This window comes from Homo sapiens, chromosome 12 (assembly GCF_000001405.40).
Source record: "Homo sapiens chromosome 12, GRCh38.p14 Primary Assembly".
Lineage (NCBI taxonomy): Eukaryota > Metazoa > Chordata > Mammalia > Primates > Hominidae > Homo > Homo sapiens.
The window spans coordinates 64,162,425-65,270,336 of record NC_000012.12 but is presented as its reverse complement, the minus strand read 5'-3'; the positions used below and the strand labels follow the sequence as shown (position 1 = coordinate 65,270,336).

The 1,107,912-nt window shown below is 40.6% G+C and overlaps 9 protein-coding genes, 8 long non-coding RNA genes, 5 other non-coding genes and 11 pseudogenes across 56 annotated transcripts, besides 66 other annotated features; 17 read left to right on the top strand and 16 right to left on the bottom strand.

Moving 5' to 3' along the window:
* Positions 7,415 to 7,914: an enhancer, noted in NCBI's record as "H3K4me1 hESC enhancer chr12:65656203-65656702 (GRCh37/hg19 assembly coordinates)". NCBI's record gives its function as "activates a minimal SCP1, AML or CMV promoter by ChIP-STARR-seq in primed H9 embryonic stem cells {active_cell/tissue: H9 hESC(primed)}" and the evidence as "EXISTENCE:reporter gene assay evidence [ECO:0000049][PMID:30033119]".
* Positions 7,915 to 8,416: an enhancer, noted in NCBI's record as "H3K4me1 hESC enhancer chr12:65655701-65656202 (GRCh37/hg19 assembly coordinates)". NCBI's record gives its function as "activates a minimal SCP1, AML or CMV promoter by ChIP-STARR-seq in primed H9 embryonic stem cells {active_cell/tissue: H9 hESC(primed)}" and the evidence as "EXISTENCE:reporter gene assay evidence [ECO:0000049][PMID:30033119]".
* Positions 20,761 to 20,961: a silencer, noted in NCBI's record as "peak1765 fragment used in MPRA reporter construct". NCBI's record gives its function as "represses an SCP1 promoter by STARR-seq MPRAs in K562 erythroleukemia cells {active_cell/tissue: K562}" and the evidence as "EXISTENCE:reporter gene assay evidence [ECO:0000049][PMID:32103011]".
* LEMD3 (LEM domain containing 3) lies at positions 21,982 to 100,754 on the bottom strand. Of its 2 annotated transcripts, none has more exons than NM_014319.5 (13): positions 99,219 to 100,754; positions 59,374 to 59,411; positions 54,294 to 54,360; positions 51,718 to 51,785; positions 31,756 to 31,835; positions 31,523 to 31,668; positions 30,307 to 30,408; positions 30,099 to 30,201; positions 29,250 to 29,428; positions 26,868 to 26,949; positions 24,563 to 24,668; positions 24,398 to 24,476; positions 21,982 to 24,175 (listed from the first exon to the last, which is right to left on the bottom strand). In NM_014319.5, exons 1-13 carry the CDS (start codon positions 100,738 to 100,740, stop codon positions 24,012 to 24,014), a joined length of 2,736 nt encoding a protein of 911 aa, NP_055134.2. In that variant the 5' UTR covers positions 100,741 to 100,754; the 3' UTR covers positions 21,982 to 24,011. The 2 variants fall into 2 exon arrangements, with proteins under 2 accessions (NP_055134.2, NP_001161086.1); NM_001167614.2 differs by having other exon boundaries at positions 59,374 to 59,408.
* Positions 64,154 to 64,213: a silencer, noted in NCBI's record as "silent region_4631". NCBI's record gives its function as "represses an Ori minimal core promoter by ATAC-STARR-seq in GM12878 lymphoblastoid cells {active_cell/tissue: GM12878}" and the evidence as "EXISTENCE:reporter gene assay evidence [ECO:0000049][PMID:35858748]".
* Positions 69,734 to 70,028: a silencer, noted in NCBI's record as "tiled region #14888; HepG2 Repressive non-DNase unmatched - State 16:ElonW". NCBI's record gives its function as "represses a minimal TATA promoter and a strong SV40 promoter by Sharpr-MPRA in HepG2 cells {active_cell/tissue: HepG2}" and the evidence as "EXISTENCE:reporter gene assay evidence [ECO:0000049][PMID:27701403]".
* Positions 69,781 to 69,981: a silencer, noted in NCBI's record as "peak1763 fragment used in MPRA reporter construct". NCBI's record gives its function as "represses an SCP1 promoter by STARR-seq MPRAs in K562 erythroleukemia cells {active_cell/tissue: K562}" and the evidence as "EXISTENCE:reporter gene assay evidence [ECO:0000049][PMID:32103011]".
* Positions 99,597 to 99,676: an enhancer, noted in NCBI's record as "active region_6608". NCBI's record gives its function as "activates an Ori minimal core promoter by ATAC-STARR-seq in GM12878 lymphoblastoid cells {active_cell/tissue: GM12878}" and the evidence as "EXISTENCE:reporter gene assay evidence [ECO:0000049][PMID:35858748]".
* Positions 99,670 to 99,873: a silencer, noted in NCBI's record as "fragment chr12:65564244-65564447 (GRCh37/hg19 assembly coordinates)". NCBI's record gives its function as "represses an EF-1alpha promoter that drives an FKBP-Casp9 reporter gene in an ReSE screen in HepG2 liver carcinoma cells {active_cell/tissue: HepG2}" and the evidence as "EXISTENCE:reporter gene assay evidence [ECO:0000049][PMID:32094911]".
* Positions 100,257 to 100,466: a silencer, noted in NCBI's record as "silent region_4630". NCBI's record gives its function as "represses an Ori minimal core promoter by ATAC-STARR-seq in GM12878 lymphoblastoid cells {active_cell/tissue: GM12878}" and the evidence as "EXISTENCE:reporter gene assay evidence [ECO:0000049][PMID:35858748]".
* Positions 100,419 to 100,991: an enhancer, noted in NCBI's record as "H3K27ac hESC enhancer chr12:65563126-65563698 (GRCh37/hg19 assembly coordinates)". NCBI's record gives its function as "activates a minimal SCP1, AML or CMV promoter by ChIP-STARR-seq in primed H9 embryonic stem cells {active_cell/tissue: H9 hESC(primed)}" and the evidence as "EXISTENCE:reporter gene assay evidence [ECO:0000049][PMID:30033119]".
* Positions 100,587 to 100,736: an enhancer, noted in NCBI's record as "active region_6607". NCBI's record gives its function as "activates an Ori minimal core promoter by ATAC-STARR-seq in GM12878 lymphoblastoid cells {active_cell/tissue: GM12878}" and the evidence as "EXISTENCE:reporter gene assay evidence [ECO:0000049][PMID:35858748]".
* On the top strand, positions 100,921 to 105,568 carry LOC124902953 (uncharacterized). Its single transcript, XR_007063349.1, has 2 exons — positions 100,921 to 101,120; positions 104,791 to 105,568. It is a non-coding gene; the product is annotated as an uncharacterized LOC124902953 (long non-coding RNA).
* Positions 101,177 to 101,236: an enhancer, noted in NCBI's record as "active region_6606". NCBI's record gives its function as "activates an Ori minimal core promoter by ATAC-STARR-seq in GM12878 lymphoblastoid cells {active_cell/tissue: GM12878}" and the evidence as "EXISTENCE:reporter gene assay evidence [ECO:0000049][PMID:35858748]".
* Positions 113,922 to 113,981: an enhancer, noted in NCBI's record as "active region_6605". NCBI's record gives its function as "activates an Ori minimal core promoter by ATAC-STARR-seq in GM12878 lymphoblastoid cells {active_cell/tissue: GM12878}" and the evidence as "EXISTENCE:reporter gene assay evidence [ECO:0000049][PMID:35858748]".
* On the bottom strand, positions 134,789 to 135,676 carry APOOP3 (apolipoprotein O pseudogene 3; annotated as a pseudogene).
* Positions 148,712 to 148,871: a silencer, noted in NCBI's record as "silent region_4629". NCBI's record gives its function as "represses an Ori minimal core promoter by ATAC-STARR-seq in GM12878 lymphoblastoid cells {active_cell/tissue: GM12878}" and the evidence as "EXISTENCE:reporter gene assay evidence [ECO:0000049][PMID:35858748]".
* Positions 149,032 to 219,711, top strand: WIF1 (Wnt inhibitory factor 1). The gene is made up of 10 exons (NM_007191.5): positions 149,032 to 149,293; positions 149,781 to 149,920; positions 192,483 to 192,591; positions 201,433 to 201,573; positions 202,547 to 202,642; positions 203,601 to 203,696; positions 207,761 to 207,856; positions 214,211 to 214,306; positions 215,124 to 215,219; positions 218,867 to 219,711. The coding sequence occupies exons 1-10, from the start codon at positions 149,146 to 149,148 to the stop codon at positions 218,986 to 218,988; spliced, it is 1,140 nt and encodes a 379-aa protein (NP_009122.2). The 5' UTR covers positions 149,032 to 149,145; the 3' UTR covers positions 218,989 to 219,711.
* RNU6-166P (RNA, U6 small nuclear 166, pseudogene) lies at positions 174,482 to 174,588 on the bottom strand (annotated as a pseudogene).
* Positions 277,183 to 277,709: an enhancer, noted in NCBI's record as "OCT4-NANOG hESC enhancer chr12:65386408-65386934 (GRCh37/hg19 assembly coordinates)". NCBI's record gives its function as "activates a minimal SCP1, AML or CMV promoter by ChIP-STARR-seq in naive H9 embryonic stem cells {active_cell/tissue: H9 hESC(naive)}" and the evidence as "EXISTENCE:reporter gene assay evidence [ECO:0000049][PMID:30033119]".
* On the top strand, positions 278,046 to 349,492 carry LINC02231 (long intergenic non-protein coding RNA 2231). Its single transcript, NR_146276.1, has 4 exons — positions 278,046 to 278,060; positions 287,815 to 287,929; positions 312,480 to 312,583; positions 349,267 to 349,492. It is a non-coding gene; the product is annotated as a long intergenic non-protein coding RNA 2231 (long non-coding RNA).
* Positions 279,691 to 282,636, bottom strand: LOC107984522 (uncharacterized). The gene is made up of 2 exons (XR_001749177.2): positions 282,482 to 282,636; positions 279,691 to 281,106 (listed from the first exon to the last, which is right to left on the bottom strand). It is a non-coding gene; the product is annotated as an uncharacterized LOC107984522 (long non-coding RNA).
* On the bottom strand, positions 292,815 to 386,563 carry LINC02389 (long intergenic non-protein coding RNA 2389). Its single transcript, NR_033988.1, has 3 exons — positions 386,472 to 386,563; positions 369,639 to 369,760; positions 292,815 to 295,766 (listed from the first exon to the last, which is right to left on the bottom strand). It is a non-coding gene; the product is annotated as a long intergenic non-protein coding RNA 2389 (long non-coding RNA).
* Positions 302,124 to 302,353: an enhancer, noted in NCBI's record as "active region_6604". NCBI's record gives its function as "activates an Ori minimal core promoter by ATAC-STARR-seq in GM12878 lymphoblastoid cells {active_cell/tissue: GM12878}" and the evidence as "EXISTENCE:reporter gene assay evidence [ECO:0000049][PMID:35858748]".
* RNU6ATAC42P (RNA, U6atac small nuclear 42, pseudogene) lies at positions 331,220 to 331,314 on the bottom strand (annotated as a pseudogene).
* Positions 338,175 to 338,676: an enhancer, noted in NCBI's record as "H3K4me1 hESC enhancer chr12:65325441-65325942 (GRCh37/hg19 assembly coordinates)". NCBI's record gives its function as "activates a minimal SCP1, AML or CMV promoter by ChIP-STARR-seq in naive H9 embryonic stem cells {active_cell/tissue: H9 hESC(naive)}" and the evidence as "EXISTENCE:reporter gene assay evidence [ECO:0000049][PMID:30033119]".
* Positions 346,189 to 346,366, top strand: LOC124903125 (uncharacterized; annotated as a pseudogene).
* Positions 380,200 to 380,841: an enhancer, noted in NCBI's record as "OCT4-NANOG hESC enhancer chr12:65283276-65283917 (GRCh37/hg19 assembly coordinates)". NCBI's record gives its function as "activates a minimal SCP1, AML or CMV promoter by ChIP-STARR-seq in naive H9 embryonic stem cells {active_cell/tissue: H9 hESC(naive)}" and the evidence as "EXISTENCE:reporter gene assay evidence [ECO:0000049][PMID:30033119]".
* Positions 380,842 to 381,484: an enhancer, noted in NCBI's record as "OCT4-NANOG hESC enhancer chr12:65282633-65283275 (GRCh37/hg19 assembly coordinates)". NCBI's record gives its function as "activates a minimal SCP1, AML or CMV promoter by ChIP-STARR-seq in naive H9 embryonic stem cells {active_cell/tissue: H9 hESC(naive)}" and the evidence as "EXISTENCE:reporter gene assay evidence [ECO:0000049][PMID:30033119]".
* Positions 389,304 to 510,853, bottom strand: TBC1D30 (TBC1 domain family member 30). 14 transcript variants are annotated; one of them, XM_047428595.1, is made up of 15 exons: positions 510,688 to 510,853; positions 489,051 to 491,266; positions 484,292 to 484,456; positions 442,441 to 442,502; positions 441,828 to 441,893; positions 439,835 to 439,960; positions 438,033 to 438,218; positions 433,679 to 433,847; positions 431,486 to 431,654; positions 426,852 to 426,957; positions 405,557 to 405,669; positions 403,434 to 403,573; positions 399,529 to 399,735; positions 399,297 to 399,356; positions 389,304 to 395,336 (listed from the first exon to the last, which is right to left on the bottom strand). In XM_047428595.1, the coding sequence occupies exons 2-15, from the start codon at positions 489,526 to 489,528 to the stop codon at positions 394,549 to 394,551; spliced, it is 2,835 nt and encodes a 944-aa protein (XP_047284551.1). In that variant the 5' UTR covers positions 489,529 to 491,266; positions 510,688 to 510,853; the 3' UTR covers positions 389,304 to 394,548. The 14 variants fall into 14 exon arrangements, with proteins under 14 accessions (XP_047284551.1, XP_047284552.1, XP_024304671.1 ...); XM_047428596.1 differs by lacking the exon at positions 399,297 to 399,356; XM_024448903.2 differs by lacking the exon at positions 399,297 to 399,356 and having other exon boundaries at positions 389,304 to 395,264.
* Positions 397,391 to 397,490: an enhancer, noted in NCBI's record as "active region_6603". NCBI's record gives its function as "activates an Ori minimal core promoter by ATAC-STARR-seq in GM12878 lymphoblastoid cells {active_cell/tissue: GM12878}" and the evidence as "EXISTENCE:reporter gene assay evidence [ECO:0000049][PMID:35858748]".
* Positions 397,521 to 397,600: an enhancer, noted in NCBI's record as "active region_6602". NCBI's record gives its function as "activates an Ori minimal core promoter by ATAC-STARR-seq in GM12878 lymphoblastoid cells {active_cell/tissue: GM12878}" and the evidence as "EXISTENCE:reporter gene assay evidence [ECO:0000049][PMID:35858748]".
* RPL7P39 (ribosomal protein L7 pseudogene 39) lies at positions 401,618 to 402,449 on the top strand (annotated as a pseudogene).
* Positions 410,715 to 411,214: an enhancer, noted in NCBI's record as "H3K4me1 hESC enhancer chr12:65252903-65253402 (GRCh37/hg19 assembly coordinates)". NCBI's record gives its function as "activates a minimal SCP1, AML or CMV promoter by ChIP-STARR-seq in primed H9 embryonic stem cells {active_cell/tissue: H9 hESC(primed)}" and the evidence as "EXISTENCE:reporter gene assay evidence [ECO:0000049][PMID:30033119]".
* Positions 411,215 to 411,716: an enhancer, noted in NCBI's record as "H3K4me1 hESC enhancer chr12:65252401-65252902 (GRCh37/hg19 assembly coordinates)". NCBI's record gives its function as "activates a minimal SCP1, AML or CMV promoter by ChIP-STARR-seq in primed H9 embryonic stem cells {active_cell/tissue: H9 hESC(primed)}" and the evidence as "EXISTENCE:reporter gene assay evidence [ECO:0000049][PMID:30033119]".
* Positions 442,758 to 442,807: an enhancer, noted in NCBI's record as "active region_6601". NCBI's record gives its function as "activates an Ori minimal core promoter by ATAC-STARR-seq in GM12878 lymphoblastoid cells {active_cell/tissue: GM12878}" and the evidence as "EXISTENCE:reporter gene assay evidence [ECO:0000049][PMID:35858748]".
* Positions 444,485 to 444,992: an enhancer, noted in NCBI's record as "H3K27ac-H3K4me1 hESC enhancer chr12:65219125-65219632 (GRCh37/hg19 assembly coordinates)". NCBI's record gives its function as "activates a minimal SCP1, AML or CMV promoter by ChIP-STARR-seq in naive H9 embryonic stem cells {active_cell/tissue: H9 hESC(naive)}" and the evidence as "EXISTENCE:reporter gene assay evidence [ECO:0000049][PMID:30033119]".
* Positions 445,631 to 445,870: a silencer, noted in NCBI's record as "silent region_4628". NCBI's record gives its function as "represses an Ori minimal core promoter by ATAC-STARR-seq in GM12878 lymphoblastoid cells {active_cell/tissue: GM12878}" and the evidence as "EXISTENCE:reporter gene assay evidence [ECO:0000049][PMID:35858748]".
* Positions 489,307 to 489,406: a silencer, noted in NCBI's record as "silent region_4627". NCBI's record gives its function as "represses an Ori minimal core promoter by ATAC-STARR-seq in GM12878 lymphoblastoid cells {active_cell/tissue: GM12878}" and the evidence as "EXISTENCE:reporter gene assay evidence [ECO:0000049][PMID:35858748]".
* Positions 489,487 to 489,766: a silencer, noted in NCBI's record as "silent region_4626". NCBI's record gives its function as "represses an Ori minimal core promoter by ATAC-STARR-seq in GM12878 lymphoblastoid cells {active_cell/tissue: GM12878}" and the evidence as "EXISTENCE:reporter gene assay evidence [ECO:0000049][PMID:35858748]".
* On the top strand, positions 509,364 to 509,469 carry LOC124903113 (small nucleolar RNA U13). The gene has a single exon (XR_007063648.1). It is a non-coding gene; the product is annotated as a small nucleolar RNA U13 (small nucleolar RNA).
* Positions 510,931 to 556,888, top strand: GNS (glucosamine (N-acetyl)-6-sulfatase). The gene is made up of 14 exons (NM_002076.4): positions 510,931 to 511,252; positions 517,580 to 517,639; positions 522,419 to 522,625; positions 524,613 to 524,678; positions 525,430 to 525,528; positions 527,029 to 527,196; positions 529,649 to 529,731; positions 530,838 to 530,956; positions 533,230 to 533,333; positions 541,280 to 541,381; positions 547,224 to 547,331; positions 548,632 to 548,742; positions 550,155 to 550,315; positions 553,518 to 556,888. The coding sequence occupies exons 1-14, from the start codon at positions 511,061 to 511,063 to the stop codon at positions 553,594 to 553,596; spliced, it is 1,659 nt and encodes a 552-aa protein (NP_002067.1). The 5' UTR covers positions 510,931 to 511,060; the 3' UTR covers positions 553,597 to 556,888.
* Positions 511,505 to 512,385: an enhancer, noted in NCBI's record as "H3K27ac-H3K4me1 hESC enhancer chr12:65151732-65152612 (GRCh37/hg19 assembly coordinates)". NCBI's record gives its function as "activates a minimal SCP1, AML or CMV promoter by ChIP-STARR-seq in naive H9 embryonic stem cells {active_cell/tissue: H9 hESC(naive)}" and the evidence as "EXISTENCE:reporter gene assay evidence [ECO:0000049][PMID:30033119]".
* On the bottom strand, positions 572,773 to 763,373 carry RASSF3 (Ras association domain family member 3). Of its 6 annotated transcripts, XM_047428711.1 has the most exons (6): positions 763,008 to 763,146; positions 728,632 to 728,756; positions 585,443 to 585,550; positions 581,884 to 582,121; positions 578,758 to 578,867; positions 572,773 to 575,574 (listed from the first exon to the last, which is right to left on the bottom strand). In XM_047428711.1, exons 1-6 carry the CDS (start codon positions 763,129 to 763,131, stop codon positions 575,425 to 575,427), a joined length of 855 nt encoding a protein of 284 aa, XP_047284667.1. In that variant the 5' UTR covers positions 763,132 to 763,146; the 3' UTR covers positions 572,773 to 575,424. The 6 variants fall into 6 exon arrangements, 5 of the variants coding, with proteins under 5 accessions (XP_047284667.1, XP_011536497.1, NP_835463.1 ...); XM_011538195.3 differs by lacking the exons at positions 728,632 to 728,756; positions 763,008 to 763,146 and adding an exon at positions 659,416 to 659,842; NM_178169.4 differs by lacking the exons at positions 728,632 to 728,756; positions 763,008 to 763,146 and adding an exon at positions 659,594 to 659,842.
* Positions 575,854 to 576,148: a silencer, noted in NCBI's record as "tiled region #4654; HepG2 Repressive non-DNase unmatched - State 15:Elon". NCBI's record gives its function as "represses a minimal TATA promoter and a strong SV40 promoter by Sharpr-MPRA in HepG2 cells {active_cell/tissue: HepG2}" and the evidence as "EXISTENCE:reporter gene assay evidence [ECO:0000049][PMID:27701403]".
* Positions 595,242 to 596,021: an enhancer, noted in NCBI's record as "H3K27ac-H3K4me1 hESC enhancer chr12:65068096-65068875 (GRCh37/hg19 assembly coordinates)". NCBI's record gives its function as "activates a minimal SCP1, AML or CMV promoter by ChIP-STARR-seq in primed H9 embryonic stem cells {active_cell/tissue: H9 hESC(primed)}" and the evidence as "EXISTENCE:reporter gene assay evidence [ECO:0000049][PMID:30033119]".
* Positions 595,515 to 595,594: a silencer, noted in NCBI's record as "silent region_4625". NCBI's record gives its function as "represses an Ori minimal core promoter by ATAC-STARR-seq in GM12878 lymphoblastoid cells {active_cell/tissue: GM12878}" and the evidence as "EXISTENCE:reporter gene assay evidence [ECO:0000049][PMID:35858748]".
* Positions 597,665 to 597,854: a silencer, noted in NCBI's record as "fragment chr12:65066263-65066452 (GRCh37/hg19 assembly coordinates)". NCBI's record gives its function as "represses an EF-1alpha promoter that drives an FKBP-Casp9 reporter gene in an ReSE screen in HepG2 liver carcinoma cells {active_cell/tissue: HepG2}" and the evidence as "EXISTENCE:reporter gene assay evidence [ECO:0000049][PMID:32094911]".
* Positions 600,587 to 600,646: an enhancer, noted in NCBI's record as "active region_6600". NCBI's record gives its function as "activates an Ori minimal core promoter by ATAC-STARR-seq in GM12878 lymphoblastoid cells {active_cell/tissue: GM12878}" and the evidence as "EXISTENCE:reporter gene assay evidence [ECO:0000049][PMID:35858748]".
* Positions 600,867 to 601,026: an enhancer, noted in NCBI's record as "active region_6599". NCBI's record gives its function as "activates an Ori minimal core promoter by ATAC-STARR-seq in GM12878 lymphoblastoid cells {active_cell/tissue: GM12878}" and the evidence as "EXISTENCE:reporter gene assay evidence [ECO:0000049][PMID:35858748]".
* Positions 617,815 to 617,992: a silencer, noted in NCBI's record as "fragment chr12:65046125-65046302 (GRCh37/hg19 assembly coordinates)". NCBI's record gives its function as "represses an EF-1alpha promoter that drives an FKBP-Casp9 reporter gene in an ReSE screen in HepG2 liver carcinoma cells {active_cell/tissue: HepG2}" and the evidence as "EXISTENCE:reporter gene assay evidence [ECO:0000049][PMID:32094911]".
* Positions 621,867 to 622,590: an enhancer, noted in NCBI's record as "H3K27ac-H3K4me1 hESC enhancer chr12:65041527-65042250 (GRCh37/hg19 assembly coordinates)". NCBI's record gives its function as "activates a minimal SCP1, AML or CMV promoter by ChIP-STARR-seq in naive H9 embryonic stem cells {active_cell/tissue: H9 hESC(naive)}" and the evidence as "EXISTENCE:reporter gene assay evidence [ECO:0000049][PMID:30033119]".
* Positions 628,391 to 628,894: an enhancer, noted in NCBI's record as "NANOG-H3K4me1 hESC enhancer chr12:65035223-65035726 (GRCh37/hg19 assembly coordinates)". NCBI's record gives its function as "activates a minimal SCP1, AML or CMV promoter by ChIP-STARR-seq in primed H9 embryonic stem cells {active_cell/tissue: H9 hESC(primed)}" and the evidence as "EXISTENCE:reporter gene assay evidence [ECO:0000049][PMID:30033119]".
* Positions 644,126 to 644,842: an enhancer, noted in NCBI's record as "H3K27ac hESC enhancer chr12:65019275-65019991 (GRCh37/hg19 assembly coordinates)". NCBI's record gives its function as "activates a minimal SCP1, AML or CMV promoter by ChIP-STARR-seq in primed H9 embryonic stem cells {active_cell/tissue: H9 hESC(primed)}" and the evidence as "EXISTENCE:reporter gene assay evidence [ECO:0000049][PMID:30033119]".
* Positions 644,539 to 644,728: a silencer, noted in NCBI's record as "fragment chr12:65019389-65019578 (GRCh37/hg19 assembly coordinates)". NCBI's record gives its function as "represses an EF-1alpha promoter that drives an FKBP-Casp9 reporter gene in an ReSE screen in HepG2 liver carcinoma cells {active_cell/tissue: HepG2}" and the evidence as "EXISTENCE:reporter gene assay evidence [ECO:0000049][PMID:32094911]".
* Positions 644,650 to 644,769: an enhancer, noted in NCBI's record as "active region_6598". NCBI's record gives its function as "activates an Ori minimal core promoter by ATAC-STARR-seq in GM12878 lymphoblastoid cells {active_cell/tissue: GM12878}" and the evidence as "EXISTENCE:reporter gene assay evidence [ECO:0000049][PMID:35858748]".
* Positions 647,732 to 647,828, top strand: MIR548Z (microRNA 548z). The gene has a single exon (NR_037515.1). It is a non-coding gene; the product is annotated as a microRNA 548z (primary transcript).
* MIR548C (microRNA 548c) lies at positions 647,732 to 647,828 on the bottom strand. Its single transcript, NR_030347.1, has one exon. It is a non-coding gene; the product is annotated as a microRNA 548c (primary transcript).
* Positions 648,747 to 648,906: an enhancer, noted in NCBI's record as "active region_6597". NCBI's record gives its function as "activates an Ori minimal core promoter by ATAC-STARR-seq in GM12878 lymphoblastoid cells {active_cell/tissue: GM12878}" and the evidence as "EXISTENCE:reporter gene assay evidence [ECO:0000049][PMID:35858748]".
* Positions 659,313 to 659,382: a silencer, noted in NCBI's record as "silent region_4624". NCBI's record gives its function as "represses an Ori minimal core promoter by ATAC-STARR-seq in GM12878 lymphoblastoid cells {active_cell/tissue: GM12878}" and the evidence as "EXISTENCE:reporter gene assay evidence [ECO:0000049][PMID:35858748]".
* Positions 659,593 to 660,112: a silencer, noted in NCBI's record as "silent region_4623". NCBI's record gives its function as "represses an Ori minimal core promoter by ATAC-STARR-seq in GM12878 lymphoblastoid cells {active_cell/tissue: GM12878}" and the evidence as "EXISTENCE:reporter gene assay evidence [ECO:0000049][PMID:35858748]".
* Positions 660,273 to 660,342: a silencer, noted in NCBI's record as "silent region_4622". NCBI's record gives its function as "represses an Ori minimal core promoter by ATAC-STARR-seq in GM12878 lymphoblastoid cells {active_cell/tissue: GM12878}" and the evidence as "EXISTENCE:reporter gene assay evidence [ECO:0000049][PMID:35858748]".
* RASSF3-DT (RASSF3 divergent transcript) lies at positions 660,871 to 671,259 on the top strand. The gene is made up of 2 exons (NR_187549.1): positions 660,871 to 660,992; positions 671,121 to 671,259. It is a non-coding gene; the product is annotated as an RASSF3 divergent transcript (long non-coding RNA).
* Positions 660,973 to 661,032: an enhancer, noted in NCBI's record as "active region_6596". NCBI's record gives its function as "activates an Ori minimal core promoter by ATAC-STARR-seq in GM12878 lymphoblastoid cells {active_cell/tissue: GM12878}" and the evidence as "EXISTENCE:reporter gene assay evidence [ECO:0000049][PMID:35858748]".
* Positions 661,253 to 661,302: an enhancer, noted in NCBI's record as "active region_6595". NCBI's record gives its function as "activates an Ori minimal core promoter by ATAC-STARR-seq in GM12878 lymphoblastoid cells {active_cell/tissue: GM12878}" and the evidence as "EXISTENCE:reporter gene assay evidence [ECO:0000049][PMID:35858748]".
* LOC107984521 (uncharacterized) lies at positions 686,087 to 689,722 on the top strand. Its single transcript, XR_007063348.1, has 2 exons — positions 686,087 to 686,299; positions 689,510 to 689,722. It is a non-coding gene; the product is annotated as an uncharacterized LOC107984521 (long non-coding RNA).
* LOC124903098 (small nucleolar RNA SNORD83) lies at positions 694,596 to 694,672 on the bottom strand. Its single transcript, XR_007063623.1, has one exon. It is a non-coding gene; the product is annotated as a small nucleolar RNA SNORD83 (small nucleolar RNA).
* Positions 720,685 to 720,734: an enhancer, noted in NCBI's record as "active region_6594". NCBI's record gives its function as "activates an Ori minimal core promoter by ATAC-STARR-seq in GM12878 lymphoblastoid cells {active_cell/tissue: GM12878}" and the evidence as "EXISTENCE:reporter gene assay evidence [ECO:0000049][PMID:35858748]".
* On the top strand, positions 733,157 to 764,221 carry LOC105369803 (uncharacterized). The gene is made up of 4 exons (NR_188079.1): positions 733,157 to 733,391; positions 735,023 to 735,234; positions 736,684 to 737,389; positions 762,862 to 764,221. It is a non-coding gene; the product is annotated as an uncharacterized LOC105369803 (long non-coding RNA).
* On the bottom strand, positions 768,223 to 818,217 carry TBK1 (TANK binding kinase 1). 4 transcript variants are annotated; one of them, XM_005268810.2, is made up of 21 exons: positions 817,699 to 818,217; positions 814,380 to 814,497; positions 810,008 to 810,148; positions 805,874 to 806,003; positions 803,255 to 803,436; positions 795,947 to 796,107; positions 790,215 to 790,325; positions 788,316 to 788,495; positions 785,838 to 786,034; positions 784,824 to 784,882; positions 784,320 to 784,411; positions 781,749 to 781,850; positions 780,218 to 780,296; positions 774,733 to 774,854; positions 774,562 to 774,638; positions 773,931 to 773,970; positions 773,287 to 773,388; positions 773,078 to 773,174; positions 772,583 to 772,689; positions 772,298 to 772,369; positions 768,223 to 769,007 (listed from the first exon to the last, which is right to left on the bottom strand). In XM_005268810.2, the coding sequence occupies exons 2-21, from the start codon at positions 814,464 to 814,466 to the stop codon at positions 768,956 to 768,958; spliced, it is 2,190 nt and encodes a 729-aa protein (XP_005268867.1). In that variant the 5' UTR covers positions 814,467 to 814,497; positions 817,699 to 818,217; the 3' UTR covers positions 768,223 to 768,955. The 4 variants fall into 4 exon arrangements, 3 of the variants coding, with proteins under 3 accessions (XP_005268867.1, XP_005268866.1, NP_037386.1); XM_005268809.2 differs by having other exon boundaries at positions 817,942 to 818,217; NM_013254.4 differs by having other exon boundaries at positions 818,150 to 818,217.
* Positions 810,794 to 810,843: an enhancer, noted in NCBI's record as "active region_6593". NCBI's record gives its function as "activates an Ori minimal core promoter by ATAC-STARR-seq in GM12878 lymphoblastoid cells {active_cell/tissue: GM12878}" and the evidence as "EXISTENCE:reporter gene assay evidence [ECO:0000049][PMID:35858748]".
* Positions 817,877 to 818,346: a silencer, noted in NCBI's record as "silent region_4621". NCBI's record gives its function as "represses an Ori minimal core promoter by ATAC-STARR-seq in GM12878 lymphoblastoid cells {active_cell/tissue: GM12878}" and the evidence as "EXISTENCE:reporter gene assay evidence [ECO:0000049][PMID:35858748]".
* XPOT (exportin for tRNA) lies at positions 819,212 to 865,945 on the bottom strand. Of its 5 annotated transcripts, none has more exons than XM_047428193.1 (25): positions 864,577 to 865,945; positions 860,242 to 860,375; positions 855,348 to 855,430; positions 853,583 to 853,639; positions 852,222 to 852,291; positions 851,243 to 851,461; positions 850,083 to 850,267; positions 849,816 to 849,984; positions 848,866 to 849,102; positions 847,294 to 847,332; positions 847,093 to 847,155; positions 845,614 to 845,738; positions 845,155 to 845,299; positions 844,880 to 844,999; positions 844,428 to 844,522; positions 842,217 to 842,286; positions 840,050 to 840,288; positions 838,514 to 838,799; positions 836,734 to 836,923; positions 835,714 to 835,830; positions 835,428 to 835,543; positions 834,663 to 834,710; positions 831,022 to 831,093; positions 825,206 to 825,262; positions 819,212 to 822,232 (listed from the first exon to the last, which is right to left on the bottom strand). In XM_047428193.1, the coding sequence occupies exons 2-25, from the start codon at positions 860,299 to 860,301 to the stop codon at positions 822,206 to 822,208; spliced, it is 2,889 nt and encodes a 962-aa protein (XP_047284149.1). In that variant the 5' UTR covers positions 860,302 to 860,375; positions 864,577 to 865,945; the 3' UTR covers positions 819,212 to 822,205. The 5 variants fall into 5 exon arrangements, with proteins under 5 accessions (XP_047284149.1, XP_016874237.1, NP_009166.2 ...); XM_017018748.2 differs by having other exon boundaries at positions 865,000 to 865,945; NM_007235.6 differs by having other exon boundaries at positions 865,533 to 865,945.
* On the top strand, positions 827,018 to 827,825 carry LOC100420899 (mitochondrial ribosomal protein S25 pseudogene; annotated as a pseudogene).
* Positions 831,881 to 832,081: a silencer, noted in NCBI's record as "peak1761 fragment used in MPRA reporter construct". NCBI's record gives its function as "represses an SCP1 promoter by STARR-seq MPRAs in K562 erythroleukemia cells {active_cell/tissue: K562}" and the evidence as "EXISTENCE:reporter gene assay evidence [ECO:0000049][PMID:32103011]".
* Positions 864,347 to 865,223: an enhancer, noted in NCBI's record as "NANOG-H3K27ac-H3K4me1 hESC enhancer chr12:64798894-64799770 (GRCh37/hg19 assembly coordinates)". NCBI's record gives its function as "activates a minimal SCP1, AML or CMV promoter by ChIP-STARR-seq in naive H9 embryonic stem cells {active_cell/tissue: H9 hESC(naive)}" and the evidence as "EXISTENCE:reporter gene assay evidence [ECO:0000049][PMID:30033119]".
* Positions 865,331 to 865,440: a silencer, noted in NCBI's record as "silent region_4620". NCBI's record gives its function as "represses an Ori minimal core promoter by ATAC-STARR-seq in GM12878 lymphoblastoid cells {active_cell/tissue: GM12878}" and the evidence as "EXISTENCE:reporter gene assay evidence [ECO:0000049][PMID:35858748]".
* Positions 865,771 to 865,930: a silencer, noted in NCBI's record as "silent region_4619". NCBI's record gives its function as "represses an Ori minimal core promoter by ATAC-STARR-seq in GM12878 lymphoblastoid cells {active_cell/tissue: GM12878}" and the evidence as "EXISTENCE:reporter gene assay evidence [ECO:0000049][PMID:35858748]".
* Positions 866,321 to 866,370: an enhancer, noted in NCBI's record as "active region_6592". NCBI's record gives its function as "activates an Ori minimal core promoter by ATAC-STARR-seq in GM12878 lymphoblastoid cells {active_cell/tissue: GM12878}" and the evidence as "EXISTENCE:reporter gene assay evidence [ECO:0000049][PMID:35858748]".
* Positions 873,337 to 874,327, bottom strand: RPS11P6 (ribosomal protein S11 pseudogene 6; annotated as a pseudogene).
* Positions 879,579 to 1,005,575, top strand: C12orf56 (chromosome 12 open reading frame 56). 7 transcript variants are annotated; one of them, NM_001170633.2, is made up of 13 exons: positions 879,579 to 880,023; positions 917,281 to 917,443; positions 939,305 to 939,377; positions 951,357 to 951,762; positions 957,585 to 957,658; positions 966,558 to 966,702; positions 984,277 to 984,383; positions 985,584 to 985,673; positions 992,534 to 992,657; positions 994,965 to 995,039; positions 995,362 to 995,436; positions 999,623 to 999,801; positions 1,003,049 to 1,005,575. In NM_001170633.2, the coding sequence occupies exons 1-13, from the start codon at positions 879,772 to 879,774 to the stop codon at positions 1,003,152 to 1,003,154; spliced, it is 1,869 nt and encodes a 622-aa protein (NP_001164104.1). In that variant the 5' UTR covers positions 879,579 to 879,771; the 3' UTR covers positions 1,003,155 to 1,005,575. The 7 variants fall into 7 exon arrangements, with proteins under 7 accessions (NP_001164104.1, XP_024304598.1, NP_001093146.1 ...); XM_024448830.2 differs by lacking the exon at positions 1,003,049 to 1,005,575 and having other exon boundaries at positions 995,354 to 995,436; positions 999,623 to 999,712; NM_001099676.3 differs by lacking the exons at positions 951,357 to 951,762; positions 957,585 to 957,658.
* Positions 914,472 to 914,575, top strand: LOC124903101 (small nucleolar RNA U13). Its single transcript, XR_007063638.1, has one exon. It is a non-coding gene; the product is annotated as a small nucleolar RNA U13 (small nucleolar RNA).
* ATP6V1E1P3 (ATPase H+ transporting V1 subunit E1 pseudogene 3) lies at positions 931,432 to 932,388 on the top strand (annotated as a pseudogene).
* Positions 950,237 to 950,815: an enhancer, noted in NCBI's record as "H3K27ac-H3K4me1 hESC enhancer chr12:64713302-64713880 (GRCh37/hg19 assembly coordinates)". NCBI's record gives its function as "activates a minimal SCP1, AML or CMV promoter by ChIP-STARR-seq in primed H9 embryonic stem cells {active_cell/tissue: H9 hESC(primed)}" and the evidence as "EXISTENCE:reporter gene assay evidence [ECO:0000049][PMID:30033119]".
* OOEPP2 (OOEP pseudogene 2) lies at positions 1,003,566 to 1,003,926 on the bottom strand (annotated as a pseudogene).
* Positions 1,005,576 to 1,041,098: 35,523 nt separating the features above from the next.
* On the bottom strand, positions 1,041,099 to 1,047,988 carry LOC124902952 (uncharacterized). The gene is made up of 2 exons (XR_007063347.1): positions 1,047,794 to 1,047,988; positions 1,041,099 to 1,042,463 (listed from the first exon to the last, which is right to left on the bottom strand). It is a non-coding gene; the product is annotated as an uncharacterized LOC124902952 (long non-coding RNA).
* RNU5A-7P (RNA, U5A small nuclear 7, pseudogene) lies at positions 1,041,662 to 1,041,777 on the top strand (annotated as a pseudogene).
* Positions 1,047,588 to 1,047,647: an enhancer, noted in NCBI's record as "active region_6591". NCBI's record gives its function as "activates an Ori minimal core promoter by ATAC-STARR-seq in GM12878 lymphoblastoid cells {active_cell/tissue: GM12878}" and the evidence as "EXISTENCE:reporter gene assay evidence [ECO:0000049][PMID:35858748]".
* Positions 1,047,639 to 1,048,233: an enhancer, noted in NCBI's record as "H3K27ac hESC enhancer chr12:64615884-64616478 (GRCh37/hg19 assembly coordinates)". NCBI's record gives its function as "activates a minimal SCP1, AML or CMV promoter by ChIP-STARR-seq in naive H9 embryonic stem cells {active_cell/tissue: H9 hESC(naive)}" and the evidence as "EXISTENCE:reporter gene assay evidence [ECO:0000049][PMID:30033119]".
* Positions 1,047,728 to 1,047,917: an enhancer, noted in NCBI's record as "active region_6590". NCBI's record gives its function as "activates an Ori minimal core promoter by ATAC-STARR-seq in GM12878 lymphoblastoid cells {active_cell/tissue: GM12878}" and the evidence as "EXISTENCE:reporter gene assay evidence [ECO:0000049][PMID:35858748]".
* Positions 1,048,041 to 1,084,021, top strand: KICS2 (KICSTOR subunit 2). 3 transcript variants are annotated; one of them, NM_001300940.2, is made up of 4 exons: positions 1,048,041 to 1,048,334; positions 1,054,374 to 1,054,659; positions 1,075,679 to 1,076,490; positions 1,082,685 to 1,084,021. In NM_001300940.2, the coding sequence occupies exons 1-4, from the start codon at positions 1,048,100 to 1,048,102 to the stop codon at positions 1,082,756 to 1,082,758; spliced, it is 1,407 nt and encodes a 468-aa protein (NP_001287869.2). In that variant the 5' UTR covers positions 1,048,041 to 1,048,099; the 3' UTR covers positions 1,082,759 to 1,084,021. The 3 variants fall into 3 exon arrangements, with proteins under 3 accessions (NP_001287869.2, NP_001287870.2, NP_689653.4); NM_001300941.2 differs by lacking the exon at positions 1,082,685 to 1,084,021 and having other exon boundaries at positions 1,048,041 to 1,048,175; positions 1,075,679 to 1,079,257; NM_152440.5 differs by lacking the exon at positions 1,082,685 to 1,084,021 and having other exon boundaries at positions 1,075,679 to 1,079,257.
* Positions 1,048,068 to 1,048,157: an enhancer, noted in NCBI's record as "active region_6589". NCBI's record gives its function as "activates an Ori minimal core promoter by ATAC-STARR-seq in GM12878 lymphoblastoid cells {active_cell/tissue: GM12878}" and the evidence as "EXISTENCE:reporter gene assay evidence [ECO:0000049][PMID:35858748]".
* Positions 1,048,268 to 1,048,327: an enhancer, noted in NCBI's record as "active region_6588". NCBI's record gives its function as "activates an Ori minimal core promoter by ATAC-STARR-seq in GM12878 lymphoblastoid cells {active_cell/tissue: GM12878}" and the evidence as "EXISTENCE:reporter gene assay evidence [ECO:0000049][PMID:35858748]".
* Positions 1,048,398 to 1,048,517: an enhancer, noted in NCBI's record as "active region_6587". NCBI's record gives its function as "activates an Ori minimal core promoter by ATAC-STARR-seq in GM12878 lymphoblastoid cells {active_cell/tissue: GM12878}" and the evidence as "EXISTENCE:reporter gene assay evidence [ECO:0000049][PMID:35858748]".
* Positions 1,054,937 to 1,055,134: a silencer, noted in NCBI's record as "fragment chr12:64608983-64609180 (GRCh37/hg19 assembly coordinates)". NCBI's record gives its function as "represses an EF-1alpha promoter that drives an FKBP-Casp9 reporter gene in an ReSE screen in phorbol 12-myristate 13-acetate-treated (for megakaryocytic differentiation) K562 erythroleukemia cells {active_cell/tissue: K562(+PMA)}" and the evidence as "EXISTENCE:reporter gene assay evidence [ECO:0000049][PMID:32094911]".
* Positions 1,065,438 to 1,065,544, bottom strand: RNU6-1009P (RNA, U6 small nuclear 1009, pseudogene; annotated as a pseudogene).
* Positions 1,073,913 to 1,074,508: an enhancer, noted in NCBI's record as "NANOG-H3K27ac-H3K4me1 hESC enhancer chr12:64589609-64590204 (GRCh37/hg19 assembly coordinates)". NCBI's record gives its function as "activates a minimal SCP1, AML or CMV promoter by ChIP-STARR-seq in naive H9 embryonic stem cells {active_cell/tissue: H9 hESC(naive)}" and the evidence as "EXISTENCE:reporter gene assay evidence [ECO:0000049][PMID:30033119]".
* Positions 1,075,788 to 1,076,207: an enhancer, noted in NCBI's record as "active region_6586". NCBI's record gives its function as "activates an Ori minimal core promoter by ATAC-STARR-seq in GM12878 lymphoblastoid cells {active_cell/tissue: GM12878}" and the evidence as "EXISTENCE:reporter gene assay evidence [ECO:0000049][PMID:35858748]".
* Positions 1,087,985 to 1,089,184: an enhancer, noted in NCBI's record as "P300/CBP strongly-dependent group 1 enhancer chr12:64574933-64576132 (GRCh37/hg19 assembly coordinates)". NCBI's record gives its function as "activates an origin of replication core promoter dependent on BRD2, BRD4, P300/CBP, MED14 and CDK7 cofactors, with strong dependence on P300/CBP, by STARR-seq in HCT116 cells {active_cell/tissue: HCT116}" and the evidence as "EXISTENCE:reporter gene assay evidence [ECO:0000049][PMID:35650434]".

The window sequence follows — 1,107,912 nt, the reverse complement described above, 5'->3', positions numbered from 1 at the left end:
ATACTTAATACATGCTGTTGACTGACACTTTATAGTGGTGGGGGGAATGAGTAAAGTGTAATTTATATGTTTCAACTCTCGTAGGGAAAACAAATAGACCAAATAAACCATCAACCACTTATTTTTTCATGGTAACATAAAATGAAATAAAAATAAGAGTTCCTCGTAGAAACCATTTATACTCTGTTCCCAGTGATAACAGTTACAAGAACAAGTAAAATTTGCTCATGTTAATGAAAATATGTAACTGTATCACAACCAAAGCTCTGAAAAATTCAAAACATTTAGTGGAAAGAGACCCGGAAGAGACATTTACTACAGTATCTGAAGTAAAAGCAAGGCTTTAAAGCAATCAAACCATCTTCCAAATGAATCAAATGGGAGTCAGCAAATTTCATGTTACTTCATATCAATAAGGAAAAATATATTGGAAACTCCATATATTAAGTAAGCATCGATATTAGCAACATGAATGAAATAGCTCTAAACTGTTTCCAACTTTGCCTCTAAAATTCCTTTGGCCTGATGGCATAACATATTATTTCCTGTTCTTCTACTCTGTGGGAAGTAACACACCCATTTCAATCTTTGTCACTCTTTTTCCTATATCAACATTCATGGGAAGAATTATTTGGAGCTGCTCTGATGATCCTCTCTAGGTTGATACCTCAAATCATATCCAGAAACTGTATGGCAGTGGGTCTCAAACTTAAAAATCAGAATTACTTTGATAGTTCGTTAATATCCTGGGGTCTTTCCCAGACACAGCAATTCAGCAAGTCTGGTGAATGGTTCAGGAATCTGCATATCTAACAAATACTCAAGGTAATTCTAAGACAGGTTGTCCACAGATCATTCTTTGAAACACTCTGGTTTAGAGTAACTGGAATAATTTTCATGTCTGCTTCCCAGTGGGGATGAGGGCATAAGTTTTAATCTCTCTTTTCTGTAATGCCCATAACAGGGGTAAGAAAGATTAATAGGAAAATACGTGAGTGTATATATGACACAGCTTTCATGACCTTTCCGAAATACATGGCTTATTCATAATCCAACTAATCAGAAAAATCAAATAACTAGAATTTTCAGTTTTATCCTACAATAAGTGAGGTTCATTATGAAATGAGGCACTGTAAGTTTCTGAATTGTTTACTAACTCATCAAAGATTAAATTAAGCTGCTTATAGTTTTAGTGCTGTGAAGTTTTTGAAATTATCTTTTAATTCAGTTATAACTCTTAGGTAACTGTAATATTAAATTTACCAGGACACATTTTTAATAATTATTCCAGGTAAATAGGAATTCACTGTACCAATCTAATACTAGAATATATTTTATTATACCAAAATATAGTTATAGTACAAACTTTTTCTGAACACAATGAAAATAGTATGGCTTCTCTAAACATTTTAATTACACAGAGAATATTTCTTCAACCAATATCTATATATGAAAAGGTTCTGTTTTACAGCTAAGTTGTGTTTTAAATACATTGTGCTGTCCTTGGGGAACACCAAGAAAAGCAATTTTGATTTTTCCATGTTATTAAAGCAGAGTAGAACACGAAAATGATAAATTTTTATACAATTAGAGTTTTAGATATAATAAATGTAAATAAATGTTATTAAAGCAGAGTAGAACACGAAAATGATAAATTTTTATACAATTAGAGTTTTATTTAGATATAATAAATGTAATTTTTGAAAATGTGCTTTTATTTCAATGTTATGTATTAAAATGTGGCTAATATTAAATGAAACAATGTAGAATTCATAATAATAAATAAATAACAGAGTAAGTGGCCAATGAACAAGGCTCATGGCTAGTTCTTTGAGTCTGCAAACGGGATTCAACAACCCACATGGCGGCTTATACAAATAATCGCTCTTGCTGTCTACTTCTCTCTTGTTTATATTGCTCCCTATTATTTTCTAGGGATGTCCGCCGTACAACCGAGCCATATTGTTACAAGATGTAATCACATGAATTAATTTTTAAGACTCCTATGGTTAAACAAAGATTATACTAGCTTATATGTTTAGAGGGACGTTAAGAAACATTTTAATAACACAGGACTGATTGTAGACAGTCAGTTTCAAGATTTAATGTCTTCTATTGGAATGCACAAACTGGTCCATTGCAGTCAGATTGACATCTCTGTAATGAGTGACACTACCCTAGTTCCAGTGATAATAATTCTTCAACACTGCCATACGTGGTATCGGATCTCAATGTTACTCACATTGAGAAAAAAGTTACATTTTGATTTTTGCCTTTTTGAAGCAGAAGCACCGAGCATAAAAGAAAGACATTATGAACACAATAGTTGAGGAAAACAATAAGATGAATCATTTAGCAAAGATGAAAGGCAAGGTATACTATTTCAAAGCAAATGAAAAGGATACAGTAGTTTCAAAAGAGCAAAAACAGTTAATGAAAAGCAACAAGTTTCAGAAATAAAGGAAAACATCAAAACTTCTGGGCATTCAAAACTGCACTCAAAAGGGATATACCAGAAAATTCACCATTAATGTGATGTTTGCTGTGGGTTTTTGGTAAATATCTTTTATCAGATTTAGGAAGTTCCCTTCTACTACCAGTTTGCTAAGAATTACTTTTTACAAAAAGATGTACGAATGTTGAATTTTATCAGATGCTTTTACTATATCTATTTGAGATGATCATATTATTTATTTCATTTGTTAATGTGACAAATTATACTGTTTCTTTTTTTCTTTTTCTTTTTTTTTTTTTTTTTTTTTGAGATGGAGTCTTGCTCTGTCACCCAGGTTGCATGATCTCAGCTCACTGCAACCTTCACCTCTTGGTTTCAAGAGATTCTCTTGCCTCAGCCTCCCGAGTAGCTGGGATTACAGGCACTCACCACCACACCTAGCTAATTTTTTTGTATTTTTAGTAGAGATGGGGTTTCACCATGTTGGCCAGGCTGGCCTCGAACTCCTGACCTCAGGTGATCCGTCTGCCTTGGCTTCCCAAAGTGCTAGGATTACAAGTGTGAGCCACTGCGCCCAGCCTGATTTTCTAATGTCAAACTGCATTCCTGGAATAAATCCAACTTGGCCATGATGTGTAATTCTCACTCTATGTTGCTGAATTTGGTTTGCTGACCAATTTGGTTTGTTTGGGATTTTTGCTATTTTCTCTATTCAGTGAGATTGGCCTGTGAATTTTCCCTTTTTGTCTTGTATTTGCATCAAGATTATGCTAGTCAGGAGTGCACTCCTTTTTTCTATTTGCTGGAATAGGGAATATGTCATTTCAAAAGGAAGCACTGAAGAGATAATACATTTTCACAAGTCTTATGTGTGAGCATCATTAAGGGGGATCACAATGAAGAACAGCAAAGAGATGTTAAAAATAAGTCATATTATCAAGTTGTTGCTCTCACAGACCAGTTAAGAAATAGTAACAGTGATATTACATGGCAGTCATTTTACATTATTTCATTGAGTTCTCTTGATAACACAATTATTACTGTTTTAAAAATGAAGAAACAAGCTATTTAAATAACTTGCCTAAGTCCACACTACCATCAGTATGTGTCAAAGCTGAAATCTAAGCATGGTTCTGATTCCAGAGACAATGCTCGTAACCACTTATCCCTATTTTCCCTTCCCCGCCTGCCACCCTGTCTCTCAATGGAAGGATTGGGTGTGTTTCAGAAGTCCTTTCCTATACCTGCTAACAATAACAACTCATGCCAGGCAAAATAAACATAGCCCTTTTCCAAAGTGCTGAAGTTATAAAAATTCTCATTGTCTGAGATTTATTGCCAAAGGTTGGCAGTAATTCGAAATATATTAGCACAGGAGATTAAATTTTATAAACAGAATGAAGACAATTATGAGAATCTCAATTAAGGTAAACATTTAAATATGTGTAATAAATATTCATGGTGAATTTTGTAAAATAGGTATGTAATCCAACAGACTGGTCTCCATTGCTAAATTTTTGAGCATTTCCTTCCAATTGTGTGTAGAGAATACACTCAAATTATTTTAAACATACAATTTTTCACCTTTTAACAACTAATATAGAAATAATACATTTCAGAATCAATGATATCTTAAAATTGTTGTCAAAATTACAAATAAGAAAATTGCTGCCTACCTGCATTAAGGTTCATTTCTGCCAGGGGGATGGATGTTTTCTTCTTCCTGGAGGGAACTACGAACTGTGAGCACTTTATTTTTTTTTTTAAGTTTTTTTTATTTTTTTTACAGCAGGAGTGAAAGTTTATTAAAAAGCTTTAGAACAGTAAGGAAATGATAGAAATGAAGGAAGGGACGTACATTTGGAAGAAGGCCAAGCAGGCAACTTGAGATACCAAGTACACAGCTTGACCTCTTGACTTGGGGTTTTAAATGTTGGCATACTTCCAGAATCTTGTGTTACTTCTCCTCACTCCTGAGATCTTGGTGGGAAGCTGCTGATCAGTTTCAGGTGTTTTGCTTTTTGCTTTTTTTTTTTTTTTTTTTTTTGAGACGGAGTCTCATTTTGTTTTCCAGGCTGGAGTGCAGTGGTACTATCTCAGCTCACTGCAACCTCCACCTCCCGGATTCAAGTGATTCTCCTGCCTCAGCCTCCCAAGTAGCTGAGATTAAAGATGTGTGCCATCATGCCCAGCTAATTTTTTATTTCTTAGTGGAGATGGGGTTTCACCATATTGGCCAGGCTGGTCTCAAACTCCTGACCTCAGGTGATCCGCCCACCTTGGCTTCTCAAAGTGCTGGGATTATAGGCGTGAGCCACCGCGCCTAGCCTCAGGTGTTTTCTATCTATTGCGCCTGGCCTCAGGTGTTTTCTATTAGAAAACTGCCTTTCTCTGGCAGTCATTACTTATTACTTTAGCAATTATTCCTTTGAGAAATAGTTAACAACCACCTGACCATCATCTAATGGTCACCCAACACTCCTGGTGTATGTGGCGGGGAGAACCCTCTCCTGTCCTGCTCATACCTACTAACTACCTACTGAAACCATCTTTCCTGATGCCTCAGAAGTTTTCAACACCATTGAACACTATTTCCCTCTGAAAACGTTTCTTTATCCTTCTACCTCATTAGCTCCTTCAACTTAGTCTCATTTGCTGGCTCCTGCTCCTTCCTCCATCTTGAAATGTTGAAATACCCAATACTCTCTTCTGCCTTGTCTGCGCTCATTTCATTGGTTCATCTCATCCAGTTATGTGGCTTTAAGTTCCATCTGTATACAGTGATTCCCAAGTGTATAACTCTATCCTTGTCTCATCCCTTGAGCAACGACTTTCTGCTCTACATCTCCTCTTGGATGTCTAACAGATATCTCAAACTTAATATACCCAAAACCTACTCTTTTTTTTTTTTTTTTTTTTTTTGAGACAAGTTCTCTCTCTGTCACCCAGGCTGGAGTGCAGTGGATGGTGCAACCACAGCTTGCTCCTGTGAGCACTTTAAATTTTCTTTTTGCTTAAGCTTTTTAGATGATGCTGGTAGTAGGAGTTGAAACCACAATCTGAACAAGGACTGATTGGTTTCTTTACAGTTCCCTTCTAGAGACAGGTCTACTTCTCATTACCCTGACCCTAACTTTATGCTAGGGTCTTCTATTACAATCTATACCTTGAATGTCATTTTTTTTGTTGTTTTCTTTCTTAAGGTCCAGAGAAAATACTGGTGCCTCTTACAATTGACAGTGTCTTATATGAAATATATTTGAGGCTAGGTGCAGTGGCTTACACCTGAAATCTCAATGCTTTGGGAGGCTGAGGTGGGAGGGTAGCTTGAGGCCAGGAATTCAGACCATCCTAAGCAATACGGCAAGACCCTGTGTCTACAAAAAAAAATTTTAATTAGCTTGGCATGGTGGGCATGCCTGTAGTCCTAGCTACTTGGGAGGCTGTTTGAGCTCTGGAATTTGAGGCTACAGTGAGCTACGATGGAGCCACTGTACTCCAGCCTGGGTGACCAAATGAGACCTTGTCTCTATTTAAAAAAAAAAAAAAGATATATATATATATATATATATGAATGATATAATATATATGTAACTTAAGCAGTTCATAGACAGTATTTTCCACATCTTAAATAATCCTCAAAGGCACTATTTTGATGATTTTCCAGAATTCCATATGATAATCTGTTATTTACTTATTACCACATCTGTAGATTTAGTTGCTTTTAATTTTTAGTCACAATATAAATAAAGTTGTGATGAACATCATTTTCATTTATCTTCATGTTATCTCTGGTAATTTCTTCAGAATAGACTCCTAAAAATTAAAACATAAGGTCAAAGGGTATGAACGTTAAAATATTTTTGTGTTACATATTGCCAAATTGACCTTCAGAAATGCTCATCACGTTACGCAACAACCAACCGTTATGTAAAGGGCCTATTTTCCCTAAACTGAAGTCAAATTTATCCAGTTTCCTTCTCAATTGCTCATTAATTTGCCTTTATTTCTGTGGCTGAATATTTCATGTATTTATTGGCCATTTGCAGTTGTTCATTTGTGGATCATCTCCTGATGTCATTTGACTACTTTTCTGTTGAAATATTGGTCTATGTTAAAATATTTTTAAAGAATATTTTTGCAATCGGCTGGGCGCGGTAGCTCAAGCCTGTAATCCCAGCACTTTGGGAGGCCAAGGTGGGTAGATCATGAAGTCAGGAGATCGAGACCATCCTGGCTAACATGGTGAAACCCCGTCTCTACTAAAAACACAAAAAATTAGTCGGGGATGGTGGCGGGCGCCAGTAGTCCCAGCTACTTGGAAGGCTGAGGCAGAAGAACAGCGTGAACCCGGGAGGCGGAGCTTGCAGTGAGCCGAGATTGTGCCACTGCACTTCAGCCTGGGCCACGGAACGAGACTCCGTCTCAAAAAAATAATAAAATAAAATTTCAATCATTATTCAGCATTAGGTAAAAATATTGTTGACAAACCTGACAAAAACAAGCAATGGAGAAAGGATTCTCTATTTAATAAATGGTGCTGGGGAAACTGGCTAGCCATATGCGGAAAATTGAAACTGGATCTCTTCCTTATGCCTTATACAAAAATTAAGTAAAGATGGATTAAAGACTTAAATGTAAAACCCAAAACTATAAAAACCCTAGAAGAAAATCTAGGCAATGTCATTCAGGACACAGGCAAGAGCAAAGATTTCATGATGAAAATGTCAAAAGCAATTGCAACAAAAGCGAAAATTGACAAGTGGGATCTAATTAAACTAAGAGCTTCTGAACAGCAAAAGAAACTATTGTCAGCATGAACAGACAACCTGCAGAATGGGAGACAACTTTTAGTACAACCAAACATGTAACATTTTTCTTTATCATTTCTTGATCTCTGTGCTTAGACCTATATCAAATGTTTTCCTCTAATTTTTCTTTTGCTTATTTTATGACTATTTCTCAAGTCTTTATTCCTCCTGGAACTTATCTGGGTATATGTAGAGGAGTATTAACAAGTAAAATTTGCAGAAGTTTGATACTAATATACATATCATATTAATGATATAAAGTCTAATATGAAAATAGAATTGAAGTGATTTAGAGTCAGAAAAAAATCTAATCCGCTTCCTCATTCATTCTCTGCTGAAATCTGTGATACTCTTCCCTAAACCAAATGACTGTGTTTGCCTAGTGATATTATTCATGTTCTCCTTGTTCCCAGCTAATTGATTAGAACAGTGCTTCCCCACCTTGTTTCAAACTTTAATGGCACTCAAAGAAAAGCATAGTAATTGGCTGGGCGCGGTGGCTCAAGCCTGTAATCCCAGCACTTTGGGAGGCCGAGGCGGGTGGATCACGAGGTCAGGAGATCGAGACCATCCTGGCTAACACGGTGAAACCTCGTCTCTACTGAAAATACAAAAAATTAGCCGGGCGCGGTGGCGGGCGCCTGTAGTCCCAGCTACTCAGGAGGCTGAGGCAAGAGAATGGCGTGAACCCGGGAAGCGGAGTTTGCAGTGAGCCAAGATAGCGCCACTGCACTCCAGCCTGGGTGATAGAGCGAGACTCCGTCTCAAAAGAAAAAAAAAAAGAAAAGGATAATAATTGTACCGTGCATTGGTTCAATAAAGGAAGCTGCTTACAACCTGCTGGAGGCAACTAGGCCTTGAGCTCCACTATCCCAAGTTCTGCCACCACTCTAAAGCTAATATTTGGGCAAATCTAACGCATTCATGGCACATCAGTTGGGAAGCTGTGTTCCAGAATAGTTCTGCTACTTACATGTTCCTCTAATAGGATCCCTGTTTCACTGATATGTTACTAGGGTTCTGTTAATCAAATGCTGGTAGCGGTGTAGAAGAGCCCAATGGTGATTGTCAAACAAAATGAGAATCCTGAATAAAATAAGCATCAGGAAACCATCGTCCTTTTGTCCTTTTGTCCTGTAAGGACAGAAGCCTGGTAAGGAGAAGAGCCTGAATTTCAAGAACACAACTAAACGTTTGTTATATTATTGGGACATAGGAAATCTTTGTGAAGGATATCCTCTGTCAGTCAAGTTTGTATGAGGAAATTGAGTGACTGTCCATGTGGAAGTTTCAATTCATTAAGATCTTCTAAGTTATTACAAGCCAAAGAGCCTGTGCCTCTTCTAAGGAAACACAGTTGCCGAAGCCATAGGCCCTGGCACTAGTAACATTAGGGCTCTAACTTTCCTCTTAATTTTTTTTCACTTTTATTGAATGATTCACTTTTCTCACTAATTTTAAAAGCCACCTTTATCATATACTAAATTCTTACATACTAGAGTATCTTCATAATTCAAGTGTTTATCAACTATATAACCTCATGTGGAGGTTATATGGTTATTTGTGGAATTACAACATAAAATATTCTCTTACAAAAGTGCTCTTTAAAAAGTCAGTACCTCCTTGAATATCCTTCTCTGCTTGACAGTACCATCTATTTCTGCCCATTATGTTAATGTCTGTGTCAGTGTCTTGCAGATTGTCATTAAAAACACAATATAAGTTCAATGAAACTCCACTACAAAGCGAACTAGCAAACTTCTCAAAATTGGAGGATTTCACAAAGTCAATAAAAATGACAGAAAACTGCTCAAATCACAAGCATTACCAGAAATGTGTCAGGGTCTGTCCAGTTAGCAATTAAAAAAAAAGTTGGAAAGGATAAAAAACAATGACAAGGAAGCCAGGCGCAGTGGCTCAGGCCTGTAATCCCAGCAATTTGAGAAGCTGTGGTGGGTGGATCATTTAAGCCCAGGAGTCCGAGACAAGCCTGGGCAACATGGAGAGACCTCATCTCTAAAAAAATACAAAAACTTAGCCATGCTTGATGGCACACATTTGTGGTCCCAGCTACTTGGGAGGCTGAGGTGAGAGGATTGCTTTCGCCCGGGAGACAGAGGTTGCAGTGAGCCAAGATCACACCACTGCACTCCAGCCTGATTGACAGAGCAAGACCCTGTCTTAAAAACAAACAAACAAACAAACAACAACAAAAACGACCACAAGAAGAGCAGAAAGGAATTATATGATCAGAGACAGACCCTTTTAAAAATGAAGCCTGGGATATTTTGCAAAATGATTCTTTGATTATAGAGCAGAAATCAAACATAAAGTGAAAATTATCATTTCATGCTTTCAAATAATTTGTCAAAATGCCACCTGGCTTTTTTGCAATAATTGAAGCATATCCCACCAAAATTATTAGGAAATGGAAGGATCCAGAATAGTCAACATGATCTTGACAAAGAAAAACAAAGTTGAAGGACTCACACTTCTTGATTTAAAAACTTGCTAGAAAGCTACAGTAATCAAGACAGTGTGGTATTAGCATAAGGATGGACATATAAATCAATAAAATATAATTGAGATTCCAAAAATAAACCTTCACATTTACAATCAGTAGATTTTTGACAAGGGTGACAAGACAATTCAATTGGGTAAGGAACAGTCTTTTCAACAGATAGCTCAGTGCTGGGATATCTCATGGGATGTTGCAAATGGATACCCACATACAGAAAAATGAAGTTGGACTACTACCTCACACAACGTTAAAAAATTAACTCAAAGTGGATCAAAGTCCTAAATGTAAAAGGAAAAGCAATAGAACTTTTAGAAGAAAACATAGGTGTAAATCATTATAACCTTGTATTAGGCAATGGTTTCTTAAATACTCAAACCATAAGCAAAAACAAAAAATAAATTGGACTTTATCAAAATTTAAAACATCTGTCCTATAAAAGACATCATCAAGAGAGTAAAGAGCCCACAAATAGGAGAAAATATTTGCACATCGAAATCTGATAAGGGACTTGTGATCTGCAACATTTAAAGAACTCTTACAACACAGTAATAAAGACTATACCCCAATTAAAAATGGGCAAATGATCTGAATAGGCATTTCTCCAAAGAAGATATATAAATGCCAATATGCACATAAAAGATGCCCAACATCACAATCCAGCAGGGAAAATGCAAATCAAACCAACACTAAGATACCATTTCATACCCACTAGGATGGCTTTAAAAAAGATAATAACAATATTGAAGAGGGTGAGAAGAAACTGGAACCTTCATACACTGCTTGTGAGAATGTAAAATGGTACAGCTACTTTGGAAAACAGCCTGACAGTTCCTCAAAATGTTAATCATTGAGTTACCATATGACTTGTGGGTTGCCACAACCTTCACTTCCACTCCTACTTATACCCAAGATAAATGAAAACCTATATCTATTTGAGAACTAGTATATGAATGGTCATACCACCATTCTTCATAATAAGCAAAAAAGTGGCAATAACCCAAATGTTCATCAACTAATAACACATAAATAACATATAGTATATCTATACATATTATTCAGCTATAAAAAGCAATAAAGTACTGATACATGCTACAACATGGATGAACCCTGACAACATTACTCTAAGTGAAAGAAGTTGGCCACAAGGGACCACATATTGTATGATTACATTTATGTGAAATGTTCAGAATAGGAAAATATGAGGACACAGAAAGATTAGTTGTTGCCTAGGAATGTGAGGGTTAAGAGGATTGGGAGTGATGGTTAAGAGGTGTAAAGTTTCTTCTTGGGGTGATGATAATATTCTAAAACTGATTGTGGTGCTGTTTACACAACTCTATGAATACACTAAAAATTACTAAATTATACACTTTAAATAGATGAACTGTATGATATGTGACTTATACCTCAATAAAGTTGAGATAAATACACCTAATATATCTCATAAAAACAAATTTTTAAAATCCTATTTTTGAGTTGATTAAACCCAGCTGAACATAAAATTAGTGTACTCAAAAATGGATGTGAAGAAGTTTCTCAGCATGTAGTACAGAAAGACAAAGAGATGGAAAATATGAAGGAGGGACTAAAAAAATGGAGTGATGATGGAGTAAGGAAGTCTAATAACTAACTCCCCTTATTAACTCTGTAGAGCAGCTTGTAGGAAGGAGCAGTGCGTCCCCAGAACCATCTCTCTGTATTTCATTATCACCCTTTAATCAACCTTTGGGCCCATATGCATACTGAGGTGTTTTTTTTAAACTATCATCCAACCTTGTGATCAAAAACCAAGTGTTGCAAGAATCTTTTCCACAAATCTGTATCGAAATTTCAAGCTAATGTCCACAACTCTCTTTTTTTTTTTTTTTTAGAGACAGAGTCTTGCTCTGTCACCCAGGCTGTAGTGCAGTTGCACAATCATAGCTTACTGCACCCTCTATCTCCTGTGCTCAAGTGATCCTCCTGCCTCAGCCTCCTGAATAGCTGAGACTACAGGCAGGCACCACCATGCCTGGTTAATTTTTTTTTTTTTTTTTAAGTAGAGACAAGGTCTCACTATGTTCCCCAAGCTGGTCTTGAACTCCTGAGCTCAAGTGATCCTCCTGCCTCAGCCTCCCAAAGTGTTCAGATTATAGGCATGAGCCACTGTACCCAGCCAGTCCACAACTCTTAGGAGGAAGACTAATTTTGCATTCAGAAAGAGACTAATTTCACATACAGAAATTAGTCTTCCTCCTGAGGAAAAGAAATTAGGCTAATTTCCTTTCTTGAGTCTTTTCCCTAATACTCTGAGCCAATAAAATGAAAACCATCATTCTCAATATATTTCACCACTTGTACTCTCCTTGCATTTCTCCCTCTATAATCTTATTAATTGCTGGAATTACTCTTCTCTGAGTGTGTCTCAGTGCTCCTCTTGCTTATTACTTGCTGGTGGCTTGAGAATTGTCATCTTTCAAAGTAATTAGAATGAGAAGAAATGGCAATGAGAGGAGAGGCTGGAGGAAACCATCTTAAAAGTAATTTCCAAATTGCCATCAGGATAGTTATCCAGTTTTTAAAGTTTGTTTAAGTAAGAGATATGCTGGTAAATGTTTTCCCCCCAGTGATTTTCAATAATACAATACAGGCATACTTCATTCACAGATAATGCATTTTTTTACAGATTGAAGGTTGTGGCAACCCTGAGTCAAGCAAGTCTATTGATGCCATTTTTCCAACAGCATGCGTTTACTTCATGTCTCTGTGTCACATTTTGGTAATTTTTACAATATTTCAAACTTTTTCATTATTATTATATCTATTATGGTAATGTGTGAACAGTGATCTCTGCTGTTACTATCATAATTGTTTTGGGATGCCACAAACTGCACCCACATACATGGCAAACTTAAATGTTGTATGTGTTCTGGCTGCTCCACTGACAGCTGTTTCCCCATCTTTCTCCCTCTCCTCGGGTCTCCATATTCCTGACAAACAATAATATTAAAATTAGGCCAATTAGGCTGGGCCCGGTGGCTCATGCCTGTAATCCAGCACTTTAGGAGGCTGAGGCGGGCAGATCACTTGAGGTCAGGAGTTCAAGACCAGCTTGGCCAACATGGTGAAAACCCGTCTCTACTAAAAATGCAAACATTAGGCAGGGGTGGTGGCAGGTGCCTGTAATTCCAGCTACTCAGGAGGCTAAGGCAGGAGAATCGTTGAGCCTGGGAGGCAGAGGTTGCAGTGAGCTGAAATCGCACCATTGCACTCCAGCCTGGGTGAAAGAGTGAGGCTCCATCTCAAAAAATAGAAAAAGGCCAATTAATAACCTTACAATGGCCTCTAAACATTCAAGTGAAAGGAAGAGTTGCACATCTCTCACTTTAAATCAAAAGCTAGAAATGATTAAGCTTAGAGAGGAAGGCATGTAAAAAGCCAAGACAGGCCAAAAGCTAGGCCTCTTGAACTAAACAGATAGCCAAACTGTGAATGAAAGGAAAAAGTTCTTGAAGGAAATTAAAAATTCTTCTCCAGGAGACACATGAATGATAAGAAAGTGATACAGCCTTGTTGCTGATATGAAGAAAGTTTGAGTAATACGGATAGAGGATCAAACCTGCCACAACATTCCCTTAAACCAAAGCCTAATTCACAGCAAGGTCAAGAAAAAAATAAAGTTCAGGCTGGGTGCGGTGGTTCATGCCTGTAATCCCAGCACTTTGGGAGGCTGAGGCGGGCGGATCACCTGAGACCAGGAGTTCGATACCAGCCTGGCCAATGTGGCAAAACCCTGTCTCTATTAAAAATACAAAAAGAATTAGCCGGGCATGGGGGCAGGTGACTGTAATCCCAGCTACTCTGGAGGCTGAGGCAGGAGAATCCCTTGAACCCAGTAGGCAGAGTCTGCAGTGAGCCGAGATCACACCATTGCACTTCAGCCTGGGTGACAGAGCAAGACTCTGTCTCAAAAAAAAAAAAAAAAAAAAAAGAAAAGAAAAAAGTAAAAAGAAAGAAAAGAAGAAAACAAAGTTCAGGACCTAATAGCTTCACTGCTGAATTCTACCAAATATTTGAAGAAGTAATACTAATCCTTCTCACACTCTTCCAAAAAATTGAAGAGAAGGGGAAACCTCCAAACTCATTTTACGAGGCCAGCATTACCCTGATACCAAAGCCAGACAAGGACACTACAAGAAAAGAAAACTACAGGCCAGTATCCCTGATGAACACAGATGAAGAAATCCTCAATAAAACACTAGCAAATTGAATTCAATAGCACATTAAAAGGATCATTCATCGTGACCAAGTGGGAATTATCTCAGGGATACAAAGATAGTTCAACATACACAAAACTATACATGTGATACACTACATTAACAGAATGAAGGACAAAAAACATATGATTACCTCAACAGATGCAGAAAAAGCATGTGATAAATTCAACATCCTTTCATGATAAAAACTGTCAACAAATTAGACATGGAAGGAGTGTAACCCAACACGATAAAGGCTATATATGACAACCCACACCTACCATCATACTCAGCGCAGTAAATGTTTAACGGTGTTTAACAACTCAGGAGAAAAAGGAACCCTAGTTTGTTGAGTCTGATTCCCAAGGTGTAAATACTCCCAACATGGTCAATTGCAAAATCAAAATGACATTTGTGTTTAACAACTAGCCGGCAAAAATTTATTTAAAATTTTATAGTTATCTCTCACAAAATGGTACAAAAACCAGATCTAGCAAACCACTGGTCTGGACTCACATCTTTGAGGGAGAAGGCATTTTAGGAAGAACTGGATATCTCAAACCTGATTTCTTAGACCATCAGGACTGATTTTCTTCAAGTGATAAAGAGTGTGTGTCTACGCACACTACATATATTCTAATTTATGCTCCACATATTCTATATTAAGTCCTGCAGGCAATTCTTCCCTACTTGAATCAATAGGTTGGTTATCAGCCTTAGTTTCAGGCATTAAAACTTTTCATCTTTTTCCGATTTTCTATCGTATTTTAGAAAGATGTTGGGAGGCACTAATTGTTAGTTGCTAATCAGACACAATCTTGCCCTGCAAGTATCAAAATGATTCTTATATAATTTTTAAAAGCCCTCATAAGACTACGGATACTTCCTCTTTTTTTAATTTTTTTTTTATTTTCTAGACAGGGTATTGCTCTGTCACCCAGGCTGGAGTGCAGTGGTGTGATCATAGCTCACTGCAGCCTTGAACTTCTGAGCTCAAGCGATACTCCTGCCTTAGCCTCCTGAGTAGCTAGGACCATAGGTATGCGACACCATGCTCGCCCTATTTTTATTTTTAGAGAAAGGGTCTTGCTATGTTGCCTTGGCTGGTAGTGAACTCCTGGGCTCAAGCAGTCCTCCGGCCTCAGCCTTCCAAGTAGCTGGGATTACAGGTGTGAGCTCTTCCTCTTTAATTTATGTTATCCCATAGGTGTAGAGAGTCAGTTAGTAAATATGTTAATATGAAGAAAACAAGGTTCTATCCTTTTCCAAAATGATTGTAGACTTCTACTTTATGCCAAGATGAAGTAACAGGGACTTACCCTCTTGTCTGGAAAAAAAACTGGATAAAATATATGAAACAGTGGTTTTTAAGACACAGGACGTAAGACAAAGGACAGTGATCCTTGAGAAACAGGAAGCAGACAAGGTGAGACCGATGGTTGTCCCAGCATAGTACCTTGAGAGTTTCCAAGCTACGAAGCAGCAAGGAAAAATGCCAGGTAGACACCAATGGCTCCCTGAGTTGAGGAAACAGAGTCAAGAGTCTGGGAAGACCAAGGTAGCTAGAGTTCACAGGACAGAATACCAGAGATGACAAAGCAGCAGAGAAAATTCTAGAGATCTATGGAGGGTTCCTCTCAAGTTTGCTACAAGGTGCTGATCAATACATGTGTGAAGAAACTACCAATTGAAAGAACCAATAGAAAGGACTAGAGGTAAGAGTGACTAAAGGTTACGTTCCAGGAATAGTGCCTGTTTTCAACAGCTGAAAGAATTCATCTCCAGCATACCTTCTCTACAAGAAAAGTTAAGTTCCTTAGGCTTATGGAAAATGCTACCAGGTGGAGTATGATCCTACACAAAGGAATGAAGAGCACTGAAAATAGTAACTAAATTAGTAAATATAATAATATTTTTCTCATTGTTGAAATCTTTTGAAAAGATAATTGTATAAACCAAAATTAAACAATGTGTTGTGAACTATATATATAATGATATCGATGAAACAAGATTAGGAAGGGAAAAATGTTAAGTATATTACTGTAAAGGTTCTTATATTATACATGAAGTGGTAAAATATCATTTAAAGGTAGGTTGTGACAAGTTAGAGATGTATATTATAAACCCTAATGAAACCATTAAAATCAAAACAAAGAGCCACAAAGGAGATAAGATGAAACCATAAAAATACTTGGTCCAAAAGAGTCAGGAAAAAAGGAAAAGGAAACAACAGATGAGACAAATAAAAAATAAACAGCAAAATGAGACTTAAACTTAACCAAATGAATAATCACATTAAATGTTAAATGTAAATGTCGTATATACCCCAATTAAAAGGTAGAGATTGAGTGATCAGACCAGATCTTTTAAAAAGATCTAATTAAATACTGCCTACAAGAAACATAGTTTAAATATGAAGATATGAATAAGTTAAAAATAAATGAAAAAAAGATGTACCCTTCTATCACTTATCAAAAGAAAGCTAGAGTGGCTATCTTAATATCAAAGTAGATTTCAGAGCAAAGAATATTATCAGGGATAAAGATCACTTCCATGATAATAAAGGAGTCAAAACACAGAGAATATAATAACCCTAATTATTTATATATGTAATAACAGAGCTTTAAAATACATGAAGCAAAACCTGTCAGAACTGCAAGAGATAGGCAAATCCCCAATTATAGTTAGAGATTTCAATAACCCTTCTCAATAATTACCAGGTAGATGGAAAATTAGTAAGAATACAGAAGACTTGAATAATACTATCAAACAACTTCATCAAGTTTACATTTATAAAACAGCCCACCAAATAACAGCAGAAAACACTCTTTTCAAGTACACATAGAATTTTTACGGAAAGTTTGTGTTGTGGACCATAAAGTAAGTCTCAACCTTAAAAGGATTCAAATCATTCAATGGATGCTAAAGGAATAAAATTAGAAATCAAAAGTGTAAGTAAAGTTACCTGGAAAATCCTCAAGTATCAGGAAACTAAATAACACATTCCTAAATAACTCAGGGGGCAAAGAAGAACTCAAAAGGGAAATTAGAATGTATTCTGGACTGAATGCAAATGAAAATACAACACATTAAAATCTGTGGGATTCTGCTAAAGCACTACTTAAGAAGAAATTCGGTCCCTGAAAGTTATATTGAACTCCCTAGAATCAAAACACAAATTTAATTTTAGATGCAGAGTAACAGAATAAAGTGTATGGGTTGATTCAAAAAATATATACTGAGCACCTAATTTAAGCCAGACACTATTTGGGGACCTAAAAATCAAGTAAACAACACAAAAATAAGACTCCCTATTCTTATGGGGATTGATATTGTAGCAAGGGATATAGGCAATAAATATGTAAGATACTTTCAGATATTAATAAGAAAATAAAACAGCAATTTAAAAGAGAAAGGCCAGAGAAGATCTCTGTGAAGAGATGTGAGCTGAAACCTGAATAAGGAGAAGCAGGTCATTCAAAGATCTGGTCCCAGGGAAATAATGTTACAGGCAGAGATCAGCAAGTGTGTAGGCCCTATAGGTAGGAAGTATACAGGAGAAATAGACGACCAGTGTGGCTGGAGAAGGTTAAGTGAAGGAGGCATAATAGGAGAGTTATCAGTAAAAGCAGAATCAAGTAAAAGTTAGGTATATAGAAGACAGGCAAGCAGTTCAGTTCAGCTGGAGCACAGGTAGATGGGTGAGGACTGGGATTTGGCTAGAAAGGTACAGGTTGGTTTAGACTTGTACTCATGGTAGCCACTGTCTATATGTGGCTATTGGCTACATGTGGGTAGTACAACTGAAGGACTGAAGTTTTGATTAATTCTAATTAATTTAAATTTGAATTTAAATTTTAAAACTTTTAAGTATTTGGGAAGAACTTGGGTATGTGAATCTACTGTTTCAACTGTAGGTTTTATATCTCAATATAGATCAAGTATTTCCAATTAAAATGTCAAATCTGATTAAGATAGGCTGTAAATAAGGTGCCCACTGTATAGCTTTTAGCACTTAAGTCATATATCCCAGGGTCACCTTAGCTATAATATATACTCCAGATTTTGAAGTATGTAAAATAACATTTTTATGACAGGTTCAGATAATCTGAATATGTAAGGTTAAACATCCAAAAAATAATTTTACCCATTTTATACTTTTTTTAGTGTGGCCATTAGAATTCTAACTATTAATTACACAACTGACATATTTCTCTGAAACAGCACCTGTCTAGATAAAGGCAGGCCTTGAAATCCAACTTGAATTTCACTATTATTTAGTAGAAAATAGTCACTGAAATTTTAAAATTCCACATTAGTAACTTTTTTGTTTGTTTTTGTAAAAAGTATTGCAACATTTGGAACTACAAAAATAGGACTGCCCTTTAAAAGTTGTATTTTTAAATCACTTCAACAAAATGAAGTCACCAAAAAAAAAAAAAAAAAAAAAAGGAAAAGAAAAAGAAAAAGCCTTTCAGGCCAAATGACTTGACTACAGTTACACAGGCTGTCTAACATAAAGCCTAAAACAAGTTTCTAGTTTTGAGTGTAAAACAAACCATTTAAGAAGAGTTCAAAAGTTGACAAAAGTCAACTTTAGCATGTATTCCTTCTTTTGACAGCCGCAGGTTTCTAGATCTATACAAAATCTCAGTTTTCTACAAACTAGGAGAATTTCTAATCAATATCAAAGAATCACAGACAATGGCAGAACATTTTATAAGTTAATTCTGTTTTGTGGAGAGGAGAGATCCTCAAAGACAGCCCCCTCTTGCCCTTCCTCCAACAATGTTCTGCAATAGACAAAGAGAAGACAGAAAGATTATTTTGCTTTATTTTGTCAATTATAGGACATCTTATCTAGCACCGTAACTGGCTTCTTGCTCCCCTCCTCTAGTGCAGTCAGCCCTGTGTATCCACAAGCTCTAAATCTGTGGATTAAACAAACTGCAGATAGAAAATATTCAAAAAAAATTTAAAATAATAAAAACACAGTATAACAACTATTTAGATGGCAATAACATGGTATTAGGTAATAAAAATAATCTAGAGATGATTTACAGTATATGGAAGGGTATGAGTAGACTGTATGCAATGCAAATACTATGCCATTTTATATATATGGGATTTGAGCATCTGTGGATTTTAGTGTCCATAGGGGTCCTGGAACCAATCCCCTGCAGATACCATGGAACAATTGTAATCTATAATTTGGGGAATGTCATCACCAGCCAACCAGCTACCCAAACCAGAAATGTGATAGTCATATTAGATTACACTTTAACTTCACTTCATTCAAAGACCTTCTCAAATTCTACCTTCTTAATTTAGTTCAAATTTTCCTTTCTACTTCACCCCATCCTCAATCCCCATCTAAGGGCCACACAGGTAAGTAAGGCAGAAATGGGATTAACCATTTGGACTCTCTGGGTCATCTAACCCACAGTCATGGTTCTAACTCCCAAATTGTACCTCCCTCAGACAGTTCTCAAAATATCTCAGAAATGTAGATCCCCCTTCACTTGCTAGAAACATCCACCTAAATGTTTTGTAGGCATGTCAAACTTAACATAGCCAAAACCCCAATTTATCATTTTTCCTATCCAATCTGTTCCTTACCATCTATTCCCCAAATGTTGGGATTTTAGATTTCCCATGCTAAATAATTAGATATCAGTTTCTCTGTCAATAATTAATCAAATCTTTCCCATTTTATCTTATTCTTCAAATCTTTTCTCTATTTTTCATGCCAACAAATCCTTATCATCCATTTCTCACCTAAACTCCCTTTAATAGCCAACATCCAATCTTCATGTGACCTACAAAGATGTGACCATTGCCTACCTTTCTTATCTATTGATGTCCTTATTCAGTCATAAGAAACTGCTTATGGTTTGTTGTTTTTTTGTTTCGAGACAGAGTCTTGCTCACCAAGGCTGGAGTGAAGTAGTGCAATCTTGGCCCACTGCAACCTCCACCTCCCACATTCAAGCAATTCTCATGCCTGAACCTCCTGAGTAGCTGGGGCTACAGGTGCATGCCACCATGCCTGGCTAATTTTTTTTGTATTTTTAGTAGAGACGGGGTTTCGCCATGTTGGCCAACTGATTTTTTATTTAGATATGGAGTCTCATTCTGTCACTCAAGCTGGAGCTCAGTGGCATGATCATAGCTTACTGCAGCATTGAACTTGTGGGCTCAAGCAATCCTCCCACCTCAGCCTCCCAAGTAGATGGGGACAAGTGTGTGCCACCTCGCCCAGCTACCTCTTTTTCTCATTTAGAGATGGGTCTAAATGTTGCCCAAGGCTGGTCTTAAACTCCAGGCCTCAAGCGATCCTCCCATCTCAGCCTCTTAACTAAACTAGTTGGGATTACACGCGTGAGCCACCACACCCAGTTCTGCTTTTAGTTTATGCATAAACTGGGTTGTTTCTCATCAATCTTTGTTCATGTGCTCTCTATACCTATATTGCCCTCTTTCCAGTTTCAGGAGCATTCTCAGGTCTCCAATGTCTACGCATGAAAGAAAAAGTAAATCTGAGTTACACAGGCTCTACTGGTTTTAAACTCTAAGAATCAATAAAATGCATATATCTTGTTGCCCCTAGTAGAGGTTCTCAGGCATAGAAAACCACCATGAGAATGCATTTCTAGCCATAACGTTTAACCAATGGGATTTAAAGGTCAAGAGCATTCTGGACACTCAGTTTATTCTTAAAGGTCAAGAGCATTCTGGACATTCAGCACAACCTCTGGTTCCTAATCATCTCAGTTCTTAAGTATCTGTTCTTCAGCATCCTTCCTAAAAGAGTGATTGCCAAAATTCTGATTGATTTAGCACCCTGTGTGAGTCATCTGGAAAAAGTGACTTGACAAGGTAAGTCTAGGAAAAAAAAAAAAAAGGCAAAAAAGCCATGTAGGGGACTTACAATAATGTGATGTCAACAGGAGCAGGGAGGAAGAACTGCAAGGTAAATCTTATTAAGGGAAATGTTCTGGGCACATGACACATCAAACCACAGTTCACTTGGAAATCGTAACTTGCCATTCAAACTGTGAATACAAGGAAAATATAACAAAACCCAACATCAGCCTTCAATATTCACAAGATATTCATGAATCTACATACCAATGAGTATTCATTTTGTAATTACACAGATCACACACATTCATTTTCATGAGCTCATCACAGTAATAGAAGCTCTCCTGAGAGCTCAAGGGAAAGGGAAATTTTATCATTGTATCTATACTAATTAAGAGGTAGTAAGTGTTCAACTGAATTAAAATAGGGCTCAGCTGTTGCCTCACCTGCCCTGAGGTCTTCTCTCTATATTAAGATGCATAAGGTGCCTTTCTTTACTCCCAGAGTTCCTCTGCCTGTTTTGCTCTCACTGTACTTTCCACATTATCTTTTATCTGCTCTGTGTTCTTCCTCTAGACTGTGACCATCTTGAGGATTCGGTCATGTGTTTTTCATCTTTGTATCCCTAACACATAACAGTACTTGGCATTTGTTAGTAATCAATAAGTGTACCACATGACTGACTAGTCTTCTTTTTACTTAACATATCAAAAAGTCTAAACCAATGCTATGTAAAGTAACTAGCCTATGAACTGTTAATAGTTTATAATGCAATAGAATTCAAGTCAGAATGTTAAAAGAAAAAGAAATGCTTCCTTTTTAAGAAAGTCTTGCTGTGAAAAAGTATCTAGCAGAACTAATGCTTTGTGATGTAGCTGATTGACATTCTTGCCCCATTTTGGTTCAAATACTTGAAAGTTGGATGAAGACATTTTCATAAGGAAAAATAAAATGCTGAGGGGAAGGATAGTTAAAATTAACTTTATGGTCTTCATTCATCTTTATAAGCACAAATATTCAGGCTGTCAAACATTTAAACTAAAGACACCTATTTTCACTGGTAAAAAAATAAATACAGACACAGGGCACTTAAAATGTTTTTAAAAAGCCAAGACACATAAAAAAAAACTAATAAATTTTTAATTAGAATTTTTTCCTTTTTTTAACAGGACAAGTAACAGATTACATCAAACTTCAGAACTTCTCAAATACCTAGTTATTATACACATTCCCATCTGTCTTGCAGGGAGGGATCTTGGTCGGCTTAACAGTTTCAGGTAAAATAAGCTGCATAATAGTATATATTACAATAATAAATGTACAATGTTTACATGAAATATGTTTTAGAAGCAAGAAAAAGATGCATCTGCATCAAAGGCGACCTTTTAAAATGCCACAACTATTTTTTACATTCACTCTTGCAACAGGTTACAAGATGGGGGTCACTAAGCTCAGATAAATCACTATGATGCACATAAAATACAGGAAGACTGGTTACTTTATATATTATATATATTTATATTTTCACACGTTAGCATCTGAGACATAAACTGAGAATTTAAAATTTATTCTCTTCAGATAACAAATCATTTTTTATTCTTCATAAACAAGGTGCCCACAAAAGCACACAGGTAAGGCACAATAGGGCTTTCTGTTACAGAATAGTGTGCATCATGTTTACTTAACCAGAAAACGTGCATTATCTGTGCAAGTTCATGCTGCAAACCCAACGCATACAATAAAACAAAAAGGAAACTGAGCTTTAAATACAACCAAAATTTGTACAATTCCAGCTGTTTCACATATTCATTTGGACTGACAATTATATATCAACAGGTTATTTTTAAAAAGCCAATTGTAGATTACAAGTAAAATTTACTCAGCAACTATTTTTATCTGAAATCATAAACAGTAATAAAGTAAGTTTACTGAAACAAATTAAATACTGAGGCACAAAGCAACAGTCAATCGTGCATTTACTATATTGCAAACTTTCATGACCCAAAATTGCAAGTATAATTTGTCAAATACACATTTTGCTGCAACAATGTGCCCTGCTTTAAACTTGACATATAACAGAGGCACTAACATATCATTAAATTATAAATAGATTGGGAAAATGACTTAACCCCAATGGTACTATGTCATGGCCCTAGTATTTATAATAAATACAGCTTTTCACAAAATATTTTTCCAATATCTGCCAATTTCTTCTTTATTGCTCACATAAATTTGACTCTATTACAACTGGTATCAGAACTTTCACACAAAATCATACTCAGACATTTTTATATAAAACCTATAAAAGATATTTTAAACTTGTATCTAATACTTCCAGGTGTTTGGCTGTTTGATCTATGCAAAAGTACAGCCATATGTATATATCTCTGTGTGTGTATATATATACATCTATATATACACACACATACACACATACATATATACACACACATTAGATTATGAATAAAATGGAAAGCTTATTTTACTGCTTTAATGCAGACATCCTCATAAAACAAGACTACTTTCACCACCACCAGCATTTATACATATATACAAAGCCAGTTTAAGTACATATACATCCACTTACACATATTTGTAACCACTAAGCCCAAATTAATTTTCCCATATTCCAGCCGTAGCAAATGAATCGCTTATAAGCAACAGAAACCTAAGGTTAAATTGGGAAATCAACAGTTTTACCACATTAGCCTGTAGGAACTATGCAGGTGACTGTATACAAAAATTCACAACATTAGTTCACAAGAAATTATGGGACTACAAGAAGCCTTTTCATCATGCTTTTGTGTGGTTATCCAAACACTTCTTGGGGCAAAAATACAACCACCACATCTGAAAATGCTTAATAAAGTCAGTGTTCCTCATGCAAAACTTTAAATGTATTGGCTTAACTGAGCTCCAAAAACTGAATGAAATAATTATCCTACCTACTCAGCATTGCTGCCTCACTGCTAAATCCCTTTGGAACCTTAAGACTTCTGGAACGTTCAGAGATGTATTCATCAATAAAAATATTACATACAAAAAGCATTTAAAAAGGAAGACAAAAAGCCAAACAGGAATTTTCCTATTGTAAATAACAGTCTTAGAAATGGAAGAAAATCTTTTCAGGAACTTCCTTGAGAATTGGTTAGGCCAGTCCGAAGACGAAGATGAGACATGGAGTTCATATGTTTATTTGATGGCTTCAATGGAGTGTTGGAAGTGAGAGCCTGGGGAAAGCGATGGTGGTATCTATCTAGTCGTAAATATTTTACTGTAACCAATTTCCCTGTTGTAAGATAAAAATAATATTTTAGATCAGTAAAACTGTTTAATATTTGCAGAAAATTAACTGTGGTAAAAGACATATGAGCACAAAACATAAATAAAGTCATCTAAAATTATTACTCAAAAAAATGCTAACCTAAATTCTTTTATTTGAAATCTGGTATAGTTTAAAATTAAACTATAACTATCTTTTCAAAATGTTTGTAGTACTCAAATTTCTTACCATCAAACCAAGAGCCATGCAATGCTTTAAAAGCCTTTCCAGCATATTCTGGAGACAGACATTTAACATATACACAACCCTGTGATATTAAAAAAGAAAGAAAATAGTCTTAGTTTAATAGCAACAAATCCAAAACATGAAATTCAATACCAAAAGTTACTTTACCTCACGTGAATTTTTGTCTACTGCAATGTGAACAATGCCATCATTATCACTGCATTTTTCTAAAATTGCTTCTTGAATTGCCAAATGCCACTGATCCCCTATTTCCCTAAAAGTTAATGAAAACAAAAATCAACAACCATATTCCTACTCGGTAAAAATTCTTCACTGTCTCTTACAACATATATATATTACTAGAATTGGTATAGTTTTAAAACCACATACGATTTTAATTGGTATTAAGTAAATGCTTGTTGACTAACAGGAGGTAGATTTAAAAATTACAATTCAGAAGTCTCAGCCCTCCTCCCACTTTCCAGTAAAAGAGTGCAGAGCGCTGGCCAGGCGCGGTGGCTCATGCCTGTAATCCCAGCACTTTGAGAGGCCGAGGCAGGCGGATCATGAGGTCAGGAGATCGAGACCATCCTGACTAACACGGTGAAACCCCGTCTCTACTAAAAATACAAAAAAAAAAAAAAATTAGCCAGGCGTGGTGGCAGGTGTCTGTAGTCCCAGCTACTCGGGAGGCTGAGGCAGGAGAATGGCGTGAACCTGGGAGGCAGAGCTTGCAGTGAGCCGAGATCACGCCACTGCACTCAACCCTGGGCAACAGAGTGAGACTCCGTCTCAAAAAAAAAAAAAAAAGAGTGCAGAGAGCTGAGGCAATGAAAGACTAGCCCACCGCTGCAGAATAAATGGATTGGGTCATTCCTATGTTTAAAAATCCTGTGTACTTACAGTAATTTCTGTTTTCTTTCTATTGTTAATAAGTACTTTAAATGAGTTGTGAACTTATTAAAGTTGTAAAAGTTAAATGTTAGTTATTTGAGACAGGGTCTCGCTTTGTCACCCAGGCTGGAGTGCAGTGGCGTGATCTCGGCTCACTGCAATATGTGCCTCCCAGGCTCAAACCATTCTCCCACCTCAGCCTCCCAGATAGCTGGGACTACAGGCACACACCACCAATTCTGGCTAATTTCTTTTGTATTTTTTGTAGAGACGGGGTTTTGCCACATTGCCCAGGCTGGTCTCGAACTCCTGAGTTCAAGTGATCCACCCACCTCGGCTTCCCAAAGCACTGGGATTATAGGTGTGAGCCACTGTGCCCAGCCGAATGTTATTTTCTTTAATTGTAATGATAGGTTCAAATTCCTAAAGAAAATTCTTAGTAAATACTACATTTGAGCTTCTCTTTTCCAAAATAATTGATACAGGACTAACATTTTGTACAGTCACCTTACTATAATGACAGTTTTAAGGTGTTTCTGCTGTAGTAAGGGACATTTGTCTTGCTTGTGAGACAAAGATGGCAGGAGAGAGAGGAAAGTGACTTCACTTCAAATCACAAATTTTCATCTTAGGTAATAAAATAGTGGACTTGCCAATTCCTAAGGCATGAGGTAAGATTCCCAACAGAGGTATCATCACACTACTAATTGTTTCTATCTCTGCAAAATAGAGGCGGTGTTTGTCTCTGTGTGTGTGGGGGGGGTGTGTGTGTGTGTGTGTGCGCGTGCCCACGTGCAAACACGTGTGCATACTGCTTCCTCACATTTCCAATTTTGCTGTCACTTATTTGGAATTTCATCAATGAGTGATTAGATGAGACTTTGGGGGTATTGTATACATATTGTAATTGCCACTGTTGGGACTTTTAAAACAAACAGAATTTGATCTGTACTATCACTGGATAGATAAGCAGTGCCCTCAGGAAGCTAATTCTAAGAACTATTACAGCTTATATATGAAATACTGTGAATTCTAAGGCAGTCACTTTTGACTGTGCTATTCTCTGGAAGCATATGTTGTTGGAATTATAAAGTCTGAAAAGTTCTTCAAATATTATATTGACAAGTGGAGACAGGACTTTGTAGAGAAGCAGGTATATACATCTTTGTAGGAAACTTTTTACAATTTGAGATTTGAAATTTGTAAGCAGCAGTGATTGTATCTATATTTTCTACTGAGGCAAAAATATTGACAGTCATGTATAATGACTTACACATTTAATAAAGGGTACTCTTTGTCATTGTGAGTCATTAATTTGCCTCAAGCATTTATCTATCTGCTATGACGATTCATAAGGAATACAAAGATTTATAAAAGTTTTACAAATCTTTATACATTAGTGTCCTTTGGCCAAATCTTTGCTTGGAATTTAATGAAAGAGAAAAACATAACATTTCTGTGGTAGAGATTCAGAAGAAAAACATTTTCAATTACAGACACACCATTATAAGAATATCATGCATTTTCCAGCCAAATATTCAGAATAAGAGTTACATGTACCCCTGATCATAATACTTACATAACGGGATCAAACATATTCCGAATCTTTAGACACGGTGTCAAACTATTTGGTGGTGAATTTCTTCTATCTAAATGAAATGCTACAAAAAACAAGTTAGTTTTACTATTTGACATTGTTCTAGTTTGTTGAAAGGTATTCAATCATTCAGTTCATTCAAAAAATATTCACTGCATGCTTTTACTAGGAGCCAGACCCCTGGTTAGATGTTAAGGTGAGTAAGACAGTCATTGCTATCAAAGAGTTTACAGTTTAATGGGAGAGACAGATGATAAAGAGTGTCATGTAAGAAAGTACAACTGTGATTAAGTCCTTAAAAAAAAAAGTACAAAAAGCTTTTTAAAAGTAACTTAACCTCATATGAGAAAATAAAACTTCCCTGAAAAAGTGAAATTTATGTGGGAACTGAAGAATAAAAATTAGCAGGGTGAAGAGAGGTGTGTAAAGGAAGATTTCAAGCAGAGGTGATTGCTTGTACACAGCTCCTGGGGCACGAAGGAGCAAATGTGGCTGGAGTAGAAAGAATAGAGATAAACCTACAGAAGATGTCAGATTATTTAAGATGATGTAGGCTACAAAAAAGTATTTGGGCATTATGGTAAGAGTAATAGCCACTCAACTGTTTTAAGGAGTAGAATAGGATGAGATCTGTCTTTTAAAACTACATATTTTAAAAATACATTGTTATGTGGAGACTCAGGTAAAAGCAGAAGTGAATGCAAGATGACCAGTTAGAAGGTTATTATTATATTATAGTTGTCTAAGAAGGAGAGGATAATGATGTGGGTAAGACAGGCCAACAGTGCAAGTGACAAGCGGATAGAATCAGGACATATTATGGAGTAGATATGACATGACCTGTTGAAAGGTTGGACAAAGAGGGATAAAGGAGAGATTAAGAATTATCCCTAAGTTTATGGCAGAATCAACTCAGGAAAGGTATCATTAACTAGACTAGGAACACTGAAGAGGATCAGGCTGGTGTACATGTTGAATCTGTGGTGCCCACCTCCTAGTACAGAAATATATAGTTGGGTACAAAAATCTGAAAACCAGACTTCATTCAAAATAAAAAATTTGGGAGTTATCCCAATATGGTAAATTAAGTCACAGCAAGACGATTATCTAGGGAGAAATGGCAGAGTGGGAAAAAAAAGATGGCCTTGAGAAACTCTAACACCTAGAGGTGAAGAAAAAGAGGATAATCTAGAAAAGGACTGAAGAAAAAGTCTGAGGTAGGAGAAAAAAAACAGAAGAAGGTGGCATCCCCAAATCCCAGTGAAGAAAGTTTCAAGGAGGGCTGAACTGTCAAACACTGTTAAGAGGTCAAGTAAAATAAGGAATTCTCTATTTTCAGTTTATAGGGAAACTGAAATGCATGCATCATTTAGAGGAAATAGTATAATCATTGGCAACATGAAAGCATCATTTTTTTAATTTAAGTTCTGGGATACATGTACAGGACATGCAGATTTGTTACATAGGTAAACGTGTGTCATAGTGGTTTGCTGCACCTATCAACTCAAACCCATCACCCAGGTATTAAGCCCTGCCTGCTTTAGCTGTTTACCCTGACAGAGCATCACTTTTATGCCATGTTTAAAGAAGCCTCTTATTCAAGCTTTTTCAAAGTGAAAATTAATTGGAGAATAAAAAAGGAGTGACTGGACTTTGTATTGCATGTCCAAAACAACTTACCTTTTCCACAAATACTATGTTTAGCAAATACTGACATACTTTTATAGGGAAAAAGTCATAATTTTCTGATGCATTGTTTTCTGCTTTTCTGTGTAGTAAAGGTTTGGGTACATATGACAGCCAATCTTCAAAACCCCCTATAAACTTACCCCTTTCTTATTTATACATGTTTTTGAAACTATGTAGGCATTAAGAAAAATATGGAAAGATACCCACAAAAGTTACTTGGCAGGAGGAATATATAAATAGAAAGGTCTTAGTAAGAGGAGGCAGGCAAAAACTGGAAAAAAAAGAGCAGTTAAAAAGTTATGACTTCACTTATATACATATATAGTTTATATATATTTTATTGTATATATAACATAAATTATGTGTCTTATTTACATAAAGAAATTAGATGAAAAGAATGCAGTTAATATATATAATACTAAGTTGCTTCATTAAGTGAAAAAGGCAAGATTCAAGGAATATTCATCTTTATTAAAGATAAACCATTTATGTTTGCATTAGCAAAGATAAAAGTGTGGAAGGATACATAAGAAGCTAACACTGATTCCTTCTACGAAACAGAACGAGAGAGTTTTGCCTTCATACATCTTTGAATTGTACTGTTTCACTTAACACATATTTGTCATTTTGAAAAATTAGAAGAAAATTACTTTTTTGATGTTTAAAAATACATACCTTGACCTTGCCATACTTTAGAAGGTATAACTAATATTTTGTCACAGGATGCAGAAGGCTGGATCCACCGCCAAACCAGAAAATCTGCACCACCTATTCTTCGTGTTTCCGTGCGAACTCTAGACTCATTAGCAGCAAGGAAGTCAACAGCTCTATCCCAGACTTTCTTCATTTTTTTCCTATCATGTGAACAAAATGGCAAATTTACTATCATCTTGGCTTGTCATCTTTTTGAAATATTAGTATCTGAGGTAATAGTTAACTCTAGCTGTTCTTACCACTACTCATGGAGTTTGTTCAAAGAAGATTTAGATGCCTATATCTCATCTCAGATTTTCTGAGTTTCAATTTCCAGAGCTAGAGCACAAACATCTGTATTTTTTTTCCCCAAAAGCTCCACTGGCTTTATGTGTTGCTAGGGTCAAGATGCTGCTTCAGGATATGGAATTATCTTTTATTTTCAAAAAGTTGCATTTTAGTTTTTACTTTAAAAGCTTCATTAATAATAAAGTTAGTACTTAAAAAACATTAGTAAAACACCAGCCACTGGCTGTCATCTATTTCTTTATCAAGATGAAATTAAAGGAAATAAGATGGAGACTAACAACAAAGAATCAAGAATGCCTAGGAATGAGAATGACTTAGAAATCCAGGTGTCACTCAAAATCAGGAGAATGGAAGAGAATTTAGAAAGAGAGTATAAAGTACAAAAACAAAGCAAAACCAAAAAAAACCTGTGCAGTAAGCAAGTCTAGTTGAGAAGGGTCACAGCTCTCAATATAATTTTCAATACTGCAGAAAGCACTTAAATTTTCTGATTTACTTGAACTCATAATGCTTTGAACACACCTGTCATGAGGCTGTATTAAGGAATCGCGTACATGTGGAATAGGCATGTAAGGTTGTAAATCTTTGTTTTCCTGGCAGGCTTCATTATGACTTCGTAAAACATCTAAAAATAAATAAAATTTACAAATGAATCAATCACTTGACATAATGTAGTTTAATCATGCAATGACTCTTCTAGAAATAGTTGAGATTCTTACAAATATCATACCTATAATCTTTACCACCATATCATACATCTGCCTTGTTTCCTCCTCTTCTTTTGTCCATCGATATTTCATGTAACGCAGAACGACACAAACCATCACTACACCTGTAATATTAATATACTTTGTATTTTAAAAATTGTGGTCAATATCATTCAATAATATTTCAGTGATTATTTTAACTGCCACAACGGAATGAACCTTCAAGACAGATGGCTGAATTAGCTATATAATTAAAACTACATAAAAAAATTTAATACTGAACATTTTCCAAAGATTCACTTTCTAGAAAAAAGCATTTCTTCCATTACACTGATAAGTGAACATTTAAATTCTAACTACTATTTAAAAATATATATATATAACTATGTTTCACAAACTTTTTTCCTTTGAAGCATAAAACGACTAGAAAAGTGAACCTCATGAGATTAAACATACTAAATCTTACTTTAAGTAAAATGAATTTTTCTTTTGTTGTTGTTGTTTTTGAGATAGGGTCTTACTCTGTCATCCAGGCTGGAGGGCAGTAGTGCAATCATGGCTAACTGCAGCCTCCAACTCCTGGGCTCAAGAAATCCTCCTACCTCAGCTTCCCAAGTAGCTGGGACTACAGGCACGTGCCACTATGCCTGTCTAATTTTAAAAATTTTTTTGTAGAGGTAGGGTCTATGCTTCCCAGGCTGGTCTTAAACTCCTGAGTGCAAGCAATCCTCCTGCCTCCCAAAGTGCTGGGATTACAGGTGTGAGCCACTAAAGCTGGCCAAAATGAATTATTTTTAAAGAAGAAAGAAAGAATGAAAAAACAACTCTCACCTAAATCCCTATTATCAATTAAAAAATGATAAAAATTTTAAATGTAGGTAAATTACATTTTAAAAACTAAATTTTAATAAACTTTATAACACTTTATTATTTAAAAATAAGCTCAATTTTTGTATTTTTCAATTCTACTTTCTAAAGTAGATTTCTATGTATATACTGACCACACTTGTTTTTCTGTGACAGTCTTATAACAAAGTTTTATTTCTACCTCTCCTTATATTACTGCTTTCTAAGCCTTTAGAATGATTCTGACATTATTTTTATTATATTTAGTGAAGACATCTAGCTGTGACTTATGTGGCAACCATCACAAAAATGAATTCTCAACTCTGGCATTTAGTGAAATACACACAAAAATTCAGGCTGCAATTTATCTCATTTCTTATCTTTACAACTTACCTAAGCATAACAACAATAATCTGTGAGTTACAGTAACAAAAGCACGTCGAAAACGACACCAAAAAGACATCAGTGGTCTTGTGGACTGTAAAAACTGCACATCAGTTATATTTGTCAATTCTTCCTCAGGGCCAAAACCAACACACCTATTTAAAAATAAGTAAGGTAGAATTTAAAGTCAAAAACCATTTCTCCCAGTACAGAATGGTCAAAGTGGAAATCAGATCCTTTACCTTATTCCAACATCTTTTCCATTTTCTAAGATCCACTGCAATGAAGTGTTAAATATACCTTCATATTCAGGACCTAAATCCTAACAAGAAAAATAGAGAAAAATAACTATTCTTAATCTACATTCGACTCTCTGTAAAGTATCCTTTATAACACACTCTATATAACATTTTTATTTTAACTACATAACATAAAATATTCATTACAGAAAATTTTAAAAAGAATGAGAAAAAAGAAAAAAAAAGTTAGCATTTTCCCACTACTCCAATATAATCAGTGTTAATATTTTGCTTTTTTATATTTTACATATTTGGGAACTGAGTCTCTCTCACTCAGGCTGGAGTGCAGTGGGACAATTTTGGCTCACTGCAGCCCCCGCCTCCTGGGTTCAAGCAATTCTCCTGCCTCAGCCTCCCAAGTAGTTGGGATTACAAGCATCAGCTACCAGGCCCAGCTAATTTTCTTTTTTCGTACTTTTAGAGAGACGAGGTTTCACCATGCTGGCCAGGCTGGACTTAAACTCCTGACCTCAAGTGATCCGCCAGCCTTGGACTCCCAAAGTGCTGGGATTACAGTCATGAGCCACTGCGCCTGGCTTGGAAGTTCTTTTTTTATCATTAGTTTATCAGTGCCATCATAAGAGTGAATTTACCACTTTTAAAAATGCAATATTATTTATAGATGAACAAATAAATGGCAAACTCTTCCAGATTTGGATGTTTCACAGACAAGTATTCTCAACACATAAAAGCAGTAAGCCTATCAACTAAAGAAAAACTGACCGGGTTACCAATTATAAGATTTGAGCATTCAAGTAAAAAGTAGAATTTTGAAAAACTAGCATTCATCTTTGTGACCTGGACAACTTCACAATACTTGAAGACCTTTCCAATGAGATTTGTGTGACATTAACAAATGCAGTTTTTTGATATGGAATAATGAAATGTGACCAATGCATCTGAAAATGACCAATGCATTTGAAAAATTCTGATTTTTATAAAAACCAATCACGCATAGGTAAAAGATCCATTCAAAGTACAAAATAAAAGGATTTTATGAGACAAGAGTACAAAAAGTTCACTGGCACAGTCTGACATTCCACATTGCAACTAACATTTAAGAAACTACTACTTATAGAGGTTTGGTATGGTATCAAAGAAAATATCTATCTACAATTACCTGAAAAGGCAACTAAAATACTTTCCAATGTTTTGACTACATATCAATGTGAGGCTGGATTTTCATGACATACTTCAACTAAAACATCATGACAGATTGAATAAAGAAGCAGATAAGAATCCAGTCACCTTTTATTAAGCTACACATTTAAGAGATTTATAAAATATATAACAATGCCACTGTTCTCATTGAATGTTTTCATTCTGGAAAAGTTATTTTTCATAAAAATACATTACGTTAACATATAATAGATTCATTTTTCTTATTCTAAATACATAAATTTTTTTCAGTTTTAATTTTTAATATAAACATGTATTTGTAATACATATTTACCATTAGAAAGTAAATATATCTTTCTAATAGAAACAAAAACATATAAATGTATATCTCCCACAAACAAAAGCCAGAGTCCTCAGTAATTATAGGGAACCAAAAAGCTTAAGAACTGCTATGTGTGGGTAGAGTATTTTTAAATTAAAATAGTAAAAATAAATGTGGTATCATATTACACATACTACTGTTCTACTTGTTTTCTTCATGGAACAAAATATTGTGTCAATGTCAGTTTACATGGAAAAAACCCTATTTTTTTCAACAAAATAGTATTCCATTGTATGATTATTCTATACTTTTAATCAACACCTTATTAATGAACATTTAGAATATGTCCAATTTTTAAAAATTTATCAAATATAATACTGTTATAAACACCTTTACCATGTGCCAAGTACTATTTTAGAAACTAGAGGTGCAGCATAAACAACACAGTGAAAAATTCCCTGTGTTCATGGAGCTTGTATTATTAGTATGTCTTTATGTCCCTTTTGAGCAAAAAATGAATTTTTTTTTTTTTTGAGACAGAGTCTTGCTCTGTCACCCAGGCTGGAGTGCAGTGGTGCGAACTCGCCTCACTGCAACCTCCATCTCCAGGGCTCAAGCACAGTCTTGTGCCTCAGCCTCCCAAGTAACTGTGATACTACAGGCGTGTGCCACCACACCCAGCTAATCACTGTATTTTTAGTAGTAGTAGAGATGGGGTTTCGCCATGTTGGCCAGGCTGGTGTCGAACTGCTGGCCTCAAGTGATCCGCCTGCCTTGGCCTCCCAAAGTGCTAGGATTACAGGCATGAGCCACTGTGCCTGGCTCGTAGAGGAAAAAATGAATTTCTAAAAACAGAAATAAAAAGTCATTTCAAATTCTCTCTAAAAAAAAGATTTTTCTAAGAAGTGTCCTATTGTATTTTATCAACAGATTCTTCAACAGCATTGGAAATTATAAGGTTTTCATTTGATCAGTATAGTTTACTTCCTAATATAAAACTGGTAAGTTATTCTAATGTATCAAATTTGCAAATGTAATAAAAAGTTTTATAAAGCAGAACTAATCTTGTTAGGCATCATTACATGAAACTACTATTAGGATTTTTAAGATGGTGAAGATAACTATAGGCCATCTGTTTTTTTAAGCTTGGGTGTTTATTATAGCATTTACAAACATCAAAAAAATTGCAGACAATGTATTTAATGATTGAAAAAAGGTTTATATATGAGATCATTTCAATGGATATTATGAACTTAGAAATAATCATGATGAGAGCTAAACAGCTATCTGCTTAAAAAAATAAAACTACAACATTTAATTTATATATACAGTCATACCTCAGTATTCACAGAGGATTGGTTCCAGGATGCCCCATGGATACCAAAATCCACAGATGTTCAAGTCCCTGATATAAAATTGCATAGTATTTGCATATAACCTATGCACATCATTCTTTATACTTTAAATCATTTCTAGATTACTTATAACACCTAATATAAATGAATATAGATAGCTGTATTTTTAAAATCTGTATTTTTTCCATTGTACTTTTTTTCTTTTTATTGCCACTAAGATTTTTGATCCACGGTTGGTTAAATCCATGGATGCAAAACCCATGTATACGTAGGGCCAACTGTATTTATAATTATAAAATATATGTACTCATATGAGTAGCACAAGAATGAGGATACAAGTGATTTTTATTTGCTTTAATATTGTTTTAAAATATTATGCAATAAAGTTACACAAAATAATTTCAGGCAATTAGTTTCAATTGTTATAAATATACTACTAGAAATCACTTTGTATATAAATGAAAATCTACAAAGCAAGATTAATATAGGTTATCAGTGTAGCTGAAGACAACATTATTGCATTTAGTCTTCTTTGTAATGTTGTCACTACCATACATTTTTAAAAAGGATTTTGTACTCATTTAGTTCTTCAAAGACACAGATGCCACATAGTACCCTTCAAATACATGCATATATTAAAAATCAATGAAATAAATGTTGTATTTACTTGTACTTATATACATGCTGTTCAGCTTGTATTGCTATGATTTGCCTAGTATCATGGCATGCTTTGCATTACTACATATAATACTGGACAAGTATAATCTAGTCTTTGAAGACCAGACTATAAACATAAGTTTCAGATAACATAAAAACAAACTCCCAAGGTTATTAGTGCAAATTTTAAATATACAAATTTTAGGAGGCTGACATTATAAATATTACTGTTCTCATCAAATATCCTTAAAAAATGTACACAATGGTTCAAATTAACAAAGACACCTACAGATCTAAAAAGCTAAGTACGAGGAGGAATGAAGGCCTTAAATCTCTTAGTTATAAAATAGTAAGGGTAAGAAAAGAGGATCTGTTGTTATTTTCCCTTTTTCTGTTTTCCTTTCCTTTATTAATATCACTTGACATCCACTCATTATCTGGAATACAAGAAAACCATGGAATGTTCATTTTATGGGTACACATTCTCAATAAACAATTGATTATTTAAAACCTCATTAAGGACTTAATGGGGTGTTGAGGTCTAAAATATGCCACTATTTCCACAAATATATATACGGCATTCTAGAGTATTAGAAAATGGAATTTTTATAAAAGCAAAAATTGAATTATTTGCTTGTGCCAAATAGTTGATGCTAATACTGTAGCATACATAGCATATACCTGATTTTAACAGTTTAAACTGTTTTATTATTCACTTTTTGTAGCCACCTGGAAAGCTGTGGGCACGGCAGGGGTTGGTCAGCTTTTTCTTTTGTCCGTAAAGGGCCAGAGAGTAAACACTTTAAGCTGTGCAGCCATATAAATTTCTTTCTTTCTTTTTTAAAAGCAAGCTTTAAAACTGTTGTAAAACCACAGCTCACAAGCCATACAAAAACAGGCAGGCTGGATCTGGCCCATAAGCCATGGCTTGCTAACCTCTAAGGTAAGGCATTCCAGCATCATAAAACAAACATTTTCCAATAACTGATGACAAAAATCAGGAAGAAACTAAGTTTTTAATTTTTAAGGCACAACTTTTATTACTATTGTTTATTACTATTTACTTATAGGCAAGAGCTCAGTCAGTATACCACTGACTGCTTCATGTAAATCTTTCTAAATTTGAAGTATATTTTCCCAAATCTTAAATCTAACACATTATGTGTGTACTCACGCATACCCCCATGAACTCTCCCAAATGTTCTTTATTTTCAAAATCGTGGGTCAAAAATGTGTACTTTAAAACCCACATCAGATGCTCTGAACTTGGATTACAGTTTCCAAGTACAAAAATAATACTGTTTCATTAAATAAGGCAACAAAACTTTAGTTAGTAAGAAGGGAAAAAGGCACTGGTATAGGGAGAAATCAAGCAAGGACTAAAAACCTAATATGGATAGTTTATGAAACTGATAATTTACACAGTAATAGCCATGCAGCCTTCCAGCTGGTGAATATTCTAGTGAACTGTGAGATGATCTACACTATGCATCAGATGGCACCTTTTAAAATTAATTAAAATATAACACACAGAAATCCACAATGCTGAACAGGATGTAACTCCTGATTCAGTAAGAATTGTATGATCTTTCACCTGCTAGAATAACAGAAAAAAACATAGTCTTTAGAATCAAGTAGACCCAGAACCAGATGCTGGCTCCATTACAGATTAGCTATATGTACAACCTTAAATGGGACAAGTGAAAAATATGCCACCTATCCAGATGTATCTACTTTGACCACTTTTTCAGATCCTAACCCTTAATAGCACCAGTCCCTTGCCCACTCAATAGCTGGAGCTAAGGATTATGAATCCACTCCATCCACTTAAGAGGCAGAACAATATATAGAAAAGAGCAAGTACTTTGGTTCTATTCCCAGTTCCATCACATAGTAGCTGGATACTCTAGTTATTAGCCCCTCTATGGTTTAGTTTCTTTATGAAATGGGTCTAATACCACCTATCTTGTTGGATCATTCTGAAATTAGAATTAACATATAGAAAGTACCACACTGTACTTTATAAACCTTAATTATTATCATAAAATTTCCCCCTCACTCCACTTCTCAGAACACTCATTTTTCCACACAGACTTTTATTAACAGTAATTAGCATTCTAGGCCATAAAAGTCTATCCAGCCCCATAATTTGACACATTTGCAGCTGTCTACTTTCCTATTATTTTCTTCACAAATCTTAAACATATTCATTGTGTTAAAGGTTAAGAAGGTTTTGAAAGCAACCTAGGAACGTAAACCCATTCATTACATTATTCCATAAAAAGTTATACAAAGTCACTACCATCTAACTTAAAAACCAATCATGTATTTTCACGGAAATATAAACTATGTATTTCTTCAATGTTCCACCAGAGGGACCTCTTAACTTTTCACAAATTAAAATAAGCTTTCAATATCAAAAACAACGAGTTTTTTAAAAAGCTCAAGAAGAGCACTGGAGTAGTTAGAAAAATAGTGTTTAAATTATTTAAATTAGTTATTAAGTTTATTTAAATTTCCTTTGAAGGAGAAAACTGGATAAAGAATTAAACATAAATAATTAAATTCAAGAAAACAAAAATATGTTACTGAGGCTTATTCACTCATTTTACTCCATCAAACATTTACTATACTCACTGTGCTTAAAATGTACTAGAAGTTGTGAAAAAATTAGCTTACACTTGTAGGGGCTCTACACATTCTTTGGTTTATTTATTCCTCAATCTAAAAACTTAAATGTGTTGCTGGTGAAACTATAGTGCAAATACATGAAAATATGTAATAGATCTCTTTCTCATAAGCAGAAGGCCCTCCATATAGATATTATAATCCTTGTTTGATATCAACTTTGTAGTGAGTTTCCTCCATATTTATGCCAGAATATGGATAAAATAACATAGAGAATTTTGGCTAGATTGTGCTAAAGCAGTCATTTTAAATTGGGAATTAATATAGCAACATATATCAAAAGCATTTTTAAAAGTTCATGCTCTTTGAACAAGTAATTTCCTTTTTAGGATTATTTCCTAAGAAATATTAGAAAATTAAATACTATATGCAAAGATTAGAGTGATTTCATAATATTGAAAAACCACAAACCAATAAAATAAAATCATACCATGAAATATTATTCAGTGATAGAAAACATTTTCAAAAATCATTCAACGGTTTTTGAAATACACACAATAATTTCAAGGGAAAGACACATGAATATTTATAGTATAAAATATTTATAATAAAGTAATATTAGCTTTAGAAAAAAATATTTATAATACTAATTAGAGGAAAATGGACCAAAATTTTACCAGTTGTTATCCTTAGGTAGTGAATTTGAAGCTTTTTTTCCTTTCATTTTCCATATGAATTAAATAATGAGTGTTATTTAATTTATTTACTTATTTTTGAGACAGGCTCTCACTCTGTCATCCAGGCTGGAGTGTAGTGGTACAATCAAGGTAATCCTCCCATCTCAGCCTCCCGAGGAGCTGGGACTACAGAGGGTCTACAGAGCCATGTGCCACCACACCTAGCTATTTAAAATTTTTTTTTTGTAGAGACAAGATCTCACTATGTTCCCCAGTCTGGTCTCCACCACCTGGGCTCACATGATCCTCCTGCCCTGGCCTCCCAAAGTGCTGAGATTATAGGTATGAGCCACTGTGCCTAGCCAATATTATTTAATTTTATGTTGAAAAAATAAGCATTATTAAAAATAGTACTTTAAGACTTTTATATAGACCTTAAAATTACATTTTTGGGGGAAAAAAATCCTGTTTAAAGCTCTCTCTGTTTTGCTTTTGACAGTACAAACTGCGTCTATGGTGGTGACAAACCACGGCAGGTTTTATAGCATTTGAAAAACATGAAAAATGAGATTCCAAAAAGAAAAGGTAACAAAAACACACATACATAAACCTAACTATAAAAAAAGAGTATTAACATTTTACATAATTCTTTAAGAATGAAATTAAATTAATCCATAATCTTATAAAAATATGCCACAGAAATTCTACTAAATTAAGACAAAACCGAATATGAAACATAAAATAACTCAAGATAAAAAAATCTTCTAAAGGCTACAGAGTTCACTGCAGAAAAAGCATTTAATACAATGTAACATCTCTTCATGATAACTCTCAACAAACTAGGTACTGAAGGACACAATAAAGGCCATATATGGCAAACCCACAGCCAACAGCATACTGAATGAGAAAAAGCTGAAAGCTTTCCCTATAGGAAATGGAACAAGACAACAGTGCCCATTCTCACCATTCTTATTTAACATAGTATTAGAAGTCCTAGCCAGAGCAATTAGGCAAGAAAAAGAAATAAAGGGCATCCAAATTGGAAAGGAGAAAAATTGTTCCTATGTGCAGATGACATGATGTTAATGTGGAACACTCTAAAAGTTCCACCAAAAACCTCTTAGAACTGATAAATAAATTAAATAAACTTGCAGGACAGAAAATCAATACTCAAAATCAGTAACATATACCAACAAAAAACTAGCAGAGAAAGAAATTAAGAAAGCAGTTCTACTTACAATAGCTACAAAAATAAATAAATGAATAAAATACCTACAATTAAATTTAACCAAGAAGGTAAAAGATATCTAAAAAAAAACCATAAAACACCATAAAAAGACATCCCATGTTCACAATTAGAAGATTATGAAAACTACACTACCAAAAATAATCTATGTATAGATTCAATGCAATCCCTATTACAATACCACTGACATTCTTCACATAAGTAGAAGAAAACAATTCTAAAGTTCATATGGAACTATGAACAGTCAAAGCAATCCTGAGCAAAAGGACAAAGCTGGATGCATCACACTATAAAACCTCAAAATACACTACAAAGCTATAGTAACCAAAACAGCATGGTACTGGCATAAAAGCAGACACACAGACCACTGGAACAGAATAAAGACCCCAGAAATAAATCCACGTATTTACAGCCAACTGATTTTCGACATAGGTGCAAAGACCATTCACTGGGGAGAGGACAGTCTCTTCACTAAATGGTGCTGTGAAAACAGGCAGAATGAAACGAGCCCCCTTATTTCTCACCATACACAAAAATCAACTCAAAATGGATTAAATAATTAAATGTAAGACCTAAAATTATTAAAGTACTAAAAGATAATACAGGAGGAACGCTTCAGGACATTAGTCTGGACAAAGGTTTTTATGGAGAAGACACAAATGCAAAAATAAATGGTGTTATAGCAAAATAAAAGATTCTGCACAGCAAAGGCAGCAACAGAGTGAAGAGATGACTAGTAGAATGGGGGACATTTGCAAACTATTCATCTGACAAGGGATTGATATCCAGAACACACAAGGAACTCAAAGGGCAAATGAGCTTAGCAGACATCTCTTAAAAGAAGACATACAAACAACCAACAGGCATATGGAAAAATGCCCAACATATGAATCATCAGGGAAATACAAATCAAAACCACAATGAGATATTCACTCACCCCAGTTAGAATTGCTAGTATCAAAAGGACAAAAAATAACAAATGCTGGCGAGGATGCAGAGAAAGGGGAACTCTTATCCACTGTTGGTGGGAATGTAAATCAGTACAGGCATTGCAGAACATAGTATGGTGGATCCTCAAAAAATTAAAAATAGAACCACCATATGATCCAGCAATCTCACTACTGGGTATATATCCAAAGGAAAGAAAATCAGTAAGTGAAAAGAGGTATCTGTACTCTCATTTATTGCCGCATTATTAACAATAATATGGAATCAACCTAAGTGCTCATTAACAGATGAATAAAGAAAATGTGGTATATATACAATGGAATACTATTCAGCCATAATAAAGAATAAAATTATGTGATTCACATCAACACCGATGCACTTGAAGAACATTATGTTAAGTGAAATAAGCCAACCACAGAAAGACAAATACCATATATTCTCACTTGTGGAAGACAAATGAGTTAGAAGTCCAAGTTAAGGACTACTAAGAACTTGGCTTATTTTACCTTTGGGGAAACTAAAAAGTTGATCTCATGGAGGTAGAAGAGAATAGTGGTTACTAGAGGCTAGAAAGTGGCAAAGTGGCAGGTGGAGGGTCTGTAGCCAGAGGTTGGTTAAATGAAATTATAACTAGGTAGGAGGAATAAATTCTAGTGTTCTATAACACTGCAAGGCAACTATAATTAACAATTTATTATATATTTTCAAATAGCTAAAAGAGCAAATTTTGAATGTTCCCAACACAAAGAAATGATAAATGTTTGAGGTGATGGCTCATTTATCCTGACTGTATCATTACACATTGTATACATGTATCAAAATATCACACTATACCCCATAAATATGTACAATTATGTCAATTAAAAATAATAAAAGTGGCCAGGCACGGTGGCTCACGCCTGTAATCCCAGCACCCTGGGAGGCTGAGGCGGGCAGATGACGAGGTCAGGAGATCGAGACCATCCTGGCTAACATGGTGAAACCCTGTCTCTACTAAACATACAAAAAAATTAGCCAGGCGTGGTGGCAGGTGCCTGCAGTCCCAGCTATTTGGGAGGCTGAGGCAGGAGAATGGCATGAACCTGGGAAGGAGAGCTTGCGGTGAGCCGAGATCTCGCCACTGCACTCCAGCCTGGGCAACAGAGCAAGACTCCACCTCAAAAAAAAAAATAAATAAATAAATAAATAATAACAATAATAATAATAAAACACAAAAAGCTACAGTTCATTAATATCTTTTTTTAAGTAGATATAAGCAGTTTCCAATTTAACTCATGCAAGAGTGCTTCTAGTAACTTTTTTGCTGCTAGTCTTCAGTAGAATTAATCTTATACTCTATTGCTGCCTGGCTTAGACTTTGACTTACCCCAACCCCGCATCTGTGTCCCTTCTTTTTAACTTGTACCATTGCTGACCCACAGCTACAAGAAAATGGTTGGAAGAAGTGAAAGAGAGGTTAATAATTCCACACCAACCCCTGCCTCTTCCTCAGCTCCACCTTAATTACTGGTCAGGTCCTATCTTGTCCCCAGTCCCTATCCCATTTCTTCAGTCCTTCAAACACAGTACAGTCAGTCCTTTTATCCATGGGTTCCACCTCCATGGACTGAAATACTGAATAGAGTCAATATAGTCTATCATGAATCAAAAATATCTGGGAAAAAAACAGATGATTATGTCGGCATTAAATTTGTACAGTCTTTTTTTTTTTCCTTATTATACCCTAAACCAGGAGTGTCCAATCTTTTGGCTTCCCTTGGCCCCACTGGAAGAACTGTCTTGGGCCACACAAAAAATACATTAACAACAGCTGATGAGCCAAAAAAAAAAAAAAAAATCGCAAAAATTCTTATGTTTTAAGAAAGTTTACAAATTTGTGTTGGGCCGCATTCAAAGCCATCCTGGGCTGCAAGTTGGACAAGTTTGCACTAAATGATACAGTATAATAATAACTATTTACATACAATTTACATTGTATTATCAGTAATCTAGAGAAGATTTAAGGTATATAGCAGGATATGCATAGGTTATATGTAAATACTACAGTATTTTATATAAAGAACTTGAGCATCTACAAATTTTTGTGTCCATGGGGGTCCCGGAAGTAATCCCCAGATACCAAGGAAGAATTAATCCTATTTCATATGCTTTAAGAGTCTCAGCATTCTTCTGAAAAGCAATGAAACTTGCTCCAGGAATTTATGACCAATCATAACACAGATCTACGGTATTACCTCTCAGAGATCAAATCTCAGAGGTTTAACTACCTAACAAAAAGAAAACAGGAAAGAAACACTGAATGGGATAAGATAGTCCTACTACTAGAAGTGAAAACCCATTCAATTATTTTATAAGGAATAGTTTGCTTGCTTTGGATTCTCACTATGCCTTTCTTCATGGAATATTTTATTCTATGTCTCCTTTAGCCTCAATCCAATCCCTTTTTTTGCCTGCACCCTGACATTCGTCCATCCCATAACACTGAGCCCTATAATCATAACTCCTCCTTAGTCAAGATCTTTTTGAATTCTGATCCTTTAACTGTCCAGTCTATTAGCTATTACACTATCCATAAATTTTACTGTCATTAATGTTCTCATCTAGGTCAAAATTGAAAATAAAGACAATAAACAACCTTAAACAAAATTTCTGTGGCATGTTATTAGAGATTACTCGCTAGAGTGGCACTGATTTAATTAGAAAACACAGAAATTGAATTTATTGGGAAGCTACTATAATCATCAGGCACTGAGCTAGGCATTTTATATACTCAAGTCTCCCAACAACTTTGACAGGTATTAACGGCAGTCCCACATTCACAGAGAAACATGTTCAGAAAAGTTAGAGACTTTACCAAAATGTAATAGCTTCTACTGGCAGTACCAGAATTTGACTCCAGATATAATCTCCTTATTATACTGTCTTAGGATCTTTTTGGTACCTACATATAAGTCATGCATTAAGTTAAAAACTCAGTCAATATTTCTCTTTGTTGACAAGCATAATCACAGGAGACTATTACCAAAACTTTGCTGAAAGCCTTAAAACATATACTACATTCTTAATTTTTAAAAAGTGGAGGAGTGACATCAGCAGAATAGGAAGCCCCAGACCCTCCTTCCCTCAATGAGACACCGATTCAACAAAAATACATGGACCAATTCCATTTGTGAAAAATCCAGAAATTAGTTAAAAGGTTCCTGCACCTAGGCAAGCACAAAACCACCTGTATCAAAGCTGTTAGGAAAATTCATATCACTCACTTCCCAGACACTCTCATCACCCCACAGGGCAGTGCAATAGAGAGGAAACTCCCAACTCGTGGCTTCCTCCTCAGAAGGAAAACAGAAGACTAGAACATACATCTAATGATCTGACTTTTCGGGGCAACTGGTTTCTGTCATGTCTGAATCTAATAGTTGAAAGACACCAAATTAAGGACTACTAAGAACAAAGGCAACAGCACTCACTCACCATTGTCCCTACCCCCAGCTCGGCATGAAGAAAGTTGAGAAAAACCCCAACTCTTGGCTTCTCCCTGGGGAGGAAAAAAGTTAGACATGCATCCAAAGTTCTGACTTCACAGGGGCAAGGAGTGTTGCCTCGCTGGCTTCTGCCTCACCTGATTCAAAATGCGGATAGGACTCAGTATACTCCAGATGCCTGGGGGCCACTAAGAAGAAAAAAGAGCTGGGCCAGGAGCAGTGGCTCATGCCTGTAATCGCTGCACTTTGGGAGGCCAAGATAGGTGGATCACAAGGTCAGGAGATCGAGACCATCCTGGCTAACATGGTGAAACCCCGTCTCTCCTAAAAATACAAAAAATTAGCTGGGCATGGTGGCGGGCACCTGTAGTTCCAGCTACTTGGGAGGCTGAGGCAGGAGAATCGCTTGAACTAGGGAGGCAGAGGTTGCAGTGAGCTGAGATCGTGCCACTGCACTCCAGCCTGGGCAACAGAGCAAGACTCTGTCTCAAAACAAACAAACAAAAGAGTTGGATAGCTTATGGCAGCTCCAGATAATCTACAGACACCAGGGATAACCTACAGATACCAGGGATCAAAAGATTATAAACTATGAGAAAATAAACCAGCAAAACTTCTCTAATTGGAAATTCACAGGCAAAAATCCAGAGAGGTCACAACCACAACCACAGAAAAGATATCTAAGAAATCCAGAATGTCTACACAGACATATTGGTAAAAGACTTTCCCCACACAAAGTCTACAAAGGTGGCTGTTTTTTTTATTTCTGTTGTTGTTAAATGCACGAATCCCAACACAAAGTAACAAGGCACATGAAGAACCATGAAAACATGGTCAATCAAAGAAACAAAATACACTTCCAAAACATATCCTAAAGAAGTAGAAGTCTAAGAATTACATGACAAAGAATTCAGAAAAAGCCATCATAAAGATACTCAACAAGATCAGGAAAACAATGCATGAATCAAGTAAGAATATCAACAAAGAGACAGAAAATATTTTTAAAACCCAGAAATTTTGGAGCTAAAGAATAACTGAATTTAAGAATTCATTAGAGGGGTTCAAAAGCAGACTGGATCAAACAGAAGAAAGAATCAGCAAACTCAAAAGAAGGTCATTTGGAATTATTCTGTCAGACAAGCAAAATGAAGAAAGGATAAAGACAAGTAAAGAAAGTCTAAGGACCTTAATGGGACACCATTAAGCCAACCAATATAAGTAATATGGAAGTTTCAGAAAGAGAAGAAAGAAACAGGCAAAACAAAACAAAACAAAAACAAAAACACCATGTTATTTGGGGCCCAAAACTCCCCAAACCTGGGGAAGAAAATGGGTATTCAGACTCAAGGAAGCCAATGAATCCTAATGAGGATAGACCAAAATAAGTCCATATTCAGACATGTTATGTTCAAATTGTTGAAAACCAAGGAGAAGAAAGCAGCCAAGACGCAAGCTACTCATCACATACAAGGGAGTCCCCAAAATACTTTACAAAGCAGGAGAGAGTGAAATAACATATTCAAAGTACTGAAAGAAAACAACTGCCAACCAAGAATACTGTGTGTGTGTGTGGTAGGGGGGAGGGGGGAGCAGTACATCGTACTATTAAAAATGGTATACAATTTTTTATTTCTGGAATTTTCCATTTAATATTTTCAGACCATAGTTGACTAGGTGTTACTGAAACTGTGGAAAGCAAAACCATGGATAAAGGGGACTACTACATATCCAGAAAAACCATCCTTCAAAAATGAATAAAGATTTTTTCAGAATAAAAGCCAAGGGAGTTAATCATCACTAGAACTGCCTCACAAGAAATGCTAAAGTGACTCCAAGTTAAATGAAAGGATGCTACCTAGCAATGCAAAAGCATATGAAAATATAAAGCTTGCTGATAAAGGTAAATATATAGACAAAATCAGAATACTGTAACACTGTAATGGTGGTGTGTAAATCACTTAATTGTGATATACAATTTAAAAGACAAAAGTATAAAAAACTTTATAAAAATATGTTGATGATACACAATATGAAAAGATGTAATCTGTGACATCAATAATATAAAGGATGAAGAGAGATATAAAAAAGTAGACACTTTCCATGTGACTAAAGTTAAGGTGTTATCAGGTTAAAATATTACTGTGAATATAAGATAATTTATATAAGCCCCAATAGTAACCACAAATGCCTAAAAAACACACGTAAAAGAAAATGAGAAAGAAATCACAGCTTGTCACTACAAAAAAAAAAAAAAGACACAAAAAAGAGTAAGATATGGAAAAGGGGACAAAAAAGCTACAACACGGAGAGAAAATATTCAACAAAAAAGGCAATATAAGTCCTTTCCTATTAGTAATTACTTTAAATGTAAATGGACTAAACTCCCAAATCAAAGCACACTGAGTGGCTGAATGAATAATTAAAAAAAAAAGCTCCAATTTTATCATGTGTACACCTTAGATTTAAGGACACACACAGGCTGACAGCCAAAAGATGGAAAAAGATATTCCATGCAGATAATAATGAATAAAGAGTAGGGGTAGCCATACTCATATTAGACAAATTTTTGACTTAAAGGCAACGTAGTGAGATCCTGTCTCTACAAAAACTTTAAAAATTAGCCGGGTGTGGTGGCATGTGTCTGTAGCCCCAGCTACTTGGGAGGCTGAGGCAGGAGGATCACTTGAGCCCAGGAGTTTGAGATTGCAGTAAGCTATGATCTCACCACTGCACTCAAGCGTGGGTGACAGGCCTAGACTCTGTCTCAAAAAAAAAAAAAAAAAAAAAATCATCACATGAGACAAGGAAGGATATTTATTATATAAATGACAAAGGGATCAATTCATCTGGAAGATTTAACAATTCTAAATATGTATGTATCCCACATTAGAAGATCAATAAGGGAGCAGAGGACTTGAACAACAATTATAGATCAAATGGATCTAACAGAAATATACAGAAAATTCCACCCAACAGGAGTAGAATACACATTCTTATGAAGTGCACATGGAACATTCTCCAAATCAGATCATATGTTAGGCCACAAAAATCTTAACACATTAAAGACGACCGAAATCATACCAAGTAACTTTTCACACCACAATGAAATGAAACTAAAAATCAAAAGCAGAGAAAAACTGAGAAATTCACAAATATGTGTAAATTAAACAACATTCTCCTAGAACAAGCATTGGATCAAAGCAGAAATCAAAAGAAAAATTATAAATGTATTAAAATAAAAAAATAAAAAACACAACCTAACAAAATTTATGAGAAGCAGTAAAAGCAATACAAGAGAGAGGTTTACAGTGGTAAGCCTATGTTAAGAAAAAAAAATCTCAAATGAGAAATCTAACTTTACATCTCAAAGAACTAAAAAAAGAACATACTAAGCCTAAGATTAGCAGAAGGGAGGAAATAATAAAGATTGGAGCAAAAATAAATTAAATAGAGAATTTAATGAATCAATAAAACTGAGAGTTGATTTTTTGAAAAGATCAAAATTGACAAACCCTTAACTAGACTAAGAAAAAAATCAGAATTCATTTCTGAGTTTATTATCTATTTTATTAAAGAAGAATTAATGCCAATCCTATTCAAATTCTTCTGAAAAATTGAAAAGGATGAAACAATTCCAAACTCATTTTATGAGGCCAGCATTACTCTGACACCAAAGACAATGATACTATAAGAAAATTACAGACTAAAATCCCTGAGATACAAAAATCCTCAAAAAAACACTAGCAAACTGAATTCAAAAGCACATGAAAAGGATCACACACCAGGATCATATACCTCAGACACAAAGATGGTTCAACATACAAAAATCAAAACTGAGTATGCCACATTAATAGAACAAAGGATTAAAATCACATGATCATCTCAATAGATGCAGAAAAAGCATTTGACAAAATTAAATATCCTTTCATGATAAAACCATTCAATAAAGAGGAATAGAAGGAAATTATCTCAACATATTAAAGGCCATACATGGAAACCCTTAGCTAATATCATACTCAATGGTGACAAACTGAAAGATTTTCCTGGCCAGGCATGGTGGCTCACACTTATAATCCCAGCACTTTGGGAGGCCGAGGTGGGTGGATCACGTGAGGTCAGGAGTTCGAGACCAGCCTGGCCAACATGGTGAAACCCCATCTCTACTAACAATACAAAAAAATTAGCCAGGTGTGGTGGCACACACCTGTAATCCCATCTACTCAGGAAGCTGAGACATGTGAATCGCTTGAGCCCAGGAGGTGGAGGTTGTATTGAGCAGAGATCACACCACTGCACTCCAGCCTGGGCGACAGAGTGAGACTCTGTCTCAAGGAAAAAAAAAAAAAAAAAAGAGAGATTTTCCTCTAAGATCAGGAAGAAGGCCAGGGTGGCTATTTTTCCCATCTCTATCTCTCATAGCACTAGACATCCTAGCCAAAGCAATTAGATAAGAAAAAGAAATAAAAAACATCCAAATCAGAAAGAAGTAAATTTATCTCTCTTAGCAAGTGACATAATCTTATACATAGAAAGCCCTAAAGATTTCACCAAAAAAATCTTGTTATTTGGCTGGGTGTGGTGGCTCATGCTTGTAATCCGTGCTTTAGGAGGCCAAGGCAGGAGGATAACTTGAGCCCAGGAGTTTGAGACCAGCCTGGGCAACATAGCAAGGCCCCTATCTCTACTAAAAAGAATCTTGTTAGAATAAACAAATTCAGCTAAGTTGGAAGATATAAAATCAATATACAAAAATCAGTTACATTTCTATACACTAACAACAATCTGAAAAGGAGGTTAAGAAAATAATCCCATTTATAATAGCATTAGAAAGATTTAGATACTTAGGAATAAACTTAACCAGGGAGGTGAAAGACTTATACACTGAAAACTACAAAAAAAAAAAAAAAAGCTGAATGAAATAAAAGACACAAATAAATAGAAAGACATCTCATGTTCGTGAATTGGAAGACTTAATATTACTCAAATTACTATACCACCGAAGGCAATACAGCAATACAAAATCCCAATAGCATTTTTTGCAGAAATAGAAGACATAATCCTAATATCCATATGGAACCACAAAGGCCTCACACTGACTTTAAAACATATGACAAAACTATAGTAATCAAAACAGTATAGTACTAGCATAATAATAGACATAAATGGACCAGTGGAACAAAATAGAGAACCAGAAATAAAGCCACTGATGTATGATCCAACAATCTTCTACAAGGGTGCCAGACTACACAATGGAGAAATGACAATCTCTTCAATAAATGGTGCTAGGAAAACTGGATTTCCACATGCAACAGAATCAAACTGGACCTTTATCTTATACCGTACACAAAAATCAACTCCAAATGGATTAAAGACTTAAATGTAAGACCTGAAACTATATAACTTCTTGAAGAAAACATAGAAGAAAAGCTTCTTGACGTTGATATGGGCAATAATTTCTTGGACATGACACCAAAAGCATAGGCAACAAAAGCAAAAACAGAAAAGTGGGACTACATCAAACTAAAAAGCATATGTGCAGTAAAAAAAAACAGTGAATACAGTGAAAAAGTAACCTACAGAATGGGAGAAAATATTTGCAAACCATATATCTGACAAGGGGTTAATATGCAAAATGCATAAGAAACCCCCACAATTCAATAACAAAATAAATAACCCAACTTAAAAATCAGCAAAGAACTTGAATAGCACTTCTCCAAAGAAGATATACAAATGGCCAACAGATAAGGTATTATATATATGCTGTATACATGCTATATATACACACAGATGTATATGTATATAAATGGTATATGAAAAGATGCTCAACATCAGTAATCATCAGGGAAACACAAATAAAAACACAGTGAGCTATAAGGCAAATAAGTGTTAAGGATAGGCAGAAACTGGAATCCTACTATACTATTGGAAAGAATGTAAAATGGTACAGTCAATATGAAAACAGTATGGAGGTTCCTCAAAAAATAAAAAGTTGAACTACCATATTATCTATCAATCCCACTTCTAGGTATTTGTCTAACAGAATTAAAAGTAGAGTCTCAAAGAAGTACTTGCATTGCCATGTTCATTGATGAATTATTCACAATAGCCAAGAGGTGGAAACAATCTAAAAGCCCATCAACATGACTGGATAAAGAAAATATATGTATACATACAATGAAATTCTACTCAGCCTTAAAAAATGAAGGAAGTACTGTCATGTTACAATATGGATGAAACTTGAAGATATTATGCTAGGTGAAATAAGCCAGTCACAGGACAAAAATTGCAGGATTCAACTTATATGAGGTATCTGTTAATCACACTGATGGAGGAAGAAAGTAAAATGGTGGTTGCCAGGGATATGGAGCAGAGGAAAACGGGGGCCTGCTGTGCAATGGCTATAGAGTTTCAGTCATACAAGATGAAGAAGTTCTAGAGATTTGCTGTATAAGAATGCACATATAGTTGTACGGTATACTTAAAAATATGTTAACAGATTTCACGTTATATATTTTTTACCACAATTTTAACAAGGGGATGGGAGGCATGAAATTTGTATGGCATGACTTGTCCACGTTCAAATGCCAGCCACCTTCCAGGGATCAACGTTTCCATTTGCAAGAACTCAGATCTTTATGAAATTATCTTTATGGAACTGGACCGACAACAAGCTTTCCTGTATGGTTTTCAAATGCCACTTTCCACTTCTGAGAAATCAGAATGACATTTATCCATCTTTAATCTTTTACTACCTTTCATTAAGATTTTCCAGAAATTATTTACAGTAGTTTAGAAAATTCAACAGCAAGTTCTCTTAGTATTTGGAGAAGAAACTGATGTGGGACAGAAGATTTTAAATAAATGGTTAGATATTTACCTGCTCTCTTACATGCTACTACTCACCTATCTCAATTTCCCTATGACCAATGTTTCTTTGTACCCTTTCCAAATTAATATGCATTCTCTCATAGAGAATGTTCTAAAACAAACTAAAAAAAATTGAACAGGTGGCTCACGCCTATAATCCCAGCACTTTGGGAGGCCAAGGCATGCAGATCACTTGAGGCCAGGAGTTTGAGACCAGCCTGGCCAACATAGTGAAACTCCATCTCTACTAAAAATACAAAAAACATTAGCTGGGCGAGGTGGTGGGTGCCTGTAATTCCAGCTACTCGCGAGGCTGAGGCAGGAGAATCGCTTGAACCCCGGTTGCGAACGTTGCAGTGAGTCGAGATCAGCCATTGCACTCCAGCCTGGGGAACAAGAGCGAAACTGTGTCTCACAAAAAAAAAAAAAAAAAAAAAGTTGAACAATTTTACTTTCTCATAACTGCTCATATTATACCAAACAGCAGGCCCAAGCTTTTAACAGTACAATTAAAATAATCAAACATATGATTCTTACAAGTAGCAATGATTTATATAATTTTTTAAAATATAGCTATTAAAATTCTAATTTCATTGCTTACTTTTAAATACGCAGCTGCCTCTTGAACAGAAAGCGTTCTTTGACTAGAACTGCCACATTCATGATCTCCTGGAAAGATTAGCATATTATTAATTTTGAATCAGTACTCTCTTAAACAGAAGAAAACAAACATAATTAATTCAAATATTTTATACATTATACAATTACAGGTTATATTATTATAATCAGTAAAGAAAGAACATGAACAATATTATTTATAATTTCTAGAAGAAATTCCAGTAAGAATATAAACAAAGAAATTCCAGTAAGAATATAAACAAACAACTACCATTACATTAACCACAACTTTTAAATGCATTTCAGTCCAAACAAGAACTTATCTTCCTCTTATATTCCCAACTAAACTGTAAGCTGGTATAGGAACTATGTCACACTGATGCCTATCCACAGATCTTGGCACACAAGACGCCCTCCAGAAATATGTATTATTCCTAAAAGGGAAAAAATTCAGCATATTCATTGTGCTAACTTAACTTACACATCTATTCTTAAAGCTAATCATTTAAGGGTTCAAATAAGTTTGAATTTATTAATGAATTAAAGTATGTGCATTTTCAGAGTATAACTAATCCTATCTTTAGCAAGGGGTGTGCATGCCTTAAAAACTGTTATAACATAACCAGGTGTGGTAGTATGCATCTGTTGTCCCAATTATTCGGGAAGCAGAGGCGAGAAGACAGCTTGACTCCATAAATTTGAAGCTGCAGTGAGCTGTGATCACCCTACTTCACTCCAGCCTGAGTGACAGAAAAGATCCTGTCTCAAAAAAATCTTAAAAAACAAAAATTGTTATAACAGACCAACAGGGAAATCAGGTACAAGTTTCCACCTATGATCTGGTTTCTACAAAGGGATGTGCTCATATAAATCTTTGGAAAACTACATTTATCTTTTCTTTTAATTGTTGATAAGAAGCGAATTCAGGGCTTTTTCTTTAGACTATAAGTGGTTATTAGAAATAAATTATCCTCATATTGAACTCCAATTGTCATGTTTTCCCTTCCCTGTGTCTTTCAAGTAGTTAAAAAGCTTGTTAACATGAAAGTAGAATAATTAAAGTAAAATCCTTGCCAAATGTTTCTAAAATAAAAGCAGCCATGTTCTCATTTCAGTTTTGTTCAAGTAATCATTTTAATGTCAGTAGCTATAAAAAGGGGAGAAGTACCTATCAGATGAACAAGTCTTGAAAGTTTATTAGTGCATCCTCAGAGATTTAGATCCCATAGATTTAGAGCAGAGGTCTGCAAATTACAGCCCATGGGTCAAATCTGGCCTACTCTGGTTTTTATAAATGAAGTTTTACTGGAATACAGCCAAGCTCATTCACTTATGTAGTATTTATGGCTGCTTTCATGGTATAACATAACTGAGTGGTTGTGACAGAGGCAAACTAACCTACAAAGCCTAAAATATCCACTATCTGACCCTTCACAGAAAAAAAGCTTGTTGACCCTTACTCAAGGGGAAGGAATCTGTATCTTTAAAAGCACATCAGATTATGCTGATTTAGCTGGCCATGAACCATACTTGATAAAACAATGCTACAGAGATAGCTGTAGAAGCTTGTGTTAGCAATATCCCTAGCTAGCATAACTAGCATATACTTAACCTATCTCTGGGTGCTACAGCATACCAAATAAATGTCATTAGCTTGAAGTGTGTGAATGACAATCAAAGCAAAGAAGGCTTTTAGCGATATAATACAGAATTAAAAGCTTAAAAAATTGACCAGAATTAAGAACCCAATGTACAAAACAAAGAGAGATCAGAGGATGGGAAACTGTCAGGATCCTAAATACCTCCATTCAACCAGAGAAGTTCCATATTTACCTATAGGCTGCTACCAATAATCTGGTTTACACAAAAGTTCTGCTACATAGAAAAGTTTGAAAACTGCATTTTTCTTTTCTTATGCCTGCTTACAAGAATCCAAGTCTCTTCTTTCAGATTATATGTTTAAAAAAAAAAAAGAACTAAAAAAAGGTAATAGATAAGCTGCTACTGCAGTTTACATGTGCTAAACTTGATACTAATTAATCTATAATAAATTATTCCCATTTCGGACAAGTTGACTACCTTAGAGCTCTCAAAGAATTACTAAGAGCAGACTATGAGGAAAATGCAATTAATCCGGAGAGAAAATTACAGGAGAATAAATTTACTTTATCAAACAGAATGATACCTATACAACCAACAAAAGAAAATCTGCATTTGTATATTTAATCCAAGATTTTAGTTAATTCACTGCTTACCTAATTCCTCTGATACTTAAGCTTTCCAGATTTTTTGTTACCACTGATGCAATAAAGAAATTTGATCAACTTTATAACTATATTATATATATATATTACCTCTAATACAGATGGCAGGCAGGAAAAAAGCCTTCATTAAATACATATGTAAAAATCAAAAATCACTCTGTATAGGTAATGAAAACTTCTAAAGAAAAATATTTCACAAATATAACACTGGACTTGGAAAAATATTTTCTACTAATAACATGCTACATACATTTTTCAAAACATTTTTAGCAACTATAAAAGTTAAAACAATTACCTGCAAGCTGTGCCAATCGATCATGAAGCTTATATAATGTGTTCATCATAAGAGTTTTTTCACTTTCCTAAAATTAAGAGAAGTTATTATGAAATACCCAATTACAAGAAAAAAAACACCAAATAATTCTTAATCAAAAAAAAAAAAACAGTAAATTTAAAATCACAGAAGCCACATAATCTGAAAGACAAATTCACATTTAAGTAATGGGCACCATATTTTTAAGAAACCTTAATCTAAGACTCTAAATTATTACTCTAAATATTTCACTTTCTGGAGAACGATTTAAAAATTGGCATAAGGTTAGTGCTAAAAAAAAGGTCTCACAGACAATAAACTCCATCAATCACCAAAGCAATGTTCCCAATCCCCCTCTGCACAGTGTATTCTTATGTAAACTGTTCATATGAGACTGTTTTCTTCATCAAGGCTGCCCTTCATGTCTTGTTTTAATCTAACTCAACCACATAAAACTAAGGGAATGAGTACTGGCACGTTGACTGATACTCAGTCCTCTCCTAGGCTCCCAAGGTGCCCCTGTATAAACTTATGAACTGTTAAAATGAAACAAACATTAAATAAACATCTACTAGGAGTTAAGAACTGTTCTCTCAGCAAAGCGAGAGACCCAGTGAACAAGATGGTTCCTGTACTCAAGGGCAAAAAACATATTAAATGTTATACAACTGCAGAGTAATACAGAAGATTCTCTTCCCTCCTTCTTCTGTAAATATAGAAGGAGGGAAGGAGGGAACAGAATTTATGGAACAGAATATTTGAGTTTGATTTAAAAGGAAAAACTAACAGATCAGCATCCTAGGCAATGGGAAAGACCCTGAGCAAGGGCATGAAGGCATGAAAGCATTGGTTATATTTCTTACATAACCAGTAGCCCTTGTTTGATTCTGCAAACTACTAGAAAAGTTGTTTAGTATTAACTACCAGACAGCCTTGGATAGCAAGACAGAGAGTTTGACTTCATTCTGAAAATTTAGCAGGAGAGTAAAACAGACTTGTGCATCAGGAATACTACCCGGGCCAGAATGTACAATGTATAGGCTGGCTCGGAAGCAGAAATAATTGTATGAAAAGAGTCCAGATAGAGAATTATTGCAATGGTACAGCCTAAGTACCTGCCAAGTAGTCTAAAGCAACAAGACCTCCAATTTAAGAGCAATTACGATCAGGAGGGATCGACATAAATGATGGAGGGTAGGGTGGGGAGGGGGTAATAGCTTATTGCACTACCTAAAATAAGTCCATGATTTATCAGGGGGCTCTGTCTTTATTACTTTCTTTCTTCCTGAAGTTTCCAACAAAACAGATTTACTGGATGAACAGATCATGGAGCAAATTGAAGCAAGATATAAAAGACTGGAAAAGTAACATTTATATGTCTAATAACATGCAACCTCATCCATTTATTTTGTGGTGTATGTGCAGGGACAGAAGAGAACATGTTTGCACACTATGGGTGGCATGCTTTTGTCATTGCAGCTTTAATCGGTTATACTAAGAGGAAAACTCATCAAAAGTGCCAAGATCCTACCACCAGAATACCTGGTTTTATGTCAGACGGTTGACTGAGATAAGTTACTTATTCATTCAGTTTACTACTTGCCTTCCTACGTATATATATATATTTTTGCCTCAATTTTATCTTAATCAGATTCTGAATCAAGCCAGTCCTTATCTTCACATAAGATCAAAAATTCAAACTGCAAAATTAGACATCAAAAAGTAACAGTAGGCTGGGTGTGGTGGCTCATGCCTGTAATCTCAGCACTTTGGGAGGCCGAGGAGGGTGGAACATGAGCTGAGCGTGGTGGCATGCACCTGTAGTCCCAGCTACTTGGGAGGCTGAGGCAGGAGAATCACTTGAACCCAGGAGGTGGAGGTTGCAGTGAGCGGAGGTCATGCCACTGTACTCCAGCCTGGTGACAGAGCGAGAATCCATCTCAAAAAAAAAGTAAGAGCAGGGCTGAAACAGGATTCTGAAACCTAAGCATTTGTGATACATTAAACCACAAAATCATTTTTAATAAATATCTTCAACATAATAGGATGAGTAGGTGTTCCAATGACAGTGTAGCTTATGGATGTGACACATAAAAACCAAGGTGAATCTAGTTAAGTTTTGGGATTAAAGCAATGGAAAGTTTTGTGTTTCTTTTCCTCTCATCTGGAAAAGAGACTTATTTTCTTTTTGTTTTATATGTACTATCATACCCTTCCTCACTCCCCTTTCAAAAACAAAACAAAATTTGAACATTGGCATCTGTCCTCTGATTACATCTTTAATAAACATAAGAGGGACCTGCGAATAAACTTTAGCTTTTGATTCACAGATACTAAACATTGGACTAGATAAATAGAAGTAACAACACTTAACCAGATGGAACTGATCTCATACTGGATGACATACATACTGTTACATTCTCATACAAATAACTTAAGAACTCAGAAAGCTCAACTATAGTTTTTTACAAGAATTATCTTTCCAATGAAAATTTATTTAAGGCCGGGTGCGGTGGCTCACACCTGAAATCCCAAGTTTGGGAGGCTGAGCCAGGAGAATTGCTTGAGCTCAGGAATTTGAGACCAGCCTGGGCAATGTGGCAAAACCCCATCTCTACAAAAAAATACAAAATTTAGCTGGGTGTGGTGGTATGCACCTGTAGTCCCAGCTCCTCAGGAGACTGAGGTGGGAGGATAACTTGAGCCCAGGAGGTTGAGGCTGCAGTGAGTCGTGATCATGCCACTGCACTCCAGCCTGGGTGATAAAAATGAGACCTTGTCTCAAAAAAACAAACAAACAAACAAACAGTTTAAATGACCGTCTATATACTAGAAGGGCCTCAACTGCTATCCAAATGACCAACTAAATTATAATCTAAGTAGGTGTTTATGAGATATACTATTTACTTTATCTATCTATCTATCTATCTATCTATCTTTACAGTCTTGCTCTGTCACTCAGGCTGTGGCAGAGTGCAGTGGCATGATGATACATGCTATTAAGTGAATGAACACATTTTGAGAAAGAAACAAAGGTTTTGGTTCAGTTATCTTTAGTACAAGTACACTAAACTAGCAGTAAATCTGAAAAGTATACAAATCAACTTTTAAACTTACTTACTGGTTTACAGTTTGATTACACTCTTCTTCCATTTTGACTGCTTTTCAGATTGTCTCCTAATATTTCAGCTTAAATGTCTAACTACTGGCTTCCCTAATAATTCTGCAAACTAGTTAAAGTTCCACAAGTAAATACATAAAATAAGCTTTCAAATAATCTTTCATTAAATAAAGGCAATTTTGTAATTTGAATTAGCTACTTTCTAATTGTGTTTTAGTAAGGCCCAGACTATTGTTTTTCATTTTGGAGGGAGAAAAATCTATAGGGTGACTCTATCCAATTTTCTCATATATTGTCACCATTAAATATTTCCCTCCTCAATCCTCAGCCAATTTTCTCTTCAAGGAATTTTTTTTTTTTTTTTTTTTGAGATGGAGTCTCACTCTGTAGCCCAGGCTGGAGTACAGTGGCACAATCTTGGCTCACTGCAAGCTCCGCCTCCCGGGTTCAGGCCATTCTCCTGCCTCAGCCTCCCGAGTAGCTGGGACTACAGGCGCCTGCCACCACGCCCGGACTCTTCAAGGATATTTTAAACTGTTTGCCTTATGCCTTTGATTAAATAATAATGAATTTTAACACTTGTGATATGGTTTGGCTCTGTGTCCCCACCCAAATCTTACCTTGAATTGTAATAATCCCCACGTGTTGTGGGAGGCAGTGGTGGGAGGTAATTGAATCATGCATGGGGTGGGTTTTTTTCCCCATGCTATTCTCGTGATGAATAGTGAATAAGTCTCGTGAGATCTGATGGTTTTATAAAGTGGAGTTGCCCTGCATATATTCTGTTGCCTGCCACCAGGTAAGACATGACTTTCACCTTCCGCCACGACTGTGAGGCCTCCCCAGCCGAACTGTGAGTCAATTAAACCTCTTTCCTTTATAAATTACCCAGTCTCGGTATGTCTTTATTAGCAGCATGAGAACAGACTAATACAACTTGGCAAGGGGCCCTGTACAGAATGAGCATTTAATATAAGTAAACAGCCACTATCTTCATTATAATTGTTACTATTATTCAGAAGTTCAGAATTTCAGTTTCTTCCTTGGGGAAAATTAAACAGAAGAAAATAGTCTTCTATTTCTAATGTTCAGTAAGTATACTGTACCAAATTTAAATTATGACACTGTAGCAGTGTTATACTTAAGGCAACTGAAAAAGCCAACTTTGTTTTAAACAATTATCACTGCAATAGAATATTACTAATCATTTCAGAGTTCCACTTTAACAACAGAAAGTAATATTCTATGGATGTGATTACACATTATTACACATCCTTCAGTACAACAAATAATGTTTTCTATACAGGTCTATATAACAGTTCCTATAATAAAAAATTAATAACTAATTACAAGCTTAAACATCTTAATCTCTGAAGTCCCTGTAATGATGGGTAAGTGAAAAATATTTTTATATAAGTAAAATTTAGGTTAAAATTAGTATTATAGCACTCTTTAAAAAATTAAAGAAATAGCCTGAAGGATATGCTTCCTTTCTAAGTCCTTTTGATGGTCGAATAGGCATGCCAATATGCAGAAGATCCAAAGAGGTAAAATGAGGGCAAAACGGACAAAAACTGCTAAGGTATCCAACAACTACAGGCAACAGGCATACTTCTAAGTGTAAGACAAGATCCACTGATGATATGCCACTCCCATTTTACTTGGCAGTAGTCTTTTACAGTAAAGTGATAAACAGTTCAGCTCTTAAGAGAAAATCTGTGTCAGATTTAATTATACGACAGTTAGGGAATACTCAGAATAAGAAAGCCTATTGTTTTAGACTAAAATAACCTTAAAATTACTATTTTTTTAAGTTGATAAAACCTATTGTTTAAGACTAAAATAACTTTAAAATTACTTTTTTTTAGTTGATAGTCATTCTCATGCTTTTATCATATAAAACATGACACAAAATTATCAGTATTATGATCGTTTACTTACTTGTATTTTTCCAAATGTTTCACCAAAGGGGTTTTCTACTATCAAGGAAGGAAAAAAAGACAAGTATTAGCATCACTTACGAATTAAAATCCCCCAAACAAACTCTCTGAAATGCCAGCATGTACTTTGCTAAAACTGGATATAAATATGTGAACCAAATGTAAACAAACTGGTGATAATAAAGGTTAGGGAAGTAATTTTTCAGACTTATACTTATCATTCTCACTTTGAATTAGTGGTTTTCCTCACAATCATTGAGATCAGGTGCTCTGGTATCACAGAAGCTGAGTTCAAGTCCCAGCTCCACCTCTACCACTTATTAGTAATGTCTCTTTGAACTAACATCTAATTAGCTACTCTAAATTGTAGTTTCTTCTTTAAAGGAGTATGGATAACAATGATACCTACCTTATACAGTTGTTGTCAGGATTAAATGAGATAAACAAGATAAAATGTTTGACACAGTGTCAAGCACTTAATATGTACTCAATACACACTATCCATTATTATTACTGCTAATGACTATATCATTTGTTTCTACCTTAATTTGATTTCTCTTCATAATATAGACTAAGAAGCAGTTAACTACTGAAAGAAATCTACAAGATGCTTTAAAACTGAATAATTCATTTAGAATTCTGACTTCTAATGATTTTTTAAAAATCCACCTTCCTAATCCTTGCCAACATCTGAAAAAGTGGCAAGAAAAAAAAATACAGATCAAAGTAACTAAGAATTAAGTCTCAGTATTAAGCAATTCCAAATTTACAATAAAATATTACATAATAAGGAAAGGATTTACCACTTTCCATCCAACCCCTATGCCCCTCCTTCATTCACCTCTAAATTAAGATACAAAAATGTTTACGGCTGAATATGTAGCACCTCTCAGGGTTTTTATTCAGAGTCTTCTCCTTATCATTTTGTTTATTTTGATATTACATACGAAAATATTCAAAGCTTTCAGATACCTGTAAACTTTTATATTTTATATAGACTATATATCTATATAATCCAGGCCACAACTAAGACTAACTAAGACTAACTGATCTTACAAAGTAGTTCACACTGACCAGGTTTCCTTTCTGAGATGCTTTTCTATTTTTATTTGAGAAAACAGGAAGTCCCATAGGAACCAGGAACTGCCTGATTCTAAGAAAGTTCATGTGAGACCAGCTTAACAAGGTACAATAAAAGAGCAAGGAAAAAAAAATGTATCCTGTTATCATCATAAGGGATTTTGCTAATGGATTTTTAAACGACATTTCTCTATACATCAAAAGGGTTTTAATGTTGGGAAAGAAAATGTTTTGAAAGATATTACAGAAAATCAAAAGTACTCAAAAGGGGAATAGGGAGAAGAAATAATATAGCTTCAAGATTAAATAAAATGTTAAGGATCAGAACACATGGACTAAAAAGATACCCTTTTTAATAATATTAATTTTTCAATATAAACATTGAACAGCTATATTTAGCTCAACGTACTACCAAAAAAATGCCTTGTCATTTGGCCAAACAAATGACAATAAATTAGCCAAACAATACAAAGTGTAAAAGGTGTTTTATTTGCTCTTTATAAGAACAATTCTTAAAAATATAAGTGTGCAGTTCCAAAAACAAGTTTTAATGTCTATGAAAAAAAGCTATGCTAGTATTGCTTTTTTGATTATACACAAAATTACTTTTTGTCAAGACTATCAAATGGAAAATCAGCTCTGTGAGTAGCTCCATAAAAGCATAACTGTAAATTATCAATGTTCACCACACTGCTCTACTGTGGGCTTCTCAAGACAGGGAGCGTGTGTTATACACATGTGCATGCCCAGAACCAAGCATAGTACTAGATATATAGTTAGTGCTTGAAAAATGCTTGTTGTGCTATCTCGGCACTCTTCTTTATTTCACTTTGTGTGTTAACACTGAAGCAAAAGTGTTCAATTTTGCAGGATGCTGGAGGAGGGTATGTTCTGAGCTACTAAAAAGGGAGAGGGATAGGGTAACAGAGAAAGCTGAAGAGGGGGAAAACAATTTTGCTGAAAATATTGCTCTACCCCTAGTATCCTTCTAGATTTCTGCCTCTTGCCTTGTAGTCTAAAATACCTGGAGTATAACATACCTAAAAAAGCCAAGAGTATACTTTCTGCCCAACAAAACTTCGTTAAAATTTTTTTCCCCAAATGCTCATGATAATTGCCACCTATTAAATGAACAGAGACCTATTAACAACAGCAGAAGTAAAACATATCCTTGGGGTTAAGTTTTTACAAGAAAACACCAACCAAAAACAGCAACTCTAACAAATTAAAAGCCCTCAAAGTTTTCAAAGTATCTTTATACATTTTTTCTTTCCCCAAATCATTTCAGTATTTCTAAAAACACACCAATATCTTCTATCACATCCAAATTACCTAGTCTTTAATGGAAACAACATATACTGTTACCCCTAGTGAAAATATATAACACCCTCTCCCAATTAGGTAACCGAAGAGAAGAAACCTTGTTTCAAAAGCATCCCACAGCAAAAATTTGCCACTTCATTCTTTATTCAGTCACTAGAAAACTAGGGAGGGACCTGAGAGTGAATTACAGCTCTTATCCCTTATCCTAGAGCAATGATAATACCAAGACGGTACTTCAAAATTTACTCTTCCATCCCCTAAAGGCAGAGCCTTGCAGCCATTTTTGATCTGTTGTCCTCCTTTAACCCTACACTCCCAACAGCCTCTCACTATTGCTTTTTTGGACATTTCTTCTTCAATACTTTAGTTCAGATTATTTCAAGCCTCAAATATACCAAGCTTTTCTTTGTAAAGGTCCTTAATATTTTGACTTCTTTTCCCTTTAAACTATTCTACTAACTGTAAAAATCAAATTCCTTAAATGTTTCATTAGAATCCTCAAAATTTTCCAATGGTTCCTAATCACACCTTGTTGCAAGGAACAAATTATCTTGTGATAATTTCTTATAAGACACACAATGCTTCTCCTCCAAATCCCTCCCTTCCTCTACCCCCACCAATTCCAAAAATGTTACTAGTTTTACTGATCTTTTCTCAAATGTAAACTGTTTTCCATTCTCTTACACAGAAATAAAGTTTATCATGTTATGAATTCTCAGATAAAAAGGAAAAACTTGCAAACACATCTATACGTTTATAAACTTCAAAGTATATGCTTTGCTAGTTTAAGAGTCCTAAGCATTTGGAGAATAAAGGATATGCTATTTATGAGTCAGGAAAACAGGCAATAGTATATTCAGGATGCTTTCCTACGCTTTCTTTGGATCAACACAGCCAGCTTCAGTCTAATATGACAATTTTTTGTTCTGTATACATGGAACCACTGTCAATTACAGCACACAAAAATATTCTCTCAGAAGACTGAGCACTTGCTCTTTCTGGTCTTCTTTAGGCCTGAATGTTTTTCTTCTCCAATTTGCCTTGAAGGTTCAGTTCGCAGCTATGCTACCACCATGAAGGATGCCTAATCACTGCAGTTTATCGTGACCTCCTTCTCAGAATCCCCCTTCTCAGAATCTCAGTAATGTACTACCTTTTATCATGATTTCAATATTTGGTGTTCTACTCCTCACCCCCACCCCCAACAAGACTGCAATATCGCCACATATCTCAATGCCTTTGCAGATACTGTGTACTATGCACATGCTGAACAAATAGAAACTTGAGGGCATACTATGGTCTCCTAGAATAGCAGCTTCATCAATGCCAGAAAAAGTACTATAGTCTTGATTACTACAACCCTCTCCGTTGAATAAAAAGGAAATTATGTTTACTGAGTTCCTAATACGCGCCAGGAATAATGCTGCTGCCATGTACTCAAGAGGTACCTCATTTCATCCTCATAACACTACCGTTTAGAGTGGTATTAGCCCTATTTTTGCAGACAGAAATATTGAGACATGTTGAGGTTAAGTTGCTTCCTTGAGGTAAACAATTTAGTAAGTTGGGATTAAAAAATATGAGATTCAAACCTATTTATGTCTGACTCCAAAGCATACATAACTCTCATCATAGAAATAACTACAGAAAATAAAATATTGGTTTTATATAAAGAAAGCATGCTCTAAAACTTTCCAATTTTGAATCATTAATTTGGTTATTATATAATGCATCAAAAATGACAAAAATGGGGATATGGAGGGAAAACACTGCTGTTGGAAAATACATTATTTTCTCTTAGATGAGGAAAAAAATTCTCTTCAAAACAAATTCTCCAATTGTAGTCTAGGGAAGTATTTTCCGTGATACATAAAAATATAAAGTATCCCGTGATTTCCATGGACATGATTATTCACTCTCCCCTTCTCTCTCAGGCCATGGCACTCTGTTCATGACTACTATAGAGTGTACCACATGGCATCAGTTTAAAAAAATTATAATTTCTGATTTAGTACCATACTAAAAGATATTTTCATTTGGCTTCATCTTCCAACATAAAATATTCGCAAACATATAAAGTGCCTACTTGTCCAGGTGTTATGTTAGTTACAAGAGATTTAAAAATAAATATATATAAGCCCTGTCCTCAAAGACAGTTCAGTCCTGGAGGGCAGCAATTCTACAGACAGGAGTTTTAAAGGCAGTCTCTTGTATCTAAAACTCCATGACCTTAAGGCTAGTGTGACCTTAAGGACAGTTTTAATAAATTCATCTAGGCAGTTACATTCAGATGCCTGAATGAGCAGTTATTTCTCTGTATTACATCTTTATGTAAACAGACATTCAAATTCTCAAATCCCATCTTCTAGTATTAATGGTCTAAGCACAGCATAATTTTATGTGAAGAAAGCAAAGGGGTTGTGGGTGAGGGGGAATGTTTCCAACAGCTGCAAAACACTGCACCTGTGTGGCAAACACTTCTGCATTTCACTATCATCCAGACCAATCTAAAAATGGACAGGGTGAACAAGGCAGGACATGTTTTTGCAACATAGCATTATGCCCATTTGTTTTCTGAAAGTTCTCTAATTGTTTCATGGCTTTATTAAATAGATGGTCATTCTAGATGACAGGAACAGTTCCCTTGATGTATACTTAACAAATTATGAATATTGAGATTACATAATCAAAATAGGAAAAGTTTTATGGACAAAATTATCTATTACTGTCTTCCATACAACTTGCCTAAGGTAAACTCTTGTACCACCACCCTTGTATTCATTAATAACCTTTCAATTGTAATCCCACCTATTGATCTGAATTTCGAGATACAAACCTAGATGGGGATAATCAGTTAAAGAGAAGGGAAAGGGCAAGAACACAAAAGCCTCTCCACTTCTGCTCTCCTACAGAACTCCCAATTTTCACCTGTCCTTGTTTGAGAGGCAAAAATCCCATGCTGTTTTCAAATAAACTATTCTTTAAAAATAACAGAAAGTACATACTGATTTTGTAAAAAATAAAAACTTTAAACATGGCTATCAAAGCACTAAGACTATAAAGAAAACTGAAAACAATGTGTCTAAGGAAGTAAAAGGTCAAAACTCAGAATCAAGTTTTCCATTATCCTTATTACTTAGCTGGTTCTTATTCTTTATATATGATAAAAAAAAATTATGGTCTCTTTCAACCTTGTAATCATCTGAAAGTCTCACACTTGCTCACCATAAAAATGGAGATTCTTGAGGGGGGCAGAAAACTGTTATCAGACTGATATGGTTAGGCTCTGTGTCCCCACCTAAATCTAATCTCAAATTGTAATCCCCATGTGTTGAGGGAGGGACCTGGTGGGAGGTGATTGGATCATGGAGGCAGTTTCCCCCATGCTGTTCTCATGATAGTGAGTTCTCATGAGATCTGATGGTTTTATAAGTGGCTCTTCCCCATTTGCATTCTCTCTCTCCGGCCGCCTCACCTTGTGAAAAAGGTACTTGCTTCTGCTTCTCCTTCTGCCATGATTGCAAATTTCCTGAGGCCTTCCTAGCCTTGCAGAACTGTGAGTCAATTAAACCTCTTTCCTTTATAAATTACCCAGTCTTGGGTATTTCTTTATAGCAGTGTGAGGATGGACTAATACAGAGACTATAACTGAAATTACTTATATTTACTCAAGCACTAATTCCACATTATAATTGTACCCTCAGTTTGAGATATCTGTAACAAAAGCTGTAAGAAAGACTTCTAACCACAGGTTTTTCAACAAGTCCTTATGAAGTATATTCTGGCGAGGTGTGGAGAAAAAGGAATGCTTTTACACTATTGGTGGGAGTGTAAGTTAGTTCAACCATTTGACCCACCAATCAATTACTGAATATACCCAAAGGAATATAAATCATTCTATTATAAAGATATATGCACACATATATTCACTGCAGCACTATTCGCAATAGCAAAGACATGGAATCAACCTAAATGCCCATCAGTGATAGACTGGATAAAGAAAATGTGGTACATATACACCATGCAACACTATCAGCCATAAAAAGGAACTAGATCATGTCCTTTGCAGGGACGTGGATGGGGCTGGAGGCCATTATCCTCAGCAAACTAACACGAGAACAGAAAACCAAATACTCTATGTTCTCACTTATAAGTGGGAGCTGAATGATGAGAACACACAGGCACATGGAGGGGAAAAACCCACACTGGGACCTGTCAGAGGGTTGGGTGGGGTGAGGGAGAGCATCAGGAAAAACAGCTAATGGATGCTGGCCTTAATACCTGGGTGACAGAATGATCAGCGCAGCAAATCACCATGGCACACGTTTATCTGTGTAACAAAACTGTGCATCCTGCACAAGTACCCCTGAACTTAAAAAAAAAAAAATGAAAAAAAAAAGTGAGTTTCTTAGAAGCTATTGATGACATTAAGTCTGACTTTGAACATCAACAGTTTAAATGCACCAATTAAAACATCAGTGTGGATAACAAAACAAGACCCAAGTATAAGTTGTCTGTAAGAAATCCACCTCAAATGTAAAGACACATATAGATTAAAAGTAAAAACATGGAGGAAGTTATACCATGCTAACACTAATAAAACAAAGTAAGAGTAGCTGTATTAATTTCAGATACTGCAAAATTGAAAGCAAGAAAAGTTATCAGTGACAAAGAGGAGCATTACATAATGACAAAGGGGTCAATTCTCTAAGAAGACATAACAATATCTAATGTTTATGTACCTAACAACAAAGTATCAAAATATGTGAGGCAAAAACTGATAGAAATAAAAGGAAAAAAAGGAAGAATCCACTAATATAGAGACTTCAACACTGCTGTACCAGAAATGGTCAGATCCAGCAGGCAGAAAGTCAGTAAGCATAGTTGAACTCAACAAATCATTAATTAACTGGATATAATGAACAAAAGACTACTTCATCAAACAACAACAGAATACACAGTCTTCACAAGCTTACATGGAATGTTCACCAAGACAGACCACATTCTGGGCCATAAAACATGCCATAACAAATTTAAAATAGAAGTCATATAATGTCTGCTCTCAGGCTGCAACTGAATTAAGAAATCAACAGAAAGATAAATGCAAAAATCCCAAAATACTTGGGGATTAAACAACACTTCTAAATAACATATGGACTTACAAAGAAATCTTGAGACACTTTAAAATATTTTGAACTAAATGAAAACAAAATGTACCAAAATTTGTGGGACGTGGCAAAAGCAGTGCTTTTGAGGGAAATTTATTAATGTCTAGTGTTCCATTATTGGAACGCTAAGCATGTGGGAGTTATTCATACCCTACTGCACAAGATCATTGCCAAGGCCTGATTGCAGAAATTCAAAAAATTGCAACTTAAGGCATAAATGACTTAATGAATGCATAAATTAGAAAAGAAAGACCTAATATCATTTATAAGCTTCCACCTTGGAAAATTAGGAAGAGAATAAATTAAATCCAAAGTAAGCATAAGAAAGAGTAAGAATTAGAGCAGAAATCAATGAAATTAAAAAACAGGAAATCTATAGAGAAAAATCAATGAAACCAGAAGCTGGTTCCTTGAAAATATTAATGAAATTAACAAGCGTTTAGGTGGGCTAGCTAAGAAAGAGAGGAAACAAATTACTAATATCAGAAATAAAAGGGGACATTACTATGGATCCCATGGATATTAAAAGGATAACAAAAGAATACTGTGAACAACTCTATGCCCACAAATTTGACAACCTTGATGAAACAGACCAATTCCTCGAAAGACACAATCTGTCAAAACTCACAGAAGACACAACCTGAATAGGACTATACCTATTAAAGAAACGGAATCAGTAAGTAATAACCTTCCAAAATATAAAGCACCAGGCCCAGATGGAGAATTCTTCCAAAGATTTAAAGAAAAACTTATACCAATTCTCTACAATATCTTTCAGGAGAGAGAAGTAGATATGAGTTCAGCATTACCCTAATACCAAAACTAGACAAAGACATTACACGAAAACTTCAGACCAATATCTCTCATGAATACAGATGCAAAAGTCTTCAGCAAATAGCAAATTCCATCCAACATAGTATAACAAGAACAGTATATTACAACCAAGTGGGATTTATTGCAGGTGTGCAATCTGAAAATAAATTAATGTAGTCCATATCAACAGGCTAAAGAAAAAAAAAATCACATGATCTTATCAACAAATGCAGAAAAAGCATCTGACAAAAGGTCAATACCCAGGCCAGGCGCAGTGGTTCACGCCTGTAATCCCAGCACTTTGGGAGGCTGAGGCAGGTGGATCACCTGATGTCAGGAGTTCAAGACCAGTCTGGCCAACATGGTGAAATCCCATCTCTACTAAAAATACAAAATTAGCCAGGTGTGGTGGCAAAATTAGCAGGTTGGGTAGCTTGTAATCCCAACTACTCGAAGCAGGAGAATTGCTTGAACCTGGAAGGAAAAAGTTGCAGTGAGCCGAGATTGCACCATTGCACTCCAGCCTGGGCAACAAGAACAAAATTCCATCTCAAAAAAAAAAAAAAAAAGTTCAATACCCACGCATCAAAAAAAACTCTCAGTAAAATAAACTAGGAATACAAGGGAATTTCCTCAACTTAATAAAGAATACAAAACAAAAATAGAAACACCTACAGTTTACACATGCTTAATGGTGAGAAACTCAAAGCATTCCCATTAAGATGAACAATGAAGCAAGGATGTCTTGTCTTCTCTCACCACTGCACTGCAACATCATACTGCAAGTCCTAGCTAATGCAATAAGAAGAGAAAGAAAAAGTACAGAGGTTGAAAGAAGAAATAAAACTTTGTTCACAGATAATATGACAATATATGTAGAAAATCCAAAAGAACTGATCAAAAAAAACTCCTGGAACTAATAAGCAAGGTTGCAAGATGCAAGGTTAATAGACAAAAGTCAACTACTTTGCTATATGCCAGTAAGGAACAAGTGGAATTTAAAATTTAAAACACAATACCATTTACATTAGCATCCTCCCAAAATGAAATAGGTAAATCTAACAAAACATGTACAAAATCTACATGAGCAAAACTACAAAACTCTGATCAAAGATATCAAAAAGAACTAATTAAACTGAAAGATAGTTCATGTCCATGGATAAGAAAGCTCAATATTTTCTAGATGTCAGTTCTTCTCAACTTGATCTATAGATTCAATGCAATACCAATCAAAATCCCAGCAGATTATTTTCGGGATACTGTTAAACTGATTCTAAGGTTTATTTATATGGAAAGGCAATAGACCCAGAATAACCAACACAATATTGAAGAACAAAGGTGGGAGACTGACAGTGTCTGACTTCAAGACTTATCTAAAGTTACAATAATCTAGACAGTGTGGTATTGGTAAAAGAACAGACAAAAAGATCAGTGAAACAGAACAGAGAGCCCAGAAATAGACCCATATAAATACAGTCAACTGATCTTTGATAAAGGAACAAAGGCAATATAATGGAGCAAAGATAGTTTTTTCAACAAATAATTCTGAAACACCTGGATACTCACATGCAAAAAAATTAATCTAGGCACAGATTTTATACCCGTCCCAAAACTTAAGTCAAAATGGATCACACACCTACATATCAAACACAAAACTATAAAACTCCTAGAAGATAAAAGAGAATCTAGATGACCCAGGGTTTGGCAATGACTTTTTAGATACAACAGCAAACACATAATCCATGAAAGAAGTGATAAGCTGACATTCACATTAAAAAATTTCTGCTCCATAAAAGACACTGTTAAGAGAATAAAAAGAGAAGCCATAGACTGTCAGGAAATATTTGCAAGACATATCTGATAAAGTACTGCTATTCAAAATAGATGAAAAAAATTCAAGAAAACAAATCCTATTAAAAAATGGGCCAAAGAACTTAACAGACATCTCACCAAAGAAAGTATACAGAAAAGATGATCCACATCATACGTTATCAGGGAAATGCAAATTAAAATAATGAGATACCATTACATACCTATCAGAATGGCTAAAAACCAGAACACTGACATCACGAATGCAGTGAGGATGTAGAACTATTACTGGTGGAAGGTCTTGACTATGAGTCATCCTGGTTCTTGGTGTTTTGAACAAAGAATTGGACAAAACACACAAAGCAACAAAAGAATGAAGCAACGAAAGCACAGATTTATTGAACCAGAAGTACACTCAACAGAATGGGAGCAGGCTCGAGCAAGTGGCTCAAGAGCACTGGTTACAGAATTTTCTGGGGTGTAAATACCCACTAAAGGTTTCCCACTGGTTACCTGGTTACACCCTATGTAAATGAAGTAGTGGGTCACAACCAGTCTGATTGATGGTGGAAAGTGACCAATCAGAGGCTTAAGTCACAAAGTTACATCTTTATGCAAATGAAGACTAGGCCGGTGACCAGTCTGATCAGTTGCAGGAGCGGACCAATCAAAGGTACTTTCCATTTCTCATCTGCAATGCAGAAGGTGGCAGAGGGGTTGGGGGTGCAGGGGTTGCACCCCCAACCCCTCTGTTCCCTTGTTACCTGGGCATGGAAAGTTGGGGTTTTCCTTTTGATTCAGTTCTAGGAAGTCAGCGTCAATCAGCCTTAGGTTCCCTGCCTCCAGACGCTATTCTCCTGCCTCAGAACTCTCATTCATTACTGGTAGGAATGCAAAATGGTACAGCCAACTTTGGAAGACAGTTTGGTGGCTTCTTACAAAACTAAACATAATCTTCCCACATGATCCATTAATCATGCTCTTTGGTATTTACTCAAAGGAGGTGACAACTTTATGTCCATAAAAAAAACTTGCACATGGATGTTTACAGCAGCTTTATTCATAATTCAATCTAAACTCTTTATAAATTGAAAACTGAAAAAGAAAAGTTCCCTCTCTTTTGCAAAGACCTAGAAGATTCATTGTAATGTAACAATTTTTTTTTGGTTTTAGAATGATGTTTAATATAGCCTTATTTTTAGAAATTCATATAATTTACATTAGAAATAAGATTTTATTTTTCCTAAAATTGTCAGAAACATAGCATATCGAAAAATAGCTAAAATATAAGATCTTGTGTCTAGAAATTTTTAAAATATGTGTCTGAAAATATTCATAAATTTTCTAAAATGCTTAACCTATTGAGTTGGAGGTGATTCATCTGTCAATGATTTCATAAGCATGGTTTCATTTATCTAAATAAAATATTACTAAATTAGAAAGTTAGATCATTAGCAAATCCAGAAAATACCAAAATAGACATTTAAGACTTTAATGACAGTCTGTTCCTTCCAAAGATGAATTCCGATATCTTTATAGAGCATCCACAACTCAAAAAAGAATGTTTGATAGAATTATTCTTCCTGAATCTGATCAGTAACTAAAACTGAAGTCCTCATTCAAAAAAAGTTTAATCTAAGAGAAGACTCTTAGATGTTAAGTAAATATCAACAATTTACTCTAAGATAAACTATAAAGTTAATAATGAATTGCCTGCTTCACCCGTCCCACAAAGACAAAAGTAAGTCCCGGCAGCTCAAAACTCCAGAGGGAAACAATTAAGGTGCTGCCTCTATCTAATTTGTCAGCTAAAGACACCCCTGTAGTTTACCACAATGTTGGGAAGAAAGGTAGTGGTGATAGCCCTCTGTATCCGTGTGTTCTGCATTCAAGAACTCAACCAACTTCAGATCAAAGATACGTGGGAGGAAAAAAACAAAACAAATGCTAACAATATAACAATACAAAATAATACAAATTTTAAAAACAATACAGTATAACAACCACTTACATAGCATTAACATCATATTAGGTATTATAAGTAATCTAAAGATGATTTAAATTATACAGGAAGATGTGCATGGGTTATATGCAAATTCTACACAATTTTATATGAGGGACTTGAGCATCTGTGGATTTTAGTATCTGTGGGGGTTCTGGAATAAATCCCCCACGGATACCGAGGCACTAATATACAAGGATCAGATTCAAATAAAGACAACGCAATATGTCTACTTAAAATATGGGAGCTTTATCTTACTATATTGCTCAAGGTAGAAAAGTTTGAGCAACCTAACTCTTAGAAGTTTCAACAGATCTCTTCCTGAAAATTATTTTTGTAATTTTTATTACTTAAATAATTATGCTACTGCCTACTGCATGGTGACAAGTGAACAGAAAAACAAAAGCAAGTCAACTTGTAAAGGTTAGATACAAATCTATAAATAATACAAAGCATCTGTGCAATAGCTAACTTGGCACCCAAAGTAATTTATGCTAATGAATACTATAATTTATTAAACATGGTGACAGCTCACTGTAGGAAGAAATTTTAAACATTAACTGTTACACACTGGAGACTATAACAGTTCCTCTAAATTTACACTAAAAGATACAAGTAAAACTTTATTATAACAAAGTCAATTCTGAAGGAATAGTGCTAAACAAGAATTTGGAGATCCAAAAGGGATTTGTGATGTGCACAAATGTGCACATCATTTGGAGATGTGCAATGCAATAAATATAAATTTCACATACAATTAAATACAATAGGTCTTCTACTTTGTAACATTCAAAATTACAATATATGTATTTAACATCTTCAATGATTATCTCCAGTTTTAGTTTTGAGTGGCATAAAAACAGTATGCAAATAAGAAAACTGGAGAGAGCAAACGCACAGAGAAATAAAATGAGTAAGACTTAAATAGTAGTAGTTTCCCCTCCATTCACTGAATGGGAATAAAGAGCAGAGGTCTGATAAAAAAGGAAAAGGGCATTATACATACAGACAACATATAGAGGTGGAAGAATGACCAGAACAAACATATAAACTGAATTTAAAGAAGTTCCCGTCATTGACTTTATGAGAAATGTGCTTAAAACTGATATATATGTTTGGTTTTACCTCTGGAAGAAAACAGACACAGATGAAAAGTCATTCAGGAAACAGAGACACTTAAGTATGTCATCAAGTCAAAAACAAAACTACTTGGTAAAATAACAATTTAAGTAGTTACATTATGTGGTAAAGTAGGCTAAAGACATTTTTATTTATTATAATATATGGAACCTTGAGAGTAAAAACCATGCTTCCCCATGAACACAATGGACAGAATGTTCAGCATATACTGTAGTCATATCAGATTCTCACTTAACATCTACTCTAACTTCTACAACTTCTACTTGTAGTGGAGTGAGAGAATATACACGAATATGTGTGAGTGAATGCTAAAACAATGATACCTACAATTTCCCACAACCATTCTACTTGGCTATTACAGACAATAAACATGTGCTTCAGCCACACCTTGAGATGGGAAATATGACTACTATTAAAACAAATCAGATAGAAGCCATTAGCCTGAGCTCTGTAAAATGGAGCTCCTACGTTAAGCAAATCAAAACCCAATTCAATGTAAACAGGATAATGAAACTTAACCTCAACCACTCAGAAACCATCAACTAACCTCTAGCTAGGATCTTGCCACTCTAACCAAATATATTTTCTTCATCTTACTTCTGTGTTCAGGCTATAAAAGTACACTGCCCACATGCTTCAGAGCAGAACTCTCTCAACCTCTTCTGGTTCTGAGTGCTGCCCAATTCATAAATCATTCTTTGCTTAAATAAACTCTGCTAAATTTCTTTTGTCTAAAGTTTTTCTTTTAATAGTTCTAGTGTTAGAAATGAGGGTCTGAAGGAGATCCCACCAATGATAACCCACAGGAGCAATGAGTAACAGGCATAAGTGCCCCCACTGAGCCCCTTGAGTTCATCACTTTTTGCTGCGCATTTGGAGGTCACCATTGGTAGGTCCCTCTCAGGTACAAGCTTAACTACTTGTTTTGAATTCTCTTGACTATGAGCATTTCCGATCCACACTGGGCCTGTAAGTCATGACAGAGACTATATTGGGTCTAGCAGGAGGCCCAATATAGTCTTATATAAGGTAAGTTAGGTAAGTTTGAGAAGGCTGTGAATCATGGGTTCATCTGCAGACAAGGACTCTAGAACTCCAACCATCTGGAACGTCAGCCAATTTTATGTTTAAGAACTAAGGGCTCAGAACCTGTGATTTTTTTAGAGAAATGAGTGAACCTTACCAAAGGTAACTCAAGAGTTACAGGGGCCACAGTGATAAAATTTCATTTGCAAGGCACATTAGAAAAACAGGATCCAAAATACCTCAGAAACAAGAGTTCTGTTTGGGGTTTTTTTTGGTGTGCAGAAGAAGCTCCTAAAAGACTCAAAAATTGCCTCTCAAAGACTCCCTACAAAAGGCAAATGAAAAGCTTAAGCAGTTGATTTTTTTTTTAATTACATGTTGACTGACTTAACTCTGACCCCACCACCCCACCCCATCCTCTGCCTATTCTTTATCTACTAAGCTTTTAGCTCAGTTATCTTCCCAACCCAAAGATGAAAAGCTAGACAAATGCTTTATAAAGTTAGGCCCACACATCAACCAGGTCTGTATCTTTAACCACCTTTATGCCTTGGTCAAAATCTTGAGCTCAGATCAAGCAAAATTTTCTCTGTCCCAAAGGAAAACCCCCAGAAATTTGCTGAGGAATTCAGAATTCTCATTGGAGGACAAGATCCAGGACTTCTTGATCCTTCTAGCCAAATTAGTCTCCAAAATCTGCCCTACTGGCATAAGGACTATTTTTAACCAGTTATTTTTAGACTGTTTTGTAAGGGAAATTTACATCTATAAAAGAAATCATTTGTCTCTCTCTCTGCACCAGAGAGAGAAGGACTGAATCACTAGGAATTCTTAGAATGGAGAAGGCAATGACTTAAACCTATATAACTAGCTTTACCCAAGCATTTAAGAAGCTTTTCCTGGCCATCTTGTTGTAACTGGGGCTTTACCTACACTCGTCTTTCCTTGTTTCAGTAAATGACAGTATTGAAGCCTGAAGCCTTAGCTCTGTGCCTTTGAGATATAAATGCTCTACCTAGTCTAACCTAAGAGCAATCCCTTTAGACATGCAAATTTAGGGAAGATGACTCATCAGAAGAGGAAAACAGGGGTACAACTATTTGGAAATTGGCAAATAAAAAATCTTCAGTCTTTTTCATAAACATCAATAAGAAGCGTAGCCATCTGGCCAGATACACAACTTGAATCTAGCTATTTTTTTTTTTAATAAACAAGTGAGTTTTGTATTTAGACCTGGCACACGACTAAAATTTTAGAATGAGAGCTATATGATGTTTATATCTGCCTATATATTTACGTACATGTGTTACATTTTTGTGATATTTTTCGACATCCGGATGGTATTGCCAAAGACAATTTATAAAAGAGCTCCATTTAATCGGCTTAAAGAAAAGTAAGTGCTTATGTAAATTAAGTATAGCTGGCCCACCATAACCACAGGTTCTGCATCTGCAGATTCAACCAACCATGGGTCAAAAATACAGTATTTGCAGGTTGCAGAACCCAAGAATGAAACCACCTTTGCAAAAACTATAACAGTAAGAAAATTATGACATTGAAAGGGATCTGATCTAACCAACTCCCATCTTGCCTTCAACCTCCAAAATGTCTACTTAGTCATTCCTGGGGCTTGGGCCAAGCTAACTTTGGGAGAAATTTAGATTACAATTCAATAATTTAGATTATAATAATTTAATAATTATTTTATTTTAATTTTATAAATTATAATCTAAATTATAATTTATAAATTATAATCTAAATTATAATTTATAAATTATAATCTAAAGTATAATTAAGATAATAGTTTAAATACTAACCATTCCCCAAAACTAAACTGCCTATGTAAAACTAATGAAAGACCACAAAATTAGGAAGATGAGAGGAGCCCAAATTCTGCTAAGGTATAGATATCAATTACCAGACATTATCCTGGCGATCACAAGATTTACAATCTCCCCAATTACTCCTACATCAGTATTGTAGAGCCTAAGACTAGCCTTTTGATACGTCTTTTCAAGCTTTTATGTTTCGGACCACCAACAGCCCCATCCAGACCCACGACCCTTGACTCAACAGGTCCTTGTAGCCCCTACCTAGAAGCAGACTCAGCACACAGGGACCATTTCCACACCGCTATGATTGCATCCACAACCAATTAGCAGCACCCATTCCCTTGTCCACCAAACTATCCTTGAAAAACCCTAGCCTCCAAATTTTCAGGGAGGTGGATACGAGAAGTAATAAAACTCCAGTCTCCCATTCAGCTGGCTCTCCATGAATTAAAATCTTTCTCTATTGCAATTCCCCTCTCTTGATAAATCAGCTCTATCTGGGCAACAGGCAAAATGAACCCACTGGATGGTTACAAGAATACAGTGGGCTAACTTTTTGTATGTACAAGGCCAACTGTGGAACTTGAGCATCTTCAGATTTTGGTTTCCACAGGGGGTCATGGAACCTTGACAGAAGGAAGACTGTATTACTTAAACTCTTAAAGACAATGGAACTAACCCAAAATGTTTTTAAAGTTCACATAACTTGGGTAAATCTTGGGTAAATAAGACTAGCTCAATATTGTTGGTTTAATACAAACAGCTGTGTCTTCTGAGTTACCAGCTTTAAGTATAATACGAGCATAACATTTTATTTTACCTGCTTTTACTAGTCAAATAAGTTTGTTATCTTTACTAGATGTTTAAGATTATAGAACTATGGGTTCAACCTAAGAACAAATGTGCAAGTGAAAGTGCAACGTCCAGTTTCCAAGTGCCTTGTTACAGTAGGTAGCTAGTCAGGTATAAGCAGGGCAGGAGAGGCCCCCTCCCCCAACACACACACACACACACACACACACACACACACACACACACAGCCAGTTATGTTAGGCGACCATCAGGAGATGGCCAGGCAGTTGTTAACTGTCTCTCTAATAATTGGTTGCAGCCAGAGCCAGGGATCCGCAGTCTCCCAGTAAACAGAAACACCTGAAATTGGTGATCAGCAGCTTTCCAATAAGATGTCAGGAGTCGGGCGAGTGGGCTCCAGCATATGCATTAAGAAGCAACATGGAGGATTTTAACTGATATATGACCTTCCAGGGACATGTGAGTGGTAAGGGAAAAACACCTCAAAAGAGCATGCATACAACTCCAGTAAACACACTGCATAGGCTGGCCCCTTCCAAGTGCTAGCAGGCCACTGCACATACAAACAGCCCACCCCAAGGGAAGAATCATGGGAAAAGGGATGCAAGACCCCAGAAGCATGCCACCATATAAAACCCCAAGTCAAAAGGTCAAACCGCACACTTAATCTCTCAAGTCACCCACTTGGCCCTCTTCCAAGTATACTTTACTTCCTTTCATTCCTGCTTTAAAGCTTTCACTCCTGCTTTAAAACTTGCCTCAATCTCTCCTTCTGCCTTATGCCTCTCAGTCGAATTCTTTCTGCTGAGAAGGCAAGAACTGAGGTTGCTGCAGAGCCGTATGAATTCGCCGACAGTAACATACTTTGGTGCCGTGTCTCTGATACGTTCCGCTGCTAACAGCATCATGTATTATACAGCACAGCAGTAAAACAAACAAACAAAAAAAACATGTATTTAACTTAAGATTCTTGCTTTCACGATGACTACCTAACATGCACATGCTGTAAAAATAGCTAACAAGGAAATAACTTGATAATGGCTAGCTTTGTTTTATGTTATAATACATCTACTTAAAACCAGTTTCCAAAATCTGTTAACTTACACTATTGGAGTTTTGCTAAGTTAAATTAAATGACAGATATTCATTGAATATCTAGATCATTTCCACATAGATAAAATACTGAAACATTAAGTGCTCAACTTAAGTTATCCACTTTTGGCTTATTTCAGAACGAAAGATATTCAGGTCTGTTAGTAATCATGTCCTGTGTCCCACTGAAAAACTGTACCATGAAGAAGCACATGCTTCTAAAAATTAAATTTACAAATTCCAATTACTATATGGTAATTAAAACTAGAAATAATAAGGTAAACAACTCTGTATGGAGGAAAGTAAGACATGTTTTTGGTTAAAAAAAAAGCTATTAAGGTATAAAAGATGTGTTTTTGTTAAGGGAAAAAGTAACTTCCATCCTAAAGAAGAATGACTGGTTGTGCACAATGGGAAGGAAGACGGGTATAGGGCAAAACCTATACCCACACAGGCAAAACCTATACAGGTATAGGACAAAACCCGTGCCCTATAGGGCATTCATATGAATGCATATGAGAAAACTGTAGACATGTAGAAAAGCAACCGTGAAAAAGGAATTTTATGTATGGTCAAGGTGGCTAGGACGTGAATGAATTTTATATTTAAAAGTTACTTTAAAAATGATGACCCTTAATATCAAAAGTACAGTGGTAACAAACTTTTCTTGAAGTATTGGTCTGTTCTTGCTTTATTAGGTCTTTGCTTAAGAAAACCGAATTCTTCATATTAAAAGAGCTAAGGTGCTTTTTTTTTTTTTTAAGCAACTGTGTAACTTTCTATATTTGTCTCTAAATTACCACTCTGGTTAAATCAGTAGGTATTACTTCAAGTGATCTGTGATCTACTTTAATCAAGTATTTTTAAACCTCTGATATTTTTGACAAACTTTCCCAAAATTCTATTCCATTATTCCGTCTTTTTTTTTTTTTTTTTTTTTTTGAGACGGAGTCTGGCTCTGTTGCCCAGGCTTGAATGCAATGGTGCGATTTCGGTTCACTACAACCTCCATCTCCCAGGTTCGAGCGATTTTCCTGCCTCAGCCTTCTGAGTAACCGGGACCACAGGCATGCACCACCACGTCCAGCTAATTTTTTAATTTAGTAGAGACAGGGTTTCACCATGTTGGTCAGGCTGCTTCCTGCCTCAGCAAACATCTGCCTGCCTTGGCCTCCCAAAATGCTGGGATTACAGGTATGAGCCACCATGCCCAGCCTCCATTAGGTCTTTCTCACCTTGAACTAACTTCGGTAGTTTCCAGGGGATTCCTAGAATATCTCAAAAGAATCTGTTCTCTCTCCTCATAAAAAGAGAGATGTTAAACTACCTTATTCAGTATGTTAAATTTACACGGTAAGCACTGTCAAATAAGCAATGATGTTTAACTTTCCTTGAGTTATATTTGCCTGGGTATGTTACTGAGTGTTCTAGAAATGGTATGAAATTCCTACAAATCTGATATGTCCTGTTATGATGTTACCAGTCATAATTTTGATTTTTATGTTAAAATACTGATGTCACAAAAAATAAAATTTCCTTGTCGATTGCATAATAAATTCTTATCATAGCCATTTTAAGTCCTGTCATCCAGAGATAATTTTTACTCTGATGCTTTCCTGAAAGCTTTTGCAAGCAACTATAATCCTAAAGTGTTTCGTCTTCAAGGAGATTCATGGAAGAGACTCTGAACAAGTACAGGTTTCTTATAACTTTAAGATTATACCATTGCTCTGGCTAAGAGTTTCCACAACACTATTAAAGAAACTGGTTCATAAAATTGTTAAACTGACATCAAGCAGAACAGGAATTACATGAGACTGAACGACTGATGAAGAAAAATTATAGGTTATTTTTATGGCCTTTTTGTTTAAAACACTGCTGATTCTGCAATGTTGTGCTTTGCAGATTTAAGGAAACTTTTTTCTTTTCTCTTAAGCTATCTCTACAACTTTCAACAATTTGGTAAACTATACCTTTGTGAATGAAGATGAAACACCTTTTCTCAACTATCTGATCCCTCCAGAATTCAGAAACCGTAACCAAGTATTTCTATTTTTATGGCAATACAATGTAGACCAAAAAGTAACTGAGACAAGTCTCAATCAATTTTGAAAGTTTATTTCGCCAAGGTTAAGGACCCACCCATGACACAGCCTCAGGAGGTCCTGTCAACATGTGCCTATGGTGTTTGGGGTACAGCTTGCTTTTATACATTTTAGGGAGACATAATACATCAATCGAAACATGTAAGATTTACACTGGTTCGATCTGGAAGATGGGGAAAACTCAAAGCAGGGGCTTCCAGGTCATAGGTAGGTTTAAACATATTCTGATTGGCAATTGGTTGAAAGAGTTATGATGTATAGAAAGGAAGGGGTTGCAGAGACCTAGGTTTTTATCATGCAGATGAAGCCTCCAAGTAGCAAGCTTTAGAGAGAATAGACTGTATATGTTTCCTATCAGACCTAGGGTCTGTGTTGACATTAATACTAGAGAGGTATAAATGAGACGTGTCCAACCCCAACATAAATGAGGCATGTTCAACCCCCACTTCCCATCATGGCCTGAAGCAGTCTTTCAGGTTAAATGTTAGGGTGCCCTAGCCAAGGAGGAAGTCCATTCAGATGGTTGCAGGGGGCCTTCGAATTTTATTTTTGGTTTGCAGTAAGTTACTTGCATAAGTTCAATAAAAATCTGTTCTCTTTGTAACAAGTTATAACTGGAAACACTGGTTATAATACCAAGGCTTTTGACCGGAAAGTCATATTTGAAAATGTACATAGAGCTGGATATGGCCAGTTTTAAAGAACTAAGGTTTACTTTATGAAGCCATGAAAGCCCCTTGGAAAAAACTAGTGTGGTACGAGGCTTTAAGGGTTTCCTGGCCTTAAGAGTTGAGTAAGGCAGGCCCAGTAACTTTAAAAATATTTTGAGGACCTTGAGAAGAGAGGAATTCATCCAAATCTATAGGTATTACGGGCAAAGTCTACTGGTAAGTCTTCAGCATGGCTTCATAGCCTAGAGAGGCTTTTAAAAGTCTAATCTGAGATGCCTTTAAAAATTCCAGCAAAGCAGATTTAAAGAGAGCCTATATGGTCCATCACTACTCTCGCTGCACGTATGTGAACTATCAAGCCAAGTTTAATGAGACTAGACCTATTTTGCAAACAAATTAGTCTTATTGTGATTATCTTTGATAGAAATGGGAGCAGCTGTAGAGAGAAAAATTATGTTTCAGTAGAAAACTACAGGGCACCCTTGTGCATATCAGATTCTAGTCCTGTTCATTGTCCTTGACATTGTATCTATAAACTGCTTGGTTTCTGACGCCCTACAGGCGGGTACTGGGCAACACTCATCCCTGCTGATGAATGGGCCACTCAGGGAGTTCACCAAAATGCCCATTGCCATAACCAGAAACATTCAAACTGCAAACCAGGGAAATATGCTTTGAGCTCAAATCTAGAAACCTTGACCAACTGCCCTCCGGACACAGAGAGTGAGTTTATGGTTTGTTCTAGCCATCAACCTTTTTATTTTACTTGGTTCTGTTCATGGAGGCCTTGGCTAAAGAGCATACACCAGTCCTTTGATGACAGTAGTCCCTCCTCCCTCCTTATGGCAGTTTCACTTTCTGCAGTTTCAGTTACCCCTGGTCAACCATGGACCAAAAATAGATGAGTACAGTAAATAAGATATTTTGAGAGAGACCATATTCGCATAACTTTTATTAGTATATTGCTACAATTCTATCATTGGGTTATTGTTTTAATCTCTTAACTGTGCCTAATTTATAAATTAAACTTTATCATAAGTATGTATTACAGGAAAAACATAGTATATATAGGGTTTGATAGTATCCATTTTCAGGCATCCACTGCAGGAGTAATGGGAGTCTTGAAACATACTGCCTGTGGGTAAGAAAGAACTACTATTATCCTCCTGATAGTGCCCATTGTCATCTCCCTGGTGCACTGTATTCTTTCTAGTGTCTTAAATGAATGTTTGCAGCCATCAGCAATATGCCAAATGGTCTCACTGCAATTAGAGCAACAAAAATAAGATGAACAAGAAAGGAATACTTCTTCCATGAGCCTGACATCATGACTTTTGTATTCCATACTGAGACCAAGTAAGTCACTATAATGGTGACAGAAAGTGTCAACAATGCTCAAAGTTTTAGTCAAGCACTCAAGATGGAGAGGCTGACAAAAGGAGAAAATTGTTAAAGCAAGTAAGGAGGAAGCCATTAGCCTGAAGATTTTCTCTGTGAACAGAACTCCTCTGTAAGCAAACCAAAACCCAATCCCGTGTAAACAGTAAAACAAAACTTAAGCATACCCAATCAGAAACCACCAACTAACTTCTAACTAGGGCCTTTCCACTTATGTTTTGTCTTACTTCCACATTCAGCCTATAAAAGCTCACTGCCCATCACTGCTTTGGAGAGGAGTTCTCTGGATCCCTTCCGGTTCTAAGTATTGCCCAATTCATAAATCATCCTTTGCTCAAATAAACTGTTTAATTTATTCTGCCTAAAGTTTACTAGGCTATCTCTCCCCGCCTTCAGCTGCTCTCAGTTTCCATGTAGCTTATATAGTGTACTTCAACCCTGCAGTATGATTTTAATGTTTAAAATGTATAATGTTCCCTAATCCTTTATCCAATATTAAAAGAGTCTTTATACTATACTGGAGGGGGAAAAAAAACTGGCCTTTTTTAGACACCCTACTGTAGACTCTAAATGCTGAATTTTGCTTTATTCTCTGATTTCAAAAACCTAACTTCAAAAAACTTGATTCATAAAATTTGAATCTGCCAGAAAACAGTTTTCTGGACCAAGTCAGTAAGATTGATCCTTAACACCATTTTAAATAAACAGTGAAAGCATCTTCAAATTCCAGATTAGGACTAAATTCAAACTTATTTTCCTACATACCATCTCTATTTGTTAAGGTCTGTTCAACAAATATTTATTGAGTAACCAAAAACCAGGTGCTAGGGAATACAAAGATAAGAACTCAGAACCTTCCCTAGAGCTGCTGATAGTACAGTGACTCTTACTACTTTGAAGGACAGAGATCCTTTTGAGAATTTAATAAAATTTATGAACCCTCACCCTGCAAAAATGCATACATATTCAAAAATGTACATATAATTTCAAGGAGCTACTGCTTACCTGGAGTCCATTTATCTCTTCCTTAAGATTGATGGACCACTGTTTAAGAACTCCTAGTCTAGTAGAATGTGAGATTTTTTTTTTTAAAGGGGGGAAGTGGGAATAATTCCAAAGGAAATTTAAAAAACAAATACATGAAATACAAAATTGTGCAGATAGTACAGTACAGGGACAAAGATCCCATAGTGGGAGTCAGATTATCTGCACTCAAATCTGGTTCTGCCACTTACTGACTTTGGATGAGTTTCTTAACCTCCCTAGGCCTCAATTTTAAGAATTAAGTGAAACAACCCAAGAAAAACTTAGCACAGTACTGAGAGACAGAGGCACACACACAAGCACAGACCTGGAATCCCTTGAATTGAATTGTTAAAGTCTCTACAGTTGAAGTCTACACATATCCTCATAGTAAACACTCACTTTCTTAAAACTATCCTTATAACCAAAAGAGCCCAACTAAAACATTATCTCCCTCAAACCCCTGAAGTAGCTAAAGTAGCTAATATTGCCTAAAGTAGCTAATGGCTTCTAAAACCCTTTTAAATCCTAAGATGATCTTATATGGCAAAACCATTGATTTTAAGTTTATCTGCTTTTATTCATTCAGTGTATCCTCCCTTCCTGCAGAACAAGGATTAGGAAAAATAAAAGTATGGCAACAACCCTGTAATAAATTGGTAAAGCTGATTGTGTAAGAACATATGTAAAAGTCCTTGCAAATTAAAGCATAAGTAACTTATTTATATTCATATCATGTCTGTTCTAGCTAGCATATGGTCTTAGCAGAATTTTGACTTGCCACTTTAAGTTGTTTTTTTCCCCAAATTTCCCAACATACTACTATAGCCTATTTAATCTTGCATTTTAAACATCAAAACCCATACACTATGCTTATATATTTTTACTTACTTAACTCCTGTGTTTGTACTATGGTTCTTCATCACTACACACTTACTGATGTAATACCAGTGTCTTTTATTATTTTAACCCTTAAATAATTTATTAGCCAAAAGGAATTTTAAAGAAAACAGGTGTCGAAAAAAAAAAAAAAAAAAAGCAATCTAAACCAACCTTGCAGCATAGTATACTCCTATTTTTTTAAATGCATTTGGACTGATATTCTGCCCAAAACAAAACTCAGGAAAAGACTCTCCTAAATCATCCTAGTTTCTCATTTCCTAACCCAAATATTAGAATTTTTTAAAAGGTACTGAATATTTTCAAAGTAAATGAGTAATATTTTTATCCTTTTTCATTCTTGGATAAGATGGCATTAATATAATTTATAGCTATTTTGTATTAAGTTCAACCTTGTACAATTTTTTAAAAATTAAAGAATTTAAGTTGTTAAAATTTAAGTAAAATACAAATTTTGTTTTAAGTAATGCTTGCTCCGCAAGTTATATCATTTAGATGAATAAGTATCTCTTCACAATAAAAAGCAACGGGCAAAATGTAAAAGAAAAAAAAAATCTCTTGAGGCAAGAAATACTAGCTCCAAAGTTTATGACTTAGAATCTCAGGCAAGTTACCCTCTGTGGGACTCTAGTTCCTCATTGTAAAATAGGATGTTTTGTAACTATGCCCAGCAGCATGGAGAGAGATAACCTAATATATCTTAGATAGATTAATAAGTTATCTTTTCCCAATCTCAGCATGAAATAAAAAATAGCACGTTTATAAAATAACACAATATACTGCTACTCCAACCTTCATCTGTCTCTACCATAGAGCTACTGGGATAAAATGACAGTTCTTAGAGAGATAGAAAACTCCAAGGCAAGGCTCCCCAAGTCTTTTATAATGCCTGAATTTTTCACTTACTGCCAAAAATGTTTTACCAATCAAAGATATTAATAGAATCTGAGTTAATCAAGATCTTGTACAATCACCTCTGAGATTAAGGGGTTACCAGCTGGTAAGTCAGTCAGTCATTTCAACACTACAACTGATTCTGTGACATTAAGTATGAATGTCTTGAAAATAAATGCTATATATATTATATATAAAATTTATATATAATTTCCTTGTAACATTCTTTAAGTAATGATTCTCCACTCTTAAAGCAAAAGGACTTCATTTATATCAAGATATTCAGATTCCCCATAACAGTACTTTTGATATCCACTTATATTAAGAAAATATGACCAAATTCTACCATGCATATAATATTTTATATTTTAATCACAGCAGTATTGAAATACCATTGAAAAATAATAGCACAGTATGAAAGGCAAATTATTTATTAGGTCTTCAGACAAACTTTATAATGGGCACAGTTCCCAAAATGTTCTCAGTCCACAGTTGAAAACTACTGCCATAAATTCTAACAGAAAATTGTAGAATTGTAGGCAATCCAGCTACTACACATTTAAGGATAAAGAACAATTTAGAGAGGCAGGGCTAAACTCTGATTCCATATTGGCTCAATCCTCACTAAAGATAATCACATTACCAAATTTTATCATAAAATCATACAATTTTTATGAACAGAGCTCTACAACATTATATTATGAATTCATTCAATCAAATGGCTTACCCTAACATTTAGTTTAAAGTAGATGACTGCCAGACTTGGTGGTGTGTGCCTGTAGACCAGCTGCTCAGGAAACTGAGGTGGGAGGATTACTTGAGCCCAAGGCCCGAGTAATTACTTGAGGCTAGCCTGGGCAACAGAGCAAGACACATCTCTTTCAAAAAGAAAAAAAAAGTATCTGAATTGAGGGAATAGGGGGAGTTGGAACTTAGTAAAGAGAGAAAGGAGAAGAGGATATGTGAAAAAGGAAAACAGTATGTCCAATGGTTAGTGGATGAGCTTTCAAGTCATGTTGCTAAGGTTTTTACCCAACAACGTTAACTCCATAACTCCTCTCCCTGCCCTATAAACTTGGACAAAGTGATTAACCTAATCCTCAGATTCCTCATTAATGATGGAAAACTAGCCCCTACCTCATAAAACTCTTAAAACTAAATGAGATACGAATGAGCATAAAACGTTTATTTGCCAAGCACTCAACAAGTAAACCTATTCCATACAGAAAATTTTGAAGTTATTGAGCACTTAGAAGTTATTGAATCTTTTAAAGTTATTGAGCCAAGATTATAGTAAAAGAGCAGAAAGCTTAGGCCAGTATAAGTTGGAAAACAGAAATTAAAGAGATGAAAAAGTATAAGAGAAAACACTAAAAGCCAAAAATAAACTTACTTTCTCCTCCAACTCCCACAGAACACGATCCAATGCTCTGATTCCCTAAACTTAAACCAACAGTATATTAGTGCTAAAATAGGATGTGGTTTTAAATAGGCTTCTGTGGGCTAGCCCAGGAACTTAAAACCAGTGTAGTAAAACATGCTCCAAGTTCAAACAACTGTTTTACACACAATCTGGAAGACAACGTATTCAAAAATTAGGGACTGCCTGTTTTTCCTTTTGAAATGAAAAAGTTTGTGAGAAAATATTCTCTAGGAATCCAAATGTAATTCAAAGAAATTATTCAAATTAAATAGAACATGCTGCTAAGTATTAATCCACAATATAAAATCCTGTAAAATAACTGAAAAAATATTTACAATTCAAAGAGCATGATGAATAAGAACTTCTCAATTCTTTCTCAGAATGAAGTACTGAAACCCTTAGAAAACTTCTTCATCCAGACAAAAGTTTTACTAGACATTAGTTTTCACTTTTGCCAATAGGAGCTGAGCTTTCCCTTATCTGCCGCCACGGTCCTGTAACAGACTCAAAGAGCCATCTCTCCATTCTACATGTTTAAAGAATTGTAGAAAGCAGTTTAATGAATGGGAAATGAGGAACAAGTATAAAGGAACATTCCCAATCAGGAATATGAGCAAGGACTTAGAAGATACCACTTCCACTCTAAGCTAAGAAGTCCTTTGTGCCTAAAAATAAGGAAAAATTAAATCACAAGTCACTGGCTGAGCAGTGCCAAAACTACACCTCACCCACCTACCTGCCCAAACGCTAGTGGCAGTGCTTTAAAACAGTGCAACAGAAACAAAAAACAGGACAGCGGTTTTAGGGTCAGATTTAGCTTTAAATCCTGCTCCTCTACAGACTACCTGTTTAATCTTAGACAAATTAATATCTCCATACCTCACTGTCTATGTCTAAAATGATAACAAAACTGACATCATAGAGTTATTACAAAGATCTTCTGAAAATATTATAGAGAACACTATACATGGCACATTACAGGCATTGTAATGCTTGACTGTCATTAGGTCTCATTAAACCAATAATATAACTCCATAACTCAGAGCGGTCCAGACTTGCACTACCCAACAGGGTAGTCAACTAGCCAAATGTGGCTACTGAGCACTTGAAATATGGCTAGTCTGAATTGAGATACACCATGAATGCAAAATACATATCGGATTCTAAAGCCTTAATTCAAAAAAGAGCATAAAATATCTATCTCATCAAAAACTTTTATATTGATTATATGTCAAAATAATATTCTAGGTATACCAGATTAAATAAAATCAATTATTAAAATTAATCTCAACTTTTTTATGTTTTAACGTGGCTACTGTGTGGCTTATATTTCTACTGGACGGTTCTGGTCTAAACCATCACTGGTAACAGTTTCAAATGCAAAATGGGATGGAAATTTCATTATGTGCTTCGTATGACTTATCTAAGAGACTGAAGATCCTAATGTACTTTAAATACCTTCTAATTTAAGTACTATTAATATTCACCTATTGCCTATTCATGGGGACACATGTCATCTTCCCACTTTGATAATAACAGTACTCATGGTATCTTACAAACTAGCTGAAGAACGGCATGTGACAAGCCACCTTTCTGTATCAACTGTATGCATTGTCTGTTCTTCACACAGTATTAACAGAAGCTTACTCCAAGACCCATCCTCATTCTTAAAAAATGTTTTTCCGTCTCAAATTCAGTACTACATTTTGGATTAAAGCAATGTAACCCATTTACACTGACTTTCCTATCAGCAAATCTACCTTTTAGTGATCAGCAAGGCTACAATCCAGTTTCAAGTTGTGTCATCACCTGTTTAATATAGCTGCAAAAAAAAACCACATTATTTTTCAGTCCTGGAGATAAGGAAGGCACTAATTATGTAACGTGAAAAGATAACTCCCTTTTATCTGCTCAGACAGCTTGAAAGGTTTAAATACTGATAAGGACTATAAATTTAGCCAACTCTATTACTTATTAACATTACTGACAGGACATGTCATAATGCTGAACATGTGTTGCTTAAACTACTATAGCTGTTAAGTCCTATCTTATAATATTAAAATTACAGTTATATATCACTCCAAATTTCTCCAAAGCATTTCTACAGACATTATCACAGCAGTTCCCTACAAAAATCACTGGCTGGAAGTAAAGTTGATTTTACTATACCCTCATTTAACAGACACAAAAAGCAAGGCCCAGAGGTTGTGTTTATCTTGCTTGCCCAAATAAAGCCTGTAGCTAACGATAAGATAAAGTATAAAAAAATTCTACTGCTGCCTGGTAGTTAATACTGTGAACTCTAAAGTTAGATCTTGGGTTCAAATGCTGGCTCCAACACCTAGTAGCTGTGGGACCTTGGACAAATCACTTGTAACCTTATTCCCTCTATCTTTCCGTTTTCTCACAGACATAGTATGAGTAGTTACCCTCATGAAAATTAAAATAAAATGCTCACACACATTGAAAATTCTCAATAAATGTTTGCTCTTCTCACCTAAGGCTTTAAAATCTGAAAGACGGGACATTTAGAGATGAAATTAAAAAAAAAAAACAAAACACTTCTGTCAAAAGGATAAGAATATTTCTAGAACATCTTGAACCATAATCATAAATGTTCAGATTTTATAACATTTTCATTTTTGGCAAATTCATTCTTCATGTCTCTTCCTTTTTTAAAAATTACTCCTAAAAACCTGCAAAAAATAAAACCTACATTTATTAAAATTGTGTGGTTTTTAAAGGTAGAATTCCCAATTGAGAAAATGGTAATACAGAAAAGGTGAAAGGAATGATCAACACACATTACTTCAATTAGCCAACTATTTCTTTTGTGTATATATACACTGTGATAAGCTTTACCAGATGGTATACTCAAATTTACAGAAACTAATTTTTAAAGTATGTTTCCCAAGTCACAATATATAAATCTGATACACTGTTGCATGGTAACAAAATCCCAATTCTGAAGGCTAGCTAGTGCAGAAATATTTAGGAAAAAGAAGAGAATGCCAGCCAAAGCGTGGGGAGAGTGTCACTCCTATAGTTCTAAAAGGTATGATATATACTTATCTTCTGCCATTACCTGGTACATAGTATAGGTGCTCAATAAATAATCTGGGTGAATGCGTGACTGAATGAATAAATGAGTAGGAGAAACTTAATGTTTCTTCAAATGAACTAAATCAAACAAGAAAGCATTTGTGATCCCATGGGAGATACACTTATAAACTAAGGAAGTCCTTAATAAGGCTGACCAAGGTTCCAAGCCATAGCTCAGAGGCTAGAAGAAGTAGATATCCCAAGATTCCCCTCACCTCCTAATTAATTTCAACAATCCTCTTCATATGCTTTGAAAATTTTACCTTGGTGAATTCCTACAGAGCAAAAGCATCCTTTGTAAGTACAGCATGCTTTCAGGAATTAGCCATAGTCAGAAAATTGTGTGTGTGTGTGTGTGTGTTTGTGTACATACTCAGATATATATGAGCTAACTGAGAAACAAAATTAATTTTCTGCTATGTGCTAAAATATCCATTTGCTACTAAAGGGTTTTTTCTATTCATGTCATATTCAGGGCAGAACAGCAATTGGTGCATACTTACTACCCAATTAGTTCAGGAGAGCTGAACTACACTCTTGCATAGTTTTACAACCAAGCCTTGTTTTTAAACTTTAGCTTGCCATTTGATAGTAACATAGCTGTAAAGATGAATTCAGAAGTCATCTTGCAAAAGCATTTTAAGTAAAAAGCTGTGCAAAAGCACAGAGCAATAAATCTAGCACCCAGGAAAAATTCAGTGGTATAATTTTAAACTATACCTTGACATAAAAGAAAATGAAGACATATGAAAAGTAATTCATGATGGCTTCCATATGATAGATGCATTATTCTATTTTTAGAGATTACCTCTGTTACTATAACTTTTATAACCTTTTTGAAGAGCTAATTTCCTAAGAAATATATTTTTTAAATAATGATATTAAACATGCAAAATAAATTATTAAAACCTAACTTATTTTCTTCCTGGTAAACTCTTGTTTAAAAAAATTTTGGCAATATTGTTAATAAAGAATATTATTAACTATATATATAATATATAATATATAAACTGATGCAGTTTAAAGCATAGATTATTAAAACAGTGAAATCCAAAGGTTACTGCTCAACTATACTGTTACTGGTTCACTTTAAAATCTATGTTAGGGCAGGGCACGGTGGCGCACACCTGTAACCCCAGCACTTTGAGAGGCCGAGGCAGGTGGATTACCTGAGGTCAGGAGTTTAAGACCAGCCTGGCCAACATGGTGAAACCTCATCTCTACTAAAAAATACAAAAATTAGCCGGGCGTGGTGCCATGTGCCTGTAATCCCAGATACTTGGGAGGTGGAGGCAGGAAAATCACTTGAACCTAGGAGATGGAGGCTGCAGTGAGCCGATATTGCACCACTGCACTCCAGCCTGGGCGAGAGAACAAGATCCTGTCTCCAAAAAAATAAAAAATAAATAAAATCTATGTTAAAAATAAATCTAAATATGAAAATCAAAATCCAAAGTTATAAGCAAATAACTGTTATAACAATTTCCACAATTAGTATTAAGCTATGTTCCCATATTAAATGGCAGCAATTTTTAATGTATAATCAATACAAGATTAAAATACATCTTTTTTAAAATGTTATTTTAAGTTCTGGGATACATGTGCAGGATGTGCAGGTTTGTTACATAGGTAAACGCGTGCCATGGCAGTTTGCTGCACCTATCAACCCATCACCTAGGTATTAAGCCCAGCATGCATTAGCTATTTTTCCTGATATTCTCCCCACCCCTAGAATATATCTTCATTCGAATTTAGATTATATCATTAGTAATAAAATTTTCACAAACAAGTTAGTAGTACTTATTTATTAACAAATACATTTTGGAGAGTTCCAACAGTTTAAGGTGTCCTTCTCTTTTAAACAACTTACAAACTATATAATTATCTTTGCACTGAGGCTATAAATTTCCATTTATATAACATATTTTTCAGATAGGGAAAGTTAATATTGAATAATCAATGAGCAAGGAGAAGCAAGCTTTAAGAACTTCCCAACTCTTAGGAATCATGAAAATAATTTTTCATGATTATTTTAGTGTCCCTGAAATTATCAAATGCATCATTTCCATTAAAACATATATGAGTATAAAGGGAAAATATGAAGTTTATTCAAAAGGAGCAAAAAAGGGAGATCAAATGTATGAAAAGTTCTTTATATCCTAAAAATGAACAACAGAAAGAACAAGTTGTAATTGGTAATACAAATCAAAAGATCACTTTCCCTACCAGTTTTGAGACTGCAAATATTTTAAAAATTAGAAATAGTTTTAATATTGTATTATTGTTCTATGTATTATATATTATAGTTTGCTTCATAGCAGATGCCCCCTCCCCCTTAATTAATCTAAAACCTTAAGGATAAATAGTTCCATGTGATTCATAATTGTTGAATGAATACAACTTTTCCTAAAGTTGTTAGGTTTCATAGATTATTCCTGCCACTTCTAGGATTTTATGAATCTATACTTGTCACAGTTTTCTGAAAATAAAGACAATAATAGTAGAGAACATATATCAAGTCCTTATTTATACATATTAAAAGGCAATCTAGAAGAACAGTTAAGAGCCACTGTCTGAGTTCAAATACTGCCGCTTCACTTACTAGCTACATGACCCTGGGCGAGTTACTTCTCAGTGTCTCCATTTACTTATAAAATGGGATAAGTACCTACCTCATAAGGATTAAATAATAATTGTTTAGCTCAGTGCCTGGAACACAGTTAATGCTACGTAAGGGTTAGTTATTATTATTACTATGTGCCATGTATGAGTTTTACTTTACACACATTACTTCATTCTCATTTAACCTATTTTTCATATGAGGATATTGAGGTTTACAATGGCTAAGCAACTTGCCTTAGTGAAAAAAAGCTAGTAAGTGGAAGGGCCAATATTGAAGCCCAGGTTCTCTGATAGCTATGCCAGTGTATCCTCAAACTAGTCTCCGTGGATATATCTGTAGAGATTCACAAGTTTTTCCTCATTATTTTTAATTTAAATCATTCTAGGGAAAATTTTCAAATGAAAAACATTTTCATAGAGTAGACTTTAATTTCTGAAATCATCAAACTGGTATATGCAAATCCCTGGCATTCACGGGAATATTCTCATAGATCTAGGATTTTTTTTTTTTTCTTACAAAGCAGTCAACTCGTAAAACTTCAAACATAACATGGAGCTTTCATTCTTCAAGAATGAGAGAATAGGCCGGCTGCTATGGCTGACACCTGTAATCTCAGCACTTTGGGAGGCGAAGGTGACAGGATCGCTTGAGCCCAGGAGTTCAAGACCAGCCTGGACAACAAAGTGAGATCCTGTCTCAACAAAAAATACAAAAAATTTGCCAGATGTGGTGATGCAGATCTATAGTCCCAGCTACTCAGGAGGCTGAGCTGTGAGGATTGCTTGAGTCCTGGGAGGTTGAGGCTGCAGTAAGCCATGATCACACCACTGCAATCCAACCTGGGTGACACAGCAAGACCCTGTCTCATATTGAAAAAAAAAAAAAAAGAATGAGAGCAACAGCTATTTTTCAAAATCCTTATTCCCCATATTCATTTTAGATACCAAGTTCGGGACCTTTTGGCTAGTCTACTTTAAGAAGTAAAAATATTTTTTAAACGACAATGACATTAAAACATGTTACTTCTTTGTAACAACTGGTCTTGATTTTAAAGAAAACAACAACACATTAAAAAAACAAACATTTAAAAGTATTCCCTTAGTAAACAGTACTAGTACTCACATTCAGCACCAGTCTCTCATCTTTACTCCAATTCTGTATCTACAAGAGCCTACAAGAATTTTTCACTTGAACAACTCAAATAATAAGCCCCAAGTAAACTCATTTTCCCTAGACCACTTTTCCCCAAACAAGATCCCTCTTCCACATCTCTAATTCCTCCAATGATATTATCATTCTCTCAGTCATCCAGGCTCATGGCCAGAATAATCTTTGACTCCTATCTGTCTCTTATTCTCTATACTCAAAACCATATGTCTTTCTTCAAATGAATTTCATTCATAGGCCCAACTCCATTCCCACTTATCCACCTCCTTCAGGTGTCATCACCCTACTCCTTCCCTCCAACCCTATCACTGTCTAAACCATCACCTGTTTATCCTTCTTAAAGGACCAATTCGATCATGCTTGTCCTCTGCTTTATAACCTCCATGAATTGCCATTACTCAACCTACAGAATAAAATCCAAATGTTGAATTTAGAACTTTTGATCATGTAAGACTGATCATTTGAGAATTTACAGTGAATTCTCCCCTTTTATAAAAGTGTGTAACCACATAATATCCTGTATGTTTCTTAGCCATTTCCTATTACTGTTATTAGTGGTGTGGAGGCTTCTACAGAAATAAGATTTCTTTTATATATCCTTACCAGATACTAAGTAGATAACCAATTACCGAGTTAGATACTACCAGTTAACAGTGCATATATCCTGAGTACCTGATATGTGATCATTTATTCAACAGATATTTGCTGAATAATGAATCTGTGCTGAAGATACTAATGTGACTTCCATCTACTAAGAGATTTCCATGTGCCAGACAACACTAGTTTAGATGCATTATCTCACTTAATACAAGTCATCCTCAGATAGTATTATCAATCTCATTTTTAGTATGAGGCAATTATATCTCTAGTATAGTCTACTTTAAAAAGTAGAGCCAAAATCAGAACTGAGTAAAAAGTTTGTACTCTTTAACACTGTATTCTACTCCTATAGAAATATTACTCTAAAGAAAGGAGCTGTCATCTATTTGGCATGGTGGACACACAAATATAATACTTTGTCCTAAATACTATGAAGGATGCAATTAATGTCTTATTTGAGCACAAAATGATGGGCCAAACTCTAGGGTAAAAAGATGGAGAGTCAGAGATATCTGGAGATGACATGTTTAAGAATGAATCACAGTTACAAAATAAAGAAACATTCCCAAAAAAGGGGATAACCTGTGCAAAGGTAGAAAAGCACAAATTTCATGACTTACTCAGAAAACAGCAAACAGTTCAGTTTTCTAGAAAGTAAGTGTGATAAGGGAGACTGGTAGAAAGGGCAAGCATAGTCAGATCATGAACAGTTTAGCCAACGAGTTTAGATTTTGGCCAATAACTAAGAGAAAGCCATTGTGTAATTTTAAGCAAGAGGGAATGATCACATTTGTGCTTTAGAAACGCTGCTCTGTACTGACAAATGGACTGGAAGAGCTACAGCCTAGAAGCAGGGACACCATTTTAGGTTACTGAAAGAGTTCAGGCAAGAGACTAACCTAGAACAGTGGCGAGGGACAGAAAAAGATTGATTCAAAAGATATAGAGGAAACAGAACTACAGGACTTGGTATCCAATTAGGTTGGGGGTTTGTAGGAAGGTGAGGGAAAGGAAAGAATCTAGGTAAATCCAAGGTTTCTCTCTTGAGCTCTGTCTGGGTGGATGGAAGCACCATTAACTAAACAGGGAGGAGGAGCAAAAACAAGGTAAATATAAAGAAAATGTCAGATGGTATTGGTACATACTTCTAGTATACCCAAAAGATGTCTAGTAAACAAATAGGTATACCTAGATCTCAGGAGAAATCCAAGGTAAAAATACAAAACTGGAAGATAATGACAAGGAGAGTGAATGAAACTTCCTAGAGAAATGTGTGCAAAAGGAGACAGCCAAAGATCAAGTTGTGGAGACCACCAATATTTAAAACAGGCAGACAGAAGTATGAAAACTAGGAGAGAGTAGTGATACAGAAGCTTAGAAAGGAGAAAGTTTCATGAAGAAGGGAGTTGTCAATGCACTAAATGTACCAAAGAGATGAGGATTTGAAAATTGAGTAACTGGTGACTTGAAGAAGAGAGGTAGCAGAGGAATGGCTGGTAAAGAAAGCTAAACTAGACAGGGTTGAGTGAATGGCAGGGAAGAAAATAGAGGCAGAAAGTTTGAGAAGAGTAACAACTAGAGAAGAAAAGAGCACAGAAGAGCAACATTTTTAGAATGGTAGAGATTTTAGTATTTTTATAGGATGAGAAAGGGACTAGTGGAAAATGAGATTTTAAAATTATACCTCTGTACTTAAAATTAGTATATGGAAAAGTTACCCATGATACAAAAAACAAGTTGCAGAATATGTATGCTATAATATCACTTAAAATTCTGACTCCTTTCAACGGCCCTCAAGGCGTTTAGGTCTTTATGATCTGGCCCATACCTACCTTTAACTTCATGGTATGCCATTTTCCCCTTCATTCATTATGTCCCAGCAACACTGGCCATTCTTTTTGGTCCTTCAACACACAAGCCTGTTTTTGCCTCAGGAATTCTGCACTTGCTGATACTTCTGCCAGAATGCTCTTCTCCTGATCAAAGGCTAGTTCCCTCAAGTCATTCATATCTCAGTTCAAACATCCTTCCTCAGAGAGGTCTGCCTACCTTTATGTAATATTGCATATCTCTTCACCTCAGCCCCCAAAAGTTACCAGCAATACCTTGTGTTAGCAACTACCATTATGTGAAATTCTTATTTACTTGTCCATTCCCCTCCTAGAAATGTAAGCTCTGTAACAGAGATTTCATCTTCCACATATGCAACATATTGTTCACCACATATCCCTGCTGCTTAAAATAATACCGGGCACATAGTAGACACTCTGCTGTTGAATGAAAATCTGTACACACACACATACACACACACACACAGAGATGTATTTACATGAAAAATACTAAGAAAGGTCAGAAAGGATCTAATACTTGAACTTATTTATATGGGGGCAGCATGAGGCTAGGAAGAGAGGCATACAATAACCATTCACTGTTTCCTTCATCTCTATTCAAACTTTCTGCAGAAGTCATGTCTTTTGTAATTGAAAAAAAAATTAATAATGATCATACGAGCCTAGGACAGTCAATCTATTCTGCTTCTCTATTTTCGTTTGGTGGGCTATAATGATCTAATCACCTGTGGAACAAGCGACTACTCTGATTGCAGGTTGATCCTTGAGTTGTTTTGGTATGGCAGTTCAAAGTTAAAATCTTAAATCTTGGAGCTGGAAAGAGCTTAGGGATCATCTAATCCAACCCCCTAGTTTTATAGATGAGGAAGAAGAGACTTATAGCAATTTAATTAATAAAAAAATAGGGCATTGATGAAAAAGTTTCAAAGACTATATGATTAAGAACAATTTAAAAGACTAATCTACTATATGTTATATGTAATTTAAATAATAAAAGCCTCCTAAAAGTTACTCTCACATATAACCTACAATCTTCTGGTGAAAACTATTACTCAAAGTAAACGTATTTCCCTAAGCATACTATTTGACCAATGAACTCTACAGTTAAAGCATCATAATATAACAAAGGATATGGAATACGTGTATGTATGTGTGTGTATATATATATGGAGTGAAAATATTATTCACTCTTGATACCCTAACACTGTTAGGTGTGCAGACTAACTGAAGTTAGCAGGCACTTCTTTCCACAGGGTAGACATACAATACATCAAGTGTATCATACATTTAAGGATTCATTATACTTTGATTCAAATTTCTGTATTAATTTCTATAATGTATATTTAATGGGATAAAAATCAAATGTTAGGTTAAGAAATGCACTATACTATGTCATTTATAGAAATGTCTTAACTATTTATCTCTCTAGATATACTGTAGTTTACCAGGAATACAACAAATTTTGTCCAAATTTCTGAATAATACCACCTTATGTTTAACACACTGTCTCACCTGACCCTCACAAACAAACCCAGAGACAGCAGATATTATTACTTCCATTTAGTATATAAAAATGAGGCTCAGAGATTAAGGAGCTTGACCACAGTCATTCAGACAAGTCCTAGAACCTAGATCCTCTACTTCTTAGCCATTGTTCTTTCCAACGCCCAGATTACTTCACATTTACCATTTACTAAAATGTAAATATAATTTCCTTCCTTCCTTATCAGTGAAGGTGAAGAGTACCAAAATCCTAGCATTCCTATCCTATTCTACCTGAACTTTTAGTACACCACATTAGTCATTCATCTTAACACTGATGAGAAAGATGTGAAAGTCACCTTAACTGAGAATTGTGCTTATCAATAATTCTGTATGAAATCCTACCAAATAGTCAATTACTTTCTTAATCATAATAAAGGTACCCACTTATTTAGAAAGCTCTCTACAAACAATAACCAAAACAGTGTTAAAATGGTCTTTCTAGTTGGAAATAAAATCTGAAACCAAATCTTAGCCCTACTACTAACTGTTCAACACTCAGTGCATTTCTTAACTTAGTATCATCCTCATCCAAAAATGAGGATACCACCACCTGCTTCTGTGAGTTGCTGGGAAGATTAGATGGTACAATAGGTGTAAAGCAATTAGCTCTTAGAAAATGGCCAGATCTGCTAACATGGTGAAACCCTGTCTCTACTAAAAATACAAAAAAAATTTAGCCAGGTGTGGCGGCACGCGCATGTAGTCCCAGCTACTTGGGAGGCTGAGGCAGGAGAATCACTTGAACCCAGGAGGCGGAGGTTGCAGTGACCAGAGATTGTGCCACTGCACTCCAGCCTAGCGACAGAGCTAGACTCTGTCTAAAAAAAAAAAAAAAGAAAAGAAAAAGGCCAGATCTTATAGTTGTTAGAGACACAGATGCAGATAGCTACTGCTGATAGGTAATGTCATTTAATTTATGTGAACTTTTACTTGTTTAACTTCTAGTGTGCCCTTATTTTTTTTCTCCCAAATATTTGGGGCAGGACACAATACACTCATGCTCCCAGGGAATAAACTAAAGTGAGAGCTGAATTTCATTCTTGTTTCAACCCCTGTAATTAAGCAACAGAGTAAAAATCTATTATTTGACTGTCTCGGAATTGGCTATATCTAAATCTAAGCTTACATTATTTTGACTCCTACTCTTTATCTGAGTTGGCTAACTGCATCTTTCACTCTATTTTGAAATAAAACTAATAAGCCAATTTTATAAATACAAATAAAAATACAGTGAATTCATCTTGGGTGAAAAGAGTAGGAAGCCTTCAGGGAGAATGCAGAGAGGGACCTAACACTGAGAAATTATGTATTCAGAAGTCCATTTTGTCCTAATTTACTTTCTCTTTTAATCTTCACAAACATTCTAGTCAATAGAGGCCTCATCTTATAGATTAGGAAAGTTCAGAAGCTTTAACTCTGACTCTCTCCCCTTTGCTCAAGGTGCTTAACCACTCTAACCTACAAGAAGGCTCTTGCTCAACTCAAGGCCTTAATCTCTGCTCAGAATGGTCTACTGTTTCTCCACAAGGCTGTCTCCTTCTGCTTCAGGTCTCACCTCAAATAGTACCTCCTCCGTTCAATCTAAAGTAGTGTACACCTACGTCAGTGTAGTCTGGTAAATTTTTTTAAAAAAGGAAAAAAAATAAAGTTGTGTACGCCAATTACTCATCTTTATTTCCTTCAGAGAACACAAAATGGTCTGTATTCATCTTCTTTTTGTGTTTAAGGGCAGAGATACTTTGATTATGACAATGAACACACCTGCCTACAGTCATTTAGCAAGTAAATAGTAGGACCTGGAAACCAATCCAAGGAAATCTGACTGCAAGCTCCTGCACTGCCCTACCACTACTTTTTGTACAGATGATAGGGAAAGTGCTTTGGGCTGGGAAATAAATTAAGAGGTGTGCCTTGCTGCTTTTTTATATTCATTCACTATAAAGAAATTATACATACAGTTAATACCACAAAATATTTAATCCGAATTTATGCATACAGTTAATATTATAAAATAATTCGAATTTCAAGAGCTATTACATTGCCTATTAGAATCACAACTCAATTTGGAAAAACACTACATTTATAATGTGCCTTATCCTAATACTTCAAATTTGTTAAGTAACTGGCATCTGCGCAAATAGTCTTTCAGGGCTAAAAGAGAATTGTCACATATACAAATGAGTTTTACTAACAAGCTTATAATATTCTTTTAAAAATTGTTTTGAATTTCACAATACATCATGCAGAAAACTTTTAAAACCAGCCATATGACATCATTTCGATAATGGTGTTCTTTAAGAAAGATGACACATGCACGCACTGTTGCGTTTTTGCTGTTAAACCATATTCTTGCAGGTAAGTCACTTCATGTAAAACGCTAAGCGCGGCTAAAGCGGACCACTAACAACATTCTCTTTGTTACCTTACCCACAGGATTTAATACTTACTGCTGAGTTCTCCATCCTCAGATACTCCTGTCCCTCTCATTCCTAGGTAAGTCAGTCCCAGTATTAGGAAAAATAAGCAGGCAGCAGTTAAGAGAAACATCGACAAGTAGTGGGCACTGAAACTCCCTGTTGGGGACACCTCCTCCCGTTTAAATTGCTGGAGAAGTTCCTCTTCGGGTTCGGAAAGCTTCGGTTTGTTGTATGTGTTTTTCAGGTAGGTATGATTGGAGCCCGTATGATTGGCGTGATTGATCCTGAGTGAACTAGAGGCGGCCACCGCCGCACTGGGAGGGAGACTGTTAGAATAAATCCTGGGGGAGTCCACACTGAAGGCCCCACCGCCAATATGATTATTGGTTTTCAGAAGGGAGCCTGTTGACGAATCCAAGGTTGAGTCCATGTCAGTAAGTGGCGGGGGCAGGAGAGGGGTCAGTTTCTTAGCGTTAACACGGTATCTAGGAACGGGGCTGGAGTCCACTTGATCACACCCTCCTCCCTGCTCCGCGGCCGCCGCCTCTTCGAGGTTTCGGCTCCTGTCTAGACTCCCGGCAGCCGCCGCCCTGTCATTCATCGCGAGTCCTCCCCCTCCCTGAACTGAAGTCTCCAGCCTGCCGCCGGCCGATTTAGCAGTCAGCGGGGGGAGAGGCTTACTATGGGTTCGTCTGGGCCGATGCCGGGAAAGGGAGTCGTCCTTTAATACCTGTCTGCTGGAGGCCACGTCGTCGTCGTCCTCTTCCTCTGAGTCCGAATAGTTTTCCCGGCAGCTGTAGGGGACAAGCCGGCTGCCATTCACGGTCCGGCTCGCCCAGAGCGGCTCCTCGGTCTCCGGGTCCCTCTCCTCACCGTCCTCTCCCTCCCCTTCCTCGTCCTCCACTGCTCCATCTTTCCCCGGCGGGGTCTGCAGCTCGGGGCCCGCCGGCCTCCTGGCCCCCCACCACGAGTGGGGCTTCCTTCGCTCTGCAGAGTTGCTGTTAGTCACCTCGCTGGCGGCCAGGGGCGCCGGCGGCGCTTTGAGCCCGCGGTACTGGAGCGAAGCCCGGTCTTTCCTCCCGCCGCCGCCGGCCTGGTCCCGGGGACTGGCCTCCACGTCCGACTCGTCCGAGCTGAAGCCCAGCAGCACTTTGCTGCCAGCCGCGGGGGCGGCGGAGGCGCCCCCGGGCCCTCCCAGGAGGCTCTCTGGGCCAGAGGCCGAGATTCGGCACAGGCCCCCAGGAGTCCGTAAGTAGGAGAGGTCGCCCGAGACCGGCCGGACCCCCATCCCCGCGGCCGCCGCCGCCGCTGGTCCCGCGGCTGCGACCGTGGCGGCTGCCGTGTTATTGTTATTACTGTTCCGCGTCTTGTTGCCGCGGCCCCCTGACCGGTGCTGTTGCTGCTCTTCCTCTCGAAGCTTCTTCAGCTTCTTGAGGTAGACCGGGCGGGTGCTCTCCGTCACTGGTCCGGGAGACAGGCCGTAACGGCGGAGCTGAGAGAAAAGCTCCTCATCCGAGAGCTGCTGAGGCGCCGAAGCTGCTGCCGCCGCCATTTTCTCTCCAGGGTGTTTTACAAGCTCCGCGCTACCGGAAGTGACGCGCCGCCCTAGACCCTGAACTAGACCGCGCTGCGTCGCCCTCCCAGCGCCGCGGGCATCTCGGCCAATGGGAGGCGCGGGAGGAGCTCACCTGAGCGGGAAAGAGCCACCTGAGCAGCGCGCGGCTCCCACGGCGGAGACTGTTTCTACTCTCTCACCTTGAGGTGTCGGCGCATTCTCCCCCTGCTCTCTATCTCATCTCCAGCTGTTCTCCGCCCTGCCCTTCCAAGTGCCGTTCCCGGGAGCTGTCTCTTACTAAACCACACCTTGACCTCACCTTCCTAGGTTCCTGCCACCGGGCAGTAATAACTGAAATCTACCTTGAAGTTTATGGCGTAAGTTTTCTTTACATCTGGATTCCCAATGCCGAGGGAGCCTAGACCTACTGAAAGAAATTCTGCTGGCCAGACTAGATTGGCAGCTTTCCCGTCTGACTTCAGGTTGTCTATTTTCAGTTCGTCTTTAGCTTGACCTACCAAAAAAAAAAAATTTTTAAGTGACTTTCTCTCGCTGCTCTTTTTGAGAAGCCTCACCTCTCTCATTCTGAGAAGATACGGAGTACACCAATCACAATACAATTTTCTTCTAGCGTAATGGCTGTTCATTCATTAGTTAATTGTAAGATATTATCTTTTTTTCCTTTTTTGAAACCTAATGACTTTACTACGTCAGCACTTGAAAGTGAAAGAGCTTGTCTGCTTCATTCTAAGACTCTCAGAGACATAACACATGATCCTATTTATTTCCTTCTTAGCACCTTTCCAACCAATAGTTATTTATCAGTTATTAATAAATATTTGTTTACTTTCAAAATTATTTATTGTCCTATCCTTTTGGACTATAATAAGCTCCATGTGTGGAGGAACCTTGCTTCTGTTACTCACAATACTAGTAGAAGCTCAATAAATATTTGTTGAATGAATTAAAGAATTGCAAAGAGAGGATAGTATGAGATGAATATTTTGAAATAAGACTAGTGCCAGGTGAGGTGGAGAAACCTTCACACAAAGTCAAAAAAACAAGGACAAGACCTGGAACCCCAACTCTGCCATTTACAGAATAGGAAATGAATCCCAGAGAGGTGAAATGTGCCCCATGTGGTGAAGATCTTGTCCCATTTTCCCATTTCCCCAAACCTTGGCAGACAGACAATTCTTTAGTACTTCAATCCTAGTAGCTACAAAATACTACAATAATTTTTTGTTGTTGAATGAGTTATTTTACCTATTACATTACCCTATACACCTGTACAGAAAAACGTTAGTCAAAAGCATAAATACGGCCGGGCGCGGTGGCTCACGCCTGTAATCCTAGCACTTTGGGAGGCGGGGCGGGGGGCGGGGGTCAGGGGACGGATCACGAGGTCAGGAGTTTGAGACCAGCCTGGCCAACATGGTGAAACCCCGTCTCTACTAAAAATACAAAAAAATTAGCCGGGCGTGGTGGCAGGCGCCTGTAATCTCAGCTACTCGGGAGGCTGAGGCAGGAGAATCGCTTGATCCCGGGGAAGGCAGAGGTTGCAATGAGCCGAGATCGCGCCACTGCACTCCAGCCTGGGCAACAAGAGCGAGACTCCGTCTCAAAAAAAAAAAAAAAAAAAAAAAAAAAAGCTTTTCTGTGGAGGACACTTCCTTGTCCTCTATCATTGAGACTTTAAGATTTATAAATGTTCCTGAATCTATGACTGTTATGCACTTATAAGAGAGTTTTGAACAGTAAACTATAGTGGCTATGATGATGATGACCCAGATTTTATTGCCATAATTATCTGGGTGGGAACTAAAATTATTATAAACTTAGTGGACTTGTGTCTCCATGTAGCAGAGTGGTTAAGCTGTGAGCTTTGGAGTTAAACAAAACTAGATATGGACCCAGCCCTGTCTCTTACTTTGATTCTTGGTTCAACATTTGCTTTATGCCATACTGGCTCCTCTGATAGGAATCATAGAGCTCTGTTGGCTCAGCCTCTGATTTTCATGAACCTTTAAGTGACCTCCTATAAGGACTGTTGAACCAGTTATGTTTCTGCCTGTGACTTTGGGCAAGTTAATTCATCTTTCCGAGCTTTAGTTTCTGTACAAACAGAAGACGGATGATAAAAATTCCTCAGAAGGCTGTTTTAAGGAGTAAATAAAACTATATGTATCTGCATAATGCCTAGTACCATACGTAACACAGTGTGCACTCAATAAATGTTAGTCAATAATATAAAGCTAAGCATTGTGTGCAGCCATTTCAGTAGCATGGCTCCTGAGAACTCTATGTAATAGCAGTTAAAGAAAATGCTACTCCATAGACAAAAATGGAAATGGTCAAACTTCCCTCAAGGCATTAAGTAAGTCCAATTAAGAGTTAATGAAGATGAGCCGGGCGCAGTGGCTCATGCCTGTAATCCCAGCACTTTGGGAGGCCGAGGCGGGCGGATCACCTGAGGTCAGGAGTTGGAGACCAACCTGGGCAACATGGTGAAACGCCATCTCTACTAAAAAAAATACAAAAATTAGCCGGGCGTGATGGCGGGCGCGTGTAATCCCAGCTACTCAAAAGGCTGAGGCAGGAGAATGGCTTGAACCCGAGAGGCGGAGTTTGCAGTGAGCCGAGATAGCACCACTGCACTCCAGCCTGGGCGACAGAGGGAGACTCCACCTCAAAAAAAAAAAACAAAACAAACAAACAAAAAAACTACAAAAAAAAAATTAGCCAGGTGTGGTGGTGCATGCCTGTAATCCCAGCTACTCAGGAGGCTGAGGCAGGAGAATCGCTTGAACCCGGGAGGCAGAGTTTGCAGTGAGCCAAGATCATGCCACTGCACTCCAGCCTGCGTGATGGACCAAGGCTCGGTCTCAAAAAAAAAAACAAAACAATTTTTTTTTAAAATGTGGATGATATTGCCTACCCTACCTGGCAGACAATTCAATCAATATTTGTTGAGAATGATGAACGAACACTGTATGTGAAAATGTTGTTCAAATATTTTGTTTACAAGTTAGGTATTATCAGATATTAATAATAACGACAACTATGATTGATATACTACTTTATACTTTTCAAAGAACTTTCATATACATGACCTTGTTTGATCTACAAGAAACCTTTCCTCTCTGAAGATACTAGAGCATGATTTATTTCATGGAACTATATGGGTTTATAATTACCCTTTGTTTGGTGTTTGAGAAGACCCAACGCTTTTTCAGGAGAACCTTCACTGCCTCAACACTGTCACTGCTCACTTCCAACATTCTCCTCATTTGCTAGTGGATCTTGCTCCTGCTTCCAGACTGGCTAACACTTAAAGTATGAGGCTCTATTCTTGACTGTACCCAGATACTTGACAGGGAGTGCAATCTCAAACTCAGTCCTGCTCCATAACTTCCAAAAATCTGAGGGAAACAATTTTGATGGATTCTGGTCCAACTCTTCTTTGAGGTGCTTTTAATTTCATTTCTGCCTTAAGCCTCCTTATGAGAGACCAATGTAGCTTGGGCCACATTACTAACACGCTGTTCCTCCTACTCTCTTTCCCTACCCACCCTGTTCCCAATAGAATACCTTTCACCATGTCACCCTTTTAGCCTTGACATCAGTTTATATTGAAGAATGATATGAACGCAACATTTTGTTCAAATAAATATATTGCTGAGAGTTCATTTCATTAAAGAATGTCCTTTCTGGTCTCATTATTAGAAATAGTTGTGTTTTTCCAGAGCAACTCATTTGTTGTTGTTTTAATTTTTACTGAAATGACATTCATATAACATAACATTAATTGTTTTATATTATTTTATTTTTGAGACAAAGTCTTGCTCTGTCACCCAGGCTGGAGTGCAGTGGTGCTATTTTATGGCTGAATAATATATTTCATTGCATGAATGTGCCACTTTTTATTTATCCATTCATCCACTGATGAACATTTTGGTTGTTTCCACCTTTGGTAATTGTGAATAATGCTACTATGAACATTGGTGTATAAGTATCTGTTTGAATAGCTGTTTTCGTTTTTTTTAGGTATGTACTTCAAAGTGGAATTGCAGATTATATGGTAATTCTATGTTGAACTTTTTGAGGAATCACAAAAGTTAATTTGTTTTTAACTTTATGGATGTGTTCAAGCAAATAAGGAAGCCATTAGGCCCATGCGGTGCCTCACACCTGTAATCCAAGCACTTTGGGAGGCCGAGGAGGGATCACTTGGGGTTAGAAGTTCAAGACCAGCCTGGCCAACATGGTGAAACACATCTCTACTAAAACTTCAAAAATTAGCTGGGTGTGGTGGCCCGTGCCTGTAATCCCAGCTACTCGGAGGACTGAGGCAGGAGAATCGCTTGAACCCAGGTTGCATGAGCCGAGGTCGCACCACTGCACTCCAGCCTGGGTGACAGAGCAAGACTGAGTCTCAAAAAAAAAAAAACAAGAAGGAGGCCATTAGCCTGAGGTTGTCTCTGCACCTAGAGCTCTTATATAAGCAAACTGAAACTGAAGTGGAAGCAGTTCTTGTAATTAACTTAAAAAAAAACAAAACCCACCAGCTTCTGCCAATCACAAACAGCCAACCAGCTGATTGGATATATAACTAGAGACTTCCCATCAGACCATACCCAAATAAGGCCAATGCATAGCTGTAGCCAATCAGGTAATTTCTTTACTTTGTTTCCATGTTGTGGCAAAACAAACAAACAAACACCTCCCTGCTTTGGCTGCTAAGGCTGAGCCCATAAACTTTTTGGTTTTGATGCTTCCCAATTCATTAATCATTATTTTCTTTAAATAAACTCTGTCAAATTTATTTTGTCTTAAGTTTTCCTTTTAACAGATGGACACTGTTTGGTGACTTGCCATGTTTCTCCCTTTGAGATGACAGCTAAGAAGTTTATACTCAAATTTGCAGTCCAGTCAGAGCAAGTGTATAGGGCTACATAGCCTATATTTTATACATTAACCTTATTGCTGAGTCCATCTAAATTTCTTAACTTTATTTTTGTGTACCTCATTTTAAAATATTTTTATTTTATTTTGGTCAGGCATGGTGGCTGATGCCTGTTATCCCAGCACTTTGGGAGGCGAATCACTTAAGCTCAGGAGTTCAAGACCAGCCTGGACAGTGTAGCAAGACCCCATGTCTACAAAAAGTTAAATAAAATAAAAATTAGACAGGCATGGTGGTGTGCACCAGAGTCCCAACTACTTGGGAGGCTGAAGCAGGAGGATCGCTTGAGCCCAGGAGTTCAAGGTTGCAGGGAGCTGTGATTTCACCACTACACTCCATCCTGGGTGAGAGAGCAAGAGCTATCTCTGAAAAAAAGAAAGAAAGAAAACAAAAACAAAAAATCTTTAAGATGTTTTTAATGTTTACTTTATCTTCCTAATATGCATCTTTTTAGCTGCCTTAAATCATTTAATTTATATAATTTTATATAATTCATCTGACAACCCAACGGGTAGGTTTTCTTAGTCTTCATCTTCTACAGATGAAAAAACTGATAGCTAGCAAAGTTACTTGACTCAAGTCTCGATAGATAAATGAGAAACTGAAACCCAGGACCTCTGAGTCCAAATTCCTTGTTCTTTCTACTATACCATACCAATCTTGAATACCTTTGTTGAGTCATACAGTTATATGGTGGTAAAAAGAAACTTAGTTCCCTCTTTTCTCACCCACCCTAAAGAGGAAGGTGTCTGTAATGGGGTGAAGAAGAGGACAAAGGCTTTTACAATTAACCTGTTTCTTTTCTTTGTTGCTACGTGCAACAACTGGAAAGAAAACTCAAAAATATAAAATTGATTATATCACTTACCATTTTAGCAGATCAAAGCAGTAACACAATATTATATTGATGTTATCACTTCGCTCTGTTGCCCAGGCTGGAGTGCAGTGGCATGATGTCGGCTCACTGCAACTCTGCCTCCTGGGTTCACGCCATTCTCCTGCCTCAGCCTCCTGAGTAGCTGGGATTACAGGCACCTGCCACCACGCCCGGCTAATTTTTTTGTATTCTTACTAGAGACGGGGTTTCACTGTGTTAGCCAGGATGGTCTCAATCTCCTGACCTTGTGATCCGCCCGCCCCGGCCTCTGGGATTACAGGCGTGAGCCACCTTGCCCGGCCGATGCTATCACTTCTCTTAAATACCTCTAGGATGTGTTCACTAGTTTTGATCTACAAAGTTCCTGATGTTTATTTTTCTTTTTAATTGCTCAACACTAACACTGCTTATAAGGAAGAAACCAGAATACAACTGAAAAAACAACACGTTATTGAGAAATGTTGGATAAAATTTTTATCCTATGTTACGGTAAGAATTAGCCAAGAAAGTTTTGTAGTGAGAGCATCTGTTTTATTTTTCTATATATAACTCAGACAGGTGGGGAATTGTCATAGGATTCAAGTAAACAACATATGTATGCGATGATTGATAATTATATTCTACTCTAACTATGCAAGTGAGTGAATTGCCTAAATTGTTAACTAAAAGTCATGGAAAAACATTTCACTTTAATACCTGATGGACAAGGGTCTGAAAATTTGGAGGTTTGGGTTCTATTCCCAGTTCTACAATTGTAGTAATATTTTACATTTTTATTTTGCCTCATAGTCTATAAAACTCTTTTATTGTCTCATTTGATCTTTAACCAGGATAGAAGGCTTTATCATTTGTCCTTTGTGAAAGCTAGCAAGGACTGAAATTCAAAATCACACTAGGTTCTCTGACCCCTAAGTCCACTGTTCTTTCTAACCCACCCTGCTGTCCCATGTACTGCATGAAATGAGTCATTTAATCTTTTGGCTTTCAGTTTCTTCATGTCTAAAATGAGTAAAGCTACTATACCATTTAGATCCCTTCCAAATCCAAAACTTTCTGAGAGCATTGTCTTATAGTACTTATTATTGTACTTTTTATTATAGTCATACGCTTGCTTTATTTTGCCCCTTAGACTCTACATTCCTTGAAATAAGGGTCTATGCCTTTTTGAAATTTGCATCCCTCCCATCTCCTAGCTTATTGTCTTATGCACAGTATTCTATACAAATGTGTTGCATGAATAGTAAAGAGTTACCACATGTCACAAAATGGCATTAGGAAGACTTTGAGTTATACACAAAGAAATACATTAGGAGTAGGCCTCCTGTAGGATTATCTAAAAATAAGAGAAAAATATGAGTCTACAAATTAAGCATGAAATTTAAGGAATACACCTGCAAAGAGGATCATGGTCCAGGGTGCTCTAGAGGTTTGGTTTCATTAAGCAGCAGAAAGCATTTTAATACCAATGCTTTCCTGTCCCACATCATATGATCAGTGGTGTAAACAAAGAGGTCTGAGCACCTCTGTTTATGATTATGCATTCTTATTAACAGAAACCTTTCTTTAAATGTCATTTTATTTGTTGTAAGAGAACTTCATATGAAACAGGCATCAAGAATCACCAGGTTTTGGTTTAATAAGACTTTTAAACTTTGGTTTATTTATCCCTTGATGTTTCTTGTCTGTTCTTCCCAGAAGCTTAAGCCTTCTTAAAGGAGAAAGGGGATAGAAGGGGAGAGGGCCAATGTTAGTTTTTATTGATGGGCTAGAAAGCATTCTCTTCCATTGCCCATGGCTAAGACCTGCTCCTGACCTCTGCTGCTTGCCTCTAAATGAGAGTATTTTCTGCCTATCCATACAAGAGGAACGTTTCTGAGTGTTGTGTATCCTTTCATTGTTCCTATGGCCCTAAAGAACAGGTTTACAATAAATGGCAATGGTCATTGGGCTCCTCCTTTCTGGTACACAGCCTGGAACTTCTCTCCTGACAATAAACTGGGGCAATCTTAGCCTCACCTTATTTGTTTCCCCTCTCTTGGGGTCACTGTCCTTTGTTGCGCATTGTCTTGAAACTTGTTTCAGGCTACAGAGTAAATCCAGTCCCTCTTATTCCATTTTGACAAGAAGCAGAAATCCCAGTACGTGGGTGTTTAATGTACTAATCTTTCTACTTTTTTACATGTTTGAAATTTCCCAAAATAAGTTTTAAAAAAAAGGTAGAGACCAGATGCCTGGTAGTGCAGAAGGTTTTTGAAGCAAAACAAAGGTGTGTAATGAGAATTTTATTTGGTTGTATTATGTAAGATATAAATTCTCCTTTGTGACCCCCTAAGAAGTCTCCAGTATGGTCTATATAACTAATTTTTTTGTTTTGACATTCAAAACATTAACAGTAATATCATTATATGTCCTCATTACCATCCCCTCAGTTAACAACCATTCATTTTGTAGTATGATTTTGGTATTTATCATTAATATGGATCATCTCTTTCCTCTCTCTCTCTTTCCTCCTTTCAGTCTCTCTCTCTGTCTCTCTCTCTGTCTCTCACACACACATACACACAATATGTATATAAAACATTTTGATATCACATTTTACATATATAGTCTTCTGCAACTTACATTGTCGCTCAATATTTTGTGAGATTCAGCCATATATAACTCTAGTTCAATTGTTTTCACTGTATTAAATCAATGAATAGCATGTTTACTTTTACCTGCCCCTGTATATTTTGTCTAAGTCTTTGGTTAAGACTATCTGGTTCGTTTATTTATTTGTTCAACAAATATCTACTGAGTACTTACTTTGTGCCAAACATTGTTCTAGATGATGGGGATACAACAATGAACAAAATAGACATCCTAGATCTTACATTTTAGCTGAAGAAGATAGACATTAAGTAAATAATATGTAATATGTCAGAGATAGGTGCTAAGGAGAAAAACGAAGGAAGGTAAAATGGGATAGAGAGTGAAGGCTTCAGGTGAATGGTGCTATTTTATTTGGGTGATTAGGAAGACCCTTCTGATCAGGTGATATTTGAGCAGGCATCTGAAGAGAGTGAGGGAGTAAGCCAGGTGGATATCTAAGGGAGAAGGGAATGGCAAGGGCAAAACCCCAGAGCGGGAATATGCAAGATGGGATTATTCTTAGAACAGAAAGGAGGCCAATATCACTGGTATAGGATGGGGAGTGGGGCACCAGCCATGGGAGATAAGATCAGATCAGTGGTGGAGGAGAAGTGTAGATCTTCTAGGACCTTTTAAGCCATGATAAGGACTTTGTGTTTCACTCCGAATAAGATGGCAAGCCTTTGTAGGAGAGGTGGGGGTTGAGGACTGGAGCAATGTGATATAGTTTACATATTAAGACCTGTTGTTTCCAAAGGTAGACTTTAGAAGAGGAAAGAAAAAAGCAAAGAGACAAGTTAGAAAGCTATTGCAACAATCTAGTTGAAAAGATTATGATTTGGAGCAGGATGGTAGTGAGAGGAAGTGAGAAGTATTGGGATTCTGAATGTATTTTAAAGGACTTCCTTACAAATTAGATTGTGGATGTGAGAGAAAGGAATCAAGAATGATTCCAAGGCTTTTGGGCTGAGCATCCAGAAGAACGAAGTTGCTATTTACTGAGATATAGCAGCCTGGAGTACAGTAAGTCATCAGAGAATTCAGGGGATTCATTTGAATATGTGATTTTTGGGGCTTCTAAGAAAATGAATTTGGGAAAAATGTACACATGAGCTTGGAGTTCAAGAGGGAACCTCTGGGCTAAAGTCATAAATGTGTGTCAGCAGCAGAGAGATGAAATTTAAAGCCATGTAAATTAGCAGGATAGAAAAAAGAAAAGGTCTGATAACTGATCCCAGAAGTACTCCAACATTTAGAGATGGAGGAGATGAGAAAGAGCCTGCAGAGGAGACTGAGAACAAGAAGGCAGTAAGATGGAGGAAAAGCAAGAGAGTGATATCTGGAAGCTGCTAAGCTAAGTTCCAGAAGGTTCTCCTCAATCATATACACTCTCTATGGATAATGGACTCTCTGTACAAAGACCTAAGGGTGGTGATTCTCAAAAAGTTAAGGAACTCAAATATATGCCTATAAGAAGTAATAAACAAAATTTTAAAAATAGTTGCATTACCATAGTGGGGTTATAAATAATATATTTATTTTAATTGTCAAATATTTAATCATGTCAGGTTTTCAATAAAAATATGCTTCATAAAACTGGAATTAATATCCCAAGTTGTCATTCTTTTCTATTGCTCATATTAACTTAGGTTCTTTTCTTAGCATTTAGATTTGTTTGCATAAAAGTTCAAGTGGTACTTTTTTTTGTAAAGGAAAGAAAAAATAATTGATTGCTACTGTCTGAATCTTTTAAATTTCATATTAAAAGGCTGTTTTTATTCAAGCGGGATGCATTATTGTTATTAAAGTCTTTAGTACCATAGGTGGTGACCTGAGCTATAAAACTTATATTCAGTGAGTAAAAAATTCTTTCTAGTTTAGCACAAGTGGTTGTTTGAATTACTTGAACTAAACCTTGTTGGTTTCATTTTGGTATTTTAGGACTCCTTGAAAAGCCTTTTGCTCGTATAGGGACTGCGCCACTGCTCCTATTTGAAATGCAGCCTAAATATTATATCATAAATAAAATAATCATGAACGCCACTAGAGATGTACCTTGATAAAGTTAAATGGGCAAATAAGAGTTATGTGATTCTTGAGTGTGGGCCAGCATGACAGATTTTTAAAAATTCAGAGAGCTGAGAGGCATCTTTAAAAGTATGTAGGTAAATCCTATTATTTTTTAGGTTAAGGAAATAAAGCCTATCGGGTTGTGTTATTTGTCCAACATTACTCAACTAGTTAGAGAGAAAATTGGAGTTAGAACCCAGGTATCCTAAATTCCAGACCAATTCTCTATACTGTGGAACTATGCTTTAATGAAAAAAAGTAGCAGAACAAGAGAAGCTAGTCTGATTATAACTCAATTTAGGGTCTCTGGTCATTTTTCTTGTTTTATATCAATACTCCTTTGGCACTTCTATGATGTCATTGAACTTTAAAATAACCCTATTCAATAGTAGATGCAAGTTATCAACATTCTTATTTTATACAGGTGATGAAATTGAGAAATAGAGTTTAATTTACTTCTGCAACATCACAAAGCTAGTAGATGGGATAGTACTCAGGCCTTCTGAATCCTATTTAACTTTTCTTTCTACAATTAGTTATATTAGGAGAAATATTTAAATGATCTATCAAAATAACCTGGCCAGGCATGGTGACTCACGCCTGTAAACCCAGCACTTTGGGAGGCCGAGGTGGGTGGATCACATGAGGTCAGGAGTTCAAGACCAGCCTGACCAACATGATGAAATCCCATCTCTACCAAAAATAAAAAATTAGCCAGGCGTGGTGGCGCATGCCTGTAGTCCCAGCTACTTGGCAGGCTGAGGCAGGAGAATCGCTTGAACCCGGGAAGCAGAGGTTGCAGTGAGCAGAGATCGCACCATTGCACTCCAGCCTGGGCAACAAGAGCGAAACTCCATCTCAAAGAAAGAGAACCTCGGCTAAAAAATAAGAACAACAACAACAACAAAACAAACTTTCGTGTTACATGCCAGTTGGAAGATAGGAAGGAAAAGCTGATGAGAAAATGTAATGGCTGAAAAAATAGTAACAACTAACAATGTTGCCATAGTAGCAAAACTGAGCAATTAAAGGCATTGATGCAAATTTCTTTGAACAAAAATAATTGAATTCTATGAAAGGAGATAGTTTTTTGGTCAGTCCTTCCATAATTTCAAAACATCAACTGCCTAAGTGCAAGGGTAAGTAGATTTGAATTAACATCAGTTGCTAAGTGAAGATGCGGGAATTTTCATTAACTGGAAACAGAATGTGATCCAATGTTATGACACAGCTTCCAAAAAAGCTAATGCAATCCTAGACTGCAGTGATAGAGGTATGTTTGGAGTAAACTTTGCTGGTTATACAAAAGTTGAGGCCAGGCAGGGTGGCTCACACTTGTAATCCCAAGTGCATTTTGGGAGGCTGAGGCAGGAGGATTGCTTGAGCCCAGGAGTTCAAGACCAGCCTAGGCAACATGGTGAAACCCTGTCTCTATAAACAATTTTTAAAAATTAACAAAATAATTAGCTGGGTGTGGTGACACAACCCTTGTGCCCAGCTACTTGGGAGGCTGAAGTGGGAGGATTGCATTGAGCCTGGGAAGTCAAGGTTGTAGTGAGCCATGATCGCACTACTGCACTCTAGCCTGGGTGACAGAGCAAAACCCTGTCCTCCAACCAAAAAATAAAAGTACTATGTTCCCATCTTGTTGCCACATTTTAAAGACACTCAATAACTAAAATTCATATAGAGGAGGATAACCAGAATGGAAGTCTGGGAGCCATTTCCCAAGATCAATGTTTGCCAACTCAACCAACAGGTTGCGTTGCAGCACAGCCTGTTCTGAAGCTGTTGTTCTGGTTCCCTGCTAACTAGGATAGTGCATTCTTTTCTTGCGATGGAGACTCTGGCACACCTGCCTCCCCAAAGACTTAATTTCTTATCCCTAAACTAACTGTTTATCTCTGCCTCTGCTAATTACTGGCTACTGAGGCCATTGTTGAATGTCTGTCCTTACCGTGTTTATCAGGCAGGGTTCAATGCTGGAAAGAGAAACCATCTGAAGTATTTAAAACAGATTTAATACAGGGTGTTAGATCATTATAAAATCACTGGAAGGGCTGAAAGAGTGGGTTATAAGCTGAGCTCCAGGAGTGATTCCCTGAACACCATGAAACTGACCTCCCAGAGGAGTTACCTCCTCTGCCATAATCGGGAAGGTCGGTATTCGAGAATCTGCCATACAGCTATTAAAGTTAAAACAAAACAAAACAAACAAAACACTGTAGCTGCAATTCAGAGCTCAAGAAGCTGATGCCGCTGCCACTGCAACTTCCTCTTGATAGCTATGAAACAGGAGATCAGGCACTGCATAAAACCCCCACATTTCTATAACCATGTTTACCATTAGTAAATAGTCAAAAGCAGAATTAAGGGGACTTCCTGTTTAGGACCACTTTTCAAAATGTGTGTAGGTGCATCAAATTGGTGCAATCTAACCAAATGTGGAACCCTGGTGGCAAGGAAGTCAGGGAAATGTACTATTTTGCTTTCCATCTACTTCAGTACAGAAAGTCACACTCAAAGGAAGTGAAAATAAATGCTGAGTCATTTGTAAAATCAGAATGAAAAGAGAAAGAAAAAAAAAGAAAAGAAGATCCGGCCTCAAGCAATCCTCCCATCTCAACTTCTTAAGTGACTGGGACCAGAGGTGTTCACCACCACACATAGCTAATTTTTATTTTTAATCTCTTATAGGGATGAGGTCTCACTATGCTACCCAGGTTAGTCTGAGCTCAAGTGATCCTCCTACCTTGGCCTCCCAAAGTGCTGGGATTATAGGCATTAGCCACTGTGCCCAGCAAAAAATTTATTAGATACTGCATATTTTCAAAGATTCAAAGGGCTTTGGAATCAGGTAGACTTTACCTCTGCCACTGATGATGTATATGCTTTTAGTATAATAACTTTTTTACTCTAAATCTCCATGATATGGTTTGGATCTGTGTTCCTGCCCAAATCTCATGTGGAAATGTAATCTGCATTGTTGGAGGTGTGGCCTGGTGGGAAGTGATTAGATCATGAGGGGGATTTCTTATGAATGGTTTAGCACCATCCCCCTTGGTGCCGTTCTAGTGAGTGAGTTCTCATGAGATTTGGTCGTTTTAAAGTGTGTGGCACCTCCCCCCTCACTCTCTTGCTCCTGCTCCAGCTATGTAAAATGTGCCGACTTTGCCTTCATCTTCCACCATGATTGTGAGTTTCCTGAGGCCTCCCCAAAAGCAGAAGCCACCATGCTTCTTGTACAGACAGCAGAACCATGAGCCAATTACACCACTTTTCTTTATAAATTACCCAGTCTCAGGTTTTTTTGTTTGTGTTTGTTTTTGTTTTTGATGGAGTCTCACTCTGTTGCCCAAGCTGGAGTGCAGTGATGTGATCTCAGCTCACTGCAACCTGTATCTCCCAGGTTCAAGCAGTTCTCCTGAATCAGCCTCCCAAGTAGCTGGGACTACAGGCTCATGAAGCCACGCCTGGTTAATTTCTTTGTATTTTTAGTAGAGACAAGGTTTGGCCATGTTGGTCAGGTTGGTCTCAAACTCCTGACTTCAGGTGATCCATCCACCTTGGCCTCCCAAAGTGTTGGGGTGAGCCACTGTTCCCAGCCAGATATTTCTTTATAGCAGTGCTAGAAGAGACTAACACACCCGTTTCTTTAGTAAGGCTTTTTGTAAAGATTAAGTGAAATATTTTATGTATGGTATTTAGCACACTACTCATTGCATATTATGTACCCAATAAATATAGCTACTAATATAAACAAAAATGGCTGTCACATTCTTGGACTTTGGTAAGATTTTCCTGGATTCTAGCCCAATTTTACAATTTGCTAGCATCCCAAGTGAATAATGGATAGGTAGAAAGCCAAAGCTGAGGCTTGCATTTTCTTAAGGCTGGAGTCCTTAAAACTTTGGTCACTAAAGAAAAAGTGAGAAGTTGCATGTAATTTGCATGTAAAACTAAAAACTTCTGCTCTTTGAAATTGGCATCACCTCTGTTCTTTTGCTTCAGGTGATGCCTGCTCTTTAAATTACATGTGAAGCTAAAAACTGCTCTTGGAAAACCATCTTTAATAAAATGAAAAGGCAAACCACAGATGGAGAAAATATTTGTAACACAACTGATAAAGAACTAATATATTACACTCATAACTAAATAATAGGAAGGCAAAAAATTAAAAATTTTAATTTATAGTATTTGAACAGACTTTTCTCACAAGAAGATACACAAATGGTCAATAAGCGCATGATAGTATGCTCAACCACTAGTTAATAGAACAAAGCAAATTAAAACGTAATAAAACTACACACCTATAAAAATGTCTAAAATTTTAAGAAGTGATGATATCAAGTGTTGGCCAAGATGTGGAGCAGTCAGTACTTTCATCCATCACTGGTGGGATTGTAAAATGGTACATCCACTTTGGATAACATTTTGGAAGTTTCTTATAAAGCTAAACATATACTTACCTTATAAACCTAGCAATTCCACTCCTGGGTATTTGCCCAAGACAAATGAAACCGTATGTCCACACAAAGACTTACATATGCATTTTAATAGCAGCTTTATTCATAGTAGGCAAAAATTGGAAAAATATCAACAAGTGCATATATAAACAAATTTTAGAGGAACTACATTTGAACTACTCAGTAATGATAAGGAATAAAGTACTGATACATACCAATCTGGACACATTTCAGAAGCACTGTCTAGTTAAAGAAGCTCAGAACAAAAGAATACACACTATATGACTCTATTTACATAAAATTTTGAAATAGAAAAAATTAATCCATAGCAAAAGAAGGCAGAATGTTTGCCTTTGGTGAAGGGTGGAGAAAGAGTGACAGTAAAGGGATGTGAGTGAACTCTTTGGGTTGATGAAATTTATCTTAATTGGGGTAGTGTTTATATACTTTTGAAAAATAATCACCTAACAGTACACTTCAGTGTATGTATCTTATTATACAAAAATGACATTCTAATAAAGTTTATTTAAACGGTAAACACCCAAACTCCATAGTATATGTGCCTCTGATCATGAAACCAATTCTATTTTATATTTCCCCCAGGAGCATATAACCATGTCTTTTTTTTCTACACTGGTAACAACCGCTCAGCCTCCCAAAGTGCTGGGTTTACAGGCGTGAGCCACCATGCCTGGCCAGGTTATTTGATAGATCACTTAAATATTTCTCCTAATATAACTAATTGTAGAAAGAAAAGTTAAATAGGATTCAGAAGGCCTGAGTACTATCCCATCTACTAGCTTTGTGATGTTGCAGAAGTAAATTAAACTCTATTTCTCAATTTCATCACCTGTATAAAATAAGAATGTTGATAACTTGCATCTACTATTGAATAGGGTTATTTTAAAGTTCAATGACATCATAGAAGGGCCAAAGGAGTAACAACCCTGGGGATGATAAATCCTTTAGATATTTTTTCCATTTGCTATGCAAAAAGAGTTCTCTAATGGACACACTACCTAAATATCAGTGAATTGCCTGAAGTACTAACTTTTAAAGGAGGAAACAAAGGAAGAGAAATTGATATATTAGACTAACAAGGAACAACAAGCTACCCACAGGAGTAAAGGGAGTAACCTTTCTACTTGGGTCTTTTTCTCTTTGTCTCTCTCTCTCTAGTCTTACAGTATTGGGATTTTATTTAGTAAGCAATCCATTGTAATTTGTTGTTGTTGTTTCTTGTTCGGTTGGCTTTGATCCTGTGAACACCATCATAGAGATGTGCTTCCAGAAAGTTAACCACACAGCAGGGAGTAGGATAGATTGGAAAGAGACCCTAGTGGTAACGGCTTAGCTAGCCTACTTAGAGTAGGAAGAGGTCAAATGAACTAACATGGCATAAGTAATGGAAAGGAGGGAAATGATGCTGATGCAAAAACTATTAAAGGACCTGTAAATGATTATGATGATCAAAATAAAGGAGATACCAAAAATAGCTCCTAAAGTCTTGATGCAGAGAGAGGAAAGAGACTGAAAGCGTATCAGTATTCAAAGTACTTTAAAATTAAGATGCAATCTGCTTTCCTAGATTTATATTCCATTATTTTCTTATATCTACTCAGACTGTACAGTGTGGTAGTTCAAAGTTGTTATTATTATGTCTGTATTAACAAAGGCAACATTTCTTTTTTTCCCCCCCAAAGGCAACATTTCTAAGTAACCGTATGCAATAGCCAAGTATTTCTAAATAACTGTATGCAACAGGCAACCTCTGGCACTTCATCAAATATTCAGAAAGACTTCTATTCATATGCCACAGCTGTTTCTGTGGTCTGGTTTTCTTACAAAGTACATGTTTCCTTCAGGTCTACCACCATAAAAATGGTGTATGCTTCTCTTGTGTTATTCAGAGTCATATTTAGCTAGTTCATTCTCCAAGCAAAGATTCACTTATAGAAATAGCCTTTCTTTACTTAAACAAGTCTGTATTTTATATAGTCTGTTTCAGAGACCTTGGTTATGCTTTCAGAATCATCCCTTTTTAAGATTTATTGAGGTATCCTTGACAAGTAAAAATTGTATATATTTAGGATATAAAACTTGAGGTTTTGAGAGAGATATATACAGTGAAATGATTACCACAATCAAGCAAATTAACATATCCATCACCTCACATAGTTACCATTTTCTTTTCTTTTTTTCCTGTGGATTGAGAATACATAAGATATACCCTCAGAAAATTCAGTTATACAATGTGGTACTGTTAACTGGAGTCACATTGTTGTGAATTAGGTCTCCAGAACTTATTCATCTTGCATAATTGAACCTTTGTACCATTTGACAGGCATCTCCCCATTTCTCCCATTTTCCAGCCCATGGTAACCACCACTCTACTCTCTGCTTCTGTGAGTTCAGATTTTCTAGATTTCACATGAGTGAGATCATACACTATTAGTCATGCTGTACCTGGCTTATTTCACTTAGCATAATCTCCTCCAGGTTTATTCACATTTTCTAAAATAGCAGAATTTCCTTTTTTTAAAGGCTAAATAATACACCCATTTTTTGTTTATGTGATATATATATATATCCGTAATCTGATATATATATTTTGCTGATATATATATATCAGCAAAAAATGTCACCGTACTGTTTTCAATAATTGTTGTACCAATTTACATTTCCGCCAACAGCGTACAAGGATTTCCTTTTCTCCATATTCTTGCCCACACGTATCTTTTGTCTTTCTGGTAGTAGTCACTCTAACAGGTGTAAGGTGATATCTCATTGTGGTTTTGATTTGCATTTCTCTGATAATTAATGATGTTGAGTATTTTTTCATATACATGTTGGCAATTTTTATGTCTTCTTGTGAGGATTGTCTATTCAAGTCTTTTGCCCATTTTAAAATCAGGTTATTTGTTGCTTTTGCTATTAAGTTTTCTTTGAGTTCCTTCTATATTTTAGATATTAGCCTTTTATCAGATATATGGTTTGCAAATATTTTCTCCCATTCCATTGATTGTCTTTTCACTGTTTTGATTGTTTCTTTTGCAGTGCAGAAGCTTTTTGTTTGATGCAATCTTATCTATTGTTGCTTTTGCTGCCTGTGTTTTTGGTGTCATATCCAAAAAATAATTGCCCAGATCATTATCAAGAAGATTTTCCCCTATGTTTTATTTAGCAGTTGTGTAGTTTCAGGTCTTATGCTGAAATATTTAATTCATTTTGAGTTGATTTTTGTACACAGTATGAGATAAGGGTCCAATTTCATTCTTCTGCATATGGATATCTAGTTTTTCCCACACCATGTGTTGGAGAGACAATCATTTATCTTTGCTTTGCCTTAAATGATACAGCCTCTGTTAAACTCGACAAATATTTATTGAGTGCTAATTTGTGAAATATGCTACACTAAGAATGGCCTACAAAAATTTAAAGTAGAAGTAGGGCAAAGCCCTTTATAAATCTTATAATTGGGTAAATGATTAAGATAAAAAATCCTGAAAATCTGTAATTTAAAGAAAAAATATTTTCATCACTACAAGAGACACATAAAATGCTATAGTGATTCATAGAAGAGGCAAATCATATGTGGTGTGTGAATTGAAGCTTTTTGACAAGAGTGGTTTTTAAGAAGGTCCTGGAAGGATGGGTAGGATTTTGATAGGCAGAGATGCTTCAAGAAAGCTTTGTGGGTAGAAGAAATGTCAAGGATAAAACCACGCTATTAAGAAAGTGTTTGGTGTTTTCAGGAAAGCAGCAGTGTGTCATTTTAACAGATGCATACTGTCCATAAAGCAGGAAGTGGGTGATGTAGTTTAGACCCATGTCAGTAAAAAGCCTGGAGTGGTGGCCTGAGTGGTTTGGACTTACGTTCAAAGCAACAGCCAGTTTGGTGGTATATAACAAATGTATGATTAACGCTATGTTTGAGGAGGATTAACCTGCAAAAATAGTAGAAGGGAGAAGAAATTAAAAAATAAGGAGGAAATCTGGGAGTCTCACTCAATTATTAGAGTAAAAAAATACATTGAGAGGAGGCAGCCATAATGGGGAAGATGAATAGAAGCGGCATTTTTATAAGTTTTTGCAGGGCTTAACAATATATTGAAATTAAAGGAGAGGGAAGAAGGCAAACATTAAATGAGCACCTGCTTGATATAGACACTGGGCTCAACTGTCATGCTGAGGGCAAGTCGAAAGGGGCAGCAAACGTGTCCCCAACATTTCAGATGAGTAAAAGGAAAGAATGCTTGTTTTGTGAATGGAAATTGGGAAGTTAGGAGACAGACTAGTTTGGATGTGTTGAGCTTGATGTTCTGGTGTAATATCTAAGTGGTAATCTATAGTGGAAATGGAAAATAAAACAAGGGAGCTCCTGAGCAGAGTCAAGGTAAGTTTTTCATCCAGGCAGCAGTGACAGTAAAAGCTGAAGATAAGGTCACTCTAAGAGACCTTGTAGAGAGAGAAGAATGGCTCAGTGCAGAATGACAGTAATACTGATACTCTTCATCATCATTGCAAACATTACTGAGTGATTAGTATGTGCCAGGCATCATACCAAACAGTTTAAATGCATTAATTATTGCAATAAATACTTTGGAAGTTATCATTATGACTAATTCATTATTAATATGCAATGTAAAAGATAAATTTTGTAGAAACAAAAGCCTAAATGATTTCAAGATGGGAAGTACTGAGGAGGGGGCTATAGAAGGGATATGGAAAGAGCACTAAAGTGTAATGTCTTCTTTGGCGCATGTTTATTCACTTCAACTATTGATTATTAAAATAGAAATTCAATATGTATCAAAAATTTGGAGGGGATATACTTTGTCCTCTAATCACTGCAAAAAAAATAGAATAAAGGAAATAAGTGACCATGAAGATGTAATAGTTAGCATTCCTTATGGTCTAACAACAGAGTTTCAAATTACATGTTTTTTTTTAACTGTTAGAAATACAGAAATAATCACAAATCCACAATCATGGTGGAAACTATCAATAAACCCTCTTATAAACTTATATATCAAGTAAGTAAAAATAAACAAGGATTTAAATAACATGATTTAAAAGTGTGAACATACATAGACACAAAAACATAGATGATTATAGATGAGAATTGTTTTCAAATGTCTATGGAACATCAAATAAACGGATTTTGGATTAGAGAACAAAGATGATTTCAACAAAATCTATGCATCAGAACTCACAATGTCACATTTTCTAATCATGTAATAAAAATGCAACAAAAGGATAGGCAAAATTTTTAAATAACTCTTGATTAAAGAGGGAATTTAGGCTGAAATTATAGGTAACACTGCCCAAATTGCCCTATAGATTTATTGCAATCTTTGTGAAAATCCCAGTGGCTTTTGTGCAAAAATTGAGAGGCTAACCCTATGGAAATGCAAGAGACCCAGAATAGCTAAAACACTATTGAAAAAGCCAAAAGTGGAGGACTCACACTTCCCAATTTCAAAGCTCACTACAATGCTACAGTAATCAAGACTGTAGTACTGGCATAAGGATAGATACATAGGCCAATGCAGTGGAATCATGAGCCCAGAAATAAACCTAAACTTGCATGGCCAATTAATTTTTGACAGGGTGCCAAAATCCTTCTATGAGGAAAAAATAATCTCTTCAATGAATGGAGTTTGGATGACTGAATACCCACATGCAAGAGAATGAAGTTGAATTCCTATCTCACAATATATACAAAAAACGTTAACTCCAAATGGATCAAAGACCTAAATGTAAGATCTAAAACTATAAAACTGCTGTACAAAACCAAAAGTATAAATCTTCATGACTTTAGACAGTATGTCCTTATATATTACATCAAAACCACAAACGAGAAAGAAATAAATTGGACTTAATAAAAACTAAAACCTTTGTGTTTTGAAGGATACTATCAAGAAAGTGAAAAGAGAAACACAGAATGAGAGAAAATATCTGCAAATTATATGTCTGATGAGAATATATATATGATATATATACATATATATGCACACATTGTGTATGTATACACACACATATTGCTTGTGGAAATGGAAAATGGTAGAGTCGTTTTTGAAAATAGTTTGGCGATTCTTCAGAAAATTAAACATAGGATACCAGTGCACTCAAAATCCCAACATTTCTTTATAGAACTTGACAAGCTGGCCGGGTGTAGTGGCTCATGCCTGTAATCACAGCACTTTGGGAGGCCGAGGCGGGTGGATCACTTGAGGTCAGGAGTTCCAGACCAGCCTGGCCAACGTGATGAAACCCCGTCTCTATTAAAACACAAAAATTAGCTGGGCGTGGTGGTGGGCGCCTGTAATCCCAGCTACTCGGGAGGCTGAGGTGAGAGAATTGCTTGAACCCGGGAGGCAGAGGTTGCAGTGAGCCGAGATCGCACAACTGTACTCCACCCTGGGTTACTAAGCAAGACTGGTTCTCAAAAAAGAAAAAAAAAAAAAAAAAAAAAAAAAAAAACAGAAAAAAGAACTTGACAAGCTAATTCTAAATATCCTTCTAAGTATTGATAAAGGCCGGGTTGAAGGAAGTGACTTAGGTGTATGGCAACTGAGACTCAGAACAAGGCGTGCTTACCCGCCCACTCCAGCATCCCAGGCACAACTGGAAAACCAAGTCCTCCTCACAACGACCCCAGTGCTGTAAAATGCCGATGTCATAATGCAGCGGACCAAAATGTATTCCCTGTAAAGAGAAAAAAAGAGACAACTGAACTGTGTATGCCTGTTTCTTACCCTAAACTCACTAAGCAGAGAAGTCACTCCATCTTCCCTGGGGAAGTTTGAGGCCAGGAGCTATACAAACAGGCTGAGGAGTGTTTAGGAAAAATCTTTCTCATAAAAACCAGAGGACTGTAAAAGATGCAAGAGTGTATAATTTATGTTACCTTTGACAGATGTGCCAGCCACTACAAGTTGCCTTTGCAGTTTCCATTCTCTCCTTTTTTTGGTAACAGAATTATAATTTAGGGGTGTCAGTGTGCCCTGCTTATAAATTCTTGGCCTCCATTGCGACTATGAGTGGCTGTATGATGTGCTTCTTAACAATGAGATGTAAAACAGAAGCCTGCCAGTGATTCCTAGAAAGTTTTGCTTTCTTAATTTAGATGCCATCCCTTCTGCTTTGTTTCTCCCTTCTTTTTTCTGCCTGAAACACAGAAGTGATGTCTGAAGCTAAAGCATCCATCTTGTAACCAGAATGAGAGCCACATGCCAAGGATGGTAAAACAGAAATAGAAAAGTACCCTGAAGACATTCTTAAGCCTCTACATCAGCCCTGCTATGTCTTTTCTATGGAGCGCGCTATTAATTCATACCAAGGGACAATACTTTTTCTGTTGAATGCTTTCAGCTTTGAATTATATTTGTCTTCTGTATCTGTCTGGTTTGTATTTACAAATTATTTTATTTTAATCTTTTTGTAATCTTTTATTTTAGATGCCTTTCTTTAAATAACTAGATTTCATTTTCCATTCTAATCTGAGTCTTTGACTTTTTACTAAGAGAATTAAGCTCATTTACATTTACAATCATAATTCTTCCAGTTGCGTAGTACGTGGTTGCAAGATGTAGACATTTATCTCAAATTAGCTTAGGCAAAATGGAAATTCACTGGCTCCTACACGAGTGCAGCTAGAGACCCATTGAGCCAGACACTTGATACCACCAGTATTCTCTTACTCAGCCTCCCTTCTTTGCTTCTCTCTGATTAGTTTTCTCCACATACACCATGTCACACATCTCTCGGCTTTATCTCTTTAGAGAAAAAAAATGCCTCCCCGCAGATCCAGTTGAACAAACCCTGAAGAAGGAGCATGATGGTCACAGTTTGTGCCAGATGTCTATATGCCTCTGTGCTGTACCAGTTTATAGGGCCGGATGGTGAGTGGGTGAGGAAGATGATGTTCTATGATTGACTCAGCTTAAGTTAGAGGGTCACTTCTAGATTATCTAGACTGGGGAAATAAGATCATCTAAAAACCACATTGGACTCCATTTGGAGTCTATGATTACAGTGGGGATGGGGGAATGGAGTGCTTTTCCCAGAAAAATGCAGAAATGCGGGGCAGAAAAATCAGCAAATGACCATTTTAATTGTTAAGAAATAAAAAGTCTTATTTTATACTTCTTGAGTTTTAATCTCTTTCCTCTTCTTAGGTATGGACTATTAATTTGCTCTTTTTCTCTGCAATAATTGAGAAATAAAGCATCCTGTTTCCACTAAACCATTCTTAGGCCATTAGCATCTAATTATTAAAATCAAGGGCAATGTAAGAACTTGACTTCCTTTTTTGAAAAACGTTTCACCCAGGGCTTTGTCTCCCTTTGTGAAATTCCTCCTTTCTCTCCTGTGTTTTTGTTTTTGTTTTTCTCTTTCATTTAAAATGTAGTCATAAACTGCATAATTGTCTTTGTACTAAATAGTATAAATAATATGTTCCAAGTAGCTTTATTTCAAATTTATAGACCATTTGTATAAATTCAATTTATCTCTATATATTTAACTCATCTTATTGATCACTCCAATTCATTTAGGCCACCACTTTTTTCTTCTTGAATCTAAATTTTGATTAATATCTTGGGGTCCTAAAGTAGGCCTTCAGGATTTTTACCTGGGAAGACAATCTGGTTTCTGAGTCCTTGGATACCTGAAAATGCCACCCTATTACTTCCCTATGTGATAATAAATGACCTAGGTAACTAAGAATAAGTAGAACTTTGATAACTTTAGTTACTGAGTCATAGTCACTGTGGCACTGAGTAATGTTCAGGAAGAAAGATTGCCATATTTCAATCCTACTTCACAGGTAGGTAAGAAGGATAATTTTGTTTCTTAACAGAATCTGACTCTATCTTTTATTTTACCTTATGTTCATAGACAATTTCCCTCATTTCATATATTTTCCTGGTTAGTTTGGTGGGAATTTAGAAGAGAATTTTTATTGTGTTCTTTATCACCATTTTAGGCAAAAGTTCTGTGATTCTATAGCCAGGCATGGCATCTTTTGAGTATGAGCAAAGAAAATATTCAGTAGAGATTTCCTTGCTTGAAGACCGGCAAACAGGCTATGCCACAGAATCCAGGCCAATGTTCAAACAAGTGTGCTACTGGCAAGGCTGGCCATAGGGTCATACTGGGTAGGAAGGCAAATGGGTTGCAGTGGGTAGGTAGGTATTCTGAAAGAACAGAGAAAAGTAAAGAATTGGAATTTATTATTTGTACAAATAGTAGGTTTGGTGGTCATGAAAGAATGGGATAATTAGAATATAAGGATGCTGTAATCAAGACAGAAAATATCAGAATTGGAACTATCATCACGTTTTAATTGCTCATATCCTTCAATTTGCTGTTCCATTTTCTCCTACATTCAAATTTTATTTGAACCCTTCAGTCAATATCAGCTTGATGCCATTAGTCCACTATTGTGTCATCTTTCTGCTGTATAATTTTTCTTTATCATTTTATCTCTGGCTCACATCAATGTTGTCCTGTACATTTTCTTTTCATAAGCTAGATTCCTAAGCAGCCTTTCCAGTCTTCTTTATGAAAACCCACCATAATTAAGAGTCAGGGTATTCTGACTTTCCCTCTAAGAATAATGCCACCTCTGTTTTAGCCATCAGCTCTGGTTTTTGAATATTCATTTTCAATGTAACCAATATTCCAAAATTTTGTAATTATGCCTGTGCAATGGGAACAATGTGTATATCTGTTCTGAATTGGAGAAGAATTGAAAGGACAGACTAATGTTAACTCTGACTTAGTAAACACATACTTGCTATTATGCATGCCACAGAGCATTTAGACTCTAATTAAAAAGCTTTTCATGATTCCTTGATTACATAATTGAGCTTTGTAATTTACATTCTACTATATCCTCTGCAAAAAATTTTATGAACTGCTTAATTGTGGTTATGACATAGCCCAGACTCCAACTCTGGTGTTTTCATTCCAAGTTGTGTTTTTTCTACGATTCCACATTGCATCCTTGTGTCTTATGTTTCCTTCTAGAGTGTCAATTTTTTGAGGGCGGGCTCTCAGTAAATATTTGTGGATTACACTTGTCTGAATCCATGTATTAAAACGGGGTCATATAGAAAATGGTTGTGACATAAGGAATTAATTCCATTGCTAGAATAGAATTCTGACTCTTTTCTATTTAACCATATTTATATTTTATGTAAAATGCAGTATTCATGCTGATACCAATTGGAAATAAGTGAGAAAAAAATCTAAGTAGGAATTACACTTTTGGTTCAAAATATTCAATCAGAAAAATACAAATACACCAGCAAAGCAAATCCTCCTTCAATAAACTACACTCTCTTTCCAATTTCACCTCAATTTAAACCTTATACCAGCATATCCACACATAATTAAAAAATTGGGAATGTTCTCTAAGTATAGTTTTATATCTTATTCTCATTTAAACATCATGAGTATTCCACAGGTTAGTCAGTATAGTTATGTAGTTAGTCACTCATAAGTGTATAATATTCTAAGTTTCCCCTGTTGTTGAACATATACCTTGTTTCTAATGTTTTTGCTATTGCAAATTATGCTGCAAAAACACATCCTTACACATAAGTCTATGTCTTCATCTTTGATTATTTCCCCAGGACAAATTTCTACATCAGCCAGGGTTTTAGCAGGAAACTAATGGCACATGTTCAAAGTGTTCAATTCAAGTGAATTAAATGAAGGGACTGATTACAAGAGGTGTGGACAGGATTATAAAGGAATCAACAAGGAACGGTGAAACACTTAGGGATTGTCAAAGAAGCCCTTACCTGCACCTGTATCTGAAGGAGAAAGCGGAGGCTATAGGGTCACTGGAACACAGAGAAAGTCTCAGCTGAGGAATCGAGACCGTCCCAGGAGAACTGTGGCTTTAATGCTGTGCTTCTCCAAATGTAGTGTTGTGATCAGCAGCACCAGAAATATCTGGAACCTGTTGAAAATGCAAATTCCTGGGCCCTGTCTCCATCCTACTGAGTTAGGAAAAAGGCCCCAAGATGATTCTGATGCACTCAAGTTTGAGAAGGACTGGCTTAGAGGAATGATGCCACTCACAAAACTACGGCTGCAAGGAGGGAGCAGTTGGGGGGAATAAATACTCCCAAATCTCCTTTCTTCCCTCTGAGCTCCTTTAAGTGCTTTCATTGGCTAAGCCCTGCTAGAAGCTAGAGAGCAAGGAATCCTGTGAATCTAATCTATACAATACATAGAGTAGGACAAAGAGGAGGTGGAATGGAGACATGGATGAGGCAAAAGAATTACCAGCCCAATCCCTAAATGCAGAATTACTGGATCAAACCATGTAAACATTTTAAAACCTTTTAATAAATATTAGTAATTCATTTTTCAAAAAGAGCTCATGACTAAACACTTTTATCAGCAGTGGCTAAGACTACCAGTCTATTGGAATTCTTGCTAACTTTGAATATGATTTTTTTAAAAGCCTGCTCCAGTTTTGTAAATTAAAAATGGTATCTCAGTCTTGTTTCAATTTGCATTTCTTCATTTGAAGTGAGATTATTTTTTAAACATATACTTATTGCCATTTACAGTCTTCCTAGGTATTATGTATTGATGTTCTTTGCTTACTTTGCCATAGGGATGCTATTTTTTTTTAATTTGGAAAAGCTCTTTATCAATAATAATGGCATTTCTTTTCTGCCATATTTATTGCAGGTGTTTTTCACAGTATGTCATTTGTCTTTTATTTTGTATATATGGAAATTTTACCTAGCACCACTTATTAATCTTATTCTTAGTGATATATTCTTTTGCTTGCTCAGCCTTGTCCTCTTTAAAAACTGCTTCTTTGACCATGATGATGATTGATAACTTGGCTTCTGTATTAGTTTCCTATTGGTCTTGTAACAAATTGCCATACAATTGGTGTCTTAAAATAACACATTTATTGTTTTATGGTTCTGGAACTCAGAAGTCCAAAATGGGTCTCACAATTAAATTAAATAGGTCTCACAATTAAAGTGTAGGCAGAACTGTATTCCATCTGGAGGCTCTAGAGGAGAAACTGTTTCCTTGCCCTTTCCGTTTCCAGAGGCTGTCTGCATTCCCTGGGTTGTGATCCTTTCCTTTATCTTTAAAGCTCATCACCTCAATCTCTGCTTCTGATGTCACATCTCCTTCTCTAACTCTGACTCTCCTGCTGCCATTTTCCAGTTACAAGTACCCTTGTAATGATATTGGGCACACAAGGATAATCTCACCATCAATATACTTAATCACATCTGCAAAGACCCTTTTGCCATATAAAGTAACATATCCACAGGTTTCAGATTAGGATGTGGACATATTTGGGGACCACAGCTCCTACTACCCCATCCTAGCCTCCTGCCCAGCATGGTTCATTGCAGAAACCCACATAGAAACACTACTCTTACTCTCCATCAGGTGATATTTTCCAAGCACTCTTTCCAGGTTGACAACACCCTGTATTCAGAACACTTTTATCATCCCCTTTCTTTTTAAAAACACTCACACAATCTTAAACTCTCTTATTGACTATGATCATTTTCTCCATAGCCCAAAAAGCAGTTTCTTTAACCAAATTCCCCATATTAATAGCCCATTTTATTTCAGACATATTATTTGGCTAGATCTCATTTAGCCAAATGTCTACAGCTAATTTATTTGTGAAGCTAAATATCTTCCAAATACTGCAGTATCTCTTCTGCTTATATGATAACTTCCAATATCTATCGCATTTAAAGCACAAACCTCATTTTTAGGAGCCCATGATATCCAAAATTCAGAATTTAAGAAGTAAATCCCTATTCATGGGAATGAATATTTGCTCTTTCATTCACCAGCACTGTGCTTAGTATTGAGATACGAAAAACAGGACATCATCTTTCCCTTAAGGTCAAGAGAAAAACATGGTTCCAATCATTTTTGTTGTATTTTTAAAAATTGAAAACAAAATCAAAAGTTCACGTTTCTTTTTTAACTTCTAAGTTCACTGAGAACTTGGATTCCATGTATTTTGTATGTATTTGTATGTGTATGTTTCCAGATGCACTATGTATTCTGAAAAGAGAATATATTATAATATAGTAAGACATGGATTTAAGTGTTGGCTCACCATCTATTTGCTCCATTAGTATATATGAGTAATTTAGCTCTGTGAGCCTTAGTTTCCATATTTGTAAAATGTGGGTGATAATGCCTACCTCACCAGGACTTTGTAAGAATTAAATGACACAACATATGTCTGAATGCCCCTTAAAATTCATGTGTTGAAACTGAATTGCCAGTGTGATAGCATTAAGTGGTGGGGCTTTTAGGAGGTGATTAGGTCCTGATGGCTCTGCCTTCATGAATGGATTAGTGCCCTTATGAAAGGGCCCGAGGGAACTAGCTAGCTCCCTTTTGTCCTTTTTGTTCTCTACCATAAGACACAGTGTTCAAGGCACCAACTTGGAAGCAGGGAGCAGCCCTCACCAGACACCAAATCTGCTGGCACCTTGACCTTAGAATTCCCAGCCTCCAGAACTGTGAGAAATAAATTCCTGCTCTTTATAAATTACCCAGTCTCAGGTATTTTGTAATAGCAGATTAAATGGATTAATACGATGTGTAAAGCACTTAGAATAGCCTGGCATATAGTAAATCCTCAACTGTGTGGGCAGGGTCAGAATTTAAAGTAGGAGTTATTTCTTCATATTACAGAGTGACTAAGAGCACATACTCTGGAATCAAACTACCTGGTTTAAAATCCCAGCTCTACCATTTATTAGCTGTGTGACTATAAAATGAGGATAATGATAATAATTCTCACCTCATGGGGTTGTCATATAGGTTATATGAGTTACATACTTTAACACATGTAGAATGCTTAGAAGAGTGCCTGTCACCTGGCAAATGCTATATAATTGTTGGCTATAATTATATATCTCCCTAAATTTATAGTTCCTCAAAATAGAGCATTACAGTTATATTTGTTATATAAACCAAACTTACAATTTCTCAACATAAGGTATTTCAGCTTCTGTTACAATGTGATATAATGAAAAGATCAGTGTCTTTTTATTTATAAGCAAAGCTGAACGAGATGAGCTGGTATCTTTTTCTGTGAAATGGCAATACTAATGTTTACCTAACCCAGGGCTTTTTTTTTCTTATCATCAACAAATTAAGAAATATAGTTATCACAGACCATCTAGGTTTGAATTCTAATTACTAGATATTTTACCTTGGAGAAGTCACTTAACCTCTTTCTTTCTCTTCTTTGTATACAGTTAAAAAAAAAATAGAGACAGGGTCTTGCTTTTTTACCCAGACTGGAGTGCAGTGGCACAATCATGCACTGTAACTTTGAACTCCTGGGCTCAAGTGATTTTCCTGCCTCAGCTTCCTGAGTAGCTAGGACTACAGGCACACACCACTATGCCTGGCTAATTTTTTTAAAGGCGGTGTTTTTTAGCGATGTGGTCTTGCTATATTATCCAGGCTGGTTTCGAACTCCTAGGCTCAAGTGATCCTCCTACCTTGGCTCCCAAAGTGTGAGGATTGCAGGCATGATTCACTGCACCCAGCCTTTATGCGTAACCATTTTTTAACAGAGAAAAATTATTTCTATGGTTGGCAACATAGTTCTTAAAGTGGAAGAGAGCTATTTTTATTTAGGAAATTATCTTAACAAAGAGTTGTAAGTGCAAGTAGTTCCCAACAGTATGTATTGGAAGGAGAAATTTTAACTAAAGAGAAGGCTAAACTGTACTTAATGAAGAAATAAACAGAAATTAGGAATGAGGGAGAACACAGGAGAGAGAAGAGAAGAAACAAGAAGCAAATGACCATGGCTGAAGCCTGGAGCCTGTGTGAAAAGAAAGCCAGTTTTAATTAAGGTGAACCAATATAGAACTTTTAGGAAAAGGAAGTCTAATAATCAAGTCTATTTTTGCACTTCCTTAATGTAAATGTCTTTCTCTTACAAGTGCTGCCAATCAAAATAAAACAGGAAAGGGAGATTAGGGAGTATCAGAGCATGGTGGGAGGAGGGTATGGTTTAAAAAGCAGAGATAGGGAACCCTCAATGCAAAGACGAACTTGAGCAAAGACCTGAAAGAAGTGAGGGAGCAAGACTTGTGATTGGGAGAATTGTAGGTAGAGGGATTAGTTGAGGCCAAGGCCTTGATCTGGGAGTATGCCCAGCATGTTGGAAGATCCTTGAGGAGCCAGTGTGGCTAGAGAGAAATGGGTTCTGGGGAAAGTTGTAGAAGAGGTTTTGGGGGATGGAGGGATGGGGGAAGATTGTATGTGTTGGGTAAAGCTTGATGGGTACAGGGTAGAGGTTCTGAACCCTGACTGCACATTTGAATCCACCTGGAGAACCCCCAACTTGATGCAACCAATCCTGATTTCATTGGGTTGAAATGGGACCTAAACTTCAGTAAGTTTTAAAAGGGCCCTAGGTAATTCTAATATGCAGCCAGGATCGAGAATCACGAATGTGAGCAATGTAAGCAACTGACAGGCTCTTTCCTGGGAGGGAAAGGAAGCTCTTGGAAAGTTTTGAGCAGAGGCGTGCAATGATGTGTTCTGACTTAGACATTAAGATGATCCCTAGCTGGAAAATGCATGCAATCAAGTTATATCCAATGTATCTTTGAAAACACTTTTAAAATCCTTGTCAAAACAAATCAGGGAATAAATTAAAACAAATAAAGCTATGTTCCTGTTCATGAAAGTGCTTGGCACATGATATTTGCTAAATAAATATTAATGAATTACCATATGAAAGGGCTTTGTATGTTTTCATGAAAATATACAATGTTAAAATTACTGTATAACGAAAAATGCTGTGTGTCTAAGGCAGTATATTTGGTAAAATACTGTTGAATATTATCTTTCAGTTTCTGATGGAAATTTGAGTGATACCTAGTGAATTAGAAAAGAAAATGCATATAGACATATTTTGTTTCTGACTTCTGAATATGAGAATAGCTTAGGCGCTTATCTACAAAACTTTACTGAGATTGAAAATAAAATAATACCTATCTGTGATAAACTGTATGAAATTATTGTAAGAATAAATAATAGAAAGGAAGTTAAATGATAAAATCTTTTCAATACTGGGCTAAATGTTATTTATAGCACTTGTGAAGTGTTTTATTGTCATGTAAATTATATGCCTTTTTATCAAATTGCTTTTCTTTTTTTATGAAAAAAGAAAAAATTCTGTTAATAACAAAAAGCATTCTTTTCTGTTCTGTATTATTTGAAAAAAAAGCTATAAAATATGAGTTCCAAACAGTGTTTCAATAAGTAGTAATTCTAGGAACTCTATAAAACTGAAATCCACCACTGTTTTCCAGAACTTAATACCCATATTCACCAGGAGAATTATTAACCCTCCCTAATACCCCTAGGTATCATTATTTCAAAAATGTGTGTATTATAATCATTGTAAGAGAAATTAGAGTAATAAAGGAAGAAAAGATTGGTCTCTATAAGACTGATAATGCAAAAATAGTAAAGCTATTTTTGTCTCAAAATGGGTAACCAAAATAAGTGATGAGTATATTCAGTGCAAACACACACACAGACAAGAGTCTTGTTTGTCTTAACACATTTCTCACTTCTCAATTTTATTATTATGAAAAATCTCAACAATAAACAAAAGTAGATAGAATAGTATCGTGAATTGTCCTTTAGCGGTCACCCAGCTTCAACAATTTCTCCACTAATATTTATAGTCCTGAAGCTGATTTTGTCTGATATTAAGAAATCCACTCCAGTTTTCTTATAAATTGTGTTTTCTTGTTATATGTTTTTTTCTATCCTTTTACTTTTAACCTATGTGAGTCTTCATATTTAAAATACTGTTTTTTGTAGACAGCATCACTGAGTCTTCCTTTTAAAAATCCTGACAATCTCTGCTTTTTAAATCGGGAGTTTGGACATTTATAGTTCCTGTAATTAGTAACATGGTTACCTTTAAATCTACCATTTGACTATTTTCTGTTTGCCACGTCTGTTCTATGTCCCTTTTTTCCTTGTTTTAGATTAATTGACTATGTTTTAGTATTCCATTTAATCTCTAAGAGTAGCTTATTGGCTACACTTCTTTCTTTCTTTCTTTCTTTCTTTCTTTCTTTCTTTCTTTCTTTCTTTCTTTCTTTCTTTATTTTTGGTACTTTATCTAGGATTTTTTTTTTAATGGAGTTTCATTCTGTTGCCCAGCCTGGAGTGCAATGGCACAATCTCAGGTCACTGCAACCTCTGCCTCCCGGGTTCAAGCAATTCTCCTGCCTCAGCCTCCGGAGTAACTGGGATTACAGGCGCTCGCCACCATGCCCGGCTAATTTTTCGTATTTTTAGTAGAGACAGGGTTTCACCATGTTGGCCCGGCTGGTCTTGAACTCCTAACTTCAGGCAATCCACCTGCCTTGGCCTCCCAAAGTACGGGAGTACAGGAAAAGGCCACCACGCCTGGCCTTTTCTAGAATTTATATCTTCATCTTTAACTTAACACATTCACCTTCAAATAATATTGTACCACTTCACATATAATAACCTTCCAATGGATATTTCTATTTCCACCCTCTCATTCTTTGTGCTGTTGTTGTCATAGCCTTTACTTTTATGTATTATGAATTTCACAATACATTGTTATTATCTTTGATTTAAAAAGTCAATTCTTTTTCAAGGAAATTTTAAAAAGAGAAAATATTATTTTATATGTATCCACATATTTAGCACTTCTGATTTCTCTCTGGTTTTAATTTTCCTTCAGCCTGAGACCTCCTTTTGTATTTCTTGAAATGAAGGTCTTCTGGCAACAATTTTTTTTCAACGTCTGTTTGAAAATTTTTTATTTCATATTAATTTGTCAAAGGACATTATCATTGAAGGTAGAATTCTAGATTGACTTTTTTTTTCTTTTGGCACTGTAAAATTCATTTTTTTCTAGCAGATATTTTTAAGCTTATTTCCCTGTAAGTAATGTGTCTTTTATTCTCTGCCTGCTTTTAAGATTTTTCTCTTTTTATCACTTGTTTTTAGCAGTTTGATTAAGATGTGCTTTGGTATAGTTTTTTGGGGAGTTATCTTGCTTGCAATTTGTTGAGCTTCTTGGATCTATGAGTTTATAGTTTCCATCTAATTTGGAGATATTTCAGAAATTATCTTTCCAAATATATTTTTTCTGCCTTCCTGCCCTCCCTTTTTCCAGAAATTCAAATACACATATGAAAGTCTGCAAAATATTGATCCACAGATCGCTGAGGCTCTATTTTTTTTAACAAACTTTTTTCCCTCTATATGCTTCAGTTTGGATAATTTCTAATGTTATGCCTTCAAGTTTATTGATCTTTTCTTCTATAGTATCTAAACTACTCTTAAACCCATTCAATTAATTTTTTCATTTCAGATAATGCATTTTTCAGTGTAGAAGTTCCACTTGTATTATTTTTATATGTGTCATCTCTGTCCTCATTATATTCATATTTTCCTTTAAATTTTTTTTTATTTTTTTGAGATGGAGTCTTGCTCTGTCACCCAGGCTGGAGTGCAGTGGTGCAATCTTGGTTCACTACAACCTCCGCCTCCTGGGTTCAAGCGATTCTCCTGTCTCGGCCTCCCAAGTAGCTGGGATTACAGGTGTGCACCACCATGCCCAGATAATTTTTGTATTTTTAGTAGAGACTGGGTTTCGTCATATTGACCAGGCTGGTCTTGCACTCCTGACTTCAGGTGATCCGCCTGCCTCAGCCTCCCAAAGTGCTGGGATTACAGGTGTGAGCCACTGTGCCTGGCCTCCTTTGAATTTTTGAGTATATTTTAAATAGGTGTTTGAAAGTCCTTATCTGTGAATTTCATTATTGCTGTCATTTCTTGGTCTTTTTCTATTGATTCATTTGCCCTGTACTTTTTCCTGCTTCTTCACATGCCTACTAATAATTTTATGTATACTGATTTTAGTATACAAATTTTAGGCTTTAAATGTCTGCATTTAAAAATTTCTTTTCTTTTACTTGTATTTTAATTATGTACATAAATAGCAACATGAGAATGAGGAGTTCTAAGGCTTATACGTTATCTTTAGGTGAAAGGATTTCAGATTAGTTTGGTTGTAGGACAGCATCACCCAAGATAACAGAGGCCTAGATTTTCCTGAAGAAGAATGCAAATTTAATACATTCAATACTGATTTCTCTGCCATTTTTCTGTAGAAGCCCTGGTTTATTATAAGGAGATTCCAATATTTACCTATAACTGATTAAAATGGGCAAAGCATGGCGTTTTCTACTTATTTATAGGTGAATTCTCATTTCCTGGCTTTTGAAAGTGCTCCTTCCATATATCTTCTATGACTATATATCTTTGTAAACCCCAATAATATAATCTCTCCCCACTGACCTGGGCAAACACAATAGCTTGTTGTGGGTGATAGACAGAGGCAGCTAATGCCATGAAACCAGGTGGAGCTTCTTTCTGTTTGAACCTCTAGCCAAAAGGAGTCCAACAAGGCCAGCAAAATTATAGCACCATGTCTTGGAAAAAAACCCAGAGGATACATTTTGGAGATATTCATAGCTGTCTAACCCCCACTGAACCAAACTTTGCATCTTGGGCTTAGTCTGGGAGTATGTTTCCTGACACCAACTTGTATGTGGCTCACGATAATGCTGGAGCTGAGAGATGCTTTCTTCCAGCTGGGTTCTTAACTCCTCCACGTATTTATATTGGCCCTTGGGAACTGAGTAGAATGAAAACTCATCAGCCTTCATGGGATTTTTTGGAGGTGAGTCCTTTTTTGGAGCTGCATAGACTTTGAAGGTGAGAAAGCTCAGGCTAGCTGGCCCCATGCACCTCTGAATTAACCTTGGACATGTTGCTGGCAGCAGCGGCTCCAGAAGGAAAATTTTTCTTTAAAGTGAATTTTGTTTTGAAGGTAGTTAGTTTACCTGCAGAGTATCTTTATTCTTTTGAATCTTTTTGGAAAGCTTTGTTAGGGTTGGTCTAGGGAAGCCTTTACTCTAGAGCTAGTTTAACCCTACCAGTAAAGGATTATCCTTCTGGAGTCTCTACTAAGTGCCCCAGGTGTTCAATAAGGTTTTTTTCACTTTGGTTGGTTGGAACTCAAATGTCTCCTAGTTCTGTGGGTGCTCTGGGAATTTTTCAGTTTATAGCTTCCCAGCGGTTCTTTAAAAAGCATTGTGAAGTTTCCCTTTATGAATATTCAGCCTAGTATTTAGAAACAGATGCAAGGAGACTGCTACACAGACTCCTTGAGCTCTTTTCTTTCCTTCCTTCCTCCCTTCCTTCCTCCTTTCCTTCCTCCCTTTCTCTCTCCCTTCCTTCCCCCCTCTTCCTCTTCCCTTCCTTTCTTTCTTCCTTCCTTCTTTCCTTCCTCCCTTCCTCTCTTTCTTCCTTCTACCCTTCCTCTCTTCCTTCCTTCCAGCCTTCCTCTTTTCCTTCCTTCCAGCCTTCCTCCCTTCCTCTCTTCCTTCCTTCCTCCCTTCCTTCCTTCCTATCTTCCTTCCTTCCTCCCCTCCTCTTTTCCTTCCTTCCTCCCTCCCTCTCTTCCTTACCTCTCTTCCTCCCATCCTTTCTTACTTCCTTCCTCCCTTCCTTCCTTTATTTTTCTATCTTTTCTTCTTTCTTTCCTTCCTCCCTTCCTTCCTTCCTCCCTTCCTTTCTTTCTTCTCCATTCCTTCCTTTCTCTTTCTCTCTTTCTTTCTTCTCTTTTTTCTTTCCTTCTTTCTTTTCTTTCTTTCTTTTCTTCCTTCCTCCCTTCCTTCCTTCCTTCCTTCCTTCCTTCCTTCCTTCCTTCCTTCCACAGCTCTATTATCTAAGTTCTTTGCTCTACAAATTACAGTTGCCTCAGCCTCCCCACTCTTGGTCCCCTCAGATACTCCAATTTTCTAGTTGTTTGCAATAGGAGGACAAGTCCAATACCAGTTATTCCATCATAACTAGCAGGAGAAGTTTCAGCTTATATTTATCTTATTGAGTATTCATGGAGAGTCTTATTTCATCTATACTTCTACCCCACTCACCCCCCTGCTAGATAAATCATGGAAACTACCAATTTTAAATTGATGGTGGACAGGATGATTGCAAACTCAGTCATGAGTAGCTGAAGTAGGGATACCTCTTGAAGGCTGACTGTGTGCCACAGATACTGCAATGTGCAACATGGGCATGAAGAACTCTCATCCTGCCTTCAAATCCATGATTCAGTTTACAATCCATAAAGGTACATTTTGTTTATTATTTCTAAAATATTTGAATTCACACTCAATTCTAGTGTCAATTGCTGTGAAGCGAATTTATTAAACCAATATTTATTTGGTTCTTCTTTTAGAAAGCCAAACATACTGAATTTGAATTACAGGTTCTTAGCATAGTTACCAATTAATAGTCATCTAAATGTTATATTCTTGCTACTTACTCATGTGGCTTAATTGGTTGAATAGCAGTTTGGCAAGTCAGTTTTAAGAGCTATTAATTCATCATTTTGACACCTATTATTTGGATATTATCCAAATTAAGACATTTTATTAGCTAATGTTCCTCCCTTAACTATTTTAATTGCCTGCAATAAGTGAACTAAACATTTCTACATGTTAAAATTTCTCAAAGCAGTTTTAGAAGGCTACAGAATATACCGTAAATGGCAAAAAGCGTTAAACACCATAGCCAAAACACTGACCTATTGTAAACACCTGATAAAAACACAAGAGACTTGTATTTTTTGTCAATAGAAGTGACATTACAGTACACTTTTCTTCTAGGAATGTGAATGCTAATGTTATTAAGAAAATCGCGTTTTCTTTTTTTTTCTACTTTCTTAGTAAACTCAGGTGGCACTATAATGTGAGTAATGGTATTTTATTTTATTTTATTTTATTTTACTTTAGAAGGGTAATGCTGGCAATGAATGGAAAAACTTAAGAATTCACAGTATTCTTCCACTTCAACACAAAACTAGTAAGGCAGTATAGCGTAATAAAAAGATCACTAGAATTAAGTAACCTAAGTTTTCATTCTAACTGCCAATACGTTGATGGCTTTGGTTGAAATATAGTTCATTCATTTCTATGAATTCAATAAAAAAAGATTTTTTTTCTCCACATAGCTGACACTAGTCACAGGAGAATGAAATTGGCCCTGACGGGAATAAGTAGTTCATTTACTAGAGATGTTAACTGTTTCTGGAGGCAGGAAAATCATGGGTTTCAAAGGCATAGTTTAGTGGTTTTTAACATGAGACTCAATGCCACCATTTTGGTTGTTTTATTTTCTGGATTTTATTTCCGTTTGTCCTCCAGTTTTTAAAATTATTTAAATTTATTTTAAAATTTATATACAGTAAAACTCACTTTTTTATTGGTGTATATGTCTATAATATTTGACAACTGCAAGTAGTCATGTAATTACCACAATAGTCAAGATTCACAGCAGTTAACATTGACCTCCCCCCAAAAAAATTCCTTCATGCTACTCCTATGTAATCAAACCCTCCCCCAAACATTTAGTCCCTGATCACCATTGATGTCTTCCCCTTCTGTTGATTTTCTAGAATGTCACATAAATGGAATCACAGAGTATATAGACTTTACAGGATGAGCCAAAGCTGCCTTTTTATAACAGATATTCTGCTCTTATCTATTTATAATCTTCAAATAGAATCCATAAATAATATTATCTACTTTGACAAATATAAATTCAAAAAATCAGTACACTACTGTAACATAAATAAAAGAAGCAAAAAAATCAAGTAATAAAATAACACGTATTCACAATGAAAATGGTTGAACACAAGTGAAGTAATGAAATGCTTACACCTTCTTTGATGAAAAAGTTTTCATTTTAAGGGAAGTAACAAGATCAGAAGCTGTTCCGCATTAAAAAAAATACAGGAAAATAAAAAGAAAAAAACGGATGTGTGATGATGTGATTTTTATAAAATACGAACAATTCTAGGTAAGGTTCAGAACAAAACCAAGTAGAATTTTACTTTCTTACTTTTCAGAGAATCTTATTATCCACAAGAATTGTAGTTCTGGAAAATTTAGTGTATATGCCTGTAATCCCAGCTTCTCGGCTGAGGCAGGAGAATTGCTTGAACTTAGGGGGCGGAGGTTGCAGTGAGATGGCACTATCGCACTCCAGCCTGGGCATCATAGGGAGATTCTGTGTCAAAAAAAAAATGTGTTTTTTAATGCAAAATGCAGTTAGGTTTCTAGGGTTCGGATATGTATGAATAGGTTTTTCATCTACATGAATCTCCACTGAGGCAATCAAAAAATGTGTAGACTTGGGACAATTCTAGTGTGGTCCTATCTCAAGCATAGCAGGACATCTACCATCCCTGGCTTATACCTGTAAGAGCCCAAAGTACTCTCCAGTCTCAACAACCAAAAATTTTCTAAAATGCTTCCTGGTGGGCTACAGTTGAGACCCACTGGCCAAGATGAAGTATCTCTTTGCCATCTAGTAATCTCATGCTGGATGATCATCCTGGATTAATGTTCGCCAATCTTCTGATTACCAGTTGAATTTCTCAGATAAGTTCACACTAGGAAAGGAATATCTTGAAGTGCTACTTCTGTGTTCTAGTGTCTAGAAATTTCTCCTTTCTTGATGATAATAATGTCTCATAAATAAAGCTTTTTTTAAAAAAATTCTTTTGTCAAAATTTGTTAAAAAAATATTCTCAAGTCTCCTATTTCCAGTGTCAGACAACATTCCTCGTTGAGGTCCCCACAGGACCGAGAGAGCTGTAACCAAAAGACTCATCTCTTAGCAGTGCAAAAGACAGATGAGACCTTATCTAAATTATACAATAAGCTTTAAACCATTTTTCATCTACTAATAATTTACTGTTAATTACTTTTGAAGCTTAATTTTAAAATAAAGCAAATGCCCATATATTGAAGATTTTTAAATATAAGAATTTTCTTTTAAAAATTTAGATTCAGGAGGTATATGTGCAGGTTTGTTTCATGGATATATTACACGAGAGCATTGTTTCTAATTCTTTAATATTATAAAGTTTTCCAAAAACATTTTTGTTCATATGTTTTAAGCATATCTTATTATTTCATAAATCCTCAAAAGAAAAAATTCTTGTTAAAGAGTATACCCCCATCTAAAATATTGATACAAGTTACCATCTTGCTCTCTGGATAGATTGCATCAATTCATACTCTCAATAATGAGTGTTATTTTCATCTTCACTTTTATGAAAGGTAACAAAAGAATATCTCATTGTTTTAATTTGTATTTCTGTGATTACCAGTGAAGTTAAACATCTTTTAAAAAGGTTAAATGACCATAGTTTTTCATTTATTTGAGTGTTGTGTGTATGTGTGAATTACCTGGAGCTTTGCCCATTTTTCTATTGGAATATTCATCGCTTTTTTAAAAAAATTATTTCAGGTTTATCTCTTTTTTAAAAATTTGGCAAGTTATATTAGGGATTTTAACCCAACATTTTCCCCTGAGGACATCGTGTATCCTTTAATGTTGTTTCTTTAATTTAATTCTTTAATGTTGTTTAATTAATCCTTTAACGTTTTTCTGCTGGAATCACTGAGTATATCTATACCTATACCAATACCTATATTTATGTATCTGTATCTATGTAAATAGAGGTATCTATATAGATATGTACTATATCTAGGTAAATAGATATAGATATATAGATATGCACATATACAGAAACCACATAAAAGGCAAAGATAGATGATAGACTATCTTTTATGTGGCTTCTGGCTTCAATATTTTTGTTTAGAAAGATTGCCAAATGCTTACCTAAATTTCTTTCTAGAATGTTTATAGACCATCACATTTTCAATATTTTTTTCCCACATAATATACGAACTAGATGTTTTCACCCCACCCCTCAGCTTTTTGCCATTTCTCAGCCTCATCAGACACAGAAAATCTCAGGGAAAGAAGAAATGAGGGTTACTTTGTGGCAGTGGCAGGCACGTTCCTATTGACACCAAAACAACTCTGTCAAAAAGATGGGTGAAAATGGCGTGCCCACTCCCTTTCCAGGCAAAATGGCCTCATCAAAGCAATATGTCAAAATTGTCTCATTTCATTATTTGAGGTTTATTCTGAATTAAGTTCCTTTATATAGTACTTCTGTTACCCACGGAATTTTTTAGTGCTTCAAGTGTCTGCATTCTAGGATGTCTGTGTCTGTGATAACTTTCTGAATGTAGGAATGGGTAGAAAGCTAGAACTTAGATTAGAAAGAAGTCAGTATATTTCAAGTATATTCATACTCCTAGCAGTGGAATTATTGAGTCAAAGGATATATGGATGTTGAATTTTTATGGATATTGAGAAATAGAACATTGTTCTCCAAAAAAGATGAACCAATTTACACTCTCACCAATAATGTATTATATTATCTGATTCCTATATTCTTGATAATATTTATGTGTATTTACTTTTTAATTTGTTTAATTTTATATTTATCAATATTTTATATTTGGGCAATCTGTAAAACAAAACATTTCTCTTTCATTATGAATGAAGTAACTTTTTGTCTTTCTGTTTCTGTTAATCATCTATATTTCATCTATATCCTTGTCCATTTTTCTACTGGATGGCATACTTACTGGTTAGTACATACATTTTAGAAATTTAGGAAAATTTCCCTTTGTCATGTTTTTGCAGATATTTTCCATAGTATTTTGTTTACAGTGGGTTTTGCTACATAGCTATTTAAAACTTTTTTCAGGTCAAATTTATTTATCTTTTTTCTTTTTTTTTTTGAGACATAGTCTTGCTCTGTTGCCCAGGCTGGAGTGCAGGCAAGTGATCATAGCTCACTGCAGCCTTAAATTCCTGGGCTCAAGAGATCCTCCCACCTCAGCCTCCCAAGAGCTAGAACTACAGGCCCATGCCACCACACCTGACTATTTTTAAAACTTTTGTGGAGATGGGGATCTTGCTATGTTGCCCAGGCTGGTCCAAAACTCCTGAGCTCAAGCAATCCTCCCACTTCAGCCTCCTGAAGTGCTGGGATTACAGGCATGAGCCACTGCACCTGGCCAAATTTATATATCTTTAAAAAATAGTTTTTGTCTTCCTTAGAAAGGCCTTCCCCATTCTAAACTTACAAGTACATTTGCCCATGTTTTCTTCTAGCCCATTCTTGATTTTTTCTAATTTTAATAAATGTTTTATTAAAATATAACATGCATATAGAAAAGTATGTCAATCATAGGTGGACAACTTACTGAATTTTCACAGAAGAAACATTCTCATGTAGCCAAGATTCAAATCAAGAAACAAAACATTACTAGTACCACTGAAGCCTCTTTTATGTCCTTTCCAATCATTACCACTCTTCAAAGGTTATCATTATCTTGATTTCTAATATCATAGATTAGTTTCTTATATTTTTGAATTTTTTAAATATGGAATCATATTTAAAGCCAAAGTATGTACATTTTGGCTTTTTTAACTCAACATGATGTTTTCAAGAGTCATTAATGTTGTAATTATTAGGATGGGGCAAAAGTAATTGCGACTTTTTACCATTGTTTTTAATTGCAAAAACTAATACAATTTGTTATTCTTATTGCTATGTAGTATTCCATTTATAAATATGTAACAATTTCTTTATCCATTCCACTGTCAATAGATATTTGGGTTGTTTCTATTTTGGTGCCATTATAAACAGGGATTTTATAAACATGTCTTTCGATGACTATATATATATATATATATATATATATATATACACACACACATATTTATATATTACTTTGGATGACTATATATACATACATACATATATATGTATATATATACATATATATGTATATATATATACATATATATATGTGTGTGTGTATATATATAGACATATGTCTTTTTTTGTTGGGCTTATACCTGAGAATATAATTTCTGGGTTCAGCTTTAGTACTTCTTTTCAGTTTTCAAAAATGGTTGTACCAATTTACATTCCTGCCAGCAGTATATAAGTTTTGTTTGCTTCATATCCTCACTAACCTCATATATTCTTTCTATTTCATTTTAACCATTCTGATGGGGCTGAAGAGGTTTCTCACTGTAGTTTTAATTCACATTTCTCTGATGGCTAATAAAGTTGCCATTTTTAATGTGTTAATTGGCATTTAGGTATGTTCTTTAACGAAGTGCCTGTTCAAGACTTTGACCGTTTTTCTACTGGACTCTCTTTTCACTTGTAGATTTGTAGAAATTCTTTATATGATCCGGATAAGAGTCTCATACATCCACATATCTTCTCCCATTCTATGGCTTGTCATTTCACTCTCAATACTGTCTTTTGATAAGAGTTTCTTAATTTTAATATAGTCCAATTTACCATTTTTTTCTTCCTGATGAAACACTATTTTTTAAAATTTCTTTAAAACAGGTTTAATTAAATATAGTGGACATCCAATAAACTGCACATATTTCAAGTGTAGATTTTGCTAAACTTTTGGGAGTGATAGGTAATATCTATTATTGTTATTGTGGTGATAGATTCATGGTTTAATATCTTTCAGAACATCAATTTTAATAGTTCAATAATACTTCTTCCTATGAAGATATTCTAATTTGCTTTCTCATTCCTCTACTATTGGGCAATGAAATTGTTTTCCCTTTCTTCCCTATCATATAAAAAAAACCCTTCATTAAATGTCATAAGGATAAAACAGCATGGATGAACAGAAAAGAATAGACATGGTTTTTGGAAGACAAGATATGCTAGGTTGCTTGGCAATGCCATCATGTGAAGAAAGAAGGGCAAGAATGTCACATAGGATGATGAGGAATACTCCGGCTGTGCTGTGCTTCAGTAATGAGCTGTCATGTGTTGTGATGTGCAGTTCTTAAGTGGTAAAGTGTGCAAGCCGCATAGCGAGAGGTGCTAACCTAGGTGTTGACAGCTCCTTACTTCAGGAGAAACCGACTGAAGCAGGCATAAAACAACCTTTTTCTGTTCTTTAAAATGGTTTTTAATTACAAAAGCATCTTCTAATTTTATTACGAATCAGAAAATATTTGTGCATAAATGGAAAATCATTCCCTATCTGTGTTCCTACTTCCCATAGGTAACCACTAGAAATATTTTGTTATATAAACTTTCAGACGTTATAGAAAAGGTAGACAGTTATAGTCTATCCATAGTTATATATAGCTATTATATATGGTAGTATAAGAAGAGAGTTTGTTTTTTAAGCATAATCCTCGCCAACTTGCCCTTTTCATTTACTATCTCATGTCTCCCTCTCCACAGCAGTGTAGTACAGGGGTATCTTTTCCTTCCTTCTCCAAGACACAGCTTAGGGTGCAGCTGATATGCACCAGTCTCAGTCCCAATGCCTGCAGTCACCAAGATAGTTCTGGCAACTTGCCTGGGTGAATGAATGGCTGGACACTGACAAGACCTACCTCTAGAGCTGTGTTGCCCTGGTTCCCACACAACTGCACTTCCAAGATGAGCACTGGCTTCAGCCCCCTCAGATACCTTCTTCTTCCCTGTCCCTCCGGGTCTCCTCCAGGATATGCATGGCAAACTCAGGAGCCTACAGAAGCCTAGATGGTCAAGTAAAAGAGCAAAGCATGCTGGATGGAAGAGTAGTGCAACTGTAACGACTGGGCACGCTAGTCCTCTTTGAAGGGCAGTCACTACTCACACCATCTGATTCTTTCTAAGAAGGGAATATTGTCAGATCTCTACATTTTCAAGAGCAGCCAGAAATCAAATTTTTAATTAAAAAATCTGCTTTTCAAATGTCAGCAGCTAAGATTTTTTAAACATATTCAAGTCTTGATCTTTAATTTTTAAAATAAGCTTTATATTTTAGAACAGTTTTAGATTTACAGCAAAAATGGCAAAGATAGTACAGAGAGTTTCCATATACCCCCACACCCAATTTTCCCTGTTATTAACATCCTATATTAGAATGGTACATTTGTCACAATTAATGAGCCAATATTGATACAGTGTTATTAGTAGTTGACTTACATTTCCTTAGCTTTACCTAATGTCTTTTTTCTATTCCTGGATGCTGTCCAGGATAGCACATTACATTTGGTAGTCATGTGTCTTTAGGTTCCTCTTGGCTACGAGTTTCTCAGACTTCCCTTTTTTGTTTGATCACTGACAGTTTTGAGGCATACTGATCAGGAATTTTGTAGAATGTCCTTCAGTTGGGTTTTTCTGATATTTTTCTTGTGACTAGACTGGGGTTATGGGTTTTCAGGAGCAAGATCACATAGGTAAAGTACCATTCTCATCACATCATATCAAGGGCACATACTATCACATGACTCATCACTGTTGATGATCTTGATCACCTAGTTGAAGTAGTGTTTGTCAGGTTTGTTACTTTCCCCACTTTCCACACTGCACGCTATAAAAGGAAGTCACTCTGCACATCCCACACTTCAGGAGTGGGGAGTTACGCCTCGCCTCTTTGAGGACAGCGTCTCTAAACAAATTATTTGGAATTGTTCTCAGCACAATCTTCCATAACCAGGTCCTACCTACATTTTGGGCTTCATCCCCAGCTGCTCCCTCCCTCTCCCATTCCAGGCTCATCATACTACAGGTCAGCACCTGCAGATCCTGCATGGTGCCATTCTTTCTCATGTCTCTTGCTCTCACTATTGCCACTGTCTATGCATGGATGTTCCTTATCTTTCCCCCTTGCATGCTCAATTCCCCTTTGACCTTCAAGACTGCTCAAGTATGCTCTACTCTAGAAAGTCTTCCCAGAACCCAGTCTGCCTCGAAGGATTTTCCTTGAGTCCCAAAATACCCTGTGCATTTTCCCACCATGGCGTTCATTCCTCTCTATTGTTTATTCTCAACACACTCCCTTGTTAGACTGAGAGTTCTTTGACAGCAGGGCTGTCTTTTTACTTACCTTTCTATCCCCTGTGCTTATATACGGCAAACATCAGACACCGGGTAAATATATTTTGAATGAATGAATGAACAAACAAATGTGCAGAATTCTAGATACAAGATTTCTTCTATGAATTTCCAGTCATTCTGCCTTATCAACAATCACCACATTCTGCCTTGTATTATGGTTGTTTAGGTACTTGTCTTACTTATTTTAGTAGCTCTATTGCTCTTTGAAGGCTATGATCATGTTTTATTTGTACTATAATTTCCAGGTCAGTGTCTTACATATAATAGCTGTTTAATAAATCTTTGTTGAATAAGCAAATGAGTTAATGAACAAATAAATGAAGCTGCCTGCACACATAATTGATGAGAGGGAATCGCACAAGGAAAGGAAGCATAATGAACTGGAAAATAAATGGCAGAATTTTCAAACGAAATGAAGTTGACTTGCCTAGCACATTATTTCCAAATTTTTATCATATGCTAGTAAATATTGTCACATGTTTGTTTAAAGAAATTTAAAAACTTAAATCAATTCTTAATGAAATAGCTACATAACTGCTCCTTAACAACAGAAAGGAGAGTCAAGCCTGATTCATCTCTTAGAGATAGACCTCCCTACAAAAAGAACCACGCTGCTACCCTTAAAAATCACTGTTGTATAACAAAACATGTGTTCCTTTGTCCCCTTTAATAACCAAACGAGTTTATATCAAAAATTTTTTAAATAGCATTTCTCTTTATCTATCTCTAATAAAATATAATTTTTCTAAGTGTCCTGTGCTGGAGAGAAGTAAACAGAAAACAACCATTCTGGAAGAAAAAAAACGTCCTTATAGCAAGATAGATTACCATTGTTATCAACACCAAATTCAACTGCTGCAGAAGAACCTCACTCAGAGGAAACCGAGTTAGGAGAGAATTTAGTTCCTCTTTTTCTTGCACCAAAAAATAAATTTTATGAATATTTCTCAATTAGTATTTGATTAGGAAAACCTGTAGAGGGCGTCCTTGCACCAAGAGCCATAGAGGTTTGCGCAGAACTAGAAAAAAATGTTAAAACCACTCGCTCCGAGTTAAAGAAAATGCCTATTGTGCTGTGAAATTATTATCTTTACCTGGGTGACACTGGCATTATAACATTAAAGTGTTTTAAAAGTAGCCTAATGTTCATACATTATATACATGAATATTCATAGAAATAAAAAATAATGCAATGTTGGGAAACAGGTAAATATTTTTATTGTAAAGGAAGAATCACTGTGAAGCTTTGGATGCAAATAGACTTAATTATGATTTATTTATCAGTATGAGGTATAAGTTACTAAGAGAATGGGCTTTGAAATCAGAGTGTCTGGGATTTGAACCCTTACTCTCATTTACCAGCTGGATATCCACAGTCAACTTACTGGACTTTTTGAGCCCTCTTTCCTCGTCAGTAAAATAAGAATAATAGTAGTACCTACTTAAGAGTTGTGAGGATTAAGTAAGCACTTAAAATAAAAGTACTTTAAAAATTAAGACACTGCAAGTTCAAATCAGTCATAGACTTCTTGTCTAATTCCTTTTTTCCTTTTTTTTTTTTCTATTGGTTGGTTGTATAGCTGCAAATATTTCCTCATTGGAAATCTATATTCTCAGAACCTAACACTGATTTAACTTGATGCCTGCACATGTCCACCATCTCTTCTGTTGTTTCTGTTTGTTTTTCCCTCTTGAGGCATCTGCTACTCTATAAAGGACTGATTGAAACACCACGCCCAGCCCCAGACATTTGATCCTTGAGGCATTTGTCACAGCTTCGGGTACTAAAGAACAAACACAAGTAAATGAACCTTTTATGAGTCCGAAGGCTAAGTTTTTTAATTAAAAACAAAACAAAACAAAACCCTTTTGCTTCCGTTTTCTTTGTGCATCCGAGGAATTAGGCAGGAGGCAAAAATCAGTTCTTTCTGCTGGGCCAGGTGGATAGGTTATGCTGCAGCCCACTGCCGGCCAAGCATGCTTCTCACAGACGAGGCCAGAGCCTTGGTTTTGCCCCCACGCACCTGTGAATTCGGCAACTTTTAAAAAATTATTTTATTTATTTATTTATATATTTTTTGAGACGGAGTCTCGCTCTATCGCCCAGGCTGGAGTGCAGTGCCACGATCTTGGCTTAATGCAACCTCCGCCTCCCGGTTCAAGTGATTCTCCTGCCTCAGCCTCCCGGGTAGCTAGGACTACAGGCCCCCGCCACCATGCCCAGCTAATTTTTGCATTTTTAGTAGAGACGGGGTTTCACCACGCTGGCCAAGCTGGTCTCGAACTCCTGACCTCAGGTGATCCGCCCGCCTTGGCCTCCCAAAGTGCAGGGATTACAGGCGTGAGCCATCGCGCCCGGCCGAATTCAGCAACTTTTAAAAAATATCAGCAAACGTGAAGATATCCACGATGTTAGAGGAGCCCTACCCCGGAGGGTCAGGTACAGCTATCGTCCAGGGCCCAGGGCACTCTTCCGGGCACTGCCGGGTTATCAGGGAGACAGACGGGAATCCCCAAATGCTGGGTGTCGGGCAAGTACCAGCTGGACGCCCTGCGCCTCGAGCCAAGGCCAGCGCCTGCCATCGGCACCATCGGACAGTCGAGCCTCGAGTTTTAACTGCTTGGGAGCGCGCAAAGTGCCAGCCTATCGCAGAACGGAGCGCATAGGGTTGGCGGAGAGAGGAATCCTACTGGCTGAAAGGGAGACGAAGGGCAATTTGCGCCTTCAGTGAGCGCCGGAGGAGGAACAGGAGTCATCACCTCATCATCATCATCATCATCATCATCACCATCACCATCACCATCATCAGCACTCAGTCAAGCCCAGCGTTGTCTGCTCTCCCCATTTCCCTCCCCCGAAGCCTCCCTTGGCCCGAGGAGGTGGCGAGTGATGTCCCAGGGGTCTCTGAGTGCCCTTCTCCGGGTCCGCCAGCCCTACACGCCCACTTCGCGGGCGCTCCACTGGGCGCACCGCACTGTGAATGCAGCCTCGGGGGTCCCTCGCGGCCCCGCCCCCGGGGGGGCCCCACAGCGCCCCCAAGTGGCGGCCGCCCAGGCCTCGCGGGCCCCACTCCTCGCTCGCACCTCGCTCGCGCCAGCCCTTCCCGCTCTTCTGTTCTCGCTCTATTTGCCCCGCTGACTGCTGGCCTCGCCAGCTTTGCCAGTCTTACGTCTCTGCCGCCCCCACTCCCGCCCGCGCCCCATCTTCTTGCGCGACTCGCGCCCGCTGGTCCCCCCCTCCTCCTCCCGCGTCCTGCCTGCCCCCTCCTCCTGCTCTCGCAGGCTCCTTGGCACCCAGGCCGGGAGGCGACGCGCCCAGCCGTCTAAACGGGAACAGCCCTGGCTGAGGGAGCTGCAGCGCAGCAGAGTATCTGACGGCGCCAGGTTGCGTAGGTGCGGCACGAGGAGTTTTCCCGGCAGCGAGGAGGTCCTGAGCAGCATGGCCCGGAGGAGCGCCTTCCCTGCCGCCGCGCTCTGGCTCTGGAGCATCCTCCTGTGCCTGCTGGCACTGCGGGCGGAGGCCGGGCCGCCGCAGGAGGAGAGCCTGTACCTATGGATCGATGCTCACCAGGCAAGAGTACTCATAGGTAAGGCCCCCGCCTCCAGCGCCTTCCCCTGCCTATGTCCTCCTCTCTCCACTCTTCAAGAAAGAGGGATACCTGCGTTTCTTGTGTTTTAAAACTTAATTTCCACAAAAGAGTGTTCCCCTCTTTTAATTAGATATTTTCCATCTGAAAGCTTATAAACTTCTCTTTTAAGAAACCAAAGCTGATCTAGTGTTCTGATCATGCTGTTGTTAATTTTTATAGCCCTGCGTTTTTAGGTGCACCCGGCATTTTTTTGCGTCGGTTAACTCCATGTCCATCCCTTTTCCCTGAAAGCATGGGTCTGTTGGCATCATTCTCATCATCCACAGAGAAAAATTAATCTTAGTAGCGTTGATGGTACTGAAGGCAGATGCTTGTGAACAGAAATGACCCACACTAATTCTTTGGTTTTCTTTTTGCTTGAAACTTCTGATTTAGATGATTTCAAGTCTACCTGGTTTGATCGTTTTATTATTTTAAAAACCAGGATTTGAAGAAGATATCCTGATTGTTTCAGAGGGGAAAATGGCACCTTTTACACATGATTTCAGAAAAGCACAACAGAGAATGCCAGCTATTCCTGTCAATATCCATTCCATGAATTTTACCTGGCAAGCTGCAGGGCAGGTAAGTTCTGAGAAAATTACCCTTTAATATTTCCACTGCCTTATGGCAGGTGGAAATAGTACTGTATAGTGTGTAGCCTGGTACATTTTACAGTTATTAAGAGAAATTTCTCATCTGATTGCCAAAGCAAATAAAGAATTAATTTCCATTTATTTCAAGTTGCCATATCAATTAATGATCTTCAAAAGAAAAGAACAAGCCTTGTGCCTAAGCCCATTATTTTGATAAGACTCAGTGTCCTGAGGCTGCTGGAAATATAAAGACCTCCAATACCAACATCACTGTGTTTCTGTGATCATTGACATTAAAATTTAACATACTTAAAGGACTCTTTTTGCATAGTAGTTTCTAATCACTTGTGACATTCTTCATACTTTACAACAAATTTTAAAGTTTGTAAGTATTTTTGACATTGTGCACTTTTAAAAAGTCAGTATGTTGAATGTTATTCACTGGAACGTGAATGTTGCATATTTCTGGTAGAAGTTAGACCCAAAAGGTGTCATGTAAGAACGTTATAAAATATTGCAGCCTATGTTTTCAAGTTACCATTTTAAATGCTTTCATATGGAAAAGAAAACTGGAATCTATTTTTTATGAAGAAGCATTCCTTTTATTCCTTAGCACATTAGCATCTTTTATATGTTACCTTTTGTACATTTTTATGGCTTCTAATTTTAGAAAGAAAGAATAAAATGCTTATGTAAATTTAATTTCTTTTGTACAATTGGAGAATTTACTCTAGAGGACAAATGGTAAGCAATGCATTCTTCAGCTTATTAGTTGGTAGAATGTGTCTACTATGAAAATCATTATAATTATAATTAAAACCACATTTTTCGGTCTTTTATTCTAAAGTTCCTTAAATGATTATTTTCAAGAAGAATGTGATACCGAAAACACTTTATAAAAAATAACTATTTTGAATTGAGAAACCACTTTGTTTCCCTCTAATTACCTGTTGTGGTATAGACATGACCTTTTTAGCTGTCTTTTTCCCTTCAAGTCTGTTCTCTTTTTCTTCTTCTTCTGAAATAGATCAAATCTAGAACCTTCAACACTTCCATTGCTATGTGGTTAAAAAAAATTGAGGTTTTGGATTCACTGAGGTTTATAACAGGAAAGTCATCTATTGTTAATACCCCCATTTTGCAGATAGGTTCATCGAGGTTTCCATTGCTCTATAGGGAGATTATTCCTTTTCTCCCTACAAGTCCCTCTTCATAGATACTTCATAAACAATTAAGTTGGGAATATTGTGAAATCAGTAATAAACCAACGAATGGCCTTTCATTTTCTCCTTTTCAGCTGAATCTGTTTACTTATGGCTGACCGCTCATCAGATGGTCATTAACTAAGTGGCCAATTAATTCTATATTTTTGAAAAGACATTTTTTAACCTATACCTTTATGGGTTCGTAAGAATCAATAAAAGGCAGTTTGAACTGCACCCTTCCATCTGAAAGGGTTTGGTAACTGGTTAACTGTAGGAAAAGCAGAAAGTGCCAATAGCTCTCTCGTGCGCACTCTCTCTCTCTCCCCCTCTCCCTCCCTCCTCTCTCTATCTCTTTCTCTCTCACTTATGTTTGTCTGTTGAAGAATAGAATTTGAAGCAAAGGCTTAAATTCCATGTTGCTTTTATCCTATTGCTTAACAGTATAATGCATGTTTGCAAATATTGGCATACTGGTGAGTACAAAATGGACTGACATGTCATACAATCTCAGGAATATGTCCTGCAGGGAATTAGGGAGGAGAGTGGAACTGGCATGAAGAGGAAGTTTGTAATATTTTTTTCTCCTGCTTAAGTGTTGCTCACCTATGTGGATGATCTAATGATGCAGGACAATGTTAGCACCTCAATTAAGCTACCTTTCTCTCTCTACTCATTCGGCTTTGAATAGGTTACCACAACTAACTACATAAAATCTGCTTTCTGGGGAAAGGGTGGTGAGGGGGAAGAATCTACACAATACCAAGCAGCAAGATGCTTTAAAATATTATTTTTTTATGTTTAATATTATTTAAGTATGGCTAATTTTGCTTACTAAAGTTATGTGATCCCAGCACCATAATTTTTGAAATGCACAGAAATTCTGAAGATGGGAAAAATGACTTCAATACCAATTAGTATTTTGAAAGGTATCTATGGCTAAAGCCAAACCACATCAAAACATTTACATGGAAAATGAAAATTTCATTTCATTATCTGATTATTTCATCCAAATGATATCAAATATTTAGGCATTTCAACAATACATAAACAAAACACATAGCTCATTAATGAAGTTTTAAATTTTATATTTAAGTGTTTTAGCAACATGTGGACAACATTAAAATAACCTCAGGATTGAAGACCTTATAGAAGCAGTAAGGTGTTATTTACTTCCAATAAATTATTAGTCCAGTAACGAAGGATCCCCAACCTCTGGGCCACAGACCAGTGCTGGTCCATGGCCTTTTGGGAACTGGGGAGCACAGCAGGAGGTGAGTGGCAGGCCAGTGACTGAAGCTTTGTCTGCGTTGACAGATGCTCCCCATCCCTCTCCTTACTGACTAAGCTCCGCCTCCTGTCAGATCGGCAGCAGCATAAGATTCTCATAGGAGTGTGAACCCTATTGTGAATTGCACATGCGAGGGATCTAGGCTGCACACTCCTTATAAGAATCAAATGCCTGATGATCTATCGCTGTCTCCCATCACCTCCATATAGGACCGTCTAGTTGCAGGAAAACAAGCTCAGGGCTCCCACTGATTCTACATGATGGTGAGTTGTATGCTTATTTCATTACATATTACAATGTAGTAATAAAAGAAATAAAGTGCATGATAAATATGATGTGCCTGAAGCATCCAGAAATTATTCCTCCACCGCCCGGTCCATGGAAAAAATGTCTTCCACAAAACTAGTCCCTGGTGCCCAAAAGGTGGGGGACCACTACAGTAATCCAAAGTGTTCTTGGTGCCACTTAAAATGCATCTCGTGTTCCACTTCAAACAAATGCAAATAAAAATTACAGTGAGATTCATTTCCCCACATCAACTTCGTCAGATCTTTTAAAAGTGGTTTTAGTATGTGGAGAATAGTGCATTATCATATGCTGCTAATGTGCATGTAAACCTTTTTGCAGGGCTGTTAGACTCTGATGGCAAAAGGCAGGGTATAGACTTTTTGACTGGACAATTTTACATCCAGAGATTCATGCCAAGGAAATAAGCATGGATATAAATAAAAATTTAGGTCCAAGAGTGTTCCTCATCATGCTGTTTATAAAAATTAAAAAATAGATACAACTTAGGGTCCAGCAATAGTGGCAGAATAATAAAATGAAGCAGTTGTAAGGATATTCTAGACATCCATTTGGGGCCATGGGAAGAGTCTCATACAAATTAAGTAGTTTATAAAAGTGGTCCCCAACCATTTTGGCACCAGAGTCTGGTTTCACGGAAGACAATTTTTTTTTTTTTTTTTTTTTTTTTTTTTGAGACAGAGTCTCACTCTGTCGCCCAGGCTGGAGTGTAGTGGGGTGATCTTGGCTCACTGCAACGTCTGCCTCCCAGGTTCAAACGATTCTCCTGCCTCAGCCTCCTGAGTAGCTGGGATTACAGGCACGTGCCACCATGCCCAGCTAGTTTTTGTATCTTTAGTAGAGACGGGGTTTCACCATGTTGGCCAGGCTGGTCTTGAACTCCTGACCTTGTGATCCACCCGCCTCAGCCTCCCAAAGTGCTGGGATTACAGGCGTGAGCCACCACGCCTGGTGGAAGACAATTTTTCTATGAACAGGATGGGGGATGGTTTCAGGATGATTCAAGTGCATTACATGGATAGTGCACTTTATTTCTATTATTATTACATTGTAATATGTAATGAAATAATTATACAACTCGCCATAATGTGGAATCAGTGGGAGCCCTGAGGTTGTTTTCCTGCAACTAGATGGTCCCATCTGAGGGTGATGGGAGACAGTGACAGATGATCAGGCATTAGATTCTCATAAAAGGTGCATAACCTAGATCCCTTACATGTGCAGTTCACAACAGGGTTCACAGTTCTATGGGAACCTAATGCCGCTGCTGATCTAACAGAGGCAGAGCTCAGGCGGTAATGCGAGTGATGGGGAACACTCGCCCACTGCTCACCTCCTGCTGTGCGGCCTGGTTCCTAACAGGCCATGGACCAGTACTGACATGTGCCCCGAGGGTTGGGGACCCCTGGTGTATAATATAGTATATTCTGTTTGATTCCATTACAAAATATGTTGGCAGATATAGAAAAAATTAACATCTGATCTTCCAAGATGTAAACACCAGTTACATCTTCATCTATTATGTTTTGGTTTTTCTACAATGAATTCATTTGTAATTTAAAAGATTATTTTACATCAAATGTGTATAAACAGTGTGTGAGTTTAAAATTGTATGATGTTTTGTATTATAAATACTTTATTATCTGGTATCATTTTTACACTACTTATCACTCAACAAAATGATAACACCAATGATTTTCATGGGTCATCGTAACTATGGAGACCAAAGAATTTATTAATGCTCATCAGATTCTCATCAATTTCTTTTGAGGTCCCCCCAAATCTTTCTTGCCTGAAATCATTTTTCCTGAATTCTCCCTCTCCCTGCAATTCCCATTTTCATGGACAACTTTGCCTCCATTTAACCTTCTGATACTCATTTTCTGACATGCCTCCTCTCAAGGCTTTTAGATGAGAAAAGAATTTCTACTGCAAAAGCTTAGCCTTAATGGATTTTTAGTAATTAATGGAAAATACTCTTTATTCTTGTATAAAACTTTTCAATAGATGATATCTTTCAATGAGGCATGCTTTATTATTTTTCTGTAAATTTGAGACAGGCAGGGGCCATGAGCAACAATTTTAGTTTTCTAAATAAGGCACTAATTAAACATTTTATTTGGAAAATAACCCTTTCTAAGCCCAATGGCTTTCAAGTAAAAATTTAATGAGAAGTTTTGTTAGACAAATCAGAATCGAACATTAGGATACCACTACTGATTTCCATATGAACCAATTTGGTGTAAGGCCAAAAGGTTTTTATTTATGTAGATTATATAAATAGATCTTTACTTACAAAGGTCACATAGATTTGATCTTGATAACTATAATATGTTCTATCACCTGCATAAATATGCTAAGGTACTAGGAATCTAGTACTTAGTTAATAGGGCATCCCTTTTGATGTTGCCTTTTTTTTTTTTTTTTTTTTTAGCAATGACAAAGGATTTATGCCGAGCCATCTGTACTAGTTTTCCAACCTCCTTGTGACCAAGGGCCTGGATTTCTAAGATAGATGGCAAGGGTTGGGGTGAAATTGGTGTCTATGGAATAGAAATTCTCTGGGTGATGATAATCAACCAATATTAATTTCAAACCAAACACCTGGATTGCTAGACAAGCTCTAGACATCTGTACCAACAGGTCCAGATCCTAAAGTGTGCTTTTTATCATGTATAGTGTGCAGAATTCTTATAACTACTAAAAGTCAGTGGGGTACCTTCATTTTTCTGAATCTCCACATGTTTAAAAACAAAACCGAAGTGTTGCTGTGGATACAGGAAAAGAACAGGAGAATTTTGTCTGCTGCCCTGGGGATGTGGGAGGTCATGTATATACCGTACAATAACTGACTTTATTGAGTTAAACTGTAGGAATGTGTTTGTTTTTATGTATAACCACTGAAAATAGAAAATATTAGATATGCTCAAGAGAGAGCGTATCAAGTGAAACATTTTCCAACATGTAAGGTTTATTACAAATGAGTTAGTGACACTAGCGTAGCTCCCTATCAATTTAAAAAAACTTCTTGAATTACTGAAAACTATCAGAAGTAACAACAACAATAATTTAAAAATCAAATATAACAAAGGCTTAAGAACTTTGTCTGGATACTGGTGTCTTTGTGAATGATTCCATTCAGTATCATCCAAATTCACCTTTAAAGTGAGAAAAGTACCACTGGAAAAAAGGGAAAACAGAAACAGGCCATTTCTCTGACAATGGACTCACATATTTGCTAATTTTATAAAAAACAGAATCATCCTACTGATCTGTTTCTGTAATATGGTGTTTGATGTGATGTAACACTGGTCCCATTAAATTGGCTACAGTTTGCACTCTCAAGTTTCCCGTTGGACTGGAGTTAGAGACTTATATTAAAAGTGTGGTTTTTTTTCCCTTTCTCCCCTTGACGTAAACCAAAAAAAAATAAAAAAAATAGGGTAAATTTTAATTCAAGAATTCCCTCTCCAACTTCAAAGGAACTGCCAAACACCCTTAAACACTTCTTTCCAACCCTGCAGTTATGGTAACACTTATTATTACTATGGAAATCCCTTAATGTGTACTGTCTACATTTTTTCCTAATAGAGTTATGATTGTTTTGGTAGTTATGACCCAAGTGGTTTCATACCTTTGCACTCCTGGGGTTTGCTGTCATACCTTAGTGGTGGTTTTATGTCACCAAATGGAGGAAATGCCTCATTTTCTGACCCCTGTTCCATGGTTTCAAAGTGGGAATGTGAGTATGTTTACATACTGTGGGCATGATTTTTTTCAGGAGGTACTCATATCAAAAGCACAGCTTTCAACCTTTAACGTTTAGATTCTGCTATGCTGTGGTATTTGCATTGTGGTGTTGTAGACATGCCACTAGGGATCAAAGAGTAATTCTGCAGAGAGCCCATTTCATTTAGCAAAGCAGGCATGTGCCAGCCATCTGTTGTATCTGCTGATAGAAAACAGCAGTAAGTTTCTCAAACTTTTGCCAGAAGGAAAAAAAAAAGACTTTATTGCTTAGAGGAGATGAGTTACAAGGTACCTTGTAAGCCACATCTGGTTCTATGGCAATTTACATGGCATAAATGTAAACTCTGCTGTGTCTTCCTTTCACGGTGGTATAAAAGCACATAAACAAACCCTCTGCTGGCACCCTCCCTATTTATTCTGATTCTAAATTGCTCGCACAAATAAAATCTTTGAAATTGTTGTGGTGAAGCAGAAAGGTATGATATCCAATAAAGCATTTTGTTTTGGATCAAACTGATTTAACTTAACTGTCCCTGATGAATAAGATGGGTGTGGTTAGGGAAAAACTTTGAGGACTGAGTTCAGCAAAAATGTCCCTTATCCTGTTGCCGGACCTCTGGAAGAGGCCTTATCAGTTCAGGGCTTCTTCTACTGCAGTAATTTAGCCAACTCAATAAAGTCACATGTGAGTAACTTGCTTACATTCCTATAGAACCTTGGTGGATGGCAAGTTGTTCTCCCGTGCAGCCTTTCTCTCCGACTCAAGCACTCAATCAACAAATACAGAGCCAGGTGCATAGCATACAAAGAGAAATAAACCCAGTACCTGCCCTCTGGGAGCTTGTACTCTAGAAAACAAATATTAATCTCACTCATCCAAATGAGGTTAGGAAGTACAGGATTGGCTGGGTGGCCAAAGGAAGCCACTCTTCTTCCTGCCTGGGGAAGGAAGGGAGCCAGGGCTACTTCACTGAGCTCACTGAGCAAGTGATGTTTGAATTAATCCCAAAGAATGAGTCCCATCAGCAAGGGAGGAAAATGCCTTCCCAGGGAAGAGCTCAGGATGTCCTAATGCTTGGAGGTCTTAGAGGGGAAAATATATTCTGGGTGATCATAAGGGGCTTTGTATCTCATCTGAGATGTAATGGAAGCCCAGTGAAGGGAGGTCAGGGCCAAATAATGGAGAGAGAGTCTGGGGGAAAAGAAGTAGAAGATAGAAACAACTCAGGGAAGTTTCTCTCTTCTTGGCTATGGAGAGAGTGAACTCAACATGTTGCAAATTTGTATTGAGTAAATCGTTGAGTATGTGTTGGGTCGGCAACAGTTTTTCCACAACCCTCATTTAGCTCTTCTTTCTTAATAAACTTTCAAAAGAGTTGCAATGATTAGTCTCAGCTCCAGGATGGTGTGTGTGTGTGTGTGTGTGTGTGTGTGTGTGTGTGTGTGTGTGTGATTAGAGCAGGGAACTGTAAAAAAATTCTTTTTGTAAGTGCATAGAACTAAAAATAATTTCATTTTTAATGGAGTCTAGAACTTTGAACATAACATAAAAGGGAGCTTAAATAAGGAAAATAATATGTTAATTGGAAAACATTGACTTAGCATCTATTCTCAACTTCTACACTACCTTTTTAAGTACCAGGAAAAGTACAAGAGAAGTGTAGAAATTAAAGTTGGCAAGTGATCCTTAAGTTTACAAAATGAGAAGCTGAACACTGGAAATGGATTTATTTAAAATAAGCCTGCATCTTCAAATATTTGATTTCCTTTTAAAACTTACTATTAGCACAAACTCTAAAGTCACAGGACAATTACTGTCCTTCCCTGTTTTTCTCAGCTAGACATATGGATGTCTGTCCTCCTGAGCTGTACATTTTATCTTCTCTTTGGATTTTCTGGATGAATGTGATGAAAGAATCTTGGAAATTGTTAGGCATCTCTTGAAACCCATTCATCTGAATAAAATCTCACAGGGTAGCTATGTGTTGTAGGCCTGGGACAAAGGGACAGTGGCAGGAGGGTAAGTTCCTAAGCTGGCAGCATGAGAAAGGAGATGAATGTAGTTTGCTTAGCTGCCCTGGGCCAGAACACAAATCATGCCTTGGGGGTAAAACATGATTAAGAACCAGTTATCTGCTCTTGAGAAAATTAGAAGCTAACTGGAGAGACAGCTATATAAACATATCCCCTTAACAATTCCTGGAAAGTGGAAGTACTGAAGTATTCCCAGGTGATGATGTGGGCACAGAGGAAAAGTAACTCCAGAGCTGAGTCTCACTATTGAGTTAGCCAAGCAAAAATGTGGAAGAGGGGATGGTTTTTAGGGAAAGGAAACAGCTTGAGGCAAGGCATAGAGACCAGAAATATAGTTTTCTGGGGGAACTGGTACTTTGGTGTGGTTGGAGTGTGTAGTACAAGGTAGGAAGTGGTGAGGTAACCAGGGCTATCTTCTAGAGGGCTTTGTCCATCATGTGAAGGCACCTGGGACTTTAGTCTATAGGCAGTGGCAGGTCAGATAATGAAAAAGTAGAAAGGAGCGGAAAATGGGGTTGGAGATACATGTTTAGATTATCTCATCACAGGGTGGAGGGTAGTTTTGAGGGTAGCTCAACTGCAAGGAGAGAAATCTGGGATTGAGAGGAGATCAGGGGTAAAGAGGAGGTTAGAGAAATATTTAGAAGATAAAAATCTGGAAATCTTGGTGCCAGGAACAAGGAGTGCCTCATTTTCTCTGCTCTGCTTCACTGACTTGGCAGTAGCCCTGTTAGCTATCCTATCCCCTGACCCCAGGCTCACCTTTCCTGCCTCAGGGCCTTTGCACGTGAAGTTTCCTCTGCCTAGAATGCACTCCCTTCAGATTTCTGCAGGGCTTGCTCCCTGGCTTCCCCCATGTCTCTGATTAAATGTCACTCCTCTCAGAGGCTTCCCCTGACTCCCCTCTCTAATAAAACAGCCACCATTCTTTCCATCACTCTGAGTCTCCTACTCTGCTGAATATTTCTTCATGGCTCTTAGAATAATGGTAATACTTGATTATAATAGGTTTTAATTGATTAACTTTTCCATTCAATGTAAGCTCATGAGAGCAAGGACTTGGTCCTGTTCACCATATATCTCCAGGTCCCGGAACAGCTCCTGGCACATAGTAGGCAGCTGAAAATTATTTGTTGAATGAATAAGTGAGGTAGGTCTCATTATGATTCCCTTTGGACAGATAAGGCAACGGAGGCACAGACGACCAGGGTCACACAACTAGTAAGTGTCAGAGCTGGGATTTAAACCTGGGCAGCTAGGATCCAGCCCTTGCTCTGATAAGTGTGAAACAGATGTATGAACACAGAGCTCTAGGAGCACAGAGGGGGATGCAGCTAGTTTGGGCTGGTGGAGTAGAGGAAGGCTTCACCGAGGAGACATGTAACAGTGGAACTGGAGCTCAAAGGATGTTCGTGAAGCTGTTTAATGAGCTGAGATGGGAGGAAGGCACAGGGAGAAAGGCTACCACAGGCAGGGTCAACAGAGTTGTGAAAGTGCATTCTGGGAAATGTTAATGAGGCTGGGGCTTGTTGTGTGGAAAGGAGAATATTGGGGGCCAGGGGAAGGGGGCAGGGGGCAGGGGAGGGATGATGACATGAGGCTGGACATGTGGTCAGGGCCAGATGGAGAAACACTGTGGAAAAGTCACTGAACCCATTTAGGCCCTAACACTTTTATGTATAAGAAAAGCAGTTTGGATTATCTCTAAACTTTCAAATTCTAAAATATTATGATTCTATCTCTGAAGTAAAACAACTTCAGTCATTTAACATTAATGGTAATATCTTTATACAAATGCAAGATCTGTCTCCAGATTTACAGAAATCAAAGCATAAAGATTCTCTTCTCCAAAATTGTATTGTTTGTTGCCAAATTTAAAAAGATTCACCTCCAAATACTCTTTGTGTATCCTATTACTGTCATTAGTTACATGGTATATACTCTGAGCCGGGCACTCTTCTAAGTGCTTTACAGTGAATCTTCAGTGAATCTTCATAGTAACCCTGAGACAGGCATTTCTTATTCTCCCCAATTTGTAGACGAGGAAACAAGAGAAGAAAGAAATTAAGTTACTTGCCCAAGATCACATAGGTAAGAACACTTATGCACATATTTATATACTTCAGAGACTTTCCTCAGATCTGCTCTGACAACTTTTGGAATATCTTCTCATTCCAAAAAGTAACAATTCAAAGAACATTTGTCAGTGCTTAGTATGTCCTTGGTCCTAAGAATACAAGCTTTAACTGATCTAACTGGCTTCAGGAAGTCACCAGCTGGGGAGAAGACTGTGGCATCAATAAAGCAATCATAATAACTGTGGTATTATGTATGTATATGGGAACCCAACCAAAGGGGCAAGTGGGAGCTGAAATCCAGCCCATACCTCACTTCTCAAGTTTGGATACAGAGCTGCCTCTGTCCAGAGGGGGCACTTCCACCTAATTTGTAGAGAGACTTCATATAGGCCATAATGCCCTAAGAAAGATGCTATGAGAGTATAAAGCTAGAGGATTTTGCTACTGATCAGGTAAATTTGCAATTACTTATCTGCTGGAGAAGACATCACCAAGGAGGTAACAGCAGACCTGAGTCATGAAAGATGTTTAGTAGGCAGAGTGGCCAAGGAGGGTGGGGCTGAGGTGGGCACTTTAAGTATAACGAATAACCCATAGGGAAATACATATAACTGAGAATCATTGGTGTAGTTGGAAAATGACAATTATTTAGAACAGTTAGGTTTTATGGAACAGAACTGAGGAATATGGGTCTAAGAAATAAGTTTGGGAAAGATTATGACAACTTAGGTATGCCACAGTTGACTTTGTCTTATAGATAATCAGAGCCATCGAATGCTTAAAAGTAGATAATAATGTTGTATCTGAATTCACAGAATTAGCTGGTCTTTGCACGGGAAAAAGTAGGAGTAAATGAAACAGAGTTACTACAGGAGCAATAGAAGGGACAAGTTAGCATTTCAGAATATAAATGTAAGGTAGGACTCTAAATGTAAGCCTATTGACTGGTAGAGTCCAGGAATATTCAACAGTTCTGTCTATGAGTGGTAACTTTGGTGACGGATGGAGGTAGATGATGGGATGCTTGACTAAGGACAAGGAGCCAATTAGGAAATTATATGAGATACCATGAAAGGTGAGGAGCACCTGAACCAAGGAAGGCAGTGGAGAGGGAGGGGAGGTGTAATCGACAGGACTTATTGAGCATGGGTGTTAATGGAAATGAGGGAATAGAGATGACTTTGAGATTGTTGCATGGATAATGATGTTGTAACTAAGAAATCAATAACTAGAGCAAGGGCAGAACAGTTTGGGCTGCAAACACATGGGGATCCATTTGGAAATTCCTGGATACATATTTTCTACTGAACATTCAGATGGCAAAGTCTGGTAGACAATTGAAAAAAATTTGACTCTGAAGCTAAGACATGAAGTGGAGAATGGAAACATTGATTTTGAAGACTGAATCCTCCTTCCCCTTCTCATCTGCCCTATCACCCTTCCTTCTTTTGACCTCCACTCAATAAATATTTATTCAGGTCCTGTCTAACACCAAAGCTTAGGTTGAAAATGAACAAGACTAATGTAAATTGGATATGATGCTTGCTCTCAAGGGGATCACAGTCTAATGTGGAAACAGATATAACCCATATAACAATACAATATTAAACGTATTATAATTGCAGTATGAAGAAGGTGCTATGAAAGTACTGAGAAAGGAGCATTAACTCGGCTGGGGGAGGAGTGAATTATCTGCATAGGGTTCCTGGTGTTCTTCAGAGCATACTCTGAGACTGTCACACTAAGATACTAACAAGTGGAACAACTTTTGCTCTGCTTAACTTCATGGCTTTTATGTACTTGAGATAATTGGGCCTACTATAGTCGGCCTTCAGCTTGCCATTAATTCTTTGGAGATGAATATGACAAATGTCACTATACCACCAGGTGACAGAGCAAGTCAGTTCTTCCAAATGAAACATCTAGAACAACTCTTGAGGAAACTTGTTTGTGGGAGCTGAAGGCAGGCCTAAATAAACATATATTTTAGTGCTTATTAGGATGCCTTGTTTCCAAGGGCTATTTCAGTATCAATAATGGATGTGCCACTGGGAGGATTCGCATCTGAAGCCAAGTCCAGGTAGGAAACCTCCTACTTTTTAAAAATGTTTAACTTTTAATTTTTTAGATGGAGTCTTGCTCTGTTACACAAGCTGGGGTGCAATGGCATGATCTCAGCTCACTGCAACCTCCACCTCCTGGGTTCAAGTGATTCTCTCACCTCAGCCTCCTGAGTAGCTGGGGTTACAGGAGCTACCATGCCTGGCTAATTTTTGTATTTTTAGTAGAGACAGGGTTTCAGCATGTTAGCCAGGCTGGTCTTGAACTCCTGACCTCAGTGATTAGTCCACCTTGGCCTCCCAAAGTGGTGGGATTACAGGCATGAGCCACTGTGCCAGGACAGGACATCTCCTGCTTTAGACAATAACCAGATGGATCCCAATAGACATGTAGAATTACTCTGATTCCTGCATGTTTGAAGCACATTGAAGCAATCAATATTTTTATTCACAGTTAGAACTCAATTAGGATTGAGGTTGTATTTATATTGCTGTCACTTATAGCAGTAACCAGCAGATGGCAATGTAAAAGTTACTTCTTTATGGAATTTTTCATCTCAACATTGTTTTTTTAAGCTTGCAGGTGCTCTCTGTGTAACAGAAGCCCATTTGTGATCTTTATGTCACTCATTTCAATAGCTCATTACTATATTCAGTAGGTTGGAAAATAAAGTTTCCCAAATTCATTGCCACTGATACAATTAAAACTCCTCAAAAGTTAGAACTTATCCTCATTAAAAATGTGAATGATTCATTACACACCGATTACATATTCTTTTTCTTTTAAGTAATTGCTCAAATTTCGGCAGAAGTCAAGTTTTGAGTTATCTCTCCATGTTCATCCAATTTCTTCTTTGCCTTCTCTGGCTGTATCTTTAGAAGACACAGAAGAGCAGAGTTGGAAGAGATTCCAGAGCTCATCCAACTCAGTGAGCTCAATCTTTCTCCAAAGTATCAATTAATTGTGGTCTCTCAGCCTCTGGTTGAACATGCCCAGTGGCAGGGAGCTCATTAAGTTGGGGTTTAAAAAATATTTTTGGGATGGGCGCAGTGGCTCACGCCTGTAATCCCAACACTTTGGGAGGCTGAGGCAGGTGGATCAAGACCAGCCTGGACAACATGGTGAAACCCCATCTCTACTAAAAACACAAAAATTAGCCAGGCGTGGTGGCGAGCACCTGTAATCCCAGCTACTGAGGAGGCTGAGGCAGGATAATCACTTGAAACTGGGGGGCCGAGGCACATCACTGCACTCCAGCCAGGGTAACAAGAATGAAACTCCATCTCAAAAACAAAAAAAATAAAAAAAAATATATATATATATGATCATATATATATATGATTCTGTTAATCATAGAAAGTTGTTTTCATAAATGAGTCCAAATCTGTCTTCCCAGTATAACTTGAATATCCCTGGGCTCTACCAGCCTGTGGGCTTACATTTGGAGATTCCTACCTTGCATTTATACTCTGAAGTGCCAACCTGTCCCCTCTACTGCTCATGCAGGCATTCTGTTTCATTTACTCATACTTTTTCCCTTGCAAAGACCAGCTAATTCTGTGAGTCCTTGGAAGAGTTCCACATATGCCATCCTGAATGGAGATATCCTGACCCATGGTGCCACTGGTGAGAAGTCTGCTTCTCAGATTTGAGTGCAATCTGTCCATGCTTCTTAAGCTGTAAACACTCAAGGGTCAAGCTGGCCTGTATTCTCTACAGGACTTATGGCCTCAGAACAGCTTGGTGTCCTGTGCAGAATGGAGAAGAGTCTACCCCTTTCCTCATTTGGCATTGAACTTTGTCACTTGGTATCTAAAGCAGTCCAATGGTTTAGGTGTGGTTTGTCCCTGCAAAAACTCATCTTGAAGTTTAATTGCCAGTGTGGCGGTGTTGGGAGGTGGGGCCCAGTGGGAGGTGTTTGGGTCATGGGGGCAGATCCCTCATGAATCTATTGGTACCACCCTCACAGTAGCGGGTGAGTGCTTTCTCTCGTGAGACTGGATTAGTTTCCATGAAAGTGGGTTCTTAGAAAGTGGGTCAAGCCTTCTCAGCTACACCCTGGTGCACTAGTCCAAGCCCCCACAAAATCCTTCATTTCCCTTACTCTGCAAACACCTGCTTGCTTTCTGCTTCTCCGCCATATTGTGACACAACACAAGGCCTTCACCAGAAGCCAAGCAGATGCTAGTGCCATGCCCTTGGGCTTTCCAGCTACCAGAATCAAGAGCTAAATAAACTCTTTTAAAATTACCCAGCCTATTCTGTTACAGCAACACAAAACAGACAGGCAGCATGGCTTAATACCCTGAGCCCAGTGAAGTACACCAATGTTAAGTTCCTTCAGCCCATGTCCCCGTAGAAATCAGGCCTGGTCCTTAGGGCCAGGCCTTAGAATCTTTCAGTACCAATGTGTACCTCTAACTTCCTTCCCCCTTATTTCCTAGGCAGCTGCATAAACAAACTCCCCATTAGTGGGTCCCTGGCATCTCATGCATGCCAGTGGGTGCCACAGACCACCAGAGACACAGCTGAACCCAAAATCCCAATTGGAGCTCTACTCCTATTCTCCTGGTCACATCAGTAATTCCTGGTCTTGGTTCTCTCCTTGTCCTCTGGAGCCACTGGAGTATGTTTTAACCCCTTTCTTACTTGAAATCAGACCACAGGCATTTTAAACCAGCTCCCATCCCCTTTAAATCATCTTTTCTTTATGATAAACACCCCCAATTTCTTCAGCTACTTCATATATTCAGCTTTGCATTTCTTAAGCCCTGACTCCTAAATACTTATCAAAAGTATAAAATTGTCACAGATAGACTTTACTGGTCTTTTACTCTTTATGCTCTAATGAGAAAAGAGTTGATTGCTAGAATTAGAAATTTACTTACTTACAGAATGTTAAAATCATATTTTTGCCTGTAAACCTTGTATTATGAACTAAACAAGAAGAAGAGGTGGTGGGGTGGAAGGAGGAGGAGTAGAAGAAGAAAATAGAGGAAAATGTCTAATGCTTATTAAGTATTGCTCATGTGCCAGTCATTGTGCTTATTATTTTTCATCGTTATCTAATTTAATTCTCACAACCCTATGAGATAAGCACTACTGATATTCTCACTTTACAAAAGTGGCAACTGGATCACAAAAAGGTTGAATAACTTGCCTGAGGTCACACAGCTAGTAGGTAGTAGAGCCAAGATGTACACTCAGGTAGTCTGACTGCAGAATCCATGATGAATTGCAATTTGAGCCCTTTGAAATCAGGATATTTCTGAATCTTCATCTTTATTATTTAGACATTCTGTTGCATGCATATGAAGGGTATCCTGCTGTGTGCTGTGGAGGGTGAGTTTAAATAAAGACTTTGACCAAGAAGAGTTTATACTTGCAGGGGAAGTTAAAATAGAGTGGCTTTGGTAAATAATGGTTACACTTGCTTGAAATTGTCTTTTTTCATAGGTCAAAATGCTTGAATTTTATGTGATTTAACCTAATAATAAGAACGGGCATATATGGGGCATTTACTGTCTGCCAGCCGCTCTTCTAAGGTAATTTACGTGGATTATCTCATTTATTACTGGGATCAATTCTGTGAGCTAAAGGCACTCATTTTTTTGGCGGTGGGCTGGAGTCTTGCTGTGTTGCCCAGGCTGGATTACAGTGGCATGAACGTGACTCACTGCAGCCCCAACCTCCTGAGCTCAAGCAATCCTCCCACTTCAGCCTCCCAGGTAGCTGGGACCAGAGGTATGCACCACTGTGCCTGGCTTTTAAAATTTTTTTTGTAGAGACAGGGTGTCACCAAATCACCCAGGCTTGAAGCCACTATTTTTATTTCCATTAAACACGTGAGAAGTTAGAGGCACAAGGAAATTAAGTAACTTGCCCAGGGTCACACCTTAGTCACCTGCAGAGCCTGGGTTTGAATTCTAGCAGTCAAATGCCAAGGTACATGTACATATATGTATATTATTTTACCTCCATATTACACAAGGGTAGGCCTACCTGTCCACTCAAATCAATTTTTAAAAATGCAGTTTCATTTGTAGAGTCCTATATATATCAAATCATCATATTCAAGATCTAGTTCAGAAGCCAAATAGAACAAAATCCACTTGGCTCCAGACTAGTGGAATATTTTTGATTCCCAAAGTTTGAACATTTATCTAGTTTCTCAGTTATCTGCAGGCTTGAGTTTAGAGTTTATTGCATGTCCTATATTGTCTAGAGTTTGAGGAAGCATTCACTCATAAACTGAGAGGCAAAGTGTAAATTGGTACAGCTCTCCTGAATTCAAGTAAGACATTGTTCTATTATTCTGCTAACAGTAATGATGCCTTTCATGTACTTAATCATTTAAAACATGCTTTCATTTATTTTATCCCATTAAGTTCATTCAGTCTTCCCAAAAACTAAGGAAAAATCATGCATTGGTGAAACTTTAGATAACTAAATATGAGGAATAACTGATAATTCACAGTAAGTGGCCTTTAGCCAAAAGTAAAATAATTCAAACCTGATCTTTAATAGTTGTGCATTTTTCTATAACGCACAAAAGATTTGTGTGTTCATGATTTATAGAAATGCTTTTGCCTTTCAATAAAAATATATAAGGGCCCAGTCGATAAATGCTATTTGAATTATAAGGAAACATTTTGAGTGGAAAATATAAGTGGATTTCCATTTCATTACATAGTAAACATAGAAATACTTACCCATCATCTATTTTTGTACTTGATATTTTAGATGTTTTTTGCCATCCATTCTTTCAGAAACTCTATATATCCAAGGCTTTTCTAGAATGGTATTTACTTGGTTATAGATAGTTGTCCACCCAATATAAAACACTGCAAGCTAAGAGATGTGATTGAAACTACCCTTTTGGGTGGAACAGAGGGCCAGGACTAGGGCACAGCAAGCAAGGACTCAGGGTGCTTGTATGAGCCTAGGAATGAGTGCCTCCATAAATTCACACCCTGGGGACCTTGCCTGCCTAGTCCAAGGCCCTGAGCTGAACATACTGGCAAAAACATCATGTATGATGTTAATTTTATGTGTCAACTTGATTGGGCCTTGGGGTGCCCAGACAATTTGGTCACATACATTATTCTGTGTGTGTCTTTGAGGGAGTTTCTGTTTCTGGATGAGGTTAACATTTGAGTCCATAGACTGAATAAAGTAGATTGCCCTCCCTAATGTGGGTGGGTCTCCAACAATCAGTTGAAGGCCTGAGTAGAACAAAAAGGCTGCCCCTCCTATGGGGAGAGAGAACTCCTGCTTGACTGCCTTCGAGCTGAAACACTGGCTCTTAAGGGCCATCAGACTGGAACTACACCATGGGCTTTCCTGGGACTCCAGCTTGCCAACTGAAGATCATGAGACTTGTCAGCCTCCATAATCATGTCAGCCAATTTCCTTATAAGAAATCTCTGTATATAACTCCTATTGGTTCTGTTTCTCTGGAGAACTTTGACCAGTATACCATGTATTCTGTCTTACCTGCCCACCAGTGAGAGAAGTTACTATCAAAGAGAAGCAAAAGACAGCACAGGTTAAATCTTGATCAACTAAACTCTTGAGGGCCTCAGTTTCTTAAAGTACTAAAAGGAAATAATTAAATTACTTTTTACAATGGCAACAAAATGCAGTTGCATAATGTGTACAAAATTCTTGACACATAGTAGACAATGAAAAAGTAGGGTCTTTTCTTCCCTTTATATAAATGAGCTGTTAGTGCTAGGTGAAAGTCATTAGGCCAAAGAAAGCTGGTCCTCCTGATCCCAAGCTGGGGGATATGCTGGCAAGATGCCCAAATGCCACTCTAAGTGAATGGTGTCCCACTCTCTGAACTCAGAGTATCACACTGAGCTGACCTCAGGAGACCTGTCTCCCAGCCCAGCTCCCACACCAGCTATCTGAGCCCTCAGACAAGTATTTCACTTTTGTCCTCATTGGCAAATTATAAGGGTTTTTTATTTTCAACTCTAAAATGTCTGTGATTTATGTTCGGTCACTATCATTTCTGCATTGTTCTTAGTTTTGCATTTGAATTTAAATCACAGCAAGAAAAATAGCACGGACAATACAATTACTTGTAGCAAAAATAAAGCAAATTTTGAGCAGAATTAACTTTTCAAAATACTGTTTGCCATTTTAATGTTAATAAAATTTCTTAAATTCATTTTAGGCAGTTTTTGCCTGGTTTCTCTATTGGCTTGATTTCAGTGTCTTCAATTTGACTAATAAACAGACTTTAGGAGTTATACTCTGAGGCTGGTAGACAGAACAGCTATATTACTAATATTTATCCTGTAAGACCTCCTCAAATGGTAGCTTCTTTCTAGATATTCATGACATTTATTCCTGGCTTGGCTCTTTACAAACAACTGAGAAACTGACTCTGAGATTTAGTCCCTCTGTTACAAATTGAGGTTTTTATATTGCTAGTTGTCTTTGTAGTAATTATAACTTGCAAAACTTTTTACTCACCAAGAACATAAACTGGACTTCATTAAAGTTTGCAGTACTTAATTTCCCGGATATAACCATGTCTTTTTATGAATCCTGACTGAGTTTTAAGTTCATTACATTTTTCCATCATAAATTAGCACACCCTTAAAAATATTTGGAAAATACCAAAAAGGAGAAAGAAGAATGGGAAAAGAGCATTCATATATAGTTAACTCACCTAAGAAGATTTGTGTCCTTTTTTGTTTGTTTTTTGCTTAAGGGCAGTAGGGTAGTTTCCCATGTTATCACATACTCGGTAAACATGGTTTTTTTTTAAGTGGCTACACAATATTTTGTGGTATTTTATTATTTCTTTTTTGTAGAGATGGGATCTCAGTATGTTGCCCAGGCTAGTCTTGAACTCCTGGGCTCAAGTGATCCTTTTACCTCAGCCTCCCAAAGCGCTGGGATTACAGGTGTGAGCCACCACGCCTGGCCCTATTCTGTGGTTTATTTAACATTCTGTTTCAATTTTATATATATATATTTACTATTACAAGTAACACTGTGAAGAACAACTTGATGCGTAAAACTTTTTCTGTTTAAGGATTACTGCCATAAGACTGAGTTCCAGAAGTGGAATTTCTGAGTCAAATTGCCAATTATTCTACGGGCTCTTGGCACATACATTATTGCTGAATGGCTCGTAATGACTACTCCATACTTCCAACAGAATTATTCAAGAATCTCTTTTTTAGTATGCTTTTGTCGCTTTTAAAAAATCCTCCAAATGAAGCTTTCCAAGTAGTATTGATAATTGTTGATTTGTGCCTACATTTTTGTTCAGTTAGGACAAGTTTTTCTCAGTGGGAATTTTATACTGTAGGGGGCAGTGGGGGATCAGTAAGTGGTGGGTGAGTGATCTCCCTTTTCATCAGGGCTGTTAAGATCCCTCAAGTTTAGAGGCTTTGCATGGGCATGACTATAATTGTGAACACGGGACCCATCAGATAGATGCTACATTATAAATTATACTTCTAGCCTACAAATACAAAACTAGTAGGTAATTCCTAAAAAATAAACCAAATAATTCCTTTTGAACATAATAAGGAAGCATATTTTCTACTACTTTTAAATGAATGAGTAAAATATTTTTATGAGTTTCTTTGTATGCTTCATATACATGTGCACATGCATTTATTCATAAATATTTTTAAATAACAGAGTTTGGGACATTTATTTTTATAGAAATGCTTTAAAAAATGTTTTTAATATTAAATAATATATTCTCCTAATGCTCAGAGGTGTTATTTCCTCAATTTTCTTAAGGACAAAGTAGAGTGGGATTAACAAGTAGATCAACGTCAAAACTTAAAGAGTTATTGACATTACTGGCTGGAAAACAGCACTTTTTAAGAGAAAGAATGTGTATGCTACATTGTATAAAAATGAGGAAACTGAGCTAACAAATACATTCTTATGGGTGCTTGTAAAAGAAAAGGCAAATAAACTTGCTAATCAGCGCTCCCAGAGCTGTATATCCAAGAGGAAGAAGAGGAAAGGGTAGATATAGGAGAGTCTTTGGAGAAAGTACCCAGGCAGCCAAAGAGCTGGCTTCACTTGAACCAGCAGTCTTGATATCTGAGTAAAGACTCTGTTTCAGGCTTTGAAGTGTCTGCTAACTTCTGCTAAATTTGCTCTCTATGGAATACAACAGTTCAAGGTGGCGGGTTGGGGAGAAGGGGAGCCTGGTAGGCATACACAAATTATTGTTTATAGACTGCTGGCCTCTCTGCTGCAGAGCATCTTCTGTAGCCACTTCAAAGGCAGGAGCATCACGTGGCTTATTTGAGCAAAATCTGCTGCAGTGAACATGCGGCAAATAGGAGGGAAATGGGCAGGTCTGATGGAGGGAAATCATTCTCAATCATTCCCATTGGCTCACTCTAAGTAATCTCATAAATTGGCTATCAAAAGATTTCTATACATTTTGAAAACATCAGGAATTGATAAAGGCAAAGATATGTCTCCAAAGAGATTTGTGCATCAAATTTCTAGGTTCACATGTGTTTCTGAGAAGATTGCTTATTAGATCTTAGGTCACTAAGAGCACAGAACAATTATGCTGGGACTTTAAGACCTAAGTCTATATCGAGTCCATAAATTCTCTACTTAGGTATGTATGCAGAATGAGCTATATTCTCTTCCCAAATGCTCTGGACTCTATGTTAAATCTTAGAAGAAATTGCTAAGGGCTTGCTTAGAATTCTGAACTCTTAGAAGGGAGGGAATCTTAAAGATTAGTTGAACCACCTTATTTTTCAGATGAGGAAACCAAGGACTAGAAATGATGACTGACTTCCCAGAGGGAGTTAGCAATAGAGCTGGCTAAAGGGCACATGTTTTCTGACAACCAGGGCAGGGTTTTTCACTGTGCTTCAGTCTTAGGATACAACATCACCATATCACAGTCCCATAAAATGTGGAAAGAAAAAGTTGCCTACAGTTTTTCTCTAGAATGGAGTATGGGGAAGGCCATTGATCTGTTTTTGTGTTATCCATTACACACACACACACACAGACTTTAATGTTCAATTTTGAGGCAATAGCTGAGTGGGCTAGTTGCAAGCACTACTTGGTGACTCAGTTCTGGCCGTGATCCATTTTGCCCAGCACAATGCCCAGGACATAGTAGGTATTGAACAATAGCAAAACGGAAGTGGTTGGTGTGGCAGCCATATGATATCATGGAAAGCATGCTGAGCCAGTCCTGACTGGGGGGCTTTGGAAATGTAACTTAACCTGCCTAGCCCTCCACTTCCCCATATGATCTCTTAGAATTTTTCCGGCTCTAAAGTGGTATGTGTTGTGATCTGCTATTTTCCCTTAGAAGGGCTTTGTGAAGACTGGCCTGTTTACAAAGCTCTCTGAGATTCCTTATTATGGACATTCCAAGAGCATCAAAAGGAACTACAGATACAGATTTTTCAAACAGAGTTGAAAAGTGTTTAACAGTCAGATAATATATATGTTTAAAAATAGTGCTATTTTTACATGACTTTGAAAAATTGGCCTGACCCTATGTTAACCTATTTCTAAAAGTCTGTGTTCATAAATTGACTTATTTTATCCACTGCCTATGGAGCAGGAAAGACATTATGCTAGCACAACATGTACTAACCCTGATGTGCTATTGTCCTTCTCTTAATTTGTTTTATAACTTTGGCTCATTCTTGGAGATGAGTTCTTTTCACCAGAATCTGCCAATCCTAGAATTACAATTCCTCTCTTCCTCACTTCTTCCATTTAGTAAACATGTTTTTCCTGTGTGATACTAGAACATTTTGAATTTTAATTTCCTCTAATCCTATCACACGAAGTGATATGATACAATCAAAGAAAATTAAGGGAAGACACCAAAGACAGAAATACATAAAAGACAATGCTAAGGTAATTATAAAAATGGCAACAGAAAGAGTTCTGTGGAAAGATTCACTCTCTGGTCAGGAGATAATTTAGAAATAAATGTTGAGGAAGGACTTGATTTTTTGAAACAAAGTGATTTTGGAGGGATCAGGAAAAGAAACGTAGACTAGTATGAATAAATGATAAGACTTGGGAGTGAGAAAAGTAGGAAAAAGAAGTAGGCAACTTGAGCATCTTCATATTTGTGTTTGTCAAAGTCACTAACAGGAATATCTAATAGATTGGTTTCTGAGACTAACCTGAATAAAATAGCACCCAGTGTGTCCACCAGGCTGACGTAGGTTTCTGCTTTGGGGGTGACTCTTAAATCTATTGTTTAGCCATCCCCTAGAACGGTAGAGGCTAGATTTCTCATTTTATAACTATGCCATGTAGGAAGGAATCAATATCAATTTTGAAATGGAGGTAGATATCTCTATTGTTTCTTGTCCTCTCTTTTGAGCAAAGACATCAATTTAATATGGCACGGCTTGCATCTTGTGACTCTATGTTGATGTCTAGGTTGTTCATCTAGCTATTAATAAAGCCATGAAAACAAATATTGATACTGACTGGTGTATAATTCTCAGAGCTGTTCTTTTTTTTTTTTTAAGGTGAATAAAAGAGGCCCAGTTTTCAGAGCTCTTAGTTTCCATACATCCACACAAATCATGAATCAGATTACATCAGCCTTGCTGATTTGGATACATCGAGTTTTTTTCTGTTGATCTGTTTCTTTTTTTTTTTTTTTTAAGTTCCAGGATACATGTGCAGAACGTGCAGGTTTGTTACACAGGTATACATGTGCCATGGTGGTTTGCTGCACCTATCAACCCGTCATCTAGGTTTTAAGCCCCACATGCATTAGGTGTCTCCTAATGTTCTCCCTCCCCTTGCCCTCCACTCCTAACAGGCCCCAGTGTGTGTTGTTCCCCTCCCTATGTCCATGTGTTCTCATTGTTCAACTCTCACTTATGAATGAGAACATGTGGTGTTTGAGTTTCTGTTCCTGTGTTAGTTTGCTAAGAATGATGGCTTCCAGCTTCATCCATGTCCCTGCAAAGGACATGATCTCATTCTTTTTATGGCTGCATAGCATTCTATGGTGTATATGTGCCACATTTTCTTTATCCAGTCTATCACTGATGGGCATTTGAGTTGGTTACAAGTCTTTGCTATTGTACATAGTGCTGCAATAAACATATGTGTGCATGTGTCTTTATAATAGAATGATTTATTATACTTTGGGTATATACCCAGTAATGGGATTGCTGGGTCAAATGGTATTTCTGGTTGTAGATCCTTGAGAAATTGCCACACTGTCTTTCCACAATGGTTGAACTAATTTACACTCCCACCAACAGTGTAAAAGCATTCCTATTTCTCCACATCCTCGCCAGCATCTGTTGTTTCTAGACTTTTTAATGACTGCCATTCTAACTGGCATGAGATGGTATCTCATTGTGGTTTTGGTTTGCATTTCTCTAATGACCAGTGATAATGAGCTTATTTTTATATATTTATCAGCCATATAAATGTCTTCTTTTGAGAAGTGTCTGTTCATATCCTTTGCCCACTTTTTGATGGGGTTGTTTGTTTCTTGTAAATTTGTTTAAGTTCCTTGTAGATTCTGGATATTAGACCTTTGTCAGATGGGTATATTGCAAAAATTTTCTCCCATTCTGTAGGTCACTTGTTCATTCTGATGATAGATTCTTTTGCTGTGCAGAAGCTCTTTAGTTTATTTAGATCCCATTTGTCAATTTTGGCTTTTCTTGAAATTGCTTTTGGTGTTTTAGTCATGAAGTCTTTGCCCATGCCTATGTCCTGAATGGTATTGCTTAGGTTTTCTTCTAGGGTTTTTATGGTTTTGGGTTTTACATTTAAGTATGTAATCCATCTTGAATTAAGTTTTGAAAAATATGGAATGCTTCATGAATTTGCATGTCATCCTTGCACAGGGGCCATGCTAACCTTCTCTGTATCGTTTCAATTTTAGTATATGTGCTGCCGAAGTGAGCACGATCTGCTTCTTTTCTTTTCTTCTTTATGTAACCTATTTCCTTCTATTACAACTGGGGCCCTAACAAGCTCACTGATATTTTCTTTAAAGATAGTCAAACTGAAGATATTCAAAAACCTGATCTCTTTCCCCTTTGGTGTTACTGGTTTTCTTTGATCATCCTTTTTTTTGTGTGCAAGACATTTGAAATTACCTTTACAAAATAAAACGGACTATTGAAAATAGACTGATAAATAGTTATCATATCTGCCTCTAGGAATTATAATCAAATAGAGGAGATATGGGGCCAAATATATTTTAATGCAATGAGTACAATGAATGTATTGTGAGTATTTCTAATTTGAAAGATACTAACATATTTACAAGAGGAAAAGTTCTCTGTAGTGGCAGTAGAGCCACAAGGATTGCTTGAGAGTGCTATTTTGAACTAGAGAATCCAGAGACACAAATTTGCTCAGAAGTGGCTTTGGCAACTTTCAAATATGTTCCAAAATAAAGAAAAATTCAAGCTGGGCACTAGTGGCTCACACCTGTAATCCTAGTACTTTGGGGGGCCTGAGGCAGGAGGATTGCTTGAGCCCAGGAGTTCAAGACCAGCTTGGGCAACATAGTAAGACCCTGCCTCTACAAAAAAAAAAAAATACAAAAATTAGTCTGATGTGGTGGCATGCACCTGTAGTCCCAGCCACTGCAGAGGTTGAGGTGAGAGGATGGCTTGAGCCCAGGAGATGGAGGCTGCAGTGAGTCAAAATTGCACCACTGCACTTTAGCCCGGGTGACAGAGAGAGACCTTGTCAAAATAAATAAATAAATAAATAAATAAATAAATAAATAAATAAATAAATAAGAAGAAGAGGAAGGAGGAGGAGGAGGAGAATCCATGATAACAGGTAACAAAACTCACTAAGGTGACGATGGAGTGGGGAGTGGGAGGGAAGTTAGTAATAGTTATTGGGAAAGAAGAAGCCAAGACACAAAAATAACTCCTTTGATGTGTGCCCTCTTTATTTATTGCATTTGGTTTTATATACTCATCTGTCTTTAAAGATCTCATGTTTAGTACAAAAAGATGGGACTAATCTTTCCTTGGATATCTTTTATTCTGTCATTAAGTGCTCCTTCAATTCAGACTTCTTTGTTGCCCCCTTAGATAGATCAGAAAATTCTGTTGGTTTTGTTTTTTTCATGCTTACTTCCCTTCCTCCCAAAGCGAAGGCAATCAAGCTACACTAAACACCCACATTTCTAATTTGCTAATAATGCAATTTCATTTAATGAGAAAGAGGAAACAAATATAAACCCTAGATAATGTGGTTAATGACATAATGGCTTCCCAGGCATTTGGGATCTTCACATGAGAGCATGTCTTTGCTAAATGAATATATTTTCACTTATATTTTAACAATGATTTGTCGGAAAAGTATTTTCCCCCCGATATATTTTTCAAAGTACACAAGCCATGCAATTAGGTAAAAAGTTACTGTCTTTGATTAAATTGCTTTCCGCAAATGAGTGTTTATTGGATCTGGGAGAAATATTTGTCCTTTCAGACTTTCCAAAAATCCTCCCCTTTAGGTACTACACCCATGCTTAGGGGTTTGAATAGTTCAAGGCTGACAGTAGCTGTGAAAAGTTTCATAGCCTTTTAAGAAAGTTCAGCGGCTATGTTTGGGGAAGAGATATGTGTATTATGCAGGACTGTTAGCTAATGCCGAGACTGTAACATATGGAATTCATAAAGGTCCAATTACAGAACCGTCACTGTTTGCCATGGTTTTAACTTATGTAAGTTATTGATTATACTTTCATGAGATCATAATCAAAAGGTTATTCTTTGGTAATGGTGTGTTAGAAGAGCTTTATCCTGAACTTCAAAGCCATCCTCTGAGCCTCAAGAACAAAGGCTTAGAAGTTTGAACTGGGGCCAGAATCAGTCTGTATGAGTTAACGATGTTCCAGACCATCCGGGAACCGAATCCACCTATCCACATGCGGGAACTTTCTCTCATCACATCAGATCAACAGTCATCACTAAAAGATGACAGTTGATTCAACTTTAATGTGTCTGTGTGTGTGTATGTATTTTTTTAATGAATCAGCTTGACTAACTATAGTGTCTGCTTTCATTTGTTTTATAACCATTTATTTTGACTGTAAAATACTGTCATTTGCTGTGCTTTCAGAAGAGAGTGATTACCATTAAATAGGTATACATCTAGGAACAGGAATTACAAGTACTCAAAATTTGGAGAAAACAATTTTTAGAAATTAAAAAGCTAAGGTATAACTTAATATAAGTAAAAAGTAATGAAGGAGGGCTCAGGTGTGTCCTAATATTCTGGCATGTGTTAAGCAGGCAAAAAACAAACAAAAAAAACAGACTATGAGTTTGGCTAACGTTACAAATGGCAAATCTGCTGCCGCTCTTTTACTCTTAACATCCTTACATGAATTATTGCACCAAAGAAGCAAAATGCCATCATGTGTAATCACACAGAGCGATCTTTACTCTTTCTCACAGCAGCCCCTGCAAACCTACCACTAGGCTACTTTCTCTTTAGGTCTTTGGATGGATGCTCAGGCAGATCCTGAGATTTCTGTAGTCAACCTGACATAATAAAATGTTCTCTGATTACTTTAGTGCTAAGATTATTCTCATGCCAGTAATTAAAATCTCCTCTTCTGTGTGGTAGTTAAAATTATGATCCTTATTTAAAGTTAATATTCTCCTTTCCCTTAGCTGCAGCTTGGTTGGTTGCAACATGGTTGACCCTTCTCAGTAGGGTCTAGCTCCTCCAGGAGAGGGGTCATGGACAAGAGAGATCAGAGGTAAGAGGCAGACAGGAGTTGATGTCACCTACAGAGTTTCCTCTGGCCCCAGAGGATGTTTAAAACTGATCTTGTTATTATGGGCTCTGTCTCGGGTTCCTCCTCTGGGATCTCCAGACAGCTTTCCTTGGGTTAAGGCATTGCTTCCCCATGAGCTGCATGCTCATAACCATGGTACCCATCCACTCTGATACAGCCACACTGGCCTCTTCGCTATTTTTATGAATGTGCCAGGTACACTGCCACCTGAAGGACTTGGCACTAAGCATTCCCTCTGCTCTTCCCCCAGATATCTGCATAGCTTGCTCTCTCACTTTATTCCAGTCTCTAGTAAAACATCCCAGCCCAGCAGTCTTCCGAGTCTGTCCTCTCAGAAACAGCAATCGCATACCATGCATATATATATATATACACACATATATATACACACATATATATACACACACACACATATACATGTGTATATATATACATATATATATACACATATATATATGTATGTTCTGGGATACATGTGGAGAACTTGCAGGCTTGTTACATAGGTATACACATGCCATGGTGGTTTGCTGCACCCATCAACCCGTCATCTACATTATGTTTCTCTAATGCTATCCTTCCCCTAGCCCCCCACCCCCTGACAAGCCCCGGTGTGTGATGTTCCCCTCCCTGTGTCCGTGTGTTCTTGCTGTTCAACTCCCACTTATAAGTGAGAACATGTGGTGTTTGGTTTCCTGTTCCTGTGTTAGTTTGCTGAGAATGATGGTTTCCAACTTCATCCATGTCCCTGCAAAGGACATGAACTCATTCTTTTTTATGGCTGCATAGTATTCCATGGTACATATGTTCCACATTTTATTCTCTACCATCTTTCTCCACTGAAGTCTTCCACATAGTGCCTGTCATTACTTGATATATGTTCATTTAAATATTTCTTTAAAAATTATGTGTCTCCTCCTCTTTCTCATATCAGAAGTAGGCTCCATGAGGGCCAAGAGTTTTTACTTCTTTTGCTGACTGCTGCATCCCTAGTGCCTAGAGCAGAACCTGGCACATGGAAACTACTCAGTAAATATTTACTGGGTGAATGAATAAAAGAAGGCATGAACACAGAAAGATCAGCCAGATATAATGATTTGCTCTTCTGTGTGTATCTCAATTTGGAAAAGATTTTGTTCTTAATTAATTAGAATTAATTTACTTTTAAACCTTTGATCAGAGCTATTCATTGAAATGGATTCCTGGGGTAAAAGGCAAGACCTATGAAAATCAAACTTGCTTTTGGAAATATAAACACAGTAGAATTTAATCACAATACCATTTTACCTAGTCTGTGATTTCTTTTTATTCAAACTGTAATACAGGAAATTGGTTATATAGGATACAATATTGAATTTAATTTAAACAGAAGCAGATACTCTTATTAGCTAAGTTCAGGCAAATAGTATTATTATCAGAGATTCTCAAAGATAGGGAATAAGACTTCTTCTGTTGTTTTGCCTTGTATAATACTGGGAAATACATGGAGATTTCCTTGTATAATACTGGGAATAATATATATAATGTATAATATATATTATATATGGAATATATATATATAATATATAAAATACTTGTCTTGCATAATACTAGGAAATACATGGGATTTCCTCTCTATGTCTTTCTTTTTTTCATTCCTTAAAATTTTTATTAAAGAAACTAGGTTTTTGCCCTGTAGAGTTTTCTATAGTCTGGATTTTACTGATTACATCTTTGTGGTGTAGTTTAACTTATTCCGCTATCCTTTAAATTTCCTGCAAATTAATAGTTTGATAAGACATTTTAAAGTTAAAGAAATAAGATAATTCCAATTTTGCCTATATGTGCTAACTTGAACTAGAAAAGGAAGGTTGTTTTGGACTATTTTCACAGCCCCTGCTTTCATTCTGAACCTTACTCCCTATACCCACAATGCATTACAGAGACCCTCTGTTGATCACACCCCTCCAGCTCCCATCACCCAGGAATCTCCAAGCTGCTTTTTTCTATGGGTACTGCCACTGTCAAGGGACTCCTGCTACCACACTGCACCAATAAAGGACTTTATATTGATCCTGTGTATAGTAACTAGCATTTGTTGAATGCTTACAATGTGCCAACATTTTCACCTACTTTACATGCATTATTTGATCCTCACAACAGCACTGCAAAGTAGACACTGGCTTCCTTGGGTTCCTCAAGCTTGCCAGAGTCCTCCCAGAGCTTACGCAACTGATCTTTCCTCTGCTTAAAAAGCTGCCCCTCCTTCACCTGTTTAACCTCTGCTCACTGAGCAGATCTCAGTTCTGCCATCCTTTCTCAAGCAAGCTGTTCCTGACCCCCAAGTTAAGCCAAAGCACACATTCTCAAAGAACCCCATGTACTTCTCTGAAGCCCTTTATCACAGTCTCGATTTTTTACTTACTTGATTAATGATCAGCTCCCTTCCAGCCTGCAAGCTCCATAAGGACAAATACTAGGTCTGTTTTGACTCAGCTTGGCATCTCAGGCACACACAATGCCTTATGCCTGGCACACTCCATACATATATGTTGAATGAATGTAAGGCTAAGCCTGTACCCAAGGCCAGCTAGTAAATAGTAGAGTTAGAATTCAAGCCAAGCAGGTCTCACTCTAGCCCAGACTTCACCCACATTCTCCCCAGCCTCGTGGCCATTGTTATTTGGACTGTTGGCTCTCTCCCTTCAAGAGCCAGCTCTGGACCAGCTTAGTCTCCCTTGTTGGCCCCTTTTCCCATCTCCCGCTGACTGTTGACTGGGACCCAAATGTCTACCTCTCTCAGCCAAGGCTTTGCAAGTATACTTGAACTTCTGTTTCATTGAAAGTCAGAAATTTCATACCTTAAATGGACATGGTAAAAGGTGAGTTACCTATTTTTTTAGACTATACTAACTTAAAGTTTGCATTCATTTTTTAGAAACAGTTTTTCAGCCACAAAAAATAGATTAGTCACTGCAGATTCAAATAAGAAGAGAAAAAATCCCTTCCAATGAGGAGAGTTTAATTGGGGTAGGGGCCAGGGGGAAGAGACAAGAAAATAGATTTTTACCGTAAGTACAATAGTATAAAGATGAGGAAGGGGACAGGAAAGAAGCATCTGTAGCAAGGGCAGTTTAACTGAAGAGATGACATTTCATCCAAGCTTGGAGAGGTAAGTCAAAGTCTGCTTGGTGGGCAAGTGCAGGGAGTGGATACTCCAGGCATAGAGTATGAAATAAGATTCATGACAGAGGCTGGTGGCTAAGTTAACTTGAAGCTTGATATGGCCAGATCAAAGACCTGTGAGGCAGGATGTGGGAGAAGAGGCTGGTGGGCAGAGCTAGAGAGAAAGTTGTAGCTAGCCAAAGTCTTCATTGTAATAAGAAACCATTAAGGGTGTTAAGTAGGAGCAGTGATATATTCCAGTTGGCATTTAAGAAGAAAAATTGGATGATGGTGCCGATTGAGGGAATAAATCTGGAGCGCATGAGTTACCAGGGAGGTAGGTTAGGAGCATGAGGGAGAAATGTCTGAATTTTGGTCATAATATTGGGAAGGAAAAGACAGGAATAAAGCTGAGAAATCAATGAGAATTTGTGGAGGTAGTTGGTAAGAAAGAAGTTTGGAGTCTAAGAAAAACTGCCAAGTTTATGTCTTGGGTAATAGGTATATTATGCTTTCCTAAGGAATACAAATGAACAGCCTCATTGGGAAGATAATGAGTTTGTCCATTATCTTTCCAATGTTAAGTCCAAAGGGAGAAATCTAGTTGACAGTTGTCAATATGAATCTAGAGATTAGGAGAAGGGTGAAAACTGGAGATAAAAATCTTGGAGGCTAATGAAATGTAGGTGTAATTTGAAGTCATGGAAATAGATAAGATGCCCCCAAAATGAGAGCATAAGCCAGAAGAGCAGACTAGTAGTTGTTTCCTGGGAACATCAACATTTAAGACAATGGTTCTTAACTTTTTTGAGTCATAGATTCTTTTGACAATGTGATGAAAGCTAGAATCTGCTCCCCCCCAGAAAAATATTCATATGCATATGAACATCGAAGCTATGCATTCTCTAAGGACGCATAGACCCACATTCAGAACTTTTTTTTTGAGGTGCAATTATAGAGAGAAGAGCATGTGAAGGTGACTAGAGAAAGTGATTGGAGAAGGAGAAGGAAAACTCAGAGAGAGTTGCTATGTATACATCAAAAAAGAAGAGAAGGAGAAGTTACTTGTCATTAAAAAATTTCATAGAAGACAGGAGAGATAGAGATGGGAAAGGGCTCATTGGACTTAGCAACTTGGAAATCATCAGTAACCTTTTATGAGAAATTTTAATAGTGACTAGGGCAAAAACCATACCGTAGTAAAGACTGATGGGCAAGAAAACTGAGGCCATGGTTATAGACTCTTTTAAAAGCATAATGATGGTAGAGACAGAGTTTTTAATCTTTTCATCACATTAGTATACTTACATGTGCACAGATGGCATAAATGATGGGGCCAGTCTCAGAGGATATGGAAAGGAACCAGGATTGGATATTAGACTATTTGTAGATAGATGGGGGGGATGTTGAGAGGATTCGTATATAGTAATCTCTGTTTTCTTTGTGGATATTGACATCAGTTGAGAGAAGATAGCAGGAATGGGACAGCATACCTGGGGGAAAACTATGAAACTGTTGTGTGTACAAGAAGGGAGAGACTAATGATGTTTACAAGAATTTCTTGGGGATTGGGAGGACAATTGAAGTTGGCCATATAGATTTAGTTAGTCCTCAGATTATGGCTTGTCATCATCAGTGCTCCTCAGGAAATGTTCAGTTCTGCCTTAGTTTCTCTTTTTCTTAAACAGAATGAATAATGCATGTATGAGTAACAACTTTTAAATAGCAAATGATTAGAAGAGCTTAGAAGAAAATTAAAAGAGCAAAGTATGTTATATCTTTTAGGCAATGACTTTTTCTAAAGTGTAAAATAAAATTTATCAAATACATGACTGTTCTTAAAATCTTCTTTGGTAAGACTAGTTTTGGACTTTGAAAATCTGTAACCAAGAGGTTACAGACTTTTTTTTTCCTGTTTGACTCTTAGGTAGGAATAGAACAAACTGCTCATTAGAAGATACCTTGTAATATAGTATTCTGAAATATGCAATTGCAATTACTTGAACAAAAATGTCAAATTAAGGCTCTTCTCATAACCTTTATGAAAGTATCTAATGCATTTTTTCAAAACATTAAGCTAAGGGGGAAAGTCTGTGTTTTTTTTCCTCCTTTTTTTTAAATCAAAGAATAAGTTGATACTGTCCATGTGGATTCAATGAAAAAATACTAAAGAATTTAAGAAAACTACCTAGAGCTAAACTAAGAAAAATATGACCTAATTTTAAATATTTTGGAAGTCATCACTGAATATATCTTCTGATATTTCAAGTTTAAAATTTTGACATTTACTTTTTATCAATAGAATGAAGTAAATATACAACCCTGGAGGTAACTATGCATTTTAAAGAACTGTGAAAGAAATGGAACATTAATTTTGCCTCTTTAAGTTACTTATATGTGCTACTCAAGTTTTTATGTACACTTTGTAAATATCATTCTGTCCTAAAAATTTTGATTTGCTGAACTATACCACCATGTGAAATGCATGAAGGAGAGAACAAGGGAATTAGATATTGATGAAGAACAAATGTACTGCATAAGGTGTGAGGGTAATTGCTTAGGATTTTTGTTTTGTTTTATTTTTTCCCCCGCGATGGAGTCTCACTCTGTCACCCAGGCTGAAGTGCAGTGGTGCGATCTTGGCTCACAGCAACCTCTGCCTCCCACGTTTAAGCAGTTCTCCTGCCTCAGCCTCCAGAGTAGCTGGGATTACAGGTGTGCACCACCATGCCCAGCTATTTTTTTTTTAATTATTATTTTTAGTAGAGATGGGGTTTCACTATGTTGGGCAGGCTGGTCTCAAACTCCTGACCTCATGATCCACTGCCTCAGCCTCCCAAAGTGCTGGGATTACAGGTGTGAGCCACCATGCCCAGCCAATTGCTCAGGTTTAAAAAAATTATTAGTAAAGGAATAGCTCTTAGCACAGTTCTCTTTTCCCTTCATACAGATGAATACTCAATGACTGCTTCTGAAGCTTTAAGAAAAGAAATATTCAAATGTAAGCCTTGAGATGAGATGAAAAAAAAAAAAAAAGAAAGAAACACTAGGAAAGAGATTCCTTTTCCCTTTCCAGAACTGTCTCCCTCTCCCTTCTTCTCCCAAGTACCTGCACACACACTGCTGCTTTCTGGGCACCTCCATGCTCTGGAATCATCATTTTGCCTTAGCATCTAACAGAAATGTGTCGTTGTGCTCTCAAGTTTCTCCATGCTGTTCCTTTTTCCACACCTCCTGTTTAGACTGACCCTGGTCCCCACAGTGTCAACCACACCACTTGTAATGACATTTTCTTTCCTCAGTCCCTTATCTTACCCCACCATAGTTGCCTAATGCTTCCTTCCTCCCCATGCCCAATTTTTAGGTTGGCATCGACCCAGGACTTTGCTACTGCTTGAGTTGGAGCAGGCTTACTGTGAGGAGGAGGCACTTGTCCTGGAAGCTTGAGGGGAACAGAAGTTTTCAGAAGCCCCACTGCTGCCTACACCACCCTTTCCATTATAAATTTTGGCAAACCAGTGAAAGCAGTGTGCTGAACAGGGCTAAATTTGGTTTAAAGACTATATTTATACCAATACCTTTTTTTTTTCAATTTTTAGATGAGCTGAACAAAGTGTTTTCCATTTCCCAATGCTTTGCTTTTCTACTTTTCTGTCACCCCTTCCTCAAAAAATAAAAGTAAAAAACCTTAACTGTTGGTTTTATTTAATACAAAATAGCAATATAGCCCTCTGTTGCTTCTCTATCTTTAGACATCTTGAAAGAGAGTGACTAGCCAATGATTTGTCAGATAGCCAGGTCTGTTTCTGGTTTGCATGAACAGTGGTGATTCCAAACTCTAGGAGGAAAAAATGGAAAATGTCTTAGAAATTTCAGATTCATGTGAAGCCAAACTGTGATCTTCTGCCAGTTTTAATTTACAAAACTCTCATAGTCCTGGATGTGTTTATTTGAACTTCAAGTTTTAATATCACCATTATATTCCAATAACCTCACTCCCTCAGTCCAGCCCACTGGCTGTGATCTAGTCTAGTGTGTATAAAAACAATGACTAGAACAGAAGAAGTTGGCTAATTGAGATTTTCTCTTTAGGCAATGTTTCTTCTATCGCCTGTTTAAGCCATGATCAGTAAAATAAATAGCTACGCTGCATGAGAAGGTGCTTTCCCTTTTCCTTTTGAAACAAGTTCTTCTAAGAGCTAGTTTCAAAAGCAGGCAGGGAAAAATAGTCATTGTTGATATAGGTTGAGCATTCCTAATCCAAAATCTGAAATGCTCCAAAATCTGAAACTTTTAATGGCCAACATGACACCACAAGTGGAAAATTCCACACCTGACTTCATGTGACTAATTGCAAAATTATTTAAAATATTATATACAACTACCTTCAGCCTATAAGGTATATATGAAATATGGATGAATTTTGTGTTTAGACTTGGGTCCCATCCCCAAGATATCTTATTATATATATTCAAATATTCCAAAATTTGAAAAAAAATCTAAAATCCAAAACACTTCTGGTCCCAAGCATTTTGGATAAGGGATACTCAATCTGTGTTTCACAGTTTCGCAGTGATAGCACAATTACATCCTGTAATTTATAGAAGGCAAAGTGACTGGAACCCAAGAGGGAAATATAAACCAGAAGAGCCTTGGGCAAAGTCTTGTGTCAGAACAGGACCTCATTTACATTATCTCCTTTCATTCTTTCTGGGAGCCTCATTGCCAAAGGTTTGTGCCAGAACAAGCATAAAACAGTTATAAACTACACACAGATCGGGTAGATAACAAATGTCAGTGTTTGATTGTTCTTTTTTTCAAAAGTGCTCTGTATTCTCAATTGTGGGCTGCAATGACTGACCACACAGAAGAGTAAGAGAGAAGTTTTTGGCCCATAAAAGTAACTTAGCAATTGCCAAACAGAAAAGCTGCTGCCTGTCACTAGAATCAGAGGCTAATGCCATTTTACCACAACAATGTGTTCTGGAACGCACCGGGTTTACACTTCTGGATGCCTCTCAGTAGGTCATTCATTCACTTATTCAGCAGATATTTTTCAAATGCCTTGCTGTGCACAATGCTGAGTGAGTCTCCAGTAGACCATTGGAAAAAATATGTAGTCCCATTCTTAGCCACAGGAATCCAACATTTAGATGAGAATACAAGATATAAACATATGAAAAGTTAAATAATAATACATAGTGGTAGATGTTTAAGGGCCAAGCTGGTTTAAGTCCTATTGAAGGTCAGTAGAGGTTAAATCACTGGAATATAGGCATGGCTATGGTATCACCTCGGGCCAGTGAGCTCCAGAAGATGATGCCTGTTGGGGAGTAGTGAGAGATAAAAAGATAAAGGAACCAGGCTGTGGAGACACCTAACAGGCCGAAGGCCTTATCCCATCCATAAGCAGGGACAGGAAAGGATTGTAACATGGCAAAAGTGGTGGTTTCATTTGATGTATTGGCCACTTTTAAAGAGAAGGGCAAAAAGAATATTTCAAAGAATGTTATAAAAATGCCAATATGAGGAAATAAATGCTGGATTCAGGTGGAAGTGGTGAGGATGAAAGGAAGGTACAGAATCATAAGATATAAAAGAAGAAAGGATAAGATTTTGGTGTCTTTCTGTGGGGACATGAGATAGAGGTAAGAAACAGCAATAACCCTGAGCTTCAGTATCTTTGTTAATTGAAACAATAACAAGACCATTGGCAGCTAAAAAGAAATTAAGTGTGGCTAGGCACAGTGGCTCATGCCTGTAATTCCAGCTACTTGGAGGGGTGAGATGGGAGGATGGCTTGAGCCCAGGAGGTTGAGGCTACAGTGAGCCATGATCGTGCTACTGCATCCCAGCCTGGGCAAGAGTGAGGTGCAAATAAAAGAAAAGAAAAGAAAAGAAAAGAAAAGAGAAAAGAGGAGAGGAAAGGAAAGGAAAGGAAAGGAAAGGAAAGGAAAGGGAAAGGGAAAAGGAAAAGAGGAAAGGAAAGGAAAGAAAAGAAAAGAGAAATCAAGTGGGGGAAGCTGATTTTGGAAGATAATGAACCAGGCTCCATGCACATGAGCATGGGCATGACGCAGATGGCAAGAAGAGTCTGTGCTTTGGAAGAAGGATGTGAATGGTTCATGTTGAGCATTGCTGTCTACAGGGAAATGGTTCAATCTGTGAAAATACCTGAGCTTCATGACAATATAAAAAGAGTCTTAGTGATTTTATATGATTATGAGCTGAGAGTTAATGAGGAAATGCAGGAAAATCAAGAAGTGATATGAGAATCAGAAGAGTGTCACAGAGTCCAAAGATAATGAGCTTTGAGTTTGAAGGATGAAATTTTGCAGAGGTAACAAGAAGAATTCTGAGGAAGAATGTGAGATCTGGCAATTTTTGCTCTAGATATTCAGATTATTTTAATCATTGGGCATGCTTATTCGTTTTGTTTGGGTCTTTAACATTGAACTATTTTCCTTTCTTGCTTATTTTAGATTTTTTCTGGCCCTTCACTTACAGCGTACGATCTATTTTACATCTCTTTAGTACCTCTCATACCCAGTGAATCTGCTAATCTGAATTCACAGTGAATCTGCGAATCTGAATTCACTTGTATGCTGTAACAATAATAGGCTGTTGTGAGAATTAAATAAACAGTAACTGCAGTATAATAAACATTCAACAAAAATTATTTGAAAATTTTCAAACCTTACAGCTTTTGTGTGTTTTGTATCTATAAATGCCTGAAACCTTCTTTAGAACAAAGATGATAACTTTATTGTTTTAATGTTCTTCCATGAGCACTTAGGTCAGCATCATGATATATGGGTTAAAAGAGGTTTGAAGTCCTTGGTTTTCTGAAAGATCTTTGATTCTTAACTCAGAGGCTCCTACAATTATTGTGCTTATTAGATTAAGTACACACCATAAACACAGAACTTCAAAGGTAGAAGAGAAATACTGGATTCTCTTCATTCCTCTCAATAAGGGGTTAATGCAATTCTCTGCTTCCTTTCTCTATGTCTACCCTAAAAGGAGTGCCAGAACAAAGGCCTTATGAGTTGTCCCATTTTGCTGTTTAAATGATGTCTTCATCTCATCTGGAAGGAACAATCCTAATATTCAGCCAAGTCCATTGGAAGCAAGTTAAATGACCTCCAGCACTCCTCTCTTGATAATATTTGGGTGTCTTTTATGCTTCTCCATGAAAAGAAAATTTACTGCATGGCAAACCATGCCAGTGAATTATTCTCCTGAATAGACCCATTCTTTGTTTGAATACAAAGCAACCTTTTCATGTGTTTCCCAAATAATTACTCTGTTTGCCTTTACCTGAGTTTCCTCTAGTGTCATTTAATGGAACAAAATGTACTTTTTCCTAATAGAGGTTTTAGACTCTCCAGTATACCATTTCTCTATTACTGTTCATGCTCTGAGTTCCTTTTATCTAAATAATAAATCTACAATTTGTGGAAATTGTTCCCAAACTTTAAAGCTAGTTCTCTGTTCTCTTTGGCATAGAATTTAGATTTTATTTGCTCTCAAATAAGTTTTTCCAATGGGGAGATTTGGGTCTAAGAATATTTATTATAAATAAAGTAAAAACAGAAAGTCCTGTCTAGAAGTTAGAGTATGGCGTAAATATATTGTTCATCAGCCATTTCTTGTGGCTTTTAATTTAAGCCCTTAGGTTAAATGAAGGATATATTTACTCTGTAGTTCATAATACTATATTTGTGGAAATATTTTCACAGTATTGATGGTTTTAGATTTCTTTACAATGGCAAAGTAAAACTTTGAAAGAAGTTAGTGTCAACATCAGAGATAAAAGGTTAGTCAATTTCTAAATGGTTTTCAAGTTAAAATTTTTCTTTTTTCTTTTCTTTTTTTTTTATCTTAAAACTTCCCAGTGTGAAGTTAGAATTTTTAAAGAGGCAATGAAAACCACAGACAAAATCTTTTTTAAAGAAATGTACCAAGTATCCAGGAAATTACATGTTTCAGAGATTCATGCACCATTAGTTATCATCTTCAGCAAGAAAGAAAACGATTTACTCTGGTAACTGCCTTTTGCTGATAAGATCCAAGAAAGAAACCAGTTCCTGCCTTATGAACAGTCTTATTAGAATAAGACAAATGTTTACTGATTCTCAAAGAAATAAAAGGGACACTTTTGTGTAAAGTGTGTTATTGATTAGATCAGAGTATTGGGTGTCCAGAGAAATCTATTAAGCCTAGCTGCATCATGTGAAGCAGTCGTGCCACTGCTCATTATCAACTCTCTGATGCTAAGTATAACAGATTCCATGCTTCTCAGTCTACCTTCTGTGGTCATACCTGAAGGCTCTGTGAAGTTATGTTTCTGGCCTCCGAATGGAATTTTTTCAGTTCCATATTCTTTGAACATCATCAAAACTTTTTGGAAGAGGCGTTCAGAAGCTATTTTATGCAAATTGCTGCACTTTCAAGGAGACATGGAAGAGATTTAAATAAAATTGTTGTTTAAACACAGCCACGTTAAATAGATGTTCAAGAAGAATATTTTATCTATGATCAGAGAATTATGGAAAAAGAATCATCAGCCACGGAACTGAAAGGAGGGTACATGATTAATGCTTTTTAAAAAAAATACATAAATGCACTTATTTCATGAAAAGATATAAATTCACATATAGAAAATCTGAAAAAGAGAGAAAAGAAAAAAAATCACCATCAATTCTACACAATCATTGTTTTAATCTTGGTGTCTAGTTTTTCTTATTAACTAAAAGTTTATTTTTTAAATTAAATTATATTTGTTAAAATTATTGTAGTTTTACAAATGTAATTTTTAAATATATCACACATAGAAAGGTATATTTAATTTATAATGTGACAAAGCTCAAAGATATAATTATGGGGTAGCAAATGATAACTTATATGGTATTTGACCTTTTAATTTCAAAGTTTTTTGCATTCTATCCATTCATTTCTTTTCCATCATTATATGTACTGTTAAGTCTTTAGAATGTTTTGGCACATGGTGTGCATTACACCCAAGTTTATTGTGTGATTGTTGTTACTGTACTTAGTAATAGAAATAATTCAAATGTTATTCATTATAAGGGCATCTATCACTAAATCCTTTCATAGTGCCAAATAAAATACGTTTTAGAACAGTATGTTAAATGATACATATTATCTAGTAAAATGTAGAGGGAAGTGCAGGTGGTAGAAGTCATTTAAAACACCTGGATTCATGAAAACAAATCCACTTTTAATAGTCATTGGTTTTCCTGCAGGGACAGAAATACTGTTCTCTCTTTCAAAGGAATTCATTCCAAATTGAATTACCTTTCCTGACAACACTCCTTTCATCAGACTTCTTATAAACCTCTGCCTTCCCTTAAACAGGGTAAGAATTACCTGCCTTATGACCCTTTATTCTCAGGGCCATCCTAGTGAATCAATTTTATAAATTAACTTAAACAATGTTGTTACCCACCTAGGGAACTGTTCACAGTGGTCTTTTGGAAACTTGACCACAACTCACAGGAGGGGATGCAGTGGGAATTTGGTCCATGAAGGTTATCCTTTTGGCTTAGTGAAACCAGGAAGTGTTTCTCAATTAACTTCAAGTATGGACAAGTTCCCACAGCATCTGAGACTACCCCTTGGCATTATTATCCTCATGTGAAGTCCTTAATGCCTGCTGCATGTGATACTGTGATTTAAAGCAGCAAATTGTTTGAATGTCTACCATGTATCTCTTAATATCTTTCATGTTGTAAAATAAATTTTATATTGCTTGTAGGGTCATATTCTTTTGCAACCTCCTTCTAGCCCATGTTAATGTAATTTCTTTAATTAATAGATAGAATGCAAAAATTAATATAATTAATTACATTGAATTAATGTAGTTCTGGGTGTGGAACTGAATGGATAGAATGCAAAAAGTTAATTAATTAATTTAATTCATTACATTAAATTAATGTAATTCTGGATGTCTCTACAGGTAACTGCAGAACCACTCAACTTGCCTAACTCTCATGTTAGCATTGGTGCTATTTATTGATTGTTCTTTATTTCTAAGCAAGAACATATTGTTACCATCACAACTCTCCTTCCGCTTTTTTTTTTTTTTTTTGAGACAGAGTCTCACTCTGTCACCCAGTCTGGAGTGCAGTGGCATGTTCTCAGCTCATGACAACCTCTGCCTCCCAGGTTCAAGCTGGAAGCTGATAACTGAGGGAGGAGACTTATGAAAACAATATTGATGATAATAATAACAATCTCCAATGCTTATAAATTTCTGTAATGTTGGCATTATTTCTTCCTTAATGTTTGTGAGAATTCACCAGGGAAGCCATTTGACCCTGGAATTTTTTTTGTGGGAGGGTTTTACAATTTTGAATATAATTTCCTTAACAGACATAAGGCTATTCAAACTTTCTATTTCTTGTCAGATTTGTTCATTTGTGTTTCTCAAGGAGTTCATTTTATCAAAGTCATTGAATTTATTGGTGTAACATTGATCCCTTTTCTTGCTTAAATGTCTATAGCATCTCTAGTAATGCCTCTCTTTCACTTTTTTTTTTTTTTTTTTTTGAGATGGAGTCTTGCTCTGTTGCCCAGGCTGGAGTGCAATGGTGCTATCTTGGCTCACTGCAGCCTCCACCTCCTGGGTTCAAGCAATTCTCCTGCCTCAGCCTCCCAAGTAGCTGGGACTACAAGCACCCACGACCATGCCCAGCTAAGTTTTGTATTTTTAGTAGAGACGGGGTTTCGCCATGTTGGCCAGACTGGTCTCGAACTCCTAACCTCAAGTGATCCGCCCACCTCAGCCTCCCAAAGTGCTGGGATTACAGGTGTGAGCCACCGTGCCTGGCCTTCACAAACCCTTTTAATAATCCAGTGGGAATCCATTAAGCATTAAAGCTCTATAGTGAGATTATGCATCATTACTTTCAGTATTCATGGCCATTTGAGTAGCAGGAATCATTTTCTCAACTAGACTTAGTGGGTAAATGAAAGTGTTCACAATGTAAAGGTTTATGGCTTGTTGTCTTATTGTGATGGTGGTTTTTGCATCTTTTGGCTTTTCTCTCCACAATTAAATCGAGACATTAAATATAAACCTTTCAAAGGGAATGAGAGTAAAAAATAAATGTTAACAGCAAGATCATGGAATTTGGGACTTCATTACAACTCTCCAAATTCTGATCAAAAGACTCACTTCAGAATTTAGAATTAGGAGTATTAAAGAATGATTAAAATAGCTGAGATGGATTCTAGTCAATGACTGGTTTGACATCACCTATTTCCCTAAGAGAATTTTTTTTCTCAATCTTTTAAAAAGACAGCAATTAATATCATTTAAGTTAAAAAATTACTGGGCAGGCATAGTAGCTAAAGCCTGTAATCCCAGCACTTTGGGAGGCCAAGGCAGGCAGATGACTTGAGGTCAGAAGTTCGAGACAGACCCCGGCAACATGGTGAAACCCTGTCTCTACTAAAAATACAAAAATTAGCAGGGCGTGGTGGTACATGCCTGTAATCCCAGCTACTCAGGAGGCTGAGGCAGGAGAATTGCTTGAACCTGGGAGGCAGAGGTTGCAGTGAGCTGAGATTGCGCCACTGCACTCCAGCCTGGGCAACAGAGCAAGACTCTGTCTCAAAAAACAAACAAACAAAAACAGATTAACTATTGTGGCTGTTTTTAATGTTTTTAGGGATCACTTCTCTCCAGAGTCTAACACAGAAGGGTGAGTTGTGCCTACCCAGTATCTTGGATGCTGTGTGCTCCAGAGTTCCTGTAATGAAAATTATCTCTGCCCCATCAGATGGACGATGAATTCTGTGGTGCCTTCTCCCTCTCTGGTTTCCATGTTACTAACTGTCAGTGCCTTTGGTTGTAGGCAGAATACTTCTATGAATTCCTGTCCTTGCGCTCCCTGGATAAAGGCATCATGGCAGATCCAACCGTCAATGTCCCTCTGCTGGGAACAGTGCCTCACAAGGCATCAGGTGGGTGGTCTTTGCCTGAAGAAAGGTTTACACTTAAAATGTAATGATGATAAGAATATTTAAGATGCAAATGTCCTACATCAGAGAGGTTATGAAATGTTTTCCTGAAGACATCTGTTGATTTTAGGACAGTTTGACTGTTATTCTTTGGGCAAAGGATTAAGATGGGAGTGAAGAAATGATGGTTATATAATTTTCTAAAGATTCAGAATAGCCCCAGCCCAGCCCACACTAAGTTCATAAATGATTCCAGACTTTTTTAAAGAAAAAAAAGGAGAAAGAAACACATCTGGTGAGATATATTTGGCCAATGTATGGATTAATGAGATACACAAAAATGTGGCAAAGATACAAAGTAAGTGATTGGGGGCAAATGGGATAAGTCAAGAAAATTCCCCAAAAGTTAGCATTGTATTAAATTAGAATTTGAAGGAGAGAAGAGACATGGAAAAGTGGGAGAAAGGGGTTCAACGTTTCTAGTCTAATCATCCTTCTTTGCTAAGAAAATAATAGTATGTGATATTTGTTTAAAGCTTTTCAGCTTACAACAGACTCACTCTTGCGTTATCTAATTTGAATACTAGTAGCGAGTCAAATCCAGAATTGCAGCTCATTTTCTAAATTAAAAAATTAAGACTTAGGAGATTTGACTGACTTGCCCAAAGTCAAATATTAGGATAGTAATAAGCAGTAGAGTTGAGACTAGAGCCCGGGATTTCTGACTTTTAGAAATATACAGAGATCACTTGTGTTATCATCCTAATGTATTTCCTTCTCATCTTTTTTCTCTGAATTTTTACATATTTGTGATAATATATATTTGGTTTTGCGTCATGATTTTTTTTTTTTGCTTTTAACCTTTTAACATAACCATTTCCTATGTCATTATGGATTTTTTCAAAAGTTGTTTTTAATGCTCTTACAATATTCTATTTTATGGATATACCATAATTTGTATACACATTCCCTTATTTGTTAATTATGTTGTTTTTAGAGTTTGACTATAGCAATATCACAATATTTTTTTAAACTAATGGATGGTAACTTCCATGCACATAGGAGCCCTATTTTTTTGTTCACTGTGGCTCCACCCCAGGGCCCAGCACAGAACAGGTATTCAGAAAGTAATTGTTGGATTAATGTGCGTACCAAAATCTTGGTGCTTATCTCATTATTTTGTTAAAATCGATTCCTAAAAGTTGAATTATTGTGTCAAATGATAGGAACTATGAGCTTCTTAAAGACTCTTAAAACAAATTGCCAAAATGCCAAATTACTTTCTGTAAAGGTTATCATACCCATTTTTACCCTGGTTAAGCAATAGGGAGAATGCTTGGCTTACTGTAATCCCATCAACATAGGTTATTAATCACATTAACTACTTTAGTGGCTTAAATAGTGAAAAGTCAGGCCAGGTGTGGTGACTCATACCTATAATCTCTACATTTTGGGGGGCCGAGGGGGGAGGATTCCTTGTGCCCAGGAGTTCAAGACCGGCCTGGGCAACATAGCGAGACTGTCTCTACAAAAAATTAAAAAAATTAGCCAGGTGTGATGGCACATACCCATAGTCCCAGATGCTCAGGAGGCTGAGGCAGGAGGGTTGTTTGAGCTGGGGAGGTGGAGGCTGCAGTGAGCTATGATTGCACCACTGCACTCCAGCCAGGGCAACAGAGCAAAAAAGAAAAAAGTCAGTCTCAAAAAAGATAAAAGAAAGAAAAAGTAAAAAGTCATTTGTCACAGTCTTCTTTTGGTATTTTTTATTCCTATTAAGGTAGAAAATATTTTCTTGTATCTATTAGACCATGAAAAATGTGTACCATGCTCATTTTTATATTGAGATAATAGTGTTCTTCCTACTGATCTGCAAAGCTTGTTGTATATTAGGTATATTCACCACTTATTGCATTTTTTTCAATTTAACATTTATACTTTATTTTGGGGGAGAATATGCAGAGGCTTTAAAATCCTATGTGGTCAAACCTATCTTTTCCTTTGCAATTTTTTCCACTGCATTTATGTTTTGATACTAATTCCTATTCCAGAGAGCAGTTAAGTTATAACTTTCATATGCATCTAGCATTTTATAAAAATTTATTTTTGGAATATTATGAAATAAGGCTCTAACCTGAATTATTTTTGAGTCATTAACTTTTCTTACATGAGAAGTTGAATTGATTCAAGATATGCTATTTATTTCACATTAAGTTTTTCTATACATAGGGTGTGTTTAGAGATTACTCTTTATTTTACTATTGTGATAGTGGTAGCTTTATAGTGTTTTAAAGTCATCGATGGCATACTCTCTCTTTTTAAAAAAAATTTAGTCTTATTCTTCTAGAGGAACGTGAAAATAAATTTTGTCAGATGTCAAGTAAAAATCCCCTTCGGAGCTAATTTAAGTCTCTAAAGTAATCAGGAGATCAGATACTTTTACAAAGGGCATTTTCAGATTACGGTTATCTACCACTTCCAGTGGATCTGCCTTGTTGCATTCCAGTGCCATAAGAGTGGGAGACTAAATAAACACAGAGTTTCTCTAATTTCCCGACCTAAGTGTCATCGTGGGTGTAGACAGGAGAAGTATAAGTTCAGTTTCTCTTTGATCATCACAGTGCTGCAGGTGTAACCAACAGCACCCCTAGAGGATCTGTTTCTGACTTAGACGTGTTTGGGTTCTGGGTGAAGATTTATTCACCTGAGATGTGTAGCCCCAAGGACGTGAGTATCTATTCTAGAGATGTGGATACGCTGATTCCACTCAGATGGCATTGGTAGGGCTTTATTACCTTGTGGAGAAGAGAAAGACACTCCAGCCACCAAATTCTTGGAATATGGTCATCACTCAATCTCATGCCCTGTCACATAGTGTTCTTTTTAGTTGAAAATAATTTTCTTTTTCTTTTCTTTTTTTTTTTTTTTTTTTTTGAGACAGAGTGTCCCTCTGTTACCCAGGCTTGAGTGCAGTGGTGCGGGTCTCAACTCACCGCAACCTCCACCTCCTGAGTTAAAGTGATTCTTCACCTCAGCCTCCTGAGTAGCTGGGATTATAGGAGCATGCCACCATGCCTGGCTGATTTTTGTATTTTTAGTAGACATGCAGTTTCACCATGTTGGCCAGGCAGGTCTCGAACTCCTGACCTCAAGTGATCTGCCTGCCTCGGCCTCCCAAAGTGTTGGGATTACAGGCATGAGCCAGCACCTGGCTAAAGATAATTTTCTATAAAATTCTCCTTGATCATATTTTTTGCTCTTTTTGTTTTGTTTTGTTTTGGAAGCAGTCAGAATAAAATAAGTACATAACACCTCTCAATTTCTATTTTATATTTTTCTTTTTTTCTGATTAATAAAGGAATATAAGCTCATCATAGTCCATTAAAAATACATTAATTAATTACCAGTTATACTTACCTGCTCAGCTTCTGGTAAATCTTGCGTCTTTGAATTTCTAATTTAATGCTTGTATCCTAAGTGCTTTTTTCACTTTTTGTGTCTAGTTAAAAAACTAACCTGCATAATGTGCACATGTACCCTAAAACTTAAAGTATAATAAAAAAAATAAAAAAATAAAAAATAAAAATCTTACTGAAATTCTACTGCTTAGGAAATTGACAAATAAGATTTTGAACATATGATGTGAGGATATTTTAATAGATCATGTTTAGATAGAACATCATTTTCTAATAATTTACGTTCTTTATAAATAATAAACGTAGAGGAAAAAGTGGGTGACACTTTGGTCAACCTGAAACTAAAAACAACAAGCCTTCTTTGGGAACCAGGTGATATGAACACATATGCCCATGTGTGCACACAGACTCGCACACACACACATCCTTTGCATATACAACTCCCTCACCCCACCCCACACACACATAGTCTTTTTGAAGCAGATGTAGAATTTGTTTGTAGAAATGCAGGTGCAAGAAGTTTATGGGAACCTTACACCATTGCAGAGCAGCTACTCATTAGCCTCATTAGCTCAGTCCCTCAGTAGGAGAAGTGAAGGTACCTTGCATTATTAAAAAGTAACCAAATCAGTGTGTCTTTGCTCTTAAGCATCCAGGTAGCATTCATTATTCTACAAGGCTATTTTATACCCCCAAGCTGCTAAACTGTTCTTTTATCCTACAGACTCCTATATGCCTAAATATTGCATGAAGAAAGAAAACTCCTCTTGATCTTTAACAGTTATGAAGTGCCTGCCTTCTGGCATCAGAAGAGAACAAAAACAGGAAATACAAACTGCAGGGTGGTTCAATAAAATTACTGAGTTGTATAACAAAAAACAGTTTCATGAAGCCAAGACTTTGCCTCTTTGAACACTCTCTTTTTCTGACCATGAAACCAACAGAGCAGTGGTGTTTCTCAACTAGGACTTTTAGGAATCCAATGTCTACACTGTTAAATAGGTGCTTATGCTGGAGAGACCATCTTCTTATAGGTGACCTCAGTTCTTAGCAGAATGTGAAGCCCAGAGTTTGTGCTAAGTATTTGGTAAGAGAATGAATGGCTGGCAGGGCAGCTTAAAGGACTGATGAATATTTATGTTGGATATTTCTAGTGATGTAGCAGTTCATGATCATGTGGTGTGGAGGATGGGCTCTTGCCTGCCTTTCTCATCTCTTGCCTTGTTGTAAGGACAGGGACTCAACTGACTGGAGGCTGAGGCTATCTGAGCACCATGCCCATCTGTGTGTGGGAGCAGTATGCAATCAGAACAAATTTGCTGCTTTCTTCTGTAGAAGAGTTAGTTGATGTGCAATCAATTGCATATCAGTCTGTACTTCAATGCTGTGAGTTATATTCGATCTGCTTTAGTTTTTCTGAGTTGTTTTAATTCACCTCGTTTAGATTATACATCCTATTCTGCACTGGAATTCATATCTGGCCTAACTTCATCTAGCGTTTGGGAACAATGGCTCTTTACTCATATTCCTATTGTTGCAAAAATACATGACTTTCACATTCCTCTTATTCCTTGGAAGCAAAGAGTCTCTGCTTTTTCTGCCTTTGATGTCTCTTTTTCTTGGTGCATCTGTTTTTCTGAGTGCATGTTGCTAGTATTTTATTCTCTACATCTCCTACTGTCTATGGTGAATTTCTGTCTCTGTGTATATGTGCAGGTATGTGCATGTGTGGAAGTGCAAGTGTGTGCCTGTGCACACAAGGTATATGGTTGTGTCTACCATAACATATATCACATCTGTTGGTACCTAGTTTGTGACAGACAATATGCTAAATGCTGAGATTACAAAAACAAGATATAGTTCTTGCCTTTGAGAATTCTCATCCTTAACAAAGGATGCAAACCATAATTAAATCACTACACCACAATGAAATAATATATATAGGTGTTTGTAAAATATATAAATGTAATTATATAGGCAAGGGGTGTTAGGAAAGGCTAAAGAAAGCAAGTACTATTTAATTTTGGCCTTGAAAGTTGAGTGGGAGGACAGTAGGACAGAAAACACAAGAAAGAACATTCCAAGCACCTGGGTGTGCAGTAAGGAAATTGTGGATGTGCACCACACATTTGGGGAACTGAGAGAAATAGTTTGCGCAGAGCACAGAGTTGACAAAAGGCAATTACTGGAGATGCAGCTAACTAAAGTCAGATTTTGTTTTTTTAAAGCAAAATTCTTTGAAAACTTTTAAAAGGTGTTTAATTATAAATATTATTACCTAAATGGTCTTATAGATAAAGTTTATATAAACAGAAACGAAGACAAGTAGGGTTTGCACAAGAGGAAATAAAATTTTTACTTTGTGTTTTAAAATTGAAGAGTGGGAAAGTGTAATGGTATGGTTTATCACATCTTTCTGTAATTCTTCTTTTACATTAAAAATTAATTGTTGATCTGGCTCAAGATGTCCTCAGTGAAAAAAATAATAATTCATTGAAATTATAAGCTAGGTACCTCCTAATTTCTAAACTTTATTTCCTAGTTCTTTACAAATCATTCTGCAGTAGGGTTCAGGTCATAACTGTGCTTACATGCCTTCTATTTCCAAAGAGGTAGAAATGTGCAGGTAAAACTTATATACCTGGGCTGATGGGATTTTTAATGTGTTCATTTTTAACTTGAAGCTGAATTTAAGGGCTAGAGTTATTATGCACAAATAAAATTAGCAAAAATTGCAAGCCTAGAGTATATTAGGTCTTTAAAAACTATAAGAAGGAAAATATTTCATATCAGTTATAACAGTAATTGAATATAACTTTAGTAAAATAATTTTTAGGGATATCATTTCTTTTGGTTTACTAAGAAAATGAAGATACTACATCTTTAGTTATCTGCCAAAATTGCTTACAGTTTTTCTATTTTAAAACTTTCATTAGATTTTGCAACCTCGCTTTTGTTCCCTGCAATGGTGGAAAGCCGTATCTTCTAGCATCACCACAGGCCTAGGAACTCTGTGAACATGTCCTTACTTTAATTGACTTAAAGATTATATTAGCAAACCACACACTTTTCTTTCTTTCCTTTTTTTTTTTTTTTTTTTTTTTGATGGAGTCTTGCTCTGTTGCCCAGGCTGGACTGCAGTGGCTCTATCTTGGCTCACTGCAACCTCTGTCTTCTGAGTTCAAGTGATTCTCATGCCTCAGCCTCCCAGGTAGCTGGGATTATGGATATATGCCAACACACCGGCTAATTTTTTTGCTTTTAGTAGACACGGGTTTCACCATGTTGGCCAGGCTGGTCTCCAACTCCTGATCTCAAGTGATGCACCCGCCTCGGCCTCCCAAAGTGCTGGGATTACAGGAGTGAGCCTGTGATTTGTAAATGGTCTTTCAGCACATCTGAAGATGTGGAAGAACTAATAATTGTTCTTAACTAAATTTCCTACAAACTTAATAAGACAGTTTTTGATATTTAACATCCAAGATACATTTTGAAATTTGATAATGCTGGCAAGCAGAAATGAAGATGAGTTTACTGATAGGCATCTTCTCTTCCATACCAAGATTCTGGAAGCCAAAATAAAACTGAAGGGCCTTTTTAAAAGAATCAGGTGGGCTGCAAAGGAGAGGCTGAATGTGGTTCAGAAAAAAGATACACCTGGAAAATAAGTTTGGATGATGGCGTCCAGTGAGGAAGATTCTGAAAGTTCTATCTTTAAGTATCCGTTCAAGTTTTTCCATCTTTTTATGCCTCAAAGCAATTATTGGCCTACCTGTCCATGTAAAAGAGTCATAAGAAGAGTAAAGTTTTATAATTGAACAAAGTATAAGTACAAAAAATTTAAAGAAATTACTTGTCAATTCCTTTGCTTCTTTCTGAAATAGAAATCTCCATTCATAAATGTTTTGTAAATTGGCATTTTTATATATGAGATTTCATTAAGCCAAGGTTTTCAATAGGGACAATTTTACTTTAGAACTTTAGACACAATTTTGTTTTTTCTTTTTATTTCTGTTAAAATATCTGTGTTTCCTTTTCATCATAATGATTTGCAATGTTAAAATCTCAAGTTTCAGGGGAGCTAGAAATGGAAGTCCATGTAATTTTGAGTATGGCATAGCAATGAACACTGACAATGCCAGAGCTGTAAGAGGAGTTTTGGGTTGCCAAAAGCACATTGAGAAATTGTATGACCAGCTTGTGTGCAATGCTTTACAGAAAAGGGCAGTCCAGTTTCCAGCTCATTTATTCCTATAAACCTAGGGAGAAAGTTTATCGACACTCTAAAAGGAAAAGATTTGTCTTAGCTTGATACAGTTTGCACAAGCTTGGCAGAAACCATAACTTGCCATGCAGAAATAAAATGAAGCAAAAAATCACATGTATACCCATTAGCAATATTTCTTTATATTCACAAGAAAGAACAAGAGTCTGGTGGATCTGCTATATCAGTCTTACCCAGTGGATATGTTATAATAACCCATTGGGTGTTGGAAATATACATAATCAGCTTCTCAGCAAATGATCACATCTGATTTGCCCCATTTTCACCCAGTGATTTGTGGTTATCCCACAACGGGTGTCCTCCTTCCCTCTTTGTACAGCAATGTCTTCAGTTCCCAATCCCTGCTTTGTGACTTCATTGTCAACACTTGCACAGGCTGAGTAATCATTAGACTCACAAGAAAGAGAAGCTTCTCTTTAAGAACATAAACCATTAGATATAACCCTATTCATGAGATTATTTCATCACATCAAACTCTCTTCTAGATGCCTGAGATATGGACACTTCTTATTAACAAACAGCCTGAGAAAATATTAACTTCATTAACTCGGTCCAATGACTGAACTCTAGTCTGAGTCGTAAAATATTTTCAAAGAAGATATTTTGTCACTTTCACATACACATAGTAAACATAAACCAGTGGGGTATTGCTCATCAGACTTTATTTAAGGGATTATGAAATGCTGATTTCTAGCCCTTTTTGGATTATATGGAGGCTGATGAAGATGCCACAAAGTTTCTTCCCCGAATCAACTGCTTTTTATTTATTTTCGTTTGTCTTTCTGTTCTTCCCATGCTACACTGACGTATACATAATTAACCACTTTATGATTCTTCTTTCCATCTTTAATTTCCAGGGAAAATATTTAAGATAGTACAAGTCCAGACTGTGAACAGAATATCACCAATTCCATATTAATGAGGTAAAAATTGGAGTCATTCACTCTTTCTTCACCTGACATGATGCTCAACTTCTGTGGAGCCCAGATGCTCAAAATACAGTTCCTACTCCAGTGGAGATACAAGGAAATCCACAACATGTGAACATTTTTGCTTTGTCCTTTGACTCTTGGTTCCCAAGATTTCTGTAAAACTAGAATCAACTAGATTAACTATTTCTCCACACTTTCTCTTTTTTTCTTTTAGTTGTTCAAGTTGGTTTCCCATGTCTTGGAAAACAGGATGGGGTGGCAGCATTTGAAGTGGATGTGATTGTTATGAATTCTGAAGGCAACACCATTCTCCAAACACCTCAAAATGCTATCTTCTTTAAAACATGTCAACAAGGTAAGCACCGATGGTGATTCAAGAGAAGACATGTTGTAAGGGCTTAGGTGTGATTTGGACCAAATATTTATATCTATACACACACACACACACACACACACACACACACACACATGGTTTTTTGGATGATGGCTCTATAACTACAGCAACGGAAGGAGGAGATGATCAGCACAGGATTTAGCAACAGTACTAAGATAGACTTCCTCTGACCTTGACCCCACTTTTAATATTAGGAATAGGAAACGTTTCAAAACACCTTTTCTTCCTCCCTCTCCACTCCTCCAACACAGTTGTTGGGAGTCCCAGTGTATCTCACCCGTGGTCATGAATTTCCCCCTTTCTTGCTCTGTTTGCTCAAGGCAAGGTGGCTCATAATTACCAGCACTTCCCACTTGTCCCAAAGGCAACACTAATATAACCTCTAATGAATATCCACGGAGGACAGACTGCCACCTCATGCCAGTGATCCCTACCAGGTCAAGGCCTCACTCAATACCTCCCCACCACACCCCAGATGCCCATTTAACTATAAAGGCCTGGCTCCTTTCACATCCCTATACAAGCTTTTCTAGCTCAGAATTTAAGCTCTGGAGCATTTCAGTGCTCTAAAGATGTACCCATAAGTCATCTTACCCTCTGAAAGGGGAAAGGCAATACCATTCATTCAATTGCAGTGGGAATTTAACAAGGTACAGTAGATCCATAGGAGGAGATGAAGGCAGAATAAAATTTGCCTTACCTTCTTCCAAGAGCCCCCTACTGTTGGAAATAAGGGAGGCAAAATCTTACTCTGCAGCAGATTTAGTGAAATCCAAGTGATATCGAGGGAATGAGTTGGAAGTACTGGTATTTGATCAATTATGATTAATTGGTGGGCTAGAACAGAAATGAACACTACTGTCTCACACTGGCTGTGATTCACCCAACATGATTTCAAGGGTGTCCATATAAGCTTTGTTTCTCTCTGCTGAAGCTGAGTGCCCAGGCGGGTGCCGAAATGGAGGCTTTTGTAATGAAAGACGCATCTGCGAGTGTCCTGATGGGTTCCACGGACCTCACTGTGAGAAAGGTAAGACATGGAGCCGATTTCCCTTGCTCCCTTCCTAATGAACATGGATGTCGTGCAGGAGCCCCATGTGTATTGTGTATTTTTAACACCTGAAATTATTTTCCTGGTCACAGGGGCAGAAAATTTTGGCACAATGCCATCACTTTCTGTGGCCATTCCTGGCCATCTCCCCCAACTCATCCCGCTTCAGAAATATAGCCACTGTACTTTGGCATAATCTTATGAAAATTTTGAGGTTTTTTTCCTCCTCTTAAGTTGGATTTAAAAAGCTAGTATCACCACTGATCTGAAATTGTTCCAGTTGAAAGTAGCTTGATTCACAACTAAGAGTATATCTAAGTTATGAAGTTATGATAAGGCAAAAAAGTGGATGAATTTGTGTAGTAAGTACATCAATTTCAGGGAAATTAATTTTTAAAAATAAATGAAAAAAGACATAAGCAAGGAAATGAATATTAATCATAAGATGTTTAAATACTAAGAGCTTATCTGACTACAGTAAGCAAAATATTTTTCATCTTCAAGAAATAAGAATATCCTGTGAGAGACAGTTAAAAAATAATTTTAAAATAAGTAAGAAAGAATAATATTTTCTTATTTTTCTTCTTTGCATTTATGTTGGAATTAGAAGATTAAGCAAATGGGGCAAAGTGAAAATATTTAACAGTTTTAAGAAGACCACATCTTAGTCAAAATGATTCTGGGGAAAATTTATTCAAGTATTCAAATGGAACCAATCCAAAAGTCATCTCTAAGAAATTGGCTGAGAAATTGAAAAACAGCCTAATTTATACCACAAAAATAATATTAATATAGCAAACTTGTATCTCTGAAGAGTAATCATTTTAGAGTCAACCACAAAGCTTGAAAATGTAGACCTGTTGTATTATTGACATTTCAAAATGGTCCTGCTCCAAAATACCATTTGGCCTTAATCAGGGTTCTCTCTCCCTATAAGCCCTTTGTACCCCACGATGTATGAATGGTGGACTTTGTGTGACTCCTGGTTTCTGCATCTGCCCACCTGGATTCTATGGAGTGAACTGTGACAAAGGTAACAGTTTCTTTTTAAGAAGAAAGTTATTTTTACTTTTAAAATGTTTGATTAGAATAAGTTACTTTATATGTCCTCACTCTTCATAACAGCTCTGAGAATGTATGGCTTAGGGTAAAGATGGCTGCTATAGTAACTGAAATCCCAATTTTAGTGTAGCATAATAGCAAAAGTTTATTTTCATTCACAGAATGCTCCAGTGCATTTTGCCTGGTCAGTGGGCAGGGCAGCTCTTCTCCATGCAGTGACTCAGGAGCCCAGGCACCATCTATCTGTGGTCCTGCCTAGAGCTTTGGAACTCTCTAGATCCAGCCAATAGGCAGAGAAGGATTGAAGTAAGCACTGCTAAAAATAAATTAATTAATTAAAAAATTTAAAAGCCCTGGCCCAGAATTTACCCACAAAACTTCCACACCTATTCCATAGGTAGGAATTAGCCTCATGGTCCTACCTGGTTTCAGGCAGAAGAAATGTTGCCCCTGGCTGGACAGTGGTCTCCCACTGACATCTCATATTACATAACGGGAGTGCAAATTTTTGTGAACAATTAGCTGGTCTTGCCACATGGAATTTTAGTATGTCCTAAATTGGTTTTGTGGGTGAGCTTCTAAGGCTAAAATTAAACAACCTGCTCTACATTGCCTAACCTAGAAGTTTACTGACTCCCGATTCAATACTCTGCTCACAAATCACATCCCAGAGAGATTAGGTTCTTCCTTCTTAACATTGCAGCAACACAGCCAGATTTTACTCTTAGTAAGTGAATTCAAACTTGGCCCTAAAATTGCTGAACGATTCATACTCTTTACAAGAGACTTGTTTATTTTGCCCAGTTCACATCTTTTAAGTGGAAAAAAATAAAGACTATGCTGTGAAATTTGTATATTTAATGAAGTTATCTTTGTGTTAAAAATGCTAATTGTATGAATAGAGCATTTTTTGTCAATAAACATATGAGTTAAGATAGAATAATAAATTTTATTCTTTAAAAGTGTCTCTTTAGTGATCACTCAGTTAGTACCAAGTAAGATTGCCATGAGCAGTTTTTTGTTGTTGTTGTTGTTTTTTAAAGGAAAGCTAAAGGAAAGAGCCTTCAGTATGAGTCAGAATAACTTAAGGTTGTTTACTCTTTTATGATGTACAAAGTACTTTCCTACAGTTATGTGATTTTACTCTGAACATCTTTTGAGATATGTAAAGTATTATCCATCTCATTCCTAGATAAGCAAAGTGAGGTTTATGGAACTTGAGTAGGTTGACCCAAATTCATATCCTGCACTGTACCATGTTGCCACCCAGGCTACCTAATTCAGCCCTTGGTTCTTCCACGAGTGACTCTGAACCTGGGCAGGCAACTTGATCTCTCTGTGGACCATGCTTTTTCTATCTCTAGACTTGGAATTAAGCCATTGACCCTCCTGTCCCTCACCCCTGAGCTATATATTATAACTATATTGAGATAATATGTGAAAGCATTTCTGCCTTTTTTAAAGTGGTCTTTTAAAACTATAGTATTGGATTAAAAATCACTTTTTGAATGTGTTTTCATAAAGATTAAGCACTAATTACTCTAATAAGAATTAACAGCCTGTGAGTAAAATTCATTATTGTGAATCTTTTTGTCTAAATTTAGCATTCAGTGTCTCTGCTATTTTAAAACTGGGCATTCTAGAGGAGAATTAAACTCTTATTGCCTCAAAACTATGAATAAATAAAGCAAATCCTCCAGATTTAGTTGAAGAACTCATGTATTCACAAGAGACCATTTGTGAGACCTTCTTATGTAGGCGTGGCCATTGTTGGTGTGGTTTGCATAATGGAGTGTCAATTGCAGTGTTTTTCTAGTGCTACGGTGTCACAAACACCACATGGTCACTTGCAAAGTAATATATCTATCTATATTCCAGTACATACTATATTTTGTAATATTTTATCTTTCAAATGAAAGATTTTCCTACTCATCAGACTCCAGTAATTTTTTTATTCTTTTATAATGTCTGTTGAAATTCCACTTGGTCTCACTGGGGATCTGGGAATATTAAAAAAAAAAAATTTCTACCTCAACAAAAAGATGCTTTAATTCTCCAGGAGGGAATATGTGGAGGCTCTGAAAAATGATTTAATTACTACTATGGAAATAGACATCAGCACTATGTATTTGAACAAATATTAAAGAATAACTTTCATTGGCCCTTGGGACATCACAACCTTTAGGACCTAAGGAGTTTAGCACTGGCCAGTGGGGCCTCAGCCCTAGAGAAAGATACTTCGTGTCTCTAGCTGCTTGTTTTTCTAATCAAGAATCATTGCACAACAGAAATGTAGAGAAGCTTGCTCATGACAATACAATAGCATACAAGTACTAAGAGTGTGGCCAAATTATGTAACCAACCTTGCCGAATTCTACAACTTTCTATGAAGCTACCAGGTTCATTGCATTCTACACATCAGTAATTGGGCAGTGCCCACGGGGCATGGGCCAAGTGGGTACTGATCCCAAAGTTTTCCAGGGCACTGATCTCATCATTCCCTTCTATCTCCCAGAGAAACAGAAGTGAGGAGACAGGACACACTTACAAAAACAACTGTCCAGCCTTAGCAATACTCCAGCAAAGAGGAGGCCCCAAGAGCTTGTTCTCCTAAATCCTAAATCCTATACCAAAATGCTACAGCTCCCTTCCACATTAAGAGGCTTGAATTTTTTTGTGACCTGTGTGGACAATGTAGCAAGACTCCATCTATACAGAAAAAATTCAAAACTTAATCAGGCATGGTAGTGTACACCTTTACTCCCAGCCATCTGGGAGGCTGAGGCAGGAAGAAACCTTAAGCCCAGGGATTTAAGGTTGCAGTGAGCTATGATTGTGCCACTGCACTCCAGCCTGGGAGACAGAGCAAGACCCTGTCTCTTTTAAAAAACAAACCAAAAAAAAAAAAAAAAAGAGTTTTGATTTGCCAAAGTGAGTACAGCACTTCCTTAAACTTGGAGATCTTTGTGATTTTAAACACAATTTATCATTTAAGAAGCATGATACTCGTAGAACATTTTGCTTTGTGGACTTTTTTTTTCCCACAAAGAAAGCATACACTTAGAACTTTTGGATTTCTTTTCTGATTTTCCTACTGGAAGCTTATTTTAGCTTTTGTTCATCTATAGCCAATTTTGGCCAATTTTATATGGGACAAGAACAAATGGGTCATATAACTGGAATTGCTAAAAATCCAAGCTCTCATTTTAATTTCCTTTATAGAATGAGCCAACTTGTCTATTTTTAGATATTTCCTCTCCTCCCCTCTCCATTTCTCCATCCTCCCTCTATTTTAGGTGCTAGTGAGCAGTGAAATTCCAGAAACTGACACTGTGAGAGAGGGTTTAGGATGAATCACGAAGTGTGATTACTACCTGGATAATCTGGTTATTGGGCTTCCACTATGATACAGCCAACTTCATCATCCTCTGGTCCCTGCTGTGGCCACACTCCTACCTATGGGATCTCACCTGGGCCCACAGTCTTTTTCTGAATACAGTTACTCTTTTCTCCGAAAGTCATAAAAGTATATTTTTTAAAAAACAATCTCAATAAGATAAATATCTGTTCATCTTGTCCTGAAAGAAAGTTGCTTTTTTGTCAGGTCCTGATATTTATGACTTCTCTTTTATCTATTCCAAAGTAAGTCTTCTCCTTTTTACTCTTCTCTTATCCTCTAAACTGATGTTTACAAAAAAAATCCTTAGGTTTATACCATTCTTTTCCTTTTAAGGGCATAGCTATGTATAAGAAAATTAAAAAGCTAATTTTTTTTACTGTGCCTTTCTTCACTGAGATGGAAACTCCTACTGGTGGGTAGTATATGATGTGTGTGGTCTCCTATTATGTTCTGGAGTCTGCACATAGGCAAGCAATTGGTACAAATTTTGTATTTGTAAAGCAGCTTATTTTATTAAGTCAGGAAATGGGCAAGTAGCAAGCAGATGCCTAAAAAATAGCACCTCACTTTAAGTGAAATTTGTGTTAGATTTAACCTACTGTCTAATGCAACACCCCTGTTACTCATTCTAACAGCAAACTGCTCAACCACCTGCTTTAATGGAGGGACCTGTTTCTACCCTGGAAAATGTATTTGCCCTCCAGGACTAGAGGGAGAGCAGTGTGAAATCAGTGAGTATTGACTTTCTGCGTTCTTTTGACTTGGGGAGACCTTAGAAACCCCATATAACCCCTTCATTTTATCAAGGAGGAGTCGGAAGCCCAGAGAGAATGAATAACTTGTCTAAGGTCTTAGGCCAGTGGTTTCTTTTTGCTAGATTCAGCTACCATGCATTTTGGCTGAAGGTGGGGCAAAGAGTGACACAGCTCACCTCAGAGGACTCAGAAGAAATGCTCTCTGACTCGGTTATGTCTGGGTTTGGATTATTCAACAGTTGCATTGTTTTCTGTTAGTCATTTTGTCCCCTCCTCATTATGTGGAACCCATAGCTTCAGACTGGAAATGTAGATCAGAGCTCTGGGACAGCTGGGATCTGTTTACCTATGTACCTGTTTCCCCTGCCGCTCACTGCCAGATATCCTAGACTGAGCCTAACAACCCATCTAAGAGAAAAAGGTAGACTCAAGAAAAACGAGAAAAAAGAGGCGCATAGCAATAAAAAAAGAATGAAATAGTAGCACAAACAGCAACATGAATGAACCACACAGATACTAAGTGAAAGTAACCAGACACAAAAAGTTACCTACTGCATGATCCCATCTTTTTGAAGTTCAAGAATAGGTGAAACTAACGGATGACAGTAGAAACGAGAATCACAGTTGGAGCAAAAGGAACTTTATGGAATGCTAAGTATCTTGATTGGTGAAGTGCCACACATCTGTTTATGTAAATAAAAATATCTGAACTGTAAACTTAAGATTGGTACACACTATGCCTTTACTATATGTTTGTCATACTTCAATACACAAAAGTTAAAAAAGTAAGGGTTGAAATGTGGTAGCTTATCATTGTTTTCGGAATCAATATTCCAAACTGCTTGTCCAGGCTCTGCCATTGACCAGCCATGTAGCTCTCAGCAAGTCATGTAGCCTCTCTCTTTAACTCAGAAATGAGATAACTCCCTCCTAGATTGCCTTACAATCCAGAAGAACAGATAGCACCAAAGCACATGCTCAAGAAAGAGCAAAAGGAAGGTCAGCCTGTCCACTAAGTGTCCTGTGTCCCTGCCTTTCTTGATATGTTTGTTGAGGGAAACTTGGTCTGTGTTTCATTTCCAGCTGTATCTGTAAAACACCACTGTTTGGTACAGCCGAACAGTGTTATACAGTAGTGTATATAGTAGTGTATTGTAGATTGAAAGTTGAATAAGACTAAGTTCCTGTTTGAACTTTCAACCTCTAATTTATTTGTGGGTTTTTGTACTTTAATGAGTAGTGGATGAAGTAACCATTTTTATAGGGTTCAAATGAAATACCTCTAAAGTTTCCATAGAACATGTAATTAATTGTCTGGGTGTGGTTTCTATTCTTATTAATTACCCTTCCCGGATAAAGATATCTCTGAACTAACTCCCCTCAATTTTCCCCTGTACTTACTTCAGACTCTGCACACTTACTTGGTTCATGGTTATGAATCTTTGTTCATAGGCTCATTTTCCTTCATGTAAATATGCCCTTTCATGTTCTTAGGTTTATGAATCTTCTGTTGGCAGAGACAATGTTTTGTATTCTTGGTTTTTTGTTTTACCACATCAAAAAATGTGGGTCTTTGAAAGCTCCTGATTGACCCTACTTCAAGTTTTATCCAAAATCTTTGCGGAAGTTTCCTGTTTCTATCACGGGAACTACATTACCAGGAAAATATGGAAATGGGTCTTGAGTTGAAAAGTGCCTCCAAAGGTACAGAAACAAAAAAGTATAGTTGAATTATGTATTCTTATTTTTAATTAAGATATAAGTCACAATCACATAAAACTCAACATTTTAAAATGTACCATTCGGGTTATTCACAAGATTGTGTAGCCATCACCTCTATCAAATTCCAGAACATGTTATCATCCCCAAAAGAAAATCTGTACCTATTAGCAGTCACCTCCCCTTCCCCTTTCCCTCCAGACACTGGCAACCACTAAGCTACTTTCTGTTTCTAGACTTGCTTATTCTTAACATTTCACATAAATGGAATCATATAAGATATGGCATTTCTTGTGTGGCTTCTTTTACCTGGGTTCATTCTAGTGTTTTCAGTGCTTACCCATGGTGTAGTATATATCACTGCATTATTCCTTTTTATTGCCAAATAATATTCCATTTTATGGATTTACCACATTTTGTTTATTTATCAGCTGTTGGACATTTGGGTTGTTTCCACTTTGGGGCTATTACGAATAATATGGCTATGAAAATCTGCGTGTGAGATGCTTGTGTGGACGTTTCCATTTCTTCAGAATATTTACCTGGGGGTGGAATTGCTGGGTCACGTGGTGACAACTTTTTTGAGGAACTACCAGACTGTTTTCCAAAGCAGTTGCATCATTTTACATTCCCACCAGCAGTGTATGAGGGTTCCAGTTTCTCCACATCCTCACCAGCACTCATTGCTGGCTCTTTGTTTTTTGTTTTTTTTTTAAATGAAATGTATACTCCGATGCCATGTTTATTTTCATTTCTCCTGACCTCTATCAAGAATGATGCCGTCTCACCTGGGTGCAGTGGCTCACGCCTATAATCCCAGCACTTTGAGAGGCTGAAGCAGGCGGATCACCTGAGGTCAGGAGTTAGAGACCAGCCTGGCCAACATGGCAAACCCTCATCTCTACTAAAAACACAAAAATTAGCCAGGCATGGTGGCAGACACCTGTAGTCCTAGCTATTCAGGAGGCTGAGGCAAAAGAATTGCTTGAACCCTGGAGACACAGGTTGCAGTGAGCCAAGGTTGAGCCACTGCACTCCAGCCTAGGAGACAAGAGCAAAACTCCATCTCAAAAAAAAAAAAGTAAAAAACAATGATACCATCTCAAACTTTATTCCGAGTTGATTGTGAGATATGCTTGTAGGTTAACAAAACTATGGTTAGAGGTATCTGGATGGATGGTGTGTACATACATCTTGTTATCTAAGACTCATGGATTTCCCAAGAATCTTTAATGAACCTTCAGTTAAAAAGACTACCCAAATTATTTATAATCCTTTTCTAATGCAAGGATTATTAGAAAAGGATTTTAAAAATAACTGAGTGGGTTCTTCTTATTAAAGTTCTCAATATAAAATATTCTCTGTTAAAAAAATTTAGAATATTGGAGAAAACAATTAAAAATCACCTATAATCCTAAAACCCAGAGATGACAATTGTTGGCACTTAAAAACCCTTTTATCTGTTTTCTTCATTTAACTGTCACTTCATTAAACTGATAATTTAAATTATCCTACAATTGCATAGGTAGAAGAAATTTAATGTCTTTATTTTGTCAATGTATTCTTATTTCATTCTTCTTACAAGGACTCATCTATTGGTTATAGTAAAAATGCCACCAGCTGAAACTTAGTCAAATCTGTTTGTCTTTAGACAGGGCTTAGTCTATTTTTTTTTTTTCTTTTTTTGAGATGGAGTCTAGCTCTGTCACCTAGGCTGGAGTGCAGTGGCGCCATCTTGGCTCTCTGCAACCTCCGCCTTCCAGGTTCAAGCGATTCTTCTGCCACAGCCTCCCAAGTAGCTGAGATTACAGGTGCCCACCATCACACTTGGCTAATTTTTTTACATTTTTAGTAGAGACAGGATTTCACCATATTGGCCAGGCTAGTCTTGAACTCCTGGCCTCCAGTGATCTGTTTGCCTCAGCCTTCCAAAGTGCTGGGATTACAGGCGAGAGCCACCATGCCCAGCCAGGGCTTAGTCTCTTTAAGTAAAAATGTGCCATCTCTCAAGCTGACTCAGTTTTCCACTATTTAATGGGTAGAATTTGGTTGCAAACTATTTTCAGGAAGAAGAAATTCCTATTAAAGATATTTTTCCAGTATTATGAATTTTAAAACAATCAGATCTTCATGAATTTTGGCTCCTATAGTCTTTAAACTAGTAATAGCTTTCGAATGTCTAACGTCTCCTGCAGTCACGTTTCTGTTGTATAATAGCCAGGAGAGAACGTCCTCCTTCCTGACTGCGGTGAATCTAAGGGTCCTCACTTCCCTGTTGCCATGAAAACAAAAAACTTCTTGAAGTTTATGAAAGGATTATCTCCACCAGTCATTTTCTGCATTATCCCAGTTACCAACTTCACCCCTCATAGAGGAGGAGAAAATTCGGGCTCACCAAGTAGTTCACATATGAGTACGCTGTCTTTTCTGCCATATAATTATCATCCTATACCTTGCTCACTTGAAAAAACCTGATGCATTGCAGAGTACTGTGATATGACCCAATTTTGTGTATATGTTGGGGTCAGGTATTTATTTGATGCAAATGGAAATTTGGAGTTAGATATTCCTTCTTTTTGGTGAGAGCTGAGATCTTAACTAAACAGTAAATGGTATTCTTGTATTCAAACCTGGCAAAAAAAAAAAGGACCTTCTTTTGGTCAATGAAGAGGTGATATTCTGTTATTAAGTTTGTTTTCATACTTGTTTCTGGAACACCTCTATGCAGAAAAACCTCAGTGTCTAACGGCATTCCAGGTTTGTGAGAGACCCTAACATCCCAATATTGTTACGTCTATATTGTCTCCACAATGACTAAATACTGCTTTGGTCTACTTATATATGAATAAAGTCCTTTTAGGTAAATAAAAAGATGAAGTGTTTTTAGTAGAATGATTTTCATAAAGAATTTACTTCTTGTTTGTCAAGAATAGTACTTGTCAGTAAAATATATGGGGGTTGACTTCTTTCGCAGCTTTCTTTGGCAATAAAAAGAAGGGCTTAGAGAGTGAAAGGTGGGTTGGTTTAGGATAAATTTTCATTACTTCTCCTTATGTACCTAGAAGCCTTTGTAATGAGTGTTCTGCTAAAGTGAATAAAAAGAAAAGAAAAAGAACAACAAAAGCAATCCAAACTCCTCCACTACCAAAATCTACAGGCTACTTGCTGTCTTCAAAACATCTTATGCCAGGCATAGGATGTGGTTTCAGCTCTAGGTAAAAAGTAACTTATCTTCCACTTCTTCAAAAACTAGGACTTAGGATAGCAAATTCTAGATTGCAGAGGGATAATAAATAGCCTCTGGAGAAAGAAGTGAGAAATTTATTAAATGATTTTTACACCTAGGGCCTTACTCCAGCTCTAAAATTCTGTGATTCAAAGATCTGTGAAAAGCATTCGTAATACTCATTGGGCAAAGAGATAAAAGAAATTACCAAGTATCATTATGGACCTAGGGCATTCCAGGAAAATGCATTGTTGTGATATTGGGCACCTTTTGTGTCACATCTCACAGCCTCTTGGCCAGCCTTGCACACCAGCCATTGCCACTGCACCTCGACTTAGCAGCCCCATACTCCTGTTTTCCACCCACAAACACACTTTTGTGTTGCATTTCCCTCCTTCCATTTCACCCCTCCCATTCCCCCATTCCTGTTTCCTACAATCACTTCCCCAAATAAACTAGCTGCATGCAGATCCTGCTTTCTGGGGAATCCTAGGCTAAGACTGTCATCAGGTACAGGTATAGACTTACTTTCAGAAAAAGTGACATTCAAAAATCAAAACTTGGCCAGGCACAGTGGCTCATGCCTGTAATCCCAGCATTTTGGGAGGTTGAGGTGGGGGGATCACTTGAGGTCAGGAGTTCGAGACCAGCTTGGCCAAGAAGGTGAAACCCTGTGTCTACTAAAAATACAAAAATTAGCTGGGCATGGTGGCACATGTCTGTGTTCCCAGCAACCCTGGAGGATGAGGCAGGAGAATCACTTGAACCTGGGAGGCGGAGGATGCAGTGAGCCGAGATCCTGCCACTGCACTCCAGCCTGGGCAAAATAGCAAGATTCCATCTCAAAAAGAACCAAAAAACAAAAATCAATACCCAGTGAAAAGATTATTTAAAGGGTAATTTATGTCATAACTTTTAGTAAAGTATATCTTAGCAAGTATTTGTGAGTCAGTTAAAAGATTATTCTGTTTATTAAAAAGTAATTGGGCTGGGCGTGGTGGCTCATACTTGTAATCCCAGCACTTTTGAGAGGCCAAGGCGGGCGGATCACTTGAGGTCGGGAGATCAAGACTAGCCTGGCCAACAGAATGAAACCCGTCTTTACTTAAAAAAAAAAAAAAAAAAAAAAAAAAAAAAAAAAAAAAGGATATAAATGCAGCATTTTGGCAACACATTTATAATCCAAAAGCATAAGTTAAAAATATTATCCTGTCTGTTCCAAAAACAAAACTCAAAAAAAAAAAGCCAGAGTAGATCTGAAATAAATGAAAATTGCCATTTAAAAGCACTTATCCTCTCAAAGCCTTGTAATTCCTTTGAAAAATGTAATTACCTCTGAATGAAGCACCAGGTTCCTTGTTTAGCTGCATTCTTCTCTTTTTCAGGCAAATGCCCACAACCCTGTCGAAATGGAGGTAAATGCATTGGTAAAAGCAAATGTAAGTGTTCCAAAGGTTACCAGGGAGACCTCTGTTCAAAGCGTAAGTACCCCATACACATTGCCAATCTGGGCTACTAGGTCGTTAAACTAGCAGGAGTCTCTCACTACATACTTCCGTGCTTAGTGCATGTTGCCTGGGCATCACAGTTAACCTTTCTTCACTGACATATATGCTTCCTTATGTAGACCAGAGGTGTGGTATGAAATCTGTGCATGTAAAAAAATGGATACTCACACATGCAACTGAACGTTTTAACTACAAGGTGGTTTCTTTGTTTTGTTTTGTTTTGTTTTTTGAGACGGAGTCTCTCTCTGTCGCCCAGGCTGGAGTGCAGTGGCGCGATCTAGGCCCATTGAAACCTCCGCCCCCCAGGTGTAAGCGATTCCCCTGCCTCGGCCTCCCGAGTAGCTGGGACTATAGGCACCTGCCACTGCACCCGGCCAATCTTCGTATTTTTTTTTTAGTAGAGATGGAGTTTCACCACCTTGGCCAGGCTGATCTCGAACTCCTGACCTCGTGATCCACCTGCCTCAGCCCCCCAAAGTGTTGGGATTACAGGCATGAGCCATCATGCCCAGCCAGGTGTTTTCTTAAGGAAAATAAACTTCCATGCTCCAGCAGTTTCAAAATCCTACTGAATGTCTTTTGCGAATGAAAAATATCATGCTTAAAGATCATTCTCAGGACTTTACAAAAAGTCCAAAACCAACTTATGACTGGAGACTGACTTAGGAAAAAAAATTAGAGGATGAAGCCAAAACTAACACATTCTAAAGAATTGCAAGGAAAGCAACTATGTAATTCTGTTGAAAAAGGAAAGCTCAGGAAATACTCTTTTTATTTCTTTTGATTCTAGCTGTCTGCGAGCCTGGCTGTGGTGCACATGGAACCTGCCATGAACCCAACAAATGCCAATGTCAAGAAGGTTGGCATGGAAGACACTGCAATAAAAGTGAGTGGGAGAAATAAAAAGTTGTAAACAAGGAAAAAAATAAAAATAAAAGTGAGTGGGAGACCAGAAGAAGGGCCAGCCTTTTCACTTCGGTTTCTTGGCTTCAAAGGCTAACAGTCAACCTATAACTCAGCCCTGCTTTCCATTTCATTAAAGGCAGCTTTTTCTCTGCCTCTTCTCCCCCATACTTCTCCACCTCTTTAAACTTTAGAGTCTAAGCTTTAGTGTGTAAAGAGTAATGCATCTTTGTAAAAGATCACATCTGTAAAATATCACAAATATTTTCTAGGCTAAATTAGTAATACAGGTTGATCTAGGGGTAATATAGTGTGTTAACTATGAAAGAAATGACACATGAAACTAAGATTTTAAATCAAATGTAGAATCAGTGTCTCCTTACCTCTGATTTTATAATTCATGATTTGTCAAGTATCATTATAAAACATGAAGCATTTTGCTTCTTAAAATATTTAAACTGTACTGGTAATAGTAAGTAAATGAGTTCTTTTGAGGGAAAGAAAAGGTTTATAAAGCTGTCTATGGGAGAGATGTTATAATGGAGTTGCATTTTTTCAAAATTTACTACCAAAAATGAGCTAGCTATGTAGATAAACAGCTGGCCTATTTTAGACACACAATGACACTTGCTAAATTCATTCAGTATTGATTGTGGTCTCTCCTGTGCTAAGCATGAATCCAAGCACTGGGGACACACCAGTGCACAGACAGAAAAGGCCCTGCCTTGTGGAGTGGGAGGGGCAGTCAATTAGCAAATTAACAAAACAACACAGTTTCAGCATTTCTGGCAGCTAGAACTCAGTCTCCTAAGCATGGGCCCACTGTCCACTTTAGTTTGAAAAAAGGAAGACTTCAGTCACATACCATACTCTTCGAAAACATAATTCCAAGCTGGGAGTGTTGGCACATGCCTGTAGTCCAAGCTACTTGGGAGGCTGAGGCAAGAGGATTTCTTGAATCCAGGAGTTTGAGATCAGCCTGGGCAACATAGAAAGACCCTGTCTCAAAAAAAAAAAAAAAAAAAAAGCAAATTCACAAAATTCCAGGTTGTGTCTACCATATTATGTCTCCAAAGTAATGGATACAAACTGAACAAATCACTCACATATCAGATGTTTTCCTAGATCAGTAGTCTCCAAAGGTTGGTGCATGCAACCCAGTGAGTGTGGAAATTATCCACTGGGGTGCTAAAAGAATATACTAGTTTTTAAATATTTTTTATATTTTAAATTTGATTTATATTTATATATAAATATACATTTAATATACTTATGGTAGTCTTTCTAATTTCTAAGTTTTGCTTATATTTTACAATGTTCATATTGTATTTGTTTAATGTATCTAAAATAAGTGTATATGTAGTTATACATCTGTTTACTTTAAGGTAGGTTGGTATCTGGTCTAGGTTACATGTATTAGTCTGTTCTCACACTGCTATAAAGAACTTTCAGAGACTGAGTAATGTATAAAGGAAAGAGGTTTGACTCACCCTTCCATATGGCTAGGGAGGCCTCAGGAAACTTACAATCGTGGCAGAAGGCAAAGGGAGGCAGGTACCTTCTTCATAAGGTGGAAGGAGAGAGAATGACCATAGAAGGAGCTTGCCAAACACTTATAAAACTGTCAGATCTCGTGAGAACTCGCTCACTATCAGGAGAACAGCATAGGGGAACCAGCCCCATGATTCAATTACCTCCACCTGGTGTCTCCCTTGACACACGGGGATTATGGGGATTACAATTCAAGATGAGATTTGGGTGGGGACACAGGCAAACCATATCACTACACTAAGCCACTGATTTGATGCTTTTTCACCCACTGAATTAACTGGATGGTTGATTAAATTGGCTTCAGGTGGACACAATTTAATAAGCAGTGCCGCTCCTCTGGAAAATTGCTTCTCACACAGTGGGAATGGTTGAATGGTATCCCTGCTAGGACATACTGATAAGGAGATCTTCTTTGGACTAAAAGACCTATAGGAGACTCAATATTTCTAGTGCCATTTTGGAAAAGAGTAAACCGAAGCTCTTATGCCACCCTCAACTGGAGACAAACCCTGAGGCTTGCTTCAGAATCAAAATAACTAAAAAATCCTCAAGCCTAGTCCAGACCACACATGCAAGGACTTAGTTACAAAGGTCTTCTAAGACTCACATCCAGATCCCAGTGATCCCCACAAGTGATGAAGAGGGGAGCACAAGGGCACTGTTACTTCTGATGCACCCAGCCATTCTTCCAAAGGGAAGGCAAGTTAGGGGCCCTCGTGTGGTAGATGATGCCTCCTGACAGGTCTGCCAGCCTCCAAACAGCACCCCCACTTGGAGATTATGCTGCTGAAAGCGTCTGCCATCAGTGTGCCTCCTTCAAATCCAAGCATTGCATGCCAAGAAGATGACCTGGTGCTTGATTCAAATGCAAATGTGTTTTCCAGGAGAGGTCACCCAGCCATTTTGTACATTAGCTAAAATAATTGAGCTGAAAGAAGGGGGTTTATTTTGACTAGACGGAGGTGACAAGGAAGCTCTGAGGCACAGAGTTCTGCTAAGAACATACTCCCAGTGGGATGACACGTTGGGAGTTCCAGGGACCCAGGCATGATGGTGGGGAGGAGGATACTGGAGACAGAAGTCCCCGCATAGGCTCACCCTCGCCAACAGAAAGGTTTGGGCTTCATGGGTCACAGGCCAAGCAGCATGGTAGAGATTTACTCCAACTCATTGCTGGCTCAGGTTTTGACCACTCCACAAGCTACTAGACTACATACTGACAATTCAAAGGAACACATTCAGGAACAAAGTATTCTGTTCTCAGTAGCTGCTTAATGGCATGTTTGCATTTAAAAACACAAGGAATAAATAAATGCTGAATTTAACTCAGATGCACAAGAAGATGCAGGCAGATTTTTACAATGTAATTTGCTGCCTTGGATCAGTTTTAGGAGATGAGAAATGAGTTACTGCCCCTGAGCATCACCCCAAGTAGGAAGAAGGGAGGTCTGAAGTTGTGTAACTTAGCACATTCCATTTACAACCCATCTGGAAACAGATAGATGCCCACCTTGACCAAAACACAAATCTCTATTGATAAGGAAGAGTCAGTTCAAATCTTAACCTTTTCCCTGACACATATAATGGAAGTTCTTAATTTTTACAAAATTCCTGTCTTATAAGTGCAATAGTCACACCCAATCATGTGATCTTTATGAAGAGTCGGGTTGTCATATTGAACTGGATCAATATCAGCTAGGTTAGGTTTGCAGTGCAGTGAAAAGGATCAACGACCAAATCTGCAGCTGCATTCAAAATTTCAATGCTAGATCCTTACCAGCCCTTGGATGGAGACTATACTTCCATTCAGTCACATTCACCCAGATTTTGCATCAAGAGTTTCTGCATGGCCAGAATATATAGGGAATGAGAAATCCAATGGAAACCTGGTTTCATGGAGTTAGTAAAATGGGTTGCTCTTAACAGAGATCTCTTCATTCAGGTAGCTTTTTGTGGTCATTGCGGTTTTTCATTCTGGATTGAAAAGGCAAAAATGGATTTCATTTGAATGGTTAATAATGAATCTGAAGAGCCTGGTTTTGTAGTTTCTTTCCTTTTAAGCTGTGAATAATTTTGCAGGGTACGAAGCCAGCCTCATACATGCCCTGAGGCCAGCAGGCGCCCAGCTCAGGCAGCACACGCCTTCACTTAAAAAGGCCGAGGAGCGGCGGGATCCACCTGAATCCAATTACATCTGGTGAACTCCGACATCTGAAACGTTTTAAGTTACACCAAGTTCATAGCCTTTGTTAACCTTTCATGTGTTGAATGTTCAAATAATGTTCATTACACTTAAGAATACTGGCCTGAATTTTATTAGCTTCATTATAAATCACTGAGCTGATATTTACTCTTCCTTTTAAGTTTTCTAAGTACGTCTGTAGCATGATGGTATAGATTTTCTTGTTTCAGTGCTTTGGGACAGATTTTATATTATGTCAATTGATCAGGTTAAAATTTTCAGTGTGTAGTTGGCAGATATTTTCAAAATTACAATGCATTTATGGTGTCTGGGGGCAGGGGAACATCAGAAAGGTTAAATTGGGCAAAAATGCGTAAGTCACAAGAATTTGGATGGTGCAGTTAATGTTGAAGTTACAGCATTTCAGATTTTATTGTCAGATATTTAGATGTTTGTTACATTTTTAAAAATTGCTCTTAATTTTTAAACTCTCAATACAATATATTTTGACCTTACCATTATTCCAGAGATTCAGTATTAAAAAAAAAAAAATTACACTGTGGTAGTGGCATTTAAACAATATAATATATTCTAAACACAATGAAATAGGGAATATAATGTATGAACTTTTTGCATTGGCTTGAAGCAATATAATATATTGTAAACAAAACACAGCTCTTACCTAATAAACATTTTATACTGTTTGTATGTATAAAATAAAGGTGCTGCTTTAGTTTTCTGAGCATTGTGTGGAGGTGATCTTTGCACATGCTATCTTATGAAAATAAAATTGGTTGCAATTTAGTGGTAGTTAATATTTCCAGTATAAAAAAACAAAGCTATTCCATTGTCTGCCCCTGCCTTAGCTCTTCAGTGTCAGCCCTCCCTCCCAGCTCTCTGACTGTACTCCAACCATGCCATACTGCTCTCTGTTGTCACCACCTGCAACACTATTTATATCAGGTCTCAGCTTGTTATTTCTTTCAAGAATATTTCACATTCTCACTAAGTAGAATGTGTTAAATATCCCTTTAGTGGAAGACTTTCTCAAGGGTTAGAATGTTACAAATGAAAAGTGCTACCCTGTATTAAAAACCTATTGGTACCATGATTTGAGGGAGCCTAGCAAAAAACACACAAACAAACAGCTCTATCAGTTCCCAAGTATAGTACATGGGTTATCTTACAATTCTATGAGGCAGGTATCATTATGCCATTTTACAGATCAGAAACTGAGGCTTGGAGACAATAAGATCTCACGTGACAGGGACGGGGTTTGAATCTGTGACATCTGACTCCAAAGTGTAACACTGTGCTGCTCTCCCTCCTTCCTTTTTCTCAGCAGACACAATAGAACACAAAGCTCCGCAAATCCTAGAGAGCAGCTTTCCAGCATATGTTATTCTGATTCTCCCAAGGGAATGTGGACTTAATTTCATAGATAGTCTAATGTCTACAGATTTTCTTCTAGTAGGGTGTGGCATGACCAGTTGTGTGATGTAGAGAGGTGACTTGATGACTGGAAGGGATCAAGGGAAAGGCTTTGGCTGAGGGAATGCATCTTTTGATGCAGTGTAGGACCACAGCAACCTCTCTTCTAACTGGGAGAGCCTGGCCTGTCAGCCTGTGATCACACAGACTTGGCAAAGCAGGCCAGGAGCCAGGGAACCAACATTGGGATCCCACTACGGGAACAACTCATTTATCTAAAGCTATTAAGTAAGTAAAATTCCAAATCTGTGATAATGAAGATTAGGATGGTGGCAGAAAGTCAAGTTTGGCAATAGGATAATAATCATAGCTAAGGTATATAGTACTTACTTTGTTCTAAGCACTTTAGTTGTATTAACTAACAGATGAATAATAGAGTGATAGGGAAGTTAGTCTGAAACAAAGGGACCAACTGCAATAATCTTGGTTGGTCATCTCTGAACCATTTGATTTGCACATTTCATTAGACATTTTTGAGCACATAGTCATATATATGACCACCATTTATTAACATGGATAACTGTACTAATATATGCATTATAAAAGCCAGAAATGTTAAAGGGAATAGAAAAAATACAAATAGAAAGGCCAATAATTGTGACTTCACGGGACATGAAATCATTGTCGTTTCTTTTGTAAAGTTACCATACAACAGAAGGTGGATAGTAAGGAAGAAGAAGACGAAGGAGGAAGAGGAGGATAGTATCTGCATAAAACACCTCTAAACAAGAATTTAAAAGTTAAAGTCGTAAGGAGGTAAGGCAGATGTATACCATCAGCAAGATAAAGTAAGTAGGAAAAACGAGGCAAAAGGAAATAGTATAGACAATAAAATTGGTGGAAGAAGGAGGATTGAACAAAACGCATACATGAGCTCCTGCACACTTGTGAGAGGTGGACCATATACTTATCTCTCACAAGTGTGCAGAAGCTCATATGCACCTTTTGTCCTAACTTCATTCCTCAAAGAGGAAACCATGGTTGGTTAGGGGGCCCAAAGACCATAAATACGAAAACAAACTAGTTGTCAGGAGAAGTTAGACTACATGAGGTACTTCTATTCGGGCTAGATCAAGAGGTGTAGGTCTGTGGGAATGCTACTTTTTTGGCATCTCTTCAGGCTGATAATCTTTAAAATATTTCTTTCAAATTTATTTATAGAGGAACTGCGTGAAAAAGAGGTGAGAAAGAAAATGCTGACAGGGTTCAGCTTCTCATCCACTATTCCAGACTATATGTCTCCAGGCCTAAAATTCTTTCTGTTCTTATTGCTATATTGAGATATAGCTAGCTAGATAGCTAGATAGATTGATAGATAGATAGACACAAAATTTACATATTTATGGGGCACATGTGAGTGTTTGTTACATGGAAAGAATGTGTAATGATCAAGTCAGGGTAATTGGATTATTTATTATTTTTATGTGTTGGTACCATTTCAAGTCTTCTCTTCTAGTTGCTTTGAAATATATGTAATATTGTTGCTAAGCATAGTCACCCTAGTCTGCTATCAAGCATTGGAATTTATTTCTTCTATCTAACTGTATGTTTGTACCCATAACCAACCTCTCTTCACTCCCCCTCTCCCCTCACCCACCTCTCCCAGTCTCTGGTATCTGCCATTTTATTCTCTTTGGCACAATTTTAGATTTATATGCTTGTTATGGCCCCAGATAACGTAGCCCTTAAGCCAGATCTCAGAGCAGAGAAATGTCTTCTATGGTTCTCGTAAAGAAGTCAGAGTGTCATGTAATACACAATGCTCTCAGTATTATGGACAGAGTAATAGCAGAGAGGACTGTTTCTTTTCATATTCTTCAAGAAGGCACAAATCTTCACTATAAAGTACAGTTTCATAAAAGCATTTCTACCAAGGTAGCAGAGGAGAAGGGGATATGGCAAGGTGAGCAATGTTTAAATTGGGTAAAGAAGAAATATTGCCATTTCAAAAGAATTTCCTAAGGCAATAAAAAAGGAAGAAAGAAAAGAAAAAAAGACACACATGACTATATAAAGAAAGTAGTTTTGTGGCAGTAATTCTTAGCTTATACAAGTGGTGCAAATATAAAAATTTAATAAGCACATTGAATAAATGAGCCTCCATATGGTTCAACATAAAAAATAGAAACCATATACAGGAAACAGACATCATAAATCAAAGTATTCAGGTGTTCAGTAAGATTTTTTAGAATTCTAATGTAAACTCCAAATGTAAATTGGTTTTGTACCTGTTTACTGGTTTATCACTGATGAGTATAAAATTACAAATGAAATGTAATTTTCATTGAGCTTTGGCATTGTGGGATTTTTCCTGGGCAACATATTTACCTCCCTCCTCATGTTCAGCTTGCATGACTGTTGAAATTACCTGACTTTTCTTGAAAGTCCAAACCAACTAGAGGTCCATGGGATGGCCAAAAAAACAAAAAACAAAAACAAACAAAAACAAAAAAAAAAGCAACTGAGATGACAAATAATCCACAAAATCCACAGAAGGATTACTGAAAGTTGACTCCCTATAAGCTTCCTTCTCCAGAGGACATGACAATGGCGAGTCCAGCACTGAGCATGGTCCTGAGCCTGGCTCAGGGGCATGACTGGGAGAGAAGAGTGAGAAGAAAGCAGAGAGCCCAAGCCATCTATAACCCAGGAGAAGAACAGGCTACATAATTTGAGGGACTCAGAGTAAAAATGAAAATGTAGAGCTCCTTGTTCAAAAAGTATTAAAATTTTCAAGATGGTGACAACAGAGCATGCAACAAACATGAGGCCCTTCTCAAAGCAGAGCTCTGTGCAACCGCACAGTTCCCACACCATGAAGCTGGCCCTGACTGGGAGCAAGTTCTTAGGTCCATGCATGAGGAAGTTTGGGTAAAATAGAAAACATCCTCCTCTCCTTAGGCACTGGCCTCTTCCCTTGCCTTTCTTTTGGCTTCAGCCCCATGGCTGACTGTAAGAACTCAGGCCTTAAGAACGAAATAATTATTAGCCAACAAACTGGTTATGTCAGTGACCATTTACTGAATTTCTTCTGAATTAATATTGCAAACACAAAATTAGGGAAGAGAGTAGAGGACAAATTGGGGGGACAAGTATTTATTTGCTTTATGTTTTAGTCCAAATTGTTTGAACATCAGTTCCTGCTTAGGAAAGGAGTTTGTAGCTTTAAGTTTATAGCTCACAAGGGAAAGATATTTTTCAGAATTCTGTGAACAAGCTATTTTAACCCAAAAGATAATTTGGGGATATTCCAACTCATAGTTTCTACTCTTTATTAGAAGAAACACACAGAAACCTGGCTGAGTTGGGATCTTAAGCCTTGTGACAAAAAATAAATTCATCCCCAAACATGGAAGCTTAATTCAATGAGAAGCCATATGACAGTCTCCAAAAACCCCCAAAACAAATGTCCCAAAGGCCTAAATTAGTCTTGCCTCATTTCAAGAAAACACCCAAAATTAAAAAGCAAATCTGTGATTTTTTTTTACTCTGTGAAAATGACCATTTGCTCAGAGTTTGCATTTGAGCCTAAAACATAACACGCTTGAGGGAAGAACAAAGGCATCCTCTGCAGAAGCAAAGCCACCCATGGCACCAAGTCTACTGGGCACCTTGTCGAAAAATGAATCCTTGGCTGTGTCACATGAGCTAAACCTAAGTATTTTACTGGAGTTGTAAAGAATAAGTTTTTGCTTTTCTGTCATTTGGATATTCTGCCCTGGCTTGTTTATTTGGATTCTGTACTACCTTGTTTCTAATCCAAAACCAGGCCGAGGAGGTGCTTCAGGGTAATGAACTGAGGTGGGCCTTAAGGCTACAGTCATCTGGCTCCACATTTAAGCCAATCTTGAAATGAGGATGTGAACATAGGTTATGCCACGACAACCTATATCGATGCAATTAAGGATGTACTACAGAAAATTACTGCAGCAATTGTGCCTTTAGAAGAAAAAGAAGGGCCAGACACAGTGGCTCTCATCTGTAATCCCAGCACTTTGGGAGGCCGAGGTGAGCAGATCACGAGGTCAGGAGTTCAAGACCAACCTGACCAACGTGGTGAAACCCTGTCTCTACTACAAGTACAAAAATTAGCTGGGCATGGTGGCATGTGCCTATAACCCCAGCTACTCAGGAGGCTGAGGCAGAAGAATCGCTTAAACCCAGGAGATAAAAGTTGCAGCGAACTGAGATCGTGCCATTGCACTCCAGCCTGGGTCACAGAAAGACTACATCTCAAAAAAAAAAAAAAAAAAAAAAAGAAGAAGAGGAAGAGGAAGAAAAAGAAAATGACCTTTGAAACAGACCGTCAAGGTGAAAACTGAAGCAAGTTGTAACTTCCTTGGCTTTGCCAAGTGTCCACCAATGCTTTTAAGTGTGTGTCACTCCGAGGTCAACATTCCGCAGATATGCCTTATTGAGAGTCTCTGCAGAATGGAGTAATAGGAGAACTCATAAGTTGGCTTTCTGCTAAGGAATGTTAGCCCAGCACAAAAGTAGTTTTTGAAACTTTTTAGAGAAACTCTCTGCAGAAATTTCGATTCACAGCATCTCTGTGAAAGGATTCAGTAAATCTACAGAGAAATGAGGGCTAGGGTTTGCTGAAGATCACAAAACCACTTAGAAGCAGTAACAACCCTAGTGTGAAGATTCCAAAATTGTGTCCTAGGAACACTAGTTGCTCAGAATATTAATAGGAGTTAGGTGAAAACAGGATTCTGGGGTCAAATATGTCTAGAAGATGAGGAATTACACTAAGTTGAGGGATGTCTTTACAGCAGCACTCCTCAGAGCCTTTACTGTGTGACTGTGTGCCATCATCTGTCAGAGGGGACTGGTCTGCAGCACCCTCAAACTTACTTCATCAAAGAGACTGTTCACCCTGAATTTATTTGAATGCTCTTTATATGCATGAATTTAAATGAGCTGGAGTTAATTTATATCAGCTAATGAGAGAGAATCTTGTTTAATTTTTAGGAAACTAATGAGCCAGTTGTTAAACTTGGCAATTATTAAAAAGTAAATTATATGAATACAAATAAATAAATAATTTTAAAAAGAATAATTTAGGAAATTTTATTCCTGAAGCATTTCCCAGAAATAAAATTCCATGCAGCATGCTTTGGGAAGCACACTCCTAGATAAGTAGTTTGAAGTCCTTAAATTTGAGTCTTTAACACACTCTTTTTTTCTCTCCAGAATTTACACTATCTCTTTGAAGCTAATTCAAGGATGAGTGAAACTTGTCACTTATAACACAAAGAATTTCTGGTATAAAGTAAATCAGTTGTTTTTACATAATTTACTTATATTTCCCCTAAATGAATTGATCTGTTTTCATTCTAGCTTTACTTACACATAGGAGCATTAGAAAACACCTCAATTTCTGCAAACTTAAGTATAAGTTTACAATTTATGGAATTAAACAAAAGGATAAATGGATCCTTATAGTGATTTTATTTTTGAGACATTTAAGTAACATCCAACATCTAGGGAGCCCATGTGTGAATTACCTGTGAAGTAGTTTTTTAAAGTCAGTTGCCTTTGGTATGCTTTCATGGTGATTTTGTCAATTCCTGATCTCCAGTTGCTTCTTAAATATTACTCAACTTTAAATCAGGGATGGAAGTGGTGATCAGAGAACAAAAGGTCACCAACTAAAGACAATAGGGAGCACAGATACCAGTAAGAACAGCAGATAGGAATAAAGAGACGAACCTTCAACACTTCCTCTCACAAGCTGATGGTTCTTACTCCAGATTCCCCAAAATGATGCACCTTAAGCTAGATTTCCCTTGCCTGTCCCCCTCTCTGGGCCCTCTCTTTATTCCCAACAATTGGCTCTTAAAATGATCTGAACACATCAAGCACTCTGACAGAGATGGAGTAGCTAACATTTCCTTCACTTTGCTACCAAATCTATGCTGTTCTTGGGTGACCATGACCTTAAATTTGAGTCTCTTCAAACAGTAATTAATCTTCCCTGGGCACAAAACAGGGTGGCCCTAGCTCAGTGTTAGTGCTAGGATAATAAGGGAATATGTCTACTTTCAGCCTTTGTAGAGCTCACAAGTCAAAGTTATTAATAGTAGTAGCAGTAGTAATTACCTAATACATTCCATTTGTGTATGCAAGGCTTTGTTGAATACTCTTTATATGCATGAATCTAAATGAGCTAGAATTAGTTTATATCAGCTCATGAGAGAGAATCTTGTTAAATTTTTAAGAAACTAATAAGCCAGTTGTTAAACTCTGCAACTATTAAAAATTAAATTGTATGAATACAAATTATAAAATCAATAAATTGCAAATGAATAAAAATTTAATTATATTAATTATTTTAAAAAGAATAAAAATACTGAAAATGAACTTCTTCCTAATTATTTTACTATTATGTGAGGTTATTTACATCTATTGTATTTATATAAAGGAAACATTACATCATGGTGTCCAAACCAATTGGACACAATAAGAAATACACAATAGGCATTTAGGGCCCACCTGGATATTCTGGGATGAGCCTCTCTTCTCAAGATCTTTAATCACATACATCCTTTGCTATGTAATGTAATATTCTCACATGCTAGTAATTAGGACAAATGTATCTTTGGAGCCACATTCAGCCCACTACAGTCATCATCATCAATGACCCAAAACCTATGCATTGATTTAGGACTTCAGTAGGATTGCTGTCCTCAAGAAACCTACACCCTACAGAGAGAGACAGAACTCATACCATTAAGTCAATCACAGGGAATACAAAATGATGCAGCCACTTTGGAAAACAGCTTGTCAGCTTCTAAAAAAGTTAAGAAACTGGATGTTTGTGAATAAGATCTTGAGAAGATAGATTTACCATAAGAACCAGCAATTCCACTCCTAGATTTATACTGAAGAGAAATCAAGGCATATGTACACACAAAGACTTGCATATGAATGTTCATAGCAGCATTATTCATAATAGCCAAAAGGTAGAAACAGCCCAAATATCCATTAACTGGTGACTGGATGAACACAATATGGTATATCCAAGGAATGGAACACTATTCAGCAATAAAAAGGAATGAGATGTTGATACATGCTACAACATGGATAAATTTCATGCTAAGTAGAAGAAGCCAGACACAAAGACCACACTTTGTTATGATTCCATTTTTATAAAATGCCCAGAAAGGGCAAATCTATAGAAACAGAAAGTAGATTGGTGGTTGCCCGGGGCTGGAGGGGCAGAGGGGAGCAGGTAATGACTGCAAATGAGCATCAGGGATCTATCTGGGGATAATGGAAATGTTTCAAAATTAGATTTTGGTGATGATTGCACCATTCAGTAGACTTACTAAAAATCATTGAAATCTATACCTAACATGGGAGGTTTTCATGGTATGCAAATTATATCCCAATAAAGTTATTTTTTTTAAGTGAATGATAGCCTAAGACCATATATGCAAAGGGTAAGTGAGTGATGCAAAGGTTGAAGAGAGGATATGAGTGTGCAGTGTGTATGTATGTGTTTTAGTCAAATCTAAAATTTTGTTATATTTTCAATTCTACTAATAAAGCAAATCATCAGACATAGCATGGTATTGGGCTGGAAGACAAGCACAGTTGAGGAGAGGACCTGCCCAGGAGTATACAAAGAAAGGTAAGTTTTAGCTCCAGCCTCCATGGGCTCACAAGTCATCCTTTTCTGCATTCCTTTCATTAACTTTCTGCTCATCGTCCCTTGACCTGCAGCCTGGACACCTAGGGGTCCTGTGGCCCAATGGACTCACTGAGCCTAACTTGGCCCAACACAACACATCACACAGAACAGTGGCAATAGAACACATCACACCTCTCCACTCCCCCAGATGCAGCTGTCAGCCAGGCTTGCTGGGTCTCCTCCATTGGGTGACGGAGGCTCTGGGAGATCAGATCTGCTTAGCCTGCTGTGGCCTAGCTCCAGCTACCTATAGCAGAATCATATCGCCTTTCCATATCCCTTTGGAGCCATCCCACAATATTCCCTATGGGTTTTCTCTCAGGAAGGCTGAAGGAAGCTCTGGGATGTTCGTTTTGCTCTGATATACTATCAACATTGTCAAAAATGTTTCTTAAAAATGATAACTTTCTACGTATTTGAGAATCAACCAGGAACCCTAACCTAAACTTTGTGTAACCCCCATACTCCAGGGGTACACATAAATGAGAAAAAGTTACTTGTAACAAGTAAAAAGGAATGAATCCCCCCATCTTTGAGAGTTTGAAACTTTTCAACTAAATAGGAAACATAGTGGAGATGGGCATGAAGTCCCCTTGTTCTCTCATATCTCTCTATATCTCAGGGCATTGTAGAAAGCAGACTCAAAATAAATGCGTATTGGATTGATTCATTCAAAAGAACCAATAAGTACATTCCTCTTTTCTAAAATTCCAGACTCATATAATCACCAGCCAACTCCTTTTTGGAAGTCAAACAGGAAAAAAAAATCATTCATTGAGAAAAAAAAAAAATGTATAGGTCCTCTAAGAGACAGTCCTTCTGAAAAGAAGCTTATACCTTGCTCTAGGTTGGTGTTTTCACATGTAAGTGATTTCTTATATCACTCTAGAAACAAGCAAAAATGCCAGTGGTCTTAGCCTTTCTGCAAAAGTAACAAAGAAAAGTCTTGGAGATGAAGTCTAGAAATTTTTCTTTCATATAACCACTAGGGATTTTTTTTGGATCTCTGAAAATCCTTAGGATAGACTTTAGAAATTAGATACCTACAGTCAAATTGCAGGATTACAGGCTAGGCTTGGGTTCTCAAGTCACATGTCATAAAGATGTGAAGGCCATGATTTGGAGAAATACAGTTTATAACATATACTCTAATAATAATCTTTCTGGGGCCCCAAAATATCATGGTAACTATTTCATAAGGTTGATAAGGGAATAACATGTGACATGCAGAGACTGGCACACAGAAAGTAGTACCCAATAAGTGATTGTGTTAATGCTGGTTATTACTCCTTATAAAAAAAAAAAAGAGGCGTGATGGCTCACACCTATAATCCCGGCACTTTGGGAGGCTGAGGGGAGTGGATCACCTGAGGTCAGGAGTTAGAGACCAGCCTGGCCAACATGGCAAAACCCTGTCTGTACTAAAAATACAAAAATTAGCCAGGTCTGGTGGCAGGCACCTGTAATCCCAGCTACTCGGGAGGCTGAGGCAGGAGAATCGCTTGAACCCAGGAGCGGAGGTAGCAGTGAGCTGAGATCATGCCATTGCACTCTAGCCTGGCTGACATAGTGAGACTCTGTCCCCACCAAAAAACGAAAGAGGAAAGATAAATAGCAACAATCATTTGAAAGGACATTCAATCTCCTAAGTTAGTAATAAGGTAAATGCAAATTCAAACCATTATGAGATACTACTTGCCAGCCACCTTAGCATAGTACCAAATATTAGAAAAATGTGGGCAGGGTACCATGGCTCAAGCCTGTAATCCCAGCACTTTGGGAGGCAGAGGCAGGAGGATCACTTGAGGCCAGGAGTTCAAGACCAGCCTGGCCAACATGGCAAAACCCCATCTCCACTAGAAATACAAAAAATGTAGCCAGGCACAGTGGCACTCGCCTGTAATCCCAGCTATTTGGGAGGCTGAGGCACAAGAATGGCTTGAACCTGGGAGATGGAGGTTGCAGTGAGCCAAGATCACGCCACTGCACTCCAGCCTGGGCAACAGAGTGAGACTCTGTCTCAAAAAAACAGAAAAATGTGAAGCAGTGGGAACTCTCATCCACTGCTGGCAGGAATATAAACTGATACAACCAATTTGAAGAAGAGTTACATATTATCTTGAAAAGCTGAATATACACATCCTCTATGAACCAGCAATTCCACTCCTAGGTATACACTCTACAGAGATTTTGCATATAATGCCCCAGGAATCACGAGCAAAATGTTTGTAGGAGTGTTATTTATAATAACAGAGGTAAGTACAACCCAATTGTCCATCAACAGGACACTGGATAAGTAACATACAGCAAAAACCAATGAACCACAGCTGTAGAAATCAAACATGGGTGAATTCTGGAAACACAGTACTGAAGTGCAGAAGACTCCAAAGAGTATGATTCTGTTTTCAAAAAGCTGCTGTAGCAAAAGGCAACCATAGGTGCCCATCCCCAGAGCTCTCTATCTTGCTCTGAGTGACTCTAGCTTCTGCTGACTTTGGGGCTGGGATAGAGAAGGGCTGTCTTTCCCACAAGATGGGGGTGTGTTTGATCTGTACACCTTGCTGTCCACTGGCCTTTCCCAAGGCCCCTGCCTGGCTGCCCCTTCAAGAGTGTGCACACAGCACAGCCTTGCCCAAGTGCTTTGCCTGCAGCCTGGGAGTCAGTACGCCACCCTGTGGGGCCAGAGGACAAAGCCATGGGCCCAGACCCAACCCCCCCCACCCCGGGTTTGAGCACACAGCTCAAGGGTATTGAGCTGAGATCTGAGCTCAAGTGAGGGAGGGGCCCCTACTCTCACAACACTGAAAAGAATAAAGTATGGGTTCCTATGCTGGCATGGGAGCTGGGCATGCCCCCTTCCACAAGTGCAGTCCAGGAAAGATGTAGCCTGTTTGCCAGCTGCAGCATCTGCCCAATGAAGCCCCATATCCCAGAATACCAGCAATCTGGGCACAGAAGGCTTAGGACAAAACTAGCTGGTTAGGCCTGCTACCGAGGCAGAAACACCAAGAAGAAACTTGGTTGGGGAAGCACAGGCTGGGCTGTCCCCATAGCTGTCTGCTGAGCACAAAACCCAGGGCCTTGGGTGTCACACCAGCTGCCTATCCTTGACAACACTGCCTTGTCTAGGGATCCTCTGCCCTTGACCCACTTCATCAACAGACTACCCCGACAGATACCCTGCCACCCACCCTGACTATGCCAATCACAGAGGACCAGCTCTCTGGGGAGCTGCAGGTCTCCTAGTGACCTAACCTTTGGGTTGAGGTGCCCCTAACAGAGGAGGGAACACAGTCTACCAGAGCCCCACCCCCTTGGGGCTAAGGAAATGTAGGTGTGGCACCAGTCATTCGAGGGGGCTCTTCCAAGGCCTTGTTGGAATGAACTTGACAAGAGGTTCATCTCTTGCCCTCCCATCTCCCCAGATGTTCTCCCCAGAACATTGCTGAGAATACAAAAGAGGTGCTAAGATGAGGAAGAGCCTACCTGCTGGCCCTTACTCTTAAGTGCCATTTACTGGATCTCAGTCTGAATTAGACCACCAAACAAAAATTTCTTCAGCACACTTCATATGTGAAACCTAATGCAGGAATCTGGCTACAACTAAAAAACCCATATAAGGCTGAGCACGGTAGCGCATGCCTGTAATCTCAACACTCTGGGAGGCCGAGGTGGGTAGATCACCAGAGGTCAAGAGTTCGAGACCAGCCTGGCCAACATGGTGAAACGCCATCTCTACTAAAAATACAAAAATTAGTCAGGTGTGGCGGCATGAGCCTGTAATCCCAGCTACTCGGGAGGCTGAGGCAGGAGAATCACTTGAACCTGGGAGGTGGAGGTTGCAGTGAGCCGAGATTGTGCCACTGCACTCCAACCTAGGTGACAGAGCGAGACTCCGTTAAAAAAAAAAAAAAGAACCCGTACAAGCCCTGACCCTCTGAAATCACCCAGAGATGAAACCAACTGGCTACATACAACATACACCACAAACTCTCAAGGGAAAAAAAGATATAAAAACAAAAAACTCCACCAAAACAACAGCAACTTCAAAAGCTAAAGAAACACCAACCCTCTCAGATGAGAAAGAACCAGCACAAGAACTCTAGGAATTCAAAAGTTCAAAGTGTTTGTCTCCAAATGATTGCACTAGCTCCCCAGCAATGGATCCTAACAAGACTGAAGTGGCTAGAATGACGGAAATAGAATTCACAATCTAGATGGCAAGGAAGTTCAATGAACTTCAGGAGAAAGTTGAAACCCAATCCAAGGAAACTAGCAAATGATACAAGAGTTGAAAGATGACATACCCATCTTAAGAAAGAATGAAACAGAACTTCTGAAATTGAAAAATTCAGTACAAGAATTTCAAAATAAAGTTGGAAGCATTAACAATAGACTAGAGGAAGATGAGGAAAAAAATCTCAGAGCTCAAAGACCAGTCATTTGAATCAACCCAGTCAGAAAAAAAAAAAAGGAAAAAAGAATTTAAAAAAATTAACAAAACCTCTGAAAAATATGGGATTATGTAAAAAGATAAAACCTATGACCCACTGGCATTCCTAAGAGAGAAGGAAAAAGAGCAAGCAACTTCAAAAACATATTTGTGGACCTAGTCCCCCCAAATTTCTCCAACCTCACTAACGAGGTTGACATGCAAATTCAAGAAATTCAGAGAATCCCTGTGAGATACTGTGCAAGAGGACCATCCCCAAGACACATAGTCATCAGACTTTCCAAGGTCAATGTGAAAGAAAAAAAGCTTAAAGGCTGCTAGAGAAAGAGGTCAGGTCACTTACAAAGGGGACTCCATTAGGCTAAAAGCGGACTTTTCAGCAGAAAACTTACAAGCCAGATAAGATTAGTGACCTACTTTCAGCATCTTTAAATTTAAGAAAAGAAATTCCAACCAATAATTTCATATTCTGCCAAACAAAGCTTCATAAGTGAAGGAGAAATAAAATCTTTCCAGATGAGCAAATGCAAAGGGAATTCATTGCCACTAGACCAGGCTTAGAAGAGATCCTTAAAGCGTTCTAAACTTGGAAAGAAAAGAATAATACCTGCCACCATAAAAACACACTTAGGTACATAACCCACAGACCCTATAAAGCAACTACACAATTGAGTCTACGAAACAACCAGCTAATAACATGATGACAGGACCAAAACCTCACGTATCAGTATTAACCTTGAATGTAAATGGTCTAAACTCCCCACTTAAAAGACAGAAAGTGGCAAATTGGATTTAAAAAATGAGAGCCAATCATCTTCTGTCTTCAAGAGACCCATCTCACATGTAACTATACCCACAGGCTCAAAGTAAAGGGATGGAGAAAGATCTATCATGCAAACAGAAAATAAATAGAAAAGAACAGGGGTTGCTATTCTTATAAAACAGACATGACACTAACAGCAGTTTTAAAAGATGAAGAAGGGCATTACATAATGATAAGGAGTTCAGTTCAACATGAAGATTGATCTATCCTAACTATATATGCACCCAGCATTGGATCACCCAGATTCATAAAGCAAGTACTTCTAGACCTATGAAAAGACTTACACAGTCACACAATAATAGTGGAGAATTTCACTGGAGGTTCCAAGATGGCTAAATAGGAACAGCTCCAGTCTACAGCTCCAGGCATGAGCAATGCAGAAGACGGGTGATTTCTGCATTTCCAAATGAGGTACCGGGTTCATCTTACTGGGGTTGTTGGACAGTGGGTGCAGCCCACAGAGCATGAGCCAAAGCAGGGCAGGGCATCACCTCACCCGGGAAGCACAAGGGGTCAATGAATTCCCTTTCTTAGCCAAGAGAAGCTGTGACAGATGGTACCCGGAAAATCGGGACACTCCTACACTAGTATTGCGCTTTTCCAACAGTCTTAGCAAATGGCACACCAGGAGATTATATCCAGTGCCTGGCTCAGAGGGTCCCACGCCCACAGAGCCTTGCTCACTGCTAGCACAGCAGTCTGAGATCGAACTGCAAGGTGGCAGCGAGGCTGGGGGAGGGGCGTCCATCATTGCTGAGGCTTGAGTAGGTAAACAAAGTGGCTGGGAAGCTCGAACTGGGTGGAGCCCACTGCAGCTCAAGGAGGCCTGCCTGCCTCTGTAGACTCCACCTCCGGGGGCAGGGCATAGCCAAACAAAAGGCAGCAGAAACTTCTGCAGACTTAAATGTCTCTGTCTGACAGCTTTGAAGAGAGTAGTTGTTCTCCCAGCATGGAGTTTGAGATCTGAGAACAGACAGACTGCCTCCTCAAGTGGGTCCCTGACCCCCCAGTATCCTAACTGGGAGACACCTCCCAGTAGGGGCTGACTGACACCTCATACAGCTGGGTGCCCCTCTGAGATGAAGCTTCCAGAGGAAATATCAGGCAGCAACATTTGCCATTCTGCAATATTTGCTGTTCTGCAGCCTCCGCTGGTGATACCCAGGCAAACAGGGTCTGGAGTGGACCTCCAGCAAACTCCAACAGACCTGCAGCTGAGGGTCCTGACTGCTAGAAGGAAAACTAACAAACAGAAAGGACATCCACACCAAAACCCCATCTGTACGTCACCATCATCAAAGACCAAAGGTAGATAAAACCACAAAGATGGGGAGAAACCAGAGCAGAAAAGCTGACAATTCTAAAAATCAGAGCACCTCTTCTCCTCCAAAGGAATGCAGCTCCTCACCAGCAACAGAACAAAGCCGGATGGAGAATGACTTTGACGAGTTGAGAGAAGAAGGCTTCAGACGATCAGTAATAACAAACTTCTCTGAGCTAAAGGAGGATGTTCAAACCCATCACAAAGAAGCTAAAAACCTTGAAAAAAGATTAGACGAATGGCTAACTAGAATAAACAGCTTAGAGAAGACCTTCAATGACCTGATGGAGCCGAAAACCATGGCACGAGAACTACGTGATGCATGCATAAGCTTCAGTAGCTAAAGTGGAAGAAAGGGTACCAGTGATTGAAGATCAAATGAATGAAATGAAGCGAGAAGAGAAGTTTAGAGAAAAAAGAGTAAAAAGAAACAAACAAAACCTCCAAGAAATATGGGACTATGTGAAAAGACCAAATTTATGTCTGATTGGTGTACCTGAAAGTGACAGGGAGAATGGAAACAAGTTGGAAAACACTCTTCAGGATATTATCCAGGAGAACTTCCCCAACCTAGCAAGACAGACCAACATTCAAATTCAGGAAATACAGAGAATGCCACAAAGATACTCCTCGAGAAGAGCAACTCCAGGACACGTAATTGTCAGATTCACCAAAGTTGAAATGAAGGAAAAAATGTTAAGGGCAGCCAGAGAGAAAGGTCGGGTTACCCACAAAGGGAAGCCCATCAGACTAACAGCAGATCTCTCGGCAGAGACTCTACAAGCCAGAAGAGAGTGGGGGCCAATATTCAATATTCTTAAAGAGAAGAATTTTCAGCCCAGAGTTTCAGATCCAGCCAAGCTAGGCTTCATGGGTGAAGGAGAAATAAAATCCTTTACAGACAAGCAAATGCTGAGAGATTTTGTCACAACCAGGCCTGCCTTAGAAGAGCTCCTAAAGGAAGCACTAAACATGGAAAGGAACAACTGATACCAGCCACTGCAAAAACATGCCAAATTGTAAAGACCATCGATGCTGGGAAGAAACTGCAACAGCTAACGAGCAAAATAACCAGCTAGCATCATGATGATAGGATCAGATTCACACATAACAATATTAACCTTAAATGTAAATGGGCTAAATGCTCCAACTAAAAGACACAGACTGACAAATTGGATGAAGAGTCAGGACCCATCAGTGTGTTGTATCCAGGAGACCCATCTCACGTGCAGAGACACACATAGGCTCAAAATAAAGGGATGGAGGAAGATCTACCAAGCAAATGGAAAACAAAAAAAAGCAGGGATTGTGGTCCTGGTCTCTGATAAAACAGACTTTAAACCAACAAAGATTAAAAGAGACAAAGAAGGCCATTACATAATGGTAAAGGGATCAATTCAACAAGGAGAGCTAACTATCCTGAATATATATGCACCCAATACAGGAGCACCCAGATTCATAAAGCAGGTCCTTAGAGACCTACAAAGAGACCTAGACTCCCACACAATAATAATGGGAGACTTTAACACCCCTCTGTCAACATTAGACAGATCAACGAGACAGAAAGTTGGCAGGGATATCCAGGAATTGAACTCAGCTCTGCACCAAGTGGACCTAACAGACATCTACAGAACTCTCCACCCCAAATCAACAGAATATACATTCTTCTCAGCATCACAACACACTTATTCCAAAATTTACCACATAGTTGGAAGTTAAGCACTCCTCAGCAAATGTAAAAGAACAGAAATTAAAACAAACCGTCTCTCAGACCACCGTGCAATCAGACTGGAGCTCGGGATTGAGAAACTCACTCAAAACTGCTCAACTACATGGAAACTGAACAATCTGATCCTGAATGACTACTGGGTACATAACAAAATGAAAGCAGAAATAAAGATGTTCTTTGAAACCAATGAGAACAAAGACACAACATAACAGAATCTCTGGGACACATTTAAAGCAGTGTGTAGAGGGAAATTTATGGCACTAAATGCCCACAAGAGAAAGCAGGAAAGATCTAAAATTGACACCTTAACATCACAATTAAAAGAACTAGAAAAGCAAGAGCAAACACATTCGAAAGTTAGCAGAAGGCAAGAAATAACTAAGATCAGAGCAGAACTGAAGGAGATAGAGACACAAAGAACCCTTCAAAAAATCAATGAATCCAGGAGCTGGTTTTTTGAAAAGATTAACAAAATTGATAGACCACTAGCAAGATTAATAAAGAAGAAAAGAGAGAAGAATCAAATGGACGCAGTGAAAAATGATAAAGGGGATATCACCCCCCTTTATCATCCCACAGAGATACAAACTTCCATCAGAGAATACTGTAAACACCTCCACGCAAATAAACTAGAAATTATGGAAGGAATGGATAAGTTCCTGGACACATACACCCTCCAAAGACTAAACCAGGAAGAGGTTTAGTCACTGAATGGACCAATAACGGGCTCTGGAATTGAGGCAATAATTAATAGCCTACCAATCAGAAGTCCAGGACCAGAAAGATTCACAGCCGAATTCTACCAGAGGTACAAAGAGGAGCTGGTACCATTCCTTCTGAAATGATTCCAATCCATAGAAAAAGAGGGAATCCTCCCTAACTCATTTTATGAGGCCAGAATCATCCAGATACCAAAGCCTTGCAGAGATACAACAAAAAAAGAGAATTTTAGACCAATATCCCTGATGAACATCGATGCAAAAATCCTCAGTAAAATACTGACAAATCGAATCCAGCAGCACATCGACAGGCTTGTCCACCATGATCAAGTTGGCTTCACCCCTGGGATGCAAGGCTGGTTCAATGCAAGCAAATCAATAAACGTAATCCATCATATAAACAGAACCAAAGACAAAAACCAGATGATTATCTCAACAGATGCAGAAAAGGCCTTTGACAGAATTCAACAGCGCTTCATGCTAAAAACTCTCAGTAAACTAGGTATTGATGGGATGTATCTCAAAATAATGGGAGCTATTTATGACAAACCCACAGCCAATATCATACTGGATGGGCAAAAACTGGAAGCATTCCCTTTGAAAACTGGCACAAGACAGGGATGCCCTCTCTCACCACTCCTATTCAATGTAGTGTTGGAGGTTCTGGCCAGGGCAATCAGGTGGGAGAAAGAAATAAAGGGTATTCAATTAGGAAAAGAGGAAGTCAAATTGTCCCTATTTGCAGATGACATGATTGTATGTTTGGAAAGCCCCATTGTCTTAGCCCTAAATCTCCTTAGGCTGATGGGCAACTTTGGCAAAGTCTCAGGATGCAGGGTCAGTGTGCAAAAATCACAAGCATTCCTATACACCAATAATGGACAAACAGAGAGCCGGGTCATGGGTGAACTCCCATTCACAATTGCTTCAGGGAGAATGAAATGCCTGGGAATCCAGCTTGCAGGGATGTGGGGGATCTCTTTGGGGAGGACTGCAGACCACTGCTCAATGAGGTGAGGGAGGACACAGGCAAATGGAGGAACATTCCATGCTCATGGATGGGAAGAGTCAGTGTTGAGATGGCCATACTGCCCAAGGTAATTTATAGATTAAATGCCATCCCCATCAAGCTACCAATGCCTTTCTTCACAGAATTGGAAAAAACTACTTTGAAGTTCATATGGAACCAAAAAAGAGCCCACAAAGCCAAGACAATCCTAAGCCAAAAGAACAAATTGGAGGCATCACGTTACCTGACTTCAAACAATACTACAAGGCTACAGTAATCAAAACAGCATGGTACTGGTACCAAAACAGAGATATAGACCAATGGAACAGAACAGAACCCTCAGAAATAATACCACATCTACAACCATCTGATCTTTGACAAACCTGACAAAAACAAGAAATGGGGAAAGGATTCCCTATTTAATAAATGGTGCTGGGAAAACTGGCTAGCCATGTGTAGAAAGCTGAAACTGGATCCCTTCCTTACACCTTATAGAAAAATTAATTCAAGATGGAATAAAGACTTAAATGTTAGACCTAAAACCATAAAAACCCTAGAAGAAAACCTAGGCAATACCATTCAGGACATAGGCATGGGCAAGGACTTCATAACTAAAACACCAAAAGCAATGGCAACAAAAGCCAAAATTGACAAATGGGATCTGGTTAAACTGAAAAGCTTCTGCACAGCAAAAGAAACTACCATCGGAGTGGGCAGGCAACCTACATAATGGGAGAAAAATTTTACAACCTACCCATCTGACAAAGGGCTAATATCCAGAATCTACAAAGAACTTAAACAAATTTACAAGAAAAAATCAAACAACCTCATCAAAAAGTGGGCAAAGGATATGAACAGACACTTCTCAAAAGAAGACATTTATGCAGCCAACAGACACATGAAAAAATGCTCATCATCACTGGAGCATTGCAAATAAAACCACAATGAGGTACCATCTCACACCAGTTAGAATGGCGATCGTTGATGAGTCGGGAAACAACAGATGCTGGAGAGGATGTGGAGAAATGGGAACACTTTTACACTGTTGGTGGGACTGTAAACTAGTTCAACTATTGTGGAAGACAGTGTGGTGATTCCTCAAGGATTTAGAACTAGAAATACCATTTGACCCAGCCATCCCATTACTGGGTGTATACCCAAAGGATTATAAATGATGCTGTTATAAAGATACATGCACACATATGTTTATTGTGGCACTATTCACAATAGCAAAGATTTGGAACCAACCCAAATGTCCGTCAATGATGGACTGGATTAAGAAAATGTGACACATATACACCATGCAATACTATGCAGCCATAAAAAAGGATGAGTTCATGTCCTTTGTAGGGACATGGATGAAGCTGGAAACTATCATTCTGTGCAAACTACCACAAGGACAGAAAAACAACCACTGCATGTTCTCTATCATAGGTGGGAATTGAACAATGAGAACACTTGGAAACAGGGTGGGGAACATCACATACCAGGGCTTGTCGTGGGGTGGGGGGAGAGGGGAGGGATAGCATTAGGAGATATACCTAATGTAAATGACGAGTTAATGGGTGCAGCACACCAACATGGCACATGTATACAGACGTAACAAACCTGCACATTGTGCACATGTACCCTAGAACTTAAAGTATAATAAATAATAATAATAGTGGAGAATTTCAACACCCCACTGACAGTGTTAGACAGATCATCAAGGCAGAAAACTAACAAAGAAATTCTGGACTTACATTCAACACTTGACCAGTTGGACCTAAAAGAGATCTACAGAATATTCCACCCAACAACCAGAGAATACACATTATTCTTATCTGCACATGGAACATACTCTAAGATTGACCATATGCTCAGCCACAAAGCAAGTCTTAATCAATTTTTAAAAAATCAACATCATACCAAACGTACTCTCAGACCACAGTGGAATAAAAACAGAAATCAATAACAAATCAATACTCAAAACCACCCAATTACATGGAAATTAAGCAACTTGCTCCTGAATGACTTTTGGGTAAACAACAAAATAAAGGTAAAAATCAAAAAATGATTTGAAGTTAATGAAAACAGAAACACAAATACCAAAATCTCTGGAATGCAGCAAAAGCAGTGTTAAAAGGAAAGTTTATAGCACTAAATGCCTACATCAAAAAGTTAGAAAGATCTCAAATTAACAATCTAATATTGCACCTAGAAGAACTAGAAATACAAGAACAAACTGACCCCAAAACTAGCAGAAGAAAAGAAGAGCAGAACTGAATGAAATTGAGACACAAAAATGCAAACAAAGGATCAATAAACCCAAAAGTTTGTTCTTTGAAAGGATAAACAAGATTGATAGACTGCTAGCTACATTAACAAGGAAAAAAAAGAGAAGTTCCAAATAAGCACAATCAGAAATGACAAAGGTGATATTGCAACCAATTCCACAGAAAAATAAAACATCCTTATGACACCTCTATGCACACAAACTAGGAAATCTAGAGGAAATGGATAAAATCCTATAAATTCATGACCTCCCAAGATTAAACCAGGAAGAAATTGAAACCCTAAACAGATCAATAATGAGTTCCAAAATTGAATCGGTAATAAAAAATCTACCAACCAAAAAAAAAAAAACAAAACCCTGGATGGATGGACTCAGCCAAATTCAACCAGGTGTACAAAGAAGAGCTGGTACCTATCCCACTGAAACTATTCCCAAGAATTGAGGAGGAGGGACTCCTCCCTAACTCCAGCATCATCCTGATGTCAAAATCTGGCAAAGACACAACAAAAAAAGACAACTACAGGCCAATATCACTGATGAACATAGATGAACAAACCCTCAACAAAATACTAGCAAACTGAATCCAGCAGCACATCAAAAAGTTAATTCACCACAATCAAATAGGCATTTTTCCTAGGATATAAGCTTGGCTCAACATACACAAATCAATAAATGTGATTCACCACATAAACAGAATTAAAAACAAAAAACCATATGATCATCTCAATAGATGCAGAGAAAGCTTTCAATAAAATCCAACATCCCTTCATGATAAAAACCCTCAATATACTAGGCATCAAAAGAACATACCTCAAAATAATAAGAGCCATCTATGATGAACTCATAGCCAATATCATACTGAATGGTCAAAAGCTGGAAGCGTTCACCTTGAGAACTGGGACAAGACAAAGGATGCCCACTCTCACCACTCCTGTTCAACATAGTACTGCAAGTGCTAACCAGAGCAATCAGGCAAGAGAAAGAAATAAAAGGCATCCAAATAGTAAAAGAAGTCAAACTATCTGTCTTCACTGACAATATGATTCTATACCTAGAAAATAATAAAGAATCTGCCATAATAATCTGAGAACTTATAAACAACTTCAGTAGTTTCAGGATACAAAGTCAATGTACAAAAATCTGTTACATTTGTATATACCAATAATGTTCATGCTGAGAGCCATATTAAGAATGCAATCCCATTTGCAATAGCCACACACACACACACACACACACACACACACCTAGGAATACATCTAACAATACAAGGAGGTGAATGACCTCTCCAAGGAGAACTATCAAACACTGCTAAAAGAAATCAGAGATGATGCAAGCAAATGGGAGAACATTCCATGTTGATGAATTGGAAGAATCAATATTGTTAAAATGGCCAAACTGCCCAAAGCAGTCTACAGATTCAATACTATTCCTATCAAACTACCATCATTTTTCACCGAATTAGATTAAACTATTCTAAAATTTATATGGACTCAGAAAAGAGCCTGAATAGCCAAAGCAATGCTAAGCAAAAGGAACAAAGCTGAAAGCATCACACTACCCAACCTCAAACTATACTATAAGGCTACAGTAACCAAAACAGCATGATACTGGGATAAAAACAGCACATAGACCAATGGAACAGAATAGAGAACCTAGAAATGAAGCTACACATCTACAACCATCTAATCTTCAACAAAGTCAACAAAAATAAGCAATAGAGAAAGGACTCCCTATTCAATTAATGGTGCTGGGATAACTGGCTATCAATAGGCAGAAAAATGAATTCTTACCTATCACAATATACAATCAAAATGGAAGAAACACTTAAATGTAAGACCTCAAACTATAAAAATCCTAGAAGAAAACCTAGGTCTAATATCCAGGATCTACAAGAAACTTAAACAAATCAACAAGCAAAAAACAACCCCATTAAAAAGCGGGCAAAGGACTTTTGAACAAATGAACAAATGCTTCTTTAAAAAAGACATACAAGTAGCCAACAAACATATGAAAAATGTTTGTTGCTCAGCATCACTAATAATCAGAGAAATGCAAATCAAAACCACAATGAGATACCATCTCACACCAGACAGAATGGCTTTTATTAAAAAGTCAAAAAATAACAGATGTCGGTGGGACTCCAGAGAAAAGAGGAGAAGGCTTATATACTGTTTGTGGGAATGTAAATTAGTTCAGCCATGGTGGAAAGCAGTTTGGAGATTTCTCAAAGAACTGAAAATATAACTACCATTTGACCCAGCAATTCCATTACTGGGTATATGCCCAAAGGAAAAGAAATTGTTCTACCAAAAAGACACATGTACTTGTATGTTCATTGCAGCATTATTTACAATAGCAAAGACATGAAATCAACCTACGTATCCATCAATGGTGGATTGGATAAAGAAAATGTGATACATATACACCATGAAGTAGTATGCAGCCATAAAAAATGTGAAATCATGTTCTTTGCAGCAACACAGATACAGCTGGAGGCCATCACCCTAATTGAACTAATGCAGAACAGAAAACCAGATACCATGAGTTCTCACTTATAAGTGGGAGCTGAACACTGGGTACACATAGAGATAAGGATGGGAACAATAGACACTGAGGAATACAAGAGCAGCAAGGGAGGCGGGCAGGGGTTGAAAAACTACTATGCTCAGTACCTGGGATGATGGTGCAATCAAACTCTAAACCTCAGCATCATGCAATGTACCATGTAACAAACCTACACATGTACCCCCTAAATCTAAAATAAAAGTTGAAGAAAGTAAATAGTATATCAGAAAGTAATAGATGATGTGAAAAATATAGAGCAAGAAAACTTCATTTACACAAGAAGAATAAGTTCAAGTGGCCTATTGTACAACATGGTGACTATAGCTAATGTGTTGTCCTTGAAAATCACTAAAATAATAAATTTTAAATGTTCTCACCATATAAAAAAAAAGTAAGCATATGAGGTTAAGAGAGACAGCTAGGCATGGTAGCTCATGCATGTAATCCCAGCACTTTGGGAGGCCCAGGCAGGAGGATCACTTGAGGCCAGGAGTTCAAGACCAGCCTAGGCAACATAGTGAGATCCCATCTCTACAAAATAAAAATTAGCTGGGTGTGGTGGTGCATTCCTGTAGTACCAGCTATTTGGAAGGCTGAGGTGGAGGAGCCCTTGAGTCCAGGAGTTTGAGGCTGCAGTGAGCCATGACTGCACCATTATACTCCAGCCTGGGTCATACAGAGAGACTCTATCTCTAAAAACATAAAAACAAAAAATGGAATAAGAAAGAGAGAGAAGGAGATCAGAAATAGCAAGAGGTAAGATGGGGAGGAGCAGTTTGCTTCATTAAGAAGGTGATACAAGCAAAGGTTTGAAGGCATTGAGCTAACTGAACAGTGAGTTCTTCGGCATTCTAAGCATAGAGAACAGCTGGTGAAAAGGCCCAGGGGCCTTTTCCAAAGGAAAAGTGGGGAGTCCAGTGTGGTTGGAGTGGCTTGAGCAGGGGAGGAGCAGGAGATGAAGCAAGAGAGGTAAAGTTTGGGACTAAGCCTCAAAGGCCATCACAAGGACTAAAGCTTTTTTACTCTTGGCAAAATGAGATGCTTTAAAAATAAAAGTCACATCATGTCTCCCCACTGCTTCAAAGTCTATAAGGGCTCCCCATGTTGCCAAGCACAGGATTCGCTGTGATTTATGTAGCAATTTCCCTGTTGTTGAAAGCCCTAAAAAATATAAGTCATATCATGTCTCTCCACTGCTCCAAAGCCTATAAGGGCTCCCCAGTGTTAAAACAACAGGGAAATTGCTAAATAAATCACAGCACATCCTGTGCTTGTTCATAGTAGGAGTTTGGAAAATATTTAGAGAACAAATGAAGATAACGGACTGCTATACAACCATTAAGCGTCATAACCTCAAAGAATATTCAGTGACATGGAAAAATACTCATCATACATATTAAAGGGAAAAAATCACATATAAGTTATAGCCCTAATTTTGAATAGATAGGTAGGTAAGTAGAGATGATAGACAGACAGACAGACATGAACGTAGGTAGGTACGTAGATAGATAGACAGACCGACAGACAGATAGATAGAGACAATAGAAAGATAACTAGATAAAACTATAAGGAAATACCATCAAATATGAAATGGTTTTAAGTTGGGAAATTATAGGTAATTTTCATAGTTTTTTTGTATTTTGTATATTTCTGAATTTTCTATAATAATATATTACCTTTATAATCAGAAGAAAATAATAACTGCAGTTTTTAAACTACCATACCCACATGGTATTCTTTATGACTTCTATGGCAAAACTCAGGAACTATGTCCATTGATCAGAATTATTAGCTTCTTTCTTAGTTCCAGGGGAAAATGGAAGGTATTTGATATTTATTGGCTGAATCTAGCAGCAGGCAGCCTGCAGTTCATCAGTGTGGCTGTCACCAGTAGTTCAATAAATCCACTGGAATCACTACAGAAGAATTTCTAATGGGATCATGGAAACAATTTGGCTAGTAGAAAACAAATGATTAAAAAGTCATTACATTATCTACACAGGCGGGAGTAGAATTGCTTAATTTAACCACGAAAGTCACTACAAAAGACCAAAATAATTACAGTGTAAATGGATACCCAAAATAAGGGAATCATTTGATTTTAATGATACCTTGAGAGAAAATTATGGTTGCAGGGTACATTTGCCAGAACCACGTAAAAGAGCTCATTGGCACCCTCGTTGGACTCAATTGACTACTCATTCAAATCTGAGGCACCCCATCCCCATCTCGGGAGCTCCTTCGTGTTAGTGTCTAGTCTCCTTCATTTTAGTGTCTAGGTCTGTGTCTTCAAATGCCTGAGGCTCACTTAAAACATGCAGGAGGACAGGTTTCCTATGAGACACATCTCCTTTTAAGTTCCTACAAGGCTCAATTTGTAGCAGTATTTCAGCCTTCTGTAGCTAAGAACATGTTGAACCACCAGAAAAATGTAATGTGGTCCATTGAGGCATAGGGAGTGATAAACAAAACAAAACAAACAAAAAAAGAGTTTGTAAGGGAAACAAAAGTGGATTTCAACAAAACATTTGAAAAGCTCCCAGAATCTTGCTTTCCCTCTCTAAAGGGAAGGTTCTGTGTACACTACTTCCCAAGGAGCTGAGGGATGTCCTTGTACAACAGTACCTTCAAATTCAAAGTATCCTACCTAGCAAAGGTTGTTGCAGATGTAAATTGTTGATCATTTACTTAATCATGTTAACAGGTATTTATTGAGTTTCTACCATGTTCCAAGTTTAAAGATGAGTAAGACCTGGCATTAACAAGTGAATAGGAGGGAAAGCAGGTAACTCGCTAGTATTCCGTGGGATACATGTGTGCAGAACGTATTGTGGAAACACAATGAAAAAGCATCTGATTCTGGCCTCAGCCAGGGTGGGCAGGGGTGGTCAAGCCTGCCTTCTCTACAGGAAATGCTTCAAGTTAATTCCTAAACAAATTAGACAGGTGGAGAAAAAGGCACTGAGGGTGGTTTTTATAGTGCCTAACAAAAACATTCCAAAAATAAGCTGGCTTTTATTATTGTTTTTGTTTTGTTTTTATGAAAACAGTTTTTTCCTCTAATGATAAATGCAATGCAAGGTAATAATAAAATTTTTGTGTTTCACTGCTTGGAGGTAATAAGTATTATACTCCAAAGGTTTTAATCAGGGTTTTTACCCTGTAAGTAGGATCGTCTCACGATTTTTTCAAACAGCCAGGATTCTTATAGGTGCAGTTAACTGAAACAGAAAGCAACAAATTTTTATATGAAATTCACTATTTTGATAAAAAGACAGTAGAGTCTCTTCTGGCAAAGGCGAGAAGTGAGTGTTGGTGCTCTTATGATCATATCACTAATAGAGATGCAGGAATGTAACATCCTTCCCTGACCACCACATCCTCATCACAAAATTTCTGGAAAAACCATACTCATAAGAAATAATAGATAAATTGGAACCAAAATCCCACTTTACTGACATATATGCAAATCCCTAATACCCCAGCAAAGGGCTTGTTTGGACTTGGAAGCTTAAGTAGGACTTCCTGCTTTCTTTCTCTGTTCCCCCCAATATTTAAATGTTGTTTGAATGTGATTTCCAGAAGAAAGGAACTGAGACAAAGACAGAGAGAGAGATAGGGAAGGGGAAAGGAAAACAGGCAGTGGTTGTAAATTCCACAAAGTAACTGTCGTCTAGTTTACCCACCCAGATGTTTGCTGCAAAAAGATTAGTCTGGGTATCGCTAGCTGCTGTAACTAACACACCCACAAATTTAGAGATGTAATCCAATATAATTTAATTTCTTACTTATATTGTGATCTAAAGCAGATACTCCTGGTGAATGGGCAGCTTTCCTCCACATAGTGATTCAGGGACCCAGGCTCCTTCCTTCTGGCTCTGCCTCTAGATTTTGATATTTCTAAAATCACAGTTCACAAGTAGTACATTAATTTTGATTAGTATTTTAGCTAATGGGAGGACAGTTAAGAACATGAGAAAGTTTGTTGATTAATGAGAGGAAGCAACATGATAGAGTGGAAAAGACACAGGTTGAGAGACATAAATTATATTAATCCCTAATGTCTACCAAGTTCTGGCTCTGTGCCAGGCTCTGTTCCAAGTGCTTTTCCTGCATTAACTCGTTCATTCCTCATGACAGCCTATAAAATTGCCTAATCTAGGCAGTCTGACTTCACAACCTGTACTCTTAGCCACTACAGGTTATTCTTTCTCTAAATGAGTTTGGATTCAGGTTCTCCCCTTTAAAACATAGGCACCTTTGCACAAAGTTTTTAATTTTTCAGAGCCTATCTCCCAATCTCTAAAATCAGCTGCTATTAGGATTAAATAATGTGAAGTTGATAACATCATAATAGGTGCTCAGAAAACATTAATTTATTCATTCATTCAACAAATGTTTTTAAAGCTCTGACTATGCACAAGACACTATGCTAAGCACTAAAGTCACAATTGATGAATAAGCCTATAAAGTGTATGCCCACATGGAACATAAAGTATAGTAGAAAATACAGACATTTTAAAAAGCAATTGGATAACTAAATAACTAAAACCAAGTAAGCTCTGTATAACAAAAGTCCAGGGTGATGGACTCAATGTAATCTTGTTGGGGTTGGGCATGGGGTGGGGCGGGCGAAGTCCAGAAAAATGGTTTGGAATCCCATTATTAAGTCTAGGCTTATAGGGAAAGAAACCAATAAGCATGGGAGAGGTTAACCATTAACTTACTCTCCCTGTGTTTTCAAATGACTGTATTTATTCATTACTAGATTTCTTATTACCTAATTTCTGAGTCTCTTAAAACCAGGATTTATATCACCAATTATTTTAAATATAGAGGGGATTACAGAAAACAGTCGGGTCCTCTGGCTTATCAGGACAAGCCTCCAGGAGAACTGTAGGCATGAACGCCCTCTGGAAGAAATGTTGATAATGGCATGAAACCAATGTTTTGTATTATGGCCCTGGATTAAGCATCTCAAATAGGAAGAGGGGCACAAAAGCTAGCCCCATACTCTTTGGGAAATGCCTTCAGGCAAACAGAGCCTTTCTGAGTTAGAAAAGGGTCAAGAACATTGGGAAACACAGGGAGTGATAATATGGGTGTGTTGGGGAGACACTGCCACCAAAGTATCTTTCCATCCAGCTCTGGGGATAATGGACATAGAATTCCATCCCCTTCCTCACTGCACCACCCACCAGAGCAGCAGTGTGCACAGGTTCTTGGGCGTGATCTGGATTCATTTGGTAGCAAAAGGGTGGCAGTTCAGATTCTCAGTGGCTGTCTTGATTGAAAGCTACAAATCAAAGAAGAGTCTTCTGCTACTATCCCTAGAATTGTTACCCACCCCTTCAATTGTCCTCAACCAAGAAGGGTTGGCCAGGGTTTCTTGAAATAGTAATATGACTTACATGGTAAACACTTTTCTGGAAACTACAATAAAGAAGTATCAGGCATTTCTTCTTATTGGTCTAAAAGGATATCTTTCTCAGTTATAAACCAAAAGACATGGATGAATCATCTCAAAAGAACATAATACGCTCTTGAAATAATTATACTGAACAAAGTATTCTGGGGTCAAAATTAAGGAAAAGGTTATCCTTCTGCATATTCTCCTTTCCCTTCTCAATTCTTCCCTTCCATTTCTGGAGAATTTAGTCCTAAAGCCATTAGGTGGTGCAGACCCAGGTGGGCTCCCACGCTGGCAGTGGGAGGAGGAGGGAGCTCCAGCCCAAGTGTGATGAGAAGAGATCCACACATTGGGGCAGCACTGAGGGGCGTTAGAGCCCAAGCAGTGTGAGGAGGTTGTCCGGATGAAGGTGTGCTTGAGTAGGATGTCAGAGCCCAAGCAGGCCTCCACAGGTGGGGGCAGACCAGCACACAGTGCTGGAGCCCACGTGAAGGGCACATGGCATTGGTGTTAGACTAGAAGCAGAGGTATGGATGTGAACTTGATGTTTCCATATGCAAAGCAAGATACAAAAATAAAGATGGAGTGTGTGTGTGTGTGCGTGCGTGTGTGTGTGCGTGCGTGTGTGTGTGTGTGGCTCCTTGGAGAAATGGCTGATTCCTGGGTTGGCATGGGAAAAAAATAAGATGAGCCTGAAATATCTTATGTCAGAAAAACAAAGAAGTACTCGAAGAATGATGAGGATGTGTCAAAAGGACACAGAAGCCAACTGAAAAGGATACAACAACCAAACTGGGGACAATTAAACATTTTTAAAAAGAATGATGGTAGTACATTATAACCCACTAAATAAATAGCAAGGGAACCATGAGTCTATACAGATTAAATTAATAAGTTAATAATTTGATGATGAATGGGATATTTTCATAGTCTCAAAGTGCCTCTCCCCAAAATACTTACCATTACAAGTAATGATAGAGCAGAGAAACCAGGCACACCCCTTTCTTAAGTGATACGAATGAACATTACCAGTCACAGGACAAATCAAATTCCTGTGCCATCTGAGAGCATGGAAGGAGAGGAACATGCCTCACTCCTCTGACTCCCTATCCGAAATGAATAACCAAAATCTGATCATGAGAAGACAACAGAGAAACCCAGACTGAGACCATTCTGCTAAATAACTCGCCTACAATCTTCTAAAGTATGAAGGTCATGAAAGTCAAGGAAAGACTGAATGAAGCCGAAGAGGCATGATAATTTAATGCAAGGCATGATCCTGAGTAGGACCATTTTGCAATAAAAGACATTATTGGGACAGTTGGAAAAACTGTAATGAGGCCTGAAGTTTTGATGGTAGTGACATATCCCTGTTAACTTCCTGAATCTGATGGTTGTACTGTGGCTGTGTAGCAGAATGTCCTTATTTCAGGCAATACATGCTAACGTATTCAATGATTCATGGCCATGAGGTCAACAACTTATTCTCAAATGTAAGGAAAAAGATTCAGGAAAAAAACAAAAAGATTTTTATGCCATAGTTGCAACTTTTCTGTAAGTTTGTGATTGAAAAATATTTTAAGTACACTTTTAAAACCAGAACAAATATATCCTATGGTAACAACGGAATACCTGACAGCAGGGATCTCCTGGAATTGTCAGGGTGTCTGGAAGCTCAATCCACTGTGGGTTAAGAAAGAACCTCCTGGGGGCAGGTCCTTTGGTCCTTCCAAGAGCAGCTGGACCTTTCCACTTGAAGTTTCGGCTTGAAGTTTCTCAGCACCATGGATGTTAGGCCCAGATGATTTACATTTGTTATTAGCATGGTTTTTCCAGGCTTGAATATTCATCCTATGCTTAAGAGAACTGAAAACACACAAAAGGCCAGGCACCTATTCATTGAGCTTCCTTTCCAGGGTGGCGTTGAGTTGTTGCCAGCTGCTGACATCTGTAAACTGCGTCTGTTTAGTGGCTCATTGTTCAGAAGCCGATGCTTCTGAAGGACAATGACAGATGGTTGGTGCCAGGACACCAGGGGAAAGCAGTTCCTTCTCTTTTTTTCACTCAACCAGTATTTATTAAGTATTATTGTCATGGTCTGAATGTTTGTGTCTCCTTGAAATTCATACATCAAATTCCAAATCCCCAATGCTATGGTTTTAGGAGGTGCAGCATTTGGGAGGTGATTAGATCATGAAGGTGGAGATTTCGTGAATGGGATTAGAGCCCTTATAAAAGAGACCGTAGGCTGGGTACGGTGGCTCATGTCTGTAATCCCAGCACTTTGGGAGGCCAAGGCGAGTGGATCACCTGAGGTCAGGAGTTTGAGACCAGCCTGACCAACATGGTGAAACCTTATCTCTACTAGAAATACAAAAAATTAGCTGGGTATGGTGGCGAGTGCCTGTAATCCCAGCTACTTGGGAGGCTGAGGAAGGAGAATTGCTTGAACCTGGGAAGTGGAGGTTGCAGTGAGCCAAGATCATGCCATAGCACTCCAGTCTGGGCAACAAGAGTGAAACTCCATCTAAAAAAAAAAAAACCAGAGAGTTTTCTTAACCCTTTCCACCAACCAAGACACAGTGAGAAGACAGCCATGAGCCATGTAGGAATTAGGAAGCCAGCCAGGCCTCACCAGATGCGAAATCTGCCACCACTTGAGCTAAGACACTTATTATGAGCCAGACGTTGTGCTCAAAGCAAGGAATAGAGCAGTGAATAAAACACATCCCCTGTCCTGAAGGGGAGCAGAGCCCAGGGCAGTTTGTAAAGAAAACATTTCTTTAAATTGAGGTATAACATATATACACAAACACGCACAATGATCGTATTGCACAGTGAATTTTCATAAGCAGAACACACCTGTGTAACCAGCCCTCAAATCAAGAAAGAGAATGCTGCCAGCACCCAGGAGCCTCTTCACTCTTTCCAATCACTGCCACCCTCCCAGACTCCAGCCGAATTTAGCCACCCTTCTGACTTTTAACAAAGCTTAGTTTTGCTGAAAGCAGTTCGCTTTAAAAGGAGATGTAAAGTAGAAGAACTAAGTACTGGTTCTTCTAGGACAAAGTTTCTCCTCTTGGGGGCCAGGATCCCACAGGGTCAACATGATTCCCCTGTACAGTAACCTGATTCTGCTTCTCTGGAAGGCTGAGTTGCTGATCAGTGGGTGGGAGTTTGTGCTTTGCCTGTCATAGACCTGGATGATAATTCTAGTGTGAGTTCGAGCAGGGCTGCTAAGTACAGTTGTTCGAGGGGAATCCCTACTTAATACAACCTCACCCCTTTTCCCAGGCCAGATGCATGCAACATGGTGGGACACCATGTGTCCATCTCACACAGGAGCCGAGGGCAGCCCTGAAGATGAGGACTGTTTGCGTTGAAAAAAAGTGAGTGGAGTGGCGCAGTGGGCTTTACCCATGGATCCAATGGCAACTCATGGGGTTGCATGTTTCTCAGGTGTCCCTACAGGAGCCCGGCCCCTGCTTCTTTAACAGGAGGCCTTCAGAGATGCCTCCCCATGTTCCCAAGGTGCTGTTGCTCCACTGGGGCTGCTCATTTAAGTTGGCAGATCCCACTTCTGCCTTAGAGACTGTCAGGCTACAGTACCCTTTTATTTGTGTAACCTAAAGTCCCACAGAACTCAAGAAAAGTAGGTGTGCATTCTAAGCTAGGCCAGCTAAAGCATTCTTTGTTCTTTTTAGAAATTTTGAGCCATCGGAGGGCTGTTGAACCCCTCTCATCCTGAGGGCTGCCCAGGGGCAAAGTTCATTCCTTAGGGTGGTTGTATAATAGTTTCTTCCTCACATCCTCCTCATTTTGGCCTGGTCCTCCCTGGACTTGTCTTCTCCCTTCCCTTCTTTCTTTTTCCTCTCACTCTATTACCGTTGTTAAAGGTTCCACTTTGGTCTCATCCTTGGCAATCATGTGGAGAACAGTAAGAAAGGAAGCTTTACCCTCAGAAAGAGGCAGGGAAAAGAAGAGGTTTCCTACAGATGGCATGCATGACACATGCCTTTAGCAAATAAAAACTAAAGACACATATTCGTCTACAGAAAACATTTTACATAAAGTTTTCCTTTTAAAGTGAATTTTGAGGAAGTTTCCAGAAGGGATGACTAAGAGTTATGTCAACTGGGAAAACATGAGATAAACTCAAAACTATAGATTATCAAATTTGACGGTATTTCTAGAACTCAGAGCATTCTAATGGGTCATCAACCCAGCATCATTTTACAGATGAGAAAGCAGGTCCAGAGATCCTACCTGATTGCCAAAGTTTGCATAAGTGGTTGGTGGCAGGGAGCCACATCTTTAGGCTCCCAACACAGTGCTCTTTCCCTCATGATTGTCCTTGTAAATTGGAAAAACACACAGCAGCTGCATCCTAGGTGTCCTACTCAAGTGGCAAGCTCCAGCAAGTTGAGAAATTAAGAATTACTGTTTTGTTTGCAAAAGCATGCATCATAACTTAATCCAGCCTTCAGAAAACACAATACAAAAGAACCTCTTCTTTACTACCTTAAATTAAGGGTGGTACATTTAGTGAGGTTTTCCTAACTCACTCATTTGGGAAGTGTTGAAACTTCTCAGAGGAGTCCCATCTTTTTGTCTTCTTGTGGTTTGTTTGATATTCATTATCCTCTTTCTTCCCCTATAATCCCTTTCTCTCCCTCCTCTGACTCCACCCCTCCACCCAGTCCCAGTTCCATGTCAAATCTGAAGGATCTTAAAGGGAACTATCACATTCACCAAGGACTTATCATCATCACCAAGATTGATCCCATATGGTGTCTACAAAGAGGAAGGGTGAGGCTACAGCTCTTGTGTCCTTAACAAGGATGATGTGGAAGAATGACTCCTTTGACTCCTCATTCCCTGTTCCTGGGATGAGTTTGGCTGACTAGAACCAAGAATTTCTACTCCCCTGGCTTCATTAAAGCTTCTAGCCATGTTTTTTCCATTTCTTCAGCTGCATTTCAAGAGCAGTAGGATTCAGAGATTTGAAAGGCTTAAAAATGTATTTTATCTGATCCCATGCCTATAAAATTCGTGCTTCTATTTACCTTTGAGTTCTTGCCTATTCTTACTAACTTAATTGTTCCTTTTGTGTCTATAAACCACATTTGGTTGTGTTTTTTGTTTGTTTGTTGTTTTTTATTTTCTCTTTCTTCTAGTTTGTTTAGTTTCTACGATGGAAGAAATTTCATCTAAGGTCCTAATGACAGTTCCAGAACTAATCTGTCATTTGTTTCCAAGATGTTGGAAGAGGTGTCTCACTCCATTCTCACCCTTCAAGCTGGCCTCTCAGAATGTCAGTGGGGATTTCCAGAAGCTTCACCTATTAGCCATGCATTGATCTGGAATCTGAGTGTTTGCTTCTAAAGTGATGTACTGCCACAGAGGTAGGGAGACACAAAAGGATAATCACAGGAAACACCAGGTTAGGATGGCTCCAGCCACCCCCTCCAACACTATCCATATGGCATTGGTTCCTGAAGCATCCTGTCCTCAGCTACAACATGACAACTATTAGCAAAGTTTTGAGTGTGTTTCTTTTAAAGAAAGAAGTGCTTTACTGTTTGATTTCTTCCCAGGATCTTCATTGTTTGGCCGACTGTGTTTAGAGAAGCCAGGAAAGCCCAGCTGCAAGAAGGAAGGTTTGTCTGGCTCTCCTAATTGCTTGCCCAGTTACCGGAGCATTACAGCTCATGCCAATGGCCACACTATTGAAGAGCCAGCCAAAAATGGACATGAAAGGAGAAAGGACACATAAAAGCAATTCTGCTCTAGTAAACTGCTTCATGGCGTTCAAGGAGGGGAAAGGCAAACAACTCAAAATACAACCTTAAAATGTGCTCAGCAAGAAACAAACTGCACACTGGGGGCCTCCGGAACTTTGTTCGGATGCAAAGTTCAGTTATACGCTCGACTAATGAGTTACTAGAGCCCAGGCTGAGTTGGAAGAGAATAAATACTCTTGCCCTATTGAGTTCAGCTCTGAAAAAGATTTATCATATATCCGATGGATTTGCCACATGTCGAGAAAGACTTACTTTAATTTCATGAATTCTTTTCCTTTTTCTATCCACACATAAAAAATATGTAATTGTGGTGATGGGAAAATATCTGCAACAATTTTAACACATGTGAGATAGCCCAAGAGGTGTATCATATTTAGATGGTTTCAGAATTTCATTAATCTACCTTCTAGGAATGTGATATTTTACAGATTGTACTTTTGTACAGTACAAAGACAGGCAGCTAATTCTTAACAGAAACTTAAAAGCCATCTCTCTTTTTCCAACATGCTCCTCACATTTCTTTAGTTGTTCAAACACAGAAAAGTAACTTATCAGATGCTCAGCTCCTGGTTTCTTATCCAGGTCCCCTTCAGAAAGTAAGTAATCTCTACTTGAATAAATTTACAAGAGACAGGATTCAGGGCCAGAGATCATATTAATTGACTGGGCAAGAATGGCACCTGTTCAGTTCCTCCTTGATAGATTTACTATAAAAACTTCGGTTTCAAAGATATAAAATATATATCACCGAATTGAAATATCTGTGCAGGGCATATCAGACAAATTCCTGCAATGAATTTCCAGGATGACCATGTACAGCTGCCCCCTTTACCTAAATATTAAATAAAAATGCCATTCCTCTAGGCAAAAACATCTGTGACCCATGAGATTCTGTGCTTCTGAGCTAAGTGCTGTGGTGAGCTCCGCATGACTTATTGAATCAGGGCACAATGCCGAAAGAGTATCTTCCTGCTCCGACCTGACTGATTGAGGCTCTGCCAACAGAACAAGCATAGATCTGAATGTAAACAAGAAAAGTTCCACCATAACTCAGGACTAAGTGCAATCATCGTCAGGAATTTAAAACAGCAAAGGAGAGTATAGCTCATCACTGTGTCACCAGGTAGAACCATACTCAAGTAATCCCTCAAAATCTTTTATTTAAAAAAAAAATTAGTAGTTATCAAGTGCCTCCAATGCCAGCAAAAAGAAGTATTGCATGCATCTTGGCTAAAGGAGCTAAAACTTTGATGGAAAAATGAGCTATATAAATGTTTCACACAGTTACACATTCCCGCTCCACTTTCATGAACGTTCTTCCTGTAGTCCTGCTGATCCCTGACTCACTCCACTCCAGAGGTGCCCAGTCTCCCTGCTGTGTGCCTGTCACACCCCACCTTAGCTATTGCTGTTCCCTCTGCCCAGAACGCTCTTCCCCCAGATCCAGTTGGCCACCTCCTACAGATCTTTCCCGGAGCTCACCTTCGGAATGAGGCCCACCCTGACTACTCTGTTTAAAATGGCAACTACCCTCCAGCCCCACAGTCTCCTTCACACTTACCCTGCCTTTCTTTCTCTCTTTTGGTAACATTTATGGTCTAACACACTAGGTAATTTACTTCTTCACTACGTGTGTTGGTTCTTTCATTTTCCCCCCACTAGGATGTAAACTTCACAAAGGCAGGAACCTTTGTTTTGATCACTGATATATCCCTAGTACTTGGTAGAGTTTTCATAAATGTTTGTTGAATGCATAATCAAATGCCCCAAGGAAGCAGAAAGCCACATCGAAGACAATCATGGAAGAGCAAAGAATATCTCTTAGAAACTCTCATCCATAAGATGTAGACGCCTCTTCCCTGCAGAGGAAAGAAAGTGAGCAAAGCGAAGAGGTCAGGATGAAGGGCCCTGTTCTCCCTCAGGGTTGAAACTCCCTAAGGGAAGAGGACCAGGGGCTGTAGAAACCCCAGGGAGTTCTAGCAGAGAAATCCCAGCACAATTCTCAGGGTACAGCACAAGCAAAGAACTCTCCCTACCCACAGGCTTCTCAGGCTTCCTCATGCCCAAAGAAGGAGAAGGAGAAGGGGTGAGAAATACTAAATACAAGTACCCAAGAGAGACTGAGGTAGACCAAAAGTAGCTATTTTAAAAAATAAAAGAATTAATTAGTTTTATTGATTGATAATTTTAACGGTTTTTCTTACCATCAGCAGGAATGAGACCTATCATAAGAAATAAAGGAAACAATTTTTAGCACATCTGCGTAGTAAGGTGTGAACTCTCCTCCCCTGCTGCATTTGGTTATGTCTGCCTCTACAGCTAGGCTTTGAACCACATTAAGAAAGGCCCCCTGTGCTAGGAGTTCATGGCTGTACACAGTGCCTGCAATGTGGTGGGTGATAAATACCACTGGTTGATGGGTTAGGTGGTCGGCTTAATGAATGAATCAAAAAATTCATTCCATATAGGCTCTGGAGTCAAACTGCCTGAAGTCAAAAGCCTTGCTCTGCCAGAAACAGAATGCACAGTGGAATCATCAAGACCATGTCTTCATCCTCTTGTGGCTGGATCATTTATTGAGATACTAATTTCTATTTTATTGTCATCATATTTTTCTCTAGCCCACTCTAAGCCACCCATCTTCAAGAGACTGTGAAAAAGTAATGGTGAGATATTAGTAGCAATGACAGGCTACTGGGGGTATGTTTTCCATTTTCTGAACACCACACAAGTTTCTTGTACAACCCTGGGGAAGGTATGTGGGGCCCACCTGTCTAAGCATAAATTTCCTTCAGACCAAACATATTAGAGGAGGGGGGATGTATTGTTTCTAAAATTTGATTTGATATAAATAAAGTCATGCCCTTGTTGCTTGCCCACCATAAGCAAGAATTTATATCATGCATTATTATTTAACAAAATTACAATTCTAGAAGCACAGTGACCCCAGAGTTCCTCCAAGGACCTTCTTGATGAACAATTCCAAATGTCTGTTGGAAGTTGAGTAAAGGGGAACGCTGGATTCCATTTAACCTCTTTCTAAAGCCAGCACAACATGCTTCTGGGAGAAGTCTGAGAAGAGCTCATCTATACAGATTATTAGGAGTGCCCCTCCAGACACCCAAGGTCAGTGTTGAAGGGTCTGATGCCTACGGGATGGGCTTCTAGGGTGAACTCTCCTGTTGCCAAGTTGAGTGCTTCCCAAATAGGTCTGTCCCCAAAGAGCAATGTTGACATGTATTTGTTTTTCAAACTTAAGCCTGAATCCTATAATCATGTCCCCACATATCTAAGTTTTAGGAGTTCAACTGAAAATTGTGCTAAACTTTTTGAAAAGTCATTCTCTGCATAGAAATGGATTTTCCCTTCTTCCCAGGGCTCAAATGGGCATGAAAAATTATTTTAATTATGTAAGTGCTTTACACTTGGCCTAAGACCAAGCCTGGAAAATGAATTTCCTTTCCCTTCAATTAATAATTACTACAGTCTGATTCATCTTTTAAATTACTTTCTTTTTTAAAAATATTCCCCTTTGCCAGTACTTTTTCCTTTACATTTTCCTATGCATGTGTTTGCACATGAAATGCCAACAAAGATGAGAACAACCCCTTCACTGTGTGAGTGCAGTGGAAGTACCATAATCATTTTCTTTTGAGTTTTTTTTCTTTTCTTTCTCTCTTTCCTTTGTTATCCTTCATGCGTAAAGCCCTCACATGTAATTAACAGAATACTTGTGTTTCAGAATATTGAACATAGCTGTACCTCATAGGTGCAGATGAAATAGGGCATTTGGGATTGGCTGTCACATCTCCTAAGTGTATCCATTTGCTTTCTTTCATATGCATGTGAACTTTTGTTCTGAAACTTGTCTTGGAACAGGAGTTTGGGATGAGGTAATCAGAAGTCTGCCCAAATAATTACTGCCCCCAAAAGAAGAAGTGGATGATGGAAAGGGTGGTTTATTGTCTCTTTCCCACCCAGCCTCATGCAGCCCTATGGTTAGAGAGCGAAGAGGACCAGAAAGTGATGGGGCAGTTCAAGAAGAACCTCACATGGCTGTAAATAAGCAGAGTCATTTGGGGTCCCCAGTGGTAGGCAGCAGAACTTGGGACCACTTGGGGACCAAGAGGATGGGAAGCATGGAGCATTTGGAGTCAGCCTGTTGGCAAGACTATTGGCACTTCATGATGATGAGAGGGCATAATGCTTCTCCAAATGATGTTCTGAGCAGAAGAGAAGCATCCTTTTGAAAGTTCCACAAAGTAACAGTAGGGAGATGAGAGTGGGACTTATTGAGCCAGAAGTCGTTTATATTATACATGTAATACATGTGCATGAATATATAATAAATAAGCAGCACTTTATCCAGTGAACTTTCTCATTATCCAGAAATAACGAGAATCTATTTTGATGACAGAGAAAAAAAATCCTTTTAAAGGAAAGGAATAAAATCAGAAAGGTTTCCCCAACATACAGCAAATCCAGAACAAGATATTGAATCCACGTCAGAATTCCTATCGCTGTGTTTCTTACTTGATGCATTATTCCACACTTTCTCTTTTGTTGGAAAGATTTTTCCCCTGAATGGTCTTCCTCACTAAAGCCTTCAAAAGTGCATTTCTGGGGATGCTATAAAAAAAGAAATAAATAAACCTGAAGGGGTACATCCAAGGACATTTATTGCAGCTTTATTTAAAGCTACCGAAAACTAGTAAATCTGAGTCTTCATGAATAGGGACATAATTTAATACATTGGAGTATACAATTAGACCTATAGTAATTAATCTGGGGGAATTATCCATGATATATTTTACAATTATATATGCAAGTTGCAGAGCAATGAATGTAGTTTTAGTAAAACATAAGACAATAACACAAAGTTCTGCTTACAGCTCCACATTTGTATAAGCATAGAGAAAAGCATAAAAAGAATACACATCAAGCTGTCATCATCATCTCCAATGGATAGGCATGAAGAAGGCGGACATTTGTAACTTATTCTTTTTATATGTTTACATTGTTTTATGGTTACAATAGGCACGCATTATTTTGGCAATTTTTTTAAGTTTTTTTAAATGCACACACTTTATTAAAAATGGGGCCATGGTGTTAACTCCTCCAAAGTTTAATTGCCAACATCAGGCATCCTAAAAATTCACATCTCTTTAGAATGTTAACTGTAATTCACACTGCAAATGCATTCCAATGCTAACTGCCTTGGATGAGAACTTAACATGATGAACGCTTCTCTGTTAAATTTTCTTTTGAAAAGTTGCCATCACCAATGAAAGAGTTTCAAATACAGCGGCAGGAACATAACTAATCAGAGGCTTACTCTGTCTGTGCATTTGCTTCCTGGGTGTTTGGAATTTAGTGTTCCAAGTGGGAACTGGATTTTGTTTTTGTTGCTTTTAATAACAATTTTATAGGGAACAAGTAAGTGTAGGCCTAGGGCAAGCTGATATTTTAAGAGAAAGGGAAAAAAAACCAGCCATTCAATGCCAAAACTATGAATCAAATAACAATGACTGGCAGTCACATTTTTGGCAAGAATTTCTTGAGCACTCCCAGTATGTCAGACACTGTGTTTGATATTGAGAATATAGAGGGATAAAGACACAGCCTATGCCCTCAAGGAACTCACAACTGAGTGCAAGAGATGGACAGGATCTTTATTTGTCCTTGGTCAGCTACCTTTCTCATTCTCATTAGCAACCATTTCAAATCTTTACTGGCCCAACTTCCTCTAGTTCTTTTTATCCAAGTCACATCTTCCCACCTCTTAGCAGATAAGCTTACCTAATGCTTAACCAAAAAAAATGAGTGATCAGGGTGAGTTTCCTCAACATCTCACCCCACAATCTACAAGCATCTCCATCCTCTCATCCTTACTTCTTTTCATCCAGCCTCAGAGGTGAAGTCTCTCTCCTCCTGTTTAAAGCCAGCCTGCCTCTCTGGACGTTGATCATTCAGTGATCTCCCATACTCTCTCCCATAGATTCAATGTGTCCTTCTCTATTAGCTCCATCTCTTCAGCCTGTAAGTAGGTTCAACTTTCTTCATCCAAAAATTATCCTCTTTAAGACTTACATTTTCTTCCAGTTTCTGCCTTATTTCTTTTCTTCTCTTTATATTAGCTAGTATAGGCAAGGTTATGTCACAGTAACACATAACCCCCAAAATTCAGTGATCTAACATTAAAAAGCTAGCTTCTTGCTAATGGCACACAGGATTCTCTTACATGTCCATTGTAGTACCATCACTCAGGGACACAGGCTGATGGAGACTCTGCCACCTGGAACATCAATAGTCACATGGCAGGCGATTGGAGAATTATGCACAAGCTCTCAAATGCTTCAGTTCTATTCATATTTCTGAAGTCACATGGCCCCAATTTAAAGAAGAGAAATCCAAGTTTTAAAGAAGTCAAGTAACTTACTGAAGATTATATGTCCATTATGGGATGGAACTATTCCTCAAATCAGATGGCTTGATTTCAAATCCAATATAGTTTCTGCAATACTACAGTGGAAAAAAATTTTAATTATATACCTGTCTTAGATCAGTTTTAATTTTTTTAATTGACTTAACAGTTTTGCCTTAACCTGAGTGAACCAGATATGAATATAAGGTGCTTACTGACAGCAGTAGATGAAAATGTTCTTTTCCATTACAGCTCCATACATGTGATACAATCTCAACCTAAAAGAGATAATATTGAATGAGGATGGAGTTGATCCAATTTTAAAGCCTACATTTGGTCCAGCCCAACTATGAGTATACCTTAGCAGTGCTAAGGATAACAAAGGCGATAGTGGGAGTCTATTTAATAAAATGTTCTGCTCCATGAAAATTTAGAGAAATTAGAAAAGGAGGAAAGCAGTGAAGAGGGGAGGGAGGATGGAGAAGAAGGCAGGCAGGAAGTCAGGAAGGGAAGGAAGGAAGAAAAGGAAAGTTTTATATCATTTACTGCATCTAAGAGGGTAAAATTTCATCACTTATAAACAACCAATACCAAATCCCACAAACTTGAATTAAGAGATTCATTAGTATGCACAGTTAACCTGTACTATCTTTAAAGGGCTGTAGATTAGACCAGAATTAACAAAAATAAGCCTATGTATTCAAAAATAAGTTGAGAAAGAAATATGTAGGATCTGGCAGCATAGAAGTTGGTGATGATCTTGATGAGAGCAGTTTTGGCAGATGGTGGAAATGGAAGCTGGAAAGATGCAAGCTGAAAGAAGAATGGCAATGAGGAACAGTATGTACCTAAAAGAACGACATTTCAAGCAACTGGTATTTTCAAGATCAAGGAGCATCATTTAACAATGTTGAAGCTTTGTGTTGGTAAGACCTTTTGTTTCTTTTTTGCTATTCATGTGTATGGATTTGGGGGATTTTGTGCTTTGTTTTGTTTCAGGTGCTCTAAAGTCGCCATTTGGTCCAATAGTGATGAAAAGTTATCTTCAAATTTGTCCCCTGAACAACCGAGCCTTTTACATAATCTGTGTCCTATTTCTCTGTCCTGGAAAATATCACCTACTAATCTAATATCATAGAGATTTGTTTTTGAGCTCAAACATGGTAACCAATACATAATTTATATAGGAACTCTTCTCTGAATCTACAAAACCACTAACAAAGTCACTTTATCTGAGGGCCTCAGTTTTCTTACTTGGACGAGGCCATTAATATTGGTTCTTCCAGGTTTACCTTATGTTAAATTTATTGGGTTAAAAGTTTCTGATTGTTTTGATGTCACAGGGACCAGATTCTGTTGGTGAGTTGTGCCTTTCACATCCATTCAGTTGGGTTTTTTTTTCCATGAAAGTCACCAAGGAAACCAAATACCTGGAAGTGAAGGGAGTTTGCTTCTCTTCACTGCTTCGCCTTTTTCTTTTGCCTAATCTAGACTCCTTTTTTCTAACCTAGGCTGGTAAGAACTCAATCTATGGGAAATGAGATACTTGTGACAGGAACCTGATAAGAAGAGAAGTCCACAATATGTTCTTTCTGAAGGAATATAAAAGTCAATAAATACCAAACCAGCAATGATGACAGTAGCAAGCTGGATGTCACAGAGTTTTTTTAATCCAAGTAATACAGATTTATCTGAATTCTCACTCAGCTCAGGGCTTTTAATCTACAGAACACAGAAGAATGTCCCCAAACAATTCAAGATGTTATACAATGATAATTTGCTTAATCTTGTTGGGAAATAAAAGTAAATTACAACTGCCAATTTCCTATTATGGATGTGATGGGAATCCATTACCAGATAGATTGAGACAAGGAAGATTGAATTTAAGAAAAATTCACGAACAATTATTCCCAAATGCTGGCATTATAAACTGAGACAATCTTTCTGGTTGGCAATACATATCAAAAGGCTTTACAATGTTTATATATTTATTTAATCTAGTAAATCTATTCTGGATTTTTGTCCCGAGGAAATAACCGTGGCATGAACCAAAATTTAGTTTCAAGGACGTTCATGGAAAGAAATGTTGATAATTGAAAAGATCAGAAATGGTTTTAATATTAAGCCATAAAAATGTGAATTAAATAGATTTTGACGTTATAGAATGCTATTTTTAGCCTCTTGACTTTTTTCCATGATCTCATCTCTTTGTCTTTTTGTTCTACTTTTTGGGAAGATTTCTTCAACTCTACCTTTCAATTCCTCTGTTACATTTTTTATTTCTAGGTGAGATATTTTATTTCCAAAAGCTTATTCTTGTTCTCTGATTATTCCTTTATAAACAGCATCCTTGTCTTGTTTCAAAGATACAATATTTTATCTATCTGTTAAATATTAACTTGGGTGTTTTTTAAGTTTTCTTTTGCTCCCTTCATTATCTCTATTTTGTCTGTGTTCTGTTTTTCTGTTTGTTTTGGTTTCTGAATTTTATGTTAAGGACTTTCCTCACATAACTGATAATCCTTGACTAAAAGTTCTTGTTTAAATACTGATTAGAAGACCTCTGGGTGTGGGGATGGAGCTTGCCCATTGGTACACTTTATTGAAGGGTCATTGGGTGGCACCTAGTCATATGTGTAAATTCCTTTCCTTGGACAGGTCAGATTTCCCTCCAATATCCTGGTTAGAGGTTTAATCCTGGCTGCTATTATCCTGGAAGCCAAGGTAGGGACTCAGAATTGTGCCATTAAGCTTGGTGACTTTTCATTGTTCCCAATTTTAGTATGATTCCACACCACCCCTTAGCCCTAGTGTACCTGAACCCAAAGGTCTCTCCAGAAAGTAAACTTCCCATCTTATGCCAAGGTGGGAAAGAAACAGTTGTTTGTATGCATTGGATGGGAAGATGATCTAGTATTCTGAATCCTTGTTAAAACCTGAGCCATGTATCTCTAACTCCAGTGAAACTTGGTAGCTCTGATTCTACAGGGGAATTTGTCAGAAAGAATCAGCTGACTTTACTGGCTTCCCCACTATGGGCTTAGTCTTTGGCCTTTCCTAGTTTTCTAAGTGAACTGTTGTACCCCTCAAAACTCATGTCCCAACAATCATTTCTGATTACTCAGGATTCTACAGTTCAACTGCGTGGTTCTTCTGCTTTTAGCTGGGCTCCTTCAGGCACCTGCAGTCAGGTACAAGCCTGGAAGGCAGGTGTGCCCATCTTGGCAGAGTTCACCCACATTCTTGCAGTTTTGACTGGTACAATTGGGCTGATTCGCTGCTGGTTACATGTTCTCCCATCCTTCATCATACTAGCCCAGGATTATTCATGGCAGAGGCAGGGCTCCCTAGATTCAAAGCAGAAATAAACAGGCCTTTTGAGGTCTAGGCTTGATCTGGTAATATTTACTTCTGTCCATTTCTATTGGTCAAAGCAAATGACAAGTACAGTCCACATTCAAAAAATGAGAAATATACTCTACTTCTTAATGGAAGGATCTGCAAAGTCACATTACAATCGGCATAGATGAAGGGAGGTGAGAACGATGGTTATTGTTGCAATCTATCACGGTTACTTCTGATTGGTCAATTTTTCAGTGCCCAAGATGCTGAATTCTCTTGCCAGCAGTTGTTTATGCCTTGATTTTTATTGTTGTGGGTTTTGCTTCTGTATATCTTTATTCATTCATCTGTTATATAACCAGTGTTTATGGACCTACTATCATGCCAGGCCCTGTCCTAGGTGCTGAGAATGCAGAGAATGCAGACATGAATAAAACTGTCAAAATCCCTGCCTTCATGGAATTTATATTCTAGCAGAAGGAGAAAATAAACAAAATATGTAAGCACATTTTATGAAGAAATCAGAGTAGGAGTATAAGCAGTGTGCATTCATAAATGGATCATAACCATCATGCTGCCCATCATACTCCCCATCATTTGGGGAGTAAGTAGAAGTAAATGTATATGTTCAGTCTACAACATTTAACTTGCAATTGTCCCAATGAAATATCATACTCCAATTAAAAATTATGCCATGGGAAGATATTTGACTTCCAGTCAATATATGTTAGAAATCTATACTTTAAGGCACCTTCCTTTACTCTCATCACAAAGCAATGATTGATGAAATATAAAAAGAGAAAATAGAGAAGGCCTATCCAAATTCAAATAGAATATAAACATTTTTGTGAGCCATAGACAAAACAGAAACACAAACCAAGAAGTTGGATGAAGCTGTCAATCCAATGGGACCTGAGATGAGTTTACTGCTCAAATCTAGGGACTGGAGCAAGATTTTCTGCCAAAAAAAAAAGACTAAAAATGTTTCCATTAATCACTTTCTGTTTCTATTCCTTACTTATAGTCACTTACCAATGGCAGTGAAAGAATGAAGATGTAGTCCCAAACCCAGGACCAACTTCCCTACTTCCTTGGTGATAGGATTTACTCTCTCTTTAGTATCACCACAGGGCTGGAGCCCAAGCCCTCAACATAAGACCTGGCTCTATATTAGCAATCACATCTGTATTAGGCAACCACAAAATGACTACTGAGGGTAGGATTAGCCCAGAAAGAAAGCAAGACCAAGGAATAAAAAGAAAGAGGAAAACAACAATGCAAAATGAACCTGCATGCCAAAATTCCAAAACACATGAAGAAAACTAATAACCAGTTAAAACCTACAAGCAGGAGATAAAATCCATCCAGGCAAAATAAAAATGGAACTATACAAAAACAACTTTAATATAAGTATATTTGTGGTCCTCAAAGAGATAGTGGAATTCATAATAGCTATTAAAAAAACAAGGAATTTGAACCAAGAATAGCCAGAAATGGAATCAGAACAGATGAATAAGAGAAAGAACAATTAGAAATAAAAGGATGTGCAACACTTGCAGGTAATTAAAGAAAGAAAGCAAGAAAAAGAATTCTAGAATCGGCATATCAGTCAAACAATTGATATTTATTGGGCATGCCAGACACTACTCTAGCCACTTGGAAATATCAATGAACAAAACAGGGTGTCAAAATCCCTGCTCAATATAAGCTACAGCTTACACTCTCTCAAGAAGAGAAAGACAAAGGACATATCAGGATCCCTTCTAGGAAATAGATGACACACTTAACAGGCATGAATGCACATAATTCGATGACTGTTAGATGTAATAAAACATGCCCATGCTAGCAACCAGAGGAAATCATCACCACAGAGGCTCAAATGAGCAAACCACAGTATGGCAGGGAGATGATAATTGAAAAGTTCCCACAAACTTAGGAAAAGACTGATTTTTGAAGCCCTGGTAATAAGTAGCCACCAGAACCCATTTTTAAGACTGCTCAAATGATCAACAAAAACTCACTTCAGTGAATGTGCTTTTTGCAAGCCAACTACTGTCAGGCCCTCATTCTGAAAGTCAGGCAAACAGGGACAGACACACTCCAATAAACATGCCTCTGAGATTCAACCAATCAACAACAGCCTTGCCTACTAACAATGCATGTTCTCACTCATAAGTGGGAATTGAACAATGAGAACACATGGACACAGGAAGGGGAACATCACACACCGGGGACTGTTGTGGGGTGGGGGGAGTGGGGAGGGATAGCATTAGGAGATATACCTAATGCTAAATGACGAGTTAATGGGTGTATAACATGGCACATGTTACATATGTAACAAAGCTGCACGTTGTGCACATGTACCCTAAAACTTGAAGTATAATAATAAAAAAAAAGTTTCTACAGATGATGTCAGCCATTTGAGCCTCTGAAAATGTGCCAATCTTGAGTTCCTTACCTCAAGTTGAGCCCTATGTAAGATCAGGAGTTTTCTCTGCTTGGTGACACTGTGCTGAGCAGTCTAGTCTTCTTTGACAGACCAATTTAGGGAAATACACCAAACTCTCTTTCTTCCCCACATGCAACATTTTGACAGTGTCACCTATAGCTGAACACAACTAGAAGCCAGAGAGCAAGGGAGATTTGTTGATATACACCATAGATGTCAGCTTCCCAGAACACAGGACAGAGATGATAAGGGTGAAGAGTGAATCTAAAGAAGTGAAAGAAATTTTGAGCACAACAATAAACATAATAAGTAAATGATACATAAGTTAGAAGGTAACAGAATAGAGAAAGTGGGATTGTCAGTACTGGGGAAGGAAATGGGAGATTGAAGTTGTTGGGATTTTTTGTTTTTTGCTTTTTTGAGACGGGCTCTCCCTCTGTTGCCAGGCTAGCGTCCAGTGGCACGATCTCTGCTCACTGCAACCTCCGTCTCCTGGATTCAAGAGATTCTCCTGCCTCAGCTTCCCGAGTAGCTGGGATTACAGGTGTGAGCCACCATGCCCAGCTAATTTTTGTATTTTTAGTAAAGACAGGATTTCACCATGTTTGCCAGGTTGGTCTTGATCTCTTGACCTCATGATCCCCACCTTGGCCTCCCAAAATGCTGGGATTACAGGCGTGAGCCACCATGCCCAGCCCGAGATTGAAGTTTTAAATGGGGTTTTCATGATAGGTTTTATTAAGAAAGTCACATCTGAGCAAAGACTTGAAAGAAGAGAATGACTTTGTCCCTTATATATTTGGGGGAACAGCAGTCAAGGCAGCAGGAACAGCCTAGGTAAAAGCCCTAAGGCAAGAGTGTGCCTGCCTGGCATGCCCATCAAACAGCATGGCTGGAGCCACATGAAAGAGAGGAAGAGGAATAGAAAATGAGATGAGAGGTGAAACCAGGGACCAAATCAAGTAGATTTTGTAATGAAAGGATCTGGGTCTTGCATTCGTTTTCTAGTGCTGCTGTAACAAAGTATCACAGACTGGATGGCTTAAACCACAGAAAGTTATATTCTCACAGTCCTGGAGACTAGCAATCCAAGATCAAGGTGTTAGTAGACTTGGTTTCTACTGAGCCTCTCTCCTTGGCTTGCAGATGGCTGCCTTCTCGCTGTGTGTTCACATGATCATTCGTAGGTCTACATGTCATCTGCATCCTAATCTCCTCTTCCTATAAGGACACCAGTTACATTAGATTACAGTCCACCCATCTGGACTCATTTCATCTTAATTACCTCTTTAAAATACAGACAGATTCTGAAGTGCTGGGGGTTAGGACTTCAACATATGAATGTGAGGTGAGAGGGCATAATTCAGCCCATATCAGGCTTCTACTTTGAATATGAGGAGCCACTGGATAGTTTTGAACAGAGGAGTGCATAATTTGATTTATGTTTTAAATGATCACTCTGTCTGCTATGTGGAGCTTAGACTGAAATGGGGTGAGGATGAGAGTGAAAAGCAGGGAAACTTGTTAGGAGGATGTTTCAATAATCCAGGTAGAAAGTGATAGTGACTAGGTCCAGAATGGGAGCAGTAGAGGTGATAATGAGAGTCAAATTCAGGATATATTTAGAAAGTAAGGTCAGTGGGATTTCCTGAAAGTTAGGATGTGGGATATGAGAGGATGAATGACATCAAGTATAATGCCAAGGATTTTACCCTGAGCAACTGGAAGAATGGATCCCCTAAATGGACTTTGGGAAGACTACAGGAGGAAAAGCTTTATGGGTAAGACATAAGAGTTCATTTGACGCTTATCAATTTTGAGATGTCTACTAGACATTCAAGAGGATATGCCAATAAGCTGCTTGATATGGGTGTGGAGTTCAGGAAGGAGATCTGGGCTGGAGATATAATTATGAGAATCATCAGAAGGTAAGAGGCATTTAAAGCCATGAGACTAGATGAGATCAGCAAAGGAGTGGCTGTAGAAGGGAGAAGAAACCAAGATTTGAGTTCTGGATCACTCCAATTTTTGAGGTTACAAGAAAAGGAGGAATCTGTAAAGTAGACTGAAATGAAGCAACCAGTGAAGAACAAAGAAAATGGAGAGGATGTTGGGTGCTCAAAACCAGGTGAAGGAAGTTTGTCAAGAAAAAGGAGCAACCAATTGTGTCAAATACTGCCAAAAGTCCATGTTCAGGTCATTGTTATCAGGTCATTGTAAGACCGTTTGATATTGCCCCACAGCTCCTAAATACTCTATTCTATTTATTCCCTTATTTCTCTTTGTGTTTCAATCTGAGTCATTTCTATTGACCTAATTCACTAATTCTTTCCCAGATGTTTCAAGTTTATGGATGAGCCCAACAAAAAACTTCACTTCTGTTGCTGTTTTTCATTTATTTTCATGTATTTCCACTGATTTTTTCTTATTGTTTCTATCTCCATGCTGAATTTAGCCATCTTTTGATGCATATTGTCCACCTTTTAAAAATCTCTGTCTAACAGTTCTAACATTTGTGTCATATCTAAGCCTGGTGCTGTTGATTACTTTGTTTCTCTTAACAGTGTTGGGTTATTTTGCTCTTTGTTTGCCTTGTAATTTTTTGCTGAAAGCTAGACATCTTATATAGGATAGTAGAGACAAAGGTTACCAGTCTACTAGTCCCTACTGTTTTTGTGCCTTCTTTTCCTTCTGCAGGTTTTAGGCCTGTGTAGGGGCATGCATTTTCTTCTGCAAGAGAGGGCTAAATCAATCCAGTCAGGATTTGAGCTGAGTTTGCGACTTGTTGCTACAGTTACCCTCAATGTGGCACAAGCTTTAAATTTCTCTAGTAGAGATCAGATTGTTACTGTGTCTGTGCAGAAAGAAGTAGACATAGGAGACTCCATTTTGTTCTGTACTAAGAAAAATTCTTCTGCCTTGGGATGCTGTTAATCGATAACCTTACCCCCAACCCCGTTCTCTCTGAAACATGTGCTGTGTCAACTCAGGGTTAAATGGATTAAGGGAGGTGCAAGATGTGCTTTGTTAAACAAATGCTTGAAGGCAGCATGCTCCTTAAGAGTCATCACCACTCCCTAATCTCAAGTACCCAGGGACACAAACACTGCGGAAGGCCACAGGGACCTCTGCCTAGGAAAACCAGAGACCTTTGTTCACGTGCTTATCTGCTGACCTTCTCTCCACTATTATCCTATGACCCTGCCACATCCCCCTCTCCGAGAAACACGCAAGAATGTTCAATAAATACTATTTAAAAAAAAATTTCTCTAGTATTCTCTGGTGTTTAGGGTGGCTGCAGGTTTGCTGAATGTTTTCTGAATGTCTGTTTCACACTCAGCTTTAGGTCTTCCTTTTCACTGCATCTCAGTGCTATTATTGGTTAATTGGTATTTGTTAGCCTAGTTTGATGGGTGGGAGTAGAATGGGAAAGAAGGGAATCTCAGTTGTTCTGCTTAATTCTCAGTCTTAGGTAGGCACTATATTCCTGGGTTTCTGGTACATAATCCTACCCCACTCTCAGATGACATTTTGCCCCTCCCCCAGAATGAGAGGTTTTTTTTGCAGTCCCTTTTTCACAGTTGTAACGGGTTTCTCCAGTGCCCTAAAAGCAACAGTGTAGTGACTTAAGAACTTACTCCACATGAGAGACAGAGGGAAAGGACTTGTGCCTTTTCTACAGTGGCAACTGTTCCTCTTTCCCAGATCTGTACCGTGACGAAGGTTTCTCAGAACTCTCATCCTGCCTCCAATCTTTTTGTGAGCACTTGATGGAGTCTGTGGAGAAGAGCCTAAGTGGCCATGAATTTCCATTGTGTCTGTGGCCCCCTGATATTCTAGTCATTCTATCTAGTCCATATTCAGCCTTTAGTTCAAAATTTTAGCCAACTTCTACTTACCAATAGGATCTGCCCCTATAGCCAGTGCCTGAGACTCATTTCTCCTGGGAGGCACCGGGTGTCTGTTCAGATTTAAGATGAATTGATTGCCTGTGACCTCTGTCCTCTGACAGGTTCAAGAAAAGTTATGAATTTTAAGTTGGCATTTTTTGTTGTTGTTAGAGTGAGAATGATGCTCTTTCCAGCTTCCTACTACCTAAGCAGAATCCAGAAGTCCTGTTTTATTACTCTTTAATGTGTGACTTCAGGAAAGTTATTTGTTCTCTTTGGCTCTCAGTTATGAGAACAGAATGCTAGAATATCTCTAATGACCCTTCCAGTTCACATGTTCCATGGCTTCAATAAGCAAAACAGCTTCTGGAGAAGCTGCATTTTTATCCTTACCTCATTGCTCCCTATCACAGCTGCATCAGCTAACTATACAGAAAGCAATAAGATATGAGAGAATTTGAACTCAAATTCTATGTAATAATTTCTATCAGGAGTAGATATAGAATCACAATATGTTCTGACTTCCTAGATTATCCTCTAGTCATTAGCTCCAAGAGAACAAACCAGTTTTAGTTCAATGAGTAGTTCATGGATTCTGGAACTCATTTTCCTCTTAGTTAATTGTCACCCTTAACATTTTTTTCATGCTGAACTTTGAGGCCCCTTTAACACATTCTTGGACGGCTCCACTACTCTCTCATGTTCCCTTCCTCCTATGATCTCTGGAGAGTTTGAAAAAGCCTAGAAGTTCCTGCCAGGAAGTGTTTGTGTCTCCTTGGTTCTATTGCTCAAATTGTGGAGTGCTTTAGTCTTGAGGTAGCTAGTAGGAAGGCATGAAGGATAAACCTCTCATGTGCCAAATCCACGAACTCACAGTCTTTCTGAGCCCATCATCACAAGGGGAAGTCTAAAAGGTGATCTTTCCCTCCTTGAATAGTCCAACTTGAACAAAAAGTTTTTGTCCACAAGCCAGTCCAGCCAGAAAATAGTTTCATCCACTTCCCAAACTGTTGACTCTTACGTGGCAATATACACATGGCATTGATGAATCCTTGGCCTGGTATTTCCTCCACATCTCATACAATTGATTACTGGATTTTACAGGCCAGAGTTGGCTACTACATAGAAGCAGCATCCTAGGCTCTGGAGAGCTTTGCTTCATGCCTGTTCAACTTCTCTGTTACTATTTATTTTTATGTCTCACTAAAGCCCCTTCTCTTCTGTAATTGATGACTTTCCAGGCTTAATGTTTAGCCAAAGGAATTAACAGATAACCCAAAGCAATGATTTCACTGCTGTGGACTCAAAACACTGCCATTTCACTGGATAATACAGAATTTTATGGTCTCTCTTTTCTAGATTTCATTCCAACAGAGTGTGAAATCCAGTTGTTAGGTGGCAGGAAGCTGAACTGGGCTCAGAGATTTGGACAGAGCGACTGCTTGTTGGCAGAGTTTCACTACCTAGAGAACGAGGGAGCTACACACTTTCCCTTTAAAGGGGCCTTAGTGAAGAGAAGTTTTATAAAATGCTTTGACACTCAATTTGTTTGGCTTTTATCTCAATCAGTCCATTATGTGCTGAAACAATGTTTCCTTTCTTTTGATTTACGTAACTTGTTTGAGATTTGTAAATTTCCTGGGCCAAAATTTTGTGACCTATTTAAGCTTTTTATTTTTTTTTCTATGCTATCTCCACCCCTCAATTTCACTCCTCACCCTCCAAATTTAGATCTGTCAAGGTAAAGATGATAGCTCCTGAGTGGCAGGACATCCTCTAACATTCACAGGAAACACTTGAAAATGGAAGGAGATAGAAGAATCATTGAAAGATCAATACGCTTCATTTCAACTTAGAATGGGGGTAGTAAATATTTGCTCTGTCTAATCTAAAGTGGGGACTCTGGAATGCACCCTCTTTCATGAGACCTTGCAACATGTGTTCATAATACAGCCAGAGAGAACAGGAGGAAGGGGATAAAATCATACACCTTTCCCAGCTGAAGTACAGGAAATGGGCTACACCACTGGGACACTGAATTCTGAAATGTGCAGAGTGGAGCCCTAGGATGAGACTGGGAAGATAAAGCGGAGAAAAGATGAGAGAGAGGAGCAAAAAAAGAAAAAAGGAAGAAAGCACTTTTAGTGCTTACCATGGCCAGACAATGTAATGCATTGGCATTCATCGTCATGAGACAGTTCGGTCTGGGCTTGAAATTTAGGCTTCCTGAATCAAACCTTGGCTCTGCTCTTACCAGCTGTGATGACTTGAGCAAGTTACTTAGCCTCTTTGTGCCTCAGTTTCCTCACCTTGAAGGGTTGATGAGAGGTTTAAATGGGATAAGACTGGGAAAGAGCACAGAGGAACCAACTGGTAGAGCAACAATCAATATATGCTGGCTATAACTACTGATTATCACCTTTAAAGAAATAATTCACCACGGAATCAAGGAGAGAGGTTTTCCTATATAGGACATTGGCTGCTCATTCATTCTTATTCAATAAATATTTATTGGAAACTTTCTATAAGATAGGTCCTTGTCTAACTTCTAGAGATATAGCAGTGAACAAAACAACCAAGTCCCTGTTTATAAGAAGACTTCTTTCTACCGCTCTGTAAGGCTGGCTCCTCAGAAGAGAAATGCTTACATATTCCTTTGAAATAAGACAGGTTTCTGTGAAAGACAAGGAGGCTGCAGATCTACGTTTCAGAGTCAACGTAAGATTGAAGTATTCAGCTGTTTCTTAAACAATTATTTACTGAACTCAAACTCTAAGCATCAAAGATACAGCAACAAACAAGAGAGACTTGGAATCTTCAAGGAATTTGCTAACAAAATACTATATACTAAAGGTAATTTTAAGAAACAGTAGCATAAAAATGATTTATCTAGATCTGTACTGTCCAGTATAATAATGACTAGCCATGTCTGGCTATTTAAATTTAAATGAAATAAAATTTATATTTATTTCCTGTGTTGGCAGTGGCCACTTTTTAAGTGTTCAATAGTTTTCTATTGGACAATGCTGGCAAAACCTTAACTACATTAAGGTATGATATATTTCACATGGGGTAATATTTAATACTTCTATAACACTCACTGATTTCCAGACAGTTTTCTAAATGCTTTATGTATATTAATGCCTCCAAACTTCACAGCATTCTTCTGAGGCAGGCACATTATTCCCATTTTGCAGATGAGAAGGCTAAGGCACAGAGTGGTTAAATAACTTGACCAAGGACACACAGCTAGTAGATTACTTCTTCAGTTATAGCTTTCTGTTATAGCTCCTGGTCTACAAAGAGCCTTGGCTGTACTGCAGTATCTGAAAGGTCACCTTCTCAGTGGTGCCCTAACAAGACTGTCCATTGGCTTCTGTCCTGTAGCTCTCTCTGGTATGGCCCTCATATTAGTCCTTTGAGACCTGGTTCTTCTACTTTCCAATAGCTAGTGCTCACCACTCCTGTAACCTTTTGATCTTTTTTTTTTCTTTTAGGTTAACAAGAATTGGTTTCTGTTACTTATGACCAAAAAATCTTGGCTGATAAACCTTCATCAATTCAAAACTTGTTCAGATCTCTCCATAGCTTACAGGAGTCCCAAAGCCACACTTTGAATTTAAGGTTTCCCATAATGAGCTACAATCCAATTTCCCATCCTTTTCTCCCAAATGCTCTCCTACACAAACCCAGGCCATTCCTTCCAAGAACCTTAAGAGTCTGGACCTCTCACCTATCCAGTTTACCTAGTGCCTGGTAACATGCTTTATGCTTTCCACATATACCTTTCATGTTTTCTCAGATTATTCCAAACCTGTCAACTCTTTTACCTCAGCTCAAATTTCAAGACCTTGGGAAAAGCTTTCCAATAACAATCTGCCTCAACCAATCTCTCTGTTCTCCAAATTCCTGTAGCCACATGATAGGGGTATGATTCATTTGGCTGATAATCATATTTCTTCTTGCAACATTCCTGTTGAGCTTTAAAACCTACTGAAGCCTGCTATCTCCAGCGTATCTGATTTAATTTATTTGGACAGTGGCCTAGACATCAGAATTTTCTAAAGCTCCCCATGTGATTCTAATAGGCAACCAAGGTTGAGAACCAACAGTATAAACTGAAAACTCACTGAAGGCAGGGACTAGTTGTTATTTGTCTTTGAGAGTTGAAGAGGAAAGTATTCCAGTCAAATAAAATAAGATGGCTCATGCCTGTAATCCCAGCACTTTGGGAGGCTGAGGAGCACAGATCATCTGAGGTCAGGAGTTCAAGACCAGCCTGGCCAACATGGTGAAACCCCATCTCTACTAAAAATACAAAAATTAGCCAGGTGTGGTGGCACATGCCTGTAATCCCAGCTACTCAGAGACTGAGAGGCAGGAGAATCGCTCAAACCCAGGAGGTGGAGGTAGCAGTGAGCCAAGATTGTGCCACTGCACTCCAGCCTAGGTGACAGAGCAAGGCTCCATCTCAGAAAAAAAAAAAAAAAAAAAAGACGTGAAAAGACCCTAGGGTCAGATGGAGTGTGGAGAGTTCCAAGAATTGAAAGATCACCAACAAAGCTGGAGCTCGGAAGCTGATGGAGAGATTTCAGATGAAACTAGAATTAGGAACATGAAACATTTTTAGAACTACACTGCAGCTTGAGACTCTTCCTATCCAATCTTCCTTCCTTCCTTCCCTCTCTCCCTCACAGGGGTCCGACCAGCATCTCTGAGTAAAGTCTTCCCTCATCTCCTTCAGCTCCCTCTCCTCCCTCCCCACCAAATTCCTTGCATATCTAATCCTGTCTTGGCATATGCTTCTCACAAGAAGACATAATCAGGTTGCCATTTTGGAAAGATCACTCTGCATGTTGTGTGAAAATGAACTGGAGGAGTGTCGGAGTAAATTTGGGAAGATTTAATAGAAGGTAATACCAATAAACCAGGAAAGACTTAGTGGTGACTTGTATTGGGGCGCGTCAGCCCAGGCTCACATTACGCACGAAAGATACTAGATTTAAAGAGGGATTTCAAGTTTCAGATCCCACCTGCCTCTTGCCTGAGATAGTGCTCCTCACATCCTACCAGAGTGTCTCAAGATCTAAAAGAAGCAGAAAGTATATCTGGAAGGTTTCCATACCTGCAGCTAAACCAAGTTGAGGAAAACAGGCATTGACACCATTGAATTTGGGATGGTTTCCTATAGCTAGTTTTTTTTTTTTAATCGACTTTTATTTTCAGTTCCAGGGCACATAGGCAGGATATGCAGGTTTGTTACATAGGTAAATGTGTGCCACAGCAATTCACTGCACAGATCATCCCATTGTAGCAGGATGAGCCGCAGACAAAACCCCTCAGACACCGAGTTAAAGAAGGAAGGGCTTTATTCAGCTGGGAGAATCGGTGGACTCACGTCTCAAAAACCGAGCTCCCTGAGTGAGCAATTCCTGTCCCTTTTAAGGGCTTACAACTCTAAGAGGGTCTGCATGAGAGGGTCGTGATCGATTGAGCAAGCAGGGAGTACGTGACTGGGGGCTGTATGCACCAGTAATCAGAAAGGAACAGAACAGGACAGGGATTTTCATGATGCTTTTCCATACAATGTCTGAAATCTATAGATAACACAAGCAGTTAGGTCAGGGGTTGATTTTTGACTACCAGGCCCAGGGCGCAGTGCTGGGCTGTCTGCCTGTGGATTCCATTTCTGCCTTTTAGTTTTTACTTCTTATTTCTTTGGAGGCAGAAACTGGGCATAAGACAATATGAGGGGTGGTTTTCTCCCTTACCATCACCCAGGTATTAAGCCCAATATGTATTAGCTATTCTTCTCAAGGCTTTCCCTCCCCACACACCCCTCCCCTGACAGGCCCCAGTGTATGTTGTTTCCCCCATGTGTCCATGTGTTCTCATTGTTCAGCTCCCACTTATAAATGACAACACATAGTATTTGGTTTTCTGTTCCTTTGTGAGTTTGCTGAGGATAGTGGCTTCCAGCTCCATCCATGTCCCTGCAAACAACATGATCTCATTCCTTTTATGCCTGCTTAGTATTCCATGGTGTATATGTACCCCATTTTCTTTATCCAGTCTATCATTGATGGGCATTTGGGTTGATTCCATGTCTTTGCTATTGTGAATAATGCTGCAATGAACATATGTGTGCATGTATCTCTATAATAGAATGATTTATATTCCTTTGGGTATATGCCCAGTAATGGGATTGCCTACAGCTAGTTTTAAAACCATCTACAATTCAGATCGTCTTCAAGGTTTTAGCAGCATGAGATTTTTCAGTGACAGAGATTATAGCATTGCAGTTGGACCACTGTAATCATAGAAGCATCAGCATTCCTACTGCTAACATGGTATTTCAAGAGCTATAAAACTTACAGCATGCTGCAATGTGGCATGCAAAGTTAGCCACAAAGTGTATACATTTCCTAAAAAGACTCAATCACTCCATTCTTAAAAAGCAAAAATGGAAATGTAAGTAAAACTTTGTTTAGAATTCATTTAATTTAAAAAGGGTAACCTCTATTACACAATCAGACTTGGTGAATGCAAACCTTCACATGAAGAAGCAAGGTTTTTCTATAGGTATTCCATCAGAGAACCACTTTAAAAAGTACGTTTGTTGGACTTCTAGAAAACCCAATTGCTTCTCAATTCAGCATTTCCCCTTGAGAGCATTAAAAAGAGCATTTTTATAGGCCCTTATTTTCTTTCTTGGGGGAAAAATATCATCACTATCCCTGATTCTTAAAGATAATAGAGGTACTGAGTTTAATTTCCAAAAAAAAGATGGGAAATGAAGGCAAAAATCCTGACACCCAATGTTCCATACTAATGCTATTGAGTTATTTCTTATTCCCATCAGAGAGTGGACTTTAGAATGAAAACTGAGCCTGCTGTTTTATTTTTCGTTTACATTCATGTGGTGGCAGCATCTTAACTGGTGCTGCTATAGCTGAATGAGAAGCAAATACATATCAAAGCTCACTTTCCTCATGGGTAGAAAGCTATTTGACTAACAGATTTCAGCGGTGCCTTGGTGACAAGAAAAGAAAAAACCCTCCAAGGATTCTGGAGGAAGTTGAAAGGCAGGAGGTCAGGCTTCCACCTGCAGGTAGAATGAGTGTTTGCCATTTCCTCAAATTCCTTGAGACCACCCACTGGCATGAAGGATGGTGAGCAAAGCCTGGGGAATGAAGACTATCTTTCAAAAGGTGCTTCCTGGGAGATTTAAGGGAGAAAAAGAAAATAATTTGTTGGTTTGTATGTCAGCTAGCAAGGCTTTTGATCATTCAGTTGGGACAGTTCTGCCTGGAAGGGATCAATCTCTTTTTATTCCAAAGACTAACACCAACAGATACAAATCAAAGGAGGTATTCTTTCAACAAAGGAAATTGCAGAAAGGATGCCTAGGCTTAATTAAAATATAACCTTTTGTTTTAAGGACTTTTCTTTCCCTTGCAAAAGGGAATGCACTCTCTGAAGAAGCATATGCCAGCACTGGTGAGATACAGTTCTTCAACAAGTAAGGATCTGTCTACATTCGGGGCACGTCTTGGGGAAGCCTTGAAGGGAATCGTGCCTGGAGTCCCATCTGACTTAACTCATCATCACAGTCCTTCATCACAACATAATGAGTGTTATTACTTCCTCATGTGGCCTGTGGGCTTTGTTAATTAAAGAATGGAAAGGTAAGTAGTTCCAACCTTTTGCTTTTAATTAATCAAAAGATGTGTTTTCCATCTTCGTGTTGCTGGGCAGCAAGTAAAGTATTTAGTCTGCCTTCCAATACCCAGAAGAGTTCCGTGAAAAAAACTCAGCTGCTGTTTTGGGACTGCATAGACTACATAGCAGATGACTGGCTTTATCTTTTCTTTCTAAAGTTTAATTAATTGTATTGGCCAGTCTGCTGCCTACAATGTAATAGTATTTAGAGAAAAAGAAAGTATTTTCTCATATCATCTCATCAGTACAAATAAAGCCTTCTTAAACCAAAAGTTTATATCTTAGAGTTTCTTGGGCATTTACCATAGTGCTAGGTAATTAGGAGACACTCAGCACAAGGAAAGAAGTGGAACTTACATTTATTGAGTGCCTGCTATGCCAAAACTGGTGCTCTTTTTGTTATATTGTCTTGCCTTTCCGCTCATTTGACTTATTAAAACTTCTATCATTAGGGTCATTCCTCCACATTAAAACACTCTCTGCATTTTAAATAGAAACATATACCTGGAGGGAAAACACATTAATCCATGAACAAGCATCATACCTTAGCGAAGACAGTACCTCAGGGAGTGAGCAGGGCACTAGTATATTTCCTTTTGGAGGGAAGTTAGAAAAAGCCCTAAAGCTGGGGTAGCAAATCGGTTTTCTCTAGTGTGCCAGCCCTGTACAATTAGTGTTGCTGCTCCCTGGAGCTCTGCTTTGAGAATCAGGCAGGAGGCAGAGTCTTAGCTCTGCAGGAAAGAGAATTGCAATTGCCTAATGATGTCAGACCTGCTGCATGCTTCAGTTGCTAAAAGGAAAACTTCAGACAAATTAAATTTAACAGGGTCTAATTGAACAAAGAACAATTCACGAATTGGGCAGCCCTCAAAACTAGAACAAGTTCAGAAAAACTTTGGCCTGCAATGTGGTCAGATAGCATTTATGAACAGAAGATGGAAGTGAGGTACAGAGCTCCATTGATTACAGCTGGTGTTTGCCTTATTCAGCATTTGCTTTATGTGAACATGGTGTTTTGAGTTGGCTGCCTGTGACTGACTGAAGCTCAGCTGCTGTGATTGGCTGTGACTCATTTGTGACAAAAGTATATGCCTAAGCCAGGTTTTCAGTTAGTGTGAGTACTAAGTTACATTGCATTTCATTAGTAAGGACTCAGGTATGGAGGCATTCTCAGGTCAAATTTAGTTTAACAATCCCCCCAAATTTAGTTTAACAATGCCACCTCTCAAAACCTGGGGCATTGATACCACTCTCTGTCACCATCATAAACAAACTTATTTGGTCTCAGCATGAAATTCACAAGTCATGACATCACACCAGTTGAATAATTCTTTATGTTCTTGATGATCAAGTCAAAGTGAGACCACTCAACACTCAGTGGATGGCTGCATACAAATATTTAAGACTTGAGAGGATATGGTACACCAGGGGAGCTACTATGATGACTATCAGAAGGACAACACCAAAAATTCCAAAAGCCTGAGGTGTACTCTCTAACAGGAGCCTCTGCCAACCAAATCAATTTGACCCAAATCAAAGTTCAGGCAATATAGGTGTAGCAGGACAAGATGCAGACAAAACCCCTCAGACACCGAGTTAAAGAAGGAAGCAGTTTATTCGGCCGGGAGCATTGGCAAGACTCCTGTCTCAAGAGCTGAGCTCCCTGAGTGAGCAATTCCTGCCCCTTTTAAGGGCTCACAACTCTAAGGGGGTCCACTTGAGAGGGTTGTGATCGATTGAGCAAGCCAGGGGTACATGACTGGGGGTTGCATGCACTGGTAATTAGATCGGAACAAAACAGGACAGGGATTTTCACAGTGCTTTCCTATACGATATCTGTAATCTATAGATAACATAACTGATTAGGTCAGGCATCGATCTTTAACTACCAGGCCCAGGGTGTGGCACCGGGCTGTCTGCTTGTGGATTTCGTTTCTGCCTTTTAGTTTTTACTTCTTCTTTATTTGGAGGCAGAAATTGGGCATAAGACAATATGAGGGGTGGTCTCCTCCCTTACAGGCAGCTCAAAAGCATTTGAGTACCGTTGGTCATGGTTTTTGTTCAGGAGGTGATAATGATTAAGAACTGCAGTTTGCTGATTTAAAGAGGTATCCAATGTTGTCATTATCTTGTTAACACAAGTCATAGTAATCTGGAGAACCATTAGAAGAGCATAAAGGTTAGAACACCTTGGAAAAGCCAAGCCTACCTGCAAACCAATGGTTTGCTGCTCCTATGAACATGTCATATGTTTCTTTCCTCTGAGAAATTTCCTTTATGTATTTGGTGGCAGTGTCTAAGGAAACAGGATCCAAAACTGCATGATGTTTTATTAAGTGTTTTCAAAAGATGACTTCTACTCACCTGAACCTCTGTGGGGACTGGTTGGTCAAACCCAAGATTTTTCTCATTTTATGGATTACTTTCAAATTCCATACTACCAGTACCCTGCTAGTACCAAGACTGAGCCCCCAGGAATGCCACTGGAATCTTTCCTCAGTAGAAACTAGCTTATCTTCATAAACCCAACAATTGCTCTGTTTTTTCACTACAGCATAAGACTTAGCTAAAGCCATCCACAGATTATGGCCCCATGGATTTTCCTATAAGTAAAAGAAAGGGACTGGGACAGCAGGAAATTGGGAAGAAAGGGAAAAGATAAGACTTTCATGATGGCAGAGAAGTCTTGATCCACAATCTTACGAAAGCTGTTGAAGTCTAGGATGCCAACTGCTCCTGGGGGAAATCTTCCCTGGTGAGCTTTACCTTAGAGTCTCCAATAGGTATACAGTTCCAGGAGTCTGGAGGAGCTCTTTTGAGTTGAGAGACATAGATCCAAGACTTGAGAGCCTGATGGTTTGCTGCAGAAAAGAACTTGATATGGTCTCTTCCAATGGAGCTTAATGGCAGTCTTTCTCTGATGTCCTTTCCAAAGACCCAATGTCTAGGTTCTACGTGGTGAAGAATTTGATTGTCCTCAGTCAGTGAATCATGAAAATCTTCCTTTACCTGCTGAAAATACACTTTGCTTTAAAAATTAAAACCTTGAAGCATTTAGTCATATCAGAGTTTAGGAGATGGAGAGGTCCTATTATTAGGGGCCTAGACCTTCCATTGACTATTTCATAAGGGATCAATGTATGTTTTCCACTGGGGGTGGATCTGATTGCCATCAAGGCCAATAGTAATACCTTTAGCTAAGGCAATCCAATCTATTTAGTTAACTTTCCCAATTTCAGTTTTAAGATGCCATTTTTCCTTTTAACCTTTCCAGAAGACCAAGGGTAATAGGGACAATGATAATGCCATTGTGTTCATAACACCTTATTTGCTTTATAACTTTTCTAGCAAAATGGGTACCTCTATTGCTGGAGATTTCTCCAGGAATATAAAGGAAACATGTTTCTGATCATCTTTTAGCTACTGTTATAATATTGGCCTTCCTGTATAGAAAGCTTCTATGTGACCAGAGAACATAGACCATTGCAAGAATATATTCATATCCCATGGAAGGTGACAAATGGATAAAATTCCTTTATAAATGTTCAAATGGCCCATCAGGTAGCAGAAATTTACCATCTGAATGTTTTTTTGTCTTCTTGGGATTATGGATTTGACAGACCAAACATTGGTTATAAACCATTTTAGCAATTTTTGAACAGTCGCCACACCAATAATTTTCCATAATTTGGATCATTTTGTCTACTCCATGATGAGTTATAGAGTGCAGAACTTTTAATAATGAAAGCTTTAAGGACTCAGGAAGGACCAGATGGCCATCCAAGCTCTCCAGTAGATTATGCTTAATATTGGATTTACATCCTCTTAAATACCAATTCTGTTTCTCCAATTCAGGTATACAGCACTGTTTATTAAATAGGTTATCAGGCTGGATGCGGTGGCTCAGGCCTGTAATCCCAGCACTTTGGGAGGCCGAGGCAGGCAGATCACTTGAGGCCAGGAGTTCAAGACCAGCCTGGCCAACATGATGAAACCCCATCTCTACTAAGAATACAAAATTAGCCAGGCATAGTGGCATGCGCCTATAACCCCAGCTACTCAGGAGGCTGAGGCAGGAGCATCACTTGAACCCAGGAGGTGGAGGTTGCAGTGAGCAAAGATCGGCGCCACTGTACTCTAGCCTTGGGCAACAGAGCGAGACTCCATCTCAAATAAATAAATAAATATTATCAGAGATGTAATTTGACTTGGATCAGTCTTACGTTGTTCATTTAAATTGCATATCATAACAATTTCAGTACTGGCTGATTTAGCATGAAAATCTGCCAAAGAATTTCCTTGGCATTTAATTAATTATTGTTCTGCTTGATGTTGGATTAGCAGTTTTATGAACCAGATTCTTCATTAGAGTTCTGGAAATTCTTACCTAGTTTAATGGTATAATCTTAAAGTTATCAGAAACTTGTTAGAGTCCTTTCTATGAATCTCCTTGAAGACAAAACAATTTAAGTGTACAGTTTCTTAGGAAGATACCAGAGTAAACAATTTTCCTTCTGTGAATGACAAAAACACATAATTTAAGTGGCCATTTTTAAAGATCTAATGAGAGTTAATTACAATGATTATGCAATTGACAAGGAAATTTGGTTATTGCTGCATACAACATTTTAAGATAACAACTAGAATTAAGACTGATAGTGTTACACCAGGACTATTAGATTTCTATGAATTTCATAGAATTTCTGAAGCACATATTAATAAAATAATCATACAAATATAACTCAATGGAGGTTTAGCATTATTTGACAATGCTTCCCATATAATTTAATACATAAAATAAGCCCAATTAGTTTAATATCTCTCTCTCTACAAGGAGAAGTTTCCAGATGGAAACTTCCAAAGGGTCCATGTAGAAATTCCCAAAATCACAGGAGAGGAGGCCAGAAGTCCATCATAGACTGACTTTGTCACAAACCACCATCTATTCTTCCAAGGGCCTATCCATTCTTTCCCAAAAACAAAGTTTGTGTCTTTTTGCTAGAATATTGAGTGGGTGGAGCCCATGGAAGTCTAGGGACAAGCATTTTGTATGCCTGGACTCAAATGGATACTTCTAATCTTGCCTTATTGTTAGAGACTGCTTTGTTATTTTCTTGTTTGTTTGTTTGTTTTCAAGATTGAATGACAAAGCAATCAGTTGTCTTGTTGTTGTTGTTGTTGTTGTTGTTTTCCAAGAAAGAGTTTTGGGGCATACCAAAGATCATGACAACAAGAAAGAGGTAGACAAAGTTGGCAGATCATATAGTCAGCAGGGGTTTGAGAAGAGGGGTTTTAATCAACGGAGAAGTTCCCAACGGAGAGAGAGGTTTCCATGAGATCAAATAGAAAAAAACAGAGACCAATAATTCTTACAAGTATTTTTCTGGAAATAGTCAATTAAATATGAGGATCTTTAAGACTTGATTTTAAATCCCTACCAAAGAAATATTCTATTTTTTTAATTTCTGAGAGATTAGTTGATTATTGTCTCAGGAGTGAAGCCTTTAGAGGCTTCCTCTAGTCGGGAATCAGTCCAAGCCAAAAGGAATGGGTCCGTCAGATGCCTGGTGTAAAAATTGATACTTTCTTTTCCAATGGTCTAGCAGTTTATAATAAAGGCAAATGTCTTAGGGCACAGGGTTCTTTCATCTGGGACTCCTTGGTTTTGGTTTAAAACATATACAAGGAGATCTTCTTGGTCCCTACAGCTGTTATAGCTACTATAAAGACATGTGCCTGTTCACCTTTTGTAAAGAGTCTTTTAGAGTGGCAATTTTGTATTCATTTAATCTTTTGGAAGGCTCTGAGTACCAGTTTAGAAAAAAAAGGATTCCTTTGTTTCTGAAGCATTTTGGATCCTCTTTTCTAATGCAGCTCACAAGTGAACAATTTTGTCTAGATTAAAACTTTCCCACTGTGGCCACTGTAACTCTAGGTTACCTTTGGTAAGGTTTATCCTTTTTTTTTTTTTTTAAGAAAAGTACAGTTCTGGGTCCAGAGTTCTTATATATTAAATTGGCTGGAGTTCCAGATGCAGGAGTTCTAGACTCCTTGGATCCAGAGGAACCTATGATTCTCTGTCTTATGGTAACCTCACCTACCTACTGAACCCAGTTCAGTTTCTTTCTGACCCAGTCAGACACCTGAGGCCTCCCTACAGAAACCAGTCCTATTTCTGTCATGACTTCCAAGCCCAGTCCAAATTTTAAAATGTCCAAATAAACTCAGAAAGTTCAAAATACAAGTTTGTGGAACTTGAAATCTGAAAGAGAATTCAATCACAATCTCAGTTGCTACAAGAGATCAATGGGCATAGTTGGGCCTGGTGGGTACCTTCATTTGGTCACTTGGTCCTCCTGGGAGTCACTAAGGTTCTACCTCAGATCCCATTTCTGACACCAGTCTGTTAAAAGAAAAACTTCAGGCAAAAAAAAAAAAAAGCCCAAAACTTACAAGATTATCTCTGCAAGAGAATCTGTCTGTGAGGGTGGGGAAGAAGACCACACAGCCTCTACTACTATTCACTCTTCTGCCAGATTTATTTTCCCTTAGGTATGTCTCACACTGTGTGTCCAGTAAGGAGTCAGGCCACGTTCCTGCCCACTGAATACTCTGGCTCCACAGCCCATAACACAGCTGTAGCAGGCTGCTTTGTATAAAGAACATGTCTCTAAGAAGAGCTAGGTGATAATAAGTGTATAGAGTAGAGGCTTTTTCAACCCTTTGTGTCATGGGACCCTTTGGTGCTTGGGTGAAGCTTATGAAATGCCTTGTCAGAATAATGTTTTTAAATGTGTAAAATAAAAGATTCCAAAGGCATAGGCAAGTTAAAGTTAAATTTTATTTTTTAAAGACAGCAGTGTAAATGAAGACTGTTGGTCTTCATTTGAATATGAACTTAAAACTTTGGGATGGTCCTTATCTTACCTCTTTCCATATAGCAATAAACAAACCTTCACATACCGATAAAAGAATACTAGAGAGCAACATAGATGTCTAGGTTGACCTCAGTGTTTGGTGCTCAAATAACCGCTAGGCAGAGAGCTGCCCAACTGTTGACCAACTATATCATTGAGTATCTGCAGACAGGTAGACCTTGATCGGTGGCAGTCTAACTGCAGGTTTAATAACAATCCCAATATCAATGTTGTGATTAGCAAAAATAATATTTTGAGACATCTGAAACAACTATAATGTGATATCACTATATCTTTGATTTCTATTGGCAGAAAAGCCATTGATACTGCCTAAACTTCCATAGTATGTTCTTGTGGAAAACTCAATTAGTATCCCCAGTTTTTCACTGCTTCTTGATTCACACTTTTTAGATTTTGTAAAGACTTTATCTTATTTTATATATTTATATTTTTTGAGACAGGGTCTCACTATTGCCCAGGCTAGAGTACAGTGGCATGATGACAGTTCACTGCAGCCTCAGCCTCCTGTGCTCAAGCAATCCTCCCACCTCAGCCTCCTGAGTAGCTAGGATTACAGGTGTGTGCCACTACGCTCAGCTAATTTTTTTTTTCTTTTTTTGTATAGACAGGGTTTAGCCATGTTTCCCAGACTGGTCTTGAACTCCTGGGCTCAAGCAATTCACCCTCCTTGGCCTCCCAAAATACTGGGATTATAGGTGTGAGCCACCATGCTGGGCCAGGAAACCTTATTTTTTTAGAGCAGTTTTGGGTTCACAGAAACTCAAAAGGAAGATATTCCATATACTCCATGCCCCTACATGTGTTTAGTTTCCCCCATTATCAACATCCCCCACCAGAGAGGTACATTTGTTACAATCAAAGCACCTACACTGACACATCGTAATCACCCAAGTTCATTGTTTACATTAGGGTTCACCCTTGCTGTTGTATGTTCTCTGGGTTTGAACTAACGTATAACAATATATATAGCATTATAGCATCACACAGAGTATTTTCACTGCCCTAACAACCCTTGGGCTCTGCCTGTTTATCTTTCCCCCACAACCTTCACTCCACTGGCAACCACTGATTCGTTTACTGTCTCCATAGTTTTGCCTTTGTATTCATACTTTTTACTTAGTGACTTGGTAATTCCTTCTGCAAATGTAGAATGTATTCCTCCAACCCCAGGCTTTGGACTCAGCCATGTAACTTGCTTTGGCCAAATAAATATGGTCAGAAGTGATCACATGCCAGTTCTGAGCCTAGGACTTAAGAGGCCTCATGTTTTTTCACGGCTCTTAATGTATTTTCCTTTACCATGGGAAAAGCATGCCCAGACTAGCCCACTGGTCTAAGGAGGATGAAAGATACTTGGCACAGAACTGCCTAGCCAACCTACAAAACTGCAGTAAAAGACAGAATCAACCAGCTGAGGCCACTCTAGATTAAACAGTTCCTCAATGCATGAGGAAGCCTACCTGAGATCTGAAGACCTATTCCAGCCAACCTATACATAGATGCATAAGAAAGAAGGACGGGCATGGTGGTACCTGTAATCCCAGCTACTCAGGAGGCTGAGGCAGGAGAATCGCTTGAACCCACAAGGCAGAGGTTGCAGTGAGCAGAGATTGCACCCCTGCACTCCAGCCTGGGTGACAGTGAGGCAAAGAAGGAAAAAGAAAGAAAGAAAGAAAGAGAGAAAGAGAGAAAGAGAGAAAGAAAGAAAGAGAGAAAGAAAGAAAGAAAGAGAGAAAGAGAGAGAAGAGAGAAAGAAAGAAAGAAAGAAAGAAAGAAAGAAAGAAAGAAAGAAAGAAAGAAAGGAAGGAAGGAAGGAAGGAAGGTTTGTTTTTGTATGCAACTAAGATGTTTGTGATTATTTTCTATGCAGGAACAGCTAATACACTATATTTATAACTTAAGGAAATACTAAATTTCAGTTAGATCCTTTGCAATCTACTGCAGTGTTTTCCCTCTCAAGTTCGTAAACCCTTCTAAAGCAGAGACAGTTCAGCCACTGCTTAACTGCTCAGGCTCTGGACTAACTCTTCTAAAATGTTGTCCCATTTATCCACTGTGTCTTCCATAAAGAAGACATCAAAAAATTAAATTATCCATTGTCTAAACACAAAAACCAGAGATACTCTGGTGACATAGTAGGAATCTTCTCACCTTGGTGGACCACCTAGGCAGTTCTGTGAGCAGAAGTAGATGCAGAAGTACCTCATTTGGTGGAGACATAGAGTAAGAGAAGCTTGTTTGCAGAAGCTATAAAACCAAGAAGGAAGAAATAACAGGATAACAGCAACAACAACAAAAACTAATTAAATCCCTGTTGCTGATACGTTAGTAGGTTTAAGTATGTTACAAAATATTCTTTAAATTATTGTATATGTTTTTAAATGTTTGTTAGATACAAAAGTTAAATGAATTCAGCATTAAACAAAATACGGTATTATTGTGACTATTGCTATCCAGATTAAAAACAAAAACAAAAGCAAAACCAAAAACCTGAGCATTAAGAATCTGTCACTATGTCTTTTATCCAAATAAGTTATAATTAAATTTCTAGATAATATTGACATGGTAGAATTGGGATGGAGGAAAGCAGGAAGAGAGTTTTATGATTCTAAGAGTATGTAGAATTCTTACCTTGATTAGGGGAAGATATAGATGTCTATTTTCTTAAGTAAAAAGCATATTTTAAAAAACACAAAAATTGGAACAAAGTGAAATAATAACCAAAGCAATAAAAACAGATATATCAGTAATTACAATAAGTATACATGGATTAAATTTCCAGTTCAAAGATGGAAATCGTCAGAGGCTTCCAAGATGGCTGAATAGGAACAGCTCCAGTCCGCAGCTCCCAGCAAGATTGATGCAGAAGGCGGATGATTTCTGCATTTCCAACTAAGGTAACTTGTTCATCTCATTGGGACTGGTTGGACAGTGGGTGCAGCCCACAGAGGGTGAGCTGAAGCAGGGCAGGGCATCACACCTCACCCAGGAAGCACAAGGGGTCAGGGGATTTCCCTTTCCTAGCCAAGGGAAGCCATGACAGACTGTACCTGGAGGAATGGTACACTCCTGCCAAAATACTGCATTGGTCCCATAGTCTTAGCAACCAGCAGACCAGGGGATTCCCTCCCACACCTGGCTCAGTGGGTCCCATGCCCACAGAGCCTTGCTCACTGCCAGCGAAGCAGTCTGAGATCGACCTGCAAAGCTGCAGCCTGGCAGGGAGAGGGGTGTCCACCATTGCTGAGGCTTGAGTAGGTAAACAAAGCTGCCAGGAAGCTCAAACTGGGTGGAGACCACCGCAGCTCAGCAAGGCCCACTGCCTCTCTAGACTCCACCTCTGGGGGCAGGAGCAGAACAAAGGGCAGCAGACAACTTCTGCAGACTTAAACGTCCCTGTGTGACAGCTCTGAAGAGAGCAGTGGTTATCCCAGCACAGCATTTGAGCTCTGAGAGCAGACAGACTGCCTCTTCAAGTAGGTCCCTGACCCCCGTGTAGCCTGACTAAGAGATACCTCTCAGTAGGGGCCAACAGACACCTCATACAGGCCCCTCTGGAACAAAGCTTCCAGAGGAAGGATCAGGCAGCAATATTTGCTGTTCTGCAGCCTCTGCTGATGACACCCAGGCAAACAGGGTCTGGAGTAGACGTCCAGCAACTCCAACAGACCTGCAGCTGAGGGACCTGAGGGTTAGAAGGAAAAAAAGCAGGGGTTGCGGTCCTAGTCTCTGATAAAACAGACTTTACACCAACAAAGATTAAAAGAGATAAAGAAGGCCATAACATAATGGTAAGGGGATTCAACAAGAAGAGCTAATTATCCTAAATATAGATGCACCTAATACAGGAGCACCCAGATTCATAAAGCAAGTCCTTAGGGACCTACAAAGAGACTTAGATTCCCACACAATAAAAATGGGAGACTTTAACACCCCACTGTCAATATTAGACAGATCAACGAGACAGAAGGATAACAAGGATATCCAGGACTTGAACTCAGCTCTGCACCAAGTGGACTTAATAGACACCTATAGAAATCTCCACCCAAAATCAACAGAACATACATCTTTCTTAGCACCACATCATACTTATTCTAAAATTGACCACATAATTGGAAGTAAAGCACTCCTCAGCAAATGTAAAAGAACAGAAATCACAACAAACTGTCTCTCAGACCACAGTGCAATGAAATTAAAACTCAGGATTAAGAAACTCACTCAAAACCACACAACTACATGGAAACTGAAAAACCTGATCCTGAATGACTACTGGGTAAATAACAAAATGAAGGCAGAAATAAAGATGTTCTTTGAAACCAATGAGAACAAAGACACAACATAACAGAATCTCTGGGACACATTTAAAGCAGTATATACAGGGAAATTTATAGCACTAAATGCCCACAGGAGAAAGCAGGAAAGATCTAAAATCGACACCCTAACATCACAATTACAAGAACGAGAGAAGCAAGAGCAAACAAATTCAAAAGCTAGCAGAAGGCAAGAAATAACTAAGATCAGAGTAGAACTGAAGGAGATAGAGACCAAAAAAAAACCCTTCAAAAAAATCAATGAATCCAGGAGCTGCTTTTTGGAAAAGATCGACAAAATAGATAGACAGCTAGTAAGACTAATAAAGAAGAAAAGAGAGAAGAATCAAATAGACACAATAAGAAATGACAAAGGGGATATCACCACCGATCCCACAGAAATACAAACTACCATCAGAGAATACTATAAACACCTCTAGGCAAATAAACTAGAAAATCTAGAAGAAATGGATAAATTCCTGGACACATACACCCTTCCAAGACTAAACCAGGAAGAAGTTCAATCTCTGAATAGACTAATAACAGGTCCTGAAATTGGGGCAATAAGTAATAGCCTACCAACCAAAAAAAGTCCAGGACCAGACGGAATCACAGCCAAATTCTACCAGAAGTACAAAGAGCAGCTGGTACCATTCCTTCTGAAATGATTCCAATCAACAGAAAAAGAGGGAATCCTCCCTAACTCATTTTATGAGGCCAGCATCATCCTGATACCAAAGCCTGGCATAGACACAACAAAAAAAGAGAATTTTAGACCAATATCCCTGATGAACATCAATGAAAAAATCCTCAGTAAAATACTGGCAAACTGAATCGAGCAGCACATCAAAAAGTTTATCCACCATGATAAAGTCAGCTTCATCCCTGGGATGCAAGGCTGGTTCAACACATGCAAATCAATAAACATAATCCATCACATAAACAGAACCAATGACAAAAACCACATGATTATCTCAATAGATGCAGAAAAGTCCTTTGACAAAATTCAACACCCCTTTATGCTAAAAACTCTTAATAAACTAGGTACTGATGGAACATATCTCAAAATAATAAGAGCTATTTACGACAAACCCACAGCCGATATCATACTGAATGGGCAAAAACTGGAAGCATTCCCTTTGAAAACTGGCCCAAGACAAAGATGCCCTCTCTCAGCACTCCTATTCAACATAGTGTTGGAAGTTTTGGCCAGGGCAATCAGGTAAGAGAAGGAAATAAATGGTATTCAATTAGGAAAAGAGGAAGTCAAATTGTCCCTGTTTGCAGATGACATGATTGTATATTTAGAAAACCCCATCATCTTAGCCCAAAATCTCCATAAGCTGATAAGCAACTTCAGCAAAGTCTCAGGATACAAAATCAATGTGCAAAAATCACAAGCATTCCTCTACACCAATAATAGAGAGCCAAATCATGAGTGAACTCCCATTCACAACTGCTACAAAGAGAATAAAATACCTAGGAAACCAACTTACAAGGGATATGAAGGACCTCTTCAAGGATAACTACAAACCACTGCTCAATGACATAAAAGAGGACACAAACAAATGAAAGAACATGCCATGCTCATGGATGGGAAGAATATTGTGAAAATGGTCATATTGCCCAAGGTAATTTATAGATTCAATGCCATCCCCATCAAGCTACCAATGACTTTCTTCATAGAATTGGAAAAAACGACTTTAAAGTTCATATGGAACCAAAAAAGAGCCCACATAGCCAAGACAATCCTAAGCCAAAAGAACAAAATTGGAGGCGTCACACTACCTGACTTAAAACTATACTACAAGGCTACAGTAACCAAAACAGCATGGTACTGGTACTAAAACAGATATATAGACAAATGAAACAGAACAGAGGCCTCAGAAATAACACCACACATCTACAACCATCTGATCTTTGACAAACCTGACAAAAACAAGCAATGAGGAAAGGATTCCCTATTTAATAAATGGTGCTAGGAAAACTGGCTAGCCATATGTAGAAAGCTGAAACTGGATTCCTTCCTTACACCTCATACAAAAATTAATTCAAGATGGATTAAGGACTTAAATGTAAGACCTAAAACCATAAAAACCTTAGAAAAAAACCTAGGCACTATCATTCAGGACATAGGCATGGGCAAAGACTTCATGACTAAAACACCAAAAGCAATGGCAACAAAAGCCAAAATAGACAAATGAGATCTAACTAAAGAGCTTCTGCACAGCAAAAGAAACTACCATCAGAGTGAACAGGCAACCTACAGAATAGGAGAAAATTTTTGCAATCTACCTATCTGACAAAGGGCTAATATCCAGAATCTACAAAGAACTTAAACAAATTTACAAGAAAAAACAAACAACCCTATCGAAAAGTGGGCAAAGGATATGAACAGACACTTCTCGAAAGAAGACATTTATGCAGTCAACAGACACATGAAAAAATGCTCATCATCACTGGTCTTCAGAGAAATGCAAATCAAAACCACAATGAAATACCATCTCACACCAGTTAGAATGGCGATCATTAAAACATCAGGAAACAAAAGATGGTGGAGAGGATGTGGAGAAATAGGAATGCTTTACATGGTTGGTGGGAGTGTAAATTAGTTCAACCATTGTGGAAGACAGTGTGGCAATTCCTCAAGTATCTAGAACCAGAAATACCATTTGACCCAGCAATCCCATTACTGAGTATATACCCAAAGGATTATAAATCATGCTACTATAAAGACACATGCACATGTGTGTTTATTGCGGCACTATTCACAACAGCAAAGACTTGGAACTAACCCAAATGTCCATCAATGATAGACTGGATTAAGAAAATGTGGCAGATATACACCATGGAACACTATGCAGCCATAAAAAAGGATGAGTTCATGTCCTTTGCAGGGACATGGATGAAGCTGGAAACCATCATTCTCAGCAAACTATCACAAGGACAGAAAACCAAACACCACATGTTCTCACTCACAGGTGGGAGTTGAACAATGAAAACACATGGACACAGGGCTGGAAATGTCACACACCAGGGCCTGTCCAGGGGAGGGGGAATGGGGGAGGGATAGCATTAGGAGAAATACCTAATGTAAATGACGAATTGATGGGTGCAGCAAGCCAACATGGCACATGTATACCCATGTAACAAACCTGCACGTTGTGCACATGTACCCTAGAACTTAAAGTATAATTTTAAAAACCCAACAAATAAAAAAATTTTTTAAAAAGTCAAATAGAGAAAGACAAATGCTGTATAATCTCACATATATGTGGAACCAGAAAAAGTCAAACTTATAGAAACAAAATATAATGTTGATTAGCAGGGGCTAGGAAGTCAGGGAAATGGGGAGACATTGGTCAAAGGGAACACAGACTATAATTAACAATACTGTGTTGTATATTTGATATTTCCTAAGAGAGCAGATATTAAATGTTCTCACCGCAAAAAAAATGATAACAAGGTGAAGTAATAGATATGTTAACTGACTTTATTTTGGTCTTTTCACAATATATACATACATCAAATCATCACATTGTACACCTTAAATTCATACCATTTTATTTGTCAACTATATCTCAATAGAGCTGAAACAAAAATAAATCCCAAGACAGTAATGTACATGTTATTTAAATAGTTTTAGAGTCTTTGTCTCATTTAATTTTTAAAAAATGATGGAAATTGTCATTTTGGAGTGTGTCTGTATGTGCTGTTTAAAAGAGACATATCTTGCCTGTATATTAGAAGGCACAACCTGTTCTCTCCACTCCTCATTATGCATGCAAATGCAGGCAAGTTTCTTAACCTTTCTGTACATCAGTTTTCTCATACAATGGAAAATGGTATGTCAGTTAGAATGACTTTGCTACACATAGTAAAGCGTCTCCCACAGAAAGATTAAACAATGAGAATGTTTATACTCTTGCACAAAAATTCAGTGACAGGTGGTACTTCAGTGTATCTGCTTTGTCCTCACGCTGGCTCCTCTTCTGACCCCACGGTTACTCCTTTTCAGGCATCCTGTGCAGGTACAACCATGAACAGCAGCAGAAGGCCTGTCTCTTTCCAGGGTATTTGTTAAAGAATAAAGAAACCTTTCTCAGAAACTTCTCAGCAACCTTCTCATCACCTTTCATTGGCTAGAATCTTATCTGTTGTTATGTCCAAGAATTTCCTTTCAAGGGCAATTGCAAAACAATGACCTTTCAGAATTACCCCTATTGCTGAAGGATGGAGACATGGAGACATAAGTTTTGTATGGGAAGTAAACACTAAAAAAAAAAAAGCGCCATCAGCAAGAAAAAAATGAAGAAAAATAGCTGTTATATGTTATATAGGCACCCAACAATGTCTGTTACAAATGAGGATAGTATAATCATACATTTCCCACAGAGTTGATGTAAGCACAATATGTGAAAGTTCCTAAAAAAATATCTGGCCCAAAGAAGACATTTCATGAATATTATTCTTACTTCCACTTTTCCTTTCTTTGTCTCTTTTCCTCTAATTTCAGTCTGCCTTCTTTCTCTCTCCTCCATTTATTGGCTTAAAGGATTGAAACCACAGTATGTTAACCAGCAGCCTGGGAAAAGTCCCATGGTGCTCACCTCCACCCCTGTGCTGACAAACTGTAGGTTACCCTCAAAAACCACAAGGCTAATGTCCAACTGCCTTCAGGGCACTCCCTGAAGCTTGGAGAACATTTAAATAGCATAGAAGATCTAATTAGCAGCAGCCTAGTCCTCATGAGCATTCTTTACACCACCATCCAATTACCCATCCTGTGCAGTCAATTTGGGTGCAGGTTTTGGTAACAGAAGCTTTTCCATATTTAGTCATCATGATAATTTATGCTTAAATATTTTGTAGGTTTGTTGTATGATTAAAGTGACTACAAACACAGATAGTTCAGTTTCAAATGAAAGCCCTGTAATTCATATGCACACACATAGTTTTGTGGAAAGGCATGGTTAATATTGTACATATAGTCATTTAAAATGCTAAGTGTATCAAATGACAGCAAAGTAAAGAATCTTCTTATTTCCCTTTTCCTGGTGGCTTTCTGTAAACTGACTTCATAGGTTTTGGAGGTTGGTTTTGTTAAAATAATAATAACAAATAATAGTTAACACTTATTGAAAGCTCACCAGAAGCCAAACACTTTTCTGTGTGCTTTACATTTACTAACTAATATAATTTAATTTAAATATATTTACTTAACTGGAATGAAGAAACTGAGACACCAAGATTAAGTAACTTACTCAGGATCAAGCAATCTTACTCCTAAGCCTACTCTCTTAACTATGTTGTAATGAAAACCCTACTGTTTAAGAAAGCTGGAGTAGGTTTGCTAATATTTGCAACATAAAATGGACTAAATGATGGTCTGAAAAAGGGTTACCCAGTCTCCCTTTTCCTCCTCTGCTCCTTACACCTGGAAAATATTTAGTATCCACCACCCCATCATAGGCTCCTCTGTCTATCCTTCTCTTGCCCCTAGTTCAATTTGTCATGTTAAAAAAAAATTGAGATACACACACACCAAGTACTGTCCCACTCTGTAGCATCTATCCTGGAGAGAACAAAGCCTTTGAGGTGACCACTAGGGAAGCTATGTTACAGGAGATTTACATCTCAAGGACAGCTAGAAAGGCACATTCACCCTACTTTTCCCAACCAGAAATGAGCTGATTTAATATTTGGCCATACTAATTTTGTGAAGATAGATGCATAGTATGGGATGAAGAGATCCTAGACTCTATTCCCACCTCCACCATCACTCCAATGTCCCAACATTACTTCTGCCATTTTTTCCAACCTAGAATGTTTTCCTGCCTTCTCTCCATTCATGCCCTTCCTTTACTTTCAAATTACTTATTTTTTTATTATGGCACAGTATTTAATTTCTCCAGGAAAATTGAAAAGATGAACCTAAATATTGTATTGCATTAAGGAATAGGGAAGAAGCAGAACTTCAAGAGCCCCTGTGAGGTTCATATCACCCTGCTCACTGATGTCTACAATTACAGGCAATCTCAAGTAACAAAATCATGTGCTACCATATTACCCAACTCTAGTCCCCCAGCCCTATGTTATCACATCTTGCTTCACTCACTTACCTAAAGCAAGCAATGTTCTAAACAGTTCTGGGTAGCAACCAATTTTTTTAAAGTAGTCATCTCAATAAAATGTAAAAGAATTGCCTGTTACATACTTAAAAGACACTACTGAACTCTTGGATGTAGGTGAATAGGTTTGTAGTTGCTAATTAGAACTAAGTTGCTCTGCAGAAGAAAGGCTGGTTGAGGGGCTAGGAGAGGGTGTTGTAGATTCCAGCACAAGGAAAACAAGAACAAAAAAATTAGATGATGCCCAGAGGAAGAGCAGAGATGCATTCCATTTTGACTTCAGGATTGGAGAGCTGAAAAAGAGGAATAATAGTGGAATGAGCCATGCAATGCTAATTGCCCTTATCCCTTACAAAATATTCAGTAAAATGAATATTGCTGGCTATAGTAGTTTTTTTTGAGACAGAGTCTCACTCTGTCGCCCAGGCTGGAGTTCACGGCACAATCTCGGCTCACTGCAACCTCTGCCTTCGGAGTTCAAGCAATTCTCCTGCCTCAGCCTCCTGAGTAGCTGGGATTACAGGCACACACCACCACGCCTGGCTAATTTTTGTATTTTTAGTAGAAACAGGGCTTCACCATGTTGGTCAGGCTGGTCTCAAACTCCTGACCTCGTGATCCACCCACCTCAGCCTCCCAAAGTGCTCATAGGTGTGAGCCACTGGACCCGGTCTTATTGTCTGGATAGTAAGAAATATTCTTTAAGATGACTGCAAAGAATTGTTGATACCTGCTTTCAAGCCAAAACAGGGTGAAAACAGAGATACTTCTCAGGAACAGATGACTTATTATTACATGTATTATAATAAAAATAATACTTTAATCTCCTTGAGATCTCTTTGAAGATCTGTCTTTAATTCCTTACTTGGCTTTCATTTCCTTCTACCTCCACTGCACCTTTATTCTCTTTTTTATTTTTAAATATTTCATTGATGAATACAAATTATATATTATTCAAGTTGTACATCATGGTTTGATATACATAGTGTTCTGATTACCAGTTACATTAACTGACACATCCATTAGTTACCATTTGTGTGTGTGTGTGTGTGTGTGTGTGTGTGTGGTGACATTAAAATCTGCACTCAGTAAACAATATAATATTATCACACTTAAAGGCTATTTATTTGTAACACCTGTCCCCCAAAAACATGCATGCATGCACACCCACACAAAATGTGATCCTGAGCTTCTTGAGGACAAGAACACTTATTAATTTGATTGTTCCCAGTCCCCAGCATTTCACCTAGAACAGAATAGATACTCAATGTATGTTTACTCAAAAATATAAAAAAAAAAACCAGAACTTAAATAACTTTATACAAAGGACTTCCACAACCAGATAGAGAAAAATAAACTTTTATCTTATTAAAGCTGATGTGGTTTTGCTGTGTCCCCACCCAAATCTCACCTTGAATTGTAATAATTCCCACCTGTCAAGGGTGGAGATAATTGAATCATGGGGGTGATTACCCCCATACTGTTCTTGTAGTAGTGAATATGTCTCACAAGACATGATGGTTTTATAAATGGGAGTTCCCCTGCACAAGCCCTCTCCTGCCTGCTGCCGTGTAAGACATGACTTTGCTCTTCTTTTGCCTTTTGTCGTGATTGTGAGGCCTCCTAACTATGCTGAATTGTGAGTCCATTAAACCTCTTTCATTTATAAATTATACAGTCTCAGGTATGTCTTTAGTAGCAGCATGAGAACAGACTAATAAAAAGCTATTCTATTTTAGAGTTTCTCAGTTATAGCAGCTTAGTCTTTACTAAGAGTAGAATATCACAGTCCATCAGAAAACTATTTTTTACTGAGGCCAGACATCTTGAGGTCTAAAACATTCAGATTTATGCTGCTGGGGAGAGAGTAAAGAAACCATGGTAGAGGTATCCAGAGCAGTAGGTGCCTCATCACTGACATGGCTTAGCCACTCATTCTTGCTGTGAGTATTCTTCAGTCAACACTGCCAGTTTCCTGGGGTCTCTGAAAAGTGCATCCTCAGTCATTTCAACTCAAAGAAGTTTGGATGCCTCCTGTGTTAGATGTGGCTGGAACTACATCAAACAACAGTGATAAAGAATGTTTCAGAAGGATATAGTCTAACCAGCTCTTAGTATTTCTGAGGAAGGACAGGAAAAAAGGAAAGGTTATTCCAGCCATTATTGTGATTGCTCACAGATTTTCCATTTACTATACAAATTTTAATGTGAGCCTATTATATAAAATCAAATTAAAGCAGGAAACACATAATCTGAACAATTCTTTGTCAGCTCCAGAAAGGGCTTATACAAGAATACTAACTAACCTGCACAATGTGCACATGTACCCTAAAACTTAGAGTATAATAAAAAAAAAAAGAAAAAAAAAAGAAAGAAGTAAACAGAGTGTTAGTTGTTATTTAAAAATTACCAGAAAACCAGGTGTAATAAGACCCTGAAAAGCTTTTGATGACACCTTGACATGGCTTGGCAGCCCTTCTTCTCAAGTCCCAGAGGAACAAAGTGATTTTGTGTAAAAAGATTAGAAAAGATTAGTCAGAGGCAACAGCAATATAGGGTGTTTTGTAAACACCACGTATCATTCTAATTCAAAGGAACACAGATAGGAAAGGTAGGATAGGATTTACAAGGTCATCTTCCATTGAATTCAGAGTTTTTCTAGAAGACTATGAAAAGTTCTGCTGCTTTAAGATGGAAACTGATAACTGAGGGAGGAGACTTATGAAAACAATATTGATAATAATAACAATTTCTAATGCTTATAAATTTGTGTAATGTTGGCATTATTTCTTCCTTAAATGTTTGTGAGAATTCACCAGGGAAACCATTTGACCCTGTAATAGTTTGTGGGAGGGTTTTACAATTTCTAATATAATTTCCTCAACAGATACAAGGCTATTCAAACTTTCTATTTCTTGTCAGATTTGTTCATTTGTGTTTCTCAAGGAGTTTGTTCAAAGTCATTGAATTTATTGGTGTAACACTGATGGCAATATTCCCTTTTCTTGCTTTAATGTCTGTAGCATCTCTAGCAATTCCTCTCTTTCACTTTTTTTTGTTTGTTTTTGTTTTTGTTTGAGATGGAGTCTCGCTCTGTTGCCCAGGCTGGAGTGCAGTGGTGCTATCTTGGCTCACTGCAGCTTCCACCTCCTGGGTTCAAGCGATTCTCCTGCCTCAGCCTCCTGTGTAGCTGGGATTACAGGTGCCTGCCACCACGCCCGGCTAATTTTTTGTATTTTTAGTAGAGACCAGGTTTCACCATGTCGCCCAGGCTGGTCTCTAACTCCTGAGTTCAGGCAATCCACCGTCCTAGGTCTCCCAAAATGCTAGGACTACAGGCATGAGCCACCGTGGCCGGCCTAATTTTTGTATTTTTAATAGAGACAGAGTTTCACCATGTTGCCAGGCTGGTCTCAAACTCCTGACCTCAGTTGATCTCCCACCTCGACCTCCCAAAGCTCACATCTGGGATTACAGATGTGAGCCACTACACCTGGCCTTTTTCACTTTTGATGTTGAGATTTTATGTTTTCTCTCTTTTTTCACAACCATAATTTTTAAACAAATTTATTTTTCTAATTAACCAACTTTTGGCTTTGTTGGCTCTCTTCATTTTTCTATTTCATTGACTTCTGCTCTTTATTATTTATTTCCTTCTACCTATTTTGTGTTTAATTTGCCTTTTCTTTTAGTAGCTCCTTAAGGTAGAAGATGAGAGCATTGATTTTAAGCCATTTTTTATCCTAATACAAGCATTTAAAGCTATAAATCTCCCTTTAAGCACTGCCTTACTACATCTGGCAAATTCTGACATGTTGTATTTTAACTATAATTGAGTTCAAAATATTTTCTCTTTTTCCTTGTGATTCCTTCTTTGAAATGTGTTGTTAAATGTACAACTATTTGGGGATTTTTCTAGATATCTTTATGTTATTGTTTTCTATTGTGTTCCAAGAACATACTCTGTGTAAATTCTGTATTTTGAACTCTATTGAGACTTCTTTTCATAGTTCTGCACGTGTCCTATCTTGGTAAATATTCTAAGTGCATTTGAAAAGAATAAGTATTCTGCAGTTGTTTGGGGTAGTGTTCTATAAATGTCAATTAAATTAAGATGATTGATAGGGTGATTCAGATTTTCTATTTTCTTTCTAAATTGTTGTCTATTTACACTATCAATTACTGAGAGAAAAATAAATTAAGATCTCCAACTATAATTCTGGGTTTTTCTATTTCTTTATTTCTATCCTTTTTTTTTTTTTTTTTTTTTCAAGATGGAATTTCACTCTTGTTGCCCAGGCTGGAGTGCAATGATGTGATCTCGGCACACTGCAACCTCCACCTCCCAGGTTAAAGCGATTCTCCCGCCTGAGCCCCCCAGGTAGCTGGGATTACAGGCACCCGCCATCATGCCCAGCTAATTTTTGTATTTTTAGTAGAGATAGCGTTTCGCCATGTTAGCCAGGCTGGTCTTGAATTTCTGACCTCAGGAGATCTGCCTGCCTTGGCCTCCCAAAGTGCTGGGATTACAGGCATGAGCCACTGTGACCTATTTCTATCCATTTTTGCTTGATATATTTTGAACTTCATACACATTTAGAACTATTTTCTTCTTGATGCCTTTCCCTTCTATCTTTATAAAATGTCCTTTACTTGGTAATACCTCTTGCTTGAAAGTATATTTTATCTGATTAATACAGACACATCAGTTTTCTGTCTTTAAGTTCACTTCAAAATCTTTACTTCTGCAGTATTCAACCTATGTTAAGCCCATCTAATAATTGTTTCATTCAGACATTCATTTTTCAGTTCTAGAATTTCTATTTTGTTCTTTTTAGGAATTTGTCATTTCTCTTCTGAAATACCCAATCTTTGCACCCATTACATCCATTTCCCCACAACTTTTAAAAATATATATGCAATAGCTGTTTTAAGGTCCTATTAATTTCAATAACTGTGGATTCTATGGGTCTGTTTCTATTGACTAACTTTTCTTTTGATTATAGATCCTATTTTCTTGTTTCTTAGCATGCTTCATAATTTTTTATTATATTCCAGATATTGTGTATAAAAGAACAGTGGTGGCTGAAGTATAACATTTAGATTTGTTTTAATTATTTCCCCCCAGAGAGTGAAATCTTTTTCTCTATCTGGTAATTGGGGTGAGAAATGATCATTCATATTTCTTTTAGAGTCCAGTAGATCTGGGTCTGGGTTTCAGTTTTAATTAAATTGAAACTACATGTGATTAGCCCAGCTCTCAACTTCCTAGGTCATAGCCCTTTTATGTTTTCAGTAGCTGAACTGGGAGAAGCTTGGTTACAGTCTCATATATTTTTGGTTCATCTTTGGATTCATCTCCAGGAAAAGACCTGAAATTCAAATACCACAGGAATGCATATGACTAAGCAATTTCTCTCTTCTTACCAGCCCTTCCTCCACTGTAACTTTCTCAGCAAAATTCATGGTTGGGGAGGGTTTAGGGAAGAAATGCTGAACCCAATAATCTGCTCTGGCTTTGGGGGCTTTTTCCAGACTCTTAATTTATCTTGACAGTCCTACTTGGTCCAAAGCCCACCTTATTTCCCCCTCACCCTGTCAAGTTTCTCTATCAGACCTACCTACCCATAACCAGACCAGGAAGCTGCCCCAGGCTTAAAGCTGCCTTGGCTCTCTGCTCACTTATAAAGGGCTCTTTCTCTCTGGAATTCAGTTAATCAAGGCTTCCTTGTGTGAATACCACCCCTGGCTAGCCCCATAGAAAATACTTTTATTTTTAGTTTTTTGTTTTTGGGGTTTTTTTTCTGTTTCTATGAGAAAGAAGGTCTTTTGTGTTCTTCTCCATCCTCCCCCAAAGCAGACACCCCCACAAAGCCTGAGTTCTTAACCATTATTTTGAAGTGTTTCCCAAACATTAAAAAAAAATTAGAAACGGAAAATCAAATGCGTGCTAGACAGTAAAAGGAATATAATATATTTTTATAGGTAATATTACTTCAAGCATGAACAAAAACTATTTTATTTTAATTTAATAATTCTAAATGTCCTTTTGCCTACCTAACATGTATCTATTCTACCATGCAGAGCAATTCCATCCACAGCCTTCCACGGCTCTGCAGAGTCATTATCTTTCTGCAATATTCTAACCACATTTAAATAGGTTAACTTGTACATGATACTAACTTGCTTTTTATATAGAAAAATGTTTTTATATAAATTTCATACTGGTTTAAATTTTTATCCAATTAAGATTCTGATAATGAACTTCAATAAAAGCCTTTGGCATAGTATTAGAGACTGGCAATTTTTACATGAAAATCACTTTTTTTTTTAAAGAGATGAGCTCTCACTTTGATGCCCAAGTTAGAGTGCAATGGTGCAATCACAGATCACTCAGCCTCAACCTCCTGGGCTCCAGCGATCCTCCCACTTCAGCCCACCGAGTAGCTGGGACTACAGGTGCATGCCATCATGGCTGGCTAGTTTTTCTCTTTTTTGTAGAGACAGGATTTCACCATGTTCCCCAGGCTGGTCTCAAACTCCTAAGCTCAAGCAGTCCATCTGCCTCAGCCTCCCAAAGTGCTGAGATTATAGGTGTGAGCCACTGTGCCCAGCTGAAAATCACCATTCTTATATCTTTATAGCCACCTATCTTCTTCCAAAGGTGTATCAGTCTACTACGGCTGCCATACAAAACACCACACACTTAGTGGCTTAAACACGAATTTATTTCCTCAAAGTTCTGGAGGCTAGAAGTCCAAGATCAAGGTTCTGGCTGATCTGGTTTCTGGTGGAGGCTCTCTTCCTGGCCTACAGACGGCCACCTTCTCACTGTGTCCTCACATGCCCTTTCCTTGGTGTGTGTGCACAGAGAGAGAACAAACTGTCTGGTGTCTCTCTCTTTTTTTTTTTTAGACAGAGTCTCGCTCTGTCGCCCAGGCTGGAGTGCAGTGGCGTGATCTCAGCTCACTGCAAGCTCTGCCTCCCGGTTTCACGCCATTCTCCTGCCCCAGCCTCCCGAGTAGCTGGGACTACAGGCGCCCATCACCGCTCCTGGCTAATTTTTTTTGTATTTTTAGTAGAGACAGGGTTTCACCGTGTTAGCCAGGATGGTCTCGATCTCCTGACCTCATGATTCTCCCACCTCAGCCTCCCAAAGTGCTGGGGGTGTCTCTTCTTAAAAGGACAAAAATCCTATGTGATCAGGACCCACCCTTATGACTTTATTTAACCTTAATTACTTCCTTAAAGTCTCCACCTCCAAATTCAGCCTCACAGAGGTTTAGGGCTTCAAAATAACAATTTTGAGGAGACAAAAATATTTATCCCATAACAAAATGTTTTCCATAAATGCTGTACTAATTTACATTCCCACCAGCAGTGTATAAATGTTCCTTTTTCATCACCCCCATGCCAACATCTATTGTTTTTTGACCTTTTAATAATGGCCATTCTTGCAGGGGTAAGGTAGTATCTCATTGTAGTTTCAATTTGCATTTCTCTGATGATTAGTGATGTTAAGCACTTTTTCATATGTTTGTTGGTCCTTTTGTATGTATTCGTCTAAGAAATGTCTATTCATGTCATTTGCCCACTTTTTGCTGGGATTATTTTTTTTTTCTTGCTGATTTGTTTGAGTTCCTTGTAGATTCTGGATATTAGTCCTTTGTTGGATGAATAGTTTGCAAATATTTTCTCCCATTCTGTTGATTGTCTGTTTACTCTGAGGATTGTTTCTTTTACTGTGCAGAAGCTTTTTAGTTTAATTAGGTCTCATTTATTTATTTTGGTTTTAGTTGCATTTGCTTATAGGAGTTTAGTCATGAATTCTTTGCTTAGGCCAATGTCCAGGAGAGTTCTTCCTAGGTTATCTTCTAGAATTTTTATGGTTTTAGGTCTTACATCTAAGTCTTTGATCCATCCTGAGTTGATTTTTTGTATAAGGTGAGAGATAGGAACCCAAAGTTGTATTCTTATGCATATGACTATTGAGTTTTCCCAGCACCATTTATTAAATTGGGTGTCCTCTCCCAAATTTATGTTTCTGTATGTTTTGTTGAAGATCAGTTGGTTGTTAAGTATTTGGCCTTATTTCTGGGTTCTCTATTCTGTTCCACCAGTCTATGTGTCTACTTTTATACCAGTACCATGCTGTTTTGGTAACTATTGCTTGATAGTATGCTTGAAGTCTGATAATGTGATACCTCCAGATTTGTTCTTTTTGCCTAGGACTGCTTTGGCTATTCAGGCTCTTTTTTGGTTCCATATGAAATTCAGAATTTTTAGAGATGAGATCTAGATACTGCTCTTTTTAAAGCTCCCCAGGGGATTCTAATGTATGGTCAAAGTTGAGAACCACTAAATTAAATAAAACTATGACAGATTGGAAGTATAACCTTTATAGACTCATGGTTTCATGAGATCTAGGCAAATTCAAAGCAACAGCATCCAACAGGAAAATAAAACTGAAACTAATATAAATCTTTACTCACGGAAAGGAATGAAAGTGAGTGAGTAAATCCAGCACCTTCAACTCCAATATCCAGGTTCTCATATTGGGACTTACTCGGCAAACAACTTGACCCATGGAGAATGAAGAAAAGTAGGGAGGGCAGGCAATGGCCCACCTGAGAGTGGCATGGAGCCAAAGAAACCCTCACCTCCAGCAAGGGAAGCAGTGAGTGATTGTGCAACCCCACCTGGGAAACCACACTCTCTCATGGGTCTTTGTAACCCACAGATAAGGAGATCCTCACATGAGCCCACACCACCAGGGCCTTGGGTCCAATACACAGAGCAGTGTGGAGTCTTGGCAGAGCATCTGCTCAGGCACACACAGAACTGTGTGGAGTCTCGGCAGAGCATCTGCTCAGGCACATACAGAGACCCATGAGTTTTACATACTCTGGTCCCAGGATACCCAGCAAGGTGGGAAATCCATCCATACATATCCCTAGGAAGGGGGGCTGAATCCAGGGAGCCAAGCAGCATCATTCTGCAGGCACCACTTCCACAGCACCTCACAAGTTAAGACCCACTGGCTTGGAATTCCAGCCAGCCAACAGCAACAGGCTGGAATCTGCCTGAGATAGGTCCAAGTAACCAGGGGGATAGGTGGCAACCATCTCTGCAGTTCAGTAGACTTAGCCATTCCAGCCTGCTGGCTCTGGAGAATACAAATGGTCCAGAGAAAGATGGGTCCCCTACAACATACCACAGCCACTTTGCCAGATCATGGCCAGACTGCTTCTTTAAGTGCAGCCTCAATCCAGTCCTCCTCACTGGGTGGGACCTCTCTGCAGGGGCTTCAGCCACTCCAGCCAGGGTCTATGGGAAGAATTCTGATCTCTCCCTGGGATGGAGCTCCAGGGGGAGGGGCAGCCACCATCTCTGCAGTTTGGTCACCTCAGCCATTCCAGCCTGCTGGCTTTGGAGAATACAAATGGTCTGGATAAGGAAGGATCCACCTCCAACACAGAACACCTGCTCTACCAAAAAGCAGCAATACTGATTCTTTAAGTGGGTCCCTGATCCTATATCCTCCTAACTGGGTGAGACCTCCCAACAGGGGTCTCCAGAACACCTCCTACAGGTGCATTCAGGCCAGCAACAGGTCAGTACCCCCCTGGGACAGAGCTTCCAGAGGAAGGAGCTGGCTGCCATCTTTGCTGTTCTGCAGCCTTCACTGGTGAAACCTCCAGGTATGGGGAAATCCAAGGCAACTAGGGTCTGGAACAGACCCCCAGCAAACTGTAGCAGCCCTGCAGTAGAGTGGCCTGTTAAAAGAGAAAAACAAACAGAAAACAACAACAACATCAACAAAAAAGACCCCACAAAACCCTCATTCAAAGGTCAGCAACCTCAAAGATCGAAGGTAGATAAGCCAACAAAGATGAGAAAGAATCAATACAAAAACACTGAAAACTCAAAAAGCCAGAGTGCCTCTTCTCTTCCAAACGACTGCAACACCTCACCAGCAAAGACACTAAACTGGGCTGAGGCTGAGATGGTTGAATTAACAGAAAACACACTGAAGTGCACAGACCAGTGATGCTATGAAGCAACTACATAAATAACTCTGAAAAATAACAGCTAGCATCATGATGACAGGATCAAATTCACATAACAAGACTAAACTTAAATGTAAATGGGCTAAATGCCCCAGTTAAAAAGCAAGGAATAGCAAGCTGGATAGTCAAGACCCATGGATACGCTGTCTTTAAGAGACCCATCACATGTGCAAAGACATACATAGGCTCAAAATAAAGGGATGGAGGAAAATTTACCAAGCAAATGGAAAACAGAAAAAAGCAAGGGTTGTAATCTTGGTGTCTGACAAAACAGGCTTTAAACCAACAAAGATGAAAAAAGACAAAGAAAGGCGTCACATAATGGTAAAGGGTTCAATTCAACAAGAAGAGCTAACTATCCTAAATATATATGCACCCAATACAGGAGCACCCAGATTCATAAAGCAAGTTCTTGGAGACCTACAAAGAGACTTACTTAGACTCCCACACAATAATAGTGGAAGACTTTAACACCCCACTGCCAATATTAGACAGATCATTAAGACAGAAAATTAACAAAGATATTTGGGACCTAAACTCAGCTCTGGATCAAGTGGACCTGATACATATCTACAGAACTCTGCACCTCAAAACAACAGAATATACATTCTTCTCATCGCCACATGGCACTTACTCTATAATTGATCACATAGTCGGAAGTAAAACACTCCTCAGCAAATGCAAAAGAACTGAAATCATAACAGTCCCAGACAGCACAATCAAATTAGAACTCAAGATTAAGAAATTCACTCAAAACCACACAACTACATGGAAATTGAGCAACCTGCTCCTGAATGACTCCTGGGTAAATAATGAAATTAAGGCAGAAGTCAAGAAGTTCTTTGAAACGAATGAGAACAAACAGACAGCATACCAGAATCTGTGGGATGCAGCTAGAGCAGTGTTAAGAGGGAAATTTATAGCACTAAATGCTCACATCCAAAACCTAGAAAGATCTAAAATCAACACACTAACATCAAAATTAAAAGAACTAGAGAACAAAGAGCAAACAAACCCCAAAGCTAGCAGAAGACAAGAAATAACCAAGATCAGAGCTAAACTGAAGGAGATAGAGACACGAAAAACCATTCAAAGAAATCAACAAATCCAGGAGCTCGTTTTTTGAAAAAAATAATAAAATAGATAGACTGCTAGCTAGATTAATAAAGAAGAAAAGAGAGAAGAATCAAATAAACACAATCAGAAATGATAAGGGGGATATCATTACTGACCCCACAGAAATACAAACAACTATCAGAGAATACTAGAAACACCTCTATGCAGATAAACTAGAAAATCTAGAAGAAATGGACACATTCTTGGACACATACACTCTCCCAAGACTGAACTGGGAAGAAATTGAATCACTGAATAGACCAATAATTAGTTCTGAAATTTTGGCAGTAATAAATAGCCTACCAACCAAAAAAAAAGCCCAGGACCACACAGATTCACAGCTGATTCTACCAGAGGTACAAGGAAGAGCTGGTACGATTTCTGCTGAAACTATTGCCAAAAATTGAAAAGGAGAGACTCTTCCTTAACTCATTCTATGAGACCAGCATCATCCTGATACCAAAATCTGGCAGAGATACAACAAAAAACCAAAACTTCAGGCCAATATCCTTGATGAACATCAATGCAAAAATCATCAATAAAATACTGGCAAAACAATTCCAGCAGCACATCAAAAAGCTTACCCACCACAATCAAGTTGGCTTCATCCCCAGGATACAAGGTTGGTTCAACATATGCAAATCAATAAATGTGATTCATCACATAAACAGAACTAAAGACAAAAACCACATGATTATCTCAATAGATGCAGAAAAAGCTTTCAATAAAATTCAACATCCATTCATGTTAAAAATTCTCAATAAACAAAGTATTGAAGGAACATACCTGTACCTCAAAATATTAAGAGCCATACATGACAAACCCACAGCTAATATCATACTGAATGGGAAAAAGCTGGAAACATTCCCCTTGAAATCTGGCATAAGACAAGGATACCCTCAACACTGCTATTCAACATAGTATTGGAAGCTCTGGCCAGAGCAATCCGGCAAGATAAAGAAATAAAGGGCATCCAAATAGGAATAGAGGAACTCAAACTAAACCTGTTTGTTGATGACATGATCCTATATCTAGAAAACTCCATTGTCTCAGCCCAAAAGTTTCTTAATCTGATGAGTAACTTCAGCGAAATCTCAGGATACAAAATCAGTGTGCAAAAATCACTAGCATTCCTATACACCAACAATAAGCAAGCAGAAAGCCAAATCATGAATGAACTCTCATTCACAATTGCTACAAAAAGAATAAAATACCTAGGAATACAGCTAACAAGGGAAGTGAAGGACCTCTTCAAGCACTACAAACCACTACTCAAAGAAATCAGAGAGGACACACACAAATGGAGAAACATTCCATCCTCATGGATAGGAAGAATCAATGTTGTGAAAATGTCCATACTCCCCAAAGTAATGTATAGATTCAGTGCTATTCCCATTAAACTACCATTGACATTCTTCACAGAATTAGGAAAAACTATTTTAAAATTCATATGGAACCAACAAGGAGCCTGAGTAACGAAGACAATCCTAAGCAAAAATAATAAAGCTGGAGGCATCATGCGACCAAACTTCAAACTATACTACAAGGATACGAAACAGCATGGTACTCATACAAGAACAGACATATAGACCAATAGAACAGAGTGAAAAACACAGAAAGAGGGGCTGCAGTGGCTCACGCCTATAATCGCAGCACTTTGGGAGGTCGAGATGGGCAGATCACTTGAGGTCAGGAGTTTGAGACCAGCCTGGCTAACATTGTAAAATACGGTCTCTAGTAAAAATACAAAAATTAGCCAGGCATGGTGGCAGGTGCCTATAATCCCAGCTACTCAGGAGGCTGAGGCAGGAGAATCATCTGAACCCAGTGGGCAGAGGTTGCAGTGAGCCGAGATAATGCCACTGTACTCCAGCCTCGGCTACAGAGTGAAATTCTGTCAAAAAAAAAAAACAAAAAAAAAACTCAGAAATAAGATTGCACACTTCAACCATCAGATCTTCAACAAATCTGACAAAAACAAGCAAAGGGGAAAGGACCTCCTATTTAGTAAATGGTGCTGGGAGAGCTGGCTAGCCATATGCAGAAAACTGAAACTAGAGACCTTCCTTATACCATACACAAAAATTAACTCAAGATGGATTAAAGACTTAAATGTAAAACCCAAAACTATAAAAACCCTAGAAGAAAATCTAGGCAATACCATTCAGGACATAGGCACAGGCAAAGATTTCATGACAAGGATGCCAAAAGCAATTGCAACAAAAGCAAAAATTGATAAATGGGATCTATTAAACTAAAGAGCTTACATAGACATCCTATAGAATGGAAGAAAATTTTTGTAATCTATGCATCTGACAGAGGTCTAATATCCAGCATCTATAAAGGACTTAAACAAATTTACAAGAAAAAAAACCATTAAAAACTGAGCAAAGGACATGAACAGACACTTCTCAAAAAACATACATGAGGCCAAAAAACATAAGAGTTCAACATCACTGATCATTAGAAAAATGCAAATCAAAACCACAATGACATACCATGTCACTCCAGTCAGAATGGCTATTACTATTATTATTATTATTATTTTTGAGGCAGAGTCTTGCTTTGTTGCCCAGGCTGGAGTTCAGTGGCATGATCTTGGCTCACTGCAACCTCCACCTCCCAGATTCAAGCAATTCTCGTGCCTCAGCAACCCAAGTAGCTGGGATTACAGACGTGCACTACCACGCTCAGCTGATTTTTGTATTTTTAGTAGAGACGGGGTTCTTCCATGCTGGCCAGGCTGGTCTCCAACTCCTGACCTCGTGTGATCTGCTCATCTTGGCCTCCCAAAATGTTGGGATTACAGGTGTGAGCCACTGCTCCTGGCCCAGAATGGCTATTATCAAGAAGTCAAAAGACAACAGATACCGGCAAGGTTGTGGAGGAAAAGGAACACTTTTACACTGTTGGTGGGGGTGTAAATTAGTTTAACAATTGTGGAAGACAGTGTGGCTATTCCTAAAAGACCTAGAAACAAAAACATTCAACCCAGCAATCTCATTACTGGGTATATACCCAAAGGAATAGAAATCGTTCTATTATAAAGTCACATGCACATATATGTTCATTGCAGCACTATTCACAATAGCAAAGACATGGTCTCAACCTAAATGCCCATCAATGATAGACTGGATAAAGAATATGTGGTACATATACACCATGGAATACTATCTAGCCATAAAAAGGAACGAGATCATGTCCTTTGCAGGGACATGGATGGAGCTAGAAGCCATTATCCTTAGCAAACTAACACAGGAACAGAAAACCAAATACCACATGTTCTCACTTATAAGTGGGAGCTAAATGATGAGAACACACGGACACATGGGGAGAACAACACACACTGGGGTCTGTCGGAGGACATGGGGTTGGAGGAGGGAGAGGATCAGGAAGAATAGCTAGTGGATGTTGGGTTTAAATACCTACGTGATGAGATGATCTGTGCAGCAAACCACCGTGACACACGTTTACCTATGTAACAAACCTGCACATCCTATACATGTACTCCTGAACTTAAAAGTTGGAAATTTAAGAAAAAAAGTCTTTGTGACTAATGAAGGTTTTTTCTTCTATTTTTATTTTTGTCTATTTTTTGAGATGGAGCCTCACTCTGTCATCCGGGTTGGAGTGCAGTGGCACAATCTTGACACACTGCAACCTCTGTCTCCCAGGTTCAAGCAATTCTCCTGCCTCAGCCTCCCAAGTTGCTGGGAATACAGACGCACACCACCACGCCTGGCTAATTTTTGTATTTTTTTAGTAGAGATGGGATTTCGCCATGTTGGCCAGGCTGGTCTTGAACTGCTGACCTCAGGTGATCTGCCCACCTCAGCCTCCCAAAGTGCTGCAATTACAGGCGTGAGCCACTGTGCCCGGCCTCTTCTGTTTATTAAAAAAGATTTGTTGAGTCTATGATGTGTTAGGCTTTATGGAAGATACTCAGAATCCAAAAATGTAGTAATTTGACCAAGTGGATTTACAGAAACAAAATGAAACATAAATGGAAACTTGGAGGCATCCAAGTTTCTAAAACTAATTAAGTGGCCTATACCTCCTGGCAAGTAGAATCTCTCAAATTGTGGGATACTCAGAGACTCATCTGCAGTCCCAAAGTCAAAGTTTGGTGGAAAGCATGGTGGTCTGTTTAAATAACACACTCCTCCCAGGGCCTAACAACACTGGTTGCCTCTGGGGAGGGAAAATGGGAGCAGAGGGATAAATAAATGTGGGGGTTTTTTCATCCATTCAAACAACATTGAGCAACTACTATGTGTCTGTAGCTCTTTGAGGTCTTAATAACTGTGTGGTCTTGGGCACTTTTAAACTTTTTGGACCATAGTTTATAATTAATCCATCAAGGATAATGGGTGTTTAGTAATTATTAATTTATTTCCTTAATACTTGTAAATTTTAAATTGTAAATTGCTCCAAGTATAAAATTCAGGCCTTATTTATCTATAAAGGGAATAAAGGAAAATTCAATTAGACTCCTCAGATAATCTGTGGATACTTGAGTACTTCTGAAAAAGATATTTCTTCTGAGATGGAAACCAGGTCCCTGACCCTGCAATTTGGTCTTTCGTCAGGGTCCTGCTCAAGGGCCATACATCAAGTCCACTCCAAAAGCAAAGGCTCCTGACATTTGTGGCACTGAGGGCTCCATGCAGCTCAGGTTTTACACATTCACATACAGAGACTATCTCCTGCCAGGTTCCCTGCCTATCAAGCTTAGGCGATGAGCTGAAGGAGAGGGCCTCACGATACGTGGCAGCAGGCTTGTATTTTCCTAAATGCCAAGTCCCCACCAAAGCCTGAATGCAGTCTCCAGAGTTTGGCCAGTCCCTGATTCCTCCTTTGCACCACAGTCAAAAAGGGTACCCAGGTCCTTATGAGACTCAGAGGACCAGAGCCAATTGCAGCCAACATTACAGCTGGTGGACAGCACCCTACACCTCCTGGCAAGTAGAATCCCCCAAATTGTGGGATACTCAGAGACTCACCTGCAGTACCAAAGTCAAAGTTTGGTGGAGAGCATGGTGGTCTGTTGAAATAGTACACTCCTCCCAGGGCCTAATAACACCAGTTGCCTCTGGGGAGGGAAAATGGGAGCAGAGGGATAAATGTGGGGTTTTTTCTTCCATTCAAACAACATTGGGTATCTACTATGTGCCTGTAGCTCTTTGAGGTTCTAGAGACACTGAATGAACAAAAAAAAATGCAAAAACCTTTGCCCTCGTGGAGCTTATTTTCTATCGGGGACCAAGACGATAAATAACATACATTTTTAAATGTCAATGTTAATTATAAATGCTAAGTGATAAATGTCCATCATACAGCATTGCATTTACCTATTTACTGATCTGTCTCTTTCACTACAATGGGAACAACTGGAGGGCAAGAATCAAACCTGTTCTTGACTCCAGGCCTTTGCACTTACTGTTCCCTTAGCCAGCACACTTGTCCCCAAGTGCAGCAATTACACAAAGCAGGGGGGAAATTTGTTAACTGGCAGAATAAATGAAGGCTATGCCTAAGCATGTGTTCCAATAAATGTTTTCAGGAGCACTTGCATATATGTGCATACATGTGCACAAACAAGTGAAACGATGAGCTATGTGGGGATAGACACAGAATAGCCCCCACAGTGGTCCCTCAAGAAAGATGAGATGCATCATGAAGGGGCTGTTCTGTGGGTGTGGGGGTGCAGGAACAGAGTGCAGACAGGCTTCTGCCCTGGCCCTCAATGTGGAAGGGTGAGAACAAGAGATGAGCACACAGCTTTAGTCTGAAAGTCTCTCTTGCTTCCTTTGTTTCCAGTGCCATGACTTAAGGAGTGAAGAGAGGGCATAGAGAACAAGCAGAGTATGCAGGGCATATGCTGAGATAAGAAACTGGATCTGAAACAAGTTGAATACTTGCAGGTAGGAAGAAATGGATCGCACCAAACCAAGGTTGCTCTGGGTCTCCACATTCCCTCTGGTTCAAACCTCATTGTTAAGTCGGATTCCCATTCATCCTCCTCTTCCCTGTCCTGTTCCTGTTCTGAACATAGGCTTGAGGGTGACTTATGTTCCTCTCCCAGCTAAGCTCTCAGAGGACAGGAGTTGGGCTGGGAACTCACTCTGGACAGCAGAGCTCTCCAAAGATTTTATAGGAAGAACTACTTTTTATTTTCTCAGTCATTAAAAAAAAACTCCAGTCATTTGTACATATTTTCAAAAAACATAGAAAATAATATTTTTTAAAAGTCATTCATAATGCTGGGTGTGGTGGCTCATGCCTGTAATCCCAGCCTCGGGAGGCCAAGGCAGGTGGATCATGAGGTCAGGAGATCGAGACCATCCTGGCCGACATGGTGAAACCCCCTCTCTACTAAAAATAGAAAAATTAGCCAGGCATGGTGGCACATGACTGTAATCCCAGCTACTAGGGAGGCTGAGGCAAGAGAATTGCTTCAACCAGGGAATCAGAGGTTGCAGTGAGCCAAGATCACGCCACTGCACTCCTGCCTGGCAACAAAGGGAGACTCTGTCGCAAAAAAAGAAAAAAGAAAAAAGAAAAAAAAATCACTCATAATCTACCACCCAGGAATACCACTGTTAATATTTTAGTGTACTTCCTTCAAGTCTTTGTTTTTACACAATTAAATTCATTTTGAATATATAATCTGCAATTCTGCTGTTTTTATGTAATATGCTGTTATAAGCTTTTTCTCATACTATTTTCAATTCTTCCAAATTTCCATTGTTGTTGCTGCAGAATAATCTACCATTTATCTATTCATTCTATTGTTGGACAATAACTTTCCTAAAAGTTTTGTGTGGTCTTGGATTCTGTGCCAACTGAGACAAGGGCCTGGGTGGAATGGAAGGTGCCAAGCCTGACAATACCTGCATACCAACAGGGAGTCTGGCAACCATGACAAGTAGTGTGAGGGTGGGGGCCGAGGAAATGTAGACGCCATCTTGGAGTCCTACCACGCAGAGCTTCAAGATCTGCTGGTGGATGTCGATGCATTGTTGGAAGACTCCGGTCAGATCTAGCACTGAACTAGGTATAGCAATAGTATAAGAAATGCTGTATGATGACAAAGCTGAGAAAGTGGGAGAGAAAGCAGTAAAGCAGCCACACTCTGAGGTACTCCAATTAAGGCTGTAGGAATTTACTTTTCTATTAGTTTCATGTACTGCTTCAACTTTAACTTTGGAGGCATTCCTGTATTTATGAGAACCAATTAAATAGTACTGACTTGGGAGCACTTAAGCACCACAATGGGAGAGCCACAGTGCAGTTATTTTCACGGTGGAACGGTGGGCTAAGGTGACCTAAGGGTCTTCTCCCTGAGTCCTCATAGGTTGCTAGTTAATAGTAGTGACATCTCATGCACCATTTACATTGTTTTCATTGTGTTAGTTTTTTGTTGTTTTTTATTGTATTAAAAACTTGAATTAGTTAAACCTGCAGCTGTTTTTGTGTAACTTGTGAGTCAAGAGTAGTTTTTACAAAAAGAAGAATATGAGACAGAGACTGTATGTGTCCTACAAAGCCCAAAATATCTACTATCTGGCTATTTACAGAAAAGTTTCCTGACCCTCAGCTTAAGAAATAAATAAACCTCAAATTTCAGTAGCTTTGCAAAATAAAGTTTTTTTCTTGTTATTCAGTTCAATGCAGATGTTCCCAGCCCAGAAGTGATACATATTATCTCACTTCTGTGGCAAGAAGCAGTCACATGCTCACATTTGCAGCAAAAAGGCTGGAAAATGTAGCCTTTTGTCTGGACAATGACCCTCAAGGACACTTTCCCTTCTTTATTGTATGTCAGAGCTCAGACCTCCCCTATAGAGGGGGAAGAATGTATTTTGGGTGGACAGATAGGTCTCTCTGCCAAGGTTCAATTACATGTATGTATATACACTTAATTTTTAAAGTAAGTATGTGTTGTTAATTTCAATGTAAATTCCTTGTGTTTTTTTAACCTACAAGAAGTTTGCCTGCAAGGAGTTTTTTAGAAACAAACTACTGAAAGGCTGGGGAGGGGGCTGTAACTTATTGCAATTAAGGAGAAGTCAGACAAACATTAACGTGTGAAAACGCTGAACAAAATCACAGGAGCAGAAGATGGCTCAGTCTCTGTGGTCTTTCACTCTGTTCCAAATAAAGGCACACCTAATATAGTTCTCCCACATGAGAGTCTCCTGCCCTTTCTAAACTGTGGGAGAAGAAAATGAAGAAAACCCTCAAAAAAGTTTTGATGTAACCCTAATATCACTCCAACTCTGCACAATTCTTCTCTTACACAAACCACAATTATTGAAAGCATTTGACTAACGCTTGGGTACAACCATGGTGCCCTGCTTGCTCAGTGACTTCTAGACTAAACAAGGTCCACTGTTCCAGAAGCAGACAGTAGTTGGAAAAACCTTTTACTCCCCAACAGCTGTAGATCATAATACCTTCATACCTGTGTGCAAACCTTCTTTCCCTACATGCAGTTATGATTTAAACAGCCCTTTCATTTTAGAAGGAGATCACAATAGGAGAGCCCCTCTCTGCCAGAGATGAACTAAGGCAGTGCATATGAGGGCTTGAAAATCTATTTAGTGTGCTCTAAATGTAAGGAATCAGTATTTGGATTTTTTAAGTGCAGGAGGTGTGTGTTAGAAACTTTCAGGATGAAAAAATCAGATGCATTTACACATGCCCTTAGCTGACTGCATTTTATGGCAAAGATACAAGGGGAATAAAGAAAGCCAGGAAATTATTCCTACCCTGAATACCATGTAGTGACAAATCAGTTCTTCTCTTGAGGGATTTGAATTCAAATCACTCAGAGAGGCAACAGTCTAAACTGGTAATGAGAGAGAGAAAAAAGGAAAGAAGGTCACAAGAAAAATGGAATGAGTAGAGTAGGGCCCATATGTCAGAGAAGCTTAAGCCTGAAGGATCTGTGTTCTAGAACCATTACTGGGTCTGCTTTCAGTGCTGCTATTATGTCTTGAGAAGGTTGAACAACATTCTACAGAGATTTTAAAAATTGCATGAATAATTGTGTCTTACAAATGCAAGGTTTTTTCTTCTATCATGATATATTAATTTCAACCTTGCTGTGACATCCTCCTATATCTTGTTCTATTTTTTGCTGCTATAACAGAATACCACAGAAACTAAGTAATTTAAAAAGAAAAGAGACATGTTCTGGAGGTTGGGAAGCCCAAGATTAAGAGTCTGCATCTTGTGAGGGCCTTCTTACTGTGTCATAACATGGGGGAAAGCATCAAAAGGTGAGCATACAAGACCGAGAGAAAAATGAGAGCTGAAATTAATCTTGTATCAGGAACCCATTTTCACAATAACAGTATTAATCCATTTATGAAAGCAGAGCCCTCATGACCCAGCCACTCTCAAAGATCCCATCTCTCAATACCATCCTAATGGTAATTCAATTTCAATATGTGTTTGAGAATATTCAAACCACAGCACTGTGCTATTTTATTACATTTGTTTTGATATTTATTTTTATTAAGCTAGAATTTTAATATGGCTAAATCTAAAAAAGAATGATTTTTACTAATTTTTGAATTTTATAATTGTGAAATCAATACTTTCTCATGGGAAAAAAATTAAAACTCTAGAAAAAATTATAAGGAGGAAAATAAAATTCTACTGACCACCCACCACCCTATCATCCTTCATTTTTGTTCTCCAGGAGCAATCACTGCTATGAGTTTCTTGAGAAGCTTCTCAGAACTGTCATCTGTGTACTGCTCTTCATTTTAATCTAATTTCTCCTAGATACTGAGACAGTGGTTTGGTTGACCCAAGGAGGTCCTGGTGACCCCTTGCCTTTACCTGGCACAATCTGAAGGCATCCAGTTCTCCCAGAACAGCATTCTCCACTTTGCTGACCTTCAGTAAAATTGCAACATGAACCAGTTGTCTTGGACACTCTTCTTCATTCTTCTTCATGCCCTAACATCCCATCACTCCTCAGGACACCTTTTGCCACACCCAGACTTTTCCTGTAATAATCCATGTTCAAAAAACTGTTCTGTACTCTATACTCCATCAAATCTTTCAATGAGATTAATACTAGAGTGTGAATAAATGGGCTTTCTTTATAAGCAGATTACCTTTTCTAAAGGATATTTTTATTTTATTTTAAAAAATCAAAGAAGAATACTATAATAGTGGAAATTACAGTTGGTAGTCAACAAATATTTGTTGAGTGGCTTCTCTGTGCCAAGCATGAAGTTATAGGGCAAAAAACGTTTAGATTGGAGGAAACCAATATCTACTACGAGTAGATTCTTGAGCCTGTTCCAGAAAGGCACAGCATGACTGAAATGGTTGCTGAAGAATAGAGGACAGGGGAAACGATCCAAAATAATAGTAACAGGTACTCCATGAGTTGAAACTTGTGACTTGTCTTTGTTTTTAGTTTCTATCTTGTGGAAAATTTTGCTGTTTTCACTCTGTCACAGAACAGATGGAACCATGATTTATGATTCACAGTTTATGAAGCTGATGTAATATTCTACCACACTTTGTGACCCATCATGTTTCCCACATTTGCAATATTTTTCTTCTGGGACACTTGTCACAAAGGGATCACTGAGATGTTGGGATGAGAGTGGTTCAGCCATTATAAAATAGGGAAACTAGTGATATCACAAGGGTCATTCATGTATCCAACAAATATTTATTTGGCCCCTTAATGTGCCAGGTACTGCTCTAGGGACTAAGGATCCAATGGACAAGTCAGATAGGTCTTTACTCTGTGAAGCAGAAAAATAATAAACAAGTAAATAAGCAAACAAATGACAAGATCATTGTATAGAAGTTCTTTGGAGAAAATAAAAATGAGGTAATGTTATAAAGAGTGACTGAAGGCAGACAACATTGAATAGGTTGGTTGGCCAGGCATGGTGGCTCACGCCTGTAATCCCAGCACTTTGGCAGTCCAAGGTGGACAGATCACTTGAGGTCAGGAGTTCAAGACCAGCCTTGGCAACATGGTGAAACCCTGTCTCTACTAAAAAAAAAAAATACAAAAATTAGCTGGGCATGGTGGTGGGCACCTGTAATCCCAGCTACTCAGGAGGCTGAGGCAGGAGAATCGCCTGAACCCAGGAGGCAGACGTTGCAGTGATCTAAGATCATGCCACTGCACTCCAGCCTAGGTGACAGAGTGAGACTCCATCTGAAATAAATAAATAGGGTGGTCAAGGAATGCCTCCCTCAGAGGTGTCATCACAGCTGATGCTTAAATGATGAGAAGAAACTGGTTCTTCAAAAGTCGTAAGGAAGTGTGTTCCAGATAGAGGGAACAGAAAGTACAAAGCCAGGAAGAAGTTTGGGATGCACAAATGCAGACTCAAGGCAAGTGGGTTGTATTCACCAACCCATCTTTGTATCCCCCCCACCCCTGCTTTCATCCAGCTGTTGATGCTGATACCACTGGGGTCATGAGCCAGGATGTTGGCTTTATGCTGTTTAGTGCATCAAATTAAATACTTCCTGGCTCCAATTCAGAAGCTTTAGTGTGGCTCTGGTGGTATTCTGTTTCCTATTTCACACTACAGTTCACAAGAAGTCGACTAGCAGAGCAATCCCAAGGGAATACCAGCCTTGAAACATGGGAAACAACCCAAACATGAATGGCAAAAGATCAGTAAGAGGTGGTGGTGATTTTCCTCCAATTAAATTTGTTTGTAAGGAAAAAATCTATTGTTTTCTAGGTAAATCTGATGATATAGTCACAGCAAAAGTATAGTATATTCATGGCAACACATTTTATGAACTATTATTCCAGTATCTATGTGAAGCAATAAATTATTTGAATTACACTGTACACTCTTCACTAGTACTCTAAGTCCATCATTTCTTATCTACAATTCTGGAAAAAAAAATTTATTTTGAGACAAGATCTCACTATGTTGCCCAGGTTGGTCTTGAACTCCTAGGGCTCAAGTGATCCTCCCATCTCAGCCTTCCAAGTTGTTAGGACTACAAGCTACAATTCTGAAATGTTTTTAAAAATTTGAAAACTAAGTATTTTTCACATTGCATAATGTGCAAAAGCAAACTTATGCTCATGAATTTCAGGGTATTTTCATAATTTTAATCTTAACACAACCACCCTCAGTGGGCCTGCCAATATTTTAATGAGTAAATGGTCAAGAGATAAAAAAAAAATGGCTAACTAGGCAGTACAAGATAGTGAGCTAGGCTTAGCTTCTCTTACTGATGTATATTATATCCATTGTAATTGTCCACCAAATTCTAACTTGCACAAGAAAAGAACACGGTAAATGTACAGTGTATTCATGACAACACACTGTGAACTTTTATCCCAGTGTCTATGTGAAGCAATAAATTATTTGGGCCATAGGTATGTCCTAGTAGCTATTGTATCCCCAGCACATAGCAGTAACTGGCACATAGTAGACATTCAGCAAATATTTATTGAATAGTTGGTCCATTGTTAATACTTGGCCACAATGATGCCCACTGCACTTGCTGTCTTAAATGACAACTACACATCAAATCCTGATGCAGTTTCTTCTGAGTTTTCTGCTGATTCAAGGTCAGGATATCCTTCAAACAGATGTTTGCCATTCCTGAGGCTCGCATGACATTCTGATGGCAAAAAGAAGCTGGTTTCCTGCCAAAGCCCAATTTATACTTTCTGGAGAGTCTGCTAGCTCTATTTTTCTAAATAAACACTCAATTGAACAGTCCCGTGACTCTCTGATCCAAATAAATACTTTGAATCATTAACAGTCTCCACCAGCAACGCTAATGAATTTGAATTCATTTTTAGTCTCTTTCTACTCAGATCTTATCCCCTTCTTTTTTTGCCCTCCACAGCTTCCACAAAGACTCTTATGAGCATCCTTTTGATCCTCATGTTTGTTCTTCTATTGACTGAGCCAAGAGCATCAGCAGGAACTACAGCCTTCCCAGATGCTGTGGCTATAGCTCCTTCCCTTTCTATCTCATTCTGCGGCAGGTCCAGGAAAGTAAAGCTCTGCTAGCACAGTTTCCCATAGATGAACCACAACAGTCACTTACTCCTTTGAGCTGAGAGGAGATGAGAGCTCTGTCTGCTATAGTTAACCTGCCTTGACAAAGAACTTAAGCTTAGCTCTGAAAGCCAGGGACCAAGGAGCCATGCAGAATACAGAGGATAAAAAGGGGTACATTTGATATGTTGTATGATCTATAAAATAGCACATCTGGGTGTTTATTTAACTGACAACCAACAGATAAATTTTTAAGACAATTAAGGGCATTAGAAAACATGATTCCCACTATATAGATTCTTAAGTGAGTGGGGTTGAGAAATATTTTCAGGTTTAACAGTAAATATGTGCTGGGTTCTTTGAATCTTATTTTTTTTAAAGTGCAGAAAACTTAGAAAGTACAACAAAGCATTTTAAAAAGAAACAATTTCTGCCTCTCAAGCTACAGATAATGTCTTTTTTCTTTTTCAAAAAATACAATTTTTAGGCTAGCCTGAAAAAAAAAAATCTGTATGGACCCCAAAGGTCTCCTTGTGAATGAAAATGCTGCTAACGGGAGTTTTGTGTTATGTGTGGGCACTCAGAGTTTTCAAGAAGACCATGAAGGAAAGTTTTCAACTGCTGAGGGCTCCAGACTCCCTGAGAGAGGGGAAAAGGAAACCTTTGGGGTTGATGATCAGAGCTTCACGCCTCAAACACTTGAACAATCTTGCCTCATTTCCTGAACCTGAACTTATTCATAAGTTGGGGTGCTTCTCTAGAACTCTAGCAAGCTAGTTATGAAACTGAATTATCATAGGAATATTTCCACTGGAAGGTTGGTGGAAAGCCCTGTCACTTAAGGAGGCAAAAAATGTCCTTCCATTTTGATCTGTAAAGAACCCTTAGCCAAGCTTGGAAGGATCATGGTGCTTTCTGGAGCCATGGCAGCATAGATGGGGTTCGAAGGTTTGTATACCTCCAGTGTTTGTGCTATATAGGCAGGCATGAGACTAGGAAGCAGGTCACATATATGCAGAGCAGCAAGCTCAAGCACTGGCTCAAGCAGACTGGAAATAGAAACGCCAACCAAGGTTGTATAGGAAATGTGGGCAGAAGTGGTTAGAGGCCCAGGAAATTTCTTTCCAGCCTATTCCAAATGTACAGTGGCAGGAACAAGTATAGGACCTCCCTTCATATAGAAAGATAAAGAGAGTGTCACACATTAGCATGCCAGGGAGGCTGGACAAGGCTACTCTGCTTTGTGGAGCTGTGCCTTGTAAGAGAAACTCCTAGAATCAGAGCCCTGCAGAAGCAGCAACCACCAGTGATAGGGAAGATGGCTGGAGCCGGGGCAGAGCCAAGAGGAAGCAGCAGCAGCAGCAGCAGCCACATGGAAACCATGGGGAAAACAGAAACCAGAGGGAAGGAGCGTAGCCCTCCCTGGCCACACACATGGGTAGGTTGCAATAGGCCAATAAGGCTAGCGGGTAGTGGGCTGGTGGAGTGGATTGGATCACAATTCCCAGTCACAATAATAAAAACCAGTAGGGGATTGATCCCATGTGTGACTATGGCTGATGTGACTTGAGAATGAAAAAGAGTTTCTTGAGGGAAAATGTTTGGTTCCAGAACAGGAAGGCCACCTGTACCAAAGATAAATACTGATACTTTCCACATCCCTAATTCCAAGACTATTCTTTAAATCCCATCAGCTCACCTGGAACTTCTGTGGTCCCCACTGCCTGCCCAATGTGACAGTCAGCAGAAGCTTAGCTCCAAACCCATGCCTGTGAGGTTGGACTCCAGACTTGATGGAGTATACGTATCCAATGGCAACTCAAAGGGGAAATATTAAGAGTGACAAAAAGGAGATTCTCCAACCAGGGACTATTATCTTCATGCCTCTTGGATATTGCTTATTAAACCAAAAGGTAACTGACCCAAAGAAAATAACCCATCCCATCCTTCTCTCACGATACTCGACTTTTATACCCTTAAATGAAGGATGCTCTAAGTACAGCCAGAGTTTGGATGTAGGGGAGTGTGTGTGTGTGTGTGTGTGTGTGTGTGTGTGTGTGTGTGTGTGTGTGGCATAAGCAGCTGAGACTAGGAAGCAGGTGACATATGCACAGCATCAAGCCCCAAATCTGGCACTGACTCAAGCAGATTGGAAGTAGAAACGCCAAGCCAGGTTGTATAGGAAATGTGGGCAGAAGAAGTGATTAGAGGCCCAGGAAATGTCCTTCCAGCCTATTCCAAATGTACAGTGGTATGAACAAGTATAGGACTTCTCTTCATATAGAAAGATAAAGAGAACGTCACACACTAGCATGCCGGGGGGCAGGACAAGGCCGCTGTGCTGTGTGGGGTTGGGCCCTGTGAGAAAACCTCCTGGAGTGGGAGCTTAGACTACACAGCCAGGGGCTTCAGGACAGCAAGATGATAGAAGGCCAAGCTGGGTGCAGGAATGAATGAACATAGGAAAAGAGGCCATTGAGAAGGATGCTGAAGGATACCTTTGGTCGCAGACTGCTTCCTGAAATCCCAGGCCTATCTGCAGGTCTCGTGTGTCTCAACAGGACACCTCAACAATTTACGGCTCCAGGATCTTGGGACAGAGGTCCATAGCTCAGAAGGTAATGGTTACCATGACAAAAAATTCACCATCAACAACAAAGACACACACACACACACACACACACACACACACACAAGACCTCTTCATTTCCAGTATCTTACCATCACCCAAACAACACAAACACCACCAATCTGGGCAGTCTTTGAAATGCTTTTTATTTTTCAGCGATACTCCTACAACTTTGACCATTTAAAAACAACGACCTGCTCTTGATTGTGACATGCTAGCAACATTGAGGTAATTATGGCCTCAGCTCCAGGCAGATCCATTTCAGGGGAGTTCCTGCCACCACTCATTGTCTCTCCACAAGGAGACCTGAATGGAGAAGGGAAAGGCTGAAGGCTGTGTCTCCCTCTGATCTAAAAGTTCAGACTTTAGAGAAGGGCCATGCTGTATTCTGGAGTAGGCATGTCAGTGCCCTAGTTCTTTCTACAAGCAAGCTTGCCTCCTCCCTTCACTCAAGTATTGGCCAATTCTATTTAGAATTCTAAAGGTAGAAGGACCACCTCCTGACATTTCTGAGAAACATGCTCAGGCTATCTTCACAACTCCACTCAAACCCACCTGTGTTCTGGAAGAGGGGCTGCAAAATCACTCTCCAGGGATTTCATGCTAGAGACAGAGGCCAGCTGAGACAAGTGTCCGCTTTCACTGTTTCTGCTCCTTCAGGAACAGGATGCATTTGATGGTCCCAAAAGATGCTTTCCTTGCCTAAAATTCCACAGAAAACTGGACTGAAGCAAGATTTGACTTCGTGGTTTGACACATGTCCAATTACTCCACAACATTTATGCCTCAGTAGGTACCCAAAACTCGACGGCAGCCATCATTGACCAATGTGTGCCCTGGGTCACTGCGGTGGAAGCAGGGACATGTGGAACAAATAGTGCAACACAATCTCACTCTGGGGAAAAAAAATACGTGCTGCAGAAAGTCAGTGGAGGACAGCATTTTGGTAGATTTTTTTTTTAGTCATTTCGTCAATAAATGTTTTCTCAGACACATGCTGGGCCCTAGAGATAGCATGCTGAACTTGACAGATAGTCCCTGCCTTCACCTAGCTTACTATTAAGCTCAGGTTTGAGGATCCAGCTGATCTGACTTCAAATCCAGTGGCCTACATTTGCAGAGCCTCCTCAGCTATAAAATGAGGATGATAAAATTATGCAAAGGGTTATCGTGAAAGGTAAATCAGATAATCCATGTGAAGTATTTAGCCCACTGCCTTGCTCTAAGTGGTGGCTGTTGTTAAGATCATTATTTCATAGGTCACTGGAGGCCTGCTGGAAACTGTGCACTGGACACCAGAATGACCTTATCTGTATGAAGGGCCTTTGGCAGGCAACCAACCCAGAGTCTCAAAGGACTGCATCCCAGCTACAGACAACAGAGCCCCAGAGCTCTCAGCTGAAGCTCAGCATTCACAATCACACAATGCCCAGAAGAACCCAAGCCCCACCACTGCTGGCAGGCCACTGCCCCAGGCAGCAATAAAGGCTCCCAGAGGCCTTTTGTCAATTGTCCCCTGAACAGAACATAAACATCTCCATGCTGCCATTCAGTGGACATCCTGTTTACATGGTGAGTGGGGATCTTGGTTGCTTTCCCTCTTCTCTTTTTAAAGGCTGTAATTATGTTTACCCAAGTCCAGCAGTAGATGCCAGGAGGACTGTGAGTTGATTTCCCTGGCTAACACTGCAGACGGCTGGCGGCAGCCCCACTGACCCCTGCATCCTAGGCAGAGAGCCAGCCCTACATTCTCCTTACAAAGACAGCCATTCTCACTGAGCAGTTTTCTTTGCATGCATGCTGGGATGCTCTGGATAATTGGCTAGCCAATGCCAAGATACGTCAGCACTATGCACGTACCGGATAACTGGATAATGAAGGGAAAGGAAGGGTACAGAGCTCTGTAGTTAGAATGCCTCCTGGGTACCATGCAGTGTACCATGAGCATTTCACATGCAGGTAGTCCCTGGCTTATGATGGTTCAACTTACAATTTTTTTTTTTTTACTTTATGATGTTGCAAAAGTGATGCACATTTAGTAGAAACCATACTTCAAGTACCCATACAAGCATTCTGTTTTCACTTTCAGTACAGTATTCAATAAATTATATAAGCTATTCAACACCTTATTATAGTAGTCTTTGTGTTAGATGATTTTGCCCAACTGTAGGCTAATGTAAGTGTTCTGAGCAAGATTAAGGTAAGTCCAGGTTAAGGTGCTACATTCAAAAGGTTAAGTATATTAAATACATTTTTAACTTATGATATTTTCCATTTATGATCAGTTTATCAGCATGTAACCCCATCATAAATTGAGGAGCATTTGTATATTGTTTGATCAATCCCAGTACAACCCAGAGAGTTATGTATTGTTACCAGATTTTTCAAATGAGGAAAAAAACATAAGGTCACTCTGCTGGTAAGTGGTAGAACTGGAATTTAAACTAGATCTATCAAGCTCTGTAGTCTATGTTCTTTCTACTCCAGAAAAAAAAAATGAGATAACATTTTATGCATGCCCAGATGAGTTGTTTTGACTCAGTGATTCCCAGGTGTTTTCATCCCTTTCCCATCTGTTGTAATATATTTTCAAACATCAACCCAATGCAACATTATTTTTTCTTAAATGGAGTCTCACTCTTGTCGCCCAGAATGGAGTGCAATGACACAATCTCAGCTCACTGCAACCTCTGCCTCCCAGGCTCAAGTGATTCTCCTGCCTCCACCTTCCAAGTAGCTAGGATTACATGCTTCACAGGAATAAAATAGAGCTCAGAGAGCAGCCCAGGCCAAAAGGGAGCAATGTACATGGAAGTATGAGTCAATGCTCACAACAATCGAGGTCCCAGGAAACTGTGCTCATGACACACCTTATCTTCAGGGTCCCTATGGCCCCTCTCAACTCATGTGAACTCTGCTCACTCCTAGCAGATGGTATTCTCTCTCCCTGACTTCCTCTCGGGATGTTTCAGGCAACCACTAAGGTGGCCTCCAGGGATCCCTGCCTTCTGGTACTTACTGCCTGTATGATCCCATCCCCGTTGAGTGTGGGCTGGATTTAGTGACTAGCTTCTAGCAAATAGAAATAGGCAGAAGCAAAATCACTTCCAAGATTAGATAATTAAAAAAAGATCATGGCTTCTGTCTTAGTCTCTCTCTCTCTCTGTCTCTCTCTCTCTCCCTCCACCCCCGCCACCACCCCTCATTCTGCAGAAGATAAGCTGCCATATTGTAATACTCTATAGAGAGGCCCATAAATCAAGGGACCAATGTTCCCAGCCAGTGAGGACCTGAGCCTACCAACAGCCATGTGAGTGAGCTTGGGAGCAGATCCAATCCCAGTTGAACATTGAGATGACTCCAGCCCTGGCCAATACCTTAACTGTAGGTTTGTGAAGAACAGGAAGTTATAGCCAGAACATATAGATTCCTAACCCACTGAAGCTGTGAGATAATGTTTGTTTTAAACTGCTATGTTTGGGGGTAATTTGTAACACAGCAATAGCTACCTAATACTCGGAGCGAGGACAGGTCCTAAAGGGAAAGAGGGAACAGTGTGGAAGAAGACCCCAGTGTGCAGTTCGCCAAGGTAATCTCCTGTCACTGCTATCCAACCTCTGTAGATCCCAGGCAGGCTGACTGTAACCTCACGCTATAGCTTTAGAGATCTAGAAACCTTCAGAGAGATTTCCCAGGACAGCATTCACAGTTTGGCTGCAAGCTGTCATCACTCATGACAGGAGAGCCAGGACAAAGCAGGATAGGGCAGGTTGTGACCCTGGTCCTCAAGAATGGGCAACAGTAATAATACTGTGACTGTAATGTGACCAAGCGCAGAGGAGAAAAATGTGGACTGCAAAACAGCTGATGCCCAAATCCAGAGGTCTCATCCACTGTGGTCAGTAGAGGCATCATTGTGACTCATAGCCAGTCCCCTGGCCGTTTTGGCTGATAATGGGGTGACACCATGCAGCCCACCAGAGTAGGAGGCTGCCAAGGTTAGGCCAGCAGTGGACCTGAGGTCATAAACAGGAAAAGAACCCCAGGAGGAACATTAATTCTATAATGTGACCCAACACGACAGGTGTTGAGGAAGCCTGTGGTTTGGCGGGCTCACAGCAGCCCTAGTACTCACCCCACACATACCACAGGATTGCTTATTGCAACACGGCAAATCTAGGCCCTTCAGTGTTGTGGGAATGAAATTCAGAATGTTTGCCTCACTGTGGTCAGGAACTATGGCTGGATGAATAACAGCCCCCAAATGTGTCCCTATCCTGATCCCCGGACTTGTAAATGTTATCATATCTAGCAAAAAGGACATGAAGATGTGATTAAGTTAAGGATGCTGAGATACGGAGAGTATCCTGGATCATCTAGGTGGGCCTGATCTAATCACAAGGTCCTCTTGAGAGCGGAACAGGAGGACTTCGAGTCAGAGGAGGTGATAATGGAAGCAGAGATGGGAGTGTTACACTCGGAGGATGGAGGAAAGGGTCGCAAGCCAAGGAATATAAGCAGCTGCCAGATGCTGAAAAAGGCAAGAAAGCGGTTTCTCCCGAGAGTCTCCAGAAGGAACCAGGTCTGCTCACACTGTAACTTTAGCCCAGTGAAACTGATTTCATGGTCCTGACCTCCAGAACTCTAACAGAATAAATTTGTGTTGTTTTAAGCCACGAAGTTTGTGGTAACCTGTTGCAGCAGTCACAGGAAACCAATTCAGAACCATCAGGGACTAGTCAGAAAAGAGCGTGGAGGTGGAGTCTCAATTCTTGAGGCCAAGCAGAATTGTAGGAAATAAGGATTGCAAACCAACAAAAATTCGTGTTCTAGAGAACCCACATTTGAATTATCTTCATTGTTGAAGTTGAAGGCCATGGGCCATCATTGCCTATGTCCTTATTTATTATCTTGTCTATATCAATAGTATTTGCCCAAAGAAGCTCTCAAATTCACATTTTATTAAAGGATATGAATGAATGAAGAATAAAACATACAAATGAAATTTCACCATAAATGCCAGCCAACAGCTTCTTAGGGCCATTATTTATTGCAGAGATTTTATTTGGGGGGATTTCAAATCAAGACCAATCACTTCCTTCTCTGCTAAGTTGCTTTTACTGTGATTTATAGATTAAATGTACACAGACAAGTATATAAATGTATACAGAAGGCAGGCTTTTGCCTAAGGTTTGCTTTATGGCACAGGTAAACTTGTAAAGAACGCTCTGTTACGTGTTTAACTACATAACAATTCCAGACTTGTGTAGGTCAAAAATATATCACTCAGAAGGAAAAAGCTAAGCAACAGACTTAATACTGTACATTTGTAGCTAATATGACATATATATTTGTAGCTTATATATGCTAATGTATTTATAGCTAATAATCTTTTTTTTTTTTTTTTTTTTTTTTTTTTTTGAGACGGAGTCTCGCTCTGTCGCCCAGGCCGGACTGCGGACTGCAGGGGCGCAATCTCGGCTCACTGCAAGCTCCGCTTCCCGGGTTCACGCCATTCTCCTGCCTCAGCCTCCCGAGTAGCTGGGACTACAGGTGCCCGCCACTGCGCCCGGCTAATTTTTTGTATTTTTAGTAGAGACGGGGTTTCACCTTGTTAGCCAGGATGGTCTCGATCTCCTGACCTCATGATCCACCCGCCTCGGCCTCCCAAAGTGCTGGGATTACAGGCGTGAGCCACCGCGCCCGGCCTATAGCTAATAATCTTATATGTGAAAAGCTCATCCAATTATGAAATTATTATTAAAAACAATTATCATGAAAATCAGGAAACTTTATGGACAAATATACAGTCCATGACCAGATTATTCTTTGAAAGTAAAAAACCCCAATTAGCAAAGATAGAAAATATATAATCCTTCTAGAATTCAAAGGAAATGGTAAATTGAAATGGGAAATTACATTTTTAAAACCTCAGGTACATGGAGTTGGTCATATGCCTCAGTTGTGGCAGGCTGTCTCATTAATTTGTCCAAGACTCATTTTTTCATTTTATTTTTACCCATTTTCATCCACTCCACTCCCCTAACCTTCCTCACCATAGACACTGTAATGTGTGCCAATGTATGTTCTTGGATAGCTGTCTGCATTAGCTTCCTGTAGCTGCTGTAACAAATTTTCTCAAACTTGGTGATTTAAAGCCACAGAAATTTATTTTCTCATAGCTCTGGAAGGCAGAGGTCTCAAAATCAAGGTGTTGGCAGGGTCACACAACCTCCGGAGGCTGCAGGGGAGATTCCATTCCTTGCCTCTTTCAGCTTCTTGTGTCTCCATGTGTTCCTTGGCTTGTGGCTTATAATAATACAGTTTATAAGTTTATCTGTGCCATAAAGTTAATATTAGCCAAAGGTCTGCTTTCTATATACATTTGTATACTTGCTGTGTACATTCAACCTGTAAACCACTCCAATCTCTGTCTGTCTTCACACAGTCCCCTGCCTCTATTGTGTGTCTCTTATAAGAACATTTGTCATTGGATTTTAAAGTCCCCCTAGATAATCCAGGATGATATCATCTTGAGATTCTTACTGAATTACATCTGCAAAGACTCCTTTTACCCAAAAAATCACATTCACAATTTGGGAATGTGGACATATCTTTTGGGAATGTGGACATACCATTCAACCCACTACACTATTCCTAAAAGCCATGTAGTGATTTTTGTGTATGTGTGTTATTTTTCATAGTAAATTGTGCTAAAAGTCTTATTCTACTTTTTATCACAGATGCTCCTTGACTTATGGTGGGGTTACATCCTGATAAACCTGTTACTGTTGAAAATATTGTGAATTGAAAATGCATTTAATATACCTAACCTACTGAACATCACAGCTTAACCTAGAACACTTACATTAGCCCACAATTAGGCAAAATTATCTATCACAAAGCCCATTATATAACAAAGTGTTGAACAGGTCATATACTTTGCTGAATACTGTACTGAAAGCAGAAAACACAATGATTGTATGAGTGCTGGAAGTATGGTTTCTACTAAATGTCTATAAATGTCCAACCATCACAAAGTCAAAACATCTAAGTCGAAACATCCTATGTTGGGGATCATCTGTATTTTTACCTATCACTATGTTTTTGTCTATCCATAGTGTTCCTATATACCTGGTGTATATTCCATAGTATGTACCCCATCAAATTTTGTTTATTCAACTTCCTAGTGATAGACACCTAATTTCTCATCTACCTGTCTGCTACCACATAAAAGGTAGCAGGGGACATAATTGATTACGGCCCTTTATGGATATGTTGCAGGCGTTTCTCTGGTGTATATTCCCAGGCGTCAGTTGGATGGATCATACAGAATATAAATACACCCTTGGTTTCTCTAAGTATTGCTAGATTGTGTCTGTACCAGTTAACTCTCACATGCCTTTTTTCCCCTAAATTCTTGCCAACACTTGGAATCATTCAATTTTATAATATTTGCTACTCTGATGTCCATAAAGTGGTATCTTACAGTTGCTTTAGTTGGTCACGTTGGTATTGGTCATATTGGTATTGTCGGGTTTTGTACTAGATTGTAATGGGTGTGCCTTTCTTGTCTTCTCTCTTTGTTCCCTTCATTTGGACAGGAATTAACTTTTCTAGTTTGTTTACAGACCCTTAGCTCCAAGGTCAGATATTTGTCTGTTGGCCTTTAGCCCCATACTCACTCTCTTATATTCTCCTCTGGAAGACAGGTAAGCAGAAAGCCACATTCCCCAGACTTCCTTGACAGCTAAAGTTAAATTTGGTTCTGCCAATCTGGGGGAACTGCACCTGACTGGCAAGTAGAAATAAGGGTGGGGCCATTGTTTCTGACAGTGCCTCAGCTGCAGCAGCAGAGGTAGGTGGCTCCTGCTCAATGTCAGCCCTGTGGTTTCAGTGGCACTGGTGGACAATGGCTCCATGGTTCCAGCAGTGACCCCAGTGAGGGTGGCTCATACACTCTCTCCCAGGTATGCTAGCAGATCCCTGAGCTCTGGGTAGAACACCCTTTCCCTTTTGCTCCTCCAAACATCTTTAGAATCAACGCCCCACATTAAATCCCTTTCAGTTTGAATGATCTAAAATTATTTCTGTCTTCCCGACTGGGCACTGACTAACACATTTCCAGTATTCTTATCATCCTCCTAGAATGACCTTTTGTCCTACAGCAGCATTTCAAAGCATGTCCTTGCAAGATAAACATTCTTAGACCTTGCATCCCTAAGAATATCTTCATTTTGCCCCTTGCATTTCAGTGATAATGTATCTGGGTATAAAACCCAGGAGCAAAATTCTCGTGCTTTGGAAGTATGGCTGCACTGTCTCCTTGCATCCGGTGTTGCTATTGAGAAGTGTGATGACAGCTTATTCTTGTTCCTTTCAAGGTCATTTGCTCTTGCTCTCAGGAATCTTCTTTTAAGTTCTTAAATTTCCTGATAATGTAATGTATCTAGGTGTTGATTTTTTTTTCTTATCTCTACTGTACAACACTGGCGAAACCCCTTCAATCTAAAGCTTTTATCTGTATTTCTATGTAGATTATCATTAATTCAAAATAGTTCTCCACTACTGTTTATTGTTTCTCTCTCATTCTGAGACTTTACTTTTTTTTTTTTTTTTTTTTTTAATTGAGACAGGGTTTCACTCTGTGACCTAGGCTGGAGGCCGGAGTGCAATGGTGCAATCACCGCTCACCGCAGCCTCGACCTTCCCAGCTCAAGCGATCCTCCCATCTCAGCCTCCTGAGTAGCTGCGACCACAGGCATGCATCACCACATCCAGCTAATTTTTCATTTTTTTATAGAGACAGGGTTTCGCCATGTTTGCCCAGGCTCATTCTGAGATTGTTATCATGTTGACATTTCTATTTTTATATGCCATATCATTTAATTCTCTTTTTTATGAAGTCCTCATCTTTTTTTTTCAATTTTTAGGCCTGAGGGCCTCTTCCATCCTTGTCAAGGGTAGTGCTAACCTTTTGTCCTTTCAAAAACACTGCAGTCCTTCTCTTTCTTACTGCTGCCTAGGGGTTTGAGACTTCCAGGTCATTGATTAGTTAATCCAAAGTTTACATTCTGCTCTTCAATCCCTTTATTGAGTTCTTCATTTCATCTATTGCTTTCTTATTACCCAATTCTCTAGTTGAATATTCTTTGTGATGCTCATTTCTTTTTGCTATTTCTGATATTTTTATCTTTTCCCCCGTTTGTGGCTATTTATGTTTGTTTTATATTCTTATGTCTCTGGTCCACTAATTCTAACTTCCTTTGCTATAGGTTGTTCAGCTTATCTTCATTTTATAGCAATCAAATTCCTCTATTTATCCATATTTTTCCCCCATGATGTATTCAGCACATCTGCTGGCTTGGCTAGCACAGTGGCTCTGGACGGAGGGACCAATCAAAGTCACCTAGGTCTTAGATTGATCCTTTCCTCAGAGTTTAAAAAGGGGTATAGAGAAATGTGACCAATCCCTTGAGGCCATTTCAAACTTCACCTCCACTATGACACACAGCTGCAAACATCCCCAGCCAGGTGCTTCTGCCCTCCAAGAACCCCCTTTTCTTCCACCTGGGATACTGCTCTGCTTAGAGGGCGACATCCCTCACTTGAAATCTCCTGGCCCACTGGGTGGAGACAGTGAGATGAGGGAGGAGAGAATTCTCAGGAGCCAGACCTTCTACACAGCCCTAGTAGTCACTTCCCAACAGCTGGGCTCCCACAGAATCACACTAAGGCCAGGCGGTTGCCACTGTGTTCCTGCTCCCACAGAATCTACAGGGCAGGCAGTGAACACCTTCCTACTTATTCTCTTTCAGTTTATCCCAAAATACCACTTTTGTCATGTCACTTCCTTGCCTAAACACCTTCCATGGGTCTCCTTATCTATATTTAAAAAAAAAAAAATGTCCAGTATACAAGGCCTTCTCCAATTTACCCCTTTATTTCCTGAATATCTTTTTCTATTTGGCATCCTCAAATTTACTTTGCTGTCCTATCTTTAGGTAGCCATCACAGCATAACCTCTTATTCATAGCAGAGGCATAAAATTATACCTCTTAATTGATTGTGCTAGCCCATAGGCCAATGGTATTTTTTAAAATGGCAAAATAATTGTTCTTGGTTCAGAAAAAGAAAAAAGTCTCTTTCATATGCAAAAAGAGGGCACAAGTTACCATCACTTGTACATGTGTTAAGCATTTTCACAATGTCAGAGAAAGGTCTGCAATAGTGAGTGAGCCAGACTCACTTATTTGATCTCTCTTTGAATCAAGGTTTCACATTTTTAAGATGTCTTAGTAGTGTGCAGCTAAGGAACAGGCTTAGGAAGTTGACCTCATGATATTGACCCCATGAGCAGTATTTCAACAAACAGGAGCTAGCCTGTGGGAAGCATGAAGGCACTAAAGGATGATGTAAGCTGTCTAAGTCTCCAATCTACTACCTTGAGTTTTGGCCTCAGGACCAATGTAGCAATTTGCAATTATGATCCCCTATCCTCAATCATGAAAATGTGTCAGTTCAATGGGAAGTAAAATGGGCTTTTAAATAAAGAGGGCTAGATAAACTCGTGCATCACAAACAAAATACATGCCTGCTTCCAAATGGAGAAGTAACTGAAAATGTCCAGGCAATTGGACTAGCTTTCTTTTCATGTCTCCACCATTTGTCTTTGGAACCTGAGTCATTTCTATGTCAGCTTGCCCAGGTGGCCTGGAGAACATAAGGGTTGCCAGCCAGGACACTAACTCTTTAAAGGTCTGTTTATGTCTGCATAACTAACAGTGCTTATGTGTACTCAGGAGGAAATGCCAAGCTAACAAGGAAGACCACGAGTCCACAAAATTTTAATTTCTAGTTTTAGGAGAAATTAACTTCCACATTCATGTTTTTGTATTATGAATTTGCATGACAACTTAAAAGTCTGCCATGGTATTTATGGTAATTTCATTACAAACCACATTTTCATCTTTTAATTTCTTTCCTATTTATAATTATACAGCTATAATTAAAAGGTATTACAATGACACGCTATCCTCACTAAAAGCCTGGCCTGCCAGACTTATTACATTCAAGATATTTCTCCAGCTTTATTTCTTTTCTCTCATTTTGGAAGAAGGGGAGGGGAGGGAAGGAAGGCAGTGGAGACTTTGGTCATTATAACCTCAAATCTTTTCATCAACTTCTCTTTGTTCCTTCAAAAAAAAATAGGATTTTTCCAAACAGTCCCCCAACTAAATGAAATGTTTTGATGTAATAGTTTCCATGTAAGCTTCTCACCACATCTGAAGTGATGCTCACACAGACTCACTAAGACCATGCAAAAAACTTCAAGGATGGCTGAGACCTGGATTAAATTGTCTTCCAGGGCGAGTGCCAGCAGCCTCTGCCCCCATGGCTCAAAGGGTCTCACAGGCTTAACACCAAGGCTGAGGCACCTCTTACCTTTCTCTTTCAGAACATAGAAGTTACTTGTGTATAAAGACTTTCTTCCATTCCAATGACTTATCGCTCACAAGTCCAAGAAAATAATCTGGAGGCAGGGAAACTAAGTGTCTAAGGCCAAGCCTCAGCTGAGAAGAGTGCAGTGAACTGATCATTAATTACCTCCATATCTTCAAAGAATGTTGAAACTGTGCAGCCAAGCACAGTCATTGCCCTCAACGAGTTCATACCTGAGCTGGAAGAAGGATGCACATCTACCGTTTGTTGCCAAACTACTATTCATCTTTCCGTTAGAGAACCAATGTTCTCCCACCCATGACACCCTGGTGGGACTATCCATCACTGAATGTCACCTACTTTGAAGCCAAACACTTTGAGCGAGACCAACAAAATTACTTCAGGTAAAAGAGTCCTGGGGCAATAAGCCACTGTTTTTATGATTGCTGCTATAAACATGGCCTCACATTGGGCCCAGATTACCAGACTCCCTCTTCTCTCACAAAAAATTCTTCTTGGGATCCTTTAGGATCTTTTCTTTCTGGTGACCTTCATTGAGATCATCTCAATCCACTAGAAGGTTGTCTATCAAAAACGTAGGGGTCGAAATCTTGATCCCATTCCTCATGAAAGGACCCTCATTCCCTCTCCACAGTGATCTTCTGTCAAATCACAAGGAAAGGTCCTCCTTCCTTGGGGCACTTCTAGGGCAAGAGATAACAAGTTGCCATAGATTCAGAGTGGTTTCTCACAGAAGTAACAGAATCTCCTCAAAATGATTTGCTGTCTGCCCCTAGACCAATGCTTTGCTGCCTTAGCTCTACATTGGTGTTATGGACTGAACTGTGTCCTCCCAAAATTCATATGTTGAAGCCCTAACACCCAGTGTGACTGCATTTGGAAACAATGTCTTTAAAGAGGTAATTAAGGTTAAATGAGGTCATAAGGGAGGAGCCCTGATCCAAGAGAACTAGAGTCCTTATGAGAAGTGGAAGAGACACCAGAACTCTCTCTCCATGCACACAGAAGAAAGACCATGTGAGGACACAACACAGAGACAGCCACCTGCAAGCTAAGAAAAAGAGGCCTCACCAGAAAGCAACCCTGCCAGCACCTTGGTCTTAGACTTTTATCCTCCAGAACTGTGAGAAAATAAGTTTCTGTTGTTTAATCCACACAGTGGCATTTTGTTATGGCAGCCTGAGCAGACTCATACACCTGGAGAGATCTTGAAAACTCAGTGTCCAGGCCATGCCCCATGACAATTAAATCAGAACCTTCCAGTCAGATCCAGGCATCAGAATGTTTTAAATCTTCCAAGATAATCCCAACGTGCAGCCATATTATATACAAAGAGGCTACTACTAACTTTGAAATGGCAAATTTTCTTTCTCTTTCCATTTTACATAGCTGATATTCCCCAACATACAATAAGGATATTATATATTTTCATATTTACTGCATGTATTTGTCTCAATTTGCTGTTTGCTTTTATGACTTTGCCATATATACACATATATAGGTATGTATGTAGATGTATGCACACATATATGAATGAATATGAATATGAATGTATGAATATATGAATGTGTGTATATATGCCTCATATACATATATGTATATATAATACAAATGTGTGTACACACACATACATAAATACATATACTTCCTTTAGTTTTCTTTTAATAGTGGAAGGAGTGAGCAGAATTGCAACTCAACAGAGCTAATAGCAGCAGGTATTCTGAGTGACCCCTTGATACTATGACTCTTACATCTAGAACGATAGCGCAAGTTCATTCATGGAAGCTCTGGTTCATTTATGTGCTTAGTGTTGACTTTGTGCCAGACATTATACTAGGTGCTAGGGACTCAGTAGTGAATAAAAATACACCCAATCCCTGCACTGATGAAGCCTAGGAAGACATGGGTAATTGTTTCCATGCACAGCAAGATCTGTGCTCTGGAGAAAAGGACGTGGTCTCCAAGAGGGTGAAACCAGGCATGTTAACAGCCTTTGGAGTCACAGCAGGCTTCTCTGAGGGCACCGTAGGCATCCCTTCCTCATGTGGGGTTCTTTATTAAGAATGTTTTCTTCACTGCAAACCAGTTTAGAGTTCACCATATGAAGGGAGGGTGGACTAACTCTAAGCTCAAAGATAGACTTCCATCATGTGTGCTTGTGGTACAGTGTTTAGCACCATAACTCACTTTAGAACAGTCCTGATCACCATCACGCCTTAAATATGCATTCCCCACTGGTCTCTAAGGAACTCATCTGTGGCTTGACCAATCACAGAGCCATTCACTTTTAAATTATCTATGGAGAGCCATGAAGCAGAATCACTCCAACCTGACAATTTCCTGTTTGTTTCCCAGAATTCTGGGATTCTAAGAATTCCAGGATTGTTTTTTGTTTTTATTTTTTTAAAAAAAGCATATACACTAGAGAGAATCTAATGATGTCTAAAGAAAATTGTCAAATCTTTGTGCACCCTGAGAGTCAGATCCTCTTTCAACTTTAACATTACTTGATCGCCTGCTGTGAAGTAAACACTGCTCTGTGAAGTAAACATGTGCTGAGAACTGAGATCTAAAACCGTTTAAGACTTCTGCTGTTCCTGCCTATAGCAAGGAGCACATTTTCTTCACTGCTTGAAGTGGAGAAAATGGCTATTCCCAGCCATTCCTGAAGCTCCCATGGGGACTGAAATCCAGTAATGCTGCTAAATGAATGAAAGAAATTAGGGTACCTGGGTTCCCAGATGTCCTCAAATGGGGTTTAGGTCAGGAAGAAGTTGCCACAGAACTCAGGACCTACTTTGCTACTGGTGGTGACGTGCGTAAATGTGACCACTTCTTTTTACTCCACAGAAATTTTTAAGTGTCCAAACTGATAGATTGCTCACCAGCAAACACTGAAATCTCTTGCTCTAGTCATAGGGCGAGGCTTTGGAAAAATTAAGAACAGAACTCAGAGCTCCTCATATTTCCTAGTGATTTCCAGTGGACTTTACATCCTGCCCTCAAAGATTTTCTTTGAAGAGTTATGATTTCATAATCTGACCCACCAAAGGCTGTGAACAAGATCATGTAATGATGCTTCATATCCAACAAGGAGTGATGGGACCACAACTATTGGCAAATATGCATGAGATTTTCACCCAAATCATCACAGAGAAATATTGTAAAACGTGTACTGTTACACACAGAGACACATACACACACACACACACACACACACTCCCCAAAGGCTTTGGTTTGTCTCCCAAGCCTTGTGGAGGCAAACTAGCTGAAACTTGAATTTTAAGGCCTGGGATTCTCATGCTACCCTAAATAGCTGACAGGGACTTGGATGTAAAGCAACAGTCAGACTAAAAGGATAGCTTTCTATTGACTCAGTTCACCCCCAAATCACTCAAATATTTTTTATAACTATAGGGCTGAACTGACACAGAAAACAACTGCAAATATGATAGCTGATGGTCTCACCTTGGTGGTCATGGCTATTCCTCACTGAATCAAGGGAATGCCCCAATTTTCTCATCTAGTTTCTCATCATTTAGTTTGTACTTCTCAGATATGTAGGATTTCTAGTGTTTCCTTCTTTCCTCTTCCTCTTTTTCAAGTTCTTTCTTTTCTAGGATTTAGTAACTTTCATTCTCTTTCCTTTAAAAAGTTTTTTTAATCCAAAATGGATTTTTTTTTCCAAGGTGGCAGACTAGAGGCAGTATTAGCATGCCTCTCCCACCTGGAAGGACAGAATAGTGTGTAGAGTTTCACACTGTGATTTTTTTCCCCCAAGAACCAATGCAGGAACTTAACAGAAAAACCTAAAGAAACCACAGATTCTTTGAAAAAAGTGGCAGGCTGCAGCCTACTCCATGAGACTGGTGAAAAACTGTAAGTCCTGAGTGTGAGAGGGAGAGAGTCAGCCTCCAGAGTACACATCCCTACCAAGGAATCTGAAAATCCAGACCATGAGAGAAGGCCTTAACCCTACCTGAACTGGAATGGATTTAGAGAGCAACATGAACTATAAAAATGGAAGCAGCAGCAGAAAGTGACTTGCAGGCATTCCCAGTTTCCAGCATGAACCAAAGGAAGACATTCCTAACTATATCTTATAGGGGCCATTGGAGAAGTCAGCCAACAAGCTCAGGGAGGGGTCACAGGGTGAAAGAAGCTCCCAACTAAATTTTGTGGTATGATCTCAAGTGGGGAAGAACTCCTTTGACCAGAACAGTGGCAGGGGGAAAAGGCAGGGAGCAGGAAGTGCACTGCAGACACAAGTGAACACAGGAGCTGGGCACTGGCCTTGTGGGCAGGCAGGAAGGAGCGTAGCCTGAAAGCTGAGGTTGCTATCTCTGTGGGGAAGTTGATGGCCTGGGGCAGGTCTCAGCTCTGTGTGCAGACTGCCTGAATCTAAACCTGCTGCTGTTAGTGGAGCACTGTGGGAGTTAGATTGGCCTCACCAACTGTGTGGGAGCTGGGTGAGGCTTACTGTCACTGGCTACTCCCCACTCCCTTTGCAAACTCTTCTGTGCAGCAGAGGCAGTTCTATTCCCCTCTGGAACATTATCCCTGCAGCCTGAAATCACCCCGCAAACCCTCACAGGAAGGGCCCTTCTGAAGGAGAGTCAGAGCTTTAGACCCTCATATCCGTCTGACCCTGCCCCCACCTGGTTGTGCCCCTCCACATGCCCTGGTAGCTTAACACAAAGGACATAAACTTTGGGGAGCTTTATAGCCCTGCTCATTGCATGAGAAATCAGAATACTTCCCCAAGAAAACTTAGGGCAAGCTCAAATCCCACTGCTACTACTGTGGCTGGTGCTCTTCTGCAAGTGCCACCTCTTGGCTGGAGCCAACTGACACAGTCCATTATGGCACCTCTAAGTAGAATAACACTGCACCCAGTAAGGAGAAATCAACTGTGTGACCTCAGCTATTACCCGAGGGCCTAAGCCTGTCCATGTAACAAGTTCACTAAAATTATAACCAGCATACAAGAAAGCCAGCACATTAAGCCTATCTATACCCAAGGAATCTCGCAGAGTCTGTGTCACTCCCCTGTCACCACCATCAGGGCTTGTGCTGGTATCCACTGCTGGGAGACCTGAAGTCAGGTCACATCACTGGATCACTTGCAGACACTAGCCCAGAGTCAGTAGCCCCACTGGGTGGCTAGACCTAGAAGAACAATAACAACGCTGTAGTCTGGCTCTCATAAAGTCCCATTCCTAGGGGAAGAGGGAGAGCACCACATCAAGGGAACACCCCGTGGGACAAAAAAAATCTGAACAGCAGACCTTGAGTCCCAGATCTTTCTGCTAGTGAGGAGTTTCTTACAGCAGAGACACAATTGCAGTGCTGGGCACAGCAGGGAAAGTCTACACTTCTACCACAACAGGGAGGCAGCCTCTGTGATCATGAAGGGTCTTGGAGAAGGGGTCCTTGTCCCCTTCAGTACACTACTGCAGACACAGCTGGGGCTTCTCCCACAGGAATGCGGCATGTATGCACCTATAGATGGCGTTCCTAGAACAATTCAGGTGACAGCATCTCCACAGGAGGAGCACTCCCCAGATTCAGGTTTGCATGAAAGGCAGTCACAACTCCTCTCTACTTGGAACATAAACATTTCTACAGATGAAAAGAGGTGCTTGTCTGATCTGAATAGCTGAAACACTGGGACAGGAGTGAGGCTGGAAAGTGGATAGCTTTCCTGCTGGCCTGGCAGGGGAGATGAGGTAGCTCCCACCCGTCACTCTGATTAAACCTCAGCACATCAAATTGAGAACTACCCTAGCCAACTTCATCAAGACTGGAACTTCTTCCCACCGTTAGGTATTACATCTACCCACCTGCTTTAGCTACAACCAGTGCCTACCCAGGGATATCTCTCCCCCTTGCCTGAAGCCTAAATCATCAACTCACAAAATAAAATAGTGGAGGAAAATTAAATAAATAAAAGAAGTGTACACAATGGGCGGGTGCAGTGGTTCATGCCTGTAATCCCAGCACTTTGGGAGGCCAAGGCAGGCGGATCATGAGGTCAGGAGATCAAGATTATCCTGGCTAACACGGTGAAATCCCGTCTTTACTAAAAATACAAAAAAATTAGCCAGGCGTGGTGGCAGGAGCCTGTCGTCCCAGCTACTCAGGAGGCTGAGGCAGGAGAATGGCATGAACCCAGGAGGTGGAGCTTGCAGTGAGCTGAGATCACACCACTGCACTCCAGCCTGAGTGACAGAGCAAGACTCCATCTCCAAAAAAAAAAAAAAGTGTACACCATGAGAGAATAAAATAAGCTTCAAGAGATCCTTGTTATTCCAACCCCATAGGAGATAGTAAACTTGCCCACACACCAAGCACATAACTACTATAACTAGCACCTGGAATAGCCAGAGCACAAAGACTCTCTATGACTAAAGAACTCATACAGAGAGAGTCTTCACCTCTATAAGCATCAAGAATCAAATTAGGCTATAATAAACTATAAACATTAAAGTCATATCCTTCAGAGGGAAAAAAAGAAATTAAAAAAAAAAAAGAAAACCACAGTCAGCCAGGTGTGGTGGCTCACACCTGTAATCCCAGCATTTGGGAGGCTGAGGTCAGCCTCAAATGGATGTTGCAGTGAGCTGAGATCACGCTATTGCACTCCAGCCTGAGCAACAGGGTGAGACTCCATCAAACACACACACACACACACACACACACACACACGCACATAGTCAAATCAAAATTAAATTCAAGAACAATTTGAAGAAATAGTCTACCCAAATAAGAAGGAACCAGAAAAGTAATTCTGGTAATATGACAAAACAGAGTTCTATAACACCCCTAAAAGATCACACTAGCTTCCCAGCAACTGATGCAAACCAAGATGAAATCTTTAAATACCAGATAAGGAATTCAGAAGGTTGATTATTAAGCTACTCAAGGAGATACCAGAGAAAGGTGAAAACCAACATAAAGAATGGAAAAAGAGTTCAGGATACGAATGAACAATTTTCCAGACAGACAGCTATCATAAAGAAAAACCAATCAGGACTTCTGAAAATGAAAGATACACTTAGGAAAATACAAAATGCAGTGGAAAGTTTCAACAATAGACTAGAACAAGTAGAAGAAAGAATTTCAGAACTCAAAGACAAGGCTTTCTAATTAACCCAGACAGACAAAGATAATGAAGAGAGAATCAAAAGAAATGAACAAAGTCTCCAAGAATATGGGATTCTGTACAATGGCCAAAACTAAAAATAGCTGCTGTTCTGGAGGCAGAAGAGAAGTCTAAAAGTTCAGAAAACTTATTTGGGGAAATAATTGAAGAAAACTTCCCCTGGCCTTGCTAGATATCCAAATATGAGAAGCTCAAAAACACCTGGGAAATTCATTGCAAAAAGATCATCACCAAGGCACATAGTCATCAGGCTATCTAAAGTCAACATGAAAGAAAGAATTTTAAGAGTTGTGAGACAAAAGCATCAGGTAGCCTATAAAGAAAATCCTATCAAACTAACAGATTTCTCAGCAGAAACCTTACCAGCCAGAAGGGATTGGAGTCCTATCTTTAGCCTCCTTAAGCAAAATAATTGTCAGCCATGAATTTTGTATTCATCAAAACTAAGCTTCAGAAATGAAGGAAAGCTAGTCATTTTTAGACAAACAAATGCTGAGGGAATTTGCCACTACCAAACCAGCACTATAAGAAATACTAAAAGGAATTCTAAATCTTGAAACAAAAGCTTGATATGCACCAAAATAGAACCTCCTTAAAGCATAAATCTCACATGAAACAATAACACAGTGAAAAACACAAGGTATTAAGGCAACAACTAGCATGATGAATAGAATAGTACCTCATATCTCAATACTAACATTGAATATAAATGGCCTGAATGCTCCACTTAAAAGATACAGAATGGCAGAATGGTTAAAAAAAAAAAAAAATCCACCAACCAAGTATCTGCTATTTTCAAGAGACTCACCTAACACATAAGGACTCACATAAACTTAAGGTAAAGGGTGGAAAAAGATATTCCACATAAAGGGAAGCCAAAAGCAAGCAGGAATAGCTATTCTTGAATCAGACAAAACAGACTTTCAGAAAACAAGAGTCAAAAAAGATCAAGAAGGACATTATATCATGATAAAAGGATTAGTCCAACAGGAAAATATCACAATCCTAAATATATATGCACCTAACACTGGAGCTCCCAGATTTACAAAACAATTACTACTAGACTTAAGAAATGAGATAGACTGCAACACAATAATAGTGGGGGACTTCAGTACTCCACTGACAGCGCTAGACAGGTCAAGACAGTCAACAAAGAAACAATGGACTTAAACTATACCCTAGAACAAATGGACTTAACAGATATTTACAGAACACTCTTCCCAACAACTGCAGAATATACATTCTCATGAGCTTCTTGTCAGCACATGGAACACTCTCCAAGATAGACCATGTGATAGGCCACAAAACAAGTCTCAATAAATTTAAGAATACCAAAATCATATCGAGTATCTTCTCAGACACAACAGTGGAATAAAACTGAGAGTCAACTCCAAAACGAACCCTCAAAATTATAAAAATACATTGAAATTAAATAATCTGCTCTTGAATGATTTTTGGGTCAACAATGAAATCAAGATGGAAGTTTAAAAATTATTTGAAATGAATAATACTGATACAACTTATCAAAACCTCTGAGATACGGCAAAAGCAGTGCTAAGAGGGAAGTTCATAGTGTTAAATACCTACATCAAAGAGTCTGAAAGAGCACAAATTGACAACCTAATGTCACATCTCAAGGAACTAGAGAAACAAAAACAAACTAAACCCAAACATAGCAGAAGAAAGAACAAAGATCAGAACAAAACTAAATGAAATTAAAACAAACCAAAAAAAGATACAAAAGATGAATAAAACAAAAAGCTGGTTCTTTGAAAAGACCAACAAAATTGATAGACCATTAGCAAGACTAGTCAAGAAAGGAAGAGAGAAAATCCAAATAAGCTCGATTAGAAATAAAACTGGAAAGATTGCAATTGACACCACAGAAATACAAAAGATCATTCAAGGGTACTAAAAACACTTTTACACACATCAACTAGAAAATCCAGAGGAAATGGATAAATCCTGGAAACATACAACCTTCCTAGATGAAATTGGGGAGAAATAGAAACCCTGAACTGACCAATATCAAACAGCAAGATAGAATCAATAATTTGAAAATTGCCAACAACAAAAATGTCCAGGATCAGATGGATTCACACCTGAATTCTACAAGACACTCAAAGAAGAACTGGTACCAATCCTACTGAAACTATTCCAAAAGACAGAAAAAGAAGGTATCCTCCCTAAATCATTCTATGAAGCCAGTATCACCCTAATACCAAAACCAGGAAAGGATATAACAAATAAAGAAAACTATAGGCCAATATCCCTGATGAACATAGATGCAAAAATCCTCAGCAAAATACTAGCTAACTGAATCCAGCAGCACACATCAAAAAGATGATACATCATGATCAAGTAGGTTTCATCTCAGGGATGCAGGAATGGTTTAACACAAGCAAGTCAATAAATGTCATACATCACATAAACAGAATTATGAACAAAAATGGACACAGAAAAAGCATTTGATAAAATCCAGCATTGCTTTATGATTAAAAATAAAAAATTCTCAACAAAATAGGCATAGAAAGGACTTACCTCAAAGTAATAAAAGCTGTATATCAGCAGTCCCCAACCTTTTCGGCACTAGAGACTGGTTTTGTGGGAGACTGTTTTGTGAGGTGGGGTGGGAGTTTCAGGATGAAACTGTTCCACCTCAGATCACTGGGCATTAGTTAGATTCTCATAAGGATTGCGCAGCCTAGATCCCTCACATGCGCAGTTCACAATACGGTTCATGCTCCTATGAGAATCTAATGCTACCACTGATCTGACAGGAGGCAGAGCTCAGGTGGTAATGCCTGCTCACCAGCCACTCACCTCCTGCCGCGAGGCCCAGTTACTAACAGGCCATGGACCAGTACGGTCTGCAGCCTGGCGGTTGGGGACCCCTGCCATATATGACATACCCACAGCCAATATCATACCGAATGGGGAAATGTTTAAAGCATTCCCTGTAACAACTAGAACAAGACAAGGATACCCACTTTCACCACTTCTATTCGACATAGTACTGGAAATCCTAGACAGAGCAATCACAAGAGAAATAAATGAAGGGCATCCAAATTGGAAAAAAAAGAAAGTCAAACTGTCACTGTTCAGCAATGATATAACCATATACCTGGAAAGCCCTATAGACTCATCCAAAAAGCCCCTAGATCTGATAAATGAATTCAGTAGTCTCAGGTTACAAAATCAATGTACACAAATCAGTAGCACTGCTATACATCAACAATGACCAAGCTGAGAACTTAATCCCTTTTATAACAACTATAAAAAAAATAAAATACCTAGGAATATATTTAACCAAGGAGGTGAAAGACCTCTACAAGGAAAACTGCAAAACACTGCTGAAATAAATCATAGATTACACAAAAAAATGGAAACACATCCCATGCTCATGGATGGGTAGAATCAGTATTGTGAAAATGACTATACTGCCCAAAGCAATCTACAAATTCAATGCAATTCCCATCAAAATACCATCATCATTCTTCATAGAACTAGAAAAAACAATCCTAAAATATGTATGGAATCAAAAAAGAGCCCACATAGTCAAAGCAATTCTAAGCAAAAGTAATGAATCTGGAGGCATCACATTACCCAACTTCAAATTATACTACCAGGCTATAGGCTGGCTGTATTTACCAAAACAGCATGGTACTGGTATAAAAATAGGCATGTAGACCAATGGAACAGAATAGAGAACTCGGAAATAAAACCAAATACAACCAGTTGATCTTCAACATAGCATACAAAAACATAAATAGGGGAGAGGACACCCTATACAATAAATAGGGCAAGCCACATGTAGAAGAATGAAACTGGATACCCATCTTCATCTTATACAAAAATTAACTCAAGATAGACCAAAGATTTAAATCTAGGACCCGAAACCATAAAAATTCTAGAAGATAACGTTACAAACTCTTCTGGACATTGGCTTAGGCAAAAAATTCATGAAAAAGAACCCAAAAACAAAGGCAACAAAAACCAAAATGGATAAATGGGACCTACTGAAACTAAAAAGCTTCTGCAAAGCAAAAGACATCATCTCTGTCGCCAGACTGGAGTGCAGTGGTGTGATCTTGGCTCACTGCAATCTCCGCCTCCCGTGTTCAAGCCATTCTCCTGCCTCAGACTCCTGAGTAGCTGGGACTACAGGTGCCCGCCACCACGCCCAGCTAATTTTTTTTTGTATTTTTAGTAGAGATGGGGTTTCACCATGTTGGCCAGGATGGTCTCAATATCTTGACTTCATGATCCACCCACCTCAGCCTCCCAAAGTGGTAGGATTACAGACATGAGCCATTGTGCCTAGCTGCTTTTTTTCCTAATCTTTTTAAAATCAGGGAACTGAATACTTTCTTTTAAAAAAAAAGTTTTCTTCCACTCCTGTTTCTATTCACACACACAAACTAACAGAAGTATACACACACACCCCTTAATAAGCTACCTTGATCATGAAAAGGGGTCTTGACATGTGGTTTTTATCAATCATCTTCATATCCCAGCATCTAATATAATTTCAGATATATAACTGTCCAATTAACACATGCTGAGTTAAACTGAAAAAATATTTAACATACTATGATTTTGTGTTTTGCTTCCAAATGTCTATTAAGAATTGAAGCCATAAGCCTGGGCAACATGGTGAAATCCCATCTCTACAAAAAAATACAAAAATTAGCTGGGTGTGGTGCCATGCACCTGTAGTCCCAGGTACTCTGGAGGCTGAGGTGAGAGGATCACCTGAGCCCAGGGAGGCTGACGCTGCAGAGAACCGTGATTATGCCATTGCACTCCAGCCTGGGCAACAGAGTGAGACCCTGTCCTAAAAAAAAAAAAAAAAAAAAAAAAAAAAAACTGAAGCCATGCTGTGATTTGACAGAACCCCCAAGAAAATACGTCTATCATGTGCCACATGATGATGTTTCAGTGACGGACCCCAAATACAACAGTGGTCCTGTAAGATTATAATACCATATTTTTACTGTACCTTTTCTATACTTAGATATGTTTAGACACACAAATATTTACCAATGTGTTACAATTGTCTACAGCATTCAGTACAATAACCTGCTGTACAGGTTTGTAGCCGAGGAGCAATAGGCTATACCATATAGCCTGAATGTGTAGTAGTCTGTACCATCTAGGTTTGTGTAAGTGCACTCTGTGATATTTCCACAATGACAAAATCACCTAACAATACATTTCTTAGAAGATATCTTCATCATTATCGCTTCTCAGCCTTTTGGCTAAGATCAAGTGTAGAATATATCCTCATGATTAAGTGATACATGACTGTAACTCAGGAGCAATTAATTGCCTTATATATGTGAATAGTTAAGTATGAAAGTACACATTTGGATATGCCATTTTCTTCTCTTGTATTCTCAGGGAAATGTGTCTTGCTTTTGAGAAATAAACGTATTTACTTTTTATTTACATGACAATGGTTCTCATTCCCATTTTGCATTCACTTCTATTAAAAAGAGAAAAGGATGTCACTCTGCTTACTCCAGTTAGTCTGAATACCATGTTCAATATTTCATCTCTGCTGTACTCAGTGCCACAGTGCATGGAGCTAGCATTGTTGTTATGGTCAGATAAGCAGCTTAGCAAGATGAAACTAGAGTTTGAGGCAGATGTGGCCTGAGTTCCTCTTCCTCCAGCTTCTGATGATCTCATACTATGCCACACAGTGTGCTTCTCCTGTGCCAGCCTGTGCTGAGATGGGTATGTCTTTGAATCAAGGTTCTTTCAATTATTTTAAAGTATTCTTAATCTCTTCATGTGCAATGCAATCAATCAAAGTGCAATTTAAGAATCATCTTTACCAACCAATTTCAATAGAAAATAATTTTTCTCCAATATCCCCTGAAATACTGGCTGCCTGCCTTATGTGTTACCCAGGCAATGGATTTTCTCTATAAGCTGAGTATTCTGTGTCTGCCTTCTTTGCATTGCTGCTGTGACCTGGAGGTGGGAGAGAAAAATGGGAGAAGAATGCAAGGAAGGAGAGTCATGTTCTGATTGGAATCTGAGCTTAAACAGTTTTTCCTTTTGTGCAAATTTTGTGTCGTATGTCCCACCATCAGACATTCTTCTGAGTCCAGTTACTCAAGAGTAACCACCATCCAACCCATTCTTGCCTGCCCAGTATCAAACAGGCAATACAATGCAGGCACAATATGAGGAAATCATGCCATGTCACTGGCCCACTGATCTTGCAAGGTATAGAAATAAAATTGCTTTAATAACTTCTATTACCATAATATATTATGGTAATAATATATTAAATTAAACATATTATATTGAATAATATAACAATATATTAAATTTAACATATTATATTTAATAATATAACAATATATTAAATATAACATATATTTGATATATTATGTTATGTATTTTTATTGAATATTAAATATTATAGCCATAATATTTAACAACAGATAAGTTAACAGGTGCCACCATTCAGAGCAGACATGTGGAGTAATTAACTGGTACAATTAACTGGTACTTATTGACTAAATGTTACTTATTGGAAATAGCTGGGTTTTGGAAAAATTTTTTCCATTATTTTCTCAGATACTTGTGGCATAACTAAAATTTGTCCTTGGAACACCTGTGTGGACAAAAATATTGAGAGTGAGTCTGCTCCAAGGTAGGAAGCAGAGCCCTACAGGGCACATAAGAAAAACAGCATAAAGCCACCACCTTGTCAGCATTCGTAACCCACCTGCCTGTACTACACCCTTATTGCTATTCTCAGCCAATCCCATGGGGCAGTCACTCTGCCTCAGGAATGCCAGTGAGCAGGAGTGGGCAATTTGACATGTATCTTCCAGATGATTGCCAAATCAGAGCCCTGACATAAGCCTTCTGTTTTCACCCTTCCATCCCTGACGGGCCAGCCCTGTGGCCTTCCTTGCTCAGAGAAATTTTATTTTCTGAAAGAAAAGAAATGCTAGGCCTTTCTTATGGAAGAAGTAAGGGATCATGGGGTAAGCAACTGACTGAAAAAAAAGAGGTTAAGGACTACTTCCCTGGGGGCACGAGATTCAAGTATGGAAGGGCTCAAGGTCATCCGAAAGTAACTTTGCCTGCGAGTGTTCAAAATGGGTCCTGATGTGCCTTTGCCTGCGAGTATTCACAAAGGGTCCTAATATAGAAGGGGTTCCTGGTTTGCTTTTCCAAAGTATTCTAGTAAATCAAACCATGAGTGTGAATCTGTTACAGGTAGTTAGGCATGAGCAGGCAGGAGAGGGCTCTTCCCCCTACCCACTAGAAATGCAGGATGATGGTTTGGCAATCATCACATTGCCTCTCTAAAAATGATAATTCGGCAGCCAGGGAGAGACAAGCTCTTGATGGTCCACACCTGTTAACACTAAAAGTGTTAACTGAATGCAGACCCCAGGGAGAAGCAGCTTCTTGGGCATGCGTGTTAAGAGACAAAATGGCGAAGGATGACGTTCCAGGGGCAGAGGCCACTTGAAAAAGCCTCAGATGGGCATGCGTGTAACTCCCAAAACAGGCTGTTCGTGCTCAATTGCAAAGGGTAGGGAAAGCACTGCCCAGGCAAGCCCACCCTAAGGAAAGAATCATGGGAAAGAGGGAACCTATAAAGTCATAGGATCAAGGTTAAAGGCCTTTTGTTTTTTTGTTTTTTTGTTTTTTTTGGCTGCCTTCTTTTTCTCTCTTTGACTTTCAGGAGCCCACTTGGATCTCTTCCAAGGGATCTTTCTTTCTTCTCTTATTAAGGCAGGTGAGGATGTCATTTGATATGAGCTTTTCATTCATTTGTTAATTTCACAAATATAGAGCTCCTCTCCACACAAGATAGCATGGTGAGATGAGTAAAACAGAGTCCTTGACTTAAAGATACATACAAATCCCCATACCTTTTCGTTCACATTCTCAGGATAATTGCTTAGTTTCCTCAATGTGAGTGACTAATTACAGAAAGGGACATGAGGCCAGGCACCATGGCTCACACCTATAATCCCAGCACTTTGGGAGGCCAAGGTGGGTGGATCACCTAAGGTCAGGAGTTCGAGACCAGACTGGGCAACATGGTGAAACCCGGCTCTACTAAAAATACAATAGCCAGGTGAGGTGGTGGGCACCTGTAATCCTAGCTACTTGGGAGGCTGAGGCACTAGAATTGTTTAAACCCAGGTGGCAGGGGTTGTGGTGAGCTGAGATCACGCCACTGCCCTCCAGCCTGGGCAACAAAGTGAAACTCCATCTCAGAGAAAAAAAAAAGGAAAGAAAACAACATAATAATCTGACATTTTCTGTTCACAGAGAATCATGGGAACCATTATAACAAAGAAGTCAAGAGTGTTGGTGTGGAGTGGACCTTGGTTTGAATACTCAGCTCTGCCACTTACTAGCTGTAGGCTCATATGCAAGTTACTATCCTCATCTGTTAAAAAGGAATAATATCTAATGTTATATAAAATGTAAAAGTTATTTCACACAATGCCATTCACATAGTAAATGTTCAATAAAAGCAAAAACCTCAGGACATATATAAGTGGCAATGTGAAATTAATACAGCAGAAGCTCAGTTCACACAGATGTTAATCCTTAAACAAGCCTTGCATTGTATGAGTATCCCACAAAAGGAGTAAGGGAAGAAGATCTTACATCACTGGAGTGAGTGACTACCATGGACCAGCCACCGTTACTCACTTTACTTCATTTAACCCGCACAATAGCCTCATGAGGTAGATATCATCACCATTTTGCAGATGAGAAAGCTGAAGCTAAGCAAAGTTGACCTGACCAAAATCACATAGCAATTAAGATAGGAGTCCAGCTTCGTCTCATTCCAATATGAGTGCGTTTTCCTCTTTTCCATTGGCTCTCAAAGTTTGGTCTTAAAGGAGCTGTATCAGCATCACCTGGGAACTTATTAGAACTGCACCTTCTCAGCCCTACCCCAAACCCACTGGGTCAGAAACTCTGGGGTTGGGGCCTAGCCATCTGTGTTTCACACTCAGACTGACACACGATCATTTCTGATAACCACTGCTCTATGACATGCGTTTCCTCTTCAGTTAGGATCCGACTCCTTATTTTGTATTTAACAAGGAGTATGAAACAAAGCCCGGGCTCTGAATTTGTATTCCTCAGCAATAATGTGTCAAGTAATCTTAAACAAGCAAACCCCTGGCCCATTCCAGCCCATAGTGCATGTGCGGAAGAAAAGTAGAAATTAATATTGGGGCCATTTTGCATATTCCTAAACCCGTAAGCTAGTCTCTTTGGAGAACGTTAAAGCTTTGCTATTGTCACAACTAGTGGTGTCACTTCCCACCATTCCTGTTAGTCTTGGGCAACATGATATATTTATTAAGCTCCTACTATGTGCCACTGGGAGAAGAGTGAAGAACAAAATCAGCAAAGCCTCCCCTCAGGGAGCATATGATCCGATCTTTCCCAGCAGTGGACTCTTGTTGGTCATTCCTAGAATCCCAAGACCCTTCTCTTTTATCGTTCCCCCCACCAAACCTATCTACATTTAGAATGGGAATAACTATAACTTCTAGGCAAGTAACTGTAACTCCTAACTGAGATCATTTACTCAAACTCCCCTGGATCACACATAGCCTGTCCACCCAATGTAGTATAGCTGACTCCTCTGGTCTGAATGTGCCCCCTCAAAATTCACATATTGAAACCCTGACCCCCAAGTCGACAGTAATTAGGAGGTGAGGATTTGGGGAGGTGACTGTGACTCATGCCCTTATAAAAGACGCCCCAGAGAGACCCCTCACCCCTTCCACCGTGTGAGCACACAGCAAAAACTACCTTGTATGAACCAGAAAGTAAGTCCTCACTAGACAATGAATCTGCCAGCACCTTGATCTTCCACTCCCCAGCCTCCAGAACTGTGGGAAACAAGTTTATAAACCACCCAGTTTATGATACGTTGTTATAGCAGCCTGAACAGACTAAGACACTGACCAAATGATAAGGATCAGAGAAAAGCCAATCAAGCTTGGAGAAACCATTTTCCAAGCACCCACTGTACCAGCAGCCCAAGAATCATTCAGAATTGTCCTGGCCATTACGCTGTGTGCCCATGGATCTCAGCATGAGTCTGAAGAATCAGCTCTGCCAAGCCAGGACCCAGACCCTCCAGCATTTTAGTCCAATGTTCTCTGCACTCCCCGGGTGATGGTGTGATGCTGGAGTTACCACAAGTCATCAGCCTCACTAGCCAAAGGGCAAATACCCTGAATTTGCTCTTTATTGACTATATGAGAACCACATTGCTTCACACTGAAAACAAGTACTATTTGAAGTATAAAAGGACTCCTAATCTATATTCCACCTGCCGCTAGCTCTGTCTTTGAAAGCCATTGCCTTCACTGAATGATTCCAGCTGGTGCTCTCCTCTGTGCTGGCTTTTATGGGCTATAAGGATGGATACACAAGGTGTAGGTCAGTTTTTTAGGGAATGTAGAAGCCTTGCCCTCTCAACTCAACACATGCTTCTCTTTTCTTCTTCCCTCTATCCTGGAATTAATGGGGATAAATGTTGCTAAAGCATCTAGTTAAATGTTCTTAGATAATTCTGGTCTGTACACTGATTGACCAGAAAACAGAAATGACTTCATCTGAAAGAAAACTAATATATGTGGGAAAGAGGAGTGATCGGCTGTAATATTTATGTTTTCCTGTCTCTTGTGTGAATTCACAGGCAACTTCCAGAATAAAATCCTCACATGTTTTTTCCATCAATTGAAGAATTTGAATCTCTCTTATTGGCAGAGTTTTTCCTTCTTTAAATTTCCCTCCCACCTCACAATGTGCCTGCTACAAGTTTGCGTCATAAATCCCAGTATAAAATTCCCTGTTGCTTAACTTGCCCATAAATGTGGAGCATGTAGTCATGTTATATGATTCCTGGCCTGAACATAAATTTCCTGTAGTCTAGAGGTGCCTTAAGAAGGAGCTAATATGTTCACCTGCTTGTTTTCCAGGCAATAAACCCACAACAGGTGAAATGGGGAGGAAATTTAAATAAGATCAAAAGGTAGGTTCAAAAGAATGGACAAAGCCATCTGGAATGCCTCAGTGCTGCCAATCTCAAATATAAGACCCGGTGGAATTTTAAGTAGAATTTCTAGTTTTCCCTTCTTTTCGACCAACTAAATGTCAAAAAACAAGAGAAAACTAGAAATCCCACTTAAAATTCCACTGGGAATTTAAGGAGGATGCTCATTTTTTTCCAGAGGTTGGGTAAGATAAGAGCAAGTAAAAAGTACTGATTTCTTCTAAGTTCATTGTCAACAACCTCTTTCTCCTCTTCATCCCCCTGGCCTCCACTCTTGTTGCTTGAATATGTGTTTAGCTTCCTCTAGCATTTTACCTTGCAGAATGAGCTTGGGGCATTTGGAAGTTATTTGCTGAGTTATACGGGGAGATTTTTACTTTGGATTTCAAATTACTCTGCAGATGACAACCCTGTATTGCTGAAAAGAATTTTCTGAACAAGAAATAACTGTTCCACTATGCAGCCATAAAAATTAAAAATTAAAAAGTTAAAAAGAAATAACTATTCCAGTAGGAGTGTAAATTGATACAGCTTTTAATATAATTTGGTAATATGTATCAAAATCCTTGAAATTATGACCATTACTTGACCCAGTAATTCCACTTATATGAATTCATCCTTAAAAATTATTGTACAAAGACAAGAACAGATATGAACAAGGATATTCATTGCAGCATTGTTTAGTACAGGAGAAGTTTGAAACAACCTAAATGTCTAGAAATAAATGATTGGTTAAATAAATTCTGCTATATCCATAATGAGAACTATTATGCAGTCATTAAAATGATGACAGAGATTACAGGTTTGGATAAGGATGAATGTCTATCTTATGGTAGCCATTTATGCCTCGTCTTCCACTATTGGAATGCTAAGCATGTGGGAGTTATTTATATCCTACTGCTCAAGTTCATCACCAAGGTCTGATTGCAAAAATTCAAAAATTTGCAACCTCAGGCATAAACGGGTTAATAAGTGAAAAAAGCAAGCTACTAAACAAGTTGTATAGCTATTATCTCTCTAAAAATTATATATATATATGCACATAAGATTTATGAAATGTCTCCTATGAAATTCTTTTTAACAGACCACACACTGAAGTTCAATAAGTACACATTAAGAATTTGTCATGCTAAAATACGATTATGTTTTGTCCTACAATTATAGTGAAGTAAAATCCACAAGTATTTCCCATTAAGATTTGAGCCTTCAAAGCCTCTCCCATGTTGGGCTCATTATGCTCATGCTATTTTTGGGTCAACATGACATGCCTCCCTCTTCCATTTTGAATGTTTTTCATTGAAAAAAAAAAAACAGGTTTTATTTGTGGCAGTTTTTAGGAACTCTGACATAAATAAGAACACACACATCCAGGACAGCTATTTACACACAGTGTCAGAAAATATTTCATTGTAGTGGCTTCTCTTGAATAGAGGCCAAAGCCTGAGTTGGAATTGGCTAAAAAGAAAAAAAAAGCCTTACAAGTAAGTTTCTCTAAAACAGATTTAGTACACATTTCTGTGCAAGAGCTTTAAACACATTTCCATTCTAATTAAAAATATAATTGGCAACATACATCTTTAAGCTATGAATATTTTGGTAGAGGAAATTCAAAGGCCAGCAATTATATACATCTCTAAAAAGCTTAATTATTCACTAAAGGAGAAAAACAAGTTTTTAAACAAACAAAAAGAGCTGTAATATTAACTGTTGACATTTAATTCTCCAACTTTGGTGACTTACCATTATAAATGATGCTGTAAGCTGAAATCAAAGACAAAACTCCTACTCTAGCCACTAGTGTAACCCTCAACTCTGGCTGCCCCACCTTGTCCAGTGACCACTCACTAGTGATTCTGACTTTATATGTCTGGAGTGGAACCCACACATCAGGATTTTTTCAAAGCTTCCTAGGGGCTCTAATACATAACCATAATTTAGAAGTCCTGTACCTTTATAACTGATAACCCTTGATTAGCAATTACTCCAACACCCAGAATGAATGAAGTGCTACAAGATTTAAATAGTCTTAAAACATCACTTAATCCAACCCTTATTTTGCAGTGGAAGACACTCAGGTCTGGCAACTTCCTTTATTATTTTCTTATTTTAGCGATAAAAAGAGAGGGTGAAACCTAGTGTCTCCCAGAGGATTGTCTTCATCCCCTCTCACATTTACTCAATTCTCAACCATTTTTTCCCCACATAGGCACAAAATTCTATAGCCACCATCTCTCTATTCAGTGAGTGGGATTTTAAATTCTCAATACAGACTAGGACAAAAGCCACTTTGCTGAATACTTTTGCTGCACCCAGCATTAGCTCACATCATCACAACTCTGTAAGATGGGTACTATCCTATCTTCATTTTATTGATAAGGAAACTGATATTCAAAGGACTTAAATATTTTGCCTAATGTCAGACACCTGGAAATGGTAGAACTGAGATAGGAACCTAGATCTACTCAACTTCAAGTCATCAGAAAAGAGAATGATAGAGGAGCTCCACCTGGGATAAACCCACAACCCAAAGTCCTGGTTATCATTAACTTAGAGATGAGATCTCACAAGAACCTATTCATATTGTTTCCATTTCCTTGTGTACTGCCAAGACAGCAGGAAGCAGAAGTATAGCAATTGAATGGGAAAATGAGAAAAGTAAAGCTCTTGATACCAAGGGTTAAGGCTTTGTTGAGGAAATGCCACAAGTAATCTTCATGGGCCTTTACCTGCAAGGCAGAAGTGCAGTCAGAAGGGCTCGGCTTTCACAGGATGCACCTTTGCCATCATCCCCGGCAGGCCACCCAAGCAGATCCTATGGCTGATTCCCTTTGAAATGTTCTTCAGGTCTCATGTTATCCATTGCGCATGCTCCTCAATCTACATGGCACTCCCTTTCCCTCCTCCTTCACCTGGCTAACTCCTGCTCATCTTTCAACATCAGCTCAGTCTTCCAGGGTCCCCTGATCTCTGAAGACCAGATCCCATAGTCCTCTTTTGTGCACCCATAACAGCCAATGACACTGCCATCAAACCTTGCTAGGTTGACTTGTCTATTTACTTTTCTGCCTGCTACCAAAATGCCAGTTCCTTTCCGTCAGACCTGCATATCCCACATACACAGGCCTCAGCTCATTCCCTAGCACGGAACAGGCACTCAAAAAACCGATGTGGGAATAATACACAAATAAACAATAAATGTGTAGTCATTCCAGATAGGTGGATAGAATAAAGCATGGCAATGCATTTGGAACAGAGAAAATGTTATGCTTTTCTTTATAATTATAATTTTAAAAATTATTTCCTTTATAATTCACAGTTGGCATTACCACCTCTCTTAGGAAGGGAAGTATTTCGTTCTGAAAAAGTATTTTACCCAAACTGGAGTGCTCAGTGAGATGCTCCCCTCTCTCCCTACCTCACCCCTCTCCCCTGGTTAGGTCCTATAGAGGGGCTAGGACCAAAGCTCCAGAAATAAGAATGAAGTTATTCTGCATCAAAAAGGAATGTACTTTGAAGTTTCATGGGCAATCCAGGAGGAAGGAGTGTGCAGACGAGGAAGAAGTCAGTGAGATGCTGAAAGCCTACATATTCTGCAATGTGGTTAACTCCTATTGACACTACAGTTCAAAAAAAAGAAAAAACTAAACTCATGAATTACACATGAATTTTTTTGTTTATTTTTGTGGGCTTTTTTTTAGATTTATTGAGGTATAATTAACAATAAAACTTGTTACAATTAACCTTCAAGTCATACAATATGATGTTTTGATATATGTGCACATTATGTAATGATGACCACCATCAAACTAATTAACATATCCATCACCTCACATACATTTCTGTTGTGGGGAGATTACTTAAGGCCAACTCTCCTTGGTAACTTCAAGTATACGATACATTATTATTAACTATAGTCACTGTGCTGTACATTAGATCCTGGAACTTATTCATCTTAGAACTGCACGTTTGTATCCTTTGACCCACATGTCCCCATTTCTCCCACCCCACCCCACCCTGCCCCCAGTAACCACCATTCTACTCTCTATTTTTGTGCTAAACCCATGAATTCTTAAGTAAGTTGTTTTAACATGTTGTAGATTCAAAGTGGCAGCCAAGTTTCACACTGTAGTTGATGTGGAGCACGATGGAAACAGCCCATTAGGACAAAAGAGCAAAAAATACTGATTTCATCAGTTTCCCAGGCTTCCTCTAATGGCCTCCTCTGCAAAGCAGGACACTAGGAAAACTGCTAACCTGTTGAACGGACAACAGCACTCAGAAGGTGATGGAAGCAATAAAGGAAACTGCTGAATGAGCCAGCAAATGAGGAGATGTGGCTGCAGCTAACTGCATAAGTCAGAATATTAGCTTAGAGCTTATTCGATGGGGCAAATGCAGTCAGACCTGGCAACTGGAGCTGCTTCAATATAATGGAATGTTCAGGGCACAGCCCAGCACTCAGAACAAGGGCTTCATCTCCTAAGTCACCGGGACATGGAGAATGGCCAAGGCTGCCACATGGAACACACAATCTAAGGCATCCCCCCACGGGTGACCATAAATGCCCCCTGGTTGGGGGTAAGGAAAGAAAGTGTAGGACAGCTCAAACACATCCCACCATGCAGGATGGACTCAGGACTGAGGTAGGGACCCAGACTTAGGAAAAACAGAATGACAGAGGATGTTAGAAGGTGAACTATGTCAGGAATAGTCGAAGGAACTGGGAAGGCTTGGCCAGAGAAGACAAGATCTGGGCATGAGAAGGGTGAGTGGCTTAAGGGGAGAGATAGAAACTCTTTTCCTATTTTTGAAAAGTTGCCCCATAAGGGCAAAATGAAATGTGATCTATGTGGCACTAGAGGGCAGAGCCAAGACTAATGAATGAAAAGTTTTAAGGAAGCAAGATGGGATTTAGATGAGGAAGTCGCCTCTAGCATCATGGTTTTCAGTGGTGACAATCCTGCCCCATAAGGAGCATTTTGGAGATTTATACAGGCTTTTGTAACTTCTAATATAGTCATACTAGAGCATTTACATGTTAAAATACAAACATTTATTACAAGTTTCTTTCCTGTTCCTTCTCCTTTGTATTACAGTTAAGGCAAAATATTTACTTTTAAAAGATTATATGTGTGAGTTACATTATGTATAGATTTCATTTTGGAGTAGAAAAGAAGCTGTTACCAAATATACACTATGAAAATGGGGCCAAAAATACATTATGAAATTGACTTTGCCTGCAATGGGACCCGCTGCTCTGGCAGAAAAGTGACAAACCAAAGGATCTTGGCCAAATCTGCCTATAAGCATTTTTGTGGGGTATGTTCTGTATTCTTCAAAATTTTGAATTAGTTGCTGACATTTAAATGCTGGGAGATATGTACACATCCAGCAAGTAGGCTGCACTGCTGCTTGGCAAAAACTCACCCTGGAAAAGGTAAGACAGCTCCCTTTGGAAAGGGGATCCATGTCTCTGGCCACCCTCCTGCACCCAGGCTCGCTTCACCCACTTACACCATTGGCCTTGGCCTTTGGATCAGATTGTGGCTCCTGCTCTCCAACTCAAGCTCTCAGTAAATCAACACAGTACGCATTGGGGCTGGCATTCCTCCCTGGCAGAGACCCTATATGGGAGAGTGAGGGAAGACTGACTCATCTGCCTGGAAAGAGATCTCAACTTTTCAAGGTTGTGGCTGTTTGGGGGAATCTCATAAAGCCTATTCATGCTTCCCCAGAGAAGTACACAGCCACACAAAAGGTTGCTTATAATTTCAATAGATATTGGACCCCTTATATCTTATTCTGCTTAAAATTAAGATTCCAGCTCTAATATGCTGTGGAGCCCAGCTGGCTAACCAAATCATACTTCCCATCCCAACTCTAATTTGGGGGATTTTTTTCTATGTGTAATCAGATAATTTTTGATAGACTCCCCATAGGGATAACGACATTTAGTCTGCTACACCTGTGGACAGTCAGGCAGCTACTGAATGCTAGTGAAATAACGGTTCTTTGAGTCAAGCAAGTAAGTAACACCTAAAATCTGCTATTCTTGGAAGCTGCCTGCTTCCCAGAGGTCTCCAGCCCAACCACAACCGATAAATAAAATCAATTCTAAGATCAGATGCCCTCCCTCTCCAGTGACTGCTTAGGCCTGTAATTAAACTACGAAGACAGAGATATCAACTATGTTAGACAGCGAGCTTTAAAAAATGAAATGTGGCATCATTTATTTTCTGGAGAACAAATGCCTTGAAGCTAGTGCCTGGTCATATTAATATTTCATTTTTATGTTTCCCTTGCCAGTGATCCCCCAGCCCTTTCCTGCTTTGCAGCATTCTCAGACTTCCTCAGAAGTCATGCATTTAAAAACATGTTTAAACACACATTCTTATAAAAACCTATTTCTCCTTGGTAAGAGGGGAGGGTTAAAAATACCCAGCATCCTCCCAAAAAATTACCAAGAAGCCTTTAATTTGGCACATGTCCTTCCTGTGATTTAAACTCATCAAACCACAGCCGTCCCTGGATAAAATTAGAATCAGACATAACAAAAACAAGATATATAGAAGACTACTGGGAACAATCTTTAGAGATGTTAAAAATAATAACAAATATAGAGAGAAACTGTGCTTTAAAATCACACAATTCTAGATATATCCAGATCAATATATTAACGCAAATACTGCGAAAAGTTATACCATAAAAGTTGAATAATATTTTCATAAAACAAGGCAGTGTTTTCACAAGGCACCTTTCATCAAGCAATATTACAACTTCAGAAAGCACTGGATAGAGAAAGGGAAATATTCCCCAAATCCAATAAAGCTCAGTTGCACCATTTAAAATAACTGCCAAGAAATGGGACATTCTGGGACAGAATTTTGGATCAAACTACTATGTTATTATATCATTGTTTAGAAATGGAAACTCAATTATGTTACAGAATGGCCTTTGTGAATTACTAAACGACTTTGAAATGATAGATGAAAACTTTCTTCTCAGATCCACTCTCACTGGGATAAGAGTGATTTCTCTACTTGGCATGCAATACATGTCCTTCAGAGCAAATTGTTCTGGCCAGAAATGCTCATGCATTATGACAAGGAGCAGAATAACAGCTTTTACTTAAAGCTTTGCACCATAGCGAGTTTTACACAACGATAGAAATTCCCAGAAATGGGTCTCAGGGAGACTGTTTTGTTGCTGTCATTGTTGACTTAAATTGCATACTCTTTGTGTTTTCCAAAAGCCAAACCCTTATTCACCTGTAAATATGCTAGAAATTTTGGGGCAATGTATCAATGAAATAATGCCCCAACTCCCAGCTGATACTAACTAGTGTATGTGCTAAAACAATACAATGAAAAGAAACTCTTGGACTTGAGCAAATTAAGTGGAAAAAGATATGGAAAGGTTCAAGACCAGTCAATAAAGTAAATAAACTATTTCTATCCACCAGTCAGGTTTTGAAAGAGCTCATATAGATAAGTTTTACTACCCTTCTGGCATTAAGAAATTGAAAGCTCCTTCTGGTCTTATGGATTTCTTTTTTTTTTTTTTTTTTTTTTTTTTTTGAGACAGAGTCTTGCTCTGTCACCCAGGCTAGAGTGCAGTGGTATGATTTAGCTCACTGTAACCTCTGCCTCCCGGGTTCAAGCAATTCTCCTGCCTCAGCCTCCCAAGTAGCTGGGATTACAAGCACCCACCACCATGCCCGGTTAATTTTTGTATTTTTAGTAGAGATGGGGTTTCGCCGTGTTGGCCAGGCTGGTCTTGAACTCCTGATCTCCGGTGATCCACCCACCTCAGCCTCCCAAAGTGCTAGGATTACATGAGCCACCGCACCCAGCCTGGATTTATTTTTAATAGAGTTGTTAATATAACCAAGATCAGATCCCATCTGAGTACATTGCCTCCAAGATCCAGATCTTCTGCTTCAGGATCACCATGTGAGTGTCTGCAGCAAAACCTCCAGCCAAGTGGAAATCACACGGCACCCACCACATAAACCCTGCATGTTCCTGTGCAGGCCTATCCCTTAGGTAGGACAAGTTAGGCAGAGGCTCTGGACCCTACATTTAAGGGGCAAGGGTTGGGAAAGCCTTAGGGTACTGCACCATATTCTCTTTTCTGAATACCACTAACTTCTCTCTCAAATTTTCTGTCCCAAGTGGGCTTTGAATAATGAGAATAGAGTGGACTCATTCCAAGTGAGACTTTCTAGTGTGGGTCCCATACAGGTTTTATTACCCCAGTCCCAGACCCCATGCCCCTGCTTTAAGGTATGGCCCTGCTTTAGGTACATTTCAGTAGTGGCCTTTCCCAGAGTCCTGAGAACTCAGAAGGAGGTTGCGGCAGGCCCTGCAGTACCAGGTCTCTTTCCTTCTCCAGAGATGGAGTCTTGCAGGTCTTCAACAGGGAAGGAAACTCCAGAAAGGCACAGGATATAGATCAATATTTTGTCTCTCAGATGAGGCCATTTTAATATGTCATCAGAAACTGTTTCTGAACACATTTTCTAAATCTAACATCAAACAAATTAATGCCTCAAGCCACATTTTGGGTTTGTTATTACTTGGCTTTATTTTATTGAGGGAGTCAATCTTGTCTTTCAATAGAATTTGCTGGTTCCAACAATTAGTGACATAAATCCAGGAATGAGAGTGCCAGAGAAAAAAACTAGTCTGTGCCTTATTCCTCCTCCCTTAGCTCTGGGATCATTGAGGTTGTGTTTCTATAATGCAGGAAGCTGCCTTTGATTTTTCTTTTAGAAACTATGCAAAATAAAAAAATTTGAGGGCCGGTGTAACTTCTTGAGAAGGACAAGAAAAAGAGCCAGAATCCCAGTGGTGCCAGAAAGACTTGGGGGCACATAAACCTCAAGGTCAGTCCTGCCTAGGAGCTGAAAGAAATCATAATAAGATTTTGTCTCTTTTCATCTTCAAAGTCCTTCATAAGCTCTAAATCGTGTATCCCACCACACTACTGTAATCATGCGATTTGGCAGAAGCAGGAGACCTTTTATCTCTGGAGCTCAAAGCACTCTATAAATGCCAATTAATCCTTACAACTGCCCTGGGAGGTGATGGAATATCGGCGGACCTACTTTGTACATAGAGAAGTTACGTGATTTGGTCCAACCCACACAGCAAATTGGCAGCAGAAATAAGTTGAGAACTTGATCTGGAGGTTCTATCCCTGGGACATCTAAGGCTGAAAGCCAAGTCTGTATTTAAAGCATCTACATGGTAGCTGGCACATAGTAGATGCTTAGGTAATAATTTTTGAATGAATGAATAAGTTGGATATTCATATTCCCAACTGCCTGATGAATGTGCCTGAGCTGTGCTAACATCCCCAACTCAGGTTCAAATTTCTTATCCAAATTGGCTTTGACTCTTGGGTTTCCATTCATTCATCCTCCAACCAGAACACCTACTATAGCCAAAGCCCTCTCCTAAGCCCAGTAGATAGAGTGGTGAATAACACAGGCAGCAGCCGTCTCTCAAGGAATTTGCATCCTGAGAAAACAAGGTAGACAATAACGAAGAATACAAGTCATGTTAGATAAGAAGAGTGGAGTGATGTGACAGTACATAAAAGCCAATCGCTGGAGACCAAGGGGTCATCCAGTTGCCACTGCAGGTGTAGGGCAAGTGCCAGGGCCCAGGGCACTAAGAATGTTTTTAGTATTCTGGCAACTTAAGGAAAGAAATTCTCATTTGCTTCTATTCCCCTACAATTGACAGCAAGACCTTTAGGTTAAAAAAGGCCTAATGATTTGTCTTCAGAAATAATGAGAGGCAAACTGGTGATATTGTGTTGTAAGGAGTTCAGAGATGGAATAGGTGATGGCGGCTTCTGAGCTACAGGCCAGGGTCAAGACTGGTCCCCAGAGCCCTTCTGCACCTGAGCATTGCCCCAAGGCATAATATTAAAGTCCCATGCATCCCAACAGAGACTGCTTACCTCTTCTATTTGCCAATCTGTCCATTCATTCACTTTATATTTATTGAGTATCTACTATGCGTCAAGCTCCAAGTGCATCTCTGCCCTCAATGGCCCCACCACAAGCCAGGCCAACAATGATCCATCTCGATATGCTTTTCTTTGACATACAGCATTTTTTTTTTTAGTTATAAGATGATTTGTGGCCCAGTAGTAATGAAAAAGGGGTCATATAGAGATAAATTATCAGTAGGTTTTTTTTGTTTGTTTTTTATTCCTGTCATGGCAAATTTGTAGTTTTAAAAGTGAACTACTCAGCACCAATGGTAGTTTTTCCTTTTTTTACAAAAAAAAAACTAATAGAATTTATTTTTATAGAAGGATTTTTAGGTTTATAGAAAAATTGATCAGAAAGTCCAGAGTGTTCCCACTCCCTCCGTTTCCCTATCTCTCTACTCTGAGTCAATCCTGGAAATGTGCTTGTCTGCTTCCATAAAGGAGCTAATAAGATCACTAAGCACATTAACCTCATGCTTTTCAAATCCCTCTAATTTTACAAAAACAATTGTTAGAAGAACTCAGGTTACAGACAAAGCTCCTGCCTTTCTGACACAGAATTCAGAGCCAGCTGTGAACACATGAAATTCTGTTCAGGCTTATTGGACCTAAGGTGGCATTATTACAAGGAGCAAACTCCAATATCTCTCCTGGGCTCACTTTTCCCCTATCCTGAATTTAATTTCGTGGGGTTGAGGAAGAGGTGGAGGAGATAGCCCTCCAAGTTGGTCCTCCTGGCAATAGTAGCAGCAATACCTAGATGTCTGCAGTGCTAGTGGACTTGACTGTGAAAATGTTTCTATTTTTTCAAGGTACACATTACCCCAAAGCCCATGAGCCTGCTTTGAGGAAGCAGTTCTGTAAAGATGGATTCTTCAGTCACGTGTTCCATATCTTCTACTTGCTTCTCCAAGTCACTGTAGTTTCCTCTCTGAACATAACTAAGTGGGCTTAAATTCCATCAAATCTGTCCTGCATCGTAACTGAAATTTAGCCTAGGTCAACAAAAATTTTCCTCACAACTGTTCACAGTTCTCTTTTCATTCTATCATAGAATTAACAATGCAGAGTAAGCCCAAAGATAGAGAGTGAAGGAGAAAAGGAGAATTTAAAGCTGAGCTGATCCTCAAATTAAAGACTTGTTCTCCCTAAGTGAGGGTTCTCAGAATAGAATTCCCCTGAGCCTATCTAAGAATATGGCGGTTGGCTCCGAAACTCCTAAGAAAATCAGAAACCACCCAGCACCTCAGGAATGCATTCATAGATCAACTGGAAATGCAGGAAGGGTCCTTTCTTAGAAATCATTTGATCTAGACTCCTGAAGATTTTGTCAATGAAGAAATTGTGGCCCAAAACAGTGAAGAGGCCAGGCAGGCCTGCATCATAGAGTCAGGAGAAAACAGAAACTCAATGTCCTGATTCTTCTTACTTTTCACTATACACAGATGTTGCTCCCTGCACACATGCATACATACTTAAAATCTACTTTCTACAGAGTTTAAGTTCACTTTAATCAGCTACTGACTGAAAATGAACAGGGATGCTTTGGTCAACCAAAGATATGTTCATGTCCAAAACCCCAGAAATAAGCTGGAAAAAAGTAATTGGCATTGCTGGTCCCTGGAAACTGTGTGGCCCTTTCTCCCTGACACTTCCATGCCTGCAAGCAAAATTCTCTGTCACATACATGTGCAATTATCTCTGTTTCCCAGAGATCCTGAGGGCAGCCAGCTAAGGCTAAAAGGCCTCAATGACAGAGAAACTAAAGTTTTCTTCTCTCTATACTCTCTGGGCTGAAAGCTGGGCCTGCCCACTCTGTTCTATCCACTGCCGGTTGTAAATTATGAAATTGTGCTACAATTGATTGGGTGCCAGGTCCTGGACTAGGTGATTTTCTTTTGTCCTCACAATTACCCCTATCTGTCCAATGTGAAAACTGAGACTCAATTAGGTGAACCCACTGGTCTCCCTCCAAAACCTGCTGCTGCCTTCCTGGCCATGTTCTGGTCAACCAGGAGTTGGCTCTTCTCTGTTCTAAAAGTGGAGTGGCAGCTGTGAGGACCCCAAAGAAGACCAATTCCAGAAGCCAAGCCAAACATACTGGTGTGCTTTCTGCCCCCAGGAGTTGGAGGAGCTATATCTAAGCTCTTGGACTGAAGACTCACATTATTGAACATCAGGATGGCCAGGCACAGCCAGAATATTACAACTGGGTGCCCCAAATCTACAAAACTTTTCCTCCAAGTCCCAACATTCTATATTTTATGCAATCAATTTCCCTCCTTCTTATGACAGTCTCAGGAGGAGCATTGTATCCTTTTCCCTGGAAAACCTCTTCTTGCCACTCCTCTTACCAGGTGAGTGACTGGCCCCTGTGGACCTTCTGTGCATTTTACAGAAGTTGTCCTCTTCACGGTATCTTTGCTTTGTGGTGGCAGATTGGGGGTGACATCATCACAGCCATAGCCATATAACACTAGGTCTCTGCTGCCTAGTCTTCCACCATTGAAAATCCACCCCTTCTGTTCATATGTTGTGCTATACCAGTGAGGGGATGTTGGTGTTCAGCGGGATGAATCCATATCTGCAGGTGGATGAAGCAAGGGATTTGACATAAATGATTCTCTAATTCTCACCTAGCTGTGATGGCCTCTAAGCTCCAAGGTCACAGCTCAGGTGGCTGAGCTGACCTTTGAACCCAAATCAGCCTGGCTCACAGCTCATCACTACCTGATGCTGCCTCCTATTTCTGGAACTTTCTCCATTTTGGAGATACTCCCGGAACATCCCTAGACATGGCCTCTCACCTTCCCCACTCCTACTTTCCATGGTGTTTGTCATTGCTCAGTTTTCCTCAAACTTAAGGAACACAGAAAAATAGGGGCCCACAGCTCAGTGTAAAGGAAAGTTTAAAGCTGTGGCTTTCTGGTGTCAACACAGTTATGAACCTAGAAGCAAACGTGGGCACTAAAATTCAATGGCACTGGTTAAGTGTTTGGTTATAAGGTAGTCATAGACGTGATCCAAAATCAGGTTGGATTTGGTTTTTTAAAATATCAAGACATTAAATGTATTCAGTAATAAAATATTGAAATTAAAAAGTCAAAATTAAAACTTTTCACTGAAATGATGGATTCCCTGGGAACCCATGGCCAGCAAATTAAGCAACAGAGGGGAAGATCACCTTCCCTTACTCACAGATGGGTGCCGGAGGCCCCCTGGACTTCGAGATAGGAGTTTCTGTGTGTGCATGCAGGAAGAGGAGGGACTCTCATAGCTAACATTTATTGAGTGCTTAGTTTGTGCAAGACTGGTTAAGCACATTATATGTTTTATTTATTTAACCCTCCCAGCAATCCTATGAGCTAGGTACTCTTATCTCTGCTTTTACTGATGAACAAATCAAGACCTAGAGAGGTTAAATAATTTGACCAGGGTCGCACAGTTGGTAGAGAAACCCTTGTCTATGGTCAAAGCTCAAGCTGCTAACCTGAACACTAGTTCTCTCTCTCTCCCACGTGCAACCCTAATGAGGAATGTCAGCACACTTAGTCAGCCTTGGTTCTCCTCACTTTCTTTTTACCACCTCTGGTTGCACCAGCACTGATTCTGGGCATCACACAAAAAGCCTGCATGGGCACTCCCCACAGCGCCAACTCAGCGTCAGGCCCACGACAGCCAGTTAGGAAACACTTGGCTCGTTGTGAAGGAGTAAAATGCTTTAAATAGAGGAGTGTGGTGTGTGCGTATTGCTGTTTGTTTCCATTTTTCTTATTATTCCATTCCCCTTTTTATGGATCACCGAATACTGGCTGGAGCAAATCCAAGCAAGTTATTGACAGAAGGACAAGGAAACCAAAATGAAGATCATATTCCCCAAATAGGCCCCCACATCCTTCTCCATCTCCTCTGGAACCTGGTGGATTTTTGAAGAGACAAAGCTCTTACATTTCTGTTATGGGGATGAGATTTAGGGCAGAAATTATGAGGCCTAACTGATGCAGGACATTCTCTCTGGCTTGGGGTGGGTGGGCTGTATTCCCGGCTGCTTGGCTCTTTCCTCTCTTCCTTGGTGATTTCAGACAGGCACTAAAGGAGCCCAGAGATATCTCCAGCGGTCACCTGAACCCCAGCTTCGGCGCCCACCTCTGTCACAAAGACACCGTGCAGAGAGACTTGATTGAAAAAGCATATGTTCAAACCTGATTGAACTTGCTAACTTAAAGAGGCATTAAAGACAGGAAATGAAAAAGAGATGAGCTGAATTAGTTTACCTTCGGGACCCCAGATAGTATATTTATACAGTCACCATGAGGTAACAACATGGAAGGGTTCCAAGGCTTGGTATGATCTAACCTGCAAGTCTATTTTCTTGTTTTCCGGTCTAGAATCCTCTCCTTGTGGGGGCTGAGTGCTGTCTGGTGCTAAACGTTTCCAGCCAGGGAACTTCTAACCTCTCTCTGGAGACACTCCTGAATACATTAGTAAGTTGGATTCTTCTCTTTCTTTTCACCTCACTGCCACTACTTACATTCTTGGTACCAAGCTAAACAAGTCCCCACTTTGGTGGTTTACATGGAAAGGTATTTGCTGTTTGTTAACATGCTCCCTGAAGTCATTTCTGGGTCCTGGCTCTGTGTTTTTGGTTTCTTTAATCTTTCCTCATAAATCAGTCCCTCCGTTCCCTTCATCTTTTTATTGCCTTTCTCTGAACTCTCTCCAATTTGTCTACATATTTCTAGTGCTGGGTGTCTAAACATAACTTGCTGGATGAAAAGTCATATTTGGAGGGACCTCATCAATTTATCTCTTGCCCTGAATCTTTTCAAGGGGTCTTGGGTATAGTTCTAAATACCACTGACCTGTCTACTCCATTAATTAATAATAAATATCCCCTAGAACAACCTGATAATGTTGTCATCAGACTGCATGGCCCAAGACTCCCTTAAAGAAGAGACTGTTGTTGGTTTTCTGTTTTGTTTTGTTTTTTCATATCTTCTGGTACACAGTAATTAACCAGCTTGGAGGGACCCACCTTACACCTTGGTACATTTTTTAATGAGTGGTGTTAAAGAAAGATTTCAGGGTATTTTTCACAGGCAACCACAAGCTGATGGAAGAGGGCTGTTTCTAAGTTGGCTGTTTAGATGGGACACACTTCCCTAGAGAAACTGTGCTGTTTGTGGTTAAGCTTAACACCTAGTTCACAAAATATATTTAATAAAGTTTTAAAATGTTCACAAACCCCATTGTGGCCAAGAGTACGGTGAAAGAGGAATTCTTACATACAGGTAATAACTGTGCAAGTTGGCACAACCTTTTGCAGGGTAATTTGGCAACATGTATCCCAAAGTTTTACAAGTACATGCTCTTTGACCAATGAGTAACCAATGAGGTTACTTCTAGGAAGTTATCCTTAAAAAAAAATTGAAAAGGTGACAAAGGTGTATGTATAAGATGTTTATCCAAGTATTATTTATAGTAATAGGAAAATATTGACAATAGCCTAAAAGATTTTTTTAAAGAGTGATTGGGTAAGTAGAATGGAAATAGGCTACAAAGATGTATATACAAGGATATTTAGCATAGTATTATTTGTAGTAATATGACAAATTGGAAATAACCTAAAAATTCAACATAGGTTGATTGGTTAAACAAGTGGGTCTAGCTCCATATTTATTGATACAGAACGATGCCTATGGTGGCCAGGCATGGTGGCTCATGCCTGTAATCCCAACACTTTGGGAAGCCAAGGTGGGTGGATCACATGAGATCAGGAGTTCGAGACCTGCCTGGCCAACATGGTGAAACCCCAACTCTACTAAAAAAATACAAAAATTAGTTGGGCATGATGGCGCACACCTATAGTCTCAGCTACTCGGGAGTCTGAGGAAGGAGAATCACTTGAACTTGGGAGGTGGAGGTTGCAGTGAGCAGTGAGCTGAGATTGCACCACTGCACTACAGCCTGAGTGACAGAGCAAGACTCTGTCAAAAAAACAGAAAGAAAAGAAAAGAGAAGAAGAGGAGAGAAAGGAGGCAGAGAGGGAGGGAGGGAAGTAGGGAGGGAGGAAGAAAGGAAGGAAAAGATGCTTGTGGCATATTGAGTTAAAAGAGCTTCTGACGAAGAAGGAGTTATAATGTGATTCCATTTTTATTTAGAAAAATCTCTACCTCGGGCTGGGGGCGGTGGCTCATACCCGTAATCCCAGCACTTTGGGAGGCCAAGGCGGGCAGATCATGAGGTCAAGAGATCGAGACTGTCCTGGCCAACATGGTGAAACCCCGTCTCTACTAAAAATACAAAAATTAGCTGGGTGTGGTGGCACACGCCTGTAGTCCCGGCTAGTCGGGAGGCTAAGGCAGGAGAATTGCTTGAACCCGGGAGGCAGAGGTTGCAGTGAGCAGAGATCATGCCGCTGCACTCCACCCTGGTGAAAGAGCGAGACTCCGTCTCAAAAAAAAAAAAAAAAAAAGAAAGAAAAAAAAAGAAAAATCTCTACCTCTAAGTTTATGAATATAAATAAATATATATACACATATGAGAGAGAGAGATCTGGAGATAAATATCCCAAAATATTCATAATGGTTGTCTCTAAGTGATAGGCTGAAGGTGACTGCACGTTCTACTTTATTGTCTGATCCTAATCCAGTGAGCCTGGTTACTTGTAAAATTAGCAAAAACAATAAACCTTCCTTTTACTTTTTGAAAATTGAAATTAAAACCGAATCAAGGGCCAAACATGGTGGCTCACACCTATAATCCCAGCCCTTAGGGAGACTGAGGTAGGTGGATTTCTTGAGCCAGGAGTTCCAGGTTGCAATGAGCTAGACCCTGTCTCAAACAACAACAACAAACAAACAAAAAAAAACTAGTCAGAATGTACTGGGCTTCTACTACATGCAAAAGATAAATAAGGGTCACTTTCCTGCCTCGGGTAAATACGCAGCTATATGCAGTGCTATGAGAACACACACAAGCCGCAGAAGGAACCATGACGGGGCCTGGGAAGACTGTGCAAGGCTTTGGAGAGAGGTCATATTTCAGTCAGACCTTGAAGGATGAGCAAAGTAGGGATGGTCATTCTAAGTCCACCACCCTACCTCTTGAGTATCAAATTTACTTCTTATTAAAAAGAAGAAAAAAAAACTTCCTTCCCAGCATATTGTTTGTCTATCTGTCTAGTATGAATATAGTTACAATAATTTTCTCTGTAACACACAAGCATTTAATGGTTGTGTTTGTATGATCAATGAAACAGTTAATCAATGTATATGACCAGCATTAAGCTGATTTTGCTAACAACCTATTAAAATGGAGAAAATAGAAGATCAAAATAAATAGTTAATAGAAAATCAATTCCAACCAGACTCCCAGTAAGGAAATGTCCTGCTTAACTAAACATGTGGCCAGCACTGAGCTAGGCACGGAAACATTCTTATAAAAGTCCCCAGCCCCTGCCCTCTTCCACACTCACACCCTGACATGTATCCAGCCTTTGTCATCATCTGCACGGGGCTGCTGCCTGTCAACTGAGTGTTGATATGTTCTCTTTGGTGACATTGTGAAATATTGACTCACATCTGATGTTCCCACTCACTTTCTAGATTCTTGGCTCCAAGACAGAACAGTCAATTGAATTCCAGATGGCAGGATGCACGTATCATCAAACGGAGGAACAATCCTCTGTTGAGAGATGATGTTTCTTTCTCCACAGGTGACCTAGGAAAGCAAGGGCATGCTTGTGTGTGGACACTCACTCATACCATGTGTGCTCGGGTTGTGTGCACAGGCTACCAAAAGCCCTTTGCATACTAAGTTCTTGGTTTATCCACAGAGCATTTTGCTGACCTCTCTCCAGAAAAACAAACAAACAAACAAACAAACAAACAAAAAAACAGCTCCTTAACCTTATTAAACCAAACACTTAAATTCTGAAGCGGCCCAGGAGAATAAGAAGAAACCACTAGAACCCACATTGCTGCACTCTCCTCAGAATGTGATATGTTGGTTAAAACACACACACACACTGACACATATAATGAAAGTGGCCAAAAAAAAATCAAGATATGCTAGAAGAGAATTATCTTGAATTAAGGGAGGACCAAAGTCTACAGATAGAAAGAGCTCAAGAAGTATCAGGAAAGCACAACAATGCAAATGACTCAACATCAGAGGACTGTGCACTTAAAAATGGTTAAAATGGGCCTAGTGCAGTGGCTCACACCTGTAATCCCAACATTTTGGGAGGCCGAGGCAAGAGGATTGTTTGAGCTCAGGAGTTTGAGACCAGCCTGGGCAACACAGTGAGACCTCATCTCTACAAAAATCAAAATATTAGCCAGGCATGGTGGCATGTGCCTGTAGTCCCAGCAACTTGAGAGGCTGAAGCAGGAGGATTGTTTGAGCCCAGGAGTTCAAGATTGCAGTGAGCTATGATCACATCACTGCACTCCAGCCCGGGTTGACGGAGCTAGAACCTGTTTTTTAAAAAAAGCCCTTGGCAAGATGCACTAGTAAGACTCTCTCCACTTTAACTAGTAAGACTCTCTCCACTTTATCCTATACCCTACCACCAGAGATGGAGAAAGAGTTCTTCTAAGGTATAAGGCAGACTCTTAATGCCACACAATACTACAGGATATGTGCAGCAGTTATCCCCACCCAATTCCTGGTCCTTTTTCATCCTAAAGCCTCATCTCGCCCCTGAACTTTGCCTTGTCCTTTAACTCCATCCACCTCTCATTACTTTCTTTAGATGAGCCCAAGGATGATGCTGATTTGTAGGTATCAGGGACAGGGGTGAGTCTGAGGGATGGAGTGGGGTGAAGAAAATAGGGCAGTGACATTCCAGAAGTCTCTAGAGGAGGGATAGGAATCCAGGTGGGGATCTAGTTGAAACTGAGGAACTTGTATTATATATTTATTTGGGGTAACACTGGGGTGGGTTGACGGAGATTAGGGAACTTGTGATAAAGTTGCCTACCAAGCACTTTTTTTTTACTTTGAATATTTATTTGAAATGGTGTGGGTTAGGGTTGATGAAACTGTGGAGAGTTTTATTTTATCAAGCTGGTTCAGCCCATGTTAGCTTCCTGTTGACTCCTAGGTCTCTCATCACTCAGTTCAGGCATTACTTTATTTAGTTAGTTAGTTAGCTAGTTAGTTAGTTAGTTGGTTATTTTGACATGGAGTCTCACTCTGTCTCCCAGGCTGGAGTGCAGTGGCATGATCTCTGCTCACTGCAACCTCCAGGCACTACTTTCTCTTGAGGTTTTTCCCTGACTCCAAGTCTCAATCACATGCCCCTCTTCTGGACTCTTATAACACTTCAGGTATACCTTGACCTAAGAACTTATTACACTCTACTCTTGCTTTCCTTGTCTACCCTGACACTAGACTGCAGCTCCTTCAGGACAAGGAATGTCTCTCATTCTGCATCCTGAGCACCAAGCACTGTGTCTGGTAAGTGACAAGGGCCAATAGTTCTTTTTAAACAAATAATAGGATAAATGAGCAAAGAATTCATACTATAGGTAATTCACCTCAAAAACATGAGAGGTTACAGAGCGATAATTAGTCTGCTATTCCACACCTCCAGAAACCCTGATGATTAAACCAGAAGAAACAGACTTTTTATATAGTAAGTTACAGCAAACCCACATGTGAATCAGTCATTGAATGAATTAATGAAGTGACAAGTTAATCTAAAACAAGTCTCGGGCAAAATATGAGACAAAACAAAGCAAAATACATGACTTTAACTCCCTAGAGCTGAAGGCACATACCAGGCAGCAACATCATAGTCTTGAAATCTAAGATTCAACTGGGATTTGCCAGTCCCAGTTGAATAATAGTGGTTCCAAGAACAGACTGTGGAAGCATCTGATGTTCCTCTCCATGGACCCCAGAATATCCTTTTCTTTCTCATGTTTACTCCAGGGCAGCAACAGAGCCACTGTTACTTTTTGTCACTTGTAACCAAATTGAATTCTAATGTATACAGCTTCCTAAAGGAAATTAGTCTTGAACAATGAGCAGGAGTTAACCAAGCACAGAAAAGTAGATAGGGTGTTATAGAAGAGTAAACGAGTTAAGCACAGGTTTGGAGGTGTGACTCTGCACGGTAAGTACATGGAACCATGGATGTGGAGAAGTCCAATATCTGCTGCAAGGCACAGAGAAGCTGGACACAAGCCTGGAAAACATGGGGAAAACTAAGTCTGAGATAACATTGTATGCCACACAAGGGAGCCTGAATTTTATCTTGATTAGGATGGGAAGCCATACACAGTTTTTAGACAGGGAATGATAGACTCAGATTTGCATTTAGAAAGATCACTCTGGAAATAAAGAAGGGAGTGAAAGGCAGCAAGCTGGAGTCAGGTAAGTGACTGATGCAATAGTCCAGACAGAGAGGGCCCTGAAACTTACCTGCACCCTTGGAGCCACATAAAATAAAAATAAGCCTACCCCTAGAAGTCAGAGACAGCAAGGAATCTTGTACTGAGTTATTGTGAAGAATTCATATGCCAGCTCCAGTCCTTTATTTGGACTGAAAAGGATAGAATATAAAGAATAGTGTGTCTTAGAACTGTCTGGTCCAGTTGGCCCCAGCCATCAGACCTGCCTCTGACTCATGAAGCCATCACCCAACAAAAATAATTAATTTCTAGACCTTTTTCTCATTCTAGACCTGTGTCCAGAATCATTTCAACCTGGATCTGCCTTGTCCTTGGTTCTAAGGCCCTTGATGTGGTCTGACAGTCAGCACTCTAAACTCACGCCCAATTCTCTGATACTTACCAGCCATTGCCCCATTTCTTTGTTTTCCTTTGCAAAAAAACCTCTCCCAAAACTTTTAAGTACTAGTTGTCTGCAATCTCCCTTTCCTTCCATTCTGTCTTAAGTCCACCCAACACATACACTGAAACTGTTTTTCTCAAGGTCATAAATGACACGCATGATGATAAATACAATGAATAATTCTCAGTTATCAACCAATTTGACTTAGCAGCATTTTTTTTTCTGGAGACATCATCTCACTATGGTGCCCAGGTTGGCCTTGAACTCTGGGGCTCAAGTGATCCTCCTGCCTCAGCCTCCCCAGTAGCTGGGACTACAGGCACCTGATGCCATGCCCCTAATCAGCAGCATTTGACACACCTCCTTGTTGATAAACTTTCTTCACTTGCCTTCCAGGATCCACAACTTTTAGTTTCCTCGTATTTGCCTGATTACTCTTCTGTCTCCTTTGCTGGTTCCTCCTCTTCCTCTCTACCTCTTAAATATTGCAGTGTCCCAGGCTCTGTCCTTGGTCTTCTCCATCTACACAAGGGTTTCTCAACTTTGACACTACTGACTTTTTGGCCAGATAATTCTTTGTTGTTGGGGGCTGTGCTAGGCATTATAGGATAGATATATATATAGTAGCATCCCTGCTCTCTGTCCACTAGGTACCAGTAGCAACCACTCCCCACAACCAAAAATGTTTCTAGACATTGTCAAATATCCCCAGGGAAGCACCTCTGGTTGAGAACAAATGCTCTAGGTCTATAGGAAATTCTCTTTACTATAAGTGTCTTAGACCTTAGTGATCTCTTCCAGTCTGAGGTTTTAAATACTATCTATATGCCAATGATTCCCAGTTTTACATATCCAGTCCAGACCTCTCTCTTGAACTTCAAATGGACTAAAATGTTCAAATTCCCATTCAAACATTTTGCTTCAATATCTAGTGGACATCCCAAACTCCCTATGCAATCTTCCCCATCTCAGCTGAAGGTAACACCACTCTTCCAGTTGCTCAAACTAAAAGTCTTGGAATAATCCCTGACTTCTCTTTCTTTCACATCCTGCATCCTGCCAAGAAATCCTATTAACTCTACCTTGAAAACACATCCAGAATCTGACCACTTCTTACCACTACTACTACCCTGATCCAAGTCATCATGATCTCACACCTGGGTCGTCGCAGCAGCCTCCTAACTGGTCTCTCCTGATATATCTTTGTGCCTCCACTGTCTACTCTCTGCAAAACAACCAGAATGAGCCCTTTAAAATATGCCAGATAATTCCACTTCTTGCTCAAAACACTCTGTCTTCTTAACTTATTCAGAGAAAACTCAAACTCCACACAAGTCTCTGCAAGTCTCTTGTCACTTTTCTGACCTAATAAACTGCTACGCTTAGTTATCATCAACTGAGATGAAAAAGCTGAGGGGGGCAGGTTTGGAAGGAAGATCAGGAGTTCATATTTGGATGTTCTTGTGTCTGGTACTCAGAGGGAGTTCTGGACTAAAGGCACACATTTGGGACTTGTTGGCATAAAGACGGTATTTAAAGACATGAACCTGGAACAGGTCACCAAGGGAGTAGATATAGATAAAGAGGGGCTAGGGCTGAGCCCCAAGGCACCTCAGTATTAAATGGATGGGAAGAAAAGGAGAAACCAGTGATAAAAACTTCAGCTGAATTAAACGTAATGGAGTTTAACTGAGCAATGAATGATTCGTCAACCAGGCAGCCTTCTGAGCCAGAATAGGCTCTGAGATTCCAGCGCAGCCACATGGGGGAAGAAGATTCATGGACAGAAAAAGGAAAGTGATGAATAGGTAATGGAAGTGAGGTACAAAAACAGCTGGATTGGTTACGGCTCAGCATTTGCCTTATTTGAACATGGTTTGAACAGTTGGCTACATTTGATTGGCCAAGACTCGGTGATTGGCACAACTGTAGGATATGGGTCTGTTTACACCTCCACTTGTTATGGTTCACAAGGTACAGAGAAACCTTTAGACCAAACTTAAAATATGTAAGGAGGCAGCTTTAGGCTAAATTTGATATAATACCAGCAAAGGAGATTGAAAAGCAGGAATCAGTGAGGTAGAAGGAAAACCAAGTGTGTGTCATATCCTATAAGCTGAGTAAAAAACAGTCTGTCTATGAACAAAATCTGAGTCAAAAGTTTCCCTCAAATTCTAGATTCCTCTTAGAGACTTTTCCAGGAAATGTATAATCAAACTATTTGCATTCCAAATGCAGCCTGCAATGTAAATATCTCTTTCATCACTGCATTATATTGCCCATTAATTTGTCACATGCAGTTCTTGTGGTTCAGATTCTTATCTTCATTTAACATGTGTTTTCCTACTTATGACGGTCACAACTTAATTAAATAAACTGGAAGCTTAGGTATAGCATGAATAGGGCATATATATGTAGAAATATCAAACTGACACATATGACTAATATCTGAAATATAGTAATTACATTGTCTAATGATATTAATCTCGTCATTTACCAAAATGAGTAGCTCAGGACCAAAACTTGGGGGAGCTATTTCTAACTCTAAATTTCATCATAACAAACCCTTTTAAACACATAATGGCTAATATTTAATAATCTGGTATTTTATCAGACAATATATTAATTATTTGGTTAATTTCAAGGGTTTTGACCAACACTTACTGAGTTCTTGGAACCACTTGACTTGGTTATTTCTTCCATTGATATAGATTAGTATTTAGCTGGCCGGTGTGACATTCATGGGTTATTGTAGCAAGGCATAAACAAAACCAGACTTGTAACCAGTCAGTGTCTTTGTAAGAAAAGAGATGTGTGATATAGTTCTAGCTCACAACAGATAAGTGGTTTCTCAGAAACATTTAGTCCCCTGTAAAACTGAGGCTGCCTCTTTTTTGCTTATGATCACCCTTTTAAATCAGAAGAAGCTTCTAGAAGTTTTATTCCCAAAAAGTCTTCAAGGCCATATTTCCCTCAAACAATAATTGAGCTCCAGGCACTATCAGCAGTGGAGGATGGCACATGCTTTCATATTACCCACTTCTGATTTCCCTGATACACACTATTATTCTGCAAATTCTTTGAGATAATCACATATCTATGTGTACCATATTTAACTAAAAGTGTGGAACTAAGTCACCATTCGAAAAAAATTATAAAGCATCATCTTTACATGATGATAAATAGAATCCCAAATCCAAGCTAAATTTCATTCATATTCCTTGGTATTGACTCAGAGTCCATAAAAATGAGTCAGATGCATCTAAAGTTCTTGTAGAACAAACACAAGCAGTCATGTTTTAGCAATTAGGATGAAGTCAGAGCAAGCATACGTTTCAAATCTGTGAACGACAGGATCCTGGGAGAGTCCACTAAAACAAGAAACGAACAAAGGGTAGACTAATTGTCATATCTCCTAGCTAAGTGGCAGGTATGACTGTGAAGTACTCAATAGCCACTAACTGAATGAATGGATGAACAAAGACCTAGGTTTGTGGTGAAAATTTTTGTTTAAAAACTACAGGATAAATTGAACTAAAGAGTTTCTGCAAAGCAAAGGAAACTACCAACAGAGTAAACAGACAACCTACAGAATGGGAGAACATTTTTGCAAACTATGCATCTGACAAAGGTCTAATATCCAGCATCTATAAGGAACTTAAACAAATTTACAAGAGAAAAACTAACAACTCCATTAAAAAGTGGACAAAGGGCATAGACATTTTCAAAAGAAGACATTTATGCTGCCAACAAGCATATGAAAAAAAAGCTCAACATCACCGATCGTTAGAGAAATGCAAATCAAAACCACAATGAGATACCATTTCACACTAGTCAGAATGGCTATTATTAAAAAGTCAAAAAATAACAGACGCTGGTGAAGTTGTGGAGAAAAAGGAACGCTTATACATTGTTGTTGGGGGTGTAAATTAGTTCAACCATTGTGGAAAACAGTGTGGTAATTCCTCAAAGACGTAAAAATAGAAATACCATTTGAGAAAATAATCTGTACAACAAACCCCATGACACAGGTGTACCTATATAACAAACCTGCGCACGTACCCCTGAACTTAAAATAACAGTTAAATTAAATAATAAATAAAGTACAGGATGGATCTCGGCTACTCAGAAGGCTGAGACAGGAGGATTACTTGAGCTCAGGAGTTTGACAGCAGTTTGGACAACATAATAAGATCCCATCTCAAAAAATTAAATTAGGCAGGCATGGTGGCTCACAACTGATTGTAATCCCAGCACTTTGGGAGGCCGAGGCAGGTGGATCACCTGAGGTCAGGAGTTCAAGACCAGCCTGGCCAACATGGTGAAGCCCCGTCTCTACTAAAAATACCAAAAAATAGCCAGGCATGGTGGAGGGCACCTGTAATCCCAGCTACTCAGGAGGCTGAGGCAGGAGAATCACTTGAACCCGGGAGGTGGAGTTTGCAGTGGGCCGAGATCGCACCATTGCACTCCAACCTGGGCGACAAGAGTGAGACTCCATCTCAGAAAAAAAAAAATTAATTTAATTAAAATTAAATTTAAATTTAAAAATAAGCAGTACACGGCCAGGCATAGTGGCTCACACCTGTAATCTTAGCACTTTGGGAGGCTGAGGCAGGCAGATTGCTTGAGCTCAGGAGTTCCAGGCCAGCCTGGGCAACATGGAGAAACCGCGGCTCTATAAAAATGTTTTTAAATGAGCTGGGTGTGGTGGCACATGCCTGTGGTCCCAGATACTTGGTGGGCTGAGGCTGGAGGTTCGCTTGACCCTGGGAGGCTGAGATTGCAGTGAGCCAGGATGGCACCACTGCACTCCAGCCTGGATGACAAAGTGAGACCCTGTCTCCAAAAAATAAATAAAAATAAGCAGTACACAATGGAAAAAAAAAATTTGCTTGACACTGATTCTGAGAAAAAAAAAGACTTGGGAATTTAAATCTACCTCAACCACAAATGAACCAATATTGTTATAGTGTATAAAAAGTTGATATAATCTTATTCAATGGAAGCTTCCAGATCGAGTGCAGTAATTGTCCCTATACCTTGCATGAATTGGACCTCACCTGGAATGTTATGTCTCATTCCAGGAAAGACACAGTAAGAACACTGACAATCCCAACTGTCTCCAGGAGATGCTCTGGATTGCTTAGCACAGGGCCTTGGCCCTAAAGCTGCTCAATAAATAAGGACTGAATTATCCCGAATCAATCCTTCATCATCCTTCCTTCCTATCTCCTGAATTGATGAGGAGTCTGGAAATCATGAAAAATGATTAAAGGAAGTTGAAGGGAGGCAACTTCTGGCTTAATATAGAATATGATTTCTAACAGTGCTGCCGCACAAGGAAATGAAACGCCCAACCAAGTAGGGATCTTAGTACAGAGAGTGTTCCAGCAGGTGAGCACTCATGTACCAAGGATGTTACCAAAGGATTGCTTGCAGTAAGTGGGAGACTGAAGCAGGTGACCTCCAAGAGCTCTTTCAACTCTGAGGTCCCTGAAACAGATGTCAGGGTCTGTAGAGGGGATCTCCATGGCCAGCTCAGGACACTGTAGGGCTGGCCCTCCTCCCTCCTCAATGTGAGCCCCTACTCTATATGCTGAGGAATTCCTCAGAAGGTGACTTTACTGACCTGAGGAATTCCTCAGCATATAGAGTAGGGGCTCACATTGGGGAGGGGTGCTGGGCTTCAGCGGCAGCTTTACCCTTTGTGCAGCCAGGGATAGCCACCTGGTGGGGCTTGTTATGACAGAGTGACCTGCACTGGACACAAGGTAGTGTGTATGCCCTAAATCAGACAGAACATTTATTTTCCCTTACTTACAATAAATCACTCTACTTGTTTTAAAAGGAAGCTGGGCCAGGTGAGGTGGCTCACGCCTGTGATCCCAGCACTTTGGGAGGCCGAGGCGGGCAGATCACTTGAGGTCAGGAGTTCGAGACCAGCCTGGCCAACATAGTGAAACCCTGTCTCTACTAAAAATCCAAAAATTAGCCGGGCGTGGTGGCGCTCGCCTGTAATCCCAGCTACTTGGGAGGCTGAGGCAGGAGTATTGCTTGAACCCGGGAGGTGGAGGTTGCAGTGAGCCAAGATCATGCCACTGCACCCCAGCCTGGGTGACAGAGCAAGACTCCGTCTCAAAAAATAAAAATAAAAATAAAATAAAAGGAAGCCGTTTTCGAAGTCATTCTTCAAGAAATAATGATCCTTAGCTGGGAACTTTGTACCTGGGTGCCCCTTATTCAAATGCCACGTCTATATACTTTTTAAACTTTACTAGATTAGAGCACAGGTGAAGGAGGTAACAATGGGACCCATTCTGCCTTTCCTCACACAAGCACTCAGTTAAGAGTAAAATGTCCAGCGTAAATTGCTAGAGCCAAAGCAGCTGGAAAATATTTCCATGAAGCAATAGTGACATCTAGTGGTCAGATGAAATAATCACACTCCTGCTCACTTCAAGTGAAGGAGGGAAAAACAAAACCCCAAGCCTTTTTACTCTCCTTTTATACCTCTTATCCAACCATACCTGACAGGGAATTGGTTGAAAAATCAAAAAAGTCAGTAAAACAGAGAATCATTAAAATTATACATGCAGAGCTCACTAAACACTTTAACCTGGAACATACACCTAACTACGCATGTATTCACCAATCATGTGATGCATGGCCAGGGTCTCTTTCCTGAATGCAGATCCACCAAGTTGCTGCTAGTCTCTGTTGCACAAACCAAACCATTGTACATCATATACAGTGCCCAGCGTTTGCTTATTATATGGTGAGAACCTTAAGACACTTGTGAAACAAAATTCCCTCCGCTGATTTTTATGATTTTTTTTCTCTTATAGTTGTCTCTCTCACCTTTTATTCAATGATGCTTTTTTGGTAACTCAGTTTTATCGAGCCTTTCCAAAGCTTTCATCTTAGATTTTATAGGAACGGCAACTCTTTCTCTTTGTACTCATATTTCATCTGTTTATTAACTATCTGATCAAATACAAATCCTCCAAACATAAACAGGAACAAATGAAATGGAAGGAAGATGTTTATTTCGATAAGGCTTACCTATGTTCATTTTTTTCCTAAGCCAGGGGGCAGGAGTATTTTTAAATCTGATTTAAATTTCCAACGTCCACTGCAATTATTTCATTTCACCTCTCTCTCTCTTTCCTGCAGCGCAATTTCCCCCACCTCCTTCACTTACAGCCCAAACTCCCATCTCCTGTTCAAATGGAGTAGAGATTCCGTCACTCTCTCCCACCTCTACCTGCTGTACTTCCCCACACCAGCTTCTCAACATTCCTGTTTCTTCAGCCTTCCTTCTTATCTCAAAGAAGAGGAAGCTCCCAAGTGTGCATTTACCATTTGGTGTTTGCCTTTCGTTCACCCAACTGTCCTTCCCTGCGGGACTTTAAACTCCGTGAGGGAAGGAATGTGACTTTACTGGTCTGTGAAGCTCCAGAATCCCATCCTGGCCTGAGAACATTGCTCTTAGTGTCAATAATATGAGGTCATGGCTCACTGGAGAATCGGGATAACACCGAGGAGAGTGGTTAGTCATGCCTTTGGGAGACCTTGAGGAACACAGGTCGTCTACCAGGAGAAGCCGTAATGTCATGTCCAACTCCAGCTCAGAGTTTTGTGAACTCAGTTGTAACTACGATTTTTCAGTTCCCAAATACCTTGTCAGTTCTCCCTTCACATGGCAAAACACAGTGTGTTAACTAAGGAAGCCAAGCAGCAAACCCATGGTGTCTCTTACTCTGACAGTCCACCCTATCCCTTGACACTATCCCAGACTTTTGACTTGAAAGCGTAGCCTAACACCTTTAAAGAACCAAGGCTAATGAAGTTTGCATATCTTTAGGGAAGTCCAAGTGCCTTTCACTGGGCCATCAAGTGCTATTGGCAAGAAAGATAAGGCAATAGGAGAGCCAATGTAAAGCAATTTGTTAAGATAATAGAAGAAATGGAAAGGCATTATGCTAATGTTCGCAAATGTATGCCCAATTAAGGCAAATCTGCCTTGGGGCGATAATGCCTGATCCCTGCATTGGACAGAAAGGAATATTTGGAAGTTTTTCTGCCAGCCTAGTCAAATTCAATTCTGTGTGAATATTAGCCCTTGTGAGTAATAACAGACCTCTTTAGCATCCACTAATTCATATTCTTTAACACACCATCATTTTTCCCTCAGATTAGAAACATACTTTTTTTTCTCTTTAGGCTAAAACATGCCATTGTTCTGACGTCCTTTCCGGCTTTATCTAAGAGTGAAAAACAATGCCAAGCGGCCCTTGCCTCTTTCATACACCATGCCCATTAGCTGTACCCCTGTTAATGGGTCTTGGCTTCCATTTCCTGCAAAACTATGACTTTTTAATAATCATGGCCCTTTTGTTCCCAAAGCAACTTAAAAGAGGAGGGACACCAGTGTGGGTCACTGTATTTTAGGATCTAGTTGCCCATGTGGTGTGCACACACCATGAGAGGCCAGCAGTTGTTCCAGTCCAACCCTGACTCTGAGAGAGAAAGATTTTCTGAGTGTCTGTAGTACAATATCCTCTCCCGTTGCCTCCCAGATCACAATCTTCCATTACATCACATTAGTGCAGTGGTTTGGGGGTTGGGGGGACAGGCTTTTAGAAGGACCGTCACCAAGTGGTTAAGAATAAGGGAGCTACAGCCACACACCCAGGTTCAATTTCATCCTCTGCCACTCTCTGGCTCTATGACCTTGAGAAAGTAACATCCTCTCCAAGCTCCAGTTTCCTCATCTATTGCAGAAGAAGGAACACTAAAGCCAGGCGTGGTGGCACGCGCCTGTAGTCCCAGCATTTTGGGAGGCCAAGGCAGGAGGATCACTTGAGCCCAGGAGTTCAAGATTACACCGAGCTATGATTGTGCCACTGCACTTCAGCCTGCGTGGAAAAGTGAGACCCTGTCTCTTAAAAATAAAAGAAGAAACACTGGTATTTACTCTGAGGGGTGGTTATGAGAATTAAAGGAGGCAATCCATGTAAGGCTCTTAGCACAGTGCCTGTCAAACAGGAAGCACTCAATAAATATTAATTGTTATTTTGTGTTTATCTTCCTTCACTATCCCATAGACTCATAATTCTCAAAATTTATGGTCTCTAAACCTCTTTAGACAAGATTTAAACTTAACATAAGCTCTCAAAAATTATGAGGACCCTAAAGAGCTTATACATGATATCTTTTATTTAGTGTATTATAAGTAAAGTCAAAATATTTTAATTCTTTTAAAAATACAATAAATCCATTATCATAAATAAGATTCTATGAAAAATAACCACATTTTCCAAAACAAAAATATTTGGTGAAAGAGCAGTATTGCTTTACATTTTTGCAAATCTCTTTCCTATGTGGTTTAATAGAAGACAGCTGGGTTCTCCTATCTGCTCCTGCATTCAAGCTGTTGTGATATCACACATTATGCAGCCTCTGAAAACCTCCTTGTATACTTGTGAGAAAATGGGAGTGAAAAAGGCAAATCACGCCCTGATGTTGCTATGAAAATAGTATGACCTCTCGGACTTTATGAAAGAACCCTGGAGCAGTGTCCAGATTTTCTGATGTCAATATCAGCACCGCAGAGTCTCAAGTTCCAAGTCAGTTCATTGTTGGAGTTGGGAGAATTTTCCCAGACTATAAGGCCAACAGAATTGGATGTGAAAACAACTGCTGGTGCAACTGTGACTAGGCCCTAATTAAATGAGGCAGGAAAACCCTTAATCCCAACCTCACCATATACCCTCCGGTTCAGAAACTCAGGCCTGAGCCATGCAGAAGCCAGACCCCTGTTGTTCTGCCATTTGGATGAAGCTTGTTTGTGAATAAAATACTGGAATCCATCCATTTCTCCGGATTGAACATTAGCAACTGTTTTTTTTAATTGCTTTTCTTGTTTTTGTTTTTTTAATTTGTTTTAGAAGACAGTCAATTCAAAAAAAATTTTCTTGATGTAATTCCTTTTTCAAAAATTATCTTTTTAAATTCTGGAAATCCAATGTTTATGACTTAAGCCTTGTTATTTTTATACTATTAAAGGTTTGGGGTTTAAGGCTTTGTTTTGTGTTTTTGGCAAGCCTTTAAACAAATATTGTTGTTGAATAAGAACCTCTTCAAATGTTTTACTCATTCTTTATTGACCTTTCAAGATACACACAGTAGTGACATCACAGCCACCATGTCTAGCAGTGACACTCCAAACCATTTACCAGGCAAACTTAAGGAGTGGTTCATTCTCTGCACCTGGTGGGGATGGACAGTCCCTCCTGGAGGGGATCCATTGGTTACCTCTAAGATAATTTCAAAAGAAGGTGGAACTGGGACTCTCTGGGGCTGACTACTTTCTCAGGGAGAGGCATCAGGTGCAAAGCTATTTTTATCTCTTCAAAGCTCTACAACACAGGCTAGTCTTCCCCTCCCCCAACTATTTCTAGAAATTTGAAATGTTATTGTATCAGTCAAGACTAAATTGCTGGCACCAAACCCAAATTGAAGAGAAGACTTTTGGAGGGTAAGGGGTGGAGTATCCTCATTTATTGGAAACACTTTGCAATCATTCCACTCAATTTAGGAGGGCTGTGAAAATATAAGCATAAATAAAAATAATATATAAAACAACATAAACAATACAAATAACATCATGTATGGATTTTTGGCTGTGAAAATTATAACAGCAACTTATTACTATGAACAGCATGCTAAGTAAAAATGGTCCTATTCTTAGCTGAAGCACATTCTAATCTCTAGGTCTGTCTCTATCTCTGTCTTTCTAAATTATCTATACTATTTCTATACCTATACCTATATCTCTCTACATATGTAGCTCAGAAACTTTGTACTTGCTGTTTCCTCTTTCTGGAACATTCTTTCCCCCAAATACATGGATGAGGCCTTCTGACACTATAGCAGTCCCTAACAGCAGCTGTGGGCTCTCCTGTGATTCTCATATCAGTGAGCCTCCTACACCAATGATATACTCCATGCACATGGTGGGGGTTAGGGGATTGGGAACATATGGCAACTTGCCAATGTCAGAATGTTATTTTAAGTCACTTAATTACACCGAGCTACAGATTTTCATCAGTGAAAAAAAAGAGTGGTCCAGACTGGTAGTTTCCAAACTCTGTTCCCCAGAACCCCAAGATCTCCCCCAAAGCAACTTCAGGGGTAATGCTGGCAACCAGAGAGGAAACCAGTGTGCAGAGCTCTGGCCTCTCTGCCCCCACCTGAATGAGGGTAGTGGTTCAGTTGTACTCCAAAAGTCCAGATATTCACCCTAAAACATACAGGGATTTAGTATGTGATTATAAAGGTGGCATTTTTAATCAATAGGGGAAAGATTAATAAATGGTGCCGGCACCACTAGGTAACTATTTGGAAAAAATAAATGTTAAGATGGAACCTTAGTTCCCAACTTACACAAAAGTAAATTCCAAATGAGTCAGATTTAAACATAAAAAATGAAACCATAAAACTAGTAGAAGGAAAAAATTAAAGAACTTTAACCACAAAGAAGTAGAGAGAGCCTTTCCAAACATCACACAAAACCCAGAAGCTATAATAGAAAAGATTAATAGATATGACCAAATAAAAATGACCTTAAATCTATATACATGTCAGTAAATCAGCATGAACAAAGTCAAAAGATAATTGACAAAATGAGAAAAATATTGTGACACAGATTACAGACAAGGATGTTTTTCTTAACGCATAAAAAACTCACAAATCAGTAAGAAAAAGGCTGGGTGTGGTGGCTCATGCCTCTAATCCCAGCACTCTGGGAGGCCGAGGCAGGCTGATCACGAGGTCAGGAGATCAAGACCATCCTGGCTAACATGGTGAAACCCCCATCTCTACTAAAAAAAAAATACAAAAATTAGCCAGGCGTGGTGGCGGGCACCTGTAGTCCCAGCTACACGGGAGGCTGAGGCAGGAGAATGGCATGAACCCGGGAGGCGGAGCTTGCAGTGAGCCGAGATCGCACCACTGCACTCCAGCCTGGGCAACAGAGTGAGACTCCATCTCAAAAAAAAAAAAAAAAAAACCAGTAAGAAAAAAAACAGCAAGAATGAGCAAAGCCTATGAACAAAGGACATATAAATAACTTTTAAATATATGTCAACCTTATGCATATTTTTCAAACATACATTAAGTACTCACCCAATCAGAAAAGATCAAAAAATTTGATAAGATTCTCAGTAATGTGGGGGTAGGAGGAATTGGGCACTTCCTTACATTGCTGATGGAAGCAGAAACTTATGGAACATCTGTGGAGAGCAATTTGGCAACATGTATCAAAATTTTAAATGTGCATTGTTGACAAGTAATTCCATGTCTTAGAATTTATTCTTTAGCTAACTTCCTTATTAGCAATATTACATCATATGTACAAGGATATGCATATTCCATAGATATGAAATTGGAAGCAAACAAATAATCTAATAATAGATTAGAGAATAAATGTATTGTGCACAGACCTGAAATGGAAATCTATGCAGCAGTAAAAAAGAACGAGGTGGCTCTACTTGCACTGTTCTGGAACAATCTCCATGGTACATAGTGAAAAAGGAAAGTTCAGAAGGTTATTGTGTTACTGCTTACGAAAGTGTGTGTGTGAGAATGTGCTTGAATATGCATAAAACATCTCTGAAAGGATACAAAAGAAAGGAGTAACATCGGTTTCCTGTGGGTAGAAGCTTTGAGTGGATAGGGGACAAGGGGTGGAGGGAGACCTAGTTTTCCTATGTGCTTTTTCGTACATGTTAAATTTTCACCTTGTGCAAATATTATCTACTTAAAGTACAAGTCTAAACAATAATTTTATAATGTTCTGCTCCTTAAAAACCTTTGAAAATCATTGAGCTACATGATGCCTAGGATTGCCATTAGTAATGTTTATTATTGTGATATAACCACTTTTTATTAAATAATATCATGATTCTGTAATTTGTTTCACACTTGACAAATGTACTAGAAATTCTGCTCCATAGCTATACATGCAACAAAAATCTTTACACTTTTCACCATCTGTTAAATTCTGTTGCATAGACATTTGTGGAGTTCATCACATACGTTATATGTAGCTCAACCTTCCCCAGACCTTAGCAACTTCTTGGTCCAGATAGGGTCCCTGCAGCAACAATGACTCAACACCGTTCTCACAGACATATTTTGAAACAGGGCCTATAAAGTCCTCCCATCCCCTTAACTGGGCAAGGTTTTCTTTTTATATGTATATATATATATTTTTTTTTATTATACTTTAAGTTCTAGGGTACATGTGCACAACGTGCAGGTTTGTTACATATGTATACATGTGCCATGTTGGTGTGCTGCACCCATTAACTCGTCATTTATATTAGGTATATCTCCTAATGCTATCCGGTTTTCTTGAAATCTTCAGGGGGTGCCTCTCATGTGTTCCCAAACAAGTATGCTCCCAGCAGGCACTCCCACGGCTCTGCTGAACACTGCAGGTCCCGTGAGACCCACTTTCTCACCCAGCCCTGCTGCTTCCCCGCAGACGCCATTAGAGATGCCCTAGAGCCCCCCCCCCCCCCCGCCCCCGACCCCCCGTGAGAAAGCTGCCGCTCACCTGGGGGAGATGGAGCGAATGCCACGCTCTGTTTCCATTGCGTTCTGTCAGACAAATCCCACAAATATGCTGCTTGGGCTCCCAGATTTTATGGAACTTGGTGACACAGCTCTTCTTGTTTTGCTCACAGTCACTCTGCCCTCAACAGGACTCCTCCGGGAATGCAGATGGAACCGGAATGGTAGACAAAACTGGGGAAAGACAATCACCTCTCCTTCTGTGATGAGAATATAAGACCAAAGAAGACTCAAAGGGCTTGAGGAAAGAACCATCTTCAGAAAACAAGAACCATGTTCCTTGACTCTGTCACCTCTCTACACCACCTATTATTATCATGGGAAGACGGAGCCAAAACTGAGAGAGCAGTTTAGGAGAGGTTTGAGTCACTGGAAAGTAAAAAATAATCCTGACTACTGTTCACTGATACAGCCACCATTTTGCCCTTATAATCTGTAATCTTCACAACACCTCTGTTTCAGTTAAGAGTTTTTCAACATGAGTGGTAGAAAATCTGACCAAACTGGCTAAACCCCAAAATTGGAATGTTAGCTGATATAGTAAATAAGCTGAGACAAATTGGCTTTGGGCGTGGCCTGATCCAGAGCTCACAGGCCCTGAAAGCAGCCTGCTTTCTCTCTGTTTCTCAGCTCTGCTTGCTGAGTGTTAACTCTTCTCCAACAAGCTCTCCCCTCATGGTTACAAGAGAGCTGCCAGCAACAACTCCTGGGCTTTTTCCTTCCAGGTTAAATTCTGTTGCATATTCATTTATGGAGTTAATCACATAAGCTATATGTAACCCAATTTTCCCCAAACTTTAGCAACTTAGGACCAAATCCAGTAGAAATGAGTGAGTCTGCTTACGTGAGAGTTCAAAACAAGAGCCTAGGAATTGAGCTTCTTTTCCTGTGGCTCATCCATGGGTCAGACACCATGGTGAGGAGGAGGAAGAGTGCTGAGTGTCTGAGCTCAGGCCCTGTGCTCCCTCCAGGGCCATCACTGTCACCGGAAGTACATGGGCAGAGGTGGAGGAGGGCTGGCTCCCCAAGCAAAATTAAGGCAATGTTGCCAAAGCATAGTAAATTCTGGGCAGCAAAGACGGCAATTGTCCACAACAAACCCTATGAGATTGAAATTATTCTCATTGTACAGATGTGGAAATTGAAGGTCTCAGATGTTAAGTAACTTGCCCCAAATCATATAGTGGCATAGATTGGATTTTACCTCATTAATGTGTGCGATGAGACCAAAAGGATAGGTAGGTATCTGCCAGGCAGACTGAAGCAAGGAGGGTGCTCGAAGCAAGGATTTATGAATACACAGCAGTATGAGGGCATTAGCGGAGTGGGGGGCCTTCAGGGAACTTGGAGTTATGGGCAAAGTTATAAGACAGTGTAGCAAAGGAAAAGCTCAGGCTCTGGTGTCAGATAGATCCAGATGTTATTTGCCAGCTAAATAGGTTGCAGTGAGCAGGTTGCAGTGAGCTGAGATTGCGCTACTGCACTCCAGCCTGGGCGACAGAGCAAGACCCTGTCTCAAAAACAAAAAAAAATTACTAAGGGAGGTTTGTTTGTTTTTTTGCTTTGTTTCACATTTTAATATAGATTTCTGGACTCTCCAGGGATAGAGAGATTCCTAGGTTGAGGTATCAGGAAGTTTCCTCCCAGAAAACTGTTGATCACATAGGGGAATTCATCCACCTCCTTCCAACTGGCCAAGGATGTAACTGCTCACTTCACCTTCATCATCTGTAATACAGTGCCAGTAAGCTTCACAGAGCTCTTGGGAGGAATAAGTGAGATAGCACAAAGGAGCTAGTATAGTGCTGAGCTCAAGGAGCTCCACCAATGGTTGATATTATGGTGCTGGTGAGGATAGGTTGCACGAGGTAATGAATGGGGAAGCTGTGGGAAAATAAGACGGAAAATTAACCATGGGTCAAATCATGCTAAGATAAGGATTTTAGCTTTTACCCTCCAGAAATTGAAGAAAGATTTTGACCAGAGGGATGGCCCAATTAGTTTTTCATTTTAGAAAGATCATTCTGGCAGCAGTGTATAGCCAAGCAGCAGAGAGGTGGGGTGGGCAGGGGGAGGGTCCAAAATGGATGGCAGTGAGACCAGTTAGGAGACCATTACAATACAGTCATGTGCCACACCACGTTTCAGTCAACGATGGACCTCATGTGCTATGGTGGTCCTGTGTGATTGTAATACTGTATTTTTACTGTACCTTTTCTAATATGTTTAGATACACAATTACCATTGTGTTACAACTGACTGCAGTGTTCGGCACAGTAACTTGCTATACAGGTTTGTAGCCTAGGAGCAATAGGCTACACCATATAGCCCAGGTGTGTAGTAGGCTATACCATCTAGGTTTGTGTGAGCACACTCCGTGATATTCGCACAATGTTGAAATTACCTAACAATTTCCCCATCGTTACCCCCGTCATCAGGTGATATATGGCTATAGTTAACTTGTTCAGTGGTTGCTAAACTTAGTTCAACGTTCAAATTACTAAGGAAGGCCAGGCACAGTGGCTCACATCTGTAATCCTAGCACTTTGGGAGGCCAAGGTGGGCGGATTGCTTGAGGCCAGGAGTTCAAGACCAGCCTGGTGGACATGATGAAACCCCATCTCTACTAAAAATAGAAAAATTAGCCGGGAATAGTGGTGCACACTTGGTAGTCCCAGCTACTTGGGAGACTGAGGCAGGAGAATCACTTGAACATGGGAGGCGGAGGCTGCAGTGAGCCAAGATTGTGCCACTGCACCCCAGCCTCGACAACAGAGTGAGACCCTGTCTCAAAAAGAAAACAATTACTAAGGAGGTTTTTTTTTATTTTTTGCTTTGTTTCATGTTTTAATATAGATTCCTGGACTCTCCAGGGATAGGGAGATTCCTAGGCTGAGGTATCAGGAAGTTTCTTCCCAGAAAACTGTTGGTCCCATAGGAGAATTGATCCACCTCCTTCCCAGTGATCAGCATTGCCTAAAGGAAAACTAGAATTGTTATAGCAAGGATGTAAACACTAAGAAACAAGTGAACTTTCTGGTTTTTTAATGTTAAAACAACAACAACTCTTGAAGCCCCTGGGGCACAGGTTGGTGTAGCTAGATAAAGATTGCCTGGGATGGAAGGGATGGAGAGAATGGAATCAAGTGACACTTTGCAGGTCATTTGGTCTCACCAGAGCAAACGACCAGGAAGGAAGCAACCTTCAACGTGATGGTATTTGAAGGCGGGGCCATTGGGAGGTAATTAGGTTTAGATGACACCAGGAGGATGGGACCCTCATGATGAGGTTAGTGCCCTTATCAGAAGAGGAAGAGACCAAAACATACTCCCTTTCTCCATTGTGTGAGGACACAGTGAGAAGGTAGCCATCTGCAAACCAGGAAGAGGGCCCTTCCTCACCAGATACCAAATTTGCAGACACGTTGATCTTTGACTTCTCAGCCTCCAGAACTGTGAGAAAGAAATGTCTGTGTTTAAGCCACCTCAGTCTATGGTACTTTGTTACAGCAGCCTGAACTGAGTCAGACATTCAGCATTGGGAGATGGCCAGCAGGGAACGGCATGAAAGCTGACCCAATACCTACAGTACCAGTCCCCATTCAGGTGAGCACTGGCTGCCTTTGTGGAAGAACCACTCCAACAGTTCTGCCTTCAGCCACTGTCCAGCAAAGGCCTCCCATCCATCACTGTATCCTGGTGGCTCTATGACTGTAGACTTGCTGACTTTACTCTGAGCTGCCTGATGTGGATAACAGATAACTCCCACTTCAATGGTCCAAATACTCACCGGCCTTCACATTTCCATCCTGGGGATGAATCATAATTCATCCAAACATCTCCCCTATTCCCAGATGTTTATATTGTTTTCAGGTTTCCATTAGTACATTTAATACTTCAATGAACATTTGCACATAAAGCTTTTACTGCATAACTTCCAACTCTAAAATATCTGGTATTCTTTGACAAAACCTAGTAATGGCTATTTCTTTGAGTTCAGGATACCAAGTCTCAAGTACTATTCCCTTCTCAAAAGATACAATTAAAGTTCTTTTTATGAAATTCAATACCTGTTGATGAAGAAAACTCTTAGCAAGCAAAGAATAAAAGGGAATTTTCTTAACCTAATAATAGGCACCTACCAGAAACCTCAACATCTTACTTAATGCTTCTTTTAAAAGTCAGGAATGAGGTATGGGTGTTATGAGTGTTCATTATCACTGCTTCTAAAACACTTCTGTTGGCACTTCCACACTAGAAGTCATAGAAAGGAAAAAAAAGGAAAGAGACTGCTGCCTCTTCCAGGATGTAGAGAAGCAGGCATTCTCATTCACTACTTGTATAACTCCAACCTTTAAGAATGGCAATTTGGAGATATATGTATCTTAAAAATGGACATATTTCCTGACCCTTCAACTCCACTTCTATACGCATATCCTAAGAAAATAATTCGGGCTATGTACATACATGTAACAGGATACTGTCTCTACTACTATCTAATCAGAAACCTCCTATTTGACAAGGTACTGGTTATGTGAATTCTGGCATGAACACATTAGGGAATATTAGTCACTAAAAATCATATTGTATAAGAGCATTTACCAGAAAGACAGCTTAAACTACCATGTTCAACATAACTTTTTTGTAGATAATGGCGTGTACACACATACACAAACGTACTGGAAAGATCTATATCTATATCAGAGTATTGATGATTCTTTATGCTCTTTTTGTTTTCCCAATTTTCTAAAACCTGTGACTTTTCTAATTAGGAAAAATAATATATTTTAAATGCTGCAGACAGCAAAGAAAGTGGCTCAGAAACGATGTAAAGAGAGTTTTTATATGGGGAGATGGCAGCAACTATACATCTATTCATACAGAATCCTTAATGCCATGCAGCTAAACTATATTTATTGTTCATTTTATTAAGACAAAAATAAATAGTAGATCTAAAGGTTAATTTTAGGTAAACTCTCTAGGTAAACTCTGTGCTTACTCATATTCAGGAACCAGCGAGTCTGCAAATGCTGGGCAGGTCACAGGCCACCCTGCAACCCAGCGATTAGACTGGGGGAGATAGAGCTTATTGGGCTGTTTCCCTGGTTCATGTGACCAAGGGGGGTCTGGGGTTGGGGGTGAAGGAAGAAGGAAGAAGGGAGAAGGGACTGTCACAACAGTGTTCCATGCTTGCACTCAGAAAATGGCAGAACAGTTACAACAATGAGAATCTTTATGCATATAGCTTTGTGATCAATACAATCCTTCAGAACAACAAGAGACAAACAAAGGAATACAATGTCCCAAACAGCTGCAGTCCACAGGCTGACATTGCTAACTAGATTTAGATCATCTGGAGGCTTTTGTAAGAGGAACTGAGGTGCAGAGGCATCAGAATGAGTTGATTCCCGGCAAAAGGGCTAAGAGGCTACAGACATATCTAAAAATCAAGAAACCACTACTTGTTAAGTACTTCTGGTGTTTGCATACAGTGTCCAATACATAGGGAAGATAGCAAGTCCATACTGGTCTTTGTACATGCTGTGTGGTAGAGGCTACTGCAGGTTTCTTTATTTTCTAAAGTAGGCAAGGCTCATAAATTGACCAATTCACATTGTGATTACTTGGTACAATGCATGCATGTTATTGGTACACAGAGTGCTTTAATAGGAATCTGTTGGATTTTCAAAATTCTGACAAGGCCATTTTTACCTCAGAGGACTATTATCCTTTCACTTATTCATTCATTCAACAGATACGTATCCCAAACTGTGTGTTACCTCATCCATCCCCTTCTCAGGAAGACCAACCCTGGAAATAGGTGAGAGGAGAGTGTTCACAGGGCACAGCATGTGTTGTTGATACTAAGTTTGTGGACAGCAATGGTACAATCCCAAGGACTTGTATAAGTGGCCTCTACCTCATTAACCATTTCCTTGAACCCAGACCATCAGGGAGCTAGTGAGCTGATTCAAGAGAGGAAAGAACAATTCTCCATTCAAGTCAGACATCCCTCAAGGGGAACATGACTATTCTGACTCATTTGAGAAGGGGCAAAGAAAAGGATATGAGGTGGAAACACTATTATCTGTAAAGTTTAGCTGATGGAAGAAAATGGTGTCATTTGCTTAACTTTGGAAAATGCAGTGGGTCTCTGGGCCCTGAGGGTGGTATGCAAAATAAGCCCATCTCTCCACCTACAGCCTTCCCAAAAAACAGGCTGTAGGCGTGGCTGCTTTTTAAGAAGCTGGATGCTAACTTCAGATGGCACAGAATTCAAGACCAAAACTGCAATAACTTATTAGTCATATTTTCCATCTTCAGTTCCTTTGGGGGTAAAAATACCACGAAGAAGATAAAATGGCTTTTCTCACGGTATAGGTCATTGTTGTGTTTTCTGTTCAAAAAAAGCCCACACAACCACATTCTCTATTATAAAAAGTAGTACCTCTCATAGTAAAAGCCTGCTCTACAGTTACAGTTTTCGTTTCAGAATTAACAATCCATTAGCTCAAATTAATATTGGCTGCATCAACAATATTCCTGCAAGTATCGCCAATCGTCTTCCAGAGACAAACATGAAGGCTGAGTCTATTCCTCTAATGATGGCGAGGAGAAGGGGATTGAGGAGTGAGCCTTCTGTTCAGCCAAATAACAGGTGCATGAAGCATTTTTAAAATAAACTCCCTGTTCAGGATAAGGAAGTCAGAGCTGGTTTTGTAAAATGCCATCAAGGGACTCTGTACCATCTGGAGACAGGTCCTTTGAGTCAGGAGGGATTTTAGTGAATGGCTTCCCAGTCTTGGTTTTTACACGCTATGTAGCCAATACATCTGTGTACAAAGAGCATTAAACCCACCTATTGCACTGAAGGAAATGTGGCTAAGTCACTTGGAATACCGAGAGTACTGACCTTGAGTAACTGAAGTGCTACTTCACCTCTGTGTGGCTCAGAGTTCCCATCTGCATAGTGGAGACAAGAGGTGCTATCCCTGACCCGCTGGGTGAGAGAGAGCTAGAAAGGGCAGGAGTGAGAGGGAGCTAGAAAGCACTGGGGCCTTCTCCAGAGAAAGGCAGTGTTCAATTAACAAAGTACTCAACAAAGGACTCCAATCAAAAAGCACAAAATTCAAGTAACAGAGTCACAGGTGCTGTGTTCTGGCTTCTGAGCAGAGGCCTTGTGCGTCTGCAGTCTAGAGCTGGTGGGTGAGTGAGCTGTGTGGTGGGGGATGCAGGCCAGGCTCCGCATGGAGCCCATCAAGTCATCCGTACCACTGAGGATCAAAGCTCTCCTTGAGAGGCGAACACAAACCTCAGGAAAAGCTCAGTGGCGCGAGCAAGCTGTCCGGAGCAACTGCGTAAAGCATATGCCAAGTGTGTCCTGTGCATAAGATCTTCAGCTGGGTTATCGATTGAAATTTCAACAGATGAAAGGTTTTCTTCATTTTGCAGGTAGAAATAGACAGTTAAAGAAAGGCTATCTAGATTTTTCTCCTATGATTTAGCATAAGAATAAAAAAAAAATTTGAAACTGGTACTGTGGGAAATCTCACACGACACAATCCCCTCCGTAAAGCATGAAAAGGAAAATCAGGAAGTTTTTTGTAACGAAGAAACTTACTTTCTTTTTACAGTTTCTGTCCTAGCAAGCTGGTATGTGCATGCTTGAGTATTAGTAACACCCAGAGAACTGGAAGGTTTGGGGGTGCTGTCACAGGGACTCTGAAGGCCCCCAGAACAGAAGGATGGACGAGAGTTAACAATCTAGATATAGTCTTTTTTAAACAGCTCACAATGAAAAATTGGGAAAACTTCACACTATAAAACCACAATATTTATTTTGCCACAAGAATCCACTTCGTCAGTTAGCAAGTAGCTGGGAAAACAGCCCTGTTCTAACTCCTATTATAAAACTTCCAGTTCCCATTTTTTATGGGCTGTTGCTCATCCCTGAACCTATTCATTTTCACTGGACAAATAAAACTCTTTTAGAGCCATTCAGCTGCAACCCTTATACTACTGTGAAAAGGTGAGTCCAGATACAAAGTTTCGGGGAGACATCATCGTTTTTTAGTGCCACTGTTTCCACCGCCGGGTTTGCTGAAGCTCCTACTCATTTGAGGAAAGTGCACAGTTGGGGTTCTTTCTGTAGGGCCATATAATCCCAAGTTCCTGGCAGTAGCAGATTTCCGCAGGGGCTTGACGCTGGGAAAAGGGCTAAAGATGGGGGTTTTTGAGTTGCTGCCTTGGGGAGCTTTGCTGGTGGCTTTGTTTTCTTCGGGTGCACTCGGCGGCTCTGGGCAGTGCCGCTGGCAGGGTGGGTGCACCCTGAGCTCAGTTTCAGCTGCAGCATCCCTCTGGTTCAGTTCCAGGGCTCCCAACTTCGCCTGAACTGCAGACACATCCACATCAGCATCTCCGAACACCGGCTCCGGAGACTGCCCCTCGATCGTCCTCCTGGTACTGCCTTCAGGGCTGCTGCCTTCTCTCCCAGCTGTCGCTGTACAACCAGAGGGGAATGCCTCTGCTGCCCCCAGCCCATTGGTCTTGCTGGCCTCGTTCTGCTCATCTATCAGCCCTACGGTGTCCCCACAGCCCGGATGACTCTTGGTCCTTGGCATGTTCTTTTTGTGGACTCGGATGTGAGTTCGCCACGGGGAGTTGAGCTTCGTCTTAAGGTCTTCGTAGGGGACAGGAGATATTTTCCCTCCTGTGTGACCAGGGATGTGGATGACAGCATTCTTGGCAGCTCTGTTAGTCATTTTCATCTTCTTTCCTAAAAGAAGGTGGTTTATAACTGGAGAACTGTTTACCTGAGACGGGAGAATGCTGGTCACTGGCCCTTTGTCTGAAAGAAATGTTGAAAGGTAGTATGAAGTGTACCACAAAGAAACACATCCATCTTGGAACAGAAATCACTTAGAGGTCCTCCCAGCCCCGTCTACCACATCCCTTCCCATGTGTTCCCCAGGGAGGGGCAGAGTCATGTGACTGAAGACAGCAGAAACTGAATTCAACCGAAGAGCCTGGAATACCAATGCGCTCTTCTTTAAAGAGGAAGGGACCACAGGGTGATGATACAAAAAGGAACATCTGACCCCTCATTCCTAATCAGAGCCTGGACTCCCTAATTTTTTTTTTTACAGAGAGCTCTTGGCTCTGAGTAGCAACCTCTGAGTTACTGTACTTAGAAAAATCTTTGCAGATTTAAAAAAAATAATACAACAAACACTATGACCATATGGATTATCATCTGTCAGCCTCTGAGAGGTAGGAAAAGAACACACTGCATATTATGAAGTGAGATCCAGCAGAATGACAGAAGTGATAAAAAGGTAGTGAGAATGCAGTGAAATCACAGCTATCCAGCATCTAGCCCTACAGGTGAAAAACCACTCCTGTGTCCTCAATGGACTTCGAAAGCCAATTGAAAACTGAAAAGCACCAAAAGCTTTGTCCTCAGCTAGGTGCCGTGGTTCATGCCTGTAATTCCAGCATTTTGGGAGGCCAAGGCAGGAGGATCACTTGAGGCCAGGAGTTCGAGACCAGCCTGGCCAACATGGTGAAACCCTGTCTCTACTAAAAATACAAAAATTAGCCAGGTGTGATGGTGCATGCCTGTAGTCCCAGCTACTTGGGAGGCTGAGGCAGGAGATTGCTTGAACCCGGAAGGTGAAGGTTGCAGTGAGCTGACATTGCGCCACTGCATTCCAGCCTGGGCAATACAGTGAGACTCCTTCTCAAAACAAACGAACAAAAAAGCTTTGTTCTCCTAGAAGGCACTGTCGATGGCATTATCATTGACCACCTGCGGCTATGACCAGACTCCTATTTCCAATGCAGCATTCAACACACATGGTCCCAGGATGGCAGCTGCAGACAGAAATTGTAGGGAGAAGGCCTCTCCCTCTGTGTGCGAGTTTCCTTCTTCCTTGATGTCCATGTCATCTGGCTGAACTAATTTCCACCCTTCTCTACTGTTGTCATTTACCACTGGTCATACCCCAGTATCAACTAAAAATGTTGATAACTGTCTCCTCTTCACCACATTCCTGCCACCTCCCCAATTATTTGACTGTCACTGTGATTGGCCCTCCATTACATTCTCATAGTTCCTCAACCTCTCCAGTTCCATCCTAAACATTATCACCCAGCTCTACCTTATGTGAAAATATTTAATTCTAATACTCCTCATTTTGGCTCTTCTAGCTCTCAGGCTCTCAGTCTAACTATATGTGGTAATGAACCACAGAGACTTCTGGCTCCTTGTTCCTCAGGCTCCTCACAACCCCTCATGTGTCTTCGGCTCACTGACACCCCTACCCTGCCAGATGCATGGCTGACCGCTTAGATCACTCCCTCACAGGCATCCCTGTCTCTTTGTCACACATTGCTAGTAAAGCCCCAACCTAGGGTCCATGATCTACATTCTCTTTTCTGAAACTGAGCCCTTTAAATTCATGACCTCCCATTTCACTGGGTCCTCAATGCCAAACAATCTTTTCATTTCCCTTTCTCGCTCCCTTCAGTGACCTAACTAAATCTTCATTACTTTCTTTAACCTCTCATTTACTCCCAATCCCCACCAAACAACTTTCCCCCAATTACTCCATGAAAACAAAAGCTATCAGATCTGAAAGGCCTCTATTTCCCATCCTCCCTAACTTCGGAAGCTGATACCTCAACCACCATACTCACCACCTTCCACTAAGTCTCAGAAGCTAAGGTCTTTTTGCCTCTAGTTCAAGTTCAATCTCTCCACCTGTGCTGCTAATCCTATCATATACCATCTCATCTAAAACCATGCTACTCAAACCATGGTTTCTGATATGGTTTGGCCATATCCCCACCCAAATCTCATCTTGTAGCTCCCATAATTCCCACGTGTTGTAGGAGGGACCCAGTAAGAGATAATTGAATCATGGGGGTAGGTCTTTCCCGTGCTGTTCTCATGATAGTGCAGAAGTCTCACAAGATCTGATAGTTTTAAAAATGGGAGTTTCCCTGCACAAGTTCTCTTTGCCTGCTGCCATCCACGTAAGATGTGACTTGTTCCTCCTTGCCTTCCACCATGATTGTGAGGCCTCCCCAGCCATGTGAAACTGTAAGTCCATTAAGCCTCTTATAAATTGCCTAGTCTCAGGTATGTCTTTATTTGCAGTGTGAAAACAGACTAATACAGTCCCCATGCAGCAGCACCAGCAGTGCCTACGGGCTTGTTAGAAACATATAATTTCAGCTCCATTCCAAACCTACTGAAACAGAGTGAATATTTTAGCAGATCCCCAAATGATCTGTATGCACACTAAATTTCAAGAACCAAAGCTCTAGAGCTTTGCCTTTGAGCAGCAATCTCTCCCTTAAAGAGAACCACCATCAACCATGATCTGAAGAAGGGGTCAGCAAACTTTTCCTGTAAAGGACCAGACTGTAAATATTTTAGCCACTGTAGTGTGAAAGGAGCCTTAGACAACCTGTAAACAAATGGGCATGCCTGTGTTCCAATAAAACTGTATTTACAGGCCAGGTGCGGTGGCCCACTCCTGTAATCCCAGCACTTTGGGAGGCCAAGGTGGGCAGATCACCTGAGGTCAGAAGTTCAAGACCAGCCTGGCCAACATGGTGAAATCCCGTCTCTACTAAAAATACAAGAATCAGCCAGGCATGGTGGTGCATGCCTGTAATCCCAGCTACTTGGGAGGCCGAGGCACAAGAATTGCTTGAACTTGGGAAGTGGAGGTTACAGTGAGCTGAGATTGCACCACTGCACTCCAGCCTGAATGACAGAGTAAGACTCCATCTCAAAACAAACAAACAAACAAAAAACTGTATTTACAAAAACAGGTAGTGAGCAGGATTTGGCCTACAGACCACAGTTTGCTGATCCCTGATGAAGGTACAAACCACTGGGCCGATTTAGCACCCTGAGCAATTGTTTACCGTCACACCCAAAGACTTGTACAGTGTAGTTAAAAAGGGACTGTACAAAGAATCAGAACACCTGTGTTCTAGCCCTGGCCTGACCACTCACTATAGCTATATAACCCTGGACAATTGCTAAGCCTTCCTGAATCACCATTTCCTCACTATTTGGAAGAAGATGGGACTATCTGTCCTTGCCTTCCTCATAGATTTGTTTTAAGGACAAAATGAGGAAATGTATGTGCCAATGTTTTTGAAACTTAAAGTGAAATTGTTCAGTTATTTTGTGACTGGTTTCTTAATGACTCAGGATAAAGTGAGAATCATCAAGAAGTCAACTATTCTTCTCTGATAAATGGAAGGTAAATTCAGTTTTTGTGCAGGATCAGTCACATGCTCACATGCCACTTTAAAAACATGTCAAATTTATATTTCAGTTAATTCTGGACAGGCACCATTTTCATTAAGATATTCACTTCAAGCAAGAAAAAACAACTCCCAAATCAGCATATATTAAACAATAAAGCAGACTGTTCACTGGGATTTTTGGAATTAAAAAGAAAAAAGCTTGGCAATCCTTGGAAAAGAGCATTTCCAATTGCATTATAATTGTGTTCTTCTTAGTATATTCCCAAGATACTTGCCATCAGCAAGGCACAGGTTTTTAATGTTTTTTTTCCCAGTTTCTCTGATACAACATCTGTTATAATATCACCTAAATGACTAGTATACAGCTTAATTTACTAGTGCACAGATGATTCTATATTCAGATGCATAAAATTTATGCTCCAAAATTTCTCAAGTCCAAGGATTGCATGGCTTTGCAACATTTTAATCATTTGTAAACCCTTCTCCACAGCACACACAGTAGAGACGTGTTTAATACCATCAACTGCCTGGTCCTTGGGGCCTAAAAAGAACCTGCAGTCTTTTTCTTCTTTAGAGCCTGATAAAATAAAATTTAAAATGAGATGCTAAATATGCTATTATGTCATGCCAGCTGTGTTGATGGATACTGAGCTACAGTTAGTAATTCCAAGGCCTTCCTAGGATTATTTGTTCTTCATTTTACAAGTTGAGATAGAGCTGAAATTGATTCAAATGAAGAATCACATTACCTGCCCTGATGTACACCTGATGAACCTGCTGCTGTTGCTTCTTTTTAATTCGAGAGTACTGCCGCTTCAGTGCATTGATATCTGTGGTCATGCGTTCCATCATCATACTGTTAAAAGCTGCATGGTATTCACTTCGACAGGAATTGATTGCTCCTGGACTCAGCTCTGCAATGTTATTAGATCTCAGACTCTGCTCCTCATTTGGCTCTGCGCTCGAAGGATGAGACATAAGGAGATGGTCGGTGGAGGGGAACAGGAGTAAATGGAAATTGATAACACTACAACTCAGTGCGGTATCTTAACCTCCATGAAATTCTAAACCACAGAAAAAAACGCATACTAGAGTTTGTCTAGTGCTTATTTTGATGTGCCCCTGAAAATATTTCTGCATTTTCTTATTAACCTAACTGTGGGTCTGACATGAGCTATATGGGTTCAGAGTTTGATTTTGTTACCAGTTTGTTAGCTATATAGACATAACATCAACTGCTTCCAGATGAAAATCACTGCCATTGTCTAAGATTTCCTTAGAAAGATATAACTCCTAATTTCTAAAATCACTGTACAGATTTCCACACAACGGCATGAGGATTTATACAGAATTGGTTTGTAGAGTTTAGACAGTCATTAAAAGTGCATTCTTCTTACATTAAAGGTAGTAACACAATTTATAAAATTATCAAGACTTCAGACCACTGTATCACTAGAATGAATGCTTTGTTCATTTAACAAACATTTCCTGTCCACTCTGTTGTTATATCGGATGTGGTGTCTGCTCCTGTGATAGCTACAACTAGCAGATTTGTCTCTTAAATAAAATTGAGATGACCTCCAAAAAAGAGAAACAATACTAGGTGGGAGTAACCCACAGACTACACAGGCCAAAGCGGGAGACAGCAAGCTTCTCCAGCACAATTTGTAAAACTGACATGGGAGCCAGAGTCAAAAAAAGACTGAGAGACTCCAACTATCCTAACATCTGCTGAGAGTGTTATTCAGACAAAGGCTAAACATCTCAGAAATTCATTTTTTTACTGTAATCATTTCTGTAAGGAGAAGAAAATTAAAAGAGAAACTGCTAATCAGAGCAAAATCAACAAGAAAGACTAATGATGAAATTTAGGAGAAAGTGATCATGTCATCCTAGAGCACAAAAATGCACAGAAAGAAAAACAGAGAAAAAAAAATGAAACATAGACCCAGGCTACAGAAACGCAGATTCAAAAACTTTACCATTAAAATACATATTGATCCTATGGCTAGAAATCAAAAGCTGGAACTCAGGCAATAAGAAAGGGGGTAGAAGGCATTGCAGAAATCAAGAAGACTCTTGTTGGGTTCAGATTTTTAAAAAGCCTTTAAAAGGATGACAGAAGAGCACATACCAAAGACATACTCACAAAACAGTATGAGCCCAGCCATTAAAAAGGTTAAAACTCAAACAAGCTGAGGCTTGCAGGAAATACTCCAAAAGATCACCACCAAAAGTTAGAAGTAGCAGCAGCTGCTGCCACTGCTCCTATCTTCCAAATAAGAACCAAAAAAAGAGAAGATAGCCCCATGACTTCAAGAAGGTAGTAAAAAGTTAGCAGATGGCAAAGAGAACACAGAGGTGCCTGACATCTATTCAGTTTCTGTCCTCTTTCAGCATATTTCTAATATCTTTGAACAAGGAGAATGGTCTTCAAACTAGAAGAGGTAGAATAAATATCCTAAAAGAAAAGCTTCCACCCAAGACAAGAAAGGACGTAGAGAACCACAAACTTTAAAACAGTGCATAACATTGATAATTCCAGACCACAGAATTCTATTCTGTTTAGAAAAAAAAAAATGAAATAAAACATGCATGTGATTCAGAGCACAACATTTTAAGGGGAACATTACCAAATTACAGGATATCTAGAGGTAAATTAATAGAATATTAGGAGGTCCAGAAGTCATAACTTAAGAGACATGCTTAAAGAAATTCTGAACTGGGGCCTTTGAGAAAGCTTTGGAGGACATGATAGCTGTCCTCAAAGATTTGAAGAGATGTCAGGTAGAAGAGGGAGTAAGTAGACTTGTTCTGGTTTTTTCCAAAGGGAAGAATCCTCTTTTCCAGCTGGAACCATGGAGGGTGTCGAAGAGAAGAAAAAGAAGGTTCCTGCTATGCCAGAAGCCCTTAAGAAAAAGCAAAGGAATTTTGCAGAGCTGAAGATCAAGCACCTGAGAAAGAAGTTTGCCGAAAAGATGCTTCAAAAGGCAAGGAGGAAGCTTATCTATGAAAAAGCTAAACACAGTCACAAGGAATACAGGCAGATGAACAGAACTGAGATTCAAATGGCTAGGAGGGCAAGAAAAGCTGGCAACTTCTATGTTCTTACAGAACCCAAACTGTCATTTTCCCTAAGGATCAGAGGTATCAATGGTGTGAGCCCAAAGGTCTGAAAGGTGGTGGAGTTTCTTCACCTTTGTCAGATCTTCAATGGAATCTTTGTTAAGCTCAGCAAGGCTTCAATTAACATGGTGAGGATTGGAGAACCATACATTTCATGGCGGTACCCAAACCTAAAGTAAGTAAATGAACTCATCTACAAGTGTCATTATAGCAAAATCGAAAAGAAGCAAATTGCCATGACAGATAACACTTTGATTGCTCAATCTCTTGGTAAATATGATATCATCTGCATGGAGGATCTGATTCATGAGATCTATACTGTTGGAAAAGGCTTCAAAGAAGCCAATAACTTCCTGTGACCCTTCAGATTATCCTCTCCACAAGGTGGAATGAAGAAAAAGACCTCCTATTTTGTGGAAGGTAGAAATGCTGGCAATAGGGAAGAGAAGAGCTACAGGCTTATTAGAAGGATGAACTAAGGGGTCTACCATGATTATTTCTGTAATCTGGTCAGTTAATAAACAGTGATGCCTTCAAATAGAAAAAAAAAGCAAAGAGAAGAACTATTAGTAGAACGGGTAGGTGGAAGTTATCTCTTTGTAAACAGAAACCATGGACTAAGGGGAAGAATCAAGCAAAGTGTCTTGTGAAATAATAAGTTTCTTGTCACTCAAGAAATTCAAGTAGAGGTCACCATAATGTTTTGATTTAAAGGGTAATCCTATTGGAAGAGAAGCCAGTCTGGAATAAATTAAACTCAGATGGAGTATATTAAGCATCTACTATATGCCAGGGTCTGTGCTAAGGAACTTAGCATACAAAGTTGAATCCAATGCATGGGAGCAAAAGTCACCACAGAGAAAAAGAAATGTGTACTACGCATGCAACACATAATACAGAGGAAAACCATTACATAATAAAAAGATAAAGTAACAGAGAAGATACTTTTAGTAACAATTTTTTTTTTTTTTTGAGATGGAGTCTTGTTCTGTTGCCCAGACTGGAGCGCAGTGGCATGATCTCGGCTCACTGCAACCTCTGCCTCCTGGGTTCAAGCGATTCTCCTGCCTCAGCCTCCCAAGCAGCTGGGACTACAGGCACGCACCACCACAGCTAATTTTTGTATTTTTAGTAGAGACGGGGTTTCACCATATTGGCCAGGCTGCTCTCAAACTCCTGACCTCATGATGCATCTGCCTCAGCCTCCCAAAGTGCTGGGATTACAAGCGTGAGCCACCACACCCAGCCTAGTAATGACTTTTTAATGTTGTTGTTGTTGTTTGGTAGAGACTGGGTCTCCCTATGTTGCTCAGGCTAGTCTTGAAAACCTGGCTTCAAATGATCATGCTGTCTCAGCCTCCTAAAGTGCTGGGCTTACAGGCATGACCCACCATGACTAGCCTAATAAAGACTTTTAATAGTTGTAACCAGTTCAGAAAGTTACTGGGGCATCTATAGGACACAATATCACTCTTATTGTAGTAAACCAATACATCATGATAATCTAAATCAAGAGCCACCTCTTTACCTTTAATTTGTTTTTGGTACTTCTGCAGTTCAGGAGCCAGGAACCCACTAAAAGGTCCAAGACACCCCACTGCATTAACGACAGCATCCTCATCGTCTGGGTCATTCTCTTCATCACTGTCTCTGGCCTTACTATGTCGTCTTGGAAAACATAAAAGACAAAAAAGAAATATACAAAGAAAACCATGGTATTTTAAAACATAATACAGTTACATGGTTTAAATGCCATATATATAATTAACATAGAATTACATATAATTAACATTGTGAAACCCCATCTCTGCTAAAAATATATAAAAATTAGCCAGGTGTGGTGCCGCACACCTGTAATTCCAGCTACTTCGGAGGCTGAGGCTAGAGAATCGCTTGAACCCGGGAGGCGGAGGTTGCAGTGAGCCAAATCACGTCACTGCATTCCAGCCTGGGCGACGACAGAGCAAGACTCCGTCTCAAAAAAAAAAAGAATTATATATAATGACGTGATTTATAAAGTTTCCCTCCCATCTCTGTCCAACTTCTGCCCATTGAAACTAGTAACCATGGTCATTTGTGAGAATCTCCCATCTAATTCCCACAGGTGATCACTGTTACTGGTTCTTATGTATTCTTCAGTTTCTCTGAGCACACATAAGCAAATATGACTACATGCTTTTATTTTTCTCTTCTTTTTGCATAACTATTAGCATACTATATATGCTCTTCTGCATCTTGCCTTTATTTATACAAGAAATCTTTACGGGCTGGGCACAGTGGCTCACACCTGTAATCTCAGCACTTTGGGAGGCTAAGGCAGGATTGCTTGAGCCCAAGAGTTCAAGACCAGACTGGGTAACATAGCGAGACTCTGTCTCTGCAAGAAATTTAAAAATTATCCAGGCACGGTGGTACGTGCCTGTGGTCCCAGCTACTTAGGAGACTAAGGTGGGAAAATCACTTGAGCCTGGAAGGTTAAGGCCGCAGTATGCCATGATTGTACCACTGCACAATCATGGTACACAAGAATACACAGAGCTTCCTTATGCTTTCTTACAGCTCTACTGGATGTACACGCCCCATAGTGTGGAGCCAGGCTGCTAATGGTATACACTTGAGTGGTTTCCAATAATATACTATTACAAACTCCTAGGCGCAAGCAATCCTCCTGCCTCAGCCTCCCAAGTAGCTAGGACTACAGGTATGCACTACCACACCCTGCTAATTTTTGTAATTTTTTTAGAGACAGGGTCTTGCTACGTTGCCCAGGCTGGTCTCGAATTCCTGGCCTCAAGTGATCCTCCTGCTTCAGCTTCCCAAAGTGCTAGGATTACGGGCGTGAGCCACCACACCCAGCTTGGGTGGCCATTTTCTTATCGATTTCTAGGAATTTTACATATTAGCAATATCCATCCCTATTTTGCATAGTAAGTTAAAAATATCCTTCCACAGATATTTTTGAGTCTACTTATAGAGGTTTGGTTTTGTTCCATTTGGGTCACCCAGAAAATTATATTTAAAGGACTTAATTTTTTCCCTTTTTTTAAATTTTGAGTCAGTTATTAAGGCCTTTCCAATTCCAAAGAACTAAAGGAATTCTTCCACATTTTCTTATGCTAATTTTATTATTTCATTGTTTCTATTTAACACATTCATCCATATGGAATTTACCCTGGCATCTAGTATGAGGTCTGACTCTCATTTTCTTTCCAAATTAGTTCTCATTAGCCCATCACCATTTACCAAACAGTATAACTTTTCACCATTGATTCAATATGCCTATTTTTCATATGATAAACTCTTTATCAATTGTCAATTTTTGGTCTTCACAGTTTTTAAATTAGCTCATCTGTGTACTTGTATACAGGTTCCACACTATTTTAACTATTGAGATTTTTAATGCTTGATATCATTAGATAAGTTGTGGGGTTGCTAAATCTCTCTTCAGTTTACGTTCCAAATTTCTCTGCAAAGTACACTTTTAAAAATCTCTCTTGAGTTTAAATCAAAACCATTTGGAAAGGGACATTAGATTCTAAGTGTCAACTTACTTTAACATATCTCTGGGGCTTCATAAATATTAATTTACAATAACAAATTAAGATATTAAGTCCTCCATCATGAAAACAACAAGGAATTTAAAAACCTTACCCAGAAACTGAGGTGGGTTTAACTGTGGCTGGGAACGGTGTAATGTTGTAGGTGTATTTTTCCCTCAACTCTGCCAATTGTGGGAAAGGGAACGGAGCCATGGAATAAACAGTCTGTAAAACAAAAGCAAAAATGCCAAGTCTGAAACAGTAGCCTTCACAACTCTTATCAATCCTGGAAAGACATTAAAGTTTTATGAAGTCGAGTGTGAAGAGGCAGATACTGCTCCTTACACAGCAGGTGGAGAGATTCCACTTCAACATCCGCTTTCAAGACAGACAAAAGAAGATGATTAAACCCGACCCAGTGGGCTCTCAAATCAACCCAGCTGCAGCTGGGCATTCCAACTGGTAAACAAGGGTGGGCAATCACGGGCAGTCTGATTTCCTCCTGTTGTTCAATAAATGGATTAATGCAGAAATCCACAGCTCCCTATGTCTTCTGTATCAAAGAACTCACAAATGTCCTTCCTATGTAGTGCTTACTTTTCACAGCTCTGTTAGATGATTTTTAGACATTTAATGTCAGGTCAGCCTTCTGGATAAAATTAAATCTAGTGGATGATCTTGTGATCGACTACAAGTTTTCTCCAAAGATACCACCTTTTTAAATGTCTGTGGATGAGTTCTAGGTGAAAATTGTTAGGTGGTGTTTTTAAAGGAAAAAAAAAAAGACAAGAAAAAAGTGACAGGGTGTAAAGCCTAGGCTGTTATAACTCTATAAATAAAAATGGGGAAAAGCACCTGTGCTTCCACCAGAATTTCAAAATTATGTATCATTCTATCAGCAATAAAAGAGTAATATTGTTTGCTTTCTTATTTTTATTAAAATTTAATAGCTCCAAACATGTTTCTTCAATCCTGGTTCTTATTCACCAGAAAACATATATCAATCACATGTTCATTTCTCCTGGGAAGCCAAAGAAATAGCCTGATAATGCTTTCCTAGGAAAATATTTTAAAAAGGTATTTTTTATTTCAGCAGGACTGTTTTTATGAAGGCTTAGAAGATGTCTAATTTGGCATGTGCCAAAAGGAAGGCTGTGAAAGGAGTTTGATTGTGATGCTTCTTCATTTTATAGCTTAGTGCCACCATTGTGACAGTCCCCTGTAATTTTATTCTAACAACCTGTACATCTGACTGTCCCCAGATGTCATGGTATCCCTTTATACTTTACTGTACCAGCCCAAGATTCCAAACAAGTAGGTGTTGGCTAAAATTCCTTCTCTTCAATTCTCCACGCTTACTGTGCAAAGCTACACAGCTTATAGGGACTGCAAACATAATCTCTAAGCTGTCTTATCATAGACACTCCAGACTTGATTATACCCAAAAGGCTGAGAAGGAGTACAGGTTTACTAACAATAAACTGTGCCCCAAGAAAAGAAGCAGAAGGCATCTTGTGGCTCTCACTAGCCTTGAGTGTGAAATTAAACCAGTTCCCCACCTCTCTGGGCTTCCTTTTCCTCATTTAAAAAATAAAGGGTGTGAAACTCAGGATCGTGGTTACCTCTGAGAGGAGAGATGGGAATAAGATCAGGGAGAAGTTATATGAGGGTGTTTTCCCGTGGTTGTTAATTTTTATTTCTTAAATTGGGTGGGGGATATGTAGATTTTATTGTATTATTCTTAATACATCCTATATGCCCAAAATATTTCATATAATTTTATTAATAATGTAGTCAGAAGCACTCTCATGTCCTTTGATCCCACAAAGCTATGCAACAGCTACCTCGCTGCCACTGCAGAATTCTTCCCCGCTTGCTCTTACTATCATGTCTTAGCTCCACATACCCTTTTGAGGGAAGGCAAGAGATGTGAAATCCTCTCCTCAGCAGCCAATCCAGAGCACAGCACCTTCTCTAGGGGCTGGGTAGGAGCTGCATTGCCCTAACTCTATCTGACCATCACATATCAAATGTGATCCCACAGCTGGGCCAAGAATCAACCCTCATTCATGTAATTTTTTTTCCTCCCTAACAGTTTAGAAATGTGTTCAGACATTTAAGAAACCCATGTCCTTTGGATTCAACTTTAAAAGATGAGATTTTTGATGCTAAGAATTTCAAAATTCCTTACAAGTGAAATAAGATGTCTTATTAAAGACAATAAGTAGGATGATGAGCTAATGTTTCACCTGTGTTTAATTTTTGCCAGTTTTGTAACAAGGTATCAGTAAATTCCCTCATCCAGCCTTGTGAAGGAAGTTCATAAGAGGAACAGGGAAGTACATCCTCCCCCTACTGCACCCTGCCCTGCCCCAGGGATGATGGTCTAGGCTCTGAGCAAGATCCCTCAGGGGCCACTCAGCTAAAGACACCTGACCAAAAAGAAAACTAGCTCCATTGCACTTTCATCCTCTACTTCATGTCTTCCTTTCTCTGTCACTGACTTTTAGTAAGTCCTTCAAAGAACAAATCAGTATTCCTGAAACAAAGTTGTTTATAGTAGTTCTTCCCAAATATTCACTCACTTACTTTAAGGTCTCACATCTGAAGGCATGTTTATCCCAGGAGCATAAGCATCCCTGGCACACCGACATAGCACTCAGGGTGTCGGAAATCTTTAGGCCTCCACCTTGGTAAGTCGGAGATTTACAACAGATTCCAAGAAAGAGATTTGACTAATCATCTTAGAGCCAAAATATGGTACAGTAATAGAATCACAGGGTTAGAAAAGAATTCAAACATATTAGTTCCACCTCCCTCCCAAGTAGGAGTCCCTTCTAGAGCATCTCCAACAGATGGCCACAAAGGCACAACTTAAGCACTTTCAGTTATGGGCACACACAGTTTTGCAGGACAGACGGTTTCAATTTAATTCATCAAACATGATCCTTGTATTGAACAAGTATCCATACCCTTGTAATTTCCACCCCATCACTTATGGAAAAAAGTGAACAGAGTGGGTGCAAAGGAAAGTCCTGCCTCTCAGTACATAAGATCTCCCACCAGACAACAGGAAGTCAGTCACAAACACTTTGGGTTAGGCTTCCCAAGCACCTATAAACCCTAATAATAGCATCTTAACTAATTTATCTCTACACTGCCCTCAAGGAATTTACAAGAGGCATTGTCAAAAATCCTACTGATATCCAGGTACATTATGTAATCAGCATTCCTCCAGTTTCTTTACCCTATCAATTAAAAAAAAATCAAACAAACATGAAAATGACCATTGCTAATAAGAAAACAGTGATCTACAAGGGGGAAACCCCAGCATATGATTTTCAGTATGGCACTTAGAACAGAAAGAAAAGGGAAAGACTGAAAGGGGAGAATGCTTTCATCTCTTCGGCTCAAAAATAAAGACCTTACATTCAGCCCACATTTTTCATCTGGCACTATTTTGGGTTTGCTGACAGCACTAAATTAAAAAAAAATGAATGAATATAGGAAAGAAAATGGCCTGAAATGACATTCACCATTTCTCTCCTGAACATTCTATGATGTCAAGGAAAACTAACAAGTCTATTTACTATCTGAACTACCAACATACACTTAAATAGACATTTATATTTAGTCACTGAAAAGACATTATATTTTGTAATTATTGATATGCTTTACAAGAAATATGAAAACATGAGTTGCACAAAATTAGGCTTAGTTCATCTTCACGCAGATGTTTTCCTCGACAGGAGGGATGCTACTCAAATGGAATCCCATCAATCAATCCACAGCCTACAGTTCTCCCTCTAGGATTCTTCTGCTTTAAGCAGTGTCAAAGTGGTTCCTTCTCCTAATACCTAAGATTGGAAATTCCTAGAGGACAAAGATGGCATCCAACACATCTCATTCCTTCTGGCAACGTTTAAACTGTAAGCGAAATGAGATGTTGCCTTATTCTTCTAAAGATGATTTCAGCTTTTAGAAAGACATCTTTTGAATAGGTGGAAGCAGTGTGTTGGGTGGTGAGGAAAAGCATTCAGCTAGGAGTCAGGGACCTGGAGGCAGTCTTGGGTCTGCCACTAGACAATCTGAGAAACCAACAAGTTGCTCACACTCCAACTCATAGTTTCCTCTCTCTAACATGACAGAATTAGCTTAACTGATCTTTAAGTTTCTTTAAAGCCAGTGTTTCTTTGTTTTCTGAAAACCACCTGTATCAGAACCACCCATGGGCCAAATGTCTGCATTTTCATACACTCCTGGATGTTTCTTACACAGTCCAGTTTGAAAACCACAGCCTCAAGATCTAACATTTCATGATTCTGTGTATTCACTGAGTAACCAGTTGTATTATTCACACTAGGCTAGATGTTGCTGAAGCCCGTAACATTAAGGAACTTGCTACTTACAGAAAAAAAAAAAGTAATATACTTTAAAAGCAGCGGGTGCAGTAGCTCATGCCTGTAATCCCAACACTTTGGGAGGCCAAGGCAGGCCTCGCCTGAGGCCCAGGAGTTCAAGACCAGCCTGGGAAACATGGCAAAATTCCATCTCTAAAATACATTAAAAAAAATTAGCCAAGCATGGTGGCATGCACCTGTAGTCCCAGCTACTTTCAGGGCTGAGGAGTGAGGACTGCTTGAGCCCAGGAGTTCAAAACCAGCCTGGGCAACATGGTGAAACCCCATCTCTACAAAAAATTTAAAAATTAGCCCAGCCTGGTGGCACATGCCTGTAGACTCAGTTACTTGGGGGGCTGAGGTGGGAGAATCGCTTGAGCCCAGGAAGTCAAGACTGCAGTGAGCCATGTTCATGCCACTGCACTCCAGTCTATGTGACAAAGTGAGACCATGTTTTAAAAAAAAAAAAAAAAAAGAAGAAGAATCTTTAGTACTGGAGGAGTACAGAGGAACCATCATCCATGAGTCCTGAAATAACAGAGGCTCTGGGAGTGGGAAAGAGAGGAGATTGAGCGGCATCCAGATGGGCAAATAGGATTTTCACAGATGCAGCATCAGAGGGACCACAAGACCTGTTGCAGAATAAGCAATGGCCTACAGAGGCCTGGATGGGAGCAGAGCTATGACCAGTGCCATAGAGTCTGTCTGTGAAATAGCAGGAACACCTTGGATAGGTCAGGAATGGGGCAGTCCAAGTACACCTCCAAAGCAACCTATCTGAAAATGAACCCATCCTCCTCCCCTCAGAAACTTGCCCTCTTCCTTCTAAGCCAGGAGATTATGGGTTGCCCTTTCTCCCCCATTACTTTTTCTTTCACTCCTGTATCCCTTTTCCATGGCCAAGTCCAGTCAATTTCACCTTGTAAGTACTGTCTCTGTTCCAATCTGTTTCCACCCTTCACTGCCTCCTCACAGGCCTTCCTGCTGTCAGACTTGTCCCTTTGAAATCCATCCTTCACAGAGCTGCCCGTGGAGTTGACTCAAAACAAAACTCAAACCATTTTCCTCCTCTCCTTAAAATCTTTCAGGTCCACAGATCTTCTATTCCCCTTTCCAAAGGGTCCACAGAAGCCTTAGAACTCCAGCAAATACAATCTCTCAATCACTGACCTGAAACATCAAGTCCAAGTGCCTTACCAGGCATTGTGGTCTTTCATGAGCCAGTCCCTGAATTCCAGCCTTCTGACAGTCCCCCTCACACTTATGCAGTATATTATCAACAGACCTTGACACATGCTGCTCTCTCAAACACAAATTGACTCTCCACTCTGCACCAGAGCCTTCAACACACAAACGCACACACAACACCCTCGCATATATGTGCACCCCTCCACACACACACACACACAACACCCTCGCATATATATGCACCCCTCCACACAGACACACAGACACACACACACACACACACAGCCTAGTCAAATCCTATTCTTCTGTAAAGGTAAAACCAGACATGAATTCCCTCAAGAAAGGCTTTCCTAAATTCCTCTCCTCCAACTCACTCCACCCCTGCCCCTCAGGCTAGATGAGGTCTTCTCTCTTCCTCAGCCCCCAGCCCCTCTGCACACCTCCCTCGACGCACTCCCCACACTGTGCTCTAGGAGACTATAGGCTCCCGATGACATAGCCCATGCTTTCTTCTGTGTCCCTGCACCTGGCACATTACCTGACATTAGAGGTGCTCGATAAATATTTGGAGAAGTTAATATACAGCATAGAAAATCAGGCTGAAGCATTTTATTTACCGTGGTTAGTAACAAGGAAGTGCTGAAGGACTTAGTGTAGAGCAAGGAAATGACCAAAGCAGTAAGTATGGATCATTACTCTGGTAGCAAAATGCTGGGCCCCTATTCCAGGCCCTAGCTCCCAGATGACATTTCTAGCCACACCCTGGGCCAAAAGGGAACCCCACTGCCTTAAAGGGAAGGACCCAGCACTGGTAGGATTCATCACCTGCTGACTAAAGACCCTGAATAACAACCAGAAATATCCAGGGAGTATGCCATGGGCCCTGAGCTCTGAGACATGCTGGCTTCAGGGGAGATCCAGCATATTCCCAGCTGTAGTGGCTACGGTAAAAGACTCATTCTGTATTAGAGCAGACGGAATCTAGAAAGACAGCCATCATCTACAAGTTGGGTTTAATTCAACATTTATTGAAAAAGAAAAGGCAGAAAACTAACCATGGATTCTCAATAAATGTTTGTTTAATGAATTAGTAAGTTTGGTGGGAATGGAGGGTGGGCGGCAGACAAGATGGCAGAATGGAAGCTTACACCATTCATGCCCCCTGCTGCAACACCAAATTTTAACAACTATCTGTACACAGAGAAGCACGATAACAAGAACCAAAAATTAGGTGAATAATCACAATATCTGATTTGAACTCCATATCATGGAAAGAGGCATTGAGAAGGGAAGGAGAGACAGTCTTGAGTCATGGATGCCACCCCTCCCCAATCCCCTGGCAGTGGCCATAAGACATGGAGAAAGAGTCTGTGCACTTGGGGATGGGAGAGTGCAGTGACTAGAGGACTTTACATTGAACTCAGTGCTGCTCTGCCACAATGGAGAGCAAAGTTGTGCTGGGCTCACTCAGCATTCACACACAGAGGGGGCATTTGAACCAGACCTAGCCAGTGGGGAATCGCCCATCTAGCTGTTGGAACTCGAGTTCCTCAGCAAGCCTCGCCAGTGCAGGCCAAAGTGCTCTGGGGTCCTAGGTAAACCTGAACAGCAGACTAGGACACAAGGACTGCAATTCCTAGGCAACTCCTAGTGCTAGGCTGGGCTTAGAGCCAGTAAACTAGGGTGGCACATGACCTAGGGAGACACAAGCTGGTTTGGCTATGGGAGGGCTTGCGCCATCCCTCCCCCAACCCCAGGCAGTGCAGCTCATAGCAATGAAAGTGACTCCTTCCTTCTGCTTAAGGAGAGGAGAATGAAGAGTAAAGAGGACTTTGTCTTGCATCTTGGATAGCAGCTCAGCCACAACAGGATAGGGCACCAGGCAGAGTCATGAGGCCCCTATTCCAGGCCCTAGCTCCCAAATGACATTTCCAGCCACACCCTGGGCCAAAAGAGAACCCCTGCCTTAAAGGGAAGGACTCAACACTTGCAGGATTCATCACCTGCCGACTAAAGAGTCCTTGGACCCTGAATAACAACCAGCAATATCCAGGGAGTATGCCATGGGCCCGAGCTCTGAGACATGCTGGTTTCAGGGGAGACCCAGCATATTTCCAGCTGTGGTGGCTATGGTGAAAGACTCATCTGTTTGAGAAAAACAGAGGGAAAAGTAAAGGGGACTTTGTCTTGCACCCTAGATACCAGCTCAGCCACAGTAGAGTAGAGCAACAAGCAGGCTCTTGGGGTCTCTGAGTCCAGGCCCAGGCTCTTGGACAGCATTTCTGGACCTGCCCTGGGGCAGTGGGGAGCCCACTGCCCTGAAGGGTGACTCCCAGGTCTCACAGCATTCACCATAAGCTGATGGAAGAGCCCTTGGGCTTTAAGCAAACATTGGTAGTGGCCCAGCAGAACCCCCTATGGACTAGTGGTGGTGGTGGCCACAGGTAGAAGCTCTTCTGCCTGTGGTATGGGGAGGGAAGAGCAGGAAGAACTTTGTATTGTAGTTTCAGTGTCAGCTTAGCTGCAGTAGAATAGACTATCATGTAAATTTCTAAGGTTTTTAACTCCAATCCCTGGCCCCCAGAAAAAAACTCTAGACACACCTGGGGCCTGGGGGGAACTCACTGCCCTGAAGGGAAGGGCCTTGGGCAAGGCCCAGTGCTGAGCTAACTTCAGGTCTGACCCAACACAGTCCCAGTGGTAGTGGCCACAGGGGTGTTTGCATCACCACACTCCCAGTTCCAGAGGGCTCATCACAGAAAGAGACTCCACATGTTTCAGAGAAATTAAAGGAAAAGAATGAGTCTCTGCCTGGTAATCCAGAGAATTCTTCCAGATCTTCTGAAAGACCACCAAGGTGGGTACCTCTACAAGTCTGCAAAAACCACAGCATTATTGGGCTTGGGGCCCAAGTCCCTTCTAATACCTGGTGATAATTTGGATATTTTTCTCACCCAAATCTCATGTTGAATTGTAATCTCCAATGTTGGAGGTGGGGCCTGGTGGGAGGTGTTTGGATCATGAAGGCAGATCCCTCATGAATGGCTTGAGCCATTCCCTTGGTGATAAGTGAGCTCTTGCTCTGAGTTCACATAAGATCTGGTTGTTTAAAAGTGTGTGGCACCGCCCCCACCCCCCCCATCTAACTCTCTCTTCCTCCTGCTCTGGCTATGTGACATGTCTGTTCCCTCTTTACCTTGCCATGATTAAAAGCTCCCTGGGCCTCCACAGAAGCCAAGCAGATGCCAGGGTCATGCTGCTTATACAGCCTGCATGAACCAATTAAATTTCTTTTCTTTATAAATTATCCAGTCTCAAGTATTTCTTTGTAGCAATGCAAGAATGTCCTAACACCTGGAAAGCCTTCCCAAGAAGGATAGGCACAAACAAGCTCAGATTGTGAAGACTATAATACCTAACTCTTCAATGTCCAGACACAAGAGAACATCTACAAGCATCAACACCATCCAGGAAAACATGACCTCACCAAATGAACTAAATAAAGCACCAGGGACCAATCCTGGAGTAACAGAGATATATGACCTTTTAGACAGAGAATTCAAAAGAAATTCAAGATAACACAGAGAAGGAATTCAGAATTCTATCATAAAAATTTAACAAAAAGAGTGAAATAGTTAAGCAGAAATTATGGACTTGAAAAATGCAATCGACACGCTGAACAATGCATCAGAGTCTCTTAATAGCAGAATTGATCAAGTAGAATAATTAGTGAGCTTGAAGACAGGCTATATGAAAATACACAGAGGAGATAAAAGAAAAAAGAATAAAAAATAATGAAGTATGCCTATGGAATCTAGCAAATAGCCTCAAAAGGGCAAATCTAACAGTTATTGGCCTTAAAGTGGAGTTAGAGAAAGAGATAGGGATAGGAAACTTATTCAAAGAGATAATATCAAAGAACTTCCCAAACCAAGAGAAGTACATCAACAGTCAAGTACAAGAAGGTTATAGAACACCAACAGATTTAACCCAAAGAAGACTCCCTCAAGGCGTTTTACAATCAAACTCTCAAAGGTCAAGGGTAAAGAAATGATCCTAAAAGTAGCAAGAAAAAAAAAATGAGTAACATACAATGGAGCTCCAATATGTCTTGCAACAGACTTCTCAGTGGAAATCTTACAGGCCAGGAGAGAGTGGCATAACCAGGAGAGAGTGGCATGACATATTCAAACTGCCAAAAGAAAAAAAAACTTCTACCCTAGCATAGTAAGTATATCCAGCTAAAATATCTTTAAGCATAAAGGAAGAATAAAGACCTTCCTAGACAAACAAAAGCTGAGGGATTTCATCAACACTAGACCTGTCCTATAAGAAATGCTAAAGAGAGTTCTTCAATCTGAAAGAAAAGGATGTTAATGAGCAAGAAGAAAGCATGTGAGGGTAAAAAACTCACTGGTAATAGTAAGCACACAGAAAAACACAAATTTAGGATAACACTGTAATTGTGGTATATTAACTCCTCTTGACCTAAGTAGAAAGACTAAATGATGGCCAGGCGCGGTGGCTCACACCTGTAATCCCAGCACTTTGGGAGGCCAAGGCAGGTGGATCACAAGGTCAGGAGAGCGAGACCATCCTGGCTAACACGGTGAAACCCTGTCTCTACTAACAATACAAAAAAATTAGTTGGGTGTGGTGGCAGGCGCCTATAGTCCCAGCTACTCAGGAGGCTGAGGCAGGAGAATGGCATGAACCTGGGAGACGGAGCTTGCAGTGAGCTGAGATCATGCCACTGCATTCCAGCCTGGGTGACAGAGCAAGATTCCATCTCAAAAAAAAAAAAAAGAAAGAAAAAGAAAGACTAAATGCTGAACCAATAAATAATAACTAGAACAACTTTTTAAGACATAGACAGTACATAAAGAGAAACAACAAGGAGTTAAAAAGCAGAGGGACAAAGTTAAAGTATGGAGTTTTTATTAGTTTTCTTTTTGCATGTTTACTTATGCAACCAGTGTTACGTTGCCATCAGTTTAAAATAATAGGTTTAAGATAGTATGTGCCAGTGTCGTGGTAACCTCAAATCAAAAAACATACAATACACAAAAAATAAAAAGCAAGAAATTAAAGCACACCACCAGAGAAAAATCACCTTCACAAAAAAGGAAGACAGAAACGAAGGAAAGAAGAAAGAGAAGCCCACAAAACCACCAGAAAACAAATAACAAAATGGCAGGGGTAAGGCTTTACTTATCAATAACACTGAATGTAAATCCACTAAATTCTCCAATCAAAAGACACAGAGTGGCTGAATGGATGAAAAAATAGGACCCAATGATCCGTTTCCTACAAGAAACACACTTCACCTGTAAAGATACATATAGACTCAGGTAGCTGGCAAGATGGCTGAATAGAAACAGCTCCAGTCTGCAGCTCCCAGCAAGATCAATGCGGAAGGTGGGTGATTTCTGCATTTCCAACTGAGATACCCCGTTCATCTCACTGAGACTGGTTAGAAAATGGGTGCAGCCCACGGAGGGTAAGCTGAAGCAGGGTGGGGCATCACCTCACCCAGGAAACACAAGGGGTTGGGAAACTCCCTCCCCTAGCAAAGGGAAGCCTTGAGGGATTGTGCCATGAGGAATGATGCATTCTGGCCCAGATACTATGCTTTTCCCATGGTCTTCACAACCCACAGACCAGGAGATTCCCTCGGGTGCCTACACCACCAGGGCCCTGGGTTTCAACCACAAAACTGGGCAGCCATTTGGGCAGACATTGAGCTAGCTGCAGGAGTTTTTTTTTCATACCCCAGTGGTGCCTAGAACATCAGCAAGACAGAACTGTTCACTCCTCTGGAAAGGGGGCTGAAGCCAGGGAGCCAAGTGGTCTAGCTCAGTGGATCCCATCCCCATGGAGCCCAGCAAACTAAGATCCACTGGCTTGAAATTCTTGCTGCCAGCACAGCAGTCTGAAGTCAACCTGGGACACTCAAGCTTGGTGGGGGTAGGGACGTCCACCATTACTGAGGCTTGAGTAGGTGGTTTTCCTCTCACAGTGTAAAGAAAGCTGCCAGGAAGTTCGAACTGGGAGGAGCCCACCACAGCTCGGCAAAGCCGCTGTCGCTAGAGTGCTTCTCTACATTCTTCCTCTCTGGGCAGGGTATCTCTGAAAGAAAGGCAGCAGCCCCAGTCAGGGGCTTATAGATAAAACTCCCATCTCCCTGGGAGAGAGCACCTGGGGGAAGGGGCAGCTGTGGGCGCAACTTCAGCAGACTTAAATGTTCCTCCCTGCTGGCTCTGAAGAGAGCAGTGGATCTCTCCGCACAGTGCTCGAGCTCTACCAAGGGATAGACTGCCTCCTCAAGTGGGGCCCTGACTCCCGTGCCTCCTGACTGGGATATACCTCCCAGCAGGGGTCAACAGACACCTCATAGAGGAGAGCTCTGGCTGGCATCTGGCAGGTGCCCCTCTGGGACAAAGCTTCCAGAGGAAGGAACAGGCAGCAATCTTTGCTGTTCTGTAGCCTTCACTGGTGATACCCAGGAAAACAGGGTCTGGAGTGGACCTCCAACAAACTCCAGCAGACATGCAGCAGAGAGGCCTGACTGTTAGAAAGAAAACTAACAAACAGAAAGGAATAGCATCAACATCAACAAAAAGGATGTCCACACAAAAACCCCATCCGAAGGTCACTGACATCAAAGACCAAAGATAGATAAATCCATGAAAATGAGGGAAAACCAGCGCAAAAAGACCGAAAATACCAAAAACCAGAACGCCTCTTTTTCTCCAAAGGATCACAACTCCTCACCAGCAAGGGAACAAAACTAGACAGAGAATGAGTTTGACGAATTGACAGAAGTAGGCTTCAGAAGGTGGGTAATAATAAACTCCTCTGAGCTAAAGAACCATGAAGCTAAGAACCTTGAAGAAAGGTTAGAGGAATTGCTAACTAGAATAACCAGTTTAGAGAAGAACATAAATGACCTGATGGAGCTGAAAAACACAGCACAAGAACTTTGTGAAGTATACACAAGTGTCAATAGCCAAACTGATCAAGCGGAAGAAAGGATATCAGAGACTAAATAAAGCACGAAGATAAGATTAGAGAAAAAAGAATGAAAAGGAACAAACAAAGCCTCTAAGAAATATGGGACTATGTAAAAAGACCAAACCTACATTTGAGTGGTGTACCTGAAAGTGACGGGAAGAATGGAACTGAGTTGGAAAACACTCTTCAAGATATTACCCAGGAGAACTTCCCCAATCTAGCAAGACAGGCCAACATTCAAATTCAGGAAATACGAGAACACCACAAAGATACTCCTCGAGAAGAGCAACCCCAAGACACATAATCGTCAGATTCACCAAGGTTGAAATGAAGGAAAAAATGTTAAGGGCAGCCAAAGAAAGGTCGGTTTACCCACAAAGGGAAGCCCATCAGACTAACAGTGGATCTCTCTGCAGAAACCCTACAAGCCAGAAAAGAGTGAAGGCCAATATTCAATTTTCTTAAAGAAAAGAATATTCAGCCCAGAATCTCACATCCAGCCAAACTAAGTTTCATAAGCAAAGGAGAAATAAAATCCCAGACAAGCAAATGCTGAGAGATTTTGTTACCACCAGGCCTGCCTCACAAGAGCCCCTTAAGGGAGCACTAAATATGGAAAGGAAAAACTGGTACCAACCACTGTAAAAACATACCAAATTGTAAAGACCAACAACACTATGAAGAAACTGCATCACCTAATGAGCAAAATAACCAGCTAGCATCATAATGATCTAATTCACACATAACAATATTAATCTTAAATGTAAATGGGCTAAATGCCCCAATTAAAAGACACAGACTGGCAAACTGGATAAAGAGTCAAGACCCATCGGTGTGCTGTACTCAGAAGACCCATCTCACGTGCAAAGACTACATAGGCTCAAAATAAAGGGATGGAGGAAGATTTACCAAGCAAATGGGATATTGGCCTGAAATTTTCTTTTTTTGTTGTGTCTCTGCCAGGTTTTGGTATGAGGATGATGCTGAACTCATAAAATGAGGATCAGAGTGGAACTGAAGGAGATAGAGACATGAAAAACCCTTCAAAAAAAATCAATGAATCCAGGAGGTGGTTTTTTGAAAAGATTAACAAAATAGACAGACCGCTAGCCAGACTAATAAAGAAGAAAAGAGAGAAGAATCAAATAGACACAATAAAAAATGATACAGGAAATATCATCACTGATCCCGCAGAAACACAAACTACCATCAGAGAATACTATAAACACCCCTAGGCAAATAAACTAGAAAATCTAGAAGAAATGAATAAATTCCAGGACACATACACCCTCCTAAGTCTAAACCAGGAAGAAGTCAAATCCCTGAATAGACCAATAACAAGTTCTGAAATTGAGGCAGTAATAGCCTACCAACCAAAGAAAGCCCAGGATCAGATGGATTCACAGCCAAATTCTACTAGAGGTACAAAGAGGAGCTGGTACCATTCCTTCTGAAACTATTCCAATCAATAGAAAAAGAGGGACTCCTCCCTAACTCATTTTATGAGACCAGCATCATCCTCATATGAAAACCTGGCAGAGACACAACAAAAAAAGAAAATTTCAGGCCAATATCCCCAATGAACATCGATGCAAAAATCCTCAATAAAATACTGGCAAACCAAATCCAGCAGCACATCAAAAAGCTTACCCACCACAGTCAAGTTGGCCTTATCTCTGGGATGCAAGGCTGGTTCAATATATGCAAATCAATAAACGTAATCCATCACATAAACAGGACCAATGACAAAAACCACAATTATCTCAACAGATGCAGAAAAGGCCTTCGACAAAATTCAACACCGCTCCATGCTAAAAACACTCAATAAACTAGGTATTGATGGAATGTATCTCAAAATAATAAGAGCTATTTATGACAAACCCACAGCCAATATCATACTGAATGGGCAAAAGCTGGAAGCAGCATTCCCTTTGAAAACTGGCACAAGACAAGGATACCCTCTCTCATCACTCCTATTCAACACAGTATTAGAAGTTCTGGCCAGGGCAATCAGGCAAGAAAAAGAAATAAACAGTATTCAAATAGGAAGAGAGGAAGTCAAATTGTTTCTGTTTGCAGATGACACAATTGTATATTTAGAAAACCCCATCATCTCAGCCCAAAATCTCCTTAAGCTGATAAGCAACTTCAACAAAGTGTCAGGATATAAAATCAATGTGCAAAAATCACAAGCATTCCTCTACACCAGTAACAGACAAACAGAGAGCCAAATCATGAGTGAACTCCCATTCACAATTGCTACAAAGAGAATTAAATACCTAGAAATACAACTTACAAGGGATGTGAAGGACCTCTTCAAGGAGAACTACAAATCACTGCTCAAGGAATAAGACAGGGCACAAACAAATGGAAAAACATTCCATGCTCATGGATAGGAAGAATCAATATCATGATAATGGTCATACTGCCCAAAGTAATTTACAGATTCAATGCTATCCCCATCAAGTTACCATTGACTTTCTTCACAGAATTAGAAAAAACTACTTTAAATTTCATATGGAACCAAAAAAGAGCCCATATAGCCAAGACACTCCTAAGCAAAAAGAACAAGCTTGAGGCATCACACTACCCCGACTTCAAACTATACTACAAGGCTACAGTAACCAAAACAGCATGGTATTGGTACCAAAACAAATATATAAACCAATGGAACAGAACAGAGGCCTCAGAAATAACACCACACATCTACAACCATCTGATCTTTGAAAAACCTGACACAAACGAGCAATGGGGAAAGGATTCCCTATTTATAAATGGTGTTGGGAAAACTGGCTAGTCACATGCAGAAAACAAACTGGATTCCTTCCTTACACCTTCTACAAAAATTAACTCAAGATGGATTAAAGACTTAAACGTAAGACCTAAAACCATAAAAACCCTAGAAGAAAACCTAGGTGATACCATTCATGACACAGACATCGGCAAAGACTTCATGACTAAAACACAAAAAGCAATGGCCACAAAAGCCAAAATAGACAAATGGGATCTAATTAAACTAAAGAGCTTCTGCACAGCAAAAGAACCTATCATTAGAGCAAACAGGCAACCTACAGAATAGGAGAAAACTTTTGTAATCTATCCATTTGACAAAGGGCTAATATCCAGAATCTACAAGGAACTTAAATGAATTTACAAGAAAAACACAAAAAAACCCATCAAAAAGTGGGCAAAGGATATGAACAGACACTTCTCAAAAGAAGACACTTATGCAGCCAACAAACATATGAAAGAAAGCTCATCATCACTGGTCATTAAAGAAATGCAAATCAAAACCACAATGAGATACCATCTCACACCAGTTAGAATGGCAATCATTAAAAAGTCAGGAAACAACAGATGCTGGAGAGGATGTGGAGAAATAGGAATGCTTTTACACTGTTGGTGGGAGTGTAAATTAGTTCAACCATTGTGGAAGACAGTGTGGCAATTCCTGAAGGATCTAGAACCAGAAATACCGTTTGACCCAGCAATCCCATTACTGGGTATATACCCAAAGGATTGTAAATCATTCTACCATAAAGACACATGCACACTTACATTTACTGCAGCACTATTCACAATAGCAAAGACTTGGAACCAACCCAAATTCCCATCAATGATAGACTGGATAAAGAAAATGTAGCACATATACACCATGGAATACTATGCAGCCATAAAAAAGGGTGAGTTCATGTCCTTTGCAGGGACATGGACGAAGCTGGAAACCATCATTCTCAGCAAAGTAACACAGGAGCAGAAAACCAAACACCACAGGTTCTCACTTATAAGTGGGAGCTGAACAATGAGAACACATGGACACAGGGAGGGGAACATCACATACCGGGGCCTGTCGCGGGGTATGGGGCTAAGGGAGGGATAGCATTAGGAGAAATACCTAACATCGATGACAGGTTGATGGGGGCCACAAACCACCACGGCACATATATACCTATGTAACAAACCTGCACATTCTGCACGTGTATCCCAGAACTTAAAGTATACTAAAGAAAAAAAAAAGATACACATAGACTGAAAATGAAGGGATGGAAAAAGTTATTCCATGCCAATGGAAAGCAAAAAAGGAGCAGGAGTAGCTATACTTCCATCAGAAAAAATAGATTTCAAGACAAAAATTAAGAAGAGACAAAGAAGGTCATTATGTAATGATAAAGGGGTCAATTCAGCAAGAGGATATAATGATTATAAATATATATGCACCCAACACTGGAGCACCCAGATATAATAAAGTAAATATTATTAGAGCTAAAGAGAGAGATAGACCCAAGCACAGTGACGGCTAGAGATTTCAATACCCTACTTTCGGCATTGGACAGATCACCCAGACACAAAATCAACAAAAAAAATCATCAAATTTAATCTGTACTATAGAACAAATGGACCTAGTAGATATTTACAGAACATTTCATCCAACACCTGTAGAATACACATTTTTCTCTTCAGCATATGGATCGTTCTCAAGGATAGATCATATGTTAGGTCACAAAACAAGTCTTAAAATATTCAAAAAATTGAAACAGTATCAAGTATCTTCTCTGACCACAATGGAATAAAACTACAAATCAATAACAAGAGGAATTTTGCAAACTATACGAACACATACAAATTAAACAATATGCTCTTGAGTGACCAGTGGGTCAATGAAGAAACTAAAAAGGAAACTGAAAATGTTCTTGAAACTAATAATAATAAAAATACAACATACTAAAACCTATGGGGTCACAGTGAAAGCAGTACTAAGAGGGAAATTTATAGCTATAAGTGCCTACATCAAAAAACAAGAAAAACGTCAAATAAATAATGTAATGACATATATTAAAGCACTAGAAAAACAAGAGCAAACCCAACCCAAAATTAGTAGAAGAAACAATAAAGATCAGAGCAGAAATAAATGAAATTGAATGAAAAAACCATACAAAAGATTAAAGAAATGAAAAGTTGGTTTTTTTGAAAAGATATATAAAACTGAAACACCTGTAGCCAGACTAAGAAAAAAAGAGAGAAGATCCAAATAAACAAACTCAGAGATGAAAAAGGAGACATTACAACTGATACCACAGAAAATCAAAGGATCATTAGTGACTGCTATGAGCAACTGTATACCAATAAATCAGAAAATCTAGAGAAAATGGATAAATTCCTAGACACATACAACCTACCAAGATTGAAAAATGAAGGAATCCAAAACCTGAACACACCAATAACAAGTAACAAGACTGAAGCCATAATAAAAAATCTCCCAGTAAAGAAAAATCACTAGCATCTCTATATGCAAACAGTGAACAATCTGAAAAAGAAATTTTAAAATCCCATTTATAATAGCAACAAATAAAATTAACTACCTAGGAATTAAGTTAACCAAAGAAATGAAAGAGCTCTACAATGACAACCATAAAACATTAATGAAAGAAATTGAAGAGGACACAAAAAAATGGGAAGATACAACATGTTCATGGATTGCAAGAATCAATATTGTTAAAATGTCCATACTACCTAAGGCAATCTACAGATTTGATACAATCTCTATCAAAATACCAATGACATTCTTTACAGAAATAGAAAAGTAATCCTAACATTTATATGGAACCACAGAAGACCCAGAACAGTCAAAGCTATTCCGAGCAAAAAGAACAAAACTGGAGGAATCACATTATTTGACTTCAAATTATACTACTATTATAGTAACCCAAACAGCATGGCATAAAAACAGACACATAGACCTATGGAACAGAACAGAGAACCCAGAAACAAATCCACATATCTACAGTGAACTCATTATCGGCAAAGGTGCCAAGAACACACATTGGGGAAAAGACAATCTCTTCAATAAATAGTGCTAGGAAAACTAGACATCCATACACAGAAGAACAAAACTAGACCCCTATCTCTTGCCATATACAAAAATCAATCAAAATGGATTAAAAACTCAAATCTAAGACCTCAAACTATGAAACTAATACAATAAAACATTGGAAAAACTCTACAAAACATTGGAGTGGGCAAAAATTTCTTGAGTAATACCCCATGAGCACAGACACCCAAAGCAAAATGGACAAATGGGATCATATAAAGTTAAAAAGCTCCTGCACAGCAAAGAAAACAATCAACAACATAAAGAGACAACTCAAAGAGTGGGAGAAAATATTTGCAAACTACTCATCTGAAAAGGGATTAATAACCAGAATATTCAAGTAGCTCAAATAACTCTTATAATCTTATAATTCGATTAAAAATGGGCAAAAGATCTGAATAGCCATTTCTCAAAAGAAGATATACAAATGACGAACAGGCTTATGAAAAGGTGCTCAAGGCCAGGCACGGTGGCTCACGCCTATAATCCCAGCATTTTGGGAGGCCAAGCTCGGCGGGAGGATCACTTGATGTCAGGAGTTTGAGACCAGCCTGGCCAATATGGCGAAACCCCATCTCTACTAAAAATACAAAAATTAGCCTGGCATGGTGGCAAACACCTATAGTTCCAGCTACTCGGGAGGCTGAGGCACGAGAATCGCTTGAACCCAGGAGCGATTTTTTTTTTTTTTTTTTGAGACGGAGTCTCACTCTTGTTGCCCAGGCTGGAGTACAGTGGCACGATCTCGGCTCACTGCAAGCTCTGCCTCCCAGGTTCACGCCATTCTCCTGCCTCAGCCTCCTGAGTAGCTGGGACTACAGGCACCCGCCACCACGCCTGGCTAATTTTTTGTATTTTACATAGAGACAGGGTTTCACCGTGTTAGTCAGGATGGTCTCGATCTCCTGACCTCGTGATCTGCCCGCCTCAGCCTCCCAAAGCGCTGGGATTACAGGCATGAGCCACCGCGCTCAGCCCCCAGGAGCAATTGTTGAACCGCAATTTGGTGAGCTGAGATGGTGCCACTGCACTCCAGCCTGGGGACAGAAAATCACTGATCATCAGAAAAATGCAAATCAAAATGACAATGAAATATTATCTCACCCAGTTAAAATGGCTTTTAATCAAGACAGGCAGTAACAAATGCTGGCAAGGATGTGGAGAAAAGGGAACCCTTGTACACTGTTGGTGGGAATGTAAATTAGTACAACCACTATGGAAAACAGGTTGGAGGTTCCTCAAAAAAAACTAAAATTAGAGCTACCATATGATCCAAAAATTCCCTGCTGGGTACAAGCCCAAAAGAAAGGAAATCAGTATATCAAAACAGTATCTGCACTCCCATGTTTCTCGCAGCACTGTTCACAATAGCCAAGAATTGGAAGCAACCTAAGTATCCATCAACCAATGAACGGATAAAGAAAATGTGGTATATATACAATATGGAGTACTATTCAGCCATAAAAAGAAGAATGAGATTCTGTCATTTGCAACAACATGGATGGAAATGGAGGTCATTACGTTAAGTGAAATAAGCCAGGCACGGAAAGACAAACTTTGAATGTTCTCACTTATTTGTGGGAGCTTATTTGTGGATGGAAATGGAGGTCATTATATTAAGTGAAATAAGCCAGGCATGGAAAGACAAACTTTGAATGTTCTCACTTAATTGTGGGAGCTGAAAATTAAAACAATTGAACTGATAGAGATAGACAGTAGAAGGATGGTTTCCAGAGGCTGGGAAGAGTAGTTGATAGGGAAGAAGAGATAGTTAGTGGGTACAAAAAGTAGTTAGAAAGAATGAATAAGACCTAGTATTTGATAGCACAACAGGGTGACTATAGTCAATAGTAATTTAATTGTACATTTAGAAATAAATTTAAAAGTATAATTGGATTGTCTGTAACACAAAGGATAAACATTTGGGGAGGAATACCCCATTTACCCTGATATGATTATTATGCATTGCATGCCTGTATCAAAGTGTCTCATGTACCCCATAAATATATGCACCTACTACGTGCCCACAAAAATTAGAAATTAAAAAAAGAATCTAATGGAAGAGTGAGTGTTAATAAGACAGCTATTTTTTCTATACTTGCTGTCAATTTCAAAGACTTGATGAATATGATATTGACGTACAGTAACATGCCATAAAAAATAACTAAACCCTTCAAGTCTTTCACTTTAAAATTTATGATTAATATATAATTACCTGAGTTGAAAGTGTGGGCAAAACAAATGAATCAAAATGCTGATGAGAATAATCTTTTTTATCCTCAATAATTTATTCCCCACAATAAGTGTTTCCCCCCACAAGTCTAAGTAGGCTGGGCACAGTGGTTCATGCCTATAATCCCAGCACTTAGGAAGGCCGCAGTGGGAGGATCACTTGAGTCTAGGAGTTCAAGACTAGCCTAGGCAACATAACAAGACTCCATCTATACAAAAATAAAAATAAAAAATTAGCTGTATGGTGGCATACGCCTGTAGTCCCAGTTACTCAGGAGCCTGAGGTGGCAGGATCACTTAAGCCCAGGAGACAGAGGCTACAGTGAGCAACGATTGTGCCACTGCACTCCAGCCAGGGTGACAGAATGAGACAGTCTCAAAAAAGAAAAGAAAGACTAAGAATAAAATTCAGAATAAGCACTTGGTGATTTTGTTTTTCCAGTGTATTTTTCCAGTTTATATTGCTGCTAATGACTTCTAAGCAACACAGTCTGACAGAAAGCTACAACAAATATCCATCATTCATTTCTTCCTTCCTTCTATGACATAGATTCTTATCAAATTATAAACAGACTCTTGGTCAATTTGAGAAACTAAGTCTGACAGCTAACCAAGCACATTTCTCAAGACCGCTGCTCTGGCACTGGTTGTTCCCACCGTGCCCGGGGTTCCCCGAGCCAAGCTGCTCCATGTTGCCGACTCACCTGCATGAGTTCATGGCTTTGCAGAAGATCATTCTCTAGCATCTCCTGGGTAAGGCGCCCCATGGTGCTGTAGAATTCATCTGCTGTTTCACAACATTCTATCTGCCTAGATAAAGAAAGGACAGAAAATACAACTTGTTTAGGGCATCCATGCTGTGTAACAGTACATGCTGCAGGTATAAGATATGTTGGACTGGGCATGGTGGCTCATGCCTATAATCCCAGCACTCTGGGAGGCTGGGGCGGGAGGATTGCTTGAGGCCAGGAGCCTCAATGCAGCAAGACCCCATCTCTCCAAATAATTTTAAAAATCAGCTGGGTATCGTGGCGCACACCTGTGGTCCTAGCTACTCAGGAGGCTAAAGCAGGAGGATCACCTGAGCCTGGGAGGCTAAGTCTGCAGTAAACCATGATAGCACCACTGCAATCCAGCCTGGATAACACAGTGAGACCCTGTCTCAAAAAAGGGCAGGGGGCAGTTGCCTTTTGCCATCAAATAACTCAGGTTATCAATCAACAAATATCAAAATCCTGATATTTGTAAAGCCCACTGTGGATGAAACATTTAAAAATACCAAAAGCAACTTTGAGGTACTCGTTTTGGGTAAGTCCTGTCATTCCTACTTGGCACTCCTCGCCTCACAGTCCCACCTGTGGCATCTTTATTGCTTCCATGGGACACAATCTACACATCAGAATTCCCACCACTCGTTAGAAAGCATAACCATGAAATTGGGTACTAAAAAACAATTATCTCCTTTAAGGGACTCTGTTGGTCTTAATCTGCAAACAGTGATATCATTAATATAATAGATTTAAAACCAAACCACAGTAGGAATAAAAGATGACAATTACAAGAACTGTATCTGCATATTTCATCAGTCCATGGGGTGTTTTCACAGGCAGAATTTTCTGAGTTCTTCTCAGGGTGCTGCTGCTAGTTGGAGATTACACCTCTTCTTGCATTCAGTTCTACATGTAAATAAAGAATCTGACACTCACTTGGCTACCTGTGAGCCAGGTTGGACTTCAATCTTTCTTCTACAAAGGGGAAAACAGAAGAGCCCAAAACAAAGAGTACCAGGTATTTCCATTTTGTTTGTTTATTTATTTATTTATTTTTTCTTGTGACAAAGTCTTGCTCTGTTGCCCAGGCTGAAGCACAGTGGTGTGATCTTGGCCTGCTGCAACCTCCACCTGTTGGGCTTAAGCAATCCTCCTGCCTCAGCCTCCCGAGTAGTTGAGGTTACAGGCACCCACCACCACACCCTGCTGGTTTTTTGTATTTTTAGTAGAGATGGGGCTTCACCATGTTGGCCAGGCTGGTCTCAAACTCCTGGCTTCAAGTGATCCACCTGCTTCGGCCTCTCAAAGTGCTGGGATTACAGGCATGAGCCATGGCACCCAGCCTAGGTATTTCCATTTTATATGACAACGTTGTTTGTATTGTAGGATAACTCTAGTTTCCCACCAACCAGAAGACCTACACTTTGATACATACTAATATTGGGGGATTTCTGTAAAGCCATCCAAAATAATATGATTATGGAAAAACCATAGGTTCTGGAGTGTTGTTCTAATCCCATTGCCACAAATGTAAATAAATGAATGGAACAAACTGCTGAAATATTACTATAAAAGAGCAGAGCAGCCTGTGGACATGAATGAAAGGTACTTAAGTTTACCCTGGGAGGTAAGGAAGAGAAATAATGCTTGAGATGAGTTTTGAAAAGTGTTTTTCAGGCTGACAAGGAAGAAAAAACATCCCAAAGACACAGATGCAGGAGACAGCAGGCCTTATCTGGGGAACTGCAAGTAGCTCCGCACAACCAGCGAGACCAGCACTGGGGTAGTGGTTGCAGGACCAGAGGAAGCCAGTGAGAGCTGAGGGAAGAGAGCTACTGAGAGCAGAGAGCAAAGGCCTCACCTGCCAGCTGAGCCTCTACAGAGCATGAGTCACGAAAAGGCTTTAATAGGGAGTGAGGGAACAGCTGTGCCCTTGGCAAGGTCTGCCTGGAGGTGGCATGGCAAGTGTGGATTACCATGAGGAAACCAAGGAGGACACACCACAGTGGGCCAGGCATGGGGTGACAAGGGAGGAAACCAAAACAGCAGGGGCAGAGGAGAAAGGACACATAAAGAGATGCTAGTGATGGCGTGCTGATGGTCTACAATTTACATATTCCCAAGTACCCTTGGGGTGAGCGAAAGGTAGAAATTCCAAGTTGCAGAAGTCAGGTGAAAGGAGAGGTCCTGGATCACCATATATAAGGCACATGTTACTCAGGTGTACATAAACTGGAGATTACCTATATGCTTTTATGGTTTTTCCAACAGGAAGTTTGTGGGGAAGATTACAGGCACTAGAATCAGAAAGTTCCATATTGAAGTCCCAGTTCTGCTATTCACTGGCTGTGTGACTATGAACTAGCTAATTAACCTTCCTGGGGAAATTTTCTTACTGAAAAGACAGGGAGAATAACCCTATCTACTCCACAGGGTTATTGGGAGAACTGAATGAGATGATGTGTTTAAACTGCCTAACACAATGGCAGGCACTGCAGGCACTTATGATGTATGTCAATTGCCTTTCCTTTCCCTTAACAAGCTGCATGCTCAAAACATATAGAATTATAATAAGCAAAAACTGAAAGAGTTAAAATTCTATCATTCTGATTCATATATCCCCTAAACTTCAAAAAGACCAGCCATTTATTATCAGTAGATTCACATTATTAAAAGCACAGACTCTAGAGCCAGGAATGCCTGGGTTCAAATTCAGGCCATTCCACTTAGTAATTAGGTGACTTTAGACAATTAACTGAACTTCTGTGTGCCTCAATTCTCACATCTATAAAATGGAGATGACAACAGTGCGTACTTTATAGGATGATGAAGAATACATGAGTTTATCCATGCAGAGTAATTAGAACAGCGACTGTTCATTGCAAGCACTCAATGAATATTGGCTTTTGTTGCAGCTATTATTATTTCAACAGTATGACATCCCTGGGATGATCTTAGGAATAAATTCTGATCCTACAGATTAATGGATAGAGAGGAGTAAAACCAGGATAACCTCTTTTCTTCCTGCTCCTTCATGAAGAACCAACACAAAGGCAATTATAACTGACTCATCATACAGTAAAGTGCTTTACTATTTTAATGTTATAAACCAGCTATGCAGCAACTGGACTACCACACCCAAAGAAACTATCAGAGCTCAAAGGGCTTACAATGTATAGAGTAAGTTGGAAATACATGGCTGCAGCAAGAGGTAGCTATTGGGGGGTAATGAAAGATAAGTAAATAGCACACCAAATCCCATACAGATGAATTTATTTACCCAGCTGAAAAGCAATGTACAATAAAACCAAGGCAAAGGAGATAGCTAGGTGATGTTTAAAAATACACACAATAATAATTTTTTTAAGTCCCTGAATTGATAGTTGGTGGATTTTTTTTTTTTTTTTTTTTTTTTGAGACAGAGTCTTGCTCTGTCGTCCAGGCTAGAGTGCAGTGGCACGATCTCGGCTCACTGCAAGCTCCGTCCCCTGGGTTCACGCCATTCTCCTGCCTCAGCCTCCCGAGTAGCTGGGAATACAGGTGCCCACCACTACGCCCAGCTAATTTTTTGTATATTTAGTAGAGACGGGGTTTCACCGTGTTAGTCAGGATGGTCTCGATCTCCTGAACTCGTGACCCACTGCCTCAGCCTCCCAAAGTGCTGGGATTATAGGCGTGAGCTACCGCGCTCGGCCGATAGTTGGTGGATCTTTCTTTGCAAAATTGTTAAAAATGCCAGAAGTCTCCCAGGAAACAACTTACCATAAATACAAAGGCTAGTTAAAAGGTTTTTGAAACAAAACAGTGCCAGTGATTTACTAGTTTTGTGACATGTTGTCTGTGGGAACCCACTCGTCATTTATAGCTCCAGAAGAGAAATGGTAAAAACTTCACTGCTTCTTAACTATAAGTTTCATCCTAATGCTTCTTCCGTTACCCAAAAGGCACAACATTTATGTAGTAATCATAATATATCAAAGGTGAATGAAAAATACCCTATCTTTTTCAGCCCTGCTACTAGTAAAGAATATAAGCAAAATCTATTTGGTAATATGTTTTGGCAGTAACAGATTCCAACAGAGAATTAATTCTTAATGAAAGGAAAGAAGTTCTATGTGTTCTACCAGGCTAGATATCTTGTTATCTCATTTGATTTTATCACAGCCCTGAAAGGCAGAACAAAATAAAGATTCATCAATAATTCAAATTATGATATTAACTAACAAATTCACCTACTCCTAACCAGATCTTTCAGTTTCTCTGCCACCTAAGTTCCTTTCCCTCTTCCCAACTAGTGTCCAAAGAGATGCTGACAAAGAGTGAACCAGCCAGGACACAAGCACTTGAGGAGGAGTGGGAGAATCTACAGGCCTAAAGGCATCTGCCCCCTTCTCCAAAATAGACTGTATGTGCCAGCAATGAGCCTGCTGAGATTTCAGGAGGCTAAAGCAATTTTAAAAGTTCACAACTTTCTCATTTCACTTAAATATTGCTTTACACGTTAGAGCACAAAAACTGCTTAAGGCCCTCAACATCACAGAACAGAGCAGAAGGTGGAAATCACTTACTCTCCTAATTTTGCCCAGATAGCCAGCGACACCCTTAGGATGATTTCTGAACCTTCAAAGAAGACTGAATCCCAGATCTTTAAAACGGTCTGATTAGGGAGGCATGTGGCAAAGAGAGTCAGAAACCACTGCATCGTGAAGACATTTGTAAGTGGGGGCTCATATCCACCTGAAATAAAACAAACACATTCAATTCCTTCAGAACTGATGATTGGCAGCATATGCAGATACCCTTTTCTAGTCTTCCATGTCCACTCAAATTTGTTGTATTTCCTGACTGATTTCTTCATATTTCTAAACTCTTGTTCTTTCTTTTTTCTGCCATGTTTCTGGAAGAACACAGGTATGCTTAACAAATATGAACTTCAAAAAATATTTACAATACTTCAGAAATCTTAACCTAAAACTTACTTTGGCTCTACCTATTGTAGTGAGCTGAAAATTAAGGAGAAAGTTTTCCTCACCAAAAACAGAAGAAAAAGAAAGGACTTAAGCCTCTCAAAAGCAAAAGCCATCAGATTTTCAAAATCATATAATGCCCACTTATATTCAAATGCTGCTTTGATAAGAATAAATTGCTCACTATAAATTATCTACCAACTTCTTAAGTTATACTTAGTTCTCAGACCACAGTGGAGTTAAACTAGAAATCATTAACAGAAAGATAGCTGGCAAATCCCAAAATAGAGAATAAACATTACATTTAAAAATATTTCCAACTAAAGATCTGGCGTCCAGCAAATTTTGAAATTTCTAAATTTATTAAAAAACATAGTACTCCCTCTTACTTTATGTGATCAGTATATATTTTTATGAAATATAAATATTTAGATATTTACACTGATCCTCCCTTCAAATTACAGCCAATATGTACAATTATACCTAAGTGTAAACAAAAAGATGTCTGTTTTCCTATATTCATTTTCTTCTTCCTTACCTATGAACAATGGGAGTATCTTTGTTCAGAGACTAGAATCTGAGGTTGCTCCTCACAGCCAAGTGCAAGGCACTTGGGTAAAAACATGTAGCTCACTAAAGTGTGTCTGACTAGGGGACAGGGAAGATTGGCCTATCCGGAAGCATTATAAAATCTACACAGTTATACTGCAGAGCCAAGTTAAACGAGATTATTCAAATGGTTTAGAAGGAAATGCCTAGAGACATTCAGGTATCTCTGGGTCCGTGGCCTGCTAGGAACCAGGCCACACAGCAGGAGGTGAGCAGCAAGCAAAACTTCATCTGTATTTACAGCCACTCCCCATTGTTTACTACCTGAGCTCTGCCTCCTATCAGATCAGCAGCACCATTAGATTCTCATAGGAGCACAAGGCCTATTGTGAACGGTGCACGTGAGGGATCTAGGTTTCGCGCTCCTTATGAGAATCTAATGCCTGATGAGCCGTCACTTTCTCCCATCACCCCCAGTTGGGACCATCTAGTTGCAAGAAAACAAGTTCAGAGCTCCCACTGATCCTACATTACAGTGAGTTGTGTAATTACTTCATTATGTATTACAATGTAATAATAATAGAAATAAAGTACACAATAAATATGCTTGAATCATCCTGAAACTATCCCCAAGCCCTGGTCTGTGGAAAAACTGTCTTCCCGGAAACTGGTCCCTGGTGCCAAAAAGGTTGGGGACCACTGGTTTGGAGGAAACACAACAAACTCCTGACTATTCTGTACGCACAGCCAGGGAAGTACAAGCAGTAGGTATAATGACAGCTATGAGCTCAGATACTTCCAAAAGCTGGATGATGCCCAATAGATAGCAGCGGCTCTTAGCTACTCTTTCATAATCTCAATGGTTCAGGTAAAACCAGTTTGTACTAAATTGTACCTGTAGCTCATTTTTAAAGACTCCTACAGGTTTGGTGCCAGCTTAGAGCAGTTTAACTAGATAGTAAGATGTGTACATGGTATTCCATCCAGAGTACATCATTTCAGTTGTTGATCTGGTACTAGTATTAGGCTCTTCACTGACTTCCTAATTATGACCAGTTAGAGGTTCAACATGTGGCCTTTTGTTGTTGTCAGTTTTGTTTTCATTCTCTAAAAATCTATTTCATTACACCAAGCTCTTACAAAAATAGCTGGAAATACATATTTCCATTCAATGTTTAGGCTCATTTGTACAGTGGAATCAGAGAAGACAAATATTTTCAGAGTTATAATAGCATTGAAACCTACCTCCACTTTCTTTGTTTGCAGTTCTCTGAAGAGTATCCAGGTGCTGAGATAATTCCGGCAGCTTCATTCTTAAAAGGTCTCTGAAGACAGCCATATCCACAGACAATGCCCGGAGATTATTGACGAAATAGCTTTCGGGAAGTACCTTATCAATAAGGTAAATCATAATCTAAAGAAAAAAAGATAAAGCTTAAGACTGCTTTGTAAAAACTGGGATCCCAACACGTCCTAAAGAGAAAATAAGTATTCAAATAGATAAAACGCTGTTAGCCAAAGCACGCTATCCTTAAATGCATCAGTACCAAATGTTCCAGATTTACAAGGCTCTCCTACAGCCTGGCTAGGGAGCATGTGGCATAATCATCTAAGTAACTCAGACCCCAAGTCCGCTGCTGTCTGAAATTTCTAGATGGGTTGCTAGACCTGAGTTCGGCCCATAAGTAGCTGTGATTATGCAACCCTTAGCGTCATTCTGAGAAATGACAAAGCCCAAGCTTGTGCAGCAGCCAGCAGAGCCTCAGTATTGGCTCCTTGATGTCAGCACAGTTTTACAACCTCAATATGAAAACTAAGAGCAGGCCTATCATAAAACACCCCCACTGAAGCAGCTCTCAAGATTTACTCACCATCAACCTGGGCTATTAGAGCAACTCATGTTGGCTCTTTGTCCGCTTCCTGGGAAAATGCAACTATGCTTTGCTTGAACAAATAGTACTTTTCAGAATCTGTATTTCTTTCATAAGGTTGTTATAGAGGTTCTTCAAATTGCTATTTTCATTTTGATTTTTCTACTTGTATTACCTTTCCTAAAATGTCAAGAACCTCTAGAATGACCCAGCCAAACACATACGAGCTCTGTATGTCAATCCCTGGTTCTTTCCCACCAAACTCTTACCAACAAAAATACCTGGAACCATGTATTTCCATTCAATGTTTAGGCTCATTTGTACAGTGGAATCGGAGAAGTCAGATATTTTCAGAGTTATAATAGTATTGAATCACTACCTCTACTTTCTTTGTTTGCAGTTCTCTGAAGAGCATCCACGTGCTAATTCAGGTGGCTTCATTCTTAAAAGGTCTGGCATGCTATGTACCTGACCCATTCCCTAAAAGACCAGCTCCTTCCCAAAAGCACCAGAAAAACAAAATTAAGAACAAAATCATAACTGGTTCTATATATATAATGGGCTCTATGTCGATGGAAAAGTAGCTATCTCACATTTTGACACTCAGGATACTATAAAACTCTATTTCCACCCCCTAACCCGCCCCACAAAAACAAAAATCTCCCACCCTGCCAAGGGCCCATTTTCCCCTCCTCCCCAGCTTATAATTTCCACTTTTCAGGGTCACAGTTTTGAACGAGTCAGTAGGGCAGGGGCATGCTCTTGAGGAGGACCCTCTCCTTTGCTGTAAGGTGGCCAGACCCAGAAGGCCTTAGCCTTCTTATGTTAGGATAAAATTTACCAGGTACACGTAACATCATCTTGCAAATAAGAGCTCAGCAACAAGAAAGGAGTAAATTCTGTCTCTGCGGGAAGAGGAGGTTCTGGGAGGCAGCAGCTGATGAGGAGAGCAAGTTTCAGCATGGTAGAGTACCCTTGCAGGAACCTAGCACTCTATGGATCAGGATTAGAGGAATTTACAGGATCATGAATGCAGACGTAAAGGATGTACACTGACAACTGTTGTATTTTTCATCTAAGGATAAGACATAATGCTGAGAAAGATATTTGGTTTTTATTGAGAAATTATGATCTCTCAAAATTACATGAAAACAAGCAAAAAAAAAATTCTTCAATTATCATACTAATTCCTGTGACAGTGAAATTCTCTATCTGAAGGCATCTCAATGTCTGATGTGAAGACATAGAGCCAGCTCACTCAAACCACCCACCACTGTATTTCCAAGGTCAAATCTTAGATCAAAAAAAAAAAAAAAAAAAAAAAAGCCCGGCACGGTGGCTCATGCCTGTAATCCCAGCACTTTGGGAGACTGAGGCAGGAGGATCACCTGAGAGGTCAGGAGTTTGAGACCAGCCTGGTCAACATGGTGAAACCCCATCTCTACTAAAAATATAAAAATTTGCTGGGCGTGGTGGTGTATACCTGTAATCCCAGCTACTCGGGAGGCTGAGGCAGGAGAATTGCTTGAACCTGGAAGGTGGAGGTTGCAGTGAGACAAGATCATGCCACTGCACTCTAGCCTGGGTGACAGAGCAAGACTCTATCTCAAAAAAAAAAAAAAAAAAAAGATTTGGCTAAATAATGGGAGAGCTCTGAATTTTTAACAAAAGGTTGAAAATGAAAGATTTGCTAAGTAAAAACTTAAGTGCTAAATAGCAGGAAAAATGGTTCACCTATTTCTAATAAACTATATGTTTCCTTAGTAATTATGACTTGTAGAGGCCATGCTGAAAAAATAGATGTCCAATATTTTCCTCAACATCAGAAGTGTTTCTTCATGAAGCCAACCTTCCTCTGCATATTAAATGTCTAAACACAAGATCTATACACTCTTAAAGGATGATGACATCATCTCATTGCATGGAGCCCATTTTCGTGGGGGCTGAAATATTCAGTTTCTCATCTTTATCTAATCCATATTTTTACGTGAGTTTTTAATTTCCAGTTTCTCAAGTATTACTGAGCCCTTTTATAATTTGATTGGCATGTACATTTCCTTCCCTGAACATCTCCATCCGACCCCCTAACTTGATTCACTTATTCCAATTGCTCTAGAAAACAATTCCCATTTTATCATCATACCAATTCCATCTGAAAAAAAAAACTGATGAAAGCTGATAGACTGAGTAAACAAAATTGCTTCTTAATAAAAAACATCTTAAAGTCATGTATTTGTCACTGCCTTCCTCCCTCTCCTACCCTCACCTTTTTGATGAACAAGTAACTTCAAAGCTGCTTCCTTAAATACATCAATGGAAAAAGTGAGAGGTTGAATACAGATTTAGATCATGTCAAGCTGGATTTATAACTAGTCCACCATCATTTGTATAAAACCAAGAGGAACATTTGTTTATTTTTCCACATCACATTAATCAGTGATTGACAGTATCAATAAGGTATTCACCATAGTCAAACACAAGTTGTTGGGAGTGGGGTTGTGTCGGGGGGCGGTTCTTGAACACGAAGACTAAGTATCTATCTCATACATCACAAAGCATTGCAATCAAGAGCAGTTTAAAGGTTCAAATATGAATTAGTAATCCCACATTGCCTTAAGCAAATAGGCATTAGCCTCCACATTTAAAATGCTTCATTTCTCATAAGCACTCTATTTCTGGTGACTCACTGACACACATGCAAACTAAGCTTAAATCACTAGTGCCCCATCTCAACATGTTTTTAAAATTTGTTTTAACTAATAAAGGTCGTAGGCATCAAAGATTAAAAGATATTAATGTAAGTCAATTCCATAATGCTTCTCCATGCAAACACCTTCCTTAGACACTCACTCTCAGCCCAACTCCTCCATATCTTGCTCCAAATATGAAAGAGTAAAGCAACTCAATAAGGCAATCCAATCAAAATTAAGCATAACTAGTGTGGGAGGCAGTTCTAACATGACCCCTGAGTCACACCCTTGTATGAGCCCTTCTCCTTGACTATAAGCTGAACCTGGTGACTGGCTTCTAAAGAACAGAATATGGAAATATAGTGGGATGTCACTTCTGATGTTTGGCTACAAATCTGTAACTTAAACTCTTTTGCCTTGCTCACTATCTTTTACTCTCATGTTCACTTTGGGGGTGCCAGCCACTGGGTTGAGAGATGGAGAGGCTACATGGCAAGGAACTATAAAAGGCCTCCAGTCAACAGCCAGCAAGGAACCATGGCCTCAGTCCAACAGCCTGTGAGGAATTAAATCTTGCTAACAACCACATAAACAAACTCGAAAGCCAATGCCCACCCCCAATTGAGCCTTCAGATGAGATCGCAACACCAACCAACAGCAACAGTGATGTGTCCTTGAGGCAGTTAGGCTGTGCCTAGATTTCTGACGCAAAGAAACTGTAAGATAATACATTTGCTGTTTTAAGCAGCTAATTTGTTGAACAGCAATGAATAATTAATACAATTAATATTTAACTTGCTTTAAAAATATGATGTCTTATAAATGAGACTAAATACATAATCATTTGCCTCATAGTTGGCAGCTACATGAATCTGTCACTTGACATGGCTCTAACCTGGAGGAAATGCTATCATAGGTCATTACAAAGGTGTGGCAAACACCTTGGAAAAGGATGAGACATCAAGGAAGAGAAATTATGGTTCCAATTTCTCACTCTCAGAAGAATGTCCATGGCCTTTGTCAGAGCCTGCTACTCACTTTCAGGGCATCCCCTTCATTGCCTTCCATCACTTCCAGAATTAGTGCAGCCAGGATGTTAAAGCCTTGGCAGTACCCAACAGTTTTGTTCCATCGGGCATAGGCCAGCAGCACCCGCTTCAACACAACCCTGTCCTGCTCAGCCTCCTGGCCACAGTAAGAACTACAGCCTGTGCGGTGAAGGTCCTAAATGGAAGGGAAACAATATTTTCAAAAATAACTCCTAATATTCTTTCCAAAACAATACCTTTTTTTTTTGACTCAATAAACAGAGTCAAATCATCGACATAAAATTTTTTTAAAATGTGTATGTTTTTATACATATGAGCCAAAATGCATTTTTAGCTTTCTTTTTCATAATATTTTGTAATATGCTGTTTAAGAGAGATTTGCAAGGGGAATTTCAGTCAGGCAAATTTTCAACTTAAAACGTTTCCAGGATTACCACAAAAAGTAGCTCAGAATTAACAATAATTACAGTATAATTTCATGTAAATTGATTGTTTTAATAATATTTCTCAGGTAAAACAATAGTCATCACAATACATGTATGATTGAGGCTAACATTCTTCCTTTCTACAAATAAAGTATAATATTTAGCTATCAAAACTCTAAATAACATAAAGGAGTGAAATCAAAATAGCAAAAAATGTGATTATAGAGAGAAAAATCATTCTATTCAAATTATTTTATGAATGTATATAAGAAAGACAGAAATATTTGCTATGCTTTAATGAAGGCAATATCTATAATTTAATTACTAAGCAGGAACTACAATTTTCAAGAGCTGAAGTCATTAACTGACACAGCATTCACTTCAATGAGAAAACAAAAGATACTCTTAAAAGATGATTGTTACAAAAGGTGCATTGCCTTAATTCACCAGTTAGACAAAAAGGAAATATTTCAAATATGAGATACTTCATCTCTGCGAAACATATTCTAAAATTCCAAATATATAGCTTAAATGTGAATAATGCAAAGGCTTTTTAGTACACAATGTAAAATTGCATAACTTTTTTAGCATTTGTCTGAAACCAAGTTAGAACAGAAAGTAGCTCATTTTAGTTAGTACTTCCTCCTTAAAAAAAAACCTCCAAATATGCCAAAACATTAGCCATCTTGAGGTGGCCAAAATTTGGATGAAACAACTTTCCTTTTAAAACCCCAGCTGAGTATCACACTGTAATGTACTCATATAAAATCAAAAACCATGTGCTAGAGCCTTATGTAAGAGGATAATACTGGGATCAAACAGAATCAGTATCCTTGGCTTTTAGCACCAGGCTCTGTTCAACTGTAATAATCCAGGTAAGCGAGCCACAACTGCCTACACAGCTGGCTTGAACCCACAAGTATTTGGTTGGAAGTAGGCCCCACCTGTGAACCTGTCTTTAGAAATTGGCAGTTAAGAAACTATCAAAGACCCTAATAAGAACCAAATCATTCTCATATGAAATATACTTAACTAACTTTTTCAATCAGTGACTTTTATATAAAAATCCAGTTGGCATCATTGACCCATGACAAAGCGTCCTTCCTATAGTGTGAGGAAGATTAATAAGTTGAATGTGAATGAAAGCTCATTTGCAAATATTTTCTTCTTACCGGTAACATTTAAATTTATGCAGACAACACATTGTCAAGGTTCCCCATGAAAAAGCTAATGAAATGAGAAGGCAGAAAATATACAGACATTCAAACCAGAAGGTAGAGATCATTTGATCCTCTGTCCAAAAAGCAACTGGCTTTTAGAGTCTTTCTTCTATATTAGGATGACAGGCCAAGTTCAGGGGCATTACCTTGACTATCTGAATTCCCATGGAGTCATCATCAGGATTACTCCTTTCATTGAAAGTGAAGCGCATGGTTTTGTCCCAGTCAATGGCTATACTGTGCAAATAATGATCTGCCAAGGTCAACCAAACCTAAAATATTACATAGACAAAGGAGAATGCCAAAGTAGAATATATAACTTCACCTTTATTAGAAAGTAGTTATTGCATTCGACAAGAAAATGGGAAGTGTCCCTAGACCAGCTATCTATCGCTCATAAGTAGAAATCTACAAGAGTCTCACTGAAATGTTTGTTGCACTGATTTGCACCATTTAGGGCCTTTCATTTACTCTTTCAATAAATATTTGTTGAGTTCCCACTATGTGTCAAGCAGCAATCCAGGCATTAGGGATACTGTTAGAAAGACAAACCAAGAAGATTTTCAAATTGTATTTCTGTTCATTGAATAACCTGTATAATCTCATAAGCTTGTTTTACTTGGCTCTGTATTGCTCTCCATACTTAGGCAAGAGCCATCTGGTCACTCATGGTGAATGGGGCTTTTTTTCACCATGGAGTGGCCTCTGCCTTTAAACCATCCCTCTCACACACATACACAAAACTGACAGATGGGCTCCCATAATGAGTAAGTTTTTTAAAAGAGCCACTGGATATTTTTACCCTTTGATTATCTTATCCAGAAAATCTGTTTCTGAAAGTTATATTTCATAATGTCATTTTCATGACTATTTTGAGGAACCCTCAATTTTCAAATTCTAGAAATATAAAGATTAGGCTTATAAATTAATATCCTAAGTGTGTATTTCAAGTTTTGGTATTTAAACATGATTTAGCAGAAATAAACATTGATTTATATATCCAGCCAGACTTCTCTCCTAACCTCAGAAGCATATATCCAAATGCTCACTTGATACCTTCAAATTAGATATCTAATAGGCATGTCAACCTTAACAGATCCAAAACCAATCACTTATTCCACCACCTACCCTACCTACACGTACAGACACACACACACCTCACCTACTCCTCCCATCTGAGTAAACAGTAATTCTACCTCCCAATCACTCAGGCCAAAATCCTGAAGTCATCTTTGACATCCCTTTTATACCTTATATTCAGTCCAAGAGGAATTCATGTAAGCTCAGCCTTCAAAATACGTCTAGGATTTCCATCTCCACTACCACAACCCTGATGCATCTGTTGCCTGAGCTACTGCAAGTCTCCTACTGGTCTCCCTACTTCAGCCCTTGTCTCTCATATTCTCAAGTCAGTACCCAGAGTAGCCCGTTCATAATAAAAGTCAGATCATGTCACTCCCCTGCTCAAAACTTCCCAGTGCTTCCTAGCTCACACTGAGCAAAAGCCCAAGACCTATGATAGCCCACCAGGTTCTCCACGATCTGCCACCCCTCAACCCACCACATTACCTCTATGACCCCCTCACCTATTGCTTCCCCCTTTGTTCACTGTGCCCCAGCCCCGCCCCACCCCATCTTTGCTTGAATACAACCCAGATGCAAGATGCTCCCGCCTGAGGGCTGAGGGTGCTTGCGCTGGCTGTTCCCTCTGCCTGGAGTATCTCCTCCCAGGTACTTGCATGGCTGGCTTCTCACCTCCTTCAGGGGCCTACTCGAATGTCACCTTGCTATTTAAAATTCCACCTCCTTACCCCTTTTCTCCTAAACGCTCTTTATTTCTCTCTACACTTTATTTTTATCCATGGCACTTATTACCATCTGACATACTTTATATTTTATTCATTGTAAGCTCCATGAGGACAAAAAACTTTGGTCTGTTTTGTTTTTTTCCATTGCTATATCCCTAGAACCTAGAACATTACTTGGCACAGAATAATCAATAAATATTTATTGCATGAATGAATAATCAAGACAGGTTTTCAAGTAACTAAACCTAGAATATATTTTTTGACATTCCAGAGGCTCTAAAGAAGGGCAGTGATGATCCTTCTGTATTCTAGCCCTATGAGTCCTCCTTACCTTTCTCCTCCATTCCTTTGGTATTCCTGTGGATAGCCTGGCAACTGCCTTGAGAGCATCGTACCACTAGGAACAAAGAAGAAATCCCAGGAGGTGATCACAGTGACCTAGATAAGCACTTTGCAATCTTTTTCCCATCTTGACATTCATAGAATGTGCTGAAATTTGCACAGCACAATGGGGTAAACAGTCAAAGCTTCTTTCAGACAGAAGTGATCAGTCCATGGCTATTACTGTGCCACGTCCCACCCCTTGGGCACCCTTAACACATCTGTGACCCCTTTGCAGTACAAACAAAATGGTTGGGAAGCTCTGGTTAATAAGCCAAAATATATATTATGGGGTTCAGAATAAAAGACATTATGGTACAGGTGTGAAATTTATTCATTTTAAAATTTTTCACACATGTACCATTAATAGAAAGTGCAAAATTTGTCACTGCAAATATAAACCCAGGCCACTTGTAGCTCAAAAGCTACTTTAACTGAAATATTGTTGAAGTGACTCATCTTCACATTCATATCAAAGAATACGTTATTTCCACTTTGAGAATATATCTCAATGTGCCCTGTTGGTAACCCCAAAAGAAGAGTGTTTTCAAAATCAAAGTTACCTGCTGAAAACCATTTTGACCTAAAGATGGCTCAAGAGTGAATTTCAACTTGGTATCAACTCCTGAAAGAAAAATACATAAATAGATGTTATTTTTGGAGACTATAACAAGTTATATCAAAAATACTAGTAAAAGCTTGATTCTACTGAATCATCACAATTTTTTTTAAAGTATGTATCTTTACTAAATTTTAGTCAATTTTGCCAAAAGGTAAGCATATTGATTCTTAAAATAGGAAAATACCCTACAGCAATAGAAAGTGCCTTACTACATATGACGGTGGTTTACATAGATGCCTGGAGTACCACAAAAGCAAAAACAAAAACAAAAAATGACACCACAGGCTTGGAGTCATACAGTCCTCCATTCGACTTGGTTCCTAGACTGAAACAATTTATCTAACCTATCTCAGTCTCAATTCCTTTTCTTCTTTTTAAGAGATACAGTCTCAATATATCACCCAGGCTGAAGTATAGTGGCTATTCACAGGCACAATCATAGCACAATGCAGCCTTGGATTCCTGGGCTTAAGCAATCCTCCCACCTCAGCCTCCCAAATAGCTGGGATTATAGGCACGTGCTACCACGCACAGCTAATTTTTGTATTTTTTGTAGAACAGGGTTTCGTCATGTTGGTCAGGCTGATCTGAAACTCCTGATCTGAAGTGATCCACCTGCCTCAGCCTCCTAAAGTGCTAGGATTACAGACATGAGCCACGGCACCCGGCCCCATTTTTTAAAGGAATTATTGCCCAAAAGTTCAAGGACCAAGAAATGCCAAATACTATCAATAACATTAAGTTTTACAAATTTCAAAAGTCAAATGATGGCATTTTTGTTTCTAAGATTGTTGATTGTAGATTAGGTGTACTAAAAACTTCTCCACAACTTCCACTTCTTAGTGGTTGGTATGAATAGGAGCAATCTTCAGAATTTATGAAATAATAGTAAGTAATCAAGTAGACTGGTCTTTTAAAAAATATATATATACACGGAGTCAAGAAGCTGGAAAGAGATGTATCTGATTTTTGCAAGCCCATATCAGTATGCAGGTGTTCTTGGAACCCTGGAAGAGCGCTGTAAATTCCTGAGTTGGGTCCTAGGTTTCCAAAGTAAGCTGTGGCAGAGAATCCCAGGCATCCAATCAATGCCTTGATATTTCTTTTTAAAGCTTCAGGGCCATAACCATACTCTGCCTGGATAGATAAGTTTTTTTTTTCTCCGAAGGAATATTAAGTACCACATGGATCCGCCTCTCTCTGAGGTGGTTTAAACGAAGTCCTGCCCAAACATAGAACGGTGATAACAACGGCCACGGGAGTGTTTCCAGCCCAGCGCACGCTTTAAGGCACGCTGAAAACAAGTGAGGTTGCTGTCCGGACGCGAGGTGCTGAATGGAGGAGCGTATAATCATGACGTTTGCTTGATAACAAAGACCAGGAAATTCGGTCCCGCGCTGACTTATTCTTGCCACACTACAAGGATTCCCTGTATGTCTGACCAATATGCTCTTCTGACTTTTCCGGGGCACCTGCTGGGCATCATGCCGATTGCCTTCTCATAGTGAAACCCAGCAGGGGTTAGTTGGCCAAAACCACAACTATCCTCTCATGATCAAAAATGAGCAAGAGGATTTAACTGAAATTGATTCGCCGCCTGCATGCAAAAGCTTAAACCAGGTCACTTTCACCCCACTTTTCTTTTCTTCTAACAGAATACGGGCAGAGAGAAGGTTTATGTTTCATCTGATAATCACAGCTATTCCGGATTCAGAAATACAAAACACTTACTTTTAACGTGGGAAGGAGATTTAAAAGAAAAAAAAAAGAGGTAAAGGAAGATGGTGAATAAATACTACAGCCTCTGCAACTAGACACTTCCTAGGGGAGAACAACAAAGAAACCACGAGGTTGGGAAAGGCAGTGCCGCATCCCACCCTTTGGGACTCTGCAGCTCGATTCTCCTGCGGCTCTACAGCAGGTCCCCAAGGCGCTGGCGCTGGGGGGCGGGGGCCGGGGACCGTGAACCCGCCTGGAACGCAGCCGGTGCCACTCCAGGGAACAGGTGAGCGCCAAGCACCAGTGAGAGTACAGCCAACTCCCTCTGCAGCCACTCCTTGCCAGAAACCTCCGTGCCCAGGAGCCCGCGCTAGGGCCAGGCTCTTAAAATCCCGGGGAGGGATGCCGGGTGATGGAGCCGACACGGAGTTATGCAGTCTGGAGAAGCAGGGATGGGTAAACACAGGCTGACAGTGGGAAGGGCCTTGCCTAGCACGACCAGGCTCGTTCCTGGACCTCACCTATGAAAAGGATCTCCTGCTGCTCCCCACTCGCACTCACAAATTACAGGCTCCAGTTCGAGCTGACCCCGGCACTCACGCTGAAGGGACTCTTGGGAAAATAACACCCGATTTTGCCTTTGCAGCCACTGTCTTCCTCCTCCGACCTGCAGTGTCAAACCTGTGCCACTCTCCGCCCCCACACACCTCTCGCAAGGTCTGGCTTCCTGCGAGCCTGGAACACAATAGGTGGTGCGGCCTCTGAGGGCCCGGGCAGCCACCCGCACTTCCCCGCCACGCGGAGAAAGCCGAGCACACAGGCCGCAGGGTGGGGGTCCGCGGGGAGAGGGTGGAAGCAGCGGGTTCTCCGCGCCTGGGGTGGCCGCTGCCCCACCCAGGCCCCCGTCTGCCCTCTACCCTTCCAGACCAATCGCTCCCTGCAGGTGCCAACGCGGTGCCCCGCACCAGGTGGCACGCGGACTTTCCCCAGAGCTCCCCGGCCTAGACGGAGTCAGGCTAAGGCAGAAGCGCGGGCAGCCCCGGCGCTACTTTACAGCGCCCCATCTGCAGCCCTGGGGTCCTCACCCGGCTCCAGGGTGCACAGCAGCCGGGGCGCGGTCCGGGAAATGCAGCTGCGCTTCTTGAGCACATTGCTCAGGATGGTGCCCACGCCGCCGCCCTGCCGCTTCAGGCATCTCCCCCCGCGCCTCAGAGACCCGGTCAGCTTGTCCTGCCGCATCCGAGAGCGCCCCGGGCTCTGGCACGGCTACCGTCCGTCTCGGTCCCCGCTACCCCACTCGCTGAGCGGCTGAGCTCGCGGAGCTGGGTGAGTGTCTGCGGCTGACCGGCCCGTGGGAGCAGGGAGCGCACAGCCGGCTGGTGCTGGAGGGTCACGGGGACTTACGGGGCACCGCGGGAGCCGCCGAGCGCAGGGAAGCCAGCAGGCATCTGCAGTGCGGAGCCTGCAAGGCTGAGGCAGGAGATCGCTCGAGGCGGGGAGGGCGGGAGCGAGCGAGCGAGCGAGCGCGTGGGAGACGGAGGCGGCGTGCCCGCCCCCAATCCCGGCACCGCCGTGCGCAGGCGGGGCCGCCCCAGCTCCCCCGTGCCCAGAAGCGCCAGAGACAGGGAGCCAGTGGGCGCGTAACTGCGTTCGGGGACCAAAAGCAGAAACAGAGATGTCCGTGCTTCTCCCAAGATCTGGGAGGGAACAGAGGGAGCACCAAGGGGCGCCAGTCTCAGGGGCAGAACACCCGTAAGGGCAAGCATCCTCTCCCACTTCCGAGCAGTCTCAGAAGGGGCCATGACCCAACCGCAGGCGGCGAGGCACACGCTTCAGCCCGAATTGCGTTGAATTATTTCCTGGCAGATTAGAGAGGCGCGGAGAAAATGAAGGAAAAAAAAATTATTGTTTCTTTTAGAAAAATGGGCTTCCAGAAAAAAAGTGTTCTCTTTTCAAGCAGTATTAAAAAGTAATGTTCCTCATCTCTCCAGCCAGACTTCAGTAGTTCTGAACTATTGCCCATCATTATGGTTTAAAAAAAAAAAAGTCATTCTCAAACGGCAATATTCACCAATAGACTATTTACCATTAAAATGGATGAAAGAAAGGGTGTGGGGGGGGGATATAAAGATACTTGTGTTTGCTAATATTTATAAAAAGAAACACTAAATGGATAAACCAAAAACAAATTAGAAAACTTGTATAGGAGAAGGAACATCGTGGAGGAGACAAGAATGGAAAACTGAGTCCTCTCTTGATGTGCCTCCTGTAGTTTTGGCTCTGGAATAACACTATATTAATAATATTAACAAATTAAATTTTTAAAAAACCAGGATGATGGAACAGCATGCCTATAGTCCCAGCTACTTGGCAGGCTGAGGTGGGAAAATTGCTTAGCCCCAAGAGTTTGAGGCCAGCTTGGGCAACATAGCGAGACCCCATCTCTTAAAAAGACATAAAAATAAAAATAAAATTTGAAAATACATAAAATAGTCTGGGCACGGTGGCTCACACCTGTATTCCTAGCACTTTGGGAAGTCAAGGCAGGAGGATGTCTTGAAACTAGGAGTTCAAAGCTGCAGTGAGCTATGATTGCACCCCTGCATTCTAGCCTGAGCAACAGACCTAGTCCCTGACTATAAATGAATAAATTATTTTTAAATTGTAAAAGAAAACCCTAACAATTGAAAATTAATGGAAACAAATCAACCTAATGGACTATCCCACTTATAGCATAAGAACACAGAAAAAAATAATTCTCTCTTAAGTTGACATAGAACACAATATTATGACTGTACATCAACAGTTGTACATATTCCCAGAGCAAATAAAACTGCAAAGAAACCTTACATTTCATTCAGTAGTATTATTGTTATTAATAATATTCATATTTCTTAAATTCTTATATCCACTACAGGATAAAGCAAATAAATAAGTATGCTAACATCAAATGGAGCCAAGATGTTTTCAGTGTAATAGAAAATATGTGTATAACCAAAGTAATTAAGTTTTCTTTAAAATATTACAATTATATATTTATATGGGAAACACTAGTATGAACTCATTTTTTTTTCTTTTCAAAAAAATACATACATTCATTGAATAGGTTTAGAAGTAAGGACAACTCAGCAGCAATGAACACCCACAGCACCCAGGTTATGGTCTCTAAAAACCATTCCCCACTCAAAGGAACTAAGGCTCCTTTGAGGAGTGACTGATTCCAGGTTTGGGACAGAAAAAGTACAAGATGACCCTGAAACATTTTGATGAGCTCAAAAAGAAAGGAAATGTTTCACAATTAATGGGGTCAAGTCAAAAAGACACAAGAGTCACATAAATAGGCTCCTTCCTATTGGCCAAAGATGAAACAATTTGAACTTGAAAAACAATGGCTGAGCCTGGACAACATGGCAAACCCCCATCTCTACAAAAAAAAAAAAAAAGCTACAAAAATTAGCTGGGCATGATGGCACACACCTGTAGGCCCAGCTACTCAGGAGGCTGAGGTGGGAGGATCACCTGAGGCCAGGGAGGTCAAGGCTGCAATGAGCCATTATCGCACCACTGTACTCCAGCCTGGGTGATGGTGAGACCCTGCCTCAGAAGTAAAAACAAAAACAAAAAGCAATTAATTGCTGGGTCAGGTGCTGTGGCTCAGGTCTGTAATCCCAGTGCTTTGGGAGGCCAAGGTGGGACAATCACTTGAGGCCAGTAGTTCAAGACTAGTCTGGGCAAAATAGCAAGACCCTGTTTCTGCAAAAATAAAATAACTTAGCCAGGTGTGGTAGTGTATGCCTGTAGTCCTAGCTACTTGAGAGGCTGAGGCAGGAGGATCACTTGAACCCAGGAATTCAAGGTTACAGTGAGCTATGATTGGCCACTGCACTCCAGCCTGGGTGAGAGAGCAAGACCCTGTATCAAAAGAAAAAAAAATGGCTGCTATTGATTGAAAAAATATTGAATATTTTTAAATGCCTTCATAAAGATAGCCTAAACAAGCCAGAAAAAGAAGGCATTCCTATGACGCTTCCCAGAATTTGAGGACAATGTCAGAAATGGTGCAACCCTAAGAATGAGCTGTAAAAGAATCTATTAAAAATGAGATGAGCCATCTGCAAAAGTAAAGCAGGCTAATAAAGGACATGCAAGCTATTCAGTTGTAGCTGCCTGGCAGAGGTAAAGATGCTTTCAAAAGGGCAGTACTCTTTGAAAAGGCATCACTTTAGAAAATGAAGTCACTGTTTAAGCTGGTCATGACTAATTGCTTGGCTTAAATTTCCCAACCTTTTGCTGCGAGCTCCGGTACAGAAATTTATCCTCCATCAACCATCAACTTTTTACAGTTTTGGTACATGTTTGTATCCTTCAGCTTTGTATTAATTTTAATAAGACACTCATTGGCTGTTGCAGCCTATCTCAGTTGTACTGAGAGCCATAGGAAGAGGTCTGATGCTTCCCTTTGACCAGTTTTTTAGAGGGCACAGTATACCCTGGGGCTGAAGATGGTGATGAACACCCGAAGTCAAAGAGAGGGAACTGGCAGGAGAGGGAAAATCCAGCAGGACAAGTTGGTAACTGCATGCACAGTCTCGTCTTCCAGACCTCTCATATGCTCAAATCTTAGAGGGTTTTGTGTTCTATTTTAACAAGAGAGGCTATTCATGCTCGGTTTCCATCACTAGGCAAGCCAAGAGGACAAGCAATCAGCTCTGTTCTACAACACTGTCTCTGGAGTGGAGAGGAGGACGTCCTGCCCCTGGGGCTGTGACATATGCCACTCAGACCATCCAACTCCCTTTGGCTCTGACGTCATGCTCACCAAGCAAACTTTGGATTGTCATTTGATTTCCCATATAGACTCTGCTGCAGCACAGAGAATATACTGACCAGTTAATAGCAGTCAATACCCCTGAGTTCACTTACCAGTCAGTAACCTGAAGACACCAAATTTCCAGACTGCCAAAGCTGACATCTAGACTCTAGGCTGTCAACTCACCCATGTGTCATGACTGATAAAAAGACCTCTCTTTAGATTCTTCTTTACTTGTAATACTTTTCTTTACTAGTAGTGACAGAAGCTTGTTTGCTTGCAAAAGGAACATTCAATTTCACCTCTTTTAGATCTATTACGAGGAAAATCTAACTCTGTTTTTAAAATAAAATTTAAGAGTTTCTGCTATGATGGCAATAAACAGCAAAGGAATTAGATAATATTATTTTGTTTACATTGGAGAGGAAAGTCAGGACTGCCAACTTTTATAGCAAACAGATAATTACATGAGCACTAAAACACAATACTCTAAAAGCAGCGATGGCCCAAGCCTAGTATTATGTTGATTGTGTGACTCACAGTTTTTTATTTCATGTCTGGAATATTGTTTTACAAACGTGAAAGATGTCATCTAAAGTCAACTTACAGAGAACTCAAGCCAGCATGGACTTTGCCTGAGAATCTCAGGAGCCAGGCCAATTTACCATTATTCTTTACTAATCAAGCTTTACCAATCAAATAATAGTGAATTCACATTTGGGCAAATTATACACTGCCACAGTCTACAATGGTTATGACTTATGCTGAATTTAGGGGAAGGAAGGCTTAATGAACACTTCACATTGGATGAGATAATGTTATTTGGATTGCTAAAGAAAATGAAGGCTTTGAGGAAATGCCCCGAATGTCACAGAGCTAATAACCTGAGGACATCCCCCACAGATGTGAGCTCCCAGGCTGAAACAAAAAAAAGTATGGACCATTCGGCATACCCTGCATCTTCAGGCCTACATGCTGGGAATGAGGTTTCCTTGAGAGCGAACTTTTCCTTTAATGGGAGAAGGGGGAAGAAGTCAGTAAGAAAAGAAAGCCCAACACAAGGAATAAAAACTATGTCCCAAGGGGCTTCCAGAAGGGGAAGTGGGTCTGAGACCTGTGATTTCCTAATGCTGCTATTTTTTTTGTTTAACAGTAAAGTCTTAAAATAAAAAGGGCCTACGTGCTTATCTTCAGGGACTGACAATTACCAAGAGAAAAGGCCCTGGAAGCCTGCTATGAGGAGAGAGAGACCACAGGGAGCCAGCCTGCTCTGGGGAAGTGGGCCTGGAACTCATCTGTACAGCTGCGGAGTTCCCTGGCAGGTGCTGATATGCACACAAGCTGAGCATCAGAGATCTCATCAGACCACCAGATCTAGTGCTGTCTCCCATTCGGCAGGAGATGGGGACATTTTGCACCTGTGATAATAAAAAGAATGGAGGTCTGGTGGCATAAAAGCCACTCTTCCTCCTCTCTCCTCATCCCACAATTTTTGAACATGTGTAAACAGCTCCTGAATAGTGAAGTGGCGTCTGCTAACCAGACAAGATCTGTGGCCTTTTCTACAAGAAGTTAACACTTTCCTCAGACCTACTAAAGTAGGGACTTAACAAGTAGTTCCTTCAAGGCCGAGTGCAGTGGCTCATGCCTATAATCTCAGCACTTCGGGAGACTGACCAGCCTGGCCAACATGGTGAAACCCCATCTCTACTAAAAATACAAAAATTAGCTGGGTGTGGTGGCGCACACCTGTAATCCCAGCTACTTGGGAGGCTGAGGCAGGAGAATCGCTTGAACCTGGGAGGCGGAGCTTGCAGTGAGCCGAGATCATGCCACTGCACTGGCAGCCTGGGTGACAGAGCGAGACTCCATTTCAAAAAAAAAAAAAAAAAAAAAAAAAAAGTAGTTCCTTCAATTCATTATCCAAGACAGAGTCCACAGACTATGAGCATTGTAACAGTTTCCCCCTCATGACAGAGATGAAGGGGCAGGGCAGCAGGAGGAAATTGAGGGGGAAGAAAAAAACTACAATTATTTGACAGATCACATTACCTACATGGGACATTTTCTATTTATATGATTTTCTTTTCTTAGTCATAAAAATAACTTCTCTATTTAAATACAGGCATCCTTTAAGACAATCAGGTGTAGCTTTTGTATTTTGTTAATTTTTGAGAAAGGACTCTATCAAGCATGGAACAGAGAGGCTTTAAAATTCCAACACCAAATCACACTCAGAATGTCATACAGAAATGTACTTAAAACTCTGCTGCCAGATCCATGTAACCTTAGATGCATAACTAACCAAAGATTTTAGATCTCATCGTATTCTTCTTGTCGTGGTATTTCCTGTTAAGTATTTTCTTGCTTCAAAATGACCGAAACTGACTCACTACTACTTGAGCTAGATTGATATTGACCATATAAAGACACCTTTATATTTCTTTTATTCATTCACTTATTCATGAAAAAAATCATTAATCAGATGCTGTGGGAAAGGCACGGTACTAAGAACTATGAGAGAGAAAATTATGAACACAGTACATACGCTACCCTCAAAGAGTTTACAGTTGGCCAGGTGCAGTGGCTCACGCCTGTAATCCCAGCACTTTGGGAGGCTGAGGCGGGCAGATCACGAGGTCAGGAGATCAAGACCATCCTGGCCAACATGGTGAAACCCCGTCTCTACTAAAAACACAAATACTAGCTGGGCGTGGTGGCACGTGCGTGTAATCCCAGCTACTTGTGAGGCTGAGGCAGGAGAATCACTTGAACCAGGGAGGCAGAGGTTGAGTGAGCCAGGATTGCGCCACTGCATTCCAGCATTCCAGCCTGGCAACAGCACGAGACTGTCTAAAAAAAAAAAAATAGTTTACAGTTTACTGAGTGAGTAGTGACAAGGACACAAGGATTGTGTGAAAGGTCCTTTAAAATACTATGTGAATAATTGGAGAGATACCATTCTTGCTACATCTTAAGTATTATATATGTTGCAATGTTTTCCCAGAGCTCCATTTCATTGAGCTACTAAATTTCACCTGAAAACAGGCCAAGGACAAAGCTCATGTATGCTCTTCTTACAGTTGTGCTATTCAGCTCTTTAGTTCCACATCAGGAATAGAACTGGAAGACTCACACTCATCACTGCAGAAGATGAAATAACTGTTTAACCTGGTCATGATGAACCATTTAGCTGAGATTCCCCAACCTTACACCAAGCCATTCTAAGATTTTTTTTTTTTTTTTTTGGTAGAGTCTCACTCTGTTGCCCAGGCTGGAGTACAGTGGAGGGATGTCGGCTCACTGCAACCTCCACTTCCTGGGTTCAAGTGATTTCTGTGCCTCACCCTCTTGAGTAGCTGGGATTACAGGTGCATGCCACCATGCCCGGCTAATTTTTGTATTTTTAGTAGACATGGGGTTTCACCATGTTAGCCAGGCTGGTCTCGAACTCTTGACCTCAAATGACGCGCCTGCCTTGGCCTCCCAAAGTGCTGGGATTACAGGCATGAGCCATGTGCCAGGCCCAAAGATTCTTTTGACCCTGTTGAGGAGAGGTATGAAAGGAGAGGTTTCTCATATCTATTGAGGTAGATTTAACTTAGAAATGTGTCCCTAGACAGGAGAAGGGTGATGAGTTCGAATGTAATATGCTTGATTTTGGTGATGACAAGAGGGAAGTACCGGAAAAGGAGAGAGATTGGAATCAACAATAATGTTGGTTTGGCAGGTCTGGAAGCCTTCGCTCTCCAGGTTGAGTTCATTCAGAAGAAACAATGTAGAACGTGTGCTCCAATGAGGAGACGTGTGAAGAGACACAGGTCAGGTCATCACCCCTGGTGAGACCCTCCAGGAGGCAACGCAGCAGACAAAGGTTAGAATTCTGATGCCAGTACTTGCTTCCTCTATGTCCTTGAGCAAGTTACTTAATGTCTGGGTTTCAGTTTCCTCATCTTTAGAATAATGATATTTGAGTTACGGTGAGAATTAAATGACATAATGAAAGTCATGGCATAAAGCAGGCGCTCAATACTGTCCTTTGATTAGTGCTTGTTGTTGCTGCACTAGAGGCTAAAATGGCGCTGTGAGCAGTCATCCCAGAGGTCTATCCAGCACAGGACCCAGACTCTGACCCACAGGGTGAGTCTGACTGGCCAGGATACCCCACTGAGGTCTTCGCCGCATACTCCTCTAGTGCCCTCACTCACTTGGTAGAAACTGTGAAATTAGTTTTGTGTTTGCTCCAAAGGACTAAGTTAGAACTGCTAAGTGGGAGCTGTGGTGAGGCAGATGTCAGCAAAATTTCAGAATGCTCTGTTGGGCATGGTGGCTCACACCTGTAGTCCCAGCTACTTGGTGGACTGAGGCAGGAGGATCACTTGAGAGCCTAGGATTTCAAGGCTGCATTGTGCCCTGATCACACTACTGTACTCCAGCCTGGGTGACAGAGCAACACCCTGATAGAAGGAAGAAAAGCAAGAAAGAAGAAAGGCAGGAAGGGAGGGAGGAAGGGAGGGAGGGAGGGAAAGAAAAGAGAGAAGAGAAAGAAAGAGAAAAGAAAAGAAAGGAACAAAAGAATGCTGTGACTATAATATAACATCCAGCCTCAGGAGATCATAAATGTCCTCTGCTTTGGAGTTCTCAGGCAAAGGCTGCAAGCCCAGCAGTCGGGGATGCTGTGAAAGGACATTTAAAATGAGGTGAGGCCAGACTAGCAATACCAGTAGAGCAGCTTCCAACCCTAGAATTCTCTGAGACCAATTTAACTGATATTCAGACAGTCTTATTACTCTATTAGAATTCCTCAATCCAATATAAATGTTGGCCAACAGCAATGCTTGGACAATACAGTTTGAGTTGCTGTGTTTTCAGATAAACTGAAATTTAAACAAAGAAATCCTTTTGGTGTCAGTCCTCGTTAAGAATATTTCTACAAGGTATTACACTCTCTTGACTTAAAAAGAGTATTCTGGGCCTGGATGCCGGGGCTCATGCATGTAGTAATCCCAGCACTTTGGGAGGCCAAGGCAGGCAGATCACCTGAGGTCAGGAATTCGAGACCAGCCTGGCCAACATGGTGAAACCCCATCTCTACTAAAAATACAAAAATTAGCCAGGTGTGGTGGTGCATGCCTATAATCCCTGCTACTTGGAAGGCTGAGGCACAGGAATCGCTTGAACCCAGGAGACGGAGGTTGCAGTGAGCCAAGATTGCACCACTGCGCTCCAGCCTGGGCAACAGAGCGAGACTCCATCTCAAAAAAAAAAAAAAAGTATTCTGAACAAATCAAATTTTCATATATTTATTAAGAACCTTAGCCTGAGCAACATGACAAAACGCTGTCTCTACAAACACTACCAAAAAAATTTGGCCAGGCATGGTGGTACATGGCTATCGTACCAGCTACTGGGGCGGATCACCTGAGCCCAGGAGGTCGAGGTTGCAGTGAGCCATAATCACATCACCATACTACCAGCCTTGGTGACAGAGTAAGACTCTGTCTCAAAAAAGAAAAAAAAAAGAATCTTACATTATCTTTACATCGTTATTCTCATTGTTTAAGAGTTCAAGACAAGTATTGGAAGTTCACGTAATTAAGCTGAACCCAAGTCATCATCTGAAATATGAAAGTTTAAAAAATATATTTATGCATGATTGTATATGTGCATATAAAACTAAATGCTTTATGAGTTTTTTCATGAATTTATTTCCTTGTGATTTCTCTACGGATATATTTGTTATATTCCAATGCAATGAGGTGCTGCTACAGTAGTCTTACTTTGCAATAAATTTAAAGTTTAATTTAAAAAATGAAAGTAGAGACGCAGGATTCTTCACAGAACCTCCTTTTAAAAACGTCTTTTTTAATAGCTAAACTTCATAATTCCTGCTTCCACATTTGCTTTTCTATTATTGCTTTTTCTAGAAACACCATAAAGTAGCTGCGAATTTTATTTCTTAAAATGAAACTTATTTTCAAGGCAGTTCAGAGAACCAGAAAGAAAAAAATGTGAGCCAAAAAGTCATACTAAGCAGGTTAACTCCCATGAGTAAAATTAAGACCTGTGTAAAGAGAATTGGCATTGTATTTCAAAAGTCAATATTAAAAAATTGACTCAAAAGGAACATTTAACAGAATTATCAAATGTTTTCCCTTACTATGTTCTAGAGATAAAGGTTAACAGAACATTCAGCTGTGGTTGAATCATAGAGGAGTGAACGTAAAGGGATTTCAAATCACATCAGCATCTACATGAAAAGGAACGTACATGTCTCCTGAATTATACAGGTGACAGATATTTGGGGATAAGAGGAATTTAATGGTATGTCAGTCACTATAGGCCTCAGCATTTCAAAAGGTAGCATATCTGGTGATTTACTTTCACTTTTATCTTTACCATCATAAATATATAAGAATCCACCAGTAATAGTGGGCCCTGGTAATGGTCAAATTTATGTCTTGTTTTTGAAAGTCAATCTCAAGTTTTGGTAGTAGAGAAATACTCCTAAGGAAGCAGACAGCTCTTAATATATACACTTTCTATGTTCTCCTTCTCTTTTAGAAACAGTATAAGCGTGGCCTATTATACTCATGTACTTAATATAGCAGTGCCAGCACTGTTAATTACCACTGTCTTTAGTCCGTGCTTACAACAGAGTGTCACTTGGCAGTGCATCAGTATGGCCCAGTGCCAGCATCAATCAGATATGCAAGCTCCTCAGGAGGACAGATTCTATCTTTTTAAAAAATTACTTCTAGTTTCACTAGATTTTAAACCTTCCTGATACTTGAAAACTAAGTACCCACAGTGTATTTTTTAAAAATTCAAAGTAGTTTTTTAGCACATGACCTGATACAAACTAGGCTCCCAGTAAATTTTTTTTTAAATTTTATCTATGGCACATGAAGAATATCAGATTGGGATCCTGCTGATTTGACATTTAGAAATGGTACCTTCCTGGCCAGGCATGGTGGCTCATACCTGTAATCTCAGTACTTTGGGAGGCTGAGGCAGGTAGATCACTTGAGACCAGGAGCTTAAGACCAGCCTAGCCAACATGGCACAGCCCCGTCTCTACTAGAAATACAAAAGTTAGCTAGACGTGGTGGCACTCGCCTGTAATCCCAGGTACTCAGGTGGCTGAGGCACGACAATCACTTGAACCTGGGAGGTGGAGTTTGCAGTGGACCAAAATCACACCTCACTTCAGCCTGGGTGACAGAGCCAGACCCTATCTCAAAAAAAAAGTACCTTCCTTAACACCTGTATTCCAAATGGTACACTTCTCCACACTCCCACACCTGATTCATCCACGCCCTTGTATTATTCATAGGCAGTCTCTTTCCTCTCAATACATCATAAACTGTGACACAGGAACTAAGTCGTACTCATTGTTGTCTCTCTCTCCTCCCCTGCCTGCAGCTAGCATGGGGCTCCGTGCACATTTGACAGTCAGCATGAACTTTAAAAAGACAGAAAATCATGAGCTCATCATGTCAAGAAGGAAGCCATACCATCCCACTCATTAGAAAAGGACTTTTTATCCAACTACAAGAGAAATTAGCAGATGTATTTACAAATGGTTATTTTGACTAAGATTTACACCACGTATTAAAAAATTCAAACACTATTCTTAGTCTCCCTGACAAGTTTCCAAAACATGTGATGCTCAAATGTCACATGTTTGCTCTACTCATCAGGTGAAAATGCTCTTGAAATTCTAGATATAATGGCAGTCAGCATAGAATAGTAGCTAAAATGTACAGCTGCCTGGGTTTGAAACCTGGCTCCCACAGTCAGTGGCTATGTAAACTTGGGTAAGTTCATTGTCTCAGTTTCCTCATCCAGAAAATGGGACAGCAAAAGTGCCTATTTCATAGGGGTTTTCTTTTGTTGTTGTTGTTGTTGTTGTTGTTGTTATGGACTCTTGCTCTGTCGCCCAGGCTGGAGTGCAGTGGCGCAATCTCGGCTCACTGCAACCTCCACCTCCCAGGTTCAAGCAGTTCTCCTGCCTCACCCTCCCGAGTAGCTGGGACTACAGGCGTGCACCACCACATCCGGCTAATTTTTGTATTTTTAGTAGAGACGGGGTTTCACCATGTTGGCCAGGCTAGTCTCAAACTCCTGGGCTCAAGTGAGCTGCCCATCTCGGCCTTCCAAAGTGCTGGGATTACAGGCTTGAACCACCATGTCCAACCCTACAATATTTTTAAGGACATTTAAACCTACCTTACAACATTTGTCATAGATTACCAACAATGCCGCCAGGTCACCCAAGCTTCTTTGCTCTTTATTTTCGTTACCACCCAATTTGACCTAGAAATTTAATGCAAGATCACTCCAGGAAGCCCATAAAAAGAACGTTTGTTTAAATTGACAAATTGCTCCAATTTTTCAGCATCTTGATTTTTTTTAACATGTTACTTGAGAAGAATGAGCTACGATGCAGACAAGCCAACCCTTTTCTGCTCTTCATAAATTAATAAAGCCCCAGCATTAATTACTCCGTAGCCACTGGTTTTGCAAGATCACTGCAAGCAAAAAAAAAAAAATCAATCTTTCACAGCAAAGTTTAAGTGAGTAATTTTCTTCTCAATTGTTCTATTTCTCCAACATCATAACTTTTTAAATAATGCATGCAATTTTCTAAAATTTGGTTCAACCATTTTTTTTAAAGTTTACCAAGTGCAGTCCATCATTTATGAAAAAGGTCTGGTCTTGAATACATTTTCATTATTTGCAATATAAATAGGTTTTACAATGTATTCTACATTCCTACACGTATTAACACCAATTCTTCCAGTTGTGGCTTACAAATATATCGTGGGAAGAGAAATAGTTTGTCCAAAAACAATTATTTTTATAAGTTTGTTGATTTGCCAGGACTATATTTGCTAACAGAGATGCGCAAATATAGGAGGAGGATTAACAATAATAACAACTACTGCCATATACCAATTGTTTACTGTGGATCAGACACTGGGCAGGATGCTTTAATTATTTTATCTTGTTTAGCCCAACAAAGTATATATTATTACCCAAGAAACAAGAAGTAAAAGGGGAGTGTATGCATATATCAATAGGGTAATTTTTTCCTAGGCATAGGAAAAAAACAACTAAAGGAAAATATAGTCATATAAATATAAGTAGATAATTCTAGGTAGTTAGAATATTGGAAATTATTATATTTTTCCTTGCACTTTTCTAATTATTTTATTCTGGAAGGAAAGAAAAAAGAATGAACAAATGAATGAACAAACTGACCAGAAGGTTAAATAACTTTTCCAAGGTCATGCAATTACTAAGTGGTGAAGTTGAGATTTGAACCCAGGTCTGTCTCACTTGAAAGCCATACTCTATCTACTAAGTCAATAAAATATAATCAGGTATTTTGTATCTTAGCAGGATCAAAACATTTTGGAAGTTCTGAAAGTAGACTTGTTCACAGCCCCCATTTAAGTTACCAACTGAACAAAATGTCCATCATTTCCAAAAACTCTTCTTCCATTATTTAACTACTAGTACAAACAAGGTACTGGTAGAAATATCAAAGAAGCAGCAATAACAAGGTCAGCCTAGCACTGCCAGTTAACAAAAAAATCTCATGATAACAGAACAAGTGAAGTTCTCAGGTAAGGGCTACAAATACTGGCTCTATCTTATACGATGCCATGGCTGGACATACAGGAGTCAATTAGGGTACACAGTGGGATGGGGCTTGGTGAGCACCTCACAGAGCACTCCTTTCTGCATCAACCCACCCTGTAACTCATCCGGGAGAAATCTGAGCCCCTGTAGTTTCCTTAGAAACTGCAGACATGATTTGTCCTGAAAATTAATTTGCCAAATGTGAGAAAGGAACAGGAAGCTGATTAGTTAGCTGAAAAAGCAACAAACTGAAGACCCTCTCCATAGAGAGAAAATGTTCAATGATGCAGACTCAGTATAATCAGCCTTGAATAATTTTTGTGCCATTGTTGTGTTCCCTCCCATGCAGGGAGCAGCTGTCATAATCACTATCTGTGTTAAGATAACTTTTGAGATGATTCGAACAAAATTGTCCAAAGACTTTTTTAAAATGCTTTAAAAATCTTGCACTATATTACACTTACTCATTAAATCTCATAAAAATCTCATTAACTACTTACTGATGTTGACATTTTGATAGAGTGAGTCAACATTTCAGATGTTCCCTTGCCATATGTCTAAGACTTGCATTACAAAATTTGGTATACAACTTGATTCCAAATGAACTTTGTTCAAAGAGAAATGTTTAGAATGCCTCCTCTATCCTGCCTGATGCCATCCAGGTGAGTCAGAATGGCACAGAGTGAAGCTAGTAGGCAGCAAATTTATCTACGGCTGACTCCTCCATGAGGGAAAAATTGGATTAGGCCAGTGATGTGAGTTTACCTTCTAGGCTCTGGGGCTTCTGGCTTCCTAACAGTAAGGATGGTTGAGCAACAGAACAGATTAGTAGAGCCTAGAGGAAAAGATTATCAGGAGGAATTCCCAGGAGAAGAAAGTCAAAGGTCATTTAAGAACAATATTGTCTAGGATTTGATTCAGTAGTTAGCCATTGCCTGTTTTCTTTCATGCTACAGCTTCTCTCCATGTTACACTAAAGCCTTCTGTAAACTGTGTTACATAGCATTAGGTCAGTAGTACTTCGGGGTTTTTTTTTTGGTTTTGTTTTGTTTTTTGAGACGGAGTCTCGCTCTGTTGCCCAGGCTGGAGTGCAGTGGCACCATCTTGGCTCACTGCAGCCTCCCGGTCCCAGGTTCACGTGATTCTCCCACCCCAACCTCCTGAGTAGCTGGGATTACAGGCGCCCATTACCACGCCCAGCTAATTTTTGTATTTTTAGTAGAGACGGGGTTTTGCCATGTTGGCCAGGCTGGCCTCAAACTCCTGACTTTAGGTGATCCTCCGAAAGTGCTAGGATTACAGTGTGAGTCACCAGACGATGATGGGGGAGGAATAGAGTAGAGCAAAGAAATGAGGCAAAAAGATGGTGCTGTAAGAACAGAGAAAACATGGAGAAGGAGAATGGCCCAACACAGACCACGTATGAAGCAAATCCCTCCCCCACCAATATGGGCTGTTGGAAGTGGGAGCTATATTTTGCTATTGGTTGTCTCAAATACCAAAGGTCACTTTTCATTTCTCCGAGGCCTTGAGATCATTTCTCCGAGGCCTTGAGATCACAGGAGATGGAGCAGGGTGGAGGGAGAGCCATATGGACGAGGGGTTAAGAAAGGAGGGCTTCATCAACGGAGCATGGGAGGGTTGCTGTCAGCTGCAAAGGTGGAGATAAAGCCACTTTTGATGGAGAGGAAGAGGAGGAAATAGCGAAGAAGAAAAGGGGAAGGGAACACATTCTACCAAGGATCCCAAACTCTATGAGGTAGAGAATTAAATTATAAATTATTTTTCTGGGTGGTATTAATAATAAACCATCTGGGGGAAGGATGCTTTAGCTTTTGATCCATGATTAATTAGACTGGATCTGTAGCATTATTGATCCAAAGCCACAAACAAGAAGCAGAGCACGAATCACAGATGCAGAGGGAAGCTGGAGAAAGTTTTAAGAAAAACAAATCAAGATGAAAGCCAGAATGACTGGAACAGGCCAGAAGGCGGATAGTTCGAGAAAAATGTTTCAGAATGCAAGCTATAAAGAATTCAGGTTATTAACTACAGGGTGTTAATAAAAAGAAGTCATTATTTGAAAAGGACACTTGCACATGCATGTTTATAGCAGCACAATTTGCAATTGCGAAAATATGGAACCAACCTAAATGCCCATCAACCAACAAGTAGATAAACAAAAGTAACATTCTACCATGGAATATTACTCAGCCATAAAAGGAATGAAATAATGGCATTTGCAGCAACCTGGATGGAGCTGGAGACCATTATTCTAAGTGAAGTAACTCAGTAATGGACAACCAAATATCATATGTTCTCCCTTATAAGTGGGAGCTAAGCTATGAGGACACAAAGGCAAAAGAATGATATAATGGACTTTGGGGACTTGGGGGGAAGAATGGGAGGGGGGCAAAGGATAAAAGACTACACATTGGGTACAGTGTACACTGTTTCAGTGACCGGTACATCAAAATCTCAAAAATCACCACTAAAGAACTTATCCATGTAACCAAAACCACCTGTTCCCCAAAAACTATTTAAATAAAATTCACAAAAAGAATTCCAGTTATTAGAAGTATAGTTTTGTGTGGTATTGAATGGATAGCACAAAGACAGACTTGCCATGTTTTAAAACACAGAGCTATACCATGTTCATAGCAGCCAAACAGGTGGATGCAACCCAAGTGCCCAAAGATGGATGAATGGATGGATGAATGGAAGAACAAAATGTGGTAATACATACAATGGGATATTATTCAGCCTTAAATATCCATGTTGTAGCATGGATATATTACTATATTATATAATCCATGCTACAGCATGGATGAACCTTGATGACATTATATTAAGTGAAACAAACCCATCACAAGAGGACAAATACTGAATGGGGGTTGCCAGGGGCTGGGGAGGGAGGGAATGGGGAATTACTGTTTAATAGGCACAGAGTTTCAATTTTGCAAGATGAAAAGAGTTCTGGTGGTGATGAATGCACAGCGTGACTGTACCTAATGTCACTGAATTGTACACTTAAAATGGTTAAGATAGTAAAATTTCTGTTATATATATTTTACCACAATAAAAATAAGAGATACCCTTAGAAAAGCCAGAGAGATACAAATCAGTTGGCAATTTTCAGTATGTCTCTCTTATGGCAGTATCTTCCAAGGTATAGTTCATCTTATGGCAAACATTTTTGAGCACCTCCCCTGTGCAAGCAATGTGCTAGACACAGAGCATTGAGACAGGCACGGCACAGTCCAGTGGGAGATGCAAACCAGGAAATAGAGTATTGCAATGCCACGTGGCCAGGACGACCCTGGAAGTAGTAAGCACCTAAATCAGACTATGTGGTCAAAAGAACTTTCAAAAGGGATGGTGCTTCAGCTGAATCCTAAAAATAGAAGTACTACATAAACGTGGTGCAGAAAAGAGTACCAGGCGGAGGAAATAGCATGTGGCAAGAGAGAATGTGATAAATTGTAAGTACTGCATGTAACTCATTCTGCTTGGAGCACAGAGTGGGAAGGAGCCATCTGAAGGAGAGAGGAAGGTGGAGAGTCAAACAGCAGCCAAGTTCAAACAATGAAATTTATTTTTCTGGCTGGGCATAGTGGCTCATGCTGTTAAATCATAGCACTTTCCAGGACTGAGGTGAGGGGATCACTTGAGGCCAGCAGTTTAAGACTAGCCTGGAAGACATAGGAAGACCCCAGCTCTACAAAAAAAAAAAAAAAAACTTAAATTAGGCAGGGTGGCATGGGCCTGTAGTCCCAGCTACTCAGGAGGCTGAGGCAGGAAGATGCCTTCCTTGAGCCCAGGAGTTCAAGGTTACAGTGAGCTATGATTATGCCACTGCATTCCAGCATAGGCAACAGAGAAAGACCCTGTCTCTAAAAAATTTAAAAAATTAAATTTTTTAATTGGTAAAATTTTTTAAACTGGTAAAAAAACCAGTTTGGGAAAGGATGCTTTAGCTTTTGATCCACGATTAGTTTGGTAGAAAGAATGCCACGAATGGCATATTAGGAAAACCACAGGACAGGGAGTTGAGAGCAAATACAGCACCAACTACCCATGTGACTTGAGAGCATCTTTTTTTCACTGTTGTAAAATATATACAAAGTTTACCATCTTACCCCTTTTGTGTGTACACTTCAGTAGTGTTAGGCACTACTCACACTGTTGTATACCCAATCTCCAGAACTCTTTTCATCTTGCAAAAGTGAAACTTTATACACATTAAACAACAACTCTCCATTCCTCTCTGTATTAGTCCATTCTCACGCTGCTATAAAGAACTGCCCGAGATTGGGTAATTTATAAATGATTCAGAGTTCAGCATGGCTGTGGAGGCCTCAGGAAACTTATAATCATGGTGGAAGGGGAAGCAAACACGTCCTTCTTCACATGATGGCAGGAAGAAGCGCCAAGCAAAAGGGGAAAAACCCTTGTAAAGCCATCGGATCTTGTGAGAACTCACTATCATAAGAACAGCATGGGAGGAACCACCCCCATGATCCCAGTCACCTCCCACTGGGTCCTTCCCTCCACATGTGGGGATTCTGGGAACCACAATTCAAGATGAGCTTTGGGTGGGGACACAGCCAAACCAGCTCACTCTCTCTCTCCCCAGCCCCTGGAAACCACCATTAAACTTTCTGTCTCTATGAATCTGACTACTGCAGGTACCTCTTATAAGTGGAATCATACAGTATTTGTCCTTTTGTGACTGGCTTATGTCACTCAGCATAGTGTTCTCAAGGTTAATCCATGTCACAGCATGTGTCAGTCTCCTTCCTTTCTAAAGCTGAATAGTGTTCCACTGTATGTAGATGCTGTAACACATTTTGTTTATCCATTCATCCGCTGATGCACACTTGGACTGCTTCCACCTTTTGGCTATTGTGACTCATGCTGCTATGAACGTGGATGTGCAAATATCTCTTTGAGACCCTGCTCCCAATTCTTTTCAGTATACACCCAGAAATAGATTTGCTGGATCACATGGCAATTCTATTTTTATTTTTTGAGGAACCACCATACTGTTTTCCATAGCAGCTCCCCCATTTTACATTCTCATCAACCGTGCACAAGGGTTTCAATGTTTTTCCACATTCTTGCCAACATTTGTCATTTTCTGATTTTTTTAAACAATAACAGAGCTCCTAATGGATGTGAGCTGGCTGTATGCATCTTATTCAACTCTCTGAGCCTTCAATCTCCTCATCTGTAAAATGAGCAAATTGGACTAGATGATCCCCGAAGGATCTCAAATTTCATTATTGTATGAACTGAGAGAAGGATTAGGTTCATTTTCCAGGAAAACTCAGTCACTTCATTTAATCACTCTGAGGCTCTCATTTCCTAACTATATTCAAAGCACTGACACACACTTTGGATATGGTTTCAAGTAAAATACAGATTGAAATTCAAGTGCAAGGAGAATTAACTTAATGGGAAAGTTGAAGAAAGCCTAGCCCCAGCCTTCCATGGAGAAGACACAGATGTCAATGGATGCTGAAATTGAACAGTACATACAGCTGAAGCAATTTTACATTCCACTGGTCTTCCCATTGGTGGGGTTGAATGAACAATGACAACAGCAGACACACCTTCTGCTCATTGTTCAACATTCACTCTTAATACAGAAATAAATTGCAACTAATTTTTTTTAGTGGTCAGACTGGGATGGCAGAGAGAATTGCTCATTCCCCCCAGGAAAGCTGTTATGTTTTCTGATATAGGATTAATCCTCCTTACTATGGCAACTAAAATCTTAAAAGAAGAAACTATTTTATTTATTTTATTTTATTTTATTTTTTGAGACAGAGTCTCACTCTGTCACCCAGGCTGGAGTGCAGTGGCATGATCTCGGCTCACTGCAACCTCTACCTCCTGGGTTCAAGCAATTCTCCTGCCTCCACCTCCCAAGTAGCTGGGACTACAGGTGCCCGCCACCACGCCCGACTAATTTTTGTATTTTTAGTAGAGACAGGGTTTCACCGTGTTGGCCAGGCTGGTCTTGAACTCCCGGCCTCAAGTGATCAGCCTGCCTTGGCCTCCCAAAGTGCTGGAATTACAGGCATGAGCCACCACACCCAGCCAAGAAATGTATTTTCTCAATGAGACACACTGAAGAGGAGTCACCAGTAAGTCAACAAAGAAAAACAGGATGATGTGCAGAAAAACCCAGTAGCATCAAAAACAGGATTCAGGACTCCAGAACCCACAGCCCAATACTGTTCACAAATTTAGCTCTTCCTCTAAAAGGGATGATTATTATTATCACACTTTTCTAGAAACAACAACAACAATCTATTAACATGGATACATAAAGACTGTTTAGCGCCATAAAGCCTGTGTCTTTTTATAGGAGTGTGGTGCACTGCAGACCTTAATGTGGGACCTCAAACACAAGAAGTCTCTTTTTTATTTTGTTTTAAAGTCTTCTGAATGAAGGCCCAATTTCTCTGTGTCCCAGGCTGGAGTGCAATGGCATGATCTCAGCTTACTGCAACCTCTGCCTCCCAGGTTCAAGCAATTCTCCCACCTCAGCCTCCTGAGCAGCTGGGATTACAGGCCCCGCCACCAAGCCCAACTCATTTTTTGTATTTTTAGTAGAGACAGGGATTTACCATGTTGGCCAGGCTGGTCTCGAACTTCTGACCTCAGGTGATCCGCCCGCCTCAGCCTCCCAAAGTGCTGGGATTACAGGTGTGAGCCACGCATTCAGCCAAAAGAAGCCTCTTTAACGGTTCTACTTAGAATCATCATCCAACACCTGACGACTACAAACCTCCCCACATCACAGGGTTGAGGGTTGAGCCCCGTATACCTTTTGTGGGTGATTTTAGGAGAATTAGGGCAGAAAATGCTCAGGGAAGGCCACCAATGTGGGCTAAAAGAGATCTGCCCCAAAAACCTCAAGTGGTTTAGAGGAAAAAAATGAATTTTGTGCCCCTTTCCCACTAGTTTTTTCATTACATAACTGATTCTAGAGTCTGCAATCTGACACATCAGAAAATTGGTGGGGATCAGCCAATATCATACTGAATGGGCAAAAACTGGAAGCATTCCCTTTGAAAACTGGCACAAGACAGGGATGCCCTCTCTCACCACTCCTATTCAACATAGTGTTGGAAGTTCTGGCCAGGGCAATCAGGCAGGAAAAAGAAATAAAGAGTATTCAATTAGGAAAAGAGGGAGTCAAATTGTCCCTGTTTGCAGGTGACATTATTCTATATTTAGAAAACCCCATCATCTCAGCCCAAAATCTCCTTAAGCTGATAAACAACTTCAGCAAAGTCTCAGGATACAAAATCAATGTGCAAAAATCACAAACATTCCTCTACACCAATAACAGACAGAGAGCGAAATCATGAGTGAACTCCCATTCACAATTGCTTCAAAGAAAATAAAATACCTAGGAATCCAACTTACAAAGGATGTGAAGGACCTCTTCAAGGATAACTATAAACCACTGCTCAACGAAATAAAAGAGGACACAAACAAATGGAAGAACATTCCATGCTCATGGATAGGAAGAATCAATATTGTGAAAATGACCATACTGCCCAAGGTAATTTATAGATTCAATGCCATCCCCATCAATGACTTTCTTCACAGAATTGGAAAAAAACTACTTTGAAGTTCATATGGAACCAAAAAAGAGCCCACATTGCCAAGACAATCCTAAGCAAAAAGAACAAAGCTGGAGGCATCACACTACCTGACTTCAAACTATACTATACAGCTACAGTAACCAAAACAGCATGATACTGGTACCAAAACAGAGATACAGACCAATGGAATAGAACAGAGCCCTCAGAAATGATACCACACATCTACAACCATCTGATCTTTGACAAACCTGACAAAAACAAGAAATGGGGAAAGGATTCCCTATTTAATAAATGGTGCTGGGAAAACTGGCTAGCCATATGTAGAAAGCTGAAACTGGATCCCTTCCTTACACCTTATACAAAAATTAATTCAAGATGGATTAAAGACTTAAATGTTAGACCTAAAACCATAAAAACCATAGAAGAAAACCTAGCCAATACAATTCAGAACATAGGCATGGGCAAGGACTTCATGTCTAAAACACCAAAAGCAATGGCAACAAAAGCCAAAATTGACAAATGGGATCTAATTAAACTAAAGAGCTTCTGCACAGCAAAAGAAACTACCATCAGAGTGAACAGGCTATCTACAGAATGGGAGAAAATTTTTGCAATCTACCCATCTGACAAAGGGCTAATATCCAGAATCTACAAAGAACTTAAACAAATTTACAAGAAAAAAATCAAACAACCCCATCAAAAAGTGGGCAAAGGATATGAACAGACAATTCTCAAAAGAAGACATTTATGCAGCCAACAGACACATGAAAAAATGCTCATCATCGCTAGCCATCATAGAAATGCAAGTCAAAACCACAAGGAAATGCCATCTCACACCAGTTAGAATGGCGATCATTAAAAAGTCAGGAAACAACAGGTGCTAGAGAGGATGGGGAGAAATAGGAACACTTTTACACTGTTGGTGGGACTGTAAACTAGTTCAACCATTGTGGAAGTCAGTGTGGCGATTCCTCAAGGATCTAGAACTAGAAATACCATTTGACCCAGCCATCCCATTACTGGGTATATACCCATAGGATTATAAATCATGCTGCTATAAAGACACATGCACACGTATGTTTATTGCGGCACTATTCACAATAGCAAAGACTTGGAACCAACCCAAATGTCCATCAATAACAGACTGGATTAAGAAAATGTGGCACATACACACCATGGAATACTATGCAGCCATAAAAAAGGATGAGTTCATGTCCTTTGTAGGGACATGGATGAAGCTGGAAACCATCATTCTCAGCAAACTATCACAAGGACAGAAAACCAAACACCACATGTTCTTAATCATAGGTGGGAACTGAACAATGAGAACACTTGGACACAGGATGGGGAACATCACACACCGGGGCCTGTCATGCGGTGGGGGACGGGGGAGGGATAGCATTAGGAGATATACCTAATGTAAATGAAGAGTTAATGGGTACAGCACACCAACATGGCACATGTATACATATGTGACAAACCTGTATGTTGTGCACATGTACCCTAGAACTTAAAGTATAATAATAAAAAGAAAGAAAGAAAGAAAGAAACAAAATTGGTGGGGATCAGAGACAAACAGGGCAGGAAGAGTCGTCCCAGGTACTGGATCAGGGAAAGGAGCCAGCCTGCCCTCTGCTGGCCATCTCGGGTAACAGCAGCAAAATGTGGGCGACCCTTTTCGTCTCCACCCAGAGCTCGAGGGCCCAGATATGCCAAAAACAAAACAAGGTGCCCAGGGACAGCAACATTCATACATGACCAAAGCTTTTTGGGAAAGATCACAGGCCAAATGGCAAGCTTTAATGCTTCCTTAATGACCATGTCCTGGCATATCCTTTTCTGCAAATGATGTCGGGGAGGCAATACTGGACAGAACCAAAAAAGAGCTGTAATGGGCTAGGCGTGGGATAGGACATGCATTCATTAGCAACAATTATTTTCCAACACACAGTGTCAAAATATATTTCTATACAGAGTCCATTACAAACAAGTACTTGTTCGTGCCAGTACCAGAAAAGAAAAATGATGTTTCATCATTGTTCAATAGCATATAATCCACTGAAAGTAAAAATTCACAGCAAAAACGCCAAAAAGCAGGTAGGAGAAAACCTCCTGCAGTTTGGGGAGGGGATAAGGTTAGATGCACATTTAAGACTGGGTAAATAAAATTTCACAATGCTGTTAAGGAGGTCCTCAGAACACATCTGAATTTACCTGTCTTTGCTATTCTCCTGCTGCCTGATACATAGGTTTTTGAACTATTTTTCAGTCTTTCTAACTAGAATGATAAACCTAATTTTCTCTATTCCCTCCTCATGTAAAGATTGTATTAACACTGTCAATTAATAAATGTTTACTGGATAATTGCTATACTCTCAAAATGCTTTTAATCTAGCTAGGAAGGCAGCCCACATACACTAGTGCCCTGTGTTCAACAGGAGGTGGCACTAGATTAACCCTACAGCTCCCTCTAGCTCCAAAATCCTAAAATGTTACAATTCCATAAAATTCCTCCATGTTTATGAACTAAGAAACTCCGATCTCAATAGAACCCTGTTGGTGCCCCTTCCCAAGCAGTCCCTTTCCTGTTTGTCAAAGTGATGATTATAAATATGTACTGTTGTTCATAAGCGCTAAGCCTACCCCACCTGCCTCTCTTGCTTTCATAGCCAAATCACCTGCTTCATGTGTGCACACACATGCACACACACACACAAACTTTGATCCAACCTCTTAACTTATCCACCCACCCATCTATCCATTCATCTCACACACATTCAATGAGTCCTACTGTAATGAAGCTGTGTAACAGATGCTGAGAAAAAGAAGATGAATGATACGGCCCCTCCTCCAGAAAATCTATGTCTAATGGGCAGGGAGAGAGAAGACAGATGTATAAAGAAACAAATATCAAATATAATTAGCACTCTAATAGACATAAGTATAGGGAATGGTGAGGTTCAGAGGAGGAAAAATTCATCAATTCTAACAAACGGAGAGGGACAGAAGCAGCTCTGTACGAGGAGCACAGAACAAGCCTAGTTCTCATCCGTCTCACCTCCAGAAAACTCCAGAATGACTCTAATATCCTTGCTGAGAAACCAAGTGTAATGTGGCTTCTGTCCCCACCATTGCATGAAACAGAAACTCCTCTTAAATGAAACATCATTTTTAAAAGGGAAAATTCCAATGCTCTTTCACAACCTTTTCTTACTTCTCTATTTAACTATATGTACACATGTTGTTGACAGCTGTTCTGTGGAAGCTAACCCTGCATCTCCCTGAGACCCTGCCTCTAGCCTCCCACAGCATCTTCCACGCTGCTCTCCTTGTTGGCTCTTCTCTCTCCCAGGGTTCTGCCCTCTCTAACAGGTCACTCCCTTCCCTCGCAGTCTACATGTGGTACCTGAGGGATCTCTGCTGCAGCCTCCCACATCTTACTCAAGCCCTCACATCCACCCAGATTCCTCCTCTTCCCATATCACACTCTCCAGTCCCACTGAATCTCCCTCCTAAATATCTCATTGCCTTTCCTCCACTTCCAGGAGCCCCTTTCCCAGGGCCCATCGACTCTACGAGCTGATTCCATTCGCCTCTCCCAATACTCCTCACATCCACTCACCTTATCCAGCCTGTCCTCACTGCTGTCAAAATGACCTCTGAAACATGAAAACCCAGTCGCATCACTCTTGTGCTCAGGGAGATATTGCTACAGGACACACAATCTAAACTCCAGTCTCAACTTCTGCCACTTCCCTCCAGCCTCTAGTTTTGTATCTAGCAATTGTTGATTACCAAGAGTATCCCAAATACCTGATGCTCCCTCAGCCTCTGTGCCCTTATCTCTGCATGGAATGTCTGCCACCCCTCCTACCCCTGTCCACAGGGCACATTTCTATCAGGCTTTTGTTTTGTTTTGTTTTGTTTGAGAGGGAGTCTCACTCTGTAGCCCAGGCTGGAGTGTAATGACGCGATCTCAGCTCACTGCAGCCTCCGCCTCCAGGGTTCAAGCAATTCTCCTGCCTCAGCCTCCCAAGTAGCTGAGATTACAGGCACCTGCCACTACGCCCAGCTAATTTTTTGTATTTTTAGTAGAGACAGGGTTTCACCATGTTGGCCAGGCTGGTCTGGAACTCCTGACCTCGTCATTTGCCCACCTCAGCCTCCCAAAGTGCTGGGATTACAGGCATGAGCCACTGCGCCCGGCCTCTATCAGCCTTTTCTAATCGCACTTCCCCATGTTCCCTAGTGCTTTGAAGATTAGGGTGGTTCCCACCTTTGCTCCTATTGCCCTTTGTACACACAAGGCTGACCATCAGATATAACATGTATCCCCAAGACACATTTACGTATCACATTCTCAATGGAAACACACAGAGGAAGAGCACTCTTCTTGCATGTTATTGGAGAAGAGGAAGCAATCCTTTCCCGAAGAGTTAAAAAATTATATTATCCCTAACAGTGATTATTCAACACCTGCTCCTCAAATAACCCATCTCATCAATTTCTTTTATAAGTGAAAAGCCCAGCAACCTTCATAATTGCCTTACACAGGCTAGGATGCAAATGCTGATGGCAAAGGCAACCTCTGAACCTCCCACAGTGGGAATTATTGCAGTAGTAGTAAATACTACAGCCAGACAGTTTTCTAAACATTTTACATACTTTAACTCACTTAATTCACATAACCATCCTATGAAGTGAAAGTACCATCATTCCCATTTTACTGATGAGAAAACTGAAACACAGAGGGGTCGGGGAACTTGCATGAGACTGTAGAACTAGTAAGTGGCAAAACTGGGATCTGAGCCCAGGGGACATGGCTCCAGAGTCCATGTTCTCAACCAATGTGCCCCCCTCCCATCCCATCAGCTCTCCAGAGGCACATCGTCAGAAGCCCAGGCTTCTCTCACCTTTCTCCATCCCTGCTCTTAAGAAAGGTGCCTGATCCCAGCACTTTGGGAGGCCGAGGCGGGCAGGTCACGAGGTCAAGAGGTCAAGACCATCCTGGCTAACAAGGTGAAACCCCGTCTCTACTAAAAAATACAAAAAATTAGCTGGGCATGGTGGTGGGTGCCTGTAGTCCCAGCTACTCGGGAGGCTGAGCCAGGAGAGTGGCGTGAACCAGGGAGGCGGAGCTTGCAGTGAGCCAAGATCGTGCCACTGTACTCTAGCCTGGGTGACAGAGCGAGACTCCGTCTCAACAAAAAAAAAAAAAAAAAAAAAAGGTGCCTGAAGCCAGACCAGCCTGGCAGATGCTGAGGCCCAGTCTGTACCCTGAAGAAGTGGTCCCAAGGAAAGAGAACCAAGAAGAGAAGAGGATCTGCATACACAGAGAACACTCTGAGCTCCCATTCCATCTTTCTACCACTCATCCCCAGAATAACTCTGTTGCATAATTGAGCAAACGTCAAGGTTTTTAAATTTTACAATAGGAGGTCTTTCAGGTAGTCTAATACCACTCAAACGAGTCCTTGTCTTGAGAATATCAAATCAGCCTTGACTTGCCTGAAATTCTCCTATGTCAGCAACACCTTCTCCTAAGCATTTTCCTCCAATTTCATAAAAATACATAATTCTATCCTGAAACAGTGTAAGACTCATTGGAATGTCAAGCTGAAACCTGGTACAGTGAAAACCACCATTTGTTAGCTGATTATATTGGAAAGATGGATTCAGAATACTTCAAAATGTCAGCACATGATGTGTAAAAATGGCAGTTGTCAAAAAATCTATTTCAATATACCACAACCTCCATTAGAACTATTATACTGTAATTTTTTATTTGCTTCTCTGACTTTATTCTTCTGAAAGCTCACTGAGGATACTGTATATTTTTCTTCTTCTTTGCATGTTAGCACCCAGCAGGTACTCAACACAGAACTTTTGAATTTATAAACAATTACATATATACATGTACACATTTAACATTTCAAAGTACTTTCAATTCTGTCTTCAAAACATAGTTCTAAGAGGTAAGTAGGGCCAATACTATTGTCCATTTTACAGATGAAAAAGCAGAGGCACAGAAAACCAGAATGATGGCTGAAGAGAGGTGTAGAGATGACTTTAATGTTTGGTTTCAGATTAAGGATAAAATGACATGCTTCTATACTGGTTGAAATCATCCAGCAGAGATGGAAAACCTGATGAAGGAAGAGAGACAAGAAGAAGGATGATTCCTTGAGTAGGGAAGACAAGATGGATCCAGGGTACCCCAGAAGAGCTGAACAGTTCATCTCGAGGTTCAGAGGAATGCCACCTATACAGGTGGGAGTATGAGGACATTCGCTTTTGATTGCTTACATTTTCTCTGTTAAAATACACAGCAAAAATCACCAGCTGAGAGCGAGGGGAGAAAATAGGATGTAAAAAGGGAAAGAGAGAGAGAGTATGAACAGACTAAAGAAATATCATAGGATTGCTGGTTGTACCAAGGGTGTCTGTGAGGCTGGTGGTCACATATTTAAAGAGAGTCGTCCCCATGATATGTGTTTCTGCAGCTGCAGTTAGCTAGGTAGATGCAGAGACAGAATGTGCAGAGACTTGAGTTTAATCAGGCTTGGGGTTTTGCAAGGTGAAAATGACAAAGAGTGGAATAAATAAGTTAAATATGTACACAAGTGAGTCATTATGCTGATGACCATAAACTCTAAGCAGAGTTAGTAAGAAACCAAGCACTGGATGTTTATTGATCACTGCTAGGTCAAATATGTTGTGCAAGGTGACACAACAGGAAGAAAAGAGATTCAAAGGAGCTTGTCTTCAGGAAGCTGTCACTATTAGGAAACAGTCCAACAGTTCCCAAACTTTTCTGCACATTAGAATAGCCCAGGGAGCTTAAAAATCACAATGTTTAGATCACACTCCATGCCAGTAAAAGCAGAATGTCTGGGCTGGGGAGCCAGGCATTAATAGCCTTTTTAAATTTTTCAAGTGATTCCAATATGCAGCAAAGCTTAAGAACACTGGAATAGTCTTTTTTTTTTTTTTTTTTTTTTTTTGCAGAGGAGAATGATACTTGAAGATATATGTGAAATTCCTAAAAGTAAGCATTCAGTATAAGTCATATTATCATCTTATATTTTGCTGTTGACATAGGAAAAATGCAGTTGATTGTCCTACCAAATTAAAGAGTCAATTCTTTTGGGGGAAAAAGTATTTCTTTTAGGCTTGTATTTACACTTCGTATAAAAGAACTTCAAATCGTGAGGTCTTAATCTTGATATATTGCTTGTTACCATATTCCCAGCACCTACAATCATGTGTGGGAAATAGTAAACACAGAATATCTGTTAAATGAATAACGCTTTTGAAAGATATAGTCTCTAAAAAATGGTTTAATGTAAATGCCTCTTTTTAAACTATAAATTGCAAAATATCCCCACTTCTAGAAGTATTCTCTCATAATATAACTAAACACAAAAATGGTCACAATACATATACATGGTAGTTCCAACAAAAGTTCCCTTTATTTCTTTCATATGGTGTCTATCTGATGTTGTATCATTTTTAGTCTTAAAGGCTGTCTTACCCTTGTGGCAATACAGAGAACATAAATAGTATAATACTTCTCTCACGTAAGCTTAAGGGAAGGAGCTCCCCCTGCTGGCTGTATATATAGTTTTCTCTTGCCATAACTGACAAGAGAAAACAAACAAAAAACTCCTGAGTCACTAACCAGCTGAGTGAGTTTCAGCAAAGTTCAACTTTTCCAAGTTTCCCTTTGCTCAACCAAAGGTTGTGGGTAAATGGAGATCATTTTTTAAAAATTTCTAGTAGCTCCCAATTACCGTGACTAAGATTCAGTTTTCCTACAAATCAACCCCTTTATAACGAGGTCATAAGAAACACAAGTAAATTATGACAAAATGAAAAAAAAAAAAAAACTCTTAACTTTAAGATGCTAAAGAGCTTAAAGAAAATGAGGAGAAACTGTTGCTAAAATATGCTGTATGCAAGCTCAATCAGTTTCTTTCATCTAGTCATATTCTAAGTTATTTCAGGGTAGACCAGGCTGCTAATTATATATCAAAAACATACCTAAAACGGTTATCAATATTAACAAATTTGTAATTAAATTCACAATTTTGCAGGCAAATTCCAAATTTAAGGCAAATCTACCCTAATCTAAATGATAACTTATTTTTGTCTCTCAAAAGAAATGAGTTTATGAAAAAGGAAAAAGCACATCTGGGTAAGACGGAAGATTGAAAAAAAAAAGCATCTAACTTTGGTCCCCACCAAAACCACACTAAAAATATTGTAAAGATAATTTTTAAATCATAACCCGCAAGGACCAGAGTGAAGGACAAAAAAAAAAAAAAAGGAGCGTGGAGAACAGCAATGAATTTTTGAAGCTGGAAAAGCAAACAAACATAAATTGACAGAGGATCCTAGAAAGCCAAATCCCAAACTAACAGGAAAGCTGAAATCCAACTTATGTTATACTACACAGTCCACAAGAGACTTGGGGATTGGCAACCAGTTCCCCAGGAGGCTTGACAAGAAATATGGGGAGAAGGCTGTTGAGAAGTAGTTGGATCCCTCGTTCCTCTCTTCATAAGGTTGGGCAATTACCACTTTCCCACCCCTGCAAAAGTTTAAGAGTCTTATTTTTGAAGAGAGTGATAACAGAGTCCTTGGACAACCAGCTGAGGGTGAGTACCTTACCTAAAACAGGGACTCAGTGGCCATATGCATACTGAATGCAGAGACTCCCAGCTCTCTTCACCCCACTCGGCTCCCAAAATACCAGCAGCCAGACCTTCACCCTTCGAGCAGGAGATCAGAAGACTCTTCCTTGAAGAATCTGACCAGCCCAGATGAAAGACTTGAAGATACTGACCTGAGGGGTTCCACAACAAAGGGCCCATCCACATGGCACTTCAATGAAGCTCAAAGTCAATAAGCCCTGCCAGGGAGCCCAGAGTTCAAGTCAGCATTTAGACTCCCACACTTACTTATGAGCAGACAGCCAAAGAATACCAGACATCTAAGGAAAGCTTCTAAATATAATACAGTTTTGAAAGTTTCTTTCCTCCCTGTATAATCTTATCTCTTCCAAATTGTTTTCTTTTGTCTGTTTTAGTCTCTATCATAATATCTTTAGAGCAATAAGAAAATATATTGCATCTATGAAACAAGAACAGGATACCATATAAAAGAAACATTCAAATAGCAACCCAAAAAGATTTCTCAATAACAGGACTGGAAAATAAAGTTGAGGTAATCTCCAAGGAAATAAATCAAAAGAACAAGGAGTTGGAAAGCGAGAAAGAGAGAAAACGTTACAGCCAGGTGCAGTGGCTCACACCTGTAATCCTGGCACTTTGGGAGGCCGAGATAGGGGGATCACTTGATTGAGCCCAGGAGTTTGAGATCAGCCTGGGCAATGTGGTTGAAACCCCATCTCTACAAAAAATACAAAAATTAGCCAGATGTGGTAGTGTGCACCTCCCAGCTACTCAGGAAGCTGACATGGGAGGATCACCTGAGCCCCAGGAGGTCAAGGCTGCAGTGAGCCACGATTGCACCACTGCACTCCAACATGGGCAACAGACGAGACCCTGTCTCAAAAAAAAAAGAAAGAACATTACAGAACTTGTCTATAAGTTCCAACAGCCAAACAATAGAACCCCAGAAAGAGGAAAAAGAAAAAAGAAAAAGGAGGGAGAAAAATCAACAAAGAAATAATTCAGAGAAAATTTCCAGAACTGAATGACAAAAGTTGCCTGATTGAAAGAGCCTGTCTAGGCCCAGTGACAATGACCTGAGTGAAAACAGACCCACTCCAAGCAACATGATTGTTGTATTTCAGGAACACCAAGAACAAGGAGAACAGTCCACAAGCTCTTAAAGGGAAAAAAAATAAACAGTCCAGGATAAAGTGTCAGGCATCAGAAAGGCTTCAGCCTTCTCAAGAGCAACAAGACAAGTGAGAAGGCAATACAGCAAGTATAGAATAGTCGATCAAAGCGCATATATTTAGAATCAAGACATTTGACATTTTCACCCGTGCACAGTTACCAAAAACTTACTTCACAAGCACTCTCTCTCAAGGGGATATGGGAAACAAAATAAAAAGAATAATCAAGAAAGAAATATAAGATCCAGGATACAAGAGATCCACCACAGGAGAGAGACAAAGAAAGCCTCCACAATGAGGCTCCCAGGATGGCAGTGCATGCAGATGGAGCCCAGCCAGTAGGGAGTGGAGCAGCGTGGCTCAATCAACAGTCGTGTGAGGGAAGTCAACACAAGAGGCTTCCTGCTGCCGGACCATCTTTCTAACTGAAGGACAGAATGCCCAGGAGAACTCATCCATATTTTCATCTGTACTTGTGGTTTTTATTTGTGTTTTTGTTTTTTAGAGATGGAGTCTTGCTCTGTTGCCCAGGCTGGAGTGCAGTGGTGCAATCTTGGCTCATTGCAACCTCCGCCTCCCAGGTTTTAAGCAATTCTCCTGCCTCAGCCTCCAGAGTAGCTGGGATTACAGGTGCGTGCCACCACGCCCAGCTAATTCTTTTTTTTTTTTTTTTTTGTATTTTTGGTAGAGACGGGGTTTCACCATGTTGGCCAGGATGGTCTTGAACTCCTGACTTCATGATCCTCTTGCCTCAGCCTCCCAAAGTGCTGGGATTACACGCATGAGCCATTGCGCCCTGCCTATTTTTATTTTTTATTTTTTGAGTCAGTATCTCACTCTGTCACCCAGGTGGGAGGGTAGTGGCACAATCTCAGCTCACTGCAACCTCTGCTTCCCAGGCTCATGTGATTATCATGCCTCAGCCTCCCGAGTAGCTGGGACTACAGATGCATGCCACAACGCCCAGCGAATTTTTGTTTATTTTTTTTAGTGATGAGGTCTTACTATGTTGCCTAGGCTGGTCTCCCACTCGCAAGCTCAAGCAATCCCTCCTGCTTCAGCCTCCCAAAGTAATAGGATTACAGGTGTGAGACCCCACACCCAGCGAGCTTGCTCTTTATTTTTTATTCAAAGCTCACCATGGCCTTGCTCCTGCTCCTAGAAGTAGGCCAAAGCACAATACTTCTGTGGGCATGGAGGGGAGAGCATGGAAAGGCCTTGCTGAGCTTTGAATCAAAAACAAAAAGCAAGCCTCTCCCCCAACCTAGTTGATTATTCCATAACTAGCCTAGGCTGGGCATAGTAGTTCATGCCTGTAATCCCAGCACTTTGGGAGGCCAAGGCAGGTGCATCATTTGAGGTCATGGGTTTAAGACCAGCCTGGCCAACATGGTGAAACCCCATCTCTACTAAAAATTAAAAAAAAATTAGCTGGGTGTGGTGGCACACACCTGTAATCCCTGCTACTTGGGGAGGCTGAAGCAAGAAAATCGCTTGAACTCGGGAGACAGAGGTTGCAGTGAGCCAACATCGCACCACTGCACTCCGGCCTGGGCAACACAGCAAGATTCCATCTCAAAAATAAATAAATAAATAATAACTAGCCTAAAGCATAGCCTGGCAGAAGTCACAGGGCTCGTTTATAACCTTGCCCTTTGACTTCCCCAGAAGGGAACCTAAAACCAGGTTGGGACCCAGAGACAGTATAGTTTATCTTCTGAAAGGTTTTATCTAAGATAGCAACATTACCCTTTCCCCACATAACAAGGCTTGGGCTTGCTACTCTGTTTTTCAGAACCATATATTGCTTAGGAACCTATACAGGAAGTGGAGAAAGTATAAAGAAAAGCAAGGTAATGGTTAACACAAATGTGGGGGAGAGAGATTTCAGCCAGGAAGGAGCACACAGGGAGCTTTTAACATGCCAGTGATATTTGTTACTCAAGCTTGACAGGTGAATATCCACATGTATACACCTTTGTTTACTTATTCTTTAAAAAATACATATATGTATTACATTCTCTTGTTTATGATACATTCTATAATAAAAGATATTTTAAGTAGTAAGTGAATTCCTGTTTAAAATCAGTGAAATTGTTTTAACATCTTGAAAAACTAAAGGAACACCCAAAATATTCTTAATAATTTTATGCCTGCAAATGTGAAAAGTTATGGCAAATTCTGTATAATACACCAGGGATGACACAAGAAGAAACAGAAGATACAAATAATCCTGTAGTTATTTTAAAAGCTGGATCGATAATTTAAAACCTTCCTACAGGCCAAGTACGTTAGCTTACGCCTTATAATCCCAGCACTTTGGGAGGCTGAAGCAGGAGGATCACTTGAGCTCAGGAGTTTGAGACCAGCCTGAGTAGTATAGCAAGACCTTCCCCCACCACCCCCTCCATGCCTCCATCTCTACAAAAATATTAAAAAAAACATATATATATATACACACACACAAACACACACACACACACAAATTAGCCAGGTGTGGTGGCACACACCCGCAGTCCCAACTACTCGGGAGGCCGTGGGAGAATCACTTGGGCCCAGGAGGCATAGGTTGCAATGAACTGTGATCACACCACTGCATTCCAGCCTGGGTGACACAACAAGACACTGTCTCAAAAAACCAAAACCAAAACAACAACAACAACAAAACATCACTTGAATATTCTAAGGGACTGTCTTTAAAAAATAATTTTTTCTCTTCCTTTTACATTTCTGTATTTTCCAAAGCTTCCATGGGTATATTACATTTTTAACACTTTATCATATTTTATATAATTCACATGCCATAAAATTGTACAACCATCACCACTAACTAATTCCAGAACATTTTCACCACACCAATAAGAAACCTATACCATTAGTAGTCACTGCCCATTCCCCTACCCCCAGCCTCTAGCAACCACTAATCTACTTTTTGTCTCTACATATTTGCCAAATGGAATCATACAATATGGTAATTTTTTTGTCTGGCTTCTTTCACTTAGAATAATGTTTTCAAGGTTTATCCATGATGTAACATGAGTCAATACTTCATTCTTTTATGGCTGAATAATATTCAATTATATGAATAATAATCACATTTGATATATCCATTCATCCATTGATAGACATTTGAATTGTTTCTACTTTTTGGCTATTATAAACAATGCTGCTATGAACATTTTTGTACAAGTTTTTGTGGGGACATATGTCTTCAATTCTCTCGGGTAGAAATCTAGGAGTGAAAATGCCGGCTGGGTGGATTATTTTTATAATTTTACAAAGAGAATTGTCTTTTAGTGGAAAATGTTGAGTTTTAGTGCCACCAAACTCAGGACCACACAAATTCTTTTTCCTGCCACAGAGGACAAGGTATTAATGAAGAGAAGACACTCATTATGAAAAGAAAAAGATTATTCACCTATTTCACAAACCATCAGTCTCTACCAGGCATTTTAGGCATTTATCATAGTAAGATTTAATCACATTATTATCAGGATGTGAGAGTGGACACATTAATAAAATTAGGCTGTAAGCTGTCTAAAATTTCTATATTGATCAGCAAAGCTAAGATAATATTTCTGCATATATTCACATTTTGTTCATGTTTTTTTTCAGTTTTCAAGTGACAGCTAGATTTTATCACTTGATCTGTAAAACTACTTCACAAATTCAATCAGCATAACTTAAACATTTACTATACCAATGCAGGAAATAGCAAAACTATACAATGCTAATAATTAATATGACCTTCCTTCTGCTTTCAGGAAAAACAGGTTAAGCAAGCCACTTAAAAATCCTAACATCAGAATCAACCTTCTGACCAAATACTCTTTTTATTCTTCTAATTGTGCCTTGAAGCTTTTAGGTGTATTTTCCTGCACACTAAGCTACATTTGTTCAATAATCCATTTGGCCCAAGAAAGATAAAGTACTGATTTCATATGCAAACTATGCTGAAGCCACACGTTCTAATAAACCAGAAACTCTGTATTTATAACTCATGTTATAAATTTATTCTTGCTCAGTTGTATTCCAATAACATTACAGTTATCTATCTAACTGCTAAGAAAAAGTAGAACCCTCTTATGTCACAGTTTATAATGTAAAGTGTGGACTTTTGAGATACCTATCTTCAGATCCTATCTCAAATACTTACCAGCTGTGTGACGCTTGCCAAATTACTTAACCTTTCTGAATCAGTTTCCTAATAAAATATGCCTAAAGCTACATACCATTTTGAAGTTGCTGTGAGAAATAAAAGCAAGTTTGGCATAAAGCATGTACTCAGTGAATGGTAACAGCTGCTGCTGCTCTTATTATCAATTTTCAGTATTAAATTGGTTATACCATGGTTATCCTTAAATGGTTAAATATAGGGGAAAAAAAAGTATGATCTTCTATAATACAATATTGATCTTGTTTTTCTTATTCCCAGCCCAGTTTTAAAACAAGGAGATACTACTATAAGGCTTGGTGTAGGAAACCATAAAATGTAAGTAGCTATGTCATTTGTGTTAGAAATAAAAATGATCTAGCCATTTTGGTTCATTAATTATATTTACTTGTGACTCTTATTTCAAAATTACTATATTCCCTTTTGTGTATTAACAAGAAATAACCCAGTTTAATAAAACAATAAAATAGTTTTTATTCTATAGCATGTTATAGAAGGAGAAAAATATGTCAGGTGAGGTGGCTCACACCTGTAATCCCAGCATTTTGGGAGGCCATGGAGGGCAGATTGCTTGAGCCCAGGAGTTCAAGACCAGCCTGGGTAACATGGTGAAACTGTGTCTCTACAAAAAATACAAAAATTAGCTGGGCATAGTGGCACCCACCTAAGTTCCAGCTACTCGGGAGGATGAGGTAAGAGGATCGCTTGAACCCGGGAAGCAGAGATTGCAATGAGCCAAGACTGCAGCACTGCACTCCTGGGCCTGGGCGACAGAGTGAGACTCTGTCTCCAAAAAAAAAAAAAAAGAAGAAGAAGAAGGAAGAAGAAGGGGAAAAGTCACTTATGCAAAGAATCATAAGCATCAAATCTATGTGGAGGCCAAAATGGGGATTATCTGAACTTCTGCAAACTAAATACAAGAAAGTCAATATGTTATTCAGTGTGATAGTGAAATCTCAGTTTTTTTAAAAAATCTCAATTCTTTAGAATTAGTTGACTTTGAGGAAAGAGGCAAAACATGCAACTACTGGAATCAGGGATTTAGTCATGAAATATCTAACCTCTGGAGTTTTAAGATGGGTAAATAACCATGTAGTCAAATTTTTGACAGTGTCTATATCAAAATACAGTATCCTGTGATGAAAGTAATAATTCTAATGCAGTTATTTCTTACCAAAAAACATTCTGTTCCATTGAATAGGGTCTTATTAGCAAAGAGAGAATTGAACTCTCAGGAAAGGTGCCAGACAACCCTGTATTCTCTGAAATGCAAAACCCTGGCTGGAATTAAAGAGACAAACTCTAAAATACATAGGAAGGATGCATTGACAAATTCATGAATTACGGTGAGCGCTTGTGGGCACATTTTTCTAAAATGACATAAATGCCAGTCCTTATATAAATCAAGTAAATTTAAATTCCAAATGATAATCAGTCCCTAGTAACTAACAATAGAATCCACCAATCTGTGACCCTGGACTAACCTGATATACCTCTCTATCTCCTGAACTTGTTCCACCCTCCCTTATACTTTCCCACACATCAAAAACCCATGCATTTACCATTCTGTGCTTTCAGCTGCTGGTACAAACAATAATAATGAGTAGGATATAAACATAGTTGAAAGGAGAAGAATCAAAACCAAGGTATCTCATAATAGAAGGGGAAAATATTTTTTAACTTGACATGTGTAAATCAATCAGAATTAATGGAAAACTATCAAATACTTATAATACATGCCACCTTTCAATAGCTACACACAAATCACACACACACACACACACACACACACACACACCCCTACACACCCTTCTTCCTTCTCTAGCTATGTCAGACAAGTGCTTGACTCTGGAGAAAAGCCTATTCAAAGTCAGTCTACTCAATCGCATTCCTGTTTGTATGAACGACAGTGATATTATTATGATAATCAAGCAGCACTCTTTCTTTTTTTTTTTCTGAGACAGAGCCTCACTCTGTTGCCCAGGCTGGAGTGCAGTGGCGCAATCTTGGCTCACTGCAACCCCCGCCTCCTGGGTTCAAGTGATTCTCCTGCCTCAGCCTCCTGAGTAGCTGGGATTACAGATGTGTCACCACACCCAGCTAATTTTTATATTTTTAGTAGAGATGGGGTTTCACCGTGTTGGCGAGGCTGATCTCGAACTCCTAACCTCAGGTGATCTGCCCACCTTGGCCTCCCAAAGTGCTGGGATTATAGGCGTGAGCCGCCATGCCCGGCCTGCAGCAATCTGTTAATATCTATTAGGTAAAACCTTCTTTAATAAACAGCATAAATAATACTTTAGGGATAACAAACAGCAATATAATAGAAGAGAAGCAAGAAAATACAGGATTTTCTTTTAATAATAAACATAAGAATGAAATTTAAGCGATTAATTTCATTACCAGAAACTAATCAAACCCCAAAAATTGTTTCATGAAAGCAAACACATCTTAATTTGCAATTTTGAAAAAAAAGCACTCTAGGAGGTGTCAATTTACGTACAAAATGTGACAGAGTGAAAGAGCAACAAAAGGCAACTTCCACAATCGCCTGAAAAGCTGTCACAGGCATTTTATCAAAAACATCATTGTACCTATATTTACCATACCTGAGCATACTGTTCTGCCATGCTGCATGTTAATAAAGAATGCAAAACAAAAATAGTTAAATGTTAGCAGAATAAAACATAAGGCTATTGCATGGAGAATTTTAAAATTAATTCACAAGGTTTTATACCTAGTATTTAATGTGTATCAGCAATTTAACAATTTATTTTTAATTGATTAACAAACCACACAGCTCCCACACAGCTCTTAGTTATGATTATGCAAGAGATAGGTTACATTTGCTAAACTATGTTGCCATCTTCAGATTTCAGAGCAAGTTGTTAAGGTCCTGTTACAAGAATCGATTTCTTTAAATCAATTATTTAATTCACTTACTGTAGCAACACAGAATAAGAGAAAAAGGACATGCCTTTTAGGTTATGTCTGTGTGATGCTGTTTTATTTATTTATTTTTATTTTTATTTATTTATTTTTTTTTTGAGATGGAGTTTCGCTCTTGTCGCCCAGGCTGGAGTGCAATGGTGCGATCTCGGTTCACTGCAACCTCTGCCTCCCAGGTTCAAGTGATTCTCCTGCCTCAACCTCCTGAGTAGCTGGGACTACAGGTGCCAGCCACCACGACCAGCTAATTTTTAGTAGAGATGGGGTTTCACCATGTTGGCCAGGCTGGTCTCAAACACCTGACCTCAGGTGATCCACCAGCCTCGGCCTCCAAAAGTGCTGGGATTATAGGTGTGAGCCACCACACCCAGCCAGTGATGCTGTTTTAAAAATAAAAATTTGTCCAGGCGCAGGGGCTCACGCCTGTAATCCCAGCACTTTGGGAGGCCAAGAAGGGTGAATCACCTGAGATCAGGAGTTTGAGATCAGCCTGACCAGCCTGACCAGCAAGGTGAAACCTCGTCTCTACTAAAAATACAAAAATTAGCCAGGCCTGGTGGCGGGCGCCTGTAGTTCCAGCTACTCAGGAGGCTTAGACAGGAGAATTGCCTGAACCTGGGAGGCGGAGGTTGTATTCAGCCAAGATTACGCCACTGCACTCCAGCCTGGGTGACGGAGTGAGACTCTGTTTCAAATAAATAAATAAATAAATAAAATAAAATTGTAATCATCATTCAGCATTAGGTAAAATTATTGTCAAAGTAAAGTACTACTTCAAATCTAGAATAATAAATCTAAGGTTGTAACATTAGACATGAAGTATACATTTTAACTGAAAAATAGGAAACTGTCTGAGTTGTTCCTTGTTCTTAGTTCTGAGGGTATAAGCTTGCATTTAAAACTTCTCAATATATTCACAAACACAGACTGTTGGCTCAGCTTTCCTAACATTCTAGTTGCATGTGGCAAAAGAAGTAACCCAATTCCAGTACTTACTTCTCTTCTGTGACACAGCCTGCAAGCAGGCAGTCACAATATCACAGTTCCTCTGCACTTTATGCAGAAGCCTATCTTTCTGCTTCAGATGCCGAAGTAACTTGGCCGACTGGATGCCAATTCTGTACTTTAGCTCTCGAAGGATCGTCTTCAGTTCATTAGCGTCTATCAGTAAAGAAAAATAAGAATAACGATTAATACCTTGAGAGGAATACAAATTCCAGTGTGATATTAGTCCAAAGATAAATAGAACATCCATTTAAACCAACTAATTCTAGGTTTTCACTCAAGATTACATGTATGCATTCAGCTCGGACATTCCGATCAAATAAGTCACTCATTTATCTGCCCTGTCCATGAGACAGATACTGTAAGGTAAATTTATCCTTAAGCCTATCTGTAACATGGAGCAAAAACTCCTACTTTTACCATATCTAGCTCTGGCTGCAAATTTACTTTTCATTGCCTGAAAACTGGCATGTATATTTTGTACCACTGAAGTGTTCAGATGGTAAGCTTGCTAGAAAAGAATCTTTTTTAGTCTGTTACATTAATAATAAACCTAACAGCTAATTAAAAAAAAAAAAAAGTCTTTAAAGGCCAGGCGTGGTGGCTCACACCTGTAATCCCAGCACTTTGGGAGGCCAAGGAGGGCAGATTACCTGAGGTCAGGAGTTGGAGACCAGCCTGACCAACATGGAGAAACCCCATCTCTACTAAAAATACAAAATTAACTGGGAGTGGTGGCACATGCCTGTAATCCCAGCTACTCCAGAAGCTGAGGCAGAATTGCTTGAACCCGAGAGGAGGAGGCTGCAGTGAGCCAAGATCGCGCCATTGCACTCCAGCCTGGGCAACAAGAGCGAAACTCCGTCTCAAAGAAAAAAAAAAAAAAAAAGTCTTTAAAGTACTCATCTATGTTTACAAATGATGAGCTAAAAGTAAATAATTTTACCACATTTTGTAATGTAGATGAATGTGGCAATACTGATTTTGTTTTGAATATCCAGTCTTCCAATAGCCTAAAAACATTTTGTCTTAGAGGTACAATATTTCATCTTAGAGCCTCAGCAATTTTTCAAATATGGTAGAAAATAAATTTCCTTTACACAGATAAATTACAATAATTCTACATTCATAAAACTAATATTCACAACAGCAGTTTTTTTTTTTTTACTTTATTTTACTTTAAGTTCCAGGATACATGTGCAGAGTATGCAGGTTTGTTACAGGTATACATGTGCCATGGTGGTTTGCTGCACCCATCAACCCATCACCTAGGTTTTAAGCCCCACATGCATTAGGTATTTGTTCTAATGCTCTCCCTCCCCTTAACAGCAGTTTTTCTATAGGTCAAAACAAATTTGGGAACCAGAATTGTCTACTGTCTTTATATAAATGATCATTACGATTTGGGAGGAGGTTTTTTTTGGTCACATTTGATATGATTAGTCACTAGAGCATGATCTAGTAGGCAGGCAAAGCCTTCCACTCAACTTAACCTTAGCTAGCCCCCCATTAGAGGTTCTCTGTGGGGTTTGGATCTACTCATTTTTAAAGGGATATGGAGAAACTAAAGAGAATCAGAAGAGAAGAAAATAAATGCTCAAAAGTAGAAATGCACTCTAGAGATCAAAGTCAACTTTTGGGGTCTGTAACAAACAAATGCAGGGTTCTCAAACCTGACCTCACCATGGAAAATGCATTTGGCCCTGAGTTAAAAAGGACTGCTTTTGGATCAGCCAACTCTCTGAGTGATTTTTAGGCAAGGAAGTGTGCTCCAAGTCTCAAATTATGCCTAGCATACAGGATTATGCTGAGAAACAAATGGGTATGGTCTTTATAAACACTAACATAAATAACGCTTTAAGTAAAAATAAGGAATTACCATGAAGAAGAGGGCAAAGGCTAGTTCTTCCTGTCCCCCTAATTTTAAACATAGTAGGATATAATGAAAAGAGAACATTTAAGTTAAATGAAAATATGATTAAATATGAGAAAAAGCCTACAAGAGGCAACCAGAGGCTCTTCATTCCTAGATGCCTTCAGATAGAACAAACATCTTTCTCTGAATATTTCAATATTTTGGGCTGGGCACGGTGGCTCACACCTGTAATCCCAGCACTTCAGGGGGCCGAGGCAGGCAGATCACCTGAGGTCAGGAGTTTGAGACCAGCCTGACCAACATGGTGAAACCAAAGAACCAAATCAACATTTTCCTTCTAGAAATAAAAGGGGTAGGAATATAATCACAAAACATTTAAATTATACTTTTCCTCCACAAAAGGGTTCTTACATTATCTCATTTCCAGTGATCCCTAAGGTGCCTACAACTCCAGTTCTCTGAATTACATTTATTGTTCAATATGGGAAAATTTTTTCAGAGTTGAGGGTGAAAATGTCTTTTACAGCAATATCTGCTGGTATAGAAGCCTCTTGGGGATGGAAACAGGTCTCTTTCATCTTTGAATGCTCCATGACATCGGCCATAGCCTCTTACACAGTGTTAAATAACTGAGGAAAAATAAGGACATTGTCAACTCACAACCTGTGCTCAGTGTCCTAAGGAATTCCAGGGTATATGATAAAAAGTTATATCTAACATCTGTTGAGCACTTCATACACTCTAACTTATGTAATTCTCACCACAGCCCTCTGAGGTAGGTATTATTATTATCCCTATTTATAAGAAAGTGAGACACAGAGATGTTAAATAGCTTGTCCAAGGTCACACAGCTGGTAAGGAACTGCGGCCGGATATCAACCCAGGAGTCTGACTCCAAAATTCATCCCCTTAACCAAGGAAATACTGAAGAGAGCCCAGATGTCCTGAGAAACCATTCTGGTGCCTCACCTAAAGGACCTACACATGTTAAATATATAGCTAAATAAGTGCTACAGCAAAATCCCTGGCAGGGAGAGGAGACAATACACAGGCTATCAGTATTGTATGACATTCTTACTGAATGCAGAGTAGTTATATTGGGGGGAATATTTTTTGAGCCTGAGAAAAAGATCAAATAACCTGATAAGCAGCATTCTTTACGCAGACAGCTGTATCATCACCTGATACTTTAATCTTAGCACGCGAATGATGTTATCAATAAAGGGGAGAGGGAGCATGTTAGTGTGTGTATGTGTGCACACGTAAGCACGCATATGTGTGTATAGGACTATTATGATATGGCATTTTGTTCATCTTAATAGGGTTGACTACAAGGGAAGAAAGGTTTAACCAGCAACTAGCTATGCAATAAGACCGAACAGGCAAAACGAACTATTACAGGGCTTGTGGATGGTTAGTTGTGTGGCCACTCATATGAAATCCACTTGCATAGTTAGCTGTACCGTTACTACTTCTTTAAACTTTAGTCTGCCAATTTTCCTCTTCAAAAAGGAAATTACTAATCCCCAGAATTCCCTCGGTGATGAAAAATGTAAAACCTTGTAAAAAGAGAAATCATAATTCTTCAAAATTGATTCTGTTGGAGTCTGAAAGAACTATTGCCCTATGGGACTTGTGGCATACACAGACACTCTGAGAACAACCAAATAATTCTATAAAATGAAATGGCACAGCTACAGCCAAAGTCCCAGGCAGGGGGAGGAACCTGGAAGCTATCTGTAACAATCAGCTGGGGAAAAAAAAAAAAAATCTTCACTAGGAAGTCAAAAGAGGAAGCTAAAAGCTGTTTACGTAGGTCTGAGAAAGCAGACAGATTTATTCTTTTCCTAGGTTTTTTTTTTTTTTAATACAGTGAGGAGATGGGAGACTCTCCTTCCTCCCTCCCCTGGTAACTCAGCCCAAGGACATTACTGTCAAGAAATGTTATGGTGGCTCGGCATCTGTTTTCCATACGTCACCTCATTTTGTAAATGGAGGTCTTGATATTTCTATACCAAAAAAGACAACTCTAATAACTGTGTTACTGCCTGAAAGGCAAGCTATTATGACCAGATGAAAAAAAAAAGTGTGACACGAGCTCAAGACACGAGCATCAGAGTCTCATAACAAAAGAAACACCAAATTAGCCTCTCTCCCTGAAAGCCAAGGCCATTTTCTCAGGTCGACCTCTCCATGCCAACTGAAGGTACCAGCAGTTAAATTCTGTAATAAACCTCAACACTCTAGGGCCCTCCACTAACCTGCCACCGAGAAGGAAAAAAAGAAAACAAAACAACAACAACAAAAATTCCTAGTGAGCTGCCTGGAACCGTACGCTCTGGCAGAAATAGAATTCACACGCTCTGCTTCGAAACCGCATTATCGAATTATTCTGCCTCACTAGTTAAACACTAAGTGGTGTGACCAGAGAAGGCGGACTTTAAAAACAAAAAAACAAAAAAAAAAAAAGGAAAGAACAGCCCTACGACTCGCCTCGATTCTGGCGGCGCCCTCTAGGTAGGTCAGGTATACGTATCAGAACCTCCAACCCTGTCCTAACAGCTGTTCAGGTGAAATTAGAATCTGGGCTGCCTCTCCCCTGGGGCCTCCGCGAACACACCGGGAGATGGGAGGAGGGAAGAGCGGGGAAACTGCCCACTCCATCAACTGACGCTTGATTCAATTACTCCGGAGAACTTAAGAACTAAGTGTGGACATAAATCTGTGCCACGGTGGGTACCACCGTCAGATCCAAAGAGACAGTATCTGAGCGCTCCGCCGAGCAGCCCAGGTGCGCGCTGGAGCGCGGGCAGAGACGGCGAGGACAACCCGGCTCCAGGAAGCCCCCGGGACCCTGCTGCGCCCGGCCCTCACCTTTCTGCCGCAGGTACAGCATCTGATGCCGCTGGCTCGGTCGCTCCTGCAGCTCCTGCAGCACGCGGGAGTCGCCGGCACCGCTGCGGCCGCCCAGGACCACGTCGGAGCCCGAGGCCTCGGTGGAGCTGTCGAGGCTGTCGCGGCGCCGCCGGCGGCCCTCGGCCCCGCGGCCCCCGCCCGCCGCCTCCTCCTCCTCTGTGCAGCTGTACAGCTCGTTGAGCAGCCCGCTCACCAGGGACGCCGTGCGGCTTGTGCGGCCGCCGCACGCCTCGCCGGGCTCCGTGTCCTCATCGCCGTCCCACGTGTCCCGGGAGCGCCGCGGCCGCTCCGCCGCTCCCCGGAGGCGCGGGGCTGGGGGAGCTGCAGGAATCGTTTCTTCCTCCTGACTCTCCAGCCTCGCCTCGCCACCGCCGCCGCGGAATTCCAGCTCCGTCCGGAGCCCCGGGCGGCCCCCGCCGGTGGGAAGGACGTCCATGGTCCCCGGCGCGCGGCTGCCCGGCTCCCGCTGCTCCTCCCGCCTCGCGGCGCCGGCCAGTTCCGGGAGGAGGCGCGGCTTCGTCCTCGCCGGTGGTGCCCTCCCGGGCGCGGCGCCAGCGGGCTCTGGATCCCCGAGGTGCCCGGGCCTCCCCCGAGCCGGCACCTGAGCCGCTCCCCTCCGCTCCGGACCGGGCGAGAAGGAGACTGCCACGCCACTGAGCTACCTGGGGCCACCTGCTGCCCGGGCCCGGCCTCTACCCAGAGCGCTCTCCCGTGCGCGAGAAGGCGCAGGACGTGGCCAGAACACCGTTGGGAAGAAGCCAGCAGCACGGAGGGGGAGGGCGCTGAGGCCGCCGCCACCTTCACTTTTAATTAAGCACGTGATTTAACTCAAAAAGAGGGTGACTCTTGCCTCTTATTCAGCCGCCAGCTAGAAATAATGCCCAGGAGGGTTCTAAACGCCCATCAATAGGCCCAGGCCAGGAGCTCCTTCTTGACATACTCGGAACACAATACCAGCCCTTCTCACTTTCCCACCTGATCTGAGCGCCTTCAAAAGCCTTCTTAGTTTAGTCTCTGACAATAAGCTTTCTAAAACTCTGAACACCTGGCAAATATCTGGGACTTAATAACGCTGTGAACTTTTTTCCTCCAGTGAAAACCAAAGCACTGGATTAAAATCAACTAATTCCCTGATACAAGATGTAACCAGAGTGAGGGTTTAATAAATGTTCTTGAGATGACCGAACTGATACATTAATTGAGCTAGTTTTGATGATGGTAGAATCAAAAATTTACAAGATACTGTGAGAGATGTATCTTACACTAGACCTCAATAGAACTCGGAACTGCCGCTCCACTGTAGATATTTTTGTGAAGTTAATAATTGGCAACATGTTTAGCGCTTTTTGTATGTCAGGCACTGTTCTTAGAGATTTGCATGAATTATCCCACTTAATCCTCACTTTAACCCTATAAAGCAGTTAAGTGTCGTTATATTCTCACTTTTCAGCTGAGGGAGCTGAGGCACGAAGAGGCTAAATAACGTGTCCATTCACAAAGAATAAAGTGAACTTTTCATAAAGTGTCTGGCTTTCATTATGGATGAATATATATTAGTCAAATGCTATTAAATACTTGACCACACTTCCAAAAGGGGCAACAACACACCTGGTGAACAACACTGGTGTTTCGTGTTTGTTCAGCACAGTTTTGTCTTCCAAGGCACTTTCATAATAGAGCCTGACCCTGCCGGTAGAAATCTGGTGTACCTTGACACCAGCACTGCAATAAAAGGGCCCTTTTTGAAACTGGAGTTAATATGAGACAAGCAGAAGTTGTACTTTTCGCTTAGGTATTCGGAATTTTAAATTATACTGGAAATATTATTTTATGGTTTTATAACTATATTAATGACTATTGTTACCATTTAATGTTTAAATGTATGAAATGAGAGTAGAATTCATTATTATATTGCTGTTTTGTTTTTTGAGGTCTTTTTCCCTGTTGTCCCTGGCATTCAACGAGTTCCAAGTCCTCCTTCGTATGCCAAACTTTGCAATGAGCAGGACTTTCAGAGGAGTAAACACTGAAATTGGACCTATTTTTTTAATTGGCTTCCCAGCCCTTTTTATCTCTTCCCCCTAAGAAGAGATGTGATTAACTGTTAGTCTTCAGCACTATTCTCATTTAGGGAATCTCCATCAGGAATTACAGGTAAAGAAACTCAAAGTGAGCTGAAGGGAAAAAAGAGACCAAGAAAACAATAGGTTATTGACATTCAACATTTCTAAGTTAATAAGAACTTCAAAATTATTTCCCATTCCCCATCATTACCAAATCTAAAGAGAGGAAAATGGCAAACTAAAAACTAACAAGGAAAGCACGCTTAAGATCATTGTACTTATGGAATGATCTTCCCCTAGATATTGGCATGACTCTGCTCTCACCAAGTCTCGTCTCTGCTTAAATGTCTTCTCTGTGAGCCGGGCGCGATGGCTCACACCTGTAATCCCAGCACTTTGGGAGGCCGAGGTGGACGGATCATGAAGTCAAGAGATCGAGACCATCCTGGCCAACATGGTGAAACCTCGTCACTACTAAAAATACAAAAATTAGCTGGGTGTGGTGGCCCATGCCTGAGAATCACATGAACCCAGGAGGCGGAGGTTGCAGTGAGCCGAGATCACGCCACTGCATTCCAGCCTGGGTGACTGAGTGAGACTCCATCTTAAAAAAAAAAAAAAAAAAAAAAAAAGGCTTCTCTGTGAATCACTCCATAACCACCCTATTTGACATTGCAGCTCCCCATCCCCCAGGTTTTCCTTAGTTCTCTTCCTTGTTCTTTTTTTTCCCATAATACCCTCTTCCCACATACTACAGTATATAATCTACTGATTTATTTTGTTATCTGTCTTTTGCCACTAAAATGTAAGCTTCCGAGCGCAGGAATTTTGTCTATTTTGTTCATTGATATATGCCCATCACTTAGAACAATCCCTGGCACATTGTAACTGCTCAATAAATATTTGTTTAATTAACTAATTGAATGAATACCATGAAAACCAGAGAAAAAAACAACCAATTACCTACTTTCCTAAGAAAAGTTAACTTTAGTAAATATAATCCTAGAAGCGGTATTGGCAAAGGACAGCCGCTTTTCTCACCCTACACTACTGCCACCAGGAAACTGGCAGGCCCCACACAAGTTCCCTGAAGCTCTGGATATAAGAAAGAACCACTGATGGCTGGGTGCAGTGGCTCACGCCTGTAATACCAGCACTTCAGGAGGCCAAGGCAGGTGGATCTCTTGAGAGCAGGAGTTTGAGAACAGCCTGGCCAACATGGCGAAACCCCATCTCTACTAAAAAAATACAAAAATTAGCCAGATGTGATGGCACACACCTGTAATCCCAGCAACTTGAAAGGATGAGGCATGAGAATCACTTGAACCTGGTAGGCAGAGGTTGCAGGGAGCTGAGATTGCACCACTGCACTCCGGCCTGGGCAACAGAGCAAGACTCCTTTTTGGTTCCATATGAATTTTAAAATAGTTTTTTCTAGTTCTGTGGAGAATGTCAATGGTAGTTTAATGGGAAAAGCATTGAATCTATAAATTGCTTTGGGCAGCATGGCCAATTTAATGATATTGATTCTTCCTATCCATGAGCATGGAATGTTTTTCCATTTGTTTGTGTCATCTCTGATTTCTTTGAGCAGTGGTTTGTAGTTTTCCTTGTAGAGATCTTTTACCTCCCTAGTTAGCTGTATTACTGGGTATTGTATTTTTTTGTGGCAATTGTGAATGGGAGTTCATTCCTGATTTGGCCCTTGGCATGACTGTTGTTGGTGTTTAGGAATGCTAGTTATTTTTGCACATTGATTTTGTATCCTGAGACTTTGCTGAAGTTGTTTATCAGCTTAAGAAGCTTTTGGGCTGAGATGATGGAGTTTTCTAGATATAGGACCATATCATCTGCAAACATGGATTGTTTGACTTCCTCTCTTCCTATTTGAATGCCCTTTATTTCTTTCTCTTGCCTGATTGCCCTGGCCAGAACTTCCAATACTATGTTGAATAGGAGCAGTGGGAGAGGGCATCCTTGTATTGTGCCTGTTTTCAAGGGGAATGCTTCCAGCTTTTGCCCTTTCAGTAGGATATTAGCTGCGGGTTTGTCATATATGGTTCTTACTTTTTTGAGGTATGTTACTTCAATACCTAGTTTATTGAGAGTTTTTAACATGAATGGATGTTGAATTTTATCGAAAGCTTTTTCTGCATCTGTTGAGATAATCGTGTGGTTTTGCCTTTAGTTCTGTTTATGTGATGAATCACATTTATCGATTTGTGTATGTTCAATTAACCTTGCATCCCAGGGATGAAGCCCACTTGGTCCTGGTGAATGAGTTTTTTGATGTGCTGCTGGATTCAGTTTGCCAGTATTTTGTTGAGGATTTTTGCATCAATGTTCACCAAGGATCTTGGCCTGAAGTTTTTTTGTAGTTGTTGTATCTCTGCCAGGTTTTGTTTCAGGATGATGCTGGCCTCATAGAATGAGTTAGGGAGGAGTCCCTTCTTTTCAACTTTTTGAAATAGTTTCAGTGGGAATGATATCAGCTCTTTTTTGTACATCTGCTAGAATTCAGCTGTGAATCCATCTGGTCCTGGGCTTTTTTTGGTTGTTAGGCTATTTATTACTGCCTCAATTTCAGAACTCATTATTGGTCTGTTCAGGGACTGAATTTCTTCCTGGCTCAGTCTTAAAAGGGTGTATGTGTCCAGAAATTTATCCATTTCTTTTAGATTTTCTAGTTTATGTGCATAGATGTATTCATACTATTCTATGATGGTTGCTTGTATTTCTGTGTGTTCAGTGGTAATATTCCCCTTACCATTTTTCACTGTGTTTATTTGAATCTTCTCTGTTTTCTTCGTTAGTCTACCTAGTGGTCTATCTATCTTATTAATTTTTTCAAAAAAAACTAGCTCCTGGATTCATCTTTTGAATGATTTTTCATGACTATCTCCTTTGTTCACCTCTGATTTTGGTTATTTATTGACTTCTGCTAGCTTTGGGATTTGTTTGCTCTTGCTTCTCTATTTGTTTTAGTTGTGATATTAGGTTGTTAACTTGAGATCTGATGAGGGTGTTTAGTGCTATAAATTTCCCTCTTAACACTGCCTTAGCTGTGTCCCAGAGATTCTGGTATGTCATATCTTTGTTCTCATTAGTTTCGAAGAGCTTCTTGAGTTCTGCCTTAATTTCATTTATTTACTCAAAAGTCATTCAGGAGCAGGTTATTCAATTTCCATGTAATTGTACAGTTTTGAATGAATTTCCTAATCTTGAGTTCTAATTTGATTGCACTGTTGTCTGAGATATTGTTATGATTTCAGGTCTTTTGCATTTGCTGAGAGGTGTTTTACTTCTGATTATGTCACTGATTTTACAGTAAGTGCCACGTGGCAATGAGAAGAATGTATATTCTGTTGTTTTCATGTGGAGAGTTCTGTAGATATCTATCAGGTCCATTTGATCCAGTGCTGAGTTCAGGTCCTGAATATCTTTGTTAATTTTCTTTCTTGATGATCTGTCTAATATTGTCAGCAGGTGGTTAAAGTCTCTCACTATTATTGTGTGGGACTCTAAGTCTCTTTGAAGGTCTCTAAGAACATGCTTTATGAATCTGGGTATTCCTATGTTGGGTGCATATACATTTAGAATAGTTAGGTCTTCTTGTTGAATTGAACCCTTTACCATTATATAATGCCCCCTTTGTCTTTTTTTATCTTTGTTGGTTTAAAGTTTGTTTTGTTAGAAACTAGGATTGCAACCCCTGCTTTTTTCTGTTTTCTATTTGCTTTGTAAATTTTCCTCCATCCCTTTATTTTGAGCCTATGTGTGTCATTGCACATGAGATGGGTCTCTTGAAGACAGCATACCACTAGGTCATGGTTCTTTATCCAACTTGCCATTCTGTGTCTTTTAATTGGGCATTTAGCCCATTTACATTTAAGGTTATTATTGATATGTATACATTTGATCCTGTCATCATGATGTTGTTAACTGGTTATTTTGCAGGCTGGTTTATGTAGTTGTTTTATAGTGTCACTGCTTTGTGTACTACAGTGTGTTTTTGCAGTGGCTAGTAACAGTCTTTTCCTTCCATATATATCTATATCTATATCTATATATATATATTTTTTTTTTTTTGAGACACAGTCTCACTCTGTCACCCAGGCTGGAATGCAGTGGTGCAATCTCGGCTCACTGCAACCTCTGCCTCCTGGGTTCAACCAATTCTCATGCCTCAGCCTCCCAGGTAGTTGGGATTACAGGTGTGCAACATGACACCCAGCTAATTTTTGTATTTTTAGTAGAGACGGGGATTCACCATGTTGCCCAGACTGGTCTCAAACTCCTGGCCTCAAGTAATGTGCCCACCTTGGCCTCCCAAAGTGCTGGGATTACAGACATGAGCCACCATGCCCGGCCTTCTTTCCATATTTAGTGCTTCCTTCAGGAGCTCTTGTAAGGCAGGTCTGGTAGTAATGAATTCCCTCAGCATTTGCTTGTCTGAAAAGGATCTTATTTCTCCTTCGTTTATGAAGCTTAGTTTGGCCAGATATGAAATTCTGGGTTGAAAATTATTTTCTTTAAGAATTCTGAGTGTTGGCCCCCAATCTCTTCTGGCTTATAGGTTTTCCTCTGAGAGGTCTGTTGTTAGTCTGCTGGGCTTCCCTTTGTAAGTGACCTGGCTTTTCTCTCTAGGTCCCCTTAACATTTTTTCTTTCATTTTGACCTTAGGGAATGTGTTAATTATGTGTCTTGGGGATGACCTTCTCATGGAGTATCTTACTGGGGTTCTCTGCATTTCCTGAATTTGAATGTTGGCCTGTCTAGCTAGGTTGGGGAAGTTCTCAGGGATGATATCCTGAAATGTGTTTTCCAAATTGGTTCCATTTGCCCCATCTCTTTCAGGTACACCAATCAGTCAAAGATTCAGTCTCTTTACATAATCTCATATTTCTCAGACGTTTTGTTCATTCCTTTTCATTCTTTCTTCTCTATTCTTGGCTGCCTATCTTATTTCAGAAAGACATTCTTCAAGCTCTGAGATTCTTTTCTCTGCTTGATTATGCTATTAATACTTGTGATTGCATTATGAAATTCTTACAGTGTGCTTTTCAGCTCTGTCAGGTTGGTTACATTCTTCTCCACTCTGGCTATTTTGTCTGTCAGCTCCTATGATGTTTTATCATGATTTTTAGCTTCCTTCCATTGGGTTACAATATCCTCCTTTAATTCAGTGAAGTTTGTTCCTATCCATATTCTGAATTCTACTTCTGTCATTTCAGCCATCACAGCCTTGGCCTGGTTCCAAACCCTTGCTGGAGAGGTGATGCAGTCATTTGGAGGAAAGAGGGCATTTTGCCTTTTTGAGTTTTCAGCATTCTTGTGCTGATTCTTTCTCATCTTTATGGGATTATCTATTTTCAATCTTTGAGGTTGCTGACCTTTGGATGGTTTTTGTTTTTGTTTTAACAGCTTGATCACTTTTCTGTAGGGCTGCTGTGGTTTGCTGGCAGCCTGGTCCCAGTCACCTTGGGTTTTCCAGTACCTGGAAGTATCACCAGTGAAGGCTGTAAAACAGCAAAGAGGGCAGCCCACCCCTTCCTCTGAGAGCTCCATCCCAGGGAAGTGCACACCTGTTGCTGGCTCAAACACACCTGTAGAAGGTGGCTGAAGACCCCAGTTGGGAGATCTCACCCAGTCAAAAGGAAGGGGATCAGGGACCCACTTAAAGAAGCAGTCTGGCCATGCTTTTGTAGAGCAGCCATGCTGTGCTGGGATATACTTCCTCTCCCAGTTGGCTTGGGCTCTTCAACACCTAGAGGCTGGAATGGCTAGGTCACCCAAATAGCAAAGATGGTAGCTCACCCTGCCCTTTAGGAACTTTGTCCTAGGAAGTTTTCAAATCTCTGTTGGCCAGAGAACACTGGCAGGGGTGGCTGGAGGCCCCAGTTGAGAGGTCCTGCCCAGTGAGGAGGAACAGATCAGCGACTCACTTAAAGAAGCAGTCTGGCCATGTTTTGGTAGAACAGCTGTGCTGTGCTGGGGGATCCCTTCCACCCTCAGTTGGTTTGGACTCTCCAAAGCCCACAGGGTAGAATGGCTGAGTTTTGCAAACAGCAAAGATGCAGCCCCAATTTTAGTACTTTTTAAAGCCATCAAACCTTAGACAGAATTTAGGAAATGCATATTAATACACAGTAGACAGTGAGTAAACTATTAATGCAGAATGATATTCAAGTCATGATGCTTACAGGAATTGTGGGTATCTAGTTTACTACTTAATTATTATTACACAAGATTCCAAGTGACAGAGTATAACCTTTCCTTTGCAATAGTAGAAAGAAAGTTTATGGCTGCTCAATACATATCAGCTAAAAATTAAGCCTCTGTCTCTCATCTGTATTAAAGTGATTTTCTTTTTTTAGAGACAGAGTCTTGCTATATTGCCCAGGCTGATCTCAAACTCCTGGCACAGTGACATTGTTTTAAAAGAACTGATGTAGGCCAGGCGCAGTGGCTCACGCCTGTAATCCCAGCACTTTAGGAGGCCGAGGCAGGTGGATCATGAAGTCAGGAGTTCAAGACCACCCTGGCCAACATGGTGAAACCCCATCTCTACTAAAAATACAAAAATGAGCTAGGCACGGAGGCAGGCGCCTGTAATCCCAGCTACTTGGGAAGCTGAGGCAGAAGAATTGCTTGAACCGGGGAGGCGGAGGTTGCAGTAAGCCGAGATTGCGCCACTGCACTCCAGCCTGGGCGACAGAGTGAGACTCTGTCTCAAAAAAAATAAATAAAGGAAGTGATGTGCCTATTGTACCAGCACTTGAATGGCCACCAACAAAGTCTGGTTAATATCAATTGACTAAGCCATTTTGTCTAATTGGTTGTCTAGTGCCTCTTCCAACATGAATGCTTTCTGCTGGGCATAAGCATGTGATACAAAGATCTTCATACTTTGTGCCTATTCCTTTTTTTTTTTTTTTTTTTTTGAGACAGAGTTTCACTCTTGTTGCCCAGGCTGGAATGCAATGGCACGATCTCGGCTCACCACAACCTCCTCCTCCTGGGTTCAAGCGATTCTCCTGCCTCAGCCTCGGGCATGTGCCACCACGCCCAGCTAATTTTTGTATTTTCAGTAGAGACAGGGTTTCTCCATGTTGGTCAGGCTGGTCTAGAACTCTCGACCTCAGGTGATCCGCCTGCCTCAGCCTCCCAAAGTGCTGGGATTACAGGCATGAGCCACTGCGCCTGGCCATTTTGTGCCTATTCCTGTATGTTCATCCACGTGCCACAACCCCAGACCTCCCTTTCTCCAATCTTCTGATCTTCTTCCTTCCAGGCTCATGACCAGTCAGCCAATGCCATTCACCACTGCCAGTGAGTCCATATATATTCTAATCTCAGACCACTTTTCCTTCCACACAAACTGAATGGTCAGGTGTACCACCCAAAGCTCTTCCTGTTACTATGTTGTTGTTTTTTTAAACTACTATGATTCAAGGCCAATGCTGAGTGATTGCAGCTATCATCCATTTCTACCTTGCACCTATAAACCATGCTGTTTTGTCTATAAACCAAGTTGGGGCTTTTTCCTCCTCCTTCAGCTGGTCATACAGGCCCTTGGACGTGAGCTGAGAGAGAAGCAGTGGTGTAACTATGACTAGTGATATGGGAGTCTGGGCTACCTATTCATGCACTTGTTTGTTGCCCTCTGGTCCTGCTTGTGCTTGTTCCCAAATGCAGTGTTTTAGCTTACAAAGGATTAATGCTGGTCCTGACCAACTTAATGACTTGGTAGATCCAGGAGAACCTAACTCATGATGAATAGTTCAGAAAGCATGGTCATTTGGTGCCTCGTGGATAAGAGTTCCATCTCGATCTGGGCTCAGTACACTAGAAGCTGTTTTTCAAATGGTGTGTAATTCCTGCTATAGATGTCATGACCTTGCCCCAAAACCCTATGGGCCTGCCTTGTGATCCTCCTATTGGGGTTTGCACCACATTGCATCTTACACACGGAATACCTTAGGCTCTGCTGGAGTATATGGCCCAAGCAGAAGGGCTACTTGAACCACAGCTAGGACCTGCTACCAGGATGGGCTTCATGGATATGTTGTACAGAACCCCACTCTCAGAAGGTCTTTACTCCTGGTTTAATGCTGTATTATCACCATCTTGAAATGGTGAACAATTTTGTTTTTAAATTTGGTGTTTTGGCCGGGCGTGGTGGCTCACGGCTATAATCCCAGCACTGGGATCTGCTGAGGTGGGCAGATCATGAGGTCAGGAGATTGAGACCATCTTGGCCAACATGATGAAACCCCATCTCCACTAAAATACAAAAAAAAAAAAAAAATTAGCTGGGTGTGGTGGCATTCGCCTGTAGTCCCAGCTACGTGGGAGGCTGAGGAAGGGGAGTCGCTTGAGCCCGGGAGGCGGAGGTTGCAGTGAGCTGAGATCGCACCACTGCACTCCAGCCTGGCGACAGAGCAAGACTCCGTCTCAAAAAAAAAAAAAAGAAGAAAAAGGAATTGGTGTTTTATAAGTGCAGTCATATGGGACAATGGCCACGTGCATGAGAAGTGGAATTATGCCAAGCTAGGAAGTCCAGCAGGCAGCACCAGGCACCATGCAGTTGTCACACGTGCACACCTAAGGGCAGTCATGGGCACTTAAGGGCCCCAAAGTAGCTAGGTGGGGACCAGTGCCAGTTGACAGCAGCAATAGCTGAGAAGCAGCAGCAGTGGTGACAGCAATAGGAGAGTAAAGGGATTCTGCATAAAGCCAGCCCTGGGACCTGCTGTGGAAGCCTAGCTTGCCTGGCTACTTCCCAAATCCCATCTTTGTGGCATTTGCACAAATCTTAATTTTCAGGCTTGAGAGATGGGACAGAAATTGCCAGTTCAGGCAGTACACACTGTCAGTAAATTGTTACCAAAAAAAAAAACAAAGCATACTCAGACATTGTAATAAACCATATCAGGGAACTATTACAATTCTTCAGAGTGTAGAGTCTCTACTTTTGAAAACTTCTGCAACATGGCAAATCAAATATCCACAGCTTTAGAAATATAAAGATGTTCACATTTGACAAAAAAGAACGCTATTTTCATAGGAAGTTTCAGATGAGCCTAGTATTAATTAAAATTACTTTTTCCTTATAATTAGAGATACGGTGATAGAATGTATAAATAAGCACTTTGAATCGTATAAAAGTTTGAAGCCATGGAGTTTTTCAAATGACCTTCAAAAGTTACTGGAAATGTCAAAGAAAATGTTACAATTTCATTGTTATGCCAGTTACAATTTTACAATTGCAAAATTACAATTTATACTTTACATTAAAAATTAAATTCAACTTAAAACTGATTTGTAGGGAGAGTTAAATATTTTTCAAAAAATTTTTCAGCCGAGCCCAGTGGCTCACACCTGTAATCCCAGCACTTTGGGAGGCCAAGGCAGGTGGGTCACAAGGTCAGGAGTTTGAGACCAGCCTGGCCAACATGGTGAAACCCTGTCTTTACTAAAAATACAAAAATTAGGCCAGGTGCGGTGGCTCACACCTGTAATCCCAGCATTTTGGGAGGCCAAGGCGGGCAGATCACGAGGTCAGGAATTCAAGACCAGCCTGTCCAAGATGGTGAAACCCCGTCTCTACTAAAAATACAAAAAAAAAAAAAAAAATAGCCCAGCGTGGTGGCATGTGCCTGTAATCCCAGCTACTTGGGAGGCAGAGGCAGAGAATTGCTTGAATCCGGGAGGTGGAGGTTGCAGTGAGCCGAGATCATGCCACTGCACTCCACCCTGGGCAACAGAGCAAGACTCCGTCTCAAAAAAAAAAAAAATTACAAAAATTAGCCGAGCGTGGTGGTGCACGCCTGTAATCCCAGCTACTCAGGAGGCTGAGGCAGGAGAATCACTTGAACCTGGGAGATGTAGGTTGCAGTGAGCCAAGATGGCACCATTACACTCTAGCCTGGGCAACAGAGTGAGACTCTGACTCAAAAAAAAAAAAATCTACAGGAATCATCAGTTCTACATGTACTAAAATTTCTTTCTAATTTTTTTTTAGACAGGGTCCAGCTTTGTCACCCAGGCTGGAGTGCAGTGGTACAACTACTGCTCACTGAAGCCTCAACCTCCTGGGCACAAGCGATCCTCTCATCTCAGCCTCCTAAGTAGCTGGAACTACAGGTGCACACAACCACACACAACTAATTTTTGTATTTTATTGTAGCGATGGGGTTTTGCCACGTTGCACAGACTGGTCTCGAACTCCTGAGCTCAGGCAATCCGCCTGCCTCAGCCTACCCAAGTGCTGGGATTACAGTCATGAGCCACCACACTTGGCCCATGTGCTAAAATTTCTATTTTGAAATAATTTGTCAAATTTATTCCTTTGTTATACAGCCTATAAAATAGTCTTAACAGCAACAGTTACATCAGAAGAAAGATCCTTCTCAAAATTAATGTTATCAAAAAATATTTGCAATCTTGCATTTGCCAAGAGTCACTGACATTGCTTTCAACTACATCAATTGAAAATGAATTTGCTGAAAACGTATGATGGCCTAGGAAATGAATTTGCACGCCAGGCAGGGTGGCTCACACCTATAATCCCAACACTTTGTGGAGGCAAAAGTGGGAGAATCACTTGAGGCCAGGTGTTTGATATTAGCCTGGGCAAGGTAGGGAGAGCTCATCTCTACAAAAATATGTAAAAATTAGCTGGGTGCGATAACATGCACCAGTAGTCCCAGCTACTCAGGAGGCTGAGGCAGGAGGATTGCTTGAGCCCAGGAGGTTGAAGCTGTGGTCAGCTGTGATTACACCACTGCACTCCAGCCTGGGTGATGGAGTGAGACCCTGTTTAAAAGAAAAAACAATTGAATTTGCAGAAAAGCAAGTCGGAAGAAACTTGTAATCAAGATATCACATAATAAAGTCTCATTATTTATATTATATAAATTTAAGATTATGTTGTTACTCATGTATTATTATAACCCCTATTATATTTTGTAAGTAATAAGATATTTTTAAAGAAAAAGTTTTATATTTTAGTAACTTAAATGGCACATTTTTTCTGCTTTTTGAACAAAGGAACCCACATTTTTGTTTCACACTGGACCCCACAGATTATGTAGTCAGCCCTGCCTGTTACAGAGCACTTTTATGCTCCAGTCCCCATCAAAGCTGGCAGCCTTTCATATATGGGCTGGTCAGTGTTCCTAAGCATACAATGTATTGCACCCAGAATCCAAAGAGTTCTACCAAGCACTGTGCTTCTTTCTCACTAGTAAGAAATGCAAAATGCAGCAGTTTTTTTTTTACTTTGGAGGCAATGTCATGACACACGCCAGGACCTCTAAAAATCTTTACTGAAGTACCAAGTTTCTAAATTTTCATAGAGCCTATCTCCCCCCCCTCCCCCCCCCCCCGCCGGAGCATGTGTATCTTATCAAGGTGTCCAGATGCTAGTCACCTCTTTTTCATCCTGCCTGATCAGCATGATGTCATCAATGTATTGGATGGGTAAGATGTTCTGCAGGATACCTGGGCAGTCTGGATTTGTCAGGGCTGTATTATAACACATAGTCACATAGTTACATATTGTGACACAGAGATGAGTTAACATAACCTTGGGGCAAAACTGTAGATGTCTTTTGTTGTTCATTCTGTATGAATGTGAAGTGTTTCTGAGCCTCTTTTCTGATAGGGACAGAAGAGAATGCATTCACCAAATCGGTGGCTGCTTAAAATTTACCTGTAGTCATATTGATTTTGTCTAGCAAAGGTATCAAATCCAGCATGGCCACAGCGTCAGGACTAATACTTGGTTGAGCTTGTGGTAGGCTATGATCATTTCCCATGATCCTTTCTGCAGGGGCCAGACTGGCTACTTAAATGGAGATATGGGATATCTCTGATAGGGACCACCAAGATTTGACAATTTTGTTAATCTTTCCAAAGAATCAGCTTTTGCTTTCATTGATTTTTCTCTATTTTTTTCTATCCTCGTTTCATTAATTTCTGCTCTAATTTTTATTATTTCCTTCCTTCTGCTTGCTTTAGGTTTATTTTGCTTTCTTTGGTGTCTTAAGGTAGAAGGTTAAATTAATGATATGAGATCATTCTTTTTTTAAATATAGGCATTTACAGCCACAAATTACTCTTCAAGCTCTATGTTAGTTGTATCCCAAGTTTTAGTATGCTGTGTATTCATATTCATTCATCTCAAAGTATTTTCTAATTTCCCTTTTGATTTCTGTTTTAATCCACTGATTATTTAGGAGTATGTTGTTTCATTTCCAAATATTTGTGAGCTACCCAAATTTCTCTGGGAATCTTATGTTCTAATTTTATTTCACTGTGGTGAGAGAACATACTTGTATTATTTCTACCCTTTTAGATTTATCGAGGTTTGTTTTATGGCCTAGTACATGGTCTATCCTGGAGAATATTCCACAGGCACTTGAGAAGAGTATAGATTCTGCTCTTGTTGGGTGGAGAGTTCTGTAGATCTCTGTTAGGTCTACCTATTTTATAATGTTATTCAAGTCTTCTATGTCCTTGTTCATCTTCTGCCTAGCTACTCTATCCATTATTGAAAGTGGAGTATTGAAGTTTCCAACTATTATCGAGTTGTCCATTTTTTCCTTTATTTCTATCAGTTTTTACTTCAAGAATTTTGGTACTTTGTTAGGTCCATATATATTTATAATTGTTATATCTTCCTGATGGATTGAACCTTTTATCATTATAAAATGCCCTGTTTTTATCTCTAATAATATTTTTGTCATAAAGTCTACTTTTCTTTATTACTAGTTTCCAGAATTTTGATTGTGATGTTTCTCAGTATGATTTTCTTTATGTTTTTTCTGCATGGGGTTCACTGAATTTCTTGAATCTGAGATCAGAGTTTTCTCTATATGCAGACAGCAACTATTATTTCTTCGAAAAATTATTTCTTCCTTCTGGAATTCCAGTTATGTAAATAGTAGACCCCATGATTTTGTTTCACAGGTCACAAGGGCCCTGCTCATTTTTATTTTCGTTTTTTTCTCTCTTTGCTTTATTTTGGGTATTTTTCTCTTGCTATACCTTCAAGTTGACTTATCTCCCCCCCATATTGTTTAATCATCTCTTAATCCATGTAGTGAATTTTCAGATATAGTGCTATTCAGTTATAGATTCTATTTGTATTTATTTATTTTTGAGACAGGGTATCCCTCTGTCACCCAGGCTGGAATGCAGTGGCACAATCATGGCTCACTGCAGCCTGGACCTCCCCGGCTCAAGTGATCCTCCCATCTCAGCCTCCTGAGTAGCTGGGACTACAGGAGCATACCACCAAGCCCAGCTAATTTTGTGTATTGTATTTTTTTTTTTTTTTTGTAGAGGTGGGGTTTTGTCAAGTCGCCCAGGCTGGTCTCAAACTCCTGGGCTCAAGCCATCTGCCCACCTAGGCCTCCCAAAGTGCTGGGATTACAAGTGTGTGCCACTGTGCCTGGCCCAGTTATATATCTTCCACCTCTCTTCTCAGTTGGCTCATGTTTTCCTTTAAATACTTGAACAAGTTATAATAGGAGTTTTAACACATTAATCTATTAACTTCTTCATCCCTGTCATTTATTATCTGTTTCTATTGACAATTTTTTCTTCTGGTCATGGGGTCACATTTTCCTGTTTGGGAGCCTATATAGTAATTTTTTTTTTTTTTTTTTTTTTTTTTTTTTGGAGACAGTCTTGCTCTGTCGCCCAGGCTACTGGAGTGTAGTGGCGCAATCTCGGCTCACTTCAACCTCCACCTCCCGGGTTCACGCCATTCTCCTGCCTAATCCTCCTGAGTAGCTGGGACTACAGGCACCCGCCACCATGCCCAGCTAATTTTTTGTATTTTTTAGTAGAGATGGGGTTTCACTGTGTTAGCCAGGATGGTCTTGATCTCCTGACCTCATGATCCGCCTCGGCCTCCCAAAGTGCTGGGATTACAGGCGTGAGCCACGATGCCCGGCCCTGTGTAGTAATTTTCTTATTCAACGCAGGACATTGTGAATTTCATATTGTTGAATATCTAGGTTTCGTAGTCTTCCCTGAAAGAGTGTTGAGCCTTATTCTGGAAAGCAAGTTACTTTCCTTGCAGATTAGTTTGATCTTTTGAGGGCTGTACCCAAGCTTTGTTTCTGTGGGTGCACAGTACTTTTTACTCATGATAGTTTAGCTCCACTATTAGGGCACGACCTTTCCAGGTTCCTAAGGAGTGCTCCTGATGATCAAGGAGGACTTTCCCCTATGGCTGGCTGGATCTCAAACATCCCAACCCCTCTGAGAATTATTTGTTTTACATTACCTTGGTCATTCTTTGCCTTGCCTTCTGGTGGTGTTTCACCCTGTGAATGCACATCTCAGTGTTCAGCAAAGTTTCAGAAAGACATCTGTACAAACTTATGGAGCTTTTAAATCTATACAGCACCCTTCTCTTTGGAATTCTTCCCTGCAAACTTCCAGCTGCCTCAATCTCCCTCAACTTTGATCTCTGTCCACCCAAAGTTAGCAAGTCAACTTTGTCAAGCATGAGATCCTATTTCCTGCTCTCTGGTTCAGAATGTCCCTCCACCAGGCAAAAAGTTGGAGCAATTGTTTGTTTCTCTTTACATGTGGATCACAGTCCTTCACTATTGTCACTTGTATAAAGGCATCTATATTGCCCTGTTTTCTAGTTGTTTTTAGCAAGAGAATTAGTCTGGCACTGTTACTCCATCGTGGCCAGAGATGGAAGTTTTGAGGTTATTAAACGTTAAGTGAAAGTTACACTTCAGAGGTCATGATGAAAAGTACTATTGTTCCTATAATGAAAATTCCACAGGAATTTTTCAACTAATAGCTGAATTGGATGCATTTTTGCTTAAGCTCTTGGAAAAACATGTCAAAATGAAAACACAACTTATTTTACTAAAACAATTTATGGAAAAAATTGAAATAATGAAAAAAATGTTTAAAAAGTGGTAAGTCAAACACATAACCAAACACCAAATACTATTATGTATTCTATTCTGGATATGACAACCACTGATGAGTTGGCAATTATTGGGCACTACTTTCTAACAGGAAAACCTATGAGCAATTTTTAAATATTTTTAGCCAACTGAAAACATCTGAGACATTATTCAACAAAGTAAAACAAGATTGTTATTTTAACCTGTGGTTAAACAGCATTTATAATCAGTCATCTGTTAACACAGCTATTATAATGATTAGGAAAAAGGGCTGCATGCTCTTTAAAAAACAGCTTGGCTAGGCTGGGCATGGTGGCTCACGCCTGTAATCCCAGCACCTTGGGAGGCCAAGGTGGGTGGATCACCTGAGGTCAGGAGTTCAAGACCAGCCTGAGGTCAGGAGTTCGAGACCAGACCAATATGGTGAAACACTGTCTCTACTAAAAATACAAAAATTAGCTGGATGTGGTGGTGTACACCTGTAATCCCAGCTACTTGGGAGGCTGAGGCAGGAGAATCGCTTGAACCTGAGAGGTGGAGGTTGTAGTGAGCCGAGATCATGCCACTGCACTCTAGCCTGGTGACAGAGCAAGACTCTGTCTCAAAAAAAAAAAAAAAAATTAATAGGATACAAAACCAAAGTGATAAAGATGAATGAGAAAGTAAAGAGAAATTATCCTGACATTAAGAAGTAAAGAGTAACCAAAAAAAGTTTAAATCATAAGAAAAACAGTAATTCATTAAGAGGAAGAGAATAATCATTTCACACTCTATACGTATATGAAAACATCATGTTGTACACCTTAAATACACATAATTTTGTTGTCAATTATATCTCAATAAAGCTGGAAAGAGGAAGAGATAAACTGCAAATGAAAGTAATAAATAGGCTATTAAATTGACAACTTGTGAATTATATAAACTCATTGAAAAATATTCAAATTTCTTTCGATTTGATCTCACACTAGCATTGAGGAAGATAACATAAAACTCACGCCTATAATCCCAGCACTTTGGGAGGCTGAGGCGGGTAGATCACCTGAAGTCAGGAGTTCGAGACCAGCCTGGCCAACATGGCGAAACCCCATCTCTACTAAAAATACAAAAATTAGCCGGGCATAGTGACGCATGCCTGTAATCCCAGCTACTCAGGAGGCTGAGGCAGGAGAATTGCTTGAACCTGGGACGTGGAGGTTGCAGTGAGCCAAGAGCGCAGACAGATCAAGACTCCATCTCAAAAAATAAAATAATACAAAATAAAATGCAGAATGTCACGAAATGCCTATGTTAAGAGGATATTTGATAGAGTTTTCTGAAATTTGACAAAAATACTAAACATATATATAAAACCAATAATGAACTGAGGTGAAAAATAATTTTTCTGAATTATCACCAATAAAAGGCAAATACTGATCAAACACACTAGAGAAAAAACTAAATTATCTTTCTATTTTCTTTAGAAAATATTATAAACTAACATCATATGAAGAGATGATTAAAGAGCACATAGCCATATAATGTAAGGGGAAAAAAGTATGAAGAAGTATGCCTGGCAGTTACTTAATAAAAATATGTTACGTTAAATTTTTGCATTATTTGTAATATTTTTCAACTTTTAAAAATTTATAACGTTATATTTTGTTTTAGTCTAAATACATATTCAGTTGTGTACCTACTTTTGTATCTAAAATTGTTATTCTTTTTCTTAAGGAGCCTCCACTCGCCAAATGCACATAAACTTCAGGCCCCACAAAATTTGAATCTGTCCCTGTTATCCACTTTTCTCTCTACCTAATTGGTCTACCCTCACCCATGCTTGTCCTCTTCCAATCTGTTCTTCATGCCACAGTCTAAAGGATCTTCTAAAAGTTCATGTATGATTATATTTATCTTACATTCTTTCAGTAATTTCCAATTAGCCTTACTATAAAAACCCAAGTCCTTAAAATAGGATCTGGGTCCTCACCACCTCTCTCCCTCTGCTCTAACCACACTGGCTTCTTTTAGTTATTGCAATGCACCAGCTCAGAACCTTTGCATATGCTGTACTCTGTGCTTAGGAGACATTCCACCACCCCAATACTCCATTAACAAATTATCTCCTACTCAAACTTCAGATTTCACTCAAAGATCACTTCCTCAGGGCACCTTAGACTAAATCAGCCTCCCACCACCTTAAATGCTCATTGCACCCTTTACTTTTCCTTCATAGCATGTCTATTTGTAATCATATACAAGATACAAGATTAGATTGTCCATCTCTCTGCCATTAGACTGCAAATTCCATGAACGAGGGACAATGTCTCTTCAGCACTAGTGTAGCAGTGTTACCGGAAAGGGGTCCTGATCCAGACATCAAGAAAGGGTTCTTGGATCTCGAGCAAGGAAGAATTCAGGACAAGACCATAGAGTAAAGTGAAAGAAAGTTTATTAAGAAAGTAGAGGAATAAAAGAATGGCTACTCCATAGGCAGAGCAGCCCGAGGGCTACTCGTTGCCCATTTTTATGGTTATTTCTTGATGATATGCTAAACAAGGGATGGATTATTCATGCCTCCCCTTTTTAGACCAGAGAGGGTACCTTCCTGACATTCCCATGGCGTTTGTAAACTGTCATGGCGCTGGGTGGGAATTTAGCAGTGAGGACGACCAGAGGTCACTTTCATCACCATCTTGGTTTTGGTGGGTTTTAGTCGGCTTCTTTACTGCTACCTGTTTCATCAGTAAGGTCTTTATGACATGCATCTTGTATCTTGTATCTTTATGACCTCCTATCTCATCCTGTGACTTAGAATGCATAACCATCTGGGAATGCAGCATAGCAGGCCTCAGGCTTATTTTACTCAGCCCCTTTTCAAGATGGAGTTGCTCTGGTTCAATCGCCTCTGACAGCAGCATCCTGAACAAAGTGGGCAACTAATTACACAATTTCTGGCCTCAAATAGTTTATAATCTAACCTTGAAAAAAATAGAAAAGAAACAATTTTACAATTTGGGGCTTCGATACAGATGAAATAGGTTATTTTTTTGTGCAAGAAAGTCTTCCTGGAAGTCTTGAAACCTGAATACAGAAGGATTAGTTATTCTAACCAGCTTGAAAAATTGGCCTAGGCCAAGGCTGTAACCAAGTATTCTGGTTGTCTAGGAACTGCTCTGACCACACTTCCGGCATAATTGTTTCTTGCAGAAAAACTACTTCAGTTTTTTTAAAGCTTCTTTTGCCTTCTGTAGGCTTACTTAAAAAAAAAAAGTATTAAGATCCTTTTGTGGTTCATAAGCCTGATGATTGGGTTTTCATGCTATTGTGTGAGTTACCACCCCTACCTCAAACCTTGTTAGGACTCCGCGCATTACCCCTCTGTGTGAAAAAAACAAAGTAATAAAGGTAATTTTTTTTTTTTTGCATAAGCCCTATCCTTGTACACATCAGGTTTCAACGTGTTTCCATCATTATTTTTACCTTATAGTATAGTGTTTTCACGAGTTTTTTTTTTTAATACTTTAAGTTCTGGAATAGTTTTCACGAGTTTTAAGAGACTCTTCTTGGCAAACAGTTCAACTCAGAGAAAATACTTTTACCAGCAAGGAGGTATACCTTGTTATATCGGTCTGGGGATGTGACTTGACAGTTCACCTTGCCAGGAATATCTCTGTGATTTTTTGTTTGTTTGTTTGTTTTGAGACAAGAGTCTCGCTCTGTCCCTGAGGCCAGAGTGCAGTGGCTCACTGCAAGCTCCGCCTCCCGGGTTCAAGCGATTCTCATGCCTCAGCCTCCCGAGTAGCTGGGATTACAGGCGCCTGCCACCACGCCCAGCTAATTTTTGTATTTTAGTAGAGACGGGGTTTCCCCACGTTGGCCAGGCTGGTCTAAAACTCCTGACCTCAGGTGATCCACCCGCCTCCCAAAGTGCTGGGATTACAAGCGTGAGCCACCGCGCCCACGGTGGGCGGTGAGAGGAGAGGGGCAAAGTCTAATTATTCCAGAGCGACCACAGAAATATCTGGAGCTAGTTTCAAGGGCTATTCCCCGCTAAAGATTACTTAATAATGCAGTTGGATGACCACGTTTCAAGATTTTTGTTCGATCTGCACATCCTCCAACATGTTCCAAGAGGGTGTTTAAAAAGTCACCAAGGACCATTAGGATAACCATTAGGATAAAGCTGTCAGGACATCCCTAAATTGTTTGAAACTACGATGTCTGCTGAGGAAAGAAGAACATAATTAGGCTTTGGAGTTAAGAGAGCTAACCAGTTCCGAATTTAATGTCTGAGCCAAATGAGAATGTTAAGATTTATCTCACAAGTTGTAGAGAAAATTAAAAACGATTAAACATCCGGGCCTTGAATAAGTGCCCGTCGACTTGGGGATTAAATATGGTAGAGTCCACTTTCCTCACCAGCTGATGATAATTTCTGTTATGTACAGTCCTCCTTTCTCTTCCTTTATCGGTTGGTTAGTATTTGCCAACTCTTTCCTGCTTTTCATCTTCTCTTCCCCCCATTTAAATCTTTCCACCAAGCGCTCAGAAACACGTACGTCCTACCAGAACGCAACCCGAGCCTGCGCGAGAGGTACGTACAGGTCTTGACCTTTTCCCGGTTCTCCGCCCTTTTCCCGGTTCTCCGCCCTTTTCTCCGGTTCTCCGCCCTTTTCTCCGGTTCTCCGCCCTTTTCTCCGGTTCTCCGCCCCTTTTCCGCCACTGCCTGATGCCTCCCTCCAGGCTGCGCCAGTCCGCAGCCCCGCCCACGCCGGCCGTCACGTGACCGCGCAGCGTGCTCCGCCCCCTGTCCCTGGCTCACGTGATCGCGCCTAGGGAGAAAACGTCTGACTCCAGCCACCGGCCTTCAAGGCACGGCTTTTTATTCCTTCGGCTGGTCGGCCTCTCGCCCTTCAGCTACCTGTGCGTCCCTCCGTCCCGTCCCGTCCCGGGGTCACCCCGGAGCCTGTCCGCTATGCGGCTCCTGCCTCTAGCCCCAGGTCGGCTCCGGCGGGGCAGCCCCCGCCACCTGCCCTCCTGCAGCCCAGCGCTGCTACTGCTGGTGCTGGGCGGCTGCCTGGGGGTCTTCGGGGTGGCTGCGGGAACCCGGAGGCCCAACGTGGTGCTGCTCCTCACGGACGACCAGGACGAAGTGCTCGGCGGCATGGTAACTCTTCTGTTTCTGCCCCGCCCCTCTATCTCTTGGGCTGACTACCCGGTTTGTTGCTCTCTTTCCCGGTCCCCACCACCCTCCTCCCCGAACTGGCTGTCTTATCCTTGGGTAGGTTTGGTTTTCCCACCTGAGGCCCTTTATGCCGGTGTAAGGGACTGCAATACTCTTTTCCTTTCTGGATTGAGGCACATGCGTACAGCACACAGAGCTTCTAGTCTGGACCGTACTGCTGTGGAGTTTACGTTAATATCTCAAGATAAACATGTGGAGACCAGTGGAGGATGGGTTGAACCAATGAGGATCAGGTGCTGTCTAAGAGCACTCAAGGCCTGATTGTTTTTCTTTTGGATTAGAGGATCACAGACAAGTCCAGTCCCCTTTATGAGGGACCTAGACCACCTCCACGTTTGTGCCTGTATACAATGTCTGTATCTGATGTCAATAAAAATAAGCCTGGGCCGGGCGCGGTGTGTCACTCATGTAATCCCAGCACTTTGGGAGGCCGAGGCGGGCGGATCAGAAGGTCAAGAGATCGAGACCATCCTGGCCAACATGGTGAAACCCCGTCTCTACTAGAAATACAATAATTCTAGCTGGGCGTGGTGGCGCGCAGCTGTAGTCCCAGCTACTTGGGAGGCTGAGGAAGGAGAATCGCTTGAACCCGGGAGGCAGCAGTTGCAGTGAGCCGAGATCGCGCCACTGCATTCCAGCCTGGCGACAGAGCGAGACTCCGTCTCCAAAAAAAAAAAAAAAAAAAAAAAAAAAAAAAGGCCTGAAGTGAACTAATCTGGTAGGCCGACCGTCGAACTATTGAGGGTGTGTGTTGCCTCACAAGAATCAAGAAAATTCAATTAGTGTGATTGAACACCTGACTGTTGCATTAGAGACTGTCAGTGTTTCATTTTCTATCTAATGGGTGTTGTCACAAGACTTCATTTTTTTTCCAGAGTAAATTTTGCTTGTGTATTGCAGAATTATGGAATGTGTGACCTTTGGAAACATCCACTCCAACCCCTTCCCCATGGAGGCCCAGAAAGCAACTTGCCCAAGACATGAGTAGTTGAGGCAGAGTCCTCTGACCCTGGGTTCAGCATTCCTCTCTTCGCTTTAAAACCAAATGCTTTATTGCTTTCTTCGTTTCAGTTCTCTTTTTGCTTTCAGCTGAATGCTGAGACTATGAAATACTCCAGGCAAGACGTTCCTAACTTTTCTTGTGTAGTTACACACCCTAGCTCAGTGTCCTTCAAACCTCTGGTCCCAACCCTTGAGTGAGTTATGAAATCAGTTTAGTGAGTAACTACCAACATTTTTTATTTCCTCTGGAATAGAATAGAATAGAAAAGGTCCATGTGTGTGAGTGTGTGTGTTACACTTGATAAAGGTAATCATTATCTATCTCTCTTTCTTCCCGAGTTGTAAAATATATTTCTTAGGTTGATGCTCAAGAGCTTGAGAGTCTTTTATAGCTGATGTTTTAAGAGGCTTGCATTTTGACTACACATTTCTTCCTGCCATATATGCTTCATTGTCTGTTAGTTTCTACCAAGCCATGTTGACATTGGTCTTAATTTAATTTTCCTCCTACACTTTAGGTTCACTACTCTTCCAACTACTGCACTTACTTGTCTGCTCACAAAATTCCTTTTTTATTAAAAAAAAGAAAATGTGTCCTTGAAGAGTGTTTTGTCCAGAAAAAGCAAGCCTTCTCTAGCAGTGACTTAAGTACTCAGTTAAAAGGTCAGGCTTTTTTAGGTGTTGAAAACAAAATTGATTACTTAAATATAAGGTATTCAGAGTTGTTTCTTCAATTCTTATAAACCACAGCTGTAGTCTGTGTGTATTTGAGGTCTCTTTAGTATGTTAATCCAATTTGCTTCGTTAAGCCAGTAGCAGATTTTTTGAGTCAGGGTCTTGCTCTGTCATCCAGGCTGGAGTGCAGTGGTACAATCAAGGCTCATTGCAGCCTTGAACTCCTAGTCTCAAGCAGTCCTCCTGCCTCAGTCTCCCTAGTAGCTGGAACTACAGGCACATGTCACTACGTCCAGCTAATTTTTAAATATTTTGTAAAGACAGGATTTCTCCATGTTGCCCAAGTCGGTCTTGAACTCCTGGACTCAAGTAACTCTTGAACTCCTGAACTCTTGAACTCCTGGACCTCAGCCTCCCAAAGTGCTGGGATTACAGGCATGAGCCACTGTCTCGGCCCAGATTCTTTTTTTTAATAAGTGTTTCTACTGGAGAGAGGTACCAAAATTGAGTGGAGGGCATAAGTCAAACTTAATGTTCCAAACTCAAGAATTCTGGCTTCTCTTCTAGGCTTTTTCAGAATATTCTACCACTAATTGTCAAACAGGACTCCAAGGGGAAGAGCTAGGACAAGAGCATTTGAGAACTTACTTGGAGCCGAGCAGAGTATGAGGATTTTTATACTTGTGCTTCAGTCATCACAGGAGTCCTCTGCTGTACATAGTATCCTTATCTTAAAAGGAAACTAAAACTGGAAGGTGGTTAAGTGACATGACTAAGTTCATATAGCTAATATTGGACAAAGCCTGGGTATCTTATGACCTCAGATCACCATGCTTTTTCTCCTATTCTAGAATACTGTGATAATAATCAGATTTCATTCCACATACCCACACCAGCATAATCACACCATAGGTCAGAGAGTCTGCAGGTGACATTCGGGGATGCCAGTGACATCATGGAACTCCTTAATTTACATGTAAAACTTTGTGTATAATATCTTCATTTTTGTGGAAAGAGCTCTAACCTAAAAAAGATTACAGATTGCTGCCATAGTTGGCAAAATAAATAGTGGTTAACCCCCACCAATCTCACTCAGGTCAAAGGATTGTATATAGCATTTACAACATGATTTAGATTTATAGTGGAATTTTTCAGGCATCTTTGAAATGCTCTTTTATATAGTAGCATCGTCTTTAACATTTCATTGTATTTGTTCCAGGTATCTGTGGGACTCTGTTTTTATTTTTTATTTTGCCAGGACACTGTTCTTATCACTTTCTTGATTTTATTTAAACATCATTATAGTGTGGTGGACACACTGTTCTTCACAGAAGCATAAGCTGCTCTTTTAAAAATAATTCATGGCCGGGCGCGGTGGCTCACGCCTGTAATCCTAGCACTTTGGGAGGCCGAGGTGGACAGATCACGAGGTCAGGAGTTCAGGACCAGCCTGGCCAGCATGGCGAAACCCTAAAATACAAAAATTGGCCGGGCATGGTGGTGCGTGCCTGTAGTCCCAGCTACTCGGGAGGCTGAGGTGGGAGAATCACTTGAACCCAGGAGGTGGAGGTTGCAGTGAGCTGAGATTGTGCCACCGCACTCTAGCCTGGGTGACAGAGCAAGACTCCATCTCAAAAAAAAAAAAAAAAAATCATTTACTCTAAGAAAAGTGACATTTGGCCAAAACCACAGGCAAGTGAAAGAAGAAACTATGATGAAAGGTAGGGGAAGAATAATTTTTTTTTTTTTTTTGAGTTGGAGTCTTGCTCTGTCACCCAGGCTGGAGTGCAGTGGCGCGATCTCGGCCCACTGCAACCTCCTTCTCCTGAGTTCAAGAGATTCCCCTGTCTCAGCCTCCCAAGTAGCTGGGTTTACAGGCACCCACCACCACGCCCGGCTAATTTTTGTATTTCTAGTAGAGACGGGATTTCACCATGTTGGCCAGGCTGATCTTGAACTCTTGACCTCAAGTGATCCGCCCACTTCAGCCTCCCAAAGGGGTGGGATTACAGGTGTGAGAATAAATATGTCATTGCTTCACTGAAAGCAAAACAATTTCCATTGTTAGCCACAGAATTATCAGAATTGTCGTTTCAGAGCAACTGTGCATGGAACCAGGAAAGTAAATGATTCTTTAGGGTTTTAATGAAAAGGGTTCTGCTTGGGGTGAGTAGAGTAACATGTTTGCCCACATGAAGGCATGAAGTTGGCTGCTGCTTAAAGACTGTTGCATGGCCTTAACTTGACCAGCCACTGTCTTTGCTTCGATCTTAAGGATTCATTTTACATTCTAATTAGCATAGAGACACATGACACATTTTGAGTAGTGTGGTTTCTTGTTTGGGACTTTTTCAATTAAGCACGGATTATGGTTGTCTTTTGTACTATAGTTAGCAGTATAAAGATGGCAGTTAATAAAAACTTCTTTTTTTTTTTTTTGGAGACAAGTTCTCACTCTTCTTGCCTAGGCTAGATTGCAGTGGTGCAGTCATAGCTCACTGCAGCCTCGAACTTCTGGGCACAAACAATCCTCCCACCTCAGCCTCTTAAGTAGCTGGGACTACGGGCATGCACTACCATGCCCAGCTAATTTTTATATTTTTTGTAGAGCCAGGGTCTTGCTGTGTTGCCCAGACTGGTCTCAAACTCCTGGCCTCAAGCAGTCCTCCTGCCTCTGCCTTCTAAAGTGCTGGGATAACAGGTGTGAGCCACTGCACCGGGCCTAAAGTCTAAATTCCTATGTGGCCCTGCATCACTGACTCCTGCCTGCCTCTCTGACCTCATCTTACCTCACTCTCCCTTTTCCTCCCTAAGCTGCTTCCATCACCACACTGGCTTCTCTGTTTCCTCCCAGGTGCCTCTCTCCTTCCTCTGGCAGCCCTTGTACTTGCTATATACCCAGCCTGAAACATCTTCTGAATTTTTGCATGACTGACTCCTCATCGCATGGCTCTCCGTACTGAAGTTACCTCCTGAGAGGCCTTTTCTGACCACCCATCTAAAGTAGTTCCCCTTTCTTCCCACCAGCTGTAATCACATCATCCTGGTTTATTCTCTTCATAGCACTTACCACCACCTGAAATGACTGATTGTTTACCTGTTAGTTGTTTTAAGTCCCCAAGAGTGCAGAGATCATGAGGGCGAGGACCATCTATCCTCTGTCCACCACTGCCTAGATTAATGCCTGGCACGTGTTGTGTTTAATAAATGTTATTACACAGTCTTACTGTAAATCAGATATTCTTTCATAATTTTACATATTTATCAGACAGTTTGACAATTAAGTCCCATACAGTCAACTCTGGTCCTTTTCTCCACTTACTCTTTGAATCCTCATTTCACCTTCAAATGTCCTCACAGTAACTCAGGTGTTTTATCAAACCAATGTCTCATGAAGCCCAGTATTCTTTTCCTGAGGATGGTACCCAGTGATGCTTTGAGGAGAGTATGGCTGACGACCTTGCTTCGGAAGGCTGGCGAAGATCTTCTGCTTCTCTAGCGTCTCTTGGCAGCCTCTTCTGGATCTACTCATGAAATTATCAGAGCTTTTTTTGGATAAGTTAGAATCCTCATCCTTTTGAGTTTATGGATTCCGTAGGTTTTGTATTTATATAAAACAATGGGGAAAAGTCATTTATACATTATTGAAAATGAGGCTCCTGTTAACCTACTTATGTATTTAGATTAGCAATCTTTAAGGAATTATTGCACAACAAAATATACTTAAAACTGCATTCAATATGGTCTTAGGTTTCAAAGGTATCTCAGAATCATCGTGAACTGACCCATATTACAACTAAAATGACCTCTTCAATGGTGCTTTTTGCTGTCTGGAATCTGAAGAATATTAGTGTTCCTTTTATTCGTATTTAAATGACTGTCTTCATACTTTTGTCCTCATTCTAGAAGGAAGTTAATTGTTCTCTGTACTTGTAAGGATCTTAGATTTTGAACAAAAGATGAAAAGCAGGACATAAAATAGTTTCTGAGTAGCCTTTTGCCTGACAGTGTTCTGTGTACACCTGCTTGCCACCTGGTTCAAGTCCTTATCCTGAGGTGCTTGTGGGTCTATGCAGACAACAGTAGTTGGTAGTTGAACAGTGTGTGTCTGGCCTCCACCACTGAGTGTGTGAGGTTTGAATCAGTCTCGGAGTCCTGGGGCCTTGTCTGGCTTTCAGAATCCAACTGTTGTCTTACTTCTGTTCTATAGGGCGGAAGGCTCCCTTTATATCATTTCCCACATCCTACTTCTAAAGATTAATTCATGGAGATAGGTCTGCCCTATCTGCCTTATCTGGGCGCTGATGACTAATAAGGGCACAAAGATGTTATTGCCATCAACTGAACTTTCCCTTCCTGCAAGCATTTTGACTTCCTGCACTTTTATACAGGATGGAGCTGGCCGGAACCAAACTTGTCTCTAGAATCATACAAGACTCTCTTTGGCTGTTGCTTAGAGCTGACCATTTGGGAATAAAAGATTGAGTAAGATGTAACAAAACAGGAATTCTGGGCTGTGTGTCTCAATTTATTGGAAGAAATTGTTTAATGGATAATTACTTACTTTTACAGACACCGCTAAAGAAAACCAAAGCTCTCATCGGAGAGATGGGGATGACTTTTTCCAGTGCTGTAAGTTTGAAAGTTAATTCAATTTTGTTAATTTAACTGTGTTTGTATTCTAAGAAGATACTCTCTTCTCGGGAATCTGGTATGATCTATGTGGTTTTTTCCTTGTTAAATGCCTGATCTGAAGGAAGGATTTATTTAATGTGAATTTTAATTGAAATATTACCTCTTATCAATTGAAGATTAATTGCAGATATTTCTAAGCCAGTCTCAGAACTAGAGAATTTTATTTTAAACCTTACCATTTGAGGTTTGAAAATGGATTATAAAAAATCAAGGAATATGTATGCTGTGTAAACTTTTCCTTGGTAAAAACCCAATTAACCCTAATAGCCAAAACTGACAAATAGCAACACACACACCCCATAAATATAGATGCAGAAATTCAAAATAAAGTATTAGCAATTCATTTTCAAGAACCATGTACATAACCAAGTGAATGGTAGTCTAGGAATGTAAGGGTAGCCTACTATCAGGGAATCCCTTGAACAGTAGCATAGTGTTATGTTTAAGTGCTCAGACTCTGGAGCCAGACTGCCTAGTCTGGAACACCCTCTCTGCCTCTTTTCTAGCAGTGTGACCTTGGACAAACTATTTAACCTCTCTGGCCCTCTTCCTCCCCATTTATAAAAGGGAGTACCAAAATCTTCTTCAGAGTTGTTGTGAGGTTGAGTTAATAGGTGTAGAGCACTTCTATCAGTGCCTGACTTATTTTTTCTTTTCTTTCTTCTTTTTTTTTTTTTTTTTTTGAGTGGCGCAATCTCGACTCACTGCAACCTCGGCCTCTGGGGATCAAGCAGTTCTCCTGCCTCAGCCTTCTGGGTAGCTGAGATTACAGGCACCCACCACCATGCCCTGCTAATTTTTTGTATTTTCAGTAGAGATGGGGTTTCACCATGTTAGCCAGGCTGGTCTTGAACTCCTGACCTCAAGTGATCTGCCCGCCTCGGCCTCCCAAAGTGCTGGGATTACAGGCATGAACTACCGCACCCAGCCAATGCCTGACTTCTTATAGTAAATACTACATGATGTTGGTTATTATATGTCTACCAACATGATACAAGTAAGTGAAAGAAGGAAAATTGAATGTTCTTCCCAATAGATACGAGAAAGTACTCTGAAATTTTAGCATTCTTTCCTGGTAATAAGCTATCATAAGAATACATCCTGACTATGATGCCTATTTCAAATACATAAGGTAAAAGACTCAGGGCATTGCTGTTAGGGATGAAACAGTGCTCCATTTAATGTTGTTCCGACTGTCTAGTCATAGCCATAAGTCTTATGGAAATAAGAGGTAAAAATATTGGAAAAATTATTTCTGCTTGTTTGGATTTTCTATCTAAGAAACACAGGAGAATTATTGAAAACCCTTTAAAATCACTAGAATTCAGCAAGATAAAAATGAAAAAATAAAAATTAATAACTTTCTTCCATGTAATCAGTTAGAAAAATAGAAGGCGGGAGACAAAATATCTCATTCATAATTATTTCTTTTTATTCTATATAAAGACAGAGAAAAGGTCTCACTCACTATGTAGCCCGGGCTGGTCTGGAACTCCTGAGCTCAAGTGATCCTTCCATCTCAGTCTCCCAAAGTGCTAGGATTACAGGTGTGAGCCACCATGCCCAGCCTCATTCATAATTTATAAACTCTCTAAGAGTAACTGGTTGGGGCCAGAAATGGCTATGACCTATGTATTTTACAAAATGATGCGAGTGGTAAGATAAAAAATATTTGATACGTAGATATGCACATCATTTTATATACATTTCTTTCTTTTTTTTCTTTTTTGAGACAGGGTCTCACTCTACCGCCCATGTTGGAGTGCAGTGACGTAGCTCACTGAAGACTTGAACTCAAACTCCTGGGCTCAGATGATCCTCCCGCCTCAGCTTCCCAAGTAACTCGGACTACAGGCATGCATCACCACACTTGGCCAATTTTTTTCCACTTTTTTTTAGTGACAGGGTCTCACTCTGTTGCTCAGGCTGGTCTCAAACTCCTGGCCTCAAGTGATCCTCTGCTTTAGCTTCCCAAATAGCTGGGATTACAGGTGTGAGCCACTGTGCTCAGCTAAGACACAATATTATGTAATAAAATGTTTATTCTAGTTGTAATCCTAACAAGATTATTTGAGACTCAAGTGATTCCAAAAGTTATCTGGAATAATAAATAGATGAGAATAATCAAAGTAATTTTTTTAAAAAATTACAGTGGCTCATGCTGTAATCCCAGCATGTTAGGAGGCTGAGGCAGGTGGATTGCTTGAGCTCAGGAGTTTGAGACCAGCCTGGGCAATATGGCAAGAGCCTATATCTACTAAAAATACTTAAAAATACCTGGGCATTGGGCCAGGCATGGTGGCTCACACCTGTAATCTCAGCACTTTGGGAGGCTGAGGTGGACAGATCACCTGAGGTCAGGAGTTCGAGACCAGCCTACCCAACATGGTGAAACCCCATCTCTACCAAAAATACAAAAAATTAGCCGGGCGTGGTGGCGAGCGCCTATGAGCCCAGCTACTTGGGAGGCTGAGGCATTAGAATTGCTTGAACCCAGGAGGTAGAGGTTGCAGTGAGCCAAGACTGTGCCACTGCACTCCAGCCTGGGTGACAAGAGCGAAACTCCATCTCAAACCAACAACAGCAACAAAAACAGAGGCATGGTGGTGCACGTCTGTGGTCCCATCTACTTTGGGAAGTTGGGGTGGGAGGATTGCTTAACCCTGAGGTTGCGGAGGTTGCAGTGAGCTGAGATCGCACCACTGTACTCCATCCTCGGTGACAGAGTAAGACCCTGTCTCAAAAAAAAAAAAAAAAAAAATTGCTCTACCAGATGCTAAAATGTAATATTAAGATAAACTGTGTACTGGCCATAAAATTGATCAGAAAACAAAAAGAGAAAGAGTTAAGAGTTGCCAATTTAAACTTAAGAAGTCAAACATCTAATAAAAGGCAAAAGTAAAAATGGGAAGTATTTGTAACATGACTGAATTCTTCCTTAACTTAAATCTTATGTAACAAGAGGCCGACAGCCCTGGGGGAAAAAAATGAGCAAAGCATATGAACAAACCGTTCACATAAACACAGTCAGTTAGTACATGTGGAGAATGTTCCTCCTCACCATTTTTTAAAAATGTCAAATCGGCTAGACACGGTGGCTCACGCCTATAATCCCAGCACTTTGGGAGGCCAAGGCGGGTGGATCACGAGGTCAAGAGATCGAGACCATCCTGGCTAACACTGTGAAACCCCATCTCTACTAAAACTACAAAAAATTAGCCGGGCGTGGTGGCGGGCACCTGTAGTCCCAGCTACTTGGGAGGCTGAGGCAGGAGAATGGCGTGAACCCAGGAGGCGGAGCTTGCAGTGAGCTGAGATCGCGCCACTGCACTCCAGCCTGGGCAATAGAGCGAGAATGTGTCTCAAAAAAAAAAAAAAAAAAAAAAGCCAAATCAAGGCCGGGCACAGTGGCTCACGCCTGTAATCCCAGCACTTTGGGAGGCCGAGGCAGGTGGATCATGAGGTCAGGAGATCGAGACCATTCTGGCTAACACGGTGAAACCCCATCTCTACTAAAAATACAAAAAATTAGCCAGGCATGGTGGCGGGTGCCTGTAGTCCCAGCTACTTGGGAGGCTGAGGCAAGAGAATGGTGTGAACCCGGGAGGCGGAGCTTGCAGTGAGCCAAGATCGCGCCACTGCACTCCAGCCTGCGTGACACAGCGAGACTCCATCTCAAAAAAATAAATAAAAATAAAAATGCCAAATCAAATTTGAAAGGCAAAAAAACTTGCTAATATTGAAAGGATAATACCCAATTTTTGCATGAGTGTGTGCTCAAATGCCCATTCCTTCCCTGCTGGTCCAAGTATAAGCTAGTATTCCTTCCCTGCTGGTCCAAGTATAAGCTAGTATTACCTTTCTGTGAAGTGGCTTGGTGATGTGTACCAATATGATTGGGTAGAATGGGGAAAATCTGTTGCTGACAGTAGCTAATGGAAATATAATTACAGTAGGGAAAAAAAGTCTGTGTCCAGTGTATAAAATGATATAGGAAATGTGTAAAGCTGCAGATCAGCCTGCAAATGAACCACTGTGTCTCAATTAGATCCAAGTAGTATTCTTTGTCTTTGGTTAAGACCCGTCTCTCACCATGCTGTGCCCCCTGTGTATAAATATTATTTCTGGCTGGGTGCAGTGGCTCACACCTGTAATCCCAGCACTTTGGGAGGCCAAGGTGGAAGGATCACTTGAATCCAGGAATTTGAGGCAAGTCTGGACAACACAGGAAGAACGTTATCTCTACAAATAAAAAAATGAAAAAAAAAAAAGCCAGGATGGTGGCACACACCTGTACTCCAAGCTGTTAGGGAGGCTGAGGTGGGAGGATCACTTGCGCCAGGAGGTCGAGGCTGCAGTGAGCTGTGCTTGTGCCAGTGCACTCCAGTCTGGGTGACAGAGTGAGAGCTCGCCTCAAAAGAAAAAAAAAAACAACTATCTCTGCGGCAGATGAGACTAGAATTACTGTTATCCTGCAGAAAGAAGCCACTTGAGAAAGAAATCCGTTCTCAGTTTGTTCTGTCTGCTTTAATGTCTCCACTATGATTTAAAGCAGCCCTGAAGCATGTCATGTGTAGAAAAAAATATATATATTCCATGAGAAACTACATATTTGAAGTTAGAGTATTAAGGAGCTTTTCTTTACTCTCTTTAACAATGATGAGAAGTCCATCTTTCTTGTGTGACTTTGTCGTTTTTGCTTCCTTTCCTTTGTAGTATGTGCCAAGTGCTCTCTGCTGCCCCAGCAGAGCCAGTATCCTGACAGGAAAGTACCCACATAATCATCACGTTGTGAACAACACTCTGGAGGGGAACTGCAGTAGTAAGTCCTGGCAGAAGATCCAAGAACCAAATACTTTCCCAGCAATTCTCAGATCAATGTGTGGTTATCAGACCTTTTTTGCAGGGAAATATTTAAATGAGGTATGTTGAATGATCTGTTTCTTTTTTTATAATGGCTTTTAAAATGTGAATATAATTCATGTTAATTTTATTATTTCAATTAATGTTAAAGGATTTCTTGGTATACGTTGTTTTCTGTGAATCTGCCCATTAAACAAGTACCCATATCATGTAAATATGTTCATATAAGTACACATGTACATATTTACATGATTTGGGTAAGAACTTGTGTATTTATATGATATGGGCACTTGTTCTTCCTTTCAGTAGTCCCAGGAGCATGTATTTAAAAATTGTCCTAAGAGTGCTGCTGTCTGATGCGTCTTCCCTTTTTCCTCAGGAATTCTGTTTGTCATGTGGCTGTCATGGTATCTTTGTTTCCATTCCTTGTTATCAGTATCTAACTGAAGATATTTTTCGTCTTAGAATCTTTCCTCAGATTTCTTAGAATCTTTTCTGAATTATAACAACTTAATGCTTAATTCATTTTCTGATGTGAAACATGGCAACAAAATGTGCAGAGATTAGTTACCCAGAGTCAGGGTCGTGCAGGTCATTAAAGTGTATGGCCAGCAGCTGGTACACCAGCCTTGTAGACCTGGATGGAGGGATACCTCGTGGTGACCTGTCAAGGCTGGATTCCATGTGCCCACATTCACACATTGGCCTTAGCTTTTACCCAAAGTCCAAGCTTAAAGGAAATAGTATGTTCGAGAATGTTTGGGGTTAGCTCTTACAGTTAAAGTGGGGGTTCAAGACAGAGAAAATGTACTTATGCTCTTTATCTGTAGTTGCTAGAGATCTTAATATCTGATCTGGATTTTCTGTTAATTCTCCCCTCCCCCCAATAATTGGGGAAATCTGCAACCTTGTGAGTTTACAGGAAGATGAGTCAGTTTGAAAAGGATCATGAGAAATAGGAACTGTGGATACTGGATCATTTGGTTGGGGCTATGGGTCATAAAGAGAGCTTACACTACTTTGCATATTTGAAGGTCATCTGATGTGTATATAAAATTAAGAGAGATCGTTAAAGTATAAAGATTTTGTTTTCAGGGATTAAATTCTGCCTTAAGTGGATGGCATTAAACCTTGTAAGGATAAAGTGGGATAATTCTGTGGTTTCTTTATTTTATTCATCTCATCAGATAAATCGAGCTCTAAAAGTGGGTTTCATCTGCAGGGCAACTGAAATACAGATTATCCCTTATCCAAAATGCTTGGGAGCAGAAGTATTTTGCGTTTCAGATTTTTTGGATTTTGAAATATTTGCATGATACTTACTGGTTGAACAGTCCAAATCTGAAAATCTGAAGTGCTCCAGTGAACATTTCCTTTGAGTGTCGTGTTGGCACTCAAAAAGTTTTGGATTTTCAGATTTGGGATGTTCAACTTATAATAAGTCAATAGCTTATAGTCTGATTATTTGAACTGCTTAGGGTCAGTTGGACTATTCAGTCTATGGTATCAGCAGCTCAGCATTCACCCCATGAATAGGCTGTGTGGGGTAGGCTGTGTGGACTTTTTCTGTAGTGGGTCAGATAGTAAACATTTCAGGCCTTGCAGGCCATATGTCTCTGTTGCTACTATTCAGCTCTGCCACTGTAGCGTGAAAGCAGCCACAGACACTGCACTATGTAAATGAATGTGGCTGTGTTCCAATAAAACTCTTTATCGCTGTTAAAATTTGAATTTTATGTAATTGTCACATTTCACAAAATATTCTTATTTTGATTAACTTTTATATTTTAAAATTGTTAAATTCTTAGCTTGCTGTTCATACAAAAGTCATCAGGCCAGATTTGGCTCACTGGCTGTAGTTTGCCAACTCCTGCTTTAGAAGTTCCTAGGATTATTAGCGTTTATTTTTGACTAGTGTCTATTTGGGGAAATTAGGTACCTACTATGTTTCAGGCACTGGTCTAAAAAGATTGTAAAATTTCCTGTTTCTTTCTGGTCTGGTCATATCTAAGGACTTGTAATTGTCCCTACTTGTTTTGCTTTTCAGTACGGAGCCCCAGATGCAGGTGGACTAGAACACGTTCCTCTGGGTTGGAGTTACTGGTATGCCTTGGTGAGTGATTATTGAAGTCTGTGACAATTTTATGCAGCCCTACAGATGCAGAATATGTTTAATTTAGCTCTGATATTGACATAACTTTATTTGCTTTTACAATTAGTCATTTTAAAAACCTTAAAATTTATTGACTTGTGGCCAGGTGTAGTGGCTCACGCCTAGAATCCCAACACTTTGGGAGGCAGAGACAGGAGGATCTCTTGAGTTCAGGAGTTCGAGACCAGCCTGGGCAAAATGGCGAGACCCCATTTCAACAAAAAATTTTAAAATTAGCTGGGTGTGGTGGCGTGTGCCTGTAGTCCCAGCTACTCGGGAGGCTGAGGTAAGAAGATCACTTGAGCCCAGGAATTTGAGGCTGCAGTGAGCTGTGATTGTGCCACTGCATTCCAGTCTGGGCAACAAAGAGAGACTCTGTCTCTTTAAAAAAAAAAAAAAAAAAAAAAAAAAAAAAGTCTATTGACTTGTGAGTCACTCCTTTCTGGGATGTTTTTCCTGCATTGTACAAGGTTTAGCAAAGTAGTTTGCTTTTCTACCTGATCTACTTCTGGCTTTTAAACTAGAATGCATAATTGAAACTATGCTTGTCTTTAATAAAACCCTAGTCAAAAAATCCAATTCAGTATTGACTTGAGTAATTATCTTTTTAATGTCTTATCACTGCTCAGAGTAGAGTTTAGCCCAGCACGGATTCAGACTTCCACTTTGTGCACTGACCTCATAACAAATTTGACTTTCCTCTTTTTAATAGGAAAAGAATTCTAAGTATTATAATTACACCCTGTCTATCAATGGGAAGGCACGGAAGCATGGTGAAAACTATAGTGTGGACTACCTGACAGATGTTTTGGTGAGTTGCAGAAGCTTTGTAGCTCTGTCCTTACAGGGTTGGCTCACATTTGATTGAAGACTCTGCCTAGAAAACCTATAATCTTATTCGTTTGTGTTGGGTAATATAAATGCACAGTAACTTGGTCTAACTGCCCAAGAGTATTTCCAGCTGATTACAAACTCCTCAGGGTGTTTTCTTTGTGTATAAGCCAGGCTCAGATCTAATGCTCTTGAAATTCCAGCAACAAATCCCTTTTCCAAAGGTTAATCTCTTCGACTACAGAGATTACTTTGTAGAGGTTTTACTTTGTAAGTGTACCTACTCTTGACCCCGGTTTTACTCACAAGCTACAAGATGTCAGCTTCACAGGCCCCATTATGAGGATGGAGAGATAGGGATACTGGATTTATTTGGGCATTGGGTATTTACATATAAAAATTACTGAAAGCAGGTGAAATTGGGACTTTCCTATTCTGAGGCGTTTCTAATGACAGTCTTCAATAGTATTATATATTCACTCAATAGTTGAGCACCTAGTGTAGCCAGTGTTCAACAGTAAATGAAGCAAAGTCCCTGATTCTGTGGAAGTTAATTTTATTTACACACACAAACACACACAGTCTTACGTGTTGCATCATTAGCTGGTGATCAGTTCGAGAAATAAGTTAGGGTATGAGGTTACTTAGATAACATTTAAGCAGAAACCTGAAGTAGGTGAGAATGAGCTGTGCAGATCAGGGGGAAGAGTGCTACAGAGTCAGGGAATAGTAAGTAGGAGGGCCCTGAGGCAGGAGTATACCTGGCATATTTGAGAAACCACAAGGAAGCTGACAGGACTGGAGTGAAAGGTGGATGGAGGGATTATAGGAGATAGATACAGTCAGTATCTGTTGAGTTAGTGTTGGGAATACATGAAACTACTTCAGAACAATGAAAAACAACATGTATGTAGCATGCTTTCATTTTCATAAAGTATCTCCTGATAAGCAAAGGCAAAACTTAAGTCCATGTATTAAAACCCTAGTGGAATGTATTTGAATCTAATATTATTCACTTAGCTACTTCAGTGCATAATTTATGACATCTACTTTCTACATATTTTCATAAGGTTAAGGTAACTTAATCTACCTTTCCCACTGTTTTAAGTTGACTGTCTTTTTACATTCTTTAAGGCATCACATGTAGATACCATAATCTCCATTAGTGTAAGTTAATAGTAAAATATCCAAGTTACTGTTTCCTTCTTTGTGGGAGACATGATTTCTAGGTCATAAAAAGTCATCAAGATCTTAATTGCCTTCTTATGTTGGTATGCTTCTCAGTTTTTAAAGTATTGCCTAAAAAACAAATATATTTGTTCCAACAATATGCTTGCAAATGGCTATGACATAAGATCATGTGCTAAGATTGCTTAAAAGCTAGTAAGACCCTGTACTGTCTGCTCACCAGAAGACATTTATCTATTAAATACTCATCTGTTGGGTAAGGTAGGAGATGACAAATCTTTTTATGTGTCAGGCTAATGTCTCCTTGGACTTTCTGGACTACAAGTCCAACTTTGAGCCCTTCTTCATGATGATCGCCACTCCAGCGCCTCATTCGCCTTGGACAGCTGCACCTCAGTACCAGAAGGCTTTCCAGAATGTCTTTGCACCAAGAAACAAGAACTTCAACATCCATGGAACGGTAGCTTCCCCCACCACTTGTATTCAGCCATACTAAGTATCATTAACTATATGGTATACTTGTCAGGAAGCCTTTGAGCCATGTAGTGGGTTTTTCTTCACAATATTTTAAAGGTAATTGCATCTGTCCCTAGTACAACCAATAGTATAAACTTGCATTGCAAGTACAGATAAAGTTCCTGCTACACATCCAGTGAGCAGCTGGAGAGTTGACAGGGAATGGTAAAGAATGCCATCTTTCCCAATTTACAGGAATATCACTCAGGCTCTCCTGGTAACCTCTGTGCTGACTCTCCTCCCTCCTGGCATAGCCGGGACTGCACCAGCCTCCTGGTGGCCCTCACTAGCCTTTGAGGCATGGGAAGAAGGGGTGGCACAGAGCAATATGGTTGGAAAGGGAAGTTGAATGGAAAAATGAACGAGGTGACATGATTAAGAACCACAACAACCCATGTATTTGCCTCACGTGCCAATTACTTATACTTCCCTTGGCTTGGTGTATAGACAGTTCCCTGGTTCAAAGACAGAAGGCCTGCATTGCCTCAGGTTTGTTATCCAGAAATTGTAATTGCTTGTAAGGTTATAGAAAGAATGAGTCATAAAGTCAAACTCAGTACTACCACTTTCTAGCTCAGTACAGACTATGAGCACGATGCTTAACTTCATTTTTTCATGTGAAGTGGGAGTTCTTGATCCCTCATGGAACTACTGTATGAATTCAAGTACATAGAAACAATTAGCATATTGTCTGGCACATTATAGGCATGTGCTTGTTAAATACAGTTTCAAAGCTGAGTGAACTGTGTTTTAAATTAGAGTACTGGCCGGGCGCAGTGGCTCATGCCTGTAATCCCAGCACTTTGGGAGGCCAAGGCGGGCGAATCACGAGGTCAGGAGATTGAGACCATCCTGGCTAACACAGTGAAACCCCATCTCTACTAAAAGTACAAAAAATTAGCCGGGCGTGGTGGTGGACACCTGTACTCCCAGCTACTCGGGAGGCTGAGGCAGGAGAATGGCGTGAACCCGGGAGGCGGAGCTTGCCGTGAGCCGAGATCGCACCACTGCACTCCAGCCTGGGAAACAGTGCAAGATTCCATCAAAATAAAATAAAATAAGATGAGATGAGACAAGATAAGATAAAATAAAATAAAATAAATTAAAAAATAGTAAAATAGGACGATTCTCAATCTGTGTTCCAAAAGAAGTTAATAAAAAGTTCCCATGGTCAAGTAAGTTTGGAAAGTTTGAGTTAAATAAGTCACTCTGCTACAGGACTTCTCAGAGTTATTCATGATCGAATGTGAATTTCTAGCAGGAGAATATGCTATACAGCATTTCTCAAACTTAATAACACTTTGAGGAGCATAGTTTGAGATCTGGTGGCTTAGGGTTTTACGAATAGAGAAGAGAGAATAGTATATAGGGATGTCTTTGTTTAAATGGGAGGGCCCTCCAGATTTAGACTTGAAGTTTTAGGAAATTGCTGTAATAAGATTTTTCCTTAGGATCTAGGGTGACCGATATCTTGGCTAGGCAAAACTTAGAGGAAGGTAGACCAGGTATGGTGGCTTATGCTTGTAATCCCAGCACTTTGGGAGGCTAAGGCAAGAGGATCACCTGAGGCCAGGAGTTCAAGACCAGCCTGGCGAACATGATGAAACCCCATCTCTACTGAAAATACAAAAATTAGACAGGCATGTTGGTGCACGCCTGTAATCCCAGCTACTCAGGTGGCTGAGGCATGAAAATCGCATGAACCCGGGAGGCACAGGTTGCAGTGAGCCGAGATCGTGCCACTGTACTCCAGCTTGGGCTTGGGCTGGAGTGTAGTAGTGCGATCTCGGCTCAATGCAACCTCCGCCTCTGTCTCAAAAAAAGCAACTTAGAGGAAGGTAAAGTTATTTGCCCATTTTCTTTTTTTTTTTTTTTTTTGAGACGGAGTCTCGCTCTGTCGCCCAGGCTGGAGTGCAGTGGCGGGATCTCGGCTCACTGCAAGCTCCGCCTCCCGGGTTCACGCCATTCTCCTGCCTCAGCCTCCCAAGTAGCTGGGACTACAGGCGCCCGCCACTACGCCCTATTTGCCCATTTTCTAATTGTAGTAGACCAAAGGCATAAGATCAGAGTTGTAAATGTAATCTCGCTTTAGCTAGTAGTTTCCCAGTGACATCCTCTAAAATCTCTTAATACTGCCAACAGAGAAGCCAAGACCTTTTATGGTTTGGGAGGTGCTGGGAAGCTGAAGAATGAGAGATTGAGTTAATCTACAGAAATTTCTATTTTAGGAACACAGGAAGGGAGAGAAGTTCTGAAATTGCTTAAACAAGTTCCAGTTAGTTCCTTCTTGCTGAAGTATGAGTGAAACGGTTCTATTTATTATCTACTGTAGTAATCCAGTAGTTTGTTTGACTGTGGTGACTTGGTGTTAACATTTTTTTTCTTCTAAATTTTAGAACAAGCACTGGTTAATTAGGCAAGCCAAGACTCCAATGACTAATTCTTCAATACAGTTTTTAGATAATGCATTTAGGAAAAGGTAAGAGCTGCTGCTACATAACAATCTGAGTGGTTTTAAAGACCCTGCAAATCAGCTCATGAAGAGGAGACCACACCACATTGTTGTCTCTGAAACAAAAACAGAGGGAAGCAAGTCAGTGGGAGAGAGGCTTCGATGGGGCACCAGAAGCAGAGAGATTCCTTTACACTCAAATGAATGAGGTGGCATTTGGACCCCAGTACTAATTAGACTGCCCATTTTTAGGACTTGGCAAAAGTCTTGCAAACTTGAACCATGTGGTAGAATTTTTTCTCCTGCTTTAAAGAAAAGGTGACTTGGTTGAGAGAGCCCATTGTCATATGTGACAAATGACCCAAAAGCTTAGACAAGATCAAAATATCTGCCTTTGCCATTTGGAATTTTCAAGAAATTCTCTTAAGTCAATTTTTAAAAATCCATTACTTTCTCTTAGGAAGTGTTTAGTGTAGACCAGGGATAAGCAAACTTTTTCTGTAAAGGGGCAGATAGTAAATATTAATAGGCTTGCAGGTCATACATTCTGTCACAACTACTCAGCTCTGCTGTTGTAGCACAAAAGCAGCCCTGGGTAACATGTAAATGAATGAGCATGGTTGTGGTCCAATAAAACTTTATAAAAACAGACAGTGGGCAAGCTTTGGCCCATGAGTCATAGCTTGCCAGCTCCTAGTTCAAACATCTTAAGCTTTTTTGTAGCACAGTCCTATCTGAATTAATCTGTAATACACAGTACTGAGAATGGACAACTCTTCCTTCCGATTGTCTCTACTCTCATCACTATTGCCAATAAAAAGTAAAGCTAACTGGTTATTTAAAAACGAGTTTATTTCTTTGGAAACAATTAACTTTGGAATGAATTAATTATGTTCTGGAATTTTCTAATCTGTTTTTTACAATGGGAAGGTCTAGGGAATGGAGATTGGGGATTTGAGTTTTGGGGGAGAGTGTTTTGCAATTTTTTTTTTTTAAACGGGGGTTGTTTTGGATTTTTTTTTTTAAACGGGGGTGTCTTTGTTTTTGTTTTTGGTTTTTTTTTTTTTTGGCAAGATAGTGATACCTCAGCCATTGCCCCTGAAGTCCCATTTCTACCTTCTGTTCACATCCAGGTGGCAAACTCTCCTCTCAGTTGATGACCTTGTGGAGAAACTGGTCAAGAGGCTGGAGTTCACTGGGGAGCTCAACAACACTTACATCTTCTATACCTCAGACAATGGCTATCACACAGGTCAGAGGCAGGAGTAGGTACTGCTGTGATCTTTGAGAATATGTCTTTCCTTTTTCACCCAATGAGCCCTGGGAGGGAGTTCTAGTCTTTTTATAACTGTGGACATGCCAGAGGGAGGATCTTGCCCTCAGGACCCCTCCAGTTGGAGCACCACATCATACCCACGTGGAGAAACCAGGTTTCATTATTTGCTGTTTCACATGCAAGATGACATGGTGTTCTAGGAGTGGGAGCAGAGCATGAGCTTGATGGGTTGGAGGCAGGCCGTATGGAAGGCATTTGAGATAGGAAGACCAAAAGGAGGTTGTCTTGGGAAAACTTTCTTGCCATTCATGGAATTTGTTTTTTGGGTGTTTTTGTTTTTTTCAAAAGCTGCAGGATGAGTCAGCTCTGTGTCCTTGACTTTCATGCTTTCTGCTTGGACCTTCTGTTGTTAAAAGCAAATGTTTTCTTCTTTCCACATATATAAATGTCCACTTGAATGGGATTCACTTGAGACTTGCTTGCATAGGAGGAGATCGCTTAGGCATTTAATGCATTATTGTGATTTTTTTGGGGGGCTGGTGGGGGGACAGAATCTCGCTCTGTCACCCAGGCTGGAGTACAGTAGCGTGATCTCGGCTCACAGCAATCTCTGCCTCCCAGATTCAAGCAATTCTCCTGCCTCAACCTCTCGAGTAGCTGGGACTACAGGCACACGCCACCACGCCTGGCCAATTTTTGTATTTTTAGTAGAGATGGGTTTTTGCCATGTTGGCCAGACTGGTCTTGAACTCCTGACCTCAGGTAATCTGCCTACCTCAGCCTCCCTAAGTGCTAGGAGTACAGACGTGAGCCACACGCCTGGCCTGTGAATATTTTTAAACACTCAAAGTAGAGAATAGTAAAATAACCTCCATTATCCAGCTTAGATTTTCAGCTGCATGAGGCCAGTCTTTTGAATTCTTCCTACTCTCCCTGTGTTTTTCTTTTGTTACTAGAAGGTTTTGAAGCAACTCCCATACACATGACTCCAGGATTCAACACCGGATTATGCATCTGACTCTGGTTATTATGTATCAAGATGCAGACCACCAGCCTCAGTGGCTCACACCTATAATCCCAGCACTTTGGGAGGCCAAGGCAGGTGGATCACCTGAGGCCAGGAGTTCCAGATCAGCCTGGCCAACATGGCATAACTCTTTCTCTACTAAAAATACAAAAATTAGCCAGGTGTGGTGGCACATGCCTGTAGTCTCAGCTACTCGGGAGGCTGAGGCAGGAGAATCTCTTGAACCCAGGAGGCAGAGGTTGCAGTAAGCCAAGATCGTGCCACTGCACTCCAGTGTGGGTGACAGAGCGAGACTCCATCTCAAAAAAAAAAAAAAAGATGCAGGCAAAGTCCACATACTACCTTTAGTTCTTGTATCTCCTAACTCTGTCATTTGCCACGAATTTACAGGGAGAAGTGGGTCTTTGTCCATCAGAATGTCTCACATTTTGAATTTGGCTAACTGCTGTCTTATAGTGCCTTAACTTGTTCATCTCTAGTTAGCATTTCCTATAGATTGGTAGTTAGATTAGGGACTTGATAGAAGTTTGCATTTTCAGGTGACAGTGCATCCTCACCTGCTGCTGTGTACTTCCTGTTGCATCATGTCATGAGGCCCGTGGCATCTGGCTGCACTGTTTTTGGAGTGCTGGTGTTGATTGATGAGTCAGGTGGTTTCAGCCTTAGCTCTTCCTATGAGCTTTTCTGTTGTTCCATTGATGATTGCTGCCTAAATTCATTATTCCCTCAGAAACTGCAAAATATTGATTTTGTAATCCTGTCCTTTCTTTTGTATTTATTAGCTGAAATTCCTCAGAGAAGAACTTCCCCTTATCAGTTATTTGGTTATTTTGAGATGCAGTTTATTCAGGAAACACAGGATAGGTGTTTTTGTTCATTTGACAGTTTTTGGAGTAAACTTCATTCAGTTGTGATGAGGCTGAGTAGCATGCATAATTTTTTATGTATTTGTGTTTCAATACTTTCCTGTCATTATTTTTGCTTATTTTGTTCTATCATAAGCCAGGGAGTCCCTTCTAGTCATTTGTTTAGAGAAGATGAATTTGTTGTTTTCCTGCCTTGTAGTAACAAGAGACCCAGGCAAATTTCAGCTTTCTATTAAAACACCAGAATCAGTAGAACAAAGTTGTTTTAGTTTTGGCTGTGGATTAAATGAGTGAAACATAACATGAGCAAGGCTCCTGTCTTGGCTCCATCTTTACATTGTGTGTTTTGTTTTCAGGACAGTTTTCCTTGCCAATAGACAAGAGACAGCTGTATGAGTTTGATATCAAAGTTCCACTGTTGGTTCGAGGACCTGGGATCAAACCAAATCAGACAAGCAAGGTAGGTGCCTGACAAGCTGGTGCTGTGGACAGGTAGGCACTTGCCTGAGAAAATAAGGTGTTTCCTCCTGAGATAAGATTGGTTAGGTTCCTCTTCCCACTAGGGCTGAGCAGCAGAAGAGTTTTTAAGTGGAAACAATGATTGCTTTTTTTTTTCCTTAACTTCCCACTGCTCTCTGTATCTGTATTTTCACCCCACATATACATGTCTCATTAGAATGCATAGCTTTTCTTTGTCTTTTGAGACTAGATCTTTACTTTGTTCTGGAGCAGTGACTCTCAACAGAGGATGTGCATCAAAATTGCCCTCCGAAACTGAAGAAGAAAAATGGTACGTGCTTGGGCAATATCCAGAAAGAGTATGATTGACTCACTTGGTCTGGAATAGGGACCCAACATCTGCCTTTTTTCCTTTTGAAGTTTGCAGGTGATTCTGAGAGGCAGCCTGGTTTGGGGCCCACTGCCTTGTAGAGCAGAGCCCCTCAGGCTTTTCTGTGTGTGAATCCCCTGGGATCTGGTTAAAATGCAGATTCTGCTTCTCCATTTCTGATCAGCTCCCGGGTGATGTCTGCTGCTGGCCTGACCTTGCTTTGAGTATAAGGCTATCAAAAACATGTCTTCTAGGAATTAGTCTTTCCCTGTGCTGGGCTCTTCCTTATGAATGCTTTGTTGCTTTCCTGGTTCTCTCTCCTAGAACTGCCATAATATGCCACATTGTTCTGTTGTCTTTCCCATTTGGTTTCAGTGTCTTTTTCTAAACGTGGTACCTAATGCTGAGGCACTTTGTTCCTAGCAGTCATGAGGACCTTCATCCAAAATACTGTCCTCCAACACTCAGGAGAAAAGAATTGACAGCCTCCACCAGCTATGTCTTCTCTCCTTCCTGATATCACAATTTCAGTTTCAGTCCCAGTTCTGTGAGACCAAGGAAGATGAACAAATACACACTTTAAGCTAAAATTGCAAAGTGGGTTTTTAAATGGGCCAGACTTTCTGGGTATATTGGGTACTTTAGTTTAATTTTGGAGCTTGATGTTTACTTGTTTAAATGTCTATTTTTCACTTATTTCCTTTTAAAACACTCTTGATGGAATTCTGTTAAAATTCTCTTGGAAGGGTAAAATGGCCTTCATAATTACGTTTTGTGTTTTTCTCTGAAGACCCACATTCCTAAAGCTAGTCACTTTTCCCTACAAATTTCAGTGCCTTCTAAACAGGCTTCCTCTTTCAAAGGAGATAAGCAAGTTTAGAAGACCATTAAATCTTAAAAGTGTTTTCTTGAGGTTGGTGTTTGGAACTGATTGAGGAGACCATGTCAGCAGCCATGTTCTGTTTTTAGGAGCAGGGCTACCTCAGCCCACATGGGAAGGAGGCTGAATGAGATCATAGTGAAATGTGTCAGCCAGCTGCCTGTGGAAAAAACTGTTCCTTTTTTTCTTTAAGTTAACATTGCCATCTAAATGTTAAAAATCAGAAACTTCACCTTCTCTAAGCAATCTAAATGAAGTCTGGTTCCTGAGAAGCCATTTCAATAATATAGCTAACATTTATTGAGTGTTTAGTATGGGACAGGTGCTATTCTAAGTTTATTACCTGATTTAACTCATTCAATCCTCACAGTTGATGAGATAGAGGTACTGTTATCCCTATTTTGCAGATGAGGAAAACTGAAGCAGAGAAGTTGTTTGCTGAAGATCACGTAGCCAAAAAGTAGCAGAGCCCTGCATTTGAACTGGGGCAGTCTGGCTCCAAAGTCTGTATACTTAACCATTACATTATAGTTCAGTCAACAAGTATTTATTATCTTCCTTGCCAGCACGGTACACCAAGGAGCCTTGCATACGGCAAGGAGCAATCAAACAAGATGAGTTTTGTTTTGTTTTTTCATTTTTTTTGAGATGGAGTCTTGCTCTGTCACCCAGGCTGGAGTGCAGTGGTGCGATCTCAGCTCACTGCAAGCTCCGCCTCCTGGGTTCACGCTATTGTCCTGCCCAGCCTCCCTAGTAGCTAGGACTATAGGTACCTGCCACCATGCCCAGCTAATTTTTTGTTTTTGTTTTTGTTTTAGTAGAGATGGGGTTTCACCGTGTTAGCCAGGATGGTCTAGATCTCCTGACCTCATGATCTGCCTGCCTCGGCCTCCCAAAGTGCTGGGATTACAGGCGCGAGCCACCATGCCTGGTCACAAGATCAGTTCTTAAATCCTTGTGTCAGGGAGCACCAGATATTTAAGCTGCAGTGGTCAGTGAAAGCCTCTTAGGCATTTGGCATTTGAGCAGATGTGGATGTTGAGAAGGATTTAGCTGTGCAGAGATCTGTGGGAAGAGTGTCCTGAGCAGGACGGTAAATGCGAAGGCCCAGATGTAGGGATAAGCTAGGCTTGTTCAAGAGACAGAAGGTAGCAGTTGTACTGAACTCCTTGTACTTCCTAAGCGGACCTTCTCTGTCACCTCCTGGCTTTTGTACAAGTGACTACTCCTTCCTTCTGGAATGCCCATCTCGCGCCTTCTTCAGCTAGTCAAGTTAATTGTCCTTTAGGGCTTTGGTTTACCGCTCCCTCTGGGAAGTCGCTTCATAATCCTGCTCCCACATGGGGTAGATGCCCCTTCCTATATGTTCCCAGCTGGCCTCACACTTGTCACACCCTATTAAGTTTGTCTTTTTCAGTCTAGGATGTCCTAGAAAAGAGGAACTATCTAAACTTAAAATATCCAGCCCCTAACATACACTGGGGAACATCCACATTGGTTGAATGGATTTTGCCAAGGTCGCAAAGTAAGTGGCAGATCAGGGACTGAAAATTAAGTCTGTGCATTCTCAGAATTTACATTGCTGCATTGACAGGTGTAATTTGAGAAGCATGAAATGCCCCAGCTTTCCCCTGGCACAAAGAATGTCGGAGACGATGGGTGATGCATCATGTGTTGGCAGCATAGTTGTCTCAGTGCCAGCTGTTCTGTGTGAGTGGCACAGGCTTGTGAGTTGGGCATAATGAGCTGAGCTGTCAGCAGCCTTGACAGCCAGATCAGTGCACATTTAACTGACTGGTGGACTTAAGCTGTGTGGGAGAAATGGGACAAGGTCATATGTGTAGATGTCAAAGATTGACTATTGACGTTTTCTCCTCTGACTAGTTTAGCTTTAGATTTGGTGGTAGAAGTTCTGCAAAAGGAATTCTAAAAAGGAAAAGGTTAGTAGGAAAACTAGAATGACACAGCACCGTCCCAGGGAAATAGAACTGAACTGGGAGTCAGGAAGACGACCTGTTGGCTTTGGACAAAATCAGCCTTGGTTCCCCTACTTTTGTAAAAGTAAGAGGATGTTAAGCCTCCATTATCAGGTGGAACCAGGTGATGCCCCAGCTTCTTCCTTGTCAGGAAAGCTGGAACTGAGGGGCAAGTCCAGCTGAAGCAACCAAGATATGGGATTCTGCACTTTCTCATGTAGTTACAGTGCTTTTCACTAAATGGATTTGGGGTGCTTTCTGGTATGTTTGGAGCCTTTTCTTTGATAACTCTACAGAAATTCAACATCAGGGTTTGGGTGTCTGGAAACCTGATGTGTTCTGAGAGCCCGTTGCCATCTTGTTCTTTTCAGTAATTATGCAAGTGTCATTCTTTCAGAGCAAGAATAAGCAGGTTCAATGCATGATACCCTTTGATTTAAGCCCCAGGAATTTTTTTTTTTTTTTTTTTTTTTTTTTTTTTGAGACAGGGTCTTGCTCTGTAACTTAGGCTGGAGTGTGGTGGCACAATCTTGGCTCACTGCATCCTCCACCTCCCAGGCTCAGGTGATTCTCCTACCTCAGCCTCCTGAGTAGCTGGGACTATAGGTGCACACCACCATGCCCAGCTAATTTTTGTTTTTTGTTTTTTGTTTGTTTGTTTGTTTTTGTAGAGACGGGGTTTCATTATGTTGCCCAGGCTGGTCTGGAACACCTGGGCTCAAGCAATCAGCCCTCCTCCCCTCATTACAGGCATGAGCCACCACAGCCAGTCTACCCCAGGGTTTTCTAAGGACTTTCATTTGATTAGGATATTTATATACTTAAATCCTAAGAACATTCTCAACCTGAGAAAGTGATTTATCAAATAATTTATTTTTTTGTCTGGGCATGGTGGCTCACGCCTGTAATCCTAGCACTTTGGGAGGCCAAGGCAGGTGTGGATCACCTGAGGTCAAGAATTTGAAACCAGCCTGGCCAACATGGTGAAACCTTGTCTCTACTAAAAATACAAAAATTAGGCCAGGCGCGGTGGCTCACGCCTGTAATGCCAGCACTTTGGGAGGCCGAGGCAGGCGGATCAGGAGGTCAGGAGATCGAGACCATCCTGGCTAACACAGTGAAACCCCGTCTCTACTAAAAAATACAAAAAATTAGCCAGGTGTGGTGGCGGGCGCCTATAGTCCCAGTTACTCGGGAGACTGAGGCAGGAGAATGGTGTGAACCCAGGAGGCGGAGCTTGCAGTGAGCCAAGATCACACCACTGCACTCCAGCCTGGGCAACAGAGTGAGACTCCATCTCAAAAAAAAAGAGGCTGGGCGCGGTGGTTCACACCTGTAATCCCAGCACTTTGGGAGGCTGAGTCAGGCGGATCACGAGGTCAGGAGATCGAGGCCATCCTGGCTAAAACGGTGAAACCCCGTCTCTACTGAAAATACAAAAAAAGTAGCTGGGCGTGGTGGCAGGCGCCTGTAGTCCCAGCTACTTGGGAGGCTGAGGCAGGAGAATGGCATCAAACCGGGAGGCAGAGCTTGCAGTGAGCTGAGATCGTGCTACTGTACTCCAGCCTGGGTGACAGAGTGAGACTCCGTCTCAAAAAAAAAAAAAAAACAACAAAAAAAAAAAATTAGCCAGGTGTGGTGGCAGGTGCCTGTAATCCCAACTACTTGGGAGGCTGAAGCAAGAGTATTGCTTGAACCCAGGAGGTGGAGATTGCAGTGAGCCGAGATCGCACCATTGCACTCCAGCCTGGGCAACAGAGCAAAAAATCTGTCTCAAAAAATAGATATATTTTTGGTCTTGTCAAAGCTTTTTCTGTTCCAATCCGTAAATGATTTTTTTGTTTGTTTGAGATAGGTGCTCTCTCACCAGGTTGGAATGTGGTGGCTCAAACATGGCTCACTGCAGCCTTGGCCTCCTGAGCTCAAGTGATCCTCCTGCCTTGGCCTCCCAAAGTGCTGGGATTACCAGCGAGAGCCACTGTGCCCAGCCCTTAAATGAATTTTTAAGTTTATACTAGACAAAAGCAATACTGTGAAACTAGTGTTTCTCAAAGTCATCACATTGATGGGTGAATCCATCCAAATTCTTGGTTATATAAAAACCAGAGGTAGGTATAATTCTTTTTAACTCTTCATTCATACTTGGTATTTGCTAGAAGTCTCCCATCTCCTGATATAGTATGCTAATTTTGAGACTGTCCGCTTATTCAAATAAAATTCTAGAAGAGGAGACATTTTATCCATTATATTTAGGGGAGTGTGATCATTATAGATTTCTAGGGAGAAGGAGTCCTGGAATGACTTGTGCTTACGGTACTTGTGCTGAATCTTAGTGACTTTGGATTTATACTGGAACTTACCCCTTTATCTCCAGAGAGCAAAATGCCATTAGAAAGAGCCTCGGCTGGGTGCAGTGGCTCACGCCTGTAATCCCAGCACTTTGGGAGGCCAGGGCAGGCGGATCACTTGAATTCAGAAGTTTGAGACCAGCCCAGGCAACATGGCATTGCTACGAAAAATAAAAAAATACAAAATTTAGCTGGGCATCATGGTGTGTACCTGTAGTCCCAGTTGCTCTGGATGCTGAGGCAGGAGGATCAGTTGAGTCTGGGAGGTCAAGGCCACAGTGAGCTGTGATTGTGCCACTGCACTCCAGCTCGGGTGACAAAATGAGACCCTGTCTCAAAAAACAACAAAACAAAAAAGAGCTTCCCCCCACCTCACCAAAAAAGGAACAAGCCTCCCATTATACAGGTGGTGGCTCTTGCAATTTTTGGTGAGATGACAGTCACCATTTTATATCTCTGGGTTTTTTTATGTTTCCTCTTTTCTTTTAAAACTGCCTTGGACATCATAGTAGTATCTGAGGAACTGGCTTCACCTCATTCATTTTACAGATATCACTGAAGATCTGTTAGTCACACTTCAGGGTCTGTAGATGGCTTGTTGTCTTGATCTCATTCTGGAGATGGTATCTCTCTCTGACCCTCCTTTCCTGCTGTGACCTCTTCCATATTGACATTCACACTTGATGACTGTTTTCCAAGCTGCTCAGTTTGCCTGGGGGTCTTCGAACCAGGAAAATTATCTGTAACAGTGGGTCTTGTATCATCCCTGGAGACATCGTTTTTTGTGTGTGAGGTTTTTCCCCCACTGAGTAACATATGGATTGCCTTTCTCCTGAAGTGCCTGCCTTTGGGCAGTAATACCTGACAGCTGCAGAGTTAGACTAATTGATTCAGGGCCAGGATATTTATCATTCTGCCCTCTAAGAGCTGTCCTGGCCATCAGGAAACCTGGCCCCTGATAATATTCTGAAGCTTTTTTTTTTTTTTTTTTTTTTTGCCTTTCATATCTGTACTTTTGGTTTTGTTTTTAAATTAAAAGTGGCAGGGCTGGGGTGTTTTTGTTTTGTTTTATCTCCCTGTTTGGCCTCTCCTAAGATGATCTAAATGTTCTCAACAGTTTTGAAGACTGTTACTTCCTGTCAGTAAGTAATGGCTTTTCCAGTTATAAGCTGATAACTTTGCTTCAGTGATTTGTGTTTCATTTCTTCACCTATAAACACTGTGTCCAAGGACTGTGATGAGGAATAAATGAGAATAAATGTCAAATGCCTGGCACAGTAAACTTTAGTTCCCAGTTTTTCTCACTTCCTCTTTGTTTCGCTCAATGGATTGTTTCAGTGCTTGAAGATTTTTCTAGCCTGTGACCAAGTGACTTCTATGCTTACATTCTCTCTAGGCCTGCATTATCCACTTGTGGCTGTCGAGCACTTGAAATGTGGATAGTCCAAATGGAGATGTATTATTATTGTGAAATACCAGATTTCAAAGGCTTGGTTCACAAAAAGTTAAATCTCATTGATTTTTTAAAAAATATTGTTTACATGTTGAAATATTAATATTCAGATATTTTTATAGGAGGTTAAAATATATACAGTTTTACCTGTTTTTATTAATGTGGTTATTGGACAATTTTTAATTACATATGGGGTCCCCTTTATATTTCCATTAGGCTACTCTGGATTAGGCCCTGTAGAGGCATTGTCTTACAGAAGGAAAATAGTCTAATAACCAAGGAAATAAGTCAAAGTATAAATACAGGACAATGCCTTTAGTTTCTAGAATGTTTAAAAACATCTAAGTCTTTTGCTCTTAAAAAAACTTTTATTGCTACATTTTTGGAATAAATTTTCTGCAGCCTTCACAGCCTGTTGCAAACATATTTTGGCAGTGTTGTCCCTTTGAGAAGCTATAAAAAGAGCTAATAATTCTCACTGATGGGAAGCATTCCTTTTTTGAGGCCTTCCAAAATGTCTGGAGTTCATTTGAAATCAAACTTAGTTAATCTGAATAATCAAGTTGTAAGACACTTTGTATAAAATAATTAGACCAACATTTTTCTCATGATTCGCAACAAACTCAAAGCAGTCCCAAAGGAGTTTTCAAAAAACATTTTGATCAATAACAGAATGGGTAGAATAAATATGTAACTTGCCAGGGGGATATACTATTATACAAGCCTTATAAGCCTTTATATTTTGTTTGAAGTTATTATAGTTATATTTGGATCTATGAAACAGACCAAAGTATGGGCTGTATAAAAGGTAATAGTGCTGTTGTCTCATGGGCGGGGTGGGGGGAAGAGAACTTTAGTATAGGTAGAAAAGGAAAATGAGACCAGCTGTGTTCTAGATTGTTTTTCCCTCATTCTCATAGATGCTGGTTGCCAACATTGACTTGGGTCCTACTATTTTGGACATTGCTGGCTACGACCTAAATAAGACACAGATGGATGGGATGTCCTTATTGCCCATTTTGGTAAGTATAGCGCCCTCAATCAGGCCTGAGCCAAGACCGCAATAAATTCTGGGTTGTGTAAAGACTTAAGCATTTAAATATTAAATAATACTATTAAATTTGGGGGCAGAAAATCTTGTGATGGGAAGGAGTTTTCTAAAATAAAAAATTAGACCACATGTGAAATCGAGAGTTGTTTCCTCCCCTCTTTTGCTCTCCTTTAAGAACACCCACCATAAATAAAGAGAGGTTGGGAACACACTTGCAACATACATAAAAAAGAGTCATTAGTCCAAATACATGAGTTCTTAGCAAAGATTAATATCCCAGTGGGAAAATGGGCAAAAAAAGTGGCTAATCAATTTGCAGAAGAATTAAAAATGGCTAAAACAAACGCAAAAAGATTACTTCAGTGCTAATCACAGAAATGCTTTAACTGAAGGAGACCTCTCTCTGTGAACTGGCAAAGATTTTTAAAATACCCAAGATTTCAGAAGTCTGAGAATTTGGAAACTGCTTCATATACTTTTCATACAAGTGTAATCAGTATAACTTACCAAGAGTTTAGTTTAACAAGACATACCACTTCAGAGAACACATGTCAAAAACAGTCAGACAAGTTAACTTTTGCCTGTCTGGTGAGTGAAAAGTGGCATTTGGTCTTACTGTGCATCTGTTTGTTTAATAATGAGGTGAATTATTTTTTAACAGCTTAATTCCCATACCATACAATTCACTCATTTAAAGTGTCGGCCAGGCGCGGTGGCTTACGCCTGTAATCCCAGCACTTTGGGAGGCCAAAGGTGGGTGGATCACCTGAAGTCAGGGGTTCGAGACCATCCTGGCCAACATGGTGAACCTCTGTCTCTACTAAAAATACAAAAAACAAGCTGGGCATGGTGGCGGGCACCTGTAATCCCAGCTACTCGGGAGGCTGAGGCAGAAGAATCACTCGAACCTGGGAGGTGGAGATTGCAGTGAGCCGAAATTGCGCCATTGCACTCCAGCCTGGGCAACGAGTGAAACTCCATCTCAAAATAAATAAATAAATCATTTTTTTTTAAGTGTCCAATTCAATAGTTGTTGGTGTATTCAGAGTGGTACAACCATCATCATAATCTAAGAGCATTTTCATCACCCTAAACTCCCAGGCACATTAGTCACTCTAATAGGAGAAAACTGAAAATCCAGATATCTAGTAGAGAATTGATTAAATTGTGGTGCAGGGAATTGATTAGATCTGTTGCTCCCATTCCCACCATGAATCTTCTTTACGTCTGTATAGATTTGTTTGTTCTGAACTTTTCATATAAATGAAATTACATAATATGTGGCCCCTTGTAACTGGTTTTTTCACTGAGCATAGTGTTTTCAAGGATCATATCATTGTAACGTGTCAGTACCTTCTTCTGTTTTACTGCCGAATAACATTCTGTGTGTGAATATATCACATTTTATTTATCCATTCATCAGATATTTGGGCTGTTTCCACTTTTTGGCTATTATGAATAATGCAGTTGTAATGGTTTTGTTTGTTTTTGAGATGGGGTCTTGTGCTGTCACCCAGGCTGGAGTGCAGTGTTGCCAATCACAGCTCACTGCAGCCTCAGTCTCCTACGCTCAGAGGATCCTCCCACCTCAGCCTCCCCAGTAGCTAGGACTGCAGTTGCTGGCTACCACGTCTGGCTAATTTTTTTTTTTTTTTTAATAGTAGAAATGAGGTCTCCCTACATTGCTCAGGGTGATCTCGAACTCCTGGGCTCAAGAGAACCTCCCTTGTTTTCCAAGATTTTAAGAAAAAAAAAAATATCCTCCCCCCTCAGCCTCCCAAAGTGCTGAGATTACGGGTGGGAGCCAATACTTGCTATTATCTGTCTTTGTGATTATTATATTGTAGTAGGTGTGAAGTAGTATCTCATTGTGGTTTTGATTTGTATTTCCCTGCTGACTATTGGTGGTTAGCATTTCATCATGTGTTTGTCAGCCATTTGTATAGCTTCTTTGGAGATGTGTTCATATTCCAATCCTTTGCCCAGTTTTTTTTTTTTATTGTGTTATTGATCAGGGAATCACTTTTCATTTATGCCTTTTTGTGTTTCTTCCCTTGAGAAATGCCTCTGCATTTTTGCGTATCATAGTCTCCTTATTATGACTTGTCTTTTCCATGTATTAAGATATGGGAGCCAGGTGCAGTGGCTCACACCTGTAATCCCAGCAATTTGGGAGGCTAAGGCAGGCTGATCTCTTGAGTCCAGGAGTTCAAGACCAGCCTGGGCAACATGGCAAGACCCAGTCTCTACAAAAAATACAGAAAATTAGCCAGGCATGATGGTGTGCATCTGTAGTCCCAACTACTTGGAAGGCTGAGGTAGCAGGATCGCTTGAGCCAAGCAGGTGGAGGTTGTAGTGAGCAGAGATCACACCACTGCACTCCAAGAATTGAAGGTATATATTGTTTCTTTTAATGTTTAGTGTCCTTTGTGTATTTATAAAGATGCTTCTAAACTTTGAAGCCAGAAAGCTATTCTCCTATATTTTCTCCTAAAAGTTTTATAGCTCTGCCTCTTACATCCAAGTCCTTGATGTATCTAAAATTTATTTTCTTGTAAGATAGGAGTCAGGGATTCAGTTTCTTTTTTTTTTTCTCTATAGATACTCAGTTGTCTTTTTTTGCTCCACGAATCTGTCCATCCCTGTGCCAATATGATTTTGTCTTATAAAGCTGTGTAACTAAATCTCAATTTGCATAGGCATACCTCTCTGCTTATTGTCCTCATGGGGATCCTAGCCCGTGTCTTCCACATACATAAACTTTAGAATCAGCTTTTCAGATTATCTGAAAAATGTTGGCTTTTGGTTGGAATTGCATTTAACCTATAGATCAGTTAGAGGAAATTTTACGTCTTTTAACTTTTCATACAAGTCTTATACTTTGTACCTTATTATGTTTATTTCTTTTTTTTTTTTTTTTTTTTTTTTTTGAGACAGAGTCTAGCTCTGTCGCCCAGGTTGGAGTGCAGTGGCATGATCTCAGCTCACTGCAAGCTCCGCCTCCCTGGTTCACGCCATTCTCCTGGCTCAGCCTCCCGAGTAGCTGGGACTACAGGCACCTGCCACCAGGCCCGGCTAATTTTTTGTACTTTTAGTAGAGTCAGGGTTTCACCGTGTTAGCCAGGATGGTCTCGATCTCCCGACCTCGTGATCCCCCCTCCTTGGCCTCCTAAAGTGCTGGGATTACAGGCATGAGCCACTGCACCCGGCATTAAGTTTATTTCTAATTAGAAAAAAAACTGATTCACTCTAGGGGTAAAAATCATTATGTTGTGTATAATTTCTCTGCACAGTTCTCTAAGTGCCACCTAAGATGTGGTTCTTTTCCTTGTTCATGTTTTGTTTTTGGAGGCTATTCCGATGAAATACTGATGTATTAGAACAGTTAATTAGCCATGTGTGGCTATTTGAATTAAAAATGAAATTCAGTTCTTCGGTTGCACTAGCTGCACATCATGTGCTCAGTAGCCATCATATTGAACAGCAAAGATCGAGAATGTTTCAGCCAGAAAGTTCTGCTGGACTAGCAGTTGGCAGACTACAACCTGTGGGCCAAATCTAGCGCACCCCCGTTTCTGTAAATAAAGTTATATCAGAATACAGCCACACTCATTCATTTATGTATTGTTGATGGCTGCTTCCCTGCTACCTGAGTAGATGTGACAGAGATTGTATAGCCAGGAGCCTAAGTATTTACTCTGTGGCCTTTTACAAAAAAAGTTTAACAACTCCTACAGACCATGAGTCTCAAATTTGGTCAGACATCAGAATCACTCGGAAACTAAAATACTAATGCCTGGGCCTCACCCCTAGAGATTCTGATTTAATTGGCATGAGATAGAATCCCTTGGGATTTTTCAAGTTTCCCTGGTGATTTTAATATGCAGCAAAGTTCAGGAACCACTGATCTAGACTTCTCAGGTGCTCTTTTCTCCTCTGGACACTTTGACATTCAAGGGTGGGATTTTGAAGTTCACTCAATTCTGACAGTTCACTCAATTCCACCTTCTGGCTTCCATGGCTCAGGTTTGGCAGCATCATGAGGTTTGTTTGTTTGTTTTTTCCGAGACAGAGTCTCGCTCTGTCACCTAGGCTGGGGTGCAGTGGTGCAATCTCGGCTCACCACAACCTCTGCCGTCCGGGTTCAAGCAATTATCCTGCCTCAGCCTCCCAAGTAGCTGGGACCACAGGTGTGTGCCACCATGCCCAGCTAGTTTTTTGGTATTTTTTAGTAGAGACGGGGTTTCACCATGTTGGTCGGGCTAGTCTCGAACTCCTGACCTCAGGTGATCCACCCACCTCGGCCTCACGAAGTGCTGGGATTACAGGCGTGAGCCACCGTGCCCAGCCAGCATGAGCTTTTTAAGTCTCCAGTGACTCATGATTTCTGAGATCCTGAGCCGCACAGGATTGTTCAAGTTTCATTGTAGAACAACAAGTTAGGAAATAATTCCTATCTCTAACTCCTCCTTTTCAGGTGGCTGCGGCATTCAAGGCCTTGCACAAGCCGTTACCCATTCCCCACTGTACTCACCCACATTTAGCATTCTTTAGAGCAGTGATTCTCAAACAGGCATTCCCCAGAATTGCCTGTGGGACTTGCTAAAACCCAGGTTGCTGTCTACCTACGTTAGGAACTAAGAATTTGCATTTGTGACAAGTTTCCAGGTGATGCTGCTTGTCCTGGGAACCACATTTTAAGAACCACTTTTTTAGAGCAGTGCTGCTCAGATTTTTACTATGCGTGGAAATCACCAAGAGTTCTTACTAAATGCAGGCTTTGGCTTATTAGAGCTAGAGTAGGACCTGAGATTCTGCATCTCCAAGCTCCCAACCAGACTTTGACCATTTTAAGAGCAGCTTCTAACCTGGTCTTCCTGTCTTTCCACTTTTTGACTGTTATGAATACTGCAGTTTCTGTCTCTAGATTCTGCCACTAAGCTGACTTTTCTAAATCACTGCCTTGATTGTGTTACCTCCCTGCTCAAAAACCTCCTATGATTTCCCATCACCTGCTGTTCTTTATAGGACAAGCCTGGGCAGCATGATGTTCAGGGCCTTTTCCTGTGTGGTACCAGCCTGCCTCTCCACCCTCACTGTGCACTGCTTCCTTGTCTGAAAGCTGTGTTTCAGGAAGCCACACATCTAAGTGGTCTGCGTTCAACCTATATTCATGCTCTTTGAATCTAAAACTTGCTCCCGTTCCTAGATTCTTTCTCCTTTCACCATTTGTGTCTTAAACTTGCTGCTTTCAAATGCTGCCACTTCTTTCCTTCCACACCATGAATGTACATTGAAAAGTGAGTGAATTAATGTACTATACCTTCATTCTGACCATCAAGAGGTGCTTTGAACCTGTTACAGTCTTTAGCACACAAGTCTGTGGAATATTTCTTTATTGTCCTTGTGTCTATTAGGTTATAAGTTTCTTAGTCTGAGCTTAAAACAGTTCTTACATAGAGCATATGACAGTATTATTTATTCTAGTCTGGACTTTCAGCAACTTGCACTGTGACTTTGATTCTTGCTTAGCTACCTTGTCAGGTTCCATTCCTGACCTGATTCACAGAAGTAGCCTTGGGAAGGAACTATTAAATTTTCAAAGCATTTCACCATCGTTTGTAAAGGCCCTTAACTACCAAACATACTGCTCAGTAGCTTTCATATGTACCTGTTTTAGTCATTCCCTTTAGTTACTGAATGAACAGTCCAATTACTTTTGACTCCCAGGTCCCCTTTAGCAGTCAATTACTTTGTGATCTTTATCATAGTCTATGTGCATCACAGAAATTCCACTTGCTCTTCTTTCTAGAGAGGTGCCAGTAACTTGACCTGGCGATCAGATGTCCTGGTGGAATACCAAGGAGAAGGCCGTAACGTCACTGACCCAACATGCCCTTCCCTGAGTCCTGGCGTATCTGTGAGTAATAGCTTGAATCAACTTAGACAGCTTTCTCACTGACAACATGGCAAGGTGCTGGTTGCCATGTGTCAAATATTGAAACCTTTCATCTGAGTCCTGTTCCTTTGTCACTGACTGTGAGTGGTTAGTAGATGGACAAAGGTAAATCCAGTGATCTTGGAAATGATGCTGCTGACCTGTCATCAGAATGTGCACTGTTAATCTTCCAATTTATGTAGCAAGTGCATGTATCCACCCGTGTTCTTATCAATTCCTCTTCCCTGTTTTTCTACCCCTCCCAATAACAGTACCATTTTTTTTTAATTAGGGATAATGTTACTGAGGCATGCAGTAGAGAGATGTGGTTCCTGCCTGTAACCATGCCATTATGAGTGCCTCGCATTGGCGGCAGCCAGGCAGGTCACAAAGAGGGAAACAGCCATGTTGGCCTCACTTTGGAGAAGGGAAAATAGGCTTCCACTTGGAGTTGATTGATTCTTCTAACACCAAAGTGTTACAGTATAATGAACCAACCAAAAGTGCAATAACAGATCATATGGTAGACAAATTAGATTTAAGTCGTACCTGGTGATAAGAACACTCATAAATAACTTACTTGCACATGACTCCACAAAACTCATTTTAGCCTTCTCCTCCAACTTCTTAGGGTGACATTTCCTAGTAGCTCTTAGAAATGAGTCATTTGGGCTGGGTACTGTGGCTCACACCTGTAATCCTAGCACTTTGGGAGGCCAAGGCGGGTGGATCACCTGAAGTCAGGAGTTCGAGACCAGCCTAGCCAACATGCCGAAACCCCATCTCTACTACAAATACAAAAATTAGCCGGGCGTGGTGGTGCATGCCTGTGCTACTCAGGAGGCTGAGGAAGGATAATCGTGTGAACCCGGGAGGTGGAGGTTGCAGTGAGCTGAGATCGCACGACTGCACTCTAGCCTGCACGACAAGAGCAAAACTCCATCGCAAAAAAAAAAAAAGAAAGGAGTCATTTGAGTTGATTTCTTCTCCTTGCCAACCCATACATTTTACAGGTGCCCATTTTAAGTAATTATTGTCAGGAGTTTAGCAGACAAGGATGGCAACAGTCTACAAATGGAACAACCCATATACCTTGATCAAGTTAGCCAAAGGAACAAAACCTCACATCTGTTTTTGAGTTACTGGCTTCCCCATGGAAGGTTTTCTAATTGCTGTCAAATTGCATGTCCGGCATGAGCCAAGCCGATTGCCCTTCTAGGCAACTAGGTATTTGTTACTATGGAAGAACTGTCTTCATTTAACTTTTGAAATATCCCTACAGCAATGCTTCCCAGACTGTGTATGTGAAGATGCTTATAACAATACCTATGCCTGTGTGAGGACAATGTCAGCATTGTGGAATTTGCAGTATTGCGAGTTTGATGACCAGGAGGTAAGAGGGACTTCTGCCTGCACTTCCCCCGCTCCTTTCTTGCTGGTGCTTTGTTGGCTGGACTTGGTGGCATAAGAGCAATTCCAAGGCTGCTCCCTAGGGAAGAGGTTGTGTTTCTTATCTGTGCTTCACTTTAGGTTTCCTTCAGTTGTAAGGCCATGTCTCACTTCTCTAATTGTAATCTTTCTGAATTGAGTTCTCTCCACTCCCACCACCACCCAAATATACACTTTAAATGCACAATTCACGTTTTCAGAATGATAAATGCTTTGTCTGTTAGCTTCCCTGGTAGATTGGTTGGAGCATTTTCTAGAAAGCTTACCAGCACCTGGTGTATTCGGAAACTCCTGTTCCCACCACAGCATAATCCAATGCTGCTGTAATAGATTAGAGTGGGGGTCAGAGGCCCAGGAGTCCATCCATGGAAGAAGGTGGTTTTTGGCCAACACAGGTTGGTATGGATTATCTGAAGGATCCCATGGACTCTAGTCCCTTGTGGTTTCTTACTGTTTATCAGCATATGCTCACCTGCCCCATCTGGCAACCCTCATCTGACCATCTGGAACAGATGCCCATCTGTGTTTCTCAGAAATGGACTCATTCTCCACTCCATTTGCAGCTGATAAGCACTTTGGACAACAAGCAAGAGAGCTTTCCTCAAACTCAGTTCCTGTTCCCTGCTCCCCCATAATGTTTATCAGTTTGATAACTACTTTATAAGTGATTGTGTGAGTGAGGGCAGCTACCTGAAGCCATTATAGGCAAAATTACCTACCATCTTTCTAGCCTCACATTTGACTCCAATTTGGAGAACAGCATACAGATTATAGAGGGAAAAGTACTGCGTTAGACCTGTCTTATTTTAGAAATAATAATTAGTATTGTGTCCTTCCCCAATATATCCACAATTACTTTTTAAAATAGGAAAACTTAACATTTGTATAACACAGGCAAGAGTACTTTCATATCATTCTCATTTGAACTTCACAATTCTAGGGCAAAAATCACCTTTAAATATTCGCTCTCACTTTAGTAACTTTATTGCCAAGTCTTGTTTCTGAGACCTTGCCATTGGAGGCTCCTGCTTTCTGTTCTAATTACAGAAGATAATGCATTTCTTCCCCATACCCTCTCTTGCCTCTGCCTGAAGGCACAGGGTGTGCAGGGGCCCCTTTTTAGCATGTGGCTAGAGACCCGAAGCAACTGAACCCCCAGAACAGATGCTCCCTCATCTCAAGGAAGCAGTGAGCTCTTTGAGGATCTTGAAAACAGATTGAGAGTCTCCAGGGCCTTGATTTTTTTTTTTTTTAATCTACCTCCTCCCTTCCCCTTTAGAAATAAGTCACGTTAAGAGTATTTCTTCACGGCTAACCTTTGCTCTTTTCTTTCCTCCATTCTTTCATGTCCTCTAGGTGTTTGTAGAAGTCTATAATCTGACTGCAGACCCAGACCAGATCACTAACATTGCTAAAACCATAGACCCAGAGCTTTTAGGAAAGATGAACTATCGGTTAATGATGTTACAGTCCTGTTCTGGGCCAACCTGTCGCACTCCAGGGGTTTTTGACCCCGGGTAAGTTTCCTTTCTCTTCATTTACTTGGCCAAGTTTTTTCTAGTAGACATGCTGTTCTTGAAGGCAAAGGGAGCCCTTTTTGCTGTGAGATGATGATTCTTCTGCTTTAGAGGGAATACTGTGTTCTAATTGCATCAGCCCGTTGTGCTGGGAAAATCAAGCTTTTGAAACTTTTGTTCTCCACTGCCAGTTGTTACTTTAGCCAGAGGTACAGCCCTGCTCCCCACCAAACATGGGGCTCTTGTTATTTTCGTGCTGTGATTATTGTCATGGTACCACTTGTTTGCATTGGTGACACTTGGGGCTTCTTTAAGTAAGCTGCGACCCACTGCTGCCCTGTTCACCTGTTCCCTAGAGCTTGCAAGAGTATATGCCTTCATTTCATTTCTCAGAAACCCCTACTACAGAAACTTGAATGTTTGCTGGTGAATTTAATATATTAAACACACAATGAAAATAGAAGGTGTAAACTCAGATGTTGAAATATATAAGCCCATTGCACGATATGGAGGTATAAAGGATGTTTAGCTGTCACCTGCTATGTCAGATTTGTTCCCCACACGGTCCTTCTTAGTAACTTTTCAGCAGTAACACTGGGTGTCAGTACACCATGCATTTGAGCTGCTGGTGGCAGGAACCTTGTCATTTATCTTTTGCTTGAAGATCATGAAGTTTAAAAATCAAACTTTCACTGGGAAAGGAATATTTTAGTTCCTACCTTCAGACTGTAAGAGAGGGAAGAATGATGTCCTAAGTTGATGGAAAGTTATCACTTAATTTTTTAGCCGTCTTTGTATTAAATTTTATCTTTAGTCCAAATTAGAGACAAATGAATGTGAATGAGTAGAAAAACTCGATGATAGACTGTTCATTGTTTGCTTTTAAATAATGTATATAGTGCCAAAGTGGCATGGACACCAGTAAACTAAAGCCAGGTAACAATATAAAAAGATAATATTTATTATTTTATATCACTTAAATGAAATAACTGTTTTTATATGGATAATCCCATTAGTACAATAAGAATGGTCAAGAATTTTGACCATTGGTCTTTCCTTTGGTCTTTCCTCCAAGTTAGTGAAATAGATCCTAGCTTGGTACCAGTTACCTGAAATAGGAAGTCCAGTCCCTAAAATAAAAGCACAAGACTTCCAGTTTACATGTGCTGACTTTGCAATTTCCAACAGTTACTTAGCTCAGAATGTTCTTTTAAACCAAATTAAGTTAGATGTCGATAGCAGTTAATGTTTTTTAACCATGTACTCCCTGGCTGACTCTGGGAACTTAAAGCCAGCATCTGATTAAATCTTAAATGGAGGGTCAAGGGACTGGACCTCTTGGATTATGATGTGTGGCCAAACAGTCCCTGACCATGCCACTGCTAGGACATGGACCTGCCAGGCTGGCATCTGGTTGGCCAATGCAAGGTAGATGGAGCCAGCTGTCTGTTTCTTCTGAACATCTGGCTCTAAGTGTTAGAATTCATAGAATTTCCACACAGCCCTTAGAGCCCAAACAGGTAAATTTCAAATGAGGAAACTGAGCTTGCAGTTGTGATTTGCCCAAGGGTCACCCTATAAGGAAGTGAATACGTTATTTCCTAAGCAAGTTTTGTTTGGTTTTTAACTGCAACAAATTGTCTTCCTCACATTTTAGAAGCTTATAACTAAAGTGCTAGATGCTGGCTTTGCTGATGTTAGCATGAACTACTTAAACTTAACCTGATTTTCTGTTTTAAATTCCTTAGCCCTGATTATTCCTTTCCTATCAAACATTTGGGCCTGTTAGCCTGAACTACTTAAACTTAACCTGATTTTCTGTTTTAAATTCCTTAGCCCTGATTATTCCTTTCCTATCAAACATTTGGGCCTGTTGAGTCCTCCAAAATGGGGTCATCAGACCAGATCCTGTGAGCCCAATCTAGCCCCACCTGCGGGAACACAGCCTCACACATTCGTTTACCTGGTTTTGGCTGCTTGTGTGCTTCAGCAGCAAAGGAGAATGGTTGGGACAGAGACTGTATGGCTCCCATACCCTAAAATATTTATTATCTGGCCCTTTACAAAAAATCTTGGTCAATTGCAGTTCTAAAATGCAGTAGTCCCCCCTTATCCACAGAGGATCTATTCCAGAACCCACAGTGGATGCGTGAAGCCCCAAGGATAGTGCCAGGCCCAGTTGCCATCAGTTGGAAGATGTTTCTGTTCATGTCTTCTACCCACAAATTTTATGCCTTTTCCATCTTAACTAAGCTTTTGTCATGCACTGTGGCCCTAACTTTTGCAGTTTAAGGTGTGGCAGCAAAACTAGAATTCGTTTTTCCTTCTTCATGATTTCACAGATAGAAGATTCATTCCTGGCTGGGCGCGGTGGCTCACATTTGTAATCCCAGCACTTCGGGAGACCAAGGCGGGCAGATCACATGAGCCCAGGAGTTCTAGACCAGCCTGGGCAACATGGTGAAACTCTTGTCTCTACAAAAAAAAAAAAAAAAAAAAAAAATTAGCCAGGTGTGGTGGCGCACGCCAGTGTTCCCAGCTACTCTGGAGGCTTAAGACAGGAGAATCACTTGAGCCGGAGAGGTGGAGGTTGCAGTGAGCTGAAATTGTGCCACTGCACTCCAGCCTGGGCGACAGACTGACTCTGTCCCCCTGCCAGCGCCCCCACCAAAAATGACTCATGTTTATGGTGAGGCTCTTGTAGGTCTTAGCAGTCTTGCTGTATGATTTTTTTCTTTCCTTATTAAGTCAAGAGCGTTCACTTTTTCACTTAAAGGAAGCACTTTATGGCTTCTCTTTGGCATTTCTGAATTGGCAGCACCACTACTCTTGTGGTTTGGAGCCATTGTTAAATAAAATCAGGGTGACTTGAACACAAGCACTGTAATAATGTAACAGTTGATCCACCCCTACTCCCTCAAAAGAAAAAAATCTCAAATCTTGCTGCCTTCTGACACCTTTCAAGACTAACCTACTTGTTTTTCTCCTCTTGACTTGCACTGTGTGACTTTGTGTGTGCTGACTGGTGATAGAAATGTTCGGAACTGTCGAGGGCTCATGTTTTGTACCATAGACTTTCTCACTAGAGTCCCTTCTGGTGATTTGTTTCTTTTACACCCCTTCCTGCTATCCTTTCCACTGAATAATATTCTGAGTGAGAAGCTAGTGAGAGCTAATGTTACATTTGGTTTTTCCTCCCCAGATACAGGTTTGACCCCCGTCTCATGTTCAGCAATCGCGGCAGTGTCAGGACTCGAAGATTTTCCAAACATCTTCTGTAGCGACCTCACACAGCCTCTGCAGATGGATCCCTGCACGCCTCTTTCTGATGAAGTGATTGTAGTAGGTGTCTGTAGCTAGTCTTCAAGACCACACCTGGAAGAGTTTCTGGGCTGGCTTTAAGTCCTGTTTGAAAAAGCAACCCAGTCAGCTGACTTCCTCGTGCAATGTGTTAAACTGTGAACTCTGCCCATGTGTCAGGAGTGGCTGTCTCTGGTCTCTTCCTTTAGCTGACAAGGACACTCCTGAGGTCTTTGTTCTCACTGTATTCTTTTTATCCTGGGGCCACAGTTCTTGATTATTCCTCTTGTGGTTAAAGACTGAATTTGTAAACCCATTCAGATAAATGGCAGTACTTTAGGACACACACAAACACACAGACACACCTTTTGATATGTAAGCTTGACCTAAAGTCAAAGGACCTGTGTAGCATTTCAGATTGAGCACTTCACTATCAAAAATACTAACATCACATGGCTTGAAGAGTAACCATCAGAGCTGAATCATCCAAGTAAGAACAAGTACCATTGTTGATTGATAAGTAGAGATACATTTTTTATGATGTTCATCACAGTGTGGTAAGGTTGCAAATTCAAAACATGTCACCCAAGCTCTGTTCATGTTTTTGTGAATTCTAGGCTGGTGCTGCACTGAAATAGAGCAGTAAGCTTGTGATAAAGGCCAATTCCAGGTAGCTCTTGAAGGTGATAGCCATCTACTTTCCAGTGGCTGCCAACCACAGGGAGTGCCAGTTAACACTGGAAGGATTAAGGCAAGGTCCCTTCTCTTGAGACTCCCCTCTGAGATCTGAAAAATGAAGTGGCTTAGGAACATCAGCAGTGAAGAACTGCCAAGAGTTGGTGAAGGTTGTCTCTTCCGAGGGCCTTCTGAAGACAGGGCTCTTGAACAGACAAGTGGAAGGGCTGTACCAGGGATAAAGGAAAGAAGTGCCTGTCCAGCAGGGAGCTTGAATTTAAGTTCCATGTATGAAGTCATTGGCTCTATCTGCATTTTTCTGTCATTCTCTTCATTTGTTTTAAGGTGGAAAATTTTCTTACAGTTGATGCAAAGTATCAACTACTTTACCCTACCTTCTCCCCTTTTAGATGGGTTCTTCCTGAGTTTTGGAGTCTTGTATGATTATCAGTATTCCCCTGTCAAAATCAAATCTATTCAGGTTTCTTCACTGTTGAGAACACCTAAATGTTTTTATTTTTGAGAAGTGGGGACAGAGTCTCACTATGTCACCCAGGCTGGAGTGCAATGGCATGATCTCAGCTCACTGCAACCTTCGCCTCCTGGGTTCAAGCGATTCTCCTGCCTCCGCCTCCTGAGTAGCTGGGATTATAGGCACGCACCACCACGCCCAGCTAATTTTTTGTATTTTTAGTAGAGACAGAGTTTCACCATGTTGGCCAGGCTGGTCTTGAACTCCTGACCTTGTGATCCACCCACCTCGGCCTCCCAGAGTGCTGGGATTACAGGCATGAGCCACCACGCTTGGCTAAGAACACCTAAATTTTTATGTTTCTTGGCTCAAAAACCAGTTCCATTTCTAATGTTGTCCTCACAAGAAGGCTAATTGGTGGTGAGACAGCAGGGGAGGAGGAAGAGCTGTGGTTTGTAACTTGTTCAACTCAGGCAATAAGCGATTTTAGCTTTATTTAAAGTCTTCTGTCCAGCTTTAAGCACTTTGTAAGACATGGCTGAAAGTAGCTTTTCTATCAGAATTGCAGATAGTCATGTTGGGCTAACAGTCAATTGGATATATTCCTTTACCTCACATGACCCCAGCAACTGTGGTGGTATCTAGAGGTGAAACAGGCAAGTGAAATGGACACCTCTGCTGTGAATGTTTTAGAGAAGGAAATTCAAAAAATGTTGTAACTGAAAGCACTGTTGAATATGGGTATCGGCTTTCTTTTTCACTTTGACTCTTAACATTATCAGTCAACTTCCACATTAATGAAAGTTGACCATAGTTATTTCCAAATAAAAAGAAACCAACTCTTACCAGGTCTTGGACTGTGATGTCATATTATTCAGTTTTATGCTTGTTCCTGAGCAGAACTCATAAGAGTGACATAGTCAGCTGCTGACGGCACCTCAGCCACGCCACTCTTACTCAGTTCAGTGGGTGTGCTTGCGTGGTAGGATGTGGTGCAGCCCTCTCTACGCTCTTCTATTTTTGGTATATTTCCTATCTAACCTTCAAATAGCTTCCAATTCTTTTTTTCTTGGACTGGCTTCATTCTGAATTTGTGCTAAAATAATCTTTCATAAAGAGACCTCAGTTTATAGCGTAACAGACTACACAATGCACTGATGTTTTCATAATGTTTAAGGGACCCACTGCAAGAAGCTTGCTGCCTCCTTTTAATTGTATTCATTTAGATTTTGATTTTCCATGTTAAGAAGGTGAGGTCCATGTTGGTGCCCTTCAGAGTAGAGAACCATGTAAACATTAGGAATGAACAGAGGCCTTAGGAATGAATAGAGAGTTTGCCTTATACAATTTCCTGTTACAAAGCTCTCCCTCTCATGCAAAGTAGGGAACACCTTTTGAGCATCTTTGAATTTGACAAATGGTGCTGTTGCAAACACTTTTTTTTTGAGATGAAGTCTCGCGGTTGTCACCCGGGCTGGAGTGCAGTGGCGTGATCTCGGCTCACTGCAACTTCCACCTCCTGGGTTCCAGCAGTTCTCCTGCCTCAGCCTCCCAAGTAGCTGAGATTACAGGCGCCTGCCACCCCACCTGGCTGATTTTTGTAATTTTAGTAGAGACGGGGTTTCACCATGTTGGCCAGGCTGATTAACTCCTGACCTCAGGTGATCCACCTTTCTCGGCCTCCCAAAGTGCTGGGATTACGGGTGTGAGCCACCGTGCCCGGCCTGCAAACACATTTTAATTGACAACACTAGGGCTGTTGTACAAAATAGTAATGATAGCCATGGAAGTTTTACCTTATTCTGTGAGAAGTGTTCTTAAACTTATTAAGTGTCTAAACTAAGGTTTAGTGCTTTTTTAAAGGAAAGTTGTCCCAGGATTCATCCTAAAGAAAGCAAAAGTTAATTCAACTGATCCACCAATGGAATTAGATGGGTAGAGTTGGGTTCTTGAGTTTTACCACCACTTAGTTCCCACTGAATTTTGTAACTTCCTGTGTTTGCATCCTCTGTTCCTATTCTGCCCTTGCTCTGTGTCATCTCAGTCATTTGACTTAGAAAGTGCCCTTCAAAAGGACCCTGTTCACTGCTGCACTTTTCAATGAATTAAAATTTATTTCTGTTCTAGTGGGAATGTGTCCTTTGTTTTAGTTCACAAGTAGTAATTTTGACAAGATGCTTTCTTCTGATGCAGTTTGTTTTAATCACTCACCTAGTACTGGAAATGGGCTTTCTAGTCAGATCCTATAGTCTCTACCTGTATAGCTCTTACATACATGGCCCCTACTGATAACCCCTGAATGAAGCACCATGTAGAAAATATTTCCTGATAAATCTGTATGTATTTACAGCTTTGGAGAAAAAGTCTTATCTTGGCTGGCTTTCAAACAGACTAGGCTCGCCTTCAAAGGTGCTTTGCCATGTGATCCATTGCTCTAGATGAGGAATGACTTCTTACGGGGTCAACAAACTTCTTATAGGGATAGACGGCCAGTATTTTAGGCTGCCAGGCCATGTGTTCACTGTCACAGCTATTTACCTCTGCTGTTATAACACAAAAGTAGCCATAGAAAATGGATAAGTGTGTGGCTGTGTTCCAATACAATTTTATTTTCAAAAACAAGTAGGTCATAATTTGCCAACCCCAGAGCTTATAGGTTGCCTCATATCTTAGCAATTCTGAAGACCACATAGAAAACAATGCTAGACACTCATAAAATTGCCAGATTACTATCAGAAAAACAGGTGATTTGGGCCAGGGGCAATGGTTCACGCCTTTAATCTCGGCATTTTGAGACCCCAGCAGGAGGATCACTCGAGCTCTGGAGTTGGAAGACCAGCCTGGGCAACATAGCGACATTCTGTCACTATAAAAAATATTTAAATTGTAAAACTGAAAAATAATAGGGGATTTGGATATATCACAATTTTAAGGTCATTTATTAGGGTCTGGGATTTGTACCCTTCTTGCAAGCTAATTAAGTAGGTCTGTTATTTCATGAGACTCCTGGGATAAAGACAAAGGACTGTAGTACAGCACAGCAAGCAGTAAGAGCCTGTCAGTTCACACTTAACACCCAAGTCCTACAGGTATGATGCAAAGGGCCCAGAGGGATGCCTGCACATGCAGTGGGTTTTGTTACAGGAAAAGAACATTAGGCTTGGGGAGGCTTCATCCAGGCTGGAGTGCAGTGGCGCAGTCTTGGCTCACTGCAACCTCCGCCTCCTGAGTTCAAGCAATTCTTGTGCTTCAGCCTCCTGAGTAGCTGGGATTACAGGCACACACCACCACACCTGGCTAATTTTTGTATTTTAGTAAAGACGGGGTTTTGCCATGTTGGCCAGGCTGATCTCAAACTCCTGACCTCAGGTGATCCACCTGCCTCGGCCTCCTAAAGTGCTGGGATTACAGGTGTGAGCCACCACACCCAGCTGAGCCTGCTGTTTGTTTGTTTTATAGCAAGCACTGAGCGAGGCTGCTCTTTGTTCCAGAAGGAGACATTAACTTATCCCTCAAACTGCTCACTACAGACAACCCTGAGGAATGGCCAGCATAAAAAGTGGTCAGCCTGGCCAACATGGTGAAATCTCGTCTCTACTAAAAATACAAAAATTAGCCGGGCGCAGTGATAGGCACCTATAATCCCAGCTACCTGAGAGGCTGAGACAGGAGAATTTCTTGAACCCGGGAGGCGGAGGTTGCAGTGAGCCAAGATTGCACCACTGCACTTCAGCCTGGGTTACAAGAGTGGAACTCTATCTCAAAAAAACGGTCAGGACCTTGTGTTCTTGGCATATCCAGCAAGGAGGTGCAAGGATGCTTGGGGTTCATAGTGGATTGCCTCTCCCAACAGCTGTCAACTGTTCAGTAGCAGGGGATCACCTGGCTGGATGTTTCTTCCCCCTCCAGAAGGGCTAGAATGCTAGATCAGGCCAAGAATAGCAATTGTAGACCTAAATGCTTAAGTGAGATTTTTTTTTTTTACCTGGGACCTAAGGCCAAAAGAAACATGGGAAAGAGAAGTGGGTGCTGGCCTTCCATATTTCAAGACAAGACATCAAGAACTTAAAGTGATGAAAAGGGAAAGGATAACAAGATTAAGCATCGGGTCAGATTTAGTGTTGAGAGCTACCTGGTCTGGCCTTTGTCTAAATACTAGAGAAAGGTGGCAGAGAAAGAAGAGCCCCTGTGATCACTGACCAAATACTAATAGAAACGCAAGATGGTACAGAGCACCCGTAAAGTCACTAAATTACCATCCTAAACATTGGAAATTTGATTACATCACAGTCAAGCCATCAACAAGGAGGAAGAGAATCTTCACTTGCATAGACTCGGAATGAAGATAAATACAGACTCCATTAGATCCTTTTTTTTTTTAACTTATCCCAGCTATTCCCACTGAAACTGGTGCCTGCCCTGTAGAACCAAATTCCCTACAGAAGTAGTGTTTGTTTCATCTTCCTCTACCACCAGTGGATTTATTTTTATTTTTTGAGACAGGGTCTCGCTCTGTTGCCCAGGCTCGATGCAGTGGCCCTATGTTGGCACACCACAACCTCTGTCTCCCAGGCTCAACTGATCCTCCCATCTCAGCCTCCCAAGTAGCTGAGACTAAAGGCACACACCACCATGCCCAGCTAATTTTTGTATTTCTAATAGAGACGGGGTTTTGCCATGTTGCCCAGGCTGGTCTTGAACGCCTGGGCTCAAGAGAGCCATCTGCCTTGGCCTCCCAAAGTGCTGGGATAATGGGCATGAACCACTGCACCCAGCCACCACCAGTGGATATAAAGGGCTGGTAATATGTATACACGAAAGTCTGTTGAGGCAAGAGCTGACAACCAGAGAACCCAAAGGATACAAGCTAAAAGCATCGTGCTGAGATCTCTATTGATGGCCTAGAATCACTGAATAAGACAAGATTTAGATGTGGGACATGGGAGCTAGCTCCTGGAGTATGGTAGAGTAGATGACAGTTCTAAATCTTTTTTTTTTTTTTTTTTTTTTTTTTGAGATGGAGTCTTGCTCTGTCGCCCAGGCTGGATTGCAATGGCGCAATCTCGGCTCACTGCAACCTCCGCCTCCCGGGTTCAAGCGATTCTCCTGCCTCAGCCTCCCGAATAGCTGAGATTACAGGCGCCTGCCACCACACCAGGCTAATTTTTGTATTTTTAGTAGAGACGGGGTTTCACCATGTTGGCCAGGATGGTCTCCGACTCTTGACCTCGTGATCTGCCTGCCTCGGCCTCCCAAAGTGCTGGGATTACAGGCGTGAGCCACCGCGCCCAGCCTTAACAATTCTAAATCTTAGTCTTTGAGAGGAAGATTTCATGATCACCTGCTGGTGAGACTGATATCCATATATGTCATCATAACCTGCACCTCTAACTGATGATGATAGGTTCTCAAAGGATAGAGAGATATAAAGATGCTTGTAATTATCATTTTAGGAGGATAAAACAGCTCCATAAGATAGATTTATTTCCCTCAGCTTAATTTATCGAAACTCACAAAGCTAATTCGTCAAAGAAGAGTCAGAATTTCAAAGATGTGGTTTTAAAGCCATCTTTCCATTAACTCTGCTGTCACCATGATCTGTGAGGCTGTGTCCCCACCTCATTATATATGTGAGTGCCTACTCTGCCTGGTGGTGAGCTTAGTTACAAAAGGGAATTATTCTATTCCTCCAGGACATTACTATGTAGACTGAAAAGAGAACTCGTCTCTCATACCTGTACTTACAGGGAAACTATGGTTTCAGACTAAGAGGAGAAGGTGCCACTGCCATTCAAGTGTCTTCTTGTCCTGCACTATAGCCTTGCTGTCAGAAAACAAGTAAAAAGAGGGCTCCTCTCTGTATGCCTCATTTAACTGTTTCCAGCATGGCTGTGGTAGCCAGCCTCCAAGATGGCGCCTAATTATCCTTGTGCAGTTTCCTCCCACAATGCATCAGGGTTGGTCCATGTGACCAGTAGAATAGGGCACCTGTGATGCTGTGTGACTTCCACAACTAGGTCCTAAAAGACATGGCCACTTCTGCCTTGCTCTCTCTTGGATAACTCTCGGAGAAAACTATTGCCATATCAATGACACCAAAGTAGATCTTTGGTAAGGTCCACATGGTGAGGATCTGAGGCTTCTTGAAAACAACCAGCCCCAACTTGCCAGGCATGTGAGAGAGCCACCTTGGAAGCAGATCCTCCAAGCCCCAGTCAAGACTTCAGATGACTGCAGCCCTAGCCATCATCTTAACTGCAGCCTCGTGAGAGACCAAGCAAGGACCATCAAGCTAAGCTGCTACTAGACTCCTGACCCACAGAATATAACAACATGATCTAAAAAATGGTTTTTGTTTTTTGTTGTTTTTTTTTGAGATGGAGTTTCGCTCTTGTTGGCCAGGCCGGAGTGCAATGGCACGATCTCGGCTCAGGACAACCTCTGCCTCCCAGGTTCAAGCAATCCTCCTGCCTCAGCCTCCTGAGTAGCTGGGATTACAGGCATGCACCACCACGCCTGGCTAATTTTGTATTTTTAGTAGATACGGGGTTTCTCCATGTCGAGGCTGGTCTTGAACTCCTGACATCAGGTGATCTGCCCTCCTCGGCCTCCCAAAGTCCTGGGATTACAGGCGTGAGCCACTGCGCCCAGCCTAAAAAATGTTTAATGCTGTTGTAAGCTGCTGGTTTGGGGGTAACTTGATATGCAGCAATATATAACTAATATAATGACCGAAGCTGGTTTACTGAGAGAAACTGGGCCAGCCTTTTGCCAAATCTATTAGGCGGGTGCAAAAGTTTTGCCAATGACAAAAAACCGCGATTACTTTTGCACCCACTGCACCCAACTGTAGGTACCTGTAGTGAAACCGTGCCCCAAAAAGTTAAAGAAAAATGACTAAATTCTTGGACTTACAGGATAGCAGATAAGAAAAGAACTTGCTAAAAAACTAAAACTGGCTGGGCATGGTGGCTCATGCCTGTAATACCAGCACTTTGGGAGGCCAAGGCAGGTGGATCACCTGAGGTCAGGAGTTCGAGACCAGCCTGGGCAACATGGTGAAACCCCCGTCTCTACTAAAAATACAAAAATTAGCTGGGCGTGGTGGCAGGTACCTGTAATCCCAGCTACTCAGGAGGCTGAGGCAAGAGAATCACTTGAACCCAGGAGGTGGAGGTTGTAGTGAGCCAAGATCGCACCACTGCACTCCAGCCTGGGCAACAAGAGTGAAACTCCATCTCAAAAAAATAAATAAATAAAAATAAAAAGCTAAAATTAAAATTGTGCCCTCAAAGGATTAAAAAACAGTAACAAAAATTCTTGAATTTACAGGATAGCAGATTTTAAAAGAAAACTAGCTAACTAGATTTTGCATAGAACGAGTCTGCTGACGTCACAGCCTGAATTTCCACTGCATATTTCACATGAACTCCCCAAATTTGCACCTTTGACCCATGAGTTTGCATAAAGAAATAACTACATGCACCCAAGGACTTTCCAGACTTCCCTTTTCCTTCCACCAAGCACCTGCTAATCCCAGTATCCACCCCCAAACTCCTTTATTTTTTTGTAGAGATGGGGCTCTATGTTTTGGGGGTTTTGCAGGGGCAGTTTGAGACATGGGCTTGCTATGTTGCCTAGACTGGAGTACAGTGTTGTGATCATGGCTCACCGCAGCCTCAACCACCCAGCCTCAAGCAATCCTCCTGCCTTAGCCTCCCGAGTAGCTGGGACACAGGCACATGGCACCACACCCAGCTAATTCTTTGTAGAAATGGAATGGGATCTCACTATGTTTCCCATGCTGTTCTTGAACTCCTGGCCTCAAGTGATCCTCCCACCTCAGTCTCCCAAAGTGCTGGGATTACAGGCATGAGCCATGGTGCCTGGCCTAAATCTTTTTTTTTCTTTTTTTTGGAGACAGGGTTTCAGTCTGTCACCTAGGCTGGAGTGCAATGGCACCTGTGCTCAAATGATCCTCTTGCCTCAGCCTCCCAAGCAGCTGGGACTACAGGCATGCTACAGGCATGCTCCAGCATGCCTGTCTAATCTTTTCTAATAAAATTACTGCCTGCCTTAAAGACAGCACAGGGAGAAATATTTGAGCTTGACACTCCTATCTCCTTGTGAGTCGACTTATATATAATATAAAGCTTTTCTCAAAAACAACAAAAAACCCAGTGTCGTGGTATCAGCTTCCGGTGCATCGAGCAGTGAGCCCTTTTTACTACAGGGTAGAGCAGAGCTGTCCAGCGGTAGAGGCTCAGATTGTCTCCAAAGTGGGGGAAAATATGTACATTACATACTGAAATAATAGAAATAAGCACTGGTTCCTAGCTATTGTTACTAAAACCAAATGGAAGCTTCTTTGTTGGAATGGTTGCTAAAATGTTCTCAGCACATGTTGGAAAATATTTTAATGGACTCTTGGCTGGAAGGCTCCAGTCATGAGTCCAAAGTCTTCTCTCTAGTGGGTCTCTGTAACTTCCAAAAGCTGGTGCGAGGGAGAGTTGCAGCTTGGGAGAGTGGCCCCTCAGCAGCTGCAGCACGCCAAGATTCTGGCTGGGTTTCCGAGGCACCTGTTGTCCAAATCAAGACCATCAGTCACTTCTCCCTTCCTCCTCCCAACGATGGGAAAGTAGCTCAGATGCACAATTGATTCTGTTCCCACTTAAGTCCCTAAGAAAGGGGCTGCTTCGTGTACATTTTCTCCCAGTCCCTTTTACCCAGCGTCTCCCAGATTAAGTGAGCAGCACACTAATTAGGCCTGAGATCAACATGACAACTCGGGTTCTTTCCAGCAGTCTGGTGCAAGTGACTATTCACTTTGTCATCTATCAGGGCAGGCTTCAGCCTAAAGCTCAATGCCCATCAATGCTCCCACAGAGGATGAAGCCCATGATGCCACGTCTGGTCCTCTGCACAGCAGGGGATAACAACACTCTGGCCTGCAATCATCCTGGCCCCTCTCCTTCTTCCTGTAATGCCAACGAAGGTCCTGTTTAAGAGTTCAGCCAAAGGTGAACACTGGCTGGATGAGGAGCAGCAGGAAGCTGCAGCTCCGGGTCTCTCTGTAGAGGGCTACCTTCCTGTCTCAAAGCTGCCCAACTAGCTGTTTCCAGACATGTCTATGAAATGTTTAGTCCCACAAATGCTGTGCCCTGCAGCTAGGAGAGATGCAAAGTGAACTGAAGATATGGTCCAGTCTCCAAGGAGATTACTATCTAGGGGAGAATTTACATGCATAAAAACATGGACTAGAAACAAAGGTCAAGGCCCCCGACTGCACCGACACACAGCCGTCTGGTTTGGATCATGCAACACCACTCTGTGCCTTATGTTGATATGAAAACCTGGGCATCCCCAGTCTCAGCTGCTCTGAGCATTTGGACTCTATCTTGTCAAGGAAGAAAGAACACTTTGTGACTGTATTTTTAGGGAGCACAAGGCAAGGCACTAAACAATCTGGCCTACCAATCACCCTAAGAATCTTGAATGTTTTGCTTTTAACTCTATTTCCTTCCCTTAGCATGAATTTTTATTTTATCTTATTTTATTTTTTGAGATGGAGTTTCGCTCTTGTTGCCCAGGCTGGAGTCCAATGGCGCAATCTTGGCTCACTGCAACCTCCGCCTTCCAGGTTCAAGCGATTCTCCTGCCTCAGCTTCCCGAGTAGCTGGGATTACAGGTGCTCACCACCACGCCCAGCTAATTTTTGTATTTTTTTTAGTAGAGATGGGGTTTCACTATGTTGGCCAGGCTGGTCTCAAACTCCTGACCTCAGGCGATCCACCCACCTTGGCCTCCCAAAGTGCTGGGATTACAGGTGTGAGCCACCACGCCCGGCCATGAATTTTTAAAAGAAAACAAAACCCTTTCTGCTTGGAAAAATGTCCATCTTGGAAATTGGCACCTAGGATGCCTCTAGAATGAGAGATAAGCATCTATCATTGGCCCAGAATTGAAACAGCCACATTATTGTAGGAACAAATAGTTGGAAAATAATACCATCTCACGCTATACCAGGAATTACAATGCACAAGATACTTGCACATTCCCAATTTGGTCCTCACAGCAGCCCTGTGAGGTAGGCAAACAAGTGATATCCTCTCCATTTTACAAGGGGAAAAAATATGTTTGAGCCAGAGCAATTGCCACTGTAAATTTTTCTGGGGGGAGGGCGGCGGGGACAGAGTCCTACTCTGTCGCCCAGGCTGGAGTGCAGTGATGCGATCTCAGCTCACAGCAACCTCCATCTCCCTGGTTCAAGCAATTCTCCTGCCTCAGTCTCCCAAGTAGCTGAGAGTTGGGCGCCACCATGCCCAGCTAGGTGCATGTTGGCCAGGCTGGTCTAGAACTCCTGACCTCAGGTGATCCTCCCGCCTCAGCCTCCCAAAGTGCTGGGATTACAGGCGGGAGCCACCGCGCCTGGCCTGCCATTGTTAATTTTAACTCCACCCTTGCCAAAGATGAACTCTTAACATGAGGAGAATTATTTAGGCCTAAAGTTCTTTGCTTATAATATTATAGGTTGGTACAAAAGTAATTGAGGTTTTTGCCATGGGGAGGCGGCGAACCGGCAAGAGTAATCCCGATAAAACACACTGTCAAAAAGAAAGACCTCAGACACCAGTCCCCACCATGCAGAACATGTTCATGTAAGTTATTCTTCTAGGTAACCCCTCCTCCTCCTCCTCAAGATCTCAGCTCTAAATCACTTTCTCAAGGACGCCTTCTCTGTCCTCCTGTTATACACTCATAGTACACTGAATTTTATCTCTATGACACTTAACAGTTTACACTACACATGGACTCTGATTTTCATAACAGAGTTCATGATGTTCTCACTCATCATAATCTACCCAGTTCTAGGGGGTGGGTCATGGGACCAGGCAGTGCGGACTTGAAAAATAAAAAATAAAAACAGGCCAGGTGTGGTGGCTCATGCCTGTAATCCCAGTACTTTGGGAGGCCGAGGTGGGCAGATCACCTGAGGTCGGGAGTTCGAGATCAGCCTGACCAACATGGAGAAACCCCCGTCTCTACTAAAAATACAAAATTAGCCAGGCGTGGTGATGTATGCCTGTAATCCCAGCTACTTGGGAGGCTGAGACAGGAGAATCACTTGAAAGCAGGAGGCGGAGGTTGCAGTGAGCCGAGATGGTGCCATTGCACTCCAGCCTGGGCAAAAAGAGCGAAACTCCATCTCAATTAAAAAATAAATAGGCCGGGATGGTGCCTCACACCTGTAATCCCAGCATTTTGGGAGGCCGAGGCGGGCAGATCACAAGGTCAGGAGATCGAGACCATCCTAGCTAACATAGTGAAACCCTGTCTCTACTAAAAAAATACAAAAAAATTAGCTGGGCGTGGTGGCGGGCGCCTGTAGTCCCAGCTACTCAGGAGGCTGAGGCAGGAGAATGGCATAAACCCAGGAGGCAGAGCTTGCAGTGAGCCAAGATTGTGTCACTGCACTCCAGCCTGGGCGACAGAGCAAGACTCCATCTCAAAAAAAAAAAAAAAAAAGAGTACAGATATCACAGGATACAAGGACATTAAATAAGATAGAAAGGAGGGAGGGAAAGAGGGAAAGAAGAGACCACATGTAGACCCGACTGTGTTTCCAATAATGTGGAAGCTTAAATGTTAGGTTAGAATATTATAGATCATATGCATTAAAGCTTCATACTGCAGACACTTGTAAACAGTAAATTCCTGAAAGACCTATGAAGTTGGTTGCAGCAGCAATATCAGCACTTGTCATTTGGCAAGCTTCTTTGAAGCTAGCCAATAGATAATAGAGGTCACTATATACATACATATATATATGTATGTATACATACATATATATATGTATGTATACATACATATATATATGTATGTATACATACATATATATATATATGTAGAGAGAGAGAACAGAATAAGAGTAACAAGAGTAATTTTTTTTTTTTTTTTTTTTTTGAGAGGGAGTCCCACTCTGTCACCCAGGCTGGAGTACAGTGACAAAATCTCGGCTCACTGCAACCTCTGCCTCCTAGGTTCAAGAGATTCTCCTGTCTCAGTCTCCCAAGTAGCTGGCCACAAGTTTCGCTATGGCCGGCACGGTGGCTCATGCATGTAATCCCAGCACTTTGGGAGGCCGAGGCGAGCAGATCACCTGAGGCCAGGAGTTTGAGACCAGGCTGGCCAACATGGCGAAACGCCATCCCTACTAAAAAAAAAAAAAAAATCTGCCAGGTGTGGTGGTGGGCACCTGTAATCTCAGCTAATTGGGAGGGTAAGGCCCAAGAATCACTTGAACCCGGGAGGTGGAGGCTGCAGTGAGCCAAGATCATGCCACTGCACACCAGCCTGGGCAACAGAGCGAGACTCTGTCTCTAAATAAATAAATAAATAAATAAATAAATAAATAAATAAAATTTTGAGAAAATCTAGTTGATCAATGGCCTTTCAACAGAGGTCTAAGATCCAATTAGCCATGGTCCAGGGGAACAGGGTATATAGAATTGTCCTTTCCAGGGCTAAGTGAGGCAGGTCAGAAAGCCTCTTTGCAGGCTAGTCATTACTCTCAATTTGGAAGTAATTTATTTAAAATTTCAAAACAAGGGGTATGAGGGAAATACTCTGTGCACAATGATGTATCCCTTCAGCCCCAGAAACCCTCTGTAGAGCTCTAGGATTTGCAGTCAGCATTTGAAAAAATAGGGGGCACTTATTAAAATGGCAGATTCTCAGGGGCCAGTACCAGAGATTCAGATTAAGTAGCTTCAGAGTCAATGAACAGAAAAATCTGCCTTTAAAAAATCAGCCTGGGCAGTGGCTTACACCTATAATCCTAGTGTCTTGAGAGGTCAAGACAGAAAGATCATGAGGCCAGGATTTCGAGACCAGCCTGGGCAACATAGCCAGACCTCATCTCTACAAAAAAATTAAAAAATTTGCTGGGCATGGTGGCATGCCCCTCTAGTCCCAGCTACTTGGGAGGCTGAGGTGGGATGATTGCTTGAGCCTAGAAACTAGAGGCTTCAGTGAGCTATGATCATGCTACTGTGTAACAGAGCAAGACCTACCTCGAAAAAACAAAATTCAGCACCTTCCACAGTTCCGAAGGCAGTCTGTGAAGAAATAGTGTGGTAACCTCATTTTGTCTTGAAATATCTTCCGAAAGATCCTAAACGTTGCCTTTTCCTAACTACCACCTTCATAACAAATAACTTTCCATGATAAAGGGGACATTATTTCTGGCCTCCCCAACACCACTACACCCTTAAAGCCCACTTCCTTCCCCAGCACACACAAACTCCTATACAAACTGTATCTAGATAAAGGCGATAGAACTGGAAGTTTTCTGATGGCTGGGCACAGTGGCTCACCTCTGTAATCGCAGCACTTTGGGAGGCCGAGGCGGGTGGATCACCTGAAGTTAGCAGTTCAAGACCAGCCTGGCCAACATGGTGAAACCCTGTCTCTACTAAAAATACAAAAATTAGCTGGGCGTGGTGGTGGGTGCCTGTAATCCCAGCTACTTGGGAGGTTGAGTCAGGAGAATCGCTTGAACTTGGGAGGCGCAGGCTGCAGTGAGCCAAGACCGAGCCACTGCACTCCAGCCTGGGCGCAAGAGTGAGACTCTGTCTCAGAAAAAAAAAAAAAAAGAACTGGAAGTTTTCTGAAAGCTGGTCTTTTTGTTCCTCAGTTTCTATGGTTGGCCTTACCTGCTCAGTCAAGCATCTTTTATTAATAAGGCCTCGAAATACTCAATCTGACCTAAACAAAATTGACTATGAATGTTTTCCTTGCAAAGATCACATATGCAAGAAAAATGTTTGAAATGTTCACCATCTTTAAAAGAATCTGAAGACACCATTTATAGTTCTGAGTAAAAGGTTTGAATTTAAGCTGTTGCCTCCCTGCCTGCAACAGCAGTAATTCAAGAATTCTAAGTTTTGGCAAGGCACTAAAGTTTGCTGCTTCAGAATTTTTAGAATTTAAACAAATTTTATTGCACCTGTAAATGGAAAAACCCTGTAGAGCAGAGCCTCCCTAGAAAGCCACTTCAGAGACAGGAACCACAGAGGGCTTAATGAATCCCACGTGTCCACAAAGCGTGGCTCAACAGCCGGCAGTACATATGCCAGCAAACACAAACCAGATAGATGCCCTTAATGACCCAGGCCCATTGTAATCGGAACTCCTCGTTTAGAAAGAGAAAAAAATGAACTCTCCTGATTGAAATAACTCCCTCCCCAAAACAAAGTCAAATCCCAATTTCTTTTGAGGTTTACAAAGAGCCCTGATGTTTTGTTGTTTGTGCGTAAATAATACTTAAAGGTGCTCACATTTCTCAGAAACAAGAAGAAGAGAGGAGCTTTCAGAGTTCACTTGATGCCAAATGCAGCCTCAGCCAGACACGTGAGAACCACAATCATCCTTTGGAAACACTATTTAAGATCAAAGGGGTCTATCCTGTACCCTGCTATTCTCATCTCCTGGAATAGGGAAAGACTTGTCAAAAAACAAAACAAAATGAAACCAAAACCAACAGGCAAAAAAACCCCAAAAGACAAAAAACAAAAACCCAAACCCAGATCCAAGCCTGAAGATGGAATAAATGATTTAGCTTCAGAGTTGTTGGTATATAACCCAGCTAGTCCCCACTCCCTCCTATTCCAGCCTTCACCACACCTGCCCCCCCACCTTTATCCTTATATAAAACTTCTTTCTTGAACATTCAATTAAGCAAGTAGTGATTCACACCACACAAGCATATGCTTTAGACTTTGAATACTTACCTCCTAGTTTCTCTCTGCAGAGGATGAGCCTTGTTTGGGGGAATGGTTCCATGAGTCAAACCTTTGCACAAGTTTTGTGGCTCCTATAGCACTCTGTAGTACTGAAGCTGTTCTTCTGGTGGTTCCAGGAGAATTGTCTTACCAACTACAGTGAGACCACTAAGTTTGGTTACCTGCCGTGTTATTTCCCCCATGCAACAGAACCTCTAAATGAAAATACAGGTCTGGGCTGGGCATGGTGGTTGTAATCCCAGCCCTTTAGGAGGCCAAAGCAGGAGGATCACTTAAGCCCAGGAGTTTGAGACCAGCGTGGGTAATATAGCCTGACTCCATCTTTACAAAAATGAAAAAAAATTAGCTGGATGTGGTGGCAGGCACCTGTTGTCCCAGCTACTTGAGAGGCTGAGATGGGAGGATCTCTTAAGCCCAGGAGGTTAAGGCTGCAGTGAGCCGTAATCACGCCACTACATTCCAGCCTGGATGACAAGGTGAAACCCCATCCGAAAAAATAAAAAGAAAGCACAGGTCAGCATTTCATTCTATGTGACTTAGTATAATCACCTGAATGAAATGATAAATGAACCAAAATGGATGAGAACACACTGATATCAACAAACCCCAATGGCACCAAAACAGTTACGCTTCTGGGCAAACTGTCCATTACGGCAATTTAACAGACTTTTGCTCCTTTACTCAATAGGCAATTTAACTGAGAAACTAGAGAGCACTTACAGGAAAAGATGGTAGAGAAACGGGGCAGTGTCCGGCTCTGCCACTCACTCACACAGTGGCCTTGAGCAAGCTGCTAAACCTCAACATGTCCATTTCCACATTTGTGAAAAAAGGGATATGACGAAATAGTGTGATAACGTCACAGGAGAGTCAATGAGTTGATACATATTAAGCATTTCAGAAGAATGCCTAGCACATGGTAAGCACTTTGTTGGCATTGGCTACTATAGTGTAGACCTTCACCACCACCCTTTTTTTTTTTTTTTTTTTTTTTGAGATAGAGTCTTGCTCTGTTGCCCAGGCTGGAGTACAGTGGCGCAATCATGGCTCACTGCAGTACTCACGGCTCACTGGAGTACAGTGGCGCAATCACGGGGCTTGAACCCCGCCTCCCGGGTTCAAGCAATTCTCCTGCCTCAGCCTCTTGAGTAGCTGAGACAGCAGTCGTGTGCCACCACGCCTGGCTAATTTTTATATTTTTAGCAGAGAAGAGGTTTTGCCATGTTGGCCAACCTGGTCTTGAACTCCTGGCCTCAAGAGATCAGCCCGCCTTGGCCTCCCAGAGTGCTGGGATTACAGGCATGAGCCACTGTGCCTGGCCCCTTTTCTTTTTTTTTTTTTTTGAGACGGAGTTTCACTTTGTCGCCCAGGCTAAGTGCAATGGGGCGATCTCGGCTCACTGCAACCTCCGCCTCCCTGGCTCAAGCAATTCTCCTGCCTCAGCCTCCTGAGTAGCTGGGATTACAGGTGTGCGCCACCACGCCCAGCTAATTTTTGTATTTTTAGTAGAAACGGGGTTTCACCATGTTTGGTCAGGCTGGTCTCAAACTCCTGACCTCATGATCTGCCCACCTCGGCCTCCCAAAATGCTGGGATTACAGGCATGAGCCACCGCGCCCAGCCCCCTTCTTTCAATAAAACAAAATACCTAATTAGCGTTATCTGACAGTGTCTCCGAATTTGTCACCAACTGATAACTGTTGTTTCAATAAATATTCATGTGAGCCAGGCACGGTGGCTCACACCTGTAATCCCAGCACTCTGGGAGGCCAAGGCCGGCAGATTACCTGAGGTCAGGAGTTTGAGACCACCTTGGCCAACAGGGTGAAACCCCGTCTTTACTAAAAATACAAAAATTAGCCAGGTGTGGTGGCACACGCCTGTAATCCCATCTACTCCAGAGGCTGAGGCAGGACAATTGCTTGAACCTAGGAGGTAGAGGTTGCAGTGAGCCCAGATCGTGCCACTGCACTCCAGCCTGGGAGACAGAGTGAAACTCTATCTCAAAAAAAAAGGTTTTTTTTTAGTAATAAAAATTGACTTAAAAAAAAAAGTCCTACCTGTAATCCCAGCACTTTGGGAGGCTGAGGTGTGTTGGTCACTTGAGGTCAGGAGTTTGAGACCAGCCTAGCCAACGTGGAGAAACCCCGTCGCTACTAAAAATACAAAAAAAAAAATTAGTCGGGTATGGTGGCAGGCACCTGTAATCCCAGCTACTAGGGAGGCTGAGGCAGGAGAATCGCTTGAACCTGGGAGGTGGAGGTTACAGTGAGCCAAGATCATGCCACTGCACTCTAGCCTGGGTGGCACATTGAGACTCCATCTCCAAAAAAAATAAAGGATAAAAATATAAAAATTCCCAAACATTCTCCACGCACCTTGGGTAGTAACCCAAGTAGAACCCCCAAACCTGATTCCTCTGAATATTTCAGTAGAAAAGCAAAATTATACAGAGCCATAATTTTCTATCACAGTATTTTTATTTAGGGAGCAGCTATGGTACGTGAAAGGCCTCTACCACCTGGTGCCAGCCTTGCTCCTTTCATCAGCCCCTCCAGGGGGCAGTGTAGTAGTAAAAACACTCCCAACAGCAGGCATGGAAGCTGAAACCATGGCACAAAGCCGAGGTGCAGGTGCGCAGAGGGTGGCACTCCATCGTCCCTGTGGTTCCCCAGACACTATCCATCCCATCTGTGTAAGGCAGTCATGGTGACCAAAAAAATACAAATACTCACTTTATGTTGAAGTGGTATGTTTCAGGGGTAGGAGACCTCAGGGCAAGAACAGGGGTGGAGGGAGAGATTTCTAAAGAACTGACAAGGTTCTATTTTAGTAATGGTCAGGGGGTGTCCATTTTATATAATAATCCTTTAAACTGTTCGCATGCTTTTTTATTTTTATTTTTTCACTCTCGGCCTCCCTCCTCTTTTGCATGCTTTATATACTTTTAAATGTGTATATTTCAAAAATTAAAACAATTGTTTTAAATACATTGGAATATGCTGTGTGAGCTTAGGGTTATTTTTCCTCAGAGGATAAGGCAAAGAGAAAATGATATCTGGGAGAACAAATATGACCCACGCGAACCTAGTAAAGTTGTTGCATTCCAGCATGTGTCCCTGTGTATATGTGCAAAAGCAGCTCAGCGCACTCCTGTGACCTTTTTAAATCTAGCATATTATCATAAATAAACACACATAAACAACTAATAACTTCAATTTTTAATAATGGAAACAATTTTGCCATTCTAGAAACTATTTTAGGGGAGAAAAATCTTCCCTACAAAAATAAACTTAAACCCATCAAAATTATAAATATTATAACTTTTTACTTCTGCCATTTAAAATGCTCTCCTGCAATACCACCCCTTCATTTAACATCCTTCCTGTACCATCACATATTGAAGAGAAAACAGTATTACAGCAAAGCTTAGATAGTTTAACATAATGATTTGTACAATGATTCTTAAAAAATCTTTGGCCTTAGTGGCCTTTTTTCTTCACTTACACATTAAAAATGCTGCTGCAGTAACCAGTGTTTGGGAAAGGACATCAGTCTTCAAGAACCATAAACTGACAGAATTTCAATACAGTAGGTTTCCAAATTGCAATTTGTAGTGCACATGACAGTAAGCGAGGTTTTGGGTAAATATAGATGAGGATGCCTATTCAGACAATCTACTTCAAGTAAAAAAAAAAAAAAAAAAAAAATTCACAGATACCCATCAGCTACTACTTTAGGTTCTAACAGTGTCTTAATCTGAGAAACAAATGCTTCACAAAATATAAGTTTACTGGGATGAATAATTAAAAAACCAGGTGGTAATAACAATATACTCAAATCCAGGCCATAGTCTGAATAATAAAACCAGTACAAAAAATCACGAAGGCATTCCCTGAACAATAAAGGTAAAGTGTTGGATGACAATGTCACTAAAACCTCATCAATGTACAAAAGAGAAGTTACATGCAAAATTAAACAAGATGTGCCATACATATTTTATAGCTAATTCTATTTTTTTCAACTTTCCTTAAATGCTTAGGAAGATATGATTGTCTCAGTAAATTGTGTGGCACAGCATAACAACTTAAGTCTGCCTCCAACAAGATGGGTATTCTCCAAAAAGTCAGAAGAGCCACCAAGAGACGAACAGAAATGCAATAAAAGGCACAGTTCACTTGGGCAAAGAACTGAAGCACCTTGGAATTTCAAAAAGAATCCATTAGGTGTCACCAAAGTGTTAACAATTCCTTGGGAATTTATAAACAAAAAATATCTAGACTAAAAATAGAATATAAGGCCCCTCTGGAACCACTGCACACCTTTCCCTCTGTTCTCAGATTAAACTGCTGCATAAAATGAGGTTATTTAGCCTGTTTTTAAGGAAGGCTTCTATTGCACATGCATCTCTTTGGTTGGTAATAACATGTACTTTTGTTAAAATATTTCCATAATGAAGCCCTGTTGTGTGGTTAGCTGGGTGTGGACTTTCCTCCCTTTCTTGGGGGCCCTCCTACTCACAGTCAAGTTGCCCTTTAGAACTAAAGATCTGGTAGGATTGGGTCTTTATTCAATAGCCCTGTTCTCTATTATGTAAGAACAGATTTCAATGTAGAAAAGAAAGGGAGAGGGAGAGAGAGGGAGGGAAGGAGGGAGGGAGGGAGGGAGGGAGGGAGGGAGGGAGGAAAAGAACAAGGTAGGGTGGGAGACAGCAGGGAAGGAAAGAAAAAAGGGAAGAAAGGAAAAGGAAAGGAGGAATAAAAGGGAAGAGAGTGATTGTCACCAAAGTTTACTTGACAAATATCCTAGCTAACAATCAAGGGAAAAACAGCTGCCCCTACCCAAATTCCGTCTCAACTTTGAAAACCACCTGTGGGGGGAAAGCTATACACTATGTAACTTAACAAGAGTTAGTGAACTGTCACTGTCCTGCCTATGCAGAGCAGCTACACCAATCAGACCTTCCACTCCAAAAGGGCAGAATTAAAGGGTCGGATCCAGCTGCGTGAGGCCCACCTCTGCCCAGGTCAGTAGGCTACACCTGCCTGATTCTCTGATTGGTCAGCTGCAGAGTTCATGGGTCCCTCCTTTTGGTTTAGCTCCTGCCTCTGGCTCTGTTCCCATATTCTACCCACCAGGAAACCAAGCGATCCTAAAATGGGTTTAACACCTCCACACTGAATGCTTTTAACTCGTTTACAAGCAACTACCCCTTTCTCCACTACCCCTAACTGAAAAGCCAAGTCACCTTCCATAGCCCGCAGCACTCGCCACCACCGCACATGCCTTCTTCCAAACTTACACTTTGCTTTCTCTGTCAACCCCCTAACAAAATCCTTCACAATAAATTCCTCAGAGTTCCTAGATTCCTGTGCCTTTCGATTCACATGGATAGATTCCTCTGACATTAAAAAAAGAAAACAAAACCAAACAAAAAACCAGACAGGTAGTTTCAAAATAGGACAAGTATTCAGAAAGATTCCTAGTTAAGCTTTTTAAAAAATCAACTGCATATCTGTAAGCTTAACAGCATCATCACATAATTAAAATAACCAAAAAAAAAAACACCCCCAGAGTTCATGCTTCCAAGCACCCTCGAATGCTCCTGATGAGGCGACAGGTTCACAGCTTGCCAAGAGGTAACACTGCGGTGCTGAACAACAAGCTTGCAGAGTCCCTTACATGGGACGCTAAGGTGCAGGATGCTGTGTGACCAGGTTTGGGGAACAAAATCTACAGATAGAAAGGCGAAGACCCTAGCATAGTGGGGCAAGACAGCAGCCCTCTGAGAAGAGAGGCACTTGCTGCTGTTTTGTACATCGGTCCTGCACCGGGCCTCACGGGCAGGGAGCCCCGCTTTAATCAGGCTTCCACACCTCACGGAGGGCTTCTTCCAGCTTCTGCCTGTAGGCTGTGTAGCGCCTCTTCAGGTTCTGCAGCTGTTCATCTTCTTCCTTGTCCAAGATGCGCAAGAAATTCTGTAGTTCTGGAAGGCTGAAGGCTTCCCACTGTCAGGAAACACAGAAAGAAAAATGCCAGATGTTTAATACTCAGTTAGACTTAGGAATGCTGACCAGGAGCTCCCAGAGGTGCGGCTGCCCTCCCCTCCCAGCCCCATGCCGCAGAAGGTGTGGTCTGCAAGAGCTGGGGTGTTGCCAGCCTAAGGGCTCCCTCCACTCCCACTCCCACCTCAGCTCACACCAATCACCTTCCTACCCTCTCCTCCCACTGTTCAAGACGATCTCCCTAAAAGCCAGAGACCTCCATATCCCTAAGTCTATTGGACACTTTCATTCCTTACCTGATTTGACCCCCAACAGCATTAAAAACAATTCGACAGTCCTTTCATCTTAACCTCGAGTCCTCATTGTAACTGACTTTCTTACCTCGCATAATCAGTCTTATCACCCCCAAACAGTTCTCCATTCAGCCTTTTCTCCCTCGGTACGGCCCCTTGGTGCTAGCTACTATCATCTATTCCTGCATCGCTGGAACAGCTTCCTACCTGGCCTCCTCACTCGGCTCTTATGCTCCCCCATCTGTTCCCCAAACAGAACATCCTTTGTAAAATGCTCATCTGGCCAAGACTCTCCCCTGCTTAGAACCATCCAATGGCTTCCCTTAGTTGCTGATGCTGTCTGAAAGACTCTAAACTCTCCGGCCCCATCTCTCTCTCACCGAGCTTCACTCTCTGCCCAAGTGGCACGCATTCTCCCCTCCTCCACTTTGCCTGGCTATGAACTACTCATCCTCCCCATCTCAGCTTAAATGCCACTTTCTCTAAGCAGCTTTCCACAACTTCCTCTCCTCTCTTCCCACCCAAGGCTAAGTGTATCAAAAGCCTTCACAGAGCCCCTGATCACAACCAAGATTTTTAAATTACAATTATTTGCTTAATATCTATCTCACCTGCACCTTACCTACACCACAGCTGCCGTACTTCTCGCTATTTGGAGTTTATCTCTTGCCTTGAGGCTCTGAGCCTTGTTTCCCTAACAGCTCCTAGTACTTATTTAGCAGGCACAAAATAAGTTTTTAGGCTGGGCATTGTGGCTCATGCCTATAATCCTAGCACTTTGGAATGCTTAGGCAGGAGGATCATTTGAGCCCAGAAGTTCAAGACCAGAAGTTCGAGACCAGCCTGGGCAAAATAGTGACACCAGGTCGCTACAAAAAATTTAAAAATTATCTGGCTGTGGCAGTACATTCCTGTAGTCCCAGTTACTTGGGAGGCTGAGGTAGGAGGATTGCTTGAGCCCGGGAGATTGAGGCTGCAGTGAGCCATGATTGCGCCACTGTACTCCAGCCTGGGTGACAGTGCAAGACCTAGTCTCTTTAAAAAGAAAAAAAAAAAAATTAAAACAGATTTTAAAAAATAGAAGCAGTGAATGTCAAGGAGGGTATCTAGCATCATCTACGAGGTTTTTTCCAAACACATCCTCCTCTCCCAAAGGGGGCCCTGGATCCTGGTGGAGAACTGCTGTCTGATGGTGTAGAGAAAAGATTCAAGATAACCAAATACAAACAAAGAGTGAAAAATAAGTAAATCCACCAAATGGGCTCAGTGGTAGAAGAATTCCTGGAGAACAGTTTAGGCTGGTTATTTAAAAAAAAAAAAAAAAAAAAGAGCAACATGGAGTAGGAGAGCAAAACTTCTACGTTAGAATATTCTGTTAATTTTTAAAATTTTAACAGATTATCTTTCACCTATGTTGAAGTCTCCAAAATAAAGACATCATATAAATATCCCTCCCACCCCCTAACAGCTATGGAAATTTCTTCCTCAGTTCAGTTTTCCTTAAATAACTGAGAAATAAGAACACCATACAGAGGTCCAGTACAGCAGTCTGGAACAATAAAACCCAATGTCAAGTCAATTTCAAAACTAAGTTAAGGCCAGGTGCAGTGGCTCATGCCTGTAATCCCAGCACTTTGGGAGGCTGAGGTGGGAGGATTGCTTGAGCCCAGGAGTTTGAGACCAGCTTGGGCAACGTAGTGAGACCCTATCTCTAATTATAATTAAAATACAATAAAATAACCAAGTTAATAAAATTCTTGCCCAATGTAGTTCTAGTTGCTACTTAAAACACTAAGTACAAGAAAAATAAAACACTGAGTAGACTATGCTAATGTGTCTGGCTTAAGCTGGCAGAGGGAATGGTCACCATCTGCAAAGCCAAGTCAGATTTCTGCACCCTGCCTTCTCCCCAAAATGAGTCTGAATGTCTTGAAAAGCTTCAAAACACCAGAATCAAAAGAAACTTCAAAAACATGTAAAACCACTGTCTTCCTAAAACTCCCTTCACTTACATGTATACATTTCTAATTGTGACTCAAAGCCCACCTTGTAAAGTGTTTAGTCCCACTTAACAGATTTTAAAACTGAGGGCTAAAAGATTAGAAGACTTATCCAAGGTCATGCTACTAATCTAACAAACAGTAGGAAACAGAGCCGTTTCCTAACTTTTAACCTAGAAACCCTATTCTCAATTGCACCATGTAGGACATTTCACACCATTTCCTGTTCCAGACAGAAGACTGGGACAGGAGCTTGGGATTTGCTCAAGTGTCATTTAAAGCTGACACTTGATCTAGAGGGCAGGCTCAAGTGCTTTTTTTCTTCTACTGAACTGGCTAAATACAATCCTCCCTGGAGACAACATGGCAAATGATGCACATGGAAACATAATTTCTTAATCAGTTGACTGGGCAAGGGGGAAAAAAAAGATGCTAGAAAGCTAAATGCCTTCCATGGTAAAGAGATCGAATTTCCTTTTATATCCCTTTAGAAGGGAATTAGCCTGGAGACTTTTGTTAGTAGCAAACACATGGTGAGTGTCAACTTTCAAAGTTCAGCTGGACTGGAGTATTTTGGAGGTGGGAAGGGGTGAAAATGACTCTCTGGATGGAGATCAAGTAAAAAAACTTTATTTTCTCCCACCTCTGAAAATGACAGACTAATAATATAAGGTTGTGAGAGAATGACATCATAGGCTAACTTTGGGTTCATTTCTGACAATTCAAAATCCCTCTCCCTCTCCCTGCCCTCCAACTCTCTTCTCTTCCCATCCCCCTGCCCTCCAACTCTCTTCTCTTCCCATCCCCCATCAATAGCCAAGTCACTAGGCTACTGCAATAAAATAGGGCCAGCTGTTCTGTATAGTTTAAAGCAATAGTGAACAATAACTTACCTCTCCAATTTCATGTTCACGAAGAACAAAACTAAGTGTGTCTGTTCTGGGCCCTGCTACCAAACGCAGGTAGAGTGGATGTTCCCGGTCTGAGAGCTTGCAGGCGTAGACTGGGTAAAGAAACAAGCAGCATGTTACAGAGTATTCAGCCATTCCTGAGACCACTTCCCCATTGTGATCCCCTCCTCCAGATCAAGGTAACCATCCAAGTTACCCCAGCCTCTAAGTCGCCAGTCGGCTCATCTTATTATTTAATACCAGTAGCCCACAGTGGAATAAAATCTATTCTGTTTCTGTTCAAATATAAACTGTGCCTTGATTAAGAAGGAAATTATTTTCAAGAATAAATTTTAATAGATATTAGTCCCAAAATATGCTTATAGTTAGCTCTGCTCTTCCTTTTAGAAAACAAGGTAAGAGCCAGGCATGGTGGCTCATGCCTGTAATCCCAATACTTTGGGAGGCCGAGGTGGGCGGGTCACCTGAGGCCAGCAGTTTGAGACCAGCCTGGCCAACATGGCAAAACCCTGTCTCTACTAAAAATACAAAAAATCAGCCGGGCGTGGTGGCGGGCACCTGTAATCCCAGCTACTTGGGAGGCCGAGGCAGGAGAATCACTCAAACCTGGGAGGTGGAGGTTGGAGTGAGCCGAGATCGTGCCATTGCGCTCCTGCCTGGGCAACAAGAGTGAAACTCTGTCTCAAAAAATAAATAAAATTTTTTTTAAATGAAAAAAAAAAGGCAAGATAAGAAACCTAAAAAAGGGTCCACTACTCCTTTAAAAACAATAAAAATAGGCCAGGCATAGTGGCTCGCACCTGTAATCCCAACACTTAAAGGCTGAGGCAGGAGGATCACTTGAGGCCTGGAGTTCGAGACCAGCCAGGGCAACATAGCAGGACCCTGGTCTCCAAAAAAAAAAAATTTTTTTTTCTAACTAGCCAGGCATAATGGGGCCCGCCTATAGTCCTAGCTACTTAGGAGGCTGAGGCAAGAGCATCACTTGAGCCCAGGAGTTCAAGGTTACAATGAGCTATGATCATGCCATGGTACTCCAGCCTAGGTGACAGAGTAAGACGCTGTCTCAAAAACCAAGGCCAGGCGTGGTGGCTCATACCTGTAATCCCAGCACTTTGGGAGGCCGAGACAGGCAGATTGCCTGGGGTCAGGAGTTTGAGACCAGCCTGGCCACCAACATGGTGAAACTCTGTCTCTACTAAAAATACAAAAGTTAGCTGGGCATGGTGGTGGGCACTTGTAATTGTAGCTACTTGGGAGGCTGAGGCAGGAGAATCACTGGAACCCAGGAGGCGGAGGTTGCAGTGAGCCGAGATTGTGCCACTGCACACCAGCCTGGGCAACAGAGCAAGACTCCGTCTCAAACAAACAAACAAAAAACAAATTTAAAAAAAAATGTATATACCATCCAAAGAACATAAAAACAAGAGTTCTAAAAGCAAATCTCTCTACAGATTAATTAAGAATTAGCGAGGCCAGGCGCGGTGGCTCACACCTGCAATCCCAGCACTTTGGGAGGCTGAGGCGGGCGGATCACAAGGTCAGGAGATCGAGACCATCCTAGCTAACACAGTGAAATCCCGTCTCTACTAAAAACACAAAAAAATTAGCCAGACGTGGTGGCGGGCGCCTGTAAGTCCCAGCTACTCGGGAGGCTGAGGCAGGAGAATGGCGTGAACCCGGGAGGTGGAGCTTGCAGTGAGCCAAGATTGCGCCACTGCACCTCCAGCCTGGGTGACAGAACGAGACTCCGTCTCAAAAAAAAAAAAAGAATTAGCGAATTAGCAGCTACAAACCAAGCAATCAGAATATAAGCTCCGGTAGCTTCAAGCACAGCTATATATGTCTCATGCTAGACACACACATACAGTGACATTGCCAATCATGTTAAAGGATTTGCCAGCCATGGGGGTAATATTTCAACAAGTCACGATTACTTTCAGATTGTACAGCTAAAGTCCAGGTGAGCAGGCAAAGAAACTGGCAGATAAAAATGCCATCGAGCTTCTCTACATTATTGTGGCACTTCCAGATGCACTGCATCGCAGGTGCCAATTTCCCTATAGATATAAGCCCCCACAATACTAAGCTTGTGACCTCTGAAGGTAGGAACCCTGGCCTGTTCATCTTTGTATTCCACAGGGTCTAGCCCCATGGTTTGTTTTTAAAAAGATGTATGCATACTCAGCAATGAGCTGGGTTTCATCCTGTGTAACTGAAGAACATTACTATCATGTCAAGGTTAATATATTTTCTTCTATAGCTACATTAGGCTTTACCGAGAAAAACCAAAGAAAGCTTAAATAGTTTATTGTACACACACACACACACACACACACACCCCGATTTCAAATCGCATGTAGTGAGTCACTGAATCACTACTGTCCACCAATGTTATCAATTTCTGGTCACTGCCTGACCTGGAATATCTCATTCTGTTTCACGCAGTAATTTAATATTTAATGTTCTCTTTCTATCCCCTGAATGTGGATATGAAGTTTTAGTCAGACCCTAGATCAAAATGTTATTCACTCATTTGATGAGCCTCTGGGGGACAGAGTACCAAAATGTCCCGGCGTAACACCAAGTGAGACAAGCTAAGGCAACAGGAGAGCCCAGGGCTGGGCCGTTTCCATCAGTACGCTGAAATGTGCTGTGATGCACATGTGCCTCCCCAGTCGCAAGATCTCAGCACACATCCACCAAACCACTCCACGTACTGATGCACATCAAATGTGGAATGTGCTATTGAAAACTTCAAACACAGAGGCACTCTTTTGTGTCCTAAAGAAAACTAAAATCAAAGCCACTCCTAACAACCACCAAAAACAGCCCCCGCCCCATCCCCCCACCAACACCACAAAATACTCGTAACTGCCAATCACATATGGATGCTTCCAAGCTCCTCAGACCCTCAACTGTCCAACTCAAAAATATGGACAGCCAGGAAGCACTAAGTGCATGCTAAGATCACCATGGCTTCCAGCATCGGACTCCAGGCTCTGACACAACTGACATGGATGAGACCCACCAGTCTTCCCTCTGCTAATGAGAACAGCAGATGCAAGTAGAAGCACAGACCATTTTCCTTTTAAGCTGGCAGCGTACCTTGGTCTTCCCTGTGACAACGCTTATAAAGTGCAAACTTGGCAGGGCTCTCAGTCACGAGAAACTTTTTGAGCAGGGCCTCGATCACTTCCCCGACAGTGTTTGTGCTGCTGATATGAAGTGTATTCATACAGCCATTGCTACTGGGAGAGAGTTTTCCAGAATTTGGAGAAGTCTGTGGAGGTTTGCAGAGTTCCATCTGTACTTTAATGAAGCCAGTGTAAATCCCATTTGAATTCTGAAGCAGGGAGAGAAGCACACACTTAGCTGGGTGGATGGTGGCACTTTAGGGAAGAAGCATATCAAAACAAAACGGGAAGGTGAAACACTCCTTTGTTCTCTTCTCTTGAGGTTTGTGGCAGAACTTCACTAAAGATTGCCCCCAAAGGAATGACCTCAGAGGGCGGTTAACACACCAGGCAAAGTGCTTCCAGAGGCAAGGTCTGCAGGGCAGATGTGGACACTGAAGAAGCCTCCTGATGCTGTGGCTGACTGCCGGCCCCAGACTCATGCCTCTGAAGCTACTGGCAAAAGGTCAGGGTCCATTTGCGAGGTTACAATCCAACGGAGCAGATGCTAGCCAAACCACAAAACTTATTAAAGCTTGGGGGATATGTCTAGGCTACAGGCTCAAAGGAAACAACATCCTCAACTGGTGACTATTATACACAAAAGGAAGGTCACAATTAGGGCTCTGAAATACTGAAGTCAACAACAAGGGGACAGTAAGAAAACAGGCTATTTTCATTCCTAGTGGCTATATTCATATGCACTGAATTACTAACTCTGCTTAAACTTTTTAATGCAGCATATATGCCATACAGCATAGAATGCATTTCGGGTCTCTTAAGCAGCATTTTAAAAAAAAATTCAATCGCTTGAAACCAGAAGGTGGAGGTTGCAATGAGCCAAGATCACGCCATTGCACTCCAGCCTGGGCGACAGAGCAAGATTCTGTCTCAAAAAAAAAAACAAAAAACAAAAACAAAACAAAACAAAAAAAAACAAATTCAAACCACTATACTTCACAGTACAGATCTTAAAAACAACTACCTTCACTGATGGTAGAATTACTATTTCTTAGTTGCCAAAAACAGTAATAACAGTTTGGTCTTCACTTTTTATTTTTATTTTTGTATTCAGTATATTTGGGGCCAGGCGCAGTGGCTCATGTCTGTAATCTCAGCACTTTGGGAGGCCGAGGCGAGCAGACCACTGGAGGTCAGGAGTTCGAGACCAGCCTGGCCAACAGGGTGAAATCCCGTCTCTACTAAAAATAAAAATAAAAAAAAATTAGCTGGGTGTGGTGGCAGGTGCCTATAATCCCAGCTACTCGGGAGGCTGAGGCAGGAGAATCTCTTGAACCCAGAGGTGGAGGTTGCAGTGAGCCGAGATTACGAGATTACGCCATTACACTTCAGCCTGGGCGACAGAGACTGCATCTCAAAAACAAACAAAAACAGTATATTTAGAAAAGATTTATTGTACTGTTTTATTAAACTGTCAAGTGTTACATATAAATGCCACAGTTAAAGTAGAACATTTAAAACTATCTTTATGGTGTGTTATTTTTCTTCCTTCCCACAAGATCAATTTTCAATCCTAATTCTCTAGTTTGTTCTTTTTTGAGACAGGGTCTCACTCTCTCACCCAGGCTGGAGTGCAGTGGCACGAACACAGCTCACTGCAGCCTCAACTTCCTGAGTTCAAGTGATCCTCCTGCCTCAGCCTCCTGAGTAGCTGGGACTGCAGGCACCCGCCACCATGCCTGGCTAATTTTTCTATTTTTAGGAGAGATGGGGTTTTGCCATGTTGACTAGGCTGGCCTTGAACTCTTTTTTTTGAGATGGAGTCTTGCTCTGTCGCCTAGGCTGGAGTGCAGTGGCACGATCTTGCCTCACTGCAAGCTCTGCCTCCTGGGTTCACGCCATTCTTCTGCCTCAGCCTCCCGCGTAGCTGGGACTACAGGCGCCCGCCACCACGCCTGGCTAATTTTTGTATTTTTAGTAGAGACAGGGTTTCACTGTGTTAGCCAGGATGGTCTCGATCTCCTGACCTCGTGATCTGCCCACCTCGGCCTCCCAAAGTGCTGGATTACAGGCGTGAGCCACCGTCGAACTCTTGACTTCAAGTGATCCACCCGCCTCAGCCTCCCAAAATGCTGAGATTACAGGTGTGAGCCACTGTGCCCAGCCTAAAATTTTTATCTTTAAAATGACATGGATAATTTGTATCTGTTTTAGTCTCTATCAGGAAAGGAAAAAAAAAAAACATAGCAAGTGGATTTCTCCTTTGATGAAAAAATGTGTTTGAAAAAGAAATCTTGCTGCTGGAATGATGAAGAGTTATCTTGGGATTCTCTGCTCCTCTCCCCTCTTTTTGGAGGAGTTCTACCAGGGAGGGGTCCTTTACCACAAGGGTTTCTATCTGAAAGCTCCTCCCCAAGAATCACCGATTCGGTAGGGCCTGTTTTAAACCAATCACCTTGTCCTTTACCAAACTCTGTCAGTTCACAGTAAACAGACTGAGAGACGGGGATCCAAGTGCCCTGGAAACTGGCGCCAAGGGCTGACAAGTGCCATGAAGAAGGCGGGCCACCCAATGGGTAGGCGAGACCTAGATGCCAGCTAAGTTTAGAGGAACATGAATACTCTAGCTCCGCTGTCAGCTCGTTTCCCTATCCCCAGGCCCTGAGGCTTCTCCCTCCTGTACGCCGACTCCCTGCATGCTTCAGTGTGGCACAATGCTGTGGAAGCCTGCGACAGCGACGTGGAAGAAACTGAGTATTAAGTACCTTGTCTTACACTAACGACCGGCAGAGAAAACTATCCTATTATATACCTCTATATTCCAATCCATGGGCTCAAAATCCTTTCCCTGACACTTCCATATTTATTTTGTACAAGACAAAAACTTAGGGGCTTCTGATACCTGTAATCCCAGCACTTTGGGAGGCCAAGCTGGGCAGATCCCTTGAGCCAAGGAATTTGAGATGAGCCTGGGTGATATGGCAAAACCCCGTCTCTACAAAAAATACAAAAATTAGCTGGGCATGGTGGCAAGCACCTGTGGTCCCAGCTACTCGGGAGGCTGAGGTGGGAGGATTACTTGAGCCCGGAGGTCGAGGCTGCAGTGAGCGGTGATCGTGCCACTGCTCTCCAGCCCAGGTGACAGAGCAAAACCTTGTTTCAAAACAAAACAAAACAAAAAACCTTACCTGAGGTCTTCTTAGAATCTGAGTCACCATTTCTGTATGTTAGGCAATGATGCTAAAAATCCTTTGAGGAGGGAGGGGTGGGTCACAAAATCTTTTAAAATAAAATTATAAGTGTTTCACTTTTTTAAGGTTAACCCAGCAACTGATTTTTGAGACAAAGCTACTTCACAATACAGATTTAAATGGAAAGCCACAGAAATATTCCACTTTCCTGTTCTGTATACCTTGACTACTACACTTCTACAAATGCTATTCAGATATTTAGAACTATAGATTGTAGTACCAACAATTTATATTTGTCTTTTGACAGGTGTCAACCTAAATAGTATTTTGAGTGCTTACCAAGGTCATCTTCAACTTGTCTGTGACTGCTAAGTTGTATTTATGAACTTTCTCTTTGATCTCCTCTTTGCTGAGGTAACTGTGGGTTTCCTTCTCTTTCTCAACATCCTAGAAGAAAAACAAGACATGTCACATGTGAGCAATCATAAAAAAAAGTGCGGATAGGCCGGGCGCAGTGGCTCACGCCTGTAATCCCAGCACTTTGGGAGGCTGAGGTGGGCGGATCACCTGAGGTTGGGAGTTCAATACCACCCTGACCAAAATGGAGAAACCCTGTCTCTACTAAAATTACGAAATTAGCTGGGCATGGTGGCGCACGCTTGTAAACCCAGCTACTTGGGAGGCTGAGGCAGGAGAATCACTTTGAACGTGAGAGGCAGAGGTTGTGGTAAGCTGAGATCACGCCATTGCACTCCAGCCTGGGCAACAAGAGCAAAACTCTGTCTCAAAAAAAAAAAACAAACAAACAAACAAACAGATAAGTCAGGATTTTTTAAAAATTCCACACAAGGGCCGGGCACGGTGGTGGAAGCCTGCAATCCCAGGACTTTGAGAGGCCAAGGACGGCAGAGCTTAAGCCCTGGAGATTGTGACCAGGCTGGGCAACATGAGGAAACTCTATCTCTACAAAAAATACAAAAATTAGCTGGGCACAGTGGTGCACACCTGTAGTCGCAGCTAGTTAGGAGGCTGAGGTGGGAGCATCACCTCAGCCCAGAGGTCGAGGCTGTAGTGAGCCATAATTATGCCACTATGCTCTAGCCTGGGTGACAGAGTGCGACCCTGTCTCAAAAAAAAAAAAAAAAAAATTACAACCACACAAGAAGAACCTTATTGTTCTTGCATGTTACCTTGAAACACACACACACACACACACACACTCACTCTCTCTCTCTCTCTCTCTCCTTCTCTCCCTCGCTGCTTCTCTTTCTCTCTTACCTTCAAACTCTCCAGGCTCATCCACCAATTACGGTTCTCATTCTTTCATACTACAGTCTTCCTAGGGGATATATTTTTTAAGAAAACTAATTTGTCAGCAGCTACAAGTAACACTTCATTACCAATATATTCTGCAAAACTGTCATTGCTAAATTTCCCTTCTGCAAAAACATCATTTCCTCAGCATGCCTGCTAGATTGGCCATTTCTATTTTAAACAACATTTAAAGACATTTACCACAAGTTTCTCTTTAGCAACTTGTATTAACTCTGTTGTCTTTATAGCTTTACAATATTTATTGGCAAAAAGTACAGCAGTTAATCAGTATTAACTGGCACTATTCACGGACTCATACTAATCACTGACCTGTAAACTGTACACAACTACCAGAGGATAATTCATCTTCCAAACAAATCCCCAGGCCAAGATACAAGTAGCCAGACTTCTCCTTCCCACCCTTCCAGTCTCACCCACTTCTCTACCTCCCCACACTCTAGAGGGAGAAATATCGGTTAAATCCTCTTCTCACTGTGAAGAATTTACCAATAATTAGCTGTCTAAAGAGTCCCACCAGTGCATGACATTATGCAGTAGCAGACATGATCACAAATGACCAAATGACAGCATTTTGTCACCCTGATGAAGTATACCAGGCACCAAACTTGTATTGCCTTTACTTCTCCCAACAACCTAATCAAGGAGGCATTATTATGCCAGTTTCAGTAAATTAAACTGCTGAAAAAAAATGTGGAAGCAAATGAAAGCCTGCTAATCCTCCCTAACTCCAACCTTTACTGGGAGCTCTAAGTAATTCCACAGGGGTGTTCTCATTTAATCCTCCCAACAATGAGCTAATTAATGCTAATTAGCACCCCTACGTTACAGATAAGGACAGAAGATTTACAGAGGTCAAGCAGTTTGTCCAAGGACAACCCAACTAGTTGAGAGACCAAGTTCCACTTTAATCCAGGTCTTCTAGGGTGCTCCCACTAAATCCAATCAGTCCCCAAAGGTCTGGTGTGGGTAAACATTTAAAAACTTACAGAAAAGCTGCATAATCAGATTCAACACAAAGAGAGGAAGAACAGTTAAAATCCAATGATTTACTCCTGCAAAATAAAGCCTTTGTAAACACGCCTCTTTCTGCCAGACACATCACATCATTCTCACAGCTGGATAGTCTCCAGGCAGGCACTGGTTTCCATCTGCCCACTGGAAGCTAGTGTCGTAAATACAGCAGGAGGGGCTACTACAGAACTTGCGTCAATACCACGTAGAGTAAGAAAAGGCTCTTGATCCATTGAAGCCTCAAGATCTTTGACTTTAGACCCTAAGAGGGGTGTGCTGACTACAAATTATCTCGGTGACTTTTCTTTTTTTTTTTTTTTTGAGACGGAGTCTTGCTCTGTCACCCAGGCTGGAGTGCAGTGGCCGGATCTGGGCTCACTGCAACCTCCGCCTCCTGGGTTCACGCCATTCTCCTGCCTCAGCCTCCCGAGTAGCTGGGACTACAGGCGCCCGCCACCACGCCCGGCTAATTGTATTTTTAGTAGAGACGGGGTTTCACCGTATTAGCCAGGATGGTCTCGATCTCCTGACCTTGTGATCCGCCCGCCTCGGCCTCCCAAAGTGCTGGGATTACAGGCGTGAGCCACCTATCTCGTGGCGCCCGGCCTATCTCCGTGACTTTTCAATGTCAGCACCATCCTGGTGAAGTCTAATGGGTCAGTATATTGGGTAATACTGGATAAATACCAGCACAAGATAATGTGTTCATTCCCTAGCTTCAGGGGTAGGCTTCAAAGTCCCTTGGGAGCATCCTATTTGCCAAGGTAAAACCCCAAAGTAATCTTATTTTTGGTATTAGTGTTTGGTGGGGGAAAAGCTGTGGATTAAAATAAACTTTCAAAAGCTCCAGAGACTACTTCCAAGAAAGTGTTTTGTTTTGTCTGAGACAGGGTCTCACTTTATCACCCAGGCTAGTGTTTAGGGGCGTGATCACGGCTCACTGCAGCCTTGACTTCCTGAGTTCAAACATTCCTCCCACCTCAGTCTCCTGAATAGCTGGGACTACAGACAAGCACCACTGCGCCTAGCTAATTTTTTGTACAGATGACGTCTGGCTATGTTGCCCAGGCTGCTCTCGAACTCCTGGGCTCAAGCAGTCCTCCCACCTTAGTCTCCTAAAGTGCTGAGATTACAGGTATGAGCCACTGCACTGAGCCCCAATGAAGTTTTAAACATGTATCATATCTCTGATTGTCTTGCTCTTACCAATCCACAATTAGCTGGGTACCAGTCATAGCTGAAGAAGAAAATGAGGTAGTCTTGGCTTGTACATTCAGTTTTAACTGTCCAAAGACTCTTCAAAGCATATACTAAAAAGTGTACAATAAGGGACTTAAAATCTCATGGATGTGGGATGGGAAGTTGGCAGGGCAAAGGGGTGTTGCAGAAAGTGCACCACACCTGCAAGACTTGGGCCCCAGTCCTGGGTCTGTCACCAACTAACCCTGTGCCTTGGGCTTAACCTTTCTGAGCCTGTTCCCTCATTCTCTACCAAACAAGGAACTAGAGTCAATCACCTCCTCTAAGGTGCTTCCTGGCCTAGGCTGATCTGATTGCAAAGATGTGGAGGTGCTTTCACAAGTGTGACCAAGGGCAAAAGGGTTCCATGTGAGGAATCACCAAAGGTTCACCATTAAATACACAGGAAATGGCTAAGCACATACACAGCAGCATACATACATCCTAGGGGCTTACTACCACTCACGTGAGAATTCTAAGAATGAGGAGAAGGAAAAGGGGTAATGGGAGTTAAGTAAAGCTGGTTAACCCTAAATTACAGGTTTTGCTCATGCTATGGGACTTAACACCCAGCCTTAGGCCCCTTCGCACAGGCAGACCGAGAAGCTTGAGGAAAATCCAAAGAGTAAGCCAGTCTGGAAAGAGAAATTTTCCCTGGATCATCCACACATAGATAACTGAGACATCCTTACGTAACAATTATCTTTCCTTCTCAGAGATTAAAAACTAAGGAAACTGGCTGGGCGCGGTGGCTCACACCTGTAATCCCAGCACTTTGGGAGGCCGAGGCGGGCGGATCACCTGAGATCAGGAGTTTGAGACCAGCCTGGCCAACATGGTGGCCTTGTCTCTATTAAAAATACAAAAATTAGCTGGGCATGGCGGCAAGCACCTGTAGTCCCAGCTACTTGGGAGGCTGAGGTAGGAGAATCGCTTGAAACCGGGAGGCGGAGATCGCAGTAAGCCGAGATCACGCCATTGCACTCCAGCCTGGGCGACAGAGCGAGACTCTGTCTCAAAAACAAAAACAAAAAAAAACAAAGATCAGCTGGAAAGTATATCCCAGAAAAGCAGGTAAAACCCCAAGGGCCCTGATGCTGTACTTTTTAAGCCAAAAATGTAGCAATCATACACCAAGGCCTCATCATTCAGCAAATATTTGCTGAGCTTCTGCCATGTGCCAGGTACCTGCCTAAGTGTGGGGCAGTCAGGCTCAGCAGCAGACACCACGCCCGTCCTCACGGGGCGTGGTGTCTGCACAAGTGGAGTGGGGAAGGTCAAAGGACAAGCTGCTTCCAAAATGGCCCCCAAGCACTGTTTCTCTGGGTCTCATAGCAAAGAAGATATAAGCTCAGGCCTTGGAACAGAGGACAGTGGTTTCATTTAGCATCAGAGAAAGACCCTTAACTCTAAAAACTTTCCAATTGTTTACCCCTTTAAAAAAGACCCTCCCGTCCCCTCACAGAGTAGAATCCTGCCCCTTCCTCCACATACAATGATTATGAATCAGAACCACAATTTCTAGGAACGCAGCTGTATGCCCAGGAAAAAGGAAGAGAAGAAAACGAAACCCAGGAGGGGCATAGTAGCTCCAACAGGTAAAGGGGTGAGAGCAAGAAAGAAGGGTTAAAAGAAAATGGTGCAGCGGACGTGGAATAGATACAATACCAAGTGTCAACCCTGGTCTTTCATTGTGATGGCAGGAGAGGAAATGGCATGGGGCGCAGCCGTCTGTGGATAATGTGTCAGTTATTGTTCTTGGCAGCCAGTGAGGGCATCATGCCACGCCTGAGAGCGTCTGCTTGGTGAGTTACAAGTCATCTTTTCATAAGTCAGTTTTGTTTTGTATTCCCCAAACCCTCCAGCAGTTTCTCAGAGGAAGAGTTCTTCCACAAAAAAATATTTCATAAATCCTAGACTCTTCCCTCATTGTTTCCAGCCAGCAAGCCCTGGAGAGCTGCTCTCAGGCTCACTTCAGTTCCTGGGTGGGGTTACGTCACTGTTTTTCAGTAGCGAACTTTCTCAGATGGGACACACCCAACCTCACAGGCACCCAGGAGTTCTCGGGTAGCATGACCCAGGCTCTACTCAAGAAGTGCGGCCCAATCCCACAGGCTCACAACTCAGACTTTCTAAGAATATGTCCCAACAAATCTCAGTAAAGGGTCTGAGAATTGTTTATACTCTTTTGGTTAATTTTTCTATAACTGTGAAATTATATCAAAATTAAAAACATAAAAACATAACAAAATGCCCAAATAAACATAGTGCAATTAAGAGTGACTGTTCAGGCTGGGAGCGGTGGCTCACGCCCGTAATCCCAACACTTTGGGAGGCCAAGGTGGGTGGATCACGAGGTCAGGAGTTCGAGACCAACCTGGCCAACATGGTGAAACCCCATCTCTACAAAAAATACAAAAATTAGCTGGGTGTGGTGGCACACCTGTAATCCTAGCTACTCAGCAGGCTGAGGCAGGAGAATCACTTGAACCTGGGAGGCAGAGGTTGCAGTGAGCTGAGATCGTGCCATTGCACTCCAGTCTGGACAACACAGCAACTCTGTCCCCACCCCCGCTTCAAAAAACGAGTGACTGTTCAAAAGAGAGAAGGTGAATGTGGCCCTATCATTTCCTCTACTTTAGCTTAGTGACGGCCTGTGGACTATGATTTAGACATACTTAGGTCTAAAATCACACAGCTCTGCCACATTCTAGCTGCGTGACCAGAGGCAAGTTACTTAACCTCTCTGGGCCTCAGTTTTCTCATTACTGTAAAATGTGCAAAAGAATATCTACACAACTGTTATGAAGATATAATATAAGCCATTATTCAACAACTATTTATTGAGTGCCTATTGGTGCCAAGCACTTAAAGCTGTGAGAGACAGTTGTGGACCCCACCTTTCTGCCTTTGCTTGGCTGACAGCCTAGTTTACCTTACTCCCCACCCCAGCCCCACAAGAGGTTTTTGGGTTTTTGTTTGGTTTTTTTTTTTTTTTTTGGTATTACGGATCTCTTTAAAAAATAAAGACCTTTTACCAAAAACAAACAAACAAACAAAAAAGAGCAAATATTAATAGCACAGATGCTCTGATTGAGTGGGGGACAATATATGCACAGTGCCTGATGCCAGTGGCATGACACTCAGTAAGTGGTACCATCACACTGCCACTAGGAGGTCCCAGAGCTCTCACAGGTGCTCTGACACCTGGTCAGGTGTGGGGTCCAGCCTGTGTCAGCAGAGAAGGGTGAACTTCCCAGGCCAACAGGTGCTTTCTCCAAGTGAGGCTAGATTCTGAAATCATGAATTCCTACTTTTCATCTCATCGTCTCTTTTGGCAATAGGCAGTCACCTGCTGATGACCAACAGACTGCAATACCCAGTGCAATAACAGACAGAACAGGTTCTAGCCTAGGAATTGCATAGAGCAAAACATCAAGCACCTTTCACATGTAAAACATCACATTTATTGGAGCAGTGGGCCCATCCCATGTTGCAAATGGAATTCAAGCCTAGCTCAAACTGAACTGAGTCTAGGTCTTGACTCCTCTAGATGTCTTCTAATAAGGACATCAAATAAAGTACCATGGACCAGACCTTAAGAGAAAAACATTCTCTGGGAGAGACATTTCCACTGAATTCATGGAGGGACTTATAAGCAAACCAAAGCAGGTTTGCAATGAAGCATGGTATGAAGTAAGTGATTTCCATGAGCTACAGAGCAAGCAGTGTGGGGGTTTCAAAGGAAATTTCAAAAGAAAATTTCAGCATGTGAAGTTAGATGCTCCTAAACTAGATTTTAAAGTATGACTAATAGGGAAAAATACTGTTCTCAGAAGTCTTTTAGGTATACAAAGTGGAGACCGCCCTGTGATGAATACAAAGAGAACTGTCACACAGAGCTAAACCTACAAAGCCCTAGGAGGGTCTTCCAGGTGGGGAGCATGTCCTGCTCAACCCTAGTGAAATGTATGAGAAGAGCCACCTGGGACAGTTTTGTATTTACGTTTGATGTCTGTCCAATGTTCTTCACTTTCAGTACCAAAACTTCTAAGATATTAAAGTAAGCAGAGTCACCAAGCATGGTGTCTCACGCCTATAATCCCAGCACTTTGGGAAGCTGAGGCGGAAGGGTCACCTGAGCCCAGGAGTTCAAGGCCAGCCTGGGCAACACAGCACACCCTGTCTCTAAAAAAACAAACAAAAAAATAGAAATAGCTGGGTATGATGGTATGCACCTACAAAAAATTGTTTTAAAATAATAAAGTAGGCAGAGGTATTGAGGGAGCCCAGAACGTTTTCTCAAATAATGATCAGCATTGTTGATATACATCAGGGCTATCCAGCAGTATTTTCTGCAGTGGAGGAAATGTCCTGTGACCGTGCTGTCCATCAGAGCAGCCAGGAGCAACATGTGGCTTCTGAGCCCTGGAAATGAGAACTGAATTTTAAGCTCCATCTAATTACTGTAGTAAACATTGCAAATACAGACTATAATAGACAGAGGTGTAAATGAAGAATGAGGAAGGAAAAACCCCACATAAAACGATGTGAAACAGGATGTTCTAGAGCAATACTCCAGGCCAGGCACAGTGGCTCATTCCTGTAATCCCAGCACTTTAGGAGGCCAAGGCAGGTGGATCCTTCGAGCCCAGGAGTTCAATACCAGCCTGGGCAACACAGGGAGACCTCGTCTCTACTAAAAATAGAAAATTAGCTGGGCATCGTGGTGTGCGCTTGTAGTCACAGCTACTTGGGAGGCTGAGGCAGGAGGATCACTTGAGCCCAGGAGATGGAGGTTACAGTGAGCCAAGATCGTGCCACTGCACTCCAGCCTGGGCAACACAGCAAGACACTGTCTAAAAAAAAAAAAAAAGTGGCCAGGTGCAATGGCTCACGCCTGTAATCCCAGCATTTTGGGAGCCCAAGGTGGATAGATCACCTGCAGTCAGGAGTTTGAGACCAGCGTGGCCAACATGGTGAAACCCCATCTCTATTGAAAATACAAAATTAGCCAGGTGTGGTGACGTGAGCCTGTAATCCTAGCTACTTGTGAGTCTGAGGCAGGAGAATCACTTGAACCCAGGAGGCAGAGGTTGCAGTGAGCCAAAATTGTGCCACTGCACTCAAGCCTGGGCGACAGAGCAAGATTCCATCAAAAAAAAAAAAAAAAAAAAAAAAGCTGGGCACAGTGGCTCACACCTGTAATCTCAGCACTTTGGGAGGCCAAGGCAGGTGGATCACCTGAGGTCAAGAGTTCAAGACCAGCCTGACCAACATGGAGAAACCCTGTTTCTACTAAAAATACAAAAAATTAGCCCAGTGTGGTGGCACATGCCTGTAGTCCCTCAGACCTGTAAGCTACTCAGGAGGCTGAGGCAGGAGAATCGCTTGAACCCTGGAGGTGGAGGTTACACCACTGCACTCCAGCCTGGGCAACAAGAGCGAAACTCCGTCTCAAAAAAAAAAAAAAAAAAAAAAATTCTACTCCTGAAGGAAAGAATCAGAACAGTTGTTTCTGGGGTGTTTGGTGCTGCTGTTCTTGTCCTTAAAAGTACAGTGTGCTGCTTGCTGCAGTGTTCTCACGGCACCAGTGTTGATAATCTGCCATGGTGCCACATCTAGAGACTCAATGCTTATCTTGGTGTATGGCCCTGGCATGCTGATTCATCCTGGCCACTCTAGGGCTGGGATTTTTTTCCCCCTGCCAGATGAGAGGATTTTTTTTTTTTTAAATGGCAGGATACAGGGTGGGGCTCTATTTCCGTTTATGTGAGGATTCAGGAGTTCATTTTGCCTGAGTTCAGCTTGTAAGCGGGCAACTTTTTTAGTGCAGCCATATAAGATGTTCACTTTGTTCATGCTTTGAACAGCAGGAAAAGGTTAGAGAGGGACTTAACAGCCTCTCCCCATCCCCTAATCCTCCTTGTAGCAATAGATGCATCACTGTTATCTCAGGGTAGGAAAAGTAAGTGGAAAAACAGAGGGCAACTGGAATGAACAAGGGCAAGGCACACAGCTTTGCAGAACAGCGGGGGGCCATGCTTTCCAAAGAGTGTTCCATGGAACACCAATCCTCCAAAATGTGCTGTGGACAGAAAAGGCCCTCCTGTTCTTCCTCCTCCTTCACTCCTCTTAGAGATTCCCAGTGTTCCTTAGAAAGTTAAAGACTCTAAGAAATCCTGCAGTTAAGAAACCAGGCCGGGCACAGTGGCTCATGCCTGTAATCCTAGCACTTTGGGAGGCCGAGATGGGAGGATCACTTGAGCCCAGGAGTTCGAGACCAACCTGGGCAACATTGCGAAACCCCATCTCTATTTAAAATTTAAAAAATTAAAAAATAAACCAGTTAAAGGACATAGCAAGAAAACCTTAAGCGACTTTTAATCTTATGTGATATTCATTAACTATGAGCAAATGAGTACATTATAAAGGAACAAATATTTCTTTTTTCTTATTTTTCATTGAAGTGAGCAGATTCTATTCATTAGAGGATTATTAGCACACGCAATCCCCATCTGTTGAACTTGAAACTTTAACCTCTTTCTTGGTCCTTGAGGTTACTTGTTAAGCAAGAAGCCGGGGTGGCGGGGGGGGGGGGGGCTAGGTGGGTATTTTAGACAACTTCTAACACATAGTCTAAAAAATAAAATGAAGCGGCAACCTTACAAGGCTGGAGTACTATACTAGCCTTCCTTAAACATACTTGTAAGAAAGAAAAACAAGAGAGCAAGAGAGAAAGAGTGCACACAGAAAACCGAAGTGTACCACCCGCTGCTACTATACTCCCCCAACTTTACCTCTCACTACGTACTGCCCTACCCAGTCAGCACAAGCTAAGAGCACCACTTGCACCCCATCCTGCTCCTCACCTGCGTTCAAGGCCCACCCCACCCAGGAAGCCGTCCTAACCACAACAGCCCTCAGTTACCTCCCTGCCCTCAGAACCCCCATGCTACCCTCATCAATTCAGGTTTAGGATCCACAACACCTTCTATGCCTTGTTGTTTCCTGTGCATACTTTTGCTTCCCAAATACACAACAGTGCTTTTACACTTTTGTTTGTTTGAGACAGGGTCTCACTCTGTCGCCCAGGCTGAGGTGCAGTGGGGCCACATCGGCTCACTGCAACCTCCGCCTCCCAGGCTCAAGCGATCCTCCTACCTCGGCCTCCCAAAGTGTTGGGATTACAGGCATAAGCCACTGTGCCTGGCTGCTTTTTTACATCTTTCACTCCCAGAATACTGTGCTGGAACTACCTTAGTGTTGGATATAGAAGAGGGCTCCATTCCTGTTCAGCTGATTCTGATCTGGTCATAGAGCTCACTGCTGCAAGACTGCATTTGCAATCCACCCTCTTTTGTACATCTTATCAATTGGCATGAAGCTTTTTGCTCTCTTCTCAAAACTGAATGAATCTACAGAGGCAAACAAAAGCCCTTTTAATGCCAGATACAAAGTTTGATGTACTTCTGTTATCCATGTGCATCATCAAAGAACAAGAATCCTTCAAAGCATGCCCCCTAAATACTCTCACACACCTGGGGCAGCGAAAGCAGGAACAGGCCCAGCATGTTAATAAGATTAATTGCAGTTGTGATACACATTAAAAGAGCTTCATCTGGGCCTTCCATGACCTCACTTTTTAAACCCCCTGGTTACCAGCCCTCCATACCCTATATGGTTGTACTTTTAAAACTGGGTAGTGTGCCAACAGTCAAACAGCCACTCATTTGTTTGGAGCCAGAAAACAAACTTGGAGGTGGACCAGTCTCCTCTGAGTGCCCCAGCATGAGGTCCCCACCTCAAGGCATACCAGATTACACTCAGAAATCCCAGTCTGATGTGTTCTCAAAGGGAATCAATTAAGATGCCGTTCATTTCTGAAACGTGATATATTTCACAACTGGTTTAATTTTCCTCAAATTCTAGGTGAGCTATGTAAGAAAGGAAAGATTATTAGAGGACTCCGAGCCACGCACATCCAAATCCACTAATCAGCTTTGACAATTAGAAAAGGAATGCGGCTGCATGGGAGTCAGCACTCTTGCTGCAGCCGTCCTCTCGGAGATCTCTGTGGGGTCTGTCTCAACAGAAAAAGCAGTGGATTCTTAGGTTTTCAAAGGCAGGCGTGTCTTCATGGACTCAGTTTTCCCTGATTATTAAAAGAGGCCACTGGACTACGGTCCCTTTCAACAGTAAGTTTTCAAATAGTAATACCATCTACAACACTACCCCAAACAATAAATACAAAGTAAGTTCACTGGATAGTAAGAAAATTGAAAACATTAATAAAGACGATTGCCAAGAAGCCAGGAGGGAAGTGAGACTGACAACATAATTCCGAGTGGTGACACAAGCACCACCCCAAATTCAAGATTATATATAACATCTCACTGTTCAAGGCGTCACCCAGCAGCCATACATCTCCTTCAGCTAACAGCAATCAAAAGCCATAGTCCACTCATTCAGGTTGGCTGGGTTTAAAAAACCAGTTTTTATTAAGGTCAAAGTTTGGAGGTCAAGTCTCAAGACTGCCATATCCTTTATGGAACTTTTGAACCTCAGTGATAAGGACAGTTTCCGGAGAAAGGAAATGAACAGGCTCATTTGGAGGCGAGCCAGACAGGAAGCACGAAGCAATGAATGCTGCAGCAACCGAGGAGGAGGCAGGTGGAGCCCATCTGGGAAACTCAGCCGGCTCCACCAGCAGCAGGAATCTGAACATCAAGGGCAGAGGCTTGCAAACAAATGGAGTAGCCACTCTGCCAGATGAAACCTAATTTGAAGGGAGAACAAAGTCTGAAGAAAATTAGACATTTCTGTAGACCAGGCTAGCCATAGTGGTTCATACCTGTAATCTCAGCACTTTGGAAGGCGGAGGGAGGAGGATCGCTTGAGCCCAGGAGTTCAGGATCAGCTTGGGCAACACAGCAAGAGCCTCCCCACCGTCTGAACAAAAAATAAAAATATTAGCCAGGAGTGGCGGCTGTGCACCTGTGGTTCCAGCTACTTGGGAAGCTGAGGTGGGAGGATTGCCTGAGCCCAGAAGGTAGAGTATACAGTGAGCATGACTCAGCCTGGGCAACAGAGCAAGATCCTATCTCTCAAAAATAAATAATAGGCTGGGTGCGATAGCTCACACCTGTAATCCCAGCACTTTGGGAGGCCGAGGTGGGTGGAACATCTGAGGTTAGGAGTTCAAGATCAGCCTGGCCAACATGGTGAAACCCCATTTCTACTAAAAATACAATAATTAGCTGGGCATGGTGGCACCGGCCTGTAATCCCAGCTACACAGGAGGCTGAGGCAGGAGAATCGCTTGAACTCAGGAGGCGGGGGTTCCAGTGAGCTGAGATTGTGCCACTGCACTCCAGCCCGGGTGACAGAGCAAGACTCCGTCTCAAAATAAATAAATAAATAAGATAACAAAATAAAATAACTAAAAGAATATATATGGATTGTTTGTAATACAAATGATAAATGCTTGGGGTGATATTACTCTGATATGATTATTATATGCCTGTATCAAAAAATCTTATGTACCCCATAAATATATACACCTACGTACCCACAAAAGTTAAAAAATTTTAAATAAATAAAAATAGACAAATGTAAAAGTCTGAAGAGGGCCACAGGGGGTTAAACTATTTTATGTCACTCTTGTTCCCATTAATTCCATCCACTTTCTTGTCCTGTATTCTCCCTTCCGCCCTACAGGCCACTCAAGATGGCTCTTTGATAAGTCTGTTCACAGCCCTTAAAAGGCATGGCTGAAATCCCAAGTGTACAAGTATTCATTCTGCCTCAGGCAATAAATAATGAAGAATGAAGAAAGATACCCCTCTGCTGCCGTCAATTCAGGACGCTGGTACAGGCACGGCATGGGCCCATGGAGAACACCTACACATCCAGCCCTACCTGAGCAGCAATTTCCTTCAGAAGTGCAGCTCTAGGTTTTGGTTTTATCTGAGGAATCACCTTCCTCCTCCTGCCAAGGAAGTAAAAAGTCCTCCGGAGTTATTAAATGATAAGTCAGAGCAATTCAAATAAAAGTTAGGTGATTAGCACCTCAAAGAACCTCACAAAAGCAATTTCTAGAGGTACTCTTTGCTGCAGAAGTCCTCTCCGTCCTCCTGCTTGGTTGCAGATAGGGTGTGAAACACTTACATCATCAAAAGAATGCCAGGAACACAGGCTGGTCAGAGTCAGAAGGCTCAGAGTGAGTAAGGAGTGAACATGCATAGAAGATCACAAGAGGCGAGGCCAGGGAGGCAGATCCCCCTGCAGGGAGAAAGCCGAGGGTCCAGTGCCCCTGGCCCACTTCACTGAACCCTGCTGGGGTGACCCAGGACCAGCCCCGATCAGTCTTCGAGGGTTCACGTACTGCCTGAAACAAATACTTGCAGAGGGAAAAAGAAGGTTTTTCTCAAAAACACCTCCCCTATCCTGCCTCCCTTTCTTTCCTGGTCCCTCATCCAAAACCAGACAGGGCAGGATTAGCCAACCCAAATTCTTGGGATGGGGCAAAGGGAGAGTCCCCAGCACAGAGGTGGCAGCAGCTCCCCTTAGGGAACTGTATCATCACCCATTCCAGACACCATGCCACACCCTTCACAACTTGCCTCTGAATTCTTACAATAACCCTGGAATTGGGTAATACTATCATCCCTATTTTGCATATAGGAAATAGAGGCTTAGGGAGATTTATTTTGCCGGAGGACACAAAGTTAGTGGAGGGGCTAGGTGAGGTTCCTACCCGGGTCTATCCGATTCAAAGCCAATGAAGCCAAGCAAGTGAAAGAAAGGAGGAAAGCTGAGACCCTAACGTTTGCCCACTGCTGGTTTCTGACGACTTAGCCATTTTGATACAGAAGGTCAATATGGATTTTGGAGGGTGGGGTACTAGCACAACTGGCAACTTAGTAGGGAATTAGTAATCTGGCCAGGGCCACTGACAATTTAAAAAGAAGAAAACTACATGTGCAGCACTCCAGAAATGGCGAAACACCTTCATCTCCTAAGGACCATGCAAGTGCTGTTAAGATACCTACAGAAGAGTTTTTTAATGAAAAGATCCCCCCCACAAAAAAAAAAAAAAAAAGAGAGAGAGAGAAACCGTATCCAGTATGACAAATAGTTTCTGCCTGATTGGTGAGATTTGGGATGGGCCCCCACTTTGTTTCTCTTTCTGCATAAAAATTTCAACATTTTTACAAAATTTTCAAAAACTTCTCCTCAGTCTGTACATCTTTGTTAATCAGGAAAAAAAAAAAAACAGTAAAATCTAGGAGGGAAAAAGGCTTTCATGTGTAAAAAATAAAATAACCTTGGAAATAAAAATAAACACAATGCAATTCAGCACTTGGCCAGCATAACTGAACACCACTTTGATGTGCTGCTCCTGGGGCAGCCACCCCCAAATAAATAGCTTTAGACACAAAACAGAGGCACCAACGCCACAAGGCTGTCCGTCCTCCTTAATGCAGGCACCAACTGCACATACAGAGATGACACGTGGAAGCTGCTAGATAGAGCGAACCTGAGCTCCCTCAGGTAAAGATATGCAGTTATTATCTGTAAAATAAAAAAGCTTCTCTATCCATTAAAAAAAAAAAACTGATACTGCCAAGAAGTGCCAGAAGTAAAGGTGGTTTTTAAACATTACTCAATCAGCTGACCAATGTATAAATAAAAGCTACCCTCCATCTGCCCTGGAAAGCAGATTGCCAGCAATTTTTTTTTTTTTTTTTTTTTTGGTAATTTACAGCAATTTACATTTTCTTTGTTGCATAGAAGTGCTGCTTGTATAACCTGAGGGTTCACACACCCTCCAGCTCCTTTTCCTCCTCAGTGGCTTGCACAGGAAGCCCGAGGCTGGGAGGAAAGGGCCTCCCGCTCCACCTTTCCTCAGCACTGCGGTCAGTGGCCCAGCCGGACTCCCAACCCTGGCCGTGGTCTGCTGCTTGCAAAGGGACGGGTCAAGGAGAACAGCAGCCCAGCTACCAAGGCTGGACTGGAAACGTGCTAAAGTACAAGGCTGATGTGAAGCAGAGAAAAGAAAAAGAGAAACTGAATTTAACATAATGAACGCCTTAGCATTACAAGTCTAGGACTTCACAGCTGTACTTCACTCAAAACTAAAGACCTAGGCAGGAAACAAGTGGCAGACACTGTAAAAGAAGAGTCAACACAGTCTTAAACACAGGATATGCCCTGCCTAGAGCCACATCCTTATCTCCACGTGTGACAGGGGGAACTGTTTCATCCAGAACATCTGAGGAAAAAACGAAGCCAAGAAGGACTACATCAAATTTCACACATTCTGGGACAATCCCTTACACAATAATGTGAAGGTTTCACCTTTTTCACCCTTTCATCTAAGTCACCAATTTCCTCCCCTAGGAACTTGTTCATATAGAGTCCTCTAATGTGCCTAACAAAACAGAAACTCAAACAAGCACCTAAAGAATGTCCCAGAGAAGAAATGAGAATGTTTAGAATGGAAAGCCATTTGCTCCTCGAGGTTAAACAGGACACATAGTTCAACGCCCTACTTCAAAATCAATCCCAGGTGTAACCCAAGTTTTTCTAGGGTTTGTGTAATATATGAAAGTCTTTCAATTTAGGACTTGACTTCCTTAGGAACAATTTTTTTTCCTCCTAAAAAATCAAAATTGGGCTGGGTGCGGTAGCTCACACCTGTAATCCCAGCACTTTGGGAGGCCGAGGCGGGCAGATCACGAGGTCAGGAGATCGAGACCACGGTGAAACCCCATCTCTACTAAAAATACAAAAAATTAGCTGGGTGCGGTGGCAGGCGCCTGTAGTCCCAGCTACTCACAACGCTGAGGCAGGAGAATGGCGTGAACCCGGAAGGCAGAGCTTGCAGTGAGCCGAGATCGCGCCACTGCACTCCAGCCTGGGCGACAGAGTGAGACTCCGTTTCAAAAAAAAAAAAAAAAAAATCAAAATTAAAACAGTCAACATCCAAGTCCCACCCTGCTGAAAGCTAAACTCCAATCACCATGTTTTCTGAGGTGCCAAGCCAGGGTGATTAAAAGAAAGAACAACGAGGCTGGACATGGTGGCTCACACCTGTAATCCCAGCATTTTCGAAGCCTAAGTCAGGCAGATCGCTTTGAGCTCAGGAGTTTGAGACCAGCCTAGGCAACATGGTGAAAACCCATCTCTACAAAAAATACAAAAACTAGCCAGGTGTGATGGCACGTGCCTATAGCTACTTGGAGGCTAAGGCTGGAGAATTGATTGAGCCTGTGAAGTGGAAGCTACAGTGAACGGAGATTGTGCCACATTCCACCTCAGCCTGGGCAAGACAGTGAGACCCTGTTTCAATTGAAGAGAAAAAAAAAAAAAGAAGAAGAAGAAGAAAAGGATTGGTAAGGTTTGATAGAGGAAAGTGCCCCAGGCTGGCTGAGTGATATTTACATTGCTGATTCTGAGTGCAAAGCACTGGTTCAGGTCATTCAACAGTTACACCTTAGGTAACCCTCCCAGGAATCCCGAGGGTAGAAATTTTAACCCCATGGTATAGATGCAGAAATGAAAGCTAAGAGCACAGAAGCAGAATGTGGTGAACACAAGGCCTGGCCAACCCCATAACCATGCCCTTTCTACTCAGACCAAAGGCCTCTAGAGCCCAGGAGAAAAACCTGTTGCCAGCTATCTGCGTGACCTTGGGAAAGTACATCTTTCCAGGTGTTACTTTCTTACCTCTTAATTCAGAAGGAAAACAGGCTCAGTGAATCTGGAAGAAGGGAGTGAGCATGCATGCATAGCCAGTCCTGCCCTCTGTCCTCTTTTGAGGGCAACATTCTGCTGCACAGCTCTGGAGATGAGCCTCAGGAAGGCCACTTGCCCGCAGAGATAAGCCATGTTCTGCATAGCAGCTCTAACCCTGATCAGCATAAAGGTAAATTTTGGTCTCCAACAATTGAAGACTGGCTGAATTGAAGACCACCTTACTCCTGTCTTTCTTCTCAGCTGATTCCAGGACACAGGCAGGGAAAGAGGATGAAATTTGGTCCTCTTTGAACACTTGTAAAATGGGAAAATTTCTAAGACAGAACTTCTGTTCATTTAGAATAGGAGCTACGACCATCTTTCCCGCAAGGGACTTGTAATAGAAAGAAAATAGGCCGGGCGCAGTGGCTCACACCTGTAATCCCAGTACTTTGGGAGGCTGAGGCGGGAGAATCGCTTGAACCTGGGAGGCAGAGGCTACAGTAAGCCGAGATGGCGCCACTGCACTCCAGCCTGGGTGACAGAGCGAGACTCTGTCTCAAAAAGAAAGAAAGAAAGAAAATACACACACACATTCCAAGTAACCAAAACACTATTCCAGAAATTAATAAATGGAAACTGTTAACTAGGTACACTTACTTTCACAAAATAAATGTGTTCCCCTTGCAGCAAAGAAACCATATTTTTGAAAGTACAGATATTGTTTTAAAAACAAAAACACACCTTAGAAATTCCCAATGCAGAGGAAAACTCTGGTAACGGCTGGTAACCTTCTCCACACCCCCCCATTTCTTGCAGACCTGCCCCCAGCCCAGCTGAGCCTCCGTATCTGGCTCCCCTACCCATTAACGGGCTTCTACCACACCCTGCACCGGTCAACACTCCTGAGCCACTGTGGATCTCAATTACTTTTGCTCCCACTTTCTTGCTTTTCTGTCCCCACTTCTCAATTTTCATGGGAAAAGACAAATCTCTTTGCAGACACTGCCAACAAAAAATATTTTCCTTTCTTTCTGCTTAGTAAATGAACCAATTTTGGCATTCAATAAATATTTGTTCAGCACCTAAATACTGTGCAAATAGTTGTGTCAGGCACTGGAATACAACAGTGAACAGAGCACAGGTTCTGCCCTTCAAGGCCTAGGTGGGACATGTGGGACAGTGGCGGGATAAGGAAGGGAGCACTGCCAAGGAAACACCTTGGGAAGGTTCCCTGTAGGAGGAAGTATCTAAGCTGGAAACTGCTTTGTAAAGTATTCTGTTAGAAAGTAAAGCCATTCCTGGCTTTACCTTTTAACACCCATCAAACGTGTTATCCAGAAAGATAACAAAGTACACCAGAATAAGAAGTCACCTAATGGAAGGCTTTGGAAAACCAGAGTACACTGCTCAAATCTGCTCAAATCTGCTAATTTTAGACAAACAGAAAATACTTCAGTGAGCACGCTACCAAAGGGTATTTTTAGAGTCTGTTTCAGTTAACCACTCTGAACTCCTCAGTAGGTCAAACAAAAAAAAAGCAAAAGAAAGAAAACTATTTCAAATCTATAGCAAGTAGAAAATTATCTTCCTTCTTCATGCCTAATTTCTTTCATCCTACATAGAAAATAAACAATCAGCATTCCATAGCTAATTCCATTCTACACCTAACCACCTTATTTACTTAGTACTTGGGGAAGAAAGTTGACTACAGCTGTTACTTCTCATTGCTTATCTTGAGAAAACACTGAACAATGTAAAACACATATGAGCAATAGGCAATAAATTAAGCACAAAAAAGCATGGCTCCATAAAAAAGTGATCATTTAACATAACTTTTTCCTTTCATTACTTTCTAAATCTCAGTCTCACTAAGCCTCAGTTTCTTGTCAGCAAAAAGAACATAAAAATACCTGCCCTTTGAGGGCCCTTGTTCAGAGTAACTGAGAACACATAGAACACTTCACTATATCTGGCTGGCTACCATCATCATTACTATTACTACTGCTATTGATGAAGGGCAGGCAAGCTCCCAAACTGGGGCTCAGCCCAGGAAGATTCTCAACTGCACTTAGGAAAGAGCTGAAGAGCGACCCTGCGGTAGAAGGAAACTGCTTTACTGACGTGGCAGTGTTAAGCTCTGTGACTGCTCCATAACAGCAGCTCAAGGGCAGTTCTGCAGTCATATTTATGCCCATTTTTAATTACATGCAAATTAAGAGGGCAGGTTAATCAGAAACCTCTAGAAAAAGGGTGGTAACTTCCAGGTTGTTGCCATGGAAAGGGGTGGTAATTTCCAGGTGTTACCATGGCAATGGTAAACTGACATGGCACTGGTGGGCGTGTCTTATGGAGAGGTGCTTTCACCTCTTCCCTGTTTCAGCCAGTCTTCAATCTGGTCTGGAGTCAAGTTCCACCTCCTACCTCACTAATAGTATTTATTATCAAACTTGGTGTTTAATAATAAGTTAAAAATCTAACAGTAAAAATTAATGTGTATCAATTAAGCAATCTGACTGGAGACTTTCAAAATCAATATTAAAAGTGAATAAACTCTGACTGGTGCCAAGTCAATCATTTAATTTTAGCATCTACATTATGCTAGACACACATACTAATCCACTTTGTCACATGAGCCTTGCAAAATAATAATTATTTCACAAAAGAGAAAATGGAAATGGAGGGACTAATCTGCCCACATTTTAAACAATTGGTTGCGAGAGGCACTGAGATTCTAACCCAGATCCATGCAACTCCTAGAACCTTCCACTGCGCTGTCTTTCTGATTTTAGACAATGATTTAGCCCACAAAATACTATGACCAACAGAGGACTTCATACCTTTTCATCCTGAACTCTGACTTTTTAGAGGTGGAAGGGTACAATTCTAATATTTTTCAACAGAGACCTATTATTTAAATGACTTAGTAAGCACTATTAAACTGAGGTACGAATACTATATAGAGAACTGAAATAATTAGTAATAGCCTTCAATAGTTTTAGAAGTATAATTTTTAATACCAATAATAGGATCCATATTCCTTAAACTAAAAAGCAAGGCTAGCAGCCAAAGATCAATGCTTGTACTGAGGCAACCAGAGATGACCCCCCAAAATCAGAGCTGTCTTCTATAACTATTGAGTAATTTTGTGATTTGGCTTCATTTTTGTTTTTTGGAAAGTGCCGGTGCTTGGTCTTATACATTTGAATTTAATTTTTTAAACAAAAAAAGCCAGGTGGTGGGGGAAGGGGAGATTGGGAAAGAATTTCCCTTTTTACTTTGTGAGCCCTGAAACTGATTTTATTTTTCATAACTGAGAGATTGCTTCTGTAGTACACAATAACATGATGTTGAAACAAGTACTTAAGGAGAACTGGTTGACTTAAAACATATACCAGGGCCAGGCGTGGTGGCTCACGCCTGTAATCCCAGCACTTAGGGAGGCCGAGATGGGTGGCCTATGCAGGTGTAAACTGCACAGAATAAGCTTGCATCCCTGATATGTATATTTTTCCCAAACTCAAATTTTGTCACTAACCTAGAAGTATTTATGGTAAGCTTTCTTAAAAATTATTAGGGTAAATACTTCTGAAATGCAGCATTTTTTTAAGCTTTGTTATTTCTATTATGATTTTTCATGGTGAAATTTTGGTACTGAGATGGGCATTCTCTATTCTCTGTACCTTCATAGTACCACTCCAAAGGCAAAGAACCATGATTGACAACAGTCAAGTTGTGGATGAAATGACCAGGAACGGAGAATGAAGTATGTAAATCCCAGCTTCACAGGAACTCTTCTCATATTGCTTTTCTGACTAAAGTTGCTGTTTACCAGGTCTCTGAATGTTAATGCCTGACTAATTAAGTCATTGCCCAAATCAGTTTTCCCTTTGCCCCATCAATATGTTCTCTTGTATATATTGGCGTGCTGCCATAGAAAGTAAAAATTTGGAGATATTCTATATTTTATATATAGGTTTATGTATTGTTGGGATGTTTTTGTTGTGCTCTTTTGGACATAATAAAGAATTCTCTGTTGAGGCAAAAAAAAAAAAAAAAAAAAAAGGCAAGGCTAAAACGTGGTAAAGAAATTGCAGGATGGCCGGGGGTGGTGGCTCACACCTGTAATCCCAGCACTTTGAGAGGCCGAGGTGGGCAGATCACCTGAGGTCAGGAGTTCAAGGCCAGCCTGGCTAACATGGTGAAACCCCATCTCTAGTAAAAATACAAAAATTAGCCGGGCATGGTGGCATGTGCCTGTAGTCCCAGCTACTCGGGAGGTTGAGGTGGGAGGATCACTGGAACCTGGGAAGCGGAGATTACACCACTGCACTCCAGCCTGGGTGACAGAGCAAGACTTCATCTCAAAAAAAAAAAAATAACAATAACAATTGCAGGTGTAAACTGCATAGAATAAGCTTGCATCCCTGATATGTATATTTTTCCCAAACTCAAATTTTGTCACTAACCTAGATATGGTCAGAGTTTCGGAAATCATTATATTCTTTTTTTGTCTTCCCCATCAATTAGCATGCACCACACCTTTACTAGATTTCTTACCCTTTTCCCCCTTATCTAAGTACATTTTAAGGAATCTGACCATGCTTTGAGAATGTGTTTCTTCCTTTTGCCTACTGATCCACTAGACAGTAACACAAGAAGGCCTTTGTTACGTAACACATCCGAGGTTCCCGCCTTAAAATGTATTCCTCCAAAATGGCCTAAGGGAATGAAAGGGTGAGGGGTAGAGAGAGATCAACATTATGTGCATGCTCCAAATTTGGCACTTACATAATTATTAATACATAATTACTGCTTCTAACACTGAACATTTTTTCCAAGAACGTGGCCCTTCTAGTTTCTATTTAAAGGTCTGCGTTTTATAACAAAAGGCACAGTACATTATATATGTTAATAGCTAAAATTTATTGAGTGCTTAGCACTATTCTAAGCACTCTTCATGTATATCCAAAGACATCTCCCCCTGAGCCCCTTAAAACACACACACTATTTCCCCTTCAAACCCTAAGCCTTGCTGCTGGAGCCCTCATTCCCAGCCAGGCAAGATCCAGAATCCACCTTCTTCCACAGACACCATGCCCCAGAAACAACCAGGGAGTCCCATTTCAACACGGGATGGGGTCTGGACCCCAGCAGGAGCTTAAAGACACATTTCACACGGAAACAAGATGCAGCTACAATCACTCATTATTCCCAATATTCCTTCTCAACACACATATACACACGCAGAGACCATGGAAGCTTTATTTACTTCTTGCAACTGACCACTAATCTAACATATATCTAGGCATTTATCTTGTTTTTGTTTCTTTGTTTGAGACAGGGTCTCAATCTGTCACCCAGGCTGGAGTGCAGTGGTACAATCACAGCTCACAGCAGCCTCAACCTCTTTTATTTACTTCTTGCAACTGACCACTAATCTAACAGATATCTAGGCATTTATCTTGTTTTTGTTTCTTTGTTTGAGACAGGGTCTCAATCTGTCACCCAGGCTGGAGTGCAGTGGTACAATCACAGCTCACAGCAGCCTCAACCTCTTAGGCTCAAATGATCCTCCCACCTTAGCCTCCTGAGTAGCTGGGACTACAGGCAAGCGCCACCAGGCCTGGCTAATTTTTTTTTTTTTTTTGTAGATACGGGGTTTCACCATGTTGACCAGGCTGGTCTCAAATTCCTAGACTCAAGAAATCCACCTGCCTCTGCCTCCCAAAGTGCCAGGATTACAGGTGTTAGCCACCACACCCAGCATTTATCTTATTACCTACTTCCCCAACAAGAATCTGAGCTCCACAAAGGCAGGGATTTTTTTTTCTCTCTCTCTCCATTTTTGTCTCCAGCATCTAGAGCAAGGCTTGGCACACAGCTGGTGCTTAATACACTTTTTTTTTTTTTTTAAGAGATGGGGGCTGGGCATAGTGGCTCATGCCTGTAATTCCAGTACTTTGGGAGGCCGAGGTGGGCAGATCACCTTAAGTCAAGAGTTCGAGAACCGCCTGGCCAACAGGGTGAAGCCCTATCTCTACTAAAAATATAAAAATTAGCCAGGCGTGGTGGTGGCACCTGTAATCCCAGCAACTCAGGAGGCTGAGGCAGGAAAATTGTTTGAACCCAGGAGGTGGAGGCTGCAGTAGGCCAAGATCAAGCCACTGCACTCCAGCCTGAGCAACACATGAGACCCTGTCTCAAAAAAAAAAAAAAAAAAAAAAAGAAAAAGAAAAAGAGAGATGGGGTCTTGTTATGTTACCCAGGCTGCACTTAAACACCTGGGTTCAAATGATCCTCCCATCTCAGCCTCCCAAGCAGCTAGCTAGGACTTCAATATACATTTTTGAATGAAAGGAACAAACAGGGTTGTGTGAGCATCACATTCATGGAAAGAACCCCCTGCGCCCCTTTTTTTTAGAGACAGGGTCTCACTTTGTCGCCCAAGCTGGAGTGCAGTGGCAATCACAGCTTACAGCTGCCTCAAATTCCTGGGCTCAAGTGATCCTCCCATCTCAGCCTCCTGAATAGCTAGGACTACAGGCGCCACACTGTGCCCAGCTAGTTTTTTAATTTTTTGTAGAGACAGCCTGGTCTCAAACTTTTGGGCTCAAGTGATCCTCCCGCCTTGGCCTCCCAAAGTGCTGGGATTACAGGCATCAGCCACCATGCCCAGCCCAAGAACCTGCTATGTACCAGGTAAATCAGATCATTGTATCTAAGCATTGTTATTACCACTTACATACGAGCAAGCCGAGTTTAACTTACTCACGGCTACGGCTACCATTTGAGTGAGGCCAGGATCTGAACCCAATGCCTCCAGCACTAGGGCTCTTTCCTTCCACAAAACACCTTCTGACATGTCAAGCCTCAACTTGGAAACAAACCCTGAGAGCACACGTTCACAAGAAAGGGGTGTTCTATTATATTAACATGAACCACTGAGCTCAAGTCTCACAGATTCGGAGGAAAGCTCGTGTGCTCCAGTGGGAAGATGGGAAGTTGATGGGGAGAGAGGGCCATGTGACTCCCCGCCAAATCCTCCAAATTCAAGGGATCACAAGAGGAGGCAGGAAAGGACTACTAAGCACGAGACAAGTCAGCAGAACAAAGCTTGCTTCTGACTCAAAGCAAAACCAACAGTCATCCTGAAAGAAATTTTTTTTCAAAAGCTCCTCCATTTTTTCCAATTTCCAAGTCTTCTGCATTGAGTATACATTATTTTAGCCACTGGGAAAAAATACGTTAAAAAGAAATGTCCCTGCTTTTACAGAGAAAAAGCAAATGATAGTCACTACCTTTTTTTAAAGAAAGATTTTGTGACCTTCTCCTTAAAGGCCAAGAAATTAGAATTATGTCAAAGTATTAATCTTCCTTATGAAACACAAAGTTGTATTTGTCCCTCATAGCACCAAGCCAGGTGCAAGCAGCAGCTTTCTCATAAATACTGGGCAATACAGACTTCTCAGTGTACACACCCTTACATACAATGAGACAGCTCTTTAAAGGTGCCTTTAGAGTGCCTAGTATAGTGGCTCCTGAATGTAAATGGTTAATGATGATGGAATTGTGAGAAAGTAAAAAGAAATACCACTTTCAGTACCATTATTATCTACTTTTTCTCTTCTTGAAAAAACAAAGAATTTGTTTCCAGCAACATTAGGTTAATAATTATTAGCATTTCAGGATGGGCACAGTAGCTCACACTTGTAATCCTAGCACTTTTTGAGGCAGAGGCGGGCGGATCACTTGAGCCCATGAGTTTGAGATCAGCCTGGGCAACATAGTGCGTGCCATATGTGTGCGTGTATGTGTATATATATATACATACACACACACATATATATATACATACACACACATATATATACACATACACACACACACATATATATACACGCACACATATACACATACATACACACACACACACACACACACACACACACACGTATTAGATGAAGTCTCGCTTTGTCACCCAGGCTGGAGTGTAGTGGCGCCATCTCAGCTCACTGCAACCTCCGCTTCCCAGGTTCGAGTGATTCTCCTGCCTCAGCCTCCCGACTAGCTGGGATTACAGGCATGCACCACCACATCCAGCTAATTTTTGTATTATTAGTAGAGATGGGGTTTCACCATGTTGGCCAGGATGGTCTCAAACTCCTGATCTCAAGAGATCTGCCCACCTCAGCCTCCCAAAGTGCTGGGATTACAGGCATGAGCCACCATGCCCAGCAATATTATTATTATTAGCATTTGATTTTTCTACATTTCCTTTCAAATTATGCTATATTCTATTAATAGACTGTTGCAAACCTCTCCCTCCCCTCCCTCAGCAATAGGAAAACAAAGACTCTGATTTATTGTAAAATTCACAGACAACCCTTGAACCAAAATAAAGCAGTCCACAAAAATGGACCCCTCTGTATCCTAAAGCCAACTTTTTGGAGTATGCTCAGACCGCCTCGGAATTCACCACCAGGGCTAGGAACCCTGTTCTTCCATGTTTGTCGGTTTGCTCTGACCTTGTCATTAGTAAGAGAATGAGGACAGTACAGGTTCCATTTAGGAGAAGAATAATCTTATCAGGAAATTACTTTATATCTCAAACTGTGCTAAAAATATCACATCCTTATCCCCACACTTCACCTCTGACTCCACCTCTCTCTCACCTCCTCCCACCAAGTAAAGAATTTATTTAACAGATGAAGGCTGCCTCTGAGAATGATCTGTCTAAAAACACAGGCAGGACCATGGAATGTGTATGTTTGAAACTAGAGTCTCTGGGCTCTTGGTCACTGACCCACTGGACTTTAACATGTCTCTTCCACAATTTGTTCTTTTTTCTGTTGCTCAGGCTGGAGTGCAGTGGCACAATCATGGTTCACTGCAGCCTTAATAAACTCTTGGGCTCAAGATATCCTCCTGCCTCTGCTTCCTGAGTAGCTGGGACTACAGGTGTACATCACCACACCTGGCTAATTTTTTATTTTCTGTAGAGACAGGGGTCTCGCTATGTTGCCCAAGCTGGTCTTAAATTCCTTGAGCTCAAGTGATCCTCCTGCCTCAGCCTCCCAAAGTGTTGGGATTACAGGCGTGAGCCATCATGCCCAGCATAATTCATTCTTCTTTTTGAGATAGAGTTTCACTTTCAGTTCACTGCAACCTCCACTTCCTGGGTTCAAGCAATTCTCATGCCTCAGCCTCCCAAGTGGCTAGGGCTACAGGTGTATGCCACCATACTTGGATAATTTTGTATTTTTAGTAGAGACAGGGTTTCACTATGTTGTCCAGGCTGGTCTTGAACTCTCAGCCTCAAGCGATCCGCCCGCCTCAGCCTTCCAAAGTGCTGGGGTTACAGGCATGAGCCACTGTGCCTGCCGTAATTCCTTCTTATTAAATTTACTTTCACTAGTTTAGACAGTGCTCCATAACCATGCTTACAAAGCGCAAAAACATTGTGTTTGTATTTGAGTCTCCTCCATGGCTGGCCCATCAATTCCTTAAGGCCTTGACTATGTCTCTTAAGTTGCCTTGGGAAACCGTAGTCAGTGGAAAACCTCATGCTGATGGGCTCCTCACCAAAAGCACACAGTTCCTTTGGCACCAGGAGGATCTTCATTCCATGGAGAATTTTTAGGCTATAAACAAGTCTCATTCTTTTAGAGACACTCTAGCTTTAAAAAAAAATATGTCTGTGGGTATCAAGTCTCACCCACGTGTTGATTTTACTACTTTAAATTAGGTTTCCAGACATCTGACGGGCACTCTCCAAGTACTACCTAAATAACACCACCCACACTTCTACCACAGGGGAGCATAACGCAACCTGACAATTTATTTATTTTTTAGAGACAGGGTCTCGCTCTGTCACCCAGGCTGGAGTGCAGTGGCACAATCAACGCTCACTGCAGCCTCAACTTCCTGGGCTAAAATGATCCTCCCACCTCAGCCTGCACCACCATGTCTGGCTAATTTTTTTTGAAGTTTTGTAGAGATGAGGTCTCGCCCAGGCTGGTCTTGAACTCCTTGAGCTCAAGTGATCCTCCTGCCTCAGCCTCCCAAAGTACTGGGAAGTGCTAGGATTATAGGTGTGAACCAACACACCTGGCCCTGACAATATTTTTCAAGCAAATGTATCTTTGCCAACCTTCCTCTGGATTAAAAGTGCCTTGGGGGCACAGTTTTATCCTGCTCCTGTGCCAAGGCACTGGCATTTCTGAAACACAAGAGATGCTCCATGGGTGACTGGTGGAAGGACCAGAACGAAGGGAGCAGGCAGAGACCTGCCCTGGGCATCCTCATCATCCTCCTCACACTCAGAAGGCAGGCACAGAGGCAAGACCACTGAAAAGGGTGCCTGGCCTGGTAGACAATCCAAATACCCTGGTCCCACCCTTTCTTTTCATCAAAGTGATTTTACTACTCTTACTTTTTAAAAATTTACTTTATTGTGATTAAACACAACATAAAATTTACCATTTGAATCATTTTTCAGTATATAGTTATTTGACACTGAGTTCATTCACAATATTGTGGAACCATCACTACCATCCATCTCCAGAACTTTTTCACCTTCCCCAGCTGAAACTCTGTATCGCCCAGCGTGGTGGCTCACCCCTGTAATCCCAGCACTTTGCGGGTGGGCAGATCACTTGAGGTCAGGAGTTCGAGACCATCCTGGCCCACGTGGCGAAACCCCAACTCTACTAAAAATACAAAAATTAGCCAGACGTGGTGGCGTGGGCCTGTAGTCCCAGCTACAAGGGAGGTTGAGGCAGGAGAAAATCGCTTGAACCTGGTTGATGGAGGCTGTAGTGAGCCAAGATAGCACCATTGCACTCCAGCCTGGGCGACAGAGTAAGACTCTGTCTGAAAAAAAAAAAAAAAAGAAACTATACTATTAAACACTGACTCCCTATTTCCCTGTGACTACCATTCTACTTTGTCTCTATGAATGTGGCTACTCTAGGCACTTCATGCAATTGTAATCATACAGTATTTGTCCTTTTAGTGACTGGCTTATTTCATGTAATGTCCTCAAGATTCATCCACATTATTCCATGTCAGAATTTTTCTCTTACTTTAGACTGCTACTTTAATGACAGCCTAAAATGGTCCACAAATTAAGGGACCAACATCAGGAAATCCCAGATATTCCATCAGACGGGCAGGCCCATTTCTCTGGTAGGTTTTTGCCTGATGGGGCTTCAGCCTGGTGTGATTTTTTTTATCTCTGAGTTTATAGACTCAGGCTTGTGTAAACAACTTTCACTGCACAAAGTCAGGGCCACTCAGCATTTCCCCACCACCAGAAGATAAGAGTGTTTGATGTTCTTTATCTTTCACTGCAACTGCTTTGGGAGATCTGGAGAACAGAAAAAGGTAGAGAATCACAACTTTGGAATCTTTTCAGCACTGCAAATTCATTAACAGCATTTTTTAAGCATCACTGAGATATAACTCACATAACATAAAATTCACCCATAAGTATACAATTAAATGGTTTTACTATATTCACAAAGTTGCACAACCATCTCTATTTTCATCAACCCACAAAGAAACCCCAGGCCCACTAGTAGTCACAGCCCCATAGCCCACTCCTGCCCAATAATATGTTTTTAAGCTTTATAATCTAGCTGACAAATATTCATATACTCCTACATGTCCCACAGTACATAGCAAGTACTTAAGAGTCCAATAAACACATCCACTACTATCAAATGCATATATACATATATCACAAATAATCTAAAAAATAATTCTTTCTAGTAAACCTCATGTTCAGAAATTTTGTTATTAGGCATATCCCAATTAACCTGAGATCCAAGTTAGGGGAATAAAAAGGATTTATAATTTTTTTTTTTTTTTTTTCTGAGACAAAGTCTCACTCTGTTGCCCAAGCTGGAGTACAGTGGCACTGTGTCAGCTCACTGCAACCTCCATCTCCTGGGTTTAAGCAATTTTCCTGCCTTAGCCTCCCAAGTAGCCAGGATTACAGGCACCCACAATCACGCCCGGCTAATTTTCATATTTTTAGTAGAGACAGGGTTTCACCATGTTAGCCAGGCTGGTCTCGAACTCCTGACCTCACGTGATCCGCCCGCCTCGGCCTCCCAAAGTGCTGGAATTACAGGCGTGAGCTACTGCACCCGGCCCAAATTTATGATATTTTTAAGACTAGATGTATGCTCCTGAAATGGTAGCATTTTTTTTGTTTGTTTTGGTTTTTATCTTATACAATTAAAACAATTTAAAAGAAGTAACAGTGACTAAGATATGCATTTCAAGACCAGGCATGGTGGTTCACACCTGTAATCCCAATAATTTGGGAGGCCGAGGCAGGAGGATCACTTAAGGCCAGGAGTTTGAGACAGCCTGGGCAACATACTGAGACCCTGTCTCTATTTTTTGAAAAAAAGGAAAAAAAAATATATATGTATGTTATGCATTTCAGGAGAGGGCTCTCCTTTAGGACATCAGGGCTCTTCTTGCTGTCTCATGGGCAAACTATGTCTGTACACCTGCTTTACGCAGATTCCTGCCTCTCTCTTATCAAAGAAACCATGTACAGACGATTACACAACACTTCGTTATGTGTATTTTTGAAAATCCTGATGTTGCATCCTCTTAAATGAAGCAATGAAGACACAGTATATCACAGGCCTTCAAAAAGGTAAATTATTTACTTATCATCACAGACAGCTAAATACTAAACTAAAAACTGATGAGCATTACATGGATTTAAAACTTCTACAGATCTATAACAGTGCAGCTTAGAGGAAAACCTGTACTTCCTCCATAAAGCAGTTTTGAATTAAAGCTCTCCCCTTGCACTCACTCCACTTTGGAGCTGATTTGTCTTGGGATACGTACTGGTGTAATGAGTTCTTGATAGTCAGTAAATCACAGCATACATGCAAGGAACAAAGGAGAAAATGAAATCATTTACTTGGAGATGAGAGAAGTCAACTTTATCAGTGAATTCATTCTATTTTATTTTATTTTACATTGTATTTTATTTTATTTATTTTATTTTGACAGAGTCTCGTTCCGTCAACCCAGGCTGGAGTGCAGTGGCATGATCTCGGCTCACTGCAACTTCCGCCTCCCAGGTTCAAGGGATCCTCATGCCAAGGCCTCCTGAGTAGCTGGGATTACAGGTGTGTGCCACCACACGTGGCTAATTTTTGTATTTTTAGTAGAGATGAGGTTTCACCATGTTGGCCAGGCTGGCTTCCCCCCACCCCCCCCCCCCCGCAAAGAAACACGGTCTCACTATATTGCCCAAGCTGGTCTCAAACCCCTGGGTTCAAGCGATCCACCCACCTCAGCCTCCCAAAATGCTGAGATTGCAGGCAGAAGCCACCGTGCCCAGCCACGGTGAATTAGTTCTAAGTGGAATACAGAGTTTTAACTAAAATTTGGCAGATTATGGGGCCGGGGCAGTGGTTCATGCCTTTAAACCTAGCACTTTGGGAGGCCAAGGCGGGCGGATCACTTGAGGTCAGGAGTTCGAGACCAGCCTGGACAACATGGCAAAACCCCATCTGTACTAAAAATAGCAAAAGAAAAAAAAAATTAGCTGGGCGTGGTGGTGCATGCCTGTAATCCCAGCTACTCAGGAGGCTGAGGCAGAAGAATCTCTTGAACCTAGGAGACAGAGGTTGCAGTGAGCCGAGATTGCACCACTGCATTCCAGCCTGGGTGACAGAGCAAGACTCTGTCTCAAAAAAATAAAAATAAAAATTAGTCAGATTATGGGCAAGATTACTGTGCCAAAGTAGAAATGACTCTTCTCAGTGCTACCAAATTAATTCTAGTCAGAATCAGAGTGGGGAGAACAGAGGAAAAACTGGCAAACTGACACTGAAGCAACATCATCCTTTTCCAAACCAGACTTGCCTGTGCCCCATGGAGAAGGGGATCCACTAACAGCCCACCACCAACCCGGTGATTCTTGAGGGCCAGCCTCCAAGCTGGGTCCCATGGCCACCATCCCGCAGGCAGTGCTCTCTAGATACACTACTGGAGAGCTGTTAAAGACACCGTTAAGGGCTGAGCGCAGTGGCCCACGCTGTAATCCCAGCACTTTGGGAGGCCAAGGCAGGAGAATTGCTAAGGCCCAAGAATTCAAGACCAGCCTAAGCAACACGGTAAGATTCCATCTCTACAGAAAATTTTAATTGACATGGGAGTGCCAGCTACTAGGGAAGCTGAGGCAGGAGGATCACTTGGGCCCAGGAGGTGAAGGCTGCTCCAATGAGCCATGTTTGCGCCAATGCACTCCAGCCTGGGTAACAAGGCAAGACTCAGTCTCAAAAAAAAAAAAAGATACTGCTGAATATTGATTTGTGTCCTCCCAAAAATCATATGTTGAAGTCCTAACTCCCAATAACTCAGAATGTGATCTTCTCTGGAGACAGGGTCTTTATAGAGGTCATCAAGTTAAAATGTTAAGGCTATCAGCATGGTTCCTAATGCAATATAACTGATGTCCCTAAGAAAAGGGGATATTAGGCCAGGTGTGATGGGTCAGTCATGCCTGTAATCCCAGCATTTTGGGAGGCTGAAGTGGGAGGATTACTTGAGGTCAGGAATTTGAGACCAGCCAGGGCAATACAGTGAGATCCCCATCTCCACAAAAATTTTAAAACATAAAAAAATTAGCAAGGCCTGGTGGCACATGCCTATAGTCCCAGCTACCTCAGGAGGCTGAGGCAGGAAGATCAGTTGAGCCTGGAAGATCAAGGCTGCAACGATTCATGATCACACCACTGTACTCCAACCTGGGTGACACAGTGAGACCCTATCTCAAAAGAGAAGGGGAAATTCGGACACAGACATGTACAGAGAGAAGATGACGTAAAGATACTGGGTGAAGACAATCATGTATAAACCAATGAGAGAGGCCTGGGACAGATCCTTCCCTCCTAACCCTCAGAAGGAAGCCACCCTGCCAACATCTTAATCCAGAACTTATAGCCCCCAGAGCTGTGAGACAACACATTTCTGTTGTTTAAGCTGCCTTGTTTGTGGTGCTTTGTCAAGGCAAACTAACACAGACAAGATTTTACATGTAAATAGAATTATACTGCAAATCATATACTGAAACAAAATCAACATTTCCCAAGTTCCACATAATTAGAAAATAATAAGAGTGTGATTACTGCAGTAACCACTACATAATTCCATCATATATTCAAGGAACTCTCTTAGAAGCAAGATGAAGCAAAAAACAACACTGAATTAAGAGCAAGAATCCTCATTCATCTCTGGATTGGACACTCCCAGAGTGTGCTCAAGCACCAGCTGAACAATTAAATTAACCCATCTGTTTCCTCTACAGGATGGAAACAATGTCTATAAAATCACAGTCCTCGAGCCAAGCCTGGTCCAAGCTACTCAGGAGGCTGAGGCATGAGGCTCTCTGGAGTTTGAGGTCAGCCTGGACAACAACAGTCTAAGTAAGAAAGAGGAGGGGGGGAGGGGGAGGGGGAGAAAAAAACACCTTTGCAGTCCTCAGACGTGTTTAAAAAAAAAGCCCAAACACCTGCGATGGCCATGAAGAAAGCACTGTGCTACAGAACACACTGAAAGATACAGAAAGTTTATCAATGAACATTGTCTTTAAAGCAAAATTAAGTATAATATCTATTAAGAAGATTACATTATTCAAGCAATGTAAAACTACAATGTTAATTTTGCCATTAGAACCTCAGCCCTCTAATTTAGAGCCAAAATACCATCCTTCCTCATCTCTATTCAACAAGGAAATAACCAATATATTGCAAAATATGGTAATCTATTATAACACCTTAACACCAACTAGTCTGTTGTAAATTTCAAAATTATTGCCTTAGCACGTCTAATAATTCCAAATAAGAATATCTAGTAATTAATACATAAGAGTCACCAAGCCTACAATTAAACATTAAATGGAGCTGGGCGAGGTGGCTCATGTCTGTTATCCCAGCACTTTGGGAGGCCAAGGCAGGAGGATTGCTTGAGCCCAGTCTGAGAACAGCCTGGGCAACATGGTGAAACCCCATGTCTACAGAAAAATGCAAGAATTAGCCAGGTGTGGTGGCGTGCACATGTGGTCCCAGCTACTCAGGAGATTGAGGGTGAAGGATCACCTGAGCCTGGGAAGTCGAGGTTGCAGTGAGCTGTGACTGCACCCCTGCACTCCATCCTGGGTAACAGTGAGACCATGTCTCAACAAACAAAAACAACAACAACCAGCCAGGCATGGTGGCTTATGCCTGTAATCCCAGCACTCTGGGAGGCCGAGGAGGGTGAATCACTTGAGGTCAGGAGTTCAAGACCAGCCTGGCCAACATGGTGAAACACTGCCTCTACTAAAAATTCAAAAATCACCCGGGTGTGGTGGCAGGCGCCTGTAATCCCAGCTACATGGGAGGCTGAGGCAAGAGAATCACTTGAACCCGGGAGGTTGGAGGTTGCAGTGAGCCAGTATCAAGCCACTGCACTCCAGTCTGGGCAACAGAGTGAGACTTCATCTCAAAAATAAAAACAAAAACATTAAGTGGGCAACCTTAAAAATAACTTCTTAACATATGTTAACATACGCATCTCCAGGCACCATTGTCATTATCATTTTTATTGTCTCTCCACATATCTTGGGACTTAAACTAGGTAAGCTACAAAATTTCCTGACATTTAGTTGTAACTAAATTTTTTTTTAAAAGAGGGGACACGAGAGAGGCACAGCCCATTAAGACACTGATTTTTCTATTACTAGATGTGTCTGAAATGCAGTAACATATCCTTAGTAAGTCAGCTCTGTATATGGTCATATGGCACTTTCAAACACTAATCTCAAATCTATTTATATCAAATGCAGCCAAGCACACACAGCAAACAGATCTTGGAAACCACTTTACAAGCCTGTAAGAAATCAGTGTTGGTCACAGTAGAGGCAAAAGGCAAAGAGCCAGCCATACAATCGCGCATGCACAAGTCATAAAGTTTATAGCAAAGTGTGACTAAAAGTAAATACTCGGTGCAAGGGTTTTCCAATGAGGATGATACAGCTTAGGCAAAAATGTGTAAGATTCAACACGAAACATCTAAGACAGCAATTCCCTTTAGTGAAACCATTGTTTAAGGTACAGGAAAAGACTTTTTTTAAGACTCCTAAAAATCCTTTAGAAATAAACAACTCGGCCAGGCGCGGTGGCTCACGCCTGTAATCCCAGCACTTTGGAAGTCCAAGGCGGGCAGATCACAAGGTCAGGAGTTCGAGACCAGTCTGGCCAACATAGTGAAACCCCGTCTCTACTAAAAATACAAAAAATTAGCTGGGTGTGGTGGCGCGCACCTGTAATCCCAGCTACTTAGAAGGCTGAGGCAGAAGAATCCCGTGAACCTGGGAGGCAGAGGTTGCAGTGAACCCAGACTTGCACCATTGCACTCCAGCCCAGGTAACAGTGCAAGACTCTGTCTCAAAAAAAAAAAAAAAAAAAAAAAAGGAAAAAAAAAGAAACACCTCCTGGCTGAGGACAACTATCACTGAGGTCATCACTGAGCACAGCACAAAGGTCCTATCAAGGACCTGTCAAGGTCCTGTCATGGCAGCGCTGCTTCAGGCTTGCCTTGAGGCACTGCTTCCTCTTTGGCATGGAGATAATCGAATTTGTTTATCAAATTGGCCAATGACATCTGGGAGGGTAAGCCAGATCACAGGCTCAAACAGGGTGAATCCAAGATAGAATTAAAGGCACATTTAAAGTTTATACTGGGGATCCCCTGTCCCTGCCCCTGCAAATACATGCGTGTATCATCTACATGACAAGAGACAAATAAATGGTCCCACTAAACAATGCTGGTGCGTAAATTTGGGGTTGCCTTATTTGAAAAGCAATACTGGCAAAGAGCAACAGTTCAGAGGGAATCATAACAAAGGCTCTGAAAACTACACAAGAGCATACTGGGGATGTTAGTGTGGGAAAAAGGAAAACTGGGAGAAACAGTAAAAAGTGTCTTTATAATCGTAAAGAATATCATGTATAGGGTGGGCTGGCCTTGTGCTCCCTGCAAGGCCCACACTGTGAAAGCTATTCAGGGAGACCGTTTAGTTTATTTCACCAAAGAGCTTTTCTGATCCTCAAAATTGCCCACAAATGGCTTGCCCAAAGAAGTTGGCACACTCTTTGTTTTGGAAGTGTTAAGCATGACGACTTTGGAAACAAGATCTTTTCGAGACATTTGACACTGATAACTTGGCTATCGAGACGGCATGATTTTTCCTGAGTTCCCTGAGAACTCAGAGATATGACTATGTCCTAACCGGGTACCCTAGGACCATTTTCCTCACTGCTTCTTACCTGCAGAGTGGGCAGAGAATATGCACTAGAAGCCAAGGTGCTTTTAAAAATCCAGATGGCTGGCCAGGCGCAGTGGCTCATGCCTGTAATCCCAACACTTTCGGAGGCCAAGGCAGACGGATCACAAGGTCAGGAGATTGAGACCATCCTGGCTAACACGGTGAAACCCTGTCTCTACTAAAAATACGAAAAATTAGCCGGGTGTGGTGGCGGGTGCCTGTAGTCCCAGCTACTCCAGAGGCTGAGGCAGGAGAATGGAGTGAACCCGGGAGGCGGAGCTTGCAGTGAGCCGAGATCGCGCCACTGCACTCCAGCCTGGGCGACAGAGCGAGACTCCATCCCAAAAAAAGAAAAAAAAAAACCCAGATGGCTGCTGAGACCCCAAGAACACCAATTAGAAGCTCCAGGGTCAGACCAAGCCAGAGGGTTTTCAAGAGCTGTATGAGTAGCTGGACTCATTCCTTTACTTTAATCCCAGCACCCTGAGAGGCCAAGGCAGGAGGATCGCTTGAGGCCATGAGTTTGAGACCAGCTGGGCAACATAATGAGACCCTGTCTCTACAAAACATTTTTTAAATCATTAGCCGGGCATGGTGGCACACACCTATAGTCCTAGCTACTCGGTAGGCTGAGGGGTGAGGATCACCTGAGTCCAGAAGTTGGAGGTTACAGTAAGCCAACACTGTACTACTGCACTCCAGCCTGGGTAACAGATCGAGCCCCTATCTCTAAAAAAAAAAAAAAAAAAAATCAATGTAAAAACAAGAAGCTTGGCCGGGCTTGGTGGCTCATCCTTGTAATCCCAGCACTTTGGGAGGTCGAGGCAGGCGGATCACAAGGTCAAGAGATCGAGACCATCCTGGCTAACATGATGAAACCCCGTCTCTACTAAAAATACAAAAATTAGCTGGGTGTTGTGGCGCATGCCTGTAGTCCCAGCTACTTGGGAGGCTGAGGCAGGATAATCGCTTGAATCCAGGAGGTGGAGGTTGCAGTGAGCCAGGAACGTGCTCCATCTCAAAAAAAAAAAAAGCTTTATGAGTGATTCTGACACCACACCCACCGCTGGTTAACCCACTATGCCCTAGAGCTCTAGCCGGGAGCCTCTGTCTATTCCCATAGCTCCTACAACCAGTTTTGTGAGTCCCATGTCCATTTTCTCCAGCCCAGATATACCTCCCAGCTAGCCTTCAGTCCCACATGATGGACATCCTACTGCAAGTTCTCCATCAGCCTCTCCACCTCCACATGCTGCCACACCACTGCCCAACTAATCGTCCAGCGGGAAATGCCTCAAAAGGCCACAAGGCCTGACATTCAAGAGTCTCCCTGACCTGGTCCAAATCTGGGGCCACCTACTCACTAAGTTTATGCCTGTCACACATGTACCCACCAAACAGAAGTATCTGCAATTTGAGGCACAAATTCTATCTCCACCCACTGGCCCAACTCCTAGTGTTCACATGTCTATGATCCAGCCACTTTGCAAAGCACAGCTCAAACATCTTCTGCTACACAAAGGCTGGTACCACCAACAGCCCCAGCACTTCCTCAGGACCTGTCCTCTGTACTTTCCATAGATGTCATGGCTGAACATATGCATTTCTAATCTTGGGTGCTATACACAGTGCTCTTGAAGGTTGGACCTATTTCTCATTTATTCTATTTTATAAGCCTCAAAGGGCCTAAAAACAACCTTGGGAGGCTGGGGACAGTGGCTCATGCCTGTAACCCCAGCACTTTGGGAGGCTGAGATGGGAGGACTGCTTGAGCCCAGGAGTTGGAGACCATCCTGGGCAACAGGGCAAAACCCTGTCTCTATAAAAAAAAATACAAGGCCGGGGCCGGGCGCGGTGGTTCATGCCTGTAATCCCAGCACTTTGGGAGGCCGAGGTGGGCAAATCATGAGGTCAGGAATTCGAGACCAGCCTGGCCAACATGGTGAAACCCCGTCTCTACTAAAAAATACAAAAAATTAGCCGGGCGTGGTGGTGGATGCCTGTAATCCCAGCTACTCTGGAGACTGAGACAGGAGAATCACTTGAAATCGGGAGGCGGAGGTTGCAGTGAGCCAAGATCATGCCATTGCACTCCAGCCTGGGCAACAGTGCAAGACCCCGTCTCACCAAAAAAAAAAAAAGAAAAAAAAATTAGCCGAGCATGGTGGTGTGTGCCTGCAATCCCAGCTGCTCAGGAAGATCACTTGAGCCTGGGAGGCTGAGCCTGCAGTGAGCCATGATCGTGCCACGGCACTCCAGTCTTGGTGACAGAGTGAGGCTCTGTCTTAAAAAAAATAAAATAAATAAATAAATAAATAAAACCCTTGCTGAGAAAAACAACTATGGGTTTCATTTATCTTTTACCAGAACTGGGGTGCCAGGAGGTGGAGGGATTCTCAGTTTAAAAGATAAAAGAAATTGGGTTAGTAAATCCTAACTACATAGAGATCATTTTTATTAATAATCATAAGAAAGGGGCCTAATTCCATCCTTTGTAGTTAGACAGACCTAGATTAAAATTCTAGCTTCTGCACTTACTAGCTAGATAAACTTGGGCAAATTACTTAACCTCTCAAAGCTTTAGCTTCTTCATCTATAAAATGGGGATAGCAAAGATACATATACTTTATTGGGTCATGATAGAAAGTAAATGAACTAAGGAATACAAATCACTTCTCACAGAGCCTGACCCAGAGGAGGCCCTCAGTAACCGCTACAGTTGTTATTATTACCAGATCTGCAAAATGTACACACAGGCATATTATTCCTGGGTCTTTCACTCTATTTCAACAGAAAAAAAAAAAAAATGGAGAGAGAAACCAAACACTGATCCCTTTTGAAGTATGAGGTTTTCCATAGGAATTTGCAGTGATTTTTTAATATTTCAGCATGAATATAAGAGGGGAGAAGAAGAACATAAGCATAATTAGACTAGAATTTGGACAATGTTAACTTACAGTAGATGGGTAGGGAGGGTCCATTCAGAAATTATTTTTGGTTGTCATTGAAATAAATACTACATCTGAATAAGATGCTGAGCAAAGCTTTAGGCTATGTATTGGTTATTCATCTTCATCCCACCCAACTTGCACTAATCAGAAACTTCCTTGGGAGTTCCTTTCTCCTGTAAGTGAGGGTGCTTCCTACTTGAAGACACAATTAAAAATGGAACAACTAAAGAGACTGTTAGCAAGGATGTGGAGAAAACAGAACTCTCATCCATTGCTAGTGGGCATGTACGTCAGTCTAACACAGTTAGAAAACTGGTAATATCTACTAAAGCCAATGATACACCTACTCTACAATGCAGTAATTCCACTCTTAGGTATATATATAGCCAAGAAAAATGAAGGGTTATGTCCACCAAAGGACACGTTCTACAAGAATGATCAAAGCAGCTGATTGACAATCCAAATGTTCATCAAGAGAATGGATAAATAATGATATATTCAAACAATGTAATATTTTACAACAATGAAGAATTACTGATATATGCAATAACATGGATGAATCTCAATGTGTGGCACTGACTTGGGCAAAAGATGTCAGCTGCAAGAGTGCATACTGCATGATTTTACTTATATGAAGTTCAAGATGCGGCAACATTAACTCAGGGTGATAAAAGTCAGACTAGTGGTTCTAGCCAAGGGCTGGGGAGATTACTGATTGTGAACAGTCACATAGGAACCTTCCTGGGTAACAGAAATGTACTGCATTTCTACATCTGGGTGGTAGTTAAACATAGAGACTCATTAGATTGTACAATTAAGATTTGTGCATTTTATTGTATATAAGTGATACCCCAATTTTTAAAAATTCAAAAGAATATCTACACAAATAAACATTGATACAACATGCCCCATTCTTAACCTCAGGAGTAAAACTATTTTTCTTTTTCTCTTTTTTTGGTAAGGATGGGAAGACAGGATAGAAGGCTAGTAATACAAACTTTGGCTTAATGAAACAGAATACACACCTAAAGCACACAAACTTCTCAAAATAAAAAAAAATTTCTTTATTTTTAAAATTTTATAATTTAAAAAGATAGAGACAGGGTCTCACTATGTTGCCCAGGCTGGTCTCAAACTCATGGCTTCAAACCATCCTCCCACCTCAGCCTCCCAAAGTGTCATGCCTCGCCAAAGTGAAAATATGAGCTGCCATGCCTCACCAAAGTGAAAATATTTCTTAAGGATAAATTCATCTCTCATGTACTTTATCCTATAAATGAGGGTGATAATAGAACCTCCCTCATAGAGTTACTGTGATGATACACATATTCAATACATATTCATCACTTAATACATTAATTAATGAATACAATACATATTCATTACTTAATAATGGTTTGCCAAAATTATTTGTTCATTTCCTTCAGTCCTTTTGATCCACTCCACAAAAATTCACAACCTGGCAGGTGTTCAATATTTGTTGAAAAAATTCAGAAAATCTCTCTCAGCATGCAAACCATAAATAATTCCCACCTTAATCCATAAGAAAGTCCTCAGGCTGTCACCAAGGCTGGAGTGCAGTGGCGTGATCATGGCTCACTGCAGCCTCAACCTCCCAGGCTCAAGTGATTCTCCACAGTAGCTGGGACTACTGGCACACGGCACCATGCTAAGCTAATTTTTTTATTTTTTATTTTGTAGAGACAGGTTTTGCTGTCTCTACACAAAAATGTGTTAGGGCTTCTCACACTAACATAGACACAAACCTCTGGGTATTCCCAGGTATCCTGGAAGTAACAGGATAAACATGGCATATGTATCTGAGGACATTCTACTTAAAAATTGACAGGAAAACCACACATATACATATACATTATATATATTTTTGTTTGTTTGTTTGTTTTTGGTTGGAGACAGGGTCTCTGCTGCCCAGGCTGGAGTGTAGTGATGCAAACACAGCTCACTGCAGCCTCAACCTCCTGGGCTCAGGTGATCTTCCCACCTTAGCCTCCCGGGTAGCTGGAACTACAGGCATGTGCAACCACGCCCAGCTAATTTTTGTATTTTTTTGCGGAGATGGGGTTTCTCCATGTTGCCCAGGCTGGTCTCCAACTCCTGGGCTTAAGTGATCTGCCCATCTCGGCCTCCTAAAGTTCTGGGATTATAGACATGAGCCACCTTGCCTGGACAGAAAACATATTGATATGTAAACAGATACTATTAAGAAGACTACAAATTTGCCTAAGATAATACAGGACACTCCAGAGAAACCTCTGCTGCTCAATTCAAGCTACGCTCTAGGCCATCACTCTTCCTGAGCTCCTCAGGTACTCTTTCCCTCTCTATATATTTCAGGAACAGTTTTGACAGGTTAGGCATAGGATATTTAGAATATTTCTGGTTCTCTACCTTAAACAACTCTAATCAATGTGCTTCAGGTTTTTTAATGCAATTTAAACTGATGACAAAGTTTAAGCTATTTCCTCAAATTATAAATACCACTCCATCTGGCTTACTATCCCTGCAGAGCAAAATATTTATTTTCAGCAATGTTGACATGCAAAAGCAAAAGAACAGGAAACTGTGTTTAAGAAAAACAAAATACCACAATAAGATTAACAAACTACATACAAGTTTACACTTACCTTTAGGAAGTTGTCTTTGTATGAAAAGTATATTTTCGATTCAATTGCATACACACAACAATGAAGCTTTACTTTGTTAAAATAATTAGTCAATCACTGGGAAACAAATGAAACTCTGAGATAAAGTGAAAAAACAAATTGCCCTTTTTAGAATTAACCTGCCAGTAATCTCTAGGTGCTTTTACCCAAAGACCCCAGTCTAAAATTCACATGCAAAACATTTTTTTCAGTTATAAAACAGAAGAGTTGTAGGACAGAAAAAACACAGAAGCCAAAAGAGATTGTCCTATCACCCAGAGTAGATCATTCCGGTTTTTTTTTCCTATTCTTATATTTAATGATACATTATACATGCTGTTTTGTTGGGGTTTTTGGTTTATTTTTGTTTTGGGGTTTTATTTTTTTTTTAAGAGACGGGGTCTCACTAGGTTGCCCAGGCTGGAATGCAGTGGCTATTCACAAGAACAATCATCCCATACTACAGCCCCAAACTCCTTCCTCGGCTCAAGCGGTCGTTCTGCCTTAGTCTCCCATGCAGCTGGACTACAGGTGCTTGCCACCTCACCGGCTTCTATACATGCTGTTTTAAAATTCTTTTCCATTTGAAAAATGTTGTGAGTATCTGTGCATCTAACACTTTAACAGTAACAATAGCTAAATCTTTATGGAGCTTTACTATGGACCAGACATGTTCTAAGCATTTTACAAGGTATTAATAACTTCTTTCATACTCAAATAATCCAAGGACAGCTGTTAAGCTACAATTAACAATTGCATTAAGAAACTTGCCCGGGCCAGGCGTGATGGCTCACACCGGTGATCCCAGCACTTTGGGAGGGTGAGGCGGGTGGGGAGGGGCGGAATCACCTGAGCTCAGGAGTTCAAGACCACCCTGGGCAACATGGTGAAGCCCTGTCTCTACTAAAATACATTAGCCAGGTGTGGTGCCATGTGCCTGTAGTCCCAGCTGAGGCTGAGGCACGAGAATCACTTGAACCCCAGAGGCGGAGGTTGCAGTGAGCTGAGATCGTACCACTGCATTCCAGCTTGGGCAACAGAGTGAGACTCCATCTCAAGAAAAAAAAAAAAAAAGAAAGAAAGAAACTTGCCCAAAGTCATAAAGTTCTAAGTGGCAGCACAACTATCAGAATTCACTTAGTCTGAATCCAGAAGCTATACTTTTAAACCACTGCACTCTACAAATAATTTTAAATAATTGAATATCTACTGTTTCCAAACTTCTCACTATTACAAAGTTTTGTATTACAAAACTTTGTATTAATTACAAAACTTTGTATTAATTTGTATTAATTAACTTTGTATTAATTAATTACAAAACTTTGTATTAATTACAAAGTTTTGATGAATCTTTTTTTTTTTTTTTTTTTTTTTTTTTTTGAGATGGAGTCTCGTTCTGTCGCCCAGGCTGGAGTGCAGTGGCATGATCTTGGCTTACTGCAACCTCTGCTTCCAGGATTCAAGCGATTCTCCTGCCTCAGCCTCCTGAGTAGCTGAGACTACAGGCACCCGCCACCATGCCCAGCTAATTTTTGTATTTTTAGTAGAGACAGGGTTTCACCATTTTGGCCAGGCTTGTCTTGAACTCCTGACCTTAGGTGATCTGCCTGCCTCGGCCTCCCAAAGTGCTGGGATTACAGGCATGAGAAACCGGGCCCGGCCCTTGATGAACCTTCTCATAAGAAATATTTTCATATATCCTTGACTTTTTTCCTTAAGATAGTTTTTTAGAAGTACAATTGCTAAGCCAGAAGATAAAGCAAACAATTTAAATAACCAGGTGAGCTGTCAACCAGAACATTTTAATCAGCCCATAAGGAAACTTAATGCAGTAGAAAAGATAATTTGCAACAAATAATTATAATTAGATGGCTCCATATATAGAAATCAGAATCACAGGCCGAGCACGGTGGCTCACGCCTGTAATCTCAGCACTTTGGGAGGCCAAGATAGGCGGATCACCTGAGGTCGGGAGTTCGAGACCAGCCTGACCAACATGGAGAAACCCCGTCTCTACTAAAGATACAAAATTAGCCGGGCGTGGTGGCACATGCCTGTTATCCCAGCTACTCGGGAGGCTGAGGCAGAAGAATCGCTTGAACCCGGGAGGCAGAGGTTGCAGTGAGCCGAGATCACACTACTGCACTCTAGCCTGGGCAACAAGGGCGAAACTCCATCCAAAAAAAAAAAATCACTAGGTACTTTAAAGTCACAAGGGAGGTGCTAAATAGCTAAAGAAATGCTGATATTCAACCGCTTAAATGCCCCCTAGGAGTCAGTAACTTAAAAAAAAAAAAAAAAAGAGAGAGAGAGATGGGGTCTCACCATATTGCCTGGCTGGTCTCAAACTCCTGAGCTCAAGTAATCCTCCTGGCCTTGGCCTCCCAAAGTGCTGGGATTACAGGCATGAGCCACCACCCCCAGCTGGAGTCAGTTACTTTCTCAAAACCAGGCTTGACAACTGTACAGGTCTAGTCCCCCACGTCCATAGGGTTTCTCATTTGTTTTCAACGCGCGCGCGCGCGTGTGTGTGTGTGCGCCTGTGAGACAGGGTCTCACTCTGTCACCCAGGCTGGAAGGCAGTGGTACGGTCTCGGCTCACTGCAACCTCCACCTCTTGGGCTCAAGAGATCCTCCCACCTCAGCCTCCTGAGTTGCTGGGATTACAGGCACACACCACCACGCCCAGCTAGTTTTTGTATATTTAGTGGAGACAGGGTTTCATCATGTTGCCCAGGCTGGTCTCCAACTCCTGAGCTCAAGGGATCTGCCTCCCTCAGCCTCCCAAAGTGCTGGGATTACAGGCCTTTATTTTCAACTTTAACATCACCTGTTTTAAAGCTCTAAGTCACATGGAAACGATCCAAACGATGATTGACGTTAAATAAGTATATCTTATTTAATGTCATGAAATAAGACTATTAAAAATGCAATGTATATATACATTAGAATATTATTTCACCTTTAAAAAGAAAATCCTAGGCTGAGTGAGGGAGTGAGGCTCATCCTAGGCTGGGAGTGAGACCTCCCAGCACTTTGGGAGGTCGAGGAGGGAGGACTGCTTGAACCCAGGAGTTCGAGACCAGCCTGAGCAACATAGTGAGGACCCTGTCTCTACAAATAATAATAATTAGCTGGGAATAGTGGCACATGCCTCTAGTCCCAGCTATTCAGGAGGCTGAGGTGGGAGGATCACTTGGGCCCGGGAGGTTGAGGCTGCAGTGAGCCATGACTGCACCACTGCACTCCAGCATGGGTAACAGAGTGAGACCCTGTCTCAAAAAATAAAATAAAATGAAAAGGAAATCCTACCATTTGCAACAACATGGATGAACCTTGAGGACAATATTCTAAGTGAAATAAAATCAGTCACAGAAGGACAAATACTGCATAATTCCACTTTTATGTGGTTTATCTAAAATAATCCAACTTATAAAAGCTGAAAATAGAAAGGTAGTTGCCAGGGTATAGGTAGAGAGGGAAATGAGAAGTTGTTCAATGGGAATAAAGTTATAGTTACACAAGATGAATAAGCCCTCGAGATCTGTGTACAACATAATGCCTATAGTTAATGATACGGTACTGTACACTTTTGTGTTGAGAGGGTCAATCTCATGTTAAGTGTTCTTACCACAAAAAAAAGTGACACAGGAAAATTTGGAGGCAACAGATGTTTATGACCTTGAGTGTGGTGGTATCACTGGTGTGTACATATGTCCAAACTCATCAAACTGTATATATTAAATATGTACAGGTTTCTGGTATATCAATTATACTCAATAAAGCCTTAAAAAAATCAACTGATTAAAATAAAAGTAACATGGTCCACTGGGGAGAAAAGGTTTGACTTAGGTCAAACTAGCTGGAAAGCAGAGAATATAAAAGACCCTCTGAGGCCTCACATGAATTAAACAGGTCAGTTATCTACCTACATTAAATCTGCATAAATGCAGTTTACCTTTAATTTCTTCATCATAGAATGTCAAGGAGATCTTTCACGTTGCATTTCCTCAAAAGATCTCTGCAATATAACGACACATCACAGACCTTGTGGCCAAGATCCACCAGAAGTGGCTCTCTTATTGATTCCTCCCAGTAGGTAGTTAAGTGTTTGGAGAAGCAACTATACCATAATAGGAAAATTGTTTTAGAGCCTTATTGAAGAATGCAGTTACATAAAATTTCTAAAAACAATGTGAAAAAAATATGAAGGAACCAATATTATCAGCCTAAAGCCAGTCCAACAGGTATCTTGGAAACCACAAACTACACCTGGGCAACTTGAGCAGGAAGAATATGATAAGAGAACAGAACCTTCTTTCACCCAAAGGGAGCATTCCAGGTGACTTCAAAAAGACCTTGTCATGATTTATGCCATTCTTCGTAATTAAGGCACCTGATCCTTTCTACTTGATCACTTTGAGACATGATGGTTTAAAAAGAGTTTCAAATAAATTATAGAAATTTTAAGGCCACGCAAAAATGTTATCACCTGTTCAAAAGTCTCCCCTGCCCAAATAAGCCACATTCACTGTAAGTCAAATTACAGGTGGGCACAGATATACAAAAAAAAAAAATACAGTTTAGGAATTTCTTTTTTACGGAGTCTCTCATTGTGGTCCTAGGTATTACTATGCAGCCAGTATTATTATTTATTATTTAAATTAGATGGAACTTTACATAAGTCACAAGTTATGAACCATTAACACAGTAAATATTTCTTATTGTGTATATTCCATTTACCCCCTAAACCACAAGTATGCAAAGCGCCATTACAGCTTCAAAAAAAATCAGCATACAGGTTTAAAAAAATAATTTCTTAATCCTCAGAGCTTCCCATTTCAAAGAGAGAACTGAAGAATCTGCGTATGGCAGTAGCCTATGAACATGAAGACACAGCCCCTTCCCTATGACTAAGCAGTTCCAGGCCTTGGATTATAACTACACAATGTCTCTCACACATGCAAAAGGAGATCCATAAAGATGTTTATTGCAGTATCATTCATAATAGAGAAAAATGGGAGGAAAGAACAATTAAATGTCCATCAACAGTAAAATGGGCACACTATGGCGTGTTCAGCAGCTCAGAAGAAGGAACTAGAACAAAAGTCAATCTCAAAATCAAGGTTCAACAACAGAAACAACCTATAGAAGAAAACACACAATATGACACCACACATCCTTAATAAAAGTATAAAGTAGATGGATGGCAATGATCAAAATGAACTGGGGGAAACGACAGGGAGAAGAACAAATGGGGCCAGCAATTGAGACCCAAGGGCTTCAACTATGATGCAATGTTTTCTTTTAAACTGGATGGTGACTAAAAGGTATTCATATTACTTTTTTTTTTTTTTTTTGAGACGGAGTCTCACTCTGTCGCCCAGGCTGCAGTGCAGTGGCGCGATCTCGGCTCACCGCAAGCTCCGCCTCCTGGGTTCACGCCATTCTCCTGCCTCAGCCTCCCGAGTAGCTGGGACTACAGGCGCCCGCCACCACGCCCAGCTAATTGTTTGTATTTTTAGTAGAGACAGGGTTTCACCGTATTAGCCAGGATGGTCTCGATCTCCTGACCTTGTGATCCGCCCGCCTCGGCCTCCCGAAGTGCTGGGATTACAGGCATGAGCCACGGCGCCCGGCCCATACTACTTTTATAGAATTACCGTATGCCTGAATTACTTTAATAGTAAAAAGAATCCTTTCCTAGCATTTGACCTACTTCAATAAATTAATATTTACAACATAATAGTTCAAAAATAATTCCTTTCTATTATAATCTTGCATTCTTCAGTAGAGATATATGATAACTAGGCCGGGGGCGTAGGCTCATGCCTATAATCCCAACACTTTGGGCAGCTGAGGTGGGCAGATCACGAGGTCAAGAGATGGAGACCATCCTGGCCAACATGGTGAAACCCCATCTCTACTAAAAATACAAAAATTAGCTGGGCGTGGTGGCACATGCCTGTAATCCCAGCTACTCCGGAGGCTGAGGCAGGAGAATCACTTGAACCCAGGAGGCGGAGGTTGCAGTCAGCCAAGATTGTGCCACTGCACTCCAGCCTGGCGACAGAGCAAGACTCTGTCTTTAAAAAAAAAAAAAAAATCTGATAACTATAGAAAAAGGGCACAAAGCAACATCCTAATTTTAGAACCAGCCCAGTCACATACACACACTTTGGAGTGTTTCTAGAAAGGAACTACTCAAGGGGCTGGGCATGGTGGCTCATGTCTGTAATCCCAGCACTTTGGGAGGCTGAGGTGGGTGGATCGCTTGAGGCCAGCAGCTCAAGACCAGCCTGGCCAACATGGTGAAACCCTGTCTCTACTAAAAATATAAAAACTAGCCAGGCATGGTGGCACACGCCTGCCATCCCAGCTACTCGGGAGGCTGAGGCATGAGAATTGCTGGAACCCAGCAGTCAGAGGTTGCAGTGAGCCGAGATCACGCCACTGCACTCCAGCCTGGGCCTGGGCAACAGAGCAAGAATCTGTCTCAAAAAAAAAAAAAAAAAAGAAAGAAACTACTCATACTACCCACCTATCTCTGGAGACAATCCCTAGAAGTCTATAAAACTCATTATGCTTTTGAGACAATCTAAACTTTTCAAACACACACCAATGCTTTTTCTACAGAAAAATAAAAGACACCCACTCAGTCAGTTTGAACTTCTATCCTTTCAAAACCCAAATCCAAGCTTCTCCTACCTTCAGGAGGTATGCCCTTTTCTATTCAGCCCCCAAGGCGCCTGCTGCTCAACAACAGTTGCACAAAAGAATAAATCAAGGTATCACTGTGGGCTTCCTTAAATGTATTTATTTTAACCTCCTCTGGATTGCTTTATACTCATTTACACAGCTGTTACTGTTTGCAAATTGCATCATATTATATTGGTCTCCCCATATAAACTTGGGAATATATGTAGGGAGGAAGCAAGACTCTCATGGAATAACCTAACTGTATCTAGTACAAAGTTCTGTGCATTGTCCATACTCAATAATACTGCAAGCATTTAAGGAATCCCAGTGTGCCAGTAAGGGTGTGTGTAACTTACTTTTTTTTTTTTTTTTTTTGAGACGGAGTTTTGCTCTTGTTGCCCAGGCTGGAGTGCAATGGCGCGATTTCGCTCACTGCAACCTCCACCTCCCAGGTTCAAATGATTCTCCTGCCTCACCCTCCCAAGTGGCTGGGATTACAGGCATGCACCACCATGCCCGGCTAATTTTGTATTTTTAGTAGAGACAGGGGTTTCGCCATGTTGGCCAGGATGGTTTCGAACCCCTGACCTCAGGTGATCCACCCACCTCGGCCTCCCAAAGTGCTGGGATTACAGGCGTGAGCCACCGCGCCCGGCTACTTTAATTTTTGGAACTCACCCAGGTCCTTTACATTTTCTTTGTGATCTGAGAGGAAAACAAGCATGCAGCAATATACAACCACTTTCTAGAACTCCTTCCTTACCACTCCCTGAAACAAATTTCCGAAGCCTACTAATAACAGACTGCTTTTTAAATTATAATAAACTGGCCAGGTGCAGTGGCTCATGCCTGTAATCCCAGCAATTTGGGAGGCCAAGGTGGACAGATAGCCTGAGGTCGGGAATCCAAGACCAGCCTGGCAACATGGCAAAACCCTGTCTCTAATAAAAATATAAAAATTAGCCAGGCGTGGTGGTGCATGCTTGCAATGGGAGCCTTGGGAGGCTGAGCGGGGAGGATTGCTTGAACCTGGCAAGCGGGGGTTGAAGTAAGCAGAGATCGCACCACTGCACTCTAACCTGGGCAACAGAGTGAGACTCCATATCAGAAAAAAAAAAAACCGTAAGTTATAATAAACCCACAGAAACCCCCAACTTCTTTGGAATTGTGAGCCACTCTCATTACAATCATTATCATTTCCACCCATATTGTACATGCATATTTTTAAATAACAATGAATGTAATCAGTATGTTCATAAGAAATATAGTTTCGGAATTTCAGGGTAACACTTGACATAAAAAAGAGATACTGCCTATTTTCATAATCTGGTTCCCATCCCCCTCTCTATCCTCACCTTCTACTATTTGACTTCAAACTAGTCCGTCTAGGCTTACTTTAACCATAACCTTTTAATGTCCCTTCCCATTGTCCCTTGACCCTCACAGCCCAGGCTCCACACACATGCACAAAGTCCTCATCCCCTCATCTTCAATAACACAACAGTCACCCTAACTAGGCTGCAGCTTCCCCTCTTCTTACCGCTTTTTAAAAGCCTGTGCTCTCACACCAGACCACCCAGTTTCTAACGTTGGTTAATCTAATTACCAGCTACTATTTAACCTCTCTGTGCCTCTTCTAATAACTGTACCACATCACAGAGTTGGTGTGAGAATGAGATGAATCAGTATGGGTAAAAGGTATTGCAAGTGTACCATAAATGTGAGCCATCCTTATCAACAGCAGCGTGCTCTTCACTGCCCTTACACAGACATTGACAGTGGTCATTAAATGGCTCTTTATGACTTTCCACTAGCCCATGTGCTAGAAGGCAGAGCTACTAGCTTACTCCTCTTTGAATTCCCAGAGAAAACCACAGCAATGGGTATTAGACAGGCACGTAATAAATGTGTGATACTATAAAACAGGAATACAGATACGAGGGGTCATCAAAAATTTCAAGGAAAATGAATATTATGAAAAAACTACGGCCAGGCATGGTGGCTCATGCCTGTAATCCCAGCATTTTGGGAGGCTGAAGCAGATGGATTGCTTGAACTCAGGAGCTTGAGACCAGCCTTGGAAACATGTCAAAACCCTATCTCTCCAAAAAATACAAAAATTAGCCAGGTGTAGTGGTATGTACCTGTAGTCCTAGCTACTCAGGAGGCTGAGGTGGGAAAAGGGTGACAGAGGTTGCAGTGAGCCAAGACTGCACCACTGTATTTCAGCCTGGATGACAGAGATAGATCTTGTCTCAAAAAAAAAAAAAAAAGAAAAGAAAAGAAAAGAAAAAGAAGAAACTATGCATGGATTTGAAAAATTTTTTGCACCAAAATAAACTTGTACTAACTTGTCATAACATGTCTGAGCAAAACCTAGTTTGAGGCACTAAGAAGGATAAACATCAGTTTGAAAAGAGCCCCTATCAGAGCAACATAAATTCTGCTAATTTTTTTTTTTTTTTTTTTTTTTTTTTTATGAGATGGTGTCTCGCTGTGTCGTGCAGGCTGGAGTGCAATGGTGCCATCTCGGCTCACTGTAAACTTTGCCTGCCAAATTCAAGCGATTCTCATGCTTCAGCCTCCGGAGTAGCCGAGAATACAGGTGCCTGTCACCACGCAGGGCTAGAATTCTGCTAAAATTGAAGCAAAAACAAACATCAAATTTATGGTGAAGCTTGGGCAGAATGGTGAAATCACTGTTGCTTTTTGAAAAGTTTGTGGGGACAATGCCCCCCAAAAATCAGCAGTTTTCAAGTGGATAACCCTTCAAGAAGTGCCGGGTGCAGTGGCTCACACATGTAATCCCAGTTGGGAGGCTGAGGAGGATCACTTGAGCTCAGGAGTTCAAGACCAGCCTGGATAACATAGTAAGAACTCATTTCTATGAAAAAATGAATTTTTTTTTCAAAGTAGGAAAAAAAAAAAAAGGACAAGATGATGTTGAAGATAAAGCTCACAGCAGCAGACCCTCTGTGTCAATTTGCAAGAAAAAGGTTAACCTTGTTCATCTCCTAGTTTAAGAGAACTAATGATTAACAGCAGAAACAACAGCCAACACCATAGACATCTCAACTAGTTCAGCTCACACAATTCTTGTTTGTTTGCTTGATACAGGGTCTGGCTGTCACCCAGGCTGGAGTGCAGTGACTCATACTGGCTCACTGCAAACTCTGCCTCCCAGGCTCAAGCCATCTTCCCACCTCAGCCTCCCCAGTAGCTGGGACTACAGGGACATGTCACCATGCCCAGCTAATTTTTGTATTTTTTGTAGAGATACAGTTTTGCCACTTTGTCCAGGGTGGTCTCAAACTCCTGAGCTCAAGCAATCCTCCCACCTCAGCCTCCCAAAGTGCTGACTATAGGCGTGAGCCACCCCACTTGGTCCATATTTCTATCAGCATTTTGGTCAAATTTAATCAGTCTCTAAGAAGTTCCAAAACTTTCCCTTGTCTTCCTGTCTTCTTCTGACCCCTCCAAACTCTTCTAATCTCTGCCTATTACCCAGTGCCAAAGCCAGTTCCACATTTTCAGGTATCTTTATTGCGATGCCCCTCTCCTGGTACCAATTTTCTGTGTTTGTCTTTTCTTCATTGCTATAAAAGAGTATCTGAGGCTAGGTAATTTATAAAGAAAAGAGGTTTATTTTGGCTCACAGTTCTGTTGGCTGCACAGGAAACATGGCACCAACATCTGCTCCTGGTGAGGACCTCAGGAGGACCTCAGGAGGTGAAAGGAAAAGGGGAAGCAGGTGGTCACATGGCAGGAGAGGGAACAAGAGAGAGAGGAGGAGGTGCCAGGCTCTTTTTAAACAACCAGCTCTCACGTGAACAGAGTAAGAACTCACATATCACCAAGGAGGTGGTACTAAGCCATTCATGAGGGATCCATCCCCATAATCCAATACCTCCCACTAGGCCCCAACTCCAACATTGTGGATCACGTTTCAACATAAGATTTGAAGGCAACACACATCCAAACCGTATCAGTATCCACTGGTGTCAAAACCAGAGAATAATTAATGCAGTGTCACCACACTCAAAACATATGTTTCATCTTCAAAGACTTTTCAAAAACATAACCAGCTAGTCCCTGTCAGTCCTCTGAAGTCTCTTATCAAAAGGAATAAACAAAATGATTGAAGAAACAGATTTTAACCTGATAGGAAAAAAAACAAATAGAGCCAGATCAAGATAACAGCATTTCTATTGAAACTGCTTAGATTTATTTTCTAGCTTATTCTAGATGTGCTAATTTTGAGCTATTTGTGGAGCACCACCACATTCTGGTCTTCAAAGACTTTTTTTCTAAGAAAGTTAAAAATACACTCAAATGGTCTGTGAAGTTTACTCTTCCAGTCCATATCCACATCAAGATTTATTTTTCTCTTGTTATTTCAAATAAATCTCAACCACTTCCAATTCAAGGATGATGATCTCATGCTTCCATGAGATCTGAGGTCTGTCCTGAGCTTCAGACCCTTAATTCTGGCTGCAGCTGGATGCTACACAAATGTTGCGTATAGGCCCTAAAACCGAGTTGTTCCCCTACCTCACTAAACCTGTTCCTCTTCCTCCCGTGCTCCCCATTCCACAGTGGCATGGCCATCCTCCCACCCAGCCACCTTCCATACCTCCTTCTTTTCTCTCGTCTCCTTCCTTGCCTCCCCTCACCCTGGTCGATCAGGTGCCAATGTGACAACTCAATTTCTGGAGTCCTTCTCTCTCCCACTGCAACTATCCTATTTCTAGCCCTAATTACCTTCACCCAGGTTACCGCAATCACCTTCCAAACAATATCCCTACCCCTCTTGCCCTCTAAACTCTGCTGTCAGTTTTAAAATCATAGGTCTGACCACTTTATTTCTCCCTAAGTGGCTCCTCCTTACTCACAAAATATTCAATCCTCAGGCTGGCAAGCACGGCCTTTCAGAGCCTGCCAACCCTCCCTCCTTTCCAGCGTAGTTTTTCACCACACCTTTGGCGTGGCAACCTTTGCTGCAGCCATACCACCACTTGGTCCCAAATACCCCAGCACTCCCCTCTTCTGGCCCGGTGCCTGCCTGTGTGGGCTTCTCTTCATGCACCACTCCCACATGTGCATACCCACCTCCTCCATCAATATCCACCTGCCACCAACTGAAAGGCCTAGTCACCCCCTCTTGTATTATATACACATTTCTAGATTGAACTTCTCCTCCACTCAACGATGGGAGAGACGTCTTCTTTCTAAGCAGCCTTCTACTTAGAATCCAAATATCATCCCTTCCAGTGCGAAGGGAGGCATCTCTTTCAATGATCCTCACTCCCCTGACACTCAGTCTTCTTTCCATTGAAGTCCTCTCATCTAAAAATAAATAAAAAACAGGCCGGGTATGGTGGCTCTCCCCTGTAATCCCAGCACTTTGGGAGGCCGAGGTGGGCGGATAACCTGAGGTCAGGAGGTTGAGACGAGACCAGCCTGGCCAACATGGCAAAACTCCATCTCTACTAAAAATACAAAAATTAACTGGGTGTGGTAGCAGGTGCCTGTAATCCCAGCTACTTGGGAGGCTGAGGCAGGAGAATCTTGAACCCGGGAGACAGAGGTTGCAGTGAGCAGAGATTGCACCACTGCACTCCAGCCTGGGCGACAGAGCAAGACTATGTCTCAACATACATACATACATACATACATACATACATACATACATACATACATACATTACATACGATGACAACACCCTTACCACTTCCCTCGCCCTTGTAGGCTCCTCATTTTACTACACCATCCTCTCCTTGCCAGACAAGCCTCACGGAAGAGCACCTCTACTCACTCTCCTGCTTCCTCTGCACTATTCACTCACCACCCACTGCAGTGTGACTGTACGCCTCCAGTTCACTGGAGTGGCTCTCCTCAAGGTCTCCAGAGACTGCCACACAGTTCCACCCCAGGCCTTCTTGGCTTTTCTGAAGCACTTGTCCCATGGCCAAGCCCTTGTTCTTGAGGTGGTCCCAACCTCCGATCCCAGGACAACCACCCTTTTCTTTTTCTCCAGCTTCTCTGACCACTCCTTGGTTCCTCCATGGACATGCCCTTCTCTGCCCACTTCTTACCTGCTGGTGCCCCCATGCTTCTGTGGTATCCTCCATGCTTCTGTCTAAAGACACCTTTTTTGCTTTACACACATAGTTCATCTAAGCCCATGACTTCAACGAATCCTGAAGCTCTCTCTGCAGACCAGGTCTACCTTCTTGATAAGAAACTCCAGAAACTTTGATAGCCCACAGACATCTCAAAACACACATGCCCAGATTTACTCACTCAAAATTTATTGACTGCCTGGTGTATGCCATATATTGATTGCCTGAATGTGTCTTCCCTCCTAAACCTGATCTTTCTTCTTACTTGATTTCTTGGTGAGTGGCTGCTTGCTAGCACCATCTTCCAAGGCTCCCAAACCAGAAACCTACAACTCTTCCTTGACTCCTCTTTCTCACCACCTCTCTGCCCACATTCAGTGTTACTAATGCCTCCCAATTAACCAGTATCTCCAACCCAGCCCCTCCTCTACTTCATCCCCACATTCATGCCTTCATTCCATTTTAATAACTAAACATCTACTGAGAACTAGCTATAACTCATTCCTGAGTAGGCATATGATCACATGTCCTGGGAGTAAAAAGAACAGTTCAGGATTTCTAAGCACCCTTTTTTTAAATTTCGTTTTGTTTTTGAGATAGGGTCTGTCTCTGTCATTCAGGCTACAGTGCAGTGGTGTGACCATAGCTCACTGCAGCCTCAAACTGCTAAGCTCAAGCAAACCTCTTGCCTCAGCCTCCCAAATAGCTGGGACTACAGGCACAAACCACCATATTTGGATAATTTCTCTTTTTTCAGTAAAGACAATGTCTCGCTCTGTTGCCCAGTCTGGTCTCAAACTCCTGGGCTTAAACAATCCTCCTGCCTCAGCCTCCCAAAGTGCTGGGATTACAGGCATGACCCACCATGGCCTTGCTAATTTTTAACTTTATATCTCTTTTTTGGATGACAAAAATTATACATATGGCAGCCCACATTTTCCCTTTTGATGAATGAAAAATCTTAAAATCAATGAGTGCTTACATGAGTGGAATGCCTATGTGTAAATTCAGAGGTACTTCAAATATTTCATAACTGAAACATTTAGGATCTGGGAATTTGGTGCTGTTATTTGCCACAAAATGCAAACAACCTTTTAGTTCACATAAACCATTTTTCTTTCTTGTTCTTTTTTTCTTTTTCTTTTTTTTTTTTTTTTGAGATGGAGTCTTGCTCTGTCACCCAGGCTGGAGTAGTGGCACAATCTCAGCTCACTGCAACCTCCACCTCCCAGGTTCAAGTGATTCTCCTGCCTCAGCCTCCCGAGTAGCTGGGATTACAGGCGCACACACCATGCCCAGCTAATTTTTGTATTTTTAGTAGAGATGGGGTTTCATCACGTTGGCCAGGCTGGTCTCAAACTCCTGACCTCAGGTGATCCACCCACCTCGGCCTCCCAAAGTGCTGGGATTACAGGCATGAGCCACCGCGCCTGGTCCACATAAACCATTTTTATACAACACTCATTTTCATAGGCCAACTTTTCCAATTAAAACAAACATAATATGTGAGCAGCTACCAAAATCAGCTATTTCTTCATATTATCACATTACATATAAAAATCCACCACAGAATTTCAGGACTACTAGGATCTGTTTAATGAAAAGGGCAGGAGTTGCTAGAAAAATAATTTTTTATGATTTTCATAACATATCAAAAGGTTGTATAATTATGCATTTAAGTATAGTCCTTCTAGCTGGAAGAATAGCAGTGGGACGGGCGCAGTGGCTCATGCCTATAATCCCAGCACTTTGGGAGGTCAAGGCAGACAGACGGCTTGAGCCCAGGTGTTTGAGACCAGCCTGGGCAATGCTGTGAAACCCCATCTCTACAAAAAAAAAAATACGAAAAATTAGCTGGGTGTGGTGGCACGTACCTGTAGTCCTAGCTACTCGGGAGGCTGAGGTGGGAGGATTGCTTGAACCCATAGGCAGAGGTTGCAGTGAGCCAAAGTCACGCCACTGTACTCCAGCCTGGACGACAGAGTGAGACCTTGTCTTAAAAAAAAAAAAAAGAAAATTAGTCGGGTGTGGTGGTCTGCACCTGTGATCCCAGCTACTAAGGAGGCTGAACTGGAACGATCACTTGAGCCTGGGAGGTGAAGGCTGTGGTGAGCTGTGTTCACGCCACTGCACTCCAGCCTGGGTGACAAAGCAAGACCCTGTCTCAAAAAAATAATAATAATAAAATAAAATAAAAATTAGACAACTGACTCTGGCATTTTATAATAGGATTTAACTTGCTGAAAGTTTCCTAGGAATATTTACCTCTATGTGTAGGCTGGAATAAAGGAGACACTTGAAGCAAGTAAAAGAAATTAATCAGGCCGGGTGTAGTGGCTCACACCTGTAATCCCAGCACTTTGGGAGGCCAAGGCAGGCAGATCACCTTAGGTCACGAGTTCAAGACCAGCATGGCCAACATGGCAGAACCCCATCTTTACTAATAATACAAAAATTAGGCAAGTGTGGTGGTGCATGCCTGTAATCCCAGCTACTCGGGAGGCTGAGGCAGGCAGAATTGCTTGAACCTGGGAGGTGGGGTTGCAGTGAGCCAAGATCGTGCCACTGCACTCCAGCCTGGGCGACAGAGAGAGACTCCATGTCAAAAAAAAGGAAAAAATTAATCTTCCAAAGGAAATGAACATACTCCTTCAATCCCAAAAAGCTGCAGCAACCCTCAAGTACTGATTCTTCCAGGAAGTATAGTGGCTAAACTATCCCTTCTGTCCTACCATTCTCAGTAAGAAGATGATTCTCATACATTCATCCTGTCCTGGTTTTGAGGAACGTGGAACTGCTGGTGGGCTCTTATTAAATAGTTCTTGATATTATATTTATAACTCCTGCAATATATACAAGTTCAGAACAATCAAGTGTTCTTTTGGCTTACATGAAATCCATTCTTAGAAAAAGGAAAAGAAAGAAAGAAACTTGTTCTTGTTGGCACTAGATAGGGGATGAATCAAAGATATCACCCAGGTTCCCTTTGATTTCTTTCCCAAGACATTCCCTCTTTTGGAAAAGAAATAATTCTACATATTCTATTCATTTCTCAAACACCCATGACTCAACTCACTTGGGTTCTCCCTATCCAAGCAGATATGACCTAATATAGCTGTTTCTAAACTAATTCATTTGGCATCTCAAAACATTTGTGAAGCCCTCTCAAATCCTATTGCTGTTACTTTCCCTCCAATCAGTAATTCTGCTCCAGAATAAACTAACCATTTGCCACACAGCTGGACAGGGCCTTTGAGGAAGAAACTGAAGCCAAAAATGGTTAAGTAACTCTCCCAAAGTTATCTCTGCTATTTAATAAAGGACCAGTCCTAGGAGCTAGATCTCCATACCCCTGGCCCAACGTACTTTTCACCTAAATGTCCTATTTCCACATGAATACATAAGCTATTACTGTTGTTTTATTATTACTCCCTCTGAAACCAAAAGAAACTCATTTTAGTGCCTTTGCCCAACTTTTCCTTGATTATAATTCTGACACAAGTCTGATCAGATGAAAACCAGGTGGTCAATTAACAAATATAATTGGGACTCCCTCTGTCCTCTGTGCCAGGCACCAAGATAGCACTGAAAATATCATGGTGAAAACTAGAGATGTGGTCTGCCCTTGTGAAGCTCATAGGCAGGATAATCTGGAAGGCTTAAAGCTAAATTAACTCAAGTTCCCTGATGCATCCAACAGTAAGCTAAAATGTCATCTTCCCCCAAATCACCAGTGCTTCATAAACACAATCATCAATTCATAAAGCAATTTAAAGTTGATGCTTAGCTATCAATTGTTCAAGTCCCCAAACACAAATCACGACTTTGCAGATAAAAGCAGACATAGAAGAGATGGAGAATAAATTCATTTTCAAAAACTGTTTATCAAGTGTCAATACTACAGTCGACTGAGAATGTGTCATTAATTTACATCAGACAAGATTAAAAGAGAAAACCATTTTTTAGTAGTCTCTAAACACACCTGTGATTGCTACCACACTTACAATTATGTAATAATCTATAATCTAGGAATACATTCCACATACATTATCTGATTTAACCCCTCTATAATGTTTTAAAGATCAAGAAACTGTTACTCAAGGAACTTAAGTAAGGAACCTGCTCAAGCTCCCAGAGCTAGTAAATAACAGATCCAAAATTAAAATAGTCTCCCAATTCTGGATCCCCAAACCTTTCTACTGAACATACTGCCTTCATAAAATCTCCTACCAAATTATTTTAATTAAGAATGCTGGATGAGCATGGTGGCATACACCTGTAATCCTAACACTTTGGGAGGCCAAGGCAGGAGGATCACTTGAGCCCAGGAGTTCCAGACCAGCCTGGGCAACACAGCAAGACCCCATTTCTACAAAAACATTTTTTAAAATTAGCCAGGCATGGTAGAATGCACCTCTAGTCCCAGCTACTCAGGAGGTTGAGGTGGGAGGATCACTTGAGTCCAGGAGTTCAAGGCTAGCTACAGTGAGGCATGATCCCACCACTGCACTCCAGCCTGGGTGACACAGCGAGACCCTGTCTCAAAAACAAAAAATAAAATAAAACAATTCTAATACCATTAGAAATACTGTTAATCTTTTTCTTTTTTTTTCTTTTTTTTTTTTTTTTTGAGACAAGAGTCTCACTCTGTTGCCCAGGCTGGAGTGCAGTGGCATGATGTCGGCTCACTGCAACCTCCGCCTCCTAAGTTCAAGCAAGCACATCAGGCTAATTTTTGTATTTTTAGTAAAGACAGGGTTTCACCATGTTGGCCCAGGTTGGTCTCAAACTCCTGACCTCAAGTGATCTGCCCACCTCGGCCTCCCAAAGTGTTGGGATTACAGGCGTGAGCCACCACACCCGGCAGAAATAAGTTAATCTTTATTAAACATGTACTTATATGCCAGGTATAGTTCCAAGCCCTTTATATGAATTAACTTGTTAATAATAACATTTATACAAAAATATATCAATAACACTACAGCTCAGCCAATTAAAAATTTTAAAGGCTATTAAAAATCTTCACAGTGGCATTTGGAATTATTACAAAGCCAGTTTCCAACAACCAATTCATTGTGAGAAACATACAACCAAAGGAGGGGGAGGTTGGGGGTGGAGAGATAATATGAAAACTCAGAAGGCGCATCCGGCCTGTAGGACTAGGAAGAGGTTTCCCACCGGGTTCCAAGACTCATACTAATTTTACTGAGTACAAACGAACTCTGAAGAGTCGGCCAAGCAGATCACATGACTCATTGAGCTTTAATGCCTGCACTGGAGCATAAGCAGGCCTATTTCCTAAATGTGGAAGCATCCAGTATCGCTGAAACCCTCAGAGCCGAGACAGTCACTCTGTGGAGAGAGAACAGAGGGCTGGGAACCCAGCCACGGCCAGGGAACTGGACTCTAAGGACAGCAGCAGAGTCTGCCTTTGCAGCACGTTATACAGTTTGCACGTATTACCTTATTTGATTTGATCTCATGAAAACCAGAAAGACGACAGTGACTAAGTTCCTAAACCATGAGCACAAGACTTTCTGGAGGAAAAAGGAAAGCCCCAGGAAGAAGCGGAATTTGTCACCAGGTCAAGCGAGCTGCCCTGAGCAAAACTAACCAGGATCCCGTGATCAGAGGCAGATAAGAGAGAAAGAGGAAGTTTAAAAAAAAAAAAAAGTGTACAATGTGTTAACTTATACATAAACTCTTGGGCAAACAAAACCACACTTTCATATGTCTAATCATTCTCTTTCAACTGGAGTGGCTTGCTTTAAAGGAAAAAGAAGTTGGGAAAGACTTGTGATTAGGTGCCCCCAGGCGTGGTCAGCAGGCAACAGCTCCATTCCAAAAACAAAGGCACCACAGTGATATGGTATGCAGCTAAAAAATAATAATAATAATAATAAATTAATCCTCCAGGAATGACTGGAGCTCCTTCCTGATCAATTACATTGAGATTCCCAATTCATTTTGGTTAATAAAGCCAATGAGACAGACCTAATTTCCAATTTCCTGCCATTTTTCGCTCTTTGGCTGGACTATTAGTTCCCTTCAAATCTCTCAACCACTGTCAGTTCTCCATATGGTCTACTACCCTCAAATGAAAAGGGGCATATAATCACATGTAGGAGGATCTTTTAAAAATAACTATTGCTGGCCAGGCGCGGTGGCTCACGCCTGTAATCCCAGCACTTTGGGAGGCCGAGGCGGGCAGATCGCGAAGTCAGGAGATCGAGACCATCCTGGCTAACACAGTCAAACCCCATCTCTACTAAAAATACAAAAAAAAAAAAAAATTACCCGGGGGTGGTGGTAGGCGCCTGTAGTTCCAGCTACTCGGGATGCTGAGGCAGGAGAATGGCATAACCCAGGAGGCAGAGCTTGCAGTGAGCCTAGATCGCGCCACTGCACTCCAGCCTGGGCAACAGAGCAAGACTCCGTCTCAAGAAATAATAACTATTGCTAACATTTATTAATGCTTATGAACTTCCAGGCATCCTACTAGTTTACAAATGAGGAAACTGAGGCTCAAAGAGGTACAACGATTTGCCAGGCGTGATGGCCCATACCTGTAATACCAGCGCTTTGGGAGGCCAAGGCAGGAGGATCACTTGAGCCCAGGAGTTCAAGACCAAACTGAGCAACATAGTGAGACCCTGTCTCTTAAAAATGTAAAAAATAAAAATAAATTAAAAAAACAAAGAGGTACAATGACTTGCTCAAGATAATACAGCTAGCACTGATTTAAACACAGGGTGCCCTACATAGCTGCTTGCAATTAATCAATTAAGAACACACACCCTTTTAGCCTATAGTTCTCCCTCTTTTTCATTACTGAGTTTTAAGCCCTCACCTCAAACAAGCAAGATGCATTGTAATGTTAATTTTAAAACTGTAACAGAGCTTCCTCCTTTAGGAATGGATTGTAAGTGGATTTGTTGATATCGGTGCTAGGTTTGCCTTTATGAAACGTACTCGTTCCGCTACACAATAAGCCCAAATTCTCTTCCCCCAAATTTCACAAATACTAATTTGGATACAGAGACCATCAACATGACAGCCAAGGATCAAACCCCTGCATGGCAGCAGCACCTCATTCATGCTAATTGACAGTTTCACGTGACCAAATCTGGTCAGAGGAAAAGCAAGAAAGCAATTCTAAAACAGAAATATGGCCGGACATGGTGGCTCACCCCTGTAATCCCAACACTTTGGGAGGCAGAGGCGGGCAGATCGGTTGAGGCCAGAAGTTTGAGGCCAGTCTGGCCAACACGGTGAAACTCTCTCTCTACTAAAAAAATAAAAATAAAAATTAGCCAGGCATGGTGGCGGGTGCTGGCAATCCCAGCTACTCGGGAAGCTGAGGCATGAGAATTTCTTGAACCTGGGAAGCAGAAGCTGCAGTGAGCCGAGATCGTGCCACTGCACTCCAGCCTGGGTGACAGAGTGAGACTCCATCTCAAAAAAATAAAAGAAAATAAAATTCTGAAATATCTGAAAGGGCTGTACCTTCCACCTAAAGGAACACTGGCAAGAAAAGCAATCCACAAGCCTGTCTGAACAAACAGAAACAGACCTTAAATGGACAAACGTAATATTGTTTCTTTATACCATCTACATAATATTTACATTTTCCCATAGCTGGGAAATTACTCACTACAGTCAAGTACCCCTAAATTTACCTCTGGCATGTCATGAAACCTGCATCTGCTTAAGGCCTAAACGGATAAACGTGCTAGTTAAATTTCTCATCTCAGAGTTCCTCTGAAATTAAAGTCCAATAAAATCAACTGAATTTTAATTCCCTTGGAATGCCCTGTTAACTGTAAAACACTAAGAAATGCTAAAGTTAATTTTGGTACTGGTACTTTTCCTCCTACGTGATATATTTAACTATGTTGTTTTCTATTTTCATTTAAAAAAATTTTGCTCCTATGACTTTGCTGGCAAAATATCAAAAAAGATTCCTCGAAACAAGCATTTGTAGAAAATTTTCACGGTGGCCGGGCGCGGTGGCTCATGCTTATAATCTCAGCACTCAGGGAGGCCGAGGCAGGCGGATCACCTGAGGTCAGGGGTTCGAGACCAGCCTGACCAACATGGTGAAACCCCGTCTCTACTAAAAATACAAAAATTAGCTGGGCATGGTGGTATGCGCCTGTATTCCCAGCTACTGGGGAGGCTGAGACTGAAGAATCACTTGAACTCAGGAGATGGAGGTTGCAGTGAGCCAAGATCGTGCCACTGTACTACAGCCTGGGCAACAGAGCAAGACTCCATCTCAAAAAAAAAAAGAAAGAAAAAAGAAAATTTTCACAGTAAGCTTGTTTGAATTAAGAAATTGGGGATTAAGGAGGGCTCATAATCTATCAATCATAAAGTCAGAAGTAACTCTTCACATCTTTTTAAAAGATTCACTTGATAAAAAGATTCTGAAAGAAAAAATTTAAAGTAGGAGTTAATCAGAATAAAAGAGATTAAGCAACAATTTTCTACTTAGGCTTCAACAAGCCTGAAAGTATTAAGTTGGTGCAAAAGTAATTGAGATTTTTGCTACTGAAAGTAATGGCAAAAACCGCAATTACTTTTGCACCAACCTAATAGATGCCAATGCCGATTCCTTTCTCATCGCAATTTTTCAACAAAAGACAGTAAGCCTATAAGTAAACAGTATAAATTATCTTTGGTGGGTAAGGTTTCCAGCAGTTTGTCCTACCATCCTTTTTTCAATACCTAGTATACTTACAAAATAAGTTAGGACTGGCCAGGCACGGTGGCTCACACCTGTAATCCCAACACTTTGGGAGGCCAAGGCAGGCGGATAACGAGCTCAGGAGTTTGACACCAGCCTGACCAACATGGTGAAACCCTGACTCTACTAAAAATACAAAAAAAAAAAAAAAAATAGCTGGACATGGTGGTGCATGCCTGTAATCCCAACTACTCAGGAGGCTGAGGCAGGAAAATAGCTTGAATCTGGGAGGCAGAGATTGCAGTGAGCCAAGATCGCGCCACTGCACTCCAGCCTGGTGACAGAGCAAGACTGTCAAAAAGATAAAAATAAATAAGTTAGGTTCTTCTAAATTCTACCAGAGTGGTTGGAAAACAAGCCCTAAATTTATTGAAATTCAAAGATAAACAGGAACTTCTAGTCACCCTTTTTTTTAAAACACATGGTTAGTAGAAAACACATCACCCAACTCCCCACCTTCTGAATCCCACGGGTTTATTTATGGTGATGCTTTCTTAGCAATGCCTTTCCCATGTTGTAACTACAGGAGTAATAAGTATTTTTCTGAGTTTCAGTGATGTCAGCCTGAAACACATTCTGAAGTATTTCAAAATGCCTGGGCCGGGCACGGTGGCTCACGCCTATAATCCCAGCACTTTGGGAGGCCCAGGCGGGTAGATTACCGGAGATCAGGAGTTCGAGACCATCCAGCCTGATCAATCCTGTCTCTACTAAAAATACAAAAATTAGCCGCGCATAGTGGCGCATGCCCATAATCCCAGCTACTTGGGAGGATGAAGCAGGAGAATCACTTGAACCTGGGAGGCGGAGGTTGCAGTGAGCCAAGTTCGCACCATTGCTCTCCAGCCTGGGCAACATGACCGAAACTCCATCTTAAAAAAATGAAAGCCTGAATATGTAATATCCTTTTGGTACAAACAGTGTAAGTCAAAAAAAACCCTGAAGTTCAGCTGACCTCAAAAAAGCAGAACCATCTACCAAGCTAAAAATGCACAGACTCAAGCAGTGCTCTCTCAAGATTTTGCCTACCTAATAGACAAATGGGCAAAGGTCATGCATGGACAATTCTCACACAAGGGAGATTTACTCAGAAGTATTTAAAAAGTATTAAATTCACAGTTAATTAAAGGAATGTGCCAGGCGCAGTGCCTCACGTCTGTAATCTCAGCACTTTGGGAGGCCGAGGTGGGTGGACCACCTGAGGTCAGGAGTTTGAGACCAGCCTGGCCAACATGGTGAAACCCCATCTCTACTAAAAATACAAAAATTAGCAGGGCGTAGTGGCAGGCGCCTGTAATCCCAGCTACTTGGGAGGCTGAGGCAGGAGAATCTCTTGAACCTGGGAGGCGGAGGTTGCAGTAAGCCAAGATCGCGCCATTACACTCCAGCCTGGGTGACGAGTAAAACTCCACCTCAAAAAATAATAATTTAAAAAATAATAATAAAGGAATGTAAATTAAATAGCAATAAGGTGCCTTTAGTTATTGAAGTTTTTTTTCTCTATTTTAATGACTATATCCAATGGAAGTAAGGGTGTAATGAAACTTAAAAATAGACATAAATTGGCAATATATAACTAGAATCATAAAAAGTCACACCCTCATAATTAGTAAAATTCCATTTTTGTACAACTATCCTATAAAATTAATCCATAATGGAAAAGGTTTCATGCTCAAGGTATTTATTAGTGCTATTTACAGTAGCAAAAATTAGAAACCTCCACATTTTCCAATATTTGGGAATAACGCCAATTCAATAAAATACAATGTAGACAACAAAATGACAGCTGAAATCAAGCAGCAGTATTCCATAATCCTGGGTTTAAATAAGGATTCAAATTTGTCAGTATAGTATTCCTCAAAAAATTAAAAACAGAATTACCATATGATTCTATAGCAACTGTTACTTATGGGTATATATCGCAAAAAGTTTTAAGAGGGGTCTTTAAGAGATATTTGTACACCCCTGTTCACAGCATCATTATTCACATGAGCCAAAAGGTGGAAGCAATCCTAATGTCTATGGAAGAATCAATGGATAAACAAAAAGTGATATATACATACAATGGATATATTATTCAGCCTTTAAAAGGAAGGAAATTCTGACACATACTCCAACATGAATAAATCTTGATGACATCAAGCTAAGTAAACTAAGCCAGTTACAAAAAAACAATTACTACACAAATTCACTTATCTAGACTAGTCAGACGAACCTATATACGCCCCCCATGAAGGCAGGTTTCAATCTGTTTCGTTCACCACCAAATCTCTAGCACTTAGTCTAGCATCATTGTGAATATTCAATACTTGAAAAATGAATTCAGAAAACTACACACACACACACACACACACAGTCAACCTGCACTAATTTCTTTTTTTTTTTTTTTTGATATAAAGTCTCACTCTGTTGCCCAAGCTGGAGTGCAGTGGCGCAATCTCGGCTCACCACAACCTCCACCTCCCAGGTTCAAGCGATTCTCCTGTCTCAGCCTACCGAGTAGCTGGGAGTACAGGCATGCACCACCATGCCTGCCTAATTTTTGTATTTTTAGTAGAGACGGGGTTTCACTATATTGGCCAGGTTAGTCTTGAACTCCCGACCTCGTGATCCGCCCGCCTTGGCCTCCCAATGTGCTGGGATTACAGGCGTGAGCCACCACGCCTGGCAACCTGCACTAATTTTAAGTGAACTCTTTGCTGACTATATTCTAAGTCCGTTAACTCCAAGATCTTCTAAATCCATCCTTCTGGTCTCCAATTCCCAAACTCACCCTTTTTCCTCCTCTAATTATCTCACCTTGTTTAGCATCTGGAAAAAGAACCAAGTGAGGCAATATATAATTAGTAAATTATTCTTAGCTGACTGAATCATGTAGCAGCAGTTAGCAATTACAGTCCACAAAATGCAAAATATTAAGCTTGCTCCTTTAATACTCTATGAAACATGAGCCCTCTTCTGTCCTTAAACTGAAGGCAGAGTTGCACCGAGAATGCCATTAGGTCAGTTTTATCTTATTGGCTCATGTGGAAAAAAAAAAGGGAAGTTCCCCACACAAAAGTTTCACAACCCCAAAATGCTGGTATGTGTGTCCCTGGATAGGCTGAGAAGAAACTATCCCCAACAGTAAAGGGCAAGTTCCCCTTCACAAAGAAAAATCTTCCCAACACACCAGGCTGGTACCCCCACATCCATCCATCTGCAGCCACCAAGACAATGGAGATTCAAACCTCTGGCAAGGGCTGCCAGCCCTGCTTCAGCAAACAGCATTGTTCAACAAAAATATCATGCGAGCCACATGCATAATTTTAAGTTTTCCATAGCCATGCTAAAAAATAAGTAACATTAAATTTACTTAACTCAAATATTATCGAATATTATCATTTCAACATGTAATTGCAATTTTTTAATTATCATATTTTACATTCTTTCTTTTTTTTTATTATTATACTTTAAGTTTTAGGGTACATTTCTAATCTTCAAAATCCAGTGTGTATTTTTCACAGCAATCTCAATCAGACTAGCCACGTTTCGATTGCTTAAAAACTACATGTAGCTAGTGACTACTGTATTGTACAGCACAGTTTTAGAATGGTCACTTCTATCTCAGAATATATTTTCTGATTTGTTACTTAAGTTTTTACATATATTTCAAATACTCATCATTTTTTATGGGTTCTGACATCCTTCCTAGAGCATTATCTGGCCCTCTCCATTTAAAAAAAACAAAAACAAAAACAAAAGGCCGGGCGTGGTGGCTCACGCCTGTAATCCCAGCACTTTGGGAGGCCAAGGAGGGCAGATCATGAGGTCAGGAGTTTGAGACCAGTCTGGCCAACATGGTATAACCCCGTCTCTACTTTAAAAATACAAAAATTAGCCGGGGATGGTGGCATGCCCCTGTAATCCCAGCTACTTGGGAGGCTGAGGCAGGAGAATTGCTTGAACCCAGGAGGTGGAGGTTGCAGTGAGCCGAGATCACGCCACTGCACTCCAGCCTGGGCAACAGATCAAGACTTGTCTCAAAAAAAATAAAAATAAAATTAAGCAAACAAAAGCTATTTGACAACACTACTGATAGCCAAACCAGAACTACCTGTTTAAACTATTAAGAAAAACCTGGAATACTCAGGAGGCTAAGGCAGGAGGATCATGTGGGCCCAGGAGTTCGAGGCTATAGGGCACTATTATCATGCCTGTGAATAACAATTGCATTTTAGCTTGGGCAACATAGCAAGATCCCATCTCTTTAAAAATGAAAAAAGAAAAGAAAAAAGAGACCTGGAAAATAAACCAAATTTGATTTGGTTAATTTTGGTTAACATTTTGGTGAATTAACCAGTTTGGTTAACGCTGGTTGAAGTTATTTAAAAAACATTTTCTAACCTTGAAGATGATTACGTTTCTGTTGGAAGACAGTCATCAATAAGGAAATGTGATTGTTTTACACAGGGACGTAAAACAGGAAGTGATACACTTCCACGTCAACATTCCCATCTAAACAGATGTATAGGGCCGGGCACGGTAGCTCATTCCTGTAATCCCAGCACTTTGGGAGGCCGAGGCGGGCAGATCACAAGGTCAGGAGTTCAAGACCAGCCTGGCCAATATGGTGAAACCCCATCCCTACTAAAAATATAAAAAATTAGCCCCATGTGGTGGCACGCACCTGTAATCCCAGCTACTGGGGAGGCTGAGGCAGGGGAATTGCTTGAACCCAGGAGGCAGAGGTTGCGGTGAGTGGAGATCGCATCATTGTACTCCAGCCTGGGTGACAGAGCAAGACTCCGTCTCAACCAATCAATCAATCAATGTATAGCTTTACCACACTACAAAATAGGTGTGTTCCTGAAAAACTACATTTCAAAGTTTCCTCAAATACACTAAAGGAGCAAGCTCTTTAGGGAAAAATTAGAGAGATATTTTCATTTGCCTATTGGGTAAGCTTTTTAAAAACATTGCCAAAAGAGGCCAGGGACTGTGTATTGTTCACCACCCTAACCCCAGAGGTTAGAACAGTATCTGGCACATAGGAGGCACACAATAAATTGTCAACTAAATATATTAATGAATAAATGATGAGTTTTCTTAAAACAAGGGGAAAGTATATAAAGTGAGTTATGCTTAACCAGTAATCACAGATATTACCAATATCATCCCATTTTAAATCACTACTACCTGTAAGATACTGTGAAGGCTTATGGTCTAGTTTGGAAAGGGGGAGACATTGTGTACATTTGTGTATAAAGGAAAACTAACAGTACCAAATACTGGGACATCCATCCAAAATGAGCAGGCTTTCATTTGTTCAAGCACCTTAAGTGCCAAGCATTTATATTATGTAGTAGGTAAAAAATGCTAGTCTCTGTCCTCATTAAACAAAATATAATGATAAATTATAATTTTTGCTATGAAGGGAAAGAACAGCGGGCTTTAAGACTTTTCTGAGTCGACATGTTAAGGAGAATGGAGGGCGGCAACTCCAGGCCATGGTTCTGAGATGGCGATGGGGCCTGAAAGGAATTAAAGAGAAGGCTAATATTGTTGGAGTCCTAAAAGCTCTTACATCACAGGGTGAACAATAAGCGGGGCCTTGTAATAGAGGTAATGCCTGCTTGCCATGAGAATAAAAACTTCCTACAAGGCAAATGTGTGTAGCTCTTCAAACAGAGGAAGATGCAAAGAGGCTAAGTTAGCCAAGACTTGTCATATAGAAGAGAAGCTCCTTTGCATGCATTTATCATATATCCTACTGTCTTTTCACCATCCCCTCTGAAGAGGGACTGCTAGCCAATGGCCTTTGGCCAAATTAGGAGTGAAATACACGTTTCAAACTGGGGCCTTTATTGAAAGACAGCTACTTATGCTTGGAGACTTGGGGGTGGAAAATGCGAGGGCTAATGCCCAGGGCTAAGAGTTGGTGATCAGGCCACACTAGAAAGTATTTGGTCAGACTCAGTTTTTTTTTCTCCCAGAAAAAGAATGTTAACCGTATGACATGCACTGACTGCCAAAGGAAGTCTAAAAAGAATAACCACATTATTGGATATTTTTAGCCTTTCTTTTCAAAAATGTTTTGTGTCACTGCTTTCCAAATAATTCCAAATCTTGTGAGTTGGCCAGAAGAAGAAATGGGATAAGGAGTATACTACTCAAATATGAGGCTTTATAGGACTGGAAACTTTTTCTTCTGAAATTCATTTAAAGGAATATGCCTTTGTGAATCTTGCTCACACAAACACAAAATTCCAATGGATTAATATCGTGTAAGAACAGAACATATCAGACATGCAGAAAAGATGTGTAAATCACCTTGCCCTAGGCAAAATGTCTGGTGAAAATGTTTATGCCCCATAATACGGGAATTAAAAATCAGCATTTAAAAAGCTAGTATAGGCCAGGAGTGGTGGCTCACACCTGTAATCCTAGCACTGTGGGAGGCCGAGGTGGGTGGATCACCTGAGGTCAGGAGTTTGAGACCAGTTTGCCCAACATGGTGAAAGCCCGTCTCTACTAAAAATACAAAAAATTAGCCAGGCACTGTGGCGGGAGCCTGTAATCCCAGCTACTCGGGAGGCTGAGGCAGGAGAATCATTTGAACCCAGGAGGCAGATGTTGCAGAGCCGAGATCACACCACTGCACTCCAGCCTGGGTGACAAAAGCGAAACTCCGTCTCAAAAAAAAAAAAAGAAAAAGGCTAGTAGAGTCAAAATACCTATTATGTCATAAACCACTATTCTTTTACCCCAGTGATCTAGCTCTAAACTTCTAATGGAAACACTAATAAAAGAGTGCAGCTCATTACTGTTGATTCTAGCAATAAGACACAACCAAATAATTGAGGCACAAAAATATTTGAATAAGAAAGAGAAAACCGAAAGGGTGAAGTTGAGGCCTGCTATGGGGAGTCTAATAGACTTACTTACTGAAGTAAAATTCTTCAGCGCAATTTTTTTTAAAGTGTGGGTTGTTCAGAAGACAATTTCACGTTTCTCAAGACTTCTTGACTACCCTACTTCTAAAGCAAAAATACTGTCTCATTTCCTTATTCCCATGAACTACCAAAGGCTCAGGAGGAGAGGTAGCTTAGCTAAGAGGTAAGACACACTCTGACAGATTATAACTTTAGACCATTTCTATTCTTTGGAAATCTGAATGTGTCCTGTATTTACAGGTAGTTTGATTTTGGTGGGAAATCAAGAAGGCAAATAATAAATTACACAACTGTCCACATTTTTGGTTTTGCTGAAAACAATGATTAGGTGGATCCTTTGAAACACAGCGAATCCACAAATACGTGAATCCACAAATACAAATTATAAACACTGTCATGACTATATGCAGGTCAGGGAGTTGAAATTTTAAGAAACAGCCAGGCGCGGTGGCTCATGCCTATAATCCCAGCACTTTGGGAGGCCAAGGAGGGCAGATCACTTAAGGTCAGAAGTTCAAGACCAGCCTGGCCAACATGGCAAAACCCCATCTAGACTAAAATACAAAAAAAAAAGCCAGGCCTGGCAGCGGGTGCCTGTAATCCCAACTACTCAGGAGGCTGAGGTATGAGAATCAATTGATCCTGGGAGATGGAGGTTGCAGTGAGCCAAGATCCTGCCACTGCACTCCAGTCTGGGTGACACAGTAAGAATCTATCTCAAAAAAAAAAAAAAAAGAAAAGAAAAGAAATTTTAAGAAACTCTTAAATTTTAGGTGTCCTTATTTGCAAAGGGAATATGGAGCCATAAAATTATTTTTATAGCTAAAAAGTAACAAAATAGAGAGTGTAATTTGAGTCTGAAAACCTGAGTTCCAGCCTTCTTGCTATCTAGGTGTGGGCCTTATACAATCACTAAATAATACCTCCCCCTTTCATTAAGTTAATGTTTCATACAGTTTTTGGGAGCACCATAAGATACAGTACATTTGAAAATGGTAAAGATCAGGGGCCAGGTGCGGTGGCTCACGCCTGTAATCCCAGCACTTTGGGAGGCCGAGGCGGGCAGATCACCTGAGGTCAGGAATTCAAGACCAGCCTGGCCAACATGGTGAGACCCCGTCTCTACTACAAAATTTAGCTGGATATGGTGGCAGGTGCCTGTGATCCCAGCTACTCGGGAGGCTGAGGCAGGAGAATCGTTTGCACGCGGGAGACGGAGGTTGCAGTGAGCCGAGATCACGCCATTGCACTCCAGCCTGGGCAACAAGAGTGAAACTCCATCTCAAAAAAAAAAAAAAAAAGAAATGGTAAAGACCCAGTTACTATCAAATCAGGAAAACATTCATTCATTCAGCTTGCATTCACTGAGCAACTACTGTATATCAGGTACTGATCGAGACCCTGCGGATACAATAAACATGACATTCAAACTGCCACAAAACGTCATATGTTCGTTCCCTTTATATCTTTTAGACAGTTTTGTTTTTGAGACAGGGTCTCGCTCTGTTGCCCAGGCTGGAGTGCAGTGGTGCGATCACAGCTCACTGCAACCTCTGCCTCCCGGCCTTAAGCAATGCTCCCACCTCAGTCTCCCGAGTAGCTGGGACTACAGGCGAGCACCACCATGCCTGACTAATTTTTGCATTTTTTTTGTAGAGACAGGGTTTCACCATGTTGTCCAGGCTGGTCTCAAACTCCTGGGCTCAAGCAATCCTCCCATCTCAGCCTCCCAAAGTGCTGGAATTACAGGCATGAGCTACCACACGTGGCCTAGACAGGTTTTTTAACCCTTTTCCATTTTTGTTGTTGTTCTTGTTGTTAAGAATGGGGTTTAAAGTAAGAAAAAAAATGAAAACATTTTCTTTATAAGGTTTTTGTTACTGTTGGGGATAGAAAGAAGTTGCACTATGTTCCCTTGCCTGGCAAGAGAAGAAAGAAATTTCCAGTCCACCCGCTCCCTCACCCCTTTCTCCCCATTCTGCATTTACCACAAACATCTTGTTTTCTCCGGATATTTTCAAGAAATCTAGAAACCTCATTTTTCTCACTTTTCCACCAGGTGGTACAGCATCCAAAAAAAAAAAAAATCACTGTATCTCTAATAGATCCTTCTAGCAATACCTCTCTTTCCATCTCTCTAGAGAAAGGATAAATTTCACTACTATGATGTATGTCAGAAGTGCTTATCTTATTCTTATAATCATCAGCATGAAAATGAAGAAAAAGGCTTATCTAACGTTAGATAAAAGGAACATTCTACATTAAGAGTGTTTTGCTTTATATTTATGATGTTTTACTTCCCTAATTCACCAATCTTACCAGGAATTTAAAACATTCATATCACTTCTTTAAATAAACCACAATGCTCACTAAAATTCGTAGTTTAGAACACTTTCTCTGCCTGGCAAATAACTTCTACAACTCAGCACCTTACATGTGTTATGTTAGAAGGGAAAAATATGCAGGCAATAAAGCTTCAAATACACATATGAAGCTCTTCAACCACGAACTATGTCTTCCTGTCCTGATTTCCAACACGATATTTCAAAATACATATTAATGTTAGACTAATTCTAAATGCTAAATAATACTACCCTGAGTATAATATATATGCTAGATGATACATAAATGATTGCATACAACATAGAAACAATAAATGTGCCGGGGGCGGTGGCTCACATCTGTAATCCCTGCACTTTGGGAGGCCAAGGCGGGCAGATTACCTGAGGCCAGGAGTTCGAGACCAGCCTGGCCAACATGGTTAAATCCCATCTCTACTAAAAATACAAAAATGAGCCAGATGTGGTGGTGCATGCCTGTAATCTCAGCTACTCGGGAAGCTGAGGCAAGGGAATCGCTTGAACCAGGGAAGCTGAGGTTGCAGTGAGATCACACGACTGCACTCCAGCCTGGGTAACACAGTGAGACTCCATCTCAAAAAAAAAAAAAAAAAAAGAAACGCTAAATGCATATAAACCTAGAAAAAAACTGATGTCTTTACTCTTTAAAGCACTAAAGGATTCTCATACAATTCAAACCTGAATAGTTTGGCCCTTGTGGCATCTCACCCCTGGAGAATCCAAGAACCAGCCAGTTTTCAGGAGATTAGCAGACACCTCTGGAATAAACTTCAAACTACCATGAGTTCCTTTTCATGTCAAGTGGTGAAAGCAACATAAATGAAAGGAGAAAATGCAAAACGGAGAAGGGGAAGAGAGAGGCCAAGAAAGAGAAAGCAAAAATGGAAAAAGCATAAGCAAATGCAATTTTTCTACAACCCAGGGAGGGTGGGCATGGGGGAGGAGAGGGCGTTTCCAACTTCCAAACTTCACAGCAATCTCATGCTCTCAGAACACACTCTGCTGAAAGTAAGAGATCCCACTCAAAGTGACTCGTAAATAGTGGGGCCTTAAGCCTTAGAAACAATACAAGACGGACAACTATGGCACCGGGACTTGAGATTAACTGCGGTTACTGAATAAGGGCACTTGACTTCAGCTTACCCTTCACCGTCTCCTCTCCTCCTCCTGGTTTGGGACTTAAGAGCCTGAAAAGACTAGAACTTCCGAATTTTAGAAAGAATTTTACTTCAGAAAGTGGCTAAACTTAAGAGGTCTGGCAAGACCACCCTGACAGATTGCACCCTCCCACATCCACCAAAAGAAGTTATCATCCGGCCCCTGAACGATTCTTCTTGCTTCTAGTCTCTAGGTCTCAGTCCGGTATTAATAGAAATGTTTGGCGAACGCCTGTTTTCTAAAAGCAACAAATTTGTGCCATTACAATCTTCTGTAATCTGATGTGAGCGTGGCCGGGTTGGCCCGGCTCCCCTGGTGCGGCTCCTAGTGCCAGGAGGCCGCGGGCTCTAGCACCGGGCTCCTCAGTCCAGCCGACGTGCCCCGTTTCGGGAAGGCCTCCCAAAAAACACGGCTACAGCTGGCGAAACTGGCACAAGTTCCCTTCCCATCTTTTCCCAACTCGTGCTTCCCACGGCATGCTGCCTCCAAAAAAGGAAGAAACCGGCGAAAAGGTTAGCTGTCGCTGGCTAGTATTTAGCATAGGAGCTTGTTTGCAAAACATCTGGGCACCAAAAAACCTAGCTTTACAGAAAACGCACAACCCTGAGTCCCGCAACGGAGATTTAGTGAGAGCCTATGGTGGCGAGGCCCACGGTGCCCTTGGACCCCCACTCCACCAGGTCGCCCGGGCCAGGAAGAGGGGAGGTCAGGTCACCCGGCCACCCCTAGCTATTACACGTTGACCCAAGCCACTCTGGGGGCCACAGATGAGTAAGCTGACTAACAGGAAGGACAGGCGCGCGAACCCGACCGTCGACCCAGCGGGGACGCGAAGGGGAAACCTGGGGGAGTGGCCCGGGGACGCCTGCTGGCTCCGGGGCTGCTCCCCGCAGGCGGCAGCCCGAGGCGGAGCTGCAGAGGCCATCTGGCGCGGAAGGCAGAAGCCGGCCCTCAGCCTCCCCGCCCTTCCTCCGCCTTCCCTCGCCTACACGCACAAGCTCCAGGCACGTTCCCGGGACCCGAAAAGGCAGAAGCCACTTCTCGGCCCGCTCCTCCTTCCCGGCGAGCATCCCCCGAGCGCCCCGCAGAGACACGTGGAGGCAGGGGGCGCGGGCTGGCGGGTTCCCCGGAACTCTGGGGCGCGGGCTGCAGCGCCCGCCGCGCGCCACTCACTTGTTGGCCGGAGCGGGGCTTGCCCTGGGGCGCTCTCCTGAAGAAGGAGGTCCTGGCGGTGAAGAAGAAGTCCTCGGCGTCCTCCTCCAGGCTGCTGTAGCCGCTGCTCATGCTGCCGGTCCCGTCGCGCGCGGGCGGCCTCCCCGGGGCGCAGGCGGCCAGGGAGGGGGTGCGGCGCCCGCCAGCCCCGCGAGGTTCCCGGCGCGCAGCCCCGGGCAGTCCTTATGCAGCTGCGGCCGCCGCTCAATCAGGCTCTCCCGGCCCCTCCTGCCGCCTCCCCGCCAGGCTCCAGGCGCGGCTCGGCCCCGGTGCGCCCGCGACCCCGCCTCCCTGGGCCCCGCCCCGGACGGGCGACCGGCCGAGCCCCACCCCGCGCGGCCGCGACCCTCCCCGCCCGCCCGCAGGTGGGGGGAGCCCGGCCCGCCCCTTCCAGGCGCGCGGGTTTCTCCCGACAGCGTCGCGGAACCCGGAAAGCCGGGCGCTAGGGCTGCGTCTGCTGGGGCTGTGCTCGGGTCGCTTCCTCAACCTCCCGGAAACTGCAAATTCCTCTGCGAGCCGTCCGCCCGCCCCCAGCCTCGCTGGCTCGAGTTTCGGAGAGGGCGGGAGCAGAGCGGGGAACTTTCTCTGCGTCCACTCCCTGCTCGCCCCCGCACCAGGGTCCTGTAGGGGTGGGTGGGGGTTGCCCGGCCGAGGGACCCCCCAGGTCCCACGGCTTCCTGCAGCCGCAACGCCCAGTCCTGAACCCCAGCAGCTCGCCCCTCCAGGAGGATTTCAAGTTGGCAGAGATGGGTGGGGAGGTCAAAAACTGGGTTGAGTTTATTCGAATGAAAACATCCTTTCTGGTCATTCATTTGAGCTTCGGTCTTACCCTTTTCCCCTTCTTTCTAGCGAGGGCTCACTTCCAAATAAGATCGTTATCTTAGGCGCACTCAGTGCAACTGAAAGGTGAACTAGTTCTATAGTTACAGAACAATCGAGTGCTTATCAATTAAATGTGCTTTGTAAATGTCCCCGCCACAATCAGCCTTCCACGGTCACCCACAAGGCATGGTTTAAGTGGTGGGGATAAGGAGATCAGGGAATTCCATCCATCCACGTACAAAAAAAGTTTCCATGTTTTCTAAAACTCTTCAGTCAGCTAATCCTCTTAAAGCCACCAGTGGGTAACAGTCTTTTACACCTTGGTGTTACTGCACTGATTTAAATAATACTAATTTCAAGATCTTGACTGAAAGGTTTTTTTGAAGCTGCAAGCCCTGCTATAGTTAGCGAGCTTCAGAAGAGGTTTCATTAGGAGGGGAAGAGAGACGTTAGAAAAGAGAAAATGTCCATCCATCATAGCCAAACTAGCCAAACTCTCTTACATTATCTCCTTCAATCCTCCGAGCAACTCTGCAAGGTACGTAGTGCTATTTTATGCCGGTTTTACACCTAGAGCAGCAGCTGAGGCTTAAAGAAAGGAAAGTGGCTGTAGGAGGCAGTACTCGGACCGTTCTGCTTTGCGTTCTGTTGATCTGAACGTGGTCACATACCCTACTGGGTTCTCTGCTTGGTATCGGTCAGCCGTGCTCTTTTGTGGACTACAGGAGGAAGAGTTGGACCCGAAATGACGGGAAGGAGAGAAGAATTGACTCATGAGTCATCCTACTGTCCCTAGGCTGAAAGAAGGCTTGCAAACCTGCTCCACCTTCGGGCTTACACATCCATCTTGTAAACTAGTATATATTACCCCACGTGATTCACAACAACTCCAGAAGGAGGGCCTTTGAGTTACAGCCCATTTTAAAGGTCCTACAACATTAAAGTCTTCTTCTCGGCCACACAGCTACTGAATGATAGGAAGCCAGGAATTCTAACTCCATATAGTTTCACCCAGCTTAAGCTGATCCGTGTGTGTGCCATGCACATAATCTAATGTAGGAGAATAGGGCTTTATGACAAATTTTTCTTATTTGGTTTCTCTTATTTCATTATTCAGATATAATATTAGCGCAGCTCTTATTAAATATTCCAAGGTAAGAATAATGTGTAGGTTAAGGGCTTAAATTACTCATTTTATTGTGGGTAGAAAGGGGAAAATAATTTTACCTAGAACAAGTTGAAGTTTATGAATACTTTGAGGAAAAATGCATTAAAATGCTTTATTGGCCGGGCGCGATGGCTCACGCCTGAGGAGGCAGAGGCGGGTGGATCACTTGAGGTCAGGAGTTGGAAACCAGCCTGGCCAACGTGGTGAAACCCCGCCTCTACTAAAACTACAAAAATTAGTTGGGCGTGGTAGCGTGCGCCAGCTACTCGGGAGGCTGAGGCAGGAGAATCGCTTGAACCCGGAGTGGCCTAGGTTGCAGTGACCCGAGGTGGCGCCATTGCACTCCAGTCTGGGCGACAAGAGCAAAACTTCGTCTCAATAAATAAATAAATAAACTTTATGATGCACCACACCATAAAAATGATTTTTTTCATTGTATTATTTTTAAGCTCCAAAGGACTGGATTAATTTGTATATCTGTCAGCATACCATCAGAATCAGTTATAATAAAAAGGCATGATTGAGTGGGGCACAGGGGGAAGCTGAGGTGGAGGATCACTTGAACTCAGGAGTTCCTATCCAGCCTGACCAACATAGTGAGACCTTTTCTCTAAAAAAAAATGATTTTTTTATAAAGGCATGATTAGGCCAGGCATGGTGGTTTACGCCTGTAATCCCAGCACTTTGGAAGGCCGAGGTGGGAGGATTGCTTGAAGCCAGGAGTTCAAGACCAGCCTGGGCAACAAAATGAGACCCTGTCTCTACAAAAACAAAAACAAAAAACAAAAAAAAATTAGCCAATGTGGTGTCACATGCTAGTGGTCCCAGCTACTCAGGAGGCTAGGTGGAAGGATCACTTGAGCCCAGAAGTTTGAGGCTGTAATGAACTATGATCTTACCACTGCACTCTAGCCTGGGTAACAGAGTAAGAGTCTGTCTCTTAAAAAAATAAATAAATAAAATAATTTTAAAAGCCATGATCAAATAATGAAATGGAAGCACTGCTTTTAAGCAACAAAAAAAACATAAATAAAGGAAAGGGCCGAGTGAGGTGGCTCACGCCTGTAATGCCAGCATTTTGGGAGGCTGAGGCCGGCAGATCACTTGAGGTCAGGAGTTCAAGACCAGCCTGACCAACATGGTGAAACCCCCATCTCTACTGAAAATATATAAAAAAATTAGCTGGGCATGATGGCACATGCCTGTTGTCCCAGCTATTCGGGAGGCTGAGGCAGGAGAGTCACCTGAGCCCTGGAGGCAGAGGTTGCAGTGAGCCAAGATCACGCCACTGCACTCTATCCTGGGCGACACAGGGAGACTCTGCCTCAGAAAATAAATAAATAAATAAATAAATAAAGGAAGGAAGAATTGTGATTTTGTTTCCTAAAAGCAGCATAATGATATTTGCATATTTTTCTGGTAGCTTTTTTTTTTTTTGAGACAGGGCCTCACTTTGTTGCTGGAGTGCAGTGGTGCCATGTTGGCTCACTGCAGCCTCGACTTCCCAAGCTCAAGCAATCCTCCCACCTCAGCCTCCCGAGTAGCTGGGACTACAGGCATATGCCACCAGGCCTGGCTAATTTTTATATTTTTTTTGTAGAGACAAGATCTCACTATGTTGCCCAGGCTGGTCTTGATGAACTCTTAGGCTCAAGTGATCCTCCCACCTCGGCCTCCAAAAAGGCTGGGATTACAGGTGTGAGCCACCATGCCTAGCCTGGTAGCATTTTTAATTAAAATATTGTGAATTTAAAATTTAGCTCATGAAAATTGTATCTGTAAAAATTCAAAATGTCATGTTAAGCAACTAGACACTTTTAACATTTCAAATTCAGGGAAGGGGGTGGAATAAATAAAATTAAATGTATGCAACCAAGTTCAAGTTTTGTTTTGTTTTTTTGAGACGCAGTCTCACTCTGTCACCCAGGCTGGAGTGCAGTGCTATGATCTCAGCTCACTGCAACCTCTGCCTCCCGGGTTCAAGCGATCCTCCCGCCTCAGCCTCCCGAGTAGCTAGGATTACAGGCACGCACCGCCTCACCCGGCCAATTTTTGTATTTTTAGTAGAGACAGGGTTTCACCATGTTGGCCAGGCTGGTCTCAAACTCCTGACCTCAGGTGATCTGCCTGCCTTGGCTATCACTGACTCTTATGTGACCTTTAACAATTTAATTAACTTCTCTATGCCTCAGGTTCATCAGCAGCAAAATGGGGATGACAATGTCTTCATTTTATTTTCTTTGGTTTACTGTAAGGATTAAGTGAAAGAATCCAGGCAAAGTCCTTGGCATAGAATAGGATCAAGCAAATATTCATCTTTCTTGCCCCAAATATTAGACCTTATTGCATACTTAACATTCATCACTCACTTCTTTCTTGTTAACTAAACAAGGACTTTAATTCAAGAATCCCCTCGGGAAAAGAAGTCCAATCTCAGCTCACAGGGGTAAGGCCTGACGTGCAGAGTCAGTCGTAGTGGTCCCATTCCCCTTGCCAGGGATTGCTTTAGGCATGGACAGGTCTCACAGACCTGACCACTGAGACCAGAAGGAAACCTGGCTTGGTGCCTTTTAGGAAGATGTTCCTCACTTTTAAAAGAAACCTACAAAAAAAGACTATGTCTTCTTCCTCTGGATCTTGCATGCTTGCATATGGTACCTAGGAATTCTGTAGCCATATTGTGGACAAAATAGACACCATGGCAAAGCAGAACAATACAAAGACTTCATAGCTCTTTGATTAACCAGGTTTGACACCACCCTAATTAGGACTTCTTGTTATGTGACATAAGATATTATCTCGCTGCTTTTTTTTTTTTTTTTTTTTTGAGACGGAGTTTCGCTCTTTTTACCAGGCTGGAGTGCAATGGTGCAATCTCGGCTCACCGCAACCTCCACCTCCCGGGTTCAAGCGATTCTCCTGCCTCAGCCTCCCGAGTAGCTAGGATTACAGGCATGCGCCACTACCCTGGCTAATTTTGTATTTTTAGTAGAGATGGGGTTTCTCCATCTTGGTCAGGCTGGTCTTGAACTCCCAACCTCAGTTGATCCACCTGCCTCAGCCTCCCAAAGTGCTGGAATTACAGGCGTGAGCCACCACGCCCGGCCTAGATACTGCCTTGTTTAAGCCAGTTGAGTTGACCTGTTATCATCCTATATTCCCATCATTTTGTTCCTGCTGGAATAGTCATATCTCTCATAATATTTCTGCCACGTTCTGTTCTCCTCCATTGACATTGGTAGAATCAGTAGAGACAGATAGAAAAAGAAGTAAGAGTTTTTAAATGATTGCTAAGTTGTTCCCCTGAAGATAATTTAGAAAGTTCATTTTCTTACCTTAAAAAAAAAAGCAACCCATAGCAGAGGTATTTAAATTGGCTTTAAAAAGGAAAAAAAATATGTTCTAAAATTTCTCTCAAAAATTCTGACAGGCTGGGTGTGGTGGCTCACACCTGTAATCCCAGCACTTTGGGAGGCTGAGGCAGGCAGATCACCTGAGGTCAGGAGTTCAAGACCAGCCCGGCCAACATGGTGATACCCCATCTCTACTAAAAAAAATACAAAAATTAGCTGAATGTGGTGGGTGCCTGCAATCCCAGCTACTCAGGAGGCTGAGGCAGAAGAATCACTTGAACCAGGGAGGTGGAGGTTGCAGTGAGCCGAGATGGCACCACTGTACTACAGCCTGGGCAACAGAGCAAGGCTCTGCCTAAAAAAAAAATAAAAATAAAATAAAATAAATTAAAAAAAAAATATATGACAAACTCAAAGATGATAGGAGTTGGTTACATGGCCGGGCACGGTGGCTCACGCCTGTAATCCCGGCACTTTGGGAGGCCGAGGCGGGCGGATCACAAGGTCAGGAGATCGAGACCACGGTGAAACCCCGTCTGTACTAAAAATACAAAAAATTAGCTGGGCACGGTGGCGGGCGCCTGTAGTCCCAGCTACTCGGGAGGCTGAGGCAGGAGAATGACGTGAACCCGGGAGGCGGAGCTTGCAGTGAGCCGAGATCGCGCCACTGCACTCCAGCCTGGGCGACACAGCAAGACTCCATCTCAAAAGAAAAAAAAAAAAAGAGTTGGTTACATCAGCCTGGTAGCTGGAGGACAGGCTCTTAATAGTTGAACCGATACAATCAGCGGCTGTTCTCTTTGGTCAGTGCCTATTGGCTGCAACTATCACCCTGGTTGCTTCCATTTTGTTCATGGCAATGACAGGAATAAATGGTATAATAACTGAAAGGCAATGTGTTTGGTTGTTAAGTATGTGGGGTGAGAAATCAGCCTGGGCTGGGCACAGTGGCTCACACCTGTAATCCTACCATTTGGAGAGGCTGAGGCAGGCAGATAGCTTGAACGCAGGAGTTGGAGACCAGCCTGGACAACATCACGAAACCCTGTCTCTACAAAAGATACAAAAATTAGCCGGGCATGGTGGTGTATGCCTGTAGTCCCAGCTACTCAAGAGGCTGAGGTGGGAGGATTGCTTGAGCCTGGGAGGTCAAGGCTACAGTGAGCCATGATCAGGCCACTGCACTCCAGCCTGGGCAACGGAGTCAAACCCTGTCTAAAAAAAAAAAAAAAGAAAACCTGTAATCCGAGCACTTTGGGAGGCTGAGGTGGGCAGATCATGAGGTCAGGAGATCGAGACCATCCTGGCCCACATGGTGAAACCCCATCTCTACTAAAAATACAAAAATGAGCTGGGCGTGGTGGCGTATGCCTATAGTCCCAGCTACTCAGGAGGCTGAGGCAGGAGAATCGCTTGAACCCAGGAGGCAGACATTGCAGTGAGCCAAGATCGTGCCACTGCACTCCAGCCTGGCGACAGAGCAAGACTCCATCTCAAAAAAGAAAAAGAAAAAAAAAAGGAAATCAGACTGCCTGTGTTCAAATGTGGGCTCAGATGGTGTGACCCACAGCATATTATCTAAACTGGTTAAACCTCAGTTCTACATCTGGAAAGGGAGGGTAATAAAATCTTACCTTATAGGATTCTTAAAGGGATTAAGTAAACTAAGACATGCAAAACATTGTGCCTGGCACATAATAAAAGCTCATGATGTTAGCTAATATGATTACGTATAAGGATAGTATTTCCATGTTTGGGCACATCCTCAATAATCAAGGAAAGGATGTGTTACCTGTGAGCCTGGAGGTAACCCCGGTTTATAGGACAAGGTGGGGGAGAAAAGCAAATGGCTTTTCCATCACTAGATTTGTCCATCCAACATATCTAGGACCTAATGAGCTGAAATATTTTGTGCAAAGGGCACTACCTGGTACGAGGACTGCAAGATAAACCCCATAGTTCGGTATCTGTGTCCAAGTGAATTTCATCATAGGCTTCTGCATTTCCTCATTACTGTGATAAGAACTGGCCAAGGGAAAGCATATACCTGATGAAAAAATCCTTGATCATCATAATCATGTTACCTTGTATCTCAGACCCTCAAAGCCCTTGACATTAATGCTTACTCTGACCAAGTCATAATTACCTTTCTCCTTTGAAAGATAAAGAAACAAACAACAACAACAACAAAAAAAAAAGTTAAAGAAACCAAACAGATAAATTGAAGAGCTACACTCCCAACTCTTTTTTTTTCTTTTTTTTTGAGACAGAGTTTTGCTCTGTCACCCAGACTGAAGTGCAGCAGTACGATCTCAGTCCACTGCAACCTCCGCCTCCCAGGTTCAAGCGATTCTCCTGCCTCAGCTTCCCAAGTAGCTGGGATTACAGGTGCCTGCCACCACGCCCAGCTAATTTTTGTATTTTTAGTAGAGATGTGGTTTCACCATGTTGGCGAGGCTGGTCTCAAACTCCTGACCTTGTGATCCACCCACCTTGGCCTCCCAAGTGCTGGGATTACAGGCGTGAGCCACCACGCCTGGCCTACACCCTGAGTTTGGGAGAGTAAAGAGTATAGGGAGAAATCCTTCTTTAGTTGTGAGGCTTTCTGTTTTCTCTTTCTTTCTTTCTTTTTTTCATTTTTAGAGATTGGATCTCACTATGTTGCCCAGGCTGGCCTCGAACTCCTGGGCTCAGCGTGGTGTATAGCTGGGACTACAGATTGTGTGTGCCACTGCTCCGAGCTGACTTTTTTTCATTTTTTTTTCTTTTTTCTTTTTTTTTTGAGATGGAGTCTCGCTCTGGCACCAGGCTGGAGTGTAGTGGCGTGATCTTAGCTCACTGCAACCTCCGCCTCCCGGGTTCAAGCAATTCCCCTGTCTCAGCCTCCAGAGTAGCTGGGACTACAGGTGTGCACCACCATGCCCAGCTAATTTTTTTTGTATTTTAGTAGAGATGGGGTTTCACCATGTTGGCCAGGATGGTCTCGATCTCCTGACCTCATGATTCACCCGCCTCAGCCTCCCAAAGTGCTGGGATTACAGGCGTGAGCCACCATGCCTGGCCCTGTTATAATATTTAAAAAAAAAAAATAGAGATGAGGTCTCACTATGTTTCCCAGGCTAGTCTCAAACTCCTGAGCTCAACCAATCCTCCCACCTCAACCTCCCAAAATGCCAGGATTGTAGACGTGAGCCACCACACCTGGCCTATGCATGGAATATTTCTTAATTTTTTTTTTTTTTTTTCTGAGACGAAGTCGCTCTGTCACCCAGGCTGGAGTGCAGTGACATGATCTCAGCTCACTGCAAGCTCTGACTCCCAGGTTCACCCCATTCTCCCGCCTCAGCCTCCCGAGTAGTTGGGACCACAGGCGCCCGCCACCACGCCCGGCTAATTTTTTGTATTTTTAGTAGAGACGGGGTTTCACCTTGTTAGCCAGGATGGTCTTGATCTCCTGACCTCGTGATCTGCCCGCCTCGGCCTCCCAAAGTGCGGGGATTACAGGCATGATCCACTGCACCCGGCCTTATATTTCTTAATTATTTTTAAGAGACAGAGTCTTGCTCTCTTGCCCAGGCTGGAGTGCAATGGCCTGATCACAGCTCACTGAAGCCTCCCCCTCCCAGGGTCAAGGGACCTTCCCACCTCGGCCTCCTGAGTAGCTGGGACTACAGGCACGCACCATCACGCCAGCTAATTTTTTGTAGAGACGGGGTCCCTCCATGTTGCCCAGGCTGGTCTCAAATTCCTGGGCTCTAGCAATCCACCCACCTCAGCCTCCCATAGTGCTGGGGTTACAGGCCAAGCCCAGTCATATTCTTAATTTTATAGTAAAATAAACTGAAAGGCAGATGGTAATTGAAATTTTTTAAACAACTACATTTTAATACTATGAGGATCTTCATCCATAGATGATGGCGTTAGAGCAGGGCCTCAGACCTAAAGCTTCTGAAAACTTAAGTCATGGTAGTAAAGCAGACTCTCACGAACAATTTTGTAGAAAATATTTTGTTTTGAAATAGCAATAACTACTAGAATGGTTTCTATTTTTTAAATTTTTTATTACATATTTTTAAGACAAGGTCTCACTCTGTCACCTAGGCTGAGTGCAGTGGCAGGATCATGGCTCACTATAGCTTCAACCTCCCAGGTTCAATTGATCCTTCTGCTTCAGCCTCCCGAGTAGCTGGGACTACAGGCGTGTGTCACCATGCCCAGCTGATTTATTTATTTATTTATTGAGGCATGGTCTGCCTGTGTTGCCCAGGCTGGTCTCAAGCTACTGAGCTCCAGCAGTCCTCCTACTGTGGCCTCCCAAAGTGTTCGGAGTACAGACATGAGCCACTGCACCCAGCCTAAAATAGTTTAAATAAGGCCTAGATGGATAAAAATAGAATATGACCCTGTTTTGGGCACTATGGAAGGTTACAATGACATTAAGAGAAGACTGAAGAAAGGAGAAAGCAATATAGCACCTCTATATCTAAAAACTGATTTCCCATAGTAATCGAATCAGAAAAAGACAGAAATCAATTTAAGCCTGAGAAACCAAATATAGTAACAATGTTTTAAAACTCTAAGTTATAGCTTCATAAATAAAAAATTCTAAAACCACACAAAACCACTGGGGTCTAAGATGTCTGTTGGTAATTTCCACTTACTATTATTACGTACATATAGGTCACAGTTAAAAATTTTTGTTAATTCTTTCAGTCACGCTACAAAGATGATGCATATATGGTGAATGGAAGCAGTGGAGAATTCTAGCTTCCCTCAAATGAGAAAGAAAAAAAACAAAATCCAAACTTCAACATTTGGATCTTTTTGGCAAAGATATAGGACTCCCAAAGGGCATTTGAAACTAAAAATTAATTAGGCAGGTTGTTCCTCAAATAGTTGGGAAATTTACCGAGTAAACACACATACTGTTTGCTCAGTATGTTTAATGAGTTTGCTCATTAAAGTACTAGTTTATTCATGTCCAATGAAAGAAAGCCCACAGGGGGGACAAAAACCTGAAGAGCAGTTGGTGGTGATGTGTGTGCGTATGTCTGTGTGTGTTTGTGTGTGTTTTGAGATGGATTTCCCATGCTGCCCAGCCTGGTCTGGAACTCCTGGATGTAAGCAATCCTGCCTCTACCTCCAAAGGTGCTGGGATTACAGATGCATGCCACTGTGCCTGGCTAGTTGTTTGTTTGTTTTTTTAACTTCTGAGATATTTTTTCTAGAAAAGACCCCTCAGATAAGGAAAAAAGATTAATTCATTGAACATTTTTTGACCTCTTACTGTGTATCAGGCACTATTCTTTTTTTTTTTTTTTTTTTTTTGAGATGGAGTCTCTCTCTCTCTCGCCCAGGCTGGGGTGCAGTGGCGCGATCTTGGCTCACCGCAAGCTCCGCCTCCTGGGTTCACGCCATTCTCCTTCCTCAGCCTCCCGAGGAGCTGGGACTACAGGCGCCCGCCACCACGCCCGGCTAATTTTTTGTATTTTTAGTAGAGACGGGGTTTCACCGTGTTAGCCAGGATGGTCTCGATCTCCTGACCTCGTGATTCACCCGCCTCAGCCTCCCAAAGTGCTGGGATTACAGGCGTGAGCCACCGCGCCCGGCTTATCAGGCAGTATTTTGAGCGCTCCTAAACTCATTTAATCCTCCTAACACTTCTCATCTTCCCCTGGAAGCGTGGCATAGACTTTACAACGGCAAGCGGCAAGGCAGCCCGAGCTCCCACGTTCACCCTCCTGATCACTACACTACACAGCCTTCGGGCTCAGCCAACCTAGGGTGAGAGGAGTGTCAGACAACTTCAGAGGAAACCACAAGGGTTTCCAGCCACAAATGATTTGCAGTGAATTGATTTGAAATATGTTATTAGAGAGTGTCTTTGTGTGACAGAGATTGTATTCGAGGTTTTTAAATGAGAGAAAAGATTATTTTTATTCAATTGTCTGGGACATTGAACTTTCCAACATTGATTTTGATCAGTCCTTGCAATTAATTTGTGCTCCCTACCCCCACGCTTCTGCTAAGGGCTTTTAGCCATCTATCCCTTAGTTTGAATACAGGTAGGGAGATCCTGAACTTTTTTTGCCATGAGGCATTGACCATGATTATGACCCATCCATAGTGATATTATGTCTTACAGGGGCTTCTAGAAGCAGAGCTGAGGCTGGGAGATTAATGCTGTCCTCAAAGTGAAGAGTCACCACTACTTGTCAAGTCATGTCATCTCTGCAGCCACGTGCATTTTGTAAACTGGGAAGAATAAACAGACATTTCTGACATTTTTGCTTGAGATTTAACCTCAGCGCGTCAAGAGATAGAGAGGGGAACAGAAATAAATAAAATGTGGCTAAATAAGGACTGTTTATCACAAACACAAGGCAGAGATCTGGTGACCATATCTGACTTTGAAATCTGTGTCTCCAGGAAGAGGAACATCACACACCAGGGCCTGATGTGGGGTGGGGGGAGGGGGGAGGGATAGCATTAGGAGATATACCTAATGTAAATGACGAGTTAATGGTTGCAGCACACCAACGTGGTACACGTATACATATGTAACAAACCTGCACGTTGTGCACATGTACCCTAGAACTTAAAGTATAATTTAAAAAAAAAAAAGAAATCTGTGTCTCATGACAACAGCTTTAGGAAAATAGAAATGCTTTTTTGTTCAAGAAAGGCATTCCAGGGAGAAATTGAGCCTTCTTAATAAATACAAGTAAGAGACCTAACAGTGCCCTCAGAATTTCTGTGGAGGCCTTAGTGGTAGCCTAAGCTGGGCTGCATAAATTGTCCATATCAAAGGAAAATTGCTGATGGATATAATTCAGCAATTGTTCTCCCTTGTTCCCTGCTGTGCTATATCCATGCCATAGCTATAGCTACATCCACTCTTTCACTACCTTAAGTACTGAGATCTTATTATATGCATAGCACCATGGAAACTGGGTAAGACATAAAAGAAGAGTTAGATAGATTTCTGGCCTTCAAAACCTTATAAACTAGTTAACGAAAAAAATATTCCCCATAGAACAATTATGTAATGATAACAGACTGTGATTACCCAATCAATAAACCTGTGAAGAATGTGTCAAAATATAAGCCAAAGTCAGAAGAATGTGATAAGATTTGGTCAAGGGCCGGGCAAGGTGGCTCACGCCTGTAATCCCAGCACTTTGAGAGGCCAAAGTGGGCAAGTCACTTGAGGTCAGGAGTTCTAGGTCAGCTTGGCCAACATGGTGAAACCCCATCTCTACTAAAAATACAAAAAAATTAGCTGGGCATGGTGGCTTGTGCCTGTAATCCCAGCTACTCGGGAGGTGTGGAAGGAGAATTGCTTGAACCCGGGAGGCAGAGGTTGCAGTAAACTGAGATTGCACCACTGCACTCCAGCCTGGGTGACAGAGTGAGACTCTGTCTCAAAACAAAATAAATAAAAGATTTGGTCAGGAAGCCTTCAAAGGAGGTGGGATTTAGTTTGATTCTTAAAGGAGAAGGATACGTAAGAGGAATAGAATAGGAAGTTCAGGGAGAAGACAGGTCACTAGCAAAAACTTAAGCACAATCTATTTGCCTGCTAAATCAAACACTTAAAATAGGCTAGGTGTGGTTGGCGCATGCCTGTAATCCCGGCACTTTGGGAGGCTAAGGTGGGTGGATCACCTGAGGTCAGGAGTTCGAGACCAGCCTGGGCAACATGGTGAAACCCCATCTCTACTAAAAATACAAAAATTAGCCAGGCGTGGTGGTGCACGACTGTAAATCCCAGCCACTAGGAAGGCTGAGGCAGGAGAATCACTTGAACCTGGGAGGGAAAGGTTGCAGTGAGCTGAGATTGTGACACTGCACTCCAGCCTGGGCAATAGAGCGAGACTCTGTCTCAAAATAAAAATAAAAATAAAATAAATAAAATAAAAAATAAAATAGGCCGGGTGCCATGGCTCATGCCTGTAATCCCAACATTTTGGGAGGGTGAGGCAGGTGGATCACGAGGTCAGGAAATTGAGACCAGCCTGGCCAACATGGTGAAACTCTGTCTCTACTAAAAATACAAAAATTAGCTGGGTACGGTGGTGCATGCCTGCAATCCCAGCTACTCGAGGGGCTGAGGAAGGAGAACTGCTTGAACCCAGGAGGTGGAGGTTGCAGTGAGCGAAGATCGAGCCACTGCACTCCAGTCTGGGCAACAGAGCAAGGCTCCATCTCAGGAAAAAAATTAAAAAATAAAATAAAATGGAGAAAAATTGACCAGATATGTGAAGGCCAACGTGTTAAAAAAAAATACACTGAGGCTGGGTGCGGTGGCTCACGCCTGTAATCCTAGCATTGTAGGAGGCCGAAGTGGGTGGATCACCTGAGGTTGAGAGTTCGAGATCAGCCTGGGTGGATCACCTGAGGTTGAGAGTTCGAGATCAGCCTGACCAACATGGAGAAACCCGATCTCTACTAAAAATACAAAATTAACCGGGTGTGGTGGCACATGCCTGTAATCCCAGCTACTTGGGAGGCTGAAGCAGGAGAATCACTTGAGCCTGGGAGGTGGAGGTTGCGGTGAGCTGAGATCACGCCATTGCACTCCAGCCTGGGCAACAAGAGCAAAACTCCGTCTCAAAAAAATATATATATATATACTGAAGAGTTAAGATTTTATCTGCAGGGAATTTGGGAACTAGTGGAGTCAGGGCATGACATGAAGAAAAGAGTGTTGGGGCATGGGGTGAGGGTGGAGGGCTGTGTTGTAACACCAACTGGGAAGGATCAGACAAACAAGCTCTGACCATAGTTTGTGAAACTTCCTGTCATTTAGCGAGGGACACATGCAGTGCACAGGATGAGCACTTGTTGGGCACTGGGAAATTTAACTCCAAATCCTTGAACATCACTGGTGCCATGCTTGTACAGCCTGCAGAACTGTGAGCCAAATAAACCTCTTTTCTTCACAAATTTTGCAATTTCGGGTTTCCTTTATAGCAACACAAAACAGACTAACACAGGAGCCAAGGGAGAGCTTTCCCCTTGTCCCTCTGAAGGTTTGCCAAAAAATCAACTAGCATAAGGTAGATTAACTGAAGAAAAGGCAAACAAATTTATTTAACGTGTATACACGAGAGCCTTCAGAATGAAGACTCAAAAGTACAGGGGAAAATGTCCATTTTATGCTTGGGTTCAACAAAGCACAGAGAGCCATGTAAAAATATAATTGGACAAAAAGGGTCTGATCAAATGCTAGTAGACTGAGTGGGGAAACCCAGCAAGGCCTGTCTGCCTAGATTCTTCCTGGCCTCTCTGAGCATGCATTCCTTCCTTCTGGGTTTGGGGCAGGACCCTTGTTGACCTACAGTCAAACAAGTTAGGTCAGGTGATTTCTTTATGGATAGCTTTTACAAAGAAAGGGGGAGGGAAAGTCTGGGTAATATTTTTAGGTTTTATGGCTGGCTTTGGAGAAAAGGGGTTCTGGTTTCTATGACCTGCCTTGGGGAAGAGAGATTCTAGTTTCGATGACTAGACTTGAGGGAGAATGGGATTGAGAGAAAGGAGGACAGGAAAAGGTCAGAGAAAAACTTTTGCTTCTTAGGCTGCTTCTGAAACCCTCATTTTGGGGTATTGTTTTATGAGCCCTAATAGTTCAAAAACAATCAAACACATTTCAGTCTTCCACTAAGCTTGCAAGGTTCCTGTGATGTGGGTAGTGTAGAAGAAGAAACTTTTCCCTGCATCCTCTTAGGTTCTGTACATGGAGGCCTACAAATTAGATTGACAAAAAACAAATTAACAGGAGAAAAAGATGTATTACATACGCATATGGGAACTTCACAGAAAAAGGAATGAAAGCACAAAGATGCAAATATTCCCCAGGGTTTATATATCATTTAATAAGTCCTGGAGAAGGTGGTTTTGGACTTCCAGGTGCAGGGGGAAGTAGGTTTGGGGAAGATGACTAGGAAATGTGTGGTGTATAAGAGTTGTTTTGTAAGATTTGTTATGAAGAAGCTGGGTGCAGTGACTCATGCCTGTAATCCCAGCACTTTGGGAGGCCGAGGCGGGCTGATCACTTGAGGTCAGGACTTCGAGACCAGCCTGGCCAACATGGTGAAACCCCTTCTCTACTAAAAATACAAAAATTAGCCTGGCGTGGTGGCACACAACTATAGTCCTAGCTACTCAGGAGGCTGAGGCAGGAGAATCACTTGAACTGGGGAGGCGGAGGTAGCTGTGAGCCAAGACTGCACCACTGCACCCCAGCCTGGGCGACAGAGCAAGACTGTCTCAAAAAAAAAAAAAAAAAAAAAAAGATTTCATATGAAAAGTCATCTCAGATGGTAAGAGTTGTGTTTGTGTGTATGTAGTGTGCATGTGTGTGTGTGTCTGTGTGTGTGTCTGTGTCTTTGGAGTCATTCTCCTCTTTCTGGTAGAGAAGAGGACATCTTCACAAACAGAAATTTCTGCCAAACACGGTGGTACCTGCCTATAGTCCCAGCTAATTGGGAGGCTAAGGTGGGATGATCGTTTGAGCCCAAGAGTTCAAGACCAGAAGACCAGCTTGGGTAACATAGCAAAACCCACCACCGTACCACCCCCAGCTCAAAAAAAGAAAGAAATTTCCTTTACAAATGTAAATTTTCTTTGCAAAAGGGAAGGGTATGCTGTGTTTTTAGAGTTTTCCCTGAGTCTGCTGTTTCTCTATTGCCTTCAGCGCAAAATAATCGCTATACCAAAGTGGCATATTTTGGAGTGGTATATTTTGATTTCCTTATAGCAGCATGTTGGAAATAGCAAGAGTATCAAAAGTCTTTTGAGGCTACCTCAAAATTACCTAATTGCTTTCATTACCTTTTAAGTAAAGGTTATACATTCAAATTTATAAAAATAAATTTATAGTAATAAAACATTGTTTTTGTTTATTCAGTGAGATTCCACACAAGATTAAAAACTTTATTGGTGGGAGGAGAGGAAAGGGTTCTGCTAAAAAGGTTTGAAAGTACTAGGCTACTACATGCCCCACACCCCACCCCTTTTTTTTCTGAGACAGAATCTTGCTCTGTCACCCAGGCTGGAGTGCAGGGGTGCAATCATAGCTCACTGCAGCCTTGACCTCCTGGGCTCAAGCAATCCTTCCACCTCAGCTTCCTGAGTAGCTGGGACTACAGGTGCATTCCACCATGCCTGGCTAATTTTTAAAATTTTTTGTAGAGATGGGGTCTCACTACGTTGCCCAGGCTGGTTTTGAACTCCTGGGCTTGAACAATCCTCCCACCTTGGCCTCCCAAAGTGTTATGATCACAGGTGTGAGCTACCACGCCCAGCCATGGCCCTCCCCTGCTTTTTTTTTTTTTTTTTTTTTTTTGAGACAGAGTCTCACCCTGTCGCCCAGGCTGGAGTGCTGTAGTGTGATCTAGGCTCACTGCAACTTCTGTCTCCTGGGTTCAAGTGATTCTCCTGCCTCAGCCTCCTGAGTAGCTGGGATTACAGGCACCTGACACCACACCTGACTAATTTTTGTATTTTTAGTAGAGATGGGCTTTCACCATGTTGGCCAGGCTGGTCTTGAACTCCTGACCTCAGGTGATCCGCCTGCTTGCCCCATGACCCTTCAAATAAAAAGGAGCAATCCTATTCAGCTTTGCTACAGGATTTCAAAATTTTACCTTAGAGGTTCCTTTAACAGAAAGAAGTTAATTTATACTAGTTATAATAATGTGTCCTCATATCCCCAGCTAGAATATACATTAGGCCTATATAATCTGTTTGTTTAAAACACAGAAGAGAATTATGAGATATTTGTTGAAAGAACCTGTTTACATTAAGTCATGGATGTAGCAGCTAAAAAAACACAACTTCAGCCAGGCACAGCTCATGCCTGTAATCCCAGCACTTTGGGAGGCTGAGGTGGGCAGATAATTTCAGGCCAGGAGTTCAAGACCAGCTGGGCAACATGGCAAAACCCTGTCTCTACTAAAAATACAAAAATTAGCCAGGCATGGTGTTATGTATCTATAGTCCCAGCTACTTGGGAGGCTGAGGCAGGAGAATTGCTTGAACCCCAGAAGCGGAGGTTGCAGTGAGCTGAGATAGCTCTACTGCACTCCAGTCTGGGTAACAGAGTGTGAGACTCTGTCTCCAAAACAAAGCACAACTTCATGGCAAAATAGAATGCAATAAGCAGAGTCCAAAGGCAAATGACAGGAACTAATCTTGATTGTGGTCATGGTGGGTTACACAATTATATACATATACTTCTTGCACTGTGCTCTAAAATGTGTGAATGTAATGTGTTTGTAAATTATACTTCTACCTTGATTTTTTTAATGAGGTAATTCTAATTAACAAATGAGGAAAAGGTACTTGCAAATTTTTTCATAAACAGCAAATATCTATAATCTGTAGAACATTCCCAAACATCGAGAAGAGCAAACGCCAGTCATGCACAGTGGCTCATGCCTGTAATCTCACTACTTTGGGAGGAGGAAGGAGGATCACTTGAAGCCAGGAGTTCAAGACTGGCAAGACCTTGTCTCTACAAAAAAATAAAAATAAAATAAAATAAAATAAAAATTAGCCAGGCATCTTGGCATGCACCTGTAGTCCTAGTTATTTGAAAGGCTAAGGCAGGAGAATCCCTTGAGCCCAGGAGTTCAAGGCTGCAGTGAGCTATGATTGTACCACTGTACATCAGCCTGGGCAACAGAGCAAGACCCTATCTCAAAACAGAAAAAACTTGGTAAAAATACAAAAGTTAGACAACTTCCTTACTGAGGTTGCAGAAAAACAGGCATTCTCACATACGGTTGTTTGGAATGCAAAATGGTACAATTGCAAGACAGGCTAATCCCATAGTATCCAGCAAAATTACATATGCATTTCCTCTTGTAGGAAACAATATCAAAGACACACTGAAAAAAAATATAAATGCCTCATGGTCAAAGTTAAGACTGTACCATTATTTATAGTAACAAAAAAAGGAAACAACCTAAATATCCATCAATTAGGCAAATTGGCTAATGGAATATTATGTAGCTATTAAAAAGAAATCAGGACTCTCTCAGTACACTGATATGGAATAACCTCCAGGATAAATCATTTAAAAAGAATAGTGCAGAACAGTGTTCATAGTATGCTGGCTATTTAGAAAATATTTTTTTAAAAGAAGCAACAGAATAGCTGATGTGGTGGCTCATGCCTGTAATCCCAGCACTTTGGGAAACTAAGGTGGGCAAATCACTTGAGCCCAGGAGTTCAAGACCAGCCTGGGCAACATGGTGAAACCTCCTCTTTACAAAAATTACAAAAATTAGCCAGGCATGTGGCATACGCCTGTAGTCCCAGCTACTCAGGAGGCTGAGGTGGGAGGATCTCGTGGGTCTGGGAAGCAGAGGTTGCAATGAGCCAAGATCGTGCCACTGCACTCTAGCCTAGGGGACACAGTAAAACCCTGTCTCAAAAAAAAAAAAACAGCAACCGAAGGAATAATAAAAATTAGTTATTTGTAGGGGGATAGAGGGAAACAGATGAGAACACATAATGGAAGCACAACTGATGTGACTATATCTAGGTTTATAGTTCTGATTTTGAAATTCTATGAATGTTTACATAACTAAAAATCTAAGTTTAACCAAAAGTGGGAAAAAGCAACTCCTAAATTGAAAACAAAATAAATGAACCTACTGAATATTTAGAGGCACGCACACAAAAATTGCTCAAAAATAAAAAAGGAAATATATCTTGAAATATGTATTGATGAAATGACATGATGTCTGGGGTTTGCTTGAGTAAAAGGAAGAAAAAAAGAATGGACAAAACAAGTGTGGCAAAATCTTGACAACTGCTAAATGCACATGATTGGTTTGTTATATCATTCTCTCTCAGGTTGACTTTTTTTTTTTAGATGGAGTCTCATGCTGTGGCCCGGGCCTGGAGTGCAGTGGCGGGATCTCGGCTCACTGCAACCTCCGCCTCCCAGGTTCATGCAATTCTCCTGCCTCAGCCTCCTGAGTAGCTGGGATTACTGGTGCACACCACCACATCTGGCTAATTTTTTGTATTTTTAGTAGAGATGGCGTTTCACTATGTTGGCCAGACTGGTCTCAAACTCCTGACCTCGTGATCCGCCTGCCTCGGCCTCCCAAAGTGCTGGGATTACAGGTGTGAGCCACTGCGCCCGGCCAGGTTGACTTCTATAATAAGAGGTTTTAAAAGAAGCAGCTGCCCACTTTTAATAACTCCACCAGAACACAATCACCATCCCTCATGTCATTTAACACAAAATCAGGTGGGACCAGAATTAATGTGAAGAAACCTCTTAGCATCCTTTCATCTTCAAAGCTCTACAAAAACTCTCAAAGATAAGGTTTCGCTGTGTCATTGAGAGGTATTTCAGTTAATAGCTGTATTTCTACATGGAGAAATTAGATAACCGGAGTACAATAATAATAGTTTGCTGTGTCTTGGTTGATGCTCTTTTAAATGCTCACAGCACTTTCTCACCTAGTTATCCCACTGTTACCTAAAGGGTCTGTAATTACTGCCACTTCACAGATGAGAAACTGAGTCTTGGTGAAGTTAAGTGATGGGTCCATGCTCACAGCTGACCTACTACTGAGACCAGGGTTTCCTATCAGCCAACTGGCTATCAGGTACTAGTGGATAGTTGGTAGTCAGCTACCAACTATCATATACAGACCACAGAGGAAGTTAACATCAAGAGATGAGATTAGAATTCATATTTTAGCTTTTACTCCAGCACTCTGGTTAAATAGTAGACATATTAGAGAGATCACCTTTAAACCCTAAATTTCACATGTAATAAATAGTCTAAAACTACTTAAAAATGTTTGCGTGCACATATGTGTGTTGTGTGTATATGTGTTCATCTCTCTCCCTTGTCAACACTACAATAAAATGAAGGGTGTCTCTTCCCCTTTATTTGAAAGTCAGGTTCATGGGCTCATGTCTACAAAGTAAACATGGTAGAACACAGTGGTTATTGAATGTTTTTACTGTTTACTGTCTTGGCCTCATTCCTTCCTATAGAGAAGGATTGAGCTTATAAGTTAATGTTCATTTAATAGTTACAGAACACATTGTTACAGGGCAAGCCTAAGTCTTGAACACCATTTTTTTTTTTTTTGACAGGGTCTTTTGTCACCCAGGCCAGAGTGCAGTGGCTCCATCTCAGCTCATTACAGCCTTGACCTCCCAGGCTCAAGTGATCCTCCTACCTGAACCTCCAGAATAGCTGAGACTACAGGTGCACACCATCATACCTGGCTAATTTAATTTTTTTTTTTTTTTTTGAGATAAGAGTTCTGCCACTTTGCTCATGCTGGTCTCAGACTCTTTTTTTTTTTTTTTTTTCCTGAGACCGAGTCTTGCTCTGTCACCCAGGCTGGAGTACAGGGGCATGATCTTGGCTCACTGCAACCTCCATCTTCTGGGTTCAAGCCATTCTCCTGCCTCAGCATCCCCAGTAGCTGGGGTTACAGGCACGTGCCACCATGCCCAGCTAATTTTAGTATTTTAGTAGAGATGGGGTTTCACCATGTTGGCCAGGCTGGTCTCAAACTCCTGACCTCAAGTGATCCACTCATCTTGGCCTCCCAAAGTGCTAGGATTACAGGCATGAGCTACCACACCCAGCCAGGTCTCAAACTCAAGCTCAAGTGATCTTCCTGCCTTGGCCTCAAAGGTACTGGGATTACAGGTATGAGCCACTGCACTTGGCCAAACACCTTTTCTTTATGGAAAAAAAAAAAGTTGTTGATTTTAAACAGCACAGCTAAGTGCTTTAAAATTATGCTCAAGCTTGTGGAAGCAATACTGGCATGTGGAGGGCTATCTTTAGTCTTTAATTGTGGACTGTCATCTTTAACTATTTGATTATGCTGACATTTTTATCTTATTTTATTTTTTGAGACAGGGTCTCACTCTGTTGCCCAGGCTGGAGTGCAGTGGCACAATCTTGGCTCACTGCAGCCTCCGCCTCTGAATTTCAAGCAGTTCTCCTGCCTCAGCCTCCCCAGTAGCTGGGATTACAGGCATGTGCCACCACACCCGGCTAATTTTTATATTTTTAGTAGAGATGGGGTTTCACCATGTTGGCCAGGCTGGTCTCGAACTCCTGACCTCAAATAATCTACCCGCCTCAGCCTCCCAAAGTGCTGGGATTATAGGCGTGAGCCACTGCGCCTGGCCTATGCTGACATTTTTAATGTGAAAAAGAGAGTTGGCTGCCACATTAAATTCCCAGGTGGCTCTTGTTCTTTGATTTATGTAGCATATTTGGTGTTATTTGAATACTTTGTTTTATTTTTCAAAAGGCAGTGTTTCCTTCAGGTTTTCTTATAATTTGGGTCATGACAGCTTTTGCGAATCAGAAACAAAAAGAAGTCACGTGAAAAATTATAGGAATTAGAAGATATGCATTTTGACTCCGTTAAAAAGATTCAATCACATTAAAAGTTACATAAAGAGGGTCTTTATGTGTTTCTATTATATAGACATTAAAGTCATCTTTAAAAAAAATTCCCACTCAAGTGGATGGAAAAAGTCATCTTACTTAAAACCACGGAGAAATGCTCATTATTTAATATTAAGTCAGAAAGTAGAATATAAAACTAAATATACAGAGTGATTCCAATTTTATTTAAAGATAACTAATGCAAAGAGAAAAGGCCAGATGGAAATATACCATATTGTTTATGAATATAATTTTAGCCTAGTGGGAGTATGTGTTGTTTAAACATTTAAAAAATGCTTTCCTACATTTAATGAATTTTTAATAATAGATATATTTTATTTATTATATACATTTATCATAAGAAAAAAGATATCTTTTTTTTTCCTTTTTGTGCAGAACAAAGTCTTGCTATATTCCCCAGGTGGGTCTGGCTTAAGCTATCCTCCTGCTTCTGCCTCTGTAAATGCTGGGATTACAGGCGTGAGCCACCACGCCCAGCAGAAAAAAAGGTATTTTAAAGGCTTCTATGCCAGTTTTTAATCTGTAATAATGAATATTATTAATAGTGTTTTTGTATAGCCCTCAGCAATTCTGTATCATGCAGAAATGGCCTACAAAATGTACAGTTGACTAGACAATTCAAGAATTCACTTTTCTAATCTTTCATTCATCCCCAGAGCAAAAGGCAAAATGTATTACTCAGGAGGCTGAGGTGGGAGGATCGCTTAAGCCAAGTAGGTGGAGATTGCAATGAGCTGAGATGGTGCCACTGCACTCCAGCCTGGGTGACAGAGACCATGTCTCAAAAAAAAAGGTTGTGGGGGGATGTAAAGAATGATTCCCTATGATATTATTCCTTCTTATTCTCAGTAACCATTTGAGCGAAACTTGGAATAACTCGCTCTTTCCTGATAAACTAATTTAGCACATAAATGTACTTTGGTAAATATAGAAACTTAAAGATGCAGCTGGGGGTGGTGTTCATTTAGTTAATACCATGGAACTACCAAATGGTATAATCTTGGAAAAAATCGTGGGTTGAGATATCATTGTCTGTGTTGCAGTATTTTAAACTAGGACAAAAATAGAAGTCCTACAGTTTCTATTTTCTTCAAACAGTTACTCGCTGGAAGTGGTGGGAATCATAAAAAACAACCAGGACCTTGCATCCTAGTATAGAAGCCACAACTGTGGAAGCTTAACAGCCAGGCAAATGCCCACAAACCACCACCCTCTGCATTGGATGCATATGTCCCTGACCTCGCAAGTGAAAAAGAGAGGAAGACGGCGACACCTCCAGGCTTCAGACTCATTAATCCTGTGAATCGTGACCCACTCTTAAAACCAAGGTCTTTTAAATTAAATGATGTATTTTACATTCCACTTGGAAATACTCTGGCCAGGCAGCATAACAGTCTTGTAGATGAAACAGCCAAATTAGGTTGTTCTCAAACTCTTAGCTTTTTTTCTTAGGGAAAAGAAAAATTTAAGAACCACATACACATGCAACTACTACCACTTCACAAATTAAAAAGTGAGGAGAGGAGGCCGGGCACAGTGGCTCACGCCTGTAATCCCAGCACTTTGGGAGGCTGAGGCAGGTGGATTGCCTGAGGTTGGGAGTTCAAGACCAGCCTGACCAACATGGAGAAACTCTGTCTCTATTTCAAAAATACAAAAATTAGCCGGGCATGGTGGTGCATGCCTGTAATCCCAGCTACTCGGGAGGCTGAGACAGGAGAATCGCTTGAACCCTAGGAGGCGGAGGTTGCAGTGAGCCAAGATCGCACCATTGCACTCCAGCCTGGGCAACAAGAGCGAAACTCCGTCTCAAAAAAAAAAAAAAAAAAAGTGAGGCGAGGAATACGAGGAATATGGAAAATAGATTTTAAAGAACATATCAACTTGGAGATAGAGCATTTGACTTATGAGCTGAGTAGTTTGGGGTAAATTATTTTACTTTTCTTTTTTCTTTTTTTTGAGATGGAGTTTTGCTCTGTTGCCCAAGCTGGAGTGCAGTGCCATGATCTCCGCTTACTGCAACCTCCACCTCCCGTGTTCAAGCGATTCTCCTGCCTCAGCCTCCCAAGTAGCTGAGATTACAGGCACATGCCACCACATCCAGCTAAATTTTGTATTTTTAGTAGGGAAGGGGTTTCACCATGTTGGCCAGGCTGGTCTTGTACTCCTGACCTCAAGTGATCTGCCTGCCTCGGCCTCCCAAAGTGCTGGGATTACAGGCGTGAGCCATAATGCCTGGCCTATTTTACTTTTCTTGATCTTACTTTTCTCATCTGCAAAATGAGGATAATAATAATAATACTTGTAATATAAATCAGTGACTATCTCTGGAGAATGAATTTATGGGGGATTTTTACTTTTTAGTCTTTTTTTTTTTTTTTTTTTTTTTTCTGAGAAGGAGTCTTGCTCTGTTGCTTGGGCTGGAGTGCAGTGGCACAATCTCAGTTCACTGCAACCTCTGCCTCCCAGGTTTAAGTGATTCTCGTGTGTCAACCTCCTGAGTAGGTGGGACTACGGGTGCATACCACCATGCCCAGCTAATTTTTTTTTTTTTTTTTGACACAGAGTCTCACACTGTCGCCCAGGCTGGAGTGCAGAGGTGCAATCTCGGCTCACTGCCGCCTCCGCCTCCTGGGTTCAAGCAATTCTCCTGCCTCAGCCTCTCAAGTAGCTGGGATTACAGGCGCCCGCCACCATGCCCAGCTAATTTTTGTATTTTTAGTGAGACAGGGTTTCGCCATGTTGGCCAGGCTGGTCTCAAACTCCTGACTTCAGGTGATCCACCCACCTCCCCCTCCCAAAGTGCTGGGATTACAGGCGTGAGCCACCGTGCCTGGCCCACCTCGCATGGTCTCCTTTCTAGTTTTTTAAGAGAATGAAAATGCTTAGTTCAGGAGATTCTAAAGAGAACCAAGGGACACTATGAATGTAAATGTTTTTGTAGAGACTCTCTACTATAACAATTGTTAAAGACTTGGCCAGGTGCACCGGCTCATGCCTATAATCCCAGTACTTTGGGAGGCTGAGGCAGGAGGATCGCTTGAGCCCAGGAGTTTGACACCAGCCTGGACAACGTGGTGAGACCTTGTCTCTACAAAAAAATTAAACAATTAACCAGGCTTGCTGGCACATGCCTATAGTCCCAGCAACTTGGGAAGCTGAGGTAGGAGGATTGTGTGAGCCTGGGAGATCAAGGCTGGAATGAGCCGTGATTATGCCACTGCACTGCAGCCTGGGTGACAGAACAAGACCCTGTCTCAAAAAAAAAAAAAAAAAAAAAGGACTTGCCTAGCAAAATGCAGTAACAGTGTAGATGAACCAGTGGGGAAAGAAACTTCTCATTTTCCCCCCTCTTCACTCATTGGCATCTGAGTTAGGAGCTATTGTGTCAAATCATAGTGCTGAAAACAATGTACTATATTCCCAAAGTTCTCTCCCTAGCCTGGTGCCCAGTCAGGGAGAGAAATCTTTATGGTCTTGGATTTTTCAATGATTGCCCAAGAAATCCCCTTTGGTGACCCTAGGTCGTCAGCCTCCCTCCTGCTGGAGAGTCTCAGTTCCAAGAATCCTTCTGGGCCAGGCGTGGTGGCTAGATCATGAGGGCCTTCTAAGGCTTGGTAAAGCATGTGGATTTTATTTTAGGGAAGTAGGGATTTTAACATCAGATGTAATCTGGTTCACATTTAAGAAAATATTCTGGCCGGGTGCGGTGGCTCATGCCTGTAATCCCAGCACTCTGGGAGGCCGAGGCAGGCAGATCATGAGGTCAAGAGATTGAGACCATCCTGGCCAACATGGTGAAACCCTGTCTCTACTAAAAATACAAATATTAGCTGGGCATGGTGGCATGCGCCTGTAGTCCCAGCTACTCAGGAGGCTGAGGCAGGAGAATCGCTTGAACCTGGGAGGTGGATGTTGCAGTGAGCCAAGATCATGCCACGGCACTCCAGCTTGGTGACAGAGCAAAAAACTCTGTCTCAAAAAAAAAAAAAAAAAAAAAAAGAATCCTTCTGTGCTTTTCCAGGGTGATCCTGAGAACAACATTGAACAGGTATAATGTGAGTTGCTGCACTTCAGCCAACCAAACCTCCCTCTCCCCCGAAATTTGCTAAGGGTTGGATGCTTCCCATCAGAAATCTATTCTCTGTGAGGCCTCTCCCTAACCACTCCTCACCTCCACCTCCCAAGGGTGACCGTTATGTCTTTCTTAGACACTTTGGCTGAATGTATTTGTTTGCGTGCATTTCCTTTGGAATTCATAGGAAAGGACACAGTCATGAAGATGTAGGATATCTGAAGGGAGAGAAAGGAGATCAGAAATAGAGTAGTTCAGAAATAGAGCACTGACTTTCTTTAGCTTTTTTTTTTTTTTTTTTTTCTTAGCCTGGACCTCTTTTGTAGAAGGCAGCAAGACCTTTAAGGGTATAAAAAGTGGATGAGAGAGACAAAGAGGGAGGTATGGAAAACAAGGGTGATAGGAGATCTCCAGGACAAACTACCTCATTGTTTTGCCTGACTCTGGCTCCAGAAATGAAAGGTCCCTCTTCCCCTCTGGGCAAAAGAAAGAATCAGCATAATTAAATGTTCAAGGTTTGTTAGATGTTAGGTGCCTGCATTTCAGCTGAGGAAGGAGCTGTTCCATAAAGTGGAGATTTCTCTGTTGAGAACTGCCCTGCAGAAATCAAGCTGGCATCAAAGCCTGGTCTTTTTAATTCTGTTTCTTTCTGAGTTTTGCTGCAGCTCATAAGTTATAATCAGAGGAAGGAAACGCCTGAGAGATCTGAAGGTTTTAATTGTTGTTGAGTGCAGATGGTTTGGATTACCGCACAGGAATGGAGCTCAAGGTCAGTGTCTGTAATCAGCTGCCTGAATGTATGATTTTAGCTGGACGGCACCATTTCTGGGTAAGAGCTGTGCAGCTACATTTAAGCAGCATTAGTGCCTGGAACACTGGCTGACAGATTAAAATGTACGTTTATCAGAAATTGATAGCACAGATAAACCGAACATATTTGTCACATAAAATAAGATCTTGTCAGTGAACTTTAAAAGAAAACAGGAAGTGGACGTGATTGGAGGACAAGAAGTCAAGCAAATTCCACCACCAAGATCCTTGGTTTCTTTTAGTTGAATACAGTAAGGATTGTTAGGGTGGAGGAGTTGGATGGAAACCGAGGCAGAGAGGTTGCAATGTGTGCCTGGTGCCAGCAAAAATCATGTGGATGACTGAAACGCTGGTGTTTTGTTTTGTTTTGTTTTTGAGACGGAGTCTCACTCTGTCATCCAGGCTGGAGTGCAATGGCGCAATCTTGGCTCACTATAACCTCTGCCTCCCGGGTTCAAGCAATTCTCCTGCCTTAGCCTCCCAAGTAGCTGGAACTACAGGCGCACGCTACCATGCCTGGCTAATTTTTGTATTTTTAGTAGAGATGAAGTTTTACCATGTTGGCCAGGCTGGTCTCCAACTCCTGATTTCAGGTGATCCACCCCCATTGGCCTCCCAAAGTGCTGGGATTACAGGCGTGAGCCACTGACTTTGCTTTTGTATGAAACACAAATCTGATTTCCCCTGTGTGACATGGAACACTTGAGCTTTTCACCCCATTAACAGTGAGTAAAAAGGGAGATTCTTTTTAATTTCAGAAACAGCCTAAACAAAGCAGCTGCATTAACTGCCTCAGAGGGTAGAGATCATTTTGTTCCTATTCTGGAACACAGACTCAATACTTTGTGTCATGTGAAGGGTCCTCAGGTACCTCCCATTGCCTTGAGTAGAAAGTGGGGCGGAGGTGGGGTAGAGGAGATCTCTCCAGGGGAGAGAACTGCTTGTCTTGCAAGAGAACAAAAGGTACAGGGCTCTCTTTGAAATATGCACTTCCAGGTCCAGGGTTTATGCTGCTATGCACAAAGATTGATCAAGTACTTCAAAATGAGTAAGTAGTGTCTCGAAGATCTTTCTACACTTCCAGCCTGCTCATGTGAGAAATGAGAAAATAAATGGACATACACGCTGGCCAAAAGTGTGGGAAAATCAATAGTAGTGCCAAATCAGAAGGCTAGCTCAACCTTCAGTGTCTTTCTTGAAGTAGAAAGCCCCAAACAGTTAGAAGCTATGAAAGACTCCAGGTCTGATTCTTCCCTCTAAGAAGCACACCGCAGGGTACTTGTTCCTAAGCCAGCTCGAGGGTGGGTGTTGAGAGGGAGACGGCTTCAGAATGAATCTTTTTCTAACTCCACAACTTCTTTCCTTCATTCTGAGGTGCACTCCTCACCTACCCCTCAAAGTCCCATATCCAGGAATCTCTGTGCCAAAATGGATTGTAACTGACGAGACTTTGTTTCCAATCTGAATGTCTTGAAGACAGAAAAAGATTCAGTTACCTAAAGTGTCCTTCAGGCTCTAAATTATCATCTATGAAGAAAATAGTAAAGCTTTTCAAAGTAAAATAGGCACAATGATTTATGAAATTACCTAAAGAAAAATGAGTGTAGTTAATCTTTTTGGCAGGAGGCATTTTCACTAGCTGAGCAGGCTGGTGCTGTCAGCAAAGTTTCTGAGTAGACAAGGAAAACTTGGCACATTTCAGAGAGCTGGGCAGGGTGGTGGCAACGGGCTGAAAGATCTACAAGGGAAAGCGTTATGATTTTACAATAGACCCTAATCTTTTGGTTAGGGGATCTTTGACCTAGTTCATTTTTCTGTCTCCTACAATAAAAAATGTCATCGTCAGCTGGGCACAGTGGATCTCTCCTGTAATCCCAGCACTTTGGGAGGCCGAGGTGAGAGGATCACTTGTGCCCAGGAATTTGAGACCCCCACCTGGGCAACCGCATCTCTCTAAAAAATTGGCCGAGTGTGGTGGGGCATGCCTGTAGTCCCAGCTACTCAGGAGACTGAGGTGGAAGGATCTGTTTGAGCCTGGAAGGTCAAGGCTGAAGGGAGCCAAGATCGTGCCACTGCACTCCAGCCTGAACACCAGAGTGAGATCTTGTCTCAAAAAACAAAAAGAAAAACAAAAAAAAAAGGTCAATCTCTTTTGAAAGGTTTTCAGATTTAAAAAGAAGAAACAAAAAAGAAAAACAAAAAAAAAAGGTCAATCTCTTTTGAAAGGTTTTCAGATTTAAAAAGAAGAAACATCCTTCTTTGGGCTTTGGCAATGAGGTCTTCATTATATGTAACCCCTCAAATTTGCCTATAACTTTAAAAACATTCTAATTTTCATCACTACTTTTTCCCCAGGCTCAAGCAATCCTCCCACCTCATCCTCCCTAGTAGCTGGAACCGCAGGCATACACCACCATACCTGGCTAATTTTTATTTATTTTTATTTTTTCTGTAGAGACGGGGTTTCACCATGTTGCCCAATCTGGTCTCAAACTCCTGGCTCAAGTGAGCTGCCTGCCTTGGCCTCCCAAAGGGCTGGGCTTACAGGCTTGAAAAGCATGACTACTTTCAAGTTGTATTATATTTTGTTTCAAAAGAGCACTTTACCTGTAACCACTGCTGCTACAAACTAACCTGATGTTTTAAGTTGCTCAGCTAGGTCCCTTATAAGCTACGTGTAGAGTTCTAATAAATTCTTCTCTGATAGCCCTGCCAACAGTCAGAATTGTCCAAACCCTGGGGAATCTACAGAGATAGTCACCTGTCAGTGGGCTCAGTGTAGGCAGAACTACTATCGTCAAGTTATTACCAAAAGAAATGAAGAACTGGATGAGTGCTTAGCTTAAATCAGTGTTTATAAGCTCTCTCTCTCTCTTTTTTTTTTTTACCACAGTAATGTTAAACACATTTTTGCATTGTGATTCAATACATAGGTTTTACATATATATGTAAATATATATGATGTATAAATGTGTAAGTAGATACATGTAAATATATATATATGTTACAGGTTGAATGAGTTGAATCCCTACCCCCAAAAGATATGAAGTCTTAACCCCTGGTACGTGTGGTTGTGACTTATTTGGAAATAGGATCTTTGCAGATATAAACAAGTTAAGATGAGGTCAGTAGGATGGACTCTAATCTAGTACAATTGATATCCTTATAGGAAGAGGGAAGTTTGGACACAGACACACACAGACAAGAGAATACCATGTGACAAAGGCAGAGATTGGAATGATACAGCTGCAAGCCAGGGATGCCAAGGATTGCAGGTGAAGAGTCAAGGAAGGATTCTACCCAGAGTTGCACGGCCTTATTGACACCTTGATTTGGGCTTCTAGACTCCAGAATCATGACAGAATAAATTTATCTGTGTGGATGTGTGTGTGTGTGTGTGTGTGTGTGTGTGTGTGTGTGTTTTCCTAAAAAAGAGACAAGGTCTCATTCTATCCCCCAGGATGGAGTGCAGTGTCATGATCATAGCTCACTGCAGCCTCGATCTCCTGGACTCAAAGCATCTTCCCACCCCAGCCTCCCAGGAATCTGGGACTACAGGTGTGAACCACTGTGCCGGCTCTGTTGATTTAAGCCACCGAGTTTGTGGAACTTTGTTATGGCAGTTCTAGAAAATGAATATAATAATTAAAATGAAAGTTTTGCTAACTGCTACCTTTACCTTTACCATGTGCAATTTTATTTTATTCTTTTTTTAAGCTTCTTATAACTCAGTTCACTGGTTTCATAATCTACTAATGGGTTGTAATCCAAAGTGTGAATAATATACCAGAAATACCCTTGAAAGTTCTTTCCAAACTTGAGAGTTTGTGATTCTATGGGACCTAAGTGGGGCACAGATCAGAAGAATCAAAACACAAAAAAGGCTGCGCGCAGTGGCTCATGCCTATAATCCCAGCACTTCAGGAGGCCAAGGTGGGCAGATCACTTGAAGTCAGGAGTTCAAGACCAGCCTGGCCAACGTGGTGAAACCCCATCTCTACTGAAAAAACAAAAATTAGCCAGGCATGGTGGCGCATGCCTGTAATCCCAGCTACTAGGGAGGCTGAGGCAGGAGAATCTCTTGAACCCAGAAGGCAGAGGTTGCAGTGAGCCAAGATTGCGCCACTGCATTCCACTCCAGCCTGGGCAACAGAGCGATACTCTGTCTTTAAAAAAAAAAAAAAAAACCCAAAAAAACACCTAGTTTTGTACCCTACTCAGCATAGTCCATCTTCACCCTATAATCTCTTATAGTTTCTGGAAAAAGACAGAAATATTTTAATATTAGACAACACAAAGCAATAGCATTAATAAAAAGTTGTTTATTAAAGAATTTGGCTATTGCTGGCCGGGCGCGGTGGCTCACGCCTGTAATCCCAGCACTTTGGAAGGCCAAGGCAGGCGGATCACAAGGTCAGGAGATTGAGACCATCCTGGCTAATATGGTGAAACCCAGTCTCTACTAAAAATACAAAAAAAATAGCCAGGCGTGTTGGCAGGCACCTGTAGCCCCAACTACTGGAGAAGCTGAGGCAGGAGAATTGCTTGAACCAGGAGGCGGAGGTGGCAGTGAGCTGAGATCGCGCCACGGCACTCCAGCCTGGGCGACAGACAGAGAGAGACTCCGTCTCAAAAAAAAAAAAAAAAAAAGAACTTGGCTATTGCTAATAATTCCCTTCCCCCAAATAATAGATATTAAAACACTTAATTATAACTTAAATATGATTATTTCCATGCCTTGATTACTTGACAATTCCCACTCTATTAGAAACTCTTTTGAAGCTGAAAAAAGGTGCAGACTTTCTAACACGGTTGTGTCATTAGTAGGTTCAGCTGGTACCCCATCAAAAAGGCATTTTTTTTTTTTTTGAGACAGAGTTTTGCTCTTGTTGCCCAGGCTGGAGTGCAACGGCTCAATCTCGGCTCACTGCAACCTCTGCATCCTGGGTTCAAGCGATTCTCCTGCCTCAGCCTCCCAAGTAGCTGGGATTACAGGCATGCGCCACCACACCCAGCTAATTTTTTTGTTTCACCTTGTTGGTCAGGCCAGGCTGGAACTCCTGACCTCAGGTGATCCACCCACCTCGGCTTCCTAAAGTGCTGGGATTACAGGCATGAGCCACCATGCCCAGCCAAAAAGGCATGATTTTATAGAGTTTATGAATTGCAAGCTGGCTGACGGAGGCAGTTGCTTCCCAGTGTGGCTGATGCCTGGGCAGCAGTGTAGGCGAGTAGTCAAGAGCATTGGCTTTCCTGCCAGGCAGCCCTTCAGGGTCAGGTGGATTTAGTTTCACGACCTTGGGTATTTATTTAGCCTCTCTTGCCATCAATTTAATTATCTATTGCTCTCTTTTTTTCTTTTTTTGTAAAGACAGGGATCTCACTATGTTGCCTGGGCTGGTCTCAAACTCTTGGCCTCAAGCAATCCTCCCACCTCAGTGTCCAGAGGAGCAGGGACTCCAGGCTTGCCCTATCATGCCTGACTAAATTAATTTTTTCATTTTTTGTAGAGACAGGGTCTTGCTATATTGCCTAGGCTGGTCTTGAACTCCTGGCCTCAAGCAGTCCTCCCGCCTTGGCCTTCCAAAGCACTAGGATTACAGGCAGGAGCCACCACACCTGGCCTAATTATCTCTTAAAATGATAACAATAACCTCTGCCTCCCTGGGGATGTCGTTGGAATTAAATAAATTAACGTACATAAAGCATTTAGCATAGTTCCTGTCACATTGTAAACCCTCAGTAAATTTTAGGTTTTTGTTTTTTTCTTCTTTGTGACGGAGTCTCACTCTGTTGCCCAGGCTGGAGTGCAGTGGTGTGATCTTGGCTCACTGCAACCTTCGCCTCCCAGGTTCAAGTTATTCTCCTGCCTCAGCCTCCCGAGTAGCTGGGACAGATTACAGGCATCCGTCACCATGCCCAGCTAATTTTTGTATTTTTAGTAGAGATGGGGTTTCACCAAGTTGGCCAGGCTGGTCTCAAACTCCTGACCTCAAGTAATCTGCCCACCTCGGCCTCCCAAAGTGCTGGGATTACAGGCATGAGCCATCACACCTGGCAATTTTAGGTATTTTTATCATTACCCTACTGTAAGTTCCTTGAAGGCAGAAACCATGATTGAGACATCTTCGCATATAATCATAACTCTGAAAAAGTCTCTTGTCCACAACAGGTGCCCAATAACAAATGTTGGTTGCAGGAATTCAATGTCTGACAACATAACAGCACTCCTACTGTTTTTTGTTTTTGTTTTTGATTTTGTTTTGAGACAGAGTCTTGCTCTGTTACCCAGGCTGAAGTGCAGTGCCGTGATCTTGGCTCGCTGCCACCCCTGCCTCCTGGGTTCAAGAGATTCTTGTGCCTCAGCCTCCTCAGTAGTTGAGACTAGAGGAGCCTGCCACTACACCCAGCTAATTTTTGTATTTCTAGTAGAGACGGGGATTCCCCCATGTTGGCCAGGCTGGTCTCCAACTCCTGACCCCAGGTGATCCACCTGCCTTGGACTACCAAAGTGCTGGAATTATAGGCATGAGCCACCAAACCCAACCACTCCTACTGTTTATCTTCTTCACAGACAACACCGATTTCTCAAGGAAAGCCAATCACCTGAACATCCTGGGCTGTAAATGCACCTCATTAATTTTTAAAACATTGTAGCGCTAAATGGCAGCAGCAAGTGGAATTTCTCCCAGCCTCAAAGATGGGGAAAGCTTAAAGGGCATGCATGAGTTTCATCATCAGTCTGTCAACAGGGCTAGAAATAGAAGCCAGAATTCCTGCCATCACAACCCTTATGGGGCAGGCTAATCTTTTAAGAAACTCAGCCGAGTAGCGTTTAACAACCTGTAATACATTTTTGGAAAAAATAGGATTTCTCAAAGAAAAGAAAGTCATTCCCTTCTTTCTTAGTTTATCATTCATAGAAAGACTATGCAACAATTTTGGGAATCATTTTGAGAAAACTTGCTACCCTAGACAACTATTTTTTATTTTTTGCAAAACACCCTTTGGTCCTTGGCCTGATGCACTCATATTTTCCATAGTTGTTATTATAGCATGCATGCCACTGCTTCCTTTACTTTGTATAATATCATACTCTTCCATGTTCCCATACTTCATCATCAAGTTTTTTTTTTTTTTTTTTTTGAGACAGGGTCTCACTCCATTGCCCAGGCTGGAGTGCAGTGGCCCAGTCATGGCTCACTACAGCCTCAACCTCCCAGGCTGAGGCTCCCATCCCACCTCAGCCTCCTGGGTAGCTGGGCCTACAGGCATGTGCCACCATACCCTGATAATTTTTGTATTTTTTGAAGGGCAAGAGTTCTCCACATTGCCCAGGCTGGTCTCAAACTCCTGGGCTCAACTGACCTGCCCTCCTCAGCTGCCCAAAGTGCTGGGATAACAAAAACAGGTGGCCAGATTTGACCTGAGGGCTGTAGTTTGCCAATCCCTGGTCTATGTATCAGTTACTTCCTTTGTAATTAGTGGTTTTTGTGTCCTGTTTAATAAATCTTTTCCTACCCCCAAGATCTTAGAGATATTCTCTTGTGATATCCTCTAGAATCTTTATTGTTTTAGTTTTCACATTTAGATTTACATATAATTCAATTGGAGTTGATTTTTTATGTATACAGTAAGATAAGGGTCAAGATTCTTCCTTCCTTCCATAGATATTCAACCGTTCCAGAAGGATTTATTAAAAAGACCATTCAAGGGCACCACGTTTGTCATAAATTAAGCATCCATAAATGTGTCAGTCTGTTTCTAGGCCCTCAGTTCTGTTCCTTTGGTTTGTTTATTTTTGAGCCAAAATCACAGTCTTAATTATATTGGTTTAATTTTTCTGTGAAAAAAATCCTCCCATTTTTGTCTTCTCCAAGATTGCTTTAACTATTCTTGCTTTAACATGGAGAAACCCTGTCTCTACTAAAAATATAAAATTAGCCGGGCATGGTGGTGCATGCCTGTAATCCCAGCTACTTGGGAGGCTGAGGTAGGAGAATTGCTTGAACCTGGGAGGGGGAGGTTGTGGTGAGCCGAGATCGCGCTATTGCACTCTAGCCTGGGCAACAAGAGCAAAACTCCGTCTCAAAAAGAAAAAAAAAAAAAAAAAATCTGTCGAGAATTTTCAGAATGTACCAAGGAGATAAATTTGGGGACAATTGACATATTTACAATTCACAATCGAATATTGACATATGGAGTCTTCCAATCATGAATATGATGTAACTCCTGTTTTTTTTTTCTTTTTCCAAGGCCTTCAATCATGAGTGACAGATTATAAATCATCCTTACACTGAAGTGCACCAGAGTCAAATAAGCATCATTTGGCTTTCTCTCTCTTTTAAAAAAATCTTTAGTTTTTCATAATAGTCTTCTATATGGAGATGTTGAAAATCTTTCATTTGTTTTATTCCTAGATATTTGATTGAAAAAACAAACAGAGGTGAGGTTGCCCGGGCTGGAGTGCAGTGGCCATCCTCAGGCACGCTTATACTGCATTACAGCCTTGAACTCCTGGCGTTAAGTGATCCTCCTACCTCAGCCTCCCGAGTAGCTGGGACTACAGGTGTCCACCACCACGCCTGGCTAATTTTTTGTATTTTTAGTAGAGACGGGGTTTGACTGTGTTAGCCAGGATGGTTTCGATCTCCTGACCTCATGATCTGCCCGCCTTGGCCTCCCAAAGCGCTGGGATTATAGGCATGAGCCACCACGCCCAGCCAGATGTTATATTTAAACATTTCAGTTTACAATTATTTTTGTTACTGGTATATAGAACATACAATTGGTTTATGTGTGTTGATTTGAATTCAGTGACCTAGATAAAATTCCAAAACTTGATCTGAAGGTTCTTTAGGATTTGCTATGTACATAAATGACAGCTTTCTTTCTTTTTTTATCCTTATTTCTGTTATTTCTTTTTCTTGCCTTATTGCATTGGCTAAGGTATCCATTCAAGGTCAAATAGAAGTGGTAGCAGGCAAACTTAGCAAGTTTCCAGTTTCAGAGGAAAGCTTTTAGCATTTCATCATTAAGTTGATACTTGCTGAGGTATTTTTGTAGATAACCTGTATCAATTAGCTTTTGTTGGATAACAAAAGAACCACAAAGCCAGTGATATATAACAATAGATACTTATGTCTTACACATATGTGGCAATCAGGTGATCTGGGCTATGCTTAGCTAGATCACTCTGCTGGTCTTGGCTGAGCTCATGCATGCATCTGCAGCTCAGCTAGGAGCTCTGTTCTCAGCTAGGCTTGACTGAGTACCTTAGCTGGAGAACTCATGTTCTACGCATTTCATATCTTCTTCCTGGAACCAGAAGGAGCAGCTTAGGCAGGTTCTTTTCATGGTAAAGAGTAGAAGAACAAAAAAGCAAACCCCAGTAGGCAAGCTCATTTCAAATTTTTACTTGCATCACATATGCCAATATCCCACTGGCCAAAGCAAGTCATATGCCTGAGTCCAGAGTCAAGGGTAACTTTGCCCATGATTGAGGGCATTGCAAAATTATATAGCAAAAGGTGTGAAACAGGAGGGGCAAAGAAGTGCAATCTACTATATGTTATTTTATATCTTATTTCCAGAATAAGAACAATTGCTCCCATTTCTAGTTTGCTAAGGATTTTTATCATCAGTGGATATTAAATTTTATCAAATATTTCTTTTTTTTTTTTTTTAAGACAGAGTCTCGCTCTGTCGCCCAGGCTGGAGTGCAACAGCATGATCTTGGCTCACTGCAACCTCCGTCTCCCAGGTTCAAGCCATTCTCCTGCCTCAGGCTCCTGAGTAGCTGGGACTACAAGCCCCAGCCATCACACCCGGCTAATTTTTGTATTTTTTTTTTTTTAGTAGAGGCAGGCTTTCACCATGTTGGCCAGGTTGGTCTTGAACTCCTGACCTCAAGTGATCCGCCCACCTCGGCCTCCCAAACTGCTAGGATTACAGGAGTAAGCCACTGTGCCTGGCCCAAATATTTTTTTAATCTATTGAGGTGATCATATTTTTCTCCTTTGTACTATTAATATGACACATTACATAGATTGATTTTGAATTATTAAAGTAACCTTGCTGTGGTGGGCAGCCTGTGGGGTGATCTGTGATCCCTGACTCCTGCTGTTGACACCCTGTCTAATCCTTACTTTTGAGTGGGGGCTGGATCTAGTGACTTGCTTCTAATGAATAGAAAATGGCCATGGTGATATGAAAAGTCATTGCTGAGGTTAGGTTACAAAGATTTAAACTTCAATCTTTCTCAGCCCTTCCTCCAGGGAAAGCAAGCTGCCATGTTGTGAAGGCTGCTTTGGAGAGGCCCAAATAGCAAGGAACTGTCTCTGTCCAACAGCCAATGGGACCTGAGACCAATAAATACACATGACTGAGTTTGGAAGTGGATCCTTCCCTAGTCAAGCCTGGGGCATTAAATGAATTTATAAATGGAGGTAAAACATGTAGAACAATTGTGGCACCTAGTAAAAGCTTAATACAATTTAGCAACACTACCTCTGAGTTTGCCTTTTCATATTTGTTAAATGGGGATAATATGATCTATTCCATTGGATTGTTGTAAACATGAAATAAAATAATGTATTAGTAAGCACTTAATGAATAATCACTACTGTTTATCTTAACTGCCTAAACTGCTGTTTAGATGAAAAGTGTTTTTGTTTGTTTGTTTTTAAGACAGGTTCTCACTCTGTCACCCAGGCTGGAGTGCAGTGGTGTGATAACAGCTCACTGCAGCCTTGACCTCCCAGGCTCTAGTGATCCTCCCACCTCAGCCTCAACTAGGACTACAGAGGCATGACACCATGCCCAGCAACTGGGTCTCACTAAGTTGCTCAAACTGGTCTCAAGTGATCCTCCCACCTCATCCTTCCAAAGTGGTAAAATTACAGGCACGAGCCACCATACCTGGCAAGAAGAAAGCTTTTTAAAAATAGGAATTGCATTTTGGGCTGGGTACAGTGGTTCATGCTTATAATCCCAGTGCTTTGGGAGGCCGAGGCAAGAGGATCACTTGAGGTCAGGAGTTTGAGACCAGCCTAGGTGACAGAAGGAAACACTGTCCCTTGAAAAAATTTTAAAAAGAAATTGCATTTTATCGACCTTTGAATTCTCTAACATAACAAAAATAGATGTTCAATTAATGGTTTGGAATTGACACATTCAATCTGTCTTTATATATGTGAAACAAAAAAACAAGCTTCATAGACTTGGACAAGTTGGAAATGTAACCTCTGTTTCTTCATCTATTAAGTAAAGACACTAGACTTACTTTCTGTGATTTCTTCAAGCTTCGTTCGTACATTTATTCACTCTTTCATTAATTTAGTAAATATTTATTGGGCCCTATCATATGCCGAGCTCTGTGCTTGGTGCTGGGGTTCAGTGATGTGCAGAACAGATGTGGCTTGTGTTCTCATAAAATTTACTGTCTGTATTCATCTGCTCAGGCTGCCATAACAAAATACCATACACTGATGGCTTAAACAACAGAAAGTTATTGCCTCCCAGCTCTGTAGGCTGAAAGTCCAAGATCAGGGTACCAGCATGGTCAAGTTCTGGTGAGGGCTTTCCTCCTGGCTTGCAGAAGGCTACCTTCTCACTGTGTCTTTATATGGCAGACAAAGAGGGAGACAGAGCATGCCAGTGACAGCAAGCTCTCTGGTGTCTCATCTTACAAGGGCACTAATCCTATCATGAAGGTCCCCAGCCTCATGGGCTCATCTAAATCGAATTGTCTCCCAAAGATTTCTCTCCCGAATTATCTACATTAGGTGTTAGGGTTTCAACATATAAATTTTGGGGGAACACGATTCAGCTCATAGCATAGTCTAATAAGAAGACATAAATAATCACACACACACACACACACAAGTCTACAATTACAAACTGTGATCAGTGCCATGAAGGCAAAGTTCATGAAGCCATGGGAGGAATTAACCAGGTAACTAGGTCTAATCCCAGGTAAGGAGTAGCTTATGAACGTCATAACCTATGAATTCTAGGATTGGTGGAAGGCCCTTTGTCCTCCAGCTATCAGAAAGAAGAGAATAAAGTAAGTGATTCTGGCACCAGCAGAATCCCAAAATCACTGCTTGTCCCCACTGTCTATACCAGCAAGCCTTACTTTGTGTATGCAGCAACTCATAGCTGGGCATGGCCAAGCACTTGGGAACCTGGGAAGAGAGAGGAGACACCATATGGACAGAATTTGTTCCCCATTTAAATGTATGCATTGGAACAGCACAAAAAAAAAGTGTCACGAATCTCTCTGCAGAACTTTTACGATAGGGAGATAATTGCTGGAAATTACTGTATGGTGCTGTTAACACCAGATCAGAAGAGGCTGCCAAGCTTGGCTTCCTCCCACCCCCATGGCAGCCAAAAAACACAGGTGTCTTAAAGAAAAAAAAGTACAAAGGAGAATGCTGAATGATCAGGAAGCTTATGTGTGCTGAAGCCTCAGCCCAGCCCAGCACATCTCCAGACAGATGTCACTGAACCCACTTTCTCCTTTGCTGCCAGGTCATAACAAGGCTTCCTGATTGTGCTCACTGGTGTGGGTTTGAGGATCATGTTCTCGTTTCCTGTGGCCAGGTAGCCTCATGATTCTCTGAAGTCCATGTCCTGAAAAAGCGACAGCCCCTCTTCTTTGTCTAAGGATCGCAGGGCCTGGCATCTGCAGTGTGTCATTATAATGCACCAACCTGGGCAAGCTTGGAGACAAACTATCATTCTTTTATTTTTGTTTTTATTTTTATTTTTATTTTTTTGAGATGGAGTTTTGCTCTTGTTGCCCAGGTTGGAGTGTAATGGCGCGATCTCGGCTCTCTGTAACCTCCACCTCCCAAGCAATTCTCCTGCCTCAGCCTCCCAAGTAGCTGGATTACAGGCGCCCGCGACCACACCCGGCTGATTTTTGTATTTTTAGTAGAGATGGGGTTTCACCATGTTGGCCAGGCTAGTCTTGAACTCCTGACCTCAGGTGGTCCACCCATCTCGGCCTCCCAAAGTTCTAGGATTACAGGCATGAGCCACTGCGTCTGGCCTTTAGACACTTTTTATCCAAAAATCTGGCTTGCCAGATGACTTGAGTCCCCCAAGGTTAAGAAGTGTCTCCAGTTCGTCCTCTGGAGCAGGGTAGGACACTTCACGGAGCCACGCTGAGATGACAGAACCCTCATGTTTTCAGTGCTACCCAAAAAGCTCGTGAGAAATGCTGCAACTGACATTAATCCAAAAGCAGCTTCGATTCTTTTGGGTATTGTTCATATACGATAGGAGGGATGGGGTGGGGGAAACGCAGGCAGCTAAACAGCTCTTAGAAAGACAATTTTTCCCTTTGTTTTTGGCTGCTGGATAGAAGTATATTTCAATTTTCTAGTCAGCAAGTTAAGCCAGCTGCACACACAGTGGCTTGACAAAGAAGGAGGCTAGTATGAAAAAATATTAAAATGCAAAACACATTTCAGAGGCAGCCTTCTCCTCAAATTGCGTGGTCACAGGGAGAATTCATAAATCAGAAATGAGGTCAAGTGTTGGTGTTGAGTTCAGCTCTGTTTGTCCCTTGATATTATTATTATGATGCCCAGATGAGAAATATAAAGGAGAGAAGGCCAAGCGAAAACATCTGTCCTCCTAATCCATCAGCTGCAAAACATCAGTTTTAGGACAGCACCAAAATAAGCATTCCAAGAGAAGAAATCTGTATAATCAGCATCGGCCCATTTTTTAATTAAATCAGTCATTTACAAAGACACACCCTTGGTTTGGGGTTCAGGTTTCAAAAGAAAATAGTACATCCAGAAATCTATGCTCTAAAGCTTGTGAACTTTATAGGCCAAAGTCTGAGTGAGCCAAGGTCAAATCTGAAACAGCCAAGGCGGAAGGTAGAGTGAGCCACAGTTGTTCACAAGCTTAAGGGGTGAGGAGAAGAAAGTCAAATACATTATAGGCAGACCCGATATTTTTAGTGGGCTGTTTGTCCCCTAAAGATGTTTTTGTTGTTGTTGTTGTTTTGAGACAGAGTTTCACTCTTGCTGCCCAGGCTGGAGTGCAGTGGCACGGCCTCGGCTCACTGCAATCTCCGCCTCCCCGGTTCAAGCAGTTCTCCTGCCTCAGCCTCCCAAGTAGCTGGGATTACAGGCATGCGCCACCATGCCTGGCTAATTTTGTATTTTTAGTAGAAACAAGGTTTCTTCATGTTGGTCAGGCTGATCTTGAACTCCCAATCTCAAGTGATCTGCCCGCCCCGGCCTCCCAAAGTGCTGGGATTACAGGCGTGAGCCACTGCGCCCAGCTTAAAGATGTATTTTTAAGTTGCTTACTTGAAAAGACCTAGGAATACATTTCCTCATAAGAACAATGACTTTAAGATACTCGTATTCTTGGATCAGCCCACAGAATTCCATTAGGGACAGTGTAACTAAAAATCACCTCTGGTCACCCTAACATCCCCAAGGGAGATGGAGCTGGGAGGAACTGGTTGTAACTCATGGCAACGTTCGGGAGAGATTTTAGCAGCCAGGTGGGAAGGGGCCAACACCACAGGTGTGGAGTTTGTGCACTGCACAAAGCAGCTGGCTGGAGGCCAAGAAGAGGCTGAAATCCAGCCTGCCCTCTACCAGCCAAGCTGAGGCTGCAGCGTAGGGCTGTGTCAGCTGGAGCAGGGGCCTTTTTCTAACTTGTGCAAAGAGCTCTGGCCCAGATAAGCTCTAGAGGTTCCAATAGTTACAGCAAAGCATGGCTTTTCTAGAAGAGAGTATCAGTCCGGGAGAGGCAAGAGAGAAGCTGCCATTTACACACACATTTGTATGTCTGGGTCACTGAGCACTTGAGTGGGTTTACACTTGGCCCAGCCAAAACCTCTTCTTGCAGCCAAGCTTAGTCCTCTCCAAATTTTCTCATACTACTTTGAGACTCCCTAGTTGACCTGGCTACTTCAGTGAGAGGATGGCAATTAAAAGTGAACTCATGGCTGGGCACAGTGGCTCACGCCTGTAATCCCAACACTTTGGGAGGCCGAGGCAGGTGGATCACAAGGTCAGGAGTTCGAGACCAGCCTGGCTAACATGGTGAAACCCTGTCTCTACTAAAATAATACAAAAATTAGCTGGGCATGATGGCTTGTGCCTGTAATCTCTGTTACTTGGGAGGCTGAGGCAGGAGAATTGCTTGAACCAGGGAGGCGGAGGTTGCAGTGAGCCAAGATCATGCCACTGCACTCCAGCCTGGGTGACAGAGTGAGACTCTGTCTCAAAAAAAAAAAAGTGAACTCAGAAAAGGCTTATTACACCTTAGGGCTGGGGTTGGTGGGTGAATGAGAAGAAGATACCTCTGGAAATTTTCAGTAGAACCGAACCCCACCAAACAGACTGGGGAGTGCCTGACTGCAGCTCCTGCTGTGGTGGAATCCAGAAACTGTTCGGAGACAGAGGAAGGGGAAGAAGGAATTGCCGCCACATGGTGTGTTGGGGCCGTGAGGAAAGGGAGCTGCAGGAAATGGCCCCACCCAACTTGAATGAGGATGAATGATCCTTATCAAGGCCTCTGTTGTAATAGAAGAAAGGCAAACAAATGGTTCAAATAAACAATTTTCTGATATATATATGTTTTACCACACACTCTCACAAGTTTAAAAAACCAAACAAGCGGCCAGGCATGATGGCTCACGCCTGTAATCCCAGCTCTTTGGGAGGCCAAGGCAGGTGGATCATCTGAGGTCAGGAGTTCAAGACTAGCCTGGCCAACATGGTGAAACCCCTGTCTCTACTAAAAATACAAAAATTAGCTGGGTATGGTGGCCCACGCCTGTAATCCCAGCTTCTCAGGAGGCTGAGGCAGGAAAATCACTTGAAGCCAGGAGGCAGAGGTTGCAGTGAGCCAAGATCGCGCCACTGCACTCCAGCCTGGGCAACAGAGCGAGACTCCATCTCAAAAAAACAAAAAACAAACAAATAAAAACCAAACAAGCAAACACAGACACCACGGACACATGCATGCCTCAGGATGTGAGGAGAAAGATGTGGGGGTCTATGTAAACACTCTCTTCTATCCAGCCTCCAACTCGAGTTAGAGCAACAGCAGTAGCTTCACCCTGCCCGATGGAAAGGCTGTGTCTCCCATTACGCCTGCCTGGGCAGCAGGGACAGATGTGGACACCCCACAGCCCAGCAGTGCACGCTCTGCAGAGGCAGCTCTGGTGTGTGGAGCCACATCTCCCAGGCCAGTAGCTCCATCAGTGCGACTTGTGAGACTCTTATCAGGGAACAGGACGTTAGCAGTTGCAGTTCCAAAGTGTATTATTCAGGGCATGTCAACTGTCGTAGGGAATCCCAAAATCCTAGTCTTCATGCTGTAGCCCACTGTGGCTGAGCCGTCACTCAGGGCCAGGCTCCTTCCACCTCATGGCTGTGTCACTGTTAGTTTCCCAAAGATGTCTCTGTTCGGTCAGTGGAGAGGAGAGAGAATAACGATTGTGCAGGAGAGGTTTGAGGGGCCAGGGCTGAGAGTGGCCAGCAGCATTTCCACTCACATTTCATTGGCTGGAACACAGTTACTGGCCACACTTAACACAAGGGAGGCTGGGGAAGAGAATGTAGCTGTGTGCCCAGGAACCAGAGGAGATGATGGGTATGGTATTTGTTTGTGACCCCCAGGTAGGAGATTCCTTCCATTCCTTTGTATCTGCACTTGTTCAGGTAAGAGAGTTGCTGCTGTGACTGTGACTGATAAAGGCAGGGCCAGGAACCAGGGTGTAACTATCATCCTCTTATGTTCAGGCAAAATGTCACCCAGGGCCTCCCACGGGGCATTGGTGTGGTCACCCACGCCTTTGTCTCCCAGCCTGGCTCCTGCAACAGGTTTCCTCTAACCAGGCCTCTTTTGAAATTGATCTGCCCCAACAGTTGCAAACCCCAGCTGCTCCTTTACTTCCTCCACCAGTAGCAAGAGAATCAATTATCCCTGCCCTCAGTGAACCACCGCGTTTGCTGATCTGCCAAAGGATAGGATTCAAGGTCTCAGCCTTGCCCACAAAGCTACACTTAATCTGGACCTAATCGCTTCAGCAATTGCTTTTTGCCCTCGGTCCCCACCTGGCAACAACAAAAACACCACCTCAGAGTTTTAGGAATCTAGAAACCCTACCCCTCAGGGGAGACAGGGACAGGCATGCATAATAACTTCCATTTGTGTAGAATGGTGAGGAAAGTAAATGCTCACCATCTTTAAGGCTGAGTCTCACTGTGGGCTTCTCACAGTGATAGCCTGTGGTTGCTTCGTCTCTAGCTATGAAAATTCCCGAGCATCTCTGTGTGGAGCCCTCAGTTCATATTCATTTTAGACTTCTCAGTGTTGCCATTTTAGGATTTATTCATTACCGTCTCTATCCTCTACTTTTTCACCTCTACTCTTGGTAATTTTGACAATGAGCCTCATGACTGAGCAGAACTGAGGCTCTGTCTCTCCTTTCAGGACCTTTTCAGGCATCCAGGTCTGTTTGATATACTTGCCGAGTTCCCACCAGGTGCAAGGCCCGACTGGACACTAAATTTTGAGGCCAGTGACCTTGCTTCCAATGAGTTCTGCTTTGGAATGTGTTTTTCAAATGCTTTGTAACAGTGCCATGCAAATGGATTCAATGGTAAAATTAAAAAATGTAAAACAAGATGGTTTGCATTCCTTGGTGAATAAAAGCAGAAATGTCTAGGATGGCAAGCATTCTTAGAAAACCTTCTCTCCTCTCTTATTCTAAATAGAGTTCTGTCAGCAAGACTTTTTTTTGAGACAGAGTCTCACTCTGTCTCCCAGGCTGGAGTGCAGTGGCACAATCTCGGCTCACTGCAACCTCTGCCTCCCGGGTCCAAACGATTCTCCTGCCTCAGCCTCCTGAGTAGCTGGGACTATAGGTGCCTGCCACCACACCCAGCTCATTTTTGTATTTTTAGTAGAGATGGTGTTTCACCATGTTGGCCAGGCTGGTCTCGAACTCCCAAACTCAGGTGATCCACCCACCTTGGCTTCCCAAAGTGCTGTGATTATAGGCGTGAGCCACCACGCCCGGCTGCAAGACTCTTCTATCCTTTTTTTTTTTTTTTTTCTGAGACGAAGTCTCGCTCGGTTGCCCAGGCTGGAGGGCAGTGGCGAGATCTCGCTTCAGTGCAACCTCCGCCTCCAGGTAAAAGCAGTTCTCCTGCCTCAGCACCCCCTAGTAGCTGGGATTATAGGCTCATGCCACCACATCCAGCTAATTGTTTTTGTTTGTTTTTTTGAGATGGAGTCTTGCTCTTGTCCCCCAGGCTGGAGTGCAATGGCGTGATCTTGGCTCACTGCAACCTCCGCCTCCCAGGTTCAGCAATTTTTCTGCCTCAGAAACCCCTAGTAGCTGGGATTACAGGCGCACGCCACTGCAGCCGTCTAATTTTTTTATTTTTAGTAGAGACGGGGTTTCGCCATGTTGGCCGGGCTAGTCTCAAACTCCTGACCTCAGGTGATCCACCTCCCTCGGTCTCCCAAAGTGCTGGGATTACAGGCATGAGCCACCGCACCTGGCCTAATTTTTGTATTTTTAGTAGAGATGAGTTTTTGCCCTGTTGGCAAGCCTGGTCTTGAACTCCTGATCTCAGGTGATACACCCGCCTCAGCCTCCCAAAGTGCTGGGATTACAGGCATGAGCCACCACGCCTGGCCAGCTCTTTTATCCTTTAGGTATCAGTAATTGGTGCAAAAAGACACCCTCCCCTCAGTGCCCTCCTAACAGTCTCCAAGTTGGACAGAAATTTTTCTCTATTCATGGACCAGGCTTTTTTTTTTTTTTCTGATTCTCAAGATATTTGTAGTTTACCTTCTACTACTTAAGTGTGCCAGTTTAGTTTGAGGTTGTTAAAAATATACCCAAAAAGTAGGCCAGGTGTGGTGGCTCACACCTGTAATCTTAGCATTTTGGGAGGCTGAGGCAGGTGGATCACCTGAGGTCAGGAGTTCGAGACCATCCTGGCCAACATGGTAAAACCCTGTCTCTACTAAAAATACAAACAATAGCTGGGCATGGTGATGCATGCCTGTTGTCCCAGCTACTTGGGAGGCTAAGGCAGGAGAATCACTTGAACCCAGGAGCTGGAGGTTGCAGTGAGCCGAGATTGCACCATTGCACTCCAGCCTGGGCAACAGAGCGAGACTCCCTCTCAAAAAAAAAAACAAAAAACAAAAAACACCTAAAAAGTGTTGAGCTATAACTACATTGTTTTCTTCAATAACGCATTTCTCTGTTGGAGATGGCAGCTTGTAGAAATGTGTTAGGGAGGGCTGGGCGCAGTGGCTCACGCCTGTAATCCCAGTGCTTTGGGAGGCCAAGGCAGGCAGATCACCTGAGGTCGGAAGTTTGAGACCAGCCTGACCAACATGGAGAAACCCCATCTCTACTAAAAATACAAAATTAGCCGGGCATGGTGGCGCATACCTGTAATCCCAGCTACTTGGAAGGCTGAGGCAGGAGAATAGCTTGAACCTGGGAGGCGGAGGTTGTGGTGAGCTGAGATCATGCCATTGCACTCCAGCCTGGACAACAAGAGTGAAACTCTATTTCAAAAAAAAAAAGAAAGAAAAGAAATGTGTTAGGGAGAGGAGGCCTTTACTGAATTTAGGGGGCTAACAAAGAATCAGTCCCCAATCCAATAAAGTTAGTACAGTAGTTTTCAGAGGGCAAGGGCCCCTTGGCTTCTTGTTTATAAAGATTCTCTTTAGAAATTATGCAGACTCCATTGTCAAACAGCAAATATTGTCTGTCAGTTGACAGTTGAAGTCAATACTTACAACTGACAGTGTATAGAACAACAAACCCCAACATTTGGGATACTGTATATTGAAAGCCAAAAGATTTATGTCAATGATCAAAATCCGCAATGACATTAGCTATAAGGGGACCATGTACATCAAAGGTACTATTCATTCATGTAACACACACGTTGTTGAGAACCCACTCCATGCCCAGCTGGGGTGGGTGCTAGGGATGCAGCTATGAGCAAAACAGACAGAGCCCCTTCGCTGATGAAACTTACATTCTAGATGGGGGAGAGAAGAAATAAATAAAATGATGTTGCATAGTGGTAAGTCATATGAAGAAACTAACAGAGTATGTAATATGTTAGAGGATGTGGTAGTGTGGAGGCTGCTTTAGTTTGGGTGGTCAAGGAAGGCCTCATTGAGAGATGACATTTGAACTGAGACCTGAATCAAGGAGCCAGTTGAGAGAGGATGTGGGAGAATATTCCAGGCAGAATGAACGCAATGGACCTCAGGACTGAGCTTGGTGTATTTAATGGACAGAGCAAGAGTCAGCAGAGCTGGCGGTGTATAGTGATTGAGCAGGGCAGGGGCATGAGCCAAGATCAGCAAGGTAGGCAGGGGCTAGATCTTGAGGGCCTTCTAAGGCTTGGTAAAGCATGTGGATTTTACTTTAGGGAAGTAGGGATTTTAACATCAGATGTAATCTGATTTACATTTAAGAAAATATTCTGGCCAGGTGTGGTGGCTCATGCCTGTAATCCCAGCACTTTGGGAAGCTGAGGTGGGAGGATCACCTGAGGTCAGGAGATCGAGACCAGCCTGGCCATCATGGTGAAACCCCATCTCTACTAAAAATACAAAAAAATTTAGCCGGGCCTGGTGGCAGGTGCCTGTAATCCCAGCTACTTGGGAGGCTGAGGCAGGATAATCGCTTGAACCTGGGAGGCGGAGGTTGTAGTAAGCCGAGATCACGCAATTGTCCTCCAGCCTGGGCAACAAGAATGAAGCTCCATCTCAAAAAAAAAATAAAAATAAAAATAAATAAAAGACAGAAAAAAAGAAAAAAATATTATGTGGCTGCTATATTGTAAAGGAAGCAGAGAACAAAGATAGGAGGCTGTTATATTGGTATGAGTGAGATGATGGTGGCTTTGACATGCAGTAGCTGTGGGCATAGAGAGAAGTAGACGGACATTGGTTAGATTTTGGAGACAGAGACAATTGAATTTGCTCATGGATTGGATTTGGGGTGTAAGAAAAAGAGAAGAATTGGGTTGGGCACAGTGGCTCATGCCTATAATCCCAGCACTTTGTGAGGCAAGGGTAGGAGGATCACTTGAACCCAGGAGTTCAAGACCAGCATGGGGAACAAAGTGAGACCCTGTCTCTACAAAATATATTTTTAAAAAACATTAGCCAGGTGTGGTGGCATACACCTGTAGTCCTAGCTACTTGGGAGGCTGATGTGGGGGGATGACTTGAGCCCAGGAGGTCGAGGCTGCAGTGAGCCGTGATCAAGCCATTGCACTCCAGCCTGAGCAACAGAGAAAGACCCTGCCTCAAAAATAAAATAAATAAAATTTAAACACCCAGGAGAATAGAGGAAGTTTCCCCAGTTTTTAGCTTGAACAACTAGCTGCAGAGGAGCATCATTTATTTAGAAGAGAAAGATGGGGGTAGAGACATGGAAGAGCAGTTTCGGAAAGGATGGAAAAGCAATGGTTTGATGCTGAAGTGCATTTCATTCACTCATATGAAGATACTAGGAAGGCAATTTGAACTATGACCAAATTGCCTACCATGGGTCTCCTAACCAGGATGTCTAAGGAGCTTATATATGCAAGATAAATGCGGTGGGTACTCAGGTGCAGTGCCTCACACCTGTAATCCCAGCACTTTGGGAGGCCGAGGCGGGCGGATAACTTGAGGTCAGGAGCTTGAGACCAGGCTGGCCAACATGGCGAAACTCTGTCTCTACCAAAAATACTAAAATTAGCTGGGTGCGGTGGCGCACGCCTGTAGTCCCAGCTACCCAGGAGGCTGAGGCAGAAGAATCTCTTGAACCAGGGAGGCAGAGGTTGCAGTGAGTCAAGATCGCACCACTGCATTCCAGCCTGGGCAACCACTGCATTCCAGCCTGGGCAACAGAGCAAGACTCTGTCTCAAAACAAACAAAAATAAATAAATAAATAAATAAATAAATAAATAAATACTATGGGCCATGCACAGTGGCTCATGCCGTAATCCCAGCAATTTGGGAGGCTGAGGTGGGTGGATCACTCGAGGTCAAGACTTTGAGACCAACCTGGCCAACATTATATTTGTATACAAATACAAAAATTAGCCAGGCGTGGTTGGGCTCGCCTGTAATCCCAGCTACTCGGGAGGCTGAGACACAAGAATCATTTGAACCCAGGAGGTGGAGGTTGCGGTGAGCTGAGATCATGACATAGTGAGACTCCATCTCAAAAAAAAAAAAAAAAAGATAAATGCTAAAGAGGTGCAGAGTACTCTCTGAAGCAGGAATGGTTGTGACTCCCTGAGGCATTTTTTGTTTTAGTGGCTCTCTTGATGTTATGGAAGTGCATTATACAGGGGTCTTGTTTGGATATTCATTTTGACTCTGAGATCAATGAGCTGTTCAGTGGTACTACTTGGGACTTTATTGCCTCCAGGGAGCTTTTAGAAATGAGGTGGTGGGGGAGCAATTTTGTTTGTCATGATGCAGGAGGTCAGGGAGAATACTGGCATCTAGTCCCTGGGGCCAGAAATGCCAAATGTGCGGCAATGCGTGGAATATCTTCACACAAAATAAAATGGTCCAATCTGAAATGCATGTGCCTTGGGAAAGTTTATTTTAAATTTTAAAGTTTCTCTTCTTTCATCATTAAAATGAAGACATCACGTGAAATCATCTCTGAGGTTAGATCTGGCTTCCTTATACTATGACTCACAAGATACACAAACAATAGTGATATAAGTAGCCTTCAAGGGACCTGGTGGGAGGCTGTGGCCATGAAAATGCATCCCTCAGCTCTCCGGCTGCAGGGAGCATAATTGACTAATGGCCACAGCTGCAGACCTCTGGACCCACCCCCATCTCATTTACAGAACGCCCTTTCTACAAGCTGCTGCTAGCCAATGACTGAGCAAGCAGGGCACAACTAATACAGACTCATTCTGTACTAATACAGACTCATTCTTTACTAATACAGACTCATTCTTTACTAATACAGACTCTTTTAATGACGGACTTTGGCTCAAGGATGCCCCATCAACCAGGCTGAGCAGCTTTTGTGACTGCAGCCTGAGAGTCTCCTATCAGATCCTCCTTCCTTCCCCGTCTCTCACAGAGGTCAGACCTGCTTTGCGTCTGAAGGCTCTTCTTGCCTATTTCGGCTCCTCTCCTTTATCCCGCACAAGTATTCCCTAAGGAGTTTCCTGCACATCCAATCCCATCTTAGCTTCTGCTTCTCAAAGAACTCAGACTAACCCGAGTAATGTCAGCAGTGGTCTGAGAAAACAAGAGTAAGATGGGGTTTGGAGACTGGCTCCCTCATTGCCCAGTAGGCTAAGAGGATGCTACCCTGAATGATATACGGGGCGTGGATAGTTCCTCGCACAATGTGGTGGTGCAACTGCTAAAGATTTCATCAGTGGTGATTCAGGAAGATGTCCTGGTGGAGGAGAATGCAGTGCAGGTGCAGAGATCCAGGCATTGGAGAGCTATGGTTGTGGGGGAATGATAGCTACAGGGAGAGCAGAGTTGACTGATTACTGCTAAGTTGTATTGACATCCCACCAAGTGATAACAAGCAATAGAGACTGTGAGAGCTAGAGAACCTGTTTGGTAGCTTAAAAAAGGGTCCTCCTCTCCTGCAGTGGAAGAACTGCCACAGCTGAGCCACAGACTGAGGCTCTGATAGTCCTAGAGCTCTAGAGATGCCTAAATGCTCAGCTAAAGCAAGTCAGTTAAGCTAAGGTCAGGGCCCTGTTTGGAGGAATCTGGGACTCTGAAACATGGGATGGGGGCATCTGAATGCATGCCTCTCAGGATGTTGACTTGGCAGAGCCCTCTGAACCCTCCAGGTCTGCCGGGCTGGCCCATCATTTCATAGTAAGAACTACCACTTTCAAAGGCTGGCTTCAGGAGACCTGGTGGGAGGTTGTGGCCATGAAAATGCATCCCTCTCCAGCAAGGCAACAGGTTGCCCTCTCAGGAGCTGCCCCCAATTCCTCTACTGTCTCCCAAGCCAATAAACAAATGCAGTATAATCAAGACAGGGAAGGGCTGGGCCTGATAGGGAAAAAAGAGATTATATATCAAAGGACCTATAAGAATTAGCGAGCAGGAACCAGTGGAAAACTTTGGAATCAGATTTGGGAGTACTTGTTCAAGGAGACTAGAAAGTAAGACTAGAAAAGCAAGACTTCCTTGACTAGAGGACAATTTTGGGGGGGACACAGGCCCCTGATAAGGACCCCAGAGGATGAGTGAAACTCACTGCTAAAGTGGCTCTTAGAAGCCTGCTGCAATATTAGGCCATGCTGAGAAAAGTGGAAATGCTTGAGTTGCCCTGGCAGGTGGCAGAGAAAAGAATAAAGAAGCTAAGGAAAATGGACCCACAAGGGGCCAGGCGCGGTGGCTCACACCTGTAATCCCAGCACTTTGGGAGGCCGAGGTGGGCAGATCACGAGGTCAGGAGATCGAGACCATCCTGGCTAACACGGTGAAACCCCATCTCTACTAAAAATACAACAACAACAACAACAACAACAAAAACAACAATTAGCCAGGTTTGGTGGCAGGCGCCTGTAGTCCCAGCTACTTGGGAGGCTGAGGCAGGAGAATGGCATGAACCCGGGAGGTGGAGGTTGCAGTGAACCGAGATCGCGCCACTGCACTCCAGCCTGGACGACAGTGTGAGACTCCGCCTCAAAAAAAAAAAAAAAGAAAAAAAGAAGAAAAGAAAATGGACCCACAGGACCCAGAGGACACGCCGTTCACCAGTGCCTTCAGGACTTGAGAGGGGCACCAGTATCACTAAGCAGTGGTGGCCCTCCTCCGCAGGTCAGCGCCGATGGCAGAAGTGACAGTAGCAGAGCTGGACTCATTAATATCCATGGGAATATGAGGCTCCAGAGTGTCAGGAGCCAGGCAGCCACAATCACCAGTATGACTAGCAAGGTCAGGCTGCAGCCAGAGGGCTGGACCTGAAGGGAGCTGTGAGACAGTAGAGCACGGTGTCCCTAGGGGTAAAAGTGATGGGGAGCCAAGAGGGTGCAGCGTCATGTTGACACTAGAAAAAGGCAGGAAAGGAGGGGCAGGAGGCTGAGGGAGATCACTCCAGTCAGAAGCCACATCCCTTCAACGTTCCCACACTTGATCCAGTTTTCAGATCTGCAACCCATTGACTGAAGGGGTGGCCGGGTCCCTAGGGAGAAGGAGCCTGCCATACCACAGCAAATATCTACTGTAATAATCCTTACAGCCACTCCTCAGAAAGACCTCTGGCCATTTACTCAGGTGATTATAAAATAGAGAAAGGGGAATCCTCAGTCATTTCAAGGATTATTGGACATAGGGTTTAAATTGACTTGATTCCTTGAGTTACGCCAGCCCTTTTCTCACATTTTACCGGGCTCTGATAAAGAGAATGCTTGACTATGGTTGTAAGTAACCACACCCCCAGAACTGCCCACTATGAACTGGCTTCTGTCAGATCCACCAAGTCATAAAGTAGGAATAGAGGCATGTGGCTGGACATATAGGAATGGCCATGGAGTATGAAAATTTTTGTGTCACATATTAACAACCACCAGAAAGCATCTCCCATGGAAAAGGTACCGATCAACCAAGTAGGCAAAATGACTTATCCAGGTGACATTAGCTAATCTTCATCATCAGCCACTCCACAACAGGCACCATGGGCACATGAATGGAGCAGCTATGGTGGCGTAAATGGAGCCCAGGCATCATCCCAATGCGTGAACTCTCACATATCAAGGCTGATTTAGCTACTGCTGACTTTGAATGTCCAACTGTCAGCAAAACAGACAACAGGCCCTCAGTATGGCACTATTCCTTGAGCAAGAGAACTGGTCACTTTTTGGCAAGCCTACTATATTGGGCACCCTCCATCCTGGAGGGCCAGTGGTTGATCCTTAAAGGGATAGATATATATTCTGAGTATGTGTTTGGTTTTCTGCCCAAAAAGCCTCAGCCAGCATGACTGTCTGGGGTCTTATACAATGCCTGATCCATAGGTATGAAATCACTTATGACGTAGCATCTGACCAGGGGACCCAATTATAATACAGGAGGTGCAGGAGTGGACCCATGACCATGGGATCCACTGGTCATATCGTGCATTATACCATCCAGAAGCAGCTGGATGCAATAGCATGGCTTCTAAAGATAACTAAAGTACCAGCTCAGAGGCAACACCATGCAAATATCGAGTGCCATCTTCAGGATGAGGAATATGCATTAAATCAGAGATGTCTCTGTGGTGCTGTGTTCCCCGTAGAAAGAATAAATGGATCTGGGAACCAAGGGATGGAAGCAGGAGCAGCCTTACCTACCATCACTCCCAGTGACCCACTGGGAGACTCCGTGCTTCCCATCCCTACAACTCTAGGCTCTGCAGAATTGGAGGTCCAAAGGGGGTACACTTTTGCCAGGGAACACTGAATTGCAAGCTGCAGTTATTGCCAGGGTACTATGAACTCCTGTGAGACCAGCAGGTGAGAAGAGTCACCATTGTGGCAGGAGTAATTGACTCTAGTCAATTACCAGCAGGAAGAGGTAGGGCTGTGCTTATACATGGGGTCAGGGAAGAATTTATGTGGAACCCATGTGACCCAGTTGGGCACTTCCCGGTACTTCCTTGCCCCACTGTAACTGTGTATGGACATACAGAGCAACCCCCAGTCTCAAAACAGCATGATTGCCAGGAACTCAGGCTCTTAGGAGTGACAGTTTGGGTCACATAACAAGGTAAGCACTGAGAACTGCCAAGGTGAGAGCCTAAGGTTAAGGGAATTTAAGATGGGCAGGGAAAGCTGGGCACGGTGGCTCATACCTGTAATCCTAGCACTTTGGGAGGCCGAGGTGGGCGGATCACCTGAGGTCAGGAGGTCGAGATCAGCCTGGCCAACATGGGGAAACCCCGTCTGTACTAAAAATACAAAAATTAGCCAGGCATGGTGGCGCACGCCTGTAATCCCAGCTACTTGGGAGGCTGAGGCAGGAGAATCGCTTGAACCCGGGAAGCAGAGGTTGCAGTGAGCTGAGATGGCACCACTGCACTTCAGCCTGGGCGACGGAGCAAGACTTGTCTCAAAAAAAAAAAAAAAAAAAAAGGGGTAGGGGGCAGGGATGGAAGGAAGAAATGAATACCAATTGTGCCCCTGAGACCAACTGCAGCTATAGGGCTTTCCCCTCGGGAAGAGAAGAGGAGCTGCTCCCCAGTCTGCACGGAAAAGTAGATCTGGGATACAGGGGTGAACTGTGGCAGCTGTGAGTCCCCACTGCTCAGCTCTTCTGCTGTGGCGAGCATAACTGACTGATGGCCCCGGCTGCAGACCCCTGGACCCATTTTCTTGAAGACCACACTTCCTACAGGCTGCCCCCAGCCTGACGGAGCAAGGAGAAGGTACTCATGTAGGCCGATTCCTGCAAAAGGAAGGACTCCTTTAACAGGCAGGGGCAGGCTCTTTTATAGAAGAACTCCCCACTTGGCCAGATGCAGGATTACACCCCTGTAATCCCAGCACTTTGAGAGGCCAAGGTGGGAGGATCTCTTGAGCCCAGGAATTCGAGACCAGCCTGGGCAACATGGCAAGACCCCATCTCTACAAAAAAAATACCAAAAAATTAGCTGGGTGTGGTGTGCATGCCTGCAGTCCCAGGTACTGAAGAGGCTGAGGTGGGACCTGAGCACCAGAGGCTGAGGCTGCAGTGAGCCATGATCACGGCCACTGCACTCCAGCCTGGGTGACAGAGTGAGATCCTTTCCACTCCCCACTCAAGGTCTTTTTAGAACTGTGCTGCACCCTCAGACTCTTCCCACCCAATCTCTCACCTTCCCCTCTCTCTTCACAGGTGTCAGCTCTGTGTTGCTGTGGGAAGGCTTTTCTCTTTCTCTGGCTCCCTCCCCTTTATCCATCACAGACATTCCCACGGTAAATCTCTCTCATGTGCAATCCCATCTTGGCTTCTGCTTCTTTGATGACCCAACCTATGCAGAGGTGTATCCTGAAGCCTCATTAATCTATTTTAAGGGGGAGACTTTTTCTTTTTTCTTTTTTTTAATAGATCTCTTTATGTTGCCCAGGCTGGTCTCAAACTCCTGCTTCAAGTGATCCTCCTACCTTGGCCTCCCAAAGTTCTAGGATTACAGGCATGAGCCGTGACACCTGGCCAAGGTAGAGGCTTTTTTTTTTTTTGAGATAGAGTCTTGCTCTGTTGCCCAGGCTGGAGTGCAGTGGTGCGATCTCAGCTCACTGCAAGCTCCGCCTCCTGGCTTTACACCATTCTCCTGCCTCAGCCTCCCGAGTAGCTGGGACTATAAGCGCCCGCCACCATACCTTGCTAATTTTTTGCATTTTTAGTAGAGACAGGGTTTCACCATGTTAGCCAGGATGGTCTCAATCTCCTGACCTCATGATCCGCCTGCCTCGGCCTCCCAAAGTCCTGGGATTACAGGCGTGAGCCACCGTGCCCGGCCGGTAGAGGCTTTCTATGGTAAAACAAAAATACTGTTCCATCAGAGTTTCTTAAGAGGTATACATTTCTTGTTTAAGACATTAAGATTCTAGCTGGGCACAGTGGTGTATACCCATAGTCATAACTACTCAGAAGGCTGGGGTGAGAGGATCCCTTAAGCCCAGGAGTTCAAGTCCAGCCTGGACAACATAGCAAGACTACATTTCTAGAATCAAATTTTTTTTTTTTTGACAGAGTCTGACTCTGTCACCCACTGGAGTGCAGTGGTGCGATCTTGGCTCACTGTAACCTCCATCTCCCGGGTTCAAGCGATTCCCCCACCTCAGCCTCCCGAGTAGCTGGGATTACAGATGTGCACCACCACACCCAGCTGGTTTTTGTATTTTTAGTAAAGACGGGGTTTCACCATGTTGGCCAGGCTGGTCTTGGACTCCTGACCTCAGGTGATCCGCCCACCTTGGCCTCCCAAAGTGCTGGGATTACAGGCATGAGCCACCATAAGTGGCCTAAAAAATTTTTTTTCAAACAATAAAACTGTAAGATCCAGAATCTTCCAGTTTTCAAAATGCATTATTCATTTATCCAACAAATATTAATTGAGCCTCCACTATGTGCCAGGGACTGAGAATACAATGGTGAAGGCGGCAAAGTCCTGCTGCCAGAGCTTATATTCTAGTGGGAGAAGATAGACAATAAACAAGTAAAAAATACACAAAAGTAATTTCAAACATGTTGTAATTGTCATGGGAGTTGGGTTCACTGTCATCCCATTTCTAGTTCCCCTTGGGAGCAAAATTCCTTGAAAGAATTGTCTGTACTCTCAGTCTCTGATCCTTTTCCCCTTTCTATTTAAAACACATTTTGGGCCAGGCACCGTGGCTCATGCCTGTAATCCCAGCAGTTTAGGAAGCCAAGGTGGGTGGATCACCTGAGTTCAGGAGTTCGAGACCAGCCTGGCCAACATGGCGAAACCCTGTCTCTACTAAAAATACAAAAATTAGCCAGGCGTGGTGGTGCGTGCTTATGATCCCAGCTACTCAGGAAGCTGAGGCAGGAGAATCTCTTGAACCTAGGAGGCAAAGGTTGCAGTGAGCCAAGATCGCGCCACTGCACTCCAGCCTGGGCGACAAGAGTGAAACTCCATCTCAAAAACAAACAAATGAAAAAACCACACACACATTTCAATCTACTGAATTTGCTCTTGTCAGGATTAATCCCTCCATTTGCTAAGCCCAGTGCTCATCTGAATTTTGACAGCATTGACCCTGAACCTTTGCTTTCGTCACATTTTATGAGGGACAGTGACCCAGAGAAGAGAAAGATAGTCATAGGTCTGAAAAGAGAAGAATGTGTTCTGTTGTGTTCTTCAAATCAGAAACTGGGCCAATGGGCTAAAACTACAGGGAGACAAATGCATTCTTAATCCAAAAGTGCATAGTCCTAACCATGCCCCAGACAACTTTTTTTTTTCTTTCTTTTTTTTTTTTTTTTTGAGACAGGATCTCACTCTGTCACCCAGGCTGGAATGCAGTAGCGTAATCACAGCTCACTTCAGCCTTGGCCTCCCAGGCTCAGGGAATCCTCCCACCTCAGCCTCTCGAGTTGCTAAGATTACAAGTACATGCCACCATGCCTGGCTAATTTTTGTATTTCTTGTAGAGACAGGTTTTTGCCATGTTGGCCAGGTTGGTCTTGAACTCCTGGGCTCAAGTGATTCACCCACCTCCACCTCCCAAAGTGCTGGGATTACAGGTGTGAGCCACTGCACTCAGTCCAGACAACTTCTTAAATTAAGAAACTTCCCTTCTGGAGAAATGCTTACGTAGAGGCTGGATGGTCACCTGTTGGATTATAAGCCTGATTGGAAAGGAAGTCAGGTTGCCTGACATCCAAGGTCTCGTCTCCTTCTGAGATTTGGTGATTTCTGTGACCTGGACAGTGCATCAGATGTTTTTTGACCCCAAATGGCATACTTCTCTTTGCAAATGACATATTATCCTGAAGCATCTATCTTCTTGTAATTCTTAATAACTCTTCCAAATTTCTTTGCAGTAGTTTACCAGTACCACAATTGGCAAACTTTCAACTCTCCCTGGCCCAATGTCAGGAATATTTAACCCCCCGGTCCACCCTCACTTGTCAGCAGTTCTGCACTTAGACATATAGCTGTTTGCTTCCTATTTAAACTGAACCTAGTGTAATTATTGAACTGGACTTCTAATAATGATATTAACAAAGTTACCGAAAAGGAAAAGCTAACAACTTGCAGACCTCTAAAGTTGGTACTGAGCATATAAAATATCATGTGATATCAAAAAGAGATTGTGTGGAAAGTGCTGCAGGATGAGGGCAGACAGAAAACGTTTATAGACTCACAGGCCTTTGGTGTGTGGCACCACACCCGGCTAATTTTTGTATTTTTAGTGGAGATGGGGTTTTGCCATGTCGGCCAGGCTGGTCTCGATCTCCTGACCTCGTGATCCACCCGCCTTGGCCTCCCAAAGTACTGGGATTATAGGTGTGAGCCACCGAGCCCGGCCCCAAGTTGCTATTTTTGAAAATAAGGACGGAGGCCGGTGAGCAGAGATTGCGCCATTGCACTCCAGCCTGGGTGACAAGAGCGAAACTCCATCTCAAAAAAAAGAAAGAAAGAAAAAGAAAATAAGGATAGAATCAACCCAAATGCCCACCAATGATAGACTGGATAAAGGAAATGTGGTACATATACACTATGGAATACTATGCAGCCATATAAAGGAACGAGATCATGTCCTTTGCAGGGACATGGATGGAGCTGGAAGTCATTTTTCTCAGCAAACTAACTCGGGAACAGAAAACCAAACACCACATGTTCTCACTTATAAGTGGGAGCTGAACAATGAGAACACATGGACACAGGGAGGGGAACAACACACACTGGGGCCTGTCAGGAGGTGGGGTAGCGGGAGGGAGAGCCTTAGGAAAAATAGTTAGTGGATGTTGGGCTTAATACCTAGGTGATGGGTTGATAGGTGCAGCAAACTGCCATGGCACACATCTGCCTATGTAACAAATCTGCACATCCTGCACATGTACCCCAGAACTAAAAATAAAAATTAAATTTATCCTGCACATGTACCTGCACATCCTGCACATGTACCCCAGAACTAAAAATAAAATTAAAAAAAGAAAATAAGGGCAGTGGAACCCAGGGTTCAAATCTCTTGCCCGAGTTCTCCTGGGTCTCAGGTCTCAGCTTTCCCTCTACCCTTTCCTTTCTCTCTTTCCTCCTTCCCTTTCTAGCCAAGCGCCCTGGCTCCCCAAAGTAAATTTTCCCATGTCCTTTAAAAAACAAAGCACAGAGAAAATGTTGCTTGCTCAGAGTCACATTACAATATTTAAATAAAACTAACTCTAAGGCCCCCCTAAATTTAGGGTCTGGGTGTGACTGCATTGTTTCTGTTCTTGGACCAACAAACCCCAGGGGTTTTCTGATGGCTTTTGGAAAGCTGTTTGCTCTTGTGTAAGGCGGGTGGACGTTGCTGTGCACATCTCGTAATCTATTTGAAGATAATATCTCTCAGTCTCACAGAAAAACTGAAAATATTTTGGAAAACATTTCGTAGTTGTAAAACTAGCTGTGGACCTTTGGCAAGTTGGTTCGCCTCTCTTTAACTGAAGACTGCTGTTAACCACAAACACGCTTACAAACCATGTGTCTATGCCAAGTTCTAGGCTAAATGGACAAATACGATTGTTGTGAGTATTAAAGAAAACAATAATATTAGTTAACATTAATTGAAGTTTCCCACCAAACACCAGGCTAAGTACTTTTCTATGCATTGCCTAATTAAATCTCCACAGCAATGCTAAGTAGTAGACATGATTACATTTACTACATGCATATTATTTTTGAGACAGGGTCTTACTCTGTCTCCCAGATTGGAGTGCAGTGGCATGATCATGGCTCACTGCAGCCTCAACCTCCCAGGTTCAAGTGATCGTCCCACCTCAGCCTCCTAAGTAGCTGGGACTACAGGCGCGCACCACCATGCCCGGCTAATTTTTGGCATTTTTTGTAGAGCCAGGGTTTTGCCATGTTGCCCAGCCTGGTCTCAAACTCCTGGGCTCAAGTGATCCACTCGCCTCAGCCTCCCAAAGTGCTGGGATTACAGGAGTGAGCCTATTAAATACATTTTGCATGTTATAGTGCCCGCCTATTACATACATTTTATGGATGAGATTAAGTGACTTAACTAAGTCCATTCAGCAAATATGCGGCTGTATACCTTGACCGTCCTTGCTCTTAATCTGTGCATAGGTACTTTGTACATGTCTGGTACTGTAAAGTGCTGTAGAAGTAAGTCTAGTGGCCATCTTTGGGGGTTATGGATATTCCTAACATCTTCCTCTGGTCTCTGCCCCTACTTCTGAATTTGAATAAGGGTGAAACCAAGATCAAACAGCCATCTCGGGCAAGCTTGAGGAGGGAAAAGGAGTCATAGAAACAGTAGCCTAAGGAATGTGTGGGTGGAGGTGGGGTGCTGTGGGTTGAAGTATTCCCTTAGCAGTGAGCCGGCAGGATTGGAACATTTTCGGGCTTTATGGACATGAGCATCAGCTCTTTCTCTCTTTTTTTTTTCCTTTCTTTCTTTCTTTTTTTTTTTTTGAGATGGAGTCTCTCTCCCTCTCTCAGGCTGGACTGCAGTGGCTAGATCCTGGCTCACTGCAACCTCCTCCTGGGCTCACGCAATTCTCCCACTTCAGCCTTCCAAGTAGCTGGGGTTACAGGCACCCACCACCACTCCTGGCCTCCTTTTTCTTTTCGTTTTTTGGAGACGGAGTCTTGCTCTGTTGTCCAAGCTGGAGTGCTGTGCCACAATCTTGGCTCACTGCAACCTTGCCTCCCGGGTTCAAGCGAATCTCCTACGTCAGCCTCTGGGATTACAGGTGTGCACCACCACACCTGGCTAATTTTTGTATTTTTAGTAGAGATAGGGTTTCGCCACGTTGGCCAGGCTGGTCTTGAACTCCTGACCTCAGGTGATCCACCCACCTCGGCCTCCCAAAGTGCTAGGATTACAGGCATGGGGCACTGTGCCTGGCTATTTCTCTTTTCTTTTCTTTCTCTTCTCTTCTCCTTTTCTTTCTCCTCTCCTCTCCTCCTCTCCCCTCTTCTCTCTTCTCCCTTTCTTTCCCCTTCTCGTTTCCTTTCCCTTTCTTGTTTTCCCCTTACATGTTAAATATATTGAAGAATAATTTACACAAAATAAAACGCATTCTTCTTTGTTTCCTTAGTTTTAAAGCAAGATTTATCTCCTTTAGATTCCCAGTAGGAAAAGAGAAAAGAGAGGGCAGGAAGGAGAACTTTAATGGAGGTGGGAAGGGGGTGGGGGGCGCTGAGACTATAGATAAAATCTCTGTGTTATTTCTTCTTTTGTAAAATCACTTAATTTCTGTAAAACTTAATCACCTCCCTCATCAATCAAAGTGAGAATAATAATATCTTGATAGACTTGTGGTAAGCATGAAAGAATATCTGACAGACACAAAGAAGCTTAATTCATGTTAACAATGAAATGATATTGATATGATTGTGTCTAAACCTTAGGACTGTGCAAGGAGTGCTCAAAAACACAAGCAATCATTAGATATTTATTGTTTTTCTTTGAATCCGTGGCACACAGACAAACATATAGGAGTCAATGCTAGAGCTCCCTCTGGTGGCTTTGCTGTCACAAACACACCAACTACTGTATCCCTACCTCCGCTTATGGGGCTCAGGAGAGAGAGGCTGTGCTGGCTGCTGGCCGCCATGTCAACACCCCCCACAGGAGGGGAGCTTGGTAGAGGCCTTGCTACAGGTGCTTTCATCAGAAAGTTTTACCATTGACTCCTAATGATTAAGAATAATTAATTCCCCAGGTGTGAAATTGAACTGTGTGAAATTAGCTGGTATTGAATCTTTACTGACAGAAATGGTAACTTTATGTCATTGAATCTAGTAATTGCTGCTATAATTAAAAATCTGAGTGTGTAAAGTAGTAAATCAGTTACAAAGGAAACAAACATACAACAAAGGAAGCAAAGTGCACAATGACTTTAAGAATGACTTTGTGGCCTCTGATTAGCTTTCAACATTTAAAAATTCTTTTTAGAGATAGGGTCTCACTATGTTGTCCAGGCAGTTCTCAAATTTCTGGGCTCAAGTGATCCCCCCAAAGTGTTGGGATTATAGGCCAGAACCACTGCACCCGGTCTTCTGTAGGATCTACAACTGGCAGAAGAACAGTCTGTCTCTCCACATTTAGTCAAACCCCTCAGGGATTTTAATAACTAGGACTGTTTTCCTTATTTCCAGTATCTCTTCTAACACCTTCACCCTTATGTCCCCACCTTACCCCAATTAGAAATTCAAGTGTTGTTGGGCTATCGTACCCCACTTTTCTGGGAGTTCACTCAGACCTTCCCTTTCCTTTCCCACTTGGGAAAGGATCCACTCTCAGGGCCTTGAAGACAATTGATTGTGAAGTCCACATCCTCTGAGAAAGACCAGATCAAGGGCTTACAAAAATTACTAACCTCTGAGTCTTAACTTCACTAATGACAATTTGAAAATTGGAACAGATCAAACCACTGGATCATTCCCTCACCCTGCCCACCAAATCTTAAAGCACTAAGCCCTTTAAAATTGAATTTTAAAATGGATTTAAAATTTAAAGATTTTAGGTGGAATACATTACTCAGGAGACTATGGATGAATTTATAGTGAGCTAAGTTTGTTTGTGAACTGCTGGAAAGGGTATAAACTGGTATGAAGTTCCTATTAAAGAAGTTGGCAGTATGTATTAAGGGCTATTAAAACTCTTGACCGATAAATCCTCCTTCAGAATCTGTATTAAGGAAACAAGAAGAAATGTAGGAAAAGATTTTCATACAAAGATATTGTTGCAGCTTCATGTTCAACAGTAAGAAATGCACCAAAAGAAGTAAAATTGTTGGCCAGGTGCTGTGGCTCATGCCTATAATCCTGGCACTTTGGGAGGCCAAGGCAGGAGGATAGCTTGAGCCCAGGAGTTCGAGACCAGCCTGACCAAGATGGTGAGACCTCTTCTCTACAAAAAAAATAAATAAATAAAAATAAAAAAAACTAGCTGGGCATGATGGTGCCTGCCCATGGTCCCAGCTACTTGGGAGGCTGAGGATCCCTTGAGCCCAGGAGATCAAGACTGCAGTGAGCTGTGATTGCGCCACTGCACTCCAGCCTGGGCGACAGAGTGAGACCCTGTCTCAAAATAAATAAATAAAATACAATAAAAAATTTAAAAAGATATGAAGTAGAATTGTTAAATCAATATGAAAGATTCATAAATATTACACCTTAGAGCTCACTTTTTCAGAGAATATAGAGCGGCAGGAAACATGGTCACATTGTAAGGAAGGGTGAAAACATATCTATGTCTGTATCTATCCAAATACTGATTTCCAGTTTTACGAAGAAATACATATAGACAATGGACACTGAAAAAAGAGAGGAATGAAGGACACTAAAATACTAAGGGCAATTATATCTCTCTGGGTGGTGGGATTATAGGCAATTTTAACGTTTTTCTTAACCTTTTTACATTTTCCACAGTTTCTTTAATAATCATGCATTGTTTTTATAATCACAAAAATATATGCAATACAACAGGAATTTGATCCTGAATCAAGGTTGTGGGGGGGAAGAATTTGATTTGAAAAATCGATCAAAGTTGAGTTTCATCTTCTTCATGGTATTGAATTTAGAAACTGAATACCAGCTTTCATCAAACTCTAAAGCTGACAAATAACTAAATATGTTTTAAAATATTTTATAGTTGAAAAGTTCCTTCCTTCCTTCCTTCCGTCCTTCCTTCCCTTCTTTTTTCTTTCTCTTTTTTTTGAGACGGAGTCTCACTCTGTTGCCAGGCTGGAATGCAGTGACATGATCTCCGCTCACTGCAACCTCCGCCTCCTGCGTTCAAGCGATTCTCCTGCCTCAGCCTCCTGAGTATCTGGGACTACAGGTGTGTCCCACCACGCCCAGTTAATTTTTGTATTTTTAGTAGAGATGGGGGTTTCATTATGTTGGCCAGGATGGTCTCAATCTCTTGACCTTGTGATCCGCCTGCCTCAGCCTCCCAAAGTGCTGGGATTACAGGCGTGAGTCACCGTGCCTGGCTTTTTTTTTTTTTTTTAGATCAAGTCTCTCTCTGTCACACAGACTGGAGTACACTGGTGTGATCTCGGCTCACTGCAACTTCCACCTCCTGGGTTCAAGCAATTCTCGTGCCTCAGTCTCCTGAGTAGCAGGGATTACAGGTGTGTGCCACCACACTTGGCTCATTTTTTAATATTTAGTAGAGACGGGGTTCACCATGTTGGCCAGGCTGATCTTGAATTCCCAGGCTCAAGCAATCCACATGCCTCGGCTTCCCAAATGTTGGGATTACAGGTGTGAGCCACCATGCCTGGCCCCAACAATCTTTCAATGTCCTCTCCATATCAAAAAGTGGGAGCAAAATAAGAATGAGGGAATGGTTTTTGTGGTTCTTGGCCAAATTCTATAGCTTCTAGGAGTTTCTGCTTAAATAGTTCTTTTCAAGGACCAAATTGAAACCTTTCTGAAGTTTATCGCTCTATCAGTGCTTGAAGCCAACAACACTGGGGATTATAATTGGGTTGAGAGATCTCCTACATAATCAGCTGACACACATATCCAAAAGGCTAAAATCCTGGGTCTTGAGATATTGACAAGATTTAGAATTCTGTTAATGACTTGAGAACCATTGCATTTATCATTCATCACCTTTAAAGCCAATAAGAAAAAAAGTTAAGTGCAGTATCAAATCAATTCACAAGAGTAGACTGATTTGATAGACTATTAAAACAATGTATTGGCCAGGTGCAGTGGCTCACGCCTTTTATCCCAGCACTTTGGGGGGCCTAGGCGGGTGTATCACGAGGTCAGGAGATCGAGACCATCCTGGCTAACATGGTGAAACCCCGTCTCTACTAAAAATACAAAAAACTAGCTGGGCGTGGTGGCAGGCGCCTGTAGTCCCAGTTACTTGGGAGACTGAGGCAGGAGAATGGCATGAACCCGGGAGGCGGAGCTTGCAGTGAGCCAAGATCGCGCCACTGCACTTCAGCCTGGGCAACAGAGCGAGACTCCGTCTCAAAATAAATAAATAAATAAATAAAACAATGTATTACAGCACCACACTTCGGGTATGCAAAAGTATTTGGGAAATAATCTAATACTTATGATGCCTTATGAAGTACGTATCATTATCACCTGCGTGTATATACAGAAAATTATGTGCTGGAGTGGCATTTTTGGCATTCTTTTTTTTTTTTTTTTTTTTTTTTTGAGACGGAGTCTTGCTCTGTCGCGGAGGCTGGAGCGCATTGGCGTAATCTCAGCTCACTGCAAGCTTCGCCTCCCTGGTTCACGCCATTCTCCTGCCTCAGCCTCCAGAGTAGCTGGGACTACAAGCGCCTGCTGCCACGTCCCGCTAATTTCTTTGTATTTTTAGTAGAGACGGGGTTTCACTGTGTTAGCCAGGATGGTCTCTCTCTTTTTTCTTCGAGGCAGGGTCTCACTCTGTCACCCAGGCAGGAATGTAGTGGTGTGATCATGGCTCACTGCAGCCTCAACCTGCAGGGCTCAAGCGATCTTCCTGCCTCATTTTAAATTTTTTTGTAGAGATGAGGTCTCACTACATTGCGAGGCTGGTCTCGAACTCCTGGGCTCCAGTGATCTTCCTGGCTTGGCCTCCCGAAGTGCTGGGATTACAGGCATGAGCCATTGCGGCCCGCCAAGAGGAGCTTTCTTAAATGAGGGGATTCTCACCCTAATCTAGAATAATTTTATGCTCAACCCATTGGGAAGCCGCCTTTCACGTGATCTTTATAAACCCGTCTATCAAATCAAATCTGGCACTCTCTAAGACATCAATTTCTGAATCTTAAATTCTGTAATTTTATAAGAATTGAACTAAAATAAATTAAATATCAAAATACTTCATCATTTTCTAAAATTTTTAGAGCCACATCAGAGAGCTCAGTATTACTTTTTCAAAATCAATATAAGAAAACAATGCGAGTTACTCAAGTATCAGTAGTTCAGGTACCTTTTGAGAAACTTTGCAAAGCATTTGTTTAAACCTTACACTTGAACTCCACATTTTTTTCCAAGCCAAACAAGCATATATTCATTCTCCCTAGAGCTGCTCATAATACCTCTATTATCCTCGCTGCTGTCTCCCAAGTCATCCTATTAAATTACAAGCTGCATCCCCAATCCAAGCTTTTTTTCCTGACATGAAGGCATTTTCTTAATTTAAAGGCTAGTACAACTTTGCACAAACTCCAATCGGCTCCAGTTGTAAACTTCACATCAGATACTACATAAAACGAAGCCATCAATCTGCCAGAAAAGCTATTGTTCATGCCCTTTACAGATTCCCCATTAGCTTTCTGTGTCCCTGCCAAGTGTAATTGAGTTGAATGGGAATTTAGCATATGTAAACCACACACGCTGAACACACTCTTCTAAACAGCTATTACTGTTCTGATCAAGAGTTAACTTTGTTAGGGAAAAACAAGTGGCAAACTCATGTATTTGGTCTTTTGTACTCAGCATTGGTCAGAGGGCAGTGAAGAATCAGCCTCTTGGCCTAAACTGAAAATTAGTTTCATTACCATATGCAGGAAGGATAAATATTGCTGCCTAGTTTCAGTAATTCTATCCAGACATGCCTGTGAGCTCCCAGAAACTGACAAGACACTCAGATAATTTAATGCAAGTGCCCCCAAACCGTTGAAAAAATAGCCTTTTTTTTTTTTGAGACAGGGTCTCACTCTGTTGCCCAGGCTTAAGGGCAGTGGTGCGGGTCCCAGCTCACTGCAGCCTTAACCTTGCCAGCTCAAGTGATCCTCCCACCTCAGCCTCCCAGGTAGTTGGGACCACAGGCGTGCACCACTGTGTCTGGAATTGGTGGGTTCTTGGTCTCAGGGACTTCAAGAATGAACCCGCGGACCCTCCCGGTGAGTATTACAGTTCTTGAAAGCAGCATGTCTGGAGTTTGTTCCTTCTGATGTGTTAGAAGTTTGTTCCTTCTGGTTGGTTCGTGGTCTCGCTAGCACAGTACTGAAGCTGCAGACCTTCGAAGTGAGTGTGAGAGCTCTTAAGGCAGTGCGTCTGGAGTTGTTCATTCCTCCCGGTGGGTTCGTGGTCTCGATGGCTTCACGAGTGAAGCTGCAGACCTTCGCGATGAGCGTTTCACGGTGGGCGTTACAGCTCATAAACGCAGTGTGACCCAAAGAGTGAGCAGTACCAGGATTTATTGCAAACACCTAAAGAACTGTGCGGAACGGGACCCCCACCGAGGTGCCAAGGCGTGCTCTGGCAGCCTGCTTTATTCTCTTATCTGGCCCCACCCACATCCTGCTGATTGGTCCATTTTACAGAGAGCCAATTGGTCTGTTTTACAGAGAGCTGATTGGTCCGTTTTGAGAGGCTGCTGATTGGTGCGTTTACAATCCCTGAGATAGACACAAAAGTTCTCCATGTCCCCACTAGATTAGCTAGGTACAGAGTGCTGATTGGTGTATTTACAAAGCCTGAGCTAGACCCAGAGTGCTGATTGGTGCATTTACAAACCTTGAGCTAGATACTGAGAGCCAATTAGTGTATTCACAATCCCTTAGCTAGACATAAAGGTTCTCCAAGTCCTCACTAGACTCAGGAGCCCAGCAGGCTTCACCCAGTGGATCGCGCACTAGGGGCGCAGGCGGAGCCACCTGCCAGTCCCGCGCCGTGCGCCCGCACTCCTCAGCCCTTGGGCAGTGGATGGGACCGGGTGCCATGGAACAGGGGGTGGGGCTTGTCGGGGAGGCTCGGGCCGTGCAGGAGCCCACGGCGGGGGGCGGGGGAGAGCGGGGGGCGGCGGGGGGAGGGTGTGGGGGAGTGGGGGAGTGGGGGGTGGGCAGGCGGGTGGGGAGCGGGGGGCGGGCGGGCACGGGGGGGGCGGGCGGGGAGCCGGGGGGCGGGAAACTCAGGCATGGCTGGCTGCAGGTCCCGAGCCCTGCCCCGTGGGGAGGCAGCTAAGGCCCGGCGAGAAATCGAGCGCAGCGCTGGTGGGCCGGCACTGCTGTGGGACCCAAAGCACCCTCCGCAGCTGCTAGCCCGGGTGCTAAGCCCCTCACTGCCTGGGCGGGCGGCGCCGGCCGGCCACTCCAAGTGCGGGGCCCGCCACTCCAAGTGCGGGGCCCGCCACTCCAAGTGCGGGGCCCGCCACTCCAAGTGCGGGGCCCGCCACTCCAAGTGCGGGGCCCGCCACTCCAAGTGCGGGGCCCGCCACTCCAAGTGCGGGGCCCGCCACTCCAAGTGCGGGGCCCGCCACTCCAAGTGCGGGGCCCGCCACTCCAAGTGCGGGGCCCGCCACTCCAAGTGCGGGGCCCCGCCAAGCCCACGCCCACCCGGAACTCTATCTAGCTGGCGCGCAGCCCCGGTTCCCGCCCGTGCCTCTCCCTCCACACCTCCCTGCAGACTGAGGGAGCCGCCTCCGGCCTCGGCCATCCCAGGAAGGGGCTCCCACAGTGCAGCGGCGGGCTGAAGGGCTCTTCAAGTGGGGCCAGAGTGGGCACCGAGGCCGAGGAGGCGCCAAGAGCGAGCGAGGGCTGCCAGCATGCTGTCACCTCTCACCACCATGCCCTATTAATTTTTGTAGTTTTTGTAGAGATGAGGTTTTGCCATGTTGCTCAGGCTGGTCTTGAATTCCTGGCCTTAAGCAATCCACCCACCTCGGCCTCCCAAAGTGTTGGGATTACAGGCATGAGTCACTGTGCTTGGCCGAAAAAATAGCCTATCTTTTAAGAAGAACCTTGATGTGTCAGGAGAGGGGATGCTATAGTTGAGTCTGCAGAGGAGCAGGCATCACTGCCAGCTGTACCCCTTCCCTTCTGGTCTCTCAGCAAACCAGGAGAATAGAGTGAGAATGGATGTGCTGGCTGAAACCAGGTTGAGGATCTACTAGTTCTACCAGTTGAAGATCTTTGCTTTAACCAGTAAAACCTGACAGATTTCCCCAGCACAGTGTTCATGCTCAGGTTCTTTTGTTTTGTTTTTTTGAGGTGGGATCTTACTCTGTCACTTAGGCTGGATGGAGTACAGTGGCAGAATCTCAGCTTAATGCAACCTCCACCTCTGGGGCTTATGTGATCCTCCTGCCTCAGCCTCTTGAGTGGCTGGGTGAGTAGCTGGAACCACAGGCACATGCCACCACACCCAGCTAATTTATTTTTATTTTTATTTTTATTTTTTGTAGAGATGCGGGTCTCACCATGTTGCCCAGGTTGGTCTCAGACTCACGCTGAGGCTCTTCATCGGATTAAAAAAAAAGTCAACACACATTTACAGTTCATGTCCTATTTTCCGCAGCAGGAAGTATGTCTGTTAACAAGATTGCATCCTGAATGTGGCAAGTAATCAAGCAGATGAAAGCCTCATATCTTATGACAAATCTGTTGGATAAAACTACTGATATACTCTATCTTATTGTTTCTAAAATTATAACCCAAGATTAAGCTTCAGATGCAACAGGCGGCAAGGAGAGAAGCAATGGCAATGAATGAACCTGAGCTCGATCCTCTGAAGATACATACGTAAGCCATGGAGATAAAAAGACCATTCTATGGGGTATGAGTGATGGGAGTGACCGAAACGCACGATGTCCACAAGCACCAATAGTGCCTACCTGACTGTTCTTTTTGATTGAATATCTTACTTCAGAAGTCGGCATGCAGCTTGATACGTTCCCATTTTGTGGATAATCCAGATGTACCAGGTCTCGGCAGTGAGCATGACATATATATTTACCCTCTGAAAGAGAAAGCACGTTAGGTTCCCAGTTAGGTCTGTGTCGTTCTCTGTTCATCCAACAGGCCAAGGGAAATTGAACCCCCTCCCCTGCTCAAAAAGCCAGCATTCAACCTGGAATAATAAAAATGAGTTTGTGTGGGGCCCATCTGTTCACAAGGCAGAGCCATTTAACCTAGACTATCTTGGCCTCCTCTGAAATTCAATCACACTATCACTGAATATCTTTCACAAAGACAGGAGATTAGGCTACGATACATTTTTTTTCTTTTTGCAAGGTTTAAATTAAGACAACATTGGCCGGGCGCTGTGGCTCATGCCTGTAATCCCAGCACTTTGGGAGGGCAAGGCGGGCGGATCTATTGAGCCCAGGAGTTCAATACCAGCCTGGGCAACATGGCGAAACCCCATCTCTGTTAAAAATACAAAAATCAGCCAGATGTGGTGGTGGGTGCCTATAGTCCCAGCTACTTGGGAGGCTGAGGCAGGAGAATCCCTTGAACCTGGGAGGTGGAGGTTCCCAAGTGTAATCCCAAAGTGCTAGGATTACAGGCATGAGCCACCACACTGGCCTTACTTAGAAAAAAAAAAAATTCCAGCCTGGGCAACATGGCAAGACCCTATCTCTACAAAAAAAATACAAAAATTTGCCAGGTGTGGTGGCACACACCTGTAGTCCCAGCTACTTGGGAGGTTGAGTTGAGAGGATTGCTTGAGCCCAGAAGGTCGAGGCTGCAGTGAGCTTTGTTCAACCACTGCACTCCAGCCTGGGCAACAGACTGAGACCCTGTCACCAAACGCAGTGATGCAATCATAGCTTACTGCAGTCTTGACCTCCTAGGCTCAAGCGATCCTCCTGACTTGGCCTCCCAAAGTGTTGAGATTACAGGCATAAAACACCAGCACAGCCTCACCTATCAAATATTCAAAATTCATACATGTTGTAGCATATATCAGTTCTTCATTTCTTTTTACAGCTGAATAATATTCCTTTATATGAATGTAACACATTTTGTTTATTCTTTTATCTGTTGATGGCCATTTAGGCTGTTTCCCCTCTTTGGCTGTTATAAATAATAGCCAAACATTCATGGACAAGTTTTCCTGTGTACATAATGTTTTCCATTTTCTTGGATATATACCTTGGAGTAGGATTGCTGGGTCATATAGTAATTCTAAGTTTAACTTTTTGAGGAACTATCAAACTGTTTCCAAAGTAAGTATTTTTAAAACATTTACCTTAGCCACATTAAGACACATAAATAAGAGCTGCCACAATTTTATTCACCAGCAAATAGATTTCTCTCATCAAGAGTCTGGTAATGTAACCCACTGAAGACAGGTCTAACATAATGAAATTTTTAAGGAGCCGTCTTAAGAAAGAACTCCAATTGGCTTCAGTTGTAAACTTCACATCAGATACTACTTAAAATGAAGCCATTAGCCTGCCAACTATCTCATTGTTTCTAAAATTATAACACAGGGTTAAGCTTCAGATAAAACAGGCAGTAAGGAGAGAAGCAATGGCAATGAATGAATCTGAACTCAGTTCTCTGAAGATACGTATGTAAGCCATCGAGATAAAAAGACCATTCTATGGGCTATGAGTGATGGGACTGCCTGAAACCCACATGTCCACAATATTCTATCATACAGATAGACTATATTAACAGATTTAATAATAAAGTATATTAACTGATTTAATAATAAGTTTATTATTGGTCTATCTGTATGATGGAATATTGTGATCAGTAAATAATGTTGGAGAATAATAATATTTAATGGTATGAGAAATTTTTTTTTTCTTTTGAGACAAGGTCTCACTCTATTGCCCAGGGTGGAGTGCAGTGGGCAATCACAGCTTGCTGCAGCCTCAACCATCTGGGTTTAAGCAGTCCTCCCACCTCAGCCTCTGAAGTAGCTGTGACTACAGGCATATACTACCATGCTTGCCTAATTTTTGTATTTTTTGTAGAGATGGGGTTTCACCATGTTGCCTAGGCTGGTCTTGAACTCCTGGGCTCAAGTGATCCGCCCCCTTGGCCTCCCAAGGTGCTGGGACTACAGATATAAGCCACCGCACCCAGGCAAGAAATTGTTCATGAGAACAATCAAATTACAAAAGAGAAGATATGTTATGATTCTGCTATGGTTTGAATGTGTCCCCCAAATTTCATGTGTTGGAAACTTAATTCCCAAATTCATGCGTTGATAGTATTTGAAGGTAAGGCCTTTGGGAATTAATTAGGATTAGATGAGGCCATCAGGGTAGGGCCCCCATGATGAGACCGGTGGCTTTATAAGAAGAGTAAGAGACACCTGAGCTCACACACATGCTCCTGCCCCCTTGCCATGTGATGCCCTCTGCCATGTTATGATGCAGCAAGAAGGGCTTCACCAGATGCCCCTTGACCTAGAACTTACCAGCTTGAAGAACTGTAAGAAATAAATTCCTTTTATTTTTAAATTACTCTTTCTGTGGTATTCTGTTATAGCAATGCAAAACATACTAAGACAATTCCAATTTTTATTTTTATTGAGATGGAGTCTCATTCTGTCACCCAGGCTGGAGTGCAGTGGCATGATGTCGGCTCACTGCAACCTCCACCTCCCAGGTTCAAGTGATTCTCCTGACTCAGCCTCTTGAGTAGCAGGGATTATAGGCATGCACCACCAGGCCTGGCTAATTTTTTGGTATTTTTTAGTAGAGATGGAGTTTCACCGTTGGCCCAGGCTGGTCTCAAACTCCTGACTTCAAGTGATCCTCCCGTCTCAGCCTCCCAAAGTGCTAGGATTACAGGCATGAGCCATGGCACCCGGCCCCAATTTTTAAAAATATATACATAGAAAAAAGATAAGGATATATGCCAATGATCAATTCTGTTTGGTTGTTGAGATTACAGAGATTTTATGTTTTATTTGTGTTTTTTTTTGTGTGTTTTCTACAGAGCTCATGTAATTATTTTATAATCAGAACAATATTATTTATAAAGCATAATAGTCATGATGATGAGAATATTATAATTGTAAGAAATGGCACAGTTCTCAACTAAAAGGGTGGCAATTAGAGCTGAAGATGGAAAGTCAAATTTGAAAGATGCCTAAAAACTAGTGTTATGGGCTGAGTCGTGTGCCTCCAAATTTCAGATGTTGAAGTCCTAACCACTCGTACATCAACATGTGACTGTATTTGGAGACAGGGCATTTAAAGAGGTAGTTAAGATGTAATGAGGTCATGTGGATGGGCCCTAATCCAATATGACTAGTGCTCTTACAGGAAGAGGAAACTAAGGCCAGGCACAGCGGCTCATGCCTGCAATCTCAACCCTGTGGGAAGCTGACATGGGAGAATGACTTGAGGCCAGGAGTTTGAGACCAGCCTGGGCAACATAGGGAGGGATCCCATCTCTACAAAAAATAGAAAAATATTAGCTTAGCATGAGGTCACGCACCTGTAGTCCCAGCTACTTGGGAGGCTGAGGTGGGAGGATTGCTTGAGCCTGGGAGATTGAGGCTGCTGTGAGCTGTGATTATGCCACTGTACTCCAGCCTGGGTGACGGAGTGATCTTGTCTCAAAAAAAAAAAAAGAGGAGGCGAGTAGGACATAGACGACACACAGGCCAAGACGAAGAGGAGGCCATGTGAGGATGCAGCAAGAAGGTGGCCATCTGTAAGCCAAGAGGAAAGGTCTCAGAAGACACCAAACCTGCAGACATGTTGATTTTGGATTTCCAGACTCCAGAACTAGGAGAAGATGATTTTCTGTTGTTTAAACAACTCAGTCTGTGGTATTTTGTTATGGCAGCCTTAGAAAACAAAGACAGCTAGTATTGTCAGGATTTTGATATGGGAAGAGAGGACTCTAAAATGACTTCCAGGTCACCTTTCTCAAGGTAAAGACACTGATTGAGTTCTGGGTAAAGATTGAGTTCTGGGCAGTTTAAGCTTCAGATGCCAATGGAACTGAGCAGAGATGTTGAGTAAGAAGTTGGACGTGTGAGTCTTCAGGAGGGAGAGCTGAGATGGGGTTGGGAGATTGGGAGTTGTTTAGCTTATTAAGTTGTATGGGAAGTCAAGGGTGTGACTGAGAGCAGTCTGAGAGAGGGTGACCTATTTTTGGAAAGAGCACAGTTTGTGTGTCAGACACACTGGCTTTGAATTCTATCTCTACCTCTTTTTAGCTGTGAGACTTTGCACCCATTACTATCCTACTCAGAACCTCAACTTACTGTTTGTGAGACAGAGGGGATAGCAGGGGCCTCACGGGGTCTTAGGAGCTTTAAATGATGTACCACGTTAAGTTCTAGAATGTTCCAGAGTTGGAGTTTACACAAAGTGGCAGCTATTTCTATTTTAGTAAGAACTAGGGCAAGGAGAGAATACTGCTTCTGAAGAGGTGCTCAGAGGAAGGTGAGCATTGAGGGAGACTGAGAAGGAAAAGTCAGAGAGATAGGGGGAGAAATAGGCAAGAGTGTGGGGTAAGGAAGTCAAAATCCAAGAAGGCTTCAAGAAAACAATTGGTCAGCAATGTGATGTGCCGTAGAGAAGTCAAGAAGATGAGCACGGAATCCAGCACAGGAGATGTGGCCGTCAGGAAGTCTAGGGGCAAAGAGACCTCGCCTTGAAGTAAATGAGAGGTAAGGGAGTGGGTTTTAGGCGTAGGCCATTTCTTCAAGAAGTTTAACTCTGTTCTGCCAGGCAGTGGATGGAGTAATAGGACTGGATCTTGCCTGCAAAGAACAGAGATGTGACCACCAGCTATGTATTTTATTATTCAGTAAAACATAGACATGATATTGAAGGGAAAAGGGCACTGAATCCCTCACCTGCCTGCTCATCTTCTGTTTTCTACCCAAAATGGAACTAGAACTGAAATCCTATATAATTCCTTATTTAAATTCAAAATAGAATGGGATATATGATTCATTTCAATTCCTTATTCCATGTGCTTCTCCTTTGAAGACTATGCACCATTTTTTTTAAGTCCCAAGGCTCTCCTTTCTTATTTGAGAAATAGAATAAAGTTATTATGTTATTATTTATGTGTGTCTATGTGATAATAAAACCAACACAGACAAATTGAATTAGAGAGCTGTGTGCTGGTCAACAGTATTCTAAGAGGGAATTCACTAACAACACAGGAAACATTTATTCTTTTGATGCATTTTTGTTTCTCCATCATAATTATTTTTAACTTTTATCTCTACAATATCAGCCTACAGCAGACCCACTATTTTCTTCCATTAAAAACCTACTTTAAAAAAGTGAAAACAGGCTGGGCACGGTGGTTCATGCCTGTAATCCCAGCACTTTGGGAGGCCGAGGCGGGCAGATCACGAGGTCAGGAGATCGAGACCATCCTGGCTAACAAGTCACTACTAAGGTGAAACCCCATCTCTACTAAAAATACAAAAAAACTAGCTGGGCATGGTGGTGGGTGCCTATAGTCCCAGCTACTCGGGTAGCTGAGGCAGGGGAATGGCGTGAACCCAGGAGGCGGAGCTTGCAGTGAGCTGAGATTGTGCCACTGCACTCCAGCCTGGGCAACAGAGCAAGACTCCGTCTCAAAAAAAAAAAAAAAAAAAAAGTGAAAACAGGCTGGGTGCGGTGGTTCACACCTGTAATCCCAGCACTTTAGGAGGCCAGGGTGGGCGGATCACCTGAAGCTGGGAGTTTGAGACCAGCTTGACCAACATGGAGAAACCCTGTCTCTACTAAAAATACAAAATTAGGTGGGTGTGGTGGTGCATGCCTGTAATCCCAGCTACTCGGGAGGCTGGGGCAGGAGAATCACTGGAACCCGGAAGGCAAAGGTTGCAGTGACCCAAGATCATGCCATTGCACTCCAGCCTGGGCAATAAGAGCAAAACTCCGTCTAAAAAAAAAAAAAAAAGTGAAAACAAAACCTATGCATGTCCAGACACAGTGGCTCCTCATGCCTGTAATCCCAGCACTTTGGGAGGTCAAGGTGAGAGGATTGCTTGAGCCCAGGAGTTCGAGACCAGCTTGGGCAACATGGAGGGACCCTGTCTCTACAAAAAAATACAAAAAATTAGCTGATGTGGTGGCGTGTGCCTGTAGTTTCAGCTACTCAGGAGGCTGAGGTGGGAGGATCACTTGAGCCTGGGAAGTTGAGGCTGCAGTGTGCCATGATTGCACCACTGCACTCCAGCCTGGGCAACACAGCAAGACTGTGTCTCCAAAAAAGAAAAAAGGGGAGCTATTTATCCCTTATTGTAAATGTTGTTTATTTTGTTTTTTTTTTTAGAGACAGAGTCTCACTCCATCAACTAAGCTGGAGTGCAGTGGCATGATTGCAGCCCTGAACTCCTGGCATGAGCCACAGTGCTTGGCCATAAATGTAATTTTAATAGAATGGAATGCTCTTATATGGACCACCGATTTGCAGGATTAGCACTGACTCATAAGACTCAAAGGAACTTTGGACTGCCATCTATTGAATTTCATCTATATTAAAAGGTACTTTCCTTTTTTTTTTCATATAAACGTCTCTGAAATGAACATACATTTTATCATCAATGACACAGCATGCTGAAATTGACAGCATTTTCCTTAGTGGTACATAAAATGACGGTGTACGTCACAATAGATGGTGCCTTAGAGATGAGGAAATATGGTAATGCTATGCCTTACTACAAGGCAAGCTATTCTAGAAATACAACTACTTACTGGTGTTGTAAGAGCCTCTAGATAATGGTAGTAAGATGGTCACGTGGCAAACACACAGCCTGGCAACATTTTCCATAGCTTAGCATGAAGACAGGCATCTCGCTATCCACAAACAAGCAGGTCATGGCTTAAGATCAGGTAGAATTCCTCTCCAAGTCCATTCCACCCCTTCCCACCCTAAAAATACCATTGTCTCTCTCTGTCTCTCTATTCTCTCTTTCTCTCTCATACACACACATATACCTGCTCCTTGTGAGCTTCCTCCTTCCTACTACCAGCCTTGCAGAGGTCCTTACTAGCCTTGGGGTTGCTCATTTATCAGCCACTGGTGAGAGTAAAGTGGGAAATCCCCTCTTTTACTTAATATTTGATTTATTTTATTATTCTATTTTATTTTTGAGACAGTATCTCACTCTGTTACCCAGGCTAGAGTGCAGTGGCACGATCATAGCTCACTGCAGCCTCAAATTCCTGGGCTCAAGCGATCTTCTCACCTCAGCCTCCCGAGTAGCTGGGACCTTAAGCACACACCACCATGACTGGCTAGTTTTTTGTTATTGTTGTTAGTGTCGTTGTTGTAGAAATGGGGTCTCCCTATGTTGCCCAGGCTGTCTTTTCTTTTATATTTTTAGAGACAGAGTTTTGCTCTGTTGCCCAGGCTGGTTGTGCAGTGGTGCAATGATAGCTCACCACAGTCTTGAACTCCTGGGCTCAAGCAATCTTCCTGCCTCAGTCTTCCAAGTGGCTGAGACTACAGGTGCCCACCACCACACCCAGCTAATTAAAACAAAATTTTTTTAGAGATGGGGTCTTGCTATGTTCCCCAGGCTGGTCTCAAACTCCTGGGCTCAAGCAATCCTCCTACCTTGGCCTCCCAAAGTGCTAGGATTACAGGCATGAGCCACATTGTCCCGCCTTGATATTTAATTTCTGTTAAAGCTTTACTTAGATTTTGTTAATAATAAAGATCTACCCATTTCCCGAAGCCGCAGGAAGCCCCAAGCTCTACCAAGCATTTTATAGGTGCACTGCTGTTACCTGGGCACCTCCCACAATTCTCCTTCCAGGACTGCAAGCCTGCATGCATTTTCTGTTGCTTCCTGAGAAAGACCTGGGAGCCATGGCTTTAGCCTGAAAGTTCTTGAGTCTTTTTAGGAAGAATCTGAACTGCAAAACACTTGTCCTTTATATTTATAACTGGTCAAAATAACGCTGGAGTTAATGTTACATCTGTTACAGAAAATGAAACCTCCTGAGCTGTCCGGTAATAGAAAGAAGCTGCAGAACCCTGTTGTCTTCATCTTTTGTTTAACTCATGCAACATTTGAAAGCACGTTTGCCTACAAGAAATAAAACTTAAGTTGTGAAATGGCTTATTAATGAACTCAGATGACAAGAAACCAAAACAGCGGGCCTGGCTGAAGGATTCATCCCTAGCCCTGAAAGCCAGCGGGGTCTTTCTGTAACATCAAAGGCACAAACAATTGAACCGACATGGGGACTTATTCTGTCCAGCAGCCCTGGTGGCCTCAGACCATCCGAAGCAAGGGTAACCTACCAGGTATGTGAGTTTTCTTCACCTGAAAGTTGATTTTGCCCGAGAGCTTATAAATCGCAGTTCCCATCTTCGAGCCCGGCCCTGCTGTGCAGCAGAGTACAGAGAGACAGCTGATGGTAACAGGCTGAGCCGGCCAGGCCTGGCTGACCTGCGTGACTCAGAGCCCACCAGGGAGCAGGCCCTCGGCCTCTCTTCACTCCCTGGCTTCATGTATTTTTCCAAGTGGTCACCAGCATGCTCAGCAGCTCTGCTCACAGGGACCGTCAAGTGTTCACACCTGTGTCTGTAAGTCAAATTAGAAGAGGCTGAGGGAGCGTCTCTGAGACGGCAGTGTTGATTGGAGGTGCCTGTGGAGGTGGTTAAGGCCTCTGGACCCAGACACTTTAGGTGAGCTGTGTGACCTTTGGCAATGTATTTAACCTCTCTGTGCTTCCATTTCTTCTCTAAAATGAGGAAAATAATAGTTCCCATCTCACTGAGTTTGCTGATGCTGTTGTTTTTGAGATAGGGTCTCCCTCTGTTGCCCAGGCTGGAGTAGAGTGGCATGACTCGGCTCACTGCAATCTTGATCTCCTAGCTAAAGCACTCCTCCTACCTCAGCCTCCCAAGTAGCTGGGAACATAGGCAAGTGTCGCCACGCCTGCCTAATTTAAAAAAAAAATTTTTTTTTTTTTGGTAGAAATCGGGTCTCCCTATGTTGCCCAGGCTGGTCTTGAACCCCTGGACTTAAGCAGTCCTCCCACCTCGGCCTCCCATAGTGCTGGAATTACAGACATAAGCCACCACATCTAGCCCTCACTGAGTTGCGATAAGTATGAAAAGTGCTTAGAATGTTACTCAGCACCATAGTAAGTGCTCTGAAAGGGTGAGCCATTGAAAGAATCTCTCGATGTTTCTTGTTCAGAAAATTTGCATTTATGAGCAGGACTGCTGATTGATTAGGGTACTGCTTTCTAAATATTTCCAAGAATACTAGGAAACTCCACTTCACATGATAGGTTAGATCACAATTCCCAGTGTTTGGAGGGAAAGGCCCACTATAATAATAGTCAAGAATTAAGAGGAGAGGAGAGGCTGCTCAGCAGCATTCTTCAACCAGGCCTGTAAATAGGGCTGTTTTCTATTTGAACTCGCAGTCGGCAATCCATCCTGAGAGGGGGCAGAGCTGCTCAGTGTTGCCGTTGACTTGTGCTCAAGCTCTTTCGAAGCGCTCTCTCCCAAATGGCTGCCTTTTTAATGGTTAGAAATCTGCGGGTAGCTGTCCTTTTCTCTCCCTGATCTCCCACTTCTGTTGACTATGAGGCATTTTTACCCCTTGGTGAAACCCTCTAAGGAAGATTGCATTACTTTACTTTTCTGGTGTCCTGAGGCAGAGGAGAGTTGATTTCACCAAAGCCAGATCACGTAGAGGGGAGGCCATCAGGATTGGGTGCAAACCCTTCAGCAGCCCCAAAATAGCATTTCTTATTTCTCAGCTGGCTCTGTCACTTACCAGCCCTGTGATCTGGGTTCTCACTTTTCACATCTCTAAAACAAAGGGGCGTTCCTAGAAGACCTCTAAGGTCCCTGTAAATTCTCTGCTTTCTTTTGAGGTTCTGAAATGGGTGTTTACACACCCGAGGGAAGGAGGGAGGCCGTGGAATCACACAAAGCTACAGGCTAAACATAGCTCATCTTTCTAGAAAGGCAACATTATTTTTTATATTAAAACAAAACTGGGAGTTATTATGGAATACAATTCAAAGTTCCCAAGATTTTTAAAGAAAAAAGTGAGGTTAAAAAAATGTTCATTTTGGAAAAAATAGTGGTGATGGTTGCACAACACTGTGATTAACATTAATGCCACTGAATTGTAAAATTAAGAGTGGCTAACATGGCAAATTTTATGTTATATATATTTTTGCCATAATAAAAAAATTAAAAAGCAATGTTCAGGTAGACTAGAGAGTTCAGAAATAAACTCACACATACTTGGTCAACTGATTTTCAATAAAGGTAAAAAGGTACTTCAGTGGAAAAAGGACAATCCCCTGAAAAATGGTGCTGGGACAATTAGATATTCATATCTTTTTTGCATATTATTTAATCAACTTTGATCCATACCTTGCACCATACATAAGAATTAATTCAAAGTAGATCGTAAGGCTAAATGTAAAACCTAAAGCTATACAATTTCTAGAAGAAAACATAGGAGGGAATCATTGTGACTTTGGGTTAGGGAAAGATTTTCCAGGTAAGATGACAAAAGCACAATTCATAGAAGAAAAAATTGATAAGCTTGACTTCATCAAAATTAGGAACTACTCGTCAAAAGATACAATTAAGAGAAGGAAAAGACGAGAGACTGAAAGTAAATATTTGCAAATCACATGTCTGATATAGGAATATATAAAGAATCTAAAAACTTAATTAGAAACCAAGTAACCTACTTAACAAATGGGCAAAATACATAAACAGACTTCACAAAAAAAGACATACAGATGGCAAACAAGTACATGAAAAGATGCTCAATATTATTAGTCACTAGAGAAATGCAAATTCAAACCACAGTGAGATGCTACCACACACCTATTGGAATGGCTGAAATGAAGATGTGACAATACCACATTTTGGTGAGGATGTGGAGCAACTGGAACTTTTTCTTACAGGCTGCGGGTGAGAATGTAAAGTGATACAACTACTTTGGAAAAACGGTTTGTTAAAAAGTTAAATATACATCTACCATATGACACAGCCATTCTACTCCTACATATTTAACCAAGAGAATGGAAAGCATATGCCCATACAAAGACTTGTACACAAATATTTATAGTAGCTTTATTTTCAATAACCTAAAAGTGGAAACAACTCAAATGTCCATCAACAGGAAAATAGATAAATTGTTGTGCAATGGGCCAGGCACGGTGGCTCACATATGTAATCCCAGCACTTTGGGAGGCTGAGGCGGGTGGATTGCTTGAGCCCAGGAGTTCAAGACCAGCCTAGGCAGCATGGTGAGACCATGTCTCTATGGAAAAAAAAAAAAATTGTTGTGCACTGGAATACTATTCAGCAATTAAAAATGAATTATTGATGCACATGCAATATGGATAATTATACTGAGTGAAAGAAGCCAGACAAAAAAGAATATATATTATATCATTCCATTTATATAATGCCCCAAAAGATGCAAACTAATCTATAATGACAGAAAGCAGATCAGAGGTTACTTAGAGGTGAGAGGGATGGAGGAGTGAACAAGAAGGATTACAAAGGGACCTGGGGACACTTTTGGAGTGATGGATTTGTTCATTATCTTCATGTGATGACTTCCGGGGTTACAAAGTCAAGCTCTTCTGAGATGGGAGTAGGTTGGTAGAAAAGTTTGCAGGGTCTCAGTTAGCAGAATAAAAGCATAGTACTAGCAAGAAAATCTCTCACCAAGCTCGATTGTCACAAAATATGATGACTGAGTCCTCTGAAACCTCTCTCTTCTGTTTGTCATAGTAATACTTTGGGTGAACAACATGTTGGTTAAGTTTCTCTGTATTTTTCCAAAAATATTTTCCAAATCATATTGCCTATTTTATTGATGAGAGTATTTTGATTGTAAGTAATAAGAAATCTATCTCAATAGATAGGCCAATAAGGGAATTTATTGGCTCACATACTGATAAGTATAGTGATAGACTACATTCAGGTATGGCTGGGTCCAGGAACTCAAACAAGTTCATCGATTCTTGATCTATTTACATCTTTCTGCTCTCCTTTCCTCTTGACGGCACCATTGCCAGGAAAGTCTTCTCTCATGGTTGCAGGATGGCTCTCAGCAGCTCTAGGCCCACAGCTAGAAGACAGAGTGCTTACTTTCCTAAGAGTCCAGGATTGGCTCTGATTGAATGGACTTACAGCAAATGTCTATGTCTAGGTGTTAGAAAATGCTGATTGGTCAGGCTTGGGTATGTGTCCACTCATGGATCAGCTGCAAGTAAGGCATAAATGTCTCTCCAAGGAAAATCAGATATCTACTACATCTTCAATATTAAACCCTTAAAAAACAGTAATAATTAGCTTAATGTGGTGCTCAGTTTTACTTCCTGAAGACTTGACTTTTGGAAAGTAATTGCATTTATATTAAAGATACTTAGAATTGTGGACTCACATGATTAGAAAAGACATTTAAGGTCTAAGTATTCTGTTTAACAAGTTTCATATCTCCTAATACATTGAAGCTGTGGTTAAAAGCTACTTGCATTTCATGGCATATGATCATTCAATCTAGGGAAGTGCACCATGAAGTAAAAATAAAAGCTACCTCTGTTGTATTAAGCATTTTCTCTAGTTAGTACTTAATTTTTTCAGCAACCTGTGAGGATGTTACAGATGAGGGAACTGAGGTTCCGAAAGGCTGAGTAACCTGCCCAAGGTCAAGTTTGCGAGTGGTGAGGAGGGTTAGAACCCAGGCCCATCTGACGCTAAAGCTTGTGCTCCCAGCTGCTGTCATCCTTGGCAGACTCCTGTCTCCAGCATCATCAGTCACTGCGAGTCACAGCTGCGGGGGGCCTGGCATGTGGCAGTGCTAGGGCTGGGCCTCTTCAGCGTCACCTGCCCTGTGCACCGTTATCCAGCACCCACCCTGGGGCTGGAAGGGGTGAAATGAGGTGAACCTATGCTTTCAACGTCCTCTTCTGCTTAATGCTAAAGGGAGGTTTCCTTTGTAGCCTATTTAATACATAAGGTTTCTTTCAGTTTCCTAATGTCAGGCTAACAAAAGGATGTTCCTTTTTCAGTACTTTCCAATGTGCCTTTGAAGACCGCTGTAAAACCAGCAGGTTGATGTGGAATAAAGAGCCCTGGCCTAGTTAGAAAGAAATCTGAATTCCTGTATTTCTGGCTTTTCCAGCAACTCCCTGCATGACCTTTGAAAATCCACTTAACCACTCTAAGCGTCAGTTGCCGGAACTGAAGTTGGATGAGATCAATGTTTCCTGACAGTGGTTGACATACTCTGGTGGTACCTAAAATCAACATTTTGAAATTTTAGTAGTTATGTATCGATTTCTTTTTTAAAATTCTTTTTTGAGACAGGGTCTTGTGTTCTGTCTCCCAGGCTGGTATGCAGTGGTGGGATCATGGCTCACTGCAGTCTCCACCTCCTGGGCTCAAGTGATCCTCTCACTTCAGCTTCCCAAGTAGCTGGGACTACAGGTGTGCACCACCATGCCCCACTAATTTTTTTTAACATTTTGTGTGTGTGTGTTTAGAGACAAGATCTCACTATGCTGCCTAGAGTGGTCTCAAACTCCTGGATGCGAGTGGTTCTCCTGCCTTGGCCTCCCAATTTGCTGGGATTACAGGCGTGAGCCACCACACCTGGCCTGTATCAATTTTTTAAAATTTAAATTTATTTATTTATTTTTTGAGACAGAGTGTCGCTTTGTCACCCAGGCTGGAGTGCAGTGGCTTGATCTCAGCTCATTGTAACCTCTGCCTCCCAGGTTCAAGCAATACTTGTGCCTCAGCCTCCCAAGTAGCTGGGATTACAGCCATGTGCCACCATGCTCAGCTAATATTTGTATTTTTAGCATAGATGGGATTTCACCATGTTGGCCAGGCTGGTCTCAAACTCCTGGCTTCAAGTGATCTGCCCACCTTGGCCTCCCAAAATGCTGGGATTACAGGCATGAGCCACCACACCCAGTTGCTGGTATCAATTTTAATGTTTTAAAAATGTAATCGTATATCAAATAATTCCCCAGGCATCACTTTTTAGGATGATGCTAAAAAAGGGGGTAAGGTACTTAGTAAAAATACTAGTAGGGAGTTATGCATGTATGGCAAAAATTGTGAAGATAGCCTGTGAATGACATTTGGGAAACACTGGATTGGGCAGGAAATGAGAGCTATCATTTATTGTGCACTTACTGTGTGCCATATTAGTGTACTTTATATGCATTAATTTATTTAATTCTTAAAACATCCCCAAGGAATAGGTACTGTCGTTATCTTCTGTTTTTTATGGAAGAGGACACTGGGGTACTGAAGGGTTAAGCTGCTTTCTTACAGTCATCTGCCAACACATGGCAGGACCAGGTTCTAACCTCAAGCCCTGTTCTTAGTCCGGTTCTCTGCTGGAGACCTTGATTGATTGTGAAGGACTCACTGGGACTCAATGATAGGATTCTGCAATTCAGCAGTTCTCAGAGGAGGACAGCATGAGCTTCAGCTGGGTAACTTGTTAAACTGCAGGTTCACTGAATCCCCACGTTCATTGCACCACCATTCACAGTAGCCAAGATAATCAACTTAGCTGTCCATGGACAGATGAATTAATCAAGAACATGTGGTATATGTACATGGTGGAACACTATTCAGCCTTTTAAAAAAAGGATTCTGCCATTTGTGATTGTGTAGATAAATGTGGAGAAGTTCAGTGCAATAAGCCAGGCACAGAAAGACAATTACCACATGTTCTCACTTCTATGTGGAATTTAACAAAGTTGAACTCAGGGCCAGGTGCAGTGGCTCACGCCTGTAATCCTAGCACTTTGGGAGGCTAAGGCAAGAGGATCACTTGAGGCCAGGAGTTCAAGACCAGCCTGTGCAACATAGTGAGACTCTGTCTCTACGAAAAGTTTTAAAAAGTTATCCAAGCAACGTGGCATGTGCCTATAGTCCCAGTTACTCAGTAGGCTGAGGTGGGAGAATTGCTTGAGCCCAGGAGTTTGAGGCTGCAGTGAGCTATGATCACACCACTACACTACAGCTTGGGCGACAAAGCAAGACCCTGTCTTTAAAAAATTTAAAAAAAAAACAACTCATTTTTTAAAAAGTTTTGTACTCACAGAGGTAGAAAGTAGAATAGTGGTTACCAAAGGCTGGGGGTTGGGAGGGGTTAGGGGAGATATTGGTCAAAGGACACAAAATTTCACCTAGACAGAAGGAATAAGTTTGAGAGCTCTATTGTACAACATAGTGACTATAGTTAGTAACAATGTATCCTATACTTGAAAATTGCCAAGTAGATTTTAAGTGTTCTCACCACAAAAAAATAAGTATATGAGACAATGCATATATTAATGAGGTTGATTTAACCATTCCGCAATAAGTACATATTTCAAAACATCATGCTGTATACCATAAATACATATGTATATAAGTTTTATCTGTCAATTAAAAATAAGAAGTAAATAAAAATGTAGATACATAGTCCCTTCTCCAGAAATCCTGGCCCTTACATTGTCCGAGTGTGGGAAAGCAGTATGAATAATCACCCCAGATAGTTCTGAGGTGGGTGGACCTGCAGTCTCATAGTGAGAAATGAAGGCAATTCTAGGAATCGTTAGAATAATGAGTTCTATTTGGGAGATGAGCTCACTACAGACATCTCTCCCTGTTCACCTGGCTTGTCACTCCCACTTGAGACTCTTTGCAGCCTTTGGGACGGAGGTAACGTGCTGATGATGTGCCTCTTTCAATACTGTCTTTCACACGCATCACAGTAGCAGCGAGGAATCAAATGGCCTTTATTCTCGTCTATTCTGACAGTAGATCTATATGCTTCTGATCACACTACAGTAATATAAGAAACTCCAAAGCAGAGAGCAAAAAAAAAAGTAGACTTTGAAAATGAAATGTTGAAGCAAACAAATTCTGGGTCTGCAGGAATTTCGCCCACGCTCACCACTGCCACCTGCCAGCCCATTTTCCCATTCCGCAGCCAAGGCTCATTATGATCTTAAGTAGGCCAATGAGATGGAACTGAAAAAGGCTGAAAATGAAGTGGGAGAATGCGTATGACTGTTCATATGAGACAATGAGGAGAAGAGCTGCCTGACCCAGGCATGGCTTTGCCAGTCAGGCCTGCTAAAAGGAGATGGGGGGAAAACAAAAGGAAAAATAAGTGAGGATGCTTTCATAGCATCTAAAAAGAAGGAAGCAGTCTTCTAGTTATAGTCCCCCTCAGACCCACAATCTTGAAACCAGATTTTAAGACATACACAAATATCTGCAATTCAGAGTAGAAAATGGCAATGAGCATCACAAAAGTAGTTCAAATATTTTCTTTTTTTATTTTTCTTGACACGGAGTCTCACTCTATCGCCCAGATGGAGTACAATGGTGCAATCTTGGCTCACTGCAACCGCGGCTTTCCAGGTTCAAGTGATTCTCCTGCCTCAGCCTCCCGAGTAGCTGGGGTGACAGGCACACGCCACCACGCCTGGCTAATTTTTGTATTTGTAGTAGAGATGGGGTTTCACCATGTTGGCTATGCTGGTCTCAAACTCCTGACCTCGGGTGATCCACCTGCCTCGGCCTCCCAAAGTGCTGGGAGTACAGGTGTGAGCCACTGTGTCCGGCCACTACAAATATTTTCAAAGAGCTGTAGAGCAAGTTTGATGAGCAAATGAAAGAAAATATTTTCACAACTCTAAGACCTGATGCCTAACAACTGAATAAAGAGGATGAAGCTGGAACATGAACTCTTCAGCTTGCCATAGTTCTCACCATTTCTGATTTTTCTTTTACTCAACTCCTTTTATTCATAAGGACAAGCATAAGAGTTTGCAGTCCTTGGTTCCAAGCATGATATAATAATGCTAATAATGCAGTTGCTGCAGAGGATGTGATGAGACTGGCCATGTGGGCCAGACTGGCATGGGCCTTGAATCTATGCAAAGGAGTTTGCACATTAAAAGTCAGTGGTTCTCAACTGGAAGGTGGGCCCCCTTTTTTTAGATCTGGGCACCTTGACATCACTGAGTATAATAAGAGGTCTTCTTCTGGGGGTGTGTTGTACGTGAGAATGTTGTGGAGGTAGAACAACAGCTGAGAGTCAAAGCTGTAGGCAGTAGGGAGCCACAAAACAGTGTGACTTGGGAATGACGTGAGCACACTTGAACTTTAGAAACACCACTCTGGGGAAGCTTGGAGGACAGAGGGAAGAGGGATGATTAAGAGCAAGTACAGGCTGGGCGCGGTGGCTCATGCCTATAATCGTAGCACTTTGGGAGGCCAAGACGGGTGGATCACTTGAGGTCAGGAGTTCGAGATCAGCCTGGCCAACATGGTGAAATCCTGATTCTACAAAAATAAATAAATAAATAAATAAATAAATAAATAAATAAATAAATAAAATTGCCGGGCATGGTGGCACACCCCTGTAGTCCCAGCTACTTGGGAGGCTGAGGCAAAAGAATCACTTGAACCCAGGAAGAGGAGGCTGCAGTGAGCCGAGATTGTGCCACTGCACTCCAGCCTGGGCAACAGAGCAAGACTCTTTCTCAAAAAAAAAAAAAAAAAGAGCAAGTACAGCTAGCAAGTGGTGATGGCAGTCTGGGTGGGATTTGGGAGCCTTCTCTCTACCACCAGCTTCCCCATTCCTCTCTGAATTAGTCACCCCGATGAGCTCAGGAACTGGGCTGTGGGGCAGGAGATCAAACTGAGGTGATGAAGTCCTCTTTATTGAAAACATTTGTCCCTTGGCGGGTGCAGTGGCATGTTCTTGTAATCCCAGCTACTCGGGAAGCTGAGGTGGGAGGATTGCTTGAGCCCAGAAATGTGAGGCCGCAAGGCACTGTGATCACACCTGTGAATAGCCACTGCACCCCAGCCTGGGCAACATAGCAAGACTCTGTCTCAAAAAAAAAAAAATTAAATTGAAAACATTTGTTCCTCTTGCATTTTTTTGCCCTTTTCCTCCAGTTACAGGAGGAGGAAGGGTAGGACAAAGGGTTTAAAGAGTCCTGGTTTCTGGTCTTAGTCTGCAAACAACTCTGGATCATATGCAAATTCGGGAGCTGGTCTTCACAGAGAGCTCCCACTGAAGGCTGCTTGACCTGAGGGGGTCAGGAGGGAGCTTTTTGGAACCTCAGGTGACATCTTTATCCACAAAGCAATGTCTGTACAAAGAAGCTTATTTTTTCTTTTTTATTTTATTTTATCTTTTTGAGACAGAGTCTTACTCTGTCGCCCAGGCTGGAGTGCAGTGGCGTGATCTTGGCTCACTGCAACCTCTACCTCCCGGGTTCAAGAGATTCTCCTGTCTCAGCCTCCCAAGTAGGTGGGATTACAGGTGCCCAACACCATGCCCGGCTATTTTTTGTATTTTTCATAGAGATGGGGTTTCGCCATGTTGGCCAGGCTGGTCTTGAACTCCTGACCTCAGGTGATCTGCCTGCCTCAGTCTCCCAAAGTGCTGGGATTACAGGCTTGAGCCACCGTGCCTGGCCAGAAGCTTATTTTTTTGAGCAAATCAACAGAGAAAGCATTCCAGAAAAAGAACAGGGCAGCAGTTTTAAAAAATATGGGCATCTTCTTTTGCGCTGGCATGAGTCAGCACTCTTCCCCACCCCTCCGGCCCTGTGCCTGATGACTTGGGCTTGGGGGATGTAGTTGGTGGAAAAGCAACACTCTTTTTCTGGATTTCCAAAGGGTCCCAGCAGCCCGGAGGAGTGGGAGAGGAATGGAAATGAAGATACACTTTTCCCCACCTTTCCCCCAGGAGCCTATTAGTTCTACATTTGTTTTGTTGCATCTTAAACTCCTACTGGGACAGAGAAATTTCTGTCCTCCCAGCCTCTTTAGCTGAAACCAAGTAGCTGAATGGCTATGACAATAGCCAAAAGGATAATTTAGGTGGGTGAAACTTCCAGTTTTTTTTATTTCTTGCGTTGAGACTCCTGGCACACAAGTTTCATAGTCCTTATATGAATCAACTCTCAATCCTCTTAGTAAAAAAATCTAAGGCGGCAGATCATTCAGACAATCTGGTAGCTGCAATCCTAAAATGGCTTTTGACAAGAGACTTGGTAGGTGCTAGTGTTTATGTGTGGGTAACATTCGTGGTCTTTTGTGAACGTGCTGGGCTGAGTGGGAGGAGGAGGGAGGATAGGACAAAGGGTTAAACGTTTTTAACCACATATTTCATCATCAGCATTGGGCATGCCCTAACATGCTAAAGGACAGTGAAAAGGGGTCCCTGCTGATTTCTCCCCACATCCCCCCAGCAGGAGCTGGGAGGAAAATAATAGATTTGACAGCTGGAGAACAGAAGTTCTGTTGCAATTTCTGTTTTTTATTTTATATGCCCTCAAAAAAAAAGAAAGCAATGAATAGTTTTGAGCCCGGAGAATATCCACCCTGTAACATAGACTTTTTGATATTTTCAAAGATGTTCATTCTTCTTTGACTGAGCTTCCCAGATCTGTCTGGAAAACCATGTCATAGAAAACAGTTCATTTCCAAAAGCATCTGCTTTCATGCTTCATGGTGTTCCAAAAAAGTTTACCGTGCCTAAAGAACTTCAAGTGTGAAACTCAAAATTTGAAGCTTCACAAGATGAGCGTTGTATAATTTCACAGACTCCCTTCTCCAATTGAGATGAATCAACCAAGCCAGCAGAAGGGCTGTGTTCCCAGCATTTGGGAGAAGGGACCCCAGAGGGTTCTGAAGGTGGGAGGAGAGCTCAGACTCAGGCATTGCTGAAACTAAAATTTACTTCTTCTGCCTATGCCTCTTTAAAGCTGTGTGACCTGGGCAAATTATTTACCCTCTTTGAGCTCCTGAAACCTCTCCTTTGGTCAAAATAAAGAGGGGTGGGGAGTAATAATACAATGTTTCAGTGTAGAATACAGACATAGAGCAGCCATCCAATAAATGGCACTGACGGGCATGATGGAGCTTTGGAAAACAGCGACATAGACGCATGGAAGAAGGGCAACATTACCAACAATCCTGATACCTGTGGAAATGATTCTTTCTTCCTTGTGCATAGGTGATACAATCCACGTGTCATTTTCAGCGTCAGATTATCCAGTGAGGACTTTCGAAATTAAAAGACAGACTTCTCTGACTTTAGTTTTGGCCCAGGGAGATTTACCTACTTTTAGAGTTGATGTCTTCTTGGTGTCTTTGACACCAAGGACATACTCATGAAAGGATGTGGTCCAGAGCAGGAGGGGATGAAAGAACAGAAACTCTGACATTGGGATCTTAATCTCAGCCTCACAAGAGGAACTTTGGGCCTCTTTCTCCTGCCACTGCCCAAGGAGTGGGGATGGATTTCTCCATCAAGGGATATCACCTACCTGTCCACTTTAGGAGCACACCTGCTACAGGGGCACAACTGGACATCACTACAGGGAAGGGCTGAGGAGGGTAGTCCCAAACATCAGAGGCATTGCTTGGGTGGGTCAGCTGGGGGAGCGGCACTGGGCCCAGGTCTGGGTGAGGTGGGGTCACAAGTCTCTGCACCCTTTCAGACCACAACAGGGAGCTTGTGCACTAGTTGAGGTACCCCAGTCTCCACATCCTTCTACAGATGACCCGACAACCATTTCCAGCTCAGTGCCGTAAATGTGGCTTAGTCCATTCACCTTCTCTCTCTGTAGATCTCTTTCATCAGAAGGCTACATCTGGAGCCCTTCGGGATGCTGTTTAGCCACTTGACATCACTTTCAGTTACTCTAAAGAAAGGTCATCTCTAGCTCCTTTGGGGTCCTAGATGTTTAAAGTCCATCTATTTTAAGACTTTAATGTAGACTCCCCAGGGGCTGTACCAACACCTCTAATTTCAATCGGTCATCTTGGTTTTTTGGTCCTTCTCTTTTTTTTCCAATGTCCTTCTTTCCATTATGACCGCAATACTTTTTTTTAGCTAGCAAGAATAGTAACAGAAATCCAAAGAACTGAAACACTAAATTCATATTTAATACATATTTCTAGGTTTCCAGTCTGGGAACCTACAACATATATGTGCATATATATATATATATATATATATATATATATATATATATGTGTGTATGTGTGTATCTGTGTGTGTATACACACACATATGCACGCACACTCACACACACAAATATGTATATATTTGCTTTAAAGAATCAGAAATTAGCCGGCGCGGTGGCTCACGCCTGTAATCCCAGCACTTTGGGAGGCCGAGGCGGGCGGATCATGAGGTCAGGAGTTTGAGACCAGCCTGGCCAACATAATAAAACCCCATCTCTACTAAAAATACAAAAATTAGCCGGGCATGGCGGCATGTGCCTGTAGTCCCAGCTACTTGGGAGGCAGAAGAATCGCTTGAACCCAAGAGGTGAAAGTTGGAGTGAGCTGAGATTGCACCACTGCACTCCAGCCTGGGCAACAGAGCGAGACTCCATCTCAAAAAAAAAAAAAAAAAGTCAGAAATGAGCAGATGTCTTGAATGCATCATTATGGCTAGATTTAGAGGCTACCATCTACTGAGTACTTATTGTGTGCCAGGTTTCAATATAAATGCATGATCTCTATCAACCCACTTAATCTTCATGGAGGAAGCCTGCAACAGTAGTACTATTATTATCCCCATTTGACAGACAGGGTGAGGAACTTGATCAAAGTCACGTACACAGAAGGCAGGGGGAGGGACTGGGATTATGGACCTAGGGAGTTTTGTTCTAGAGCCTATACTTTTAGCCACAATGCTACTCTGCCTCTTAAATCTCTTCAGAGCTTATATATATAAATACATACACATATATACACGCACACACATATATGCGCTTATAAACACATATATACGTGTTTATATACATAAACACTTTATTGAGATATGATTGCTTAGGTAATTAATCTTTTAAGCATAGTCATAAAAAAAATAGGGAGTAGAAGGAAGTTTCCCCATTTTTCCCTGTCCCAACTTCAGGTTGGGACAAGTGAATGTATGTATATATATATATTCACTTAGATTCATTTCCTTAAGGTAGAGTTTACATACAATAAAATGCACAGATTTCCAGTTGGGTCAATTTTGATGCACAGGTAAATCACATCCCAATAAAATGTAAAGTAACGACATATCGACCCTCATGATGGCCCTTCCCAGTCTGTCCTCCTCTCCTCTGTCCAGGCAACCTCTGATCTGATTTCTATCATCCTAAAAGTGTATATATATATATACGTATTTGAGACGGCCTTGCTCTGTCACCCAGGCTGGAGTGCAGTGGCACGATCTTGGCTCACTGCAACCACCACTCACCGTGCTCAAGAGATTCTTGTGCCTCAGTCTCCCAAGTAGCAAGTAGCTGGGACCACAGGTGTGCACCACCGTGCCCAGCTAACTTTTCTATTTTTAGTAGAGATGGGGTCTCTCCACGTAGCCCAGGCTGGTCTTGAACTACTGGACTCAAGCTATCCTCCCGCCTCAGCCTCCCAAAGTGCTAGGATTAGAGGTATGAGCCACCACACCAGTCCAGAGCTAATATATGTTTGACAATAATACGAGGGAGGTGGGAGAAAGGACTTCAAATCATATACCCATGCATGATCAATCATGTGACTTCTTGGGGTTTTGAGCTCTAGTCATAGAATAAAAGTAATGAACCTGCCAGTATTTCCCAAAATGTGTTCCCTGTTGATTATATGTTTGGTAATAAAGGTATCCCCATCACACTGTTGTGTCTGTTATCTTTCAGGGTCCTCTCCCTTTGGACCATATCTCTCTTTGAATATCTCTCTTTGAATTTAGGAGGTATGCAAATGAGACAGAGATAACAAGAGCAGGTAGATATGCTGAGGCCAAAATTACATTCGAATAAGTCTGGAAACAATGGTTCAACAAAGTTAAACATTTTTTTGTAACTGCAGAACAAAATAAGTGTGCTAATTTATGTTGGGTGTCTCCGAGGAGGAAATCAAGTATACAATGCTTCTCAGACTCATCTGGCCGCAAGATCCTTTATGATGGTAATATGGCTTGCATGTTTGTCCCCTTCAAATCTCACATTGAAATGTAATCCCCAATGTGGGGATGGATCCCTCATGCATGGCTTGGTGCCATCCTTGCGGTAATAAGTGAGTTCTCACTCTTCATGTGAGATCTGGTTGTTTAAAAGAGTTTGGAACTTCCTTCTGTCTTTCTTGCTCCCTCTTGCCGTGTGATACACTGTCTTCTTCTTTGCCTTCCACCATGACTGGAAGCTTCCTGGCCTTCACAGGAGCAGATGTCAGCACCATGCTTCCTATACAGTCTGCAGAACCATGGGCCAATATAGCTCTTTTTTCTTTAAAAATCACCCAGCCTCAGGTATTTTCTTTATAGCAATGCAAAAAATGGACTAACAGATGGAGTATATGAAAGAGCAGTGAGCGTTCTGCCAACCATAGAATGTGATGAATTGAAATTCATCCTGCAAAAGATTTTGCTTCTTTGTTTTTTGTTCTCATTAACTATGAATGATTAATTTTTTATCTTTTTAATTATTTTTTATTTTAAAAACACTTCTTTATTGAGTTACGATTGCCTAGATAGTCTTTTAAGTATAGTCATAAAAATAACAGAGAGTAAAAGGAAGTTTCCCCATTTTTCCCTGTCCCAACTTCAACCCCACTTCCCAGAGTAACCAATGTCTAGAAGTCTGATGTAAACTTTATAGCTATATAAAGTGAGTGTGCAGCTGGATGCGGTGGCTCATGCCTGTAATCCCAGCACTTTGGGGGCCAAAGTAGGAGGATCACTTGAGCCCAGGAGTTCAAGACCAGCCTGGGCAACATAGTGAGACCCCATCTCTACAAAAAGTACAAAAATTAGCTGGGCATGCTGGTGTGTGCCTGTAGTCCTAGCTACTAGGGAGGCTGAGGTGGGAGGATCGCTTGAGCCCAGGAGGTTGAGGCTGCAGTGGGCCATGATTGTGCTACTGTACCCCAGCCCGGGTGACAGAACAAGACCCTGTGTCAAAAAAAAAAAAAAAGTGTGTGTGTATATATGTATGTACAGTATACCTACTTTTCTGTGTGGAAGTGGCATCATACTTACATCTTGCCCTGCAACCTGTTCTCTCTCTTATCCTTCCATAGCCATACATTAGTAACTCCAGGTCTATTTCATTCTTTTTAGCAGCTTTGTAATATATTTTGATATCTGGTAGGGTTAATATCTTCTTTCATATTCTTCCATGTTTATTCTTCCAGATGAAATTTAGAACATTTTATTTTGTTTCCCCCAAAATATTTTTTGAATTTTAATTGTGACCACATCAAGATTATAGCTTAGTGGGGGGGGGGAGGAATTAATATCAATACAATATTGAATCCTTTCATTAAGAACAAAGGATACCTTTCTATGTAAATCATATTTTATGTTCCTAAGATGAATTTTTAAGTATTTCTCTGATAGGCCTTATACATGTCTTGTTAGGTTTATTTTTTAAGTATTTTGTTACTTCACTGATATTACAAGTTTGTTTTTTTGTTATTCTTGGTTATTATTTTTATAAAGAAAAACTATTAGTTATGGTATACTAGTTTTACAAATAGATACCTTATAGGATTCCTTCTTTTCTTTCTCTTTCTTTTTTTTTTTTTTTTTTTTTTTGAGACAGATTTTCACTTTCTCACCCAGGCTGGAGTGCAATGGTGCGATTTAGACTCACTGCAACCTCTGCCTCCCAGGTTCAATTGATTCTCCTGCCTCCGCCTGCGGAGTAGCTGGGATTACAGGCATGCGCCACCACGCCCTGCTAATTTTGTCTTTTAAGTAGAGATGGGGTTTCACCATGTTGGTCAGGCTGGTCTCTCACTCCTGACCTCAGATGATCCACCCGCCTCGGCCTCCCAAAGTGCTAGGATTGCAGGTGTGAGCCACTGCACCCGGCCAGGATTTCTTATTTTCAGTTAATTAATTTTTTTTAGTTTTCCTGATATATAATCATGTTGGGAGTAAATAATGCCAGTGGTATCTTTTTTTTTTTTTTTGAGACGGAGTCTCGCTCTGTCGCCCAGGCTGGAGTGCAGTGGCGGGATCTCGGCTCACTGCAAGCTCCGCCTCCCGGGTTCACGCCATTCTCCTGCCTCAGCCTCCCAAGTAGCTGGGACTACAGGCGCCCGCCACTACGCCCGGCTAATTTTTTGTATTTTTAGTAGAGACGGGGTTTCACCGTTCTAGTCGGGATGGTCTCGATCTCCTGACCTCGTGATCCGCCCGCCTCGGCCTCCCAAAGTGCTGGGATTACAGGCGTGAGCCACCGCGCCCGGCCGGTATCTTTTCCTTTCCAAAAATTTTCAGTCACATTATATCCCACTGGGTTTTTGCATCTTATGGTATATTTAGAACAATATTACCTATTAGTGGTAATAGTGGAAATTCTTGCTTATTCCTGACTTTAATGGCAATATATCAGACATTGATGTTGGGTTTTAGTTTGTAGGATGTATAAAAATCATGTCAAGAAAATCTATTTCCATTCATTTCTATTTACTAAGATTAAAAAATACTCAGAAATATATGGTGAATTTTATTATATGCCTTTACAACATATATTGAAAATACCATACAACATATATTGAAAATATCATAAAATATTTTCCAGTTTTTAAATCCATTGATATGGTGAATTACATTAATAGCTTCTTAATACTGAACCATATATGCACTACTGAAATGAACATTGAAGGTAATTAATAATGCAAGAAAATTTCCCATAACTGAAAGACATGTGTTTCTAGCTTGAAAGGCCCTAGTGAGTGTCTAGTTAAATAAGTACTTTTTAACCCATGTGTGGTGGCTCTTGCTTGTAATCCCAGCTACTCAGGGGGCTAAAGTGGGAGGATTGCTTAAGCCCAGGAGTTCGTGACCTGGCTGGGCAACATAACGAGTCCCCCATCCTTAAACAAACAAACAAATAAATAATTTTAAAAGCCCACTCCAAAGCACTTTATAGGGAAATTTCTGAATATTAGACACGAAATGCCTTTCACATATCCATTTTACAGAAAGCTGCTAGATGTTCCCCACTACAGTGAAGGATTAAACAAAGAATGAAGAAGAAGTAGGACTCAAGAAGTAAATGATCCAACTCAAGAAAGAGGTAAAGGGAATTCTCAGGATAAAGGCTCAACCAGGCCTGGAAAACAAACTGTCCACATTGGAACAAGAGAAAGGAGGGAATCAAGGAAAAAAAAGGGATCTGGGGTGGAGGTGGGGGTGTAAAAGTGCTCAGCTATCTAAAATGTTTAATTAGGCCAGGCGTGGTGGCTCATGCCTGTAATCATGCCTTTGGGAGGCAGAGGCAGATGGATCACCTGAGGTCAGGAGTTCGAGATCAGCCTGGCCAACATGGTGAAATCCTGACTCTACCAAAAATACAAAAATTAGCTGGGTGTGGTGGTGGACGCCTATAATCCCAGCTACTCGGGAGGCTGAGGCAGGAGAATCGCTTGAACACGGGAGGCGGAGGTTGCAGTGAGCAGAGATTGCAGCATTGCACTCCATCCTGGGTGAAACAGAAAGACTTTGTCTCAAAGAAAAAAATAAATAAAAATAAATAAATGATAAATAAATAAATAAAATAAATAAAATGTTTTATTATATGAAAAATTGTATTGGGAAGCTATTGGAAAACATGGAAAGAATTAGAGATAAAGAAAACAAAAATTTAAAAAAAATACAATAACTAACAAGGTAGTACAAATTAGTTTGGACAGAGAAAGTTCAACTCTTTCCTACTGTTCATCAGATCGGGAAGATAGAGACAGATAATGCTAATGTTTCTTTCTCTCAGGGACACAGGGCAGCTATAAAGTGTCATAATGATTCCCTAAGAAATCCCTAAAGCCATGCACTATGAGAAACTTTGCTAATTGAAATAAACATCAGCAGGAATGAAACATCCCACTCTTGCCTGGAAGATCTAAGTCACTCTGACACAAAAAAAGGCAGCCTTGATTTACAACCCAGGTGCAGAACTTCAGATACGAATTTTGTGTGATTTCTAAGGAAATAGGAGCCTGGGTCCCCCTCTGCAGTCCAGACCTGATGTTAATCTCTTCCCACACAGCCCTGCTTTGCACCTATCGAAACACTACTTCATTTAAATTTAACCTAAATTCTGGCCGGGCACGGTGGCTCACGCCTGTAATCTCAGCACTTTGGGAAGCTGAGGTGGACAGATCACGAGGTCAAGAGATCGGGACCATCCTGGCCAACATGGTGAAACCCTGCCTCTACTAAAAATACATAAATTAGCTCGGCGTAGTGGCACGTGCCTGTAGTCCCAGCTACTCGGGAGGCTAAGGCAGGAGAATCGCTTGAACCTGGGAGGTGGAGTGAGCCGAGATCATGCCACTGCACTCCAGCCTGGGCTACAGAGCGAGACTCCATCTCAAAAAAAAAAAAAAAAAAAAAAAGAGGCTGAGCGCTGTGGCTCATGCCTGTAATCCCAGCACTTTGGGAGGCTGAGGCAGGTGGATCACGAGGTCAGGAGTTCGAGACCAGCCTGACCAACATGGTGAAACCCCGTCTCTACTAAAAAAAAAAAAAAAGCAAAAAGTAGCTGGGTGTGGTGGCGTGCTCCTGAAATCCCAGCTACTCAGGAGGATGAGGCAGGAGAATTGCTTGAACCCAGGAGGCAGAGGTTGCAGTGAGCCGAGTTCCTGCCATTGCACTCCAGCCTGGGTGACAGAGCGAGACTCTGTCTCAAAAAACAAACAAACAAACAAACAAAACCTTAAATTCCACCCTTCTTCCAAATCCTAGAATAGCTCTGTAATTTCCTTTGATGAGATACTGCACGGTTCCTCTGGTGTGAGGTCTCTCCATGGTTGCATGGTCTACAGGTTTGTCTCCAGAGGGCTTAGGCTGACTGGACTAGAACAATTTGGAGGTTCTTGAGATTTGAGCCTTGCTGCTGCAACTGGGAGGGGAACCTTGCCTCAGTAATAATGTGCATATCTGAGACCCCTTATGTCTCACCTGCCCAAGGCCTCTCTGTCTCCAGCTGCATAGGATTTACATTGAATCTGGATGCTGATCACAATCTCCTTTGGCCCTTTGGTGTTAGGTTATTATATATCTCCTGAGATTTGGGAGTTCTAATCGGACTTTGGTATCTTCTGGTGAAATCTGGCTTTTTTTTTTTTTTTTCTGAGATGGAGTTCTGCTCTTGTCGCCCAGGCTGGAGTGCAGTGGCATGATCTCAGCTCACTGCAACTTTCACCTCCTGGGTTCAAGCAATTCTTCTGCGTCAGCCTCCTGAGTAGCTGGGATTACAGGTGCCCACCACCATGACTGGCTACTTTTTGTGTTTGTATTTTTAGTAGAGACGGGTTTTGCCATGTTAGCCAGGCTGGTCTCGAACTCCTGACCTCAGGTGATCCACCTGCCTCAGTCTCCCAAAGTGCTGAGATTACAGGTGTGAGCCACTGCACCCAGCCTGAAATCTGGCTTTTAACATCTCTCCTGTCTTTTAGCTGCTTGTCCAATGTGTTATATGTTGTTAGTCTCTGAGAACATTTCTCAGCCCTGTCTATGCTTGAATAATTTGCTTCGGGAGAGCTTCTGTTTATACATTTCACCTTCTGGGAGACTGCTGATTCTTGGGTCAGCAGTTGGGACAGCTTCACTTTATGGATGAGGGCAGGAACCCTTAGAAGCAATGTCTTTAGTTTTGACTAACCATCAGCCAATTTCTCATGGGATTGTCATTGTCTTCCAATAAACTTATGCTACTTTCTGATATAACTTTATTGAGGATGATTTAAAGTTGTAGTGACCACTTTGAGGAACATTGATATGAGTAAGATTGCTCATTAGAGCAGTGCCTCAGAATAAAAGGGGCTAGACTGTCTGCCTTAAGCAGAGAGAATGTTATTTAATGTAGGAGACCCCTCTCCATCCTTTGCTTGTGTATTTCAGGGACTAATAACTATTGATTTTTTTTGTATTACAATGGCTTGATAATATTGTCAAGGATCTGAGTTATCGTTAAACCATTAGTAAGAACTCTGTGCATGAAAATATTTTTTCTGCATCTAAACTTTCTCCTCTCTCCTTGCAGAGGAAAAATAAGTAGCCTTTTACAGTGATAGTTTCTTATTTGTTTCAAGCTGTCTCCCTCTCAGAGACAGAGAAAATCTGCCTTTTTTTTTCAGAGATGGGGCCCTCACCATGTTGCTCAGGCTGGACTTGAACTTCTGGCCTCAAGTGACCCTTCTGCCTCCTGGGTAGTTAGGACTAAAGGCATGCGCCACTGTGCCCGGCTGATCATTTATTTGCTTTTATAGGTCACTAAATATAGAACAGATTTTGTGATGTCATCTTGTCCATCAGCCTATTGCCCCACTGATGCACAGAGAGTACATTCTACTAGGAGGTTACACCCTACCCTCCAATAGACAAGACACCAGAGCATCCATGCTAGAGTGTTCCTCTGCCAGTTCTTCCATGATGGTTCTCTCTCTCAGGGCTTCTGATCTACATAGGTGTCCTTGAGAAAGCCATACAATGCTGGAGACAAGTGGGGTGCTGTCTAATAAGCAGCCCCCCTCCTTTCTCTTCTTCCCTGTGGTGAGAGGTGGGTTTCTGTGTTGTCCAGATGTGCTTACATCTGCCTCCTTACAAGAAGCAATAGACTTTCATTCAGTCATCAGATCTCATTAACTGATAAAACATGGGGCAGGAAGGGGTGAAAGGGAGAACCAGAGAAGATTGTTAGTGTAAAGAGACTGTCTGAAAACAGCTAGGTCTTCTAGCTCTGATTTTTTGACCATCCTGAGAGTTTGGTTATCTTATAAGTCATGATGAAAAGGAGCTGAAAAAATATTTTTAAAAATAAATTAATACGATAGGCTTTTATCTTCAAGGGGGTGTCCTGGAAACAATATTTGATTGGGCATTAGTAATGATTTGGAAAAGAAATGAAGAGGTAGGCTGTGAAAGTGATGTCCTTACCACAGAAATTAAATGACCAGGATGACTGCTGGGAACCCCAAAGTGCCCTGGAGCAGGTTACACAGAAAAGGAGGCCAGTTTCCATAAGCAGGAGCCTAAAACTTAGGGCTCATCCTATATGTGGAGAGTCTAGATCTCAAATTTGCTTTGTTTTGTTTTGTTTTTGAGACAGAGTCTTGCTCTATTGCCCAGGCTGGAGTGCAGTGGTGTGGTCTCGGCTCACTGCAGCCTCCACCTCCCGGGTTCCAGCAATTCTCCTGCCTCAGCCTCCAGGGTAGCTGGGATTACAGGTGCACACCACCACGTCTGCTTAATTTTTATATTTTTAGTAGAGACGGGGTTTCACCAGATCTCATATTTGTTTCTAAAAAAGAGCATGTATGCATTTGGTATATAAACTCCTTAAACAGGGTTTTACATAAGGTCTCAGATATTATGACAATTAACAATGCCAGTCCTGTTTCTGCAGATGAAGGACATGGTGACATACTATCTGACATCAAGAAACTTTCCTCCATGCCGCTCTTCAGCAACTCTGCTGCCACTTTTATTATTGTATCTTAGTTTCACGGCATTTATGAAACTGGAAGGAAACTTTAAGATCAAGTTCAATCTCCACATTTTACAGACAAGAAAGCTCACATCAGAGAGATCTAAGTGACTTGCTCAAAGTCACACAGCTCTCAGTAGCACAAGCCAGGTCTGACTCTGAAGTCCCACAAGCTCTCAAAGTAGCACAGCTCTCAGTAGCCAGGTTTGACTCTGAAGTCCCTTGATCTTCCCAGCAGCCTACAATGCTCTTGAGCTCTGTTTTTTATATATAGCTTGGGTTCCTCAACTAGATTAGAAATGGCTCCAGGCCATGGAATGTGGGCTTTTCTCATACACCCCTCCCCATTCTCCTTCAAGACCATAGTGTAAAATATGTACTGAATTCAGATTTACGACTTTCCTTCTATATTTCTTCCTAAATCATGCCTTGATGTAACTTATTGTCTTCTAGGGGGAGATAGAGGAGAGCTGCAGGAGAGTCAGCTAAATTGTGCTGTTACAGGGAGTAAAGCCATTTGGGAGCCTTAATTAATATTAAAATATCATGCACTGGTTTTGCCCTGAGGCCATTTATGTTTTCAAGTGGGTTGATCGGGATGAAGGTACTTAGGGAAACTTTGACATATTTCTGCCAACCTTTAGATGACTCTAGGATATTGATGAGTGACAGAGAGTTTAATCCTAAAGAGACAATCTGATGTTGATAGTTGCCACAATCCATTAATCTACACAGAAGGGTGGAGCAAGGATCCCCAGGCATTAGCAGATTTCTAAGAATACATTCATTCTTTTTTAACTCAAAATTCCATAGGGCTGTCTTCATAAGTCAATTCAGTAAAGCAAATAGTTATTGACTGCCCACATACAAAACACTATGTTAAACACTGGAGATAGAAGAAAAGATAGTTCTTGCTCTGGAGGGGATATAATCCTATAAAGCATATATTTAAATAATCCCATTATGATAGAGTAATATTTCAACAGAAATTTTTTTTTTTTTTTTTGAGATGGAGTTTCACTCTGTCGCCCAGGCTGCATGCAGTGTAGTGGTGCGATCTCAGCTCACTGCAACCTCTGCCTCCCAGTTTCAAGCAATTCTCCTGCCTCAGTCTCCTGAGTAGCTGCGATTACAGGTGGTTGCCATCATGCCTGGCTAATTTTTGCATTTTTAGTAGAGATGGGGTTTCACCGCGGTGGCCAGGCTGGTCTTGAACTCCTGACCTCAAGCGATCCGCCCGCCTTGGCCTCGCAAAGTTCTGGGATCATAGCATGAGCCACTGAGCTTGGCCTCAACAAAAATCTTTCTTTCATAATATTGTGTATAAGTAAAAAGATTGTTGGAATCAGGCTATCAATCTCCAAACTAATGAGAAAACTAATAAGCTTTACTTTGGAAAAACAGATAATCAAACTTTCTAGGTATAGATTATCTACTGATGAAGGCTATAAGTAAAATATTCAGTGAGGGCTCGTATGTTCACATTCTGTTACTTACTCACCATTGCTCTGTGGTGTGATAAAAAGAGCAGCAGACCAAGAATTAGATAATCTGGGATAAAGCTCTGGTTCTGCCTATGTAATAGTTTTGGGAGGTTAAGGTATCTAACCTTCTGGAGGCAGTTTGCTCATCTTATTTTTATTTTTTGAGGCTGAGTCTTGCTCTGTCGCCCAGGCTGGGGTGCAGTGGTTCCATCTTAGCTCACTGCAACCTCCACCTCCTGGGCTCAAGCGATTCTTCTGGCTCAGCCTCCCAAGTAGCTGGGATTATAGGCACCCACCACCACACCCGGCTAATTTTTGTATTTTTAGTAGAGACAGGGATTCGCCATGTTGGCCAGGCTGGTCTCAAACTCCTGACCTCAAGTGATCCACCCACCTTGGCCTCCCAAAGTGCTGGGATTACAAGCATGAGCCACCGCCCCTGGCCTTTTTGCTTATCTTTAAAATGAAGCAATTGGTGAAGATGATTTTTCTTAAGTTCTTTTGGGGCTCTAACTTCCCAAATTATGTTAATCCATATCTGAAGAATGGTACATATAAACAGAGACTTAAACGATTAAGTTAAATTCTCCCTATTTTGACAGTGAGAATGAAAAAAAATTAAAGAAAAAATGGAAGATTGAAATGTCCTAGGCCTTATATTTTATAAATTTCTTTTTTTTTTAAATGAATTGCATGGTTTTGTTTTTGTTTTTGTTTTTGTTTTTTGAGACGGAGTTTCACTCTTGTTGCCTAGGCTGGAGTGCAATCGCACAATCTCGGCTCACCGCAACCTCCACCTCCTGGGTTTTCGAGCAATTCTCCTGCTTCTGCCTCCCGAGTAGCTGGGATTACAGGCATGTGCTACCACACCCAGCTAATTTTGTATTTTTAGTAGAGACAGGGTTTCTCCATGTTGGTCAGGCTGGTCTTGAACTCCCGACCTCAGGTGATCTGCCCGCCTCGGCCTCCCAAAGTGCTGGGATTACAGGCATGAGCCGCCGCGCCCGGTCTGCATGCTTTTAAATAAATGTCTTAATCATATACCTGCCTTGGTGATTATAGATCATAGTCACTTCTGTTTTTTGTTTTTTTTTTGAGACGAAGTTTAGCTCTTGTTGCCCAGGCTGGAGTACGGTGGCATGATCTTGGCTCACTGCAACCTTCGCCTCCCAGGTTCAAGTGATTCTCTTGCCTCAGTCTCCTGAGTAGCTGGGATTACAGGCACCAGCCACCATGCCCGGCTAATTTTTTTGTATTTTTAGTACAGACAGGTTTTCACCATGTTGGCCAGGCTGGTCTCGAACTCCTCACCTCAGGTAATGCATCTGCCTCGGCCTCCCAAAGTGCTGAGATTACAGGTGTGAGCCACGGTGCCCAGTCGTCACTTGTTTTTAAAGGAGGATCTGGCACTGGATAATCTAGCACATCATCAGATTATGTTTGATAATGTATCAAACACATAATACATCTTAAGTAATTGTTAAGCACTTACATAAAATTCTGAGCTACATGGGTGTGAAAGAAACATAATGAGAATTTTGATTCAGTTGCAAGATGAAACATTATGAAGTGAGAGAATTGGCTTACAGTAGTGTGAGTAGTACAACCAGTGCTGCAGAGTATGAAGGTGAAAGCTGGGCTCCTGCAGGAACTTCAGATACCAGACTTGGAGGGGTCATCTACTCCCTTTAACCCCCTCTCCTCTGACCCTTGCATATTCCAGTCAGGCAGGACTGGACAGAAAAGGCAGGGCTTTATATGGTAGCAAATATAAGGTGCTTTAAATTCTCACATCAATAAATACCTAAAATATGATGCATAAACTGACCCAAATAAAAGAGATTTAAGGCCCACTGACCTTTTTAGTTTTCTATGGAAAGGAGGGGAACTCACTGTGACTTATTTTTTGTGTTCTGTTTATTCTAAGATGTTTTAGTACTAAGACAAGTTAAGAGTCCCTGAGAATAAGAGCTGTTTTTGTTGTTTTTAAATACTAAACATTCTCCATCTCTCTTTAGTCAACTTTTCGGAATCAAAATGCCTAAAAAGCATACAATTGGATTGTAACAATGTTCATGGCTTCTAATACATCAGCCTCAAAATGCTTAATTTTATTTTCTCTCAATTTTCCCTCCAGATGACCAAGTGGAATACCTTTTAAAGGCTTCAAGACTTTTCTTTCCCACTCCTCCCTGCCCATGCGAGGGAGGCTCCATTTTAAAATGTAACACACACACACAAAAAAACGGATTTGAAATAAGGCATTAGCCTGAGGTAACTTACCCCCACCTTGGCTCCAGAGCAGCTTGGATTTCCGATTCTTTGAGCAGGTCAGTGATTTGGGGAACCAGTAAAAGAGCCGGGCTATTCTTCTGAAGGTCTCATGAAAGTCACTTCTTATGGCCATAGCGAGAACCAGGAGTGTTCCAGAATGACTCGCTACAGAGAGCATGGATGAGGAGCACAGTAACACCCACATATGACACTTTAGCTGTGAACTGCCTTTCAGCCAATATGTCTGGGGACCACCTGTTAGCCCTAAATCCCCTTCCTCTGTCATTCTTTTGGCTTGTCCTTTAGACCTTGGCCCTCATAACTAGAAACTGTATTAATAGATGTTCTTTCTAAAGAAAGAGTTTTAAGCTTTCTTAAGAGAAGCTCTAACCTAATGCAACACTTGGTAATTTTCAAGCATGGACCTCCTGACCTCGTTCATAAAAACACAATTTTTTCATAGAGGAGTGAAAAAAAACAGGATCCACTAACTCAACTTCCAACAGAATTGTCAGTGGTAATTTGCAGGACTTAGTGGTGATGGACAAGCAATCTCCTAAAGCCATAGCCTTGATCCCATTTGTTTTGTGCATTTTTACTGGAAAAATGAAACCTATTTGAAACTTTAGCAGGAATTTATCCCAGAAAAAAAAAAATTAGTTCTTATGAGTCAAAAAATGTGTAAAAGGGCCAGGCACAGGGGCTCACACCTGTAATCCCAGCACTTTGGGAGGCTGAGGTGGGAGGATTGCTTGAGCCCAGGAGTTCAAGACCAGCCGAGCCAACAAAGCGAAATGCTGTCTCTAGAAAAAGGAAAAAAAAAGCTGGGCATGGTGGCACGTACCTATAGTCCCAGCTACTCAGGAGGCTGAGGTGGGAGGACTGCTAGAATCCAGAAGATGGAAGCTGCAGTGAGCTATGATAGCACTACTGCACTCCAGCCTGGGTGACAGAGCAAGACTCTTCAAAAAAAAAAAAAAGATGCAAAAGACCATTTTCCCCCAGGGTCCTATTTTGATCTTTAACCATTTATTGAACAATTCTCTAGAACTTCTAACATTGTAACATTACTGAATCCATTTCAGCATTTCAGCAGACATCAATGCCTAGTTGTCTACCACGCAGCTTGTACTGAGGTTCCCCATCATCACTCCTAAGACTATGTCTAACAGTTGGTCCTTGTGCATTCTGTTTATGTCAAAAGAAATAAACTTATTCATATATTCATTTAGGAGCTAAGTCGATTAAACAGCCTGATGTAATATTTGGGCTTGCTTTTTATATGCCACAGCAAATTTTTGGAGCTGATTTACTCTCTAAAGAGAAACAACGGATATTATTATATTGCCAGTTTTTATTTCCAGATCAGATGTTTTTGTTTCCTATTCCATTTTCAGTATTTCTTAGGAATTTGGACTTTGATTCTTCTTACAAGTGACAAGTGGGGAGCAAGTCTAACTAAAACAACAGTGTAAGAGTTTTTCAGGTCTTCTTAAAAGTGGGATGTGGGGTGGAGAATCCAGCTAAAATAGTAAAGATTTCTTTCAATGTTTTTCCCTTCAACTATGTGTGTCTGCCCCAGCACTTCTCAGTTTCAAAAATTTGTTTGAGTAATTATAAATTTTCTGCAGCACTTCCTCAAAGACAAAGCACAACATATAAAACACATCGGAGTGAGGTGAAATTAGAAACAAAAGACTAGCTCTTGGCCGGGTGCGGTGGCTCATGCCTGTAATCCCAGCACTTTGGGAGGCTGAGGCAGGCGGATAACCTGAGGTCAGGAGTTTGAGACCAGCCTGACCAACATGGTGAAACCCCGTCTCTAATAAAAATACAAAAATTAGCCGGGCATGCTGGTGGGCATCTGTAATTTCAGTTACTTGGGAGGCTGAGGCAGGAGAATCACTTGAACCTGGGAGGTGGAGGTTGCAGTGAGCTGAGACTGCGCCACTGCACTCCAGCCTGGGCAACAAGAGTGAAACTCCATCTCAAAAAAAAAAAAAAAAAAAAAAAAAAAAAGACTAGCCCTGGTGGTGGCTGTTCTGAAAGGGGAATAAATTGTTGACATTTCAGTTGAGAGTCCTTATTCCTACTGATAGTCCCTTTCTTAATTCTAAACAATGTATCTCTTACTTTTAACACAGACCACCACAAAAGGTAAACACTATTGCAAAAAACAAAAACCAAAGAAAAACAATCTAAACCAAAACAATCATAAAAAGTTCAGGATTATTGTAATTTTTTTCTGGATAATTTATGGATAAAGACACTACATTTGTAAAGAAATGTTGATTTTTTTTAATATCTAAGAAGCATTTCTTTTGACATGGTATAATCAGGTCTATAAGCCAATAATTTGGTAACCTCCAAAATAATGGCAGCTGGATTTTTTTTTTTTTTTGAGATGGAGTCTCACTCCGTTGCCCAGGCGCGATCTCAGCTCACTGCAACCTCCGCCTCCTGGGTTCAAGTGATTCTCCTGCCTCAGCCTCCCAAGTAGCTGGGACTACAGGTGCATGCCACTACACCCAGCTAATTATTTATTTATTTTTATTATTATTTTTTTTTTGAGATGGAGTCTTGCTGTGTTGACAGGCTGGAGTGCGGTTGGCATAATCTCACCTCACTGCAACTCTGCCTCCCAGGTTCAAGCAATTCTCCTGCCTCAGCCTCCCAAGTAGCTGGGACTACAGGTGCATACCACCACGCCCGGCTAATTTTTGTATTTTTAGTAGAGAAGGGGTTTCACCATGTTGGTCAGGATGGTCTTGATCTGTTGACCTCGTGATCCACCTGCCTCAGCCTCCCAAAGTGCTGGGATTACAGGCGTGAGCCACTGCGCTCAGCCTAATTTTTTATTTTTAGTAGAGACGGGGTTTCACCATGTTGGCCAGGCTGGTCTCGAACTCCTGATCTCAGGTGATCGGCCCGCCTCAGCCTCCCAAAGTGCTAGGATTACAGGCATGAGCCACCGTGCCCCGCCGGCAGCTCGAATTTTAGGAGACTTACTTAATGGGATTATTTTTCCCATTTCTTTCCTAACCTTACATTCCTGTTTATTTACTTGAAGCTATCCCTTATTTTTTTATTTTTTATTTTTGAGACAAAGTCTCACTCTTGTTGCCCAGGCTGGAGTGCAGTGGCACAACCTTGGCTCACTGCAACCTCCGCCTCCCAGGTCCAAGCTTTTCTCTTGCCTCAGCCTCCCGAGTAGCTGGGATTACAGGCGCCTGCCACCATGCTCAGCTAATTTTTGTATTTTCAGTAGAGACAGGGTTTCACCATGTTGGCCAGGCTGGTCTTGAACTCCTGACCTCAGGTGATCCGCCCGCCTTGGCCTCCCAAAGTGCTGGGATTACAGGCGTGAGCCACCGCGCCCGGCCAAAGCTCTCTTTTGATATACTTTATATTCACATATTTCACTTTTATTTTTTCTGCTGTCAGTACTATAACTTGTTTTATGCTAAGAGTTACATCTACTAACGCTTCTATTTTTTTTTTTAATTTTTTGAGACAGGGTCTCTCTCTGCCACCCAGGCTGGCAATCATAGCTCACTGTAACCTTTAACTCCTGGACTGAAGCAGTCTTCGCAGCTCAGCCTCTGAGTAGCTGGGACTGTGGCACATGCCACCATGCCTGGCCAATTAAAAAAAAATTTTTTTTTTTTTTTTGTAGAGACAGGGCTCTTGCTATGTTGCCCAGGCTGGTCTAGAATTCCTGATCTCAAGTGATATCCCTGCCTCAGCCTCCCAAAGCGCTGAGATTACAGACATGAGCCATCACACCCATCTTCTATTTGTTATATATACTATTTTTATACCATTAATTGCTATCTTTTCAAAACATTATAATATTTTTAAAAAGCTACTAAAGTGAAGATACAACTTATTTTAAAGCTAATTTCATTTAAATAGTCACTGAACATTAGCAGACTGGTATCATGCATTTATTTATTTAAAATGTTTTGAAAAATAAATGTTTTGAATGAGGATGCATTTTTGAGGGTAAAATACTGAAAGCAAGAATGCTTCTCTTCCATGTCACTGTAAGGGGGAAATAAAAGAGTAAATCTCAAAAAATACTACTGTGGAATAGATATATTCCTATCAATACTATTAATAAAAATACAATCGCCACATAAAGGTTCTATTTATTGGTGTTGTTTGCTAGAGGTGCTGAAATAAAAACTAAATTGGCAAATATATCAAATAATCACATAATTTGAGTAAAATTTTACCTAATATTCAGTGATATAAGCTTTTAAACTATACAAGATACCCATATTAGACGGTCAAATGGAAAATTAAAATAAAGAGGGATTAAATACTTCCTTGCCCCACACACTCTCAAACTAAACAGGTAACTGACAGTGGATAACTGTATTATTTAAATAAAGGCATTCACCCTTGCATTTATTTGTTACGTGTACATATGACGCTTAAAATTCTCCACTACAATAATGCATCATAATCTCACTTAAGATCCTAATCATTTCTTAAAACTGATGAAGTTACTGATGTTCTTGGTAGACAAATTTATTTCTCTTTAGGATATGTTATTTTTATGATACGCGGGTTTTATGTAATCACACTTCACCAGTCTGAAAAGCCACAAACCAAAACCAAAAGAAAGAAAAGTCCTGTTGGATGAAATAATTTCTTGCTGAGCACAATCCCTTAGTCTAGAACTCTGAGTATATTTTTCAGAGAAAATGTTCCTTTTCGGCTGGGCGTGGTGACTCAACCCTCTAATCCCAGCACTTTGGGAAGCTGAGGCGGGCGGATCACTTGAGGCCAGGAATTTGAGACCAGCCTGACCAACATGGTGAAACCTCATCACTACTAAAAATACAAAAATTAGCCAGGCATGGTGGTGCACACCTGTAATCCCAGCTACTTGGGAGGCTGAGGCAGGAGAATTGCTTGAACCTCGGAGGCCGAGGTTGCAGTGAGCAGAGATCACACCACTGTACTCCAGCCTGAGCAACAGAGCGAGACTCTTGTCTCAAAAAAAAAAAAAAAAGGAAATGTTCCTTTTCAATTTGTATAATAGCCTAAGTATATGAAAGAACTTCATACTAAATTTAGAATTAGTGGGTTTAGAAGAGACAGAAAATTGTCCCTAGATCCAATATTCTGAGTAGTTTATGATTATCATCTATATTGTTACTTTCAAAAGATAACTTTTGTTTCACAAACTGGATACAAAGAAACACATGAACTCTTTACATTAAAATTGAGAAATTTATTTTTTTCCATGAAATAGTAAGCAGAATTAAAGAAATATACAGCTTAAAACAGTTGAAATGACCTTAGAATTTTAATGACAATTACACATTTATGGCCAAAGGAAAAAAATGAATAGTTTTTAATAATGAATTCACTTTAAAATGTTTGCTTAATAATTCATCTGAAATTACATGGATACAAGGATAACTGGGATCTGGGCACCTTGTAAAATAAAATAATGCCACTTTATCCTTCTCAAAAAAATTGTTATCCCAGTATAACAGTGGTGCGGTTCTGCTCCCCACTCACAGTAGCCACCGTTCTACCATTTACAAACGTGTCAAGTCAGTCTTCCTGATTTGTAAGGATGCCTATTTTGGTTCCACTTAAAAATATTTCCAGTAGGCGGTCAGAGAAAATAACTTATTTAGCCCCACTCAGAGTAGAGGATCAGTATGTCAACATATTGGTCGGTCATGGCTTTCTTCTCGTGATCACTGAGGTCAAATTTCCTCATATAATTATAAATGTTAAAAGATAAAATTACATCTTCACAGCAGCCAAAAATTTGTATATTTTTTATGTATTTACAATATTGTACATATTTACACGACCACATCAAATACTGAATTGTAGAAACAAGTGACTATCTATAAAGGCATTCATTTAATGCCCAAGCGTTATTTTCTTGTGCAAACGGAAACTTTTCTTAAACTTCTATTAGAAAGCTAAAGACAGTCAACGTTGCGAAGGCCACCATCCATGGTTAAAGAGCCAAACCTAAAACACACACACAAAGAAAAAAAGGTAATCTCAAAAGTTGCATTTATGTATAAAGGCCCCCAACCTTAAAATACTTTTCAGAGGAATAAATAGCTATTTATTTTTAAAGAGTTTAAGTAACTATGATTTGTTCTATTTCTTACTGGAACAGCATGGTATTATCATAAATACATGAAAAACCGATGTAATGATGTAATTAAGAAACTGTCAGTAAGAACTGGATAATTTCTTTCTGGTGGGGTGGGATTTATAAGCTAAGATAGAATTGGGGCCGGCGCAGTGGCTCACGCCTGTAATCCCAGCACTTTGGGAGGCCGAGGCAGGCAGATCACTTGAGGTCACAAGTTTGAGACCGGCCTGGCCAATATGGCAAAACTCCTTCTCTACTAAAAATACAAAAATTAGCTGGGTGTGGTAGCGTGTGCCTATAGTCCCAGCTACTCGGGAGGCTGAGGCAGGAGAATTGCTTGAACCCGGGAGGCAGAGGTTGCAGTGAGCCGAGATCATGCCACCGCACTCTAGCCTGGGTGACAGAGTGAGACTTTGTCTCAAAAAAAAAAAAAAAAAAAAAAAGATACCGAGTTGGGAGTGTGACATACCCAAAGGAAGTTGAGAAATGAGACCTTGCTAGAACACAATGTTATTTTGGGGAGCAGTGGGAAGTAAAGTTGGGTGAACAGGCTGGAACCAGGCTATTACACTCTTTGAATTGAAGTATAAATTTAGACTTGACTTTTTAGGTAACAGGAGTTTAGAAACTTTTGAGCCAAAGAAGTCATACGATTACATCAGTATTCTGAAAGATGATTTTGGCTGTAATACCCATGACAGATGGGAAGAGCTTGGGGTTAAGAAAAAAAATAGGTTATTACCATATATCACATATGAAAGGGAAAGGAGATCTGAATGAGGGTGACGAGGGGAAATATGGGAGCCAAACTTGTTGAGAGGGTATAAAGAAGATTAAGTGTCTAAAATAATTTATGTTTAAGGGAGTAGGAGAAAGGTGGTACCTTTGAACAGGATAAGGAGCAGAGAGAAAACTGAGTTGGGACAGATGATTTTAGATTCAAAAAAAAATTTGAAGTGATAGTGGGTTATCCACATGGAGACAGAGTAGTATAATACTCTGAACAAAATCTGGCTTCCATTACTAGTTTTGTCACTTAACATTTACGTTAAGATTATGCCATGTTATATCACCTATATATTGTCAAGAAACCTGCAAATAAAACACAGGAGGAACTGACTTACTAAATGTGGTTTAGGAAGTTGGGATTTTATTCCACAAGGCATAAGTAGTTAAATATAAAAGTTAAAAGCACATCTTTGGCTGGGCACGGTGGCTCACGCCTGTAGTCTCAGCACTCAGGGAGGCCGAGGCAGGTGGATCACGAGGTCAAGAGATTGAGACCATCCTGGCCAACATGGTGAAACCTTGTCTCCACTAAAAATACAAAAATTAGCTGGGCATGGTGGCGTGTGCCTGTAGTCCCAGTTACTCGGGAGGCTGAGGCAGGAGAAACGCTTGAACTCGGGAGGTGGAGGTTGCAGTGAGCCAAGATCGCGCCACTGCACTCCCGCCTGGCGACAAAGCGAGACTCCATCTCAAAAAAAAAAAAAAAAAAAAAAAGCACATCTTTATAGTCTCTTCTACTTGGTGATCTTTAAGCCTAAAAGGATTTAGCTAAAGTTCTGAAGAAACTGTAAACTGGATACTATAAAAGTTAGATAATTACTATAAACAAGGAAAATATTTTTTAAAGTTAACGAGTAACTCTCCCCAAAAATGAAAATTGAACAAACATATTAAACGATGTTTGACATCACTATAAACCACAGAAATATAAATTAAAATAAGATCTCGGTTTTTACTAAACAAATTGGCGAATGTTTAAAAGATGTTATACATTCAATGTTGCCAAATGCATAGGTTTTATCTGCTTAGGACTATAACATGCACCCTTTTAAAGAACAAAATTGGCCGGGTGCGGTGGCTCATGCCTGTAATCCCAGCACTTTGGGAGGCTGAGGCAAGTGGATCACCTGAGGTCAGGAGTTCAAGACCAGCATGGCCAACATGGTGAAACCCCAGCTCTACTAAAAATACAAAAAACTAGCTGGGTGTGGTGGTGGGCGCCTGTAATCCCAGCTACTCAGGAGGCTGAGGCAGGAGAATCACTTGAACCCGGGAGGCAGAGGTTACAGTGAGCTGAGATCACGCCATTGGACTCCAGCCTGGGCAACAGCGAAACTCCGTCTCGGGGGAAAAAAAAAAAAAAAAAAAAAGAATAAAATTAGTAAAACCCAACAAAAATTGAAATTGACATACTCTCTGACCCAAAAATTCCATATCCATTTTTTTTTTTTTGAAACAGGGTCTCACTCTGTCACCCAGGCTGGAGTGCAGTGGTGTGATCTCGGCTGACTGCAACCTCCATCTCCCAGATTCAGGTGATTCTCGTGCCTCAGCCTCCCCAGTAGCTGGGATTACAGGTGTGCACCACCATGCCCAGCTAATTTTTGTATTTTTGGTAGAGACAGGGTTTTGCCATGTTGCCTAGGCTGGTCTTGAACTCCAGAGCTCAGGCAATCTGCCTGCCTTGGCTTCCCAAAGTGCTAGGATTACAGGTGTGAGCCACCGTGCCTGGCCAAATGTGAAATATTTTTATTAGCATTACAAGCGTTTGAGAACCTATAGAGGAGAACCTAAGGGCTTGAAAAAGAAAAGGTTCTATTACAGAGCCAAATATGACTTAATTTCTCTGAGGAATCAGGATAAGGAAAACTGCCATCCAAAAATTGCTTTATTGCCTCTGCAGGCTTTCAAATCTCTTTGGCCTTATCTATTAGGATTTTGCAGATAATAAGCAGACACCTAACTCCTCAAAGTACTGCATTTACCTGTGGCTTTCACCTGCAAGGAGGTGTGCAGAGGACCCCGTAAGCTACTCAGCACCAAAGTGCTGGTATCTTAAAAAGCAACTCTGATTCACCAAATTGAAAATTATGATTCCAATGAATTAAGTTATAAAAATAATGTAAATAGAGTTTGATCTTTACAAACTGATTCAAATAAGTAATTCGATTAACCAGTGCTTCTATAAAATGGAACTAATCAACCATTAAAAGGCATCACAGATACACAATCATAGAGAGAAAAACATGAGTTCTGACTTTATGACCCTTTACCACTGCTGAATCTATTGATACAGGAAGATATAAGTACAGATGTGAATGAACTCAATTGCACAGAAAATCACAGTAATTATTTTTGCATTACTCACCTTTCTAAAATGTGGTTATTTTCAGCAAGTTCTTTAACCACCCCTTCCATCTCTTCCTTTAATTTCTTCATACTAATAAAATAAACAAGCACCTTTGCTCAAAAACAGTATGCAAATGTTTTAGAATGATGTTTATGTTTTATTTTCTTTTAACTGGTCAATAGATAACCTTATTAAACATTGTATTACAACAAACATAAAAAATTTCAAAATGTAAGAGCAAAAGCACAAACTGCAATGAAAGCAAATGGAAACACTACAGTTTCCAAATGATGAGTTTCTTACCCAAGAGTCATTTCTACTAATGTGTTAGAACTTGGATAAATTGGGGTCATGGTATGTTTGATTCCACTGGAAGCTGTAAACATTTTCTGAGGCAGAGTTTCTTGTAACTGAAACATCAAAAAAAAAAAAAAAAGAAAAAAACCCCACATTAATCACAGAACAAAAGTACTTACTACAGATCTGACATCAAGTGTTACAGCTTTTAATAAGTCCTTTAAAAAAACTTTAAATTTTGATTTCAAAACTATCGATGATACAATACTTAAATCAACACCCTTTTAAGAAAGAAACTTTTCATACAGTTGATAAAAGGATGGTTTATCAGCTGTTTTTAGTTGTAAAACATCTACATTCTTAAAACTTGGCTCAAAATACATATTAAAAATTGGTGGGTGGAACTGAATGTAGGCACATTCTATCCCATTTCTCCCTTGTCAATCACTATCAGTTATAAACTGAGAAGAATTTTAATTTTTCCTTGACAGCTGTACCTACCTCATTAGTATATTCTTGATATTTTGATACTTCTTCTTCAATATCAAAACACTGATTAGTCAGCGATAATAACTGTTTCCTAAGATGAAGCATCTTTCTGAAAACCAAAAAGAATCAATTGATATGCAGTCTAGTGAAGCATTCTTACTTCAAATATACATTTATATTGTGCAGTCAACCACTAATCACTCCAAAAGAAGTTTACTCACCTTATCCATTCTTCTGACTTATTCAAAAATGCCTCATACTTTTTAACACATTCATCTGTAAAGTGCGTCATAGCTTTTGTGGCATGGTAATACAGTTTTTGCCTGTAATTTAGAAATAATCAGAGGCTTAAACCAATGTCACTGTTTCTACTTTCAATATTTAGAAATTTTCAAATATATGAAATGTATCTTTCCTATAATGATTGTTGTGGCTTTAGAATATTTACAGGAGAAAGTAAACGTTTCTAAGATAGACATTATAGCAGCAAGAAGATAAAGAGAAGGTTCAAAATGGATGTAAAAAAAATGCCTATTGAATGCGGTTAAAATTAAGACGGTAGTTAAGTCTGCCCTTGCCTATGTGCTGTATTATCTGTACTTCTGTAATCAGAGCATATGAGGCAGAAGCTGACTGACTGAAATGGTAATCTTTCTCCCCCCTCCTTCTCCCATCATGGTAACTTCCCAATTAGGGAGCAGATGTGTGAACCTCAAAAATGTCTACATATTGTAACAATCCTGTAAAATCAAGATTAAAATGTATTTTTAAATTGTAATTAATTTCAACTTTAAGAAGAATCATATTAATAAAGATAACCAAAATAGCACCAAAAATAACTATTAAACATAATCTGGATACTTACTTATCAAATTTGTGGATTTGTTCTTCATTATAAGCTAATCCTAGAAATAGGAAAATATATTACTGTTGTTAATATAGAATCATAATATTATACACAATGTATTTTCTTTTGAGATTATTGCTTCAAAAAGGCTAAGAGTCTGAAGCAGATGTCATAGATTTGTGGCTCATTGGTTACTTATGGCCCACAGATGCTTTTATTTGGTCTGTAAATAACAATGTAAAAAACAATTAACAGTTAACATTTAAAAATCAAGGTATTTCTAACAAATTCTGTATTTCTAGCTTTTTTTGAGAAATGGGAAGATTGGGCAATACCTTTGGTGAATATGAGTAGTGGCTCTCCCCTGTAGATGAGTCCCCACTGGCCAATCTCATTCCTTTCTGTTACCTGCCTGGCCTTTAGAGGTTCTGGTGTTCATGACCCTGATTTAAAGTATTCAAAAGGTTGATTTTAAGGATAGTTTTTTTTTTTTTTTTTAACACAATCAACCTTTTTCCTGACAGAATCACATCTCTGAAAAAAACAGCTTAAGAAGCTACCCTTACAGATATACCAAATTAATTTAACTGAATTATAACTAATTACTAAGAGGGATTTATTAAATTAACAAATAGCAAATTTTACTTACTACGTTCTGCTTTGTCTTTTTTGAACTGATAGTAAATCTCTGTCATGCAATTTAACAGGACTTGTAGTTTTTCTACACTATTTAAGGAAGAAAAACTCAAATAAATTAACTGAGTCAATGTGAAAAAGGACATTAATAAGAGCAGAAACTACGCATAAAGCTATAACCTACTTTCTGTCTTTCGGATGAGTGCCTTCTTGATGTGCCCATGCGTCTGCCAGTGATCCACCTGGAGATAATCTGCTGTCGATATCCTGAAGACTGGTTTCTATTGTTCCCTGAGAACTGGAAAGCTAAATAAAACCAAAGGTTCAGATCCAGATTGCCAAAAGCCAGAAATGATCATCACAGTCCCAACAAAGTCTAAAGTCTGGACCACATTTCTTTTGTAGATTACTTCAATTCAAAGGCACAGTAATTATTTCCATTTTTAAATACAAAAGAGTTTCTTAGGTTGATTTCCACCAGGGGTACAGTATGATAATAAAACATGAGACCAGCAGTAATACATCTTATAAAACAGTTCATTCAGTAAACACCCTTCTAAAACCACATGTAAAATACTTCTAATCTTGTTTCCTTATCTGTAAAAAGTGGTTAATTCTCCATTTCATAACCCGGTTTTGAAAATTAAATAGAACCACTAGAATAGTTCCAAATATCAACTGTGTAGGCAGCAAGATTTGTGCTCTTCTTGTTTAGAGGCCAAACCAAAGCAACTCCTCTTAAAAACAGAAAATGAAAAGAAACCTCATCTAAGATTCTGTTCATTTTAAGCTTAGTAAGTTTATCACTTACCTACCACAGAAATGCATACAGTATTTGTAAAACTTATGAAGAAAGGATGAAGGTTAGACTTAAAGGATAAATATGTCCATATATTTTAAAGGTCCTGATACACACTATTGCCTTTCAAATAATGTTGTCAGTAGTAGCTGACATTGCCACTAGCAACAAATAAGGATGCCCTTTAAACCACACTCTTGTCAGCACTGGCATTATAATTTTTTAAGCCTTGATAATCTGAAAGACAAAAATAGTATCTTACTGTTATGCAATTTTTTCTTACTATTGGATTTGAGCATTTTTTCAAGAGTGTTTTCACCAGATATATTTTCTTCATTTATAAATTGTCTCTAAATGTTCTGTGCTCATCTATTTTTTGCAGATTGACTATTTTCCTTATCAATTTGTATGAGTTATTTTTTATAAAAAACCCTTTATCACATTTTCCCAACTTATTTGCATTCTAACATTTTTTAAACATGTACAGATCTTAAATTTTTATTTTATTTTTGAAACAGAGTCTCATTCTGTCGCCTAGGCTGGAGTGCAGTGGTGCAATCTCAGCTCCCGCAACCTCTGCCTCCTGAGTTCAAGCCATCCTCTCACCTTAAGCCTCCTGAGTAGATGGGATTACAAGTGCGTGCTATTGCGTCTTGCTAATTTTTTCTTTTTTTTCTTTTTTTTTTTTTGGTAGAGTTGGGGTTTCACCATGTTCCCAGGCTGGTCTTGAACCCCTGAGCTCAACCAGTCTACCCCCACCTTGGCCTCCCAAAGTGCTGGGATTACAGGTATGAGCCACTGTGCCCAGCTTAAATTTTTATATGATCAAATATATATCTCGGTTTTTATGCTTTATGTCTGTTTTAACATTAATGTTTAGAATGTGTTAAATTATACATCCAATATATGGAAAATAGTTTATGGAAAAAGTCATTTCTTACAGCATTACATAGAAGAGTGAAAAGCAAACTAAAGGACCAACAGTAGAGCAATAATAAGTAAGACTGTAATAAATCCACTGGCTGCAACATCATATCATTAAGAAAATGGTGTTACCAAAAAAACCTGGGAAATGCCTACACTATAATGGTATCCAAAAAGTAAAAATAACAACCATATGTTTGTAGAGTAACAGTCATTTAATAATACATATAAAAGAAAATGAAAACAGTGATTACCCAGATTTTAGCAGCATGAGAATCACCTGGAAGGCTTATTAAAAAGGGCCTTTGCTGGGTTCTGCCAGTGAGTTGCTGACTCAACACATCCGAGGTGGGGTCCCAAAATGTGCATTTCTAATAAGTTCCCATGTGAGGCTGAAGCTGCTGGCCCAGGAGCCACTCTTCTTTACTTTTTTTTTATTTTTTGAGACAGGGTCTCTGTCGCCCAGGCTGGAGGACAGTGGCATGATCTCGGCTCACAGCAACCTCCATCTCCCAGGTTCAAGTGATTCTCTTGCCTCAGCCTCCCCAGTAGCTGGGATTACAAGCGTCTGCCACTACGCCCGGCTAATTTTTGTATTTTTATTAGAGACACGGTTTCACCATATTGGCCAGGCTGGTCTCGAACTCCTGGCCTCAAGTGATCCGCCTACCTCAGCCTCCCAAAGTTCTGGGATTACAGGTGTGAACCACTGCGACCTGTGGCCCAGGAGCCACTCTGAGAAGCACTGCTGCAGGGCAATGGACAAAACTTTTAAGCATCATTTTTTGGGTGCATAATATATGTGGTATTTTTTTCTACTTATAAATTTTACTTTTGTGGTGGGAAAAATGTCTGTAAGGTCTCCACTACGAAGCCGGGCGCAGTGGCTCACGCCTGTAATCCCAGCACTTTGGGAGGCCGACGTGGGCAGATCATGAGGTCAGGAGATTGAGACCATCCTGGCTAATACGGTGAAACCCCGTCTCTACTAAAAATGCAAAAATTAGCCGGGCCTGGTGGTGGAAGCCTGTAGTCCCAGCTACTCGGGAGGCTGAGGCAGGAGAATGGCGTGAACCCAGGAGGCGGAGCTTGTGGTGAGCCGAGACTGTACCACTGCACTCCAGCCTGGGCAAAAGAGCAACTTCGTCTCCAAAAAAAAAAAAAAAAACAAACAAAATTAGCTGGACGTGGTGGCGGGCGCCTGAAGTCCCAGCTCTCAGGAGGCTGAGGCAGGAGAATCACTTGAACCCAGGAGGTGGAGGTAGCAGTGAGCCGAGATTACGCCATTGCACTCCAACCTGGCGAAAGAGTGAGACTCCATCTCAAAAAAAAAAGAAAAAGAGAAAAAATGATATCTACGGAAAAGTAATTGGCTTGAAGTGAGAAGTCCTGATGTCATAAGACTCCATTACCTCAAGCTATTTAGTCATCTATGCTTTCTCATAAGAAATCTTAATCTTGGCTAGGCAAGGTGGCTCATGCCTGTAATCCCAGCACTTTGGGAGGCCAAGGCGGGCGGATCACCTGAGGTTGGGAGTTCCAGACCAGCCTGACCAACATGGAGAAACCACTTCTCTACTAAAAATACAAAATTAGCTGGGTGTGGTGGCACATGCCTGTAATCCCAGCTACTCGGGAGGCTGAGGCAGGAGAATTGCTTGAACCCAGGAGGCGGAGGCTGCAGTGAGCCAAGATCGCGCCACTGCACTCCAGCCTGGGCAACAAGAGGGAAACTCTGTTTAAAAATAAATGAATAAATAAAAAGAAATCTTAATCTCACAGGAATGTCATAAAAATGAGAAACATTTTGAGATCCCCAAAAGAAAATATATTAATTTTGATTTAAAGTGCTCAAACGATGCTGGCCCTGGAAATAAATGTCCACTAGGCCTATGAGCAGGTAAATCATGTTCTAAGGTGAAAACAGAGAAGAATATAAAACACTGACAGCAATATGGCTGCCTATATTTAAATGCAGACAAATACTGGGGAAGACTATTTTGTGCTTTCTGACTTTTAATCACCTTATTCTATAGCTATGGTTTTCAAACTTTCCTGACCACAACTCATAGTAAGAAACTCACTGTTTTAACTCAGTAACATTTAAAGTGTGTATATACCTGAATCAAAGTTTCATAAACAATGATTTCCTTATTATATGTGACACATTCTGACATTTTCTATTCTGTTCCACTGAAAAATACATTGCTGATTACAAGGCACCCAACTTCATAACCTACTAGTTGTTCATTACTCATATTTTGAAAACCACTGTTTGAGATCTAAAACTGAGGAAAAGAAACAAACATCAGCCTAAGCTGGAAAGTGAAAAGGATATCGTATCAAGTTCCTTTCACTTTTAATTTAACATCCATTTTATGAAAGAATACTTCGAATACTAAAAGCTTGCAAGATTACAATATATTTATTTATTTATTTATTTGAGACAGTCTCGGCTCTGTCACCCAGGCTGGAGTGCAAGTGGCACGATCTCGGCTCACTGTAACGTTCGCCTCCTCGGTTCAAGTGATCCTCCTGTCTCAGCCTCCCAAGTAGCTGGGACCACAGGCATGCACCACCATGCCTGGCTAATTTTTTTGTATTTTTTGTAGAGATGGGGTTTCATCATGTTGCCCAGGCTGGTCTTGAATTCCTGGACTCAAGTGATCCATCCGACTCAGCCTCCCAAAGTGCTGGGATTAGAGGTGTGAGCCACCACACCCAGCCAAGAGTACAGTATTTTTATTTATCTCATTTAATTAGTACAACAACCCATAAGACGGGCAGGGTAAGAAATTGCTGATTTTAGAGAAAAAGAAACCAAGGATGCAAAGAATTAAAAGGCCTTGCTTAAGTAGCCAGTCATGAGTAGGCAGGTAAATGGGGCAGGTCTGGGAGTAGTAATCAGCTCTCACTGATTACTAATATATAAACCTGCGCACTTCTATAATACATGTTAATAAGAGATTCAGAGACTCCCAGAAGTTCTATTGTATTTTTCAGCAGAGTAGAGACTTGTGTCCTAATTTCTTTTTCTAGCTATAGAAGTAATTACTGCCTTGAAGACCTCAAATCTTTCTTTCCTTTTTTATTTTAGAAAAAAATCTGATAATATTTTTCTAATTTAAATCTTTTTTTTTTTTGAGATGGAGTTTCACTCTTGTCACCCAGGATGGAATGCAATGGTGTGATCTCGACTCACTACAACCTCCGCTTCCTGGGTTCAAGCAATTCTCCTGCCTCAGCCTCCCAAGTAGCTGGGATTACAGGTGCCCACCACCACACGCAGCTAATGACACGGGGTTTCACCATGTTGGCCAGGCTGGTCTCAAACTCCCGACCTCAGGTGATCCACCTGCCTTGGCTTCCCAAAGTGCTGGAATTACAGGCATGAGCCACCGCGCCCAGCCTAATTTAAATCTATTTCTAAACAAGCTCAAGCACTTTACATTCAACTGCATGTGAAATTACATTTATGAACTTGCTTTAACTGCCACAGCAAGAACACAAGAGCATTATGGATTTAAACACCGAGAGAGAGAGAGGCAGCGAGAGAGGTTTAAATTACAGTAGTCATTTGAATATGTTACAAAAAATTTCAAGGCAGTAAGATTATTTAATATTGTAAAGAAGTTTCTAAAGATGGGAAAAATTCTTTCTCTGCAGTGAGAAATATCATCTCTATAAGAAAGTTTATTTATTTAAATTATTTATTTTACAGACAAGATTTCGTGCAGTTGCCCAGGCTAGGGTGCAGTGGCACCATCATAACTCGTTGCAGCTTTTAATGCCTCAGCTCAAGTGATCCTCCTGCCTCGGCCTCCTGAGTAGTTGCGACTCTAGGTGTGTACTACCATGCCTAGCTCCTAAGAAAGTTTAAATCTAATAGTGCCAGCAAAGGAATAGGTTATGAGCTTACAAATTTCGTAATTTTGTAAACACTTACTCTCAACAATTTGGTGTGTATGTCTGAAATTTCACCTAACTCTGCCGCTTCCAGGTTGATCTTCATCAACTTTTCATATCTGTATGAAAAGTCAAAAGAGAAAATTAAATGAGTATAATCAATACATAGTTTTAAAAAGATGTTTTATAAATAATAATTTCAGCTTTCATCATAACCATTTAAAAATAAAAAATTGATTCAAAGTCTATAAGCCAGCAGATTGTTAAAAAAAAAACCTGATGCCGGCCAGGTGCAGTGGCTCACGCCTGTAATTCCAGCACCTTGGGAGGTCAAGGTGGGAAGATCACGAAGTTAGGAGATGGAGACCATCCTGGCTAACATGGTAAAACCCCATCTCTACTAAAAATACAAAAAAAAAAAAAATAAGCCGGGCGTGGTGGCATGCACCTGTAGTCCCAGTTACTTGGGAGGCTGAGGCAGGAGAATCGCTTGAACCTGGGAGGCGGAGGTTGCAGTGAGCAGTGATTGCATCACTGCACTCCAGCCTAGATGACAGAGTGAGACTCTCTCTCAAAAAAAAAAAAACCAAAAAAACAAAAAAACCTGATGCCTTCCTGAAGAAGGAATTTTATCTGCTTCTATTTTAAATTTGCAGATTAAGGGATGGATAAAACAGAAAAGACAAATTAATTTCAAATAATCTTATATGAGGATAATAGTAAAAATACATTTCAGAATTAATGAAGGTCAATAGTGAATACTGATTTCATTTATTGTATTTCCTCTGCAGTACAAATAGTATATTCTAGAAAGAGGGCAGTTAAAAATATCATTCTGTTTCAAAACGTGTTCTCAGGAATAAGATTAACAAGTAAAAATAAACTAAAAGTAATTCCTATAATTCTAAAAATACTACTAAAAGGCTGTTCTAGAATATCTCTTCCTATTTCCTTTGTTGATTACAAGTTTCATATTTTCTTATTCACAGTTTCTGTTTTACAAGATAGAAATGAGATGTTTTTCCCACTACCTTTTCCTGCCCAATGGCTGGGAGGAAATGCCACTAAGAGATGGTGTTCACTTCTTACCAAGAAAACTGGCATTTTTGCCTTTGTGATGATAAAGTAATCACTAATCTAAGGCTGATCTTTATTTTATTTTGTTTTTTGAGATGGAGTCTCACTCTGTCACCAGGCTGGAGTGCAGTGGCATGATCTCAGCTCACTGCAACCTCTGCCTTCTGGGTTCAAGCGATTCTCCTGCCTCAGCCTCCCGAGTTGCTGGGACTACAGGCGTGCGCCACCACACCCAACTAATGTTTGTATTTTTAGTAGAGACGGAGTTTCACCATGTTGGCTAGGATGGTCTCCATTTCTTGACCTCGTGATCCACCTGCCTTGGCTTCCCAAAGTGCTGGGATTACAGGCATGAGCCACCGTGCCAGGCCGCTGATCTTTAATAGAAACCCTAGCATAGCATGCCATATTGTGCCAAGGATAACTAAGTCATTTAAATAGAAATGGAACATTTAATAATTTAACCCCTACTAGTAAGGAAGTAGTCTACTCACACTTTCACAGTTTTTTCAATGTTTCTGATACAGAAATCCAATGTGATCACAACTTCTGTCTTTTTGTGAACAGTTTCATTGTAATCATCTTTAATTAATTCACTAAAAAAAGAAAATTATTCTAATTAGTTTATCTAAGGAGTTATTTTTTCTATCTATCACTAATTATACTGCAGTACTACAGTTCAAAAACATTTTATAACAATATTCATGATATTCATCAATTCACACTTTTTGAAACATTATTATAATAAGCATTTCTGTGATCCTGATGTATTAGGGAACTCATATTTTCACAAACCATTACTACTTAGGTTAACAGTTTAAAAACCTAAGGTATTAAAATTACATTAAGGAGTAAAAACTAATCTACAATTACACAAATAGTTTGTAGAGCATTACAGTTTATACCACCAGAATTAATTTTTACTACTCAGAGTAGACTACTGTCTGATTTATACTTTAAACCAATTACAGGTTGAATATCTCTTATCTGAAATGCTTGGGACCAGAAGTGTTTTTCAGATTTTGGATTTTGGGATATTTGCATATATACATACTGGTTAAGCATCCCTAATCTGAGAATCCAAAATGTTCCAATGAGTATTTCCTTTGAGCATAAACTTTGAGCAAAAAGATTTGACTTTTGGAATATTTTTTATTAGGGATGCTCAACTTGTGATGTCATCTGAAGAAGGATGACACAGTAAGAAATATATAATTGAAGGGCTTTTGATCTACATCAGGGATCAACAAACTAAGACTTGAGGCCTGCTTTTTGTATGGCCCATGAGCTAACATTACACTTTTAAAGATTGTAAAAACAAAGAAGAGACCATATGCAGCTCACAAAGTCTAAAATATTAGACTGATCCTTTAAAGAAAATGTTTGCCAACAGTGGTTTACATTAAAACTATTTTCTCATGACTTATTGGACTATAAACTAATAAGTAAAAGGAATAAAAGCTTCATGGATCAGCAATTGACGATAGATAAGAGAAAATAAAAACTGTTAGTACACAGAGATTTTTCCAGAAACCAGTAAAAACAAGGAAGCTTCTTAGTGGAAACAGAAAAGCATAGGCTTAGGAACTAAGATATGTGAACACAGTGAAAAAGATAAACACAAATTTATGGGTTTCATATAATGCTAACAGAAAAAAAAAGGAGCCTAAAAAGAGTGATGAAATGCTTCATACACACTTTTGCAAGACGGGGTGGGTATGAGGTAGGCATACATAAACTGTCAAAAGCATTACAGTCCAAGGGCACATACATAGCGACATGAGTGCAGAAAACAAACTTCTTAACATCTGTCGGCCACAAGGCCATCATGATGTGTACGCAAAATTCAAAAGCTTTGAATGATGTGTAGAAACAAGCATAATTTCCAAAAGAGATAATGTATTTTCCATTTTTTTCAGATGGAAAGATGACATCTATAAATCATTAAAGTAAAAAACAGGTAAAAATTACATCCATCTTACATTTCTTAGAGTCACTTTCAGGAAGAAACTACTTAAACTAGATAACCAGTTATTCTGAACTAGAATAACTATATTAAGCGATCTAGTTTTAAAAAATTAGCTTTTAAATTGCTTGTTAGATTATATATTCATATTGTATAATTTCATTTATATGAAATGTCTGGAACAGGCAAACAGTATATTAGTGGTTGCCTAGGGCAGGGCTGTTTAGGCGGAGATGGAGAGTGAATACTAATGGATGCAGAGATACTTTCTGGGGTGATGAAAATGTTCTAAAATTAGTGATGATGGCTGCACAACTCTGAACATAATAAAAACCATTAAACTGTATGCTTAAATGCATGAGTTATATAGTATATGAATTATATCTCAATGTTGTGAAGGCTGGGTGTGGCTCATGCCTATAATCCCAGCTGAGGCGGGCTGATTGCCTGAGCCCAAGAGTTTGAGACCAGCCTGGGCAACATAACTAGACCCCCCATCACTAAAAAAAAAAAAATTAGCTGGGTGTGGTGGGGCATGCCTATAGTCCCAGGTACTTGGGAAGGTGAGGTGGTAGGATCACTTGAGGCCAGGAGTTTCAGGCTGCAGTGATCTGTGATTGTGCCACTGCACTCCAGCCTGGGTGACAGCGAGACCCTGTCTCAAAAAGAAAAAAAAAAAATACGGTGTGATAAAAAAGGACTGTGTACTTCATTTGGGAAAATGGTAGGAAATTAAGGAAGACTTTGAGGACTTAAATGCTAGAAAGTACAGATTGTACTGAATTCTAACAAGCCAAAGACTTCTAACATAGTTAAATGACAACCAACTACTCAAGGTCCTAGGAAAAGAAATGCATTTGCCGTCACATCCTATAGCGTGGTGTAAGTTTTAAAATTCAGATACTATTTGTTCTGTCTCACAAGGTCATTGTAGGACTCATGAAAAATGAGCTGCTAAATGTTTTATAAACTAAATGTGAAACAAATGTATTATAATAAAAATCAAGCACCTAACCTAACTAGTTTGAAGAGAGAAAATATCAATGATGGGGCAAGGTCTACATGAAAATCAATTTCAAAATTTCAATCTATTACTTACATCAGCCATCGTATCCCCTTTCGCATTAATTCCTGATAAAGCAGTAAGGTACTGGCAATTCTGCAGGCATAACACACAACCCCTGTTATTGCCTAATAAAGAAATAAAATGTCAATATTTGGTGCTAATTGTGGTATAGGGTAAGAAAAACTTTTACACAAAATTATTCAAGCTTACACATTTTTATCAGGTTAATTAAAAACACAATAAACCACCAATTTCTAAGAGTTAAAAATAGATATAAATATAATAAATATGTTATCCTTAACATTATCTAAACATGCACTATCTCAATGGAGAGAATTTTCTTATATAATGAATTCAAGAAAGGATAAAAAGTAAAAAAGAAAGACCACAAAATCACTTGGAAAGGGTATCAATTTAAGTGAATAATTTCCTAAGTCATATAGACATACATGAAGACACAATACATGTTATTGCTTCCACTATTGATAGGATACATTAAATTCAGATGTTTACATAGTAATTAAATTAAATACTAACCTTAGCCATGCTAGCATCCCCGTCTAAATCATAACGTGGATGTACTTTAGGGAGGGAAACTGAAATATGAAGTAAAATAAAATGAGAAAGAAAACTTTTTGAAAAAATCACTTTATCCTTTATAGAGCAAACACAATGTCTAAATTAAACATTAGTGGCAAAATCTGTAATGTAGTTTTCGTGATTAAAAAAACACCACTTCAAACAATAATGCTCATTCTCTAACAAATTACCTCAAATATTTCTAAGGAGTTTCATTTTTTCCTTAAATATACACCAACACAATGAGTCCAATGCTTCTCTTTAAATCTACATCAAATCCCAACCTTCAAATAGAACTGTAAAATTCTGGGTGATCCATTTTTTTTTCTACCAGTAGAATGAGTAATTTAAAAGATTCTAAAAATGCAGATCTAATTTTTCTTAGACTCTAAAGCTTGGCACAATGTTCTATACATACTGCACACAAAAAATATTTGCTGAAATTTATGATATAAAAGGTAATTTTGAGTGTTAGCAAAACACTTTTTAAAGAGAGTTACAGTGAAACGTATGACAAACGATTTTATCGTTTTAGGAAACAAAATATTTGAAGTCAAATCATGTCTACAAGGCTTTTTCAATTTTACAATTACTCTCTTTCAACTATAGTAATTTATAAAATTTTAATATTTATGAAAGCTCTACACTAATATTATCATCAGCTTTATAAGGATGACAATCATTTCTACAATGACAGACTTTGTGGATTTTTTTGTTTTTGAGACAGGGTCCCACACTGTCTCCCAGGCTGGAGTGCAGTGGTGCAATCTCGGCTTACTGCAACCTCTGCCTCTTGGGCTCAAGTGATCCTCCTACCTCAGCCTCCCATGCAGCTGGGACTACAGGTGCAAGCCACCATGCCCCACTAATTTTTGTTTTATTTTTTTGTAGAGACAAGGTCTCACTATGTTGCCCAGGCTGGCTGTATTTTTCTAATGGCTAGTAAGAACGACAAGAAAAATCCCAACTTACTTTTTTCATATATTAATCCTATGGTATTCAGAGGTTCCCGGCTTACTACAAATATAGGGTTTTCCTCAGTAGTTTTAGGGAAATGTTGTGCCAGCCTTCCAGGTTCTAAGACTAAGCGTCGCCCTTCGTAGATAAGTTCTTGATTTGAAGAAATAATTTTGGTTTGTTTATATACCAGTTCATGAAATATAGTAGCACTGTGTGAGAAAAATTCAAAAGGACACTATAACTGGGGATAAAGTGAGAGGCAAAATATTTTAAATGAGTGCAACAACATCCATTTCTAATTCATATCCCTAATATCATAACCAGTCCATATAAACTTGCTTTGTTAATGTGGATACTACAAACTCCATTCCATATAACCTGTCCATACAGTAAGCAATTCTAAAGTATTTTTATGTTTGGATACCTGTGTAATATACAGGATTCTTAATATTTTCTTTCCTCTGTGTGTGTGTGTGTGTGTGTGTGTGTGTGTGTGTGTGTATGTGAGACAGAGTTTCGCTCTGTTGCCCAGGATGGAGTGCAGTGGCACGATCTTGACTCACTGCAGCCTCCGCCTCCTGGATTCAAGCGATTCTCGTGCCTCAGCCTCCTGAGTAGCTGGGATTACAAACATGCACCACCACACCCAGCTGATTTTTGTATTTTTAATAGAGACAGGGTTACGCCATGCTGGCCAGGCTGGTTTCGAACTCCTGGCCTCAAGTGATACACCTGCCTCGGCCTCCCAAAGTGCTGGGATTACAGGTGTGAGCCACTGTGCCTGGCCAAGATTATTAATATTTTCAAATAGAGAACCAACATAGCAGAGCGGTTTAGAGCACTGACTTGAATCAGATACATGGGTTCAAATCTCAGCTCTTCCACTAACTTCCTATAAAACCGTAAGTGACTTAACTCCTCTGCACTGTTTCCTCATCAGTAAAATGGAAATAATAACAGTACCCACTTCACAGAATTGTTGTGAGGATTAAATGGCTTAAATATGTAAAGAACCAAGAACAGCACTTGTTATGTGACTATATGTTTGTTAAATACATTAATAAAACTAGGTATTTTCAAAATGATGCTTCGGGGGAAAAGACAGCTTCCCCATGAATAGATCAATGACATCAAAAGAAATGTTTCAGCAGCAATATTGTAATTTGGCTCTACAAGCCTCCACTGTGTCACCTTTTGAAAATTTTTTGTTTTTAATTTTTGTGTGTACATAGGAAATGAATATATTTATGAGGTACATGAGATGTTTTGTTACAGACATGCAATACATAATAATCACACCATGGAGAATGGGGTATCCATCCAGTCAAGCATTTATCTTTTGTGTTACAGAAAATCAAATTATATTTTTTTAGCTATTTTAAAATGTACAATTAAGTTATTATTAACGATAATCACACTGGGTGAGCTTTTTACAAAACATTGACATCACTGTAGATTCACATGCAGTTCTAAGAAATGATGAAGAGAGACACCATATATTCTTCTCCCAGCTTCCCCCAATGGTGGCATCCTGCATATAGCAAAGCATCACAACCAGCTATTAACATTGATACACCCAACTTACTCAAATTTCCCCAGTTTTACATGCAAGTATATGTATGTGTACAGTCATGCATTGCTTAATGATGGGAATAGTTCTAAAAACTGCATCATTGTGTGAACATCACAGAGTATATTTACAGAAAACTACATGGTATAGCCTTCTACACACCTAGGCTATATAGGGTAGCTAGCCTACTGCTCCTAGGCTACGAACCTGTACAGCATGCTACTGTACTTAATACTGCAGGCAGCTGTAACATAATTAGAAACAGTATTTGTATATCTGAACATGTCTAAACATAGAAAAGGTACAGTAAAAATATGATATTATAATCTTACGGAACCAGTGTTGTATATATGGTCCATCATTGACCAAAACTTTATATGCAGTTTTATCACATGGGTAGTTTTTTTTAATCACATGGGTGTAATGTGTTTTTGTTTACATAAAACAAACACTGATTATTTTTCCGGAGCCAGGTGCTTTAACCATTATTATGGTTAATAGTAACCATATTATCTGCATAGGGTTATCATAGGCAAATAACCATGCTAACAATGAAGACTTAGGCTTTGATATTTTAACATGGCAGGATAGTACACTTAGCAAAACCTGGCTGGTTTATTGGTAGATGCCATTTGTGGTTATGTGATTATGTAACTTGAAAGAAGGCACAGCAATGAAAGTACTTTTGTAAAACTTACAGTTTAAGAAACAAGCTAATTTAACTATAAATTTTAGAATTATCAATCCTTTTACTCCAAAAATAAGTGAAAAGGAATTTACTAAGCACTTAAATATAATTTTCCATGTGGGAAATGGGTACTTTTGGTGAAGCTGAGGCATCTTTTCTATTTCTTTTCCTAACTTAGGAAAATATTATATAACAGAACATGTTGATACAAGAAGAAAATAGAGATACTTACGTATTATAGCTATGAATATAAATCTTATGAGCTGTCATTTGTTGTAGCGAAAAAACATGAATTACCATTCGGTGAAGTATATCACTAGTTTCTGCAAAAAACTGGTCAAAACCCCAACACTTTTCCTGATCTGCTTCAAGGATGTTTGCAAGAACAGGGGTAAGTAGAACCTGAAGACCCCTAAAATAGTATTGAAAAGTTACTTGAAGAGTGAATATATCATATTCTGTCTAGGTTAAAAAATCATAGTATTTACCAGCAAATCAAAGGAACTGTCATTATTACTATATTAGATTAATTTAAAAAATTTAAAATCTGTCAACTTTTCAGAAAGCTAGGTAACCTTCATTTAATGCCACTCATCAATGAATAAGGAATTATAGCTTTTTTTCTTCTAGAAATGGGGTCTTGTTATGTTGCCCAGGCTGAAGTGCAGCAGCTATTCACAGATGCTTTATGCATTGCAGTCTCAAACTCTGGGGCTCAAGTATCCTGTCTCAGCTTCCTGAGCAGGTGGGATTATAGGTGTATGCCACCGTGCCAAGACCCATTACATTTCTGGTAGTTGTTTTCACGGCTGATTTGTAGTACTTAGAGTTCTTACTATTTAAAACAAAAAAATTATATAATATACTTTCTGGCATCTAAGCAATTTTTCTCAAAGAATTTGTAACTTGGTATGCTAAAGACTGATTCGATAGATAATGCCTGTTACCCTCCAGAAATATGCTGCAGTTCAGATCATCAGATTTTTTTGATTCTGAGTTTTGGCAATATAATTATTTACCAGCAAGTGTTCATTTTCTGAGCCCTTTACACTTTATCAGTTTTGCCTGAGATCCCCAAAATGAGTATTTCCTAAATAAAAATTTAACACAAATCACAGTTATAATATTAAATTTCTACTCTCCAACACAATGAATTTCTCTTAGTAATCTAGTTACATGACGATTTCATTTTGGAAACTTTTTAAAATAACACACACAAAAAACTGTTAACAATAGTGGTTTTTGAAAATGATTTCAGCATTGGAACTCTTGGTTTAAATGAATTTTCACAGAACCCAACATATAAAATGATAAGTGATATTTTATTAGCTTGTTTTATATATTTATTTATTTAAAGTCATACAAAAAGCACCCACAACTTAAAAAAGGTGATAAGCCACTAATTCATAACTTGTGTCCAATTAAGGATTATATAACTACCACACTCAAGAAAAATGGAAGCTAATTCAGTAATCACAGATACTAAATACCGATGCATGTCTTGGCTTTGTTTCCAGAGTGAAATACAAAATAATTTACTTTCTACTTTTAATTTCTTTTACCTTAATTCTTTCTTTGTGGTAACAGGATTCTTAAATGACAATATAATTTTTTTGATTTCTGTCTGTGACATTAAACAAGACCCAAATGAACATTTGAAATGCTAAAAAGTACAAAAAACTATTATTTCTCACCCTTTGAATAATTTGAATTTTTTAAAATGAAGATAATACTAAATCTCTTCATTGTTTGCTTTTTACAACTCCAGTTGAGAAATTTACTCATATCTAATCCACTATTTGTTATCCATCAATATGGAGGTCATTACAAAAGATACTAAGGTCCTGAGCATGATCCCTACACTGGGAAGAATTCCAAGACCAGTGATTACCAATCTCAAAAATGTATGCCCTGTGTCCTAATGAAGATCTTGGGAAATTATTCATATAGCAGAGAATAAATCTTTTCACCACCACGAAGACAAAAATCATTTATCAAAGCACATGCTTTGACAATATCTAATTAAAATAAAATCAAACTACACTTCAGTATTTGAGTATCTGTGGTTCTAGGCAACAAAGATTTCAAACACCAAAGTGCAAAAGATGAGAATTAGGTACACCATACTTACCGAGAAAGACTGCAAGAAACAGGCATGTCTCCACTCCAGTCAATTGGTCCATTTTCTGCTTTCTGTACTCCAGATATTGCACCAGAAGGCTTTCCTGTAATTATTTTATACCTTGGGAGGAACAAAAGCAGAATAAAATAAGCAGTTCATTTTTGCATGACTTATTAATGGGCTTTGCAAAAGTATTTCCTCAATTGCACCTACAATTATCTACTAGATGAAACTTTGTGATTGATGCTCACAGGATCCATAAAACAATCAAAATACTTTGAATCTGACTGACTGAAGTACAATAGTGGTTGTACGGTTATTTATATATGCCATAATTAATTTTCATTTGAGATCTCACAGTGCTTTATAACAGCATCTTGATGTTCACAACAAATATATTAATTTTTCCATCTGAAAAAACTGAGCAAACACAAAATAAGTTGTGTCACAGAATGTCTCTAGACCATGAAAAAAAGCATATAATCCCTCTTACCCATATTATCCAAAGGCACAACTAAAGTTTCTGCAGAATGAATAGTATTCTTTAAAACAAAAAAGATTATACTATATAGAGCACAGTATCAGATTCTTTGCACACTGGAAAACACACATTTGCACATTTTGGAAAAAGCACATTTGTTTAACATTAAAGTAAATGTGCTTTGAGCAAATTAATTATTTTTTTAAAAAATAGAACAAACCACCACAACTGATTTAGACCATTTGCTGCTTCCTCAGCAGTGGCAGCCAGGATTTCTGCCTTAAGAGATTTTTCAAAGAGGAAATTAACGTGAAAAATAAGGTGTGTTCATGTGACAACTATCTAAGAAGTAAGTGCACATGTGTGGGATTAATGCAAAAGAGAAGTGAATAGAATAAATGGCAAAAGTCTTAGGGGAATGCTTACAAGTTTTAAAAAAGTTTAATTTTGATAAGATCCACATATAAGTACATTCATAACATGCAAATGAGATGCTGAGGAATCAGCACTACTATAATGTTGGATGAATATATCTTTCATTAGTAAAGTAAAACAATTATTATTACTGAGTACTTCAATCACCTCTGAACATTCTTTAGCATCAATGTTCATAAAAAGTTGAGTTTCTGTGCTAATAAAATAAAATTCTTCTAATGGTATATCTGCCCACAAGGGTGTCAGATAAAATCATCAGGTATTCCTAGCTGCTTATGAGTCACATGTTTCCTTTATTAGTGAGCAGCACACACTTTTATTTAAACCATTTTTAGGGCAGCAAGAAATGCTGACATTGCTTTAAAGGCTGATACTATCTATGATGAAAAAAGTATGATTAACTGTTAGGCACAATTTATGTGTAATGAGAAAAACACAAATTATCAGTTTTTATTAATGAAGAGATTTCATTAAAAGGGCAATGACATAAAGCAGGCTCAATAGGATGCTATGCCAAAATCATCAGTACAGTTAAATAGGTGTCTTCTTCCCATAAATATGTACACTGTCCTTGCTGGAAAACACTTAAATACCCAAGTTATAGAAAAAGTCATTGTACCATCTGAATTTGTTTTACTTCCTCCAACCAACAAAAGGAAAAACATGCTTCTCCCTCAATTTTTTGAGAAGAGATTAGATAATTGTCTTTTTACAGTTGTGATTATTACTTTAAGTCAGGTTTGCTTCATAAAAGATAGGGCCAGGCTGGGTGCGGTGGCTCATGCCTGTAATGCCAGCACTTTGGGAGACCAAGGCGGGGGGCAGATCACTTGAGGCCAGGAGTTCAAGACCAGCCTGGGCAACGTGGTGAAACCCATCTTTACTAAAAATACAAAAATTAGCCGGGCATGGTGGTGGGTGCCTGTAATCCCAGCTATTCGGGAGGCTGAGGCAGGAGAATTGCTTGAACCTGGCAGGTACAGGTTGCAGTGAGCTGAGATCAGGCCACCGCACTCCTGCATGGGCAACAGAGTGAAACTGTCTCAAAAAAACAAAACAAACAAAACAAAAGATAGGGCCAAATATATAAAGGTCTGAGAAATATGTTAAGACCTAAAAGAATGGTTGGACAGGTTAGGCTGTCAGTGGTTGTTATCCATTCACTAAACTCAATATTCTTCACATCATAGTTTTATGTGTATGTGGTCTGGCCTTCTCATGAAACAAGGTTATTCACTAATGTCTTTTAAAATAAAAAGAAGTGTGGTCAATTATGGATTATTTTTATAATTAATTTCACATCTAGAAATCCATCTCTTCCTTGGCTTACAAAAAATGACTTTATACACAGTAATTATTTCATAATAATTATGGCAATACATCTCAACAAACTAGGCACAGAAGGAACATATCTCAAAATAATAAGAGCCATCTATGACAAACCAATAGCCAACATCATTCTGAATGGGCAATTCCCCTTAAGAACTGAGACAAGACAAGGATGCCCACTCTCACCACTCCTATTCAACATAGTACTAGAAGTCTCAGCCAGAGCAATCAGGTAAGACAAAAATAAAAGGCATTCAAATAGGAAAACAGGTAGTCAAATTATCTCTCTTCACTGACAGTATGATTCTAAACCTAGAAAACCCTAAAGATTTTGCCAAAAGACTCCTAGACCTGATAAATAATTTCAGCCAAATCTCAGGACACAAAATAAATGTAGAACAATCAGTAGCATTTCTATACACGGACAAAGCTGAGACTTTATCAAGAACGCAATCCCATTTACCATAGCCACACACAGACACAAAAATACCTAGGAATACACTTAACTGAGGAGTTGAAAGATGACTACAAGAACTAACACCGCTGAAAGAAATCATAAATGACACAACAAATGGAAAAGCATTCCATGCGCATGGGTTGGAAGAATCAATATCATTAAAATATCCATACTGCGCAGAGCAATCTACAGAATCAATGCTATTCTTATCAAATTATCAGTTATTTTTCACAGAATTAGAAAAAACTATTCTAAATTCATATGGAACAAAAACAGAGCCTGAATAGCCAAGGCAATCTTAAGCAAAAAGAACAAAGCTGAAGGCATCATATTACCTGACTTCAAACTATACTGCAGAGCTACGGTAACCAAAACAGCATGGTACTGGTACAAAAACAGATACACAGACTGATGGAACAGAATAGAGACTCCTAAAATAAAGCCATACATCTACAACCAACATATCTTTGACAAAGTTGACAAAAATAAACAATGGGGGAAAGGATACCCTATTCGAAAAATGGTGCTGGGAAAACTAGCTAACCATATGCAGAATAAAACTAGACCCCTACCTCTTACCATATACAAAAATTAACTCAAGATGAATTAAAGACTTAAATGTAAGACCTCAAACTACAAAAATTCTAGAAGAAAATATAGGACATACTCTTCTATACATTGTCTTAGGCAAATAATTCAGGATGAATACCCCAAAATCAAATGCAACAAAATAAAAAATAGACAAAGGAGACTTAATTAAACTAAAGAGCTTTGGCACAGCAAAAAGAACTCTCAACAGAATAAACAGACAACCTATAGAATGGGAGAAATTATTTGTAAACTATGCATTTGACAAAGGACTAACATCCAGAATCTATAAGGAACTTAAACGAATCAACAAGAAAAAAACAAACATTCCCATTAAAAAGTGAGCAAAGGACATGAATACACTCTCCTCAAAAGAAGACTATGCGCCGGGTGTGGTGGCTCACACTTGTGATCCTAGCACTCTGGGAGGCCGAGGCGGGTGGATCACGAGGTCAGGAGATCGAGACCATCCTGGCTAACATGGTGAAACCCCGTCTCTACTAAAAAATACAAAAAATTAGCCGGGTGTGGTGGCACGTGCCTGTAGTCTCAGCTACTCGGGAGGCTGAGGCAGGAGAATAGCGTGAACCAGGGAGGCGGAGCTTGCAGTGAGCTGAGATCGCACCACTGCACTCCAGCCTGGGCAACAGAGCGAGACTCCATCTCAAAAAAAAAAAAAAAAAAAAAAAAAGAAGACTACGCAAGCTGCCAACAAACATGAAAAAACCACTAATCATCAAAGAGATGCAAATCAAAACTGCAATGAGATACCATCTCACGCCAGTCAGAATGGCTATAAAAAAATAAAAAAAAGTAACAGATGCTGGTGAGGTTGTGGAGAAAAGGGAATAATTATACACTATTGGTGGGAATGCAAATTAGTTCAGCCCCTACGAAAAGCAGCTTGGAGTTCTCAAATAACTAAAAATAGAACTATCATTTGACCCAGCAATCCCATTGCTGGGTATATAACCAAAGAAAAATAAATCATCCTACCTAAAAAGACATGCGCTTGTATGTTTATCCCAGCAGTATTCACGATAGCAAACACATAGAATCAATCTAGGTTCCCATCAATGGCAGACTGGATAACAAAAATGTGGTACACATACACTGTAGAATACTATGCAGCCATAAAAAAGAATGAAATCATATCCTTTGCAGCAACATGGATGCAGCTGGAGACCTTTATCCTAAGTGAACTAATGCAGAAACAAAAAACCAAATACTGTTATGTTCTCACTTATAAATGAGAGCTAAATCTTGCGTTCACAACTTTTCCATCTGTGCTGTGGAGCCCATCATATTGTCTCGCCAATCCCAGAAATCAATTCTTGTAATTATCCCACTTATTTAATGCATCAAAGATGGACACAAAGATGGAAACAACAGACACTGAGGACTCCAAAAGTAGGGAGGGAAGGAGACAAGGGCTGAACACTTCTTATTCGGTACCACGTTCACTATCTGGGTGATAGGATCAACAAAAGTCCAAACCTCAGCACTACACAACATACCCTTTTAACTAAACCTTCACACATACCCTCTGAATCTAAAATAAAAATGGAAATTAAAAAAAAATTGTGACAATACATAAATGTGTATACATTATACTAGTAAAATATATCAAGTGTCTGGTCCAAATCTGCAACACTGGAAAAAAAAGTTTAATGTTACATTACTGCCAAAATGTTATTTTTAATTTTCTTTCATTTATTTATTTAGAGACAGGGTCTCACTCTGTCGCCCAGGCTGGAGTGCCGTGGCGCAATCACAGTTCACAGCAGCCTCAATCTCCTGGGATCAGGTGATCCTACCACCTCAGCCTCCTGAGTAGCTGGGACTATGGGAGCATACCACCACCCCTGGCTAATGTTTGTATTTTTTTATAGAGACAGGGTCTCACTGTTGCTCAGGCTAGTCTTGGAACTCCTAGGCTCAAGCTATCCTCCTCCCTCAGCCTCCCAAAGTGCTGGGATTACAGGCGTGAGCCACCACGCCTGGCCCAAAATGTTATTTTTTAAATGGTAAAAGGAATCAGTTCACTTTAGGGTAAGACTGATGTTTGTTTTAGATCTGGTAATGATTCTAATACTCCACAGAACTATGTATTTTTTTTCAGTTGTATGGGAGGAAAGTGCTGACAAGTATGCAGAGTGAAATAAACAGTGTGCTGAAATAAAGTCTAGAAAGCAGTACATTTTTAATGATGGGCCAAAGACTGAATACCATTTATACTGTGTATATAAGATATTTAAACATAAATATCTTAAACATAAAATTATGCAAACTTTTATAAGGCTGCATTCTTTTTAAAAACCAGGTAGCTTAAAATATCAGAAATGATTGTTAAATCAATTTTTATTAGCATAAACCACTAACAATAAGATGAACCAAGACAGAAATCATTTTTTAAATGCTTCTCTGATTTTAGATCGGGAAACCACTTACATCACTTCTTTATTCCTACGAGGCCCTTCAAAGGGTCTAAATGGCAGTGATCCAGTAGCTGCATGGTAAAATGTTACCCCAATGCTCCAAAGATCAACTGTTGCTCCATATTTCTTCTGATGATCTTTTCTTAGCACTGCTCTCTCATACATATCAGGGTGCTAAGATTAAAAAAAAAAGAAAAAAATCATGAACCTGTGACCCATTTCATTATACAAACAAATGGATACTCAATAATGCTTAGAAATTCTATTTTGTTTTCCTAATAACTTCACTTTCCCAATCTGAAAAGACTATTTCACATCTTCCCCTCCCTCCTCAAACCTCCACCACCTCCTTTGATCCTCAGTTTTGATGACCCTGCTTCATAATTTAATGTGGAAATGGAAGGAATCAGACCAGCACTCCCTTATGCCCTTTACCAAATACAACCTACCTGAATCTGTGTCCGTTTTATTTTTTTCTCTTTTTTTTGAGATGGGGTGGAGTGCAGTGGCTTGATCTCGGCTCACTGCAACCTCTGCTTCCCGGGTTCGAGTGATTCTCCTGCATCAGCCTCCTGAGTAGCTGGGACTACAAGTGCTTGCCATGATGCCTAGCTAATTTTTGTATTTTTAGTAGAGACAGGGTTTCACCATGTTGGCCAGGCTGGTCTTGAACTCCTGATCTCAAGTGATCCTTGAGGACCTTAAGAGCCTTGGCCTTTCAAAGTACTGGGATTACAGGCATGAGCCACTGCACCTGGCCAATCTGTGTCCATTTTCCAGGCCTACTTTCCAGTCACAATGGAACTGCACCTATACATGGCCAACTTTTCCATCTGTGCTGTAGAGCCTATCATATCATCTTGCCAATTCCAGAAATCAATTCTTGTAATTATCCCACTTATTTAATGCAGCAATGTTTCCCTCTGTTCTGATTCATTACTTTCTGCTTACAAACATGCTTTAATATCTCCCATTTTAAAAGATCTCTAAATTGACCACAAAACTCCTTTCAACAATTACCCAATTCTCTGCTTCCCACCACAGCAAAACTTCTCAGTACAGCTGTCCATGCTTATTATAACTGCCTTACTCCCTCATCTCCCATTCAGACCTAATGTATTAAATATCATATGTATGCTTTAACTTCCAAAACTACCTTGGGCCCTGAGCTTCAGATTCATATATCCTACTATTCTCTCGATATCTAAAAGGCAGCTCAAACTTAACGTATCCAAAATTGACTCTTGGTCTTCCCACTTAAACTTGTTTCCTCCTAAACTTTAAGTAAACAATACCACCACATATCTAGCTGCTCACACCCGAAACCTATCAGGCAGCCTTAATTTCTTTGCCTTATCCCTCAAATGCAATCTGTCAGGGTAAGTGCATTTAATTTAATGAAATTAAATTCTCTAGAATCAATTCAGAGGACTAACTTGACTGGGTTCACTGGGGATCTACTGACATTAAACACACGTCCTTACACATAGGACATATTACACCAAGCTTGTCCAACCTGCAGCCTGTGGGCCACATGTAGCCCAGGACAGCTTTGAATGTGGCCCAACACAAATTCATAAACTTTCTTAAAACATTGAGGTTTTTTGTGATTTTTTTAAAATAGCTCATCAGCTATCATTATTTTATGTGTGGCCCAAGATAATCTATCATATTTTATATGTGGCCCAAGACAATTCTTCCAGTGTAGCCCAGGGAAGCCAAAAGATTGGACACTCTGCACTAATACCATAGTCACTGAGAACAGATGGAGCTTCTAAGAAATTGTTTAGGAGCTCACAAAACCTAACAGATATTCTGATGGACATTTTGTTCTGCAGAGAATAACCAGTGGTCACACACAGCATGGCCTCCTGCCATCTGCCTTCATGAAAGTTATACACTTGCAACTTGAAGATTTTTGGAAGATAAATCTTGAAAAGTGTACGTATGGACCAAAGTAGAGTTACCACCTAAATGATCCCAAACCAAAACAATTCCTTATGACATTGTAGGATTTAGCTATGGCCCAGGGAACTGGGAACCAGTGTAGGAAATGCTGCTGGGAGGGGCTTCTAAATGATGCAATCTGTGACTCTCACTCCCAAAGGATCACAATCTCTGATTTCTGAGGGTCGGGGTGGTGGGGGGGTGCTGGAGATGGGGGTGGGAAAAAGACTCTTTTGAGAAACACATTTTAATGAGAAATCAGAATGCAGACAAGTATAAGAACTGGGTATTGACGTGAGTGTCCAAACATATGCCTACTAGATATATGGGATCTCAGTGGCTTTGCTGGTTCTGTAGCACAGCACATAAAGTGATTATTGTCCAAAGAAGTGATTGCCAAACCTTTGACCTAGCAGCTGGTACTTAGTGTGTAAATGGTGTCATGAAGAGGCCAAAAGTACCTGGATATGTCTGATGCCTTCTGGAATATAAAGCCTCCTGGGAAGAGGGGACACAGTGATTCCAGAAGGAGACAAAGACGGACCTCCTCACACGGTGCAATAATATACTGCCTAATTGGTACAGCTGGAAGCTATTCCCTGGGAGTGATTAACTTGGGGTGGCTTGACACATGCTGGTCTGATACATTTGTGCCCACTGGCTCTGTCCTGATGTGTTACTGGCTTGGTGTTACTGGGCCTGGGCTATTGCATCTGGAAGAAGAGCATAAGGATAAAGCTACTCCAAGGTTTTCAGGATTATATTACTGAGATGATATCCATCATATTAAAAACAGTAGAAGAGACAGGGTGTGGTGGCTCACATCCTGTAATCCCAGCACTTTGGGAGGCCAAGGTGGGTGGATCGCTTGAGGTCAGGAGTTTGAGACTAGCCTGGCCAACATGGTGAAACCTCATCTCTACTAAAAATACAAAAATTAGCTGGGTGTAGTGGCACACACCTGTAATCCCAGCTACTTGGGAAGCTGAGGCAGGAGAATTGCTTGAATCCAGGAGGTGGAGGTTGCAGTGAGCTAGGATGGCACCACTACACTCCAGCCTGGGCAACAGAGTGAGACTCTGTCTCAAAAGTATACATATATATATATAGACACAAAAATATTAGCCAGGTGTGGTGGTGTGCACCTGTAACCCCAGCTATCTAGGAGGCTGGCACATAAGAATCACCTGAACCTGGGAGGTGGAGCTTGAGTGAGCTGAGATTATGCCACTGCACTCCAGCCTGGGCAACAGATTGAGACTCTGTCACAATAACAACAACAACAAAAACAAAAAACAGTAGAAGAATGTTTTCTTTGGACTTTAACATACAAAAGAGAGAGAATTTAACATATGGGTTGTAGTTCCTGGGAGCTTCAAAACGAGGGAAGTTTCCAGTTAAATGTAGAATATAGCTAGGCTGCTGAGCCTTAGACTATTATTTATCTCATTCTGGTGCACTGTATTTGAATATTTCCCATTCTGAAATAGGAAATAAATAGAATGGGGTTAAATTTCAGCCTAGAGTACAGCACAGACTTGGAATTAATTTATTTAATGTTTTGCTCTTCCTGTTAAAAGTCTTAGAGGCAAAAGCTAAACTGTGTTCCCAGGAGGTTACATGAAAGATTAATAGTTGGTATTGGGGGAGCAACCTCATGAAGGCTGGTACAGGACTGCTGTTTGCTTGTTACAGTGATTATCATGATTGGAAAAGGCGGAGACCAGACACTGAAGGACATACTGCAGTGTATGTGACAGTTCTGAAAAATGATCCTCCTATATATAGCCTGAATGACTTTGGAATATTCTGCCAGATACTTGTGCAAGTGAGAAATCTATTTCGAACTCCATTTTATATATAACAAAGTATTTTTGTACAGCTTTTCCAAGAATGTAACTATATTTAAATTTACTTTTAGTTAGAAACTTTACCAAAAATTGTTCACTACTTTGGAAAATCATGTCAATAACAATACTACCATTTGTGATGTGATTCACTAATACAACATGAGTTATCACTGCACTTGTATTCAAAGTAGTATTACATATAGCTGCAAGCATATATCACTACTTGTTTGCTCATGAAGCTGTTTCTAAATTTTTACATATTAAATATCTATTATTTTATTATAAAATATGTTCCTTTACATTATTAAGATATGCTATTTTAATTAGGTGTGCAGGTTTATAATATTATCTAGGAATTTCATTTCAAGATACTGAAGGGAACACTACAAAATATTTATTATAACAAGGGGGTATTGGTCTGACAGGGTTTAAACTACTAGCCTGTCTGATCTGGCTAGCCCCCTGATCACTTCTTTAATTCTAAGTCCTTCCACTTGCCTCTTTACTCACTAAATTCCAGTAAAACTGCCATCTTTTCTGTTTCTCCAACTCCTGAGGTCATTCTTGTCTCCAGGCCTTTACAGCTGCTGTTTTCTCTGGGCCTGATGGAACCAGACTGAAGCCCAAGAACATTCTTAGAGCAGTAAACCTTGGCAAGCAGTGCCCTCCTGGGAACAGTAGTGTCCTGAGCATTCATCTACTGTGGCTTTGGCTATGACAGGTGTGGGCTCCAGAGACAAGGAGCTGGGCCTGGTGAACTAGCTTTTAGAAATAGGCTGTTCTTACAGAAAGTGGGGTTGGGGAAAAAAAAAAAGTACTGGGTGAGAGAAAGAGAAAGAGAGAAATTGAATTTTTGAACAAGTTATCTTATCTAATCATTGAATTTGAAGGACACGCGCTTGAGCTTGCTACTGGAAAGGAGGCAGTCTGGAAGAACATGGCCTTGAGCTATTTATTGGAGGCTCACTGCTCTAAGAGAAAAGACAAGGGGAATGTCTGAACTGGGGAAAGTGAAGGAATCAGGAAGTTGCCTTGTACCAAAGCTCTGGTGTGAATTCAGCAGTGTTGCTTCTAGAAGCAGAAAGCATGGTCTAGCCAAATATAACTGAGAAGACCACCAACAGAGAAATGAGAATGAAGATGTGTGTTGACTCAGTCACATGTTGAGGCCCAGGAAGAGACAAAAGGATAATAGCAAAAGCACAAATGTCATGTAGGACGGAGAAAGGAGCAGGAAGGGGGTGATTTCTTCTTGTCTAATTCTGCTTGGTGTTCTCGGTAGGCTAAGATGAAAGTCCCTGGTTTTGTGGAGCTTACATTCACGTGGAGAATTCAGGATATGAAGCCTGATTCCACTCGCCAGAAACGTCTGAGTCCTGCCTCTGTTCCAGCCAAGAGTCTCAGGAAGCTTGAAGGTGAATTCATTACAACTGTACTTCCCTCTGCTATCTAGGTTCTATGACACATTCTCCAGATCCACAATGACAGGGAGTTCACTGTATCACAAAGCAGCTCATACGTCACAACTCAGACAGCCAGAGGACCCCATAGGCATCCTGGGCCCTCAACAACACAGGTTGTAGGGGAGAGGAGGCTAGACTGATGCAGTAGGGTTCAGACTGATGCAGTAGGCTAGACTGATGCAGTAGGTTCTCAGCAAGCAGAGATGGAGGGAACTGCCGAGGAGTATGAGGACTGGTGGTTGAGTTTCTTTTCTGCAGGGGGAGGTAGCTTTCACAGGGCCAGGGAACGGCACAGAACAGCAGTCAGAACGCTGTGCCTGGCTTGCTTCTTTTTATCATTTCAGTGTCAGTTCATTTAGTCCTCAAAGGAGGCTTTCCCAGGCTATGTTTCTCCTGCTAGTCACTCTTTATCTTATTACCTTAATTTATTGTCTTTGCTAAACTTTAATGATCTGAATTTACTTTACTTACTTGTTAATTGTCTTTTTTCCCTACCAGAACGTGGGCTCCATAAGAGCAGGAATACTGTGTATGTAGTTCACCATAGAAGTCTGAGCACCTAGAACAGTATCTGGTATATAGTAGGCACTTCATAAATATTTGTGCAATGAATGAATAAAATCCATTTTTAGGTACTTTTTTTTTTTTTTTCTGAGACGGAGTCTCGCTCTGTCACCCAGGCTGGAGTGCAGTGGCACGATCTCGGCTCACTGAAACCTCCACCTCCCAGGTTCAGACAATTCTGCCTCAACCTCCCAAAGTAGCTGAGATTACAGGCACACGCCACCACACCCAGCTAATTTTTGTATTTTTAGTAGAGATGGGGTTTCACCATGTTGCTCAGGCTGGTCTCAAACTCCTGAACTTGTGATCTGCCCACCTCGGCCTCCCAAAGTGCTGGGATTACAGGCATGAGCCACCATGCCTGGGCCAGGTACCTTTTTTTAAAAAATTAAGAGACAGAGTCTTGCTTTATAGCCCAGGCCAGATTGCAGTGGTGCAATCATAGCTTACTGTTGCCTCAAATTCCTGGGCTCAAGGGATCCTTCTGCCTCAGCCTCCTGAGTAGCTGGGTGTACAGATGTGCGCCACCATGCCTGGCTAATTTTGTAATTTTTTGCAGAGATGGGGTCTTGTCATTGTGCCCAGACTGGTCTTGAACTCCTGGGCTCAAGCAATCCTCAGCCTCCCAAAGTGTTGGAATTATAGGCATGAGCCACTGTGTCTGACCCATTCTTAGGTACTCTTATCTAAAAGATCATCACATATATCTACAGATCAATTTGAGGTTACCAATTGTTAGGATAACAATTTAAGACATTTAGTTCATGCCAGACTTAGAATAATCTGAATAAAGCTACAGGGTGTGGTAGATATCTTTCATCTTATAAAATTACAACAGCACAATCCAAATGCAAAAAAGTCATTGATTCTATGACTTTTAAGACAAAACCCAAAGCCATGAATAATCAGTGAGCTATATATATTAAACTTCCTGATTACATGTTAAAAGTATTTACTTTTAAGTATATTTTCTTAAGTATTTCAAATATTTACTGACTTTACAAAAACACACCTACATAAACTTTTTCAACTACAGAGCTTTTCTAGCTTTCTAAAATTTCAAGTTAGATCTTCTCAGGGGCATTTTGTGTGTGTGTGTTTCTAACAATGGTCCTTTTCGTCATTCAATAACCAACTCCCCCAAATAGAATTATCTGTTTCATAAATATAATGAATATATAAAAAACAGTATTATAACAAGCTTGTAATATGCTGACTGCTCATCAAAAAACAGACCCTTTTAATTTAGATCCATAGCATCAGTAAAACTAAAGAATTTAAGGGTGCTACAAAACTTCCAAGAATTTTTAATAGAAAAATAACAGCACCCTTGGAAGCGAGTACCTAATTCCCATGTTGCACATATTCATTAGAATAGAAAATTTAATTTTTGTCATAAAAATGACATTTTATAGTGAATTGGCTGACCAATTACCCAATTATAATTACAATATATCAAGCTTCTTTAAATGAAAATATTAGTGATACATGACTTACCAAATATTCTTCTGTGCCATACAGAGAAACAAACTGCTCATCATCTTCTAATTCTCTAGCTGCACCAAAATCTGTGAGTTTGTACACAGACTGTCCATCTTCCCCTATAACACGCATGATATTTCCTGGCTTGATATCACGGTGCACTATACCATTCTCTCGTAGATGATTCATTCCACCCACTTCAACAATATAAAACAAAAGAAGTCATAATGTAGATATTTACGTGTATGTGTGCATGTCTCAAATTCATTGATATAGTCACCCAAACTTAATATAAATTTTTCCATAATTTGGTTCAAAGTAATTTTACTCAAAGAATAGATAATAAATATATATATATAAAAGATGTTATGTTTTAGTTATAAGAAGTTTTAGAATGATAAAAATTAATGTGGTCTAAGGAAAAATCCAGTGTCTCTTAAGTACTACCAGGAAAATGTAACAAAACAGTCTTAAGCATATGATTTCTTGAATTACTTTGGTTATATATATGTGGGTGATCTGTTTAAACATAAAAATAATAAAGATTCCCAAAAAAGATATCAATCTTTCACCAGAGTTTTACATTTCTTTATCTTGGGAAAAAAAATTCCCTAAAAGTAAACTGAACTCAATATGTAAAACAGCAAAAAAGAAACAGAAAAACAGCAAAGTGTCAAACTTGTTTCTGTAAAAATGTATTCTCATATGCTTGGCACTATTCCAAAAAGCCCATTTTTTCTTCTTTTTTCTTAAGGGCAAAGTTGTCTACTTTGCTGAAATTAAGCTATTTTGTCTAACTGACAGTGTCACTGAGTGATAACTTTATACATTTGCTTGAGGGCTGATAGATGAATGTTCAAATTCAAAATATGTAAAAGGTTTAGGGGTATCAATGTATAATTATTAAAACTCAGGACTACCAATACACTTAGGAAGACATCATATCTATAATTTCTATTTGATTAAACAGGCTGTAGCATACTAGTAATATTGTTTCTCTCTCATTGTATCCTCACCTAAATAATCACTCTGCTTCCAGTGACAAGTTCAAGAATTCCCACCAACCTTTTACCTTATCACTTGACTTTTTCCCATTCCTCAAATATTTGATTCATTTCTCTTAAGATGTTATTTCCTTTGATTGCAGTATTTTTTTTAAAAAATAGGTTCACTGAGATATAATTCAAACATAACATTCATCTTTTTAAAGTGTACAATTCAGTCATTTTTAGTATGGTCACAGAGTTATACAACCATCACCACTGATTTCAGAATACTTTTGTCACACCAAAAAGACAACTCATACCCAACTCCATCTTCTCCTGATCCCCCAGAAACCACTAATCTGTTTTCTGTCTCTATGGATTTGCCTATTCTTGACATTTCATATAAATGGAATCATATAATATTGCAGCCTTTGTGTCTGGCTTCTTTCACTTAGCATAATGTTTTCAAGTTCATCCATGTTGTAGCATATATAACTACTTCATATCTTTTTGTAAACAAACAATATTCCATTGTATAGACACACCACATTTTTGTTTATCTGTTCATCAGTTGATGGACATTTGGGCTGTTTTCATCTTTTTTTTTTTTTGCTATTATGAATAATGCTGCTAAGTACACTGGAGTACAAGTTTTTATATGGATATGTTAATTCTTTGGGGTATATACGTAGCAGTGGAACTGCTGGGTCATTTGGTCAAAAGTTAAATAATTCTATATTTAACTTTTTGAGGAACTCTAGACTGTTTTCTAGAATGGCTGTATCATTTTATAATCCTACCAGCAATGTATCAGGGTTCCAATTCTCCATATTCTTGCCAACACTTGTTTTTTTTTTTTTTTTTTTTTTGAGATAGTCTTGCTTTGTTGCCCAGGCTGAAGTGCAGTGGCACAATCAAGGCTCACAGCAGCCTCAATCTCCTGGGCTCAAGTGATCCTCCCACCACAGCCTCCTGAGTAGCTGTCTACAAGTGCATGCCACCATGCTTGGCTATTTTTTATTTTATTTTTTGTAGAGACAGGGGCTCACTGTGTTGCTCAGGCTGATCTTGAACTCCTGGACTCAAGCAATCTGCCGGCCTCCACTTCCTAAAGTGCTGGGATTACAGGCGTGAGCCACCATGGTTGGCCCTGTTTGTCTTTTTGATATTAGTCATTTTCATTGGTATAAAGTGGTATTTCATTGTGGTTTTGATGAGCATTTCCCTAATAACCAATGATGTCGGTTATTAATTAATTAATGTTGAGCTTTTTTTTATGTACTTGTTAGCCACTTGTGTATCTTCTTTGGAGAAATGTCTATGCGAATCCTTTGCCCATTTTTAAATTGGGTTATTTGGCTTTTTATTGTTGAGTTGTCTGGATAAAAATCCCTTGTCAGGTGTATGATTTACAAACATTTTTTTCTCATTCTATGGGCTGTCTTTTCACTTACCTGATGTCCTCTGAGGCCCAAAAATGTTTAATGCTGATGAAATCCAATTTATGTATTTCTGGTATTTGTGCTTTTGGTGTCATATCTAATGAAGCATTGCATAAAGGTCTTCAGTTTTGAATGGAAGATATTTTTTAAAAATTCTGTTATTAAATTTTATATACAAATGATATCATATAAATAAACAAACATACCCACATCTCGCAAAACAATTAAGAATTCAGATTCTGGTAGTCCATAGGCATTAGAAGGTTCTTCTAAAACAGTGTATAAACTCCCACATGGACAAAATTCCATAATAAGTACTTTATGTCTTGTTGTTGTCTGAAAAAAAAAATCATTGATTGGGAATCAACATAAAAAATAAATTTTGATTATATGCCAGTACTTATCTGATTTCATTTAAATGTAGGATTTGCTACAATGATGAAGGCACTTTGCTTCACCTGAGATTCAGTATCTGTTGAACATACACATATAAGAATTAATATCTTCCGGCCGGGTGTGGTGGCTCACGCCTGTAATCCCAGCACTTTGGGAGGCTGAGGTGGGCGGATCACGAGGTCAAGAGATTGAGACTATCCTGGCCAACATGCTGAAACCCGGTCTCTACTAAAAATACAAAAATTAGCTGAGTGTGGTGGCACATGCCTCTAGTCCCAGCTACTCAGGAGACTGAGGCAGGAGAATCACTTGAACCTGGGAGGCGGAAGTTGCAGTGAGCCGAGATTGCACTACTGCAGTCCAGCCTGGTGACAGAGCGAGACTCCATCTCAAAAAAAAAAAACAAAAAAAAAAAACTAACATTTTCCAAATTCCTATTAGGTGAAGAAGTTGGATTTGTTTTTGAAGACAAACCACAGTAAAAAGTAGCTAAATCTGAACTACAAAATCATTGGTACAATGTTACAATGGTTTTGTTAAAATCATCTTAAATTCCTTTCTTTTTTTTTTTTTTTGAGACAGAGTCTTGCTCTGTCACCCAGACTGGAGTGCAATGGTACGATCTTGGCTCACTGCAACCTCCACCTCCAAGGTTCAAGTGATTCTCCTGCCTCAGCTCCCAAGTAGCTGGGATTACGGGCATGCTCCACCATGCCTGGCTAATTTTTCTATTATTTTGTAGAGACGGGGTCTCACTATGTTGCCCAGGCTAGTCTCGAATTTCTGGGCTCAAGCAATCTGCCTGCCTCAACCTCCCAAAGTGCTGGGATTGCAAGCATGAGCTACCACACCCAGTCACTTGAATTTCTTTCTTTCCTTCTTTTTTTTTTTTTTGAGACAAAGTCTCGCTTTGTCACCCAGGCTGGAGCGCAGTGGCGCGATCTCGGCTCACTGGAAGCTCTGCCTCCCAGGGTTCACGCCACTCTCCATTCTCCTGCCTCAGCCTCCTGAATAGATGGGACTACAGACGAGTGCCACCACACCCGGCTAATTTTTTTGTATTTTTAGTAGAGACGGGGTTTCACCATGTTAGCCAGGATGGTCTCGATCTCCTGACCTCGTGATCCGCCCACCTCGGCCTCCCAAAGTGCTGGGATTACAGGCGTGAGTCACCACACCAGTGCTGAATTTCTTATGTATAACAGTACATTTAGGACAACAGCTCTTCTAACCTCTTAAAATGAAATTTTTCTTATGATGACTACTGTTACTTCAAGGAATGGAGTCCTATCCTTAAAAATAAATGGGTAGCAGAACAGCTGAGTGGTCCCTCTTGCAGCAAAGCTCCAGTCTGCTCATTTGCATCTGAGATGCTGATTTGTTTTAAACCTTAATTTTAATGTACCATTGATTATAATGCTTCATCAATTTAATAACAGCATTACGGGGAAAAAGAAATACCATCAAATTATATATACACAATGATTATAAGATGCATGACAATTTCAGAATCTGAAAATCTGAATGAGTCTTAAAATCTACTATTCATCTCCAACTTTTTATCCTTTGTTTCTTTTCTAATTTTTTTCTACATATCTCCAAAACACTTTTATAAAATATTTTAAATTACTCTCTGGCAGTCATTTCAAAAAAGAGAGAGAAATAATCATAGTAGAAAAAAAAAACTGTTGCTTTTAAATGATAATGTATGTTGATTGTTGAAAATTTGGGAAGTATACATAATTCCATTACCTGGAGATAATGAATTAATATTTTGGCGTATTTTCTTTCAGTCTTTTTTCTATGGATGAAATAATGTCATAGATACATAATGCTGTTTGCATATTACACTGTATATGTTAAGATCATACTACATATATATTTTTAATCCTGATTCTTCTCACATAACATCATATATAAGGTGTTCCAAGAAGATTAAAATTTTGGTAAATATCTCTTTTCATTACCACTTAACTATTGTGTGGTAAAAAATTAACTTTACCCAAAGAGAAGTCAGGCTTTGCCCTTGGCTACTGGACAGTGATCTCTGGCCCCTAAAATGTCCTATCTGAAAGAACAAGACTTCTGTCTTTGTTCCTCTGGGGGCTTTGGCCACTGGAGAGTCTCACAGCATGATTTAGGATGGGGGCTTAATGGAGACTAAAGGAATTACCCCAAACTTCTGGAAGGAGCTGGGGACTAAAGGTCAGCAATACAGGCAATAAATGATCCAGCCTCAGTAAAAACCCTGGACACCAAAGGCTTGGGTGAGCTTCCCTGACTGGCAATACTTCATGCATACTGTCATACATCAATGCTGAGAGAGTAATGTGTCCCTCAGGACAAAGAAGCTTCAAGATTGGAACCCTCCCACATTCCACGCTTTGTGTCTCTTCCTCTGGCTGGTTCTAATTTCTATCTTTTTGCTACAATAAAACTGTAATTATAAGTATAGCACTCTCCTCAGTTTTGTGAGTCATTTCTACATTCCAGCAAATTACCAAACCTGAGTGTCATGGGCAACCCCCACATTTGTAGCCGGCTGGGATGATGTGAGGGTAATCTTGTGGGAACTGTTCTCTCTGTGCAGTTTGCCAAACTCCTTTGCAATTGGTATCAAAAGTCTTGAGCAGACTTGGCAGTGTGGAAGGCTATGCTCTTAATCTTGAGTTTGGCTAATTCCAGGTAACTATCTGCCACACATTCTAATTTATTCAACTTATTTAACCATTCTTTATTATAAACAGGATGCCAATTAACATCTTCATGCATAAAATTATATTTCTGATTACTTCCTAAGAAATAATCACTAAAAATAAAATCACTCGGATAAAGAGTATAAACTACATTTTTTCCCAAAGATTTTATTGATTGCTCATGTTTAAAGGGATTAAAATAATTTCTATTTCCATTATTTCTAGATTACTTTTCCTAATGACATTCTTAATTCCACTATTTCCCCTTAAAAAAATCAATTCTTTTATAATTGGACTTCATATCTTAAACTGTAGGACTCTTGAAATTTTTATTCATGAAATACAAAATTTTTATTTTTTTAAAGTTCGATTTTTTCTTTTTATAATTATTTTTTCTCTTTATAATTATTAGATTTAACTTGTTACCTTTCTTTTTCTAGTAATAATACTGGTAACCATATTCAATACCCTTTTATTTCCTTCTTTCTTTTTTTTTTTGAGACAGGGTCTCACTCCATCACCCATGCTAGAGTACAGTGGCACAATATGGTTCACCATAGCCTTGACCTCTCAGGCTCAGGTGATCCTCCCACTTCAGCCTCCTGAGTAGCTGGAACTACAGGCGTACACCTCCATGCATGGCAAATTTTTGTATTTTTTACAGAGACAGGGTTTTGCCATGTTGCCCAGGCTGTTCTTGAATTCCTGAGCTCAAATGATCCTTTCTTTTTTTTTTTTTTTTTTTGAGATGGAGTCTCCCTCTGTTGCCAGGCTGGAGTGCAGTGGTGCGATCTCAGCTCACTGTGACCTCTGCCTCCTGGGTTCAAGCAATTCTCCTGTCTCAGCCTCCCAAGTAGCTGGAACTACAGGTGCGCACCACCATGCCAAGCTAATTTTTGTATTTTTAGTAGAGACGGGGTTTCACCACATTGGCCAGGCTGGTCTCAATCTCTTGACCGCATGATCTACCTGCCTCGGTCTCCCAAAGTGCTGGGATTATAGGTGTGAGCCACTGCACCCAGCCGCAGCCGGCCGCCCCCTTTTATTTCTTACACTACTGTTTCTGATTCCATTTTTATGATATTTTATTTCTATTGTTCTATATATTCAAGAATCCTTTAGGATAAAGTATTTGGTTGTACAAACCCTAATTTTCAACAGTTTTTTAAAAAATCCATTTTTTAATATTAGGTTCTATTTCTTGACTCGTAACTACAATAAATATAAGATTGAAGTTTTACTACTTACCTCCTCTTCAATAGCAAATAATTTGACAATATTTTTGTGATTGAGTTTTTTCAACACTTCAAATTCTCTCATTTGAACATCCACTGGACGAAGGAAGCTTATGTTATTAAATACTTTGATAGCAAATAAATCACCAGTTTTCTTTAAAAAAGAGAGAGAAATGTTTTATTTATTCATAATATTGTAAAAGAGATTAAAAGGTAGCATTAGAACTCGCTATTGCAACTTATTTTCTTACAGAACATCATGCATCTTTTAGGCACAGGGAATCTGTATGAGGACTTTTGACTTTTCTAAAAAGTTAAAATGAATCAATTAACTGCTCAACATTTCTTTCAAATTACACCTTTTGGAATTCAGAAATGGATATTTTCTTTCATATTATAAATAAACCTTTCATGAGGATACAGTAGGGGCAAAAATAGTCACACATCAGAAGATAAAAGCCATAATAGTATCAAAAGCAAAATCATCTTTTAAAGACGAAATAGAAAGTGAAACTCATAAGGGCTTCTCCAAGGCCTAATAATTTTAAACTAATCAAAGCAGGAGAGAGAGACTGAACACTATATTCCACCTATGAGATTTTTATTAAGAATATCAAAGTAATACAGTTAACTTTTCAGAATTATTTTGTAGCTAGGACAACGTGGGGGAGGGGAGTGGGGAAAGCAGGAGTTGCAGAGCGAGGCTAAAGTAGACTTCCTGGTTGGTTTCTGCCCCTGCTGCCCTGGGTTACTTTCTGCAATTCTACCTAGATGACCAGGGCAGGCTGTTCCTTCACAGACCCTCTCTAGAGGAGTAAAGGCATTTATTTCTTCTTCTCTACTGATGTACCACAGCATCCCACTCTCACTCTTTCATGACCTACATCACACACAAAATTACAAAGCACAGCTGTAGTTGGGAGGGAATCTTAGAGGTTCAAAACACATGCTTACATTTCAGGCAAACATCATATTTATATGTTCTTCTTATTAACCTTCCTTTAAGATTGTCTTTCAGACCCTCTCACTTCCTTCCAATCACTCTAATGAGCAAGCCTCTCCCTCGTGGCCAGTCCAGATCTTGAGTTTAGCCTTACATTTTCCCCCATTTATCCAAGGTTGAACTTCCCTAGAGCAAGCAGGAAAATCCTTTTCTCTTTGAGCTTGGGGTTCAAGCACATTTCATGGCTAAAGACATTTCATGGCTCTCTGTCAGGACCTCTGTACTGTTCCTGCTTTGGAGCCCTCTTTATACTTTCCTCAGATTCACCACTTAGAGCCATCACCCTCCTCTCTCACTCCAGAATCGCATGATCCTTTTCTTAAGGCCATTTAACTGCTTCATAATCCTATGTGATTCCCCTCACCCTGGTCATGCAAAATACACAAATTGATATATATTCTTTCTAGAGGAAGATGAAAGATCAAAGAGCCAATGACCATTTTCACACATATGAAAAGAGAAGAATTTAAGTACAGTTCAGTTTCACTGTTTTTCCCTCAGTTCAGCAAGGGTTAAGACACTGCCAAATCTATGCATCACCCAACAGAGTGATTTTTCTTAAGCTGAGACAGGCCTCAAACTCAGTCTAAAACTAGGAGAATCCTAACAGAGGAGCAAGCAGGGAAAATAATACAATTTTGCAATATACCCACTGACCTCATGGTCATTATTTTCCAAACTTGTGTAGACTACATCATGCCTGTGAGATTATCGGGATCCAGGTGGAAACGTACTATTTTCCCTTTATTCACCTACACAGTCATCTATTATTCACTAAGTCAAAGTGTATACAAATAATAGAGATCCATATATATATATATATATATGTATATATCCATATGTGCAGATCAACACATCCTTCAAGTCTCTTCCCTTAAACTTCACCATGGTAATCACACACATATACACACACCCACACTCATACTTTAGTAACTAAAAGCAATTTAATAAAAAACAGATTAAGTAGGTAATATACTTTGAATAACAAGTAATAAATGTAAGAATTTGGTCATTCTAAGAAATAATATAAAAGGGCTAATATCATGGTAAAAATCCTTTAAATAGTTAAAGGGAAGCAGGATTTTTTGTAGGATATAGTCCTAAACAGTTGCAACTGCCATCATTAAGAACAAATATGGTTTCTCAAAGCACATCCCTAGGAAAACTGTTGGGGACTAAATACTAGACTGGGCCTTGGCAATCTTTTTCGTGTGTGTATGTGTGTGTGTGTGTGTGTGTGTGTGTGTGTGTGTTTAGTAGAGACAGGGTTTTGCCATGTTGCCCAGGCTGGTCTCAAAACTCCTGGGCACAAGCAACCTACCTGCCTTGGCCTCCGAAAGTGCTGGGATTACAGGCGTGAGCCACCATGCTCGACTTCACAATCTTTTAATTAATTCTTATACTTCTGAAATTCTCATTTTAGATTTCCACACTATAATGGGTAAAGTACATATTTGTTTCCTTTGGAGAACTTTAGGTTGTCTTGGGGTAGTCTAATCAGTCCTCATTCATTCACTTATTCTTTCATTCAGCAAACATTTACAGAGTGCATACTATGTGTAGTCACTTACATGAAGAACACTGAGTATCTAAGTAAGGAAAGAGGAGCAGGATATGTGACGTATCTTCTAGTGCCAGGCCCTTTCAATATGTCTCATCCAGTCTCTATCACTATTGACTATCTCTCATCCCATCAGCTTCCACTTTACTTCCTTTCTAATCAATCTTGCTACTAAACTCGAAACTGTGTCCAGTTAATGTGCAGTATAGCTAACCGCACATTAGCTATAGTAATATTCACTAGGTCTGCCATAGTGCCTGACACATACCAAGTGATTATTAAAAGTTTGTTAATTTGGACTACAGGAAGATAAGATGATCAGACGTGTTCTCAATGCTAAATTCTGAGGCACTAGTCATTTTCTCCTTGGCATAAAACAAAAGCAATTTCTAGGACGGAGTACCCAGGATTGATCGCAAGTAATCTGAATAAGAATCCAGAGCTTGTGGATAATTCTAGATACAGGGGGAGGAAAGCTAAAAGTTGTCTGTATGGTACTTCTGATTCATTCTCTATGAGCCATAAAGGGTGTTTATAGTCAATATTCTCTCCCCAGAGGAAACAGCCCCTCCCCCATGTACGCTTATCTCATCGTCACTGACAGAACTGACTGGTAGTCTCAAGAATACAGGAAAAGAGGAAGCAATTCCTCTCTACTAAAACGTTTAGGGCCCTGTTTCTGAAAATAAGGATTTAGGAAGCTCCAAACATCATTTAGCTCGAAACAAATTCATAGCACTGAAAAATTAGTTATTATTTGTATTATAAATGAACTTTGTACTCCATTTTTCCAGCTTCTTTCTCAGACTCCATTTCTCCAGCTTTTTCCCAGAATAGAAAGTTTAATTATCTTCAATTTCTTAATTTTAAATTATTTTAACTATTTTAAATTTCATCCTCCACATTGAATCTAAACAAAATCCTTTTTTTTTTTTTTTTAATTGAGTCTTGCTCTGTCACCCAGGCTGGAGTGCAGTGGTGCTATCTTGGCTCACTGCAGCCTCCGCCTCCTGGGTTCACACCATTCTCCTGCCTCAGCCTCCCGAGTAGCTGGGACTACAGGCGCCCGCCACCACGCCTGGCTAATTTTTTTTGTATTTTTAGTAGAGACGGGGTTTCACCGTGTTAGCCAGGATGGTCTCGATCTCCTGACCTCGTGATCCGCCTGCCTCGGCCTCCCAAAGTGCTGGGATTACAGGCGTGAGCCACCGCGCCCGGCCCCTTTTTGGTTCTTGAAGTGCCTCTGGGAATAATCTTTTTATTTTATTCCCACTTCCACTACCAGGTTCTGATTACCTTATACCAAAATATGGTCTTTTCAACCTGGGCTCCTTGTTGAGAATCTCATTTTACTCCAATCTACTTTGTAGGATGCTGTTTTAGTAGGGGCACTTACCCTTACCAGAGCCTATCAGAAACACCTGTGAGTTCCCCTCCCAATACACATCTGCCTCCCTACCAACCAAAATGCCACATCAAATGCTACCTCAACTCATTACACTGAACTTCTGTCAGTGAAATCACTCTACCATTAGGGAGCTGGGCTGGGGAAAGCATCAAAAGGCACAACACTAATCTTTCCCAGTCCATTTTCAACCAATCTGTTTTCCTCCACTCACTAACACTTAACCTGTGCCACCACTGGGTAGATATGTTCACTGCCTGACACAGCTATGCCTTAAATGACCACGAAAATCATTAAAACAATTTCTTCAGACAAAGGGATCAAAATCACCAAGTCACACACTTTAGTGTCAACATGCATCTTAGAACAAAATACATACAGTGATAAAAGGTCTTCAAAGTTTTCTCTGTACTAACCTTATGTCTTCCACGAAAGACATTTGCAGTAGCTCCTTGGCCTAAAATATCAGATAAAAGCCACAGATGATTAGAAGTGCTCTGCATCTTGGCTGGATCAGGCAATCCTCTTGTTATACTAAGAGAAAAAAAAAATTTGCAACTATGTTTTAAGGGAGTAACACAGCTAAGAAACAAATGTTAGCTGTTTTTAGTCTCAAGTAAGATCACCCATTATCTGTTACTGACATGAAGTGTATAAACAGTTCAATATAAATATCTTAAGTTTCAAAGTATTTTCAAGTCATAAGTTGCTAACTGATATGGTATGAACAAGTCAAAATATGAACCATTATGATTCAAGTTAGATTTTCCTCTGGAGAGACGGATCTGAATGTTCAGTTCTAGCCAATGTAGATTTTTACTTTCAACTTTTTAATCAATATCACTTTCTGTGCTTAACTCTTTGGTGTTACCTTGTCTGTTTTCATTCGTCTAAAATTCTGCAGGGATGACTAAAATTTGACATAATGGTATAAATGGATTATTAAGAGTAACTTTAAGTTGAAGATTAAAGCAAGATGCCATTTTCCCCATGACCTTCATTTTGTTTACATTTTTTCCCTGTAAGTTAGTATACACTATACATACTATAATAAAATACAATAATATGACAAAAAAAATCTAAGTTTCAGCTGGGAGCAGTGGCTCATGCCTGTAATCTCAGCACTTTTGGAGGCCGAGGCAGGCAGATCACCTGAAGCCAGGAGTTTGAGACCACCTTGGCTAACACGGCAAAACCCCGTCTCCACAAAAAATACAAAAATTAGCCAGGTATGGTGGCAGGTGCCTGTATCCCAGCTACTCGGGAGGCTGCAACAGGAGAATAACTTCAACCCGGAAGCAGAGGCTGCAGTGAGCTGAAATCGTGCCACCCTATTCCAGCCTGGGTGACAGAGCAAGACTCCATCGCAAAAAAAAAAAAAAGAAAAAAAAAAAATTGGCCGGGCGCGGTGGCTCACGCCTGTAATCCCAGCACTTTGGGAGGCCGAGGCGGGCGGATCACGAGGTCAGGAGATTGAGACCATCCTGGATAACATGGTGAAACCCCGTCTCTACTAAAAATACAAAAAAATTAGCCGGGCATGGTGGCGGGCGCCTGTAGACCCAGCTACTCGGGAGGCTGACGCAGGAGAATGGCGGGAACCCGGGAGGCGGAGCTTGCAGTGAGCCGAGATCGCGCCACTGCACTCCAGGCTGGGTGACACAGCGAGACTCCGTCTCAAAAAAAAAAAAAAAAAAAAAAGATCTGAGTTTCTAGCAATATTCAAGGCTAAAATGCTGTATGAGCTTTGAAAAAAAAAACATTAACCAATGACATACATTCAATTTAATTCACTTAACACAGGGCTGAAAGAAACATCTATTTCTCAGCCGGGTGCAGTGGCCCATGCCTGTAATCCCAGCACTCTGGGAGGCCGAGGCGGGCGGATCACAAGGTCAGGAGTTCGAGACCAGCCTGGCCAATATGGAGAAACCCCGCCTCTACTAAAAATACAAAAAAATTAGCCAGGCGTGGTGGCGCATGCCTGTAATCCCAGCTACTCGGGAGGCTGAGGCAGAAGAATTGCTTGAAACCAGGAGGCAGAGGTTGCAGTGAGCTGAGATCGCACCACTGCACTCCAGCCAGGGTGACAGAGCGAGACTCCATCTCAAAAAGAAACAAAAACAAACAAAAACAACACCTATTTCTCTTCTAATTTTGTCTTTGTTGATGAGAGTGATATTGTTACTTACCTCCTTCAAATGTTTTGAAAGATTAATTTATGACATAATTTAAGGTGTTTTAAAATAAAGAAAAGTAATAATGTAAAATATAACAAATATAGGAAAAATTACTTTGTTTCCTTCAGAGCAGAGAAACACTAATGAAGACAAATGTTGTCACTGCATAATATTCCCATAAGCTAAAATTTTATCTACACAATCTACACAGAACCTGACAAACATAAAGGAAAGGTGCAAAAATTATTATTCCTGAAAAGTTACGAACTCTTCTGGAATTAATTTAAGGATAGTTTCTCCAACCTCCAAGTATAAATATATAAACGTACCAAGTAGCCTGTATTATCAAGTCTTTAATACTGAAAAGCTATGGATCTATCAAGGTATACAAAGTATCCAAGCTCCACACTGGACTAAAATTGATGTATGCTAACATAACATAAACACTAGTCCCACCATGCCCCCTTAAACCTGCTGTATTGTCATTAAAACATGGATTTTAATATCCCTCCACAGTAAGTTAAAGCAAAAAGTAGTATGCTAGACTAGGTATTCTGTGATGAATTAATGACCACCAATATCCCCAAGCTGGGTTAGGAAAATGCAGAATGGTCAGGGGTCTCAATTTTACCAATCACTGATATAGTAGGATATTTTTATATAATTTTACTACCCATCTAATTTAGATAAACTTTATATACGACTATAGGAAATAAGCAATAAAAATAAGATTCCCTTTTCACAAATAAGGAATACACATTTGCCAGTCATTACATTTCACTCACGATACAATAACAAACGTCTCAACTATCTAACGAAAAACCTTCCCTAATCAATGTAACTGTAAATGGCAAATAGTACCATTAGGTACCTATATGTATGTACCTTCAGGATAATAAGAAAAATATTTATCAGCTAAGATATCTGTTCTCTATGCAAATACAAAACTATGGTTTCTATTTAACAGTAATCACAATAGTGGTCAGGGGAAATGTCTTTTGAAATTATCTTCCAATAACTCCACAATAACATGTTAAAACATGACTCAGCACACCCACAACGTGCTTGCCATATAAATCTTCCCAAATTTTTGACAAGCATATAAGCAGACACTCAACAACTATGTTGCTGATGATGCCGTCTTCAGCCTACTTCCTTACACCGTCCAAAACGAAAGTTACTATTTGTTGAGGGATGAAAACAGGTTTGACGACATGGCCTATGGACAAAGTTCCAGGATTTCTAAACTCTGCCCCTATGTGATTCATACACTGGGGTTTCAGAGTGGAAAAGACCAGTCTTTGGTTATACATTTGGCAATTACTTGGGAGTTGTTTTGAGGCCACCTACTAAGAATACTTGGGATAGAGATTACAAATTAAACCCATAAGCCAGGTAGACGAGGAGCAAGGAAATGTCTGGGAATTCGTATTTCATCGGCATATATTTAAAACATCTTATGCTTCTAATTTCCGGTGTGAGTCAACCTCTGCGGACTGAACATCACTAAAACTCTAAGGAAACGTCTCTTTTTAATCCTCTGAAAAATCAATACATTTAAAAACTGCCCGTTGTGTCGACGCTCGGAAAGAGGGTAGAAAACAGCGAGTCTAAGGGAAAGAGGTGCCCCTGCCTCCCCAGGCAGCCAGGGCCCAGGCCCGGTAACGGAGTCGTCCTCTTTATGCCCAAAGCCGCCGGACGGGATGCAGGTCGAGGACCGGCCGCGCGGCGCGGAGCGGGGATGCAGGTAACAGGGCCCGCGCGACCATTCCACCGGCTACGGCCACCCGACACACACCCCAGAGGCAGTGTCCACGCAGCCGGGGTCCTGGATGGCTTGGCCTCGGGTCGTCCGGGGCTTCTCGGTGCGCCCGCCCCCGCCCCCGCTCTGACTCAGCATCCCAGCCTCCCACAGGGGGCGGGAGCGCTCCCCGCCGGGCGGCGCAGGCCTGACCGACCGCGCCCCGCGCCGCCTTGGCCCCTCAGCCCGCGGCCGTCTCACTTACCCAGCCGGGTCTCCGCCGCGCCACCGCCGGCGGGCTCCCGCGGCCTCCTCGAGACTCAGGACACTTCCGGCTTCGCAAGCCCTGGCCGGAGGCCACGTGACCGACGGCCGGCGCGCCGGTGCGGGTGCGCGTGCGCACGCCTATGGCCCGTCTGGTAGTCACCACAGCCGCGGCGGCAACTGCCGAGTCGGCTTCCGCGGCCACGGTAATGAGGGGGATGTCTGGAGACACCCCGTCCACTGTTGCCCTCGCCCTTTACTCTAAAGGGGAATGAGGAGCCCTGAGCAGCGAACACAGTAATTGGGATTCCCGCAACTGCAAATCCCGCCCCTTCCCCGAGCGCTGGCCGACAGTAGGGCGGACCGACGCTGAGCAAGGGATTACATCCCAAGATTTACAGGTGTGCAGAACGTGGGACACGTGGGGGGCAGGCACAGACGGCCGGCAGAGCTGGGAGGGATGGATTCTATGTTTTAAGGGCCCACTTTGGCTGCAGTGGAGCCAGATTATCGTCTCGCAGTAATTCAGACTTTACATTGTTTTTTTCATTTTCCCATCACCCAGAAATACATTAAATTCTTAATGTAAAAATGTTCATTTAATTCCCTCTCGGTATTTTGGAAAACGGCCGTATTGGAGTATCTAACTCTAAACTTAAGAATTTAAGAACTAAAACTTAAATACTAAAATTAGGTCCTGCAATATTCGTGCAGTCAAAATCTCAAGCCGCTATTCCCAATAAGGAATAGCTTTCTGAAGGGGTCCCTTCTGCCCACGGACAGCACAACAGGCCTTTCTCAACATGAGGGAGCAGAGACCGCTGCTAATCTAGGGCTAAATTTCTGAGTGGAGGGGAAGAGGAAGATGGTGTTTCCCAGAGTAGCAGCAGCAAACACGAATGAATGGGAAGTCATGCGGAGTGGCTCAGAGGCTTTTGAATGTAACAGACCTAGGGTTGCTGTCTCGGCTGCCAATTACTGACTTAAAAGCTAATCTCTTACCTCTCTAAGCCTCAGTTTTATCAAATGCACAATGGAGATAACAAAAGTCCACTCTAATGAATTCTTACAAAGCAAGTTACTTTATTAGCATTTTAAACAATGTATAAGTGATGGAATCATTCTAACAACACATCTATTCACTGCTTACAATTCCAACTAATTTCAGTTCTTTGATATCTAATGACAAGAGCGAAGACCTGTTAAAGTTCCTTCCACCAGTAAAACTCACAGCTCAAAGTTGTGGGAGTGATTAACTGAGCCACAGGCCTTCATTCACATGTTTACCACATTAAAATACCACACAGTGTTTTCTTATAAGGTCAACCAACTGGGAAGCAATTAACATTAGCATTAAGATTTAAACTGTTAGGCACAGGGCTAAATCAGGCATTATATGAAAACTTGTGGTTCCCTAGTCAAGTCAAACAAATCCCCAAATATTTCAGCTTGTAACAGTTTTGTCCTTCCTCTCTTGAGACAATTATTTGAGTACTTGCTTTTGGAAATAAGGTAATTCATGATGGAAGCTTCCTAGCTGTGATGGTGCTCTAGGCAACTTCAGAGAATGAAGATAGAAGTTATGCATGATTATATAACATGAAGAGTTTAATTTTTATTACACACTCAATTTCCATGCCCTGATTTCTCTTAGCTCTATAAACACATGTAAATCTTCTGCAGAGCTTTAAAGAGCTCTGAAAGGGAAAACACCTTTCCATATATGGAATTGATAGCATAGTAAGGCCGTGTGCAGTGGCTTATACCTGTAATCCCAACATTGTGAGGCCAGTGGGAGGATTGCTTGAGGCCGGGAGTTTGAGACCAGACTGGGTAACATAGTGAGACCCTGTCTCTACCAAAAAAAAATGTAGCTGGGTGTGGTGGTGCACACCTGTAATCACAGCTAGTCTGGATGCTGAGGCAGGAGGATTGGTAGAGTATGGGAGAAGTTACAGTGAGCTATGATGTCACCACTGCACTCCAGCCTGGGTGATAGACTGATCTCTATTCAAAAAAAAAAAAGAAAAAAAAAGTATAGTGATACACTATTAATTCCATATATGCTAATATGAGATAGCATCCATATAAACTACTATCAAGTCTTTATGTGCCAGCTACTGTAATAAGTCTTTTCAAGTTTAACTCATTGAATTCGTAATGAGGTTTGAGGTAGCTACCATTATTTCCATTTTACAAATAGGGAAACTGAGGCTGGGAGACATTCTTTAACTTGCCCAAGGTTCTAAAACCAGTTACTGGCAGAACTGGTATTTGAACCTACTTAATCTGATTCTAGAGCCTGTGCTATATAAACTCTTACCCACTATGCTATGCTATTCATTAGTATCCATTTAACAATTACTACTATTGCAATAGCTGCAATTATCACTCCTATAGTACAGGGGAACCTATCAAAGAAACACTCAGCTTTCACTTATCTATTTCTGAAAACATTTTTTATTAAAGTATAAGGTACATTTCACTGATTTATTTTTATAACTGTCAATTTAGTTAAGTATTTTTATTATATGGTGTAAGAAAAATGTTTGAAATGTCTTCTGGAATTAACCGGAACAAAATAAATGTACAAAATTTAGAATAGAATTTTACAGAGTTTATAAGCCACTGAAGCCCATTCATGAAACCCATTCATGAGGCCAAAGGGCAAAACAAACCCTCCCTGAACATCTCAATTGGGCTTTTAGAATTTAAACGTAAATGTCTATACGAATTCTGCTGCTCAGTTTTGTCCCTCCTCTCTTCTTTCCAGTGACACTACTGATAACTATTATTTTTTCCTTTTGCTTTCTCAAGTAGCCATGAATAAAAATGGAGGAAGGCAGGGGTAAGTACTTCTAATAATTAAATGTCAGTTACCATTTACAAACATAATAAACACATAGGTATACTATAGGTATACTGTGTTCTAAATACATCCAATAAAAGAGTTAGAAAATAAATTGGGATTTTAAATTCTTTTTTTTTTTTTTTGAGAGAGAGTCTTACTCTCTTGCCCAGGCTGGCGTGCAGTGGCACAATCTCAGCTCACTGCAACCTCTGCCTTCCGGGTTCAAGCGATTCTCCTGCCTCAGCCTCCTGAGTAGCCGGGATTACGAGCGTGCACCATCACACCTGGCTGTTGTATTTTTAGTAGAGATGGGGTTTCACCATGTTGGCCAGGCTAGTCTCGAACTCCTGACCTCAAGTGATCCACCTGCCTTGGCCTCCCAAAGTTCTGGGATTACAGTCGTGAGCCACCACGCCCGGCCTGGAATTTTAAATTCTATCAACAGATTCACATAGGCTTTTTCCAGTACATTAAAGAAAAAGACTCTCATATAACAGAACTAAGTTGCATGTTACCTTTGAGGAGTGAGGTTAAATGAATTAAAGCATCCACACACTCATATTTGTAAACCTTTAAATGGGAAATTATGGAGAGATTAAGATGAGAAAATAAAACTAAAGTATTTATAATAATTCCAGAAAAGACTTGGAAGATTTCACTACGTAAAGTTTATTTTTATATATATATATAAAAAAAAGTATAACACTGGAGCCTAAAACCATTCTCTTTTGTAGAATACATATTGGCGTTGAAACAGTTTAAAGAAATGAAATGGCTATCTACAAAAAGTTAGTTTTGATTGCTGTCTTCCCCCATACTTTGTGTCTTCACACATAAAGAAAATTTTCAAAGATTTTATATTCAGCAATTTTTTAAAAAGTACACTGTTTTCCACTGCTATGGTCTTTATAAAGGACTTGACTTAAAATTTCAAATAAAAAAGAATTAAGGTTCTAGGATAACTCTTGTGTCTTTTAAGAGCATCTTTATACAGAACAATTTGGACCGGCATGCAGGCAACTTCTTTTGTTGTTACATACCTGTATTAGGAAAATTACACCCATTTTACAGAAAAATCCCAAAACATATACTGCAATAAGCTCAAAACAATGTGAAAAAGACCAGTGTGAATGGCACACAAAAATCGCCTCTTTATAAATTAACTGGAATTCATGATCATGAAGTAGGCACAGGGAAATCCAGTCCTCAGGGCTTTGCTCTCTGGAAGAACACCTGTAAATAAAGTATTAATGCAATCAATACTAATGTCAGAAGATATCACTTTCACCTGAAGAATGGCTCCAAGTATCTGAGTGCTAGCAATGTTCTTCTGTAACATTAGAACATTTCGCATGCCTTATATATCCGTATGTAATCCAAGCTAAGAACTTTCTGTTCTGGAGAGTTTGGTAAGTGTAGATATAACTTATGCTGACATCACCCAACTGGGGAAGTAGTGAAAATATGGTGTTATCTCTATGCTATAGAAATCAAGTGGTCAGAAGAAAACAAGCTCTTGACACCTTTTTACTGATTGGTACTATTTCCAAATTAACACTGGTAAATTAAATATTGAGGACGGGCACGGCGCCTGTAATCCCAGCACTTTGGGAGGCCGAGGCCTGAAGCCAGGAGTTTGAGATCAGCCTGACCAACATGGAGAAACCCAGTCTTTACTCAAAATAGAAAAAATTAGCCGGGTGTGGTGGTGCATGCCTGTAATCCCAGCTATTCGGGAGGCTGAGGCAGGAGAATCACTTGAACCTGGGAGGCAGAGGTTGTGGTGAGCCGAGATCGTGCCACTGCACTCCAGCCTGGGCAACAACAGTGAAACTCCGTCTCAAAAAAAAAAAAATTAAATATTGAGGAGGAAACAAGTCAAAGCTAAACATAGCAGTTCTAACTCTGTAAGGAATTTACTATTTATTTGATGATTCAAAAGTACTTCCAAGTCAAAATTTGAGACTACAAAGGAGTTGGCTAGAGGCTGTGCTAGGCATGGCCTAGTACTACATGCTGCCATCCATGGCAGGTCAGGTGAGCACCAGACATAATTCAGTGTTCTCAGTAAGGACAATGATATGGTTTGACCCTGTGTCCCCACGCAGATCTCATCTTGTAGCTCCCATAATTCCTATGTGTTGTGGGAAGGACCGGGTGGGAGATGATTGAATCATGGGGGCAGGTCTTTCCCATGTTGTTTTCCTGATAGTAAATGGGTCTCACAAGATCTGATGGTTTTAAAAATGGGAGTCTCCCTGCACAAGCTCTCTCTTTGCCTGCTGCCATCCACGTAAGATGTGACCTGCTCCTCCTTGCCTTCCGACATGATTGTGAAGCCTCCCCTGCCATGTGGAACTGTAAATCCAATAAAGCTATTTTGTAAATTGCCCAGTCTCGGGTATGTCTTTATCAGCAGCGTGAAAATGGACTAATACAGACAAGAACAGTATTGATAGTGCCCTAGTACCTAGGAGATTCATTTAATAGATAATCTACTATGTGCAGGGGAAAGAATGATCACTATATAGGCAAAAGAAAACCTTACAAGGAGGCTGTGCTTAAGGCAAACCTAGAGAAATGGGTACAGTTCATACAGAAGTTGGGCTGCTAGTAAGGCAGGATTTTTGAAGAACTACAAGAACAGTAAAGACCATTTCTGCAAGAAAAAACAGAAAGGTAGTCTCAGGGCAGAATATGAAAAAAAAAAAAAATTAAGTGCCAAACTGAGAAACATGAATTTGTTCAGGAAGGTTATGAGGAAGGTGAATAAATATCAAAGGACTGCTTGAAGTTTTCAAACACATCAGCCTGGCTAGAACAAGAGAAGAGAGATCAGAGTAAGATAACATCAGCCTACACCAGAGCAGCAGAGACAGAAGAGAGAGAAGATGAGGAAAGAATCTGCAAGATCTGAGGATCAATCAGATGTGAAGGGAGGAGTGAACACGAATGAAATTCATTTTTTCCAACTAGAATAATAATGCTAACACTGAGAATTATGATCACTAAGATAATGTCATCACTGAAGAGAAGTTGGGCCCAGAAGGAAGACTTTTTATAAATGCTATGCAGATAAATAACCACATCTGGAGAACAAGCCTTCTATAGGGTACCTAGATCTACTGTTACAGACACCTCTAACAGATAGTGAGGACTGAGTCCTTAAATTCAGTTTGACTGATCAGTTATTTAACAGGGGTTACTCCTGTAGGCACTTTGCTTTTTTATGGGAGGATGGCGAAGGGGAGGGTTCCCAATGATAAACAAAAACAAGCCCTCAATATTCTTCCACAAAAACTCTGAGATGTTTAAGCTGACAAACTACAACTAAGAAAAAACTGACAAGGGAAGATGTTAGAACCACAGTCAAAGGATGGCACACTTAAATTATTTACTGCGCAAAGCCCTCTGACTTACAAATTCTACTGAATGTCTTTGCTAAAAGAACCAGGTGATACACTAAGTTACCTGCTACTGAATTTAATACAGTGCTTTGTCTTCAAATTATTTGAGTGAAGATAATAAAAAATAATTCACCTTGTCACACTGTAACTTTATTTCTAGATCATGAGCTCCTTATGGGGAGGGAAAATTACTCATAGTTGTATTTGCAGCCATTACTGTAGTACTTGGTACATAAAAAGCAGTCATTATGTATGAAATGAATGACTACCTAGGTAAGACCAAGACAGTTTCATCTCATGAACTCAATTATAACTATGAATACCAAATAAACACGTGACACTTTTTGTTGATTTACAGAGTTAAAAAAAAAAATCAGTAATTTCGTAAATGTAAAAGGAGGCTTGATGGCCCAAATCTGAGGATTCTCCTTTTTGTCTGTTTTACAGTTCAAATGTTTCAAAATAGGATATAAGCAAATATCTCATCCTTCTGTTTTTATATTTTTAGCCCCTTCTTTTCAACTTAATTTGGACAACTGTTCTTGAACATTTCTTATTCTCCTAATCCCTCTAGTTTCTATTTAATTACATCATGAAACTGTAAAAGAAAACTGGCATTTTCTCACCAATATACTCAAAGGTGTACACATTCAGTGTGCTTACCTAACTTATACTCTTTTTCAAGAGCTTAGTTAAAAGGGACTTCACATAAACATCTATAATTGCAGGTATGTATTCTCTCTTGGCTCTCAAACATTACCTAATTGTATGAAGATACGTGAGCTTCACAAATACCTACCTTTAAGTAATTTTTAAAAACTTTAGCATCAGGCTGCTGAAGCGCTTGACAAAACTCCTGGGGGGTGGGGAAAAGAGGGAGAAAAAGAACAAATGTATTTGTATTAAATCCATTGTAATTCGTATCCAGTTTTTTTTTTTTAATTTTTTTTTTTTTTTTAAGAGATGGTCTTGCTCTGTCATCTAGGCTGGAGTACAGTGGTGTGATCATAGCTCACTGTAGCCTCCAACTCCTAGGCTCAAGGGACACTCCCACCTCAGCCTCCCAAGAAGCTGGAATTACAGGCATAAGTCACTGTGCCCAGCTCTTTTTTTAAAAAAGCTGTAGTTAAAAACACTTAAAACTTATCACCTTAACCACTTTTACATGTACAGTACAGTAAGCATTAACTACATGCACACTGTTGTACAACAGGTTTCTAGAACTTTTGCATCTTGCAAAACAAGCTTGCTTTTTGCCTCTTAACTGAAGAACTCCCCATTTTCCCCTACTCCAGCCCCTGGCAACCACCACTTTCTGCTTTGGTGAGTCTACTTTAGATATCTCAAACAAATGGAATCATAGAGCATTGTCTTTTAATAACTGCCTTATTTCATTTAGCATAATGTCCTCTAGGTTCATCCACATTATAGCATATGACAGGATTATTTTATAAATCAGGCTTAATATTCTATTGTATGTATATACCATATTTTGTTTATCCATTTATCTGTCAAAGGAATTTAAGGTTGCTTCAAATTCATGGTATTTAACTTATCAAGATTAATTCAAACAGTATCTCACCACAAGAGGTTTATAGCATTTTCAAATGTCAGTACTTGTCAAACAGGCTGCTTTCACTTTTGAGAACATAGCTCTCCTAGACAAGGTGGATTCATGCCTGAGAGGAGTGAATGGGACAAAAACTACATTGCTACGGCTGCTCACATCTAGTAAGAGGGATAACCAAACAGAGCTAGACCAAAAGAAAAGAAAATTCTAATAGAGAATATTGTGCAAAATGTGTTGTCAGACATAAGGCATATGAAAAAGGGAAAACTGAGGTTCCTTATCTTTCATAATGAATTACTAAATAGAAAAATAATTTTATTTCATTTAGCAATCTGGAAGATTAGCTGTAAACTGAATGGTCTAAGTTCTACTTTTGATGAGCACTAAGATCACAAGAATAGTAATTTATTATTTTCATTAAAATATGAGTTTATTTACATATCAAATGATAACCAAGAAAGTCATTAATATCTCTAAAGGTGGTATACTGTGAAATAAGAGATCACAAATTCATTAAAAATGAGTTAAATTCATTTTTTAAACTCATGTGAAATCTTTATTTTTGAAAAAAACAGCATTATAAAAACTTCAAAAAAACACCATTGAGGCTGGGCACAGTGGCTCATGCCTGTAATCCCAGCACTTTGGGAGGTCAAAGTGGCCGGATCACTTGAGGTCTGGAGTTCAAGACCAGCCTAGCCAACATGGTGGAACCCCATCTCTGCCAAAAATACAAAAACTAGCCAGGTGTGGTGGCATGCGCCTGTAGTCCCAGCTACTTGGGAGGTTGAGGTGGAAGAATTGCTTAAACCCGGGAGGCAGAGGTTGCGGTGAGCCAAGATCGCACCACTGCACACTAGCCTGGGCGACAGTGGATGACCCTGTCTCAAAATAAAAATAAAAAACAAAAAAACACCATTGAAAGCTGTGTTCATGGACTGAAGACTTAATATTGTTAAAATGTCTTTGCTACCCAAAGCAATCTGCCGAGAAGTGATGTCTGCTGTTCTCTTACCTCTCTTTGGTGTTTGACTGCCACCACCTATGAAGGGGCCCTTACCCTTCTGCAATACCCAGACCAGGGTGATGTAGTAGTGTTCAGGGACTTGGTGAAGGTCATAAGAGTGAATTATAACACACATGGGGAGCTGGGTGACAGTGGCAGGAAATTTGTATTTTTCAACATACCTCAAATCCAAAAACAAAAAAAACCCTTGGATCGGGCACGGTGGCTCACGCCTGTAATCCCAGCACTTTGGGAAGCCGAGGTGGGTGGATCACGAGGTCAGGAGTTCAAGACTAGCCTGGCCAAGATGGTGAAACCCTGTCTCTACTAAAAATACAAAAATTAGCTAGGTGCAGTGGCGGGTGCCTGTAATCCCAGCTACTCGGGAGGCTGAGGCAGGAGAATCGCTTGAACCCGGGAGGCAGAGGTTGCAATGAGCCGAGATCGCGCCACTGCACTCTAGCCTGGGTGACAGAGCAAGACTAGAGCAAGACTCCATCTCAAACAAACAAAAAACCCTTGGATGCAGATCATGATGTTTAAGAACACAATACCATTACCCTTCCTACAATTCTATTTATATTATGAAGAGCAGGTCCTGGTGGATATAGAAATCAAGATGAATAAGGAGATTATGGAACACATCAAAAAAATCGTGGGGAAGAATGAGGACACAAGAAAGGAGAGCAGGAGAAAAAGCAGCTCTCTCACCCAGCTCATTTTGGCCTTCAAAGTAGTTCTGATGGGAATCTACCTGTGAAGTTAAAGGGCAGGTGCCCTATCCAGGCCTAATGGCATTAGGAGACGACAGGGAAGTACAAAGCAACACTGAAAGCCAGTGCCTAGCAGTAAGGTCCAAGGACACTATGGGCTAGGGTAATTGATATGGGGTTACCTTGGTCACAGAAAAGCCCCTGGTTCTGGACAGGTGTGGTGGCTCACGCCTGTAATCCCAGCACTTTGGGAGGCCGAGGCCAGTGGATAACTTGAGGTCAGGAGTTCAAGACCAGCCTGGCCAATGTGGTGACCCCGTCTCTACTAAAAATACAAAAATTAGGCATGGTGGTGGGCACCTGTAATCCTAACTACTTGGGAGGCTGAGGCCGGAGAACTGCTTGAACCCGGAGAATTGCTTGAACCCGGGAGGTGGAGGTTACAGTGAGCAGAGATTGTGCCATTGCACTCCAGCCTGGGTGACAGAGCAAGACTGTCTCAAAAAGAAAGAAAAAGATGACGACTCTGGAAATGTCTTTGCAATAAAAGGGTCCCCCCCCCACTTTACACATTATGTAAAATGACACAGGGGAAAGAGTATATAAAACTGAGCTGCTAAATGAATATCCCTGTTCCATCAGGTCAACAAAATGCTTCTTAATGGCCAGGCAAGGTGGCTCACGCCCGTAATCCTGGGACTTTAGGAGGCCAAGGTGGGAAGATCACTGAGGTTAGGAGTTTGAGACCAGCCTGGTCTCTACTAAAAAAAAAAGCAAAAACAAAAATTAGCTAGGCATGGTGGTGCCTGCCTGTAATCCCAGCTACTCAGGAAGCTGAGCCACCAGAATCACTTGAACCTGGGAGGCGGAGGTTGCATGCAATGAGCCAAGATCGTGCCTCTGCACTCCAGCCTGGGCACTAAAGCGAGACTCCATCTCAAAAAAAATAAAAATAAATTTAAAAAATTTTAAAAAGCTTCTTAATCATTCCAAAAATAAAAAACAAAGTGACGTACAGATTCAAGGCAATCCGTATAAGAGTTCCAAGAGCATATTTTATAGAAATAGAAAAAACAAAACTAGAATTTACATGGAATCACAAAAGGCCCTGAATAGCCAAAACAATCCAGAGAAAGAGCAAAGCTGGATGTACCACACTTCCAGATTTCAAAATATATTTTAATATTACAGTGTGAAAACAGTATGGTACTAGCAAAAGACAGACATATATCCTAGCTACTTGGGAGGCAGAGGCAGAAGGATTCTTTGAGTCCAGGCGTTTGTAGTTGCTGTGAACTATGATGGTGCCACTGCACTTGAGTCTGGACAACAGAGTGAGACCCTCTCTCTTTTAAGACAGACATATAAACCAATGGAACAAAATAGAATTTGAAAATCAACTCCTGTATACAGTCAACTGATCTTCAACAAGGGTACTAAGAATACACAATGGGGAACAATAATCTCTCCAATAATGGTGCTGGTAAAACTGGATATCTACGTGCAAAAGAAAACGAGACCCTTATCTTACACAAAAATCAACTCAATGTATTAAAGACTTTATATGTAAGTCTCCAAACTGCAAAACTAGAAGAAAACATAGGAGAAAAGCTTCAAGATGCTGGTCTTTGAAATGATTTCATTGATATCACGAAAAGCTACATTAGTGGGGCTACATTGAATTAAGAAGCTTCTGCACCATAAAGTAAGCAATCAACAGAGCAGAAAGGCAACCTCTGGAATAGCTAAAGAATGGGAGAAAATATTTGCAAACCATTTATCTGATAAGGGGTTAATTTCTAACATATAAAAAAACTCCTCTAATTCAATAGCAAAAAACTTAATAACTTGATTAGAAAATGGGGTAAAGACTTGAATAGACTTCTCCAAATACAAATGGTTAACAGGTGTATGAAAAAACAAACATCACTAATCATAAGGGAAATGCAAATCAAAACCACAATGAGATATCACCTCACACCTGTTAGAATGGCTATTACAAAAAAATGAAAGACAGCAAGTGTTGGTGACATTGTGGAAAAACTGGAACCCTGCTACACAACTGATGGAAATGCAAAATGGTGTATAGCCACTATAGAAAATAGTAAGATGTTTCTTCAAAAAATTAAAAATAGGACTACCATATAATCCAGCAATCCCACTTCTGGGTATTTATCTAAAAGAATTGGAATCAGCATCTCAAAGACATATTAGCATTCCCATGTTAACTGTAGCACTTACAATGTGAAAATAGCCCCAATGAATCTATCAGTGGATTAATGCATAAAGAAAATGTGATATATACATACAGTGGCATGTTATTCAGCCTTAAAAAATTGCGAAATCCTGCCATATGTAACAACATGGATGAACCTAAAGGACATTGTGTGAAACAGCCAGTCACAAAAAGAGAGATAACTGCATGATTCCACTTATATTAGGTATCTAAAGTAGTCAAATTCACAGAATCAGAGAGTAGAATGGTAGTTTCTAGGAGATGGGGGCTGTGGGAAATGGGAATTGCTAATCAGTGGGTATAAAGTCTTAGTTATGCAAGATGAATATGTTCTGGAGATCCACCTATATTTTATAGGCACATCACTGTCCCTATAATTAATAATACTGTGTTGTGCACGTAAAAATTGTTAAGATGGTATATATCTCATGTAAGTGTTCTTACAATAAAATAAAAACACTATTGATGAAGAAACAAATTTTGGAATCTACATAAGAGATTGTAATTCTAGTTTTAATCAAGTTTGATACTTCATTAACTCCATGTACTACTGGACAAGAAATCTGGAAAATTATATGCCAAGAAACAATATTATACAAATGACTTCTTAAAAGTATAAGGTAACTTTCCAGACACTTTCCTTAAAATAGTTTCAGATTTACAGATTAAGCATTGATAAGCTTGGTGTACACACAATGAACTACCTGGTACAAAGCTTCAGAACTCTGCTGTGGTCCCCTTCAGCAGTCTGGAAAAGCCTATTAGGCTCCTTTAGAATGTTTTTTTAAAAAAATGCATAAAACATAATACATGGGATTACGATAGAAGCCAATTATACTGAATAATGGTTATCAAACTAAAGTATGCTAGAACAGTAAGGACTTATTAACTTGTTGGGTAACAAGGTGTAGTGATATTACTTAGTAACTCATAATTTCAAAATGGTGATAAGCATAAACAGTATTTTGAGATGCTGGCAACAACTTATGTAATATGAAAATATTTTTGATTTCTGCTAGCGACAATGTCACAGGCAATGCTGCTACTACTGTGATCTCTCGCCTACACAATGGTAAGAAATAGCTCTTACCTGAATTATTTCTGGAGCTACTTGCAAGGAGGGCAGGTATTCTTGTTGAAGATACTGAACACATTCTGGGCCCTGAAGATTAAAAGATACTTACAACTATTTTCTTGCTTGACATTAATAAGCTTAAAAAGAATCGGAACAATACATGTACACTTTAAAGGCAATATAGTATTGTGCTTAAGAACACAGACCCGAGAGCCAGACTGCCTTGGTTTGAAGCCTGGCTCTGGCACCTTCTTTAAAATTATACTTTAAGTTCTGGGTTACATGTGCAGAACATGCAGTTTTGTTACATAGGTATACATGTGCCCTGGTGGTTTGCTGCACTTGGGCAAGTTACTTAACCTCTCTAAGCCTCAGTTTCTCCATCTGAAAAATAAGGTTCTTGGCCGGGTGCAGTGGCTCATGCCTGTAATCCCAGCACTTTGGGAGGAGGAGATGGGTGATCACTTGAGGTCAAGAGTTCGAGACCAGTGTGGCCAACATGGTGAAACCCTGTTTCTACCAAAAATACAAAAAAATTAGCTGGGCATCATGGCGCATGCCTGTAATCCCAGCTACTCGGGAGGCTGAGGTAGGAGAATCACTTGAAACTGGCAGGCGCAGGCTGCAGTGAGCCGAGATTATGCCAGTGCACTCCAGCCTGGGTGACAGAGCGAGACTCTGTCTCAAAAAAAAAAAAAAAAATCAATGTATCTCTCCTCGATGTACTCTTCCTTGCACTACCACCTGGAATTCCTGTTTAATATTAGTGCTTCTGAATCAAAGGATTTATGTTTCCTCCTTCACCTTGGATCTAAGTCCCAGTTTAATGACCCATCAGAGGAAACCTGTCTGTAACTGAGAGGCAGTAACCCTTCACTGTTTCCCAGATCCCTCCTACTTTCCTTCTCATCTTTTTCTTATGTCTACCCTGTCTGTACTTGCTTCCTATGCAATGTTCATCACTTTGTAACCTCACTGTTATCACTTTAAAAGAGTGTAGTTTTGTTTGTTTTGAATCAGGGAAAGTAAACTTATACCTCAAGTCAGTCAAAAGATGAGAAAAAAGAACAATGAAGCAAAACTTTTTTTTGTTTTCTGAAGCAAAACACTTTAAAATATTGTTTGACTCAATTCTGTATGTTTAAATTACGACTTCTATGGATAAAACAAATACTTCTGAAGTAGAAATACCATCCTTACTGTTTCCTTTCATCCTTCATCCACATCCACCTTGACTGTTTAGCATCCAAACAACGCCATCCAATCTCCTCTCTTGAGACTGTCTTCTCTTATCTTTCATAATGCTCCTACCTCTGGTTCTGCTTTTTCATTTTGTTTTGTTTTTGTTTTTTGAGACAGAGTCTCGCTCTGTTGCCCAGGCTGGAGTGCAGTGCCACGATCTCAGCTCACTGCAACCTCACTTCCTGGGTTCAAGCAATTCTTGTGCCTCAGCCTGCCAAGTAGTTGGGATTACAGGCGTGCACCACCACACCTGACTATCTGGTTCTACTTCTACCTTTCTGTTGACTCTTGCTTGAGCCAAAGTTCTTTCTGTTCTGGTCTTAGAAAGTCTCAGTCATTCCTATGGCTTTACTTTGACTGACTTACACTGAGGACTCCAAAATCAGTATTTAATCCTAACTGCTTCAGACCCATTGTTCCGAACACTTTCCCTCCTAAATTACAAACCCACTGCCTACTGACTTCCTGACTTTACACATGTAACACAAGGCTTTTATCTAGTCTCATCTTATTTTTTAGCTATCACTTCTGCCTCTATACTTTAGCTAAACAGAATTAAGTCTATAACTTCCCACCAAATCCACCATGTGACATCTAATCTAATCTGTCTTTGTACACCTACTTAACTTTGCCCAGAATGCCAGCTCCCTATTACTCCCATCAATCTACATTTAAGGGCCATCAAAAATATCACCTCTTTCCTATAGCTTGCTTAGATTGCCCCTCAGGCAAAATTGCCCATTCAGCTTTAGTTCCACAATATTTTATGTATCTCCACTAAAGTACTTAACCCACTGGAGTTTTTTATGTGTTGGTCTCCCTTGATTCTGAGTTCTCGAGTATCGGGGGATGCCTTATTTACCTTTATACAGTTCCCCTGCTGTCCCTAAACACACACCTACCCCACCCTAGCAGGTAGCAAGTATAGAAGAAATGCTGCTGAATTGAAAACACTTCAAGTCTCTATCAGAATCAAAAAATCAAGTTCAAATGAGTGCACAGCTGAATGGAGACCACTGAGCAAAAGCTCATGTTCTTTTTAGGGGGTGAGGGCAACTACTGCTCTTTAGCTGGCTGTAGCTATGTGGCAATAACAGTCCTGTGCTGGCATTCTATGGCTTTGAGAGAGGCTGGAGGGAAGAATTTTTGGTTAAAAAAAAGTATTTGAGATTTTTAAATGTTGGCAACCAATTCCAGTTATTTACAAATACCCAGAATCAGCTGGGCATGGTGTAATACCAGCATTTTGGGAAGCCAAGGCAGGAGGAATGTTTGAGCCCAGGAGTTCAAGACCAGTGTAGGGACAATGGTGAGACCTGGTCTCTATAAAAACCACAAAAATTAGCCAGGTGTGGTGGCGTGCGCCTGTACTCCCAGCTATTCAGGAGGCTGAAGTGGGAAGAGTACTTGAGCCTGGGAGGTGGGGTCTGCAATGAGCTGAGATCATGCCACTGCACTCCAGCCTGGGTAACACAGGGAGAACCTACCACAAAAAATAAAGTAAAATATATATTAAAAAAATAACCAAGGCCGGGCACAGTGGCTCACGCCTATTATCTCAGCACTTTTGGATGCCATCGTGGGCAGATCAACTTGAGGTCAGGAGTTCAATACCAGCCTGGCCAACATGGTGAAATCCCATCTCTACAAAAAATATAAAAATTAGCCAGGTGTGGTAGCATGCATCTGTGTGGTCCCAGCTACTCTGGAGATTGAGATGGGAGGATCAGTTGAGACTCCAGGAGGTGGAGGCTGCAGTGACCCCAGATTGCACCACTGCATTCCAACCTGAGTGACAGAGTGAGACCCTGTAAATAAATAAAAAATAGGCCAGGCGCAGTGGCTCACGCCTGTAATCCCAGCACTTTGGGAGGCCAAGCAAGGCAGGCGGATCACTTGAGGTTAGGAGTTCGAGACCACCCTGGCCAACATGGTGAAACCCTGTTTCTACTAACAATATAAAAATCAGCCGGGCATGGTGGCGGGTGCCTGTAATTCCAGCTACTCAGGAGGCTGAGGCAGGAGAATTGCTTGAATCTGGGAGGCAGGGGTCGCCGTGAGCCGAGATCATGCCACTGCACTCCAGCCTGGGCAACAAAAGTGAAACTCAGTCTCAAAAAAATAAATAAAAATAAAAATAAAATAAAAAATCTGGTAGTGAAGAAGCCTACAAGATCATGAAAACTGAATCTTGAAATTCTGGCTAAGATTTTTCACATCCTTAGTCAAACCAAAACATGTTACCCAAAACATGAAGGACAATAAATGGATACTGCTACTTTCATTCATCCCCTTTCCCCACATCCAAAAAGTCAAAACAAAAGTTAAATTTTACACAAGATACATCTTTCAAGAACAAGATAATAATACCACATGTGAGATGAAAATGAAGGGGCATGGACTAAAAGGCTTACCCGTTTGAGATGAATTGTTTTCAGTGTCACTGCACACTCAGATAAAGCCTGTGAAAAACAAGTTTAAGAATTTCTATATATTCAATTCTTGTTTAGTGATCCAGCTCTTCTCTTTACTACCCTGGCCACTGCCAGGGAAATTCAAATAAATATTTCCAGAGAAATATTTAACTCCAGAGAAGGGATAGAGGAAGGAAAGGTAACAGGCAGATGGACTAAGTGGGTTGAAGTAAAAAAAGAAAAAAAACAGAAAAATACAAACTGTTGTTTTAACGTAGTAAATTACAATTATGAAATCTAGCTTTTACCAGGTTGTGGGAAAGTGAGAAAGCGGAAATTGACATTAAGTATTGTGAAAATTAGATTTGGGGAAACTATCATACAAGGAGGATCAAGTTGCCATTTCATGCTCTTAATGATTAGGGAAAACCACTAGGTACAAGTTTTAGAATTAAAGTAGTAGTAGGAAACTAATACTCAAGCTTGAAAGAATGTTTGTGACATATGCCCTTTCATGGTCCTAGAAAAAGTCAGGTGTTAAAGTCGAAGGAGTAGAATTTGTAAAATTCAGCAGTAGCATTGGGATTCAATAAGAATTCATAAAAACTCCAGAAGGTATCATAAATCTTTAAAAAAAGAACCCTGATCTGAAATCACTAAGTTAAAAAAAAAATCAATGAAACATAATATAATCAACCTGGCATTAAAGAAGAAATTGGGAATATATGAGCTACACAAGGTAAACAAAGATTCCTAGGTGCTTACCAATACTGTTTGTGCATCTGCCAGGTCAAAGGTTTGTTTTAAAGGTGCTAGGAAACATGCGGGGACAATGTGCTTATAAACAAAATCAGCAAATCCCACTGGTCCATCTTTACCTCCTGTCAAGAGAATTCAAATTTTCATCTTATATATAAAAGTAAGTCAATTAATTCATCACCAGGGAAAACCAACTCCCAGTTTCTCTCTCTGTTAGGGCTATGTTCCATTATGTCTAAGAGTTTTATGAAAGAGTTTGGGAAATGAAGGTTAAGAAATAAAATTATCTTACCCCAGAGTTCTACCAACTTTGAGAGGATGATAAAACATGTTTTCTGTGCAATTGGATCTGGATATTCAACTGCTCCTTGGATAACAGTAACCAACACTCTTTCTACATTCTCTGCACCTGAGGAGAAAAACCTTTAGTTTAAGCAATTTCCAAAATTAACTAGGAAAGCAACCTGAAGTTCTCTTTTCATATACATTAACAAGTCAAAAATCATTTACAGGTGGAATGGGAAAAATGAAGGGGGAAAAAAGCATTTACAGAATTGCCAAAATCCCTTGATTTTTATTAACTGGGCACCTAAAGTTTAAACATTAAACACTGAAAAATCAGCTGGGCGCGGTGGCTCCTGTCTGTAATTCCAGCCCTTTGTAAGGCCGAGGAAGATTGCTTGAGCCCAGGAGTTTAACCAGCCTGGGCAACGTGGTGAGATCCCATCTCTACAAAAAATAAGCCCAGCATTGTGGCAACTGCCAATGGTCCTGGCTACTCAGGAGGTAGAGATGGGAGGATAGCCCAGGAGGTGGAGGTTGCAATGAGTCGTGATGACACCACTGCACTACAGCCTGGGCAAGAGAGTGAGACCCTATCTCACAAATCAAATCAAATTAAAAAATAAAACAATGAAAAATCAGTTTGCCCCTGGTATCTTGTTCCCTAAATTTCCTATACAGAATTCTCTACACAAATCTGTACAGCTCCATTTATTTTATATTTCAAAATGGCAAATTTGCCATAAAGACTCAATTGTCAGGTCAATTCTGGTAAGTAACCATGTTATTTATATTGCTAAAGAACCAAATTAAAAAAATATTGCAGAAAGAAAAAGGAACAGAATACAAATTAATTTTAGGTGCTTTACATAAAAGTGATCAATTCCCACCCTGAAAACAATAAACTGTCTTCCCATGGGATAGCAAACTTCAAAATTTCTGTATTTACTTCAGTTTGCTCTTGGTCATATAGATGTACAACAGTGACACAGACTTAAGCAGACAAATTAGATATGGCATGTGTTCCCACCTTGATTTGCTATAACTTCGCTCATCCCACTGCCTGTGACTGTTTGCAGGAAAGCAAAGTAACTCCTCCGCAACATCTGCTTCTCTAAAGCAGCAGACTGGTCATTTTCTTCTGCTGGCCGGAGCAGCACTTCAAAAATTGCATGAAGCAGGGGCATGAACATCTGTTGTAAAAACGGGGATACCTGTATCTGAAGATAAACAATCATTACTTCAGAAATTAGTAACAATATTAACATACAACTTAGAAAAAACTATTTTACATAAAGCCTTTCTTTTCTATTTAGGATGCATGCGTACATAATTCAGTTAGCAAATATCAATTTTAAGATAAAATCTATATAACCTAAACATTACTAGGCCAGACGCAGTGGCTCACACCTGTAATCCCAGCACTTTGGGAGGCTAAGGCGGGTGAGTCACCTGAGGTCAGGAGTTCAAGGCCAGTCTGCCCAACATGGTGAAACCCCATCTCTACTAAAAATACAAAAATTAGCTGGGTGTAGTGGCGCACGCCTGTAGTCCCAGTCCAAGCTACTCAGGAGGCTGACGCAGGGGAACTGCTTGAACCTGAGAGGTGGAGGTTGCAGTGAGTCAAGATCATACCACTGCACTCCAGCCTGGGCAACACAGCAAGACTCCATTTCAAGGTGGGGAAAAAACCTTAAAAAATATTACTAAAAGACTCAAGATCATTAAATTTAAACCCTTTCCTACAGCTTAAGATTTAGGTTAAAATAATAGTCAGACATATTTCACAATATTGCCATGGAATATTTTCAAAATTAAATTCTCAAAAAATGAATTATATGATTAAACTCTTAGGGTTTTTCTTGTTTTTGAACAAAGGTAAAAAACATTGTTTAATAGCATGTTCTCAATACTTGCTTACAAATGAACTCCTGAGTTTTATGAACTCTTGGGCAAATCCCTTCACTTCTCCATGCCTCAGTTTCCTCAACTATAACATATAATCCCTGTCTTCTAGGGTAGGTATGAAGATCAAATGAGTAAATGTACAAAAAATGCTTAGAACAGATTTTGAACATAGAAAGTACTATGTAAGTGGCCAGGTTTATGCCTGTAATCCTAGCACTTATGGAGGCCGAGGCAGGAGGATCACTTGAGGTCAGGAGTTCGAGATTAGCCTGGTCAACATGGGGAAACGCTGTCTCTACTAAAAGTACAAAATATTAGCGTGGTGTGGTGCATGCACCTATAGTTCCAGCTACTCAGGAGGCTGAGGCACAAGAATCGCTTGAACCTGGGAGGTGGAGGTTGCAGTGAGTTGTGACCGCGCCACTGCACTCCAGCCTATGTGACAGAGTGAGACTATCTCCATTTAAAAAAAAAAGAAAAAAGGAAAAAAGAGGTACTATGTAAGTATTAACCACTTTTATTAGCCAGCTTAAATGTCCTACAGAAAACTGACTTTAATACATTGAATTACTTTTAACTCTTGCTTGGGTACCTGAATTATGGTGCTTATTTAGTACTCAGTTTACTGGTTTTATATGCTCTTCTAAAACAGCAGACTAGTTTTCTTTTGCTACACAAAGCGGTTAGGGTCTGTTTATATTCAAACATCTATTAAGCATGACCTATGTATCAGGCAGTGTGCCAGACACCACAGATGATAAAAATACATATGATCCATGAGGCTCTTAAGTAATTCATTAAAAGCAAAAAAAAAGAAACCCAAGGGCAAAATCCGAAACATGTCTGAAGATAAATACATCTGATCTTCAAGAGATTTTCAGAGCTCTGAAAGTTTGCGGTACCTTGAATTTGGCCGTAATCTGGTTGATAAGAGGAATGAACTCCTGGAGATCTTTTGCTTCACAATCTTTGAGCATATGTTCTGAAGCAGATGGAATGAACGGAAGAACTTCTTCCTCCAGGCAAATAATCATTCGATGAAGGAAAGTACGGACTCCACTTCTGAGAATATCCTTTTGTAAGGGACAACTGAGGGCTGGCAAGAATGTCTGTAAACAGTCCAGATAAACTTCGGAACAGCCACATTGTTTCACAGTCTGTTTGTTGCTGAAAGCTTTACTGGTTCGACTATATAAGCAAAAATCAGGCAATCAGATGCAACTTTATTCTTTAAAAGTGTTATGGAGTATTCAAAAGCAATGCACAACAAATTACAAAATTAACAAAACTAAATAACCAGACCTTTATTTTCCACATCACAATTACTTCCATCTTTAGCTAATATGGCTATTTGTAAACTACTGCTTCCAATGATCTTTCCAGAACAAAAGAGCTCAAATTAACTTAAATGAATGACATGTAGTTAATATAATCCTTCTAATGTGAGTCTACCTAAATGTTTTATTAAAATCCTATTGACTGGGCTGGGTATTGTGGCTCATGCTTCTAATTCCAGCACTTTGGGAGGCTAAGGCAGGCAAATCACTTGAGGCCAGGAGTTCAAGACCAGTCTGGACAACATGGTCAAAACCGGTCTTTACTAAAAATAGAAAAATTAGCTGGGTGTGGTAGCACATGCCTGCAATCCCAGCTACTTGGAGGCTGAGGCACAAGAATTGCTTGAGCCTGGGAGGCGGAGGTTGCACTGAGCTGAGATCACAACACTGCACTCCAGCCTGAGTGACAAAGCAAGACTGTGTCTCCCCCACAAAAAAAAGAAAAAAGAAAAAAAAGAGAAAAATCCTACTGACAAAGTGGACAGAAAAGAGAAAATAAATCCACTTATTATGACTAGGCCTGTACTAGGTAACCTGCAAACCACCCATTTAAATTTAGAAAACCATCTTCAGAATTCTTTATACAACCTCTCTAATATCTAGCTCTTGTTCTTAAATATATTATAGAACAATTTAACTTCTAAATTAGCAATCTTTACAACTTTCATGCTGTTGTTTGTCAACAAAAAGTATGGCTAGAGGCGGAAAAAACAGCTGCTTGGGTGATCTTCAGGACACAATACAACTGAAGAGAAACCTCACGCTCTTCTCTTTAAGGTAACCAAGACTAACCAAAGATGTCCCGTCCCAATATATATTTGGTATATTAACACTTCAGCTGATCCTCTTAAACACACAACCCATTTATATCAGAGAAGTCAGAGGAGTTAAAGATTTACAGTTGTCAAGGCAAAAATGTAAATGGTATGTAACCTATCCCCTTCTTCAACCAAATCTAACTGACTGGATTTGGAGGACAAAGATTTAGACAATTCTCTGGATTATCCAACTGTGGAAACACAAATGTGTGTGCCCACCAAACAAGTGGTTCTGTCTGTGTAGATACATGCACTTTATAATTTTAACTGTGATCACACTTACCTTGCAAATCCAACAGCATGGTTAAGACAGTCTGCTAGAGAGGCTTGCCTTTCTTCATCTTGTGCCAGCATCAACTTTTCTAACAGAATTTTAAACTTCTCCATTAGTGGAGTCAACAGATTCCTCATTAAGGCTTGTTTCCTTTCTGCCGGATATTCACTATTAACAATCAGCACTCCAGCTGTCTCATAAATAAAAAGTTGATCATCGCTGCTCAGTAAGGACTGGTGGCCATTCTCCTAGAATGAAATTCAGTCTTATTAAAGCTTTTATTTTTTGAGTTCCCTTCATTTAATGAGAAAAAGTGCATTAGGAACAGGAAATGTAATCTATCACACCAACTCATATGTCAAATACTTATAAAGACAAATTTTCTCCCAGGACCATAGAATGAAAAGAAAACTAAATTAGAGGTCAACAGATCACGGTTCTAATTCCAGCCCTGACAAGACTCTATAAATGATCATGTAAGATAATTATTAAAGTTAGCTTTCTAACTTGTTTTCTTTTGTAAAGATCTTATTTATATAAGATTGTTATGAGGCTAGGCTGCATGTGGTGGTTCATGCCTGTAATCCTAGCACTTTGGGAGGCCGAGGCCGGCAGATCACTTGAGGTCAGGAGTTCGTGACCAGCCTGGTCAACGTGGTGAAACCCTGTCTCTACTAAAAATACAAAAATTAGCTGGGTGTGGTGGCGCACCTGTAGTCCCAGCTACGCGGGAGGCTGAGGCAGGAGAACTGCTTGAACCTGAGAGGTAGAGTTGTAGTGAGTCAAGACCATGCCACTGCACTCCAGCCTGGGTGACAGAGCCAAGACTCTGTCTCAAAAAAAAAAAAAAAAGTACTAGAGTGCTATACTTCTTTTAAATAATTAAGTAACAACACACAGTAAAGCATTATTTTGCATGTGTCTGTAAGGGTGTTTCCAGGAAAGATTAGTCAGTCCAAGTAGACTATGTGGGGAAGACCTGCCCTCAGTGTTGGCGGGCACCATCCAATTGACCAGGGGCTCTGAGAGAACAAATACATAAGGCAAATTGGTCTCTCTCTGAAAGGTGGACAGACTTTTCTTCTGCGGCCTTGAACATCAGAAATTTGACTCTGCAAAAGTACATTACACACAGCATTAACTGTGTGTGTAAACACTGCATGTACACAAGAAAGGTCCTTTCTGTACATCTGCATCTGTGAAACATAAAATTTCTTGTGATCTCAGTTCTTTGGGTGACTGCATATGTTGTAGTGACCCATTGCCGTTTTTTATCAATTTCCTCAAGACTTAGGTTGTCTGTCATGGTTATTTCAGATGAGCGCAGTTATAAAGCAGAGTGGCACACAACTACTAACCATAGTGACATGCACTTACACATTTTGCTTTCTGATTTATGAATACAGTTTGTCTGCTCCTGTTTTACACATGTAACTGTCATTTTTATAACTGTTTATGCTTGCAAAAGCATGTTATTATTGCCTATTTTATTGTGTAAAGTGGCCTATGAAGTGCTGTCATGTTTTTACATGTTTCTCAAATACATTCCCTTTTAAAAATGTAAAGTAATATCTTTCAAATAATTTTTTAAAATTACTTTTTCCAGGATTATATTTTTAAGATTTTGATCTTTTAGAATTGTGGTTTTTAGGATTTCAGGATTTTAACACTTGGGATTATGGCCCAATCCCAACACCAAAATATTCAGATCGACTAGCACTTAATTTTTTTTTTTACCCTAAGCCTGAAATGACAGGGAAAACCTTCGATCTAACAGTAGCAGCTGCTAAGAATGGCTAATACAATTATAGGATTAAACAGAATAATTTAGAAGTTGAATTTTTTAAATTTTTATTTTCTTTTGGTTTTTAAAATTTTTAATATACTTTTCATTTTAACAGCAAGCTCATCTTTAATGAATTTTTTCTTCTTCATAAAATGCTTCAACATTTTAACAATATACCCCATGCTGCCAAATTGATCTGTCAACTCTTGATTCCTATTACTATGTTTTGTTTACTATGTCAACAGAATTTTGGTAAATAGAACTAATCTTTGCACATACACTTCCCTCCACCACCAATTTTTTTTTTTAAATGCCAACAAAGGCAAGGCTAATGGCACGTGTGGCTTCAATGAATTCTGGGTAAAATATCTTAAAGAGACAGATACTTACAGGTGGAGAAAGCTCTAATAAATCTTGTATTCTATTCAAAATATCCTCAATGAAAGGATTCATTTGCTTACTGAAAAACAGAAAAAGGAAATCACAATTAATAACAGTGCTCAAAACAGTGCTAAAATACCAAATTCCCCCTTTAAGACAGAACTAAAAAAAAGTTCAGTTGTAGGCTAGTCACTTCTGATTAAGATTAGCTATGGTTAATTTTTAAAAATTACCTTTATCTGCTCTGTAGTGATAAGATTGTCAAAATGACTTACAATCTTATAAACCTAATAAGGAGTAGTTTTCATTCGCAAAAAATAGTACTAGTAAAGAATAATACAGGCCAAGTGCAGTGGCTCATTTCTGTAATCCCAACACGTTGGGAGGCCGAGGTGGGAAGACTGAGCTAAAGAATTTGAGACCAGGCTGGGCAATGTGGTGAGACTGATTCTACAAAAAATACAAAAATTAGCCGGCCATCGTCACACGCCTGTAGTCCCAGGTGCTCAGGGGGCTGAGGTGGGAAGATCACCTGAGCCTGAGGAGGTTGAGGTTGCAGTGAACTGGGATCCAGCCACTATACTCCAGCCTAGGCGACAGCATGAGACCCCCATCTCAAAAAAATAACAACAAAAAACAATGAAAACTTTTACTATTGAACTAAGTACTTGGCTGATGAGCAGGAAAGGAAGTGGCAACATAAAAAGGGGGCTGGGCGCGGTGGCTCATGCCTGTAATACCAGCACTTTGGGAGGCTGAAGAGGGTGGATCATCTCAGGTCAGGAGTTCAAGGCCAGCCTGACCAACATGGTGAAGCCCCATCTCTACTAAAAATACAAAAAATTAGCCGGGTGTGGCGATGGACACCTGTAATCCTGGCTACTCAGTAGGCTGAGGCAGGAGAATCGCTTCAACCCAGGAGGCAGGGGTTGCAGTGAGTCAAGATCATGCCATTGTACTCCAGCCTGGGCAACAAGAACGAAAATCTGTCTCAAAAAAAAAAAAAAAAAAAGGTCGGGAGTACATCTACCTGACCTGACAAAGCATGACTTGACTTGAACAGGAAGAACCAAATCTACCATAGGCTCTTGGAAAATAATTTATATGTCTACTTTTTTTTTATTTCCATCTTCATTTTATTTTTTTGAGACAGAGTTTCACTCTTGTCACCCAGGCTGGAGTGCAATGGCACGATCTCTGCTCACTGCAAATTCTGCTTCCTGGGTTCAAGTGATTCTCCTGCCTCAGCCTTCTGTTAGCTGGGATTACAGGTGCCCACCACCATGCCCGGCTAATTTTCTGTATTTTTAGTAGAGACCGGGTTTCATCATGTTGGCCAGGCTAGTCTCAAACTCCTGATCTTAGGTGATCCACCCGCCTCAGCCTCCCAAAGTGCTGGGATTACAGGCGTGGGCCACCGCGCCAGGCCTCCATCTTCATTTTAAATTCAGGGGGTACACATGGAGGTTTGTTACACGGGTATATCACGGGATGCTGAGGTTTGCGCTTCTATTGATCCAATCCCATTGCCCAGATATTGAACACAGTACCCAACAGGAAGTTTTTCAGCACTTGCCCCACTCCCTCATTTTGGAGTCCCAAGTGTCTTTTGTTCCCAGCTTCATATCTGTGTGTACCCAAGATTTAGCTCTCACTTATAAGTGAGAACATGTGGCATTTGTTTTTTTGTTTCTGCGTTAATTTGCTTAGATTAAAGGCCTCCAGCTGCATCCATGTTGCTGTAAAGGACATGATTTTGTTCTTTGTTATGGCTGTTTAGTATTTCATGATGTATGTGTACTACATTTTCTTTTTCTTTTTTTTTTTTTTTGAGACTGAGTCTCACGCTGTCACCCAGGCTGGAGTGTGATCTTGGCTCACTGCAACCTCCACCTCCCAGGTTCAAGCGATTCTCCTGCCTCAGCCTCCTGAGTAGGTGGGATTACAGGAACCCGCCACCATGCCTAGCTAATTTTTTGTATCTTTAGTAGAGATGGGGTTTCACCATGTTGGCCAGGCTGGTCTCCAACTCCTGACCTTGTGATCGGCCTCCCAGAGTGTTGGGATTATAGGCATGAGCCACCATACCTGGCCTACATTTTCTTTATCTAATCCACCACTGATGGGCACCTAGGTTGATTCCATGTCTTTACTATTGTTTTACATCTATCCAGTAACTTAAAAAATAACTAAACATAATAGCTGCAATTTTATACTTACTTGAGAGATTTGACAAATCTAGAAAACAGGTAAGCCGTCCTGCTCCGAACTTTTGCACTGGAATGCCGCAGACCTCTGTGATCTAAGAAAGCCATCTAAAGAAGGAGACACTTTTACTATTTCTGCATTTTTTCAAGGGTTTTGTTGATATTGTCCTGCTACATTTTTGTTCACACCAAATTTTACTTCTTAGCTCCTAAAAGGCAGGGACTAGGAATATACGAGTAATTCTAAACTACACACAAACAGTCCCTTGAGAACTTGTTTTAGTTGACTAATTGGGCACAAACTATCCATTTAAAAGAAATGGAGGAGGGGTTACTTTCAGTGTGTGCCAAGCACTTCTGAGAGGTTTTGATTCTGAGAAAAGTTATAGACAGAAAAATACAATACTACACTATCAAGTCATTAGCTGAAACCCATGGAAAGTAACAAAAATCCAGAGTACTTACTAGTACACATGGAATGTGCTGAGGTTCAACTGTGAAAAACTTTTCATATCTAACAACAGTTTCGAAGAACTCCAATGTCACAGATGTATGCTGATAGGAACTGACTCCTGATGTTACCAGCTAGATCAGGAAAAAGTTAGGAAACCTCTTCTTATTTATTGCAACATCAAAATGCCCCGGTATTAACATATACTAAGCTCTAACAATTAAGGAACTCCCATTAGCTTATACTGAAAACAGAAATTTATGGTCAAAATTATCTCCAGTATACTTACAGTTCGCATCATATCCTGCAAAGCACTAGCTTTTGAAACATCACCTGAGAAGTGAGCACCATGAGATACTGGAAGAGCTTCTGCCAACATATACAGCAATCTTATTGCTACTTCAACTTCCATAAACCGTGTAGTCTGCCAATTCCTACCAAGGTATAATATGTCAGTGAGATTTAAAGATAAATTTTTCATACAGCAAATTATGCACAGGGTAAGACACCAACAAAAGCCTTTTTAATTATTAAAAAGTCATAGCAACTGTTAACTTTCCCAGGCAATACATCACAAAGGTAGAAAGGATCAAGATAAATCAAGAAGACAAGTGCATTGTTTCCAGAGATACACATAAGATCTCAATAAGTAACATGGATTAATAAGTCATATGAATCATTTATTTTGACCCATATCAAAGAGCAAAAGAAAGAAGTAGGCTTGTTACAAAAGTAATGACAAACTTACTGCAGTGTAGAACTAAAAACTCTGCGAACAGAGGCCAGTAGTAACTCTGGTGAAACTTGAGCAAGCCTGTCCAACAGTAACTTCAGTTGTTTTCTATATTCTACAAACATGGCTTCATCTTCACCCTATGATACAGGTTAAAATCCTCATTCAAAAAACTTATGGGTTGATCGGCGCAGCAAACCACCATGGCTACATGTATACCTATGTAACAAACCTGCACGTTCTGCACATGTACCCCAAAACTTAAAGTATAATAATAAAAATTAAAAACTTAAAAGACCTTAAAATTCATGTAAATATCCAGTTCTCCTGTATTTTTCCGCATTTACATATTTCGTACTTTTATTTTTGTCACTATTTATATAGAAAAACTTATTAAGCTTAATAACTTCTTCCCTCCAGCTCACAAATAAGTATTTCTGCACAAAGCCGTAGACCTCAAAAGCCTAGAGCTAGAAATAGTCTAAGAAGGTTAAAGACAATACTCTAGCACTAGAATGGGCTTTGAATTCTTTGCACCTTATTTATTCTTGTAAGTCAATATCCACTGTAAAAAGTGGTAATAATATGGTATAACTGGAGATATTCAATCTTAGGAGCCTGGCACATCCCAGGTGCGCAGTGTGTTGGTCAGCACCACTATTATCCTTTTACAACCCTAAGTTTTTGAATGTCTGAGGTGGGGGAATACAACACTTTAGAACAAAGCTTAGCAGCAAATACCATGACTGAATACCTAGAAAGCACCAATGGCCCTTGTTTGATGGGAAGCTGACCCACTCACAATCTTGAAAAAGACCTTTAACTGGAACAAGTCTAGAGCGCCTCATTTCCACTCTGCCAATACAGTCTTGTGACTGGAGTTCATCATTCTTACAAAATATAAAGTGAAATATGATCACCAATAATATTATCAATATTTTACTATGTTCAGTGCTACACAGTATTTGTAAAAGGGCTGTTAATGGGACAGGTGCAGTGGCTCACACCTATAATCCCAACACTTTGGGAGGCTGAGGCAGGCAGATCACTTGAGGCCAGGAGTTCAAGACCAACTTGGCCAACACGGCGAAACCCCGTCTCTACTAAAAATACAAGAATTAGCCGGGCATGGTGGCACATGCCTGTAATCCCAGCTACTAAGGTGGCTGAGGCACAAGAATCACTTGAACCCAGGAGGCAGAGGATGCAGTGAGCTGAGATGGCACCACTGCACTCCAGCCTGGGTGACAGAGTGAGACTCTGTCTCAAAGCAAAAAAAAAGGAGGGGGGGTGGTTGTTAATGGATAAAATATCAAAAAGGAAGGATTAAGAGGCTTCTATTAATTTCACCCAAGGTTGGTGTCAATATAAACAGACTAATTTTTCAAGAACTTCATGTTTTAAAGGGCCCCGAAACAATAAGAACTTGAAATATTAATTTGATATAATAATAAAATTAAAACTCCTTTCTCCTCAACAAAAAAAAATTCTTACCTCATTTTCAAAGTTATATTCTTCATCGTAAGTCAATTTTTTCATAACGGCCAACATGATTGCCTAAGAATAAAATTGAGAATAAAAGAGTTTTTGTCAGTCTCCTTCTAATTTGATATAATTTGAAATTAAGCTACATTTCAAGGCAAATTACAGACTAAAAATCTATCATTGGTTTAAAAGAAGCATAAAGTCAATTACCTCTACATTAGCTTTTTGCTGATCCGAGAGCACTGTAAGCTGTTAAAAAGGAAGCAATAACTTATTAGGTTTTCTAAAGTTATACCTGCATATCAGAACATTTTTCGAATCAATTAAGACCTGGTTTTTTTTTTTTTTTTTGAGACAAGGTCTTGCTCTGTTGCCCAGGCTGGAGTGCAGTGGCGCAGTCATGGCTCACTGCAACCCCCAACTCCCTGGCTCAAGAGATCCTCCCACCTCACCCTCCCAAGTTAGCTGGGACCGCAGGCATGTGCCACCACACTTGGCTAGTTTTCTTTTTATTATTTATAGAAATGGAGTCTTCCTATGTTGCCCAGGCTGGTCTCAAACTCCTGGCCTCAAACAATCCTCCCGCCTCAGCCTTACCAAGTGCTGGGATTACAGGTGACAGCCATTATGCCTGGCCTGTAATCAATCAAGATCTTTGAAAACATGCACACAACTTTTTTGGAGGGCAGTTTAGCAGCAGCTGCCTATATTTAAAATATACCTAACCTAAGATCAAGTAATGCCACTTCTAGTAAGTAACTTGACATGTAGACAAAGACACCTATAACATATTCTGCAAAGGTTTTTAAACAAAGCAAAACAAGCCTACAAAACCATTAAGAGATATACAATGGAATTACCAATAGTGATCATACCTTTCCACACTGCATAAAATTTCTTGAAGTATACATAAAGATACATGTTATGTTTACTACAATAAAACAGAAACTAAAGTCATTTGGGAACATATTTTAAGTTTGACTTGACTCAATTAATTCAAAGTAAATATACAGAAATGGCTTTCATCTAATATCATATTGATAAGTTACTAATTATTTTAATTGCTAAATGCTATAATATGGAGACTAACACCACCTACAAGTTCTTTCTGGAAGTGGGGGAAACTTTAATTGTAAAAAATTGTTGCCGGGCGTGGTGGCTCACACCTGTAATCCCAGCACTTTGGGAGGCTGTGGTGGGCAGATCACCTGAGGTAGGGAGTTCAAGACCAGCCTGACCAACATGGAGAAACCCTGTCTACTAAAAGTACAAAATCAGCTGGATGTGGTGGTGCATGCCTGTAATCCCAGGTACTTGGGAGGTTGAGGCAGGAAAATCGCTTGAACCTGGGAGGTGGAGGTTGTGGTGAGCTGACATCACGCCATTGCACTCCAGCCTGGGCAACAACAGCAAAACTCCGTCTCAAAAAAGAAAAAAAAATTGTTTATGAGAAATGAATGATGTATATGTAAATTAAAATAACAAACCATGCTTATGAAAATTTCAACTGTATTCACAAATAAAGACAGGTTCAAAATAAAAAAAAAAACCTAAACCTATAACTACCTCTGAAGCTGGTTAGTCTACTGAATTTAGAACCTGAAACTATTTTCTGGCCAATTCTTTTTTTTTTAAGATGGAAATACATTAGTATTTAACAGTAAATATCTTTAGGTAGTAGAATTATGGGTATTTTCTCATTTTTAATTTTTCCATATTTTCCACTTCTCCATGGCTCCTTTGTATTATGTATTGAGCAAAAAGAATAAAACAAAAACTTACCTGTTTCAAAATATGAAGATAATCGTAACAAAATCCAATAATATTAGAAGAAATATCATCATCCTCATGAATTAGTAGCTGCAACATCAGTGCCACTTTTGTTTCAATAGCTTGTAGTGCCTCTTGAGCATTCTTAATATCCCCATTCTTAATTAATTTACTCCAACTAACTATCAATGACTGTCCCATTCCATTTACCAACTTAGAAAATCTGGCCAGGAAGTCAACATCTTCTTCCTATAAGCAATCAAGACACATCTCTGTTTAAAACTGCCTGCCCAAGCTAAGAGGAAAAACTGAACTTTAATATGAATCAAGTGCTAATTACAGGATTCAATTTTAAAATGACGTCATATATTTAACAATTCCAGGCTGGGCACGGTGGCTTATGCCTGTAATCCCAGCACTCTGGAAGGCCGAAGTGGGTGGATTACCTGAGGTCAAGAGTTCGAGACAAGCCTGGCCAACATGGTGAAACCCCGTCTCTACCAAAAAGGTAAAAAATTTGCCGGGTGTAGTGGCATGCGCCTGTAATCTCAGCTACTCGGAAGGCTGAGACAGGAGAATCACTTGAACCCGGGAGACGGAGGTTGCAGTGAGCCGAGACTGTGCCACTGCACTCCAGCCTGGGCAACAGAGTGAGACTCCATCTCAAAAAACAAAACAAAACAAAAAATCTCAATTCCACTATGAACAAGTTGTGTCAGCATCTCCTAAGAGTTTGTGAGAAATGTGCAATTACAGGCTTTCAGGTTTAAGAACTGGTATAACCCATTCTCCAAGGAGAATGCTACTGAGAACATTTTGGCTAGATGCAGTGGTTTATATTATAATCTCAAGGGGAGTTTATAACATTTAGAAGAAAAAAAGCTATTATTATATTTAACTTAGTACCTATCCCAGTTTGTTCTAACAACTTTACATACAATGTTTTATATAAATTTACCAACCTGGTCAATGCTGAAAAACCCAGCAGACTGTAATACTTGACACAAAGATTCCACTAGTTTCATTTTATCAACAGGGTCCATTCCTTTATTTACAACTTCAAATAAACAGTCACATGCTTCTTCCCGTAGAACTTCTATTGACATATGACCTAGCAGCATATTTATAAACCTGGTAATGGGACAATAAAATTGTAACATTTTCAAAGTCATGAGTTTTAGATACTGTATTTTACAAGTTTATACTATAAAAATAATAGGCATACTTACCTATCATTGGCTATAAGGGATAAGTCTATCCAAGAGACATAAGCCCCAACTACTTCAAGGCACTGACACGTCACTTCAGAATTAGTAAACTGATAATTTTGTAATATTTGGTACCATGATTCCACCAGATTTGGAATGCACTGTTCCCTCATGGTATCTTTTATGAGAGTATTCCTACGAGCCTCCTAAAATACAAAACGCCAAATGCAAAGTAGATTACCTTACAAAATCATGTTTGATATCTGAATATACTTGCAGAGAGTAAACTTTCAGACTTGTTAACACATTCCCTACCAGTATTTCCTATTTACCAGCTCTAAGATCATATCCTGTGATTCTTTGTATTTCCTCTTTCTGTTCTACTCCTCAGTGTCAGAGTTAATTTCTTAGTAAATACAAACTATAAAAAGCACTGCTTAGAAATCTTAAGCATATTTTAAGTTATTTCTCAATATAGTAACATAGTACTTACACTATGTGATGAAGAATACAGAAGTAGCAACACGGACAACTCCTAAGCAATGCTTCTTCCTTGCTCAGGGACTATATAGCAGTATTAAATTGAGACTACCTTTCTCAACAGATTCATAAAAGAAAATCAACTCGTGTATGTCACTACAGTATTTGCCTAGTTAAAAAAAATTTAGGCTGGGCGCAGTGGCTCATGCCTGTAATCCCCACACTTTGGGAGGGCAAGGCGGGCGGATCACCTGAAGTCAGGAGTTTGAGCACAGCCTGGCGAAACCCAATCTCTACAAAAAATACAAAAATTAGCCAGGCGTGGTGGCATGTGCCTATAATCCCAGCTACTAGGGAGGCTGAGGTGGGAGAATCGCTTGAACCCAGGAGGCGGAGGTTGCAGTGAGCCAAGACTGTGCCACTGCACTCCAGCCTGGGGAACAGAGCAAGACTCCGTCTCAAAAAAGTAAAAAAATAAAAAATGTAATGTAATACTTTAATTTCAATATACCTCTGGAAAAAAAATAACCAAGTTTGAGTTCCTTCATAAAATAAAATCCAAAACATCAGGTAAATTTATAATTATATAACTTAAGAAAGTTTACCTCAAGAAAGAAAACTTCCCTGCTCTTTTTATTATGTGCCCATTATCACCTACAAAACTTACATTAAATATAAAAAATTCATGGTTAGTTACTTGCCTCTGATGTATGCACCACATCACGATCCACCAACTCTGAATCAATAGCCATGAGGATTCGCAGGTAGAGATCTACTCCCCTTGGATTTAGGTCCACTACTGAGAGAATGTCAAAAAAAAACTTGGGCCACTTAGTGAGATACTCTGTAACAAAAAGCAAGGCGAAGACTTGGGCGGCTTTATTTCGTATAAAGGTCTTCTCTGGTTGGGGATTCAGCATCTGACAAACAGAGAAACAGTCCATAAAATTAAATGTAAATTGAAAAGACCCAGAAACACCAGTTGTCTTATTAAAAGGCAAAGTTTCATCAAATGTCAACATGGCCCAGATAAACTATGCAACAAATACTCTTCAAAATTATTTTGATAATTATGATTATCAAAATTATCAAAAGTATTTAAGTGATTGACCAGATGAAGAACAATTAAATGAACCATTAAAGGCTGTAATGATTATTCCTCATTCTTACACTTTGACAGAAAAGTTTCATGTGCAGAGTTTTAATAGTTCCTATAATTTCTTCTAAGAAGAAAAAAAAATTTTCCTCTACTTGCTCTTTAAGGAAAATGAAAACTCTAGCTACACAACTGCTTTATGTGTTAAGATTAGCTAAAATTAACTGAAAAGAACTCAACTGGCCCTTTATAAAGGGCTCTGGTGGAGAGGCTGTCCAGGAGGGCTCACCTTTAAGAGCCAAACAGAAAGCAGCATTTGTCAAGTAGTTAAAAACAACTACATTTTAAAACCAAAGTTTCCACAATGTGTCATGGAAACTATGACCATTTCAGTCATTGATATAATATTAAATTATTGCTAAACTACCACTTCCATGATCTTTAAAACCAGCACCTTTTAAAAAAGCTATGAAATCAAATGGAGGAACACTGATGAAAATCTTTGAGGTAAAGTTCCAAACTCTTGCAAAAAATAAGTTTAAATATCTAATAATTTGAGGTACTGAATGAAATTATGATTTTACCTGAGCTTGCAGCCATGATATGAGCGTCTCCCTAATTAGCTGTTGTTGAACAGTGGTTAGTTCTGAGTATCTGTTCAAAATAGAGAAGAAAAAGAATAATGGCTATATTTGGTGTCTATGGTTGTAAAAAATAACAGCCTCATATATTTGAAAGGGAAAATTTGTATAGCTCTCAATTATCTGAAGTTCCCTAACATAAACTGATAATGCCACTCATCATTGCTTTAAAGATAAGGACAAGAGTGGCAGGTAGGGCATCAATATCAATCTTTAATTTGTGATTCTGTTCATGTTGAAACAAATGATGGCTACACAATTTTTCGAATGAAAATGTTTTGTGGTCTGTGATCTACAGAATAAACCAATAGGTGAACTAGGAATCCTCTCAGTAGTGATTTGTTATTTTGCTTAATTAGTAAGTCAGAGATTCTGAACACAAGTGCCCATGCAGCTACTTAACTCTAAGAGAGAATTGTCATGTAGAAAAACAGGCCTGGTGTTACCAGATATTCTGACTTTTCCAGAAAAGCTGGAAATCTAGATTTTTCTGTGAAATATCTGGATTTTCATTTTTTTTTTTTTTTTTGAGACAAGGTCTTGCTGTATTGCCCAGGCTGAAGTGCAGTGGCACCATCATGGCTCACTGGAGCCTCAACCTCCTGGCCTCAGCTTCCCCAGTAGCTGGGAATACAGAAGCGCGCAATCATGCCTGGCTAATTTTTTAAAAAAATTTTTGTAGAGATGAGGTCTCACTATGTTGCCTAGGCTGGTCTCAAACTCCTGAGCTCAAACGATCCTCTTGCCTTGGACTCCCAAAGTGCTGAGATCATAGGCATGAGCCACTGCGCCCAGCCTTGGATTTTTATGTGTAACCAACAAACTCAGCACTTTTTTTATTTTTGAGACGGAGTCTCGCTGTCACCCAGTCTGGAGTGCAGTGGTGTGATCCCGGCTCACTGCAACCTCCGCCTCCCAGGTTCAAGCAATTCTCGTGCCTCAGTCTCCTGAGTAGCTGGGATTACAGGTGCATGCCACCACATCTGACTAGTTTCTGTATTTTTTGTAGAGACGGGGTTTCACCATGTTGGCCAGGCTGGTTAGTCTCAAACTCCTGACTTCAAGTGATCTACCGGCCTCAGCCTCCCAAAGTGCTCGGATTACAGGCGAGAGCCACCTCACCTGGCCAACTCAGCACTTTTAAAACACTTTGGGGTACATCAAAACGTATCTATAACCTGGATATAACATATACACTGTGAATTTACAACCTGTATTATGGTTTCCTTATGGAAGAAAAACATTAAATTAAAAAAATGACCTCTCCCCGCAAATCTGAGTCAAAACAGTAAGAAAAGCCTTACTTGTATTTAACTTGATGTTCCAGTACTTGAAAGCAGAAAAACTTCACATGATCATCACTGAAAAAGAAAAAAAGAAAATGAGATAAGCAGAATATGAACTGAGGAAAACAAATCAAAGGCAAAATAGTAATGAGTAATACAGCAGAAAAGTTTCTCAAACTAGACCTTTGGCTTGTTTCATACTTACTGGTCTCATTTTATGACATTAAAATCCATTTACTTAAAAAGCTATGAGAACTCTAAATATTACACAATATTTAAAATTTCCATTAAATCTGACAAGCAAACTAACCAAGATATTAAGATGCACCTTGAATACAATGCTTTGTAAGCAGCAAACCATCCCTCTAAATTCCAGATATTAAGATTCCTGGAACAGTCCCTTCATTTTACAATAACAGGTTAGGTGTAAAATTACAAATGGCAGAACAGACAGAGTCTGAGTGAAAGTAAAGATGGTCGTCCAAGTCCTGCTTAAAATTCAACCCCAGTAGTTCTATTGTAGCCAAATCCAAAACAAGCAGGGCCACATGGACTGTCAGTCCAACTTCAAAGTTTCGTACAGGACACTAAATTACAAATATGGTACCCTTGCTTATACAAGATGGGGGCAAAAGTCAACACACCAATTACCCACTTCCAACTGTCTTTCTAGGGGAGTGGCAGAGTTGCAGTTAGCCAGCTATAAACACTGACAAAGATCTTCTAGAGACCAACAATCTGCCAATGAAGTGAGTATAAGAGAGTTCCTATTTCCGTAAAAAGTTAGTTGAATGCTTTAGAAAGATTTCATAGAAAGCCACACTGCAGAAGGAAAAAATCTTGTACATATTTGACATGGCCTATATAACCAGAAGACTTGAGAGGCGGGGACAAATATCTTAAAAATCTATGGATCGTCACTCATTGTACAGAGACCCATGCTAGAAATTGTAGAGGATGGGTTACAGGTGTGACCAACCTACGAATAAAGTGAATGCTAGTTAGTATACAAAGATAAAGACTGTGGTCCAATATTAAAAGATTGGTCACCGAATGATTATATACCTTAAGTTAAAATTAAAAATTAAGATATAGGCCGGGTACGGTGGCTCACGCCTGTAATCCCAGCACTTTGGAAGGCCGAGACGGGCGGATCACAAGGTCAGGAGATCGAGACCATCCTGGCCAACACAGTGAAACCCTGTCTCCACCAAAAAGAAATACAAAAAAATTAGCCGGGCATGGTGATGGGCACCTGTAGTCCCAGCTACTCAGGAGGCTGAGGCAGGAGAATGGCAAGAACCCAGGAGGCGAAGCTTGCAGTGAGCCTAGATTGCGCCACTGCACTTCAGCCTGGGCGACAAAGCGAGACTCCATCTCAAGAAAATAATAATAATAATAATAAAATAAATAAATAATTTTAAAATTAAGATATATATCATTTACAATCACCGTCTTTACCAAAGTTTTAGGAAAGCAGTTATCACCCTCAATCATAAGATAAGGAAGTTTTTACTGCACTTTATTCCAGCTGGGATCTGGTGACAGGTACACAATATATACCAAAGGATGGTTTTACTGAAAAGTTAATTCTGAAATGGCCAAACTGGGTTTACTACTTTTCTCATTTCTACATGGAATGACTATATGTTAATGGCTTTGCAAAAAAAAAAAAAAGTCATAAAATGTTTTTATGAAAACACTTTCCAAATACAGGTAAATTTCACAGTCCTGTCATGTCCACAGAAATTTAAATTGTCATGCAAATTTTGTTTTTAATTACCTGTATGTCCTCTGGGCTAGAGCTTCTGCACACACCTGCCAGGCATCTGGGGAAATTTTTAACTGCTCAAAATAGGCCAGGGCCTATAAGATTGCAAAACAAAAAAATGCATTTAGAATAAACAATCTCAATGCCCTGCTAATATAAACAAAATATTCTGAGAGTTGCAAACCTATAACAAATCAGTAAACTTAATAGAAAAACAGTTAAAACATTAAATGCAGGCTTCCGAATATATGCAACTTGGGGTCATTCCTAAAAATAGGTTAAATAAATATAAATTCCATCAGTTAGATAATCAAACCTGTTTTCTTACAGCAGCAACAACACAAAAATGCCCCGCAGCCTTCATGGGGTTATTATGAAGAATGAGAGCAAGTGCTTTGTCAAGTGCCATACTACTGAGAAATTGCAGAGGATGAGTTAAGGGTGTGATCATTTTATAATATGCAATTATAAAATGGCACGTGAAGGGCACTTTTCCTATTTAATAGCACATCTGCTATTAAAGCGGTGATTATAAAAGATAAAACATACTGTGTACCTTATCTGATCTACTGTTACACAGGAGAGTATTTCAAGTCTTTAATTATATCATGTAAGTTCCCTAAAGAGATTAAAATTGGAGTACAAGTGCATGATATGAATTTTGAAAAATATTAAGTAACTGAAAAGGTCAAAGCTCGAGGAAGTTTTTTATCTCTAAGTTTATGAATTCAGGGCCTTGTAATCACAAGTAACAGTGCCAACAAGGAGCAAGAGTACTCTAGAATGGATGCAGCACCAAGTCCATACGCTCTCTACCAAACTGTTGGGAAAATGGGAGTTACTTCAGGCACTCTTCCCATCAGCATGTTGCACCAGATGCAGGTTTCACACATGGCAATGGACAAATAGTAGTGAACATCTTGTGACAAGTATCTCCAATAGACAAGAAAATTGCACATCAACTGGAAGCACTGCTAGATGATTTGACAGCAATTATGTATGAAACAAAAGCTGACATGAGGTAAAAGAAACATTAGCCTTAGAGAAACCTAATTTCAATTGGTAAATATTTTTAAAACGGTGGTGTCTCCCACTAGTGATGAAATCAGTTTATGGGTCCTGAACAATAATTTTTAAAAATGAAATAGAGAATATTAGATATTCTGTACTATACCCTAGCAAGAATATTACTTTCTGTAACTTGTTTTAGTTATTTATGTGCATATGTACCTATAAATATATACACACACACTGGGTCATCGAGATGTAAAGTTATTTTTTTCTTTGGGTTACAGATCAAAGCCACTGTATTTATATTTAGGTGATAGTTTCCTATACTATGTAACTGTATGAATGAGGGAATGGGTTTTCATACATGGTCTCAATGGCTGCTCCCACTGACAGAAGACCAGGTAAATGAAGATGATTAGGTGAAGATCACCAAATATAATATTAAATATATGGTATAACGAAAAAATACATTTGGGCTTTGCAGCCAGTTGCTGGCTCAGAGCCCTTAAAACTCTTGGAAAATTTCCTGAGCGACAGGACCGTCTTTTGTTATTTATAATGAGTCCTTTGGGCCAGGCACAGCAGTTCACACCTATAATCCCAACACTCTGGGGGGTCAAGGTGGGAAGATCACTTGAGGCTGGAAGATCACTTGAGGCCAGCAGTTCAAGGCTAGCCTGGGCAACATAGTGGGACCCTGTCTCTACAAAAAATTTAAAAATTAGCCAGAAGTGGTGACGTGCACCTACAGTCCCAACTACTTGGGAGGCTAAGGTGGAAGGATCACTAGAGACTTCGGGGTCAACAGAGTTTATGTTAATGAGGTAACTTGGTGTGGGAACACTAGACAGCCTCAGGATACAGCTGGTTACCAGAAAGATCAACTGATTAGAGTGTTGAAACTTTTACCCTAACCACCAACCTCTGGGAAGGGGAGAAGGGACTCAAGATTCAGCTCTATAAAAACTCTTGAACTTCCAGGTTGGCAAACACATCGAGATGCTGAGAGGGTGGTGTTCCTAGAGAGGGTGGTGTTCCTAGAGAGGGCACAAGAGCTCTGTGCCCCTTCCCCTATACTTTGCCCTATGCATCGCTTCCATGTGGCTGCTCATGAGGTGGATCCTTCATCAGCACAAGAAAGTCAACTGTTTTTCTAAGTTCTGTAGGCTACTCCATCATCAGAAATATGAGAGGTTCTGGACTCAATTAGTGTCTTAAGTGGGGGCGGTTTGTAAGACCGAGCCCATAACTTGTGGGATGTGATGCTAATCCTGGTAGTGTCAGAATTGAATTGATTTGTAGGACACCCAGTTGGTGTCCACAGAAATCAAGAGAGTTGGTTGTTGGTATTGGAAAACAGCCCAGAGTAAATAATGTCTCTCTTTAGAAGTTAAGACTATAAGAACACAGGCAGCTATAAAAGATAGTACTAGCTTAGTTGTTTCTAACAGCAGTCCATGAAACATAGGGTATTCTTTAGGAATATCTCAGAGGCCAGAGGACAAGGTAGAAGTTAATCATGTATGTTGCATTACCACCTAATATTTCACTTACAAAAGAGGGGAGAGGTGGTTTCAGCTGCTAGAAATGTCATGACATACCATTTTCTTTAAATAATAACAGGTTTTAAGCCAAAGACGAGTGTTTTATTTTTTAAAAAGGAGGAGGCTGGGCGCGGTGAGTCATGCCTGTAATCCCAGCACTTTGGGAGGCTGAGGCAGGGAGATCACAAGGTCAAGAGTTTGAGACCAGCCTGACCAACATGGTGAAACCCCGTCTCCACCAAACATACAGAAATTAGCTAGGCGTGGTGGTGTGTGCTTCTAATCCTAGCTACTCTAATCCCAGCTGAGGCAGGAGAATCTCTTGAACCCGGGAGTTGGAGGTTGCTGTGAGCCAAGATGGTGCCATTCCACTCCAGGCTGGGCAACAGAGTGAGACTCTGTCTCAAAAAAAAAAGGGCGGGGGGCGGGGCAGGGGTGAGAGGAAGGAGAGGAGAGATAACGTGGAAGTTTTTAGTTTTTAAACAAAGCCTTTGTATTCTGAATCTATGCATTACTAACAATTAAAAAAACAAAATTCTACAACACTGACAAACAAGTCCTAGCTTTCACCACCTAGTTCTACCCCATACCTTTTTTCTAATGGTTGACTGACTCTATGTGACAAGAGTCAGTTCAACTTTTATTGCCCATGTAAAAAACAGAGAATTACAGATAGACAACTGAGCAATTGGGGTTGGCAGACAGTCATTCTTCTCACCACCAAACTGAATTAAGTTTCCACTACTCCCGAACTGCAACAAAAGGGCTTTCAGAATTCACTTTAAGATTTCTTCCCTTTCATCCTAATAAATTGTTATTCAGATTGGCTAAATGGATACTGAATTATGCCTGGACCTGGATGCTTAAAACACGTATGTGACAGAACCCATTTTTACTGACAAAAAGCAGAGCTTCTGTATTAAAACCACTAATAATGTATTGGTTTTAATTTTCTGAAAAAGAAATCATGGCACATTTAAAAAAATTGGATGCTGGAACTTAAGAGGCAAAGAAAATGCCTCTTTCATCCAAAAATTGGATGCTGGAACTTAAGAAATGAAAGATTTCAAGAGGCACATAAAAATAACAGTAAAGGCCATTTAATAACTAAACATACAGTCAAAGGCTTTTAATTACAAGCATGCAATACCAAGCTAGACTAAAGGTAAAGATCTATGATACTTCAACTATGTTTGAAGGTAGGTAGCATAAAACCCTATGACAAGAAAGATTTGTTTACACACAGAAGACATGGATTTTAAATGTCTTTTGATGTCCTAACTTGTTTGATAGGTATCTTGTAATTAGCCAGATACTTAAATCTCAATTCCTATTATTTTCCTGTATCTGAAGGGCTCGTTACTTATTTAGTAGCAGAGACATGCACATGGTACTGTATTAGAAACTAGTTGGGATTGTTTTTTACTGCTTTAAAAGATTTTTTTCTTAAAATAAGAATAAAAACTGCTATAATTTTTAGTGAGATTGTTAACCTCATTTAGCTCATTTATAAAAAGTATTCTTTGCTATGAAAAGTAAAAAGAAAATGCCTCTTTCCTTTCCACTTACCCTATAGTTCCAAATGCCCACGTCTTTAAAAAAAATTAATTATAGGCTCATTCTTTATATTTTTCTATCATTCAGCTATAGTCATGATTATAGTTGTAGGCTACATTATATTTAATTGTTTACATTTATCCAACTATCCCAGCACTTTATAATGGATTCTTGTCATGTAACCATTTTACTTAAGACATAACCTATCATAACTGCTTATTTATGTCTGCCTAGACCAAATAACAAGAAAGTTAAATATCACTAATGTGGCCGGGCAGGGTGACTCATGCCTATAATCCTAGCATTTTAGGAGACTGAGGTGGGCAGATCGCTTGAGCTCAGGAGTTCGAGACCAGCCTGGGCAAGATGGTGAAACCCTATCTCTAGAAAAAAATTAAAATAAAAAAAAAATCATTAAGGTAAGTGTTAAAACAGCTTGTATAGATCAAGCCAAGGAAAGAGAAAATAAAATACACATGTCTGCTGCTATGGAAAGTCTCTTAAACGAATCCTTTGCATTACAATTTTTAAATAATTAGAAATAATGACTGATGTTGCATAAAGATCTGCCTTGAATCATATGAGATTTTAATACTTTTGTTTGGCCAAGTAAACAGAAAATAAATCACAACACTCACTGTTTCTATATTCAAAATATATTCAAATACCTCAAATTTTTTTGTTTCTGTTCATTTCTACCCAAAGTAAACTTTTGCCAGGTGCATTTTTATTCAAGTCCTCTAATGCCAATCTGTGGTGACATGATTAAAAAATGATTCAGCAGAGTAACTTACCCTTTGTCTAAAGTCTGAATCAGCATTTGGATTTAGCCCTAATAGAGCCTGTTCATCCATCCTCGCTGTTATACTTGTAGTTTTCTGGTTGTAATAGGCGTGCCCTCTGATCCCACAGAAGAATTTATAAACATCTGCCACAAAAAACAAAGTTGAAAGAAAACATTACTTGATAAACAAATAGATGCTTATCCTGAATAACGTAAATGGATAAAATCATGCAAAGAAGCTTAAATGTTTAAAAACTTATTTTGGAACTTATCTAAATTACAACTAAAAGTTAGAGCCTAATTCTCAGAAAAATGGGCTCTGCTAACTACTCCACTAATGTGTAATTCCTAAAAATCTGATTTTTTTTTTTGAGACGGAGTCTCACTCTGTTGCCCAGGCTGGAGTGCAGTGGCACCGTATCAGCTCACTGCAAGCTCCGTGTCCCAGGTTCACGCCATTCTCCTGCCTCACCCTCCCGAGTAGCTGGGACTACAGGCGCCCGCCACCGCGCTGGGCTAATTTTTTGTATTTTTAGTAGAGTCAGGGTTTCACCGTGTTAGCCAGGATGGTCTTGATCTCCTGACCTCGTGATCCGCCCGCCTTGGCCTCCCAAAGTGCTGGGATTACAGGCATGAGCCACCCCACCTGGCCCCTAAAAATCTTAAAGTATGCCATAAAGGTCCTCAAGCTTTCTTAGTCTTCAAGATCTTCTTAATAAGGTATAGAAAGTAATCATTTTCTACTTTAAATAGTAGAAGTACCTAATTTATGCAGTGTTTTACTTATCTCTAGTACTTAAAAATGCAATTGTGCAACTGCAGTTAAGTATAAAAATGACAAATGCAGACTATTACAGTAATTATAATAATTTGTCTACTTCCAGATACAAATATCACAAACCTTCTTTAAAACATTAGAATGGCTGACCTCAGAGTTCAATATCCTTTGGAGTGTTTACTAAGTACTATGACAGAAGTCTAATGAAAGGAACAGGATAATGAAAAACCAGTCATTTAGCTTTTGAGCAATGGACTTAGTTTTGCATTTTACAGATCTCTGCTCTTGCCAGCCAATTCTAAAAATTTCAAAAAAAAAAAAGTTTTTCAATAGTAGATACAAAAACCCACAAACCAGCCAGCTACAGTGGCTCACACCGGTAATCTGAGAACTTTGGGAGGCTGAGGTGCGCAGATCACTTAAGGTCAGGAGTTCAAGCCAGCCTGACCAATACGGTGAAACCCTGTTTCTACTAAAAAGACAAAAATCAGCCAGGCTTGGTGGCACATGCCAGTAATCCCAGCTACTCGGGTGACTGAGGCACAAGAATCGCTTGAACCCAGGAGGCAGAGGTTGTAGTGAGCCAAGATTGCGCCACTGCACTCCAGCCTGGAGAACAGAGTGAGATTCCATCTCAAAAAAAACAAAACACACAAAAAAAAATCCACAAATGACTTAACACTGACTACTCTTATTTAAGGATTTTTTTTAATCTCTGAGAGGTAATCCACTTCTTCACAATATAGGTTCCAACATTCTCAAATAATAAGCTGCAAAAGGCATCCTAGTTTTTGATAGAATGCATATTCATTTGAGCAAACATGGAACAAACTCTAAATGATGTGAAAAATGATATTATTCTCTCAAGACCTATAAGGTAGGGAGACCAAGTCTTACTACTTCCATTAAACGCTGTGGGGGGCCAGGCGTGCTGGCTCATGCCTGTAATCCCAGCACTTTGGGAGGCCGAGGCAGGTGGATCACTTGAGGTCAGGAGTTCAAGACCAGCCTGGCCAACATGGTAAAATCCCCTACTAAAAATACAAAAAAATTAGTGGAGCATGGTGGCACACACCTGTAATCCCAGCTACTTGGGAGGCTGAGGCAGGAGAATCGCTTGAACCCAGGAGGTGGAGGTTGCAGTGAGCTGGGATCACGCCACTGCACTCCAGCCTGGGTGACAGAACGAGACTCTGTCTCAAAAAAAACAAAAAAAGGCTGTGGGGCTTTTTGTTTCAATTACCGTTAACCAAAGACGCCAAAAAACTAATTGGATTGGGGGTAGGGGAGAAAAGCCTTTTGGGAATAGCAGGGGTAGGGGAGAAAGGCCTTTTGGGAATAGCAAAACCAGGCTCAGGTCCAGGTTACAGGATACCTACAATAGGCTTTTCTGTTTTCCTCTGAGCCTGCCTGAATCAAATAACTCAGGATATGGACTGAGAGCTTTGAAGACAGCTCAGCCCTTTCTCTTATGGTTCATAACGTACTTGCAGACTTCAAGGCAGTGTAACTCCCTACTGCCCTCAGATTACGATCCAAACACTTTTGAATAACTCCTCACTATTCTGCACACCAGGTCAGCAAGGCCAGTGCTAGTGAACCATATGGCAGTTCTCCAGTGGTATTCTACCTTTCATCTTTGCACACTGCTCTTTCTTCTTGTTAGTAGGTTAACCCCTGCTGTCCTTTGAAATTCAACTTAGAAGCCATCTCTTTCAAGAACACTTCTTTGACCTCTATTGTCCAACTCTCCCAAATTGGATTACATGCCCCATCCTAAGCACTGCTATGCTGTCACTGCCAGCTTACTAGTTTTCTCTCATTAATCTTTTTTTTTTTTTTTTGAGACAGTCTCACTCTGTTGCCCAGGGTGGAGTGCAGTGACATGATCTCGGCTCACTGCAGCCTCTGGCTCCTGGGTTCAAGTGATTCTTCTGCCTCAGCCTCCCAAATAGCTGAGATTACAGGGGTGAGCCACCACACCCGGCTAATTTTTGTATTTTTTAGTAGAGATGGGGTTTCACCATGTTGCCCAGGCTGGTCTCGAACCCCTAATCTCAGGTGATCTGCCAGACTCGGCCTCCCAAAGTGCTGGGATTACAGGTGTGAGCCACCCGGCCATTTCTCACAATCTTAAAGGGCAAGGACTGTCTTGACTATCCATCACTATGTCCCTAGGACATAGTAGAGCATAGGTTTTGGATTTCAAAGACCTGGGTTTGTATCCCCATCTTGTCATTTTTTAATTGGGGCCACTTGGACAACTTACAAAACCTGAGAGAACCCTTTCTATGACATGGGAAAAAGACCATATGCCTCATAAAGTTGTAAAGGCTTCAAAGAGATAAGGTATGCAGAGCATGGCTGGCACATAGTGAGCCCTCAATACGTTGTTTATAGTCAGAGGTAGGAACATGTGGAATGGAAACGACTTGGGGCATTCTTATACCAGATCAGCATTTTTAAAAGACAGAAAAACACAAAGAAAGGCACTGGTTCCCTTCGCCCCCTAAATGTTAAGAAAATCTGATGTCCATTCCCCTGAAAAATGCCCACAGAGAGAAAAAACGATTTCGGAGTTTCTAAGAATCCCTGATTGAGAAGTCCAATAAAAGCTTCCTTGAATTTGCTATGGCTTTTTAAAAAAATGCTGGCCAGGCAGGGTGGCTCACGCCTATAATCCCAGCACTAAGGAAGGCCGAGGGGAGGGGGGCGCAGATCAACTGAGGTCGGGAGTTCGAGACCAGCCTGACCAACATGGAGAAACCCCGTCTCTACTAAAAATACAAAAATTAGCCGGGTGTGGTGGCACATGCCTGCAATCCCAGCTATTCGGGAGGCTGAGGCAGGAGAATCGCTTGAACCCGGGAGGCGGAGGTTGCAGTGAGCTGAGATGGCGCCACCGCACTCCAGCCTGGTCAACGAGAGCGAAACTCCATCTAAAAAAAATTGCTGGCTGGGCACGGTGGCTCACGCCTGTAATCCCAGCATTTTGGGAGGCCGAGGTGGGCGGATCACGAGGTCAGGAGTTCGAGACCAGCCTGACCAACACGGTGAAACGCCGTCTCTACTAAAAATACAAAAATTAGCTGGGCATGGTGGCCTGCGCCTGTAATCCCAGCTACCCAGGAGGCTGAGGCAGAAGACTCGCATGAACCCGGGAGGGGGAGGTTGCAGTGAGCGGAGATCGTGTCATTGCACTCCCGCCTGGGCGACAGAGTGAGACACTGTGTCAAAAAAAAGAAAAAGTGCTTAAGCTTGGTCAAGTCACTCTGAAGCTATCGGGAGAAAAATGAAGTGGCCCTAAGGAAAACATAGCCAATAAACCCAAGGAAACAAACTAGTTAACAGTTGTCACTACAGAAAGAATCCCCCACATAGAAGGCATTTGGACGATCAATATGCAGTGGAAGGCCGGGCGCGGTGGCTCACGCCTGTAATCCCAGCACTTTGGGAGGCTGAGGCGGGCGGATCGCGAGGTCAAGAGATCGAGACCATCCTGGCTAACACGGTGAAACTCCATCTCTACGAAAAATACAAAAAGTAGCCAGGTGTGGCGGGGCGCACCTGTAATAGAGCTACTCGGGAGGCTGAGGCTGCAGAATCACTTGAACCTGGGAGGCAGAGGTTGCAGTGAGCCGAGATGGCACCACTGCACTGCAGCCTGGGCGACCGAGCGAGACTCCGTCTCAAAACAACAACAACAAAACCCCAAAAAATGTTTCAATACGGTAAACAATTATGCATCTTGCAAAGGTTCTTGGGGGAAGGCAAGCAACATACTTAAAATATTAAGCCTTAACTTTTCCTGGATAGCCATTAAGAATCAAACAATTTGGAAAAATTCCTCTACACCTACTGAAGACTGTTTCAAATACTACGACTGAATCTTTCCAGCCTTTTAACACCACGCTGACAAGTCGGTTTAATAAAACGTAACTCTCCCCCAACCCCCGCCCGCCACAACTAATTAGCACTTTCAAAAAGTACTCGTTTTTCTGGTTACAGGGAAACCTCATGCTTCTCTAGTCCTGCAGGATGGTGAGGAAGGTTTGAGAAGAAATGGAGCGTCCGTGCTGGCCAATTACTGCACAGAAATAACACTTTTCCTTTTTGTCCAGGGGTGGGGGAAGAATCAAGTTTGAGGTCTCCACAGTTGATAACGCTACAACGATGACTAACGGGCTTCGGAACCACAGGCGATGCCGACCCTCCTCTGCTAGCCTTGCTCCCATCCCTCCCCCGATCCCTCCCCTAAAGGAAGCCTCGTGGCAATTCGGGTGATGAAACACCAAGCAACCGCCGGCCACGCACTCGGGACGCGCTCCTCGGCGGCGGCCCCGGCTCGTACCCACCCCCACCCGGTCCGCCCAGCCAGGGGGTGCACCGCCATAGAGGGTCCCAAGCCTGCACCCTCCCTGGCGTCGGGACTCCCCCGGGCCGGTCCGCCCCGGCCAACTTCCTCGAAGCCTCACGCGGACCAAACCTGGTCCCGGTCCCGCTGCCCCCGAGCCCCGAGTCACCTTCCCTATCACTCCATCCCGCCTCCCAGCCTGCACTCCAGATGGTCAGCCAGCGGAGCGGAGCGGCGCGGCACGCAGAGAGCTGGGAGAGCGGCCCTCGTCCTTGTCGCCGTAGTCCTCCGCCACGGCCGCAGCTACAACGCCAGAGACGGTGCTGGCCGGGACCGCGCGCCTCTAGTCGCTCTGCGTCCCCTGGCACCTTCTCTTGCGTGGCGCCGGGCAGGCAGGCAGGCAGGCAAGCAAGCAAGCAAGCAAGCGGGCGGGGTCGGCGCCCCAGGAAGGGAAAGAGCGCGAGGGCCGGCTAACGCCGCCGCCGCCGCCGCAGCCGCCGCCGCCGCTGAGTCAGCGCGAAGCGCGCTCCCCGCGTCGGTGCCGCGCGGGCGGGCGCCGGCGCCAGCAGTCTCTTGGAGAGTGCGGGCGGCAGCCCGCGGGCTGACGCCGGAGGCCTACAACTCCCAGCATGCAGGGAGCGGCCGGCGCTTCCGGGCGGCGAGGCGCACACGCGCTCCCTGGCGCTCGCCGGAAGGCGTGGTCACCGGGGCTTGAGGTGCATGCCGGGATGAGGCATCCGGCCCAGGAGTCCCTACCCAGCTCCTAAATCCCCGGCTGTGTCTGCGTGGTGTCAGAGCTCAAGCGTCAGGTTCGCCCCGAGCATTCCACAAAGGGCTTCTAGTAGTTGAGAGTACGGATTCACGAATCAGGATGACGTGGTTCTAACCACGTGTGAGTCAATTTAATTGCTTGTCTACGGCCCCAAGTGTCCCGAGTACAGCAGTGTAAAGCTCTGATGAGTGCTGACAGGTTTTCAAAATTAATTAATTAATTTATTTATTTATTCTTTGAGACGGAGTCTCGCTCTGTCGCCCAGGATGGGGTGCAATGGCGAGATCTTGGCTCACTGCAACCTCCGCCTCCGGGGTTCAAGCAGTTCTCCTGCATCAGCCTCCTGAGTAGCTGGGATGACAGGCGCGCGCCACCATACCCAGCTAATTTTTGTATTTTTCGTAGAGACAGGGTTGCACCATGTTGGACAGGCTGATCTCGAACTCCTGACCTCAAGTGATCACCTGCCTCGGCCTCCCAAAGTACTGGGATTACAGGCGTGAGCCACGGTGTCCGGTCCAAAATTTATTTTAAACAGACTAAAATTTTGTCCATGAAAAGAAGGAGAGCATTCTTAGGAAGTCCTACTCACGGGATCTTTCGATGCTACTAAATGTCACTTCATTTATTTGGTCACAGATTTATTAATTTATTAATGCAACATAGAGGCAGTGTAGGCTTAGGCTGCCTCGACTTGACTGCCACTCCGCCTCCTCACTAGTTGACCTCAGGCACTTTACTTTAGTCTATCCATGCTTCAGTTTACTCGTATGTAAAATGGGGATTGTTAATAGTACCGACCTCAAAGGGTTTCTGTGAGGTTTGAGTTAATACATGTGTTTGACACACAATGTGCTCAATATTTACATTTCATTGTTGATTATTCAATGTGTACTAAATACAGACTAGGTTGCTGCCACAGACTACAAACAAAACTTGGAGAGGGAGGAATGGTAAGAGCATAGAATAAAACTAATGTTTTAACAGCTACCTTTATTTAGCTGTCCAAGACACTACACCAGGCATTTCCTATATAAAATACCTTGAATCACTCTTGCATCATGTTTCTAATTTATGTGTTTAAAATGTCAGGCTAGTGGCTACAAGATGTCGCTAAAGGAGAACTGGGTTTTAATTTTTTCTTGTTTTTAGAGAAAGGGTCTCGCTCTGTTACCCAGTCTGGAGTAGAGTGGTCATAGCTCACTGCAGCCTTGACCTCCTGGGCTCAAGCAATCCTCCTGCCTCAGCCGCCCAAGGAGCTGGGACTACGGGTGCATACCATCATACCTGGCTATTTTTGTTTGTTTTTGTAGAGATGGGGACTTGCTCTGTTGCCCAGGCTGATCTCTAACTCCCAGGCTCAAATGAACCTCCCACCTCAGCTTCCCAAAGTGTTGGAATTACGAGTGTGAGTCCCTGTGTCAGGCCTTAATTTTCTTCACGCTGCTCTCAGTTGGCTTCCCAACGAAATAGGTTCTTTGTTGTTCTGGCATACAAATTTTCTTTTGATTGTAATCCTTGCATGCATTATGTTTCTACTATTCAAATTATTAATTATTCAAATTAATTATAAACAAGAAGTATCTCTTGTTTTACTTCTGAGAAAACCAAAGTCATGGTATTCTCAAGACTAGAGATAATTCAACAAAGCCTGTGAATCTCCCTCATTTGGAATCTCTCTGGGCCCAATCTGTTTTCCACTGCTAGGGCGCTGCTGCTAAAGCTATATCATATGAAACCACCCTCCCTAAAAGCTCAGGGACCATCTCCAAATAGGAGGGCGAGTGAAACTGTAAGAGCTGGATTGATGGGTGGAATCTGGAAGCTAAAGTAACTCCATCTTTGGTACTAATCTGCCATGTTGGTTTCTGATTAACCCTGTTCCCGGAAGGCCTTTAAGATTTCAAGTTGTGTGAGAGCACATACTGTAAATTCTGCCCTTACGTCAAAACAGCCTTGATGTTATTGTACTTCAGTTGTCTACACATCCTGACGTGGTTTGGCTGTGTCTCCACCCAAATCTCATCTTGAATTGTAATTCCCATAATCCCCTCATGTCATGGGCGGGATCAGGTGGAGATAATTGAATCATGGGGTTGGTTTCCCCCACCCTGTTCTCGTAATAGTGAGTTTTCATGAGATCTGATGGTTTTATAAGGGGCTTCCCCCTTTGCTGGGCACTCATTCTTCTCTCCCCTGCCACCATGTGAAGAATGATGTGTTTGCTTCCCCTTCTGCCATGATTGTAAGTTTCCTGAGGCCTCCTCAGCCCTGAGGTACTGTGAGTCAATTAAATCTCTTTCCTTTATAAATTACCCAGTCCCAGGCATTCCTTTATAGCAGTGTGAGAACAGACATAATACACATCCCTTCTGAATTACATATACCCTTTCCATATGGGGGTTAATGGTGAGGGGATCCACCATCTTGTTTCACTGCTGCTGGAGACACAGGCATGGCTTTTTTCACAAGTTGCTATGAATGTTATTTCTAAGAAAAAAAATCTCAGGCTAGGATTTCTGCCCTACCTATTTCAGTATATCTTTCGAGTCTAGCACAGTGCCAGCCTGCTAGTTTCAACTCAATAACTGAATCATTGCATGAATTCTTATATTAGCTGTGATGATCAACTGTGGAGTATGAAGGCCCAATACTAATCTTGGGCTGAGTGCCTCTGCAATCTGTATGTTCAGCATATTCCAGGCCTCATCCTAAAGAATATGGCAATTCAATCTATCGTATTATAGATGTCTTTACTTGCTGTTTTGTTTGTAAATTCATTTTATGGCTACTTCTTATGTTGAATGTTATACAAAGCCTATCTTCAGTTTATCTACAGTTTATCTACTAACATTAGCTCTTTCGTTTATGGTAGTTGAAATACCTAGAATTGTAGAAATCTCTTTCAACTTTGTAAACTCATATTATTTCAGAACAAATAAAGAGGCTAGGCGCGGTGGCTCATGCCTGTAATCCCGGCACTTTGGGAGGCTGAGGCAGATGGATCACAAGGTCAAGAGATCGAGACCAGCCTGGCCAACACAGTAAAATCACGTCTCTACTAAAAATACAAAAAAAAAATTAGCCGGGCATGGTGGCACATGCCTGTAGTCCCAGTTACTTGGGAAGCTGAGGCAGGAGAATTGCATGAACCTGGGAGGTTGCAGTGAGCCGAGATTGCGCCACTGCACTCCAGCTTGGGCAACACAGTGAGACTCCATCTCAAAAAAAAAAAGCCGGGTGTGGTGATGCATGCCTGTAATCCCAGCACCTTGGGAGGCCGAGATGGGTGGTTCAGGAGGTCAGGAGTTCAAGACCAGCTTGGCCAACATAGTGAAACCCTGCCTCTACTAAAAATACAAAAATTAGCAGGACGTGGTGGCACATGCCTGTAGTCCCAGCTACTCGGGAGGCTGAGGCAGGAGAATTGCTTGAACCGGGAGGTGGAGTTGCAGTGAGCTGAGATCGCACCACTGCACTCCAGCTTGGGCAACAGAGTGAGACTTCATCTCAACAACCACAACAACAACAACAACAAAAAGAACAAATAAAGAAGCACTTGGTAGAATCCAACTGAAGAGGACCTAAGAGAGGTATTACATTTGACCATTCCATATTCTGCCTCCTCCGTCCATGAAGGGATGGGCAGTTTCTCATCTCAGATGAAAATGTTAGTCATCAACATGTTGACAAATAACACTATCATTTTGTAACTGCCCAAAAGGCTCCTTTTGTAACTGCCCAATAGGTTCCCTGCTGCCTAGACAGACCCAATTTATCAAGATAGGGGAATCTCAATAGAGAAAGAGTAATTCACATAGAGCTCCCTGTATGGGAGACTGAGTTTTATTATTATTCAAATCAGTCTCCCTGAGCATTCAGGGATCAGAGTGTTTAAGGCTGATTTGATGGATGAGGGAAGGTCAGTGAATTGAGAGTGCTGATTGGTTGGATCAGAGATGAAATCAGAGAGAGTTGAAGCTGTCCTCCTGCGCACTGAGTCAGTTCCTGGGTGGCGGCCACAAGATCAGATGACCCAGTTTTTTGATCTGAGTGGTGCCAGCTGATCTATCAAGTACAGGGTTTGCAAAATATCTCAAGCACTGATCGTAGGTTTTACAATAGTGGTGTTATCCCCAGGAACAATTCGGGGAGGATCAGAATCTTGTAGCCTCCAGCTGCATGATTTCTAAACAATAATTTCTAATCTTATGGCTAATTTGTTAGTCCTACAAAGGTAGTCTAGTCCCCAGGTAAGAAGGGTGTTTTGGGAAGAGGCTGTTATTGTCTTTGTTTTAACTATAAACTCTAAACTAAGATCCTTCCAAAGTTAGTTCAGCCTATGCCCAGGAATGAACAAGGACAGCTTGGAGTTTAGAAGCAAAATGCAGTTGGTCAGATCAGATCTCTTTCACTGTCTTGGTTATAATTTTGTAATGGTAGTTTCAATTTTAACATAAAGCATGTATGCTTGCATATGACAATGCTTTTATGTATTAATTGCCAATATTTTTGAGCATGTTTGCCAAACAGTTTTTTTTGTTTTTTGTGTTTTTGTTTTTGTTTTTGAGACAGAGTTTCACTCTTGTTGCCCAGGCTGGAGTGCAATGGCGCGATCTCGGCTCACCGCAACCTCTGCCTCCCAGGTTCAAGCGATTCTCCTGCCTCAACCTCCCGAGTAGCTAGGACTACAGGGATATGCCACCACACCCGGCTAATTTTGTATTTTTAGTAAAGATGGGGTTTCTCCGTGTTGGTCAGGCTGATCTCGAACTTCTGACCTCAAGTGATCTGCCAGCCTTGGCCTCCTAAAGTGCTGGGATTACAGGCATGAGCCACTGCGCCTGGCCATCAAACACAGTTTTAAAGTGTTTATACATCGATCCTCACAACTCTATGGAGATAGATACTATTATTATCCCCATTTTATAGACAAGGAAACTGGAGTGCATAGAAGTTAAGTAGCTGAACTGGGATTCATTTGTAGTCATTGAAATACAACTAAAAAATAAAAAAAAGAGCTGGGATTGAAACACACATAGTCTGACTCTAGAGTGTGTGCCACTAACCTATCTCTCAAATGAAGGTCCATTAGGATTGATGACAGTGTAGGACTATAGTACTGAGTCTGTTCTTCCTATAAATATGCTCAGAAGGCCCTTTCTTATAATGACAAAACTTTATTTGTACCTGTCCCATGTCTCCCTTTTCTTTCAATTGCTGAAGTACTTGAAAGAATTATGATAGATAACATTTGTATATGTGGTCCCTTATGGTTTTCACCGTGCCTCCATGTATCTTCTAATTTGTTCCTCTAACATTGTAGGGATGGAGCAGGTATCATCATCACCATTTTAAATTTACAGATGAGGAAACTAAGGTAGATCTATTTTAAGGAATGTATCCCGAGTTACATAACTGGTAAATGGTAGACTAGAACCTTGGATTCTTGATTCAAGATTTCTTGCCTCCAGTACATCACATTCGTTTCCTGTACGTACTCTTCCTTTCCTTCACTTTTTGTAATCTGTTTTTTCACTCCCAAGTCACTCAACTAAAACTCCTACAAATTTTCCAGTCGTGGGACCATTTTTATTCATTTATTCTTTTCTTTCAACTTCTCTGTTGACTATTTCCTTCCTCTTCAGAATTCTCTTCTCTTTTGACTTCTGACCCTATATTATTATTAAACTCCTTTTACTTTTTTGACCATTCCTCTTTGTCTTCCTCACCATATCCTTTTGCTCCCTTAACATGTTTTCTTCCCCAGGCCTTTGTTCTTAGCCATCTGGTTTTCCTTTGCCTACACCTGCTCCCTTAGTAAATTATCTATTTCTGCAGTTTCAACACGCAATTCTATGAAGATGACTTCCAGTTCTGTACTTCTGGTCCTAATATTCTGTACTGCCAACTTGCATTCACAGATGCCTGCATGTCTCACCAGCACCTCAACTCTAACATGTCTGCAATGGACTAAATGTGTGTGTCTCCCAAAATTTATATGTTGAAACCCTCACTCACTGTATGGTATCTGGAGGTGAGGCCTTTGAGAGATAATCAGGTCATGAGAGTGGAGCCCTCATGAATAGGATTAGTGCCCTTGTAAGAGGAGCTAGAGAGCTCTCTTTCCACCATGTGAGGATACAAGAAGACAGACAGCCATCTTCAAACCAGAAATTAGGCCCTCACAAGACACTGGATCTGTCAGCACCTTGATCATGGGCTTCCAGACATTTCTTTTCTATAAGTTTTTGGATTTTTAAAAATTCTCAGCTGAGTGTGGTGGCTCATGCCTGTAATCCCAGCACTTTGGGAGGCTGAGGCGAGTGGATCACGAGGTCAGGAGTTCAAGACTAGCCTGGCCAAGATGGTGAAACCCCGTCACTACTAAAAATACAAAAATTAGCTGCGCGTGGTGGCAGGTGCCTGTAATCCTGGCTACTCGGGAGGCTGAGGCAGAGAATTGCTTGAACCCAAGAGGCGGAGGTTGCAGAGAGCTGAGATCATGCCACTGCACTCCAGTCTGAGCGACAGAGGGAGCCTCCGTCTCAAAAAAAAAAAATTCTGTACAGTGACCATGTACTACTTTGATAATCAGAAAATTAAAAAAAGAAAAACAAACTTTTTTTTTTGCTTTGTCACCCAGGCTGGAGTGCAGTGGTCCAATCTCTGCTCATTGCAACCTCTGCCTCCTGGGCTCAAGCAATCCTCCCTCCTCAGCCTCTGGAGTAGCTGGGACTACAGGTGGGCACCACCATGCCCAGCTAACTTTTTTTAGTAAAGATGAGGTCTCACTATGTTGCCCAGGCTGGTCTTGAACTCCTGAGCTCAAGCTATCCACCTGCCTTGGCCTCCCAAAGTGTTGGGATTACAGGTGTTAGCCACTACAATTGGCCAAAAAATTTAAAAACTGCCTATAATAAAAGGTAAAAAAGAAATTGTTTCATTCACTCTTCGAGCATTTATCGAATTTACCTCCCTCATGAGGTCTTTCCAGATGTCCTCAACCAGGTTTGTGCTTGATCATATCTTTGACACAGCTTGCTAGTTTTTTTTTAAATCTCTAATTGCATTAATATGTTTTAATATGTTTTTGTTGTGTATTAAGTTTGTGTGGTTATCTTACCTATTAGTCATTTTTTGTGTGTATGAATGAGAAAATAACTTTATTTCATTTTGGGGAGCAGGCAGACATTCAGCCTCAGAACTTCTGGAATTGCTTCTTGATGTCTGCGACCTTGGTGACCTTGAGCACATTGAAGTACACCGTCTTGTTCAGGGACTGGCACTTATCCAACGTGACAATGTCGCTGATCTGGACATCCTGAAGCAGAGGAACAGGTGCATGGACAAGTTCTTGTGGTACTTCTCGAAGCAATTGTACTTGCGGATGTAGTGGAGATAGTTTCTCTGGATGACAGTGGTCCTCTGCATCTCCATCTTGGTCACCATGCCATACAGGATCTGCCCTCAGATGGAGACGTTACCAGTGAACAGGCATTCCTTGTCAATGTAGGTGCCCTCAATAGTCTCTTTGGACCTCTTGAAGCCTAGACCGATGTTCTTGTAAGTACCATAGGAGCTGCTTCTTGCCAGTTTCCTTTAGCAGTACCCTCTTCTTGCTTTGAATGATGGTCAGCTGCTTGTGGTAGGCATGCTCAGTCTCAATCCACCATCTTCTTGGCTGCCTGAGAAAAAACTAGACAATTATTATTATTATTATTATTTTGAGATGGAGTTTCGCTCTGTCACCAGGCTGGAGTGTGGTGGTGCGATCTTGGCTCACGGCAACCTCCGCCTTCTGGTTCAAGCAGTTCTCCTGCCTCGGCCTCCTGAGTAGCTGGTGCACCACCACGCCCAGCTAATTTTTGTATTTTTAATAGAGACGGAGTTTCACCATGTTGGCCAAGATGGTCTCGATCTCTTGACCTCATGGTCCACCTGTCTCGGCCTTCCAAGATGTTGAGATTACAGGTGTGAGCCACCATGCCCGGCCAAAACTAGACAATTTTTAAAGATTGAAAGTAAGTGTTATCCTGATTCTGTTTATGGCTAATAAATATTTCTCAGTAAATATTTGTGAAATGTATTGAGTTGAACCAAAAAGAACATAATTACGAGCTGATAGCTGCTGAGTTCTGTGTCAGATTCTCTGTGTGTTTCATCTCATTGTTCTTAAAGCCGAATGTCATTGTCACTAAAAGCTTATGCATAATGGGCTTCTTGGCAGAGAAAGAAGTTGGAAAACAGGTCAGGAATGCTGCCTTTATTGGTCCTATTCCAACCATTAGTTCCTCTTACAGGAAGTACATGTGCAGCAGGAAGCCTGAGAGGCAAAATAGAGCATTGGAGTATTATTCAGTGAAAGAAAACATTAATCCAAATCATTTGTCTGGTTTTTATAACAATGACATCTTTCCTTTGTATGTCATCTAATTACTAATAGTAGATTACTAATAGTAGATATTTAAATGATCAGTATCCATTAATAATAAGTATAGGGCTGGGCGCGGTGGCTCACGCCTGTAATCCTAGCACTTTGGGGGCCAAGGCAGGTGGATCACCTGAGGTGGGGAGTTCAAGACCAGCCTGACCAACATGGAGAAACCTTGTCTCTACTAAAAATACAAAAATTAGCTAGGTGTGGTGGTGCATGCTTGTAATCCCAGCTACTTGTGCGGCTGAGGTAGGAGAATTGCTTGAACCTGGGAGGCAGAGGTTGCGGTGAGCCAGAGGTTGCAGTGAGCCAAGATCGCACCATTGCACTCCAGCCTGGGCAACAAGAGCGAAACTCTGTCTCAAACAAAACAAAACAAAACAAAAACAACAACAACAAAAAACAAGCAACAACAACAACAACAAAAAAAACAACTAAGTTGAAGCACTAAGAGATTCCTAAATGAGACACCTTTAAAAAGTCAGGTTTAGGGCTGGGTGTGGCGGCTCATGCCTGTAATCCCAGCACTTTGGGAGGCTAAGGCAGGCGGATCACCTGAGGTCAGGAGTTCGAGACCAGCCTCAACATGGAGAAACCCCGTCTCTACTAAAAATACAAAATTAGCCGGGCATGGTGGTGCATGCCTGTAATCCCAGCTACTTGGGAGGCTGAGGCAGGAGAATTGCTTGAACCCGGGAGGTGGAGGTTGCAGTGAGCCGAGATTGCGCCACTGCACTCCAGCCTGGGTGATAGAGTGAAACTCCTTCTCAAGAAAAAAAAAAAAAGGTCAGGTTCTATTTATAGGCCACATATTCTAAATATCTTACTGTGTGTACTGTCTGTCTTTAGTTTCAAGTGGGGGGAATGGGAATACTTGGGATCCCTAGAAGCATTGAAGAGTACTTCTAGTTTGGAATCCTTACATGGTTCTCATGGCCTAACCTGCTGGTCTCTTCTCCACTAAAAATGTGACCCAAAAAAGGTAAAATTTGCCTTGGGTCAATCTCAGAAAGTTAGACTTGTATCCAATCAGAAGAATTTAATATTACCTTGTAGATAGGGAGCAGAACGACCACATATGTAACAGGAAATCACATACTTGTTGAACTTATTCTTTCTTTCTTTCTTTATTTTTTAAGACAGAGTCTCACTCTGTTGCCCAGGCTGGAGTGCAGTGGTGCCATCTTGGCTCACTGCAACCTCTGCCTCCCGGGTTCAAGTGATTCTTGTGCCTCAGCCTCCCAGGTAGCTGGGACTACAGGTGCCCGCCACCACGCTGGCTAATTTTTGTATTTTTTGGTAGAGATGGGGTTTCACCATGCTGTCCAGGCTGGTCTCGGACTCCTGACCTCATGTGATCCACCCACCTGGGCCTCCCAGAGTGCCGGGATTACAGGTGTGAGCCACCATGCCCAGTCAACTTGTTCTTTAGACGCTTATATAGTATTTACTCCAGTCCAGGTTCCTGTTCTAGGTACTATTGAAACTTTTTAAATCCTCGTAATAACCCTTTGGGGGTTGGTACTATTATCTCCATTTCATAGATGGGGAAACTGAGGCATAGGTCATTCAGCTACTGAATAGGAGAGCTGGAATTTGAACCCAGGTCATCTGGCTCTACAGTTCTATGCTCATAACTACTGTGCTTCGAATTATTTAAATTGACCATCCCTGTACCTAAGACCACTGTTCTGATGAAATTCAAGGAGACTGCATTTGAGGATTAGTCCAGGTAAGTAATGTCCCATTCCTTTTGATAATTTTGTCAAGAAACATCTATTAAGTGCTTGATTGCAGGAGTTCCTTTGCCAAATGTTTCTTGAGTTTGGATGAACTTACAAGATAAGGAGGGGGTACCTATCTTTGGTGCATTTGGGTTAACCATGTAAAACAGGGGTATCCAGGCTTTTGACTTCCCTGGGCCACATTGGAAGAAGAAGAATTGTCTTGGGCCACATATAAAATATACTAACACTAATGATAGCTGATGAGCTAAAAAAAAAAAAAAAAATCGCAAAAAAATCTCATAATGTTTTAAGACATTTATGAATTTGTGTTGGGCCACATTTAAAGCCTTCCTGGGCTGCAGGTGGCCTATGGGCCATGGATTGATGTAAAGCTTACCAAAAGATAAGGGAATGTGAATGCTTCATATGTCTGTAGTGCTCATAGAGTCTATAATTCATCACATTTGATCCTCACATTTTATAGATGATGAAACTGAGGCTCGGAAAGGTTGTGACTTTCCAAAAGTCTGATAGATAACAGAGTTAGTGCCCTTATCTAGTTCTCCTGACTCCAAATCTAGTGATCTTTCCTATATATTTAAATCCATTTCCTGCAATAGAAATTTTGCTGTTACCTTGGCAACACTGCTGTACAGTGCCTGGAAACCATTGTATTGCCTTCTCTGTGTGCCACGAAGTTAAAAGTTTAACTGAAGTCACCTTGATCACCAATCTCCCAGTCAAATTCCCTTCTTTCTGTGCTTCATTTTATTTATTTATTTATTTTTTAATTTTAGATACAGAGTCTTGCTCTGTTGCCCAGGCCAGAGTGGAGTAGGGCAATCTCAGCTCACTGCAACCTCCACCTCCCGGGTTCAAGCAATTCTCCTGCCTCAGCCTCCCGAGTAGCCAGGATTACAGGCATGTGTTACCACACCCAACTAATTTTTTGTAATTTTAGTAGAGATGGGGTTTCACCATGTTGGCCAGGTTGGTCTCAAACTCCTGACCTCAACTGATCTACCCGCCTCGGCCTCCCAAAGTGCTGGGATTACAGGCATGAGCCACCACACCCAGCCTGTGCTTCATTTTAATGTTTGCTAAGCTTAGTGCACTTGTCACCAAAAGCTTATTCAAGATGGGCTTCTTGGCAGATATATCAAGTATGCTGTCTTTTTTGGTCCTGGTCCAGTCATTCTGTTTCTCTTAGTCCTGGGAAGTAGGTATGAAGTAGGAAGCCTGAGAGACACAAAATAGTAGACTAAGATAAGGCCTTTCCCTTATGTGGGCCTCACTTTCCACCTCTGATATTGTAGTCATTCATCTTTCAACTGCTTTTGTGAGGTGTGGCTATTCAGCAGAGGTGAAGCGCCTTTGCCTTTCTGTTAGTTTGAAGCAACAAACTCTATTTAGAGTGGTTTAGATAATGAGTAGTCTTTATTTTGGAGGAAATAGCCATGCGGCATCTTTTATCAATAAAGGTTGCTACGGATGGTGTAGTTCATTCATTTTTCATCCATTTATGAAGTTAGGAAGGCTCAGATGTGTGATGAGATCCTAAGAAAACTTTAACTACTAGGTCATTTAAGATTTTGCCAGCAGGTGGCACTTCTCTTTACTCACTTGAGTTCCTTAACATGATCTTAGACTTAAGTCTAGCCAGACCCTTACATGGCGGTGGTTCATGCCTGTATTCCCAGCACTTTGGGAGGTCAAGGCAGGCAGATCAGTTGAAGTCAGGAGACAAGCCATGGCCAAGATGGTGAAATCCTGTCTCTACTAAAAATACACACAGAAAAAAAATTAGCCAGGCATGGTGGTGTACACCTGTAGTCCAAGCTACTTGGGAGGCTGTGGCAGGAGAATGGCTTGAACCCAGGAGGCAGAGGCTGCAGTGAGCCGATATCATGCCACTGCACTCCAGCCTGGGTGACAGAGGGAGACTCTGTCTCAAAAAAAAAAAAAAAAAAAAAGTTTAGCCAGACCAAAACATTTCTCTTTCCCTTTGTACTAGTGTAGTCTACAATATCTGTTTATGGATTGTAATATATTTATACCTTCTTTCCACAAGGGATTTGAAGTTGCTTATAACATACAGTATACAATAATAAAATATGTAGAAAGGGAGAATATAAAGAATATATCAAATTTGATTCAGGGTTGCTGGCAGCCACAGCAATGAACGATATGGTTTCATTATCAGGTTTTTGGGTCAATGGGGAGGGGAAGAGAATAACTTTTCTAGGATTCGAAATAAAAAATGGAACTTCTGACTTAGAGCATTTCTGTTGTGCCCTTCTCATTTCTCTAACCTAATTAGTAAGTTATTCTTGGCCTGTAAAAACTAAGGAATACTTACTCCTCTGCAGCCTCAGGGTATGTAATCCGCATTCTTCAGTCTATCAGCTTCAACTTTTCAAGATGCCAGCATCACCCATTCATTCTTCCTGCATAGATTGTCCTGGGCATTGGAAACAAAACCATATGCCTTAGGTTGGTTTGGGTGTGCTCACATCAATTCATGTGAAGAATCCCTTTCTCAAAGGCTGGGCGAGGTGACTTAACGCCTGTAATCCCAGCACTTTGGGAGGCCGAGGCGGGCGGATTACCTGAGGTCGGGAGTTGGAGATCAGCTTGACCAACATGGAGAAACCCCGTTTTTACTAAAATATACAAAATTAGCTGGGCGTGGTGGCGCATGCCTGTAATTCCAGCTACTCAGGAGGCTGAGGTAGGAGAATCGCTTGAACCCGGGAGGGGGAGGTTGCGGTGAGCCGAGATGGCGCCATTGCACTCCAGCCTGGGCAACAAGAGCAAAGCTGCGTCTCAAAAAAAAAAAGAGAAAAGAAAAAAAAAATCCCTTTCTCACTGGTTGGAGAAAGAAGACCTATGTTTACACTCCGACAATATCAGAAAGCTGTGCCAGGCCATGTTATAACCAAAAGCTAAATCTGTGTGATTGGGTTTAATAGGTTTCTAGGGTTGTTAAAAATAAATCGGTAAATTAAACTCTTTCAAGTTTCTAACAGGAAACCAGATTGAAGCTGGCTTCCATTACCAATAAAGTTTGTATTGGATGGTGTGATCCGCAACAGAGTACGCAGTGGTGGGGACTGGCATTAGGGGTGGGCGGGAGAGACCCTAAAAATCCACCGCCCTTCGGCCGCAGGGGACTTCACGGTGATGAGCCCGAGGTGCCCATCAACTCGGGCCTGAAGGACCAGCGTCTTGCCCCGCCCATCGCCGTCTGAGGTTAGGACAAAGATCGAGAGGCTGGACAGGGCTGGGGAGGGCGCTCCAGGGAAGCCGACCTAGCGTCGATTCCTGCAGTTGCGGCCCGGGTCCCCGCGCCTGGAGAGGAGGCGACGCGTGGCCGGCGGCTTTGTGGCGCGCGGGTTCCAGCGCGGGGGCGGGGAGAGGGCGAGCTGAGGGCCTCGAGTCCCAGCACTCCGCCACGCTGCGGGCGCCGGGCATGGCCAGCCCCTTGCCGTCCGGCTTCCCCGCGCGCAGGAACAGCCGCCTGGATGTGTTCCTGCGGCGGCATCTGCCGCCCGAGGTCTACGACGCGGTCCGCGCCTACGAGCCATGCATCGTGGTGTCCAACTCTGAGAACCACATCCTCAAGTATGTGGTGCTAAGCGACCGGCTCGTCTACCTAACCGAGAACCCGCCCAAGTCCATCCGGCGGGTAGTGGCTCTGCGGGACGTCGTGGCCATTGACCTGGTGAGCGGCGCGGGTGGGCAGGCGGGCTCGGGAGCGCAGTGAGAACTCCCGGCTGGGGCCCCCAAACCCAGCCCTCCTGCGCGGGGAGGGCTGCCCCATCCTGCCCTCGACTCCCCTCCTCTTATTTGAGAACGAGGAACACAGGGAAGCTGTGGATTGCTGTGAGCACTCCTAATACAAACACGTCTCCCATTCTCCTCGTGTCTGCCTGTTCACCCATTCTCCCGCCTCCCCTACCCCACGTAGGGCTACAGGTTTGAGAACCGAGCTCCCTATCAAAAATACCTTTTAAAGTCATTCCTTTGTTAACAAAGCACCTAGTCAGTGCCAGGCACTGTGCTAGACTCGGAGGATGCAAAAACGAAAGAGGGCCCCTACCTAGAAGCAGTCGCTGGAGGGCTAGAAAGCCAACACCCGTGCAAATAAATGCTGTGTGTTAAGTGCTGTTATATCTCATTTACTTTTTTGCCCCCGATGCTTAGAGCATGTTAGATGCTCAATAAGAATAAATGCATAAGGCCGGGTGCCGTGGATCACGCCTATAATCCTTACACTTTGGGAGGCCAAGGTGGATAGATCACCGGGGGTCAGGGGTTCGAGACCAGGCTGGCCAACATGGTGAAACGCCGTCTCCACCAAAAGTACAAAAATTACCCAGGCGTGGTCGTGTGCACCTGTAATCCCAACTACTTGGGAGGCTGAGGCACAAGAATCGCTTGAACCTGGGAGGCGGAGGTTGCCGTGAGCCGAGATCGCCCCACCTGCACTCCAGCCTGAGCTACAGAATGAGTGAGACACCGTTCCCCTCCACCCCCTCCCCAGCAAAAGAATAAATGCATGAATAAGCAGATGCGTTAATGAGATGCGCACAGGACGCTTGGCAATCTCAGGCGGCTCACTTGATCCAAACTGGGCGCAGGGCCTGCTGGGAAACGTCTTGGAAGGAGGGGCGTCGACGCTAGGAGCTGGGCTTGAAAGACGTCGGGCCTGCCACAGCCTGTCGCCGGTTTTCGGGTGCTGTTCCTGTACCCCTTTCGTCCAGGAATAGATTTACCTTGTAAACCAGCAACAGACTGGAAGCACGGTCTCCTCTCCAATTACTGTTTTCCCCGCCTGGCTCCCTTTGTCTGAGCTGCTCTCCAGGTGTGTTCTTGGTTTTTCCGTTGGGGACAGGTGTCTAGCCTCGTTTTTTCATTCCCTTGACTGAGCCCCAAGGGAGAGGTTGGCGAGACGCTTGATGGAGCTGTTTTGCTGAGGAGTCATGGCTTGTTTTGAACGAGTCTGTAAGAAAAGAATAAAATTAAATGAAAAAAAAAGATTTTTTTTCTACTCGGAATACCTTTGTGAACTAATGTAACTGTGCCAATTTATTTTCTTTGTTGAGGAAAAGTTCGGGATACAACATTGCTTTTCCTCACTACCATTGTTTCCATTCTCTTGAACTAAAACAATTTTTTTGGAGACAGTCTCACTCTGTCATCCAGGCTGGAGTGCAGTGGCACCATCACGGCTCACTGCCGCCTCAGCCTCCAGGGCTCAAGCGATCCTCCCACATCAGCCTCCCAAGTAGCTGGGACTACAGGCTCATGCCATCACAGCTGGCTAATTAAAAATTTTTTTTTGTAGAGACAGGATCTTGCAGTGTTGCCCAAGCTAGTCTCAAACTCCTGGGCTCAAGTGATCCACTACAGACAAGAGCCACAGCACCTGGCCTTGAACTAAATTTTTTTTTAATTTAAATTTCCTTTACTAAGTGTTTTTTAAAACTTTAGACTGGGTAAGGTGGCTCATGCCTGTAATCCCAGCATTTTGGGAGGCCAACGCAGGGGAATCACATGAGCCTAGGAGTTGGAGACTTAGGTAACCTAGCAAGACACCGTCTCTACAAAAATAAAAATAAATAGCTGTGTATGGTGGTGCATGCCGGTGGTACAAGCTACTTCATAGGCTGAAGTGGGAGGATACTTTGAGTTAAGGAGTTCGAGGCTGCAGTAAGCCATGATCTCACCACTGCACTTCAGCCTGGGTGACACAGCTAGACTGTCTCTAAACAAACAAACAAAACACTTTAAAAGGGGCCAGGCATGGTGGCTCACGCCTGTAATCCCAGCACTTTGGGAGGCTGAGGCAGGTGGATCACCTGAGGTCAGGAGTTCGAGACCAGCCTGGGCCAATGCGCCACTGGGTGTGGTGGCGCATGCCTGTTATCTCAGCTGCTCAGGAGGCTGAGGCAGGAGGATCACTTGAGCCAGGGAGACAGAGGTTGCAGTGAGCTGAGATGGCGCCGTTGCACTCCAGACTGGGCAACAGGAGCAAAACTCTGTCTCAAAAACAAAAAACTTTGAACGCTCAGCTTTTTCTATTGTCTCCAGTGTAAACATTTATTGTTTTGACACAAAAGTAATGATTTTAGGATATTGTTACTCTCCTCCAAAAGAGACATTTATTTATGTCAATAGTGTTATATATCTCTTGTTTTTTTGTTTTGTTTTGTTTTGTTTGGAGACAGGGCCTTGCTCTGTTGCCCAGGCTGGAGTGCAGTGGCCCGATCTCAGTTCACTGCAACCTCTGCCTCCCTGGCTCAAGTGATTCTCCCACCTCACCCTTCTGAGTAGCTGGGACTACAGGCACGTGCCACCATGCCTGGCTAGTTTTCGTATTTTTTGTAGAGACAGGGTTTTGCCATGTTGCCCAGGCTGCTGGGCTTAAACGATCCACCCACCTTGGCCTCCCAAAGTGTTGGCATTACATTACAAGCATGAGCCACTGTGCCTGGCTTGTTTTTTTGTTTTGTTTTTTTTTACCTGTGAGAATCTAAAAAGTACTGTAAAGCTCCTTTGGCCCTGAGCCAAGAATCCTACAAAAAAGGATACCAATTTATTTATTCATGCTTTCTGGACAAGGTTTACCTTTCAGGCATAAAGAATGTGTAATGGCTATAAATGTACTGAACAAATCTAAGTTTTCAACATTGTTGGTAGCTTGAATGTCCATCTTGCACAATATAGTTCAACTTTGGAAGTTGCGATAGGCAGAATAATTAAGCCCCAAAGATAAGCACACGCTAAATCCCTGGAACCTGTGAATATGTTACATGGAAAAGGAGAATTAAGGTTGCAGATGGAATTAAAGTTGCTAATCATTTGTCCTTGAAATAGGGAAATTAATCTGGAGTATCTGGGTGGGCTCAATGTGAACACATCTTTTTTTTTTTTTTTTTTTTTTTTTTTTTTTTTGAGATAGAGTCTCGCTCTGTTACCCAGGCTGGAGTGCAGTGGTGCAATCTTGGCTTGCTGAACCTCTGCCTCCTGGGTTCAAGCAATTCTCCCACCTCAGCCTCCTAAGTAGCTGGGACTACAGGCACGCACCACCATGCCCGGCTAATTTTTGTAGTTTTAGTAGAGACAGGGTGTCGCCATGTTGGTCAGGCTGGTCTCAAACTCCTGACCACCTGGCCTCTTACACTTTTAAAGATGTGTTTATGGCTGGGCGCAGTGGGTCACACCTGTAATCCCAGCACTTTGAGAGGCCCAGGCGGGCAGATCACCTGAGGTCAGGAGTTTGAGATCAGCCTGGCCAACGTGGTGAAGACCCATCTCTACTAAAAATATAAAAATTGGCCAGGTACGGTGGCTCACTCCTGTAATCCCAGCACTTTGGGAAGCCGAGATGGGCGGATCACCTGAGGTTGGGAGTTTGAGACCAGCCTGACCAACATGGAGACACCCCGTCTCTACTAAAAATACAAAATCAGCCAAGCGTGGTGGCACATGCCTATAACGCCAGCTACTTGGGAGGCTGAGGCAGGAGAATAGCTTGAACCCGGGAGGCGGAGGTTGCGGTGAGCCAAGATTGCGCCATTGCACTCCAGCCTGTGCAACAAGAGTGGAACTCCGTCTCAAAAAAAAAAAAAAATATATATATATATAAAAATTAGCCAGCAGTGGTAGCACACACCTGTAAGCCCAGCTACTCAGGAGGCTGAGGTGGGAGAATCGCTTGAACCCGGGAGGCGGAAGTTGCAGTGAGCCAAGATTGCGCCATTGCACTCCAGCCTGGGCAACAGAGTGAGACTCTGTCTCAAAAAAATAAAAATTAAAAATTACAAAAAAGGTGGAAGAGAGGGGCAGAAGAAGAGTCGGTGGCCAACTGATGCAGCATGAGAAAGACTCGACTAGTCATTGCTAGTTTTGAAGGTGGAAGAAGGCCTTAGCCAAGGAATGTAGGGGGCCTGGAGAAGCTAGAAAAGGCAAGGAAATGGATTTTCCCCTAAAGCTTCCAGAAGGTCCTGCCAACACATTAATTTAATTTATTTATAGAGATGGGGTCTTGCCATGTTTCCCAGGCTGGTCTCAAACTCCTGTCCTCAAATGATCCTCCCACCTCGGGAGGATTCTAAAGTTGTAACTGCCCAATGGATTCACCTTGCCTGCTGCCTAGACAGAGCCAGTTTATCAAGACAGGGGAATCACAATAGAGAAAGAGTAATTTATGCAGAGCAGGCTGTGCAGGAGACTGGAGTTTTATTATTACTCAGATCAGGCTCCCCGAGCATTCAGGGATCAGAGTTTTTAAGGACAACTTGTAGGTGGGGGGAAGCCAGGGAGTCAGGAGTGGTGACTGGTTAGGCAGGAGATGAAATCATAGGGTATGGAAGCTGTCCTCTTGTACTGAGTCAGTTCCTGGGTGGGGGCCACAAGATCAGATGAGCCAGTTAATCGATCTGGGTGGTGCCAGCTGATTCATCAGGTTCAGGATCTGCAAAATATCTCAAGCACTGATCTTAGGAACAAATAAAGTCCTTTATGCCTCTGAGCCCCAGCTCTCCTTGTTCCATGTTAGGCCAGATTAACTCTAGTTCCTGACATATGTCACATTTATCTCAGGGGAAAAAAAGCCCTTACAAATAATACAGATAAAATTCTATTCCCTTCACAAAGGAAAAAAAATTAAAGGTAACAGCAACAAAATTTAGACAGTTAGACCAGAGTCTACACATGTTTGTTTTGAAGAAGGGTACAAGTGAGATTTCCCTTCCAGCAAAAATGAGCTTAAAGTGCACTTCACGATCTCAGTATGTGTTTGATGTGGTTCATTTTCTCAAAGAAAGGGTTTCCAAGTTACTTGGGCGGATATTTTATAAAAGGCTGACATTTCCTTAAAAGTTACTTTTGAAAGAGTTCTCTAGAGTTCTGCTCTTGGGTGCATCAAAATACCACTTAAGCCCTTCTAAGGTTAGACACTTTTTTTTTTTTTTTTTGAGCAGGAGTCTCGCTCTGTTGCCCAGGCTGGAGTGCGGTGGCAAGACCTGGGCTCACTGCAACTTCCACCTCCTGAGTTCAAGTGATTCTCTTGCCTCAGCCTCTCGGGTAGCTGGGATTACAGGCTCGCACCACCACACCCGGTTAATTTTTGTGTTTTTAGTAGAGACGGGGTTTCACCATGTTGGCCAGGCCAGTCTCGAAATCCTAACCTGAGGCGATCTGCCCACCTCGGCCTCCCAAAGTGCTGGGATTACAGGCATGAGCCACCGTGCCCAGCTGGTTACATTTTTAAGTGTGAGAACAAATACGCAGAGCAGTCTATGAATTTCCTACAGATCACTGTCCTTCAAATCCATCTCATCACCTACGGGAAAGAAAATCTGTCAACTCCAGCAGCCCTTGCCTCTCTTTCTCCTAGTCCTTTCACCCCTTTTGTGAATATCTGCTCTCTAGGTATCCTGGGCTCCATGAGGCCTCTTGAACTAGAACAAATGCACCTTTTACAGCCTGGCCTGCTTGCTTGCCATGAACAGTTTGTCCTCCTTCAAGGTGGTTGAAATAATCACATTTTTAATCACTAGTTTTATCCTTGGTGACATTATTGAACACCTACTACTTGCTATGCAGTCTAAAAAAGAATAATACATTCCTTTTCTAAAGGAGACAGTCACTGGAACATAATAGTTCAAAACAGTAGAATTTCCAATAGAGGTATTCCTAGGATGCTATGATACCACAAAATACTGTCTTCTGATTTTGCATGGAAAGAGGAAGGGGAGGTAAACAGAATAGATTAAGGAGGTGGAATAGCGTAAGTACCTAAGATCACAGGCTTTGAAGTCAGATTGCTTGTCTTCAAATCCGAGTCCTGCCACAACCTTAAAAAAAACTGCTTAGCTTCTCTCTGCCTCAGTTCCTTCATCTATGAAATGGAGAAAATAATAAGAACTACCTCTTAAGGTTGTTATGAAGATCAGTTGAGATCATTCATGTGATACATTTAGCACAGTGAATAGGTCAGAACAAGCAATCAATGCTAGTTGTTATTACTTTGCAGAAATATGAAGGACTCTTGAAGGATGAATGCTATTTTTCCAGGCATGCATTGTGAACCTATGTCTATTACAGCAGTTAGCTCACAGCCTTATACTTAGCTGGATTCATTTTTGTCTCCACACAATATCTTAGTCATCTTTGTAAACCAGGCCTGGCAAATATCAGTTCAATGTGTACTGGTTGAATGGGTAAACGTATAACAAAGGACAAAGCTCATATTTGGTTGATTTATAGTTGTGGACTTCTTTTTTTAATCATTTTTTTTTTACATTGTATCAGCACATTTACCTATATTATGAAGGGGGGAAGGGAAATATTGGGCCCAGCGTGGTGGCTCATGCCTGTAATCCCAGCACTTGGGGAGGCTGAGGTGGGCGGATCATGAGGTCAGGAGTTTAAGACCAGCCTGGCCAACATGGTGAAACCCCGTTTCTATGACAAATACAAAAATTAGCTGGATGTGGTGGCACGCGTCTGTAGTCCCAGCTACTCGGAGGGCTGAGACAGGAGAATTGCTTGAACCCGGGAGGTGGAGGTTGCAGTGAGCCAAGATCGCGCCACTGCACTCCAGCCTGGGCAACAAACAAGACTCTGTCTCAAAAAAAAATTGGTTCTCTCATTTGTAATCAGGAAAATCCAATTAAACAAAAGAGGTACTATTTGGTTTTTCTTGGTTTTTTTTTTTTTGAGACTTTGTTGCCCAGGCTGGATTGCACTGGTGACACCTCTGCTCACTGCAACCTAGACCTCCCAGGCTCAAGTGATCCTCCCACCTCAGCCTCCTTAGTAGCTGGGATTACAGGCACACTCCACCATGCTCGGCTATTTTTTGTAATTTTTGTAGAGACAGAGTTTTGCTATGTTTCCCAGGCTGGTCTCAAACTCCTGGACTCCAGTGATCTGCCTGCCTCAGCCTCCCAAAGTGCTGGGATTACAGGTGTGAGCCACTGCGCCCGGCCAGAGATCAAAGTTTCAAAGTTTAACTATAAACTAGGCTCCTCCCAAAATTAGTTTCATGGATGCCCAGGAATGAACAAGGATTGCTTGGAAGTTAGAAGCCAGATGGAGTTGGTTAGGTCGGATCTCTTTCACTCTTTCAGTTATAATTTTTTTTTTTTTTTTTGAAACGGAGTCTCACTCTGTCACCCAGGCTGGAGTGCAGTGGCACGGTCTTGGCTAACTGCACTCCGCCTCCCGGGTTCACACCATTCGCCTGCCCCAGCCTCCTGAGTAGCTAGGACTACAGGCACCCGCCACCATGCCCAGCTAATTTTTGTATTTTTAGTAGAGATGGGGTTTCACCATGTTAGCCAGGATGGTTTCGATCTCCTGACCTTGTGATCCACCCACCTCGGCCTCCTGAAGTGCTGGGATTACAGGTGTGAGCCACCGTGCCCAGCCATCAGTTATAATTTTATAAGGGCAGTTTTACTTATAGAGTTGTTGGCTTAAACTGATTAATAAATTAAATATACTTAAAAGAGTGCTTAGAACATGGTAAGAACTATATATGCATTAGTTATTATTAATAACCTTTATTCACATATATTAAGTCTATTAAGGCACACTATGAATCTGTAAGATTGATATCGTCCCTTTTTCAAATTAGGTCACCTGGCTTTAGGAAATTTAGCAAATTTGGAAAGAAAATAATTGTTTTTTTGAGTACTGATTATGTATTAGGTGTTTTAAAATGTCATCTCATTTATTCTTTTTTTTTTTTTTTTTTTTGAGACAAGAGTCTCGTTCTGTGGCCCAGGCTGGAGTGCAGTGGTGCAATCTCGGCTCACTATAAACTCCGCCTCCTGGTTCAAGCGATTCTTGTGCCTCAGCCTCCCAAGTAGCTGAGGTTACAGGGGCACACCACCATGCCTGGCTAATTTTTGTATTTTTTAGTAGAGATGGGGTTTCACCATGTTGGCCAGGCTGGTCTTGAACTCCTGACCTCAGGTGATCCACCCACCTTGACCTCCCAAAGTGCTGGGATTACAGGCGTGAGCCACCGCGCCCTGCTGAGTTTATTCTTCCTAAAAATTCTGCCTGGTAGGTATATCAAGTTCAATGTGTTCAAAAACACAATTGCTCATTTCCACCCCCAAATCCATTCCTCCTTGGTTTTCCCTATTTTACCAAATGACGTCATCTTCCATCATCCTTGATTCAGTCTTTAACTTGCCAGATCCAACTCGTCAGTTGGTTCTTTTGACTTGTTTTCCAAAATATATTCATGAACTTTCTGACCCTATTTTCTGTTGCCCCCTGTCCAGTTTCTTAACTAGACTTTTGAAATTGCCTCCAAACTCATTCCTTCCCATATAGCAGTTGGTGGAACTACCATTGCAAAATTATAACTGAGACAGTGAAAGAGATCTGACCTAACCGACTCCATTTTGCTTCTAACCTCCAAGCTATCCTAGTTCATTTCTGGGCATAGGCTGAACTAACTTTTGGAGGAACTTAGTTTATAGTTTATAGTTTAAAACAAAGATAATAACAGCCCTTTCCCAAAACAAACATGCTTCTTGCCTAAGAACTAGACTGCCATTGTAGGACTAACAAATTAGCCACAAGATTAGAAATTATGGTTTAGGAGACATGCAGCTGGAGGCTACAAGATTCTGACTCTCCTCAAATTGCTCCAGGAGATAACATCACTACTGTAAAATCTAAGATCAGTGCTTGAGATATTTTGCAGACTCTGCACTTGATGAATTGGCTGGCACCACGCAGACAGGATAAACTGAGTTGTCTGATCTTATTGCCCCCACCCAGGAACTGACTCAGGGTAAAAGAACAGCTTTGGCTCCCTATGATTTCATCTCTGACCCAACCAATCAACACTCCTGACTCACTGCCCCCACCCAAAATTATCCTTAAAAACTCTAATCCCCGAATTCTCAGGGAGACTATTTTGAGTAATAATAAAACTCTAGTCTCCCATACAGCTGGCCCTGCATGAATTACTCTTTCTCTATTGCAATTCCCCTGTCTTGATAAATTGGCCTTGTCTAGGCAGCAGGCAACATGAACCTGTTGGGTGGTTACATTGTGGTTATCTTTGAAACATATATCATAAATTAAATTATAACATGCTTCTGATTCAAAATCTCCATGAGCCTCCAAACTCCTTATTGCTTACAAAAGCCTGCATGATTTAACCCTGCTGTCTCTTTGACTCATCTCCTACCACTCTTCCCCACGTTCTTTATGCCCTTCTATACCTCAGGACCTTTGTACTTGCCTTTCTACCTAGAACACTCGAGATCCTTAGGGGTTGGTTCTTTTGTGTAAGTCATATTTCAGCCCAAACTCAGCATCACTTCCACGAGGATGCCTCTCTGACCACTCAAACTAAAAGTACCATTCCCCCATCACACTTACCCATCTGTTTGTTTCAAAGTAGTTATCACTATTTGCATTTTATAAGATTAACTTGTTTAACAATTTGCTGTTCTCTATCTCCCATGGTAAATGTAAGCTGCTACATGGGAGTAGGACCTTGCCTCTCTTGTTCATCTCTGTGTCACTGTGCCTCACATTCCCTGACACTTAGTAGACGGTCAATAACTATTTGCTGATTAGAAGAATGAATGAGTTAATTAATTAATGCTCAGATCTATCATATAGCTTATCTCTTAGAGAAGGAGTTGATATTTCCTTATATCCAAGTGTTGAGGGATCCCAGAAATTGACAGGTTATCACACTGGCCGTTACTCAGGCAGTGGGTGGCAGAGCCTGGATAAAATCTTATAGGTCTCATGATGCTCATGTTTAGCTCTCTACACGCTTCTTTGTGCATATTGTGAGATGATCCCTGTGTTGTTTAGCTGCATTGTGCGTTTTTTTTTGTTTGTTTTGTTTTTTTTTTTTTTTTTTTTTTTTTTTTTTGCGACGGAGTCTTGCTCTGTCGCCCAGGCTGGAGTGCAGTGGCACGATCTCGGCTCACTGCAAGCTCCGCCTCCCGGGTTCACGCCATTCTCCTGCCTCAGCCTCCGGAGTAGCTGGGACTACAGGCGTCCGTCCGCCATCACGCCCGGAGACTTTTTTTTTTTTTTTTTTTTTTTTGTATTTTTAGTGGAGACGGGGTTTCACCGTGTTAGCCAGGATGGTCTGGATCTCCTGACCTTGTGATCCGCCCACCTCGGCCTCCCAAAGTGTTGGGATTACAGGCGTGAGCCACTGCGCCCGGCTTATATCGTGCGTTTTGACAGGTATTAAGAGTTACGTAAGCTGAGGCCATATTATAGATGCTTCTTTTCTTTTCCAGCTTTCTTCTTTATTTTGACTACTTTATAGCATTTTAAGGCTCTCACTGTGGGAGACAGCAGGAAGTGGTAAACTCACATCAGTCAATTTGTCTTTTTCTAAATTATTTGTTTGAATAGAATAGTATGAAAATTGCATTCAGGCTGGGCGCGGTGGCTCACACCTGTAATCCCAGCACTTTGGGAGGCCGAGGTGGGCGGATCACAAGGTCAGGAGATTGAGACCATCCTGGATAACACCGTGAAATCCCGTCTCTACTAAAAAAATACAAAAAAATAGCCGGGCATGGTGGCGGGCACCTGTGGTCCCAGCTACGCAGGAGGCTGAGGCAGGAGAATGGCGTGAACCCGAGAGGCGGAGCTTGCAGTGAGCAGAGATGCGCCACTGCACTCCAGCCTGGGAGACAGAGCGAGACTCCGTCTCAAAAAAAAAAAAAAATGAAATTGCATTCAAGTCTTAAGAAGCTTCATGAAGGCAGGCATCTTGTCAATTTGATTCACTACTATATTCCCAGTGATTGTAAGGACAGTGTATTGGTCAGATTAAGCTGCACTAACAAATAGCCCCAAAGTCTCAATGCTTCAACACAACAGAGGTTTAGGTCTGATTCAGGATTCAAGCTACTTATTTATCACAGATTAGCAAGGGGTTCTGTTCACTTTTTTTTTTTTTTTTGAGACAGGGTTTCATTCCTGTCACCCAGGCTGGAGTGCAGTGGCATAATCTTGGCTTACTGCAACCTCTGCCTCCTGGGTTCAAGTGATTCTCCTGCCTCAGCCTCCTGAGTAGCTGGGACTACAGGCACGCACCACCACACCCGGCTAATGTTTGTATTTTTAACTGAGACGGGATTTCACTATGGTGGCCAGACTGGTCTCAAACTCCTGGCCTCAAGTGATCCACCTGCCTCAGCCTCCCAAAGTGCTGGGATTACAGGCGTGAGCCACCATGCCCAGCCAGGTTCTGTTCATTTTTAAAAGTCCCAATATATGGGCTGGGTGTGGTGGCCCACGCCTGTAATCACAGCAATTTGGGAGGCCAAGGTGGGCAGATCATTTGAGGCCAGGAGTTTGAGACTAGCCTGGCCAACATGGTGAAACCCTGTCTCTACTAAAAGATACAAAAATTAGCTGGGTGTCTTGGCACATGCCTGTAGTCCCAGTTACTTGGGAGGCTGAGGCATGAGAATCTCTTGAACCTGGGAGGCAGAGGTTGCAGTGAGCTGAGATTGTGCCACTGTACTCCAGCTTGGGAGACAGTAGGACTCCATCTCAAAAAAAAAAAAAGTCCCAAGATATGGGATACTTAGTCACACATCTTAGTATAAGAGGTTTCATCTCATCCATCTCAGCACATGTTTGCTTATTCACCATGACAGGGAGAAATTAACTTAGTAAATTTATGTACCGGTTTTTAAGCTTCTACCTAGAACTGATACATGCCACTTTTCACATTTTATTAGCCAGAGTCAGGCACATTGCCATGCCTAACTTAAAAGGGGACAGGAAAATGTGATCCAACCATGTGTGCATTCCACATGTCTGGAAGAAAGGAAAACAGTAATATTTGTGAGCAGTACTTAATGACCATCTCAAATAGTTGACATTTATTGAGTGCTTACTGTATGCCAGTTAGATGCTGTTCTAAGTGCTTAGCTTGGAACTTCATCCTCATAACAACTCAGATAATATTCTTAGCTCAGTTTTACAGACAAGAAACCTGAATTACAGAGAATTTAAGCAATTTGCCCAAGGTTGTCCATTAAGTGGCAGAACCAGAATTTGAATTTAGATCATCTGGCTCCAGAGTCAGTGCTCTAATCTCTAGGCTACAGCTCCTTTGGTACCTAGTAGATCATAAAAAAAAATTTTTTTTGGTTGCCTGAATTCCCGCAAGACTTTAAGCCTTTTGAAAACAGAAACCCATCTTACATTTTGTATGTTTCAGTTTTGGCCTTTGTAGTAAGAGCTCAAAAATACTTATGGTGAATTGAACTGAACAAATCAGAAACTAGATAATCAACTGCTGAAAGCTTAGGGGTCTTTTTTTCTCTGAAATTAAAAGCTGATAAAAGAAATATGAATCAAGGCTATGAAAGCAAGAATAACGGATAAGATAAATATAGATTTATTCACAAAATATGGGAAACCAAGAAATAAGAGGTACTCCTTTGCATTTTGAAAGTAACATTTTAAAATTTACAAAGAAATCACAAACATATTAAAAAGTGGGCCAAGAGGCCAGGTGCAGTGGCTCACGCCTGTAATCCTAGCACTTTGAGAGACTGAGGTGGGCAGATCACTTGAGGTCAGGAGTTCCAGACCAGCCTGGCCAATATGATGAAACCCCGCCTCTACTAAAAATAAAAAAATTAGCTGGGGGTGGTGCACTTGCCTGTAATCCCAGCTCCTCAGGAGGCTGAGGCTGAGAATCGTTTGAATCCAGGAGGTGGAGGTTGCAGTGAGCCGAGATCACACCACTGCACTCCAGCCTGGGCAACATAGCGAGACTCCTCAAAAAAAAAAAAAAAAAAGTGGGCAAAGGACATGAACAGATACTTCTCAAAAGAAGATATACATGTGGCCAACAAATATGTGAAAAAAGTTCAACATCACCAATCACTACAGAATGCAAATCCAAACGAAAGTGAGATACTATCTCACACCAGTTAGAATGGTGATTATTAAAAAGTCAAAAACAACAGATGCTGGTGAGATTGTGGAGAAAAAGGAACCCTTTTACAATGTTGGTGGTAGTGTAAATTAATTGAATCATTGTGGAAGACAGTGTGGCAATTCCTCAAAGACCTAGAGGCAGAACTACCTGGCCGCTGCACTCCAGCCAGGACAACAGAGCAAGACTCCATCTAAAGAAAAAAAAAAGAAAATGTGGTACATATACACCATGGAATACTATGCAAGCATCAAAAGGAATGAGATCATGTCCTTTGCAGAGACATGGATGGAGCTGGAAGCCATTATCCTCAGCAAATTAATGCAGGAACAGAAAACTAAATACCACATGTTCTCACTTATAAGTGGGAGCTAAATGATGAGAACACATGGACACATAGTGGGGAATGACAGACACTGGGGCCTGTCAGAGGGTGGGGGTGGGAGAAGGGAGAAGGGAGAGGATCAGGAAGAATAGCTAGTGGATGCTGGGCTTAACACCTGGGTGATGGAATGATCTGTGCAGCAAGTCACCATGGCACGGATTTATCTATGTATTAGATTGGTACAAAAGTAATTGCTGTTTCGGACCGTGGATTTTAAATCATTATAACTAGGCTCAAACACATCTTTATTCATTAAGATAGTAACCATTACAATCAATACATTTTTGCCAACAAGAAATAAGTTTGTTAATTCCTATAGCTTAAAAATCCATGCTTTGGGGCCCAACGAACTCTTGGAAAGCATTTTCTGCATCCTGCTGGTTGTGGAAGCATTTTCCCTGCCAAAAGTTGTCAAGATGCTTGAAGAAGTGGTAGTCAGTTGGCAAGAGGTCAGGTGAATATGACGGATGAGGCAGAATTTTGTAGCCCAATCTTTCAACTTCTGAAGTGTTGGTTGTGTGATGCGCAGTCGGACATTGTTGTGGAAAAGAATTGGGCCTTTCCTATTGACCAATGTTGGCTGCAGGCGTTGCAGTTTTGGTGCATCTCATCTATTTGCTGAGCATAATTCTCAGATGTAATGGGTTTGCTGGGATTCAGAAAGCTGTAGTAGATCAGACTGGCAGCAGATCACCACACAAGGTGACCATGACCTTTTTTTCAGTGCAGGTTGGCTTTGGGAAATGCTTTGGAGCTTCTTCTCAGTCCCACTACTGAGCTGGTTGTCGCTGATTGTAGTATAAAATCCACTTTTCATCGCACATCACAATCCAATCAGAAAAACTGTTCGTTGTTGCATAAAATAAGAGAAGATGACACTTTAGAACAATATTTTTTAAATTTTCGCTCAACTCATGAGACATGCATTTATCAAGCTTTTTCACATTTCTAATTTGCTTCAGATGCTGAATGACCATAGAATGGTTGATGTTGAGTTCTTCCAAAACTTTTTGTGTAGTTGTAAGAGGATCAGCTTTGATGATTGCTCTTAATTTGTTATTGTCAGCTTCCAATGGCCAGCCTCTATGCTCCTCATCTTCAAGGCTCTGGTCTCCTTTGCAGAACTTCTTGAACCACCACTACACTGTACACTTGTTAGCAGTTCCTGGGTCAAATGCATTGTTGATGTTGCGAGTTGTCTCCACTGCTTTATGACCCATTTTGAACTTGAATAAGAAAATTGCTCAAAAAGACAAAAATAGTTTCCTTTTCCTCTAACCTCATTTCCATACTCTAAAATAAATATAAAATATGGGCTTGGCATGGTGGCTCATGCCTGTAATCCCAGCACTTTGGGAGGCAGAAGCAGGTGAATCACTTGAGGCCAGGAGTTCAAGACCAGCCTGGCCAACATGGTGAAACTGTCTCTACTAAAAATACAAAATTAGCTGGGCATGGTGGCACGGGCCTGTACTGCCAGCTACTCAGGAGGCTGAGGCAGGAGAATTGCTTGAACCTGGGAGGCGGAGGTTGCAGTGAACCATGGTCACACCACTGTACTCCAGAGTGAGACTCCCTCTCAAAAAATAAATAAATAAATAATAAAATAAATATAAAATAAACAGCAAGTAATAAGTCATTAGCAAAAAAAGCAAGAAACATGCATTAAAACAATGTATAACATAACCACATTTATTTAAGAACGTATTCCAATATCAAACAGCAAATTTCAACAATGCAAAAACCGCAATTATGTTTGCACCAACCTAATAGCAAACCTGCACATTCTGCACATGTACCCCTGAACTTAAAAGTTGAAAATAAAGACTGGGGATGGTGGCTCACACCTGTAATCCCAGCACTTTGGGAAGCCAAGGTAGGCAGATCACCTGAGGTCAGGAGTTTGAGACTAGTCTGGCCAACATGGTGAAATCCTGTCTCTAATAAAAATTTAAAAATTAGCCGGGCATGGTGGTGGGCACCTGTAATCCCAGCTACTCAGGAGGCTGAGGCAGGAGAATCACTGGAACCTGGGAGGCGGAGTTTGCAGTGAGCCGAGATCTCGCCACTGCACTCCAGCCTAGGTGACAGCGAGACTCCATCTCGGAAAAAAAAAGAAAAAAAAAAGTTGGAAAAAAAAGTAATGTTTTGATAAAAGTAAGATAAATTAATATCAGTTGCAAATATAAATATGGTGAAAAATGATGTAGATACATTTGTGAGTGATATATTATTCTTAGAGACCCCATGACTCTCCATTCAAGATTGTCATCCTTCAAAGCCCAGACTGGTGTCTTTGCTGTTGTTGATGAGGTTCAAGGACCAGTTTAGCTGAAAAGGCCCAGGTGGGATGTAGCATCCTTTTCCTAGGGCCAGGATTTGAAAGATTTTTACTTTTAGTCTTTCTTGGCTGTGTATCCAGACCCCGAGGCAATGATTTTTCAAGCCTAACACTGAAATAATTTTCAATATTATGATGAGGCACTGCCTAATTCTCAAAACTGGTAATTCTTTTGGGAATTTGTAGATGGATCATTCATGCCAGCAATATTCATAGATTCTAAAAATAGCTCATCTACCCAGACTTCCTTAGGGATTGGTACACTAAAGCCCAGGTAGAATATAATGGAAAAAAAGACCACCTGGTGGAGATGGCAATGAGGTTTTTAATTATGAAAATGAGAGGGTTTGCCAAGTTCCAAATGGAAAAATAGTTTCTACTTAAGACTAAGCTTATGTACAATGTGAAGGTAATTGCTAATGTGGTTTAATTTGGGGAAAAGCTACTCAGAATGTTTTCATATATTGGCCACTGTGTTAGTAGATTTTCATGAGAGAACATGAACGAGAAGATTAAAAAAACATATAAATAAATTTTAACCCCCTAAAAAAAATTATCGGTAGATTCAATCCTTTGGGTTTACCATTGGTCCTCTTTTAGATTCTTTGAAATACTCTCAGATCAGGTGACTCATTAAATTACAACAAATAATTTGTTACTTGCTTTCCTTCCTTTAGTGGAGACTGGAGAGTTAGAGTTTGCTGTGCAGAGAAGTTGGGTCCTGAAAGGACCATGGAAGCTGAAAGATGTCTCACAATTTAGCACTTGCTGGGTCTTACACTGATTTCAAAACTGTGGCCCAGTTGATCTCCAAATTTTTCTCTACATTGTGCACTTCCATTACATGGATATCAGGTTTTGTTTTCTTTATTTTTTTTCAAGACAGGTCTTGCACTGTTGCCCACGCTAGGGTGCAGTGGTGCAATCTCAGCTCACTGCAACCTCTGCCTTCTGGACTCAAGCAATCCTCCCACCTCAGCCTGTGCAAGGACTACAAGTACATGCCACCACACCCAGCTAATTTTTCATATTTTTTGTAGAGACAGGGTTTCACCATATTGCCCAGGCTGGTCTCAAACTTCTGAGCTCGAGTAATCTGCTTGCCTCCATATTAGATTTCATATGGAGTATTCCACAAATGTTTTGAACTACCAGGAACCAAAAACATAAAAGTGAATAAAAAATGGTACCTGTTTTTGAGTAACTCATAACTTAGGGAAGGAGGCAAGCAAATGAGGAAGAAGGAAAACAGTTATAAACAGATAATGATAATGAAATGTGAAAACAGATATAATAAGCAGAATATTGCAGGAAACCAGAAGAGTGATATATTCTGTCGAGGGCATGACGCAGGTAAAGTTTCATCGAGGAAGTAAAAAGCTTAGTCTTAGAGAATGATTAGAAGTTTCTAGGCAGAGAAAAATGGCTAGTGTGTTCCAAAAGGAGGGAAAAGCATGTGCTTGATCAGGTTTCTACAATGTATCTAAACTCAAATAGGGACTTAGTAGAGCCTGGCCAGGCATGGTGGCTCATGCCTGTAATCCCAGCACTTTGGGAGGCTGAGGTGGGCGGATCACCTGAGGTCAGGAGTTTGAGACCCAGCCTGGCCAACATGGTGAAACTTCGTCTCTACTGAAAATACAAAAATTAGCTGGACATATTGGTGTGTGCCTGTAATCCCAGCTACTCAGGAAGCTGAGGGAGGAGAATCGCTTGAACCTGGAGGCAGTGGTTGCAGTGAGCCAAGATCGTGCCATTGCACTCCAGCCTGGACAACAGAGCGAGACTCTGTCTCAAGGAAAAGAAAAGCAAAACCTAAAAAAAATTACTAAAAGCTTCAAGATCATTAAATTCAAACCATTTCCTACAGCTTAAGATTTAGGTTAAAATAATAGGTAGTCAGACATAGTTCGCAATAAAATATTGCCATGGAATACTTTCAAATTTAAATGATCAAAAAATGAATTGTTTTGCTAAACTACAAATCAGTTTATATGATTAAACTCTTAGGGTTTTTTTTGAACAAAGGTAAAAAACATCGTTTAATAGCATGTTCTCAATACTTGCTTACAAATGAACTCTTGGGTTTTATGAACCTTTGGGCAAATCCCTTAACTTCCTCCATGCCTCAGTTTCCTCAACTATAACATATAATATCTATCTTCTAGGGTAGGTATGAAGATCAAATAAGTAAATGTACAAAAAATGCTTAGAACAGATTTTGAACAGAGAAAGTACTGTGTAAGTGGCTAGGTGCAGTGGCTCATGCCTGTAATCCTAGGACTTATGGAGGCCGAGGAGGGAGGGTCACTTGAGGTCAGTAGTTTGAGACCAGCCTGGCCACCATGGTGAAGCCCTGTCTCTACTAAAATACAAAAATTAGCTGCATGTGGTGGTGCGTGCAAAAAAAAAAAAAAAAAAAAAGAAATCATTGCCAAGACCAATATCATGACACTTTCCCCCTGTATTTTCTTTTTATTATTATTATGTTTTTATTTGAGACAGAGTCCCACTCTGTCACCCAGGCTGGAGTGCAATGGCATGATCTCAGCTCACTGCAACCTCTACCTCCTGGATTCAAGCAATTCTCCTGCCTCGGCCTCCCAAGTAGTTGGGATTACAGGTGTGCACCACCATGCCCAGCTAATTTTTGTATTTTTCTTAGAGCCGGGTTTCACCATGTTAGCCGGGCTGGTCTCAAACTCCTGACCTCAGATGATCCACCTGCCTCGGCCTCCCAAAGTGCTGGAATTACAGATGTGAACCACCACACCTGGTCACCCCCTGGATTTTCTTATAAGGAGTTTTACAATTTCAGTTCTTAACATTTAAGTCTTTAATCCATTTTGAGTTGATTTTTTTATAGTATAAGATATTCTGATATAATTCTTTTGCATGTGGATATCCAGTGTTTTTGGTTTTGTTTTTTTGAGACAGGGTCTCACTCTGTCACCCAGGCTGGCGCACAGGAGTGCCATTTCGGCTCACTGCAATCTCTGCCTCTTGGGTTCAAGTGATTGTCACACCTCAGTAGCTAGGATTACGTGTGTGTGCCACCACTCCCGGCTAATGTTTTTTTGTAATGTTTTTGGTAGAGACAGTTTTGCCGTGTTAGCCAGGCTGGTCTCAAACTCCTGACCTCAGATGATCCACCAGCCTCGGCCTCCCAAAGTGCTCGGATTACAGTTGTGAGCCACCGTGTCTGGCTGATACCCAGTTTTTCCAACATATCCTTGTTGTGTATTTTTGGCATTCATGTGGAAGATCAGTTGACCATATATGTGTGGGTTTATTTCTGGGTTCTCTATTCTTTTGTTTTTGTTTTTTAGAGATGGGGTCTCACTCTATGGCCCAATGTGGAGTGTAGTGGTGCAATGGTAGCTCACTGCAGCCTTGAACTCCTGGGCTCAAGCAATCTTCCCAAGTAGTTGGGATTACAGGTGTGAGCTGCCATGCCTGGCTCTGGGCTCTCTATTCTCTTCCAATGGTCTATATGTCTGTTTTCACATTAGTACCTTACAGTTTTAATTACTAGAGCTTTATAATATATTTTAAATCAGGAAATGTGATGCCTTCAGCATTTTTCTTCTTTCTCAAGATTGTTTCAGTTATTCTAGTTTTTTTCTTCTGTTTTCAATTTTAAACTTGGTGCAATTAGCATCTTTTTATCTTTCTTTTTTTTTGAGACACAGTCTGTTGCCCAGGCTGGAATGCAGTGGCACAATTTCAGCTCACTGCAACCTCTGCCTCCTGGGCTCAAGCGATTCTCATGCCTCAGCCTCCCAAGTAGCTGGGACTACAGGTGTGTGCCACCACACCCAGCTAATTTTTGTATTTTTGGTAGAGATGTGGTTTTGCTCTGTTGGTCAGGCTGGTCTCAAACTCCTGACCTCAAATGATCCTCCTGCCTCGGCCTCTGAAATTGCTGGGATTATAGGCATGAGTCACCGCAACCGGCCTATCTTTTTTTTTGGGGGGGCGCATGGGCAGAGTCTCACTCTGTCACCCAGGCTGGAGTATAGTGGCACAATCTTGGCTCATTGCAACCTCCGCCTCCTGGGTTCAAGCAATTCTCCAGCCTCAGCCTCCCAAGTAGCTGGGATTACAGGTGCCCGCCACCACACCTGACTAATTTTTGTATTTTTTGTGGAGACAGGGTTTTGCTATGTTGGCCAGGCTGGTCTGAAACTACTGACCTCAAGTGATCCACTTGCCTCTGCCTCCAAAAGTGCTGAAATTACAAGTGTAATTACACTTGTAATTTCAGCCACCATGCCTGGCCAGCATCTTATTTTGTAACACTCTAGTTTGGATTATTATCAGCTTGATTTTTTTTTTTTTTTTTGAGACAGAGTCTTGTGCTATCTCCCAGGCTGGAGTGCAGTGGCACGATCTCAGCTCACTGCAACCTCCACCTCCTGGGTTCAAGCAATTCCCCTGCCTCAGCCTCCCGAGTAGCTGGGATTATAGGCGTGCATCACCATGCCCAGCTAATTTTTTTGTATTTTTAGTAGAGACGGGGTTTCACCATGTTGGCCAGGCTGGTCTCGAACTCTTGACCTTCTGATCCACCAGCCTTGGCCTCCCAAAGTGCTGGGATTACAGGCGTGAGCCACCATGTCTGGCCTACCAGCTTGATTTTAATAGTATATAAAAATGTTGCTTCCATATAGCTCTGTTCTCTTCCCCTCCTTTGTGCTATTACTGTCATACAGATTACATTTTATACATTGTGTTCCCATCAACACAGATTTATAAGTACTGCTTTATGCAGTGGTCTTTGAATTAGATAGAAGATAAAAAGAGTTACAAACAAAAAATACATTTTAAGGCCAGGCACAGTGGCTCTCGCCTGTAATCCCAGCACTTTGGGAGGCTGAGGCTGGCAGATCGCTTGTAGTCAGGAGTTCAAGACCAGCCCGGCCAATATGGCGAAACCCTGTCTCTACTAAAAATACAAAAATTAGCCGGGCGTGGTGGCACATGCCTGTAATCCCAGCTATTTGGGAGGCTGAGGCAGGAGAATCATTTGAACCCGGGAGGCAGAGGTTGCAGTGAGCCAAGATTGTGCCACTGCACTCCAGCCTGGGCAACAGAATGAAACTCCGTCTAAAAAAAAAGACATTTAACTGTCTTTTATTTTTACCTAAGTATTCTTTTTTTTTTTTTTGTAGAGAGATGGGATCTCACTATGGTGCCCAGGTTGGTTTTGACTTCTTGGCCTCAAGCGATCCTCCTTCCTCAGCTTCCTAGAGTGCTGGGATCACAGGCATAAACCATGATGCTGAGCCCTATGTAGTTATCTTTAAGAGATTTCTTGATTTGCATTCAAGTTACTCCCTAAGTTCTTTTATTTCAGCCTGAAGGACTCTGTTTAGTTAGTATTTCCTGTAGGTTTGCTAGTGCCAGTATCTTTCACAAAGCAGAAGAGACCTTAAACCTATTCTGTATTTCTCGTTTTACACATGAGGAAATCAATGTCAAAAGAGGTTAAGTGACTTGACTGAAGTCACACTGCTAGTTAGTAGTGGAGGCCACACTAGAAATCAGATTTCCTGACTGCTAGTTTATAGTTTTCCCCACCATTCCAAATTTTTGTCAAGATGTCTACTGTGATTAGCCAGTTTGGCGATGATGTACTTAATAATAGGGCACAAAAGAATGAATTAGCCCATAAGAATTTAATTAGAATAATGTATTTCTGGTAATGAGATTGCTGTCTGCCTGAAGGCTTTCCTTCAGAACACTTTAATATGGTCCACTCAGAATCTTGATTTCTAAGTGATTTTAATCCTGACCTGTGTACATTATTTTGTGTTAAATTCATTTTTTAGGCTTTCATAGTCTGAGGTTCTTTCATGTTTCAATCTCTCTTTGATGTCAGGCCTTTGATAAGAAACTCCATAGGTGGACGATTCATGAGAATGCATGAGAAATGAAGAAATTTGCCACCACACAAGCAGAATGGGTCAATGCAGTAATTAGGAAATTTGGAATTTTTGAGGGTTTTGTGACATTTGTTACAGTAATCATGTTTGTGTAGTACAGTCTCTCTCCTTAGGCTGGGCATGGTGGCTCACGCCTATAATTGCAGCACTTTGGGATGCTGAGGTGGGAGTATTACTTGAGCCAAGCAGGTTGAGGCTGCAGTAGCCATGATTGCGCTACTGCATGCACCCCAGCCTGAACAAAAGAGCAAGACCTGGTCTCAAAAAAACAAGGCCAGGCGCAGTGGCTCACACCTCTAATCCCAGTACTTTGGGAGGCTGAGGCGGGTGGATCAACTGAGGTCAGGAGTTTGAGACCAGCCTGGCCAACTTGGTGAAATCCTGTCTCTACTAAAAATACAAAAATTAGCTGGGCGTGGTGGCATGCACCTGTAATCCCAGCTACTCCGGAGTCTGAGGCAGGAGAATCACTTGAACCCGGGAGGTAGAGGTTGCAGTGAGCTGAGATTGTGCCACTGCACTCCAGCCTGGGTGACAGAGCAAGACTCCATTTCAAAAAAAAAAAAAAAGAAAGAGTGCCTGGCACGGTGGCTCATACCTGTAATCCCAGCACTTTGGGAGGCTGCGGCAGGTGGATCGCTTGGGGTCAAGAGTTCAAGGCCAGCCTGGCCAACATGGTGAAATCCCATCTCTACTAAATACAAAAATTAGCTGGGTGTGGTGGTGGGTGCCTGTAATTTCAGCTACTCGGGAGGCTGAGGCAGGAGAATCGCTTGAACCCAGGAGGCAAAGGTTGCAGTGAGCCAAGATCATGCCACTGCACTCTAGCCTGGGCGACAGAGCAAGGCTCTGTCTCAAAAAAAAAAAAGAGTATCTCTCCTTAAACGTTGTCTCATAGTGAGAATAGAAAAATCTACTTTGTTGTAACATTGTACTATCTCATAATAGAAGCAATTTTATTTTTAGACCCATAGTATTTTAGTTTCTTTATATTTGTATATATAAACTAAACTATATATAATATAATATAATATAATATATAAACTGTATATTATATAAGCTATATATTATATATAATATATAAACTGTATATTATATATAATATATAAACTGTATATTATATATAATATATAAACTGTATATTACATATAATATATAAACTGTATGTTATATATAATATATAAACTGTATGTTATATAATATATAAACTGTATGTTATATATAATATATAAAGTGTATGTTATATATAATATATAAAGTGTATGTTATATATAATATATAAAGTGTATGTTATATATAATATATAAAGTGTATGTTATATATAATATATAAAGTGTATGTTATATATAATATATAAAGTGTATGTTATATATAATATATAAAGTGTATGTTATATATAATATATAAAGTGTATGTTATATATAATATATAAAGTGTATGTTATATATAATATATAAACTGTGTTATATATAATATATAAACTGTATGTTATATAATATATATAAACTGTATGTTATATAATATATATAAACTGTATGTTATATATAATATATATAAACTGTATGTTATATATAATATATATAAACTGTATGTTATATATAATATATATAAACTGTATGTTATATATAATATATATAAACTGTATGTTATATATAATATATATAAACTGTATGTTATATATAATATATATAAACTGTATGTTATATATAATATATATAAACTGTATGTTATATATAATATATATAAACTGTATGTTATATATAATATATATAAACTGTATGTTATATATAATATATATAAACTGTATGTTATATATAATATATATAAACTGTATGTTATATATAATATATATAAACTGTATGTTATATATAATATATATAAACTGTATGTTATATATAATATATATAAACTGTATGTTATATATAATATATATAAACTGTATGTTATATATAATATATATAAACTGTATGTTATATATAATATATATAAACTGTATGTTATATATAATATATATAAACTGTATATAATATATAATATATAAACTGTATATAATATATAATAAACTGTATATAATATATAATATATAAACTGTATATTATATATAATATATAAACTGTATATTATATATAATATATAAACTGTATATTATATATAATATATAAACTGTATATTATACAAGCTATATATTATACATAATATATAAACTATATATTATACAAGCTATATATTATACATAATATATAAACTATATATTATACAAGCTATATATTATATATAATATATAAACTATATATTATACAAACTATATATTATACAAGCTATATATTATATATAATATATAAACTATATATTATACAAGCTATATATTATATATAATAATATAAACTATATATTATACAAGCTATATATTATATACACTATATACAATATATAATATATACACTATACATAATATATAATATATACACTATACATAATGTATAATATATACACTATATATAATGTATAATATATACACTATATATAATACAATATATACACTATATATTATACATAATATATACACTATATATTATACATAATATATACATTATATATTTATTATATGTATTATATAAACTATATATTATATATATTATATAAACTATATATTATATATTATATAAACTATATATTGTATTATATAATAGAATATATTATATTATATATACCTGAGCCTCCCAAAGTGCTGATATTACAGGCATGAGCCACCATGCCCTGCTGTTTTGTATTTTGTGCGTCAGTTTGTGTAAGTTGAGAGCATAGGCTTCATTTTGAATCTCTGGTCTGCCACTCATTAGCAGTGGCAATTTGGGCAAGTAACTTAGTTCTCTGAGCCTTAGGTTCCTTGTATTCCCTTATAAAATGGGAATAGCGGCCGGGCGTGGTGGCTCATCCCTGTAATCCCAGTACTTTGGGAGACTGAGGAGGGCAGATCACGAGGTCAGGAGTTGGAGAGCAGCCTGGCCAACATAGTGAAACCCCATCTCTACTAAAAATACAAAAAAATTAGCCGAGCTTGGTGGCGGGCACCTGTAGTCCCAGTTACTCGGGAGGCTGAAGCAGGAGAATCACTTGAAACCGGAAGGCGGAGGTTGCAGTGAGCCGAGATCGCGCCACTGCACTCCAGCCGGGGCAACAGGAGCGAAACTCCATCTAAAAAAAAAAAAAAAAAAAAGGAACAGCTTTAACAGCTGATGAAGTTGTCTGCGGATTAAATGATATAACACCTATAAAGCACATAAAAGATCATGTAATGAGTGTTCAATGAATGTTAGTTCTTATATTCTATGTGACATTGTTTCAATATTTCATTTATTTTCCTTTCCCCATCTTCATGCTGGAGAGGATCTGGCCACAAGGATAGAATTTTTATGAATCCTTTAAAGAGGAAGGATGGGGCAGTGGGCTGACTTCTCTCTGACTTCTAGGCCTGGGGTAGGACAAAGCCATGCAGTGCCCAAAGGAGGCGGGGTGAGAGTGGTCTAGGCAGCCAACGGCTCATGCCTGGGTATGGTTATCTCACTGTGTAGGGGGCTCCCAAGTCTGCCATCCTGCTTGATGATTCACTGAAAGGACTCACAGGATTCAGAAACGCTTTTATATTCACAGCTACATTTATTACAGCGAAAAGATACAGATTAAAGTTAGTAAAGGGAAAAGGTGCATGGGATGAAATCTAAGAGAAACTAGGTACAAACTGACAGTGTCCTTTTTCAGTGGAGCAGCATAGACCTGCTTACTTCTCCCAGCAACATGCGACAACATGTACAAAGTGTTGCCAACCAGGGAAGCTCACCTTAGCCTTGGTGTTCCATTAGTCCCATAGGCATGCAAGGCCTGCATGAGTGACTGAGTGACTTCAGTTACTCAGACGCCAGCACCCCCAATGCCTCTTCACTGCTCCCTACCCTTGAGCAAAAACAGGTGTTTACAATAAATCACATTGTCAGGATAAACCTATCTGGTCCAACTGGTACAGTATGGTCCAAGGTTTCAGACATGCAAAAACACTTTTTTTTTTAAATTTAAGAAGTTTTTGTTTGTTTTGTTTTTTGAGGCAGGGTCTCACTCTCATTGCCCAGGCTGGAGTGCAGTAGCTCAGTCTCGGCTCACTGCAACCTCGACCTCCCACAAGTAACTGGGACTACAGGCACATGCCATCACACCCGCCTAATTTTTGTATTTTTAGTAGACACAGAGTTTCCCCATGTTGCCCAGGCCAGTCTGGAACTCCTGGGTTCAAGTGATCTGCCCACATCGGCCTCCCAAAGTTCTGGGATTACAGGCGTGAGCCACCGTGCCTGGCCCAACACTCTTTTTTAAAAAAAAAAAAAGAAAGAAAAAACGGAAATGAATTTTAATACAGCAAACGAAGACAGCATTTTGCAAATTTATTGCTCAAAGGAGTTATCTATTTGAGGAAATCATCATGTTACACTTTGATAGATGAAATGTTACAGCTTGTACACCAAAAGTAAAAAATGAAATTAAAAAATGAAATGGCTACCAAGGTAATGCAGGTCAGGGGATTAAAGGTGAAGGGTCACACATTATTAAAAAGATCCAAAAGGACGACCGCATCATGATCTGTCATCAGTGTTCCAATGGTGGCCTCGTGCTAAACTCGAACATTTAGGCACACATTCAAGCACCTTTTTCCGCAAAAAGATTTGTACGTGACTACTCTGGCTATTCCCATGATCATCTATAGGTGGCACGGCATTGAGAACATAGTAGGTGCTGGTTCCAAAGAATACAATTCAAGAAACTCCTCTGGCAACCATTTCCCCTCTTCCTCCTCCTCGCAAAGGGGCCCCTAGCGTGTGCCCCAAAACACTTTTATGGAGTAGAATATTCCAAGGCTTCGAGATGATATCCCCCTCGTGGGTCAAAGGCCAGTCCTGATTCAAGCCTTTCTTTGGAATGTACAGTGTTTAAACAACCCAACCCTGCTGAATTAACCCTTTCCTGCACACTTACCTATCCTTTTAGCCTCACAGATTGAGAGAAGGTGCACCTGGCTAGGGAGCTAGCATGTTTGTTTTCCTTCAGCAGGTAACATGGTTGTTTTAGAGTTTTCTCAGTGCCCAGATTTTATTTCAAGAATAGTAGCTGGTGCATCACTTGGTTCCAAACCACTTGAGGGTTATACATTCAGCACTGTCAGAGGTTTTTAAACCAGAACAATTCCACCTTGAATAGGAGTTGCGTAAAATGAGGCTGCGACCTACTGGGCCACATTCCCAGGAGGTTAAGGCATTCTAAGTCACAGCATGAGACAGAAGGTCAGCACAAGACACAGGTCTTACCATAAAGACCTTGCTGATAAAACAGGTTGCAATAAAGAAGTCAGCCTGAACCCACCAAAACCAAGATGGCGATGAGGTGACCTCTGGTTGTCCTCACTGCTACACTCCACCAGTGACATGTCAGTTTACGAATGCCATGGCAACCTCAGGAAGTTACCCTATATAGTCTAAAAAGGGGAGAAACCCTCAGTTCCAGGAATTTCCCACCCCTTTCCCAGAAAACTCATGAATAATCCACCCTCTGTTTAGCATATAATCAAGAAATAAATTGGCTATTTTTTTATGGAGTAGCCTGTGGAGTAGCCATTCTTATTGCTTTACTTTCTTTTTCTTTTTTGAGATGGAGTCTTGTTCTGTCACCCAGGCTGGAGTGCAATGGCGCAATCTTGGCTCACTGCAACCTCTGCCCCCCAGGTTGAACTGATTCTCCTGCCTCAGCCTCCTGAATAGCTGAGATTACAGGCACCCAAAACCATGCCTTGCTAGTTTTTGTGTTTTTAGTAGAGATGGGGTTTCACCATATTGGCCAGGCTGGTCTTGAACTCCTGACCTCAGGTGATCCACCCCCTTCACCCTCCCAAAGTGCTAGGATTACAGGTGTGAGCCACCACGCCCGGCCTCGTTTACTTTGTTAATAAAGTTGCTTTCACTTTGCAGTGTGGACTCACCCTGAATTCTTTCTTGTGCCTGATCCATGAACCCTCTCTTGGGTTCTGTATCGAGACCACTTTCCGGTAACAGTTCCTTCCAAAGCAAGTCTTAGGCCAAATATTACAAAATACTATAATTTATGACAGGGAGTGAGAATTTAGGAGACCATTTGCAACTAACTCCAACTTCCCCAGCCCCAGTTTCTAAGGAGAAAAGACAGCTAGTTGCTGTTACTGGAAAGGGGTCCCGATCCAGACCCCAAGAAAGGGTTCTTGGATGTTGTGTAAGAAAGAATTCGAGGCGAGTCCATAAAGTGAAAGCAAATTTATTAAGAAAGTAAAGGAGTAGGCCAGGCAAGGTGGCTCATGCCTGTAATCCCAGCACTTGGGACGCCGAGGTGGGCAGATGACCTGAGGTCAAGAGTTTGAGACCAGCCTGACCAACATGGAGAAACCCCATCTCTATTAAAAATACAAAATTAGCTGGGCGTGGTGGCGCATGCCTGTAATCCCAGATACTCGGGAGGCTGAGGCAGGAGAATTGCTTGAACCCAGGAGGAGGAGGTTGCGGTGAGCCGAGATTGTGCCATTGCACTCCAGCCTGGGCAACAAGAGCAAAACTCCATCTCAAAAAAAAAAAAGTAAAGGAAGAAGAGAATGGCTACTCCATAGGCAGAGCAACCCCAAAGGCTGCTGATTGCCCATTTTTATGGTTATTTCTTGATTATATGCTAAACAAAAGGTGGATTTTTCATTCCTCCCTTTTTAAGACTATATAGGGTAACTTTCTGAGGTTGGCATGGCATTTGTAAACTGTCGTGGCACTGGTGGGAATGTAGCAGTGAGGACAACCAGAGGTCACTCTCATCACCATCTTGGTTTTGGTGGGTTTTAGCTGACTTCTTTACTGCAAGCTGTTTTATCAGCAAGGTCTTTATGACCTGTATCTTGTGCTGAGCTCCTGTCTCATCCTGTGACTTATTATAGGATGCCTTAACCTCCTGGGAATGTGGCCCAGCAGGTCTCAGCCTCATTTTACGCAGCCCTTATTCAAGATGGAGTTGCTCTGGTTCAATTACCTCTAACATTACCATTTATATTGGTGGGGCATACAAATACAGTGCTGGTTCAATAATAATTGTTTTTTTATTTTCTTTTTCTGAGATGGAGTCTCACTTTGTCTCCAGGCTGGAGTGCAGTGGCGCAATCTCAGTTCACTGCAGTCTCTGCCTCCCGGGTTCAAGCGATTCTCCTGCCTCAGCCTCCTGAGTAGATGGGATTACAGGTGCACGCCACCACACCCGGCTCATTTTTGTATTTTTAGTAGAGACCAGTTTCACCACATTGGCCAGGCTAGTCTCAAACTCCCGACTTCAAGTGATACGCCCATCTCGGCCTCCCAAAGTTCTGGGATTACAGGCATGACACCACATCTGTCCCAATAATAATTTTATGCAATTACACTTAAAAGAGTTGATTTATCAAATGTATATAAATGGTGTGATATATTGTTATACCAAAGGTTTTTTGTTGGCAATTCTTAGGAAAAAAAACTATGTTTCCTGATTTGGACTTTTAAAATTATTTTCAGGTATATATTACTTAGATATTATTGCCTGTGCTAAAAAGGGTCTGGATAAAAGCAGTTCTTTCAACTTTCATAAACAGTCCTAAAAACAAATTCAATGTTATATGAAACATGAGAAATCTTAACTTATTTTCAACCTAAATAAGCTAAATAGCCATGCAAAATAGAATTTTACTCACCGTACTTTGAGCTTATTTTAGGACAGTTAGAAAATTTTAAAATTATTTTATAGGATCATTACAATATCCTATCTATCTATCTATCATCTATCTATCATCTATCTACCTACCTACCTATTATCTATATGTTTTCACATTTTGGGGTTAAATGGAAGCTTTGGTTTTTGAATTTTCTTTTTTATTTTTTGAGATGGAGTCTTGCTCTGTCGCCCAGGCTAGGGTGCAATGGCATGATCTTGGCTCACTGCAACCTCCACCTCCCGGGTTCAAGCGATTCTCCTGCCTCAGCCTCCCGAGTAGCTGGGATTACAGGCACCTGCCACCATGCCCAGCTAATTTTTGTATTTTTAGTAGAGACGGGGTTTCGCCATGCTGGCCAGGCTGGTCTTGAACTCCTGGCCTCATGCAATCGCTGGCCTCAGCCTCCCAAAGTGCTGGGATTACAGGTGTGAGCCACCGCACCCAGCCAGTTTTTGAATTTTGTAAAAATGTCTCTGATGTAAAGCAAAAAAATATTTCTTTCAAATAATACCATGTTTAAACTAAATTGCTAACAAGGGATTGAATTCAGCTTTGTCCCTTTAAAGAAATTCTTTTCGCTGGACGCAGTGGCTCACTCCTGTAATCCCAGCACTTTGGGAGGCCAAGGTGGGCGGATCACTTAAGGTCAGGAGTTCAAGACCAGCCTGGCCAACATGGTGAAACCCCATCTTTACTAAAACTACAAAAATTAGCCGGACATGTTGATGGGTGCCTGTAATCCCAGCTACTCAGGAGGCTGAGGCAGGGAGAATTGCTTGAACCCAGGAAGAGGAGGTTGCAGTGAGCCAAGATTATGCCACTCTACTCCAGCCTGGGTGACAGAGCGAGACTCTGTCTTTAAAAAAATAATAATAATAAAAGAGCTTCTTTTCTTTCTACAGGCACTGAGAGCATGTTCTTTGGATTAAGCCTTCCTGCCCTGTTCAGTGCTCACAGTGGAAAAGCTTTTAGAAAACTCTTTACCCCCGCACAGATGTGTAAATTAGGCTTGCTTAGCTCCTGAGTGGTCCTCTCTGGCTTCACAAACACGCTGTGATCTTTAGAAAGAGACATTTTTTAAACAGAGATTTTTATTTTTGAATTTTTTTTTAATTTTTAAAAGTATAAAGGAGGAAATACATCTTTTCCTTCTACCCATCTTAGGTTCGTTGGCTTGGGGCCCTGGTAACAAAAGATAGATTAACAAGAGAAAAACATACACATTTATTTTTTATGTGACATGGGAGCCTTTGTAAGGAAAGGAAGATCTGAAGAAGTGGTTAAACCTGAATGTTTTTATGCTTGGTTTGATGAAGAGAGGAAAGTCATGGAGAAATATAATAGGACAAAGAAAAAGTATGAGCTCAGTGTAACAAATTGGAGAAAGTTAGGCCTAAACAGGCCTAACTGTTCAGATACTTTATCCTTTCCTCTGGATATAGGGAGGGCATCTTTCGCATGAGGGTTTTATGACCTGCATCAAAAGAAGGTTAGAAAATTATTCCTAGATTTTATGACCTGCTTCAGAGAAAGGTCAAAAAGTGCTTCCTGTACATGTCATTCCTCAAGTTCCTTCAGCTTAAAATAATCTGGTGAAGCGCCCTATTTTGGAGTAGTATGTCCTGAACTCCATTATAAGCAAATAAGAAAAAGAAGAAGAAACCACCTTCCTTTCTCTAACACTTTGCCCTCTTTACTTAAGTCCAAGTTGAATTAAATGTTTCTGTTAGAGTTTTGTTCTGTCTATGATTTTGTGACCATAAGTTTTGCAACTGAGATTATTATTATTATTTTTTGGAGATGGAGTCTCACTGTGTCGCCCAGGCTGGAGTGCAGTGGCGTGATCTTGGCTCACTGCAACCTCTCCCTCCTGGGTTCAAGTGATTCTCCTGCCTCAGCCTCCCGAGTAGCTGGGATTACAGGTGTGCACCACCATGCCTGGCTAATTTTTGTATTTTTAGTAGAGAAAGAGTTTCAACACGTTGGCCAGGCTGGTCTCGAACTCCTGACCTCAGATGATGCACCTGCCTCAGCCTCCCAAAGTGCTGCAATCACAGGCTTGAGCCATCATGCCTGGCCAAGATGATGATGATGATGATGATGATGATTATTATTATTATTATTATTACTTTTGAGATGGAGTCTTACTGTGTTGCCCAGGCTGGATTGCAGTGGCATGATCTCAGCTCATTGCAATCTCCACCTCCTGGGTTCCAGCGATTCTCCTGCCTCAGTCTCCTGAGTAGCTGGGATTACAGGCGCATGCCATCACGCCTGGCTAATTTTTGTATTTTTAGTATAGACGGAGTTACACCATGTTGGCCAGGCTGGTCTCGAACTCCTGACCTCGTGATCCGCCCACCTCGGCCTCCCAAAGTGTTGGGATTATAGGTATGAGCCACTGCGCCCAGCCGAGATTATGATTTCTAAATGAATCAATAAGAGAGAAAGGGGGAAATGAGAAATCATAGTACTTTTGGTATGTAATCTTTTGGTACTAGCACTATTCATAGTTTCTTTTTATCACACCTGTCATCATCCCTCCTTTTACATACACAAATATGTCCCCTTGTTTGTGTGACAACCATCAATGTAATCACATATCACCTTACAGTGATGGAGGCTTTGTAGGGTATGTAGAAGTGGCTTTGTTTTCTTTATTTCTTTTTCTTTTTCTTTTTCTTTTTTTTTGAGATGGAGTCTCCCTCTGTCACCCAGGCTGGAGAGCAGTGGAGCAGTCTTGGCTCACTGCAGCCTCTGTCTCCAGGTTCAAGCGATTCTTCTGCCTCAGCCTCCTGATTAGCTGGGATTACAGGCACTTGCCACTAAGCCTCGCTAATGTTTGCATTTTTAGTAGAGATTGGGGGGGTCTCACTATGTTGGCCAGGGTGGCCTCGAACTCCTGATCTCAAATGATCCACCTGCCTTGGCCTCCGAAACTGTTGGGATTACAGGTGTGAGCCACCTCACCTGGCCCGAGATCTCATCTCTACAAAAAAAAGTAAAAATAATTAGCCTAGCCTGGTGGCATGTGCCTGTAGTCTCAGCTACTCAGGAAGCTGAGGTGGGAGGATCACTTGAGCCTGGGAGGCAGAGGTTGCAGTGACCTGAGATTGTACGACTGCACTCCAGCCTTGGCTACAGAGCTCAACCCTGTCTCAAAAAAAAAAAGAAAGAAAAAAAAAAGAAAAAATTATGATTGCTAACACATATTTCAGTTGTCTAATATAATAAGGCAAAGCACCCCCAAGACTGATACATAGGCAATAAAAGCATTGACAAATCTCCCATAAAACAATTTCTGAAATATTTATGTTATACAACTTACTTAAGAACTTACCTATACAAATTTAAGCTAAGGAACACTGAACATCTCTTTGGACTTGACAATTCTTCCCGTGAAACAGTAGTAAATAGACCAAATTATTTCCAGCCTCCTCTTTTCATAAGTTGAAAGACCACATTTTTGTGTGTTTTTTTTTTTAGGAGCCTGCTGATAAATCTCAAAGATGTTTTAGGTGTAAAATATATCCTGAGATTTTAATATATTTCTTTCTTATAATTAGAATCTTATTTGGGGAAGGCAAAAATCAAGTGTTTATTAAAGGAGATTTTGACTTTTGGTTAAGAGAGAATCATGGGTGCCTGAGAAACAATGCCTGGTTACCTAGTGAGTCAAAGTGACAATAAAACATTAAATAATAGACATGGAAAGCAACATGCTTGAAAAGAATGTTAGATATAGTGAACTCCAAGCTTCTCTTCAAGGAATCAGTATGTTAGTATGTTCAGCTCTCTTATTCTCTGTTCTCCATTTTAAAGTTTAACTTCTTGGTTCTCTTCACCCCCTTGCCTCTAGTTTCAGTAAACAACTTTCCCACTTGTTCTAATCAGTAGTTCACATCTGTTCCCCTGGTCACCTGCTTTGACCTGAGTCACCCCTGGTCACCTGCTCCGTCCTGACTTACCTGTTCTGTAACCATCCTTCCTGCCAAACTACTCACCCCACCACTCTGACTTGTACTCCTGCTCTCTTTAAATTAGCCAATTGGAATTAGCTTAGACTGTGCGGTCCAACCCTAGCCAACAGGGGAATGACACAGCAGTAGGGGCTACCTGCATCAGGAATAAGAACCCCTTCCCCTCCCTTGTTCAGGTGTGCTCTTGCCATTGCTCCATCCACGAGTTGCACCCTTCTATGGAAGTAAAAATTGCCTTGCTGAGAAAATTCTTTATCTGAGCACTAGTTCTTTTCAGCACTGAGGAACAAGCATTTGTTTCTAACAAGAACCTCTTTCACAGCATGGAAACTTTGTAAATGAGCACATTCATTAACATGACCAAAATATATAACCTCTCTGTAAAATATAAAAATAAGCTTAAATGTATGGTTTTTTTTTTTTTTTTTTTTTTTTTTTTTGAGATGGAGTCTTGCTCCTGGGCAACAGGCCCAGGCTGAAGTGCAATGGCACGATCTCGGCTCACTGCAACCTCCACCTCCCGGGTTCAAGCAGTTCTCCTGCCTCAGCCTCCCAAGTAGCTGGGATTACAGATGCACACCACCACACCTGGCTAATTTTTTGTATCTTTAGTGGAGATGGGGTTTCACCATGTTGGCCACGCTGGTCTCAAACTCCTGACCTTGTGATCTGCCCAGCTGGGCCACCCAAAGTGCTGGAATTGCAGGTGTGAACCACCATGCCCAGGCAAGTTTATGTATTTTTTATCCTTTTGAAGTTCATAAGCATGGTGATTGGGTTTTCACACTCATGTGTGAGATGTACCACCCTTAAAGCTTGTTATGATGTAGGCACATTACCCATCTGACATGAGAAGAAGAAAAAACAAAACTATATGTATATACACTTAAAATAATGCTCAAGTAGCCAATGTTTCAGTATTCTCTCTTACTTAGGAATTATCTTGGTGTCTGATGATTATCTATTAAGTCAATTTAATATCTGCCCAAGGCTTTAAGTTACCTAAGGATCTTGGAAATTATCTTCAATCTGAGATATTATAAAACATAAAGTTGAAATAAAAATCTATCAGAATAATGATTTCATTATATTGAGCACAAATTTACATTTTTTCTAATTTTTTGAGACCATCTCAAAAAAATTTAAAATTAAATTACTGTTCAAATCATAAAAATAAATAAGACTAATGGAATTAAAATTGTTTAGCCTAAGTCAGAGAAAGTTGAGTGGTGATTTCAGGTACAAATTCATTAACTGGTTTGAATTACTCTACCTATTTGAAAATAATTTTTAAAAATTGAATTTGAGTAGATATTGTTAGCTTTTTATTAATTCATCTTCCTATCTTCAATTACTTTGATTTAGATTTTATAAATTGTATTACTTGATATTTCTTTCTTATATTTGTGAAAAGAAAAATGAAACTGCATGATCACAGGAAACATTTTTATCTAAATTCTAGGTACTCTCAAAAAACTTATACAGGAATTCTGCCTGACCTGCACCTCTTTTTTTTTTTTTTTTTTTTTTTTTGAGACGGAGTCTCACTTTGTTCCCCAGGCTGGAGCGCAGTGGTGCAATCTCAGCTGACTGCAACCTCCACCTCCAGGGTTCAAGCGATTCTCCTGCCTCAGCCTGCTGAGTAGCTGTGACTACAGGCATGCACCACCACACCCAGCTAATTTTTGTATTTTAGTACAGACACGGTTTCACCATGTTGGTCAGGCTGGTCTCGAACTCCTGACTTCAGGCGATCCACTGGCCTCAGCCTCCCAAAGCTCTGGGATTACAGGCGTGAGCCACCGCACCTGGCAACCCCATCTCTTTTTTAAAAGGTGGGAGTAGACCAGGTGCGGTGGCTCACGCCTGTAATCCCAGCACTTTGGGAGGCTGAGGCGGATGGATCACCTGAGGTCCTGAGGTCAGGAGTTCGAGACCAGCCTGGCCAACATGGTGAAACCCCATCTCTACGAAAAATACAAAAAATTAGCCAGGCGTGGTGGCAGGCGCTTGTAATCCCAGATACTCCGGAGGCTGAGGCAGGAGAATCGCTTGTACCTGGGAGGCGAAGGTTGCAGTGAGCTGAGATCATGTCATTGCACTCCAGCATGGGCAACAAGAGCAAGACTCCATCTCAAAATAAAAAAAAAAGAGAGATGGGATCTTGCTATGTTGCTCAGAGTGGGTTATAGTGGTCACAGACAAGTGCACTGCACAGATCATGGCACACTACAGCCTCAACTCCTGGGCTCCAGTGATTCCCCTGCCTCTGCCTCCAGAGTAGCTGAGACCACAGGTGGGCACCATTATGCCTGTCTCACTCTTAGCTTTTCAATCAAATGTTATTGCTGCTTGTCATAGAAAGTGAAGTAGGCTGTTGCAGAGAAGATCTAAATGTCCTATCTATTTATTGAGACCTTTTCCCTTTTTTATCCAGAATAGAGAACAGAGCACGTTGGAGAGAAGGACATTTCCAGTAGTTCAAACCTAGATGTTTGTCTTCCCAGAATCTCTATGAGCTGTTACCTATAAATGGACATTGTCTCCTGCATAGAAAAATCTTAGTGTAAAATCAATTAATTATACATTTTTGAGACCTTTATGAAAAAATTATTTTTAAAATGGAAGTGGACCAGGCACGGTGGCTCACGCCTATAATCCCAGCACTTTGGGAGGCCGAGGCAGGTGGATCACCTTAAGTCAGGAGTTCAAGACCAGCCTGTCCCACATGGTGAAACCCCATCTCTACAAAAATACAAAAATTAGCTGGGCGTGATCGCAGGTGCCTGTAACTCCAGTTACTTGGGAGGCTGAGGCACGAGAATTGCTTGAACCCAGGAGGTGGAGGTTGTAGTGAGCGGAGATTGTGCCATTGCACTCCAGGCTGGGCGACAGAGAGAGACTCCATCTCAACAACAAAAAATAAATAAAATAAAATGGAAGTGGAGAGGGATGTACTTTAACAAATACTGTAACAAAACACTTAGTGTTTATGTAGCAATTCTATAGTGTAAATAGTTTCTTGGGTTCTGTTGTCGAGCACATTTTTGGTAAGGACTAAAACAAATAGAGAAATAATTGGGAAACCTAACAATAAGAAAAGGAAGATGTCCAAGTGGATAAAATGAAGGGGAAAAAAAAAAAGAACTCAGTTTAAACTTTGCGGTGGCTTATGCCTGTAATCCCAGCACTGTGGGAGGCCGAGGTGGGCGATCACTTAAGGTCAGGAATTCGAGACCAGCCTGGCCAACATGGTTAAACCTTGTATCTACTAAAAATACAAAAATTAGCCAGGTGTGGTGGCTCATGTCTGTAATCCCAGCTACTCAGGAGGCTGAGGCAGGAGAATCACTCGAACCCAGGAGGTGGAGGTTGCAATGAGTTGAGATCGCACCACTGCACTCTAGCCTGGGTGTCAGGGTGAGACTCCGTTTTGAAAAATATATATATATGTGGAAAAAAAAAACTTGCTGTTAGCTTTGGGGGATTTATTATACCAAAATAGGTAAGCAGTTGTATTTGTCTTCAATGAGGTGAATTAATTTTTTTTCCAGATTGATGATTACCCGGAATTTTTGAGTTCGCCAGATAGAGAAATCAGCCAACACATTCGTATCATCTATTCTTCAACCGTTTTGAAAAAAGAGTGTAAAAAGTCAAACAGTGTCAGGAAATTCCTATTTCCATTTCATCATACTAAAGCTAACAACAAGAAAGGTAGGTACTTCCAATCTGTCTCTGGATCTAAGGCAAAAAAAAAAGTATATATATATATTTCTTAAAATTGATGCAGGATATTTTGCTTCTTAGTTCAGTTAAAATCCAGGTTCCTATCACGCAGCCAGGAAAATTTAGGCATGGGGACACATTGAAAGATGCGGACAGTGGGATTTATTAAAAGAAAGCTCTCAGTGAAAAAAAGGGGTCTGGCCAACTGGCTCTCACCTCACAGATTGAATATCAGTCTGCCACATGCAAGAGCTGAAGAGGCGAGGCTCATCCTCCTGCACAAGGCTCGAACTCCTGGTGGCTCTAACCCTACTCTCCCAGTGCACATGTGGGCACCCCCATCCATTGCGGGCACACCCAGACAAGACCCTGGGCAGGTTCCCTTATCTTCCTCCTGCGTCTATCTTTCCCCTGTCTAAAGAAGTACATCTAGCTGCCATTAGAATAAGAATAAGGGTAAGAACGAAGAATGATCTTAACTGCTTCCAGCTGACAGGGGGCGCTGTTTTGGGAAAATGGCAGTCAGATCTCCCTCAGAGGCCTGTCTCAGGGTTCCCTGTAGAAGGGGCCATCCTCTGGGGCTCTGGTTGCATGACCATTTGGAGTTTGGTGGCCTGAAAGTGAGAAGAGACAAACTGGCATATTAGAAAACATGTATCAAAATGAAACAAGGGTGGTGGGTAAGGATAGCTCAAAGATCCTGAGGTCTTTTACTTGTTTGCCCAGGGAGAGGGGAGCCAAAAGCCTGACTGGTAAAAAAAAAAACAAAAAAAAAAAAAAAACAAAAACAAAAACAAAAAAACCTTTTACTCTTTTGCTGGCATGTTGGGCTTCTGGGCTCCCTTCCCCTGAGCCCAATCTTAAGCCAACCAGTTTAAGGTTTGGGAAATTAACTTTTCCCAGTTTGAAGGATGTATCCGAAGGGAGTATCCTGTAGTACAGAGATACAATTTCCTATCTGTGAAGCGAGGACAGAGAAGGAAAGAGGAAAGAAAGTGGCTTTTTTTTTTTCCAAAGGAGTCCCAGGGTTTCTGGTTGCATTTGAAAGGGGTACAGCTTGAAGATGAATGGCTACTCCTCTGTTAATAGAAGGAGGGGAATGAGGCATCATCCCACATTCCCATCTCTTCCTAGCGAATACCCAGTATACATGAGGGAGAGAAAGTGAGGCATCCCTCTTTCTTCCATCCTAGTATCCCTGAGTCTCAGGGACCACATCAGGGTGCCATCCATGGGTATCAAAGCGGCTTTCACTGACATTAACAGGGAGGACTAGGGGCTGGGAATATATGCTCTTACTCATGTACACCCTATATCCCCTGCTGTCAGTAGCCGTCGAGTTCCCTTCATTTATGCCATGGATATCAGCATGACCTTTATCCATGAATTGCGAAGCTTGGCTTAATTGGCAGGAATCAGTCACGCTCACCTGTGCTGTGCCTTTTAACTTCTGTTATTGCCTGCACCTGGATCCTTCAGACCCTGCTTTCTTTCCTAGGGCTTTGACCCAAAGCTTGGAATTGAGTTTGGGACAAAAATGTGTCTGCAGGGGAGGGGGTTGCATAGACTCCTTATCATAAGCTGATTGCTAAGGTGTAACTGTGGAATTGAGTCCTCCTCTAACAAGTGAGAGAAAAGGATGTCTTGTGACATGCCCAGATGAGTGGTGGCTATATTTATGCTTGCTAAGATTTGGGTGCATGGGGCTTGGCTTTGGTTAACTCCCTTGGCCTTATTTTCCCAAATGGCAGGATGTGTGGGATAGTTTCTCAGAACTAGAATATTGATCCAGATTTTTACATTACCCATCCACTTTTGTTCCTTATGAGCTATGGCCAGAGGTTGCTGGTTGGTTCACAGGAATAAACAGGGTTAGTCTAAAATGTAGGCAAAAACTTAAAAACAGCTTATCTAAAAAGTCTAGAATTTCATGACAAATGTATAAGTTTTGAAATATAATTTCTTTCTCCCCAGTCCTCATTTTTTGTTAAAAACAAATCATGATAGGACTGAGTTGTTTGCAAAATAGACTTTAGTCTTATATTTGGCCTGATTATTTGCATAAAGTGCAGCAAAGATAATTATTTTTACATAGGCTTTTTAGATTGGTTTTGATGAAACTCTGTTCCACAAGGAATCTCAGATAAGACTTCCTAAAACTGAGCCCAGCCAGGGGCTTTTACTCTCAAATACCTGTAAGTTGAGTAAACTCCTCTCCTTTTGAGGTCCCAAGAGCATGGGATTCCTGGAACTGTTAGAAAGTGATATTCTTTACTCACCACAAATTAGGAACCCTGTATGGGGACTGTATAGACAATGTATCAGGCCAGTTTTCCCAAGAGGCTTTTATCAGCTCTGCAAGTCAAGCTTGACTCCTTAAAGGGAAGCATACTCTTCCAGTCAAAGCCTTGGTAAAACAACCAGTTTCTCCAGTTGCATCCTATTGCAAAGAAAATAGATTTTTTTTAAGCCACTCTGTGGTACGTTATTACTGCAGCCCTATCAAACTAATGCAATGACGTATTCAAACTTGAATTTCATTTTTCTTTATTTTTTCCATAGGTTATTGGGGTACAGGTCATATTTTGTTACATGAGTAAGCTCTTTAGTGGTCATATTTGGTTATATGAGTAAGTTCTTTAGTGGTAATTTGTGAGATTTTGGTGCACCCATCACCCAAGCAGTATACACTGCATCCAATTTGTAGTCTTTTATTCCTCACCTCCCTCCTACCCTTCCCCCTAAGTTCCCAAAGTCCGTTGTATCATTCTTTTTTTTTTTTTTTTTTCTGAGACTGAGTCTTGCTCTGTCACCCAGGCTGGAGTGCAATGGCATGATCTTGGCTCACTGCAACCTCCACCTCCTGGGTTCAAGCAATTATCCTGCCTCAGCCTCCTGAGTAGCTGAGATTACAGGCACCCACCACCATGCCTGAGTAATTTTTGTATTTTTAGTAGAGACAGGGTTTCACCATGTTGGCCAGGCTGGTCTCGAATTCCTGACCTTGTGATATGCCTGCCTTGGCCTCCCAAAGTGTCAGGATTACAGGCGTGAGCCACCATTCCCAGCCCATTATATCATTCTTATGCCTTTGTATCCTCATAGGTTAGCTACCACAAATCAGTGAAAATGTACAATGTTTGCTTTTCCATTCCTGAGTTACTTCACTTAGAATAATAGTCTCCAATCTCATCCAGGTCACTGTGAATGCTTTTTATGGGTGAGTAGTATTCCACAGTTTCTTTATCCACTCATTGATTGATGGGCATTTGGGTTGGTTCCGCAATTTTGCAATTGTGAATTGTACCACTATAAACATGTGTGTGCAAATATCTTTTTCATATAAAGACTTTTATTCCACTGGGTAGATGTCCAGCAGTGGGATTGCTGGATCTAATGGTAGTTCTATTTCTAGTTCTTTAAGGAATCTCCACAGTTTTCCATAGTTGCTGTACAAGTTTACATTCCCACCAGCAGTGTAAAAGTGTTCCCTGATCACTGCATCCATGCCAGCATCTATTGATTTTTTGATTATGGCCATTCTTGCAGAAGTAAAGTGGTATTGCATTGTGGTTTTGTTTTGCTTTCCCTTGATCATTAGTGATCTTGAGCATTTTTTCATATGTTTGTTGGCCATTTGTGTATCTTCTTTTGAGAATTGTTTATTCATATCCTTAACCCACTTTTTGATAGGATTGTTTTATTCTTGCTAATTCATTTGAGTTCGTAGTAGATTCTGGATATTAGTCCTTTGTCAGATGTATAGATTGTGAAGGCAGGAGAATCATTTGAACCTGGGAGGCAGAGGTTGCAGTCAGCTGAGATCACACCATTGCACTCCAGGCTGTGCAGCAGAGTGAGACTCTGTCTCAAAAAAGAAAAAAATAATTACTTCAGTTTTCCATTAGTTCAGTCCATTCAGTTAACTCTTGTTTTGCTTGATATTTGTGGACAATTCAGCTCTTCATGAGTCCTTACGTTTTTCTTTTATTCCAATGTCACAATCTCAAAAGTTATCAGAAACCTGAATTTGAGAGCATCTGTCAAAGTTCTATAGCTGATTATAAACCATCCTTTGAAGAGGATCAAGACAAGACAAAAAACTTAACATAACAACCTTAATTGTGATTGATAGCCTATACTCAGACATTAGAATTTTAGAAATCCCATAAATTTTGGAACATATATTAATATTATTCCCTAAAATATAACCTGAGGAAGATTAAACATACCCATGTACCTAAACATATCAGGTAATCCTGTTTACCTCTCTTCTGTATGCCCCAGGGGCCCTCTGTAGCATCCAAAAGCTAGCCATCAAGAAAGACAATTTTGAAACTGAAGTTTGATTTGGGGAAGACTGTTAAATATGTTAGAGTGTTAAAGCACTTGATGTTATGAAATAGAATACCAGATTACCTTAAGTTATTTATTTTGCCAAAATGATGACTTGGACATTTTTTAAAAAGCAAAAACCTTTTACAATCCTTTATAAATTTTGCTGAAGAGCAGATTAGTGCCTTAAGAGTACCTTGTTGTGCTTTTATTTTAATTCTCAATTTGCAGAAAAACCATATAATACCCCCCTACCCCTGCTTTTTTTTCATATGGAGTCTTGCTCTGTTGCCTAGGCTGGAGTGCAACAGCATGATCTCAGCTCACTGCAACTTCTGCCTCCCAGGTTCAAGCAATTCTCCTGCTTCAGCCTCCTGAGTAGCTTAGATTACAGGCATATACCACCACACCTGGCTCATATTTTATTTTTAGTAGAGATGGGGTTTTGCCATGTTGACCAGGCTGATCTCCAACCCCTGTCTTCAGGTGATCTGCTTGCCTTGGCCTCCCAAAGTACTAGGATTACAGGCATGAGCCACCATGCCCAGTCCATGTAATAGCCTTTTGAATTTAGTTAATCTGTTCACACACAGAATTTCTTTCACAAGATTAATTCTTACAATCATTCCACAACTTGTTCAAATTTTTAGGTTTATCTTATCTAATTCAAAACAATCCTTTAACGCTAGGCAAAAATTTATATTTTGATGACATCTGCATTTTGCCAATAATCTTTAAGACTGTTTTTATTTCTCAAAGATTAAAGTTACATAAACTAAAAGGTACCACAGCTTTTGTCTTCCCTTTAAAACGTATTTGATCCAAGTGCTTATCCTTCCTTAGGTCAATTAATTAGATCTCTTTTTATAGACATCACACACTCAACACATATATAACTAGAGAGACAGGTAGAAGAAGATCCATCCTGGGGGACAGAGTGAGACCCTGTCTCTAGAAAACAGGGAAGTTAGGCTGGGTACAGTGGCTCAAGCCTGTAATCCCAGCACTTTGGAAGGCCAAGGATCATGAAGTCAGGAGTTCGAGACTGGCCTGACCAATATGGTGAAACTCTGTCTCTACTAAAAATACAAAAATTAGCCAGGCGTGGTGGCATGCACCTGTTATCCCAGCTACTCAGGAGACTGAGGTAGGAGAATTGCTTGAACCCAGGAGGTTGAGGTTGCAGTGAGCCGAGATCATGCCACTGTGCTCCAGCCTGGGAGACAGAGCAAGACTCTGTCTCAAAAAAAAAAAAAAAAAAAGTTACTAGGCTGGGCATGGTGGCTCACACCTGTAATCTCAGCACTTTGGGAGGCTGAGGTGGGTAGATCACTTGAGGTCAGGAGTTCAAGACCAGACTGGCCAACATGGTAAAACCCCGTCTCTACTACAAATACAAAAAAATTAGTTGGGTGTGGTGGCACACACCTGTAGTCCCAGCTCCTTGGGAGGCTGAGGCAGGAGAATCACTTGAACCGAGGGGGTGGAGGCTGCAGTGAGCTGAGATCGTGCCACTGCACTCCAGCCTGGGCAAGACAGAGCGAGACTCCATCTCAAAAAAAAAAATGTAACTAGATAGACAGATATAGATAGATATATATATAGATATAGGTATAGATATAGATATTTTCTTTTTCAGACCGTGTCTTAATTTGTTGCCCAGACTGGAGTGCAGTGGTCCTTGTGCCTAGTTCCTCACACAGAGCTTCTGAAACATTTAGAATTTCCTGAGTGATAAGAACATTGTTTGTTATTCATAACAAGCTCCTTTCAACAATAGAACAAATGCTAATGAGATGACACTTGGTGGGCCTCTAGATAGCTTCAGGATGGGGCTGGTTGCCAGAGGAACCAATCATGTGATTAGAGAGTTAGAACTTTCACTCCTCCTCTACTGCCACCCACATCTCTAACCTCCTGGGATGGAGAGGGACTAGAGATTGAGATGATCACCAGTGACCCATGATTTAATAACTCATGCCTACTTAATGAAACCTCCATAAAAATTTTTAAATGGGTTGGGCACTATGATGATTAATACTGAGTGTCAACTTGATTGAATTGAAGGATGCAAAGTTTTGATCCTGGGTATGTGTGTGAAGGTGTTGTCAAAGGAGATTAACATTTGAGTCAGTGGGCTGGGGAAGGCAGACCCACCCTTTATCTGGGTGGGCATAATCTAATCAGCTGCCAGTGAGGTTAGAATATAAAGCAGGCAGAAAAATGTGAAAAGAGAGACTCGCCTAGCCTCTCAGCCTACATCTTTCTCCTGTGCTGGATGCTTCCTGCCCTCGAACGTCGGGCTCCAGGTTCTTCAGTTTTGAACTCGGTCTGACTCTCTTTGCTCCTCAGCCTATAGACAGCCTAGTGTGGGACCTTGTGATCATGTGAGTTAATACCTACCAAACTCCCCTTTGTATATGTATATATTCCATTAGTTCTGTCCCTCTAGAGAACCCTGACTAATACAAATTTTGGTACCAGGAGTGGTTCTAGAGGAACTGAATATTAAGGATGGAGTTCTTTCATTGGTTTTGGGGTTTCTGGAGTTGACTGCTTTACATGCTTAGACCAAAAAATGCTAAGGACTCTACTTCTAATAGTATGGAGAGCACTGATAGTCCTTGGCATAAACTGTTTAGAGAGTGCAAAATAAATGCATTTGACATTCTTGATTCATCGCTCATGAGAGACAAGGAGTTTAGTGACTCTATGCATACTACATTTGTATGAAGTATTATGTAGACAACCAAGGAACATAATGAAGCTTGTTGGTTGCTCCTAAATTCTGCAGACAAAGTGATGAAAGAAAATGATAAACTCAGGGATTCTATCTACCAGCGTCAGAAGCAGATACTGAACCTCTAGTCTGCTTAGATTGCCCTGAGTGAGAGTCTTATCTCCTATAGTGAAAGAGCTACAATTGTGGAAAAACAGACACAAGCTCTTATCATGCAAGTCGCTGACCTGCAATGGAAGATACATGCACAGCTTCACCAGGTGTCTACTGTTAAAGTTAGGGCATTGACTGGAAAAGAAAGGGACCCTGCAACTTGGAATGGGAATGTGTGGGAGGACCCTGATGAAGTTGGGGACACTGAGTTTGTAAACTCTGATGAACTTTTTTTTGCCAGAAGAAACAGCTTCCCTAGCCCCAGTAATGGCAACATCCCATCCCTGATCCATGCTGCCATCAGTCTTTCCACCTTTGCCTGAGGAGATAAATCCTGCACTGCCTGAGGCAACAGTGATGGCCTCCCCTGAGGCAACAGTGATGGCCTCCCCTGAGGCAGTTGCCAGGCAAAATAATGTTGACTCTCCTCAGGACCCACCCCCCAATGTTCCTGTTTGCTTGTAGACCTATAACTAAAGTCCCCGTAGGCCCCTGGAGGTTGAGAGTATGACCCCATAAGGAGGTGTGCTACATTCAAAAAGAACCTCATGAGTTTTCTAATTTTTTTAAACAACAATCTGGAGAACAGACATGGGAATGGATATTAAGGGTGTGGGATAATGGTGGAAGGAACATAGAGTTGGATCAGGCTGAATTTATTGATTTGGCCCCACTAAGTAGGGACTCTGCGTTTAATGTTGCAGCTCAGGGAGTTAAAAAAGGTTCTAATAGTTTATTTGCTTGGTTAGCTGAAATATGGATTAAACGATGGCCCACTGTGAGTGAGCCGGAAATGCCTCATCTCCCTTGGTTTAATGTAGGGGAAGGCATCCAAAGGCTTAGGGAGTTTGGGATGGTGGAGTGGATTAGTCATTTTAGAGCTACTCATCCCAGCTGGGAGGGTCCAGAAGATATACCCTTGACCAATGCCTTGTGAAATAGATGTGTGAGGGCAGCACCTGCATCTTTGAAGAGCCCTGTAATTGCTCTTCTCTGTATGTCAGATCTAACGGTGGGAACTGCAGTCACTCAACTATGAAATTTAAATACAATGGGAATAATTGGATCCCGAGGTGGCAGTGGCCAAGTGGCAGCACTCAACTGTCAAAGGCAAGGTGGGCATAGTTACCATAATGGACAGCAGAGGCAAAACAATCAGAATAGTCTGACTCACATAGAGTTGTGGCATTGGCTAATTAACCACGGTGTTCTTAGAAATGAAATTAATAGGAAGCCTACTGCATTCCTACTTAATTTATATAAGCAGAAAACTTCTAGGTCGAATGGACAAAAGACTAATTTGAATTATGAAAACAGAGGATCATGGCCTCTTAATCAGTTTCCAGATTTGAGCCAGTTTACAGACCCAGAACCCCTTGAATGAAGGGGAGGTCATGTCCCCTTAAGGAAGGACCCCACTACATTACCAACAATTTATGCAGTGAATCTTTCTCCCATCCTTCCCCCAGGAGACCTGTGACCTTTTAGCAGGGTAACTGTGCATTTGGGAAAGGGAAATGATCAGATGTTTAGGGGACTACTGGACAATGGCTCTGAGCTGACATTGATTCCAGGGGACCCAAGACATCACTGTGGTCCTCCAGTTAAAGTAGGGGCTTATGGAGGTCAGGTAATTAATGGAGTTTTAGCTCAGCTTCGAGTTACAGTGGGTCCAGTGGGCCCCTGGACTCATCCTGTGGTCATTTCCCCAGTGCCAGACAGCATAATTGGCATAGACATACTTAGCAGCTGGCAGAACCCCCACATTGGCTGGTAGATTGAGGGCTATTATGGTGGGAAAGGCCAAATGGAAGCCATTAGAGCTGCCTCTATCTAGAAAGATAGTAAATCAAAAACAATATTGTGTCCCTGGAGGGATCATGGAAATTAGTGCTACCATCAAGGACTTGAAAGACGCAGGGATGGTGATTCTCACCACATCCCTGTTCATCTGTCTCCCATTTGGCCTGTGCAGAAGACAGATGGATCTTGGAGAATGACAGTGGATTATTGTAAGCTTAACCAAGTGGTGACTCCAAGTGCAGCTGCTGTACCAGATGTGGTTTCATTGCTTGAGCAAATTAACACATCTCCTGGTACCTGGTATGCAGCCATTGACTTGGCAAATGCCTTTTTCTCCATTCCTATCCATAGGCCCACCAGAAGTAATTTGTCTTCAGCTAGCTAGGCCAGCAATATACCTTTATTGTCCTACCTCAGGGGTATAGCAACTCTCCAGCTTTGTGTCATAATCTTATTCAGAGAGACCTTGATCGCTTTTTGCTTCTGCAAGATATCACACTGGTCCATTACATTGATGACATTATGCTGATTGGATCTAGTGAGCAAGAAGTAGCAAACACACTGGACTTATTGGTGAGACATTTGTGTGCTAGAGGATAGGAAAAAAATCCGACTAAAATTCAGGGACCTTCTACCTCGGTAAAATTTCTAGGGGTCCAGTGGTGTGGGGCCTGTCGAGATATTCCTTCTAAGGTGAAGGATAAGTTGCTTCATTTGGCCCTCTCTACAACCAAGAAAGAGCCACAATGCCTAGTGGGCCTATTTGAATTTTGGAGGCAAGACATCCCTCATTTGGGTGTGTTACTCTGGCTCATTTATCAAGTGACCTGAAAGGCTGCCAGTTTTGAGTGGGGTCCAGAACAGGAGAAGGCTCTGCAACAGGTCCAGGCTGCTGTGCAAGCTGCTCTGCCACTTGGGCCATATGACCTGGCAGATCCAATGGTGCTTGAGCTGTCAGTCACAGATAGAGATGCTGTTTGGAGCCTTTGGGAGGCCCCCATAGGTGAATTACAGAGGAGGCCTCTAGGATTTTGGAGCAAGGCCCTGCCTTCTGCAAATAACTACCCTCCTTTTGAGAAACAGCTCTTGGCCTGTTACTGGGCTTTGGTGGAAACTGAACGTTTGACCATGGGTCACCAAGTCACCATGTGACCTGAACTGCCTATCATGAACTGGGTGCTTTCTGACACATCTAGCCATAAAGTGGATCATGCACAGCAGCATTCCATCATCAAATGGAAGTGGTATATATGTGAACGGGCTCAAGCAGGTCCTGAAGGCATAAGTAAGTTACATGAGGAAGTGGCTCAAATGCCCATGGTTTCTGCCACCCTGCCTTCTCTCCCCTAGCCTGTATCACTGGCCTCACGGGGAGTTCCCTATGATCAGTTGACAGAGGAAGAGAAGACTAGGGCCTGGTTCACAGATGGTTCTGCATGATATGCAGGCACCACCCGAAAGTGGACAGCTGCAGCACTACGGCCTCTTTCTCGGACATCCCTGAAGCACAGTGGTGAAGGGAAATCTTCCCATTGGGCAGAACTTCGAGCAGTGCACCTGGATGTGCGCTTTGCATGGAAGGAGAAATGGCCAGATGTACGATTGCATACTGATTCATGGGCTGTAGCCAATGGTTTGGTGGATGGTCAGGGACTGCCAGAAGAAGCTTCCAGAAGAAGCATTATTGGAAAATTGGTGACAAAGAAATTTGGGGAAGAGGTATGTGGATGGACCTCTTTGTGTGGTCAAAAACTGGGAAGATATTTGTATCCCATGTGAGTGCTCACCAACGGGTGGCCTCAGCAAAGGAGGATTTTGATAATCAAGTGGATAGGATGACCCATTCTGTGGACACCACTAAGCCTCTTTCCCCAGCCAACCCTGTCATCACCCAATGGGCCCATGAACAAAGTGGTCATAGTGGCAGGGATGGAGGTTATGCATGGGCTCAGCAACATGGACTTCCACTCACCAAAGCTGATCTGGCTATGACTACTGCTGAGTGCCCAATTTGCCAGCAGAAGAGACCAACACTGAGCCCTCAATATGGCACCATTCCTCGGGGTGATCAGCCAGCTACCTGGTGGCAGGTTGATTATATTAGGCCTTTTCCATCATGGAAAGGGCAGAGGTTTGTCCTCATCAGAATAGACACTTACTCCGGATATGGGTTTGCCTATCCTGCACTCAATGCTTCTGCCAAGACTACCATCTGTGGACTCACGGAATGCCTTACCCACCTTCATGGTATTCCACACAGCATTGCCTCTGACCAAGGCACTCACTTTACGGCTAAAGAAGTGTGATGTGGGCTCATGCTCATGGAATTCACTGGTCTTACCATGTTCCTCCTCATCCTGAAGCAGCTGGATTGATAGAATGGTGGGATGGCCTTTTGAAGTTACAATTACATGGCCAACTAGGTGACAATACTTTGCAGGGCTGGGGCAGAGTTCTCCAGAAGGCCATGTATGCTCTGAATCAGCATCCAATATGGTGCTGTTCCTCCCATAGCCAGGATTCATGGGTCCAGGAATCAAGGGGTGGAAGCGGAAGTGGCACCACTCACCATCACCCCTAGAGATCCACTAGCAAAATTTTTGCTTCCTGTTCCCATGACATTACATTCTGCTAGCCTAGAGGTCTCAGTTCCAGAGGGAGGAATGCTGCCACCAGGAGACACAACAACGATTTCATTAAACTGGAAGTTATCATATCCACCTGGACACATTGGGCTCCTCCTACCTTTAAGTCAACAGGCCAAGAAGGTAGTTACAGTGTTGGCTGGGGTGACTGACCCAGACTATCAAGATGAAATCAGTCTACAACTCCACAATGGAGTTAAGAAAGAGTATGCATGGAATACAGGAGATCCATTAGGGTGTCTCTTAGTGTTACTATGCCCTTTGATTAAGGTCAGTGAGAAACTACAACAGCCCAATTCAGGCAGGACTACAAATGACCCAGACCCTTCATGAATGAAGGTTTGGGTCACTCCACCAGGAAAAAACCATGACCTGCTGAGGTGCTTGCTGAAGGCAAAAAGAATACAGAATGGGTAGTAGAAGAAGGTAGTCATCAATACCAGCTATGATGACGTGACCAGATGCAGAAACAAGGACTGTAATTGTCATGAGTATTTCCTCCTTCTTTCGTTAAAAACATGTTTGTGCATGTATACACTTGTACTAAGAAAATATCTTCATTTTATTTCCTTTTTCCTTTAGCATGTGACATAAGATTTATTGACTTTACATCAGCATTTAAATATTGTTAACTTTATGGAATAGTATTTGGGTTGGGGATTGTTGCATTTCTGGTTGTACAAAGGATAGTTGTATTATGCTAGGCATAATTATGACCTTATTATTGTCTTTATTTGAAGGTTATGTATGATCTCAGGGGATGTATATGGGTTTAAGTTGACAAGGGGTGGACTTGTGATGGTTAATACTGAGTGTCCACTTCATTGGATTGAAGGATAGAAAGTATTGATCCTGGGTGTATCTGTGAGGGTGTTGCCAGAGGAAATTAACATTTGAGTCAGTGGGCTGGGGAAGGCAGACCCACGCTTATTCTGGGTGGGCACAATCTTATCATCTGCCAGCACAGCCAGAATATAAGCAGGCAGAAAAATGTGAAAACAGAGACCGGTCTAGCCTCCCAACCTACATCTTTCTCCTGTGCTGGATGCTTCCTTCCCTCAAACATTAGACTCCAAGTTCTTCAGTTTTGGAACTCGGACTGGCTCTCCTTGTTCTTCAGCCTGTAGACAGCCTATTGTGGGACCTTGTGATCATGTGAGTTAATACTTAATAAACTTCCATATATATATATGGGAGTTCTCTACCCATTCTGTATAAATGTCCATATATATAAATATATGGAAGTTATCATATATATACAACTGGAAGTTATCATATCCACCTGGACACATTGGGCTCTATATATTTATTCCATTAATTCTGTCCCTCTAGAGAACACTGACTAATACAGACATTGTGGCTCACACTTGTAATTCCAGCACTTTGAGAGGCTAAGGTGGGACAATTGCTTAAGGCAGGAGTTGAGACCAGCCTGGGAAACATGGCAAAACCCTGTCTCTTCAAAAAATACAAAAAGTAGCTGGGTGTAGTGGTGCACACCTGTAGTCCCAGCTACTCAGGAGGCTGAGGTGGGAGAGTCACTTGAGCCTGGGAGGTTGAGGCTATACTGAGCCATGATCACACCACTGCACTGAAGCCTGGGTGACAGAGAAAGACCCTGTCTGAAAAACAAACAAACAAACAAATACAAACTTAAAAAAACCCTTAAATGACGGGGTTTGGAGAGCTCCCAAGTTGGTGACCACATCAAGTTCTTGGGACAGTGGTGCACCAGGAGAGGGCATGGAGGCTTTGCACCCCTCCCCTGATACCCTGCTCAATACATCTCTTCCACTTGGCTATTCCTGAATATAATCCTTTATAATAAACTGGTAATAGGAAATGAAGCACTTTCCTGAGTTCTGTGAGCTGTTCTTGCAAATTATTAAACCTGAGGAGGTGCTTGTGGTAAAGGGGAGGAAAGACTTTTCCCCTACCTTCTTAGGTTTTGTGGCTGTTTCTGAGGATTAAGCTGAGAAAAGGCAGGTTAACAGGAGATAAGGATACACATTTTATTTGACGTTAACATTTTTACATGGCAGGGGAAACTTCATAGAAGAGAAATGAAGACCCAAAGAAGCCGACAGGCCTGAGTGCTTATATACCATGTTAACAAAGAATGATAAATTGTAGAGTTGTGACAAGACAAAGCAAAGGGGCTTAGGCTACGCATAGTGAACTGTGGGAAAATGACTAGGAAATATATGGTGAAAATTAATGGAAGACAAGATTTATTTTAGTATTTGTACAGATTCATCTCAGTGTCCATGCCTCACCTCTATTGATAAAAATGTTCTCAAAAAGTAAAGGAAACCAAGGTCTGCACAGGGGTTTCCTCTGCCCATTCCTCCCACCTCACCCTTCAAACCTAAACTCGAGCCTGCTGCTCACCGGCCTAGCTTTGCTCTCACCATGGCTCTCAGCAATGCTGACATGCAAAAGCAGATAAAGCATATGATGGCTTTCATTGAACAAGAAGCCAATGAGAAAGCAGAAGGAATAGATGCAAAGGCAGAAGAAGAGTTCAACATAGAGAAAGGTCAGTTTGTGCAAACCCAAAGACTAAAGATTATGGAATATTATGAGAAGAAAGAGAAACAGATTGAGCAGCAGAAGAAAATTCAGATGTCCAATTTGATGAATCAAGCAAGACTCAAAGTCCTCAGAGTGAGGGATGACCTTACCACAGGTTTGTACCAGTTGCTGGAGCCCTGAATGATTGTTTGTTGCAGGAAATAAGATTTCCCTCTGGTAAAGTCTGCGGTGCAAAAGGAAATCCCTATGTACAAAGTTGCCACCAAAAACGATGTTGATGTCCAAATTGACCAGGAGGTCCCCATTATATATCTCAACTCCACCAGCTATGTCTACCTGCCAGAGGACATAGCTGGTGGAGTTGAGATATATAATGGGGATTGTAACATAAAGGTTTCCAATACCCTGGAAAGCCAGCTGGATCTCATAGTCCAGCAGATGATGCCAGAAGTCGGGGGGCTTGTTCAGGGCAAATGCCAACAGGAAGTTTTTGGACTAAGCCTTCGGGAGGTGGAGCTCGTCCTCAGCTCTCCTGCTGTGATGTGGAAGCTTCTGATATTTGAAGAAACACAAATGTCTCTGTAGCTTCCTCTTTACTGCCCCAGTATTGCTCTGTATTTATCAGTGATGCCCCTCTGTCACTAATGCCTTGCCTAATTGTTCACAATGGTGGAAAGCTTCATGTAATATGATCAGGACTCACCTCCAGTTCATCTAAAAGTAAAAGAAAAAAGAATGTTCTCCTCTCCCTGGTATAAAGAGGTTGCCTTTCTCATGGGAAATTTATGTCCTGGTGTTTTTTTTTTTTTTTTTTTTGACAGAATTTTGCTCTGTTACCCAGGCTGGAGTGCAGTGGTGTGATCTCAGCTCACTGCAACCTCCACCCCTCAGGTTCAAGTGATTCTTGTGCCTCAGCCTCCTGAGCAGCTGGGATTACAGGCATGCACTACCACACGTGACTAATTTTTGTATTTTTAGTAGAGTTGGGTTTTTGCCATGTTGGCCAGTCTGGTCTCAAACTGCTGGCCTCAAATGATCCACCTGCCTCAGCCTTCCAAAGTGCTGGGATTACAGGCATGAGCCACTGTGCCTGGTCTATGTCCCGTTTTAAGGTAGATAGGTGTAGATCAGAGAGCCCTTCCTACATCTGCTGTCTCTCAAGCACCTTCAGGTTAAAATAACCAATATGCCAAAGTAGTATATTTTGGGTGGCATGTTCTGGTTCACTTCATGGGGAGCTCCTGATTTATAGCTGGTTGGTCAGAAATACAGGTGGAAACCTGGGAGTTGCAACTGGCATCTGAAGTTAGGGCAGTCTTGTGGGACTGAGCCCTTAACCTGTGGGGTCTGTGCTACTGCCAAGTAGTGAATGGCAGAATGGAATTGAATTGTAGTACTCCCAGTTGGTATCTAGAGAATTAGAGAATTGGCTTTGGGTGAAAGAGAAAAAAAATTACACACTTGGTGTCTGAAGTGAGTAAAAACAACTCAGACATATCTGTATATCTATATCTATATAGATATGTTGATATATGAGCCTTTTTAAGGTATCTGTCCCTGTAATTGGGAGTTGGTGAAAAGCATAGAAAAAGAACATGGACTTTGCATTTCACTAAGCCCAGGTTTGAATCCTGTTTCTCACATTTCCTGGATGTGTGACCTTAAGCAAGTCACTTAACCTTTATGAGTCTCAGTTTCCTCATCTCCATTACTAGCTTCACAGAGTTGTTATATTACATGAAATAAGGTGGACAGGGCAGGGTACACAGCTGGGGTGGCTGACTTAATGAAGTCGGCCCTTAAGATTGAATCTTTAGCATAGAGGGAGAAGGGAAGGATGAAGGTCCAAGGAGCTGGATAGGCCCTTCTACTTCTGGCATCCAGCTTGTGTAGCTAGGCCAGCACATTCAGCCCATTCATTGTCCACTAGACTTTATTCCAAGTTGGACTCAGAGCTACAATGTGTGAGAAAACTGTGTGGTGCTTTTACACTTTCATGGATGAGCACCTTTCCATGCTGACACACTGTGGCATGGAAACTGTTTGTAGGAGCTGTAATTAGCAGGTTTATCAAATCCCTGGTTGCTCACCAGGTCTCCTGTCACACTAATTAGGGTATCTAATTGGTGTTGGTTGCCTTAAATGCATATTTATCCTTGTCCACAAGCATAATTATTCTTGGCTTTTTTTTTCCTTCAACGTGTATAGGAAAATAAAAACACATACGAAAATAATGTAGTAAAACAGATCGAAGTTTGATGACATTTAAATTCCTAGAAACTTTGCAAGTGATATTAAAATTAGTGAAGAGTTTGTCCTGTGCTGATGTGCAGGGCTATTCATAGAATAACACTTGCCCCCACCTGTTCTCTACTTTCATTCCCAAAAGTACCATCTGACACTTGGGCGTGGAGGCTTTTGACAACACAAAACTGCCACTGTCACAAGGAGCCCCAGCTACATTACAAGATAGAAAACACTCCCCTTTTCCATTATGCCAACAGTAATGCTGTATGTTTTCTGTTCTTCCAGCTGCTTGTTCCCTGAGTCAGGTATTGCTATATATCTAGGGCCCCAGTGGTTCACCTCAGAGACATTCTGCAATATGTGTCCTAAAGCAAGAGACAGGCCCAAACCTACTCGACCATCTATTTGATAATAGTCATTGCTAGAATCTTTAATATGTTAATAATGATGATGTCATGTGTAGAGCAGCAGCACACAATAACTGCTGAGCACTTAAATAAAGGTAATTATTAGGACTAACTCCAAACCTCTTGGGTAAAAAATCCTAGGGGATATTTTTGTCATGTGATACAGGTGCCCATGGTCCAATCAACTCGGTCATCTGAACAAAGCAAGCTCAATATTGGAAATCATTTCTAGTAAAAACACTTAGTTTAAATTATCACATTTTTAACAGGATTCCTAATTAGACCCAACTTTTCTGAATATATAGAGGAAAAGATGCTTTTCTTTTTAGTATACATATGTTCTTACATGGGTCACAATTAGCACTTTGAATTGCCAAGGCTGATCTCAAACTTCTGGCCTTGAGCAATCCTCCTGCCTCAGCCTCGTGAAGTGCTTGGATTACAGGTGTGATGCAACATGCCATACCTGAATTGTACTTTTCACATTGAGATGAAAGAGGATGGTTATTAAACTCTAAATGAACAATGCAGATGGGAACAGAGTGACAGGATTGAACTGTATTAGTAGCAAAAGCTCTTTTTTTTTTTTTTTTTTTTTTGGAGATGAAGTCTCACTCTGTCACCCAGGCTGGAGTGCAGTGGTGTGATCTTGGCTCATAGCAACCTCTGCCTCCCAGGTTCAAGCAATTCTCCCTGCCTCAGCCTCCCAAGTAGCTGGGATTACAGACGCCTGCCACCATACCTGGCCAATTTTTGTGTTTTAGTAGAGATGAGGTTTCTCTATGTTGGCCAGGCTGGTCACGAACTCCTGACCTCAGGTGATCCGCCCACCTCGGCCTCCCAAAGTGCTGGGATTATAGGCATGAGCCACCATGCCTGGCCACAAAACTCTTCAATGGATTGGGTTATTAACCACTTAGTTTCAGTTTCAGGTACATTCTAGAACAGCATTACCCAACAGAACTTTTGGCAATGATGGAGATGTTCTATATCTTGTCTAATCATGTCTAATACAGTAGCCATTGGCTACCTGTGGCCATTGGGCTTTTCAAACGTGGCTAGTGCTGCTGAATAACTGAATTTAAGTTTACATTTAAATAGACACAGGTAACTAGTGTTTTCAAATATTCACTGCAGCTCTAGAAAAACAGAAAAGACCTTACAGGCTTTAGTGGTATATTTTGAAATATTGGTATAAAATTAAATAGATGAATCCCCAACTAGATTGAAACATAGTTTAATGAAATCTAAACTGAACCAAAGTTTAGTAATACCACAAAAGCCTTTAAGGTCTTTTCTGTTATTCTAGAGCTGCAGTGAATATTGGCTCTCCATAGTCGTGAGCTCCACATTCATAGATTCAGCCAACAGAAGATTGAAATCATACTAAAAAAAAGTTGCATCTGTGTTGTACATGTACAGACTATTTTCTTGTCATTATTCCCTAAACAATACAGTATAACTATTTACATGACATTTTTTGTTGTAGTTAGTATTATAAATAATCTAGAGATTATTTAAAGTATATGGGAGGGTATGCATAGGTTGTATGAAAATACTATACCATTTTCTATCAGGCATTTGAGCATACTCAGATTTTGGTTTCCAAGGGCGATCCTAGAACCGATTTTCCATGGATACTAAGGGACAACTGTATGTGTGTGTGTGTAATTTTTAAAAATAAATGTAAAACCTAGATATTTTCTAAAACCAATGATGTGGGGCAAAAGTAAAAGCACAAGAAACTGATGAGTCTCTCAGGTTTCATGGATAGTTTTTACATATGGAAGCCTGACCATCTTCCCCACAGGAATGGGACTTTATGAATATAATTGAACCCCTTGCAATAGAGAAAGCAGATGTATTATTTTTGTAGTGTCCCTTCTAAAAATGTTCTTCAGCTGGCCCGTACTACCAAGCATTCCATCAGATATGCATTGTGCTAAATGACTGAAGGAATTCATATCCAAGCCACTGAAGAAGCATGTCAACTGCTACATGCACACTAGAGAATACAGCAGCAGATGACACTACACTCAGGCTCTTTTGTCATTATTGCCTTACACCTGCCAGACTCTGGTCCTTGGTGTCCAGGAGACCAGACTTTCCACCAAGTGCAGAAACAGATTGAACTGTACTTTATTTCTGAGTGGAGAGCACAGATGATCCTGATTCTCCAGACCATTATTACAAAGTGAAATTTAAAGCTAACATAGGCTGGGCATGGTGGCTCACACCTGGAATCCCAGCACATTGGGAGGCCAAGGTGGGCGGATCACTTGAGATCAGCAGTTTGAGACCAGCCTGGACAAAGTGGTGAAACCCCGTCTCTACTAAAAATACAAAAATTAGCTGGGCATGGTGGCAAGCGCCTGTAATCCCAGCTACTCAGGAGGCTGAGGTGGGAGGATTGCTTTTGCCTGGGAGGCGGAGGCTGCAGTGAGCCGAGATTGTGCCACTGCACTCCAGCCTGGGCGACAGAGTGAGACTCTTCTCAAAAAAATAAAAAAATAAATAAAAATAAATAAAATAAAGCTAACATAGAAAGAGGCAGGGACGTGAACACTAAAGTTGTTTTTTTTTTTCCAACTTTTTAATGACTTCGCACAAAAAAGAGAGAATTCAAGTTTGGTTAGTGAATTTGGATGGAATGAGGTTTAACAGACAACTTAAGACTGTTACAGGATGATTGTGCAAGTAACACTAACATCCTAACAAATAAGCCTCGGTAATCTCGTCCTCCTTTCCAGCATGCCAGCAGTGATGTGCTCTATTTTTCCTGTTTTCTTCCAAGCTGCTTGCTCCTTGGGTTGGTATTGCTGTATCACCAGGACCAAGTGGTTTACCTCCTAGACATTCTGTAATCTGTGATCTGAAGCAGGAGATGGGCTCAAACCTGTCTGATTGATGAGTCATAAGTGCTTCCACCTAATTCCAGCAATATACAAAGGCATTATTTGCATCACATTTTGTACCATTATTTGTGAAATGCCTACTTTTACAACTGATTGTGATGATTGGGGTCTTAAAGTTTCTTAAATTCCAAATAGAAAAAACTGATTCTGCCTATCTTAATGTCAAGGGGAATTTGTTGGAAGATTTTGGAGTCTCCTAGGGAATCAAAAGGGAAGCAAAAGGGCCAAATAGTGAAAGACCAGGAGCCCAGGTGCCTGTTCTGGGGTCTAAGCAGCTTGGCTAGGACCTCCTCCTAGGGTCCAGCCCGCTCCAAAGACTTCTAGCCCTGTCTCTCAAGAACAAATGTCACAAATCCAGGGCAAGACATTGATTGGCCCAGACTGGGTCAGCAGTCCACCTCTAGACCCATCAGCTGTGGCTAGGGCAGGAGCGGATCTAGGTTTTATGGGGACCGAAACTCATACAATTTGGAGAGCCCCCCCTTGAAATAACTAAGACGTCTGTCTTACACTGTACAAATACAATGCCCGCAGCACTCCAAAGAAATCAGGACAGAAGAAATCACAAATACAAAGTGCCTACAGCCACTCTCAAGAGAGGAAGTGAGACAGAAGAAAAATTGAAGTGGGAAGAAGACCCTGTGCTCTTAAATTATTGTGGTTGAAGAGGTGGATTATTCTCTTTGCAATTCTTATAAAAACATTTGGCCATGTGAACACATTTTTAGGGTCTCTCCTAAGACTTTGGAAGGAACTCATGCACTGAGCGGGGCTGAAACTTTTTTTTTTTTTTTTTTTTGAGATGGAGTCTCGCTCTTTCACCCAGGCTGAAGTGCAGTGGTACAATCTTGGGTCACTGCAACCTCTCTCTCCTAGTTCAAGAGATTCTCCTGCCTCAGCCTCCTGAGTAGCTGGGACTACAGGCCCACCCTACCGCGCCTAGCTATTTTTGTCTTTTTAGTAGAAACTGGGTTTCACCATGTTGGCCAGGCTGGTCTCGAACTCCTGGCCTCCAGTGATCCGTCTGCTTCAGCCTCCCAAACTGCTGTAATTACAAGTGTGAGTCACCGCACCTGGCCAGGGGCACTAAAACTTAAGCATCATTCATTTCATGGAAGGAGCAAAGTCTTTTTTTCCTTCTTTTTTTTTTTTTATTTAAGGATAAGAACCCTCATGGTAACTATAGGAAGAGAGCAATTCTTCAAAAAAGGGAGAGGCTGGAAAGACAGAATAACAGCGGACCACTGTCTTATCCTGCACCTGCTGCTATAACAAAATACCTTAGACTAGGTAATTTATAAACAACAGAAATTTGTTTCTCACAGTTCTGGAGGCTGGAAGTCCAAGATCTAGTCATCAGCAGACTCAGTGTCTGGTGAGGGCTGCCCTCTGCTTCAGAGATGGCAACTTCTTGCTGCATGCTCACATGGCAGGAGGAACAAATCCTATGTCCTCACGTAGTGGGAGGGGCAGTGGGACTAGGGCACTCCCGTCAACCTTTTATAAGGGTACTAATCCCATTTATGAGGGCAGAGCCCTAGTGACTTAATCACTTCCAAAAAGGCCCTACTTTTTAAATTTTATTTTTATTTTTTATTTTTGAGACAGGGTCTTGCTCTGTTACCCAGGCTAGAGTGCAGTGGTGTGATCATAGCTCACTGCATCCTCAACCACCTAGGCTCAAGCAATCCTCCATCCTCAGCCTCCCAAGTAGCTGGGGCTACAGATGCACACCACCACACTCAGCTAATATTTCTATTTTTTGTAGAGATGACATCTCGTTATGTTGCCCTGGCTCGTCTTGAACTTGTGAGCTCAAGTGATCCTCCCACTTCAGCCTTCTAAAATGTTGGGATTACAGGTGTGAGCCACCGTGCTTGGCCGAGGACATGTTCATGTCAAAGTCAAAGTTCTTTTTGCTCCATCGTGCTACCCAGCTTACAATTTTGGACTTACAATTTTTGTGAGGATTTATGAACAGTCATTTAATCAGTACATGAGACTAGGTCTTCTTCATAATTTCAATCAAATTATTTAATTAATGACCAAATAACTATTTTTTTTTTAAGTCAAGGAAGAAAAGAACGGCCTTGCCTTTTGGAGAAGCAAAGAGTCCAGAAGTCTGAAAGAATCTCCTCTCAGGTGAGATTGTTGTTTGGAGTATGTGTTTAACTTGCTAACCAAAACATTTTTACATTGTAACTTGTTTTTCTTAATTTTTTTTCTCTACTAATGGCTTTGGACTGAGTTCTATTAATCTTACATATGCAATAAGGAAGAAAGTATTTTTGAGAGAACTTTTTCTCAATTCAAATCAGTTAAATAGTATAGTTTTTCTAATTTTCTATATATTACTGAACATATAGATGTCACAATATAGATAAATAATTCATTAAAATTAAATTCAAAGACATCTGTTGAGCTCTGGTTCTGTGTAGGGCACTATGTTAGGCCCTATGATGGATACAAAGATGAGTACTCATAAATTCTGTCCTTGAGAAGCTGATTCTAACTAAGATATACAGCATTTGCACAAATTAAGAAAATACATAGTCCACATGCTAAGTGTCCTGAATGAGTCTGAGCAATTTTCAAAGAGATTTAAAGAGGGGACAGATGATATTCAGTTGTGGGGAGAAGTCAAGATGCCTGGTGACAGTTGGTAAAGGAATAGGGCGCCTGGAGATGGGGACACTGCAGTTGGAGGAATAGTGGGAGAGGAGATCCAGGCAGAAAAGAAATGGAACATGTGTTAGTTAGCCCCATGGGATTGAAAATAGGACCTGAAAGTGAAATGGATCCTACACTTTGGAGGGTCTTAAAAGTCCAGATGAAGACTTTACATTTCATTTCACAGGATATGAAAAAACTATGGAAAGTTTTGGCCATGAGAATGATATAGAAACCATTACAACAGGTGCTGGAGAGGATGTGGAGAAATAGGAACACTTTTACACTGTTGGTGGAACGTAAACTAGTTCAACCATTGTGGAAGTCAGTGTGGCGAGTCCTCAGGGATCTAGAACTGGAAATACCATTTGACCCAGCCATCCCATTACTGGGTATATACCCAAAGGACTACAAATCATGTTGCTATAAAGACACATGCACACGTATGTTTATTGCAGCATTATTCACGATAGCAAAGACTTGGAACCAACCCAAATGTCCAACAATGATAGACTGGATTAAGAAAATGTGGCACATATACACCATGGAATACTATGCAGCCATAAAAAATGATGAGTTCATGTCCTTTATAGGGACATGGATGAAATTGGAAATCATCATTCTCAGTAAACTATCACAAGAACAAAAAACCAAACACGGCATATTCTCACTCATAGGTGGGAATTGAACAATGAGATCACATGGACACAGGAAGGGGAACATCACACTCTGGGGACTGTTGTGGGGTGGGGGGAGGGGGGAGGGATAGCATTGGGAGATATACCTAATGCTAGATGACGAGTTAGTGGGTGCAGCGCACCAGCATGGCACATGTATACATATGTAACTAACCTGCACAATGTGCACATGTACCCTAAAACTTAAAGTGTAATAATAAAAAATAAATAAATAAATAAATAAATAAATAAATAAATAAACCATTACTACAGAAAAATAATCCGACGATTGTGCTTAAAATGGATTGAAGTAGGGAAAGACCTGAGATTGGTGGAAAGTCATTAGAATGTGAACTGGGGTAGTGATAGCAAAAATAAAGAAAAAGGGACGGATGGAAGAGATATTTCATAGGCAGAATCCACAATACTAACATTTAATTGAAATAGGAGAGCTGGAAAGAGAAACTACGTGGTTTCCAGCTGGGGTGACTGAATAGCGATGCCCTTCAAACAAATAAGGATGTCAGAAGGGATCACGCTCAAGTACTGGTTTAAATAGGTTAAGCTTGAGGTTCTAGTGGGCTTATCTGGTGTATAAGTTCATCTGACAGTTGAAATTTCAGTCTGGAAGGTGGGAAAGAAGTCTGGGTAAATTTAAAAAGGAGAAAAAGGAGTTTCTTTTTTTTTTTTGAGACTGAGTCTCGCTCTGTCACCCAGGCTGGGGTGCAGTGGTGTGATCTCTGCTCACTGCAACCTCTGCCTCCCAGGTTCAAGCGACTTTCCTGCTTCAGCTTCCTGAGTAGCTGGGATCACAGGTGCCCACCACCACGCCTGTCTAATTTTTTGTATTTTTAGTAGAGATGGGGTTTTGCCATGTTGACCGGGCTGATCTCAAACTCTTGACCTCAAGTGATCTGCTCACCTCAGCCTCCCAGTGTTGGGATTACAGTCGTGAGCCACTGCACCTGGACAAAAAAAAAAGTTGTTTCTTAAGTTGCATAAGTTAAAGTGTGATACTATATATATATATATATATATATATATATATTTTTTTTTTTTTTTTTTTTTTTTTTTTGAGATGGAGTCTTGCACTGTCGCCCAGGCTGGAGTGCAGTGGCTCGATTTTGGCTCACTGCAACCTCCGCCTGCTGGGTTCAAGTGATTCTCCTGCCTCAGCCTCCCGAGTAGCTGGGATTACAGGCGCCCGCCACCATGTCCAGCTAATTTTTTGTATTTTAAGTAGAGATGGAGTTTCACCATGTTGGCCAGGCAGGTCTCGAACTCCTGACCTCATGATTTGTCTGCCTCGGCCTCCCAAAGTGCTTGGATTACAGGCATGAGCCACTGTGCCTGGCCAAAGTGTGATACTGTTACACACTTTCTCTATTTAGATATTAGAAGGAAGAGGGGAGTGTAGGATTCTGGGAGCTGCCACTCAAGGGATATAGAGGCATAGGGAAAATTAATATGAATTGGATCCTAGAAAGACAGGTCATAGCAAGGGGAAATATCCAGATTAGAAAAGCATTGCAAAATGCTGTTCGGAAAAAGTGAAATCCTAACTGGGGATATTCACAAACCCATGGTGGCCCATGCTGTGTTGCTTAGCTTGCTGGGGAGGGGCCTTTTCTCACTGCACTTTCTGTCATTCTCACCCTCTCTCACAGTTTGAACAAGAGGACCTATGAGGTCTCTTCCAAACCTAAATTTCATTATTATTATAACTTTCTTTCTTGCCAAAAAAAAAATGGCTTAGGAAGTTTATTTTTCCTAAACACATTACCAACTTGCTTTGTAGAATTTTAACCTTAAGGCCAATTATTCTGGATAAGAAAATTGTTGGACAATGGCTGCAGTACCTAATATTCTTAAAGGTGCTTAAGTAAGTTCAAGGTTAAGGAGTTCATGTGTTCCTGTCAGAGTTCTCAAGGCTTTGGAGGTTTTGATTACATTTGAAGCCAAACATCAAAAAAACTAAGACAGAATTGTCTAATGTGTTCTATTTAGCATGGCAAACCATAGCTTAAAATGCGCATTGAGACCCCTTTAAAATGCTGGCATTGGAGAAGGAACCAACAGCCTGTGTAGCTAAATTCCTTTCACCAGATTTCTCAAGGGGTGCTACTGGCATTTGTGTGGTACCATTTGTACTTGTGCAGAATGGGGCCACACATTGTGAAACTTCATCTTCCCTGGCTTTTGTCCACTAAGTGCCAATAATGCTCCCCATTTATTGTGGCAACTAAGAAACACCACTACACATTTTCTTTTTTAAAAATTTTATTTTATTTATGTTTAGTTCTGAGATACATATGCAGGACGTGCAGATTTGTTACATAGGTAAATATGAGCCATGGTTACCATGCATTTTCATGGAACTATCCTGGCTACTTCCAGCTCTCAACACACTTGTCAAATGGTCAAGATTTGTTTCCATTTCTCCCATTCTGTGCTCTTTCTCCCTTCTCTGTGCTGTCCTCTCTCTAGCCTTCCCTGGTATCTCAGTCTGTTTTCTGTTGCATATCACAGAATACCTGAAACTGGCTAATTTATAAGGAAAAAAATGTATTTCTTATAGTTATGGAGGCTGAGAAGGCCAAGGTCAAGGAGTTGTATCTGCTGAGAGCGTTCTTGCTGGTGGGGACACTCAGCGGAGTTCCTAGGCTGTGCAGGACATCACATGGCAAGAGCACTGGGCATGCAAGCTCAAGTCTGTCTTCCTCTTCTTATAAAGCCAGTTCCATTCCCATGATAACACATTAACATATTAACCCACTTATCCATGAATTGATTAATCCATTTATGAGGGCAGAGCCCTCACTACCCAGTCACCTCTTAAAGGTCTCACCACTCAATACTGCCATACTGGGGATTAAATTTCAATGTAAGTTTTGGAGGGGACAAATATTCAAACCATACCACCTAGCAAGTATCCTTGTTCTTCCTCTAAATTTTATGTTTGGGTTTTTACTGATACCACATTGTGACAATTTCTTTCTTTCTTTTTTTTTTTTTGAGACAGAGTCTAGCTCCGTCGCCCAGGCTGGAGTGCAGTGGCTCAATCTTGGCTCACTGCAACCTCCGCCTCCTGGGTTCCCTAAGCGATTCTTCTGCCTTAGCCTCCTGAGTAACTGAGATTGCAGGTACCCGCCACCACACCCAGCTAATTTTTTTGTATTTTTAGTAGGGACGGGGTTTCACCATGTTTGTCAGGCTGGTCTCGAACTCCCAGTCTTGTAATCCACTCACCTCGGCTGGCGGTGGTCCCAAGTACTGGGATTATAGGCGTGAGCCACTGTGCCCAGAACATTGTGATAATTTAATAATACAGATTTAAAATGGTTATTCCTTTGGTGGGATTTCCATTTTAGCAGGCATGAAAGCCAGCAGCTCCAGGAAAGAAGTTCTATTTGTAGAATTTTGTTGTAACAGCTTTACTGAGGTATGATTGACACACAATAAACTGTGCATGTATGTTTTATCATATATATCTCCCCATGAAACCATTACCACAATCAGTATGTACCACCCCCCTCCTCTCTACCCTGTGCCCTGGAGACTTTTTCAAGGCAGTAAACTGGGACAATCATTAGGTCTCACCTTGATTATTTCCCATCTACCAGGGCTCATTGTCTTTTATTGCCTGGTGTCTAGTGTCTTGAAATCTATTTTTGCATATATTTTGTCCAATTTTTGGTTGTTTCAGGTAGAAGGGTATATATGGTCCCTATTACTCCATCTTGGCTAGAGGCAGAAAAAAACTAGTAGAATTTTAGGTTTATACCCATATATATAGAAGAGGATTTGGACTGGTGTTAGATCCTTCCTGGAGTCAGTGATGGTCCTGGAATTTCTATAAAAAAGATCTTTGGGGCAGCAATAGGGGAGATTAGGGAATTCATTTACCTAGACTGTATGTTTATGTGGGGTAGATTGAAACTCTTTTTTCCTTAGCAGGCACAGATACATTGTTTTTATGTGGCATAGATATTTATTTGTGGTGGCTCACTCAGGGGAAGACTATTGGAGATGCTAGGGAGGTGGGGTACTCAAGTCTCCCCTTCTTTTGGCTTCTGCCTTTGGGAGCCTGCTGTTTCAGGCCAACTCATCAATTTCAGTTCCACACTATATTAATGAAGATAATCCCGAAGCTCAGAAGGACCTAGATTATCAAAGATTCATGTATGTGTACTATTCTGCCTTTTACAAAAAGATAAAACCACACACTTTTAGAGAAGTCAATTGAATATGAGATCTCATTTTCCCCCAGTAGTCCTTCGGTGTAAAGTTAAATAGACTGTAGGGGCTTGAATTTACTTATCAGAAAGTTAGAATCTGGGACACTCATTGCTGCTGCTTCTTTTCTTCTTCTTCTTCTTCTTTTTTTTTTTTTAGACAGGGTCTTGCTCTGCTGCCTGGGCCAAGTACAGTGGTGTGATTATGGCTCACTAAAGCCTCGACCTCCTAGGTAGCTGGGATTACAGGCATGCCCAGCTCCACTGCTGCTGCTTAATGTGGTGTTACTGCTTTGAGATTAGTCTACACTCTTAACACATGCTGACTGGGCAATGTGAGGACTTAGCCTAGATCTTCTGGGGTGTGGAAATAAAGCTGACCTGGAATAATGGCAAAAGTCCATGTTTATTTCAATCTTGGTCATGTATAAGAATCTCCCAAGGGCTCGTGGAGAGTACAGACTCCTAGGCTCTACTCCAGGCTATGGAATCCTCAGCTTTAGGGACAGTGTTCAGTTGTCTGTTTTTGGTAGCTACCTAGATGATTCTGTTAGCTAGCTACCAAGGTTTGAGAATTGCTGGCCTAAATAATCTACAATGACATCAATCTTCCCCTGGATTATTGGAACTCCTGAGTTCATAATATGTCTCTAACTCACCCATCAACTTCTATCTCCACTGCCAAAACTCCACTATCACCTCTCATCACTTCTGCAACACCTCTACTACACTCTCCACCTCCATTCTCAGTACCTGTCTGCCTCTGCCTGAATCCATTATCCACCTTAAAGCCAAAATGATACTTTCCAAATGTCCCTTTCTTGCTTAAAACCTTTCAGTGGTATTCCATTGCACAGCAGATAAACCTTTTACCACGTCTAGACATCCCAGCAAGAACTGGCCGTTGCCTACCGCTCCAGCTTCACCTCTTACTTCTCTTGTTCATCTCAATAGTTGGAGCACTGCAAACTCTTTCCAGCTCAGACCTTTGAACTTCTTACCCCTCTTAACATTGCTTTTCACATGGCTCACTCTTTCTCATCCTTCAGATCTTAGCTTAAATGTCCTCATCCCAGAGAGTTCTTGCTTGATCACCTAGTTTGAAGTATGCCACCCGTCAACAAACACACACAAGTTTTCTTTATCAGACTGCTTTGTTGATTTCAATTGCACTTTTGTAAGTTATAACTACATGTTCATTGCTTATTGTCTGTCTTCCCACTAGAATGCAAGCTCCATGAGAGCTGGGACCTAGATATTCTTGTGCACTGATATATTTCTAGTGTTGGCCCAGTGCTTGGTACATACTAGGTGCTTAATATTTGTTGAATGAATAATCATATTCTTTACAACCTAGCCTGGCTTGCATAATATTGGCTTGTGGGAGTGTGATTTGCTCTAAATCCATGTAATAATAAACCATGTTTGGACAGAGTTTATGTATTTCCATTATTGCCCTGAAGAATGTGACTTATGAGCTTCTGCGGGGAGGGCTCTGCCTTGTAGCAGGGCACTGAGTGAAATTCTTAACATGGTCTTTGTAATTGGAAGGATTGAAGGAGGGGCAGTTCTAGGAATAGGCATCCACATGCTCCCATAGTCAAGTCTTCATTTCAGCATGTAATTCCCCACATTTCTGGGATACTTTGAGAGTTCCATTGTTTTCCTCCAATTTAGAAAAATAAAAGAGGTTTTTAGTTAATGTTTGCAGCTGGGCATGATGGCTCACGCCTGTAATACCAGCACTTTGGGAGGCCAAGGTGGGTAGATTGTTTGAGCCCAGGAGTTTAAGACCGGCCTGGGCAACATGGTGAAACCCCATCTCTTAAACAAACAAACAAAAAAGCAAAAATTAGCTGGGCTTGTGGCATGTCCCTCTAGTCCAAGCTACTCACACCACTGCATTCCAGCCTGGGTGACAGAGTAAGACCCTGTCTTGGCAAAAAAAAAAAAAGGAAATGTTTGCAGTAGTTGTTTTAGGTTACTGTGGAGGTTAAAACTCTGTTAAAAGTGACAGAAATGCATTTTAGGTTTAAAAAGGGAATTTATTGGAATTACTGCGTCAACTCATGAAATTCAGTATTCATTCAACAGATATATTTAGAAATGGAAATATATAAAGATATAGATACAGACAGAGATCTCTCTGTCAGTCTAATCTGGCATATTCGAATTGCTGGGCTCTGTGTTCTATTTTAAATGTATGAATACAATGGTGAGCAAACTCAGTAAAGCTTAGAAATGGAATCCTGGGAACGTAGGAATGGTAAGAACGGAATTTAGACACAGCTGGAACTGGGGGCTTGAGTGTCCCAGGACTCAGTCCCTGTCTCCTTCTCTGATGTTTGTGTGTCAATTGCATCTTCTCTCCCTGAACACCACATCCTCCATGGGGCAGCACACGAGTCACTGACTGTCTTAAATTCACATTTTACAGCTTCCACCACCAGACAAAGGCTAACTCACACACTTACTTGTATTGAATTTTTAAATCCTGAAGAAAGTCTCTGATTGCCCAGCTTGAATAAATGACACACTGCTGAAAAATATTCACCACAGCCGACAAATCAGGGTCTTTAAAAACATGGCAGCTTCTGTGTGCTCTGTTTGTAGAGGAGAGGAGTAGTTTCCAAAAAAAGGAGGGTGAAGAGGGAGCTGGGTCTACTGTCCCATAGTTTTTTAGCACTGTCATCTCCATAATTAAACATTTGAGTTAGAAGCCTAAACAAAAGGCAGGGTGGGATAGAAAACACTAAGTAGAGGACTAAAGGATGTTATCATGTACAGAGATTTGAAACACCTCCTAGGTGCCATGTTTTGGGCCTAATGATGAGAAGCTGCAGGCCACAAGAAGGATGTTGTTATCAGAAATGGGGCCTCGCTATATTGGCCAGGTTGGTCTTGAACTCCTGGGCCTCAAGTGATCCTTCCACCTCGGCCTCCCAAAGTGCTGGGATTACAGGCATGAGCCACCATGCCTGGCTCAACCAAAGACTTTAAGGCAACTGTTATAACCATGCTCTAAGAAGTAAGTATGAACCCCTTTGAAGCAAATGGAAAGACAGAAAGTCTCAGCAAGAAATAGAAGACATAAAAAAGGGACCAAATGGAAAGTTTAGAATGAAAAACATACTATAATAACTGAAATTTTAAAAATTCACTGAATGGCTCAATAGCTGGAATGGAGATGACAGAGGAAAGTCACTGAATTTGAAGATAGATGAATAGAAATTATCTAGTCCGAACAAAAGAGAATAAAGATTGAAGGAAAAGACAAACAGAATCTCAGGGTACTGTGTGGCAGTATAAAAAGATCTAGTATTCATGTCTTCAGAGTCTTAGAAGGAGAGGAGAAAAAGTATAGTGCAGAAAAATAGCCAGGCACAATGGCTCATGCCTGTAATCCTAGCACTTTGGGAGGCCTAGGCTAGAGGATCGCTTGAGCCCAGGAGTTCAAAACCAGCATGGGTAACATAGTGAGACTCTGTCTCTAAAAATAATAATAATAATAATAAATTAAATAAATGTAAAAAAAAATTAATGAAAAGAAAAAGTATTTGGAGGAATAATGACAGAAAATTCTCCAAATTTGGTAAAAGATATACACTTACAGGTTCAAGAATCTCAGTGAACCCCCAAAAAGATAAACTCAAAAAAATTCCACATCCAAACACATCATGATCAAACTGCTGAAAATAATAAAGGAAATTAAAAGATACTTAGAACTTAATGCCAATACATACCAAAGTGCATGCAACTGAGCTAAAGCAGACTTTAGAGGTCTGCTCTAAAGCTGTATTTACAGCTTTTACTGTATTCACCAAGAAATAAGAGAGTTTAAAAAAATAAATGAGTTAAACATTCCACTTAAGAAATTGTAGGCTGGGGCAGGGTGCAGTGGCTCACACCTGTAATCCCAGCACTTTGGGAGGCGGAGACAGGTGGATTGCTTGAACCCAGGAGTTTGAGACCAGCCCTGGCAACATAGTGAGACCCCATCTCTACAAAAAATTTTTAAGTTTGTAAAAATAAAAGAGAGATTTCAAGCTGGGAACAGTGGCTCATGCCTGTAACCCCAGCAATTTGGGAGACTGAGGCAGGAGGATCACTTGAGGGCAGGAGTTTAAGACCAGCCTGGGCAATGTAGTGAGACCCCCATCTCTACAAAACAAAGTAGTTTTCCACTATCGTGGAGGTTCTAATCTTATGGGAGAGAGAAGATAACTTAATGTAAAAGGATAAACTTCCCCTCAAAATTATTGAAATAAAAAAAAAGATAAACCATCAACTGAAGGCAATATAGGGTAATAGTAATAGCTTGCACATATTGTTTCCAGTTTTGCAAACTCATTGCATGTATCCTCACATAAACCTTATGAGATGGGTACTATTATTGTTTCTATTTTAAAATTAGGAAATGAAGTCCTAGGTCCACTAAGATGTCAAAAGACAAAATAAGCATAGATTTAGTTTTATTTGTGATTCTAGAAGTGGGAGAAGTGGTCTGAAAAGCTGAGCAGAGGAGGTTGACTTTATAGGCAGAGAAAGGCTGAAGTAAGCTGAAATGAGGCACAAATTGGATTGCTTGTTTCAAAGTTACTGTTCTTATAGGGTTAAAACAGAGGACACTACTTCATTATTGACTGAGGTTGAGTGGAATCTGTTCTTCTGGAAAACTGGTCAGTTTCCAAGTTCAGTTTGATTACTGGTACTAAGCACAAGGGACTCCCTTCTGTTTTGGTCCGTTCTGCTGGGGCCTCATGCAGGAGGCTAGTTGAAAACAATGGCCTCTCATCAACTTTGTTTAACAAAGGTCACATAACCATTAAGTGGCAGAGCCAGGATTGGAATTTAGGTCTCACCATACTCTGCAACTTCTTAGTTTCTCCAACTTGTTTTCTTGTGCAGCAAAGTAAAGAAAGGTCATGGTGAGCTGGAGAGAATAGGGAAAGTAAAGGACACAGCATTGATTCTGAAAAAAGTGCTGATGCTATTGGGAAAATCAGAAGAGTATTAGCAGGAGGGGAATTAAAGAAAACATCATTTAAAAAATCTCAGGCCAGGCACAATGGCACAGGCCTGTAATCCCAGCACTTTGGGAGGTGGAGGCAGAGGTGGGCAGATCATTTGAGCCCAGGAGTTTGAGACCAGCCTGGGCAACATAGTGAGTTCCCATTGTTACCGGGGTGTCCTTGCTCCCAGAGCTCCCAAGATGAAGGCAGGCCGCTTCCAAGATGGTGGCAAGCCTTGTGTTCTCTGACCTGGGGTTCTTGGCCTCATGGATTCCAAGGAATGGAATCTTGGGCTATGTGGTGAGTGTTATAGCTCTATTAGAAGCCGTGGGTCACGGAAGAGAACCGCGTAACCCAGTAACTAGTGTTCAGCTCCATTAGGACGAACCCGGGCACTTAGCTGTGCAGGAACAATGGCAAGCCTTTAGCCCGTTCGGGAGCGGCACTGGGCGTCTCACTGGATCAGGAGCACAGCGGACACCCTGCCGGATCCGGAGGGATGGAAGTCAGTGGCGGGTCTGCCAAGGCGGCAAACAGGAGTGGTGGACGGGGAGCGAAAGCTCAGCTCGAGCCGTAACAAACAGACAAAAAGACAGTGCAGTTGCAAGATTTAATAGAGTGAAAACAGAGCTCCCATAAAAGGGAGGGGACCCAAAGAGTGTAGCTGTTGCTGGCTCAAATGCCTGGGTTTATATCCCGATCATTGTCCCTCCCACTGTGCTCTCAGGCGATAGATGACTGGCTATTTCTTTACCTCCTGTTTTTGCCTAATTAGCATTTTAATGAGCTCTCTTTACTACTGATTGGTTGGGTGTGAGCTAAGTTGCAAGCCCCGTGTTTAAAGGTGGAAGTGGTCACCTTCCCAGCTAGGCTTAGGGATTCTTAGTCGGCCTAGGGAATCCAGCTAGTCCTGTGTCTCACCATCACTACAAAAAAATACAAAAATTAGCTGGGCATAGTGGCACATGCCTGTAGTCCCAGCTACTCAGGAGGCTGAGGTGGGAGGATCACTTGAGCCTGGGAGGTGGAGGTTACAGACAGCCCAGATGGCACCACTGTACTCCAACCTGGGTGACAGAGTGAGACCCGGTCTCAAACAAACAAACAAACAAAACCCCTCTCTTCATATCCTTATTTGAATTGTTTTTTCTTTATAGGATCCATTAGCAATGTACAATTAAAGGACAATCAAGTTTCAAAACTTAAAAAGTCCTTTCAGTGGAAATATCAGGGCTCCATGAAGGACAGGCACAATACTTTCAATATATACAGTGCTTCATTCTGTGAAATAAAATGTATTTCCGAAATACAGTTTATTTCTGAAAACAGAAACGTATACTAAAAGATTGCAGTATCAAATCTCCTCTAGTCAATGGGTTATTACCAGCGAGGTTCAATGACTTCCTTGTTTTAACAAGCATTCCTTTTGTGAGAAAACATTTGTGTTCAGTCTTAAACTACCGGTTCTCTTTGTTGCTTACTGTGAAATTTTGCATGTCATGTTTAATACTAAATTCTACCTGACAGGGACCAGCAGGAGAGCAGTACACCATCCAAGGACTCAACTCTCTGTCCTCGTCCAGGCCTCAAAAAGCTGTCCCTTCATGGCCAAGGTGCCTTTCGACCCCTACCTTCCCCCTCCAGGAGGAGCTCTCAGTCTGCACCAACAACTGGCAAGGCTGTCAGCGAGCCATCTTGCACAACAAACACAAAAGAACCCCAGGGACTTCCAGATCACAACTCCATAAGTGAAATTCCTTTCAAGTGCAATGGGAATGGAAATGAGTTTTACTTAGGAAATTCCCTCTTAGATTCCCCTTCACAGAGCAACTCAAATTTAGAGAAAAAGGAGTCAGAACTTCATTTGTATGTTATTTCCACAACCTCATCAATATTTCTGCACTTAAAAAGTTCATGGAACAATTATATTATAGTAAGTGTCCTCCTAAGTTAACCTTAACCTGAATTTTTATATTTTTATTTTTTAGAGCAAACAAGCCCTCCTCCCTCCTTTACCTCCCATTTTGGAAATTTAGCCTTGGAATTTAATAATATTGTGAAAAACAAAATGTACTGAACAATTAAGGAGATGATTTTATTTAGGCGATTGCAATAGGGAAAAATGCTCATTAATGAGCAGTTTCTGGACGGGCATGGTGGCTCATTCCTGTAATCCCAGCACTTTGGGAGGCCGAGGTGGATGGATCTCTTGAGGTCAGAAATTCGAGACCAGCCTGGCCAAGATGGTGAAACCCTTGTCGCTACTAAAAAATACAAAAATTAGCCGGATGTGGTGGTGCGCGCCGGTAATCCCAGCTATTTGGGAGGCTGAGGCATGAGAATCAATTAAACTCCAGAGGCGGAGTTTAATTGCAGTGAGCTGAGATTGCACCACTGCACTCCAGGGCGACAGAGGAAGACTCCATCTCAAAAAAACAAACAAAAATCACCTGGGGTTTTGTAGAGGTAGGTAAGGTGAGTCATGGAAGTCATGAAGAAGGAGGGAGACAAGTCTTATCCTGGAATATGTGTGAGCAGGTGGTCTTTTGCAGTTGCTGGGGTGACAGAGACCTCAGGTAAGGTTCAACGTTGTCAGTATGATTCTGTATTGCTTAGCTGTGCTATTGAAAGTGGGTTGATGGGGGAGACCTTGTTATAGGATCAGATAAATTTGTCTAGAAATCACTAGGTTAAGTCCTTATTTTATAAATGAAGAAACTGAAATGCAATCTTTTTTTTTTTCTTTTGAGATGGAGTTTCGCTCTTGTCACCCAGGCTGGAGCGCAGTGGTGTGATCTCGGCTCACTGAAACCTCTACCTCCTGGATTCAAGCAATTCTCCTGCCTCAGCCTCCTGAGTAGCTGGGATTACAGTTGCCCACCACCACGCCCGGCTAATTTTTGTATTTTTGGTAGAGACGGGGTTTTGCCATGTTGGGCAGGCTGGTCTCGAACTCCCGACCTCAGGTGATCCGCCCACCTCGGCCTCCCAAAGGCTGGGATTACAGGCGTGAGCCACCACGCCTGGCCGAAACACAAAATTTTTAAGTGATTTACTCAAGATTATATAACTTTAGGGACAGAGTCAGAACTCCCATTTAGGGACCTTTTTGTTAGAATTCATTTAAAAAATAAGTAATTATTAAAAGAGTAATACAATCCCTTTATCTTCAGTAGTACATAATTTTTATTATTGATCTTTCAACATAATAATAATAATTATAAAGGGCTATTTCAGATAGAAGAAACTAGGAAGCCAGGGTTTTATAAACGGCTAAAAATTATGAAAAATTACAGGACAACCCTTAATTTTTTTCTCATACCACTGTTTGGAAGACTTCAAACATTTAAAATTCCTTTCTAAATTTTTAAATGGCTTTCTTTAAATTAAAAATGTAAACAAATTACAAATAGAGGAAAGCTCTGGTGTATTAAAAAAAGATCTCATATATTCTAATAGAAAAGCCAAAACTTACCTGACTTTAAAAAATCTATGTGAATACTTCAAAATAACTGTTTATGCTTCCCTGAATTGCCCAGCTTCAGGTTTTAGCAATACTTTTAAATTATGCAGCAGATGCATGGTTGGAGCATTCAGATTGGCGGACTCATTACCTGCTAAGCTATAAATAGTCTATGCAATAACAATAACTAATATCTATTGTTAATTTCCTACTAGAAAATAACAATAGAACGGAGCCTGATGCTTCATGGATATTAACTTATTTAATTTTTACAACAACCCTATGAGGTAGGACTGTTATTCCCATTTTATAGATGAGGAAATTGAGGCACAGAGAAATTAAATGATATGTGCAAAGTCACATAGCTAGTGTAGAGCTGGGATTTGAATCTAGGTAGTCTGATTTTTTTTTCTATGACCATTGAAATAAATGTGGGTGGAGGAAGACTATCTTTATGAGTTGGTAGACACTATCATTGAAAATAACGTTCTCTTAGCCAGGTGTGGTGTAGTAGCACCTATAGTACTAGTTACTCCAGAGGCTGAGACAGCAGGATCGTTTGAGCCCAGGAGTTAGAAGCTCTGCTGCACACTACTGCACTCCATCCTGGGCAATAAGCAAGACTCCATCTCTAAAATAAAAAGTAAGGCCAGGCGTGGTGCCTCATGCCCATAATCCCAGCACTTTCGGAGGCTGAAGTGGGTGGATCACCTGAGCTCAGGAATTAGAGACCAGCCTGGACAACAGAGATGGGTGAAATCCCATCTCTACAAAAAATACAAAAAAATTAGCCAGGAACATGGCCTGCATGTACTCGGGAGGCTGAGATGAGGATTACTTAAGCCTGGGAGGCGGAGGTTGCAGTGAGCCAAGATTGTGCCACTTGCACTCCAGCCTGTGTAATACAGTGAGACTCTGTCTGAAAAAAAATATATAAAATAAAATTAAAAAAATAAATAAGTTTTAAAAATTACAATAATGTTCTATCTCTTCCTTGAAAGATGGAAAATGAATAACCAAATATTTCACACGTAAGTGAGAAATCGGGTTAGAATTCATTCTACTAACAATAAGCTACTAGTTCAATATAAACACTTTTTTTTTTTTTTTTTTGAGGTGGAGTTTCACTCTTGTTGCCCAGGCTGGCTTGCAATGGTGCGATCTTGGCTCACTGCAACCTCTGCCTCCCGGGTTCAATTGATTCTCCTGCCTCAGCCTCTCCAGTAGCTGGGATTACAAGCATGCGCCACCATCCTCTTCTAATTTTTGTATTTTAGTAGAGACAGGGTTTCGCCATGTTGGCCAGGCTGGTCTTGAACTCCTGACTTCAGGTGATCTGCCTGCCTCGGCCTCCCAAAGTGCTAGGATTACAGGGGTGAGCCACTGTGCCCGGCCACATTACACATTTTAACTTTCTCTGTACTTTTAGATAAAATTAACCCAAACCATCTAATTAGAAATTATCAGCACTCATCCTGATTTTAAGAGTTTCCAAAGAGTTGAGCCTCCTTCAGTAATCCATTTTATATGTAACTTTCACCAAAAATAGTTACACGTAGGTTGTTTAGCGCCTTAAATTCTGTAAAGATGAAATGTGGTAATTCCTTGCCTTGTATACATTGTGAAGATAGCTGCTACAAAGCTAAATATGGGATACCCCAAATTAAAATTCTGGATTTAAGGAAAATGTAAATATTTGGAGAGGGAAGAAAGGCTGCTTTAAAAAAAAAAAAAAAAACGTAGAACAATGACAAAAGTAGTAAGAAAAAGCACATATCTCCCTTGCCACCATCCACCCACTACACCACTCTGATATTAAGCACAAGACAGGTTGGGTGGCTGAGGCAGTTGGATCACCTGAGGTCAGGAGTTTGAGACCAGCCTGGACAACATGGTGAAACCCCGTCTCTACTAAAAATACAAAAATTGGCTGGCCGTGGTGGTGGGCGCCTGGAATCCCAGTTACTCAGGAAGCTGAGGCAGGAGAATTGCTTGAACCTGGGAGGCGGAGGTTGCAGTTAGCCAAGATCGTGCCACTGCACTCCAGCCTGGGCAACAAGAGCTAAACTCCGTCTCAAAAAAAAAAAAAAAAAAAAAAAAAAAAAAAGCTGGCCGGATGCGGTGGCTCACTCCTGTAATCCCAGCACTTTGGGAGGCCGAGGCGGGCGGATCAGGAGGTCAGGAGATCGAGATCTTCCTGGCTAACACGGTGAAACCCCGTCTCTACTAAAAAATAGAAAAAATTAGCCGGGCGTGGTGGCGGGCGCCTATAGTCCCAGCTACTCGGGAGACTGAGGCAGGAGAATCGCTTGAACCTGGGAGGCGGATGTTGCCGTGAGCCGAGATGGCGCTACTGCACTCCAGACTGACAGAGCGAGACTCCGTCTCAAAAAAAAAAAAAGCTTGTCTGCAGTGTCAAATCAACAACATTTGAGAAATTCCTTCTGACCTGTCTTAAGCCTCAACATAAATAAAAGATTATTTAGAGAAATTGCTGAACACTGTATGACTATTTTGAGGACCCAGAATAAATGAGAAATGGCAACACTAAAGGTTTAAGGAAAAATAACTCCATTAATAAGGAAATAGTTAACAAAAGTGTTGTGTATCTATGCTATGGAATACTAAATAATCATTAAAAGAATTGATATTGGTTGGATGCAGTGGCTTATGCCTGTAATCCTAGCACTTTGGGAGGTTCAGAGGGGAGGATCGCTTGAGGCCAGGAGTTCAAGACCAGCCTGGTCAACATAGCAAGACGCCATCTCTACTAAAAAATAAAAAGTAAAAAATTGGCCTGGCAAGGTAGAACATGTCTGTAGTCCTAGCTATTCAGGAGGCTGAGGCAGGAGGACTGCTTGAGCTCAGGAGTTTGAGGCTGCAGTGAGGTATGATCATGCCACTGTACTCCAACCTGGGTGACAGAGTGAGACCCTGTCTCATAAGAAAAAAAAAAAATTGAAGTAAATCGGTAAATCTTTTTTTTTTTTTTTTTTTTTTTGAGACAGAGTTTTGCTCTTGTTGCCCAGGCTGGAGTGCAATGGTGTGATCTTGGCTCACGGCAACCTCTGCCTCCCAGGTTCAAGCGATTCTCCTGCCTCAGCCTCCCGAGTAGCTGGGATTACAGGCATGTGCCACCATGCCTGGCTAATTTTTGTATTATTAGTAGAGATGGGGTTTCACCATGTTGACCAGGCTTGTCTCGAACTCCTGACCTCGTGATCCGCCCACCTTGGCCTCCCAAAATGCTGGAATTACAGGTGTGAGCCACTGGGCCGGGCTGTAAATCGGTAAATCTATATACACAGACATGAAAAACCATCCACCATATATTAAGTTAAATCAAGTTCCAGATTAATATATGCGATATAATTTAGGATTAAATATATATTATAAAAATATATAAATACTATAAATTTATGTGTTTATAATTCATATGTCTTTATATGCCTGGAAGGACCTAAACCAAACAGACGATAGATACTTTTAAAAATTTTAGACACAAGGTCTTGCTCTGTTGCCCAGGCTGGAGTGTAGTGGCACAATCATAGCTCACTGCAGCCTCCAACTCCTGGACTCTTTTGATCCACCTGCCTCAGCCTCCGAAGTAGCTGAGACTACAGGTACAAGCCATGGTACCTGGCTTCATGATCAGACACTTTGCATAGTGGGATGGAAGGGGTAGGGAAAAACAGAGAATTTTATATTTTACTTTATCTAAACTGTGTGATTTTGATAAATAATTTCTTTCTTTCTTTCTTTCTTTCTTTTTTTTTTTTTTTTGAGACAGAGTCTCGCTCTGTTGCAGAGGCTGGAATGCAGTGGTGTGATCTCTGCTCACTGCAAGCTCCGCCCCCCGGGTTCATGCCATTCTCCTGCCTCAGCCTCCCGAGTAGCTGGGACTACAGGCACCTGCCACCATGCCCGGCTAATTTTTTTTGTATTTTTAGTAGAGATGGGGTTTCACAGTGTTAGCCAGGATGGTCTCAATCTCCTGACCTTGTGATCTGCCTGCCTCGGCCTCCCAAAGTGCTGGGATTACAGGCATGAGCCACCGCACCCGGCCTAAATAATTTCATTTTATAATGAGCAAGTGTTATATTTAAAACTTTTTAAAAACTGGATAAGAAAAAAATTCCCTGTGGTATTATTAAACACTAGAATGAGTTTTATAAACAAATCGTGTACTATAGGAGGGCTTAAAGAATAGATACATAACATTGACTAAAGGTAGGGGGAATTGATCTTCAGTAAATAAAAATTCTAACAATTTCTACTTTTTCCTTTTTCAGAAAGCTACTCTTTTACAAGATCCCTTCTATGCTAGTGAGTTCAGTCCTGCTATTGGAAGTCAAAAGCCATATAGGTAAGAAGTGATGATGTATGATAGAGTTGCATGGGGAATTTTTCTCTCCTCTTTGCCTCTCCTTTTTTTTGAAACTGAGTCTCACTCTGTTTCCCAGGCTGGAGTGCAGTGGCACAGTCTTGGCTCACTGCAACCTCTACCTCCTGGGCTCAAGAGATTCTCCTGCCTCAGCCTCCTAAGTAGCTAGCACTCCAGGCGCCCGCCACCAAACCTGGCTAATTTTTGTATTTTTTAGTGGAGACAGGAGTTTCGCCATGTTGGCCAGGTCGGTTAGATTGGACTGACCTCAGGTGATCCTCCTGCCTTGGCCTCCCAAAGTGCTGGGATTGCATGTGCGAGCCACCGTGCCCGGCCCTCTTTGCCTCCCCTAACTCTGTGTTGTATGTGTGGCTATCACAGTTATACCTTTACCTCATCTGCCTGCCCTGACGGTTAAGTCTGCAAACACAGGTATCCACTGGACATCTTTTGTATGTCTCATAGGAACGTTAAAGTCAACATATTAAAAGAGAACTCAGCATCTTCCCTCTGCAACCTGACTTTCCTCTTGTGCTTCCTAACACAGGGAATGATGTCATTATCCCTAGATCACCTCAGCCAGAGTCCTAGAAATCACCCTTGCCTCCTCTCTCCCCTTCACCATTTCCAGCATCCAGCCAGTCATCACATGCCTTATTTATTGCGCCTTTACTATCTCTGGATAACATCCACTTCTTTCCATGGTCACTCGCTCATGCCCAGTTATCTCAGTTCTGAGCTCCTACAGTGTTTTCCTAGCTGGTCTCTCTGCCTTCACTCTTGCTCCTCTCCAGCCCATTCTCCATTACAACAGAAGAATCTTTCGGAAGCACAAATCTGATCATGTAATTCCTCCCGGGAAGCCTTTGAATGGCTTCCCATTGCCCTTAGGTGAAAGTCTAAACAGCGTACAAAAAATATGTATGACATCTCTTTTTATTTTTCTTTCCTCAAGCATTGTGTCCATCCTCACTCTTGCCCTAAGCTCCTGCTCCAAATGAACTTCTCACAATTCTCAGGAAGCTCCCTGTTCTCTTCCCTCTGGGGCCTATCATGATGGCCCCTCTTCTGGAACACTACTGTACTCTTCTTCCTCTTCCTGAATAACTTCAACTCATCAAGTCTCAGCTTATTTATCATTTTCTCTAAAAATCTTTCTTGACACTCCAGAACTAAGTTAGGAGGGGCTCCTCCATAACGTCCTGTGTTCACACTTTTTTTTTCTTTCTGTTTTTGTTTTTTTTTTTTGAGACAAAGTCTTGCTCTGTTGCCCAGGCTGTAATGCAGTGGAGCGATCTTGGCTCACTGTAACCTCTGCCTCCCAGGTTCAAGCAGTTCCCCTGCATCAGCCTCCCGAGTAGCCATGCCCGGCTAATTTTTTTATTTTTAGTAGAGACTGAGTTTCACCATGTTGGCCAGGCTGGTCTCGAACTCCTGACCTTGTGATCCTCTCCCCTCAGCCTCCCAAAGTGCTGGGATTACAGGCATGAGCCACCACGCCTGGCAATAGCAAAGACTTGGAACCAACCCAAATGTCCAACAATGATAGACTGGATTAAGAAAATGTGGCACATATACACCATGGAATACTATGCAGCCATAAAAAATGATGAGTTCATGTCCTTTGTAGGGACATGGATGAAGCTGGAAACCATCATTCTGAGCAAACTATTGCAGGGACGAGAAACCAAACACTACATGTTCTCACTCATAGGTGGGAATTGAACAATGAGAACACTTGGACACAGGAAGGGGGACATCATACACCAGGGCCTGTTGTGGGGTGGGGGAAGGGGGGAGGGATAGCATTAGGAAATATACCTAATGTAAACGACGAGTTAATGGGTGCAGCACACCAACATGGCACATGTATACATATGTAACAAACCTGCACGTTTGCACATGTACCCTAGAACTTAAAGTATAATAAAAAAAAATAAAGAAAGAAGAAGAAAAAAATAAGAAATGAGATGACTGAAACATAATGAATATATAAAAATTCAGAAGTGTATAATGATGCATGATAGAGAGAGGGCCCTCCCTCCCCACCTGCAAGGAAATAAAACACATGTAACATTAGAAAAAAATAGGGCACCAATTCATTACTCTGCAAATCATCAAACAAATGGAAAAAATTTAATATATTCTTCCTTTCCTCCATGAACCGTAACGAGTTCAGGATAACCAAGTAGCCCTAGATGATGAGTGCAAATTTCATTGTATAGAATTCCAGCTAGTGAATGCGGAAGGCTTAATAGAATTAGAAAATTACAATTTATGTAGCCTGTAATGAAATGACAGATTCATTTAACAATCTTCAGTGGATGAAACCATTAGACAGAGAGGTGAAGTGGGGCCAGGTATGGTGGCTCATGCCTGTAATCCCAGCACTTTGGGAGACCGAAGTGGGAGGATCGCTTGAGCCCAGGAGTTTGAGACCAGCCTAGGCAACATAGTGAGACCTCATCTCTACAAAAAAATTTAAAAATGCCAGGTGTGCCTGTGGTCCCAGCTACTTGAGAGGCTGAGGTAGGAGGATCACTTGAGCCTGGGAGGTGGAGGCTGTAATAAGCTGCGATTGCACCGCCGCACTCCAGCCTGAGTGACAGAGAGAGACCATTTCTAAAAGAAAAAGAGATTTAAAAAAAAAAGGTGAAGTGGAACTTTAAAATGGAGGGATCATGTTGTAAATAACTAAATCCATTGATTTGTCTTAGTATCACTTCAGTGAGACAGCCAGACTTTGTGTGCCTCATTATTTGATGTAATATAAAATACACAGCACCACCTATGAAGTATTTTTGTTAAAACGGTTAAACCTGAATCTGACTCAAAAGTGTGAGTATGATAAGCCGGGTGCAGTGGCTCACACCTATAATCCCAGCACTTTGGGAGGCCGAGGAGGGAGGATCACTTGAGGCCAGGAGTTTGAGACCAGCCTGGCCAATAGGGCGAAACCCTGTCTCTACTAAAGATACAAAAATTAGCCTGGTGTGGTGGCACATGCCTGTAATCCCAGCTACTTGGGAGGCTGAGGTATGAGAATCACTTGAACCTGGGAGGCAGAGGCTGCAGTGAGCTGAGATGGCACCACTGCACCACAGCCTGGGCAACAGAGTGAGACTCCATCTCAAAAACAAACAAACAAACAAACAAACAAACAAAAAAACAGTGTGAGTATGCTAGTCTTAAAAAGGAAGTAAATTCTGCTACTACCACATGGATGAACCTTGAAGACATCATGCTAAGTGAAATAAGCCAGATACAAAAGGGCAAATATATGATTTCACTTATGTGAGGTACCTAAAATAGGCAAATTTATAGAGACAGAAAATAGAATAGAGGTCTCCGGGGTTGGGGAGAGTGGTGAAGGGAGAGTTACTGTTTAATGGGTATAGAATTTCTGTTTGGAAAGATGAAAAAGTTCTGGAAATGGATAGTGGTGATACTTGTAGAACATTGTGAATTAACTTAATGCCACTGAATTGTACACCTAAAAATGGATATGATGGGAAACTTTGTTATATAATTTTAGTTCAATTTTTTTAAAAAGTATATATGTGTGTTTGTATGTGTATGTAAGAGAACAGATAAAACAAGATTGGCAAAATATTGAAAATTATTAGAGCAAGGTGATGGGTACATGGGATTTCTTCTTTCTTTCCTTCTTTCTTTTCTTTCTTTCTTTTCTTTCTTTCTTTCTTTCTTTCTTTCTTTCTTCTTTCTTTCTTTCTTTCTTTCTTTCTTTCTTTCTTTCTTTCTTTCTTTCTTCCTTTCTGTTTCTTTCTTTCTTTTCTTTCTTTCTTTCTTTTTTTTTTGAGATGGAGTCTTGCTCTGTTGCCCAAGGTGGAGTGTAATGGCACCATCTCGGCTCACTGCAACCTCCACCACCCGGGTTCAAGCAATTCTCCTGCCTTAGCCTCCTGAGTAGCCAGGATTACAGGCATGCACCACCACGCCCTGCTAATTTTTGTGTTTTTAATAGAGAAAGGGTTTCACCATGTTGGCCAGGCTGGTCTCGAATGACTGACCTCAGGTGATCTGCCTGCCTTGGCCTCCCACAGTGCTGGGATTACAGACATGAGCCACCGCCCAGCTGGGTACATGGGATTTCTTATAAAATTTTCTCCATTTTGATGTATGTTTGAAAATTTCCATAATAAAAAATTTTATTGCTTGATGATGTGATATAGAAAAAAATTTTTTGAAAGACTTAAGAAACATAACAAGCAAATATAAGAAATATCTTATTTAGTCTTGATTTTAACAAACCAAAACTAAGAAAACATTTTTATGTTTTATTTATGTATTTATGTATGTATGTATGTATGTATTTATTGATACAGGGTCTTCCACTATCGCTCAGGCTGTAGTACAGTGGCATGATCTTGGCTCACTGCAATTTCCACCTCCCAGGCTCGAGCAATTCTCATGCCTCAGCCTGCTGAGTAGCTGGGACTACAGATGTGCACCAGCATGCCTGGCTAATTTTGTGTAGTTTTTTAGTAGAGACTGGGTTTTGCCATGTTGCCCAGGCTGGTCTCGAAATCCTAAGCTCAGGCAATCCACCTGCCTGGGCCTCCTAAAGTGCTAGGATTACAGGCACGAGCCACCGCGCCCAGCCGTTTATATTTTATTTACTTTTGAGAGAGGGTCTTACTCTGTCACCAAGGCTGGAGTGAAGTGGCTTGATCACAGCTCACTGCAGCCTCGACCTCCTGGGCTCAAGCAATCCTTCCACCTCAGCCTCCTGAGTAGCTGGGACTACAGGTGCACACTACCATGGCTGGCTAATTAATTAATTAATTTATTTATTTATTTATTGAGATGGGGTCTGGTTATATTGCCCAGGCTGGTCTGGAACTCCTGGGTTTAAACAATCCTCCCACCTTGGCCTCCCAAAGTGCTGGGATTTGCACCCCTGGGCCACCACGCCCAGCTGTAAAAACACATTTTTAAGTCAGTAGAACAATTTGAAAATGGTCTGAGTCTGGCCGGGCGAGGTGGCTCACGCCTGTAATCCCAGCACTTTGGGAGGCTGAGGCGGGCAGATCGTTTGAGGTCAGGAGTTCAAGACCAGCCTGGCCAACATGGTGAAACCCTGTCTCTACAAAAATACAAAAATTAGACAGGCATGGTGGTGTGTGCCTGTAATCCCAGCTACTTGGGAGGCTGAGGTAGGAGAATTGCTTGAACCTGGGAGGTAGAAGTTGCAGTGAGCCGAGATTGTGCCACGGCACTCCAGCCTGGGTGACAGAGCAAGACTCCGTCTCAAAAAAAAAAAAAAAAAAAGGACTGACTATCAGCAATACCAAAGAATGTTTGATAATTTTGTAGGGTGTGATAATCATTTTGTAAGAAAGTATTCATTTTATTTAGAGATACATTCTGAGGTATGTAAGAATTAAGTGACATAATATTTAGGATTTCTTTTTTAAAAAGTTATATGGATAGCTTAAAATTTCTATAGGTTTTCATACGTTTACTCTAAAAAAAGCATCAGTTTTCATTTTGGTATTTTATTTAAAGTGATTTTAAAGCTAATTGTGTAATAAAACAGACTCAAATTCTGTGTGTGTGTGGCTTGAAATTTATTCCTGAAGGCAAGAAGGATGAGTTCTACCACTCTCTCGGCTCAGGAAAATCATATTTATTACTAAGTTAATTCCTGAAGGCAATATACTTAAAATGCCATGATTTCAAATGCACTGTGAAAGATGCAGTGATACACAAGAAATAGCCCCTACCTGCAAGGCATCTTCAGTTTAAAAGGAATAAACATCCTTTAGGTTTTCAATTTAGAACTGTGTCACAGATGGGATGGTTCTGCAAGCTGACCACTGTGAAAATCATACACAGTGCTTTTGAGATAATATAGGAAGAGCCTTTCCAGTGCTTTACAAATGTGAGGTATTATTTATAGTAAATGTCTGGAAAGATGAAAAAATACAGGAAAAATAAAGCTTGTTATTAGATTAAGAATCTTTCCTGCGGCTGGGAGTAGTGGCTCACGCCTGTAATCTCAGCACTTTCAGAGGCTGAGGTGGGCGGATTACTTGAGGTCAGGAGTTTGAGACCAGCCTGAGCAACAGGGCAAAACTTTGTCTCTACTAAAAGTACAAAAATTAACCGGGTGTGGTGGTACGCACTTGTAGTCCCAGCTACTCTCAGGAGGCACAAGAATCGCTTGAACCCAGCCTGGGTGACAGAAGAAGACTCTGTCTAAAAAAAAAAAAAAAAACAAAACCTTCCTGCAACACTATTTTGCTGAATTTATGTTTTCTACTTGATGAAAATAGAGTATCTGTTAACATTAGTATAGATTTTCCTCTTATTCCTAAGTTGAATAATGGAGTCTCCTGGCATTTGGCTTTTTCTTATTTCTTCAGTCAAATGAAGTTTGTCATCTATGTATAAGCTAATATTTTCTGAATCCTCAAAGAAATTATTATTCATAACTTTTCTGCAGTAATATAGAATATGTACTCTAACTTGAATTTATGATGTATATGAGACCTCCATTTATGTATGAATTGATTTTTAGTCTGAAGAGATTAGTATGCTGTTTTCTGTGAAAATTTTTTTGGCCATTAAAAAAAATTAGTTTGGCATTACAATCTATTATCCTAGTTGGCAAAGGATTAAAAACAGTTTATTTTTGTTGCGGATCTTAGCAAATTGCTGACTCCAAATGAAAAAACAGGAAAATCAATTTCAAAATAATTCTGCTGATATTGTATCTTATCTGAGCTTTTGCTTTTCTAAGCTCTTTTGTTTGTAAAAACTACATTTCTGTTGTTGGAGTTCTCAGAGAATAGAGGGATTTCATAGTTACTTTTTAAATGAAATATGGTGGTAATTAGAAGTGGATAGGGAAGCAGGATCTCAAACTTATTCCTGTTTTATTTAGAGACCGTTTATCAAACACTTAGTGTGTATGAAGACATGCATTAACTAAAATATCAAAATAGCACATTTGGCCGGGCGTAGTGGCTCACGCCTGTAATCCCAGCACTTTGGGAGGCAGAGGTGGGTGGATTACCTGAGGTAAGGAGTTTGAGACCAGCCCAGCCAACATGGTGAAACCTCATCTCTACTAAAAATACAAAAAATTAGCTGGGTATGGTGGTGCTCGCCTGTAATCCCAGCTACCCAGGAGACTGAGGCAGGAGAATAGCTTGAACTCAGGAGGCGGAGGTTGCGGTGAGCCAAGATCACGCCACTGCACTCCAGCCTGGGTGACAGAGTGAGACACTATCTCAAAACAAACAAACAAACAAACAAAAAACCCAGCACATTTGGATAGGTACTATCATTATTCCTATTTTACACATGAGGAAATTGAAGCACAAAGAAGCTATGTAACTTGCCCATGATAATGACCTAACTGAGTAGGGGTAGATCTAGGATTCTGACCTCAGTCTTCATTTTCATAATCATTATGCTCCTCTGCCTCTCTGCTATTATTGAATTCATAATGATCAGTTTCCCTCCAGCATCTCCGCTAGAAAAGAGACCATTTTTTTTTCAGAAGTCTTAATTTTCAGGTTAATAAGAGCGACTCATTGATTGGACAAAGGAGAACATCTTAGATGTTTTTTAAATAAAGGGGGAGGTAGTAGGCAAGTACCAACATTCCATGCAGTAGCTAGTATTGGGATAAACGGCTGGTACAGGTTACTGGAGTAAGTGGTAAAAAATGTTTTTACTTCAAGTCAGAAATTTTAAGATTCCATCAATCTACATAGAACATGAACTATCTTTCCTACTGTTACCTTGCACCCTGGCTCTCTGAATCACTGGTTGTGTGAGCTTGGACAGGTTACTTAAACCCCCCCACAACTTCCTGTAAAATGCGTTAGTAATTCCCAGCTCGGTCCCCACAGTGGAGCCAGCTCAGTCCAAGAACGAGTCTACGGAAAGCACTCAGGCCAGAGCCGGCCACCTCGTCAGCGCCCAGTAAAGCGCAAGTTGTTATTACTGAGCACAGTGGGAGGGGGAAACAATATTTAACCCGGTGACATTTTTTCCAAGTTGCTAAAAGTCAGCTGAGGGGATAGGATAGGTACACGAGTAACTAACTACAATGAGTGAAATGGGATTAATGTGATACTAGGAGTGTGAAAAAACTGCAGTGGGAGAGGGGCTGCATTTGTTGGTGGAATTAGGGAAAGATCTGAGGAGGTTTTTCTGCTAAGCCAGCTTTTCCTTAGGTGTGGAAGACACGTGGTTCAGTAATGGGAGATGATTCCAGGTGGTACTCTGACATGGCATGAAACAACTTTGAATTCCATGGTGGAAATATGTGATTCCTTTTTCCAGCTAGGCTGATCTCATCAGGGAGAACCTCTCAGCTTGGGGCCACTAGTGATAGTTCTTGAACACATGCTCATCTGCCCTTTCCTCACAGAGAAGCCAGCTACAGGCTCAGAAAATGCAGCATTTACTTAGAATTTATGTTGCTTTCATGCCATTTACACCAAGTGATACTGGTTTTCCCTGGAAAGTGACACAACATTTTCTTTATAAACTTCTTAAAAAAAAAAGCTAGTTGATTGAAAGAAAAATATTACATAAAGGCTCATGGATTATGGTAAATGAAAGAGGGACAGAAATTTACCAGGGACAGTGAGAGTATTCCTGGTATAGGAACAGCTTGAGTTAAGGGGCACGGGCAAAAAAGTATGTTTGGAGCGTAATAAACAGTTCAATTTGTGGGGAGCAAGTTTCACTACTGGTGAGTATTAAGGCTAGGAGAATAAAACTATATTAAAATCCCATTAGTAACAAAGTTTAACAAACCTGACAGTAATCATTGATATTCCTAAACTGCTATGTCTTACCATTTTTTTAAGTGGAAAATTTTCTTCTGTTTCTGTAGGTCTGAGGAGAAAATTAAGCACTTCAGTCAACTTAAATCTGAACTTTTTCTTAAAGACAATTCTTTGAGGAGGATACTTTCTTTACTTATGGAACTTAAAGTAGCAGCCCAGAAAAACTTCATTCTGAAAAGGCTTTTCTGGAAGGTAAGTGTTTTGTTTTATTTTTAATCTTTAAAGTTTGTGTTTCCTGTTTACCAAATACAAACATACATTAAAATATAAATAAGAGTTGTCTTGTATTCTGATGCTGTATTTTTAAATGTTGATAAAATTTAATGTAGTCATGTCTTAATGGTGGATACTTTGTGATGCAATCAGTAATGTATATGTGTGTGTGGAGGGGAGATGGGAAGAGAGGGGAGTGGTAGCAAAAAGTAGCTGCCATGCATTGGGTTGGCAGAGCCAACGGAGAGATGTTAGGAGGAACATTTTTGGCATACAAGATATATAGACAGTGAGATGGGAAAGTAGATTTTAAGAAGTTTTTGTTTATTTTTTATTTTTTTGAGACAGTCTTGCTCTTGTCGCCCAAGCTGGAGTGCAATGGCACGATCTCAGCTCACTGCAACCTCTGCCTCCCAGGTATAAGCCATTCTCTTACCTCAGCCTCCCAAGTAGCTGGGATTACAGGCGCCCACTACCACGCCCAGCTAATTTTTTGTGTTCTTAGTAGAGATGGGGTTTCACCATGTCGGCCAGGTTGGTCTTGAACTCCTGACCTCAGGTGATCCACCCGTCTTGGCCTCCCAAAATGCTGGAGTTACAGGTGTGAACCACCGCGCCCTGCCTGTTTGTTTATTTTTTAAATAGACACAGGGTCTCACTCTGTTGCCCAGTCTGGTCTCAAACTCCTGGGCTCAAGTGATCCTCCTGCCTTGGCTTCCTAAAGTGCTGTGATTACGGGCATGAGCCACTGTACATGGCTGATTTCAAGATGTTTTATTGTGCAGTTTCCCCTACTGTAAGAATATAATTCAAAAAAGTATTTTTGAGTATAAGACTGGTATTTTTAAAAATGTGAGTCCTGGGGAGGCAAGGCAACCTCATTCTCACTCAGTAAATTACAGACACCTCATTTTCATGTTCAGGTGAAAGTGTTAAGAAGCCCAGGGGAGTGACCTGGTGTGGTGCTAATGGTGGTGCTAATGAGGCCTCCATGAGAGAGCCCTGTCTAGGGCTGTGTTCATGTTGATTGCTATATATTTTATCCTAATTCTGGCATTGGTCACATAAGTAGCTGCCATCATTTTACTGAGCAATTGTAAAGCATGTGAACTCCCAACCATACAAGACAGTCCTGGCTATTTATTAGCTTCTAGGTCCTTGATATGTAGGGTGACCATTTTGGTTTGCCCAGATTAGGGTGACCAACTATTCCAGTTTTCCTGGGACTAAGGAAATTCCTGCAACATTGGAAAGCTAGAACAGTTCCAAGCAAATCAGTACGGTGAAGGCAGATTAGCTGTAGAGAATAATATGCCAAATGTCCCACAACATTGAGACATTGAGACTCAGGTAAGGATGATGTAGTGCTGCGTAGTCTAAAATGGTTGGTACTGGATGGATCCTGTGAGGAATACACCATCCAAGTTTTGACTCTAGAACTTCAGAAGATTGTGGAAAATATGACCAACCAAGTTGATTATGAAGATGAAATGGAATTCATGTGGAAAGGGTAAATAAATTAGGATTATCTTCTTCCCAAATAAACCTCTCCAGTCCACCCCACACACAGTATCAATTTAATCTACAACCCTGATTGTATGGGATTGCTTGTTCAAAAGTTTCTTGTGACTTTCCTTGCTAGTAAAGACTTTGGCTTCAACATTTAAGGCTCTCCACTAATCACAGACTTCAAATTTGGACAGGTATGGCCTTTATTTTAGTAGGCTGGGGTTATCAGGAAAGGGCTGTGTATTAGTCCATTCTCACACTGCTGTAAAAATGCTACCTGAGACTGGGTAATTTATAAAGAAAGAAGGTTTAGTTGACTTGTTCCTGGACCAAACCAAGGGTCGGGCTGCTTATTCTTTGGCCCAATAACGAGATACAGATGAACTGGGAAAGAAGGGAAAGGCCTGGAAATTATCGCCAGACCAATTCAAAATTACAAAGTTTTCCAGAGCTTATATACCTTCTAAGCTATATGTCTACATGTAAATGCATTCATCTAAAGACGTAAGTGATTAACTTCTTTTAATCTATAACTAAGATTAGATCAGGACCTAAGGAAGGTCCTGAAAACCTTCTTCTGGGGCCTCAGTAAATTTACTCAATCTAAATGGGTCCAGGTCCTGGGGTGATTACCCTTATCTTGCCTCCTGCTAAATCACGGAGGTTTGGGGAGTTCCTTCAGACTGCCAATAAACTTGTTTGTGGCGGCCTGAGGAGTTTCTTCAGACCCCCAGTAAAACTTGTTTAATTCTAAACAGGTCCTGTTAAGAATTCCTTCATTATCTTGTCATGCTTCAAGGCCCAGGAAAGGCCTAGGCAAAACTCTTGGTGGGTTTTTGTTACATCCCAGCCTTTGTGAAAGGACACTGGCTCTATCAGCTTTTAATATTTAACATAACCACTCAGTCAGTACCGGAACAGTTGTTATGGAGGCCTGTCTGTTCAGCTGTTATGAAGACCTGGCCTGCCACAGACTTACAGTTCCACATGGCTGGGAGGCCTCAGGAAACTTACAATCATGACAGAAGGCGAAGGGGAAGCAAGGCATGTCTTACATGGCAACAGGAGAGAGAGAGAGAATGTGCAGGGGAAACTGCCACTTTTAAACCATCAGATCTCATGAGGACTCCCTCACCATCGTGAAAACAGCATGCATGATCCAATCACCTCCCACCAGGACCCTCCCTCGACAGTGGGGATTACAATTCAAGATGAGATTTGGGTGGGAACACAGAACCAGAACATATCAGGCTACCATCTGGATAAGGTGGGCACTGGGAAAATGAATCCAGATGTAGATGCTCATGGAAAAGGCACAGTGCCCAAAGGTGAGAGTGATCTCTACATAAGAGTGAGCAAAATGAAATATCAGGATATTTTAGCATGTGGGTGAATTACAACTGGATGTCTGCACAAACATTTGGCACCAGGAAGATCTGCTTGTTTAGGGTGTGGGAACAGGGTTTTATGGAATGTGAGGACATAAAGATTGTCAAGAGTAAAGCCAGCAGTTAGGAGAGGACTGGGAAAGGACTTAGGACAGTGCTCAAAGGGGAAGTCCACCCAGATACACTGGACACAATCAGGGACTGGATTTAAAGTGCATGTCTAGGTAGGAGAACTGAAGTACCACTTAAGGGTTAGATTAAGAAGGATGTTGATGTGTATTCCTAATGGGATCAGCACCAGTGTTAGTCTGGAGGTCATTTAAGCATCTTCAGTTTAAAAACAGGCCTGATACCTGTGGCCTAGGCTGTGGAACAAAAAAAGAATGGAGAGAAAGAGAGTAAGGTTAGGATTCACAGACCTGACCCGCCACTTCATCTTCTCTCTCACCTCTGTCCTCTACAAGATCGAGCCATGTAGGATAACTTGGATACTTGTTCTCCTTAGCTCTCCTTTCTCCCTGCTGCTTGCTTTCTCTAGAATACTCTTCTTCTAATTTCTCTTGTTAAAAATCATACCCATTCATCAAGGCTCAGCTCAAATGCCATTTTCTGCCTTTCCTGTCATGCCTAATGGGGAACTTTAGTACCTTCCTCCTTTTGATCTTCTCTGTCAATTCCATGCCATAGAACTTTCTTTGAAGTTTTATAATCTGCATTGTTCAATACAGCAGACACTAGCCACATGTGGCTATTAAGCACTTGAATGTGACTAGTGACTAAAAAAGTAAAACGTTAATTTTATTAAATTTACATTAATTTAAATAGACACTTGTGGGCAGTAGCTACCGAGTTGAACAATGTAGTTCTATGACATCTTTCATAGCACTTCCTCTTTAACAATTAACAGACAGTTTTCATGCCTAATCTGTGTGAGGCTTGGTGATAGGTATTAGAAATATAGCATGATTATGATACAGTTTCTACCATCGAGAATTAGCACAGATATCCTCCCTTTTACTATAGTGATTGGCACATTTTTCTTATTTATCTTAATATGCTAAAAGCTTCTTTAGGACAAGTATATGTCTTACTTATCTTTGTATTCTCCCTCAGGCCAAAACACAATGCATGCATATTCCAGGTGCTGTAAGTTATTCATACTGAATTGCAAATCTGTTCTCTTGTGAAATATTAACCTAATCCAATGTCTAAAAATGAAGCTTTCATGATCTGTTTTATACTTGAAAACACTGCAGCCATTATTTAATATAATATTCTTACCTGGGCTAAAACAAATCTTCTAATTCAGTTATCAAAAATGAAAGGCCAAAGTGAATGGAGAAGGAAATAATTCAGATAGGAAAAGGGGAAGTCAAATTGTCTCTGTTCACAGATGACATGATTGTATATTTAGAAAACCTCACCGTCTCAGCCCAAATCTCCTTAAGCTTATCAAAGCAACTTCAGCAAAGTCTCAGGATACGAAATCAATGCACAAAAATCACAAGCATTCCTATACACCAATAACAGACAAACAGAGAGCCAAATCATGAGTGAACTCCCATTCACAATTGCTACTAAGAGAATAAAATACCTAGGAATACAACTTACAAGGAATGTGAAGGACCTCTTCAAGGAGAACTACAAACCACTGCTCAAGGAAATAAGGGAGGACACAAACAAATGGAAAAACATTTCATGCTCATGGATAGGAAGAATCAATATCGTGAAAATGGCCATAACTGCCCAAAGTAATTTATAGATTCAATGCTATCCCCATCAAGCTACCTATTGACTTTCTCCACAGAATTGGAAAGAACTGCTTTAAAGTTCATATGGAACCAAAAAAGAGCCCGCATAGCCAAGACAATCCTAAGCATAAAGAACAAAGCTGGAGGCATCACACTACCTGACTTCAAACTATACTACAAGGCTACAGTAACCAAAAGAGCATGGTACTGGTACCAAAACAGACATATAGACCAATGGAACAGAACAGAGCCCTCAGAAATAACACCACACATCTACAACCATCTGATCTTTGACAAACCTGACACAAACAAGCAATGGGGAAAGGATTCCCTATTTAATAAATGGTGCTGGGAAAACTGGCTAGCCATATGCAGAAAACTGAAACTGGACCCCTTCCTTACACCTTATACAAAAATTAACTCAAGGTGGATTAAAGACTTAAACATAAGACCTAAAACCATAAAAGTCCTAGAAGAAAACCTAGGCAATACCATTCAGGACACAGGCATGGGCAAAGACTTCATATCTAAAACATCAAAAGCAATGGCAACAAAAGCCAAAATTGACAAATGGGATCTAATTAAACTAAAGAGCTTCTGCACAGCAAAAGAAACTATCATCAGAGTGAACAGACAACCTACAGAACGAGAGAAAATTTTTGCAATCTATCCATCTGACAAAGGGCTAATATCCAGAATCTACAAAGGACGTAAACAAATTTACAAGCAAAAAACAACCCCATCAAAAAGTGGGCAAAGGATATGAACAGACACTTCTCAAAAGAAGACATTTATGCAGCCAACAAACATGAAAAAAAGCTCATCATCACTGGTCATTAGAGAAATGCAAATCAAAACCACAATGAGATACCATCTCATGCCAGTTAGAATGGTGATCATTAAAAAGTCAGGAAACAACAGATGCTGGAGAGGATGTGGAGAAATAGGAATGCTTTTACACTGTTGGTGGGAGTGTAAATTAGTTCAACCATTGTGGAAGGCAGTGTGGCGATTCCACAAGGACCTAGAACTAGAAATACCATTTAACTCAGCAATCCCATTAGTGGGTATATACCCAAAGGATTATAAATCACGTTGCTATAAAGACACATGCACATGTATGTTTATTGCAGCACTATTCACAATAGCAAAGACTTGGAACCAACCCAAATGTCCATCAGTGATAGACTGGATTAAGAAAATGTGGCACATATACACCATGGAATACTATGCAGCCATAAAAAGATGAGTTCATGTCCTTTGCAGGGACATGGATGAAGCTGGAAACCATCATTCTCAGCAAACTAACACAAGAACAGAAAACCAAACATGTTCTGCATGTTCTCATTCATAAGTGGGAGTTGAACAATGAGAACACATGGACACAGGGAGGGGAACATCACACATTGGGGCCTGTCGGCGGACGGGGGAATAGGGGAGGGATAGCATTAAAAGAAATACCTAATGTGGCTGACGGGTTGATGGGTGCAGCAAACCACCATGGCATGTGTATAACAAAACTGCACATTCTGCACATGTACCCCAGAAATTAAAGTATAATAAAAAAAAGAAAAAAAAGTAAATGGGTAGTCTCTCTATTTGTGGTCTCTCTACACTTCAGTGGAGTCCCCCTTGGCCCTATCCCCAACCATGCTATCAAACCCAGTAGCCTTATGTTCTTCTGTCTAATCCACAGCCAAAATCTATCCTCAGATTTATTTTCACAAAATTAGCATATATGACTAATAAAAGTCAACATCCTTTAAGATTTTTTTATTTAAATTGTTATCATAGCCTTAAGCTAAAGCAGTGGTTTTTCAACTTTATGCTATATTTCTTGGAAAACATACGTTCTGTGAAGCTCCCTTAGAAACCCATACTGGGGTGGAGAGATTAGGGCCATTGTCTTAGTCTGTTTTGTGTTGCTATAACAGAGTATCACAAACTTGGTAATTTATAAGAATATGAATGTACTTCTGACAGCTCTGGAGGCAGGGAAGTCCAGTATCAAGGTGCTGGCATCTTGTGAGGGTCTTCTTGTTGTGTCATCCCATGAGAAGGCAGAGGGCAAAAGAGCATGCAAAAAAAAAAAAAAGGGTGGAAGGGGGCCAAACTCATCTTTTTATCAGAAACCCACTCCCACAATAATGACATTAATCCATTTATGAGGTCAGGAGCCTCATGACCCAATCAACCTCTTAAAGGTCTCGCCTCTCAACACTGTTGCATTGGGGATTAGTTTCTAAAACATGAACTTTGGGGGACACATTCAGACTACAGCATTCTGCTCTTGGCCCCAAAAATTCATGTCTTTTTTACATACAAAATACATTTATTCCATCCCAATAGCTCCAAAAATCTTAATTCATTCCAGCATCAACTCATAAGTCCAAATTACCAATTGTCATCTAAATCAGGTATGGGTGACACTCAAGGCAGGATTCATCCTGAGGCAAATTCCTCTCCAGTTGTCAGCCTGTAAATCAAGACAGGTTATCTACTTACAAAATACAGTGATGGGATGTGTGGAGGATAGACATTCCCATTCCAAAAGGAAGATATAAGCAAGAGGAAAGGGCCAAGTAAGTCCAAAACCCAACAGGGAAAATAACAGTGTCTTAAAGCTGGAGAATAATCTTTCACTCTTTCACTTAAGAAATGTCTAAGAAGTTTCAGACTTTCCCTACAGCTGTCCTCTTTCTCTGAGCCCCCACCAGCATCACCTTTAATCCTCCAATTATTGCAATCTAGGCTTTTTCTAGGTTGCTCCTCCAAATTCTTCGAGCCTCTATCCGTTAACCAATTCCAAAGTCACTTCCACATTTTTAGGTATTCCTTATAGCAACAATTCCACTTCTGGTACCAAAATCTGTATTAGAATTCTCCAGAGAGACAGAACCACTCAGTTCTCCAACTCACATGCCAGTCTCCTCTGGAAATACCTTCACAGACATAACAGAAATAATGCTTTACCAGTTCTCTAGGTACTCCTAATTTAGCCAAGTTTACACCTAAAATTAACCATCACAGGCATCTCTAATTTTTGGTTCCTGTAATAGGATGGAAAATTATACACATATATAATGTACATATTATGGATATAAAAATTACAGATACGCTATAATATAGAGTGATATATATTATAGATATAAAAATATATATTATATATAGTTTTCTCCCTCCCTTTTAAAATGAACTTTATTGAGGCATACTTTTTTCTTTTAAGTGGTCTTTATTTTTTAATTTTCTTGAAGGTAAAATTTAAATTATGAGAATAGGTTTTCTTTTTTTTTTTGAGATGGAGTCTCACTCTGTCACCTACGCTGAAGTGCAGTGGCACCATCTCCGCTCACTGCAATCTCCGCCTCCTGGGCTCAAATAGCTGAGTAGCTGAGTACTTCCCAAGTAGCTGAGTACTTCCCAAGTAGCTGAGACTACAGGCAAATGCTACCATGCTGGGCTAATTTTTGTTTTTTTTGTAGGAAAGGGGTTTCACCATGTTGCCCAGGCTGGTCTTGGACTCAAGTGATCTGCCTGCCTCAGCCTCCCAAAGTGCTGGAATTACAGCTGTGAGATTACACAGGCTGAGAACACTTTTTCATAGATTGACTAAACTCCAAGTTTTAGAAGAACAGACACATGTCTGTCTGTTTCGCTCAACATGTTATCTCATTATCTAGCATACCTGCCACATAGCTGGCAATCAATAAGTATGCATTCAGTGAATGAATAAATGAGTAGATAAAATAGTTCTCTATGTTCTTTTTCTAGTTTAAATTTTTTCCACTGGCACGGTGGCTCATGCCTATAATCCCAGCACATTGGGAGGCCAAGGCGAGTGGCTCACCTGAGGTCAGGAGTTCAAGACCAGCCTGGCCAGCATGGTGAAACCCCATCTTTACTAAAAATACAAAAATTAGCCAGGCGTGGTGGCATGCACCTGTAATCCCAGACAGGAAATCGCTTGAAACCAGGATGTGGAGGTTGCAGTGAGCCAAGATCATGCCACTGCACTCCAGCCTGGGCGACAGAGCAAGACTCCATCTCAAAAAAAAAAAAAATTTTTTTTTCTTCATATGATTTTTTTTTCATTTTTAAAAATTGTGGCAAAATATACATAACACAAAATTTACTTCCTTAATCATTTTTAAGCATACATTTCAGTGGTATCAAGTTTATTCACAATCAGCCATCAAAACCATCATCTCCAGAACACTTTTCATCTTACAAAACTGAAACTCTCTACCCATTAAGCAACAACTTTCCATTTCTTTCCCCCATCCCACCCCTGCAACCCACAGCCCCTGGAAACCACCATTCTACTTTCTGTCTCTGATTTTGACTATTCTAAATACCTCATATAGTTGGAATGATATAGTACTTGTCTTTTTGTGACTGAGATTTCACCTAGCATAATGTTCTCAAGTTTAATCCATGTTGTAGCATGTATCACAATTTCCTTTTTTTTAAGGCTGGATAATATTCCATTGTATGTATATACCACATTTTCCTTATCTATTCATCTGTCAATGGGTTGCTTCCATGTTTTAGATGTTGTGAGTAATGCAGCTATGAACATTGGTATGCAAGATATCTCTTTAAGACGGTGCTTTCAATTCTTTTGGGTATATACTCAGAAATGGAATTGCTAGATTAGATGGTAATTCTATATTTAAAGTTTTGAGGAACCACCATACTGGTTTCCAGTGTCTGTGCTATTTTCTACTTCCACCAACAGTATATAAGGGTTTCGATTCCTCTATGTCCTTGCCAACACTTGCTATTTTGTGTTTTTTTTTTAATAGTAGCTATCCTAATGGGTGTGGGATAATATCTCATTGTACTTTTGAGTTGCATTTCCCTAGTGATTAGTGATGTTGAGCATTTTTCATGTGCTTATTGGCCATTCATCTATCTTCTTTGAAGAAATTATTGCAGTATAATTTACATGAAATAAAATGCACCCATATTTAAAGATACAGTTTGAAGAGTCTTGACAAATGTCTCTATTCATGTAACTATTAACACTACTTCAATCAAGATTTAGAGCGTCTCTGTCACTCCAGAATGTCACCTTGTGCCCTTTGGCCACCAGTTCTCTCACACTCCTGGCCTTGTGCAACTATCGATGTGCTTTCTGTCACTGTAGATTCATTTTGCCTCTCTTAGCACTGCACTTACATGGAATTCTGCACTAAGTACTCTTTTGCATTTGGCTTCTTTTGGCATAATATTTTTGAGATTCTTCCATGTTGTTTCAGGTAGATGCATGATATTTTATAAGTGAAAATTCATGAATCAGTGAGCAGATGGGAGGTCATAATAACAGTGATACTTATTAGACACTTGTTATGTGCTATGTGTTATGTGCTAAGCACTGTTGAAGCTTTATAAATACATACTATCTTATTTAAACTTACGTTTAAATCAACCCCATGAGGTGATATTATTAACCCATTTGAAAGACAAAGAAACTGAGCGACAGGGAGTATAAGTAATTTGCCAAATGTCACACAACTGCCCAGTGGTAGAGCTGGGATTTGAGCTCAAAGAATATAACTCCAGGGTCAGTTTGTAAAACTGCCACAGGGGAGGAGCCAAGATGGCCAAATAGGAACAGCTCCGGTCTACAGCTCCCAGCGTGAGCGACGCAGAAGACGGGTGATTTCTGCATTTCCATCTGAGGTACCGGGTTTCTCTCACTAGGGAGTGCCAGACAGTGGGCGCAGGCCAGTGGGTGCGCGCACCGTGCGCGAGCAGAAGCAGGGCGAGGGATTGCCTCACTTGGGAAGCGCGAGGGGTCAGGGAGTTCCCTTTCCGAGTCAAAGAAAGGGGTGACGGACGCACCTGGAAAATCGGGTCACTCCCACCCGAATACTGCGCTTTTCAGACCGGCTTAAAAAGCGGCGAACCATGAGATTATATCCCACACCTGGCTCGGAGGGTCCTACGCCCACGGAGTCTCGCTGATTGCTAGCACAGCAGTCTGAGATCAAACTGCAAGGCGGCAGCGAGGCTGGGGGAGGGGCGCCCGCCATTGCCCAGGCTTGCTTAGGTAAACAAAGCAGCCGGGAAGCTCCAACTGGGTGGAGCCCACCACAGCTCAAGGAGGCCTGCCTGCCTCTGTAGGCTCCACCTCTGGGGGCAGGGCACAGACAAACAAAAAGACAGCAGTAACCTCTGCAGACTTAAGTGTCCCTGTCTGACAGCTTTGAAGAGAGCAGTGGTTCTCCCAGCATGCAGCTGGAGATCTGAGAACGGGCAGACTGCCTCCTCAAGTGGGTCCCTGACCCCTGACCCCCGAGCAGCCTAACTGGGAGGCACCCCCCAGCAGGGGCAGACTGACACCTCACACGGCAGGGTATTCCAACAGACCTGCAGCTGAGGGTCCTGTCTGTTAGAAGGAAAACTAACAAACAGAAAGGACATCCACACCAAAAACCCATCTGTACATCACCATCATCAAAGACCAAAAGTAGATAAAACCACAAAGATGGGGAAAAAACAGAACAGAAAAACTGGAAACTCTAAAATGCAGAGCGCCTCTCCTCCTCCAAAGGAACGCAGTTCCTCACCAGCAACGGAACAAAGCTGGGTGGAGAATGACTTTGACGAGCTGAGAGAAGAAGGCTTCAGACGATCAAATTACTCTGAGCTATGGGAGGACATTCAAACCAAAGGCAAAGAAGTTGAAAACTTTGAAAAAAATTTAGAAGAATGTATAACTAGAATAACCAATACAGAGAAGTGCTTAAAGGAGCTGATGGAGCTGAAAACCAAGGCTCGAGAACTACGTGAAGAATGCAGAAGCCTCAGGAGCCGATGCAATCAACTGGAAGAAAGGGTATCAGCAATGGAAGATGAAATGAATGAAATGAAGTGAGAAGGGAAGGTTAGAGAAAAAAGAATAAAAAGAAATGAGCAAAGCCTCCAAGAAATATGGGACTATGTGAAAAGACCAAATCTACGTCTGATTGGTGTACCTGAAAGTGATGGGGAGAATGGAACCAAGTTGGAAAACACTCTGCAGGATATTATCCAGGAGAACTTCCCCAATCTAGCAAGGCAGGCCAACGTTCAGATTCAGGAAATACAGAGAACGCCACAAAGATACTCCTCGAGAAGAGCAACTCCAAGACACATAATTGTCAGATTCACCAAAGTTGAAATGAAGGAAAAAATGTTAAGGGCAGCCAGAGAGAAAGGTCGGGTTACCCTCAAAGGGAAGCCCATCAGACTAACAGCGGATCTCTCGGCAGAAACCCTACAAGCCAGAAGAGAGTGGGGGCCAATATTCAACATTCTTAAAGAAAAGAATTTTCAACCCAGAATTTCATATCCAGCCAAACTAAGCTTCATAAGTGAAGGAGAAATAAAATACTTCACAGACAAGCAAATGCTGAGAGATTTTGTCACCACTAGGCCTGCCCTAAAAGAGCTCCTGAAGGAAGCGCTAAACATGGAAAGGAACAACCGGTACCAGCCGCTGCAAAATCATGCCAAAATGTAAAGACCATCGAGACTAGGAAGAAACTGCATCAACTAACGAGCAAAATCACCAGCTAACATCATAATGACAGGATCAAATGCACACATAACAATATTAACTTTAAATGTAAATGGACTAAATTCTCCAATTAAAAGACACAGACTGGCAAATTGGATAAAGAGTCAAGACCCATCAGTGTGCTGTATTCAGGAAACCCATCTCACGTGCAGAGACACACATAGGCTCAAAATAAAAGGATGGAGGAAGATCTACCAAGCAAATGGAAAACAAAAAAAGGCAGGGGTTGCAATCCTAGTCTCTGATAAAACAGACTTTAAACCAACAAAGATCAAAAGAGACAAAGAAGGCCATTACATAATGGTAAAGGGATCAATTCAACAAGAAGAGCTAACTATCCTAAATATATATGCACCCAATACAGGAGCACCCAGATTCATAAAGCAAGTCCTGAGTGACCTACAAAGAGACTTAGACTCCCACGCATTAATAATGGGAGACTTTAACACCCCACTGTCAACATTAGACAGATCAACGAGACAGAAAGTCAACAAGGATACCCAGGAATTGAACTCAGCTCTGCACCAAGCGGACCTAATAGACATCTACAGAACTCTCCAACCCAAATCAACAGAATATACATTTTTTTCAGCACCACACCACACCTATTCCAAAATTGACCACATAGTTGGAAGTAAAGCTCTCCTCAGCAAATGTAAAAGAACAGAAATTATAACAAACTATCTCTCAGACCACAGTGCAATCAAACTAGAACTCAGGATTAAGAATCTCACTCAAAGCCGCTCAACTACATGGAAACTGAACAACCTGCTCCTGAATGACTACTGGGTACATAACGAAATGAAGGCAGAAATAAAGATGTTCTTTGAAACCAACGAGAACAAAGACACAACATACCAGAATCTCTGGGACACATTCAAAGCAGTGTGTAGAGGGAAATTTATAGCACTAAATGCCCACAAGAGAAAGCAGGAAAGATCCAAAATTGACACCCTAACATCACAATTAAAAGAACTAGAAAAGCAAGAGCAAACACATTCAAAAGCTAGCAGAAGGCAAGAAATAACTAAAATCAGAGCAGAACTGAAGGAAATAGAGACACAAAAAACCCTTCAAAAAATCAATGAATCCAGGAGCTGGTTTTTTGAAAGGATCAACAAAATTGATAGACCACTAGCAAGACTAATAAAGAAAAAAAGAGAGAAGAATCAAATAGACACAATAAAAAATGATAAAGGGGATATCACCACCGATCCCACAGAAATACAAACTACCATCAGAGAATACTACAAACACCTCTACGCAAATAAACTAGAAAATCTAGAAGAAATGGATAAATTCCTCAACACATACACTCTCCCAAGACTAAACCAGGAAGAAGTTGAATCTCTGAATGGACCAATAACAGGAGCTGAAATTGTGGCAATAATCGATAGTTTACCAACCAAAAAGAGTCCAGGACCAGATGGATTCACAGCTGAATTCTACCAGAGGTACAAGGAGGAACTGGTACCATTCCTTCTGAAACTATTCCAATCAATAGAAAAAGAGGGAATCCTCCCTAACTCATTTTATGAGGCCAGCATCATTCTGATACCAAAGCTGGGCAGAGACACAACCAAAAAAGAGAATTTTAGACCACTATCCTTGATGAACATTGATGCAAAAATCCTCAATAAAATACTGGCAAAACGAATCCAGCAGCACATCAAAAAGCTTATCCACCATGATCAAGTGGGCTTCATCCCTGGGATGCAAGGCTGGTTCAATATACGCAAATCAATAAATGTAATCCAGCATATAAACAGAGGCAAAGACAAAAACCACATGATTATCTCAATAGATGCAGAAAAAGCCTTTGACAAAATTCAACAACCCTTCATGCTAAAAACTCTCAATAAATTAGGTATTGATGGGACGTATTTCAAAATAATAAGAGCTATCTATGACAAACCCACAGCCAATATCATACTGAATGGGCAAAAACTGGAAGCATTCCCTTTGAAAACTGGCACAAGACAGGGATGCCCTCTCTCACCACTCCTATTCAACATAGTGTTGGAAGTTCTGGCCAGGGCAATTAGGCAGGAGAAGGAAATAAAGGTATTCAATTAGGAAAAGAGGAAGTCAAATTGTCCCTGTTTGCAGACGACATGATTGTATATCTAGAAAACCCCATTGTTTCAGCCCAAAATCTCCTTAAGCTGATAAGCAACTTCAGCAAAGTCTCAGGATACAAAATCAATGTACAAAAATCACAAGCATTCTTATACACCAACAACAGACAAACAGAGAGCCAAATCATGAGTGAACTCCCATTCACAATTGCTGCAAAGAGAATAAAATACCTAGGAATCCAACTTACAAGGGATGTGAAGGACCTCTTCAAGGAGAACTACAAACCACTGCTCAAGGAAATAAAAGAGGATACAAACAAATGGAAGAACATTCCATGCTCATGGGTAGGAAGAATCAATATCGTGAAAATGGCCATACTGCCCAAGGTAATTTACAGATTCAATGCCATCCCCATAAAGCTACCAATGACTTTCCTCACAGAATTGGAAAAAACTACTTTAAAGTTCATATGGAACCAAAAAAGAGCCTGCATCGCCAAGTCAATCCTAAACCAAAAGAACAAAGCTGGAGGCATCACACTACCTGACTTCAAACTATACTACAAGGCTACAGTAACCAAAACAGCATGGTACTGGTACCAAAACAGAGATATAGATCAATGGAACAGAACAGAGCCCTCAGAAATAATGCTGCATATCTACAACTATCTGATCTTTGACAAACCTGAGAAAAACAAGCAATGGGGAAAGGATTCCCTATTTAATAAATGGTGCTGGGAAAACTGGCTAGCCATATGTAGAAAGCTGAAACTGGATCCCTTCCTTACACCTTATACAAAAATCAATTCAAGATGGATTAAAGATTTAAACGTTAGACCTAAAACCATAAAAACCCTAGAAGAAAACCTAGGCATTACCATTCAGGACATAGGCATGGGCAAGGACTTCATGTCCAAAACACCAAAAGCAATGGCAACAAAAGCCAAAATTGACAAATGGGATCTAATTAAACTAAAGAGCTTCTGCACAGCAAAAGAAACTACCATCAGAGTGAACAGGCAACCTACAAAATGGGAGAAAATTTTCGCAACCTACTCATCTGACAAAGGGCTAATATCCAGAATCTACAATGAACTCCAACAAATTTACAAGAAAAAAACAAACAACCCCATCAAAAAGTGGGCGAAGGACATGAACAGACACTTCTCAAAAGAAGACATTTATGCAGCCAAGAAACACATGAAAAAATGCTCATCATCACTGGCCATCAGAGAAATGCAAATCAAAACCACAATGAGATACCATCTCACACCAGTTAGAATGGCAATCATTAAAAAGTCAGGAAACAACAGGTGCTGGAGAGGATGTGGAGAAATAGGAACACTTTTACACTGTTGGTGGGACTGTAAACTAGTTCAACCATTGTGGAAGTCAGTGTGGCGATTCCTCAGGGATCTAGAACTGGAAATACCATTTGACCCAGCCATCCCATTACTGGGTATATACCCAAAGGACTATAAATCATGCTGCTATAAAGACACATGCACACGTATGTTTATTGCGGCATTATTCACAATAGCAAAGACTTGGAACCAACCCAAATGTCCAACAATGACAGACTGGATTAAGAAAATGTGGCACATATCCACCATGGAATACTATGCAGCCATAAAAAATGATGAGTTTGTGTCCTTTGTAGGGACATGGATGAAATTGGAAATCATCATTCTCAGTAAACTATCACAAGAACAAAAAACCAAACACGGCATATTCTCACTCATAGGTGGGAATTGAACAATGAGATCACATGGACACAGGAAGGGGAATATCACACTCTGGGGACTGTGGTGGGGTGGGGGGAGGGGGGAGGGATAGCATTGGGAGATATACCTAATGCTAGATGACGAGTTAGTGGGTGCAGCGCACCAGCATGGCACATGTATACATATGTAACTAACCTGCACAATGTGCACATGTACCCTAAAACTTAAAGTATAATAAAAAAAACAACAAAAAAAAACTGCCACACTATGCTAATTTATCAGGCACTGGGTAAACCCAAGCACTTCTTCTTCTTCTTCTTCTTCTTCTTCTTCTTTTTTTTTTTTTTTTTTTTGATGGAGTCTCACTCACTCTTGCCCAGTCTGGAGTGCAGTGGCGCAATCCCAGCTCACTGCAACCTCCACCTCCCAGGTTCAAGTGATTCTCCTGCCTCACCCTCCCAAGTAGCTGGGATTAGGGATTACAGGCGCATGCTACCAAACCCAGCTAATTTTTGTATTTTTAGTAGAGACGGGGTTTTGCCACGTTGGCCAGGCTGATTTCGAACTCCTGACCTCAAGTGATCTGCCCACCTCGGCCTCCCAAAGTGCTGGGCTGACAGGCATGAGCCACCACATCTGGCCAAGTCCTTCCTTCTTTCAAATCCCAAGCACTTCTGAGAGTATCCGGTAAACATCCTGCTTCTCTTCCTCTTTTTCCTTTCTCTGGCATTCCCAGCTGGCATTCCCAGCCTCTTCTCATGCCATATCACCTGAATAAGGGGACGCATACACTTTCTAAACAAAAAGCCTAAATTGTCACTAGTAAACCAAAATCCTGGGGAAAAAACGAACAATAGAGGAATAGAAAAGAAAAGCAATTACATTACATTTCTCATTAATGCCAACTTGCCTAATTTCATGGGCCAGCGCTTATTTTCATGCTTGATTTCTCATGAGACTGGACAGGAACACTAAAAAATGGGTTCCCCAGCTCTAAGTCAGTGTTTATTTTGACAGAAATGGCAATCTACATTTCCACTGTATTACCAGAAGAATCAATATTGTTCTGCACCATTTCCATAAGCTAGCCTAGTGCTGTACATTTGTTTTTGAGTTAGTAAACATTTTAAAACGAGAACTTGCTTATTCATTATTCATTATATCCTCACAAAGGCCAGATTACTTTGGAAAGGCAGAAATTATAGGAGACCCATTTTTCAAGGTGACTGGATGAGTTGCCTGAGATTACACACCTGCTTCTGGATGATCTTCAAGGTTAATGGTCAAGCCAGGCCTAACTGGCATCTCCCAGCATCACCCCCTAGCCCTTGCTCTGGTCACCAGCACAGTGGTCTCTTGGGTGTAAGTAAGAAGTATGTTTCCAATTTGGGTTATGCTAGTATCAGTGGGAGATATTGTAATTCACTTCTCTAATCAAAGAACAAATTATTTCTTCATATTTTTAGTACATGAGAGTAGAGAATTTTAACAACAGATACCTTAATTACTGTCTTTTTTTCCAACTTGCTTTCACAGACCAGTGACCTTTTCTATTTCATAGTAAACAAACTTCATGAGTACTTGCCGGAGTCTAGGGATAAGAATGCACTACAAAATCAAAGCCAAAGGGTTGATGAGCTGGTGTAAGTACTAACTAGATAATCATCGATTTTTTTTTTTTTGCTAGGGTGTTAAAGATAAATGGAAGACACTGGACAAAATATATGCTGGGTTAATGATTAATGGCACTGCAAGTTTTTCTTCCTGTGGATTTTATTTTTATTTTTATTTATTTATTTATTTTCTCTTGAGACAGAGTCTCGCTCTGTTGCCCAGGCTGGAGTGCAGTGGCACGATCTTTGCCCACTGCAATTTCTGCCTCGTGGGTTCAAGCAATTCTCATGCTTCAGCTACCGGAGCAACTGGGATTACAAGCTTACGCCACCACGCCTGGCTAATTTTTGTATTTTTAGTAGAAACGGGGTTTCACCACATTGGCCAGGCTGGTCTCGAACTCCTGACCTCAGGTGATCCATCCATCTCAGCCTTCCAAAGTGCTGGGATTACAGACATGAGCCACCATGCCTGGTCTCTTCCTGTGGATTTTAAGAAATAGAACTCATTTTGTTCTAATTTTAATGGAAGGATGCACAAGAAACTAGTAATATTTGTTGTCTCAAAGTGGGAAAAATGGGTATCTGGAGGAGAGACAGCTTTCACTGTATTCTCTTTTTTACCATTGACATTTTGAGCCAAATAGTACCTCTCTGAAAATATTAAAAATTTAAACAATAATTTTAAAGCAGTGTCTGATTATCCTAAAAACTTTGGAAAAGAGATACATATAAAATGATTTAGTACTGACATCCAGCTATTCATTCATTCAACAATTTTTTTCTTTTTTTTTTTTTTAGAAAAGTTCTCACTCTGTCCCTCAGAGGGAGTGCATTGGTGTGATCATGGCTCACTGCAGTCTTGACCTCCTGAGCTCCACACTCAGCTAACTTTTGTAAAGATGGGGTTTTGCCATGCTGCCCAGGCTGGTCTCAAACTCCTGGGCTCAGGCCATTCGCCCACCTGGGCCTCCCAAAGTGCTGGGATTACAGCATGAGTGATATGTTAGCTACCCCGCCCGACCAGCAAATGTTTTTGAGTGTTTACTGTGTAGCAGTCAGAGTAGGCACTTAACCAATGTTAGCAATTTGATGTACAAAATTTATTTCCTGTACTTTTTTCTGTATGGATATCTGGAAGCAGTTTTAGCAAAAATTACTACTTTTGTGGAATTCTGAGCTTCTAATGAAATCATGCCATTTCTTTGCCTTTTATCGTTTATTTTCTAGGGCATGCATTGAAATTATACAGACCCTAGTATTGATGTTCAGAGAAACAGAAACCGAGTCATCACGCCTGAACACATTGGCAGCTAAGAAGTAAGGTCTTTTAGAAGACATTGGGACCTTGTAGTTGCAACCCATTAACTATTCTTATTAAGTGTCTTCCAAAGCACATAATTCTCCAACTTCCCTGTTCAACACCCTTCCAAGTATATTTCACTCTTTTGTTTTTCTCCTTCCTTCCATGATGAACAGGTTAATTGGCACAGGCCGAGTTCTCTCTGTCTCTCTGGATTATTAAGGGTACAAAGATTTTCTCAGCATAATTTTTTTTTGTCCTAGTCTGGTGAACTTGAAAAAGACCAAATGACCCATCATACATTAAAAGCCGGGGGATCTCCGCCAGAATTTCCCATAGTGTCCTTATATCCACACAACAGAAAAACTGCAAAATCAGGTGTTATAGTAGCCTCATTTACAATATAATCGTGTGACCTTAGAGTAAATGACTTTGGAGAGTTTATTAATATCTAGGGTGAGCTGCTGTAATAAAGACACTCTAGGCCAGGCACGGTGGCTCACGCCTGTAATCCCAGCACTTTGGGAAACCAAGGCGGGTGGATCACCTGAGGTCAGGAGTTTGTGACCAGCCTGACCAACATGGTGAAACCCTGTCTCTACTAAAAACACAAAAATTAGCCAGGCATGGTGGTGCGCACTTGTAATCCCAGCTACTCGGGAGGCTGAGGCACGAGAATGGCTTGAACCTGGGAGGTGGAGGTTGCAGTGAGCTGAGATCACACCATTGCACTCTAGCCTGGGCAACCCCATCTCAAAAAAAAAAAAAAAAATAGATACTCTAAAATATGTGGCCCAAAGAAGATCTTAATTGAAATCTTTCTTACACAACAGTTCAGAGTAAATATTCAGGCTTTCAAACACAAGGTGAGCCAGGGACCTAGGTTTTTTCCCCTTTGTTACTCTGTTGCCTGCTATCATGTTGTCTTTGTCCTTATAGTGTAAGCTGGCTGACCTTGATGACTTCATTATACCCTGTGGGAAGCAGAAAGAGAAATAGAGGGCATTCCAGTTAAAAAAGAAAAAAAAAAAAAAGAGAGAGAAGCAGAGGGCAAACAAGCTTCCTTTTTAAGCAAGGCATGTAACACTTCTGCTCACATTCTCCTGGTGAGAACTTCAGGCACATGGCCACACCTAGCTGCAGGAGAGGCTGGAAATGTGTCTGTAGTTGGACAGCTATGTGCCTAACTTCGTTTTGAATGGTAATGGGGACATCTGTTATTAAAAGGAAGAATGGAAGAATGTATAGGGGGGGACAGTAGCATTCTTTGTCTTTTGATTTTGATTTGCAGTTTTGCATACTGTCTGCTTGATTTTTTATTTTATTTTATTTTTTTGATACAGAGTTTTGCTCTTGTCACCCAGGCTGGGGTGCAATGGCACGATTTCAGCTCACTGCACCCTCTGCTTCCTGGGTTCAAGTGATTCTCCTGACTCAGCCTCCCAAGTAGCTGGGATTACAGGCATGAGCCACCATGACTGGCCCTAATTTCATTAATTAATATTTATTTTTCTTTCTTTCTTTTTTCTTTTTTTTTTGAGACAGCGCTTCACTCTTGTTGTCCAGGCTGGAGTGCAATGGCACAATCTTGGCTCATGGCAATCTCTGCCTCCCAGGTTCAAGTGGTTCTCCTGCCTCAGCCTCCCAAGTAGCTGGGATTACAGGCGTGCACCACCATGCCCGGTTAATTTTGTATTTTTAGTAGAGATGGCGTTTCACCATGTTGGTCAGGCTGGTCTCAAACCCCGACCTCAGGTGATCCGCCTGCTTCGGCCTCCCAAAGTGCTGGGATTACAGGTGTGAGCCACCACGCCCGGCCTCATTAATTAATATTTCTTAAGTACACTTGCTCACTTGCTATGTGCCAGGGACTATGGGCATACTATGCTTTTTTTCTTTTCTTTTTTTTTTTTTAGATAGGGTTTCACTCTCATCCAGGCTGGAGTGCAGTGACACGATCTTAGCTCACTGCAGCCTCGACCTCCCTGGGGCTCAGGTGATCCTCACCTCCCCAGTAGCTGGGACCACAGGTACATGCCATCATGCCCTGCTAATTTTTTTGTATTTTTCATAGAGATGGGGTTTTGCCATGTTGTCCAGGCTGGTCTCAAACTCCTGGGCTCAAGTGATCTGCCCCCTCTTACCCCCAAAGTGCTAGGATTACAGGCATGAGCCACTGTGCCAAGCCGGCATATTATGTTGTGTAGCAGGAGTGGGCAAACATTTCTGTAAAAGGTCATATAGAAAATAGTTTTGGCTTATCACGTCATACAATCTGTGCTGCGTCTACTCAGTTCTGCCATTGTAGCCCAAAAGCAGCCATAAGCAGTACATGAACGAATGGACACAGTTGTGTTCTGATAAACTTTATTCACAGAAACAGGCTGTAGGCTGGATTTGGCCTGCAGGCCATAGTTTGCTGAGCTCTGCTTTACAGCAAACAAGAAAATACACCATGCCAAGCTAGTTCTTATTTTTTTATTTTTTTGTAGAGACAAGGTCTCACTTTGTTGTCGGGGCTGGTCTCAAACTCCTGGACTTAAGTGATCTTCCCGCCTTGGCCTCCCAAAGTGCTGAGATTACTGGCATGAACCACTGCGCCCAGCTTGAATACTTCTTTATGCGATTGGTAGTACTGCCGTTTCCCTAATCTCCAAGATGGAGATTCAACATTATTTTTGATATTTCTGTCTTCTCCCACATTAAAATTATCACTAAATCTGGTTATCCTTTTTCTCCACCTTTTGGTCTCTACCTTTCTGTTTCCAAGTTGAAAAAAATCATCCTTAGTCACCTCTGTTGTAAAGTATTGTTTTTATGGGGTTTTCTTTGTTCTTTTTCTTTAAAAGCGTTGCCTTTAATTGTTTTGTTTTAACTTGGTTTGATCACATCAGCCGTCCTATATCAAGCCTCTTTCCTGATATTACCAATTCTTTTCATGTCCTTCAATACATATATTACATTGCTATAGTAGAGTCTGGTTGTAATATTAACTTTTCTCAGCCAGTTTTTATATCCCTAGGGTCAAATCATGTGCCCCATAGTATTACGTAGCCCAGTAAATATCTAATAAAACTGTATTCGTTTTCTTTTTTCTTTTATTTTTTTTGAGATGGAGTCTCACTCTGTCACCCAGGCTGGAGTGCAATGGCATGATCTCGGCTCACTGCAACCTCTACCTCCATGGTTCAAGCAATTCCCCTGCCTCAGCCTCTCAAGTAGCTGGGGATACAGGTGTGTGCCACCACGCTCGGCTGATTTTTTTTATGTTTTTAGTTAAGACGGTTTCACCATGTTGGCCAGACTGGTCTCGAACTCCTGACCTCAGGCAATCCACCCGCCTCGGCCTCCCAAAGTGCTAGGATTATAGGCATGAGCCACCGCACCCGGGCTCTTTTTTCTTTTTTTGAGACAGAGTTTTGCTCTGTCGCCAGGGCTGGAGTGCAATGGTGCGATCTTGGCTGACTGTAATCTCCGCCCCCTGGGTTCAAGCAATTCTTGTGCCTCAGCCTCCTGAATAGCTGGGATTACAGGCATGCACCACCACACCCTGCTAATTTTGTATTTTTAGTAGAGACGGGGTTTCACCATGTTAGTCAGGCTGGTCTTGAACTCCTGTCCTCAGGTGATCCACCCCCCGTCGGCCTCCCAAAGTGCTGGGATTACAAGTATGAGCCACCGTGCCCAGCCAAAATTGTATTAGTTTTCTATTGCCATATAACAAATTATCACAAACTTAGTGGCTTAAAACAACATGTATTTCTTATCTCACAGTGTCAGTGGATCAGAAATCTGGGCACAGCTTAACTGGATCCTTTGCCCAGGGTCTCACGAGGTTTCAGTTGAGGTGTTGGCCAGGCCATAGTCTCATCTGAGGCTTGGGACTCTTCCTAGCTCATTTGGGTGATTGCTGGCAGACTAAATTTCCTTACAGCTGTGGGACTCAGGTGGCTTGTTTCTTTGCAGGAGAGTATCTCTTTTTCGGGGCTCACCTGATTAGAGCAAGCCTACTCTGGATAATCTTCTTTTGATTAACTCAACAGTCAGCCAATTAGGGCCTTTATTATATTCTCAGAATCCCTTCATCTTTCCCATTTCATGTAACATAATCACAAGAGTGACAGACAAACATATTCAGAGCTATTGCCCATACTTAAGGGGAAGGAATTTGATAGGGTTTGTACCAGCAGGCTGGGAATTTTGGAAGCCACGTTAGATTTCTGCCCACCACAATAACATGGACTGACTTAGGAGACTATCGATGTGGCCTTCAAAGTCTGTATTTTTAAAGATATTGTAGTACATTCAAAATTCATACATTAGAAATAATAACAACCTAAACAATAAAGTATTAAACTGTTGGGACTGTTTTTAAGGCTGTGATGTCAATCCTCTAAGTTATCTCTATTTTCAGGATGAAACTACCATTTTGATTAAAATTTCTTCTATCTATTATTGTCCTAGTGGATTTTAAATTGAATTAGCAGAAGGGGTGGATTTCAAATTAAATTCCATTTGGGTAAATAAAAAAGCGGTTAATCATTTCAGCATTTTCCTCTTTATTGTTTTCATGAGTGGAGATTTCATTAGTTCAACATACTTTGCTGTAACTTTCTTGAAATGTGCCATATTTTTTCATATCCTAGTATTGTTAGGGTTGAATTCATATGTTATCATAGCAAGTGACCCATAATTTGAGAGTTCTTTTTCTTTGCTTTGGATGTATGATACTTTGAAAATAAGCTGTTACTGAAAATAAAGGACTATAATTAAATATAACAGTGAATGGAATGCCAGTTCAAACAATATCAAGAAACACTTCTAAAGGGAGTGTTCTGTTGATTTTAAAAGGGTCTTCTCAAAGTAAGATTGGCCATTTTAAATAGCCTGAATAAAACATTATTAAATACCCTGTAGGGTATATCCTGCTTTTGTGAGAAATGTACTAACTGACATGATTCTTCTTTCCAAATATAAGAACTAGACTTGCTTTTTGACTTGGAGAAAGGAAGAGCATTGTATTTTTACTAGAGTGTAGGTTAATCATGAGCTTCTAATCATGGTGATGATTTAAATGATTCTAAGAAGATTAGAAAGCCTCAGATCCTACTAAACAAGGGTATTTATACTCACCCTCCTTTTTTCCATTATGAAAGGAATGCTTATGGTTATGGAGAACTTTTGTATAGTACTATCTTTGAATTATTTTACTACTCCTACCCCTCAAATCTACTCTGACATTGTCTTCAATTAGGCAACTGAGTTTTTAGCAGTCTGCCTTCAGCTGCTTTTCAACCATACAGGGGTTATACTACCCAATAGGAGGAGATAGCGTTATTAACCCAGCTCATCAGGATGCACATGTAACATTTAAGTGAGTTATCAATGGACGGTACCCCACATTGGAAAGTAAAATAACTGAGGTTTTTTGGGATCAAATAAGCATTTTACAAAATGGTGGAGTTGGGTGTGGAGGCTCATGCCTGTCATCCAAGCACTTTGAGAGGCTGAGGTGGGCAGATTGCTTTAGGCCAGGGGTTCAAGTCCAGCCTGGGCAACAAAGCAAGACCCCATCTTTATGTTTAAAAATTTTTATATTTAAAAAAAAGAAATGCTGTACATTATTAACAGAAACCAAGAAAAGGAAGCAAACTTACTGTCCAGCAATGGGTGAATGGATAAAGAAAATGTGGTACATATACACAATGGAATATTATTCAGCCATAAAAATGAAGTCTTGTTATTTGTGACAACATGGATGAAACTGGAGGATATTAGGCTAAGTGAAATAAGCCAGGCACAGAAAGACAAATACGAGTTTGACTTTTGAGTTCATGCATGATCTCACTTATATATGGAATCTAAAAAAGCCAAACTCATAAAAACAGAGAGTGTAGAATGGTGGTTGTCAGAGGCTTAGGGGCGGGGTGGAATTGGGAGATGTTGGTCAAAGGGTACAAAACTTCAGTTAGACAGGAGGAAGAAGTTCCAGAGATCAATCATACAAATATGGTGACCATAGTTAATAGCAATGTCCTGTATACTTGAAAATTGCTGACAATAGATTTTGTGTTCTCACTATATAAAAATAAGCATGTGAGGTGATGCATACGTCAATTCGCTTGATTTATAAAATATGTACACATTCTACAGTATATACATATTTCAAAACATCATGTTGTATACCATAAATATATACAATTTTTATTATCAATTAAAAAAAGTAAAAACTGAAAGTGGTCGCTCAAGCCTGTAATCTCAGCTACTTGGCTGAGGCAGGGGATCACTTGAGTCCAGTAGTTCAAGACCAGCCCGGGCAACATCATGAGATCCTGTGCCAAAAATAACCCAAGCAAACAAACCTAAAAAAAGAAAAAAGAAGAGCTGCATACTGTTGCTTTGTCCCAGAGATACACTGTGCATATTAGCATATAAAGCCTCTGAGAAGTCCTGTAGTAAACACATCTGATGAACTTGGTTTAACCAAGTATTTCCCCTATCTCCTTTGACCACAGAATCTATTTTAACTATAATATTGTCTGGAATTAGCAATCCATAAAAAGTCCTTTGGAAAATAATGCTATAATTGAAATTACCCAAATCTCCCTTAAATCCAGATTTTCTAGTCTTTCTAAGCTATGTGGACTTCTAGAACTACACTCGCTCTGAGCCAGAAGACCAAGAAGTTATATTTTCATTTAAATTTTTTATCTCTAGTTATTCATTTGCGTGTCCAAGGATCCAAAACTTCAGTCAAGGATGGTCTGCAATGCTTCATTCTTTTAAACATAATTATATCCAGTGTTTGAAACTTGGCTTCACCATTTTTCCTCTCAACACTTTGCTCACTAATTGCCTTTTATTTATTTTTTTCCAGGGGAGCACTATTTAATCTCTTGGTAATTTTAATTAGTGAGCCTCAGATTCCAAAATCTTGTCCTGTGTTTGATATCCAGTTGGTGGCTGATTCAGCTTTAGTCAGAATGTCTTTTGACGCTGAGGTGAGATGAGAATTTGGGGGGTAAACTATTATATATATATATATATAGGGGCCCTGGCTTCTTTTAATGTGGACCATGACACCGTAGAATAGAGAAACATAATTAAACCAAAGAGTAGATCTTTTGTCATTAACCTCAAAACTTAGATAACTAGTCAGTCTAAAGTAGATTTAGAGATTTAGAGGGTCAAGAAAAAGGAAAAAATAACTATTCAGTCAATATTAATATATCCCTTTTATATGTCTTAAGGTATGTATATTAAAGAAAGTAATTAGCATTCTTTATAAATTTGATAAATCTGTTTATGTCTGTCTGTGTACAAAACATGATGTATATGTAATTCCATAGCAGGGGTCTAATGGGTGAAAAATCACTGTCTTAGAGATTTTAGGGTTAACTCTTATACTTTACCATTTTCCTACTTATATGAACAGTATAAATTCTCAGCAAGAGTTACTTGTTTTTCTAAGGTTGTACCAAGACATTAGAAATATCAAACTGCCTAGAAGGCATACCTTCTGAGAGAATAAACCAACTTATTATTAGTTTATTTTGAGCCAGGTTAACAGACTTTTTTTTAAAGGATGAAACATGATTTGATAGTTCTTAAATATATGGTCAGAATTATGTTTTAGAAAACTCATTCAGTCATTCACTCAGTAATTTTTTTTTTTTTTTTTTTTTTTAAGAAAGGGTTTCACTCTGTTGCCCAGGCTGGAGTGCAGTGGCACAATCTCGGCTCACTGCAGACTTGACCTCCCAGGCTCAAGTAATGCTCTCACTTCAGACTCCTGAGTAGCTAGGACTACAGGCATGAGCCACCACGCCTGGCTAATTTTTGTATTTTTTGTAGAGATGGGGTCTTGCCATGTTACCCAGGTTGGTTTCAAATCCCTGAGCTCAAGCGATTTGCCTGTCTCGGCCTCCCAAAATGCTAAGATTACAGGCATGAGCCACCACACCTGGCCACAGTCAGTAAATATTTATTGAGCATCTATTATGAGCAAACAGTGTGCTAGGCAGTAGGGTCAAAACAGTAAGCAAAACAGACACGACCCCTGCCTTCATTAGTTTCTACTCTGCTGGGAGAGACAGACATTATTCAAATATATCCATGAATATATAATTACAGACTGTATATAGAGAGTCTCCAATACCACTTTCAATGGTGGATTAGCTATTAAAGAGTGGGGTGGAACCAAGACTCAGATAGGCAGGGCTATTAAGAAGTTAGTGCCATAATCTAGGTAAGGAAAGATATTGGCCAGAGGGAAGCATTCCTTGACCACCAAATGAGACTAGTCCTCCTTTATAGAGCTCCCTTAACTTCCTGTACATTTCTTTCATAGCCCTTGTCTCAGTTTATAATTAGGCATTTGTGTATTTGATCACTTGATGTTTGTTCCCCAACTAGATTGTATGTTCCATGAGGGCAGGTCTCATGTCTGTGTTGTTCTCCCTTGCGTCCCCAACACCTAGCATGGTGTCTGATGCATATTTGTTGAGTAAATAAATGAAGAAAAGGGATAGTAATTGTAAAGAGGAGTTTGGAATTCTTGAGAGGAATGAAGTATCTCTAAACCCTCTATTTATCCATCCCACAGAAGGAATCTTAGTTTAATTTGGGAATAAGCCTAAATTCCCCAGAGAATCTCTCACCTCAACTCGCGGGGGGGGGTGTGTATTTCTACATTCTTGAAAGGAAGTAGGGTTGTTGATCTGATTGATTTTGCAAATCAAATATGCAATTTTTTGTCTTAGTATTCTGTGGGCCAGCCAGGGATAATGGCTTGCATCTGAATCCCAGCTACTCAGGAGGCAGAGGTGGGAGAATCACTTGAGGCCAAGAGTTCCATACCAGCCTGGGCAACAAGCGAGACCCTGTCTCTACAAAAATAAAAAATCAAAAATTACCTGGGCATGGTGGCACATACCTGTAGTCCTAGCTACTGGGGAGACTGAGGTGAAAGGATGGGTTGGGCTCAGGAATTTGAGACCAGCCTGGGCAATATAGTGAGACCTCATCTCTACAAAAAATTAAAAAAATAAGATTAGCCAGCATGGTAGCTTGCACCTGTAGTCCCAGCTACACAGAAAGCAGAGGTGAGAGGAATGGCTTGTGCCCAGGAGTTTGAGGCTGCACAGACCCATGACCACAGCACTGTACTCCCACCTGGGTGGCAGCATGAGACCTTGTCTCAAAAAAAAGAGAAAGTTTATTGTATAAGTACCTAAAGGGAACCATGGGAAATTATCGTTTTCTGACTTGGCTTATGACATTGCATTGATTATTCTTGAAAATTCTAGTTACAGAAGCTTATTCTGGAGTATACAAATACTGCTACAGCACTTTTATATGAGATACTTCTGGTCTTTCAGCAGGTACAATTTTTAAAAATTATATTTTTACATATTTTATGTAACTATAAATTACATGACTATTATATATTATGATATATGTATATTATGTGATTATGTTATATGATTAATAATATATCAAAAATGCTTGTACTTGAGATGGTCTCCAAAACTGGTTGATTTCAATGATATGAACTTTGCTCTTAAGTGCTCATCTAGTTTATTTTCCAAAACTGATTTTAAGGATTCGATTAATCAGGATAAAAATGTATTTAAGAATGAGTATCCTTTTATATACTACTTGAACTTTATGAATATAACTTGTTTATTTCCTTGAGTCTTTTAGGGAAATCTCGGATTGGGATCCACAAAGTTTGCTATTAGCTGGATAATGTCCTTTCTACAAAGCTGTCCTCCCATCGTAAGTATCTAGAAGTCAAAACGAAATCACCCCCAAGCCTAATTAAACAGATACTCTTGTGCTTAATTAATAAAACACAGATTTTCCCTGTGATGTAATCAAGTTTATCAACCAGAAGCAAAGTGTAAATTTGACAGTTTATTATTTAATTGATAAATCGTTTTTACATTTTGGACCTGAATGTTTAAGGTACTGAAATTATATCTTAAATGGGAACGTTATTTCATGAAAAACTCTAAGATACATGTAGAAAACAGAATATTAAATTATTAGCTGTATAATTAGGTAAAAAGATAAACATTTACCTTAAATAGTGAGCATGAATCTAACACTTGGGATCATTTGTGTGCTCTGTCCCACAGACACCATCCTAGTTCCTATTATCACCATTTCTTTCCTTGATGCTACAATCACATCTCAATGGTCTGTCCCTGTCTTCCCACCAGATTACAGGCTGAGGGATCCATTTGAAATAAAAATCTGATTGTCATCCCTTGCTTCAAATCTCTCAATAACTCTTCCTTCTGAATGAAGACTAAACTCCTTAACATGGCCTACAGGGCCCTGCGTGCTATGGCCGACAGCTTCCTCTGGTCCCTCAGCCTCCCTGCTGTGTGGGTCTCTTGCTCACCATCCCTCTCCCCACCACCACCCCCCTCCCTGCAGCTGCATCACAGGACCTGTACCGTTGCATCTGTCTCTCCATTGGAAATGCTTTCCCTCCCTTTTTCACCTGGTCAACTTCTACTCATCCCTCAGGCCTCAGGGCCCCTTCCTGGGGTGTGGCAGTGGAGGACGCTTCTCTGCCCCCCGTGACAGGGGAGATTCCCTCATTAGAGGCACAAACAGTGCATGGCATGGTGTCCTCTTCCTCTGCTTTATAGGCCTCGTCACTGTTGCAGTTTGCATTTGTTTGTGTTATTATTTGCTTCTGCCGTGTCACAGCCATTAGTGCCCACTCATATTCTGTCTCTGCCTCCTTCTGGGCACATGGTGGGACTGCACTTCCCTCTCCATGTGAAATTGTGGGGTGGAGGCGGTCTCTGTGGCTGCTTTGGCTAATGAAATGTGATCAGAAGTGGCCTATGTCACTTCTGGGCAGAAGCTTTAAGAGCCAGTATGTGCCACCTGGCATTCTCTTTTCCTTCGGCATAGCACCCACAAGGTGGCTGCCCTGCCTGCAGATGGCCAAGAGTAACCACAGTGAGCAGAGCCCTGCAGACCCCTCTGGGACATGCAGTGTGAATGAGTAATCAACCTTTGCTGTTTCAAGCAAAGCACTGGTATTTTGGGAGGTTTGTTACCACAGCATAATCTAGTCCATCACGACTGATACAATGTCTTTCTCTTCCAACAGACTGCCAGTGCCGTGAGGGTAGAAGCTATGTCTGTTGTGCTAGGCACACCATAAATGTTCAGTAAAATATCTGCTGAATTAATTGTAGTAGAGGCTTTATCCCTTAATCTCTTCCCACCTCCTCAAACTTATGCATTCAGTCAACAAACACTTAATTGGAAATCTCTTCAAAAGAGTAATCTAAACTAAATTTCCATTGCTGATGGACACGAGGTAATATGTTCTTTTTTTTTTTTTTTTTTTTTTGAGACAGAGTCTTGCTCTGTTGCCCAGGCTGGAGTGCAGTAGTTCTGCGATCTCAGCTCACTGCAACCTCCACCTCCCAGATTCAAGCAATTCTCCTGCCTCAGCCTCCCAAGTAGCTGGGATTACAGGCACCTGCCACCATACCCGGCTAAATTTTGTATTTTTTAGTACAGACGGGGTTTCGCCATGTTGCCCAGGCTGGTCTGGAACTCCTGACCTCAGGTGATCATCCACCTTGGCCTCCCAAATTGCTATTACAGGCATGAGCCACTGTGCCCGGCCTGTTCTCTTTCCATATATGGACACGCATCTGTTGGACCATCAGTGGTCCCCTGCTGTTTCTCTAGAGTGATGTTGGGTCTGTTCTATGGGATCTAGACTGTCTTGTCAGATCCCTATGACATATGTTTACACAAAGCTGGCTGGGGCCAGAGGGTACATTTGTCAGTAGAACAGCCAGCTGCCTTCTACAGAAGTTGAGCCCATGAACTTGTCTTCCTCAGTAGCACACAGGCCCCAACCAATCTCAGACCATTTCACAGAATGTTTGAAAGTTATAGTCATTCACAGCAATGGAAGCTCATATGTGCAAGATGCAAGACCCCTTTGTTTTCTGTGTGGTGGCTGCAGACCCTATTACATGGACTGATGTGTGGAAATCTGGGTTTTACAGACTCCACGTAACAGGAAAGTTTCTTTTTATTTATTTATTTTTTTATTTTTATTTTTTTACTTTCATTTCCCATGTAAGCCTTCCTGCATGGTATTTATTTATTTATTTATTTATTTATTTGAGACAGAGTCTCCCTTTGTCACCCAGGCTGGAGTGCAGTGGTGCGATCTCGGCTCACTGCAACCTCCACCTCCTGGGTTCAAGTGATCCTCCTACCTCAGTCTCCCAAGTAGCTGGGATTACAGGCACCTGCCACCACGACTGGCTAATTTTTGTATTTTTAGTAGAGACAGGGTTTCACCATGTTAGCCACGCTGGTCTCAAACTCCTGACCTCAGGAGATCCTCCCACTTCGGCCTCCTAAAGTGCTGGGATTACAGCTGTGAGCCACCGTGCCTGGCCGCATTTATTTATTTTAAAAAATTTTTAAAAATGAGATGGGGTCTTGCTATGTTTCCCAGGCTGGTCTCAAACTCCTGGGCTCAAGCAGTCCTCCTGCCTCAGCCTCCTAAGTAGCTGGGAATACAGGCATGTGCCACTGTACTCTGGCTAAAAGGAAGTTTCTTTACCAGCCTCTAAAGTTGGTTCACCAAAGGAATTGGGTTGAGTATGAGGCTAGTCTGTGACCATGAAGCATGTAAGGATGAAGGGTTGGCAAAAGAAAGCTTCAATATTAACCCAGTTATAAACAGTATGGGCAGAAACAAATCATTCAAGAGACATTTGCAAGCAAAGAAACTGGGATCATTGCTATGCACCTGCATGTCAGTCAGCTCTCATTATCTTACTTGGTTAGAGAAAGGTGCTAGAAAAGTTAAAAACTTAATTTCTAAATAGGCTAATTAACATTGTTCTGTTCTACTGCCTCAGACTCTCTCAGCTCAAGCTGTGTTTGCCAGGCAATATATGTTTAATCAATATATATATAATGTTTTGTCAACACATGTAAATGGTCTGGAATGGGAAAAATCCACTTCCACCTACTTGCCCTACCTGTAGGGAAGGGCCAGTTGCAACATATTACAATAGAAAAGGCAACACATTTTTACTGATACTAATTCAATGGGTGTGTAGTGTGACCTGTTGGTTAGAGTTTGAAAAGGCACTAGTGTTCTTTTCTGCTTTTCACACAAGCCTACGTTTATGGATTGTAATTACACAGAAGAGTAACTACTTGCACTCGCCCAGGCTGGAGTGCAGTGGTGCGATCTTGGCTCACTGCAACCTCTGCCTCTGCATTCAAGCAGTTCTTGTGCCTCAGCCTCCCAAGTAGCTGGGATTACAGACATGTGACACCATGCCTGGCAAATTTTTGTATTTTTAGTAGAGATGGGGTTTTGCCATGTTAACCAGGCTGTCTAGAACTCCCTGCCTCAAGTGATCTACCCGCCTCAGCCTCCCAAAGTGCTGGGATTACAGATGAGGCACAGTGCCCGACCTGGCCTCTTATACTTTTTTTTGAGATGGAATCTTGCTCTGTTGCCCAGGCTGGAGTGCAGTGACATGATCTCGGCTCACTGCAACCTCTGCCTCCCGAATTAAGCGACTTTCCTGCCTCAGCCTCCTGAGTAGCTGGGATTACAGGCATGCACCACCACGCCTGACTGATTTTTGTATTTTTAGTAGAGACGGGGTTCCACCATGTTGGTCAGGCTGATCTCGAACTCCTGACCTCGTGATCCACCTGCCTTGGTCTCCCAAAGTGCTGGGATTACAGGCGTGAGCCACCATGCCCAGCTTCCTCCTATACTTTTTATTTGACATTGGATACCATTTCAATAAGGAACATTGCAACAGTGGTGTTAGGGTAGTGAGGGCCTCAGTCTAGATTTGTAGTTGAAGCTCCAGCTGAAATAGTTGCTTTTGTGGGTGGCACACAGCCTACATGTAACTGTATTTTCCTTGTCTAGATTACTTTTGTGGCCAGTATTGTGAAACAAGTGGTGAGGGGTCTTTCAGCTTCATTTCAGCTGCTAAGTCCCTGCCAAGCAGTTCTGTTGTACCAGCAATTTTACATCCTCAAGAGCTGTCTGCGGCACAGCAGGACTCTAGCTGAGTATATTAGGAATAACTACAGAGAAGAATTCAGGTAAGAAAAAATGTCTGAATCTAATCTGCAGTAAGATTTCACTCATTTCTGAGTTCATGCAAACCTGCAACATGGTCCAATATTTAGAAGATTAGGTATTTATCAGGAATTCTTTTTTGTTTGTTTGTTCTTTTTGAGATGGAGTCTTGCTCTGTCACCCAGGCTGGAATACAGTGGTGCAATCTTGGCTCACTGCAACCTCTGCCTCCCAGATTTGAGCAATTCTCCTGCCTCAGCCTCCTGAGTAGTTGGGATTACAGGCGCCCGCCACCATGCCTGGCTAATTTTTTTTTTGTATTTTTAGTAGAGACAGGGTTTCACCATGTTGGTCAGGCTGATCTCGAACTCCTAACCTGATGATCCACCCACCTCAGCCTCCCAAAGTGCTGGGATTACAGGTGTGAGCCACCGCACCTGGCCTATTTTTGTTTTTAATAATATTTCACTTTGATCTGTGAAAATGGTAGGATTTTGGGGACCTCTAAGAACCATTGCCATTTGAAGTATATTCCCAGGCCAGAAAAGACTAGTGAAACATCAAACTCTCTTTGAAGAACGGTTTGTCACTCATTGTCTTTATTGTAGCTGCATCTCACGGAAGTAGTAATAATTTTAACCTGCTGTGAGTAATTAAGAGTAATAAACTTGGCTGGGCATGGTGGCTCATGCCTGTAATCCTAGCACTGTGGGAGGCTGAGCCGGGCAGATTACTTGAGGTCAGGAGTTTGAGACCAGGCTGAGCAACATGGTGAAACCCCGTCTCTACTAAAAATACAAAAATAAGCTGAGCCTGGTGGTGCACGCCTGTAATCCCAGCTATTCGGGAGGCTGAGGCAGGAGAATCACTTGAACCCAGGAGGCAGAGGTTGCAGTGAGCTGAGATCATGCTGACACACTCCAGCCTGGGCAACGGAGGGATATTCCGCCTCAAAAAAAAAAAAGTGTAAATAAACTTCACTGAAGAGGATAATAAATTATGGATTGTGACTTACAATTGAGTTATTGGACAGAAGCAATTGATAAAGGAGTAACAATTAATGAACATGGTTATCAGGGGTTTTGTTTGTTTCACTTACCCCTCTCAGTAACAGAACAGTAAGAAAGAACAGTAGCCAGCATTGGCTTCATCTGCCAGCCTGTTCTCCTGCACCTCAGGGGTTCCATTTCTATTTATAGGCTGCCAAAGCCAAGTGCACTTAGCAGTGCAGCCCTGCATAGCACCCATTAAGGAGAAAACCCAGGTTGTCTCTGACTTAAGATGAAAAGGGTACAGCGGACACAGCTTTGTCATTTGTTTGGATGAAGACGTAAAAGGATGTGGAGACATAAATTACAGCCTTAGATTGTCTTTTTTTAAAAAAAAACTACAGTCCAATTTATAGACTTTTTTTTTTTTGACACAGGGTCTCACTCTGCCACCTAGGCTGGAGTGTAGTGCTGTGATCTCGGCTTATCACAATCTCTGCCTCCTGGGCTCAAGCAATGCCCCCTTCCACTTCAGCCTCCTGAGTAGTTGGGACTACAGGCATGCACCATCACGCCTAGCTAATTTTTGTATTTTTAGTAGAGATGGAGTTTTGTCATGTTGGCCAGGCTAGTCTTGAACTCCTGGCCTCAAGTGATTCACCTGCCTCGGCCTCCTAAAGTGCTAGGATTACAGGTGTGAGCCACCACACTCAGCCATGGACTTTTTGTCTTCCATGAGGTGTTCCATTCTGACTCCCATAAAAGGGATTTGTTTGGCTCTGAGCTCGTCCAAACAACCCAATTCCCATCTCTTCCCTCTTGCACCTCCTCACTTAAAAAAATATATATATTAAGGTAAATTTCACATAGTATGAAATTTACCATTTTAAAATATACAATTCCATAGTTTTTAAATTCACCATATTTTGCAACTGTCATAACTATCTAATTGCACACCATTTTCATCACCTCAAAAGAAACTCAGTATCCATTAAGCAATCACACCACATATTCTCCTCCTCCTAACCCCTGGAAACCACTAATTTACTTTCTGTTGTGATGGATTTGCCTATTCTGGACATTCTACATAAATGGAGCGTATAATATGTGATCTTTTGTGTCTGACTTCACTGAGCTTAATGTTTTCAAGGTTCATCCACATTGTAGCATGTATCATACAACTCAATTTTTAAAACTTAGATACAAACATCTGAAAATCAGGACAACTGGCAAAGTGGTGTCACACTTGTGAGATGACAACAGTTAGGCAGAACTCCTGCAGCTACCCCCTTAGGTGCATCATGTACTGTTTAGTTTGCCACCATCTCCTCTCTCTCTTGCTTACTCTTACCCCCTAAATTACATTACTGGTAGCCATTTAGGTGTGGATTCTTGTTTTAAACTAGTGTTTTCAACTCACATTGCATTGGAATTATCTGAGCAACTACAGGTTGAGCATCCCTAAACCAAAAATCCAAAATTTGCAATGCTCCAAAATCCGAAATCATTTGAACACCAACATGATGCTCAAAGTAAATGCTCATTGTAGCATTTCAGATTTTACATGTTCATATTAGGGATGCTCAACCATTAAGTATAATGCAGATACTCCAAAATCTGAAAAAATCTGAAATCCGAAACACATCTGATTGCAATCATTTTGGATAAGAGATACTCAACCTATTAAAAAAATACTGATAACCAGGTGTCACACGTAGAAATTCTGTTTCCATTTGTCTGGCGTGGTACCAGGGCTGTGAGATTTTAAAGATAAAGCTCTCCAGGTGATTCCAATGTGCATCAGGGTTGAGAACCATTCTTTTAAGTCATCCAAGGGGATGGTTGAAGTCTTTCTCATTTTTGCCTCTTCCTCTGGCCTTTCCTAGGCTTTTACTGAGGCCGTGGGGGATGAGTTCTACTCTTCCCTCTTGACTTGGCCCTAGTAGTCACCACAGCTTGACCCTTTCATTTCAACACCTCACTGCGCATTGCCTGATAAACCAAGAAGCAGGAGCCTCTGCTCATACTGTGGTGAGGACAGTCCACATGTCAGAGATTTTCTAGGTCACAAATGGGGGAGATTGGAGGGACAGTCCACATGTCAGAGATTTTCTAGGTCACAAATGGGGGAGATTGGAGATCTGAAAATGCTGACCAAGTCTTGTAGCTTAGATTCCCACACCCAACAACCCTAGCCAGTGAGTGTGAATGTACTCAAGTGACCAATGTGAAAATTCTTGTTTTTAAAACTCTCTATTTTGTTTCTTTTTATGATTTGCAGGTACTTTATTCACATGCCAGCCTTGCAGAAAAGGCTCCCATTGTGTTACCCCATCACTCAACCTACCATTCAACTTTTTCATGAAGTTCTGAAATTGGTTGAATAGAAACAAACAATGTACGCAATGTTAATAAGAGTATAAAATGTTAATCAAGAGTCAACTTGATATTCACGAGAAACATTTTTTTATTTGTTTAATATCTGGCTATCTCTGAGTCCTATAAACAAAGATTTTAATTGAATGTTCCATCAATACCTCTCTATGAGAAGTTTAAAATTTTAAAAAATAAATTTGATTTATTATAAGTGTGCAAAGATCTTTATGCCATTGGGCAAAAGAGCCATTTCTTTATTAGAGTAGTTCTTCAAACTCACTCTTGCCACAAAATAAACGACTATCCATCAAGACACAGGAAAAAGGAATGCAGGGATTTAGGAAAGCTGTACTCACTTCTCTTCCACCTTAGCAGCAAAAGCAAGAAGGTTCTCAAAATTCTCCTGATAATAGTTCTGTTGCTTAAGCAATAGGATGCCGGGGAGTGTGGGGGCCTGAGGCATGGGCATTCAAGTTCTTCTCAAGGTGTTTTATCTTCTCAGCTTGGGCACAGTGTTCTCGGTGAAACCATGCCAGGCACAGGAGCATGCTCTTCACCCGATTCTGTACTCAGAGCCATCCAAAAACCATTATTTCGACTAGGTTCTTGGAGTCCACTATGTCCACCACCAGCAGGGCCTGGCGCATCCACGCCACTTCTGGAATTACAGCTTGGTCTGGGCCTAAGGTCACTCACTCAAGATCTCATCCGCCAGCCACGCCTCCAGGTAGAACACCAAAGGGTCTCTCAGTTCCTGCACCAGAAACCACCAAGGCCGGAGGCCAGAGTTTTAAAATCTGCTACAAAGAAACCTACATCCATTCTGACATACATAAAGTGGTGCTAAACAGTAGCGTTTCTCCAGAAAAAAAGGTTCTAAGACAAAAATCTATCAAGGGAACAGAAGCCTATGGAGAGTGAACACAGAAAATATAATCTGGTGAGTTTCACTGGTGTAATAATGGTGAGTGGTGTGAAGCCACGAAACATCCTGAGATAAACTGTTGTGGGGAGTATAAGCTACAGAGTGATTATTTGGGAAATGCTGAGCAATAGGATGACACCCTCCTCCTCCACCTATACAAATTCTAGTGACAAAAGTATTCCTGGAAGAATGAGCAGAACACAGGCATAGCTGTATAGAATGTCACTTCCTCTTTTATCATAGAGAAAGAAGCTTGGACTTCAACAAAATTAAGTGCATGGTGCCACTCTGTTTCAGGCATCTGTGGGCTAATTTGTGTAGTCCCATAGAGTCTCTATGAAAGATAAATTGTCTACGAGCAGTTATGGCTCTCCCACAACCATTTAAAAACTTGTCTTTACTATATTTTATGCCATAAACTAATTTAATTCCACAAATACTTAACTTTGGCATCACCGTGAGGTGTTGAATTTGGACTTCTAAGAACATAGGAACTGGACTCTCCATTCAACTTATTATGACTTGAGGGAGGATCAGAGAAAAATCTACTTCCAAAGAAAGAGTTCCTAAGCCAGATTCGCCTGTGTTGGGCAGTGGAGATAATTACTAGGACATTTTATTCCAGGTTCTGACAGAGCCAAATGACCAGCTATTTGACTTCAAGCAAGTCAGGCCCCCTTTCCAGGCCACATCTGTTTCTTCCTGGGCTTCCTCTGCTAGGTGGAAGGGTGGGACTAGATGTTCTCCAAGTTCTCTTCCAGCTCTTACATTCTCTGCCTGTGACAAGACATTTAACACTCTGAAATGGAGTAGTGTGTTTCTCTGCTATCTCGGCTCAGTGGATGATTTTGCACTAACTTCAAGTAATCCTCCTTTCTTTTTACCCAAAGTTTCCCTTTCAGCTGTCACCAGCCATCACCCCATAAAGTGTCCAAGTCTTTTCCTTCATTACCCAATGAGGAGTCCACATTTTCTACCCTCAATTTTGGGGGCAGAGAGAGAGGAGCAAAATGGTGTTTTTGAGTGTCCTGGCTGTTAGATGGGGGATTATTTTCAAGAGACGGTCAATCAAAGGAATATGAAAAGATTCTTGGAACATAGGCAAGTATTACCTCAAACCGGACAAAGAATGTACTGATGAACCCGCAGGATGACAACGAGAGGATCAACTCAGCTCTGCCTTAGCTTCTCCGCAGTGCCCTGGATCTGGGCTAGTAGTCATGCAGGCTCTAGTGAGGGCTTGGGGTTTCTCTCCCACATGATTTCTGCATGCCTCTCCCACTCCTCTCTTTGCCCTGGGATCTTACTTTAATCTCTGGGAGCAAAATCTCTGTCAAAATATATCTGAATCTTTTTATGTGGGGCTAAAGTCAGTGGTTTTTTGGAGAGTTAATGGTTGAATATTTGTCACCCTGATTTTCTTCAGTCTACTCTGTATAACTCATGTCTATTCATTTGCACAGTCTGGGATCAGAAACTAATAATTCGAAGGATTGTCCAACCACTATTCTTCTCTGCTGTGTGGTTTTTGTTTGCATTGTTGTCAAAGGCAAGAAAAATCACAGAATAATCCATCTCTATTAGTGCTCAGACACATTTAACATTTTAACTAAATATTGACCTCACCTACAAAATAATTATTTTTCAGGAAATCTGATTGTAGAAAAATTTGACTATGAAGATCACATAAATAACTTTTTAAGAATCCAAAGGCTTGCCAAAAAGGCAAGTACACATGGACAGTTTTCCAGCCAGGGTCAAGATTCTAAACCCTTTGGCCATCTTTATAATACAAGCACTGCCATTTACCACCATTACCTACCCCCGCAGTCATCAGCTCTCCATTTGAAAGTATAGGTAGGTCGGGCACTGTGGCTCACGCCTGTAATCCTAGCACTTTGGGAGGCCAAGGTGAGTGGATCATGAGGTCAGGATTTCGAGACCAGCCTTGCCAGCATGGTGAAATCCCGTCTCTACTAAAAATACAAAAATTAGCCGGGTGTGTTGGCACGCGCCTGTAGTCCCAGCTACTCAGGAGGCTGAGGCAGGAGAATCGCTTGAACCCCGGAGGCGGAGGTTGCAGTGAGCCGAGATTGCACCACTGCACTCCAGCCTGGGTGACCGAGCAAGATTCTGTCTCAAAAAATAAATAAATAAATAAATAAATAAATAAATAAATAAATAAATAAAAAATATATGTAAATAGGCTGTGCACGGTAGCTCATGCCTGCAATCCCAACACTTTGGGAGGCCAAGGTAGGTGGATTGCCCGAGCAACGGAGTTCAAGACCACGAACATGGTGGTAACATGGTGAAACCCTGTCTCTAGTAAAATAAAAAATTAGCTGGGCGTGGTGGCGCACACCTGTAGTCCCAGCTAATCGGGGTAGGCTGAGGCACGAGACTCACTTGAACCCGGGAGGCGGAGGTTGCAGTGAGCCGAGATCGCACCACTGCACTCCAGCTTGGGTTACAGAGTGAGACTCCATCTCAAAAAATAAATAAAAATATAAAAATTAAAAAATTAAAAATATATATGTAAATAATATATAGAGATTATATGTAATTATATATAATTATAATTTTAAAATTTCATCTATATATAATGCGGGTAAGAACACTGGTTTTGGAGCCGAAATGGTTTAAATTCCAGTTCTGCACTTGTTTTGGACCTTAGGAAGTTACAAATATTTGTAAGCTGCAGTTAAAGCAAAGATAATATAACCTACTGCAAAGGGTGTTAGGAGATTTAAATGAAAACATAAATGCTTTAGCACACAGCACGGTATCTGACATGCAGTAAAGACTTGGGGTATATATTGTTAAAGTTAACAAAGCTGGGTGAGAATTTAGAGACTAATAAATATTGCCTTATTTTTTTAACCAATCTGAGGACCAGCCGCTGTACTCATAGAACCCCTGGTCTATAGAGCATTGGAGAACAGATTCATTTGAATTTTTTTTTTTTTTTTTGAGACTGAGTTTCACTCTACTTGCCCAGGCTGGAGTGCAATGGCACAACCTTGGCTAACTGCAACCTCTGCCTCCCGGGTTCAAGCGATTCTGCTGCCTCATCCTCCCAAGTAGCTGGGATTACAGGCTCCCACCACCACGCCTGGCAATTTTTTTGTATTTTTAGTAGAGACGGGTTTCACCATGTTGGCCAGGCTGGTCTCGAACTTCTGACCTCAGGTGATCCACCGGCCTCAGCCTCCCAAAGTGCTGGGATTACAAGCGTGAGCCACCATGCCCGGCCTGACAAGTGACTATTTTCACTGCTTACCACCAGGAAAGAGTGTTGGCTCTAATTAGCGCCATCAATGGAAGATCTACGTGGAAAACACTCTTTCCAAGGGTGGACAGAAAGCTTTTTAGTTCCTAAACTTTTTTCAGCCTTTGACTTGAACGGGTAATTGCTAAGTGACCAAATTGAAATAGCCATTCTTTACTTACAGAGTTCCAAATGGATTTACAGGTAGTGTTAGAGGAGATACATGAAGTATTCCTTTTCTTTTTTTTTTTTTTTTTGAGTTTCACTCTTGCCCCCCAGGCTGGAGTGCAATGGCACGATCTTGGCTCACTGCAGCCCCACCTCCTGGGCTCAAGCAATTCTCCTGCCTCAGCATCCCGAGTAGTTGGGATTACAGGCATGTGCCACCACACCCAGCTAATTTTGTATTTTTAGTAGAGACGGTTTCACTATGTTGGCCAGGCTGGTCTCGAACTCCTGACGTCAAGTGATCTGCCCGCCTCGGCCTTCCAAAGTGCTAGGATTACAGGGATGAGCCACTGTGCCCAGCCAAATTTCTTGAGTTTTACTGAAATTTAGATACTCTAGCTACTGTGCAAAGAGGGAAAAGCCTGAAGTTCCTATAACTGATAGCATGTTTTACATAATTTCATATTGAATCTCACTCACTGGCGGTACCACTTTTAATTTTGCATGAAGATGCTTGAGAGTACATTAATAAATGTTCTATAAGGCAGCTGATAAGCATAGTGAAAGCTTTTTGGCTGCTAAGCTTCAACCTGTGCCATTATATTTTTTCTGAGGCTACAACCATTTGTTTTATATTTCACATATTTGCATATTAGAGAGGTTCAGTGATAAATATGGAAGAGAAGCTGAAAATTCTTGACGAGATAAATTTGATTTTTTTTTTCTTGAGATGGGGTCTTGCTATATTGGCCAGGCTGTAGTGCAACGGCTACTCACAGGTGAGATCACAGCACACCACAGCCTCAAACTCCTGGGCTCAGGCAATCCTCCTGCCTCAGCCTCTCGAGTAGCTGAGACTGCAGGTACATGCCAGCATGCCAGGTTCATGGTGGGAATTTTTGAACAACTCTTAATAGTGTTAAATTACTGTCTGATTGCTCTTTGTTCATTGGATTTGCTTCTAAAATGCAGTACAGGCCGGGCGTGGTGGCTCACACCTGTAATCCCAACACTTTGGGAGGCCGAGGTGGGCAGATCACTTGAGGTCAGGAGTTCGGGCCCAGCCTGGCCAGTATGGTGAAGCCCTGTCTCTACTAAAAATACACAAATTAGCTGGGCATGGTGGCAGGTGCCTGTAATCCCAGCTACTCGGGAGGCTGAGGCAGGAGAATCACTTGAACCCAGGAGGCAGAGGTTGCAGGGAGCCGAGATTGCACAACTGCACTCCAGCCTGGGCAACAGAGCAAGACTCTGTCTCAAAAAATAAATAAAAAATAAAATAAAATAAAATAAATGCAGTGCAGGCTTGTAAGGTCAACTTGAATTTGGGTATCTATAGTGGGGAGACAGCCATTCTCCATGCCGTCAGACCAAGCACTTCTCTGTATTTCTGTGCCTTGTGGATCTGAAGCTTTTGTCATTTTGGGGAAGGCAACATGATTCCTTGGCTAGAAATCTGGGTAGTGTAACTTTTGGGATAAGATGCTATGTCAGACCTTGTTCTTACTTGTCATCAGACTTTTGGCAGGTTATTTTAAATCTTCCAGAACCTTTATTTTGTAAACTATGAGATAGTAAGAAGCCTACCTTAAGGGTTTTTGTGAATATGTGAATATTAATTAATTTGTATATAAACATCTAATTCTATGGTTACTATATATTAGGATGACCCATATAGCATTGCCATTTTCAAGTCCGAAAATGTTGGGATCTGCAATTCCATATGGTTCAAACAAACAGCAAGCCCTCAATAAATGGTAGCTATTATCTTAACAGAAATACTCACTTGCTTAGTGACCTTGTACTTTAAATATACAGTATATGGTTTATTCTCATTTCCCAAGTAGTTTGACACTTTGTTATAGCATGGCTTATTCTTGCACAGATTTGCATAAACCATACATCAAGTCATAGAATTCACTTACAAATTATTGTGTGGTTATAACATACCTAAACATTTTCAGAATGGAATTAATTTTCTTGATTGCCTTATGTGACAGTAAAAGTCTGTTCTTCCACTAGTCTCTCCCTCTAAGTGAATGGCACTCCATTCACTCCACTACTCAAAAGAGAAACCTGAGGGATCTGTTTCCTCCCTTCTCTTTATTCCCCAAATGTAACCCATCAGCAGTGCTTATTGGCAATTTCTTCAAGATATATTCCTGATCTACTGACTTCTCATAATTATGGCTATTACCCTAGTTTGAATCTCCAGCAACTACTGTAATAGCCTATTTAGTCACTTTTGACCCCTACAATCCATTTTTTAAAGGGACGGTGGTATTTTGAACATGGAAATCAATATAACTTCTGAGTTAATGAATTTAAATCTTTTTTTTTTTCTTTTGGAGACAGAGTTTCACCCTTGTTGCCCAGGCTGGAATGCAATAGTGCAATCTCGGTTCACTGCAACCTCCACCTCCTGAGTTAAAGTGATTCTCCTGCCTCAGCCTCTCGAGTAACTGGGATTACAGGCACCCACCACCATGCCCAGCTAATTTTTGTATTTTTAGTAGAGACAGGGTTTCACCATGTTGGCCAGGCTGGTCTCGAACTCCTGACCTCAGGTAATCTGCCCTCCTTGACCTCCCAAAGTGCTGGGATCACAGGCATGAGCCACCGTACCCGGCCAATGAATTTAAATCTTTGCACTGCTTTCCATTATCCAGGAGTAAATCCCACGTCCTTACCATGGCCTTCAAGGCCCTTAATGACCTCACCCATGATTACCTCTGTGACCTAATCCAAATCATTCTCCTCCTCATTTGCTACTCCCCAAACACATTGGCCTTTGTGCTATTCCTTCTAATAAACACCCCAAGCTCTTTCAGGCCCTGGAAATTTGTACTAGTAAATGTTTTTTCCCTGATCTTCAGCTGTCACTTCAAAGAGCTTCTTTGATCACTCTACAGTAGAGTCTCACCCACCTACATTACCTTTTAACGTATTTGTTTACTTGCTTATTCTTTGCAATGTGAGAATTTCAGGATGTAAGCTCCATGAGGGTTTGACCCTTCTTTGTCTTGTTCAATACTTTATCCTCAGCACCCAGAATAGTGCCTGGCACAAAGTGTTTCATCTATGTTGAAGGAATAAATGGACTAATAAAACACAAATTAGATGAGGATTAATTACTGGCTTAAGATTTCAGTATGGTTTGTTTGTTTGTTTCTTTTTTTGAGATGGAGTCTCACTCTGTTGCCCAGGCTAGAGTGCAGTGGCGCGATCTCAGCTTACTGCAACCTCTGCCTCCCAGGTTCAAGCAATTCTCCTGCCTCAGCCTCCTGAGTAGCTGGGATTATAGGTGCACACCGCCATGCCTGGCTAATATTCTTTTTATATTTTTAGTAGAGACAGGGCTTCACCATGTTGGCCAGGCTGGTCTCGAACTCCTGACCTCAAGTGATCTGCCCGCCTCGGCCTCTCAAAGTGCTGAGATTACAGGTATGAGCCACCACGTCCAGCATCAGTATGGTTTTCAAAAAAGTCAAAGTGATAGCTGATCTCCAAGCATGTTCCAAACCATACCATCCCTCACTATATTTGCATGTTACTCCTCCCATCAAGAGGTGAAGTTTGTCCAGGTGCAGTGGCTCACACCTATAATCCCAGCACTTTGGGAGGCTGAGGTGGGCGGATCACCTGAGATCAGGAGTTTGAGATCACCTGGGCAACATGACAAAACCCTGTCTCTACCAAAATACAAAAATTAGCCAGGCATGGTGGTGCACGCCTGTAGTCCCAGCTACTTAGGAGGCTGAAGCAAGAGAAACGTTTGAACCTGGGAGGCGGAGGTTGCCGTGAGCCCAGATTATGCCACTGCACTCCAGCCTGGGGTGACAGGAATGAAACCCTGTCTCAAAAAAAAAAAAAAAAAAAAAAAAGAGGTGAAGTTTGTGTCTCTTCTGCTCTCATCTGGGCTGAGCCTGTGCTATTCTGACCAGAAGAATGTGGAGGAAGTAAAGTTCTAGGATTTCAGACCCCAGACTTTAAGACGGTCTGGGTCTGGCAGCTTCTGTTTCCAAGCCACCACGTAGAGAGGCCTTGGAGGATGACATCATAGGCATGGAGAGACCACACAGAAGAGCACCAGCTGCCCTTTCCCAGCAAACTCGTGGGAAACCCAGGTGAGACCTGTAGAAGAACTGCCCATCCAATCCACAGAATTGTGAGATACAATAAAGGGTTGTGTTAAGCCTCTTTTAAGTTTTTAAGTTTTGCATTTTGACAATATAAAACAGTCAATATTTTCATTTATCATTATACAAAATTATGCATTATACCAATGTTTGCATAATTCCAAATTATTATTATTATTATTTTTTGAGACAGGGTCTCGCTTTGTCACTCAGACTGGAGTGCATGGAGTGCATGGAGTGTAGTGGCACGATCTCAGCTCACCACAGCCTTGAATTTCTGGGCTCAAGCAATCCTCCCATCTCAGCCCCCTGAGTAGCTAGGACTACAGGCATGTGCCTCCATGCCCAGATAATATTTACTTTTTTTTTTTTTTTTGTAGAGACAGGGTTTCACCATGTTGCCCAGGCTGGTCTCAAACTCCTAGAATCAAGTGATCTGCCCACCTCAGCTTCCCAAAGTCCTGGGATTTCAAGTGTTAGCTGCTGCACCCGGCCGGTAATTCCAAATTAAATAATGCACCAACATCAGGTCATTCTAAACAATCCAAGTGTTTTTGTCTATATGCTCTTCCAGCTCTTTTTTCCTATATCACTAAAATCATAATATAGATTTTTTTCCTCTTGTCACTTTGAGTGGATTTGATAATATTCCACAGTTTTCTAGTTCCTTAGAAATAGGATTTAGTGAGCTATGATGGCGCCATTGCACTCTATCCTGGCAGACAGACTGAGACCGTCTAACCAACCAACCAAATAACAACAACAAAAAAAATGTGTTTACATACAGCAGGGTCCATGTCATTCTTGTCCCTTCCCGGGGAGAGGCCCTGGGAATCATACAGCACAAACAATAGTTGAGCACACAAGAAAATCAAGCATTGGGCCAGGTGTGGCGGCTCAGGCCTGTAATCCCAGCACTTTGGAAGGTTGAGGCGGGTGGATCACTTGAGGTCAGGAGTTTGACACCAGCCTGGCCAACATGGTGAAACCCCGTCTCTACTAAAAATACAAAAATTAGCCGGGCGTGGCATCGCGTGCTTGTAATCCGAGCTACTCGGGAGGCTGAGACAGGAGAATCACTTGAACCCGGAAGGCGGAGGTTGCAGTGAGCCAAGGTCATGCCACTGCACTCCAGCCTGGGTGACAAAGTGAGACTCTATCTCAAAAAAAAAAAAAAAAAAAAAAAAAAGACAATCAAGCATTAATGGAATATGATGTACACCAACTAGACTGGGATTGTTCCATCCCTCATCCCTTCCTTCTTCCAGCCAGCCCCTAGAAGGGACTGGGGGAAAGTTTTATAAAGCTGGGAAAAGACAAGGTCTTTGGAGGTTTATTGGTTATACATCGTAGAGATTTCCAGGTATGAGTAGACCTTGGGTGGAAGAGGTTTTTCTTTTTTTTCCATTTTATTTTTCCTGGTCTTCTTTTTCTTTTTTGTTGCCTTCTACTTAGAAGGTGATTTTGACTCTGGAGACTCTGGTGACTTTGACTTTGGAATTACTGGCCTGGCACAGTGGCTAACATTTGTAATCCCAGCACTTTGGGAAGCCGAGGCAAGTGGATTGCTTGAATTCAGGAGCTCAAGAGCAGCCTGGGCAACATGGTGATGCCCTGGAGAGCTAAGGACTATAGGTTGAGCAAGAGAAAAGAATGCAAGGTCTTCTTTTTTTTTTTTTTTTTTTTGAGACGGAGTCTCGCATTGTTGCTGGAGCGCAGTGGTGCGATCCCCGCTCACTGCAAGCTCCGCCTCCCGGGTTCACGCCATTCTCCTGCCTCAGCCTCCCGAGTAGCTGGGACTACAGGCGCCAAACAACACGCCCGGCTCATTTTTAGAATGCAAGGTCTTCTTAATATTTGCCCTAAGATTCTGAAAGAGGCAAAGAGGACGTTTAAGTTTCTAGGTGGTCCACTCCTTTGAAGGCCGCAGGATGGGTGTGGGGTTTCAGGACAGAAAGTGTGCCTATAAATAAAGCTGTTAAATTTGGCGGAAGCACGAATCCTCTTCCCTTCTCTTTCCTCTTTCTACTTCTGATGGTGATGGGGACAGAGTAGACTGTGGATATGGGATTTTTCATTTGTTTCACCAACAAGGAGGGTGGGACGGAAGAAGGAGGGTGTAAATCAAGTGATAGAGGGCTACTCTCAATACTGTTTCAAGTAAGATTTATATGGGTTTTGGTGGGTTGTCCTGCAACATCTGCCATTATTTACAACTTTGTTTCTACAGGGAAATTATTCTGTCTTCCACACAGCTGACCTACAAAATGAATTTGGAAAGGATACAAAGGAGTAGTTATTTTACTTCTATTAGCAACTATCACCACCAGAGGGCATAGTTGGATTAGGAAGAGAAAGAAAGGCAAAACTTTGGTCTAACCTATGGAATATTGATTTTTTTTAATTGTGAAAAATTCATATTGAGATGTACCCTCTTAACAAAATTTTAAGTGTATATGATTGTTACCTATATGCACATTGTTGTACAGCATATCTCTAGAAAGGTCTCATCTAGCATGACTGAAATCCTATACCCATCAAACTGCAACTAACTTTCCCCTCTCCAAAAACACCATTTTAGTTTGTATGAGTTTGACTCCTTTAGATGCCTCATGTAAGAAGAATCAGGCAGTGTTGTTGTTGTTTTTGAGATGGGCTTATTTCACTTAGCATAATGTCTTCCAAATTCTTGTTGCAGCATGTGACAGGATTTCCTTCTCTTTTTAACACCTTCATTTATAGGTCAGCTATGTGGAAGACAGAATAATTTCCCCGTAGAAATAAATAATGGCAGATATTGCAGGACAGCTCTGCTGAATAATATTCCATTGTCTGTATATACCACATTTTCTTTATCCATTCATCCACTGACGGACATTCAGATTTTTTCTACCTCTCGGCTATTGTGAATAATACAGCAATGAACATGGGAGTACAAATATCTTTTCAAGATCCTGTTTTGATTCAATTCTTTTGAATAAATACCAGAAGTGGTATTGCTAGATCATACAACACTTCAATTTTTAATTTTTTGGAGAAACTTTCATACTGTTTTCCATATGGCTGCAGCATTTTACATTCCCACCAACAGTGTACACATGTTGAAATTTCTCCATATCCTCAACGCTTATTTTATGTATTTTTGGTAATGGCCATGCTAACAAGTGTGAGGTGATATCTCACTGTAGTTTTGACTTTCATTTCCCTGATGATTAGTGACACTGGGCATCATGTGTGTATGTGTGTGTATGTGTATTTGAGATACAGTCTTGCTTTGTCACCCATGCTGGAGCATGGCCCACTGCAGTCTTGACCTCCTGAGCTCAAGCAATCCACCTCAGCCTCCCGAGTAGCTGGACTACGTGTGTGCCACTACAACCTAATTTTAAAAAAGTTTTTGTTTTGTAGAGACGATGTCTCACTATGTTGCTCAGGCTGGTCTTGAACTTCTGGGCTCAAGCGATCTGCCTGCCTCAGCCTCCCAAGTGTTGGGATTACAGGCATGAACCACCATGACTGGCTCTGGGCATCTTTTTATAAACCTGTTGGCTATTTGTATGTCTACTTTGGAGGAATGTCTATTCAGATCCTTTGCCCATTTTCAAATCAGGTTATTGGTATTTTTGCTATTAAATTCAATGAGTTTCTTACATATTTTGGATATTAACCCCTTATCTGATACATGGTTTGCAAACATTTTCTCTCATTCCATAGGTTGCCTTTTCACTCTGTTGGTTATTTCTTTTGCTGCATGGAAGCTTTTTAGTTTGATGTAGTCTCGTGTCTATTTTTCCTTTTATTACTTATGCTTTCGGTGTTGTATCAGCACTGATTCTTATACTTTAAAAATTCCTTCAGGCTGGGCGTGGTGGCTCATGCCTGTAATCCCAGCACTTTGGGAGGCTGAGGTGGCAGGATCACCTGAGCCCAGGAGTCTGAGACCAGCCTGCGCATCATAGTGAGACCCCACATCTATAAAACAAATAAAAAATAAAAATTTCTGCAAACCTTCAAAATTAAATCATTTTTGCTGTCATGCTTCTATAATACATACTAACATAAATGTACATGTAAGAAAACTTATTGTATTCTTATAAAATCAACAAATTTATAATCTAAAAGTTTATTAAATTAATGCAAATTAATATCAATATGATGCATGATGTTTTCCTGAAAATACATTTCTTTTTGCAAAGTGAATATAGTAAAATGCTACAATACACTCTTGAATTCAGCATCCTTCTGTGATCATGTTCCACTTTTCTCTTTCTGAAACACTACAAGTCTTTATTTACAGGCCATGCATCTTTCTGTGTTTCACTTGGCTTGAACATTTCACTATGGTAAAGTCTACCTCTGTTCTCTCTTTGACCGGAGACAAAGTTCTCCCACTTAGGGACAAACATTGGATCAATGTAAATAATGCAAACACAGGCACTTTAAATCACAAGCATTTTATTGAAATGAAAATAAAACTTTAAATTATCCAATAAACCCCACAGACTTTCTTTTTTTAAAAATTATTATTTATTTAAAAAATATATAGAGACGAGGTCTCACTATGTTGCCCAGGCTGGTCTTGAACTTCTGAGCTCAAGCGATCCACCTGCCTCAGCCTCCTAAAGTGCTGGGATTACAGGTGTGAGCCACCATTCCTAGCCACCTCACAGACTTTCAAGTTGAAATCTAGGCCAGGCATGGTGGCTCACACTTGTAAACCCAGCACTTCGGGAGGCTGAAGTGGGAGGATCGCTTGAGCCAGAAGTTTGAGACCAGCCTGGACAACATGGCAAAACCCAAGAAAACAAAAAAACAGCCAGATATGGTGGCATATGTCTGCAGTCCCAGCTACTTGGGTTGGGCGCTGAGGTGGGAGGATCACTTGAGCCTGGGAGGTAGAGGCTGCAGTGAGCCATGTTTGTGCCACTGCAGTCCAGCCTGGGTGAACAGAACAAGACCTTATCCCAACAACAACAACAACAATGAAAAAAAAAAAAAAAGAAAAAAAGAAATCTAGAGACCCCAACTTAACCTCTGCTAATAGAGGATAAGAGGCTCAAAGTGTTTTAGGTATGCTGACCTGACAGCATGGTTTGCCTGTGTGGGCCCTGGCTTATGTCTTTTACCCCCAGCACCCACTTTCAGTTTCAAAAGTGTCCTCATTTGGACACAAAGACATACAGAGTGATCTAATGGACTTTGGGGATGGGGTAGGGGGGTGGTTGGACGGGGGGAGGGATAAAAGACTACATATTGAGTACAATGTACACTGTTTGGGGGACAGGTGCACTAAAATCTCAAAATTCACCACTAAGGAACTCATCCATGTAACCAAAAACCACCTGTACCCCCAAACTATTGAAATGTTAAAATGTGTCCTTATTTGGACAATAAAACATAAGGTTATACACCCTGGTTACAGCCATCCTGGCCTAGGGTTTTAAGATCAGTAAAGAACCTGTGCCTTAACAGTAGGAGTTAGGAAACAAAAGGGTCAGTGTCATTTACAGAACTTTTAGAGACTTCTCTCAGGAAGCATATCTAGTCCAATACGAGTGAAGCTTTGAGGGCCCAACTGAACTTCAGATATCTTGTTCAGATCTCCTTTTGTGACTCAGACCTCAGTAGTTCCCCTACTCCCCACACCCCTAAAACACCACCTCAAAACACAGGCTATAAGAAAGGAAATAAAGAGAAAGATTTCATCACAATTAGGATCCCCTGAGATACGAGAGCATATAAGGTCATTTTAGGATAGGAAGAACGAAGCTTCTCAAAGAGTCAAATTTACTCAGAAAAGCTGGAAGACAGGACAGCAGTTTTGCAACCACATGACATAATTTGGCTGATGTTGTGAATAGGGATTGCTACACAACAAAATGATTCCTCAATGACAAGTCTCAAGATGAAATCCAGTTGCCAACGTGACTCCAAATGGTTTAGTGTTAACAATGATGAAAAGATGGAATGAAATAATGATTTTTAAGGAGATTGAGAAATATTTTCTCTAAAAAATATATAAAGTGTTTTGAGAGAAAGTGTGTGTACGTGTGTGTGTGTGTTGGACCATATCCAAGAACGAAAGTGGCACACAAACTGAAATATGCTGAGATTGGTGTGTTGGAGCAAAAAAGATCATCTTGGCAATCTCAAGTCCTCATTCCTTCAGAGGATGACTATTATTAGCACTACTTAATATCTATTAAGCCCCAGCTGGGGCAACTTGTCAAAATGGGCAAGGAAGGAAGAGGGGAAAATGTATAATTTGTCCCAGGCATGGGCGCTCGGTGTGGGGAAAATGTCTTTTAAGATATTTTAAGTTATCTGTCAGAAGGTTTAGGAGGTTTCATATGATTTTCAGAGATCTCTCTGCCCCAGAGAGAAACTGATTCAATAAGCATCTATTCTGAGTTTGTTTGATGCTTAGGGTACAGAAAAATAAATAAAACTGGGTCTCTGTTGTCAAGAATTTACATTCTTTTCTAAATTATTTGAATACAACCTTCAAAATATTTCCCATATCATCTGTATAATAGTACTCAATACAGATTTACTCAATGTTTTTCTCAATATTTTCCTAATATTACTCAATAATTTCCCAATATGTGTACCTACCTTAGCCTTGTCATAAAGAATACCTGGGAAATCACAGATTTGGTGTTCTAGGTATATAGTTTTAAATTACCTGTGTGTGCTTTTTTTTTTTTTTTTTTTTTTTGAGGTGGAGTCTTGCTTTGTCACCCAGGCTGGGGTACAGTGACACAATCTTGGCTCACTGCAACCTCTGCCTCCCGGGTTCAAGTGATTCTCATGCCTCAGCCTCCCGAGTAGCTGGGATTACAGGCCTGTGCCACCACACCTGGCTAATTTTTGTATTTTGAGTAGAGATGGGGTTTCACCATGTTGGCCAGGCTGGTCTCGAACTCCTGACCTCAAGTGATCCGCCTGCCTCAGTCTCTCAAAGTGCTGGGATTATAGGCATGAGCTACCATGCCGGACCCATTTTTTTCTTTTCTTTTTCTTTCTTTTTTTTTTAGATGGCGTCTCACTCTGCTGCCCAGGCTGGCGTACGGTGGCACAATCTCAGCTTACTGCAGCAATTTCTTGGGCTCCAGCAATCCTCCCTAATTAGCCTCCTGAGTAGCTGGGACTACAAGCACATGCCACTGTGCTTGGCTAATTAAAAAAAAATTTTTTTTTGTAGAGATAAGGTATCACTATATTGCCCAGGCTGATCTTGAACTCCTGGGCTCAAGCGATCCTCCTGCCTCGGCCTCCTAAAAGTGTTGGAATTACAGGCATTAGCCACCACGCCTGGCTGTTATGTGCATATTTCTAATGTACTTTTAAAAATAAACATACACATTTTTTTAAATTTTTAAATGTTTTTATTTTATTTATTTTTTTTGAGACAGAGTCTCGCTTTGTCGCCCAGGCTGGAGTGCAGTGGCGTGATCTCGGCTCACTGCAAGCTCCACCTCCCGGGTTCATGCCATTCTCCTGCCTCAGCCTCCTGAGTAGTTGGGACTACAGGCACCTGCCACCATGCCTGGCTAATTTTTTGTATTTTTAGTAGAGACAGGGTTTCACCGTGTTAGCCAGGATGGTCTCGATCTCCTGACCTCATGATCCGCCCGCCTCGGCCTCCCAAAGTGCTGGAATTACAGGCGTGAGCCACTGCATCTGGCCTACAAAATTTTTTAAAATGTGTCTTCCTTGAATTACCTAAAGTCATCTTTGTAGTACTCTATGGGAATGACCATAATAAGGAATGCTCAAAGAAGACATCATACAAGGGACTGAGTAGCTTTACCTGTAGGTAAATGCAGGTCATCCTGACTGAGTACATCAAGGAGGCCTATTTAGAAGAGTTGGCATTTGAGGAGGTTTAAAAACATATGTAAGCCTGTAATATTTCAAAGAACTAAAGGAACAGGACAAAATGATAAGATTTGACAAAGCTTGGCGGTGAGTTCACAGGTGTCGCTTTTCTTCTTTGAATGCTTGAAATATTTCACAATAACAATAATAAAGTATCTCTAGGATTTGGAGAAGAGAAAAGCATTCTAAGTAGAAGAGAATGCTGGACACGGTGGCTCATGCCCGTAATCCCAGTACTCTGGGAGGCCAAGGAGGGTGGATCACGAGGTCAAGAGTTCGAGACCAGGCTGACCAACATGGTGAAACCCTGTCTCTACTAAAAATAAGAAAATTAGCTGGGCGTGGTGGCGTGAGCCTGTAATCCCAGCTATTCAGGAGGCTGAGGCAGGAGAATAGCTTGAACCTGGAGGTGGAGGTTGCAGTGAGCTGAGATCACACCATTGCATTCCAGCCTGGGTGACAGAGTGAGACTCTTTCAAAAAAAAAAGGAAGAGAAAGTATGAGTGCCAGGCACGGTGGCTCACACCTGTAATCCCGGCACTTTAGGAGGTCTAGGAGGGTGGATTGCTTGAGCTCAGGAGTTCGAGACCAGCCTGGGCATCAAAGTGAGACCCCCATCTCCACAAAAATACAGAAATTAGCCAGGCATGGCTAATTTCTGAGTAGCTGGGACCACAGGTATGAGGCTGAGGTGAGAGGATGGCTTGAGCCTGGGAAGCAGAGATTGCAGTGAGCCGAGATTGCACTATTGCACTACAGCCAGGGCAACAAAGCCAGACCGTGTCTCAAAAAAAAAAAAAAAAAAAGTCTGAGCAAAAGCACAGAATCCTGAAATTCAGGGCTGGGTATCTGGTCCTATTGAAGGTGAGTGCTGGAAAATAAGGCTGGAAAGGTAAGATAAAGTCATATCATGCAGGACCTAAGTGGTCCTAACTAACTGAGAGGGCTGTGGTGGTGGGGAATCCCTGGACATTTCTGATGAGTAAGATGATATGATCAGAGCAGTAAATTATAAATAGAACTCTAGGAGAAATTTACAGGACTGGGAGGGCCCAAAGTTGAAAGGATCTTATTAATAGTGATTCAGGTGAAAATGATCTCCCTATACCCCCTAACATCCTGATTTCTTCCCTTGTTCTGCTTGCTTGCATTCTGCTTTTATTTAAAACAAAACAAAACAAAACCCCTGAAACTATACATTTCCACAGGGAAGTCACAATTTCTTCTTCCCACTCCAGATTCTTTGTAGTCTCATCCAACTATATTGTAGGCAAAGGGTTGGTAAACCTTTCACATAATGGGCCAGATAGTAAATACTGTAGACTTTGCAGGCCATACAGACTCTGTTGCAGGTACTCAACTCTGTCACTGAAGCAAGAAAAGCAGGCATAGAAAATATACAATGAATGGGCATGGCTGTATTCCAATAAAACTTTATAGACACTGTTAGATTTCAGATAATTTTCATGTGTCATAAAATATTTTGCTTTCATTTTTTTCAACAATTAAAACATGTAAAAAGCATTCTTAGTTTTCAAGCTATATAAAAACAGGCTGAGGACTATGGAAATGCAAAACAAACCACAGTGAGACACAACTTCTCGCTCCCTACGATGGCTATATAAAAAAGATGGATAAGTGTTAGCAAGAATATGGAGAATGAGAACCTTCATACATTACTCCTGGGAATGTAAAACTGCCACAGTTGCCTTGGAAAAGTTTGGTAGCTCCTCAGTTAAACATAGTTACCATATGCTCAGGCAATTCCACTTCTAGATATGTATCAAGAGAAATGAAAACAGCCAACACAAAAACTTGTGTAGGATGTTCATACCACATTATTCATAATAGCCAAAAAGTGGAAACAACCCACATGTCCACCAACTGATGGGTGAATAAACAAAATGTGGCCTAGCCATATAATGGAATATTATTTGGCAATAAAAAGGAATGAAGCATCCTAGCGAGAGCAATTAGACAAGAGAAAGAAATAAAGGGCATCCAAATCAATAAAGTGGGAGTCAAACTGTCGCTGTTTGCCAATGTTATAATCATATACCTAGAAAACCCCAAAGACTCCTCCAAAAAGCTCCTAGATCTGATAAATGAATTCAGTAAAGTTCCAGGATACAAAATCAATGAACACAAATCAGTAGCCCTGCTATACACCAACAGTGACCGAGCTAAGAATGAAGAATGCAACCCCTTTTACAATAGCTGCAAAAAAATAAAAATAAATAAAATAAAATACTGAGGAATATACCTAACCAAGGAGGTGAAAGACCTCTACAAGGAAAACTACAAAACAGTGCTGAAAGAAATCATAGATGACACAAATAGAAACACATCCCATGCTCATGGATGGGTTGAATCAATATTATGAAAATGACCATACTGCCAAAAGCAATCTATAAATTCAACACAATTCCCATCAAAATATCATTCTTCACAGAACTAGAAAAAAATCCTAAAATTCATATGAACCCCCCAAAAAAAGCCCACATAGCCAAAACAAGACTAAGCAAAAAGAACAAATCTGGAGGCATCACATTACCCAACTCCAAACTATACTATCAAGCTATAGTCACCGAAACAGCATGATACTGGCATAAAGATAGGTACAGAGACCAATGAAACAGCATAGAGAACCCGGAAATAAAGCCAAACACTTACAGCCAACTGATTTCAACAAAGAAAACAAAAACATAAAGTGGGGAAAAACACCCTAGTCAATAAATGGTGCTGGGATAATTGGCAAGCCACACATAGGAGAATGAAACTGGATCCTCATCTCTCACCTTATACAAAATCAACTCAAGATGGATCAAAGACTTAAATCTAAGACCTAAACCATAAAAATTCTTGAAGATAACATTGGAAAAACCCTTCTAGACATTGGCATAGGCAAGACTTCATGACCAAGAACCCAAAAGCGAATGGAACAAAAACAAAGATAAATAAAATGGAACTTAATTAAACCAGAAAGCTTCTGCACAGCGAAAGAAGCAGCAGAGTAAACAGAAAACCCACAGAGAGGGGAAAAATCTTTGCAAACTATCCAACCAAAGACTGATATCCAGAATATACAAGGAACTCAAACCAGTCAGCAAGAAAAAAACCAATCCCATGAAAATGGGCTAAGGGCATGAATAGACAATTCTCAAAAGAAGATATTCAAATGGCCAACAATCATATGAAAAAATGCTCAGCGTCACTAATTATCAGGGAAATGCAAATCAAAGCCACATGTGATACCACCTTACTCCTGCAAGAATGGCCATAATTTAAAAATAAAAAAATAATAGATGTTGGTGTGGATGTGGTGAAAGGGAAACACTTTTACACTGTTGATGGGAATGTAAACGAGTACAACTACTGTGAAAAACAGTGGAGATTCCCTAAAGAACTAAAAGTAGAACTACCATTTGATCCAGCAGTCCCACTACTGGGTATCTAGCCAGAGGAAAAGAAGTCATTATATGAAAGACACTTGCACACACATGTTTATAGCAGCACAATTCATAACTGCAAAAATATGGGACCAGACCAAATGTCCATCAATCAATGAGTGGATAAAATGTGATATATATATATATATAAAATGGAATACTACTCAGCCATAAAAATAAATGAAAGAATGGCATTTGCAACCTGGATGGAGTTGGAGGCCATTATTCTAAGTGAAGTAACTCAGGAATGGAAAACCAAATATCATATGTTCTTGCTTATAAGTGGGAGCTAAACTATGGGGATGCAAAGGCATAAGAATGATACAATGGGCTGGGTGCAGTGGTTCAAGACTGTAATCCCTGTACTTTGTGAGGCTGAGGCAGGTGAATCACCTGAGGTCAGGAGTTCAAGACCAGCCTGGCCAACATGGCAAAACCCCGTCTCTACTAAAAATACAAAAATTAGCCGGGCATAGTGGCGGGTGCCTATAATCCCAGCTACTCAGGAGGCTGAGGCAGAAGAATCGCTTGAACCCGGGAGGCAGAGGTTGCAGTGAGCCGAGATCGCACCACTGCACTCCAGACTGGGCAACAAGAGTGAAATTCTGTCTCAATAATAATAATAATAATAATAATACAATGAACTATGGAGACTCTGGGAGAAGCATGGGAGGTGGGGTGAGGAATGAAAGACTGCATATTGGGTACGATGTACACTGCTTGAGTGATGAGTGCACTAAAATCTCTGAAATCACCACTGAAGAACTTATCCCTGTATAACCAAATACGACCTGTTCCCCAAAAACCTACTGAAATAAAAAAACCACAATACAAAACAAAACAAAAAAGAATGAAGCATTCATGTGCTAGAACATGGATGAGTCTTGAAAACATTATGCTAAGTGAAAGAAGCCAGTCACAAAAAACCACATAGTGTATGACTCCATTTATAAGAAATGCCAGAATAGGCAAATCTATAAGGACAGAAAGTAGATTAGCAGTTACCTAGGGCTGGATGGTTGTGGGTTTTTTTGGGGAGGGAGTTGATTAAAACGTTATAAAATTGTAGTGATGGTTGCACAACTCAGTGAATATACTAAAAACCACTGAACTGCACACTTTAAAAGGGTGAATTGTATAGTATGTGAATTATATCTCAAATCAAGCTGCTGAAAAATAAACAACAGCGGGCTGTGAGCCAAAATTGTCCTGCAGGTGGTAGGTAGGTTGGCAACTTCTGTTGTGGATATATTCACGCAGGATGACAGATGAACTGATTCCTTTCAGAGGCCTGTTAGTGGATTCAGCTATTTGAGCTTGGAAGACTCACTTAAGGAGAGCTGGAAGTTGACTGTAATCAGAAAGTCCTTTGTTCTCAGGTCTTGCTGGTGAAAGGATCTATCTTATAGATGTTTGACATAAGCAATAATGAACTCCTCACCACCTGCTGGTTTGTAATTACAGCCACAAATTCAGCCCAGGAACTCAGGTACATTCAGACTCATTGTGGTTTCTAGTACTGGGTTCTTGCATAGCTACTTGGTTGCAAGGACCTTCACTTGGTCTCAGCCACACTTCCCAGACAAGCAATCATTTTATCCATCTCTCTTCTTCTAGACCATTTGGTTAGTGTCTTAGTCCACTCAAGCTGCTATCACAAAATGCCACAGACTGGGTGGCTTATCCAAAACAAATATTTCTCACAGTTTTGAGGAGCTGCAAGGGAAGTTCAAGATCGAGGCACTGGCAGATTTGGTGTCTGGTGAGGGCCTGCTTCCTGGTTCATAGATGGCTGTCCTCTCACTGTGTCTTCATATAGTGGAAGTGGCCAGGGAGCTCTCTGGAGTCTCATATAAGGGCACTAATCCCACTTTTGAGGGCTGTGCCCACATGAATCACCTCTTGAAGGCCACACCTCCAAATACAAGCACATTGGGGGTCAGGTTTCAACATATGATTTTTGGGGAGACGTAAACATTCAGTCTATAGTGGCTAGTCAGCTTCAATTCCTAACCGTCTCAGATTTGAAAAACAAAGCTTCATCTCACTGTCCTTTTGGAGAGCTAATATGAGGGGCTAAGGGTAGAGTTTAATTTAAATTTCCTTCTTACAATCAGAGTCCTCGCCAAGGCAACTGCTTAGTTTTCGTACTGCACTTGGGATCTTACACATTCATTCCACAAATACATATTTTATGGCTACTATGCATTGGGCACTATTCCAGGTGCTAGAGATATAGTAGTAAACAAGAAATAAAAATCCCTGCCTTTGTGGAGTTTATATTTTATTTTGTTTTTGAGATAGAGTCTTGCTCTGTTGCCCAGGCTGGAGTGTAGTGCAGTAGTGCAATCTCAGCTTACTGCAACCTCTGACTCCTGGGTTCAATCGATTCTCCTGCCTCAGCCTCCCAAATAACTGGAATTACAGGCATGCACCACCACACCTGGCTAATTTTTGTATTTTTAGTAGGGACGAGGTTTTCCCATGTTGGCCAGGCTGGTCTCGACCTCCTGATCTCAGGTGATCTGCCCTCCTCAGCCTCCCAAAGTGCTGGGATTACAGGTGTGAGCCACTGAGCCCAGCTGGAGTTTATATTTTAATAAGATGGAGTTAACCCTTCTTTCATCTGCTTCTTTCCATAATGAAATGCTATACTTTATTATCATGAGTTAGTCTTGAATCAGAGTCCTGTGCTCCATGAAAGGTCATTTCACCATTTCCTCTAGGCAGAATAGAGTCAGACTCATCCTGGACTGAACTGTTAAGTCCTGTGAGTTCTTTCTACAGCATAGTAACTAACCGGCACATTGTGCACATGTACCCTAAAACTTAAAGTATAAAAAAAAAAGATGACACACACACAAAAAAATAAATAAATTCTTGAAGAGCTATATTGAAAAAAAGAATCCCATCCACTTCTCTTCTCTTTTTCCTTCCTTCTTTTTTTTTTTTTTTTTTTTTTTTTTTTTTAAGAAATGAGGCTCTCACCATGTTGCCCAGGCTGGACTTGAACTTCTGGGCTCATGATCCTCCTGCCTCAGCCTCCTGAGTAGCTGGGATTACAGCTGTGTTCCACAACACCTGGCTCAGCAATAGCTTTTGTACACATCTCCCTGAATTTTCAATTTCCCCATTGTTATTAAAATAATCAAATCTGATCATATCCTTTCCTTATTTACACCTTTCAATAGCTTTTCTATTTTTCTTAGGATTAAGTCCAAAATATTTACCTGGCCTGTGGTGGCACTGCATTTACTAGTCCCTATCTACCTCACCTGAAATCACTCTGCCCTTGGCTTGCAATGTTCCCACCACATTGGTCTTCTCTCTTTATCTTGAAATGCCAAGCCCCTTCACACCTCCATTACACACGCTGTGACCTCATGCTGTGATCTCGCGCCTGAAACACATAAACCTTCACCAGGTTTATGTGCACTTACATCCACAAAACTCAGCTTTCTCCTTGAGGCTATTTCTGATCTTACCATATATACACTTTTAGTTATTACAATAGTTATTTATGTTCTTATTTAATTAACGTTACCTCCATTAGACTATGAGCTCCATGAAGCAGGGTCATGTATGATATGTTTACCACTATATCTCCTTACCTAGCCCAGGATCTGGCTCATAGTAGATGCTCAAAAGGTGTTTTCAGTCACAAACAGATATTTTGAAAAAGAAGATCAATTAGAACAAGACAATCATGAAATTACCTTAAAAAGTGAAAAAGTATTTTATGGCTAAATATTATGATACAAATTGAAATAATGGAAAAAGAGGGATATGATTAGAAAAGCAGGAAAGCAGACGGAGAGTGAGTGACAAAGAGACAAGGAGGAAATTGGCAGAATAATAGCTATATTGCAAGAGGAGGAGGGTGGGGAAAAAGAGAGAATTTTATTTAAAATAAAAACTAGTGATGGCTTGCCTGGAGGAGCATTTGTACTTTTAGGAGACTTGGACGATTAAAACCCAGAACTGCTACCCAGACACTGGTCAAAAACTACCCCAAATTTTGTAATGACCAATTTTGTCCACCTCTTTATGTCTTTTGTCTGAAAACTTCACATTCTCCCAAATGAGATATTACAAACCTTCCTCAGGAGGGCTAGAAGTTTTAGGAAATACAGCACATAGCAGTTTTTCTGCTTTCAAGAGGGAAGTTTCTCAGTCATTCACTTCCAGGCTCAATTCTAGGATAATTTGTGTTTCATATCCCCTCACTTTATGCCACCCAGGTGGCGATAGCTAATTTTTAAAAAGTTGGAAGACAATCTTTGGTTTTATCATTAAGTGTCAGAAAGAGGGCATTTATGGAAAGAAATGTTTACTAACATGCAGAAAGCAGAGTCCCAAGGGTCCGTGCAGACCTTTGCCTCAAATGTAAACGAGGGAATGAAGGGAAATGCCACCTTTTAGTATGTAGGCAAGAATGACAGGAATGAATGTTCAGAGGAGTTAAGAATTTAATGATAGATCCACACTTAACAAAAAGTGCTCTAAAGATCAACTCTGAGGTGCACAAGACATAAATTTTAATGATGCCTATGTCACTAAAAAAAAACAAGTCCACAAGGCACAAAGGGAGAGTCCTAATGAGTGCTCAATCTGCAGAAATAACTGGAAAGAAAATGTTGACAAAGGTATATTTCCCATCCAGTTCTAGAGTTTAAATAATGTCTATGTATGAAAACTCTTAAATTTTAAGAAGGATAAAAATTAGTGTATTTTATGGTGCTCATGGTATATAGCACTAGCAAAACTGATTATTTCAACAGTAAATTACAGAGTATTAGGTAGGTGCTCAGCGGTATAATGATTAATAAGACCCAGTGCCTAGCTTTAAGAAGCTTAGAATACAGCAAGGAGAACAAGTTAACCACAAAAATAACTATAAGGTAGCTGATAATAAATGACCAGGAGATTCAAAGTTTTGTGAGAGTTAGAAGGAGAAAAGGCTCATAATCTTACTGAGACAATCACTAACATTTTCATGAAGGAGGCAGCATTTGAGATGAGGCTTTTTTTTTTTTTTTTTTTTTTTTTTTTGAGACGAAGTCTTGCTCTGTTGCCCAGGCTGGAGTGCAGTGGCGTGATCTCGGCTCACTGCAAGCGCCGCCTCCTGGGTTCAAGCCATTCTCCTGCCTCAGCCTCCTGAATAGCTGGGACTATGGGTACATGCCACCACGCCCGGTTAATTTTTTGTATTTTTAGTAGAGACGGGGTTTCACCATGTTGGCCAGGCTGGTCTCAATCTCCTGACTTCATGATCCACCCACTTCGGCCTCCCAAAGTGCCAAGATTACAGGCCTGAGCCACCGTGCCCAGCTGAGTCTTTACAAATAGTAATATATTCACAGTCTGGGATATGAGGGAAGATGCTTTCAGATAGTGGGTGCAGCAACAGCAAAAGTACAGAAGTGGGAAAGCAGGAGAGATTTTTAGGAAACTCGATAGTTATTTTGCCAGAGTAGAAAGTGTATATGTTTGAGAAGAAGGGCAGTAGGAACTACAATTAGAAAGGTAGGTAGGAGTCAGATTGTGAAAAGCTTTTTATTCATTCATTCAACAAATATTCACTGAGTCCTTGTGCCTGGCATTGTGCTAAACTCAGTGGCCAAAACAAACAACAACAAAAAAAATAGGAGCCAGGCATGGCAGCACACACCTGCATGCCCAGCTACTTCGGTGGCTGTGGTGGGAGGATATAGCTTGAGCCCAGGAGTGCCAGACCAGCCTGGGTAACACCGTGAGAACCCGTCTCACACTCCCCAACACACACTCCCCAAAACAGATAGAGGCCTTGAATGCCACAACCACACCAACTATGCATTCATAGATTTTCTCAGAGACCCAAACATTCTTTTCTTAAATTAAGTTATATTTTTTTGTCTGCTCCCCAGCTCTTTTTTTTTTTTTTTTTGAGACAAGGTCTCACTTTGTCATCCAGGCTGGAGTGCAGTGGCATAATCTTGGCTCACTGAAGCCTCAACCTCCCAGGTTCAAGTGATCTTCCCACCTCAGCCCTCCAAGTAGCTGGAACTACAGGTAAGCGCCACCACACCCGGCCCATTTTTCTATTTTTAGTACAGACAGGGCTTCGTCATGTTGGCCAGGCTGGTCTTGAACTCCTGAGTTCAAGCAATCTACCCGCCTTGGCCTCCCAAAGTGCTGGGATTATAGGTGTGAGCCACCGCAACTGGCCTTGCTCCCCAACTTTCATGATGAGTTAGTCAAACTTATCAGTGGTGGTAGTCTGAGTACATGTGAAGAGAAATGCCTTCTCCCTGTCTCACAGGGGTTCAAAAGTAATTTTGAGGAAAGAAAGAAAACACATTTGCAACCAATTACACTTTCAAGTTACATTCTAGTTTCAAGAAACTAGGTCAGATTCCTTAGGAGGTTCGGAAGGATTTAACCCGTTCCTTTCTGGGAACAGTGCCTTCCATGACTTGTTCTGCCCAGAGGCTGGCTCTGCTTAGTTTGTCCCAGTGAGGGTGATAACACAGTGATGATCCTTTCCCAGTGGCTGATCCACCAGACTGGCCAAATTAGGACTTTAGCTACTGGAAGCAACTGCTAAAGAATTTCAAGGACAAATTCTTGCAGCTGTTTTCAGCCTTGAACATGACTAGAATATCAATCTATAAGCTGGAGGTGGCACACCTTGAGGATCTGTTGAAACTGCAGGAACCCAGATTTTAAAGCGGCAAATATGGACATGCTGGCTATTAAAATAAGAGGGTGTGTCTATGTTTAAACTCTTAAAAAGAAACATGAAATAACAAACATTAAAAATAGAAATGGAAATAACTGAAAGCAGGGCAATTATGCAGCTGACAATTAAAATGAAATGTAAGAATTCATTAGGGAAAAGACCATAATAAAAGATTATCATTAACTCAAGGAGTTATAACAAGGAGACTTCCCGGACTGAGTGTTACTTGGGTATAAGGTAGAGGCAGGGGCTCAAAAAGCTTTCTCAGTATGAAGCCCAAGCAGTGGAGCTCCTTGTCCTCAGGGTTTTAACTCAGGCCTGACAGTAAACACTTCAGGAACTGCTGCCAAACTTGTCACCCTAAGTCCTTACTCAAAGCTTCTGGGCTTTGAACATCCTCACTGATGAATGTGAATTTACTTACTATTCTACTTACCACTTAGGTATCAGTCTTCTAGTAATACAGTGTCTCAGAGTACCTAATCACTGTCCTCTTACCCTCTCAATCTGAAATCCGGGTTGGGCCAGCCCAATCAAGAAAATGGCCTAGTTTTGATTCCTCCAAATGTAGAAGCCATTTCCTTTTTACTTTTTTTTTTCTTTTTTATTGAGACAGGATCTTGCTGGAACGCAGTGGCACCAACTATCATAGCTCACTGCAGCCCTGAATTCCTAGGCTCAAGTGACTGTCCTACCTTAACCTCCCAGTAGCTAGGACTATACGATAGCATATGCCATCATGCCAAGATAATTAAAACAATTTTTTTTTTGTTTTGGTAGAGACAGGGTATCACTCTGTTGCCCAGGTTGGTCTGGAACTCTTAGCCTCAAGTGATCCTCCTCCCTCGGCCTCCCAAAGGCAGGGGATTACAGGTATAAGCCACCATGCCCCGCTGGAGCCATTTCTTAAAATCAAACTCTCAGTGACACTCTCTAGCTTGGAAAGGAAGACACAGCAGAACTACCCTTTTTTGAGACAGGGTCTCAATCTGTTGCCCAGCCTGGAGTGCAGTGGTACAATCACAGCTCACTGCAGCCTCAACTTCCCTGAGCTCAGGTGATCCACCCACCTCAGCCTCCTGAGTAGTTGGTACCACAGGCACGCACCACCATGCCTGGCTAACTTTTGTTTTTTTTTTTTTTTTGTAGAGACGGGGCTTTGCTGTGTTTCTCAAGCTGGTCTCAAACTCCTGTGCTCAAATGATCTGCCAGCCTTGACCTCCCAAAATTCTGAGATTACAAGTGTGAGCCACCGCACCTGGCCAGAAATACCATTCATTTAATTCTGTCAATAACCATACATGTTTTAGTGCCTAATATATTTCTAGCACTGTACTTGATCCTTGAGGAAGATAAGTGTCAGAGGCTAATAGCTATGGATTTAGGATCAACACAATCAAATAAAGGAACAACCATACATGTTTTAGTGCCTAATATATTTCTAGCACTGTACTTGATGCTTGAGGAAGATAAGTGTCAGAGGCTAATAGCTATGGATTTAGGATCAACACAATTAAATAAAGGGAAATAAAGAAACAAAGAAAGGTATAAGATAGTAAGTACATGATTGGCTGTTCATCTTTCTCCTTTATATATACTGTGCTAAAAAGGCACCCTTGTCGAACTGCTTTGCTACCATGGTGACAGTTACTAAGAAATGCACAGATGCACATATGAACAGGTTAACGAGTTCTGTTTTTTTTTTTTTAAATATGTAGTGTTTTCCCAGTCCAATGAATGATTCTTAATATCAGTTTCCATACAAAGGTGTTTCATACAATCACCTCTGTCGATTTTTTGTATTCAAGTCCTTAAAGAAACTGGAGCAAGAGCATGTGGACCTATCCGTGCTGACTCTCGACTGGGGATTTTCCTGCTGCTCAGGGATCAGGCATTAACTCTTCATGTGTAATCTGCGAAAGCTATGAAATGATCTGGGATTCTCTGATTTCCCTATTAAGAGATGGGGGGGTGGGGTGGAAAAAGAGAGAGAGATAGGGGGCCAGTACCCTCTAGAACACTCCTTCCTATGTCTGCCATTATCCACAGGCCAAGACCTTTTTACCTGCACTCAGCACGAAAGAAATCTGCATTCAGCCCTAAGAGTAGCTGCTTGGGCAGTGATCATAGCTCTGCTTTAAGGATAAGACTCTTATCTGTGACTACAGAAAGAGAAAAGGTTTCTCAAGGTTCTGAGTGCTGATTTCTCTGTGGCAGCCCTAAATTACATTTGAATGTCACCCCCAAAGGAATACACTAAATGACAACAAGCACAGATTCTTGTGAGGATGGATATTTCCCCTTGGACAAATTTCAATCTGTATCTATATATCTTTATACATACTTACCATGAGCCTGTTATGTACTGTGCAGAGCACCAGACCAGGTACCACGGAAGAAAACCGTAAAACAAAATTGGGATCCTATAGGAGCTTAGAATTTAGAAGCTAAGATCTTTTCACATAGAAGTAATAATGATGGAATGAAAAACTAAGTAGAATTTATTCATAGAGTTCTGGAATTTTTGGACTAGAAGTATTGTAAAGATCATTCTCTGTTTTGCAGAGGAGAAAACTGGAGCTCACAGAGTTAGTAGTTTACCTGAGGTCACAAAGTAAATTAGTGGCAGAGCCAGAAATACATCACAGTTATCAAGAGCTTTGTTTATCTTATCACATGTAACAACTATTAAGCATCAATTCCAGGCAAGGCAATGTGTAGCTTGAGATAATACATGTAAAATGCCTAGAACCAAGTCTGGAACTATTAGCTGTCATCATTATCACAATCATCATCATTATCATGGTTAAGAGTACAAATTTTGGTCTTAGCCAGACCTCGATGTGAGTCCCAGTTCTGTCACTTATTGTGTAACTGTGGACAAGCTACTTAAGTCCCAGTTTCTTTATTTATAAAATGAGAATAAAAATATCAACTTCATAGGATAATTGTGAGGATTTAATTAGATAGTATGTATAAAGTGCTTCAAATATCACCTAGCATGTTGAAACTGTTCAAATATTAGCTGTTCCATTGTGAACAGCTGACCTATGTACACAGGGAGTCAAACAAAGACACACATATAGCATATTGATGGAACTTCTCTTTGAGCTGACAAAAAAGGAAGCCAGTCAGTTAACAACATTTACTGAGTTTTCACTGTATACAGGTATCAGTACACAGTCATGTGGAACAAAGAAAGTAAGAGAAGAAATGCTATTTTGGATGTTATAATATATAAACTATTTATCATTCACAACAAATACACACCAACTACCTACACAGTGATGAATAAGACTGAGTTTCTGCAAAGAGCTAGTCTAGTGGAAGCAGCAGCAAGAAATTAGGCCATTATGACATGGAGTGATGTACACATTGCAGAGCTAGGGCTGAGAGCTATGGAAGGTTATGAAAGGGCATCTAATCCACTAACGGTGGAGGTAGGGAAGGAAGTGTCAGGGAAAGTTCCTCAAATGAAAGAATAAGGAGTTGTCCAAAGATGAGAAGAGTTGAATATAGCCTAAAGCAACAAACCTGCTGTGGTGAGTACTCTGGACTGGCTCTGGCTCTCAGCCATTCCAATCTTCTAGTGTGCTTTCTTTGAATACAGAGGTTAAAGAAGGAAAAGACACATTTCCCTCATGTCCTGCAGGTAGGGTTATGCTTCTGCCAATTAGATACACTTGGAAGGTGGATCCTAGGCTACAGTTATGTTTTGTTTCTGCTGGAAAACTAGTTGTAGACACATTGGGTATTTCTGCAGCAGTATTTCAGTGTCTAGGTCCTACCCCTGTGCCTGTTTAGAGGAAGTAGCAGGGGCAGCAGTGGCCTCTTGATCCTTGGATCACAGGTACAGCAGTATGTCTTTGAACTCAACACTCCACTGGAGGTCTCTGCCTGCCTGCCTTTCTGATTATTGCAGAGATGGCAGCTCCTCAGTAGACCATCCAGCAGACTTGCTCTAGGAATCATTTCTGGAGGCCTGCTAAGTGACCATTCCTTTAGACTTCCCAATGATTTTATAAGCTCCTGATACCCTGCATTAAATTCATTTTTGCTGAAAATAGTTTGAGTGGTTCTTTTTCTTACACCTAATACATCAGCAGAATACAAAAAATTCAAAATGTGATATATAGTTTTCAGGGGTCAGCAAACTAGCAAACTTTTCCTGCAAAGAGCCAGGAGTGTAAATATTTTAAATTTTGTGAGCCACATATGATTTCTTCTCCTCCTTCCTCCTTTTCTTCCTTCCTCCTCCTCTTCTTCCTCTTCTTTTAAAATAACCCTTTAAAAATAAAAAAACCATTCTCAAACCCTGCAAGCCAGATTTAGCCCATGAGCTATAGTTTGCTGACCCTTGATAGAGTGTTGATGAGATGTGAAAGAACATGATGAAATGTCAAAGAACTAAAATACTGAAGGAAAATAGCTCATATTTTTAAAAACAAGATATTTTTAATGAGGCCAGGTGCAGTGGCTCACTCCTGTAATCCCAGCACTTTGGGAGGCCGAGGCGGGCAGATAACTTGAGGTTAGGAGTTCAAGACCATCCTGGCCAACATGGTGAAACCCTGTCTCTACTTAAAAAACACAAAAATTAGCCGGGCGTGGTGGCATGCACCTGTAGTCCCAGCTACTTGGGAGTCTGAGGCAGGAGAATCACTTGAACCTGGGAGGTGGAAGTAGCACTGAGCCGAGATCACACCACTGCACTCCAGCCTGGGTGACAGAGTGAGACCCTGTCTCAAAAAAAAAAAAAAAAAAAGAAAAAAGGAAAAAATGTTTAAGATATGTTTAATGATGTTACCACACTAAGACACACAACAAATCCTGGGGTGGGATCAACAGTTGATGAGAGGAGGCAACAGAATTCAGGTAAATAAACGGTCCCTTGCCTACCCAACTTTGATGCCTAGTTCATTAAAAAAATTACTTTATTATGGTAAAAAAAACACTACAGTTCAGTAATGTTATGCATATTCACACAGCTGTGCAGCAGATCTCCAGAACCTTTTCATTGTGTAAAACTGAAACTCTACATCCATTAAACAACTCCCCATTTTCCCCTTCCAGCCAGTCCCTGGTAACCATTATTCAACTCTGTTTCTATTAATTTGACTACTCTAGTTACTACATATAAGTGACATAATATATGTCTTTTTGTGACCGGCTTATTTCACTCAGCATAATATCCTCAAGGTTCACACATGCAGTATATAACAGGATTTCCTCCCTTTTAAGGCTGAATAATATTCCACTGTATGTATGTAACATTTTTCTTCATTCATTCCTTCCTTGATGGACATTTGGGCTGCTTCCACCTCTTGGCTATTGCAAATAATGCTGTTATGAACATGGGTGTAGGAACCTCTCTTCAAGATCTTGCTTTCAATTCTTTTAGATAATTATCCAGAAGTATAATTGCTGGTGGTTCTATTTTTAATTTTTTGAGGAACCTCTACATTTTTTTCCACAACAGCTGCACCATTTTACATTCCTACCAACAGTGCATGAAGGTTCCAATTTCTCCACATCCATGCCAACACCTGTTTTTTTTTTTTTTTTGACTAGCCTAATAGATGTGAGGCAGTACCTAATTGTAGTTTTGATTTGCATTTCCCTAATGATTAGTAATCTTGAGTATTTATGTTCTCATATGCTTGTTGGCCATTTGTATATCTTCTTTACATAAAAGTCTATTCAAGTCTTCTGCTCATTTTAAAATTAGGGCTCTTTTTGTTGAGCTGCAAGAGTTATTTTTATATTCTAGCTATTGAGCTCTTATCAGATACAGAATCTCAAATATTTTCTCCCCTTCTGTAGGTTGCTTTTCACTCTGTTGATTGTGCTAGTCCAGTTTTAATCTTTGCCCATGAATGAAAGTCTAGTCTGGAGCAAACTGCTGGCAGTCTGGCCAGGTCTGGAGCTGTCTTCTGTCCCAAAGACACTAGTGGTAATGAGTCAAAACATCTGTCTTGGATACTTCAGATTTGGATATTCTGATCCTCTACAATATCCAAAAGCATTCCCATATCTTTGCTTTGAGCCAGAACCAGCCAACTCAAGGTTTCTGGGGCCGTAGAATTAGAAGCAGCCTCAAGACTGGGTAAGTGGGAGATATGGAGGTGGACTCATTAGATTCAGATTTGCATTATTAAGTGTCTGCCACTAGAACGCTGAAATCAAACAATTGCAATAAATATTTTTCAATTCACTATTGTTCCTTTTTGCTTCAAATGGTAGTCAGTTCAGTTTCTTTGATGCTTCATGCTTATGCTGAGGAAATAAAACATCCCAACCCTGGAGACCTGAATGATTCCAAGGAAGTACATGGAGAGTTAATCCAAGGCTTGGTCTAGAATGCAACTCAGTTCACACAAAACTTGCTCCAGAAAAACCTTGACGATTCTGTACAAGTGGATATGAACACTACGGAATGGTGCATTTGCTAAAACATCCTATTTGAAGAGATAAGGTTCTGACTTACAAAAGGTCTATTTCCTCTTCCAACCACTACTGCCTTTTCGAAGTACACAACTGGAGAAGCTGAATAGGTTGGCTTGTCAATATTGACGAGATTTTTAAAAGCCTAAAAAAATTTATGGAAAATGACTGATTGCCTCACTGTCAAAATTCTTATGCCTGTTGAGATTTATCCTTGGATAAAATTATTTATCCAAGATTGCTTATGGAAACAGAAAATTTCAGAAAGCCTTATGTGCATTATTTTTCTGGTTCCCACAAGAAAAATAAAATGGGAGAGAAGGTTAGGGACAGAGCTGCACAAGTTCAAGCAGAAAATATGCTGAAAATGTAGGGTCCTAATTCCCTGACTTTTATGTTAAGTTGTTGCTATTCAAGTACTTACATACAATGATGTTTATCACTGCATACTTCAAATTATGAATGTAAGGAATAGTGACATTTAAGCTGCCAAACACAGTAGATTAAAAAAATACTTAGTTTACTCATCATATCAAGAAATCCAGAGATAGGCGGTTGCTGGCATTGGTTTAAATGTTCAGTGATTTTGTCAAAGCCAAGTATCTAATTTCTTTTCTCTCATGGATGAAAAAGGGGTACGATAGCTCTGAACATCTCATTCCTTACCAAGAAGAAATAGTTAAGAGATGATACCAGCTTTGGCTGTCCCATTTTATCTGGAAGGCAAAATGTTTCCTGGAACTTCCCCCTCAACTCTCACAAAACTTGAGCTTATTTCTCAATGGCTGGAACTTGTAAGTGAGGCTACAAAACTAAATATTCCTAGATATTGTAGAGGTAGGTTAGTGAGAAGCGATTTGGGAATGGGTGCTTCTCTGCTAAGTTTTAGGGTTGGCCACAGAAAAACCAGGAAATATCAAAATATCCAACAATACAAGATTGACTGAGTGTCACGTGCCATATGAATCCCAGGTGGCTGTTAAAAATTGTGTTGTGAGCCAGGTGTGGTAGCTCACACCTGTAATCCCAGCACTTTGGGAGCCTGAGGAGGGCGGATCACATGAGGCCAGGAGTTTGAGACCAGCCTGGGCAACATGGCGAAACCCCATCTCTACTAAAAATACAAAAATTAGCCGGGCGTGCTGGTGCATGCCTGTAATCCCAGCTACTCACATACTCATGTGGCCGAGGCATGAGAATTACTTGAACCTGGAGGTTGTGGTGAGCTGAGATCATGCCACTGCACTCCAGCCTGGGCGACAGAGCAAGATCCCATCTAGAAAAAAAAATACTGTTGCAGATAGTTACATGCTAAATTATCTATAAAGTATTATCAACTAAACATTTAATATAAAATAATAAGAAAATTTCAAATGTTTTAGAGCAAAATAAATACATATTTAAAAATTTTTAATGGACAGATGCAAAAAGAAAAAAATGGAACTTATATTCCAAAAATGTTGACTTCAGTTGAGTTTTTCAGGAAATAGACTCTGAAGCAGAGGTTTGTATGCAGGTGATTTACTGGTGAGAACGCTCAGGAACAGCATCTGTTAAGGGAAGCAGGGGCAGGATTGGGCAGAGGGGGAGGGTGAATTGCAGGGCAGTTGCCACAGAGGCTTTAACTTGTCTCATGGGACACTCTAAAGCTGGGATATCCCAGATTGTGCCAATTGACTTGATGCCTTTGTACCTCCACAACTGACCAGTCGTTGGATTTGAGCTGACCCAAGGAGGGGAATATTGGGTGAGGCAATATTTCCCTCACTGAAGACAATTTTAGAGAGGAATTAAACTATGAGCCAGCAACAGCCAACATTCCTGGTAGCTGTATCTTGGGATCTGGGCAGCATACCACAGCATCCACTAGAAATGTCAACAGTGGTTATCTAAGTTTGGGGATTAATATGCTTTATTTTTCTATATGCTTTATTTTCTTTATATGCTTTATTTTTCCAAATTTTTCTATATATGCTTTATGTCTTCCAAATTTTTCACAATAAACACAGCATTGTACTAAGGATTAAATGAGTCAATTCATGTAAATCACTTAGCACAACTCCTATAATTTACGAAATATTCAATATATTTATAAATGATTATTTTGTATTTAGAAAGAAATCTGTATATATAGGTACACACATACATTTCTTTCTAAATTCAAAATAATCATAGGTAAATTTATTGAGTACTTAATGTATATACATATATAATTTAAAAAGAAAACATAAATATATACATTGTCAAAAAATGAAAGTGTGAAAAAGGATTTAAAATAACACATGGATCTTGCTATTCATTTTAGTTTATTTTGGTTTATCTGATCTGTGAAAGTCTTTCTTATAACATTGTTTCTTTCTAGCATATTCCAATAGAAAGTTCTGTGATGATGAAAATTTCTGTATCTGTGCTGTCCAATATGGCAGTCACTAGCCACAGGAGGCTACTGAACGTTTGAAATGTGACTAGCACAACTGAGGAAGTACATTTTTAAGATTTTATTTCATTTTAAATTCATTTAAAATGTAAATAGCCACATGTTGCTGGTGGCTACCATATCTGACAGTATGGCTTTAGACCAACACTGGGCAATGGTTATTTAGAGAACAGATTTAAAATATTATTTCTCTCTTGAAGCTTGGATTAGTTTCTTCCTCCATTGCTCTATATAATTCCCTAACCTTGATTTTAAAATCTCATTATAATTAGGTATGTAGAAAAACAAAATGGGAAGAGCTAATTAAGTGTAAATAAGAGTGTGTTTATGTGTGAGTGTTGTCAAATGAAAGGAAAAGTAATTTAGTTGAAAGTAAGATGTTGGCCAGGCATGGTGGCTAACGCCTGTAATCCCAGCACTTTGGGAGTCTGAGCGCATGGATCACTTGACGTCAGGAGTTTGTAACCAGCCTGGCCAACATGGTGAAACCCTGTCTCTACTAAAAATACAAAAATTAGCTGGGCGTGGTAGTGCATGCCTGTAATCCCAGCTACTCAGGAGGTTGAAGCAGGAGAATTGCTTGAACCCAGGAGACAGAGGTTGCAGTGAGCCGAGACCATGCCACTGCATCCAGCCTGGGTGACAGAGTGAAACTCTGTCTCAAAAAAAAAAAAATGTAATAATGTATTGCTAATTGTGTGGTACTTTTGGCAAATGATCTGAAAAAAAAAAAAAATGAAAACGTTTGTTCTGTGTCAAATATTTGATTCTTGGTAAGCCAAAGAAGACTTCTCCCTGAAACAGTATCTTTCAATCACACTGTTGATACAGTAAGAAAGATAACTGCAGAAACAATTTGACATTGCCTGAATAACAAGTGGAAATCTCTTACTACTCAGGTGGGAGGCCTGTGTGTGTGTGGACAACTCACTAACAGCAGCCAGGTTTACGGAGGAAAGCTACACAAACCTTGGTTTGCATCTTAGCCTTATTAGTTACTAGTTCTGTGTATTTGGACAAGTTACTTAATTTTTTGGAGCCCCCATTTCTTCATAATCAAGTGGTTAAAAGTACACCTACCTTGAAGACTTACAAGAAGATAAGTCATATATAAAGCACTTGGCCGGGCGTGGTGGCTCATGCCTGTAATTCTAACACTTTGGGACACCACGGCGGGAGGACTGCTTGAGCTCAGGAGTTCAAGATCAGCCTGGGCATCATAGTGAGACCTCATCTCAAAGACTAAGAAAACACTATATTAAAAGATGTATAAAGTACTTGGCACATAGTAAGTGCTGTATCAATGATAGTTTTACTGTTAGTGTCACATCCAGAAAATTGATCGGGAAAAGGGAAGTAAGCCCAAATAATATCAACTTTAGGTAGTAATTAACTGGCATAATCACAAACTGTAAAATCATTTTTGGAATATGTTACTTTGTATATATTGGCCACAAATGAAATTTCATCCAAGCCAGTACAGTGGCTCATGCCTGTAATCCCAGAACTTTGGAAGGCTGAGGTGGAAGGACTGCTTGAGGCCAGGAGTTTAAGACAAGCCTGGGCAACATAGCAAGACCCTAGCTCTAAAAAATAAAATTTAAAAATCAGCCAGGCACGATGACATGTGCCTATAGTCCTAGCTACAGAGGAGGCTGAAGCAGGATCAGGATCACTTGAGCCCAGGAGCGAGGCTGCAGTGAGCTATGATTACAGCACTGCGCTCCAGCCTGGGTGACAGAGCAAGACCTCGTCTCTAAAAACATTTTAAATGTAGTCCATTGTTTATTGAATAAATGAAAGAATGAATGCCTTGCTTTGTTCTTAAAGTCCTTTTGTCCCCAAAATGGGTTGTTATAACTAAAATGTTTTTTTCACTGGCATTGTCACGAGGGTTATTTTCAAAGACCTCTGAAGAGCAATACCAAATCAATGGTCTTGAGCAGAGTTGTTTTTCTAGACTTAAGAGAGGTTTTGCCAGAAATTAAGAAACAGTTTCTTGAGTAATAAAATATTACTGAAGGAGCAGTTAAGGCTTCCATCCTTACATATTTTTAGAAGACAAATAATTCTCTATGCTGAAAATGTCATCACCTGTGGAAGCCAGCCTCTAGGATAACCTCCAGGGATGCTTGCTTCCTAGCATTCAGGTGCTTCACTAGTCTCCTGCTCAAATTCAGTCGAGGGTGGCTCTGAATATGGCAGAGGTGATGTGTGAATTCTGAGGCTAAGTGATAAAAGGCATTGCAGCTCCTGCTTTGGTCTCTGAACCACTTGCTCCAGGATAAGCCAGTGACCATGCTGTGAGGCCACTCAAGCCGTCCTGTGGAGAGCCCCGTGTGGCCAATAGCTCATGCCAAGCTGCCAAGAATGTGAAAGAGCCACTGTGGAAGGGGATTCTCCAGCTCCAGACCAGACTTTAGATGACTACAACCCTTGCCAACATCTGACTGAAACTTTATAAGAGACTGACATAGAACCGCCCAACTGATCTACTTTTGAATTCCCAACTCACAGAAATTGTGAGAGATAATAAATGATTTTTATTGTTTTAAGCCACTATGTTTTGGGGTTATTCATTATGCAGCAATAGATATCTAATATGTTACCAATAACAAATAATGAGCCAGGTGTGGTGGCTCATGACTGTAATCCCAGCACTTTGGAAGGCCAAGGCAGGAGGATCACTTGTGTCCAGGAGTTTGACACCAGCCTGGGCAACATAGCAAGACCCTGTCCCTAAAAAAATAAAAATAAACAAATAGTTATTGCTGCTATACAAAATACCCTGCTCATGGGCTGAACCATTCAAAGTAACTTCTCACATTATAACTTTAACGTTTTAACGGCTTGACATGACATTAACACTATGTATTTTCTTATATCATTCTTATGAGACAAGAAGAATCAGTCAATTAAATATTTAATGAACATCTGTTAAGTTCAAGGTAGTACTCTAATTTGTAGAAACATACAATTTACCAAGACTGAATCACAAAGACACAGAAAATCTGAACAGACCAATTATGAGTAAGGAGATTGATCCAGTAACCAAAAACTTCCCAATAGAGAAAAACCCAGCAATATTCTGGCTTGTTTTCAGGTCACATAAATTTTTCACCTTTTACTCAAGATTCCTATGGAGAGGAAAGACTCTGACTTTTTAGCTAATTTTTTGAGGTCTTCCTTTGGCAGGGCTAGTAAAAAACAAAAAAGAAAGGAAAGGAAAAAAAAAAGAAAAGCCCAGACCAGATAGCTTCATGGGTGAATTCTACCAAGCATTTAAAACTGAAGAGAAAGGAACACTTCCAAACTCATTTTATGTGGCCAGCATTACCCTCACATCAAAGCCAGATAAAGATAACTACAAAGAAAAGAAAATTATAGGTCAATATCCCTGACTTCTGGCTCTACAGGCAAAAATCCTCAACAAAATATTAGCAAACAAAATTCAATGCCACATTAGAAGTATCATACACTAAGATCAAGTAGGATTTATTCCTGAGATGCAAGGATAGTTCAACATAGGCAAATCAACTAATGCAATATTTCACATTAACTAAACAAAGTATAAAAATCATATGATCAATTCAGTAGATGCAAGAAAAAGCATTTAATAATATTCAACATCTTTCATGATAAAAACTCTCAACAATTTAAAGAAGGAATATACCAGAGTAATTAGGCAAGAAAAAGAAATAAAAGTCATCCAAATCAGAAAAGAAGTTAAATTATCTCTGCATATGACATAATCTGATATATAGAAAACCCACCTGGGCACAGTGGCTCACGCCCATAATTCCAGCGCTTTGGAAAGTCGACGCAGGAGGATTGCTTGAGCTTAGCGGTTTGAGATCATCCTAGGCAACACAGCGGCACCTGTCTCTACAAAAAATAAAAAAATTAGCCGAGTGTGGTGGCGTGGGCCTGTAGTCCCAGCTACTTCAGAGGCTGAGGTGGGAGGATTGCCTAAGCCCAGGAGGTTAAAGCTGCAGTGAGCTGTGATTATGCTACTGCACTCTAGTCTGGATGACAGAGCGAGACCCTGTCTCAAAAGAAAGAGAGAGAGAGAGAGAAAGAGATTGAAAAGGAAGGAAGGAAGGAGAAAGAAAGAAAGAGAAAGAAAGAAAGAGAGAAAGAAAGAAAGAGGGAAAGAAAGAAGGAAAGAAATTAGAACAAACCAATTCAGCAAAGTTGCAGGATACAAAATCAACAAATGAAAATTGGTTGCATTTCTACACACTAACAATAAACTACCTAAAAAAGAAATTAAGAAAACATCTCATTTATAATTGCATCAAAAACAATACAATAATTACGAATAAATTTAACCAAGGAGGTGAAAAATCTGTACGCTAAAAACAATAAGACATTGATGAAAGAAAATGAAGATACAAATAAAGATATGTTCACAGATTGAAGAATTAGTATTGTTAAAATATCTATACTCCCCAAAGCAGTCTAGATTCAATGTGATCTCTATCAAACTTCCAATGGCATTTTTTTCATAGAAATAAACAATCCCAAAATTCATATGGAACCACAAAAGTCCTCACATAATCAAGACAATCTGGTTTTTTTTTTTTTTTTTGAGATAGAGTCTCGCTCTGTTGCCCAGGCTGGAGTGCAGTGGCGCAATCTCGGCTCACTGCAAGTTCCGCCTCCCGGGTTCATGCCATTCTCCTGCCTCAGCCTCCTGAGGAGCTAGGATTACAGGCACCCATCACCACACCTGGCTAATTTTTTTGTATTTTTAGTAGAGACACAGTTTCACTGTGTTAGCCAGGATGGTCTCGATCTTCTGACCTCATGATCTGCCCACCTCAGCCTCCCAAAGTGCTGGGATTACAGGCGTGAGCCACCGCACCTGGCCAATCAAGGCAATCTTGAGAAACAACAACAAAGCTAGAGATATCACACTCCCTGTTTTCAAATTATATTACAGAGCTATTCTAATCAAAACAGTGTAGTACTGGCATAAAAACAGACAGAGACCAATGGAAAAGAATACAGAGCTTAAAAATAAACCCACACATATATGGTCAACTAATCTTTGACATGGGCATCCAGAATACACAATAGGTAAAGGATGGTCTCTTCAATAAATAGTGTTGGAAAAACTAGGTATCTAAGGTAGATTACCTGCAAAAGGGTAAAATTATACCCTTACTTTACACCCTCCACAAAAATTATATTGAAATGGGTTAAAGACTTAAATATCAGACCTGAAATTATAAAACTCCTAGAAAAAAATATAAGGGGAAAGCCACTTGCCATTGGTCTTGGCAATGATTTTTCAGATATGCACCCAAAGTATAGGCAACAGAAGCAAAAATAAACAAGTTGGACTACATCAAACTAAAAAGCTTCTGCATAGCAAAGGAAACAATCAACAAAATGAAAGGGTAACCTATGCAATGGGAGAAAATATTTGCAAACCATATATCTGGTAAGGAGTTAATATCCAAAATACGTAAGGAACTCATACAACTCAAGAGCAAGAAAACAAATTGCCCAATTAAAAATTGGGCAAAGGATGCGAATAGACAGTTTTCCAAAGCAGACATAAAAATAGCCAACAGATACATTAAAACAAACTCAACATAACTAATCATCATGAAAATGCAAGTCAAAACCATAAGATATCACCTCACACCTGTTAGAATGGCTATTATCGAAAAAATGGCCAGGCGGGGTGGCTCATGCCTGTAATTCCAGCACTTTGGGAGGCTGAGGTGGGAGGACCGCTTGACACTAAAAGTTTGAGACCAGCCTAAGCAACACAGCAAGACTGTCTCTATTAAAAAAAAAAAAAAAAGGATAAGCAATAACAAGTGTTGCTGAGGGTGTAGAGAAACAGGAACCCTTGTACACTGCTGGTGGGAATATAAATTGATACAGCCATTACAGAAAAATAGTATGGAGGTTCCTCAAAAAATTAAAAATAGAACTATCATACGATCCAGCAATTCCACTTCTGCATTTATATCCAAAGGATTACTCACAATAGTCAAGATACAGAAACAATGTGTCTGTCAATGAGTGAAGAGATAAACAAAATGTAGTAAATACAAGACAATGGAATACTTACCCATAAAAAGTAAGGAAATTCTGACATTTGTGACAACATGGATAAACCTGGAGGATGTTACATTAAGTGAAATAAGCCAGACACAGAAAGACTAATATTCTATGACCTCACTTATATGGCGAATCTAAAAAAGTTGAACTCATAGAAGCAGAGAGTAGAATCATGATTGCCAGGGTCTTGGGGGTGGGGAAAATGGGGAGATGTTTATTGCACATTTATCAGCAATTAAAATGTTTCTTTTGGGAGCTAACCTATGAGAATGCAAAGGCATAAGCATGATATAATGGACTTTGGGGACTCGCAGGGAAGGTTGGGAGAGGGGTGAGAGATAACAGACCACACACTGGGTATAGTGTACACTGCTCAGGTGATAGGTGCACCAAAACTCTCAGAAATCAGTACTACAGAGCTTATTCCTATAGAAACCACCTGTACCCCCAAAACCATTGAAATAAAATTAAACAGTTTCTTTTGCTAGTTTGGTAGATGAAACATAGAATATAGTTTATTTTGCATTTCTTTGATTACTAGTGAGGTTGAGCATTAAAAAAGAATTACTTGAGTTTTATATTTCTTTTGGGACTTATATATTCATGTCCTTTTATTCTTGTTGGTTAGTAAGAGATCTTGATATGTTAAGTACATTAAACCTTTGTCTGACATACATTACAGATATCTTTTTCCCAGGATGTCATTTTTTTTTAATTATTATACTTTAAGTTTCGGGATACATGGGGCAGGTTTGTTACATAGGTATACATGTGCCATGGTGGTTTGCTGCACCCATCAACCCGTCATCTACATTAGGTATTTTATACAGTCAAATCAATCTCATCCTTTTTAAGTTCTTCCAATTCTTTTATATTTAGAAGGTCCTTCTCTATCTTTAGATCAATTAGTCACTTGTATTTTTTCTGGTTTCTGGTTTTGTGTTTTACACTTTTTTTTTCTTCAGGAAACAAGGTGACAGTCTATTTTCCCATGGTTAAGCATATTTCCTTCACTACTAATTGAGTATGTTTCTTCCCCACTAATTTATAATGTCACCTTCATTACCTAAGGAATTCTTATATTATGTGGGTATGTTTATGAGTTTTATAATCTCTTTTATTGTCTATTGGTTTTGGTGATAGTACCACACTTTTTTTTGATTACCTCTATTTATTCATCAAGAATCATCACACTCTCCTCCAGGAAGCCTCCTTAATTCTTCCAAAATGGTATGATTGCTCCCTTCACTCTCTGTCTTTCACCTTTGTCATGTTTAAAAATCTGCCTTGGCCAGGCGCGGTGGCTCACGCCTGCAATCCCAGTACTTTGGGAGGCTGAGGCGGGAGGATCACCTGAGGTCGGGAGTTCCAGACCTGCCTGACCAACATGCAGAAACCCCGTCTCTGCTAAAAATACAAAATTAGCAGGGCGTGGTGGCACATGCCTGTAATCCTAGCTACTCTGGAGGCTGGCCTTAGGCAGGAAAATCACTTGAATCCGGCAGGTGGAGGTTGCAGTGAGCTGAGATGGCTCCACTGCACTCCAGCCTGGGCAACAAGACCAAAACTCTGTCTCAAAAAAAAAAAAAAAAAAAAAATCTTCCTTGAAGCTGGGCGCAGTGGCTCATGCCTGTAATCCCAGCACTTTGGGAGTCCGAGGCGGGCAGACCATTTGAAGTCAGGATTTTAAGACCAGCCTGGCCAACATGGTGTAAACCCCAATTCTGTTAAAAATACGAAAATTAGCCAGGTGTGGTGGCACTGGCCTGTAATCCCAGCTACTCCAGAGGCTGAGGCAGGAGAATCACTAAAGCCTGGAAAGCGGAGGTTGCGGTGAGCCGAGGTCATGCCACTGCACTCCAGCCTGGGGAAAACTCCAGCCTGGGGGAAAGAGTGAGACCCTGTCCAAAAACAAAACAAAATAAAACAACCAAAAAAAAAAAAAACTGCCTTGTATCATTGTTAACAGGGTTGATCTTATCCAATTACATTCTTGAGTATAGGGAACAGGTGCACAATACCTATTCATTAAAATTAGATTAGTGGGATTTCCTTTAAAAGGTAGTGATGATGGCAGAACAGCTCTAGTTTGAGAAAAAACGAAAATAGGCAATTCTCTCATTTGTTCAACAAACATGGCTGCGCCGTCCAATATGAAAAGATTATAACTGTAAGTGAACCCTACTGTACCCTAGGGATCTCACCACTTGGGGAAAGAGATATGTAAATATATGCGATTAAATAGTGTGACTAAGAAGCATAAAATAAGTATGCACAAAGAAGAAAGGAAAAAACTATTGAGTAGTGGGTAGTGTTTCAAAGTAGTGGACATACAAGTATGAGCCGGGTTCATGGGGTTTCTTAAATGCCAAAGGAACTTGTAATTATTCTAAATGACAACGTGCACAATTTACATTAATGTATTCTTCATTCTGGCCAGGGGTGGTGGCTCACACCTGTAATCCCAAAACTTTGGGAGGCTGAGGTGGGAAGATTGCTTGAGCCAGGAGTTTGAGACCAGCCTGGCTAACATGGTGAAACCCTGTTTCTATTAAAAATACGAAAATTAGCCAGGTGTGGTGGCGCTGGCCTGTAATCCCAGCTACTAGGGAGGTTGAGGCAGGAAAATCGTTTGAACTCGGGAGGTGGAGGCTGCAGTGGGCCGAGATCTCACCACTGCACTCCAGTCTGGGCGACAGAGCGAGACTCCGTCTCAAAAAAAAAGAAAAAAAAAAGATAACTTTTTAAGGAAGGTTAATGCAGTTTGGGCCAGGGGCTCTACTTATTAGTTGCAGGGCTAACACAGACCCGGGAGAACTAGAACGGGATACAGGTGAGAGTTAACCGGTGGTGTGTGATGTGATGAAAACTAGGCAATGGGAAGGAGATCAACCTTTACCCGTCAGTCTTCTAATCTCAGCAAATCACTTCCATGAGTTGGTGTAGAAGGTGTCAGGGCTGACTAGGGTCCCTGCTGTGAGTGTGGGCACAACTCCAGGCACTTCCCCATCTCCCAGCCGGCCCAGCGAGGTGCCTGGAGAGCCCAGGCCAGATGTTCTGGCCAGGGCTGACGTCACGTTTGCATGACGTCACCAGCGCTGACGAACCACACAGAGAGGGGCCTGTCAGCTCACCTCAGAGCGCAGGCAACTTCTTAGAGCGGGGAACTGGCCGCCTCCTATTCTACCTTGACGGTCCGAATAGTCAGAGCTACAGGAGCCGAAGCGCCGAAGGAGCTCAGCAACCGCTACCTCCCTCTTTCCTTGGCCCTTATCCGCGTCTTCTCTAAGGCCCAGGAGCGGTCCCGGCAGCGGCGCGCTCACGAGTCCGCCGGTGGAGGCGGTCACGCGCACGCACGCTTGTGCGCAAGCCCGTTCCCTCAGAACCCGGAAGTGCGAGGCCGAGGAGAGCCACGTGGGTCGAGCTGGGGCGCAGCTCGCATGGGGGAGTCTATCCCGCTGGCCGCCCCGGTCCCGGTGGAACAGGCGGTGCTGGAGACGTTCTTCTCTCACCTGGGTATCTTCTCTTACGACAAGGCTAAGGACAATGTGGAGAAGGAACGAGAGGCCAACAAGAGCGCGGGGGGCAGCTGGCTGTCGCTGCTGGCGGCCTTGGCGCACCTGGCCGCGGCCGAGAAGGTCTATCACAGCCTCACCTACCTGGGGCAGAAACTAGGTACCTCCGCCCCGCCCCCCGAGCCCCTTGAGGAGGAAGTAAAGGGGGTATATTCCCCAGTCGGCAGTGGCTTGGGTTTCCCGTCTCTGTGTCACTTCTAGTCGCAGGCTCGACTCGGCATTCCCAGATCTCCTCCCACCGTTCCTTTCCTTCCCTGGGCTTCCACAAGCCCCGCCCACCGGCCTGCGCTGCTGATAGATTGGCGAACTGGGTAGATGCTCTTTGCAGGGCTGTGACCCAAACCGAAGGGTTTGCCCTTTTGCCTCGTGCATGGATTGATGCCATAAATGAGAAGTTAACCAAACTATGTCTTCATTGTTTTAATTAGTGACGCTGCAGCCAGAAGAGCAAAACTTTGCAAAACAACCTAGTTCTATTACTGAACACTGTTGTGTGGCCTCTTAAGGTTAAGGCCCGAGAGTCACATTTAGAGTCCTACCCCGTCTTCATAGTCCCCCAATACATATTTAATGACTAAAGTAATAAATGAATATTGGGCAGGAAAGGCAAGAAATATGCCTAACACTAGCAAGAAGAGACTTAAGGGGAAAATGGTAAACACTCTTAGCACTTCATGTACATCTTGCCTCTGAAATAAGATTCAAGAGCTGATTCAACTGATTTTTACTAGTAGAAGCAATAAGTATAAGTAGATGAGAAGGAAATAATAGATGTAAAAGGCATGGAATATGCATACAAAATAATATTACTGCTTAATTATGACAAATAAATATATTTGAATCCTAGGGGTTTCAGAGTCAGTACTTTGACCTGTTTTAGACTCTTCAATTTTCAGAAGCGTGAGGTCTGATGTGAATGAAGGACACGTATATAAAATACAGAGAATAGAAATGTAAAATTGGTGTAGATTTCATTTTGATCCACCCCCCCCCGTTCCCTAACCAGCCCCCTACTTTCCTTATATTGCCTGAAGGTGACCATGTACATCTTATTGAGCTTTCAGTAAACACTCAAGAGACAGGGCTTCCTGAGTTCGTAATTGCTGTAGCAAGTATGTTGATTTATACATACTTATTTAGTATGCTAATTTATTAGCAAAAACTGGTCAGATAGTTTCACCTTATTTTTTTCCTCCCCTTTTTACAATGGCATTTCTCACAAATTTGCAGTTGCTGCTATGGTGTTATTATTCCCCTTTCTATAGATTAGCAAATTATATATGCAGTTATGTTGGGTAGATGATAGAGTCGAAACCAAAATATCTGCCCTTGTACTCTCAGATTGAGTTTGCATTCATATAACTTATTAAAAATGTGTATGAAAATTATAATTTATGTATAATATATACAGATATATGTTTTTTATATATGTGAAAATGGGGTGGATTCTAGCTGTAATACTGAAGGTAGGTAATATTTAGGCAGTTTCAGTTGTTTTTAGACTCCCCCACCTCAAAGAATGGTGACTGATTCAAGTGCCATGATTCTTTGCTTTTTTTTTTTATTAACTTATCCATGGAAATTTGATGAAAGCTGTGTACTTACTCTCCAGAAAAATATATATGTACATATAATTTTGCGTATAACCTGAGTGGGTTCAGTTGAATTTTCTAAAGTCTATTTATTGACTCCATTTAAAAAAATCTGCTACTCTAGTTTTAAGTTGAATGAGCCAGGTTTTTACGTAAACAGAACTGGCTGCCCTGTGTGTAAGAATGTGTGTATAAGATCTTCACTGTCTCTGACTTGGGTTCTGTAAAGTGGTCCTCAATGTGTAAATTGATTAGTTCTGCTTGAACCCCAGCTGGCATGGGTGAGCATGAGGACTATGCCTTGAAACTGACCTATACAACATTTGGTGCTGTGAAACATGCCCAGGCACTGTTACGTTCCTAGGTGGGCTCCTCATTTCTGAGTAAATATTCTGAAAATGGTATATTTAATGCTTCATAACTTATTTACACGTACAGTAAACATAAGTTCCAGAATTTAAATTTTATCTTTGCACATTTTTTTGGGTACTGGAGTGTATATGATATCAGTGTGCTTACAATACGACTACACAATTACCCGGTTTACTATTTTCTTAAAAACTTCAGGAGAAAACTTTCGTGTTGCCATTTAAAACATTCCCATGTTCTCCAACTACTTTGCTCATTAGAACATTTATATAGTTTTCTTTAGAAAGCAAAACAAAAAGTTTATGCGTGCGTTTAAAAAATTTAAAACAATTCTGAAAAGTTTTTTTAGCCTTACTGAGATATAATTGACAAATAAAACTATATATATTTAAGATGTACAACTTGATGTTTTGATGTATATGTAAATTGTGAAATAATCACCACAATCAAGCTACTTAGTATATCCATCACCTTACATAGTTATCTTCCTTCCTTCCTTCTTTCTTTCATGTGTATATTGTGAGAATACTTAAGATCTACTCTCTTAGCAAATTTCAAGTAAAAAGGGAGTCTTTTTTTACCTCTCTTATGGATGGTATTTATTTGAGGCCTTAGCAGTGAATCCTGATTAAAGAAGCAAGCAGGGCCTTTAGACAAAGGATAGACCTTGACAGGGAGCTTTCTTTTCCTGTCTTGACCCTGTTACTGAAAAACTTCGAGTAGGGCCCTTATCTTGGTTCCTTCTCTTTCCTTTAAGAGAGAATAATACCTGTTTGGGGAAGGATCAGTGATTAAAATATGCTGACTCAATGCCTGTGGAGAATTTTAGAAGGTCATACTTTTCTTCCCTTTGTTTCATTACTGGAGAGTTTCCTCAACCTTGGGTTGCTGAAATTTAGCATAGTAGAAAATGACTTAACTTGAGAACTGATGTTTAAAAAGTATTATTAGCAAGAAGTTGGAGAATAAAATGCCCAAGATGTTTTACACGTTCCTTCAATACACTTAAAATTTCATGACATGAGATGAACTTGAAATCTTGAGAAATTATGAGCATTTATAACTAGAGCCTTCTAAAAATCATTCAAAGTAATCATATTTTTTAAATTAAAAATATTGAAAAGAGAAAGAAGTTGGATGTTTCTGATTCCTTGTTTTCCAGCATGAAGAAAGGTCAGTCCCCGCTGGATATTCCAAACCAAGATAGTGAACAGATAGGATTGGGTTCCTGAGAGCTTTGAGAAAAGAGAACTGTTTGAAAGAAATGTGTTGATGGTCTATCTCTTCCTTAGAGTAGTTTCACTTTACTTGGTTTCACATGCTGGTGATTAGCGTTTACCGATAAGCTTTTAAAGGTATTCTTTGTATTTATGTAGTGTTTCCGTTCCCCCAGATAGGGGTAATCTGATGAAGTTAGGTATCCTTTTTTTTTTTTCTCCCATAAGTCCTAGAGACAGATGATATCCCTTTTTCAATGTGAAGTTAAAATTTTCACCAAGGCCACCCCGTTTAATAGTACTAGATAGCTATTCTTTTTGTAGTATTTGAAGCTCCCAATTCACCACAGTTTCAGAAGCTCAATTATGTATTATTATTAGGAGTTTTAAAAAATGTATCAGTTATAAATAGAAGGGAAAGGAATTAGTATTATAGAATATATTCTTTGTTCCAGGCACATTACACACCAAATGTTATTTCATTTGTTTTTTTTAGCTCTATCACCAGTTTTATGTTAAAAATGACAGCTAAAGCTCAAAGTGGTTCAGTAGTTTGCACATCAACATAGCCTGTAATTGTGGGAGCTGGGGTTTGAAACCAAGTCTTTCAGACCTCCACAGCTTTTAGGTTTTATATGATACTCTTATTACCCTCCTAAGCCGAGAGGTTTTATCCTAGATGTGGGCACAGAGGTCTATTTATGTTGTACCCTTCACTGTACAAAATCAGCAGAGCTAAACTGAATATGGGCATGGGAGGAAGGCAAACCCTGTAGGGAACAGTTCCGTATGAGATATTGGTGTCACATCTGGTCCACCTGTACCCATATGGACTTTAATTGTATTAGTTGGAGAAATGATGTGCCAGCTACTCAATCTGTTTGGAACAAGCTTGTCCAACCTGTGGCCTGCGGGCCACATGCAGTCCAGGATGGCTTTGAATGCGGCCCAACACAAATTCATAAACTAACTTTCTTTCTTTCTCTTTCTTTCTTCCTTCCTTCCTTCCTTTCTTCTTTTCTTTTCTTTCCTTTGGTTTCCTTTCCTTTCTTTTCTTTTCTTTCCTTTCCTTTTCTTCCTTCCTTCCTTCTTTCTTTTCTTTTCTTTTCTTCTTTTCTTTTCTTTTGATGGAGTCTTGCTCTGTTGCCCAGGCTGGAGTGCAGTGGCACGATTTCGGCTCGCTGCAGCCTCTGCCTCCCTGGTTCAAGCGATTCTCCTACCTCAGCCTCCCGAGTAGCTGGGATTATAGGCACCCACCACCATGCCTGGCTAATTGTTTTGTATTTTTAGTACAGACGGGGTTTCACCATGTTGGCCAGGCTGGTGTTGAACTCCTGACCTCGGGTGATCCTCCCGCCTCAGCCTCCCAAAGTGCTGGTATTACAGGCATGAGCCACCATGTCTGGCTAAACTTTCTTAAACAATATGAGATTTTTTGTGCGTTTTTTTTTTTTTCCTCATCAGCTATGGTTAGTGTTAGCATATTTTATATGTGCCCCAAGACAATTCTTCTTCTTCTAATGTGGCCCAGGGAAGCCAAAAGATTGAACACCCCTGGTTTAGACAGTATATTGGAAAAACACTTTTCAAAGTATCAGTAGTTTGTCTGGGGTGTCAGAAATAAGTAGGGTAACCAACTGTTCAAAATTTTCCCAGGCCTGAGGGATTTCTAGGATGTGGGACTTTGTTTTAAAACCTTATAAAGATTTCCTGAGAAGCTAGACTTCTAGTGCTAAAACCTGGAAAGTCCTGGGTAAACTGGGACAAGTTGGTTACCTAGTAGTAAGGGAAGGAAGATTCATTTCTTGAAACATAAACCGAGCAATGAATTAAAATCAATATTGTAAAATGGTTCATTTATTAAGAGGATATTTTACAAATGCCTTGATACATTTTTATTCCTAATTACAGGTATATGTTTAGAATAGTAAATTCATTGAAGAGAAAATTTAAACTCTTGTCCATCTCTTGAGTTTTTTTATATATTCCTAGAAATCACTGTTTTAAACCTGCCCTGTTTCTTTTTTTCTTTTCATTTTCCTAATATCTTGCCTCTGGCCCTTTGGTGGGTGCAGAATTGCTTAAGGGAACATCCATGAAGCTGGCTCCATAATTAGAAATATAATTGCTCATGTGTACATACAGAAGTGAGTAAATGATATCTATGCTATTTGATCCTTTTTGGCTATATAAAGGTGTTTTTGGTTTTATTTTTTGCTGATTTCCTTTGGAATCCCTTGGTTACAGCAGCAGTTATTTATAATTGGTTCCTGGTCTTAATAATTCACAATGTGGTGCTTATTATTTATAACATATAGTGTCAACCTTGTCAAGAGTGCTAAGATTTTCTTTATTCTCCTGGGATCCCAGTAGTCTGTTTTCTTGCATAGAGGGAATATATGTGTATGTATTCAATTTTCTGGTATGATCTAAAAGATTAGATTCAAAGGAAAATACAACTCTAAAGCAGAAACAAAAAATCATGACACAGCAGGAATAAAAATAGTGTTTCATAATTTGTGTGCTCTTTTGCTTTGAATACATCTATGTGAAAGGTAGGCTTTTTAGTTCCAGTTGGTGTTATTTGCTAGGTTAATTATGCTCTGAAGTAAATCTGAATCCTCATTGAATTGGGGTGGGTGAGAATTGGTACATGGGTAAGCAAATTGTACACAGGTCCATTGCTACAGTAATGAATTCTATCAGGTATTCATTTAGCTTATTCCTTAGGGAAATTATGAATCAAAGTATTTATGATTATCATAAAGTATTTATGATAATCATAAAGTATTTATGATTATCATAAAGTATTTATATCTCAATCATAGACAGAGAATATGGTAGATGAAAACTTACTGAGCTCAATGGGTTTGGATTCTTTGCTTTTGCATGTTGGTAGGTGTTTGGTACTTACGGTTTCTCCTTCTTACTTGTCATGTGCTTATGTTGTTTGCCTACCAGGGGGCCAGTCTTTCTTCAGCAGGAAGGATTCCATCCGCACCATCTATACTTCATTGCATAATGAGCTGAAGAAGGTGGTGACTGGCCGTGGTGCCCTGGGTGGGACTGCTCCTCACGTGGAAGAACTCCTTTCCCACCTGTCAGAGCAGCTCTGCTTCTTTGTTCAGGCTCGGATGGAGATAGCAGACTTCTATGAGAAGATGTACACCCTCAGCACACAGAAGTTCATCAATGCTGAAGAGCTCGTTGGCCTTTTGGATGCCATCATGAAAAAATACAGCTCCAGGTCAGTGTGGGGAGGAGGGAGGGAGAAAGCGTGGCTGTCCTATCAATCCCACACAAGCTCAGAGTTTTTCTCCACACTCTTATGAAAATCTGTGATGAAATAACTGTGAAATAAATAACTGGATTACATTTTATACATATTCATTAATCAACAGGTATACATTAGGCACCTTCATTGGTCTTATTAACACCACACGGCTGCTAAGCAATAGCAAAAGACCGAGAATGAAGTAATCGTAAAACTTGTATTATAACCGATTTTGCTGCTTAGGAAAGAGTTCACACAACAAGAGAATTGTATATAAAATAATAGGAATTTCTTTTTTCTGGAAACCAAATTGTAACATAGTAAAATAATATGAAAATACGTATTATTGTATTTTCTGTTGCCCAGGCTGGAGTGCAGTAGCATGATCTCAGCTCACTGCAACCTCCACCTCCTGGGTTCAAGCAATTCTCCTGCCTCAGCCTCCTGAGTAGCTGGGATTATAGGTACACGCCACACCCAGCTAATTTTTGTATTTTTTTTTTTTTTAGTAGAGACGGGGTCTCACCATATTGGCCGGGCTGGTCTTGAACTCCTGACCTCAAGTGATCCACCCGTCTTCACCTCCCAAAGTGCTGGGATTACAGGCCTGAGCCAATGCACCTGGCTGAAAATAATGTGAATTTTTAACAAATTATTATTCAAATAAATATTGTCCCTTTTAAAGTAATCAGTGATTTATCTGCTTGTTCCTTTGAACAAGCCATTCTTTAACATGTGTTGGAAACTCCTTTGTAATTGCTTTTAGAGTTTCTGCCATACAGTTTAGATTTCATTTTAAGTATTCTTAGTGGAGGAGGGCATCCACTAAGTGCCTGTAATCTCCTGGGTTCAAGTGATTTTCCTGCCTCAGCCTCCTGCGTAGCTGAGATTACAGGCACATGCCACTATGCCTGGCTAATTTTTTTTGTATTTTTAGTAGAGATGGGGTTTCATCATGTTGGTCAGGCTGGTCTCGAACTCCTGACCTTGTGATCTCCCTGTCTTGGCCTCCCAAAGTGCTGGGATTACAGGTATGAGCCACCATGCCCAGCCGAGTTGAGCTTTTAACGGCAGGTAGGATTTCGAAAGCAACTGTAGGAAAGAAGACGGCAGGTGTTTTGAGATGAGAGGATATTTCAGAATACAAAAAGGCTTCAGGGTTTTGGTACTTGCAATTCTTTCTCTCTTATAAGTTCTTACTGTAGTTATCTTCTCATCTTTAAGTCTTGGTTCAAACAGAGAAGGCTTCTCTCACTATCCTACCAAAACTATTCTGCTTTTAGTCACTATCTTATTCTCCTGATTTATTGCCATCTGAAGTTACTGTTGTTTGTTTAGGGTGTTTTTTCTTTCCTTTTCTCAAAAACTAGAATGTGAGCTCCATCACAGCTGCTGTGCTTTTAGCACCTGGAACAGAACCTAGCACATAGTAGATGCTGAATAGATGTTTGCTGAATAAATGAGTGAATAGTTGTGTTCCAGGTTGAAAATTTGTACTTAATTTGGTAAGCAGTGGGGAACCATGAAAAGTTTTGAACCAGGAGTATCATGTTCTCATCTTAGACTAATTACTGTGGCACTGTGTGTGCAATGGGATGGTGAAGGGAGAGGTTACAGGAGAAAAGGTTAGTTTAGCAGGCTATGATGGTAGCCTAATAGGCAGAAGGAGGGCCTCATGGTTGCAAGACAGTGGGATAGGAGATGCTGACAAGAAGTCTATAAGTCTTGTCAACAGGATGGCAGGAATAATGAGAGGTTGCTGTCAAAGATGATACTTAGGTTTTGCCCCTCTAATGATAATATTGTTTACAGAATTGAAAAGACAAGAGGGACTGAAGAGGAACTGGTTTAGAAGGAAGGTAGTAAGCTAAAATTGGGGCAAGTTGAGTGTGAGTTGCTAGCAGATTTTCGAGTAAAGATTTAGCAGGCATTTGGAAATGGGGGTCTAGAGTTCAGACGAAAGGCCAGAAATAAAACAACTTGGAAGTAGACTCATACAGTTTTATGGTTTAAAAACTAAAATGTCATTGTTCTTTAATAAAACAGCAATTGATTTTTCACCTTGTAGGAAAAGGGGGGGAGGTGGAAATATTTATATATACCTATTCTGAAGGAAATTAGCATGTATTGAGCAACTACTGTGTGCCAGACACTATGCAAGACCCTCTTCTTGGTTACCTGGTTTGAAGTACAGGTATAAATAGTGCACCTTTTATAGAGTCCCAGAGAAGTGGAACACTTTGCTTAGAGTCATACAGCTTAGCTCTGTGACTTCAGAGCCCATATTCTTTTGTGTATGCATCATTGCTTGTTATTAAAAATTGAGATGTTTTTTATCTAGTCCAGATAAATAATTTCTCTTTGCTGATCATTTTGTAAGTCAATAAATTAGTTCTTCAGAAGACCTAGGAAGCATTTACTACATCCTCTTGCTAGGAATACGAGTTGTGTGCTACCTACAACCACATACATACATAGTCTTTCTGAGCATAAGATGGTTGGGTAAAAATTATTATGTTACTATTCTTTCTTTCTTTTTCTTTTCTTTTTTTTTTTTTTTTTTGAGTTTGTCTCGCTCTGTTGCCCAGGCGGGAGTGCAGTGACATGATCTCAGCAAACTGCAACCTCTACCTCCAGGGCTCAGCGACCTTCCCACCCCAGCCCACCAAGCAGCTGTGACCACAGGTGTGCACCACTATGCCTGGCTAATTTTTTGCATTTTTGGTAGAGACAGGGTTTCTCCATGTTGCCCAGGCTGGTCTCAAACTCCTGAGCTGAAGCAATCCACCCACCTCAGCCTCCCAAAGTGCTGGGATTACAGGAGTGAGCTACTGTGTCCAGCCTATTCTTTCTTTTTCCTCTAATTTTTTATTTTGAAATTTTTAATGCTATAAAAAATTGCAAATATAGTATAATGAACATAGTTACCATATGATCAGCAATTCTACTCCTAGGTATATATCCAAGAAAAATGAAAACATATGTCCACACGTAAAACCATTGACATGAATGTTCATAGCAGCATTACTTATGATAGCCAAAGGGCAGAAGCAACCCAAATGTCCATTGACCAATGGATGAATGGATAAATAAATGTGGTATATCCATATGATGGAATATTATTCAGCAATAAAAAGGAATGAAGTGCTGGCACATGCAACAACATGGATGAACCTTGAGAACATTATGCTAAGTGAAAGAAGCTAGTCATAAAAGACCACATGGAAATTACATAATTTCCATTATGCGAAATACCCAGAACAGGCAAAGTCATAGACACAGCAAGTAGATTACAAATTCATAGTCACAGAAAATGGTTGCCAGGAGTTGGAGGGGAAGGAGGAGTGATTGCTAATGGGCACAGGATTGCTTTTTTGGGGACCGTGAGACTTTTCTAAAATTGATCGTGGTGATGGTTGCGCAATTCTGCAAATATATTAAAACCATTGAATTGTACACTTTAAAAGGTTGGTACATGAAATAATTAACAGTAAAGCTGTTACTAAAAAAAAATGACTGTACAATGAACATATAACTGTCCTTCACCTTTATTCACAAATTGTTAACATTTTGCCACATTTGCCTTATCTCTCTCTGTATATGATTGTACTTCCCTGAGTTATTTGGAAGTAAAATGCAATCATCATGACACTTTCCTCCTACATACTCAGATTTTGTCTTCTAAGAACCATACATAATCATAACACAGTTTTGAATGAAAAAAACAGTTTTTACATTCAGGAAATCTAACACTGATTTTCTGCCGTTGTATAATACATAGTCCATGTTCAGATTTCCCCAGTTGTCTCCAAAATGTTCTTTATAGTTGCTTGTTATTTTTTATTGTCATAGCTCTTTGATTTTTGTGACATATTCTAAATTTTCTTTTTTTTAAATTGTTTGATATATAATATGTTCACATGGGTCAACATTTATAAAGTGTAACACAGTGGAAAGTCTTCTTCCTTCCTCTTAGCCACTTAGTTCCCGTCTTTAAGAGGCAACTAAAGTTAGCAGGTTTTTTTTTTCTTTAAGACGGAGTCTTGCCGTGTTGCCCAGGCTGGAGTGCAGTGGCGTGATCTTGGCTCACCGCAACTTCCGCCTCTGGGGTTCAAGTGATTCTCCTGCCTCAGCCTCCCAATTAGCTGAAATTACAGGCATGCGCCACCACGCCTGGCTAATTTTTTTTGTATCTTTAGTAGAAATGGGGTTTCACCATGTTGGTCAGGCTGGTCTTGAACTCCTGACCTCAAATGATCCCCCCACCTCAGCCTTCCAAAGTGCTAGGATTGGTGTGAGCCACTGCGCCCGGCCTAAAGTTAGCAAGTTCTTGCTGTCATTCCTGAGAAATAGGCTATGCATATAAATATATGCTTACTTTTTTAAACATTTAAAAATTTTATATTTTTGGAAGTATTCTTTTATTTCTTCCTCCAATCTGATTAATATGTTTTCTTTTAATAACATAGTTTTTTGAAACCCCAAAACTGAAGTACAGTTAAGGATATGATTCCTAAGGGGAAGAGATCTCATGTAGTAATTCCCAAACACTAATGTAAAAGTGGTTTGCTGAACTCTTCGGGAAGCTTAAGAAAAATACCCATCCCTGAGCCCTTCCTCCTCTTCCCTAAGAGGGTAAAATTTAGTGTGCCCAGAAACCTCTGTTTTCAAAATTCCCTGTGATAATGATACGTGGTCTGCACTCAAAAAAATTGGGTAACTAAGAGAAAGATGTCAGCTCCAGGATAGAATAGGTACTGAACCTTACTGATGTGTGTGTGCATACACGTGTGTGTGTGTGTGTCTCCTGGGACTGATTAGTATTAATTGTTTTCATTTTATTAGATTTGTGCCCTATCATCTTTATTTATTTCGAGATGAGGTCTTGTTCTGTCACCCAGGCTAGAGTTCAGTGGCGCTCTCTCGGCTCACTGCAGCTTCAACTGCCTGGGCTGAAGTGATCCTTCCACCTCAGTCTGCCAAGTGGCTAGGACTACGGGAGCATGCCACCATCCCTGGATAATTATTTTATTTTTTTGCAGAGACAGGGTCTCACTATATTGCCCAGGCTTGTCTTGAACTCCTGCGTCCAAGCCATCCTCCTGCCTTGGCCTTCCAAAGTGCTGGGATTACAGGTGCCCAAAGTGCTGGGATTACAGGTGTAAGCCACACACCCAGGCCCTATCATCTTTAAACCTTCTTTGAAACACCCCACTTCCCAGAGCCTTAGGAGTTTCTCCCTTTCCCTGCGGATTTAATTTTCAAAGTTCTTAGGGCAGTTCTTAGTTGAAACCCTCATCCTCTGAGTGGATATTGATGGAGTTGGATGGAACTGGATTACAGTATGGACAAGAGATGTCTTTTTTCATCTACAATTTCCATCTTCCACCCATGCTGCCTTTCTCTAATTAATAGGGAATGACTGATCACAGACACATCCTAGCCTGAAAATGATCTAAATTAGAGGCTTTGGGTTAATTTCAACAACATAAATTCTTTAAGGAATTCTGAAAAGTTGAACTTCTGTATAATGATTTTCTTTGGGCAGTGGGATTCCTTTATGTATCAACTAACATGATTTTGCCCTTTGCTAGGTTAATGTGCTTTTTTCTGTAGACTTTTTGATCTGGCATCTGTGCTACACCAAACATTTCTCCTTTATGGTTTCAGTGTTCTAGAGAAATAATTCATATTTTGGTATTCTGTTGTATTGAAAAAGTTAATCCTCCTCCCAAAGGATCCATTTATCTTTCAGGGAATGTCCCAGTGTAGCTGATCCATGTCAGAACTCTTATAACAAATTTTGTGACTAGTACTATGTTTCAAATGCTGAAATACCTTTGTATTAAAAAATTAATGAGTGTGATGAATAGCATGGAATCTAAACCTCTGGCCTTGATTTCACATGTAAGTCCTGTGTGAGTTATTGCAGTGTCTAGTCTGCTTTCACAGATGAATGGAAAGTATATTTTGGTTTTCTTCTTCTGGAAGCCAGTTGTGTTCACAGTAGAATGGTGTTAAAAAAGGCTTCCTTTTTGGTAAATTTATAACTTTTTTTATTTTTGAGATGGAGTTTTTGCTTTTGTTGCTCAGGCTGGAGTGCAGTGGCGCAATCTCGGCTCACTGCAACCTCCGCCTCCTGGGTTCAAGCGATTCTCCTGACTCAGCCTCCAAAGTAGCTGGAATTACAGGCGCCTGCCACCATGCCCAGCTAATTTTTGTAGTTTTAGTAGAGATCAGGTTTTACCATGTTGGCCAGGCTGGTCTTGAACCCCTGACCTCAGGTGATCAACCCCGCTTAGCATCCCAAAGTGCTGGGATTATAGGTGTGAGCCACTGTGCCTGGCCAGTTTATAACATTATTAAGCATATATAAGTTCTTGTTTAGGAATCACAGTCATTTGTGATTCTGCATTTTAAATTGAATTATTAACAAATTGAACTATATTAATAATATAATTATTATATAAGTTTAATTGTGTGCCATTTAGCGGAAGAAACATGAACTTAGCTTGTATAGGGTCACAGTATCTGCTATTCCTTGAGTACTTTTGAGGAGCAATAGAACTTGGGTTTTTGTTTTTGTTTTCCAAAGAAGCACCAGTGGAACATTTTCTGATTCTGCAGAATTTTTTACACACTTATTTATTGTTTGTGGGTATAAAAGAAAATTCTGGCTGATTTTTCTGTTTCATGGTTAAAACAAATTTGCAAGATAGATTGTAAATGCACATTAATATTTACTCTCCTAAATCAAAACTATAATATTAAGAAATAATACTTCTAAAGAAAGAAGAAAGCCATCACTTAGGCATTCTAGACCATTAAAAAAATCTCTACGGTATGGCAATAATAAACCATTCCATGATTTTAATTGTTAAATAATAATTTTATAGCTAGAATTTAAATAACATTAAAAAATTGATGTACATATATTTGTTTGCATTTTAGGAAGCACACTTTCTTGATCTGACTGCTTTAATTCACAAATTTCTCACGAAAGGCAGAACTACAATTTATTTAGCCCTTATGCCCACTTTTCGTCAAAAAAAGATTTTTGATGATAAGGCTGTTAATAAGACATTTTGTTAGTTGCATGTGTATAGTTAACAAGGTTAATTATTGCTCAGTGAAAATTTCACAAGCAAAACTAGTAGTAGTGCAATTTCTGTGGAATGCACTCTCTCCTAGTCATTTGACATGCTTAGATTTTAATAGTGAAGACTTAAGCAAGGTCTTCCATGATAGTGCCCCAGCCTATCTTTTCAAATTCATCTGCTACCTCCCATCAAATGCTTTACATTGCAGCTAAATTCTTAGTACAAAGAAAGAAACTTAAAAGGGCCAGGCGCAGTGTCTAATGCGTGTAATCCCAGCACTTTGGGAGGCCAAGGCGGGCGGATCACTTGAGGTCAGGAGTTTGAGACCAGCCTGGCCAACATGGCGAAACTCCATCTCTACTAAAAATACAAAAATCGACAGCTGTGGTGGTGTGTGCCTGTAATCCCAGGTACTTGGGAGGCTGAGGCAGGAGTATCACCTGAGCCCGGGAGGTGGAGGCTGCATTGAGCTGAGATCGCACCACTGCACTCCAGCCTAGGCAACAGAGTGAGAGAGAGAGAATCAAAGAGAAATCATTGAGGATTTTAAGCAGAAGTCCAATCATTGAGGATTTTAAGCAGAAGTCCAAAAACAGCCCCATAGTCTAATACTCAATATGTTCCTCATAAGGATTTGCCATTTCCTACCTCTCTGCTTAGGCTCCTGTTGTTTTTGTGCTCAGAATGTCCTTTTGTTGTTCTATCATGTATCAGTTTGCTATTGCCACAATAAGTCTGCATAACAGACTTCCAAATTTACACTTGTGTGTTTGCAGGCCTACTAGGATTGGCTGACCTGAGCAGGGTTCAGGCGGGTAGCTCTGCTTAACACTGTCTCACTGGGGTTGACTTTTTACTGTGAGCTTTGGGCTTAGGTCTGCTCCACATGTGTTCATTCTGAGCCCAAGGTTGGAGGGGAAGTAGCTACCCAGTAGCAATGTCCAAAGTGCAAAAGTATGACCAAGCTAAGCTCATTTTAAGCCTTTGCTTGCAGCCAATCTGTTAGCATCTCTTTGGCCGAAGCAAGTTACTTGGCCCAGTCCATATTCCATGGGTAGGAAAGGAGCTGCAAAGTTACAAAACAAAGGGTGAGGAATCATGAATGGGAGAAGACTGGGGCTGGAAAATCAAGCCCCCATCTTCATATGGTAAAATCCTGCCTACTCTTTCCCCCTGCTTTTTTATTTTGTTAAAAAAAAATACATAATATCAAATTTGCCATCTCTTTTTTTTTTTTTTTTTTTTTTTTGAGACGAGTTGGCTCTATCACCTTGGCTAGAATGCAGTGGCCTGATCCCAGCTCACTGCAACCTCCACCTCCTGGGCTCAAGCAATTCTCCTGCCTCAGCCTCCCGAGTAGCTGGGACTACAGGTGCATATCACCACACCTAGCTAATTTTTGTATTTTTGTAGAGATGGGGTTTTGCCGTGTTGCCCAGGCTGGTCTTGAACGCGTGAGCTCAAGGGTCCCACCCATCTCAGCCTCCCAAAGTGCTGGGATTACAGGCATAGCCACCGCCCCCAGCAAATTTACCATTTTAACTTTTTTTATGTATCCAGTTCAGTAGTGTTAAGTATATTCACAGTCTTTTGTAGTAGATCTTTAGAATATTTTCATCTCGCCTCACTGAAACCCTGTACTCATTGAGCAACATTTTCCCCCCTCCCAGCCCTGGGCAACCACTGTTCTGTTTTCTGTTTCCATGAGTTTGACTACTCTGGATACCACATATAACTAGAATCATACAGTATTTGTCTTTTTGTGACTGGCTTATTTCAGTTACCATAATGTCCTTGAGATTCACCTATGTTGTAGCATGTGACAAGATTTCCTTCTTTTTAAGGCTGAACAATATTCCATTTGTATGTATGTACCACATTTTCTTTATCCATTCATTTGTCAATGGGCATTGGAGTTGTTTCCACCTCTCAGCTATTTTAAGCATCATGGCTCAATTCAAATGCCATCTCCTCTATGGCTTCCACAATCTTTTGACCAAAAGGAATTGTTCCTTCCTCTGAAATGTTATTTTATTCATAATAAATGTATTAGTTTCTACTTTGTATTCATTATAAATACCTCCTTCTGCCATGGAAGGTCCAGTGGGGCAAATCTCTGGGTAATTTTTTATATCTTCAATGTATTGGTGTTTAAGCATTAGTAAACAAGTTGTTTTAAATGAAAAGATGTTACAGATTTTGTTTTGTCATGGTAAAATATACATAACATAAAATTTATCACTTTGGGTGCAGCAAACCACTGTGGTACACATATGCCTATGTACCAAAGCTGCATGTTCTGCACATGTGAAAAAAAAAATTTATCATTTTGGCCCGGCATGGTGGCTCACACCTGTAATTCCAGAACTTTGGGAGGCTAAAGCAAGAGGATTGCTTGAGGCTAGGCATTCAAGACCACCCTGGGAAACATAGCAAGACCCTGTCTCTACAAAAAAATTTAAAAATTAGCTGGGTGTTGTGGTGTGTGCCCGTAGTCCCAGCTGCTAAGTGGGCTGAGGTGGAAGGATGCCTTGAACCTGGAAGGTTCAGGCTGCATTGAGCTGTTCAGAGACCCTGCCTATAAATAGATAAATAAATAAACAAATAAGGACATATACCTTTTGGAAAGAACTCCGTGGTGCAAATTTGCAAAGGAGAAAGGCAGTGTTTCTAAAGTGGAGTTTTGTGTTGCATTAGAATATTACACAAATCTATTCATTTTATATTTTCCTCTATTCTATGGAGCGAACCTGCCTTCCTTCCTTCCTTCCTTCCCTTTTTCCTTCCTTCCCTTTTCCCTCCCTCCCTTCCTTCCCTTTTTCCTCCCTCCCTCCCTTCCTTCCTTCCCTTTTTCCTTCCTTCTTCCTTCCTTCCTTCCCTTTTCCCTCCCTCCCTCCCTTCCTTCATTCCTTCCCTCCCTTTTTCCTTCCTTCCTTCCCTTTTTCCCTCCTTTCCTTAGAGCAGATGTTCTCTGCAAATAGTTGTTAATTTATTCTGTATTAAGACTATTCAGACTCTTTCAAGCTTGCTGCTGTAGCTTAGGTGGATATTTTTGGATTACAACCATTTAACAGAGCCTCCTATGATACGAGTTGTGAATAGCTATGAGGCACATGGCAGAGTGGAAATAGGGAAATGATACATCATAATGCTAAGCTCTAAGTCTTGGCAGACTAACATTAACATGAATTTTTAGCTCTTCTTGAGGTTGAAAAATAGCTTCAACATTCACATTTATCTTTAATAAGTGTTGAGCACTTAAGCACTTTCAGTGTATGTTATGGAAGAGCTTGTTCGGAGTTCTTTCTGAAGGTTTGGACAGGGAATTTATGTCCTCTTAAGGAGAGCATTGGATTTGAATGATGATTTTCAGCTGAAAGCAGTAGAAAGATAACAATAGTGTTATTTGTACTAGAATTTTCTCTAATTTCATGTCATTAATCCTGTGATTAACAGTCTTACTATGTTGCTAGTTCCTGGGCAAATTTTCCTAATAGCCATGATTATAGAAGATTGTGATATTTAATGCTTATAAGTGTCAAGGGGCCTAAAAGCTAAGGTGGTAGGAGGCTTTCTTACAATTCAAAGATTTTGAGACTTATTCTATAACAGGGTTTTGCATGTGTGCATTTAAAACATTTTTAAAAATATACAGTATTTAAGTAGATTTTTTTAAAAAGTGTTATCCTTGTATAGGGGACATGCTAATCTTCTCTGTATCATTCCAATTTAAGTATATATGCTGCTGAAGTGAGCCTTTTTTTTTTTAACACAGGGTCTCACTCTGCTGTCCATGCTGGAGCGCAGTGGTGTGATCATGGCTCACTGCAGCCTCAACCTCCCAGGGTCAAGCAATCCTCCCACGTATGTAGGCCTACAGGCGCACTCCACGAGGCCTGGCTAATTTTTTTATACTTTAAGTTTTTGTAGAGACAGGGGTCTCACTGTGTTGCCCAGGCCGGTTTCGAACTCCTGGGCTCCTAATGATCCTCCTGCTTTGGCCTCCCAAAGTGCTAAGATTACAGGTACGAGCAACTGCTCCCAGCCTGAACTTTCTTAGTGTTCATTCTAAAATATATAATGTTTGAAAAGTCCAAATTAATTAAACATGTAAGCTGGAAGATTTGAGATCTGGTTTATCTTTCTGATTTTTTGTGTATTTATATATTTTTTTACTTTAATTTTTTTGAGTTCTGGGGTACATGTGCAGAATGTGCAGGTTTGTTACATAGGTAAACATGTGCCGTGGTGGTTTGCTGCACCTGTTAACCCATCACTGAGGTATTAAGCCCAGCATGCATTAACTCTTTTCCCTAATGCTCTCCCTGGCACCTCCAACAGGCCCCAACAGGCACTAGTGTGTGTTGTTCCCGTCCCTGTGTCCACGTGTTCTCATTGTTCAGCTCCTGCTTATAAGTGAGAACATGCAGTGTTTAGTTTTCTGTTCCTACGTTAGTTTGCTGAGGATAATGGCTTACAGCTTCGTCCATGTCCCTGCAAAGCGAGAACATGCAGTGTTTAGTTTTCTGTTCCTACTAATGTTAGTTTGCTGAGAATAATGGCTTACAGCTTCATCCGTGTCCCTGCAAAGGACATGATCTTGTTCCTTTTTATGGCTGCATAGTATTCCATGGATTGTGTATATTATTAGACTTAATCTCACCAGTGTTTTAGCTTCCTCAGCTGGAAGGATGTTGATGTAAAATGCAGATAATAGATGAAAAGCAATGTGTGTTTTTCACATGAATAACGACATTTCACATGATAATCGGTTTCTCTCTTATAATGTCCAACCTAGTGTGGACTCTCTTAACCATAATCCTTTTAATTAGTACTTAAATAGATTTTTTTTAAAAATTCTAGATACACTTGTGATTTTTTTTTTCTAATTGTTTAGTTGATAACCAGCATTTTCTTTTTCACCAGCAGCCAAAACAGGGCTGTGTGAGAAGCGTCCGTTTCATTAACAATGAAGTGATCAAATGCACTCAGGCCTGTAGATCATCTACCATAGTGCCTGGAACATATAATATGCTCCATAAATACAAGTACTTCCCCTGCCTTTACAGTGGGATCACTTGCTGAGGTGATTTCCGCAGCCTCTGCAGGTGCTGTGGATCTTTAGGAAGAGTGTAAGCGCTTGATGTAGGCTTCTGGAGAAGGAGCATGTATCAGGCCTGGCAGCCACTAGGCGCTTCTCAGAAGAGAAACTGAGCAAGAAAGCTCTGTGTGGTCTGTACAGGAAGGACTCTCCCTGCCATTCTAGTCTACTGTTACAGAACTTCGTTCAGCCCATAACCAGCAGGCAGAATCAATGAGGCAGAGACTTGGATTCATATCTTTACATAGTTGGTCACCACATTGACTAAATTTCTGCTTGAGTCATAAAGTTCTAGAGACAAAGGAGCGAATAGAGGAGGCAGCTATTACTTCCGCTTGGGGAGGAGCTTAAAACTAGGGTGGCTGTATGTCTGTTTTCCTGAGAAATTGTATGGTCAAACTACTAAAGTGGGAGAGAGGTATTAAGAAATGAGAGGATATAACTGGGGAAAGTGACCTCATCTGGAAGTGGACAGAGAAAGCTTTTCTAGGGAAATGACTGACGAGGAGACCTGAAGAATCAGGAAGAAGTACAGTATTGGTGAAAATGGGTCATGTGCTCACTTATCTAGGGTCCCTGAACTTGCCCTTTTTTCCCTGTGCCTAGAAGAGAGGATGTCCCACATCATGTTCTTTTCCCTTTAAACATTACTATTACATGTGAAGTAGAACAGTGTTTTACAAACAGCAGGTACTAATCTATGGGATATAAAGTTAACTTAGTGAGTTAGTAATCTGATTTAATATGTATAGTAGAAAATAAATATATATTTAATATATATTAGAAAATATCAAGTAGAAAATAAATATATATTTAATATATATTAGAAAATATCTATATATATTAGAAACTATCAATAGCGGAAGTAATAGCTGCCTCCTCTATTCACTCCTTTGTCTCTAGAACATTATGACTCAAGCAGAAATTTAGCAGAGTACATTGTACATAGTAAGAAAGTATTGAAATAAAATATTTATGTGTGCAGGTACTTGGTCACAATATAAAGTGTATTTTTTACAGTAGATCATAGTCAAAAACTTTTTTTTTTTGGAGACAGGGTCTCACTCTGTGAAGCACAGTAGTGCGATCACAGCCCACTAGCCTCAGCCTTGCTGGGCTCAGGTGATCTTCCCACCTCAGCCTTCTAATTTGAGTAGCTGGGGCCACAGGTGCACACCACCACACTTGACTAATTTTTGAATGTTTTGTAGAGATGGAGTTTTTCCATGTTGCCCAGGCTGTCTCATGAACTCCTGGGCTCAAGCAGTCCACCTGCCTCTGCCTCCCAAAGTGCTGGGTTTACAGGAATAAGCCACTGTGCCCAGCGTCAAAAACTTTTATACATTTTGTCTAGAACAAGTGGAAGTAAAATTGCACTACTGTCTTGTACTCCTTGTAGTATAATTGCATTTTCAGTTATTTACTGAGTATCTGGAGAAAGTGAGAAGAATAGGAATGTGGCTCAAACTGGGAAGGGACTACATTATTCAGTGCCTTCTAGTCCTTTTTACGGATTTGGGGTTTTATCCTAAGATAAATGGAAAGTGATTGAAGTGTTAGCTATTTCTTATTGGGTCACCATTTGTTTGTTTGTTTGTTTGTTTGAGACAGTCTTGTTCTGTCACCCAGGCTGGAGTTTAGTGGCACGATCTCAGCTCGCTGCAACCTTGCCCCCCCACCCCAGGTTCAAGCAATTCTCGTGCCTCAGCCTCCAGAGTAGCTGGGATTACAGGCACATGTCACCATGCCCGGCTAATTTTTGTATTTTTAGTAAGGTTGGGATTTCACCATGTTGGCCAGGCTGGCCACCATTTTGTTTTTTTTTTTTTTCTTTTTTTTTTTTTATTATACTTTAAGTTTTAGGGTACATGTGCACATTGTGCAGGTTAGTTACATATGTATACATGTGCCATGCTGGTGCGCTGCACCCACTAACTTGTCATCTAGCATTAGGTATATCTCCCAATGCTATCCCTCCCCCCTCCCCCCACCCCACAACAGTCCCCAGAGTGTGATATTCCCCTTCCTGTGTCCATGTGATCTCATTGTTCAATTCCCACCTATGAGTGAGAATATGCGGTGTTTGGTTTTTTGTTCTTGCGATAGTTTACTGAGAATGATGATTTCCAATTTCATCCATGTCCCTACAAAGGACATGAACTCATCATTTTTTATGGCTGCATAGTATTCCATGGTGTATATGTGCCACATTTTCTTAATCCAGTCTATCATTGTTGGACATTCGGGTTGGTTCCAAGTCTTTGCTATTGTGAATAATGCCGCAATAAACATACGTGTGCATATGTCTTTATAGCAGCATGATTTATAGTCATTTGGGTATATACCCAGTAATGGGATGGCTGGGTCAAATGGTATTTCTAGTTCTAGATCCCTGAGGAATCGCCACACTGACTTCCACAATGGATGAACTAGTTTACAGTCCCACCAACAGTGTAAAAGTGTTCCTATTTCTCCACATCCTCTCCAGCACCTGTTGTTTCCTGACTTTTTAATGATTGCCATTCTAACTGGTGTGAGATGGTATCTCATTGTGGTTTTGATTTGCATTTCTCTGATGGCCAGTGATGATGAGCATTTTTTCATGTGTTTCTTGGCTGCATAAATGTCTTCTTTTGAGAAGTGTCTGTTCATGTCCTTCGCCAACTTTTTGATGGGGTTGTTTGTTTTTTTCTTGTAAATTTGTTTGAGTTCATTGTAGATTCTGGATATTAGCCCTTTGTCAGATGAGTAGGTTGTGAAAATTTTCTCCCATTTTGTAGGTTGCCTGTTCACTCTGATGGTAGTTTCTTTTGCTGTGCAGAAGCTCTTTAGTTTAATTAGATCCCATTTGTCAATTTTGGCTTTTGTTGCCATTGCTTTTGGTGTTTTGGACATGAAGTCCTTGCCCATGCCTATGTCCTGAATGGTCATGCCTAGGTTTTCTTCTAGGGTTTTTATGGTTTTAGGTCTAACGTTTAAATCTTTAATCCATCTTGAATTGATTTTTGTATAAGGTGTAAGGAAGGGATCCAGTTTCAGCTTCCTACATATGGCTAGCCAGTTTTCCCAGCACCATTTATTAAATAGGGAATCCTTTCCCCATTGCTTGTTTTTCTCAGGTTTGTCAAAGATCAGATAGTTGTAGGTATGCGGCATTATTTCTGAGGGCTCTGTTCTGTTCCATTGATCTATATCTCTGTTTTGGTACCAGTACCATGCTGTTTTGGTTACTGTAGCCTTGTAGTATAGTTTGAAGTCAGGTAGCGTGATGCCTCCAGCTTTGTTCTTTTGGCTTAGGATTGACTTGGTGATGCGGGCTCTTTTTTGGTTCCATATGAACTTGAAAGTAGTTTTTTCCAATTCTGTGAAGAAAGTCATTGGTAGCTTGATGGGGATGGCATTGAATCTGTAAATTACCTTGGGCAGTATGGCCATTTTCATGATATTGATTCTTCCTACCCATGAGCATGGAATGTTCTTCCATTTGTTTGTATCCTCTTTTATTTCCTTGAGCAGTGGTTTGTAGTTCTCCTTGAAGAGGTCCTTCACATCCCTTGTAAGTTGGATTCCTAGGTATTTTATTCTCTTTGAAGCAATTGTGAATGGGAGTTGACTCATGATTTGGCTCTCTGTTTGTCTGTTGTTGGTGTATAAGAATGCTTGTGATTTTTGTACATTGATTTTGTATCCTGAGACTTTGCTGAAGTTGCTTATCAGCTTAAGGAGATTTTGGGCTGAGACAATGGGGTTTTCTAGATATAGAATCATGTCATCTGCAAACAGGGACAATTTGACTTCCTCTTTTCCTAATTGGATACCCTTTATTTCCTTCTCTTGCCTAATTTCCCTGGCCAGAACTTCCAACACTATGTTGAATAGGAGTGGTGAGAGAGGGCATCCCTGTCTTGTGCCAGTTTTCAAAGGGAATGCTTCCAGTTTTTGCCCATTCAGTATGATATTGGCTGTGGGTTTGTCATAGATAGCTCTTATTATTTTGAAATACGTCCCATCAATACCTAATTTATTGAGAGTTTTTAGCATGAAGGGTTGTTGAATTTTGTCAAAGGCTTTTTCTGCATCTATTGAGATAATCATGTGGTTTTTGTCTTTGCCTCTGTTTATATGCTGGATTACATTTATTGATTTGCGTATATTGAACCAGCCTTGCATCCCAGGGATGAAGCCCACTTGATCATGGTGGATAAGCTTTTTGATGTGCTGCTGGATTCGGTTTGCCAGTATTTTATTGAGGATTTTTGCATCAATGTTCATCAAGGATATTGGTCTAAAATTCTCTTTTTTGGTTGTGTCTCTGCCCAGCTTTGGTATGAGAATGATGCTGGCCTCATAAAATGAGTTAGGGAGGATTCCCTCTTTTTCTATTGATTGGAATAGTTTCAGAAGGAATGGTACCAGTTCCTCCTTGTACCTCTGGTAGAATTCAGCTGTGAATCCATCTGGTCCTGGACTCTTTTTGGTTGGTAAACTATCGATTATTGCCACAATTTCAGCTCCTGTTATTGGTCTATTAAGAGATTCAACTTCTTCCTGGTTTAGTCTTGGGAGAGTGTATGTGTGGAGGAATTTATCCATTTCGTCTAGATTTTCTAGTTTATTTGCGTAGAGGTGTTTGTAGTATTCTCTGATGGTAGTTTGTATTTCTGTGGGATCAGTGGTGATATCCCCTTTATCATTTTTTATTGTGTCTATTTGATTCTTCTCTCTTTTTTTCTTTATTAGTCTTGCTAGTGGTCTATCAATTTTGTTGATCCTTTCAAAAAACCAGCTCCTGGATTCATTGATTTTTTGAAGGGTTTTTTGTGTCTCTATTTCCTTCAGTTCTGCTCTGATTTTAGTTATTTCTTGCCTTCTGCTAGCTTTTGAATGTGTTTGCTCTTGCTTTTCTAGTTCTTTTAATTGTGATGTTAGGGTGTCAATTTTGGATCTTTCCTGCTTTCTCTTGTGGGCATTTAGTGCTATAAATTTCCCTCTACACACTGCTTTGAATGCGTCCCAGAGATTCTGGTATGTTGTGTCTTTGTTCTCGTTGGTTTCAAAGAACATCTTTATTTCTGCCTTCATTTCGTTATGTACCCAGTAGTCATTCAGGAGCAGGTTGTTCAGTTTCCATGTAGTTGAGCGGCTTTGAGTGAGATTCTTAATCCTGAGTTCTAGTTTGATTGCACTGTGGTCTGAGAGATAGTTTGTTATAATTTCTGTTCTTTTACATTTGCTGAGGAGAGCTTTACTTCCAACTATGTGGTCAATTTTGGAATAGGTGTGGTGTGGTGCTGAAAAAAATGTATATTCTGTTGATTTGGGTTGGAGAGTTCTGTAGATGTCTATTAGGTCTGCTTGGTGCAGAGCTGAGTTCAATTCCTGGGTATCCTTGTTGACTTTCTGTCTCGTTGATCTGTCTAATGTTGACAGTGGGGTGTTAAAGTCTCCCATTATTAATGCGTGGGAGTCTAAGTCTCTTCGTAGGTCACTCAGGACTTGCTTTATGAATCTGGGTGCTCCTGTATTGGGTGCATATATATTTAGGATAGTTAGCTCTTCTTGTTGAATTGATCCCTTTACCATTATGTAATGGCCTTCTTTGTCTCTTTTGATCTTTGTTGGTTTAAAGTCTGTTTTATCAGAGACTAGGATTGCAACCTCTGCCTTTTTTTGTTTTCCATTTGCTTGGTAGATCTTCCTCCATCCTTTTATTTTGAGCCTATGTGTGTCTCTGCACATGAGATGGGTTTCCTGAATACAGCACACTGATGGGTCTTGACTCTTTATCCAATTTGCCAGTCTGTGTCTTTTCATTGGAGCATTTAGTCCATTTACATTTAAAGTTAATATTGTTATGTGTGCATTTGATCCTGTCATTATGATGTTAGCTGGTGATATTGCTCGTTAGTTGATGCAGTTTCTTCCTAGTCTCGATGGTCTTTACATTTTGGCATGATTTTGCAGCGGCTGGTACTGGTTGTTCCTTTCCATGTTTAGTGCTTCCTTCAGGAGCTCTTTTAGGGCAGGCCTGGTGGTGACAAAATCTCTCAGCATTTGCTTGTCTGTAAAGTATTTTATTTCTCCTTCACTTATGAAGCTTAGTTTGGCTGGATATGAAATTCTGGGTTGAAAATTCTTTTCTTTAAGAATGTTGAATATTGGCCCCCACTCTCTTCTGGCTTGTAGGGTTTCTGATGAGAGATCCGCTGTTAGTCTGATGGGCTTCCCTTTGAGGGTAACCCGACCTTTCTCTCTGGCTGCCCTTAACATTTTTTCCTTCATTTCAACTTTGGTGAATCTGACAATTATGTGTCTTGGAGTTGCTCTTCTCGAGGAGTATCTTTGTGGCGTTCTCTGTATTTTCTGAATCTGAACGTTGGCCTGCCTTGCTAGATTGGGGAAGTTCTCCTGGATAATATCCTGCAGAGTGTTTTCCAACTTGGTTCCATTCTCCCCATCACTTTCAGGTACACCAATCAGACGTAGATTTGGTCTTTTCACATAGTCCCATATTTCTTGGAGGCTTTGCTGATTTCTTTTTATTCGTTTTTCTCTAAACTTCCCTTCTCGCTTCATTTCATTCATTTCATCTTCCATCGCTGATACCCTTTCTTCCAGTTGATTGCATCGGCTCCTGAGGCTTCTGCATTCTTCACGTAGTTCTCGAGCCTTGGTTTTCAGCTCCATCAGCTCCTTTAAGCACTTCTCTGTATTGGTTATTCTAGTTATACATTCTTCTAAATTTTTTTCAAAGTTTTCAACTTCTTTGCCTTTGGTTTGAATGTCCTCCCGTAGCTCAGAGTAATTTGATCGTCTGAAGCCTTCTTCTCTCAGCTCGTCAAAGTCATTCTCCATCCAGCTTTGTTCCATTGCTGGTGAGGAACTGTGTTCCTTTGGAGGAGGAGAGACGCTCTGCGTTTTAGAGTTTCCAGTTTTTCTGTTCTGTTTTTTCCCCATCGTTGTGGTTTTATCTACTTTTGGTCTTTGATGATGGTGATGTACAGATGGGTTTTCGGTGTGGATGTCCTTTCTGTTTGTTAGTTTTCCTTCTAACAGACAGGACCCTCAGCTGCAGGTCTGTTGGAATACCCTGCCGTGTGAGGTGTCAGTCTGCCCCTGCTGGGGGGTGCCTCCCAGTTAGGCTGCTCGGGGGTCAGGGGTCAGGAACCCACTTGAGGAGGCAGTCTGCCGGTTCTCAGATCTCCAGCTGCGTGCTGGGAGAGCCACTGCTCTCTTCAAAGCTGTCAGACAGGGACATTTAAGTCTGCAGAGGTTACTGCTGTCTTTTTGTGTGTCTGTGCCCTGCCCCCAGAGGTGGAGCCTACAGAGGCAGGCAGGCCTCCTTGAGCTGTGGTGGGCTCCACCCAGTTGGAGCTGCCCGCTGCTTTGTTTACCTAATCAAGCCTGGGCAATGGCGGGCGCCCCTCCCCCAGCCTCGCTGCCGCCTTGCAGTTTGATCTCAGACTGCTGTGCTAGCAATCAGCGAGATTCCGTGGGCATAGGACCCTCCAAGCCAGGTGTGGGATATAATCTCGTGGTGCGCCGTTTTTTAAGTCAGTCAGAAAAGCGCAGTATTCGGGTGGGAGTGACCCGATTTTCCAGGTGCGTCCGTCACCCCTTTCTTTGACTCGGAAAGGGAACTCCCTGACCCCTTGCGCTTCCCAGGTGAGGCAATGCCTCGCCCTGCTTCGGCTCGCGCACGGTGCGTGCACCCACTGGCCTGCGCCCACTGTCTGGCACTCCCTAGTGAGATGAACCCGGTACCTCAGATGGAAATGCAGAAATCACCCGTCTTCTGCGTTGCTCATGCTGGGAGCTGTAGACCGGAGCTGTTCCTATTCGGCCATCTTGGCTCCTCCCTCCCCACACCATTTTGTTTTTAACTATAATTAATATGAAGGGAATTTGGGAACCAGGATTGAATAAGGGCTGTCTGATAAATGCTCTATTTCTTTAATAAACATTTATTTTATCTACTGTGTTTTCCATATAAGCTTATAGTAGGTACTGTCATCTGCAAGATAGGCTTAATACCTCATAGCATTACTGTGAACATTAAATGAGTTTATATGTGTCATCTACACATTCAACAGATGTTTTAGTGACTTTTTTTGTTTTACCTCTGCCTCTTTAGGACCACACTCTGAAAAGAGCATGCCTTGTTTCAATGATTGTTTTAGTCATACAATTGCCAGAATAAATAAAATACACTCAGAAAGAATTATACCTAATTTAGGCCAGGCATGGTGGCCCACACCTGTAATCCCAGCGCTTTGGAAGGCCAAGGTGGGAAGATCACTTAGAGTTTGAAACCAGCCTGGGCAACATAGGGAGACCTTGTCTCTACAGAAAATGGAGTGTGTGCCTATGTTCTCAGCTGCTTGGGATGCTAAGGCAAGAGGCTCACTTGAGCCCAGGAACTGAGCTGCAGTGAGCCATGATTGTACAATTGCACTCCAGCCTGGGTGACAGAGCAAGAACCAGTCTAAAATAAATAAATAAAAAAAAAAAAATGAATTGTAGCTAATTTGGTATTCCTGTTGTTGAAAGGAAAAGTGGCCACTACTCTCAGGCTATTTCCACAGGAGAATATGATGTTGACATAATTTTGAAATGGTGAAATTATATCAGAATTTTAAAATAAATCAACATGTAGTTCCTCCATCTTTTCTTCCCCTGTCCTGAAGCATAATATTATGTTTGGCCATTTTGTTGCTTTGTGGTTAGAAAAATGTCAGTGTGGCAAGTGAAGTAACATTTCCACTTATCTCTATTTCCCTCTCCCCTTTAGATTTCACCACCCAATCCTCAGTCCTTTGGAAAGCAGTTTCCAGCTGGAAGTTGACGTCCTGTGTCATCTCCTGAAAGCCCAGGCCCAGGTCTCAGAGTGGAAGTTCCTCCCATCTCTGGTTAATTTACACAGTGCGCACACCAAACTGCAGACGTGGGGCCAGATCTTTGAGAAACAGCGGGAGACCAAGAAACATCTGTTTGGAGGGCAGTCTCAGAAGGCCGTGCAGCCTCCACACCTTTTCCTTTGGCTGATGAAACTCAAAAACATGCTTCTTGCCAAGTTTAGCTTTTACTTTCATGAGGCTCTGAGCCGACAAACGACTGCTTCAGAAATGAAAACGTTGACAGCAAAAGCTAACCCAGACTTTTTTGGAAAGATTTCCAGCTTCATCAGAAAATATGATGCTGCCAATGTGTCCTTAATTTTTGACAACAGAGGTTCTGAGAGTTTTCAGGGTCATGGTTATCACCACCCCCATTCCTACAGAGAGGCCCCCAAGGGTGTGGACCAGTATCCAGCTGTAGTGTCTCTGCCCAGCGACAGGCCAGTCATGCACTGGCCCAATGTCATCATGATCATGACGGACCGCACATCTGATCTGAACAGCTTGGAGAAAGTGGTCCACTTCTATGATGACAAAGTTCAGAGTACCTACTTCCTAACCCGCCCGGAACCTCACTTTACCATTGTCATCATTTTTGAGTCAAAGAAATCTGAGAGAGACTCCCACTTTATTTCCTTCCTCAATGAGGTCTCACTTGCCCTTAAGAACCCCAAAGTGTTTGCAAGTCTGAAACCTGGAGCCAAAGGTTAGCAGGTGATTTGCGTGGAGGGGTTTCAAGACTAGAAACTGTTCTTAATTGCCCTAATGATCTACGGTGGTCTGTGAATAGAGTTTACATCCATTCATGCCTCTTTCAGAACTAAATTAAAGACAAATCCTCCCTGTGTTGCACACTTTATAAGCAATTAAGGCCAATTGAATTAAGTTTCCAAAGAGTAATCTAGGAAGTGGTCATGGGCTACCATGTGTCTCCATGGTACAGCAAAGTAGTTTCAGTATTTTCCCCTATTTTGCTATATTTCTTGTAGATTGAATATTTATTGGGCTTTTTTTTTTCCCATATGTTTTTCTGTTGTTCTAAACATTGTGTTCTACTGCAATTCCAAACAGCCTCTCTGTTTCCCTCCTTCTTGGAAGAGTAATAGGGATGAGATATTAAATGGCCTTTTTAGAATTAAGAACTATATGTTTTCTGTCTCATAAATTAGCAAATGAATATGGAGTTAGTAGATTTATGATTCTGATCTACAAATTAACATTTTTGATGCCAAAATTAGGGTCTTGGTAAGAAATTTCTATCAGTTATTGAAACTGAAAGTGAGTCAGATTGGTAGCATGACGTAAGGTTTTAACAGTTCAGAAGATCCTCATGGCAGCTTTAATAGCCATGGGTTCTTTTGGGGTAATGTACACACCTAACTGCATTTGTTTTGACTTCTTTAATGTTTGAATGTTTCACTCTGTTGTAAAGTCAGCATAAGCCATCATGTGGGCTTTCTTCATTCTTCAGCATATTATCCGCTTCGCTTTCTGTTTATCACTTTTCTGCTGAAATGTACATGTTTGGCTCTACTCCTTGGTTATTTTTAGGCTTAAAAGCATGCAGTCGGTTTTTCAGCCACTTTTAGATACTCATGCAACATAGCCTACTTTTATAAAATCAAAATGAAGGTCTTCATACGCTGTACTTGCTAAAAATCAACTGTGCGCTTGAAAGACCTCTTCATAGTTGAGTAATCACCTCAGTACTTAAGCACTTCTGAACTTGGGTTTCATGCCTGCCCCCCACAAATTATGTTTAGAAGCAGCACTGCATCTTAGCACATGCTGCCTTATTTCTTTCCTTCGGCAGGTGTTCATGGGAAGTAGGTGGATCAGTGAAGGCATAATGGGCTGTGGAGACCTTCACTTCTAGATTATTGATTCAAAATAAAAAGAAGCCACAAAGAGTAATTGAGTTGTTACTGGTTTGATGGTTCCTTTGAAGCTTGTGTGAAATGTAATGGTCATATTCGTCTTTTTTCCCATGATTGTGTGGAGCCACTGTTTTACTGGGTGTCCACAGCAGGTATGCCAGCAACATCAGCAGAGACCAGAGAGCCCCTCAGAGTCCATGTAGGAAGCCTGCCCACCTAGGGTGGACTGCCTGGCAGAAGAAAGAAGAACCGGCCAGGCACGGTGGCACACGCCTGTAATCCCAGTACTTTGGGAGGCTGAGACGCGTGGATCACTTGAGGTCAGGAGTTCGAGATCAGCGTGGCCAACATGGTGAAACCCCATCTCTACTAAAAATACAAAAGTTGGCCGGTTGTAGTGACGGGTGACTGTAATCCCAGTTACTCTGGAGGCTGAGGCAGGAGAATTGCTTGAACCTGGGAGGTGGAGGATGCAGTGAGCTGAGACTGTGCAGCTGCACTCCAGCCTGGGTGAAAGAGCGAGACCTGTCTCAAAAAAAAAAAAAGAAGAAGAAGAACCAAGAATCTACTGGCCTATTTTTTATTTTCTGGGAAGAACATGTGTTTTTCCTTTTTTTTTTTTTTTTTTTTTGAGACAGGGTCTTGTCTGTTTTCCAGGCTGGAGTACAGTGGCACAATCACAACTCACTGCAGCCTCAACCTCCTGGGCTCAAGTGATCCTCCCACATCAGCATCCCGAGTAGGTGGGATTACAGGCATGAGCCATCACACCTGGGTCTCACTATGTTGCTCGGGCTGGACTCAAACTCCTGGACTCACATGAGCCTCCCGCCTCGGCCTCCCAAAGCACTGGGTTTATAAGCATGTGCCACTGCACCTGGCCTCCTTTCTTTTTCTTTAAAAATGGTCATAAGCTTTGTAAAAAGCTAGTTTGCTTTAAATAGAAAGTAGTGATTTACCTCTGCATTTTATTCACTCAGGTTCTATAAAAAAAGTCTCAGCAGATTTTACAACATTGACCTTACCTAAGAAATTGAAAGCAATTGGAGCTAAAAAGTCAAATCACTTTTCCTCTCTATTGTGTTCTGCCAAGAAACTGAAAAATATTCCTTGGTATGCATGTATTTTTTTCCTCTTAGATTAAACCACCATTAGCCTTAATGACACAGTCCCCCAAATACCTAGAAGAATATATACTTCAGTGGAACCCCGAGAGAGGTGTAAGTAAAGCATATATATGTTATTTAAATAACCAGTCCTCACCTAGAACATATTTGAATTGTATATCTATTTTTAAACATAAACACAAAAAGAATTTCAAAGAACAGAAGGCAGATGTGAATATTAAGAAAATCTAAGACAATATGTATTACTGTGCAGCTGTCATAGACTGTACTGGAAGAGTTTTTGAAGATTGAATATTGATACTTAAATTATTTCTGAAGCTCTTCAATAAAGTTTTCTAATTATAAAAACTCCACATAATTTGGTTCAAGCCAAGAAACAAAGTCATTTTACTCTAAGATTTATTCTCTAAATATAGTAATGAGATCTGTAAAGTCTGTGTTTTGCTAATTAAAAGAGTAAATCTGCGTATTTTCTGCAGACTGCTTTCTTTGAATCTGTTTCTAAACCACAACTTGATAAGTTTTTATGGGTAACTGGGAATATGGTCAACACTGAGTTTTCCAAGGGTTCCATCCAGGAGTATTTCATTTTAGGATGCTGTTTGGACACAGGGTTTGTAACTTTGTTCTCTCTGGGTCCTACCTGATCTCTGGCTGTGTCATTTCAGGGAGTGTGTGAAAATAAAGCCCAGTTCTTAACCAAGGAGCCAATACCCTTGATATAATTGCTTTGGATATTTGGACATATTGGGAGAAATGTGTCCAAATACTTTTCTTTTCTTTCTTTCTTTCTTTTTTTTTTTGAAAAGGCAAGGTCTGTCGCCCAGGCTGGAGTACAGTGGCATGATCATAGCTCTCTGCAGCTTTGAACTCCTAGGCTCAACAGTCCTCTTGCCTCAGCCTCCCGAGTAGCTAGGACCATGCCTGGCTAATTTTAAAAAAATATTTTAGAGATAGGGTCGCACTATGTTGCTCAGGCTGGTCTCGAAATCCTGGGCTCAAGTGATCCTCCCTCTTTAGCTTCCCAAGTGGGAATACAGGTGTGAGCCACTGTGTCCAGCAGAAAATGTACTTTCTAGAAAGAAAATAATTGGTACTTCACTACTTTCCCAGGGAATTCCTTCAGGTGAATGTCCACCCTTTTGATCTAGAAGCAGACTCACAATTTTGTTTGTTTGGCAAATCAGCCTCTGAGCTCAACTTCCTTGTCTGTAAAATGGGGCTAAGGAAATGTGGGTTGCTTTTTCAAAGGTTACTGTTAGGATGGAATGAGATCATGTGTGTAACAAAGGCTTTGGAAACTTTCTGGAATTTGAAGGCTATATAAATAAAAGATGGACCACTCTTTCCTTAAATTTGGCACCTTTCCTGTTCTTTTCTTTCTCTTCAATTCTGTGGCAAACCTGTACCTAGTTATTATGTTTGAAAGAGAACTGGTTTAGAAGAGGAGGCAGATAAATGCCTAACCAACCTACCCACTCTTCCTATTTTAGAATCTTTGTGGTTTTTTGTTCCCAAATTTTTATGGTTGGTTGATAGCATCATTTTAGTTCTCCTATATTATGATTTCTTTTTTTTTCCTTTGGTTACTCTATCAATTACTGAGCGAGGTATTTTAAAATCTCCAGCACTGCTTGTGGATTTGTGATTTTCTTCCTTTATTTCTGTCAGTTTTTCCATCCTGTATTTTGGAGCCCTGTCATTAGGCCCATATACATTTATAGTTTTTATTTCTCTTGTATTCACCATTTTATCATTATGAAGTTTCCTGCTTTATCTCCACTGCTACTGCTTACTCCAAAGTCCATTTTGCCCAGTGTTTTTATGGCCCTTCCAGCTTTCTTATGCTTACTGTCTGTGGTGTGTGTGTGTGTGTGTTTTCCATGTTCTCATTTTTAACTTACTTATTTATATCTTTGTATTTGAAGTGTCTATAGACAGAACTAAGGAGATAAGACAGATTAAAAAGAACAACAATCTCTGCCTTTTGATGGGAATGTTTAGTTTACTTCTCGTGTAAGGTTTTTACAGTCAGGATTTTGATGACAGTATCCTTGAACTATCACTTGTTTTTCATCCTTTTTTCCCCCTTTATATTGGAAGTTAGAGCAAGATGTTTAATCAGATTCAGCTTTTCTTTGTGTAGTGGTGTTGTATATTTTATTAGGAAGCAGCTAACAACTGGCATTGCCTAGATAGATTATATCATTAGAGGTTACAAAATGGTAATATTCTAATTGTTATTCCTTTTCTCATTATTAGCCAGAATACATCTACAAAGAGAAATTCACCTCCAACTATTTAGTACCTTGAAGTACAGTTCATATGGAATGGATGGATAAATCCTTGATTCTTTTGCTTTTCTTTATTTTATTTATTTATTTATTTTTTGGGATGGAGTTTTGCTCGCTCTTGTTGCCCAGGCTGGAGTGCAATGGCACGATCTCGGCTCACCACAACCTCCGCCTCCAGGGTTCAAGTGATTCTCCTGCCTCAGCCTCCTGAGTAGCTGGGACTACAGGCACGTGCCACCATGCCCAGCTAATTTTTGTATTTTTAGTAGAGTTGGGGTTTCACTATGTTGGCCAGGATGGTCTCCATCTCTTGACCTCATGATCTGCTTGCCTCAGCCTCCCAAAGTGCTGGGATTACAGGCATGAGTCACCGTGCCTGGCCTTTATTTATTTATTTTTACTAGTTCTTAACATATTTAGTTCCTTAGCATCTTCCAGACAATGGGGAGTTTTAAAAGAAATGTATATGAATTTATAAGGATTTCTGACTCTTAGGTTTAACCCTGAATTTGAAATAAAGCAGCCGTTTTCTCCCTGACCACAAGATTTTTTTTGGTAAATATTATGACTTTCCTTTATTCCTTCCTCATGGTTAATTTTCTCTCTTAATTACTGTTGATTATTTATTTTCCTCCACATTTTTTCCTCTCCCTCTCCCTCTCCCTCTATCTCTCTTCCTCCCTCTTTCCTTCTTTTCCTCTCTCTTTTCCTTCCTTCTCTCCCTCCCATCCTCTTACCTTTTTCTTCTCTGTCACCCAGGCTGGAGTGCAGCGGCACAATCTCTGCTCACTGCAACCTCTGCCTCCTGGTTCAAGCAATTCTCGTGCCTCAGCCTCATGAGTAGCTGGGATTACAGGCATGCGCCACCATGCCCGGCTAATTTTTGTATGTTTAGTGGAGACGGGGTTTCACCATGTTGGCCAGGCTGGTCTCAAACTCCTGACCTCAGGTGATCTGCCCACCTAGGCCTCCCAAGTGCTGGGATTACAGACGTGAGCCACTGTGCCCAGCCCCATCCTCTCTTACCTTAGTTTCTGATTTCTTTCTCATAGCTTCTGCTTTAGCCACCTTTCTTCCCATGCCTCTGAGATCCAGGACATACACCAGTAGTCTCTGACCCAGTTTTGGGAAACAGCATCTGAAAGTATTCATTTTGATTGTTTTTATAACCAGTTACTTTTTTTCAGGCAGCGAGGAAGGAATACATAGAGGGGGAAAGGTCAGTGTTGATACTAATAGGGTGACCACAATTAATCCTAGCCACTTCATGAACACACAAGGCCTTTGGCCAACTGCGGCCAAGCATTGCTGTATGTATTTGGCAGGTTATTTGGCAGGAAAAGTTACTCAAAACTAAAATCTTTTCAAGTGTATTTTTACCATGTTATTTATTATTATTATGTAAAAGATCACTTTTAGTGTATTTGCACTAATTATTGTATAAAAGCATTAAAGTAGCCTCTGATTTTTTTCAAGTAAAAATGTAAGAAAACTAGATTTTTTTTCTCCTAAGTGAGAAACAAAAAACATGCTATGTGACTCCCCACAAAAGCCCTGTAGGTTTAATTTAATTTAGCAATTCCCTCTCTACTTTTCTACCAGGTTCCTGTTACCAATGCAATTATTTCGTGGCCTTTTGCCTGAATTATTCTAAGCTGCTTCTCCAGAGGAAATGAGTCAGAAGAAATAGGCTTGATGTGCATTTCTGCCTTTGGAGACTTCTCTTGATATGGTGTAAATCCGTAAGGTTTCATTAATGCCTTGTCTGCATATTTTTTCAATCTGCTTTTGATAACAAGGTCTGTTTCTAGGGTACTTCAAATTTAAAACCGTAGGGTATGTGTAAAATATCACCACTAGAAAATGGAGAGATGCAAATGGGTTCCCCCTTCTGTAGTCCCTCCTAATGTCAGAATCTGGGGTTAGGGTTCTAAGTGATGGTAGCACTCAGGAGAGGGTCACAAGAGGCAATGACATGGGACTGCATCCTGAAAGATGACTGCTTAGACGTGCGGCGAGAATGGCCGGAAAACGGAGGATGGCGCTTGACATTGATCTAGGAAAGGAAGACAGTCATTGGGACTTTTGCTAACTTTGTCCCTAGAGAGTGAATTCTGCTTTTGCTGGTCCTAAAAACTGTAGAGTAATTCTACAATCCAGTTAAATTTGTAAATCTAATGCCTGATTCAGTCTGAGATTTATGACTCAGCCGGTTGATCCAGCTTAGGTCTAGACTCATTTCACTTTTGTTATGACAAGATACGACAATGTAGGGCACACCCTTTACCCCCCAGGGTCATCCTGATGTCAGTCATTTCAGGCTAGGCCAGTGTCAGAGCAGTCCCTGAAGCAGAAGTGGATGGAAAGAGGTGAATGATTTCTAATATTCAACATTCATTAATTTAACATCAACTATGTTAAGGGTAATGATATAGCAGTTAACCAAGACCAACATGGTGTCTGCTTGGTTGATGCTTGAAATAAGGTGACCTGGCCCCAGCCACCCGGGTGGCCAGGAGCTGAAAGGGCTGTAACAAGTAGGCAGTGAATAGTCTTCAAACTTGTTACTTGCATACCTCCCTACAAATTTTGGAAAAACCATGAGACTCTGATTGATTTTTTAAAAGAATATCTAAAATCATTATGTTTAAATAGCCTCAAAAGAAGCATTTTATTATGTATTGTAAATATTGGCATTTTAAAATGTTATTCGGTCTTTTAAATGTATCCAGTGAAATGTTGGTACAATAGAGTTTTGATAGCTACCATTTTCCATTTTTAAAAATACTTTAACACGCTTTGTAACAGTTGGAAATATTGTTTGATTCCTTTTGCTCCCTGAACTCCATTCTTCTTCTTCTGAAGAATTTTATCCTAAAATGAATTTATTTTTTGCTTAACAGTCTTATTGGTTACCTTATTAAATATTACTCAGTATATTATAGATGTAAGTGTTTTTTGTGTTACCATAGGCTCTAAGAGTTTAATGACCAAATGACATTTTAATAAATATTAAACTTAAAAAATTACATTTGGCTGGGTGCGGTGGCTCACGCCTGTAATCCCAGCACTTTGAGAGGCCGAGGTGGTGGATCACTTGAGGTCAGGAGTTCAAGACCAGCCTGGCCAACATGGTAAAACCGGTCTCTACTAAAAATACAAAAAATTACCCGGGCATGGTGGTGGGCGCATGTAATCCCAGCTACTCGAGAGGCTAAGGAAGGAGAATCGCTTGAACCTGGGAGGCAGAGGTTGCAGTGAGATGAGATCACACTCCTGCACTCCAGCCTGGGTGACAGAGCGAGACTCTGTCTCAAAAGACAAAAAAAAAAAAAGTTATATTTAATTTGAAATACATTGAAATTTGAATAGGTATAATATTACAGTGATTTGGTTAAAGAAATTGTCTAAATGTTCTTTTGTTTGTTGGACAGATATTTTTACACCCTATGATAATAATACCCCATGTTAAAAACTGGGAAGGATTTGCAATTTTACCGTATTTGCTAGCTAACAACTTTCCCTGACATAGTTTCACAGATGTGGACAGAAGACACAAGACAGTTATTCTAGTAATAGCAGGGGCTGGATAACATCATTTTTGCATTTTTGATTTCTTAAGCTTCAGTTCTATCAGGGCCAATGTGGATGGGCCCAGATGGATGCCTGCTCACATGCATGTGAGAATTCTGATCTTTGGAAACCCAATTTTTTTTTTTTTTGAGACAGAGTCTCACTCTGTCGCCCAGGCTGGAGTGCAGTGGCGTGATCTCGGCTCACTGCAAGCTCCGCCTCCCGGGTTCATGCCATTCTCCTGCCTCAGCCTCACGAGTAGCTGGGACTACAGGTGCCTGCCACCATGCTCGGCTAATTTTTTTGTATTTTTAGTAGAGACGGGGTTTCACCGTGTTAGCCAGGATGGTCTTGATATCCTGACCTCGTGATCCGCCCGCCTCGGCCTCCCAAAGTGCTAGAATTACAGGTGTGAGCCACCGTGCCCGTCCCCCAATCTTTTATAATGGTTTGTAAGCATGCCTTCCCTTTGCTCCAGAGGGAGACATTCCTATTCCAGCCAGTAAGTGTGTTGGTTTCCTAGAGCTCCCATAACAAAATACCAAAAATTGGATGGTTTAAAGCAACAGAAATGTATTGTCTCTCAGTTCTGCAGGCTAGAAGTCTGACATGGTGATGGCAGAGCCATCTTCCCACTGAAACCTGTAGAGATAGTGCAGAACTAAGGGCAGTTGATGCCTTACTCTCAAGACCTGCAGAACATGAAAAAACCCATGGAAAATGGTCTCCTAATACGCTATGGTAAACGTATGGGTGAGAGGTAAGTTTATTTTTTGGTAAGAGAAAGGCAGTTATTAAAGGAGAAGGTAGAAAAAGCTTAGTTTACTAAAAGCACTTTCACAGGTTCTTAGGAGAGAGTTCATATGGAAGTTGAGGAATCTGAAATTGATTTCCTAAAAATTGATTTTCTTAAAATGATCTCTATTCTCATATCTTTTGAATAATATTTCCATATCTCAGTAGAATCCCAGCTTGAAGGGACATGAGGTACATCTGAACTGCTGTTCTCTGGGAATCACCACATACAGTACAGCTTTGAGATATTGATGCCATAATGCCCCCTTCTATTTTCCTGAACTTTCCAAGAAGTTTTTGCTAAAAGTTGTGGATGGGCTGAGCAATGTGATCAAAGAATTAAAAGAGGGTTTTCTGCCTTCTTTTAGGGGAGGGCAGCAGTAGCAGGAGGAAGGTTGAGTCCAGGAATTGCCAAAGGTGGTATGCCACAGAGCCCCTGTCAGCCTGTGTACAGGGAATGTGGTCAGGAGGCAGATGAGTGGCGGAGGCAGCAGACAACTGGATTGGAGTCCTGATTTCCAGAAATAGTAAGCAGAGGAATTTGTCAAGAGCCTGGAATTCCTGTAATTAAGCAGAATGGGGAGTTGACATTTTCCTAATGGATATTAGCAAATAAATGTGACCTCATTTTAAGCTCCCATTGGCCAAGGCCTGGACATTCCAGTTAAAGTTTTTGACCAAATTATATACGGCTAAGTTGATGTGGAATCATTCAGTTCCACAGTAAACCATTTATACAGACAAAGTGACTTATTTGCATATTTTTTCCTACTATGTTTTTTAATAACAAGGCCAGTTTTTGTGAATGTAACTATCTAGTCTAGCAAGTATAGTTGTCCTTGGAAAGCTTGAGAAAGTGCTTCTTATAGTATTTATTAAATGTCATTTTTAGTTTGAAAACCAACACAGATCTCCAGGAGCAATAATGTTTTATGTTATTAAAGTTGAGCCCCTATAGTCTTGCTTGATTTTAAAAGGATGGATGAATGACATTGAGGAGAGGAAGATAAGTTTTTTGTCTCTGTCCTCAGGGAATTAACTTCCAAGGAAGGGGGACCACCAGCACCTGAAGAGATATCTAGCTTTAAAAAAAAATCGTATAGATTTATCAAACTTTACAGGTGGGAATTGTAACAATATTGAAAAAATGTCAACTACTTAACAGCTGGTAAGAAAATTCTTAGGGAAAGTATTAAATGTTTAGAGAAAATACTTTGAGGAGATACTTGGAGTAGGATTGGCCTTATTACCTGCAAGGCTTTCATTTTTCCTTCCCTGGAGAAAGAATATGGTTCAGGGGGAAGAGATGGCTGGGTGTGATAGAGAGAGGAGCCAAGAGGCTCAACTCAGCCTAGTAGAATTAAATAGACCCTTAGATGCACTACAGCAAAGCAGGTGGAGAATGCATAGGGGGAGGTCTCTCAGGGTGTCAGTTGTGAGGTTACAATGTAAACCTCTCCTCTCTCCTCTTTGAAACCTTCAATAACTCCTTGAGCGAATTTTTTTTTTTTGAGGGGTCCTGACCGCAAAGGAGGGAGGAGGGACAATTGACATCTAAGGGCACTATATTCTTTCTTCCTCCTTCTGTTCCTTAAGTTATAGGAGGAAAGGATTAGCAACCTCTCCTTTCATTAATCAACAAAAAAGTCTTTAATTGTATTACGTGCTGCGGGCTTGCTGATGCATAAGATGGTGGTTGTGACTTACGTTTATCACCCATATGTATTGATTTTATAGGAAGGTGATATTGGACGGAAAGGCCAAACATGATCAGTCTTCTAAATTTTAATGTGAACGTGAGTGAAAGATAAGGTGCTTTGCTGGATTAAAAAGCAAAAAGGAAAAGAAGGGAAAAGCATATGAATGAGGAGAATTAAGTGCAACTCTCTTTTCCTTTTAGCTCTTAGTTTGTGCCAGTATGATGAGGTGGAAGGTAGATGTGGGGTTAGACAGTTCATAAAGAGGAAAGGAAGAAAAGTAATAAAAACAAAAAACCAGGGAAGGAGGAAGTGAACACAAGAAGAGTGAAGAGAGGCCAGGCATGGCTCATGCCTGTAATCCCAGCACTTTGGAAGGCTGAGGGTGGCAGATCACTTCAGCCCAGGAGTTTGAGACCAGTCTGGACAACACGGTGAGACCCCATCTCTACAAAAAATACAAGAAAAAAAATTTTGCTGGGTGTGGTGGCATGTGCCTGTAAGTTCCAGCTAGTCAGGAGGCTGAGGTGGGAGGATCACCTAAGCCTGGTAGATGGAGGCTGCTATGAGCCAAGATCATGCCACTCCAGCCTGAGTGACAGAGTGAGTACTGTCACACACACACGAAAGAATAGTGAAAAGAGTTACTATGGCATTCGGAAATAAAGAATCTTTGCTGTTCTGGTCAGTGCCATGGGCTTATGAAGTAAGTGTACAAGACCCTTTCATTGTAGTTCAATAAGAGCAACAAAGTCCTCACTTGGGGAACCTGGTCCTTGCTTCCTGCCTCCATGGGGTATGTGAGAACCCATTCAATTCTAACTCTCAGCTATTCAGCCAGAATCCCCGGCACTATGTTTATTAAGCTTACCAGGATAACCACTTTCTACACACAGCCTAGCAAAGAGAATTACTTTTAACGAAACAACAACAACAATAACAATTTTCAATGCTGTTATATCCCTATTCCATTCTGTGGGCACAAACCTCTGCTTATTCATAATCACTTCATATACAACACATTAAAAGCATCTTTTGTCTTAATTATGTGGGGCTAACATTTAGGGAGCATTCACCATAAACTCTGTTAGTCAGTGCTGAAGCTTCCTAGTAACATTGTTGACATTTGGTCTTGCCTTACTTTTTTTTTGGAGCTGGTAGGTTTCTGTTAAAAAAAACTTTTTTTTTTTGACCTCTTGGGGACTGAACTGTCTAGAGAGGCTCTGGATAAAAAAAGCAGCCTAATTGCAAAATCTTTCCTTTGGCAGTGAAAAGATTGGGAATGAGAGTCAGTGAGCACCAGCCAGTAGATGGCAACACTAAAGCAAGACACAGCTTCTTGGCTGTGGCTTCTTTTCCATCCTGGGACAACCCGTGCAGCTCAGCTTCTTTGGACAGTGGGAAGTTGAGCAGTATGATGTTTATAAAAATGACAATTTTTACTGTTTAAGGTTGGGGCATTAATGACTGCTCTTGTAGAGACAGGTATTCAGGCAAGAATTGGTTCAAGAAATGAGTCAGAAACTCTTCTGTCATTTCCAGTGAGTTTTAACCAAGACATTCCAAATGCCTTCCTCATCTGGTGACTGTGCAGTGAGCTTCTCCTGACTCAGAACCATCCACGCATGACTGTAACTGCTGCTGCTGCTTTGTTCCTGAGGCATTTTCTGTTTGTTCTGAGACTCATGCTCCCTCCCCAAATTTTCAGACAAGAGGGCTTACCTTGCTTGGAGTGTTTAGAAGGATGAATGGAGAGTATTAACATTTTTGTGAGGGAAAAGGGAGTTTCGTGCTCCTTGAGTTTGTAATGAAAGTACATACCTCTCCCCAAATGTCCATGAACACAAATAAAATTTTCTTTAATAATTTGGGAGGTTCATGGGACTCCCCATGAGTCCATGGGCCCGCAAGATAAAAATCCCTGTTTGGGAAAAGCTCTTGATGAAGTCCAAATAGGCTATTCAGGAGATACAGTAAGTCTTAAAGGTCAGTACTGTCCCAGGCGGATAAATAACTGCTGGATGTTTTCACCCGGATATCCTGTAGGCAACTCAGCACTTTCCTTTGCCAGACTTGCTCCACTTGGCATCCTTAATTCTTTCTTAGTATGACTCTTGTCCCAGTCGCCTTCTCTTCAGACTTTGGAGTCATGTTTGATTCTTCTGTTTTAGTCACTGCTGAATTTTCACAGCACTCTCATATTCGTCCCATTTTCATAGTCAGTTCTTTCTTCACTTTGGGCTATTAGATAAGCCTGGATTAGAAATCTCATCTCCTGCTTGGTCTCTCACCTTCTGTTTCTTTCTATTCCAGGCCTTCCTTCTTACCTTTGCTAGGGAATTCTTTGAAAACCCTGAGCTGGTTGTGTCTCGTTGGCTCTGCCTCTTGCTCCCTCTTTTTAAAAAGTCCTGATTAAGTAGCTCCCCAGAGTCTGCTGGAAGAAGTCCAGTTCTGACAATCAGGTTCAGCCTTTTCTTTTTTCTCTTCCGGCATTTCCTTGCTTTACCTCAGTTTTACGCAAAATGGAATACTTGGCTGGCCATGTATTTTCTTGCCTTTGCTCCGAGTTTTCTTTGTCTGGAATCCTTCTAGACTAGGGGTTCTTCACATTTTTGGTATGATAAAAGATGAGATTTCATTGGCAGCCTGCAAAGCATACACTTTCTCACAATGTTTTTAATGTATAAAATGATACACGAAATTACAAAGAAACCAATTATATTGAAATACAGTTATAAAAATCTTTAAAAATCTGCTATGTTGTATGCATTCTTCTTTATTAATACATTTAATAACATGATATGGCATTGGTCCTAATAATTATCGTGGCAATTTATGGCCTACATCTGTAATGGAAGGAAATGCTAAATTTCAGTTAGACATTAGGGAAAATAAAGATGTATTTTTTTCCTATCCACATTCACAGACCCCAGGCTAAGGATCTTAAATCTAGATTATTGATTCTCCAATAAAGTATGAATCAGAATCACTGGGATGCTAAACAAAGCATGCTAAGCCTCATTTCTGATTCAGCAGGTCAAGGGTAAGACCCTGGCTTTTGTATTTCTAAGTGTTGCTGATGCTGCAGGACCAGGGATTGCAGTTTGAAAACCTCCAATCTGCCAGGCGCAGTGGCACACACCTGTAATCCCAGCACTTTGGGAGGCTGAGGTGGGCAGAACTCCTGAGGTCAGGAGTTCGAGACCAGCCTGCCCAACATGGTGAAACCACTAAAATGCAACTACTAAAAATACAAAAAATTAGCCGGGTGTGGTGGCAGGTGCCTGTAATCCCAGCTACTCGGGAGGCTGAAGCAGGAGAATCATTTGAACCCAGGAGGCAGAGGTTGCAGAGCCGAGATCACACCACTGCACTCCAGCCTGGGTGACAAGAGCAAGACTCCATCTCAAAAAAAAAAAAAAAAAAAAAAAAAAAGAGAAAGAAAACCTCTGATCTAGGATAGATCATCACCTCTTGCCATCTTTACCTGCCAAAACCCTATGCCTCCTAAAAGACCCAGGGAAAGGCCACCTTTTGTATTAAGTTTTCCCCTATATCCCCTATTGGAAGTAATTTCTTCTCCTTCAAGGACCCTGTCCCAATTGTTCATCCCACTCTCATGGCATTTAACTTTCTGCCTTGTTCGCTGGAGTAAGATGTGTCTATTCTCGACTTGGACTTGAGCCTTCTAAACTATTTGTACTACTGGAAATGCTATGATATTTCAGACCTCCATGAAGGAATAAATGTCTTCTCTCACTCATTAGACTGTGAGCTTTTCTAGGGTATGAAACATGTCTTACAATTTGTGGGAGAGAAGAGGGACTAAGGAAGGGAAGAAGGAAAATTTCAATAGAGAACTCCTCATTAGGGAAATTTATCTAGAAGCACAGAAATTAGTCATGAAAGAGAACACCTCATTTATTCACATAATACCCTTCCTGGGTGCTACGGGCTGAAATGTCCTTTATCCAGATTAAAAAACAACAAAGTAGGTTACACAGTGGACCTTCCAGCAAGTTTTCAAAAGATTTCCATTGGCCCATGGTCATCGCACAGTATATGGCCTCATCCAGGTCCCTGGTAAGAATGTTTTATGGGTCAGAGCCCTGGGAGTGCATATGGATTTTCTGCAAAGGCTTTGATGCAGTACTTTGGAGTTATTTTTAAAGACAGGATAAGCCCACTGGGGCCTTTGTATGGCACAGCTTATCTATACCTGATCAGACCTCCTAACTAGTGAATATCAATCGTTTGGAGTCAACCTGGGAGGAGACAGAGAACTAAGTAAGCGTTGAGCTGCAGGATTATGATTTCATCCCTGTACTGTTTCATTCACTTGATTTTTTTCTTCCTTCTCCCCCTTCCCTTTTTTTTTCTTCTCTTCGTCTCTCCCTTTCTTCCCCTTTCTGTCCCTTTTCCCCTCCTTTCCTTTTTTTAATCCAATGACTAGGTTAGCAATTATGCTGAAGGTTGGTCTATAGGGGCCTGTAGGTTTCCTTCCAGATAGAAAATTCTGAGACTCTACAAACAGATCCACAGTAAGGTGTTCTCCCTTGCCAGGTAGCAATTTTATCTGTGGTATTGTTGCTTCCCATACTTTAAATCTTGTTTATCTGACAGAGACTATGCCTTTGTGAAGTGGAAGCATGCTCTGAGATTTCCATTCAGGTCTTCTGTCTCTATCTTGCTGTACTTGTATGAATTGTGTGATCTGAGTTACTCTGTCAAGTTTAGATCGTGAATATAGAGGCAAAAATAGCAATTATTAACAGTGATGATAAACATTTGGATGTAGTGCTTTTCATTTCTAAATGGCTTTGAAGAGACCAAATACATCTGTTAGTATTAGTCATTCTGCCTGTGGGATTCCTTATCTTGGGTCAGAGGGTTTTGCTTGGACTCTGTTCTAGCTGTGTAGAAAGACTCATTTTGGTAGCTATTGAATTTTTCCCCCTATGAGGCATATTCTAAACTTTTAGTCATTTCTCATGGGTTACATATGTTCTCTTGGTGCTAGCTGTGCATGTTTCTATTCTCATACATGCATTTAAAGTGAATTTATCCTGGTACTGTGGCTAGATAAGAAACTACTGTTACTGAATTCTTTCCTAGGAGGGAGAAATGGAATTTTCTCTGGAGGTTCAGAGTAGATCTTCAAATAAAACTCTGATCTTCACAGTGGTACCCTATGGGGTAATTCAGCTGATACGTTGAATGCCTTTTTCCCTAAGGCGGTGGGCTAACAATGGTAGCTACCGTTTCTCCTGGGCTAGTCTAGATGCAAACGTTCAGGTGAAGGTTGTCCCATGCACATACCTCTCTCTCCCTTGTCACTTTCTGGGTTTTCTAGATGGATTTGCATATAGTTCTGTGTGTATGAGTAAGCTGTAAGGAACAGGTACTGGGTCTTTTGTCTTTTTACACTTAGTGTTGGTATGTAAGTGGTGCTCAAAAATTGTTGCGCTGAAATCCTCTTTATTCTAATCTCAAACCAAACCATATCCCCTTTATTATCATCTTCAACCACAAACAAAAACATTGTTTTCCATGTATAGATTCAAACTAAAATCATATTAAATTGATTAGGGAGCACATTTTGACTTAGTACATGGCTTCGAGATCTAAGGATTTATTTTTAATAAATACCGCTGCTTGCATGTGGAGCCCGGCTCCTTCCCCAGGCTCCTCGCATGCGTTCTTCCCTGGCTCTGTTTGGGTCCCAGGAGCAGCCCATGCTGTTCCCTGTGTCTTGCATGCTTTTCTTCACCCTCTATCTTATGTCACCCTTTATCCCTGCATCCCTCAGGCCTCATCTCAGTCATCACTTCCTCGGGCACCCTAGCCCTGTTTCTGCCCAGCCCTGCTCAGTCTCCTTTAGCGAAGGGCTCTTCGGTTCCTTTCCTTCGGAGCCCTGATCACCATTGTAAGTGGTTGACCATTTACTTCTGAGTAACTCCCTTCCTTTCTGTTCTATAAACTTCCTGAGGCCAAGGGCTAAGCCCGTTTCTGCTGACCTTTGCATTTCCAGCCTTTGCACAGTGGCTGGGGCATAACAAACACCAGTGGCCGTGCCAAGGAATGCTCAGGGTTGGAGTACCCCATAATTTCTATCATTCCACACAAAATAGTTCTATTCTTGGATATGAACTATTGCCATTTTCCCACTCTCTTGTAAAATGTGAACGTTAACTCCACAAGGGCAGGCCTTGTCTGTCACTATGTATCTTGAGCATTTAGATGAGTGCTACCTAGCAGGTGCTCTGAAATATTTGTTGAATTGATAAAGGTGTCTTGAGAAATCTTTGTTTTCATTGATCTGTGATATTCAGTTGTATGTGCTCTGCAAACCCAGTTTCAAGGCAGGTGCCTTCCCTCCTTTCTCTAACTCCCCGCCTTCTAACTAGACAGCACTTTCAAGTCCATTGCTTTAGCAACTCTGGCACTGCCTACTGGTAGGTTCTCAACACGTATTTTATGAAAGTCCAGAGCTGCTATTTTTCAAGGAAGTTTCTCAACAGTACACACCTAACAAAAGTGTGGTCCAACTAAGAGGGGGTGGGCTAGGGGTGGAATAGGTTTCCCAAGGTATCTCTGCTTCCAACAGTATGCTACGAGTGATTCATGAATATATATGCAGTTGGCTTTGAGCAAGTACCCAGCAAGATTATCAGCTGAAAAATATGTTTTTATTAAAAAGCTTAACAGCGAGCAGGTACAGTGGTACATGCTTGTAGCCCCAGCTACTCAGGAGGCTGAGGTGGGAGGATTGCTTGAGCTCAGGAGTTCAAGAACAGCCTGGACAGCATAGGGAGGTCCCATCTATAAAATAATAATAATAATCACCACCATCATCCTCAATCATCATCATCATCTCAACAGCTTTTTAAAAGGATAGCGTTTTTTAAAAGCCATTTTTAAATTATAAATACTGGTTTACATGCGCATATAAACAAGAGCACTTCCATATGCATGTATCCCTTCCCCCCATTATTTACTTATTTATTTTTGAGATGGAGTCTTGCTCTGTCACCCAGGCTGGAGTTCAATGGCACAATCTCAGCTCACTGCAACCTCTGCCTCCTGGGTTCAAGTGATTCTCCTGCCTCAGGCTCCCAAGTAGGTGGGATTACAGGCGCCCACCACCACGTCTGGCTAATTTTTGTATTTTTAGTAGAGACAGGATTTCACCATGTTGGCCAGGCTGGTCTCAAACCTCTGACCTCAGATGATCCTCCTGCCTCAGGCTCCCAAAGTGTTGGGACTATGGGCAAGAGTAACTGCACCTGGCCCCCCTCTGTTATTTTACTGGATTGTCACTTCCCACCGTCAAAGTTTCCTTGCAGTTCAACTTGTCAGTGGCCTCATCAAACAAAGAAGGCAGCTTGTTGTCACCAGCAACCAACATCTGGTTTAGATGTGGCTAGCATGCCTAGTTGCTGTAACAGAGGGGATGTCATAATTAAACTGCAAGTCATGGTGAAGGGTATGGCTGTCATACATTACCACACTTCTGGGATAGAAAACAAGGTCTTGAACTTAGCAGGGAGATGCAGGAATACAGTTATTATGCACTTCTTGAAATTGTCTCATTCCAAAAAACATTTGGTTTTAGGGAAACACTTTGGAGAATTAAAACACATTGAAAAGCTAGAAATAGGTCAAAGTGATTGCAAAACAGTCTTTCAGCATTGTGGTGGGGCACCTACTGGCTTTCGTTGGTCACCCAATCAGAGAGCTTGTCTTTAGACTAATGCTATTCAGCTGGTTACCATGGCAATGATGGAGTACTAGTTGTCATGGCAATGAAATGGAAATTTGGGGGACCAATTTCTTTAGAAGAGGTGGATTCATTAAGCCCTTTCTTTCTTTCTTTCCTTAAAACTTGACCATGTCATACAATACTTTTAAAGGGTGTCCATTTTCATACTCTATACATTTTAGGATCTATAAATCTTTTCTTATTCTTGGATCTCATGTCTTAAGTCTTTTCACCTCTGTGATTTGAGTAGACACCCCCACCCCTACACAGTCTTTTGTGGCTCATATTAAAGAATGACACTGCAAAAGCTACGTTTCTTTTCATCCCCCCAAAAGTGTTTCTGCCAAACTCCATTGGATTCCTCCAAAGTTATTTTGGTATGAAATAGAATAGGTCAGAATAATTATATTGGACTAAATGATAAATGAGACTTCTACCAATGCATTGCAATCACCTGTTCCTCACTGAGGTGTTTATCAGAATTGTACTTTAAGGCAGATCCTTTTGAGAAGCACCAGAAGCCTGGCTCTTTTTCCCTCCCTGGGCTGATGGGGGTTTTATTCCTTTTTGCTTAGAGTCCACTCTGTGGGATCATCAATGGGAAATAGATCTTGTTCACTTGTTACGCAGACTTGAGTGACCTTTTTCTTGACTTCTCCCAAGGAATTAATTTAGCTGCTTATTTTGAGATTCTAGAAAAGAATAAGTGGTTATATATATACGTATATATACATATACGTATGTATACATATGTATACGTATGTGTACATATATACGTATATATATAAGTATATATGTATATATGTGTGTATATGTATACACACACACACACATACATATATATATATATTTGTTGTTGTTGTTTGTTTGTTTTGAGATGGAGTTTTGCTCTTGTCACCCAGGCTGGAGTGCAGTGACGCTATCTCGGCTCACTGCAACCTCCGCCTCTCAGGTTCAAGCGATTCTCCTGCCTCAGCCTCCCGAGTAGCTGGGATTACAGGCGCCCATAACCACGCCCAGCTAATTTTCATATTTTTAGTAGAGATGGAGTTTCACTATGTGGGTCATGCTGGTGTCGAACTCCTGGCCTCAGGTGATCCACCTGCCTTGGCCTCCCAAAGTGCTGGGATTACAGGTGTGAGCCACTGTACCCAGCCATAAGTGGTAATATTATCGGGTTGGCTAAATCTGGGGATTGTTAGAGATTTTAGAGAAAATATATTGGATCAAATCTGAATTCATGGACCTCTAAATTTTTCTGAGATTATTTTTGTTGTATTAACATGAACTCTGGAAAAGACCTTTTGGTATATTTTTATACTGCGAGTTTGCTGCTATAGAATTTTTACAGGATATTTGTGACAGTAATTCTCACATTCTGTAATGAAGGAAAATCCCTTGGGGATTTAGAAGGAACCTCTAAGAGCCTTTCCTATAATCTGTAACCCCTCATTATTATAGATACACTACTTTACATGAAATCCTGCGGGAGGCTCAGTAGACCTTGCTGGGTCGAACACCCCCTGTATCCGAACTCAGGCTCTGTGACCTGAGGGTTCCAATCCTGCATAAGGAGGAGGCTGGGCTTTTGTCTGAGATCCTCCCCCTTTTTACTGCCTATTGCCTCCCTCCGGTGCCTGTGGATTGGCCTGCTGGAGCTATAACAAATTACCACAGGCCAGGTGACTTAGACAGCCGAAATGTATCTTATCTCAGTTCTGGAGCCTTGGAGTTCCAGATGGGAGTGTCAGCAGATCTGGTTTCTCCTGAGGCCTCTCTCCTGGGCTTGTAGATGGTGACCTTTACCCTGAGTCCTCATGTGCCCTTTCCTCTGTGTGCACATATCCCTGGTGTCTCTTATGTTTGTCCAAATTTCCTCTTCTTAAAAGAACACCAGTCAGATTGGATTAGGGCCCACCTTAACAGCATCATTTTAACCTAATCGCCTCTTCAAAGGCCCTGTCTCCAAATACAGTCACATCCTGAGTGCTGGGAGTTAGGGTTTCAACATATATTTTAAGGGGACACACTTCAGCCCATAGCAGACTGCAACACCATATTATTTTCATTGTTGATTGTTTCCAGCAACTCCCTGGCTGGGATCTGAAAGAAATGGTGACAAGCTTCATGAAATCAGACAGAAATACTTCACCATTCTCTGCAGTGTTGGGGCACAGGAGTAGGTAAGGGGTCAGGGGGTGGTAAGGAAGCAATCTCTTGATGTTCCTGGGAGCATAGCTGGGTTTCCTTGGCCTAGTGAGATGGACAACATCAGAAGGGGTTTGTGAGAAGTAAGGTGTTATTAAACGAGGCAAGAAGAGCAGATGGGGTGGGGGTGGGGGGCAGAAATGCCCTTTTTTTTAAAGGCCTCTTCTTGGACTAAGATTTGAGTTCCCTTAAGGATTACAAACTGAAGATTAAGATGCAAGACTGGAATAATTTTCAAATTTACACAAAAGTCTAGATTTGTAGGTTCTCTTAGATGATGTGACAACAGAGCCCATATTCCAGAGCAGAAATAATTTCTTGCTAACCTCCTTGGGCTTTATTAAAATAGCTTCTTTGCTTTCAAAGAAGATATGGCAGATGAGCTTCAGCCAAAGGAAGTGAAGCCAGTGATCACTCTATGAGCCATGCTGGAAGGCCCCAGCAGGAAGTGAAGAGGTGGCCATAAGGTGAGAACTGCTCATCTTGCTTGGGGCAGACTCAGTGTGTTCAGGGCTCCCAACCAACCTATAAGAAATAATCCATCAGAAAGGTGTCCAGCAATGTCCCCTGCAGGGAAGAAAGGGCATGAAGGTACTACCACCAACTGGCTTGCTGTTATAGTTAGGCAATCTTTTTCTTTCCTCCCTCCCTCCTTTCCTCTCTCCCTCCTCCCTTCTTCCTTCAGTCCTCCTTTTTTCCTTTCTCCCTTCATTCTTTCCCTCCTCCCTTCGTCCCATTTTTTCCTTCCTCCCTCCTCCCTCCTCTTTTCCTTCCTCCCTCCCTCCCTCCCTCCCTCCCTCCCTCCCTTCCTTCCTTCCTTCCTTCCTCCCTCCCTCCCTCCCTGCCTGCCTGTCTGCCTGCCTAGAGGTAGTGTTGGGGGTGGTAGATACTGGCTGCTGGGTCTGAGTCCAGGGACAGTGACAGAGGCAGTGATGTCTTCTAATCATTTCTGTGGCATAACCCTGAGTGAGTTCCTAGCTAGGAGACCCTCAAGCCTAATTTTCTGGTCTTCCTGCAGGTTCTCTGAACTACTAAAATAGCTTTAAATAAATTCAGCTTTTGCATAAATTATCCAGAGTCAGTTTATTTTGCTTGCCAAAATGAATGCTGATACTCTTTGTCCTCTGCCCAGACTTACTGGTCACAGACAAGAACCTTGAGATGGCCACAGGTCCCAAATTGTTATCCAAATTTCCAGAGAGACCCAGAGCCTGTCTTAGGGAGCCCCAGATGAGTCAGTCCCCAGATACATTCCATGACTCCTCATGGTAATAGTGTCACTTCCTTGAATGAGGAGCTTGAATGAGGAGGTAGGTGACCAACTCTTTCCAGCAGCAAATTATGCCCATTTTTTTTTTGTTCTTTGCAAATGAAACATGCTCAACAAGTTCAAACTAACTTCAATGGAATTTCTAGCTGTCCGTGTCCAAAGTCCCATCAATAGTTGTTCTCTTTTTCTTTAAGTATGAAAGTGTTTACTGGAAAGAAAAAAGAATTTCTCATATTCTGTGCTTTTCTCTTGCACAGAAAAATACAGCACCAACCTTAGATTTAATTAGAGTTAAATTATGACCCAAGCAGGAATAGGGGTCATTCTGAAAATCACAGACTTGGCAGAGACTTTCAGAAATTATTAATGCTGTTCCCCTATCTCTGGATTTAAAAAATTGGATTATGCAAGAAACCTGAGTGTTGGGATTGGGGGTGGGGAATGGAGTTCGAGAGAACCCTGGAAGTGGAGTAGGGAGTGGAGATAGCCAAGAAGCATCCTTTTCTTAGGTTGATTGGGTGTCCATCAGCTCTCCATCCCCAGTGAAGTTCCATCTCTCTCCTCCATACATTAAAATAATGCCTTAGTTTTTCTTTTATTGAAAAATTAGTAAATTTATTATCAATACTAAAAAGCAAACAAAACGGAAAGGAAAAATAGTCACCTGTAATTTCACTACTAGAAGATAATTACTGTTAATAATTTGGTGTCTGTATTAATCTAAACTGTTGCTAGTGACAACTCAAACTACCTTGAGTTAAAGAAAACGGAAATGCATTAGCATATAAAACTGCTAAGTCCAGGGTTATATATAGTTTTAGGCTTATCTGCATTTAAGGGTTCAGTGTCATGGGGGGTTTGCGTGAAGAAGTGAGATGATGTGTTCCCCTTTTTAAAGATTATTGACTTATTTTTGTCTTTAACTGTCTTTCCTGCTCATCAGAGCAGAAGGAATTCTTTCTTAAGTGTAGTATAAACATCCACCCTAAAAGCCTCTTCCCAGCAAAGAGCTGAGAAAGCTGTAGATGCTCATGGGGCTAAAACAAGCAGACTTTTGTGAGGTGCTAAGAGCTAAGTCACAATATAGATCCATAGCATGTACATTTAAAAAAAGAAGAGGAAAGGAAAAGGATGCCCATGTAAACCGTAAACAGTGGAAGTCTAGAACCGTTATGAAGCCTGTCTTGCTTCCAGCTGCATGCAGAAATGTAACATTGATATTTTTATCATTTATTCTCTGGATACCAGATTCCTTAACTCAGAAAGAAGGATACCAAATTCCTTAACTCTTTAACTCAGGGACTTTCTAGTTCATGGGAGTGCTTATCCTGACTCATAATTCTTCATAATTCTTCCTTTTGTTTCTTCCTTTTGTTTCCTATATCCATGCATACATAATTCTTCCTTTTGTTTCCTATATCCATGATATAATGACAAAGGGACAAGTAGAAAATTTACATGTATTAACAAGTTAATATATCTTGCATAGTTTAAAATAACATTACATTTTAAGTCAACTCTCTCTATTGCTTTTTCTAGAATAGCTGTAAATGAGAAAATGATCTCATTTGTTCCACCAGTTGGGCAAACTGACAAATAATTACCACCAAAGATATGCTAAGGAGAAAAGTACTTCCTTCACCTACTAGGCACAATTATGTGATATGTTGCCTGTAGCATCTGTTTTACTGAAATGCTTATTTACTCCTTCTGTGTAATTGTTTGAGCCTCTCAGTCATGTGCCAACATGTTCCTCTGATTCTTTGTGTTAGCGTTGGCAATTTTAGATTCGCTGCTTCGGAGGAAGCTGCTGCTGTGTTTACCCTGCAGGCAGGGATGTTGTCCAGTACTGTGCTTTGGACACAGCTCTCAAAAAGGCCAGCAACTACTCAACTGTTGGTGCTTCTTTGCCATATTCAGCATATCAGTACAGGACCAAGGAGACAACTACTGCATCCCCTGAAGCACTTCGAAGCAAGAAGGAACCTCAAGGCCCATAATATGGGAGGAATGAGAGCCTAAGAGGGAATAGATGGACTTTTGGAAATTTTACTGTGACTAGCAGTTAGAGGTTGGAGCGCAGGCAGTGTAACTCTAGAGTGTAATAAGGATGGTGCGGCCGGGCACAGTGGCTCATGCCTGTAATGCCAGCACTTTGGGAGGCTGAGGTGGGTGGATCACCTGAGGTCAGGAGTTTGAGACTAGCCTGGCCAGTATGGCGAAACCTCGTCTCTACTAAAAATACAAACATTAGCCAGGCGTGGTGGTGCGCACCTGTAATCCCAGCTACTCGGGAGGCTGAGGCAGGAGAATCGCTTGAACCCAGGGGCAGAGGCTGCAGTGAGCTGAGATCGCACCACTGCTATCTCCTGTCTTCACTGTGACCAATATATTTCCAGGTCTAGAACTTCCTGGTAATTATTTTACAGAATTTTTTCTGCTCATCTTGCATTGCCAAGACTCAGTTATCTTCATTCTAAGAATATTTCTCAATTCTAGTAGACTTTTAAAACCATGATCTGCATATGACCTAATATGAATTCTTCTTATTTTTATTTTCAGACGGGGTCTTACTCTATTGCTCAGTCTGGAGTGCAGTGGCACAGTCTCGGCTCACTGTGACCTCTGCCTCCCAGGCTCAAGTCAAACGATCCTCCCACTGAAGTAGCTCCTCCTGAGTAGCTGGGACCACAGGTGTGCACTGCCATGCCCAGCTAATTTTTTATATTTTTGGTAGAGATGGGGTTTTGCCATGTTGCCCAGGCTGGTCTGGAACTCTTGACTTCAAGTGATCTCCCCGCCTTGGCCTCCCAAAGTGTCGGGATTACAGGCATGAGCCACCATGCCTGGCCATGGATTCTTATTTTGAAATTTCCTCTATTCAATGTAAGTTATCCCCAGTTTCCATAAGTTATTTTGAGGGGTACATAAGCAGATATATTGGAACCCCTTCTTCCCTATTTACATCATTGGAGGCATTTGGTTCTCTGGCAATGAGGCTTACTATTTTTTCTTCATCAATACACTCCCATTCTAAACAAGATATATTGTAACTTTTCTTTTTCCAAGTGGAGATTTATGAGCTGTTATGGATGACCATTTTATTTATTTGTTTTGTTTTGGTTGAGTATTTTCTTTATTCAGTGAATATTATTATGTATCTTGTTTCACACCATGCTAAACAAATTTTCCTCATTTCTTTTTTTTTTTTGGAGACGAAGTTTGGCTCTTGTTGCCCAGGCTGGAGTGCAGTGGCATGATCTCAGCTCACCGCAACCTCTGCCTCCTGGGTTCAAGCGATTCTCCAGCCTCAGCCTCCCGAGTAGCTGGGACTACAGGCATGTGCCACCACGCATGGCTAATTTTGTATTTTTAGTAGAGACAGGGTTTCTCCATGTTGGTCAGGCTGGTCTTGAACTCCTGACCTCAGGTGATTCGCCTGCCTCGACCTCCCAAAGTGTTGGGATTATAGCTGTGAGCCACCATGCCTGGCCCTTTTTTTTTTTTTTTTTTTTTGAGATGGAGTCTCGCTCTCTTCCCCAGAGTGCAGTGGTGCGATCTCTGCTCACTGCAACCTCCACCTCCCTGGTTCAAGCCATTCCCCTGCCTCAGCCTCCTGAGTAGCTGGAATTACAGGTGAATACCACCATGCCCAACTAATTTTTTTGTATTTTTAGCAGAGATAGGGTTTCACCATGTTGGCTAGACTGGTCTTGAACTCCTGACCTCAGGCAGTCAGCCCGCCTTGGCCTCCCAAAGTGCTGGGATTGCAGGCATGCGCCACTGCGCCTGGCCAATTTTACTCATTTTTGATCACCTTTATTTTTTCCTTTAAAAATATATTTTTTTTGTTAAAAAAAAAAGAGAGAAACTAGAATACCTCTAAGATGAAACAAAACACTTTCTGCCATGGTTCTGCTTCTAAATGCTAAAGTGATTAAACCAGGTAAAACGAGGATAAGTTCTGGCTGAGTCCTTTCCAAGCCATCATCTCTTTCTTCTTTTAAATTTTAATTTTAAGTTCTGGGGTACATATGCAGGATGTGCAGGTTTGTTATACAGGTAAACGTGTACCATGGTGGTTTGCTGCACCTATCAACCCATCACGAAGGTATTATGCCCAGCATGCATTAGCCATTTTTCCTAAATCTCTCTCTCCTCACCCAAACCCCCTACAGGCCCCAGTGTGTGTTGGTCCCCTCCCTGTGTCCATGTGTTTTCATTTTTCAGCTCTCACTTGTAAGTGAGAACACGTGGTGTTTGATTTTCTGTTCCTGTGTTAGTTTGCTGAGGATAATGGCTTCCAGCTCCATCCATGTCCCTGCAAAGGACATAATCTCATTCCTTTTTATGGCTGCGTAGAATTCCATGGTGTCTATATACCACATTTCCTTTATCCAGTCTATCATTGATGGGCATTTGGGTTGATTCCATGTCTTTGCTATTGTGAATAGTGCTGCAATGAACATATGCATGCATGTACCTTTGTAATAGAATGATTTATATTCCTTTGGATATATACCCAGTAATGGGACTGCTGGGTCAAATGGTATTTCTGGTTCTAGATCTTTGAGGAATTGCCACATCATCTTCCACAATGGTTGAACTAATTTACATTTTCACCAACAGTGTAAAAGGGTTCCTATTTCTCTGCAACCTTTGCCAGCGTCTGTTGTTTCTTGACTTTTTAATAATCACCATTCTGACTAGTATGAGATGGTATCTCAATGTGGTTTTGATTTGCATTTCTCTAGTGATCAGTGATGTTGAGCTTTTTTTTTTCATGTTTGTTGGCTGCATGAATGGCTTCTTTTGAGAAGTGTCTATTTATGTCCTTTGCCCACTTATTTATATATTTATTTATTTACTATTTATTTATTTATTTGAGCTGGAGTCTCACTCTGTTGCCCAGGCTGGAGTGCAGTGGCATGATCTTGGCTCACTGCAAACTCTGCCTCCCAGGTTCCAGTGATTCTTCTGCCTCAGCCTCCCGAGTAGCTGGGATTACAGGAGCACACCACCATGCCCAGCTAATTTTGCATTTTTGGTAGAGACAGGGTTTCACTATGTTGACCAGGCTAGTCTTCAACTCCTGACTTCAAGTGATCCACCCACCTCGGCCTCCCAAAGTGCTGGTATTACAGGCGTGAGTCATTGCACTTGACCCTTTGCCCACTTTTTAATGGAGTTGTTTTTTTCTTATAAATTTGTTTAAGTTCTTTGTAGATTCTGGATATTAGACCTTTGTCAGATGGATAGATTGCAAAACTTTTCTCCCACTCTGTAGGTTGCCTGTTTGCTCTAATGATAGCTTCTTTTGCTGTGCAGAAGCTCTTTAGTTTAATTAGATCCCATTTGTCAATTTTTGCTTTTGTTGCAATTGCTTTTGGCGATTTCGTCATGAAATCTTTGTCCGTACCTATGTCCGGAATGGTATTGCCTAGATTTTCTTCTAGGGCTTTTTATAGTTTTGAGTTTTACATGTAAGTCTTTAATCCATCTTGAGTTAATTTTTGTATAAGGTGTAAGGAAGGGGTCCAGTTTCAATTTTCTGCATATGGCTAGCCAGTTCTCCCAGCACCATTTATTAAATAGGGAATCCTTTCCTCATTGCCTGTTTTTGTCAGGTTTGTCAAAGATCAGATGGTTGTATATGTGTGGTCTTAATTCTGAGTTCTCTATTCTGTTCCATTGATCTATGTGTCTGTTTTTGTACCAGTACCATGCTGTTTTGGTTACTGTAGCCTTGTAGTATAGTTTGAAATCTGGTAGCATGATGCCTCCAGCTTTGTTCTTTGTGCTTAGGATTGTCTTGGCTATACAAGCTCTTTTTTTAGTTCCATATGAATTTTAATATAGTTTCTTCCAATTCTGTCAATGGTAGTTTAATGGGAAAAGCATTGAATGTATAAATTACTTTGGGCAGTATGGCCATTTTCACGTTATTGATTCTTCCTATTCATGAGCGTGGAATGTTGTTCCATTTGTTTGTGTCCTCTCTGATTTCCTTGAGCAGTGGTTTGTAGTTCTCTTTGAAGAGGTCCTTCACTTCCCTTGTTAGCTGTATTCCTAGGTATTTTATTCTCTTTGTAGCCATTGTGAATGGGGGTTAATTCATGATTTGGCTCTCTACTTGCCAGTTGTTGGTGAATAGGGATGCTTGTGACTTTTGCACGTTGATTTTGTATCCTGAGACTTTGCTGAAGTTGCTTATCAGCTTAAGAAGTTTTTGGGCTGAGATGATAGAGTTTTCCAGATATAGGATCATGTCATCTGCAAGCAGAGACAATTTGACTTCCTCTCTTCCTGTTTGAATACCCTTTATTTCTTTCTCTTGCCTGATTGCCCTAGCCAGAATTTCCAGTACTATATTGAATAGGAGTGGTGAGAAAAGGCATCCTTGTCTGGTGCCAGTTTTCAAGGGGAATGCTTCCAGCTTTTGCCCACTCGGTATGATATTGGCTGTGGCTCTGTCATAAATGGCTCTTATTATTTTGAGGTATGTTCCTTCAATACCTAGTTTATTGAGAGTTTTTAAGGTGAAGGGATGTTGAATTTTACCAAAGGTCTTTTCTGCATCTGTTGAGATGATCATGTGGTTTTTGTCTTTAGATCTGTTTATTTGATGAATTATTTTTATTGATTTGCATATGTTGAACCAGCTTTGCATCCTGGGGATGAAGCCAACTTGATTGTGGTGAATAAGCTTTTTGATGTGCTACTGTATTTGGTTTACCAGTATTTTATTGAGTATTTTTGCATCAATATTCATCAGGGATATTGGCCTGAAGTTTTCCTTTTTTTGTTATTGTATTTCTGTCAGGTTTTGGTTATTAAGATGATGCTGGTCTCATAGAATGTCTTAGGGAGGAGTCCCTCCTTTTCAATTGTTTGGAATAGTTTTGGAAGAAAGGGTATCAGGTCTTCTTTGTACTTCTGGTGGAATTCACCTGTAAATCCATCTGGTCCTGGGTTTTTGTTGTTGTTGTTGTTAGGCTATTTATTACTGCCTCAATTTCAGAATTTGTTTATTTGTCTCTTCAGGGATTCAACCTCTTCCTGGTTCAATATTGGGAGTGTGTATGTGTCCAGGAATTTACCCTTTTCTTCTAGATTTTCTAGTTGATTTGCAGAGGTGCTTATAGTATTCTGTGATGGTTGGTTGTATTTCTGTGGGGTCAGTGGTGATACCCCTTTATCATTTTTTAAGGTGTCTATTTGATTCTTCTCTCTTTTCTTCTTTATTACTCTAGCTAGTAGTCTATATATTTTATTATTATTTTTCAAAAAACCAGCTCCTGCGTTCATTGATTTTTTTGAAGGGTTTTTCAAGTCTCTATCTCCTTTACTTCTACTCTGAGCTTGGTTATTTCTTGTCTTCTGTTAGCTTTGGGGTTTGTTTTCTCTTGGTTCTCTAGTTCTTCTAGTTGTGATGTTAGGGTGTCTATTTGTGATCTTTCTAGGTTTTTTGATGTGGGTATTTAGTGCTATAAATTTCCCTCTTAACACTGCATCAGCTGTGTCCCTGAGATTCTGGTACGTTGTCTCTTTGTTCTTATTGGTTTCAAATAACTTTTTGATTTCTGCTTTAATTTCATTATTTACCCAGGAGTCATTCAGGAGCAAGTTGTTTAGTTTCCATGTAGTTGTATGGTTTTGAGTGAATTTCTTAATCTTGAGTTCTAATTTGATTGCACTGTGGTCTGAGAGACTGTTTGTTATTTCAGTTCTTTTACATGTGCTGAGGAGTGATTTACTTCCAGTTATGTGAGCAATTTTAGAGGAAGTGCCAAGTGGCACTGAGAAGAGTGTATATTCTGTTATTTTGGGGTGGAGAGTTCTGTCGATATCTATTAGGTCCACTTGATCCAGAGCTGAGTTTGAGTCCTGAATATCTTTGTTAATTTTCTGTCTTGATGATGATCTATCTAATATTGACAGTGGTGGTGTTAAAGTCTCCCACTATTATTGTGTGGGAGTCTAGGTCTCTTTGTATGTCTCTAAAAACTTATTTATGAATCTGGGTGCTCCTGTATTGGATGCATATATATTTAGGATAGTTAGCTCTTCTTATTGAATTGACTCCTTTACCATTATATAATGGCCTTCTTTGTCTTTTTTGATCTTTGTTGGTTTAAAGTCTGTTTTTTCAGAAACTAGGATTGCAAGCCCTGCATTTTGGATTTTCCATTTGCTTGGTAAATTTTCCTCCATCCTTTTATTTTGAGTCTATGTATGTCTTTGCATGTGAGAGGGGTCTCTTGAATACAGCACACCTATGGGTCTTGACTCTCTACAATGTGTCTTTTAATTGGGGCATTTAGCTTATTTAAATTTAAGGTTAATATTGTTATGTGTAAATTTGATCCTGTCATCATGATGCTAGCTGATTATTTTGCAGCCAAGCCATCTTCTCTTGAGGCAGCAAATGGGATGCTCACACACCCCCTGGTGTAGATAGGCACTATTTTGCAACTGTTGTTGTCTGCAGAATTTGGGAAATTCTCCCTGGTTAAAAGGCAGCTTGGTCCCAACTAGCATGTACCTTTTTAACATTCAGGGTTCTGTTTACTCTCCTCTCAAGAATAACTTTTTTTTTTTTTTTTTTTTTTTGAGATGGAGTCTCACTCTGTTGCCCAGGCTGGAGTGTGGTGGTGCAATCTCGGCTCACTGCAAGCTCCACCTCCTGGGTTCATGCCCTCCTGTCTCAGCTTCCCGAGTAGCTGGGACTATAGGCGCCCGCCACCATGCCTGGCTAATTTTTTTGTATTTTTTAGTAGAGATGGAATTTCACCGTGTTAGCCAGGATGGTCTCAATCTCCTGACTTCGTGATCCACCCGCCTCAGCCTCCCAAAGTGCTGGGATTACAGGCGTGAGCCACGTCACCCAGCCAAGAATAACTATTTTACCTTTACTAGGAAGAAAATTGTTCCTAACAACTTGTATCAGTCAGCACTTTCAGTTGCAAGCATCAGAAACCCACTCCAATTGATTTTAAGCAGAAAGGATTTGTTAAGAAGCTAAAGGAGGAGCTTGTGTTTAAAGGTGGTGATTTCAAGACAGACATTTATCTTTACAGCCTCCAAACACCTCTCTTAAGGACAATTAGGGGCATTTAAAAGAAGATATAAGCACACAGGTTAAAGAAAATAAGAGAGGTACAACAGTTACAAAGCTTTGGAAGCTACAAAAGAGATTGCAAAGAATAATTAATTTAGCATCTGAAGAAAGTTGAATCCCAAACTGGAAACCTGACTTGCATTAAGGAAACTTCTCAAAGTTTCAGAAATTGATCCCACTTGATATTTCTGTGAGGTGAGGCTGAAACAGGGATATTTGTAGCTATAAGAAGCAGTTAAGTCTCAATATATTTTCCAACTCCATGTGGCCAGGCAAATATACTCCTTATTGCTCTACCAGGAGACTTGGAGATTTACTTTCTAGAGCAGTAGTTCCCAACCTTTTTGGCACCAGAGACCGGTTTTGTGGAAGACAATTTTTCCACAGATGATAGTGGGATTTAG

What these genes read in the sequence shown, in the direction of transcription:
- XPOT (XM_047428193.1), bottom strand. Translation starts at nt 860,301, where the DNA reads ATGGATGAACAGGCTCTATTAGGGCTAAATCCAAATGCTGATTCAGAC. An exon ending in AGCACATTCCATGTGTACTA is followed by an intron (nt 844,523 to 844,879) that starts GTAAGTACTCTG and finishes CTCCTTCTTTAG; the next exon opens with ATGGCTTTCTTAGATCACAG. An exon ending in TATTAGAGCTTTCTCCACCT is followed by an intron (nt 840,289 to 842,216) that starts GTAAGTATCTGT and finishes ATTTCATTCTAG; the next exon opens with GAGAATGGCCACCAGTCCTT.
- GNS (NM_002076.4), top strand. Translation starts at nt 511,061, where the DNA reads ATGCGGCTCCTGCCTCTAGCCCCAGGTCGGCTCCGGCGGGGCAGCCCC. An exon ending in ACGAAGTGCTCGGCGGCATG is followed by an intron (nt 511,253 to 517,579) that starts GTAACTCTTCTG and finishes TTACTTTTACAG; the next exon opens with ACACCGCTAAAGAAAACCAA. An exon ending in TGTCCTTATTGCCCATTTTG is followed by an intron (nt 541,382 to 547,223) that starts GTAAGTATAGCG and finishes TCTTCTTTCTAG; the next exon opens with AGAGGTGCCAGTAACTTGAC.
- WIF1 (NM_007191.5), top strand. Translation starts at nt 149,146, where the DNA reads ATGGCCCGGAGGAGCGCCTTCCCTGCCGCCGCGCTCTGGCTCTGGAGC. An exon ending in CCAGGCAAGAGTACTCATAG is followed by an intron (nt 149,294 to 149,780) that starts GTAAGGCCCCCG and finishes TTTAAAAACCAG; the next exon opens with GATTTGAAGAAGATATCCTG. An exon ending in AGTGCCTCACAAGGCATCAG is followed by an intron (nt 192,592 to 201,432) that starts GTGGGTGGTCTT and finishes TTTTTCTTTTAG; the next exon opens with TTGTTCAAGTTGGTTTCCCA.
- LEMD3 (NM_014319.5), bottom strand. Translation starts at nt 100,740, where the DNA reads ATGGCGGCGGCAGCAGCTTCGGCGCCTCAGCAGCTCTCGGATGAGGAG. An exon ending in AAACATTTGGAAAAATACAA is followed by an intron (nt 54,361 to 59,373) that starts GTAAGTAAACGA and finishes TCTTAATTTTAG; the next exon opens with GAAAGTGAAAAAACTCTTAT. An exon ending in TAGACAAAAATTCACGTGAG is followed by an intron (nt 24,477 to 24,562) that starts GTAAAGTAACTT and finishes TTAATATCACAG; the next exon opens with GGTTGTGTATATGTTAAATG.
- C12orf56 (NM_001170633.2), top strand. Translation starts at nt 879,772, where the DNA reads ATGGCCAGCCCCTTGCCGTCCGGCTTCCCCGCGCGCAGGAACAGCCGC. An exon ending in CATGGAACAATTATATTATA is followed by an intron (nt 951,763 to 957,584) that starts GTAAGTGTCCTC and finishes TTCCTTTTTCAG; the next exon opens with AAAGCTACTCTTTTACAAGA. An exon ending in AACTACAGAGAAGAATTCAG is followed by an intron (nt 999,802 to 1,003,048) that starts GTAAGAAAAAAT and finishes TATGATTTGCAG; the next exon opens with GTACTTTATTCACATGCCAG.
- KICS2 (NM_001300940.2), top strand. Translation starts at nt 1,048,100, where the DNA reads ATGGGGGAGTCTATCCCGCTGGCCGCCCCGGTCCCGGTGGAACAGGCG. An exon ending in CTACCTGGGGCAGAAACTAG is followed by an intron (nt 1,048,335 to 1,054,373) that starts GTACCTCCGCCC and finishes TTTGCCTACCAG; the next exon opens with GGGGCCAGTCTTTCTTCAGC. An exon ending in TCTGAAACCTGGAGCCAAAG is followed by an intron (nt 1,076,491 to 1,082,684) that starts GTTAGCAGGTGA and finishes CTTTTCTACCAG; the next exon opens with GTTCCTGTTACCAATGCAAT.
- TBC1D30 (XM_047428595.1), bottom strand. Translation starts at nt 489,528, where the DNA reads ATGGACGTCCTTCCCACCGGCGGGGGCCGCCCGGGGCTCCGGACGGAG. An exon ending in CAAAGGAATGGAGGAGAAAG is followed by an intron (nt 439,961 to 441,827) that starts GTAAGGAGGACT and finishes GTAATATTTTAG; the next exon opens with GTTTGGTTGACCTTGGCAGA. An exon ending in ATGAAGGGGATGCCCTGAAA is followed by an intron (nt 433,848 to 438,032) that starts GTGAGTAGCAGG and finishes TTTTTTCTTTAG; the next exon opens with ATTATGATTTACCTTATTGA.
- RASSF3 (XM_047428711.1), bottom strand. Translation starts at nt 763,131, where the DNA reads ATGGCCATAAGAAGTGACTTTCATGAGACCTTCAGAAGAATAGCCCGG. An exon ending in ACAAGTTGAAGATGACCTTG is followed by an intron (nt 582,122 to 585,442) that starts GTAAGCACTCAA and finishes TCCCTGCTTCAG; the next exon opens with AATTCAAATGGGATTTACAC. An exon ending in GTGAACATGAAATTGGAGAG is followed by an intron (nt 575,575 to 578,757) that starts GTAAGTTATTGT and finishes GTTTCCTGACAG; the next exon opens with TGGGAAGCCTTCAGCCTTCC.
- TBK1 (XM_005268810.2), bottom strand. Translation starts at nt 814,466, where the DNA reads ATGCAGAGCACTTCTAATCATCTGTGGCTTTTATCTGATATTTTAGGC. An exon ending in ATGGCACAGAAGAATATTTG is followed by an intron (nt 796,108 to 803,254) that starts GTAAGTCATGTA and finishes TTTTAATCTTAG; the next exon opens with CACCCTGATATGTATGAGAG. An exon ending in ATCAAGAATATACTAATGAG is followed by an intron (nt 772,690 to 773,077) that starts GTAGGTACAGCT and finishes TTGATGTTTCAG; the next exon opens with TTACAAGAAACTCTGCCTCA.